The following is a 1,042,155-nucleotide window of genomic DNA, read 5'->3' as shown; positions in this document are numbered from 1 at the left end:
GTAGAGATATGTCAGCCAGTGGCAGAACCAGGTTAGGTTTTGTTACAAACAAGCATAAGATCATTTGTAAAACCTTGCAGAAAAGAATAGTGGGAGGCTATGAACAGCATCATCTCATGAAATAGCTAAAAAACAGTGGAGGAAAAAAAAACCAGTTTAAATAGAAATAGGTGAGAAACCAAACTAAAATAAAGTCATCCCAAGTCTATTTAGCAATGAAGCTAAAAGGTAAACATCAAGCAGATGAAAGATGAGGTGGAGACCAAGATTTGAGACGTTAGAAGTCTCAAGGTGAATGTAGGAGTCAGAAGAAGATGGTGAACAAAGAACACAAAAGATAAGAGAAGCTGAGAAAAAAGCTGCTTAACGCTGAGACAGCTGACAGGAGAAAGACATGCTCTTGAGACACTTTTCTGGGAACTGTGCTGACTGAATATAAAGCTGTGTTTTGCTGAGAGCTGATTAGCTGGAGAATGATTGCACTGTCCTTTTTCACCATCTACAACTTGAGAGAGGGGAAATTTCTCAAGGGTGCCTACATTGTCCTTTACTGCCCTCTACAATCTAAGAGGGATTTAAATAAATAAGCACCTAGGTGGCACAGCGCATAGAGTGCCAGGCCTGGAATATGGAAGATTTATCTTTCTGAGTTCAAATCTAGCTTCAGACACTTAACAGCATCTCATATTCCAAATCAAAAAGAGATTCCCTATAGATTTCGAGGTTCTACAGATTTTCTTGTTTGTGAATGATGTGCTGGTTTCCTCAAGTCCTGGAACATTCTAAAGATTCCTAAATAAGATCCATCATCACTCAAAAGAGTCTAAACTAACTACCCATATAGGAAAAATCAAGTGGATGAAGAGTGCCTATTGTTCAGACTATGATATAGAGTTAGATAGAAATTCTATACACCTAACCTATGTTATCCATCCGTGTGTGTGTGTGTGTGTGTGTGTGTGTGTGTGTGTGTGTGAAATAGACATTGTAAAAGGAATTGGGCCTAGAAGTAACCGGGAGGAGGAGAGGGTGCTGGAATCCCTCTGAGAAATTGCAAAGTTCCTTAAATTATATCAAATGTGATAAGATCAGTATCTCACAGGGTTTCTTCTCCCCTGATATGTAGTTAGGCTAGTTCTTTCCCTAATGTCCAAAGAAAGGGTACTCAACACTTAATTGGTTCAGTGGAGTAATGCTCAAGCCAAGATGCTACGAACACATCTTCCGAGCGGCCTCCAGCCATGTTAACATGGTTCCTTGGTCACTTAAAGGATATAAAATGCCTGCCCACATAGGAGTTAAGGCCCATTAAACTTAGTAGAAGTCCCATGGCCACCTGAATCTCCAAACCCTTCCTTGATGAATAGGAAAGTTTTCATATGAAGGTGAAGGGGCCCTATCTAACCAAGCTAAGTATTGTGTCTTCATCAAGTATTCTTTCTATGCTATGGATAAATAAATCCCCTTTGAATGACTGATAGACTATGGCTTTCATTATACCATGCTGCCTCTCATATAGAATAAATAAAAAGTGTTTTTCCTTCTGAAAATGTGATTTTATCAATGTATGGAATTGCCAGTGTGGAAATTCTTGGACCAAAGCCCTTCCAGAACTTAGAATCAAAATTTCCTGGAGAATTAAGAAGTTAAGTGACTTGTTCATGTTCATGTGACCAGCATGTAGCAGAGCTAGGATTAGAACCAAGTTCTTCCTGACTCTAAGATCAGCTCTGTAGCTACTCTGCCATCCTCCTCTTTTCTATACCAATACATCTCTCAAATAGCTGGTGCCTGGAGGGAGGGGTTAAGTCAGGATGGGGAAAAAGGTAGGTGAGAATTCATTCCATTTCCTTTTTCCCTCCTACCTAAAGCCCTATGTTTAGGCTAATATTTTAAAAAGTTCTAATGTAGAATATTAACCAAATGGTCTAAAATGTAGTGGGAAGTTGTCTGATCTTTAGAAAGTCAAAACAACATACACCCTTTGAATGGTGCTTGATTAGCCATAAATGATCCTCCAAAGAAAAAAACTCCAGAACCAGATGGATTCAAAAGTGAATTTTATCAAGCATTCAAAGGAAAATTGATTTGAATATTACATAAATTATTTGCAAAAATAGAAAAAGGAGAAATTCTACCAAATTCCTTCTGTGACACAGATGTGGTCTTTATACAAGGAAAGTAGGGAAAATCAAAAGAAGAAAAGAAAATTATAGATCAATATCCATGATAAACAGATACAAAAATATCAAAATATTATAAAAGAGACTAAAATACCATATCACATACATTATATACTATGACCATGCTGGATTTATGCCCGGAATTGCAGGATTGATATAATATTAGGAAAACTATAAGCTCAAATGACCATATAAAAACTACAAATTCAAATAACCATAATAATAAAGTCACATTATTGGAGAAAAAGCTTTTGACAAAATACAGCAGCAACTTCTGTTTTTTAATAGAAAACATAGGAACAAAATGAACCTTTAAAAATTATATATAAACTATATCTAAAACCAAGTGATACTATTTTTATAACAGAGACAAACTAGATTCCTTTCCAATAAATTCAGGGTTGAAACAAGGATGTCCATTGTCACCAATTCTATTTGACATAGTACTAGCATAATTTATAGCTCATAGTCCATTTACATAGAATTTTCCTCATTGGTAGGGATTTATTACTCAATGTTGCATGAGGAGACAGTTGTCAAGAGCTGGAGAGAAAAGAAAACCTGGTCTTTGGGGTCTTAGCTTCAAGAAACATGTATGGTCAATTAAAACAAATTTCTAAATTGGCCATATTAAAAAATTGTCTCATTCTGAACTCTGAGTCCTTCACCTCCATCAGGAGGTGGGTAGCATCATTAGTCCTCTGGAATCATGTTGAGTCATTATATTGATCAGAGTTCCTAATTCTTTCAAAATTCTTTGCCTTTACCATGTTGTTGTCATTGTACAAATTGTTCTCTTGATTCAGTTCACTCTGTATCAGTTCATATAAGTCTTCCCAGATTTCTCTGAAATGTTTTTTATCATTTCTCACAGCATAATAATTGGTCACATTTCCATACCATAGCTTGTTCAGCCTCAATTTATAGGAACCCTTCAGTTTCTAGTTCTATATGACTGTTTTATAAACTGTAAAAAATATGTAAAACTATGTATGTATATATATATATATATGCTCATACACATATATTATATATAAAAGCTACTATTTGTCTTGTAAGGAAGAGAAATTGGATCTGCTTGATCCAAGAGGAAAGAACTAGGACCAACAGATGATGGTTATTGGGAGACAGATTTCAGATTTATACAATGAAAAATATCTTACGAGAACTTTTTCCTTTACCTGAATCTTTGAATTTTGACTACGCTGGTGTTCCTGGGATTTTTTCATTTTGGGATTCTTTCAGGAGGTAACCAGTGGATTGTTTCTATTTCCACTTTGCCTTCTGGTTCTAAGAGAACTGGGCAGTTGTAGTTTTGTTTTGGGTTTTTTTTTTTAAGATTTCTTGAAATAGGATATGTAGGCTCTTGTTTTGGTCAGAGCATTAAGGTAGTTTAATGATTCTTAAATTTTTTTTCCTCAATCTGTTTTCTAGAGAAGCTGTTTTTGCTATGAGACACCTTACATTTTCTTCTACTTTTTGCAGTCTTTTGACTTTGTTTTGACATTTCTTGTTGTATCACAGAGTTGTTGATTTCTCTTTGGTCCATTCTAATTCCCTGGGTAAGGTTTTGTACCTCTTGTGCCAAGCTGTTAATTCTCTCTAAGTCTTTCTTCCATAGCTTTCTGCATTTTTTCTCAAAAGCTCTTGTTTCATTTATTAAAAAAAATATTTTTAACTTTTGCTTTATCTCTTCCAGGAATTCTAGATGAATTTGTTTCCCAGCTGAATTTTTCTTTCAGAGTTAGCTTATAGCTGTTTCAGGGTCATTCTCTACTTCTGGCTTTGTGTCTTGAACATCCCTGTCACCATACCAACTTTTTATGGTGAGAGTCTTTTTTCCCCCATTCTTCCAGCCCACTTTCTGACTCCAGATTTTATGTTAGGGCTGGGCTCTTGCACACTTCTAGAGATCCAGGCTGGTCCCATTGCTGCTTTGTTGAAAGTATTGAGTGATGTGTTATTCCAGGGTCTCCCGGACAGGCTGAGTTACTTGCAAACTTTCTGTGCTCCCAATGTGCTCTGATCTATAGAAGTCTGATTATGGCACCCCTGATCTACATATAAATCTGTTTAAAGACTTAAAAGGGTAAAGCTCAATAGATGAAAATTCACATATCTATTTGGAGATTAATTTTAAATTGTTAATTTCATAGGGAAAATTTGTTGAGTTATTACCTTTTAATTGAAAGCTGTCACTGAGTGCCAAAAAGTTCTATTTTAAACCACCAAACGATATAGCATATAGGAGGTTGAGGCTGAAACTGAAATGAGAAGTACTTGGCAAGTGAAGACTGAGGAAACAATAGGATGTCAAAAGAGTAGTTCTGTAGGAACATGTGTAGAGAAGTAGCAACTGGTGACAGAAGCCTTCAGGTCCGTGATTCCAGATTGGATAAAAAGAGACTCAGCCTCACAAGACAAGAGCTTCAGTTCCAGGTATTACTCTTCAGTATATATTAAAGTTTAAGAGAAGTAAAGACTATCAGGAGCTTGTGCTGCCCTTTTCTGCCACTCTGATTTGAAGGGAGAAATAGGAAGGTGAAGAACAAGTCCTAATGCTGCTTTCCTGTATAAAAAGAGCTGGCATTCATAGGGGGTAAACAAATAATTTTGATTACATAAAATTTTAAAAGTTTTTGCACAAACAAAACCAATGCAGCTAAAATTAGAAGAAATGCAGCAATGGTGGTGGTGGTGATGGTGGTGGTAGGGAAATCTCTGCAGCAAGTTTCTCTGATAAAGGTCTCATTTCTTAAATGTTTAGGGAGCTAAAATTATAAACCAAACTTATTAGAGTAAGAACTATTTCCCAGTTCATAAATGGTCAAGGGATGTGAACAGGTAGTTTTCAGAGGAAGAAATCAAAGCGCTCAATAGTAACGTAAAAAATGCTCTAAATCACTAATTCAAGAAATGCAAATTAAAACAACTCCAAGTTAAATTAAAACACCCATCAGATTGGCTAAGGTAACAGAAAAGGAAAATGACAAATGCTAAAATGGATGTAAGAAAATAGCTACACTAATGCACTGTTGGTAGAGCTGTGAACTAGTCCAACCATTCTGGAAAGCAGTTTAGCACTAGGCCCCAAAAGCTATTAAACTGTGCATACCCTTTGACTTAGCAATACCACTACTAGGTCTATACTGCAAAGACACAAAAGTAAAAGGACATATATGTACAAAAATGTTTATAGCAGTTTTTCGGTGGCAAAAATATTGGAAATTGCTGCCCATCAATTGGGTAATGGCTGAACAACTTATGGTATATAAATGTGATGGAATATTATTGTAATATAATTAATTTTGAAGAGGATGGTTTCAGAAAAATTTGAGATTTATATGACTTGATGCAAAGTGAAGTAAGAAGAACAAGGAGAACAATTTACACTGTAACAGCAATGTTGTAAAGACAATCAACTGTGAAAAAAACTTAGAAACTCTGATCAGCACATTTTGTTGTTCTTCAGTTTTTTTTAATAGAATCTACTCTTTATGACTCCATTTGGAGTTTTCTTGGCAAAGATATTGAAGTGTTTTGCCATTCTCCAACTCATTTTACAGATGAAGAAACTAAGGCAAACAGGGTTAAGTGACTTGGCCAGTGTCATATAGCTAATAAGTGTCTGAGGCCAGATTTGAACTCAGGAAGATTAACCTTCTTAATTCCAAGCCTGGTGATCTATCCATTGAGCCACCTAGCTGAACAAATCAACACATTGACCCACTATAGTTCCAAAGAACTTATGTTAAAAAATGCTATCCACATCCTGGGCTGCTGGGGGAGAGGGGCGAGGGAAAAAGGAAGAGAAGAGAGAGAGAGAATTGATGGACTCAGAGTGGTACGTATTGAAGCACCCTTTTGTCTCTTTTTTCTTTTTTTTTGGAGAGGGGGAAGGCAGAACAATTGGGGTTAAGTGACTTGCCCAAGGTCACACAGCTAGTATGTCAAGTGTCTGAGGACAGGTTTGAACTCAGGTCCTCCTGACTCAAGGGATGGTGCTCTATTCACTGCGCCACCTAGATGCCCCTCTTTTTTTTTTAACACAGTTAATATGGATATTAGTTTCTGCATGACTTCATAATTGTAATTGGTTTGTATTTCTTGCCTCCTAGATGGGTAGGGAAGAAGTAGGTGAAAATAATTTGGAACTGAAAATAAAATGGAATAAAAGAGAAAAAAAAAGAGCTGGCTAGGCTTATTTGCTCTACCAGGAGAGTTGTTTTTGGTAAGCGGTGTCCTGATTAGGCACACAACTTCCACAACTTCTATATTGTGCCTGATATAACATCCTGGTAAGCCATCAGCTAGTTGGGCTGGTTTGTTATGCCCAGAAATAGCCAGATTGATAAGCTTGTTTTCTTTGGCTTAAAGGGAACCACCTGGCAGGTAATCCAATAGTGTTACACTTTTGCAAAGCCCCTATAAGTGTGATTGTATATTTAAAGAGCTATTAAATGCTATATTGGTTTGAAAAGAGAAGAGGATTTGCACACCTAGAGAGTGGGAAGGACTAGCAGACAGATAGCAGAGAAGCAGTTTCATGTAGTGTAGATATGCCTGAATGGATCAGTTGCACTAGACCTTGCAGTCCAGTGGTGTAAGTTACCTTGTGGTTTTCCTCTCTCGTATATTTCTCTGACAAGTTTCAGTATGTACTGTATATGTCTTTGCCACAGTTACTGAGTATATTGATGGGAGAGTATGACCCAGGTTTATGGGTGGATTGTAATATATTTTATTATTCATGAGCATGCTTTAATATGAGTGCCTATGATGTTATTATTTTTGGCCTCATTACAAAATGGTCATATTTAATATCTAATATAATTATTGTCTTGGCTTCTTATGTAAAAAAAATCACACACACAATTGGGGTTTTAAGAGCTAAAATGGTAAGTAATGTGAGTTTATTTCCCTACAACAAAGCTACTTCTAGGGCCCTGAAAAAATTTAAGTGTAACTATATGGTGATGGTCTTTCTCTGCCAGGATGAGAGCAAATTGTACCAAGCAAACCAGAGCAGAGGCCACTAAGCATCCATATGTCTATATGAGAGTTGTGAAGCAGTACAGAGTAGGTGGAGACACACCTCCATACATCCATTACATTTGCTTAGCATTTTCTATGTGTTTGTTAACTTGTTTTGCCTATATTGGGTAAGGGGGTCCAGATACCATTAAAGAACCTGTGATCCTACAATTTACCATTTTTGTATTTCAGTTAATGGTGCCATTATTCTCCCAGTTTTTTTGGCTAGGTAACTTGGAGTTGGCTTTGAGTCCACCATCTTTCTTGATTCTTTTTACCAATATAGAATAAAAAGGTCTCAGCTTCCATTATCTATAAAATTGAGGGAGTTGAATTAGATGATCTTTAAGGTTCCTTCCAATCCTATCTATCCCCAAGTCCATTATTTCTTCATTTACAGTTCCTCCTAACCTAATTTAATCTTTTTTTTAACCTTATACTCTGGACTACTGCAATAATCTCCCACCTAGTATATTTTGGTGACTTTTTTAAAACGTCAGCGGCATTTACAAATATACCCTCACTCTCCACCTTCTACTGAACCCTACTTTTTTAGAAAGAAAAATTTGCTTTCATAGGGCCTGTTTTTACTTTGGTATAGGGAGCTCCTGATGAGGAAATGCCAGCTACTGATGCATGATAGTACTTGCTCTGCAATTTATAATCTTAGAAAGCTGCCTGGGGCACTGAGAGGTTAAGTTATTTGTCCAGGATCGTACAGTATGTGTCAGAAGCAATACTTAAACCCATGTCTTCCTAGTTTCCTCCAACAAAGAGAGAGGAAGAGACAGAGAGACAGAGAGGGGGGTGGGGGGAGAAAGGAAAAAAGGAAAGAAGGAAGAAAGTGTGGCAGAAAATGTTAATCATGAAAGTTAAACTTGAAAGTGTTCTTTAGTCTATTCCACCCACTCACCCAAACCCGTTGTCAACATTTACCAGAACACCCCCTCCCCGCCACCTCCAACCCCAACCAAGTACCCAGGATCCAGGCTATTGTAATTCACAAGGTCACCTCCTAGTCTTAGGATTGATTCAGTCACCTAGGATCAAGAAAAGAAACACCAAGCAGAAAAGGCCGTTGGAGGACCAGGCTCTAACTTGACCAGTTAAGCACCCCTGCTCTAGCTGCTATATGGGAGCAGCTGACCTGCTTTTGGGACAAAGTGACCCCTCCCACAAACTTCCTGGGGAGTTTCTGAATCACATGATACTACCTGGTAGGTAGAAGGAAGAAAGAAGCAAGGGTGGAGTTCCTTCCTTTTTAAAGTTCCAATGAGTCAGCAGTTCATCTTGCCTTGTGGCCAGTAAGGGGATTCTTCAACCAGAACTGAGTCAAACCTGGCCACTGAGAAGCAGCCTGGGAGTTCCTCAACCCCAAATCCCCTAGGGCAGCTTTATAAATGTCCTTTTGCATCAGGAATGTTGCTTTGAAGATCCTTTTTCAGTTATGTTTGGACTAAATGGCCTCTGAAGTCCCTTCCAACTCTGAAATTCAGCCATTCTGTCATTCAATCACTGAGAAGTTCTTATAATGTACCTGTCTCCTCATCTGTAAAATGAGTGGGTTGGACGAGATGGCCTCTGAATTTCTTCTACCTCCAGGTCTCTGATCTTACCATCCTATTTTAAAAAACTTGCCTTCTGAAAGCCCAGTGAACCTACTCACAGAAAATAAGTTGTGAGGTGTTAAACCAACTGTAAAAATGGAAGGACATCAGGTAATCTCTTTATGAAAGTGGAACAAGTCTCTTGAGTAGATTGGAAAGGGAGTGACCCCATTGGTCATGAAATGACATACTATACCTGGATCACCCTTAAAAGCCGGTTCCCATGAAAGCAGGCTGGCCCCAGAATCAAACAGGAACCCAGCTCCTGCTGAGACATGTAAAAGACCACAGGGCTGGAGAAAAAGAACCATGGGTAGAGGCAGACACTAGAAACAGTGGGGCCAGGACTGAAAGAAAGACTGATCGGACACTAGGAATGTCAGGATGGATGCTGTGTTGATGAAATCCTCCAGGCTACAGATGCCAAAGCTGTAATTCTTGTTTCCTTTTCTTCTTTTGACTCCTTCATAGGAGTCTGTAAGTCAGTCAACAAACATTTATTAAGTGATTACTTATTGTGTCCTAAGTGCTGGGAATACAAAGAAAGGCAAAAATAGGAAACAAAACAAAAACCCCACAGTCCTTGCTCTGTAGAACTGTACATTCTAATGGCGAAGACAACATAAATATTTAGGTACATACAAGATATATTAGACAGACAGATAGATAGAGAGATAGATAATATGAAGGTAATTTGAAAAAGGAGACATAGGGGTAGGGCTGGGGGGGGGATGGGGGGGGGCCCCCCGGAGGCCAGATGCCCTTTTATCCAACCTAGCAGTGCAAAGTAATCCCATTTAGCCTGAAGCTTTTTGCTCTGGTCACTGTAAAGGTCAGTTTACCTTTCTTCATTTTCAATGTTTTCTTTGTCTTTATAAACAGTGCTAACTATAGGTGTTTGGAACTCTGGGTGTGTAATTAGAATTATAGTTAGGAGGAGGCCGATGGTGATCATTCCAGGTGAGTAGGCAAGAGAAATTTAGAACTGTGCTGTCTTTCCTGAGGGGAGTCATCTAGAAAGATAAAGAATTATAGATTCCTTTTGTTACAACTTTCCAGAGCAGAAGAAGGTTTATACAGGGACCCGCAAGTAGGCATTGAGTCAGTAACAGGTGAGAAAGCCAATAGGAATGACTGAATGACCCTGTTCACCAAACTGGCCCGCACTGATAGACTAGGTGAAATTCAAACTCATTATTAGCCTAGTATGAGAAACATGGTTTTGGGGATCACTGGACTTCCCCAAATTGTGAGAAAATGTGGTTTGGGGGATCACTGGACTTCCTAGGCAGGGCCAAAGTCCTGAGGAAGAACCCTGTGATAATCCCTAAGGAAGGCTATGCAGACCACAGGACTCCCAGAGGAAGGACAAGTGGTAGCCCCCTTAATCTGTGGGGATCACAAGGCCCCCTCGGGGTCCTAAGGAGGACCCAAGTGATAGCCCCTTAAGAAGGCTGTGCAAACCAAAGTTCCCCACAGAAATCGTGAGTGACTGCCCTCTTAACACCACAGTGGGGATAACAGGACTCCCCCAAGGCAGGAACATGAAGCAAACAAGAGACAAACTCCTACTGCTCATTACTTTCCTTTACCTTAGGAAAATCCGTGTGATTTAGCTTATTCTCATCCAAAGAACTCAAGACTAGAGTGGGCAGAAGAAAGCATTTTATCACACTCCTTAAGAGAACAGGCATAGTATTCGCTGAAACACACACACTGATATGGTGGCAGGAGCAGGGGTAACCATTCCCTCCATTCCTGCTAGTGTTATGGTTAGTTTACAATCTTTATTTTTTACATAGTTTTCCTAAGTTATACAGTTTATATAGGTAGGATAATAAGGATACAGAAGCAAAAGTGAAGTTAATTAGATTTTCCTTGTCTTAGTTTAGAATTAAACTACATTCTTTTACTTCCCCTACTTTCCCTCTTTAACATATGCAAATTATGCAAATCAGTAGGCCTGGATTCTTGACCAAGACCAGACCCTAGATAAGCTTGACCTGGCTCAAGCTGTTTGGCTTCTAATTCCCCTGACTGCCTTCTCAAAAAGCATACGCATGGGTACAAGCCTCTGACCTCTCACCTGACCGACCTTGAGGCCTGATTTCTGCTAAAGTTGGGGTGGGGGAGGGGGAAGTACACCTTTAGTTCTGTGGAAACAAAACTCCTCCTCTCATTTCTTACACCTAGTATTCCAGACCCTTTCCAGCCTTACGTCCTATTCTTTCACTACAGACACACTGTGCCCCAGCCAGACAGGAACACAGATACTCATTCTTGCTGATATCACCAGCTTTCGTGATATCATTCATGTTATTTTGTTCACATAGAACACCCATTTCCTCTCCCCTCACCCCCATCACTTTCTCTAGAAATCCTACCCATCATTCAAGATAAGACTCAAGCTACCAGGAGGTCTTCCCTGATTCTTCTTAGTTGGACGTGATCTCTGCCTTTTCTGAACTCCCCAGGCACTTTGCACCCCATTATCTCCCTTTTCCTAACCTCTGTATAGCTGTCTTGTCTTAACCTCCAACTAGATTGTAAGAGACGGGATCTTTGGCCATTACCAAAACCGTGCCTCGAGGGAGAGAGAATGGCCTCAGGTGATATCAAGGAAGCACCTGGACACCAGGCTCAAATTGTCATTCACCTATTTCTCTCCTGGCCTTCTAACTGCTGGAGAAGCCTCCAGGCATTTCATCAAAGGAAACAGGAATGTACCCAGAAGGACATGCAAGGACACTCCCTATTGCCTGTACTCTTGGGATGTATCAAAAGAATGCAAAAACATAGACTAAAGGGAAGATACTTTTTATTGATCCCAATCCATAGCACTCTTACTCTGCATTGGCAGAATTATGAGATCCAAGTTTAGGGAAATACCATATATGTAGCATTGTTTGCCATGGGGCTGAGAAGCAGCTGGACATGGAGGGGATGCGGCAGCAGCTTGGGAAAATTTCCTGTGTACACAGACCTTGCTGCTGCAGGAGCGGCTGATGGATGTGATTGGCTGTGCCAGCATTTCCACAAGATTATTTAGGGGTACCAGAGAGTAGGAAGAGGGAGTAGTGTGCAAGTGCTGATGGATGCAGAGCATTTGGCAGCGAGGGAGAAGAGGGTGTGAAGATGCTAGATCAGAAGTGAGTCAGTGGATGTCACAGTGAGAATCATAGGAAATTGAACTTTCTCAGGAAGAGACAGGTAGAGACTAGGAGGCCCATAGTAGCAATGTCCAAGGCAAAGTGTGAAAAACAGAGAAACACAAAAATCCCCTTCAGTCCCATGCAGTCCCCTTTAGTTTCTGCAGTGAGTGGCAGAAAAGGAGACAGGGAGTGCTTAGAATCACTAAGTTTGGGGACTATAAACAATAACTTAACAGATCTCAAAATGAGAGATTCTCATCCAGGGACTAAGGCTACCAGAGGAACTAAATCAGAAGTGACCGTGGCACGTGCTGCATGTACACTTGTCTCACTGGACACTTGAGGTACTGCAGGAGCAGTATTTTAAGCACCTACTATGAGTCAGGCACTGGGAAAAGTGCTGTGAATATAAATCAAAACAAAACAAAACAAAAACAAAGAAACCCAAAGGCAATCGTTACCCTTAAGGAGCTTGCAGTTTAACAGGCTAGAACACACAAAGGGAAACTGAAGAGGGATGAGAGAGGGGAGGTACCAGAAGTCCAAAAAAAGGCAGCCAGATGGGAAATGAAGGGATGGCTGGCCTGGGAACCCTCTTTAAATGCTGGCTTTGGGAGAAGTTCTTTGCTCCATCCTTCTTCACTCCTCCAAGCCTAGGGGCAGAGGTATTGAGGGCACTGAAGAGGTGTGAGTGCCAAGGGCTAAAGCTACTGATGATCATCAGTTTCCTGATGATGAGGTTCCTGGGAGCATGATGGAACCCAGTCCAAGCAGTGGAGAAAAGTGGGAAATAAAATCAGTAGCAACAGAATTCCACAGCAGTATATGTCCCACTACCTTTAATCTCACAGAAAGACAAAGGTTCCCTTCATAATTAGTGAGGAATTGTAATATATAATTAGTCCACCAGGTGGCTCTATTCTCAATACACCAGCTCAAGGGTTTCAGCAAGGTTTCTTCCAGATGTGTGCAGATTTTTGGGACTATAAACAATAACTTAACAGTTCTCAAAATGAGAGATTCTCATCCAGGGACTAAGGCTACCAGAGGAACTAAATCAGAAGTGACCGTGGCACGTACAAAAGTTACCCACTCCTCCAACCCTTGAAGTTTTGCAAGGGGTGGGTGGTCAAGGGAAAAAAAAGACCATTCTTAGTGGATTCTGAATTACAACTTTGGGAGTGATGTAAAATTGCTCACAATTATAAAAATAGTACAATAGTACAGCTCACTTTTGAGAAATTTCCTAGCTCAGTTTCAAAACTCTATTTATATTACCTAGGCAATCAACTTTCCATAGCCACATGGTTTATTTTGCATAACAATACTACAAAAAACAAAACTATTAAGCCCTTGGAGTGCTTTACTAAATTTTTTCCCAGAACCTACTCCTACATCCTTGTCCTTCTTAGGGTTTCAGAAGTACAGTTCTGAATCTTACAATCTCCCCTACAAGTCATGGGGAAAATTAAGGAAAAGGATTACGTGTCTAGCATCTGCCTGAATGGGAAGGATGATCGTGAAACCTTCACAGGGTAAAAATACAGGGGTTACACTCTTCTCATATTTCTGAAATAGGGAATGTCTGAGGGAATAGGAGAGGCTTGGGATTCTGCCTTCTGGTGACTCTGGAAGGTCAGGGCCTGGAGTTGTGGGCGTGCCCTTCCCCCTCTCTCAGATGTTAGCACCAAACAGGGAGATAAAGGACTACCTGTGAGCTGTTTGTTCTCTGCTCCAGGAAGGTCTCCACCCCATCCCTCCTCATTTCTTCTCCTAGACTTTTGGATGCCACCCCCGGCAGTTGAGTTCTGGATAGGGAAAACCTAAACCAACCGGATCAACCTTGGTCCCCTAGTCCTCTGTCTAGTTTTTCCGCGCCTAGATTGTAAGCCTGCCTCCCAGCCAATGGTGAGAAAGGAAAGAGGTGGGCGGGAATCTTTTCATTAAGAGTATAAATTAAGGCAGCATTCCCTTTTAACTTGCCTCCTCCATTATGGAGGTGTATCCAAATCTTGCAAAGTTTGTAAAATAAATTCACTTTGCTTCTCCTAAAGATGTCTCTCCTATTATTTGAAAATTCTGTCCCATACATGCCTGAGATCAACTTTGCAAGTGAGGTAAAACAGGGAACAGGCAAGGAAGCAAACCTAAAGTAAGTACAAAAGAAGAAATCTTGAAAATTAGAAATAGATAAACTAAAAACTCTAAAGACTGTGGAACTGAACTCAAACAAAACTGAAAGCTGGTCCTTTGAAAAGACTAACAAAATGGATAAACTTTTAGCCCACATAATTAAAAAGAAGAGATCAGAAAATCAAATGAACAATAACAACAAAAAATGAATAGGGTGAAATCACAATAAATGGCAAAGAAATAAAAAAGAATTATGAGAATCTACTACAGTCGCATTTCAACAAAATTTAGAATCCAAAAGAAATAGATCATGTACAAAGATACAACATACTTAAATCATCAGGCCAGATGAAGAACTTTCATTTTCTGTCCTGATAACCTCTCCCATTGTAGGGGGGAAAGCACTAAATGCATAGTCAAGCAAGACAACCTCCCGCATTGACCAGTGTCCAAAAGGGCATGATTCCTTCATTCTGCATCTCAAATCTATCACCTCTCTGTAAGGATGTGGATAACATGCATCATCATTAGTCCTTTGAACTTGTAGTTGGTTTTTGTATGGATCCAAGCTATTAAAGTCTTTAAAGTTGTTTGCCTTTCAATGTTGTTTTTGAATAAATTGTTCTCCGGGTTCTTCTCACTTCGTTCTGCATTAGTTCTTCAAAGTCTTGCCAGGTTTCTCTGAACCATTCCACTCATTGTTTCTTATGGCACAATATATTCCATTAAATTCTTATACCATAATTTGTTTAGTCATTCTACAGTTGATTGACACCCCCTCAAATTCTAGTTCTCTGCCACCACAAAAAGGGTTGCTATAAATATGAGATCAGCTGGTAAAATATTTATTAAGCATTTACTATGTGCCAAGCACTGTCCTAAGCTTTAGAGATACAAATAAAAGAAAACAATATGGTCCCTACTCTCAAGGTACTTCTAACAGTAGAAAATAAAACATAAAAGGGTGTAGGAAAGCAGGTGGGAGTAAAGGTGTAAGGCCCTCCAGAGAGCTCTTCCAGACTATTTAGCCTTCTTTTGCTTTCTCTGCCATCCTGAACTTATCTCACCCTGCAATTAGCTCCAGGAAAATACAACACTTTTATTTAAAAAGAAAATATTCTGGACCATCCAACTTGAAAATAGTGAATGATTTTTAGAAACTGCCCTCATATCCTTTTTGCCCAGATTTTATTTAAAAATTTTGAATCAATTTCTTTAATGATGGTGGTCTATGGTTCTCTTTCTTTGCTTTGCTGTCCTCATTTAAGATGTTAGAAATATGTTTGTATCAAAATGACTTTAGTAGAATGTTTTCTTTCTCAATTTTTGACAACAATTTGTATAGTATATTTATGGTTCTTTAAAATTATAATTCCTTTACATTAAAATTTTTTAAATTATCACTTATTCAGTGACTTCCAAATTTGAAATTGCATATGTATATCACTAATCATCCCTTTTTCTGTTTTGTGTATGCTATTAGGGATATATTTTTTTTTCTTCTGAGAGAAGTGCTTTAGCTGTATTTCATAAATTTTAGTATGTTGTTTCATCATAATCACTGTCTTTCACATAGTTATTGTTTTTGTGATTTGGTCTTTGACCCATTCATTGTTTAGAATTTCATTATTATTATAAACTTCTTATTATTATGTTTCTATTTAGATCTTTGTCTTTTATTTGTGTCCCCTATATTGATTGCTATTTTATTGCATTATGGTCTGTAAAGAATGTATTCAATATTTTTGCCTTTTTGCATTAATTTGCAGTTTCTCTCTGCCCTAAAACACAATCTATTTTCACAAAGGCCTCATGTGGCACTGAGAAATATGTACATTTGTTAATGTTTCCATTTATCAGATGCCATATATCTTTTAGCTCTAAATTCACAGCCTAGACTATTATAATAGGCTACTAACTGATCTCCTTGTTTCTAGTTTCTCCTCTTTTCAATAGATGTTCCATACAGTTTCCAAAATAGTCTTCCTAAGTCACAGGTCTGTCATAAAAACTTGAGCAGTTCTCCAATGCTTCTAGAATAAATACAAACTGCTTAACCAGGTATTTAAGGACCTCCACAGTCTGGCTTCTGCCTACCTTTCCAGCTTTATTTCCTTCTACTACATTTTGTGAACTCTATGTGGAGTTGGAATGTTATGTGGGAGGAATATCAAGTAAACCAGTGTAGCTAGATGGTTCATGAAGGTAGAAAGTCTGAAGGGTTTTAAATTACAAACAGATGACCAGATGTCAGTCCAGACCAGATGGTAGTGTATCCAAATGGATATTTGCTCCTCCATTTAAGGCAAGCCCCAACTTACAGATATCTGACACAAATAATAGCTCGTTTATATAGTACTTGATAGTCTACAAAGCACTTTCTTCTGTTATTATCATCCTCTTTTAACAGAAAAGGAAACTGAAGCTGAGAGAAGTCAATGTCTTGTGGATGGACTATGAACTTAGTCTTCTAACTCAATGTCAAGGTCAGTTCTCTTTCCATTGTTCCATGCTGCCTCCCATGGCCCCTTTCTTCCCTTCCCCCCACCCCCGTTGTTTTTTTTTAATCAATGACTGCTGTTCACCCTACCATCTTACTACCAGAGCAGCTGCTGCTGTGGCAGCTGTTGTGTTTAAACACACACACACACACACACACACACACACACACACACACACACACAACATTATGGAGCTAATCCTAGGGGCAGATTCCTCCCCAAGCAGGTGTAGCTACATAGTCATTCTTTGGCTCTAAAACAACTTTCCTCACTCAGTCTGAATTTTTTACACCCCATTTTTGTAGCAGTGCCTGAAACTTTGATAATTATATTCATTTTTTAAAAATTCAAATACTTCTGGAATGGTCAGGGCGTTATTTATTACTCATTTACACCTCCATGTACATTACCTAGTTTCCTAACTCCTAGTTTAATTTTGCTATGCTGAAGGATGGGAGTTTTTGTTGTTAGGGATCAAAGACTATTCTCTGTGACCATGGAGCACTCTGGAAGTCAGGGCCCATTTATATATGATGCCACAGCAGGGGGGTATAAGGAACTGGAGAAAGGGGAAAGAAAAAGGTAAAAGCATTTCAAAGATAAACTTAGACTATTTAACAGTGTTCACCTGGGGCAGGTCTAGTGCCTTGGAGAAGAAACCCTGATTTTTATCCTCTCCCTTTTCCATCCTACTACAGTAAATGATTCCTTATCCCTAGATTAGCCTTAAAAAGTTAGTGTGATAGCAGAGCTACATTTTGAGTTAAATGGACTTTGGTGGATTAGTCTTGGCACTTCTTCTGTAATGGATTTTTATTTCTGAACAAGTGACCCATAAATTAACTTATGGAACACAGATTCCGTGCTAAGTTAAGTACTCTGTTTAAAAAAAAAGTTAGTTTAAAATTATGGACTCCAGACCCAAAAGGGTCTCCAGTCTAAAGCTAAGATAATATGTACAAAGAAGCAAAAGATCTAAATTTTTTTAAAATTAGCTTTTATGTGAATAGGTATGAAATAAAGGGATATATTAGCATATATGTCATAGCTAAAGTCCAAACTCCTGTAATGTCAACATCAGCATGATCCAAAAATCTAGCAAATGTTTAAACTTTCTAAAAACAGAGAGTTAATTTATTAACTAATCTCAAAGAAGTATTACCCACATGCTTGTAATGTGGGTAGATCATTTTTTAAACGATGCTAATGATGAGGGCACAGTCTCTGGGAACCCCCTTGAATCTGGAATACAGTCTCTGGGAGCCCCCTTGAGCTGTCCCTGAGTCTTCCGGTTGGATCTGGCCTTTCCCTAGGGCCACAAGTCTCACACATGCCTCTGGGGGAACATGGGGAGGTCTGGGAAACAGAGGGAAAAGGGAGTTATGAGGTTTAACTATAGAAAATTGGCTTCCCAATTTCACCATCAGGTCCCTTTCCAAGGGGGCAGGGCCAGAGGAGTGTTCAGAAAACAGATCCTTGATGCCCATGACCTGATGGGTCGAGGGGCTTGTGGGGCCAGAGCCACTAGTTAAAGCAAGAGAACATAGCCGTGATAAAGTGGGTAACCTTACCTTCTGCCTCGATTTTGCCCAGGGCTCCGAGAGAGAGAGGTGGAGAAAGTGGGAGCACAGCCAAGCCCCAGGCTTTCCCCTCCTTCCGAGTCTTGAGAAAACTGGAGGACAGGGTACTGGGAGGAGGCTCTACCACTTTTCCAACCTCGGGGACCTGCTGGGCATGGTCCTGGAGGCATGGATCCTGGAGGTTTCTTCCAGGGGGGCGCCCTAGAGGGGCACTCCTTAGACCAGTGACCCTCCTTGTGGCATCGAAAGCAGGTTTCCCCACTGCCCAAGCCAATGGGCTCCCAAGGGGGCTCCCTGGAGGGGCACTCCTTGGGTCTCTTCCTGGCCATGGCAGCAGCCAAGAATTGAGCGTGTTCTCTGTCTCTAGCTCTTTCCCTGCGTTTTCTTTCCTCTACTGCAACTAGGTCTCTATTGTTATACACTCCAAAGGCCAAGCCCAGTAATTGGGCCTGAGGTGTTTGGGGTCCCATTGCCAATTTCTGCAGTTTCCTCCTAATATCTGGGGCAGACTGATTAATGAAATACATGTTAAGTATTGCTACCCCTTCAACAGAATCAGGATCCAAATTTGTATACTTCTTAATAGCTTCTACTAGCCGGGTCTGGAAAAGAGCAGGGTTTTCCTTTTCTCCCTGAGTAACTTCCCTGATTTTTTGAAAATTTATTTGCTTTTGAAATGCAGTTCTTAGGCCTTCTAACAGGCAAATTACCATATGGTCTCTCTTTTCTCTATCCTCACTCCTTTGATAATTCCATCCTGGGTCACTGGTGGGAACAGCAGCTGTACCTGGGGGATATTTTATGGGGTTATTGCTAGCCAAACTGTCCCCAAATTTTTGAGCGTGTTCCCATATTCTCCTCTTCTCCTCAATGGTACAACAGGTAGAGAAAAGGATATGCAAATCACACCAAGAAAGTTCAAATTGTAGGGACAGATCCCTAAAACCCTCAGTAAACTTAGTGGGATCTTCTGAGTATCTCCCCAGTTTTTCTTTAATTTGGATGAGATCTGAAATGGAGAATGGAACATGCACTCTCCTTGTCCCAGCAGGGGAGGCAGGCATTTCCCTCAGGGAAAAAAGCCTTGAAGGCGCTGTGGAAGTCCTGCTTCTGGTGAGGGAGGGGCTGGGAGCTGCCGACTGAGGTAGATTAGACTGCAAGGCCAGGTCATCTGGCTGGCAAGGGAGAAGATCAGTTAGTACCTGAGGAGGGGTAGGGGTCAGAGAGGGAGATACCAAAGAGACCTGAGTGGGAGCCACCTCAGAGAGAGGGGGAGGAGGTACTGCCATGCGGGCAGGGCCCGAGGCTGGAACCTGAGTAGAGGTTGCCTCGGGGGTAGGGCCCATGGTGGTAGATACTGCAGTGCCTGAAATAGGGGCAGGCCGTGAGGCCAGAACCTGAGTAGGGGTCCCTTCAGGGGAAGGGGCCACAGAGGGAGGCATCGCAACAAGACCCTTGGCTGGGACCTGAACAGGGGTCGCCAAGGGGGCAGGGGCCATGGGAGGAGATGCAGGGTAGGAGACTCGGACAGTGAAGGAGGCAGGATAAGAGGAGGGTTGCGCTACAGGAAACCAAGAGAAAGAGGGGAGGGCCACGGAAGGGGGAGCACAGGAAACAAGGGTGGTCCGGGGAGGTTGGGGAACAGGAGGAGGGGCTGGGGCTGAAGCCCTGGGACCATAAGGAAGGGGTTATCCAAAATGTCCTGTTGATCCTCATTGCCCCTTTGCGGGGGAGCTCTAGCTATGAGCATCTTACAATCTTTTGTGAGAACAGGGTTCCGAGAGAGCTCCACGAAGGTCATTATGTAAGGAATTTCTGTCCATTTTCTTTCCCGCTGACAATATAATTCTAACTGTAAAAGAGTATTATATTGTAAAGTCCCAAAAATAGGCCACTCTTCGTGGTCTTCTAGGCGATATTGGGGCCAGGCAGTATTGCAAAGGTATACCAGCTTTTTCCTTTTAAGTTCTTTAGAGAACTTAAATTTCTTCCAATTTTGTAAAAGACAACCTAAGGGCGAATTTTTGGGAATCGAGGAGGTTTGACCCATTGTGGCCTGGGGGCTGGAAGTCCCTTCCTCTGCAAGGAGGATCTGGGTGGGGGTAAGCCTCAAAAAGGAACAAAACAAGACAGGGAAAAATTAAACTCAAAAAGGTACCTGAGATTTTCCCATTCCCTAGCGCTTGAGAGAATTGGGAAAATTGGGGCGCACTTCCGGATAGGGCGTCCGTCCTTGTCCTCTATGCTTCAGAAGGTGTGCCCGGGTCCGTGGCCTTGAACATAAACCACTGGACCGAGAACCTGAGAGCGTCAGGCTGAGTCCGAGACAGCGAGCAGCTGTCTGACCTACTGGGGACCTGGGGAGTCAGGCCCGAAAAGCACCTCCAAAGTGCTTGGAAAGCGAGAAGGGGTTTGGGATAGGGAGAGGCTTACCTTCCAGTCTTGGCTGGAGAAAAACTTGAGATGAGCAGTATTCCCGGTGTCAGGGAACCAAAAATGAAGAGGTGAAAGGTGGAGAGGTGCTCGACACCCCAAAATATCGACGCACTGGGTCCTGCCGAAAGAATTCGACTCAAGCCTTCTTAGCCAAAGAAAAAGACAAAGTTTATTAGGGACCAGCTACAGTGGCCAGATCCAACCGGAAGACTCAGGGACAGCTCAAGGGGGCTCCCAGAGACTGTATTCCAGATTCAAGGGGGTTCCCAGAGACTGTGCCCTCATCGCTAATATCTTGTCAAAAGCTATCGTTTTATTTTTTTCCTCAAAATTTAAGAGTAGCTTGAGCATGTCCTTGTACATGATGTTCCTAGGCTCATAGATTTAGAGCTGGAAGGGACCTTAAGAGTCATCTAGTCCAACCCCTTCATGTTTACAAGTGTAGTTTTTGGTCCTAGGAAGTTTGTCACTTTCCTATGATCGCACATGGATAGTAACCACAGTCCTCTGAATCCAAATCCAGCATTTGTTCCACTGAAACAGAGAGAGAGAGAGAGAGAGAGAGAGAGACAGAGAGAGAGAGAGATTTGAATATCTATGGGTCCAGCAATGGGCTGAATATCTATTGCCCAAGGATAAACTTAAAAGTTTGTAAAGGTTTGTCACTAGTTTGGGCAAAGTGTAGTATTTTTGCCACAGCAACTCTCAAAAAGCATCTCTTAAATTATAGAGGTTTTATAACCTGCATGAATAGAAAGTGGGCCAACACCAGTCTTTAAAATGTATATTTTCTGACCATGATACAATAAAAATTACATTCAATAATGGGCCTTTGAAGCATAAATTAGAAATTAATCAGAAACTAAATAACCTAATCCTAAAGACTGAATGGGTCAAAGAACAAATCATAGAAACAACCAATAATTTCATTAAAGACAATGATAACAATGAGACAACATACCAAAACTCATGGGATGCAGCCAAAACAGTACTTAGGAAAAAATTATATCTCTAAATGCTTAAATAAACAAAAGAAAGAACAGATCAATAAATTGCGCATGCATCTAGAAACAACTAGAAAAACAACAAATTAAACACCCCCAATAAAACACCAAAGTAGAAATCCTGCAAATTAAAGGCAAGATTAATAAAACTGAAAGTAAAAAACGACTGAATTAATAAATAAAACTAGGAGCTGGTCTTTTGAAAACAAAACAGCACTATAAAATAGTTAAACCATGTTCTAATTTAATTAAGAAAAAGAAAGAAAACCAAATCACCAGTATCAAAAGTGAAAAGGGTGAATTCACAACCAATGAAGATGAAATAAAAGCAATTATTAGGAGCTATTTAGCCCAACTGTATGCCAATAAAACTGAAAATTTAAATGAAATGGGTGAATATATATAAAAACATAAAATGTTCAGGTTAATGGAATAGGAAATCATATAAATAAGCTTGTTTTAGAAAAAGAAATATAAGCCACAAATGAGCTCCCTAAGAAATATGTGCATGTATGCTTATGGTTGTTGTCCCCTTTAAATCATCCTTCCCCAAATTACTGTCCCAGTTTGGGTCTCCTGGGGGAATAACTGCCCCAGGTTCAAGGACCTTCCTTTGTGGGTCCTCACTTGTAAAATCTATGAGCTCTTGAACTCCCTTCAGTGCTCAAAGCAAAGGTAGTGAGTAAAATGGCATAAAAAGAAATATAGCAATAAAATATCACCCTCATTAACCTGAGGCACACTCTCTCACAAATATTTGGAGCATCAATGGTAAGAATGGAAACACATAGAGTGTACAAGTAGAGAAGCACACATGGAGGGAACATGTATTGTTGAAGCACCTTACACTTCTGGTGCTGCTGGGCTCCCCAAGTTCTTGGGCTCATGATGCCCTTGAACTGCTTCTCATGGGGTGAAGTATCTCTGAAGACTAAGTTGCTCTGATGGGAACACTGGCCATGCTCCTGGGTGGGAGACATGAACTCCAATGTTTGGTCATGGTCTCCACTGTCTCCAGCTTCAGACTCAGTGAAAATCCAGGTCTAAGATACTAAAAAAAACTTTCAGAAAGAACCATAACCTGGTCTAGGACCACCAGGAGTCTTTACCCCAGCTCCAAGCATTGGACTGATGCCTGACTCCCCTCAAATAGACGTCATAGCTCATGATTCTGTTCCATCCAAAATTGCCATGTGCTCTTAATGGGAGAGGTAGGATAGAAGAAGATCCCCTCCTCCCTCCTACTATTCTAAGAGGTACCAGGGAAGAAGATAAAGAACAAACTTTCTCTTCAGAACAGATGCATGCATTTTTTGTTTTTGACAGGGCAATTGGGGTTAAGTGACTTGCCCAAGGTCACACAGTAGTATGTGTGTCGAGTGTCTGAGGTCCTCCTGACTCCGGGGCTGGTGCTCTACTCACTGCGCCACCTAGCTGCCCCAGATGCATGCTTTTTAAAGGCCCTGGTTGAGTGGATATGACACTGATCCTTTAGCCAGACAATTAATAGAAGTTTCCTGTGCTATCACTTGCCTTCATCTGATGACCAATGCTCTATAATTCTATCATTTTGCTTGAGGAACTTCTTTGTTAGGTTGCTTAGTGGTTTTGGTTGTTCGGTTTTAGGAGAGCTCCTTAATAATACACACATACACACACATATGCATACACATCTATGTATGTACACGTTTGTGTATATGTGTGTGTATGTATACGAGAAAGAAATGACAAATCACTCCAGTATCTTTGCCAAGAAAACTCCCAATAGGGTCACAAAGAATTGGACAAAACTGGACCTGAACAACATATATATACATATACATATATACATATATACATATATATATACACACACACAAACACATATATACACACATATTATGTAGATAATACATAATATGTCTTTCTTATCTTTATAGTCTTCATGATAATAACTGTATACATCAAGAGAATGTTTGATTTTAAAAATTGTTATCTCCTTCTTTTACAGAAACATAAGTGCTTAATCACCCCAAGTAAAGAAAAAAACTCTTTAATATTTCTCCACCACCACCACTGTATGTGTAAGTGTGAACATCATTTTTAAAAATTAAGCACAAACAAATGTAATTTCGTAAACTAAAGCTAATATTTATTTGAGAAATTATTAGCAATATTGATTTGTATTTTAGAACAAAGATAATTTTTCAATTATGTTTAAGTGGCTAAATTTAGACAGAAGAGGTTAAAATATTGATGACAACGTGTCAGTCTTCGCTACCAGGTTGCAGTATAGCTAAATTGACAAGAAAAAGAAAGTATGTCGAATCATTTTTGCAGTATGGATTTGCTTCTGACGATGGTGTGGGAAAACCTCTTTGCTTAATTTATAATGAAGTTTTGGCTGTGGAGAGCATGAAACTAGCCGAATTAAAACAGTATCTTAATACCAAGCATGCAGCATATTGTGATAAACCAAAGGTATATTATGAATGACTTTAAAATTTTCAAATAAAGAAAAACAATGTTTTGAGAAATTTGTTACTATCAATGAAAAGTATTTACTTGCAGCTTATGAAAAATTTAATTGCAAAAACTAAAAAACCTTACAAGATAGATCTTGTGTTACCTGCTATTAAAATGTCAGAAATAGTTCTTGGGAAAAAGTGTGGGGATGAAATTCATAAAATTCCTTTAGTGAGTGATACTGTTTCCAAAAGAATTTCTGAAATTAGCAATGACCAATTCCAGCAGCTTATCACCAAGCTTAAAGGCAGCCCAGTTTGCAACTGAGTTAGATGAAACAACTGATATTTCTAACATGGCACAGTTGTTACTTTACGTCAGATATGTTCATGAAGGAAGCATATAAGAGGAATTGTTGTTCATTGCCTTTTGGAAGGGCACATAAGAGGGCAAGACAGATATCTTAAAGTCGATGAATTTTTCACAAATGAAGGTTTACAGTAGAAAAATTGCATTGGAGCCTGTACAGACGGTGCTGGAGCAATGATGGGCGAAAATGTTGGATTTATAGCAAAAGTTAAAGCTGGTGGAATGAACATATTACTTTTACTCACTGCATGATCCATTGGGAGGCACTCAGAGCCCAAAAATATCACCAAAGTCAGATGTTGTGCTTCGAGATACTATTAAAATCAATAATTTCAAATATTGATCAAATTTCAAAATATTGATCAACTCTGAAATGTGCCCTTAACAGTTGTTTGTTTTCAAACCTTTGGAAAGACATGGAATCTGATTACAAAAGCTCATTACAACATGCAGAGGTAAGCTGGCTCTCAAAAAGGCAAAGTTTAAACAGATTTTTGATACTGAAAGATGAAGTTGTTACATTTTTGACTGAGCAGAAATCTGATTTTGTTAATTTTTTATGATGACTTATGATTTTCAAAACTGTATTATTTGTCAGACATTTTCAAAAAACACAGCAATTTAAACATGTTGCTTCAAGGAAAAAATTGTAACATTTATGTCAAAGGATAAAATTGAAAGTTTTACTAACAAAGTTAACATATAGAAGAATAGGGTAGAAAATGGTTCTTTAAAATGTTTATAGCTACAAATGATTTTATAATTGAAAATAACCTTTTTGAAGATTTAATTGTAAGAGTTATAATTGATCATCTGAAGTGCCTGGAGACAGTTTCAGAAATACTTCCCTTCAAATTCTGATTCTAAAAAATTAGGGGTCTGATTCTAAAAAACTTGGGTTCATAAACCATACGCAATTGAAATGATAAGCATCAGTCATCTGCCATTAGAATTCAAGAAGAATTTGCCAAATTATCAAGAGACACGGGTTTAAAACTTGAGTTTCCTAAAAAATCATTAAATGAATTTTGGCTTGGGATTAGAGCAGAATTTCCAATAACTTCTGAAACGGCCTTAAACATACTTCTGCCATTTTGTACTACATATTTGTATGAAGCAGCATTCTCAGCACTGACAATTATAAAATCAAAATATTGATCAATTCTGAAAAATGTTGAAGGTGATCTACATCCTGAAGTATCAAGTATTCCACCAAGATTTAATTCTTTATGTAAAAATAAACAAGCACATTCATCTCATTAGTATGCAAATTTGCTTTCATCTTTAATAAATGGTAAAATTATATGTATACCAAAGAATTGTTTTATTTATTATCAATAAATGTTTAATTTATATGCCTATATACCCAGGGTCATGTAAAAATTTCTCAGGCAAAAATGGCTCGCAAGTAGGTCTCAAGTGGAAAAAGTTTAAGAAGACCTAATCTATGATTGCTCAGCCAAACAAATCATACAGGAAAAACTAAACTAAATGGATAAAAATGTGCATTGTCCAGACTATGGGATACAGCTGAATGGCCAATATGATGGGTTACTATATCAGTACATATTATCTGAGACAGGCACTAAGAATTAGGATGTAGGTGACATATTAACATAGGCGTGTATGGAGCATGGGCCAGGGGTGCCAGTACATTCTGGGAGGAAGGGAAAGGGCCAATGGAAATGTTCCCCTAGGATGTGCTAGCACACCTGGCCCAAAGTCCATGCATATCTATACTAAAAAAAGCAATGGAGAGACACGCTTTACAGAAATTGGTTACAACCTATTTCCAATAATGACCTAAGGGCAAGTGGCAAGAAGAATACCATTAAGGAAATGTATAACCTCTGAGGATGTAGAATGGCACAATAGATAGAAGGCCAGCCTTGCAGCCAGGAACACTTGAATTAAGTCCTACATCCTATAGTATATCATATATACTGTGTTCTGTGGTTGTTCAGTCATTCAGTCATGTCCTTCTCTTCATGACCCTGTGGACCATAGCATGCCAATGCTGTCCATGGGGTTTTTGTGGCAAAGATACTCGAATGGTTTGCCATTTCTTTCTCCAGTGGATTAGGGCAAATAGAGGTTAGGCGACTTCCCCAGGGTCCCATAGCTACTAAGTATCTGAGGCTGGATTTGAACTCAGGTCTTCCTGACTTCAGGCCCATTGCTCTTTTTACTGTGTCACCAGCTGCCTCTGACATACTGTTTAACCATAAGCCTCTGGCAACTCTCAGGCAACTCATCTTTTTTTTGTCAAGGAATCCTTTGGCAATTTGGTGAAGCTTATGGACCCCTTCTCAGGACATGGGTTGTTCTTTTTGTTTTTCAATTCCTAATTGAATTTCATTGGGAGGTTGGTGAGAATTAAAATGTAATTTTTTTCTCCCATTCAAGTTCATGGACCCAGGTAATGAATCTTGCTCGTAGAAGAAACTTCAAAGAAAGATGGGTGTTTGCTGTGGAAGTGACATTGTGTGAAGGCAAACAAAGCTCTTTGGAGAGCCCTATCCCGTTATTCCCAAAGAGCATAGATTTAGACTTAGAGAGAATCTTTACGGTTATTTTGTTTAACGCCCTCATTTTCCAACGGAGGCTACAGAGGCCCAGAGAAATGACTTAGTCTTATGGTAGCAGTTCCAGAGTTCGAACCCAGGTCCTCTCTCAATCCAGTCAGGACTCTATTTTACATATTGCCTTTCTCTTGGTTTTGGTGTAGTAACAAAAACATGTGACTTCAGAAGGTCTTTAGACCTTGGGGTTACTGGGAGCTACTTGTTGCTAAGTGTGTTCTATCAATTTTCACTTTTTGTTTGCTACAGTATTTCTTTGATAACGTCCTGGCCAGTCTACTTGTAAGGCCAAGTACCTGTTGTGCCAAAGGCCAGGACAGTGTCCCCAAAAGAAATTCCCCTCGAGGCAATTTCCCTAACCCAGAATCATAGAATTTCAGAGTTGGAAGGGACCTATAAGACACTTCATTTCGATTCAACCAACATTTATTACAGGGACCGATGTTCAAGGCACTGTTCTAAAACAAAACAGTCCCTGCTCTCAAGAAACTCACATTTTCCTGGGGTTAAGATGAGGTTTGTTTGAGTGCAATACTATAGGTAAGCTGTACAATTGCCAGCTGGCCAATGTTTGGTCTTCCTGAGCAATGGTTTATTACAGAAGGAAGCCGAAGAGCGCTCTTACTGATGTTATACCTTTAAAAATATAGTATGGGTTTTGATAATCATACTGGGGGGAAATTAGCCTGAGGACAGATTTCATTGTAATAGTCAGGAGACTTGGCTTAACTTTGGGCCTCAGTTATACTATAAGAAACTCTAGAGTTTCTTTCTAATTCTAGAAAATGAGTTTAGACTAGATATTCTTTAAGGTCTGTTTCAGTTATAAGTCTATGATGTTATAATTTTAGTAAGGCTAAGCAGTTCATGAGCACAGTAACATAACCAGATGGGTAGGGACTTTGGAGACTTCGACTAAGGAACTTTAACTGGACCTTAACACTCCATACACAAGTCAGAAAAGAAAGGTATGGGGGTGGTCAAAAATTAAGTTTTAGTCTAGAACTAGTACGGGCTAGAAAGAGCAATATAAAGAAACACTCATAAATTAAAACAGAGTTTTCGATATCCTGAATATGTCTTGTAGATAAAGGATCCGACTCCCCTTCCCTCCCCACCCCCCCAACCCCCACCAAACCAACACCAACCGCTAACCAACTGTCACTAATGGGCAAGTAAGCCAAGAGTCTTGGGAAGAGCAGAACGAACACTAGATTTGGAGACTGAGGACCTAAATTCGAATTCAGTCTGTACCACCCAGGTGACCTTGGGCAAGTCAACTTCAGCTTCCTTATCCATTGAGTGACCGATAAGATCCTTATAACTCTAAATCTGTGATCCTCTGATCTTAGCTCCTCGACTGAAAGTAGATAATAAATGAGCTTGTGTAGAACACGTGACCCAAAGACTATGGACACTCCAAGCTCTCTCATAGTGGTACCAAGAGACCCTGATATTTAGGACTCCACTGACTCACATCTGTCCCTTCTCAAATACTGTCTATTGTTCAAGACCCAACAAAGGCATCCTCCTCTATGAAATGCTCCCAAATGACCCCATTCCAGTGATCTCACCCTTCCTGTTTGTACTGCTCATATGACACTGTTAAGTACTGCCTCCTAACTTTGTTTCATTAGATTTCTTCATTCTTTTTCTTCTCTCTCAATTAAACTGTACATGCCTTAAGGGTGAGGACCGTGTTATACTCTTACTATTACTCTGATCATAGTAGATGTTCAAAAAGATTTCCTTGATTTATTTTATTTAGTTCTATTCTAAGAGAGATGCAGCATGATATAGTAGGCAAAGAGAGGGCTTGAGAAGACCTGGTCTCAAGTCGTGCCTTTAACAGACGTTGATTGTGCAACCTTGGGCATTTAACCTGGGGCTATTGAGAACAACTCACTTCCCCATAAGAATCTCTCTAACAAGATGCTCCAAATGGATGGGCATTTAGCCTTCATTTGAAGACCTCAAGGAAGAGCCCACTTCCTCCTAATGTAGCCCATTCCATTTTGGTCAGTTAGGAAGCTTTCTGCTTCTCTGTAACTTCTACCCCTTGCTTAGGGTTGTGCCTTCTGGACCAAGTAGAGTGAGTCTTACTTGCTTCCGCATAACAGTACTTTTAAGGCAGCTATCAAAGGGAAGGGTATAAGCAATTATATAGTACCTGCTACGTGCCAACTAAGCTAGGCACTTTACTATTATCTCACTTGATCCTTACAAGATTCCTTACAACAACCCTGTGAGGTAGATACCCTTATCTCCATTTTACAATGCAGAAACACAGTTAGCTAAGTGTCTGAGAATGGATTTGAACTCAGTTCTTACTAACTTCAGCTCCAGTGCTTTATCCGCTTTGCCGCCTACAATCAAGTCTTCCCTGAATCTTATCTTTTCCTGGCTGTCCCTCAATTCTTTCAACTTTGCTTGTATGGCATGCCCTTTTTTCTCACAGTCTCATGCTCCCTCACCAACCTGCTTACCCTCTTAGGTATGCCTTGCAGCTTAACAAGCCTTTTTAAAATGGGACACCTGAGTCCAACTTCCTATGAGCAGAGGGAACTATCAATTCCCTAGTGTCGTGACCCTAGGCAATTCTAAAGACTTTGTTTCAGAAAAGGTACTAACATGCTGGGAAAGAGAACCAAACTTGTACCTAGGGAGACGCCTATAACAATGAAATCCCAAGGCTGGCTTCTAAGCCTTTATCCCTTAAAAAGACTCATTCGGTTTGGGGTCCAATAAAACCCCCGAGATCTTTTTTTCCATACAATTTGCCCCATGGTTCCAGCCTGGTCATTGTGTACATGGTTATTCTGACATCAGTCCTTCAAGACAAGGTCTGTTTCATTTTTGTCTGTATCCCTAGAATCTAACAGTGCCTAGATGCAAAGGAATAGCTTAGCCAATGTTTGCAGAATTGAACACAGCAGCAATGAATTCCTTTAGAGGAACTCTTCTTTTAGATAAATAACATTAGAGTGAACTGACACTATTCCAACCCCACCCCTAACCCATACCACACACTATGGGCTTTACACGATTAGGAGGAAAAGACTGGCCCGAAGTTCTCCCCCAAGTCCACCAACAAACAGCCCCGCAGCTGCGGCGTGTGCGGCAGACAAGGCAGGAGGAGGAGCGCAGTGTCACGCCCAGAGAAGGCCATGTGATAACCAGCTGGGAGGGAGGGAGGGGGGTGTGGAGCTTAGGAGTGGTCGAGTGGGCGGAACGCAGGACTCAGGAATCCTGGCTCCCCGCCGGACGGCGATTCCAGCTGCACCCGCGATGCTTTCAGCCCGCGGGAGACCCGATCCCCGCGTTCGAGCGCTGGCTTGGCCTGGCAGGTGACGGGTGGACCGGCTACGGGGGAGGGATCGGGGGTGGTAATAAGTCGCAGCAGCCGTCCCCCGCCCTCTCTCCGCCCCGCGTCTTCTTTCCCCTCCCGCCGGACGTTTTCCGAGCCGCGGTCTGGCCCGTCTCCAGGTCAACGGCTTCCCGACGCAGCAGGCCCGTCGGGCCCGGCCGTTCGGTATCAGGAACCGCTTCGGGGGGAAGTGGCCGCCGCCTCCGCCACTTCCTCCAGGGCCCCGCGAGGAGAGCCGCCGTTTCCGCCGCGGCTGGACCAGGAGCCCAGAACGAAGGGTGAGGTGAGCCGAAGGCACGGTGGCAACGGCTGCGGTGGGACCGAGCGGCCGCCGCTGCCCTGGGAGGAAGAGGTGGAGGAGAAGGTGGAGGAGGAGGAGGAAAGCAGGCCATCCTCGCCCTCGCCGGCTCCACCCATCTCTCCTCTGATTGGCTGAGGCCCTCGCTAATGAGCGCCTCTCGTCCAGGATTGGCTGGAGAGTGCTGCCTATCAACCTTGCTCCGGTGGGAGTCCGGGTTGCTGAGGGACGCTCCGCGGCAGACTCGATTTGGGGAGGGGTTGGGGGCCTTGGGGCCGACCGACCCACCCCTTGTTTTAGGCGGCTGCCCCTGCCCCTACCCTGAAGGGACCAGTAGCAGACCAAGGTGGGCTTGGCAGGGAGTGGAAAGAGGATCTGGAGCCTATGGGGCGAAACTTGAACTACGGCCATAGTAACTGAGTGGGGGTTAGTGGATAAGGAAGAAGATTTAGAGGCAAGTCCAACCCCGTGTGGAAGAAGGGCCTAGATTTCTCTTGTTACATGGAGGGGACGTCATACCTAGTTTTCGTAACTTAATTTTGGGGGGAATTTCGTTTTCTAGGCCTGTTATCTGTCAAAACCCACGTGGAGAATTTGTAGTCTATTGGGGGCAGCAATGATAGAATACCAGGAAGTATCCAGGCTTCAAAGAGGCCACCTAATTTGAATATTTAACCCTTTCTCCTTTCTTTTCAAGGGTATCTCCCGGGGGAAAAAAAGTAATTAAATGATAATAGCAGTTCATGCCTTTTTTTAAAAATTGGAAGGAACTTAAACTATGTTTAAATCTTACGACTAAATGATGAATCATACACGAAAATATCTTTGGAGTATTCAAATTATTACTACCAGTAATAATTTGGGAATAGCTTGATAATTTAGTTTTTTCAGTTATTTAGAAGAAAATAGTATTCAAAGCTCTATGTTCCTTGCTTAATGGTAGATCATGTCCTGATTGCAAAATTTTAAAAATGGAAAGATAGCTTTTACAGCTGTTAACTTCCATGTTAGTTAGCTGTTGTATGTCCCATTTCATATCTGAGTTCCTTTTTATGCTCTTAAAGTTAATCAGCATGAGATTTTTATAAATATTAGAATATATAAATATCATTTGAACATTCCCAACCTGTTCTTTCAGGCACTGCCTTAAATGTGTGAGTCTTACTTTTGGTGAGTAGTCATTTACTTAAGAAATTCCCATTATTTCATGTGGTGATGAAACAACACTGGACTAGAAATCAGAAAACCTGGATTCTAATTTGAATTTGGCCTGAAACTATGGTCCTGGGCAAGCTACAGGACCTTTGGCCTCTGTTTTCTGCTCTCTAAAATGAGTAGGTGAGAAGTAAGGTTTCTTACAGCTGAACCAAATATTCTGTGATGATTGGGAACTCCAAGTCCAAGCTAGAAACCTAGTAGTTGGTGTTATATATGTAGTCTAAGAGCTATGTTATATGTACCTGTGCCTGACCTTACTAAGGAATGGAAGTTGTTTCATGTACAAAGTACCAGCTCTTGCTCTTAAAATAGCTTCTCAGGGTGCAAGGGTTAAGATTTGCAACACTGTTGAGATATCTAAGACCGAGGGCTCTTTGTGGACAGTGGAAGGAACCTGTTGCCAAAGGAATGGAGAAATGCAGCTAAGAAAGCATATTTGTTACTTTTTATGGGACTCAATTACTATGTTGGGTATGTTCCACTAGTAATAATAGCTAACAGTACTTAGCAATATATGATGCTCTTAATATTTTTCAAGCCACATTGACAGCTCTTATTTGTGGACTTTAGGGAGTATTTTTTTTAAATTACTGTGTTTTTATAGGAAATGATGTAGACTAAATGACCAGAAATTGTGGTCCCTAGAAGTAAAGGAGGTAGATTAATACTTTTGAATCATCCTGGAACTGTTAAGTGTAAATGCAGTCATCTTCTTTCTCCTTGTTTCAATCTATCCTTTACACTACTGTTTACATAATCTTCCTAATGAATTCATCTGCTCCAAAATGCTTAACAGCTTCTTATTGCCTACTGAATAAAGTGTAAATTTCATATGCTGGCATTCAAGGCCTTCCACTATTGGGAACTAACTTATCTTTCTACTCTTATCTCTCTCTGTTTTTCTTTATGTACTCATATGTTTAACAAAACTCTACCGTAATGTCACTCATTCTTGACCTCCCTTTTTTTTTTTTGTCTTTTTCCTTTGTCTACCCTGTCCCTTTGCTTGGTATGAATCCACCTCACCTTTCATACTTTTCCTCCAATTTTTGCCTGTTGAAATTCTTTACTTCAAGATCCAACTTTAGCGATACTCAGTATAGCCTTCTTACTTTTTTATCTCCCAGCTGCCAAGCTGGAAATGATCTATTCTAAAATTTCTCATAGTGTTTTATTTGTACCTCTCCACACTTACCACATTATACCTTGTATTATAGTTATATTTGTACATTCCTTATCACCTACATTTGATTACAAGCTCCTTGAAGGACACTTTCATTTTATCTTTGTATCCCTAGCACCTTGTTAATGGGGCTTAATAAATGTTGTAGAATTGAATGCAATTACAGATAGTTTTATTTAATTAAAGAGACGTTTTCCTTAAAATAGAAATTTTTTAAAATGTGTAAAACAAAAAATTTCACATTGACTTGAATCATAATTTAAGAGATTGGCTTCAGGGGAGAAACAAATATGGCTATAAGCCAGAAAGTTTTCTTGCTGCCTAATCAAAATATCCTCTCATTGACAGGTTACAGCAAGGCTCACCACAAGTCAGACATTAGGAAAATGTCTTTTGGGTAGGGAAAGGTTGGGGTTTAGGATGAGGAGCCATCAGATAGTCTAACATAACACCCTAGACTCTAGCCATCTGTGTGGAAGTAGCAGTTTCCTATGAGATTTCTTCATATTGTCATTGTACAGGTGGCAGAGCTTTCTTTTTGATTTTGGGGAAATAACCTCTCCAGGCAGAGTGGGTAGGTATAGTCTGGTATAGGGAATATTTTACATTTTAAGACTTTACTTTTTGAAATCTACTTGAATATACTATTTTGATGATCTTCAGGTGTCCCTTTGAATAACATGCGAATTACCTGGATAATTCAAGTAAATTAAAATTCACTTTATCTAGAAATATACTGAAAATTGAGTTACAAGTAGGATGTTTTGACAGTTATCTAGATAACTGTCTCAGTTTGTCACTTTGACATAACTTTGGTATGAGAAATGTACAGTCCAAATAAATCTAGACAGACACTGAGGGCTTAACTGTCTTTTAGCTATTCCTAATTTGGTATAACAATTGGGTTTTTTAAGTTCTTAGATTCATTTAAAGTACTTAGTAGTAGTAACTCAGATTTATATAGTACTTTGAGGTTTACAAAGTATTTTCCTGATAATCCTGTGAGGTAGGTAATACAATTATTATTAACTCCACTTAACAGATGGGGTAACTAAAGCTGAGATTGTGATTTACTGCTAGTAAATATTGGAGCTAAGACCTCTAAGGTTTGTTTAAACTCTCTTGCAACAGTTTTTTTGGCATGTAAAGTCAGGAAATGCACATCAAAAGATCTAGTTCTTTGTTGTTAAAATTTTTAAAAATATAGTTCATTCAACAAGTCTTTTGTGGCAAAGACTCTGCACTGGATGAGATGCAAAGTTTACATGAGATGAGTCCCTGCCTTTGGGGAGCTTATAGTCTAATGGGAGATAATGCATAATATTGCAATTAATATATGTACTATTGGTACAACACCTGACACATAATGCTTCATTTGCTCCACACATCTTTCTATTTAAGTATATTGGAGAGTTACAAAACAAAGCACTATATGAGTTCATAGGTTGAAAACTGTTTCTGACTGGAAGGGTGTGAATCAGGGTAGGCTTTGTGGAGGAGATGCTATCTGAGATGGCTTGAAAGGATGGGTAGGCATTCAACAAGTTTAGGAAATGAGAGAGAAGATACCGCAAGTATAGGGAACAGCCTGAGCAAGAGTATTAGGGAAGCATGAAGTCCCAGGGCATACAGGATTTAGGAACAGAAAATATTTTCATTTGGTTGGATTGTAGAGTGAATGAAGGGAAGCGATGTGAGATAAGGTTTGGAAAGTTTTTGTGGTACAGTATTTAATATGTTGTATGCCAGTCAGAGGAGTATATACCTTGGCTTGCTATTGCCTACCAAGTACTGAAGTTTTTGAGCTAAGGAGTGATATGCCTAGATCCATGTGTAAGGAAGATTATTTTGTCATCGGTATAAAGAGTGGACTGAACAGGAAGAGATTAAAAATAGAAAACCTGTTGGGAAGCTAATATAATAACCCAGGCATGTAATAATAAAAGCCTGCATTGTGGTCCTTGGATATATAGAAGGGATGGATGTGGGAGATACTCTAGATGTAAAATTGACAGGATTGGTAATGAGAAAAGAATGAAATATATTGTCAAAACAGTGACATGAGGTGTGTGTATGTGTGTATATTATGTATAATACACCCCATGTCGCCATTTTGATTTTATTTTATATATATTAGACAGAAATAGTGAAGTCAGAGGGAGGAACAGATTTAGGAAAACGGATAATAAGCTTGAACTGAGTATCAACAAGATTTTCAAGAATTTTAGCAGTAAAGAATAAGAAAGATGAGACGGTAACTAATGGTTTCGAGAGGTAAAGGTTTTTATATACTTCTAAGAATTGGGAAGATCTGAGCATTTTTTTTTATTTTTTGTTTTTGTTGTTTGCTTTTTAGCAGATGAGAAGAAGCCAGTGATGAAAGAAAGATTAAAAGCTCATGAAGGGGATTGGGAGGAATGGATATAGGAACAAGAACCTGAAGAGGTGGGGAGGGAATAGAATCAAAGGGGTTGGTAGGGAGATTAATCTTAGGAAGGAGGAGTAAAGATACCTTGTCTTCTGCTGCCAGAAGGAAGGAGGAAAGGGTACTGATGCCAAGGTATAAGAGTGAAATGGGTGGGGGGGAGGGGTGAAGAATATCTAGTCATTTGGCCTTAATATATTCCCAGGGAAGTAAATAGCTGTGTCATCTGTTGTAAGGGTGGAGGGTGGTAGTGTGGTTGGGTGCAAAAAGAGAGGAAAACAAGGTTTTCTAGTCCAACTTAAATGAAAAATGAAGCAACCTGTAATCTATGATTAACACATTGAATTTTTTTTTGTGTATCTGTTGAACAGGAAGCCAGGATATCACAGCATGGATCAGTCTAGGTCTAGTTCAGGTGGAGGTAGTGAACAGGCCTCTTCTCAAGACCACCGTCACAGTGAAGATGAGCGAAGATGGCAGCAAGAGCGCCTCAGCAGGGAAGAGGCCTATTACCAGTTCATTAATGAACTCAATGATGAAGATTATAGGTTAATGAGAGACCACAATCTCCTAGGCACCCCTGGTAAGAGATGTATAGCAGGAGAGAAATATTTTGGCATTTAAGGAGACAATTTAGAAGCATAGCAAGTGAGAAGTTCTTTTCAGAGAATCAGAGTACTGGTTTCTGCCTTAAAGTGACAAGTAAAAATAAACTTGGAATACTCCTTTATGTTGGTGTAGGATAGAAAGCAGGAAATAATTCTGCTATACAAGCAGCCTAACTAACAAAAGCAGGTTGATGATATATAAAGACATCTGCCCTATAAGATGTTCTAGAGAGAGGTAGAGACATATATTTGTATGTGTATACACATACACACACAAACATACACATATGCATATTTAAGCAAAATTTTCATGAATGAAATTACAATCATTATTCAAAGAAAGAGTCTACATATCTTTAGGCATAACTACTTATTTATTTGATTTACTACCTCTCATAAGAAGCCGGTGTACTCTGTAGATCTAACTTGATCATTGGATTATATGTGATAAGATTTATTAAATGAAGTTCAAGAAGATTTTGGGAATAAATAATAGTTGACATTTCCAGAAGCATTCCTTCCTTGATTTCTACATCAAGTTGAGGAAATCCACTAAATTGTAGTCCAAAGTTTATCAACTTAGGGCAGCTTGCCAGGAGATCAAGGGATACATTTAATTTGAATAAAAACATTATTTTTTTTTAAATTACTTGGATTTTCTGGTGAATACATAGAATGTACTGCTAGAAGTTAAGAATTCCCAGTTATTTCCTCTTTGGGCCCAACATTTATACTGCTTTCACTTTCCTTTAGCGTCTCCAAAACAATAAACATATAAATTCTTTCTGTTATAGTATGCTAAAGATTTGTTCTACATCTCATATGTTCGTCTTATAAAACTGAGCAATTAAATTTAGGCTGACCTTAAAGTTTACATTTTCTAATTGCTTTTAGGAGAAATAACATCAGAAGAGCTACAGCAGCGATTAGATGGAGCCAAGGAGCATCTAGCATCCCAGCCTGACCCAGAAAATAGACAGACTGAGGGAGGAGCTTTGGGAGGTACTGTGAGCACTCTTTCTTCACCTTCACAAGTGATAGACTTTATCTGAGCATGTACAACAATGAAATATATTTAGTTGTTGGACAGTCTAGTCTTACATATTCAGTTTTTGATTTGATACAAAATTAGATTCATTATTAAGTCTGGCTTCACCTTGTCTACCAAAAGGATATAACTAAACTTAACTTCTAATTGTTTATCAGTGGAGAATGGAATGAATAAATGTCTGGATGCTTGATGAAATTTCCGTGCATTAACATACACATGGACACATATCTCTCATATTACTGCCACTTTCTAAGCTTTACTCTTAGATGTCTTGCCTTAATAGTTAAAATATCCTAGAATTGTCATGAACTGCAAAAATTGGATGTGGGAGAGGAATAGATGTTAACTATATGTGGTAAAGTTATTTTTTTTTAAACTGTTCTCCTTGATACCATTTTTCATGTTTGGAAAACACAATAAAGGACATCTGGTTAGACATGCTGTGCCTACAGTCATACCATGTGTTTGAGTTATCAAATAAGGAAGTGATTTAAAATTGTCAGTGTTGGTTTTAAACGTCTTTTTATTGATGAACTTTCCAAAGCTCATTGGCCAAAAAAAAAAAATAATCCATTTGCTTCCTCATACTCACATATATGTTAAGTTTAATTATATTTTTACAAATAATAAAAAAGAAGCAGCTTTTAAACAACCATGAAACCAGTGATTTGATTACATTTTAATGGAAGAGAATTCATCATACTACTATATATTTTGATCTTGTAGAGACCTTTCTTGAAGGTCATCTCATCTAAAAACCTTCATTTTAAATATGAAGACCCTTATGTTACTGATGATAAGGCATTTCATCACCTTGTCACCCATTCTTATAAGTAAATATACTAATGATAGGTAGATACAATGAATGTCTGTATTCCTATCCATTTAAAAATTTTCCCTTATTGTCAAATTAGCAGTTTTACGCTCTAAAATAATCTTTAACAAGACAGGTCATGGTCATATGGTGAAACTATAGTCATGTCACCGGTATTTTTAATAGTAATTAGTGAATGGAAGGATTTTGTGGATAGAACGATATTTTGTAACTTGATTTGTTAAAGCTATGGTTTTCTAAAAAAAACCACTTATAGTGTGACTTTTTACTCTTTTAGAAATTACTAATTTAGTAGTAAACAGTAGAAAATACTAAGAGCCATACAGACTGTACAGATAGGCAGTACACAGTTTTCACAGCATTTATTTGTTCAGTGCATCAGTGTCAGGTCAGTTTTTCACTGGTGGTTGACTTCAGAACTCCTTTCCTGAGCTCCAAACTTGTGGAAGTTCCTGAATAATAAGGTATAGTTCTTGAAGATTTAAAGTGGATCTTTATTTGGCTCCAGAGGTTGATGGTTCTAATTCTTAGCCTTGGCCAAAATAATTTTACACACATAAAGTGAATGTACTAGTGCCTTTAGTTTCTCTCTACAATGAGGGTAAGATAATCTTAAAAGCCTTTCATTTTAAAATATAATAATGGTTCCCATTTACAAAGTGCTTTATGGTTACAAAACATTAATTCATCAAGTGAGAACTAGGAAAGATCACAGAGATCATCTTCCACTGTCCTCATTGTACAGATGAGGTAACTTGGGATTCAGAGATGAAATGACTTGTCTATAGTCACACAAGCTAGTGAGGTTGTGACAACATATGAATCCAGATCTTCCTACAGGCTAGTCCAAAGCTTCTTCCACTGCATCATGGTGCCTTTTGTTAGTATTTCATATTTGTCCTGATGTTTGTTGTTCTAATGAAGATTTATCTGCTTGTGATCATATAGACGTGATTTTAAGTTTTGTGATGTTATTGGTAGTCCTAAAACTTTAAAATGTAGTCATACTTATTCTGTTAATTTGACTAACTTTGTGGCTTTTCTTAAGTTTCCTATGAAAATAATATGTATAAATCAATTTTAAAAATTTATTTAAATCCCTTTTTCCCATGTTTCCTAGATGCAGAGATCCCCAGGGACAGTTCAAATGGAGACTCTCTGTTAGAATGGCTGAACACTTTCCGTCGGACGGGCAATGCAACTCGAAGTGGGCAGAGTGGGAACCAAACCTGGAGAGCTGTGAGTCGAACAAATCCAAATAGTGGAGAGTTTCGGTTTAGTCTGGAGATTAATATAAATCACGAAAACAATGGGTTTGAAGCTCCCAGTGATGAATATGCAAGTGTTTCTCATTCTCGTGCCAGCAGAAATCATCCTGGAAATGGACACCAAAGAGCAGTTAGTCCTGTGGCCAGGAGAACAAGGAGCCAGACTTCAGTGACTCTGAATGGTGACAGTCTCAGGGTCCCAAGGACTAGAATGGCAAGAAGTTCAAGGAGGAGGAATTCAGTAGAAATGTCTTTTTCTATGTTGGGAAGGGTGAGGAGCAGAAATAGGGGGTCAGTAAGTGTTGCTAGAACAAATTCTGTGAATGATAATCTTGGGAGTGGTCATGCAAACCCCCAGGGCACTAGTGAGTACAATATTAGAGAGGGACTAGGTGCATCTTCACAGCTCCAGGGAAACAGAGGTAGAACTCCTGTTCCCACAAGGAGTGCAAGCCAAAGACAAGAACCAGTAAACACAGAGTCTGTTGTAAATAGTCGAAGCCGGTCACCAGTCCAAAGACAGGGTGATGCTATGGCTTCTGAAGAACGTAATTCACATAGGGAGAATAGACCTTTACAACAAACTTTTAGAAGGTCAGTTAGGAGGAGACATGTAGCTCGTGTCTATTTAGAGCCAGCTGGGGAACATAGAGGTACTAGCTCCACCCCATTGTCCAATTCAGGACTACTGTCAAGAATTACAGTGGAAGGGGAAGAATCCATTAGGCCCACAGCTGCCGTGAGGCGACACCCAACTATCACACTAGACCTTCAGGTTCGAAGGATTCGTCCTGGAGAAAATAGAGATCGGGATAGTATTGCGAACAGAACTCGCTCTAGAGTAGGATTGGCAGAAAACACAGTCACCTTTGAGAGCAATAGTGGAGGCTTTCGTCGAACCATCTCTCGCTCAGAACGTGCTGGCATTCGAACCTATGTCAGTACCATAAGGATTCCACTCCGTAGGATTTCAGAGAATGGACTTGGTGAGCCATCATCAGTAGCTTTAAGATCAATTTTAAGGCAAATCATGACTGGATTTGGGGAGCTGAGTTCTCTAATGGAAACTGAATCTGAGTCTGAATTTCAGAGGAGTGGGCAACATTTAAGAGAGATGCATTCAGAGGTGAGTAACTCACATGCAGTTGATGGCAGTCAACAAAATGAAGTCTCTTTTCAAGACAGGCAGGCCCAAGAAGGCAGCATTGAAATGAGTGGTGAAAATGAGAGGACCCAATCTAATAACCGCAACAATGAAAATAGAGAGAACCGTCAATCTCAAGATGCAAACAATTTAGTTGAAAGTGGGACACTGCCTATTCTTCGACTTGCCCATTTCTTTTTATTAAATGAGGATGATGATGATGAGCACTTTAGGGGCTTAACCAAAGAGCAGATTGACAATCTTTCTACACGGAACTTTGGAGATATTGAGAGTGAACTAAGTAAAACCTGTAGTGTTTGTATCAATGAATATGTAACAGGAAATAAGCTCAGGCAGTTACCTTGCATGCATGAGTTTCATATTCATTGTATCGATCGTTGGCTATCTGAGAACTGTACTTGTCCCATTTGTCGGCAGCCTGTTTTAGGATCCAATATAGCAGACAATGGATAAAATAATGGAACTTGCTTTAACAATTATATTTTATCATAGCTTAGTATGTGTTTAAGCATTCATTTTTTAGCCTATTTGTGATGAGCCAACTGGGATAAATAATAATTTAGATAATGGTTTGGGCTATTTTCTTTTAAAAAACTTGTTTGAAGAGGTAGGAAATTTGCATAAATTTTAAAATGCAAATGATAAATTACTTTACAAAGTTTAGAACAATTAATATTGCTAGAACCAAATAATCTTTAATATGTTTTTATTTTGTTATGCTAAGCACTTTCATATACGTAGAATACAGTAGGATAAAATCAATTTGCTTATTGTTAACAGTGCAACAGACTTTATTTAGAATTCAAATTTTCACAGACTCAGTACTGTGTCAAGAAATTGGTGTCTAAATAGTCACTCATTAGCTTTTTGTTCTAAGAACAATTTCTTTTCATAAAAGAATCTTTTGCTGGATTGCTAAAAGTATTTAAGTTACTTGAAATGTTCAATTTAATATGCAGTATACTATACATACATATATATCTATTTTTAAGATTGAAATGTCCAGTCTGAAAACTACCAGTTTGGTTCTATTTAAACTTTTTGGAAATTTTTGCATGTGGTTTTACACAATGCTTAATGTTGATAAGTTCATCTTGGAAAGTTGGGTGGATTAAGGGGACATTTAAAATATATATACAGTTCAGTACGATGTTTCTGACAATCTGACTCTCATTAGGCAGCAAGCAATCTATTATAGTAAACAAGTATTTCTTTATAGTATGTTTGAACTTGAAATAGATATGAATTCAGAAATGGAACGTGAAAATTTTAGGATATCTAGATTACTTTAACTTTGGTTCAACTTGTTTTTTACTTTATTATTTTGAAAAAGCAAAGACGTCTCTTGGGTTATAAAATAATGTATACAATATGCACGGTTTCTCAAACATATAAAAAAGTTTTTTGGAAAGGATACCATTTCTGTACTGAATAAAATGTATAGATAATATAGTGAGTTCTCTTTGAGGCATAACAAAATAACTATAATAAAGAAGATGTAGACTTTATATGAACACCAAAAGTCATGTATTAAAAAAAAAAACCTTTCTATTTCTACAATAAACATTAATGCAAAGGCTGTGTGCGATATTTTTCTAATCATTCAGTCTCAGAATTGGAAGAAATTTTGGCAGCCCATATAACCCGTACTTGGACAAGAATTTTTTTCCGTGATATCTATAGAAAGCAGTTATCCAGCCTGTGAAGATCTCTAGTGATATCTATGTTACTGTGTCTGAGGCAGTTCATTTTACTTTTTGACACCTCTCAGTTTTCATAAGTTTTTTTTTTCTTAATAGGCTCAGGTAATTTAGAGCTGAAATGGGAATTTAGAGATCACCAATTCATGCCTTTCCTAAATCGTGAATCCTACTTGCAAAATTCCTAGTAACTAGTCACCCAGTCTGCAGTTGGTGATTCAGGACTGAAGCACAGAGGTGATACAGGGGCTGCTTATATAGACTGGTGAGTCATCTCAGATGAAAATCATCTTACAGGTGGTAATGAAACCCATGGGAGCTTAAAAGGTCTCTAAGAAAGAGAGTAAAGGTATATAATTGTGATGGAATACTATTGTGCTATAAGAAATGACAAGCAGGATGGTTTCAGAAAAACCAGAGAAGACTTAGAACTGATGTAAGTGAGCAGAGCCAAGAGATCATTGTACACAGCAACAGCAATATTGTATGATGATCAACCATGAATGATTTAGGTATTCTCAGTAATACAGTGATCCAAAATAATTCTGAAGGATGTACGATGAAAAATACTGACCATCTCCAGAGAAAACCGATGGAGTCTGAATGTAGATTGAAGCATACTTTTTAAGCTTTATTTTATTTTTTTTTCTCTTTTTTGGTCTGTATTCTCTTTTCCAACATGGCTAATATGAAAATATGTTTTACATATAAAGATTGCACACGTATAATCTTTATCAATTGCTTGCCTTCTTGAGGAGCAGGAGGGGAAGAAACTTGGAAGTCAAAAACTATGAGAAATGAATGTCAAAAATTAGTTCACAGGTAATTGAGAAAAAAATTAAAATAAAAACATTCTTTTAAGAAAAAGAGCATATAAAAAGAGAAGAGGACCCAGGCCTGAGAATTGGGAATCACCCACAGTTAGGGGGTGTGATGACCACAATGACCCAGGAGAGGAGACTAAGGAGTGGTCAGACAGGTAGGTGGAAAACCAGGAAAAAGTAGTGGCTGGAACACACAAAAGGACAAAAGAAGACTGAGAAAAGCTATGAGAAAAGCTATAACAATTAAATCATTGGTAACTGGAAAGAGCAGGGTCAACTGAGTGATGAGGTGGAAAGCCATATTGAAACGACTTTAGGAATGAGTGAGGATAGGAAGTGAAAACAATACGCATAGATAGCTTTAGCTTAAAATGATTGTAGAATCCAGTGAAAGGGTTTTTTTTTTTTGTCCTTGTTTTAGGACATGGGAAATTTGGGCATGTTTGTACACAGTAGGGAAGAAACTATAATTTCAGGATTCATGAAGAGATTATTGAGGATGCAATCTGATGAAGACAGAAGGGGCTGGGATCAAGAGCACATGTAGGAGGACTGGCTTTGGTAAGAGAGGTCATCTCTTCAGAGACGAGTACAAAGGATTAGAAATGGTAGATGGGGGCAGCTAGGTGGCGCCCTAGAGTCAGGAGGATCTGAGTTCAAATGGGGCCTCAGACACTTGACACATACTAGCTGTGTGACCTTGGGCAAGTCACTTAACCCCAATTGCCCTACCAAAAAAAGAAATGGTAGATGGGTTTTGAGGTAAAGAGAAGGGAAGAAGCCCTGGGAACTCACAACTGAATGACCTCAGTTTTCTGAGTAAAGTAAATGGTGGGGTCTTTAGCTAAAAGTCAGGAAAAAGTGTAGGTAGCTTGAGGAATGAAGGTTGAGAATTAAATTCTGAGAGGTGTGAAAGCATCAATTAGGGAAGGATAAAGTACTGCTGCAGTAAGAGTCCACCTGGAAATTGTATAACAGATCTATGGTGTTATCCAATCTGGGTGGTTGTGTGACTTCTTCCAGCTCTGTTTAGCAGCATGTATGTGGGAACTAGAGGAGGATGGGTGGTGGGAGTAGTCTAGATTGGTGTTTAACAAGAAATTAGCTCCAATAGAATAGCAGGGTGAGGGATTTGAGAGTTAACTATAGGGTTGACATTGGGAAGGAAGAAAGTGGGATCAGAGCAGAAGTAATGTCTTTAGCAAATACTAAAGGACAGAGGGAGAGATGTCTCATCAATGGCAAGGAATAGGTTTAAGAAGGTGTAAGCCATTGGGAAACATGGAATGATTGAGAAATGTCCCATTTTTGATCAAGGAAATGGAATGCCTGTTTAATGGTGAGATCTAGGGTATGATCATCTGTCTATGTGGCTGAGGTGGAGTGTAGAAATAGGTAATGGGATTTGGGGCAGTTGTGGAAATAGTTTAGGGAATTACAGGGAACATTACCTTGAATGTTATAGTAACCTAATATAAGGGCAGAGTTTTGGAGGAGTTAGTGAGCCAGGTGCTAAGAAAGCAAAGAGTTATCACCTGTATGCTAGTATACAATAGCTACCGTGATTTGAATAGTGTAGAAAGTTTTTGTAGCAAAGGAATGGGTTGCTTAATTCTGACAGCAGAAGGAGAGTTTGGAAGCTAGTGGAGAGCAAAGAACATTTCAACTCCCCTCTAGGACTAGTGTACTGGGCAGGAGGAAGAGTGTGAGTGAAGGTACATCCATTGCTGAAGAGGGTATAGTGTTGTCTTGGGGAAGCTGAAAAGTCTTGGTGAGAACAAGGAGTTGAAGGATTATGAGAGGATGAGGTCCAGAATGAAGGGAAGTTTTTTCAGTATGGAATTGGAATTCCAAAGGGCACTGTGGAAGAAGTAAGCAGGCTTGGAATGGAACTTGGATGGACTAGAGCCGAGGAGAATGGAGATAAAAGAATAAGAGGTGGGGATTTGGTATGGTTTGCTCCTGGGTCTCAGGTAACTAAGTAATACAGGAATAGGGAGAGTAACAGTTGGTGGGAATATGGTAGCCATAGGAGTAGAAGTAGGCAGCAGATGAATTATAACAGAATCTTGAAGGGGGACAGACAGACTACTGCTTCTCCAAATTGGGTGAGTAGAGTCGTAATTGGATCATCCATAATGAGATAATGTGTGTGTATCTATGTATGTATGCATGTAAAACATATATACACATGTGTGTATACATATACATATATATAGATATATATCTATGTTTAGATATAGACATACAGTGCTTGAACTTCAAGTCTGTCTCCTATAATTTATTGCCTATGTGACCCTGGACAAATCAGCATTTTTGGGCCTCATTTTCTTCCATCTATAAAGGTTCCATCTGTAAGAGGTTGAACTAGATGACCTCTAAGAGCCCCAACGCTCAGTATGTGACAAATGACAATTGTCAGTTATTAACTCAGTGGCTTAGTGAGATATAGTATAAAGCACTCACCTTAAGGTGTTTGCCATCCTAGTAGTATATTGAGAAAATAGGAAGAAAAATGATTTTAGACCTGGAAGAGATCTAAAGATTGTTTAATCTAACCTACTAATTTTATAAATGAGGAAACTGAATTCTAGAAGTAACTTACCTAGAATATCACTACCTAGATTTCTTGATCTTTTAGGTTTTACTATGCTGAATGCCTACTATGTGCAAGATAATGTACCTAAGTGTGTAAGATGGGTATAAAGAAGCAAAAGATATGTTCCTTTTCTCCAGGAGCCTGCTGTGTATAATCAACCTATAAGTAGTTTAGATATTAAGTACTATAGGAAGTTGCATGAAATGAGAGATGAATTTTAGCTGAGTTATTCAGAGAAAGCTTCATGGTGGCAATATGATTTAAATTGGGCCTTGACCCCTTAAACTGGATGGAATTTTGCTCTGTTGAGACAAATGGGTAAAAAGGGTAGTATGAGTTTAGAATGGCAGGAGCAAATGTGTGGAGCTAGGAAAATGCATGTGTGTTCAGAGGCAAGTAGACCACTGATTGGAATAGGATTTGTATAAGGGAACATAGAAGATAAGATTGAAGAGGAAAGTTGGGGTGATACTCAGGCTTGTCAACAAAGGGGAACTCCAGTAGATTTTTGAATGAGACAGTGACATGATGAAAGTAATGTTTTAGGAAAATTAATATGGCTTCAGTATCTAAGGCATATTAGTGGGAAGAAAAATTAGAGTCAGAAAGAGCAACTAGGAAACTTGGAATTATCCAGGCATGAGATAATAAGAGATGGAACTAGATAATGGCAGCAGGAACTGAACACAAGGACAGGTGTGAGAAATTGGGAATGAAGATTTAATACTAGTTAGCAGCTACCAGGATATGGAGATCCAGAGAGATCTGACCCTGAATGACTAGAAAAATGGTGCCACCATTATCAGAAGTAGGTAAGTCAAGATGAAGAATTGGTTTGGAGGAAGGAAAATGTTGCATCCAGCCTTAGATATATTGTGTTTGAGGTGCCATTCAGGCTGGAGGTAGAGGGAGAAGCCAGGGCTGGAGATCTAAATATGAAATATGAGGTAGAGATGATAGTTGGAGCGATGGAAATGAGTGAAATTTCTTGATACAAAGGCTATGTGCAGGAAATGCAAATGGTTGAGGACAAAACCTTAGGGGACGGGAGGAAGGACCATCCACAAAAGTGATCATATGCAAAAAAATCTAAGAAGAAAAAGCAATATCAGCAGGCACAAAATAAAATGACATCCACTTTGACTCCAGAATTCATTCTAATTAAAAAAAGGTGTTGAAAGTCTTCTTTGCTCAGCAAATCCTTAGTAGCACAGATTAATAGATTTCATATATAATGTTTAAAATATTAAAAGCATTGAACTCTTTTCAAGCTCTTGATACACCATTTTTATATAACTAATTGAAATACTAATCACAGAAATGTCACCTAAAAACAAATGAACAAACGTTTACTTAAAATAGGCCCTTTCAAAGACCTCACCAAGTTCCACTGTGAATGAATGCTTAGTTAACAGTGTAACAGGCCTTTGGGAGCTTATAGCAAATACTTTATAAATTAAGGCTGTGGCCATATCACAAAATACAAAAATGATACACTCAAAACAGTGGGGAAAAAATTACTGAAATAAGTTTATTGGGGTGAAATTTGGGTGCTGATCCTGGTCTCAAGTGGGCAGGGACATGACTTCTGAGGGGCCCCAGAGCCTGATTGGGGGTATGTTCAATACATATATGTAACCCTACTTCTGCCCAAGCCTGGGGTACTTTTCTTGAGGAACATCCCTGTGATGCTGAATGCTTCTCAATGGCTGCAAGACTTCTGGTCTAATGAGGCTTCTAACCTACATAAAATGCAGACACTTTAGGAGAGTTTTAGAGAGGCCATTGAGAGACAAGTGTGAACTTTTCATTAATGGCCTGGAAAACTCCTGAAGTCATAGACATATGGGGAAAGTCCCTAACATGTCACTTAATTCTCAGCACCTGCAGCTTCAGGGACTGCTAAAAGCAGATACCCCTCCAGAGAGATTGTTCTCTTCTTGGTTGAGCTGACATGTTATCTCCTCCCAAGTAAAAAAAAAATCATTCTTTCTAGTGTATTCTGTTGTTTACCCTAAATCTGTATAACTTCTCTGATTTCTTTTTACTGTTTACTTTGATAAAGAGGTTTACTAGCTATTCATTTCCTGTCATTTGTGTAACCAGAGTTGGTGGGAGGGAGCTAAATTGGAAAGATTAATTGTTACTTTCCCCTTGAGAACCATCAGGGAAAGTAGCTTTAATTCTGAACCCTTTATCATATCTATCCTAGACTATGGATATTTGATGTATGGCAGATAGATAGAACTCTAGCTAGACAGCACTCTTGGAGACAGGAGAGTAGAAGAGAGATCACCCAACCTTGATAGTTCAGGATCCTGTCTACCCCTGGGCCCATTTACTGCTCTCCCCAAATCAGGAAATTGTGGCCTCCCTTGGAGATGGGGTGGGCCAGACATCTGATCTAAAATCTATCCATGCCACTTGTGGCCTACCACATATATAATGTGTGTGTTGGGGGTGTGGGGGGTATAAGATAGAGGATAGAGGCTGGACTTATGATTTCATTATGTGCAGAATTCCTTGGTGAGGAAATTCCCTTTCACAGTGAAGACTGGCACGTTGACACATTCTCTTCAACTTAAGAGTCTTAGAGGGTTGCCTAGGACACTAAGGTTACATGACTTACCCAGGTTCACATAGCCAGTTTGATTCAGGAGTAGTACTTGAAACTAGGTCTTCCTGTGTCTAAGACCAGCCCTTTATCCACTATGACCCACTTCTGTGTGTGTGTAGGAATCCATGTATATCTATATCTGTATATCTATATCCGTATCCATATCTCTGTCTCTCTATATCTATCTATCTATATCTCATAGGATCATGATATCGTAGATTTATAACTAGAAGGGATCTTAAAGGGCAAATAGTGTATATGTGAAAACTGAGACACAGAGAGATCGAGTGATTTCTCCAGGGACTTCTGATTCTCATAGAAATGGATCCCTGTGGGCCACATCATGATTTAGAAAACCACAAATTAACATTTATGTTGTATTTTTTAAATTTATTTTGTTGAACATTTCCAAATTACATTTTAATCTGGTTTGGGCAGTACTCAAGAATATTGTGGGCTTGCTTACTTGGTTCCTCCAAGCTGTGGATCTGATGCCTCTGTTCTAAAGCCAGTGTTCCCTGAGTCCAAATCCAGCCTCAGATACTTATTAACTATGTGACTCTGGTCAAGTCACTTAACCCTGATTGCCCCCCACCCCCCACCACCAAAAAAAAGCCAGCGTTCTTTTCACTGAAGTGTATGTGTGTAAAAAAAAAAATCTTGTGTTATAATGGAGACACATGGATTTGTATATTTTTTTGTGTATATACTTTGTTGTCTATGATTTTATTTACATGTACCTCCATTACAAGTCAGGACTTTTTCTGGCTAAAATATTAAAATGTATATACATACAAAACATTAAAAAATTACTAATTTTTCTTTCTGCCTTTTTATGAATCTCACTTTTGATTTTTGTGCTGTGTTTATGCTTTTATCCAGCTTATCTCCTTTGGATTTTTTGCCTCATTCTGGTCATGTCATTTTCCTCTATTGTGAGTAGCTTGTCTTTGACTTCCTTTCTCACAAGTCCTGGTCCCTCAGTCCTCCATTGCTAAGGCACACTTTCTCCCTCAGAGATCCACTGGTTAGCTGTCTTCAAGCTGAGGCGTGCAAGGGGCTGACCAGTTCACTGACCAGGAAGAAGACCAATTCCAGTTAGCTTTCTAGTCCCCATTCCATTGGGCATGGAAAAATCTTTCCTAGCTGACTTTGTGCTCATAGGTTCTTCATCCCATCTCTTCCCTTTTCCTTCTTATGGTTGTTGTTCAGCCATTCCAGTTGTATCTGACTCTTTGTGATCCCTTCTAGAGTTTTCTCTAAGATACCAACGTGGTTTACCATTTCCTGCCCCAGGCCATTTGGCAGATGAGAAAACTGAGGCAAAGGAGATCTGCTCACAGTCACACAGCTAGTAAGTGCCTGAGGCCAGACTTGAACTCAGAAAGACCTGTCTTCCTAACTCTAGGCCTGATGCTCTATCTACCATCTGCCTAGATGCCTAGATTTTTATGGTTGGCTAGACTCAATGTCTTCTTCCTCTTAAGGAAAGCCTGATGAGTCACTGTAGTTTCAGAACCAGGCAGTATTTTCTCTCCACCCTCTGCCCTTCTCCTCCCTTTCCCCCTCCCCCACCAAGCCCTGCCATAGTCAGACCATGATGTTTAATCCTATGAAGCTGTTTCTAATGACTGCACTCCTTTTAGTATATCGTGAGTACTGGGGCAGTGAATGCAAGCTTTAAATATTTAATCATTATTATTATTATTATTTCATGAGGTGTTTACCCCCTTGATATAATCCTTGATTATCATTTCACAAGTGGTTTCTGTTTTAATAACTCCATATTTCTTATATGTTTCCTCCTTGTGAGATTTTAGGTGGAAGCCATCTTTCCCAACATTTTGCTAATTGGTGACTTAGGCTAGTACTGTGTGATACTTGGGCAAGAACCAATCAAAATGAAGAACAAATGGACTAATTTTAATAAGATAGCACCAACATTGGCCATTGTATTTACCATGAATTTTGTTGTTTGGTGTTATCTTCCTTTACAGTAAGTGGAATCAGTATATACATTGCTCTTTTCCTTTCCATGTAAGTTTCCCTGTTCCCTCCAATATACCATATTCATTTCCTTTTCCTACCATAATTCTTCATCTTCAGCATTCCTTATAGCACAACATTATTCCATTATACTTATGTACAGAAATCACATTCGTCAGTCATTTCCCTATTTGGGGGGCACATGGTTTGTTTTCAATTTTTTTTGGTGTTTTATTTTGTTTTGCTATTACCAATAGTACTACTATGAATATTTTTGTACAGATGGGTCCTTTCTTTCAGTTGCCTCCTTAGAGCAGAAATAAGAAAGTGGGATTTCTGAGATGAACATTGGAAGATAAAGATATGATTTTTCCCCCATCCAAGTTTATAGACCCCTTGAAATCTGTCTGAGTACCTCCCGAGGTAAGGAACTCCCACTTGACACCATCCTTCTAACTGTCAGAGAAAGAGCTGAGAACAGATAGAACTATTAGCTTTCAAAGCTGCTCTTCCAGCAGAATCAATCAATAAATCAATAGATATTTATCAAGCACCTACTTTGTGCCACGTGCAGAAAGCCAGAAAAAGTAACAAAGAGAGCTGAGAACAGGCCTAAAGCCATATAGGTGTGCAAAAGAGGAAAGCTAGCTAACACTAAGTCAAGATGGATATTGAAGTTTAACTGTAGGAGGTACTGAACATGTGTCTGGATGTTTAGAGTTCTCTCAAGCTTGCCATTAATTGTGTTGCCCCCCAATCCTCCCTTATTGTGGCTTTCCTAGGTCAGGAGTAATATAGAAGAAACCTGAAATTATCTAGGTACTTTACTGGGCCACAAAGCTCTACCTCGCTGCTGTGGGGTACACATTCCCTGTGCATGTGGGGTCTGAGCTCCTCCCTTTCCCCTTTTTCCTTCACAACACAGGACTTAAATTCATTGAGCCTTTTCCCTATCTCTTTCCACTTCAATCACATTACTAAGAATAACTACTCCCTTGTTGCTTCCCAAATTTCAAACCCTAGTTCTCCATACCTCATTTCTAGTGTTGTTATCCATCCTAATGATATCATTGATATATTTTGGCATAATCTTTTACATGCCCAGTTCAAACTCCAATGAGACCATTCCTCTGTTATTCTGGTGAAGTACTGTCATGTTTCCATATTGATACTTCAGTTTAGCACAGTGCCTGGCATATTGTAGGTATTTAATAAATGTTTATTGCTTGATTACTTCAGTAAATCCTCTAGTTATCTTGACCTAATTTCTACTGTTTGTACATTTCTGGGATCATTCTTCTGTTAGTTCTGGCTTATGCCAGAGGCCAGCCTTATCCATCCATCTTGTTTCTTCTTTATTTTTGTGATAGGAGTGCTTACTGTTGTGGGGTGCAACAAGAAGAGGCTGACCTATAACTTCATCGGTAAAAGGATCTTCCAGTGAGGAAACTTCCTCTTATCAATTCAGACCACCACCTGCTCTGCCCTAGAGAGTTGCCTGGGGACACTGAGAGGTTGAATGAACTTGTCCAGGGTCACCTAGCCTGAAGGTATCAAACGTCAACAAAGGCCTCTTTGTTACAATTTTGTTGTTGTTGGGTCATTTTCGGTCATGTTTGACTGTTTATGATCTCATTTGCAGTTTTTTTGGCAAAGATACTAGAGTGGTTTGCCATTTCCTTCTCCAGCTCACTTTATAGATGAGGAAACCGAGGCAAATGGGTTAAGTGATTTAACCAGGGTCACACAGCTAGTGTCTGAAGCCAGACTTGAACTTAGGAAGAGAAGTCTTCCTGACTCTAGGGTTGGCACTCTATCCATTGCACCACCTAGCAGCCCTTTTGTTACAGTAACTTTCTTAAAAGAAAGTCAGACTGTTTATTTACAAATAATACTAGAAGGTCTGAGGCAGCTCCTAACTCTAACCTATTCAAGTCAATTGTACCAGACCAATCTTTAGACTATTTTAATCCCTTTTGCCACTGTAACAAATTGTATCTCTTCTTAGTAACTTTAAACAAAGATAGTCATTACTTATAATTAGACTGCCAGTCCCTGCCAGAAAAAGTGTCAAAGTCAAGTTAGACAGGATTTGCAACATGCAGCAAATAGTCTGTGCCATGTGGTCAAAGTTCAAGGCAAAGGCAACAGATGAGAGAAAGAGAAAAGATTCTAGTCTCCTGGGTCAGAAGGGCATTGTCACCTGGAAGCAGCCTAGCAAACTTCAAAGATCCATAGAAGAAGTTACTGCAACTCTATCAGGGTTGTATCCTAAGAGACCTGTTTGGGAGGGTTCTACCCTCTTGATGGGAAAAAAAAATCTCTATTCAGTCATTCAATAAATATTTATTAATTGTTTATCATGTAATCTTTCTCAATAAATTATGTGGGAACACTTTGCTAGGCCTGGGAGGGTTACCAAGGAAGTTAGGCTGGATATAAGAGCAAATTTCCTATTAATTAGAGGTAGTGGACTCCCCATCACTAGAGGTCTTCAAGCAAAGCTTAGATGACCATTTGTTGTATACGCTGTTAAAGCGATTCATGTTCATGTGTGGCTTAGAGGTCCAACTCAGATTCTGTGGAAATTGAGATAAGACATCTCATCCCTGCCTTCATGCAACTTACAGTCTAGTAAAGGAAAAGACACAAACAGATAAACATAATACACAACCACCCAATAAGAAATGGATGACAGTGGGACAGAGCAAGGTGAAAGATGAGAGTGAACAAGGAAAGTCATCCTCAGATAGGTGACCAGAAGTGTCTGAGGAACAGGGCTTTTGAGATGGGCTTACAGGATGGGTTCATATCAAAAATGAAGGGGATGAGTGCTGGGAAGGCATTCCAGGCATAGGGAACAGCATGAACAAAAAACCATGGAGGGTAAATGGGACATTGGAAGAACAGAAAATAGACCCTTGGTTGGAGTAGTCAGTGAATTGAAAGGTACTGTCATAAAGTACCAATCAGATTGTGGAGAGTCTTAAATGGTAGTAAAGAAGTTCAGTGGCAATAGAGAGCCGATGAAGTTTTTTTTTTTTTTATTAGAGGGATGGTATGACCAGATCTATTTTTAGAGGAACTTCACACATTTGTCAGATTTTGTCTACATGGGATCATAATACTTTCCTCATTATTCCATGAGTGCTTTTATCACTCAGACAGCCCATATTGAAACTGGCATAGTTAGGTGTTTCTGAATCATAGGACCTATGCTATATGCAAAAGATTCACTCGAGGACACATAACTTAGGACAATTTCAAGAGTGACATTGATATCTCAGGTTAGGGCGTGTTAGGAAAGCAAAAGCCAAGAACGAGTCGTGGCTTGCAAAATATGCCAAGCATGACAAAAAGGGCACAGCAAGGGCAATAAAAAAAAGAACAGGGAAGAGATAGGCCTGTTGTTCTTTTTTTTGGAATAGATGGAATAATATTAATAGATGACAGAAGGAATTATTTCACTTCAGTTTCACTGTCAAGAAGAATCATTTTCAGATTGAAAAGGATGGGAGTGGAGGGAAGGTTAAAAAATGGAAACCCAAGATAAATAGGAGGTTAGTAGAAGTCAGTGAACAAACATTTATTGAGCACTTACTGTGTGGCAGACGTTGTGCTACGCACTCGGGATTCGAAGAAAAGCAAAAATACTACCTTTGCCTTCACATTCTTTCATACGTACATACATAAATGCATACATACCTATATTATGTTGGTTGGTTGGTTGTTGTCCTTTGTTCTTGAAGAGGACCTAAATGACATGATTATGTTGGAGTCAAGGTACAGACCAATACAAGCTTGGAAGGCTCTACCACAGGTCACGCACAAATAGCCCATATGAACATTTAGAGTGGAGATGTCTCTAAATTTGTGCATCTCACATTCCTTTTGAGCTACTGCAATTCTGCTTCACTTATAGAGCACAGAGCCTTCTTTGTTACAGGCATGCCATGCTGGGCAGTCCTGTGCCAGTGTCTCCCATGTCTCACAATCAGTACCAAAGTTCTTCAGAGAGACCTTGAGAGTGTTCTTATATTGCTTCTTCTGACTGCCATATGAATGCCTGCCTTGCATGAGCTCTCCATAAAATAATCTTTTAGGAAAACATATATTTGGCATTTAAACAATGTGGCCAGCCCATCAGAGTTGCACTCTTTGCAGTAGAGTTTGAATGTTTGGCAGTTTAGCTTGAGAAAGGACTTCAGTGTCTGGCATCTTATCTTGCCATATGATCTTCAGAATCTTCCTAATATATTACATATATCAAATAATATATAATATATGTATACACACATGCTTATGTGTATATGTGTGGAGAAAGAGAGAAAGAGAAAAGATGGAGGGCCATCACAGAGGGAAGGCAGTAATGGAGACTGGAGGTAGAGTGAGAAAGGACTCTTGCTAAATATGAGATTTGAGCTGACTCCTGAAGAAAGTCAGAGGAGTAAAGAGGTGAAGATGAGGTAGAAGAGTATTCCATCCAAGTGAGAAAGCTAGTGTACTAATCCATGCTTTGTGGGCATGACATAGATGAAGATCCGGCAGAGAGACTTGGAAGGAATGATTGAACAGTCGGAGGAGAACCCGGAGAGAAAAGCATCATAAAAACCTAGAGAGGAGAGAATACTAAAGAGAAAATCATGACCAGGGTGTCAAAGGCTACAGAGAAGGCAAGAACAAAAGACCATGGAGCATTTAACAAATTTGGCAGTTTGGCAATTAACAAATCATTGATAACTTTGGTAGTTTCAATAGAATGATGAACTCAGAAGCCAGAGAGTAGAAAGTTTAAAAAGTGAAGGTACCCAGTGTAGAGGACTTTCTAAAGGAGTTTAGTTGGGGAGGGAGGGAGAGAGAACAGATGATAGCAGGTATGATTAGATTGAGGCAGTTAGATGGATGGCTCAGTGGATAGAATATTGGGCCTGCAGTCAGTAAGACCTGAGTTCAAATTTGGCCTCAGACATCTACTAACTGTGTAACCCTGAGCAAGTCACTTAAGCTCTGTTTGCCTTAATCCATTGGAGAAGGAAATGGCAGATCACTCCAGTATCTTTGTCAAGAAAACTCCATGGATACTATGGGGTCATGAAGAGTTGGATACAACAACACCAATGATTGGATCAAGGGAGAGTTTTTTTCAGGTTGAGAGAGACATGGGCTCATTTGTAGGCATCAGGAAAGGAACCAGAAGATTAGGGGAAGAATAAAGATAAGAGAATGGGAATGATCATAGGGGTCAATTGCTGGAGAAGAAAGAAGATGGATTAAGGATACATGTAGATGAGTTTGCCTTGACAAGAAAAGCCACCTCTTCATCAGAGATGTACAATGAAAGAGGAGATAGTGGAGGAAGATGTCTGACTGATATGAGATGAGGTGAGAAGAAGGAAGTACTCTTGGTTGATGGCTTCACTTTTTTTTTTGGTGAAACATGAGGCAAAGCACTCAGCTGAAAGGTGGGGAGAGGGGATGCTTCAGGGGGTTCAAGGGAGGAGAAGAATGTTTGGAATAGCCACTACGATGAGTGAGACATAGGAAATCAGCTAGAGATAATCTTGTTGCAGTGAGGGACTAGTTGAGATTATGTATCATCAATTTATTGTAGAGCCAATCATCACAATTTCTTGATTTTTCTCCAGCTTCATTCAACAACACACATATAGGAGTGAAAGTGGTGGGGTAGTGGAAACAATCAAGGCTAGAGGACCAGCAATGCATGATCAGCCATAGGAAAAGGAGGCAAGTAATTCAAAAAGAGAAAATAGTGTCAAGATAGGAAAAGTTAGAAAGCAAGCATGGCCAGAACAAGATTGATGACCTGGTTAAGAACAAGGTTAGGGGGCATAAGGCATAAGGAAAGTTGGAGTGTTAAAAGATTATGCTTAGATAAAAGAATTTTGGGATTTGTGAACATAGGAGTAGAAGAGTTGTGAGAGACAGCATGATCAAGGGTATGACCATCTCTCTGTGTAGCTGAGGAGGAAGAAAGGAATGGAGGAGTAGGTCATGGGAATTAAGCAGACTGAGACACCAGGAAGTATTTGAGAGAGCATCAACATGCATATTGAAGTTCCCTTGCATGAGATCAGGAGATGGTGGTAGATTTTGAAATTGAGCCAGGCAAAAAATTGGAAATTGAGGGGATTGAGGAATGGCTGAACAAGTTGTGGTGTATGTATGTAAAGGGATATTACTGTTCTATAAGAAATGACAAGCAGAATGGTTTCAGAAAAACCTGGAAAAACTTACATGAACTAATGTGAAGTGAAGTGAGCAGAACCAGGAGAACATTGTAAACACTAACAGCAATATTATATGATGATCAACTATGAATGACTTAACTCTTCTCAGCAAGACAATGATCCAAGACAATTCCAAAAGACTCATGATGGAAAATGCTATCCACATCCAGAGAAACTGAGTCCAAGTTTTACAGAACAATTTGGATTTAATCAAAGGGCCATACTTAAGGCCCTAGAGGGCCACATGTGGCCTTGAGGCCACAGATTCCCCTCTGCTGAATACCCTTCAACTCACTATTTGTGGTGAAAGAGATGGAATACTCCTTGTTCCCCATTACTACATAAGGACCGTCCCTCTAACACCATCTACCCAGCAGCTCCCCTTCCTTTGAAAGTGGAACCAGTACTGAAAAGCGTATCCAGGGAAACAATGTCGTGAGAAGGGAGCCGTATCTCAGTGCATGCCAAAACATGGAAGGAGTGAGAAAGGAAAAAGTTTAGGATGGAAGGAAATTTGTTCCTTATGGAGCAGGCATTTGGGAGGGCACAATGGAGGGAGCAGACAGATCTGGAGTGGGATATTGCATGACAGGGTTGAGTTGAATGAGAGTAAAGGAGTGGGCAATTGATAGTGGGGAATGGAGTTTATACATAAGTAGTTGGTGGTTCAGAATCGCTGGAATGGGGAATGTATGAGGGTGGCCGGGAGTGTGCTACTTATTGAGGAATGAAAACCAAAGTGTCAGTGGTTAGGGAGAAGTCCATTGAGGGAAGTAGGCCATTAGACTGTTCTATGTCTTCTCTTAAAGTTCAACCTCCTAGCCTGTAGTAATGACTCCTTTGAGGTTCCCAGAAATCTGCCCTACAGAAAGCAGGAGCAAGAGAAGGTGAGGCTCCAAAAGAGCCTCAGTAGGCAAGAGGTAGCAGAGTGAACTGGGCAGGCTAAAGAAGTCTCTGAAAGTAAGGGGAGAAACTGGAAGGCAGATGGTTGGTTCTGGTCCCAGGTGCCTAGCTATTGTAAATGAGTTTAGGTTACCTGACCTACATAAATTACCTTTTAGGAGAATTTTCAGATTATTGCAAGAACTTACCGTTATTATTGCTGAACTACTAAAAGTGATCTTTGAGGAAATATGGAGAACTTAAGTGGTGCCATCAGACTTGGGACAAGCAAATATCTAGATTTTTGCAAAGATGTATGACCTGTAAACTATAGAGTAGTGAGCTAGGTGGCACAGTGGATAAAAGTGCTGGGCCAGGAGTCAAGAAGACTCATCTTCCTGAGTTCAAATCTGGCTTCAGACACTTACTAGCTGAGTGACCCTGGGCAAGCCGCATCACCCTGTTTGCCTCAGTTTCCTCATCTGTAAAATGAGCTGGAGGAGGAAATGACAAGCCACTCTAGTATCTCTGCCAAGAAAATCTCAAATGGGGTCCTGAAGAGTCAAGACACAACTGAAAAACAGCTGAATGTGAATATGAGCTTGACAATGATTCCCAGCGATGTTGTAGAAAGAATTCCTGAAAGATGGTTTCTGAACAACCACTGTAGGTTCATTAAGAACAAGTAATAGCAGACTAACCTCATTTCTGCCCCCCACCCCCACAGTACTAGCCTAAAGGAAGAGCCATAGACTCTTAATTAAGTAAAAAGCATAGGAATAAATGTACCTTTCCTATATTGGATAAATAGTATCTATAAACCAAGAGCTGGCACTGTATGTAATGGAGAAATGCTAGAAGTCTTTTAAAATAAAATAGGGGTAAAGTAAAGATGATCATTATTACCACTATTACTTGATATAGTTCTAAAAATACTACTTATGTCAATAATACAGGAATTGGGAAAATAAACATAAGCAAAGAGAAAACAAATAGATCACTTTTTGCAGATGATTATTGTCTACTTAGAGAACCCTAAAAATTTAAAATTAATTGAAACATTTAACAACAGCAAAATAGTAGCTACAAACTAAGTATATACATAAATCATCACACTTTCAGCACATTACTACTAAAACCCAGCAGGAAAAGCTAAACAAAGAAATTCTATTAAAGGTAATTACAGACTGTATGGAATATTTGGTAGTTCAACTACCAAGAAACCCATAAGAATGATAAAAATACAGCTACAAAACACTATTTAAGAAATAAGATAGACATAAATGGGAAGATAATAATTATTCAATGTTTGATACTGCCAATATAATAAAACAACAGTAAAACCTAAATTAATTTACTGATTCAGTTCCATGCCAACCAAACTACTAAACCATTTGATAGAGCTAGAAAAAACAAGATTCAACTGGAGGGAAAAAGGTCAAGAAACTTAAAGGAAATAATGAAAAAAGTAAGAAGGAAGGGGGCTTAGTAGTACCAGATTTCAAACCAAATTTCTGTTACAAAGCAGAGTTGTATTCAGTACTGGTTAAATGGAAAAATTGACCTGTGGTTGATCAGTGGAACCAACTAGTAGAATCATAAAGCTGGAAGGGACCTATGGAGTTGGCAGTAGCCATCTACTCCACACCGTCCTACCTATTGTGCCAATAAGAAAACTGAGGTCTGGAAAGGTTACGTGAGTTACCCACAGTCACAAGGGAAATAAACATTAGAGGCAAGATTATGAACCAAGTTATCTATGGAGTTATTTTTCTTTCTAATATACTGTGCAAGATGTAGAAGCAAATGGATCTAGTAGGATAGTGCTTGATAAACCCAAAGACCCCAACTACTGGGGTAAGGACTCAATATATGACAAAAGGTGCTGGGCAAACTGAAAAGCAATCTGGCAGAACTTAGGTTTTAACTAATAAGATAGGCTCCAGATAGATATATAATCTAAACATAATGGGTGACATATATAAATTAAAGGATCAGGAAAGGAGCTACATTTCACAACAATGACTGGGGGAATAATTTTTGATCAAACAAAGGACAGAGAGAATCGGAAGAGTTAAATGGATAATGGGGCAACTAGATGGTAAAATGGATAGTGTGCTGGGCCTGGAGTCAGGAAGACTCATCTTCCTGAGTTCTACTGGGGCCTCAGACGCTTGCGAGGTGGGTGACCCTGGGCAAGTCACTTAACCCTGTTTGCCTCAGTTCCTCATCTATAAAATGAAATAGCAAGCTACACCAGTATCTTTGCCATGAAAATCCCAAATGAAGTCACAAAAAATTGAACACAACTGAAACTAAACAACAATAAAAATGAATAATTAGACTAAAAGTGAAAACAAAGTCAATGCAATTAAAATTAGAAGGGTAACAGTTACCAGCACAAATCTGTGTAGCAAGCTTCTCAGAAAAAGGTCTGATACCCAAAATATATAATAAATGGATACACACCTACGAATATATGTGGGGTGGGGGAGGGAGGGAGGGAGAGAGGGAGGGAAGGAGAGAGAGAAAGAGAGAGAGAGAGAGAGAGAGAGAGAGAGAGAGAGAAACTAGGGAGGTGATTATTCCTTGACTCTACCCTACATCTCGAGTATTGTATTAAGAAGAGTGTAGATAATCTGAAGAGCATCCAGAGAAGGTGTCTCAGGATGGTGAAGAGCCTAGAGAGTGTGCCCCACGAAAATAGAGAAGATTTTGGGGATGTGATCACTAAATTCGAATGTTAAACAGTTCAAATCATCCACTTTAACTCTTGTATAGAAGCTCCATGAGAGCAGGGACCAGGTCTAATCTAAAATTTTATAAGTCTTCCAGTACCTAACACAGTACTCTGAGTCATAGCGTTTGTTTGCTGAACTGAACTGAATTGAATGGGAGGTAGTGGGTGCACGATGGAACTAACATTGGATTTGGAGTAAGAGGACTCAGTTGTGAATATAAACCCTGCCAACTCCACTTGCGTGGTCTTGGATAGTCCCTTTGTCTCTCTGAGCTCAGTTCTCTTATCTGTAAAATAAGAGAGTTGGACTAGATGACCTTTCAATTAACTTCTAGCTATGAATTTATGATCCTATGACTGAAAAATGAGACTAATTCCCCCAACAAAGTGAAGGCAACCATGCTGGAGAGATTTATCTCCATCTCTATGGTTGCATGAAAAAACAAACAAATGAATGAAAAGTCATTTATTAAGAACTTAGTCTATTCAAAGCACTGAGACTATATGGAGAAAAGCAAGATTGTTCCTGTTCTCAAGGAGCTCACATTTTAGTTAGGGACACAACACATAGAAGGTTTAAGCTACAAGTCAGATGGACAGGTCCCATGGTTCTTAGGGTGTACCAGTAAAGCAGAGGATAGTGCATCTTCCTTAGTGTCATCTCCATTAGTAGAAGCATACTAGTTCCTGATGTTAAAGTGAACCATTTGACCAAAGACTTTGGTGGCCGGAACTTTCTTTTCCAGGTCTACAGTAGCTCAGGCTGCTACAGAGGTGGGGGTTGCAGCACCTGCAGAGACAAGTTGTCAGGTCACCACTCTGCAAAGGTTGATTCCCTGTACTGTGCCTTCAGGGGCTCAGCTTGAAGCAGGGTCCATGGTCTAGATGGCACTGCTGTTCCATGGCGTACTTCAGCTTTCCCTCTCATTGGTAATACTTGGTTGGTGCTTGGAGTTGGTGATGATGGGCTTGGCAGGCTTCTTCTTCACAGGGATTGCTCCTTTTGATGATGGCTGCAAGGGCTGGCTGCAAAGAGTAGAGACAAGCAACCATGGTAACAAGTGTTAAAGGAACCTGGATATCTCTCTGTTCTGAAACTCTCTTCACTGAAAGGTTTTCAGATTTCACTCCCTTTGAGAACAGTGGTGACAATTGTGACTCATTTGACCCTGAGGTTATAATTTCTTGATCTAGAGTTGAAAGAGACCTTAGAAGTCATCTGGCCTAACCCTATTTTTTACAGTTGAGAAAGCTGAAGACCACCAAAAGCAGCAAGTGGGTGGAGGGTCTGGAAATCAAGTCAAGTTTCTTGGACTCCAAGTGCAGACCCCTTGTCACTGCACCCTAACTGTCTCTAATAGTATGAGAGGCACAGAAGAGTAGTGGATAGCATCATAATCCCGGAGTCAGGAAGATTTGGGTTCAAATCCTGATATTTCCTCAGTGAGTGGCATTTAATTCCTCAATGTGGCAGCTCATCATTCTGAACCTGTTTCCTAACTATAAAATAGGAATAAGAACACCTGTGGTAAGTACCTCACAGGGCTGTTATAAGGCTCAAATGAGATCATGTCTATTGCCACATAAATCTGATGCAATACTGTTCTGCTATAAGAAACAACAAGAGGGATGGTTTCAGAAAAACCTGGGAAGACATATATGAACTGATATAAAGTCTAGTGTGCAGAACCAGGAGAACATTGTACACAGTAACAGCAACATTGTATGATAATCAACTGGGAAAGAGAAAGACTTAGCTGTTCTAATCAATGCAATGATCCAAGACAGCTAATGTTCACCTTCCGCAAGAAGTCTTTGATCACAAAATCTCAGAGTCATAGTGTTAGATGACGTCAATGTCCGTTTAGTCCCACCTGTGACTGAATAATAATTCCATCAACATCATATACTTGACAAATGGTCATCTATGCTCTGATTAAAAGGTCTCTAAGAAGGGGGAACCTACTACTTTCCCAGGTTTTACTTTAGCATATCTCCAACGGTTAGAAAGATTTTCCCAGACTGGCCATTAATTCTCTTTGTGGCCTTGAGTGAGTCACTTCACCTTTGTGGACATCAGTGTCTTCATCTTTAGAATAAGAAGGGAGGAGGTGGCATCAAAGGGTAACAGTTGTCACTGAAGCTCTTGACCAAAGAAATCAATTCTCTCTCCCAGCAATCAAGAATCACTCAGCTGAAGCCTACGGTAAATTGACTACTTCTAACTGCTAGAACCTGAGCAGCTCTGAAGCCCTCATGCACTCTTTTCAATTCTCTTGCTACGTCAGGTTTTTCTACCTATCAATTCTTCTTTCTACTTCTCATATATTAAATGAGAGCCTTCTGAGAGGCTGCCTCAGAGATTCATGTTTCACTTGTGAATTCACAATTCCCCAAACTTTTCCTATCAAATCAATAGTCCTTTAAAAATATCATACTTCATCTCCAAAGATTTATATGGTTTATTTTGTCGTTGTTGAAGTTTTATCCTCAGTAAAAAAAAGTTACTTACAAATGAACTGAAATACACATCTTGATTGTAGCTCTGAAGGCTTCAGCGTGATCATCCATCACTGATGCTTGAAACTGACCTTGAAACTCTGTTCCTATATATTCATTTATCTAGTTTTTAATAAATAAAAGATCTTTCCCTGCCTACTTAAAACATTAAACTATTCCAACACAAGTGAGGCATCATTTTACATCATTCACAAAGGGATTTGAATCTTTATATCATATACCACAGATTTTTTTTTGTCCAAATCTTATTATTTGAAAGCTGTGTACGTATGGCCCTGGAGTCAAGAGGACTTACATATATGTATGTGCGTGTTTTTTGCCCTTTTTATCATCAAATTGCAGTGTACTTTACACTATGAATGAGTTTCAAAAAAAACCACATGAAACCACTTGGTTCAAACCTTTGGTTAGCTGTCTTGGATCATTGTGTTGATTAGAACAGCTAAGTCTTTCTCTTTCCCAGTTGATTATCATACGATGTTGCTGTTACTGTGTACAATGTTCTCCTGGTTCTGCACACTAGACTTTATATCAGTTCACATATGTCTTCCCAGGTTTTTCTGAAACCATCCCTCTTGTTGTTTCTTATAGCAGAATACTATTGCATCAAATTTATGTGGCAATAGACATGATCTCATTTGAGCCTTATAACAGCCCTGTGAGGTACTTACCACAGGTGTTCTTATTCCCATTTTATAATTAGGAAACTGAGGTTCAGAGTGATGAGCTGCCACATTGAAGAATTAAATGCCACTCGCTGAGGAAATATCAGAGGCAGGATTTGAACCCAAGTCTTCCTGACTCCTATGGTATCCACTACTTTTCTATGCCTCTCCATACATACTATTAGACAGTTATGGTGCAGTGACAAGGGGTCTACATTTGGAGTCCAAGGAACTTGACTTGATTTCCAGATCCTCCACCCACTTGTCACTTTTGTGACCATGGACAAGGGACCTAATCTCTCTATATTTAACACATGCTGTGGAGTAACTCTCTTAATTCTTATATTCACTGATAAACCTGGTTCTCAGAGCTTGACTACTAAATCCTTTCAGGGTTCCATTGGTGCTCTTGAGTGATTTGGGGGGGAATATTTTTGGTATTCTCCATGTTCTCAATTTATTATCTGGTAGGGTTGGTCAACACATTTCCAGGTTTACAGAAATATACCCAAGGGTGTACTAGTCACACCTTCGAAATTGGCAAACTACATGCATGCTTTTTATTTTTTAATTTGGAGAGCCAATTAAATATTTACCAGTACACCACTGATAACTATACCTCCTTAGACCAAAATGGCTTCAGACAACTGTGAAAACCTGCTATAGATTAGCCTTCTCTGTGGGAGGAACATGGCTGGGGACCTGTTCTTCTTCCCTGCCTCACTATCTAGGCAGTACTCTCTTCTCCTCTCCCTCTCCGCACCCCTTCCTTCCACACATGTGGCCACATTCCACAGTCTTTTTAACGTTTTAAAAAAATGCCCTCCCACTCATTTCAGTTTGCTTTTCTAGTTCCCACCCCTGTTCCATCAACCAGATGACTATCCCCAAGTCCTGCTCATTACACTGAGACTTAAAGAAACCTGGAGATGTCATTAGGACTCCAGGAAGGAGAGGGGAACAGCTGGTGACAGCTGCCAGCAGTCCTACAGCAAAAGCAAAGGCTGCTCCATGAGCTGCTATAACAAAAATAAACAAAAGAAAACGGTCCCTTCATTTCTAACCTGCTAGGGGGCATAGGAGTCAGGAAGTTAAGTACTATTATTATCCACATTTTACAATCAAGGAAACTGAGGCAAATGGAGGTTATGTGACTTGCCTAAAATCACATAATTAGTAAGTGTCTGAGACAGAACTTTAAATCGTCTTCCTGACGCCAGTTCAAAATTCCTGCATCATCACATAGTTCTTTAAGTACTTTAAGCTCAAAGATCATTTTAGAACAAAAGTTAAAGAACCTTTGCTTCACTGCAAAATAGAACCAGCCTCAACAGTGATCCAGGGGCAAATCAGATAGGAGGGAGAACAATGAATCAGAGGCAATAAATAGGGCTTCCTGCATGGAATAGGACCCACAGTGGGTAAGGACAGCTGGACAGTAAGAATGTCAAGACAGGGGCAAAATTCGTACCAGAGACAAGATTAGGAAACTGGTCCTGTCAGGGATGAAGGCTCCCATTAGACCTGGAGATGATGCCAACACAAGTGTGTTCCTATTGTAAGATGTCAGTATCCTTAGACTATATGAGATAGGAAGCATTTGGTGGGGGTAAAATGTAAGTTAAAAAGAGAAGAAATGAAAGAAGTAGAAAGGATAGAAAAATAAATAAAATGAGGAGGCTGAAAGTCCAGAAAGTGTATAAACATACAGAGGATCTAAGGGCCAGGTTAACAGTTAACCCAGTGAACCAAAAACTAGTGAACTGCATAAAACTTGATACCAGCCAATTTTCTGTCAAACTAGCTTACTCGTTGGGATGGTGGAATGGATGTTGGTTATGGAGTCAGAGGACTTCAGTTCCAATCTCTTCTCTGCCACTGATTAACATTTGTATGATCCTGGGCAAGTCACTTCACTGATGCGCTTCAGATTCTTCTCTATAACATGAGAGGGTTCAACTGGATGACTTCATGGGTTCTTTCCATCCTTTCATCTATGATCCCTGAACTTAATGTTTCATCTCCCATCCCCATGCCTAGAATTCATTCCCTTCTCAATTCTGCTTCTTAGAATTTCTAGCTTCCTTCAAAGATCAGGTTAGATAAAGCCTTCTATAAGAAGCCTTTTCTGAAGTCCCCTGTTATTAGTGTTTTTTCTCCTCCTCTAATTATATTCTACTTACTTTTTGCTATATTCTATTTACTGAGTCATCCCATCAAAGCTTTAAAAGAACTTTGGGGATTATATCAGTAGTTATAAGCACTTACCACTATGTGCCAAATGAAACAGTAAGGCAATAAACACAACATCAACGATAATCATGAATATGCCTAGGTAGTTCTGTATATCAAAGTATGAGGGACTCTCCATAAAGAAGGTAAAAGAAGTGTAACATTTATTCAGATACCAGAAAATCATATCCCATAACCAAATGTTCAGCTCCCACAGCCAGTCAGCTCACTTTATCATAACAGCAAGGAACTTAAAACACCATATCATAGCCTGGAAACTTGCCATTCCAAAACCTCTCCGACCCCCTGCTGGGGTCTTCCCCAAAACAAACAGCTAAGTCAGCCCGTTCGGTTCTAAAAATCACGAGGGCAGCCATTAGCAGCCACCAGCAGCCATAACATCTCTCTCTCTCGCTCTCTCACTCTCTCTCTCAGCATTTTCTGAGACATAACTTCCTTTTCCTGTCAGTAAGCTCCTCCCACCTTAGGCTTCCTGTGGTATAAACAGGTCACATGGCCTATTAACAGGTGGGAAAGACCTTCAAATCAAAATTGTTATTACACCAACTAACATTAACATAGCTCTTGAAGGTTTACAAACCACTTTACAGATATTTCATTTGATTCCTACAGAAACTATGAAATATGTATTATTATCACCTCCATCTTACAGATAATGAAACTCAGCCTGGCAGACTAGCAAAGCTAGTATGTCAGGATCTGAACTCAAGTCTTTCTGATTCCAAGTCAAGCATTTTATGCACTGTGCCATAGCAGGACACTGCCCTCGAGGAGATTATATTAATATATATAGTTCATCCCCAATATTTTATAGAAGAGGAGACTAAGGCCCAGAGAGATTAAGAAATGTGAGCAAAGTGACATGGCTAAAGGTGGGATTAAAGCCAAAGTTTTCTTGCTCAAAAATCCAATACTCTGGGTACATGCCGTATTCACCCTGTGGAACATAAATTTCTTTTCAAAATATTCATTCATTCATTTTTAACTTTTGTTTTTAAATTTCAAGTCCCAAATTCTCTCCACCCTTTCTGCAAACCTCCTCCCCAACCCACTGAGAAGACAAGCAATATGATACCCATTACACAGGAACATAAATTCCTTGGAGGAAGGGACTGTTTTGTTTTGATCTTTTTTATCCCCAGATTCCAGCACTGTGCCTGGCACAAAGTAAGTGTTTAGTCAGTGTCTCAATTGACTTATTAGAGCAAGTAGAGGAGACAGCTCTACCTGGTGTAATTTGAGGGGCACCTGGGAGAACAAACACACTGTAAACAAGCATGGTGTTTACAGTCAAAGCTATGCTCAGAAGGATAAACAGAACATAGTTTTGTAGTGAGTTCATAATGATTTCATGTATTTTTGTAGCTGAATGTCTATAGTCTTAAAGTGAGACCTATTGAATTTTTGTTCTTTCTCCAGATGTCTCAGATGTACAAGCGAAGTTGCAAACCTGAAACTTAAATCCATACGCCTTTGGTCTTCCTGGGATCAATTATTTCCTGGGTAGAAGAGACTTTTTTTGATCCAGTCTTGATTAGGTTATTTGCCAAAGTGGAAAAATATTTCTGTTGGTCCCTAATCTCACCATCTAGACCAGACTTCACAAGTGCCCGGATTTATTTCATTAGCAATGCATTCTTTTCAGCCTTTAAGTGCCTTCAACCATCAAAAATCCTTTATTTAAACAATGCAAATAAATGCCCTAGAAAGTGAAAATGTCAGGAGCTTATAAAGTAAAATTTTCATGGGGATGGATTTGTGAGTTCTTTCTAATTGCCCAACCTACTATAACAACCATCTGAGAGCAATGGCCTGCTAAAATGGGATACGAAATAGGAAACCTGAAAGGAGAGGGAGAAATATTCCCCCACCCTCAAAGCCCAACTCTGTTCTTTCACCATTTGCTGGCTGTCCCTGCTAGTGATTCAATGATAAGTTGTAAAAGATGGCCAATATCTGACATATCTTGCATGAGTTTCACCTGAAAAACATGAGATTACAGCATCAAATTTTCTATCGTTGCCATAGATGATTTATTTAAGTGAGAACAATTTCACTGGTTTGATGCCTAGTGGAGTATTGTTTTTAGTCCCTTCATGGAATATGGTTTTGGGCTGATTGTTCATTGACCTGTAACTGAATTTTTCTGTTGTTTTCTACCACTGTACTTTTATTCTTTACATTCCCTTCTTTTGTACTATCTTTCTATCTCTTTCTTTCTTCCATAACCTTTTTATTAGCTTAATTATGACTCCCTATTACGCTTCTCTAATAGTAACTAGCATCACAGAGGTCTTTAAAATTTGCAGATCACTGGGGGTGGAGCCAAGAAGGCAGCTGGAAATCAGGGACTTGCTTAAGCTCTCCCCCAAATTCTTCCAAACACCTGTAAAAAATGGCTCTGAACAAATTCTAGAGCTGAGGAACCCACGAAATAGCAGAGGGAAGCAGGTCTCCAGTCCAGGACAGCCTGGATGGTCACTGGGAAGGGACTATCATTCAGTGATGGGAGCAGAGCGCAGCCCAGCCAGGACAAACCAGACTGGGAGTTGGCCCAGAGCAGGCTGTAGTGCCATGAATTATTGAGCTGTGGCAGTTACCAGACTTCTTAACCCACAAACGCCAAAGACCACAGAGCAGGTTAATGGGAAAACTGCTAGATTGGGTTAGATAGCGGTCAGGTGCCAGCCCTGGGAGTGGTGGAGGTGATGCGCTGGTGGTGGCAGCTGCAGCAAGAAGCTCCTGCAGCTGCTTCCAGAGATCCAGCATCAGCTGCTTCCAGAGTCCCTGGCTCACACGGTGGGAGGAATCAAGCGGCAGACCAGAGCGGGAGTGCAGAGCTTGCTTTGCCCTGCTTGGATTTGGGTCACAATCCTGGTTGGTGGTTCTTGGGGGAGCAGGAGCACTGCTGAGGCAGAGCTTGTGGTGACAGTGGAGTAGAGGTAGCTCTGAAAACAGTGGTGCAGCCCCTAAAGCTTGGGACAAAGCACTCTCTACTCTACAAGCAGTCATACCCTGACCAAAAGCTCAAAACAACATGGCCAGGCAGCAGAAAAGGATGCAGACTCTGACTCTAGAATCTTTTTTTTTTGGTGACAAAGAAGATCAAAACATACAGCCAGAAGAAGTCAACAAAGTCAAAGAACCTACATCAAAAGCCTCCAAGAAAAATATGAATTGGTTTCAGGCCATGGAAGAGCTCAAAAAGGATTTGGAAAAGCAAGTAAGAGAAGCAGAGGAAAAATTGGGAAGAGAAATGAGAGAGATGCAAGAAAACCATGAAAAACAAGTCAATGACTTGCTAAAGGAGACCCAAAAAAATACTGAAGAAAATAAAACCTTAAAAAATAGACTAACCCAAATGGCAAAAGAGCTACAAAAAGTCAATGAGGAGAATGCCTTGAAAGGCAGAATTAGCCAAATGGAAAAGGAGGTCCAAAAGACCACTGAAGAATATACTACCTTAAAAATTAGATTGGAGCAAGTGGAAGCTAGTGACTAAGAAATCAAGATACTATAAAACAGAACCAAAGGAATGAAAAAGTGGAAGACAATGTGAAATATCTCATTGGAAAAACCACTGACCTGGAAAATAGATCCAGAAGAGATAATTTAAAAATTATTGGACTACCTGAAAGCCATGATCAAAAAAAGAGCCTAGATATTATCTTTCAAGAAATTATCAAGGAAAACTGCCCTGATATTCTAGAACCAGAGGGTAAAATAAAAATTGAAAGAATCCACCAATCACCTCTTGAAAAAGATCCCAAAAAGAAAACTCCTAGGAATGTTGTCACCAAATTCCAGAGTTCCCAGGTCAAGGAGAAAATATTGCAAGCAGCCAGAAAGAAACAATTTGAGTATTGTGGAAACACAATTAGGATAACACAAGATCTAGCGCCTTCTACATTAAGGGATTGAAGGGCTTGGAATATGATATTCTGGAGGTCAAAGGAGGTAGGATTATATGTTGGTAAGCAAAATGGCCTTTGTTTTCTTCCAGTAACTCAGTGTATTTCATTGAGCCTTGCTAGGTGCTGGGCCCCAGGCCCAGAGCCCTATTGGGTGTGGAACCTATGTGGGTGGGGATTGGTGACTGGGGTTGGACCCAGGATGGGGCTGGCTGGGGGGAGGCGTTAACTCCAGAGCCACGCCCTATTGGGTGTTAGCCTGATCTATGTGGATGTGAACCTCCTGGGGTACTAGGGGGAGGGGCCAACTCAAGAACCAATCACCAGAGCCTGGGCTCTGGTCATTCAGACGATGCTTGATAATGTCAAAAACTCTATAAGAGGAGAGAAGACAGCTTGAAGATCCTTTTTCTGTTGGAGCTCTTTGGCGCAGCAGTGCTGGCATGTGTGACTCTGGGCCAGCCCTTGTTCTGAGCTCCCAGGCTGAACCTAGATGTTGGTAACTATGAATTGTATTGGGTCTGTCTGTTGATATTTGTAATTTGTTTGGATTTTATTCTGAAGTTCAGGGTGCTGGCTTTTTCCCCTGAACTAAATGAATATTCTGGAGTTCAGGGTGCTGGTCTCTTCCCCTGAAGTAAGTGAATGAATCTGTATTTGGTCTGCCTGTTGATGCTTGTAATTTGTTTGTATTTGTTCTGAAGTTCAGGGTGCTGGCTTTTTCCCCTTAACTAAGTGAATGCTGTCTGTATGCTGGATTAAAGTAAACTTGTCAACCCCTTTAACCTTGCTTTCCTTATTAAAGCAGATCAAAAGAACCTGTGCTTTCCTGGCATACCGGCAGCTTTCTGGGTGCTGGCTGTGGGTGGATCTTACACCCCCACAGAAGCTGCTAGCTGGGTTGTTGAAACAGATTAAAACCAAGAATCACCTACCAAGCAAAACTGAGTATCATACTCCAAGGCAAAATATAGACTTTCAATAAAATAGAAGACTTTCAAGCTTTCTCAGTGAAAAGACCAGAGCTGAATAGAAAATTTGGCTTTCAAACACAAGAATCAAGAGAAGCAAGAAAAGGTAAACAACAGAGAAATCATAAGGGACTTACTAAAGTTGAACTGTTTTGTTTACATTCCTACATGGAAAGATGATGTGTGTAATTCATGAGATCTTTCTCAGTATTAGGGTAGTTGAAGGGAATATACATATACACACACATATATATATACATATATATGCATATATATGTATATATATATATATATATATATATATATATATATATATATCTGTGTATATAGACAGAGGGCACAGGGTGAGTTGAATATGAAGGGATGATATCTAAAAAAAATAAAATTAAGGGATGAGAGAAGAATATATTGAGAGAGGGAGAAAAGGAGAGATAGAATGGGGTAAATTATTTCACATATAAGTGGCAAGAAAAAGCAGTTCATTGGAAGGGAAGAGGAGGCAGGTGAAGGGGAATGAGTGAATCTTGCTCTCATGAGATTTGACTTGAGGAGGGAATAACATACACACTCAATAAGTTATATTACCGCACAGGAAAGTAGGGGGAAGGAGATAAAAAGGTGGGGATGATAGAAGGGAGGGCAGATAGGGGGAGGAGGTAATCAAAAGCAAACACTTTTGAAAAGGGACAGGGTCAAGGGAGAAAACTGAATAAAGGGGACAAGATAGGATGGAGGGAAATATAGTTAGTCTTTCATAACATGAGTATTGTGGAAGTGTTTTACATAATGGTACATGTGTGCCCTATGTTGAATTGCTTGCCTTCTTAGGGAGAGTGGGAGGGAAGGGAAGAGGGGAGAGAACTTGGAACTCAAAGTTTTAAAATCAGATGCTCAAAAGAAAAAGTTGTTTTTGCATGCAACTGAGAAATAAGATATATAGGGACTGGGGCATAGAAATCTATCCTGCTCTACAAGAAAGTAAGGGGATTGTGGGGGGAGTGGGGTGACAGAAGGGAGAGCTGACCGGGGAATGGGACAATCAGAATATATGCCATCTTGGAGTGAGGGGAGAGGGTAGAAATGGGGAGAAAATTTTTAACTCAAAATCTTGTGGAAATCAGTGTTGAAAACTAAAATATTAAGTAAATAATAAAATAATTTTTAAAAAAAGATTTGCAAAGTACTTTACAAATGTTACCTCATTTGACCCTCACAAACAACTCTGGGAGGTAGGTACTGTTTTTAAATGTTTTTTTCTCCCAATTACATGTAAAAACAATTTTTGACATTCATTTTTTTTAAATTTTGAGCTCCAAAGTCTCTCTCTTCTTCCCTTCCTATCTTTCCCACTTCTTAAAAGGCAAGTAATTTGATATACATTATACATTTGCAGTCATGCAAAATGTAATTGCATATTAGCCATAATATAAAAGAAAATACAGATGAGAAAGACAAGAAAAATAAAGGTAAAAAAGTATGCTTCAATCACCATTCAGACTCCATCAGTTTTTTCTCTGGAAGTAGATAGCATTTATCATGATAAGTCCTTCAGAACTGTCTTGAATAACTGTATTACTGAGAATAGCTAAGTCATACACAGTTGTTCATTTAACAGTATTGCTATTACTGTGTACACTGTTCTCCGGGTTCCACTAATTTCATTTGCATCAGTTCATATGTCTTCTCAGGTTTTTCTGAAAACACCTGATTCATCATTTCTTGTTGCACAATAGAATTCCATCATAATCACAGTAACACAACTTGTTCAGCCATTCACCAATTGATCAATATCCCCTCAATTTTCAATTCTTTGACATCACAAAAAGAGCTCCTATAAATATTTTTGTTCATATAGGTCTTTTTCATTTTTTTTTGTCTTTTTGGAATACAGACCTACCAGTGGTAATGCTGTGTCAAAGGGTATGATCAGTTTGATTACCCTTTGGGCGTAATTCCAAATTTCTCTCCAGAATGATTAGATCAGTTCACAACTCCACTAACAGTGACTAGCCTCATTGTTAGCAATGCTTCCTAAGGCCTACTTAACTTCATTCTCCAGCATGTCTATCTCTAAGACAATGACCACATGGTAATTTATCAGTGATGTTAAGATCTTTCTTATATAGTTTTTCTATATATTCTTGTCACCTCTTCTACTTCTGTTAAGTCCCAACCATTTTTGTCTTTCATCATGTCCATTTTTGCTTGAAACTTTCCCTTGCCAGGTTTAATTTCCTTCAAGAGATCTCTATCTTTACCGTTCTATCATTTTCTTCTATTTCTTTGCATTGCTCATTTAAGAAAACCGTTATCTGTCCTTGCTATTCTCTAGAATTCTGCATTCAGTTGTGTATATCTTTCTATTTCTCCTTTAGTTTCACTTTCCTTCTTTCCTTAGCTATTTGTAAAACTTCATCAGAAAGCCACTTTGATTTCTTGCTCATCTTTTTCTTTGAAATACTTATATTTTGTGGCTGCCTCTTGTACAAAAGATTGTTAACTTCTGTCCATAGTTCTTCAGGTACTCTACTACCAGATCTAATCTCTTAAATCAATATACAACCTCTACTTCATATTCATAAGTGATGTTATTTAGGTCATACCTATATAATTTGATGGTTTTCCCTATTTCATTCAATTTAAATTTAAATTTTACAATAAGTAGCTCATGATCTGAGCCAAAGTTATCTCCAGATCTTGTTTTAAATGACTATATAGAGTTTCTCTACCTTTGGTAGCAAAGTGTATAATTAATCTGATTTTGATATTGACCATCTGGTGATGTCCCTGTGTAGAGTTGACTTTTGGATTGTTGAAAAAGAATGTTTGCTATGACTGGTGAGTCATCCTGACAAAACTCTTTTAGTCTCTGTTCTGATTCACTTTGTACTCTAAGGCCAAACTTGCCTGTTATTCCAATTATCTTTTGATTTCCCATTTTAGCATTTCAGTACCCTATGATGAACATGGCATATTTCTTTGGTGTTATTTCTAAAAGATGTTGCAGGTCTTCAAAGCATTGAGCAACTTTGGCATCAGTGGTTGGAGCATATATTTGTGTTACTGTGATGTTGGATGGTTTGCTTTGGATTCAAACCAATATCATTCTATCATTTTTGAGATTATACCCCAGTATTACTTTTCTTGCCTTTTTTAATCAACTATAAGGGCTATTCCATTTCTTCTAAGGGATTTTTTGCCCATAGTAGTATATGTAATGATCACCTGAATTACATTCACCCGTTCCTATCCATTTAAGCTTACTGACACTGAAGATGTTGATGTTTAATCTTTGCATCCCCTATTTGACCATACCCAGCTTATCTTGGTTCATAGATCTTACATTCCAGGTTCCCATGCAATATTGATCTTTAAAGCATCAGACTTTCCTCACCAACACATCAGCAGCTAGGCTTCCTCTTGACTTTGACCTAACTGCTTCATTAGTTCTGGAGCTACTTATAGTTGTCCTCTGCTCTTCCCCAGTAGCATGTTGGACACCTTCTGACCTGAGGGACTTATCTTCTGTGTCATATCTTTTATCATTTTTAATACTGTCCATGTAGTTTTCTTGGCAAAGATACTGGAGTGGCTTGCCATTTCCTTCTCCAAAGGATCACCTTTTGCCAGAATTCTCCACTATGACCTGCTCATCTATGACCCTGCACAGCATAGCTCATAGTTTCATGCTATGTAAGCCCCTCTGCCATGAAAAGATAAAGATCCAGGAGGGGTAGATCCTATTTATCATTTTAAGGAAAACTCCATGTATTCCTATGCTTTCTGGGTCTTTTTTTAGAAATAGGAATGAGTGTTGTAATTTGTCAAAAGCTTTTACTATTGAGATAATCATATTATTTTTATTGGTTTTCATTGTTTATATGGTCAATTGTGCTGATAGTTTTCCTAATATTGAAGGAGCTTTGCATTACTGGTATAAATCTCACCTGGTCCTAGTATGTGATCTTTGTGATATACTGCTATATTCTCCTTGCTGGATTTTATTTTTAAAATTTTGTTTCAATATTCTTTAGGGAAATTTGTCTATAGTTTTCTTTCTCTATTTTCATCCTTTCTGGTTTAGATAGCAGCGCCATATTTGTGTCATGGAAGGAATTTGGTAGAACTCTCTCTTTGCCTATTTTTCCAAAGAGTTTATATAGTATTAGAATTAATTGTTCTTTAAATGTTTGGTAAAATTCACTTGTGAATCCATCTGGTACCAAGGATTTTTTCTTAGGGAGTTCATTGATGGCTCATTCCATTTCTTTTTCGAAGATGGGGTTATTTATGTATTCTATTTCCTCTTCCATTAATCAGAGTAATTTATAATTTTATAAATATTCATCCATTTCATTTAGGTTGTCAGATTTATTGGCATGTAAGTGGACAAAATGGTTCCTAATAATTAATCTTATCTTCATTGGTAGTGAATTCACCTTTTCATTTTTGATACTGGTGATTGGGTTTTCTTCTTTTAAAAAAAATTAGATTAACCAACAGTTTATTGATTTTATTGATTTTTTTTTCATAAAACCGGATCCTAGTTTTATTTATTAATTTAATGATTTTCTTACTTCCCAGTCCTCCTGCTTCCCAGTAAGTGACCAAAAGCACCCTTCTCTGCTGTGGAACTGTGACCAGGGTCCCTACTTCCCTGCAGCCTTAATATCTAGGGCTTCTTTTTACCCTGGGACTGAGACCAAGAACTGTATATGGGTAATGTAATGGGGTCCTACACCCAGTGCCAGCAAAGGATCTTCTATAATTTCTCCTTCCAATCAGTTGTACAACCCCTTTACAGACTGTGGATGAAAACTCTAGAAGCCCCACCACCAATGCAGTAGCCCCCAAGGACCACTGATGGCTTGCCAGGGCATGGCCTGTGTTTCACAGCTCCCTCAAATCAATGCATTTCTGGGTCCTTGTGTCACCTATTTCTGGGTCCTTAGGTCATCTATAGTGAAGTATGTCAATCATCCTCTACATTGGACCCTTACCTATTTACCATGAATTTCTTTTCCTTTGTTACACAGTTCACAACAGCTTGTTTAAGGGAATTCTTTCACATTTTTCTTAACAACTGTAGGATCCTTGGCCCACGCCACCACTATTTCTCCATGCTTCTTCTTATTGGTGCAGTTGAATGGGCCTCAGCCCACATTTTCCACTGCTCACACCTGTGGGCTTCTCTGCTAAGTGGAACAAGAAACTTCTTGCCTGGTGCCTGCTTTCTCTTTTCCTCTTCCTCTCCCCCTCCCCTCGCCCCTTCCTTATCTTCCCTTGCCCATCCCACAGAATGAAAGCAACATTTGAAAAAAGTTAATCTAGTAGCATATGCAAAATACCTTATATGGGGAAGGGATGAAAGAACAGTTAGTCTGACTACTATAATAGTCCATGTGTGATGTACTATGAGTTTGACCTAGGGTACTAGCTATTGGAAGGGAAAGGAAGAGATAGGTATGGCAACGTCATGAGGAAGAACTGACAGACCCTGATGTCTAACTGAGCATAAGGAATGATGGAGACAGAGGGATCAAGAGTGATTTGGAAGTTTTAGTCTGGTAACTGAGAAGTATCAGAGTACCATGGGGGGGGGGGGGCGGGTGTGCTGGAGCAGGCTTGGACTACTGGCTATCAGAGCTAATTTTAACATTTTCAGTATGAACATTTACCCCTTGGAAATTTACAAACATGACAAATTAAGGTATGATTTGTTGTATTTGTTTTAACTACCTAGACTTAAGAAAGTAATGGAGAAAATGTTAATACTGCACATAAAACACAGAAATGTTTTATGAGTACATTTCAGAGAGCTAGTTGTTAACCATTTACCAGCAACACCTCTTTCTTACTTCCAAGAAAAATTAAGAGGAAGAGGTGAGTTTAGAGAAGCATTTTGAGGAGTTTGAAAATGACTTTCAGGGAAATTTCCACATACTTATTAAAGACATGAGCTGGAGAAGGAAATGGCAAACCACTCCAGTATCTTTGTCAGGAAAACCCCAAAATGGGATCATGAAGAGTTGAAAACAACTGAATAACAGCAACAAAATATTGGTAGGTATAATCCACATAAACAAAAGCTCTTTGGAGGAATGTTTCAACAATCCAGCTAGCAGCTGCTGTGGGGGTGTAAAACCAACAACAACCAGCACATAGAATGCTGCAAGCCCAGGTTCTTTTGATCTGCTTTACTAAGGAAAGCAACATTAAGAGGTTAACAATCTTACCTTAATCCCACATACAAATATCATTCAGCCAGCTCAGGGCAAAAAGCCAGCACCTTGAGCTTCAGAGCAAATACAAACAAATTACAAACATACATTTATGAACAGACCAAATACAATTCATAGTTACCAAGGAACCACCAATATTTGAGTCCAGCTGGGAGCTCAACAAGGCTGGCTCACAGTCATGCACCACTCCTGCTCAGATCTCTGAAAAAGAAAGCCAGCCTCTGCGTTTATATATCTTGTTCAGGGTCAAAAGTGAGTCACACATGCGACTCACCCACGTGACCTAAAATCATCACAAAAATGCGACTTAAACCCACGTGGTCCAAAAGCCTCTGATGTCACAAACATGTCACTCAAACCCATGTAAACTAGGCTTTCCCTTGAGGCAAGGAGGTCATCAAGGACTCCTAATTTAATCAAGGAAACAAAGGCAAAACTCTTCAAGGGCACTTGGTTGAATAAGTGCTAAGAGCCCATCTTGATTCCCAATACAAGGAAGGATGCTCAATCATTTTTAGGAGTACAAAGGGCTCTTGGAGCCAAAAACTTTAAGAACCACTTTTCTAAAGAGAATATCTACACATGTTTGTAAGCGATGGGAAAGGAGTCAGTAGAGAGAAACATACCATAGAGCAAGGGAATAATTGATGTATCTAGATCCTATGGAAGGAATGAGGAGATATGGGGAATTGAGAGCATAAGTAAAATGGTTAGATTATCTGAGACCAGAAGGAAGGATGAAAGAAAATGCAATAATGCCCCAGTGCAGAGGTAGGGAACCTGCAGCCTTCAAGGCCACATGTGACCTTCTAGGTCCTTGGGTGTGGTCTTTTGACTGAGTTCATTTTACAGAACAAATCCTTTTATTAAGGGGATTTGTTCTGTGAAGTTTGGATTCAATCAAAGGGCCGCACTTGAGGACCTAGAGGGCCACATGTGGCCTCAAGGCTGCAGGTTCCCCACCCCTGCTGGTGCTATGAGGTGGAAAGGAAGCCAAATGAAAGAGGGTCTTCAGTAAAATAGAGTATGATATCAATTTCTGTGAGTAAGGTGGAAGGAGTGAAGAGGTGGAGAAGACTCCGACAGCTGTTACAGCAAATGTGCTAGCTAAGATATAGAAGAATAAAATGACACACCTCACCCCCTAGCACCAAAAAAGTTTAGGTTTGTTTTTTATTTTTAAGATGAATTGTTCCTGTCCTTAAGAGTTTATTTTCTAATTGGGGAGAGAAGACTAACACATGTGAAACACTGATTAGAATGACAGAATGATTGCTGTAAATACGAACTTATATAGTCCGTATTATATTGTGTATGTGTTTATAGTCTCCCCTCTAACATAATTACTACTACCTCCCAGCTTTGGCATTATACTGGAAAAGCAGAGTGAAAAAGATAAAAGTTCTCCTAATTCTTCAAGACACTATGGTGAGCTGGATCCAGCTCAAACTGGTTCCCAAGAGTCAACTGTTAAATTTTCAATGTGAGCATTTACATCTTGGAAACCTACAAAGCCTACCCATCAGGGCTTGATTTATTGTTTTGATTTTGTTGATCTTCTAAATGTAAAATATGGGGAGAAATGTGAAGTGATAGTTCTTGTTGCATATATACAGAATGCTGACTTTTCCACATACCTTTCTTTTTTCATTGTCCTCATTTCATTATTTTAATGAATTAAAATAATTGAACTATGCAGATTCAAAGATTGTTAGAGGACTTAACTTAATCCACTTGCCTCATCCACTATGAAGATACTAAGCCGGGAAAAAGTCAAGTGATTTGCTCAAGGTGACAGCCAGTTAGTAGCAGTGCTGTGACTCAAACTGAGGTCTCCTGATTTCTAGGACAATAGTCTTTCTCTTCCAATTCCAGATCAATCCTAAGAATAATTTAGAGTCCATTCCTTTCAGTCTTGATATTTAAATTGTTACAAAATATTTGCCCATTCGGGTTCAGTCTGCGTAAAGTAGGATTCTGTGACACATGACACGCTATGTTACAAATACTTAACGTTTTTTTGTTTCCATTTCATTTTTTGAAATTTCCACATCTTCTCTCTCTCCCTCTACCACCTCCCCCAAACACTGAGAAAACAAGAAATGAGATACCCTCAAATAGTGTTTCTCACTCGAAGGGTGAAATTGTAACAGAAGAAGCAAGAAAGAGGTAACTGGTTTTGTCTAAATGACAATTAAAGAAACAGAGAAAAAGTGAGTTGTCATACACATATTTGGTGTCAAACATTTAGATATTTCCTAATGATGGGACCTGACATTTATATGCCACTCATGTTTGTAACCACATTTGAATATTAAAACAGCTCATTGAGGTAGGTTTTGCAAGTATTATTTATTCACAGTTTACAAATAAAAAGGCTGAAGCTCAGAAAAGTAACTGATTTTCAAGAGTAACATGATCAACTGGGTGGTACAGAGCACCAGACCTGGAGTCAGAAACACCTGAGTTCAAATTCAGCCTCAGACATTTACTAGCTATGTGAGCTTTGGCAAATCACTTAGTTTCTGCCTCAGTTTCTTTAGCTGTAAAATGGGGATAATAATGTGAGAAACAAAAGAAGGAATTCTGTTTCCACAGGATTAATACTACTCCCAGCTTTGCAGGAGTGATAGCAGGAGTGATAGCAAGTCAGAGGTGACTGGTTCTAATTGGAGCTGTGACCTAGCAGAACCAGACTTCTGATCAAGAAAAAAGTCAGAAACTTGTACTCATGCTTAACAAGCTGTTTAATATTATCCAACACACCCCCAGGGCAGAGCAAGCCAATTTAAATGCACATGCGATGTATGACAAGGGAAGGGGAACATATCAAGGAGAAGAGCACAGAAGAGGCAGGTCAGGAAATTGTATTCAGCCAATGGAAAACAAGGGAAAAATTTGAACTGGGAACAGGCATACATAGTCTTACATTCGTCTGAGCAAGCGTGCTCCTTTAGGGAGTTACCCACTCACAATGAATGTAAAATAGAATAAGTGCTTTCCTGGCTTCACAATGAGTATTGTTCTTTCTAGAGTGAACAAGCTTCTCACAATAATAATGCCCGCCTGCAACGGTGGTTGTGAAGATAAAAGAATAATATTTGTAAAGCACTTTGCAAACTTTAAAGTGATATGTAAATGCTACTTATTATTATTATCATTACTGCTGTTATTATTATTATTATTATGACCAGTAAGTGATAGTACCGGTGAACTCAAACATCATTCTTCCAGTTAAGTCCTGGTCTCTTCCAACTATATCAGTTAGTCTCTCTTGTGATGCCATACAGACACTTCTTTTTATTTTATCAAATAAACTCATTTCATTAAATAAAAATTCACAAATCCTGGAACATCTGCTAATTAGAAGTTGCAATGTTGCCAGAAACATTTTGCAAGCATTATTCTTTCTTTTGGTAGTAACTAATTATATATTAATAATAATGGACACTTCAAAGACTGAGGAAAGGTTTCATGCCTTATATTTTGCACAAACATTGGCCTTGAAAGAATATAAAGTGGTATAAAGATTTTTGTAGCTATCACATGCTATGGGAGTAAGTCTATAAGAGGGAAACTAGACATATTTGTGAAAACAATTTGAAGCTATTAGGCACACTGCAGTTGAACTGTTCATACTTGAGTCTATATTGAAAATAGGCAATAAGAGCCAAGGTAATAAAAATTTTTTAAAGCAACAGAGATACCATAAGGAAGTAATTCTGGGAAGAATTTGAAGACTTTAAAATGCAACATAATTTTAAAAAAATGTATTTTAAGAAATAGTCGACCTCTTACATACCATATACAGTCAGTGAATAAATATTTATTAAGCAACTATTGTGTGCCAGATGCTGTGCAAAAATCTGGGGATACAAATACAAAAAACAAAGACAGTCCCTGCCCTCATGGAATTTAAATGCTAATGAGGAAAGACAATACACAAAAGAAGCTGGGGACTGGGGAATTGAGGGTGGGAAGGGAAGGTATCTATCTGAGTTAGGGACATGATGGAGGTTAGGATGAAGAAGTCCAAAGGAATGTAACTTGATAAGGAAAGGAAGAGATAGTGGGCCTGGGGTCCTCCTTAAATGGAAGTTTGGAGAGGAGCTCTCCATTCTACCTCCCACTCAGAGAGGTCCTGGGGCAGATGGTAGGAGTACCAAGACTGATGTGATCTTACAAGATGATGGGGTTCCTACGGTATAATGGAGAGAAAATCATATGCAAATTGGCTGATAAGACCTGCCCAAGTATAGAATAAAATAGTAAGTCTCCAAGCAATTAAATTATTAAAAAAACTCATGGTTTTAAAGCAATATGAGTTTAAAATTAATTTTATTTTAATCTCACTATTAAATCAGTAAATGTTTCAATTTACATTATGTTGCTCTTATCCATATTTGGAACTCAGTAAGGTTATTTAATTAAATTTCCCCATTTAACATGTGCCAAGTGTCCATTTGTAAGTGGCCTATTTTCTGCCTTTCAGACTAAGATGTAGAAATTATAAACACAAAGATTAATTTAAAAAAGTATTTAAAGATCTTGAAAATAGGTCTTCACCTGTGTCAGAAAAACTAAGTGGAATAGTGCGCTTTAGGGATTAATATAAGTATAATAATCCTGTAATAAGAAACATAAGAACATTTTGGCAGTAGAATTTAAATTAGGTTCTCAGAGCATTTCAGATTTCTGGCACTGCCTTTACAGTTTCATGAAATTATGTTAAAACCCAACAGTCTTGCTGGAAATTCCTTGGAAAACTCAGATAAAAGCTATATGAGAAGCTCCTGCAGACCTATTTCCGTGGATGTTCCCCTCTCCTCATTTGAAGTTAAAAAACATAAATTGTTGTCTTTGCTTTCAAGGAGTTTGCAGGATAGTAAAGGATACATATATACCATATACATATACATATATACATGTATGTGTAAATATATGTACATAGGTTTGTATAAACACATAAGATAGGGCATAATGCAGAGAGAAGAGATTCAAAGTTTTAGAAAAATTCAGAAGGGAAAAAACATTTTCAACTGGAGAAATCAGAGGAGGCTTCATGAAGTAATAACACCTAAGCTAAGCTTTGAAGAAAATTTTTTTTAACAAATTGAGTTAAGGAAGGAGTATTTTTCTAGGCATTATTAAAATATATGAGGTTGGGTAAATAAGATGAGGGAACAGCTATTACCCCAGTTTGACCAGAATGTACATTTTAAGAAGAGGAAGGGCATAAAATAAGTCTAGAAAGGAAGATTGGAGCCAAGATGGCTAGGGCCTTAAATGCCAACCTAATGATTTATTGAGCAAGGATGTGAAATACTCAGACCTATGCATTAGGAAGAATTATTTTGCCAACTGTGTGAAGGAGAAGAGATAGACTCCCTGGATGGAGACCAGTTTCTAAGGGGTGAAAAGTGATTAAGGCTTAAACTAAGGTAAGGGTAGTATGACTAGGCAGGCAGGAATGGAAGCCAGAAATACAGAAGAACTAGAGTTGCTAAGTAGTTCGATATTGTGGGTGAGAAGTCAAAGATGATTCTGAGATATTAGGCAAAGGTGATCAGAAAGATGGTAGTGCTATCAACAGTAACAACAGAAAAGGAAACTTGGAAGGAGAAGAATGGTTAGGGGAAAGCTGATGAGTTTAGTTTTGATTCTAAGCTAGTTACTAGCCAGATATTCAGATAATGTCCAGCAGGCAATTGGAGATTGGAGTTCAGGAGAGACATTGTACCTTAATAGGAAACTTTGGAAACCACCTACATTGAGGTAATGATTAAAGGCATGGGAGCAGATGAGATGACCAAAAAGAAGACTTTACTGAACAAGAAATCTACAGAAGTCTTGGGAAATAGACAAGAACAGAATAATGACCCAGAAAAGAAGACTAAGAAGTAACTATCAGACAAGCTAGAGGAAAACTAAGAGGACTGTCACAGAAGCCAACGGAGGTGGGGGCAGTCATCACTGTGGAATTCGGCCAAAAGTTCAAGATGTATAAAAACCAAGAAAAGGCAATTATTTGATTTAACCAGTCAGAAGTCATTGCTTGCCTTTGATAGAACAATTTTAGTAGAGAGTAGAGGTGGAAAGCCAGATTGCAGGAAGCTGAAAAATGAATACATAAGGAACTGAATAGTAAGGGACTGAAGGTGCCAAGTATAGACTATTCCTTTGAGAAGTTTAATGGTGAAGAAGAGAAGAGATATAACACAATAACTTCGCCAAGGGGATGGGTTTTTTTCTTGTTAAACCTGAAAGTTTGGTTAAAGGAGGCAAACAAGCTAGGTGATAGAAAAAATTCAAATTATTTATTTATTTATTCATTGCCTTTAAACTTAGTGGATACATGCATGAACAGAGTCAGACCTGAATCCGACTGTCTGAACAAAGGAATGAGAAAACTTATATACATTATTTTTAGCAGACTCAGAAGTCTGTGTTACCTCACTTTTATGATCCCCGTGTATGTATAACCATGATACAAGAAGAGGATTTTCCTTAATGGAATAGATTTGTAAAGACAAGAGTGTTGACAAAGGTCAGTTAAAGTATATACCTGTAGAATATTAAGCAAGGTAGTCTCTCAGGATTAGGGTCTCGTCCCTTAATGGTTAACAGGGGAAAGAATGTTCTTAGGTCAGACAGATCTGGCCTTGTTGACAGAGAAAAGATATTCTCTGAGCAAACTTTGGAGAACAAAGAAGCCCAGGTCCAGCTGATCATTAATTCAGGTCCCAGCCCTTGATTGAAATTACAAAAATGATATAAAAGGGTATAAAATGTTCCACATTTTTTTATGTTCTTTTTCCTTTCACTCTTTTCTTTTCCTTCTTTCTTGCTTCCTTTCCTTTTGGGGGTAGGGTGGGGAGGAAGGGAGATCCGAGAATGTAGAAGAAGCAAGTTGAAAGAAGAGGTTGAGGAGAGGATTCTGGGAAAATGGCAAAGTAAGTCAGAAAATTCCAAGCTCTCAGGATTTTCCCCCACAAAAGAGTTAAAATAGCACCTTAGGGTGAACAAAGTATGGGTGGAGACAAAGAAGAATAGGAGCACAACTGGGGTCTCCCTGAGACAATTTGAGAACATCAGAAGAAAAATCCCAGGTTGAGGTTTGGTCTCAGGAAGAGTAAACACCTCCAGGCTAGGTTCTGTTTTAACAAGGAGCAAACCGCTTAAACAACAAGCAGCAAGTCCTAGGGTTAGTTGGTTTGAGAGGCTGCCTTGGCCCCAGCCACAGGAACTTTTCACATGGGGATAGTGAGGGGAGTTGGGCGTTTGAGCCCAGGAAGATTGAGGGAACCTCTGCTGACAAGGAATGCCAGACCCAGCTGTGCCTCGAAGAGCAGTCGGGGCAAGAAGCAACCACTACAGGCCAGACGAGTGCAGAAGCAGTGGGGCAGAAAGCCCCTGGCTGTGGGCACTTACAGGAGGTTGGAGGTTTGATTTTGGTTCCAGGCTAGAGGGGAGAACTGAAGATCTGGGGCACGAGGCACCATTTCCCATACCCCAGGGCTAGAGGCAATTACAAAAATCAAGCTATTACCACAAAAAATGCACAGGCAAAGGAGAAAGAATCCAACCATGGAAACCTATTATGGGAACAGAGATGACCAGGGTTCATCTTCAGAGAAGGATATTGAAGTAAAGAAACCCCCAAAAAGTAACATCAAATGGTCACCTGCCCAAAAAGAATTTATAGAAGATCTTAAGACTTTAAAAATCAAACAACAGAGATGGAGGAAAAATTTAAAAAAAGAATAATCCAAGATGTGGAAAATATTATACTATTTTATATCATTTCTAATTTCAACCAGACCCAGAGCCTGAATTAATGAGTAACTGGATGAAGATCCAGGACCTGGGCTTCTTGTTCTCTCTAAAAGTTGGCTCAGGAAATACCCTTACCTCTGTCAACAAGGCCAGATTAGACTGACCTAAGGACATTACCCTAACCCCAAGAGAGATTACCTTGCTTAATATTCTACAGGTATATACTATGTTATGGAATGTAATGAGACACAGAGACGCTGGGCTGTAGTTTCAACTGACTTTTGTCAACATCCTTTACAACTCTATTCAATTAAGGAAAATCCTCTTCTTGTATCATGGTTAAATATACATGGGGGTCATAAAAAATGAGGTAATACAGGCTTGCTAGGTCTGCTAAAATAACGTATATAAGTTTTCTCATTCCTTTGTTCAGACAGCCAGAGCTTATGCTCTGACTCCTTGTACGTACAAGTAAGCTAGCTTAGCTATGCTTTAAGGGAAAATAATAAACAACATGGATTTTTCTATCACCTAGCTCTGTTGTTTCCTTCAACCAAATTTTCAGGTTTAACAAAGAAAAACAAGAAGGTTATGAAAGCAAAGATAACTTATAAGAAAATTCTGGGATTAGGATTCTTATTACTTTTATTTTAGTGTTTGCAGAAAAAGAGTTTTACAACCCTGGAAATCCTGCAGAAATCTATTTTTCAAAACCCTTTGATTTGGTTGATTTCAGCAAATATTTTATTGAGTTCCTGCTGTTTATAGAAAACTTTTATAGGTCCTAGAGGGAAAATAAAGTTGAAATAATCCATAGTATTTGCCCTCATGGAACTTATTGGCTGATAAAACACAGGTAACTGTAACAAAGTGCAAGGCTCTGATATTCAAGAAATTTAGGAAAACAATACTAAGGTATAAAACCAGGAGCTATTCCTTAATGGGTAAATGGATGAAGAACATGAACAAATAGTTCTCAAAAGAACTGCCAACTCTTAACAGCAATATCAAACATGACTACAAATGATTGATAGCTAAATGCAAATCAAAATGACTGAGGCTTTCCATAACACCACCAGGAAAATTATCAAAGATGACAAAATGGCATAAATAAAAATTGGAATACTCAGTGTTAGAGGGAATGTGACAAGATTTGCACTAATGGACTATTGGTGGAACTGCGAATTGGGTCAACCATTCAGGAAGGCAATTTGAAGTTATGCTAAAACAGTGACTAAAATGTCCATGCCCTCTGACCTAAAATACCGCTAGATATTTACCCCTCACCCTCTCAAAGAAGTCAAAGAAAGAAAGTTTACATATATACCAATATATTCATAGCAACTAGTTTTGAGGCAGCAAAGAACTGGAAACAAAACATATGCCCATCAATTGGTGAATGACTAAACAAACTGTGATCCATGAAAAATGGAATAATACTGTGGCATAAGAAAAATTGAATGTGAAGAAGTCAAAGCAACTGAGGAATATTCATATAAACTGAGGCAGAAAGAAGTAAATATAACCAGATAAACAATGTACACAATAACTACAACAATGTAGTTGAAAGCATAAAGGAAGAAAAGACTGAACACTATGTAATTACTGTATAATGGCCAAGCTTGAACCTAAAGAAAAGATGAGAATATATATTTATTTATCTTATCTTTATCTTCTTTGTAAAGGATAAATGAATAAACAAAGCTCCTCTCCTAAGTAAATCCAAAACAAGATACAACTTCTCTTCTGTTTGGAAAATGTAATGTAATTTAACAGTAAGAACATGACTAACTTCTACTAAGACATCATGTTCTGGTTTTTTGTTGGGTTTGTTTTTTTTTTTTTTTGGTAAATTTTAAAAATACTTCTATTCTCAGTGTGTGGGTCAGAAGACCACCGACTCAAGTAAAAAAAAAAAAAGAGGTTTCTCAAGTTAGGAAAAACAGAAGCTTTATTTGATCAAGTCTCACGAGAGTTGGGCATCTCTCTCACTACCAGGGTTGAGTAGCACTGATGAGGGAGGCGAGGGGGAGAAGGCAAGCAGGGAGATACAAACAATTCTAAGAAATCCCACCCCCAGAGGCTGGGCCCCCCATCCCCATTGGCAGGAGACAAGTGGCCTCACAATCCAACCAGGAATAAAGCTACAGAATTACCCTATGGGGGAAATAGGTGAGGGGAGAGGGAGAGGGAATACCATCTGATTTCCCTGAAATCATATGATTTACAGGAAAATGAAACTTAGGCCTGGTGAGGTTCACGTCCTAACTAAATTTTTAAGTACTATCTCTATTTTGAATATTGCATTGCCTGAGTTATTCATAGGGAAGCTTTCACAATCTTGTATTCCACTCACAGCTGAAGTGACATCTACAAATCTAAAGAAGGAGGGAGAGAAAGACATTCCTAAAGGCTAAATAATCAGATTCCCACAGACTCAAATTTATCCCATTTCCCTTTTCTCTAAATATTGATTCTCAAACATTTTAGACATAAATATACACACACGCGCACACACACACACACACACACACACACACACACACACATACATATATATATATATTCCCTGTGAAGCCTTCACACTTTATTCTCTCACTACCTCACACATTGGCTAGGCCTAACCCAGGCCAATCCAGTGATCTAGACTCAGTATTGGACATGAGACACTCAGAGACCAGCTAGGTACTGCTCTGTTTCTCTCACAGTGAGGTACCTCCATTCAGGAAACAGATGATTTTCACAACATCAGGGATTCCATCAAGCACAAAGAGGTCCAGCACCTCCTGTTCTGAACTTTGTATGATTTAGGAAATTTGAAGTTCTATGAAAAGGGCAACTAAGCATAAGGATAATTTTGTTACCTTTATAGGGGGGAAAAACTAGCTTAACCTACTAGCTTAGTACCACTGCCACACTAACTTAATGTGTGTGGAATAGATGTTACTCCTGCCACAACTTGAATGAAACTGTCAAGCATCATATTCAATTTTTTCTTTGCAAATAATCTCTGTTGTAGTATTTTAAAAAGTTCAAACTAGAAAGATCCTAGTTTTTAATGCACTTCCTTTGCATGATATATGATTATCATTTCTTTGATTTTGTCTTCTATGGCTTGAGAATTAATCTCCTCTTCTCCCTTAGGCTCCAGGACTCAAGCTGTAGAACTTTGTATAACATCAATTGAAGTATGGGTTAGTTTTGCAGAACTGATTTCTTTTGCCATATTTCTCCCCCACTTCCACCCCCACCTTTGTTACAAAGGATGGCTCACTGAGTAGGGGGGATGGGAAGGATACATTTGGGAATGAAGATGATATAAAAACAAAATATAGGTATAAAAATTTCAAATTAGAGTACTATGCAAAAAGAGGCATTTCACAAATGTTTTTTGAATTGAATTTAGTGATGTATAGTAAGCCCAGCTTTGGAGAGGTACAAAATAAAATGTTATGTGGGTACAAGGAGGGAAAGTGCATTATTAACTGATGGGTCATAGAAGGTTACATGAAAGAGGTGTCATTTGATTGGGGCTTTAAAAGATGAATAAATGAATGAATGAATAAGCATTAAACATTTATTATGTGCCAACCATTGTATTGATCTCTGGTACAGGTAGTTGGCACAGCGGATAGAGCACTGGGCCCTAAATCAGGAAGACCTGAGTTGAAATCCAGCCTTGGAAACTTCTTAGCTATGTAACCCCAGGCAAGTTGCTTAGTCTCTATTTGCCTCAGTTTTATCATCTGTAAAATGGTGGCAATAATAGCCCGTATCTCCCAGGATTGTTATGAGGATCAAATAAGATAATAATTGTAAAGCGCAGCTCCTGGCACATAGTAAACATTATAAATACTATCATTATTATTATACAAACAGAAAGAGTGAAATAGCCCCTCAAGTTTAGACTATAATTAGGTGAGACATATGTAAACAAAGGACAGCTGCAGGACAAGTGGAAAGGTCCAGAAATCCTACAGGTGCCTCAGCTGGGGTAGATGGCAAGGCCCAGGAATCTTTCATTTACATAAGGTTGTAAGCATCCATCATGCAAAGGAAGTACATTAAAAACTAGGCTCCTCCCAGCTTGAGCTTTTAGAAGTACTAGAGCAGAAATAATTTGTAAAGGCACTTCTAGGGGAAAAAAAATTATCAGAACATGATCCTAGGCAGCTTTATGCAATGAAAGTTCTGGAGAAATATCTATTCCATATATACTAGGTTAGTTTTATAACAACTACTACCGTGTAGACTAAGCTAGTCAGATGACAGTGCCAGAGGTACTTGCTGATGGTAAGAGGTGGATGATATTAGGAGTCAGTGACACGATGGATGATAAGGCTTGATGGTCCACCATGTAATTAGAAGAGACAGAATTGTTAACTTTATTAGAATGAGTAATAGTTCTTTATCCAGTCTAGCCTGTTCCTGAATTAGAATCTTGGATCTTTCCAAAAGTAATAATAGAGACTTCACTTGAAGCCTTCTTGTGAGGGAGAACCCATTATCTCCTGAGCTATTTAATTCAACTTTTGGACAACTTTAATTGTTTGGAAGTTTTCCCTTATTAGTATCAAGCCTCGCTGCAATATCTTACTCATTGGTTTTAGCTCTGCCTTCCAAGCCCAAGCAAAATAAATCTGCTTCATACACAAAACAGTCCTCCAAATACTTGAAGTCAGTTACCATGTCCCCCATCTGGACTTAGCATGTCCTAAGAGGCACACTAGCAGGTTTTTGATGATTTTTTTCTTATTGTATAGAATATATTTTAATGTATGTTTTCTGGAGAATGATCACATAGTTTAAATCTATTATTAGAACTATTCCATACTATTCATTTCCATTGTGTAGTTTAGGAATCTAGATCACACACCAAGAATAGTCTGCTGCTTTTTATACTACAATTGTTCAGAAGTTATTTAACATGTAGGAAAATCCTTTTACCATCAGTAAGGCCATAAATATTGTGCAGGGGTGGGGAACTTGTGGCCTTGAGGCCACATGTGGCTCTCTAGGCTTTCAAGTATGGCCCATTGACTGAATCCAAACTTCCCAAAACAAATCCCCTTAATAAAAGGATTTGTTCTAATTAAGAAATTGTAAAGCTGAGTTCACTATAATGGTTTCAGTAGCAGGGAGCAAAGAATGAATGAAAGCCCACAATGAAGTGATCATTCCTCCAGAAACTGTAAGCTATATTAGCGACTTTATAGGAATAATGTCACCATTTTCAACTTATCCAGTTTTGGAGCAGCAAAGTAAGCAGCAGCTCCAGCACCAGCACCAGCACCAGCACCAAAAACAGCACCAACACCATCACCAGCAGCACCAGCAACACCACCAGGAGCAGTACCACCTTCAAAGTTAGCAACACAGCAGTTACATGCCAACAACATACCAAATAGATATCCTTGTGATAAACAAAGATGATTATTACATGCCCATTACCCTCAACAACAGCTAACACTTTAATGTGAAAGCTAGCAGGACTAACTTCACCACCAGCAACAGCTCTAGCACCATCACCAGCACCACCACAACCACCAGCAGCTCCAACATGAGCACGAACACCTTCAAAGGTAACAAGACACCAGTTACATGCCTAAAACAGGCCAATGTTTCACAGATATCACTGTGTCAAAATTATCAGCACGATAATGGCCTGTCAGTTACACACCAAGAAGAGGCTAACACTTTACTGTGAAAGCCAGCAACAACATTCTAATTACATGCAAGCAACAGGATAACAATTTCCTGTGAAAGCCAACAGCACCACCACAACCACTGAGACCAGCACCAACTCAACCAGAAACCAAGACCAATTGTAGTACCAAGACCACCAGCAGAAGCTCTAGCACTAGCAGTTCCAGTGCCAAAACCACCACAAATACAGCAGCAGTATCTCAAGCATCAGCAGATCCACCAGCAGTACCAACTTCAAACATAGCAATATACCAATTACATGCCAACTTCTCACAGATATTGTGTCAAAATTATCAATATGATAATGACATGCCATTTACCAACCAACAACACACTAGCTCTTTCTGGGAAAGCCAGCAAAAAATACACTAATTACATGCCAACACAGGGTAACACATTACTATGAAAGCCACCGGCACCAATTCAAGCACCAAACCTACCACATCAGCTCCACCACCACCAGCAGCTATAGCATCAAGATCACCAGCAGAAGCTCCAACATCAAAACCACCACAAGTACAGCAGCAGCAGGAAAAACAGTGACAACAACAGCAGAACCACCAGCAGCACCAATACCCCCACCAAAAGCTCACACCATAATTGCCACCTGCAGAAGCCAGAGCAACAGCAACAACACCACCAGCAACACCAGCACCACCACCAGCACCACCTTTCAAGTTAGCAACATATCAATTACATGCCAACAACAGACAGATATAACTGTGTCAAAAATCAACATGCTAATTACATGAAAATTAAACAACATAATAGTACTTTAATATGAAGCATTATGACAAGCATTATTTGTAATGGGGATAAGCTAGATGCATTCCCAATAAGATCAGGGGTGAAACAAGGATGTCCATTATCACCCCCATTATTCAATTTGGTACTAGAAACATTAGCTGTAGCAATAAGAGAAGAAAAAGAAATTGAAGGAATTAGAATAGGAAAAGAAGAAACTAAATTATCACTTTTTGCAGATGATATGATGATTTATCTAGAGAATCCTAGAGAATCAAGTGAAAAACTACTTGAAATAATAAACAACTTTAGCAAAGTTGCAGGATACAAAATAAACCCACATAAATCCTCAGCATTCCTATACATTACTGACAAAGCCCAACAGCAAGAGATAGAAAGAGAAATTCCATTCAAAGTTACTGTAGACACTATAAAATATTTGGGAGTCTATTTGCCAAGACAAACCCAGGGCCTGTATGAACATAACTATGACACACTTTTCACGCAAATAAAGTCAGATCTAAATAAATGGAAAAATATCAGTTGCTCATGGTTAGGCCGAGCTAATATAATAAAAATGACAATTTGACCTAAATTAATCTATCTATTCAGTGCCATACCAATCGAACTACCAAAAAATTATTTTACTGAGCTGGACAAAATAATAACAAAATTCATTTGGAAAAACAAGAGGTCTGGAATATCTAGGGTACTAATGAAAAGAAATGCTAGAGAAGGTGGCCTAGCCATACCAGATATTAAACTGTACTACAGAGCAGCAGTCATCAAAACTACCTGGTGCTGGCTAAGAAACAGGGGTGTGGATCAGTGGAATAGGATAGGGACACAAGATGGAGAAGTCAACAACTATAGCAATCTACTCTTTGATAAACCCAAAGAGGCCAGCTTCTGGGCCAAGAATTCAGTATTTCACAAAAACTGCTGGGAAAATTGGAAAAGGGTAGGGCAGAAACTGGGCATAGACCAATATTTTACACCATATACCAGAATAAAGTCAAAATGGGTTCATGATCTAGGAGTAAAGGCTGATACTATAAGTAATTTGGGAGAGCAAGGAATAGTTTACTTATCAGATTTATGGAAAAGAAAAGAATTCATGACCCAACAAGAGATAGAGAGCATTACAAAATGCAAAATGGATAATTTTGATTATGTTAAATTGAAAGGTTTTTGTACAAAAAAAGCCAATGCAGCAAAAATTAGGAGGGAAGCAGAAAATTGGGAGAAAATCTTTGCATCTAGTATCTCTGATAAAGGCCTCATTTCTAAAATATACAGGGAACTGAGCCAAATATATAGGAATACAAGCCATTCCCCAATTGAGAAATGGTCAAAGGATATGAACAGGCAGTTTTCAGAGGAAGAAATTAAAGCTATCTATAGGCATATGAAAAAATGCTCTGGATCACTACTGATTAGAGAAATGCAAATCAAAACAACTCTTAGATACCACATCTCTCCTGTAAGATTGGCTAAAATAACAAAGCAGGAGGATGATAAATGCTGGAGAGGATGTGGGAAAATTGGAACATTGTTACATTGCTGGTGGAGTTGTGAGATGATCCAGCCATTTTGGAGAGTAATTTGGAACTATGCCCAAAGGGCCATAGGAATGTTCATACCCTTTGATCCAGCAATACCACTTCTAGGGTTGTATCCCAAAGAAATCACCCAAGAGGGAAAGGGACCCATATGTACAAGGATATTTATAGCAGCTCTCTTTGTGGTAGCCAAGAATTGGAAATCAAAGGGATGCCCATCAATTGGGGAATGGCTGAACAAGCTGTGGTATATGAAGGTAATGGAATACTATTGTGCCATAAGAAATGGGGATGATATGGACTTCGTAACAACCTGGAAAAACCTACACGACATAATGCTGAGTGAGCGGAGCAGAGCCAGGAGAACATTGTACACAACCACAGACATATGGATTCCGTGAGGACCAACCCTGACAGACTTCGCTCTTCTCAGCAATGCAAGGTGCAAGGACAACTCCAGGGGACTCATGATGGAGAATGCTATCTTCATCCAGAGAAAGAACTGTGAAGTTTGAATGCAGATTGAGGCACACTACATGCTCGCCTTTTTTGATTCTCTTTTGTTTTTGTTTTTGGGGGTTTTCTTTTTTTTTTTGGTTCTGTCTCTTCTTTCTCATGATTCATTCCATTGGTCATAATTCTTCTCCACAACTTGACTAGTGTATAAATTAATTCAATGCGAAGTTATACATGGTAGTTATATGAGATTCCATGCTGTCTTGGGGAGGGAGGGGGGAGTGAGGGGGAAGGGAAGGGAGAAAATCTGGAACTCAAAATTATGTAGAATCGTGTGTGTGGTAAACTAAAAATAAAAAAAATATCAAAAAAAGAAAAAAAAAGTCAGCAAAAATAGGCTAATTACATGCCAACAATACGCTAACACTTTACTGTGAAATCCAACAGCCCCAGCATCACCACCAGCACCAGCAGCTCCAGCTCTACCACCACTACCACCAGCAAAAACAGATGTCAAAGCAGCAGTAGTGGCAGCACCAGTGTTGGTGGTGGTGCTGCAGTTCCTGCTGGCTTTCACAGTAAAATGTTGGTATGCTGTTCGCATGTAATTAGCATGTTGATTTTGCCACAGCAGTATCTGTGCACGATTGGCATGTTCTGTGTAATTGGTGTGTTGCTAACTTTGAAAGTGTTGCTGCTGCTGGTGGTCCTGGTTCTGGAGCTGCTGCTGATACTGTTGCTGCTGGTGGTGTTTCTGCTGCTGATACTGATGCTTTTGCTCCTGGGGTACTTGTTTTGGTCTTGGTGGTGGTGTTGTTGGTGCTGGTGCTACTGGTTGTCGAAGTAAAGTGTTTTCATGTTGTTGGCATGTAATTGGTGTGTTGCTAACTTTGAAGGTGGTGCTGCTGGTTTTGGAGCTGCTGCTGGTGCTACTTTTACAGCAGGTAATTAGCACATTGTTGGATTTGACTCTGAAATTGGCTTTGATACTGTAAAATTGGTGTGTATTTGATATGTAGGCATGTAATTGATATGTTGCTAACTATGATGGTGCTGCTACTGCTGGTGTTCTTGGTAGTAGTACTGCTGCTGCTGCTGTTTTTGCTGGTGGTGGTGGTGGTGGCAGTACTGGTATTGCTGGTGGTGGTGCTGGTGGTGATGGCAGTGGGGGTGATTTTAGTGGTGGTGGTGGTACTGCTGCTGCTGCTGTTTTTTCTGGTGGTAGTGCTTTTGCTGCTGCTTCTACTGGTGCTGCTGGCTTTCACAGTGAAGTGTTAGTGTGTCACTAGCCTGTAATTAGTTTGTTGTAGCTGGCTTTCACATTAAAGTGATAGCAAGTTGTTGGTATGTGATTGGCATGTAATTATCATGTGTTGATTTTGACACAATGACATCTGTGTGTAATTGGCATGTAATTGATGTGATACTAACTTTAAAGGTGATGCATTGGTACTGTTCATACAAATATTTGCTAATGTAATGTAGTTAGTATTATTTATTCTTTTATTATGAGCTTTGACACTTGTTTGGTTGTGAATTTCCCCCACACCTATTTCACCATAAGAAAGTTCCTTCTATTTTACATGATATTTCTTATTATTCCTTTCTTATATTAAGGCTAAGTATGCCTCTAGAGCTGTCCTTGTTAAATTGCATAGTATGTAATTATTTTTTTAAAAAAAAGTTATGTTATTTTCTCCAAATTGCATGTAAAACCATTTTTTAACATTTGTGATTTTTCAAAAAAAAATTTTGATATCCAAATTTCATCCCTCCTTTCCTCCTCTACCCTTGCTTTGAGACAATAGGCAAGCTGATTAAGGTTATACATGTGCAATCATGTAAAATATTTCCATATTAGTCATTTTGTACAAGAAGGCCTGAACAAAAAGAAAGGAAGAAAGAAAGAGAAAATAATAGTTTGCTTCACTCTGTATTCAGAAAACATCACTTCTTTTTCTGCAGGTGGATAACATGTTTCATCATGAGTCCTTTGGGGTTATCTTGGATTGTCGTCTTGCTGTGAATAGCTAAATCATTCACAATTTATTATTGTACAATATTTGCTGTTCTGTGTATAGTGTTCTGGTTCTGCCCACTTTACTTTGCATCAGTTCATGTAAGTCTTTCCAGGTTTTTCTGAAATCATTCACTTAGTTCAGGGGGGAAAGATCAGCCCCCTGAACTTCAAGGCAAATACAAACAGAAATTGCAAACATCAACAAACAGACCTTGTCTGATTCAAATCACAATACATAGTTACCAGAGAAGCTTAGGTAGTTACCAGAGAAGTTTAGGTTATCAAAGCTGGGGGTGGGAGGGTGAGGGGGGTGCAGTTACAAAGACTTGCCCAGAGTCTCAATACTCCCTCCATGAGTGAGCCCCAAAAGGCAAACACCAGCCTTGGATCTCAGGGCCCTGGGGTACTTGATTACCTCAGTGCTAGAAGCACTCAAACGAAGAGCAGTGAAAAGTCCCATTTAGGGTACCACCATATACAGGGCTTCCAGTCAATGACTCCCAATTGTCTTATAGCTGAGAAACATTCCAAGACAAGATCCCACTTTACCAGCCCCATTCAAACAAAGGCCAGAATCATTAAAGGCACTTTAAGAACAGCAAAAAGCCCTGCCCTGATTACTACTGTGATATCCTTTGCCCATTTATCAAATGTGCAATCATTTGTGTTCTTTTTGATCTGCTTCAGTTCTCTAGATATTGAAGAAATAAGGCCTTTATCAGAGGTACTTGCTGTATAATTCCCCCACCACCACCCCACCCCCGTTTCTGCTTTCCTTCTAATTTTGGTTGCACTTATTTTTTCTTTTTTGTGCAAATACTTTTAATTTTATATAACCCAAATTATCCATATTATATTTTGTAATGCTCTCCATATCTTGTTGGCTTTAAATTCTTCCCTTATCCATAGATCTGACAAGTAAACTATTCCATGCTCTTCTAATTGGCTTATGGTAACACCATTCAGGAGTGAATGGGAAGGATAAATTGTGAAGACTTCGAAGGGTAAAAAATACAGGGGTTACACTCTTCTCATATTTCTGAAATAGGGAATGTCTGAGGGAGTAGGAGAGGCTTGGGATTTGGCCTTGTGGTGACTCTGGAAGGTCAGGGCCTGGAGCTGTGGGTGTGCCCTTTCCCGCTCTCTCACATGTTAGTACCAAATAGAAGATAATGGACTACCTGTAAGCTGTTTGTTCTCTGCTCCAAGAAGGTTTCTCACCCACCCTCTTCATTTCTTCTCCTAGACTTTCAGATGCCACCCCCAGCAGTTGAGTTCCAGATAGGGAAAACCTGAATGCACCCGATCAACTTTGGTCCCCTAGTCCTCTGTCTAGTTTTTCATGCCTAGACTTCCAGCCAATGGTGAGAAAGGATAGAGGTGGGCGGGAATCTTTTCATTAAGAGTATAAATTAAGGCAGCATTCCCTTTTACCTTGCTTCCTCCGTTGTGGAGGTGTGCCCAAATCTTGCAAGGTTTGCAAAATAAATTCACTTTGTTTCTCCTAAAGATGTCTCTCCTATTATTTGAAAATTTTGTCCTATACAGAATGTACCCCTTTTGAACTTATATATGATGAAATTCTAAGCCTACTTTGTGCCTAACTGCTTAGCAGTTTTCCTTGCAGTTTGTCTAGGAAAAGGAATCTTTCTCCTAATCATTTTATTCTTAGTTTCCTTGTTTCATGCACTTCTGGGTTCTCTTGTTTTTAATGTCTTCATATCCCAGTCTTTTCCCCTCATCTTCCTTTCTTTTTTCTTTTACTTATTTTTTAAAATAGGATTGTCCACTTTGACTCATTTCATGGATGAGTGAAAGGAGGTTTTGAAAAATGAATTCATTTACTTATGGTCATATAGCAGGTTAGTGACACAGGACACAAGAGCAGATCTTTTGATTTCTAATTCATTGATCTTTCTACTAAGTATGATTTAAAAATAAAAATTGTTCTAAAAACTAGGAAGACCCAGGGTGGTCTAGTTCATCCTTAGACAGATGTGTACAGGAGGACTGCTGTTGAGACACTATTGTGTGGGTCAGAGACCACTACTCACATTAAAAATAGACAGAGACCATTCTTGAGAGAAGGCAAAAAGGAATTTTATTGCTTTCTCATGAGAAAGGACACCACCCAAGGCGGGATGCTTTAATTATGTTTTACATTTATTTGGTCTGAATAAAGGGCACATCCCCTGAACAGAGTACAGGAGAGTACAAAGGACTCAGATGGATGCTAATCCTTTTATAGACCCTCCCTTCGAATCTCCCGCCAGGCTCTTCATTGGTCAGATACAACCCCCTAACTATGCCCTCCTCAAATGGCTTGTTTAAGCATGTGTACAAGCCTCTGACCTTTCACCCAACAGACCTGAGGTCTGGTTTCTGCTAGATCAGAGCTCTGATTAGAAGTAGTTCCAATCAGTCAACTGACTTACATTCTGCTAAAGCTGAGGCGGGGGAGGGGGAGAGGGACACCTTCAACTCTGGAAACGAAACTCTTCCCCCCACTTCTTACACTATTGTTCAGTCATTTCAGTAGTATCTAACTTTTCATGACCCCTTTGGAGTTTTCTTAGCAAAGATACTGAAGTGGTTTGCTATTTTCTTCTCCAGCTCATTTTTACAGATGAGGAAACTGAGGCAAACAGGGTTTGAGACACTAGAATGACAGTAACATTATAACTGATGAACCAACAGCCTGGTTCAAATAAATCATTCAAGGATGTCACAGAATCATATAATCTAAAAGATGGATGGGACTCCAAAGGCCTTCTAAACCAGTCTATACTTGAAAAAAGCCCCTCTACAATATACTTGACAAGTAGCCACCCAGTTTTTGCTTTGATGACCTCAAGTGAGTGGGCTCCCACTACCTCCTGAGGTACCCATTCCACTTTTGGACAGCTCTACTTGCCTAGAAGTTGTTCTTTGCGTCAAGCCTCATTGAAACCACCATACGCCCTGTACTGCTAGCTCTACCTTCTGGGTCCTAGCAAAAAAAAAAAAATCTATTACTTCTTAGGATAGACAAGACTTTCAAGAGTAAGGAAACAATGGCTCATTGCAGTCTTCCCTAGTCAGACAATTACTGGTGAATTGGATTCAGTTCTGGGTACAACAGTTTAGGAAGCTCACTAATAAGCTAGAACATCCAGAAAATACTAATACCAATAAAAATAATAACAATATTTAACATTGCTTTAAGGTTTGTAAAGGATTTTATAAATATTATCCCACTTATTCCTCACAACAACCCTGGGATGTAGGTACTATTTCTATCTTCATTTTATAGATGATGAAATAAAGGCAGAAGTTAAATGACTTGCCTAGAGTCTTACAGCTAGTAAATTTTGGAGACAGGATTTGAACTCAGGTCTTCATGACTACAGTTCAAGAGCTCCTTCCACGGCACCACCCAAGAGGACATCTAATATGGTGAAGGTCCTTGAGTACAGGAATCTAATTTGGCTCTTTATTTCCTTATTCCTAAGCCAAACTGTTGATAATCCCATTATTTCTTTTTTGATTATTTGTATTTACTATTAATATTCTTTTTCAAAAGTTTGAGTTTCAGATTCTCTCTTTTCCTCCTAGCCACTGAGAAGACAAGCAATATGATATCACTTATACATGTGAAATCACATGATACATTTCCATATAAGCCATGTTACAAAAAAAGCAAGAAAAATAAAGTGAAAAAATTATACTTCAATTTTCGTTCAGAGTACATTAGTTATCCTTCTGGAGGTAGATGGCATTTTTCATCGTGAGTTCTTTGGAATTGTCTTGGATCATTACATTGATTAGAGGAGCTAAATCTTTCCCAGTTAATCATTATTACAATATTGTTGTTATTATGTACAGTGGTCTCCTGGTTCTATTTACTTCACTCTTCATCAATTCATATAGGCCTTCCCAGGTTCTTCTGGAACTATTCCGTTTGTCATTTCTTATAGCATAATAGTATTCCATCACAATAATATTTATTTAGTCCTTTAATTATTTATTTAGTCATTTCCCAATTGATGGGCATCCCCTCAATTTCTAATTATTTGCTACCCATAAAAAGAGCTGCTATAAATAGTTTGGTATGTGGGTGCTTTTCATTTTCCTTTGATCTCTTTGGGATACAGACCTGGTAGTGGTTGCTGTGTCAAAAGGTATCCACACTTTTCTAGCCCTTTGGGCATAGTTCCCAACTGTTCTCCAGAATGGTTGGACCAGTTCACAACTTCACCAGTAGTGCAAAATCAATGTGCTTTTCCACATCCTCTCTAGCATTTGGCATTTTCCTTTTCTGTCACATTAGCCATTAGCCATACCTCAGATTTGTTTTGATTTGCATTTCTCTAATTAATAGGGATTTAGAGCATTCTTATGTGACTGTAGATGATAATGCCATCAATTCCAAAGATTAGTCAATCACTTATATGACTGAGCTGTTTCATGCTCTATACTGAGATCTAACTCAGATTATAATATCATATTTCCTTTGATTCTATGGATAATTAATTGTCTCAGATATAATTTACAACCAGTTCTTTCCATGAAGGGCCGCCCTTTCCTTAGACTATGCCCTAATGCATATTTAGATGAGACAGATGCCTTAGCAAAGATGATAGGAATCTTGAACCCAAACCATGACATATATCTTTCTGACAAGATAATTCCCCCTTCTCATATTTCCCCTTAACCCCAATCCCCACCTGCCCACTTCTGAGACTGTATTTAAACCGATGTCATCTCCTTATGAATGTTCCAGAATCGGTGAAGGGGAAATGTGCCTGGGGAATTTAGAGTAGGGGGTCACTCACAGGAGGAGAAAAGACTGAAAAATTGTACATGAGCTGCTCCCAGACCCTTACCATGGTCATAGTGGTGAAATACATTTAAAATTCACATTGAACCATTAAAGTCATTTCTAAAATGATATTTATGATGATATTCCTGCAGCTTTGCCCTTCAGCCTGCTATTGAAGCAGAAATAATGACAGGATTTGAAACAATAATGAATAAATCCATCACTCTCAACAACTAAGAGGGTCACCAATTAATTCAAGCAGCAGATGACTTTTCAACTTGATCACGTCTGTGACAGAGCCTTGGGGAAGAGCTGAATTTCAATTGCCAGCCAGCCAACCAGTAAACAACAGACCTTTCAAAACTCCCTATTGCAGTAGGAAGCATAAATGTAAATTAATTTAGAGGATCCAGATAAGTTCATTGGAGCCTTCCTTAAAATGGCAAAGGTTATTTGCATCATTTCAGTTTATTACATTTCTGAAAACAGCTGCCCAGAATGCCAATGAAGGGAATCCTTCCCTCCACCAGAATAAGAATGGAGAGACTGAAAATTAAGCTTGAAAAAGATGAAAGAAATAAGAATTTTGCAAATTAAAAACAGGAACCAAATGAGTGGATACGTTGTAACTAGATTAACAGGAAGCTAGGCTGGAAGCTTATCACATATTCTGCCTCTAAAATGGATTCTTTAGGTTTTATTTACCTGTTGTTGCCGAGCAGCAGGTGAGTTTACTCTAAGCCTGGGGCTTTTGTGCAATTCAGATATATTCATTTGTAGTTGGGGAGGTAGAAATTCTGAAGGTTCAGAATCAGTTTTTCTTTTAAGAGGGATATTTTTATGAAATCCTAAATAAGCTGCATTCCTAAATAAGCCACGCATTTTAGGGATCTGTAGGGAAGGAGGCCGCTCATGGTGCATTCCAAATCTCATTCTTTTAGAAGAATTTAGGAGACATTTAGGAGACATGTGTGAGACTAATGCCTCCTTAGGCCCTACTACAATGAAAGCAGTCTTGGATCTAGAATATTGACTTCCTCCACTCTTAATTTGTCCTCTACTTCTACCTAGTGGTTACTTTTGGCTTTACAAGAACTGTAGAAATGAAATGTAGAATTCCAGTTTGCTGACAACAGTAGAAAGAGCATTGATTCTAGAGGCAGAGAACTTGGGTTTCCTGAGTTCCCATTAAAATGGCAGCTTCTTGAGTTCAAGGACCATGTTTTCTTTGTATTTTCATTGCTTAGCACTGTATCTGACCCATAGTAAATACTTAATGCTTGTTGAGTGACTGAATTCTTACCACCAGTGTGAGCTCCACCGAGTCATTGAAAATTCATGGGCCTCAGTTTCCTCATGTCTAAAACAAAGGGGTTAGGCTAAATGTCCTCTAAGGTCACTTCCCAACTGTAGATCTATGATCCTGTATATGTAAGAGAGGAAAGGTGGCATATCTTAAGGAGTACAGTTTCCAACACAGATATAATCACCCAGAGAAAAAGGACAAAACAGCTTACCCAAAGATGACCCCAAATCCTCTATACTGGGTTGTCCACTTTCCACTGTTACCTCAAACATCTCTAATCTCTGCCCCTCTCTATATATACATTTGGTATTTTAAAGATGGTAGACAGGCAAGTCTTGGCTGTTTATAGATTGGCCAGTACAACTGTGTGTACTCACTCTGAAAGTGGGGACCAAAATAAAATCTCCATTTGTTTATTTCTTCGATTATTGTCTCATAGTGAACACTTTGAACAAACCAAAAAAATTGGACCAAATCACTTTTTAAAATCACTAGGTATAAATATGAAGTCCTACATTTGATTTGCATCATCAGTTTCACCCATCTAAGATGATAGAGCTGGGTGAAAGGTCACTTGAAAAAGGTGTGAAAGTTTTAATGGACTGAAGGTTCAATATGAATGAACCAGCTTTTTGGAAGGATCATAGAAAACAGGAGAAGTACCACAGGGCTGGAGAAGGGTAAATGTTGTCTTGATTTTCAAAAAAGGGAAGAAGTCATATTCTTCAAACTATAGGATGATGAGCTTGACTTCTATTCGTGGAAAAATTCCTAGAAAATTTCTAGAAAAAATTCCTAGAAAAATTCCACAAATAAAAGAATGGTTAATGAAGGAAGAATTTATTAAGCATCAACTATGTGCTAAGCACTTTACAAATATTATTACATTTGATCCTCACAACAGCCTTGGGAGATAGTTACTAACATTATCCTCATTTGAAGTTGAGGAAACAGAAATTAAGTGACTTGCCCAGGGTCATATACTTAGTTAGTGTTTGAAGAAGGATTATGAACTTATATCTTCCTGACTCTAAGCGCAGTTCTCTATCCATTGAGCCACCCAGCTCCTTCCTGAATACTTGGAAAGGGGAAGCAGTGATCACAAAGTAGTGTAGATTTAAGAAAAAAACAAATCACACTAGATAAGTTTCATTTTATGATATAACAAGGTTACTGGATCTGCAAATTAGGGAAGAACTTCATTTTGGTGTAAAATAAAGTGTTCTCATGAAAAGGATGTGGATATATGAGCTTGATGGTAGCATACTTAAATGAATTTGGTTAGTGTTTTGTCCATCACTGGATGATTCAGGTCTGCAGGAATATGGCTCAATGTGTCCATGGTGAAAACTGAATTCTCAACATGAGGAACAGGGCAAGCAAGTCAACAAGTGAAAAGAGGCCAAAAATGGGAGGTGGTATCAAAGGGTAGAAACCAGCCAGTCTCAATAAGATTGATAAGGGATACTAGCAGGAGCCAAGATGCAGTTTGCAAAATAAAAATCCAATTCTGAGCTATAAAAGGTCTAGCTAAACAAAGGTCAATTTGTTGTATTCAGTAGCCTCATCAGTATCTGCAAGTGGTAATCTAATATAATTTATTAACTGTCACTGAAGTCCTATTCTAGTGACTCATCTTTTTGTGGAGGTAATACTGGATTCTTAAAAGAATCACAAGAATAATCTCTTTAACATGACAAAAGATCATATAGCTGCCATTCAAATCCTTCTGGGGAGGTTACTATTTCTCAAGGCAACCCATTTTCCTTTTGGATAGTCCTCAAAGCTAGGCAGTAAAAACCTGAAAATCAAAGAAGAGTGAAACATAATTTAAAGGAGAAAGACTTGAGCTAATGAATATAGCAACTGCTTTAAAAATTGAAATACCATTAGCTACAAAAAAAGAGAGAGAAAAAAGCTAAAATTACCTTAATCAATAATGAAAAGGAATGGAGAGGAAAAAAGAAAATTAATGAAAACCATTCTGATCAATTGTATGCACATAAAATGGAAAGCAAATGAAATGCGATAATGTTTACAAAAGTGAAAAATACCTAAATAACAAAACAGGAAGGAGGAACTATAAACAACCTGATTTCAGAAAGAAAAATTGAACAAGCCATAAGTCTACTCTAAAAGAATAAAACCTCTGGTCCAGTTGGATTTACAAGTGAATTCTATCAAACATTTAAAGAAGAAGTAACTCCAATGTGACAGAAATCATTTACAAAAATAGAAAAAATCACCACTCACAGCAAACTCTTTCTATGAAACATGTGATCTTGATACTCAAACAGAAAGAGAGAAATGAGTCAGAAAATCTATGCCAATGTCACTAATGAATATGGATAGAAAATTTTAGATAAAATGTTTTCCAAGAAATCAGAGAAACACATTTTTAAAAATATTCACAATGGCCAGGTTGTATTTGTATCAGACATACAAGGAAGATTAAGCATTAGGAAAAGTATAAGTATAATAAATTATATTAATGATAAAAATAATAAAAAACTACATGACTATTCCTTCCCCCTGAAATTCAACTTTAGAATGTAAGCTCTTTGAGGGCTGAGTTTTTTTTTCATGTTTGAATACACAGAGTCCCACTCTTCATATTCACGTGGTAGCTGCGTAATAAATTTTGTTGAATTGAACTGAAATCTAAATTCTTGTCTCTGTAACTTCTACCCATTGTTCCTAGTTCTGCCCTTTGAGCTAAGCATAATCTAATTCCTCTTCCGTGAAACATCCTAATTCAGGTGTTATGTCCTCTCAAGTATTCTCTTCTCTAGAATAAATATCCTCAGAAGCATATTTTTCAGTGTTCATGGTATTTTCTGAACATTTCTCATCTCCCTCTACCTTGCTTCGGAGATCAGGAAAAGGGAGAGAATATGCTGGATGGGTAAGAATTGGGTGACAAATGAGTTAAGATTAAGAAGCCAGCAATCAAATAGAAGACCTGGAGAGGCCAGATGTTGAAAGTGATGCCTAAAGTTGAAGCAGGGTCAAAACCAGGAAACATAACAAAGTCTGAAAAGTAAGATTATCAAGAGGTAAGATTTAGGGTTCAATGAGCAAATTCAATTTAGTTCAACAAATTATACACTATGCACAAGGCAATATTGGAGGCATTGGTGATACAAAGAAAAAAAGAAAACAATCCCTTCCCTAAAGGAGTTTGCATTCTCCTTGGAGACACAAAGTGCCCACAGAAAAGTGAACATCAACTTTACAGGAAAATAAACAATGCCATTCTGTTGGAAGTAGTCAGCATATACAGACTACAAGTCAAAGACCTATGCTTTCTTAATTGCAGCAATTTCCTGAACCAATATTAGATGATAGCCTAGTATAATTTTTATAGTCCAACGATCACAGTTTTCAAAAGGGAGAGATAATTAGCAATTGGGGGAATCAGGAAATGCCTTATATAGAAGGTGGTACCAGAACTCAGACTTCAAGAAAGCTAAGGATTCCAAGAAGCAGAGGCAGCGTCAGTACAAAGACCTCCTTGAGATTCTATCATCTTCCACTTTTCATCTCATGGGCCTGCCATTTGCCTGTTACCTTGAACTCCCCAAGGGAGTTATCTATGTCAGTATGAGGAGTGATTTTACAGAAGAGCTAAGGATGAAAGTCATAGTTTAAGAGCGTGTTCAGAGTGGAAAAGTACATCAGGTTCTTATAACTCTAGAACTCTGTAATGAGCCAAAGGGTAGACCAATAGTTTAGCAGAAGAGTAAGGGTATTGCTGTAGTTTCTTGTTGGTTCTCTCTAACTAACCATTGGACTGCAGGTAATAAGTAGAGGAGAGGTAAAAACCTTAGTAAAGACAATAGACTGACACTGTGAAGTGGAAGGGAGGCCATGTGCTGAAAGTGTCCTTGAGAATTAACCAAACCATCTTGGCTACGTCAAGAAATCTGGAGCAGGGGTTCAAGCAGTTGATCAATAAGTATTTTATTAAGGACATACTATTTGCCAGGCATTGTGCTAGGTGCTAATGATACAAGTACAAAGAATGAATCAATCCCTGCTCCCAAGCAGCTTACATGTTAAATGTACAAGTATATATAAAATATATACAACATAAATGCAAAGTTATAAATAAAAAATATTTAAATATATGATAATCTGGGAGGGTATAGGGATTGGGTGAATCAGGAAGGCTTCAGGAAGAAAATAGTGCTTGAGCTATGTCAAAAGGAGAGTGAGGGACTCTGGGGCAGGAATTCCTCATCTGTGGCGTGTGGGATCAGTAATGCAAAGGCATGGAGAGGGGAAATAGCATGTCTAGTAAGGAACATAGAGAACAGTTTTGCTGGATTGAAGAATGTAAGAGGGAAAGTAATTTCCAGTGAGGCTAGAAAGTCAGTCTAGGACCAGGTTGTATAGGGCTTTTAAAACTATACAGAGGAATTTATTTTCATCCTACAAGCAATAGGAAGCCATGGGAGTTAACTGAGTAGGAGAGTTATATGGTCAGATGAAGCAAGTTACTTTTTGTGAGGTTGTCTACCATTGAAATAAGGCAGCTAGATGGCACAGTGGATAGAGTGCTGGGCCTGGAGTCAGGAAGATCCCAGTTCAAATCTAGCCTCAGACACTTATTAGCTGTATGACCTTGGGCAAGTCACTTAACCTCTGTTTGCATAGGAGGCTGGGAGGTAGTTCAGTGGATGTAATGCTAATCCTGGAGTCAGGAAGACATGAGTTTAAATCCATCCTCAAAAGCTTACTAGCTGTGTGACCCTGGGCAAGTCACTTAACCTCTGTTTGCCCTGATCTACTAAAGAAGGAAATGGCAAATCACTTTGGTATCTTTGCCAACAAAACTCCACGGACAGTATGGGTGTTCGATGGTCCACAGGGTCACAAAGAGTTGTATGTGACTGACCCACTGAACAACAAAACCAACTACCACTGACAAGAAGCATTTAAATAAATAAATAAATAAATAAATAATAAATAATTTAATATATTATATATAATTAACTAAATTTAATAAATAAATAAAAAGCAGCACCACTTAGCTTTTCTGAGTCATAAGAAATACCCTAAGGTTATAAATCATAGTTGGGCTATCATCTATGTTGGTGCAGGGAGTTCCCACACTTTAGAAATCACAGGTCTGTTGGGCTAAGAACTCATTTATTAAATCCATCAGTACTGCTGTTCAGGTTTTCAGGACAGTTGGAAATGGTTATAATGTGGCAGTTTGGCCACTGGGTCCTTGTTTGGGCACATACTACAGAGCCCAAATGTACTGGCTAATATCATGCCATAGATGGGATCAACAGAATTCTTACGTGACTTCGTGACTTACGTGAGGGTCTTGAATAGCAGATTGTGTAGCCTGCCTCCAGTCTGTTGTGGCATGAACTCAATATCACCCTCTGAGCTTACCCAAAAGGTAATATATCCCCTTGATCAGAAATGGAGCTGTCCATCAAATACTGTCCTTTTTCCTGGAAGATTTTTCCTGTTAGATAGTAGACTAGATAGGGTCTGAGAGTAAGAATTCTATACCTGTTGTTCTTCAGTAAGCTTGATGAGATCTAGACAAACTTTTGCAGCTGCCAGATTCCCCAGATATATCATTTGCAGAAGAGGCAGGGTTAAGAGTGTTATGGTCTAACTTCTGTGGCAGGGTGCCAGATTGCTAATTGGTGAGGCCTGAAACATATTATGGAAGAATAACCAATCCATCAGCAAACATTTATTAAGAGCTTACTATGGGCAAGGTATTGGGCTAAGTGCTGGAGATAAAAAAAGAGGCAAAAGTCAGTCCCTGACCTCAAGGAGCTTACAATCTAATGGGGTAGACAATGTGGAAAAAATACATACAAAGCAAACTATATACGGGATAAATAGGAAACAATTAACAGAGGGAAGATACTAGAATTAAGAAGGATTGGGAAAGACTTCCTGAAAAATGGGATTTTAGTTGGGACTTGAAGCCAGGGAAGTCAGTAGGTGGAGTTGAGGAGGGAAAACATTGAGGCATGGGAGACAGATGAAGAAAACTGCCCATTTTATTTGTAACTGGCTGAAACCATTCACTTGGACCTTCCCCCCCCCCCCCCCGCCCCGCCAGAATCATAGGAAATATAGGGGAACTGGGAGACATTGAGGGTGAGGCACTCTCTTTGTGTTTTCACAGGGGATCTGTAAACGGCAATCATGGCAGCGCACCTGAGGACTGCTGCTGTGAATAATTTCAAGGGTTTAATCACATAGTATAATGAACTCTCTATTCAGATACTAAACATTATTCAATAACTCATAGCAACATCCTTAAGCAAAACATATCATATATATATAAAATATATGTGTGTATATATGTATGTATTTGTGCGTATGTATGTATGTATGTATCATAACACTCAGTATGTCATATGGCGCATAGCATATATCATTGCATTTAGTAGCATTCCCCAAAATACTTGTTTATACAGCAGGGGATCCCAGGCTAAGGTCTTCCCTAGCACAACACATCCTTAAGAGGTAACAGAAAATATCACACCATCCACCCCTAGGTCACAGTAAGAACAATCTCCTTAATCTACACCAACCATCCAAGTAAAGTTCTCTTTCATCTTGACTCAAGGTTGACTTCCCTGTTCCATGGCTCTTCATCTGTGGGCTGACCCCTCCTGACTCTCACCTGGATTCATACATAGGCAGCTCTCTTCTCCTGCACCAGGTCTCAACTCACAGGGACTGCTCCACTCTAAGTTCTTCCTGACCAACAGTAGGCTCCAGGGGCTCCTGCCCACAGTTTGCTAGCTTCTCTCTCAGCTCTGCCTTGCTCTCACTTCCTGCTGTTTTTCCCTTTTTTGGCAAACTCCTCCCACTCTGGGCTCCACATGACTCAGGCTCTATGTGACCCAGAATTCACCATAGCTTTGAGGTGGGCCAGAGCTCAAAGCAAATCCTATTCCATTAACATTGCATTCCATTAACATTTCATTAAGCACTTAATGTGTTACAGAGACTTAACTCCAAAAGAAAAAAACAGCAAAAAAAAAAATCCCACTTTGCTTGCCCTTACAGGACCAAGGAGCATGAGTTTTTGAATCATTGGTCCTGATTGAAAAGATAAAAGATGCTCTATATTGCACCTGACCATATCTAGGGATGGAAAAGCACTTGCTCTCTCTGGGCCAGTTTTATTTCCAAGAAGCTGGAAGAAGCTTCTGAGCTCACCAAAGCCCAGAGCTGGAGTCCAGATTTCAGTCCAGAGGGTGAAATAGGAAAACCAGTTTTCTGGATGGTGGGCAAGGCTAGTGGGGCAAGGTAGTAGATTTTATTCTGTCAACAGGCCCCTCATAGTGAAATCCTAACATTTCTTTGCTCCCTTAGACTCTTGTCCAGGGATGCTGTCAGTAGTAAAAGCACATCACTGGGCTTTGCAGGTATCAGTTTGGGATGTTCTGCAGTGCGATGATCCCTCCTGTATCCCCCACTCAAAGCTTCATGGATTTGTGGGGGTAAGAGATAGGGCAGGGTTTGGAAAATGAAGTGGATGGCACCTGTGTGAAGCCTGACGTTGCCTTGACCAGGTGTAAGCTTTCTATCCAAGCATAAATTTTGTTTCATGAGCCCAGTGAAGTTGTCATCTTATTCCTTGATAACTTATCCCAAATCATGTCTACCAAGCCCTCCATAAAAAGATCCATCAGTCAGCCAGTTCCTCCTCCAGAACACTCTGAGTCAGCATCCAGAGGCTGCTTGTATGCTCCAGTGATTGAGGCCCTCCCCTGCTGGAGATGACAGTTCTGTGGCTCAATGGATTTGGAGTCACTTAGATCATTGAAAGTCTCCTGTAGCTCCCATATGAAGTCTTTGTAGTTTGTTAGCAAGGGGAAAATGGTTTGCGTGCCATAACAGCTATTTAATTGACAATATTTTTATTTGGCATGAAGGGTGACTTTTGTGGGAATAAATATATACATTTTAACATGATATAACTGTGGATTTTATGTGCAAGTCTAGTTGGAAATTTGCATTTGAAATCTTTTGAGAAATACTCCAAATTTTCAGTGAGTAGGCTCTTATACGAAAAACCATCTTGCTTGTATTTGAAAGGTTTGCAAACCTTTGAGCCGTGCGATCATTTCAGGAAAGCTTGATGCACTAGAGGAGCTTATTCTGACTCATTCTTCTAGGACTTCCTGCAGAGAAAGAGTATAGACTGCCGATCCCATTCAAAATGATCCACAGTCTCCATTTGTGTTTGGCATGCCAAAGGCCAAGGCCAAGAAAGTTACTTTACATGCTGATTAAAATGTCTTGCTTTTGATTTGGAAAGTAAATCCAGCTCTCCATTTGTTTTTAATGCTATTCTCCTCAACCTGGAAAACCGCTAGAGGTGTGTTTAGTAAATGCATGTCAGCCTGACAGAAGGTCTCAGGTGGAGCATCCCAGATTTCTAGCTTTATCATTGACCCTGGTTCAAAATTTTTACCAGTGATTTAAGTGAAGGTACAGATGACATGCTTATCAAAATATCAGCTGACACAAAGTTGGTAGGAATAATCAATATGTTGGATGTCACAATAGGCCTCTTGATCCTTGATAGATATTGTTGGTGTGACTCCAAAGCCAGCACCCTCTTAGTTCGGGTTCAATGCAGGGATGAAATAAGACATTCATTCACAAGCTTCTGAATTTTTAACAATGGAGGAGGTTTACTTTGTCCTAAAACAGCAAGAATATACAACAAGGATATAGTCGTACTTAGCTTCTCTGGACATGGCCCCCTTTGTTTCCATCTGGAAATTGCCTCTGGTCAATGGTGACTTGTGTGGTCTCAGGCACCCAGAAAGTTTGAGAGTCCCACATTATACTTATCTGGGACTTCCTTATCAGGAAGCTATGTCAGGGAAGCTGGGTTCACTCAGGTTGCATGGGGTAGGGGTGGGGGTTGAGGAGTTGAAGGGATAGCAAGTTGCATCAGGGAAGCTGCTAGAGAAAATAGGGCCCAATAAATTGTTTGGTGGTTGTATGTGGGAAGGAAGCTGAGTCAGGGAAGCTGGGGCTATGGGGGAGAAAAATACTGGTTTTATCACATCTGAGTAGGATGAGTGAGCTTGTTAGATGCAAGATGAAACTTAATAGTTATAAGTTACTCCTTAGTACCAAAAAAATCAACTGCACAAATACAGGGTGAGGTAGATATGTCTAGGGAGGTTCCAGAAAGAGCTGGGGATCCTAGTGGACTGTGAGTCAATAATGTTACACAGCAGCCTTGAAACTAATTTGATGCTAGACTCCCTCATATTCTAGAAAAATCATGTCTAAAATGAAGTTGCTCAACTCTGATATCCTCTGCTCTGGTTATACCACATCTGCAACAATTTTCAGTTAGGTCAGTCATCTTTTAGGACAGATGGAAACCTGTTTGAGCATGCCCAGAGGAACATGATTTGAATGGTGTGTGTCTTGATAGTAAGCCATAGAAGTATCATTTGAAAGCCCTGGTGACATTCAACCTACAGAAGAGAAATTTAGGGGAATCACAATGACCATCCTTAAGCAGTTGAAGGACTGTCATATAGAAGAGAAGATAAATTTATTCTTTTTGGCCCTAGAGCTAAGAGCTAGAAACAAAGGATGCAAATTACTGAGAGGTGTATTTGGACTTAACATGAGGAAAGACTTCCTAACAATGCTAAACAAAATTGGGATGGGTCTGGAATTCTTATAATGGAGCTGGATGATCAGTTGTCAAGAATCTTGTAGAGAGAATTACTGTTCAGATGAGGGTTGAACTATATGACCAGTGAGGTTCTATCATTTTGTGACTAAGTGGCTAGTCTGTGGTCAATGATGTATTATTCCCCAGGGTCAGGACCACCCATCATGGATGTAGCTTTGTGGATTCAATTACATTATTGAAGCTTTCTGGCTTGAGCAGTGATGATGCGTCAAAAGCAATGTCTCAGGAGACTCCTGAGTAGGTAGAAACTGAACACTTCATGGGATTGAGCTGATCTGGGGTACAGATCATTGAGCTTTGGGACCAGAAGTGGAAACTGGGATCTGGAGCAAAAGCAGGGCCAAAAACCAGTATCAAAAAAAAGATATGAGGCAGGTCATGGGAGAGGCAAGGTCTAGAGTCAAGTAGCAGAAATCTAATGCTGAGGCAAACAATAGATGGTCAGGTATGGCAGAGTTTTCTCCATTTGATGTAATTAAAGTTCTGAAGTTTTAATGCCCAGACAGGAATGACTGGATCTGTTTTCCAGCTTCCTCTGAATTTGTTTTGACTGGGGAACTTCTTGTTCTTGCCTTTATTGTTTTCCATAGCAATGGTCTCCACTAAGCAGTGAGGGACTAATAGTGTGGTTGCTAATCACCTCAGCAGCATTCAGTATTTGTGTATGTTTAGTATGATGTCCAAAATTATCTCCTCTTTCCTAGCTGTACTAATCGATTTTATGAACGTGATGGTTTCCCCTTATCAGACCAAGATGATGATCTCAGATTTTCAAGGTAAGCCGGGGCTAAGACAGATCAGTGATGACATGGACTCATCATCTCACCTGCTGAAATCATTTATATCAGCTTGAAAGTGCTGCCTTCAATCCAGAGGCAAGACTAGTATTGGCCTTGTATCTGGGGCTCTTAAAAGTATCCTTAAGTGGTTGGAGCAGAGTCTCAGAGAGATACCCCATCAGAAATCAGGCCAAGGTTCTCTTGGTAAAACCTTACCATCACAGGCTCACCAAGAGCAGAAGACTAACACCCAGACAATGGGGAAGTAGAAAACATATCCATAGAACAGGATATACCTAGAGTGAAGGGCCCAGAGAGAGAGGAAACATAGATATCACATAGGACTTTCCTACATGCCATCTGAAATGTTGGTAAACTGTAAGAGACATACAGAAATGCACTCATAATTAAGGAAGGTTTCCAGAACTCCTAAACAGTGAGGTTCTACTCTTCTTAAGTTTCAGAGGCTTACCTAGATCAGAAGAATACCATAGGTTTCCATGACAGTGGCCAGTCTGTCAACTTCCAGCAATAGTCTTCATTCTTCATTAAATCAGTGGCTATCTATATAGTGGCCTGGGTGAATTTTCACTCATTCACCCACCAATCAGGACAGCTCAGCCTCAGGGCAAATCCACAAAGCCGATTAGTGACTAATAAAAGCCCCTATTTCACGGAGTTGTTGTAAGGATCAAATGAGAGAACAACATATAAAGTGCTTGATATACAGCAGGTGTTATACAAATGCTTATTTCCTTCCTTCCCTTCATTTGTTAGAGTTTGTTTTCCTTAGGGCTAAGGTGAAAGCCCCCATCTCAGACAGCCCTGAATCTGTGACTGTGAACTGAATTAAGAGCAATAGAATTGCCAGTTAGTAGCTATTCCTGTACACTGAACAAGGTTGGGCCCATTTGTTCAGATGCTTGTTCTTGCTCAGGTGCACAGCCTTCTCATTGTGCTGTAATACTCTGAGTGGCCATTCCTGGCTACCCTGTTTGCAATGTCCACTGACCTTTCTATCTCTCTCTTGGACTTTAAATAAGACTTACTGTGATTTTTTTCCTTTGATTTTTTGATCAGGACTAGTTCTCTTTGAAGATGTTGTGGGAGAAATGGCAAGAAGCTCAGCTTACTTCTTCCTGCTGTTCTACCATGTTGGCTCCTCTCCTGGACTCTTGAGTATTAAAAGTTCATTGTTCCTGGAGAGGAAAGCAGAACGATGGCAAGATGTCCATGCTGGGTAACCTAATGTCCTAATAGGTGGCTGGATGAAGTTTACTCAGCTAATTCTTCAAGGTTGTCTGATATGCTCTTCCTCAAGCATGCCATGAATTGAATCAATAAATGGGTAAATTGTTTTAAAGGACCAACTGGGTGTTTACTGAACCACTATGATTATAAAACTTAAATCCCAAACATCTATGAAATCATTAAGTCAGAAGTCACTGGTCTGTATTGTGCCTGGCTTTGAAATTTGACTAACTGAAAGTAGATTGTGCCTGCAGGGATGGGTAGCCTGGAGTTGGGAAGGATACATGGGCATCTCAGCTGAGGCAATCATCTCAGATTCGAAGACTTCCACCTTATAATATCATGGATCCTTACTATGTTTCTCTTGTGTTGCATCACATAAATTTTCAATGATATGGACAGTATTGTCACTTAACTACAACTTTTTGATTCCCTAATAAATGCTTTTGGAATTCAAAGACTAATCCACTTGTTATTTTGGATAGCAGAAAACTTAAGAGTTAATAAGTCAAGACACTGAATGTGCTCAAGTAGCCACTATTTTTGATTATCGAGTTCACCCATTCATCCCATTAATGTGAACAAAGAAGCTATACCTTGTTAAAAGCCCAGTGTTATTATCTAAACCAGGCTGTCCAGTTGTCAAGGCGACCTGCCAGATGTATTTTCTAAACCTCAGTCATTGACATCATCTTTGATAATCCTGGTTCCTTCATCTTTTTCTCATCCTTTGGCTCTATGTTTAGCCCTTGGGTCTATTGGATATTATTCATATATTCTCATTAAGTTTTTTAAAGTTTTCCATGTTGTGTGGACTCAGGGGGCGGAGCCAAGATGGCGGCTGGAAAGCAGGGACCAGCTTGAGCTCCCTGCCGAGTCCCTCCAAAAACCTATAGAAAATGGCTCTGAACCAATTCTAGAGCGGCGGAACCCACAGAACAGCGGAGGGAAGCAGGGCTCCAGACCAAGACAGCCTGGATGGTCTCTGGGTGAGGTCTATCCCACACGGAGCTGGGAGCTGGGAGCTGGGAACGGAGTGGAGCAGAGCCCAGCCTGAGCAGCGTGGATCAACCAGACCAGAAGCCGGGCGGAGCAGGCCCTGGTGCCCTGTGTCGGTGAGCTGCGGCAGTTGCTGGTCTTCTCAACCCACAAACACCAAAGACTGAGGAGAAGGTTAGTGGGAAAAGCTGCGGGAGTGGAAGGAGTTCACGGTTTGGCTTCCAGCCCTGGGGGCAGCGGAGGTGGGGCAGCTACAGTTGCTGCTGCTTCTGGCCCCAGGCCCACCTGGTGGGAGGAATTAAGTGGCGGATCAGAGCAGGAGAGCAACAGCCTGCTGAAGATGTAAGCCCAGTCCAGACTGGGGGTTCTTGGGGAAGGAGTAGTGCAGGTGTGACAGAGCTGGCACCTCCCCCCCAAACGTGGAACATAGAACTCGTTAGTCTACAAGCAGTCATACCCCACTGAAAAACTCAAGGGTCAAGTTAGTTGGTTGGGAGTATGGCCAGGCAGCGAAAGCACACCCAGATTCAGTCTCAGACTTTGGATTCTTTCTTTGGTTACAAAGAAGACCAAAACATACAACCTAAAGAAGACAACAAAGTCATAGAGCCTACAACAAAAGCCTCCAAGAAAAACATGAACTGGTCCCAGGCCATGGAAGAGCTCAAAAAGGATTTGGAAAAGCAAGTTAGAGAAGTAGAGGAAAAATTGGGAAGAGAAATGAGAAGGATGCGAGAAAACCATGAAAAACAAGTCAATGACTTGCTAAAGGAGACCCAAAAAAATGCTGAAAAATACACTGAAGAAAACAACACCTTAAAAAATAGATTAACTCAAATAGCAAAAGAGCTCCAAAAAGCCAATGAGAAGAAGAATGCCTTGAAAGGCAGAATTAGCCAAATGGAAAAGGAGGTCAAAAAGACCACTGAAGAAAATACGACTTTAAAAATGAGATTGGAGCAAGTGGAAGCTAGTGACTTTATGAGAAATCAAGATATTATAAAACAGAAACAAAGGAATGAAAAAATGGAAGACAATGTGAAATATCTCATTGGAAAAACCACTGACCTGGAAAATAGATCCAGGAGAGAGAATTTGAAAATTATTGGACTACCTGAAAGCCATGATCAAAAAAAGAGCCTAGATATCATCTTTCAAGAAATTATCAAGGAGAACTGCCCTGATATTCTAGAGCCACAGGGCAAAATAGAAATTGAAAGAATCCATCGATCGCCTCCTCAAATAGATCCCAAAAAGAAATCTCCAAGGAATATTGTTGCCAAATTCCAGAGCTCCCAGATCAAGGAGAAAATACTGCAAGCAGCCAGAAGGAAACAATTTGAGTATTGTGGAAACCCAATCAGAATAACCCAAGATCTGGCAGCTTCTACATTAAGAGATCGAAGGGCTTGGAATATGATATTCCGGAGGTCAATGGAGCTAGGATTAAAACCTAGAATCACCTATCCAGCAAAACTGAGTATCATGCTCCAAGGCAAAATATGGATTTTCAATAAAATAGAGGACTTTCAAGCTTTCTCAGTGAAAAGACCAGAACTGAATAGAAAATTTGACTTTCAAACACAAGAATCAAGAGAAGCATGAAAAGGTAATCAAGAAACAGAAATTGCAAGGGACTTACTAAAGTTGAACTGTTTTGTTTACATTCCTACATGGAAAGATGATGTGTATGATACATGAGACATCAGTATTAGGGTAGCTGAAGGGAATATGCATATATATATGTTTATGTATATATAGGTGAATGTGTATGTATGTATATATCTATGTGTGTGTGTATATATATAAAAGAGAGAGAGCAGACACAGGGTGAGTTGAAGATGAAGGGAAGGTATCTAAAAGAAATAAAATCAAGTTAAGGGATGAGAGAGCAACATACTGAGAGAGGGAGATAGGGAGAGATAGAATGAGGTGGATTATCTCACACAGAGGTGGCAAAAGGAAGCAGTTCTGTGGGAGGAGGGGAGAGGGCAGGTAGGGGGGAATGAGTGAATCTTGCTGTCATCAGATTTGGCCTGAGGATGGAATACCATGCATACTCAATTGGGTATCTTACCCCACAGGAAAGAAGAGGGAGGAAGATAAAAAAAAATAAAAGGGGGGATGATGGAGGGGAGGGCAGAGGGAGGTGGAGGTAATCAAAAACAAACACTTTGGAAAGGGGACAGGGTCAAGGGAGAAAATTCAATAAAGCGGGATGGGTTGGGAAGGAGCAAAATATAGTTAGTCTTTCACAACATGAGTATTGTGGAAGGGTTATACATAATGATACACATGTGGCCTAAGTTGAATTGCTTGACTTCTTAGGGAGGGTGGGTGGGAAGGGAAGAGGGGAGAGAATTTGGAACTCAAAGTTTTAAAAACAGATGTTCAAAAACAAAAAAAAAAAAAGTTTTTGCTTGCAACTAGAAAATAACATACACAGGCAATGGGGAGTAGAAATTTATCTTGCCCTACAAGAAAGGAAGGGAAAAGGGGATGGGAGGGGAGAGGGGTGATAGAGGGGAGGGCTGACTGGGGAACAGGGCAACCAGAATATATGCCATCTTGGAGTGGGGGGGAGGGTAGAAATGGGGAGAAAATTTGTAATTCAAACTATTGTGAAAATCAATGCTGAAAACTAAATATGTTAAATAAATAAATTTAAATTAAAAAAAGTTTTCCATGTCTCTTAAATAATAGAGTGCCAAATTGTAACCATTATTTTAGGATAGGTTCAACTAATGCTGAATCTGTGTGACAACCACTCCATAAATGGTATCAAATCCATATTAATAGTTGTACATTATACACACAGATATCCTATGCCAAACCCTTTGACACCAACTCAGAGAGCTCCACTTGCCTCCAAGTCCAACTTTCAATAAAAATAAAATTGCTCCCCAGTCCTGGACTCTCTGTGCCCACCAACATTCCATAGTCTTTCTGCTCTCTTTCGCACCTTCTCTCTTCAAAGGTCCCTCCCATGCTTCTGCCAGTCTCCATGGCAGCCTTCGTATGTTTCTCTAAATAACATGATATGAGATGATATTTCTGGAATTAAGACATGTACATTTATAAAAATTAATACTAAAAAGTACTCTTCATTTTGCCCCTTCAGCCTCTCTTCATAGGTAGCTATATCCCCAGAGCCTTGGCTTTGATGCCCAGATCCTAGATGGAAGTCTCTCTCTCCTCTCTCACATCATAATTACTTACTTTTTATGAGGCCCATAAATATTTTTAGGATCACTTCAGTACTAAATTTCTGCATGTGGTGCCATAAAATTAAGGTAAGAAAGCACTTTAGGTATGTCTTTGTATGTGCATTTTATATGTATATTTGTAAATATGAGTCATTGTGTGAGTATGTCTATATGTGTGTTAATATTTGACTGTGAATGCCTATTAATAATAATAATAATATCTGCATAGTACTTTAAGGTTTGAAAAGTACTTTACGTATGCCATCTCATTTGAGCCTCATAAGAACCCCATGAGGCAGGTATTCATTTAATCTTCATTTTAAGTAAGAGGAAATTGAGATTCAGAGCAGTTAAATGACTTGTCCAGGTTATCAGAAATAGCCAGTGTCTGAGGAAGGATTCAAACCTATGTTTTCCTGACTCCAGGTATAGTATTCATTACCACACACTACTCCTAAGAATGTGCATGGAGGTCACAGTGTGAAAACTTGAGTGTGTGTTTATGTTTGTGTGTGTGCGTGTGTGTGTGTGTGTGTGTGTGTGTGTGTGTGTGTGTGTGTGTGTGTGTGTTTGGGTCTTTATTTCTTGGATTTGGCTGGAGCTGAGGCTCACAAAACTATAGGAACTCTGGGGAAGAGGTAGCAATTCTACCCTTCAATGGTCCTAATTGTTTTGAAGTTTTTCCTTACATTGAAACAAAGTCTGCCTTTTGGCTGATGGTCTGGCATAAAAATGAAGGCTAGTTCTCTGTTCCTTTTCCCATTTGTTCTATCTTACTCCTTTCCCCCTCTTTCTTGGTCTTCCTCTAGTCCTCTTCTACTAAATCAATAAGCTTTTAATAAGTGCCTACTATGTGCTAGGCACTGGGATTGCAAATACAAAAACATGAAAGAGGAGAAAAACACAGCAAATAACTAAATGTATGTATAAAACAAAGTTATTTAAGGAGGGAGGAAGCACTAAAAACTGGCAGGGGGAGAGCTTTAAAAAGGTATACGGAAGAGGGGGTTTCTTAGCTGAGAACTATCTATGGTACTACTTTGGTGTGGCCAGTAGGTGGCTATTGCTATTCTTAATTCAGGAAATTTAGCAACCCCCACATACTTGATTTTCCTTAACTGATTATGCTTCTACAGTTGCCACCTAATTAGGATATATAGAATCAAGGTCTTTCACCTAAAAATAGAATTATATTCAAAAACAATAGTCAAGAAAGACAATATAATAAATATATACATAAATACACAAACACACACACAAGCTACTATCCAAATTCACTTTAGAATTGAAAACCAATGTTTTGGTGATTCAATCCAATTCAACAAACATTTAGGGTCAGAGTCAGGTTGCCTTGCTGGTTGGCTATGTGTGAAAGCAAGTCCATCCTTGCTCACTTGGAACATTGTGTATCATTTCAGTTGAATGTAAACTTCTTGAGGGCAGGGATATGTTTTCATTTTTTCATCATTGTACCCCTCAGCATTTAGCACATTATTTAGCACATAGTAGGCAGTAGCTACTAAATAGATGTTTAATATTAAATGGAAGGTTATTTTCACCCTTATCAGCATAAAAACTGGGTTAAGATTAAGCAATCTGATGTAATAGAAATCATGTAGCTAAATCCTCCTTGAAATTTCCTCCTTTGGTATACTTAGAAAATCTGTGCAGAAAATAAAGCTTGCTTGAGAAAGGAAAGAAATTGAGACAGTTTGTGAGGTAGGATAGTTATCAGAATTATGCTTTTGAAAACTATTCTTAATATCTGGAATTTTGCAAATAAAAGGATGTATAACTTAAAATTTTCAATCCTCTAGGACTTCTTTCTGATCATAAAATTCTATCTATCTTGGTAGGATTCTTACAACAGAAATCAGAATATACAAATTCAAATAATGTATGTGTTCAAAGGTCACTGTTAATATAATCCACTGTCAGAAGATGTGACTGAAAAACAGATGTTAGATCAAGATCTTTCTACCTTGCTTCTATGCAAAAATTGCTCTTTGTTTTGTAGTCATTATAATCACTTTTAGGAACTGATTTTTTTTTCCTATTTGCATAGATCCAACTCTTTGCTGTCAGTCACCTTTGCTCAAAACAAGCCAGTCCATCTGATATTTGGTCTGCCAGCTATAGAATTCTCTTTTGGCGGATATATTTCTCAGAATTCTACAGCTGTGATACATTTCCTGGAGCTGTTTTTCAGGACATTCTTAGAGCATTCCTTCCTACTGTGGTCTCTCCAGCATCAGTTGATTTTGTTGTTGTTGTTGTTGTTGTTGTTGTGAGAAACTGGTGTTTGCTTTCCTTCAGCATATTTCAGCACTAGTAAAAAGCATATGGGAGGGGCAGCTAGATGGCACAGTGAGTACAGCACCGGCCCTGGAGTCAGAAGGACTTGAGTTCAAATCCGGCCTCAGACACTTGACACACTTACTAGCTGTGTGACCTTGGGCAAGTCACTTAACCCCAATTGCCCTGCCTTCCCCCTTGCAAAAATTAAAAAAAAAAAAAAGCATATCGGATAAAGCTTAGTTCTTACCAGCTCAGTGACCTAAGCAGTAGGAGCTGCAGACCAGTCTTCAGTAGCAGACTGAATGTTCCAGTCATTAGGGAACTGCTGAATGGGCACAGATGGCAATTAAATTCCTTCAGAGCAATCTGAAACCTCAGATAGAATAACAGTGAGTTCTGGAGCTGAGGCAGTTCATCCACCTTGGAACTCCCCTACCTTTTCAGCTGCTGCCTCCTCCTCCTTTTCACTCTCCTCTGGAGTCCCATAGAAGTAAAGATCAGGCATGACCTCCCATGGCTGATCATAGGATTTAGCAACACACATATCTATCACATTAGATGCACTGAGTAATCTCCTTTATTGGTGCATGCAATGGTAATGTCCACATATCAAAGTGCGGATTCTGTGTTCCATAGTGCTTAAAGTATTTGGGAGGTAAAATTTGGGAGGTAAATGTAAGAGGATTTCATCATAAACTGGTGGTGATCATCTCTAGGATCAGTAATTACCAAGAGGCAAGACTCCCAGAATGCTGCCTGAATCTGGTTAGTGAAGATGTCAGATGGTAAATGTCAGGAATAACTGTAATAAATTGTGAAAAAATCAGTTGACTGCACAGTATTCCTGGATTAGGAGATACTCATGTTAGTTGGATTTTCAAAAGCAACAATGGTGCAAGCCCCTATAAGAAGCATTTCCCAAGTTCTTTTCAGGTTTATGACATAGTTTCTAGATCTACTGTTCCATTTGGAAGTCCAGGTTGATTGTCCCAGAATGGGTTAGTTCAGAAAGGAATTTGAGGGCAACTTTCTCCCTCATCTTCAAGACATCTGAGGATCAGGATATTGTGAATTGCTTTTTAAAGTGACAAAGGAAACTGAATACAATGTCTTTCTGGAACACTGTTCTCTGTAGTACAAAAAACACATGCAAAAAATACTTTAGTAGTTTGTCATCATGCATCCTTTTCACAAAGCCCGACTGGATGTAATGGTTTTGCAACTTCATTTCTGTGCTCACAGACTTGTTGAAATTGAATACTTGATTTTAATGGTCCTACTTTGCCATATGGATTATGGCAACAAGTAAAGGATGCACAGAAATAAATATATTATTAAATTAACACACCAGCATTTCATTCTCCAAAATAGTATTCTTCCAACTAAGGTTCCCCCATCCTCTGATACCTCATCATGATGTGGGAGGCAACCCAGAATTCTAGAAGGCCATGCTTAGTGTTCCTGCTCCAAGGTAGAAAGGCTTCTAGCTATCAGCCTATGTAACTATGACTTGTAATTTCTTTTTTTTTTTTGTAATTTCTGTTGGTAAAGAGAAACCCAGTGATGGGTTGCATGTCTGTGTAATGGCAAGCAAAGTAAAACTTTTTGTTTTGCTCTTCTTTCTTTTGGAGTTCTAGTTCTCAGCACTAAGGTAATCAAGTGCCTTTGATTGAGACTTGCCTTTGTTTGAATTGAGTTCTTTGATTAATCAAGAGTCTTTGATGACCTGCTTAAGTCACAAGAAAGCCTAAGTCACATGAGTTGGAGTCACATGGTTGTGATGCCCTCTGACCCTGAAGAAGTATCTATATATACTCTGAGGTTAGCATGATTGGAAGAGCATTCCTGTGATTTCGCCAGACAAGACTCTGGGTAGCTGTTAAAGAGCTCCCCAGCTTTGAAAACCCAGATGTTGGTGCTTCTCTCACTGGTAATTATGTATATATTGCTATGCACAGACAGAAGCTTTGCATGCTGATTTGTGTTATTTGCTCTGTTTATATCATCTCTGCTTGTAATTTCTGTTTGTATTTACTTTGAAGTTCCGAGTGCTGACTTTTTCCCCTGAACTAAGTGAGTAAGTATGTTTAATTAAAGTGAGATTATAAACCCCTTAAAGTTGCTTTCCTTGGAAAAGCGGATCAAAGAACCTGTGTTAGCAGCTCTCCTGTGTGCTGGTGTTACTGGCCTTACACAGCCACAGCAGTTGCAAGCTGCATTGTTTTACAGTCTGTTGAAAATCAGCTTGATTCAACTCAGAGGCTTATCAACAATCTAGCCATAAGGTAATGAATGTTTTGGCCAAAGTAATTTTCTACACTACAGTACAGTGTAGTAGAAAGAGTCCTGACTCTGGAGTCAAAGACTGGAGTTCGTATTCCACGTATGATGCTTTCTACTTATGTGCCTTCAGGAAAATGAGGTCATTGGACTAGATGGATTCTGAGGCCCCTTCCAAGTCTAGAGCTATGAGTCTGTATACCTATGGCTTGTAATTTTTATTGGTAAAGGAATAAATAAAATATTTCTTAAGTGCTTACTGAGCATTGGGGGTACAAATAGAAAAGTAAAACAGTCTCTTATCTCAAGGAGCTCACATCCTAATGGAGGAGACAACGTACATAGAGGAGACAACATACATGGACGTTTCCAGCTGTAAGTCAGATGGAAAGGTCCCATGGTCCTTAGGGTGCAGTGGCAAAGCAAATGCTAATGCCTTTTTTCTAATGTCATTTCCATCAATAAAATCAAATCAGGTTCTAGTGTTGAGCCATTTGACAGTACCAAGGACTGGTGACAAGAACTTTATTTTCTGGGTCTTTAACAGCTATAGGATCATTTGTTAGGTTTCATCTCCATAAAGGTTTTCTTGGCTTCCCAGAATGAACACTACAGATATCAGCATTGCTATTCCAAAGGCTCCTGGGTTAATAACAACAAAAACAAAATAACGATAGCTAGAATTTACATAATATCTACTATGTGCTAGGCCTTAATCCAAGCACTTTGCAAGCATTATCTCATTTGATCCTCACAACCCTGGGAGGTAGGTGCTATTATTATCCCCATTTTACAGATAAGGAAACAGGCAAATGGAAGTTAAATGATGTGCCCAGGGTCACACAGGTTTAGGGTCCTGGACTGTTTCCATCTGTGTCTGAGAAAAGATGGTGGTCAAGGATCATGGTGATTTGACTTGTTTGACAAGCTACTTCCTGTCTTTCCTTCAGGGTGCTTTGCCACTTCATCCAAGTTGGTTTGGTTGCCCTGTGAATGGCATTTAGTGGGGACAGCTGGCCCCATCTCCATTGGAATCACTTCCTGGAAGGAATGCTGTGGGAGTTAGAAGTAGAACCAATGGTCTTGGGGGAGGGGACTGCCAGTACCAGGGCTCTTGTCCCTATCTACCTGTTGATAGCAATTGGTCAGCCATTGATGTTGGTAGTGATGAGGAAGGTATGTTTCTGTATTATGATTTTTTTCCTTCAATGATGGCTATAATAGCTAGACTGGAAGCAGGTCCATTGATTTTGGAGATACCCCTAGTCCCAAGGCTATTGGGTTAAAGGTCTTGGACTGTATTCTTCAAAGTCCAAGGGGAGAAATGTGGTCAAAGTAGTGGTGCTGGTGGTTTGACTTGCCCTGCACATTCGTTCTCCTGTTTCTCCCTCAGGTTGCTCTGCTAAGAAGTACCCACAATGACAAACTCACAGATGCCTAAACTACTGAAGAAAATAAGGTGATGTTGTTGTTCAGTCATTTTCCAGTCACATCCTACTCTTCATGATCCCATTCAGGATTTTCTTGGCAATGATACTGGAGGGGTTTATTGTTTCCTTCTCCAGCTCACTTTACAGATGAGGAAACTACGTTAACAGGCATAAGTGACTTGCCTGGGGTCACATAGCTTGTAAGTGTCTAAGGCCAGATTTGAACTCAGGAAGATGAGTCTTCCTGACTTCAGGCCCAGCACTCTATCCACTGTGTCACCTAGCTGCCCTAAGGTAATGTTAGAGGAAGCCTATAACATATGATAGGAATAATACGTGCAACCTATTTCTTTTTTCAGATGTAAAAGTGGACAATATGCATCTTTTGAGTCATACAGGAATTAGTTCCCTTGCCGGGTACTGACCTCTGCTGACAGTTTTTTGAACATACATATGAGGTAGATTGTTAGCATCGATGATTTCTCTATGAAGATTAATAGGTCTTGCTTACTGTAAAATACCCCACCCCAAACATTGACAGAGTTTTGATTTAGACTTGGGTTGCTTTTTCACATGCACAAGGTTTTTTTTTTTAGTTTAGAATACATATGTGTATATATCTGTGTGTGTGTATACATATGCACATATGTATGCATATATATTTTAATTCTGGATGACATGACCATGGCAGGGGTCAGGGCTTCTCCAGATGGCTCACTTAAGAGTTAGTAATTTCCTAACTCAGAAGTACCTTTGCCTTATCACTGTGCATTATCATAGGATGTCATACCTCAAAGATAACCATCAGGGCTCATCTGCTAAAAGGAAAAAGCTAACCTTTGGGAGAAACTGTCTGATCTAGGAAACATTTGAATCAGGTCAGTTGAGTCTGGCCATGAGTTGAAGTAGGAAACCATGATAAGGCAATAAAAAATTCAGAGAGTAGGAGAAATAAAAGAAGCTAAAGTCTTGATTAACTACTATGCCTAATACTTTATTAACATCACAGAGAGATGATAGAATAATACTCAGAGTAAGAATAAAAGCCCCTCAAGGTATAAATTATTCAGCAACACTGGAAAGACAAAGAAAGCATCAAGAAATTCTAAAGCTATTCTCAGGGAATCATCTTTTTTTTTTCATCAGTTAAAAGTCATGCCTGATGATCTTTGTAAAAGAACTGAATATATAAACATCTGGAGCCCTAGTCCAGTTATATTAATTCCTTTCTCTCAAATTCTCATTCTGTCTTCATCAGAGCATCACTTATGGTGAGACAAGAGCATTTCTGTGCTAGGAAGTGTCCTTTGATCATTTGAATCAAAGCAGATTGACCATGTAACAGTTTCTTCCAGGGCATTTATGAACAATCATCCCTTTCCTGTTACTATTAGATTTTAGATATTCTCATTGGCTCCTTCCCCACCCCACCTCCATCCCACTTCTCCAATAGTTTCCTATTTGCTTACCAAGTAACTTTCAAATTTCTATACCTGGCATTCAAGACTATTCATAATCTTGTCCCTCACTTCCTTTTCAGCCTCATCTCATATAATTCCAATATATACATACTCTGTCTTTCAGTCAAATCAGACAACTGTTTTCCCTGACCCAAATATGCTCTATATTAGAAACTTCCCAATTCCTTTTAGATCTAGGCTGTTGATAACAAATCATTTAAATTTCCATTACAACAAAGAACAAAAATGATTTACTTAAAATATGAAGCATTATGACATCAAGGAAATAAATCCTCAACATGTTCTTCTAATGCATGTGACCCTAAGAAAACCATTTTGTCTCCTCCAAATTCCCCTTGGATGGAAGGTTGTGAGACTTTCCCTAGGCCTCCCTAGGCTCCCTAGGCCTTTTCTATACCATGAGAAAGAGGAAAGCAGGTCAACACTTTTGTCTCAATATAGAAGGAGAGAGAGAGATTTTGGTTATACACAGAAATGTGCCAGGGCAGAGGTTGGTGTCTGCAGTTTTCCATATGGCTCAGACTGCCGTGGGAATGTTGGCTGCTACACATCCTAGCTCCCTGACCTGCACAAATTGCTCCATTAGGCCACACAAGAATGATCATTCACCTGGCTGCACCATTCACTACCTCAAAAGAAAGGGAGGGATTACTACCTACCCAAAAAATCAGATCCTGTATATGGACACAACCATGTCAGTCCATCACTCACATCCTTTTCTTTCCCAGGATTCCTTTTCAAAACCCTGCTACTGTATCTGTTGATTTGGACATTGTACTGCTATCAGCACAATTAGTCTCTTCCCTAAGTAGGGTGAGTGAAGCTGCATGTGAGAGCTTCATGGCCTTGGGATGGAACCAAGAAATGGTCTTTCCTACACAGGTTTTGCATTGGAAGTTGTCATAAACTGACAAAGCAGAATCACTCTTATGTGCCCATTTTTAAAGATATCATCTAATGAACTCCATTAGTCACCTTTAGTCAGGGTTCAGAGGAAGTGGATCTGGTCCTGAAAGAACACAATTTCTTTGCAGATTGCTGTTTGTCTCTGTGTCTGTGTACTCCCGGAAGAGATTCAGAGACAGTTCTCAAGTTGGTCAGTTTGAAAAGACTAGCTGATCAGAGCTGACCTGATCTCTGAAAGGATGTTCTGAGACCCCCACCTGTGTCTAAATGTAAGAGTATCAGCAGGGAAAAACATATTACACTCTGAAAGTCAAATTCAACTGCTATTTAGTCTAATTTGGTTCTTAAAATATTCATTCTGTGAAAAGCATCTCGTTAGTTATATGAAAGATACAAAATTTAGACAAGATATGGTCCCCTATAGTTATCAGAGTGATAAGGCATAAATACAAATGACTACAATATACATTCTTCTGTAACGAATGCCTTAGAGAGAAGCAAAACAAAGTTCTATGTCAGTTCTAAGAAGGAAGGTCATTTCTTTTTTTCCCCCACACTTCATAGTACCATATTTCACAGCATAATTGTCACCCCCTTTTTTTTACAATCCAAAACTTGGTTTATAACCTTTTATCGAGTACTCGTCTCACTGCATAATTCTATCCTCATGCTGCTTAAAAAGTAAATGGAGTAGCAATGTATTCACCAGTGGCATATGGATACGCACCTTGAGACACAAGCCTAGAATTCTCAGGCATGCACATTGTCAGTATATTTCCAAAAGCTGACTTGCTTGGTTTGTTTAGAGTGCTGAAGTACTAACAGTATTGTCACTGAACCCAGTGAAGAGCTATACAGGTAAGAGGAGCAGGCGAGCAAGCAAAGCTGCCATGAGCGAGTCATGTGATATGGGAAGACCTGCATCTTCTCGAATTTAATGTATGTTCACAAGTATTCCATGCATCCTAATTTTGCACCAAAGACAGTTTAGTAATAAATCATTTTTAAGTAATACTGGCATAAAATTTTAAAAAGCTTCAAATAATGGTTGCACCCCACATTTTTGCAAAAAAAAATTTGGCATAAAATCTGTGATGATTATGCATTGAAATACAGTATTTTATTTTTTCCAATTACATGTAAAGATAGTTTTCAACATTCGCTTTTATAAGATTCTGAGTTCCAAATTTTTTCTCCCTCCCTCCCCTCCCCGTTCCCTACCCCCTCCCCAAGATGGCAAGCAATTTGATACAGGTTATACATGTACAAGCATATTAAACATATTTCTACATTAGTCACGTTGTGGAAGAAAAATCAGAACAAAAGGGGAAAACTATGAGAAAGGGGAAAAAAGTGAAAATAGTATGCTTTGATCTGCATTCAGGCTCCATGTTTCTTTCTCTGGATGTAGATAGCATTTTCCATTATGAATCTTTTAGAATTGTCTTAGATCATTGTATTGCTGAGAAGAACCAAGTCTATCAAAGTTGATCATCACACAATGTTGCTGTTACTGTGTACAAAGTTTTCCTGATTCTGCTCACTTCATTCAGCATCAGTTTATGTAAGTCTTTCCAGGTTTTTCTGAAATATGCCTATTCATCATTTCTTACAGCACAATAGTATTCTCTTAACATTTATATATCACAGTTTGTTCAGCCTTTCCCCAATTGATGGGCATCCCCTCAATTTCCAATTCTTGGCCACCACAAGAAGAGCTGCTATAAATATTTTTGTACAGGTAGTTCCTTTTCCATTTTTATGATCTCTTTGGGAAACAGGCCTAGTTAGTGGTATTGCTGAATACTCATAGTTTTATAGCCCTTTGAGCTTAGTTCCAAATTGCTCTCCAGAATAGTAGGGTCAGTTATAACTCCACAAATAATGCATTAGTGTTCCAATTTTCCCATACCTTCTCCAAAATTTATCATTTTCCTTTTGCATCATATTAGCCAATCTGATAGGTGTGAAGTGGTGGTACCTCCAAGTTGTTTTAATTTGCATTTCTCTAGTCAATGGTGATTTAGAGCATTTTTTCATATGACTATAGATAGCTTTAATTTCTTCACCTGAAAATTGCCTGTTCATATCCTTTGACTATTTATCAATTGAGGAATGACTCATATTCTTATAAATTTGACTCAGTTCTTTATATGTTTTAGAAATGAGGCCTTTATTAGAAATACTGGCAATGAAGATTGTTTCCCAGCTTTCTGTTTTCCTTCTAATCTTAGTTGTATTGGCTTCATTTGTGCAAAACCTTTTAAAATTTAGTGTACTCAAAACTATCCATTTTGCATTTCATAATGTTCTCTATCTCTTGTTTGGTCATAAATTTGGGAAGGTCATTTCTAAGAGGTGATAATATAAAAGGCTTCTAGGGAGAGGTAGCATTTGAATTGCATTGTAAATTACAGACAATAATTCAATACACAGAGATGAAGAGATGGCACTCCAGATATAGGGAATTACAAAGGCATGGGGGGTGGGAAATATAAGACATATTCAGATGGGGGAATTAGTTGCCTAATTTGGCTGAAAGACAGAGTATATGTACTGGCATTATTTGAAATGAGGCTGGAAAGGAAAGGATGGCACCTGATTATGTGTAGCCTTGAATGCCAGGTAAAGAAATTTGAAACTTACTTGGCAGGCAAATAGGGAACTATTGAGGATTTTCAAATAGCAAGAGCAACATGATTAGATCTGTGCAAAAAGAAGATAATTCTGGCAGTAGTATAAAGAATAAACTGGAGGGGAAAGTTAAGAACTATTAGGGGACTATTACAATAGTCCAGATGGATGGTAATGGAGACCTAGTGGTAACAGTGAGGAGGGGTTTGGAGAAGGGACTGATGTGAAAGAGATTACAGAAATGAAATTGATCATTCATTGTCTGTGTAAGAGATGACTTCCTATCACATTCACTACTGAGATTATTCCAAAACATTCCCTTGACTTAAAGGCTCTGATTCTACCACTGGTCCACATTTAGAGCTAATTATCTTAACCTTATTGGGAAGACTGAGGTCACAAGGCATTCACTGTCTTAATGCTATTCCTCCACAATGAATCCATACCCTTAAAAAGTGTACTTTAGAGTGTCTCTCTTCCTGGTTAAAAGCAACCTTTTTATACTTCTATATTCATAATCGGAACCAGTGTAATCAAAGCCTCAAAGCCCATTTGTATGGGACTTTTTCAATTGGTGGACATTGAATACTCAATGCCTTGAGTTGAATGAGAGGTGGAGTCTGTGAGAGGTTGAGAAACTGGTCTTCTGACTTCAAACTTCAAGAGAGAAATCATGCAATTCCAGACTCTCTTCAGGTTTCTGAAGGGAGAGAAAGACTCTAGGAAGAAACCAACACGTAGAGGAGCCTGAACTTCAATCATGTCCCTATCCCCAGCTTACTACCATAGATGTGTTGGAAAATTTTTCCTTGGGTGAGATGTAAGACTTTTCTCTTGGTTGAACTGAATCATTTCATTCCCCATAAGATAAGTCATTTACGCTGTGTATTGTCTATTATATTTTCCTTTGTATACTTTTTCTGATTTCTGTTTTGCTACCTACTTGGATAAATTAGTGTATTCACTATTTGCTATGTGTGTTCATTGTGGAACTGGATATGTAGTTTGGGATATTCCTTCCTTGTTAAGGGACAGACATCAGGTGCACAGTTTGAATCTAAAAATTATTTCCCCTAGACTAATGATATTTAGGGGAGCAGTTATAAATCTAGCCCAACATCCCCTCCTTCTGAGACAAGCAAAATGGGCAGCCCCTGCCTCCACCCTCCTGCTTCCCCTCCAAGCAGGAGTCCAAGTCTCTCTTGGAGAAGAGTGAGGGGAGGAGATTCTAGAGATATCTATTCTTGCCTCCCTGCAAGATCACTTAGAATGACCCATGTGATACTCATAATTTACACAAGCAACATAGAACACATTCATACACACACACACACACACACACACACACACACACCCTACACCAGTATTAGGATCAGAAAAGAAAGGCAATGACTCAGGATGTCACATTCAAATCTTGTCCTTATACATCTAGGACCTGCAATTTCATAGGCATGGGGGCTTCTTGATGTGGGAACTCCATTTACAATAACAGATCAAAATCCATGTATAACTTGGAGTCTTAGATAGTTGCTTTAGGCCCAGACAGGTTAAGTAACTTGCCTATAAATTACTTGCCTAGTAAGTTGCAGAGGCAGGATTTGAATCAGGGCTTCTTTTGGAATCCAAGTGCAATGCTCCTTTTTCATATTTTTTAAAAAAATAAATGCAAGTATTTTGAATGCCAGAAAATTCTGTTCTCTTTGGCACATACTGTACTTATTTTGTTGCAAATAAAGGTGAGCGTGCTAGACTGAAGGTGTAAAACCACAAGTTTTGGTCATATCAGTGACTCTGCATCCATTAGAGTAATAAAAGCTGCATTATAATAATTAAATTTACGATTGTATTTTGTCCTAATTATGCTCAGTTAGTTACTTTTGTTATTTAGAAATGGAAATAAATTCTCTTTTTTGCATATACATTTTGTTTTGAAACAAAAAGTACTTCCTAAAAAATACCTCTCCTCCCCAAGTACTTTTCCTCCAAACAGTTTGGCAAAGCTGCCTAAGATGGCAGATGTGACTGATAGAACATCCTATTTTTCACATTTGTGGCTTACTGATTATTAACCAGGAGGAAGACTGTGTGCTTGCGCTTTGATAGCCTCTTCTCAACAGTGTCCACTGTATTTGACCTGAGTTGTTTTTTTTCCTCCATTTAATGTTGTTTTTACATCGTTTTAGTCACTGGGTATATTATTACTCTGGAAATACTTTCTTTTTTCTGTGTCTCTTTGTGTAAATCTTACATGCACATAAACATTATAATGACTAGTAATCTTCCGTTATATTCAAATGCCAGTTTGTTCAGTAATGTTCCAAACATTGGGCACCCATTTTATTCCTAATTTTTTTCCTATTTTTTTATTATTACAATAATGCTGCTATGAATATTTTTGTTTGCTGTCTCTAACTCCTTGGGGAAAAATCCCTTTTTTGGGATTTCTGAGTCAAAAGGTATGAACAATGTTGTAACTTTGCTTGCATAATTCTAATTTGCAGTTCTACCAGCAAAGGAGGGGCAGCTAAGTGGTGTAGTGGATCAGGCCTGAAGTCAGGAAGACTTCTTGAGTTCAAATCTGGCCTCAGACACTAGCTGTGTGATCCTGGGCAAGTCACTTAACCCTGTTTGCCTCAATTTGTAAAATGAGCTGGAGAAGTTAATGGCCAACCATCCCAGTATTTTTTGCCAAGAAAACCCCAAATGTAGTCACAAAGAGTCAGACACAACGGAAATGACTGAACAATAACAACAATAACCAGCAATGAATGAACATGCTTTTCTTCCCATGGTCCCTCTAACATTGAATTTTCTCATCTTCTGACAACTATTCTAATTCAATGGAAATGAAATGATGTCTTAAAGTTCTTTTAATGTCCACTCCACTGATCATTAGTAATTTCTAATACTTTTTCCTGTGTGGTTAATAATTTATATTTTTCCTTTTGAACTGTTTGTTTCTACATTTTGAAAACTTGTCTATTGGAGAATAAGTTCCATTTCTGTCAATTCTCTGTAGATTTTATGTGTCAGACTTTTATCAGAGATGTTTAATGCAAAGTTGTTTTCCCAGATCGATATCTTTTCTTTGAATTCTCTCCTGCATTGATTTTATGTGCATAAGAGGTTTTTAATTTTACATATGATGAGATATAATGAAGACCAGTTACAAAATGGAGTTGGTTTAATGTGGGAATTAAGGGAACCAATCAGATTCTGTTTTATGAACACTGACTTCATCTTGTGCTGCCACATGTGTTCTCCTCTATCTTGTTGTTTTTCTGTTATTCATCCATGGGAAACAAGATTACATAAGCCATCTATTGTTTCATAAGTGCAGGTGGATGCAATTAATCAACATCTTTCTCTTTTATGAATAGAGGATTTTGAAACCTACTCATCCTCCTCCCAACTTGGAAAGCCCCTAATCTTTCCTCCAGTTAGAAATTAGATTACCTAATTTTGTATTCTAATTTATTTCCTGTTTATTTGTTTTTGTTATAATTTGCTTATTTTATTTTTTTTTGTATATAAAAGTATGCTTTACTCTATATTCAGGGTCTCTGGACTGACTGGGGAGTCCATTTATTCTGACTGCCTAACTAATAAATTATTTTTGCTCAGATTGTTTATAATAACCACCACACACAACTAAGATTGTTTATAATTTCATCTATTCAATACCTTCCAAACTGCTCTTTTAAGAAAAACAAACTGCTGCCTGTACTTTCATTGGCATTTGGGACTTTGGTCTGCTTCAAGGTGACTGGGGAGAATGGAGTTCTCATTAACAAAAACAGAATAGTCAGCGCAAAGTTCAGTTTTGGAAGAAAATACTATGATTTATACTTTGGACCTGATGAATTTGAGAGATCAGACAGCCAGGTAGAGATGTCCAGAAGGTAATTAGAAATGCAAGACTTGAATTCATCAGAGAGATAGGTTAGTGTCATTGCTAGGGCATTGTAATTGGAGTCAGGAAGACCTGGGTTCATAACTCTGCCCCAGACACTTAGTCGTATAATCCTGGGCAAGTCACTTAGCTTCTTTGTGACTCTGTTTCCTGATCTGTTCAATAAAAGGTACGGATTTGCTGGCCCTTCCAGAACTATGATACTTTTATCCTATGATTGTTTATAAATGTGGATGTCATCCACATAAAGGTGATAGTTGGAGATGTGCCAGTATATGAGATCATGAAGAGAAAGTGTAAAGAGAGAAGGCTGAGGACAGAGCCAGGAGGGAGTGCCTACATTAAGGAAATGGAAGGAAAAAAGTTAATGTGGAAAAGTCAGACAAGAAGTGGCTGGAGAAGTAAGAAGAGAACCAAAAGAGTACAATGTCACAGATGCCTAGGAAAGAAGGTGTATAAAGGGAAGGGGGAGTGAGTGGTCAATAGTTTTAATGCTGGTGAGAGATCAAAGGGGATGAATGCTGAGAAAAAAAAAATCTTTGGCCCTATCAGTTAGGAGATCAGTGGAGAATTTCAGAGAGTTTTCAGTGATATAGTAATTGAGATCAGATTACAAGGCCTGAGGAATAAGTGGCTGATGGGAAAGCAGAAGCATCAAGGAATTAAAAAGGACCCTTAGATAATATTTAGTCAAATCTGTAGCTGAGCTAGAATTTACTCTCCAGAATTCTGAAGTGGCCTTCTCTTTTTTAAATTTGTTTTTTCCACATTTATTTATTTATTTTAATTTATTGAATAAAACAAGCATTTCCATTACATAGTATAATTTTAAAAAAAGATGATTGCACATGAAGCCTTCTCTTAAAGACCTTTACTGAGTAGGAATCAACTAATTCACCAAGCCACCCATTCCACTTTGGGATAACTCTAATTGTTAGAAAATTTTTCCTCATATCAAGCCTTTAGCCTCTTTGCAAATTCTACCTAATCCTCCCAGATCTAGCCTCTGGGGTCAGGATGGACAAATCTAATCCATAAAATAGCCCTTTAAATACTTTGACAGCTAATATGCCAACCCTGAGTCAGTTCTTTCAACTGGGAGCAGAATAGCTGAAAGTTTTTGTTGGTTTGCTTCTAAGACGGGACAGGCTTGAGTTTGTTGATAAGTGAAGGAAAAGGAGCCAGTGCATAAGGAGAAATTAAAGATGGATGACAGTTGGACTCATTCAGTCATTAAACATTTATTTTTGTCCTTTTTTTTTTGCATCCCCAGTGTTTAGCACAGTGCCTGGCATATAGTAGGTGATTAATAAATGCTTATTGATTAAGTGCCTATTCGGTACCATACACTGTGCTAAGCACTGGGCAAACAAAGAAAGGTAAAAAGTAGGCCCTGCTCTCGAGATTAAGGAGAAAACAGACAAATATATACCAGCAAACTATATATACAGGATAAATTGGGAAAAATAATCATCAGAGGGAAGGTATTGGAATTAAAAGGGCGTGGGAAAGGCTTCCTACAGAAGCTTGGATTTTAGTTGTGACATGAAGGAAACTAGAGAAGCCAGGAGGCAGAGATGAGAAGTGAGAGCTTTCCAGGCATAAGAGACAGCCAGTGAAAATGCCTGGTGTTGGGAAGTAGAGGAAGGAGCAGAGATCAGGACCACTGGGTCAAAGAGTACAGGGAAGTGGAGGTGTAAGATGTAAAAAGACTGGAAAGGTGAGAGAGCAGGGCAACCTTATGAAAGGCTTTGAATGCCAAACAGAGGATTTTATATTTGATTCTGGAGGTGATAGGGAGCCAGTGGAGTTTACAGTAATTAGGGGGTGACATTAAAGTGACAAAGTGACAAAGAAGGTCACTTTAACAGCTGAGTAGAGGATGGACTGGGGAAAGGCAAGATTTGTGGCAGGCACACCAGCGAGCAAGCTACTACAATTGTCCAGGCATGAGGTGATAAGGACCTATACCAGGGTGGTGGCAGTGTCGGAGGAGAGATGTTACAAAGATAAAATCAACAGGTCTTGGCAACAAGAAGGGCCACCTTTTCATGTGATATAGGTGAAGGAGGAAATAGTGGCAGAAGGCATCTGGGTGATATGAAATGAGGAGGAGAGGAAAAGAAGGAGCTCTCTCAGTAAAATATGAGGCAAACTTCTTAGCTGAGATGGAGTTACAGATGAATGAAGAAAGATCCTGAAGGAGACAGGAGACTATGGGATCAAGGGTACTTCCACTTTAAGGGATTTGTACTTCCTCGACAAAGTTTGAAAGCTTTACTTTTTTCCACCCTCAATAAAAGCATGAACATAATTTTACCTCTTTAAAGAGTAATTTGTTTCTTTTTAGAGATGTTGCAGTAGCAGTACAAAAAGAAGCACAGTTAGAAATGTTACATGATTGTCACTTTAATAGTGGTAACTGCAATTTTTAAAAACTTTAATAGCTACGAAGACATTTATTATGGTATCAGAATTAATGGGCTCTTAGTATCACATTGAACGGAAAAAATACTTTAGTAGGCAGTGAGGCCTCATATAGGTAGTATAGTGCTGCTGTAAAAACTCAAAAAGAAACAAGAGCCACTAAATGGTTCATAAGGATTTGGGCTGCCTCATATTGAATTCGAAAAACACATTAACATTATCTATTGATTTTACTAAATATTTTCTAACTACACTTTAATCTGGGTCAGGCAGCCGTTTAACACCTCTGGAGTACAGGACCTGAAGTCTGACAGTTCAAATTCCACCTCAGGCACTTATTAAATGGACAAATCACTTAAATTCTCTTAGGCTTGTTTCCTCATCTTTAAGATAGGGATAAAAGCAATACTTGTAATATCATTCTCAAAGTGCTGTTCATGTGGTCGAATGTGATAGTCATAAAGTGCTTGGCAAAGGAAATAGTGCTATCAAAATGTTTATTATTATCATTTTTTTTGTCTAAAGTATCCTTTATTGCACTCATCTACCACTCTACCATGTTGTGCCTAAATCTTTTAAGGATCTAATATGTGCCAGGCACTGTGCTAAGTGCTGGAACTTTATAAATGTCATTATAAAGATCAATAAATGAATGAATGGAGTACTTATGAAGCATTATATGCAAAGCACTGTGTTTAGGATACAAACAGAAAAATAAGACAGTTCCTGATCTTAACGAGCTAATGAGGGAGACAACATATATGGACAGTTTCAGCTGCAAGTCAAATAATAAGTAAGGTGTTGGGTCAAGAGTCAGGAAGACCTAGGTTCAGATACTCCCACTCATATTTATTAGGTAGGTGGCCCTGGGCAAGTAATTTTAACCTCTACATGACTCAGACAACTTTCCAGGACTTATTTACTGAATCTTAGGTGAGTTGTGTACATTGGTGAAGGGAGACCTCAAAGCTGATGAAATCACAGAGCTTTTCCATATTTGTTATTTTGGGGATGAAGCTTCATGGCCTTGAAAGACTGAACAATATTAAATAACAGAGTCAAGATGGTATTAAGAGAAAATTCACTGCACTGAGAAGTCTAGGATTCTAATTATGGTCTGTGTAAATCACTTAAGTTCTCTGGGCCTCAGTTTCCTCATGTATCAAAGGAGCTGTTCAAACAAGGTGACTTTAAAACTTCTAAATCTAACTGCCTATGGTTCTACATGCTTTAATTAAAATAGTAAATATTTTCATTGGATGTCTAGAAAAATTTCTTGCAGGATGAATAATACAAAGAACAGTTACTAGACTCCATCAGGAAACATGTTATATACCTAGTTTGACATCTCCCATAGCAGCCCAACAAGGGACCTCTTGTGGGAGGATAGAGTTTTGTTTTCATTTTTTTTCTCTGTTCCTTGTCTATCAATCTTGGTGTGGGAAGAGTGCAAGTCATGTCATCACCTCTTTGATGTCATGGTCCTCTTCTGGAATGGATAAACCACAACTGCAAGTAGTCCGAGCTGCCAGAATGGAGACCCAGCCAGTTCCAGTTGGGAAATTCAGCTCATCCTCCCACCCCTCTTGTATCGTGCCCTTACCTGAGGGTGTTCTGCCCAAAGGAAGGTAAATTTTAGGGGCTGAAACCTACCTAGTCAATTTATGGTTTCTTGGTTAGATTTTTTTCTCAAAGACAGAGAGCCTTAAACCAAATTCACTCTGGATCTTATGGATCGGATAATAGGTCCCTCCCCTACCCAAGCACCAATTAACCGTTTTTGGGCCTTCCTGGTTCAGAGTGAAAATAAATAGTAACTGTTTCTCTTTTGGCCAATAACCCTGAGGGTCTTCCACGACCAGTCTTTTTTTTCCTAAAGGGGCCATGCCTTGACTGACTTCCGAAAGAGGCCTCATTACCTTGCTCAAAGTGAGGACTTGAAAAGACCTTAATTTAAAAAGGCCAAGATTTCCCACTGCATCCTGAGCCATCTCTGGTCTGCCTGATTCATATCTGGTCTCTGGACCCCAATGGCCCTGGAGGAGAAAGTGAGGCTGGTGACATTGCACAGTCCCTCAAATCAATTTATTTGCAAGTCATGTCATCACCTCCTTGATGTCATGGTCCTCTTCAAGAATTAAGGACAAACCACACAAGTGTGGGAAGAGGGGACTGATGGGAAGGCTTGTCTTTTTTTTTCCTTTTGTACTCTGTTCTGAAGGTCACTGAGGCCTGATAGATGCAAACTAACAATGTAATAATAGCACCAAACAGTATGGGCTATACCTATTTATTGACTCAGGCCTTTAAGTGGATAAGGCTCTATTGCTCAGGCACAGGATATTAATTTATTGTATTCCAAGCATTCCCTTTGAAATTCCACTTTCTCAGTAATGCACCCAGGCCTACCAGCTGAGGCAACCAACAATCCTTATACTTTAATCCATAAAGACAAACAAAACAGCTCCTGCAACAAGCTGGAGATCCATGTGACTTCCAGGTTTGCTAGGTACATAGGTATACTAGGAACACATACCAAAGCCTCCAAAATTCACACATAGATACCACCAGAAAATCCACACAGATGCCCCAGGTGAACATACGTGTGGTATAGAAGAAGAGAATGAATAAAGGGTGGAGGGACATTTTGCCATATTTAACAAATGACAAAAAAGACACAGACAGACTGACAGGCAGGCAGGCAGGCAGGCAGATAGGAAGGCAAACAAATAGACATCCAGTAAGGGACCCAGACTAAGGAAGAGAGACCATAAGATAGACAAGAAAAAAGAGAGAAAGCAGAAAGGGAGACAGGCAGGCAGACAGACAGATCCTGGGGACGTGTGTATATGGGTGTGTGGGGCGGGTGTGAAACTAAGCTCTCCGAAGCTTTGGCAAAGTCCAAAGCCAAACCCATGTCCCCAGGCCCACCCATCCTAGTCCATGGCCCAGCACCAAAGCAAACATTTGGCCCCCACTGCTTGCCCCTGGCTCTGTTTCCTAGCCTCTTCTCATCATCCTTCCTGCTTTCCTCCCCTCTTCTTTCCTTCCCCTTAGCTAGGGCGGAAGGTCGGGAGCTAAGCGCCGCCAGAGCCGCTCCCCACCCCCGCCCGCTGCGCAGAGGCCAGCGGAGTCCGCAGTAGCCGCAGCGGGGCGGGCGGCCGCAGGAGCTGCATTGGGAGCTGTTGCAGCCCAGCCGGCGGCGGCGCGAGCCCATGGCCAGGAGTCCGGCCCAGCAGCCCCAGCCGAAGCCGCAGCCCCAGCAGCAGCAGCAGCAGCCGCCGCCACCGCCGCTTGCCTCCTCCAGCCCCTGCATGCCGTCCGGGCCGCTGGCCGATCCTGACCCGGAGCAAGATGCCGAACACATCGGGCCTGGACAAAGCTTTGAAAATGTCTCTGCAGAGGAAATCGAAGATCCATTCGTCAGCGGGTAGGGCAGGGATATAGTAGTGGTTGGGAGTAGGGGACGAGGACGGGGGCGGGGGGCGGGAAGGAGATTGCAGCGTCGGATTGGGAGGGTTAGGGGAGGAGGGATGAGAAGGAAGGACCAGCAGGCAGGGCAGAGTCAGGGGAGGGGGCTGCACCAGAGGAGTGCAAGCAGCCAGCCAGCCGAGAGGGGTGGGCGGGACTGGGCCTCTAGCTCCAGGCTGTTATCTGACACACCCTTGCCCCTCCCCTGGACAAACAGGTTCATGTGCGTTTGCTTTCTCCACGAAGCAGGCCAAAGGTGCGGCGTGTGTTTAAGAGATAGCCTTGCTTCCTTTTACCCGAGAAGCGCAAGATAACAGCTGCTGCTTCTTTAATGGTGGAGGGTAGTGACTGGGAAAACGAGCCTGATTAGAACCATTTTTTTCCTCCAACTCCCAGACTGGGCAAAGACGGGCCTGGGGTGGGGGCGGGGAGGGAGTTGGGGAATTTGAGGGTGGGGGGAGGTTTGCGGGTGTGTATATGTTCCTGCCCCTTAAAATTCTCTGCGGTGTTTTGCTGCCAGGGAGAGAAGGGCGCCCAGGTTCCTGAGGTCAGGGTGGGCATTGCTGGAATCGGCATGTAGAGTCCCGTGCCCTCTTCAGGCTGCCGGTGGAGCTTATCGGTTCTCTTAGGTTTTGTTTGATTCGTTTTGCTCAGGGAGAGAAAGGGAGGAGAGTTGAAAGAGCCAGACGGTTGAAAATGTTTATGGGCAAAGCCGGTTCTCTCAAAATTTTAACCCATATACACACACAAAACCCAGTCCCTCAAACAGAATACACCTACTCAATTCCCAAATTTGGAAGGACAGCCAAAATGCACACCAAACACTAAGTCCTTATAATGTACACACTGTACTTGAAGTCAAAACCTGAGGAGTTTTGGCTCAGATACAATAGCAATTCGACCTTGGGAAAATCAATTGATCTTTCCCAGCCTCAGTTTCTTTATTTATAATAATAAGTATGACCTACCTCCAAGGAATGTCCTTTGTATGTGGTCAAGAACTGAGTAAGTTGACTTATTGCTATTTTTACAATTATAATCTAGAGATAATACATTAGTGCCTTAAATTCAGCACTCCTAATTTTGTAAGCACGTAGTTTTGCTTTTATTTTATTAGTTACTGAGAAGTTCCTTGGTGTCCTGTGTGATTAAGCATAATAGATTGGCCTGCTTCCTGTGACCTTGGGTAATCTCAGTTTTACTATGATGAAAATTGAAATGACTTAAACATTCATATATTGCTAAGAATTTCCTGAAGGCTTGTGAAGAGATTTGATCAGAGGAAGGCACCTTGTGTACATTTGGAAGCTGTTAGTCTTTTGATTTCAGGCTTTTTATAGAGAAGAGAGATGTCTAAATATAAGTGACTTTCATACTTCAGGTATTGAATATCATGAATGTGAACTGCCCTCTACTGATGCTACCACTAAGGATGTTTGTCTCAGGCATCAAAGTCCGCAAACCTAGAAGTCCCTTTAATGTTTAATAAACTATTTGAGATCTAGACTTTTCCAGTATTCGTAATTTACATTTTTTTTAATTTAGCGGGAAAAGACAACGGCATTTTAAAAAACCAGATTCATTTGAAAAGAATGGTGGCACTTGAGTTGTGGGCCTCTCTCAAATAGTCAAGATAAACTGAGAAAATATTTAAACATTTACAAGGGAATATGGAACCCTCAAAGCTGGGTATCCCTAGCTCTTTATGTTCCTTAAAAATAAGGTTTATTTTTATACTACAAATAACTGAGGTTATTTTTATGTTATTAGTATAATATCACTCTAGGTATTACTTAATAAAAGGACCAGATTCAGTTAATTTGTTTTTAGTTAATTTGCAATTTACTTTCATGGAAGACAATTGTATGATTTTATTGGTAGATACTGACAGTTCTATATGTTATGGTGATTTAGATCAATAGCTTAAACTGCTTTCTAAAAGGAGCACTACTTCCATAGCTTGGGCAGTTTATTGCTTGAACAAATGCCCTTATTTGGAATGTTTATTAAGAGAAGTTGGCAATAGCGTAAGTTCATTGTATAAACTCCAGTTGTCTGCTGTACTTCATCTGAAATAGGAGTGATGTTTCTATTGGAAAAAACATATTACAGCCTAGAGCTAGCTGCAAAATTATGTACTGGGTTGCGTGATTATATAGTTCTCTGATTCATATGTATATATGTAGGTATATGTATAGCTATAAGGGAGTGCTGTATTAGTCTAACTGCCTCCACCTTTCAGTCAAGACCCTAAGGGCACTACCCCATTGGTTCATCCTCTGAATTATATCTTCACAGCTGAGTTCTGATGTTCATTTAGGGGGGTATGTGCGCGTGTGTCCATCAATCTCACCTGCCTAGCCAATGCCTTTCTCCTTTACAGCCATCCGTTAAAAGTTTCTGTGTAGGGACAGCTAGGTGGCACAGTGAGTAGAGCACTGGCCTCAGACACTTGACTCACTAGCTCTGTGTCCTTGGGCAAGTCACTTAACCCCCAATTACCTTCTCCCCTATAAAACAAAAAAAAGTCTCTGTGCAAAGAATCATTATTTTAGTACATAGTCTAATTGGATTAAGTAAAATGGTAATAAAAAGGTAAATGCATTACTAGCATCAGTATATTCCAATATTCCATCATTCAAACCCTGGTCCATCCCTATAAAGGGTTGTTGACTCCCCAATCCTACCCCAGCCATAGTCTGCCCAGCCAAGGTCTGGGTCACAGAACTACAGGAATCAGTATCTCCTCTCCCAGTTGCAGCCCAGGGTATAAGAAGACAATCATGGTCCATACTCACAATAGGCATGGAGGTGTGAAGTCTGAAAGGCCCTCTACACTCTGGCTGAAAACAGAGTTTAGGCTACTGGCCTCAAAGCCCTGCCTCTCTTTAGAATATGAGCTTCTTGAGAACAGGGGCAGTGTTGCCTTTCTTTGTACAGTGGCTGGCATGGAGTAAGCATACTTGTTTACTGACAGGCCAAAGGGCTAGTTACTCTCAGTCCTTCTCAGTTTCCAGAAATAGTTTCTGTTGCATTGGACCTCCCCAGTGTTTGTCTCTCTCATTTCTTAAAAGCTCATAGTGCTCACCAGGAGCTTTGGCTGGGGATAGAAAGCTATGCCTGGAGTCAGGAAGATCTGAGTTTGAATTTTGTCTCAGGCACTTAGGAACTAAATGACTCTGGGCAGGTATCTTAACCTCAGTTTATTTGTAAAATGGGAATAGTAATGGCACCTACTTGACAGGGTTGTTCTGAGGATCACAAGGAGATAATTATGTAAAGTGTTTTGCTATGTGAATGTTAGCAAAAATCACCGCCACCACCACCATCATCACCACCACCACCACCATCATCATCATCATCTTTGAAGCCCCATTTTCACTGAGAAGGGTGAAAGGATTAAGTCTTGCAGACCCTTGAGCTGGGTGGCAGAGAGCTTAGCAAATCTGTTGTCATTTCTCTCCTTTCTCGGTTCAAAAGTCTGTGTAGAGGGTTTGGAATCCAGCAGTACATGCTACGGACTCCACCAAACGCCTTTCCCTCCGTCTTCCTTCAGTTGCCAAATGTAGCCATATACTTGCTACTTATATACGATTGCTCTCCTCCGAAAACATTAAGAAGCAAAGTTTACCTTGCAGATATTTTTCCATCTAATTACAATGGGGGAGGGAAGGAGTAATATAAGCAAGAAGGCATGGAACAATTATTAATGATCGGATTGATAAAGGAAATCTTCAGGGAGGAACTTGAAAAGGATTTCATCTCTTATTTACTATCCTATTCCTCATAGCTACTGCTCTAAAAAAAATATATGACTACCTCCTTTTTTACATCATAAAATCCATCTGACATGGACTTTCAGAATTGGAAGAGACCTTGGAAGTGATTTAGTCAGAAGAGCCTCTTGATCAGCTTCTCTAACTTTAGTTTCTTTCCATCCCCAACCCATCCTTCACACAGCCGACCTTACTGATTTTCCAAGAGTAACTCTGACCATGTTTTCCTAGTGCTCAAAATCATTCCATGTTTGTCTAGTGAATAGAGTATAAAGTCCCTGTATGATAATGAGCCCTCTACAGTCTGGTTCTAGCCTCTATATACTCCACACTCCACTGAAATGGAAATAGATCCCTCGAACTTCTACCTTTGCGCCTTTGCTCTCTCATTATATAAATGAAGAGACTGAAGCCCAAAAAGGTTAAATGATTTTCCCAAAGTCACAAAGGTAGTAAGTATTAGAGGTAGTATTTGAACCCAGATCCCAGTCTAATTCCAGAGCCAGTGTTTTTTCAACTCTTCATGTTACATGAGGTATTCCCTGATCCTCCTAGCTGAAAATGAGATCTGCCTTCTCTGAATTCTCACAGCCCTTTGTTCCTGTTTCATGTACTTAGAATGTTTTGTATTATAGTTATATATGTGCATTATAGTTATATATATAGATATATACATATAATTATATATGTATTTATCTTATTTCTCCCATTGGATTATAAATTCTTTGGGGACAAGTGTCATATCTGCATCACCAATGATAAATATTTGTTAAAAGATCAAAAAAGTCTTTAGTTCTTAGGCAGAGGGAAATTATTCTAAGTGGAATGGGAAGCATAAATAGAGGTATCGTAAGTATGGTATCAAGGTTCTGCTTACCTTGACCTAATTGTTGATGTGGCAGTCAAGAGCCGGATATTTCGGGTGAAGAGCACAATCAGTAAGTTTTTATTAAGTGCCTACTATATGCCAGGCATGGGGCAGCTAGGTAGTACAGTGGATAGAGTACCAGGCCTGGAGTCAAGAATACCTGAGTTCAAATACAGCCTTAAATACTTAATAGCTCTGTGACCCTGGGCAAGTTACTCTGTTTGCCTCATTTTCCTCATCTGTAAAATGAGCTGGAGAAGGAAATGGCAAACCACTCCAGTATCATTGCCAAGAAAACTCCAAATGGGGTCACAGAGAGATACAACTGAACAACAACAAATATACCAGGCACTGAGAATGCATTGATTAAAAATAATGAAACGATCCCTGCTCTCAATGAACTTATATTCTACCAAGGGTAGAGGGAAGAGAGCCCAACAAATACTTAAATAAGTATATTCTGAAAAAATACAAAATAAATGCTCCCAACACTCAAATGGAACTATGATCTCATTGATTTGGGAAGCCCTCCAACAATGCAAATCATAACCCATCTAACCCTACCTATTTTATGTGACTCTCATCCATGCGCTCTTCAAAGTTCACTATAGAGGGTCCACCCAATGTGCTGGGAGCTTTCCTCACTTTCTCCCGACATTTAGAGAAGGGCTAGAACTCTCTGGCCATCCACCTGTCGTTCCTTTTTCATACTATGTGACTAATCCACCTTCTCTTTCTGTCAATCAATCCCTTGATGAAATCCTCTACTCTTGTTCTTCTTTGGATTTCCTTGTTGTTTGTATGTTGCAACTTCCTCACACCAACCATGTACCTTTCTATTGTCCTCTGATGCTCATTAATTAGTTCTTCAGAGGCAGTGGTATTCTATGTGTCTCTGCTATATAGAAACATTGGTAAAATGTTTCCACTGAAAAGATGAGCCTTTGCTGTTGTGGGAAAGTTTGGGTTAGTAAATGTGAATTTTCTATTTCCTGAAAGCCATCCAGTTATATCTTTTCCTTTTCAACTCTTGGCTCAGCTTATTGTCCATCTATACTGTCTGTCTCCAAGATGAATACTATTAGAAAGTCCAGATATCCATTCAAATGCGTGTTGAAATCTGGAAAATGCAGATTCTTCATCCACTTTGTCTTTCTGGGGTGAATGGACAGGCCTTTGAGTGATTAAGGAGCTCTTCCAGGAGGCTCTGCCTTGTCTTGGGACTTGGTGAAATTAACTCAATGTCATCCACAAACAGAACCATCTATAGGACTTCACCATTCTACAAGGAATTCCACTTAGGCCTCTATTGGAAATACTTTTGGTATTTCTCTGTTTTATTCTTCAATTGATGTTTATTATCAATAGGTGATTGAACAGGGTTATTTCTGCTGTTACATCTTCTTTAGTGCTAAAGAATACTAAATGATCTTGATATAGCTGGGAGAAAACTTTTTGTAATAAAAGAGGCCAAAAGAAAGGTGATGTTTTATTCTAGAGAGTTGTGTTTGTTGTTTTGTTAATCAAGAAACAATTATAAAAATAGAATCTTCTGTCTTCTAAATCAGTCAATTGTTAGATCAATCAGGTATCAATCACAAAGTATTTACTAATTACCTATCATTAGCCAGGCACTGGCCTAGGTGCTGGTAATATAAGTACAAAGAAAGAAATAATTCCAGTTCCCAAGGAGCTTATATTCTCATGAGAGAAACAACAAGTACGTATGTAAATACATATAGCACAAATATAAAGTGATGAGTACAAATATATACAAAGTAGCTAAATGGGAGGTAGTTTGGGAGGAGGGGCACTAGCTGTTGTGGGGATCAGCAAAGGCTTAATGCAGAGGATGATGCTTCAGTTTCATCTTAAAGGAAAACAAGGGACTTCCTTTGTGAAGCAGAGATAAGACGCAGGTGCAATCCAAGTATATGGAATGGCCAGTGGTAAAGATGTGGACCATTGTTGAATACTACTTGTGAAAGCCTATTTATCCTTTGTGTATACCCTTCCCCAATATGCCCTCAATTCATATATAGATTATCTTCATAAAGATTTCATATTAATAGGAGAGTAGACATACAAGTCAGTAGATGTTTTCTTAATCATCTTTTTGGGGTATTAACAAAGTTGAAGAATTTTGGCATGCCTTTGGTTTTTTCCCTCCTTCACATATCTTGTATGTTTGTTGTACAATATGAAGTTATGCTGTTCTCCCTGGTTCTCCTCCTACCTGTCTAGTTACTCCTTCTTAATTTCCTTCGCTATTACATTCCCTAACTGTGGGTTCCCTAAAGTTCTGTCCTGGGCTCTCATTTATATTTTCTTTCTTGATGACCTCATCAGCACTCATGGGTGTTAATTTTTATTTTGATGCAGATAACTCATGGGTTCGTATATGCAGATATACCTCCTCCTGAGATTCAGTCCCATATCACCAACTGCCTACTGATATTTCAAAGTTAATGTTCTAGAGACTTCTCAAAACTCAACATGTTCAAGGAAGACTTTATTATCTATTTCACTAAAGCTTCCCCTCTTTCAAACTTCCCTATTTCTGTCAAAGGTACCAGCATTCTTCTAGTCTCCTAGGTTTTTTTCGAGGATAAGGAAGACTTGAGCATATTTGAGCAGCAGAGAAAGAACAAATAGATGTAGTGGAAGAGAGAATTTAAAAGAGAAAGGGAAAGGGGAAGATGCTGGAGAAGACAGGAAGGGACAGGATCAAGGGCACCTATAAAAGAGTTCACCTTGGCAAGGCAAAAGATTCTCTTTATCAGGGATTGGAGAAAAGGAGGAAGCAGGGTAGTAGGGATGATGTCAAAGGATTTTCAGATGAAGAGGAGAGTAAAGGAAACTTATTGGGAATAGCCTTAATTTCTTCAGTGAATAAGTGAGGTCTTACCTGATAGGGTGAATGAAGGTCCTTTAAAAATACCAGGTGATTTTTAGAATTATAGAATGTTAGAGTTGGAAGGGCTTTAAGAGACTACCCTGTGGTTATATGGACAAGAAAAATAAAGTCCAGAAAGTTCAATTTATTTGCTCAAGGTCCATTTGGTAGAAGAGTCAGAGCTAGAACGCAGGTCTTTTGCTTCCTAGACCACTGTCTCTCTTCATATTTCACATAAATTGCCTAACCCATTTAATTGGTATTTATGCCCTTCCCTGGAAAGGGAGAAAGTGGGTTTTATTCTCCATTCCTCCAATTTTTATGTCATCCTTCTTGAGAGTACTAAGATATTAATTGATTGACTGATGATGACCTCTGTCATATATACACTTTGAACAAGTTACTTTATGTATCTGTCATGGGCAATGGTTTAGAAGTACTTTCAGCATGGAGGCTGGATGACATGTAAAAGCATTAAATTATTGTTACCATCATTTTAAGAAAATTTAAAAAGTCTTATACTTTCCCACCATCATTGTAATGATTTTATCACTAAAGATTTACCCTGGACAATAGCAATCACAAAGGAAGTGAATTAAAATCCCTAATTATTTCAAAATTTCCCTTGTCTTGATCTTTGTATGAAGAGACCTGACTAAAGGCAGAACTTTATGGAATTTACATTCATTCATTCATTAAGATATATATGTATATATACATATATGTAAATATGTGTGTATGTATATGTGTATGTGTGTGTATGCAGACAAACACACTCATATATATATATGTATGTACACACACACACACACACACACACACACACATATATATATATCACCTACCACATGCAGGGCAGTATGCTATGGTAGGTCCTCTGTAAAGAACAAAGAAAAAATGCAATTCAGAACATCATTCTCATTAGACAATTTTAGGAAATGATCAGTGTAGATGTGTAACCTCCATAAGGAAATGGCGGTGTCTTATCTAAACTTTGCATCTCCTTCAGTAGCTGGCACAGCCTTTTGTACACAGTAAATAGTGGATAAATGTTTGTTTAATTGAACAAAAGAGGCAGCCACAGAGCACACGAATTATACATGGAGGTTTCAAAAGTTTATCAACTGGTATTTTTTTCTTTTTCTTTCTTTCCTTTCCTTTTCTTTTCCCTTTCTTCTTCCCTCCCACCCTCCCTCCCTCCTTCTCTCCCTCCCTCCCTCTCCCCTCTTCCCCTCTCTCTCTCCCTCTCCCTCTCTCTCTTTCTCTGTTTCTCTTTCTCTCTTCCTTTCTCTCTCTCTCTCTCTCTCTCTCTCTCTCTCTCTCTCTCTCTCGTCTGGAAGTGCAACAAATGTCATTGCTGCTCAACATGGAAGCTTTCACCTGCTCCATTTCTGCCCTGCTCCAGCTTGCTCCTCTTTAGTTAGTCTGATAGCCCCCCTTCTTTTAGGGTCTTCTGGACTTAGTGCAGACACCTGACTGGCTTCAGCCCAGTGCAGCTTAGAACTCCCAAGCTCAAACAATCCATCGCCTCAGCCTCCAAAATAGCAGGGATTACAGGTATGAGTCACCATTCCCTGCTATCACCTTGTATTAAAGTACTTCCAGCCTGAGTGCTTACCACCTTCTTTTATGAAGGTGGTTAATAAAAATTCTGGCCATTAGGCTTTGCTTGTTTAATTATTGATTTATTTTGCTTTAGGGACATGTCTTTTATCTTAAACCTTCGCCTCACCAAGGTGTTTGTCCAGACAAATGCATTAGATTAGAATTATTCTCTAAGAAGCTTCCAATCATTTCTGGAAGGATGTGGAACCAACAAATCTGGGTCTCTACCTTTCCTTCCTGGATCTTTATGTTCACTAAAAATAAACCATGGTCAATATCACACTAGGTACAAGATGTTATTTACATCCATTTAGGCCAGTGAAAGTGCACAGAACAAATGTTAACAACCATTAAGATGAGTTAAAAATAAAAGTGAGCTCATTGCTCTCCATTGTGGTTTTCTCCATAAGCATCAGAAGCAACCACAGAGATAGGGCAAATGGCACAATATGCAGAGAAGAGGTCCCTTGTCAGCTTATATAGCAGCGGCGGCAGGATGGACCAAAATAATAGACATACAGTCATTCTGACAGCTAGTCTGGACAAGAGCGTATCTGTTTCCTTACATTAAAGACGGCTAAGCAAGACCACCCAGCCATGTGTCAATCCCTGTCCCTGGCTACATAGGAATTTCTCTGCAAGTGAGAAAGTTTCCTTTTGGTGGTTTCTTTGGGTTTGTGTTTTCCTACATTGGCTTATACATTTTTCTCTTCCCTTTGTTTCTTATCTCTCACTCCTAATCAGGGATGACATTATATTGCCTCCTAGAACATTGGATATTAAACAGACTAATGGGACATGGAGTGTTGCTCAAAGCTATTGTGGAGGGAGACCTCTATTAGAGTGCCCTGGGACTGTGTCTTTGGCCCTGTTCTCTTGTCAGTGATTTGGATAGAAGCAAACAAGGCATACTTAGCAAATTGCAAATGACGTAAGGCTTGGAGGGATAACTAATATATTGGATGGCAGAACCAGCCGGCTAGAATAATGGGCTGAAGTTAAGGTGAAATTCAACAGGGATAAGGGGCAGCATACAGAGCTGGCTTCAGAGTCAGAAAAGGTTGAGAGCTCCTGCCTGAGTGGATGGCACTAATACCAGTGGGTGAATGGTACTGATAAATAGATTTTCAACTCAACATATCACAGGAGAAAAAAAAAACAACAAAATTTCCTAACAATTATGCAGTGGTTTAATTGAAGAGGTAATGAGTTCCTTATCACTGAAGATCTTTAAATAAAGGACAGGTGAGCTCTTGTCAGGAATGTTGTAGGCAAGATTCTTCATGATTGGTGTAAGGGTCTAGATGGTCCCTTGAGTTCCTTCCAATTCTAAGAGTCTACATTTTTGATTATTGAATTTTGAGCCATCAGTCAATATATCTCACTCATATCTCTTGCTATGCTCTTATTATCTCCAGTAGTTTGTTTTGAAGAAAGAACAGTAAATTGTGCTAATTTCACTTCATGATATATGATGTGATATATTTCACATATGATATGTTTAAAAGTAGAGATTACTGAGATTCTGGAGATTCTTAGGGGGAGAGGGAGAAGGGAACAAATATTTATTAAGCATTTACTATGTGTCATGTAGCAGACATTTTACATATATTATCTTCATTGATTCTATACAAATAAATACAGAATAACAAGTAATTAACATGTTAGCTTTTGAGTGAGTAGCTCAGACACTTTTTTTCTCTCAAGTTCTTTTTTTAAGAGATGCTGTCACATCAACAATTTGTACTGAGGACCCCAGGACAGAAGCTATAATGAGCCTTTTAAGTGTTATTATTGAGTCTAATTGTATGGAAAACTAGGGTGATCGAACGACTGTCCAGGGTGCTATCTACTAAGCTGCTTCTCCCTGGTACTAAATGAAATGCTGATATCCTAAAAGAGTTAATTCACCTTCAAAGATGAGACCCTTTCTGAGAGTAGTTTACTTCCTTTAACCCACCACAGGATCCACCCTCTGCCCAGATATTTTAAACTGAATGATTATTCTCATTCAAGACTCTTTCTCTTGGTCCTATTTTGGGTCTTCTTCACTCTTGCAAGTTGATGAAATTTCACCTTGAATTTGAGCTACTGCCCTCCTACTGAATGTTGATAGCCCTAATGAGATTGGCAATCAATGATGCCTACCGAACAGACTGAAGAACCATTCTTCTGGCTCCCTGATTAGTTTCCACACAGCAACTGGCTGGTCTGTTAAATTAACCTGATCAAGCTTCAAAGTCTCTATTTCAGCTGCTTCTGTGATGTCAGTTATCCCACCATGCTACTCCCCAACCTAGTATCATCTCCAGCATCTGTTTTCTCTTTCCTTCTGACTCACCTACCAAGTATTGCTAGAGAATGTGAGAGTTTTGATGAGTACGTCATTTCAACCCAAATTGGGCCTTTTCTGTAGCTCAGAAATCTTTTCACTGGTCTATTTACTTCCCATCAAATTTTCTACTGACTATTTCAGATATTTCCTTTACCACTCAATCATCAAGCCCCTAATCCAACCCATATCTCCCTTACTCTCAGCAAATGATTTTGCCTTCCACTTTAGGTACACCAGATCAAGACTTACTCTGAACTTCACAATCATCTCCCCATTCTGCTTGTCAACATTTTTCTTCTTGTCTCAAAACTTTTCTTCATCCATCCTTCCCTCTTGTCTCAGAAGAAAAGATGCCCTCTGTCCTTCTTAAGGCTGATTCCTTCATCTGAATCAGTAGAGAATGAGATGCAGAATGCGTTTTTCTCCTGCCTCCTCCGAGATTTTGGTTAATCAATTATGTCATTTCTCTTATGTATCTCTCTTACCCAACTGGTTTCTTCTCCTTTATCTGCAAACATGTTCAGATCTGTCCTATCCCATGATACTTTTGCTTATCCTGATACACCTTCAGTTTACTGTCCTATCTTTCTCTTCCACCTCACTGCCAATCTTCTCGAAAGAGGGTTCTGTGTTCAATATCTACTTCTTTACCATCCAACTTCCTCCTCTGTATCTGTCTTCAGTCTCTACTTCTCTACAGGAAATATTTCATCAAACCACACCAATGACTGCTTCTTCTCAATCTTTTTTTGAGGGGGGGTCATCTTTCATTTCCTCTGCACTAACCATGGGTATCCCCTAAAACTTTGTCTTGGGTCCCCTTTTCACTGCCTCTTCCTTGCTGACCTCAGTGATAGCTCCAAATTATCCATCTTTCCTAATTTCTCATAGCCCTTTGAAGCTTTGTAATAATAATGATAATCAGCATTTATTTAAGTACAAAGTGTAGGCTTTGCAAAGCACTTTACATATGGCATCTCTATTTTGTTTGCTATCTCTTTCTATATTAGAGTCCTTGAAGACAGGCACTATATCTAGTATTACTTTTAAATCCAAAATAATACTCAGTATTTGTTACTTGAATGGCACATGAGCAATGGTCATAGAAACATGGCATCTTAGAGTTGAAACAAACACAGAAATCTCATTCCCTTATTTTACTGGTGTGGAAACTGACTCTGGAAATTGAATGACTTGTTTAAGGTCATTCTTGCTCTATTCACTTGTTTCAGTCATGTCTGACTGTTTGGGACCCCATTTGGGGTTTTCTTGGCAAAGTTACTGAAGTGATTCACCATTTACTTCTCCAGTTCATTTTACAGATGAGGAAACTGAAGCAAACAGGGTTAAGTGACTTGCCCAGGGTACATAGCTAGTAAGTGTCTAAGGCCAGATTAGAACTCAGGAAGATGACTCTTCTTGACTTCAGGCCTCATACTCTATCCACTGCACTACCTAACTGGCATATGTAAGGTCACATAGTGAGTTAATGATATAGAGCTTAGGTAAATTCAGCAATAAATACCATTGGAGAGGATGCTTTTACCTTTCTTATTTCCAGCATTTAGCATGGTGCCTGACACATAGTAAGTGATTTAAAAATTTAAAAACGATTGATCTAAGATCTAAGGTTGACCTCCCTCATACTGAATGTGAGTGTTATAGTGAGTCTCCAATTCATCTGTAGCACAATTTAGCTGTTCGAACCTTTGAATAAAACAACTTATATCAACACCATAGAAATCAAGGGATAAGCAGAGACACAGAGAACATCTACAGAATTCATTATATCAGCAAATCTTAAACTGCTTAATGAGGGCATTGAGCACATGAAGCAAAACATAGGTACAACAGCTGGTAAAAGCAGAATGGCCCATATATTATCAGCACTAAAAAGTGAGTAGGACATCTTAGCAACAGTTTTCTTTTCCCAGAGGCCAGTCGTTAATTAGATTTGACCTATTCTTTTAAACAACATATTTTAGAAATTCCTCTTAGTCTATATTTACTCCATAATTTATTACTTTCTCAAATAAGCCTCCCAGCGGAAATACAGGCAATAAAGAGCATATGCTTGTATAGAAAAGGGCCAAATGGCATGTTAAATGGAGAAATGGACACCATCTCTTCAGGCCGTTGGCACTGCATAAATGAAAAAAAATTTATTAAGGTCTTACTGTGTGCCAAGCACAATACTAAGTTCTGGGGATACAGATAGAAGAGTAAGATGACCCCTGCTCTCAAGGAATTCACATTCTAAATGGGGATGACAGCCCATAGAGGAGGGCTAAGCTACTGTGTAGGTGAAAGGGAGGGATGGTCCTAGGATCCTAAGCTACTAGGAGGTTTGTCAAGCCATAAGAAGCATTCCCCCACCCACAATTCTCTCTTGTTTTTTTTTTTTCTTCTTGGCTGCGTGCGGAACCCCCACCCTTACCTCTGGGAAAGAGAACTCAGAGACCCTGTTCCAGGCCAGCCCTCGGACCCACTTCCTACCTCCCTATGATGGTGAGCTAGATGCCTCCGCCGGTTCAGTTCCACCCTACCACCCTCAATCCTTCCTCTCTCCCCCCAGGGATATGAGTGACTGTTTGAGAGAAAACAAAGGTAGTTTTTGGTTGGAAGTCACTCGGTGCTAACATTGGAGTCATTTGATTGTTCACTATTCAGAGTTTATAAGAATTTCTAACTTTAGTTTTCCATTGATGATATAATTCTGTAGAGGTAACAGTGGATAGAGAGCTGGCCTCAGATCCAGGAACACCTGATATGTCTCTAACATATACTGTTTGTATGACCTAGAGGTTAAACCACTTAGGCTCCCTGTGCTGTAGGCAACTCTCCAAGACTAGAAGTTACAAAGAAGGTACTGACCTGCACTGGTAAAAAGAAGTTTCCTCCTCCTGGAGTTCCCTATATCAATAAATTCACAAATTCAGTCTTTTCCCCTACTATGACCATATGAAGGTTTGGAGGGCAATAACTTTATCTTTTCTAAAACATGGTAGGCCAATCTGGTACATCAGGCTAAGCAATGTCCTGAGGGATGGAATTTAGCCTACAATATATTTGAATCTTCAAAATAAAGAGATTTTAGGTCTTATTTATGCCCATGTGAATTATAACCCACAGACTTTCTGTGACTTTCTGCTGGGACTATCCCTCCAGGATCTTTTGCCCAGCCCTTGACAACATTGCTTGGAAAAATGGCATCCTCTCTGGCTTAGATAGTGTCTTCTGCCCACTGCCTAGAAACATGGGCAGACTAGATATGGCTGTCAGTACCAGCATCACTAGGTTGACCTTGAAAGAATGGCCATGCAGATTTAATGAGCATGATGATGTTATCATGTCAGTGCCATCACTATAGCCTCATTCTACCCTAAGGAGACTGGTGGTGAAAGTTCTTTGCCTTCTACTGATACAGACTTGGCATGAAGCTGGAATGGCTTTGGTATATGTAGTGGTACAAATTGATCTTAAATAAAGGCTGAACTGGACTTGATCCTTTGATGAGAAGAAAAAATTCCTTTAATGAACCATATCCACAAGGTAATGAAATAATTGGAAGATGTGTTTCATAATAATAATAATTATTATTATAGTGATAGCTAGCACTTTAAGGTTTGCAAAGCTCAGTTGCCTCATTGTACTGATTGCAGGGCTAAAGAGTGAAGCAATAAACTTCCAAAGGCTGCCTTTGTAGAAGGCTCAAAATGTTCCAACCAACTTTATTTTCTATCAGTTGCTTTGCTTGGTTTCATCTCCCACTGGATATGCTCTGGTTGTCCCTCTCCCTTTTCACCTTCCTTTTGTGTATTGTCTCCCTCCCATTAAATTATAAGCTTTTTGAGGGCAGGAACTGTCTTTTTCTTATTTGTATCCCCATTGTTCAGCACAGTGCCTGACATATAGTAAGTGGGCACTTAATGACTGTTTCTTGATATTGGCAAAGTGTTTTACAAATTTTATCCACAAAACAACCCTGGGAAATAAGTGCTATTGTTACTGACATTTTACAGATGGAGAAAATGAGGTAGACTGAGGTAATAAGATTTTTTCTGATGTGAAGTCTAGACCTCTGCCACTTAGCTGCCTAAGGCATTCTATCCAGTGACTTTTGAAAGGTTATGGAGAATTGTAAACATATTTTAGGATAAATAAAGGATAAATGTCTTGATTTTCATAAAAGGGAAGAGAATGGACTTTGCCAATTACAGGCCAGCCAGCTTAACTTCAATTCCTGGCAAAAATTCTAGAAGGCATTATTGAAGAGATGGTTAAGTGAACATCTGGACAAGGAAATGGTGATCACCAAGAGGACGTATGTTTTTATAAAGAAAAAGTCAAGCAATTTGACCAACTTAGTAGACTGGTAGATAAGGAAAAGGGAATACTGGATATTTTTTGCAAAACATTTGACAGAATTTCTCATGCCATTCTTTTGAACAAGATGGAGAGATGTGGGTTAATTTGACTCAGAGAACAGTGCAATTAAAATATTTAGGATTTATTTGGCTGAACCCAGTGAGAGGGCCCATTGATGGTTTAATATCAACTTTCCAGCCTCATTATACATTACTCCCTTTCCTACATTCCACTTTCCTTTTCAGCCAAACTAACCTCAAAGGTGGGGCCAATGTGTCTAGATAATAGTTTGTCTGAAAAAGATCTGAGAGTTTTTAATGGATTACAAGTAAAGGTCTGTAGCCAAGAAAGCTACTGCAATCTTAGGTTGCATTGGGAGACATGGTGCCCGGGCCTGGAGATGTGATAGTCTCCTTATACTCTAGGGGAATCAAACCACCTCTGGAATAGTTTTACATTCTGCATTTTACACTTTAGATATCACACTAAGTTGAAAAGTATTAAAAGTATTAAGCAAAAATTTAAAGTATAAAGAGAATATTAATAAAGATGGTGAAGTGCCTAAGCTCATGCCATATATGATCTTTTGAAGGAACTGGATATATTTAGCCTGAAAAAGAGGAGATTTACTGGGGATATGATAGCGATCTTCAAATATTTAAAGGTCTTTCACCTGGGAAGTGTCATTAGATTTATTCCACCTGGTAGTAAAGGGTAAAGCTCTGAACAATTGGGAAGAGATTGGGGTGGGGTGTGAAAGGGTAAAAGTAAGTTGTGATAGGCAGAAAATCTTCCAAGGTATTAGAAGCATCCCAAAAAGGAATGGGCTGTCTGGAGAGGTAATATGTTTCCCCCTTACTGGAAGTTGTCCTGAAGAAGGAGGATTATAAGTTATTAAGTATACTGTATCTGTAGGAGGCAGCTAGGTGGTACAGTGGATAGAGCACCGGGCCTGGAGTCAGGAATACTCATCTTCCTAAGTTCAAATCTGGCCTCAGACACTTACTAGCTGTGTGACCCTGGGCAAGTCACTTGACTCTGTTTGCCTCAGTTTCCTCATATGCCAAATGAACTGGAGAAGGAAATGGCAAATCACTCTAGTATCTCTGCCAAGAAAATCCCAAATGGGGTCAGAAAGGGTCAGACACAGTTGAAAATGACTGAACTGAAAGGACCCGTCAGAACTTATCTTTTTCTGACTTAATCTTTGAGCACCCTGTGGCCAGAATGGCCTTTGTTTTCTTTGAGTGACTCAGCTTACCTCATTGAGCCTCGCTGGGTGCTGGGGCTTCTCTTCCAGGGCAGGAAGCCCAGAAACCATGCCAGGAAGAAGAGAACTTCCTGTGTGATGAGTCATGGGGCTGGCTGAGGGGAGGTGTTGACTCCAGAGCCACGCCCTATTGGGTGTTAACCTAGTCTACGCTAGGGGAAGGGGCAAACTCAAGGACCAATCGGCCCTGGTCATTCAGGCAGAGCTTGATAATGTCAAAAACTCTATAAGAGGGGAGAGGACAGCTTGAAGAGCTCTCTTTCCTTTTCCAGTTGGTGTGGGAGCAGCAGCAAGAGTGACTCTGGGCCAGCCCTTGCTCTCAGGCCGAGCCCAGATGTTGGTAACTATGAATTGTATTGGGTCTGTCTGTTGATATTTGTAATTTGCTTGTATTTTGGTTTTGAGGTTTGGGGTGCTGGTTTGTTTCCCCCGAACTAAATTAATGTTCTGAACCTCAGGGTGCTGGCTTTTTCCCCTGAAGTAAGTGAATGAATCTGTATTTGGTCTGTCTCTTGATGCTTCTCTCTTTGCTCCACTGAACTAACTGAATGCTAACTGAATGCTGGCGTTTTCCCCTGAACTAAATGGATGTTGTCTGTATGCTAACTGAATGCTGGATTAAAGTAAGCTGGTCAACCCCTTCACCGTGCTTTCCTTGTTTAAGCAGATAAAAAGAACCTGTGCTTTCCCGGCGTCCCGGCAGCCTCCTGGGTGCCAGTAGCCTCCTGGGTGCTGGCTGTGGGGGCGATCTTACGCCCCCACAGAAGCTGCTAGCTGGGTTGTTAAAACAAACCCTGATACTGAAAACATTCATAATACTACAGTGTCACATGGCTGCCAAAGCACTATATAGATGCCAATTGAAATTGTTAGGAATTCTCTCATTCTCATTTTGTTTGATAGCATGCAGATAGAAATAATCCTGGGACAAGTTGCTACATTGCTATTATTCTTTCCACAAGTGGATAGAATAACTGCTTTTTTCTTTTTTTAAAATTAATTAATAATTTAGTTTACAACACTCAGTTCTACATGTTCTTAAGTTTCAAATTTTCTTCCCTTCCCTCCCCCCTCCCCTCAAAAATCCGATGTAGATTCTACATAAAGCTTCGCATCAAACTTATTTACACAATAGTCAAGTTGCAAAGAAGAATTATGACCAATGGAATGAATCATGAGAGAGAAGAAACAGAATCAAAAAAGGAGAGGAAAAAAAAGAGAGCAAATAATTTGCCTCAGTCTGCATTCAGATTCCACAATTCTTTCTCTAGATGTAGCTAGCTCTCTCCATCACGAGTCCTTTGGAGCTGTCTTTGGGCCTTGTATTGCTGACGAGAGCCAAGTCTATCAAAGTTAGTCATCACGGAAATCTGTGGTTGTGTACAATGTTTTCCTGGTTCTGCTTTTCTCACTCAGCATCATATCATGTAGATCTTTCCAGGTTATTATGAAGTCCATATCTTCCCCATTTCTTATAGCACAATAGTATTCCATTACATTCATATACTACAACTTGTTCAGCCATTTCCCAATTGATGGGCATCCCTTTGATTTCCAATTCTTTGCCACCACAAAAAAGCTGCTATAGATATTTTTGTACATACAGGTCCCTTTTTCATTTGTGTGATCTCCTTGGGATATAGCCCTAGGAGTGATATTGCTGGGTCAAAGCGTATGCACATTTTTATAGCCCTTTGTAGAATAACTGCAATACACACACACACACACATATAAGCTATATTCTATGGGCACACAGGAGCATCCTCAATACAACTCTGATAGCATATAGGATGATGGGGATGATAGATATTTCAGTCTGTTCCTATATAATTTTGATTTCTTCCAGTAGGTTTCTCTTTTTTGGGAAAATTTTCGTTCTCTGTAGCTTAGAGATTATGAGAGCTTCGTGTAGTTTGGAATAGCTGTTAAAAACATTGTTCTTTAGTTTTTATGGATTAATGTAATATTCAGACGATTATGGAAAAACGGTTTTATCTGAGAGCATGGTCTAGTTCCAGTGCAGTTTATTAGTTGAGTTCTTTGGGATAGTTTGAAGTCTGCATGTATAATATGTTGATTTGTTGTCTAAGTCCATTAAAGATAGTGAGCTTCTAATAGATGATTCTATCCATTGGTCAGGTCTTGCTAAGTATTTAGTAGGGGCTAAATTTTTGTAACCTGCACTAATGAGATGTATAGTTTCTACCATTTACTTTAATACTATTCATTGATCACCAAGTCTTGGCTTCTTAAGAATAACCCTTCATATTTTCTGATATCAATGGCCTCGTCCTGAGTCTCCATAATAAACTCCTTTGCTTCCCCCAAAATTCCTTGTGACACAGCCATTAGTCTCATGTTTATGTTATTATTATTCTAAATGAGTGTTCAAGGAGGACTAGCGCCTCTGGGGCGAGGACTTGCGCAGCCCTTTTCAGGGCTGTTCAACCATTGTTAGTGTCTACCTGGCATTCAACTCTCATCTGTGGCTCCAATAAGCTGTAGCATGTGCAGTAGCCACACCCCAGTAAACCATCTCTGCAGATAGGCTAAACCAGGCTGAGAGTAACCAACAGGCCTCAAACTCATCAGTGAGTTAGCGGGGTGTCTGTCTCAAAGCATGGGAAGAGTTCCCTCAGAGGAATGGGCAGATGAGAGCAATTTGTTCCAATGGTCGTGTAGATAGCTGAGGCAGGCACTGTGGAGATAGATTTTGGCAAAACATAAGATAACATGACATAAGAACTTGGTCGGACATCAAAGATGCCAGGGTCATCCACTGCATCCCGGGTCATTGCCAGTAGTCCTGACTTTTGTCTTTACACTGGACTTTTGCGACTCTGGAAGAGAAAGTGAGGCTGAAGACTTTGTGCAACTCTGCCTCACTTAAATCCAATTCACCCACTAATCAAGACGTTACCCTGTGATGTCATTGGTCCTCTCCAAAAATGAAAGACAAAAACAATAATTGTTATCTCATTCTTCTCATATTTCTTGATGGAGTTCAGATGGAAATGATCCCAGGGCAAATCACTATCCTACTATTGTTCTTTTATATTTAACGGTCTTTAGACTGTTATTATTACTATTATTGTTTGGGATATTATGTATGAAGAAGGAGGTAGGTGGTAGTTTTGCTGGGCCTTTCACTGGTCAGACTACATGTGGAATATCACTTATGGGGAAGGTGGGCAAGAGAAGGGAGCAAATACTCATTAAGCACTTACTATGTGCCAGGCATCATGCTAAATGCTTCACAAATACTCATTAAGCACTTACTATGTGCCAGGCATCATGCTAAATGCTTCACAAGTACTCATTAAGCACTTACTATGTGCCGGGCATCGTGCTAAATGCTTCACAAATATCTCATTAAGCACTTACTATGTGCCGGGCATCGTGCTAAATGCTTCACAAATACTCATTAAGCACTTACTATGTGCCGGGCATCATGCTAAATGCTTCACAAATACTCATTAAGCACTTACTATGTGCCAGGCATCATGCTAAATGCTTCACAAATATTATCTCATTCGATCCTCACAATAACTCCAGAAGTAGGTACTATTATTGTCTCTATTTCACAGTTAAAGAAACTGAGGCAGGCAGAAGTTAAGCGACTTGCCCAGCGTTACACAGCTAGTGAGTATCTGAGGCTGGACTTGGGCTCCGGTCTTCCTGACTTCAGGCCCAGTGCTCTATGCATTGCACCACCTAGCTCCCTAGAGTTCATAGTTATCATAGATACTGAGTGCCAAGGGACCTCATAGGTCCCATCTTCTAGTTTAACGGCATCATGTATTCATTAGTTTATGTATTATGGTTTATGTATTATAGTTTAAGGGTACCATGTATTAATTAGTTTAACTGGTAGTTAGTTTAGTGGCATCAAGTGATTTGCCTCAAACCACATAGATTTAAAGTAGCAGTGCCAGGATTTAAGTCCAGGTCCTCAGATCTAGATATGCTAGAGCTCATGCAGTTGGAGGTGACCAGGTTGATGAGGTTACGTGAAATCATAACATAGGAGTGTAACATCATTGTGCATGGATGATGCTGGATCTTACTCAGATGAGGTACAGAGGACTAGCTGATGTCACGTCCTCTCTTCCCCAACCCCCCTTATCTTGGAAGATATAATGAGTCACACTGTACTATAATAATTAGCTCATTAAAAAAAAGTTCTTTTGTACTTTGCTGCTTTACGGGGCTATAACAAATGAAAAATTATTGGCAAATCACAATAGCTCAGACATCCCAGTTAGAAAAATCCTTAACCTTCAAGCAGAGGTTTGGTTCTCTGCCCTAATTTAAATCGTGTTTATCCTTGTCTTTTACTAGATAGGCATTGTTCAGGCAAGAGGAGACCTTTTGTTAGAACTTTGTTCTGTCCTTGAAGAGAAAGGTAAAAGCAGGAGCTTCAGCCCTAACCTTGTGCTATGAAATATCTATAGGAGGGGGCTGATGGCCCTCTTTTCCTTTCTCCTCATTCCTTTTGTCCACTCGCCACTGAACCTTTCCAGCTCAGCTTGTTGTTGAACAGGCTGAACTTCATCGCCACTCTATGTCTTTCATAGACTGTGTGTATGTCTCTTTAAGAACACAGAGGTTGTATAACTCACTTCTAGCTTCTGGTTCAAAGATTATAGTGGACCCAAATCACTCTTGGGTCTGAGAAGAGAATGCTAATCCCTCTGAACCATAAATCCTTACATTTCATTCAGTTCTCAAACTCATATTACTGGAATATAGATTAACCAGAGGGGCATGAAAGCTGCCTTTAATTATTTGAATCATTGTGAAGTAGAAGAGGCATCAAGCTCCCTCCATTTGGCTTTTCAAGTCAGAATTGCAGGGAGACAGATTTTGGCAAAACATAAGGAAGAATTTCCTAAACAAAGTTGTCTAAAAATGGAGTGGACTGCCTTGAGAGTGAGCTTCCCATCACTGGAGGTCATCAAGTGAAAGCTGGATGACCAATGTTCAGGGACATAGAAGAGATGGTTCACATGGTGGTTCCAGTGGATGACTTTAAGGATCTCTCATTCTGTGGCTAGCTAAAGTGTTTAATGGCTCTCCAAGCTGACCACTCAGCATGAAGGAATTTCTGGTGCCCCTTAATTTTGCATATTAATGGGTTAATGGGTTACAGTGGTCCAGCACTTAAAGAGTTATGTATGTTCAAATAGTGAACCATTACTTTCATAATTTTATTCAAGTTCAGCATATGAATCTCCCGTGCAGCAGCTTTCTTACAGGCCCAGTCTTAGATGTGCTTTTATAATGAATATCTCAATCAATGTAGAGGGGGAAAGGGAACACATGGGATTTGGAGTCAGAAAAATGGAATTCAAATCCTTTCTCTGCCATAAATTACCCACATAACTTTGGGCAGCTCTCCTTAACTGTCCCAGCCTCATTTGCTTTATTTCTAAAATGTAAAGGTGACTAAAGTTAATGTAAAGGTAGTGCAAATGTTATTGGGGTAATATCACCTCCAGCTTTACAGTGCCTGTTTTAGGTTTCAGAATGAGACACAAGCAGGGTGAAGAGGATGGTAAATAATGTAGTTTGTCAGGAGTAGAGGTGGGAGCACCAGGAGCTGAATATATTCAAGTGGATAAAGGGCAGTTGGTTATAAGTCTTAAAGCAGAAAAGAGAACCAAAGGTGCAATCAGTTAACATGTATTCATTAGGCACTTACTGTACACCAGGCACTTACAGGCAGAAGTGAAACAGTGCTTGCCCTCAAGGAGATTATAGAAAGAACAAATTCAGTTCCTCTTCCACATGAAAGTCCTTCAGAAATGTAAGGAAAGTGATCATGTCCCCTGAAAATCTTGTCTTCTCTTCTATTGTTATAGAAAAAGATGGTATGATTATGCAAAGAGAATGAGGGAGGGCACATGGCCAAAGGCTATCATGGAAGATAACCACAAGTTGAAAATACAGGTATAGACCAAGGAAAAAACATATATGGAGGACATTTTGAGTCTGATAGAGATAAAATATTGCCTCAACCCAAAAGGTAAGAAGACAAATTTGACTCCTGAAGTAATGGGAACTTTGGACTTCTAGTAAAAGGAAATATTATAATTCATAGGCACTAGAGGAACATGTTCTGGCTACTATACTTAAGATTAGCCAGTGGTAAGAGTTGGAAAGGATTGATAGGGAAGCTGGAAGTAGGAAGGCTAAACTGGGAGCTGTTGGTTGTATATCAGCATAGACATGAGATGATTAACACAGTGCCTGGCATGTGGCAGGTGCTTAACAAATATTTACTGATTGATTGATTGATTGAAGATTAGTACCTGGGACAGAATAATGTTCTTGTTATAAAGAGGCAGCTATCTAGGGCAGCTAGGTGGTGCATGGATAAAGTGCCAGGCCCAAAGTCAGGAAGACTCATCTTCCTAAGTTCAAATCTGGCCTCAGACACTTATTAGCTATGTGACCCTGGGCAAGTCACTTAACCCTGTTTGTCTCAAATTCTTCAGATGTAAAATGAATTGGAAAAGAAAATGGCAAATCACTCCAGTATCACTGACAAGAAAAGCCCAAATGGGGTCACAAAGAGTCAGACACAACTGAACAACATCAACAATAGAGAGGCAGCAGGATCCAAGAAATAATGAGAAAGAATCTGTAACACTTGGCATTCAACTGTATGTGAGTACTAGAGGAGAGAAGTAGAAAATAACCTCAGTTATGACTTTGGGAGGATAGTGCTAGCATCGGTACTAAGTGGGAAGTTGGGAATAAGTTAGTAAGGGTTTGTTGAACTAGATAATGAGCTTTGATTTAGAGATATAATAAAACTTATTTTAGACACTGCTGATTTAGAATTTGCGATCATTGGGACAGGGGTTGGCCTAAAGTTTAATTCTGTTCTATGTGAAAAAAGTGGGGGGTGGAGAGTTTAAATTTTAAGCCAGCAAATGAGATGTACACTATTGCTGTAAGAATATTTAAAGCACTTAAAAGATTGTTTTCAAGAACTTTGGGAATGCAAATTTTTCCACATTCACAAACACAAACAATTGATAATTACAAGGTTTCTTAGTTATCTCCTCTTCTACCCCCCCCCCCACTCTTTTTAACCTAGTCCTAGTTATTACGTATATTTGAAAGTGAAGAAATTATATTTCTTTTAAAACTTTTTATAATTCAGACTTTTCCTTCATTCATTCAGATTAGTATTACCCTAATTACTTCAAACCAGCAAGATTTGACTCTTTATTCATTTTCTTATGCCCGTCCATTTTGAGTGTTCAGGCATGTTGCTTATCCTCCTTTTGCATGCTTTTTGTGGAGGCTAAATTATTCTCTACCACTTCTGTCAGATCCCAAACAGGGCCAGGGAAAGGGGCAGAAGGAGAAACAAACATCACTTAATTTTGTGTTTTATTGATAACTCTGACAAAATGTTTGTTGGGGAAATCAGTTTAAATTCTTAGTTAAAAAAGTGGTTTGGGGATTATTTTCCAATTTGAATGATACATCATCTTCTGTTTCTTTCACAATCTACTCTCAAATATCCACATAAATTGTAAAGTGTTGGAGGCTCTTTCTTCCTATGCCAACTGAAGAGACTCCTTCCCCCCCCAAATTATTTCCCTCTTAAGATTGAACAGATACATATTTCTGTGAAATGCCACTTGTTCTAAGACCCTTCGAAGTTCAAAACAATTCTCAATATCAAAGGAAAGCAAATGTAATACAAGAAGGTTTAATATCCTTGACTTTTGAAATTCAGCCAAAAGTTATATAGTTGATTAGTAGAGTTGCCTTAAATCATTTTCTGGGAGGCTGACCAAGAAAAGAATTAAAAATAAAAATAGAACTTTTACTGTGGCAACAATCAATCTAAAGATATGAAACCACAGATAAGCAAATTCCCTACAGAACAGCCTTAAAGATCTTTATTTTCGTATCTTTTAGACAAACCACACCTTGGAGTGTTTTTAAAGAAGTTTGATAATGTAAAGCAGTGAATAGCATATTACCCAAAGCAATGAGCCAGAGTGTATGTTTGGTGAATAAGCATTAAACTAGGAAGCTAAGATTAGAGAGGGCATTGGTATGAATATCATTTAAGCACCCTTTCATTGTAGGGAGCCCATGGAAGGAGCAGGCCCAACTCTGAGGGACATCTATTCATTTTGCATTCATTAAGTATAAAGAAGTCTTTTCAAATAGGTTTGTTTAATTTGAGGGCCTATAATTACAATTTATGCCAGTAGGTAGAAACAAAGGAGAAAAGGTACTTTTAGACAAAATTGTAATGCATATTCTAGTGACATAATATGGATCACTAGCACATATTAAATGCTAACTATGTGTCAGGTATGGTGGCAAGGCCTGGGGGATTCAAAGAAAGGCAAAAACAGGATCTCTGCATTCAAGGAACTCACATTCTAATAGGAAGAGACAACATGTAAATAACTATACACACACACACACATACATGCAGCTAGTTAGCTAGATAGATGATAGATGGATTGATAGAAAAAGAATTTTTGTTGTTCATTCATTTCAGTTGTGTCTGACTCTTTATGACCCCATTTGGGATTTTCGTGGCAAAGGTACTGCAGTGGTTTGCCATTTCCTTCTCCAGCTCATTTTACAGATGAGGAAACTGAGGCAACCAGGGTTAAATAACTTGCCCAAGATCACACAGCTAGTAAGTGTCTGAGGCTAGATTTGAACTCATGAAGATGAGTCTTCCTGACTCCAGGCCTGGTGCTCCATCCACCGAGCCACCTAATTGTCCCCAGATGAAGAATGGATGGGATATTATGGGAGGGAAAAGCACTGGTAGCTGAGGAGACCAGGAAAGGCTTCCTGCAGAAGGCAGAATTTTATCTCAGTGCTGGGAAACTAAGAGGTGGAGGTGAGAGAGAGGGTAGAGCATCCCAGGTGTGAGGTATAGTCAATGGAAAGGCACAGGGAATGTAGAGTATTGTGTGCAGAGAACAAGAAAAAGGCCAATACAGCTGAGTTGAGTGTGTAGAGTTTGTGGAGGGGAGTTATGTATAAGAAAACTGGAAGAGTAGGAAGGGGTCAAGTTTTGAGTAGTTTTACAGGACAAAGAGAGGACTTAATATTTGATCCTGGAGGTAATAAGGAGGCACTGGCATTTAGTGTATGTGTATGTGTGTGTGTGTGTGTGTGTGTGTGTGTGTGATCAGATCTATACTTTAGAAAAAATAACTTTGGCAGCTAAGTGGAAGATGGATTGGAAAAAGGAAAGAACTGAAGTTAAGAGACCATTTAGAAGACTATTGTAGTAGTCCTGACAAGAGGCGATGAGTGCCTGAACTAGGCTTGTGACTATGAGTAAAGAAAAAGGGACATATACAAGAGATGTTGCAAAGGTAGAAATGGGAAGATTTGAAAATGGATTGGATATGTAAATTGAGTGAGAATGAGGAGTTGAGGATGACACCCAGTTTGTGAGCCTGATTGGCTGTGGGAGGATGGTGGTACCCTAGGCAATAATAGGGAAGTTTGGAAAAGGAGAAGGCTTTGGAAGAAGATAATGACCTCAGTTTTGAACATGTTGAATGTGAGATACTTACAAGACATCCAATTGGAGATGTCCAGAAGATAGTTGTTGATACGAGAATATAGCTTAGGATAGAAACTAGGGAGATAGATAGATAGATAGATAGATACATAGACAGATCTGGTGAATCATCTGCTTAGGTGATATAGGTGAACCCATTGTAGTTAATGATATCACCAAGTGAAATGGTATAAAGGGAGAAGAGAAGAGTGACAAAGACAGACTCAAGCAGAAAAACGAAAGAAAAAGAAAAATAGTATGTTTCAGTCCGTATTCAGACAATATCTGTTCTTTCTCTAGAGGCAGATAGTATGTTTCATCATGAGTCCTTTGGGCCTGTCTTTGATCATGTATTGCTGAGAATAGCTAAGTCATTCACAGTTCTTCATTGTACAATATTGCTGTTATGTAAAACATTCTCCTGGTTTTGGTCATTTCACTTTCCATCAGTTCCTGTAAGCCTCTCCAGGTTTTTCTGAAATCATTCTGTTTGTCATTTCTTATAGCACAATAATATGCCATCACAATTATATACCACAGTTTGTTTAGCTGTCCCCCAATTGACAGGCATCCCCTTGATTTCCAGTTCTTACTGACCACAAAAAGAACTGCTATAAACATTTTTATATAATAAGTTCTTTCCCTTTTTTTGATCCCTTTGGGATACAGACTCAAATGAGGATTTTTAAAGAGTAGTGAAGACATGGGCATTTTTGAAGACAAGAAAGAAGGAGCTAATAGCTAGGGAAAGACTGAAGATAAGAGAGAAAGTGGGAATGTTAGTGGCAACAGTGTGCTGGTGAAGGGAGGAGAGGATGAGATCAAGGGTGCATTTAGAGAGGTTTGCTTCGAGAAGAAAAGAACCATCTCTTTTTTTTTAGAAGGAGTAAAGAAGGAAATAGTAGAGGAATTTGTCTGTGATGTAAGATGAGGAGGGGGAAGAAGAGGTTTATGACGAATGACTTTAATTGCTAATAAAATTTGAGGAGAGCTCCTCAGTATAGAGGATAGTAGGGGGTGCCGTGGGAGGCTTAAAGAGAAACAAAAAGGTTTGGAACAGCTACCGTGTAGATCAGGGTAGCAAACTAATTGAGGAAGGGATAGAATGATTGCTTTGTTGTAGTGAGGGACCCAGTTGAAATTAGATCACATACATTTTTAGTAGATCTAGTTTGTAGTTTCACGGCATCCTCTGGTTCAAACTTAAACAGGAACCGAGGAGGCAGATAGTGAAAGTAATCCAGGGCCAATAAGGAAGCCAAGAGTTCGAGAGCAGGGGATGGTGTAGGTTGAGTTGGTTTATCGAGGGATCAAGATAAGGAAGGCAAGAGAGAGTGGCCAGTGTGGTTCTGGAAAAGAACAGAAGAATGGAAGGAATGGAGGTCATCTTGAGAATGAAGGCTAGGGTTAGGGGTCAAATGCAATAGAGAAAGATGAAATAATAAAATATTGTGATCAAATGAAGGAATTTTAGAGTTTGTGAACATGGAAGTGAAACCCTTGTGGGTGACAGCAAAGTCACAGGTATGTCCAGCTCAGTATGAGTGAGGTAGATTGGAAGGGTCAGTCGTTGGAATCGAATAGGCAGGCTTACAAACACTCACATAGCTTTCTGCTGTCCTGATTCAGGAGATGAGCATTTTCTCCTTCAGACACTTATGTCCTTTCCCTTGCACTTTTTTTGATTCTCTATACCATGACCTTTCCAACATAAGTCCCAATCAGCTCTTTGGTGTGAACTATTTTTATCACAATACAAGAGAATCTCAGGGTACAAACTATAAGCAAATTAGGTAAATCGTTGGTCCTTTCCGGGACTCAGGTTGAAAGTTTTCTCTTTGAAACCTTGCTTGGTTGTCTCTCCTGTATTGTTCCCAAATTTCTCCTGAATTGAGTTATCTTTTCTTGGCACGCAATCTCAGGGTTCTTCCCTACCCTACCACCCAGTCTCTTGTTTTTAACCTTTCTCTTTTCTGCATACGGTTTTTCTATAAATGTCAATATCCTACAATTTCTACTTAGCATCATAATTCTAGTCTGCCCTCCTTGTTGCTTATATCACCAATTGATTCATATTTTACAGGCATTCATTTCTGGGCCTATTGTCTCTTCTCAATATCAATAATTACAGAAACATTACTCTTTCTAAAAACAAATCATAGCTCAGTTATTCCAGCTTGAGATTTAGAACTGGAAGGGGTCTCAGTGACTATCTAGCCAAATCCCATCATTTTACCAATGACAACTTATTTTTAATTCCCAAAGGATTTTTTGTATGTTTCATCTTGTTTTACAACAGGTGGTACCTCTCAGATACCTGTGTAAAGGACTGGACATTCAGTTTGAGTAGTTCAAAAGACAGAAAAAGAAAGGAGGATGCCCTATGAAAGAAGCCACCTAAAGATTTGCACAGGAGTAGGAAAAAACCATTTCTCTCTATATGAAAGCAAAACAATTCTCCATGTGACTGTAATGTTCCCTCAGACTTGGAGGGGAGGGAGTATCTGATGTCATGGAAAAGTCTGGAGGAGCAGAAATTTAGCCATCGACTGTCTTTGTGACTTACCTTAAAAGAGAACGTGAGATCACTAAAAGGTAAATTAGGAAGGAGTGGAGCTAGCAGCCATTGAAAGTCCTACACCCATTTGGCACAGATCCTGTAAGTTATACTGCATTATGCTCAACCATGTGATGGCTTGGGTTGTAGAGAGATGTAAATGGCATCAGATTCCCTTTTTTCCCCCTCTTGGGATCAAAATCAGCAGTTTCCTCCAATTGCCAAGATTCATGTCTCAACTTAATGTCACTTTTCTGCTTTGAATTTCCCAGAGCAATTCTTTCAGAGACATCCCAGCTGCTCATTTGATGCTGCAAGTACAGAACTGGGAACATCATCCTTTTGGTCTATTAGATAGTAATGATATTCTCAGTCCTCTATCCCTGGAAGTAAGGGGAAAATCTTTCATAGTTTGAGACTAAGGCAAATGGAGATGACCTAACAACCAAGAAAATAGCTCTTAATTAGCTCTGGCTCCAAAGCTCTTCCTAGGCAGGGGTGTGTGACTCTGCATACCAGGCTGTTTTTTTGGTAGGGACTAAAATGGCATAGTTGTCTATAGGTGGAAGTATCTGAATTGTTTCCAAAATTTTTACCTTATTTTCATATTTTTATTTCACACATTTGTCTCTGCTGCTGTCATATCCTATCTTGAGGGGAATTTTCCAGACAGACATATCCTGATTGCCAGCAGGTCACATCTACAATCCACTTTATCTTTAGTGCCTAACCAGTCCAAATCAGATCTAAAACACAGAACAGAAATGTAATAAGCCACAAACTTGCCTCATGTAAAATTAGCCTTAACAGTGATCTACTGTTAGCTTCTGGGATAGGTATGCAAATTTCAGTTTCTTATAAATAAAAACCTTTGTTATCAAACCTTTGTTATTACCCCAGGGTACACTCGGGAGGACTAAATGGAAGTAAAGCTAAAGTCCCTTAGAAATGTCAGTTATTAAAGTTCTACAGAGATAATATTGGAGCATTAATAACAATGATAATTATGGATTAGATAATTCAGCAGCTTTTATTTCTTTTTTTCCTTGCATTTGTTATTTTTGTTCTCTAAGTTTTCTATAAACTCATTTTGGTGTCCCTTTGGAGCCTCTCTCTTTCTATTTTCTAAATTCCTGATTTCATTATGGTGGTAGACATATCATTGTTTTATTACATGTTTTTTTTAGTGACATAGTCAGGAAAGGAAATTAGTCCTACGCCAATGAACAGGAGGCTGACAAGATGAAGAATTGCTTTAGAAAATTGCTGGAGGAGGAATTCAAGGACATGGCTGTTTCAGCCAAGAAGTCTTCCTTCAGTAGGAGAGAGCTCAGTCTTAGTAATAGATGTCCAGGTGCATAAGAGGTCAAAATAGCATGAGGGCTAATGTGTAAAGAAAAGAAAAAGAAAATAATTATCTACCCCCTAGATGATTTCACAGAATGAAAGGTGAGAGAGACCAGAGGCTGTGAAAATAAATAAAGGATCAAAGGTCACCTGTGAAATGTCAGAGCATTATTAAAGGTAAGATGGGATAAAGTGTATAGCACTAGGTGAAAAAATAAACTAAAATTATAAAGGAGGGATAAGAATAACTTTATTCATTGAATGGTATTAGACTTGGACCTGGAAGGCACCTCAGAGATCATTATTCTAGTCCAGGCATTCTAAATCTAGAATCTTTGAATTTGTTTTAAATATGAGTATTTTGTTTTATGCACTTAAAAACGTTATTCTGAGAAGGGATCTATAGGCATCATCAGACAGCCAAAGGGATCCATGATACAGGAAAAAAGGTTAAGAAACTCTATTTTAGTCCAATCTCTTCATGTTATAGGTGAAGAAAGTAGAAAGAAGAAAAAAAAGTAGAAAGAAAAAAAAGTAGCAGAAAGAAAAGAAAGAAGTAGAGAGAAGAAAGTCTTTCCCAAAGTTATAATAATGGCAGAGTCCAAGTGGCATCTCATTCCACTCACTTCATGTGTAGTACTCTTTCCTTTTAAAAGGATGAGAAAAGAAAAACACTAAATTGTTTAAGAAAATGACAATTAATGTACTCAGGAAAACCCCTCAAGTTGGTTTTTTTTATATTGTACTAATATCTGCCTGCCTGCCATGATCTCAGAATTCTAACAGTCCTTTTAGCCCCAGCAAATAAGTGTCAGAGGCCACATTTGAACTCAGGTCTTCCCGATCTAAGCCCAGCATGGAATCAAATAGGAATTGATGGATTTCGTAACACTTTTTACGTGAGCTAAGGCTTCAAATGAGAGTATCTGTCACTGGGTACAATCCGTCCTTTTTCCATTTAATAGACAATGAAGCTGTCAACCTGGTCTAGGTGTAGTTGGAGACTCTCAGGCTCTTGCCATCGTATGTCAGTTCTCAATATGGCTGAGTAGCTTACGGGGAGAGGATAGTCTATGATTAGATTAATAAGTTTGGGGAAGCTCGAAGTGATGGGCTATGGGTAGGGATTAATGAGCAGATTTTGCGAACCTGTTTATCTCATTCTATTTTGTGCTGAAACATGGAAATGAAAGTATAGAGCTTGATTTGGGTGTTTTTTCTAGTCAAGAAATATTTATTGAACACCCACTATAGCAGAAACCATGAGAGATGGTGAAGGGATACAAAGAGGTAGAGTATTCCTTACCCTCTAATTCTTATATTCTAATTAACAAGGCAATCTAAAGACAAAAGAAAAGTTGAATAACACAAAATATTCACCTAAAGGTCAAGAGACGGATAGAAGAGGTGATCACCAGGCAATGATTTTGGAAATTGGGAGACATCATCTCAGACTTCTGTGAATCAGGGAAGGTGGCATTTCAGCTTGGGCTTACAGAATTGTTAGAATTCTGAGATCATGGCAGGCAGGCAGGCAGATACTAGTTCAGTATCAAGAGGAAGGTAGGCAATAAAGCAATACCTAGGCATGAGGTCAGAATCAAGGCCAGAAGCACACAGTTCAGTGAGCAAGTCAGAGGCAAAACTACAGGCTTATGGGAAATATGTGAGAAGGGTAGCTTTTGACATAAGTTTTAGACCTGAGCTTTTTCAATGATAGATTTAGAACTAACAGGGATGCTAGAACTAGGGGTGGAAGGGATGTTAGAGGCTATGTCAATCAACGCCCTCATTTACTGATGACGAAACTGAGGCCCAGAGACGTAGGGACTTGCCTAAAGTCAGACAAGTTATAAATAGCAGGGACAAGATTTGAACTGAGGTCCTTTGATTTCAAATTCAGCAAGTTTTCTGCTGCCCCAAGCTTCCTACTGCTTCTAACAGTTAACTAGTTAGTTATGTGACTGTGGGTAAGTCACAACTCCTCTGAGCCTTGAGTATCCAGCTAGCAGCTTCTGTGGGGGCGTAAGATCCACCCCCACAGCCAGCACCCAGGAGGCTGCTGGGATGCTGGGAAAGCACAGGTTCTTTTTATCTGCTTAAACAAGGAAAGCACGGTGAAGGGGTTGACCAGCTTACTTTAATCAAGCATTCAGTTAGCATACAGACAACATTCATTTAGTTCAGGGGAAAACACCAGCATTCAGTTAGCATTCAATTAGCTCAGGGGAACAAAGAGACAAGAATCAACAGACAGGCCAAATACAGATTACAGTCAGCCAGTTCAGGGGAACAAACAACCAGAATCCTGAAGTTCAGAATATTCATTTAGTTCAGGGGAAAACAAAACCACCACCCCGAACTTCAGAACTAAATACAAACAAATTACAAATATCAACAGACAGACCCAATACAATTCATAGTTACCAACATCTGGGCTCAGCCCGAGAGCAAGGGCTGGCCCAGAGTCACACTCCCCACTGCTCCTATGCCAACCGGAAAAGGAAAGAGAGGCTCTTCAAGCTATCCTCTCACCTCTTATAGAGTTCTTGACATCATCAAGCGCCGCCTGAATGACCAGGGCCGATTGGTTCTTGAGTTGGCCCCTTCCCCTAGTGTAGACTAGGTTAACACCCAATAGGGCATGGCTCTGGAGTCAACACCTCCCCTCAGCCAGCCCCATGACTCATCACACAGGAAGTTCTCTTCTTCCTGGCATGGTTTCTGGGCTTCCTGCCCCTGAAGAGAAGCCCTAGTGCCCAGCGAGGCTCAATGGGGTAAGCTGAGTCACTCAAAGAAAACAAAGGCCATTCTGGTCACAAGTAGCCCTCTAAGTTGGTGGAGACAGAAGAAGTTATAGGCCCTTCAGAACTAAAGTTTTAACCTGTGGTAACAGGTGGGGTCTCATCAGGATGACAACTCTTAGGGAGCTGCAAGGCTGAAATATCAGCATTCCTTCATCCTCCCCACCCCCCCCAAAAAAATTCCCTTCTTTATACGGGTGAAATCTGGTGAAAAGAAAATGTCAAAGTGGTCACAAAAGCATGATGTGGGGCATGAAGAGTATATTCCTTAGCTGACAGGAGAGTATTATTGTCAAGTAGTCAAAGCAATCCTGTCTGGGGAGATGGATTTTATGGAGATAGATTTTACTATACGCATACGAATACCTCAGGTCTCTTTTAGTACCAGCTTTCAGTCCCACCCACCCCCATGCTTCTTGGCTATGGCCTCTTTGATTTACTACCTTCAATGTTCTGCTCCTTTTCCTGGGTCATAAGGAAACTGCCCTAATTGGCCATACTCTGACAGCTGTTTTTAGGACCATCATAAAGTTGTTCTGAGAATAATTTATCAAAAGGGAAAATCTTTGTTTTTGTTTAATGTTTAAGGGATTCAGAAGTGGTCTTGGAGGCAGTCATCAATCAGGAAAACAGGGCCTCAGAGCAGAGGTTTCTCCAGGGAATGACAAAAAAAACCCAAAACAAACAAAACAAAACAAAAATACCCAGTAACCTATAGTACTAGCCCTCAGGGAAATAGGGTACAGATAAATATATCCATAATAATTTAAGAAGAAAGCACTAATAATTGGTCAGGGGTGGGGATGGGCAGGAAAACTTTTTTTTCTTTTGAGGTGGCACATGAGTTGAACTTTAATTGAAATTAGGAATTTTAAGAAGCAGAAGGATAGAGGGAGTTCAATCTGGACATGGGATACACAGACACACATGGGACAGTCTTGAATGGCATGAAGACAACATGGAATTTTGAGTTGAAGGAATAACGAGCAGGCCAGATTGGCCAGAATATATCATGTGTGAAGTGAGGGGGAAAACAAATCTTTTCTCTCTTCCTTCCAACCTTCCCTGAGCTAATGGAACAATGGTATATTTATGGTAGGAGCTGGAACTAGCCAATGAGACTCAGTCCTTACAGCTCCTGAAACATGCTTTGCTTCACGTGGATGTCAGATAATGCTCACTGGTCTGCTTCTTGTTTCTGGTCTGCTTACCATGTGAAGATGAACTTTTCAGTTGTTGAACAAGAACTGAGAAGAGCTCACCAAAAGTTGCTTATCCAATGGTTCAGTCTTTCTGTTTCCTCTTTCTGTTTGAGTAAGCTATAAGCCTCCGAGTAAAGAGAGGCTTTGGACCCTTATCTCCCCACTTGGACAGTCAGTTTTTCCAGTATGTTTCTTTTAGTCAGACCAATTCCTTTTGAGTTAATTTTTTTTGCATAATTTAATGTTTCAGTACTGATAGTAGCTGTGTTATTGATTCTGTTACAGGTATGGATAATCTGGCTAATATGAGATGTATGAATTTTGCTTCACTGAAACCTGGTGCCTAGCTGATAAATGTTTCTATTTGTATTTTACTTTTAAACAAATATAGACTGCTTTCCTTGTTTTGAGGGTAAATTTTGTTTGCCTAGAAACCCCAAATACTCAACACCAAATGATTAAATCCCCTTTTTTGGAGCCTTAGACTTGTTACTCAAGGGTTATCTGCTCTTGTTTTCTTTTGTCTCTGACTGATTGTACGTCTGTTATTGGGTAAGTTGGGAATTTCAGCAGGATTTCCCTTGCATCAGTAGAGATCCATTGGTACACATTTCGGATATCCCTTTGTATAGGGATCCAGAGGAAATTTTCCTGGACCTCCAAAGGAATTCCCAAAGGTATAAGGAATCCTGGAAAAAATTTTGGTATGCCTTAGGTAAAAATGGCTATGCGGAAATTGTCTAGACCTCATTTAGGATTGCCCCATGCACTGAGAGGTATCATAAAAGGATTTTTATCCAGGACAGTTTGCTCACCTGAAGGTCCTTAAACCCTATAGCAAGTCTCATTTACTCTCAGATCACTGTAGGGATAAAGCTTTCTTTCCCAGATAGGAAGTTTGAAGTTTCTTGTTTCATTTTGTTTTGTTTGGTATTTAAAGTTATTACTGATTAAATCTGACCTGTGAATGTGTGTTTCAAATGGGAGGGGGGCAGGGAATGGGGCTGGGATATGTGCGGTGGGGTGTTGTGTGTGTGGTGTGATTTCTCCTTCCTTCTCAAAGACCATGACATCAGGGAGATGATGACTTGACTTGCAATTGTCTTTGATTTGAATGAGGGAGGGTTGTGCAAGGTCACCAGCCTCACTTTCTCCAAAGCCATCTGGGTCCAGTGGCCAGATATCAATCAGGATGACTGGAGATGACCCAGGATGCAGTGGGAGACCTTGGCCCTTTTAAGCTAAGGTCTTTCAGGTTCTCACTTTGAGTGAGGCAATGCTCATTCAGTGAATAGGCCTCTTTAAGAAGTGAGTCAAGGGATGGCTCCTTTAATAAAAAAAGAAACCAAACTGGGAGGGGAAGACCGTCAGAGTTGTTGGCAAAAAGAGAAACAATTACTATTTACATTCATTCAGAGCCTGGAGGGACCAAAAAATAACCATTAAGTGGTGTTTGGGCTGGGATTTATTGTTGTCCAATCCAAGAGATCCAGAGTGAATTGAGTTCAAGACTTGGTCTTTGATAAAGAAAGCTAAGTAGGTAGCTTTCTACCATCAAAAGGTGGGGTAAGAGATAGGAGGAAGTTTCCCATCCTTTCTTGGAACCTAGAGCTGGCTATTTCATTCACCCGATATACAGAATTTGGAAGTGAACCCAGTGGGATTAATGCTTTCTAGGAAACTTGAAGTTTGAAGTCACTCTCTCCAGAGATCATGGTGGCATAAGGGAGAATATGCCCCCCCATTCAGGGAAATATTAGTACTTTGGTTCTTGCTCTATCTTCTCACTAAATATCCCCCTAACAGTGTGACTCTAGGCAAGTCACCGAAGTTCTATCAGCCTTGTTTTCCTTAATGGTAAAATGAGCATAATAACACCTGACTCCCAGAGACATTGGAAGATGAAATACTATATTTTGTAAAGTACTTTGCAAATCTTATATAAATATAATACAAGTTATTATTTAATTAGCTAAGTAGCCCAGTGGATAGAGTGCTAGGCCTGAAATCAGGAAGACCTGAGTTCAAGTGTGACCTCTGACACTATTTGTGTGATGCTAGGTAAGTCACTTAACCTCTGTTTACCTTGGTTTCCTTAAACTCTAAAGTAGGGGTAATATTAACACCTTCTCCCAGGGTTGTCATAAGGATCAAATAAAATAATATTTGTAAAGCAATCAGCACAGTTCCTAATACATAGTAGGTACAATATAAATGGGAAACATCACTATAATCCTCCTCATAAAAATCCATCCTCATCCCATCTTGCCATTCTTATCTTTATTTCTCAATTAATCCCTATGCCATCTATCCATCTCAACTATCTATCCACATCATCCCCTCTGTCCATCCTCACCCTCAGTATCTCACCTGTGCTTTCCATTGTCATGCCCATCTTTATCCTGATTTCTATTCACAGCCCCATGCTTATTCTTATCCTCACCATCCCATTAATCCATCCTCATCATCCTTTGCTTGCATTCCATTCCATCTATCCCCATTTTCATCTCCATTCTCATCTACATCATCCCATCCATTCTTTCCATTCACCCCACCCTCACCATTCTATCCATGCTTTCCATCCAGCCATCTCATCATTATATCCTCATTCCTATTATCCTGTTTATCAATTCTCATTCTCCTCATCCTATCTATCCAGTGTCATCCTTCTCCTAATAATCATGTCTTGAATTCCGACTATACCCTGAAGGGTTGAATTTTGTGTATGACTATAACAGAATGCTGAAATAAGGGAAAATAATTCATGATGACCCACAAGTTTGCAAAACAGAAAAAAAGAGACAATAGAGTTGCTGATAAATTCTAAGGTTATGTGACAGGAGACCTCTAGATGTTTTCAAAAATAGATGTCTACAGGATAAGGAAAAGGACTTACATCAATATTATATGAACTGGGGAACAATGCTTGGCAAAGAAAAGAAACTAGAGTTGTTTGATCAAGAATATAAAAACTGGGGCACTATAGAGGAATTTTATAGTCTCCGGAAGGCTACCTCATGCCCATATTCAACCTGCGTACATGTATTCAGATTACTGCATGTGACAATGAACTTCTCATTAAATTGAGATAGTTTCTATCTCTTGACTTTTCTCCACCCAACAATCATGGCAAGGAGGAGGAGATTCCTTTTATGGACTTGAGGCAGAGCTGAACCATGTGTGGAAAAGTGGCAGCTTCTAAGCAGGTAATAGGTCCTACAATTTCTATCCAATCAAGCCTTCCCATAATTGCTTCCGCTCTGCCAGCCCTGGAAGGGGAATCTAAGTGAACTAAATTCTGAATAAGAGGTATTTGGGCTGGTTGTCACCTGCGGTCATCGGATCCAAATAGTCAAAGTTATCTTCAGGAACTCTTCTACAGAAGGTAGTAAGCAAATATGGCTAACCCAGTATGCTTCCAACAGATCTCACACTCAAAAGATTAGGCTCACTTTGTCATACCTGAAATGGGTACACTTAGGAGGGCTCCACCTGGCAGTGGTCGGATGGAGGATCATCTATTTGAATAAATTAACCTATCTGAAGGGAGTTTTGCAGTCAAGTCACTGGAAACAAAAGGATTATGGGTACTTCTAAGATCATGGGAGGGTATAGAAGAAGAAGGAGAAGTTTGCTAAGGATTGGGTTAGTGAAAATAAAAATAGATGAAGCTATCTGGAAAAGATGAGGAAATTGAAAGAAAAGGTGAAACAATTAAAGGAAAGTAATACGTCATCCCCTGCTCCCCCGTGCTTCCTGGAAGGGCGCTTCCTTATACCCTGCATTACTACTCCCTACTCCTTTCCAAGAAGATAAAGACTTTCTGGATGACTGGTTTCCTGGGAGTGGTGGTGGGAGGATAACTGGGGACTGATAGATACTCTAAGGAAGAGCATTACCAGTATTTGGGGAATGCATTATTGGGCAGGCAACTCCACGCTACACTTCTACTAACCTTTCCCCCACTGATCTGACATATGAGATCCCAAGGAGCTGAGGGCTAGGAAGCAAAAAAGAATGTTTGAGATGGTTTGGTCATATGTGAAAAGGAATGTTTGAGATGGTTTGGTCATATGTTAGCACTTATAAGATTCTTGGACTTATAAAGGACTCATCAACTAACAGAGTTAGAGTAATATTGCAAACTAGGGATCCTGAAAAGAGACAGAAGATCCTTATACAGCTAATTTCCTTAACGGTAAAATGAGCATAATAACACCTGACTCCCAGAGACACTGGAAGATGAAATACCATGTTTGTAAAGTACTTTGCAAACCTTATATAAATGTAATACAAGTTATTATTTAATTAGCTAAGTAGCCCAGTGGTTAGAGTGCTAGGCCTGAAATCAGGAAGACTGCTCTACTTCTACCTCTTCTGGGGCCATGCTCTACTGAGGTGTCCGATATGTACATATACCTTTTACAGAACCTGAGACCTAGGAAAGATCTTAGCTTAAAAAGGCCAAGAACTCCTATTGCATCCAGGGCCATCTCCAGTTATCCTGATCTATATCTTGCCACTGGACTTAGATGGCTCTGGAGGAGAGAATGAAGCTGGTGACTTTGCGTAGCCCTGCCTCACATAAATCCAATTCACTTGCAAGTCAAGACATCATCTTCCTGATGTCACTGGTCCTCTTTGAGAATGAAGGACAAACAATAATAACAAAAAAGGGATTCAGAAAAAAAGATAATACTATTCAATTATATTAAGCAAAAGATGAAAAAAAGTTAACAGCCAGAGTCGTTACAGTGGTACAACCATTATGTCCCAGTTTGCTAATGCCAAAAGTACACATTGAGATCATGACTGTGAAATCTGGTTCCAGTGCTCATCCAGTCTACTGGTAAAAACCAAGCAACTGGTAGAGTAGCATCTGCCATGTCTGTACCTGATAAAACTGAATATTGTGGCTAATTGCAAACTCTATGAGTCACTGCTGGTGGTAGTTAGTAAGTGGTACAGATGGCTGAATATTTAGCATGGCTATGGCTATCCATGTGACTTATAAAACTTATGCATGTGGATGGTTAAGTTTTATATAGTCCATTTTAGAGATTGTATCTGAATACAGCCCTAATCCAAACTCCTTGGAGTTGTGCTGGTAAGGGGGTGATAAGGAAGTTTCAAAGTAAGCAATCACATAGTCATCATCTCTCAGAAAATAAATTCCTTCCTAAATCATGAAGATTTATAAAAGTTGGAATAGAGATGCAACTCAGAATGAGGGGAAGCAATAGTCTCAAAACAGACTGAACTTTTTTTTTAAATTGTAAGTGTAATAGCAACAAAAACCAATACTGTAATCAAACATGTGAAACAGAGTCCAATCTTACATAAAACTCTTAGCATTTAACAATAATTATAATAGCCATCATTTATGTAGTACTTTCCATGTATTGCCCCAACCCCATTTGATCCTTACAACACCCCGGGGAGGTAGGTGCTTTTATTGTCCTCATTTTACAGAGGAGAAACAGATATACAAAGGCATCAAGTGACTTGCCCAGGATCACACTGCTACTAGTATCTCAGACAAGCTCAAACTTGGGCCTTCCCTACTCCCTTTTCAGGGCTTTATCCTTTACATTACCAGGCATAGATAGAAATAAGTGAATGAGCAAAGAACAAGTGGGAGACAGATGATTTCGTTATTGTCCCCTTTCCAGTCTATCCAAAGAGGACTTTCTGATGCCTATTTCCCTATGGTATTTGTGTCTGATGTATCTGTCCAACACTTACAAAAATGTGCTTCATCTTTGGGAAATAAGATATACAGGCAATGGGGTATAGAAATCTATCTTGTCCTACAAGAAAGTAAGGGGAAAGGGGATAAGGGGGCGGGGAGAGGGGTGATAGAAGGAAAGGGCAATCAGAATATATGCCATCTTGGGGTATGGGGGAGGGTAGAAATGGGGAGAAAATTTGTAACTCCAAATCTTGTGGAGATCAATGTTGAAAACTAAAAATGTTAAATAATAAAAGTTTAAATAAAAATGTGCTTTTTCCTTGAGAAAGTGCTGATATGGCCAAGTATGGCAACAAAGAGTAGCAAATCTGGTATCCCCAGAGGACCCCACTGGAATGATGTTGTAGAAGAATCCTGGGAAGTTGGGATTATCTGGACACAGTCAAATGAAGTGAACCTATTAAATAAGAGTGTGACCTCATAAATGAGGGTCACATGTACATACATAACTTGTGACAGGGACCTTTTGGGATAGCGACTTTCACACATGATTTTTAAATTTTGTTCATCCCTGCCTGAAACATATAGTATATAGAAACACCTTATTCATCAGACATTGTCACAGAATAAGATGTTCCCCATAAGTTAACTTTCTAGATAACTGAAAACAACCCTATGTGACCCAAACCTTTGTTTCCTTTAACCATTTTGATGGAAATCTTTCTAAAACTGTATTACATACTTTCTTGCCTCTTTAAGCAGAGGCTGATGAATCTAATTTAAGATTTTATTGATGACTGAGGATCATTGTTATGAATATTCAATACTATAGCCAGCTACGATACATAGTACATTTGCATGTCTTCTTTTTAGTTTTTTCATACCCTCTACAGCTGTCAGATGGTCCACTGCTAATTATTATGCCTTACTTGTACCTGTCTCTCTCAGCCCACTGCTCTCTTTTTAACTTTTTCCTTCTAGTCTGTCATGAGCTAGGAAACCAGATAACCTAGCTTGTTAAAATTGTATGTTAAATAAGAGTAAATAGTTCCTTAGTGAAAGTGAAAGCCTGAGAATATCTCCTACAAAATAAAATCCCTATCTTTGTGATATCTTTTTCTGCCAGGACAGAGTCTTTTTTGCTTTCTTTGAGCCCATGACTATATGTCAAAGGATTAAGATCCACAGAGATTATAAGATTTAGAATTGGAAAGGACATTAGAAATCACCTAGTACAAGGCTTTCATTTTATGGATCATGAAAATGAGGCCAAGTGAAGTTAATGTTACTTTCGTAAGGAAGCAGAGTCAGGATTTAACTCAGGTTCTCTGACTACAAATCCTGTGTTCTCTCCATTGTATCATGCTACCAAATCTACAGATGAGTCAGATGTTATTGTAATAGAGGAGATATCAAGTATTTTCCTACCTGGTTAATATCTATCAAATTAGACATAAATGAAAGCCATGAATGTTTGTATATGCCACATTAGAGACACAAGCAACAAAGTGGCTTAATCAACATTTGCAGTGAATATTGTTGAAGTGAATAGAGTAAGCAGGCTCTTGTTTCCTATAAACATAGCCCTAGAGCTTTTTTGTCCCATAATAACCATTTCACATTGTTTTTCTCCTGCTGTGGGTTATCTTTCTTTGACAATGAATACATTTTATATTGGAGTGGGATGGGCAAATGCCAGCACCTGTTAGTTCAGGGGGAAACCCCTCCCCACACCCCCAAGCAAAACAGATAATGTGTGCATGTGAGTAAGCAACAGCAGGCTGTACGGTCATTGCATCCCAGTGTTTGTGTGTGAATGAGTTTTTCAGCATGAATAGAAATGATGACATTGAATAAGTACCCTTTCAGCATTGGCTTTCTCTTTATCTACCACGCTTGTTTGCCATGATAGCCTGACCCTTTCCACATTTGCTTTCTCTTTATCTACCATGCTTGTTTGCTATGATAGCCTTGACTTCTCAGTCAACACTGGAAGACAGTGACAACGTTTCAGTTATATCCAGTTCCTTCTTTGCCAAATCAATAACATCTAGCTGCATCAGCGTACTATGGACTTACTTTTCGGTAAGGGCCTCCAAACTATAACCTCTTCTAAACTTCGAGAAAACCATCTCTGGGCAAGTAGTTTCTTGTTTAGTGGGACAGGATAAACTAACTGGTATTGTGTTAATAAATCTTCTTGAACCAGGAAGGAGAGAAATATCAAGAGAGGATTGTCCTTGCATTGGCAGTGAAAGCTGTATACGGAAGAAAGAATGCTGGGTTAGGAGTCTGAAGACCTAGATTCAAATCCTGATGGCCAGCAGTTCAGTGCATGACCTTGGGCAGATCACCTAACCTCTCTAAGCCTCAATTTCTTCATCTGTGAAATGAGACACTTAAACTAAACGATCTCTAAGTTCCTTACAACTCTTCTGAAATTCTATGGTTCTTGGGACTAAAGATGGCTCTAGGTTTGTCAATGGGATATATGGACACTAAGCATTGAATTATAATCCCAGATTTGCTTCTAAATCACCTTGAAGAAGTTGTTTAACCTTTTTATGCTCCAGGTTCCTCACTCAAGGCCAGCATTATGCCTAGACAGAGTAGGCAGTCATTTACTCTGTAGGTGGGATGGTTTGAAGGGTAATGGGAAGGTTACCCATCCAAAAATATCTCTTCCTCTGAGGCATGACAGTCTACTTATTAGCATTCATTCCTTCTTGTGAAACATCTTCTCTTCATCTTATAATATTCTAGGGAAGGATAAAACATAAACCTTTGACCCCAGGCTGGAAATAAATCTATCAAACTGCTATAGAAGAATTGGAAGCATAAAATCCTTGGAGGCAAGAGGGAAGGTATAGAGGTGGGAGGGTGTGAATGAGAACTGTTCATATCACATAACCCTTCCAGATCTATACTGTATGTTCCCCAAAATAACCCTATTGTGCAAATATTGTTATCTACTTCTTGCAGATTGAGAAATTGAGGTTTGGAAAAGTTAAGTGTCTTGCTGATGGTCACAAGGATAATATATACTGGAATCAGGGACTGAAGCTAGGTCTCCTGACTTCACTCCAAGTGCAGCACTCTTACTGCCTATACTAGGCTGTGGTAGCTCAAAAGAAACTTGAGATGTGCAAATTTAGAGACATCTCCCTCTCAAATGTTCATAAGGACTATTTGGCCCCAACCCTGTTAGAGCCTTCTGAGCTCATACTGGTTTGATCAGCCACAGCTGGACACATGGTACATTGACCCCAACATTGTGCTGTCATTTTGGTCCTCTTCAATTATGAAGGACAACATAAACACCGCACTGCGAAAAATGAACTTTGCCTGATTCGCTGTTTTGCCTTGGGCCCAGCCTGCTTTGCGTCTCTTAAGAAGAAATTAAAGGCATATCAGATTTTATCAACCATGCTCATCTTTCCTCCATCTCTATTTTTTTTTACACCCAGATCTTCATTTGCTCTCATCATCCAACATCCCTCCAAAAAAATAATCCTACCATTTGTGCAACTGAGCATATCATATCCTCCTATACTTCAGCAGTCTATTCAAATGTCCTGGGTCCTAGCTCCCTGAAACTGACCTAATGAGGGGTTAATCCAAAAATAACATTCAACCTACAGCCCATTGGCACTCTGTCTTCCCTAGAATATAAGCCTAGTCTCTGGTCTTGCCTGCTGAATGCAGGGAGGTGTCAAAATTGTGCTATACCTTGTCTGATAAGAATTTATGATAGATGTGAGATAAGCATAAGAATGATCTCATAAGGAAATTATGAGCAAGCGCTAATTAGTCAATTTACCATGAAGTTGGGTTTTTTAAATTTTTCTTTCTGAGACTAGGTCTCCCTGTGGCTGGGAGTTTACTGGCTGCTCATGGATCTGACCCACTGCTGGTCAGCATGGAAGCTTGACCTGCTCCATTTCTAACCTGGGGCAGTTTGCCCCTCCTTATGCAGCCTAATGGGTTCCCTGCTCCTTAGGGCTCACCATATTGGTGCCAATCTTAGTGGGGACACTAAGCTTGAACCCTATTGCAGATCAGAACTGCCTAACTCAAGCAATCCACCAGCCTCAGCCTTCCCAGCAGCAGGGAAGACAGGTACCTACCACCACATCTAACCTACTCTGAGCCTTTCTTTTTTTTTTAAAGTCTGAAGATGCTCTATAGCTCAAGAGAGTCTGAAAGGATCTACTTCTGAGTAAAAGTATATAAAGATGGGTCATCTTCTGCTACTCAGTTCCCCTTAAGACACCCTCTCTTTGGTGCCTCCCTGCCTGTAGCCTCCCAGCATGCTCTGAGACACTCCCTCCACCTCCCTGAGGCTTTAATATTTGTCTCTTCTCTATCATCGAGTGTAGCTATCCTATGCCCTATTCCTTTAGGGCCTTGCTCTCTGTCACAGAGTTGCTAAAACTGATGTTGGGGTGATGGTAACTGTACTAATCATTTTCAATAATGACATTCTGTAGATCATGCCTTAAGGGCAGGGTAGGGAATGACACATTTAGGCAGTCAGGATACATTTTATGAACAGCTTCTTTTATGACCTACTCGTAGGGTGAAGCCTGGTCCTAGGTTCTTTGGCTTTGAGGACCAAACACTCTTCCCACGGACTTCATAGCAAGAGAAAGCTGATTGACTTCCACTCTGCCTACAAAGCATGACACCGCTACCTGTTATTAAGTATTGAAAATTAATCAATCAGTCAGGAAATGATAAAAACAATTTGACACATTGAGGCCTCCATACCACATGTATTTGACAAGTGTAATTTAAATTGCTTATAGTACTGTGTAAATATTCTGACCTAGGATCTTATAAAATTAATGATGCAAGGAGGATAATGTAGAATAAGGAGAAAGCTGTCTGACTACCCACTCTCCCCATGAGTTACAGGGAATTCATTCATTCAACAGATATGCCCTTCCTCTTCTAAAGTTCTGCCCCTTCAAAGCCCTGCTTTCTATCACAAAAATGAACCAGTTCATTTTGGAGAGGCAGTGAGGTCCCTCAGAAAAGGACTGTGTTCCCCCTCCTCACCTCCACCTCATGGAATTCTTTATTTCTTTCAAGACACAGCTCAAGTACCACCATCTTGATCTCTTGTACTGCTAGAACTCTGCCTTTCTTTGTTTCTTTTTTTTGTATATGTTCTGAATATACCTGTGTATTGGGCATTCACAGAGCTGCCCTGTCTGCTTCTAGCCAATCACACGTATCGCTCAGCAGCAAAGACTGCAAGCTTTGGGATAACAAGGCTTATCAGCTACTGAGCAGGAAGGGCCAATGACTCTGTGGACTTTTAAAAAGGGTGTGATGCCACCTCTGTCTTTCCCTTCTTTTCATCCTCTAGATGACATCATGCAATTCTGGGACTTCCTGAGAGGAGTGGCCCTTTCCCACAAAAATAGCACATTGATTGACTGCTTCCATATGATCAGTGGGACTCAAACTAGGCAAGTGAGAGACAGAGCCGCTGGCCACTTCTTCTGCTCTATATTTCTTTGCCTCTGTATCTTATTCTCCATGAACAGACATAACTCTTGAGATAGATGTATCCAGGTTTGGTGACTTTGTGAATTTGAGAGGCTCTCATTTGGGGCCAGTTACACTGTCCAAACAGCAATCTCTGGGTCCATGCCTTCTGGCAAGTCAAGCCAGGGCTTTGGGGTCTTTTGGCTGGTGGCCATCTTTGAAAAGTGCCAGAGTAGTTGCCAGAGACCTCCTGAAATGCAGGCTGCACCAATGAAAGACCTTTCATCTCTGGACCTCTTGAACTTTCAAGGGTGCCTCCAAACCTGGATACCTCCACCTCAAGATGGATACTATGGATATTTGGTCACTTAAAATCAGGAAAATGGGCAAAGAAAAACAAAGCAGAAGAGGCTGATAGAGGCCCAGGCTCAGGCTTGCCTATCTGAGTCTCCTTGCTCTTGTTCCCATGTGGGAGCAGTCCACAGGCATCTGTGGTGGAGAAGGGTTACCCCTCTGCCATCCATCATGGAAAATCCAAAAGTTATGTGATAACACCTGGAAGAGATAGACAAAGGGTAGAAGCATGCCCTTTTCAAAGATCCACTGAGTTACCAGCTCTTCCTGCTCAGTGGCCAATAAGGAGATTTACTTCATCTTCCCCAAAGAGCAAGTCTTTCATCATGAGTCACGTATGCGGTCAGCTGGAAACAGGCTGAGCAGCTCGGCGCATGTCTTGTCATTCACATATACGGACATGTTGTCTCCTCCATCAGAATGTGACCTCTTTGAGGACAAGGACTTTCACTTTTGTTTTTTTGTCCTCAGTCCACCTAGGATCTATATCTAGGAATTAGGTAGTTGGCAATAAAGATACCAGTTTGCGCCTGTTCTCATCAAGGTGCACCAGTATGAGTCTGGGATCTCCTTTTGCCCTGGTACGAAGCCTCTCCATAAGTGGCAAAGAGCCACTTGGGATATGAAACAGGACAGACTCCATTCTCAGTATCTACAGTTCTCTATATCTATCTCCCTGTGCTGATTTGGGCTGGAAAAATTACTTCCTGTGAGCTTTTCCTGGATTTCTCCATCAGGATTTGGTCTGTGTAGTTTCTAGATGTGTTTGAAGCAGTTGGGGGTGGGGAGAGCTCACACTTCTTCCTGCTACTCTACCATCTTGGCAGATGCTACTATTTTCTCCATTTTATAGATGAATAAATTGAGGCTGAGAGAGGTTAAGTGACTTGCCCACAGTCACACTGCTAGTAAGTATCTGCAGTAGGATCTTCCTAATGCCGCATCCAGGACTCTAACAACTAAACCACCTAGCTTTTACTATGCCTTGGTCTTGTAGTTCCTCAGATTTGGCACATGACAATCTCCAATTCAGAATTCAGATAAAGTCCAGAATTACAATTCCGTCATCCTTCAGGAATTCCTCAGAGAAAATATACCATAAGCATACAAACACTGAGCTGTGTGCCTGTAACTGTAACCTTATTTATAATGTCTAGAATACAAATAAAATATTTGATAAGGTTTTGCATTTGATTCCTTCTGTCACCTTTCTGAAATCTGTATGCTCTATGTTGATATTGCTCTGTTCCTAGCTTTATATAGCATTGGTTTATCCCTTTCCTCCTCCTGTTTATATTTACCTATACTCATTTCCCCTTTCATGTTCCTTCCTGTAAAGTCCTCTTCCCCTTCAAACAGCAGTTTCTGGAAATCAGCACTTCTGGCTAGACGAGACTAGCAGACTAGTTCTCATCACCTTTCTGCCACTCAGCTTCTCTGTCTGCTAAAATATTGACATCAAGTCTGAACTCTCAGAAGTAAGGTCTGTTGTCCTGTCTGTTTATAGAAACTTGCCAAAGCTTTGTTTCCTTCCCATTCCCTTACTGCTTATTCTTGTTGGTGGCATGTTTTACGTTGCTCAGGGTCCTGAAGTTTGTGATCATTATCCTCACGAAGCATGGAAAACATTTAAAAAAAAAAAAACAAAGTCGTTGTCATCCAAAGACCCAAGATCTAAACTGGAAGACGAATACCAAAGGGTGTATGTAGAATCTGCCAAGTTGAAATGAGTAGAGATAATAAAGAAGATAAATTGGAAGAATAAATGGAAAAAAATGATTCAAAAGAGTGATAGAGTTTTATTTGAGATACTCTTATGTGCTAAGTGTGAGCTTCTATGGCAGAAATAACATTATTTCATAAATCACAGAACTTTAAAGCTGGAAGAGTCCTTGGAAATTCTATAATCCAACCCTTTCATTTTATAGTTGAAGATGCCCATAGGGGTACGTGCTTCCCCCAGATCACACAGCGACTAAGTGGCAGAGCTAGGACCCAAACTTAAGCTTCCTGCCTCTCTAGTCTAATGTTTTTTCATACTGTACCACAATGTTTCCCATGGTGAAACTATGAATTTTTTATGACTTTAGGTTAAATGCCGAAGTTCACATCCTTATAGTGAGGTGGATGAAAGATGAAATGACTGGAGAAACAAAGGTTCGATCTTCCAAACATTGATTTATTAACCAATGCATGGCAATTGTCCATGAAATTGGGACCAGTCACCTTCCTCAGCTTTGGCACTGGACTCCGAATACATGGGGAGACAGATTTTTATACATTAAAAAAAATCAAATAAGACCAATTAATTAAAAGGAGACAATATAATATTAGGTAATCTGATTTCTAATTAGATAAAAAATTAGGGACTTTCCAAATCGGGAGGGGGCAAGTGAACAAGTGTAGTTCCCTGAAATCAGAAAAAGAGGTCTCCTGTTCACTGTGTCTGTGAAAGATTAAAGGAACGTGGAAACAAAAACTGATTGATCAATACAGAACCAATTTTCTGGTAAGACATATGATATTTGAGATATGTAATTGGGAGAAAATTCCTTGCGTCAATCTTTGGATCTGACCAGGTTTCTGGTCAGCATAGCCTAGGTCCTTAGTTAAAGTGCTCTAAACAATAGAGGTAGTTCAGCTTCCCAGCCATTCAATAAGATTCTCTTCCAGTTCCCACAGCTGGATTAAGTTTTCTCACAAGACAGAATCTGGACTAGACACAATGGATAGGAAGAGAACTGAGCTAGCTCCAGAACTGAGTCATAACATAGAGTCAGTGTGGTTCAATCAATTCCCACCACCACCTGCTGCTCCAATCCCCTCAGTTTCCTGAATAGTCTCTTGACTGGGCTATTACAATTAGCCTCCCTGCTTCCAGCCTCTTTCCTTTACACTCCATTCTCCACGGATGCAAAATTGCTATTCCTTTTTTTTATTAAAAATTTTTCATTTTGGTTCCAAATTCTCTTCCTCCCACCACCTCTTCCTGCACCCACTGAGAAGGTAAGAAATATGATACCTGTTATACGTATGAAGTAATGCAAAACATATTTCTACACTAGCCATGTTGTGAGAAGAAAAGAAGTGAAAAAAATGCTTCAATCTGCACTCAGAGTTCATTAGTTCTCTCTCTGGAGGGGGACTGAATTTTTCTTCATGAGTGCTTTGGAACTGTCATGTATCATTGCAGTGATCCCAGTAACTAAGTCTTTCATAGTTAATCATCATTACATATTGTTACTGTGAACAATGTTTTCCTAGTTCTGCTCACTTCACTTTATATCAGTTCATACAAGTCTTCCCAGGTTTTTCTGAAACCATCCCCTTCATCATTTTTTACAGCACAATAATATTCCATTACAACTGTATACTAAAATCTCTCTAGCATTCCTCAATTACTAGGCACCCCTCCCCCAACTTCCAATTCTTTGCCAGCACAAAAAGCTGCTATAAATATTTTTGAACATATACGTCCTTTTCTTTTTAATCTCTTTAGGATACACACCTGGTAGCATTATTGCTGAGTCGGAGGCTATGCTCAGTTTTATAGCTCTTTGGGCACCGTTCCAAGTTGTTCTTCAGAATGGTGGAACCAGTTCATAGGTCCACCAACAGTGCATCAGCGTCCTTATTTTTCCACATCCCCTCCAACCCTTATTTTCCTTTGCTATCATCCTAGCCGATCTGATAGGTATGAGGTGGCACTTCAGAGTTGTTATAATTGGCTAAGGTGAAATTCCTATAACAGAGATCAGACCACGGCCTTCCCTTAAGAAGCTCCGGTCTTCCTTGTTACATCCTCTGTTCGGCATTTAGAGCCAGTCACATTCTGTTTCCGGCTTACTTACTGCTGATTGTAGTCAATCTCCTATTACACTGCCTTCTTGCTCTTCCCTATACATGGCATTCTATCTCCTACTTCCAAGTCTTTTCATGTACTGCCCTCCGTGCCTGGAATATACTCCCTCTTCGTGTTGGCTTTGTAGAATCCCCTGTTTCCTGCCCAGCTTAGCCCAAGTGCCACCCCGTACTCAAAATCTAGTCTGGTCGTCCCTTGGGGTTCCCCCAGTCAGTTATTTGTATATATTTTGTATTTATGTTTTTAGCACACATAGTGTCTTTCTCCGATGGAAGGTAAAGTTCCTTAAGGTTGGGAATTGTTTTGTTTTTGTCTTTGTTTCCCCAAGACCTAGCACTTAATAAGAATGAATAACTGAATGTCACATCTGCCCTGAAGGAGATCACGATTTGGAATGGGACTAGTATAGGAACCAGAAAGGATAATAGATTTAGAGCTAGAAGACCATCTAGTTTGACTCTTTAATTTTAAAAGTATGGACATGGAGGTCTAGGGAGGTAAAAGTGACAGAAGCTGGCTTTGAACCCAGTTCTTCTGACTCTAGAGTCAGTGCCCTTTCCATTACAGCATGTAGCCGTGTAAACAATTGAATGATATGCCGTATTGACTGAGGGACGTGTAATTTTTTAACTATTTTTCCAATAGATGGGTTTACGCTGATTTGTCCACATTCTTACCTACTCAGATTCTCTGGTATTCGATGGAAGGTATTTCAATGTGGTTGCCAAGGATCAGAGGTATAATTTGTGACAGTGGAGGAGACTGACCCTAATTGGCCAACTGGCCTCTTTGGTATTGCGTAGTAATAAGCTTAGGGAAATTCTACATTTAATATAGCTTCAATGTCACATTGATTGTACAGAAGCCTGGTTCTCACTTTGGGTAAGATCATGTCCCTCCTACATAGTATTGACCTTCTTTAATCACTGAAGTGTATAAAAAATTTGATTACTATGCAGAAAGATCATCAATTAAAACAATTAAATGCTTTGTTAAAAACTTAAAACTGAACTTAGGAACTATGTACATTTTTAGTTTTTACGGATATCTTCTATTTCTTATATTGTTGTTGCTATCCCAAGCATTCCTCCCCCTTAAGGAGAGCCATGCCATATAACTAATAGTATTTTTAGAGAGGGAAAAAAATAATCAGCACAACTGATCAATACATTGAATAAATCTGAAAACATGTGCTATGTGTAACACCTGTGGACCTCCCACCTCCATGCAAAGGTGAGTTGGAGGTGTCCTCTCATGTCTTTTCAATCAAGTCCTGCTTGATCTTTATAATTTTGTTACACTTTTGATTTTTTTTGATGTGTAATTGTTTTTTCCATTTACTTTGTTGCAATTTCGGTGTATATCATTTTCTTGGCTCCTCTGCTTACTTTACTCCACATCAGTTCATACAGATTTTTCCATGTTTCTCTCTATTCATCACACACATCATTTCTTATAGCATAGTAATATTCCATTACATTTATGTGCCAGAATTTATTTAGTCATTCCCCAATTGATGGATATCTGTTTGGTTTCTAATTCTTAACTGCCACAAAAAGTATTGCTATAAATATTTTGGTACAGAGGAGGACTTCTCATCAATGGCTTCCTTGGAGTATAATCCCAGTAATGGAGTCTCTGGTTCAAAGAATATGGACATTTCAGTCACTTTCTTTGCATATTTCCAAATTGCTTTCTAAAATGGTGGTACCACTTCTGATGGTGGTTTCCTTGCAGGCTGGATCTCTAGCCTCCTCCCAGGCTGAGCAATTTATGCTTCACTAACTCAGGTCTCCCCGCTGAGTGACTTTTGTCTGGACTCTACTCCTCTACCCCTCTACTCCAAATATTGCTTTCCAGGCTGATAATAATAACTAGTATTGAAGGTTTGCTGAGCACTTCACAAACATTATCTCATTGTATCCTCACAAAAACCCGGGCAGGTAGGTTCTATTATTATCCTTCTTTTAAAGATGAGGAAACTGAAGCACAGAGTAACGTGACTTGCCATAGTAAGTTTTTGAGGCAGGATTTGAACTCAGGTGTTCTTGACTCTAGGTCTAGAACTCTATCCATCAGTAGCCTAACCTTAACCATAGTGGCCATGCAAAATGTTGTACACTGGATTCCACCTTTAGAAATTTCCTGAAGCAATTTCTCTTCTTCTTGGGTAACACAACCCACTACCAACCATTCTTGACTGTATCCCTATCATCTTTTTCACTTACACCTGATTTTCATGATTTTTTTTATTGGCCTGATCATATAATAATAATAATAATAATAATTTGCAACAATTCAACAATTATTTAACAACGATAACATTAACAATCATTGTTATTGTTAATTTTTTTTAAAGACTGGGTTTCCTTATCTTACCCAGGCTGGAAATATAGGAATTTCTCTGATCTGCAAGGGAACTTTTACCTACAGCTTTTACCATTCTGTTTCCTAATGGACTAGGTCGATCTTCCTTAGACTCAGGGCATTAATGCCTGCCCCACTTGGAGCTGATAATCACTTATCCCATTGCAACTCAGATCTCTGAAGCTCAGTCTATCTACCAGTCCCTCCATTCTTGATCAGCAATCCCTGGTGTCCTCCTTCTCTTCTTCTCTTCTCTCTTCTCTTCTCTTCTCTCTTCTCTTCTCTTCTCTCTTCTCTTCTCTTCTCTTCTCTTCTCTTCTCTTCTCTTCTCTTCTCTTCTCTTCTCTTCTCTTCTCTCTCTTCTCTCTCTTCTTCTCTTCTCTTCTCTTCTCTTCTCTTCTCTTCTCTTCTCTTCTCTTCTTCCTACCTAAGCTGTTTTGCTACTCTGCTTCTCTAATATCACCATGTAAGGCTTGCATTCACCTAGCTGAAACCACCACATCCTTCTTTCTCTCTGTGTTCCAATAGCTAGATGACTGTCAATCAATTGTCCAACCAACAAGCATTTTTTAAAAATAAATTTTTATTGCTCTCTTCTGCTTTTCACATCACTGGAGTTTCTTCTAGTGTCCTTCTTCTTTTTCCGTCTCAGAGGGAATTAAAAAAATCAGCAAAACCGATCACTACATTGAAAAAGGCAGGAATATATATGCATTTTACCATATCCATGGACCAACAAGCATTTTAAAGCACCTACTATGCACCAGGCATTATGCTAGGGCTAGGGCTACCAAAGTAAATCCTTATTTGACTTCTCAGACCACATCAGCATAAACTAACAACACATCTACATCTTGATTCCATACCACTTCTTCTGATTCTTGCCAGGCTGGGGATACTAAAAAATCAACTTGAAGGAAGAAAGAGTGGAATTCTTTTTTTCCGCATCTCCAGGAGTGGTTCTGTTGTGCCCCATGAGCTAGAAAAAGAGAATCAGATAGGTATAAATGAAACTGTGATCAAACAATATTTAAAAGTTTCTTATTTAAAGGATCAAATTTTCCAAGCATTGTGCTCTATTTTCCATCTCCAAGGCCTTGCAATGGCTGGTCTCCCATGCCTGGGATGCTCTCCCTCATCACCTTTATTATTATTAGTAATAGGTTTTTTTTTAAAAAAAAGACTGGGTTCTCCTATGTAACCCAGACTGGAAACACAAGAGTTACTCTGATCAGCACAGAAGCTCTTAGAATCCCTAGCTTCCTTTAAGACAACTCAAACACGAAGAGGCCCTTCCTAGTTCCTCCAACTCCCTTTGCTTTGCCCTCTAAGGTTATCTTCTGTCTATGCTGTATGTATCTTGTATACGCTTATTTACATACATGTTGTCTCCCTCGTTAGAATTTAAACTCCTGGAAGGCAGGGCCTATTTTTGTTTTTTGATTGTATCCTCAGCATTTAGCAAAGTACCTGACATGTAAGAAGTATTTAATAAATGCTCATTAATTGTTATTTGGTTGAGTTTATTTTCTAAGGGAAAGATGCCTTTGGTACATTGTAGATTAACTGTATAACAAGGCCCTAGGCTATTTATAAGATATAATAGAATCCTTAGAAGGGCCCTTAGGAATTATCTAGCCCAACACTCTGCATTTTACAAATGAAGAAATTAAGGTCCAGATAAGTAATTTCCCCAAGGTCACTCGACTAGTTATTGGTAGATCAAGAGCCCAGAATCCAAGTCTCCTGGCTCTCCAGCCAAGTAGTACTTTTTCCATTTGTTTAAGGAAGGTTAAATGCATTGCATGGAAATAAGAATTCAGGAAGCCCCTGCAGTGTTTGTGGAACCGTGAAAGAAGGATCTCCTAGAGTCTAGTTCCCTTGAAGTCTAGAGTCCCCTTAAAAAAATCATTTGTTCTGTGAAGTTTGGATTCAGTCAAAGGGCCATACTTGAGGACCTAGAGGGCCACAAGTTCCCCACCCCTGTCTTAGACTATATGGCAAAGTATTTCTAGGGTAAATGAGCTGGAAAAGACCCCCCCCCCCCTTTGAAATACTTTTTGCTTGGATGGTCGCAATTAAATCTATTTCATTTCTGGTAGTTTTATAGGAGATAGAACTTTCCACAAGAAAGTATATCCCCTGAGACTTCTATAATTTAAGGTCAACACTGGAACCCATTAGCCCATACGCCCTGCAGAAGGGGAAAGGTCATTTGGTCTAAATGACCTAGAAGATAGAGAGGAATAAAGGGCTTGGGAGTCAAGAGGAAATGCCACTCTGTATTAGATTTCAAAGTCCTTGAGGTAAGGACCACATCACTCCTCCATATAAATCCCCAAAGCAGTAAATACCGTGCTTAGTAAACTAGGGTCTACACATCCCTATCTGTTGTTGCTGAAGATGATGATCTAGCCAAGAGATGGCACATGTACCAAAGCTAACAACACCAGCTCTTGAGCTGCGTGCTATGGCTGCACCTGCCGGCTCCTGCTGCTATGAGTAACCACACTCCGATGCTCTCTTTTGGAAAGATGATATGTGCCCACTCTTGCTGCTGCCTTAGAGTCCGCATGCTCCGCACCCTAATTTCCCAGTAATTAGTAACTCAATTTTGAAAAACTGTTGACCTCTGATGTAGAGTCTTTCTTTCCTTTGAGAAGCATTAATTTTACTTCATTATCTTTGTAACATCTCTGTGCAGTAGGAAGGTTTTTATTATATATACATATGCATATATAATACATTACAGATGTGAAAATGGAAACATTAAGAGATTAAACCACACACCTGAGGTCATGCAGCTAGTCTGGGGGGAAAGATAAATTTAGCATTCATATCTTCTGTTATCCAGGTCAGAGAGGCTGCCTGACATAGTAAATAGGGAGCTAGATTTGGAGTCAGGAGGACCTGGGTGGTCCTGGACAGATAACTTAAACTTGTTGTCATTTCCCCACTTTAGTTGTAGGAGAGATCAGAACACACAGAACCCTAGGAAAAATATGTACAATGGCTACATTAGCAATGAGGCCTACCCGAAAAGTGTTAGAGACAGCTAAATGCATTTAGTTTCTTCTGGAGGTGACAAATGCCAATGCAACTACAAAGGTAGCTGAAAGATTTTTTTAAAAAAATATAAATCCTACATACAGATGGATTTTTGTCTGCCACTGAAAGGGATCCATTGGACCTGTTTTCATATTTGCAGAATGACAAGGTTGGACTGCGTGGGTAACTTCCAAAGTCTCCATCCAACTCTTATGATTTGATAGTTCTAGTTATCTATGTCTCACCAGCTTTCCAGACCACTCCAGTCTGAAGTAGCAAGCATTTCTTAAGGTTATATTATACCTGCACAAGGCATTTCTCTAGTCTCTGATGATACAAAGACAATATAAACTGTGTCTCAAAACCAAATCAAAAGGCTCAAAAGAACTTGGGGATTTAAGATAAAACAGAATTTTAGATTTGTGCAGGCTAGAACAGGAGGTAATGCATTTAAAATTAGTTCTTTTTCAATATTGGCCCTAAATGGATGCATTAGGTATCAGGAGGGATGATGGTGTCAAGAGGTGATTTCAGGGATCAATACTTCTTTAAAAAGATAAAGTCCTTAACATACTGGCCAGTCAAGTAGGCTTGGCAGACTAGAGTTACTGAATAGAATAAACAAATAGTCAGATTCTGACTTAATATAAAGAAAAAAACTCTGTAATGATTAGAGGTGGGCTATCTCAAGAAGCAGAATCATAGAAATAGGAGTTACAAGGGTCCTCAAGAAATCACCTGATTAATCCTCCTATCTGGTGCAAGTGAGATATTATTTTCACTTTACAGCAGACTGCTGAGTCGGAGAGATATTGTGACTTATCCAAGGTCACACATTAGTAGATGGTAGAAGATGGACTAGAGCTTGTGTTTTTGGCCTTCTGGGGCCATGACCTCTTCAGTGTACCCCACTTTTGATGGAAACATTTAAGAAGAGGCTAGATGACCATTTGTCAGGGAAAAAAATATGGAAGGCTTTTTTCCCCTCTATCATATGACTTCTAACACCTCTTCTTCTTCTTCTTTTGGTAAATTGTTTTTTATTTTAAACTTAAATACAAAATGATAAAAGAAAAAAAGTTGCCATGTACACAGCAGACCATAAGAGGGGATTCAATATAAAACAATAATTTCCATTTCAAGAAAAGCTATACACATTGTTTTCAAAGTTGCCCAGCTTTTCTTTGCTTCCTTGTTTTGTTCTCTGCTGTGACTTTTTACTTTATTTTTCTCCCTCCCTCCTCCCTCCCACCTTCCACCACCCTAATTAAGCATGTATATACATATACATAGATTTCTATAAACATATCATATATACACATAGACATTCATTCACATATATGTAAGACCATACTATGCTTATTTCCTCCTATCATCTGTTTCTCTGAAGGTGGATAGTATCTTCATTTTTAAGTCCAAGTCTTTTTATGTTTTTCTAAACAACAAGCTCATTATTTCTGACACCACAGCATTATTCCATCCAATCATATCCTGAGAGATTGTCTATGAAAGTTTTTTCCCCCAATTTTCTGCATCCCTTCTATTCTTAGCTACATAGGTTTTATTTATACAAGAAAATTTTAATTTAAAATAATTGAAATTATCCTTTTTACATTTCAACAACTTATAATATAGTTTAAGCTCTAATACTACTGAATTTACTCGCTTTACATCTTTTCCCCCTAGTTTCTTTGAAATTCCTGACCTTTTGTTCTTCTGAATGAACTTTATTATTTTTTTCTAGCTCAGTAAAATAATTTTTAGTGATTTAGTTGGGCTGGCATTGAATAAATAAATTATGTAAAATTTTCATTTTAAAAATTATACTGACTTTACCTACCCACGAACAATAAATATTACTTCAATTATTTATATCTGACTTTATTTGTATAAAAAGTATTTTATGTTTATATTCATACGGTTCCTGTGTCTGTTTTGGCAGGTATATGCTCAGGTATTTTATACTGCCTGGCTATTTTAAGTGGTCTTAAACAATGTTGAATAATACTGCTGACACATAGTGTAGTTTCTCTATTTTACTCTTTTGATTAAATCTATTTTAATTTTAACTTTGTGCGAGATCACGATTACTACCCCTGCTTTTTTTACATAATAAATTCAACTCCTGCTCTTTATTTTATCTTTGTGTGTATCTCTCATTTTTATAATGTTTCCTGAAAGCAACATATTGCTGAATTTGAATTTTTAATCTGCTATCTGTTTCCATTTTATGGGTAAATTCATCCCATTCACATTCTAAGCTACAATTACTTGTTGTGTATTTTCCTCCTCCCTATTTTTCTTCACTATCCTTCTTATTCTATTTACCCTATCCCTCCTCAGTCCTCTGCTTTACTTTTGCTACCCTGCCCTCCTATTCCTTACCCTACCCATCCCTCCAAGAGTCCCTCTCTTATCCTCTCTCTCCATCCCCTTGCCCTTTTTCTTCTTTCTGAAGTTAAAAGACTTTTATACCCTTTTCAACATATATGTTGTTCCCTTCCTAACCCATTCCTGATGAGGGTAAAGTTCCAGCACTACCTGGTCTCCTCTCTGCTAGCTTCTTCTGTGTCAATTTATCCTTTTATTCTTCATTTGTGTGAGATAATCACTCCTTTTTATCTTTCCCTACACAGTTTTATTTTTTAAGAATCATTTCATCATACTCAGCTCAGTCCAAGCCTTTCTTTCCAATTACCCAAAAATGATGACAGTCATAAGAACGTATGACTAATATTTTCCCATATAAGAAGAAAACAATTTGACCTTATTGAGTCCCTTATAACTGGTCTTTGATGTTTACCTTTTATTTCTCCTGGATGTTATATATCAAATTTTCCCTTAAGTTCTGGGGTTTTTGTCAAAGAAACCTGAAAGTCTTTGAGTTTGTTAAATGTGTATTTTTTTCCATTCAGGATTATACTTAACTTTGCTGGGTAAATTACCCTTGGTTGTAACCCCAGCTCTTTTGCTCTGTGGAATATAGTATTCCAAGACCTATAGTCCTTCAATGTGGTAGTTGCTAGGTTTTATATAATCCTTATTATAGCTCCATGGCATTTAAATTGTGTTTTTCTTGCTGCCTCCAGTATTTTCTCCTCACCCGAGAGCTTTGAAATTTGGCTATGATATCCCTATAAGTTATCTTCCTGGGATCTCTTTCAGGCAGGGATTGGTGGATTTGTTTTCTATTTCTAACTTCTTGTAATATTGTATTAAGATTCTTGTTTTTATTGTAATTTTCAGGTAGTCTGACTATTTTTGTGTTATTTTTCTTTGATCTGTTCTCCAGATCACTTGCTTTTCTGATGTGATGTTTCACTTTCTTTTCTATTTTTTTCATTCTTTTCAATTTGTTTTATAATTTCTTAATGTCTTAGAACATCATTAGCTTCCCCTTGCCCGATTCTAGTTTTCAAGGAATTATTTTCTTCTTCACGTCTTTGATTTTCTACTTCTAGTTGGTTGACTTTCATCCCATAATTTTCTTGATTTTCTTGGATTGCTCTTACTTTGCTTTTTCTAATTTTTCCTCAATTCCTCCTATTTGATTTTTAAAGTCCTTTTAAAATTCTTCCAAGAATTCCTTTTGTACTTGGGCCCATTTGATGTTTCTCGTTGAAAAAGGAGTGGCTTTTTTTTAGCTCCATTATCTTCCTCTCAATAAGAGCCCAGATCTCCTCTATCCCCATAGTAACTATCTATGTTTGAGTTCTTTCTCCTTTTCTAGCTCATTTTCATTAATTTATTTTGTGTTTTATTTTGTTTTTAGCAGCTATTAGTGAATGGTCCCAAAGGGAATGATGCCCCAAGCCTCAGGTCCTTTTTACTGTTATTTTCTGAGGTCTGTCTTGGGTCCCAACCTTGGGCTCTCATCTCCACTCCTAAGCCACAGGTAGGGCCCCAGCCATACTGTCCCACAGATGATCTCACTCCCTGTGGTCCCTCTGGTGGGGGCAAACTAAAACTGTCCTCTCTGCCCCAGAACTGAATCCAGGGACACCGCCCACAGCCAACAGAGTCCCTGCCCCTCACTACTACACTCACCAAGGGTGTGCTGGCTCCTCCCTGAAGCCACAGCCCAGGATGTATCTGGTCAGCACAGCTGTGCTTGGCCTCCCTCTTCTACTCAGCCACACTGTCTGAAAGATGAAAGTTTCAAGGCTGAGGCTGCTTCTCAACCCAGCTGTCCCCAGGGCTTATAGTTTGTTGATTCTGCAGAGTGAGCCTGGAGGTGTTTGCACTTCACTCAGGCCAAACCTCCTCCCATTGAGGTTGGCTCTTTCATGGGGGTCTTCTCAAATTGTCTTAGGAGGACAACTGTTCATGCGATGTTTATTTCTGCTGCTCTGAGGCCACATTCTGTCTTAGTTTGTGGAGGAAATTGGGAGAGTCGAAAGTTTTCTGACTTACTCTGCCATCTTCCCAGAATTCTCCTCCCTAATATCTCTCTAACTCTGAAATTGTATGATTCAGTGACTTAAAATACTTTAAGCCCTTTACACTATCTCAGAGGGGCCTGAAATGATTTTTAGATTGTGATTGTGGCATATTTGCTATAATACCTACAGCCACTGATAGCCCTATGAGCAGTCCAAGGGTTATTCATTTTAAAATGTGTGGTTGTCTTACAGAATGGAAGTCATCTTTATGCCTTCTTAAAGTTGCTTTCATTATTGAACACACACATACACTCTACTTTTTGCCCTGTTATGCAATATCAAAGGAAAAAAAAAGAATCCAGGCAGTTATCTGAAAAATTCAGGTCCTAACCTCTCTTTGAGTTGAATTCTCTGAAATTACAGTAGTCTATTCACTCACTTTGGTAAAACCTCCCTGTCTAGACCAACTTCATTACATCGTCAGGATTTTCCTGGCTTTTTGCTTAATGATTCTTTGGTGCATAGAAATCCTTCAGTTAATGTGAAAAAAAAAATTTATACTAAAGCCTCAATTATTTACCATTCTTAAGGAAGCCAATGCTCTAGGGTTTTTTAAAAAAAATTTATTTACAGGTCAAATAGAAAATTCTTTAGTTTCAGATCTTGTTGAAAATTTAAAAAAATTTTTTTAAGGTAACATCAGTGCTAAACTTGAACATTGGCAATGCCCAAACGGCACCCTTCCAGCCTTCTCATCTTTTTTTTCAATTTCACAGCTCATCTATACTAACATTTATTTTCCATGTATTTGTTAGTAAAATTTTCCTGACTTAGTAAGTACTGTAAAGTTCAATTGTTTTCATCATCGTCCAGCAATGCAGCTAGTAATACATTGTTGGCTTTACAGCCTGCGCAAATCTTGTTCATGTCTTTCTATAAATCCTCCAGAGGGGATTAATCAATGTGCCAGAAGCCTTCCCTCTGGGTCTTCTGTTATTTCATGGATGTCAATGCAATATTTGGACTTGTCTAAAGTCATATAGTTGATTGGTGTAGAGGTATAATTTGATCTCTGGTCATGCAATGATACCTTAAGAGCTGGACGGGACCTCAAAAACTATTTAGTCCAAACCTTTCATTTTGCAGATGAGGAAACTGAGGACTGAGAGGTTGTGACTCATCTAAGGTCATATAGCCAGGAAGTAGCAGAGCAGAGATTGGAACCCATGTCCTCTGACTCCTGAACCAGAGCTCTTTCCACTATATACTATGGTTTCTTTGATTAAGTTCTTAAAATTAGAGTCGGAGAACATAAGAACTGGTCATCCAGTTCAGCCCCCTCATTTCACAGATGAGGAAACTGAGGCCCTGTAATGGGTGAAGTGACTTGCCCAGTATCACACAAGTATGGAGTATACCTAGAACCCAGGTGTCCTGATCCTTGTTCTTCTCTTCTTTCTATTAACCTGCACTGCCTCTGATTCACTTATCATTTGCCTCTGTCTCATAAAAGCTGAATGCCCTCCCGGCCAGTTTGACTAGCTGAGTCTGAGTTAGTGGAGGTTTTATTGTATAGTAATAACACTACTGAACACGTTTCTCTCTTGCTGCAAAGCCATCAGGTTCCATAAGATGCTGGATTTTACCATCTTATTCACAGTCCCTGATCTAACCAGTGCATTGCAGCCTGATTCACTTCATAGCAGTAGTTCGGAATTGCTCTCTTAAAGTCACCCAGGAAATGGTGCCATGGCCCAATGGTTAGTGTTTATGTAGTGCTTCTTCCTTCTGCTTCACACAATTGTCACTGCATCCGTTCTTTAGTTTTTCTACCAGCTCTCCAAGGAGGAGGGTTATGGGAACAGATGCCGTGTGAATAATTTATTTACCAGCGGGCCTCCCCTACTTCTCATTATTGGACTGTGTAGAAGCATACAACATAATAAAGAAAAACAACTTTGAGAGACTTTAGGACTGACCAATGCAATGATAATCCATGAGTCCAGTGGACTGAAGATGATGTGGACCATTTATCTCTAGCTAGAGAGGCGATGAACTGAAAATGGAGAGTCATACATTTGGGGGCATGGCCAATATGAGATTTTTTTTTTGCCAGATTATGAATGTTTATATAAGTGCTTTTTTTATTTTATTTTTGTTATTTTTTAATGGAGGGGGGAGTGGGGAGGACAGACTACAAACACATGCAAAAATAAAGGCTTTTTTTTAAGAAAAGGGGAAACAGATCCCTCTGCAGAATGGTCACACCTGGTCTCTGAGAAAGCTCAGAATCTACTATTGACTAAGCATAACCATGGCAACTGACGCTTTTTTCACCTAGACTTGATGCTTCCTTAAGAGAATAGTGTGATCATTTTTTATGCATTTGTCTGTGAATGTGTTGGACTTGATTGGTATTTTCTGAGACCCATGCTGCGATCAGTAGAAATTTCAGCGAAATACCAAACACCCATTATTGCTGCATCAGTGCTGAGCAAGAATATTGGAAATGCCCAAATGGCACCCTCCCAGTCCCCCGGTTCTATTTTGTTTTTCAATTTCACCCATCTCATATATGCTAGCATTTATTTTCCATTTATTTGATAAAATTTCTGATCAGAGAGAGATTTTTTTTTTTGTGCAAGCCTTTTGGGAGACTCCAGTTTCAGTCCTGGCGCCAGGGTCAAAAGGTGGGCCCTTGCTTTTCTGTAGGATGGATCCATCAGACAGTAAGCATAGACAGTCCATCATCGATTCTGGACAGCCTTTGTTATCTTGAGTGTTTATATTCTTTACAGAAACCTTAGAATTTATCTTAGGAAAACAGCAACAAAAAATGAACATGCCAAAAAACATCCTCAAACAAACCCAAGTCTCTAAATCAACTTGGAAACATTAGCTTTGCACTATTCCTGTTATTATTTGGCTAATATGATACCATCAGGAGAAGCATAAATAGCCCTGATGGCTACAGACCTCTTGAAGTAATCCAGCTAGAATGACATTACTGTTGTTAATATTTATGACTGTTGTCCAAATGGTTCCTTTTATCATTTCCCCCCTCCCTTTTATCCCCACAGAAGACACAGGAAGTACCTTTGTTATTGGTAATTTTGCATTTTTGTGGATATTTTGTTTTCCTTTTAAGCTGCCATTATTACTGTCAGCACAAATGAAGTGACATAATTTAATCGAGCCAGAAAATAACAAACTACAGAAGAAAGGAAAGCATTTGTAATTGTACACTGTGTTCCTGTAGGCATGATATGGGGATCAAAAGATGGGTGACTGCTCAGGTTAGAAATTAGATTCCATGCTAACTCAAAGACTTGAATTTTAAAGTATAAATTGAGAGTTAGGTAAGAGGAATTCTTTGAAGGGGTGGATAACCAGTCCATCATACTCTTATCTTTATGAGAGTTCAGACTTGTAACAGTTATTATCTTGTCTCACTGCCCTATGACTGAGGCCAAGACTTGGGCGTTCTTTCCTGGAGCTCCAATTCTAGGAACTCAGCCTACTCTCTTCTCTCTCATACTCTTTCTCAGTATTATCACGGACGTTAGTCTTTAACGCAACAGAAACGGCTTTACTACTTGAGTGAAGATTTATAAAGGTATTAATCATATACTGGTACATAACATAAAGTGTACAGCTTTTTTTTTTTAGCTTGGTAGACAAATCATACTGAGAATGACAACATGGCATGGTAAGAGCCCCATGCTTGCCTTCTGAAGAGTTGGGTTTGAGTCCCAGCTTAGAAATTTCCTTACCTGTGTGATTTTGAACAATTACTTTAGGTCTCTGAGCATCTGTATCCTTATTTGTAAATCGAGGATAATAACATACACACTATTTGCCTCTTAGGCATATTGTGTGACATAATGTGAGAGGTGGAAAGGTATGGGATGTGACTGTGAACAAATTATATCTTCTTCAAGGGTGTTGGTTTCCTCATTTCTAAAACAAGCATGTTAAGCTAAGGTTGCTGGTTCTCAAAGTATGGCCTGGGAACCCTGGGGTATTTCCCCAGACCTTTTTAGGAGTTCTATGAAGTCAAAACTAGTTTTATAATAATATTAAGATATTTTAATTTCTAATATTTAATTTCAAAATAGCAATAAATATACCCACAATAAAAGCACTACCTGGAGAGGGGGAATTGATGGGGGGAGGGAGAGGAGTGTGGAGACAGTGAGGTCCTCAGTTATTTTTAAGAGTGTTGCAGATTCCGGAGTCCAAAAATGTTTGGGAACCACTAGGTTAGCTGACATCTAAGATGTGTTCAAGGACAAAGTTTCCGTAATTCTCTGATAACGAGGAGCCACAGTGGCTCCGTAACTCCTGTCTTTTTGGTTTCTGATAATTGGACTAGAATTCTCCTGTCCCAGTGATGTGGCAAAATAATGAATTCCAAACCAAGGACATATATATGGGTAATTGAAGCAAAAGAAACTTAGCATGCCATTAGTGTGTGTGGAAGAGAAAGAGTTATCTAGGCAATTGTCTCAATTCTCTGTTTTGTGTTGTATAGAAAAACAAAAGAATCTGTATGTCTGGTCTTAATATTCAGGAATATCCTTGTGGTATCCATCTGTGTAGTAGAAAAAAGTAAAATTTACCATTTGGTCATAATATAATACAATAATAAAGTAATATTTATAGCTTTTTTGTTTTTGCATCAAGTCACAATATAAATGGGTTTTTTGAGTTTTCTCCCATTGAATTGATATAGGATAAAGTTTTGCTTCGGTCTCCTAATGAAATTATTGGCTTATTTTTCTTTACTATTTCTCTTAGAAATGACAGAAACATTTAGGTGCTTGAGAAAATTCTAGTTTCTGAGTTTCACTTAATGTCCTCTTTTGCTTGCCGAAGGTCCTCAGTAATAAAAATTTCATCTTTTTCTCATTTAAGTTTTGGTGGTAGTATCTTTAAAGCTGTATTATTTTTCAGCTTTTTTCCCAGCAAAGTCTGGATTACTCTGACATTTTCACTTTAGGATTACATTTATGCTTCCATTTTACACCCTTATAACTTTTGGAAAGATTATTCTCTTAAGGATTTAAATTCCTAACAGGAGGGGGGATTTAGGGTTTGGTTATTGAAAGTACTGAGACTTTTCTATGAGCTTTTGTACCAGACTGAATAGGATAAAAACAAAACAAAAAAACCTCAAATAGCCCCTATTATGATGCATTAGGACAAGATGAAGTAAGATGAGATACAAAAATCTAAACTTCCCATTGAGAGGAGATCCCTTTGCCAGTTTTGAAGATAAAAAAAAGATTTTAAGTAATTGAAAGCTGTGTATGCATAATAGCCATTTTCATGAGCACTCATGGTTAGTTTATCCCAAAGAGTGCTGCAGGCCCATTGAATTAGGCCAGAATTTTTTTTATGACTACTTGCCAATACTCCCGTTAGTTGCCAATTGCTAGTATAATTAGAAGGTGGTAGTGAAAGTTGTTATTGTGCTTCATTGGAGGTGGGAGTGGGTTCATATCAGTGGTTTAAATTTATTTTATGGGGTTTAAAATTTTTTTTTGCCTCAAAATATGTGCATTCTCCTGTAACCGTTTATGTAATTAAAGTAAAAATACAAGATCCTCGAGCCACTTAATCACTGCTTTTCAGTCGGCTCTAAAGAATCTTAATCACAAGGGGAGGGGTCCAGGTAGATTACTATATTTCTCACCTTTCAGGCATACCCAATTTCAGAATTCATTTCCTGTTGGGGAGGGGATATTGGCAGGAAGGAAATTAATGGAGATAGAGAAAACGGTACACCTGATGCCAAATGACAATCAAGTTGCCAAAATAAAGAGGAAAAGCTACAGTACAAGAAATTGGGGGTGGAGATGAACTGGTGGTCATGGCCAGAGAAAAAGGTGAGTTTTTTTTGAAGAATGATATGACGTCTTGGTTGTATTCTTATGCAATTTCTTATTGGGGCAAGTAAATGAAGGTTTTCTACAATCCTGCAGCTCTACAACATGGAAAGGTGCCTACAGATATGCCCACCCCCTTTCTCTCCCCTTTCGTCCTTAGTAACACTGAATCAGCCTTACACACATCTTATAATTTACAATGCTTTCAGATGGGAAGATGCTGGTGTTGCCTAGATTACACTAGTATAAAATATGAGCTGCAATAATTAATGAAAGTAATTAAAAGAACCCTTGGATATTTGACTGATGGAGTTTAAATGGCCAAGTTTTTAATGGGCTTAGTGAATGTAGTAGTTTAAGAAGGGGGTAAAAATGGTTTAGGCAGAAATGGAACTGAATTCAGAAATCTACCAAAAGTTTCGTCTTTCAATGGCTGGATCCTTTGGAGTCTTCATGTTTGGGGGAGAACAAAGTCTCATTTTACAGATGAGATAACCGAGGCAAACAAGATTAAGTGATTGACCAGAGTCTAGTAAGCATCTGAGATTGAATTTGAACCCATGCCTTTCTGAAGGCAGGCCTGATACTCTAGCCACTGTGCCACTTAGTTGCCTTATAAAGAGCATAGTTTTAGCTATGTGTTAAACTTCTTTTTATTAATAAATTTTGTTTTAACATCAGTTATGTCAAAACACACAGTCCTTTCTATACTGCTTTCCTATGAAAAAAGTTAAGTGCAACTAGTTAATAGAGAATACCCCCAATTTAGTGTTACTTTGCTAAATAAGACATTCTAACTTAAATAAGTTTTCACTTTGGAGTTAGGTTGTTCTTTGGTCTTATCTACAGTATTGTATTATTAGCTAAATGTTGTTAGGTATAGGTGATAGTTGACTGTTTTCTGCCTGTATTTCCTTTTGGCATAAGTAGTGGAATCTTTAAATATATCAGATTTTAAATGTAAACATATTAGATTTTAATTCATGTGAATAATGTCAGGCAAACATTTATTATGTGCCTACTGTGTGTCAGGCATTTTGCTTTAAAGCACTAGGGATACCAAAAGAAGCAAAAAGAGCTCCTTTAAGGAGCTCATAATCTAATGGGACCAAGCAAATATGTACAAATAAGGAATATACAGGATAAATAGGAAAAATAATTAAAAGAGGGAAGGCACTAGAATTAAGAGAGGTTGGGAAAGGCTGTAGAAGATGGGATTTTAGTTGGAATTTAAAGAAAGTAAGGAGCAGAACCAAGGAAATACATAATCATCAATAGGATACCACCTTTAAGTCGTGCTCCTTTGGCTTAACATGACAGCAATCAGTATTATGGGCACAGTTCTTTATTGGCTTGGCACATGGGGCAGTCAGCAAGTGCTAGGTCCACCTAAAGTTTTCCTGAGTCCCAATATCCATTGTCTCTCCTTTTTCTTCTTTTATTTTTTTTCAATCATTCTACTCATAGAATCATAGAAAGTTAGCACCTGAAGGGACCATAGGGACAAGTCAATCTAAGCCCTTCATTTTTCAGAAAAGGAAATCAAGGCCCAGAGAGACTGACTTGCTTGCAGTTCTAAGCTAGCAAATGGCAGAGACAAACTCAAGTTTTTTGATGCCCAGTCCAACAGTTTTGCAGTCATTTGATTTCCACCATACAATCAATGGTGGTGAGTGATGGAGAAAGGCAAGTAGGGTTTCTGCTTTTTAGTTCTCAGAAAAGACCGCAAAGCCATTCATGTTCCTTTCCTGGGTTACTTATCTAACTACTATATTAAACAGCTTTTAAAAAAGGAACAGATATGAAATGTTAAGAGGAATAAATAAAATCTTAAAGACTAAATAAATATATGACAAAGTATTATTTAAAAAACCCATGTATTATTTATCCCACTGATAGCATATTTTGGCATGCATCTCTGATTCTTAGACTGTAAGAAAACTTATTTTAAAAGCGTTTTGACTTGTAGCTCTGCCCTTTAGGGCATATGTGATATTTGATAGCACTTCCACATAATAGGCCGACATATATTATGACTAGAGTCTTAGCTTATAGGTTATAAACCCAGTTGTGTTTACCATGGAATCTTCTGGACAACAAAGACTCCCTTTATTAAAATTGGAGGTGTGTCACACTTAACATCAACAGCATCAAAATCAGTAGCATAACTTTAAGAATAGACAAATGTGTTAAATGTAAGTGTTTCAAAATATAAGACTCACTGTTTAATCCAGATCAGTTTTTGGCCCTGTGGATCTATCTCCTGGTAGAAAACGTCTCAATTTGTAGAGACCTTAAGTACTTTTGTCCTTTTGGAAATGGACCATCAAATTTCTGCACACCATTTTGAATAACAAGGAAGCAAAAAGAAAAATGCTATGCTTAAATTTTGTCCAAATCAGAACTTCAATATCCCAATTGAATTTGTGATATTGTTGATGGTGTCATTCCCTCTCATGGTGTAGATCACAACTTAACCTCGTTTGTGTCTCCTGTGCAATTCTCATTCATGGGTCATCCTATAAGGTCCACCCTGCCAGTCCACCCAATGTATTTGGTGCCCATCTCTTACTCTGTGGTTATCAGTGGAGACAGGATAGAATAGAGGATAGCTCTGTGTGTTTAGAGGTAAGAAGACCCTCAATGTGACACTATTGCCTTGAGTAAGTCACATATCCTTTTAACCCCAAGTAACACCCTTGGACTTATCTAAATAATCATAAACATGTTATGATCTGATGAGAGAGAGAGACAGAGAGAGATAGACCTCATTCCTTTAGCTGATAAATATGCGGAAAGAGAATAGAATAAGCATTTACTGTGCTCAGTGCTTTACAAATATTATCTCATTTGATCTTCACAACAAGCCTGGGTAGTAGGTGCTATTATTATCCCCATTTTACAGATGAGGAAACTGAGAAAGGCAGAAATTAAATGACTTGCCCAGGGTCACACAGCTAGTAGGTGTCTGAGGTCTGATTTGAACACATCTCTTCCTACACTCTATCCACCGCACAATTTAACTCAATAGGACTCTGGACTTGAGTTAACAATATCTTGTTTCAAATCCAGCTTTAGCTACTAGTTGTGTGACCTTGGGCAAGTCACTTAACCCGTCTCAATTTTCTCATTTGTAGAATGAGGGAATTGTACTCAATGGCCTCTAAGGTTCTTTCTAGCTCTAAATCTACGATGCTACGGACTTGTACTTTAATGTAGATTCTTGATAACCACCTTTTTCAAAAGAAAGATTAATTTTTTATTGATTTCAACATTTCTAAAATATAACATTTTTCATTCAGCTTTTTTGATTCTAAATATTGTGCACTACTGATAGTCCACAAGGGATAGGATACTTAACATGCCACTGAAGTACTTGCCAGTCATTCATTCACTTTCTGTTTTCGTGTTGGGTAATTCTTCCCAGTTGACCCTTGTTCTCTTTAATTCCAGGCTTACTTTTAATTTTAAGCTACTATCCCAATCTTGCCATCACTTAAAATGTTAGTTTTTATTCTCTTTCAATTTGTAAACCCATGCGTATCCAGGTGACCTGAAACCTTTAGGATCCTTCATACCTCCTTGATCCTTCATAGTTGTATGTATCTGTTTGAGTTTAGCAACTTGGAGTAATAGACAGAGTAGTGGATTTGGAATTAGGAAGACCTGAGTTCAAATCATATCTTAGACACTTAATATGTAGGTTACTTTGTTCAGGTAACTTAATTTCTGTGACTCAGTATCCTTATTTTAAAAATTGGGAAAAGAGGACTTGATGGCCTTAAAGATTTCCTTCCAGTTTTAAATCTATGATCTTATAAGTACTGAAATGTGTGTGTGTGTGTGTGTGTGTGTATGTGTGTGTATGTGAATGTGTATGTATGTATATATCTATGTGTATATATATAAATATATATATAAAGAGAGAGAGAGTGTGGACACAGGGTGAGTTGAAGATGAAGGGAAGATATCTAAAAGAAATAAAATCAAATTAAGGGATGCGAGAGGAACATATTGAGAGAGGGAGATAGGGAGAGACAGAATGGGGTGGATTATCTCGCATAAAGGTGGCAAGAGGAAGCAGTTCTGTGGGAGGAGGGGAGAGGGCAGGTGAGGGGGGAATGAGTGAATGTTGCTCTAGTCAGATTTGGCCTGAGGAGGGAATACCATACATACCCAATTGGGTATCTTACCCCCCAGGAAAGAAGAGGGAAGAAGATAAAAAAGGGGGGATGATGGAGGGGAGGGCAGATGGGGGTGGAGGTAATCAAAAACAAACACTTTCAAAAGGGGACAGGGTCAAGGGAGAAAATTCAATAAAGCGGGATGGGTTGGGAAGGAGCAAAATATAGTTAGTCTTTCACAACATGAGTATTGTGGAAGGGTTATACATAATGATACACATGTGGCCTATGTTGAATTGCTTGACTTCTTGGGGAGGGTGGGTGGGAAGGGAGGAGTGGGGAGAATTTGGAACTCAAAGTTTTTAAAAACAGACGTTCAAAAACAAAAAAAAAGTTTTTTGCATGCAACTAGAAAATAAGATACACAGGCAATGGGGAGTAGAAATTTATCTTGCCCTACAAGAGGGGAAGGGAAAAGGGGATGGGAGGGGAGTGGGGTGACAGAAGGGAGGGCTGACTGGGGAACAGGGCAACCAAAATATACGCCATCCTGAGTTGGAGGGGGAGAGTAGAAATGGGGAGAAAATTTGTAATTCAAACTCTTGTGAAAACCAATGCTGAAAATTAAATATGTTAAATAAATAAATTAAATTTAAAAAAAAAGTCTTCTAAATTTAGAAGAAATAAAATGGCAGGGGCATATGGAGGGGGCAGAGGGCAAGGGAGGGATCTTTAGAGGGGAGAATGAGGGAATAGATAAAAGGGAAGTATGGAATGGTGTTTAGATTGATGGGAATGGGAGGATAGGGAAGGAATCCTTGAAGTGGGGTAAGCAAGTAATAGGAGGGCAAGGTAGAGGGTAGAAGTAAAGTAGAGGAGGCAGGAAGGATAGGAAACAAGAGATAAGCACAAACACACACGAAAAAGATCGGGAGTAGAGTATATTTGGGAAAGTATGTGTATATATATATATGAATATATATGTATATGTGTATGTATATAGCTATCAAAAACATATCTAAACTATATTGTAGCCTTCTGGGGGTGGAGGAGGGGAAAAAAGAACAAAGTAAAAAAGTGCACAGCAGAGAAGAAAAGAAACTCACAAGGAAGCAAAGAAAAGATGGACAACTCTCAACACAAGGTGTATTATTTATCATCCAGGCTTTCTCAAAATGAAAATTTATTGTTACATATCTTGAATCCTCTCTTATGTTCTGCTACTCACACACCATGCTTTTTTTCTTTCTTTGTATTTAAGTTTATGATATTTTTTTTGTTTCTTTTCTCTATTCTGTATTTGTGTTATGGCCCTTGAGTCTAAAATAAAATTTAAAACAAAGAAATATTGCTAATCAGAAAAAAAAGAAAATATGATTTCATATGATAATAATTAAGTGGAACAGGTAGAAATTTAATCTTAGGAAACAATCATCCAGTAAATGCACAGAGGGAATAATTCCAGAAGTATTTGCTTTACCATGGGTATTTAAGGTGGGGTCTATGAATTAAATTTCTTTTTTGATAAATATTTCAATTTAATGGGTTTCCTTTGTAATCGTATGTATTTTATTCATTTAAAAACATTATTTTGATAAGGAATTCATATGTTTCATCCTGACTGCTACGGCAAAAAGTTTAAGAACTCCAGCAGTGGCCATAGGTGAAAGGTATCTTCTTATCTAGTTAAAAGCTTTGAGACTTTTTCCAAAGAATCTGTTAAAGCTCCAACAGCTCCAGTCCAGACTTCATATTATTCATGTTTATGCTTTTTTGGAGGGGAGAAGGCAGGGCAATTGGAGTTAAGTGTCTTGTCCAAGGTCACACAGCTGCTAAGTGTGTCAACGTTCTGAGACTGGATTTGAACTCAGGGCCTCCTGACTCCAGGGCCGGTGCTCTATTCACTGCGCCACCTAGCTGCACCCATATTTATACTTTTAAATATAAAACTCACTTTAGCCACAGTAGGCCTTTGAGGTTGGTAGTACAATTATCCCTGTTTTACAGATGTAGAAACAAAAAGCTCGGAGGAGTGACATTATCACCACCATCATGGCTAGAATTTATTTAGCGCTTTAAGGTTTGTGAAGCACTTTACGAATATAATCTCATTTGGTCCTCAGAACAACCCTGGGAAATAGATGCTGTTATTATCCCCATTTTACAGGTAAAGAAACTGAGGCTGACAGATTAACTGTCTTGTACAGTGTTACACAGTGGATAGAGCACTGGGCCAGAAATCAGGAAGAGCTAAGTTCAAATCTGGCCTCAGACCAATCTGCCTCAGTTTCCTAAACTGTAAAATAGGGATCATAATAGCACCCTTATAGGATTGTTGTGAGGATCTAATGAGATGGTATTTGTAGAGCATTTCACATAATAGATGCTTTATACATGCTCGTTCTTTACCTCTGCTTCTCCTTTCTCTTACGTAGCTAATAGGCATCTGAGGCTGGATTTGAACTTGGGTCTTCCTGACTCCTGATACCTCTCCTTATATATTGCACTACCTGGCTGCCTCTGACATACTCAAAGAGACACAGTCCGTAACAAAGCCAGGATCATAGCTTAGGTGTTCTGACTCCAGATTGAGTATTGGTTCGGCTACATCATGATCCTTCTCATTTTTCCCAAACGCTACAACCTTGAAAGGGTATATTAATGTTCTGTGTAGCCTTGAAAAAAAATCAGGAAACTGGTGTAAGTTATTTAAAGATTCAGTCACTCTAATGTTCAGGTCCTCTCAGCAGCATCCATAAGTGTTTCTCTATGACCTCATGTGCAGTTGCTTAATAAGCTGCTTACTCTTTGTTCATCTCTTGCTGTATTTGGAATTGGCGTTTTGCCTCTGCCTTTTGTCTGAATCTCCTCCTGTCTTCAACCCTCAAACTGTTCAGTTTAAAAGCCAGTTTCCTTTCCATGAAATGCCAAGAAGCAGCACCTTACAATAGGCAAACCTTTTCTGAATGTTTCTGTGCCTCAAAGTATTGAGAAGGACAGGGGCTTGAGAGAAACTGAATGAAGCCCATGGCAGTGGAAGTCAAAGCTACTTTTCTTTTTTAGCGACTTAAGTTGTTGTACTTGTGGTACTGGAAAAATCAGGAGACCCCTGAGAAACCCCAGTTTGCATGATAAGGAATGGACTTGGACTTTCTGGCATTTAGCAGATATCCCTGTGACTCCACCAAGGAATGTCAATAAGATTATCCCATTTAACGATAACCTGTCAGAATCTTTTGATCAGTCAGGACCTTTGTTCCTGTTCCCCCCACCCTGTGACCTGGCCTGTAGGTTCCAGGAGATAATTAACTACTGTACCCCCATATGTCCTATATAAGCCACACCTTCACCCCAACACTGGGCCATTTGATCTGGGAAGCATACCCCTAATGGCTGCCGGCTAATAAATTCTCCATTTAAAACTTATACTCTGTGGCGTGTCTCACTCGCTTCTGGTACAACATACTAAGTGTAAAAATAACTAAATTTGTGGTTGTTCTAGGGTACTGTTTTACTAGAAACTTCTTTATTACTTTGTGTGTTTTTCCAGAGTTTACATTTTCCCCTCTCCCTAGAGGCTCATATCTCTTGTTGATGTCAGTGGGAAAAATTGCTTTCTAGACTCTGTCTGGGTGTTCAGTTATTCCATGTGGATTGGTGGTACTTAAGAGTCCAAAGAAAGTTGTCTTACAGCTTTCCTCCATTCCATTTGTATAATGTTTCAAAATTGATGGATGTTTTGGATCTTTAGCCCCAATCTAGCTGGTAATAATAAGACTGGATAGAAAACACAAGGGAGAGGGAGAAAAAGAAATTACAGAATCTTGTCATAGGAAGGAGCCATTTAATTTTACCTATATTTGAACAGTTCTGTCAATAGCATTCCAGATAAATGAATATCCACTCCCTACCAGGTCTCCCATAAATCCAACTTTTGGTTAATTGTAATTGTTAGGAGCCCCTCCCACCAAACCAGATATAAATCTGCCTCATTGCAAATCTCTCCAGTTATTGATTCTTTTCCCTTCGGGACTATGCTTTTCTTCCTTATATCCCTGTTGAAATATTTGAAGGTAAAGCTATTGTATTCCATGTATCTTTTCCCATTCCTCACTTCTCTTTTTCAGACTAAACAACCCAGTTCATTCAGTGAGTCTTCTATATGACATGATCTCAGATAGCTTTGGATGCTTGTCAATACTGTCTCTAAAATTTAATTCCCACAGTTGAACATGATGTTATAGATATGATCTGATGAGTGCAGACCCCAGAGTACGTAGGCACTTCCTCATTCTGGACACTGTAGTTCTCCTAATGAAACCTAAGATCAAGTTTAGCTTTTTTTTTTGGTTCATCAGATCACACTGACTTGGCTAACAACGGATGATATAGGATGAAGGTAAAGAGAAAGAAAATCCCTTTGCAAAACTGTTAGCAAATCCAGTTGCTGGTATAGAGATATGCCTATTTTTGAAGCATTCCATAGCCTTGTTGATTGACTTTTGTACTGCTTACACTTAGTTCTTGATTCTAGTGCGAGGCAGCAGAAATAACAATGCCTAACAGTTTTATTTCATCTGCTAGATTATAAGCTCCATGAAGGCAGACTTGACTTATTTACCTCTGTATCCTACAGTGTTTTGTATGTAATAGCTGTTTAATAAATATCTGTTGAATGAAAAATGAGAATATAATATGTCTAATGACTGTGATAAATCTGATTTTATTTGTGAGGGCAATGTATGGTACACAGAGAGGACCAGAATTTGTTAATTAGGTATGTTTTCCAAGGCCAGAAGGTCTGTTTACCAATTATTTCTGAGTGAACTTTACTTTATCACAGATCTAGTTTCAATGAAAGTTTTTATTTCTACTAGGAATAATATAATGAAGCACTAAAAACAACAACCCAATTAATTTTTTTCTTTGAAATGCAAATAGAACCATGCGTTTCTTGCTTTTAATGTAAATTATTTCTCGGTGGAATATGAGTTGAATATTTTTGGTTTTCATTTCAGAATTTTAAACTAATTGAGTTTTCATGTGGGTAGAGCTTTAGTAGGCATCATTAGGAGCCTGATCTGCATTAGGACTAGGAGATTAGCAGGTAATGTTTAGTAGTGATGGATATATAACCATGCTGTCACTGTAAGGAAGCTAGCCCCGTGCACAAAATGAATGGAAAAGTACAAACCGTGGGTTCAAAGAATCATGCATTTAGAGCTGGAAGGAACATTAGAGGGTATCTAATACAATACTCCTTTAACAGACAAAGAAACTGGGACCAAGAGTGGGCAAGTGGCATGCCTAAGATCACCTAGGTATTAGTAAAATAAAGTATAAGATATAGAGTTTGAACTCTGGTCCTCTGATTCTAAATAACTTTCTCTTTCTACGACAAACATCTTTTAAAAGCACCTACCCTGTTTAAAGTGCTGCATTCTTCCGTTCAGGATCCAGCTAACAAGACCCCTGGCATACATAGTTCTAAAAATATTGTAGTGATGACTACTTGTCCTGCCCCACAAGGATGACCCATTCAGAATCTGATACCTCAGAGGCCTTTTTGCTTTTCACCACCTGGTAATATGTGGTTTCAGGGTCTTCCAAAGTACCCTCAGCAGCTTTCTCTGGCTTTTAGACTATATAGTACCTCCGCAGAGAATGGGCTATTTCTAGGGCCGTCTCTAAACAACTCAAAAACCCCAAGGAATCCGTGTCTGTGACCGCCCAGAGGATCTTCACCTTGCCATAGGTCTAGACTTAGAAAGGGATATTAGGGGACATTTATTCCAACTTTTTAGTTCACAGAGGAGGAAATATGCCCAAGGTCACTGGTATAGTAAAGGGCAGAACCAAGACTCAGACTAAAGCTGTGATCTCCGTACTTCCTCCCTGTGTATCTTTAGACTGCATGGGGTGTCCGTTGCTGATGGTGGTCGTGGCCCGCAAGCCAGGGGCAGCCTTGGGATCTCTAAAGCCATTCCTGAATTTTAAGTGTGGGCTGGCCCATGTTGCCCTGAGGTCTGAAAGGAGCTGGCTGGAAATACCCCCTTTTAGCCTCTCTGAGGTCAGAACTGCCATAATGGCTTCTGGCTCAGGGATGGACGCTGCTTCAATGCAGGCTATTAACTGTCATAGCAAGTAACTCAGCCCACTGGCCCCTTACAGCAATGGTAATTCTGTGCACCTTTTATGAAGGGGGAAGAAAAACCAAGGAAGGGTAGGAAGAAATGGCCATGCCATGTGGAATCCATTGGCATAAGCGTGTGTGTGTGTGTGTGTGTGTGTGTGTGTGTGTGTCTCCACCTCCCAGGCCCTTCTGGCCATGACCTTGAGTGGGTGGGAAGCATGACCTTGCAGAGGAAAGGGGGCTGTGCGCCAGAGGGGGCGTGGCCAGCAGCCCCTCCTCAGATGCCTGCCTGCCCTTCTCACTTGTGGGCCAGGCCTGGGGTCCCAGAAGCGTCAGCTACCAGAGCCGGCACCAGGGGGCGCCACGTGCTCGGGCTCCCCAGCCCTGGAGGAAGTGCCGACGGGCTGGCCCCGGGGAGGGCAGGGAAGGACCTCTGACCCTTGCCCTAGGCGTGTGAGAGGGGAGGGAGAGAAGCACATCCTGAGGTCACAGGGCCTAGAGGCTGGGAAGATGGAGCATCAGACGGGGTGTGTCGGGGGGTCCAGGTGCAGGCTTTGCAAGCGACTCGGCTCTTTTTGGAAATGTGGCAAACAAGAAGACCACCACCACAGGTGCCGGGGCTCCCACTCCTCCTTCTGTATCAGTGAGTATCCTTGGGAACAGACCCCGGGGGTCCTGCCCCTCTTATCTCGGGGCACCCTCTCCTGCCTCACCCATTCATTCAGTTGAGCCCCTCCCCCCTCCCTCTCGGGGCACCAGACCACGTGCCTCCTCCTCCCCTCCCCCCAAGGCCTCCTTTGGCTGTGCCCTTCGGAGGGGCCGGAGGGGCCTGGGGAGCCTGGGGAGCCGGCTTTAGGCCGAAGTGTGAGAGCTCGATGGTCTGGCCGGGCCCTCTCCCGGGCCTGTAGCCACGCTTGTCCTTGGATGGCTCCTCGGCCCGTTCTTAGCGAGAACAGGGGCTAGAATGGGGTGCCCTGGTACCCCCTGGGAATGGACTTCGGGAGAATTAGCGTCAGAAAACCCCCCAACCTTTGAACTGCAGAGTCGATGAATAGATATAACAAAGTGTGATATGGAGCCCCCACTCCAAATGTCAGAGGATTCCCCCCTCCCTCCAAATTAAGTTTAACAGGACAAACATCCTTTAAAAGCCCCTACCTCTGTTTAAAGCGCTAAAGGAAGCTAAAGAAGCTAGGAGATAGAAATGAAGGGGGATAGAATTTCATCGTGGAGAATAGTCAATGAAAATGCGCAGAATTGGGAGATTGTGTTTTATGCAAGGAACAGCAAGGAGGTCAATGTTACTGGCTCATGGAGGGGGTAGGATATAGGCAGATTGGAAAGGTAAGAGGAGGGATCTAGGTTATGAAATGCTTTAAAAGTCGAGCTGTATATTTGATCCTGGAGGAAAGCCATTGGAGTCTGACATGATCAGATCTGTGCTTTGGGAAGATCAGTTTGATAGCTGCACTGGAGTTGGGAGAGACTTTAGGCAGGGAAACTTTACTGCTTTTATAGTGTCTAGGTATGAGGAGATGAGGTCCTGCGCCAGAGTGGTGGCAGGGTCAGAGAAAAGAAGGGGCTGTATACAAGAAATGGTCTGAGTAGAATTGATAGGGCATGGCAACAGATTAAATACGGAAGGAAGAGCTGAGGATGACACCTAGAGTGTGAGCTTTAATGACTGGAAGCGTGGTTGTCCCCTTGATAGGAAATGGAACATTAGAAGAGGATAGATAGCATTTGAGGGAAAAGAGGATGATTTCAGTTGTAGGCATGTGCTTATGATATCTTTGGGATATCCAGTTTGAGATGTCCAGTGGGCTGTTAGATTCTGTAATTTACAAATGGCTTGACTTCCCATGCCAACATAATTCACAGATTTTTTATTACATAGTAAGCTAATAGACATTTATCAAGAGCCTACTATGAGCCAGGTAAGCCAAGCTAAGCACTGGGAATACAAAGAAAGTAAAAACAACAACAAAAAAACCCCTGCTTTCAAAAAGCTAAGATTCTAATGAGGGGAGAGAGAAAGAATGAAAACAACTACAAACAATTTATATGCAGGATGAATTAGAGATAGTCAGTGGAGATGTATTGAGTTTGAAACTGGTAACCCATATCAAGTGCTTCTAAATGAACTGCAGTGTCACATTGATCATCTATTTTGGATAAATGGTCTTTTGCCACAGTCTCTTTGGTTATTTCAGTGCAGGAGGCAGCTTGAAATAAACTCCAAATTGTTACTAACTCAGCAGTCTTTTAAACCAAACAGCCCACACACCTAGGTATATATGAATGATCTCTTTGAGATCTGTTTTAAGGGGCCATTTGACCTACTAACCAAGAAAGGTGATTATGGGGGACCCTTAAATTCTAAATTCCTTAGAGGTTCAGAATATTAAATTAGGTTTCACTTTGGATTTTTCACTAGTCACAAATTCTTCCATTTGTGACTAAATTGGAAAGTGGTGACACAGAGATATTTTCAGCCTAAACTGAAGTTGGAAGCTTCCCATATTTGATGACAAAACTTGTTCTTCTGGGATTAGCTCCATACAGATTTTATAGGCAAAAGAATATCGGACAAGTAGCCAAAGTATAAGAATATGAGAGAGAATCCAAACATAACTATAGTTGTGAGAGGCAGAATTGGCATGGATTGAGTGCAGACCTTGGAGATGAGATGACTTGGGTTCAAATCCTGCCTCTGACACAGACTAGCTATGTGACCCTGGACAAGTCACTTAACCTTTTATGTCCCCAGGCAACTCTCTGACAGTAACTGAACAGTTTCTGCCCCTTGGCTTGTTGCCACATCTTGAAATGTCTTATTGGAAGTGTGGCCTCTGTTCCTATGTGAATATGTTGCTTCCTGTGGCATTGTAAGCTTTGCACATCATGTGCAGGTGTGTATGAATGAAAAAAAGGTACAAAGATCCTTTCTCCTAATTGAGTTCCATTGGAGTCTGTCCTTTGCCTTACATCTGTTGTCAGTATTACAGATAATCAAGCAGACTCACAGCTGTGACATGTGGTTTAAAACCAGTGGTTTAGCAAAAAAAAAAAAGCCAGAAGCTAAAAGCAAAGAGTCCTAGATTCTAGTCCAGCTCTTGTCATTCTTACCTTTAGTAATCTCTCCTAGATGCCCGTTTTTCTCCTTTGGCACTGGCACCTCTCTGGTGCAGACCCCCATCACCTATCATAGCAATAGTATGCTGATGGGTTTGCCTGCCTCAAATCTCTACTTACTTTAGTCCATCCTCTACTTAGCGATCAGACTGATTTTCCTCTGGTGCAGGTCTGATCTTCTTTCTCCTTTTCTCCCCAATCCCTCTCCCTTTCCTCACTTTCCTTTATAAACTCCAGAGACTCTCTGTTACATTCAAGATCAATTATAAAATCCTCTGTCTTTTAAATCCCTTGATAATACACCCCCACCTTCAACTCTCTCACTCCTCACCTTTGTCTCTTGGCTTCCTTCAAGTCTCTGCTAAAGTCCGGAACCTTCCCTCTTGAGACTACCCCAGTTTATCCTGTATATATCTTATTTGTGCAAATAGTTGTTTGCATGTTGTCTCCTACGTTAGACTGTGAGCTCTTTGAAAGCAAGGATTCTTTTTTTTTGCCATTGTATTCCCAGCACTTGGCACGATGCCTGGTATATAGTAAGTAGGTACTTAATAAAAGCTCGTGGATCAGTTAATTAGGGGTGTGACCTTAGTCATTTTTGTATGCCTGCCCTTCTGTTTTCCTCAGCTGCCACTAGGTGAATTGCCCGTCTTCCTCATCTAATTGAGTATGACCAAATTCTAGGGTACTTCTCAAACAGAAGACTCCTTGTTTTCCTTCTAGGAACTGTCACCATCACCATCAGAGGTACTAACAAGGAGTTTTTAAATTTTGTTTTGTTTTGTTTTTTTTCCTCATTGGACCATATCCAAGGAACAGAAGTCCTTTCTGGGCCCCTCATTGAACAGTGTCTTGAGCACCATGTTGAAGCTTTTTTTCGTAGACAGCCAGCAGTTTTATTCATGAAGTGCAGACTGTTTTCCTTGCTGAATGAGATGGGAAAAGGACTTTCTGGATTATCAGGGATGACAAAGTTGTTTTTGTTGTTGTGGTAACTGTTGTTTCAGCAGGATAGAATAAAGAATCTGGGAAGAAAATGGAAAAACCAAAACAAACCAGAATGCAAGGAGCAAATCTGGACTTGGGTCAAAATGTTAGAATGTAGAAAAATGTGAAGAGGGATTGCTTGAGTTTTTGCTCTGAAAAAACAAGGTATAAGTCTCATACTGTAGAACATGGTTCTAGCCAGGCATGGTGGCATACACCTATAATCCCAGCTTCTAGGGATACTGGGGATAGGCCATTATTGCAGTTTGGGAGTTCTGAATGTCAGTAGCGCCATGCTGGTTGGATAGCTTCATTAAATCTGGCACCAATATAACGATGATCCATTTATTTAACAAACATTTATTAGTCACCTACTATGTGTCTGGCTCTATGTTAGGCGCTAGTGAGACAAAAAAATGAAAAAAATCCTCTTCTCAAGGAACTTAATTTCTCCTTGGGAGATAAACATTATGCAGGCGGATAAATAAATACAAAAATATACAAAGTATTTGAAGTGTGTACCAGGAATTGGGAGGGTCAGAATATACTTCATGTTGGAGGTAGTATCTAATCTGAACCTTGAAGGAAGTTCAGCATTTCAAGAGGTAGAGGTGAGGAAGAAATGTCATCTGGGTGCGGGGGACAGCTTGTGTGAAGGTCACCTCTCGAGATGAGCGAGAGCATATTCTTTATAGGCAACGTGAAATAAACCAGTTTGACTAGAACATGAACTTTGTGAGGGGGAATAATGTGCACTCTGCCAGAATAGGCGGACTAGAATCAAAATGTGAAGAATCTGAAAGACCAAACAGAGGAGTTTCTGTGTTGACCCTAGAACCAGTAAGGGGCTAATGGAGATTTTTGAATAAGGGTGTGATATGGGTTAGACGTAACAATAAATGGAATAACTTGGGAAAAGAATGCAGAGACTCAAGAGAACTCAACAGGAAGCTTGAGACTTGGGGGCTACAGGGATTTTGTGGCTGTTGCCAATTCTTGGTAGGGGCTTGAGAAAAGTAAACAGCTTGTGGAAGGTGAGTAGCTGCTAACGACACTTAAATGACTAAACTATGGTTTAAAATACAGGAATAATGGGCTTTGACGAAGAATAAAGTGCATTTAATGAGGGATGGGATGAATGTGCTTACCTGGAGGATATGCTCCAACATGGCCTTAGCTTGGGAAGAGAATAAAGTACCTAGTTATTGATTTTAAAGCAGATACTATAGAGTTGCTCAGTCATTCATAGGAGAAAATAACTAGGAAGAAGAGCAAAAAAGATGCCAGTAGTTTCAGATGCCCAGGCTTCGATCTGCAGGGGACGAGTAGTAAACAGAATGAACTGGAGATCTAAAGCAAGAAGGTTAAGATGTCCACAGCTAGAGTATGGCAATGGAAAGATACTTTATGTAGAAGGGAAAATGTAGATAAGAGATAGTGGAATAGCCTTATACATAAAATAAATATACCTCATTTAGAAGTTATGAACTTGAAGGAGTAAGACAGAAACACTACTGTGGTAGAAGTGTGTTGGCATAGACTACCGGGCCAGTTAGAGAGATTGGATGAATTCTTTACATAAAGGATAGAGCTGGCACTGGAGCAGCATATACTTGTGCTGGGAGGACTTCATACCTTCAGGAGTCTGTTACAAGTTTTTGCTAAAAGGAGAGCAGCCACTAAGCTCTTGCCTTATTTTCCAGCTAATTTCATACTTCACGTGGCAGAAGAGATTGTGAAGGGAATTGCTATTCTGAAATGGTTGAAATAGAAGTTTTGGGAATCTTGGAAGTCAGTGATTCTAAGGAGAAGGGTAATAGTTTCAGCAAGCTTGACATACTAGGTACCATGCTGATTGCTAAGGATACAAAGAGAAAAAGTTAGACAGTATCTAGTCTCAAGGAGCATGCATTCTGATGGGGAGCAGGGTGGGGCATAAAGCATGGAGGATGCATGCATTACTGATAAGTAATACAACGTAATTCATTTTAAAGTGTAGAGGGAGCCTTAACAAAGGAAGAAGGATTAGGGGAGGCTTCCTGTAGAAGGTGGCACCTGAGCTGGGATTTGAAATTACCTAGGGACTTTACAGGGGAGAGGGGAGGAAGAACATTTCGGGCCTGGAAACAGCCTGTGTAAAGGCCTTGAGATTGAAACTAGAATGTCTTGTGCAGGAAACTAATAGGGCTGTTTGCCAAGAATACAGAGTACATGGAGGGCAGTAATCTGGCTAGAAATATATTGAAGCCAGGTTATGAAATACTTCAAATACTACACAGGGAATTTCTAGCCTATCCTTGAGGCAACAGGGAGCTGCAGAAGCTTCGTGATCAGGAGAGGCATATGGTTAGATCTGTATTTCAGGAATATCAATGTGGTAGTTCTTTGGAGGATGGATTACAGAAAGGAGAAGCTGGATGCAGGGAAATCAGTTAGGAGGCTCTAGGTGAAGGGTGATGTTGAGAGAAGGGGACTGGTGTGAAAGAGCTTCTAAAGAGAGAATTGGTGACTGATTGGATGTGGGGGTGATGAAGGGAAACAAAGAGTCATGAATCGATCAGCAAACATTTATTACCAGGTACTGAACACACAAAGACAAAAAGAATCCCTGTTCTGAAATAGCTTTCATTCTGTTGGGAGAAATAACACGTACCTTCACAAATATATGCAAAATAAACATAAATACAAAGTTAGGGAACCAAGGTACTTTGTATAGAAGTCAGTTTTTGAGCTGGGTTTCTAAGGAAGTGCTGAATTCAGTGAGTTGGAGGTGAGGATGGAGTGCATTCTAGCTGTCTGAGAAGGCCAGCATAAAGGCACTGACTGAAATGGTGCTAAGTGTTAAAAACAGTGATCTAGTTTGGCTGTATTGTAGAGTGGGCTGTATTGTAGAGTGGAATGGGGAGTAGTAGTTGAATAACAGGATTGGAAAGATAGGTTGAGGCCAGCTTTTGAAGGACCTTAAAAGCCAAACAAAGGAATTTATATTTGATCTTAAAGGTAAGAAGGAGCAAGCCACTGGAGGTGGTTGAACAGGGGAGTCAAATAGTCAGGTGTGACTTAAGGAAAATGATTGACAGCTGTGGGAGGAGGCAGGAAGACCAATGAGGAAGTCATTGCTTTGAAGTGAGAGGTGGTAAGGGCCTGGCTATATGAATAGAGAGAAAGGGTTGAATGTGAGAGATTTTGTGGTGGTAGACATGGCAAAATTTGGCAGTTGAATGGATATGTAAGGTAACATTCAGGTTATGAACCCAGAATACTGGGGAGAAGAGTGGTACCTTGGATAAAAATAAGAAAGTTTGGATGAGTAGTGGATTATGAATAAAGATAATGAGGTTTGTTTTGCATCTGTAGTTATTTTAAATGGCGTTTTTCTTTCTGTCTCTTCCTGATGGATTTTGTTGGTAATATATAGAGACATTGATAATTTCTGTGGGTTTATTTTATATCCTACATCTTTGCTAGAGTTATTGTTTCAGCTAGTTTTTAGTTGACTCTCTAAGGTTTTCCAAGCAAACTATGATCATATATTTCTTAACATGGTCCCTAAGATGGGTAGTGTGTTGGGGCTGATCTGTCAGGTGAGAGACATGAAGGCCATGGGACCCTGAAGGGAAAGGGGGACCCTGAGAGCAAAGCTAGGAATAGGCATAGTCACATGACTGTTATGTTATAGAAGGCATATGTGGAAGAAGTGTTCCTCCTAGATGTGGGTTCCCTGGAGAAGATCCCCACTTTCCCCATGTTGGTTCTAGCTCAAATTAAAAGCATTATTCTTGACTAAGCTTCTGCAGTTTTTTGATGTTTGCTAGAATGGTAGATCTTTGTATTTCTGTGGACATAGAATACCTGGATTTCAGCAGGGCATTTGACAGTCTCTAATGATATACTTGTATACGAGATGGAAAAATGTGAACTGTTTCATAGAATAAATTTGATTTAGACCCAAAAGAGTGGTACGTGTGATTACTAGGGGCACCCTGAAGGGTAAGCAGTCCAAATTAGTTTATGAGTTACTTGTCTTAAGCCTATAGAAAGGGTTATCACTGTATTGTTCTGTACAGAGTACAGTATCTGAAGTGGTGTCCTCATTGAGCCACCAGCCTGGTAGCTACAGTTCCATGCTTATGTAGGACAGCCTTTCAAACACCTGTGGTATCTCAGCTGTCCACCAGAGGGTACTCTAAAGATAACTGAAGCACTCCACCTTCCGTCTCCCCTTCATCCCTCACCAACTTTGGCATCAAATGGCTATGCTAGCCAGGGTCACAATCTAGTCTCTAGGGATGAAATTGACGTATCAGAAATATAGAATCTGCAGTGTAAAAGTAAAGGCAGCTAAGTGGCTCAGTGGATAGAGTGCTAGGCCTGGAATCAGGAAGACTTGTCTTCCCGAGTTCAAGTATGACTTTGGACATTTAGTAACTGTGTGACTCTGGGCAAGTTACTTAACCCTATTTACCTCAGTTTCCTCATCTGTAAAGTGAGCTGATGAAGGAAATGGCAAACCACTCCAGTATCTTTGCCAAGAAAACTCCAAAGAGTCAGATACTATTGAAAACTACTGAACAATAACAAATAGTCTATAAGTAGTCTGAGAGCCCCGAGGTCATGCCTGAGTTTTCTCCTCTGTGGTTACAACTCCCCAGTTTTGCAAGGCTCTGACCCTCCATTTGTGGCTACATAGTTAATTGAACATAGCAAAAATAGAAGGAAAAAGTTAAGCACTCATACGTGGATCCTTGTTCCTCTAGCCATCTCCCTAAATCGTCTCTTGCTTGTCCTCCAAGTTCTTCAGGAGTACCTGGGAAATTGTCAAACCACATGCCTACACAGTTAATGGAAAAAGAATACAGGGGAGGTATATGTCCAGATGTCCCAGTTCTCGATCATGGACAATGTGTTAAGGGGAGAGCATTGAGAGAAGCTGACTTTCCAGCTCATCAGCTTCCTGGGAATCACAGTAACTGCTCTCATGACTTGGGATTGATCTAGAGTTCTGGGTGACCTCTGCAGCTCAAGTATATGGCTACTTGAGTCTCTGGATGTAGCCATAGCTGTGGTCCTGGTATTTGCTGCTGATTTTTGCCATGGCTTGCATGGCAGCCTGGAAGTTCTAGTCCCAGAGTCAGCTGCCATTCCCCTGCATGGTGATCAGCCAGTTCAGATCTCAAGGTCAGTGGAAGGAAGAGAAAGTTAGTCAATCCTGGATACCATTTTCTGTATCTCTTTCCCTTGATCTTCTCACATGGCTTTGTTCCTGGTGTTGGCATGCACTGCCTCATACCCCAGTGGAGGGGTGGGAGTGGGGGGTGGTGTGCTGAAAGAACAGTCATCAGCTGTTCTTACATTTTCTCTCTCTGAATCATCGCCCTGGGTTCAGGGGTTATAATCATTAAATAGATGAGGGCAATGTGTGGGCACATTTATCTGACTTGGTTAGACCATGTCAAGAGTATTATACCCAGTTTTAAGGGTCCCATTTTCAAGAGGATGTTTACAATTTGGGGCATGGTTAGAGGGGAGGGTGACGAGGTTGTCAAGGGAACAGGCAACCATGCCATAGAAAGATTAGTTCAAGTTATTGGGTTGTTTAGCCTGGAGAATAAAAGTCTTTTGAAGGGATGGGATCGCATCCAAATATTTGAAAAGTTTCTAGGAGGATTAGACTTATTCTGGTTTTCTTTGCACATACAACTAGGACCAGTGGTTAGGCAGATTCAGGCTTGAAATAGGAAAGCTTCCTAACAGAGAGAAGTGCCTCAAAATTGGAATGGGCTTCCTTTGGAAGGGCCAAGTTTTCCATAACTAGAGGTCTTCAAATGAAGGCTGGGAAGCCTATCCTGATTTCTCTCACCTTCCAACTGGTTGTACCTTCCCCAAAATTATCTCGTATTCATTTAATTGTGTTTTTTAATATTCAGATATATGTATATTGTGATATATGTATATGTACATACATATAGACACACATATATTACATGCATACATATACGCATGGAGACAGACACATCTCTCAGGGATAGTTTCCTTTTTGTCTTAAGTATCCTTGGTGCCTGGTACAGAATCACTTAAATGCTTGTTGAATTGGGCTATTGTAGAGACAATTCTTTGAATCAAGGCTAGACTGATGACATTTAAGATACCTCTGAATCCTAGAATTCTATGATTGATAACAGCAATAATGTGTTGAGACACAATAGTTCTCTACAGTAAGATCAAAGCTCGGGGTAAAAGCTATATAATAATTATAATAGCTAACATTTATACAGTGCTTTAAGGTTTGTAAAGTTCTTAACATATTCTCATTTGATACTCACACGATCCTATGAAGTAGGTGCTATTATTAGCCCTGTTTTATGGATGAGGAAACTAAAGATAAAAGTCTGAGTGACTTGCTTAGGGTTACACAACTGACAAGTGCCTATGGCAGAATTCAAACTCCTAGACCAGAGCTCTGCTTCACTGGACCATCTAGATGCCTGCTAGGGTAGAAAAAGTGAAAGGTTCGGAGCCCTAGGATCACGTGTCTCTAGTGATGCCATCTTGGTTGTCACTTTATTTCTTTGGGCATTGGTTTTCCCCTCTGTAAATCTAGGGGATTGGACTAAGTGATCCCTTAAGATCCTTTCCAACTATAATATTTCATGATTTTAATTAGGGATAACACAGTTTTTCCTCCTGAGCAATGCTGAACCTAATTACAGGCATGCATTCATTCCCATCTTGCATGCTTGAATCCTTCAGCTGCCTCCCCCCTCTTTCATGTGACTTCTTAGCAAAATGAGATAAATTTTCTAGAGTTGTTAGTTTTTTGGTTCCATCAGAATCCTGCCCTCTTTTCTGCCCTCCCCTTACTTTTCAAGGTCAAAGCTTCAGTAGCTCTCCTAGCTTCCCATGTGCCATTGTCAACCTGTCTATCTTTGTAATAATTTCTATCATTTCTTATGATCATCACCCAAACTAGGTAATAATAACCTCATGCCTGGCTTTAAAAATTTATTGATGCTTTGGATTTTTATTTAAGTCTTCCCTGACATGTGCCTCCCCACCACCAGGATTTTTCCTTGTAGCAAATAAACACTTAAGTATAACCCAAGGGACATGATGGTGAATTCAGAAGCTGTATCTAGCATTCTTCACTCCTAGCCCCCCACCTCTCTACCAAAAAGAGAGAAGTGTTTTTTCCTCCCATTGCACATACATAGCCTTTAGCTTCATTTGAGTGTTCTTCTCATGTACATCATTGCATCAGTTGTGTATATTGTTCTGGCTCTGCTTACTTTTACTCTTCATCAAATCACGTCTTCCCATGTTTCTGTGAATCCCTCATTTGTTGTTTTTATGGCTCACCAGTATACTATTGCATCTATATGCCACAGTTGGTCCAGCCAACAGAAAGTTTATGCCTGGATTATTGCGATAGGCTTATAACTCAGTTTTTTTATTTCTGGGCCTTGTTCCTTCCAGCCTGTCCTGACACCATCTAAAGCATTTTCATTGTTAATTCTCATCTCAAACTTTTAGTGGCTTCATATTACTTTAAAAACTGGCATTTGAGCCTATCTGTAATCTGGTCCCAAGCTGCTTCCTGAAAGTTCCTAGACTCCTGAAGAAGCCAGATAGGTCTGTTTCCTGCCCCTTAAACAGTCACATTCAAGCCGCGTTTGTTAAGCATCTAGATGGGCAGTGGATAGAGCACGGGACCTGTCAGGAAGACGAGTTAAGATCCACCCTCAGACACTGCCTAGATCCTGGGCCAACTCACTTAATCTCTGCCTGCCTTTGCTTCCTCATCCATAACATGGGGTTAATGATATACCTATTTCACAGGGTTTTTGTAAGGATCAAATGAGATAATATTTGTAAAATGCTTTGCAAACTTCAAAGCACAATATAAATGCGGCCTGTCTTGTAAGATGCGATTTTTTTTTACTGGAGATACATGTTGCCTTATCACATTTGTACAAAATTTTTACAGTCTAAGATGTGAAGAAGGAAGATTTAACTTAAGGGAAAACTTTAAAAGACAGATGATTCTGTTTATAGAGACTTCATTAGATTTAATTTACTTTGACTTGGGTACATTACAGTACTTCCAGCCACATTCTCATCTGGATAATGATGCATTTGGGGGGAGGGTGATGAAAGAGAGGTATTGTCTGTGAGTATTTGTGACTTCAGTCTTAGTTCTGATGGACTCTCTCAAAGTTTTTGCAAGGATCCTTCTTATGGGCTTTTCCTCATTACTATTCAGGTAGTTGTTGTATAACTAAAGTGGCCTCCCTTCCAGCGGGGGGGGGGAGGGGGGGGGGGGGCGGGCGGGGGGGGGGGAGGTTTCACCACATCCAGTAGTTCATCCTAAGCCCTGGAATTGTGATGCATGCTCTCTGATTGTTACCTAGAGAAGCCTAGTGTTGCATAACTTTTTTTTTCTTCCTCATTTTTTTCCTAGCTAACTTTGGTTAATTCCCCATACATTTTTTCTCCTTCCCCTTTTATCCTTTTCTATCTCTATAGACAGACTCGGAGTGATTCTTGTGTGATTTAAACCAAGACAAGAAATAGGTCCTCTATGCGAAGCATAGAGAGAAGGCCTCTTTGGCTTTCATTGAGTGTGGAAAGGGGAGTTGGTGTATAATGAGTTTGAAAGATAGGTTAAGGTCAAGTCGTAAAGGGCTTTAAAACCAAATAGGGGAATTTATATTTGATCCTAGAGGCAATTGGGAGCCACTGGAGTTTATTGAATAGGGGAGTGACATGGTCAGAGCTGTGTTGAAGGAAAATAACTGACAGCTAGTAGGGAGAGTTTAGAGACAGGAAGAGATGATATTGGAGTAGTTCAAATGAGAGGTGATCAAGGCCTGAACCAAGATGGCAGTCGTGTGAGTAGAAACAAGAGGTCACATGTGAGAGGTTTCATAGAGCTAGAAACAGCAAAGCATGAAAATAAAACAGATTTATTTAAGACTGTAATGAACACCTGAAGCACTCATAGTTGAGCCCTTAGTAAAGCAGAGTACAGCCCCTTCCTGGTATAGCCTATTTTGTTTCCTGGATCTTTCCCTCCCAGTTACCCTATAGTGATGGACCTATTTGATGACAGCCTGGCATCACCAGGGGACTTTGGGGTCCTGAAGCAAGCACAGGTTCAGGGACACTCTTCTCTCTGGTGGGTCAGCCTGGATCAAGTAAGCTAGAGACTCTCTCCCTTTATCACGCCAGGGTTTTGGCATGTCCCTAACACCACGAAGACAAGGTCCGTGCCTTAACTCAATTTCTTCTCTTCTGGTTTTGCCTTGAGTGGCTCCTACCACATCAGTGATCTGTGCTGCTAGCACTTAAGAAATGTTTGTGAAATTCTTTCTCATGCCAGCAGAATGGAGTATTGCAAACAAATAGTAAAACTTAACTTGTTGTAGCTTGAAGAAAGTTTTCAAGTTGAAATGAATTAGACTTTTTTCTTGCTTTGCTAATGACTTTTTGTAGGACCGATGTAAAGTTTCTGTAATTTAGTGGGGAACAGCGCCAGATTTGCAGTGCGAAGCTTTGGGTTCAGATTCTGGCTCTGCTACTTCATGGTTGTCCCCTCATCTCTGAGCCTCAGTTCCCTTCTTAATACAATTCAGCTAATATTTTGCATCATTTCCTACTTTAGAGGGTGGCTATGAAGATAATGTGTCAAGTGTTGTTATTATAATTTTAATCATAAATCGAATATTTTCTTGGGGAAGGAAACTTTTTGTGGGGGTTAGTACCTGGGGCCTGTGACCTTTTTAAAAAAAATTTTTTTGCTACTTCAGTATAATTGATTTCCTTTGTGATCTGATTAATTTAATTTAATTTTATGCATTTAAAAACTTTCTTCTAAGAAGGTGTCCAGAGGATTCACCAGACTGCCAAAGGGGTCCTTGACACTAAAAAGGTTAAGAACCCCTGCTTTAAAGGGACTCAGTTACTTCTTCCTTTTTCTGGAGGGTTGAAAAGTTAGATTAGAGCAGATCTATTTGAGAATTGTGCCTTGGTCTTTTCTTAATAAACTTGCTGCTCTCTTAAATATGAAAATGAGGGTAAATGTGGTCTGTGAGCATTAGAAGCCCTGCTTGCTTTATTTTGTGGAATATTGGACAATTACACTGGACGTTTTGGTCACCCTCCTCAGAGAAGAAACTGCATTTTTTTTTTTGGCTAGGCAAAGAATGAATAGGATGCTATTGTCAGCATAGAATATAACCCTCCCAGATTATCGTGGGGATCACCAGCCCTAATTAGCTTTGTTAATCCTTTTGAAAGATTCGGGCTGCTCTGCCCTGCATATAGCTAGGGTAAAAGCCCGACCACCATGCCTCGGATGTCCCACAGATGGGGAAGATGCTGCTCTATAGGTAAGATTGGATCACTCTGCCATCTTGGGTATGGGGTTTAAGGTTGATGTGAAGAATAAGGACTGTAACAAGAGCAGTAATTTTGTTTTTTGAGCAGATTTGTGCTCAATAATTCTCTAATCCCACATAATCTAGAATCTGGGACTGTGGTGCTTTCAGTTTAAAGTGGAGCAAATATTGTGTGGATATTGGATATGGTTATAGATTTTATGTTGATTGGACATATAATTGTGTGTATATAGATGACTTTTCAAGTAGAAATATTAGTATGTTTCAAATGATAATGTAGTTGAGATCCCCAAATGGGCGTCTGCTAGCTGAAACATTTAGATGGAACCACAAAGATAAATTAGACAGTATGCAGACGTATTGTAGTCAGAGGACTAGCAGCTTTATGCCAGAATATTAATTATAAGACATTGCCAATTTAAGATGGTATTGTCAGCCCCTCGTCAAAGCGAAATACTAGAGAGGGCAAGTGTAGGGAAGCTATAGTTTTAGTCAGAAACCAGTTTAACAACTCAAAACCTTACAATTTCTCAGCTGCTTCTAGGAAATGTTTACTCACAGTATATTTGCAGGTTGCCATTAGTGATAGCGTACCACTGACAGTGTAAAAATAGACATTGATTTTACAGGAGTGTGTATTTTTCATTGAATTGGAGTGTCATGCTGAGTCATGGATGAAAGTTCATTTTATTTTGTCCTTGTGGCTTAAGGCTATTGAGAATAATGCCTCAGGTGATATGAGGCCTTTATTAGTCCATAATCTCTACTTAGAAAATGTGATAATCCTAGAAATGTGGATTGATGAGCACTTCTGATCAACTTGGGTGATGAAACAATGACTTCTGAGGGATGTAGGGGTAGGGGAAACCCTTTAAAGCCAGGAGTTGCCCAACCATATTACTACTTCCTGGCATAAAACCAGGAGCCTCAGGTTAGGCTCAAATAATCAACTGTGATTTATGCCAAGGTGGGAAAAAGTTTTGAGAGATGTGTTATTATGAATAGGCTGTCAACATTCTTATAATCTGTTTGTCTTCTTGACTTCGTAGGGAGGGTGGGTGGGAAGGGAAGAGGGGAGAGAATTTGGAACTCCAAGTTTTAAAGACAGAGGTTCGAAAACAAAAAAAAATGTTTTTGCATGCAACTAGAAAATAAGATACACAGACAATGGGGCATAGAAATTTATCTTGCCCTACAAGAAAGGAAGGGAAAAGGGGATGGGAGGGGAGTGGGGTGACAGAGGGGAGCGCTGACTGGGGAACAGGGCAACCAGAATATACGCCATCTTGGAGTGGGGGGGAGGGTAGAAATGGGGAGAAAATTTGTAATTCAAACTCTCGTGAAAATCAGTGCTGAAAACTAAATATGTTAAATAAATAATCTGTTTGTCTTGGAGATGCTATAGTGACACTGAGGATCCCCATTTTAATTCTGAAAATAAAAAGAAACAAAACGCGCAAACCTCATCTGTAAATATACATGCTAGTTGTTAATATTTGATGCCTTTTTTTTCTTCCTTACATAGACTTGTTGCAGTGCAGGTTGATTCAGGGAACCGACTACTCTTAAGGGTGAAATGCTAAACCCTTTATAGATATGCAGATTGTCCTAAAAGTTTTCCTGCTGTTTTAAGTTACTAAAGTTTAAAACTGCATTAAGAATATAGATATACCCTGTATAAATATGCATTTACCACTTAAAGGGCTTTTAAATGGTAAAACAAATTTAATTTTATTATCACTTCAGTTTATCCCCATAATGTCTACAAGGTAAATTAGTATCCTTTCCCTTCCCGCATTGTATTAGTAAATTTGTGAAAAGGGGATTAAGATATATTGGTCTTCAAAGATTGTTGTTGTTCAGTTGTTTCCAGTTGTGTCCAATTCTTCATGACCCCATTTGGACTTTTCTTGGCAAAGATACTGGAGTGGTTTGCTGTTTCTTTCTCCAGCTCATTTTACAAATAGGAAACTGAAGTGAACAGAATTAAGTGACTTGCCCAGGGTCACATAGCTAATAAGTGTCTGAGGCCATATTTGAACTCAGGAAGATGAGTCTTCCTGATGCTGGGTCTACACTCTATCCACCGTGTCACCTAGCTGCCCCACCAAACATTAAGCTTTGGTCAGTTGTAAGGATCAGCATAAATTTATAACTGCCCAAGCACCCTTTGACCCTTACTTGTATGGTCTTTCTTTGTGATTAGTTAGTATCCTGGTATCTTAAAAGCTAAGAAGGCTTTTTTTTGTTGGTGGTGGGGTTGGGGGTAGACTTGGGAGGATATCAGGGGAAGCAAAGCATATGAAGTTAGAAAAATATTTAAATTAGGCCAAAAGAAGGATGAAAAATGGAATATAAGTAAAGATAATGGTGAAGACATATAGGCAGCTATTATTGCAGATAGTATGATTAAAATGTGAATGAAATGATTGTTTATTGGGGGAAATGATCAATATAAAGGAAATAATTGCATAAATTTTCCCATAAAACTTTTTGCTAGTCTAACTGGATTTGAAAATTAAATTTATATGCCGTGTGCATATTTATTAGGCTCAAAACAAACAACTACTTATAGTATATCTGTTAACTGCTTGATAAATCAATGAATAATTCCCCATGTGAGGGGTTGTAATTGAGATTCAAGTCATTTAACCTATTTCAGTATTAACTATTTAAGATCTAGGCAGCTAGATGGCAATGGGTAAGAATACTAGATTTAGAGTATGGAAGACCTGAGTTCAAAGCCTATCACAGACACTTACTAGATGTGTGACCTTGGGCAAGTCACTTAACCTTTCTCAGCCTTAGATTTCTCATCTGTAAAAATAGTCTAATAATAGAACAGGGTTGTTATGAGGATCAAAAGGGTTAATATATGTAAAGCACTTCACAAAAATTAAAGAACTATATAAATACTAGTTATTGTTGTAGCTATTATTACCTTCAGCCATTATTAAGCCTATTCATGCATAAAATGGGCCTTAAGCCAAATATGCAAGATTATTTGAAATTAAAAACACTGCAGAAATCCCACATTCAATCAAACAATAAGTATTGATGAAGTGCTTACCATGTTCCAGGCATCATGCTTGGTGCTCAAGATCTGAAGTCCAAAATGATATAGTCCTTGCTCTCAAGGAACCTGTATCCAATGGGGTAAACCATATATACAAATATAATTCTATGTAGTATTGTTAACACACGGCAATTTAAATAAGTCCTTTTGCTTAGAAGAACAGATTGGGCTAAATGATGGTAAATTATTAGCCTTTCATTTAAAGATTTAAAAAGTGCTCAATATCATTGCCTCCACTTCCTCTCTTCTCACTTCTGAGTCTTTTGCAATCAGGCTTTTGACCTCTAAACTCCTTTGAAACTAGTTTCTCCAAAGTTACTAATAATCTCTTAATCACCAGATCTGATGGCCTTTTCTGAATCTCCATCCTTCTTAACCTTGCTGAGTACTGGATCATTTTTTTCTTTGTTACACTGCTTTCTCTTGGTTCTTCTCCTACCTATTTGGCTTCTCCCTCTCAATTTCCTTTGTTGTTTTATCATCCATGTGCCTAACTGTATGTACCTCAAGGGTCCGTTCTGAGTACTTTTCTATTTTCTCTATACTCTCTTTAGATTATGGTTTAGTTATCTCAATGTTGATACCTCCCAGATTATTATATCCAGCCCTAATCTTCCTTTCTTTGTATCCCTACCATTTAGCATAGCACGTTATACCCCAGTTATAATCAATAAATGCTTTTTAACTCTCCACCCAACTAGTCTCTCTCAGGCTCTAGTTGTGCATCTGTAATTGCTTTTTGGACATTTCAAACTGAGTTTACCAGCAGTGTTTCAAACTTAACATACCTAAAACACATTATTTTCCTGCTCAAACCTACCCTTCTTTATGAACTTACCTATTTTTGTCAAGGATACCACCATACTTTGAGTTAATCAGATTCGTAATCTTGATACTATCTTGTATTCCTCTTTCTCCTTTACCCCACATTTCCAGTTAGTTGCTGGATCTTGACATGTCTACCTCTGCAACATCTCTTGCACATGTCCTTTCCACTCATACATCCACCATCTTGGTTCAAGATCTTATCACCTTTTACTTGTACTAGTGTAGTAATCTCCTAATTGATTTTCTGCCCTCTTTTTTCCCTCTCTATCCATCCACATAGCTGCCAGAGTGACTTCCCTAAGTGCAGAACTGACCACGTTACTGTTGTAGTTAGTCAATGCCAACACCTCTTCATTGTTCATAGGATCAAATGTTGTTTGGCTTTTAGAGACCTTTACAACCTGGCCCCAACTCTTCTATGCCCCTTCTAGGATACTGGCCTTTTGACACCTGACGTTCCTTTTCTATGTCTTTGCACTGGCTGTGCCCTAAGAATGCCCTTCCTACTTTTCTCTGCCTCTTAGAATCCTTTGTTTCCTTAAAAACTGTCTAAGCACAACTTTCTACAAGAAGTCTTTTTTGATTTCTCTCAGCTGTAGTACTTCCCCCTCCATTACCTTTTATTTTATACATACTTATTCATGTATATATTGTTTTCTTCTATTGAATTCAAGCTCCTTGAGGGCAGTCTTTTTTTTTTCTTTCTATCATAGCATCCGTAATATAGGTGCTTACTAAGTGTTTGTTAGTTGTGTGAATAATGGCTAAGTCAAGAACAGTAAGGAAAATAACACATCACTTCTGTTCCTTTTCCCCAAAACCAATGAGAGGCAGTGTAGTCCTTGGAAAGAAAGAACATTAGACTTGGAGTCAGAAGCCCTGGGTTTGAGACATGGTTCTGCCATTTGTTATGGGACTTTCCATAAGTCAGTTGGCCCCTCTGGGCTTGTTTCTTTATCTATTAACAACAACAATAATTTGGACTAGATCTCTAAGTTCCTTTTTGGCTTTAAATACCTAATGATCCTAGTTTCTTTAGTTAGGTTTTTTTTTAAAACAAATTGAACTTTTGGCATCTATCGAGGTGCTTTTGAAATGTTGGTGGCTGGCTGAAAGCAAATTATGTGGGCCTTTTTCCCTGAAGTGCTCTATGGCAGTTTTAACCACACTTTCAGAGTTGGGTTGACTGCTCACATGTCACTTGGATACCATCTAAACTTTCTGCTTAAGGTACATTTTTTGAAGGACAATTGTTTTTAACATTTAAAGAGATGCTCACCACTCACCTTGAGTGCTTTTATAGACTGTCCAGCATGTTATAAAAGCATCTCCTTATCAATACTATTAAATATTCATTGAATACTAGTATTATATTTGTCATGATAATAATTTAGCTTAGATCAGGAAAGGCCCGATTGAAAGCTTAAATCTAGCCTTCGATTTCGTGGTGTGTGGCCCCCAGCCGTGTAACATATTTTGTTCAGGTGCTCCCTAGGGTTCCACTAAAGTAACATTTCTTCCACCCAACTTCTTTTATTTTTATATGTATGCTTTGTCTTTTACATCATAGTCATTTGTTAAAAACTCTACCACTTCCATAGAACCTTGTAAAAAAGAAATACACAATGACCATATCTGATCAGATAGACAATATTCTACGTCTGTAGTGAAATACCTGTCTACTGAGAAGGAAGTGCGTGTCATCGTCTGCAAGATTGGTCATTGCATTTACAATCTAATTCTGATAGCTGTGTCTTCATTTACTTTTTTGTAGTCCCCTGTGTATTCTTTTGTTCTGTAAAGCAACATTGTCTTGGGTAGCTGAAAGGCTATAGCCACTGCCTTCCTACTGAGATATTCTGTTGACCTTGTTGTTATTTGTCTTTTGTTCTCAAAGAGGACCAGGGACATCAGGAGGATGTCTGTCGACCTCCACATTAGGCAAAAGCCCAGCTATTGCCCACTAACTTATTAAGGTGCAGGCACATAGATGTGGGATGTTGGGAATCACTGGTTTTCAAAGGTAAATTAAATGTACTGTAGCAACTTAGTTTACTGGCACAGTTGGAGAATAAAGTTGGATTAAAACTTGATTTTCTAGTGAATGGAAGTTTAGCGCATTTCTGCAATAAAAGTGACTTCTGGCAGTGATGCTCTTTAGAATACTAGGTACTTTCCTTTGGAGAATTTTCCCTGCTTCCATCTTGCCTTGGTTTAAAACTAACAGAACTATCCAAACAGTAGCATGAGCTCCTCACATGAGGTGTTGTGTTCCCAATCCTTGAAAGGAGAGGCTGAAGGGGATGGGGGGGGGAGTGGGGTGACAGAAGGGAGGGTCGACTGGGGAATGGGGCAACCAGAATGTATGCCATCTTGGAGTGGGGGGGGAGGTAGAAATGGGGAGAGAATTTGTAATTCAAACCCTTGTGAAAATTAATGCTGAAAACTAAAAATATTAAATAAATAATGATTTATTTAAAAAAAAAAGAAAGGAGAGGCTGCATGATGCTTTTTGGATATTGTAGAGGGGCTTCTTGTGGCAAGTAGATGGTGTTGGAAGCCTCTTTAACTCTGAAAATTCCTTGATGTCTCAAGTGTTTAGAAATATAGTAACAAGACTATCAACCATAGTTTTGAGATTCCTTTCTAAGTTAATCACCTCTGACTTGCAGCAAAATAAACTAGAATCAAACGTTTTCCTTAAATCATATGGAAAACGTAAGCAATGACATTTCAAGAATAGTTTCATTGTTCATTCACAAACCACTTAAGTTCCAACTGTGTGCAGAATAGCGTTAGATGGGAAGCATAAGAACCTACAACATGCCAGGCACTGTTCTAAGCACTTTACAAATATTATCTCATTTGATCCTCACAACAACTCTGGAAAGTAGGTGTTATCATCATCCTCATTTTATAATTGAGGGAACTGAGGCAGACAAGGTTAAGTGCCTAAGGTCGGATAGGAAGTATCTGAGACTGGATTTGAAATCAGGTCTTCCTGACTCTACTTATCCACTGCAACTCCTTGCTGTCTTTAGATAGAGACATAGGTAAGAACAAAGATAACTGCAACATGCAATAAGAGCATTAGAATTGCCACAGTACTTTGTGAGTTGCAAGAGTACGTAAGAAACTAAAGGGAGTTCTGATGGCCTCTGAATTACATGGGCATGTGTCAGAAGGTACAGAGGTTCAGAATCAAGGGAATGACTTTAGTATGGCATGAATTATTCTTGATAAAACTATATGTAAATATATGTGTGTCTGTATTTTGTACACTCAAGATACTTGGATTTTAGTAAAGTGTTTGCCATCTTTTGTGACATTTCTGTGGACATTAAGAGATATGGACTAGGTTATAATATAGTTACATAGATTCAGAACTGGTTGCATGACTGACACCAAACCACAGGCGTTGTTGGTTTGCTGTGAGTTTGGAGAGAGGTTTTTAATAAAGTGCCCCAGGGTCTGTCCTTGGGTCTGTCCTGAGTCAGAATTCATCAGTGACTTGAATGAAGTAATAGATGGTATATTTATCATACTCACAGATGACTATAAGATGATGTGTAGCCAGCAAGACATTCTGGGTGAGAGAGGCTGATCATACCCCCATTACCTCCCCATGGACCTCAGTGAAGATAACCCAAGAGCCTTGGGAACAGTGGTGTTCTGCATTCCACCAGTGCTGCATCTATCCTGGGCCCCATAACCTTTATAGAGGGCAGTAACCTTTGTACAGATGCAGCTTGGCAACTCCCTCTGCAGGTGGCCCAGCCCCTAAATCCTTGAGTGCCCCAGTTATTTAAGAACTAGAAAAGAAAGTTGTCACCTCCAGGTCTTTAGCACTATCAGATGGTTTAACATCAGAAACCAACTCATTTTTATGAATGGAAATGACATTAAGGAAGACACATTAAAATCACCTGTGTTTTGCTGTACCTCTAAGGTCCATTAGCTCTTTCCTCCTATATAGAAGGAAATATACATTAGGATGTGAGTTTCCTTGGATCTGGAAATGCGTTGCATTTCTATTTGTATCCTTAGTGCTTGTAAGGATAATGGGGAATAAGATCTTCCCTCCCCATCAGTAGGCCTCATGAGGAGCCCATTAAGGGAAGCTTGCTAGCTTGTAGGAAGGCTTACACACCTTTTGTTAATTTCTAATTAGGCACTAAGCCTAAAGAGTATATATTCTGAGAGGTGAACTTTTGCTTTGGGGATTTGCTTATGAGAAAGATGTTGTGATTCCGTGGTTGAGACTCTGAGTGGCCGTATGTTCAGAGCTTCTGACTCCTCTGAGGTAAAGGCTCTCTTGATTTAGTGGTGGATATAAAGCTTTGATTCAGGCAGTAGAGCCCTGTCTGCTGGTCATTATTTCTCTGCTCTGTATTATTCTCTGTTTGTATTTTGTCTAATTAAAAAAGATTATTGACTCCTGAAACAGCTATCTTTCCTTAGTAAAGCTGATAAAAGAACCTGTACTGGGAGCCATACTGGGTATGCCAGTGTGTTTGGTGTTACAGTACTTTGCATATAATAAGCACTTAACTGTTTTTTAATTCATTATTCCTCCTGGGTGGTAGACTCGAGATTAAAGCATAAATTAAAGATTAAAGATAAATATATCTACATTTTAGAACAATATCTAATATTATGGGATTTAATAGGGATAAATATAAAGACCTTTCAAAAAATAAACTTCAAATACAAGGGGAAAAAGGGATATGTCTAGATATGTCTATTTTGTGCAAAAAACAGAAACAATCTGGGGGTCTTAGTTTATTATAAACTCCTTAAAACGCAGTAATGGCTAGGAAAACTATTAGCATAATTGACCATATCAACAACAAAACAAGCAGAAACCATATGATCATCTCAATAGACGCAGAAAAAGCCTTTGACAAAGTACAACACCCATTCCTATTAAAAACACTAGAAAGCATAGGAATAAGTGGAACCTTCCTCAAAATTATAAATAGCATCTACCTAAAACCATCAACAAGCATTATTTGTAATGGGGATAAACTAGATGCATTCCCAATAAGATCAGGGGTGAAACAAGGATGTCCATTATCACCCCTATTATTCAATTTGGTACTAGAAACATTAGCTGTAGCAATAAGAGAAGAAAAAGAAATTGAAGGAATTAGAATAGGAAAAGAAGAAACTAAATTATCACTTTTTGCAGATGATATGATGATTTATCTAGAGAATCCTAGAGAATCAAGTAAAAAACTATTTGAAATAATAAACAACTTTAGCAAAGTTGCAGGATATAAAATAAACCCACATAAATCCTCAGCATTCCTATACATTACTGACAAAGCCCAACAGCAAGAGATAGAAAGAGAAATTCCATTCAAAGTTACTGAAGGCACTATAAAATATTTGGGAGTCTATTTGCCAAGACAAACCCAGGGCCTATATGAACATAACTATGAAACACTTTTCACGTGAATAAAATCAGATCTAAATAAATGGAGAAATATCAGTTGCTCATGGTTAGGCCGAGCTAATATAATAAAAATGACAATTCTACCTAAATTAATCTATCTATTCAGTGCCATACCAATCGAACTACCAAAAAATTTTTTTACTGAGCTGGACAAAATAATAACAAAATTCATTTGGAAAAACAAGAGGTCTAGAGTATCTAGGATATTAATGAAAAGACATGCTAGAGATGGTGGCTTAGCCACACCAGATATTAAACTGTACTACACAGCAGCAGTCATCAAAACTGCCTGGTACTGGTTAAGAAACAGGGGTGTGGATTAGTGGAATAGGATAGGTACACAAGTAGGTGAAATCAACAAGTTTAGCAATCTACTCTTTGATATACCCAAAGAGGCCAGTTTCTGGGCTAATAATTCACTATTTCACAAAAACTGTTGGGAAAATTGGAAAATGGTAGGGCAAAAACTGGGCATAGACCAATATCTTACACCATATACCAAAATAAAGTCAAAATGGGTTCATGATTTAGGAGTAAAAGTTGATACTCTAAGTAATTTGGGAAAGCAAGGAGTAGTTTACTTATCAGATTTGTGGAAAAGTAAAGAATTCATGACCCAACAAGAGATAGAGAGCATTACAAAATGCAAAATGGATAATTTTGATTATGTCAAATTGAAATGTTTTTGTACAAAAAAAGCCAATGCAACAAGAATTAGGAGGGAAGCAGAAAATTGGGAGAAAATCTTTGCAACTAGTATCTCTGATAAAGGCCTCATCCCTAAAATATACAGGGAGCTGAGCCAAATATATAGGAATACAAGCCATTCCCCAATTGAGAAATGGTCAAAGGATATGAACAGGCAGTTTTCAGAGGAAGAAATTAAAGCTATCTACAGGCATATGGAAAAATGCTCTGGATCGCTGCTGATTAGAGAAATGCAAATCAAAACAACTCTTAGATACCACATCTCTCCTGTCAGATTGGCTAAAATAACAAATCAGGAGAATGATAAATGCTGGAAAGGATGTGGGGAAATTGGAACATTGTTGCATTGCTGGTGGAGTTGTGAGCTGATCCAGCCATTTTGGAGAGCAGTTTGGAACTATGCCCAAAGGGCTATAGAAATGTTCATACCCTTTGACCCAGCAATACCACTTCTAGGGTTGTATCCCAAAGAAATCACGCAAGTGGGAAAAGGACCCATATGTACAAGGATATTTATAGCAGCTCTCTTTGTGGTAGCCAAGAATTGGAAATCACAGGGATGCCCATCAATTGGGGAATGGCTGAACAAGCTGTGGTATATGAAGGTGATGGAATACTATTGTGCCATAAGAAATGGGGATGATGCAGACTTCATAACAACCTGGAAAAACCTACACGACATAATGCTGAGTGAGCGGAGCAGAGCCAGGAGAACGTTGTGCACAGCCACAGATATATGGATTCCGTGAGGACCAACCCTGACATACTGCGCTTTTCTCAGCAACCTAAGGGGCAAGGACAACTCCAGGGGACTCACGATGGAGAATGCTATCTTCATCCAGAGAAAGAACTGCGAAGTTTGAATACAGACTGAGGCACACTACATGCTCGCCTTTTCTGCTTCTCTTTTGTTTTTGTTTTTGGGGTTTTTTTTTTTTTTGGTTCTGTTTCTTCTTTCTCATGATTCATTCCATTGGTCAAAATTCTTCTCCACGACTTGACTAGTGTATAAATTAATTCAATGCGAAGTTATACATGACAGTTATATGAGACTTCATGCTGTCTTGGGGAGGGAGGGGAGAAAAACTGGAACTCAAAACTATGTAGAACCGTGTGTGGTAAACTAAAAATAAATAAAGAAATTTATAAAAAAAAAACGCAGTAATGGCATGACCACCCAAAAATTAATGTGAGCTGAAGTTGTATAGAGAGGCATAGAGTTCAGAATGAGGGAGGTGATACTTTTGTACTTGGTCCTGGCCTGACCCCTCTGGGGTGTCTAGTTCCGGGTGCCTCACTTAATATGGAACTTGACAAACTGCAGTATACCTAGAGGAGGATGGCCAAGAGGGCTGCCATATGAGAAGCTGACCTTCATTCTGAAGATTGAGTAGTTGTGGGATTTCAGAGAAGCCCTAATGATTTGAGAAACAGTGAAATAAAACAACAACAACAACAACAACAAAACAACTGCTCATTTGGAACCCTCGGGGAAAGCCATTCTGGATAGCAAGGTTTTCTTTGCAACTTGGTGTTTAACCTTTAAGTAGTAAAACTTAAAACATTTTGGCTAGAAATATGTTCATAATGAACTGGGTACAATACTAGATATACTCAGTTTATGGTAGAAATGCTGAATATGTTAATCTTGTTATCTCAAGGATACAATACCCATTACTAGATTGATTTGGAAAAAAAAAAAGCCGTATACATCCAGAATCTATGGAGGTTTATGTAACTACCTTCCTGTTAACCCCATGTTCTGCTCTTTTTGAGTTGTCTATAATCGCTTTGTTTCCTCTCTTTCTTAGAACTTTCACTTCCCTGATGATATTCTACCTTCTATAGTGTCCCTGTACTCCTCACTGCTCTTTTTTCAGTTTGCTGTTTCAGTAACTGAACTTGTTAGGACTCTGAAGTAAGAGTGAGAGGAGGCTGAGTGCAGGCCAGAGATTTTTCTTTAAAAAAAAAAAAGAGCTTGAATTTAAACATAATAACTTTGTAATTTTTTTTATTGTTCAGAGACTTAAAAAAAAAACCCAAACCAAAAACAATGAAACTTGCTTACCATTTCATTTTAGTTATGAATTTCCCAGTTAGATAGGGTAGTGGAGTGATTTCATGCTCCAAAGCATATTTTTATAAAGGTGATTTTCTTATTAGCATGTTTCAGTGGGGAAAGGTGAATTGATTGTATTGGGATTAATCTATGGCTATGGCTCTTAATGTTTTGCCAATGAAAGCTTTTGGGGGCTCAGTTCAGAGTTGTCTTAAAGGAGAAAAAAAACGAAGTTTGACCAGCAGCAGTAAATATAGGGTATAACCAATTTAGTGTCTTGATGTAGGAGAGAGACAGTTTTGAATGGGTTTGGTAAAGAATTCAGAAGGAATATAAAATGAGTGAAAGGGAGCACTGTGGGAAAGCAGGGAAGATGCCTGAGGGAAATAACATTCTTTGGAAATCCTGAAACAGGAAAACTGATTAAAAAAAATCTAATGTATGTTGATTGAATTAGGCTATCAATGAGCCCTTGATGTGCATAATTATTATATAAATGCTTGCAATTTATGCTACTTTTAAAAATTTACAATAAGTAATTTCATACTTTCCAATGAATTTGATTCTTGGCTGTTTGTAAAATCCATCTGGAGTGCAGTAGAGTTCAGGGTCTGAGGCTGTACTATACAAAGTTTATTAGAATACCCGAGATTAGAATTCTGGATTAGAACCGAAGTTCAGTGCAGTATAGGATCAGTTAGGCTCATTGGTTTGGACATAATGCTAATGAGACCAAGGCTGTCTTTGATCCTTCCGGAGGGTAGAGAGTTTTGTTTTGTTTTCTGTCCAGAGACTGTGTGCCTCCTCACCCTGGGGATTAGTCATCTAATACAGATAGAAAAACGAGACAAGCCCCTACTCACAATGAGCTCCATTCTAAATAATGGTGACAGCACATGGAGGAAGGATCAACTGCTGGGCAGATGGCAAGGCCTAAGGGTCCTTAGGGTGCTTTGGCAGGGCAGATGGTAAGTCCTGGTGGGCTTCTGTATTACAGGAAGGATTTCTAATTGGTGACTCCCTGCTCATTCAAGTGGCGTGACCAACCATGTCCAAGAGGAGAGAGGTATAAGGACCCCAGCCCTAGCCCCAACCTACCACTCACTATTGGGAAGGGGATGGAGTAGGTTGGATAATTGGAATGAAGGGTTTCTTCCCTCAGGGAAGGGGAGTGGGGAGAGTATCAGTGTCTATTTAGCCAGGAGGTAGAAGGAAAAAGGGAAATTGGAGGAAAGGTTGGGGGTCAAGGGCTTCCTTTTGTACCTGCTTCTTGCTGATCTTGGATGGGCTATAGTGCTTTAAGGTTTGTAAAATGCTACAGTCACGGGAAACATTTTTAAAATTTAAAACCACAAGATGTTTTTTTCCCTTTAGTAAATATAATATTCATTTGACCAAAATAAGCATATGTACTTTTGGAGTTAAAAAAGTTATGGAATATGAGCTTTTAAAATTCAAGTAAAAACTTTTACGAGCAACATGAAATACTTAATACTGTAGTCTTACCTTCTTGTTTGACATAAATTTCTGTAAAAATTCTGGAACGGATTATTAAACAGTTCGTCTATGAGCTCTTTGGGAATCAGTGATTTCTGTGAGCCAGCTTGGGTTCATTAAGGTTGAACCATTATCTTTTTTTGATGCTAGGTAGATTCAGAACTTGTTTTCCTGGACTCCCAAAGAGGGTAATAGTCAATTGCTAATCTAGCTCTATAGTAACATGCTGAAGGTATTTCACTATAGGGACTGTCCAAAAACAAATTAAGTGGCTTTGTGAAGTAGTTGGTTTCCCTATCCCTGGGGATGTTTCAGTCAAAGACTGGATGGCTCACTTGCTGGGAATTTGAGATGTAATTCATGTTTCAGGCAAAGGTTGGATTTGTTGTCATTGAATCATTTTTCAGCCTTGTCTGACTCTTTGGAACTCCATCTGTGATTTTCTTGACAAAGATACTAGAATAGTTTACCATTTTCTCCTCCAGTTTATTTTATAGATGAGGAAACTAAAGCAAACAAGGTTAAGTGACTTGCTCAGAGTCACAGAGCCAGTAAGTATCTGAGGCCAGATTCGGACTGAGAAAGATGAATCTTCCTGACTTCAGGCCCAGTACTTTATCCACTGTATCACTTAGCTTTCCAAAGGTTGGATTATAGAACCTTTAAAATTTCTTTTAATTCTATGAGTCTGATTCCGTAATACAAATCTAAGTCTAGTAAGATCAGGGATGGATTTTATTTTTATAAATTTGACTCAGTTCAGTAAATTTGAGTCAAATTTACTCTATCTGAAAAATTCCTGTTCATATCATTTGATGAATTATCAGTTGGGAAAATACTGTAAAATATTTTCAAGTTATTATTATTAACAGTGTATTTTCCAACATCCTATTTCCCCTCTGTTTATCCTACTTATTCTCTCCTTTCACCCTGTCCTTCCTCAAAAGTATTTTGTTTTGACTACTGCCTCCCCCAATTGGCCCTCCTTTCTATTAGCACCCTCTCCCCACTTCTCTTATCCCCTTTCCCTCCTACTTTCCTGTAGATAGATTTCTATACCCAACTGAGTATGTATGTTGTTCCCTCTTTGAGGCAATTCCATTGAGAGTAAGGTTCAAGTGCTCCCACCCTACTTTCCCCATCTTCACCTCCACTTTAAAAGCTCTTTTGCACCTCTTTTATGTGAAATAATTTATTACTTCCTACCTCTCCCTTTCACCTTCTTCCTTTTCTTTTTACGTTTTCCCTTTCTACCTTCTTTCCTAACCACTTAATTTTTTTTTAGATATCATCCCATCATATTCAGCTCACACCTATGTCCTTTGTCTATACTTCTTCTAACTGCTTTAATAATGAGAAAGTCCTTAGGAATTGCAACAAGTATTGTCTTCTCATGTAGGAATGTAAATAGTTTAACCTTGTTGAATCCCTTATAATTTTTCTTTTCTGTTTATATTTTTATTTTTCTCTTGAATCTTGAATTTGAAAGTCATATTTTCTATTTAGTTCTTGGCTTTTCATCAGGAATGCTTGGAAGTCCTCTATTTCATTGAATACCCATTTTACCTGCATCACCCTCCAGAATTATACTCAGTTTTGTTGGGTACGTGATTCTTGGTTGTAATCCTAACTCCTTTGCCCTCTGAAATATATTCCAAGCTCTCAACTCCTTTAATGTGGAAGCTGCTTAATCTTGTGTGATCCTGACTGTGGCTCCACAATATTTGAATTATTTCTCGCTGCTTGCATTTTTTCTCCTTGAACTGGGAGCTCTGGAATTTCTGGTGATAATATTCCTTGGAGTTTTAATTTTGGGATCTCTTTCAAGAGGTGATTGATAGATTTTTTTTTCAATTTTTATTATACTGTCTGGTTCTAGAATATCAGGGAAATTTTCCTTGATAATTTCTTAAAAGATGATGTCTAGGTTCTTATTTTTATTTTAGATTTCAGGTAGTCCAATAATTCTTAAATTATCTCTCCTCAATCTGTTTTCTAGGTTTGTTGTTTTTCCAATGAGATATTTCACACTTTCTTCATTCTTTTGATTTTGTTTTATTGTTTCTTGATATATCATGGAGTCATTAGCTTCTACTCACCAATTCTTATTTTTAAGAAATTATTTTCTTTGGTGAATTTTTTGTACCTTTTTTTCATGTGGCCAATTCTGCTTTTGAAGGAGTTACTCTTTTCTGTGGATTTTTGTGCTTGTTACCATTTGTAACAACAATGCTACTTGCAGCTACTGTGATTGTACAAGGCAAATAACAGCACACAGGAGGGCTGTTAGCACAGGTTCTTTGATCTGCTTTTCTAAGGAAAACAACTTTAAGGGGTTTACAATCTCACTTTAATCAAATATACATATATCATTCACTTAGTTCAAGGGGAAAAACCAGCACCATGAACTTCAGAGCAAATACAAACAGAAATTACAAATGCTGAAAATATAAACAGATCAACAGAAAGGTTTCTGTCTTATCATGGCAATACATACCTAGTTACCAGAGAGAGAAGCACCAACATCTGGGTTTTCAAAGCTGGGCGGGGGGGCTCCTTAACAGCTACCCAGAGTCTCCACACCAACACTCTTCCAACGAGTGTGCCCCTCAAAACAAAATGCCAACCTCAGAGCATATATACCCTGTTTAGGGCCTGGGGCTTAGGGCCTTCTTAGCAAAAGAGTGTGGGAAAGATTTTTAATCACTAGCACCACATCATATATATTGTTTCAAATCAATGACTCTTGATTGAAATAAAGGCAAGACTCAAAGACACGATTGCCTTGGTGCTGAGAAGCACTCCAAAACAAAAGACAACAAAAAGTCCTGCCCTGCTTGCCATTATACCATTAGGTGAATTCAGTTTTTAAGATGTTATTTTCATGCCTCCTTTACCAAGCTATTGACTCCTTTTTCATGATTTTTTTTTTTCATCACTGTCATTTCTTTTCCCATTTTTTCCTCCACCTCTTTTATTTGAGTTTTAAATTACTTTTTAAGGCCTTCCAGGAATTCTTTATGGTCCTGAGACCAATTCACATTTTTCTTTGCTTTAGATATAGCTCTTTTGGCTTTGTTATCTTCTGCTTTTGTTTTGATTTTCCCTGTCACCATAGTAACTTTTTATAGTCAAGTTCTTTTTGTTGTTTGCTTATTTTTCTAGCCTCTTTCTTGACTTTTAATTTGATGCTAAAATTGGGCTCTGCTCCCAGGGTGGAGGGGGCACTGTCCAAGCTTCAGTTTGTTTTGTGAAATTGTTTTCAGAGTTAGTTCTCAGGGTCTGTTAATTTTCAGTTCTTCCAAGGTGGTATGATCTAATGAGAGGGGTATTTACTACCCTCCTGGCCTGTACTCTGGTCTATGAGCAACCACAAGCATTCTTTCTGCCCTGGAACTGTGATCAGGGTCCCTACCCCTCTGCTGCCATAAGCTTTGGTATGCTAGTACTCCTCCTCACCCTGGGACTGTGACCCAGATCCAAGTATGGGCAATGTAACACAGTTCTGCCCCTAGTGCCAGCAAAGGAACCCCTGTAACCTTCTGATAAGTTGTCTAATCCCCTTACCATCTGTAGGCTGATTGCTGTGGAAGCCATGCTGCTGATTCAGTTGCCCCAAAGGCCTACTGTTTGCCTTCCTGTAAGTTGCCTGGGCTAAATTGTGCCCCACTCTCACTTTGGTGCAACAGACCTTTCCAGCTGACCTTCTAAGTTGTTTTGGGTTGGAAAATTGTCTCACCCCATCTTTTGGTTGATTTAGCCACTCCAGAATTTATTTTGAGATGTTAACTTAGAATTGTTTGAAGGAGGTCAGGCAAGTCCCTGCTTTTACTCTGCTATCTTGGCTCCACTTCCTGGATCATCTTTTTATTTTGACAATACTAGGAATTTTTTTTAAGGGTAAAAGAGCAAGCTCAAACTAGAAGGGAGATGTATCCAGTGCATGTAGGGAGTCTGATAGGCATTTGTGGAGTTGAACAACACTTCTGTAGGAAGGAAAGAGATTTGTAAAGCTGAGAACCAGGCCAGTAGTTTGTGGCCATTTGATTATAGCCATGGTAGCATCAGGTAATAGCAATAGGTGAAATTTACACAATGCTTTAAGGTTTACAAAGTGCTTTATATATATATATTCTTTTTTGAACTTCCCAACAATCTCATCAAGCATGTTTGAAGATGTTATAGTCCCCATTTTACAAATGAAGAGAAAGAAGTGCTTTATCAGTTTTCCTGGAGTTAAATTAATAAGTGATGAATGCAGAATTTATTTTTAGGAATTTTTCTTGATATATTTTGTTTTTACGTTAAAAATATTTACAGATCAATCCCACTTTGCAAGCGGTCTCTCGTAACAAACTAGAACAGACAAAATTTACTATACAGCGAGCACATCCAAAAGCACATGTAGCATTCCATGTCTGCCCCCTCACCTGTTTTTTAATTAATAGAAATCTATTTTCTCGCACTTCCCCACCTCTATTGAAAAAGAAAAGAAAGATAAATTTATTATAATAAATATACATAGTAAAGTAAAACAAAATCCTTTAATGGCTGTAATACAAAAACATTTCATTCTGCACCATAAATCCATCCCTTCTCTGTAATGGAAAGCATGTTTTATCAGTGGTCCTCAGAAATCATGAATGTTCGTTGCACTGATCATAGTTCATACACAGTTACCTTTGTGTAATGTAAGGTGCTAGTCTAAATTTAACTTTTTCTACACCACTATCCAATTTTCCCAGCAGTTTTTGTCAAATAGTGAGTTTTTATCACAGCTAGGGTAGAATACCAAAGTATCTGTCTGCCTGTCTACTTGTCTGTCTGTCTGTTTTGTGTGTTCCATTGACTGATCTCTCTATTTTATAACCAGCTTCAAATTGTTTTGATAATTACTACTTTGTAGTATAGTTTGAGATCTAGTGCTGCCAGGTTCCTTTTCTTTTCCCTTTACAGTTATTTCTCTCGAGATATTGGACCTTTTTTTTCTTCCATGTGTATTTTTTTTGTTGTTTTGTCTATTTCTATAAAGTAATCCTTTGGTAATTTGATTGGCATGGCATTGGATAATTAAGTAGTATTTGTCATTTTTATTATATTGGCTCATCTTATCCATGAACAATTTTTTTCCCAATTATTTAGGTTTGTATTTCAGAAAACAGTTATTTATAGTTGTATTTCTATAATTCTCATGTGTTTTTTAGAAGGTAGATTTCTAAGTGAAATGGTCATAAAATATTTTCTGTACTTTTAATTGAAGTTTCTTTTTCTGTCTTTTCCTGCTTGTTTTTACTAGTATTTTATAGAAATGCTGGTGATTTGTGTGGATTTTTTTTATCCTTCAAGTTTGATGAAATTATTGTTTCAATTAATGTTTAGTTGACTCTTTAGAGTTCTTTATGTACTTCAGAAATTAATTCAAAATTGGATAGAGAAGTCAAACCTAGATCTTTCTTATTTCCATGTTCAGTCTTTGTTTTCACTGTGTTCCCCTCCTGTCATTGCACTGCCTACTGTAGAAAACCCAAAGGACTAGCCTTTTGGACAGGATAGCTGCCTGTCAGCATTGGAGAAATTGACAATAATATAATACTATTATTAAAGGCGGAATCTACAGAGAAGTAGGCCTCATCTACATTGGTTTGGATAGAAGACAAGATGTCAATACGATGTCAATACCTGTAGTTTCAATTTCCTTTCCTAAGAAGGACATGGTAGTTAAAATGTTGTATGTTTTTTGAGGAGAAGGATATATTTGAAAGCTTCATTGACCTTTATTTTCTCTCTTCTATCAGTATCAGTTGGATCATAGTATTCTTTGTGTGTGTGCGTGTGCATGTGCGTGTGCGAGTGCGAGCTCCCGATGGGCTTGACTGGTAGGTGAGGAAGAAGCAACAGGGAGGAGTTTCTGAAATGAAAATTGAAGATTTTTAGGACCATGTGGCACCCTTTTACCTTTCTCACTTTTTTAAACTACCTCATTGACTAAGAGTTAATATAGTCCAATAAATTCATACAGCATACTCAAGATGCAAAGTATCGTTTAACGTGTTAGAATTATTAGAGAAGCAAGCAAAAGCATGATAAGAGTTGGTGACAAGCCCAGTCCGTGCTAAATTTGGAGAAAAGTATAGTGGGTCATGGCTTGCTTGCATCATTGCAGGGATTGAATTAGCCCAGATATTTGAGGAGGGGAGTTGCTAGGTGACTGGTAGCTTAACCAAGTCAACTATCCCTGGTGCCGTTAAGTGAATCTCTAAATCTTGGGGAGGTTGCTCCTTCCTTGTCTGGATCTCCTGAGCAGGAATTTCCTGATGGAGGCAAGTCTGTGTTTGTTCCATGGTGTGCGTTGACCTGCAGGGAAGCAGATTATTAAATATGTCACTGCATGTCCTTTTCCAGGGTGTTTTGTGCCCCATGGCAGAGGTTCAGTTTTCTGATAAGGGCTGAGCCTGTGATGACACAGCCTTTAAGAGATAGCCCTGACTTAGCACTTCTGAGACTGTATCCCATCACCCTATGGGCATAATTTGAAAGCCTAGTCATAGCAATAAGCTAGATACAAGTTGAGTAGTGATCACTAATGGATTGAGCATTAGGCTGTAATACCATTAATAGAATATTTAAATAGGTTCTAGTCTTTTTTCCCAAATGAGCATTAGTGCTTTTATTACTTGGACTTTTCTCTGCCATAATAGCAACAGAACTATGGTTCATATGAAAAACATGCTGTATAGTTTTTCAGTACAATTCTTTCACATGTGTGGTTTGTTTTTGTTTGTGTATTTTACTCTAGGTTCTAGTGAAAACTGTTTCAGAATATTTGACATCATACTATTCAAAACTGTAGCAAAATAACTTTGATATAAAACTCTTGGTTTTTTTAGTTTATAAATGAAGGAAAATGGGAGATGTCACAGAATCATAAAATCTCAGAGTTGGAAGGGACCTCACGGGTCATCTGTTGCAACCTATACACTGAGTTACTGTATTTTATCCTAAAAACAGTGGGAGAATTTCTCAGTTTGACATTTAAAGCCATTTTAAATCTGGCTCTAGTACAGACCTGCACAACTTGGCAGTAGGTTGGGGTCAAAATTAAAATAGGCTAAACTTCTTTGGGCTGCAGATAGACTAGAGACTGACTGACTATGGTTAGGTCACGTGACAAACAGGAGAGTGCGTAGTGGCAGCCCAAAATCCTTTGGTGGGCCACATGTTGTGCAGGTCTGCTCTAGTATATCTTTCCAGATGCAGCCCAAATGGCCTACTTTTTTTTTCACAAATTTCTACTGGCTCAGGGCCTTTTCTCATGCCTGAACTTTTCTTCATTCCCCTTGTTAGTGTTCTCCCCTTCTCAGATTGTCTCATCGTTACTGTTACTATTATTTACTTATTGTATTCATTAGAAAGTAAGCTCTTTGCAGGCAGGGGCTATTTATTTCTTTGTATCTCAAGTACCTGGCACAGAGTAAGCATTTAATACCTGTTGATTGAATTGAATATCTGAGCAAGGATGCACTCTCTAACGCTCCTGACCAGGGGTCATTCAATAAAACAAGTCTAATCTCTCTTTTACTGAACAACCCTTCACAAAATTAAAGACTGCTATTATGTTACTCCTAAATCTTTTTTTCCTCCTGGCTACGTAATCCCAATCCTTTCAACTCATCATTGTAAGGCATGATTATAGGCCCTTTTACCAACCATTAGACATGGTCCAGCTGATCAGTGACCTTCCAAACATGTGGTGCCTAGTGCTGAACCAGTACTCTAGATGTGGTTTGACCAAGCCAAAGTATATAGAGTAAGACATTTCACCTCCCTTGTTCTAGATGCTCTATTTCGGTTAATTTGACCAAAGATTTCATCAGAATTTGGTTTTCTTGTCACATTGTCAATTCCTCTTCTGCTTGAAGTACCCAGGTTTCTTTAACATGAATGTTGTCTTGCCACATATCATCCACCCTTTACAATATATCAAAGTGTAGGGCTTGAAATTTAAGTGAGATAAATGCAGGCTTATTAAGTTCAAACCATCATTCTAATGTGTTGAAATCAGTCTTCCACCCTGACCCTGATATGTAACATGTCAACTGTTACTCATAGCTTTAATCGCCTCCAATTTTCATATTTTTAACTTAAAAAATAACCACAATATTAATGTGATGAGTAGGCTTTTACTGTCAAAAAATCTCAACGTGGTACTGTTAATACTGGCACTCATAATCATCTGTCAACCATTGATAGGATGGATATTTTGTTTTTATAACAGCCTCAGAAAACCCATTTCAAAAAAGGTTTTACAAATTGTAATAACATCGTCTTCGGCACTGTTTTGTACATATGTAATGAAATGAGCTTCTTGAATTACTTCTGTTGCTTCATCCACTTGCCATGAAAAATAGGGAAACTTTGGTTTTTCAATTAATTGATTGCAATGATCTTCAGACACATGGATGATTCCCACCATTTTTATGCAAGTACAAACATTTGAAACTTCAAGGAGCCATGGCTTTGCAAACCTACATTGAAATAGATAGCCATTCCTCCTGCCTGCTTTTTGTTTTTTCACTTCTGTTAATATATCCTGCAAGGTATAGCTCAGGTGACACCTTCTCTTTCATGAAGCCTCCCTGATTGCCCTAGCTAGGAATAGTGTTTCTTCTGAAACTCTATAGCATGTAATTCTTTGAATTATGGTCATTTGTGAACATCCTTATACCTACCATGCTGGGAGCTCCTTAAGGGCAGAGGAAATCTGATACATGTTTGTAGTTTTCCCTACCTCTGCCTATAGCCCCTTAGCAGAATATTTGGCTTAGAGGAGGAACTGAGATATTGGTTTGAGGATGTAAAAACAAATACATAGGGAACTTCCATACCTCCCTGTTTCACTTACAGGGTAACATTTAATTTATTTAACCTACCAAACTTGTTTTCAAGCTTCATTTTCAGTCTTACTTTCCACTGCTACCCAGTAGTACTAATTCATCACTTCAACCAAATGGGGATATTCACTATTTTGTGATCTGTTATGTAGTTTCCCCCTCTCTTCTTCTTTTGCTTATGGTGGTTCCTTTAATTTTTACTCATATTTAGCTCTTTTTTTCCTCTCCATCTACTTAAATCCTTTGTGGATCAAATCCTACCTTTTCTATAAGGCCTTCCCTTCAATCAGTAAACATTTACTTAGTGCCTACTATGTGGAAAAAGTGTGTTGGGTGCTGTGTTAAGCCCTAGGGATACAAAAAAGAAACAAAAGACAGTCTCTGCCCCCAAGGAACTTATCCTCACTTCTGTATTTGGACTGGAAGGAATTGGTGACAATGGGAATGTTTAGCCTAGAAAAGAGAAGACTTGGGTCCTAGTTGGGGGTGAAGAACTGTGGTGCTAATCGTGATTAATGACCCCCCCCCCCCCCCCCTCCCATTTAATAGGCCTCAGGTGGAGCTAGTTAAGGGAAGCTTGATTAGGAGAGCTTGTTTGTAGGCAGGCCTACACCCTTTTGCTACTAGATGCTAAGCTCCAGGACCCTAGACAGGGTATATGTACCCTGTGGGTAGCCATTAAGCTCAGAGTAGAGAGAGCTTCGAAGAAGACAAAACTGTGAGAAGAAGAGAGAACTTCGAGAGAGACAGAGAACTGGAAGAGACAGAGAGAGCTGAAGGGGCTCTGAGAACTGCAAGGGTTTTCAGAACTTTGGAAGGAGAGGATGTATGCAAGCAGACAGTTAGGATTTGTGAGTGAGTGTTTACAGGAAGGCCCTAGCAGAAGGGAAGATTACAGGATGGCTTGGCTCTTTGCTGTGATACTGTGTTTTAATCTCTTTGCTGTTACATTGAGGTGGACTTATTAGTTTTAGAATACAGTTACTGCTCTTTTCAGTCGGGGTTATTGGTTCTGGGATTTGATCCTCTGGTGTCTGAATAGATGTTTTACTTCTTCTGCCTTCTATACAGAAAGTCTCTTATACTTTGCGATTCCGAACTATACAGGTACATTCATGGTCACCATTGACATCATTGTAGCAGCCATTTAGATTTGAAGATCTTTCCCATCCATTAATGGACCATGTGACCTGCTTACGTCACAGGAAGCCTAAGTCATATATGGTGGAAGGAGTATCATGAATCTTGCCTTACTGATACAGGAACAGAGGATATGGTAGCTGTTTTCAGGTTTTAGAGGGGCCATCATGTAGAAAAAGGAAGGATAATTGTTCTACTTGACTCCTGATGGCAGCAATTGGAACAATAGACAGAGGTTACTGAGGTAGTTTTTGGCTGGAGATACAGGAAAACTTCTTAACCACTAGAGCTCTACAAGAGTGAAATGAATGTTCTTGGCTAAGTGGAGAACTCTGTTCTTGACGGTCTCTGGGCAGAGAATGGGTGACCACTTGTCGGGTGTATGGTATAGAGAGTCCCTCTAGTAGGGGTTAGAATGATTGTTGACCTACGGTTGTCTTTTCAAGTGTGTTTACTTTGTTTCTATTGCTTTGTCATAACCTCCTTGAACATATGTCTCCTCTATCCTTTACTGTGATTATGCATGACATAGGAATCTGCCAAACAGTGGGTACTAAATAAACGTATTCATTTACACCCATCAGTATTAACTGTAAGTGTGGTAAAAAGTTAACTTTATTCAAGTGGTTCCCTTTGGGCTTGTGTTTCAAGTTTGATTTTGCAATTTCAAGATGTTTTTGTCCTTAATATGTTCATAACCATTGTCATGGAAACCTAGCTTGCCCCCTGTTCCTTATTTATTTTTTATCAGTAACTTCTAGGCTTTGTGTCTTTTCCAAGCTCTTATCTTTTATATTTATAAAGGACTTAGCATAATGCCTGGCATGTAGTAGGTACCATATAAATGTTAGTTATTATTATCATTATCTGCCTAACCAGTACTCTGGGGGCTCATAGTAAAACCCCAGTAATCAATCCCAGGATAACATCCTGGTTTCTATTCTGGGATGTGTGTGTGTGTGTGTGTGTGTGTATTTATGTGTATACACACACACACACACACACACATATATATATATATATGTATATATATATATATATGTACATACACACACTCATATGCTCATTGCCTTGGCTTACTTCTACATTTCTTTCCTCCTTTATTAAATAACAGAACCCCTGAAGGTCTTGCCCCTTTCTCCTCCAGGTATAGCCTCCTAGTATAGCTTACTTATTTCTGCCCTGGTAGCTTGAAGTGAGAAAGCTTTTGACTGAACCAGTCCTTGTTTCAAAAAAAAAAGTACATGTTACCATACTGACTGTTGGTACCTTTTTCTGATTTACTTTCTATCAGTTTGGATTTGGAATTTTTTTTTTTTACCTTGTCTTACGTTCAATAACTGTTTGCATGTTAAACTGAGATCTGCTTAGCTGAATTCCTGTCCTTCTGCCTAGACCTGACTTTTGGAAGTTACATGTGCTCATTAGTTCTTAATTACCCATACACCTGACCTCATCTCTGCTCTGGTAACTGGGTGTCTCATGTGATTATTAGGTTCTGCTTATATTGGCATCTAACTGGTAACACTAGCGCCACTGACATTCATGGAACCATGGAAACCTGTGAGTTTTGATGCTTGGATCTTTAACGATCTGGCTTCAATGACTGAAATCCATCTTCATGATTTATTTTTTTTAAAAGTATAGGAGCCTGTCAACATATATTTGGATACCTAGTGTATTCAAGGACATGCCATTCTGAATGTCTCATCTCTGTCTCTTGTCTCTCCACTCTGTCTTTCCGTGACCCAAAAAAAGAACAAGAGAGAAGCTTTGTCATTTCTGCAGCAAAATGAAATCCTGTTCCATCAATATCACCTTTTTGCTTCACCAGTCATTATCTTCTTAGAATACTTGGGTAAAAACAGCAAAGATGCAATATTTGGAGAGATGGAGTTTGGGAAATTGAAGTATGCTAGGGTCTTAGAGCTTGCTTTTCATACTACAGCTAGAATTACTGTGGTATTTTGCATTTGCACAGCACTTTATTGTACTTGGTAGATTAAGGAAAACTATTCATCCTGACTCTCTTCTCTAAGTGCTCTTTAAGGCCAGAACAACAACAGCTTTTGTTGATTGAGGATGTGGGAGAAGTCAGGGTTCAAGCTGGGGGAACTGTTTTGGAAAGTCAAGGTCTCCATTGCTTCCTTTCTAAAGGTGGCTGGAATAGCTGCCTCATAGGTCTTGGGACCTAGCTTCAGTACACTCCAAGGGATGTTTGGCCTTCAGGTACATAGAAGATAGAGACGATCTCTTCTATGGAGTTCAAGAAAAAAAAAAGAAATTAGTCCAGACTTCAGTAAGAGAGATTTAGGTTAGCTATAAGTAATCCTGTTAGATGTGAACATTTAAGTGGGTTGCTGAGGAAAAGTTTTATTCTCTGGAAATTTAAGGCCTACTCTTTGACTCATTACTGTGCTAAGCACAGTGAGGCATTCAAAGGAGATACATGTTTAAGGAGGTTTTAAATTAGTAAAAGAAATAAGGTAGGGACAGCTAGGTGACGCAGTGAGTAGAGCAGCGGCCCTGGAGTCAGGAGGACCTGAGTTCAAATTCACCCTCAGACACTTGACACACTTACCAGCTATGTGATGTTGGGCAGTTACTTAACCCCAATTGCCCTGCCTTCCCTCCTCCAAAAAAAAAGGAAATAAGGTAAACACATGGGAAAAGTTAACCATGGGGCAGTAATCTAACCCAAACAAGAGCAGGGCTCTCTCTACCACAGACCTGACAAGTGGTTAGCTGTCTCTGCCCAAGGACCTCCAAGGACAGAGAACCCATTTTACTGGAGAGCTCTAGTGGTTAAGATATTTTTCTCTGTCTCCAGCCAAAATTTACCTCTAAAATTTTTGTCCTCTGCTCCAGGTTCTGTTTTTGGGAAGAGATCTTAAGTGTAGGCAGTGTTGAAAAAAAAAAATTTAATACTGTGTTCTGTACATTGGATAGAATGCTGGGCCTGGAGTTAGGAAGACTTGAATTCAGATTTGGCCTCAGATGCTTCCTAGCTGTGTGACCTTGGGCAAGTCACTTAACCTCTGCTTACTTCACTTTCTTTAACTATAAAATGGGGATAATAATAGCACCTATCCTTCAGAGTTATTGTGAGTATCAAATAACGCTTAATACAGTGCTTGGCACACAATAAGCACTATACAAATGCTTGTTCATTTCTTTTTCTTTCATTGTACAGCTCAGTAATATTTTGTTATTTTTACATACAATAGTTAGTTTAGCTCGTTACTGGCTTTCTTAATGAATAATCCCTGAACTTTGAAACAAATACTGGTTTTCTTTTTGGATAGTTTCTCAACTATAGTTGATAGTTTGAGATTTCTAAACTGAATTCTCTGAATCTGCTAACTTTACATTCATTTCAAAACAAATCATTTAGCAGCTGGTATATAAATGGAGCAGCATGGCACGGTGATAGCAAGCTATTCTTTGAGTTAGGAACACATGGGTTCTAGTTCCCCCCTGTAACCTGGGGTATACTGGTAAATGTCTAACGTTTGACTCTCTAAGGGGGGAAAACTATGTAGAATATACTTTTAAGATTAATCTGAATTAATATTAACATTTTTCCAACAGGGACATTATTAACAATTTCTTTATCGTTTGTTAAACCTAGATGATCAACAAAACAATAAATTAATGTCTTATTGGTAGCATTTTCATGGTGTAAATTATATAACACTGAAAACTTAATCCTTCTAAGCTGCTTAGAATTGGTTCCAACATACCCATGCTTGTGACCCATATTGATAGTGTGACCTGGGCAAATTGCTTAATCTCTCAGTCTAGACAATTCTCTGACTATAAATTTCAGATCAAGTACCGGTTTGCATTGGTAGAGGGAGCCTACTCACTGGGAGTCCCCTTCACCAATGAAATCACAAATCTAGACCAAAAGAATTAATAAGTATTCAAATCAGCACACATTTATTAAGTACCTACTGTGTAAGAGTTATTTTACTAGTCCCTAGAGGCACAAATATAAAAATGCAGTCTACCCCATCCAGAAGCTTACATTTTACCAGAGGATAGCTCTCACAGGTAAATATCATGAAAGGTAGAATGTTGTGGGGACAGGAAAGAGATTGACACAGTGCTCTAGGAAAATTGGAGGAGTGAGAGTACTTTCACTTAGGGGGATCAGGGAAGTTCTTGTGGAGCAGGTATCAATGGAGCATTAAAGAAAATTCTGAAAGCTGGAGATCAGGAGGGAGTGCATTTTTTTAAATATGAGAAACAGCCTACATGAATGAACAGAGGCAGGAGATGGCATTTAGGTTTGCGGAAAGGCCAACAATTATCCAGTTGGGGTGGAGTATAGCATTGTAAAAGGGAATAATGTTATATAAATTTTTTTAAATGAGGTTGCATTCTGATTGTAGAGGGCCTTAAACACTAGACTAAGGAGCTGATATTTTTCCTTATAAGCAGTTGGGAACCACAGAAGGTTTTGGGGCTGTGAAACAATGTGCTAAGACTTAAAGGGCACAAAGTATAGGGAAAAAGTGTTTGATATAGAGCAGTAAGACCTGGATTTGAGTCCTGGCTCTGCCCCCTACCAGCTGTGTGACCTTAGGTAAGTCAACCTCCCAAAACTTAAATCTGATGTAAAATAAAGGTTTTGAAAAAAATGACTGTTTAAGGTCTCTTTCAGTTCTAAATCACATCCCGTATGTTTTAGATTTCTTGGATAATTATGTGAAGGATGGTTTGGAGAATAGACTTACAGACAGGGAGATAGACCATTTAGGCAGCTATTACAATAGTCCAACCAATGGATAATGAAAGCTTGAACTAGATTTGTGGCAGTGTTAGAGAGAAGGGAATAGATGCAAAGATGTTGTGGAAGTAGAATTATTAGGACTTGATGACTAATTGGTTGTTGGGATTGTCATGGAGCTGTAGTCAGGATCACACAAGATTTAGCAGCTTCCACATTAAAGGAGTGGAGGGCTTGGAATATGATATTCCAGAAGGAAAAGGAGCTAGGCTTACAACCAACAATCACCTGCCCAGCAAAACTGAGTATAATCCTTTGGGATCTGGGGAGATTGGTTTTCAACAAAATAGAGGACTTCTGAGCATTTCCAATGAAAAGACCAGAGCTGAATAGAAAATTTGACTTTCAAATACAAGACTGAAGAGAAGCATAAATGAGATAAACAGGAAGGAGAAATGATAAGGGATTCAAAAAGGTTAAACTATTTGCATTCCTATATGGGAAGATGAACTTGCCGTAGGTTCTTAAGAACTTTCTCATTATTAGGGATGGTAGAAGTATACATAGTGGGCATGGGTATAAGATGAATATGATAGGATGTTATCTTTAAAAAAATAAAATTAAGGGATGAGGAAAGAGGAGTACACTGGGAGAATGTGAAAGGGAGAAGTAGAATGGGGTAAATTATCTCACATAAAAGAGGTGTGGAAGGGAAGATGGGGGAAGTAGGGAGGGAGCACTTGAACTTCACTCTCATCAGAATTGGCTCAAAGAGAGAATAACACATAAACTCAGTTGGGTATAGATTCTATCTTACCCTATAGGAAAGTAAGAGAGAAAGGGCATAAAAGAAGGGGAGAGGTGTTGATAGAAGGAAAGGACAGTTGAAGGAGACAGTATACAGAAAAAAAACACTTTTGAGGGAAGACAGGGTTAGGTCTTGACTCTCTCTCTCTCTCTCTCTCTCTCTCTCTCTCTGTATAACATATGTATGTATATATATATATATACACACACACACACACATATACATATACATATACACACACATATGTAACTGGGATGATTGTAATACCATTAACTGAAACTAGAAAGTTAAGAGGAGGTACAATTTTATGGGGAAAAGAATTCAGAAATAGAGTTCAGGAGAGAGAATACGGCTAACTGCATAGCTTAGTTATTAGGCTAGCTACATAGGAGTCTTATGTATAGAGATAATAATTGAACAAATTGGAAGCCAATGAAGTCACCAGAGATTGTAGAGATTGAAGAAGACCCCAGGGCAGACTTGGAAAACACTTTAGGAGAAGCAAAAATATGATGAATAGGTAAAGGAGAAGCAGAGCATCCAGACACACTTGGCGTGTGAGTAGAGAGAACCAGGGAAGTGAGCCCAGTTAAAAGAGTATCCAGAAGAGAGAGAGTGGTCAACTGAATAATTACAATCCTTCATATTTTGTTCCATTTCACTTACAAGAAACACTTATTGACTACGTGAATGTTGACAGTATGCAAGACATCCTGCTAGTCTCCGGGGATATAATACTTCTAAAGGAGTTACACGATCATGTTCTTGACTTTGTAAACTTTAGTCAGCTCTGGATTTATTTTTTTCTTAATAATATTTTATTTTTTTCTAATTACATGTAAAGATAATTTTCAACATCGATTTTTTAAAATTTTGAGTTCCAAATTTGTTTCCCTTCCTCTCTTCTCTCCCTGCTCCCCAAGACAGCAAGCAATCTGATACAGGTTATACATATATAATCATGTTTAACATATTTCCAGTCAGTCATGTTGTGAAAGAAGAATTGGAACAAAAAGGAAAACCCACAAGAAAGAAAAAACAAAGTGAAAATAGCATGCTATAATATGCACTCAGATTCCATAGTTCTTTTTCTAGATGTAGATAGCATTTTACATCATGAGACTTTTTGAGTTGTCTCAGATCACTATATTGCTGAGAAGAGCCAAGTCTATAGTTAATCATTGCACAGTCTTGCTTTTTGCTGTGTACAATGTTCTCCTGGTTCTGCTTATTTCACTCAGCATCAGTTCATGTAAGTCTTTCTAGGTTTTTCTAATCTGGATTTATTTTTTAATAGTAAATAGGAAAAAGCCTCATTTGTTTCTTGAATCAAATCAACAAGCATTTATTAAATGCCTGCTGTGTGTCGGGCACTGTGCTAAGCATTGGGGACACAAAGAAGGACTATAAAAGGTCCCTGTTAGAACTCAATCCACTTACAGACTAATGAGGTCCTTAAAAGACCTCCTTCCTTGTCTGGTGGCTCACTGTTGTGTACCTTTTTTCTCTGAATTTTCACTTAATCTAGAGAGGCTTGAGGTTGAAGACATGTAATCATTCTTCCTCCTCTTCCTTCAATGTTTTGGTTTTATGCTGTTGTTTCTCTCATGGTCACTTTTCCTTCACCCTCACCCCCCATTTAGATTTAGTACTTGGTAATGTACTATAATTTATAGTCAACACTGATTTTTTTTTGAGTATTAAATCACATATTGTCCTTTAGATTGTTTAGATAATTGTAACATGTGCATTATACATGAGTATTATTATTCTAAACTCCCAAAACATAAGACTACAATATCAAACTTTTATGTCCCCTGAAGTAGCTAGTTGCTGGGGTATAGTAGGTAGTTGTTCAGTAAATATCCATTTAAAGCAACCATTCCTTTTTGGCATTTAAGACGTTGGTGACATGGCACTTCAGTGTAGCTCTGGAGCCTTGGTGCTCTGGTGGTGGTTATTGAGGAATGGGTTGGTTTGCCTGTCCTTTCTCATGCTTCCTTGCTGTTTGCTCTGTCATAGGGGTATGGGGGGAGGAAGAGAAGTAAACTAAATGTTCATGTGACAGAAGGGAAAGGAATTTTTGCTAGTGCAATGTGCTTATATTTTATGTTCCTGAATATAATGACCACTGGTAGTCCATTTACTCTTTCTCAGTTCTTCTATGACTATTCTCTTCTCTCTTACTGTGGTTTTCTTTTTCTTTTTGGTATTTTCCACACACCAATAAACACAATTATCAAGTTCCTACTCTGCTGGTTTTTCAAATTTTATATAGTGACAATCCTTGCCCCCCCCTTTTTAACAAAAAAATGCCACTCATTTTTCAATTTTTAAGATTGCAAGTTATGAAAACTGTAATAAATCGTTAATTTCATTGGGTGGATTCACAATCTACCCAAATAATTTCCTTAGCTTGTATTTAAATAAAATTAATAATTTATTGCAGCTTTCATAACTATCTTAAACATGAAAGAATATAAGTAATTACTGTATTCCATTCACTGATATAAGATCCAAGATTGCTAAAAAAGGGACCTTTTGAGGTTATATAGTCCAGTCCTCTCATTTTATAATCTAGGAAGCTTGAGACCTAGAAAAATTAAGTGACTTTTGCAAAAGGTCATGAAATAGCAGAGCCATTATTTAAATTCGGGTCCTCTGACTTCAGATCCAGCAGTCTTTCTATGGCACCATACTGGCTACCAAAGGCAAGGGAGGACAATGAGTAGGCCCTTTGTACCCCTTCCTAGTCAAGCCCAATGGGAACACCTCTTTCACCCTCGGGGGTGCATGAGAGGTCCAGACTGTTATAGTTAGTCAACACTGGAAAGATCATAGAGTAGTAGCCTTGTTACTGAGGAGCTTCCCCTGGCCCCATGTCCTCAACCGTTCTGGCTTCACTCCCTATGGGGCATTGATGTTGGGGGTGGGGCAGTTAATCAGGCTGGCATAGAAAGCCCTGCCTTAAGACCCTGCTCTCTTCTTCCTCCAGATGGTCCTGCACCTTTCATCTTACAACTTGCTATGAGACATACTTTGTAAAACCTGGTTTCTGCCTTCAAGGAGTTTATAATCTGGAGATAAAATGACACAATTAAATGGTAAACAGTTGAGTACTAACTGTTTTAGAGAAATAAGAGTTAAGGACTGAAATAGTCAGGGAAAGCTTCAGTAGAAAATCCCTAGTTTGTTGATTACCTCACTAGTACTTGGAAACGTACTCATGTCTCCTCCATCCTTAAAAAAAAACCTCACTTCATCCATCCATCCTTGATAGCTTTTATCCTGTAGCTTTCTTCTCTTTCCTTGCTAAACTCCTTGAGAAGGTCCTCTACTATTGGTACTTCCATTTCCTTTTCTCTCACTCTTAACTCTTTGTAATCTGGTTTATAGTTTTATGATTCAATTGAAACTATTCTCTCCAAAGTTACCATTGGTCTCTTAATTGCCAATCTAATGACCTTTTCTTAATTCTCATCCTTCTTGACCTCTCTCTACCCTTTGACACTGTTGATTAGCCTCTTCTTGATACTCTCTTCTCTCTATGTTTTCGTGACACTGCTTTTCCCTGGTTCTTCTCATGCCTGAGTGACTGTTCCTTCTTACTTTCCTTTGCTGGCTTTTCCTCCAGGTCATTCTCACTAATTGTGGATGGTCTCCTATGGCTGCCTGCCTTGTCATAGGGGTGGGGGACAGGCAAGGAGAGAGGGAGGAGGAAGAGGAGTAAGTTTAATGTTTATGTGGTAGAAGGGACATGAATTAATTATTAACAAATCCAGGCTTTGTCTTCTCCCTCTTCTCCCTCTATACCATTTCACATGGTCATCTAATCAGTTCTTATGCAGATGATTTTCAGATCCGTTTGTCCAGCTCTGAACTCCCATCTTGTATCTCCAGCTGCCTCTTGGGCATCTCAAACTGTAGATGACTTAAACATGACATGTCTGGAACTAAGCTAATTTTCCCCCAACCCCTCCTTTCTTCCAAACTTCCCTGTTACTGTTGGGGATACTACCATCCTTCCAGTCACCCAGTCTTACAACCTGGGTGTTGATCCTTAACTACTTATTTTTTCTCACCCTTCTCTACCCATATTCAATCAGTGGCTGAGTCCTATGATTTTTGCCTTCCGAGTACCTCTCATATACTCCCTTCTCTACTTGGATGCTGCCTCTGCCTTGGTGCAGGCCCTTATCACTTCAGACCTGAACTATTACAATAGCTTGCTAATTGGCCTTCCCACTCCTCTACTCATCAAATTGATCTTCTGTAAGTGCCAGTTTGACTGTATCACATCCTTTCCCCCTTCATTCAATTTCAGTGGCTCCCTCCAGGATCGAGTATAAAGTCCTCTGGCTTTAATGGACCTTCATAACCTGAGTGCTTTCTACCTTCATAGTTTTCTTAGATCATACGGCTATGTACGCTTCATTTCAGTGACATTGCCCTCCTTGCTGTTCCTTACTCATGGTACTTCATCTCCAACGCTAGGCATTTTCACTGGTTGTCCCTTATTTCTAGAACCATCTCCCTCCTCACCTCCACAACATGGCTTCCTTGGCTTCTTTGAAATGTCTACTAAAGTCCCACCTTCTGCAAGAAGCCTTTCCCAATCTTTTCTCTGATAGTAAATCCAGTTATCCTGTATGTATTTTGTTTGTACATAGTTATTTGCATATCTCCCGCATTAGACTGGGAACTCCTTGAGAGCAGGGATCCTTTTTAGCCTTTCATTGTATTCTAGCACTTAGCACAGTGCCTGGTACATAGTAGGAACTTACTTGCTAGTTGATTGACTAGAAAAGATTGGAACTTGGACAATGAGGTGTTTCTAGATAGGGGACAAGGAGAAGAAAAGGCTTTTAGGGATTAGAGTAAAGGATAAGCACAGAAAGTGGTATAACATGAGTGAAATTGTGTGTGAACTAGTACATTGTGGGGGAGATGTTCTGTTCATCCAGGTTAGAGAAGAAGATATGAAATAAGGAAGGGTGAGATAGTAGGGTTGGATTGTGGAAGGTTTCAAAAGCCAGGCAGAAAAGTTTAGGTTTAAGGTAGTTTGAGTAGGGGAGTAATAAGATGCAAACTCTTTAAGAAAGATAGGTCTGGTGGTGGGATGAGTGATGGAAGACTGAGCCTAGATAAGCAAGGCCGGCTAGGAGGCTAGGAACATAATCAAAGCATGAGATAGTGTGCACCTAGGTTAGGGTGGTGTGGCAGAAGAAATGTATAAAAATGATTTAAAAGGAAAAATAGTCCATATTTCAGTCAAACAACAAACATTTACTAAATGTCTTCTATAAGTTAAGCATTATGTTAGGAGCTGGAGATACACAGACAAAAATGACAGTTTCTGCCCTCCAGTTTACATTGCAGGGCAGACATGTCCCTGTTTGGGAATTCCTCAGCCCAGAGATCCTAAAAACCTCCCGGAGAGTAATTCCTCCTCCGTAGGTCGTTTGATGGGAAGGCAGTAAATCAAGAGGCACGGCGGTGACGCTGCTCAGCTACTTTCCTTATTTCATTGAATTGTGTGCCAGTGATTTGGGGGAGAGGAGAGAATGTCTTAAGTTTGAAATTACCTTGGTGTCACCCTAGATCAGGTGACTGGAGTGGAGGCTTCCTTTGGAGATAGGTTTCGCACAGCCCTGCAGGCTCCATTTTTTTTTTTTACCTCTAAGGTTACTTTTCCTTGTTGGAGTGAGGAGAGAAGATAGTTCCCCTAAACTCACAGAGGGTTTTTTCATTTGCTCTATGTCCATATATATGTACAATGCCTTCAGGGTTTACATGCCTAATTCATGCTTCTGCTAGCCAGTTGGGTCCCCAGAGGGGTGCCTGGTACTACTTCAAAGATTCTAGGGGTAACTTGGGTGGCTGTCCTGTTAAACCCTAGTTCTCAAGCCCAAACTGGTGTGCTTCCCATTAACATTCAGTCAGTAGGGTCAGTTTGGTGGCACATACCTATAATCCCTGCTACCCAGTCAGTTGAAACTGGTGGATCATTTGAATTCAGAAGTTCTGAGCTGCAGTAGGACTAAGGTGATTGAGTGTCCACCCTAAGTCTAGCACCAGTATGGTGAGCCTCTGGAGGGGGTTACCATTCCGCCTAAAGAAGGGTGAACAGTCCTAGTTTGGAAATGCAGCTGGTCAAAGCTTCCATGTAGATCAGTAGTGGAATCACTACTCCATCTCATCACTCCCTGCTTCTTCTCTAGTTGGGGGGTAGGCTAAACCTCATTTCTCACCTGATGGTACTATATTAGTACTTCTGACTTCTCTACCATGGCCCAGAGTTGGGTACCTTCTCCTCCTCACACCTCACACACAGCCTCCTTCTTTTTAGTTTCCTTTTGTATGTTGTTTTCCCTCATTAGTTTGTAAATTCTTCCAGGCCAGGGACTATCTGTTTTTCCAGATTTGGATGCCCAGTACTTAACATAGTGCTTGTCACATAATAGGAGCCCAGTAAGGGTGGCTAGGTAGCGTAGTAAATAGAGCACCAGACCAGATTCAGGAAGACCTGAGTACAAATCTGACCTCAGACACTTAGTAAGATGTGTGACCCTGGGCAAATCATTTATCCTCGTTTGCCTCAGTTTTCTCATCTGTAAAATGATCTAGAGAAGGAAATGGCAAACCACTTCAGTATCTTTGCCAAGAAAACCCCAAATGGGGCAACGAAGAGTCCGACACGACTGAACAATAATAACAAAAAAAATTTTATTGATTGATTAATCAGATTGTCAATAGCCACTATACTTACATCCTAGGTGAGATAGGGAGACCCATTATCTAAATAAATAAAAACAAAAAAAGCCGGTAGACTTCAAGCTCTGACAAAGGTATTTACTCAAATGGCTTAGCAACCCCAGTAATTACAAATAATTTTCTTTAACTCGAGGGGTACACTGTATCCTACAGATACACCCAGAATACAGAAGAAGGAAGAATGGGCAAGAACTTGGAATACAGTAATTAGGTACAAGTGCAAGGGACATAGTCTGCATCACAGATCTTTGAGGTCCTTTCTCCAGAGGATTCTCACGAAATTTGGCATGTCACTACCTGCTGTCCTGGTAGCTTAGCTGGGCTCCAACCTAGATGTCTTGTCTGGATGGGCTAATCTGCTAAGCTAGGCCGGGTAGTCATTTAGTGGCTAAACTGACTTCTCACTGGGCTCCTGATTGGAATACTGGGTAGGCAATGATGCTTTGCTTCTGGGCAGCTGCTGGGGGACAGATGGGGCCATGCAGGTGTCTCTTTAGGGTGGGTTGCTCTGCTGATCTCCTGTCATCACCTTATTTCTGAAGCTATTAATCTCCAGGCTAAAGAAGGGAGAGGGGTTGCTCTTTCTACAAATTCTTCTTCACTTAGAAGCCTCTTCCTTCAGTAAATCACCCCATGTTTCCTAGAGCTTTCAGGTTGTTTTTTTGTTGTTGTTTTTGCCTCCTGAACTCCTCTGAGAATCTTACATAGGTAGAAAAGTGGCTTGGAGCTTGAATGTAGTCTTTGCCTGAAGAGGTATCTTCTTTGTCTTGCTGGCCTCTTCATATGTAATTATGGTATTTAAACCCTCTGCACTTTCTAGGGTGGATGATGTCTATTTTAAGGAAGATTTTTCTTTACTGTTCATTGTCTTTTAGCCTCTGTAGACTTTAAACTCTTGTCAGAGTCGCACTAGGGCATCTCACTGCAGTGTAACTTTTTTTTCCCCTTAGATGGAGGACATGCTATTATCCCCATATGTATACTTTGTACGTAGTTGTTTGTGTTGTTTTTCTCCTTAGACCAAGCTCGTTGAAAGCACGGATTCTCTTTTGCCTTTCTTTGTATCTTCACCTCTTAGTACAGTGCCTAGTACATTGTAGTACACTTAATAAATGCCAGCTGAATGAAGAACAGCAAGGAAGCAGTCAGTTTGAGTGGAACATAAGAAGATATAAAGGGGAGAAAAATGTAATAAGTATGGGGAGGCAGATTGGAGATAGGTTAGAGCTAAGTTGTGAATGGCTTCAAATTTAAGAGCAGATTTGGTTCCTGATTTGATTTAGAGGATGAAAGAGGAAAATGACTACGGAGTTGATTAGACAGTTTCATACTTGTAATTGGGAGAATGGTAAGGTTGACCAAATGCAGGGTGGAAATTTGAAAGTAGAGATGGTTTGGAGGCACAGGCAGGAGAAATATGTTTGGTTTGAGGTGTTGCTTCTGAGCTATTTCCCTGATCCATTAATGATGGCAAGACCTCCAAGTATCCTTTCCTTTTTTCATACTGCCTTCTACTGTCCAATAAGCTTCTCAGATCCTGTTGGCAGGTGGAAAAAGGAATGGAAAGGAACACATGGATACACATTTACTTTATTTTTGTGAAAGAGATGATAACTAATTTTAACTTTCTCTTCTGTAGGCCTGTGTGTGTATATATACATATATTCTCACTGTAAATGCAGATCGATGTAAAACCAACTATACATGCAGACAAAGCAAAAGCATTGTCCGGGGGGTACAATGTAGAGATTTTTTACTTATTCTAGTAAAGCCTACGAAAATTACACCTTAACAGCCACATTGTGCTAGCCTTATGAGTGAGAAAGGGGTTTTATATTTATGTCACACTGTCTTTAACCAAAAATAAGATACAAAATGAATAAGTTGTCTTATCAAACACAACTGTGATTTCTTGAATAAGTAGGGTTGACAGGGGCCAGGTGGAGGAGTGGCTGTAATAAGTTGATCTATGCCTTGAAGGTGAAAAGATAATTCTGACTTGGCTTGTTCTGTTCCTACCTCAGGGCTTCTAGTAAAGACTCTGGTCTATAATATTCCTAGGTGGGATGGTTCTAGAATTTCTTTCTCAGTGATAAGGGGAAGAAATCCACTGAGTGACCTGAGAGACTATCATAGATTTTAGAGCTAGAAGGATCTTGAATCATCTAGTCTACCCATCTCCTTTTATAAACATGATGAAGAAACTGGCCTTCAGTTTCGTCATCATATCTACAGAAGGTAGAATGCCATGCTCAAGCTCTCACAGGGAGAAGTGACCAAGGTGGTACTCAAAACCAGAGAAGGAAGCATCAGAAGGTACTACTGTTAGACATCGTCAGGGGCTTGTAGCTTATAGCTCTTGTGACTGACCTATAGTAGATAATCAGGATTTGTTTATTGCTAATAGTGTATGTTTGGAGATTAAAGTGCAGATAGTTTCCTTATGCAAATCTTTGCTTTTCTGAGAATTGGAAGGGGGTTTCTCAGATGGACTTGAGTGATTGAAAATATTGCTAAAAGGCCATGGTTTCCATTGGCTTCATTTTATTACATGTCTTTGATGTAGATATTTTAAGAATGGTTTCCTAGTAAAGTGCTATGTACCTAGTGGATTTTCAGTAAAGGTTAACAAACTAGAATTTTCAGATTTTTTTTCTTACTCTAAAAGTAATAGTGTTGGGGAATTCCTGAAAGAAAAAGTCTTGGGATCCTTCTGGAGATAAGTTACCCCCATCATGGACCCAATTTTGACTGAAGGTCAATAAATTAGGAGACAAGAGTAGAAGATAAAAAGCTTAGCATCAGATGATGGGCAGTTTTCAGGCAGAGAGCAATGCCTGGAACAAAGGGAAATATACAGCCTTTGGGTAACAGTACCAGCCTATCAGATAAGGCCACTTAGCCATAGGATGTTGGGTGATTTGAGGAAGAATGTGGAAACCTTGGGTCTCAAGAGTAACAAAGGTCAGGTTTGTTCCAGTGGGATATTGAATTTCCTTGAAGTTAGTCTAAGCAGAATATCATGGAGGGGGTAGAAAATCTTTAAGATAATGGAAGCCTCCTTCAAGATAGAGATCCTTGTCTTTGCCAGTCTGAGAGTCTCTGTAACCTTGTAGCTGTTTCTTTAATTTTTTTTTGGTCCATTAGAGCATTTTATTTGTATGTATGTTTTACACCCTTAGAAAAAGAATCCCAGGATTTTTCCTCCTGTGTGTTTTCGTCTTGCTTCCTCATGGTCCATGATGCCAGCTGAGGTTGTAAGCACAATAAACCCAAGCTGACGGGATGGTAGGAGATTATTCTACCACTTTTCTAGATCTTTCAATTGAACATCAAATCTGGGGCTGATCACCCCACACTTGTTTAATCTGCCCATGAGGTTCACAACAATTTTTTCCTTCTCTGTGATCATCAATGATCTCAAATTTGCCAATATTACCGTGCTTCATCACCACAGTTAAGAACCGGACGATTACTTTGGAGTACGGCCTGATAAGAATCTGGTGTTTTCCTCGCTTTTCTGCATTGTTGATGCTTTTGAGAGCATCTGCCAGGACATTCATGCACACCATGGTGGCAGCGCTGCAAGGTGGCGGAAAGAGCTGTTTCTTTGATTTCTAAGGTTACTTATTCTGGGGAGAAGATGTTTTCCCCAAACTAACAGTCTACCTTCTCCACGATAGCTCCTGATAACTTCTCAAAACGTAACATTTCTTACATATATTCCTTCAAGTGTGGTTATAGGAAGAGATAACTGTCTTCCCAAGGACTTGTCAGTTTCTTATATGAGGTCAGACAGGTTAAGGTCAGAAGAATTTGCCTTTTATTACCTCAAAAATGGTAAATAGACACTACTGGCTGCCATCAGGTGTAAATTATTGTTTTTAAATACCTGAGGAAACTAAAATGAGAGTCTTCATGTAAGACATTGTATTCATCTTCCTTTGGTCTTTGGTTTTGTTATAAAAATATTTCATCCTGAGTAGGCAATTCTTAAGGAAGTTGATGAGAGATACTTCTATGTGTGGGGGATACAGCTGGGGACTGGGGCAGGGGAACAGTTAAAGTAAACAGAAGACTTCTTTGTGACACTTGGCTAGAATCTTTATGTTTCCAAGATTAGAGATCGATAAGACTTGCTATTGACTTGCTTACCTAACAGGTGGGGTGAGTTTAGCCTCACACAAATGTTATTTCTGAAACAGGCTATATAGGGATGGAAAGAATCATAAAGGGAGGGTCAGGTTTGTGTTGTATCCAAAGAAACCCTAGTGAACACAATTCAATGCCCTGAATCCGGGCATGAGCTGGATTGTTTCAGGTTGACAGGGAAAGTCAGGAAGAGACTGTCCTTAGGACCATGGAATGGGGAAACCTCCCCGTTGCGGGGGATGTGCACAGTAGCACACTCGTCGGAGATCCTCTTCGCTGTAGAGCTGCTTGCGTTATCCAGTAGGGCTGCTCAAGATTGATTTGTGCCATCCATCGCTTGCAAGCAAAATCCTTTTGCATCTCTCCATCAAAATCAAGCACCACTACTCCGTCCCTCCCCAGTGTCCGCCTCTCAGATAGAGGCGGCCGCATCCCCCATTGTCCCTAAATCCCGACGGGTGAGAATTTGTCTTTTTCCTCTTTATTACCGAAGAGGGTTCTGTGTTGCTGCCGTGACTTGGGGATGCCAAAGAACAATAGTCTCGGTGCTCAGTGTCCTCCCTTCCCTCAGCCCAGGCCTGGCCTTGGACTTGGCATTTTCCCTGCACCAGACAGAAGCTGCCGAAGCTCCTGCGGGCGGCAGGGCCTGCTGCCCTGCACTCTGCTCCTCCACGGCGCGCTCGGCTCCAGTGCCCAGGCTCAGCGCTGCCAGGGCTCCGGGGAGGTGGGAATTGGTGGAGCGAGTGCCTGCACCAGACCCAGCTCAGGCGGGCTGGCTTAGGGGCGGGAGGAGGGGACGGCCACCGCTGCTGCCACATCTGCTGCCCGCTGCTCTGCTGTCAAGCTGGAGTCTAAGCCTGGGGAGGGGGAGGAGAGAGGGAGGGAGGGGGAGGAGCTGGGAGCAGCAGCAGCAGCAGCAGTCTCTAGGGAGGAGATAGGTACATAGGCGGGACCTGGGCATCGTGCTGAGAGCATCCTTCCCCCAGATCCGTCCCCAGCAGCTGCCAGTGTTTGCTCGCCTCTTGCTTGGTTCCTGACTTCTTTTGTATTGTCTTTCCTGCCCTGTCTCTGTCGCTTGCTGCAGGACCTGTTTATACCACCTCCAGCTACAAGAAAGCGGATGATGAGATGTCCGGGACCACGTCCATTGCGGACCTGGAGGAAGCACCCACTCGCACCATTTACTTCAACCAGCCCCAGCAGACCAAGTTCCACGACAACCGGGTCAGGTAAGAAAATCATGCAGTTGGGAGGAGGAGCAAGGGGAAAGCCTTCGTGCATGTTAAGGATGCTGGTGCGGTTTCTTTCCAGCGACTCCCTCAAACAACAACAAACAATCCTACAAAAAACGATTGTAGTCTATGGATCCCTCCGGTTTGGAGTACTTACTTTCCTAACACTCTCATCCTTTTCCTCTTTTGCTCAGGTGATCCTTTGCCTCAAGCCTCCGTAATTCCTGGAACCCTGAGCAAAGCCTCCTCCCCCCCAACTTCTAAGAGAGGGATCCTTTCTTATCCCAAGGCCCTCACCCAGGGGGATCCCCTAGAACCTATTGGTGAGCAATACTGTAGAGCCAACTGCTAGATGACATTTCTTGTTTACAGACTGTACAGGCATCCTTTTTAAAAAAGAAATGACACATTTCATAAAGCTTTATTACTCAAGCATTGTACCTGGCAATTAGTCAAACAGCCTGTCATGAGAAACACCTGTTTTTCACTTGTTTGAGCTTAGAGTAATGAGAACTAACTTTGCCCAGCTTCTCTGACATTGGTATTTAAACACAGATTTGTAGAATGTTAGCGCTAGGAGGTGCCTTAGGAGTAATATCCAATCCTCCCCTTTTACAGATAAGGAAACTGTGACTGGAGTGGGTGAAATGATTTGTCTCAGGTCATACTACAAGTTAGTAGGAATCTAGTATTAGAACCTTGGTCTCTTTGACTTCTAGTAAAACATTTTTCCTTGAAGGGTCTGTTTAAAATATTCTACAATTTTTTTATTAAGAGAAGAAAAAATATTTTGACAGTTCTGTTAAAGAAAGATTATTTTAGCAACTATCATAAGTGACTTAATTAGAGTGAGCAGTGGTACTAACATATGGAGTGACTTCTTGATGAAGAAGAACATTATGGGTGTCATGGATTTTCTCTTTGAACCTCTGATCAGTTAAATAGAATCATTAATATTGCCTTTAGTGCAAGGATAGTTTAATATTACTGTTAGAAAAAATACGTGCTTTTCTTTCCACCATTTTCAGACTTGCTTTCTGACCATTGATGGACTGAGATACTGGTTTCTTTATTGTGGGAAGATTTACTACATTCATTCAGTAGTTTTCTAAACTGTTCATATTCCCAGCTTCCATTTTAGAAGAAAGGCTTACTTTCTGGGCTAGCCTGGGCCTGGCCTGTGCTGATATACCTCTGTACCTGTCTTAATTCATACCTTTTGCTGTGACTTGTCTACATAAAGTTTAAAAAATCATAATTATTTCACATTTAAGACAGAAATTCAACAGTTAGTATATTTCTCTTTCTTTCAAGAGTTTGGTGTGCTGACAGGTGTTCTTTCTATTTGACTTCCAGAGTGTAGACTTTATTTGTGTTCTTATTTATTTTCATCTTAAATGCTACAGAGGAAAATGTGACAGGAGAAGGTCATCTTTCATCATCCTGACTGTGCATAAAGCTTCTGGTCCCTTTCTTAACTTCTGTAGAAGGGCCATAGCAGAGGAAGTTTAATTCCTACAATCTATATTAGGGCAAAATTGCCTGGTTTTTTTTTTTTTTTGAATCTCAACGCAGTTGAATAGTAGAATTTTAAGAGGCTAGTTTGCATGGTTTCAGATCTGGTATGGTGTGCATGTAAACTATAGAGTGCTAGCAGGAAGAAAAAAATTACACAACAGTAGTCATTCCTCCTCCCGTCCTCCCCTTATGCCTCAGGATTAAAATTCTGTTTAAGCGATCTAAGTTAGAATCAAATTAGCTGAACCTTGTACTTATTAATTATTAAAATATTGTCTGTACATAGTTTCATAGCATGTACTGGCAGCATAAAATTGACTTGAAATTGGACAGTTAGGATCTTGAACATTTAAATGTAACTTGCTTTATATTCTGGGAGCCCAAGTATTCTCGATGTACAACATGTCTGTCAGTAGGAATGATAACCAGACTAATCACGTAACATTGGCCCCAAGAGGCTTATCATAATAGCATATCATTGCATCAAGAATTACTTGCAAAACTTGCTTGGACTCTTAATGATTATCAGAGGGATACTACCATCATAGTGACTTTGAAGTTTGCCTTTTATATTTAAAGATTTCAATCAGTTATTAGTAATTGTCAAGGCCTTTCTTTTTGGCCAGAAAGGTTTGTTAGGGTCTAAAACAGAAAAAAAAATATGTATCTTTATAATAAAATTAAACCTCATGATTTTGGTACTCAGTACTTTGGTACTCAGAACTTGGAGTTCTGAGAAGTTATGTGATAGATGGTATCCATAGAAGGAGTTCCTTCCATTGGTGAAATGCCAAAATTATAGAATCCTCTTGACATACATCACTTGGAAATGGTAGTTGAAAGTAGTTGAAAAAAATGATGTGGCATAGCTCATCATAGGATAATGTGCCTCATTTTATGTAGCAAATGCCATTCTACAAAGTTGAATGAAAGTTAAATTTTGGTAGTTTGAATTGTGCTTTAAACCTCCTATGAGAACTTGCTGGTTTTTTTTTTTAAAAAGCCAGTGAATCTTTCTGTTATGTGACTAGCTGTCTCTTAATTTGATTTATAAAGCTAGTTTCACCCCAATTTACTCAGAGAAGGATATACCTGTGTTCAAAATAAAATTAAAAAAACTCACAACTCATACATTGAGAAATCACTATTTATATAATCAGGAACTGGGCCTTGTGCCTAGATGTGCCCTTCTATGTGGTTGTAAACATCTGATTCTTGAAATGGGGCTTCAAAGTTATAACAAGTCACTTTCACAGCTCTTTTGAGATTGAATTCTTAAAAGCAAGATGGGAATGTAACCATATGCCCAGGTATTTAATGCATCATCCATTTCAAGTGGGAGTTTTCTCTGGCAAAAATCACTCAAGAGTTCAAGCAGCCAGTTACTAGAGCAGCAGCCAAATAGCAACAATAGGATTGTAATTCGAAAGGATACCAAAGCTTACTTCCTCAGGTAGTCTTACATGTAGCTGAAGTAAAATTGTGATTGTCAGTAAAAGGTTGTCTTGAATTCATTGACTTTAAATTAGAGTTGTCTTCCTCTCTAAAGTAATGTCTATTTACTAGCTCTGTATTAATGTTATACGGGATCAGTTTTATTTTAGAGTCTGTACAAGTTGCTCACACGCTAAGAGCTTGGTTTTTGAGAACCTCTTTTCTGATATTGCTAAAATGCGATTTTTGCATATAAAGAATGAAAGGGGACAAAATCCCGTCTTTGATAGAAATTATGTCAGCTTATTTTACACTTGAAGGACCTGTGGCTTCATCCATCTGGCTGTTCCTTCCAACAGATCACATCCCTACCATCACTTCCCTTTGAAGGATGATTCTGACTTTCCATGCATTCCTATCCCCAAATTATCACTTGATAGTTAACCTTCTATCTATGAGCCTCCAGATTTAGCTTAGTTGGGTATCAGATGAGATACACACATAGTTCATTTTGAGGATCTTTGCTCATATTCTTTCCAACTTGGTAGGACTATCAGAGCCTTCATTGGCACTGCTTGTGACCCTGAAGCATTGGAGTAGAGACTTTGTAGAAGGAAGATTTTAGCAGAAAGGGACTATTGACATATACGATTCAATGCTTTGATCAAGGCAGTATTTAGTGATCATCACTACCTACAGACTATAGGTACTTTGTAAGCAACCCCCAAAGTGTTGGGGAGCAGAGGAGAGGTAGAATTGGAAGAAGGATTATCATCCAACTGTGCTAAGACTGATATTTACCATCATCTACAATGCAAGCAAAAGCTTTAGAGACCAAGAAGTATCATTTTGGATTAAGTGTGAAAGTCCTACATGTCCCTGAGTGTGAAACAGATGTATCTATGATACCAAACAAGATAAATATAGACTTTAAGCACCTCAAGTGTAAGAACTACCCCTTTTCAAAGTCTTTGTATCTCTAGTGACTATTATCATGCATAGAGGTGCTTAGCAAAGGTTTGTAGAATTGGTGTGTTTGTTTAAAATTTGAATTGAAAACATTTATATGTAATTTTTGAAAACATTATTTATAATAATCTCTGTATTATGAAACAGCCCATGCATTTTCACCCTCTCTCAGATAGTTTGGCTTCTAAGGTAGTTGTGTTCATTATATCTGCAGCTCAAGCACTGAGAACTCAATGAAAATGAATGCAGCGAGATCATTGTCATACTCCTTTTTATATAAATACCAATAAATGTCAGAGAAGAAATGCAAACCCTCCATGGAAATCCTGTAAATAACATTATTAACCAGTGCAAAGAGATTACTGGGCTATGAGAACACCTGCTGATTTACTAGGCTACTCAGATAAACTGACCTCCGAGATGAAGCGCTATCACAAGAATTTTCTAGTTCAGTCATCTACTCTGTACTTGTGCTTATTGAGTTTTGTTCTTTGAAGCTAAAAAATAAGCCAGACAATGTTTTATGTCACACATTAGCCAATTGTGTATTCCTACTGCTTGCAAGGAAAGGATAAATTTCTAAGAAATTAGAAAAGATGGCTGTTTAAATGACTTATTTGCTTATCTTTAATTGCCCTCAGAAACTGTAGTAAATATATCACGATGTTGTCCACCTGCAAGGACATGTCCTACTCACAGTTATGAGAAGTAAGTTTAAAAATTTTTTTTTAATTGATAAGCATTTATTTTCTCTCCCGCTCACTTAACCCTGACCCCGCCTCCTCAGACTTTAACAAAAAAAAACCCATTGTAAAAATATGCATAGTCAAGCAAAATAAATTCCTACATTGGCCATATCCAAAAATATGTCTCATTCTGCATTTTGTGGATGTCAGTTCTGCCAGGTAGCAAGCAGCATATTTCATCATCATTCATATGGATCATGATTGCTCATTGCTCTGGTCAGTGTTCTTTATTCTTTGCAATGTTATTATTGTATAATATTGTTCTTCTAGTTTTGTTCACTTCATATCAATTAATTAGTCTTAACTTTTTTAAAAATAATCTCTTTCACCATTTCTTAAAGCACAATTGTTATCCATTCCATTCCTACACCATAGTTCATTAATTCCCCCCAAATAATGGCTACTATCTTACTTTCCAGTTTTTGGTCACCACGAAAAGAGCTATTATAAACATTTTTGTACACATGGCTCCTTTTCCTCATTCTTTAATGTAAGTAATATGTTAGGAGCTAGTTGGCATAGTAGATAGAGTGCTGGGCTTACAGTCAGGAAAACCTGAGTTCAAATTCTGACACAGACACTATTGGCTATATGACCCCTTTATTTTAACCCCTGTCTGTTTCAGTTTCCATAAGTATAGAATGGAGAAATAGCTCCCATGGATTGTGAGAATCAAATGAGAACATCTATAAAGCACTTAGCTTAGTTTCTGGTACACTACTAGGTACTTACTAGGAATTTAATAAACTTCTTATTCCCTTCTCTTAGTTAAAAGAATCAACTGGTCAGACTACTGCATTGCTCAGTCTTTGTCTTCTCTCCTTTGCCTTAACTGCTCCTGTCCTTTGTCTCTGGACCACCCCAATCACTACTTAGAAGGTCATCTGGAATTAGGTAGGCTGATCTCAGTAGAAGAGGTGTAATCTTAGGGCATTTCATGTCCCTCAGATGTTGCCTTCAGGAGGAGTAACAGCGGTTGTGTGGGTTGAGATTGTGTCATGGTCTTTACTCTTTCATGCTAGCTCACGACTCTGAAGCAGCAGAGAGGAGGAGTCATCAGTCTAGAGCCGGTTAGGTTTTGAGATCACATAGGATACTTGTTGTCTCTGGTTTCTGGTGTTGTTAGGGCAGCTTTTTTAGGACAGGAAGAATTAAAGAAGGAATGTATAAGGTTTCTGAAGGTATGGGTTTTGTGTCCCTATGCAGAGAGTCAGAGGTAAGGAAACATTGCAGAAGGTATTTGGGAAAGTAGGAATTGCAGCTGCCTGGGTAATGGTAGAGTAATAAGATGAGGTTGAGCTATGTGGAGTCCTGAGATATGCTAAAAGAGGGTTACATTTGCAGTCCCCAGCTGTAGAATGTACTCTTTGTTTTTGGTTTATTCTGAACATCTCAAATGATTGTATTCCCCATCAGCAACAAATGGTAGGTTTAAAAATTTTGCAAGGTGCTGGATGGTTCTGATGGTGAATGATCTCTCAACCAACTCTTCCTTTGCTTCCCCAAATCCTGGCAAGAGTTTGTAAGAGTATTTTCCTCTTACTAGCCAGGGCTGTGTAACCATGGAAGAAATATGGCCTCTTCAGATCTATCTTCTGCCAAGGTCTTACTTCTAGACCATATTCAAATAAGTCTCCCGTGTGGTCTTTGATGTCTATTCTGACATTAGAAAACACATATGCAGGACATTGTGGTAGGATAATTTTGGGGGCAGAAAAAGGCATTTTGCTAGAATCTGAGATTAAACTAGGGACTTTCTCATGTGTAGTTGATTATTAATAGATCTAATGGTAGAAGGAATCCCGGGGCCATCTAATATAACTCTTCTACCTTACATGTAAGGAAACTGAGACCTGGGAGGCCCTGTTAATCCTTAAACACTTCTTTACTGAATAATAACTCAAGGTGTTTTATAGTTAGCAAAGTTACAATGCTGCTAATACTTCAGAACAGTAAATGCAAGTATTATCCCCACTTTACAGATGAAAAAAGTGAGGCTCTGAGAGGTTCAGTGACTTACTTATATGCTTTCTCATTTCTGTTTGCTATTATTCCTGAAGTTTTGCTCCCTGAGCTCTAAGTTTATTTTTGCTAGACAGCCCTCTTTTCAGAATACCCTCTGTAACGATTGTTACTGTGAGTTGACCAGAGACCCTATGGGTGGACTGTTTCCAAAAAAGCATATATCTCACTCAGAACCAGTGTCCTAAATGAGATACCTAGAACATGTGGGAAATAACTGTTTTCATCTTCAATTTCCATGTTGATGTGTGTTCTTCAGGTTCAGAAAAGCAATCAGTGGAAGAGTGAAAACTTCAGTGTTATTAGTACTTAAAACCCTAGTGATTGGTCTAGCTAGATTAGTTAAATGCAAAAAAATTCTTTCAATCTTCCAACAATTGGAAAAAGACGTAACTGAATTACAGACAGCCCTGATCTGGGAGCTGAGGGCAAGGAGCATTGTTTAACAGTCGTCTGGGGTAATTAAGGGATAACAGCATGGTACAGTGTAGAGGGTGCTCCCTTTAGAGTTAGAGAATCTGCTACTTACTACCTATGTGACCTTGGGCAAGTCATTTCCTCTCTTTGGGATCGCTTTCCTCATCTGTCATATCTCGCATCTGACCCTTCTCTACCCTCACACAGCTATCACTTTAGTTCAGGCCCTCAATACATCTTGCCTTAGATATTGCAATTGGTCTTCCTCCCTCAAGCCTCTCACTACTCCAGTACATCCTACTTATCACTGCCAAAGAAATTTTCCTTAAATGCAGACCTGACCATGTGATGCCTCTACCCTATCAATTCCAGTGTCTGTCTGTTGCCTCTAGGATAAAATATAAACTCCTCTTTAACTTTTAAAGCTCTGTACGCTTGGCACCAGCCTATTTTTCCAACTTCATTGGACATTGTTCTTTTTGCCCTCTATGATCCAACCAAATGGGTCTTCTCTCCATTCCTCCTATACTGTACTCCATTCCCCATCTTCATTCCTTTGCACTAGCTTTTCTTCATGCTTGGAATGGACTCCCTTATCCCTGCCTCATAGAGTACCTTTCTTCTTTTAAGATGCAGCTCTATACCATCTTCAGCATGAAGTCTTTCCTAATCCCCTCAGTTGCTAGCACCCTGCTCTCAAAATACCTTGTGTTTAACTAATTTGTATATTTTGGCATTTAACTTTATATTTATGCCCTATATATTTCTATAGGCACATGACCCCTTAGAATGCAAGCTCATTGTGAATATGGAGTTTGAGTACTGTTTCTTTCTTTGTAACTCCAGTGCCTAGTGTAGTGCTTGACACATAGGTATTTAAAAAATACTTGCAGATAGATAGACAATGCATTTGGGGGAGAGAGGATTAGGTGGAAAAAATGTTGGAATGTGAATCCTAAATGATCTGCCCATATCATTTCAGAGGAGTTCATAGTGATTTTTAGTTGGGATGACAGGTAAAAAACTTGACAATGAATAGTATTATGTCTGAGAACTTGACTTTGTTATTGTTGTTTATCCTTCTTTCTTGACGAGGATCATGACATCAGGGAGGTGATGCCAAGACATGCAAATGAATTGGATTTAAGTGAGGGAGGGCTCTGCAAAGTCAATAGCCTTACTTTCTCCTCTGGAGCCATCTGGATCCAGTGGCTAGATGCAGATCAGGACAACTGGAGATTATCCTGGATGCCGTGGGGGACCTTAGCCTTTTTGAGCTAATGTCTTTAACAGGTCTCAGTTTGACTGAGTTTGACCCATTCAGTGATTAAGGCTAGATAAGAAATGAGGCAAAAAATGGCCTCTTTAAAAAAATAGATCTGGGAGGGTAGGACCTTCAGTGGGCATTGCTGTCTGTGATCTTACTCAGGAGAGTGAGTATAGTTTGTCCATGTTACTCGTGGCTGCTCCTATTTGTGAACCACTTCAGGCAACAGCAAATTCATAATTAAAAATACTAATCAGCAGCCTGCCTCTTTCAAGAGGGATTCTGTGAATAAAGAACAAAAGAAGCATCAGCTCTTTCATTGTTGGGATGGTAGAATGTATGCAAAGTAATTTCCAGAACATGCAAGGTTAGATCTGGTATTAAATGCTGATTAATCCTTTTCTATTTCCTCTTTTAAAATAATAGCTAATTCTATAAACCTTAGTTACTGGCTCATCAATCAAAACAGCTTTTTAAAATCAATACATGCTAATTTTTATAAAGGCTCATTTTTGATAAATTTCCATGTTTATCTGGGCCCACAATTGAGGTTAAATTATAAAAGCTACAGTGATGTAACTGATACCTTGTGATGGTGTCACATGTCATCTCTAATGGCACTGGTGTAATTTCTTGTTTACATGTTCCACATCTCTAAGAGCTATAAGATGTACATTTGACCAAGCCTCTCGTGCTATTCTCATGCAGAAGATCAGATTCGGGAGAGTTAATAGGTCATTCAGATGGGTTCAGAACTGGTTAAATGACCATACTTAAAGAGTAGTCATTAATGACCTCATGTCTTCTTGGACAGAAGTCAATAATGGTGTGCCCCAGGGATCTGTGCTTGCTCCTGTGCTGTAGGAGGTATTTGTAAAGCACTTTGCAAACCTTAAAATACTATATAAATGTTAGTTATTGTTAACATTATTGTTATAGTGATCACCCCTGTCAGCAGCTTAGATAGATGGCATGGTTGTCATACTTGACATAAATCTAGGAGTGGTAGCTAACACACTGGAATGACAATCAGGATTTAAAAAAAGATCTTGTTAAGATAAAATGTCTCATTTATTCTAATAAGGTGAAATTTAATGAAGATTAATGTAAAAATATAGTACCTAGTATAATACTTTGTATATGGTAGGTGCTTAATAGATACTTATTTTTTAATTTGGTCAAGTTTAGATATCTGTGCATGGTAGCTTCAGTATGGACTCAGACAATTTGGGAGTTCGTCATTGATAGACAATGAACGAAAGTTGGTATTTTAAATCATTTTAATTAAAATTGACTTTTTTGGTGGAGTAGGGGTTATGTTGTACTTTTTAATGGCTGTTTCATTTTCTTTATTTTCTTGATCTTTGAAATTTGCTGGGTAAGGAACTGTGCTTTTAAAGTATCCTCTTTAATATTTAGCATTGTGGGTGTCATATATTAAATATAGAGTACTTAATGATAGATCCTTATGTGATAGAGTAGCAGTCAACTTTAAATTACACTGTGAAGAATGTTTTTCTTTTCTAATAAGCCTGATATGCAGCAAAGGTGTTATGATAAATATTATTGTCTGGTCTGTGAAATGAAACTTACCATGCTTTATTTGACAGTCCTTAAAATAGAACTCTCCCCTTTGAAACAAAAGACTATTGCTGAATAATACCATAATTACTTCCATGGTGCTCAGTCTTATTTTGTGTAATACTGCTTTATATTAATATTTAATGTGTTACCTTTACAAAATTAGAGTTCTTTAATCATTTCAGTCATGATGTATCAGAGTAAATCTAATTGCTTTATATGAATGGCTTTGCCAAGGGCGGGTAGAAGCATTAACTTTTGTATTGCAATAGTGCCTGCCAGCTGTCCTGAAGGGTTGGTAAGCACATCTGTCTTAAATGAAGTTGATATTTCACTTTATGTTCTCATTTAAGGGGTATTTTTTTTAAATTCAAGAGAAGTCCATTTATAAAAAAAACCCAGAAATTCAACCAAAGGTTTTGTTTTGTTTTTAAAATATGAACAGGTGTTAAATGTGACATTCTTAAGGCCTAGGGACAAATTTTGTAGTTTCCAGATTAAATAAATATTAGATTGAATGATTATTTCTTTCTGGTATCCTCACTAAATTCTTTTCCGTGTCTCAGGAATTGTGAAGATAATAAAATGAAATTTCTTTCCAGTCGCCATGCACATCTACATTGCCTTTTCTCTTCACAAAATGATAATCAGACAAATATTTAATTATGTACTATGAACCAGACAGGTGCTGGGGACATAAAGAAAAAAAAGATCCCTGTCCACACAAAGCTTACATTCCATTGGGGGAAACAATATGTATACATATAAGTAATTAAAATATATACAGAATAATTATAAAGTAATTGAAGGGGCACTAGTAGTTGGTAGGGGGTGTTGTGGAAAGCCTCATATAAGAAGCAGTACTAGAGCTGAGCTTTGAAGGGAATTAGGGATATACTAAGAGGCATAGATAAAGAGGTAGAACATTCCAGGCATGGGAAACCCTTTGAAAAGGCATGGAGGCTGGAGATGGAACATCAATGAATTGGTACCATCAAGTAAGCCAGTTTGTCTGGAACAATGTCTATGCAGGGGAAATCATGTAACCAGTTGAGTCAGTGAAGGATAAGATCTAGGTTTGTTCCCATGTTCCTGGCCTTGCTTGCTACCCCTCAAGTCTAGGTGTAAGTGTAAGTTTTTCTTGGTCTAGGAGCTCTGCATAGACCAGAAACTTCTCCTGTGATCCCAGGAGACTTGGTCACAGAACACCTCCATCACTGAATGCAGCTAGGTGGTACGGTAGAAAGAGTGCTAGCATATGTGCCTGGCATAGAGTCGTTGTTTACAAGTGTTTATTCCCTTCCCCTTCCACAGCCATTCTGCTGGTGCAGAAAGCATAAACAAGTGATCATATTGAGAGATAGCAGAGTAGTAGAGTTGTGGCCATTGTTTTAAGTGAAATGCATAGATAGCAGGTTAACGTAATGGACGTGAAGACACATAGGCAAATCAGGGTTTTTTTTTGTTTGTTTGTTTGTTTATGTCTTTATTTTCTTGGGAAGACTTGTAAGAGAAAGTTCATCTAGGCAGCTTGATAAAAATTGATAGAGCCCTGGACTTGGAGTCAGGAAGAACGGAGTTTGAATCCTGCCTCTCAGACACCAGTTGTGTGACCTCATAGCTGGTCACACTACCTCTGGCAAGTCACATAACCTCTGTCTCACCTACCTCATAGGGTTGTGTTGTTAGGATTACATGAGATAATATGTGTAAAGCACTGTGCAAAACTTTAAATGCTGTCTGTGTACATGCTAGCTGTTCACTTGTTACAGACACCAGGGGTGAGGGTGAGAAGCTAAATTTTGGCCTCCTCCTCCTTCAGTGAAAGGATTTAAGGAAGGCAGTGCTGAGCTTTTTACAAGCACAGTAGGAGGTGAAATCATAGTGTTGTCACATTTTACTTGACTCCACCAAGGATTTATATCAATGACATGAATCCTCCCTGCACTGATGCAGACTCCAATCCCTCTTTGCCTGTATTGGAGGCCATGGCCCAAACACAGTGAAACCCCCGCCTCGTCACCGGGTAGCCAGTCTTTGAGGCCCACTTGCAGACTTCACTCTGGACCAGTTCTTTGATGACAGACCTTTATGGCAGGCACAGGCTGTTGCTGAGCTCGTACCTCCTGCCTTTTGTGCCCCGATGGCGTGGCCTTGTGCCCTCTAAAGAGCTCTACTCTGGAGGCAGAGGACCTAGGTCTTACTTTGGCACTGCTACTTATTACCTGGCTCACAATTTAACCCTTGTCAGTGTCAGTTTTCTGATTTGTAAATTGTCAATGGAGGTGGGAAGAGTCCAATTTGGATTAGATGACCTTTAAAGGTCCCTTGAACTCTAAATCTATTATCCCATGATCTTTCAAGATCCTAGCCACCTGCATGTCACAATAAATGTGGAATGGAAATAATGAAAACTTGTTTGCTAAGTCAGTTGCTGAAAAACAAAATCCTCTAAGATGTGAGGTGACAAAGATGACTGAACACTGTAGTTTGGCTCAGGTTGTGACACTGCAGGGTTCTCTTGCTCCCTGGTATACCTGTCCTTTGTACTTCAGATCTGGCAGAGGGCCATGACAACAGATGGGAGAGAACATCACAGGGTGGAAGTATTCAAGGTAGGAGCCGACTTTTCCTCCCCAGAACTGGCTGTGTCGTTTCAGAAGGCTATCCCAAGGTCTCTCCTCTTCTAGATCTGGGTGGGTTATGTTTTTGTTGTTATATCCAGTGTAGTTTGCTGACCTGTTCTGACAATACCCCTGCAGGTTAGGTCATGCTGAAATCTTTGTTCTGTCCCCTAAGGCAGGGAGATATTCAGACCCTTAGTGCTGCTGCTCAGGCTGCTTGGCAGCTAGACATTTTAATGGTTGTTCCCACAGTGACCTTGTATTAATGCTAGCAGTTGGGCCTTGTGGCATTTGTGATCAGATCACTATATGCCACAGTTTCAGCCTTTGGGCTCTTGTTTTGTTTTTGTTCATGCAAACCCAAAACTCGAGTGTTCTGGGTCATGACTAAGACCTGGAATGCACTCCAGCCCCACCTCTGCTTCTTAAAATTCCTGCCTTCCTTTAGGATACAGCTTTTGTGCTTCTGGTAGGATCCCTTTCCTAATCACCTTAGTTCTTTCTCTCTCTTCCTGAAATGACCATGTATATACTTACATGTTGAGCATTTTCACCTTTCCCCTACCCACTCCATTAGAATGTAGGGTCCCTGAAGTTAGTTACTCTTGTTTTTTCTTTGCATCCCCAGTGCCTAGCACAGAGGCACTTGGTAAGTGATTGAATAATGATCATAATAGCTAGCATTTATTTAGCCCTTTAAGGGTTTGCAAAGCACTTTACATTCATTATTTATGTTTTAGATGATGAAATTGAGATAGATTGTAATTTGTGCAAGGTCATAACTAAGTGTCTGAAGCAGGATTTGAACTGAGGTGTTCTTAACTCTCAGTCCAACATTCAATCTGCTGTGCTATCTAGTGGCCTGTATTGAATTGGAAATTTATTCTGGATTCCATTCAGTGCACAGCATTTCATCTGGAACTGGGTCCTACATAGTTGGCACTAGGCCTTTCAGAGACTTAGAGTCCTGACCTGTACCTTAGTTCCCATGATTTAGTCCTCATTAGCACTAACACCAGATCTCTCTGATACCAGATATGCCTACCTGGGATACCACCTGCTGCCTATAGTCCAGATGGGTGAAATGTTTTACCTACTTTCTCTTTTCTGCCTACCATTAGAACTCTGATGCCAACTGGCTGCATCTTCCACTGATAGCCTGAATTTGATCCTTTGTGCAAAGGTCTTTCTTCAAATTAATATTTTTCTTCAATTATCAAATATTTTTCCCCTCTTACCTGCCCCTCCCCATTGGGGGTGAGGGAAGAAAAACAAAACCTTTGTAACAAATAAGAATAGGCAAGCAAAACAAATTATGCATTGCTCATGTGCATATTTAGTTCATCTCCTTTCTGACCGGAGGTGGGTAGTGTTCTTCATCTTCATTATCTTCATCATTCTCTGGACTCATGATTGATCAGAGTTCTTAAATCTTTCAAAATTGTTTTTATAACATGTTACTTTGTTGGTTCTGCTCATTACACTTTGTATCCTTTTATACAAGTCTTTCCAAGTTTCTTTGAAACTGGATGACATGACATTTTTTGAGATTTGTCAAGATAGGTGTAGCTGCTTAATTCTTGCCTTGGTTTTCTCAGTCATTACCAGCAGATTAGTTAATCCAGTGGTGACCAGCCTATTCTCTGCTTAGCCATGTTGTTAAATCTGTTCTTTAAAGAGATGTTTTCTGAGTGCCTTCTATTTCTAGGTATTGTGATAGGCACTGGAAGTGGTACTACCAAATTGTCAATGTAGAGGCAGAAACAGAGAAAGATTAGGAGAAAAGTCAATGAATGTGGAATTGTGATTTATAAAAACTCCATTTGACTCTTTCAAGCATATGGATGAACTCATTGTTATCAAGTATTTGTGGTGGCCAGTCCTTGATAGGAGAAAAGTGGTCAGCAGATGGCCTTGGCTTCAGTTTTAACTTTAGTTGGTTTACATAATAGAGGGAAAGACCGTAAGACAATAACTCTTGATATACCTAGCAATAGCCTGATGGTTAACCAGTAATGACTGACTTGGCCAGACACGAATGGTTTTGTACTTAGTCAACTTTGGTAGCGCTCTACAACTTCACAGACATGCATTGTTGGTGGAGTTGTGAATTGATCCAGCAGTTCTGGACAGCAATTTGGAAGTATTCCCAAAAGGCTATAAAACTGTTCATATCCTTTGACCCAGTAATATATAGCATACAAGGTCTATATCCCAAAGAAATAAAAAAGAAAAAAGAGAAAGGACCAATATGTACAAAAATATTTATAGCAGCTCTTTTTGTGGTGGCACAAAATTGGAAATTGAGGGGATGCCCATCAATTGAGGAATGGCTATACAAGTTGTGGTATATAATTGTAGAGGAATACTATTGTGCTATAAGAAATGATGAGCAGGCAGATTTCAGAAAAATCTGCAAAGACTTAACATGAGCCGATACAAAGTGAAGTGAGCAGAACAAGGAGAACATTGTACACAGTAACAGCCATATTATATGATGAACAACTTTGAATGACTTGCCTATTCTCAGCAATACAGTGATCTAAGACAGTTCTGAAGGACTTGAAAAAAATACTTTCTACCTCCAGAGAAAGAACTGATAAAATCTGAATGCAGATGAAAGCATACCATTTTTCACTTTTTTTCTTGTTTTGTTTTCACAGAATGATGAATAGGGAAATATGTTTTGCATGACTGCACATATATAACTAAACAAATTGCTTGCCTTCCCAATGAAGGGAATGAATGAATGTTAAAATTTTTTACATGTAATGGAAAAAAGAAATGGGAAAAATTTCACAGACATGGTCATCTCCTGTGCTTTTAGTCATGTACCCATCCCATATTCCTCTAATTCGAACCCACTCATATACTAAGTATTCCATGGTCTACAAGAGGGATTGCCTTTGATGGCATGATTATTGTCATGCTATTACAGCAGTCGGCAACTTCATAGCACTTTATAGCTCTGAAAACTGAACCAAAATGACCAATAGCTATTAAAAAAACACAGGAGACCAAAATGGAGCAATGCTAAAGAGATGGAGGAAGAAACAAATATTCTTAAATTCTGTTGTTGAGACTTTTACATCAGCTCTAGTGAGATGCTCCCTGGGCCAGTCCTTAACTCTCAAATGCCTCTCCCAGAATAAGTGCATCACCTCTAATCTCACCACCATGCTACTAACTCAATCCTTTGTTCTTTTAATTTATTTTAGTTTCAACAATCATTTCTCTTTATTCTTCTTATTTATTTATTTAATATTTCAGTTTTCAGCAGTGATTTTCATAAGAGTTTGAATTACAAATTTTCTCCCCATTTCTACCCTCCCCCCACTCCAAGATGGCATATATTCTGATTGCCCTTTCCTTCTATCACCCCACTCCCTGCTCCCTTATCCCCTTCCCCCTTACTTTCTTGTAGGGCAAGATAGATTTCTTTGCCCCATTGCCTGTATGTCTTATTTCCAAGTTGCATGCAAAAACTTTTTTTTGAACATCTCCTTTTAAAACTTTGAGTTCCAAATTCTCTCCCCTCTTCCCTCCCCACCCACCCTCCCTAAGAAGGCAAGCAATTCAACATAGGCCACATGAGTATCGTTATATAAAACCCTTCCACAATACTGATGTTGCTTTTGCTCCTTCCTATCCCATCCCCCTTTATTCAGTTTTCTCCCTTGACCCTGTCCCTTTTCGAAAGTGTTGGCTTTTGATTACCTCCTCCCCCTATCTGCCCTCCATTCTGTTGTGTCCCCCCTTTTTATCCTCTTCCTTCTCCTTTCCTGTGGGGTAAGATACCCAATTGAGTGTGTTATGTTATTCCCTACTCAAGTCAAATATGATGAGAGCAAGATTCACTCATTCCCCCTCACCTGCCCCCTCTTCCCTTCCAATGAACTGCTTTTTCTTGCCACTTTTATGTGAGATAATTTACCCCATTCTATCTCTCCCTTTCTCCCTCTCTCAATATATTCCTCTCTCATCCCTTAATTTTATTTTTTTTTAAGATATCATCCATTCATATTCAACTCACCCTGTGCCCTCTGTCTCTCTCTCTCTATATATGTATATATGTGTGTGTGTGTGTGTGTGTGTGTGTGTGTGTGTGTGTGTGTATATATGTGTATATATATATATATATGTATATATATAAAATGTATATTCCCTTCAGCTACCCTAATACTAAGGTCTCATGAATTACATGCATCATCTTTCCATGTAGGAATGTAAACAAAACAGTTCAACCTTAGTAGGTCCCTTGTGATTTCTCTTTGTTGTTTACCTTTTTATGCTTCTCTTGATTCTTGTGTTTGAAAGTCAAATTTTCTATTCAGTTCTGGTCTTTTCACTGAGAAAGCTTGAAAGTCCTCTATTTTATTGAAAGTCCATATTTTGCCTTGGAGCATGATACTCAGTTTTGTTGGGTAGGTGATTCTTGGATTTAATACTAGCTCCATTGACCTCCAGAATATCATATTCCAAGCCCTTTGATCCCTTAATTTAGAAGCTGCTAGATCTTGTGTTATTCTGATTGTGTTTCCACAATACTCAGATGCTTTCTTTCTGGCTGCTTTCAGTGTTTTCTCCTTGATCTGGGAGCTCTGGAATTTGGCAACAATATTCCTTGGAGATTTCTTTTTGGGATCTATTTGAGGAGGTGATCGATGTATTCTTTCAATTTCTATTTTGCCCTGTGGCTCTAGAATCTCAGGGCAGTTCTCCTTGATAATTTCTTGAAAGATGATATCTAGGCTCTTTTTTTGATTGTGGCTTTCAGGTAGTCCAGTAATTTTTAAATTCTCTCTCCTGGATCCATTTTCCAGGTCAGTGGTTTTTCCAGTGAGGTATTTCACATTGTCTTCCACTTTTTCATTCCTTTGGTTCTATTTTATAATATCTTGATTTCTCATAAAGTCGCTAGCTTCCACTTGTTCCAGTCTGATTTTTAAAGTAGTATTTTCTTCAGTGGTCTTTTTGACCTCCTTTTCCATTTGGCTAATTCTACCTTTCAAGGCATTCTTCTCCTCATTGGCTTCTTGGAGCTCTTTTACCATTTGAGTTAGTCTATTTTTTAAGGTTTTGTTTTCTTCAGTATTTTTTTCAATATTTTTTTGTTTCTCCTTTAGCAAGTCATTGACTTGTTTTTCATGGTTTTCTTCCATCCTTCTCATTTCTCTTCCCAATTTTTCCTCTACTTCTCTAACTTGCTTTTCCAAATCCTTTTTGAGCTTTTCCATGGCCTGAGACCAGTTCATGTTTTTCTTGGAGGCTTTTGATGTAGGCTCTTGCACTTTGTTGACTTCTTCTGGCTGTATGTTTTGGTCTTCTTTTTCACCAAAGAAAGATTCCAAAGTCTGAGACTGAATCTGAGTCCATTTTTGCTGCCTGGCTATGTTCCAGGCAACTTACTTGACCCTTGAGTTTGTCATTGGGGTGTGACTGCTTGTAGAGTAAAGAGTACTTTGTTCCAAGCTTGAGGTGATGTGCTGTTGATTTCAGAGCCATTTCTATACAGCCAGCTCTGCCACCCCAGCACTCCTCCTCCCCCAAAAACCACCAACCTGGACCTGTCTCAGATCTTAAGCAGGCTGTGCAGTCCTGCTCTGATCCGCCATTTAATTCCTCCCACCAGGTGGGCCTGGGGCTGGAAGCAACTGCAGCTGTAGTTCTGTAGCTGCACCAGCCCCTGCTGCCCCTGGGGCGGTGGCTGATCCATGAACTTTCACTCTGTCCCCTGCAGCTTTTCCCACTAACCTTCTCTGTTGTTTTTGGTGTTTTGGAGTTGAGAAGTCTGGTAACTGCCACAGCTCACTGATTCAGGGTGCTATGGCCTGTTCCGCCTCGCTTCTGGTCTGGTTGGTCCTCCCACCGCCCTCACTGGGCTCTGCTCCCCTCCGCTCCCAGCTCCATGAACGATAGACCTCACCCAGCGACCATCCAGGCTGTCCTGGGCTGGAGCCCTGCTTCCCTCTGCTATTTTGTGGGTTCTGAAGTTCTAGAATTTGTTTAGAGCCATTTTTTATAGTTTTTTGGAGGGACCTGGCAAGGAGCTCATGCAAGTCCCTGCTTTCCAGCTGCCATCTTGGCTCCACCCCCCTCCCTCCATCTAATTTTTAAGGCATTATTTTCTTCAGTGATATTTTTGACCTCCTTTTCCTTTTGGCTAATTCTGCCTTTTACTATATTCTTCTCCTCCTTGGCTTTTTGGAGCTCTTTTGCCATTTGTGTTAGTGTATTTTTTAAGGTGTTGTTTTCTTCACTATTTTTTGGGGGTCTCCTTTAGCAAGCAATTGACTCATTTTTCATGATTTTCTTGCATCTCTCTCATTTCTCTTCCCAGTTTTTCTTCTATTCTCCTACTTGCTTTTCCAAATCCTTTTTGAGCTCTTTCATGGCCTGAGACCAACATATTTTTCTTGGAGGCTTTTGATGTAGTATTTTTTACTTGGAGACTTCTTCTAGCTATATGCTTTGATCTTCTTTGTCACCGAAGTCAGATTCTGTAGTCTGAGTTCTTTTACACTGTCTGCTCATTTTCCCAGCCAATTACTTGACTTTTGAGCTCTTTGTCAGGGTATGACTTCTTCCATAGTGGAGCGTGCTCTGTCCCAAGCTTCAGGGGTTTTAAACCTGCTGCTGTTTTCAGAGCTACTTGTATTTTAAGCTGGTATGATACTCTTCTCCTGGCCTGTGTTCTGGTCTGTGAGTGCAAGTACTTCTTTCTGCCATGTAACTACCAGGACGACTCCCTCACCCACAGCCACCATAAGCTCTGCCACACCAGTGCTTAACTTCCCTAAGGACTGCCAGCCAGGACTGTGACCCAGATCCAAGCAGGGCAAAGCAAGAGAACCCTGCCTCAGTGCCATCAAAGAGATCTCTGCACTCCCACTCTGATCAGCCACTTGATTCCCCCAAAAGTCTGTGGTCCTGGAGTTCTGGAAGCAGCTGCCGCTGCTGCTGCCCCACTGCAGCCACCTCTACCACCCTGGGGCTGGGTCTGGACCATGCCCTTCTCTCACCCAAGTCCAACAGTTTTCTCACTGACCTGCTAAGTTGTCTGTGGTGTTTGTGGGTTGAGAAGTCTGGAAACCACCACAGCTACCAGTGATTGATTCAGTGCCCTGAGGCCTGCTCTGCCCAGTCTGCTCCTGCCTGGTCTGTACTGGCGCAGCCCACTCTGGGCTGTCCTCCACTCTTGGCATGGTGTGATAGACCCTTCCCAGTGACCGTCCAGGCTGTCTTGGGCGGGAGACTTGTTCTGCTCTGTCATTTCGTGGGTTCTGTAGCTCTGGAATTTGTTTAGAGTCATTTTTTACAGGTGTTTGGAAGGATTTGGGGGAGAGCTCAAGCAAATCCCTGTTTTCACACTGCCACCTTGGCTCTGCCCCCCCAATATTATTTCTAAGTAATTTAATTGTTTTATTAATAATGCTGGAATTTTAATGAAATAATGGCCATTTGGCTATCTCCCTCTTAGACCAAAGACCTACTAACTCAATTCTTGACTGATATCACCTCCTTCAGCCTCTTCTTCCATCTGGAGGGTGGGGTACCAAGTCCTCTCAATACCTTCCTTTAGAAAAGGCAGAAAGTGGACTTTTGGATTCATTCCACTCTGTATCTTCTGCTCTGCCTGGTTTCCCCGCCACAGAACAAGATTCCCCTGCTGGTATCCCCTGGTGTTCCAACCTTCCGCGCTGCTTCCCCGCTCCCCACATTAGGTTGTAAGCTTCTTAAGGGTAGGGATTGTCTTTTTTATCAGTTGTATCCCCAGTGCTTAGCACTGTACCTGGCACATAAGACACTTAATACTTTTTAAATATTTATTGAATTGGATTGGTTTCTTCTGTTGTATAAACCACTCTCACATCTGTTAACTGAGTTGACCTCAGGTAGTTTGGGCAAAAACATACAAAAAACACTAACAAACTATTCTAGTATTTTGTTACTGCTAACTGTATGCCCTACTTAGGGTGTTCTGGTATTTTAGAAAATAAGTAATTTTTATAAAATTAAATAACAAATGCTCCTTACTAAGGTATTGAGGTGTTGTGATCTGGGTTTATGAAATGTTAATCAAATGAAATCATAAGGTATTTAAAGTATTTATAGATAGCAGTGGAGTCGGTCCCCAAGAATTTATTTTGCTTTTCACTGGTCAGATTTCCAAAATAGTTAGCCATTTTCCATTTAAACTATGATGCTCATTAAACATTTTGCATTAATGTACCTTTCTCTGAAAAAAATTCATAGCTGTGCGTGTTTTATCACATAGGGGTCTATATTACAATGATTCTTCACAATGTCATTGTGTAAATGATTTTACTAAAGGATAGTATGGAATGTAACTATGATACTTCATGAATATACTATGTGAATAGCTATATGTGATTTGCAGCATTGTTAGTAAAATTTTTTGAAGTCTTAGTTTATTAAGATTACTATATAATGTATTTTACCCAGAACACTATTTGTATAAGGATCGAGAAAAAAAGGGCTTTCATTTTTTTCCCCCACTGGCCACTTCTAACTATATGAAATGTTAGGTTTGAAAAGCATAAGGGAAATTCAATAAAGAAGGGAAATGAAATGAAAGTATGTATGTTTACTCTTTAATTTTATCACTAATGTAAATCAGTCATTAAGTATTAAGGTCCTGCTATGCGCCAAATTCTTTGTTTGGTGCTGGGAACATAAATACTAATATAAAACAATCTCTGCTCTTGAGTGGCTTAGGTTATAATGAGGGAGACAATAAGTAGGAACATACATGCATATGTATGTACATATACCCCATAAATACAAGGTAATTTGGAAAGAAGGGTACTAGTATTTGCGGGGTGAGGATCAGGAAAGCTTAATGCAGAAGATAGTGTGTGAGCTGGGTCTTAAAGAAGACAGATTCAATGAGGTTAAGAGAGGAGTGAATATGTTCTAGGGATGGGGGATGGCCATTGCAGAGGCGTGGAGATGGATGGAATGTAGCATGTGAGGAACAGAGAGAAGGCCAGTTTGATTGAATTGCAGAGTCTGAGAGGGAAAATAATATCCACTAAGTCTGAAAAGATAAATTAGGGGCAGGTTGAATAAGGCTTTAAAAGTGAAACAAAATAATTTCTATTGGATCCTAGATTCAGGGAGCCACCGGAGTTGACTGAGTTAAGGAGTCCCATGATTTAGTCTTCACTTAAGGAAAAGTACTTTTGCAGCAGTGGGTGAAATGGACTGGAGTGGGGAAAGACTTGAGGTAGGGTTACCAATGGCTTGAGCTAAGGTGGTAGCTGTGTGGGGGTGGAGAAAGGGGCCAGATGTGAGAAATGTCAGGAAAGTAGAAGTGGCAAGACTTGGTGACTGATTGGGTATGTTAGGTGAAGGGAGAGTGAGGAGTCCCAGGTAACTCTAAGATGACAAACCCAGGATATTGGAAGGATGGCAGTGAGGACAGAAATAGAAAAGTATTTAAGAAGGGATAGTCGGGAGGAATACTGGAACATTCCCTTAATTCATAGCATGTTTTGTAGTTTGTTTATATACAAACTGTTAAGGGAAAAGTTGGCATGTATCAATGGGAAGCAGTATGGTACAGTAGAAATTGTACTGTATTAGGAGTTAAAGGGACAGCATTTAAATTCCAGTTCTGCTTTATTGCCTGTGTGACTTTAGGTCACTAACTTCTCTGGCCCTCATATTTTCTCAGATGTAGAATGAAAAGATTGGACTAAAGACTCCTTGAGGTTCCTTTTAGCTCTAAATCTATGAGACTAGCTGAGATCTCCTGACAAGGATAATAGATATACTGACTGGAACTGGTACAGTGATTAACCCAAAAATGCTTGAGCTGTTTACTTACCCTGGTATGTCTCTTACCTTACTCTGGCATGATTCCTTTTCCTTTTGTTAACCAGTGTAGTTACCTTATGTTGCATGATGCAACCTGGGCACAACAATTAATCATGGATATGGGTGAATTGATAAATATATTAAGCTTGTTTTTATGAGAAACTCTTGGAGTTTCTTGGTATTCTTCTTTGGTTTTTTTTTCCCTAGGATAGTTCAAATTGAGCATAGTTAAAATGTAGACAGGCTTCTTTTTGAGTTTGTGTTGATGGTTTTGAGATGAGGCAGGAAAAATTGTTCTAAAAAGCTTATTGTGGCTTTCTGTTCTCCATTAGGTTATTTTTAGTAAGAGCTTAGCAGTAGGAAGTGTTTGTAATTCTTGCTTTATCTGATGTTAACATCTTTTTTCCCTTTCTCTAAAGATGAATGACTTGGTGTTCATATTGGAGAAGTTTCCCTCCAAGTCATTTCTAAAGTGTAGCCTGTAGTGTCTTTTTAACAAACTTAATTTAAAAAATGAGGAACAGGTTTTATAATTGAGTATAAAATATATCCAGTTACATTTGCTTCAGGTACATGCTTGAAGACTTGGTGCCTCCCTCCCTTCCCCTCCCCTCCCCTTCCCTCTGCCCCCCCTCCTCTCCCCCCGCCCTTCCCTCCTTCCCCTCCCCTCCCCTCCCCTCCCTTTCCCTCCCTTCCCTTCTCCTCCTGTCTGAGAGACACTCCTTCCCTATCTGAGAGATACTCCAATTTAGCCAGAGTAAATGATTGGGAATAACATAGATATGACCAGAAAAGTAGGTTGGAACCTGCATACAGAGGACCTTGAATGCCAGGATGAAGAGTTGATATTCTATTGAAAAGGCAATTGGATTCCCCATTGAATGTTTGGTTTTCTTTTTGGGTTGGAGGTAATATGATCAAAGCTGAATATCAAGAAAATTAGTCTGAGTAAAGATGAGGATTCATTAGAATGAGATGTTAGAGTTGAAGAGAATAGTTAGGAGGCTATTAAAATAGTTTAGACAAGAAAGAGACAATGGAATCTAAGCTAGAACAGTGGCATATGGCACATTTTTGAAGTGAAATGAATTTGAATTTTTTTGCCTTTATTTTTTTATTTAAGTTTTTTATTTTCCCCCAGTTACATGTAAAAACAATTTTTAACATTCGTTGTTAAAACTTTGAGTTCTGAATTCTTTCCCTTTCTCCCTCTCCCTCCCACTGAGAAGGTATGAATTCAATATAGGTTATACATGTGTAGCTGTGCGAAACATTTCGGTATTAGTTATGTTGTGAAAGAAAACAGACAAAAATGCCTCAAGAAAAATAAATTTTAAAAATGCATCAATCCAGAAACCATCAGTTCTTTCTCTGGGTATGGATAGCATTTTTCATCATAAGTCCTTCAGAATTGTCTTGGATTATTGTATTGCTGAGAATAACTAAGTCATTCATAGCTGATCGTCTTACAGTATTGCTGTTAATTTGTATGTAGTACATTTCACTTTTTGTCAGCTCTTGCAAGTCTTGCCAGGTTTTTCTGAGAGCATTCCGCTTATAATTTCTTATAAGACAATAGTATTCCATCACAATCACATACCACAATTTGTTCATTCACCAATTGATGGTCATCCCCTCATTTTCTAATTCTTTGCCACCAGAAAAGAGCTACTATAAATATTTTTGTAGATATAGGTCCTTTTCCTTTGTTTTTTTTTTTCATCTCTTTTGGGATGCAGACCTAGTAGTGGTATTGCTAGGTCAAAGAGTCTGCAGGGTTTTATAGCCCTTTGGGCATAGTTCCAAATTGTTCTACAGAATGGGCTGGATCAGTTCACAGCTCCACCAACAGTGCATTAATGTCTCATTTTTCCCCACATCTCCTCCACCATTTGCCATTTTCCTTTTCTATCCTATTAGCCAATCTAATGGGCATGAGGTGGTACCTCAGAATTGTTTTAATTTGCATTTCTTCAATCAATAGTGAGTTAGAGCATTTTATTATATGGCTATAGTTAGCTTTGATCATTTCATCTGAAAACTATTCATATCTTTTGATCATTTATCAATTGGGGAATGGCTCTTATTTTCATAAATCTGACTCAGTTCTTTATATGTTTGAGAAATAAGGCCTTTTTCAGAGAAATTTGCTTTAAAGTTTTTTTTACACTGTTACTATTGCTAACCCATTTCCTGCCATCCTATTTCCCCTCTCCTCCTTTTATTCTATTTTCTCTCTCCTTTAACCCTGTCCCTCCTCAAACTGTTTTGTTTCTAACTACTCCCCCAATCTACACTTCCTTCTATCACCCCTCCCCCTTCTCTTATCCCGTTCCCCTCCTACTGTCCTTTGGGATAAGATAGATTTCTGTACCCAATCAAGTGTGTATATTTGAGCCAATTGTGATGAGAGTAAGGTTCACTCACTCTCCCTCATCTCCCCCCTCTTCTTCTCTACTGTAAAAGCTTTTTTTGCTTCTTTTTTTTACATGAGATAATTTATCCCATTCTACCTCTCCCTTTTGTTTTCTCCCAGGACATTCCTCTCTCACCCTTTAATTTTATTTTTTAGATATCGTCCTTCATATTCAACTCACACCTGTGCCCTCTGTCTATAAATACTCCTAACTGGCCTAATAATGAGAAAGTTCTTATGAGTTGCAAGCATCATCTTCCCATGTAGGAATATAAATAGTTTAATCTCATTAAGTCCATTATGATTTCATCAAGAATGCTTGAAAATCCTCTATTTCATTGACTGTCTTTTTTCCCCCGAGGGATTATAATCAGTTTTGTTGGGTGGGTGATCCTTGATTATAATCCTAGCTCTTTTGCTCTCTGGAATTTTATATTCCAAGCCCTCTACTCCTTTAATGTGGAAGCTGCTATATCTTGTGTTATCCTAACTGCGGTTCCATGATACTTGAATTGTTTCTTTCTCACTGCTTGCAGTATTTTGTCCTTGACCTGAGAGCTGTGGAATTTGACTATAATATTCCTGGGAGTTTTCATTTTTGGGATCTCTTTCAGGAGGTGATTGGTGGGTTCTTTCAATTTCTACTATACCATCCAGTTCTAGAATATCAAGGCAGTTTTCCTTGATAATTTCTTGAAAGATGATGTCTAGGTTCTTATTTTCATCATGGCTTTCAGGTAGTCCAATAATTCTGGTTTTGTTTTATTGTTTCTTGATTTCTCATAAAGTCATTAGCTTTCATTTGCTCCATTCTGTTTTTTAAGGAATTATTTTCTTCAGTGAGCTTTTGTACCTCCTTTTCCATTTGGCCAATTTACTTTTTAAGGAGTTTTTTTTCTTCAGTGGATTTTTGTGCCTCTTTTTTCACTTGGCCAATTTTGCTTTTTAAGGCATTCTCTTTTACCATTTGGCCTAGTCTGTTCCTTAAGGCGTTATTTTCTTCAGTGTTTTTGCATGTGTCTTCTTTACCAAAAGCTGTTGACTCTTTTTTCATGATTTTCTTTCACACTCTCATTTCTTTTCTCAATTTTTCTTCTGCCTCTCTTACTTGATTTTCAAAATCCTTTTTGAGCTCTTCCATGTCCTGAGACCAATTCATATTTTTCTTAGAGGCTTTGGATACAGGAGCTTTGATTTTATCTTCTTCTGAATGTGTGTTTTGATCTTCACCACAGTCACCATAGTAACTTTCTGTGGTGAGAATCCTTTTTTGTTGTTTGCTCATTTTCCCAGCATGTTTCTTGACATTTAACTCTTTGTTAAAGTAGAGCTCTGTTTCTAAGCTTCAGGGGTTTTATTCAGCTCTTTTCAGAGGTATTTCTAGGGACCTGTAAGCTTTTAGTTCTTCCAAAGTGGTATGATCTGAGGAGAGGTGTGTTCACTACTCTCCTGGCCTGTGCTCTGCTCTGTGAGCAACCATAAGTGCTCTTTTCTGCCCTGTAAACTGTGATGAGGGTCCCTGCTGCACTGTAGCTGTAAGCTCTGGTGTGATAGTGCTCCTCCTCACCCTGGATCTGCCACCCAGGATTGTAAACGAGATCCGAGTAGGGGCAAAGCAACAGAGCCTCAGTTTTAGCAAAGAGACCTCTCCTGACCAGTTGTCCGACCCCCTCACCATCTGTGACTTGAGAGCTCCAGAAGCAACTGCTCCAGTTGCTGATTTAGTGGCTCCCAAGCCCTGCCCTTGGTTTGCTGGGGCTGCGTCTTTGCTGGCACAACCTGTACTGGACTGTGCTCTACTCTCTCCTAGGTGTGGCAGACCTTTCCTGCTAACGTTCTAAGTTATCTTTGGCTGGAAAATTATTTCACCCCATCCTTTTGTGGGTTCTGCTGCTCCAGGAATTGTTTTGTGGCATTATTTAAAGGTGTTGAAGGGGTTTTGAGGAGAGCTCAGGCAAGTTGCTGCCTTTTCTTAGCCATTTTGGCTCTGTCCCCCTGTCTAGCTTTTTTTTTTATATACTTTAGAATTTGGTTGCAGTTTGGAACTGTGAAACCTTAAGGTATCATAGATACAGGAGTGAACATTATGTGGATAATTTAAATAATTAGTTTGGATTGAACACTTCTAGGGTTCTTAGTACTTTATTAGGATTTACTAATACGGGTATCCAACACATTGGAAGAGGATCTGTTGAACACAAACTAATAAATATTTGATTTTGTGAAAGCTTTCTTCCTGAGCATTTGCACTGAAGAATGTGTTAACTTTTTCTGTCCATAGCAAGAATAAAATTATCATTCACCCTACGCTTAGGAAATAAGCTTCAGCATACAACTTACCAGGAATCTTTATTGTGTAGGGCAGTGCTGCACTTGTTCCTCATATATGTGTGTATTGTCCTTTTAGTATTTCATTAGGTCTTAATATTTTTCCCCTTCCCTCATTTATTTGTTCTCAGAGTGCATTGTGTCTTGACTTTCATCTAATTTAGTGTTCTCGTGGCTTATTCTTTGCATTAAGTTGCTATCAGTTATAGTCAGTTTTTTAAAGTAAAACATAAGTTCCCTAGGAGAGATTTTTGGGTTGTATATATCCAGGTGCTCAGCCAGCCCATATAGTTTGGATATTAAGAATATGATCTCTCAGTTCCAGTTAATGATAGACTGAAAATCTGATGCTGACTGTTACTATATCTAATGTGATGTTCAACATGAGTTATAGGATAAGTGAAGAGAGATCTTGGCTTCAACAATTATTAGAGATTTCTACCTTGTCTAGGGATACTTTGATATTTAGGGTATTTGAGGGAGATTCATTAGGATTGTAGGGCTTGGACTCAGATGTCAGTTCATCCCAGCTCAGATACAGCTGTGTGGTCACGGGTAAATCATTTGACTTTTCCAGGCCTCAGTTTCATCATCTGTAAAATAAGATAATAACAGTAGTACCTACCCAGTGGAGCTGTTGTGAAGATAAAATTAGATATGTATATTAAGGATTTTGTAAACATTAAAGTACTGTGTAGACAGTAGTAGTAGTTGTAGTAGCAGCAGCAAAATGGAGCTAATATTTTAGTTGCCTTATAGGAGTATTGTGAGGAAAGCGAAACACTAATCTTTTTTGTGTCATGGTCCCTTTTGCAGAATCTGAAGCCTATAGACCCCTTTTCAGAATGTTTTTAAGTGCATAAAATAAGATTTCAGAGGAAACCGGTTTTCTAGGTTTTTCAGGTTCTCAGAGAGTAAAAGGTAAATAGTAGAATACCTTGTTTTGTTGTAGCTGTTGTTTTTTTTTAGTCATATCTGACTCTGTACCCCATTTGGTTTTTTTTTTTTTTTGGCAAAGATCCTAGAGTGGTTGGCCATTTCCTTCAGCTTATTTTACAGATGAGTAACTGAGGCAAACAGGGTTAAGCGACTTGCCCAAGGTCACACAGGAAGTGTCTGAGACTGGATTGGAATTTATGAAGATGAGTCTTCCTGATTCCAAGTCCATTGCTCTATCCAATGTGCCACTTAGCCGTTGCAGAACACCTGGAAGCCTATGAAAATCTAATGTATATTTGAATGGTGAGTAATGTTGAAGACCTCTGTATGTGGAAGACTTGTTAGGACTAAAAAGTTTCAGTGTGAAATCAGTGTCATAACTGAAACTTTTTGGGTAAAGAAGTGGTTAATTCTGGTATAGGAATAAGTCAAATTTTAATATATGCTTCTCTTAAAATTCTCATGTCTCAAATTATATTCTGCTTCTATGATAAATTGAGTCCAGTCTAGCAAACATTCCTCAAATGCCCACTGTGTTGGCACTGTGCTAGGTCCTACAGGTACCAGCATAAAACAAAAGATGGTCTCTGCTCTCTAGGATCTTACAGTCTACTGAATGTAGTAAAAGTGAGTGTTATGCCTCTGAAATTTCTATAAAAGGTTGGCTGGCTTAAAAGCTTTTGTAAGTCTAACTTGTGCTTGCCTGGTAGATAAAGTAATGCTGAAGCCCTCCCCACGTGATATCTGTGTAGGTTGTAGGATTATGAAGGCTGAAAGGGGGGAGATTCAGCACAGCACCAAGACAAGAAGATTTAGATTGATGTGACCCTCCATCCAGTTTCAGGGACGACTGTGTTGCTTAGTGTTGTGAGCATAGTTGATGTTGAAATATTAATGATTGAGTTTAAAATATAGAATTGAGTTTAAAATATAGAGTTTAAAATATAGATGAATGTTATTAAAGACTTATTAATGGTAGTGCTCATGGACAAATGAAGCATAAATAGGAGTATTTAAAAATTCAGCTATCTTGTATAGCAACTTGTCATAATTATATCAGCATATTGTGAAATCTTTTTATGAGTACACACCTTCTATTTCTGTTCTTATGTTTCCCCTGACCTTTGAGATTATTCACTTTCTGCTGACAGAGACTCAAGACTTCATAATTCCTTCTCGCTTTTATCCATTCTTTCCTTGCTTCCAATAAAATCTATAGCTCTTGGTTACCTCACTGACCTTTCTTCTTGGAGAATCCTTATGTAACCTGAGCTGAATAAATAAATTTTTTCAAGATGTGTTTTAGTAATTCTGAAACTCCTTGGAATGCTACAATGGTACTTTCTTGGGGAGACCAACTCCCTTGTTAAAGCAAATAACCTTAGATACCTTCCTGGCTTGCAATATGGGCTTCTAACTTTTCAGAGGCAGTATTCCTCTGGGTCTGGGCCAACTAGTAGTTTCTGTAATATTTTACTGTGGCTAGGAATACTGAACTTCCAGCTGGTAGTCTGAGCAAAATGTTGTCTTTCTCCTCCTCTCCTCCTCTCTTCTTTCTCCCAATTGTTATCAGATCAGTAGGATAAGTATAATAGTGTAGGTACCAAGAGAGATTACTGGGGTGCAGGGCATGTAAGGACCTGAACTTTGCATTCATAATCTGAGACAATGATCTGTGCTTGAAAATAGCCCATTTTCCAGGTATGACCACCTGGTTTTTATTGTGTATTATGCCTCACTAACTATGGAGTTGTCAAAGAGGGCAAGGTTGCATGTGGGAAGTGAGGTTACAATTGATGTTTGTCTTTCTGATGATTGTCAGTTTTTGGTAACATGCATATGTTAAAGTTTTTTTTTTTTAATTCAGAAAAGCATTTAGTCAGGTAATTCAGGTGTTCTTAACCTTTTTTATGTCATGGTCTCCTTTAACAGTCTGCTGAAGCCTTTCTCAGAATAATGTTTTCAAATGCATAACATGAAATACATAGATTTATAAGGAAAATAAATTATATCAAAGGTATCAAAATATTAAAAAAATTTATAGACCCCCCCAGAAATCCATTCACAGACTCCTTGGTCCATGAACCCCAGGTTAAGAGCCCTCAAATTAATTTATATTCCTTGGAATCCTTATAGTTTTTTTAAGCTGGATTTTAATACGAAAAAAGCTTCACAGAATCATTGGATTTGAGAGTTCAAAGGAATTTCATGGCCATCTAGTCCAACCCATACGTGAAGGAAATTCCCACTATCACATAAGCAAGAAATGGTTGCCAGCTTCTGTTGGAAGGCTTCAAAGGAGGGGATCCTACCATTTCTTGAGACAGTCCAGTCCCCTTTGGGACAACTCTTGTTTCTGGGAAATTTTTCTGATTTCAAACCTTAATTGTCTTTTTTGCAATCTCCACTTAGTTCTGTCCTCTGAGGCCAAACTGAACAAGTATAATCTATCCTTCGCATGATTGACCTTCAGATACTTGAAAGCAGGGATCATGTCCCTCCTCCCCCCTTCCAAAGCTTTCCTTCTACAGACTTAACCGTGCCCATTTCTTTCAACTGGTATTTAAATGACATGGACCCAAGACCCATGGTTGCCCTTTGCTTGGTACACTGAGACTAAATAACCTACTCAGGGACTTCCAGGGGTGGAGCCAAGAGGGTGGCTGGATAGCAGGGACTTGTGTGAGCTCCCCACCACGTCCCTCCAAAAACCTATAAAAATGGCTTGGAACAAATTCTAGAACTGCAGAGCCCACAAAATAGCAGAGGGAAGCAGGGATCCAGCCCAGGACAGCCTGGATGGTCGATGGATGAGGTCTATCATGCACAGAGCAGAGGGGAGTGGAGCTCAGCGTGGGAGACAGCAGGACCAACCAGACCAGGAGCCGGGCAGGACAGGCCCTAGCATCCTGAATCAATGAGCTGTGGCAGTTACCAGACTTCTCAACCCACAAACACCAAAGGCAACTGAGAAGGTTAGTGGGAAAAGCTGCGGGGGACAGAGTTCTCTGTTGCCCACTGCCCCAGGGGCATTGGGGGAGGTGCAGCTACAGAACTACAGCTGCAGTTACTTCCGGCCCCAGGCTCATGTGGTGGGAGGAATTAAGTGGTGGATCAGAGTATTAGTGCAGAGCCTGCTGAAGATTTGCATCAGGTCTAGGTTGGTGGTTCTTGAGGAAGGAGGAGTGCTGGGGTGGCAGAGCTGGCTGTATAGAAACAGCTCTGAAATCAACAGCTCATCCTCTCAAGCTTGGAACAAAGTACTCTTTGCTCTACAAGCAGTCATACCCCGACGAAAAACTCAAGGGTCAAGTAAGTTGGCTGGGAACATGGCCAGGCAGCGAAAACACACCCAGATTCAGTCTCAGACTTTAGAATCCTTCTTTGGTGAAAAAGAAGACCAAAACATGCAGCCTAAAGAAGTCAACAAAGTGCAAGAGCCTACACCAAAAGCATCCAAGAAAAACATGAACTGGTCTCAGGCCATGGAAGAGCTCAAAAAGGATTTGGAAAAGCAAGTTAGAAAAGTAGAGGAAAAATTGGGATGAGAAATGAGAATGATGCAAGAAAACCATAAAAAACAAGTCAATGACTTGCTAAAGGAGACCCCAAAAAATACTGAAAAAAATATTGAAGAAAACAACACTTTGAAAAATAGACTAACTTAAATGGCAAAAGAGCTCCAAGAAGCCAATGAGGAGAAGAATGCCTTGAAAGGCAGAATTAGCCAAATGGAAAAGGAGGTCCAAAAGACCACTGAAGAAAATACTACCTTAAAAATTAGATTGGAGCAAGTGGAAGCTAGTGACTTTATGAGAAATCAAGATATTATAAAACAGAACCAAAGGAATAAAAAAATGGAAGACAATGTGAAATATCTCATAGGAAAAACCACTGACCTGGAAAATAGATCCAGGAGAGATAATTTAAAAATTATTGGACTACCTGAAAGCCATGATCAAAAAAAGAGCCTAGATATCATATTTCAAGAAATTGTCAAGAAGAATTGCCCTGATATTCTAGAGCCAGAGGGTAAAATAGAAATTGAAAGAATCCACAGATTGCCTCCTCAAATAGATCCCAAAAAGACAACTCCAAGAAACATTGTCGCCAAATTTCAGAGCTCCCAGGTCAAGGAGAAAATACTGCAAGCAGCCAGAAAGAAACAATTTGAATATTGTGGAAAAACAATCAGGATAACACAGGATCTGGCAGCTTCCACATTAAGGGACCGAAGGGCTTGGAATATGATATTCCGGAGGTCAATGGAGCTAGTATTAAAGCCAAGAATCACCTACCCAGCAAAACTGAGTATCATACTCCAAGGTAAAATATGGATTTTCAATAAAATAGAAGACTTTCAAGATTTCTCAGTGAAAAGACCAGAGCTGAATAGAAAATTTGACTTTCAAACACAAGAATCAAGAGAAGCATGAAAAGGTAAACAACAAAGAGAAATCATAAGGGACTTACTAAAGTTGAACTGTTTTGTTTACATTCCTACATAGAAAGATGATGTGTATGATTCATAAGACCTCAATATCATAGTAGCTGAAAGGAATATGTGTGTATGTGTGTGTATGTATGTATGTGTATATATATGTATATATATATGTGTGTGTGTGTAAACATATATATACATATGTGTGTGTTTATGTGTGTATATATGTAGGTGTATATACATATACATATGTATATATACACACAAAGGACACAGGGTGAGTTGAATATGAAGGGATGATATCTAAAAAAATAAAATCAATTTAAGGGATAAGAGAGGAATATATTGAGAAAGGGAGAAAGGGAGAGAGAGAATGGGGTAAATTATCTCACATAAAAGTGGCAAGAAAAAGTGGTTCTGTAGGAAGGGAAGAGGGGGCAGGTGAGGGGGAATGAGTAAATCTTGCTCTCATCAGATTTGACCTGAGGACTGAATACCATACACACTCAATTGGGTATCTTACCCCACAGGAAAGGAGGAGGAAGAAGATAAAAAAGGGGGGATGATAGAAGGGAGGGCAGATGGGAGAGGAGGTAATAAAAAAAAACATTTTCGAAAAGGGACAGGATCAAGGGAGAAAATTCAATAAAGGGGGATAGGTTAGGAAGGAGCAAAATATAGTTAATCTTTCACAACATGAGTATTGTGGAAGGGTTTTACATAATGATACGCATGTGGCCTATGTTGAATTGCTTGCCTTCTTAGGGAGGGTGGGTGGGAAGGGAAGAGGGGAGAGAATTTGGAACTCAAAGTTTTAAAAACAGACGTTCAAAAACAACAACAAAAAAAAATTTTCATGCAACTAGGAAATAAGATACGTAGGCAATGGGGCATAGAAATTAATCTTGCCCTACAAGAGAAGAAGGGAAAAGGGGTGGGAGGGGACTGGTGTGACAGATGGGAGGGCTGACTGTGGAATGGGGCAACCAGAATATACGCCATCTTGGAGTGGGGGGAGGGTAGAAACGGGGAAAAAATTTGTAATTCAAACTTTTGTGAAAATCAATGCTGAAAACTAAATATATTACATAAATTTAAAAAAAATTAAAAAAATAAAAATAAAAAACAAAAAAAAATAACCTACGCAATCACGTAGCTTGTGTCTCTATCTGCTATACTGTACGTCTCTCATATCAATCTCTTTATGTGTAGCAATTGTTGCTTTCTTCCTTTTTAACAGAGTTTCTATTTTTTGAAAGGACAACAATAACTGAATGGAAAATTGCCTTCTTAGTAGCTTAGTTAACCCAGTCAGTGGGAAGAAAACATCAGCACTCAAACCCTGAAGCTAGAGCCCAGATACCACCATCCACTTAGTGGCAGTTTATATTATTTGCAGACCTAGTGCCCCAAAGGAAATAACTTATAGAATAACTACAGAGACTTATTTCTCTTAGTATCCTATTGAGGTTTTCTTTTTCCTGTTTGTAATGAGATTTACTTCAGAGTAATAAGAGGTGCCATTTTATTAAATAAAAAGAAGAATGTAAAGGAGCTTATGCAGTAGCTGTTCATAGGACTTTCAAGCATACAATTCGTAAGGTAAATAATTTTTAACACATTAGGTTAATATTTTTGAATCTAGCTTCAGTGTTGGGAAATGGATGACCACTTGCCCCAGGTTTTTGTTTTTTTGATTTGTTTTTTTTTTTAATTAAGGGATTCCCATTTAGGCAATGATCACCTCTTTGAGGTCATTTTCATCTCAGAGCTTCTGCAGTGTCATGGTATAGCTAACCCCAATTTTGTGTGTAGTAACCTTCCCAACTTAGCATAAGGCATAAATAGAGCAGTCATTTTAAGAATCCTTGGACCATTGAAAGTTAAGGAATTATCAAAGTTATTAGAGCCATATTTAAGATAAATGCTTTGGAAATGCTAATACAAACAGGAATCCAGAGTTACTTCTGTTTTATAGTACAAAGATAACTTTCTGAGATCCAGCGATTAAAATACCTAAGATAAGGTTGGCCTAGAACTGCCATATACACTTTACTGTAGCAATATATTCTCTTAATCTCCATGTGGAGTTTGGAGAGTCAAGCCTGACCTCCCTACTACTGCAGAGAACTTTCTGCTGATATTAAAACACTCATAAATATTTATGTAAAGCTTCCTAAGAGCAAAACCACACTGCAAAGGGCTCTGAAAACTTGTTCGTCCTGTAAGGATGGGGAAGAACAAAAATAGTGAAAATGAGAAAGTGATGAGAAGCTCTGTTTTGTGTGTGTGTGTGTGTGTGTGTGTGTGTGTGATATTTATATTTTTAGGATACCCTTAGTCTCCTACCTGTACCAGGGTTTTGTTTAATAAAGTACAAAAAGTTAAAGATAAAATTAAATATTGATTTAAAATTAAATATTGATTTGTTTTGTGATATCTTCATAAACTGTTTAGCTCATGTACCAGTTCCTCCATTTATTTCTGGCTTAAATATTATAATGGGAAAAGTTTTATTTCATCCTATTGTTATGGTCACATTGATTTTTTTAAAATGGCAAATGTATTTGTCTTTGTCTACCCCCACCCCGCCTCCTCCCAAAAAGGCCTGAGTTTTTAGGTGCTGACTTCAAAAGGGTAGAGCCAAAAGAATGAAATGTCTGTGCTCAAGATGTCTTGAATTTGTTTATGGAATGTTACAGCTTCAAAATAATTGAATCTGGCTGTATTATTTAATACAGTACATATAAGAAATATTGATAAACTGCATGTTGAATGGAAAGAACTGTGCTAGCCCCAGGGAAAGTTTATGTAAGACTCAGTCCCTACCCTAAAGAACTTTTCAATCTGGTAGGGAGATGGGACACCAACCTTGGTAGTAATACACGCTATTTATGTAGTCAGTACATTGCAGAGGTGGGAAATCTGAATGCTATGTGAGGGAGAAAGTCAATACCAAGGCAGGGGGGGAGACAAGGGAGGTGTTTTGTAAAGGAGGTAGCATTTGAATTAGGCTTCAGGAGAAGAGTAGGAATAAAACACTTACAGGGGAAGAGTGTGTTCCAAGCGTTGGCAACAGTGTAAATGAAGGTGTGAGAAGGTAATACATGTTGGGAGCGACGGAAGGTGATTGAGAGTAATAGTGGAGTATGAGTATATGGGAGGGAATACTTTTGAAAAGTCTGGAAAGGCAAGTTGATTTCAGGTTGCAGAACAGGAAGATGATCATGAGGGTCTGGACTAATGTGGTAAAAGTAGGAATAGAGAGATGGAGGAGAGTTCTAGAGATGTTAGTGATAGGCCACGGTAACTATGTATGAGAAGGGAGGGAGAAGGAAAATTTGGGCAGCTGCAAAGTTCTGCGCTTCGTAGTACGAATACTAACATCTGATTTAAGGGTAAAATAATGAACTTGGCTAGAGCTAAAGACAATCATGGGAACCCATAGGACCAGGAAAGAGGATGAGCAGCCAGTGAAGAACCAAAGGAATGATGAGAGTAGTATGATGAGAGTAAGAAAGCCAGGAAAGCCTGCTGATTCTCAAGCAGGTGGGCCCGCAAAAATCCAGTAGGAATAGTATTCAAGAGTGTCAAAACTAGAAAAAGCTAAGGATATTGAAAAAGGATAATTAAATTTAGGATGAGGATGTTATTGCTAACTTTAGAGCATTTTCTGTAGGTGGAGGGCATAAGCTAGATTTTAAGAGGTTGAGGAGATAATAGGTAGTGAGGCAGTGGAGGTATCAGGTGTAGATAATTTTTTTTAAAAAGGTGGAGCTGTTAAGGAGAGGAGAGAGATGAGACAGTGGTCAGGGTAGAAAGATCAAGGGAAAGTGAGCCATTTTAAGGGACTAGGGAAACATCTTTGTAAGCAGATAAGTCATTGGAGAAGTAGAGACTGAATTTGCTTGTGAGAATTGATGACCAAAAGATTCAGGTCTTTGGAAAGGATGGGAAAGAATGGGACGAAGGATGTAAATAGAAGATTAGCTTTTGTGAGTGGTGTGATTATGTCTCCTGTGGCTGGGAAAGAAGGAGAGGGGAAGGAAGAGTGAGAAAGAATGAATGATTTTGAGGTTGTGAAAAATAGAGGTCAAAAACCAAGACGGGGCAGCTAGGTGGCACAATGAGTAGAGCACTGGCCCTGGAGTCAGGAGGACCTGAGTTCCGATCCGGCCTCAGACGCTTGACACATGTACTAGCTGTGTGACCTTGGGCAAATCACTTAACCCCAATTGCCCTGCCCCCCCAAAATAATAAAAAATAAAAAACATTTAAAAAAAACCAAGATAATGTTGTTTTAAATTAGTTTGTTTATTTTTAGTTTTCAACATTCACTTCCATAAGTTTTAAATTTTCTTTCCCTCCCCCCTCCCTCCTCCCTCCCCTCTCCCCAAGACAGCCTGCAATCTGATATAGGCTCTACAAATATATTCCTGTTAAACATATTTTCACATTAGTCATGTTGTGTAGAAGAATTCTAATGAAAGGGAGAAACCATGAGAAAGAAAAAAACAAAACAAAAGAAAAAAGAAAATAGTCTGCTTCACTTTGCCTTCAGATTCCATAGTTCTTTCTTTAGATGTGGATGGAATTTTCTGCCATAAATCCTTTGGAATCGTTTTAGGTCCTTGCATTGCTGAGAAGGGCTAAGTCTATCAAAATCAGTCTTCGCACACTGTGGCTGTTACTATGTACAATGTTCTCCTGGTTCTGCTCACTTCACTCAGCATCAGTTCATATATGTCTTTCCAGGTTTTTCTGAAGTCCACCTGTCCATCATTTCTTATAGTGCAATAGTATTCCATTGCATTTATATACCACAACTTATTCAGCCATTCCCCAGTTGATGGGCATCCCCTCAATTTCCAATTCTTGGCCACCACAACAAAAGCTGCTATAAATATTTTTGTACATGTGAGTCCTTATTTCCCATTTTTATCATCTCTTTGGGATACAGCCCTAGAGGTGGTATTGCTAGGTGAAAGGGTATGCATGTTTTTATAGCCCTTTGGATGTAGTTCCAAATTGTTCTCCAGAATGGTTGGATCAGCTCACAACTCCACCAACAATGAATTCATGTTCCAACTTTCCCACAAATTCTCCAACCTTTATGAGGTAATTAATGTTACATGTTTTTAGTTGAGTAGGAGAAAATGTATCTGACTTAAATCCGGGGGACAGGGGTGTTTTGGGGGGCCAGAGGAGAGAGGAGAAGGAATTGAACAGTTGCTGTGGAGAACTAGATGAGGAGTTAAGGCTAAGTTGGCAGGATTATTTAGCAGCAGTAAGCTCTGTGTACTTTATATTTATAGTGAGATCAGTTTGATTAAATGGTGAAGAAACTGAAGGAGGTGGGCTAGAGATTTGTTTAAGGATGGAGTGTGTATGTGGGTGGTAGTAGTAAGGAGAAATGCTGTATAATCAAACTGAAAGAGATCTGTGGTGAATGCCAACCCCAAAACATGACCATCCAGAGTAGAAAACCCTGATTTGTCTGAATTAGTAAGGCTCATGAGGAGTTGGAAAGATTGAATTGCTGAATAAAAATCAGAGTTGGACATTGATTGAAATTGGTGAGTGGTTTTGACATAATTAAAATGGGTTAAATATTGAACATAATGCTTGCTTTGATTCTAAACTCCAACTTCTTTTATCTCTGATATTAAGCAGATTTGGATAATTAAAGAGAAGTCAGTCTTGTAAATATAAACACACCCAAACCAATGACTATGCATCCTTTGAAATGTGAAAGAATTTAACCTGGGGCTCCAGTTCCCTTCCTGTTCCACACATTTTATTTTTCTATAAAATGATCATAGAGGATGCAAAAATAAATAAAATTCAAAAGCTGAGTGGATATAAAAGGCCTCATCTGTAAAATATACAGGGAACTGAGCCAAATTTATAGGAATACAAGTCATTCTCCAATTGAGAAATAGTCAAAGGATATGAACAGGCAGTTTTCAGAGGAAGAAATTATAGGCATATGAAAAATTAGGTATATGAACAAATGCTCTAAATCACTATTGATTAGAGAAATCCAAATCAAAACAACTCTTAGGTAACACGTCTCTCCTGTCAGATTGGCTAACATGACAAAACAGGAACATGATAAATGCTGGAGAGGATGTGGGAAAATTGGAACACTGTTACTTTGTTGGTGGAGTTGTGAACTGATCCAGCCATTCTGGAGAGCAATTTGGAACTATGCCCAAAGGGCTATAAAAATGTGCATACCCTTTTCAACAACAGTCTATTCAACACATAGCATGTGTACAGCCTGGTAATTTATTGAGAAAGACATATACTTAAGGTGCTTCCACATTCTTCTAAACCCTCTGAAATCTTGCTTCTAAACCTTCATTCAACTCCAACTATTTTCTCCAAAGTTACCAACGATCATTTAATTGCCAAATCTAATGGCCATTTAAATTTGTTTTTGATCTTCATCCTTCTTGACCTCACTGGAGTACTTGGCATTATCAGTCATGTCTCCTCTTGGATACTCTTTTCTCTCTAGGTTTTCCTTCTTGTTTTTCCTTCTATCTGTTTAATTGTTTGTCCTCAGTAGCCTTTTCTGATTTCTTGATCCATGACACACTTGTTAACTCTACGTGTCCCCTAAGTCTCTGTCATGGACTTTCCTCTGTACAGTCTCATTTGGTGATCTCATCAGTTATCACAGATTTCATTTTCATCTCTTTGCAGATAATCCCTAGATCTATATATCCATTCTTAACCTCTTTTCTAGGCAACATTTCTACATCATAAACTGCTTTTTGGATATCCTTCACTGTTCTTCCACATCTCCAACTCAGCATGTCCAGAATGGAAACCATTATCTTTCTTCCCAAACCCTGTCCTCTTTCCCAAAGCTCCTAGTCCTGTCAAAGGTACCAGCATTTATTCAGTCACTCCAGTTTGTACCCTTGATAACAGCTTGACTCCTCACTGGCACTCACCTTACATATCCAATCTATTGTCACTTCTTTCTGCCTCCATAATTCGTATATGCTCCTCTTCTCTCCGTTTGTCTTGCCACCACCCTGATCCTTATCACTTCTTGCCTGGACTATTGCTTTTTCATTGGGCTATCTTTCTCAAGTCTTTTTCCATTCCGGCCTCTACTCAGCTGCTAGAGGGATTTTGCTCAAATGCAGGTCTGACTGTGTTACTCCTCTACTCATTAAACTCCGGAGGTTGCTTATTACCTACTTTATGATCATATATAAAATACTCAGTTTTGCATTTAAAGCCCTTCATTACCTAGCACCTTCCTGCTTTACCAGTCTTCTTATATTTTCGTCCCTTCCTCACACTCTATGATGTAGTTACACTGGCCTGCCAGCTATTCATGATGGATGACACTCCACTTTGTGTGTCTCTTGTCACTGCCCGTGTCTGAAATGCTCACTTTCCTCCTTACTTATACTTCTTAGCTTCCTTGATTTCCTTTAAGACTCAGCTCAAATAGCTCTTTTTGTTATGAGGCCTTTCTTGGTTCCCCATCCCCCCCAACCCCAGGCCTAGATTGTCTCCCATTTATGCTGTTTATATATCCTATGTAAAGTGTGATCCAGGAAGGAGGGGACAGATTTTTATCTGTCTTTTTATCTCGAGCACTGAGCACAGTGCAGGGCACATAATCAATGCTTCTTGTCTGACTGACCTTAGAGGCCATCTAGTCCTACCTGTACTTGAATAAAAACCCTTTCTTGCTATCTCCAATAAATATTAAGCCAGCTTTTTTTGTTTTAGGGGCCTCTAGCAAGAGGGAACTCTCTGTGCTATGAGGCAAACCTTTTCTACCTTTGAATAGCTCTCATTGTTAGAAAGCTTTTCTTTAAATTATGCTCAAATGTGCTCCCCTATAATTAATTATTCTTGGTTTTGCCTTCCAGCTCCTTCTTTTGGAGAAGTATAGTCTAGGAGACAAGATGATTACTTCTGTCAGTTAATTAGCAATACAAGGCTGTATATGATTAAATGTCAAAGTGAATGAGAAGTTAATATAGTAAATATTCTAGGAGGTAACTTCATCCTTCTGCTTCTCTGTTTCCTCTTCTGTAAAATGAGAAGCTTGGTGTAGTTTGTCTGGATGGTCCCATAATATGGTCAGAGAATGTCCTGGGTGAATGGGGCCCTTGACCTGAGCTTTTAAGGTTGGGCAAGAATTAGGTAAAGTTAAGGGATGAGGATTGCATTTTAGGGCTTGGGAAGAGCATGAATTGATGAAGGTGGGTTTGGAAGACAGTGAAGCTAGGATAGGCAGGATGGGGCCCAGAATATGCTATGCTTTTAATGTCAGTTTAGAGGTGGGGATGGATTGGGGGTGGGCAGAGATGAAGGTACCCAGAACAGAGGCGTGATTTTTATTTCTGGTAGCCAGGAACAGAGCTGGGAGTGGGGAATGTAGGCTGATCTAGGCCTCTCCATAAAATACAGTATCCAGGAGGAACTCTCTCAAGAGAAGGGGCCAGCTCTCATAGCGGGATATTCCAGGTTGAGAAGGCCCCAGGAGTGATTGGATGTTTCAGAATAAGGAAGCCCCAGGTTCTGAGGGAAGTTCTAGGATGAGACAGTGGTGGAGGTATGGTTTTGAAATTTAAAAGCAAGAAATAAGGCTGGGAGGGGAATGAAGCCTGCCCTGGGCCCTTCCACAAAATGAAAGCTCTAGGAGGAATTTGCCAGTGAGAGAAGAGGGCCTACTCTGTTTAACTCACCAGTGGGAGAAAGGATCCTATTCTGCCTAAGAGAACCTCCATCTTTAGGAAGAGAGTATCTGTTTAATTGGGTAGTTAAGGAAAGGCTTGATTCCACCATAGAAAATAAAATAAATTACTTTCTATTGGAGAAAAGAGGACAAACTAAAAAAAAAAGTTGAAAAAAGAAGAAAATATACCCAGATTGTCTTCTTTTGTTTTCAAAATCCGAATAGTTGCCACCCACCACACGATGTTGAAAAGGGTGGTACCTTTGTAATTTCTAAAGGCTGTGGACATTTTTGGATAAAATTTACTTCAAGAATACAAAGGGATGAGTAATTACTGTAACGTTCAGGATTTCATGCACCTCTGAGCATGCTGCCAACATTTCGTAAATATTGTATTTAGGAATAAAGATATTCAGAAGTGCACATGTAGGGCATGACCTAACATATAATGGAGAGTTTTCAGATGCCTTAAAAAAGACAGACGGATACTGTTGAGACTGATTTTGCTGTTCAGTCATTTTTAAGTCATGTCCAACTCTTTATGACACCATTTGGGGTTTTCTTGGCAGAGAAACTGGTGTGATTTGCCATTTCCTTCTCCAACTCATTTTACAGATGAGGAAACTGAGGCAAACAGGGTTAAGTGGCTTGCACAGGGTCACATAGCTACTAAGTGTCTGAGGCCACATTTGAACTCAGGTCTTCCTGACTCCCAGCACCACCAAGCTGCCACCTTCTATGTTTGAAATGTTTCATAACTCTGATCATACTACTTACTGTGAGGTGCTGAGATACAAAAAGGGAAACTAGTTAGAGCATATACATGTTTATATTGTCTATCAGAGGCAAAGATTTATTTTGCAGTCCGTCCTGTTTCTTCTGCCTGTGCTTCACAGTTCAGCTCTGGTTCCATCTTTCCCATGAAGTCTTTGTTAATGCTTCCCCACCTCAGTCAGAAGTGATTTTTTCTCTGATTAACCCTCTTAGCACTGTATACCTCTTATTATTCTTCTATATTCTACCTTATATTACAGTTAGCTGTAGACTGTAAGATCCCTAATGACAAAGGAATTTTCCCTGCAATTTTTGGCTTTTTATCACAAGCTTCTAATAAAATGCCTTGCATAAAATTAGTTCTTAGTATTTGTTAAATGTGGCAGTGTCTTTCTGTGTACCACGTATTCTCCCCCATTGATCTGTAAGTGTGGACTGCTGTAGTTTTTATAGCTTATATCAGCCTGTACACATGGTATGTGTTGAGTAGATTGTTGCTACGTATTTATTCATTTTTTGTTTCATAACCCACCCTTTAAAATAGTGTTCATTCCTACCTTTTGAATTTTCATTCCATAGACAAATAAAATGCCTGGAGCAGGATGAGAATTGGAGCCTCAGTTTAATTCTTTCATATTTCAAAGAATGCATAGTCATTGGTTTGGGTACTCTGATCATTGTAACAGATCATCACTCATCTCATCCATTGCTATTATTATTGTCTGGTTCCTTTCCATAAAGCCATTATGGTATTTCTGTTTAATGTACTCCATGGAGACCTTCCTCTTATCATTTGAATATTTTGCAGATATTCTGAACTTTGGGGTTGTCCATCCATTTGCCACTTTTCTCACTATATGATGGACTTATCTCCATTTCTGGCCATCCATGTCCTTGATCATGTCCCCTACACCAGTAGTATCAAAGTCAAATAGAAATAAGGCCGCTGAAACAGTCATTGGATGCATATCGACTTAGAAAAACACATATTAACATTATGTTTTATTGTATTTTTATTTTCCTAAATATTTCACAATTTTGTTTTAATCAGGCTCAGCCTCCATTAGGGAGTATTGTCAGGCTGTTTGATACCTCTGCTCACCATTATCTGTTTGTAAAGCCTTTAAAATATATTTTTATTTACATTTTCTAAATTTCCATTTGTAACCCCTCTCATCCTCACTCCCCAAAGCCACCATCCCATATAACAGTTTTTTAAGTGAGCAAAATTGATCAATATGTAAACCATCTGGCAGCAGACACCCCTCTTGTTCTCTACAGAGGAATGACTGTCTTCTCATATCTCTTCTGTGTTGGGCAAAAAGGGTTGTTTCTTGTAATTTTATACAAGTCATTTTTGACTATATGTTGTTGCCAACTTTTATCCACCTAATGCATTTCTGTTGACTTTTGGATTGTCTATACTCTTACTTCTTTTGAACTCATGGTATTTGAGACTCATGGCCTCATAGTATCACTGATCAAAAGATAAGCTTTTGTAACAGGGATAAATGTAGATCATTGGAAACACTGTGTTTGTGCCTAAATTTGACCTCTCACTCCTAAATTTGAGGCTCAGCTCATTGTCCATTTGCAGTGCTTGTTTTCAGTAATGGTAAACTAACTCAGCCTCATGTTATAATCTGGACAGTGTGTTTTTTATCCACTTTGTTTTCCAGCGTCTCTTGCTAGGCCGGTGTATTCAGTAATCATGAACTCATTAAGGAGCTCTTAATCCTATTGTGTGTATTGGTGCACATTGGCATCCTCAAAGAAGAGCATCTTAGAAATTGTTGATAGAGAAGCAGGTTCTATTTGAAATTTATGTAGTTTTTCTTCTGGTATACTGGACATCTTTGGGAAACATATCTGCCCTTCTAATGCTTGGCTTGATATTGATACTCTGTCATTATGCCACAAGTTTATCTACATCTATGGAGAGAGCTTCAAATACTACATTTCACTGTATCTAGTCAAATGGATTTTTAGTAGTCAATCAAAACAAATCATAGCAGTAACTTATTTTTTAAAAGTTTCTCAGTCATTTATGGGACTGAGAAGGTATGATTTGCTATAGAAAATATTCTGCAAAAGCATCCTTTTTTGTTTTCATTTTTTTAAAATCAAGGATACTTTGAATTCGTGTATAGACTATTCTCAAAGTTTTTTAAAGAAGAAAAAATAGATATGAGTTTGGTTGTTGCTAATATCTTCTTGGTTACCTTTTAAAAAGAATATTGAAGTATTGATCATAATATTTTACATTCTCTTGGAATTTATACTTCTTTGAGATATTTAGTATTGATTATTAAATGTTTTTAGCTCTTTTATATGCAGGCTGAATTTTTTCTGTATGTGGTCAGATCTAGCTTTACTTACCAACTTCATAAATGCCACTACCACTTTCTCATAAAGTACATTCATTGGGTAGTGATCAGTTGATAAACATTAAGTGCCTACTATGTGCTGAGGATATAAATAATCTAATAAAAGAAGACAACACACAAAAAAAGGAAGTGTAAAAGTGGAGGTTGGGTGGGGGGTGTGCGTCCGGGTGAAAAATGAAAAGATACCTGAGCTGAGCTCTCACCTTAAATCAAGATTTGGAGTTCATGGACCCATCCTCCAAACAGAGAGGCACAGAGTAATGATTAGATCTTAGAGGATGTTGAGGTTATCCCAATAATGACCTTCTGGGGGGAGGCGAGGTTGGGGGGAAGACTGTCAGAGAAATCTCAAAGTAGTGAGTCTAGGTGAGAAATGAGGATAGATAGTTGAATCTAAATCCAGTGGTTCTGTTGTAAAACTTTGGCAAATCTATTTCAAGTGTCTTTGTTGTACCCTTTCTAGTTGTATCTACAAATGCTTCCACTGCGATTTGGCATAATTGTATTTCAGACCAGTTTCTCAACAGGCTCATTTTATGTTTTGGGGAGTTTTGTTAAGTGCCTGTCCACAGTCTTCAGTTTTCTTGGTTGTTGTTACATGAGTAAACTTAGAACTTTAAAACAGTGTTGCCTTTTGTTGCGTGTTTTTCTGTTTGGCAAGAAGATAAAATTTGGCAAAAGCAGTTTCTGGGTTCTTTATACCTTCTCCTTGTAATGACTGTTTGGTGGGTGGACCAGCCAGCTTTGGATTCAGTAAGACCAGGTTTTAGGGTCCACCTCTGGCTCTGTGACCTTGAACAAATCACTTAACCTCTAAGAATGCAAGCTGCAGAATACTTGCTAGTTTGTATCAGTAGAGAGAATTTTCTTACCAAGAGGTGTCTACATCAGTGAAACTAGGAGGCTTCAGTTCTAGATTCGATGCTAACATTGGAGGTTAACTCCTCTGGGAATCAGTTTGCTATGAAATGACATAGTTGGATTACATGGCTTTTGAGATCCTCTAAAGTGCTATATCTATGACCCTATGATATCGCAAATCTGGGAGAAAAAAAATAAAAATGAAAATTGGGGTTGGGAGTAGGGAACACCACGAAATGATAGTAGCAACAGTAACAGCTACCATTTACACAGCATTTAAGATGTGAATTCTTTACATGTCAGTGTTTTATTTATGGGCCTCACAACAACCCTTTGAATTAGGTGCTGTTATTATCTCCATTTTACAGCTGGGGAAATTGAGGTGGAAAAAAGAATTGTGATTGGTCCATGTCCATATGTTATCTAAAGGAGCATTTACATGCTGGTCTTCCTGACTCCATGTTCAACACTCAACCCACACTGCCACCTAGTGGCCTTTAACACATACAGTTTCTGTTTGCATGATTGGATTTAGGAACAGTAACACTGAAACAAATCAATTTTAATATTACTTCCTTCAGGCTACTTTGGTGACTTTAAGTCTTGTAGGAAAAGTAATTTCCTGCATTAAGACAGGTCTAAATGCTTAAAGTATATCCATAAAATATGCAATTGAATCCTGGCGACAAGGATCAGGGCTGCTCTGATGATCTTTGTCTGCATCATTTAGAAAAATCATTGCTTTTTTCTTCCCTTTTTAATCTGGAAAAGACTTTCACATGTTCAGACACAAACCAGCATGGTTTGATAGAAAAACAGCTAAATGTGGAATCAGAAGGCATGGCTTTAAATTCTGTCTCCATAATTTAGTAGCAGCATGATGCTAGGGAAATCATGGCCTTCAGGATGCTTCTTTTCCTCAACCATAAAATGAAGCATTTGGACAGAATATTCCAGGGTCTCTTCCTACACTAATACCTGTAACAAATGAAATAGAACTCTCATAATCTGCAGTGTCCTTTTCCTCTGTTTTCTTTTTTCAGACAGTCTCTACTGAGGTCTTCTTCAGCTCTCATGCTGAATATTACAATAGCCTCCCATTAAGTCTCCTTGCTTCCCTGTGTGTGGTACAGATTTACGAATTAAAGAATTAAAACAGAGGCATCTCAAGGTGAAAGTAGAAAGGAAATTTTATTACGATCCCACAGGAAAGGGCAACTCAGGCACCAAAAAGAACCCCAAGGGGCCTCTCAGTGTCAGAGCTCACCAGACACAGAGAATTGGGGTGTTTATATAGGTCCCTAACCGCAATTCCCCCTCCCAGCCTCCTTCCTCTCGGTTTGAAGATGCAAGCTTTGAGGGTACAATCTGGACGCGATAAATCTACCCGGTGACAATGGCAAAGAACAAATAGTATGATTATTTTTGACAAGCAGGTGATGCGCCATTCTTACATCTTAAGTGATAAATCTACCTCAGTGACAATGACAATGAACAAATGGTTTGGTTATCTGTGACAAGCAGAAGCCAGTTGTTGGTTACCTCATTTTCACATCTGTGGCAAACTAGCCTTTCCCACCACCCTTGCTTCTGCAATGGATGCTTCCCATCACCCTTACATCTGTGACAGATATCCCCCAGGACCCTTACATTTTGTCTCCCATCGTTCTTATACCAAACTGGTCTTGCATGTCTACATTGCACCTGGCTTTCCGGCTTTTCATCCATTCTTCTTCTGAGCCGGGGGTCTCTTACCCTGGGGTCAATACACAGGAGGTGAGCATTCTGTGTCCTATCCTTATTCTCAGAGGATTTTATGGTTGCTGACTTATTCCTCTCCAGCCTTCTTTCTTTCGGGCCTCTCGCCCTTAGGTTAATACACAGGATATGAGCATCCTGTGTCCTATTTTTATTCTCAGGGGATCCTATGGTTACTAACTTGTCTTTCCACGGTCACTAACTTGTCTTACAGAAAAACTTAAGTAGAAAGCTGAAGTTTAGATTTCATGAGAGGCCTTACTATCTTACTTATTCCTGCTTATTTAATTTGTCCTTTTTATGAGAGGTCCTCACTTGTTCCACTCACCTGTCTAAAGCATCTTCCACATAGATGCTACATGAATATTCCTGAAACCTAAATCTAAATCTGTCTCCATTTTTCTCTCTCCTCCTCATTCAGTCCTTCCCTCTCCTCTCTCTGTTGTCTGTGTGGCTTTCTCTGTCTCTGTGTCTGACTCTCTCTGTCTCATTCCGTATCTCTTTGTCTCTCAACTCAAAAACTCAACACAAAAAATCTTCAATGAACACCTGTTGCTTTTAGGACAAATACAAAATCCTTAGGCACTTAAGTCTCCTCTAATCCCACCCCACCCCCAATCTAGATGTCACCTACCCTTCCAGATTTATTGCATATCATCCCTCTTCTTACACTCTCCATAGTCAAACTCACCTGCCAGCCTGTATATGACATTCAACTGTCCTCTCCTGTGTTTCTTCACTGGCAATGTTCATATCAGGACTGAACTGCCATCACTTCCCCTTTGGGAAACCTTAGCTTTCTTCAAAGCACAGTTTAAGTAGAAGCTCTTTCTTAGCTCTCTGGGTTGCACAATAAATAGAGCTCTTGCCTGGAGTAAGGAAGACCTGAGTTCCAATACAGCCTCAGATACTAGCTGACCCTGGGCAAGTCATTCAACCTCGCTTTGCTTTAATCCACTGGAGAAAGAAATAGTAAACCACTCCAGTATTTTTTGCAAAGAAGGCCCCATAAAGGGGTTATTGAGAATCAGATGCTTCTAGAAAAAAAAAATTGAGCAGCTAGGTGGCTCAGTGGAGTCAAGAAGACTCATCTTCCTGAGTGCAAATTTGACCTCAGACACCTACTATATGAGTGTGACCTTGGGCTAATCATTTAACTCCTGTTTACCCCAGTTACCTTATTTGTTAAGTGGAAATAATAATAGCAGAATTGTGAGGATAAAATGAGATAATATTTATAAAGTGCTTTGCGAACAGTGTTACAGAAATGCTAGCTACTATTACTGGTGTTATTATTATTATTCCTGTGAGAAAACTTTCCTGATTGTTTCCTTCTCTCCCTCCTTTTTGTACACTTTCCTTGAAATAATTTTGCATTACTTTGTATTTACCGAGTGTAGCAGGCACAAGTGTGCCAGAAACAATTTTATTTCATTTCTAGTCTAATATTTAAATATTTTTAGCCTAGTGAGCTAACTGACCATTTATCATCCAGTTCCTCTATACCATCAGACATGACTCTAACCCAAGACAATTTGAGATAACATTTAGAGGAATCTTGAACAAAGAAAAGATCATAATATGTTAAATCTAATTTGGGGTTAATATTGCAGATTAGTCACCATTCAGTTCCTTCCTGGACCATTCCACTTTAGGACTGAAAATGCTTTCTTTCCTTTGATCATTATCTTAATCTTGAATGCAAAAGAGGACATTGCCTCTAGGTGGGCCACAGTGCCAGTCTCTTCTGGGGCTTAGGGAGCAAGCGTCTTAACTGATCTTAATTTCCTTATGAAAAGGCCTGTTTATTTTTTTTTTCTACCCACTTTCCTAATGGGAAATGTCTAGAAAGGGCTTTTAGACTAAAGAAAATAATATTTCTTAATATTTTCAGTTGAATAAAAAAGGTTTTGTTTTCATTTTTAAAAGACACTTTTATACTAGGGATATGTTTTACATCCCAGGAGAATGCAGCAACTTGAGGAAAGGGACATGCTAGCACCTAGCATGATACTTAAGCACTTCATAAATATTCGTTCAACTGAATAGTAAACTTCTTGTTATCAGAAGCCCATGTGTTTGTAACCATAGTTTACTTGGTGAAGATATGATTGACTGAAATTAATCCTGATTCCAGACACTAAGGGTTAGGTTTTTCTCTTCATTGTATGTCTTGAATGTGTGCAGTTGCCTTGGAATAAGGCAGACCTTGATACTGAAACAAATCACCCCTTAAAATCTTCATTCCTACGTGTCATTCCAGTATCCCTATTTCCTTAGCATTCTCTTTGCTATGCTATGTAAACCCAGTTTTCCAAATACTTATACACGTTCTTGTGCATTTATTTCAATACATGTTGTACTGAGGAATTATCTAATGGGTAAGGCTTCCATTTAGTTTGAACAACATTATAAAGAAAACAATTTTGAAAAATTTTAGATGCTCATAGTTATAATAACTCACAAGTCCAGAAGAATGAAGATGAAACACACCACTCACCTCCTACAGGAGAAGTGATGGACTGAAAATGGAGAATAAGACATACATTTTTAGACAATGCCAAGGTAAGACTTTATTTTGCTGGACCTTGCATATTTTATGAGGATTTTCATATTCTTTTTCTTTTTTTTTTAATTGATCAATCAGGGGAGAAGGCAGGAGACATAAAAAGACCATAGATTTAGATCTAGGACCTTAGAATCCATCTAGTCCAACCTCCTCATTTTTTATGAAACTTCAATCTTCTGGATTTGTGAGCTTTCATTACCCTATCACAATCTTGGGAACATCTTTCTCAGTAGCTTATGTTGAATAGTAGATGTTTGCTCCCATGGGTACCATTAGTGAAAAATGCCACAGGCTACAAATAGCTTAGTTGGTACCAAGTAAAATCCCAATGAAGAAACCACGTGTTTATTTCCTGCTGGTATAAATACTATCAGCGCTGCTCTTCCAGCGAGTCTGAAGTGTTTATATACCTGTAACCTTAATGGAATCAGAGTCTCGGACTGGGAAGGGACCTCAGAGGCAATCTTGTTTAACCCGAATCTGAGTAACACGTGGTCCTCTAGGCTTTGTCTGAGAGACCTTTCCTTCTCCCAAGGCAGCCTATTGCACTTCAGGATCATTTTAAGCCCCTTCTTTTTCATGCATGCTCCCAAACATCCACAGAAAATGATGAGGAAAAAAGAGAAAACTATATAAGGAAGAAAAATCACAAGACTAATTTTGAAAATGATCTTTTTTTAGGGATGTAGGCATTGGTGTTTATACTCCTTACTTAACTATAGGATAGATATGTGTGAACACACACACACACAACACACATACAGAGTCTCTCAAGATTGTAGGCCCTGGACTGAAATAAATCCCATTTTTGTTTATGTTGCCATGAAAGTGGTCCATGATTCTGGGTTATATACTGCAAGTTCTTTGAGATGACTTGCATCAGATGTATCATTACTGTTGTTAAGAGTGGAGAGGCCTGGTATGTGTGTGATATAAAACATGTGTACGGTTTATATTTATATGAATATATGCTCATTTATATGCACATTGGGGTGACACAGTAGATAGAGCACTGGGCCTGGAGTCAGGAAGACTGAAATCCCCCCTTAAATACTTCCAAGCTGTATGTCCCTGGGCAAGTCACTTAACCCTGTTTGCCTCAATTTCCTCATCTGTAAAATGAGCTGGAAAAGAAAACGACAAACCACTCCAGAATCTTTGCCAAAAAAACCCCAAATGGGGTCACAAAGAGTCATGAAGAGTTGGACGTGACTGAAATGTCTGAACAACAACAAACAATGCAATTAGGTTATACATATGAAGTTAAAGAAAAAACTTTAACACTGTTTAGGATTTACTCTTTGTGTTTCTTATATTTATTTATTCTCTATATATTTGCATACCTTGTATACCTTTAAATACATGTGTGTTGTTTCCACACATAGAAAAGAAACTCTTTAAGGAAAGGGGCCTTTTCACTTGTGTCTTTGTATCCTGCATAGCATCTTGCACAATTTGTGGCATTTTATTAATTGCTTAATAAATATTCATTGGTTGATTTATTCCTGCCTTACACAAGCATGGGAGCAATTTTGCACAAAGGTAGAATACTGGACTTGGATATTGAAGGCATGAGTTCAAATTCCTTTAACACTTACTAGTTGGCTAATTGGTCAAGTTACTTAACCTTTATCAGCCCCAGTAAAATGCAGGGTAAAAATAGCACCTACTTCATGAAGTTACTATGAGAACCAAATAAAATAATGTATTTAAACCTTAAAGTGCTATGTAGATAAAAGCTAATATTATTATTAGAAAATCCAATAAGATAATCAAAAGCTTTTTCCAAATTATTCCCCCTCCCTGCACCACCCCCCACTGCTACAACACACACCTTGCCTCTACTTCAAAAATGTGTAGATGTTATTTTATCTCTGGGGAAGTCAATATCCTGTTTTAGCTAGATTAGGTAAAACAGCATGGCTGGTGGAAAGATTCTGTGAATCAACAGAACTGGGTTAAGATCTCAGGTCATTATGTGACCTTGGATAAGTCACTTAAGTTCTTTAGTCTTCAGTTTCCTTATCTCCAAAAGGAAGGGATTGGACTAAATAAAACTGAAGGTCTTTTCTGTCTCTAATTCTGTGAATCCATGATCTTGATTGTCTTTATTCTGAAAAGAAGAATGTTAGTTTACTTTAGCTTATAGAAAAGGATGCTGTAATAGCCAGCCACCAGAGGGCTCTATGGAGATAATACAAAAGGACATGATAAATTTTTAGAGGCAGTAGAGAGATGACTTATTATTTAATGATAACAAGAACCAACAACAAAGTCTCCATTTCAGGACGAAATCTTCAGGTGGCATCCTTTCCCTAAAGGCTGAGTTTAGGAGCTTCTTCTGCTAATAGCATCATAGAAGGAATCTCAGAGACCATCTAGAATAGATCAACCCCTTTGCTTTACAGATGAGGAAATGAAGGAAGATAACTGACTTTCTAAGATCAAACAGGTAGTATGCAACAGAGGTGAGATTTGAACCCAAGTCCTCTAACTTTAAAGCCAGGGTGCTTTTCACTACACCGCACAACCTTCCAAAGCCCCACTTACATCTTTTTGTTTGTTAGGTCAGAGAGTGATCTGAGAGTCCTTCCTCTTACAAATAAGAAGTGAATATGGGGAGTTAGCTTTATTGAGTGAGTGTGGTTGCTAAGTCTTTGTGGTAGTTTTTTTTCCTTTATGACTAGCTTCCTGGATGTGACAGCTGTTTTTGGACACTTGATATCATATGTGGCTTAATCAGCTTCTCTTGGTCATATTTGGATTATGTTTTTATTGTGATCTCATTGCTGTGTTATATTTTCATTTGTAAGATATTTTTTTCCTTCTTACTTTTACCAAATCAATTCTAAATCAGGATCTAAAATGTTTCACAAGATATTTGAATAATGATGATAAAATTATGGCAGAAATTCAGAATAACAGATTCCTTAAGTCAAAGTAGCTCACTTTTATTTTCTGCATTTTAAAAAATATTTTCGTTTTCTAATTCAGAGGATTTTTGACATGCATAGGTGTGTGTGTGTGTGTGTGTGTGTGTACACATGTACAAATGAGCTTTTCTTTAACTCTAGATTCAGCTGCTTTTTTCTCATGATGAATTTTAAGTATCATCTATTCAAGTTTCTGGAAAATCTGTTAGTTTCCCCCTTTTCAGGGTTGATCCTCCATCAATCCAGGCTTCTTTTGAAGATAGGCTAATCACTGTAGTGTCTGTCTTTATTTCTTTTTCTTCTAAAGGAGTATCTTTCCTGACTTGTTCCCTACAACCAGTGATACCATCAATCCCTTTCATTTATGACATAGGTATGTTTATCGTAGCTGCATGTTGTGTTCTATTGCTAATGTTTGATTAGGGCAATTCTTATATTTTTTAAGTTGGCTAGTAAGAAATTGAACAGGTTACTAGGTTTCTAGATATTTTGTAAACCTTAGCTTTGAATGAAGAGTACCTAACATGTATATCTTCATTTTAAGATATTTAATAGTCCATTAAAACATCATTTGCATATAAATATATTTTTGTCTACTTTTAAGTGTGTGAGTCCTAATATATCCCAGAAGTTTTCATTATAGCCTGATAGGACCATGGACAGCTCCTAAACCCTACTATGCTATTTGTAAGCTTATTTCTCAGCTAGTTGGAAGTGTGCAAATTTAATTTTTAAATAAAGGCTAAAGGTGGTGAGGTGTGTAATGAAAATCAATGCTATGTTTAGATTTGATACTTTTGCCCCCATGTTATCCTGTACAGCTTGATTTTGTGTTTCTGTGGAACAGTGGAAGCATTGAGCTCATGAAATCGTTAATACTCAAAGTTAGTTTCCCTAATATTCTTCTCCTTCCCAGCCCCCCCCCCCCAAGAGTGGGCATAGCACATAATGTGGATTGAAAGGAACTTTGTTCAAACCTCAGCTCTGCCATTTGCCATCCCTGTAGTCATGGACAAGCTGCTTGACTCCCTGGTCCTCAGCTTCCTCATCTGTAGTATGAGGGTTAGACGAGATGATGGCCAAGGATCCTATGTTCCTTTGCCTACTGATACCATACTTTTGTCTCAATCTCACCTGAAGAACTAATAGTTGAATTTCAGATAATGGTAGCAATATGTGGGAAATTTAAACAGGGTTTTAGATACTCAGCGCTGCCATTGGATACAGTTTACACATATCACCTTGTTCATTCAGTGTGGTTGATACAAAATCTATTTTTCAGCATTCCCACACACGTATAGATACTGGCTACAAACATGGCACATGTGGGGTGTGTGTGTGTGCGTGCGCGCGCGCACGCTCACTCGTGTATGTATGTAAGAGAGATAGGCATTTGCTCTGTTTTAAATCTATTCCAGTACTTGAAGTTTTGTCTGCTAGTGTGCTATGTGGTCAAAATGTTTTCTTGTGCCTCTCTTATTTTCCCAGGTTCACACTAAAACACATTATGATATTTCTGCTGACAACCACTTCATGTCAAAAAACAGTGAGCACTGAATTATTAGTCACAATAAATGAGGTCCTTTTTCTTAAGAAGTTTAAAATCAGAAGGGATCCCCAATAGATTCTAATTTTTAATAGGAATCATGAGCGGTGCCCAATTTGCTAATAGTTTGTGTTTTAAAAATTCATTTTTAACCAATATTTAGGCCCTATTTTTACTGAAGAGCTACACAATGGTTTAAAAAGAATTTCGTGGCATTGTATTTTGCGGTGGATGTATTTTAAATATCACTATGTATTCAAGGGCCCCCCAAATATAGAGCAATATGTGATAATAGAAAATTTTCTGGCTTGATTAGTATAGAGTTGGCCTCTGGCTAAAATTTTTAAAAAGATTGAGTTTGGCTTTGTAATCCTATTTTCTCCTGCCCTTCTGTCCTATCTCCTATTCCTTCTGTCCCAGGTCTTATGGTCTCACGCTATTTATTGTGAGCTCCTTACTGTAGCTCCTTTACTTTGAGTAGTAGGACCCAACAGATCCTATCCAACTTTCCTAAAGTTATTTAAGCTCTTAAATGACTCTTTTCCCTACTCCCTCCCTCAGGATATCAGAAACCCCTTTGGACTATTGATTCCTAAGCATTAGAAAAATTGAGAATTCACAATAAGGTAAAATTATATTTATATATTTGTACATATATGTGTATATGTGTGTATATGTATGTATGTATGTATATACACACACATACACACATAAAAAATCATAGCTTCCTTAATCCTCCCAGAGGAGTTAAATTTTAAAAGAGGTCACTTGTTGAAAAGTTATCTGGTAGAATTTCAGGAAGCAGAAAAAATGTGAAGCAGCACATTGCAGGAATGATGGGGAAGATGATAACTGCTTAGGGGAAATTACCATGTTGGCAGGCTATCCCAGGCAGATTGCATACCCAGTGGTCACTTTGTCTAAGTTGTTCCCATTTGTTACACTTTCTTTGCTTTCTCTGCTTGTGAACCCAAACTTCACTTGAACTTAATAGTTTCAAGTCTTTTTGCTTGGTTTTATCCTAGCTCACCTGGCAGTAGTTAACAAGGGAATATGGGAGATTCCTGAAATAGGAGTGGGGTAGGATAGGCTATTTGTAAGTACAGGTCATTGGGAAATTGAGGACTACCTGTAAAAATAAATCCTGCTGCTCTTGATTTGATTGGTAGTTCAAAACCTACTTTCCCAAAATGGTTTGAACAAAGCTTTTGAAAAGTAGTTAATGGAGGCAGAGTGGATGGCAGAATACATGCAACATCCCAGTTGAACTCTTCCAATATTCCTTTCCAAAAAGCTTTAAAATAAATCAAATTTTGGAGGCATCAGAGCCAACAAAATGTCAGAGAGAGATTTTTCCAGTCTAAAACAACTTAGGAGGTTGACAGGAGAGGTCTGACACCAGAACGGGAGCTGACTCAGGGCAGGCAGGAGCACTAGTGGTAGGTTTTGGAGGTGGCTGTTACAGCAGCAACAGGAGCAGCTTTCGGAACTCAGCCCAGAGATGGCAAGGGGCTCAGACAACTGGTCAGAAAGATATTACAGGGCACCCTTTGTGCTGGCACTGGGTGCAGCTGGTGCTGATTGGCAATCTGTTGTCCATATGCAGTTCTAGGTTGCAGTTTCAGAGCAGAGAGGAGCATTTCTTGTCATTCAGAAGGGAGCCAGGGCTCTGACCACAGTTCTAAGGAAGAGAGGAATGCTAGTGCTTGTGACTGCAGGAGAGCAGGGGACTTGGTCATAGTTCCAGGGCCAAGAGGACTGCTGGTGCTTGCAACTGCAGGGGACCAGAGCCCTTCCTGGGTATAGACCAAAGCACCCACTGGGAGATCAATGACCACACCTCTTCCCAGATCACACCACTTTGGAAGCACCAAAGACCTGAAGATCCCCAGAATTAGTTAAGCAGCACAAAAAAAGCCTGACGTTTGAGATAGTGCCTTCCCACCCCCAGGTGAGCAAAACCTGACTTTAACATAGAGTTCAAAGCCAAGAAGTAATCTGGGAAAATAAGCAAACAACAACAACAAAATAACTTGATCATAAAAAGCTACTGTGGTGTCAAGGAAAAACCGAGACATAAACTCAGAAGAGGACAACAGCATGTTGTTTATAAGAGGCACACTTGGGACAGAAAGACACACGTAGAGTTAAAATGGTAAACTAGAGTAGAACTTACTCGCTCCAGCTGAAATAAAAAAGGCAGGGTAGCAAAAATCTCAGCCAAAGCAAAAAACAAAAATTGATTTAATGGAAAGAGATAATTGGGGAAACTACATTTTGCTAAAAAGTGCCATAGACAATGAAGTAATATAAAAATTATTTCAGCATGTTTCTGTGACAAAAGCCTAATTTCTCAAATTAGGGAATTGAGTCAAATTTATAAAAATAAGCTATTCATTGATTGATAAATGGTCAAAGGATATGAACAGGCAGTTTTCAAAAGAAGTGATCAATCAAAGCTATTTATACTCATATGAAAATGCTCCAATCTCTATTGATTAGAGAAATGCAAATTAAAACAACTCTGATTTACCACCTCACACTTAGCATAAATGACAAAAACTGGAAAGGATGGGGGGAAAATAGGTACAGTAATGTATTGTTGGTAAGTTATGAACTTGTCCAGCTATTCTGGAAAACAATCTGAAACTATGCCCAAAGGGCTATAAAACTGCATATACCCCTGTGATCTAACAGTACCACTATTAGATCTATATCCCAAAGAGATCAGAGGAAAAAGGAAAAGGATTTATATTTACAAAAATATTTATAGCAGCTCTTTCTGTGGTGGTAAAGAATTGAAAATTGAAGAAATGCTCCTTAGTTGGGAAATGGCTGAACAAGGTGTGGTATATGATTATGATGGAATAATATTGTGCAATAAGAAATGGTGAGGGGGGAAGTATGGCAAGACCTATATGAACTAATGCAAGTGAAGTGAGAAGAGACAGAAATTCATTGTGCCCAGGTTCTCTTCTCTGTGAACTGTGAAAGACTTGACTACTCTGAACAATTCAATGACCCAAAACAATTCCAAAGGACTCATGATGAAAAAAAAATGCCATCCATCTCCAGAGAGAGACCTAATGAACTCTGAATGCAAATTGAAGTGTAACTTTCTCGTTTTCTTCTTTTCTTTTTGCTTTTTTTTTTGGTGATATGGCTAATATAGAAATATGTTTTGCATGATTTCACATGTACAATTAATTGGTATCATATCATTTGTCTTCTCAGTGGGTCAAGGAAGGGTGGGAGGGAAGAAGGGAATTTGGAACTCAAAATTTAAAAAGAAAAGAATGGTAAAAATGAAATTAAAAATGAATTGAAAAAAGAAAAGTAGTTAATACAGATGTAAGTTTTAACTGGTCTCTCTTCCTGTGTTCATCTTCTGGTAGAGATTTTGGCAGACCAGTGAAGTAGCCAATATTTTTGGCTTCTAGTAGTCCTGACTTTGCCGGTACATTATTTTTGTGGCCTTGGGCAAATTTCTTCTCCTGTCTGAGCTTCTTGATTTGTAAAGTGATAGGATTGGACTTGATGATCCATAAGGTTTCTTAGGTCTAAAATTCTATGTATATGAATCTGTAATTAGCGGTTGGAAGTGAATGGAGAAAATTATTCAAAAGGACTGAATAACCGAGAGTAGTAGAAATTCTTCTTTTCAGCAATGAGCATTTCATAATATAATTTGGGAAGAATTGTTGCCAAAACGTTGGCAGAATCATTGTCAAGTATTAGGGGATAACCTGATTTTCCTTAAATTGGAGGCTCTGAGTGCCGGCTGTTAGTGGAGTTGTTGGAGAGAGGGTGTGTGTGTGTGTGTGTCCATTTGATAGTGGCAGAAAGCCAGTGGGAGATTGGCGATAGATTAATTAGGCTGATAAAGAGACATCAGCGGTCTCTTAGCGTGTTAGCACTGTTTTCTTGTTTACAACTTACAGAAACTTGGTTTAGCTAGCTGCATCAATTGTTGATAAGTGAGTGTGAAGGGAGGGAATATTTTTTGGTGTTTAGATCAGGTAGAAGGGAGTTACAAAAAATTATTTAGAGTATGGACAATTTGTTTTTTTTTTTTAAGAGAGAAGAGAATCTAGATAAATGAATCAAGAAATATATATTAAGTGCCTACTGTTTGTCAGACATTGTAGTAGTGCTCTAAAGACAAAAATGAGCCTCTCTGCCCTTAGGGAGCTTATTTTTTGTTGGGGGAGACATAGAGGTCATTTAATTCATCCCCCTCATTTTAAATAGGAAGAAATGAGGCCCTGGGAGTTTCAGTGACATACCTAGAGTCACATAGCAAATACCCGAGCTGGAATTCAAACACAGATGTCCAGTATTCTTTGTACTATTCTACACCACCATGAGGCAGTTAGGTGGTACAGTAGATAGAGCTTTGGGCATGGAGTCAGGAAGACTCCTCTTTGAGTTCAGATCTGGCCTCAGACACATACTAGCTGTGTGACCCTGGGCAAGTTGCTTAACCCTGTTTGCCTCAGTTTCCTCATCTGTAAAAAAATGAGCTGGAGAAGGAAATGGAAAACCACTCCAGTATCTCTGCCAAGAAAACCCCAAATCACAGAGTCAAACATGACTGAAATGACTGAACAACAACAGACAAGAACACTACCATGGATTTCCAACAGATAAGAATAGTATGAGTATTTTCCTCAATACGGATAAATGGGATAGTTCCCATCTTTTTGTTCTCCCTACCCCAATTTTTCAAGTAGAATTATGAAGCCTTGCAGATTTTAAAGCCTATTTTACTGAAGCAGGAATGCCCCCCCCCAAAAAAAAATCCAAGGAAGAACCCAGGAAACTCTGGACTGGGAAGACCTGAGTTCAAATCCTGCCTTAGATACCTATTAGTTTTGTCACCTTGGGCAAGTCACTTAAATACTCTCTGCCTTAGTTTCTCCATCTGTAAAACAGGGATAATAGTACTTATCTTACATGGTACCTATGAGGATTAAATGGGATAACATGTACACTTAAATTGCTGTATACATGATAGCTAGTATTCATTATTTTTATAATTATTTTGAACAAATGGATCTCCTTAGATTAAAAAGACAGCAGAAAAAGTATTTCTGAAAGTCAGTTTCTGGTGTGATTTATCATTCCCCAAGTGTTTTTGACCTTTTTGTTTGCTGTTTTAACTGATACTTTTTTTTAAACGATTGGCACTATGGATAACATACAATCCCCAAAGAATGAATGATGTGTCATCTCCCCTTGTTTTATCATTAGCTTCATCATCCTCTAAACTCTAATGGAAGGATACTCTGTATCTGTTTGTGATGTTATAGAAATAAAGGTCTTGATTTTTTTTTCCCTGACTCTTTAATGAATTGTCAACATGGGCAAATTAGTAATATATATACATTTATGGGTGCACATTTATAAGAGCAAAAACATCTCATTTTATCCATCGTCTTTGGGGAATAATTTCCAAAAATGGATTTTCCAAATAACTGAAGCATACTAGTTTGAGTGACAAAATAATTTCATTTTAACTGTTTCTCTTGTCAGAACCGTTTCTAAAACGTTTTCATATCTTATTAAACAGAGCATTTTAAATATGATTTGACTTTTTCTTACCTTATGGTCATTAGCAAGCAATTTTTCTACTGGATTGTAGTATGGTGTGTAATATTTGTGCCTTTCGAGGTGTATGAAGCTAGCTTCTTCATTAATTTCTCTAGACAGCTGTGTTCTTTCAGTCTGCTTTTCTTTTTCCTTTTTTCCCTCATGTATCACTTCATGTTCCTATTATTGTCTGCGTTTTAACAAACCTTCTCCTTGAAATGTCTTTTCCCAGGTCTTTTTCTCTGCCCTCTCTTAATCAACCTCAATCTCATTTTTTAAGTTTGATGCTTCAAGTTGGCTGTCAGCTTATAAACCAAATAACAGCTTCTAGAATCACCCTTAAAATAAAAGCATACATACTTCAGAATTATAGACTGGGACATATCTTTTGAATGTTAAGAAACTGTTTTTGCTCATTGTCTGGTTTTTGGCTGTGGTCTGGAGAGTTGTCAAAAGACAAGTCAAGAATTTATTAATCACTTGATATGTTTGACCCTTTGCTAAACTCTAGGGATACAAAGAAAAGCAAAAGTCCCTGATTTCAAGGAGCACACATTCTGATGGAGAAATGCTTTCCAAACAAGTGAGGTATTACTGTATTAGAAAAATCACTGGGACAAACTAAAAGGGAACTTTTGGGAACTCAAAAGAAGTTGTACCAAACCAACAAGTTAGTGAACAATCTAAGTGTACCCACAATAATGTCTTGATCATTGAGTGGTTTGGTTTTTCCCCCCTACTCATAACATAATAAAACCTCATCTCAGCCCATTGCCCAAGATGCAGTTGTATATTTATTGATAGATGTGAGTTAGCACTTGAGTCCTGCCTTTAAGTCTATTTTCCAGAGATCTGTTGCTTACTGATTGGGTCTAAGTATGATTTCTGTGACATTCATTGTCTCTTTGTAACACTGAAGTGTTTTCTAGGAACCAATTAATGATGTTAGTGTATGACTGTAATTGTGTGGTTCAAATTGCTAGTGAGGAATGATTGTACTGATGAAGTCAGCTTCTGCAGAACAGATTAAAATGGAATGTTTTTGTACCATATTTTATTTATACCTTATATTAATGCACTACATATAAAAGTGGCACAATTTGGATGTAGGCGTATTTTCTTGCTCATCTTTTCCTTTGGCAGGACTTGTTAGTCTTTTTGAATGAAAAGAAATTATTTTCTTTTGAGAATCTTTTGGCAGACTCTACTGTCAGAAATATTTTGTTTCTGAAACTAGAACACTAAATATGTGAGGGGGAAAAGTGAAGGACATAAGTGTGTGTATGTATGCATGTAGATATGTATACATAATATATATACACACGCACATATATATACAATGTATATACATACATACAATATATGAAATAATGATGTTTATGATAGTATCACATAATGTATTTTCCAGGTTTGTGGAGAAAAGAAAAAAAGTGATTTAAAAAGATCATTCATATCTACTGAAGAATAAAACTCATATATCTCTTAGTTTCTGATAATAAAACAAGTTGTTTTACATTAATTATTAAGCTTATATTGCCTTACTTTTTATCCAGAGCATGATTCATAGACTGTAGCTGTGTAGTAAAGAGTAAGACCCTGCCAGATTTTGAATACAATTTCTGCCTTGTTTGTACCTGATGTTAATGATACATACTGTGCTCTTTGCTGCTTGGTTTCAATTTCATAAAATCAAATTTCAGAACTGGAAAGAACTTCCAATTATCTTACCCAGGCTCTACATTTTAGGTGACGATCCTTGAGGGGGAAATATGTGTTGTACCAGAAGCGAGCGAGATACACCACAGAGTATAAGTTTTAAGTGGAGAATTTATTAGCCGGCGGCCATTGGGGTACGGCACCACAAATTGATGGCAATGTGTTGGGGTGATAGCTTGGCATATATAGGATATGGGGGTACAGAGTGGGGGGGGGGGACAGGAACAAAGGTCCTGGCTGATCAAAAGATTCAGTCAGGTTATCGTACTAGTGGGATAATCTCATTTACATTCCTTGGTGGAGTCATGGAGTCCCAGGGGGTTTGCTAAATGCCAAAGATATCTGAGTCCATTCTTTCTGGGGGTGCTTGTCAGTAGCTAGGGGTTTCTCAGGGGTTCCTAATTTTCCTTGTATTACATTCCTCACTTTCTTCCATGGGAATTTCAAATCCTTGAAAAAAAGGAACGACCTGATGGGGCATAGCAATAAAATTAGGAGGCCAACCAAAACGCTAAGCAGGGGTGACAATAAAAGGAATGCTAGGTCGTTGGCCCCAGGGGAAGGCCAGACCTAGTTGGAAGACTCAAGGAGAGTCCAAGGAGCCTCCCCGGGTACTGCACTCCAGAAATTAAAAAAAATGGTATAAAACATCCCACATTTCCCCCTTTTTGGTCAAAGGCAAACTGAAAGTTTCGCCTAAAGACCAATTAAAGGTATGGAAAAAACTCTATTTTCCACAGGGTGAAGTTTTAAAATCCCTATCTAGGTGGAGTCAGTTTTTCCCTTTTCTGTATTTGGACATCCCCAGGGATGGGCAGAAATTGTAAACTAATTGTAAGTAAGCAGAGGGAACATAAAAAAAATTCAGGAAAAACAGTCTTGGGGACACAAGGACGCAGAAGGGGAAAAAGCAGGTCTTTGCTCAGGTTCTGGTTCCGGATCCTGTGAGAAAGCCGTCTGTGTCCGGTGCGGAACCGCAGGGCGAGGCTCCTATAGGCCCAGATGTCCACTCCTCACACGGGGTTCCCAGAACACATGTAATTTGATGATTAAGAAAGAAACACAACATAGGTCCCAGCCATGCAGGGCTAAGTTCTGCCTCTCTGGTTCAGATCTAGAAATTCTCAGACAATTTTAACTTACTATAACTTACAGATACTTTACAAAGGGGATATATTTTCACTTGTACCATTATCTTATACAATTTTCTTGTATTAGCATCCAAATTTAAGATCTTATTACCAAAACACACTTATCAGCTCGAATTTCCAGAATTGATAAATTTTTAGAGCCAATCATAGACATCTGTACTTAATTCTTAGGGGAATCAATCTGATCTTATTGCCTTTTAAAAATTCGCTGTCCCTTCGTTTTATTAGACATTGATCACATTACATCTTTGCCTTATTTGCTTTGCCTAATCATTTTCCCCTTTTTGGATGTTATCCCTGTATTTCAATTTTTTTTTATTTGGTCATGAACATAAGTTAAAATTGTAAGCTATTCATACCTGTATCTTATTATAATAACTCAGAGATATTTCAATATTCATCTATCTATTACCTAACAGATTTAGCATAGTGCTTACAAAACTTCTTGATAATTTAAATTTGCTATGAAAGAAATGAGGGACTATGTCATATATCTTAACAGAAAGAAAGAACTTCCTTAGCTCTGTTTGATTCCAGGCACGAGTCATATCTGATAGCCAATCTTATAGTCACCAGGTGCTGAAAGCAGGGCTTAGGTGTAACCAGGTGGGGACTTTCCTTTTCAGAAAGGAAATAGCAGAGTTGGGAAATAAAGTCAGGAAGATCCTACCTAGGCTGTGACCAAGGTCATCTTCACGACTGCTCCCAGGCAGATCCACCTTAAATTCTCAGCTTGCAATGCTTGGCATGCCATTACCAGATTCATGTGACCTAGTCCTGTAATCAGAGCTTAAGACAATAATAAATTGTAGTCCCAAAAAATCTTAAATAGCAAATAAATATCCTTCAGATAAGACTGCCCAAATTTTATTGAGCTAATAATTATCAAATCAAGCTACATAACTTTTCCATCTTCTAAATACTTCCACACACTCATCTCCAACTTACTTTGACCGTCTGAAACTATCATTCTCGGGACAGGAGAGGCTTAGCTAACTCCCATTTGTCTCCAAACTTTCTTATCTGCCTTTCCTATTTTCCCTCAACCTTAATTTACCTTTCCAAATCTTTCAAACCTAGTACTCAGTCTTCCTTTACATTTCAACCATAAGACAAAACAATTCATAAGTAGTACTTTCATTGTCATAACTGTGTATACTGGAATCCCATTCCAGCTTCTTAAACACACAAAGACACAAAAAGGGGATTTGTTTTTCGTGATAACCCATTCTAAAAAAAGGGAACACTTATTAAAAAGATCTGCCATCTCATCTCCCCCCGAGGGTGGGTTCTTCTCCATCAGATGGCAGACTTCACTAATTAAACTACCAGGCCAACCCCATCTCAAGTCTTAGTCTAATCTTATCTGTTTTTTTGAGAAGCCAGGTTGGAGGCTTCTTGGCCCCTACCATCCTCTTATTGCTGCCCCTCCCCTTTCCTTCCCTTCTGACAGGTGGGCTAAGGTGAAATTCTTTTCTTCTTATCTAAACTAAGGGCAGGGAGGAGTAAGGAATTTAGACTGTCGTTTTGAACCTCCTTACTCAAAAAAAACTTGAATAAGACATTGAATGGGCCCTTCTATAGATAACCATTAATTCTAATAATTCTAATAAGGTTCTCACCCAGAAACTCCGAGAACTCACAATAGGTTTAAACTGCAACCAATTGGCTTACAGGTGGAAATTCAGCAGGCCTTCTAAAATTATACAAAAAGATTTTACAGAACATTTTTTTCAAAAGTATTTTTCCTTCTTAAAGCAAAATAACCTTTAAACATTTGGATTCATTCACAAATTAGCGCATAAACCTCCAGATTAACGTACGTAAATACATCTTTAGATGATACAGGCTTGAAAATCATACCCCTATATTTTTCAAGGTATTATATTATCATGTATTTAAAACTTGAAACAGATTCCAATTAATTACCAATCTAGTGATCATAACTGAGTTGGATAAGCAAATCAAATCTGATTCATAACCACTAGTGGTAACATTTTAATTTCTAAGGCCCAATGCTCTCTGCATTGAAAAAGAAAAAGGTTACTGTTTATAAAACCACATTTTAACAAAATAGTTGATTTATAACAAGAACAATTTCAACTGAACTTCCAGACAAAACTTGGAGGTAATAAATTCTTAGGTTACAGCAATTGTCCAACTTCTTAACCTAATGCACCTCTAACAAAATATTTTAGAAATGTAACGATGCCCTAAACATTATTATGTATGTAAAATTTGAACTACTCATTTCAGGCTAGGTAGATACATTTCTAAACCAAGTATGACAGTTTAAAATTACCAACTTTTCATCACATCCTTTAAAAGCATCCAATTCACATATTATCAAACTCAAATTAAAATACGGTATAATTTAGAAATACAGAAACAATAAATTTCAGATGACACCAATTGCATTTCCAGATACAATATAGGAATTGTTGGTCTTATTACTTCTGATATTATATATTAATGTATTAATATATAAATACATGTATCATATATATTAATACATTAACATCCCAAATACACTTTATTAGGAACTTTTGCCTGGCCATGAATGAACTTATGAAAGAAAGAGAAACTTAATTTTGCTCCCACTTTTTCCAAGCTTCATCTTATACAAAAATGCCTAAAAGGATTTTTTCGGACTCCCAAGGAAGATGAGAGCAGGAAAAAATCCCTTTTAGTTTTCTAAGGGCTCCTCCCTAGGTGGGGCCTGGCAGCCCCTTGCGGGCAAGGAGCCTACCCTTTCAAGCACTAACTAACCAGCCCTATTTCTTTACAAGTTTCCTTTAGCTTCAGCTCTGATAACCTTTCAATGTGGAGGGTGGGGGAGGGGTGAGGCCAGGAGCACAAGGCAGCAAAGAGGAGCACATGGACTCCTGACTAGACAGGTAATCTCAAGCTGCTATTCTACAACCGCCCTAAATTCCTTATACAGGTTTTCTATCTCTCTCTTTCACAAATTTTACCTTTAAACTTCACCACAAGGATGGGCTACAAAGGTACTCAGGGGCACAGGACTGACTGTCAGTCTGTGAATTTCTGTCCGTCTCCTCCTTTTGCCCGGTGGGGAGGGTGATTTAAGTTTTTCCCTACAGTTCTCCTGCATTCTCTTCTAATCCGATCTGGGAGGAGAGGAGTTTGATTTAACTGCTCTAACCTTTACTGCAGCCCTAGTGAAAAGATCTCAATGATTGTAATTCAAGTAAACTTCACCCCCTTGCTTTCTCTTTTGTACTTGAATCTAAGGGAATCCGGGACTAAGACAAGTCCTGCTGAAGACTTTAACGGAGGTTTTAGCCAGAAGGCATTCATTGGGAGGAGATGTTTCAGCAAGAGTGAGCTCCTGGAATGACTTTATAATTTCAGGAGTTCTTTCTTCCCAAATTCAACTAACCAATTTCCAAACTTTTAACAATTTGAAACTCAGAATTTGCCAAATTTTAGCCCATTCCCCGTAGTTCCACGTTGGCCAAACAGGAGCCACAAGGAAGGGAGTCTGTTTCCCTAGTGGCAGCCTGATGTCTCTGGCTGCCTATGTTTCAGATTTTTTTTTTTAAAACGACGTTTCACAATTTTGACATAGACACATGAACAGAGACAAACTCAAAACGTAACAAAATTCACGGTGTAGATCGAATTGAAGGCTAACTCAGAGGAAAGATTTCCTCCTCAAAGATACGACCCCCAACCTCTCTCACACCTCCAACGCAAAACGGAGACCAACAGCATGGGTTAATTGGAGGCTAAACAGGTCCCCTCAGAGGAAAGAAGATAAACCAGGCTTCCTCTTCAAGGAAAACACCCCCAGTCTTCCCATACCCCAACACAAAACAGATAACTAATAGCATGAGTTAATTGGGGCTAAGCAGGTCCCCTCAGAGGAAAGAAAATAAACCAGGTTTCCTCTTCAAGGAAAACACCCCAATCTTCCCATACCCAACACAAAACAGATAACCAATGGCATGAGTTAACTGGGGCTAAACAGGTCCCCTTAGAGGAAAGAAAAAAAACCAGGTTTCCTCTCCAAGGAAAACACCCCAATCTTCCCACACCCCAATAGGAAGGGTGGCGTCCCAGCCCCCCTAGCTCTGTACCACAGCCTCGTCAGGGTTTAGCATGATACCAGAGACCCAAATGGCTAGCCCCAAACCAGAAACCAAACCAGAAAAACCTTACCTCTAGAGGTCTACAAACCAGAATTCTCCGTAGGCCGAAAAGGGACAGGTCAGCAAAGAGCCCATTCTCCGAGACCATCACTCCACATCAGAGTCCTAGGAAAAGAAATCCCCAGGAGCCGGCCCTCTGAAGTGAGAGAAGGTGGATGGGGGCAGAGACTCCCTGTTGAGGTCCGGAATTCTGTGTGTGTCTCCAGGGCGGTAACACGAAATACCGCCGCATCTCGCTGGGGCCTCCAAAATGTTGTACCAGAAGCGAGCGAGACACACCACAGAGTATAAGTTTTAAGTGGAGAATTTATTAGCCAGCGGCCATTGGGGTACGGTACCACAAATCGATGGCAATGTGTTGGGGTGATGGCTTGGCTTATATAGGATATTGGGGTACAGAGTGGGGGGGGGGAACAGGAACAAAGGTCCTGGCTGATCAAAAGATTCAGTCAGGTTATCGTACTAGTGGGATAATCTCATTTACATTCCTTGGTGGAGTCACGGAGCCCCAGGGATATCTGCTAGAAAGGGTCTGCCAGGTTATCCTTCAGTGGGATGGTCCTATCTATTGACTTTCCTTGGTGGAGTCATGGAGTCCTAGGGGGTTTGCTAAATGCCAAAGATATCTGAGTCCATTCTTTCTGGGGGTGCTTGTCAGTAAGCTGGGGGTTTCTCAGGGGTTCCTAATTTTCCTTGTATTACAATGTATTCAGGTATTTGTTGTGTACTTACTAGATTCATAGTTTAGGTTCCTCAGTTGTACACTTTTGTTTTTGTCCCTTACTTGTAAGAAATCAGTTCAGCAACACTCAAAAGTACAAAGTCAGAATAGAAATTCTAAGTAGCAATAGGTTCTTTTTCTAGACAAATGATCTATAGAAGATTAGGGCCCCATAAATTGCCTGACTGGTTTTAGTTGCTGTTGTTGCTTAGCCTTCATTTTTGAAGAGGGCCAATGACATCACAGTGTTGAGGTAAAATAGTGGATGATGGATTATATCTTGACTTACGTGTGAATTGGATTTAAGTGAGGCAGGGTTATGCAAAGTTGTTAGCCTCGCTCTGTCTTCCAGAGTCATCAAAGTTCAGTGGCAGGACAAAAGTCAAGATGACTGGTGATGGCCAGGATTCATTGGATGACCTTGGTTTTCAATGTCTGATCAAGCTATAGGCTCTCCACAGTGCCTGCTTCAACTGCCTTATTGTTCAGTAATCATTTTGGCTTTTTTAAAGCTGCCTTTGGATTTTTAACAAAGCTGTATTTTAAAAAGGTGTTTGCATTTTCCTTTTCCCCACCCCAGTAGTGTTATTAACGCATAATGTTATCGTTTTATTTATCTACAGCACAGCAAAGTACAGTGTGGTTACATTTCTACCTCGATTCTTGTATGAGCAGATTAGAAGAGCTGCTAACGCCTTCTTCCTCTTCATTGCCTTATTACAGGTAATGATTTTTTGTCTGTTTTTGTTTTGTTATTTTGGGTGCAAATACAACTGTGTCCTTACAAACAATAATAAACAGCTAAAACCTTGATTTTGTAGGATACTTTAGTTTGTAAGACTTTTATTTCAAATTGAAGTTTTTAGCCCCTGTGTAAGGAAAGTTAATTTGTAAGAAAAATCCTAGTTAATGAAAAATCACACTGAGACTGTATGTATGAATATTGGTGCCCAGTAGGCTAGATTTCTTATCTGTTCTGTGCAGAACCAGAAGTGCATTAAAACTGCGTTAGGTCACAGATACCCTAATGAAGAATAACTGAGTCTTTAACTTACTGAGATCTTCATTAAAAGGAAGTCTCAGTTGACTGGGTTCCAGTCATGATCTGGGATACATTCTCTATTGGACTGATTTAGCCGTCATTGACTGTTCTCTGGACAACTCCTTTTCCTCCTCTAGATCTTTTAAGTGAGCTCCAGTATTAAAAGGATATGATGTCCCCCTGGTGGTCAACATCAATTTTTGATAGATAGTGCTTTAGCATTTAATCTCACTTTCAGAGCCATAGTATTGAAGATGCTGGGAGAGTAAAACCAAGGATATAACTTTCTTGCAAACCCAGGATGGGGTGGGACCTTGAGAATTGCTACCCCTCTGGCTTTCTGCAGTTAGGCAAATGATCCTTTCAGGTATTTCTAGAGCCAGGTCTGTGTATGCTTTATTCTGTTCCAAACACTGAAGGATTCTTTCCCCTTTTTTATGTAGCACAGCACAATTCAGTAAAATGGTGTATTAAAGAAATATCAGGAAGCACATTTAAAATGCCCTATTTTTTTTTGCAGTTGTTTCACATGGACTTGAAATAGCGGTGAAATGGGAAAATGGAATTCTTTTTACACTAAGGATATCTTAAATAGCCCATTAAATGCATATTTATTTTGTGCAGTCAGTGCAATCCATGCTCTTCCTTTGGGCTCTTTATTATACTAGGCATTCAGACAACAACAATCACCACCACAAGAATCCTTGCCTTCAAGGAACTTTTATTGTCTAACCTTGGAGAAAAGATTTTAAAATGCAGCAGTTCAAGGCAGTGTATAATTTTCTACTAGAAGGATGGGTATTTAAGTACTATTGAGCTATAAAAAGCCATGTGGATCAGGGACTTGGGTAGGCCTTAGAGCTGGATCTCGAAGGATAGACAGAATTTGAAGAAGTGGTGTAGTACCCTAAGTACAAGGAGCAGCATGAGCAAGAGTCTAGAGAAAGGAAGCATAGTTGATGGGAAGAGTAGGTTAGGGTTAGAGCAAAGTATCCAAATGATGGAGAGAAGGTTCATACAGGGAAAACAGGCCCAAAATGCGGATAGACTGTCAACTTGGCTGTTTTGGAAAATAAACATTCTGAAACATTTTTAAGGGAGGGGAGAGTTTCTGTAAACTTCTCTTAGTGAGTATGAAATATTTGAAATTGAAAATGAAACAAAAAACCCCCAACATGAAGCCTTTGAAAGGTGGTTGTTTTGATAATTGTCTCTCTCTCCAACAATACAGCAGTTTTTGGAGTGTTCCAGTGTGGGGCTTGACCCATTAACAACAAAAACCTTCTGTACAAGCTGTCCTTTCCTGGGCATGCTATATGCCCAGTGTGTTAGTGATTTAAACCAGTATCTTATTTTGGTATCTATGTTAATTTTGCATTTCTCATTATTTTGCAGCAAATTCCAGATGTTTCCCCAACAGGAAGATATACCACCCTGGTGCCATTGATATTTATCCTAACAGTTGCAGGCATCAAAGAGATTATAGAAGATTATGTAAGTTAACTTTTGATCACAGAAAGAAGCATGTTCTCAGATTGTTGAATTGAATGTAATAAGACCTTTAGAATACATGATGTATCTTTTAAGACTATATATGAAATTGTTTGGAATTAGTATAGTTATGTTTGCAGCTGATAAAATTAAATTTCTGTTAGCTAAAGAAATTGAAATGTATAACTTTTTTGTTTCTACAGAAAAGCATTTGAACAAGATCACCTTCACTAGCACAGAAATTGTGACAGTGTAGTTAAGGAGATAACATATACATGTGAGAACCTTAAAACCCACGAGAAGGAACAGATAAATGAATACCAACTAAGTACCCTATATGAGAAAGGAGGTTACAACTCTACTTTAGTCTTATTTCAGTTGGTCCTTGCTACTGGCCTTGTGAATGGGAAATGCCCAATATGATTCTTGTTTCATTTTTCTCCCATATTTTGCTTGCTTTCCTATGTGCCTGGTATCATTTTATAAGTCCCCATTTTCCTTATTTTCTACGACATTTACCTTGTGAGCCTGATTCGTGGTATTCACATACCTGATTTTTTATATAGGTGTATAATCAGATGTTATCTACATTTGCTTTCCCTTGTACAAAAGTTATATAAGGGGTGTATTTTTGACCATGTTCACAAAAATTGGAAAAGAAAGCCCATTGTCATTTAGAATGCTGGCTACCTACTGTATTCCACAGTTCTTACATTTTATAGTGTTTATCGTCTCTAATTTAGGTCAATACTTCAAGAATTCATGATTTACTCATGCAGATACTTTCCTACAGATATAGAGCATTTCCATGCCTTAGTAAATAGTTTAATGAGATCATGTGGGCCAAAAAAAAATCACTTGGTGGCAAATAGGTCTAACCTCCCAGTGAAAAGGGAAGAGTGCTGGATTTGTAGTCTGAGAACCAGACTTTGAATCCTGTTTCTGATATTTACTACCTGTGTGTCCTTGGCAAATCATTTTAATATTTCTAGGCCTCAGTTTCCTCATCTGTGATATGGGGAGGAGAGACATGGACTTAATGGCTTCTAAAATCCATTATGACTTTATAACTAGGGTCGTAAACCCTCTGATGAGCCTCTTAGAACTTAAGCAAAACTGGACTTCTGGTGGACCCAGATCAATATTGGCCCTGTATTCCAAGATTTTTCAGTTTGGTAGAACATTCTGATGGGGTACAGGCCCAGAGACCTTTTCTTCCTAACCCCAAAAAAGCCCATTTGTCTTTAGGAATTCTCCTTGACTCTTCCCTGCTTGATTTGGTTTTAGCCTGAGGCAATAGCCTCGCATTCTTATTAGGCCCAAATCTCTCCCTCTATTGTTACTTCAGACATGTATGCCTTCAGTTACTTCCCAACCTTGATGTTCCTTCAGGAACTTCCTGCCCTTGATCCCATTCTCTTGGATCCTGGACTCTGACTCCACCTTATCTTCCTTAGACTTCCCCTCAGGACCATCCCAAAAGCCCCCCACCAGTCACCCCAGACAACCCGTGAATCCTTCCCACAATCTTTTATGTATTTAAATCCCATCCGGCTTCAACAAGGCGCTCAGATTCTTTAGGAGTCTAGCCTATGGCGGGGCTGCTGGAGGATCTGGCCAGTGTAGCTGGTCCCTAATAAACTTTGTCTTTTTCTTTGACTAAGAAGGCTTGAGTCGAATTCTTTCGGCAGGACCCGGTGCGTCAATATTTTGGGGTGTCGAGCACCTCTCAACCTTTCACCTCTTCAATTCCAGAGCCATAACTATACCAGAATAGCCTGCAAGAACCCAGGGTTACTTCTGTACCATGATGACATATCAGAAAGGGACATGGAGGGAAGAGAAAATCATATAAGAGCAAGGAAAGCTTGAATTAAGTTCCTTTCTTAATTGTAAAACTAAATTTCCTGCTCTTTATACTTTGTGCCATTATAGCTTATTGTGCTGTATATATTGCTATGTGCTATATGTGCTATGTGCTATATATATTGCCATGTACTATGTGCTATATATAGATAATCACTGATATGGGCCTTTTGAATTTAATATATTTTAATATGAACAATTTACTATTAATATTTATTTAACATATTTATATTTTAGATATATTGAATAGGGTGTAATCAATAATAATATATACAATGTATAATTAATATATAATTAATATATTAGTTTATTTTAAATATATTTGTCTTTGGGTTATTCTATGACAGAAACGTCACAAAGCTGACAACACAGTTAACCGAAAGAAAACAATAGGTAAGCTAACTTTTCTGCTCTAAAATCCACAGTAGGAATGTTCATTTACAAAATTACCAGAAGGATTTAAGAAATGAATTACTGATGTTTTGGTATTTTATAAGTAGGAAAAAAATTGGCATATATTTGATAAAATAAAGGAATGTAATTAAAAACAAAGAGTACCTAGGTGGTGCAGTGGCTAGAGTGCTGGGCCTGGAGTCAGGAAGATTCATCTCCCTGAATTCAAATCTGGCCTCAGACAGTGTGATTCTGGGCAAGTCACTTAACCTTGTTTGCCTCAGTTTCCTCATCTGTAAAATGAGCTGGAGAAGGAAGTGGCAAAGCACTTCAAGTATCTTTGTCAAGGAAACCCCAATTTGGGGTCACAAAGATTTGAACACAACTGAAACAACTGACAACGAACAGCAAATAAAAATACAATTATGTTAATTATTCTGTTCTTCTAGTATTTGATTTATTCTACTTAGAATAATAGAATAGTGAAAAAATGAGGAGGAGTACAATTTTCAGGAAATAGTTTAAAAAAGCAAAAATACCAGAAGCCTGATGTATCTTTATTGTCTTAAAAAAGTGCTTTCACCTATCCTGTAGTTAAAAATGTATTTCTTGTTATTTACATGATATTAGCCTGTTTTTCCACCCTATGTGTTTTTCTGACTAGATTTTTTTTTTCTTTTTAAGGCTGAAAGTAAAGAATATAGGTTTTCCATGCCCTCTGTAGGAACACTGCTTTTTTTCAGTTTGGATATAATATTTTTGTCATGTTCCTAAGTGTATAATCTGGTCTTTGCCATGATACAGAGAGGGTTCAAATGTCCCAAGCATAATTAACTAAGCATGAATTTAATTAGTTTTTGTAGAAATGCTCTTAAGTTGCTTGGGGTATACCATTCATGTTATGGAAAATTAATATAGAACTATTTTCTTTTCAGTGTTAAGAAATGGTATGTGGCAGAACATTTTTTGGAAAGAGGTAAACACTAATTTAAAGATGATGTAGCAATTATTGCTTGGGGATTATTGATTTTTGCGAGGATTATTCATTGGAAAACAAAAGTTTATTGTCTTAAATGTAGATAAATATGGATAATGTTTGTGATCATTAGCTGTATTTAAGTATTAAATTACCCATGAAAGTGGGAGGAAATAAGTAGATTGAATGTATGTACTGTTTTCTAGAATAATTTAAAATACATGGAATGATGTAGCATACTATATAATTGAATGTAGGTCAGAACAGAGCAGTTAAGAACTTTCCGTGCTTATTTTTTGTGATGATCTCTGAGCCATGTAAACAACTTCATATTTAGATAGCAAGTAAAAAGATTCTCACTTTGTTTCCCCCTTCTCTTCCTTAACTATTCCCTAAACCCCTGGAGAATAAATTTGATCTCTTCTAAATGTATACAAAGCTCTCTTAATTCTTTCATTTCTAAATGACTTTTTTAACCTCACTTTTTTGGGGGTTATGTAAACACTGAACATAAGAAAATCATAGAATTGAGGTTGCAAGTTAATTATTTTCAGACTTAAGGCAGGACTAATTCTGAAAAGATTGCTGTCATTTGTCATTTTAAGGGGTTTGGAGAAAGTCTCTTGGCAACCAGATTGAAGGTTTCCAACAATGTTGGTTTGTTTTTTTTGTTCAGGATTATTACTAAAGAGGGACAATACAGTGCCTATAGTCTACTTTGTAACCTGTTGGTCTACCTTTAACTGGACCTCCAGGCAGCACTGCATCAAGTTTGTATAGTCTGTGAATCCTTTTTCTCCATACCAAAAATTTAAAAATGTGATGCTTAGTTCACTTTCAAAGGGAAAAAATATCGAGGACGATTAAAATAATTTTGTAGCTTTTAAATAAATATACCTTCAAGACACATTTCTAACATTAATTTTATGACAGACAACTATGTTCTCTGATCAAGATGTAATAACTGCAAAATATTAGAAATATTCACTCCCTCATCCATTTGCATCTCTATAAGAACAACTTGGAATTTTAGGGAATGTCTCCTTCACCACCCCCCTCCCCCAACTAAGAAAAATGTTTCATGTAGAAATCTGAAACATTTTGAGCAGACCATGATGCTAGAGACTACAGAGCTTTTGGTTACTCAGTTCTTAACAGATTTGTTTCTTGGCAATGTTCAAACATACTCAGAGTTGGCCAATGTCATTTGGTAGGATCATTAGTGGGTTATAATGAAGCTTCACTTAGGTATCACTTAGCCAGTTGCACATTTATAATTTTCTCTGTGTATCTGGTTGTCCTATCATTTTGCAATGCCTTTTTAAACCGGGTTTTACAAAATGACTACAGGTAGCATTTGCCGTGATTACTGTATCAAAATTTTGGCTGAGCATCCATAAAAGCTTACTTCTGCCAGAGGTAAGGGACCCTGTTTTTGAAACATTGAAATGTCTCTAATCTAAAAGTCTTATCTTTGGCACCTCTTCAAAAGCTTTTGGAGGTAACTTTGTGTTATTAGTTGATACAATTAATCTCTTTTTGTTTTTTTCTTTTTTCATGCTATTGCATCTCTGTTCCTCATCAAACAGGTGGCTGTTGGAGATGTTGTAAAGGTCACTAATGGGCAGTATCTTCCAGCAGACTTGATCCTTATCTCTTCCAGGTCAGTGTGACATTTTTATGCTGAATTAAAATTTCAGGAGATCTTGAAAGTGAAACTTAAATGCATAATGTCACCCACTACTTTCTTCTGTCCTCATTTTGTGACTTTTCTTTCACACACTGTCCCGTCCCCCCCCCCCCCCCCCCCCGCCCTTTCTACCTGGGTCTCTTAGCTATACCACCTGTTTTTGTTCTTTAATTATCTTTGCTTTCAGTTCATCTCTGTTGGGTCATCTTATTTCCTTAACTTGCATAGTACACTTTAACTGTGTTTGAGAATATTTGGATAGAATACAGATAAGCATTCTTGTTTTATAGATGAAGAAACTGAGTCATGGAGAGAGCTGAAAATGCCTTGCTTAATGCTATACAGCAAGTTAGTGACAAAGCCAGGACCTTCAGGATATAGGTCTCTTCCTGTCCCACTTGTGATAGAATGCATGCATTGGAGCTAACTTTATTGTGTTGGGGGGGGGGGTGTTGATTTCACTCTGTTCCACGAAAAAGTATCTCTTCCTATGAGCCCAGATAATCTGAGGTGCTGAAAATTTTGGATGAGTGCTACCCTATATCTATCTGCAGGCCCAAGCCTTTGCCAACATAACAGCTCAGGCTGTTCACTCCTTTGTTCCTCTATAACTTCTAGTCAACCTTGACTTGAGCAAAGGCTTATCTATCTACAAATGATAGGATTTAAATCTTTTTTTAGAAAAAAAAAACACCCGCAAAAGTATCCCTCAGAGTGCTCAAAGCTTTACTCACCAGTAGAAACTAGGACCTAACCCACTGGATCCAATAAGTAGAATCATATAATTAAATACCCTAATCCAAGTTAGTTTCATCCTGAGTCCTTTCTGAGATTTACACTTCACTAGAGAAATGCACCATATGCTTTTTACCCTCCCACAGTGTCCCAGGGTTATGCCTTTGATCATCTTAGGCTCTACCCCCTCTTGCTGGGGAAGAGTCAATGACTTCTGTTCATCCTTCATGTGAGTCAGTATGCAGTATACATATAGTATACAACATTATTATACAACAATTATTTGTTGAATTGTATTGACCCAATTTATGATTTCCAAGAATCTATATATCCCCCAGTCTCCTGGAATGGGTATAGCTATAAGATGGCTTCAAGGCTAATCCCTTCCCCAACCAACCGCAGCAGTATGAAGGGGTGAGGGTGGTAGCATCTCCTACCAGTGATAATTTTGAAGAAGTAGCTACTTCCTAGTTTGGGGAGAATACGAGGAGTTATTTAGGGCATATGGCCTACGAATTACTCTACATACAGTCTGATGGTTAAGAGAGCTATTTTTGTATTGTGATAACAAAATTCATATATGAATGATTATATAAAATATTAATAGATACCACCTATATTCCCTTTTAGGTTGAAAATCTTTTACAACTCAGACTTAACTCAGAGACATAGCAGAGAAAGATTGAGAGCCACCACTCTATTGGAAAAGATGTCCAAGACCTTAAGAAATGTGATCCTAGAGAACATCACTTTAGTTTCTATGTACCTTAGTTTCCTCATCTCTAAAATAACAACAACATTGGCCTTATGTACCTCACGAGTGGTTTTTAGGACAAAATTAGCAAATAGGTATAAAAACACTTTGAAAGCAAAATTAACACTAACACATCATACAGTGATGGTAGTACGGGCTTGTCTAGTACCATGCAGAATGGTTACTGTGTTGTGACAAGTTGTATTTTCTTTTTATCTGAACATGGAGATCTCTTAAACACTAGGCCCCCGCAAGCACCGTTTTGTGGCTTTTTTTGAGGTCTTTGGGGGCCAAAACCTGCATCCTGTAGGGTGACTTCTCAAGTGTCTTTATCAGAGTAAAATATTGAGGATTGTAACTGAGTCTAGTGACTTCAGGAAACGAGTTATGTGATTTCTGTTTACAGGAGAGGAAGTCTGAATGTTGTAAAATGGCCTTTAACAAATAAAAAAGAGGAAGAACTTAGGAAGAGCTTTTTTTTTTTAAGTAAACTTGATTAGTTGTGAAGGATGAAAAGAACAGTGTTTGTATTCTCTTGAGAGGCATTTTAGAATAAGAAAGTATCAAGAATAAAGTTTAAAAAAAACAGGGGGAAGATAAGACTCCATTATTGAATGCTAGAGAGTTTGTGATTTTTGTCTTGTCTTTCTAGATTGTGAACCATGGCTACTTAGTTTCTTTGGGGTTTTCTTAGCTTATTCCTTATTATTAAATTTTCCTCCCTTCTCTCCCAATATTAATTCCTTCCTGGAGACAGGTTATTCAAAAAGGAGCCCACAGCATAAGCATTGGTCTCCCATTGTCTTGTTGAAGAGAAGCTCACTATATTAGCATAGAACAGCATTCACAGCTGCCTCTAATGATGCAGACGATAAGTCTAATAAAGACTACTACTACTACAGATTTATTCTTTCTTGAACTGGATTACTCATGTGTTCATATGCTGTAGTGTCTTATCTTTGGGCCTAGGAATCAAGGAGAAAAGTAAAATGTTAAGGTCTTATGGATTGAAATGGGGAAAGAAGCATCAAACTAGAAAAATGTTAATAGTGTTGAATGTGATGGTGGGCTGACCCAATTTTGAGTAGTTTTTTGGCTGTGTGCCTGCAAAGCTATGAAGTGAAGAGTAGCTGCTCTGAGAGATGAATTGTCAGAAAAAAAAAAACAACTTTGTTTTGAGTTCCTTAAAATTAAATATATATATGTATATGTATATATATATATATACACACACATGTATATATATATATATATATTTTTTTTTTTTGTGGGCTGCAATTGAAAATGGTTTGGCAAGGGATATTTTATAATATGATGATAACTCTTGGATGTTGGTAGATGTTGAGTGTGAAGAAAATTTACACATGGATACTTCCATATAGATGCATTAGTAGTTATAGTCTTGAAATAGTATATAGCTTATATGGAGAGATTTATTTAATATTGATTTTCTTTACTTTGCTTTTTTTAGTGAACCTCAGGCAATGTGCTATGTTGAAACATCTAATCTGGATGGGGAGACCAATCTTAAAATTCGGCAGGTAAAGTCACCTTTTTAGTTATAGTATTCTCTTTGAGTCTACATGTTCAGATCCAGTCCGCAGGTGAACCACTTACCTTTGAAAAGTAAGAAACCCTTCCAGACTATATGCTGACCCTACTCAGACATTTTGAAAAATCCATGCTTTAGGTAACTGGTAATTGGGTGAGAATGTGGTTGGATAAAGACATTCACCATAGCTGCTAAAGGGTAAAACAAAAAACACCTCATAAGTAATTGTCCTATTAGGTGTAAGTCAGCAATTTTCTCGTTTTTTTTTTAAACCGAGGATAGCACATATGCACAGATACTTTTCTGAGTGCTCTTCCTGAGTCCTTGTCTGGGAACTTGCGTGGAAGCTATGACACTAAGGAAGATCAGTGAGCAGATCCACAGGATGAAGATAATGGGCTCCAGGGGGCCTCATCTCTGTTGTGTTGGTCTGTGGTTCTAAAGAGAGGATTGGGTTATGAAATAGAAGAGGATTTTCTGTGACTTTTTTTTCAAAGATATTTCTAGTCATATTCTCCTAACTATACAAAGAACAGGAAAGAGGATTGTAGAAGAGATTATAAATTTCTGTAATTTTCATTTTAACAGGAATGAAATAATACTAAGTTAAAAAGATAGTAACAAAATTTACCCACTCTGTAATAGAGAAGTATGTATGTATGTGTATATTTCTCTGTATGTAAAAAGGTACTAAAAATCATATGCTTATGCTTTTGCTTGTTGACCTTTTAATGTGAATTAGAGATGTTTTGCTTTGCTAGATTCAGTGACTTTTGAGTTCTCTCTTTGGTTCTGATTTCCAGAGTTTGCCTCAGACAGCTAACCTGACTTCAAGGGAGCAGTTGATAAAAGTATCTGGAAGAATAGAATGTGAAGGTCCCAACCGCCACCTCTATGATTTCACTGGAAACTTGTATTTAGATGGTAACAGGTATCACTTTTCTTCCTCAAGAGTTTTTTCCCTTGATGCATGATGGTAATCCTGAATCTTCAGAGCAGGTGGCAAAAAATTGTTTTGGTTAGTGTAGTTGCTACAGATGGCTTTTGTCTACAAACTTCATAATGAAAAATAATTACAAAATTTAAAGATTTATTCAGTATCATATTATTTGAGAAAATATTAATATAGCATGATTCTAAGTAGGGCAGAATTAGTACCATTTTTAACACATGTATTTTGAGGGAATTCTCCTTGACAGGGAATATGCTAAGGTTTTTATGTGTAGGTTTAAAATGCTGGCTTGCCTTTAAAAAAATAACTTGTACCCTTCTTCCCCAAAATAGTGGGGTCAGAAAAAACAAGCCCAAACATTTGTCATTTTGCTTAGCTGCTCAACAGGCATTTACTAAATGCCTATTATGTTTCAGGCACAATGCTAAGCACTAGTTATACAAAGAAAGGCAAAAAACACAGCCTGTCCTCAAGGAGCTTACATTGAAATGAGGGTGATGTGGATATTGTACATAGAAGATATGTACAATGTCAATGGAAGGTAATCTCAGAGAGAAGGTAGGAATAATGGGAGGGATCTTGGGGAAAGTGTTGTTTGCGCTGAGTCTTGAAGAAAGTCAAGGCAACCAGGAGCTAGAGATGATGAAGGAAAGCATTCTAGATAGGAGGGAAAGCTAGTGAAAGGCAAGGCATCAGCAGAGGGAGAAAACTGTATGAAGAAGCAATAAGGAGACCAGTGGTAGTATGTGGAAGGGAGTAAAGTATAAGAAGAGTGGAAAGGTAGGAAGGGGCCAGGTGGGAAAGATTTTAAAAGCCAGACAGAGGATTTTATATTTGATCATCTTATGGGTAATAGGGAGTCACTGGAGTTTATTAAAGTAGAAGGGCTGAGGGAAGTGACATAATCAAACATTTGCTTTAGCAAAAACACTTTAAAAGCTGAATGGGGATTGACCTGGAGCAAGGAGAAACTTGCAAGAGGGAGACAGAGCAGAAGGCTTTTGAAGTACCAGGTGTAAAGTGATGAGGGTATACACCAAGATAGTGGCTGTATTGGGTAGATAGAAGGGCATGTATTCAAAATTCATATGAGGATGATTATTTTAAAAATAACAATAGAGATGTTAGGAAGGTAGAGAGGACAAAATTTGGCAGATTGGATGTGTGGGGTGAGTACAAGTGAAAAGACAGGGTGACAATGAGGATGTGATCCTAGGTGATGGGGAGGATGGTGGTACCCTTGACAGTAAAAGGGAAGTTTGAAAGAGGAGAGGTTGGGTGGTGGAGAATGGGTTCTGTTGACTGATTGAGAAAATATTAGTGTGTTTTGAGTTGTTGATAAATACATAGGCTATATACATGGTTACACATTATTTTTCCATGTAGTAAAGTGCCAGCTTTTAAATGAACAAGACAGATAAATTTTTGAAAATTAAGTAAAATATTAGCTTTAATACCAAAGAAGGAGTAATGGGACAGTTACTGTGGGTTATTTTGTATAGTTGGAGAAGTTAATTAGGAACTACTCATCGTAGGAAGCTTAGTGGAGAAAAGAACTGGTACAGAGAAATGGTTGCTACACAAGCATTTTTAGTTTTAAAGGCATATGGAAACAAATTAGATGGTTAGTAAAGTGGCTAGTTGGTATTGACAGAATTTCTTTTTCGAAGGAGTGATTTATTTTTTGACAGTAAATTTTAGATTAAAGAATAGGAAACAATTTGTTTTTTCCTTTTAGTACCCTTTGTCTGCACTGTTTTCATTGTTGTGTCTTGGTGGCATTTCCATCATTTATTTCAGGATGGTGTTTGGTGTCTGGTGCTCTTGTCTTTTCTCTGCCTTGCCTGTTCATGTTATCTGCTGCTTATGCCTTCTGTGGGACCACCTTTTAGATTGTTCAGCTGAGCCAGTGCTGTAAAGGAGGCAGTTAGGAGAAGCAACACTAACGTTAACTTGAGGGGCTGAAATTGTCTTCTCTTTGGTACCCTGACTTGCTGTAGACTACAGCCCTTTTAAATAGATAAATTAGGAATGGGGTTGTTATATGGCTCCTATGTCACCCTTGCAATGTTATTATACGTTTTCTGAAATAGAAAGTGATTCCCAAATGAACAAAAAGGTCTTATTTATTGACTTAGCAACAGTTTTAGTATGGATTCCAGCATAGCCTCTACTAAGAAGCATCCTTTCTTCCCAACCTCATAGATTCATAAGAATTCACCATCACTATAGTGAAGGTTGATTATTTTTAAAAATTAACTTTATTTTTGCATTGTCTTAAGAATAAGTGATCTTGGCAAAAAGCCATCTTAAAGTGAACTTTTGTTTTTTCTATGAAATGGTTAAACTGGAGTGAAAAAAATATTGATGTTGTGTATTTGTTCAAGGAGAAAGCTTATGCCATCATATTGTGAAAAACAGTGGAAAACACCTTTGCCAATGTATCATTAAATATAAATTTTATTTTTTCTTATTTTTAGTTCAGTTTCAATTGGGCCTGACCAGATCTTACTAAGAGGTGCCCAGCTTAGAAATACTCAGTGGGTCTTTGGCATAGTTGTATACACTGGACACGACACCAAGCTCATGCAGGTAAAGCCTTTCTGTGCCAACATGATGCTATTCTTCGTCATTGTTTCCTTTTTCTCTCTGTCTGTCCATGAGGGGAAGAGGCAAGTATAGAATCTAGGTAATGCCTGAGACTCAACCCTGTTTAGCCACCTTAGGTTAACCTTTCCATCCTTCTTTTGTGGGTAGGTAAAATTCTTTCTCATTGGTCTTTTTCTGTTTAAAAAAAAGGATCTCACATGAAATATAATTGCCTTCCATGTTCTGAGCTTTGGGACAGGGGTAGTGATTGATATCAACTCCCTTTTTTTCCTCTTCCCACCCTTACCCATTTGTTTGAGTTTCAGAACAAATTCACATTTTGAAGGACATTTTAATTATTATTTAGTGAGCTGCTTTCATTACATATGTCAAAAAGAAAACATCAGGAGCCTTCCCTCAACACACTCTTTAGTCTGTCTAACTTAAATTGGACTTGTTTTTTTTTTTTTTAGTGTCTAGACATTTATGGTTCACCTTTGCCAGGGGACTTTACAAATTCTAGTTGAATCAGTGCCTTATGCTGTTCTTCAGAGGTGCTCCCTTCTGAGAGTACTTGAAGGCCCTCTTGCCTTGGAGAGAGACTCTTCCTGTTAGAGGGAATAACTTTGAAGATATTTCCGTCCTTTTCTCTATCACAATATTTTTATTACACTTGAGGAATGCATAGCAATTTTAAAACAAAGATGCATTTTGCTCAATAGTCTTAATCTTATGGAAATGTACCAGTCATTCTCTACCTCTTAGGCAATATTTCAGTTGACAGGATCAGAGTAGGTTGTTTTTGCATAAAAGATGATGACAGGTTGAGAGTTAGAAGAGACTTCGATTGTCACCTTGCGCAGTCTTCACCTTTTACAGATGAGGAAACTGAGGCCCAGAGAGGTCTAGTGGATTGTCTAAGGTCGCTCAGAATTTGAATCTAGGCCCTTTGACTTCAAATCGAACACTTGCTGCACAGTGCCACACCACTTCCTTAGGTCCTGAGGGATTTCTTTGTGTTTTCCAGAAGACCATGAATGTTTTGGCTTAATCTTTCTTGAGTGCTCTTTGTGGCTGTTGTTGAATGTTAATTCAGGGGCTTTCAGCCTGTTGGGGGAGGGGCGGAGGTGTTGATAAGCCATAATCTTGGTCTCATTCTGCCTTCACTGTTTTGTGTTTGTTTCCCCATATTAAACACTTAATAAATGTTTGTTGATTGATGATTGAGTGAATGGACTTTGGGTAGGGCAGCCAGGTTTGGAGATCCATACTCAAGTGATTATGACCTGATCATTCTTCTGAATTGAAGTTGAACCACTGTCAAACTAAGTAGCAACAGCTTATGTTTATGGACTTCCCTAAACATTTTCGCCTTGGAGTTTTTGTATTATAGAACTATGTAGCTGTCACCTAAAGGATCCTACTCTTTCCTGCAGCACCTCCAACACAGCTTAACCTTATGAGGTCTCCTCACCTTTTATATGTGCATTCCATCAACATCTTATGGAATTTGACCACCACCATTTTCTTTAGATTTCCTGGGTTGTCTGCCAATGTAAGCTTTTGAAGAAGGCTGTAGGTTTTCTTTGCTTTCCTTTTTCTTCCTTCTGTTCCATACTAAGAAGCCACCAACCTCTTAGGTGTTTTGAAAGATTTGCTACACGGCATTATGAGTCAACATGAACCTACTCCTCTCACACCCATGAGTTCTATTTCTATGAGTTACAAGGGTTCTTAGGGTAAAATCTTAGTCCATGGTGCCAGTTAAAAGACATTCAGCCTGATCTTAGTTCCTTCTTATTTAACTTTTTGCCTGGTCTTTGCCTTGATATTAATTCAGTCATTTGATCAAAAGGTATTTAGTGCTTATTAGTGTCATGTACTGTGCTTTTTACTGGGGAAATAAATGTAATAAATAAAACAAACCCTGATCACAAAGAACATAGATTCTAACAGGGGAGACAAGAGCACTTAGGTATATATCGCATAAATATAGAGAGAATAAAATAAATGCAAAGTAGATGAATAAAGGTAGTTTGGGAGGGGAGTGCAGTAGCATTTGGGAGAATCAGGAAAGGTTTCTTGTAGGAGGTGGTAACTGAACTGCTTCTGGAAGTGAGGAGGGAGGGAGCACATTCCAGGCATTGGTGGGGGGGGGGGGAACAGCCAGGGGAAAAGCACAGAAAGTTTCCCTTCTGTGATTTGGCCACCCATGATGCTCCATGTCTGCCCTCAACTATGCACCTGGTATTCCAGAGTTTAGGCAGGTCCTTTCTTACTAATTGTTGCATTTGCATATGTCCTTTGACTCTCCCTTTCCCCCAACCACACTGTCCAGCTTAGTCATTTTCCAGATTCTTCACTCTTGATACCTGCCTACCATGTTTTGGGAAAGTCTCCTTCCATTGATTCCTAGGGAGAGATTTTTTCCTCCCTGAACCCTCAAAGTCATCTGTCCTTGGATTCTTCCCCCTTTCCCTATGTTCTGGTCCTCAGAAAATTGCTCATTCTCATTTTACTGTGTCATGGTTAGTCAACCAGAAGCACCATTCTCTGATCTGGTCTTTCCTGGCTGGCATAGATAGGGTGTTTAAACTGTCTTTTTTACTTCTATGACACAAGAACTTTGGATTCTGTGACCCAGACCCACAGGCCTCTTTGAACCTTGGGTCCAATGCCAGTTTACCTCCTTTACTTTCTGACTCCCAAACCAAAATTGATCTCTAGTTTTAAACAGGTGCCTTCTTGTGGTGATACTGTAGTTGAGTAGTGTCAAACTGAATTAGAAATGGAAAATATACCTAAGGATCCCTGTGGATCACATATTGACTTAGAAAACCATTTATTAACATCATCTATGTTTTATTGTATTTTTATTTATTTTGTAAAATGTTTCCCAATTACATTTTGATCTGGTTCAAGCCACACTGGAGAGTGTTATGGGCAGCATACATCCCAAGGGCTACGTGCTTGACTTCTCTACTCTAGTTCATCATTTGTTGGTCCATCTGAAATTCTGGGGAAGGCCTAGGACCAATGTTTATTGGGCACCTCTGCTTGCTCTTAGGTAGGAGAACCAATCATCCCCTTACTTCAGACTGTAGCCCACTAGCTCAGATTTGGGCCCCTCCCCTCTTGGAGTAGATTATAAAGAACTTATGTCAGCCATTGAAAACTGCATGAGCCGGAGCAATATTTGCTGTAATCTCCATACTCCTCTACTTCCAATAATTGGGCAAGGCTTGATGCTCTTAAGAAAATACCAAAAAGCTACTGATGCAGCAATATGTAGGTAATTTTGTAGGTAACAACTTACACTTCTATAGCAAGAAATGAAAAAAAAAAACTAGCTTAAGTGTTTCACATTTAATCCAATCTAGTTATCTGCCCCATTGTACATAATTCTGTAATAAAGGATACAAACTTTGTTATCATGTATTGGTTTGGGTCAATTTGCGTAGCTTTTTGCAAGGCCATTGCTAGTTTTCATGGTTTCAAGCTATAGTAGTGGAAAATCCCCAAAACATCTGTACACAGAATTCTCTGTGTCTTAAGGGACAAAAGGACAAAAAATAGAGTTCATTAAAGAAAGATAAAGGATCATGCTTAGCTAAAGGCCATCCTGTTTGTGAAATAATATTTATAGTAAGTTCTTGTGCTACTTGAACACAGAGAGGAAATAGGACTGCTTTGGGGTGCTTATTTTATATTCCTTTTGCCTTTATATTGCTGGCTCACTGCCCTCCTAGAACTTCTCTTGTGGCATGTTAAGCCTAGACTTTTCCTTTAGACTGAACTTTCTTTTAATTGAGTTAATAGATAGACTGAGTTAATAAGATTTTTTTTTCTTAAAGCAATCCCCTAAGTTCTTTATAATGTCTGATGGACCTTCATTCTTTTAACTATACAGATTCTGTAAATTTCATCCAGTTCTGTGAGTATAGAATACTTACCCTCCTTTCTTTGGAAGAAAGTTCCCTAAAGTTAGAACTCAATTATATAGAAAGTATAGTTTTTTTTTTCTTTATGTAAAGAGCTTTATAGCAGTTTCTATAATGCTGATGGGAATTTCACATTAAAAGCTCATTCCTTGATATTGCTTATATGCTCCAGAGTTTTTGTTTCTATGAAATGCAGATGTTATTAAAGCCAGAGGTTTTTTTTGGGGGGGGGGTAATTATTACAGTATTTTTAGGTGGATTTTTTCCAGCAGCCCAGGTGAAAGATAGCTTTGCATAACCCTGTTAGCTGGAAAGAATCCAACCACTGGAAAAGATCAAAAGTCAATAAATTAATGGGATCATGGAAATGAGCTCACTGCCAAAGTATATTTATTTTCCCTGCCTATCCATTCACTGAGTGTTTATTAAAATTTTGATAAGGCAGTCATGGACTGTCAAATTTACAGCATTTGTTTAAAAAAAAAAAAAGGAGCCCTTGTGTGAGGGATACTGCTGTGAGACCAGATGTGGATGTGCAGTACTACAGAGTAGGGACAAGGGGCGGGGGATGGATTAATCTCAGAACTGCTTCTTCTAATGAATTTCCTTTTCTTGTCTCTGGGGCCTTTTTTTCCTTCTAAACATAAGGTAAATGCCAGGGTTTGAGAGGCTACACTTTTAGGAGAAGTGAAATGTGAAAAAGTCTTTAGACAAAGGGAAATGTGGTATAGTGTGCATTCATTGCATAGACTTTTAATTCCAGAGGGGATTGTCATACTGGGACTTGAAAAAGCCAAATACAAAGAGCAGTATTTGTGTTTCCACCAACTGAGCTCAGATACACATCTTGTGGCTGTAGGGTATAAGCAGATCTCATACTATTTGCAAATGAATTCCCCTTCATTCTAATCCTAGCTGATTTTCATTTTTGATGACTTTATCTTTTTTATTTTTTCAAGGCTCTTAGAGTTGTCTCTTTCACAGGAATAATAAAGGCAGATAAAAGTAGAATAACAAAGGAAAGAGCTGTTATATACCCACCCAATTCAAACCATCTTTGTAAGAATTTGAAGTCTTAGAATGCTTTACAAAAATTATGTGCTCACACATGTGTGTACACACACCCATACATGTATATGTATATGTGTATATATCTATCTATCTATCTATCTATCTATCTATCTATCTATCTATATATCTATATCTATATCTATATATCTATATCTATATCTATATCTATATCTATATAAAAAGAATATGTGTGTGCATGTGTGAAACTTGTAACTGGCACTCAGAGCTCCTCTAATCTAGCTTCAATCTACTTGAAAGTCTACCTTCTAACACAAGTCAGTCGGTAATAGTTTTTTTTTTTTAACAAGTTTGGTACCTTCAGCGTTCACAAACCTGCCCATGCTTTTTATAAGTTCTAATTCTTTCTTCATACTGTTGTTTTGTCTCTTGCTTCTGCTTATTAGATTTCATACTCATCATTCTTGACTGAGCCCAAGCACCCCCTCTTGTGTAAGAGCTTTTTCCTCCCTGCCCATATTGTACTGTTGAGTACCTATTGTCTCATTCATTTGGTCACGTAATCACATAACAGCCTCACATCTGTTGACTGTGTTGTATTTGTGTCTTTTCTTCCACTTAGATTAGCATTGGGGGAGGGGAGGGCCTTCAGGGAGGGAAGAAGCAGGGAATATAGTTATTGTCTCCCTTAGACCCAGTAGGGGACTGTACATATATGCACTTGAAGTACTTGTTGTAGGGGAAAAAATGAAGCCTCTGATATTCCTTTGTACATGGTCAGCCCATGATATCTTTTAGATTCAATCTAATGTCTTTCAGGAACTGTTAATTGTGTTTCCAAGATGACTCTTTTTGTAACACAAAATTTAACGTTGAAAAGTAGCGTTGGAAATTTGGACAGGGAGAGCATGTGCCCTGACCAAAAGGTGGTCAGAGAGTGACCTTCAGGTCTGAGGTGGTGGTGGGAAAGACAATACTAGGTTGAGGATCAGTGGAACAAATTACTGAGACCAAAAATGTCATAATACCCAGTTCAATTCAATAAACATTTATTAAGCACCTTCTAGTCACTGTGCTAAGTGCTGGGGATACAAAAAGAGGCAAAATATATCCCTACCTCAAGGAGCTTACAATCTAACAATAGCCCTCTATTCAGGAATGACTCCTTTCTCCTACCTATCTCTGTATGCTGTGTGAACACTGACTTTTTGTGCTATTATCCAGAATTCAACTAAAGCTCCTCTCAAGAGATCCAATGTTGAGAAAGTGACCAATGTGCAAATTCTGGTTTTGTTCTGCATCTTACTGGTCATGGCCCTGGTGAGTTCTGTGGGCGCATTGCTATGGAACCGAACCCATGACAACATGAGCTGGTATTTTAGTGAAATAGGTAAGTTTCAGTGAATGAGGCATAGAAGCACTGTTTCTCTAAAATCATAAACATTTTTAGTGAGTTGAAGGCTTTATTTTTGCTATTAACTTTTTTTCCATTAAACAAGGGAAATGTCTCTAGCCAGTAAATGTTTGAAAATGGGAACTTAGCACTTTTAGATACACAAGTTTTGAAAGTTTCCCTGGAAACTTGTGTTCCTGTTGGCATTCTCCCTTTGGCAGTGACATAGCCTGCTCACATTCCAGGGAAAGGATGAAAGAGAAGGTCAAAAGGTGATGAAGATGAAAGTTGTTCAATAGTCGAGTTAATGCCTTGTCAATAAAAAAATTTAAGATAAACTCGAATTAAAAATTGGTTTTCTTTTGTACAATCCTTCTGTTGTTTGCAGGGTAAACTGTTAAAAATTTCTTTATGCTTGTCTCTGTCCTTTCATCTGAAGAACTCAAACTATTTAAACAGCCCTGTTTAAATGTTAGATTGCCATTTCCAAGGAAAGGGCCCAAGTTTCAGGAGGACATCAGTTGCAGCTTCAATCAGAATCCAGGATCTCAGATTGTCATATCTGGTTTCTCTGGACTTGATTTCAAGTCATCAATCTTTATATTAAAAATTGCAAAACTGTGTTGTAAAACAAAACCAAAAATAAAATGGTGTCCTTTGTATAATTTAAAGTGGCTAAGAAGAAGAGACCATTCTAGTTTGAAATAGGAATAAATTCATAGAAAAGTCACTCTGTAGATTCTTTTGGTGGTTCTGTTTATACATATGTACTTAGCTATAAAATGTGTTAGGTTCTGGGTAATGTATAACATTGACACTATCTTGGGATACAGCCTTTGGGAAAAATAAATAAATGGCAATGAAATTGTTTGGATAATCTCTTTCTAGTAGCTACATGATTTACTGTGGAAGAACTGTCCTCTGCTGTCCCACTTAATGCACTCTGTCTTATTAACAGAGATGTTATCTTTATGGTGAAGGCTGCAATTGCTCTGATAGAAAACAGTGAAGCTCCAGATTGCCATTTTTCATCGACTTGCTTTTAACTTCAGTTCTTGGTACTTTGTCCTCTCAAATTACTGTTCTTTCTGTTCTGTTGATAGAATTTTTTTTGGAATTAATGGGGGTAGAGAATGCAGGAAAGGGTTCATTGTGCCAGTAAATGATAGACTGGAGAAGGAGGTACATGCTACTGTTTGTTCCTCCTTACTCCCTTTAACCTCTCCAACACAAGTTTGGTTTTTCTCCACTAAATTTTTCTGGGGTGTCCAGGTGGTACAGTGGTTAGAGCACTGGAATTAGAGTTGGGAAGACTAGAGTTCAAACCCAGCCTTAGACACTTACAAGCTATGTGAGCTTGGAAAAGTCACTTATTTTCTGCCTTGGTTTCCTCAGCTATAAAATGGGGAAATAGCAGGGTTCTTGTGAGGCAAAAATGAGATATCTTTAAAATGTTTCTCGTATCTTAAAGCACTATATAAATGCTTATTGTTCTTGTTGTTGCTACTGTTAGCATTTCTCATGGAAAGACAGTAACCTAGTTAAGTTTTAAGAGGCACATCATCAAGTTGGCTCTAAAATGATGAGTTTTTCAATCATGGCAATTTGGAAAGACAGCCCACCAAAGTGCAGAGGGTTACGTTAATATGAATTATTCTTCTATTCTTTAGGCTAGTCATTTGACTCACCTAACCTTTTGATTGTTGGTTTTCATAAAGAAAACTGACTTGAAAATGGCATTACTGAATCAATTATCTCCATTTCCATTTTCTGCTCACTTTCAACCTCGCATCACTTCTCCAGTGTCCCTCCCCCCGCCCCGTCTTCCCTTTGTTTTTCTACTAGCCTCACAGAACCAAGAATCCTGATCTGAATTTACAGAATGAATCATGTGCAGTACGGCCTGGCATATTGGGAAAGGTTGCTGGTGTTTGAAGTCAGAAGAAGGAGTGTGAGCCTTGGTAGTGCCCTTAACTGGCTGTATGATGCTCTCCAAGCCTCTGTTTCCCCACTTGTAAATTAAGGACAATAATACCTGACTCGCTTACCTCACAGAATTGTTCCAAGGCAGCAATTCTAAACTTCTTTTTTGAGGCCTGCACCCCTAGAGCAGTCCTATGAAACCAGTGGACACTTCTCAGAATAATGTTTTTAAATGCATAAAATAAAATACGTAGGATTAAAAAGGAAATTGATTATATTGAAATACAACTATCAAATGAAAAAAAGATATTTCATGGATCACACATTAAGAACCACTGTTCTAAGGAGATAATGTACTTTAAGATGCTATAAAGTATGATCCATAAATGTAAAGTCCTCTTTTATATTTAATAGAATCACAGTGTCCAGAATGAAGAGGTATTAATTCTTTTACGTAGTCTGCTTGGAATACTGGGTTAAGCCAGTTTAGGAAAGACATTGACTAGCTACAGTAGATTGACAGAACCCGGTGACCAGGATGTTGAGGGAACTCAAAACCATTTCTTATGGGAGTTGAATAATGAAAATGGGAGGTATTTAGTCTGAACAAAAGAAGATTTAGCAGAGATATTATATTGGTCTTCAAGAAATTGAAGGGTTGTTATTTAGAAGAAGAATTACACTTATGCTGTTTGGCAACAAGGGGGCTAAACAAGGACGAGTGGGTGGAAGCCGTAGAAGGATGTCAGCACAGTGCAAGGAAAAACTTCCCAACAATTAGAGCTTACCCAAAGAAGAATGGTTTTCCTTGGAGATAAGGAGTAGCCTATCCATGGAGGTCTTCAAGTAGAGGCTACTGATTGTTTCCCAGTGATGCCATAGAAGGGATGCCTGTTCATATTTGCCTTCAACTAGATGACCGCCGAGGTTCCTTCCAACTTTTGACAATCTGTGATTGGTCTGTATATCAAAATCTAAGTAGAGAGGCAGAATTGAATAGTGGATAGAGAGTTCATTTTGGTATTAGGGTGACTTGGAGGGTTATATTAGTTGTTTTCTTAACTCAGTCCTCTTATATATACTTGGTCATTGGAATTCTGCTTCAGTGTTTTAAAATATATATATTTTAGCGAGGGTTAAGTTGCATTCTTGTTATTTCAGAATCTCTTTGTCAATAAGATCCTGCTTCACACAAAGTATATTTCAGATCTTTCAGTCGAGCTTTCAAATTTTAAATTTACTAAGCCATTGGATAGTCTTGATTTTGCATTTTGGATATCACTGTTAGCATAAATATTTATTAATTATTATGCCAAATGCATTGTGATATAGTGGATAGAGTACTAGCCTTGGAGTGAAGAAGACATGGGTTTAAATCCTGCCTCTGATGTTTACTAGTTGTATGAGTTGCTGTGTATCACATAACTCTATAAGATTATGAATTATAGATGGTTTGTGACTTGCCATTGGAGGGATTTCCCATGCTGAAGAAATCATGCTTCCTTAATGTATTGGTGTATGAAAGTTCCCTAATTGTATTGATATGAGGGAAATGCAAGACTGAATCTTTACTCTTACTGTCAATGTCTTTATATTTTTGCACATTATTTTTAACCAAAACTTGTGTTATAATTTTTTCCTCCTAGAAAAAATCCACAAATGATGCATTAAGATAATGTGAAAACATATGAAACTTAACAGAAACTTTGACTCAAACAATATGGTTTTCTCTCATTGGCTTTCTTTCACAGAGGGAGTTTCCAACAATTTTGGATATAACCTGTTGACATTTATCATCTTGTATAACAATCTCATTCCAATTAGTCTTCTGGTCACCCTTGAAGTTGTAAAATTTATTCAGGCCCTTTTTATAAACTGGGTAAGTATTCAAAGCAGAAATGATTCAGATAAGATTTTTAGCTACAGGAGCATATGTCAGTCTGCCATCCTATTTTTACTTTCATGTTGAGAATTTTGGAAATTAATGGGTCATTAGAAAATGTCTGTAGCCACCTTAGCAAAAAGCATTTGGGGTTGTAAGTTCTAAGCAAGTTTGTTTTTCAGTGGTTATGAAGTATTTATCTTTTATTAACATAGTATCATTATGTAGAGAGGTTCCTCTAGCCAAGTGAAGAGTATCAAGTGTATATGTATGGGTTGCAAATGTCAAAGCATTAGTAAGACACTGAGAAATCAGTATGTATAGAAGAGGACAGAATGTCCTATAGAGTTGCAGAAGAGATTTAAAGATTTGAGAATGAAATTTTTTAATTCATTTTTTGTTTTTAGTTTACAACACTCAGTTCCACAAGTTTTTAGTTCCAAATTTTCTCCCCCTGCCTCTCTCCCCCCCAAGATGGCATCAGATATTAAACATATTCACAAGAGTCAAGTTGTAAAGAAGAATTATAACCAATGGAATGAGCCATGAGAAAGAAGAAACAAAACCAAAAAAGAAAAATGAAAGATAAAGCAAATAGTTTGCCTCAGTCTGCATTCAGACTCTGTAGTTATTTCTCTGGATATGGATAGCTCTTTGTGTCATGAGTCTTTTGGAGCTGTCTTAGAACCTTGCATTGCTAAGAAGAGCCAAGTCTATTAAAGTTAGTCATCACACATACCTTGTGTCTGTAATTGTGTATAATGTTCTCCTGGTTCTGCTCCCCTCACTCAGCATCATGTCATGTAAGTCTTTCTGGGTTATTATAAAGCCTGTCTGCTGCTCATTTCTTATATCACAGTGGTATTTCATTACATTCATATACCACAACTTGTTCAGCCATTCCCCAATTGATGGGCATCCCCATGATTTCCAGTTCTTTGCCACCACAAAAAGAGCTTCTATAAATATTTTTGTACTTGTGGGTCATTTTCCCAGTTGTATGATCTATTTGGGATACAGCCTTCGAAGTGGTATTGCTGGGTGAAAGGGTATGCACATTTTTATAGTCCTTTGGGCATAGTAGATTGCTCACCAGAATGGCTGGATCAGTTCACAGCTTCACCAGCAGTGCAACAGTGTGCCTGTTTTCCCCACAACTTCTCCAACATTTATCATTTTCCTGTTTTATCGTGTTAGCCAATCAGACAGGAAAGATGTGGTACCTAAGAGTTGTTTTGATTTGTATTTCTCTAATCAATAGTGATTGAGAGCATTTTTTTTCATATAACTATAGATAGCCTTAATTTCTTCCTCTGAAAACTGCCTGTTCATATCCTTTGACCATTTATCAGTTGGGGAATGATTTGTGTTCTTATAAATTTGACTCAGTTTCCTGTATATTTTAGAGATGAGGCCTTTATCAGAGACACTGGTTGTAGAAATTCTTTCCCAGTTTTCTGCTTCCCTCCTAATCTTGGTTGCATTGGCTTTGTACAAAAACTTTTCAATTTAATGTAATCAAAATTACCCACTTTGAATTTTGTAATGCTCTCTATCTCTTGTTTGGTCGTAAATTCTTTGAGGAGGGAATTGTTTAAAAAAATTAAATTTAATTGGCATATTTTGTCTTTACTTAAATTTCTTCCAGCATCCCTCCCAGAGAACCTTCACATAATACAAAACCATCTTTTTAAAGAAAAAGAAGAGGAATAAATGGAAAAAATTCAGCAAAACTTAACAATACATTAAAAAAGTTTAGTAATATATGCAGTATTTGAATCCCATAGACCTCCTGCCTCTGCAGAGGAGGGAGAGGCATCTGAAAAGGGAATCTTACCTAGCAGTGCTAGAATTGATTTAGAGTTTGGGGCACATTTTCTCAGATGATTGCTTTGGTGTTCATTTTACATAGCAACCATCTCTGTACTTTAGAACACTGTCCTGAGTTTTGAAGCTGGAAAAAAAAGATTATCTTTTAGCCGATTCTGTAAAAAAAAGATCAACTTTGGTCTTTCTGGAGGTTTGACTGTGACGGAAAATTGGAGCTGAATGAAGTACTGGATGTTGTGTCAGGAAGACCTGAATTCAAATAATGCCCCAGACACTTATCCCTCAGGAAATCACTTACACTCTATGCTTCCACATTAAATATAATGAAATGTAAAATAAGGGTTGGACTTGATCTTCATGTTTCCTTTGAGCTGTAGATACACGATCCCATGAAGTGTAATTGAACCAAGAGATCTAGTGTATTAGACTTGAGGGTAGTGTTTTTGTTAAGTTATACCTCCTAAACTAAAAGTCTTCAGTTCATTTTAGCTGAGTACCTAGTAGAGGGACACTGTTATGACATTGAGACGTTGGTGTCATATTGGATCTTCAAGCATAAGTACAATAAATGGCCATTATTCCCCTCGTATGAGGACTCTCACCCCCTTCCCTGTGGCAGTCACACCAGTGTGTCAGGCATGACCTGTGGATGTACGCTTCCTGAAGGAATTGTGAGCTTTTCCCCATTTTGGTACTTCTTGAGCTATTCCCTGTCCTTGCATTTCTTTCAGGACCTGGATATGTATTATATGGAAAATGACACCCCTGCAATGGCCCGGACATCAAACCTTAATGAAGAGCTTGGGCAGGTGAGAACTCCCTTTTTAGAATCACAGGAGGACTGTGAGGAATTAAGGAGGAACATCTGAGGAAGACAAAAGGAAAAACTTAAGCAAGGGGGAAGGACCAAACTTAGCTACATAAGATGATTCCTGTGGAATGTAGCCCTCTGAAAAGATGAGTGCATTAGGAGATGGTCATTTGCTCTATCTAAATGTCCATGTTGAGGCAGAGGTATAGACCCTGATACGTGTAAGTGTGAACATATTGGTCAGCACACAAAGCAGATTAAAAACCACATTCCATAGGCATGTGGATGAGAATTTCTAATCCACCGCGTCTCTTACTGACATACAGTGTGGTCTAGTTGAAGGAACCCTGGATTTAGTTGTAAGACTATTTTTGAGTTTTAAGTCCCAGTTTCCCTGTCTATGAAATAGGGATAGTATAACATTTGCCTTGCTCACTTCACAGGGTTGTTCTGAAGAGAGCTCATAGTTAAACCTCAAGCTGCTATATAAATTTGAATAGTCTTTGCTGTCATTATTATTAGTAGCATTAGTAGTAAATTATTGGCATCAGTAATAAACCCTGTTTAATCTACATCAGGAACATTTCTTACGTCTGTCTTCTCATCTCCACTCATACCATATCATCTCTTTTGTGCAGTATTGTAATAGCCAGAACTCTTATCATTTCCTTTTAATATTTTTTTTCATGGATGGGTCTGACTAAATTTTGCCCTCTCCTCATCAGAATGTTCAGGTTTTTTCCCAGTTGCTGATAAGATACAATATAACCTCCTTAGCCTGATATTTTAAGTAGTGTAGTTGCTTGCCAGACACTATTTCTAGCTATATTTCATCCAGATCTCTTTCACAGTCTCAATATTCCAGCCAAATCAGATTTCGCCCACCTTCTTTGGCCCTCGTGTATTTGCTCAGGCTGTCACACTCAGTCTTTGGTCTCTGTTTGGTGAGGGCCCACTTCATATCTTCTCCATGAAATCTTTGGTTTCCGCTGCCCCAAGCTAAAAGTGATCTCTCCCTCCCTGTATTTCTTATGGTACTTTGCCTATCTTCTTCCTTTCTGACTCTATCCTATTTGTTTTCTATATACATATATATATATATATACATACACATATATGTACATATATGTGTATGTATATATATGTATATTTCTCCTAGTATCACTCTCTTCTCCTCTCCCCAAGTGCCATCATATATAACAATATATTTTAAAGGGAAAAAAAGAAAAAAAGATCACCAAAGTTGTTCAATAAATGCCACAATGTATCCTACCCATATACCTCCCACATCTTCAAAAGACTGGGCTGGGGATGTTTTCTTATGTCGCATTTGGAACCATGCTTATTCTTTGTAATTTTCCAAGTCACTTGGGGTTGCCTGGTAGTCACAGCATCCTAGGGTCGGAATTGGAAGGGCTTTCAGAGGTCACCCATTCTAATCCCCTCATCTTAGAGATGAATAAATCAATGACTGGGGAGGCTGAAGTACTTGCACAAGGTCATACCTATGGTAGTAAGATCAGGGTGGGATTTGAATCTAATTCCTCTGACTCTGGATCAGAACGACTGCTGTTTTCACTTTTCCAATGTATTCCCCGGTGCCTAGCACAGTGCTCGACATATTATAGGTACTAAATAAATGCTGATTTCTTCATTGCAATGAATGTAAGTGTTCAAAGGGGTGATGCCCTTCATTGAACAGCAGTGGAGCAAAGCCTTCTTTTTTTTGTCTTTGGAAATGGCACCTCTACATTTTCACTCTTTAACCTTAGTATCCTTACTGCTGAGCATGACTGCATATTTTTATGTCATAAGAATCATGGGTAAAATCTTCAGATCTTCCAGTACAGTATGAGCCTTTCTGCCTATCTCATTGCTATTCCAAAAATATTTCCCATCAGAATTGCTCTTAAAATACATCATATGTATCCTCATTATCCATTGGGCTGCTAAGGAGCACAGGGGATAGAGTGCTCAGCATGGAGTTGAGAAGACCTGAGTTCAGATTCAGCCTCAGTCACTTAACTAGCTATGTGACCTTGGGCAAGTGACTTAACCACTGTTGGCCTCAGTTTCCTCATCTGTAAAATGGGGATCATACTAGCACCTACCTCCCAGGGTTATGAGAATCAAATGAAATAATATTTGTAAAAAGCTTAGCACAGTGTCTGGCACACAGTAAGTGCTATATAAATGCTAGCCATTATTATAATTATCATCATTGCTATTATTATTATTATTATATCCTATGTTGGGGGAAGATCCCTAGTTTGTAACTCCTTTTTCTCACCTTATTTAGTTAGACTGAACATTGGGGAATGAGCAGCTGCTTTCCTTGTCCTGTGCCCCAGTCCAGGAAACCTCTGCAGGCTTTCCAGGTTTTTAGAACTGAGCATTGGAGGAGGACCTATGATTGAAGTGGCCATGGAATTGTCTGCTTTTGACATGTGACTGAAAAAAGGAAATTCTTAGGGTTTTTAGAGTATCCATTCCATGTACTGTTATGTAATAGAACATTTCAGAGACTTGGAGTTGGAGATGGGGACTAGGATTAGGTTCTTGAAGGAGGCTAGAATCTCTGTGTTTGAAAATATAGAATAATATGTTTCAGCTAAGACATCCAGGAGCAAGAGGATGATGAATGAAGTTGCCTGCTAGTCTCATGCTTCTGTGATGGTTGTAGGACTGATATTCAGTTCCTTCTTGGAACATTACTGTATGAATCATTCTCATGTTGGCCATGATCATGTATAAAAGGTAAGGACATTTAACCTATCTAGACTAAGGCATCTACTCCATGGCAGGCTGTAGATTTTGAACTTATACAGCCTTTGTTCAAGAAGAAATAGATTTTACTAAGTAGCTTTTGCTTAATAATGACCTCCCTTACTGTTCTGCTGTTCTCTTTCCTTATAGGTTAAATATCTATTTTCCGATAAAACGGGAACGCTTACATGCAATATCATGACCTTCAAGAAATGTAGCATCGCAGGAGTAACCTATGGGTTAGTGTCATATCTCTGTACCCTATTGCATATTTCCATTGGGTTTACTCAAAAAACAAAATTCACCTTTAGTTGCTTTGAAAGATATCAGGAAATTCTATTTTCTCTTCTGAAAAAGAAAAGTTTTTCATGAAGTATGTTTATCTATTATGTGGTAGGTAGCTTGGATATAGTGAATAAAGTAAACTTGGAGTCAGGATGACCTGGATTCAGATCCTAACGCTGCCATTTTACTCAGTGTATAGTGTTGGGTTAGTTGTTTAATTTCCTTGTGCCTGAGGCGACTCCTTAGGTCTTATCTACAGTAAGGGACAGGTTGTAATCAGTATTGGTGGAAAGAATTCCCTAAACTAACAAAATCATAGATTCTTTGCATGCTAGTATGTGCATTATACCTATTTATATAGAGACATTCTTAGGGATGTTTAACTAGCATTTAATGGAATTTTAATAAAAAACATTGGTGATAGAAAACCTTGGTTTATTTCATGTATATGTATATATACATGTAGATATACATGTGTATATATATATACAAATATGCATTTGTATCTGTAGTATGTGTGTGTAAAAAATTTGTAGTGAGGAGCCTAAAGGAGTTTATAGACTTCCTAGAATCAGGAAGACCAGAGTTCAAATCCTGGTTCAAACACTTGCTAGTTGTGTGGCCTTCGGCAAGTCACTTAACTACTATCTGCCTCAGTTTCCTCATCTGTAAAATGGAGATCTTACCTCTTACCTCTCAGGGTTGTTGTGAGCATCAAATGAGATAATATTTGTAAAACATTTTGCAAACCTTAATGTGATATATATTTATATATACACATACACACATATACACATATATTAGCTATTATTATAATTATCATTACATGTTTAATGCAGTAGACCACAAATTTATAAACCCTTTGTTGACTCAACTTCTGTTATAATAGGTTCTTGTATTCACACTGTTCTATAACATACTCATTTTCTCTCACGTTAATGGACAGCCATTTCCCAGAGTTGGAAAGAGAACGCTCCTCAGAAGACTTCAGGTGAATATCTGTTAGAACTGTATTTATACATTTTTTTATTTTTGATTGTTTAAGATTGTATTTATGTTGTAGTTTAAGAATACCATAGAGTCATAATACTTGATGAACTGTGGCTTAAATAAGGGTGGCAGTATAAAACAGTATCAGCTGTGGGCTGAGAAATATTGATGGATTGATAGTTTTTCTCAGATTGAGATTGAGACATTAAATGGAAAATAGGGGAATGTCATTTTAAGTTTTGTAGCACCATTCTACATATTTACCCTTACTTCCTTTTTCAACCCAGTTAATAGCCTTTACTTTTTCATAATCTCTGAATTTTCTTTCTCCTGTGTTTCATCTTTTGCTGTAGTTGATTTGAATGCATGCGACAAACAATTTCCTTATGCTTCTACAGCCCCCTTTTCTGTCTCCTGACCCCAAGTCTTGTTTCTCTGTATGTAAAAGTTGTTTGAGTGCAGCTCTGCCTTGCCTTATTACCTCCTCGAGAGCTGTAATAATGTTTTATGTGGTTGTCTGCACCCTTGTATTACCTGGTGGTACTTAAATTTTAGTTCTCTTGAGTAGCAAAAGGATGGACAGATGTTGCCTTCAGGTTCTTTCTAGCTATGAGCTCTGATTTTACATAAACATGCACATGCTAATAAGAATATATTTCTATTACATAAAATGTTTTTTCTGTTCTTCTTTGTAGTCAGTTGCCTCCTCCCACTAGTGATTCATGTATATTCGATGACCCAAGATTGTTACAGAACATTGAAAATGATCACGTAAGTTTTTGGTTTGGTGCCAAGTTAATTGCCGATGCTGTGTATCTCTAAAGGGATGTACTTTTTTTTTCTAACATTTGTGAATCCTAAACATAGGGATGGGATGGGATCCTGAAATTTTATAATGTATGAGCACCTCGGGCAAGAGACTTTATGCTAATAATATTCAGCTTGGAACATTGAATATGGTAGTATGCCCTTGAATGTAAGTGTTATACAGTGAAGTAATTGGTGTAGGGGAAGGGATATGTCAGTTATGTTCTGTTTTTATCACGTGTAGAGGTCCTGAAGAATGCTTATTTAAGAGGCATCTTAAACTAGGTTTTAAAAAATGTTCAAGAAGAATGGGGTATAGAAAAAGTAATATATTCAGTCAGTCAACTAGCATTTGTTAAGTCCTCACTATGTGCCAGGGATGGTGCTAGTCCCAGAGATATGAAGATAATTTTTAAACGTTTAATGGCTTGCCAAAGTTATCTTCCAGATACGTAGGTCTGCTCACATTAGTTGTCTTCAAAAAATTAATGATTTTCTGTTGCTTTGGGTATAAAATGGTTTACTCTTATACTGATATAAAAGAGCTGCACTCTTATTTTTACAGTCTTATTTAATTTTGCTCCCCTGCAAGTATGCAAAAATTTATTACTATATGCTAGGCATTGGGGCTATTTGTAGACACAAAAACAAAATAAGCCCTAACCTTCAGAAGTTTATATTCTATCGAGGGGGAGAGGAACATGGATGCAGATAAGTAAATTAAAAGTTTATACAAAATAAATATGAAGTAATTTTTTTGGAGAAGTGATAAAAAACTATAGGAATCAGGAAAAGCCTTTTGTTGGAGGTGGTATTTGATTTGAGCCTTGCATAGAATTTGGGGCATTAAAAAAAGAGGCTAAAGGGGAGAGTATTTTGGTCTTAGAAGAGATAGCTTATGCAAAGGAAGAGAGATGGGGATTTATGGAGAGAATAGGAAGCACTCCAATTTGGCTAGAATGTAAAGTGCATGAGGATGAGAAACATGCAGTTAGTTGGGAAGGATGGGCTAGAGCCAGCTTCGGAAAGATTTGAAATGTTAGAGGGATATTTTATCCTTGAGGAAATGGAGCCACTGGAGCTTCTTGTGCAGGATAGTGACATGGTGCTTCAGAAATATCCCTGGGGAGTACGGAATGGAGAGGATCGTGACTGGATGCAGGAAAACCAGTTAGAAGCCCATTGCGGTTGTCTAGGGAAGTGATGGTGAGGCCCTGAACTGGGGTGGTAGATGTGTGAACTGAGAGGAGGAGATGGATAATAAGATATACGAATGAGGTAAAATCAATAGGACCTGACAAATCATTACCAATGGAGAGGGGGATAGGAAGGAGGAGTTAAGGATTACTCCTCGTTTATGAGGTTGGCTAAAAGAATGGTAATATCCTGAAGAAAAACAGCAAGTTTAGGAGGGTGGGTGTAGTTGAAAACATAATCAGTTCCATTTTGGACATGTTGAGTTTGAGATGTCTGTGGGAAAACCAGGTGGAGATGTCAAGCAGTCACTTGAAAATAAGGTCCTGGAGCTCAGGAGAGGGATGCAGAGAATATATGCAGATTTAAGAATCATTTACACAGAGATAATTGAACCTAAGGGATCTGATGAGGTCATTGATGAACTGTACGGAGAAAGACAAAGGTTTGAAATAGAGCCCTGTGATGGACCCTTATGAGAGTGTCAGAAGTAAAATTCAACAAGAGGTAGACTGAGGCATGTTCTCTCTGAGCATGATAATAGTTTATTAGCAAGGTTTGAACCTGGTAATAAAGCAGATGAATGGCTACCTCAGTTTAGGCAAAGATCGTGAATTGGAGGTGCAGATCCCTTTTATAAGCCTAAAACAAAGACCATAGCAGGATTGGTGAGGAAATAATACAATTGGTTATAGGGTTGGCAGCATCACAGGGGTGAGGAGTTATGATTGGTTCCATAGCTGAGGCATGGGAAACAATATATGACTGGTTGGAGGTTGGGAATGAAGGGCTAGCAACAACCCTCTCCTTCCCTCCAGAGACTAAGAAAAGCTCATTGCATGAGTCCACCCCAAGGTGAGAGGTGGTAGACTAGACTTCCTAGGGTAGCAAACCAGACATCCTTGAAGGATAGCTTGGTGGTGTAAAGATAACAGACCAGACTCCCTGGTATCCACCCTTACCTCTCAAGGATAGCAGATTTCTTTGAGACAAGAATAGAATAGTGATTAGCAGGAGAATTGGATTTCCAAACTTACTCATTAGAGGCCAGATGAATTTCTGAACTAAGTTCAGACCAAATCAAGTAATTTTAAACAGGGTCAATAAAAACGATACAGAATCCACTTAATCTTCTCAATTGAAAGAATATGGATTATGAGCCCACTAAGGAGCATGAGAAGGAGTAATGAGACATGGAAGATTACCAGAAGAGTCCTCTTTGAAAAATTCAGAGAATATCCAGGAGAATAAAGAGAGTAGGCCAACACTATCAAATATTGCAGAAAGAATAAGAAGGCAAAGTATTGAGAAAACTATTGGCTTTAGCAATAAAGATAGCATTTCTGACTTTTATCAGAGTAGTTTCAGTTGACTAGACTCAGAAACCTACTCAAGCACCATTTCTACGTCCTGATGCCTTTTAACTGCTGCTCCCTCAACTACTTTATACTTAGCTACTTTGTATTTGTTAATTATACTTATGCTGATTATTATTGTTATTATTATTATATACCTCTGGTCTCCTCTAGTAACATATAAGCTTCCTGTGAAGAGACAGTATTTCATTCTTTGTATTTGAATGCCTGCCTTCTAGTACAGTGCTGCGCCCATAGTGGCACTTAATTAATACTCATTGATCTTACATGTTTCCCCCACTTCACAGTCAAATTCCTCGAAAAAGTTTCCTCCACATCATCCCTCCCACTCAGTTTCCAATCTGGTTTCTGAGTCTAGTCAACTTTAAAAATAATAAAATTAAATTTAAAAAGGAAAAATAACTTTGGCAGGAAAGTGTGAGAGATGGACTATAATGGCAAAAGAGAGGGGGGCCAATTAGGAGGTTGTCGCAATAATTCCGGGAGAGCCTCAATTAAGGGGGTAGCTACATGAATGGGGAGAAGGGGTCATATGTGTAGATGGTGTGCAGGTAAAAGAAGCAAGATTTGGCAACTGATTAGATATATGATGCAAGGAAGCCTGAGTTGGGGGTAATGTAAAGTTTTACCCTGAGGGATAAGGAGAATGGTGCTACCCTAAGCAGAAATAAAAGCATTTGGAAGAGTATTTAGTGGGAAAGTGGGAAAGAATAATGAGTTCTGTTTATTCCTGGGACTTCAAGTTGGAAATGTCCAATAGACAACTGAGGATATGGGAAATAAGGTCTGACAGGTAGCGGCCAGACAAAGAAATTTGGATTGATTGAATAGGTACCAATGATAGGTTTTTGAGCAGAAGAACAAGTGTTTGATGAACTAATATCTAATTAATATGCAAGATGTATTAGAAAGGAAATTGGGCTCAAAGAGAATAACTTAGAGGCTGTTGAAGTATACAGGTCTGGGAGTAATGAGAATCAGATTTAAGATAGGTACAGTAGAAATGGATGGGATGAGTTCAAGAGACCTTTCAAGGAAGAAATGACAGGACATGGTGATAAATTAATTACATACACTGGTTATTAGTGTTCAGAATGACTTGGAGACACTGTGCAATTTCCAGTCTACAACAACATATGTTGTTTGTCTTAGAATATTTTGTCTCCTAGGAAAGGAGATGAACACATTTCAGATTTTCACAAGGGTTGAAACAGTTAATCTTTTGTCCTGTGTTAGGGTAGTCTTTCCCTGAGTATTCCGTTTAGTTAAGGAATACTTCTGTATTTGGGGAAAGGGTGAGCTTTTAAGTTCTTTTCCTATGCATTCATAGAAAAAGAATTTTCATTAAAAAAATAACCAACTTGATTTGATTTCTATGGATGATTTCATAGAAATTAGTATCAAAACTGGAAGGGATGTAGAGATCCTATAGTCTAACTTCTTGGTTATTGCAGGAGTGAAGAATGAGGGTTGAAGTGATTTGTTTCTGCCTCCCAGATGCCTAGTATGTTTTCCTTTTTCCCTTCTCTTTCCGATAAAGGCCTCCATTTAAAATAACTGCAGACATTATAAAATACTTGAGAGTCTACCCGCCAAGACAAACTCAGGAACTAGTTACAAACTTAGTAAACAGTTACAAAACACTTTTCATACAAATAAATTCTGATCTAAATAATTGGAAAGATATTCATGACTAGGGTGAGCCAATATAATAAAAATGACAGTTCTGCCTAAATTAGTATATTTATTTTGTGCCATACCAATCAAACTACCAAAAATATTTTACAGAGCTAGAAAAAATAATAAAATTCCCATGGAAGAACAAATGATCAAGAATATCAAGGGAATTAATGAGAAAAAAACCAGTCTGATACTGGCTAAAAATAGAGTGGTGAATCAGTGGAATAGATTAAGTACACAATACACAGGAGGAAATGACCATAGTAACTTCATGTTTAATAAATGCAAAGATCCAAACTTCTGGAAGAGGAACTCACTATTTGACAAAACTGTTGGGAAAACTGGAAAGCAGTTTGGAAGAGACGAAGTTTAGACCAGCATCTCACACCATACACCAAGATAAGGTGAAAATGGGTACGTGATTTAGACATAAAAGGTGATACCATAAGCAAATTAGGGGAGCAAGGAATAGTTTACCTGTCAGATCTGTGGATAAGAGAAGAATATATTACCGGGGCTGGGGGTGGGGCGGTGAGAGAGAAATCACATTACAGGATGTAAAAGATAATTTTAATTACATTAAATTTAAAAGATTTTGCTCAAAGTCAATGCAGCCAAGATTAGAAGGAAAGCAGAAAACTGGGGGTGGGATGGGGTTTACAGCAAGTGTCTTAGATAAAAGGCTTCATTTCTCAAATATGTAGAGAACTGAGCCAAATTGATAAAAATAAGAACTATTCCTTAATAAATGCTCAAAGGATATGAACAGGCAGTTTTGAGAAGAAATCAGAGCTATCAATAGTCAAATGAAGATTTGCTCTAAATCACTACTTATTAGAAAAATGAAAATTAAAACATCCCTGAAATATCAGATTATCTAAGATGACAGAAAAGGAAAATGACAAATGCTGGAGGGGATGTAGAAAAATTGACACTAATGCACTGTTGGTGGAGTTGTGAACTAGTTCAACTGTTCTAGAGAACAATTTGGAACTATGCCCAAAGGGCTAGGAAATAGTGCATACCATGTGACTCAGCAATACTGTTTCTAGATTTGAATCCTAGAGAAATCGAAGAAAAGGGAAAAGGACCCATATGTACAAAAATGTTTATAGCAGCTCATTTTTGTGGTGGCAAAGAATTGGAAATTGAGAGGATGCCTATCAAGTGGGAAATGACTGAACAAGTTGTGGTATATGTGTGATGGAATACTATTGTGTTATAAGAAATGATGAGCAGGTTGGTTTCAGAGAAACCTGGCAAGACTAGTATGAACTCATGCAAAGTGACGTGAGCAGAACAAGGAGAACTCTGTACATAGTAACAGTGTGATCAAGACAGCGACCCAAGACAATTCCAAAAGACCCTTGATGGAAAATGCTCTCTACCTCCAGAGAGAGCTGATAAGTGCTGAATGTTGATTGAAGCATAATTTTTAATAGTTCTTTATTTTTCTTGTTTTATTTTGTTTGTTTTCTTTTGCAACATGGCCAATGTGGAAACAGGTCGTGTATGACCTGACATGTATAGTTGAAATCAAATGGCTTCTCTTCTCAAGGAGTGGGTAGGGATGATAGGGAGGGATAGAATTTGGAACTCAAAATTTTTAAAAATGATTGTTAAGAATTTATTTTACATGTAATTTGCAAATATTCAATAAATAAAAATAAGTTTTAAAAATGATTGTTCCTGAGAGATGGAGTATCTTGCCAGTGTAGAGGCAATAGTCTGAGGATAAATAGGTTGAGAGTGAGAGGACTATTACCATAGCAGAACTGAGAGACAGCTTGGTCTGCTATAAGGAACACTACATGGAAAGTCAGAGATCCTGCTTTCAAATATCAATTCTGCTTCCTTCTTATGATCTGTGTGACCTTTGATAAGTAACTTTGTTTTTCTGGACTGCAGTTTCATTCTTTATAAGATGACTAGGTGATGGGGAGAAATTATCACCAATATTCCCAAATATGTGATCTTTGATTTTTCAAATCAGCCTAGGATTACATAAATAGAGTTAATTTAATGATTTTCTTCTAGGTATGTGTATATAAGAGAAAAACACTTAACAATTCGCTTTTTAAATACCATTTGTATCTTTTCAGTTTACAATGGAAAGAAGGCTAGATTCATAGTCAAAGGACATTGGTTAGAACCATGTGTCTTCCATTTATTATCTGTGTGTAACTCTCTGAATCTCAGTTTCCTTATCCATAAAGTGAGGGAGTTGGATTCAGTGACCTCTAAGGTCCTTCTAGCTCTCTATGAAGATATGATTCTATGACAGTTTTTCTTATCAAAACTGCTTAATATTCTGAAGAGGATCATCACAGCAGCCCACCAACAGAGAGATTTGTTCCTTGGGTTATAGCAATGTGCTTAAGACCGAGGTTTTATCTCTGAGATTTTTGTATCCTGATATATATACGTGTGTGTGTATGTATATATATATATACACACATATATATATATACACACACACACACACATATATATGTGTATATATATATGTAACCTTTTGAAAACCCAGTATATTTTTTAAAATTTCTTCAAAATTAAAATACCAAATACCTAATGTCACTCTATTGATTCTCAGACTGTTTAGTAGTTTCCCTTGAGTACTCATCCTGGACATTGTAAGAAAATACTTTTTTTTCTTTCTTGCCCTTCCCTCTCCTATCAGAATACTAAAAGACAATACAATTTTCCTTCCAAAGTATGTACTGAAATTTGCTTCTGCTTTGCCTATGTAACCTAGGGGGAAAAAGAAAAAGGCAATTTTTACAGTTATTTTTGGGTGGTAGAAATAGTCATTGCTGCTATAAATTTCTTTGAGTCTAGAATGTCACAATTATTTATAATCATGAAATGTTTAGAACTGGGAAACACACAAGATAGCTTATGGTTCATCTTCTCCCCAGCCCAATTTACAGATTCAGATATTGAGGCCCAGAATAGTCAAGCTACTTGTCCAGCAAATTAGTGACAGTCGAGACTGGGAATGGAGAGAGGAGTGTTGTTTCTGACTTTTCATCTAGTATTTTTCCTACTATTTCTAATCCAGAGCCTTTAGTACTGGATATGGTTTTCACAGCCACAGATATAAATGAGGTCAGTTTTTGGTCCTTAGGGGCAGGGAGAGATGAAATTAGCTAAATATTTTGCCCTGTATTCAAGTAATTGATTCCAAAGATAGGATCAGAGATAGTATTTCTCATCCATTTCCCTGTTTAACAATATATGCTTTCTAAATGGATAGTTATACCACAGTACCAAAAGTGAAAGCAAAACTCAATGCCCAACTCATGTAAGTCCAGCAGGAAAGGTATAGTATGGCTAAATAGAGGATAAAGGAAGTATGGAAGTTGTCACAGCTTTTTCATGAGCCTTCATGTGAGGGAGATGTGCTTTGTGGGGGCCTATAAACCTTTTGGTCCTGTGCCAGCCTTCAGTGCCTTGATATAAATACCACCATCTTTATGAGGGTCATAGAATAACTCTTAGCTGCAGAGTAATTTGAGTAATTATTCTTACTTATGTAGAGAAAAAAAATTGCTTCTGATGGTACATTAATTTCTTACATCATGATCTGGTCTTAAGGGTTTGAGAGCACTGACTGGCCAGGGTACACTCAACTGAATTCTTGGACAGTCTTTTATGGATTCATGCTTGTCTTTTGAACAATTTTGCCTTGGCTGACCTTCAATGTCCTCAGCAGCCTCAGACATGGGTGGCTATTGTTTGGAGGAGAGACCTATTTATAATGGATAGGTCCTAGTAATTAGTCTAAGGAGATAGCTGTTGTGTCAGGGTGGGCAAGCTGCCAGTGGAGATGATGTACTCATACTGAGAGTGACTTTGGAAGAAGCTGCTGTTACCTCAGGTTGGATCTGGCAGAACCTGTTCAGGCTTTGTAATTTGCAAGTGTTATGAGGGGATGGAAAAGTTGAATTTTAGAATGGAAACTGAGATTACAAATAGTAGTACTACAGAGAAAGCTATTAACTCATAGCATGTGAGTAAAAAGGATTATAATAAAGTAAATGGTACAGTGAATAAAGTTCTGGTTTTGGGGTCAGGAAGACTTGAGTTCAAATCCTGCATTGTTATCTGTGTATCCTGGTCACGTAACATAACCTCTCTTAGCCTCACTTTCCTCATCAATAAAATGAGTATAAAAATAGCACCTACTGCCCAGGGGCATCATGAAGATCAAATCAGATTATATGTGTAAAGTGTTTTGCAAACCATAAAGCTAACTGTTGTTATAATTATCATAAGAAAAATCTACTTTCATCTACTTAGGTGAGCTCCTTGAGGCAAAGACTTTTATTTTGTCTTTGTGTTCCCAGTGCCTGACACAAAATAGATGTTTGATAAATGCTTATTCAGTTGAATTAGGGAAAAAAAATCTTTGGAGGTTAAGAAGAAAAAAGTGGGTTAGTTCTTTCAAATAATATTTCAAATAAACATTTTTTATGTTTAGATCTCATAAGTTTGCATACCAGGTAGTGAAATATATAAAAATAAAAAATGGTCCCTTGTCTTATGAGGTCCCCTTTCACTTCTGGTGGTGGTAGAAGTAGTAGTAGTAACAACAATTAAAAACATTTATATTAACCATTAAAGATTTCCAAAGCACTTTATGTATGTTATCTCACGATCCTCACAACAACCCTATAAGGCATGTGTTACTATTGTCTCCATTTTACAGATGGGAAAACTGAGTCTGAGAGAGCTTAAGGGACTTGCCAAGGGTCACACAGCTAGGAAGTAGGTAGGATTTAAACTTGAGTGAATGAGGATTTAATTGAGTTGAGTGAGGTAGGATGTAGGATTTAAGCTTGAGTTTCAGTGGATAGGGTGCTGGGCCTGGAATCAGAAAGACTCCTCTTCCTGAGTTCAAATCCTGCCTCAGGCACTTCCTTGCTGTGTCACCCTGGGCAAATCACTTAACCCTATGTTTGCCTCAGTTTCCTCATCTGTAGAACGAACAAGAACACTCCAAATGGGGTTGTGGAGAGTCAGACACAACTGAAAAATGACTGAACAAATAACAGCTTTCTGACTTCACGTCCATCACTCTACTACACCACTTATCTGTCTCCTGGTAATGATAATGTCAGAGCATGTAAAGAATCACAGTTCATAAACACATCTGCAGGCATGAATTTGACTATGGTACTCTGAATCTGGGATCTTTTTCCTTTGTAGTGTTAACACTACACCCCCAACCAGTGGGTTGACACATTATTGGAGGAGTTGACTGTTTGGATGAGATTAGATCATTGGCTATTCTGGGGCAAAGTTCAAAGTAAATACTGAATTGGAAGAAAAGGATAAAGATCAGAAGATGGGCACTGTGTGAGCTTGTAGGAGTCGCAACCCTGCCTGATTAAATAAGTTATCAGCGTAAGTGGAGCAAAAGTAAAGATGTTGACCCTGTCACCATTTCTTAAATCAGTTTAACCAACATAGAATAGTTAACACAATGAGGAAGCTTTTAAAAAATAGCAGCCAAGAAGTCATGGTGAAAAGGAATAGGTTGATGGACTTTGAAAACAAGCTGCTCATGGGGACATCAGTTTGTATCCTGCAGTCTCCCAAGTATGAGAGCAGGGCTTGTTGCAGGGGAGAAGACTATAAAACCAGCTACTGAACTCCTTGTTTAATAGAACACAGCAATGAGGAGTTGATTGGAATGAACATCCAAGAAGAAGTTGCTATATATTGGCTGAGAAGGGGTCTAGAAACGACAGTGAAGAATGAGGAGTAGGGGGTGACTTTCTTCCTAGTCTACTGTCTGGAGACATGAGGGAAAGAGCACCCAGCATTGCTGAAGGGTACCCTAGAATGCAGTGTCTTCTAAAGAAAGCTATGTGAGTATGTTTTTTGTGAGTATAAGAAAATTGCCAAAGTAGGAGAAGGAATCTAGAAAGCTTGTTAATGATGGAGCTTGGCTTCTAGAAGGCACATGGAAAAAGGTGACAGGGATTAGGGATTACAACATGAGATGGGAACAGGCAAGTTTTCACTATTTCCAACAGTGGGTCATAATCTTAATTGTCACACAACTGGCTTGACAGGTATGTAGAGATTATGAGATCCCCTTTTTTCTGATTTTTCTGAAAAAATGAAGTTGTGTCAGAGATGTGAGTTCACCTATATGAAAGGATAGACAAAGCCTTTTCAAAAAAGTATTTTTATGGTAATGCACAATTTACTTTTATTTGTACATGAAATTGTACTAATTAATTCTATTGTGGTCCAGAACACTACAAAGCATCCTCTGAAAAGACTATGCAGAAGACACTGGTGTAAACCAGTGGTGTTAAACTCAATCAGAAAGGAGGGACTAAGTCATATATAAGGATCCATGCAGGTGCATATTGACTTAGAAAACCACATATTAACATTATCTTTGTTCTATTGTATTTTATTTATTTTGTTAAATATTTCCCAATTATATTTTATCTGGTTCTGGCTACACTCAGGAGTGTTGGTCCTTTTGGGCCATATGTTTGACACCTCTGGTCTAAACATCCATATTGGAAAATCAAGATACATGAGAAACACCTGTTATCTAGATCAAGTCATGATGCTCTGGATAAGCAGCCTACTGAATTAGTGTATGGAGGGATGAGGAAATTAATGGATAAAGAAAACCCAGGGTAGAAAGTCACGTATCTGATACAAACTGATTGTGTAATCCTAGACAAGTCATTTTAATGTCTCAGTGCCTTAGGCAGCTGGCAAAGAGGATATGTTGTGAAGTTGCTGCTGATTTGCTTTGGTAGAAGGGATTTCTTCAAGGGGAGTTTCATACACTAATGCAACCAAAATCCCAGGTCCAAGCCCCCCTGCCTCCCCAGATTTTACAGTCATTTACAGACCTATACACAATCTTAGGTAGGCTCCACAATTGAGTAAGGGGCCAGAATTGAGCAGGAGGAAGAAAGCAGGCTGAATTACAGTTGGGAAATTGTGTGTTGTTTTTAGTCATACCAAATGCCTCCCATGTCTTTAATACCAATGTTAAGTTATTTTAAGTCATTGAACATAAGCTACTCGAGGGTAGGGACTGTTTTTTGCTTCTTTGCTGGCTATCCTTTTTTTAGGATCATAAATTCTCAGTGGATTCATGAAAAGACATGAGAAAGAATCACAAGCAAAATACCTTACAGTGGTTGGGTTCTGCAAATTAGAGAACCTCAGTTCCATTCAAGTATTAGTGGAAATTATTTTAGGATAAAGGATTACCCTATCATGGACAAAATTTTAAATATTTAAACTAAGAAACATCCCTATTTCCTCCCAAGGAAATATTTCCCCCCAAGGAAATATTTCCCATCTGCTGTAGAATTTTATTCTGTCTTGGGTCATCATCTTGGGTCTCTTTAGACTTATATTTAAACTTTTAAATGTGGGCTGATGGCCAAGGCTTGAGTCTGGCTTTCAGTCACTCCACAGAAAGTATCTGTGGAAAATAACTCCCTTGTCCCTTGATAACATTCCTAAGCAGTGACTTTCTATATGTGGATGAAACCTACAAAGAGCAGAATTTGTATTTGTAAAGTTACTGTTTCTGTTTTGGTCCCCAGAGAATTCCCAAGCCTGGATCCCTCTGAAAAGATCATGTATTCACACTATATTTTCACCCTTATATTATTTGTCAAAGCCTGTTTTATAGAAGTCATTTGACTTTGAAAGAAAACTCCAGACTTTTACATTTCTCTGGTCATTATGAAAGCCATCAAATAAATTGAAAATGACTCATTAGGTAAACAGGCTTACACAGCAGATGAAAACTCATATCTTCCCAGAGGATTCTTAGTTGTTAACAGGAAATGTCTATCTGCTAAAAGATTTTCAGACTCTGAGGAAGATGTGTAATACCCTGTCTGGTGCCACCTAGCACTGAATCCCAGGCATTGGAATATATCATTCCCCTCGGCCTGATTTGGACATCTACTTCTCACTGAATAGCTTTGACTTAGGCAATCCTTCTATTTCTCTTAGTGAATTTTTAGACCATTTATTAAATTGGAAGGTTAATATTCTTTACATGTGTGTCATCTGGTGCTCCTGTGTAATTTTCAAAGGCTATTTATTCATTTTTTAATAGTAGTATTGAGCCTTAAATTGCTAAGGGACCAGTGTCCCTCTTGGGAAATTGAGAGGAAGAGGAGGGAAAGAAGGGCATCTTAACCCAAAGTACAATCAAACAGAGGTAAATTTTTGTTTAAAAATGTCCTCTGATTTTGTGGGAAAAGCATGGGATTTGGCATTAGAGGAAATGGATGTGAATCCTGGATCTACCACTTACTACCTTGGCAATATTGGGCAAAGAGCTTTTGTTCCCTGAAACTCAGTTTCCTTATTCCTAAAATGAGGATGATAGGTTAGATTTCTAGGGTCTTCTCCATCTCTAGATCTATGATGCTGTTGTGACCTGGGTTCAAATACTGGTTCTATTGGTAATTTCCTTGGTGACCTTGAATAAGTTGCTTCCCCTTTTCTATAAAGTGATGAGCTAAAGTAGGTGGTTACTGTAATCCCTTTGGGCCCTAAATCTACAATCCAATGATGCTGTTTTCCTACAATATCTATAAATTAAGGACATCCCTTTTTTGATACTTGAATAGATTTATGATCTCACTAATGTGGCACAATTCGTAGTTCACTCATGAATTTCTGTTCTTTGTGACAATTGTCCACATCATCCTATAACTCATCTAGGGAATGTACCTCCCATGCCAAGAGTTTTGCTTTAGGTATCTTGACGACATTACTTGGGTCATGTAGCCCATGGCCTGTCCATGGGTTACACTTTGTTCTTGTGACATGACTAGCTTACCTGTTTTTAGGAATGCATTTATTTAATATTTTTCAGTTTCCCTTTATAGTTTAAACCCAATAATAACCTACTTTTATTTTTTTACTCTTGGTTTACTTATCTGTGATCTATATTGACTAGACGAACAGTCAGCACTTCCTCCCATTGTATCCTGCTTCTCAGTCCTCTTGGCTTTATTTGAGAGAAAGGGAAGAGGAAGGAAGGAAACAAGCGTTAGTTAATTCCCTGTATATGCCAGACACTATTGTAAGTGCTTTACAAATATCATCTCAATTGATCCTCATAACAACCCTGGGAAGTCGTTTTTATCCCCACTTTACAGTTGAGCAAACTGAAGCAGATAGAGGTTAAGTAAGCTAGTCACAGAGCTGCTAGGTGTCTGAGGTCAGATTTGAACTCAGACTTTCCAGACCCAGTGTTCTATCCACTGTGCCGCCTAGTTGCCTTGTCATTGACTTCCTGGTCCTTGGTTAGCCCAGCTTCAACCTACCTTTCCAGCTTTATTATGTGTTATTCTTCTCTACTCTGAGGTTCAACCAAACTGACCTTCTTACTGATCTTCACATATAACATGCTGTCTTCTGTCTCTGTGCTTTGCTACTGGCTGTCCTCTAAGCCTGGAACACACATCTTTGTTCCTTTTGTACCTCTCGCCTCTTAGAACTCCTTGTTTCTTGCAGCACTCTGCTTAAGCTACACCTTCATATTAAACCTTCCCTGATTCCTTTCCCAGCTACTGGATCCCTTTCCCTACCAACATTTACCAATAATTATGTTGTATTTATTTTCTGTATAGATTAATTTAGTGAAGGCAGTTAGTGAATGCTTAAAAAAAACTCAACAAAAACTTGTTGCCTTTCCAAATTATTTATATAAGTTTTGTCTCCCCCAGTAGAATGTAAGCTTTCTGAGGGCAAGGACTGTTTCATTTTTGTCTTTATATCCCCAGTTCCTGAAATATTGTAGATCCTAAATAAATGCTTGTTGATTGGACCCCATGTATGCTTTGGCCAACTCACTCTCCTCCATCTCTCACCCCAACAACCTTCACGTAGAGTAGAACATCCTAATTTTTTCCCCAGGCATTGGCCATATATCATCTTATCCCTTTGTATCCATTAAGGTAGCAGGTGTTTTGTGTTAAAAGAATAAAAACAGATAAATGGCAGCTTGGAGAGCCAATGGCAGTGATAAGCAAGGCCTTGGTGTTCTGTGATCTGTAGTTTCATAACTGTCAAATAATCTATCAAACTGTGAAAAGAATAGCAACAAATTCAGTTGCAGGCTCTCTTTGTCTCTCTTTGGAAGGTTGGGGGGGGGGTATGAAATCTAAGCTATTTGGGAGCAGTCCAAGGATAGTTGTATTGCCCCAGTTTGAAAGCCATTGGACATGTAGCGAGGTGATACCAAACTCCAAAGTCTGGCAGGAACAGATGTTGAAATGTGAATCCCACATACTGTGTATGTGGAAATCAAATCATTTTTCTATCAGCATCTAAAGTAGGAGGGAAAATACAACAGGTGGAGGCAACATCCTGGCAAAAATCTAATTGTCAAACCCTTTTGCCTGACAAAATACATTTTTGTAGATTTTGGTTTCCTTCAGTGTGGCTTTCCTTTCACATTTATTGAGTCTGGCCTTGATTTTTCGATAAGTGTGTTCTCAGTGTGCAGGATATAGTAAAGTAACCTTATGAAATACTGTTCCAGATTTTTGTTTGAAGGGGGAGGTCAGAACAAGGATGACAGTCACCTTCTCGGGGCTGCTTCCTCAGTATTTCTAAAGGTCATCTTGTATAATCACTTTAACTTTGTAACTGGTTCATAATTTGGGGTTCTTTAGATTGAGAGAATGGGTTTGCTTGAAACCAGGCCCCATATACAATGGGTTTTACAGATTTTAAGTATCCCATAGTCTCCTGAATATTATTACAACTTAGCAGCGACAGCTGGTGGTTGAGTGGATAGAATGCCTGGCCTGGAGTTAGAGAGGCCTGGGTTCAAATCTGCCATCAGTTACTTACTAGCTAAATCCCTTGACCACTGTCTGCCTCAGTTTCCTCCATTATAAAATGGAGATAATAATAGCACCTCCCTCCCAGGGTTGTTGTGAGGATCCAGTTCCTGATGTATAGCGGGCACTCTGTCCTTCTCCCTGCCGCTAGACTGTTGCCTTGAATTTCTTTCACAGAACCTCTTACTTCAGTGCCACCATAACTGGAAACAGGCATTTGTGGTGAAATTATGATTTAAGGAGCAGGGTTTAATTTATGCCCAGAAATAGCTATTCAACCAGTGTCTGACATAATTATGCTCTTTGGTGGGGAAGAAGGGATGAGAAGAATCTGGGTAGGAGTGATTAATGTTTGTAGAGATACTCGTTTTTGACAGAGACCTATTTACCAAAGTTTTATTAGCCTTTCCATCTGTTTCTGGAAACAAAGCGTATCAGAGCTAGAAAGAAACTAGTTCGGCCCTCTCAGTTTAAAGACAAAACCGAAGCCCTGAGAGATTAAATAATTGTCCTGGCATCACACAGATAGTAAGTGGTAGATAGAACTTAGACCCAGGTTTTGAGTCCAAATCCAGAGCACTCTCCAGTATATGAGGCTGCTGTTTTGGCACAGTGTCTCTTCTGGTGAGTTCTTGTCATTAGCCTTAAAGACTTGTCAGCTTTTATTATGCTTGAAAGTTGTACTTGTTTCCTTCCTTCCATTCCTTTTTCTTCCTTTCCCTAAACAATTTCTATGTACCTAGGCACCTTGCGAAGAACTGGGGATATAAAGAAAGGCAAAAATATGGGCTCTGCCCTCAAGGGGCTCACAGTCTAATGGGAAAGACAACATGTAAATAACCATGTACATTCTAGGTGCATTCAGTGTAAATAGAATGTCATCTTGGGGGATGTCACTGGAGGCTGTGGGGGATGAAAGGGGGAAAGAACAAGAAAGGCCTGTTGTAGAAGGTGGGGTTTGAACTCACTTTTGAAACCAGGGAAGTTCAGAATCAGAGGAGAGGAAGGAGAGTATTCCGGGCATGAGGGACAGCCCGAGAAGAGGTGCAGAGATGGGAGGTGACATTCTGCTGCTGGATTGTGAGTGTGTGGATGGGAGTAAAGTATAAGGAGGCTGGAAAGCTAAAAGAGCTGAGGGTTGGGGTTGGATGTGAAGGGCTTCAAATACCAAATGGAGGACTTTCTATTTGATGCTAGAAGTAAGAGAAGTGGAGTTGGAGTAGGGCGGTGATACGGTAGCTGTGGTGTGTCACAGAGCAAGGTGAAGCAGGGATGAGATCAGGATCAGAGGGAAGAGGCAGGACATCTAGGGGGAGACATGGTAAAGATGGAGCCTGATGCCCAAGTTGCAGGCCATCCACATATTTAAACTAAAAGTAATGACAATCTGGTGTTCAGACTTTAATACAGTAAAATACTTTGTAGCCCACTGCTGCGTGTATACAGGAGTTCCTCACGTTGCTGGCTGTTTGTCACACTGTTGTTCCAGAGAATGACGGCAATACTATCAACTACCAGGCCTCTTCCCCAGGTGAGTGTTCTACTTGAGATGTTGTGCCTTTTACCTTTTAGATCACTGGATGTATTCTGCCTTTGAGGCTCATGGTGGCTCTGTTGATTAAGAGTGTGATATAGGTTGTATCTGAAAAAACCTTGTCTACTTGTTCGTTTGGCTTTGCTTGGGCACGGAAACATTTTCCATGACTTAAAGGCAGTTGTTTGGGAAAGGTGTCAGTGCTATAGAAAAGTGGCACTGCCTAGTCCCAGCTTTACAACACTTTAGCAGCAGAAACATGACATGTGGAGCCTCAAGAATGCCCGAAAGGTTCTCTCTTCATCCTGGCTTCCTAGCAGCAGTTGCTAAACCCTCATCTGTCCCTTGAGAGAGAAAAAAATGAACTGCAGTGAAGAATAATGATGTTATTTCTGGCTTTGCCAGTGGATTTTAAGTGTGAGAGACCCTGTTCTTATTATTAGATAGAGAGAAAATGATCTCTTATCTATTACCCTGGCTTTTTTCTCTTGTCCTGGTACAGTGCCATTGAGAAGGGCCTCAGAAAACTTATACCTGAAAAAAGATCCCTTCTACATCACACCTGATAACTGGGCTTTACCACCAGTGATGGGATCCCACTACCTCCTGGGGCAGCCTATTATACTTTGGGATGGCTCTCACTATGAAGAATTTGCCTACCATCAAACAAATTGCCTTTTCCTTGTGCCTTTTTCTTGTTAAGTCCTCTAGGATTAAACAGAACATGTATATGCCCTTTTCCACATGGTAGCCTTTCCTTCAAATACTTGAAGACAGTTATCATGTCCCCCTGAACCTTTGTTTTTCAGACAAAATAGCCAAATAGTCAAAACAGTAATAAGATTTAAACCTTTGCGTCCACTTCACTGGATTAGTGGGCATATGAGAAGTGTGTGCTTGATCTTAACAGTGAATAGTCATAAAATCATTAATTTTCAGCTCCTAGAAAACTATTTAAAAAATTACTTCTTACACTGTACAAAATGTTATCCAGTGATTGGAAAAGTCTTTGGATTCCTTATAGTTTCTCATTTGTTTCCAACCTATCAAATAAGGCCCGTTATCTTAAAATAATTTGAGAGTCTTAGCATTGAATGCTACCAGTACCGTAGTTCCATCTTGGTGATAGATATTATTTCTTTAGCCCTCCTTAATAAGGACCATTTTTTATCAACAGATGAAGGGGCATTAGTGAAAGGAGCAAAAAAACTTGGCTTCGTCTTTACTGGAAGAACTCCTGACTCGGTTATCATAGAAGCTGTAAGTAGGATGCTTGTGAACTTGGCATTATATCAGAGAAATCTCTGTTAAGCTCTTAACAGAGCCTTCAGGAGGAAGGTTCCCCCCCACCATAACAGACATATAGTACTGATGTAAAGTACAAAACGTGAATAATTGTCTTTGAGCTTTGCTCTACACTTTATGAGCTGGGTCTTGTTTCCATTTTATAAATGAGGAAACTGAGGCTCAGAGGGTAGGTATATGTGACTTGTCGAAGTTGACAAAAAATACCTGACAGAGGCTTAGACTCCTTGTCTTCCTGACTCCAAATCCAGTGCTATAGCCACAAGCCCAGGCTCTTCCACATTATAATTAGGAAATAAATTTTAATGTTTAAGTATGTCTTGTGGGCATGTTTGTTAAGTCTTTGTATTATGCACATTGCTTTAGGAAATGTCACCAAGCATGAAACCTCACCATAAGGCTTTGGTGTTTTGTCTGCAAATCCTGGCTTCCGCATTTACACCCCTTGAAGAGACTTTGTTTGTGAAGACAGTGTAATGTTCTATGCTTTAGCAGTTTGGAACAATCCTTGTTCTTGGAACAAATGTCCTCATTTCATTTTCTCCTCTGCACTGTACTTTATCTGTTTAGGGCTAGATAGGTAAAAGGCATAGCAGAGTAGAATGGATAGAAGGCAGCAGGAATCAAAGGTGTGGATAGGAGCAAATTATCATTTTCTCCCTGCCCTGTGAGCTTGAGATCTGGGAACAGAAATTTGATTCAGGTGAGGAAGCATTAAGTTCAGTCAAAGTCAGGTCTCAGAGGTGAGAGAACATTAGAGCCTGGGGGCCAAGTCAGGAGGTGCCAGTAATGGGTTGGGTTGAAACATTTGGTTAGATAGACAGGACCATGTCAGGACAGTAGAAAGAGCCAAAGATAAATTTGGGTTGGAAGCATCAGAGGATAATGTATACTTGCCAGTGTTCAGCAAAAGGCCCAAATGGAAGAAGGATTCCTTCTAGAAGGTGAAGTCTTTTTAGTAGATGACATTATGCGGATGGCTTCAAGCTCTAAGATATTACAGAACCTACTAAATGGCATCCATAAGCATTCAGGAGAGTTTAGCTTTAATAGCTATTTAGGTAAAATTAAGTGGATGAAGAATGTGTATATGCAGGTGGAGGTACAGTCCAGAGAGGTGGTCCATTACTACATCTGTTTCCTTGGAGAGACACTGCATATGGACAGGGAACTAGACATAGAATGAAATGGGAGAAATAGCTGAATTATGTTAAGAAAAATGTTCAGTGCTTGTAATGATCCTCAAGCTTCTCTCTGAAATGAAGACCAATCATTTTTATATCAGAATTCTTCAGGCCATACTTCACATTACTATGTAGGTATAGGATACCAAAGACTCTAGAGAATTAAGTTGTAGGTCACCCAAAGGGTAAAGGAGAGATAGACCCATAATAGGTGTGAGCAGTTCAATGAATAACTGCACAGGAGAAGTGAGCTAAAGTAGGGTAGTGAATGCCCTCAAAAGACAGTGGGCTAGTCATGTAGTAGGGACAGCAAGGGAAAACCACTGCAAAGACTGTGTGCAATTTGAACCCACTCAATATCAGGAGAACTAGAGAAAGGCACCCAGCATGTTGGGTATATCCTTTGTGAAGGAGTCATAGGAGGACGTGATTAATACTCACACAGGATGCTGTGTGCCTGGCTTGTGATCTGCATCTTTGGAGGGAGAACCCACATCAAGGAGATCTCTCATCCATCCAAGCACTGCAACTTCAAAGAGGGTTTAAAGATGCTGTAATGAAGCACTTTAGAGATGATCAGATTCAACCCCTTCATTTTAAAGATGAGAAAACAGTCTCTGAAAGTTTAAAGGGCTTTCCAAAGGTCACGCAACTAATCGATCTCTAAGTCAGAAGTAAAACCCAGGGTTCCTGACACTCTGTCCAATGTGTTTTCTGTATGTTTTTATTTTTGCAGTACCAAAAATCAAGTAGAAAAGTCTATACCATATTAGTTGATATAAAACTGAAAGTCTTTCTTCCTCCACCCACCCAAGAGTATGTTTTTTTGTTAGTTTATCTTTGTATATTATGATGGCGTCTTGATTTATATTTCTATTAGATGTCATTTCTGTTCCCTTAGTTTAATGTTTTACCATCCCTGTAACTTTCTCCCCTTTATTGAGCAGAGGTTTCAGTTGTAGTCTTCAGCTGGCTGTCCTTAGACCCTAATGCCCTATTAGCCAAGTACATACTATGAGTCTGATGGCTCTTTTCCGGAAGAGTGCTTAGTTGGCAAATTAGGACTTGTTTTTACCAGAAGAGGGAGCTGTCACACAAGTTTCATACAATAATTTTTTGAAAGTGGTGTCTTGGGGCTAGAGGTGGAGTACGTATATGGTGTAGGGGAGTATGGAGGTTTGGATGTTGTGGGGAAAATTGTGAACTTTGGATTATTTGTAAAAGTAGGTTGTTTTATCTTCCTGCAGTTGGGTCAAGAAGAAACATTTGAAGTTCTTAATGTCTTGGAGTTTTCAAGGTATGTTTATGTTTCCACATACTGAAAACATTGTAATGTAAGCAGCAAAGGAATGCATTCTACCTCCTTCATAGGATTATGTAAATGTTTGGTTTTTTTTTTTTATATTTGACTGTTGCTTCTAGCAGTCTTTCTTCGTTTTATCCAAGATGACATATTCCTCCACTATCAATATGTCTGTAGAGGTGCTTTACATGAAATAAAATCAGGTCAAGCACCTTCAGCCCCTCTGGAAAAAAAGTTGCTCTAGGGTGGGAGATCTGAACATTTGAGTCATAGACTTCCTTGGTAGTCTGTTGAACTTATAGGCTTCTTCTCAGAATATTTTTAAATAGCTTAAGCAAATGCTAAATTTTAGTTAGAGATGAATGAAAATATGGATGCATTATTTTTCTTATCCAGGTTCATGGACCCTCAAATCTATCTACAGACCCTTTGGTTGTCTGTGGATTCTCAGGTTAAGAACCCCTACCTTAGGATATCTTAAGGATTTCAGAGCTGGAAGAGACTTTAGGAGTTAATACATTGTCATCATAATAAATGTGATGAAGATGGCTGATGTCCAGAAGCCCAGCTGAACCTGAAGTATTAACTTTTTTTTTCTTTAGAGGTGGACAATGAAATCATCTGTTTTTCTTCCTAAAATGTCTTTTCTAAGAAACTCAATACATCTCCATATCCTATTCTCCTTTTCCATTTGAAAGACCGCAGTGCTCTAGCAGCTGGGGCAGAATTCCCACCAGGGCAACAGCAGACATGTCTAAATAGTTCAGGGTATGTCGATGATGGTATTATTTTCATTGGAGTTTCCCCAGGTCTTGTGAAGTCATACCTCTTGCACCATCTGAGCACTGTTAATGTGGGAGCTGAGAAATTGGAAACGGAAAAGACTGACTGATGAGATCATCAGTTCATCCCACTGGAGGGTCAGTGTAGGATGGCTCCTTTGGACATGTTCTGAAGCACTCTCCCCCAAATTCATTTTAAAGTGTTTCAAGGCCTGGGGATGTTTGTTCTTTCCCCTGGAAAGTGTTTTGTTCCAATAAGACTGTCATAAGACAATATTTCCTAATATCTAGTATAGGTTTCTCCCTTCTTAACGTCTGGCTATTGCTTCTAGCAGCAAACCCACATTCTCTCCTGCATACTTTCTTCTCCATCATCAGAATGCCCATGTCAGTGCTTTATTCAATCATCAGTCAATAGAAGTTGCATAATGACATTGTGCTCTTTACTTAACCATTATTCAAGCAAGTTGCCTGAACTGATTTTGAAAAGATATTTTAAAATCATATCAAGCCTTTATGACTTAGTCTTAGTCATTGCCTCTTAGCATTCTGTGTGCATACAAAGGATCTCCTTAACAGCTCAGAATGCTTGTGATGGAGGGAATTGAAGAAGCAAGACAGGTGAAAAGGATGAAGATGGCAGCCACCCTAAGGCACGAGAAGCTTTTGTCTTCTAGCTTCTAATCTCTGATGTCCTAGAAGAATTACTTGGCTAGTTGTCTGTGTGCTTCTTCACTGAACTTAGGCTCTCTATAGGGCAAGGACAAGTGCAAAGTGACAGAAGTCTGAGTAGAAAGAAGGGGCAAGGGAGTCAGGTCATTGGGCTCTGTTTCATGAGAGACAGTGACAAACTGGAGCACCTTCTCTCCTAGAGCCATCTAGAAGATGACTAGGATAATGAGGGGACTCAAATCCATTTCCTTTGAGGCACAGTTGAGGAAATGAGGAAGACTTAGGCATGCTCACTGTCTTCAAATACTCCAGGGGCTGTCATATTAAAGGAGGACTTATTCTTTGTGGGCCTAGAGCTTGGGGATAGAGAGATATATATTGAGACTTGGCATAAGGTAGCACTTCCTGACAGAGCTTTCCAAGAATGCAGTGAACTGCCTTGGCCCATCTCCATCATGGACAAGCATTCAACAAGAAAGAAGAAGCAAATGCTTACTTGCTGGAGATTATTCATTCAGAAGTCTTTCAGGTCCTCAACTTGGGTTAATGCATCTGAAGAAGGGGAAAAGATGAACTATAAGGGAAACCTCTAAGGTCCCTTCCAGCTCTAAGATTCAGTGAAATTGGGGAAGATAGAAAAGAGGAAACATCAAAACTAAGGGGATAAAACAAATGCATTTTGGTCATATTTAGGGTCTGTTTCTTTCTACTTTCTACCTCAATCCATGTTTTTGTGCTTAGATCTGTCTCATACTGTCTAAAAGATTCTTCTCTATCCCCTTCTAGCATATTTTCTGCCTTCTCTGCTTCCATTTTATAATTTTGCAAGCCCCCTCTGTGTCAATATTTACATTTCTGAAAGTGAAAAATCCAGTTCTTATAGTCTGTATTAATCAGTTAGAATAAACATGATAGAAATATCTTCTTGTTTTATTCCTTAAATTAACATTTAAATAAATTAAAATTTAAAAAAGAAATACCTTTTCTCTCATGGGATCAATAAGTGCTAAATGGTATACTTGTATCCTGATGGCTTTGGTAACTAAAAGTTGGGGAAAAACTGTTTCCAGACACCATTTTCTCTCTTGGTGATGCTGGCCTGCCTACAGAAGAGCAGAGAGCACGATGAGCTTTTTACTTCAAAAGATACTTTTCAAGTATTAGTTGATTGTTAACTTGTTATTTCCCAGCTCTTAGAGAGTGAATAGAAAAAGGAAAAAATTGTGAATCTTATTAGTGGCTTATAGTTTTGATTTTTAAAAATTAAGGATTTTAAAATGGTGGGTGGGAGGGTGGCAGGAAAGGCAGGGAAAGGGTGAAATCCAGTCCATACCCATGATTTCTGTAGTGTAAGGAACTCTTCCTGTGGAGAAACCTTTCACTGATACAGAGTAACAACTCCTCTGTACTTAGTCTCAGAGAATTACGTAGGACATTGAGACATTGATTAATCAACTTGTCTATGGTCACAAAGCTAGTGTGTGTCAGAAGCAAGACTTGAAGCCAGGGTGTCTTGATTTCAGTTTCATCCATCCATCAACTGTGTCATGCAAGTAAAGTTAGAGATTAGTTTAGATTTTATTTACTTAAGCTAATTCTGGCCCCCACTTCCACAAGTAATTCAACAAACTTTAATTCAACATTCTGTAGGCATCTACTAAGTAAGTTAGAGTAGGGTATGTATGTATGTGTGCATATATGTGTATATATACACATATGTACATATATACATGTATATACATAAATAAATGTATATAATTTTATATTTATTATTTATTATAATATTTATTATATATTTATATTTATTAAATAAACATTTTAAATGAAGGAAATTCTTGCTCTCTCTCCGTTATTATCAATGAATTAACTAATAATACTAGGGAGTTATCAACTAATTATACTATGAAATCCATGGAACTTTGAATCTTTTATTTCTCATTTGACTATCTTTAAAAAATAGTTTTACTGAATCAGGTAATGATACTGAATTCCTAGGGATTATAAAGGAGAAAGTGAATGGACTTGGCCACTTACACAGCATGGTGGCCAGTCCATCATTATTTTTCAGCAGCAACATGATGATTGAAACCACACTAAAGTTTTCCACCCACTCTTCGCTTCCTCCCACCTCCTAAACAAAATAAAACATTCTTAAGTTGCTCAGGATCTTAGCTTAGTCCAAGAAGAGACACCAGTGACAATTTCTTTTTCCTTACAGTAACAGAAAAAGGATGTCTGTAATTGTTCGAACACCATCAGGACAAATTCGCCTCTACTGCAAAGGAGCTGTAAGTACTGGATTGGTCACTTGCATTGCAGTATGAATTTGCTGACTGTTGCCAACCAGAATATGCTACAAATATTTTTGCGTTAATAGCCTGTTATAGTATTCCTTTTCATTTTCCAAGTCTCACATGTGGATGACTAACTTTATATTGGTTCCATGGGGGAAAAATTCCAATCATGATTAATGACTCTTGTATTGAATGTATGGCATAGAGGTCATACCAAATTAGCAGATAACACAAAGTGGGAAGGGAGGGGTAACTAACACGCTGGATGACAGAGTCCAGATCCAAAAAGAACTTGACAGGGTAGAGTAATGGGCCACATCTAATAAGATAAGATGGTAAATATAAATGTAAAGTTTTATATTAGAATGTTTAAAAATCAACTTTACAGATACAAGATGGGGGAGGGTATAGTCAGAGAATAGTTTATTTTTAAGGAAATGTCTGAGGGCTTAAGTAAGCATCAAGCTCAATATGAATTGTCTGTTAAGTTTAGTTGTCACAAAAACTAATGCGGTTGTTAAATTTCATTAAAAGATTTTGTAGGGTCTGGGACTAGGGAAGTGTGATATTCCCTCTCTCTTCTCCTCTGGTTAGAACCCATTTGAAGAACTTTCTTTCTGGGATTCATAGCTTCAGAAGGACATGGATAAAATGGAAGGGGGTGGCCTTGTGTTTTTGTCATGTGAGGTTTAGTTGCAGGGATTGGGAAAGAGAAGCCCTTTCCTGGCTGTCCACTATTAGGGTCCAATCCTCTTTTCCATACTAACTTTTCCAGTGAGATGGGAGAAAATGCCTGAGTCCTGTGACAATCTTGGATATTTAGTGTGTACAATAGAAGGCTTAAGGGAGGACAGTGTGATAGCTGTCTTTCAGGTATTTTGAGAGCTATCACATGGAGAATGGATTAAACTTATTTTGCTGGGTCCATAGGGTAGGACTGGGAGTCACATGTGGAAGTACCAAGGAGGCAAATTTAAATTTGACTTCAGGAAATGGTTTCTTATATTCTGAGCTATTCCAGAGTGGGCTGGGGCACTCACCTCACAAATGGAATCTCTCTTCCCAGAGGTCCAAAGCAGGAGATGACCATTTCTTAGACCTGTTGTGGGAAGGTGCTATTGCTTAGGGATGACTTGGATTAGATGGTTTCTATTCCTTCCCACACTGAGGTCCTGTGATCCTGTGAAAGCCTTATCCCAGCACTCAGTAAGGAAATGGCGGCATACAAGCACATGATTGGGGAGATGGGCTAGTCATCAGTTGATGTCACAAAGACATAGGGACTTTCGTAGACTGCAAGCTCAATGTGAGCTAGATGGGATGTTAGCTATCAAGAGATGGTTTTAGCGTACAGAGCCCTGCACCCCTCTTCCCTAGTCAGACCATGTGAAAAAGAAGAACAATAGCTGGTGTTATATATCACATTAAAGTTTGCAAAGCACTTTCTACATGTTATCTCCTTTGATCTACACAATCATCTGGTGAGGTAGGTGGTGTTATTATCATCCCTGTTTTGAAAATGAGGAAACCAAGGCTGAGAGAACTTAAGTGAATGGTCACACAGCTGGTAAGTTTGTGCTGCAGGATTTGAACACTCAGGCCTTCTGGACTTCAGGTCCTGTGCTCTGTCCCCTGTACCACTTAGTTGTTAGAGAATCATGTTGTAGGTGGGGCACCACAGTGGGAGCAAGTTGATGAACTAGGATTATAACCCGGGAAGGGCAGCCAGCATGGTACCAAGACTTGGAGCCATGCCATATGAAGAGAGGTGAAAAAAGTGGTGTTGATTAGCCTTTAGAAATGAAGCCTTAGCAAAGGAGGTGGGAGGATGTGATTGCTGTCATGTTGAAGAATGATGAGACTTGTTTAACTTATCCCCAGAAGGTAGAACTAGGAGCAATGGGAAACAGTTAAAGAAAGGCAAATTTCATTAGAATAGAAGCACAGGAAACTTGTTAACAGTAAGAACTGTCCAAAGTCTTATGGGTGGCTTTGGGAGCTGATGAGCTCCCAGGAACTGGAAATCTTCAAGTGAAGCATAGATGGCTACTTTTCAGGGATGGTGCATCAGAAGCACTGTTTCAAACATGGGTTTGACTAGATAAATTTGAAGGCTCCATCGAGATCTGCCATTCTGTGCCTAAATCTAATAGCTAAGATTTAAGGAGACTTGAAGATCATAGGTCTCTTTCATTTGACTTGGAAAGTGATACTAAGTGAGTCTTTTGGTTACTGTGTGGTGGTAATGTGCTGGACTGCCCCTGATCCTGTGAGACAAAAATAAGGGTCTATGGAGGTCTGCCACCTGGTTTGAAAAAAAGGCAGTTCTCCTGCTTGTGGAAAACTGGCATGTAGTCTTATCTGACTGGAGGAAAAAGATAAAACCTCATGTGTCTGCATGTATTCATGCAGTTTTTTTGTGCTTTTAAAAATCTCATTTTAAATGTTAGCACTTAAAATGCGAACATAACCTTTTATTGCTCATGCCTTCATGTTGCTATTTTTGAAGAATTTGAAAATTTCTTTCTGCATTTGTCAATGTGTCCATTATTATAGTGTTGCAGCCATCACAAAAAGAGAAGTTGAGAGTGTTAAGACAAGTTAGACTTGTGCAAAACCATAGAATGTCAGAGCGGGAAAGGGCATTAGAGATCATCTAGTTTAGGGGGTCTTTGCCTTTTTTGTCAGTCTCCTTTGACAATCTGGTGAACCATGTGGATTCCTCAGAAGAATATTTTTAAATACACAAAATAAAATATATAGAATAATGAAGGAAACCAATTATCTTAAAATTCAGTCAACTCTGTGTGTGTGTGTGTGTGTGTGTGTGTGTGTGTGTGTGTATGTGTATGTATGTGTGTGTTTGTTTAAAACAAGTTCATGGGTGCTGGGTTAAGAACACTTGATTTAGTACAAAGACCATAGGCAAGACAAATTTTGAAAGAAGGGCGAATCACATCTTAGAAGGTTTAGACCTCTCTCTCTATCCATTTACATAGAAACCAGAAAACCTAAATAGGTCTTTGTTCTAGTGCCACAAAACAGTCAGAAAAAGGTGCTCTGTAATGTTAAACCAAAATGTACATCCTTGGTTTGTTTCATAGTTTCCAGACTTGGTGGGGTGAAGTGCTGAATTTGGAGTCATAGAAGCTGGATTTGAATCCAAGTGTTGTTCTTTTCTGCCTGGGTGACTTTAGACAAGTTATTTAAGCTGTTTGGGCCTCCATTTCCTCATCTGTAAAATGAAAAGGTTGGACAGGTTCCATTCTGAGGTACTTCCTAAGGAATGATCCTCAAGAATGCAACCCACTGTGGAGTTCAAAGCTCATCATTGCTTGTGGATTGGAATTCAGCTAGTCTTTCAGGGCTCCTCAAAATACTTTTTTCCATTAGGTAGAAAATATATAAAGCTCTAAAATAGTATTTAGAAGACTGAAAGCTTGAATTGTAATTTTATATGTGAATTTGCTGGTCATGATGACTTCCTCTTTGATAGGATAATGTGATTTATGAGAGACTGTCAGAGAATTCTGAGTTCACAGAACAAACTTTGTGTCATCTGGAATATTTTGCTACAGAAGGTAAGTAATCTTACACTATTTTTATATTATTATAATTAATAATAAAATTAATATCAACAATAGTACCTTATACTCATATAGCACTTCTTTTATTTAGCCAGTATTCTCACACTTCTATGTTGAAATGTTAGTCATTCTGAATGCATGTGATTCATGCTTTGTAACACACACCTCTGTATCTATGTATACACATACACACACACACATATATATATATAAAATATGTGTGTGTGTATATATATGTAGATACACACACACATATATTATATATAAAAATATATATATGTATACACACACACACACACACACACACGTACATACACACACAGTTGCATGTTTTGGTCCAGAACACTGATAAATAAATGTGAATATTTCCAAAGCTAGATCTCATTGAGACTTTTTAAACCTCATCATGTTCTGTGTTCATGTTAGCAAGAAAACATATTCATTGTTATGCTGTGCTCCCCTCATTCCTATAGGGAATCTGTAGTCCATTACGTACAGTCCGTTTGAGTCTGATGCCAAAGGCTTTCCAATGGCAATAGGAACTTGGGAGTAGAAGATGGCCTTATGGATGGCATGCTTTGTCTGAGGTCTTTTCATTTTCTCACTCAGAGAAACCTGGATTTTGTTCATTAAGTATATAGCTGAACCAGCCCCTGTAGTTAATGGGCTTAATCTTTTGTTAGCTATATAACACTAACTTTTCATCCCTTGGTTATGGACACTGAACCCGCAGTGACTGACCTCAAGCATTCTCTGAGAGACTTTGAACCTGTCTTCTGGTTTCCATTTTCTTTGCTTTTGAAGGTCACAAAAGTCATAGACTGTCTTACCCAAGATCATATTTGAGCTTGTGAGCTCCAGCCCCTCGCATGCTTATGCCTCTGGCATGAAAACATGGATCTCTTTTTTTTCTTTTTTTTTTATTTAATATATTTAGTTTTCAGCATTTATTTTCACAAGAGTTTGAATTACAAATTTTCTCCCCATTTCTACCCTCCCCCCCACTCCACGATGGCATATATTCTGGTTGCCCGGTTCCCAGTCAGCCCTCTCTTCTGTCACCCCACTCCCCTCCCATCCCCTTTTCCCTTTCTTTCTTGTAGGGCAAGATAAATTTCTACATCTCATTGCCTGTGTATTTATTTTCTAGTTGCATGCAAAAACTTTTTTTTTGTTTTTGAACATCTGTTTTTAAAACTTTGAGTTCCAAATTCTCTCCCCTCTTCCCTTCCCACCCACCCTCCCTAAGAAGTCAAGCAATTCAACATAGGCCACATGCGTATCATTATGTATCACCCATCCACAATACTCATGTTGTGAAAGACTCACTATATTTTGCTCCTTCCTAACCTATCCCCCTTTATTGAATTTTCTCCCTTGACCCTGTCCCCTTTCAAAAGTGTTTGTTTTTGATTACCTCCACCCCCATCTGCCCTCCCTTCTGTCATCCCCCCTTTTTTATCTTCTTCTTCCTCCTTTTTTCCTGTGGGGTAAGTTACCCAATTGAATATGTATCGTATTCCCTCCTCAGGTCAAATCTGATGAGAGCAAGATTTACTCATTCCCCCTCACCTGACTTCCCTTCCTACAGAACTGCTTTTTCTTGCCACTTTTATGTGAGATAATTTAGCCCATTCTATCTCTCCCTATCTCCCTCTCTCAATATATTCCTCTCTCATCCCTTAATTTGATTTTATTTCTTTTGGATGTCTTCCCTTCATCTTCAACTCACCCTGTGCCCTCTCTCTCTCTCTCTCTCTCTCTCTCTCTCTCTCTCTCTCTCTCTCTCTATATATATATATATATATATATATATACACACACATACATATATACATACACACTCACATATACATATATATATATACATAAACATATATATGTACGCATATTCCCTTCAGCTACCCTAATACTGAGGTCTCATGAATCATACACATCGTCTTTCCATGTAGGAATGTAAACAAAACAGTTCAACTTTAGCAAGTCCCTTACAATTTCTTTTTCTTGTTCTTTTTCTTGATTACCTTTTCATGTTTCTCTTGATTCTTGTGTTTGAAAGTCAAATTTTCTATTCAGCTCTGGTCTTTTCACTGAGAAAACTTGAAAGTTCTCTATTTTATTGAAAATCCACATTTTGCCTTGGAGCATGATACTCAGTTTTGCTGGGTAGGTGATTCTTGGTTTTAATCCTAGCTCCATTGACCTTCGGAATATTGCATTCCAAGCCCTTTGATCTCTTAATGTAGAAGCTGCTAGATCTTTGGTTATTTTGATTGTGTTTCCACAATACTCAAATTGTGTCTTTCTGGCTGCTTGCAGTATTTTCTCCTTGATCTGGGAGCTCTGGAATTTGGTTACAATATTCCTAGGAGATTTCTTTTTGGGATCTATTTGAGGAGGCGATCGATGGATTATTTCAATTTCTATTTTGCCCTGTGGCTCTAGAATCTCAGGGCAGTTCTCCTTGATAATTTCTTGAAAGATGATATCTAGGCTCTTTTTTTAATCGTGGCTTTCAGGTAGTCCAGTAATTTTTAAATTCTCTCTCCTGGATCTATTTTCCAGGTCAGTGGTTTTTCCAATGAGATATTTCACATTGTCTTCCATTTTTTCATTCCTTTGGTTCTGTTTTATAATATCTTGATTTCTCATCAAGTCACTAGCCTCCACTTGCTCCAAACTAATTTTTAAGGTAGTATTTTCTTCAGTGGTCTTTTGAAGCTCCTTTTCCATTTGGCTAATTCTGCCTTTCAAGGCATTCTTCTCCTCATTGGCTTTTTGGAGCTCTTTTGCCATTTGAGTTAGTCTATTTTTTAAGGTGTTGTTTTCTTCAGTATTTCTTCAGCATTTTTGGGGGTCTCCTTTAGTAAGTCATTGACTTGTTTTTCATGGTTTTCTCGCATCCTTCTCATTTCTCTTCCCAATTTTTCCTCTACTTCTCTAACTTGTTTTTCCAACTCCTTTTTGAGCTCTTCCATGGCCTGAGACCAATTCATGTTTTTGTTGGAGGCTTTTGTTGTAGGCTCTTTGACTTTGTTGACTTCTTCTGTCTGTATATTTTGGTCTTCTTTGTCACCAAAGTAAGATTCCAAAGTCTGAGACTGAATCTGGGTGCGTTTTCACTGTCTGGCCATGTTCCCAGCCAACTAAGTTGACCCTTGAGTTTTTCAGCGGGGTATGACTGCTTGTGGAGTTAAGAGAACTATGTTCCACGCTTGGGGGGATGCGCCAGCTCTGCCACACCAACACTCCTCCTTCCCCAAGAACCCCCAACCCGGACTGGACTTAGATCTTCAGCAGGCTCTTTGCTCCTGCTCTGATCCACCACTTAATTCCTCCCACCAGGTGGGCCTGGGGCCGGAAGCAACTACAGCTGTACTTCTGTTGCTGCCCCACCTCCGCTGCCCCCGGGGCGGTAGCCAAACTGCAAACTCCTTCCACTCCCATAGCTCTTCCCACTAACCTTCTCTGTTGTCTTTGGTGTTTTGGGTTGAGAAGTCTGGTAACTGCCACAGCTCACTGATTCATAGGGTACGCTCCGCCCGGCTCCTGGTCTGGTTGGTCTGCGCCGTCCACGCTGGGCTCTGCTCCACTCCGCTCCACTCCCAGCTCCATGTGGGATAGACCTCACCCAGAGACCATCCAGGCTGTCCTGGGCTGGAGCCCTGCTTCTCTCTGCTATTTTGTGGGTTCTGCAGTTCTAGAATTGGTTCAGAGCCATTCTTTATAGGTTTTTGGAGGGACGTGGCGGGGAGCTCATGCTAGTCCCTGCTTTTCAGCTGCCATCTTGTCTCTGCCCCCTCCATGCCGAAAAACATGGATCTCTTTTCCAAGGTACCTGGTACCTTTGACTTCTGTCTTAATGAACATAAGTGTGTTCCAGGCAGGTATCCGAAGGTAGTTGCAGGAAGGCTTTGAGAATGAAATATGAGATAGCAACTCTTCTAAAGTGGACATCTGACTTTGAAGTTCTGGGCTGTGCTACAATAAATAGCCTCAGTTCTTAGAAGAGGACTTGCTCTTCCACTCTTCATCCTCACCAAAGGTTCTCAGAGATGTCAGAGAAGTCTCCTAGTGCTGTGCTGATGGATTACTACCTGGTTAAGTTGAGAAAGAAAGAGGGAATGGGACAACATGGATAGAAGGCTGGCCTTAGAGTCGGGAAGACCTGGGTTTAAATCATGCTTCTGTCACTGGCTTTTGTGACCCTGGGCAAGACATTTAACTTCTTGGAGCCCCAGGCAAGTCTCCAAACCTGTAAGCTATAGGTGAGTAGCCATCTGACGTGGCTACTCTGTACCCCCTCCCCCCAAGAAGAAAAAATAATGGAAATTGTAACCATTGAAAAAGCAGCAGGAACCATTGAAAGACCCTATAAAGTTTGGAGTGTGAGAAAAGACTTTTGATTTTTATTTTCAGGTGGTGAGTTTCTCTGAACTGACGTTTCTATGCTGTTGGCTGTTCTTCAGGTTTGAGGACACTCTGTGTTGCCTATACTGACTTGTCCGAGGATGTGTACCAGGAGTGGTTGACTGTTTATCAAACGGCCAGTACAACTTTGAAAGACAGAAGTCGGAGGTTGGAAGAGTGCTATGAAATCATTGAAAAGGTAACCAGAGCAGATGGATTCTCTCCTACCAAATCAACTTCCCTTTGAGTAGATTATTTTCATAAGTACAAAAAACCCAAAACAAAAACACAGCTCTTATAACATGTTAAATTATCATTTACCTTTTTTATTTTTCCATGATCTTAAACATATTAAGTATTGGGTTGTGTTTCCTTTCGAAAGAAACTCACTTCTTTTGGAATAATTTAAAAGAGACAAGTCTTAAGCTACAGTTTTTCAGTCCTTTTGCTACCTTCTCTCTGTTCACTTCATTCCTAGACATCTTTCCCCTGAAAGAAAACATTAGACTTGAAAAGGAGTTAGAATGGTTTTGTGAGAAATCCAAGTTCCAAGTTGTAGTTCAGCCTTTCAAGACTCCTGGGCGGCTTGTTAGATAACTTTACCATGCTGTGCCTCACATTAGGATTATTATGCCTTCTCTATAAGTGTATGACACCAAGTCATGACCAAGTTTGTCAGATATTTCCTTTGATTAAAATTCTGTAGAGTCTGCAGTTATGTTTGTTAGTCTTGAGTTGGGTGAGCCCAAAGGCATAAAAATAATTACAAAATCAAGTCTATGCAGACCAGGCATCCCTTCGTGAGAAGAGAGGCCCAGAGTCTGGAATGTAAGTCTGTATTCTGGCCCTAATGCTTCTTAGAGGTGTGACCTTTGACAAATCGCCTCACATATCTATGCCTCAAATTTGGAATATTGGACCGTAGGATGTCCAAGTTCCCTTTTCGATCTAAGGCCTATGCTCCTGTGATTTGAGTACTTTGGGGAAGATGAACCTTTTAGTTTGGTATCTTTTAGTGCAACAGATCAGTAAACTAATTATACTATGGTGTGAGAGAGGCAGAATTTCCTCAGGTGAAAATTGAGCACAAATTGTATTATTTACTTGGCGGATCTGACTCGACATATCTTAAAATTAGCTTTATACAATGTGGCTGTGATAGTAGGAGAAAACTTCATGAGTTATTTATAAACTAAATGTAAAAAAAAAAAAACACCTAAAACCAAAAAAGAATTTCTTGTTCTTTTAGTGTTTTGACTTTTTCCTCCTGAATAAGCTCTTATCTGATTTAGTGCCACTAGGGGGCAGTGTTTCCGCAAAACTTTTTAATGCTACTAAGATGAGATTCTTCCTGGATCCTTCAACTTTCCTGAATTTTAGACAAAAGAAAGAAATAGGAACTGAACATGTGATTTCGTTGGTAGAGGGGTGCTCCAAGGAGAGGGAACTCTTACTGACAGTGCAGGTCAGCATCTTCTCTGTAGCCTTGAACAGGAGACAAAAGCAGACAAAAAAAACCCACCAAAAAACCAAACCAAAACAACAAAAAAACATGATTGCAACTTTAGATTGGATGTTTAGGCCATAAGATTTTCTTGAAACAGAGCTAGTGATTCTTCCATTCGTTTTATTTCCCTGAGGAAAAACCCAGAAAACCATTCCCCTAGGCTGATTTTCCTGGGGTACATTAGAAAGGTAATAAGGGAACTCTAGTTGGCATCTACCAAAATGATGAGTTATAAATGAGGGATGGCAATTTTCTAGCAGTTTGTAGTGGTGGGAGGCTGGAGGAGGGTCCAGCATACTTTTCTTAGGTTTAAGTTTTGTTTTGTTTTTTTTTGTAGCAACTATTGTGGGATCCCATGTTAGGAAAATAGGTGAGAGTAGTGTTATTCTTGTTGTTCCTTCTACCCACTGTCCAGCTCTGTTTGAGGCACCCTCTGAAAGTGAGGGAATCAGGACCTGTGTTGGACTGTTGAAATGTAGAAATAATGTTTGGGAGAAAAGGAAACTTCCACTGAGGCCTTGCCTTGTTAAATGCCTTTGTTAAATCTTGGGAACCATTAGCAATCCATTCTGATAAACCCACTTTATTTATTGTCCGTCTCAAAAACATCTGTAACAACACTTTTCCAATGCTCACAGAAAACTTACTTTCATTTGGCTTCAGCTGTGGCGTAGCTAAATATCTAAACGTTGGTTAAAGGTGATTTGGGATGGTCAGGGTCAGCATATATCAGCAAAGTCAGGATAATTTGGAGAAGAGCAAGGGTGAAAGAATCTGCTAATAACAATATTGCTACAACTCTTTTATGTCACTGACCAGGTTCGGCCTGAATCCAGGGTCCTTGCTTTAGTGTCAGGGGCAAGGTTGCTTATACTTTCCTCCCTTTCCCTTTGAGGTCTTGATCGTTCTGGGACCTGCACAGCCAGATCAGACACTCTCCCCTGTTGTCTCCCCACCCCCACCTCCTTGCCTGGCTGCTTACATGTACACATAGTTCATAAAACACCTTCCAGGGAAGAGAAGAAATCCTGTGGTGCACTTTCAAAGTCTAGGTAGTTCAAAGGCTGGCTAGTGAGCCTTGAAAAGGAGTGAACATGTTACTCTATTGCTGCTCAGTTTCATGTTATGTAACCCAAAGGGAAGAATTTTTTGGGCAAATTCATATATATAATACATACATGTATGCATATATATACATACACACAGATAAAAACAGTAATTAGCATTTGTATTTCTTACTAGAGTTTCTAAAATTTTTTTACATAGATTTTCATTTGAGCTGTACAACAACCCTGTAAGATAGGTACTAGAGGCGTCATTATCCCCATTTGACAGATGAGAAAATTGAGGCTTGGAGAGGTTAAGTGACTTACCCATGTTTGCACAGCTAGTAAGCATCAGATACTGTTCTATGGGAAGCTACGTAATGAAATTTTACTTATGTCAACAGTTACTTGTCTTCTACAGTGTATGTGTTAGGGTAGCCACTTTGAAATTATTAAACTCATCCTTTCCATTGGTTTGATGTTGCCGATTTCAAGTGTTCTCTACTATACAGTAACATTACCAGTTTTAAGTATTCTCTACCATAAATAGACATCTCTGCTTCCTAAAAGTAAGCAGGGTCTGAAGTTGATGACTTGGAAACCTTGTGAGCCTTGAATTTGAAAGGATGGGAGTAGAGGAAAGAAGACATGCTTGTCTGATTCTTTTAAGGGGAGAGCTCCTCTATTAAGTCTGTGAATCACTGATTGAACACAAGTAAATATTTCACTGCAAGTAATGCTCTAATCATATATTGGAAGTGGGAAAGAGGGCATCACAGAGAATGCCCTCCTTACAAAGGCCACCTTTCTTATCTCCATACTTAGCTTCTTTTATCTTACCAGAATTCTTATGCCCTGGGAACCTGTTGGCTTCTTGTCTACAACTGACAGCAAAAGAAGCATAATTATAATTAGCCTGACAAGAAGCCTTGGGGGATCTGAAGGGAGATCCAGGCAGGTTTGGACGCCTTTAAAGAGCACTGAGAGACATATTCATGGGTGTTAAGTGAAATAAGCTCCTCACTGGTAGGGAATGGGATAGTTAGTGATAGTTTTTTGTTAATTGGGTTTAGTAAAGAGCAGTATAGAAACTTACTTGAATTGCTTAGGTTGAATAACTTGACAAAAATGGGCTAGACAGATGGGTTTAGGAAAATAAGATGAGGGCATTCATGAGCCAATTACAGACAGAGTGCTATATGCTGGAAGGACTTTAGCTCATCTGAAAAGGCCAAATCAGGTCATCAAGAAACACTGAATATGTAATCCGATAATCATGTGTATGATCTCCTCTGGGGCTACTCTCCCAGCTTGAATTTATCCTGGTAGGTTGAGTTCCCAAAGGATAGCTGACTATCTTGGGTTATATTTCTTTACGGGTAGATTATACGTGTAACCCCTAAGAACTATATCATCATTAGGGCAGTTAAAAAGTATCTCCTCAGACAGAGGGCATAGGTGTGAAACTGCTATGTTGGATTGATCTCAAAAGAAGAATGGAAGTCTGAGAAAAAGGAATTCATTCAAAGAATGGGAAAGGGAGAATGGACAAAATTATCTCATATAAAAAAGGTGTGTGAAAAAGAGTTTATACAATGGAAGGGAAAATGTGAGGCAGGGAATGGGCCATGCTTGAACCTCACTTTCACCTCACCTAGTTCAAGGAGGAAAAATGTATATATACACTTGTGTCAATCAGTTATAGAAATCTATGCTACCAAACAAGGAAGTAGAAGGAAAAAGGGCTGAAAGTGGGGAGTAGACTGAGAAGAGGGGTAGATTAAAGGAGGCAAGCAAAACAGACTCTTAAGGAGGGGACTGTGTAAAAAGGAGAAGGCTAAATATAAGAGAATTGGATGGAGGGAAATACACCATAGCAGTCATAACTATAAATATGAATGGGATGAACTCATCCAAAAACAGAATTGGATAGCTGAATGGATTAGAAATTAGAATGTAACAACATGTTATTTAAAAGAGACACTTGAAACAGAAAGATATACACAGAGAATTAAAATAAGAAGCTGGAGCAGAATCTATTATGCTTCAGCTGGACTAAAAAAAAAATCAAGTGTAGCAACCATGATCTCAGACAAAGCAAAAGCAAAGAAAGACCTAATTAAAAAGAGATAGGAAAACTTCATTTTGCCAAGACATAGACATAGACATAGACATATAGACATAGACATAGACATATAGACATAGACATAGACATATAGACATAGACATAGACATATAGACATAGACATAGACATATAGACATAGACATAGACATATAGACATAGACATAGACATATAGACATAGACATATAGACATAGACGTATAGACATATAGACATAGACGTATAGACATAGACATATAGACATAGACATAGACATATAGACATAGACAATGAATTAATATCAATACTGAGCACACATACGCTACATATGGCGTAACTTTCATCCAAGTTTTTTTACGGAAAAATTAAGAGTCACATGAGGAAATAAACAGTAAAACTATTTTAGTGGGAGATCTCAGTTTGCCCCTCTTGGACCTAAATAAATCTAATCATGAAATAAATGAGAAAGAAGTTAAGGAGACAAATAGAACTTAGGAAAGTTAGATATGATAGACCCCTAGAAACTATTGGTTGGAAGTAGAAAGGTACATACCTGTTTCTTATCTGTGTAAGATACTCACAAAAAATAATTGTGTATTAGGGCATAAAATCCTCAAGAACAAGTATAGAAAAGCAGAAAAAGCCTTTTTTATCCATGATGCAATAAAAATTATATTCAATTAATGGCTTTTGAAGCATAGGATAAAAAATAATTGGAAACTAATCTAATCCTGGAGAATTGGTGGGTCAAAAAACAAATCATAGAAACAATTGATTTTATTTAAGATAATGACAACAATAAAACAACATACCAAATTTGTGGGTTGCAACCAAAGCAATACTTAGGGAAAAATTTATACCTATCTAAACATTTGCATTAATAAAAGAGAGAGCTAATCAATAAATTGGGCATTCAACTAAAAAAAAAACACAACTAGAAAAAGAATAAATTTAAAATTCTCGATTAAACACCAAAATAGACATCTTAAAAATCAAAAGAAAGTTTGATGTAATTAAAGCTGAAAAAAATTGACCTAATAAATTAAAACAGGAGCTGTTTTTTTGGGGAAAAAAATTCAACAGCTATACATTGGCTAATTTGATTAAAAAATGACAGAAAGAAACCAGATTGTTAGCATCAAGAATGAAAAGCATGAATGCGAAATGAAGATGAAATTAAAGCAGTTTTTTGGGAGATACTTTGCTCAACTATATGTCAATAAAACTGACAATCTAAATGAAATAGATGAGTATTCTAAAATATATAAATGGCTCAGATTAAACAGAAGGGGAAATAGAATATTTAAGTAACCTTATCTTAGAAAAAAAAATTGAGCAAGACATAAATGAACTCCTTAAGAAAAATATCCCCTGGGCCAAATGGATTTACAAGTGAATCATACCAAATATTTAAAGACCAATTAGCAGTATTCAAATAGAATTGGAAGAGGTGGTGTTGAGGGTAAGCCAGGCTAGAGTTTGACTGGTTGTGAGCAGTGATAGGACCAGAGGTCAAGCAATTCAAGGGTAGAGGACAGCATATAGTCATGTAACCACGCTGACTAGATCTACTGCATGTTTCTTATTTGACTTCAGCTGGTGTCTCGCTGCAGCAGGACAGTCATTTTACTCTTGCCTAATTGAGCTGGGGCAGCTGGATGTCACAGTGGTTAGGGTGCTGGTCCTGGAATCAAGAAGACCTGAGTTCAGATTTGGCCTCAGACACTAACTTTGTGACCCTGGGCAAGTCAGTTAACCCTGTTTGCCTCAGTTTCCTCATCTGTAAAATGAACTGGAGAAGGAAATGACGAACCACTCCAGTACCTTTGCCAAGAAAATCCTAAATGGGGTCACAAAGAGTCAGACACAACTAAAAATTGCTGAGCAACAAAATTGAGCTTCTTACTTTGCACAGCAGCTGCTACAAGCTTTCTCTTTCCTCTTCACCTGATTCACACCTTCAGTTTTCACTGAGAAAATTGAGACTACTTTCTGCCAACTACTTCTTACCTTCTCCTTATCTCATACCCCCTAGATGTCATATACCCTGCTCCCCTGCCTGATCACTTTCACCAGTATCTTCTCCTTTTTTCCAGTCTCTGGTGAAGTAGTAGCCTTTTTCTCCAAGGCCAGACCTTGAAGAAAGAATATTTATCCTTGATCCCATCACCTCTCATTTTCTCCAGCAGATTTCTCCCACAGTTATCCCTTCGCTGACTCTAATCTTTAGTATCTCCCTAGCTACTGGTTCCTTTCCTACTGCCTACATGCATGCCTAAATCTCTTCCATTCTTAAAAAAAAGAAACTTCATTAGACCCTTCCATCCCTGCAAATTCTGTGTCTCTCTTCATTTCCTCAGCCCAACTTCTTGAAGAAGCCACCTATCCTCATTACCTCCTTGTTCTCCATTCTTATTCTCTCCTAACCCTCTTCCATCAGGCCAGTAGCCTCATCACTTAACTGAAGTATCTGTCTTCAAAGCCACTCATGATCTCTTAATTCACACATCAAATGACATTGCCTCAACTTTTTGTATTTCTCGATCTCTGCTGAACTGGATGCTGCCAACTGTCATCTCTCCCTGGATTTACTGTTCTCTTTGGATTTTTGTGACACTACTCTTTTTTGGTTTTCTGCCTGTCTATGCAATTGCTCCCTTTCATTCTCCTTTACCAGATTATTATCCATGCCTTACCCTCTAGCTAGGGGTATATCTCAAAACTCTGCCCTGATCCTTCTTTTATCACTTTGTGTTCTCTTTAGCTCCTATGGGTTTGAATTAGGCCTCATAGGTTTAATATGTCTAAAATAGAACATATTATCTCCTCTTCCCCCCTAACCAATCCCAACTTCTTGATTTCTGCGAAGGACACCACATCATTTTTTCAGTCATCCAGATTTGCAACCTTGAAGTCATTGGAGTCTCTTCATTCTTCTTCCCCACTGAATGCAATGATATACTAAATCTTGTTGTTTCTAGTCTTACAATATCTCTAACACAACCATCCCTTTAGTTCAGAATCACCTATTTACTGGACCTCTGTGTTGGTTTTCCTGGCTCAAGTCTTCCCTGACTCCAATCCATCTTCCACAGTCACCAAAGTGATTTAACTACAGAGCAGTTCTGAGCATATCCATCCCTGATACTTTGTCCCACCGTCCACACTCAATAAAGTCTAATGGCTCTCTATTACCCCCAGGATCAAATATAAACTTCTCTGGGCATCTAGACTCTTCGAAACCTGGCTCCCTCCTACCTTTCTAGTCTTATTATATGTACATTATTCCCCTCTACATGCTCTAAGGTTGTCCCTCACAGACAACCCTCCATCTCCCTTCATAATGCATTTGCATCTGCTGTCCACCACTTCTGGAATGCATTCCTTTCTCACTGCCGCTTCTTGGATCACGGCTTCAAGATTCAACTCAAGCATCTTCATCTTATGCGTGAGGCCCTTTCTTCTAGTGCCAGCTATGTATGGATGTGCTTCACTGTTAGAATGTATGCTCCTTGTTTTTGTATCTCCAGTGTGTAGCATAGTGCCTGGCACAAAGGAGATGCTTCTTAGATGCTTGTCAGTTAGTTTGGTTTAATACTAGCCAGGCAGAAATCTTGGTTTTAGTGGAGTACTTATCTGCTTTGATGCTTAGGGTGGTAATGAAGGGCTGTAATGTTATTCCAGTCACCCAGAAGAAAGTAAGTTCTACTTTTTCCTGAGGCAAGAGGTTCCAGAGCTTTGAGTTCCAGGGGAGGAATCTGAGCTGGTACACCCAACTTCTGAACTGAAATGATGATTTTGTCCTGGCTTTGAAGAAGGTATTAGATGCCATTCAACTTCAATCCCCCCTATTCTACTGAAATTATTCTTTCTCCAAATATTACCAATTACTTCATCACTAAATACAATACCCTTTTCTCACTCCTCAGCTTCTTGAGGCTCTGCAACATTTAATGCTGTTGACAAACTTTGCTTCCAGTGGGACTATGCTTTCATGGGTCTGGTTATTCCTTGTCTGTTTGACTCCTCAGTTCTCCCATCTCCTAAATGAAAGTGCCCCCCCCCAGTACTGTGTTCTTGACCCTTTTCTCTCTTTATATTTTCTCCCTAGCTATTATTATCCTTTTTTACCTTCCATTGTCATCTGTGTGGGAGATTCCAAGTTTCTGCCTCCAGACTTGACCTCTTCCTCTATACCCCCTGCTCCAAACTCTAGTCTGGAATTTGCTTTTATCTGATATTTGTTTCCACTTAGATGTCCTATTGACACTTCAAAGTCTCCATGCAAAAAAATAGACTTATCTTCCTTAAAAATCTTCTAGCCTCTTTATTTTTGCTGATGGTACCACAAATATTCTCCTAGCCATCAAGGCTTGAACCTTTGATGTTGTCTTTGACCTCACCTCTCCCTTACCCTTCACTCGATCAATTGGCAAGCCCTGTTGATTCTCTTTCAATAATATTCCTTGCATTTCCCCATTTCCTTTCTCATTTCCATTGTAGTCACCCTAGTTTGATTCTTGCCTATCCTTTTGTAATTACTTCCTAACTAGGCCTTCCTACTTCCACACTCTCTCCCCTTTAGCCTGGCTTTAATGGGGCCCACAAAATATTCCTAATATTCTTGGTCATTCTCCTACTAAATAACTTTGAGCCTAGAATATAAACTGCCGATCTTGGTGTTTAATGTGACTCTAACTAGCCTTTTCACATGTGACTTCCTTTCTCATATTCTACATTCTGTCCTTCCCAGTACCCATGACTTTAAGTTAATTGCCCATTCTTTTGGTAGAGAGAATCTTGCCATGATCCCTTCCTTTAAGTTCCAGTTCAGGTATACCATTCATTCTAGGGTTCATGACATCAGAGACCACAGCCCACTTGAGAGTCATTTTTCTGACTGCCAGTTCACCAGAATCTTCATGTCTGTGATTGGCTGTAAACTTCAGGTTCCTCCATGGATAATATAAAGTTGTGTTTTGTGGGAGCCTGGCTACATAGTACAATTAGAGTGTTCTTATGTAAACACCATGATGGAACTGCATGATCTCCAAACTTCTCAGATGTGATTTTATTATTATTATTATTATTAATTTGATTGGCTTTTCCTCTCATCTTTTTTTATTCCAATACTGTAATAAAATTGTGATACCTTTCAATGAGTGTACTCCTTCCAGTAATTCAGATGCAGATCTTCCTGTCTTGTTTAGCTCTTCCCTATTTCTGCACATGAATCTATCACAAGGAGTTCATGCAGTGGGCTGGGAACTATTTTCTTGTATTTCAATTTCCTCAAATGACTTCCTCTATTTTCAGATTTTTCATAGCACTTACTATGATTTTTTGTGCTACTTTGTGCTTGTCATATATGTACATTGTATATCACCCTGTATACAATAAATTACATCATAGTAATTTGTATAAGTGTCTTATTCTTTCTGTTAGATTGTAAGCTGCTGAGAAACCAGGGTCAGTTCCATACCATAACAAGATGTGGGGTAGGACTTTGTGTAGATTTGAATCAATTTTCCTTATGTTTTGTACATCTTCTTTATACTTTAACTTTCATAATACTTTAGTGAATGTGTGGTCTCACTGATGTGGATACTCACTTCCATAGTGCAGATGGCAAACTACCCACTCTTTCTTATCCACTGTGAGTATCATCCATGTCCTTTCCTAAGTACTCCACAGGAAGCCTACCAGATCTATGGGAGAACCTTTCTCTAGGCCTCAGAGAACCAAGTCAGCATGCAGGTTTTCTGTGTTATCTCCTAGCTCTTGCTACATGGCTTTGTCGTTGTTCAGGCATGTCTGACTTTTCATGCCCCCATTTTGGGATTTTCTCGTCAAAGATAGTGGAGTGGTTTGCCATTTCCTACTCCAGCTCATTTTACAGATGAGGAAACTGAGGCAAACATGGTTAAGTGACTTGCTGAGGGTCATGTAGCCAGGAAGTGTCTGAGACCAGATGTGAATCCAGAAAGATGAGTCTTCCTGACTTCAGGCCCAGCTGTCTATCCACTGCACCACCTAGCTGACCCATCACATGGCTTGGAAATGTCCTTTTCCTCTCATGCATCTCTTTGATATATCTGTGCATATACTATTTATTGTTGGCTATATGCTCCTGCCTATTCATGCCCACCCATGGATGTCTCCATTGTTCTTAGGTCATCTGCAGTTTTGATGCTTCTCTTTCATGATTAGAAACCATATAGCATCACCGAAAGGATACTGGAATTTAAAAGAAGCTTGGTTTTTGTTTCATAGAGAAGTTTGGAATTGTTGACAGCACCACAGAATTTTCCAATTGCAGATTCCCTCACTCTCTTTTTTTGTTCAGTTCTGGGCCCAGCTCCTCATCCAGCAATGGTCCCTGTGTAAGATAGTTTTCCAGTTTTGCTTACACTGGGGAAATCTCATTTTCAAACTACATTTTTGCATTCTGTTAGATGAAGGCATGTAAGGCAATTTTTATTCTTTAGTCAATAATTTTGATATATATGTAAGTGAAATGTGGTGTTTAGATGTGTAAGTTAACTTGAGCTTCCATTGACCATATGTCATCTTTTGCCTCTTCCTCTTATAGAATGCTTTGTTAGAAGTTCATGTATTTTCTAGCATTGAAATAAAAGTCTTTGCAGTCTTTTCTCTTATGTCTTTTTTCCCCAAAGGAACAGAATTTGCCTAGGATAAACATACAGATGGCAAAAAGATATGTTGTATATGATTTCAGTGAAATCATGCTTGTCAAAGCCCTGTGGTATCCTTTTAAAGTCATAAAATATAACACAGGAAATTGTGGATAAAGCACTAACCATCCATTCTAAGGTACATAACACCAGCAACCACATCCCACTTGAGAGCCATTCTCCTGACTGCTGTCACCAGAATCTTCATATCTGTGATTGGCTGTAAACTTCAGTTGCTTCTATAGATAATATAAAGTTGTGGGAGCCCTGGCTTCATAGCGTAATTAGGATGCTTTTAGCTAAGCACCATCATAGAACTGGTATTGGGTGACTGGGAATGTTTTCTGATAACACTGTCTCCAGACCTCAGGATTTCATTATTTTATTATGACTGTCATTACAAATTTGAGAATTGGTTTCTCCTCTCATCCTATTTATTATAGTGTTGTAATGAACCTGTTACCTCTTTTAGTGAAGGCACTCCTTCAGGTAATTAAGATTGAAACCCTTCCATGGTTTCCTGTTGTTTGAAAGATACTTACATTGTCTAGGAATAAACAATACTCATTGGGAATCCAGGAATGTTTTAATTACAGTTTACATTTATTCCCACTGAATAAATGGATACATCACCTGAACAGAGTACAGGAGAAAGTACAAAGGACTCAGATGGACACCCCATCCTTTTATATACCCTCCCTTCAGATCTCCCACCAGGCTCTTCATTGGCCAGATACAACCCCCTGACTGCTTACAGCATGCCCTCCTCCAAGCATGAGTACAAGCCTCTGACCTTTCACCTGACTGAACTGAGACCTGGTTTCTGCTAGGTCAGAGCTCTGACTGGAAGTAGTTCCAATCAATCACCTGACTTACATTCAGCTAAAGTTGGGGGGGAAGAGGGAGGAAGAATGTTTTAACCCTGTGGAAACAAAACAGCTCCCCCATCTCTTACACTGTCTTGTTCAGCTTTTCTCTATTTCTGCACATAAATTTACCACTAGGAGGGACACCCAATATGTTGGAAACCATTCTTTTAATATTGCATACTTAGCAATGGAGTACCTCAAGGGGAGGGAAGGGAATAGAATAAGCATTTATGTAGTATCTCTGTTAATACCTATTTGCCCAGTATATAACTTGCTTTGTATGCATTTGTTTGCATTTTGTCCTCCATTAGATTGTAAATTTCTTGAGGGCAGGGATTGTCTTTTGCCTCTTTTTATATCCCTGGGGCTTATACAGTGCAGCACGTAGTAAGTACTTAATAAATGTTTGATCGATTGCCTGTCACTATGTTAAGTGCTTTTTACAAATATTATTTCATTTGATATATATGACAACCCTGGGAGGTAGTTGCTATTACTATCATCATTTTATAGTTGAAGAAACTGAAGCAATCCTGGATTTTTGAAACCATACAAGCTAGGTTTAAATCCTAGATCTGCCACTTATTACCTGTGTGACCTTTGGGCAAAGGTCCATGTGCGTTAAATGGGGGGAGGAGTATTCTGATTCTCTCTGTGTGGTCCTGTTACATGATGGGATGGGGAAAAAACATGGGGAAAAAACCTGGAATAATTTATGGACAAACTGCTGCAGACCCAGAGGGGGGAAGACTGGGATGCTGAGGGGATTTGAAACTGTGGCATATGAAGGTCAATTAAAGGAGAAGGGTATGTTTTAGCTCATAGGGAAGATAGTCTCTGTTTTCAAGTATTTCCATCTGTTTTAGAGTGATTAGACTTGTATTCTATGTGTTTCCAGATGGTCAAACTAGAACTACCAAATAGAAATGATAGGAATATGGATTCTGACTCAGTAGAAGGTTACTAACAATTACAACTGTCTAGAAATGAACCAACTTTCTAATGGCATGAGCATTGCTGGAAGTGTTCAAGTATAGGCCAGCTGACTGTTTGTTGGAAGGGGGGTTGAGGGCATCATTGGCCAGTGGGGAAGAGGGGGCTGGGGCGGTGTACTAGATGACCTGGAAAATTCCTGTCTAACTTAAGAATTCTCGGAGTCTTTGCTGGTCTATCATGATAAAGTGGGATATGATGGGCTTGAGGTCTGTTCAGTCTCCTTTGCTAGCTCATCATCTAGTCTGTGCGTGTTTCCCAGGGTTCTGCCCTAGGGCCTCTTTTCCTTCCTCTTTCTCACGTGATAATCTCATCAGCTCCTGTGGGTTTAATGATCATCTCTATGCAGATGATATCCACATTTATATATCTAGCCCTTCTGCCTTGACCATTAGTCGTGCATCACCAGCTGCCTGCTGGCCATTTCAGACTGGATTGTCATGGATATCTTGAACTTAATATGTCTAAAATTGAACTCATTATCTTTCTCCATAAACCCTCTGTCAAAGCCTGCTTGTTTCTGTTGAGGTTTAGGGATGCTGGGACCTCGAAATAGTGACATTCGACCCTTGAACTCAACTCACTTTCTTTCACCCAAAGAAAAAGAAAGTTTATTAAAAATCCACCATATTGGGTAGACTCTTAAGGAATCTCAGCATTGGTTAGACTCTTACTTTTAAGGAATCTGAGCATTTGTGACACTTGTATTCACAAGCGAGCCAGATTGAAAACAGGCACTTTTGTGGAAACAAGATGAATCTTATATACAGAAAGACTGTGGGAGGGATCTAGGGGTGGCCAAGTTGTCTGGAGTGACTGGAGGAGGGATTCAGGGAGGATCTTGAGGAAGAATCTAGGGAGGATTTTGATAGGCGCGTCCAGTAGACTGGAGTGATCAGAGGTCAGAGGCCAGGAGCCTAGAAAATGGAGTTTTAGATAGGATCAAGGGTGAAAGTAGCCAAAGGCATCCAGAGATAACAGATAATGGAGGTCTAGGCTGGGTTAAGAGTAACAGAATTGGCCATAGAGATAATGAAAGGCTTATAGTCTCCGGAGAAGGCCAGATCAAGTGGGAACATTCAAGGAGTGTCCAAGGGGGTTCCCAAAGCCTGTAACCCATCATTTCCAATGTCTCAAGTTTGTAATCACGGTGTTTGTTATCCTGGACTCCTCACAGCCCATCTATCCAATAACTAATTGCCAAACCTTGCCATTCCTACCTCTACAACATCTCTGTCATCTGACTCCCTACTCACATCAGGTTCAGGTTCTCATCACCTCCTGCCTAGATCATTGCAACAGCCTCCTAGTTGGTCTCTTAGCCTTGAGTCTTTCCTCCCTCCCAGCATATCTTACACATTGCTGCCAGAATAATTTTCCTTAACTGTAAATCTGACCATGTGCCTCCACTATTAAACCTCCAATGGCTTCCTACTGACGCTATGATGAAATATAAACTCCTCTGTTTAGCTTTTTAAAACCTTAGCTCTTTAAAGCCTTTAGGGCCTGGCCCCAACTGATCTTTCTAGCTACATTGAACATGACTCTCCCTCCTATACTCCTTAGTCCATCCAAGCTGTCCTTCTCTCATTTCCTCACATACAGCACCCAGCTGCCATGTCTGTGCCTTTGCACCAGGTGAACTTGTGCCTGACATGCACTCTCTCCTTACCTCTGCCTCAGAGTCCCTCTCTTCCATGTTCGCCCTGAAGCCTTTCCTGATCCCCGCAGACTGCTAGCATCCTTCCTCCCAAACTACCTTGTTTTTGACTATTTTGTATATATTTGCATTTACTAACTTTTTACTTATTCTGTACACATTTTTATACTTTTTGTCTCCCTCCTTTAAGATACAGGCTTATTATGTGTTATATTAGGAAGGCAGAATTTATGATTTCAAAGAGAATCTCATATGTGCCTAAAAGGTCCGGAACCGCAAGATATAAGGAATTCTCTAGGCAGAAGGCAGGAGAACTAAAGCATGTATTTACACTCCACAATAACAAGCCCACAAACCAGCGTCCCCATTTTGATATTTTCATCAAAAGCTTCCAGGCCCAATAAGTCCGCCTTATAAGAGTAACTAGGAGGCCACAGAGAAGCGAGATGGTATAAGGCAAAATCGTATGCATGCTTCCCCTCTACAGTAAGAAGATTACCCACTAGCCTCTAGTCAGCTCTGCTACCGGCAGCTCAGCTTCGGCTGTAGGTGTCTCTGGCTCCAACCGGAAAAGGAAAGGAAAGGATCTTCAAGCTGTCCTCTCCCCTCTTATAGAGTTTTTGACATCATCAAGCGCCGCCTGAATGACCAGGGCCGATTGGTTCTTGACTTGGCCCCTCCCCCAGCGTAGACCACGTTAACACACCTCCCCTCAGCCAGCGCCACGACTCATCACACAGGAAGCTCTGGTCCTGCCCCGGAAGAGCAAGCCCCAGCGTCCAGGGAAGCTCAACGAGGCGAGCTGAGTCATTCAAAGAAATCAAAGTCCATTCTGGCTACATGTGTGGCAGTTATTTCATTCTTTGTACTTGAATAACCCTAGCACCCGGCACATAGTAGGCACTTAACAAATAAGTGCTTGTTAATTGATTGAGATACAAAGATTCAGGCCTTCTACAGAGGCATCAGTATGTGAGCCATACTAATTGGTCAGAATTTTTTGATCAATGATTTCATTGGGGTTGGGTGTTTTCAGTGAAGTGTTCTTACCAATTCTGGTGAACTGCTATTAAGCAACTTATAGAATTAGAGTTACCTCCAGCCGTGAGAAGTTAAAATGCATGCCTAAGGTCACACACACACACACACACACACACACTGCACTGAGGCTGTACTTGAACCCTCTTAAACCTGAGACCATTTCCCAATCCATTCTTCTAGGTGCCTGTCAATAAGAATGATGGTAATTATAATAATGTCTCACATTCCCCTGGTACCGTCTTTGCAAAGTGTTATACATTCATTATCTCAGTCAGTCTCCCTCAGTTGAGAAAAACCTGTAGCCAGGTCCTCATTGGGCAGTATTTTACTGAATTTCAGACTTGATATGTTTTTCTCAATTCTGTGATCCGGAGCATTATTGGTGTAGGATCTTTTTTTGGTATTTGTCTTACCAAAAAGTGTCCCAAGTGTGAAAATTTTGTTGCTTCTCATAGTTTATCACAATCAGTATGCCTTATGGAATAGTAGATGGGATTTGTTATCCCTCTCCTATCCCTCTACTTAAATACCTAGTTTAAATAGGTCTTAAGTAGACATAGGTTTTCCTCATCAGCTACAAGACCAGATGATAGGTGATATCCATTCTGTCTGACATGGCCATTGTGTTTCGGATAGTTCTAACTTTATTTAATTGATTTTGAAACATTGACACCCATGAGAACCAAACCATTCGAGCACCATTAATCAGTGAAATGAATATATTAGATACTGAAGTAAGAATTGATTTAAACAATATACCTCATCAGGATTTTCTATTGTTGATGCTACCTTTGAGTATATTCAGACCTGTAACTGATTAAAAACTTTTTTTGTTAAAAAAAATTAGGATCTCCTGCTTCTTGGAGCTACAGCCATTGAGGATCGTCTTCAGGCCGGTGTTCCAGAAACGATATCAACACTAATGAAAGCAGAAATTAAAATATGGATCCTAACTGGGGATAAGCAGGAAACAGCAATTAACATAGGTAATAGACTTTAAAAGAGGTAATATGCTGAAGCTGGTTTAATGATAATAAATGTGTTCTAGTGTCAAGCATAGGTACCTGATATCCTATAATTATTTCAACCTTAATTGAAAAATGGAGCCCAATAAGATTTTCCTGTCATGAGGCAAGAGAAAAGCCCCTTGAAAACATGAGGTTCTGAACACTTTTTGTATGCCGTGGATCCCTTTGGTAGTCTGAGGAAGCCTGTGGACTCCTCTTCACATTATTAAAGGAAATGCTAAATTTCAGTCAGAGGTTAGTGAAAGTAAAGATGTAATTTTGTTCCCATCCAAGTTCTTGGGCTCCCCAAAATCAATCCACAGATCCCTTGAGCACCCCCTGGTTAACTCTTGTTCTAACTAAAGTGAATGCATCTGAGTGAAAGGATATTAAGATAAAAAGCTTACGTTGTTATTCTGATTTTCTAAGGTAATGTTCTCTTCCGTGTGTGATCTATACCTTCCTTCCTTTGCTTCAAATCTTCCCTATTTTTCTGCTTGAAATATGACTTATGTGAGTTTTTATTCAATCCCTGTTCTCTTTGTAAACTCAAACTTAGCCACTGTGAGTGAAGACCTATAATATACTTTCCTAGCAAGATATCATAAAGTACAAGATATTGGCATAAATATGTGCTTTTATATAAAAGTGCTTTTTCCCCCTCAGAACTTCATATTATTCTATACCAATTTCTCATTCTGGACATATAGCTCATTATGTATGCATAACTTTGAAGTTATTTTTATGTATGTTTATGACCAGTTTTGATTGTTTAGGGACACATCCAGTTCATGGATTTTCTAGACTTTGTGCTTCTTCAGTCGGTACTATAGACTTATTAGTGCTAGTCAGCCCCAGAAAGAGAGACCAGAAAGGAAAGGTGAACTAGAAATTAATCCAACTGTTTTTGTTAGCAGTTCAAATGAAAGGTTTAGGGAGTGGGAGAATTGTATTGCTAACCAAAATTGGGTTTGATGATTATCTTTGTAATTTAATTACATGTGATTTTCCTAAAACCATTATTAAGGCATATTGAAGCTTAGTTACACATAGTGGTATACAGGCATAGCCTACCTAATGTCCTGTATGTTTTTGTGTAACTCATTATAGTAAGTAAAAAATATCCTGGGAGCAATTGGCTCTATAAGAACAATGATATCAATGGGCAATCAGCCTAACAGAGTTACAGTGGAGTTTCACAACTTTACAATGGGGCTTGGTTGTAATTTGCTAAAGATGTTGGAAGACATTATTGGTCAGGGTAAATTTTTTGCCTGATGTGTTTGTATGCTAATGACTTAAAAATTAATGTACTGGTACTTATATATATGCGATTGACTCTTAACCTCTTCAAAGTAATCCTTTTCTAACCTTCGTTACTTGAGGCTATGTTAGCACTGCTCAGAGTACTTGCTCAACTCCTTTGGGGTTAATTTTGAGGTCTCTCTATTAAACTTACTCTTGAATATCCTCAGTCATGACAAATGTCTTTAGAGGAAGTAATTGGCTTTTGGAAACAAATTCTCCATAGTCGAGGATAGGAAATAAGTTGGCGGTATAAGTTATTACTTGCAGGCTTTTAAAAAAATAAAGCGTAACTATAAAGTGGAGAGAGAGAGCGAGAGAGAGAGCGAGAGAGAGAGCGAGAGAGAGAGAGAGAGAGAGTTGAATATACTCAACTAGCTCAGAAAACCTAGCTTTACAATATACCTTGAATTCTAGAATTCTTGGTGGGTATCTTATCAGTGAATATCATTGGTTTATGATGAGGACTAAGCAGGACTGTGCTGATTTAATACAATCTTATCCCTGTTACTGGAAAAACCACTGAAAGCTCATACTCTACTGATGTCATGACATCAACACTGTAAAGAAAGGACAGTCTTGGAGAGGATGTGCATGATAAATCTCTGAGACTGCTCTTCTAGTGTCTTAATGTGGTAGAGGTAAGCTTGGATTCTCAGAGACTGAGCCCCAGGCTCTAGAAATTCCTAATGAGAAAGAAAGATTTCAAATACTGCCTGGGTGATGGATTGTAGATCTGTAAGACAGTCTCTTCCCTACTTGGCCTTAGAATTATGGATTTTGTAGCTATGGCAGATTTTAAACATACTCTTCTAAATGGCAGAGGGGTTTCAGTTTGTGTCCATGGAGGCATTATGCATACCCATAAAATTACAAATCTTTGACTCTAAAGCCTAAATGGAGCATTCAGTCCCTGATCACCATTATTTTTAATAACAAGTCACTGAAGTATGGGAATGGCTCAAATGATGAGTTTATAACGCCCATCCACTTTCTGTGTGGGAATGTTTTGTAGACCTTTTGGGTAGGGGAAGTGAGTATTGCCTGTAGGAGCTATTGATTTTGAAAAGGAACTATTCTTTGTGAATTTTTTTAAAAAATTTTTTCTATTAATTAATTTTTAGTTTTCAACATTCACTTCCACAGATTTTGAGTTCCAAATTTTCTCCCCATCTCTCCCCTCCCCCCACCCCAAGATGGCATACATTCTGATTTCCCCTTTCCCCTAATCTGCCCTCCCTTCTGTTATCCCCTGCCCTTATCTTATCCCCTTCCCTTCTATTTTCCTGTAGGTCAAGATAGATTTTTATCCCCCACTGCCTGTATATCTTATTCCCCAGTTGCATATAAAAAACAATTTTTAACACTTGTTTTTTAAAACTTTGAGTTCCACATTCTCTCCCTTCCTTCCTCCCAACCCACCCTCATTGAGAAAGCAAGTAATTCAAAATAGGTTATACATGTGTAGTCATGCAAAACACTTCCATAACAGTCATGTTGTGAAGGACTAACTATATTTACCTCCATCCTATCCTGCCCCGCACTTATTCTATTTTCTCCTTTGACCCTGTTCCCCATCAAAAATGTTTACTTCTAATTACCCCCTCCTCCAATTTGTCTTCTCTTTTATCACCTCCTCCCCCATTCCCTTCCCCTCTACTTTCATGTAGGGTAAGATAGACTTTCATACCCAATTGAGTGTGTATCTTATTCCCTCCTTAAGCCAAATCCAATGAGAATAAGGTTCACTCATTACCTTTCACCTCCCCCTCTTCCACTCCATTGTAAAAGCTTTTTCTTGCCTCTTTTATATGAGATAATTTACCCCATCCTATCTCTCCCTTTCTTTTTCTCCCAATACGTTCCTCTGTCACCCATTCATCTTATTCCTTCATATTCGACTCACCCTGTGCCCTTTGTCTGTCTGTCTCCTGTCTGTCTGTCTGCTTGTCTCTCTCTCTATATGTGTGTGTGTGTATATGTGTATATATATGTACATAGGTACCTGATATCCTACAATTATTTCAACTTTAATTGAAAAATGGAGCCCAATAAGATTTTACCGTCATGAGGCAAGAGAAAAGCCCCTTGAAAACATGAGGTTCTGAACACATTTTGTGTGTATTCCCTCCAACTACCCTTATACTGAGAAAGGTCTCATGAGTTACAAATATCACCTTTCCATGTAGGAATGTAAACAGTTCAAGTCCCTTATGATTTTTCTTTCCTGTTTAACTTTTCGCGCTTCTCTTAATTCTTATATTTGAAAGTCAGATTTTCTCTTCAGCCCTGGTCTTTTCCTTAAGAATACTTTAAAGTCTTCTATTTCCTCGAATGTCTGTTTTTTCCCCTAAAGTATTATACTCAGTTTTGCTGGGTAGGTGATTCTTGGTTTTAATCCTAGCTCCTTTGACCTCTGGAATATCATATTCCAAGCCCTCTAATGCCATGCTGTAGAAGCTGATTAATCTTGTGTTATTCTGATTATGTTTCCACAATACTTTTTTTTTCTGGCTGCTTGCAATATTTTCTCCTTGACCTGGGAACTCTGGGATATGGCTACAACATTCCTAGGAGTTTTTCTTTTGTGACCTCGTTCAGGAGGTATTTGTGAATTCTTTCAGTTTCCATTTTCCCTTCTGGTTCTAGAATATCAGGGCAGATTTCTTGAAGATGAAGTCTAGGCTCATTTTTAGATCATGGCTTTCAGGTAGTCCAATAATTTTTAAATTATCTCTTCTGAATCTATTTTCCAGGTCAGTTGTTTTTCCAATGAGATATTTCACATTGTCTTCTATTTTTCATTCTTTTGGCTTTGTTTTATCATTTCTTGCTTTCTCATAAATTCATTAGCTTCTATTTGCTCCATTCCAATTTTTAAGGAATTATTTTCTTCAGTGACCTTTTGGATCTTCTTTTCCATTTGGTTAATTCTGCTTTTTATGACATTCTTCTCCTCATTGGCTTTTTGGACCTCTTTTACCATTTGGGTTAGTCTATTTTTAAGGTGTTATTTTCTTCAGCATTTTTTGGGTCTCCTTTAGCAAGCTGTTGACTTGTTTTTCATGATTTTCTTGCATCACTCTCATTTCTCTTCCCAATTTTTCCTCTACTTCTCTCACTTGATTTTCAAAATCCTCTTTGAGACCAATTTCTATTTTTCTTGGAGGTTTTGGATGTAGGAGCTTTGCCTTTGTTGTCTTCTTCTGGCTGTATGTTTTGATCTTCCTTGTCACCAAAGTAAGATTCTGTAGTCTGATTTTTCCCCATTATTTGCTCATTTTCCCAGCCAATTACATGACTTTTTAGTTCTTTGTTAAGGTCTCTGCTTCCATCGTGGTGGGTGTACTGTCCCAAACTTCAGGTGTTCCATACAGCTGTTTTCAGAGATACCTGTAAATTTTCAGTTCTTCCAAGGTGATATGATCAAAGGAGAGGTGTTTTTTCCTCTCCTGGCCTGAGCTCTGGTCTGAGTGACCACAAACACTCTTTTCTGCCTGGGAACTGTGAGGAGGACTCTCTTTCTACTTGCCACCCCAAGCTTCACCATGCTAGTGCTCCTCCTCGCCCCAGGACTGCAACCCAGATTGAAGCAAGGGCGAAGCAAGAGAATCCTGCCTCAGAGCCAGCAAAGAGATTTCTGCAATCCACCTTTGATCAGCCTCTCGATGCCCCCAGCATCTGTGGGCTGAGACAGCTCCAGGACTAGCCATTGATGTTTCTAAGACTGGTGCTGCCACTGCTCTGGGGCTGGGGCCAGACCACATTCTTCTGTCACCCTGGTCTCACAGACCTTTCCCACTGACCTTCTAAGTTGTCTTTGGCATTTATGGGTTGAGAAGTCTGGAATCCACCACAGCTGCCAGTGATTCAGTCCACTGAGGCCTGCCCCAGCCCCATCTGTGTAGGCATGGCCCATGCTGGACTGTGTTCCTCTCCCAGTCTGGTGCAATAGACATTTCCTGTCAACCTTCCAGATTGTCTTGGGCTGGTCATTTTGTGGGTTCTCCTACTTTAGAATTTAGTCATTTTTTACAGGTATTTGAAGGGGTTTGGGGGAGAACTCAAGCAAGTCTCTGCTTTTACTCCATCCCCTTCTTTGTGAATTTTCAAATGTACTGCAAGCAAAAAAAAAATTTTTTTTCTGATGCAAATTAAAATGTGTATGTGATCTACTTTTTCCTCCATTTGTTTCATATTTTTTCTATTTTTCTACTTTAATGTGACTTTTGTAAGCTTTTTCTTTTCTTTTTTTGCAGGGCAATTGGGGTTAAGTGACTTGCCCAAGGTCACACAGCTAGTAAATGTCTCAAAAGCATCAAGTGTCTGAGGCCAGGTTTGAACTCAGGTCCTCCTGACTCCAGGGCTGGTGCTCTACTCACTGTGCTACCTAGCTACCCCTATTTTGTGAGCTTTTTCAATTCGTGTGCTCTTTGTAAACTCAAATTTAGCCACCATGAATTACCTTGTTGTGGAAATAGCGAAGAAATTGGGTTGGATAGTGCTGATGTGATACTGGATGGGGGTGGGGAGATAATTGCCTTTTTTCTCTACTGCTCTAAAATCCCATCCAAGTAAGCCTTGCAATGAGTATAGCAGGGGAGAAAGAGACAGAGACAGAGAGACAGATGGACACACACACACACACACACACACACACACACACACACACTTTTTTTTTTTTGCCTCAGCTAACCAAAGTCTGGCCAAGTTAGGAACATACGTGAGAACATACTGGCTGAAGCTCAATCTAGATAAGATAATGTGTTGCTGCTAGGTAAAGGAATTTTTACCAGCTTGCTGAATAAGGCTTTCTTTATCCTTTATCCTCAAAGGCTTCCAACGTAATTCAGTGATATTTCTTGATTCACGAACAGTGACTTCTCAGATTGTGTCTGTGTTATACTGACTCCTTGTCAAAGAAAGCTTAGTACTAAAGTCTTAACTCATGCTGCTCACAGCTCTCAGATTCTATTTAATTGGCTAATAAAGGCTATCTGAAAAGTATGACTGATTCTGAATGCCTCCTCCTTGAACACTGGAATGTTTGCCAAAGTAATACTACCTTATCTTACAGGTTTTATTCTGCCCTTATTTTCTCCCCATCTCCACCTTGCCTCTTGTCCCTAGCATACTAGTAGAGGTCTGCCAAACAACTCTTGTGTTCCTTGGTCTGAATAGCTGTAGAATTGATATTTTTGAGAAATAGCAATAGCTTATCTTTATGTAGAGCTTTATATGCTTGATAAAAAAATTCTCATTTGAGCCTTAAGAGGTATGGAGTGCAGATATTATCCCCGTTTTACATGGAAGGAAACTGAGGCTCCAGAATGAAGTGATCTAAGCTTGACTGGTTATAGGTAGAGTCAGGAATGGTTTCTGATGAATCATGACTCAAAATGTTTCTTAAGATTAGGATTATTTTGTGCCACCACACAATGTTAAACCTGGAAAAGGTCCTTAGAAGTCACCTAGTCAGTCTCCTCATTTTACACATGAAAAAATTGAGGATTGTAGAGTTGAAGGAAGAAGCTAGGTGGCACAGTGGATGGAGTGCTGGCCCTAAAATCAGAAAGACTCATCTCCCTGAGTTCAAATGCAGCCTCAGATACTTCTTAGCTTCCTGACCCTAGGCAAGTCACACAGCGCTGTTTGCCTCAGTTTCTCCTCTGCAAAATGAGCTGGAGAAGGAAATGGCAAACCACTCCAGTATCTTTGCCAGGGAAACCTCAAATTGGTTCACAGAGTGAACCAAAAAAACTGAACAAAGAGGGCATCTAAGTGGTGCAGTGGTTGGGGACTCTGATTAGCTGATTAACATTTTTTGTGGCTTTCTAGCACAACCATCCTGTTCTCTCTAATACCTGTTGTTGGATCACCCTTTATTGAGGGAAAATGTACCCCTCCTAACTTTCTTTGAACTGTCACCCATATCTACTCCTCCATAGTCCCCTAACATCTTTGTTTTCTAGTTCCATTCTCTTCTCTGAATCCATTGCTGTGTTATGAACTTCTTTTTACCTGCAGCCTGGAGGGTACTTGTTGCCCTCTAGGTCCTCAAGTATGGGCCCTTTGACTGAATCCAAATTTCACAGACTAAATCCCCTTTAAGGAGGGATTCTAACTGTCATTTAGTCCAACCACCTCATTTTACAGATAAGGAAACTGAGGAAACTGACTTATCCAAAACCATACGGGTAGTAGATGCCAGAGCAGCATCTCTAATTACAGTGCTCTTGAAATACTGGCATAATAGCTTATATAAATTTCCTAAATGACCTAGCAATGGATATGTTGTTGTTGTTGTTGTTGTTGTTGTTGTTGTTCGGTCATTTTTCAGGGTGTCCAACTCTTCATGACCCCATTTGGGGTTTTCTTGGCAAAGATCCTAGAGTGGTTTGCCATTTCTTTCTCCAGCTCATTTTACAGATGAGGAAACTGAGGCAGACAGGGTTAAATGACTTGCCCAGTGTCACACAGCTAGTAAGTGTCTGAGGCTGGATTTGAGTTCAGGAAGATGAATCTTTCTGACTTCAGGCCCAGCATCCTATCAACTGTACTACCTAGCTGCCCAGCAAAGGATATACTTGCGGTTAAATAAAATGTTTTAAATGATTTATTGATGTTAAGCCCCAGAGAGTGGCAACAGATGTGGGCTATGTTTTATGTTAGTGGTCTCGAGCCTGTGACAGATTTTTCAAGGGCTATATCTATTCCTGCTTTGTATATGAAAGCCTTCTACTGATGAACCAATATTCCCTTCTTGGAGAGACATAGCACTGATTGGCCCTCTTATACCTTGGGCACTTGAATACACCCCATGTAGCAATATAGTACATGTGGGCTTGTCCTTTCCCATTCTCCTTACCCTCCCTCCACCATTTATTTAGCTTGTTTCTAACAAACCAGGGCTACATGGTATGTTAGAAAGAGAATGAGATCTGGTGTCAGAGGTCCTGGGTTCAAATACTGGCTATTCCCTTTAATTTCTATGTGACCTTGGGCATATCACTTCTCAGTTTTGTCCTCTGTTAAATGTGAATGGTTTGTACTAGATAACTCCTAAAGTACCTTCCTCACAGGAAGGTTTGTCCTTCATTCTCGAAGAGGACTGTGACATCATGGAGGTGATGCCATGACATGCAAGCGAATTGGATTTAAGTGAGGGAGGGCTGTGCAAAGTCACCAGCCTGACTTTCTCCTCCAGAGCCATCTGTGTCCAGTGGCCAGACACACATCAGAATGACTGGAGATGGCCCTGTATGAAAGCTAGAAACTTTCTTAGTCACTCTTCATAGTGTCATAGTTAGAACAGGAACTTTTGAGGCCATCAAAAGGCCTATGTCTTTGTTTTACAGATAAGGAAACTGAGGCACAAAGAGGTTCTGGGACTTGTTAAATGTCAAATAGCTAGTAAGTGTTTGAGGAGGAATACAAGCCAAGGCCTCAATGATGGCAAGTCCAGTGCTGTAGCCATCAAACCACACTACCTTTCAATGTTGAAAAGACACTTGGACAGTTGAGGTTGTAGAGATCAGTTTCTCTATGGCTTGAGCACCTAGTTGCTCCTCATTGTTGTCACAGCCTACATTGCTTGGGTTTTTTTTGCTTCCAGGACTGCTCAAGGCTGGACCTGACCTTGAGGCCAGGCCTCCAATTCCTTTCCCCTTTCCCCTCCTTTCCCCTCCTTTCCTTTCCCCTTTCCTTTCAACTTCCCTTTCCTTTCCCCTTTCCTTTCAACTTCCCTTTCCTTGCCCCTTGCCTTGCCCCTTGCCTTCCCTGGCCTGGCCTTTCCCCTTTCCCCTTTCCTTTCCCTTCGTCTCCTTTCCCCCCTTTCCTTTCCCCTTTCCTTTCCTCCATCCCTTTCCTCCATCTATCCATCACTCTGTCTCTCAGTGATTGACCAACAGTAAGTCCCAGGCCAAACCCCACTTGGTCATTGTTTGGGCCCTGATTGACTCAGAGTGAATGTAAATAGGAATTATTACTGTTTTGACCAGAAACCCTGAGAGTCTTCTCCCAGTTTCATTTTTTTCTGTACTAGGTTAAAAAGGCCATTCTTTGGCTCATTGTTTTTACCTAGCTTTAATCGATGAATGGTCAAACTGCCAAGGACCTTCTTTAAAAGGCCAAGGTCTTCCACCTCATCTCTAGTCATCCTGATGTTTATCTGGCTACTGGACCCAGATAGCTCTGGAGGAGAAAGTCAGGCTGCTCACTTTGCACAACCCCCCCTCACTTAAACCCAATTCACTTGCATGTCGTGGCATCACCTCTATGATGTCATGGCCCTCTTCTAGAATGAAGGATAAACTACAACCCTGAGAGGAAGGTGCAGCAACCTTCCAGCTCTCTAACTGGGATTCTGAGATCATGAGCTTCTTATGTCATGTGCCTTCTCTGTTCCCCATTGTACCTAACAGTGCTAGGCATGAATTAGTGACTCAATATATTTCCGAATTCTTAAAATGATTTTGCCTTCTCAAGCAGGTGGGCTTTTCAGCCTTCATCTAGGATTTAGAAAATCCTATTTCTTTGAAACAAGGTATAGGAAGAAGGAGAAGGAGGGCACATATTTTGAATGTGCAATTTGGGAAAGTTTGATGCTGTGATTTATGAAAGGCCATATCTTTCAGAGTTTTTGAGCTGAACATCCAAGTTTTTGTGATCACTTTTGTGATTTACTAAGTGTTTTTGGGTAGGTGGACAGCATGTATTTTGGGCAAAATCAAGTAGTTGCTAAATTTATGGCTATAGATGTGATTTATGAAACTACTTGACATTTTTCATCTGAAACCATCATGTTTCAGAACCCAAAAGGACCTCAGAGATCATTTAATCCATCCACTCATTTTACAGATGAGAGGGAGACACAGAAATCATGAGTTAGCAGCAAAATTGGTATTAGAGTCCCAGCCTGCTGACATCTAGATCAGAACTGTTTGGGTTATCCCCTGATGCCTTGTGAAATTAACAACAAACTAATTCTGTAAAATGGGTTAGGTTGTATTTGACATCTTTATAATGAAAGACTTGCTAGCTTAGGGCTCACTAGTTTTTAAAGTTTTTAAAGGCTCACTTTAGAATTTATTTTTAATGGAAATATGCATTTTTTCTCGTAGTTTATTTGCTGAAATAAAAATGCTGATTTAAATTTAACCTAATTTCAGGGTAATTTGTGGTTTTTGTGAGCCAAACTGACCTATTGAGCCTTACCTAGCAAGGTTTGCATAGATCCTGTGGTTTTTAGGAAGCATGGTCCTGGCATGAAGCCAGAATTTTGGTTTTCTGTACTTGAACTTATGCTAACTAGCCATGTTCCAGGGAGTTGGCAGTTTTATTTAGCTTAAAAATATGGCATCAGTTAGTCTAAAGTGAAATTTCAGATGTGACCAGCACTTGGATTCATGTAGTCATGGTTTTCCTTATTGTTGAAGATAATCTCTGTGGCATGTGTAGGTAGTGATACAAATGTATTGGACAGATAGTTGTCTGAGCCTGTTTTTTTAATGGAAGTAGGTCAAGGGCAAAAGTCTTTTAGTGAATATGTAACATTTTAAAAAATGATTTAAGTTGTGAATTGGTCTTTATCCCCCAAAAAGTATACTTTTCAACTTTTCCATCAGTTTCTTATTTACCTTCATTTAATGGTTTTTCTGTCACTTATGAGGGGAATATTGAAAGTTTGACCAAAGTAATGAATTAATCAATGATGGGCTTGCCAAATAGACAACCATAGTATACTCTGTTGGCCTGGCCATTGCCATTCCTGATTCAGTCTGGGCCATGAAGTTTATAACATGGTTGGCATGGATTCTGAGTCTGTGAATTTCCCACTCCTCCCAGTAAATTAATCATTCAACAGTGGTCCACCTGTTACCACCAGTGTGACCTTGGATAAGTCATTAGGACTTAGGTTCCTCATGTGTGAGGAGAGGGGGCTGGACTAGATGTCCTCAGAAGACCTTTCCAGTTGTAAATTTTTGATCTTATGCCTTGACCCTTGGATAGAAGCCTGCCACAGAAAGGGAATTTGAGGGGTTAAAGGGAAATTGGAGGGGGGTAGAAAGAGAAGGCATAGACATTGACCCCAAGGAGCTTGTTGTCTAGCTGGGGAGATGAAACCTAAACTCGAAACAAAACAGAAAACAAGACAAAATATAGTCCTGTTAGAGATAAATATAAAAGAATTTCAGCGATGACCAATCTTACCTCATGAACTAGACAGGTTAGGGAAGGTTCCATGTCAGAGGTGGGATGGGAATTTGGGACTTAAAGATGGCTGATGCTGTGAAGAAGCATGGAAGAAAAGCTGGGTCATTGTAGACAAAGGGAAGAACTGGAATTATAGCATGGAATTCTGTTCAGGTCAGTGAGCATTAGATTTCCAGTCTTTGAAATTCTTGTGCAAATGTCCCTAGCACCCAGTTATATTTTATCTCATTTTCTGTGTGACAGGTACTGTCCTAGGGATACATATAAAATTAAATATTTCCTGTCCTCAAGGACCTCATATTCTGTTGGAGGGAAACAAAAAATACACAGATAAGTAAATCCATAAAACACAACAGTTAATAAACAAACATGTAAATACCTACTACATACCAAACACTGTATTCTTGGGATACAAATAAAAAGTGAGACGGTCTTTGGCCTTGAGTTGTTTACATTCTACTGGGGACATATCATATATTCATAATGAAGAAATAAGAGCCTTGGGGGAATTGGGAAAGGTCTTTTGAGTGGGAAGGGGCCCATGAACTGAGTCTTGCAAGGAGTCAAGGGCAAGCATGCCATGGGTAGCAGGACTTGAAAAGTCATGGGTAAGGGGAACATAATGGAAAGGAAAGTGAGGTTTACGGAAAATATGGAAGACAGAGAAGTTGCCTACTTAAGGTTTCCCAGGAGTGTATCTTTTGTGAACCTGGGCTAAATTCAGAATCACATTAAACTCTAATTCTTGGGAGAACTTGGCTCTTCTTGGTGTAGGTGAGATATCTTTGAGTTGTTCGAAAGAGACTAGCATAGAAGACTTGATTATAATGATTTTATCTTAACAAACAGTATAATCAAAAGAAAAGCAGAATCAGTGAGAGAGTTTCAAAGGGTTGATATATTTGATTTGTGTTGGATGATTTCCAATGTATTTTTTTTCATTAAAAAAAAAACATTTCTGAGAACTATAGTAAAACAAACCGCATGTTACATTTTGGTTTCTTTGAACCTCGATTACACTGAAGTAATATGAAAAACAAACAGTTTTGCAGCACTGTTAATTTCAGAGGCAGAAAACATAAGTTCCCAAAGGTCCTCTCCCCAGCCACTTTATGATCCTCTTGTTAGATGGCTAGATTAAAGATCTAGACCTCAATTTACAAGTGTGGATTGACATTTCATACCTGGCTTTGACCCAGGAGCTGATCTCATTTTATCCACAAACATCAGAAATCAACTGCACCAGAATTGGAGCAGACTTAATTTAATTTGCCACATTAGCTAAGCCCAAATTGACTCCACAAAACAGCCGCAGCTTTTGTAATTACATCTGTGCTATGTGGCGACTTTCTAAGGAAATTAGCTTCATCCTACGATTTTAGAAAATGCTTTTGCCTGGTCTTAGAGCTTTGACTCACTGCATATTTAAATATGTGGTAGTTTCATCAGGGGTGCCCTCCCTCTGACACTCAGACCAGGAAATACTTAAAACATTTTCTCTAGAATATCATTGTCCAGGTTCACTTGTCAAATGGCGTCTTGCTTGAGTGGGAAGATGTGAAATAAAGCAGTGAGCCGGTATTTAAAAATTACTGCTCACTGACTGCTGCAGCTGTTGTTCCAATCAAAAACTAGTAGAAAATCCTTTGGAATTAGTTATACTGAATTCGTAACAGTCTGCTGCTTAAAGCTGTTAGTATCCTCCAGGGGAGGAGTAAGCCCAACAGAGAGGGAAATGATTAAATTTGCAATATCTCCCCTCCTCTTTTAAATGAAAATAAAATGTACCACCTTCCTTCTGGACCTAATCTAAAGGTTCATACTTTCTGGAACTTGGAAATAGAAAAAAAAGGATACAAATACTTCAGGATACAAAAAAGGTACAAATGGCTTGAATTATCTCCTAGTATTCAAATGCTGTATAACCTGCTTCTTCTTTGTTACTGTTTGCCCTAAGTCTTAATTATTCCTCATTGGAAGCCACTTTTGACAAAATGTAAGAACTGCTTTTTTTGGTCAAACATCAAACTTTCTGAGAGTGTGTTTTGTTGTTTACAAAAACGTCTTAACACATACATATACTTGTGACCCGCCGATATGCTTGCTTTGTTTTGAGCATTGTGCAACCATATTGGGATTGTAGAATCATAGTGGTATACTTTACAAAATTATCCTGAGAAGATTTTATATCATTGGAGGTACAGTTTTAAAATATGGTTAGCATAGCTAACCTATCATGTAAAGAGTCTTTGGAAAATGGCATTTTAAAAAATAATGTAACATAAGGAGAGGGGTGGTAGTGAGAATAAGCATTTATTAAGCACCTGCTGTGTGCCAGGCACTGTTCAAAGCACTTTACAAATATTATCTCCTTTGATCCTCACAACTTCCTGGGTGGTAGATGCTGTTACTGTCTCTATTTTACAGCTGAGGAGGCTGAGCCAGGCAAAGGTCAAATGGTTTGCCCGAGGTCACACAGCTAGTAAAAGTCTCAGGTTCACATTCGAACTCAAGTCCTCCTGACTCCAGGCCTGTTCACTGCACCACCTAGCTGCCTCACCAGGCTTCCTCACTTCCTAGCTGGGTGACCCTGGGCAAGTCCCTTAACCCTGTTTGCTTCAGTTTCCTCATCTGTAAAATGAAGTGCAGAGGGAAATGGAAAACCACTCCAGTATCTTTACCAAAAAATTGGCAATGGGGTCATGAAGAGTCAGACATGACTAAAACAACTGAATGACAACAGCAAGGTCTCTCCCATCTCACAATCACATAATCCCTGCATGAATCCTTTCCTGCTCTTCCACCTGCTAGTGCCCACCCTCCCAAACTAATTAGTATTTAACTACTGGAGTAGCTACATAAATTATGGTACATAAATGTAATGAAATATTACTATGCTATAAGAAATGATAGATATGATGGAAGATGAAGTATAAAATGACTTAAATGAACTGATTCAAAGTGAAGAAAATAGAACCAGGAAAACAACATACACAGTGACTACACCAGTATAAATAAGAACAACCTCAGTCCCCAAGTAATTGAAACCAAATGTTGTGAAATTATAAAGACCAAAGTTGTCTCCATTGAAGACGTGAGAAGATACTTCCTCCTACTCCTTTGTATCTGTGTCTCCATTGAAGCTAATGGGAGATAAGGATAGTAAGATGAGGGAAAGTACTTGTTTAAACTGTTAGTAATGACCTTCTTCCCAGGCACTTCTGCTCAAGAAGCAAAATGGATTGAGTTGAGCTTTTTTCTTCCTAACCTGTATGGATGAGCTAATGAGCCATGAAATGGTTTAAAGGTAGAAGGAAGAGAGAAGCAAGAGTTCTGGATAATTGACAAACTAGCCAATCAACCTGTAAAAATCAAGAACTCTTTGAAGGGATTGGCATTGCAAATGTGTAACATTGTTTTTTATTTCACTTTCTTAACAGGCTACGCCTGCAAACTGGTGTCACAAAGCATGTCTCTCATTTTGGTGAATGAACATTCTTTGGACGTAAGTAAATTTTCCTCACAGGCACATTTAATTGAATATGTCAGATTTTCTTAAACTTTGGGGTTTATCTCCATCTTAACTTCTTATGATGACTCAAATGGATGGGTGGGGGAACTAAAGATTTCATAATATTTCCCTGTTTATCCATACTAACTTAGATTTATGGTAAGGATACCTTACAATCCCAAACCTTCAAGATCAAAATAAGCCTAAGGGTTGGCTCTTCTGGAGGAGGCTTTGTTTTAATTATTTAGGGAGTTAGAGAAATCTAGCATTAAATCTAGCAGTTTGAATATGTGATTTTACCTGAACAAATAAAGAAAAGATTAAAGTAGCATGTTCATAAGAAGTTTCTGATACTGAAGGGTTGTTTTTTTGTGTTTGTTGCTAAGTTACTAAGTCCCATCCACTCTTGCTTATTGAGACTTTTAAAAGACCACATGGATCTTCCTTCTAAATAGCATTCTATCCCAGCATTCTTAACAGTGGTATTTAAAGTTTAGAGAGTAGGAAATAAATATTAATCTAATTCTAAGGGAGCTTAGCCCTACTACTTTGCAAATAATTTAGTAAAAATAACACTTTAATGCATACACCTTGTACATTTATGGAATGCTTTGCAGTTTACAAAGTGTAGCATATGTAATATATGACTCATTTCTCATGGTAACTGTGTGGAGGAGATTAGGGCAAGAATTATCTCCCTTTTACGTATAAGGAAACTAAGGCTTAGAAATGTTCTTTTGCCTGCTGTTCCAGCGCTTGTTGAAAGCAGAATTGCCTCAGTTTGACTGTACCATGCTCCCTCTTGAAAAGGATTTTTACATATACTAAAGATTCCTTGGAGATGAGGAGAGCTATCTATAATCACATCAGAACACAAGGTGTTATGAATAATTCCATATCATTTCCCTGTTCTGTTGATCCAGTATACAGTTTTTGACAGAGGTCCTGAGGGATCTTTTGCAGGAAGCGAACTTAAAAGGTTAGAGGTACATAGCCTTGCTTCCCATAAAAACTGGTTATAGATCTCAGATTCATGAATATGTCTAGTTTTTTTATGAACCGAACAAGTTCACACACACTTTCTGTTTTCTTGTCTTTTCTAGAAAATTATCTTGTATCATTGTCCTTCATCATTGCCTGGCAGTGCTGGGCAGGTGCAAATTAGTAGTGAGTTCAAACTTGAGGTTTTATATGTTATTATATATTTAAACAGTGGGGAGCCAAAAAAAATCTTTCCCCCTCCTCATCTTCCTTGGCTCTAAAGGCAGTTTGAAAGTGCTAAAAATAATTTTGTTTTAAGCTTGTTAACTAATTGTCATTGGTATAACCGTTAAAGATTGTTTTGGGGGAGGGGCAGAGGAAAGACCCAGCCAGGGGCTTTCTTAAATCCCTCAAACCTTGGAATCCAAGAAGAAGGCCATTAATGCTCTCTGAACAATTGAAGGTGGGTTGGATGACAGAGGTTATTATAAAAATAGTCATTAAGCAGTAAAGAATAAGACTTCTTGACTACTTAATTTGTAGCTTCTGGCAATGGTTTGTTTCTTTTTTAAGTATAGGTCCAAGCATCAAAAATAAGTTTGGTATCCACCTTTATTGTAATAAATGCTTTTGCTTAAGTAAAGTGGGGATGTTTTAACAGTTCAACATGTTAGCTTAATACTATGATTACAATACTGTGATTGTTCATGATATAGACCTGCCCTTATTTCCTTGTACAAATACATGATCGCAAAACAGAGTCTACAGTGGTCAAGTTTTCTACCATTGTTAAGGATGGGTATAAAAGTAACTGGTTGCTGTCCAGGGAATCTAAGTAGAATTCAGCTATGTACAATGAAGCAGGGAGAAAGAAGTCCACAGCATTAGTTGTCTTTGGCCAGCCTCAGAATGAATTGAAGCCTTGAACACATTAAAAGCATAGAGGGAGTGAAAGTGGGAGCACCATACTCTGTCAGCCAGTGTCAGACCTTGTTGACTTATGGTCCCTGGCCTCCTCACTGAAGAAAATTGGTGATTACGTGGTATGTCATCAATCTATGCCATGAGAAATATCATCAGTGATAGTGATGCTTGAGCTCAGATAACAGGTTTTGGGGCTGTAACAAGGTAGCCCTAATTATTATAGAGGCAGTAGATCAGGTGTATTATCATTACATCAGAGGCTTATGTCTGTCAGATGGCTTCATTGATGAAGTTCATTCTACTCTCAGGTTTCCAAGCACTGTTGTCTCTGGGTAGGGACTGAAGATAGGATATCTTCCTGTAGACCTGGGTGTGTTTAATTTGGAAAGACTTCCAAGCAGTATTTCACATGCAGCCTTTGATATAGCTTACTTGGTTCACATGACAACTATCATTATGTGTGCCTTTTAAAGTAAATTAGATTATTTTCTTCCTTTCTTGCAGTATGGAATCCTAACTGTCTAAGAGGCTTTACTTTGTTATTTTTTACACTCAGCAGAAAGCAGACACAAGGTCCCTTCTAGCTCAAAATCTATGATCCTGTGGTCATCATGTGTTTTTTTCCCTCTTTTTTCCTGCTCTTAAGGAGTTTATATTTTAGTAAGGAAAAACAACACATATAAGGGAGGAAGAGTTGGAAAAGGAGAGGGACGGTCAAGAGTACAGGTATGGCAAGGGACCTGGTTTGGAGCCAGGTAGGAATTGACAAGGTGACTTGGTTTTCTGCAAGGTAAAATGAAAGCTCTCCTATCAGATCTGGGGATCTCAGGGAGAGGAGACCAGTGTGTGGAAGTTCCAGTGTGAGGAAGAAGAGGGCCAGTATGCAGGCAGGATAGTTTGGAGATGGCCAGGAAACAGGATGATGGCCTGGTTCCTAGTAAGATGAGGCAAAAGCTTACCTATTAGAACCCAAGGCTGCAAGGGAAGGCTTTACTGTATAAGGTGAGCAGAAGTAGAAAAATCTGTCATCAAAGACACAGATCATTATGTTTTTGCATGAATTGGTTGGATGATTGCAACTATTAGATGAAGTGATGTTTTCTTAGCCTTTATCTCCTTAAATGAATTTGTTTCATGATTTACCTTGGGTAAAAACCTTGTGAGTTGAAATAACTTCATGTATTTCATACATGAAATCATAGTAGCAAAAAATGAATTTTTTTAGCAGTTGTGGCCAAGCTTTCAGAAGTGGATATAGTTCCCCTTATGGGGAGCTTTTCTATTTTTCTTCTTGGCATGGAACAGGTGATACAAAATCAGTGTTGCTCCTTTGGCTCAATTTTGAGCGGTTAACATTCCTACTCCACTAAGGTAAGAGAAACATCTTCCAATTACTTTTCACTTAAATCCACAATAGCTTTTTGAAGATAATACTATTTCTGATTCAACCCTACAATTACCATAGTCTTGTGCAGATGTGACTTATGCCTTGAGCCTTTTGTATTCTGCAGTCTTATAGGACTTTTTTTGATAGAAATGCTGAAGGCATTCAAATCTCAGCTGCCTTGACAATCAAATTCCTCTTTTAAAAATTAAGTTATAAATCTCCTAGAAAATAGTCATGTGTTACTCTGAGCATATATTTTATGATATTTCATTCAAGCACTTGGGGTAAAAGAAAAAAAAAGATCGTATATTCAGGCTTGGTCTTGGAAAAATTAGAGACTAAAACAAAACAAAATAAAACAAACCCTGAATCATCATTTAATATAGGCAATTTTGGAAATTGAAAGGAATTGATGAGATGAAAATCACATGCACCTTGGCTAGGGAATATCCAATGGTTTTCCTAAGTTATATTAGTCAGCACTGGATTGAAATATAGCATTATTAATGCCATCATTTGGATTCAGATAAACTATAGCAAAGGAAGGCCCAGAAGTCTTATGGGAAAGGGAGTGTAAGAATTAAATATCTAAATATCAGGGTTTTTTTGAAAAAATGTTCTTAGCCTCTACTTTCAAAAATAAGTGGCCAGAAGAGAGATGTTTTTCTAGAAGTTGAGGAAGACTAGTTCTGAACTGGATTTTAAAATAGGTAAGATTTTGTTGAGTTCTTGCATTCCCCCTTCTAGTAATGTTCAACTTTAATTGATTTGAAATATCAAGGCTGCCTATCATTCTTATACAGATGCCAACAGCAGTGACAGTTGGGAGTGGGGGTGCAGAGAGTTTAAGTATTGGTGTCCAGAAAGTGTCTTTCAGGTAGCATTACATCAAACAGCTGACTGCCTATGTTCCTTCCACATGGAGTCAAACCCAAGTAAATATTAAATTAATATTGTAGTAACCCAGTATGAACATGAAACAATAAAAATGTAACAAAATGGGTGTTTTCTTAGAGCAACATTTTCCCTCTTGATTTGCAAGGGCAAGACTTTGTTTTCTTGAATAGATACTTTTCTTGCTGTGATGAATTCAATTTGATTCCCAGTCTTCTAGATGTGAAGAAAAGATGTAGTGTTTCTTTGATTCAGTGAATGCTCGAGCTGTTCCAAAATTTTTATAAATCAGTGATGGTGAAAATAGGGCAAGTGTGTTACTGGGTGATGTTGACACTACCCAAGTGTATTTTATAAACCAAAAGCAAACAAAAAAACAACCATCGATTTCCATGGATAGAAGTTTTTTAAGTTCTCATGTGATCCTGAATCAGTTTTCTATCTCATTTCCTCATGTCCTTGTGAAAACTAAACCTCCTTGAGGAAAAAAAGTTTGGGAATAATACTAATATTAAACAAAAATAATAGCATCTAGTATTTATAGAGTACTTTAAGTTTGGCAAAGCACCTGAGACAAATGTTATCTCATTTGATCCTCACAAAAACCCTGAGATGTGAGTACCATGATTATCTCCCTTTTATAGATGAACACACCGAGGCAGACAGAAGTTGCGACTTGTCCAGGAACCCAGATTTGAATATAGGTCTTCCTTACTCCAAATCCAGCTTTCTATCCATATTTAAACCATTTTAGGATTTCATATATTTTCCAAACAATGTGAAAACCCTTGCTGATGCAGATCTGAACATTTCAAGCTTTTCTCAATCCTTTCAGTAACCTGTTCTCACTTGGTAGGGTCTCTCATTGTAGATTTGGGAAAAGACTTTATAATTTAGATATAAAGGCTGATACTGTAAGCAATTTGGGAGAGAAGGGAATAGTTTACCTGTTAGACTTATGGGGAAGGGAAGAATTTATGACTAAACAAGAGATAGAGAACATTACAAAATGCAAAATGAATTTTGATTACATTAAATTGAAAAGTTTTTGTACAAACAAACCCAATACAACCAAGATTAGAAGGGAAGCAGAAAATTGGGAAACAATTTTTACAACCATTGTCTCTGGCAAAGGCCTCATCTCTAAAATATACAGGGAGCTGAGTCAAATTTATAAGAATGCAAGTCATTCCCCAGTTGATAAATGATCAAAGGATATGAACAGGCAGTTTTCAGAGAAAGAAATTAAAGATATTTGTAGTCATATGAAAAAATGCTCTAAATCTCTGTTGATTAGAGAAATGCAAGTCAAAACAACTCTTAGGTACCACATCTCTCCTGTCAGATTGGCTAACATGTCGAAACAAGAAAATGATAAATTCTGGAGAAGATGTGGGAAAATTGGAACACTACTGCATTGTTGGTGGAGCTGTGAACTGATTCAACCAAACTAGAGAGCAATTTGGAACTGTGCCCAAAGGGCTATAAAAATGTGCATACCCTTTGACCCAGCCATACCACTTCTAGGGCTATATCCCAAAGAGATCATACAAGGGGGAGAAGGACCCATAGATACAAAAGTATTTATAGCATATATATTACCCCACAGGAAAGTAGGGGCATGGTGGCAAAGAATTGGAAATCAAGGGGATGCACATCAATTAGGGAATGGCTAAACAAATTGTGGTATATGGATGTAATAGAATACTATTGTGCTATAAGAAATGAGGAGCAGATGGACTTCATAATAACCTGGAATGACTTATACAGACTGATGCTGAGTGAGGGGAGCAGAACTAGGAGAACATTGTACACAACCACAGACACATTGCTTCTGTGATGACTAACTTTGATAGATTTGGCTCTTCTCAACAACGCAAGGTTCTAAGACAGCTCCGAAAGACTCATGATAGAAAAGGCTATCTACATCCAGAGAAAGAATTATGGAGTCTGAATGCAGATTGAAGCAAACTGTTTGCTCTGTCTTTTGTTCTTCAATTTGATTTGATTTTTGGTTTTGTTTCATCTTTCTCATAGTTCATTTTCATTGGTTATAATTCTTCTTTACAATTTGATTATTGGGAAAATAAGTTTAATGTGAAGGTATACGTAGAACCTATATCAGATCACATGGTGTCTTGGGGGGAGGGGAGACTGGGGTGGGGAGAAAATTTGGAACTCAAAAACTCGTGAAACTAAGTATTATAAGCTAAAAAAATTTAACTTTAAAAAAAAAGAAAAATATTTTCTGAATTTACACATCCATTAAAAAGAGTGTTTCCAGGGCAGCTAGGTGGCGCAGTGAATAGAATACAGGCCCTGGAGTCAGGAAGACCCGAGTTTAAATCCAGCCTCAGACCTTTATTAGCTGTGTCACCTTGGGCAAGTCACTTAACCCTGATTGCCTCACCACCCCCCCTCCCCAAAAAGAGAATTTCCATAAATATAGCAGAACACAAAAATATGTAAAACTGTAAATCTGGGATCTATTATTAGCAATAACAGATTTTCGATTGTTAGCTATGCTTTGCTTTGGCAGGTCTAGTCTGCAACAAAATTCATGCTTTGGGAGCCTGATTCTCTCTTAGGAGGGGACTATTTGTATACTTAAAAACACTGGATGGGAGAGTCTTGAAAGTTTTGCGCTTGGAAATTTGTAGGAAAGGCTTACTCAAAATTTCTCTTCTGAACCAATTTTTCTCAGTTTTTTCCTCTACATTCCCAAGGGTGCCCACTGAATAGGAGACCAGTAATAAAGAAGGACAGTAAAGAGCCAGACTATTTTTAGGAGTATAGTTCATCCTCCTACCCAGGAGGTATAGAAGCCACCAGTCCTACTTCAGCCTGGCCCTTCGAGCTATCATTCAAGGAAAAAACCCCTGTGGAGAAAGGGCCCATCATCCTCACTACCACTACTATTTTTTTTGAGTTTAAATCATTATTTATTAATTTAATATTTTTAGTTTTCAGTAATTTGAATTACAAATTTTCTACCCATTTCTACCTTCCCTCCACTCCAAGATGGCATATATTCTGATTGCCCTGTTCCCCAGTCAGCCCTCCCTTCTGTCACCCCACTCCCCCCCCATCCCCTTTTTCCTTACTTTCTTGTAGGGCAAGATAGATGTTTATGCCCTATTACCTGTATATCTTATTTCCTAGTTGCATACAAAAACTTTTTTCTGAACACCTTCTTTTAAAACTTTGAGTTCCAAATTCTCTTCCCTTTTCCCTCCCCACCCACCCTTCCTAAGAAGGCAAGCAATTCAACATAGGCCACACATGTATCATTATGCAAAACCCTTCCACAATAACTCATGTTGTGAACAACTAACTATATTTTGCTCCTTCCTATCCTATTTTCCTTTATCCAATTTTCTCCCTTGACCCTGTCCCTTTTCAAAAGTGTTTGCTTTTGATTACCTCTTCCCCCTATCTGCCCTCCCTTCTATCATCTCCCCTTTTTTATCCCCTTCCCCCTACTTTCCTGTGGGGTAATATACCCAATTGAGTGTGTATGTTATTCCCTCCTCAGGTCAAATCTGATGAGAGCAAGGTTCACTCATTCCCCCTCACCTGCCCCCTCTTCCCTCCCAACAGAACTGCTATTTCTTGCCACTTTTATGTGAGATAATTTACCCCATTCTCTCTCTCCCTTTCTCCCTCCTCAATATATTCCTCTCTCATCCCTTAATTTGATTTTATTTTTTTAGATATCATCCATTCATATTCAACTCACCCTGTGCCCTCTGTCTTTCTGTATATGTATATTCCCTTCAGCTACCCTAATATTGAGGTTTCATGAATTATACATATCATCTTTCCATATAGGAATGTAACCATAACAGTTCCAACTTTAGTAAGTCCCTTATGATTTCTCTTTGTTGTTTACCTTTTCATGCCTCTCTTGATTCTTGTATTTGAAAGTCAAATTTTCTATTCAGCTCTGGTCTTTTCACTGAGAAAGCTTGAAAGTCCTCTATTTTATTGAAAATCCATATTTTGCCTTGGAGCATGATACTCAGTTTTGCTGGGTAGGTGATTCTTGGTTTTAATCCTAGCTCCACTGACCTCTGGAATATCATATTCCAAGCCCTTTGATCTCTTAATGTAGAAACTGCTAGATCTTGGCTTATTCTGATTGTGTTTCCACAATACTCAAATTGTTTCTTTCAGGCTGCTTGCAGTATTTTCTCCTTGATCTGGGAGCTCTGGAATTTGATGACAATATTTCTAGGAGTTTTCTTTTTGGGATCTTTTTGAGGAGGTGATCTGTGGATTCTTTCAATTTCTCTTTTACACTCTGGCTGTAGAATATCAGGGCAGTTTTCCTTGATAATTTCTTGAAATATGATATCTAGGCTCTTTTTTTTTATCATGGCTTTCAGGTAGTCCAATAATTTTTAAATTATCTCTCCTGGATCTATTCTCCAGGTCAGTGGTTTTTCCAGTGAGATATTTCACATTGTCTTCCATTTTTTCATTCCTTTGGTTCTGTTTTACAATATCTTGATTTTTCAAGTCACTAGCTTCCACTTGCTCCAATCTAATTTTTAAGGTAGTATTTTCTTCAGTGGTCTTTTGAAGCTCCTTTTCCATTTGGCTAATTCTGCCTTTCAAGGCATTCTTCTGCGCATTGGCTTTTTGGAGGTCTTTTGCCATTTGAGTTAGTCTATTTTTTAAAGTGTTGTTTTCTTCAGTATTTTTTGGGGTCTCCTTTAGCAAGTCATTGACTTGTTTTTCATGGTTTTCTTGCATCATTCTCATTTCTCTTCCCAATTTTTCCTCTACTTCTCTAACTTCCTTTTCCAAATCTTTTTTGAGCTCTTCCATGGCCTGAGACCAGTTCATGTTTTTCTTGGAGTCTTTTGATGTAGGCTCTTTGACATTGTTGACTTCTTCTGGCTATGTGTTTTGGTCTTCTTTGTCACCAAAGAAAGACTCCAAAGTCTGAGACTGAATCTGAGTGTATTTTCGCTGCCTGGCCATGTTCCCAGCCCCAACTTACTTGACCCTTGAGTTTTTCATTGGGGTATGACTGCTTGTAAAGTAGAGAGTACTTTGTTCCAAGCTTGAGGGGATGCGTTGTTGTTTTCAGAGCTATTTCTATACAGCTAGCTCTGCCACACCAGTGCTCCTCTCCCCCCAAGAGCCACCAACCCAGACTGGACTCAGATCTTAAGCAGGCTCTGCACTCCCACTCTGATCCGCCACTTAATTTCTCCCACCAGGTGGGCCTGGGGCTGGAAGCAACTGCAGCTGTAGTTCTGTAGCTGCACCACCCCCGCTGCCCCCTGGGGTGGTGGCCAAACTGCGAATTCCTTCACTCTGTCCAGGCAACTTTTCCCACCAACCTTCTCTGTAGTCTTTGGTGTTTGTGGGTTGAGAAGTCTGGTAGCTGCCACAGCTCACTGATTCAGGGCGCTAGGGCCTGTTCCACCCGGCTCCTGGTCTGGTTGGTCTGGGTGCAGCCCACGCTGGGCTCTGCTCCTTTCTGCTCCCAGCTCCGGGCGCAATAGACCTTACCCAGCGACCATCTAGGCTGTCCTGGGCTAGAGCCCTGCTTCCCTCTGCTATTTCATGGTTTCCGTAGTTCTAGAATTTGTTCAGAGCCATTTTATAGGTTTTTGGAGGGACCTGAGGGGGAGCTCACGCAAGTCCCTGCTTTCCAGCCACCATATTGGCTCTGCCCCCTACCACTACTATTAACTGCTATCATAGTGACAGATATAGCAAGTAGCTGAAGCATCAAGCCATCCTGAGGGAGCCTGTGGAGCAATCCTCTAGCCCCATCTCCCCTCATATTCAAGTTGAGATAGACCAGGACCCTATGGCCAAAATACCCAGGAAAATGAATATCCCTCAGCTCTTCTTCTATCCCTCCTGCCTCCAGCCATCTTCCAGTAGGCTCAGGAGGGTTAACTGATATGGCCAAGGAAAGAAGGTGGCAAAACAAGATTAGAATCCCTTTGTCCTGAATGAGACCTACCTATTTTCTGTTGCTCTCTGTGCCTAACCTCTGATATTGTTTGGAATGTATATTAAGCATTTTTAAAAAAATACATTTTTATTGCTAATCTTTTATTTCATGTCACTTACATCTCTCGCTGTATTCTTTCCCCACTTCCATGCTTTTACAGAGAGCCATCCCTTATAATAATTCAACCCAGAATGTAAAAAGTCTTGAGGTCACCTGCAGTATCCTATAACCACGGATTTTAGAGCTGGAAGGAACCTTAGATGTCATCAAAACCAACCTCATTTCACAGATAAGTAAGGAGAGACAAAGAAAGAGGTTAAGTGACTTCCAGAGTCACAAAGATAGTGAGTCTCTAGGGTGACATTTGAACCTGTTTCTTCCATTATTCCAATTCCTGTATTCTATGTACTGCCTCTACTTTTAAAAATAATTTCACTAATATCTTTTTTTTTATGTAACCAAAATTTCTCTTAGCATATCTTCCCTTCCCTCACCCCAGGGAATCATCCCATTGAACAAATGATATTTTAAAAAGAAAAAAAGAAGAGGAAAAAAATAAGCAAAATTGATTGATATTTTGAAAACAGTTTATAAATGTGTGCAATGCACAGTACTGTGGACCTCTCACCAGGAGTAGTGTGAAGGGATCTTCTCAGATCTCTTCTTTGGAGCCAGACATGTTCTTTGTAATTTTGTAGCATTTACTTTTTTTTGTTTTTGTGGTGATTATGTTTTCTGTTTATGTTGTTGAAGAGAACGTGTATATTGTTTTCTTAGCTCTGCTTACTTTTCGGTTTGCATGCAAGCCTATATATTTTTATGCTTCTTTATATTCATCATATTCTTTATTTCTTATGGCAGTGTAATATTCTACTATATTTGTGTGCTACAGTTTGGTTAGCCATTCTCTGATCAATAAACATCTATTTTAATCCTTTGCTACCCTAAAAATGCTTTTATAAATATTTTGGTGTATGTAGGGACTTTCTTCTTACTGATGGCCGCCTTGGAGTAGGAGCCTAATGGTGTTAAGGATATGGGCATTTTAGGCACTTTATTTGCATAATTGAAATTGCTTTCTACAAAGCTACAGATTTTTAAATATATGAATGTAGGGTTTCTTTGGTTTATGGAACTCCCTATGAGGAAATTCTCATTGATGTAGACCAGCATCAGTTCTGTTATCACTTCTATTAGTTGCTTGGGGCAGTAAGACACTAAACTGACTTGCCCAGCATTACTACAGTCAGTATGTATTAGGTACATAATTTGAACCCAGGCCTTTTGACTCCTATGCTAGCTTTTTATCCATTATGTCACCCTATCCGTGACACCATCCCCATCCTTGCACATACAGAATAGCTCAATAAGCTGATCATCCAATTGAATTGCATGCCGCAATCTGAGTAATGGATACTTCTCATCCATTTAGTTTTTCCAGTGTGGACATTTAGATCAATCTCTTTCACAGAGCTTTCCATGAGGATGCATTTTAGTTTTCTGAATCTCAATGCAGTTAGTACAATTCCATTTACCAGTACAGAAAATTGAACTTAACAATCAGTAAAGAAAATTTTTTAAGAAGACTGTTTTCCATGACAGGGGAACATGCAGAACCCTGTTTGACACTACTAAGTCAATATTTTAAGAAAAATCAGTTACAATGACATCTTTTCCACATTCCTCACCCAGATGTGACATTGAAGATCATGATTGCAGCCAGGGGTTTGGAGAACTAGACTTTTGCTCCAATTCTCTTGAACTCTTAGAGCTTCCTAATGAAAGAATTATGTGCAAGAGGTAAACTAATTGCAGCTATCTCCCTAGGCAAAGAGACCAAGAACTGTAAGGAGACCACAACCTAATGAACTAACCAAGAAGACTAATCTGTAATCCCCAACAGCACTGGCTCCTCCACTAATCCCTAGGTTCTGGCAGTATTCCACAACAGCCTCCTCTGTTGGTGTTCTGGGATCTAGGCAGTAATCCTCTGGCTGCTGCAGTCTCTGTTAGCAAACCTAGCCCAGTCCTTACCCACCCATGATGTGGAAACAAGCAGCAGGCCATAGCTTCTTGCCCTGCCTCCCACTCCCACTCCAGGAGGGGTATAGGAAAGTGTAAGTGTATGCTGCGTGGCTTGGCAGAATCCCTGTTGTACTCAGTGAGAGAACTAAGAGCAGACCATCCTGCTCAAAACTGACTCAGTCTACTCCCATGCCGAGATGTCTGCTTTTCAAAAACTTTAGTCTTTCTCTGCCCCAAGTGAGTCCATGGGTGTGAGGGGGACAGCACTGGCCTCCACTGGGTGCCAATGCCCTTGTGGAGCCCCACACACGTTGTTCCCACTTCCCTCTGTTCCCTGCTGCTCCTTTGTGGTGCCTCTACCTTTTCTGCACAGGGTTGGGTGAGGCAGAATAGAGTTGTTGCTTGTTGCCTCAGAATAGTAGAGGGAAGGGGGATAAGGGTTAGCTGGCAAAGAATGAAGTTACAGCAAAGAGATTCCTGAGGAGATCTCAGGGGGAATAGAAGTCCATGTGTTAGGCTGCACCTCTCTGCCAGAGTGTTGAGGCTTCTGGGGGAATGAGTGCTGAGTGAGCATTAAACATTAGCTTTCTCTGTTGTTAGCTATTACCTCCATAGGGTTATTAGTGTCCTAGATTGTGGAGACAGTTGCAGTTGCTCTGTATCTTGTGCATAATTTTTAATTTGTAGAGGTTTGAGGGCTTGTAATCCAAAAAAATGTCTAGTTTTCCATCTCATTGGTCATGTGGCCCAGAACAATCTGCTATCTTTACTTTTTTTTTTAAATTTTTTTTATTTTTACATAATTTTGAGTTCTAGATTTTCTTCCTTCCCTTCCCCCCCACCCAAGACAGCATGGAATCCCATATAACTTCCATGTATAACTTCGCATTGAATTAATATACACACTAGTCAAGTTGTGGAGAAGAATTATGACCAATGGAATGAATCATGACAAAGAAGAAACAGAACCAAAAAAAAAAACACAACCCAAAAACAAATACAAAAGAGAGGGAAAAAAAGGGGAGGGGGAGAAAAAGGCGAGCATGAAGTGTGCCTTGATCCACATTCATACTTCATAGTTCTTTCTCTGGATGTAGATAGCACTCTCCATCGTGAGTCCTTTGGAGCTGTCTCTGCACATTGTGTTGCTGAGAAGAGCAAAGTCTGTCAGGGTTAGTCCTCTCAGAATCCATATATCTGTGGTTGTGTATAATGTTCTCCTGGCTCTGCTCCGCTCACTCAGCATTATGTCATGTAGGTTTTGCCAGGTTGTTATGAAGTCCGTATCATCCCCATTTCTTATGGCACAATAGTATTCCATTACCTTCATATACCACAGCTTGTTCAGCCATTCCCCAATTGATGGGCATCCCTTTGATTTCCAATTCTTAGCTATCACAAGAAGAGCCGCTATAAATATTTTTGTACATATGGATCCTTTTCCCACTTGTGTGATCTCTTTGGGATACAACCCTAGAAGTGGTATTTCTGGTCCAAAGGTTATGAACAGCATGGAAAAAAGAAGCAGGAGCAGGAGAGGTGTCTTTTCATATCTCTTTTTAGGGGCCATTCTTGGTCATTATAATTTCCCAGAATTTAATTTTGAGTTAGTCACCTGAATTTTATTTTTATTTATTTTTTATAAAAAAATTAAAAACAACTTTTTCAACTTACTTTTATTAAATGCCTACTGTGTGGCAGGCACTGATTGTTATTCTTTCCATTTCCATTGTTCAGGTAATTAGTCTTCTGCCTTTGCTTTCATCAGCTCATCCTGTTGATTCTTAAAATACAGCAATATTTCTTTTACATTTATGTACCACAGTTTCCTTAATTCCCCAAATAATGAACATCTACCTTTTTTCAAGTTCTTTACTGTTGCAAAAATTGCTGCTACAAATATTTTGGTGCATAGGCAGGCTTTCTTTTTCACATAGTCTGCTTTGGCCTATATGCCTAGCAGTAGAATTTCTGCATCAATGGATATGAACACTTTAGTTACTTTGTTTAATTCCACATTGCTTTCCTGAACAGGTAGTAAATATGTCTTTATCCATGTGTTAGGGTTTAGAGTCATTTTTATTCTGCTCAAGGCTCTTAGTCCAAAAGAAGGTGTTCTTTTGTGAACACTATAGAGCATAGCTTCATGATGTCCCATCATCTGTGCTCCAGGAATAGAGTAGATTGAATGATATAAAGAGACCCTTTTCTAGTAGTCCTGGTGAATGATGCTTCCCTAGACTTATATTTTTAGCAATGACTTGGGCCCAAGTTTGCCAGTTAAGATGTAGTTTTGCCTAGTTTGCCAGGTTCTCTAGGTCCCTTAGATAGTTATTAGTCTTTGAAAAGCAAAGAAAGTAATGATGCTGAGAACACTTTTCAGCACGTGAAGGTTGGTTGAGTCTTTGAGTTGAAATACTTTTTTATTCATCACATCTTTGAATCATGAGTATCATGTGAACTCTGCATTTTTATCTTTTAAAAAAATCCCACAGATCTTTTTAAAGGAAAGTGATAGGTTGAAGTTGGGCCATCCTGGTGGCAGATGGGCGCATGCGTCTCCTATTGAAGCTGTGAACCTTTTGAAGGCAATGGCAGCCACATGCCTATTTTTGCAACCAGGATTGCGTCCAGAGTGCGTTACTGGTATAATTTAAGGTATAATATAAGGATTAAATATATAATTGAATATGATTTTGCAGTATGATGCTGAAGGCTAGAATATCATGAAAAGGAAATTATAGCAGGCATAAAAATGGTTTACTGTAGAATTGAATCATGGTTTGGGTAGTAGATATAACACCATTTATACAAACGAGATGAGATAAAGCCCTAAAATGATATTAGAATACAACTGAAAAACTCGCTGTTCTTGTATGGAAACAATGAAGGCCTTGATGCCAAACTGAATATAAAAGGGGGTTATTTTTTTGAAGTTAATTTTGTTTGAATTTAGTTTGTTGCAGGGTTTTATTATTTAATGGCTCCATACTGTTCCTTTGCAGTTGCTTAATGAATTCATTTTGGGGGCATTTTTGTTAAGTTACCAAGTAACCGTGATTGAAACAGGATATAAGTTTTGTTGTTTTTGGCTGATGAACATTTTCATATTTCAGCTGATTTAAATTTCTGAGTGGTTCATTTATGTTTTTGACTTGAAGTTTTCTAATCAGGTTTCAGTGTGTGATTTCTGTCCCTAGTGGCAGACTGACTTAATGAGACATACTTAATTAAATGTGTTTTGTTGAACAAATGGGCTTATTGACTGTGAACCATCTCCCTCACTCACCCTCATGACAGCAGCAGAACAGAGGAATCAATGTCAAAATGCCTGGATCTGTGTTTTGTTTTCTGTGACCTGGATGCCTTGATTTCATTTATGGTAATATTAATTTTTCATGAGCTATAACCAACAAATTAAGAAATATGACAAAATCTAGAAATCTTCTATGTTGGGAGACAGGAGTGTTACAAGGCCATTGGTGGAGCTATGAGTTGGTCTAACCATTCTACAAAATAATTTGGACACCCAGGAGTTCAGAGACAGATTCTGTATGTATACATATATATACCAAAATGTACATAGCACTTTTTGTGATAGTAAAGAAGAGATGGTGGTGCATTAAGTGCCTGTGGATTTTGTAATGACTGAACAGAGATAGATAGACAGGGCAGCCAAATGATTCAGTGGATAGAGCTCTGGGCCTGGAGTCAGGGAGATCTGAGTTCAGATCTGACCTCAGCTATGTGACCTTGATTCTCCCACTGGAGAAGGAAATGGCAAACCACTTCAGTGTCTTTGCAAGAAAACCCTATAAACAATATGGTCCATGGAGTCACAAGGAGTTGGACATAACTGAACAAAAGGAAGAGATAGCTATCTAGATATTTTGATGTGTAATATAGTTTTATATTTATGTTTATATATTTATACATGTATCATACATATACAATGATGTTTCATTAAAATTATAGTTATATCTAGTATCTGAATACATGTACATGTAAATATGTATTCAGATACTAAATATATCTATATATGTAATGAAATATTGTATATATTCACACATCTGGATATCTATGTATATATGTATACAGATATCTAAATATATGTAAATGCAATGAAATATCATGGTACTATAAGTAACAGCAAGTAAGAGGAAATCAGGAAACATGAGAAGGCTTGCCTGAATAGATGCAGAATGAAGTAAATGCAACCAGGAAAAGAATATAGGCAATGACTACTGGATATTTTGACTTTCTCCTACTTTTCTGATCCTTATCGATCTCCTCTGCTGAATCATCATTTCTATCTTGTTGCCTACAAGGGGGTATCCCAAGGTTCTGTCCTGGGTCTTTTTCTCTGTGTATTTTCTTATGGTGCCCTCATGAGCTCCATTATGTCTTTCATGATTATTTTTATGCCGATGACTCCTAGATCTGTATATCTTGCTCTAGTCTGTCTCCCGAGTTCATTAACATTTCTAGTTATATATCCCATAGGTATCTCATACTGAACATGTCCCAACCAGGGTTCATTACTTTTTTTCCTCCAAACCCACCTCTCTTCTGCACTTGACTATTTCTGTCAAGCATACCAACATCCTCTACAGGTTGAAAGCCTGGGTGTCACACTTGGCTCCTCACTTTCCCTTATCCCATATATCTAAGTCAGTTGCTAAATCTTATCATTTCTATCTCCACACTATCTCTCACATATCCTCTACCTCTTTCTCCCTACTCACAGGCACTATCCTAGTTCAGGTCTCATTTTCTATGATCCTGGACTACCATAATAGCCTCCTAATTGGTCACCTTGCCTCAAATCTCTCCACATTTCAAACAACTGCCTAAGTGATATTTCTGAAGTACATATCTGACCATGTCACCCCCGCTACTCTATAAATTTCAATAGGTTCAATACAATTCAATATCGCAATATATCTTTTTTTTTGCTTTACAATTACAATAAAAATTAGCTCCAAGGACTTGGACACTTGCCTGGGCCACTGAGAGAAAAAAAATCAACTTTCATTAAACTGTGATGTTGAACAATAGTCAATACGGGACAGTTTTTATTGAGAAAAGATTTATTGTAATTTGTGAGATTAATATACATAATTTTAGTGCTTGGAGAAACCAGTGCCTGGTACAGACTAGAGAACTAAGTATATATGCATACGTCTTAAACGGAGGGGTATATATAGAGGTAATACTATAGTCAATAAATTCTTAATATTAAGGATTAAGGCTTTCTAAATGCTGTTGTTTCCAAAAGACATTATGTTAACCACATTAAGTCATGGGACATTATGAAATTTTTGAATCGGTCAATTGACTTATTAAACCAAAAATGGGGGAAAAACCTCAAAAATTAGATAAACAGGAAGATGTAGAGAGGTGATATGAGAGACATTATCCATAACAAATATTACTCAAAAACCGAGTCAGTCATGTATTGAGGGTAGGAGGCAATGAACAACCTGAGTGTTGCTCCAGTATTCATCCGTGAGCTTGTTGTTGTATGTCCTTCGTTCTCGAAGAGGACCATGACATCGGGGAGGTGATGCCATGACATGCAAGTGAACTGGATTTAAGTGAGTGAGGACTGTGCAAAGGTCAGCAGCTTCACTTTCTCCTCTGAAGCCATCTGGCTCCAATGTATATATCCTATATACTGGGTATATAGCAAATAGAAAAAATTAGTGTTCAATCCACTTTTAAATATCCTGTGTGGACAGAGGGAAGGGAATGTGAGGGAAGGGAAGGGGAAGAAAGAAAGAAAGCAAATTGGCCAGTTTCAGTTGGGTACCTATCAGGGCAGCTCCTACTACTCCTCGTAGAGGTTGTTGTTATTTCTTCATTCTTGAGAAGACCATGACATCAGGGAGGTGGACGTGATGCCATGACATGCAAATGAATTGGATTTAAGTGAGGCAGGACTATGCAAGGCCACCAGCCTGATTTTCTTCTGTGGAGCTATCTGGATCCAGTGACAAGATGTAGATCAGGACAACCGGAGATGGCCCTGGATGCAGTGGCAGCCATCTCTCAAGAAATCCGAAAGAAGACTTCCAGTTTTATATATGGTTCATCTGTGGATGATTTCTGGAAGGGTATGGAAAGAATCACACTTGGTAGAAAAAATATGGATGGATTGTGATCTGTATTGGGCAGAGTAGCAGTGCCAATGAGATGTGGGTCACCAGTGAGTGTATAAATTAGTCAGCAGGCATTTACTAAGTACTCACTGTGTACCAGGCATTCTGCTAAGTGCCATGGATCTATAACTCTGATAATCATAGAGCTTATGTTCTAATAGAGGAAGACAACATACGTAAAGGGGTGATGGCTAGAGAGGAATGTTCTGGTTTGGAAAGCCATAGGGGTAATGTATAGAGCCATAAAGGAGTTGACCAATGAGTTCTTGCCAGTAGCAGTAGCAGTGCTGACTAAGTTATGGTTCCAGAGCTATAAAGTGATGAGACGGACTGTTGACATAATGGTGGCTGAGCTGGAACATGAAGCATGGCTAGGGTCGCACAAATAGAGTGGGCCATATGATATATTCAGTGGCTCAGACACTCTGGGCTCCAAGATGGTGTTCCAGAGCCAAACATTCCCCAGGGGAGCATGGGCAGAACAAATAGCAAAGTCCAGCGCTTTGAAGAGAGCAGTTGTAAATAGGGTGGATGGCAAGAAATTTGATTATAGATGATCTTCACTACTAGGCTCCTTGCCTTACCTAAACTTTGCATCTCCCCCCAAACCTATCACAATATACTCATATATGTGTGTGTGTGTGTGTGTGTATGTGTATATATATATGTATATATGTATGTGTGTGTGTGTGTGTGTGTGTATGAGTGTTTAATAATTCTTGTTGTTAAATTGGTTGTACCAAATAGATGAAACGACACAATTTTTGCATCTTGGCACCTTAAAGTCTAATGTTCTATTTCTACATTCGGTTAGCCTGTGACCACATCCTGGGGATAAAAGGATGTTTTCTGATTTGGTGGTTTTAAATTATTCAGAATTTACTTTGAAATTCTAAGGTTTTTTTTCTCTTCTCTCTTTTATGAAATTAAGTTGTAAAGTGAATGAATCATTTACCAAGAAGAAGGAGGTCTGAGTTAGCAATGGATTATGGGAGTAGGAACTCTACATAACTTTTGAAAAGGGTAGTTCAGAGCCATGGGTTAGAAAGGCAGCAAGAATAATTAGCACTAACAATAAATAGCACAAGTGTTAATCACCATAATTTCTTTCCTCTGGAACATGTTTAAAAAGGTGCTGAGTTGCCTTGGTGGCAAAGATGATAATAGTCTTACTGTTTAAACATTTGTTTTCTCTAGTGCCTAAGTGAAACACCTGACAGTTAAGTAGTAAGGAAATTATTTATTTTGGACTTAGGAGTTTTCTTTTTAACTTTAGCTTTGAGGTGTCCTGTAATTTACAAGAAGAAATTAAAAATGAACATATATTAATTCTGTATTCTGAATAACATGTTAAATTTTGTGGGAAAAATGCAGGTGAAAGGATCAATATTCAGTTATATTCCTGCTTCTCTATTTTTCAAGACTCGAAGATAATTGGATGCTTAGTCTAAACAGGTACCACTATTTACTTGTAGGCAACTATCCAAGGTATAGGCTTAGTGCCCGTAGGGAGGTGTTAATTTACCTGCATAGAGTTAGCCTTGTATCCGTTAATCTACTATCATGACATAACTGTCACATTTCCTAAATTTGAAATTATTTAGTTCTATTCCTTTCCTATAACTTGGTTCTTCTATAGTACTTATATCTAAATTGTCAGAAATATAAGCACCTAGCATTTTATATCCAAGAGGAGGGAAAGATTGATATTTAATATCCTATGTTTATATTTTTATATATATTTAATATTTTATATTTTCATATGTTATATTCACTATTCTTTAAAACAGATTGGGAATCCTCTATTAGCACCATTGTTAGAATCAAGGTATGGTTGATATGGGGCTGATGTCTTCTCGTATTGCTAAGAACTATTACTACGTGAGACCAAAGCTATGGCAGCCTGGGAACTTAGCTATAAACAAGATCTTAAAATAGGAATTTGTATTGGGGACAATTCTATTTGTAACAAAATCAACATAGAACAAGATCAACTGAACTCTATATAATGTTGGAACTAATTTTTTCTTATCCTTCTGAGCATTATGAGACAGTTCATGCATTTTGCAGATGCTTTGTTATATGCCCTCTAGAAGCACACTCAGTTTTTATAAGTTACTTCAAACAATCTACATGTTGTGAAATGGTGTTTTCCATCGTAGTTGTTAATTCTCCTTTTAGTTTTGTCAAAGTGAACACAAATAATGGAGTAGTGGCTAGAGAGGGGTGTTTTGGTGAGGGAATTTGAAGAGATGGAGAACACTCCATTTTTCAGAGTGATAGTGTGTCATTGCTGTGTCTAGGAAGAGTAAAATGTTGCAGGAGGGGTTAGGTGGGGAGGGTAAACAAAGTATGGTATGAAGATAGCTGAGGAGCAACAGCATGGTGGGTCTAGGTTGGACTAAAAACAGTAGTGGTTCACTCACAGGGGAGGAAGTCAGGAGCCACCAATGGCAAAAAGTTGGCAAGATAGGAAACACATTTAATGACAGTCAAAATTTAAAAGAGCTGGATAGACTAGAACATTAGGCTGACTCTAATAAGATGAAATTTAATAGGCATGACACTAGTCATGCTGGTGTTCAAAAAGTTACTGTCACAAGTACAAGACGGGGACACTGTGGCTTTCGGGTTTTTTTTGGTCTTCTGGAATAAAGGAGCTCATGGTTCTTTGTTTTTTTTTTTTTTTTTTTTTCATGTAGCAAACAATTTAAGTCAACAGTGTGATATGGTAACCAAAAAAGTTAATCAAATCCTGACTATGTTAGGAGAACCCTAGTCTTTAAGACTAAGGAATGTTGTCATGCTGTACTCTGTCCTGATTGGACCACATCTGGGGTGTTGTGTTGAATTTAAGTGCCACGTTTTAGGAAGGTCTTTGAGCTAGAAAGAGCCCTGAGGAGAGCAACCAGGATGGTGATCAGCTTTTGCTATATGAGGATCGATCAAAGGAAGGGATAGATGTTGAGCTTGAAGGGAAGATGGTTGTCTTTAAGTGTTCAAAAAGCTGAAACATAAAAGGTGGGAGAAGCTTCTTGTACTTGGCCCTAATGTTAAAACCAGAAATAATGGGGACACGTTGCAAAGGGGCAAGTTAGGTTTGATGTATGGGGGGATAAAGGTTCCAAAAAGTGTTAGTTGCCTTGGAAAATAGCAGGTTTGAGCAAAGATTGGATGTGCTGTAGAGAGGACTCTTTCAGGTATGGGTTGAACTATAGTGCCTTCTGAGGTCCCTTCTACATCCTGAAATTCTGTTCTTAGTAAATATACTGGGCTGAGAATAATTATTCATGATGACTCAGAGTGGTCAACTTGAGCTTCCATTATTATTCTGTACTATTTTAAAAAAAATAAAAGGCTGTCAAGGTGTGATTGTCCTTACTCCAAATGCTCCCAGACTTCTGTGTTATTCCAATCTGTATTATTTGCCCTTTCTATCTCTTGTCAATCTCTGTGTGCTACTGTGCCCTTCTTTCCTTGGCCTTGCTCGTGACAGGGTTTGTAGAGCTCTTACCAAGCAATAAAAATGTTTTATTTTATTTTCTGGTGGTTAAAAGACCAATCCCTCTGTATCCTTAGTCTTTTTATCTTCACCTTTTTTACTTTTTGGGTGGGTTGACAGGGAGAGGTCTAAGGTTTCTTCAGTGGTTTGGGAAACAGCTGAACATCAGGCAGGTGGAATGTTACTGTATTTTTACTCATATCTATCTGGTAATTCAGTACTTGATCAATCGGACAAATAGATTTTAAAATTCTGCTATTGAAAATGAAATGTCCTTAGCTTAGAAGTCAGCATCATATATAAAAGAAAGAGCAATGTACTCCAAGTAAGAAGTACTTGGGTTCACAGGTAAGCTTTTTGTATCTATACTGCTTGTGTGACCTTGCACAAGGCCCTTCACTGGTCTGGCTTCAGTTTTCTTACTGGTGAAATTAAGATCAAAGGTTCATTCCTTCCAGATTTATATCCTGGAGTCCAGGCATCTCATGATTTTATCCTTAAAAACTTGGAGCTACTTATTTTATCCTAAAGACCTTGCTTTACTCATGGAAAAATAAAACTGGAGCCCAGAACATCTAGGTGGTTTATCTCAAGGTATATCAATAACATAAGACTCTGTTCTTTACTAAAGTCTTTTTTTGAAACTCAAAAAATGAGGTAAATGTGCAGTAGTATATTTAGCAGGATTTCCATAAAATCAATAACAACAAAATAAAGTTGCAACAGTTCAAGTTGTAAAGTTTTAGTTACCTGGAAATCTGAATATCTCGTATTTAGATACTTTAGATACCTGAGATATCTGAAATATCTCCTCTTCCTTTCTCCCTGATCCTTTCCTGCTTCCCTATTCACAACCTCACCAGATCTTAATCTGAATAACTGATGGCATAGCTATAGTAATAACCTGTTTGGACAACCAGGGATAGCAAGGATTAAACTAGTAGCTACTTAAACATCTTTTTGCTAGGAAAAAACAAAGCCATGTCTCAAGTCTTTCTGACTTCACTAAGGAAGTAATTTGGTCTTGGTTGGAAAATGTGTCCAAGAATAAAGTATTCTCAGACCAAGAAATTCTTTGATCAGAAAAAAAACACTTTGAAATGTTTGTCAACCAGATTCTCTTGGGCAGCTAGGTGACACAGTGGAGAGGCCTGAAGTCAGGAAGATCTGAGTTCAAATGTGACCCCAGATATTTACTAGCTGTGTGATCATGGGCAAATCAAAACTTCTGCTTGCCTTAATGCACTGGAGAAGGAAATGGCAAACCACTCCAGTATCTTTGCCAAGAAAACCCCAAATGGGGTCATGAAGAGTCAGACACAACTGAAATGACTGAACAACAATAATAACCAGATTCCCAGCATTGCAAGAGAATACTAGAGGAAAGGAGGCCAATGAAGTGCTCTGCTGAAAGGCAGTAGCTGGCAAAATTAAGATCATTTGGGGTAAATGAATTGCAGCTTTTTTAGAGTAATTAAAATTATTAGCTCAGTAGAGAACTGTGACTTGTTTTCTCCCCTAGGCACTCACTCATGGGGTAGAAATGATGGGGACCCTGGTGCAAAAATTATTATTTACTCCTAGAGTTTTGAGAGAGAAACAAAGAAACCTGGGCTTAGTTTGATATGGACCCTAGGTTTGGGGAAATCAGATATCAAAAGGTTCAGAGGAAAAACAGGTGGGATCTTATGGGAGTCAGGCCAGAAGGGATGAGAAAGCTCAAGAATAAAATTCTGAAGTCCTAGTAAGGAGAAAAATTCTATTTGTCTGGAGACATGTATGCAAATGTACAGGGAATTGGCCAGACCAACTCAGATTTGAAAAAGCTGTTTAGAAGATGGAAGCAAGGCCAGGTAACAAAGGATGGAGCATGCCACAATGCTATAAAAACAGTTTCAGGAAGGATAAAACTCAGAATAAAATGAGACCAGCAAGTAGACTATAGACAACACAGAGATTTTCTTTTTTTCCTCTTTCTTCCTCCCCCCTATCATATTGGAAGGAAAAAAAGAGATTAAAAAAAAGATCTCTGCTTGGATTCAATGGGGTGCTGAAACAGAGGGAAGGCAGATTTGCTCAGTTCTGTTTTGCTTCTTTTTCTCCACCAAGAGGAATGACTGGAGATGACAATAAAAAAGCCTATCATGGGAATGTGATACCCAGGATAAGCAGGGACGTAGTAAGAGAGCACCTTGCTGCCCTTGATGGATTCAAATCCCTGCTACAGATGAATTCCGTTCCATCCATTGCTGAAGACAGGCAGGTGAGCCTGCTGAGCTGCTGTCAGTGATATACGAAAGATCACGAGGAAAGAGGAGAAGTACCATAAGATAGAGAAGGGCAAATAAATGTCCCAGTTTTTTTTTAAAGAAGAAAACAGTCTTTTCTTGGCCAGTGAGCTTGACCTTGATTCCTGGGACAGTCCTAGAATGGATCTCTAAAGAGATGATTGGCAGATACATAGAAATGGAAGCAGTGATTATAGAGAGCTAGGTTGGCTTCATCTAGCGTAGCTTATGCCATACCTAGCTCATTTCTTTTTTTGATAGGATGACTAAACTATTAGATGAAGGAAATTTTATGGCTGTAGTCTACCTAGATTTTAGCAGTGCCTATGATAAAAATCTCATGCTATTCCTGTGGAGAAGATGGAAAGACACAGCCTGCTGCTTGGTTGATCTGCCTGTCACAAGTTTCCCCCAGTTCGAGTCTATCCTCTATTCAGGAGTAAAATTGATCTGCCTAGTGCACGTCTTACCATGTCATTCTCCTGCTCAATAAACTCCAAGAGCAACTATAAAATCCTCTGTTTGGCATTTACAATACTTCAAAACCATCCCTGCCCTTTCCAGTCTTCTTACAACTTAGATCACCCCATGTACTCTTTAGTCCAGTGAACTCTGGCTTCCTTGCTGTTCCTCTAATGCCTAACATTTTTTTTCATCATTCAGTGAAAGGTTTAATTAATTCATTGAGTTCCTCCATTAGTATATATATTTCAGACAGATGCCAATAAACTGGGATCAAAATTTAATGGGAAGAATCAAGCTATCTAAAAGGCCTTCAGAAAATTGTGTAGTGCTTTCAATAATTCGGGAATTACTGCCACAAAAAATGCATTTTGTTAACAGACATTAATATTAGGGCTAATATGGAATTGTGGAACACCATGATTTCAGAAAAATCACAGTTGCAAGTGACACAAAAGCCAATAGGTGGTGAGCTCATTGTCTCAGCCCTTTTCCGTATTGCACAGGTCTAAGTAGAAGGAAATAGCTTCTCATACTGCATTGACCTTCCTTTTGGTTCTGTCTGCCTCCATCATTGCACCTACTTTTCTTATTGACTTAGTAACATAAATTTAAATCATTTTTTTCACCTAATAACCATTTATTTATAGATAGGAATCAAGTCCACACTGAAGTATTTTTCTCTAGGTTAAATATCTTTGGTTTGGCAGAGCTGAAAAAGGACCTTAGAATATATTCATTCGTTAGAATTTTTTTTCCTATTACATGATTTCTTTATTTTAACTATTGCTTATTGTCTGAGAGTAAAGCCTAATTGTTAAGAAATTTTATATTTTTAACATTCTTTTAAAAATTTTGAGTTCTAAATTGTCTCCCTCCTTTCAGCTCCTCCCACACTCATTGAAAAGGCAAGCAATTTACAATTGTACATATGAAATCATGAAAAACGTATTTCCTAATTAGCTATGTACCAAAAAAAAGCAAGAAAAATAAAGAGAGTGAAAAAAGATCAGTCTGCAATCGGAGTTCATCATCAGTTCTCTCTCTGGAGGTGGATAGAATTTTTCGTCATGAGTTCTTCAGAATTGTCTCAGATCTTTGTATTGAAACTGAACATTTTGATTGGCTGTCCCGCATTTTTGGAATGCTCTCCTTACTTTTCTCTGCCTCCTGGCTTCCTTCAAGTCCCAACTAAAATCCCATCTTCTACAGGAAGCCTTTCCCCTCTCCCATTGTTGCTGAGGTCTCTTGACACTCAAATTCTTTGATTCTGTGGGAGAGAAATATACAATGGAGAGTATGCATCACTTGAGTGGCCAGCTGAGTAGAAAAGCAAGGAAGATGCTGGAATCTCTTTTGGGGTTGGAGACGGGTGGGTTCCTTATTAACTATTCCAGTTTCAGCTGAATGAGAGCTACAAAAGTATCTCAGTGCTACTCTACCACTTCCTAGTGTGTGTGTGAGGAAGCAGCCTCAGAGAAGGTAAGCAGTTTCTCCAAGGTCATACAGCCTGTTCACTGTAGACTTGGAAGGAACCTCTGTTTTGGAGCCTGAATCTATTGCTTCTTTCCACTTTGCCTTGTTGTTTTGCTTCGCTCTTATTAATACTCCAATTCTGTAGGTAATTTCCTCTCCTCTGTGCCCAGCCATCTATTACATAACTCTGGTACCATGGATAGTATCAAGATGATTGATGTTTTGTACCTTGGTATCTTGATTTCGTTACCAGAAAGGTCAAGCATCTGAATTTGAGTGCCAGTGATCACATAGTGGGAAACTAGGCCTAGTGTCAGACTACATGTAGCAATTTGTAATTTGTAAGATTAGCCAGGGATGGAGAGAGCAAAGGGGAAAAGGACAGAGGTAGTGGTGGCACAGAATTATACAAGTTATTGTATACCTCATAGTAAGAGCTTGGTTATCTCTCTCTCTCCCATCCCATTTTCATATTGAGGGGCAGTTCATAAATGCCTTTACTGTGGAGTTAGAAGAAGCTGGAGATACAAGAAGAAGAGAGCCCAAGAAAAATAAATTGAAGTCCGGTATATTTCAGGGATAGATTCAGTTATTCCAGTATTTGTAGCTGGGTTTTTTTTTCTAGTTCCTATGATTTTTATTGCAAAAATACATTTTAGTCCTAATGACAGCTTAGTGGAACAGAAGGTTGTATCAACAATCCAGCTAGCAGCTTCTGTGGGGGTGTAAGATCCACTAACAACCAGCACCCAGAAAGCTTCCAACACAGGTTCTTTCGATCTGCTTTACTTAAGGAAAGCAACGTTAAGGGGTTAATAATCTTACTTTAATCCAGCATACAAATAACATCCACCTAGTTCAGGGGAAAAAGCCAGTACCCTGAATTACAGACCAAATGCAATTTGTAGTCATCAACATCTGGGCATACAACTGGGGAGCTCATTAGAACGACTGTCCCAGAGTCACAAGCCGCTCCTGCTGTGGCTCAGAGCTCCGAGTGAGAACGCTAACCTTTGCGCTTTTATATCCTGTTCAGGGCCCAGAGGGCCCTGACCTCACCCAGGCTGGGTATGGAGAAGTTTCCCACCACCAATATCACATCAGATACAAATCAGTGGCTCCCAATTGTCTCAGTGCTAAGAAATACAAAAACATCCCACTTTATCTGCCCCATTCAGACAAAGGCCAGAATCATTAAAGGTCAACAGCAAAAAGTCCCACCTTAATTACTATTACATGGGTAGAGTGTTGGACTTGAAGTCCTGAAGACCTGAGTTTAAATCTATCTTTAGATATTTTTAGTGGTGTGACCCTGGGCAAGTCATTAACTTAGGTGTTACCTCAGAAGGCATCTTAAAAGAAAGTCCTTAGCATTTTCTAAGTTGTTGAAGTGGTCAAAATCACCATTGTATACTCTTTTAGTGTGTTTTACCAAGGTTCACAGCCAATAATAGTATTATTTACTTGCTACTGCTGAGTTTTAGGTATTCTTCTAATTAGAGAAGAGTCTTGAAAAAACAAGATTATATTCCAATGATTAATATCGGGTAATGAAACACCAGCTAAACTTGCTTCTGCCTTGGCTTCTGGAATATGTGCTGATAGCTTCAACAAGAGAAAAAACAAAATTACCTGCAGAACTGAATTTACTTATATAAGGAATGCAAAGTAGAACAGAAATCTGTTTATCTTTCCTTTCAACTTTCCTCACCCATTCCAGCCTTCCCAGTTCTTTTCTGACAGTCTTTTCCTGACCCTTGATTTTGATTTAAACCTATTTGGCATTTTAGGTCCCTCCCTCATCTCTTCAAAGAATTTCTCAGCACTGGAAAGATAACAATCTTACCCCTTAAAGTGAGTTCCTTGTTTTTTCACTGGCTAATGTTGATATTTGCCATGTTCTGTTTTCTGTCCTGACAAAGAGATAAGATTTCAGCTCCTAGGAAAATGGAAAAGGTAAAAATTGGATGGTCCAGATGTTACTGGGGATAGGTAGAAGATTTTATTCTTTTATTCATAGGAGTAATCTGCAGTGAATAAACAGACATTAAAAGCAGTAGAAGATAGATATGCCATAAATCTGGAAGGAAATTGCTAAAAGAATTTGCTTAAAAGCTAGATCATACCTTCCAGACCCACATTACATGTCATTGTAAGGTATGTCTGTTGTGTCTTCAGCTTTACATTGTGAAAAAAAAATGTGACCTTCTTTCAAGGCACTTAAGTGTTAAGATGAGACAGATTGAAAAAGGAAGTCTCAACGGATCCTAATGAGATTTCTTATTCCATTCCCTTTCCCCTTTTTCTTATACATCATGATTGGGGAAGGCAAAGCATTGATAAAGGGGAAGAAAAAGATACATTGTAATAGAAATGAGAAGGATGGAAGCATCAAATAGGAAGAAATTATCACTTTTCTTTTCCCTTTAAATCAATTCTTTGCTTTTCATAGTAAAAAATATTTTTCAAAGTAGAGAAGAAAATGTAATATTATGAAAAATATTTGTTTCCATTAGTACTTTATGGTTTAAAAAGTACTTTCCTCACAACAGTGTCATGAGAAAGGTAAAACAGTTTTATTCCCATATTACAGATAATGAAGGTAAGGTTCAGAAAGGTTAAGGTAATATTTGTATGGATATACTTAACTTGGACTCTAAGACCTTCCCTCCCTCCCCATTCTGCCTCATCATACTTTTGAGTATAAAGATTTCAGATTTCTACAAACTGTTGTCATGGCCTGAGTGGTGTCTGTCTCTTGAAACTAAAAAGTATACTTAAGCTCTCCCCCAGGTCCCTCCAAACACCTGTAAAGAATGGCTCTGAACAAATTTTAGAGCTACAGAACCCACAAAATGGCAGAGGGAAGCAGGGCTCCAGCCTAGGACAGCCTGGATGGTCGCTGGGAGCAGAGCACAGCCCAGCGTGGGCCATACCAGGACAGATCAGGTGCTGAGGAGATGGGGAGGAGCAGGTTTTAGGACCATGAATCACTGAGCTGTGGCACTTGCCAGACTTCTCAACCCACAAATGCTAAAGAAAACAGAGCAGGTTAGTGGGAAAACTGCTGGATCAGAGTGAGAGCAGTCCAGCCCTAGCTCTGGTAGCAGCGAAGGTTCTGTGACTTGGTCAGTGGCAGCAGCAGGAAGCTCCTGCAGCTGCTTCCAGAGCTCCAGCTGTGCTTGCTTCTGGCCATAGGCCCACCTGGTGGGAACAGTTAAGTGGCGGATCAGCATGGGAGTGCAGGGCTTGCTTTGCCCTGCTTGGATCTGGGTCACAGTCCTGGTTGGCAGTTTTTGGAGGAGGAGGGGCGCTGGTGTGGCAGAACTTGCAGTGACAGTGGAGTAGAACTAGCTCTGAAAACAGCAGTGCAGCCCCTAAAGCTTGGGACAAAGGACTGTCTACTCTACAAGCAGTCATGCCCAGACAAAATGAGGAAAAGCATGCCTTGAAAGGCAGAATTAGCCAAATGGAAAAAGAGGTCCAAAAGACCACTGAAGAGAGAATACTACCTTAAAAATCAGACTGGAGCAAGTAGAAGCTAGTGACTTTATGAGAAATCAAGAAATTATAAAACAGAACCAAAGGAATGAAAAATTGGAAGACAATGTGAAACATCTCATTGGAAAAACCACTGACCTGGAGAATAGATCCAGGAGAGAGAATTTAAAAATTATTGGACTACCTGAAAGCCATGATCAAAAAAAGAGCCTAGACATCATTTTTCAAGAAATTATCAAGGAAAACTGCCCTGATATTCTAGAGCCAGAGGGTAAAATAGAAATTGAAAGAATCCACTGATCACCTCTTGAAAAAGATCCCAAAAAGAAAACTCCTAGGAATATTGTTGCCAAATTCCAGAGTTCCCAGGTCAAGGAGAAAATACTGCAAGCAGCCTGAAAGAAACAATTTGAGTATTGTGGAAACATAATCAGGATGACACATGATCTAGCAGCTTCTACATTTAAGGGATTGAAGGGCTTGGAATATGACATTCCAGAGGTCAAAGGAGGTAGGATTAAAACCAAGAATCACCTACCCAGCAAAACTGAGTATAATGCCCCAAGGCAAAATATGGATTTTCAATAAAATAGAGAAATTTCAAGCTTTCTTGATGAAAAGACCAGAGCTCTATAGAAAATTTGACTTTCAAACACAAGAATCAAGAGAAGCATGAAAAGGTAAACAAGAATGAGAATTCATACGGGACTTACTAAAGTTGAACTGTTGTTTACATTCCTACATGGAAAGATGATGTAATTCATGAGACCCTTCTCAGTATTAGGGTAGTTGAAGGGAATATACACATATAGACAGAGGGCACAGGGTGAGTTGAATATGAAGGGATAATTTCTAAAAAGAAATAAAAATTACGGGGTGAGAGAGGAATAATTGAGAGAGGGAGAAAGGGAGAGATAGAATGGGGTAAATTATCTCACATAAAACTGGCAAGAAAAAGCAGTTCTGTTGGAAGGGAAGGGGGGCAGGTGAGGGGGAATGAGTCTTGCTCTCATCAGATTTGACTTGAAGAGAGAATAACATTCACACTCAATTGGGTATATTACCCCACAGCAGAGTAGGGGGAAGGGGATAAAAAGGTGGAATGATAGAAGGGAGGGCAGATAGGAGGAGGAGGTAATCAAAAGCAAACACTTTCAAAAAGGGACAGGGTCAAGGGAGAAAATTGAATAAAGGGGAACAGGATAGGATGGAAGGAAATATAGTTAGTTTTTCACAACCTGATTATTGTAGAAGTGTTTTGCATAATGATACATGTGTGGCTTAAGTTGAATTGCTTGCCGTCTTGGAGAGGGTGGGTGGGAAGGGAAGAGGGGAGAGAATTTAGAACTCAAAGTTCTAAAAGCAGATGATCAAAATAAAAAGTTGTTTTTGCATGCAAATGGGAAATAAGATACACAGGCAATGAGGCACAGAAATCTATCTTGCCCTACAAGAAAGTAATGGGAAAGGGGATGGGGGAGAGAGGGGTGACAGAAGGGAGGGCTGACTAGGGAATGGGGCAGTCAGAATATATGCCATCTTGGAGTGTGGGGGAGGGTAGACATGGGGAGAAAATGTGTAACTAAAAATCTTGTGGAAATCAATGTTGAAAACTAAAAATATTAAATAATAAAATATGAAAAACTAAAAAGTGTATGTGATACTTATTTTAAACTATACATCTAAAATTGCTTATATTGATATGTAGACATATACTATATGTAACAAGCTCTTTAATTAAGGAATCCTATTTGAGATATTAAATTTAGGAGTATAGTTTAATGAGGTAATTGTATGCATTTCCTAATTTATACACAAAATTAGGTTATATATAAAAACAACAGGCAGGATGTTATAAATTCTAATAACCCTGAGTTACTTTAATCTTGAGAATCAGTCAGAAACTTGAATGGTGTTGATATAGTGAAAAGAACATTGTATTTGCTGTCATATTTGGAGTGAATGTGAATTCAAATCGAGGCTCTGCTACTTAGGCCTTTTGTGACTTTGGGCAGATTTAATTTAATTTCCCTGAACTTGAGTTTCCTCATGAAAAATGAGGGTGTTGGACTGATTGATATCAAAGGTCCTTTCCATCCTTCAATTTGTGATCTTATAAAACTATAAGAGACAAAAGATATAATTCCTGTATCTTCAGGCTCAAGCAGGTACAGAACTACTTTATTAAAAAAAAGAATTTGAAAATACAAGATAAACCCACTCACCCCTGCACAACTCATTAAATTCGTTTACTTTCATGAACCTCTAACTTTTTAGCACCAGTTTTATTTCTATTCAAGAATTTCTGAAAACCAAAGCTTCACTTAGATTGAAGTAAGTTTCTCTACCCTTTAATGTGTTATTTATTTACTGATTAAAAGTGGGTTTTGAGACACATTGCTTTTTCTTTGATACTCTGCAATTAAAAAAAAGAGGAATTTGAAGTGAGAGAAAAGCAAGAAGAGTTAATGTCATTCAGAGGCAGGTTGGTGGCGGGGCCTAACGTCAGAAGTATGTTAATTCAAATCTGGCCTTAGCTTCTCAAAAATTAAAATAACTCAAAATTATAAATTATAAATTTTATAAGTTATAAATTCTATAACATCCTGCATTTTGGATTCCTATTTAAAATTTAAATATAATTTAAGTTAAACTTAAAATCTTTATATGTAATTTAAATTACTATTTGTGTGACCCTGAGCAAGTCATGTAACCTCTGCCTCAGTTTCCTTATCTGTCAAACAAGGATGATAATAATGGCACCTACCTCCAACGATTGTTGTGAGGATCAAATGAGATCTATGTAAAGTGCTTTGGAAGTCATGAAATGCTTATATAAATGCTATTGATTATCACCACCAAGCCAACGTCACTATCAAGATAAATGCTTAGCAGAATCCTAGGTTGCATTCATCATCCCAGTTACAGCTGCCATCCTCACATCTTACTTCATGAGGTTATAGTACTGATCTTTGCTAGGAATGAGTATCAGTTTTTGTTGCTTTTACATCTCTAGTTGGGGTGGCCAAAAATATTTTATCAGGAGTCATATTCATTATAATCAAATGAGAGAATATATGTAATGCACTTTGCTTAAAGTCCTACATAAATGTGAGCAAGATAAGATTAGATAAAGCCACCTAGGTGTTTCTATGTGTCAGGCAATGTTCAGCACTGGCAATGCATGATCAGGAAAACAAGATTGTCCCTACTCTCAAGGAACTTACATTCAGTTGATGGAACACATGATGTAATGGGAAGATGGAAAGTTGGGGTACATGTGAAGTGGAAAGTAACCAGTATAGAGTTGGGCAGATTGGATAGTGTGCTGGGGGAAAATGAGGAATGTGGCTGATACTTCAGATGATATGGTGGATGTGGGCAAGGACTTAGCCTCAGTCTGCTCTCCTCCTCCTCCTCTTCCTCATTGTCTATCCGTCCTCCTACTCCAAAAAAAATACTTTTGCGTCATAGGATTGTATTGTTATACCTTTAGAGCTAGAAAAGATCACAGAAGTCATCCAGTCCCACCCTGTCATTTTATACCTGAAATAACTGAGGATCACAGAACTTATGTGACATATCTAAGGTCACACAAATAGTGGGACAAAAACAGATCAAGGATTTGAACTAGGTGTGTGTGTGTGTGTGTGTGTGTGTGTGTGTGCGCGCGCACATGTGTATGCCTGCACTGCATAGTTGACTAGACCATAAGCTTCTTGAGGATCAGAACATTAGCTCTTTATTTCTTTTACAACCCTCCAAAACCCTTATTGTATAATTGAGTGACTTTATAGCTTCTGTGACAGTCCCTTGGGTTGCCTTCTAACAGCTTAAGCAAGCTTTACCTCTGACTTCGGACATCTCAGCTGAGGTTTATTATTAGCACATTGGGTATATATACATACATATAGATGTACACATATACATGTATATGTATGTGCTTGTGTGCATAGATGTATGTATATATATATACACATATATATGAAAGTAATGGGGAGGTCTGTTAAACTTATGATTATGCAGGGTATTTGAAAGAAAAAAAATAATGCCCAAGAGAAAAGCTTGATTTACGGGTTTTATTCCTAACTTGAGCTGATTCTGGGCAAATCTTTTGCCTTCTACCTCTCAGTTGAGTTGATATTTTATTGGCAGTGCAGAATACAATAATAAGGCACCTAGGAGTTGGAAGTCAAATGCAGTCTTCCTGAATATTTATAAAGTGCTTGGGACATTGTTATGTGTTATATGTATGCTGAAAAATATGTTCCCAAAGTGCATATTGTAGGGGGTTTTATTTCACAAAATACTGAGTTATAAAAGGCTTTTGAGGAACATGTCCAATTATAGGCTTATAAAGTTAGTAAGTAGTTTGGTAATAATTGTGTGAATTAGGCTTGGCTAGTGACTGGTGGTGTCTATACAACCTGATTTAAAAAAAACACCAAAAACCAAAAACTGCTGTTTTATGCCTACATAGTATGATCTGTGTAGTTACCCTACTAATTCTCCCCTACCAAGTTTCTCATTTCCATTTTCAGCTCTTGTAAATTTTTTGTTTGTATCATTTTAAAAAAAACCCTGAGTAGCAAATCAATACTGATCTGTGCATTTTTTAAATTGAAACATGTGATCCAATTTTCCCATGTAAAATGCCTCAACTCATCAAGGGACAGTAATTTGATTTTCTATTTTTCTTTTAGAGCTTTCAGAAGAAAAACCTCACAAGGGGAGTGAGTTTTGTGAAATCAGTTTCATAACAGCTTTTCAGGAAGTCGTTCTAGATTGGGCAGCTTGACTCAGGGGAGTCATCTTAGTTACTGGTGAAATTGGCAGCAACAGGTTAATGATTAAGCCATTGGAGTTGTAGAAGAAATTGAGGGTGGGAGAAAGAAAATTAAAAGATTAGAACAATCCATTTCAACTGTAAGACTTTGGGTTTTGTAAAGATGTATAAAATTGTATACAACAGGTTATTTAAGGTTTGCACAAAGGTTTGTGTCCAGTCATCAAATGAAATCTTAGAAGTGTTGTTAACTGAGAGGAAACCTTTATTTCACCATTTCCTTTTATTGAAATAGAACAAATACTGGCTTTCAGAGAGTTAATTGGACATTCAGCAAAGTAAATGTAAAAGCAATAGTGCCAGTGTGACATAAAATATGTAGTGTTCTTCATGAAAAGTCTCTGTCCAGTGTGAAGTCATTGTCTACAATTACAAATGCTAGTGCAGTAATGGAATTCCAGTTTCACCTTCAAGTTTAACTATATATAGTCCTGATGCAATCAAGGATTGTTAAATTACCTTTTCAGGAAATAATACTAATGGTTTTGAGCTACAAGTTGCAAAGAAGCTTTAAGGATGTAGGGGGACTGAAGTTCTTCATTGTAGATTTTGGAAGACGTTAAGAAAAGTGATAGAGGCGTTCAGTATTTGCTAAGACATTTTTGGTTGTTTGGGGAGAGCCAAGGCCGTTTAAATCCACTTGAAAGTCATTTCAAGTTTGTTTGGGGATTATAGCTAAATAAAAATAATCCTGAGCTGAAGATTGAGCTTCTTTTCATAATCATTGAATTACTTTGATGGTATTTACCATAATGAGTAGTCGTAGAGATAGAATAAATGTAATATCAAGAAATTTTAGCCATTAGGTAACTACTGTCTCATAACCTTATTCAGGAGCTGCTATTTTAGGAAAGAGAAAGTAAAGAGAAGGGTTTAACTAAGTTTATTTAATAGGATCTTATATTTAGAGCTGAAAGAGACCTTTAAGTTCATCTAGTCTGACCCTCATTTCACAGAGGAAGAATTTGAGGCCCAGAGAAACTATGACATTAGCTCAAGACGTGCCATATTGGTGGTAAGTAAAGCTGGAGTTTGAACCCATGTATTCTGATTCCAGTTACAGGTCTTTCCTCACTGCTGTGTTGCCTTTCCTATAACTTCTCATCAGTAAGCAACTCCCCTGCCTTTACTTGTATGTGTCTGTGCGTACACATGTGTATACTAGCTGTACAGAAGTCCTTTAGGAAAACAGAATGCTCATGACATTTACTGTTGGATTTGATCATCATTTTCAAGTTCAAGGCTAAAGTGGAAGCTGACATGAGTGCCTTGACTTTTACTAGTAGGCTGAATCAAAGAAACGTGTACTAGATCTGGTCAGACTTATAAAAAGATTAAATTAGAATTTTTATATTATTCTTTTTTAATTTTTCCCCATTTGGATTTTCAAAGGCAGCCAAACATCTCTCCCGAATAACTGTCTAACTGCAAGCAGCTTCTCAAAGTCAGTTGTTATTCTGTTTGAGTAGTTTACCTTTTGGGAGTTTTCTTCTTTGAAGAGACCTACTCTTGATTTCAGAATATGAGATCACTTTTTTAACTTTGGCTGAACTCTGATAATAACATGAGATATATTCTTCAGTTTTCTTTTTTGTTATATTCCAGCTTTAAAAGATTGACTTTCCTTGGTCACCAAAAAACCCAATGTAAGTACAGGTTTCCTTACATAAGTGCCTCGCTTAACTTGTTAAATTCTGTCACCTTTTACATAGTTCTTCAAAGATACTGTGATTTGTAGCATGAACAATGCAACATGAGGCGATCAAACATCCTTTAAGGCAGGTAGTGCAAGGTTAATCCTCATTTGACAGATGACACTGAGATTTAGAGGTTTTAAGGCCCACAAAATTTTGTTGCAATACTTCATCGTGGTATGGAGGTCACCCTGGGTTGTCCAAGACTATGCCAATAGAGTACAAACTCTGGCAGGTTCTACCATGCTGAAACAAGCTTCAAGTAATGATCCTAGGAAATACTAACTGCTTCCCAAAGACCAGCCTAACTAACTAACTATGCAAAAGCTCTGAATGAGTAGGTTTCACATTTGGTGAAGAATTCTTTGGCCCTGGCAAACCAGGAAACAAAAGAAAAGGCAAGTTAGTTTTCATTCTTTTGTGACCTCTTTCCATATGTGCATTAACAGTGGAAGTGTGACAAAGGAGACAAAAGTACTAAAAACATTTTTTTTGGTCCCTTCTACAAGCTTTAACTTAGCTATTTGTACTCTAAATGTGGGAACCTAATTAACTGAGCAAGTGGATAGACTTATTTGAGAAACAACATCCTGCCAATTTGACATTCTGCTATAACTAAAATTAGAAGAAAATAGAAAGTTACAGCTGAATGGAAGGATGACCCCATAGCTTCTCCTTTAAATTGTTCTTATTGTATTCTCAAAGGCAACAAGAAATCTCCTTTCATGGCATGTTTGGTCACCTTGTGTTGCGTTATTCATGCTACCCATTTGCAAAAAAAGACCACCATGAAGATAATTGTAGCTTATGTGCCAATATCTGTTGCAGAGAATGTGGAGGTAAAGAAATAAATCAACATACTTTTTCACTTTAGTGCAAAGGTAGACAATAAGGGGCAATTCCACAAGAGTATATTGGGGAAATACACTTCAGGATAAAAAAGTGAGCTGCCAAAAACATGTAGACTGTAAAGACAGCTTTTACCTATATTTCATGAATATTTTCTTCAAGAGAGTTAAGACATATACAACAGATGCTAAACCAGATCACAAAAAATATAAACTAACAGACATATACTAATAGGTTACTGATATGAGAGTCATTGCAAAATCATCAGTCTGTGTAATCAAATCATTGACTGGTTATGTCAAAGATCAAAATAATTACCAAATTAAAAGATTGTATAAAAATGAGATTTGACATATAATTAAGCCACTTACAACCTGGCCTTCTTAAACAAACTGACATCTAAAAATGTAAATTGACTTTTAAAAAAACAGGCATTAGAACTCTTTATCCCATTTCCTAAAGATATTTAACTAATAAAAATTAGTTACCACAACAGAAGAGATGAAAAGAGACAGGAAATCACCTCAGGCAACAAACTCTTGATCACCTTAGAAAATAAGGAAGGTGACAACCAAAGACAATACAAGGTTGTAAAAATCTTACTAAGGAGGGTCATGTACAGTAATTTCCCAGCATTATTTTTAAAACATCTGGAAACTGAGTATGGGAGGATCAGTTTAAAGAAATCTAATTAAGAGATTCAACCAAGTCAAGTCATCCCAAGAATATTTAAGGATGAAACCTATGAGAGGAAAATCAGCAGGCAAAAAAGTGGAAAAGATCTGCAATTTTTTTTTTTGCAACAAATTCTTCATCAATAACAATGGAACTCCTATATTTGGACTTTAACAGCACAGTCTCTGTGCTTTGTGAGAAATGGAAATGAGAATTTAAAAAAATCAAAGTTAGGAAGCTCTGCACACACAAAGGAAGCCTGTGCTGAAGATATCAGAATTTTGAAAGCTTTGAGGTATTGACTTTTAAGATATCCAAAAGGAAATACTTTGGAAATACCAAATACTTGAAAAAGTTTATGGAACTTATTCTCTCACAACTCTCCAAGGCAAATTGAAAGAATACCAGTGATTCTGGATCCATCTGCTTAATTTTGCATCTTTACCAAATTTTAATGAAAACAGTATACACATGTATTAAAGAAATCCATGAAGAGTTGGGAAGGGAAAAGTTGGGCTTTTGCAGACATCTTTATAGTCATATGATTGACAAGATACTTATATACTTGTTTGACTATAAAAAAGTTTTTTTATTTTAATAGAGGGAAACACTACCTTAAGAATCTTATTTGTCAAGGCTTCTCCCAGGAATAGATTAAGACATAATAAAATAGCCCTTAAATGTAATAGAAATAACTTTTTTCAGTTTTCTACTTATTAAGATTGACAACAGATTAGGAGACAGCTAGGTGGCTCAGTGGATAGAGTGCTGGGCCTGGAGTTAGGAAGGCCTTAGTTTAAATCTGGCCTTCAATAACTTACAAGCTTTGTGACCCTTAGGCAAGTCACTTAACATCTGTTTGCCTTAATCCCCTGGAGAAGGAAATGGCAAACCACTCCATATCTTTGCCAAATAAAATTCCATAAACAGTATAATCTACAAGGTCACAAAGAGTCAGACACTACTGAACAATTGAACAACAGTCAGTAGACATATTAGGTAGTAAGCACTATACTGTGTGATATAAACGAAGACAAAAATGAAACAGCCCCTGCCTTCAAGGGTCTTACATTCTATCAGGGGAGATAACATATATCTATAAGTGCATACCAAAACAAAACAAATAAATAACGGGTAATTTGGCAACACAAGCAGCTAGGCAGTGCTTGGCACATAGAAGTACTTAATAAAGCCTTAATAAATTCATTCATTTATTGTGTACAGGGCATCACTTAGCTGAACTTTCTAGAAAACTAGAGATTCTTAGAGGCAGAGGTGAGGAACAAGCATGTGCCAGGCATGGGGAGCCGATCATGCAAAGGTAGAGCTGGACAATGGAACAGCTTGGGGAGGAGCAGGAGGTTTTGATCACATAATATATGAAGAGGAATAATGACTCTCCAGTGGCTTCCTGCTCTCTCTAGGATAAAACAGCAACTCTTCTGTTGACCTTTTAAAGCCAAATACAACCTTTCCACATCCTGTCTTTTGAGACTCATTGGACATGAACCCAGTCCTGTACTTCGTGCATCACAGCTTGAGTGGCCTCCTCTATGTTCCTCCCACTCCATTTTCCATCTCTATGCCTTTGCACTGGCTGATCCCCAGGCTTGAAATGTACTTCTCTTACCTTAAAATGCCACTCAGTTTCCATCTTCTGCGTGCCCCCTTTTTCTGACCTCCCCATCTCCCACAACTGCTGGTACCCTTCCTCCCAAAAAACCTTGTATTTAATTACTGTGATATATTTTTGCATTCATTAACTTCATATTAGTGCTATAGAAAACTTTATATATATTTCTTGCTACCCCCATTAGAATGTAAGTTCTCTGTGATCAGTGTTTATGAAACAGGGGTTATGTTGTTCTTTCTGAAAGAGGACGGTCATGACATCAGGGAGATGATGATATGATTTGCAGTTGACTTTGATTTGAGTGAGGGAGGGCTGTCCAGAGTCACCAGCTTCACTTTCTCCTCCAAGGCCATCTGGGTCCAGTGGCCAGATATCCATCAGGACAACTGGAGATGACCCAGGATAAAATGAGAGACCCTGGCCCTTTTAGGCTAAGGTCTTTTCAGCTTCTCACTTTGAATGAGGTAACACCCATTCAGTGAATAGGCCTCTTTAAGAAGGGAGTCAAGGGATGGCCCCTTTAATAAAAAAAAGAAATCAAACAGAGAGGGGAATACTCTCAGGGTTGCTGGCCAAAAGAGAAATAGTTACTATTTACATTCACTCTGAGCCAGGAGGGCCCAAAAATAGCCAATAAGTGGTGCTTGGGCAGGGACCTGTTGTTGTCCAGTCTATGAACTCCTGTGGGTTTAAGGTTTGGTCCTTGAGAAAGAAGCCTAGCCAGTGAACCCCAAGTTAACTAGGCAGCTTTTGGCCATCCAAATTTACCTCCCTTTGGAGAAAAGAGGCAGAGCTGAGTAACCCAACTAGCTGGGTCTCTATTCAGGCAGCTCAGATTACTCACAGGTTGTGTTTGTCCTTCATTCTCAAAGAGGACCATGACATCAGGGAGATGATGACATGACTTGCAGTGTGTGTTTGTGCATGTGCACATTATTTAGGAAGTCCTGTCTGGAGAAATAACATGAGTTACTCTGACCCCAGTGTTGAGGGTGGATTAGAAAAGAGAGAAATTTGAGGCAAGATGATAATTGGCTGTTTATATAGAAAGATAAGACAGATGGCAAGAGGTGTTTGGGAGGAAAAAAAATTTAAGTTGAGCAACTGATTGGATATGTGAAGGGAGAGAGATCAAGGAGTAGCGAATGTCTCTCAGGTTGTAAACTTGGGTAACTGAAAAAGAAGGTGGTATTGAAAGAAGCAGGGAACTTAGGGATAGGGATGGTTTGGGGGCAGCTAAGTGACACAGTGGATAGAGTACCAGGCCTGCCCTCAGGAAGACTCATCTTAGTTCAAGTCTGGCTTTAGATGCTTACTGTCTATATGACCCTGGGCAAGTCACTTAACCCTGTTTACCTCAGTTTCTTCATCTGTAAAAGGAGCTGGAGAAGGAAATGGCAAACTAGTATCTTTGCCAAGAAAACCCTAAATGGGGTCACAAAGAGTTGGACATGACTGAAATGACTGACTACAACAACAACAAATGGTTTGGGGGGAAAATTATGAGTTCTGTTTTGGAGACGTTGACCTTAAATTGCTTATAGAACATCCAGTTGAAAATGTTTAATAAGGCAGTTGATAGGATTAGGTATATAGATCTAGGACTTCCCTACATAGAGAAAATTAAAGCCATGGTGGCTAGTGAAGTCACTGAGTATACAGAGAGGAGACCCAGAACAAAGACCTGGAGTCCTGGATTAGTTGGGAGTAGGATATGGATGATGATCTAATACAGGGTTGGGAAACCTGTGGACTTGAGGCTACATGTGGTCCTCTAGGACCTCAAGTTTGGCCTTTGACTGAATCCAAACTTCACAGAACAAATTTTTTGGCCTTGAGGCCACAGGTTCCCCACCCAGAAAAGATTTAGAATGTGTGGTCAGACAGAAGGAGAATCAAGAGAGGGCGGCAGTGTCATGAAAACCCATAGACCAGAAAGTACTTAGGAGAAGGTTGTGAGAAAACTTTTGTGCTTTACTGGTATCCATGCAAAACTAAGAAAATGATGGGCAGGCCTCCATTATGTTCAGTGCACCCTCTGTGCAGGATTTGTAGGATGCCATGGGCAAAAGTTACACAAGATGAGAAAGTGTGGATGGATTGTCACCTAACCTTTGGAGGAAGTATCCAACATCATTAATTTCACTGATCCACCAAGTGTACTGTCCTCTAAAGTGAAGTCAAGTAGGTTTTCATATAAGCTGGTTTCTCAAATATATTTTAAAGTGCAAATACTGATTATAAAGTATTTAGGCTATTCTACGAAAAATGCAATTTTTAAGTCAATGGTAATGAGAGACCAGAAAAGCAAATTTGTAAAAATGTGGAGTTTATTTTTAGTACAAAATTTAATTTGCTAGGATTGAAACCTAGAAAAGAGTAAAGCATAAATTAATATATAAATTTAAGAGCTTAATTACTTTCGGTATTGGAAAATGAGAAACAATCTTAAGGGGAATTTTCTTCAGAGAGTTAATTAAAAAGTCATTTAATCTTTGAGAGTATGTAGTCCTGATAATTTCATTCCTAACAATCTTCTTTGGGAATTGTGTGTCTTTCAGCTCTGAAACTATTTCCCAGATTTTTTTTAACTTGCTTATAGAACAAACTCTAATATTTAGCTTTCCAGAAACAACTTTGCAAATGCTTTGTCAGTGATAATGTAGCTCATGCATATATCTGATAAATCTCTGTAGTTTAGAGAGGCTAAGATAATAGTAGAAATAATGACTAAAAAGCTCTTTCAACCTTTACTTGAGGGGGAAGTTCTACAGAACACCTTTAGAAAACTCTTATGTCAATACATGAAAAATATGTTCTTTAATAATACTATATGTTGAAATCTAGGAATAACAAATGCAGGTGAGGTGTGTTTGAGGCCCAGCTTTTCTGTTTATTTTAACTCCTTAATAGTCTTCTCATTGGTTTTTTTTGGAGGGGAGGGGGCTAATCCATTCTTATTTAACACAAACACATGAGTTGCTGAGGCTGCAGTCCGAGTTTTATATGTAAACTCTTTTGTTCTGCCTGTCCTAATGTTCTGTCTGACAGATTTATGCGTCTATGAGTACCTTTTGATAGTTGAGAAAGCTTCAAATGGGAAAATACTTTATTGTTTCTGATCATTTGGTGGTTAAGAGATAATTCTATTAGCCAAAAAAACTTTTAGAAATTGAGTATTAGCATTATTTGAGGTTTTGTTTTGACAGAATTTCTCCGAAAGAAAAGAATATTTCCTGGTATACTTCAGAAGAGTTCAACATCCAGGTCTCTGATTTGATACCTAGTTTCCTTTGGTTGGCTCATATTAAGGACCCTATTCCTGAGGCCCCTAAGGTCTTTTTTCCAAAGGAAGTTTGGAAAGGGAGACTGGGGCTGCATTTGATGTGATGAACAGTTGGTAAAGTTTTGTTCTCAGTAAATAATCGGCAAATCAGCATGAGAATAGGGGGTAGCCAGGTCATTGGGTTTTTTAATTACTTGGCCTTCAGATGGCTGTGATTCCCTTTTCAGTCAGTATAAATAATATATTCTTAGGATAATTAAGAACTGACAAAATTGGAAGTTATATGGGATTCCATGCCATCTTGGGGAGGAGGGAGGGAAGAAGATCTGGAACTCGAAATTATGTAGAACTGTATGTTGTAAACTAAAAATAAAAAAAAAAAAAGAATTGACACAATTGTGCTCACCGACAGGTGGCCTAGACTTGGTGTATCAGTGTTTCCAAAGTGAAGTAGCAGCATGAGCTCCATAGAAGTGATGAATGAGTGAGACTAAACTCCTTCCCTTTCAATGTGACAACACTTATCTCCTGACACTAGGCAGTTTCCCCTGCCAGTCTAGCCCTACCTGGATCCTCATTTCACATGCATCTGTATTTATCCCATTATTGATAAAACTGGTTTCAGGCTAACTCTCTTCTAAGTGAAGGAAGTTTAGATTGATAAATGCAACTAGCTGCTGGATTCAGCCGACTTTTAGGGGCTGTTAGGAATAGAAGGATCTTCTAAGCACTTCCTTGAGGGCAATACTCTACAGGAAATCTTTAGAAAGCTTTTGTGGTGATACATCTAAAATATGTTCCTTAATAATACATGTCTGTGATTATCAGATGAATGGAGTGTTGAAAGATAATTTGAGTAATCTGATTGGTTAATGAGCAGGATGTTTATTCCCTATGAATATTTTGGGCATACTGAAGGCAACTGCATGATCTGTTGTTGAGAAAGGGTTATTGGTGGTGGTGGTGATGATGATGGTGTGTGTGTGTGTGTGTGTGTGTGTGTGTGTGTAAAATGCCTCTTTTCCAGCTTCTCCTTTTTCACTTACAAGAGCAATAACTGCTTCTGTGACTTGTATGGAGTATTTCCTGGGGATTAAGGAAGGACTGGCTTAAATTAATGGCCTTTGGCTGTGCCCCAGGCCATCAGCTTCTCCCAGGAAATGCCTGGGCACTGGGATTGTCAGTGCTTAATCACAATATTTGCATCTGCCTACTGGCTGTAGTTTTCCAGAGATTTTCATTGAACCTTAACTATAATAATTTGTACATATGTGTATACATATAGGTATCAATATCCCCACATAAATATGCACACACACTCATGAACTCACCAATGAAATGAATAGAATATCCCCAGATGAATTGTTACAGGAGAAAAAGCTAAATCTATCTTTGATTTCACATGTGTATTATGGATCTGGGGTGAGCTAGGGAAGCTAGGCTTTGGGATTTGGATTCTTTAATGACAAACATATACTCCTACCTTGTAGTGTTACATAACTTGGGGTAGTGGGTTAACCCATTAACTCTTTCATCACCCCCAGCTTAACAGTAGTTTAAATTTGTTTCAGAAGTTATTAGCACAAAAAAGTGATTCGGTTTAAAGGTGAAAAAGCAAAGCTGAATCTTCACTTGAATCAGAATATATACAAATCTATCATTTTACCAGTCTGATTACTATTAAAATTCACTATAAAAGCAATATTTTTAAAAATTAGAAACAGAAGTAGAACGCTGTGATCACATATCCATTTTATTTAAATGAGAGAAATTACTGAAAGTATATTTAGAAGCTCCAACTTGATTTCTACACTAGCTCTCTGATGGTAATAGAGAATTGTACTGATGCATTCTATAACAATGCTATGTGTTTTAGGCACTTTTGAAATACCAACCCTGAAACAGAGTAATCCACCATAAAATGATGCTGACTCTAACTCATTTCTTGAAGTAAGCAGAGGCAAGTTCCTCTTCTTCCTATCTGTGAGCAGCTAAAAGAACAACATGGCTTAACTGTCCTCAGACCACATTTCTTTGTCAGATATACTGAATCTGGTATCTCATGAATTGCTGGTTTGATCTTTGGAATAGATCATTATCCTTAGACCACCCACATTACTGACTCTGACTCTTTAACTGTACTCTAGTGCTCAGCTTTCAAAATGAGGTAGTTCAGACAGTCCCTACTTTTCAGAGATTTTCCCTTATGCCTAATTAGTAACTTATTTCATTTCTGGTTACCTTTATTTGATGACACAAAAGAAATATCACTATAACATAACTGAGAAGGTATCTTTCACCCTGTGCTTGAAGACCTCTAAGGAGGGGCAACCTACCACCTGTCAGAACAGTCTGTTCCACTTTGGGACAGCTAACAATTGTTAGGTGTTTTTTTTTTCTGACATGAAATACAAATTTGTTTTGTTTTCTGCCCTTAATAGTATTTTTTTTCCAATTACACATAAAGATACTTTTCAACATTCATTTTTGTAAGATTTTGAGTTCCAAATTTTTCTCCCTCCCTCCCTCCCCATCCTCCTGCCTTCCCAAGACAGCAAGCAATCTGATATGGATTATACACGTACAATCATGTAAATATTTCTATGTTAGTCATGCTGTAAAAGAAGAATCAGGAAAAAAAAGAAAAACTATGAGGAAAAAAAGACAAAAAAAGTGAAAATATATGCTTCTATCTGCATTCAGAATCCATAGTTCTTTCTCTGGATGTGGATAGCATTTTCCATCACAAGTCTTTTGGATTGTCCTGGATCATTGTATTGCTGAGAGGAGCGAAGTCAATCATAGTTAATCACTGCTGTTACTATGTACAATGTTATCCTGGTTGTGCTCATAGCGTCAGTTTGTGTATGTCTTTCCAGGTTTTTCTGAAATCCTCCTGTGCATCATTTCTTATAGAACAATCTTTTCCATTACATTCATATGCCACAACTTGTTCAGCCATTCCCCAATTGATGGACATCCCCTCAATTTCCTGTTCTTTGCCACCACAAAAAGATAAATATATAATGAATATTTTTGTATGTGTGGGTCTTTTCCCCATTTTTATGATCTTTTTGGCATATTGACCTAGTAGTGGTATTGCTTTCCAGAATGGTAGGAGCAGTTCATAACTCAATCAACAATGCATTAGTGTTCCAGTTTTTCCATATCTTCTCCAACATTTATCATTTTCCTTTTCTGTCATATTAACCAATCTGACAGGAGAGATGTGATACCTCAGAGTTGTTTTAATTTGCATTTCTCTAATCAGTAGTGATTTAGGGCATTTTTTCACATGACTATAGATAGCTTTAATTTCTTCATCTGACTGCCTGTTCATATCCTTTGACCATATATCCTTTGACCATATATCAGTTGGGGAATGACTTGTGTTCTTACAGATTTGACTCAGTTCTCTATATGTTTTATAAATGAGACCTTTATCAGAAACACTGATTGTAAAAATTGTTTCCCAGCTTTCTGCTTTTCTTCTAATCTTGGTTGCATTGGTTTTGTTTGTATAAAACCTTTTTAATTTAGCATAATCAGAATTCTCCATTTTGCATTTCATATTCTCTGTCTCTTGTTTGGTCATAAATTCTTCCCTTCTCCATAGATCAGACAGGTAAAAACTATTCCTTGCTCTCATAGTTTGCTTATGGTGTCATCCCTTATATCTAAATCAAGTACCCATTTCAACCTTATCTTGGTATAGGGTATAAGATGTTGCTCTATGCCTAGTTTCTGCCATCCTGTTTTTCAGTTTTCCCCAGTAGTTTTTGTCAAATAGTGAGTTCTTATCCCAGAAGTGGAGTTTTTGGGTTTATCAAACAGTAGATTGCTGTAGTCATTTACTATTGCATTTGTGTACCTAACGTATTTTACTGATCTACCACTTTATTTCTTTTTTTTATTTCTTTATAAAATTTATTTAATATACTTAGTTTTCAGCATTGATTTTCACAAAAGTTTGAATTACAAATTTTTTCCCCATTTCTACCCTCCCCCCACTCCAAGATGGTGTATATTCTGGTTGCCCTGTTCCCCAGTCAGCCCTCCCATCTGTCACCCCACTCCCCTCCCATCCCCCTTTCCCTTCTTCTCTTGTAGGGCAAGATTAATTTCTATGCCCCATTGCCTGTGTATCTTATTTCCTAGTTGCATGCAAAAACTTTTTTTTGTTGTTGTTGTTTTTGAACATGTGTTTTTAAAACTTTGAGTTCCAAATTCTCTCCCGTCTTCCCTCCTCAGCCACCCTCCCGAAGAAGGCAAGCAATTCAACATAGGCCACATGCGTATCATTATGTAAAACCCTTCCACAATACTCATGTTGTGAAAGATTAACTATGTTTTGCTCCTTCCTAACCTATCCCCCTTTATTGAATTTTCTCCCTTGACCCTGTCCCTTTTCAAAAGTGTTTATTTTTGATTACCTCCTCCCCCCGTCTGCCCTCCCTTCCGTCATCCCCCCTTTTTTATCTTCTTCCTCCTTCTTTTCTGTGAGGTAAGATACCCAATTGAGTGTGTATGGTATTCCCTCCTCAGGTCAAATCCAGTGAGAGCAAGATTTACTCATTCCCCCTCAACTGCCCCCTCTTCCCTTCCTACAGAACCACTTTTTCTTGCCACTTTTATGCAAGATAATTTACCCCATTCTATCTCTCCCTTTCTCCCTCTCTCAATATATTCCTCTCTTATCCCTTAAATTGATTTTATTTTTTTAGATATCATCCCTTCATATTCAACTCACCCTGTGCCCTTTGTGTGTATATATATACACACATATATATATACATATATACCTACATATATACATACATAGACACACACATATGTATATATATGTATACACACATATACATATGCATATTCCTTTCAGCCACTATGATATGGAGGTCTCATGAATCATATACATCATCTTTTCTATGTAAGAATGTAAACAAAACAGTACAACTTCAGTAAGTTCGTTATGATTTCTCTTTCTTGTTTACCTTTTCATGCTTCTCTTGATTGTTGTGTTTGAAAGTCAAATTTTCTATTCAGCTCTGGTTTTTTCAGTGAGAAAGCTTGAAAGTCCTCTATTTTATAGAAAATCCATATTTTGCCTTGGAGCATGATACTCAGTTTTGCTGGGTAGGTGATTCTTGGTTTTAATCCTAGCTCCATTGACCTCCGGAATATCGTATTCCAAGCCCTTCGGTCCCTTAATGTGGAAGCTGCCAGATCCTGTGTTATCCTGATTGTTTTTCCACAATATTCAAATTGTTTCTTTCTGGCTGCTTGCAGTATTTTCTCCTTGACCTGGGAGCTCTGGAATTTGGCGACAATGTTCCTTGGGGTTGTCTTTTTGGGATCTATTTGAGGAGGTGATCTGTGGATTCTTTCAATTTCTATTTTACCCTCTGGCTCTAGAATATCAGGGCAGTTCTCCTTGATAATTTCTTGAAAGATGATATCTAGGCTCTTTTTTTGATCATGGCTTTCAGGTAGTCCAATAATTTTTAAATTCTCTCTCCTGGATCCATTTTCTAGGTCAGTGGTTTTTCCAATGAGATATTTCATGTTGTCTTCCATTTTTTCATTCCTTTGGTTCTGTTTTATAATATCTTGATTTCTCATCAAGTCGCTAGCTTCCACTTGCTCCAATCTAATTTTTAAGGTAGTATTTTCTTCAGTGGTCTTTTGGACCTCCTTTTCCATTTGGCTAATTCTGCCTTTCAAGGCATTTTTCTCCTCATTGGCTTTTTGGAGCTCTTTTGCCATTTGAGTTAGTCTATTTTTTAAAGTGTTTTTTTCTTCAATATTTTTTTCAGTATTTTTTTGGGTCTCCTTTAGCAAGTCATTGACTTGTTTTTCATGGTTTTCTCGCATCATTCTCATTTCTTTTCCCAATTTTTCCTCTACTTCTCTAACCTGCTTCTCCAAATCCTTTTTGAGCTCTTCCATGGCCTGAGACCAATTCATGTTTTTCTTGGAGGCTTTTGTTGTAGGCTCTTTGACTTTGTTAACTTCTTCTGTCTGTATGTTTTGGTCTTCTTTGTCACCAAAGAAAGAATCCAAAGTCTGAGACTGAATCTGGGTGCGTTTTCACTGTCTGGCCATGTTCCCAGCCAACTAAGTTGACCCTTGAGTTTTTCAGCGGGGTATGACTGCTTGTGGAGTTAAGAGAACTATGTTCCACGCTTGGGGGGATGCGCCAGCTCTGCCACATCAACACTCCTCCTTCCCCAAGAACCCCCAACCTGGACTGGACTTAGATCTTCAGCAGGCTCTTTGCTCCTGCTCTGATCCACCACTTAATTCCTCCCACCAGGTGGGCCTGGGGCCGGAAGCAACTACAGCTGTACTTCTGTTGCTGCCCCACCTCCGCTGCCCCCGGGGCGGTAGCCAAACTGCAAACTCCTTCCACTCCCATAGCTCTTCCCACTAACCTTCTCTGTTGTCTTTGGTGTTTGTGGGTTGAGAAGTCTGGTAACTGCTGCAGCTCACTGATTCAGGGCACTAGGGCATGCTCCGCCCGGCTCCTGGTCTGGGTGGTCCGCGCCGCTCACACTGGGCTCTGCTCCGCTCCGCTCCACTCCCAGCTCCATGTGGGATAGACCTCACCCAGAGACCATCCAGGCTGTCCTGGGCTGGAGCCCTGCTTCCCTCTGCTATTTTGTGGGTTCTGCAGTTCTAGAATTGGTTCAGAGCCATTTTTATAGGTTTTTGGAGGGACGTGGTGGGGAGCTCACGCTGGTCCCTGCTTTCCAGGTGCCATCTTCGCTCCACCCCCCCTTCCTACTCCCTTTTGAGCTCTTCTATGGCCTGAGACCAGTTCATGTTTTTCTTGGAGGCTTTTGGTGTATGCTCTTGCACTTTGTTGACTTCTTCAGGCCGTATGTTTTGGTCTTCTTTGTCACCAAAGAAAGATTCCAAAGTCTGAGACTGAATCTGGGTGGGTTTTCGCTGCCTGGCCATGTTCCCAGCTAACTTACTTGACCCTTGAGTTTTTCGTTGGGGTACGACTGCTTATTGAGCAAAGAGTACTTTGTTCCAAGCTTGAGGGGATGCGCCGTTGATTTCAGAGCTATTTCTATATCGCCAGCTCTGCCACCCCAACACTCCTCCTTCCTCGAGAACCACCAACCTGGACCTGATGCAAATCTTCAGCAGGCTCTTCACTCCTGCTCTGATCCGCCACTTAATTCCTCCCACCAGGTGGGCCTGGGGCCAGAAGTAACTGCAGCTGTAGTTCTGTAGCTGCCCCTCCCCCGCTACCCCTGGGGCAGTGGCCGAACCATGAACTCTGTCCCCTGCAGCTTTTCCCACTAACCTTCTCTGTTGTCTTTGGTGTTTGTGGGTGGAGAAGTCTGGTAACTGCAACAGCTCAGTGATTCAGGGTGCTAGGGCCTGTCCTGCCCGGCTCTTGGTCTGGCTTGTCCTGCTGCCTCCCACACTGAGCTCCACTCCCCTGCACTCTGTGCGTGATAGACCTCATCCAGTGACCATCCAGGCTGTCCTGGGCTGGATCCCTGCTTCCCTCTGCTATTTTGTGGGTTCTGCAGTTCTAGAATTTGTTCAGAGCCATTTTTTATAGGTTTTTGGAGGGACGTGGTGGGGAGCTCACACAAGTCCCTGCTTTCCAGCCGCCATCTTGGCTCCACCCCCGGAAGTCTACCACTTTATTTCTTAACCAGTGCCAAATAGATTTGATGATTTCTGCTTCACAATATAGTTTTACTATGGTATGGCTAGGCCACCTTCTTTTGCGTTTTTTCCATTAATTGTCTTGATATTCTTGACCTTTTGATCTTCCAGATGAATTGTTATTATTTTTTCTATCTCTTTAATAATTTTATGGTAGTTTGATTAGTGTGGCACTGAATAAGTAAATTAATTTAGGTAAAATTGTCATTTTTATTATATTAGCTCAGCCTGCCCATGAGCAGTGGATACTTTTCCAGTTGTTTAGATCTGACTTTATTTGTGTGAAAAGTGTTTGGTAATTGTGTTCCTATAGTTCCTGAGTTTATCTTGGTAGGTAGACTCCCAAATATTTTATATTGTCTCCAATTATTTTAAATGGAATTTCTCTTTCTATTTCTTGCTGTTGGGATTTGTTGATAATATATGGAAATGTTGATGATTTATGTGGGTTTCTTTTATATCCTGCAACTTTGCTAAAGTTGGTAATTCTTTCAAATAATTTTTTAGTTGATTCTTTAGGGTTGTCTAAGTATACCATCATATCATCCTTAAAGAGTGACAGTTTTATCTCCTCATTGCCTATTCTAATTCTTTCAATTGCTTTTTCTTTTCTTACTGCTAAAGCTAACATTTCTAGAAGAATATTGAATAATAGTAGTGATAATGGGCATCCTTGTTTCACCCCTGATCTTATTGGAAATGCTTCTAGCTTATCTCCATTACAGATAATGCTTGCTGATGTTTTTAGATAGATAATGCTCATCATTTTAAGAAAAACACCATTTATTCCTATTCTCTCTAGTGTTGATAGGAATGGGTGCTAAATTTAGTTCTTTATAACTGCACTCCTTCCCTCCCACCTCCGACTTTAAGCTAGAGAGCCAAATGGAACAAGTCTAATTTGTCCTACACTTGACAGCCCTTCAGATTCTTAAAGATGGCTCCCATGTTCTCCCTAAATCTACTTTTCTCTTGTCTAAACATACTCAGTTCCTTCAGCTTTTCCTCATTTTATGGACTGCTGGCCCTTCATCATCCCAGTTGCCTTCCTCTGGACACTCTTCAACGTTTAATATCCTTTTTAAACTGTGGACCCCAGAACTGAGCACAGTACTCCAGATGAGGGCAGAGTACAGTGGATTTATCACCTCCATATTCTTGGAAGCTGTACCTGTCTTAATGTAGTCCAAGATCATGTTGTTGGGTTTTTTTTTGGTTGATAGAGTACACTGATGTCTTAAATTGAGCTTATAGTCCACTAAATCCCCCATTTCTTTTTTTCAGAATAACTGCTTGTCTAACCATACCTCACACATCCTGTATTTATGAAGTTGTGTTGTGTTTTGGGTTTTTTTTAAGTACACAGGCTTTATACTTATCCCTATTGAATTTCATCTTATATTCAGCCTAGTTTTGTAGCCTGTCAAATCCTAATATCCTAAGTTTGTCATTCACAGTATTAGGTCTCTCACCCAACTTTGTGTTATCAGCAAATTAGGTGAGTATGTCATCTATGCCCGCATCCAAGATACTGATAAAAATGTTTAATGGCATATTGAGCCAAGGTTACAGCCTGTTCAGGAGACCTCCTACCACATTGATACTGAACCATTAACACCTTGTCTTTGAGTTCAGCCATTCCTCCATTCTAAATTTCTTGGATTGTATTATTGTCTAACTCATATTCTTTTGTATTTTCCACAAAAGTAGAGTGAGATACTCCATCAAGCGCTTGACTGAAATCTAGATAAAATATATCCCATGAACTCCCCTCATCTGCTTGTTTGTTCATCCTATGAAAAAGAAATAAGCTTACCATGATAGCTTGTTCTTAAGGAAGACCATACTGACTACTTGTAAAAATTGTTTCCCTTTCTAAGTGAACACATACTGTCTCTACTCCACCTTTCCCTTTTTTATAATAATCCACACTAGAATCCCTGGAATTGAAGTCAAACATACTGGAAAACAGTTTGCAGTCTCTTTTCTCTTCCTTTTGACAAAATTAGGACATTTCTTCAATCTTGTGGTTCCTCTCCTGTTTTGTGTAATATTTCTTGATGGTGATTTTCCATGATCATCACTAAATATGGCTCAGGAATCACGTCTGCCTCTGATTTCAGGAAACCTAGTGAAGATGTAGTTAATCTTTTTTTTAGGGTGACTTGAACTCATCCAACGGAAGCTACGTACTCTTACTGGCTCCTCGTTTATCCTGGGTATCAACTACCTGATCATTGTTCCTGTTTTGTCATTAACAGAAAATGGAAACAATAAAAATTGAGATGCTCTGCTTTTTCTCTGTTGTTAGTTATCAATGTCCTATTTGCCTCAACAAGAGTCCTTGTCCCTTCTGTGCTTTTCATTTTTCTCCTAATATAGCTAAACCCCTTTATTGTTGTTAGCTTTCCACACTAGCTTTAGTTCATTCTGAATTTTAGTAATTCTGATGCTCTTTCAATAGGACTATGCCACACTCTTATTTTCATCTTCTATTTTAGAGACGTTTCCACTTTCTCTAAATTTCTTTTTAAAAATCTAAGCTGGTTGGCCCGTTCCTTGTGCAGCCGCACCAGACTTTCTCAGACAAATCCTATTTTTACTATTCATTGGAATTGTTACACTTTGTTTCTTCAGAATTTCATTTTGAGCATCTCCCATCCCTCTGGGACTGACTTCCTGCTGAAGTATTTTTTCCATGGGATATTACCTATTCTTCTCTGAACTCTTTGAAATCTTATTTCCCAAAATCTGGGGTGCACATCAGACTCTACCCTTTCTTCTCTGTTGCAGTCTCTAAAATTGAGTGATCACTTTCCTCCAAGATTCTCATCATTCACTCCAGAATCCAATTATTTATTGCTAGTGAAAATCAAATCCAAAATAGAATTTCTTTGTGTTGATTCCTCTTCCCTTTAAAGGGTACAGTTATCCCTAAGAAAAATTGGGAATACTTTTTAGCTGCTTAGAATAGTTATTAGCAATGTAAGAGCTCTAGTAGATGTCTTGGTAATTAAAGTGCCCCCTTGTTACTATATGATGCCTCTGCACCAGGCTTGCAATCTTTTTTCCAAACTTCTCATAATTTCTTCTTCTGTCTAGTTGGTCTGGCTCTCCAATGAAAAAGTAATTTTGGTTTCTCCTTCTTTTGACCTTCACCTGAGTATTGTCTATAATGCTTCCCACACTCTGGTTCCTGGATTTGCTCGTATGACTATACTTTACTATATAATTCTGCTCCACCTTTATCTTTTTTGCCTACCCTTTTTAAATTTGAATAAAGCATGCCAACCTAGAACCAAAGTTTAGTTATGGGTTTCATTCTTCTAGTTTTCATGTCCTCTTGTTTGTTATCTAAACTTTGGGCATTTTTGTATACACAATGGAGGCCATGGATTTTACTACTGTATCCTTCTTTTGGATTTTGTTTTCTGTGACTCTCTGCATATCTCAGCTGCTATTCTTAATTTTTTGTGGCTACTCTTTATGGCATCTGACTTTAGGGATATCCATAGACTTTCTTTTGTCTCCTCCATCCTTTTAAATTTTTTTAAAATTAGGTTTTCAAGACCCCTGGTAAATACATTCTTATTAGCCTTTATCATTTGTACTCTACCTCTGGTCAGGAATCTGTGAACTCTGTGAACTGGGACCAGATATCCAAAACCCTTCTGTAATAACCCAGCACTTAGTACTGTGCTTTGTACCTAGTGAGCACTTGATAAACAATTGGTTGATTCTACTCAGAGAGCTACCACCTTAGTTCAGACTGTCATCACCTTTCACCTAGTAGAATGCTGTAGTACATTATTGTCTGGTTCCTGCCTAAAACATCTCTCCATTCTAATTCCTCCTTCATACAACTGTCAAAGTGATTTTCCATAAGTGTTCATTTGACCATTCGAGAAACTCCAGTGACTCACTATTGCCTCAGGTATCAAACATAAAGTCCTCTGTTGGACATTTAAACTTCTTCATAAATGAGTCCCTTGCCATCCTCCTGATCTTCTTATACTTTGTTCCCCTCTTTTGCTTTGCATTTGCATTCTGGCCTTAATGACCTTATTCGCTATTCTGCACATGCAAAGTCAGTCCCTCTTTGCTTCCACTTCTTGAAATTCCTCTTTCCTTTAAGACTCAGCTCAAGCCTGGCTTTATGACAAAGCCTGGTCCTGTCAGCTGCACCCCCTACTGAAAATCTCTTGTGTTCATTTAGGATAAATTCTCTCTACACTTTTATGTGTAGAGAGAATTTCCATGTTGTCTCTCCTTTAGAGAGTAAGCTCCTTGAAAGTAAGGGCTTGTTGACTTTTCTTTCTGTATTCCCAGTGATTAGCACAGTTTCTTGCATATAGTAAGAGTTTAATAAACGTTTGTTAATTGATCCAAAATAGAGAGGCAGTGGAGTTAAAATATTGCCTCTGATATATAACATCTTTGTGACTCATGGCAAGTCCTTTAACCTCTAAAGGGACAGGCAATTATCTGAGACTATGAATTGACGAGCAACCTCCTCTACTTTGGTGAGGGAGTTTTCCTCAGTGTGAGTTCCCTATAGCAATGAAATCACAGGTCCAGACCCCAAAATGCAATATATTAGATGTAAGACAATGATGACAGTAATGACTACAATGACTATAAAAAGAAAATAACCTAATAAAAGGAGGTTTAACTGGGAGTACTTATAAATACCCAATATTGGGCTTCAAAAACAGATCATGAAATTTCTTACCCTTGATAGCGAAAGGCAGGATACTGGGGACAGAATGTCACATATATCAGAAGTGTAAAACTCAGGGCCTCAAGTGGCCTACAGTACTTCTGAGCGTAGCCCTGAACCAGATAAAAATGTAATTGGGAAATATTTAAAGAAATAAAGAAAAATACAATAAAACATAGATAATGTTAACTTGTGGTTTTCTAAGTCAGTGCTACAGGCATCCTTTCAATTTGAGTTTGACACCACTGAAATACATTATCAGGCTTCAGTATGTTCATTATTTTCAGTTAACTGTTCTTTCTTTGTTAGAAAGTAATGTTCAATGAGAGAACACATGTGCATGTGCATGCATGTGTATGTGTGTATGTGTATGATTATGCTGTGCACCCAGAAAAAACTAAAGGCATTAATAAACCTTTTTTTTAAAGAAAAGGTGACAAAATATACTCATTGGTTATGTAAAGTATATACACAATATATTAATATAACTATAAAATATAAATTTGACCTAAGCTTAAAATTTTAAACTGAATATATACTTAATTAGCAGTAATTTTATGTCCCTTCTTAGTGCTTGTTTAAGCTGATTGATATTGCTATTCCCTTATAGCAGTTTGGAGGCTTTTGAAATTATTAAATTAACCTTAGTTTTCAAGTGACTATAATATTTGCTGTAATATGTTCGATTCTTTCCTCGAAAGTACTTTTTAAAGCAAGGACTGGTCTAGTATTTCTCCTGTCTTCTTCAGTGGTTTTTTTAATCTCTATTATTGCAGCAGTTCAGTATAGATGAAATAAAGGTCATGAGTAAACAATAACTGCTTTGAAGTCTTGAGTTTGACAATTGTCAACACTTCACACTTCATTGGAGAATTATAAATAGATTATGAAGTCATTAGCAAGGGTTTTAAAAAGGAATTGGGAAAACATCTCTGAGTAGACTACTAAGACAGTAAGTATCTTAAGTGTTTTTTTTCAACCTGAATAGATGATCATATTGCATGAACAGCTCACTGAGAACCGAGTATGTATGTAGACTTTGATGTTGTGATGAAGCTTGAAACAAAATGTATCTGACACAGTTAATGATCTGTTACATAAGGACTATGTTACATTCTTATTAGGTATAAGTGATAAGAGGTACATATAAAGGCATTACTTTTATACAGTCAAACCAAATTATCATTTTCCCCTTTCCAGTATAAACAGTAACCCCTTTTTAAACAGTTTGTGTCCTACAAGCCTATTTATAACGTGGAAATGTGAAACATTTTCCCAGAGAAATATTGTGGTGGTTAGATTCACTAGTTAGTCCACAAAAATCTAGTAAAGCAATAATGCAGATGAAATTTTATACTATCTTTTAATGACTATAGATATGAAACCATACCTGGGACACCACTGATACGTTTCCTATTGCAGTGACAGTGAGGGCTGTCCCTGACTTCAAGGATGTCATAGAGTCCTAGGCAATTCTTACCTGGGGCAAATGTGTTTGTGGGGGAAATGAGTCCCAAAAGGAGTTGGGGTAAGAAACTCTGTTCAAGTAGGGAAGCCTTCTGCCCGTGTGTATGTATATTTCTCAGTACTGGCTATTTAGTCATCCAATCGAATTTCTCCCCTTCCCTGGCCCATTGTAGAATAAAATATGATCTTGGTTTCAGCCTCTCTTTCTTGCCTCTGTAACAGACATGTATCACTTGGGAAGTTGTTTTAAGGCTTTTTGATGAAAAGAGACCATGATGTTGTAGAAATCGCATTGGACTATGTCTCCTGAGATTGATTCCCAGTATCTACTATTTATTTAACTCTGGTTTTAAGCAATTCGCTTAATTTCTGAGTCTTAGTTAACTCATCTATAAGACTTGTACAAAGTACTTGTATTTTGTTCTACCTATCTCATGGGGAGGGGGAAAAGTATGTTATAGACTAAAGTATGAATGCTGCTGCTATTATTATTTTCATTAAATGAGGAACTGACTACAAAGGTTCTCTTTTGTGGTCCTCTTCCATTTTTCCCCCTTTCACCTGCAATGAAAGAAAGTTCAGTATATGTGCCACAGGACTGAGAAGTTACCAACAATTCAAATGAAAACCAAAGGTCTTCTGCCCTGGATATAATATTACCAAAACTGGGATCTCTTTGAGGTAGAGCTAGGGGAAAAGATATGGGATGGGACTGGGAGCACTACAGATCATTTTGTTTAGCAAGTGGCTAGAGGTATGATTATAATGGTAGCAAGTGGTAAGAGCCACCTGAATAGTACGAGTGAAGTGCTCAGGGCTGATGGGGACCTTAGGGATGATGATATCCAGCCCCCTCATTTTCTAAATGAGAAACCTGAGGCTCAGGAGGATGAAGTGACTTTTAGTGCAACTAAAATCCCCCCCCTTTTTTTTACAGAGAAACCTTCCCAACCCCTCCTAATTCCAGTGCTTTTCTTCTCATTTACTGTCTATTTTGGATATAGCTTGCTTTGTATATATTTGCATGTTGTCTTTCCCATTAGATTGTTGGGCTCCTGGAGGGCAAGGGTTGTCTTTTGCTTCTTTTTGTCCCCCAGAACTTTGTGTAGTACTTGGCACATAAGTAGTCACTTAAATTAATGTTTATTGACTATTCACAGTTTTACTGAGGAAGAAGAGATGAGTAGAAGTCGGACAGGCATGGTTTTGCTCCTTGTAAGGGAAAACTTCTGGGCAAGTAGAACTATCTAACAATGAAATGGTCCCACTTAGGAAGAAGCAGGTTTACATTGTTTCCTAGAGGCTGAAGCATAGCTAAGAGAGGAAATTTAGTTGACCCCATGTGAAGTATGCTGTAGAGGGGATTTCTGTATTTCTATTCAGGGGAGGGAGGGAAGAAATAAGCGTTTATGTAGTGTCTACTGTGTGGCAAGCACTGTACTAAGCGCTTTACAAATACTGCCTAACTTGATGATTTGTACAATATGCATTATAAAAGGCAGATCCCTATCTTATACTTGCCAAATTTAAAGTGGGAAGGTATAGCTAGAAAGCAGTTTCAAATAGATCTGGGGACTTTAGTGGCTCGTAAGTTCAATATGAGTTAATAGTGTGATATGCCAAGTAAGAAAACTAATACTAATATAGCCTTGGAGCAGCATAACATCTTGAAATAAAGGGGTGATAATTCCATTGAACCCTACCCAGATAAATTCATACCTGGAGTACTTGAGATACCATATTTTAGGTACTATATTTTAGGAAATAGATTGGCAAATTGGAGACCATCCAATGGAGATCAACCAGGATGGTGAAGATCCTAAAGTTCATGGTACATAAAGATTGAATGAAAGAGTTGAGCGATTTGTTAATAGTTGTTTTCAAGTGTTTGAAGGGTCATTGTGTGGAAGAGGAGTTAAGCATTTTCTCTTTGGCTCTAGAGAGAAGTAGAAATGGAAATTGCAAAGTAGTAAATTGGAGCTTGATTGAAAAAACAAACACCACCACCCAGCTTGTTGACAGAGCTAAAAGTTGAATGGGAAGCTTTGGAAGGAAGGGTTTTTTTCCTCACTGGAAATCTCTGAGCAAAGATTGGATGACCGTTGTCAGGCATGTTGAAGACAGAATATTTCCTTAAATATAGTCAGGGCTAAATGGCTGCTGACATTTCTTTTAAATTGATCCTTTGTCTCAGGAAAAGAACTGTCCAGGAAAGTAAGAAGTTTTTTCCCTTTAGGTTAATCACTTCTACATAATAGATTTGACCCACAGTGTTTGGGCACATTGATAGGATGCCAGGCTACTGAGCCAGTATCCTTCTCTTAGCCTCTCAGGCACTAGATGTCCTCTGGGGTTTTTTGTGGGAGGATTCTAGCTCTTCTCATGAGAAGGCTAGGTGAAGCTCCTAGCTCTTTCTACAGTTTAGGGGGCAATAGGATCACTCCTTTGAAGAAGCTTTGCCCTTTGATTCCCCTCCCTCATGTTATGTCAAGGATGCAGCTGTTGCTAACCTCATGACAGTCATGCTATGAGGTCCCTTTCACTCCATTTACCTGGCTGTCTGCCCCTTGGCGTGTAACTCGGATGTTCCCCTGAAACTGTAAAGGAGAGGATTCCTGGTGGGGGTGACATGATTTGTGTGGTGAGGTTTGATTTGGGGTTGTTAGGATGAGTGGCTTAATAAACATCCTGGCAAGTGGAATAGTTGCATCTAAATGTGAAAAGTGTTAGTGAGGAGTAAAATTAGGCAGATGAGTGTGTTCAAGTAGGACCCTGAGATTTTGGGGCCACACAGTTTCTAAGGTCTCCTGTATAGGAGGAAATTGATCCTTGGTCTAGGAATTGCTAGACTAACCTCTGAGTGAACCTGGAGTTTTTGGAACTGGCCTCCAGGGCAGGAGATGGAATGCCCTTTAATTCCACATGGATGATGTCGGAGATCACTTCATCCCCCGTGGGTGGTATAATTTCCCAGTTTCCTCCATGGAGTCCCCCAGCCTCATCATGAAGTACATTATTGCTGTTGCGGTTTAATGCAGTCAGGGAGTTCTTGTGGAGACGGAAGCAGATACAGAATGACACGTTGCAGCTGTTGGCCATGGGATTTCCCACCCTCGCCCCCAAACTGTGATTAGCCTCTACAGCTGTGGTGTAAAGGAAGCCCATGGAGTTTATGTGGGTGAGCAGCTGCAAAAGGTTTCTTTCTGGAACAGAGCCCTTTTTGACCCTTTAGGGCTGACCTCCAGCATGCCCAGGCTGTGCTCTGGCTAATTGTGCCAGACTGAACCTGTGTAGAAATCTAATGATGCATTAATTTGTTCTCTACAAATTTAGAACAGTTGTTTGCCCTACTGCACCGTTTCTTTGTTTTAAATGAACCATTACAAAAACTTTATGATAGATAATGGGAGATGTGCATTGTACAGTATAAATTTACATGTTTATGACTATTTTCTTAATGCTTTGCTTGTTACATTTTAGTAAGTGACAGCATCATTTGAAAGAAGGGTCTGAATACACACACACACACACACACACATCAACAGTAGGCTGGCAAAGTTCAGAAGCACTTTATTTTCAGCATTGCATTTCCTAAGTAGTTTATAAAATACAGCTTTATTTTAAGCACCCAAATGCTTACTGCATCAAACTGCTCTCTGATGAATTCTGCTGTTATCTGCTTAGAGTTTTGGTATTTTTTTTTATAAAAGACCCAGTGGAGTCAGATCAATGAGATTCATAGTCCCTATTTAAAGTAGAATTTTCCTCATTAATTCGAGATATAAACTTTCCAGCTGGAATTGAGAGGATCTCAGGGATTGAAGTTGCTCTATGGAAAGCTAAATTGAATTGGAGATCCCTTTTTGGAATTGAGGGTCAGGAAGTAAAAGTGTGTGAAGGCATAAGCAGGAAATGATTGTTTAATCTAAATTCTGTGATTACAAAACTTTGGCATGCCAAGTTTAGTTGGGGATACATGACAGCATGTTTTAGAGAGCACTTTATAGTAAGTCGAGGAAGGTGTCTTCTACAGTTTCAGGGGTGGATTTGTTTTATGACCCCCAAACCTCAGTTTCCTTGACCATGGAGGAGAAAGAATAGTACCTGCTACCTTAATGCTTCCTAGGAATATTGACAAGAACAAATAATCCAATTTACCAAAATCCCTTTAAATAAAAGGACAGAGTAGTATTTATTATAATGCCATGCATGCCCCTAGCTATGACCCAGGGCACTCTTGCTCTGTTAAACTGTTAGAGAATTTGGACCGCATTTGCCAGTAAGAATGATAATCAGAGGGAGATGGCTTCCAACAAGAATCGGGCCCAAAGGCAATGAATTGCCCTTTTTGAAGGAAAAAATGCATGGATCCCTGTAGCAAACACAGAGTTGAAGCTATTAAAAAAGTTGTTGTTCAGTAGTCTAATAAAGCTGTATCGCTAGTTGGGGTTTCCAGTAGATCAGTTATCAATTACTTGTGTGTTTGCATGATGCCAAGTTATCATTTCAATTAAGATGTTAGAAACTATTTCAAATTCCTAGGAGTGTTGGGTGACTTAGCATGTCGCACAATGCAATCCTTGCATGTTCCGCGCATGTTATGAGTATTTATTGACTGTACCACTGGATGGCCATCTCAGCAGCTTGCTTGACCTAACCTGTGTGGCTAGGAAAATAAGTTAGAAGTTATAAGCTTTACTTTTTATATGTACAGTATACCCTAATAAAATTCTGTGAGCTTCAGTATAATGATTTAATCTCCATGCTTTGAGATGTCAAAAATAACAGGAGGTATTATTGAGGAAAGCTTAGGTTATAAGGAAGTTGGGGAGGAGTAGTACCTGATTTTTGAAAGCGGATTATCAGATTCTTTGCTTACAGGACAATTTGTATGTACTATTTTCTGTGCTTCTGGGAATTCTAATAAGTCAGCATATGCAGTTTTAAAAATGAAGTTTGATTGTCTAGAAGATAATAGGAAGTGATGACCCATTGAAAACTGTAACAGCTCTTTGTTAAAGCTGTAGATTATGGCTGCTGAATTATTGACATAGCAGGTTTCAACCTGCTTTCCAAGTCTGGAAATTTAGACAAGTTGCCATCAACAAGCTATTGTACTCAAGTTTCACTTAATGAGAGTTTACTGCCAAGTCATGGTTTGGAGTCAGGCTTCCCTGTAATGGAAGCTTTCAACAATTGCCAATCTGGAGGTATGGAATAGCATGCAAGGATGCTATTCCTATTTTCCAGTCCATCTTAATGTTGCTAGACTGAATCCCAGGGGCCTGTCTCCAGATAAGCTGTCCGTGTGCTACTGGATATGGAATGCTTCCCTGCTGATGTATGAAAGCAAAGCAGGATCACATGAGATTGTGCAAGGGTGAACTCAGTTTAGTTGGGCTTTTCAGCATGCGAGAAAAGACGGGTGTTCTAATCCTTTGTTAGGTCAGTGTCGAAAAGTAAGATTGTTATTTCCCCAGTGTGCAATCCTGTTTTGAATCATTTTAAAAAGAAATATTTAAGTCCTCCCTTATAAGACAGCCATCTCCTTCTTAAAAGTGGCACTGCAAAAGCTTTCCCTTGTTAGCCTTCAGGATGACACTGAATAAATGATAGGTTTTAAAGAATAGATCAGCAGTCAATTTGGCAGTTCTGCCTTTGGGGAAGACATTTGGAAAAGTGACCTTCTTTTTAACAAGCATGTCATTGCATGTGGAATTAGCTTATTGTGAGCAAAGTCAGCCTCTTGAAATTGTAACTAGGCCTTTGCTCACTTTTTTTGTGGACTAGTTAAAAGTAGCTACCTCGAACTCTGGGTTTGAACATTTTTGTTGTAAAAAGGAGACTGAATGTATGGATTTTGTATTTGATTTATGTTAGAAAAGTGAAGTAGTCCAGTTTAGGTCTTCTAAATATGATATTATGGCATTTATCTTCTACATCATGACTTTTTTCTACAAAATTGAGTGTGCAACTTGAGTTAAAAAGTACTGGTTGTATAGTATAGCCTCCTGCAGATTCAAGAATTCTCTTTACAGCATACTCTGAAAGTGATTATTCAGCCTCTGCTTCTGATAATGGAGAGATTACTACTTTGAAAGGCAGCTTGTTCTATATTTGGGCAGTTATAATGTCTTTTGAACCAAAATTTACTGCCCACTAGTGTTTACCATGAATCCTAATTGTTTTTTATGACATGATATAGACTAAATCTAGTTCTGCTTCCCTGTGATTTTTTTCAATACATAAAATAACTACTGTGTCCATGCTAAGTCCTCTCTTTTTCAAACAAAACCGTATGAAATTCCTTAGACTCTATACTAGGTTTCCATACTCATTATCGTACTTCTTTTTGTTTAGACTAGCTCTAGTTCATCAGTGCCCTTCTTAGTGTGTGGCACAAGGAATTAAACATAGTCTTCACAGCACATCTACTGGGTAGACATTATTTTTAAGAATTTGTCAGTTGACTAAGTTTAAAGTTCAGAAATATTTGTTTCATGAAAATAAAATTTCATTTTGATGAAATATCTACATCACAACATGAATGATGTTTCCTGGAGGGCTGGTGGCCTTGAAAACAACAGGCTTTATTTCCCTCTCTCTGCTTTTGTATTTCCTGTTAGAAATGCCCTTCCTTCTCTCTAATTTCTGTGTTTCTTTTCCAGTCCTTAAAAAACTATAGGATTCACAAAAGAAATTAGAACAGAAAATCGTAAACCATGTAATGTTTTAACTCAAAAGTGCAGATTTAAAGTCTGAAACAAAATATTCAGGGGAAGGAATATGGGGGACCTAGGAAAAGAAGGGAAGAACTTTAGGGGTCTTTATTGCTGCAACCTCAGGCTGAATATTCTTTAGGTAATAGCAGGAAGAAGGACATCAGCCCTAGTCCTCTGGAGACACCGTTCTCTAACATGGCACAAGCAGTTGCATCAAGCTCTCTGTTATTCTTCCTAGTTGGTACATAGTGTACCTGGGTCATAATAGTCTCCATGCCAGGTTAGCTCAATAAGGTACCTGATAAACATAGATTTTATAGACAGGGGGCAATGTCCTTTCAAGTGCATTTGGTTGTTTTTCTGTCTGTCATAGCCAGAGAGATGTTAGGTATTGTTGAAGGCTGAACCCAATGAAGACTGTAAGTATGGAGGCTTCTAGCTAAGAAGCTGGGACCCATGTACTGGGTTAAAAAACCTCATGAATTTACACCAGAAAACTTTAATACTAAAAGTTTTCATTCACTCTTCATATTTCCAACCAGTGCTATGTGCCTACTGCAGGAAATACAAGCAAACTTTCAGACTTCTGAGTTAGGAACTAGCTGTAGAAAAATCCCATGGAAAGTACTCTGCCAAATCTGCCCTTTCCCCCAACAGAGCAGGTACAGCAGTTCTGCTTGATGGAAAGGAGGCAGAATAGAAGCACTTCGGCAGGATCAAAGATTGATGGTGTAGTAGAAACAGTAATTAATCCATACTCACACCCAGATTTTGATGCCTCCTGCATTACTTACTACCTATATTATCTTGGACAAACCTTTTAGAAAGCAGATGGAGGGCCAGGCCTGGAGTCAGGAAGACCCATCTTCCTGAGTTCAAATCTGGCCCCAGATACTTACTAGCTGTACGACCCTGGGCAAGTCACGTAACTCCATCTGCCTCAGTTTCTTAGCTGTTGGGGTCATGAAAAGTCAGGTATGACTGAAAAATGACTGAAACAGGTACCACATCTCTCCTGTCAGATTGGCTAAAATGACAAAACAGGAAAATGATAAATGCTGGATGTGGGAAAATTGGAACACTGTTACATTGCTGGTGGAGTTGTGAACTGATCCAGCCATTCTGGAGAGCAATTTGGAACTATGCGCAAAGGGCTATAAAAATGCTCATACCCTTTGACCCAGCAATACCACTTCTAGGACTGTATCCCAAAGAGATCACACAAGTGGGAAAAGGACCTGTATGTACAAAAATATTTATAGTGGCTCTTTTTGTAGTAGGAAAGAATTAGAAATCAAGGGATGCCCATCAATTGGGGAATGGCTGAACAAGTTGTGGTATATGAATGTAATGTAATACTATTGTGCTATAAGAAATGGGGAAGATACAGACTTCATTATTAACTGGAAAAACCTACAGGATATAATGCTGAGTGAGCGGAGCAGAACTAGGAAAACATTATACACAACAGATATATTGATTCTGTGATGACTAACCTTGATAGACTTGGCTATTCTCAGCAATACAAGGCTCAAAGACAACTCCAAAGGACTCATGTTGGAGAGAGCTATCCACATCCAGAGAGGGAATTATGGAGTCTGAATGCGGATTGAGGCAAACTATTTGCTCTTTTTTTTCTTTTGTTTTTTTTTTTTCTTTTATTTTGTTTCTTCTTTCTCATGATTCATTCCATTGGTCATAATTCTTCTTTACAACTTGACTATTGTGTAAATAAGTTTAATGCGAAGTTATATGTAGAAGATATATCAGATTCCATGTCATCTGGGGGAGGAGTGGGGAAGGGGAGGAAGAAAATCTGGAACTCAAAATCATGCGGAACTGAGTGTTATAAACTAAAAATAAAAATCTTAATTAAAAAAATTGGAATAGAAAAATGACTGAAACAAGTTGTTTAATCTTTATGGACCCTAGTTTCCTCATATACTACAGGGTGTTCCTAAAGTCTGGACACATAGGCAAAAATGCATATTTTCAAGAAATGAATGAAATTTTCAACCACATTTTATTTAATTGGAATATTAACAAATAACATCTTCAATATGATTTCCATCATTTGTGATGCAAAGGTTGATGTGCTTTTGCAAGATTAACGTGAACTCGATGCAATAACTCCACATTGCCATCAGTTTTCCTATGTGTCCAGACTTTAGGAACACCCTGTACATTTAGAACCATAGGCTAAAAGGGAACTAAGCAGTGAGCCAAAGCAAAGAGTACTGAAAATCCTGTGGGGGCCAATCTTCTCTCCCTCGAGAGAGTAACCTGGTATTAGCCAGCCCCCATCTCTTCTCTAACATCAATACTCACAGGATAGTAATAGTCCATGCTTAGGTCTGTACAGTAGTGGAAGAAGGACTAAATAGTGAAATGAGTTTTCAAGGGGAATGGAGAGGGAGAAGGGGAGAAAAAAACAGGAAAACTAAAACAGCCTAAGATCAAGAGAGCCTAAGTAAAAACCAAGCCCACAACAGATAAACTAAGAGAGGAGAATCATGATCATAAAGACTGAAGAAAGAATGAGTAAAAACTCAATGAGAAACCAAAGCACATTGAACAAATATTATAATATGAAGGATAATGAACCAATATTATCTGATGAAAGAGATCTTGTAAAATCCCTAGAGACTATGGACAAAAGTAAGAAACTACAGTATAATTGTAAAAAGAAAGAAAACTTGTAAAAGGAGAAACTCAGAATTAACTTAGGACAAAAATGAAAACTTTCAATGCAAAATTAAATATGAACAGTATAGGGAGGAAAGTTGAATAAATTATGGAGTGTTTCCAAAGAAGTAGAAACTCTGAATGAAGCAATAGACTTGGAACACACACAAAAAATTGTTGAAACTGAGGATTTGGCAGAATAGAGCAAAAGACCACATTACTTTACAAACACAGGAACTTTACACTAGCCAAAGAAACTGATCTTAAATGAGGATGCATAGAAATAAACTAAGAATCCTGGTGCTCCCAGAAGAACCTGCCTAATCAAAAATCCTGAAAACTATAATGCAAGAAATGATGCAAGATAATTGACCAGGTCTTCTGAATACAGATAAAAAGCATCAATTAAAAGAATCTACAAATAGTTATTAGAAAAGAAAAAAACAACCCTGTGTTTCAAACTGTACATTATGTAGTTGTTAAATTTTAAAATTTCAATAACAAATAACACATTTGGCAAGACTATAAGAAAAACTGGGACAGTTAGGTGGAACAGTGGGTAGAGTGCCAGGCCTGGAGTCAGGAAGACTCATCTTCCCGAGTTCAAATCTGGTCTTACCAGCTGTGTGACCCTGGGCAAATCACTTAACCCTGATTGCCTCAGTTTCCTCATCTGTAAAATGAGCTGGAGAAGGAAATGGCAAACCACTCCAGTACCTTTGCCAAGAAAACCCCAAATGGGGTCATGAAGAGTCAGACATGACTGAAATGACTGAACAAGGAAAAAATTGAAATTCAAATCCAATATTGTTTCAAATATGAAAGAATGGCTATTTGCACATATTCTGCATTCACAACAAATTGAAAGAGACTAGAATATTATATCCCAAAGAGGAATTGGGTTCAAGGTACATCTCCAAATAAGATAACCTGCAAAGGAGAGCTTAATCACAAAAGAAAAAAGGTAGACATTCAGCCAAACAGAGGCATTTGAAACAAACAAGAGAAAGCAGATTTTTCAATTTACAAGCACACTAAACAGAAATGTAAAGTGAATGAACACAATTATCAAGAAAGAAAAAAGTAATGAAATTAATTCTCTCATGTCTAAAAGGTTGGTTTGCTTTTTTTAAAGGGAATAACAGGTGGAATGTATAGCCTAATCAGACACAAAGAAAAAGGGTGTGAGTGACAAGAAGCATGAGTATTGAAATGTGTTTCTTGTTGAAGGAATGGATTAAAAACTGTCTTCTAACAAGTGATAATATAAATAGGATAAAGCCAATTTGCATAGTTTTCCAGAGGGCTCTGAAATATTGCCAACTGTCAAAATATCACCTAGGTAAAATAAAAGTGGATACGTGTAGGATATAAATTCTGAAGCACCAATGTAATGTAACCAGTATCTTTATTTTAAATGACTGGCAGGCATTGGTTTCTAAGTGGCACATTCTTATTAAGACACAAGTGAGTCTGTCATAAAAACCAAGACATTTCAAAGATAAAAAAACAGCCACAGATTTAAAAATGAGAATCATGGCAAAATGCTTCAGCACCATACAGTCAGAAAAATAAAAAGCAATGTAATTTTATGAGGTTCTGTCTAAGGGATTGAGGATACTAAGAGATGACTGTGGCAAGGCCTTTCCATTAACCATCTCTGTCATATGATGTTTCATGAGCAAAGGTTAACTAGGGCCTGAAGGAAGCTTAGGGCATAGGAGAGAAAGTTGCTACTAATATTAAGATGGGTGCTTCCATGACTGCACACTTTTGTTGGATATTATTCAAAGCTGGTATGGTTGCTGCCCTTCCAAAAGTCTCTATGCACTGTGTTCGGTCATAATTAATTTGCATGTTCAAAATGGGGTTTAATCCCAAATTATGCTGTGATTGTGACTCTCAGTATAATCATTACTATACTTTGAATAATCCTTTCTTAATTTTGTAGCATTTGCAGAATGAGGGAAGGATCATTTGTCTGCAGGGTCTTCAATGTGAAAATGAATACCCTTAATGTTTTCTGTGTGACTGACAAAGCTTCAGATCAGTCACATGACCAGAGGTTAACATAAAACATTGCAGATTTAAGTAGCTGTGCTGGATAAGGATAAGCCTACAAGCCCCAAACCTAAAAGGAATTAAACCAGACCTGAAATAAATTGGGCCCTCAGCAACTCAGAATCTTTCATTTCATGTGTACTTGATAGCACTGATATAGTGCTTCTTCAAGACTGCTGATGTTTCCGTCAAAATCCTGTTGACAGCCTGGAACCCAGGCAGAGTACTGACAAGCTTAAATCAAGAACAGCTATCTGCAAGTTCATATTGGAAGTGTTGGTCACCTTTGTCATGCCACATGCTTATATGTCATCAGTATCACTCTTCTCTAATTAAAGAAGAAACAATATATGTTTAGGACCACATGTAGAAGTCAGTTCATTCACAAGCAAATAACCGATTGGCAAATTGGTGGATAGACTTTGTATAAATGTGAAAATTGAAAAATACAATGAAAGTTTATTTTTCTTAAGTTAATTCAATGCAATAAATGTTTAATTTATTTTACATAAATATTCCCTTCAGTATTTAGTACATATACAACTTGATAGTTTAAGTATATTAAAAAAATAAACCTAGAATCACTATCTGTCCAAAATGGCTGTTGATGGGTAATATTTTGTAATTGTAATTGTAAAAATTACACTTAACTCCATATCATACCCTAACTTTACCTCTCCTGTGTCCCTGGATCCCAATTTATTGTTTTATTTTCTGAGAGTTGACTTAGGATGTTATTGTTGATATTATTTCCTGACCCAGATAATATGCATTCATAGGTCACTATTTCAAGGATTGTTGACTATTTACTTTTCCTAAACATATAATGTATACCATCAACACATCCTTCTAGATACCTATATTTAGAGATTTAGAGGCATTAGGTATTCTTGTCCAATTTAAACCAGTTTAAAACTTGTATAACAAGGCTTCAAGAAGCCAGTAACATATACAAGTATGAATTTTATTTTAATATTATTTGCTACATTTGGGGGGAAAATCAGGGAGCACTGTGGACCTTCTAAACCACCATCAAGACAGAAACCAGTAGGAGATAGTGTAGAGATCTTTTTTTAAAGAGTAAACTAAAATTTAGTGTTTATTTAGTAGCTGAAGAGAATACTGATGAAAATAAAATGATTCTATTTTCTTGCGTACAGTTAGTAATCTTGAATATTTATAATATATTTAGCTTTACAAGGGAGAGAATTAGTTGCTAAATATAATGATGATATTTGAAGATTGTCACAATTTAAAAAAAATAATAGAACTTTTGCAAGACATGTTTGTTACAAATTGGGGGGAAATCCAGGTGGTGAATTCAAATTTTATAGAAACAAGCAGACTCTTTCAGACAGGACACAGGTGAAGGAAGACTCTCACTGATATTGAATAGATCTATCTATTATGTGAGAGATAACATTATCATGTGCAAATGGCAATGTAAGTTTGATTTGTTACTAGGCCAAATTCAAACATTCAGCATAAGAGAAACAATGAAGACCCTGCCCAAAGAGTTGGAGGAATGCCTCAAAAAATGCTCAGTGCTTGTCAATATTAATTGCTTTGAGTGATCTGCAGTTTCATCATTGAATCATTTCTGGTCACAATACTTTCATGGTTTTTTTCATCTCACATAATTTTTGTCTATGTCCTCTCATAAATCTTCCTCAGAAGATCTACCCAACAGGGTAGAGCCCTCCCTCTTGCTCTTTTACTTTTTCCAGGGTTTCCCCGTGTTTCTCAGGCTGTTCATCTTTTATCTCTTATTGTTAGTCCATAACTCATTTACCTTTTTGTCAGGTCATACATCGCATTGATCATACCTCTTTTGCTGCTTCTCATATAGAAATTTAATCCCCAAAAGTGAGCTTATGGAGGGGGACTCCCCCCCCCCCACACAAATAATACAACAAAACCACACATTAAAAAGTGTTTTTTAAACCATGTTGGTTGTTCTGTTTTAGTCATGGAAGTCACTATTGAATTTGAAAGATACTTTCAAATCAGGGAATTAAGAATGCAAATGCGCAATGATGAAGACAGACTAGAGCAGAAGTTTTATGTAGAGATAATAGAGCCCAAATAGATTGGAGGTAGGATTTGAATTTTGCCATTACAGCTTAGTTGGACAGTTACTTATTTAAATATTAGAACTTGAATTAATAGTCATCTGAACAAATAACTAACAACTTGTGGGGGTCTGAAATGAGAACATGAACCAGAGGAAAAAATAAATAATCTGGAATATTCAAAATCCCCAGACTGGGATGCTCTGTGCATCGCAATACAGGAGTATATTAGTGTTGTAGCAAAAAAAATAAACTGATGGTATGGACCTGGAGGGAAAAAATTGGAATTGTGTTTTGTTTTTAATATTTTTTCAATTACATGTAAAAACAATTTTTGAAACTTTTTTTAAATTTCGAGTTCAAAATTCTCTTTCTTCCACCCCTCATTGGGATGGCAAGCAATTTTATATAGGTTATGCATATGCAGTCATGCAAGGCATATTTCTATATTAGTCATGTTTTGAAAGAAAACACAGACCAAAAAATCTAAGAAACATAAAGTAAAAAAAGTATGCTTCAATGTGCATTCAGTTCCATCCATTCTTTCTCTGGAGGTAGATAGCAATTTTCATCACAAGTCCTTCAGAACTGTCTTGGATCATTGTATTGTTGAAAATAGCTAAGTCATTCATAGTTGATCACCATACAATATTGCAGTTACTGCGTACACTGTTCTGCTGGCTCTGCTCATTTCACTTTGCATCAGTTCATGTAAGTCTTTCCAGGATTTTCTGAAAGTATACTGCTTGTCATTTCTTATAGCATAAAGTATTCCATTACAATCATACACCACAACTTATTTAGCCATTCCCCAAATGTTGAGCATCCCCTCAATTTCTAATTCTTTGCCACCACAAAAGAGCTGCTATAAATATTTTTGTACATATAGGTCCCTTCCCCTTTTTTTCTTTGCTCCCTTCGGGATTTGTTGTTATTGTTAAGTCATTTAGTTATGTCTGACTCTTTGTGACCCCGTGGACCATAGCACACCAGGCCCTTCTATCCTCCACTGTCTCCCAAAGCCTGCCTTAGCTTATGTTTGTTGTTTCCCTGGCACTATCTATCCTTCACATCCTCTGCCATCCCCTTCCCCTTTTTGCCTTTAATCTTTCCCAACATAAGTGTCTTTATCAATGAGTCCTGTCTTTTCATTATGTGGCCAGAGTATTTAAGCTTCACCTTCAATATTTGTCCTTCCAGTGAATAGTCTGAATTAAGTTCTTTAAGTATTGACTGATTTGGTCTTGATGTCCAGGTGACTCTCAAAAGTCTTGTGCAGCACCACCATTCTGAAGCATTGGTTCTGCGACACTCAGCTTTCCTTATATTCCAACTCTCACAGCGATACATTGCTACTGGAAAAACCATAGCTTTGACTATACGGTTTTTTGTTGTTGTTCCTGTCATTTAGCCATGTCTGAGTCTACATGACCCCATGGACCATAAGCGTGCTGGACCCTTCTATCCTGTACTATCTTTCTAATTCAGTTCAAATTCATGTTCCTTGTTTCTATGACACTATCCATCTCATCCTCTGCCATCCCTTTTTCCTTCAATATTTCCCAACATCAGGGTCTTTTCCAGTGGGTCCCATCTTCTCATTATGTGGCCAAAGTATTTAAGTTTCAGCTTAAGTATTTGGCCTTCCAGTGAAAAATCTGAATTAATTTTTCAAGTATTGACTACTTTGATCTGTTTGCAATCCAAAGGCCTCTCAAAGGCCTTCTCCAGTTCAATTCAAAAGCATCAATTCAGTGGCACTCAGCTTTCCTTATAGTCCAACTCTTACAGCCATATGTGGAAAAATTACTGGAAAAACCATAGCTTTAACTATAGGGACCTTTGTCAACAAGGTAGTGTCTCTGCTTTTTGTATGCTGTCCAGATTTGCCACAACTTTCCTTTCAAGGAGCAAGCATCTTCTAATTTCACAGCTGCAGTCACTGTCTGCAGTGATCTTTAAGTCCAAGAATATAATATATGATGCTGCTTCCATCTTCTAAAAGTTTTCAATTCCATCAGTAATGAATGAGTTTACTTATCTCTCCACAGCTCCATCATTATCGAATTGCTCAACTTCTAATGATCTTGGTTAGTTTTATCACATGAAGCATAATTTTTTCAATTAACTTTAATTGGTTTCCTATATTCTCCTTCTCATCTAATTCAAAGGTTTTAGAGCTTGGAGTACATAGGTCATTTAATACAATCTTCTCATTTTATACTTGAGAAAACAAACTCATAAAAATTAATTGATTTATTTAGTCACACAGGTAAGTAGAAGAGTAGTGATTTTAACCCACATTTTATGACTGCGTATGTAGTATTGCTTTCCCATCACTGCTGCATCTGTCAAGTACTAGCACTATCTCCCAGGTGTCTCATACTTTGATTTTTTACTAACGAGAATTAGTATTAAAGGACTGAGTGTTGGACTTGGAGGCAGAAAGTCCGAGTTCAGATTTAGCCTCTGACACTTGCTAGCTGTGTGACCCTGGGCATATCACTTACCCTCTACCTGCCTCAATTTGCTTATCTCTAAAATTAGGATAGTAACAGCAATCCCAGGGTTATTGTGAAGATCAATTGAGAAAACATAAAATGTCTAATGGCACCATAAAGTGCCATATAAATGGTATTATTATTATATTTTTGTATAATATAATCAATTCTCTTACATGAAAGGAATCATCCTTAACATTTTCAGACCATACTATCTCATTCCTCCCTTAAATACTGTATCTGCTACAGATAACATAGAATAAACAAACAGTTCCTATGTGACTTCCCCTCTTTAAAGTCCTTTTATATTTAATTAAAAATATATACACAAAAATTGTTATTTCAAGTTTATTGGGACATAGAGGTCTTTCTTAGCATAATTTCTTTGAATTTTTATGTAACAAGTGTTCTGTTAACACAAATTCTCATCAAAGTAATATAGGTTAAACCTTAGTTGGTCTTCCTTTTGTCATTCTCATTATCCTTTTTCACTAGAAGTGCCCTCTTCCCAGATGCCTTTACTGATCCCCAGAGCATTGGAGTTAGACAACTTCAAGCATGTTGCTCTTCCCCCAGCAGATGGTGATTCCTCTAGATCACTGTGAAGGTACCAGTGGAAAGTTTTTTTTCTCCAAACCTGGCTGAAAAGTGTCAAGTGTATTTCTGCCTTTACATTCTCTTTGAAATGACTCCAAGGAAGATATTTTTTAAAATAGTAGTTTTTAGAAATAACCTCACAAGCTGAAAATTAGATATTATTCATATTACCTGGGTGTAGGAAGGAAATGGCAAAAATGTAAGGTCTATTTGGATGTTCGAGAGTGAGAACAATGAGTCTAATTTCACTGAGAAAGCAATTTCCAACCAATGTATGATTTGTAGGAGAGACTGTGAAATAGTGTAAAGTACATTGAACAAGGCACCAAGAGATTTAAGGTCTGGTCCTAAATCTGTTAGTAGTTGGTGATATGACCTTGAAGAAATGATTTTGTTTCTTTGGTCCTTAGTTCCTCATCTGTAAAAAGAAGGGGGTTAGTCACATCTCCCTAAGGTGCTTCCTGCTCTAACATTATATGATATTCTAACATCCATGGCCCATTCCATGCTAAACTCCCTCTCTCTGGTAACAGGCCCTTTGAGCCCCTGGAATTCAATCAGTAAAACACTAAAATCAGTGAAACTTCGTCTTGACCAGCATTTATTAAGTGTCTACTGGGCACAAGGCATTGTGCTAAGCGATAGAGATACGAAATAAATAGCCTTAACCTTCAAGGTGTTTATAGTGATCCTGATTTCATGCGATTTATGTACTTATTACAGTCTCCTCCATACATTCAACCAATTCAAGATTCATATGGGGTAACCAGCTCTTCTTTTATCCTAGTTCACCCTTTAAAGTTATGCTCAACCCAATCAACCCAAGCTGATGACATTGCCCTGGGAATGGAAATTTTGATTGGGGCTAGGAGGGACCTGGGCATATCACAAATATTTTGCACAACCATAGGGTAGCCTGGGAGCACTGGATCCCTTGCATAAGAGAGAAGAGACTACAGGAGAGAGAGACTCAGAGAAGGAAGTGGGGGGGGGTACCATCAACAAACATTTCCTTACCCACTTTGCCATATGCCTCAGTCCTTGAACAGCTGGTCTGTGTCTTGCCAGTTGCTGGTGTCTAGGTTAACACATCAGGGCTAGTTTAGAAATCTTCAGATCTCAGGCTCTCCCAGGTAAGCTTAGTCTTCAGTAGTCCCAACCCAACTCTCCAGTCTAGTTTATTTACTCTGCCCAATGCCTCTCTCTCTCCTTAGGAGGAAAAGGAAAAAAATACAAAAGGATTAACAGGTGATGATTTATCTGTTCTGCCTCTCCCCACCTTCCTAAGCTGCCCACCCCACTATTATTGGTTCAATACTGAAAGGTTTTCATGAGAATCTGTTGAATTTCTCCTTAGCTAGTGTTTCGAATTCACTCTATTAACAGCATGCTGGTCGATTCCCTGTGATCTTCCTGCTCTTCTGTTTATTCTCTCTGAGTTCTTGTAACTGAACTGCTCAGTCTAGCATTATTATAGTTTATCAGAATGCCAATTGGAACATGGTTTCACATGTTGATAGCTGAGTCTTTTCTAGCTCTGAGTCTGAAGAATACACATAGTGTAAAGGCTGATAGATTAGTTGTGGATCAGGGCATATTAAATAGAAAAGGGTGATGAACTCAGGGGTGCTTTTGAAACTTCCATCCGCCACACAATAAATCTCATTAATTTACTTCAGTCATTGGGTATGAGTGAAATCCCATTACAGCAAGAGAGGGGTGTAATGAAAATCACCACATGACACAAAAATTTCCAAGTCCCAGCTGATAGTCCATGTGTTTTACATAATACTCCCAACACAATTAAATTCTAATAAAACCCAACTTTCAGTGGTCCCTTAAAATTAGTTGTAACAAGATTCAAGTCAATTTAACAAGAGTGTATTAAATGCCTCTTCTCACTCAGTCTATAAACATTGGTTAAGTACCTACTAAGTGCCAGGCACTGTGTTAAGTGCTCTTCTGTGCAAACCCTTGGGGAGATACAAAGACTGAACCACAGCAACAAAAAAGATGCCTACCCTCCAGGAGCTTATATTCTACTGGATGTAATTTAAGATGTTTTTGCATTAATTTGTTTCTAAAGATCTTCTGGCCTACCTTTGCTATTTTATAGAGATGTGTAGCAGGTTCTAGTCAGTGGATCCAATTAATAGGCATTAATTCCTGTACCTTGATAGGTGGCCAAGTAGGTTTGAAGGTGAGGAAAGGCATAAGTTAATAAACCTTACTAGGCACATACTATATCCTAGAACTGTGCTAGGTGCTGGGCACCAAAAGAAAGGCAAAACACAATCCCTGCCCTCAAAGAGCTCAGCACCTAACAGGAAAGACAGTATGCAAACAACTGTGTAGAAATGAGCTGTCTACAGGATAAATCAGAAATAATCAACACAGGGAAAATGCTAGAATTAAGAGAGATTAGGAGAGGCTTCTTGTAGAAGGTGAGATTTTAGGTGAGACTTGAGGGAGGCCAGGGGAAGAAGAAGGTATAGATGAGTAGTGAGAGCATTGCAGGAATAAGGGATGCCAGAGGGAATACCCAGAGTCAGGAGGTGGAATGTCTTGTTAAAATAACACTGGCTACATTCATAAGTGTTTAACTGGGGCTTTGCTTAACTATACTGGTAGCCATAAATAACATCTTTTCAAATAATTGGAGCAGGAATACAGGGACCTATAAATAACATCTTTAAGTCAAGAATATTTATCTAGAATTTATCATGTTCCAGACATTGTTCTCAACTCTGGAGATACAAGGAAAGGCAAAAACATGATCCTTGTCTTCATGGAGCTCACATTCAAATGGAGGAAAAAACTTACAAATATTTTATACATATAATGTTATATACAGATTATAAATCATATTATATGCATCTTATACATTAGATGTATATTGTGTATGCTATATATAATATTGTATTATATTGTATAATATTTGTGTATTATATATTATGCATACAATTTATATATATCTCCGGGAATGCAGTCATAGTGGAGGAGGTAGAGTACTAGTAAAGGCCTTTTGCAAGAGGTAGAATGTGAATTGTCTTAACAGAGGCCAGGGAAACGAGAGAACATTCCCAGAAGGGTTAGGAGAACTAGAGGGGTCAGCCATTTGAAAGGCCCAGAGTCTGGAGATGATATCATATACAAGGATCAGCAAATAAGCCAGTCAACCTGAATTATTAGAAAGGAAGAGTCCAGGTTGTGAAGGGCCTTTCACTCAGAATTCGCCAGAGTGGGGCTAGACCTCATAGTATCCTACTGGATCTAGGTCTTGTTAGGGTGTCCCATATAATTCTTTATTCCAAAGGCATTGACATTTCTTGTCATTGACCTTTTATTCTATCCATAATGATATTTTTCTTAATCATTATTAATGAAGTAGCTTCACAAACTTCCACCCCCCCAACCCCTTCTTAGCAGAATAGTAAGAGGTTTCTAGAAGAGAATCCTTCTGTGATGACCTGATCGCACATGGCTGCATCACTGACATAAATTAGGCTGGGGGTCGGCTCATAGAAAACAAAATCTTGGTTATACAAGAACCTCCAAAGCATTCTTTTTCTCCCACTGTCTATTGGGAGTTTGCACGCAGATTATACACTCAGTATTGTTTCCTTTCTAAAGCAGTAATTAAGGGGAAGCTAGGTGGCGAAGTGAGTGGAGCACTGACCCTGGAGTCAGGAGGACCTGAGTTCAAATGCAGCCTCAGTCACTTGACACACTCACTAGCTGTGTGACCTTGGGCAAGTCACTTAACCCCAACTGCCCTGCTTTCCCCTTCCAAAAAAAGCAGTTATTAGCTCTTCTAGACTACACAGAGTTTCAGAATATACCAGGCAGTGACCAATGACAGTCTGGACATCGAGGTTTCTTAACTTCTCTAGGCCTGTTCCCTCTTCTAAGGAGGGGATTGGCTTTGATGGCCTCTAAAGCCCCTTCTAGATCTATACCCGTTTTCCTTACTTAAGCTCCCTAGATCAAAGAATGTGTTAATACTTCTCTTCCCACCCTAGTTCTACCTCCCCAGATAGATAGCATAATTTTTAATTAATAAACATTATTTTTTCAATCAATGAAAATCCACCTTCTCTCCTGCCCCTCCCACCTGTCTCCAGTAAAATTGTTTTAAAACGGTTCTGCTTTGAATTTCAGTTGCTTCCTTATTGTGAAAAATATAAAGGAGGGTAGTCAGAAGATTCCAGGAGTAGGCAGGTAGATGGAGAGTGACCTGAAACTGAGAGAGGGGCACTCACAAAGAACAATGCAACTGGGGAAGATCCTTAGTTTTTTACCTTCCTGGAGAGAACACTGTATTTGGACTCAGTGGACCTGCTTACTCCCTGTGTAACCTTGGGCCACTTTCCCTTTCAGAATCTGTTTCCTCACCTATTAAATAATACTGTTATATCTCTTCCTATTCTAAATCCTATGAACTTGATAACTTTTGTGGGGGTAATCTTGAAAATCTAGAATAAAACTTTCTCCTGTCTTTGCAACTATTTTATATTTCATCAATCACCTAGTATTTTTGAGCACCTATTTCATACCAGGCACTATGCTCAGTACTAAAAATACAAGTACAAAGAATGAAACAGTCCTTGCTCACAATTATCTTACATTCCTTCAGAGGGAGATAAGTGCATCTAAAATATATACAGCACAAACATAAAGGTAATAAATACAATATATACAAAATAAATACAAAGTAGTTTAGGAAAGGGGAGGTCAGGAAAAGCTTCATGCAGAGGATAATTCTTGGACTACATCTTAATGGAGGAGAGCTGAGATAATGGCAAGGAGGGTATGCATTACAGGCATTGGAGAGGGCCATTGCAAAGCCCCAGAGACAGAAAATGGACAGTCATGAGTGAGATAGAGGAAGCCAGTTTGGCTATATTAAAAGGGTAGTTAATGGCCAGTAAAGTTGGAAAGTTAGTGCAGGGCCAGGTTAGGTTGGAGCTTTTACAATTTAAGTTGACTCAAAAAATGGCATTGGGTTATATCATACTACTGGGTATGTGCTGACAGATTAATATTCACAGGGTGTAATCCTTGTTTGAAAAATGAACACTGTGATGTAAAAGTGATGTGGCTTTATGGGGACAGAAGGAGCACAGCAGCCCTGAATATATGGAATAGTTTTGACCTGAGTGTTTATAATGTAGTTATTGTCCTGAGGGTTTCATTCTCATGGCTCACCCTAGCAGGTGGTACCAAGCGATGCCATTTGTGTTCCTCTGTTGCCACTGCTTAGAAGCTATCAGTCATCTTCTTTAAAATGTCTAGCATTCCTTCCTCCCAAGAAAAGCAGAGTGGCTTGTGAGAGCGGGGGCCGGGCATGAGTGCATGGCCACCGAGGAACAGATGGGTTTTTTTTAGAGGGGGAAGTGTTTTTCAAAAACTGTAGATCTGCATTTCCAGCTGTCTCCTGGGCATTTCCACATGGATGTCCTGATGGCACATCAAACTCCAAATGTCCAAAGTGTCCTTCATCATATCTCTCTCCCTCCACCCCACTCCAACCTGTTTTTATGGCTTCCACCTAATTCCATTCGGCAATTAGTTGCTGAGTTTTTTTTACTCCTTCCATGCTGTCTCAGCCTGTCATGAGTCCATTCCTTTCTCTCTTTTCCCACTGTGTGAATCACAGAATTTGAAAGTTGGAACAGACCTCAGGGATCATTCTAGGCCAACCCACCATCTATGAAAGCAATCTTTATTATAACATTGGATCCCACAAGTACTTGGTCATCTCACCTGTTTGAACACCTCCAAGAAAGGTAAACTTGCTACCTCTCAAGGCAGCTTATTCCACCTTTGGAGTGCTCTACTCTCAGGAAATTTTTATTGACATCAAGTCTAAATTGACTTTCGAGTAACTTTCCTCCTGATTCTTCCCTTCAGGACCAAAAAGAACAATTCTACCTTCCACAGAACAGCTCTTCAGATACATGAAGGTAGCTCTCATGTCCCCTCTAGATCTTCTCTCTTCACAGGCACACATGCCCTATATCATGGACCCAAGGCCCTTCACTATCCCTTTTGCTTTCTTCTATGCTCTCCTGCTTAATAGTGACTCTCTTAAATTATAATGCTGAGTATTGAAGATAATACTCCAGATAATGTCTTTTGAAGGCAGACTAGTATGGGACTATCACTTCCCTGTTCCTGGAAGCTGTGCCTCATTTAATGTAACCCAGGTGATGTTAGTACTTTATTTTGGTGGGGGGGGGAGGCTTCTACTTTCCATTGCTGACTCATATCAGGTTTGCAGGCTACTGAAAGTACTGCCTTCTCCCCATCCTTCTCAGAATAACTCGACTATTCATGCCTCCCCTTCATTTTTTTGTACTCAGGTGCAAGATTTTACATTTATCCCCATTGCTTTCATGTGGGATAAATACCATCATCCTACTTCTGACTCTTATTGCCTCCAACTTCAGTTTATTGAAGATCCCTTCTAATGGGTCTCCATGTCTCTAATTTTACCTCCTCTCTCCTCCCCCCATCACAAATACCCTCTTCCAGTTTATCCTGAAGGCTAAACCCAAAATTTAATGTCTTAGCATAATAAATGAAATATAAAGTTTTATCATAAGATATTAAATTTTGTATCTTTTTTGCTATTTAATGACCTAGCAAAGTGTCATGATTATGTAGAAGTTTGTGGTAATACATTTTATAGGATGTTACAGTTGGAAAACACTGTTTTATTTGACCCTTATAACATCCTTGTGATCGAATTTGAGCTAGTACAAGAATCCTCCATTTTACACATGAGCCAGATTCTAAGATGAAATGACTCTCTCAAGGTCACGCAGTAAACGTTGGAGCTGGGGCCTGGATTTAGAAGATCTGGAATAAAATCTAGTATTCTCTTTACTGTAGACAGTCCTTGACCACATGAAGTTTGCCCCTAACCAACATGATTTTGTGATGATGTCATTTTAACCAAATCCATCATAAAGCTGATTATTCTAGGATCCTAGCTCTGGAGCTCGAGGTGATGTTGAAGGCCACGGAGTCTAAGAGCCCCAATCCTGTTATAGGTTTAAGTCTCTGTAAAGACCAAATTTATGTTTTTATAGCCTGACTGTGGATTGCCAAGCAATGCACTCCAGTTTACATAGATGTAGAATAAGCTATCTTATCCCTCTTCCTGTCCCCCCCCCCAAGCATATTTCACTTATGTTCTAGTCCTGTTTTGCTGATATTAGGAGGTTAATCAGAATGGAACTGTATAGGTCAGAATCTAATGAGTAATACAGGTTGAAGACTTAAAATCTAAGCTTCAGACTAGAAACAAACTCAGATTTCACAGGTACACATGGTGGAAGGCATGCCTTTACTAATTTTTTTTTCAATGTCCACTTCAGAAAATGTTTTTACAAGTGCTCCAGTGAAGTGCATTTTCCATCAGCTAGTGAGTTGTACTGGTTCAGCATAATTCTTTCTGTAAAGTAGAAGGTAAGGAGAATACAGACAAGTCAGTTCAAGACTTTTAGCTGAAATGTAAGATAAGATCTAGGAGAGACCACACAGGAATATATTTGCTTCAGGGTATTCTAATTGTTTGCCAGTCAGCAAATTGTATTTTATTTAATTTTATCGGAGTTCCCTTACCTGTAAGCATTTACCTGTAAGCATTTACCTTACCAATGCCAAAACAAAGGAAGTTTTAACTTTGTAAAAACAAAGTGGATTTAGAGACAGGATAGTAAGTTAAGTGATTAAGATAGGTGTAACATTTTGCATACCTTTAAAAAAAGACTATTGGGCTCCTGCTTGACCTCCTAAAATTGTTGATTTGATTTCAGTGAAGTGTAAAGCCTTTTATTAGCAGCCAGACCTAACTATAGCAGGAATTTGGTAGCAATTTGAAAAGTTGTTTAATGTAAAGACTTTTTTAGAGGGGGGAAGGCAGGGCAATTGGGGTTAAGTGACTTGCCCAAGGTCACACAGCTGTTAAGTGTGTCAAGTGTCTGAGGCTAGATTTGAACTCAGGTCCCCCTGACCCCAGGGCTGGTGCTCTACTCACCGTGCCACCCAGCTACCCCAAAAAGTTGTTTAATTAAACCAAAACAATGATGTCTTTGGGTGGGTGGGTAGGTCCAATAACGTGATTTCTTTTCCTTTGGAGCATTGGAAGCATTGGAGATTGGAGCATTGCCTTGACTTGGGGACACATCACAATTACCACAACATTTTATTATACATTGTGTTCTGTCGTCTGTTATTGACTCTCTAACTACTTTTGAAAATTTTGGAAGACAGAGATGATAGGATTGGCATCATCTGTAGTGCCAAAGTTCTGAGCACACAATAAGCATTTCATAAATACTTGCTCTTTGATTTGACAAACTGTTCAATGAGTTTGTATGTTATGTAGTAAAAAGAGTTCGAAATTTGGAGTTGGGAGGCCTACATTTAAATACTAGCTCTATCACTGTATTATGTTATGCATGTCAAATATATCATTTTGAGCATTGGTTTCCTCACTTTAATATCGGGTTGGACTTTTAAAAGCTTTCTATTTTTCTTATTTTATGATTACTGCCAAATTGTTGGCAGACCTCTTCCTTGGTATGGGCGTCTGGATCATGGTAAATTTGAGATCACTAATGTTCAGTATCTAAGTACATAGAACTCCCAATGTCCACAGGCCTTCTGGGGGAGTTATTTTTATTATCCCTGCCATTTTTTAACAACTAAAGCAGGGAATGGGAGAAGCTTTATTAAACTGAAGAACTTGATTGTATTACCCTGAGGAGGTTGTAACAGGTTTTGGCTTGAAATAACCCATCCCTTTAGAAGAAGAGGATGTCTAGAGTTGATTTGGATCAAAATTAAACCTGAAAGTTCCCAAGTTGCCTTCTGGAGGATGGCCAGAGGGGTCTTGAATGCTAGGAGCCTTATAGGAGCTGGCAGTGAGTAAACTGTACCCTGGCAGTAATTATTAATGTTTGTGCCAGGCCAAAGGGAGTGGCAAATTACACTATGTGATTGCCTGTACCTTTGTTCAAGACCACTTGGCCATGGTAAAAACAAATAGCTTCACATAAACTAGAATCCTATGCCTTCTCTCCAATTTAGGAATATATGAATGCTATTAAAACAAACCATATTTTAAAATGAATTTGGAATTTGTGCCAGTATTTTTGCATGATTTTTCACACATTGAGACCACCAATAAATGTTTATATACCCTTTTTAGGGGTTCAGTATAATTTGCTGTGATGATTAATTCTTCAGAACATTGAGACTTTTTATATAATGCTTTTCTTGTTGTGATAGAACTACTTGAATTGTAACCACTGTAGGAGTTGGGGTGTTTCTTGCTGTCCCACACCTCTTTTTTATGCAGTGGGTTTAAGGAAATACAGGACTATAATTTCATGACAACTTGGAGCAAGAATAACATTTTTTTTCCCTAAAGTAGCAAGAGCTTTAAAGCCAATATAAATTCGTAGTTGGAGAACCCAGAGTTTTCATTTTTTCTTCTTTAAAAAAAAAGTGTGTTTTTGTAAAAAAACAAAAAAAAACAAAACTACTTTCATCCTCCTCCCAAAAAAAAGCTAATCCTTGAAAAATTCTCTCAAAATTTTATTTATTTTTTAAGGGACTAAGATTTGAAACTATCTCACAAGTCATCCACAGTAATTTAAACTTCTTTAAATACAGGCTGTCAAGAGGCTCCAGTGAAGATTTTGCCTGCCGCACTCTATAACATCAATCAAAGACTTCCTTCTCAACTTTCCAGTGTTACTTGTGTATTTATTACTTGTTAACTGAGTCAGTCTTCCCTTTCCCGTCTTTGCCTCTTTCTTTCCCAAGCTCCTTTTGACTTGGGGAAATTCTCATCTGAACTTTATGAAGAGATCCCAGTCCAACGTTAGATTGAAAAATTTCAGTGACCTGGCATTCCTTTTGGCATTGGTGGTTTTTCTTTAGTTGAGTTTTTGCTTTAATTGGCTACCATTTTCTTCATCTGCCATCAAGAACGCTTGAAATGTATTCCAGAATCTTGTTCTTCTACCTCTTTTTGTTGTTCCATATTTTCCTTCTACCGTCTGTGCTTCAATGGTCAGACCCCCATGTCCTCTGTGAGTTTGCCCCTCGTTTTCTCTGGGGGCAGAATATGGCTGAGTTTCCTCAGGCTAATTGATTGTTATACTCAGAATGTTGGATCCAGTTATCAACTGCAGGGTGTCTCTTCCAAAAATGTTTTTGGATTTCTCTCCAGGGATCCAGCTCTACTGAACATGGTATTAGCTTTAATTAGTGTTGACTCTTTTCTCTCACAGTAGATGGTCAAGATCATAGGTTAGAATCCATACTTGTCATCTTACAATAAATCCACATCTATATTTCATATTTAACTATTATACTGAATTCTAGGATTTAAATGCAGCAATCCCTCAAGTAACAAAGACTTTTGACGGGGGAACAATACTCCTTTTCTATTTTTCATTCAGTCTAGAAGCCCCAATTTTCATGAAAATAATAGTCTTTATTGTTTATTTGATATAGGAGAATGACCTGCAATTGAGCAAGATTCATCTGTCAGGTATTGGGGCTACAAACTTCTTTTTTTAAAAAAATTAATATATTTTATTTAATATTTTAGTTTTCAACATTGATTTCCCCAAGATTTTGAGTTACAAATTTTCTCCCCATTTCTACCGTCCCCCCATTCCAAGATGGCATATATTCTGATTGCCTCATTCACCTGTCAGCCCTCTACTCTTTTGCCCTATTCCCCCCCCCCCCCATCCCCTTTCTCCTTACTTTGTTGTAGGGCAGGATAGATTTCTATGCCCCATTCCCTATATATCTTGTTTCCCAGCTGCATGCAAATTTTTATTTTTTTAAGCATTTGCTTTTAAAACTTTGAGTTCCAAATTCTCTCACCTCTTTCCTCCCCACCCACCCTCCCTAGGAAAGCAAGCAATTCAACATAGATCACACATGTATCATTATGTAAAACACTTCCACAGTGCTCATGTTCTGAAAGGCTAACTACATTTCCTTCCATCCTATCCTATCCCCCTTTATTCAGTTTTCTCCCTTGACCCTGGCCATTTTCAAATGTGTTTGCTTTTGGTTACCTCCTCTCCCTATCTGCCCTCCCTTCTATCATCCCCCCTTTTTTATGCCCTTTGCCTTCTTTCCTGTGGAGTAAGATACCCAATTGAGTTTGTATGCTATCCCTCCCTCAAGTTGAATCCAATGAGAGTAAGATTCGCTCATTCCCCCTCACTTGCCCCCTCTTCCCTTCCAGTGGAACTGCTTTTTCTTGCCACTTTTATGTGAGATAATTTACCCCATTCTATCTCTCCTTTTCTCCCCCTCTCAATATATTCCTCTCTCACCCCTTAAATTTATTTCATTTTTTTTAGATATCATCCCTTCATATTCAACTCATCCTGTGCCCTCTCTCTATATTCCCTTCAACTCCCCTAATATTGAGAAAGGTCTCCTGAATTACACACATCATCTTTCCATGCAGGAATGTAAACATAACAGTTCAACTTTAGTAAGTCCCTTATGATTTCTCTTTATTGTTTACCTTTTCATGCTTCTCTTGATTCTTGTATTTGAAAATCAAATTTTCTATTGAGCTCTGGTCTTTTCACTGAGAAAGCTTGAAAGTCCTCTATTTTATTGAAAGTCCATATTTTGCCTTGGAGCATGATACTCAGTTTTGCTGGGTAGGTGATTCCTGGTTTCAATCCCAACTCCTTTAACTTCCAGATTATCATATTCCAAGTCTTTCAGTCCCTTAATGTTGAAGCTGCTAGATCTTGTGTTATCCTGGCTGTGTTTCCACAATACTCAAATTGTTTCTTTCTGCCTGCTTGCAGTATTTTCTCCTTGACCTGGGAACTCTGGAATTTAGCAACAATATTCCTAGTTTTCTTTTTGGGATCTTTTTGAGGAGGCGATTAGTATATTGTTTCAATTTCTATTTTACCCTCTGGTTCTAGAATATGAGGGCAGTTTTCCTTGATAATTTCTTGAAAGATGATATTTAGGCTCTTTTTTTGATCATGGCTTTCAGGTAGTCCAGTAATTTTAAAATTCTCTCTACTGGATCTATTTTCCAGGTCAGTGATTTTTCCAGTGACATATTTGACATTGTGTTCCATTTTTTCATTCCTTTGGTTCTGTTTTATAATATCTTCATTTCTCATCAAGTCACTAGCTTCTACTTGCTCCAATCTAATTTTTAAGGTAGTATTTTCTTCAGTGGTCTTTTGGACCTCCTTTTCCATTTGGCTAATTCTGCCTTTCAAGGCATTCTTCTCCTCATTGGCTTTTTGGAGCTTTTTGCCATTTGGGTTAGTCTATTCTTTAAGGTGTTATTTTCTTCAGCTTTTTGGGCGGGGGGGGATCTCCTTTAGCAAGTCATTGACTTGTTTTTCATGGTTTTCTTGCATCACTCTCATTTCTCTTCCCAATTATTCCTCTATTTCTCTCACTTGGTTTTCCAAATCCTTTTTGAGCTCTTCCATGGACTGAGCCCAATTCATATCTTTCTTGGAGGCTTTTGATGTAGCCTCTTTGACATTGTTGATTTCTTCTGGCTGTATGTTTTGCTCTTCTTTGTCACCAAAAGATAATTCCAAAGTCTTAGTCTGAATCTGAGTTCATTTTCACTGCCTATTCATGTTCCCAGCCAACTACTTGACCCTTGAGTTTTTTGTCGGGTTATGACTGCTTGTAGAGTAGAGAGTACTTTGTCCCAAGCTTTAGGGGGCTTGTGCTGCTGTTTTCAGAGCTACTTCTACACAGCAAGCTCTGCCACAGCAGCACTCCTCCTCTCTCAAGAACCACCAACCAGGACTGCAACTCAGATCCAAGCAGGCTCTGCACTCCCGCTCTGATCCACTGTTTAATTCCTCCCACCAGGTGGGCTTGGGGCCAGAAGCAACTGCAGCTTGAAGCAGACCTAGAGCTGCACCACTTCTGTACCCCCAGGGCTGGGGCCAACCACAAACTCCTTTCATTCTGTTCTAGCAGTTCTATCCACTAATCTTCTCTGTTGTCTTTGGCATTTGTGGGTTGAGAAGTCTGGTTACTGCCACAGCTCACTGATTCAGGGCACTAGGGCCTGTTCCACCTGGCTCCCAGTCTGGTTGGTCCTGGCCTAGCCACGCTGGGCTCTGTGCCGCTCCACTCCCAGCTCTGTGCGATAGACCCTTCCCTGCGACCATCCAGGCTTCTCTGGGCTGCAGCCGTGCTTCCCTTTGCTATTTTGTGGATTCTGCAGCTCTAGAATTTGTTCAGAGCCATTTTTATAGGTGTTTGGAGGGACCTGGGGGGGGAGCTTATGAAAGTCCCTGCTTTCTAGCCACCATCTTGGCTCCGCTCCCAATGATTAAGTCTTCTTTATCCATCAAGCTGGTCACATTGCTTTTGAACTTAAAATCTTCAGGGGCTCCTGATTGCCTGGCATTTGGAGCCCCTCTACAGTCTTGCACCATCCTACATTTCAAGCTTTATCTCATAGTTCACTCCTCTACATACCCCACACTGCAGCCAATGTGCACTTATTTTCCATTGCTCCCAAACCCACCGTACTATCTCCCCCACCCTCAATACCATGACTCTAACGTCCTTTCTACTCACTTTTATCTATTCTAAAGGAGACCATTCCTATTTGGCCCAGCTGGTAGTATATTCCTCTTGGATTTACCTTAATATTTTCAGAATATAGCTAGTATATACAGCTATTTGCATGCTATCTCTCCCACTGGAATGCAGGTTTCTTGAGTGTAGGGATTGTTTTTGGCTTTCTTTGTATCCCCAATACTTATTACTTAGCAGATATAAGCATTTAAATGCTTGTTGGCTGAATATATTCCTGCACATTCTTTATTTAGCTCCATGAAGCTTTCCTTCTCTGACCTGCAGCACTGGTCATAACCTCCCACCTTTAACCTCACAGAGTACATGGTTTTACACACATCGTGTAATATTTGCAGTCTAGTTAATTTCTATGTTCATTTTATGCTCCTATTAGATTATAAGGTCCATGAGAATGAGAACTGAATCTTTAAACTTATCATTTTCTCAAGGGCCTACCACTGAGCTCATCACAAGGTGTTTTTAATGAATGTTTCTGCAATTTAATCCATTAGAATTCTACCAGTAGAATTCCTAAGCTCCACAGCAAACTCCCAACCTGGAAAAAGTCCTGGATATGACCACTGGCATAATGACTGCGGTTGATTTTGTTCAATCAACTTTTATTATGTGTCTGCTCCCTGCTAGAAACACCTAGATGCTGGGGACATAAATATAAAAACATTCCCTGCTCTCAAAGTGCTTATAATTTAAAGGAGAAAAGACATATTCATAAATAAATATGATATAAAGTAGAATGCAATGAAGTCTAAGTGGAAGTCTAGATAGTATTATAAGAAACATATAAATGAAGGGATCGCAGGGAGGGAGAGGTGGAAAGTCTTGTGGAAGAAGTAGCATCTGACATATAGAAGTTTGTAGCCCATGGGGCGGATCCAGGATGGCAGGAGGAAAGCAGGGACTTGCTTAAGCTCCACCACAAATCGTTCCAAACACCTGTAGAAAATGGCTCTGAACAAATTCTAGAGCTGCGGAACCCATGAAAGAGCAGAGGGAAACAGATCTCCAGCCCAGGAGAGCCTGGATGGTCTCCAGGAAGGGTCTATTGCACGGTGCTGAGAAAGGACGGCAGCCCAGCATTAACCGCCCCAGGATAGACCAGACCTGGAATCAGCCAACTGGAACAGCCCTTGGGGCAATGAAACAATGAGCTTATGGCAGTTACCAGACTTCTCAACCCACAAACGCCAAAGAGCAGGTTAGGGAGAAACTGCAGGATCAAGTTTAGAGCAGGGTCCGGCCACCAGCTCTGGGGGTGGAGGAGGTCATGCAACTGTGGTGGTAGCAGGAAGCTCCTGAGGCTGCCTCCAGAGCGCCAGTATCAGCGGCTTCCCGAGTCCCTGGCTCACATGGTGGGAAGAATCTAGCAGCAGATCAGAGCAGGAATGCAAGGAGCACTTTGTGGGCACAAAGGCAGATTCTCTTGCTGTGCCCTGCTTGGATCTGAATTGTGGTCCCGGTTGGCAGTTCTTGGGGGAGGAGGAGCACTGCTATGACAGAGCCTCGGGTGACAGTGGAGTAGAAGTAGCTCTGAAATCAGCAGTGCTTGGACCCTAAAGCTTGGGAGAAAGTTCTCTCTACTCTACAAGCAGTCATATCCTGACAAAAAGATCAAGGGTCAAGTAGTTGACTGGGAACATGAACAGGCAGCGAAAATGAACTCAGACTCAAATTCAAACTCTAGATTCCTTTTTTGGTGACAAAGAAGATCAAATCATAAATCCAGAAGTCAACAGTGTCAAAGAGCCTACATCAAAAGCCTCCAAGAAAAATATGAATTGGGCTTAGTCCATGGAAGAGCTCAAAAAGGATTTGGAAAACCAAATGAGAGAAGTAGAGGAATAATTGGGAAGAGAAATGAGAGTGATGCAAGAAAACCATGAAAAACAAGTCAATGACTTGCTAAAGGAGGTCCGAAAAATACTGAAGAAGATAACACCTTAAAGAATAGACTAACTCAAATGGCAAAAGAGCTCCAAAAAGCCAATGAGGAGAAGAATGCCTTGAAAGGCAGAATTAGCCAAATGGAAAAGGAGGTCCAAAAGACCACTGAAGAAAATACCACCTTAAAAATTAGATTGGAGCAAGTAGAAGCTAGTGACTTGATGAGAAATGAAGATATTATAAAACAGAACTAAAGGAATGAAAAAATGGAACACAATGTCAAATATCTCATTGGAAAAACCACTGACCTGGAGAATAGATCCAGGAGAGATAATTTAAAGATTATTGGACTACCTGAAAGCCATGATCAAAAAAAGAGCCTAGATATAATCTTTCAAGAAATTATCAAGGAAAACTGCCCTGATATTCTAGAACCAGAGGGTAATATAGAAATTGAAACAATACACTAATCGCCTCCTCAAAAAGATCCCAAAAAGAAAACTCCTAGGAATATTGTTGCCAAATTCCAGAGTTCCCAGGTCAAGGAGAAAATACTGCAAGCAGCCAGAAAGAAACAATTTGAGTACTGTGGAAACACAGCCAGGATAACACAAGATCTAGCAGCTTCAACATTATGGGATAGAAGGGCTTGGAATACGATATTCTGGAGGTCAAAGAATTTGGGATTGAAACCAAGAATCACCTACCCAGCAAAACTGAGTATTAGGCTCCAAGGCAAAATATGGACTTTCAATAAAATAGAGAACTTTCAAGCTTTCTCAGTGAAAAGACCAGAGCTCAATAGAAAATTTGACTTTCAAACGCAAGAATCAAGAGAAGCATGAAAAGGTAAACAATAAAGAGAAATCATAAGGGACTTACTAAAGTTGAACTGTTTTGCTTACATTCCTGCATGGAAAGAAGATGTGTGTAATTCATGAGATCTTTTTCAATATTAGTGTAGTTGAATGGAATATATATGTATATATATTATATTTATTATATGTATGTATATATGTATGTATGTATATATACACATATACACATACATAAAGGGCGCAGGATGAGTTCAATATGAAGGGATGATATCTAAAAATGAAATAAAATTAAGGGGTGAGATAGGAATATATTGAGAGGGGGAGGAATGGAGAGATAGAATGGGGTAAATTATCTCACATAAAAGTGGCAAGAAAAAGCAGTTCCTTTGGAAGGGAAGAGGGGACAGGTGAGAGGGAACGAGTGAATGTTGCTCTCATCAGATTTGACTTGAGGAGGGAATAACATACAAACTCAATTGGGTATCTTACTCCACATGAAAGTAGGGGGAAGGGGATAAAAAAGGGGAAAATGGAAGGGAGGGCAGATAGGAGTAAGAAGTAATTGAGAGCAAACACTTTTGAAAAGGGACAGGATCGAGGGAGAAAATTGAATAAAGGGGGACAGGATAGAAGGGAGGGAAATATAGTTAGTCTTTCATAACATGACTATTTATGGGAGTGTTTTGCATGATGATCCATGTGTGGCCTATGTTGAACTGCTTGCCTTCTTAGGGAGAGTGGGTGGGGAGGGAAGAGGGGAGAAAGTTTGGAACTCAAAGTTTTAAAAGCAGACGCTCAAAAAAAAGTTGTTTTTGCATGTAACTGGGAAATAAGATATACAGGTAATGGGGCATAGAAATCTATCTTGCCCTACCAAAAAGTAAGGGTAAAAGGGATTGGGGGGAGGGTGAGTGGGGTGATAGAAGGGAGGGCTGACTGGGGAATGGGGCAATCAGAATATATGCCATCTTGGAGTGGGGGAGGACAGTAGAAATGGGGAGAAAATTTGTAACTCAAAATCTTGTGGAAATCAATGCTGAAAACTTAAAAATATCAAATAAAAAAACACAAAACATTTCCAAAAAAATTAAAAAAAATAAAAAGAAGACTTAATCAAGTTTGGCGGTGGAATATGTATAAAATTGCCGTGTTGCCTGACTTCATTCTTTTCCTCTCCACTCCCTCTTCTTCCAGTGCTTAGCAGAATTCCTTACACGTCTTAGGTGATTTAAAAACATGTTTTCATATCCTCCCTTCCTTCCTCACTCCTTCCCTTCTTTTCCTTCCCGCTTCTACCCCCCCTTCCATTTTCTTTTTTCTATTCTTCCTTCTCTCCCCTCTCTCCTCTCCCCTTTTTCCTCCCTCTCCTCTACTTTCATTCTTCCCTCCATTCCTTCTTCCTTTACTTCCTCCCCCTTCACACACACACACACACACACACACACACACACACACACACACACACTTCTGTATTTGATACTCTGCTAGGAATATAGTAGGCACTCAAGAAATATTGATTGATTATCAGAAGAACTGTATAGATGCAAAAATGTTCTGACTTCCATTAAAAGGTGTTGAGTTTCTTGGATTTATGAATGGAGCTTTGAATTGTAGTTCATAAATGTGCATTCTATTTTTAATTGCAGTACTTATCTTTACTATATCTAGTCCCACTTTCATTTTCACATCTTTAAAATTGGGATAATACCTACTTTTTGATAGAATGTACGTTTTTTGAAGACCAGACTTGTTTCAATTTTTGTCTTGAAATGTCTAGCAACAGTGCCCAATGATGAATATTTGAGTGAATTAATTCCTACCTATGGCTCATGTTAGAGCATTCTAAGCCATTTTTAATATTTTGACTAAGAAGTTCTTAAAGGTACTACATTTTGGGCATTCTTTTTTCCTATATTGTATTTTTTTACCATCATCCATCATCATAGAAAAAACATTATAGGACAGAAAACTCAATGTGGTCCTCAAGCCCCATTTTAACCATCAGTTAAATTTTTTTTCTCAAATGAAGCTTGCGGTAAATCACAAGATATAGTAGTTTGAGGCTTCATTTCTTTTTATTGTTCTCATCTGTTTTCTTGTGCAAATTCAGCTAAATAGTTAATAGATAGATAAAAAGTTTTAAAAAAATTTTAAAGGAGATTAATGCAACCCTAGGGCTTGGATTGCCTTCAAATAAAAATTTGTTATAATCAAATCTATGGGGATGAGGACTAGACCTGTGATTTTTTTTGATATAGGGAACTCACTTTACAGATAGAAATTAGTACCTTCTCTCCAACTAATGGTCTTTAAGAATTACCTAGCACGCTGAGCCCTGAGTTTCCCAGGACTCAGAAAAAAAAAGTGTGTGTAGGACTTGAACCAAGATCTTCCTGGGTTTGAGGCTGACTCCCTATCCACTACACCAAATGACTATAATAATTGTACCTTAGATTTATCTAGTCCTGACAGTGTGCAAAATGCCATAATGGATTTCATTTTATTTTCATTTAGCTCTGTCAGATTGTGCAAGTATTATTCCCATTTTTCAAGTGAGGAGAGTGAGGCTCAGTGTTTACTTGCCCTAGGTCACCAGCTAGTCAGTAGCATCGCCAAGACTTGAGTCCAGGCCCTTTTGCTCTGAATCCAGCATTCTTCCCCCATGCTGCACTGCTATTAATGATGACTGGATCAAACGCAGGAGGAAGCTTCTGCACTCTGAGCTGCCTGGGAGAACAATCCTGGTATTGAGATGCTTCTGGCTCAACATTCTACCATCATTCTGCTAGTGTTTATTTTTTCAGACTCATGGGCCCAGAAAAACAATGTTACCGAATTGACCCTGGCCATGAAAGCCTCTGAGAAGTAATCTCTGTTTCACTTCACTTATCTTTTATTACTTTTATTGTGAGTGTTTATCACGAGACAAGGTGAAGTTCAAGACAGCATTGATCTGATTGCTTCTGCTGTGTGCACTGTGGTCTTGGGCTTTCCTCTGGATCGACCGTATCAAGTTCTTCTACTGTTGTGAATGAAAATAATCAGTCGGTGAAAGCACAGAATTAGAAACCTCTTGGTCCATTTATTTCTGTGTCTCAAGAACTCTGATTTAAAGCAGACTTTATTTCAACTAATGTGAACAGTAAGCTTGTTCAGAAGTCTTTAAGTGAATCAATCGATGTTTTTTGCTTCTTTTCTGTGAGGAAACCTATATAAGGAAAAGGTCAAAGTTTCATTTATGGTGCTAGATTCTAATTATATTACATTTAATCTAAGAAAGTGGGGGCTACATCTTTACTACAATATATTGTCATACATATACTATAGCCAACATACTCTTCTGTGAATTATTATTACTGTTTCCTAAATATTTCTGAAATATTCAACATTTTCCTTTGTTAATGGAGTGTGACTTGCAGCATCTATGGCATAGGATGAACTTGACCCCCCTGGAGGTTCTTCTGGGTTCATTAAACCTATACAGGAGTAGTTTGGATAGTTTAATAGCTCTCCTTGAGCTCTTCATGGAGAAGGTTTCATCTCTTAAGTTACACAGAAAGACTCCTCCTGTTTTAAATTGCTTTTGCAAGTAACATTTCTTCTGTTCTTTCAAGCTTCCCAGAATTGAGGAGGCCTAGGAGTAAATGAATCCAAAACCAAAAAGAGAAGAAATCCATCACAGGCTCCACTAGAAGCTATCATTCAGGAGTTCTCTTTTTACTCAAAATGTTTATATTGCAAAGCAGATATTTTTTGTTCTCTGTGGAGTTTTATCAGCATCTTGAGAGATGTGTGATATGTACGTATGTATTTTGCAAAGCTAAATACTTGCAGAATGAAATTTGGGATTATTTAAGAAATTCATATTACTAAAACATACATGTATGTATGTATATAATATACAAATATGTTCATATCTACGTAGAACAATATTTGTATATGGTAACATACGTGATTTCATCAACTAAGTGATTTATGTTTTAGTGAACAATCTACATTATCTAGATAGATTGAATAAAGACTGTGGTACAGTACCCCCATCAAATGGCCTAGGACCCTCTCAAAGAGAGACTACACAGATATTTTGTGTTAGAAGATTGCCTTTTTACCTTAATCAGGAGCATGCTATGTTCAGATGTTTAGGACATGTGACCTTCTGGATAAGTACTAGTTAAATCCCCTTACTACTTACTAGCTGTATGACCCTGGACAAGACACTGAACCTGTGTTTGCCTCAGTTTCCTCAACTGTAAAATGTGGATGATAATAGCATCTACTTATTGGCATTGTGGGAAACAAATGAGATAATAATTTCAAAGAACTTAGCACACAGCCTGACATAGAAACTATATAAATATTAGTTATTAAAATTATTTCTTGAGAAATAGCCTACACTGGCCCTTTTTTTGGACAGGGGAAGGCAGGGCAATTGGGGTTAAGTGACTTTCCCAAGGTCACACAGCTATTAAGTGTGTCAAGTGTCTGAGGCTGGATTTGAAGTCAGGTCCTCCTGACTCCAGGGCCGGTGGTCTACTAACTGCGCCACCTAGCTGACCTACATACTGGCCTTTTCACTTGGGCTGCAGATCCTCTTTCTCTTACATATTATTTTTTAGTTCATAAAATTAATATTACTATCTTTGACAAAACTAACAGTTGTCACATGATGAAACAGCTCCCCTGCCCCTGTCAAATGTGTTACCACAAAATAGTAAATCCAGTCCTACAAGAATCTCTTAAATACCTTCCATATGTATGACAGTGTCCTTGATGCTAGGAATATAAAGCAAAGCAAAACAAAAGATGGGTCATATTCTCGGTGAGCTTACATTCTGCTGCTGGGATATAACACATACACCAATAAAAATGTATATGATAATTTGAGAAGTCAGGAAATCACTAATCACTTAGGGGATCAGGAAGGAATTTTTTATAGAGATGGTACATGAGCTGAGGCTTGAAGGAACTAGGGATTCCAAGAGTCAGGTGAGGAGGGTTAGAATGTAATCTCCCTGAGGGCACACAAGCACTGTTTCATTTTCTGTTCTTTTATTCCCAGTACCTCGGTCAGTGCCTGACACATGATAGGTACTAGTTTGAAGTACAAAGTCATGGAGGCTGGAGATAGACTGCCAAATTCAGGAACACCAAGCCAGCCCAGTTTGACTCGTGCAGAGGAAATATATGCATTATGCTTGGAAGAGTAGGCTGGAGTCACATTGTAATGCAAGGATAACTAGTTATCCCAGAGGCAATAAGAGGTCCTTGAAGGTTTGTGAACATGGTAAAACTTGTGCTTTAGGAAGATTATTTTGGCAACATGAAGGAAGATAGATTGGCAGGGGACTAAAAGTCAGTAGTCCAATGAGGAGGCATTTGCAATAGGAGCAAAGTGATGAGGGTTTGAACTAGAGTAGTAGTAGCTCTGTGAGTGGATAGAGGGAAAGGGGTGGCGGGGAGGACAAGATTTCACACTTGACTAGATATGGTAAATGAGGGAGAAAGAGTTATGAATGACTCAGAGATTGTAAATGAAGGAATTAAAAAACATTGACAGAGCATTTAATATGTGCAAAGTGCAAAGGATAAAAATAGATAACCATGGATAGATCCTGCTCTCAAGGAGCCCATAGGTCTTTAAGTTTTCTTTATTAAATTTTTTAAATTAAGCTTTTGTTTTCTCTTCCTCATCCTCTCACTTCCTCTCAGTTGAAAAGAAAAACAGGACTCCTATAACAAATGTACATAGTCAAATAGAAGAAATTCCCACAATGGCTATATCCAAAAGTTCCTGTTTCATTCTGCATATTTAGTCCATCACCTCCATATCAGGAGTTGAGTAGCATGCTTCCTTGCCTGTCCTTGTTAATCATGCTTGGTCATGGCATTGATCAATTGCAATGACATAGCTTTCAAACTTGTTCATGTTTTAAGTGTTGTTGTTAGAGTATAAATTGTTCTTCTGGTTCTCACTTGGCTTTGTATCAGTTCATAAAATACTTCCAGGTTTCTCTAAAGCCACTCCTTTCATCATTTCTTTCTTTATTTTTAAATTTTTTTTTGAATTCCGTACTTTATTATTTGATATTTTTAAGTTTTCAACATTGATTTCCACAAGATTTTGAGTTACAAATTTTCTCCCCATTTCTACTGTCCTTCCCCACTCCAAGATGGCATATATTCTGATTGCCCCATTCCCCAGTCAGCCCTCCCTTCTATCACCCCACTCACCCTCCCCCCATCCCTTTTACCCTTACTTTCTTGTAGGGCAAAATAGATTTCTATGCCCCATTGCCTGTATCTCTTATTTCCCGGTTGCATGCAAAAACAACTTTTTTTGAGCGTCTGCTTTTAAAACTTTGAGTTCCAAACTTTCTCCCCTCTTCCCTCCCCACCCACTCTCCCTAAGAAGGCAAGCAGTTCAACATAGGCCACACATGGATCATCATGCAAAACACTCCCATAAATAGTCATGTTGTGAAAGACTAACCATATTTCCCTCCCTCCTATCCTGTCCCCCTTCATTCAATTTTCTCCCTTGATCCTGTCCCTTTTCAAAAGTGTTTGCTTTTGATTACTTCTTCCTCTTATCTGCCCTCCCTTCCATTGTCCCCCTTTTTATTCCCCTCCCTCTACTTTCATGTGTGGTAAGATACCCAATTGAGTTTGTATGTTATTCCCTCCTCAAGTCAAATCCAATGAGAGCAACATTAACTCATTCCCCCTCAGCTGCCCCCTCTTCCCTTCCAATGGAACTGCTTCTTATTGCCACTTTTATGTGAGATAATTTACCGCATTCTATCTCTCCTTTTCTCCCCCTCTCAATATATTCCTCTCTCACCCCTTAATTTTATTTCATTTTTTGGATATCATCCCTTCATATTCATCTCACCCTGTGCCCTCTGTCTATATATATGTATATTCCCTTCAACTACTCTGATACTGAGAAAGGTCTCATGAGTTACACACATCATCTTTTCATGTAGGAATGTAAGCAAAACAGTTCACCTTTAGTAAGTCTCTTCCTTGTTTACCTTTTCATGCTTCTCTTGATTCTTGCGTTTGAAAGTCAAATTTTCTATTGAGCTCTGGTCTTTTCACTGAGAAAGCTTGAAAGTCCTCTATTTTATTGAAAATCCATATTTTGCCTTGGCCCATGATACTCAGTTTTGCTGGGTAGGTGATTCTTGGTTTCAATCCCAAATCCTTTGACCTCCAGAATATCATATTCCAAGCCCTTCAATCCCTTAAGGTTGAAGCTGCTAGATCTTGTGTTATCCTGGCTGTGTTTCTATAATACTCAAATTGTTTCTTTCTGGCTGCTTGCAGTATTTTCTCCTTGACCTGGGAACTCTGGAATTTGGCAACAATATTCCTAGGAGTTTTCTTTTTGGGATCTTTTTGAGGAGGCGATCAGTGTATTGTTTCAATTTCTATTTTATCCTCTGGTTTTTGAATATGAGGGCAGTTTTCCTTGATAATTTCTTGGAAGATGATGTCTAGGCTCTTTTTTGATCATGGCTTTCACGTAGTCCAATAATTTTTAAGTTATCTCTCCTGGATCTATTCTCCAGGTGAGTGGTTTTTCCAATGAGATATTTCACATTGTCTTCCAATTTTTTAATTCCTTTGGTTCTGTTTATCATATCTTCATTTCTCATCAAGTCACTAGCTTCCACTTGCTCCAATCTAATTTTTAAGGTGGTATTTTCTTCAGTGGTCTTTTGGACCTCCTTTTCTATTTGGGTAATTCTGCCTTTCAAGGCATTCAAGTTAGAATATTTTTTAAGGTGTTATTTTCTTCAGTATTTTTTGGGTCTCCTTTAGCAAGTCATTGACTTGTTTTTCATGATTTTCTTGCATCAATCTCATTTCTCTTCCCAATTTTTCCTCTACTTCTCTTACTTGCTTTTCCAAATCCTTTTTGAGCTCTTCCATGGCCTGAGACCAAATCATGTTTTTCTTGGAGGCTTTTGATATAGGCTATTTGACTTTGATTTATGGCTGTATGTTTTGATCTTCTTTGTCACCAAAAAAGATTTTAAAATCTTAGTTTGAATCTGAGTCCGTTTTTGCTACCTGTTCATGTTCCCAGCCAACTACTTGACCCTTGAGCTTTTTGGAAAGGTATGACTGCTTGTAGAGTAGAGAGCACTTTGTCCCAATCTTTAGGGACTATGCTTCTGTTTTCAGAACTACTTCTACACAGCAAGATCTTCCACACCAGCACTCCTTCTCCCCCAAGAACTGCCAACCAGGATTGCTAATCAGATCCAAGCACGCTGTGTACTCCCGCTCTGATCCACTGCTTATTCCTCCCACCATGTGGGTGTGGGGCCAGAAGCAAGTGGAGCTGGAGCTCTGGAAGCAGCCCCAGATCTTCACCACCTCTGTGCCCCCAGGGCTGGGGCCCACTGCAAACTCCTTTCACTGTATCCCAGAAGATTTTCCACTAATCTGCTGTGTTATCTTTGGCGTTTGTGGGTTGAGAAGTCTGGTAACTGCCACAGCTCAATGATTCAGGGCCCTACCAGCTGTTCTGCCTGGCTCCAGATCTGGTTGGTCCTGACGCAGCCCATGCTGGGCTGTGCTCCGCTCCGAGCTTCGTGAAATAGACCCTTCCCAGCGACCATCCAAGCCGCCTGGGCTGGAGACATGCTTCCCTCTGCTATTTTGTGGGTTCTGCAGATCTAGAATTTGTTCAGAGCCATTTTTTACAGGTCTTTGGAGGGATTTGGGGGAGAGCTTATCCCTGCTTTCCAGCTGCCGTCTTGCCTCCGCCCCCTCCTTTCATCATTTCTAATGGTACAATAGTATTCCATTAGATTCATATTTAATAATTTGTTCAACTGTTCCTCAGTTGATGGATACTCCCTTTGTTTCCGGTTCTTTGGTACCAAAGAAAGAGCTACTATAAATATTCTTGTACAAATGGGTCTTGTCCTCTTTCTTTGATCTCCTGGGAGTACAAGCCTAGTAGTTGTATTATTGGGTACAGAATATACACATTTTAGTAACTTTGAGCCCAGTTCCAAATTGGTTTCCAGAATGGCTAGTCCAATCCATAGCTCCACAGCCAGTGCATTAATGTGCCTCTTTTCCTGAAGCTTCTGCAACACTTTTTTTCCTCATGTGTCGACTTTGCCAGTCTTACAGGTATGAGGTAGAACATCAGTGTTGCTTTAGTTAGCAATTCCTTAGTTTTTTGTGATTCCCAGCATTTTCGCATGATTGTTGATAAGTTTGGATTTCTTCCCTTGTGAACTGCTCCTGCAACCTGTGACTCGGAATATGCCTCTTAGTCTTATTAATATGAATCAGTTCCTTACATATTTTGGATATGAGACCTTTATGAGAGGCAACTTGAAAGTGCAGAGATAGAGCATTGGACCTGGTGTCAGGAAGACCTGAGTTCAGATCCAACCTTAGCACTTACTAGCTTACCCTAGGCAAGTCACACAACCTCTCTGTACTTCATTTTCCTTGTCTGTACAAATAATGTAAAACAACCAGATGTTGTTTGTAAAGCAATTTGCAAACCTTAGAGCACTATATAAAAGCTACAGCTGTCATTATCATCAGAGAAGCTTGCTACAAAGATTTTTCCCCCAACTAACTGTCTTTCCTTGTAGTTTTAACTGCATTGGTTCTCTTCATGCAAAGCCTTTTAAATTTTATATATTCAAAATTGCCCATTTTTTTCTGTGATCTTTTCTGTCTCTTGTGTGGTCATGTTTCCCTGTTCATAGATTTGAAAGCAAATTTCTACCAAGCTTCTCTAATTTTTTATGATGTCACCCTTCATGTATAAATGATAAATCCATTTAGAGCTTATCCTGGCAAATGGTATGAAGTGCTAGTCTAAATCTCTTTTCTGCCAGACTAATTTCCAGTTTTCCTGTCAGTTTGTGTCAAATGTTGAGTCCTTGCCCCAGTAACTGGCCTCCCTTTGTTTATCCAACAGTAAATTACTATGCTGTTTCCCTCTGTATGCACTATATGTAGTCTATTCCACTGATTGACTTCTCTCTTTCTTAGTACCAAAGACTTTTGGTGATTATTGCATTGTAGTACAGTTTGAGACTTGGTAGTTAAGTCCCCTTCCTTCCCACTTTTTTTTGTCATTGCCCTTGAAGTTCTTGACCTCTTGTTCCTCCAGATGAATTTTATTATACTTTCTCGATCTATAAAGTAATCCTTTGGTAGTTTGATGGGCATGGCACTGAAATAAATTAGTTTAGACAGGATTGTCATTTTTATTAAATTGGTTTTGACTAATTATGAACATTAGTATTTCTTCAATTATTTATATCTATGTAGATTTATGTAAAGATTAGTTTTTAGTTCTGTTTATATAGTTTCTGTGCATATCTTGATTGGTAGACTTCAAAACATTTTATGCATATTATAGCTATTTTAGATGGAATTTCTCTTACTGTCTCTACCACCGAGGATTTGTTAGTAATATACAGACATACTAGTGATTTATGTGGCTATGTTTTATGTCTTGCAACTTGAAATAAAGTTATTTCTGTTGATTTTTAGTTGACACTCTAGGATTATCTAAATGTGTGTGTGTGTGTGTGTGTGTGTGTGTGTGTGTGTGTGTGTGTGTTGCCAGTAAGGAGTGATGCTTTTCTCTCTTCTTTCTTTATGCTTATTCCCACCACTTCTATTTCTTGTCTTACTGCTATAGCTAACATTTCTAGCACCATTTCAAATAGTGATAGCAATAGTGGTTATCATTGCTTTACCCATGTTCTTATAGAAAAGGCCTCTAGTTCACCCTTATTGGCTCTTGGTTTTAGATTAATAACAATTAGCATGTTAAGGAAAGGTTCATTTATTCCTATGTTTTCTAATTTGTTATATGTTTTAGTAGAAGTGGGTACTGCATTTTGTCAAAAGCTTTTTCCCCTATACCTATTGATATAATCATATTATTTTTGTTATCACTGATGACATGACCAGTTTTGTTGATAGTTTTCCTAAAATTGAACCAACCATACATTTCTGATGTAAATCTAGTCTGGTCATGGTGTATAATCTTTTAAATTATGTGGCTGTAAGTTCTTATTAATATTTTTATTTATTTATTTATTTAGAATTGTCTATCTCTGAAGGGGATGTATTAAGGTCCTCCACTATTAAGAGTTTCGCTGTTTTTCCCTTTAACTCATTTACCTTTTCTTTTAAATATTTAGATGCTGAGCCATTTGGCAGTCATTAATTATTTATTAAGTACCTATTTTGTTTCAGTTACTGTACCAAGCTCTGGGTATACAAAGAACAGTAAAAAAAAAAGCCTCTACTCTCAAGAAATTCATAGTCTAATAAGGGAGACAGCTTGTAAACAACTTGTAAGCAGCTATGTACAAACAAAATGTGTTTGTATACACACACACACACACACATATATACATACACATATATACATATATATGATAAATTGGAGATAGTCAATATATAAAGCTTCAGTAGCTTAAAAAAAACTATGCATAGTGTCCCAAAAGAATTTTGGAACTCTCTTTATGTAAGATTGTATGTGCCAGTGTGAGATTTTTATGTCCATATGAGTTGTCTCAATGTACCTCAATTCTAATAGTTAATGGCAATGATTCATAGTTTATCTACCAAGATTTACCCCCAAAACTATATGAATTTAATTATAAAACATACTTCCTGAAATAAAGGCAGACCTATTCATATCAATAATTGCCAAAACATCAGTTGCTCATGGGTAGATCAAACCAACATGGTAAATCTGATAATACTTCTTAATTTACTTAATCAGTGTTGTACCAATAGAAACTACATAAGGACTATTTTATAGAATTAGAAAGAATAACAGAATCCATGTGGAAAAATAAAAAGTCAAGAATCTCAAAGTTAATTTGCAAAATCAGAAAGAAAGGGGGTCTATCCATGCCATACCTTAAACTGTTCTGCAAAAAAACTCCTCATTAAAATGATTTGGCAGTGGTTAAAAAATAGAGAAGTTGATCAGGGGAACTGATTAGGTACAGAGCATACTGAAATAAAACAACACAGCAGCAGAGTGTTTTTATAAATCCAAAGACCTCACTTAGTGAGGTTAGGTCTCACTATTACAAAAACTACAGGAAAATAGGCCAGCAGTCTGGCAGAAATTAGGCTTAAACTAACTTACATTATATACCAAGTTAAGTTCAAATGGACACATGACCTTGATAATAAAATCATATCATAAACAAATGAAAGAAGCAAGGAAGAAATTGCCTATGAAATGATGCATAGAAGAGTTCATGACTAAGTGACAGAGAGGATTCTGCAAGATAAAATGGGAATTTGATTAAATAAAAATGCATTTGCACAGACAACTCTAATGTAGTTAAAATTAGAAGGGAAACAGGTAAATAGGGCAGCAGTCTTTGAAGCAAGTTTGTCTCATCAAATTTATAAGATCAAGAGTCATTTCCCAATAAATAAATGACCATGCCATCATTATTATGTGAAAAAATGCTCCAAATCACAAATAATTAGAGAGATGCAAATTAAAGTAACTTTGATATTCCACCTTAACACCTGTCAGTCTGGGAAAGATGACAAAAAAATGCTTTGGGACACAGACACAACAGTGCCCTGTTTGTTGAGCTTGAATTGGTCTCTAGCCATTCTGGAAAGCATTTAGGAAGTATCCCCAAAGAGTTCCTAAACTGTACATACCTTTTGGCCCAGCTTCATCACTACTAGGCCCATGCTCCAGTGAAATCAAGGAAAGAGGACTTACACACACACACACACACACACACACACACACACACACACACACACACACTCTTCCTATTGGGGAATGACTAAATAAATCATGGTACATGACTGATAAAATATTATTGTGCTATAAGAAATGATGAAATGGACAATTTTAGAGGAACTATGGAAAAGCCTCTTTGAAATGATTGCAGAGTGAAGTGAACAGAACCAGGAGAACAATTTATGCAATGGCATCTACAATATAGAGAAAAACAATTCTGAAAAAGTTTAGATTCTAATCAATGCAATGATAACCCTGAATTCAGAAGACTGAAGAGGAAACATACTACTTACCTCCTGCTAGAAAAATGATAAGTTTAAATTGAGGAGACAGACACATTTTCAGGCATGGCCAAGGAATTTGTTTTGCTAGACTATGTGTGTTTTTGATTAGGGTTTTATTTTTCATTCTCTTTTTAAACTTTGTTCATCTTGATGGGGGTGGGGGTGATGAGAGGTACAGATAAGTGCTCATGTAAACATAAAAAGATAATAAGATAATAATAATAATAAGATAATAGCAACTGGCATTAAAGATTTGTTGAATTTCTTTGAAAGAGTAATGAGGGTAAATTTTACAGAAAGTTTGACTTTCAAGTAGACTGGGTTTAGAGGTTTAAATATTCTTTGGTAACTATGTTACACACACATATGTATATGTTTATATACATACACATACAACGTGTGTGTGTGTGTGTGTGTGTGTGTGTGTGTGTGTACGTGTATACATTCACTTGCTTTTCAAGAAACAAAAGAATTGGTTGAACTAGCTAGGGATATTTTCCCTAGAGAAGAGGAGAATGAGGGGGAACATAGAATAGCTTTCTTCAAGTATTTTAGGGGCCATCATTTAGAAGAGAGATTGTCCCCATAGCATAGAGCCGGAAGCAATGGGAGGAAGTTATAAAGAAACAGATTTTGAATCAATGTGAGGAAAGTAATTATGGTTATCTGAAGAAAAAAAGGCACTCGGGAGATGCTGAGGTCCCTGTTACTAGGAATCTTCTGCCAGAGACTGAGTGACCACTTGTTGGCAAAGTTATGTATTTCAAACATGGGTTGTACTGGATGACCTCTGAGATTCAATGATCATCTGGAAAAACATTTGTTAAAATGAAAGGAAGTAATAAGAGTATAATTTTGTGCTTTTGACTTTTGTAGGCTCAGGTTTTTTTTTTCCTTGAAATTATTGTAACTATATCTGTATCTAAGTTTTTCAAAGATATTTTTTATTAAGTGTTTCACAAATAAGAATATGTTTGTCCTCTTAAGTATAGCCATTATATGAAAATCTGGGTTTTTAAAGCAAGTTAAATTAGGGAGTGGTGAATTGCTTTATGAAGGTATTCACCTTAGTATTCTTTTACATGGCAGCTTCCCCTTGGAACATATAAACTAGTTATAAGCCAATTTTACAAAATACAATCCAGCTGTTCACGAATATTGCAAAAAGCAAGGTATATATTTATGGCTAATCACAACCAGGAAGAGAAATATGTGCATATGTAAATATAAGTTACAGGGATCCAATGATGGGAGGTCCATCTGGTTAAGAACTACATTTCCTGTGAGGACCCAAGTCCCAAGAGTTGGACCAGATGGCAAGAGTCTAAGACTCTGAATTCCCTTAGATCACTGTACTGACAGCAAAGAGATAACATAGTAAGGAAATGAGATGGGAGGTAGGACATTCAACAAAAGAAAAGAAAATGAAAGTCAAATAGAGTAATGAGCAAGAGAGGAGGAGTCACCAAGGAACTTGGATTCATACAGCTGAACAGAATCAAAGTTGAAAACTAACTCAGGGGTTCTTAACTTAGGGGTCTATGGATAAATTTCAAGGAGGAGCCTGTGAACTTATTTTTTTAAATATATTGACAAGCGTTTTAATTGATTTCTTCGTTATCCTCTGTATTTTATCTTATGCATGTAAAGCATATATACTTGAGCCAATATATCATTGTTAAATGGTAGATTTGTGTCACTAGACTGCCCAGTGGATCCAAGACAGAAAAAAAAGATTAACCCTTGGACTAAATTGACAGCAAAGCAGGATGTTTGCAGGCAGGAATCTGGTAGGTGGAAACTTCCTTTTTTATGCTCTACTGAACAATATCGTCAAGAACAAATTTCTCCATTTAACGCTCACCCTTGGTGTAGGTAGACCCCTCAGCCTTTGTTCTCTGAGCCCAGTGGAGGAAGCCTCATCCAGAAACTCAAAATGTCTATTTACAAGATATAGGCCAGAGAGATCTTCGACTCTCAAGGAAGCCCCAGAAGGAAAAAGGTCGATTTCGAGCTGCTGTGCACAGTGGGGCTTCTACCACTATCCATGAAGCCCTAGAGTTCTGAGACAATGATAAGACCCACTACATGGGGAACAGTGTCTCAAAAGTAGTTGAGCACATCAATAAAACTATTGCCCGGAATCTGGTTAGCAAGAGACTGAACATTGTGGAGCAGAAGATAGACAAATTGATGATAGAGATGAACGGCACTGAGAACAAATCTAAATTAGGTGCGAATGCCATATTGGGAGTGTCTCTGGCTGTTCGTAAGGCTGGAGCTGCTGAGAAAGGTGTCTCCCTGTACTGCCATACTGCAGACCTTGCAGGCAGTGATGAAGTCATCCTGCCAGTTCCAGCCTTCAGTATGATCAATGGTGGCTCCCATGCTGGTAACAAAATGGCCATGCAGGAGTTCATGATCCTCCCTGTTAGAGCAGCAAACTTTAAGGAGGCCATGGGCATTGGAGATGAGGAGTACCACAACTTGAAGAGTGTGATTAAGCAGAAATATGGACAGGACGCCACCAACATAGGGGATGAGGGTGGCTTTGCTCCTAACATCCTGGAAAATAAAGAAGCTCTGGACCTGCTAAAGAATTATGTTGGTAAGGCTGGCTATACTGATAAGGTTGTAATTGGCATGGATATTGCTGCCTCAGAGTTCCTCCAGTCTGGGAAATATAACTTGAACTTCAAGTCTCCTGATGATTCCAACAGATACATCTCCCCTTCTGAGCTTGGGGACCTCTACAGGAGCTTCATCAAAGACTATCCAGTGATGTCTATTGAAGATCCCTTTGACCATGATGATTGAGAAGCTTGGAAGAATTTCACTGCTACTCCTGGCATCCAGGTGGCAGGCCAATCCCAAGCTCATTGAAAAGGCTGTGAACGAGAAAGCCTGCAACTGCCTCCTACTCAAAGTGAACCAGATTGTCTCCATGACTGAATCTCTCCAGGTGTGCAGGCTGGCCCAGTCTAATGTGTGGGGAGTAATGGTTTCTCATCATTCGAGGAAACTGAAGATACTTTCATTGCAGACCTGGTGGTGGGCCTCTGCACTGTGCAGAGCAAGACTGGTGCCTCCTGCTGATCTGGCCAAGTATAACCAGCTTCTCAGAGCTGGGCAGCAAGACTAAATTTCCTGGAAAGAGCTTTAGAAACCCTTAGGCCAAGTAAGCTCTGTGACCAGGAAGCCCAAGAGCTCACAGGCTCCAGTCACCTCTGTAGAAGTCTGCTCCTGTTCTAACAATGAGCAGAACCAAGTACTGGACCAGGTTTGTTTTGGGGGGCAGGGGCCTCTGATGCTTAACTTCCCTCTGCCTTCCACCTTTCTGTGATGGTCTCATTGCTTCATTAAGACTGTCTTCCACCAGAGACTACCTGAGCATCTGGCTCTCTGTTGGAAAACCTTATCATCTTGTGAATAGGATAGAATCACCTGTTCTCACCCCCAAGCCTGGTGTTGATGTGTGCAGCCATGTACTTGTGATACAGCCCCGATGAGCCCACAGGTCAGATCCTCAGTGGCTTCTATGTACAGAATAAAAGTATTCAGTAACCTACTGGGAAAAAAGAAAAGACTTCTGCTGAGGTGCAGATAGGTTGTACAATGACTGAGGAAATGAATGTTCAGGTGGAAGAGATGATGGACCTATTGAAATGTTATGTAATTCTATAGATTTTTTTCATCTGGGAAATGGACCTTAGAAATCCAACATCCCCATTTCATAGTCAAAGAAATTTAGAAGTAGGGAAGGGAGGTTTCTTGCTAAAGTCACCCAGCTGGTAGTAGCAGAACTATCCAGTCCCTCTAAGTCCAAGCTTAGATAGTCCCTGTAGTCTGGTGATGGTGTTTCATTTATGTTTCCTGTTCTGAGAAGTGAATTTCCTTTCATAAAGGCACATTAAGGATATGATCTAAATGCCTCTGGAAAGTCTGAGAATGCAGAGTTATAAATGTTATTATTCCTCATCTTATCTGCAGGGAACTTGACAAAAAAATCTCATAACACCTTTAAAACACATCTGGTGCCATATTAAGAAAGCTAATTTTTGCCCAATTATCTGATGACAATGAAGATGGCCTTACTAGCTTTAAAGTACATATTAGGAATAAATACTCATATGGAGTTTCCCTTTCCGTTTATATTAAGAGGACAAGGGCCACAGAAAGATATAAAAGAGAAGGCACCAAAAATACACAATAACTTCTTTTAATGCAAGTATTTAATCAGACCAGAATTTGAATGGTTGAAATGCAGTACTAATTGAAGCTTAGATGAGTGTACTCATTGAAGTACCAAAAAGATCTCAATATAAAACATGCTGACCAGGACAGCAGGCTCTTGCTCACATTAATGGGAAGTGTTAGTATATAAAGTTAAGATGAATGGTGATAATGCATTTTATGAAGTCCTGAAATTTCAGGACTTTTTGATGGAAGAATTTAGATTTAGTTCTTACCTCTCCCATACCTTTCTTATTTCAGGCAACAAGAGAAGCCCTTACTCAGCACTGTGCTTGCCTTGGAAATTCTTTGGGCAAAGAAAATGACATTGCCTTGATCATTGATGGCCACACACTGAAGTATGCCCTCTCATTCGAAGTCAGGCAGATCTTCCTGGATTTGGCCCTTTCGTGTAAAGCAGTCATCTGTTGCAGGTAGGAGGATGTTTGCTATTCACCCACTTTGTATTGATGTTGTACCAAAGTGACTTTTTGCTCATGTAAAGATAAAAGAGGTAAAGTTTCTCCTCTACATGCAAAGTGATCCCATATAATCTGCAAGGTCTAAATATATCTTTTTAGTCTTTAGGTTATACATTTTCAGGAGCCAATATATCATTGTTAAATTGTAGATTTGTGTCTAGTAGCATGATGAAGGACTTAAATTAAAATCCTCCATATAGTATGACATTATAGCTCCAATCACGTGCTGATAATAGAGACCAAAACAGAGAAAGGTCTGATTACCATTAGAGTGGGAGCTTCCCATATGTTCTGTCTATTAGATCCTCTAATTCTGAATGTCTGGGCAAGCACCCAACTCCCAGAAGTGTGGTGTTTGTTTATTTATGTGTCTCTTGTCATAGGTCAGCTTCTCTCTCAAGCTCTGTGGTTGAGTATTCCTTTCAGACAACAAGGAACTTTGGTCTGGTTTTTATTATGTGTATTTTTCTGTTGGGATCTAATCAGTAGAAGTATGGACAGTCTGTATATATTTCTTCATGTTAATCTTTCAGGGTTAATAAAGGTGGGTGGCATCACATTCTGTTGATAGCTGGATGTTATGATGAGAAGAAAGCAAAGCTGTTGGCAAAGAAAGGAAAATTAGATGAGAAATTAGAGAGGAAATGAATTCTTAATAAGCCAGCAAAGGGGCCTCCATTAGCAATAAAATGAATGAATAAATACAAATAAATAAAGTGAAAAGTGTTTGCCCCTCAAGATGAAGACCTAAGTGCACCAGGCCTCAAACCATCCTGACAATGTAGATTCATGAAAATATTATGACTATATATGGAATTCATCTGATGATTACTCTAAGAGGGTACATAGTTATCTTGTCTGCTCTGGACCCCAAACTCTTCTTCATCAACTCTAGGCTGGACAAACATGGCATTTATTTGATGTCACCACTGCCTAGCGGCCCTGTGATGCTTTTAGCTACTAATCTTCATGCCTATGTCAAACTACTGCATGACCCCTAACTATCCATTTCTTCTTTTTCTCCCTGTCATTCTACCAGAATTCTGGTCATTCATATGCTCCTCAAACCCCTTAAAGATACCTTTTCACAAGCAAAATGTCTTCAGAATAACCCAGCAAGCTCCAACCTTGCTTTTAAAAAATTCAAAAGAAGAGGAAAAAGCAATTCAGCAAAATTAACCAATGTATCAATCATGTCTATTATGCAGAATATGTAATATTCTATACCCTTAGCATCCTACCTCTGCAAACTCTGAGGGATATATATTTTTTAACTCTTTTTGAGACCAGATTTGGTTATTATAATTATGACATGTAATTTCATCTTTGTCTTTTCTGTTGATATTATCATTGTTTGTATTGTTTTCTTGATTCTGCTCATGCTACTTTGCATCAGTTAATATATTTTCCTCTGATTTTCTGAAGTCTGCAGTTGTTATTAATACTTTGTTTATGATGCAGCAATAATCTGTTATATTCATAACACGCTTTGTTTAGCAATTTCACTTTCAGTGGCCCATTTGCTATGTTTCCCATTCTTGAGATCACAGAAAGTTTTGCCACAAATGAGTATGTTGCTCTATCTGGGACTTTTCTTTCTGTCTTTAACTTCCTTAAGCAATTTGCCTAATGTCTGGGGCCCCTCCAACTTTAACTATTTCCATCTTTTGTCACTTTGATCTATTTGCTGATAGTGAGGTAAATTCTTAGACCTATATTAATCTGCATTTTTCTCAGTGATTTGGAAAAACATCTTTCATATGATTGTTAGTAGTATGCATTTTTTTTTCTCTTGAGAACTTATTGTTCATATTCTTTAAGGATTTAAACATTGGGGAATGACCACTGTGCTATATTGGGAAAAGCACTCACTTTGGAGTCAGCAGACTCCAAGGTTTGAATCCAATCTCTGATATTTACTGTCTTTTCAAAAACGGGAACTTGGCATAACCTTTCTGAGTTTTATCAGCACTTATAAAATGGGAAGAATAATAATAATACCTTTATTACTTACCTCATAAGACTCTTGTAAAGAAAGCACTTCGTAAGCCTTAAAAAGCTATATAAATGTGAGTAGTTGCATCATGATTATCATGATTGCTTTTAATTAGTTGTCCTGGCACCACTTTGTCTCATCTCCAGGCTATCACTCATCCTGCATCCCATATAGTCCTTCTAATGCATGGTTTATCACACCGTTAGTCTGCTCAGAAATCTTCAGTAGGGCTCCCCTGACTACTGAATAAAATCCAAACTTTTATGCTGGCATTCAAGACTCTCAACAATTTGGCTCCAGCCTGACTTTCATATAAATTTCTTTCATGCGTTACTAGAATCTTAGATATACTTTTAGGTTTCCCTGCCCACTCTAATCTGTGCTTTTCTACCCACAGTTTTCTATGTCCAAAAGAAGGCAACTTTACCTATTTAAAGATCATCCTTCAGGGCCCATTTCAGGTTTCACTTCTTCCATGACACCTCTGTTGATTATCTACCTCCTTTCAACTAGTAATTGCGCCTCCACCCTTAAATCTCTCATCTTACTCCAGGGTCCATATTCACTTATTCATAGTGGTTCATATTCATTGCCTTCAAAGAACCATCAATGAGCATCACACAGAGGGGTCATGGGAAGACACAGGGTCAGTGTGAGCAGGCTACAACAACAAATCCAGGGAAATTCTGAAGAACAGAGGTAAAGCACATCATTAAGGAATTGCATGACAGAAAGACAAGATAGACTTCTCACAGGACAAGAACAAGGGATGACTGGTGTACGTCCAGAGTGCTCCAGCAATATCCTGGCGGTGTTGGGAGAGCTAATAAGGTCTGGAGCATGCTCAGTGAAACCCCTGCAGGGAACTTTTGGGGAAGAACTTGGACAGAAGTTGCTTAAGAAGTACCAGTATGGATGGGTTGATGAAAAATTCTAGAATGTAAGCTACCTATGAGGAGGGGTTGTTTCACTTATTGTATTTGTATGCCAAGCACCAGCACAGTGCCTAGCACATCATAGACATTTAATAAATGCTTGTGGACTGATTTAGTTGTGAGGGAATTCCAGAATACATACACACACACACAGAGTAATATATAAATATATTTAAAATGTAATGTATAGTATATATAAGATATAACATACATATAATAAGCACAATACATATAATATTGGCATATGTACTATATAATACTTAAATTACATATATTGTAATACATAATACTTAATACAGGGACAGATAATTTCCATGTTTATACATATATGTATACACATGTACATATATATACATATATAAACATGCATATACAAAGGTGAAAATTTACGTAGCACCCACTTTCAAGCAGCTTAAAATCTACTGGTGAGATTTTTTTGTGTGCATAGGTATATATTCACATATGTGTATATAATATGTACACACTTACATGCACACATTCACACCATTTATATATGTGAATATTTGTACATATATGCATACATGCGTGTATATATTCACAGCCCCATACATATATGTGTATCTATATCTGTATGTACATACATGTATGATCTCACCACTAAGTTTGAAACCACTCAAAGATAGGTGCTATGTTATTTTTCATCTTTCTATTACTAGTGCTTCACATAATTATCTCATATTTAGTAATGACATTGAGTACATGTTTGATTTTTTTTAGACAGATGAGCCAAATGATATTGTGCTTGAGAGAGGAAGATAATATAGTTGGACATAGGCAGGAATTATATTAATGGCAGTCATTCTTAGGATGTGTGGGGCTGATAGAAATCTGGCTTTTCAGTTTATCTTGAATGAATGAATTTTCTGGAGTATTTTGAGCACCTTTGTTTTTTTTAATTGTGAGTTGACTTTTTTTACTTCCTTGTTTTGGATATAGATGGAATTATTTGTACTCAACTCTTTGTAAGGCTCAGTCTTGTCCTATTGGTGGACAATAGTAGTTGTCCAGGGTTTGAGTGATAGAAACCAAGTGATAGACTGTTTGATTTTAAGATGAAGACTTGGTTCAAGACTTTGCTGTGTTACTACCTGTGTGACCTTGGGCAAGTCACTTAACTTTTCTAAGACACACTTTCCTCATCTGTAAAATTAGGAGATTGGATTAAAGCATCATTTCCTAAATTATTTTCCACAGAATTCTAGTGTTTTATGATGTGAATATGATTTTATGGTAATATATTTTCTCCCTAAAATATTATAAATAAAACAACGATTATAAATATGGACTTAAAGACAGCCTGGAATAAAATAGAGAACTGCCCCAGGTTCTGAAGGACCTCGTTCAAATCCCCTCTGATATACTACTTGTATGACCTCAAATCTTCTAAGCATCTAAAAATAATAACAATAATTAATAATAATAGCCAGCATTTATACAGTGCTTTGAGTGTTACAGAGTACTTTACAAATATTATCTTCTTTATCCTCCCAACAGCTCTGGGAGGTAGTGGCTATTAGTATGCCCATATTACAGGTTTGGAAACTGAGTAAGATACAGGTTAAATGACTTGCTCAGAGTTTTGCAGTAGTAAGTGCCTGAGGCTGAGCTACCTCAAGTCTTCCTACATGTAGTCCAGTCCCTCTCGTACTATATTACCTAGCTGCCTCATGTTTGACTTGTCACTTAACCTCATGGTACTCCCAGGCAATTCTGTGCCCTCTATGCAAATGAAATCACAGGGATTATATAGGTGTCAATAGAAGCAGAGTACTAGGCTTCATCCTGATCACCAGGAGTATCTGTGCGAGATGGTGTTGGTGATGGAGTTGAGGTGGGGGGTGTGATGAGAACTCTTAGAAGGAGCTGCTTGTGGACAGCTGGGCTTGAAGGGCAGCAGCAGGTCGTGGTTGGGTGGGAGCTGGTGAGCCAGCCAGAGGTCAAACAGGTTCATGAAAGGAGTGCTGGTGAGCAGAGCAGAGAGGAAGCCTGGACAGACATGCTGTCTGGCTCTTTAAGAACCGCCATTGCTATCTGTGTATCTATACCAGTGTCCTAACAAATGGAGACCTCACCAATGACTGAGGAAAGGGGTATTCACCTCATACACTGTGATCGAGTAATTGACAGGGAATCATCCTTCAAGAGGAACAAAGAAGGCTGGGAGGGACGCTTCACAGCTCAGAGCACAGGCTGAATTGTAAAGACTTCTGACTCTTGAGCCAGTTTGTTAGAAAAGTGCCTGTCTCCTCCGACTTGAAATATGGTCACTCGGTCATGAGTGCCCTGTTTTTCCAAATCCATAAGGTTCTGTTAGGAGTGGTTCTAACCCCAGGACCCTGCTATTTAAGATTCAGTGTTGGGACAAAATGAGGCATTCACAAGATGTTGAACAGTTAACAAAAGAAAGTTCACTTTGTTTGCAAAGTAAAAAAAAGTAAAACTACAGGGATACAGTGACAATTGGTGGCCCTGCTCAACTCTGCAGTACAACTCTACAATAATAATAATAATAATAATAAAATAAACATTTACATAGTAATATGTGCCAAGCACTATGTTGAGCACTTTACAATTATTTAAAACAATTATTTATCTTCCTGGGAGGTAGATGCTATTATAATCTCTTTTTTAAAGATGAAGAATCTGAGACAAATAGAAGTTAAGTGACTTGCCCAGAATCACACAGCTAGTAAGTATCTGAGAATGAATTGGAACTTAGGTCTTTCTGACCCCAGACTCAATGCTCTTCTGTCCACTGTACCACCTAGAGAGCTCCCTAACAGGAAATTGGATTTGTCCGAAGAATAAAGTATGGCAACTCTAGTGGGCTTTAGAGGAGCCCAGACTCCATGTAGCTGGTACTTTTTATACCCTGATGTGACCCAGAGGCTGCTAAGGGAGGCAGGAGTCAAATCCCAGGGACAGCTTGTATTACCTCTTAGAGAAAACTAATCCTTGTTGCTAGGAAATGGGAAACCTTTGTCCTATTACACCTCTACCACAAGATATAGTAACTTAGCCCAGTATACCCTATTTCTCTAAACCCATAAGGTCTCTTTTCATTTGCCCCAAACTCTAGACCATAATTGGTAGATTCCATCTGTATGGTTCTAGCCCTTTGTTCAGTGGCAAGATAGCTATCTTTAAGTACTTAAAATTAGTGATGTGGAAGAGGGATTCCAATTGTTTTGTTTGGCACCCCAGGGCAGAGACTGGAGCAGTGGTGAAAGTGGCCTGGAGATGAATTTAGGTTTGACTCTGGAAAAAAAACTTCCTTAAGGATTAGATCTGTTTAAAAGTGAAATGTGCTATCTAGGGAGTTAGTGGACTCCCCTACCCTGGAAGTGTTCAAACAAAAGCCACATAACCACTTGTCAGGTATCTTGTAGGTGCAGGTATGTTTATTTTCTTCATGGGGTGAACTGGAGGTGCCTTCCCACTCTGAAACGACTTTATTTTGTTTCTAAATGATCTCTAAGGTCCTGTCCGAGGCAGACATCCTGATTTTCTGTTTAAGCTCTGTTTGGTTTGAGTGAATAGTAAGAATGGGAGAGATAGGAAGTGTGGAAGGAGTTTGGGGGAGGACTTCTCCCTTACAACCTTCTCTTTGTGTTTATGTTGTAAAGTAACTGAGTAAGCATATGCCTGATTGTGTGACTGGCTCATTGATTTCTAACTAAATAAATATGACACTACAAAATGTTGGTTCTTCTCCCTGAGGCCACAAGGAATCGGAAGTGAGCCAGTTCCTTTCCAGATGCCCCCTCATGGTCAAGTAACCATCTCTTAATTACTGAGGGAGGAGGGGAGGCAAGGAGGAAAGGAACAAGGAGCAATATACATGGAAAAGTACTGAAAATTGTAAAGCTAAGCCAAAAAAAAGTGATGTAACTTCATAGGTTTACAAAGGGAAATAAAAATAAGTAGGTTTGAGTCTCAGGAGAGAGTGAGGAATGCCTTTAAGGCTTTGCAAGAACAGTCCCTTTTCTTGCCAGGTGCATGATACTGAAGAAAGAAAAACATTTTTTAAAAATTCCTTCCTACTCTTGACTGTTTTAACAGTATTTTGTGTGTCACGTAAGACTGTACACTTCAAAACTTCACAGGAAGGAGCTCAAGCTCTAATTTGGCACAACTAGAGGAAATTTCAAATTAAATATGTTGCAGTCTTCAAACAGAAACATTAATTGAGGAGGGGAATCTGGTTCTTTGGGGTTTTTTGTTTTGTTTTCTTTCATTTCTTCAAACTTGATGGTGTATTGCTTTACTTTCCAGGAAGGTCTTTTTTTTCCTACAGTAATCTCAGAGTCCTAGAACTCTACATGAGTACAGGATGAACCTTTTAAACACATTTACCACTCAGTCACACTTTTAAAAATATTTAAATTCTATTTATTTCTTTGGCCTCAGAAAATGCAGCCAAAATGGATTCACAGCACTGATGTTTCAAAAGGTAGTTGTAATAAATTGTACCTGTTTCTGCAACAAGAGAGGGAGCTGGTTGGGAGCTGGTTCCTTCTGGAGGAAAATTAAAAACAAAAAAAACTTTTATAGTCCCATAAAAGCATAACACATTGTTTCTGACAGATTTAGTTTAAAGTTTGGTTAATTTTATGTAAAATTCAGACTTAGCAATTTTGAACTAGAGACTTCAAGGTGTAATGAAAGGGAGCCTGAATTTGCCCTTTGAAGGCCACCTCTGAAACTAGCTGTCACTTATTCTCTTGGATCCCTCCTCATCTCCAACTCCTGGTTTTCCTGGCTTCCTTCAAGTCTTGGTTAAAATCTCACCTTCTGCAAAAAAGTCTTTCCTTATCCCTGGTAATCCTGGTGCCTTCTTTCTGTTGATTACCTCCAATTTATCTGTATATAGCTTATTTATATATAACTATTTGCATGTTGTTTTCCCCATTAGACTGTGAGCTCCTTAAGAGAAGGCACTTTTTGCCATCCTGTGTATGTGTACATAGTAGGTATTTAATAAATGCTTGTTGATAGATTTACTGAACCTCAAGTTCTTTATATAATGGATTAATAAAATTTGTATTGTATCAGAGAGGCATTTAGGAGTTGTGGATAGAGAAATGGCCTCTGGCCTACATCACATCCTGGCTTTGTCACTCTGGGCAAGGAAGTGCCTCACAAGGGGCTCCCTATACTGATGAAATAACTGGTCAATATATCTCTATGTCTGTCATCTCTATATGTGTGTGTATATGTATATATGTGTAAGCATATGTGTGTATATATATATGTATATATATACATATATATATATATATACACATACATATATATAGAACTGTTGTGAGTGAAGTGCTTTGTAAATCTTCAAGTGCTATATTTTATTTGAGCTGCCCTTGATAAGTTTAAGTGATAGGCTAGGCAGTGAATTGGAAAACATATACATTTTTATAGTAATATTCAACTAAGGTTATTGTTGAGCAAGTTGAATTGAAAGCTCCTACTATACTTATGCTATAATGGTTTTTAAGGGCAGGAACTAGTACTTATGCATATGGAAAATCACCTACTGGTGTCAAGGATTGAAGCAACATAGGCTCTGTAGTAGATTTAAAGAGGCTAGATTTGGAGGCAGAGGACCTGGGTCTGAATCTGGATATGCTGTGTACTGTCTTTGTTACCTTGAGTAAGTAAGTCACTTAACCTTTTGGGGCATGTTTCCATATCTGAAAAATGAGGGAGTTGGACTAGCTGTTACATGGTCCATCATGGTTCTGTTACCAGGTTCTCAACCAACTCTCTACCTAACACACCCACCCTTATGTTAGCTCCCTTTTATTCCACATTGTTCTGGTAAATGTGTGTGTATGTGTATTTTTAACAATAGACTCTTCAAAAACAGGATACACTTTTAAGTTTAATCTGCATTATTAACATTTTCTTGGTCACTTTCTTTCATCACTTAAATTCTGCAAAACAATAAATCTTATGTTCTTGATTTGTAGCATTTATGGATTTCTAGAGTGTAAATGTCCAATAATGAAAATTGAACAGTCAGCCCCCAAGCTGGTTTGAGCTGGCGCCCTCTAGCTCTAACACACCACTTTCTTGTTTTCCTGAGGATAACTACCCTGTGACCAACTAAATGATTGGTAAGTCTTGCCTGGAAGCTTCATATCACCCCAAGTCCCAGCCACACTGTTCACTTCCTTTCAGATTCGTTCTCCAGTCTATCCCACATGTACAATCCAAGGCTTTGCCCCCATGAGAAAGCATGCACTCTGGGACTGAAGCATATTCTCAAAGATTTACTTCTAGTTAATACTGTTTAAAAAAATTGTCTTACACTGGGAAAGCAGTTGCTGTTACCATAGTTATCATGCATTTTGCTTTATCAAATTTTCAAAAGAATTAGGTTAAAGTATTTGAGGGGGTTGCTTTAAGTTTCACTCTCAAAGTCAACATGCTTAACCTCCCCCCCAAAAAAAACTCTGCGCCTCCTTCCAACTTCCCTGTATTGTTAATGGTGCCACCATCTTTCCAGCCAACTGGGTTCAAAGCCTCTGGGGTGTCCACGGCCCTTCCCTCTCCTTCACCTTCCATTTGAAATCAGTTGCTTCATTGTAACTATTCTAGTTTTCAGTATCTTTCATGCATGAACCTTCTTTTCTGCTCCCCTATCAATCACAGTGATTGATGCTTTTATTCTCATTACTTAGATTGTTGAAATAGCCATCGACTCCTCTCTGGCCTTAATCTCTTCTTTCTCTAGTTCATCTCACACACTGGTCAAAATCATTGTCCTAAGTCTTACTTGTCTCACTTTAAAAATAGAGATAAAAAAAATTCCACAGCCTAAAGAGTTAATAGAGGAGAAAAAAACTTTGTAAAACATAAAGTTCTATACAAATATAGTATCCCCTTATTGTTCTTAGTCCACCTATTTGGTTCCTAGCTAAGGAAAAATTATCATTTCTTGCTTCATTTTTTACTTTTTTTTTTGAGTAGCCTGGGCCATTCCAAGGCATACTTAAGTTCCTAACCTACATTTTTGTGGAGGTGTTGATCATTTGAGGTGAAGGCTGTTTTGTTTCAGTGGTAGTTTATACTTCATCATTCCAATGGTTTTATGACTTTCTTGATGTAGGTATTGCCTTCAGTGACACAGATTCCAACCCATTCACACCTTTTCTTCTATGAAATTATTGACCATGTTCTCTAGTAAATCCTCCATGAAAGATCTACTAAACAGACCAAAGATTTGACTCTAGGCCTTTACACATTTCCAGGGCATCTGTTAAACACCCAGACTGTTGATTTGTTGTTCTTTGCTCTCATCAAATGATTGGCCCAACTCTGAACCCAGCCAGACATCTATTGGATGCATACACTGTCTTTTTAGATGTCATCATTTGTTGCTATATTTAAGACTACTTGTGAATAATGCATGTCTTTATTATCATACAGATCACTCAGTTTTGATTCCTAAGAGATTGTGATGGTTTGTGATTTATAGCATTGTTAGGAGAATATGGGTGTTAAAAAAAAAAAGTAGCTATGTCAGGGAACAGCCTGAGATCATTGAAAACATTTATTGTTTCCTAAAAGTAATTCAGTTCATTCTCTTCCTACTCTTCAGTTCTGGGCGAAGTCCACTCACCTTTTACATATCCACAATACTCTAACAGTGTTCTTTTCATTCAGCTGAATGTCCCTAGGAAAGAGACATTTTTTGGTCTATTTCATTTTTCCTAGGTTTTTTTAGTAGCTGTGACTCTGTATTTAGGCCCTGTATTTGGGAACTTGATGTAGTCAGAACAATGTCATCCACAAATATGAGCATCTGGAAAACCTTACCAGTTGTAGGTGAGGTTTAACAACAGTGATAATCAAGTTGAGTTGGATTTCCATGTGTTCTATTCCTAGGAGTAATTTTTTTTTGGTTTTTTTTTTCCCTGTACCAGATTTAACTTTCTACTAGTTAGCAAAGCCCTATTCAGTTGGGTGAATGTGTCCATCTCTTTTGATGTTTTTGCCAGCTAGGATAATATTCTATTATTATACTTGATCTATTGATCTACTATATTAAATCTATGATCTGTTAACCACCCTTGATATTTCTGTTGTTCAAAATCCTTCTTGCCTCATTACAATTGTCTGATTTCTCACAATATATTTTATGATCAAGTCTTGGTAGTAAAATTTCATTAACATAAAAATTATTATTTTTACTAATGTCAATTACTGTCATTTACTATTAATGGGTACTTATAAAAATATGAATCTTGAAGTTGATAGAGACCTTTGTGGCCATTTTGACAATGTGTTCAATTTCCTTAACAAAATCCTAGACAAGTGGTCATCTAGCCCCTGCTTAAAGACTTTAATCAGATAAAGAGGAATCCACTACTCCTGAAAGCAGCTCATTTCATTTTTGGATTGATATAATTCTTAGGAAATTTTCCTTTTAATTAACCCTAAATTTGACTGTACAACTTCCAACCATTGTTCCTGTTTAGCACCAAGAGGCATATCTGCATCATCTAAACCCTCCATTTGATGGTGTCTCTTTAAATACCCGAAGACCACTGTCTTGTCTTCCCTTCTCATCAAGTCTTCTCTTTTAGCCTAACCATCCCATTTCCTTCATCTTTTTTTCTTAGTAGCTATTACAAACTGTTTGAAATGTTAGTCATAAAATAGGTATATCTCACAATGGCAAACCCAGTGTACAAAAATACAGATTTCCAAAAATGATGAATCATATGATCATTGATTTTGAATTGGAAGAAACTTTAGAGGTTATCTACTGTAATCCCCTCACCTTAGAAATGAAAAACCTGAGGCTTACAGAGAGAAAGTGCCTTCTCCAAGGTGTAATCACTGAGATTCAAGCCCTGATCTTTGGATTCCTCATCTACCACTCTTCCACTAAAAAGTCAGGGCATGATTTCTTTTAATAAAGAATCCTTCACTTTATAAAAGGATTTACTCTTCTATGCAATCTCCCCTGGTATTTATAAAATAATTTAACTCACATACATTTTTTTTAAAAAGTACATCTGTTGCTTAAATTCAGATACACAGATATCAAAAATGCAAATTAGACTTTATAATTCATAGGAATAATGTGAAATTAGTTATAAAAATCAGTTCTGATCAATATAACCATGATGTGAAATTGGGGAAAAATTAATGAGAATTGGGCAGAGAAGCTGAGAAATTAATATTTCCTCTGTCAATATTTAAATAAATTTGAACTTCCAGTACTTTAAATTTCCTTTTCATTTTCTTTTTCTGAGATATTTCTACTAGGAGAAAATAGACCATTTCTTGTAGGCAGATGCATATGTGTTTAGAAAAACAAACATTTAATGATACTTGTATGAGCGTAGTTCATTGCACATAGTGGTTACTTAATAAATATTAGTTGAATAGTGGAGAGCAATCAGATTATAAATGAATGGCCATGCTAAAGGAGTGTAAGACTAAAACAAACTTTGCAAGTCTAATAACATTTTGATGACCTGAATGAATATTACAGTAAAATTCTCCTTTTTATTGTATACATTTCAGGGATGAGGAGGGAGAAGTAAATAGATGGAAAGCATGAACTGAAAGGAAAATAATAAACTAAGCAGATTCTTTTAGTTGTTAATATTCACATTGTTGATAATATATCAAATAAATTAACAAATATTTTGGACTTAAGGTTTCATGCAATTATTAAAGTTATCTTCCAAGGGCAGAATATTCTAGCTCCCTTCTCAGTATTAGCTTCTTCATCAGCTCTGGAGACCACATTATAGTTACTGAATGTTTACTGAGACTACATGTCAAGATTCCTATCTGTGGAATTGTTGAAGAGGTGGGCATTTCTAAACAAAGCACCTAGCCCTCTATCCTTCAGCAGTTGAGTATCTACCTGTAGGATGGCCTAAATTACATTAAACATTGATGATATTAACAGAATGTATAAGTCATGCACATATATTGCACAAAAGACAGTCTGCAAGGTGAGAACTTATTACATTATCAGCAACATATGTATTATGCTTTTTCTGAAAATACTTATACATGTGAATAAGAGCTTCAGTGTATGGTAGTTGCTAGTAGTGCAATAGATGCAGCACTGGGCCTGGAGTCAGGAGGACCTGAGTTCAAATGTGGCCTCAGACACTTACTGGCTGTGTGACCCTGGGCAAGTTATTTAACCTTGCTTGCCTCGGTTCCTCATCTGTAAAATAAGGTGGAGAAGGAAATGGCAAACCATTCTAGTATTTTTGCCAAGAAAACCCCAAATGAGGCCAAGAGTTGGATACAACTAAAAAACAATTAAACAAGTTACTACAATATTTTTTTAAATAAAGCCTTTAATCCATGAAAAAGAAATTCGTTAGTAATATTAAACCGCTCACAGATTATTTTTTAGCTCACAGACTTTTGAAACATTGTGGAAATGCGTTTGAAGAAATGCTACCACTTACTTTGAGGGATATATTGCTTTGGTGTTGTCTGCACTGGGGCTATTCTTTGTCTTGAGGTAGATAGAACATTTATTACTATGTGACAGACACTGATAGATTCTGAATGCAGTTTAAAGCATACTATTTTTTATTTTCTGTATTTGTGTGTGTTTTTTCCTTTACACCTGTGTCTTTTTTTGTAACATAACTAATACAGTAAAATGTTTTGCATGATTGAAAATGTGTCATCTATATCAAATTACTTACCCTCCTGGGGAAGGGGGAACAGAGGAAGAGATGAAGAAATTTGGAAATCAAAAAAAAAATTTTAAATGAATTTTAAAAATTGGCTTTACATGTAACTCAGGGGAAAATACATTATTTTAAAAAAAGAAATCCCCTTTAGGCTGCACATGTTGGTGATCGGTGCCTTTTTGCTATGGATGACATGTTTATCACAAAAAAGCTTGGCAATTCTCAAGCCTCAAATTCTCTTTTTTGACTTTCTGTCCTGGTACTGTTTTCTTTTCACTGTGCCCTATTTTTGTGGCTTCTAGGCTTCTTTTCTTCCATGTTTTTCCCCTTGAAAAGCCAGCTTCTGCACCTTTTATATGTTGCAAACGATCCACTTAGGGAATGGAGGGTGTTGGACTCAGAAATAGTTGGTGGGAGAAGCAAGCCAGGAGGTCAGGGTTGGGGGTAGGAAGAAAGAACTCAGTACAAGAGAATTTTCTTACCTTGCTAAGTTTAATTAGTTAATACTTTAGCCTCAAGTTCAATAGACAGATTATTGGGTTGAGAACAGAAGTGTTAGCAAGAATAAAACCAATTAATTTGCCGAGAGTACACAGATATTTTTCTTGAATATTGTAAAAGATGTAGGATTTCAGGATAGGTATTACTTCTCCAGTGCATTATCCTTTCATCTTGCAAGAGTCTTCACCATTTTCTTATGTATCTCCCATAGACTGTCTGTCCAACATGTTTATAGCCTTTCTCTGTACCACTTGACTTTTCCATCTTTTGTCTCTCATTCCTGCTACATGGCTGTCTGATCTCCTTTTCTAGTCATATAAACACTCATGTTTGCTATAGTTGCTGCTTTGAGGAGGCCTTATTGTTATTTTTTGGCTTGAGAAATAATTCCTGTATTTTAAAGGATATTTGTCCCCCAGCTAATGTTTAATAGAATTCATCATTTACTGAGAAGGTAGAAGGCCTATAGGAAGTATATAAACCATCGCTAGTATGTTCAGTAAACAGTTCTCTACTCTCACCACTCTATTTTCTGTGGTTCTAAGTATCAGCCTTCTCCGTGCTCTGGATTTTGTCATGACAAAAGCCCTCCCTTTTTATGAAAGTGGATACTAATTTTGGAGTTATGGGCTGGTATTTGAAGGCATGATTTTGGTCTTTGGTTTTGAAAAATGATTGTGTATTATTGATAAAATATGTAATAACCTCTAAAGAATGATCAGTTTTTCACCACACATCAAAGTTACTTGAAATTTGTGTAGCCCCACAACAAGTTCAAAGCAAATAAAGGTTATATTCTCTCAGAGGAGATGTTAATGGGGCCCAAGAGTTAGCAATCATGATTTATGATTTTTGGTATCCATGGGATTGGAGGTGGAGGGGAAGGAGAGCACTATGCTAGACATTTCAACTTGATGTACCAATTAAGAGTTTGAAAAGTCATTATTTATTTCCTAGGATGTGTTTAGACTTTTGCCTTTCAGGGTAGATCCAAAGATAAACACTTATAAACACACTCAGATACCTCAAAAACAAGCAGCACTGTGAAGGAGATATGGGAAGCACAGAATCTTTAGGAAAGGAATCCAAAGAATGCATGGCCTCTTTGGCAATTAATTGAACAACTTTAAGATACCACTACAAACCAATTAGCCATGTTAAAATAATTGAAAATGAAGGTAAAAACACCATTTTCCTTCGTAGTTATATGTTACTGCTGGTGCTGTAAATTGGTCTTTTTGCAGCACAGTCTAGCAATAATGTAACAAGAGCTATAAAACTGTTCATATACCTTGACCCAGTAATTTCTCTTTGGGGTGTATATCTCAAGGCAGTAACCTCCCCCCAAAAGTAATTTATTCAAAGATGTTTATGACCATACTACTTTATTAGCATGAAATCAAAAATAACTAAAAGCTTATTTTAAAAATAACTGTCTATGCTCTACAAAGATATCTTCTCACCGCAACCCTTTTGTTGTCATTCAGCTATTCATTTGTGTCTGACTTTTCATGACCCCATGAACCATGGTATGCCTGGCCTTTCTGTCCTTCACTATCTCTCAAAGTCTGTCCAAGTTTACATTTGTTGTTTCCATGATACCATCTAGCCATCTCATCCTCTGCTATCCCCTTCTCCTTTTGCTTTCAGTCTTTCTCAACTCAGGGGTTTTTCCATTGAGTCTCATCTTCTCATTATAGGGCCAAAGTATTTTAGCTTCAGCGTCAGTATTTGATCTTCCAGTGAATAGCTTGAATTAATTTATTTTAAGTATTGACTGATTTGATCTCCTTGCTGTCCAATGTACTCTTCAAAAGTCTTTTCTAGCACCATGAATCAAAAGCATCGATTCTGCAGCACTTAGCTTTCCTTATATTCCAACTCTCACAGCTTTATATTGCTACTGGAAAAACCAAAGCTAACATTTATATGGTGTGTATGCTGTGCCAGGAACAATGTTAAGCTATTATCTGCCTTCATCCTCACAACAACCCTGGAAGGTAGGTGCTATTATCCTCATTTTCAGTTGAGGAAACTGAGACAAACATGGGTTAAGTGATTTGTCCAAGATCACATAGCTAGCAAGAGTCTGAGTCTGGATTTGAACTCAAGTCTTTCTGACTCCAGACCTGGTGTGCTCTCCACAGCATCACCTAGCTGCCCAGTCAGATTAGCTAATGGTTTATAAATTTTATTGGTCATTTAGAAGAACCAACTTTTTGTTTTATTTATCATTCTTCTGGAGGTTTTTCCAGTTGATCTATTTCCTTCCTAATTTTTAATAACTTTTCTTTTGTATTTATTTAAGTTTTACTTATTTGTTGGCCTTCTACTTTTTAAAAATGCATGTTCATTTCATTAATCATTTGTTTTTATTTTCTTGAAGTCTCTTTGTAAGGACATTATTTCCCCCCTGAAGACTGCTTTATCTGCATCCCAGACATTTTGATATGTTATATAATCATTACCATTTTCTTATACGTAGTTATTAATTGATTCTATGAGTTGTTCTCTGACCATCTCATTTAGAATTTCATTGTCTTCATTCGTATCTTTGTCTTTTGCTTGTGGTTCCTGAACCAGTTACTGTGTTTTCTGTGCCGTGGTCTGTAAATAATTATTAACAACTTCTGCCTTTCCACATTTGTTTGCAATATCTACATCCCGGTATATAGTCAATTTTTGTCAAAGTTCTGTTCACTGTTGAGAAGTATGTATATTCTTTTGCTTTCCCATTTAAAAGATGCCATAAGTCTTTAGATTCTAGTTTCTCTAGGAATATATTCCATTCCACATTTTTCCTTTTGTTTATCTTTCTGTTAGACTTATCCAAAATTTAGAGAGGGCTATTAAAGTCTCCTGTAACTGTTATGTTACTTTCTGTCTTCTTGTAGCACAGATAACGTTTCCTTTATGAATTTGGTGCTAAGGATTTGGAAGCATATGTTTATTACTGATATTAGTTTGTTGTCTGATTCCTTTCAGCATAATATAGATTTCTTGTTTGTCTCTTTATTTTTTGAATATTTGTTTTTGCTTTGTCAGACAGCATGATTTCAGCTCCTGTTTTTTCAGATTCAGCTGATGTATAATAATTTATTTTTCAATACCTTCAGTTTTACTTTCTGTATGTGTTTGTTTTTTAAATGTGTTTCTTAGAAGGAACAGAATATAGGGTTTTGTTTTCTTATCCAGTGTGTCACTCTTTTTCATTTTATTGGATTGTTTAATCCATTCACATTTAAAGTTATGACATTTAGGTTTATACTTTCCTCCATCTGTCTCTTACTATAGGTTTCTTTTCAAGTTTTGATTTTTCCCGTTTTCTACTATAAACGCAGTGCTATGTTTCTTTAGTTATTTTACCTTAATCTTTATTTTAAAGTTGCCCTGTTCCTACCGATTCTCTTCTCATCACCTCGGATTCACCTTTCTCATTTGTTACCTATATCCCTATGGGGTTTTTGCTTATTAATTCCTTTTTCACTCTTTTATCTGGTTATAAAATTCTTTCTCCTTTTTTTCCCTCAATTAGGCAAATAGATTGTCTCTCTCCTGTCCTTCAACTCCTTTGCTCTTCAGAACATATCATTCTTTTCCTTCCTATATTATTCAAATGTCTTTCTTTTGTTGAAGGTCTTTCTTCTGAACTTGTTATTTTTGAATTGAATTGCTAAATTTAGCCACTGCCTGTCTTGGTTTGCCATCTTGGTTTCTTTGATTTTTTTTTTCTGGACTCTTTAAATTGAAATTTTATTTTCAGAAGTTCTGGGCAGTTGTCTTCTATTATTTCCTTCATTATGGTTTAAAAGGTTTTTTGTCATAATATGTTCTGGGAAACATGATCCTTAGGTTGTCTCTGCGCACCATCCTTTGATCAGTGTATTTTGCTTTTATAGTGAGCATATTTTCTTTTAATGTTGTTATTTATCTCTTCTTCTAGGTTACCATTTGCTTCTGTGTATTCGCATGCCCAATTGTTTGTTCTCTTTTTTGTTTCATTGGTAAAACATTGCAGATTCCAGTTTTTCTACTTTGCCCATTGTTTTTGCTGTACAGACCATATGTTCTGCTTTCATAATTCTCATTTCCCTTTTGAGAAATGTGAACTCAGAAACTGTGTTGTGGTTCCATGTTCTCCCTAAATTCCACAAGGAGCTCTGTCTCATCATGTTGGGTCATTTTTCTTTGCTTTATAGTATATTTTCAAAGATTCTTGAACTCATTTACTGCATCCGGAAGCCACATTTTCTTCTCTTTTTACTGTTTTCCCCATTGATTTATTTGTTTATATTCAAGGTCTTTAAATTTTCATCTTCCTGAATCTGGTAATTTCTGCCTTCTCGTCCGCCCCACACCCCCACCTTATTTTTCCTATCACTCAGTTTCTGACTCCTCCCCTTTAATGGTGATTTCTTTGGGGGCTGAATCTCAGAGTATTTTAACCTCCTCTCATACTGGGCATTCATGGTTCATCAGCCTAGATCTCTGCCTTGACTGACTTTCAGGTAATCAGAACTGTCCCCAGCTGTTATGTTGTGCTCTTTTCCTCAGGCTTGATGGAGTGCTGCATAGGTCCCCTCATAAACAGTGTCCTATTCTAGTGACCTGTCCCACTCTCTCTGTTTCTTACTTCTTTGGCCTGGTACCTGCAGTGCTTTTCAGTGCTGGTGCTGTGGGGTTGTGGCTCCCATCAGGCTTTTGTTCTTGAAGTGCTGCTATGCTAGGTGACTGTCACTACGCAAGCAAATTTCTGTAGCCCAGAGCTGGGGTCTCTATATCACTGGAAAGACAGGAGGAAGGCAAGGTGTGGAGTTGGTTTTTGTTGCCAATTGTGACCCATGCATTAAGTCCTTGAGTCTGCTAATGTAGCATCATTGTCAGTAACATGGGAGGTGGGTGAAGGGTACTAAGTTAGCTCAAGGTCAGTAAACATCAGTTCGTGGGTTTATTTGTTTTTTTAACCTTTTCAATTCTGGGTGTCCTAGACCATGGAGACAACTCTAGTTGCTTTATCTTTGTTGCATAATTTCTGTTCTGGAAAAGTAATAGGGATCAGAGAAAATGTCTAGTCTTCCATATTGCTGCTTCCACTACTCATTTTGCTGTATTATACTGTCTCCCAAATGCCCAACAATATGGGAATGACAAAGCAAAATGTGTTTTATTAGAATAATAGAGCTTTAGGACCAGAAGGAACCTTAGAGATTATCTAATCCACCCCTCCTCCATTTATTTTCCAGATGAGGCATTAGAGACTCTGAGAGATGAAGGGACCTATCCAAGGTCATCTAATTCATAAATGGCAAAACCAAAACCACACCTCACCTCCCTTGTGGAATATGATATAGCTATTAAAATTATAAGCTGATGGGCTACGTTGTTATAAGAAAGTCTGTACTGTGAAGCAAGATTTTCTTAAAAGAATATTAACATTTATCCACTTATTCTCATGATATAAAAGTGCATAGGCAGACCTAAACCCATCAGAAAAGACCGTGGTGTGAGGAGGTTCTTTTTCCATAAAAAGTTGTTCAAGTTACTAATAAAATACAGGTTTAAAAAGAAGGGAGTGTGTCCTTCAAGTACAGAAACTTAAATCACTTGGATTAGCAGAGTTGGTAAGAGTGTGGAACATTGGTCATGAGCCCATCTTACAAATGGGTCAATTAATTTGGCTTTGTTCACTAGGCACAGACTACTATATTTTCCTGTCCCCAGATAAAACAGACCAGAAAAGAGAATATTACCAACACATAATTGCTAACAGTAAAGTGACTCAACAGCATATCGTGCCGGAGTCATTGGAGTAGTGACTATAATGCTAGCAATTCACAAAGGCTTGGAGTAAAGGGATATTTCAGAGGTCCCCAAAGTTGGTGATACTGTCCCTTGGGGGGCACTGGAACAATTCAGGATGGTGGTAATAGCCTTTGATGCATTCAATAAAAATAAGGGGATGGTTGAAGCATAAGGAAAGAAGAGAAGAGAATTTTGAAAAACCATTCATATATGTTTCATCTATTGTATAACAGTTCAAGTCATAGTGATTACATTACTTTCCAAATAAACACATAAAAGGCAAGCTATAACCTATCAGTGGTCAAATTTACCAATAGGTCTTAACAAGCAAGTGTTGGCAGGTGAGCATGTCATACATTGTTGGGAAGTCCAGCATGCATCAACAGGAATATGGGCATGTAATGACTTGTTTACAATATGATACTCTATAGTTATATGACACAATATTTCTTCATCAACATTTCAGTGCAGGGAAAAACCCCACCAATTTACAATAAATTATTAAATTTAAAATGTGTCATTTTTTAAAAAATAATTTTTTGGAAATGACATAAATTTTAAAAAAAAACAATAAAGGGTTAAAGATTTCCGGGGGGGGAGGTGTTGCTGAGTAATTTTTTTTCAAAGGGGTTGGTAGGCCAAATAAGTCTGGGAACCTCTGAGATAACATATCAATTACCACTGTAGCTGTCTGAGCTTCCACCCATTTTAAAAATCGTTTTAGTGACTGACATATATCCGATTTGTCAGAATGTCCATTTCCCTTCTTAAGGAACTCTGCTTCCCTGCTTGAAGTCTCTCTCCACTCTGGTCCATCCTGCTACCACAGGGGCTTTTCTTAAGTATAAGACAGCTCATAACACTTCCCTACTCAGTTAACTCCAGTGGCTGCCCATTGCCTCTGGGTTTAAATACAAACTCTTCTGTTTAGTTGTTAAAGCAATTTATAACCTAGCCCCAATTTGTCTTTCCAGCCACATGGTACCTTACTCAAACTTCTGCACTTTACAATCCATCCAAATTGACCTTTTCTTTGTTCCTCACATCCAACACTACATCATTTCTTATCTTCATGTCTTTGTACTGGCCATCCCTCATTCCTGGAATGCCCTTCCTCCTGACCTCCTTCCTTAAGATCATTCTGTTGTGTTAAGACCATTTAAGACATGAAGCCTTTCTTGATTTCTTTACTCCCTCCCAAACTGCCTCCAGTATAACTGTTGGTGTATATTTGTATTTGTTTATGCTTACTATGTCTCTTCCATTAAATTGTAAGACCTTTGCAAGTTAGAATTGTTTCATTCATTGGGCTTCTATCCCTGGCATAGTGTCTATAAGTTCTTTATAAATACTTGTTAATTGATTGAAAAAGGAAAAATGAGTCTGATATATATATATATATATATATATGTATATGTATGTATGTATATATGTATAAAACTTTGCCTCTTTGGGCATGTATAACTCTTATATTTGAGGGGCTTTGTTGGTCCTAGAAAAGAATTATGTTTAGTAGCCTCTGTGTGTTATATCTTTCAGCATATAAGTTGTACTCAGTATGTCAAAACTTAATGAAAACATAGTAATTGGAACTGTGCTACCAATTACACTTTGGTTGGCCTTCATATTGGTAAGGATCCAATATCTCTACTTGACGTAAATGGGATCATTCTTTAAAGTTTCTTTCAAAATGATGAAAACTCAATGTTAGATGTGTTTAGTTCTTACTGATTCTTCTACCTTGGCATTTTCCTCCAAGAGTATGTCATTAGGTTGTCTGGTTACTAAACATATCCTTGAATTATTTGTGTTGTGGCTTAGCATGTACTTGTGGAGGTGTCAGTCATATTGCTTGAATGCAGTTAATATAGAATTAATTGCTTTTCCTTTGGCTTCCAGTAGGAATATTATTTCTTGGCTGATTTTGTTTGGGTACAACCAAGTTTGTGGTTGTTATTCAGTGTCAACTTGTTAAGGATATAGCAGATGTCTGATTGAGTGTAGCAAAGATTTGAAGGACCTCATGATCAGAGAGCATTTCCAGAGACTTTTACTTTAAAAATATCTTTTTATAGTTTTCCCACTTAATAATATTTTATTTTTCCAATTACATGCAAAGGTAGTTTTCAGCATTCACGTTTATAAGATTTTGATTTCCAAATTTTTCTTTCTCCCTTCTTCCCCACCCCTCAAGACAGCACGCAATCTGATATAGGTTATATATCTACAATTATATTAAATATATTTCCACATTAATCTTGTTGTGAAAGAAGAGTCAGAACAAAAGGGAAAAACCACAGTAAGAGTACATTTCTATAGTTGACAAATAAGTTGACATGGATTTTATTTTCCTTGATTTAAAAAACAAAAAGTCCCACCAGGTGCCCTAGGTCCATTTTTAGGACCTGGTTATAGATCACCGTTAGTAGGAAACTGGAGTGTTGAATCAAAAAGTTAAGATGAGAGATGAAAGAAGAAGGGTACTTTATTAACAGAATAATTATCTCCAGTTTTTCAACTCTGGAATGACTAAAAATCAAAGCTATTCTGTCTCATTGATGTTCTGTAGTCTGAAATGGATACTGTTCTGATCTAGATTTAGAGCAGTGAAAACAAATGAGGTAATTAATTCTTTCATAAATGGAGCCCCTAGCCCACTACATAGAATCACTTGTCACCTATTCAGGGACTGATTATCCGTTATATTGTTTCTGCTCTCGTTAAAGTTGAAGAAAATTACTGTTCATGTGCAACTCTGTTAAATGGGTACACAGAAAGTTAAATTCAGATCTCTTTTTTGGGTTGCTTGCCTTACATACAAGTTAAAGTGTCTATGGTTTGGTGGGGGTGGGGTGGTTAAAGCCATAGGAAGAAAAATGTGATGTATCTATCCAATATGTACTATTTTGTTTTTGTTTCATAAGAAGAGTCAAACTATTTTTGATAACACTTTTGATAACACAAGAGTTGATTGTGGAAAATGAAAAAAAAGTATGGGAGAAATGACTAGAATTAAGGATTAAAAATGAAACTTCTGGATTATTTGCAAATCCTTTTTCTCATGCTACTTCTTAGTAACTCAAATAATCAAGCATTCAGACCAAGAAATGTTTGCTCTGTTGCTTCTCTCCCAGGGTCGACTAGGTGGTACATTGGGTTTGGAATCAGGAAGACTCATATTCATGAGTTCAAATCTAGCCTCAGATAATCACTAGCTGTATAACCCAGGGCAAAACACTCAACCTAGTTTGCCTCAGTTTCCTCATCTATAAAATGAACTGGAGAAGGAAATGGCAACCATTCTAGTATCTTTGCCAGGAAAACCCTCCCAAAAGTGGTCATGAGTAGTCAGATACAATTCTCTCTCCCAGGGCTCCTTTTGCTTCGATGCTGTATCCCATTTGCTTCGATGCTGTATCCCATTTGCTTCTTCCCCAAATTGGGGTAGGGTAGTGATCAAAGACTATGATCTATTCCATAGGGGATACAACCTAAGTTCTCTTCTACCCAGGAGAACTGTCCTCCTTTACTTTAGGATGTCCGCTGAAGGGTAATCTACCATCTAGGTGGTACAGTTGGTAAAGTGCCAGGACTTGAGCCAGAAAGCCCTGAGTTCAAATTTGGCCTTATGAGCTGCGTGACCTTGGGTGAGTCACTTAGCTCCCCTGTATGTCTCAGTTTCCTAAAATGTAAAATGGGGATAATACTAGCATCTGCCATATAGAGTTTTATGTGAGGATCAAATTAGAAAATATTCCTTTGCCTGGCTCATTGTAGGTACTTAATAAATTCTTGTTCCCTTCCCTCCATCTCCTAATTCAACCTCTTCTACTTTTAGATAGCTTTAATTCTTAGTAAATTTTCCCTTACCTCTAGCCTAAAATTTCTTCTTTGTAACTTCTACCTGTTGTTCTTTGTTCTGCCCAATGGCACTAAGCAGAACAATTCTAATTGATCTTCCACACAGCAGCCATTCCAACTCTTGAACACACAGGTACCATGTGACCCTTTTTCTCCTCTTTAAGCTAAACTCTTGCAGTTCTTTTTGATCCTCATGGCATAAAATTGAAGCCCTTTATCATCCTTGTTGCTAGTGCCTGGATGCTCTCTAGTTTTTCAGCATTTTAACACCATTATTTCTCTGGATACCCTCTAGTTGACTAATGTCTTTCTCAAAGAGTCAGAGGCTGCAGTCTGATAGAAGAAAATAATACATAAAGGGGTGTGCTTGATTCCTAGTACAATGTCTAGCATATAGTAGGCATTTTAAAAGTTCTGTTTGTGTTGAGTTGTACCAGTGAGCTATTTTCTTAGCAGTCTCCTTGTCTACCAGTTCAGTCTAACATGGCCTTTGTTTGTTTGAGCACTGGGTCACCTTATTTCATCCAGGCTAGAAGTGTAGTGGCTATTTATGGTCACAGTCCCACATCTGATAAGCATAGAAGATTTATCTCCCTTAAGCACCCTGCTAGCTCATTGCTCCGGGGGACTCGCCATATTAATGTTGGACTTAGTGTGGCTTAGTCCATTGAAATGCAGAATTCCTGAGCTTAAGAGATCTGCTAGTTGACTCAACCTTCCAGGGAGCAGGGATTACAGGAATGCACCACCATGGCTGACATCCCATGACTTATTCTTGATGAAGAGATGCTGAGTCTTTTTTATCACTATTTACTTTTCTATAGATTCTCTAAATATCCCTTTGATTATAGTATGGTCTAGAATTCTAGCCACAAATATGCATTGGGGGAGGCATGGCTAGACTCCAAAGTCAAGCTCTCACTGGTCTATAGTTTCTGTGTTCTATTCACTTTCTTCTTTTCAAATGTAGACATTTCTATTCTCTAATCCTATTTTTTCTCTTATGGCTTCTACAGGGTGTTCCTAAAGCCTGGACACATAGGTAATTGAGGGCGGTGTGGAGTTATTGCATTGAGTTCACGTGAATCTTGCAAAGCACATCAACTTGTGCATCACAAATGATGGAAATCATATTGAAGATGTTATTTGTTAATATTCCAATTAAATAAAAATTTCATTCATTTCATTTCTTGAAAATACGCATTTTTGCCTATGTGTCTAGACTTTAGGAACACCAGGTATAGTCTTTTAAAGATCTCTGACAGTGATTCAGTAATCATATTGTCCAGCTCTTTCTGTACCTACCTATGAAGTGGCTTATATTCATGAAGGACAGCTCAATATTTTCTTATTATCCTCTTACTTATCTTGAGTATTATCTACTTATTAGCCATTTTTGTTCTCTCATTTCTAGTACAAAGGCAGTGTTCCTGGCAGAGAAAATAAAAGCAGAATTAAGAATTAAATAATTCTATCTTCTTTTCCCAAGAAATAGTCTTAGCTATTTTAAGGTTAATAGAGTAGAGAGGTTGTCTTTCTTTTCAAAAAAAGAAAAAGTAAAACAACAAAAATCATATATGAAAAGCCAAATTTTAAAAAGTACTCATTTCATTGTTCCTTAAATAGGGTCATAGATTTAGAACTGAAAAGAACTTTAAAGATAAAAATTTCAACCTTTCATTTTACAGATGATGAACCTAAGGCCCAGAGAGGTTGTATGTGTTAAATATATTTATATCATCCATCTATCATATGTTTTATATTTTAACTCAGAGAGGTTATTATAACTAGTAGTAGAGTGGAGATTTGAACCCAAGACCCCTGTCTCCACATTCAGCGTTTTGTTAATACTCTGCCCTGTAGCATCTTAAAAGGATTTACCATAGGGTTTCTTAAAGTGGGAAGCTCCAACAGGGCACTGGAAATAAAAATTGATTTGCAAAATTCTGTTTTCTTACCCTCAGAGAACACCTTTATTAGTGAGAGATAACTCTCCCATGGTAAAACTCTCCAGGTAGAACTGGAGCTTTGTCATTCTTGTCCTCAAAGCCTTGCTAACATCATTAAAATTGCTTTTATGTGATGGTAATCTTAACCTGCCCTATCTTGTCAGTTTATTGCAGGGGTTGTTGTCACCTTAATGCTCCTATTCATGATCCCTTATTCATAATGACCAAATGAAGCTTTACTTTTTCTTTAGTAGTGACATGATTACTGTGGTAAACAGAGGCTACATAATATCAAGCCATTTGCTGTACTGCTTTTTAGTAGATGGAGAACTATACGAAATGTTAGAGCTGTGAGTTTTCAGGTTCTTCCATTCCTCCACTTCCATTGCTATTCAAGGCAACATGACACTTTGACAAGTCACTGCTTATAGAATGGATGGAAGGGTGATGAGGCAGCAGAATGTGGACCAAAATCCTAGGGAAAAACTCATAATTGGTGATGTCTCTCCCACCAGTACAACAATAAAAAAAATAAAAAATAAAGCATGAAAAATATGGCACACAAAAGCATATACATCTGGAGTACATCCTGAATATTTATACATTTAAGTCTTACATTGTTGATTGTTGACTTGACAAAGTAGATTTTTTTTTCTTCCTGTGGGGTAGTTCAGAGTGCATTTTATCAAAACAAGAAAATGTCGTGTTAACTTTCCTTTACAAAGAGCCTACTTCTACTAAGAAAATTGTAACATATTTTAAATTGAGAATATGCCAAGCAGTTCCTATATTAATTGGTCCCAAAGAAAATTATATATGTATGCCACTTGTCTGTATATGCAGCTGACATTTTCCATCATCTATCACCTCCTGAATTATCGATGCTTACTCTCCTTTTTCTGACTTTGACAACTCATGACAGCAGTACTCCTCTCATGGCTTTGAAACCATAAGGGAAGCACCATTCTGTAAGCATGTGATTTCTCACTTCCTAAGTGGGGAGTGTTGGAATTTCAGTTAGGCTTAGCACAACCACACCCACCCACACTTCTGTACTTAGCATGACTGTCTAGGCCCTCTGTCTGTCTTCCAGTGTAACTAAGGGAGGAAGTGAATGGAAGACAAGGGCATTCTAGCATTTCATTTGTTACAGTTCAGGGTTTTTCTTTTCTTTTCTCTTTGGAATTCTCTTTAGTACTTTTCAGGGCCAAGTAAACTTGCGAACTTAAGATAGGGCTAGTTTACAGAGTAAGTCCAAATGGACTAAGCTTTGGAACACTCTGTGTTTTGTATGAATTTTATGATTGGTGATTTTAAAGCTTTATTACCCTTGTCATTGCAAAGGTTTGCACAGGTCAGCACAAAGAATGCTTCTGCTGAATGAGCTGCCTTCTGTTCATTCTTGCTAATCAGTTTTCTGAGTTGTGACAGGGTTCCTTAGCCTCGCTGTTTCCAATGGTTTAGTTCATTCTGATAATAGCTGGTGCTTTTAAAAAGAGCAAGGATGGGAAAGTGGGGATGGTGGCAGGCAGCAAATATAAATCTCTGTTGCCCAAGTCAACTGAGTAATAAAAAGCTCTTACTCTTTTGTTAAATGACATCTCAAAGGTGTTTTTGCACTCTTTAGACTAACTACTCAAAGACTGAAGTAAATATCCTGGCTTAAGGATAATCGTCTTACAAACACATTCTTGTCAAGGTTAAAAAAAATTTCTCATACTTTTGTATACTTTTCTAAAATTTGTTTTAGTGTTGAATGCTTGCTTGAAAATACCAGAATAATACAATTTGAAGTACTTGTGATGTCTGTATTATATGCACTACTTACAGATGTAACTATATACTTAAGCAATGTGGTTTTTGTTTTTTTAATTCAGTCATTTCTGAGTCATATATCAAATATCAAAGATGGATGTGTAGTATTCCCTAATGGGAATGTTCATACTGTAAGAGAATAAGGCTTTTTTAAAAATCTGATAAAGAAAGTTATCTCATTCATGTAAAATGTCATGTCTAAGTTATAGGAGAAAAACATTAATGTGAAAGGAAAACCTATTTATGAAGATAGGAAAAGAGATCAAGCTGCCTCAAAAAAAGCAAAAATGTAGAATGGTGTTAATTCAGACACTGAGTTCAAGGGATTGAATTTGCATTCTTAAGTAAGGGCAGTTGCATACTAAATTGGGTAATTATTATCTATTATCTATGAACCATTAAGCTAGTGGACCTGTCACTGGCTATGAAGTTTTAATGTAACTGCACAATGAGAAAACAACAGCTGCAAGATAGGAGTTGGTTAGCAGTAACTTTGTGGTCCTTCTTTTAAAAGCTTTTCTAGGATTCTTATAAGCACGCTGTACAGTGATGGCAAAGTAAAAAGAGCCCTTACTGACCTAGAAGTGAGGAGGCCTAGGTTCTCCTCTTAGCTTTGCTACAGATTACCTCAATGGCTTTTGTTAAGTCACTTTAGTTTTCCAGGCCATTTTATTTGCCTTGCCTTTAAAATTGCACTGCATGTTCTCCAAGGTATCTTGTAGACTAAAAATTCTGTGAAATACTTGACTTTCTATTTAATCAGAGTAGACTTTTAAGAGCTTGTATTGTGCATAAGGATCAGATGAACTTTGCTGGCATAATGAAGAAAAGGGATTTAGGGAGGTCATTTTAAAAAAATCTTTCTAAAACCTTTTGTGTTGAGCTGTTTTATTTCATATAGAATAAGATTTGTGAACATGTGCTTTAGCCTATATCGTTGCTAGATTTAGCAAAATGATATTTATAGTTGTAGATTTAAAACTAGATGCCACCTCAGAAGTCATCTAGTCCAAGCATCTCATCTTACACATAGGAAACAGCCCAAAGTGGAGAATGATGTGCGGTTGAAGTTGCAGAGCTGGGACTCACACTCAGATTCTTTAACTCCAAAACTGATGCTTTTTCTGTGGCACCATGGTGCCTCTCAGTGCAGTGCCTCATTCCATTAGTTTTCAAAGAACTACACCCAGGATTCTTTTTTCCCGTTCCCAACTTTCTCTGGACTTCAAAACCATGCCCTCTCTACTGCTTACTCGTCCTGGAACTTCCCTGGGCACTTTAGGCCTCCTCGCCCTGGAATAACCTACCACCTCTTGTAATCCTCTTATCCTGGTATATCGCTTTGCAAAGCCCACCTCCCTTCTCCCATTGGTGAGCTCCTCCTGGAGTTTTCATTTCATGGAGGGCACCAGGCCTGCCTGCCTTCCTTCTCCTTCTGGTCTTATTTCCTGACTTTGTATGAAATGCACAAATACATCCCCTTGCCTGGGTACCTTCACTTCTCCCCACCCCTTTTCATCTCCCTTAATGAATTGTCTTTCCCCATTAGAATGTAAGCTTCTTGAGGTTAGGAACTATCTGTATTTTTGCTCATATTTGTATCCCCAGCATTTAGCACAGGGCGTGGCAAGTAATAAATGCTTGATTCCTTCCTTTCTTCTTCATGCCTTGAATTTCTAACCAACCTCCTCCCCCCCAAGAAAAAAACAATTATTAGATTTAATTCACAACAGGAAATCCTGTTTACATTGTATTCTAATCTAGTTAGATCTCACCTATTCTGATATAAGCTCATCCCATTATGTTTATATAATTCTGCTGTTATTAGGGTCATGTCATGTTACCTCATTTATTTTAGAATAGGACCTGAAGTTGACAGGAAGAAAAAGAAAACCCCACCGGTTCCTCCCCATTATTGGTATCTTTCTAACTTTGACCATTCCCTTCCACCTCTATGTGAAGCAAATGGAACTAGAGAAGGAAAGGTGGAATATGTTTACACACTGCCCCGATCACTCACTCATATGTGAGAGAATGAGAATTGTCACCCAAAATTTGGGCTCTTTAGTTCTGGCTTTGCCACTAGCTAGCTCCGTGACCTTAGGCAAGCGATTTGACCAACTCTCCGTCCATGTCTTTGCTCACTTGCAAAATGAAGAGGTAGAACTAGATGAAATTGAAGGCCCTTTTTGTCCATGAAATTTTATGGCTTCATCATAACTCTCTATCATATAATGGTATTTTATATTTCAAGAATAATTTTTTTGCTAAGTGAGTAGCCTTTAAATGAATTAATAATTAAAACCCAAAGTTTAAGTTAAATTGGATTTATTTAACCTATTATTAGGGTATCAAGGCCTGGAAAAGTAAAGCAGTTTTCAAAAAGTCCATGCTGTAATGTAATCTACATTGTAATGAGGTATCAGACTCAAATAGAGACATATTGCTGCCAGTACATATTGAATTAGATAAACCACAAATATTATCCATGTTGTGTTTTGGGGAATTTGCAGAAGTGAGTTTGACACCTCTACTGTAATTTAGCTTTGTTTTCCAGTAGGAATCTCCTACTCGATACCCAAGGCTAATTCAGTATCCCTGGGTAGACCTGGATAAAATTAACTTTGTTAGACCATTTGATTTTGACATTTTGAAGTCTTTAATGAAATGTATTGTATAAAAGTAAACTTATCATCAAGCATTAATGGAACCAGCAGCACAGTCAGAATTACAAAATCCTTGTTTATAGCATTCCAAGACGTAAGTCAGTGTCTACAGCTCTTTTCCTGCTCTTAATGCATTTTTTTCCATGATCAGCAAGACTACAGGATGAAGGAGAAGAAACATAACTTATTCATATATATATTTGATTTAGTGCCAGAATAATGCAGTGCTTCTTTCAGTTTTCACTCAGGTCATTCTCCCTGTCATCATTCCATAGTTTAAAGATGGTAGTTATACTTAAGGTTATTGCCTTAGGACTAGCACCTGTGGCGTGAGGGCTTTCTAAGCCTTTTCAGGGCTGCTCATCCACCTTTAGTGTCCAACTGGCCCCCCTCTCTCCCTTGTGGTTCCAAGAAGGTGTAGCATTTGCAGTGGCCACACCCCAGTAAAACCGTCTCAGCAGAGAAGCTATACCAAGTAGAGGGTAACCAATAGGCTGCAAATCCTCTGGTGAGTTATGTTTTATTTTATGCATTTTAAAACATTATTTTGAAAAGAAAATTATTCTGTAGGTTTCACTAGACTGCCAGAGGTATCCATGACACGCAAAAAAATGTTGGGAATCCCTGCATTAGATGATGCGAAAGATTCCTTCTTACAACAAAATTATATGATACTGTGAACTATAAAACAAGATTGTAAGTAAAAAAAATTTGATGCTGTAAGGACACAGATTAAAGGAGTAGTTTGAGTAGCATAAGTTAATCATGCAAGGCTACAATCTAGGAGATGAGTTTTCATATGTCTTGAAAGCAATAATGGACATTGATCAGCAGTACAAAGGGGTAAGCCTTTCCCCATAGAACAAATAACAGATTGAATTTCACCAGGACAAGGTTTTAATAAGAGATATATTCTGTGCAGTTGAAGACTCCAGCAGATTGAAGGTAGCACTTCCCTCCACTGAAAACTGTGATGAAACACATGGTCCTTCTGTGGAGTGCAATATAATGTTGTATTGTCTGTCATTAGAATGTAATTTAAAAGGAAGGCAGTCAACCCATCATGCCTGTGTCATCTTTTTTTTTAAATACATAACCTCTTAATGAAAAAAGTACTACGTCAAACTTCTACTTGAATATGATATAGTCATATACTGGTCGCTGTGGTCAGATGTTTTTATGCAGCCATTGACTTCAGATATGTTGGAATGAATTGAATAACTTATTAGAAATGGATTTTCTGCTCAGCTGTCTTCCTGGCAAAAGGAAGGAGGATGCTTTTCACTTCCAGAGTATTAGGACACCTTTTAGAGTCCAATGACTGGGAAAATTGGAACATTGTTACATTGCTGGTGGAGTTGTGAGATGATCCAGCCATTTTGGAGAGTAATTTGGAACTACGCCCAAAGGGCCATAAAAATGTTCATACCCTTTGACCCAGCAATACCACTTCTAGGGTTGTATCCCAAAGAAATCACACAAGCGGGAAAAGGACCCACATGTACAAAAATATTTATAGCTGCTCTTTTTGTAGAAGCAAAGAATTGGAAATCAAAGGGATGCCCATCAATTGGGGAATAGCTGAACAAGCTGTGGTATATGAAGGTAATGGAATACTATTGTGCCATAAGAAATGGGGATGATACGAACTTTATAACAACCTACATGACATGATGCTGAATGAGCGGAGCAGAGCCAGGAGAACATTGTACACAACCACAGATAGATGGATTCCGTGAGGACCAACCCTGACAGACTTCACTCTTCTCAGCAACACAAGGTGCAAGGACAACTCCAAAGGACTCACAATGGAGAATGCTATCTATGTCCAGAGAAAGAACTATGAAGTTTGAATGCAGATTGAGGCACACTTCATGCTCGCCTTTTTCTCTTCTCTTTTATTTTTGTTTTTTTTTTTCTGGCTTTGTTTCTTCTTTCTCACAATTCATTCCATTTGGTCATAATTCTTCTCCGCAACTTGACTAGTGTATAAATTAATCCAATACGAAGTTATACGTGGTAGTTATATGAGATTCCATGCCGTCTTGGGGATGGAGGGGGGAGAGAGGGGAGAAAATCTGCAACTCAAAATTATGTAGAACTGTCTGTTGTAAACTAAAAATAAAAATAAAAAAAATAAAAAAATTTAAAAAAATATTTACTGAGCGTCTACTAACAGGGCATTGTGTTTGGTGCTCTAGGGGAAAAATGTTTTAAGGCATAGTGATAGACTACCACAGTCTATCAGAGGAGTTGGACAGGTATACATATCATGATGATGGGAGATAGTCAAGGAGCACAGTGAATGGTACAAATGCATATTAACTTAGACAAGGGAGGCAGAGAAAAATAAGTCTCTTGCTCCCTCTTGCCCTTACATGGATAACTTTACCTATTCTCTTACAGCTTTCTTTCTTCAGGCTGTAGTACTTTATGTTTTCTTCATCAGGCACTCTATTCCATTAGAAAACTACTTAGAGTCAATGTTCATACCCAGTGTGCAATTAGCCTTAACTGAAGCTTACCATTCACATAAGAATGTAGTGTATACTTATAGGCAAATGGAAAGAATGTTGGGTATACAGTTGTCCATAAAACACAACATACCCCAAGTCAGATAGATTGTTACCTCTGAGATTGTCCACATTCCTTTTCCTCACTTCCCTTCTGCATATCCAAATCCTACCTGTCCTCTCAGTATTAAGGCCCACCTCTTAAATGAAACCTTTCCTGACTACTCTGATCATTTTTCTCTAGACAAAGTTATTTTATGTCACAAGATTTAGCGTTCTTCAGTGCTTCAAAGAGTTATAATTTCACTGGCATGAAGACTGCTCTCATTAAAAAGTAGAGTAAATCAAATGGAAAAATTCCAGAGCTCCCAGGTCAAGGAGAAAATATTGCAAGCAACCAAAAAGCAACAATTCAAATATTATGGAACTATAGTCAAGATCACACAAGATTTAACAGCTTCCATGTTAAAGGAGTAGAGGGGCTTAGAATACAATATTCCAGACTGCAAGAGAGCTAGGATTACAGCCAACATTAACCTAGCCAGCAAAATGAATATAATCCTTCAGGATGAAAAAAAATGGAAGTTTAATGAAATAGAGGACTTCCAAGAATTCCTGATGAAAAGACCAGAGCTGAATAAAAAATCTGATGTTCAAACACAAGACTGAAGAGAAGCATGAGACTTAATAAAATTAAACTATTTTACATTCCTGTATGATGATAGCTAAAGAATACATGCTTTGTGAATGGAAGTGAAACTTCCAAAGGGTTCAAAGGAAATTTGAATAGGCAAAAAATGTTTTCAGCTGGAGAGATGATGAGAAACATCATGGATAGAATATCACCTAAGCTGACTCTTTTAAGAAGAGAAAGATTTCAACAGCTTGAGATGAAGGAGTGCATCCCAGGCCTATGGGATAGCCTGATCCAATGTGCAGAGGCAGAGATCACAAAATGGTAATGTAGCTGGAAAATAAGAGCCATGCAATTTTTTCATTATAGAATGGCATTTGAGAGGCTCCTAGGAACAGTGGAAAGAAGGCTCACCTTGAAGTCAGGAAAACTTGGTTTAAATCCTGACCTTAACTCATACTGTCTGTGTAACCATTAGCAGGTTATTCACCTTCTCCATGCTCATGGGTAACTAAGACTATACATTGTAGACATGTTGCTATTCTGCCTCTGTGAAAGGATATTCCACAACAAAACTTACCTTCATGGATGACATCATAGGTCTGGGGTAGAGGGAGAACGCCATAAAGATTTAGGGCTTTTGCCTTTTAGAAAATTTAAGATACCTTAGAAAGATGTTGAATAATGACTTAGAGACATCATGTGTAATAAATAGCATCTCGTGTTGTGGGCCTCAGTTTCTTCATCTGTAAAATGAGAGGGCCTAATGACCTTTACCTGCTCTTGTAGCTGTAATATGCGTGTCCTGAGATGTTTTTGAGCCTCTATTTTTTTTTCCAGTGTTCAGATATTTTAGCATTGTCAGAATAAAAGTTTTTTTAAGGTAATTTGATTAGATGCCTCCTTAGAGAGTCACCATCTGTGCTTTCTTTTCCCCTTGTGTCCCCCCCCACCCACCCATCTCCCTTTAGGAGGAGGTAAACTTGGCTTCAGTTTGTAGGTAACAAATTTATATTAACAGATGTTTCTCTCTCGGTTCCACCCCTTACTTCCCTGATTTCTATATCTATGAGTCAGTTTTATATGCTTAGTGAGGAAATTTAAAATGAAAACTATACTTTTCCAACTCATCTTAACCATATAGCACATGTGCAGCTTTGCAATCACCTACTGTGTGACAGGTCCCTAATGGATCCAAGTCAGATTTAAGAGCTAAGGTTAAACCTTCCGTCTTTGGCATTTTAATTTCCTTCCCATTGCCCTGTTATTTTTTTATGGTCACATTGAAAATCAAGATTAAAAAGGAAAAGGAAACAGGGTCTAATGGACCTAGTAGTTGATAGACCAGATGGCAGTGGGTCCCTCAGGTTTGCTGCATAAGTGTGTTCTTAAATTGTGTAACAAGCCTCAAAGCTTTCTTCCTTTGATAAGAGGGTACCGGTCCTGCTGAGGACCTTGTTACGATGCAGCTTGGCACTTTGCTGTATTAAGATCTGGTTGTTTTGGATGACAAATCCGTTCATATTTATTCAGAGACCATCTGGTACAGTGGAAAGACCAACAGACTTACACACAGAAAACCCTAGTTCCAGAATCTGCTTTGTTTCTACATCTCAAAAATGAGGATGATTCTTTCATTCCCTACTTCACGGAGTTGTGTTGAGGGAAGTGCTTTAGTGCAAAAGTGCTGCAGAGACGTGAGCTGCTGGCATCAAAGTTGTCATTAAAAGTAATTTGTACACCACCAACCAAGTCCTATAAAAGTGTAAGCTGTTGTCAGTATGCATGCACAAAAAGGACCCATTGCTGGAGATAGGGTTCTCATTGAGAGTTCAGTGTCCAGGAGGGCATACACAGGCAGTGAGTGTATTTAAGTATGTGGAGTTTATGTTTAAAATTTGTTTAGGTAATTCTTGATAAAGATCATTTTCCAATACAATCAGAATTGCATAAAATACTTAAAACCCAGTATCTTTTGCTGTCACAAAGGAGAATATTTCTTTAACATAAAGTAAAAGCTAAATGGCATATATAGATGTCTAAGAAGAATTTTGGAATCCATGATCTAGAGGAGAGCTTAGAAGTCATCTGGTCCAACCCCCTCATTTTATATGTGAGGAAACCGAAGGGTTAAGTGGCTTTTAAAATTAATCTGTTTTCTCCTTCCATCCACTCCCTGCAAAAAAACAAAACCCCTTGAAATATACACAGTTAAGTAAAAACAAATTCCTACGTCAGCCATGTCTAAAAATCATTTCATTACATATTTAGTCAATCACTTCTGTCTTTCAGGAAGTGGGAAGCATTCTTTATCATCAACCCTCTGGAATTATGGGCGATCATTACACTGATCAGAGTTTTTAATTTTTTTAAAGTTTCTTTTCAAAATGTTAAAATATAAATTGTTCTCCTGGTTCTGCTCACTTCACTGTGCATTAGTTTATGCAAGTCTTCTAGGTTTCTCCAGAACTGTCCCTTTCATCATTTCTTACAGCACAATAGTGTTCCGTTTCTTTTATGTACCATTATTTGCTCAGTCATTCCCCCATTGATGGGTGCCTCTTTAGTTTACAGTTCTTTGCCATCACTAGCTACTATAAACATTTTTGTACATGATTCCATTTTCTTTTTTTATTTCTTTGCAGTATCAGCCTATTAATAGCACCCTTGGATCAGGACATATGTATGCACAGTTTAGTAATTTTTAGGGCACTGTTCCAAACTGCTTTCCAGAATGGTTGGCCCTGTTCATAGTTCTATCAGCTTTGTTTGCATCAATGTGTCTGGTTTTCTGCAACCCCTCCAACATTTGACATTTGCCTTTTTGGTCAACTTTGTCAATCTGATGGATTTGAGGTAGAACCTTCAAATGTTTTTTTTTCCATATGTTTGTTGATAACTTGAATTCCTTCCCCTAAGAACAACTTCTTCATATCCCTTAAACAATTTGAGGAATGGATCTTCCTGTTTAAGTGATTTGTCTAAAGTCACCCAGCTAGTAGTATTCACCAGAACCCAGCATTTGAACTTGGGTCTTGAAACTCCAAGTTGAGCACTCTTTTCCCTGTGTCATCATTCCTACTTTAAGTAACCCAGTATATAAAAACATGAAGAAAACAGCACAAATTAGGTGGTACAGTGCCAAAATCTGTCTATTTTTCAGAATCATCTACTTTTTGAAATCCCTCCTTCCTTGTCTTCCATATTGTTGAACTATCTCGATTCACCTATCTGACTCAAATTTAGATCTGGAAGAGTGTTAGAGACCATCTAGGCCAAACTCCTCATTTTGCAGATGAAGATCCTAAATGTCAAATAAGTAAAGCTAGTGGCACAAGTGGTATTAAAACCCAGGCCCTAAAACTTCCAAGTCCATAGGTCTCACCACTACAGCCCACTGACTCAGTCCTGACTGTTTGCCTTATATGCTATTCTTCTTTCTACTTCTCATCTGCTCCCAGTTGGAGTTCTTCTCTAACTCCAAACTTCCTCCTGAATTCTATTCTGACACTATTAGTAGTGATTTTTTTCTTCCCCAATCAACAGGTCAATCATTCAGTAAATATTTGATCACCACCTGCTATATGCCAGGCACTTTGCTATGTTCTCAGGATAAAAAAAAAGAAGCAAAACAGTCTTTGCCTTCAGTCTAATGGGATGAGGCAATTGAGGGCCAGAGAAAAGTTTAAACTACTTATCAGAATAATTATAAGCTCAGACTTTGAGCAAGTCACTTAATCTCTCAGTGCCTCTCATCTGTAAAAATGAGGATGGACTTGATGGATTGGGCTTGATTCATGATCGTAGAAACAGAAGGACCAAATTAAAGCCACCAGAAATGCATCAAGTACAATATTGCCCATATGTCACATCTGTCTAAGCTGTGGTTTGTATTGTCAGAGTTCAAATGGAAAGTGGACTATTACGAACATACTAAGCTTTTGTAAACTCTACAATTCTGGGGTAGGGAAGGCAACCTCTAAAAACTCAGAGCTATTATAGATCATCTTGATATAAAAATGCAGCTTTTCCTTGGCTCTCTATGTTCTGTTTGCCATCTTCTGTGCTGCTTCCTTTAAAAAAAAACACTGCATTCTCTGTGGCCCTTTCAGCCCCCTTCAACCTCTTCCCTATGGTCTTAGTTGTTGTATTTACATACAAGGTTGTCAGATCGATCTCAGTTATTTTGTTGCCAATATGCTATGTCTAGGGAATATTGATTTTTTTCCTCCTCCAATGTGTGTTGTAAAAGTCAATATTTTACTAGCCAGTAGAGAACTAAAGAATCAGCAGCAATCCATGGAAGGCCAGCCAACTAGACCAGCATGCAAGCTCAGCCCTAAGAGACTAAATCTGGAAAATGGTAAAATGAAAATCATTTTTAGCCCAAGAATAACAATGAAATATTAAAACGCTAGTAAATTATTTTAAATTTATTTGCTTAAAAATGATTAGAAGTAAAACTCTGCCTACAGAAGATAACATGTAGTGTTTTATATAGTGATGAATGAAGTTAATAAGTCTTCTGTTCTAATTGTCTCTTGGCACTGGTTAGACATAGAAATGGGTTTGTGTAAAAAGGAGTGGGGGAAATGGGCTTCCGTTCAATAAACTTGTCCAGGGATTAAAAAAAATTTCTTCCTGTACATTTTGGTGTTGATTTAAAAAAAAAAAGGCATTTTCTGACCTGCACAGCCTCTTTGAATTAGACCTTGTTTTCCTCTTGAGTTTTCTCAGTCAAGTATTTGGATCCAGCTTCAGTTGTTCAGCCTTTTATTAAGTGCTTACTCTGTTCAAAGCACTGTGCTAGGTGCTGGGGGACATTTCCAAATCCCAGCACGTGAATTCATCAGTTAAAATCTAGGTTTTGTTGTCCTTTGTGGAATTGTATGCTTCTAAATGTTCTCCTCCCTTCCATCCCATTCATGCTAGTATAGAAAGTATTGTCCTTGGATTGTGCCTTTTCTTAGTACTCTATTATTTGTTTAATATTAGACTGAGAGGAGAAAATGAACTTGTAATTTGTTTAATCCAAACCCATCATGTTATAAATGAGGAGACTGAGGTCCAAAGATGTCAAGTGATTTGTTCTAAGACTCAGAGTAAGTCATAGAAAGGGAATTTGAACTTGTCTATTTTTCTCCACTTATTTCACTTGTATCAGTTTTGACTTTTATAAATTACGGTACAAGCTCTTTAATGGATAGGTTTCATAACTTAGTCAATTCCTGAGATACAAGGGTATAGCATAATATAAGGTGCATAGTAGATTCTCAATAAAAGATCGACTGGAAAAATGTAGGTTAAAAAAAGTGCTCATGCTTTCAAAACTCATTAGCTTGCAACATTTAAATTAATTGTGCCTACATTTACCTCAGCCTCTACTTTTTCATTCTTTGCACTCTTCCTTCCTGTATCAGGAACACAGGTTAACTTCTAGACTAGATAATAGTTTCTGGGACCTTAGGATGGAAATCAGACAGTCAAGATAACTCAATGAATATACCCCATGCAAAGCATCTACTTTAGTAGATGATGTATCTTTCATGGTTTGGTTTTCTTCTTGTCTTCTATGGACATATGTCCAGGATTCAACCTATGTGTCTACTTACTTAGGAAAGGGGCAGAGGAAGTTTTTCTGCTTAATTTCCTCTTTACAAAGGTGGATTCCAGCCTAAATGTTCTATGTCAAGCTTCTGAGTCAGAAGAGAGGAAATAAGTTGTGGTCTAGGTGAGATCAAAGGTCTCTTAAAATACTGAAACTTTATGGCCCTTACTCTCATCTTTTGTGGGAAGGCCAGTATCATGAGACCTATTGTCTATAATACCAGTTGAAAGGGACTTCAAAAATTAAGAAGACTTCAGAGATTGGAGTAAGAGTTGGAGGTGGTGATGTAGCCATCAGTATCTTTGATAACTGATCAGTTTATTCTAGTCATTGCTTAAAATTTAACTCTTTAGGATCTGACTGATTTGGTCATGTTGCTGAGCATGCCTCATAAGGGCAGAATAACCAGCTATGTAAAACCCTGTGCTTCTAAGAAACCACAGAAATGCTTTCTTTATAAAAAGGCCGTGAAGAGGCATTATAGACTAGTTCAAGGGTTCTTACCAGGGATCTGTGGACTTTTTTCTTTCTATAACTAATTTCAATAAAATTAGTTTTCTTTGTAGTCCCCTCTGTATTCCTTTTATGCATCTTTTCTGATAAGGAATACATAAACTTCGCAGGACTGCCAAAGGGGTCTATACATTTAAAAGAAGGTTTAGAATCCCTAGTCTAATAGAGTATTTGGATTTGAGGTCACAAAACCTGAATTCAAGTGATCAGCTCTGCTAATTATTGCCAGTGTAACCGTGGACAATTTGCTTGAGCTTTAGCTTTCCTAAAATGAGGGGATTGGACTAGATAGGAAAATGATTTTCTGTTCTAAATTCTAGGAACTCATGATCCAAGATTCCTACTTGGCTGGGTTCTTATGGCATTTTAAGTTAGGCATTCTGCTTTTTCCAAACTTCACACTTTTTCTGGCTTATTATTCTGACTGTGGACTCGGACTCTAACTCAATTAACTTGTCTGTGGATTTCAGCTCTAAATATGCTCCAGACTGTTCACGTGTTTCCCTTACCTAAGTTGGCTTCTGATTCCTGGCCTTCGTCCTGGGGTTTCTTCTCCATTGCTGCCACTGAGGTGGCCCTCATAGGTTCCTGTTCCTGGTGCTCAGCTCTAGTCCTGTACAGTGACTGAATCCTTAAGGAAAGGACTGCTTGACACAAGAAACAGGTGGGTGTGACTCTAAGGTAAAGAGACCTATTTCCATGGGAATCACTATCATTGCTTTATAGTCACACCATATATACACCTGAACCCAGACCAACAACAAATGAGAGCCACCTATGGAGAAATAGGGTATATCTGTACTCATCACATCCACTAAAAAAATCTTGAGAAGTTGCATGTGAACTGTTCTTGCTAATCTAATTTTTGTAAACTTCCTCATTTTTTAGTTTAGTTTTTTTTGGAGGGGGGAAGGCAGGGCAATTGGGGTTAAGTGACTTGCCCAAGGTCACACAGCTAGTAAATGTGTCAAGTGTTTGAGGTCAGGTTTGAACTCGTGACTCCAGGACCAGTGCTCTACTCACTGCGCCACCTAGCTGCCCCTAAACTTCCCAGGGTAGCTTGATGTTTAAAGGAATCATCTGTTGTATCCTAACTTGTTTGTATAAATCACATATAGGAGTTTCCTTAAAGGAAGACACACCTGTAATTGGGAAAGAATGGCAAGGTGGGCCCCAGCGCAGACAGTTGAGCCATAGGTTCTGTATGTATGCTCACAGATATGAGTACACTTTGAAGACAAGGAAGGGGAGACAGCACTTGAGTGAGAAAGTGCTATGAGACAACAAGCTTTTAAAAGATGCATATATCTTTCTTGAACCTTCATTGCTTTACTGAAAGCAATTTATATTTTTCCTAAATCATGGGCAAGAATGAGCATCTACCATGCACAGTGAATCAAAGAACTAGCTGTGCATCAGGGTTTGGGTTTATGCAGGTACAGCCAAAACCAGGTAGATAAGGAACGATAATGCACCCTCTTTTCTTCATCATGATGGTCTGCTTTTACCCTGCTTGGGTTTTTTTTAAGTCTTACCATATTAGAATACTACAGCAGAAACATTGTGGAAATCTGCTAATGTCCCTACAATATTTTGTGAAGCATTAACAAGTATCTTAGACATTCTTGTGAAGTTCACTGTCACGAAGCCTAACCTGTCATTGTTATTGTAGTTGATTTTTCTGTTGTTGTTAGAACTGAAGAAACAAAAATATTGATTGTGTAATGCTTATAGTGTTAAACAAATCCTAGCAGCCCTGCACCAAAAATGAACCAGTTTATTCTCACTGGCCACAAGTAATCATATTCTAAATTAATTGGAAGTACTCACTGCTTAAGTAAGCCATCATCTGGAATAGGCTTCCCAAAGGGAAAATTTTTCAGGTTAACACAGGGGACTCGTAATAAGTAAAAAGTATTAAGTCTCCTCAAGCAACAAAAACATGTGGGATATTTTTCTGTATAATATTTCACATTAAATGTAATTGTAGATTAACTTTTATAAAGAAAACATTTATCCAAGCTAGATAGACTCAAATCCTTTCATTTCCTCAAGTATGACAAAAGCAGTGAAAATATGCTCTTATTTAATTTCCTACCAAGCTGCCTCAGTTATGGGTAAAACATTAAGTCTTGCAGGGTCTCTATATTGAAAACTGCCCACAGAAAGAAAGTCTAAAATCTGTCATCTAAATCTTGAATTCTTAACCTTTTTTGTGTCATGTACCCCTTTGGCAATCTGAAGCCTACGTTTTAAATGCATAAAGTAACATAGGGTTACAAAGGAAACCAATTATATTGAAATACAATTATCAAAATATTTTTTAAAAGTTTACAGATCCATATTTAAGAATCCTTGCAGCAGAGTATAGATAATCTATCAAAGAATTATGTACCATCCTGAATTTAGACTTCTGTGTACCATATCTGTAATATTTGGATTATCAAATATATTTGAGAGAGATCAAATTTGACAGAGTACCGAGATGGGAAAAATATTAGAAGTTGGCCTCTTAAACCTACTATTTATCTGTACATGCCTCTATATCTTTAGTGTATATACTTAACAATTGTCTTGAATTTAGAGAAAACCTAAAAAATTTGAACCATGTTACCAAAAAAAAAACCCTCTTGAAAGAATTTATTTTTTTATTTTTTTCCACACTGGTACCTTGTAATGATGGTACCATGATTTTTTTAATAATATAAAATTAGTGAATTAGAGAATTTGCACTGGCAAGGGTCTTAGAGATAATCTAATCCATACCCTTCATATTAGGATGAGGAGTCCCAGAAAAGCTAACTGACTTGCCTAATATCACGCAGCCTATTCCTGACAGAGCTGAAACTAGAACCCAGGTCACCTCACTCTTTTCCCAATGTTTTGCTACCATGCCACCATTGATATTTGAAAAATAATTGAAAGTATTCTTTAGGATAATCCCATTGTTCACTAGACTCTTAGGGAATAGTTAGCTCCTTCTTAGTACACCTGTGCTCAAGAAGATCTGAGGCTCTTTTCAAAGAAGAGGGAGTGAGGTGGTCTGAAAAGGTAGCAACTCTAATATATGATTTTTTAAAAAATCAAGCTATGTGTACCCAACAGCAGCTGGGTGGTACAGTGGATAGGATGCGGGGCTTACAGTCAGGAAGACTCATCTTTGTGAGTTCAAATCTAGCCTCAGACACTTACTAGCTGTGTGACCCTGGGTAAGCCACATAACCCTGTTTGGCTCAGTTTCCTCATCTGTAAAATGAGCTGGAGAAGGAAATGGCAAACCACTACTGTATCTCTGCCAAGAAAACCCCAAATGGGATCAAGAAGACAGGACTGAACAACAAGAACAACAACGTAACCAAATTTCAGAGTTCCATATGCAACCATTTTTGTTCTTTATATACGGAAATGTTAATGTTTGCTGATGGTAAACTTCATTATAAAATGAATTTTTAAAAATAGGAGTGTATATATGTTAAAACACCATATTAAAAAGTAGAAATATAAGCAGAAGAACAACAGTTGTGACTCTCAAGAGCTCACATTCTAATGAGGGAGGGGACAGCACAGAGGACATTTCAGCCACAAGTCAGAGGGAAGGTTCCTGTCCTTAGGGTGCAAGGGCCATTCAAATGTTAATTCATCTATTCTAATTTTTAAATTATTAAACCATATCTGATCCTTCTGTTGAACTATTTGACCCTGTTAATAATTTTGGCAAGAATTTTCTTTTCTCTATCTCCCCAGTAGCTGAGGCTGAGGTCACAGTACCATGAGGAGATAGTTGCCAGGTAGCATCTCCCCAAGACTTGACTTATGTGTCCATTGGTGGAAGTTGATCTGCCTTGTATAATGGTGGTAGGGATAGCAGGCCATTCTCCAAAAGCGCTGCTATCTTCAATAGAGACTCTGGGGGCTGGGCTGAAAGTCAAGCAAGTCACCAGGGGGAGCAAAAGCATAGCCCTTCCTGGGACTCTTGAGCAGGATGCTGAGCTGTCTTTTCCAGGAACCGAGGGTAAGGTGGTAGTAGACATGATGGTGATTTAACTTGCCCCATACATCCCATCTCTTCTGTCGGGATGTTTTGGTTCTTCAGCTAGATTAGCTTCCCTGCCCCACTGGTGGCATTAGGTTGAAAGGTGATGTTGGTTGTGACAGTGATGGTGGATACCTTTTCCACAGAGTTTGCTCCCCTGAATAATGGCTTTGGGGGTGGGCTAGAATGAGAGGTGGGAGGGAGTGCAATGCAATTTTCTAGATTCTTGCCCTTAGTCACTCCTAGATAGCAGTTGGAATAAGTAAACTGAGGTCTGAAAAACAACAGTGGAGGAAGAGAGAAAAATACAAAAGAACAAAAATAATATGTTTTTTGGTAATAGGTCCTATGATTAAAGGATAAAGTAAATAAGCTAATTTTGGGAGGGAGTTGATAATATCAGCTAGCAACCATTTATATAAATGGTTATTATATATTTATTTATTTGTATAAATGGTTATTATTACCAAAGATTCCATTATCTTTCAATCACTCAGGTTTACAACCTGTAACTTGCCTTTGACTCTTCTCTTGTCCATTCCATTTCTTATGTCAGCTACTTGTGCTCTAAGGTGATGGTATGGATCCTCATTTTCAAAGATCATCCAATAAAGGTCAGATGAAGATAAGAGTAGAATGTTTGGTGATTCCCTATTTAGGAATACTGAGGCAATGATTTGTCTACCAGATAACTGCATAGAAAGGTCCTTTGATTTCCTAGGACAAGCAATAACAGAGAGAATTTGTCAAACCAGATGACTGCTACCAACTCCTGAGGACAGAAGCAATGTGGCATAGTAGCTGGATTTGGAATGAGAAAAAGTTGAATTCAAATCCGAATTAAGTACTTAATGTGTGCCAGGCATTTTACAAATATTATCTCATTTGATCCTTACAGTAACCTTGGTAGGTAGGTGCTCTTATTATGCCATTTGACAGTTGAGGATGAGACAGGCAGAAGTTAAGTAACTTGACCCAGCATCACATAGTTATTAAGTGTCTAAAACTGGATTTGAACTTAGGTCTTCCTGGTTGCAGGCCCAGGGGTCTATCCGCTGCCACCAAGCTGCCTAATAGAAATCATAATGGTGCCTATCTCATAGGGTTCTTGTGAAGACCAAGTTAGATAATGCTTGAAAATCTCTTTACAAACCTTAAACATACTGTACAAATGAGTTATTATAATATATAATAGTGATTCACATGGACACAAATGATGCCATGATTATGATTGCTATTGCCAGTGTTTGAATGATGGTGGAGAGTGTGAATGGTAATACAGGATTAGAGTAGGCTAAGTTTCCTAATTTTCAAAAAAAAGAGAAAAGAATAGAACCTACAAATTACAGACCACTTAGCTTAACTGTAATTCCTGGACACATTCTAAAGCATATTATTGAAAGGATGGTGAAGGGACATTTAGAAAAGAACAAGGTGGTCAGAAAGAATGAGTATGATGTCATCAAGAATGGGTCGTGCAGACTGACTTGATATCTATCCCTTTTTGATAGGCTTCCTACTAGCTGCTACAGAGGCAGCTATGGAGCCTCTGCCACATATTGGCTGGATGACTTTTAGCAACTCACATAACTTCTCATTCCACTAGGCAACTCTTTACAAGTTGCAGAAAAGGTACCAACCTTTTTGCTCATCAGGAAATTCCTTATATCAGTGAAATCCCAGATTCTGTCTCTATCCCTACTAGATTGCTAGATCAGAGGAATGCTATAGATGCAGTGGACTTAGATTTTAGTAAATAACTTCACAAGTTTTCATGCTGTCCTTAAAAAAAAAAAGGAGAGATGGGGTCTAAACAACAGTGCAGTTGGGTGGGTTTGAAACTGATTGAAAAGGCTGAACCTGCAAAGAATATTTATTAAGTTAATCAGAGTTCTCTGTCAATTTATAAGAAATCCTTATATCCAGTTTATCAGGGACCTGTGCTTGGCCCTGTGCCGCTTACCATTTTCATGACTGGCTTTAATAAAAACAAAAATGGCATGCTTATCCTATCTACACATGATACACATGCAAGAGATATAACTAACTTACAGAATAGGAAGACAGAGCCATGATCTGGTAATTGGGCCAGAGCTGATAAGGTGTAATTTAATGGGGACACAAGTAAAGGCTTACACTAGACAAGAAATCTACTCAATAGGTACAAGATGGGGGAAATTGTGGCCATAGAGTAATTTATCTAAAAAGGTGTAGAGGCTACAGTGGACTACAAACTAAAAATGAGGCAACAGTGTAATCAGCAAATAAATGAAAAAGCCTTTATTACATATTTTCTGTGTGCCAGACATACTAAACATTGGGATACAAATACAAAAAAACAGTTCAGCAAACAAACATGTCAAGTCTGACAGAATGGTTAGATTATAAACTTTTAGAGGGTAGGAATAATTTCACTTTTGTCTTTTTTTCTTGGACTTAGAAAAAATACCTGAAGCTTAGTAGGTGCTTATTGATTGACAATATAGCCACAGTACTCCACCTCTGCCAAAGAGAAAGAATTACATGCTCTTTCTTTTCTGTGTGACCAAGCTTATTCATTATAATCACACAATTTTGTATTTTTATTCTTGCAAAAGGATCTTTTCCAAATTTTTGTTCCTTCTTTTAAAGGTAAATGGAAAATAATGGAGGTGGCAATCTGAAGCACATGCTGTTTGTTTCTAAATATGTATCTTAAAGGAAAAGAATGTTTTCATTCCTTATTTGTCTATACTTATTATATACTTATACTTAATCATCACCCAGGTTTACAAACTCCATATTTACAGATGAGTCATCTTTGTAGTTGTAGCTTGCCATCTTTGTAGTTGAGGCAGGTTTTTTTTTGTTTTGTTTTAAAGATTGATTCATTTTCTTTTTTGGGAAGTGTATTATCAAGAAAATAATCACAATATAGATGATAATTGTAAATATACCTATGTAATTCTGTATTGCAAAATATAAGAGCCTCTCCGTATAGATAGTAGAAGAAGTAAACCATTTACTCAGACACCAGAAAACCAGATCCCAAAACCAGTAAGTCTGACCCATCTAAGCAGCAAGCAAATTCCAGAACCGGTAAGTGTGCTTTATAATAACACCAAAGAACCTGAAACAGGACATCACAACAGGGAGCCCAGCTGCCCCATAACCTTCCTGCCCCCTGCTAGGGCTGTGCCACCAACAATCACTCACAGCATAGCTAGCACGGGTCTGCTCTCTCCCTCAGCTCTAATCGCCCTTGAGCATTTCCTGCTCCACCCTTCCAGTTCCTCTCCATCAGCAAGCTCCTCCTACCACATGTGACTTAGGCTTCCTGTGATGTAAGCAGGTCACATGGGCCTATTAATGGGTGAGAAAGATCTTCAAATTTAAATTACCATTACAGGAAAGTAGACATAGGATGAAGGCTGAGTAAGATCACTTAATATTTTTTTTCCAATGCTGAGTCCTGTTGACAAAAAGGATCAGAACTTGATCTGTGTATGTGTGAAGAAATTTGGATAATTTTTACAAACTAGGTACTCTTGAGCACTTTAAACCCAGACACTCACATTTGGATGTCTTGAGCATTTTCTTTGGTATTGTTTAATTTGCTTAATATTAATTGTTTACTTTGAAATAGTGTCAAATATGAGTTAGATAGTATTTTAAAACATTTTTTATCTCCAGTATATGTAGTCACTCAAAATAAGCTTTTCAGTTGTTCTTACCAGATCAGCTTAATGAATAAGAATCTATAATCAGTATACACATTTATTTGTAAATTAGATCTCAAAACTATGCTACTTTAAGGAAAATATTATTTTCCCTTGTAGTGTAACTTATTAATTAGCTACATAATTTTTTCATAATTAGTATGGAGACAAACTATAGCCTCATTCATTCTTGTTAAAGAAATATTCATATAAATGAGATGAACAGATATTTGTTTTATTTATATTTAAGTGTATTTTTGCATTTAAATGTTTTTGGAAGAAGAGGCAGATACCAAAGAAGAATTGATAGCATTTAATAATTGACTTAACATCAGAGCTTGAATAGGAAAGGATTCACTGATAAGTCTAAGTTTGTAAACATGGATAATTGAGCTAATGATGATACTTTGTCAAGAATAAAAAGTGTTCCTCTAGTTTTTATGTGCCAAACTGTTAACTGATATAGGCAACACAGAAAACTAACTCATTTATTTTAACCCTTAATATTGGACCTATTATGAAAGCTCTATTTTGATTCATCATTTTTTTTCTCCTGTATATTCTTCCCTGGTTTCGCACTGCCCTTCATTGAAATTCAGATTCCTTGTCTGTAAAATGCTATAGCTAGCATTTTTAATACAATACTTAATAATGGTAATGATGGGCATCTTTGCTTCACCCCAATCTTATTGGGAAGGTTTCTCTTCCTTTATCTCCGGTCCCCCATGGCCTCGCAGTATGGTGACCCCGCCACTCCCAACGCTGCTGCCACCTGTAAGAGAGATGAGCCTGAATCAGGCATAACCTGCAGGTCCATGGGCAAGAGGTTACAGCAGGAATTGATGATCCAAATGATGTCTGGAGACAAAGGAATTTCTGCCTTCCCAGAATGAGACAATATCTTCAAGTAGGCTGGGACCATCCATGGGGCAGCTGGGACCATATATGAAGACCTAAGGTACAAGCTTTCCCTGGAATTCCCCAGCGGCTACCCATATAATGCTCCCACTGTGAAATTTGTCACATCTTGTTACCATCCTAATGTGGACACCCAAGGCAGTATCTGTTTGGACATCCTTAAGGACAAGTGGTCAGTTCTATATGATGTCAGGACCATCCTGCTGTCTATCCAGAGCCCGCTGGGAGAATCCAACATTGACAGCCCATTGAATACACATGCTGCTGAACTTTGGACAAACTCTACGGCCTTTAAAATGTACCTGCTGGAAACCTACATGAAGCAAGTGACTAGCCAAGAGCCCTGGCCATGGCTGCTCAGCCTGCCTTCCTTCATCTTGTGCGTATGTGTATGTATGTGTGTCTGTCTTTTTCCCTTCCTTATAACCTGTCTTCTTCCTCTTCTGTCTTCTGTACAGGACTCTGTATCATAGATTGTTTTCCTTTTCTTCTTTTTTTTCTTAAGCTCTAGTCTAGCCCTCAACATTAGTGTATAAATAAATAAAGTTTTGTTTAAAAGAAAAAGAAAGGCTCCCATTTATTCCTATGCTTTCTAGTATTTTTAATAGGAATATGTTAGATTTTATCAAAAAATTTTTCTGCATCTACTGATATAATCACATGATTTTGTTGTTGTTATTGGTATGGTCAATTATGCTTATAGACTTCCGTTCATTGAACCAGCCCTACATTCCTGATATAAACCTCAACTGATCCTTGTGATATGTTGCTGTAATCTCCTTGCTAGAATTTTTTTTATAATTTTTTCATTAGTATTCATTAGGGAAATTAGCCTATAGTTTTTCAATTTTTACTCTCCCTGGTTTAAGTCTCAAAACCATATTTGTGTAATGAAAGAAATTTAGCTTAATTTCTATTTCTAAGATAAGGTTGTTTAAATATTCTAATTCCTCTTCTGCTAATCTGGGCAATTTATATTTTTGTAAATATCCAATTCACCTAGATTATTCATTTTACTGGCATATAATTGGGAAAAATAACTTGTAATAATCATTTTAATTTCATCTTCATTGGTGTTGTATTTACCTTTTTTCATTTTTATAACTGGTAATTTAGTTTTCTTTTTTAAATCAAATTAACCAATGGTTTGCCTATTTTGGCTTTTTTAATTAGCTTCTAGTTTAATGTATTAGTTCATTTGTTTTTTTACTTTTACTTTTATTACTCTCTCCTTTGATTTTCATGATTTTCATTTTGGTGTTTAATTGGGAATTTTTAAATTTATCTTTTTCTAGGTTTTTTTTATTTGCCTGCCCAATTCATTGATCTGATCTTTCTCTTTTTTATTGATGTAAGCATTTAGAGATATAAATTTCCCCCTAAGTACTGCTTTGGCTGCATCCCATAAGTTTTGGTATGTTGTCTCGTTGTTGTCATTATCTTTAATGAAGTTATTGTTTCCACGATTTGCTCTTTGATCCATTCATTCTTTAGGATTAGATAATTTAGTTTCCAATTTATTTTTAATCTTTGCTTCCATGGCCCTTTATTGAATATAATTTTATTGCATTATGATCTGAAAGGATGCATTTAATATTTCTGCTTCTCTGAATTTGTTTGTGAGGTTTTTATGCCCTAATACATGGTCAGTTTTTGTGAAGTTTCCATTAACAGCTAAGATACTCCTTTCTATTCCCATTCAGCTTTCTCCAGAGGTCTGTCATACCTAACTTATCTAAAATTCTTTTTGTCTCTCTAACTTCATTCTTATTTGTTTTATGATTCAATTTATCCAGCTCTGAGAGGGGAAAGGTTTCCTACTAGTGTAATTTTACTGTCTATTGCCTCTGGTAATTCATTTAACTTCCTTTAAGGATTTGAATGCTATGCTTTTGGTGCATATATTCTTACTATTAGTATTATTTCATTGTCTATGGTACCTTTTAGCAAGATGTAGTTTCCTGCTTATCGATTTTAAATAGGTCTGTTTTTGCTTTTGCTTTGTCTGAGATCATGATTGCTACCCCTACCTTTTTTACTTCTGCTGTAGCATAAAAAATTCTTATCTAGATCCTTATTTTAACTCTTTATGTCTCTGTCTTAGTTGTGTTTCTTGTAACCAGCATATTATTGGATTATGGTTTCTGATTGATTCTGCTGCCCACTTCCATTTTATGAGTGAATTTATTCTATTCATATTCACAATTATGATTACTAACTGTGTATTTCCCTCCGTGCTATTTTTTTCTGTTTATCCTTCTCTCTCCCTCTCTTTTTACCCTGTGCCCCCTAAAAAGTCTTTTGCTTCTGACTATTGCATCCTTTAATCTGCCTTTCCTTTTGTCACCCCCCCCCCATGTTTCTTACTCCATTCCCCTCCTACTTCCCGGTTAGATAAGATAGATATTTATACCCAATGTATTCTTCCTCCTTTAAACTAATTCAAATGAGTGAGCTTCAAGAGTTGCCTTCCCCCTTCCATTGTCCCCTCCACTGTAAAAGCTCTTCCTTGTGCACCTCTTTTATGAGAGATAATTTTCCCCATTCTTACTCTGCCTTACCCCTTCTCCCAGGGCATTCCTCTTTCTTACTCATCCGTTATTTTTTGAGATCATCCTAATATAATCCACTCACTTCCATGCCTTCTATGTAGAGTCCTTCTAACTGCCCTAGTAATGATAATGTTTTTAGGAGTTAATGTGTCATCTTCCCACATAGGAATGTAAACAGTTTAACCTTAAGTCCCTTATGACTTCTCTTTAATGTTTACCTTTCAATGCTTCTTCTGAGTCTTGTATTTGAAAGTCACATTTTTTTATTCAGCTCTGGTCTTTCCCCCAGGAATGTTTAAAAGCCCTTTAATTCAATAAATATTTTTTCCTCTGAAGGATTATACCCAATTTTGTTGGGTAGGTTATTCTTGGTTGCAATCAATACTATCTCCTTTGCCTTCCAGAATATCATAGTCCAAGACCTCTGCTTCTTTAACGTGGTAGCTGCTAAATCGTGTGTGATCCTGACTGTGGCTCCATGGAATTTGAATGGCTATTTTAAGTATTTTCTGTTTGACCTGGGAGCTCTGGAATTGGTCTATAATATTCCTGGGAGTTTTCATTTTGATAACTCTTCCAGAAGTTGATCAGTTATATCTTTCCATTTCTATTTTACCCTCCAGTTCTAGGATGTCAGGGCAGTTTTCCTTTATAATTTCCTGAAATATGATGTCTAGGCACTTGTTCTGATCATGGCTTTCAGATATTTCAGTAATTCTTAAATTCTCTCTCCTCAATCTATTTTCCATGTCACTTGTTTTTCTAATGAGGTAATTCAAATTTTCTTCTATTTTTTCATTCTTTTGACTTTTTGTTTTGTTTTTGTTTCTTGATGTCTTGTGGAATAATTAGCTATCACTTGCCTAATTTTGATTTTAAGGAATTATTTTCTTCAGTGAGTTTTTGTGCCACTTTTTCCCATTTGGCCATTTTTTAAAGTTCTTTTCATCAATGAAGCTTTGTATCTCTTTTACCATTTGGTCAGTTCTGTTTTTTAAAGTGTTAAGGTTTCTTCAGTGGTTTTTTGTCTTTTTTATCAGTTTTATCAGTTTTCATAATATTCTTGCATAGCTCTCATTTTTTTCTCAATTTTTCCTTTCCCATTTTATTTGATTTTTAAAATCACTTTTATCTCTTCCCATAATTCTGGTTGAACTTGTGTCCAATTCACACTTTTTTTTGAGACTTTGCTTCTGTGTTGACATTTTGTTGTTTTCTTCTGAGTTTGTGTCTTGCACAGTCTTACTCTGCCACCATAGTAGCTTTTTATGGTCAAGTTCTTTTTTGTTTGCTCATTTTTTCCAACCTATTTGACAGTTCATGTTCACAAATTAAAAAGTGAAAACGTAGCTGCTGTGAGCAGAGTCAATCTGTCCATCTCTTCTAATTCTCAGTCCCAGTCATCTTAGAGGGACCTACAGTTAAAAGGGAATAATCAAAGGAGTTCTTTTCAGCAAGGGAAGGGCTTACCTTTCAGACCATGTAATCTCATCAAGTTTATTGACAGAGGATAATCAAATTGATCAGGATTCCCCAATCACTGCCCTTAGAATAGAGATGAATTGTGGTATACAGGATAGTTTGGTACAACAGAAAGAAGGATAGATTCTGAGTCTGATGGCTTAGCTCTGAATCCCAACTATGCTACCTCCTATTTATACAGCCTTGGGCAGATCACTTCCACTTCCACTTCCACTATTTATTCATCTTTAAAATGAAGAGGGTAGACTAGATGATCTAAGGACCCTTCCAGATAAAATTCTAGGATCTTATGAGTGGAGAGACCTAGATTTTAGTCCTAACTCTGCTACTGACTTACTGTTGATATTTCCTTACGTCAATCACTAGAACTCCCTGTTTGTGAAGATGAAAAAATGATCACGGTGTTGAACTATATAATCTGTAATGGTTCTTCTGGCTCTCAAATGATAGAATTCTAAAAATCCTGTAAAATTGTAAATTTGAATGAAGCTTCTATCAGCAGAAATCAAACATAGTATTCTGATTTTTTTCACATAGGCTGTATTCATAATCAGGCTTATATAAGAATCATCTAAAACCTAATTTTTCCAACATTCCTGTGGAATTACAGATTATTTTAAAAGTGCATTGTACTGAAAGAAAAACAAAAACCCCAAACCTAAATGTGAATATCTTTACCAATGAATGGGGTTTTTTTTAATGTATTCAGCATGGCTTTGGGTTATGTTTACCCAATGTTGATTAAGTGATAATAGAGCAGACACAGTGTTTTATGAAGTAATAATTCAGGTCCCATGTGGATAAAAAAAAATGATGACAAAATGTAAGTAGTTTATCCCAGTAAAGGAACTAGCTTATTGCTGAGAAAATCCATCACACCCATCCTATTGCCGTTATTATTGAGCAGGTGTGAATAAAAGCAGGAAAGCAGAAACATTTGGAAGTTATTGGAAAATTTATTGAAAATTTAGTAGGAAACCTCCCCCTGTACCCTCCCTCCATATGCACATAATAGTTGGCCAGCGTTTTTCTTAGGTCTCAGTGGTGCAGTTTCTAAACAAGTAACAAAATTGGATGTAGTCTTTTAAAAAATATAATGCACATGTTAAACAGCAGCAAAGTAATTTTATTTTTTGTTAAAATTTAGGAGATGATGAAATGTGAGCTGTCATGCAAGCCTTGAATAGCTAATCAGGAAATAATCTGACTGGCAGCAGGGATTTTGATTAACAGAGATGTTAGCTCATGTTATGATTAAAAGGACTGGCAGTGGAGTAGCATATTTTCCCAAAAGATGTGGGCCTTTGCCTGTAGGTAGTTGTTTTTAATGAAACAAAATCTTAAAAATAAGTCCAGGTGTTTATTTTTATGAAGGATGTTGTGAGTAGTTTGTGCCATTATTGAGATCTAGTGTTATTTCTCATGTGATGTAAAAAGATAAGTTTGGCATGTACTAATTGCAGTTAATTGGTCTGTTGCTTGTGGAGGAATATATAACATAAGAAATATAATATGAGGGATATAATTGGAATAAATAAGAATTTTGAGGATTCTTCTCTTCTACCTCTTTTATTCAGACGGAACTATGTTTAAAGTCATCCAGTCCTGATGAAATCCAAACCTACCTGCAAAAGACCTCTAAAGAAGAGAATTGCATAGCTCCTTTCAATAACTTTTCCTTGTGTTTAACAACCTTTCCTACCCAAAACTCCTTTCTTTTATCTGACTTTTTTTTTTACTACAATTTAAACCTATTTTCCTTGTGTTCTTTGCTTAGTGGAGCTGTCATGATTCTCTATATGTTAGACTTTCAAACATTTAAAGGCTATGAAATCTTGCTTAAACTTCTCTGAAGTAGTACTGGTTCATTTAATGTTTTCCCAAAGGCCTTACTTTTCAACCTTTTAATTACCTTGTTTCAATCTGAACACTCTTTACATTTTCTGTGTGCCTTTTTAGTTGCATAGTATAGAGCAGTTCTCTAAAAGTGAGTCAGTCAGGGTTTAGCTTGTGTAAAAGGAGAATTAGTTCACAGAGTCCTGGGCCCGGAGTCCGGAAGACTTGAGTTCAGATTCTGCCTCAGACAATATGTAACCCTTAGCAAATCACTTAATCCTAAACTCAACAGAATTTCAGAGAGGAAAGGGACTTAAATGACTATTTTGTCCAACTCATGCCAAAAGAAACAACAATCTTCTGCAAGAGAAGACAGATGGTCATCTGACTTTTGCTTGAAAAACTCCAGTGAGAGGAACCTTTCTATTACTTCCCTTCATCTCATTTCTCTTTTGGTTATCTCTAATTGTGAAGAGGCATTTCCTGTCATCAAGCCTAAATTTATCTCTACAAAACTTTCACCCAGTACTTTTGTGCCTGCCCCATAGGGACAAACAGAATCTAATCCATTTTTTACCTGAGAGCCTTGCAAATATTTGAAGACAGATATCATTCTGTCCGAAATCTTCTCTTTTCCAGGCTAGATATTCCCGGTTCCTTCAACTAATCCTCACATGGTATGTTCCTGAGGGTCTTTGCCATTCTGGCCACCTTCCTTTTGATGATGTTCAACTTAGTGATGCCCATCATAAACTTGGTGCCCAGAAGGAAACACAATTTTCCACATGCATGGGCCAGGGATGTACAAGGGTATTTAATGACAATCACTTTAATGTGATGCTGGCTTTGGCGGTTGGGAGAGATGCGTTTTGGCCTCATATTGATGGGAATTTGCCTTATGGATTTCTACCTGCTTCTCAAGATTTTTTTTTTGCATGACAGTCTTATCTATCAAGGTGCTGACCAACCTTACCTGTGTCCCACCTAAGTAGCATTGTCATTTAATAATTTCGGTATTTACAAAAGCAACATGGTATAATGGAAAGGGCCTACTGTGGAAATCCAAAGGCCTAGATTTGAGTTCTAGCTGGTGTTTGCCAATGGTTTGTGATTCTAAGCAATCATTTTACATCTCTAGGTCTCAGTATCTTCCTATATAAAGCAGAGTGGGTTGGACCAAACAATCTGAGGTCCCTTTCTGCACTCGAAGTCTGAATCTATGAAAAGATGCTCTTTGGCCGTAGGATTCTATCATAGTCCTGTTTCAGCTGTGAGTTCTAATGCCAGCCATGGCCAGCAACAAGTAAGAAAGTGTGACAGGGCAATTTATTTTGGAGAGTTGGAATTTGCAATAGAATGTGAAAGAGAAAGAAGTGGAGGGTCTCCTAAAAATAGCTAGTTTTTGTTGGTTTGCTTCTGCTAACAGATTCTCGTTTTACATTTCCAGGAACTATAGGCAAAAGGACTTTGAAGCAAAGTCACATGCCTTTTGGAGCCTTGCCAATCACTTTTCCAAACCAACAATTTTCTGGATTTGGTGCAAAGGTTTTTTAAAGCTGGCTCCTTCTGAGGTAGCAAGGTAAACCTCTATCTGTTGCAATTGTTTTCAGCATTTTAGCCAGTTTCATATTCTATCTGAAACATTTTTTAAATGAAAGCATAAAGCTTCTAAAGATCATAACAGTTAATTATTTACCACATAAATCATGTATGAGCCTTTAAGTAAGAAATACCTGCTAAAATGAGAGAAGATAGAGAGCTTACAGATAATTGACAAGTGGTGACATGAATTCACTCTCTAGTATATGCCTTCCTAACTCCAGAACTGAAGAACATAGAATCTTAAAATCTTAGAATTGAAAGAGATTTTAGTCATAGTCCAACCCTTCAATACGTATTCTACACGACCACAAGCACAGCATTCATCTTCTTCCTTGAACATCTCTACTAATGGGAAGTTCACTAACTCATGAAACACACCATCCAATTCTTTTAACACTTTTAATTGTTCAAAAGCTCTTCCAGCTCAACTACCCTATAACTTAAAACTGTTGGTCCTCATTCTTCCCCCTGGAGCTATAAATAATAAGGATGCTACCCCTTCTTGAAATGCAATAATCAATGAAAACAATAATCATCCTGCTGAATTTTCTGTTTCCAGATGAAACATCCCCATTTCCTTCAGTCGTTCCTGATAGGATGTGGTTTCTAGTCTCCTTGCCTCAATGTACTCCTTTGGACATGTGCCATTTTGTCAGAGTCCCTCTTAAAATGTGGCATCCAAAACTAAATAGAATACCTCAAGTGTGGCCTGACCACAGAGTTCTATGGGACTATCACCTCCCTTGTTCTGGATGTTATACTTAGAATCAAGATCATCTAATCAACCCTCTCATTTTATTTCTATTAATGCAGCTCAAGATTGCATCAGCTTTCTTGGCAAACATATCACATTGATTCAGACTGAGCTTTATGTATACTAAAACCACAAGTCTTTCTCACTTGAACAGCTGCTAAGGCAGGTCTCCCCTGTACTCATGCAATAGATTGAAAAAAAAACTGAAATGTAAGACATTACTTTTATCCCTATTAAATTTAATCTTTAAGTTGGCCCTTTAGCCCAGCTATCTGATATTTCTTTTTTTTTGGGACATCTGATATTTCTAAAATCAAATTCTGCCACTTCAAATATAAGCTGTCCCAGCTACATGGCAGCCAGCAATTTGATAATTATATTCATTCATTTAACAAATATCTAATTAGCAACTCCTAAATGCTGGACACTGTGCTAATTGTTGAACATAAAAAGGCAAAAAAGGAAACAACTCTGGTTTTTCATTATCTCAACTAGTTTTTTAGTTGGTTTTCTAGGATTCTCCAGGTGTACCATCGTATCATCATATCTTCAATTTCATTTTCTTCTCTTATTGCTATAGGTAGCATTTTTAGTACAATATTGAATGATAGTGGCGCTAATGGGCATCCAAAAGATTTTTTTACAATAGTCTTTAACTTCTTAGTTCCATAATAAATTCTTGACTTGGATAAGAGAAATACAGATACTAATTAGCTGAAAGATAATAAATAAAGACTGATGATAAATGATAGTATAATAAACAACTTGTAACTGGGTGCCTTGGGGTTATGAGGCATCCAGATATATTTAACAATTTCTGTTATAATCTGGAAGGGGAAGTCAGCAGCATTAAATGGAATTTGCAGATGATCCTAAATCAAAGAGTGTTTAAAAAACCCAGAAAGACAGAGGAATTCTATAAGTAGAGGTAACAAGATTAAAAATCTGGACAGGAAATAACAAAATAAAATGTAATGCAACTTAACACTAGTACATCTGAGACAAAATAATACAAAATACCGACCTGAATGGGAGAAACTCGGCAAGCCAAAATGCCAGCATAGACGCTATTTAGGAAGTAGATAATCCTGTTTTTCAGTAGGACTGAAAACGGGCTTTAGTGATGATCAAGGGCCATCTCCAGAGATGATTCTATGCTTCAGTGAATAGATTCTAGTCTTCTTTGCAGGATCATACCCCAGGCATTTTGATTAGCATACAGTTCCCTGTCTCAATGGAAAAGAACTGTATACACTAAAAACCAAAGTGCTAATAGAGTTATTTATGATAATAACATTTAGGTAACATTTATGATGAAATGTTAGAAAAATGAAGCTGGTCACAGAAATTCAGATTTGGAAGGGAACTTAGGAGTCATTTAATTGGACCTGAACCTGAATAGGAATTCCTTCTGTATAATCCTGTGAAGTGATCATCTAGCTAGCCTATATTCAGCCTGTAACTAGGGGATCCTCTGTACTTACTAAGGAACAGTGAGACAATTTTAATTATAACCAAAGAAAAACCACCATGCTGCTCTTCTACAATTTCTATTTTATACAACTGCCCTTCATGAACTCTAATATCTGAGCCAAGTGGAATTATTAACCTTCACTAGTTTTGTCCTCTATTGTATCTTTTTATATTTTCACGGGATGTTTCCCAGAACACACTCTTTATCTTGGCCTACTAAAATTTTTCATATCACTTCTTCCCTGAAGCCATCACCTATCTTCCCAGGTGAAAGTCGTCAACCCAAACCCTCACACATTGTTCCTCAGCCGTCTTCCTGCCATGCTTCTGTGTTCCAGCCACCACCTTCAACCTAGTACTTGTACTCTCTGTCCCTGGACTTCTGATTATGAGACTTGATAATTTTTAGCCCATCCCTGACTCTAGTATTTATACTATGCTTATGACCAGATTTCTGTGGCTCCCAGATGAGTTGCTGATTTGAACCAGTGGAGTTTCCATAACAAGAGGTGTACAAAGCAATGAAATCATCGGGAAGATAAAAGGTCTTCAAAATGAGCTGTTCGAGTCAGATGGCTTGCCTCTGAAATGTAATAAGTTCTGTTCAGAGACTGTTTCTGCTCAGTTCTGCTTTGGGCTAATGCCCCAGAAGTCCCTTCCAACTCTCAAATTCAGTGTTTCTGTAAAATGAGGGGAGCAAGTAACAAGAGTGGAGCAGAGTCATAGAGGAGACAGGAGGGAGGAAATGAAAAGTACGTGGCTTAGCTTTGGCCAGCAGGAAGGCCACTTTATCCTCTGAGAGCAAGCGGAAGTACAAGAGGTTGGCATAAATCCCCTCTGGCATAAATCACTTTCTTTACTTAGTCTCTCCTCTCTTCTCCCCTCCTCAGGAAGGTTCAATATATATGTTGCAGAGGGATGGTAATAGAAAATGATTGAAGCAAAAGAAAAAGATTTCAATTAAGTTTATTTTAATGGGAAAAATGAATTGCAGTTTCTTCTTCATCCATTAAAGTATCATGTGATCATAGATTTAAAGCTAGACGGGATCTTAAGATCATCTAGTCTAATCCTTTCATTTTATAGATGAAGAAGTGCGATCCAGAGAGGTTATTCAAGGTCCCGTGGGTAGGACTAGAATTCATATCCACATTCTCCAACTTTAGATATTGCTCTCTCTCTCTCCACGTGTCCATTCTGCCTTACAATGATTCATTTAGTAGTTTTCTGTGGCATGGTGAAGCTGTTAATTGTTAACAAGAATTGAGATTTAAAATTGAAAGAAAGCTTTAATTGTTTACCCTAGGAATCACAGAATTATAGCACTGGAAAGGATCTTGGAGAACTTCTGGTTTCATCCCACATTTTATGAGATGAGAAAACCTGGGACCACAAAGAGGCCAGAGCTAATTAGCAACAAAGTTAGGAATATGACTCAGGTCACCTGACTCTTCAGTCTTTCCATTACATCCTCTGTTTCTTATACAGGAATCTTTTATAAAGTTGTTCATGTAGCCATTATATATAGAAACCATTTAAAAAGAAGTATTTTAACTAGGTTTAATGTGATTTATCTAAAATTTATCTTCATTACCTACAACAAAAATTATAGGGGAAAGGGGGCTATTAAGCTTTACATGATGGTTTTTGATGCAAGTAGATAAAAATTAGATTATTTCATATTTATCACTTTACCTAGACCACTGCAATAGCCTCCTAGTTAGCCACCCCTTCTCTAGCCTCTGCATAACCTCACTTAGCTAGGGTACAACTACCAGACTAATTTGTTCATAATCCTGCTTTCATCATATGACTTTTGTCTATTCTAAAACCTTTAATACTTAAGACCCTAAAGGTAGTTAGAAACTCTTAAGAGACATGTGTATGGAGGAAGCTTGTCCAAAAGCTTGAATATGGAAGATGAGATGTCAAGTTTGGGTAACTGCTAGTAGGCAGGTTTGGCTGGAACTTGGAAAGTATGGGGGCCAGATTGCATAAGATTTTAAATGCAACATCTAGAGGCCATAGTGAATCACATTAAAGGTATCTTACAGTATGTCCCCAACTTAGATTTTCAGACTTCTCTGTACTACTTTCTGTATTAAATTTCCACAGCAGCCAAATTTTCTATTTCCCATTTCATAACAATGACTTCTATTTTCCCACCTTTGTGCCTCTATTTACACCATTCTCCCCACCTTCAGTAATCTCTTTAGACATATCCATCTCTTCTAGAAATTTTGCTCATCCTTCAAGGTCCTGCTATAATCTTACTTCTGTTGACTATTTTCAATTGATGCTTTATATAGCTTGTTTGTCTATGGGTTTTTTGCATGTTATCTCTCCCATTAGACTGTGAGCTCCTTGATATTAGGGATTGTCTTTTGCCTCTTTTTGTATCACCAGTACTTAGCACAGTGCCTGGCACATACTAGGTGCTTAATAAATGTTAAATATTGGCTAATCTCTGTCACATAGCCTTCTCTCATTATCTCACCCTGAAGTTCTCTTCCTCCTTTAATTGCCTCTTAAAATTATTGTCTGTGGAAATTGTTAATGATCACTAGGTGTAAAGCAGTAGATAACTTTTTCTGTATAGGTCTTGTCTCTAAATTAGATGTTAGCAGTTCAAAGGAAAGACAGTGCAGCAGTTTTCTGTGTCTCCTGCAGTTCTTTATGTACATGTAGTAAATATAGGAGCTGCTCAGTAAATGTTGTTTTCTTAAGACTCAGTGTTATCAATGGATATGAAATTCAAGATTTTTAAAAAGCATACAGTCCTTAGGAATTTAATATTTGGATATGTTAGTAAGGCTAGGATGACGTTTTTCTATAACCATTTAAACACTGGTTTTTCAATCAGTCAGTAAATCAGTAAGCATTTTTAAGTGTTTACGATGTGCCAGGTACTGTGCTGAGCACTGGGGATACAAAGAAAAGCAAAAACATGGTACTTGCCCTCAAAAAGCTTAGATTCTAATAGAGACAATCTGCAGATGACTATGTATGTGCAGGATGCATACAGAGTAAATGGAAGTTGACATTAGAGGGAAGGCAGTAGTTTTAGAGGGTGGGGAAAAGACTGGCAAAGGCTTCTTGCAGAAGATAAGATTTGAGCTAATTCCTGAAGGATTCATAGGTGAAATAGATATTACATACCTTACCAAGGAAAGGATACCTCAACTCCAACCTCGTGGCTATGAGAAAAACTGGTTAATTAGGCTCCCTCTAAACTAGAGTTTAGCATTCATCCTTTTGATTAACAGTGGTCGCTCATAAATCAGTACTTGGCATACGTTTGGCTAAGCAGGCTTGAGAAGAAAAGTGTTGGACACATATGACCTGAGGCAGTAAGTGGAGTCTTTGAGAAAGATTTGCACAAGTGATTTGCTTTGAAGCTTGCAACAAGTTGATCAATTTCAACCATTTCCCCTTTTGCTGAGTCTTTTTTAACCTTTGCAACAAAATTAATCTGTTATGAAAACCTATATTGATGAATGAACCGAAATGCCCTGTGAAGAAGGGCTCTGCCATCGGTTAACTATTAATTCATTCATTGTTAGCCTGATCCAGGGCACAATATTTCAAGTTTCAAGAAAAATGCTTTGGCATTCTGTGGGATATGAATTAATCCTGTCTGGAGACTGTACCTATTACTTGGCACGCCAAGTATAAGCTGTCGTCTCTTACCATACTATAAAAGATTAAAGTCATTTATTATCTCATGTTATGGATCTGTTTTAGTAATCTTTGGGAAATGTCTACCTTCACCATATGTTTCGACCTTTTGGAAAGGAAGACACTGAAATCCACTTAATCAATTTTATTTTTCTTAACTGCTACCTATTTTCTTTTATTTCCTGAGTTTATACTTTCTTTTAAATTTATAGGGCTGCACCCCCATACATAAATATATGTATATATGTATCTATATCTATATCTATAGATATAGATATAGTTTAAAATTGAGTATTGGTGAAACTACCATTAACATTTTATAATTTACTTTCTTCTCTTAGGTCATCCCTACACTGTGCATGCTTTATTTCATCTTTAGTAAAGACCAGTGATGTGACATTTGCTGGATAAATCATTGTTCCAGGGAATCGTGTTTAGCAGAATATATTGAGTCTAATCCTGCTGTCTAAACATGCAGACTTGGTGGCCAGAGTTTTTCTCAGGAAATGGAAAACCACAGATGTCTTTCAAAAGATTTTTAAAATTCATTAATTCACACAGTTTAAATCAATCCCAAAAGGAACGGGAAAGGGAATACCTAGTTTTAAAGATACTCAATTTCATATTTTGGAATGCTGATAAATTTTTTGGACAGTGTTAGAAATCAAGGAACTATATGGCTCAATGGGCTAAGAAATAAATGAGAAACTAAGATTGTCAACTCTGATTCCTGTTCTGCCACCAATTCACTATATGGCCTTGGGTAAAATTGTCAAATCTCAGTGCACTGCTTTTGACTTGGTAGGAATTGGAAATAGTGACATAACTCACAGAATAGTAACAACACAGTAGTAAGCTCATAGAAAAGGTGTCACTCTAATTTTTCAGAATGCCTCTTACATGCTGAGAGAAATATTAGGAATTGCTAGTCCTGGCTAGTAATTCTTTTTTTGTGCAAGAATTTAAAATGATATGGGGGATGAGCTCACTGAAGGTATACCCTTCATCTTTAGATCTCAGTATCCTCCTGTGTAACCTTAGAATATAAGCTATATGGAAGTTAAAAGATACATATTTTTATTTATAACATTGGTTGAGAACTGTGGAAAACTCTTCAATTGAACTACTAGAAAGGATCTTAGGGATGCATACTCCATAAGTCCTTGGGTTTCGGAGTGTTTTGTGGAAAGGCAACAGATTTACCTTCCCAGGATCAGTTTCATTATTATGAAAGTTATTTTGCATTCCATAATTATTAGCCAAATGATGGCAGGGGGGAAGTGACATGCTTAGTCCCAAGATAAAGTACGTTTAGAATTTAAAATTTGTACCTAATCCCCAGATCATTGACAGCTGAGGGAGTATCTAATTTGTCATAATTTAGCACAGCTCACTGGGTCACTTAAAAGCACTAAAGCCAACTCCATCTTCTCCTTCATTTCATGGAAAAGTTGGCATCATCACTGTAAATTCTGTGACACTACAATTAAGCAGGGAAATTTAATATACATTTTAGTCTTTTGACTTTTTGATTTTTATTGGTGTTGCCATTTATTGGTTGTCCATATCTCATCCCATATATTCTTGTCCATATTTTTCTCATAAATTCTCCATAGAAAATCTACTCAATATACCAGAAGCCTTCCTCTTGTTCCTTTGGTATCTTGTTAATATTCTAGTACCATTCTGACTCTACATCTACTGTCACTTATATTTACTTGACTTGTGGCCAGCTTATCTTGCATTCTAACCATACACATTCTTGACAATACCTTTCACTCTGTTGAATTGAAGCCATTGCTTGTAACACAGTACAGCATACCTTTGTGTAACCTAAGTCTTTTCATTGCTCTTTGGAATATTTAAAATTTTAATTGCTGTGAATCATAATGGTCTATGAATTTTTAGTTATCCCGCATCACTGTTAGAATATAAATGCTAAAGAGAAGAATGGATTTTTGTAGCAATGTGCAGTTTTAAAAAGAAGCTAGCTTCCAGAAGACCAAGTATTGCTTAAGTCCCATTAAAAAAAATCACACAAAATTTATTAAAACTGTTTTGTTTTTTAAAAAAAAAATCTTTGAAAGCACTGTGTGTCTTCTCAAATGTTATCCAGCCTGATCTGGCCCCAGTATAATTGTCTGTCTATAGTACCTGTAACAGATAGGTATGGTGATAAACTAATCCAATGGGCTAGAAATGCAGCTGACTCTCTTAATCTAAGGTATATAGTTTTCTTCCACTTTTCTTTTCCCATGTGGCTGATTGGTGTTATTTGGTGTTCTTATAGATTTCACTATACTGTACTATGTATACTATAGTATGCATATTCATTTAATAACTGCAAATTGAAGTATTTGGAAAGACCATTAATAAAGAATTATTATTTTGTTTGGACCTTACATGGGTTATCTTCCATGACGCTGGCGAACACTTTAGGTGAATTTCTGACACTTCTTTTGAAGGTCATTATTACTGATGTAATATCAATTAAGTTGGGTGTCTTCGATTGAGTCTTACTAGGTGGCAAACCCCAGGCCCAAACCCCTATCTACTAGGTGCTTAAGCCTATGTGGGCATGAAGCCCTCAGGGTGCCTTTAAGGGGAGATGCTAAGACCAGAGCCAATAGTAGGAGCCTGAGTTCTGGTTGCTCAGATGATGTTTGATGACGGCTAAGAGTATATAAAAAGAGAGAACAGAGCTATTTGCTTGGGGCTCTCACTCTTGGAGGTGTGTTGTTGTGGAGACTCTGGGTAGCTGTAGTTGAGAGCCCTCCAGCTTGTAAATCTGGATGTTGGGACTTTGTTAAACCCTGGTAACTATGCATCAAGATTTGAATCAGACAAGGCCTGTCTGTTGATGTTTGTAATTTGTTTGTATTTGCTCTGAAGTTCAGTGTGCTGGCTTTTTCCCCTGAACTAAGTGAATGATATTTGTATGCTTGATGGCAGCATTCTTGTTGTTGGGCTTGTGTTGGCCTTTCACCCCCACAGCAGCTGCTAGCTGAATTGTTGCAACAACTGAGTATACCATTGAAATTATTACTACAGTCGAATCTATCCAAACTAGCCTTTAATCCTATCTTAGTGCTGCTGAGTCAACCTTTTTCTTCTTAGGTGGTACAGTGGATACAGAATCAGGAAGACTTGAGTTAAAATATGACCTCGGACATTTATTAGCTGTGTGACCTTGGGCAAGGCACTTGACTTGTTTGCCTCAGTTTCTTCAACTATACAATGGGGATAATAACAGCACCTACCTTGCAGGGTAGTTGTGAGGATCAAATGAGATAATATTTGTAAAGTACTTAGCACAGTGCCTAGTGTATAGGAGATGTTATATAAATCCTTATTTTATTCCTCCCTTTCCTCTCCTTCATAACAATAAATATAAGTGAAATCTTAAATTTTAATTTTGATCAACTGTACAGATGTTTTCTAATCTAAAGTGTTGTCTGTGAAAGCCTTTGTGTACCTTTGTCATTTCATTGAGTATATTCTCAATGCATTCATAATTTAAGTGTGAAGCAGGGGTGGAGCAAAGGGTATCCTTCACAGAAATAGGATGATACCTAATGAATAAAATGAATATTATATAGGAAAAATGATAATAAATCCATTTGTAGATTTTTCTTTTGCAACTGACTGTAGAAGCTGACTATACTGAATGTTGTTTTTCTAATTCAGTTGATAAATCTATACAGTACTGCATTATTACTTGGTCAGACTTTTTCGGTCATACAAAAATGAAATAAGACCCAACCCCTGAGGTATTGACTGGATGCTAAGCAGGAAGTTGACTGCATCTTAATGTGTTTGCTGTCTAGGTCATTCTCACCGAACCCTGCTGCCATGGGAGATTTGAGAAAGACTTCTCATTCTTTTGCAGTGAACCCGTGTAAAAATGCTATTGAATACTTAAGGAATCCCCACTGCAAACACTAGGAAATCCAGACACATGTAATATACATTGAAGGCCTTTTTTCTGTTGAAATTGTCATTCCCAGTGAGCTGACAAAGAAACAAATATAAATTGATCAAACCTTTACTGTCAACAAGGGATACACCTTTTTTCAAGAATCTTGAGTTGTAAAGAGAACCTCCACTACCACCCCCAATAAGTTAGGGTGTAACTAAAAGGATGACTTGTGGGCATTTTGTTGATTGTTTAAATTAGAAAATGAGAATAGTGAATTCATTTTATCAGGCAATTGGAATAGCTTTGCATTTGGAATTAGGCCAAGAAAGTGACTAAAATGTCCATGCCCTTGCCTCAAAGATTCTACTGCTAGGAATATGCCCCAAAGGAGACACCAAAATATGTTAGCAGCTCTTATTGTAGTAGCCAAGAACTAGAAGCAAAGTAGCTATCTTCCAAATAGGGAATGGATAAACAAGTGTGGTATGCCCATATAAAAGACTATCAGTGTTCCATATGAAATTATGAATATAAAGTGTTCAGAAAACATGGGAAGACATGAACTGATTCAGAGTAAAGTATGCAAAGGAAAACAGTATACAAAATGACTGCAACAATGTGTAGAAAGAATAGAAACAATATAAAAGAAAAACATACTGTAACTAATAACCAAGGTTGGTCCTGAGAAAGAGATGAGAATATGTACCTTCCTACTTCCGTTGTGGTGGTGATATGCATATAGAACATTGGTTGATGTGTCTATAAAATGGAAGTTCTGGGAGGAACCAGCTAATTAAAGGAAGGAACTTTTTAGGATAGAGGGTATTTTCAGTGCGAAGAATACAGGGGTAAAGTGATGAGGCGGTTTCTTTGGCATTGTAGAGAAAGTCCACAGCCTGGAAGAGAATGAAGGTGAGCACTGCATCAAAAAAAAAAAAGAATGAAATTCAAAAGGCATGGAGGCATTGACATTTGAATCAGATAGAGGGGTATTCAATGAAGATTTAATCATAGGTCTTTAAAATGGTGAAATAAGCTTGCTCTGCAAGGAAATTCTCAGAGGAATGTCTTTTTGAAAAATATAGCACAGTAGTGGCATGTGAATAATCACCTCATTATTGGTTTTACAATTTCTGGTTCAGGCGTGTTAGATTGTATGCAAGTGGATTGGCATGGTTTCTTCCCCCTCCCTGTTAATTCACTCTCTGATAGTAATACCCATATCACTGCACTAGCATCTTTCTAGTACCAAGTATTCTAATACTATATTTTAGAATATATAGAAACCCCAAATGTTTGTTTTTCTTGGTAGACAAACAGAAAGCATAGAAAGGTGCTTGTTAATAACTATCATTAGGCTCATGGTCCTAGTTTTACTAAGCTGTTTCTCTGATTTGTTTTACTCCCTAAGCAAGTGGGTAACTTCTTTTTGGTTATTGTCATGGTTGACCAGCTAGGCTTCTATTAGCCCTTTTCCTTGAAAGAAACTTAATGAACTCCATATGGCAGCAATCAGTCCTGCTTTTCAGACCATGGGATATGCATTTCTCCCATGTTTAGGTTCTTGTTCTTATTTAAAATGTTTTTGTATTTTCCAACTGTGATATTGAGGAGTGGGGGTGGGGAACACAAAATAACTTTTTGAAAATCTGGAAAAGAAACTAATCTATAGCTAAGTAGCAAAAACTGAATCTTAAAGACTAAGTTTGTTCTCCAGATAATTTCTTAACACCTAGAAGAGCATTAGCAAAACAAATCCTATCAAAGTCATACCTTGTCGAAGTAATTTTCAATATATAAACTTAGCAAGAGAATGAAAAGGAAATTTTTCTTAAAGCAAGTTGGGAACAAAAAAGGAAATTGTAAATAAACAATAATTATATTGCATTTATATTGTAAAATTTGAAGCAGCAGCTCAAAATAATAAAGTTAGTGTTTGAATAAAATTCATTTTGTGCCCACTTCTCAAACCCCAACAAGCCTATTCCTCATAGACACAAGAGATGACAAAGCCAGCTGGTATTCTCCCACTCTCTGTGAAAGCAGGTGACAGATGTGGGGAGATACTTGGCAACCTCACTAATTGCTCTGCATCTACCAAAGTTTGAGAGGCAGAGTAATGTGGTGGGAAAAGTCCTGGACTTAGAGTCAGAGTAGGTCAGGGTTTGAACCTTGCCTTTAATGCCTACTAGTTGTATCATTGTGGGCAAGTCACTAAATGTCTGAGAGCCTAAGTTTCCTCATCTCAAAAATGGAAACAGTAGTAATGCTTAAAGTATTTAGGTTGGGGGCAGCTGGGTGGCGCAGTGAGTAGAGCACCAGCCCTGAAGTCAGGAGGACCTGCGTTCAAATCCAGCCTCAGACACTTGACACACTTACTAACCGTGTGACCTTGTGCAAGTCATTTAACCCCAATTGCCCTGCCTTCTCCCCCTCCAAAAAATGTAAAGCACTTTACAAAACTGTTAAGTGCTATATTAACAATAGCTATTCTTGTTATTCGTATTCTCCATCTGATTCCTGATTGATGCTCTATTTCTGATCTTCTCTTTCATTCTTCGTGTATTTCTGACTGATCACTTGTCTTCAATTCGGTCCAAGTCTTCTCACCCTGGATTTAACATACTCTCTGATATGTCCCAGGATCCGATGCTAAGGTTAACCATTAACAAGGTACCTTGCACTTCTCCATTACTTAATATTCAGTTTTGGAGAGCATTTTCATATGATTTTGTTTTGCTTGAATATTTTTAGAAAACTCAGATGTTTGGTCTGGCTTCAAAATGATATGCTAGTTAAAAATAATGACGATGACAATTTTGATTGCATCTACAAATGCAAGGTGTCCCAAAGGTCTTTGTGAAGTTTTACTTAAAAACCACACTAAGGCTTTTGGCATACCCTGTATGTATATACTAATAGGACTTCAAGGTTAAACAAATTGTTACAGTTGATATTGGTTTGAGGTTCATAGTTCAAGTCCCTAATTTTAAAGTAAGCATTGTTCTCCTTGCAGAGAACTTTACATAAATCTGTTCATTTCAGCTTTCCATATTATGGCCAACTTATTGAAAAGTATTGAGAGTTATTGAAAGACTAAATGACTTAAGCAAAGCAAATACAGACATGAAATGGATGTGGGAAGTAAATATTTGTAGTGGTGGGAAGAAGCATTTTCACTGTGTTTTTTTCTTCTCCTTTATGGTAGAGATCTTTCACAAAACTATCCTTTGCCATGAGACCATCTACCATATTCTGTTTACCTGCCCAGAAGTCTGTCCACTTCACAGCTGGTTATTCCTCAATTGTTAGAAAGTCTCTCTGTTATGAAAATTATCACACTTTACCCTGATCATAGAAGGAAATGGTAAAACATTTCGGGGAGGGAAGGGAGGGGGACAAGGGGGAAGATAGGGTGTTACTTTCAAGCATTGATCAGGGCGAGTTATTTTGTTGCTCTTTCATTCAACCTCATCCAGCTTTCATCTTAATGGTAGGAGACTGAAGCAATACACTGGTTATTTGTTTAATACAGTGTTTGGTTTTGATCTTCCCCCCCCTCCCCTGCACTTTCAGAACTGTTGAATCAATCAAAAAGAGTTATTGCTCTGCTGGGCATTAGCATAGGTTTAGATGTTTCTGCTTCAGGGTCTGCTCACTAACCAAAATGCTTTTAAGTCTAAAATGGAGAGTAAACAGTATTATTGCTGCTGCTTTGAGGTGGGCAGTTCCTTATGACCCATATACATTGGGAAATGAGCATGTTTGTGTTAGCAATTATTCTGGTTTAGTTTAAATGACTTGGGAAATCTTTTTTCTCACCTAAATCCCAACCCCTTCATTTTAATTTGCTCTGTTGAGTAATTTTAAGTTCTTGCATTTTAGAACTTCTAATAACTTTGCTAGGATATGTGGAGGTTAAAATTCAAAAATGAAATTGATACCAGTGCAAAATTCTTATTTATGTAACTTTAAGACTGAAACATTCTTATAATTGGAGGTAACAGAAAAGACAGTTTAGATTGTGTGAAATATATAGATTGAAGTATAAGGATTTCTTCCATCAAACTGAAGTAACAGAAGTGTTAAGGAATATAACAAAATGTTAAATCTAGGAGGGACCCTAGAAATCATGTGGTTCAACTCCCTCATTTAATAGATGAAGAACCTGAGGTTTGTGGGAGTGAAATAACCTGCCTATTTGGTAAGTGCCAGAGCTAGATCTTCTAAATCAAAGTTCAGCCCTTCTCTGTGTGTGTGTCTGCACATGCATATGTCCATTCATGTTTTAAAAATTAAAAATATTGCAAAATTTTCTATTCCTTTAGATTATTGAAAAATATTATGAAAATAATTTTAAATCTCAGCTTATTGTGAACTACCAAAAATTATAGTTAAAAATTGTACATGCAACTGGGGAAAAAACAAAATACTAAAAAAGTTATTTCAGTTTATTTGCTAAAAACCCCATTAAAAATGATCACCTCAGCTCCTAGCTTCTGTTTTGTCAGTATATTTCCAGTCTAAAAATAATATGCTTCAAACAGGGCAATGGGTTAGAATTTTGTATATAGTAGGGTTATGAAACGCATGCCACTTACTACTCCTGACATGTTATAATAATGATAAATATGACTGAATCTGCAGAAATCTTTTTAGCAGCTCACTTTATTACAAACAAGTGAGGAGAGGGCATTGTCAGCTTAAGAGTGGCTATCAATCATTCACTCAACATTCATTCTTTTCAGTACCCCCTGTAGTATGTATCAGATACCATGCTAGGCCTCTAGGATACAAACAAAAATGAAACTTCTTGTGTTCTGAAGGAGCTAACGTTCCAACATAAAGATGACATGTACATACATGTTTGTGTGTTGAATACATATGTGTGCATGTGAATTGAATACAACATCAGCTAAGTCGCACAGTGGATAGGGTGCCAGACCTGGAGTCAGGAAGACTCATCTTATCGAGTTCAGATTCAGCGTCACACACTTACTAGCTGTGTGACCCTGGGTGAGTCACTTAACCCTGTGTGCCTCAGTTCCTCATCTATAAAATGAACTAGAGAAGGAAATGGCAAACCACTCTAGTATCTTTGCCAAGACAACCCAAAATGGGGTCATGAAAAGTCAGACACAACTGAAAAGTCACTCAACAGATATTGAGTATATATAATATATTAAAAATATAGACATATATGTATGTATATGTGTATGTATACAGACACACATAAGTATGTTGTTCAGTCATTTCAATTATGTTGGACTCTTTGTGACTCTATTTGAGGTTTTCTTGGCAAAGATTCTTGAGTGGTTTGCCATTTCCTTTTCCAGCATGTGATATGTACAAAAGGAATTAATATAAATTCAGAAGGATCAACCCTAGAAGCTGAAGAAGGTAAAAACTGACCTGAGCTTTGAAGGAGTCGAGGCTTTCTAAGAGACAGATGAGGAGTATGTTGTAGGCATAGGGAGAGAACTTGTACAAATGTGCAAAGGTAGGAGATGGAGTGATATGTGTGAGGAATAGCAAGAAGGCTGACAGGACTGGAACATGAAGGGGAAGAGTGCTTAATAAGGCTGGGAGGGAGGTGGGAGACGGGTTGTGAAGGACTTCAAATTCCAGATATGAGTTTGTGTTTGAACCTAGGGATGGAAAACTTCCTAATAAGTAAAGCCGTCCAAAAGTTGAATGGGATTCCATGAGAGATGGTTTTTTCCCCAATAATTGAAAGTCTTCAAGCAGAGGCCAGATGGCTGCTTGGAAGGTATGTGATAGGAGGGATACTTTTGATTCTGAGTAGGACTAGATGGGTACTGAGATCACTTTCTACTTTCATACTTTTGATAGCGAACCAATGGAGTTTATTAAATGGGGAATAATGTGCTCACACAAATGGTTTGCCACAATTATGGATGATTGCAGCATAGAATCTCAATAGAACGATTCCCTGTAGATGATGAGGTCCTCTGAATGTTCCTATTTGCTAATGACATTGTCCTGATTGCATCAAGCACCTGAACATTGCAGGTGTTCCTAAACTCTGTAAGAAGGAAATAAACCTTTTTTTGCTGTTGTTCAGTGTGATGTCAATCAGTAATTAAAGACCTTCCCGCCCAAATCCCCCCCATTCAATAGGCTTCAGGTGGGGCAAGTGGGGATAGTTAAGGGAAGCTTGATTAGAAGTTTATTTGTAGGAAGGCCTACACCCTTTACTTACTAGGAGCTAAGCCCCAGGCCTACATTCTTTACTTACTAAGTATTAAGCCCCAGGCCTACACACTTTTGGTGGTTGGGCATGAAGCTCTCAGGCCCTAAAAAGAGTATATATACCCAGCCATTGGAAGGTCAGAAATCAGAATTCAGCCCAAGGAGAAGGAGTAAGAACTCCAAGTTGACAGAGTTGCAGAGACTGGAAAGCAGAGAGCCATGGAGACCAGCAACTGTGGGGGAAGAGAACAAAGGCAAGCAGACACTTGGGATTCATGAGTGTTTACTGGAAGGCCCCAGCAGGGGGGAAGATTACAGGATAACTTGGTTCCTTGCTGTAATATTGTGTTATAATTTCCTTGTTGTTACTTTGAGGTGGACTTACTGGCTTTGGAATACAATTACTGCTATGTTGGGTTGGGGTTATTGATCTTGGGGTTTGATCCTCTGATGTCTAAATAAATGTTATACTTCCTCTGCCTTCTACCTAGAGAATCTCTTATACTTTGCAATTCCAAACTATTCAGGCATGTTCATGGTCATTTTTGAGGTCATGAATCTTGCCTTACTGATACATTTAGTTGTTTCAGTCATTTCTGACTCATTGTGACCCCTTTTGGGATTTTCTTAGCAGAGATACTAGAGTGGTTTGACATTTTCTTCTCTAGCTTATTTTTCAGATGAGGAAACTGAGGCAGACAGGATTAAGGGACTTGCTGAGGGTAACACAGCTAGTAAATGTATGAGGCCAGATTTGAACTCAGGCAGAAGAATCTTTGAGTCTTCCTGACCCCAAGCCCAGTCACTTAGTTGCCCTTTGCATTTATTGTATTGTGTGCTTTGCAAATATCTCATTTGCTTGTCACCATAACCCTGGAAAGTAAGTGCTGTGATTATCCCTATTTTACAGTAAATGGCAGGCACAGGTTAAGTGACTTGTCCCAGGTCACAAACCTAAAAAGTATCTAAGGCCAATTTGAACTCAGGTCCTTCTAATTCTAGAAGCACTCTATTCACTGTGGCACCTACCTGCCTCTATAAGAAGATCTGGGCTTAACCATAAACTTGGGAAGTAAACCAAAGGGTTGTAGAAATTGTAATATCCAGAATAACAATATATTTTTATAGACAGCCCATTCATGAGTACACTGATATTACACATTGACAATGAACTGGGCCTACCATGAATTAAAAGTATTGTTTCTCAAACTTTTTAGTCTCAGGATCCCTTTATACCCTTAAAAATTATTGAGTTTTCCCCTTTACACACTTAAAAACTATTGAGGATCCTAAAGTTTTTATTTATATGGGTTGCCATATATATGTAATATATATATATATATATACATATATATATGTATATATATATACATATATATATGTATATATATATACATATATATATGTATATATATGCCATATTAGAATTCAAAACTAACCATTTAAAATATTAATCCATTTAAAATAATAGCTAGTATTTATATTGCCTTTTAGGTTTGCAAAGCATTTTAAAAATATTATCTCATTTTATCCTCCCAACAGTAGGAGTTTGTATATATCATTTTGCAGATGAGGAGAATAAGGCAAACAGGTTAAGTGGCTTGCTTAGGATCACACAGCTAGCAATTATCTGAAGCTGGTTATAAACTTATAAATCAGGTCTTCCTGATTCCAGGTCCAGCACTCTATCCACTGGATCACCATAACTGCCTGTATAATGATAATGAACCTATTGCATGTTAACATAATATATTTCACAAAAGCTAACTATATTTTCCAAAACAAAACATTTAGTTGGAAGAGTGGCATCATTCTATATATTTTTGCAAGTATTTTTAATGTCTGGCTTCCCTGAAGACAGTTGGCGTCTCATCTATTCTATAGTCAATCCATTGTGATATGTTTTTTTGGTTGAAATATATGAACTCACAGAGATATGTAGTTGGAAAAGGGATGAACATTTTAATAGGCAAATTTCTTAGTATTATTATGAAAATAGTTTTCACTTTACTGACCACCTGAAAACTTATCAGGACTCCAGAAATCCACACTTTAAGTATCACTGAATTAGAGAAGGATTATAAATGGTTTTGCATTTGGGAAATTACACATGCCTTTAATGACTCCAGACTTCTCCCTGAAACTAAGACCCATTTTTGTATTATCTACACACTTTCGGTTCATCTGTGTGTCTTTGAATCCTCCAATATCACATTCTCTAAAGAATCAATTGTCAGTGTCCCAACATAAAAAAGAGAAATGCATAGGGGGTATAAATTGACTATAGCTTTTAACAAGTAAACAATTAGGCACAAAGGGCATAAAAGATGCTATCCAAGAGCTGTGACCAAAGAGGAGATGAGCTAATCATGTGGTGATAGTAAGAGAAAACAGTTGGTCATCCCCTGTGCTACATTGTTAAGAAACCTTGAGGAAAACCTGCAGCATGATGGGTAGATACTTTGTCAAGTGTTTATGGGAGGACCTGAAATAAGAACTATACAGGATACAAAATCATGGATGGTTCATGATTTGTGCCATTGAGGGGAGTCTCCACATTGATGAGGTCACATCAAATCACAGATCCAGACGGGAAGGGACAATTAAGGCCATCTCATCCAAATCTCTTAGTTTACAAATAAGGAAACGGAGGTCCAGTGAAGTGCAGAGAGGCAGGAACAGAAGCCTTGTCCTCCAGCTCTCCATTATCCTATGTATTTGCTGATGTTGAGCTAATAGAACTCCACTAATTTTCAGTTTCATCATTACAGAACCAATTGTTGACACTCCTTTTAGGTTACATTGCATTATAAATCTGAAGAAGCATTTCTTTTATAGTACAGTACCTGTGTTAGCATCAGAGGAATAATGTTTTCTCGTTGCCTGGGTTTTAATAGACTGACAAATTGCGACAGAGAAAACCAAATTTTTAAAGAGTCTTCCTTAGAGGTGACAGCCAGATTTTATGCAATCTGGTCAAAATATAAATACCTGGGTCTATACGAATTAGTTTTTTAGTTGATAAATAGATGAAATTTGCCATTAATATTCTGTCTTTTTATCCTTTCTCTGTGCCTATGTATTACCTATTGTAATTGTGTGATTTCCCACAATTTTTTTTACCAAATTCTGTAATTTCATTTCAAATCCCATAATTTCACACCAAATCCAGAAGTATCATTATTCATAATGCCCCATGTTCTCCATTTTGTTTATTTCCTTCCAATGAAGACTTGAATTCCCTCAATACCATTAAGGTTAATATCACATAGGTATTCAGGTAAACAATCTGATTTATATAGACTTGCAATAATTTCTGATAACTTTCCCAAAAACACTTGCATTTTAAACAGAATATGTAGATATGTTCCTGTACAGGTAATTATTCTTTTAAAAAAATCTATGAATTTGCCCATGTCTTTGACCATTGCCTATAACTGACTTCTTTCTTGAAATTTACCTTGTAAAATGTAAATAATAACGAAAGAAGAAAGTTCTGTAACACCAATTACAATTGTGACAAGTCATATAAAATTTACCTCTAAAGCAACCAGATCAATTAGTAGCATTGATTGTGTACTTGTCCATGGTAAACTTTGTAATAAATGAGGTTAACAGTGTAATATAATTTATTACCAATTAGCCTTCTGTTTCTGGTTAGCAGTTTGTCTACTTAAAACAGTGCTAAGTTTATCACTGTGGAATATTTATTTTTTGATACCCTTTTGGTGTTTTTCCTCAAAACAGTTCATAGTGAAATCAGCAGTAACAAATATTAAGCATTTACTATATGCTAAATTGTCCGTACCCCTGGAGTTTACAGTCTAGTCAGGGAAATAAAATCAACAGGAATTAAAACAGGACATCATAGGATAAGTGCCAAATAAATGCTAAAATGGTAAGTATGTATACCCCATTACACTATGAGCCTTGAGAATGAGAACTTTTTTTAAAAAAATTTTTGTCCTGTCTTTGTATGCGAAGTGTTTAGCATAGTGCCTATTTAATAGGAGGCATTTAACAATGATAGACTGCTCACTTCATTCTGCAGTGCTTAGGGAAGGTTAGCTGAGGAGGTGTTATTTGGATTGAGCTTTGAAGGATGGGTAGAATTTTGGTAAGGGAAGATATTTCAGATAATCTCTATTTTCATGGAATTTATCAGATCATATTATTTTTGTATTATACTCCCTCATTGCCCCCTACAGTGTCCTGCACACAGTAAGTGTTTAATAGATGTTTGCACATGCTCTTCAACACTTTAACAAGGATGCAGAGGTGAAAACATGTAAGGTGTTCAGGGAACAATGACTAAGCTAAATGGTCTAAAGTGGAGCCTCCTCAAGAGAAGAGCAATGCGGAAGGGGGCAGAAACTGAAAAGGTAGATTAGAGACAAATCATGAAGGGCCTGAAATATCAGGTTAAGAAGTTTGTACTTTATCCATTAAGAAACTGGGAGCTGGGAGTTTTCCCTGCAGTGACAGGACTGGAGTGGTGTTCCAAACAGATGAATTTGGGGGTAGTTTGTCATGTGGATTAAGAGGGGAGGATAAATTGGATTGAAGGTTGAAGTTGGAGGTTTCACTTAGCAAGTTGTTTTACTAGTTTAGGCTAGGTAGTAAACATCTGAATGGTGGGGGTGAGGATGAGAATAATGATGATTATGGGGGGGGAAAGGATAGATACAAAAGATTTTGAAGGGAGAATAAATAAGACTTGATAAACAGATATGGACAAAGGAAATAGTCAAAAACATGTCTAAGGTTGCAAGCATAGGTGACTAAGGGAATAATGGAACTATTAATGGAAGGAGAGAAGCTGATTTGAGTAGAGGGAGTCTGCTAGTTTTGTTTATCATCTAGAATTGTGGTATACCTTCACAAAGTTTTCCTTGATGCTTTCCCCACTCCATCCTCCAGGTGAAATTAATGTTTTTCTTTCTCATATTTCTATAGCAGTTCTTCGGTTTCTTCATCTGTACTTAAAATTATGTGTGCACTAATGCTTCCTCCCATTAGATTGGAAGCCCCTTGAGACCAAGGCAGAGCCTTAACTGCCCCTGGAAATATTCAGTTTGTAGATGAGAAGGTCACAGAGGACAGGACAGTCCAGTTGAGGACTGTCACAGTGGTTTAGAAGAAAGTCCCACAGCAGATCCAGTTCACTCTGAGATAAAGCCACCAGAAAGGCTGAAAGGGAGACAAGAAAGGGAAGAAGAAGGTTTATTATAATATAGATGCCCTGAACTCAAGTTGTGTTTGTCCCGTATTTGTTACATCACTAGGTCATGGTCTGTTTGGTATACATTTTTGAATCCCCAGAGCCTCGAATATAATAAATGCATTTGATAAGTGTTACTGAATTCTATTTCATGGGATTGGATGGAATTGAATGGAAATAGGGATGATGGCCAAACTTTTAGCTATACGAATATTATCTCAAGATAGATCATAGATCCTACTTAACTGGTAGAACAACAAAGACTCCTTTCCCCGTGTGTCCAGTGCATCCTTCTGTGTCTAAGGGAGAATTACCATTTGACCCCAAATCGGGTCTCCAAAGTGAATATGTAGTCCCAAAACCTCATCTAACAATCCCAATTAGTTGTCTTAGCTATAATCTCAAATTAATTAAAATATTTTCTGTTATCTCTCCTGGGAGCATGAGAACAATTTAGTCCAACATTTCTGTACATTTTCCTGTCTTTATTCAACTTGAATATAGCATTGAGATGAAAGTAGTAAACCTGCATTATTCAGTTATTGCTGGTATACCTAATTAAGCATGCTTCTAGGACATTTATTAGGGTACTACTCAACTAAGCTTTGCTGTTTTTGTAATAGCACATCAAAAGTTTAAAGATGTATACCGAAATATTTTAAATTTCTTTATGCCATTCATTTATATTGGTTGGTTTAGGGCATTTCAGTCTAGAAAACTTGGGTTCTCTATCATTTTCAGTCTCTGTAGCACTAATGGTTTGAACTTCCTCATTTAAAAAAAACTGTCTTTCAGACACTGAAAGCCTGAGCAGTCATGTTTTAAATCGGGCTAATACTAGAGCTTTAAAATGCGTAGGGAAAATGGACAAGAAATACTTTTTTCTTAGTAACAAGCTGGTGCTGTCTGCCACTTTTCTGTTGCCCAAGAGTTCACCTTTGAAGATAACAAGTCAATAGAAATGGCCTCATTACCATGTTGGCTCCTAAAACTTTTCAAAGTCATTTTCTCTCTAGGAGACAGTGATCCTTCAGGCAGTGTCCTTCTGCCTGCCTACTGGGGAGGGGGGAAATGTTAGCTTTTAAAAAATTATGAATTAAAAAAAGCCTATATATAAACTGAGTTTTTACTGATATGGCCTAATTGGGCTGCAGCTAGTTTCTTGGAAACCAGCCAAGACCCATTTTTTCTTAATGCTGAAACATATTTTCCTTTATGACAGTGGAAATTAATGTCTCCAATTTAAGAAGGACACTGATTGGAGGTTTGTAGATCAAATAAAACTCCAAGCAAATAAGAGAACTCTGGAAAACTGTCAAATGTCAAAAACTGGCAAGATAATTTGGCTTTTCTAATTATCCAAACCAAATTTGAAAAACAAATCCATGTTTTTTGAAATATTTAATTCCTCTACCCCCATAGTTTTTAATTTGAATTGTGTAGTTGAAGTGCATTTCAGCTTTAATTCTATTTTAACAAAGCAATAGGCAGCCCATTCACTACTTCAGGTGACAAAATTCCTAGGTTTTTGATAGTTAGGATGTTTGGTTAATTTAAAATGATCTTTCTAATCTTAAAGTGAATAGTTGTGTTTATCATTTTGCCTTGTCTAGTACCATTTTCCATTGCAGTCTCTTGCTGGAATTTGTTTTGAAGTAATAGAGTCTTTTCCCATTGTCAAAGAAACTTCCATTATTTTTACCTGGGCAAGAAATTTTTTTTTTTGGTTAGAGAATTAAACAAGTGTGGAAAAACCATTTCCCACCTATGTATGAAAGAGAATGCCTTCTATTTAAAGCTAAGGTTTGTGTGTAGAGGGGCTGATTCTTGTATTGTCAGCAAGTGATTCATGTGTTTGTAATTTGTTTTCAGGTGCAGCTGACAGAGTTTTCTTTGGGATTGGGGGTGGCATAGATTGTGCAGTACACTCATTACACAGTTCTAATTGTTCAGTAGAACTGTGATGATGATATATGGACAGACTCGAGGGGTAGGGCATTCATCATAGTTGTCCCATTTTAGTTTCTAGTTTTATCCAAGGGCAGAGCTACTTTAAATGAATAAGAATGAGGACTAAGGCCAAAGGCCTCCCTTGCTAAATTTTATCATATTCTTCAGGATAGTGTTGGGGAAATAGACCATTAATGTACACATACACAGTCTTAGAGTCAGTGCCTTTTAGTTAAACTACATGCTCTTTTTTTATATAAAACTTCTGAATGACTTAGAATTATTTGTGTTTATGCTAATACGTAGTCTTGGCTAAAGTCAGGTTTGGGGGAAGTTTTGTTTTGTTTTTCTTGGAGAGAAGTTGTCTTTTCTTGTTTTTAACCAAAAAGGATTGTAGAACTTTAAAATGGAAACACTGGAAAGACCATCTCTCCCTCCTCTGGATTCTTACAGGACTTTGTGCCTCTTTCTTATAGGCACTTAATTCATTCTGCTTTTATGCCTAATTATTTCTACATGGGTCTGTATCTTCTTTATTTTATTTTAAATAATAATAGTTGCTAGCATTTGTATAATGTTTTAAGATTTATGAAACATTTTACATATGCTGTTGCATTTAATCTTCCCAACAATCCTGTGAGCTAGGTGCTCTTATCTCCATGTAGCAGATGAGGAAACTGAGCCTTAGAGGTGAAATAACTAGCCTGGAGTTACACGACCAATCTGAGGCAAAAGTTGAACCTAGATCCCCTTTTTCTTAGTCCAGAACTCTTCTGTACTGTACCACCCAACTGCCTGATGTTTTAATTGTCATCTTGATAAATAGGCACTTCCATCTACAAAGAAGAGAGGAGAAAACTGTGTTTGAAACTGTGAAATTCAAATATGTAGGTTAGTTGTTAAGTATATGTTAAATTTAACATAATAGTACCCACACGGCTTTGCTTCTGTCCCTTGTGAACTCCTTTCTTTTCTATGTATTTTTTAATGTTTCATTGACTGTCATTGTTTCTTGACTTTTTTTGCATTGTTATCACTGCCCTTGTATTCTCTGCCACCACTTTCCCCACCCCAACAAAAAAGTCCCTCCTTTATAATAAATATCTATATATTCAAATAATCAAATGCATATATATGTTGGTAATGTCTGAAAATGTGCCTCATTCTGCACCTCTGTTTTATTGTTTCTCTGTCAAAAGGTGGGAAGCAGGTTTCATCATCAGTCTTGAAGAGTCAAGATTAGACATTGCATTAAGAGTTCTTAAGTCTCAGAGTTATTTTCCTTTATATTATTGTGGTCATGGTACAAATTGCTCTCCTGGATCTGCTTATTTGACTCTGTATAAATTCATGAGTCATAGAAGTTTTCTTTCTGTCCATCCATCCTTTTCATCATTTCTCATGGTTCAATAATATACCATTACAATTATATACCATAATTTGCTCTGCCATTCCCCTACTGGTGAAAACTGACTTTGTTCCCAGTCCTGTTACTACAGAAAGTGCTGGTATGAATGTTTGTGTATATACAATACTTTCCCTCTTTCTTTGATATTTTTGGGACAGATGCCTACTAGACCAAAGGGTAGGTATAGTTGAGTGACTTTTTCTGTATATCCAGATTGGTTTCCAGAATAGGCCAATTCAGAATTCAGTCAAGAGTACATTGGTATGCTTAATGCATACCAACAATTGTCATATTTTTTATTTCTTTGTGTATTTCCTTTATATTATTAGAAATAGGGACTGGATCTGTGATTTTGTTGACATAGGGAATACTAGATGAGGAACTCCCTCTTCCTATGCAAATTTTCATTCATCTTCAATGTGATTTCTAGTCTTAGAGAGTTGCCTAGGGCATTGAGAAGTTAAGTGACTTGATTAGAGTCTCTATCTTTCCCTCCCATTACTATATTAGGAGTGGAGTTATTTTTGTTTTGTAGGTTTTTGATGGTCATTAATTTTAAATAATAAAACTTTTTAAAATGTACTTGTCAGAAATTTATATTAGACTTTATCTTTGCTAATTTCCATGTAATCAATCAACGAGCAATTTAGTAGGTACCTATTATGTGCCAGGTAATCTTCTAGGTGCTAGGGATATGATGAAAATGAAACATTCCCTTCCCTTTCCTTCTCCTTTTCCTTCTCTCTCCAGAATTTGACTTTTCATATTTGGTTCGTCTTTGCCCTTTTTCATATAAGACTAGTTTAATAAATCAAAGACAATTCTAAAGGACTCATGATGAAAAATTCTGTGCACCTCCAAAGAGAGAACTGATGAACTCTAAGTGCAAATAATTTTTTCACTTTATTTTTCTAGTAACATGACTAATATGGAAATATGGTTTGGGGGGGTTTTTTGGAGAGGGGAAGGCAGGGCAGTTGGAGTTAAGTGACTTGCCCAAGGTCACACAGCTAGTAAGTGTGTCAAGTATATGAGGCTGGATTTGAACTCAGGTCCTCCTGACTCCATGGTTGGTGCTCTACTCACTAGGCCACCTATCTGCCCTGGAAGTATGTTTTGCATGATTTCATGTGTATAATTGATATCATAGTGCTTGCCCTCTCAATTGATGGGGAAGTGACTAGAGGGAGGGAGAGAATTTGGAACTCAGATTTTTAAAGAATATTAAAAAAAATATTTTTTAAAAAGTAATAAAACTGCTTTTTCCTAAAAATAAATGTAAGACTTGTTTATGAAAAACACTAATAAAGCAACTGCAGTGATCGATCATTTGCTAGAACAAAGTGTGCTTCAGGATTCTTTTAAAGTTGCTCATTTTCATATGACTAGCTAGAGAACTGTTGAACCATGAACCGTAGAATTGTTATGTGATTATCAGACAATTATGCATTGCCTGATTATGGCTTAGCTGACAAAGAAGAGTATTTGGTTACTTTATATAAATGAGCTACATTTTTCACCATGAAGACCTATTCGTGAACCAGGAAGTGGAGAAAAATAACACCTAAGAACTGTGCATAAGAAAGACTCTAGCTCTCTTCACCATCACCGGTAACTGAGAGTTGGTTGGCAAAAGAGAGACTATACCTCTGTAGTATCACTTGCCTTCTGGGAGGTAAAGAAGAAAAAGCTCAGAACTCAGACAAGGGAGCAGAACTAAAGAGTCACCTTCTCATCCTAGACTAAGGATCTCTGCCCTTTCTTATTTAAAAAAAAAGCATTACCCTATCAGTGGAGAGTATTATTGTAGTCTGAAAATGGAATTGCTAGAGACTACAGCTGCCATCCGTAAGCAGGGGAAGTGGAGGCATGAACAATTCAGGAGAGTTGCACTGAGCAATCCAGAAAACCAGCTCATCCGTCTGAGATGCTGTTACCTGTGAAGAGTACAGCTACAGGACAACCCAGCCTAGCCGTTTGGTGGATCATCAAACACCCATTGGTGAACTCCGTAGAGACAGTCCCCAAGAAAGAGAAGAGGACATCAGGACCCACAGTTACAGTGCTGTTTGTTGTCCTGGCGATGTGTATTCCCTACATTTGTCTCCCTACTATCAAACTTTACGTTTGTATCTACACAATGTGCACATCAGTGACAGAATGCACTCCAGATTTATGGATGGAACTTTAAATAATTATCTTTCTTATTTTGCCTTGTCACTGTCAGGTCAAAAGTTAATTTAGACTTCTGGTCAAATGATGATCAAGATGGAAGAATAGACATTCTCTCCAGTGCCCAGTAAATCTACAAGAAAAGACAATGGAATTATGAACATGAGAAGTAGAGCAACTGCCACTCAGTCTGTACTGTAAGAAAGCCAAAAGGCCCGAATGTAGCAGCATTCTAAATTAATAGTGGGGAATGTGAATCTTTAACATCCTTGCTTAGCACTCCGCCCCCACCAGCCTCAGCCCTCCAGTAGGGTTCAAAAACTGATTCATTGGGCTTATGCTTATACAAGCAACAACAAATAACCCCAAAACAGAAAACATTAATCTTGAAAACCAAATGCATACGGGAAATCTGAGGATCCGAGGTCTCTCAGAAGAACATGACAAGTTGAAAAAAGACCTGAACACCATAATGCAAGAAAATACAAGGAAATCGCTCACTGGCAAAGAATTGGAAATCGAGGGGATGCCCATCAATTGGGGAATGGCTGAACAAGTTGTGGTATATGAATGTAATGGAATACTATTGTGCCATAAGAAATGGGGAAGATACAGACTTCACAATAACCTGGAAAAAACCTACATAATCTGATGCTGAGTGAGAGGAGCAGAACATTATACATAACCACAGACATATTGATTCTGTGATGACTAACTTTGATAGACTTGCCTCTCCTCAGCAATACAAAGCTCAAAGACAGCTCCAAAGGACTCATGACAGAAAAGGCTAGCTACATCCAGAGAAAGAACTGTGGTGTCTGAATGCAGACTGAAGCAAATTATTTGCTTTCCTTTTTTTTTCTTTTTTCCTCTTTTATTTTTGGTTTTGTTTCTTCTCTCTCATGATTCATTCCATTGGTCATAATTCTTCTTTGCAACTTGACTATTTATGTAAATAAGTTTAATGTGAAGGTTTATGTAGAATCTATATCAGACTGCATGCTGACTTGGGGGGGAGGGGAGAAGGAAGAGAAGAAAATTTGAAACTCAAGAACATGTAAAACTGTTGTAAACTAAAAATAAAAAATCTAATTAAAAAAAGAAAGAAAATCGCTCAGAACTACTGAACACAGAAAACAAAGCACCAGTAGAAAGAATCAATGGATCTCACCTTCAGGAAAAGGAAAAAAAAATTCTATGCTTCAGATTCCAAGACACATAGTGGTTTTATTTAACAATTCCATTGACAAACAAATTCTGCAAATGGTCAGAAGAAAACCTATGAAACGTAAAGAAAAAAATTCAAAGAATAATGTTCTCCTCATAAGAAACCACAGAAAGGTTTGAAATAATATGTTCTGAAAAGGAAAGAAGCTCAAAATCCTGCCTCAAAAGGTAAGTCAACTGCAAATTTGAGCCTAATCATCATGGAATAATGAAAAAATGTTCAGTGAAAGAGAGGCATGTGAAGCAGTCTTGTAAAAATAAAAAAAAATTAGTGAATAGAGCATCGACCCTGGAGTCAGGAGGACCTGAGTTCAAATCCGGCCTCAGACACTTGACACATGTACTAGTTGTGTGACCTTGGGCAAGTCACTTAACCCCAATTACCCTGCCCCCCCAAGAAACCACAAAAAAATAAAATAAAATTAAGAAAAATGTGAACATAGCATTCAATGTAACCACCAAACAAAAGAAACACAAGTATGACAAATAAACTACCAAGGAAAGAATAAACAATAAAATAAATTCTCATTCCTAGACACTACTAAAATTTAAATACAAAAGGAGAAAGAGAGAGGCATCTGTAGGGCCCTTAAGGTCAGTTAGGTGGTTCAGTGGATAGAGCCCTGGGCCTGGAGTCAAGTCAGAAAGACTTGTATTCTGAGTTCAAATGTAGCTTCAGGAACATAAAAACTATGTGACCCTGGGCAGACTTAAACTGTTTGCTTCAGTTTCCTATCTGTAAAATGAGCTGGAGAAAGAAATGGCAAGACATTCCAATATCTTTACCAAGAAAACCCAAATGGGGTCATGAAGAGTCAGACATGACTGAAAAATGACTGAACAAAAGGGCACTCATTTATGCAAAAGACCGTGCAAAGTATAGAAATACGAGGGTCTTTCTAATGTGATATCAAGTACTAATCTAGACAGGTAGGTGATGCAGTGGATAGGGTGCCTAAGCCTGGAGATAGGGAGAGAAGTTCAAATTTAGCCTCAGACACTTATTAGCTGTGTGACCATGGACAAGTCATTTATCCTCTGTCTTCCTCAGTTTCCTTACCCATAAAATGGTTTTCATAAAGGGGGTCCTAATAACAGCTACTTCACAGAGTAGTCGTGAGGATCAAGTAAGATAATATTTGTAAAGTACTTAGCACAGTGCCTGGCACATAAAACCCAAACCAAATATCACATATGATAGGGATACTCTAGAACAGTTCTCAGTAAATAGAGGAGTAAAACAAGATTGTCTTCTTATGTGATAGTTCTAGAAATGCAAACAAGAGCAGTGTGACAAGGAAAAATAATGAAAGATAAAAAAGATAACCAAAGAGAAAACAAAACTATCCTGATTTGCTGATAACATGATGGTTTTGTGACTCTACATGCTCATGGCTGTCCTCTTACGTGTCTGACCATTCCTCTGTCTTCTTTGGTGGATCTTTAACCACATCATGCCCACTAACCATAGGTGTCCCCCAGGGCCTTTTTTCTCTTCTCCCTTTTTAATATTCATAACAACTCTCACTGTTTCAATTATTGTTTCTGTTCAGATGACTCTCAGATCTACTAGTCCAATCCTAACCTGTCTACTTACTTCCACTCTCACATCTCCAACTACCAAATAGACATCTCAAAATGCATGTACTAGAAACATCTTAAATTCAGCGAGCTGAGCTCATTCTCTTTCTCCCCAAGCCCTCCCCTCTTCCTGACTTCCCTGTTATTATTAAGGGTACCACCATTCTTCCCTCCTAGTCACCCTACACTCACAACCTAGGTGTCATCTTCAGTTCCTCACTTGCGCTCCCCTTCCCCATATCGAATCAGTTGTCCAGTCTTACTGATTCTACCTTCATAACATCTATCATGTAGGCCTCCTTTTCATCTTTGACACCACCATCACCCTGATGGAGGCCCTCCTCACTTCACACTTGGACTAATGACATACCTTGCTGGTTTGTCCCACCCCGATCCATCCTCAATTCAGCTGTCAAATCAATCCTCCTGAAACTGGAATCTGACCATATCACCTGCCTCTCCACCAACACCTCCCCTGCCCCATATCATTTGGTAAATTCCAGTAACTATTAGGTACAACTAGGTGGTACAGTGAATAGAGCCCAGGACCTGAGTCAGAGAAGACCTGAATTCAAATCCTGCCTCAGACCACTCACTAGCTGTGTGACCCTGGGCAAGTAACTTAAGTCTCTTAGCCTCAGTTTACCCCTCTGTAATATGAGGATAATAATAGCACCCACTTTGGAAAATTATTGGGAGGATCAGTTAAATTAATATATGGAAAGCACTGGTAAACATTAAAGTGCTCTAAAGTAGTGGCTATAATTATTACCTCCAAGATCAAATATAAAATCATCTGTTTGACTTTTAAAGTACTGCATTGCCTGGCACCTTTCTACATATTCAGTCTTCTTATACCTCATTCCCCTCCAGATACAGTACAATATAGTTACACTGACTTTCTTGCTATTTCTTGAATACAGCATTCAATCTCCAAACTTTAGCTATCTTTGCTGGGAGGCCCCCATTTCTGCAACTCTCTCCTCTTTCCACCTCCTGGCTTCCTTTAAGTCTCAGCTAAAAGTCCTACTTTATACAAGTCTTTCCCAGTCTTTCTTATTCTTAGTATGATCCCTCTGAGATTATACCCAATTTATCATGTATGTATCTTGTTTGTTCTAGTTGATAATTGTTTTCCTTTTGCCTCCCTCATTAGACTATGAATTCCTTGAGATCAGTTTTTGATTTTTTTTGTTTGTTTTTTGCTTTTCTTTGTATGCTCAACGCTTAGTGCTGTGCATGGCACATAGTGAGGTATTTAATAAATGCTAGTTTATGAACTAACTACTTAAGAAATCAGGGCAATGGTGTCAAACTCAAATACAGTTGGATCCCTATGGGCTGCATATTGGCTTTTGTTTTTTGTTGTTCAGTCGTATCAGTCACGTCTGACCCTTCATTACCCATTTGGGGTTTTCTTGGCAAAGACACTGGAATGTTTTGTCATTTCCTTCTCCATTTCATTTTACAGATGAGGAAACTGGCAAATAAGGCTGAGTGACTTGCTCAGGGTGTAAGTGTCTGAGGTCAGATTTGAACTCAGGTCTTCCTGACTTTGGGCGCAGTGCTCTATCTGCTGCACCACCAAAGGATCTGGCATATTGATTTAGAAAATGACAAATTAACATTATCTAAGTTATTTTACTAAACATTTCACAGTTACATTTTAATCTGGTTTCAGCAATACAACACTGCTGAGTTGCCCTAGGGGATAGGCAAAGAAAGAAAATAAGACAATTGATAGCATCAGCATTGTTGCAGACTACAAAATAAACCCACAAAAATTAGTAGCATCATATATAACAACAAAATTCCAGAGGCAAAATAGGGAAAACCTCATTCTTACTAAAACAACCGCAAAATATATAAAATAAGTTCTTGTAAGCAGTCTACTTAAGCACACTCAGTATTTCTATAGATTCAATTAAAGATGGTCCTTAAAGAAATAAAGAATATCTTAAATAGTTGGAGAAACATGCAGTGCTCATGGCTAGGCCATGCCAATATAATAAAAGTAACAAGAGTATTAATTTATAGATTAAATGCTATGCCAATGAAACGTATGTTTAGAGTTTTGTTTATATTGAACCAACCTTATTTTCTTGGGAAAAATCCAACTGGATAATACTATATAATCTTGTTAGTATGTTGTTGTCATCTCTTTGCTAATATTAGCAAAGATTGTGTCAGTATTTATTAGAGATATTGGATTATAGGTTTCTTTCTCTGCTTTGTTTCTCCTTGGTCCCTATAAAGACCATATGTGTATCACAGATAAATTGTGGAAGAATCCCTACTTTTCCTATTATTTCAGATTATATAATAGTGGAATTTTCTATTAATTTTTGAAAGAATTCACTTGTCCATCTGATTCCTTTATTTTTTTTCCCTTAAGGATTTCATTTTGTTGCATGTTCAATCTTTTTCTCATCCTGGATTATTTAAGTAATATATGTCTTGTTCTTTTAACCAGGATGGTTTATATTTTTGTAAATATGCATCCATTTTACCTAAGCTGTCTGTTTTTTGGGCATATAATTAGGCAAAATAGTTTGATAACTTCATTTCATCTTCAAATGCTATGCATTCTTTTTTATTCTTGATATAAACAATAGGATTTTTCTTTTTAAAATCAGACTTGCTATCTATGTATTTAAGTCTATTCTCCGCCCCCACAGACACACAGACACACAGACACACACACACACAGACACACACACACACACACACAAATCAAGATCTCAGTTATCAATTCAGTGTGTTTTGTTCGCTTTCATTTTTGTTTTTTGTTTTATTTTAAGAATTACCATTGTGGGGTGGAGCCAAGATGGCAGCTGGAAAGCAGAGACTTACTTAAGCTCTCCCCCAAATCCCTCCAAATACCTGAAAAAATGCCTCTGAACAAATTCTAGAGCTGCAGAACCCACAAAATGGCAGAGGGAAGCAGGTCTCCAGCCCAGGATGGCTTGGATGGTCACTGGGAAGGGTCTATCACATGGTGCTGTGAGCAGAACGCAGCCCAGTGTGGGCCGCGCCAGAACAGACCAGACCAGGAGTCGGACCAGAGCAGACCTTAGGGCCCTGAATCATTGAGCTGTGGCAGTTACCAGACTTCTCAACCCACAAACGCCAGGGACCATGGAGCAGGTTAGTGGGAAAACTGCTAGATCGGATTAGAAAATGGTCGGGCCACCAGCCCTGGGGGTGGTGGAGGTGGTGTGACAGTGGGAGCAGCAGCAGCAGGAAACTCCTGCAGCTGCTTCCAGAGCTCCAGTGTCAGCTGCTTCAGGAGTCCTTGGCTCACACAGTGGGAGGAATCAAGTGGCAGACCAGATAGGGAGTGCAGGGCTTGCTTTGCCCTGCTTGGATCTGGGTCACAGTCCTGGTTGGCAGTACTTGGGTGGGGGAGGAGCACTGCTGTGGCAGAGCTTGTGGGTGACAGTGGAGTAGAAGTAGCTCTGAAAACAGCAGCACAACCCCTAAATCTTGGGCCAAAGCACTCTCTACTCTACAATCAGTCATAACCTGACAAAAAGCTCAAAGATCAAGTAGTTAGCTGGGAAGATAGCCAGGCAGCAAAAAAGGATGCAGACTCAGACTATAGAATCTTTTTTGGTGACAAAGAAGATCAAAACATACAGCCAGAAGAAGACAACAAAGTCAAAGAGCCTACATCAAAAGCCTCCAAGAAAAATATGAATTGGTCTCAGGCCATGGAAGAGCTCAAAAAGGATTTGGAAAAGCAAGTAAGAGAAGTAGAGGAAAATTTGGGAAGAGAAATGAGAGAGATGCAAGAAAACCATGAAAAACAAGTCAATGACTTGCTAAAGGAGACCCCCAAAATACTGAAGAATATAACACCTTAAAAATAGACTAACCCAAATGGCAAAAGAGCTCCAAAAAGCCAATGAGGAGAAGAATGCCTTGAAAGGCAGAATTAGCCAAATGGAAAAGGAGGTCCAAAAGACCACTGAAGAAAATACTACCTTAAAAATTAGATTGGAGCAAGTGGAAGCTAGTGACTTTATGAGAAATCAAGATATTATAAAACAGAACCAAAGTAATGAAAAAGTGGAAGACAATGTGGAATATCTGATTGCAAAAACCACTGACCAGGAAAACAGATCCAAGAGAGATAATTTAAAAATTATTGGACTACCTGAAAGCCATGATCAAAAAAAGAGCCTAGACATCATCTTTCAAGAAATTATCAAGGAGAACTGCCCTGATATTCTAGAGCCAGAGGGTAAAATAGAAATTGAAAGACTTCACCAGTCACCTCCTCAAAAAGATCCCAAAAAGAAAACTCCTAGGAATATTGTCACCAAATTCCAGAGTTCCCAGTTCAAGGAGAGAATACTGCAAGCAGCCAGAAAGAAACAATTTGAGTATTATGGAAACACAATCAGGTTAGCACAAGATCTAGCAGCTTCTTTATTAAGGGACCAAAGGGCTTGGAATATGATATTCCAGAGGTCAAAGGAGCTAGGATTAAAACCAAGAATCACCTACCCAGCAAAACTGAGTATCATGCTCCAAGGCAAAATATGGATTTTCAGTAAAATAGAGGACTTTCCAGCTTTCTCAGTGAAAAGACCAGAGCTGAATAGAAAATTTGACTTTCAAACACAAGAATCAAGAGAAGCATGAAAAGGTAAACAAGAAAGAGAAATCATAAGGGACTTACTAAAGTTGAATTGTTTTGTTTACATTCTTACATGGAAAGATGATGTGTATAATTCATGAGACCTTTCTCAGTGTTAGGGTAGCTGAAGAAAATATACATACATACATACATATATATATATATATATATATATATATATATATATATATATATAGACAGAGGGCACAGGGTGACTTGAATATGAAGGGATGATATCTAAATAAAATAAAATAAAATTAAGGGGTGAGAGAGGAATATATTAAGAGAGGGAGAAAGGGAGAGATAGAATGGGGTAAATTATCTTGCATAAAAGTGGCAAGAAAAAGCAGTTCCTTTGGAAGGGAAGAGGGGGCAGGTGAGGGGGAATGAGCGAATGTTGCTCTCATCGGATTTGACTTGAGGGAATAACATACACACTTAATTGGGTATCTTACCCCACATGAAAGTAGGGGGAAGGGGATAAAAAGGGGGAATGATAGAAGGGAGGGCAGATGGGGGAGGAGGTAATCAAAAGCAAACACTTTTGAAAAGGGACAGGGTCAAGGGAGAAAATTGGATAAAGGGGGACAGGATAGGATGGAGGGAAATACAGTTAGTGTTTCACAACATATGTATTGTGAAAGTGTTTTACATAATGATACATGTGTGGCCTATTGCTTGCCTTCTTGGGGAGGGTGGGTGGGAAGGGAAGAAGGGAGAGAATTTGGAACTCAAAGTTTTAAAATCAGATGCTCAGAAGAAAAAGTTGTTTTTGCATGCAACTGAGAAAGAAGATATATAGGGAATGGGGCATAGAAATCTATCTTGCCCTACAAGAATGTAAGGGGAAAGGCAATGGTGGGGAGTGGGGTGACAGAAGGTAGGGCTCACTGGGGAATGGGCCAATCAGAATATATGCCATCTTGGAGTGGGGGGGGAGGATAGAAATGGGGAGAAAATTTGTAACTCAAAATCTTGTGGAAATCAATGTCGAGAACTAAAATATTAAATAAATAATAAAACTTTTAAAAAAGAAGCCCCTCCCCCAAAAAATGGCATTACTATTATGATATTGAGTTGAATTTTTATTTACTACTTTTCTAGGTATTTTTCCTAGTTGTAAGACCAATTCATTGATTGTTCTTTTTCTCTTTTGTTTATAAATGTTTAGAAAGATAAATTCCTCCCCTTTTTGATGCATCCTAAAAGTTTTACTATTTTGTCTCAATGCTATCATTGTTTAAATGAAGTTTTCTATTATTTCTATTATTTTCTGACTACTCCCCCACTTTTCTTAGGACTAAAGTATTCAGTCTCCAGTTAAATTTAATCTTTTCTTCTGAGGTTCAATATTTATTGTATATAAATTTTATTGCATTGTGGCTAGTAAAGCATATATTGAGTATTTCTGCTTTCCTGAATTTTTGTGAAGTTTTTATACTCCACTATTTGGTATCTAATTCAATACTTTTGTATTGTAACTTGATGTTTTCTGTGAAGGTGATATGCAGCTCTAAGAAAAGTGCAAACTTCTGTCTGTTCCCATATAGTATTTGCCAGAAATCTATCATATCTAACATTTAAAAAGTTTTAAAGTCTTTATCTTCCTTCTTATTTATCTTTTTGTTAGATTTGTTTGTCTGAATAAAATATATGGTATCTCCCTATTATAGTTTTCTGTCTTCCCCCTCTTACCCCCTGCAATTTAATTACATTTTCTTCTATTTAGATGCTGTGCCATTTGGTGTATATCTATCAATAAAAACTCATTATCTAAGGTGCCTTTATACTAAATGTAGTTTCCCTTGTCTTTTTATTGTGGCTATTCTTACTGTCTCTTCATCTAAAGGCATGATTGCTTCCCTTGCTTTTTCTGAATTCAGCTGATTTGTAATAGATTTTACTTCAGATCCTTATTTTAACTCTGTGTGAATATTTCAAGTGTAAATTTCAAGTAAACAACATATTTTTTGACATCTGCTTTATAATCCATTCTGCTGTCCTCCATTTTATGGATGACTTCATCCCAGGCACTTTCACTGCTGCAGTTGTTAATTGTCTATTTACCTCTATCCTGTTCTCATACCTTCTCTTTGCTCCTTCAGTGTTCTTTGCAAAGAAAGAAGAGCTGAAGGAAAAAGGAAGCTTGCTTAACAATAGTTATATATGATTGAAGTGATCTGTTTCTTCTCCATTGCTTTTCTTTTCTTCTTGGCTCTGCCTCTCATCACAGGTTTTTAGTTTTTGGTTCTTTCCTTTTAATTCCCCTCTCAAGATCCATCCTCTGACAACACAGTTTGTTTTTCTTATGACTACTCACTTATCCTGGCCTCTCTGTCTCCTCCTTTCTCCCTGTTAACAATAATGTATTTCTACATGAAACTCTATGTGTGTGTTTTCAACCATGTTTTTATTCAGCTCAAATGAAAATGAGATTCTAGGGATGTCTGTTCCCTACTACACCTTCCTTGTGTGTATCCTTTTACCTCCTGCACTCCTTTATGTTCTCTCTCCTTCATCTTCTCTTCCTGCTCCATATTTTCCCCTTTCCTCTTTCCTTTAAAGACCATCAAAACAGAAGAAAAATACTTCCAAGCTCTCTCCACCTTTCTCTATGAAGCTTATAGACTTTTGAGGGAGAACACTTTCTTCTGCCTCTATTAGAATGTAAACAATTCATCAATATAACCCCTCACAGTTGGTCAAATATGTTTTGCCTTTCTTTGTTTTACTTCGTTCCTGAATTTTCATTTCAGAGTTTTTATTCTCTTGGGGTCTTTTTCTCAAGAACATTCAAAAGTTTTTTATTTCATTACAAATCCACTTACTCCTCTAGGATTATACTCCCTTTTACTGGGAAGGATATTCTTGGTTCAATGTCTTTTGGAATATCATATTACAAGTTTTTCTCTGTATGGTTATAGTAGCCAAGTCTTGTGTGATCCTGACTGTATCTCCTCAGTACTTTTATTATTCTTTTATTATGGTTACTTGCAGTATTTTTCTCTGACTTGGAACCTCTGGATTTTGGCTGTGACGTCCCTTGAGGTTTCTTTCAGGAGAACAGTAGATTCTTTCCTAATTTAACTTTGTCTTTTGATTCTAATAGGTCTGGGCAGTTTTCATTCATGTTTTCTCCATGTTTTGTTGGGTTTTTTCCTGATGATTTTTAGATTTTTTTCTCTTTGATTTATTTTCTAAGTTCCTTGTTTTGAAAGGAGATACCTTTCTCTTTTTTTATTTTTCTTTCAGCCTTTTGGTTTTGTTTTAATATTTCTTATTTTGTTGTAGAATCATTGCTTTTTGTTTGGTCCACTTTAATTTTCAGGGAGTTCCTTTCTTGGGTAACATTTACTACTGTCTGTTCTAAGCTATAAGTCCTCCATACTGTCTCCCCTAACTCTTGTTACCTTTAACATTATATATTGTATGTCTTGTTTCATTTATTTTATCCACTTTTATAACCCTTATCTAAGCATCCTTTTTCCCCAAGGCTCCACGTAGACTTGTAGAGTTACTCTCTTCTTTTGGGTTCTCCTCATGGACTTCTCTCAGTCCATAACGTGTGTTCATTTTCTTCTGTTTATTCCTATCTCTAGGTCAGTTTCTGTACTCCTGTGCCCTTGAATGGTATGTGCAGACACTGTTTGGTCTTGGATGCAATGGCTAAAACTAGGTCTCATCTTCTACGGGAATCACTGGGTTTTGGTTCATTCTCCCAAGGGCTTAATTATGGTTTTGTTTCTTACTTGTTCTGTCCCCTTCTCCTTGCATGGCTCCAAACCCAGAGTTTTGTAGTCTGGTGGTAATCTTGGCAGGGCCCAATCACATGTTGCTGATTATGCTGGCAGGCTTCCTGTAAGACCTTAGAAGATGCTTTACTCCACAGGTTTGCTATGCTGGCCCTTTCTTCTGCTGTGGTTGGGAGCCATAAACTGCACTGGGCAGAAGTCTGTCATTTTCTCCTGTTCTGATTCCTGCTTCAGCTACTGGTTTCCTGCTGTTGGACTGGGCCTTAACTTTTGTACCTTGTCTTCTATCTACTCTGCCCTTACCTCTCCTCAAAGTTTCTGCAGGATTCTGATAGTCTGTTGTGAAGCCCTGGATTTTTACCTGTTTCTCTTTGGGTTTCTTATTGTTACAGCTTAAATAAGGTGTTTCAGGAGGATTTTTTTCTGGATCCTATAACTTGTCACCATCTTCCCCCATTTTCTCTCTGAATAATTGTAGCAAATGCCTTCCTTGAGAAGCCTAAATCTGTCAGTGTGGGTTCAGGTTAAGGGGGAATGAGCCGAGAAAATTAGTAAGAGGGCAGATAAAGGGGGTGGGGGGATCCACACCTAGGTTAGTTGCACATACATTATATGTGGGGAGGAAAATGGAAAACAAAAACCTATCATCCTAGTTTCTGCAATGTCTGACTAATTGATGATTGGTTCATAAAAGTCTATTATTATTCTTGTCATCTTTGTTGGGAGTTATGACAGACAGGCTCACGCTTTTACCAGCTTCTTCATACAAATTTTTTTACCACAATTTATCCGTCACAAAAAATAATGGAGATGCATTAGACCCTGAGCCAAGGAAACAAGGTGTGAAGCATTTTGCCATGCTGGCAGCTCTCATCTCTGTTTCACTATGGATCTGTCATAGTTTGATTTGAACTGGAACTTGACATGGGGTCAGGTTGACAGGCCCTGCTACTTTATGTACAGTAGGGCTTAAGGTGTAACCCCAGCCAGGTAGGGAATTCCTAATCAGAGGACCGTTTGTTCGTTTTGCTTAACACAGGTAACAAACAGGTAAAGCATAGGCCTAATTAAAACCATTTTACTAAATATGTTGGTCATTTTTAGGGACACATGAACTTATGGGGCCTGGTCCTTTAGGTGCTAAAAGACTGTTCTGAAATGTAAAATATCTGGCATTCTCAGCTTCTTTCTTTTTTGTGATATTCCTGATAACTCATCTTTCCCACAGAAGAAGTCGGGCATGAAAGGTTGAAATGCTAGTGAAGCTTGTGGTAGAGCTGAGGAATGGTACATTCACTTCCAGAAAGGCAAACTCCTAGGAGTGCCTAGTGTGCATTAATAAAGCATTTCAAGGAAGTAAAGTATCAAATGAATGTGTTTTGTGTTAAAGACGTTAAAGTATTTAAATGTGCTGTTTTATTCCCTGTTGCAGCCTGGGAACAGAAGGATCTAATGTCTCTTATTTAAATCCCAGCCTTCCTACTCTGCTCTCCCATTCTTCTTACCCCAGCCCAAATAGAAACACACTATAGCAAGTCAGTTCCAGTGAATAGAAAACAGTATATAATTCATGACAATGAACCCATTAAGTTTTTATGCAATGAGTAGTTCAACTTTTAAAACATTTTAGAGGAGGTCCTATTTGAAAAGTTATTTTACTTTTGGAATCCAGGATTACTCCTTGAATACAATCTTAATTGTTCTGCTCCCTAAAAGCAAAGTAAATTTGTCTTCTGTAATATAGCATCAATTTTATACCCTGCATCTTCCCCAAAAGAAAATATCGAATAAAACAATATTTTTGCAGCCAACCCTTGATTGCAAAATCATTAGCCTTCTGCTGACAAAGGCCTCATTTTCAGAAAGTACCCCAAAAGCATGAGCTGCTTTGGCAGTATAAATGACTGTATCCCTATGTCATAGGATTATAGCTCTAATTAGATCTGGAAGGAACCTCAGAGACTATCTCATAACCCTTTCATAAAAGAGGTTTCTACATTCATCTCAAAGAACCTTAGACCATCCTCAGAACCTATGATTTTCTTGTTAATAGAAAGGAATTCTTAAGAGATGAGAGTAACTATTCAATATTCCATGGTAGCCAAAGTCCAGTGGTATTTCACTCTTTCTTTTCTTTTTCTCCAAAAACAATTCTCACAAGGATCCTAGCTTTAAAAATTCCTTTAATGTGGAAGAATTTAATAGTTTGCGAAAAGGATCCAGTTGTTACCTAAGGATAACTTCAGGTGAATAGAGTAGTAGCCAGACACGAAATTATTCATGAATTTCTATATCAGTATGCTTATTTATTTAAAATATTCAGTTATTTATATATAAATTATAGTCCATGCAAAGTGAAAAATAAACTGTGATTCTGATTAAAATAACTAACCAAAGCAGCCTAGTGGCCCTCTCCTCCCTGGGACTCACCGTATTGGCACCAGACTTAGCATAGATACCCAATCATCTTCAGTCCTGTTGTAGCTCAGCTCCCCAACTGAAGGAATCCACCAGGATCAGTTCACCAGTAGCAGGGATTATAGGAGTACAACACCATTTCCAGCAAGGTCAAATGAGATTTAGAAGGTATTCACTGTTATGTAAATGTATAGAGTGATTATATGAGAATAGCTGTAAACCACTATTTTTCTTTGCTTTTCACTTCCAAGTATAGCATTTAATCTTTCATCCTGGAATATGGAAGAGATAGACATTTGTGTATAGGAGAATTGATTTGAGAACATGGAAACTTTATCTTGGCATTATTGTAGGCTAGTCTCTTATGCTTTATTAAATGAGCCTTAGTGTACTTCACTGCTTCAAGAATTCAGTGATTTCACCAGTGGGGATGAAATATTGATTATAAGCCCCTTAAGTCCCATTGTTGCCAAAAAATCCACCATTCCGAAGCTCTGTGCTCGTAATTATAGCTAACATTTATAGAGCACTTGATGTGTGCCAGGCACTGTGCTAAATGCTTTACCATTATTATCTCATTTGATCCAACAACCTTGCAGAGTAGATGCTTTTATCTCTATTTTACAGATGTGGAAACCGAAGCAAATAGAGGTTAAGTCAAATCCCTAGGGTCACACATCTAGCAGGGGTCTGAGGTCACATCTGAACTGAAGTCTTACTGACCTTAGACTCAGTGTTCTATCTACTCTGCCACCTAGCTGCTCCTTTTCAAACCCTTACTCAAAGTCTTTCCAGTTTTATAGGACCTCTAAAAGCTTATACCATGACAACATAGCCTTCACAATCAGAGAAGTGTCACGTCCTCGTCTCCACGAGGTAGAGTAGGACTTTGGAGGTATACTTATAAAAGGAAAATTAAGCATTCATCTTGAAATTTGAATTGAATATGCATCCCAGTGTATTCATGTAATAGACATTTTTAAGTACCAACTAGGTGCCATGCTCTGTGCTGGGCAGGGGAGGAGGAAGTGTGGAGCAGGGATAAAGATTAAATAATCTTGTTCCATGCCCTTTTGGTTTATTGACCAGTAGAAGAAATGATGCACACATGCACATATGCACACTCAATTATAGAGTACCAATTATGTGAGTTGGATTTGTTTGTATCATATCCTGCAAGATTTCTTACTCATCAAAAGTAAAAGGTAATTCTGGGGGATTTATGACATAGATGACATAATAACTGTAATTCAAAATAGTACATAATAATCACCTGTAAGAGTTGCAAAAAGAGTCCTGAAGAGGAAGGGGGAAATCGGAAGACTTCAGAGAGAAGGTAGCATTTGAGTCCTTAGTGGTCCTGTTACTAGAAGCAATAGGTAAAAGTTTCTGAGAAAGAATTCTTGACTCAATATAAAGAAAATTTTCCTAATCTTTAGGACTACCTGAGAATGGAAATGGGCTATCCAGGGAAATAGTGAGTTTCAGGGAATAGTAAGGTCTTCAGGCAGTGGTTAGATGTCTGCTTGTCAGGAAGGTTGTGGAAAGATCCCTGCTTAGGCAGGAGCTGGACTGGCCCATCTCTGAGGCCCCTTCAAACTCTAATCCTGTGGTTCTGTAATTGTAAGTTGTGATCTGCGATTATTAGCTTGGTTGAACATATGGTTCCGCTAAAGTTATGCAATACACACACATTGTGGCCCTATTTGTGGCTTTTGTCTGTTGAGTCTAAAATAATAACCAACACTCAAATTAACACGTTAGGTTCAGATGCTGTGCTTATGATTTCATTGACATAGGGAGCTTCAGAGAGGAATAATTTCTACTAATGCAGGTTGTCACTTTCTCTGATCTTGTCATCTAAGAGAATTACCTAGAATAGGGGTGTCAAATTCTCCAGCTGCAAAACTCCTACAGAGATGGAACCAGACTAAAATGTAATTGGGAAATGTTTAACAAAATAAATTAATAAATAAAACATTGGAGAGCTTAAGTGAATTGCCCACATGACAGCTAGTATGTGTCAGAGGTGGGACTCTTAACATGCTGCCTCTCTAATGAGAGGAGGAGGAGGAGGAGTACTTAGTAGTAGTGGTGGTGGTGGTGGTAACAGCAGCAGCAATAGTAATAGTAGCGGCAGCTATCATTTATATGGCGCTTTAAGGTTTGCAAAGCACTGTGTGTGTGTGTGTGTGTGTGTGTGTGTGTGTGTGTGTGATCTCATCTGTGTTTCCATGGTAGATAAAAGGTCAAATGCATGGAAATGTATATAAACTGTAATAACATCAATTAGTCCTTAAAAACACAAATATACATATTGATAGAAGCAACAGACTGGGGCCTCATTAGCTATTAAATAAATTTGACCACTCTGTTCACCAAGGTCGCATAATGACACAGCTGATCATGTCAGGGTTGATGGCAGCCTGCCCATCCCATTCTTCATAAGTGAAAGAAATCAGCTTCATGGTAGGTGTAATTTTATTCAATCTGCTTTATACATAGTTTTTCAAGAATACATCTGGGACTTGGAAGCTGATGTTAGGATTTAGAACAGGAGGCAACATAATCAGCTTAGTCAAGTTAAGTAGTGACCCTGACCCCACACATAATAATAGCCGTAGTAAATGCCTTAGATGAAGATGAGCATCACCAGGAAGATAAAACATATACTTAATGAGCAGCTATTATGCACAAGCTACTGTGTCAAGTAACTTGCAAGAACTTCCATATATCTGTATGTATTTTTGGAGATTTTGTGTGAGAGGGTGTAGAAGGGCCAAAGACCACTTCATAAGGCTCAGTACAATGTTATGTTCTGGCGAGCTTGGAACTAGAACCAATGCTTCACTTCATCCTCTATCAGACAAACTTTACATGCCAGCAACAAAGGACTGAGCGTGGCCAGTCAATACTGCTTCCTAGCATTTCTTTTATTATGCATAGAAAATTGAATCAAGAGGACCAGCGTGTCATTCAGGAAATTGGTAGGCCAAATATGGTGCCAAGATACATAAGTCAAACTGAGGGATGAGAATAGACGTGGCTTCTAGCTACTTTCTATGGACATGAGGCTCAGACCTGTCACAGATATTTGTATCTGGCTTTCATGTCATTTCATCCATAGTGCCTTCGACCTGTACTTAACATTAAAGAACACAGCAGAAAATATCAAAAGTGAGCTCCTAAAATTTTTCATTGTTAAGAGGTTAATATATTTTGGTTTGGAAATAGAGTTAAGACAAAGTTTTATTATTTTCTTTTCTATTTATAGTTGCAGTAAGGCCTGTAAGGAACATTTTGATCCTGAGGTGGGTTTTCTAGTTGATAGAATCACAGAATGTCAGAGATGGAAGGACCCCCTCATCTCATAGATGAGGAAACCAAGGCCCAGAGAGGATAAGTAACTTTCCCAAGACAATTACTTAGTGGCAAAGCAGAGACTAGAATCCGTATCCCTTCACCACGCTACTGTCAGTTCTATGTTATGGACAATCCACTATGTCCAAGGGAATCTGATATGTTGCCTGGGTTAGGGAGGAAAGAAGACAAAAATAATGCAACCCCGTAATGGATGACTTTATAAAGTCGTGTATATACACATAATAGTATAGCTCAAGTGTACATAGCACTTCATAAGCCAGCCACTGTGCTGAGTGATACAGAATTATTATCTCATTTGACTTTGCAGCAACCCCGGAAGGTGAGTACTATCATTACCACCATTTTACAGATGAGGAAACTGAAGTAAACAGAGGCAAATGACTTGGCCAGGGTAACACAGCTAGTAATGTCTGAGGCAGGATTTAAAATCCGGTCTTCCTGACTCCAGGCACAGTGCTTTGCCCATTGTGCCAGCCAGCTGCCTGCTGATAAGACGTATCCCTTATTTTAAAAAATCTCTCGGGTTGGATAAATGTAATGAATACAGGTATAGATTGGCAAATAGTAAATATGTAATAAGTGCCTTCTGACTGACTGCTGGCTGAGAATGAATAATTCTGAGCCTCGGCAGCACCCTGTTACTTTGACTCTTTTTAGGTAGCATGGCATTTGATGAGAAACCCCTCATGTTTCATGTTTAAATAAGTCAAATGCCTGGAATGTTTGACTGAAGTTGATATATTCTTCCAGAAGTGGAGAGAGAACATAATGGTATAATCTATAGCAGGGCTGTTCAAAATGTGCCCTGCAGGCCATGTGTGGCCCCCAGTGCGATTTATGCAGCCCTCCTCCAGGCATAGAAATTTACATAAATGCTTTAGTAAAGAAGCCGAGCTACTGCAGAGCTCTCACTCAAATGGCAGATCAAAATATGTTGTCTGTTGTTTCAATAAGAACCTCAGGCTGGACGGCCCTGTCCCTGCTCATTGTCACGATATAACCAAAGGAAACCAGATTCATCCCTGGAAGTGTTTCCATGCTACTGCTCTTTTGAACGACCAGGCAGTACTGAAATAAAAGCTTCAGGTTGGGGGGCTGGGGACATTAGGAATAGGCTGGTCCTTAGCCACCAGACATATAAAGTTCAGAAAAGCTCCTCACCAGGCTGTGGAATGATGAATGGCTACTCATTAAACTGTTTAATAAAGTAGGAGAAAAACTATGATCAGTGTTGGTTGAAGGAGCACCTGTACAGATGAATCATGGGCTAGGTGATTATCTATGGATCTAGACATATAAATATACACACTATTAAGTGGTTTTGCTTATTTCTGTAAATACGTCAATACTTCAGGAATGTGTGATTTCATTGGCACGCATACTCCCCCATGGACACAGATGGCACCCCTTTTATATCTTAGTGGATGGTCTTCCAGAGTTGTTTTGACTGAAAAACCAATCTAATCAATTAGCATTTATTAAGTGAAAATTACTGAAAATTCTTCATCCCTTGATCAGTCATATGATGTCTCTCAGAACCCAGTGAGGTTGAATCTTAGGCAACCCACATATAGGACATCACCAGTCCTTGTTCCGCTACTAGGTAGCTTTGTGGTCCTAGCCAAGTTTGTTAACCCTTTCTGCCTAAGTCTCTTGGTTGGATGCCTGTTCTATGTTTTATAAAGTCATACCTAAAATAACGGCTCTGTAGTGAGAGCCAGTGTGATCCCTTGTGAAAAGAACGCTTGATTTGGAGTTAGAAAACCAGGGTTCAGATGGTGATTCTTCTGTTTATTTTCTCTGTGACTTTGAAGTGAAAATCACTTGATCTCTCTGAGGCTCAGTTTCATCATCTATAACAATGAAAGGATTGACAGAATTACTTTTAAAATCTCTTTAAGCTCTAAATCTAAGATTCTATAATCCTAGTGTCACTGACCATATTCAAGTCCTAGTATGTCATTGTTACACCACCACTCATGTCTTTGCCTTATTTCTCATGTGTGCCCTTACTTATATTCACATACTTTACACGCTATGCATGTAAAGTTTAATGCAGTAATTTTCCGTGCTTGTGGGGGTGAAATTCACTTACTTATTATTTCAGTTCAAGACGTAGTTGGCAACCAAGGCATCAGATTTTTCCAGCATTTTTATTCTTTCACTCTGTGCCTGTGGCACCCACCACTTTAACCTATGAGATATCTTATGGTATCAGCAACATCTTGCTTCCTATCACTATATCTATGTCATTATTGCTTCTAAATCCACTCACATTGATCCTGAAGCCCAGTCATCTCCAAAGTCTTCTGCTGTTATGCACAACCTCCCAATATTATGCATTCCCTCAAATAATAAATGTTCATCTCAAGGATCAACGCAATTTTTGTGTTTATCCTACTTATTCCTCATTGTGAGGGAGTGCTGTAGAACCAACCCAGTAGCACTTATCGAGAACTGCGGATTATCTTTTCCACTTTTCTGAAAATCTGAAATTGATTTAGAACAAATGAAAACTAAGTCGCTATGCTCTAGACCACAGAAATGCCTTCAAGTATGTTTGTTGTAAGTATGGCATAATAGAAGTAGTAGATTTTAGATTCATGACATAGCTTATACAGTTGTTATTTTATGATATTAATGATTTTACAAGTTTTTTATGGTTTCTGAAAAGTTGAAAACCACTGTCCGTGGGAAAAAAATAATAAATTTGATGTGGAAATGAAAGCTTTCAAAGGTAAGTTGCTCGAAATTTGCTTTTAAGTGAACAGAACAGCCCATTTTAAAATACCTTGTAGATGCCAGCAGTATTTTCTTTTGTAGTCAGTCCCTGCCTGTGTGGCCTGAGGCCAGATATGAACTCAGGTCTTCTTCCTGCACCACCTAACTTCCTTGATGGGGCAAATAGTACTTCAACTACCTACCCATATACATAATGAAAATAGAAGCATGTCTTGCTTTGACAATGTCTCATCAACAAGAGATTGGTTGAACTTAGTTGTTTTAAATACAATGATTCAATTAATAAAAATAGATATTACCTGTGCCTATAGAAAGGTATCTGTAATATAGATGCACTTCTATGATGAATTATTATCATTTTTTTAAAAACAGAACAATATGTCATTTCACAGGTCAGGAAGGAAGTTTACAGGATATTCACTGAAGAAATACATTTTTAAGTGTTTTTCATTTTGTGTCTTTATTCACTATCAACCAAAATAGTTAACGAAAGTGCAAAAAATACCTAGTTTGTGTCCTCAAATATACTATAATAGATTGAAAGCCAGTATGTAGTAATCTGGTAGAAATATGTGTTAAACATGTCATTTGAATACAAGTCACAAGTTAGTGTTAAAAAAAAGAGTTGGTAACCTGCCTTTTTTGATACTTAACTATAGATGATTGAAGAGCAATGATATCTATTCTGTTCTGTAGAATGAGCTGTTTTACGTCTGTTTTGAACCCCTAGCGTGTACTAGAATTATGTTGTTCCAGTGCATTACAGCTGAGGGTATAATAAATCCTTGATGTGAATTTCATGCTTAAAAACACTGCGAATCATTTTTTATAGACCAGTTAGATTCTTTCCCCTTTACTTTTAGCCTTTGGGAGCAGGCATCTGTTGCCCCCTCCTATAGCTTGGGCCAACAGATGGACCTTCCCAGAGTCACTCACTTCTCAGATAGATATGGTGAGAGAATCAAACACTAGAAATTAGGCAGTTTTCTTAACTTATTACTTTAACTTGGTGCCCAAGCTTGGAACAGTCCTCGTAGAACCCTCTCATGTGGAGATCTGAGCTTGCTTCTATTGATACAGGTCTTTTATTTGCTTCAAGTAATAGTCAGTGGCAGAGTAGGGCTAGGGCTGCCTGGGCTTGGCTCTAGGTTCCTGGAGGTGGGAGGTCCTTCTGTTGTTTTGCTATGGATCCAGAGATTCCCAGTTTGTTGCAGATTCCAGTGAGCCACCCTCACCCTGCTAAATAGCTACTCATATTCTGGAAAGCCCCCTACCCACTGCACTCTTTTTGAGTTTGGCAAAAAAGAGTGTTTCCATACCCCATTATCCCCCCTCTATCTTGCTGTCTCAAGAGTTCATTTCTAACAAAAGTAGATCTTTAGGCCCCTCAGGTTGTTACATAGACTTCTTTGCTTATTAAACCAGGTAGAAAGTGAAGCAATTGTTCACTTCATTAAGTTCTAATTTGTCTAAAAGCAGTTTCCAAACTGTTCTTCAAAATTCAAAATTCGTCAACTATTACTTATCAGAATTAGTGATGAAGAGGTTGGAACTGATCAACATCTAAGGTCCCTTTCACTTCTCAAGTCCTAGGATTCCATGCCTTTAATATTGCTAGATGTTTGAAAAAGATTACATTTAAGTTAATTTGATGGGCGCAGTGCTCTTGGGGGTGGAAATGGTACCTGATAATACTCACAGAAGGGTGGTGTGTAACTTCTCTAAAAATTCATTGGAGATTTTTGTAAAGGTTAATTTTTTTTTGCTTGTGTTTTTGCTGGGTTTGGGGGAGGAGTAGAGTCTGCCTGAAAAAAATTTTTTTTGAACAAGACTCCAACCTGTTTGTGGAACTCACAAGGCGATAAAATACTAAGACTGTTTACTTGCCAATGCTCAGGATACCCTCTGAGTAATTCAGAAAGGCCACCCAGTTGGGTTTCCTTTTTTTAAAGAGTGATTCAGGTGTTTGATTTACCAGTTTCCACCCCCACATCTGAGTACAGACACATGCACAGTTGAAAACTAGTTGGAGCCAAGGATGGCAGTAACTTGACCAAAATGTGGTGTCAGCTTCCTGGGTTATGTGGAAATGTTTTGTACTTCAGTAAACCAAGTAGAAAACTTGGATTTATGAAAGCTGTTACAATATTCTCCCACCCATCCTTTAAGCTGAATTTCTGCAGGAGTAGATCTTGTGCTCCCTCATCTGCCTCCTTAAATCTATCCTGGCTCCTTTAAAACCCAATCTCCGTTTAAAAACAAAGTGAAGAGACTTCCCTCTTTCCCTTTCCCTTTTCCCTTTTCTCTGGGCCTCTCTCACTTCCCCTTGCTCTGCCAGTTCTGTCTTCCTTCTGTAATGGGGAGCAGATTGCTACATATACTTCTTTCCCTTGCATAAGGAATGTGTTCGTGACCCACAACTTTGAAAAGTGCTGTCAATGCCAGTCTTCTGATTGATTGGAAAGACATTCCCCTAAGACCTTTGCAACTGGCTGTATTCTAACTACCTTCATAATCTAGGAGTTCACCCAGGCACCTGGGAAGCGTGATTACAAATCAGCCTGTGTTGACTCAGTCTGGTGATGTGTGCTTCTTCTGTGAAGTTGGAGAACACTTGAAAGCCACAAGCTACTGGTGTTTTTTTTAAAGCCTCTTTTGGCATAGGCACTAAAGCTTAAGTATCAAATTAGGAAACTTTCCAATAACTGCCCTCTTCATGCAGCTAAATGTAGATTACAGCTGTCTCTTTTGGAAAGATGTATGCAGTAGTGTGCTGAGGGCTGACCGGAATTTTCTTTCTGTCCTCCTTTCCAGAGTATCTCCCTTGCAGAAGTCTGAAGTTGTTGACATGGTTAAGAAGCATGTGAAAGCCATCACCCTCGCCATCGGGGACGGTGCCAACGACGTGGGGATGATCCAGACCGCTCATGTTGGCATAGGGATCAGTGGGAACGAGGGCATGCAGGCAACAAACTCCTCTGATTACGCCATTGCACAGGTCAGAAGCATAAAGGAGCAGCTGCTGTGGCCTGTTGACAGAGATGTCAGCTGTGCAGATGCCCTTGGTTGCATCCTGTAGAATTTCTACTGCCTCTTTTGAGGCTTGCCATCTAAAAACGATACCACCAGGGTATCTGGGTTTCTCTTTGGTTTTGATCTTAACATAGTTCGAAGCACCCTTTCCTACAGCTTAAGTTTCTCTTGGCCAGCTGTGGGTCTTGCCCAGATTGTTCTGTCATCAGGGAGAGGCGCCATTCATGACAGCTAAGTCTATGGCCCTGCTAATAATAATGCTTCTTAGTTTAGCTAGTGTCTCTTAGTAAAGAACTTTTGTATCCATAATAGCTATATTCTCCCAGTTAACTATGTGATATTTCTTGGTTTGATTGGTCCACACCCCTAGGCCACTACCCCTCCCTCCTTGTAACTGTTTCTTCTCAGTCATTCAAGGGTAGTTTAGTATGGTCATGTCATTGTTTTTAATACAAGTAACAAGGGGCAACTTTTAGTTCAGCTGATGCCTTCGTGAGTTATTTTCCCTGGGATCACCTATTTCATTTAGATTTTAATAACTCCATGTTCAGCAACAACATTTATAACTATATATGCAAGCCAAGATCTTCCTGTGTATTCCTCTCTACACCAGAAGCTCCATACTGAAAACATCCAACATGTTCAATGAGGTCAGTACCAAGTCGGACCAGAAAGAAATGCTTTGGTCTCTTACTTGGTGGTGTCCAAGAGACAAAAAGAATCAAACCATTGCTCCTAATAGTTTAGAAGATATTTTAAATCATCCATCATCAACAGGCATTTTATTAAGTACCTATTATGTGATAGGCACTGGAATATAGACAACATCCCTGCCTTCAAGGAACTTATAGGGAGATAGACAACATGTAGAAACAGATCTTTCCATAACATGTTCCCAAAGTAACTGGGGGAGAAAAGGCCCTAATACCTGGAGGGAATCAGGAAAGTCCTCAAATGGAAGATTGCTCTAGATATGAGTCCCCAAAGAAATCTAAGTATTTTAAGAGGCAGAAATATGTATGTACCCTTGCCAGGGGAATATGCCAGCATAAAGGGACAAAGGTAGAAAATGTGGGGTCATGCAGAAGGAACATTAAGACAGCCACATTGGTCCAACCATGAAGTGAATGAGGATAAGTAAGATGTAACGAAGTTGGAAAAGTAGGTTGGAGTTTCTGTTTTATCTTAGAGGTAGACAATGTAATATATTGCTATAAAGAAATATTTTTTTTCTTCTGTTGTTAATTGATTAGGCAGCTAGGTGTTGCCACAGTGCACAGGGTGCCTGGCCTGCTGTCAGGAAGCCCTGAGTTCAGATATGACCTCACACACTTACTAGCTGTGGGACCCTGTTCAAGTCACTTAGGCTTTGTTTGTCTCAGTTTCCCCAATTGTAAAACGTGGATAATAATATTACCTACTTCCCAGGGTTGTTGTGAATATCAAATGAGACAGTAAGTATAAAGAGCTTAGTACAGTGCCTGGAATATAATAAGCTCTATGTACTTTCATTTTATACTGATGAAAGTCTTTCAAAAGACATAATACTTTTTTTCAGCATCAATATATTTAATAAAGTAATTCCTCCCCCCCCCGCCCCGCCACTGCCTGTTCATTCTTAAAGGGGCATACATGATGCAGTGAAGAGCCGAAGCAGTCCTATAAGACCCCTGGTTTAGACATTCATCTACCCTGAGATTAAGCGATGCCTTGAAGTCTCACATAGTTTTGTGCTTCTTCAACTACACATAAGGAAATCCTTATGGTCTTGAGCAACATAGGAAAAGTCTTCTTCTTTAATGAAGATCAAATCCTCAAGTCCCTCTCTGAATTAGTGCCCTGATTGTGCATACTTGAAACTTGGGCCCAGAAGCATTAGGTGGTCTGCCTGAGGGCAGAGTGTAGGTACCATCCTAGAGAATAACAGTTATGTGCATGGACAGGGTGACCGCTATATTACATAAACCCTATGACATGCAACCTTTCCTAGGTTAACCAAAAAAAAAACTGTTTGAAAGTCTTTCTTTCCTAAAATATATCAGAGACTAAATGTTATGGACTGTGGAGTTATTAAATATTTGAGTTATAGAACTGTAGGGCTGAAAGGGAACCTTACAAGATTTCTGGGCATTCTGGGCAATTATCTACCCATTACTTAAGAATGTCTAGGAAAGCAGATTCAGCAACCTTCTTTCAGAAAATGAAATACTAATGAGAAGAGGTGGTAGACTTTTGAGCAATTCTTGCTTCAGACTAAAATACTGAGTGGATGGTGGAGGGGTGTTGTGTTCTGAAGCAGAGTTCTGAAATGTTGCCTTTTGATTTTCTTGCTCTAGTTGGGACCAACTGCTTCTAAGTGAAAGGGCTTGTGGAAAAGGCAGGTGGCCTCTTCTGCAAATTCTCCCCGTCTCCATCTCAGCCAAATGTTAGCACTAGCTTTATAAATAGGCATATTCTTTCTGGCCTCAGAGTCCCAGGTCTCCTCCCACATTGTTTGATAGAGTAAAAAAAGCTCTAAACCAAGAGTTGTAGGACCTTATTTCAAACTGTGGCTCTGTTACTTCTGTCACCTTGGCCAAACCATCTAGTTTCTTTGGGCTTCAGTTCCTTCATTAGTACAATGAGGGGGTTGGACTAGATGACCTCTAAGGTTCCTTTCAGTTTTAAATTTATGATCCTGTGAAATTCTGCTGTCTTCTATTGGAGATTAATTCCTGTGATCCACGTTTTAATATCTTTCCTAAGAGTAACTGTTAAGTAATGGGAATTTAAGGAGAACCTGCACTACTTCAATACAGGAAAGGAAGGGATGGAAAGACCTTGAAGACAACCTTTGTCCACTTTAAATTTTGCCGAGGGCTAACTTTGTCTTTATCCCTTAGTATATCTATGTTGTTCTGTAGGTAGATACCTTTCTGAATCTACACTTTGACCACTGCTACCACCCCTGGAGGGATAGCTTCTCTTTCCTTTTCAGCCTCCCTTCCAGTGGCACACAACTTTGCTTGCTGTCTTTATTACTAAATAAATGAGGGTGGTATTGTACCTCTAGCCTATGGCTTCATGTTTTCCTCTAGAGAGAGACATCCCTGCCTGGAAAGAGTCATCCCCCTACTCTTTTTTTGGAAATCATGCAAAACATTTTCATATTAGCCATATTGCAAAAGAAAAAACAGACAAAATAAAACAATAAAACAGGTGTTTTTTAAAATAAGCTTCAGCCTGCATTCAGAGTTCATCAGTTCTTTCTCTGGAGGTGCATAGTATTTTTCATCATATGTCCTTTGGTTTTGTCTTGGGTCATTGTCTTGATCAGAGTAGCTAAGTCTTTCACAGTTGATCATCATTATAATATTGCTGTTACTGTGTAAAATGTTCTCCTAGTTCTGATCACTTCCCTTCTCATGAGTTCATATAAGTCTTCTCAGGTTTTTCTGAAAGCATCCTGCTCATCATTTCTTATAGCACAAGAGTATTCTACCACAATCATATACCACAATTTGTTCAGCCAATTCCCAATCAATGGGCATCCCCTCTATTTCCAATTCCTTGCCACCACAAAAAGAGTTGCTATAAATATTTTTATACAAATAGGCCCTTTCCCCTTTACTTTGATCTCTTTGACTCTCTACTTTCTTAATGCTTTCAAAGCACCTCAAGAAAAGTAGAATTTTGATTTAGGATTTTTTCCTGAAGGTAAATCATTGCAAAGCTAAAAATTGTGACATTAGAGATGACTCAAGCAGATGTTCTCTGTGCTCATTGATGTTTAATGTCAGGGGTCTGGGTCAAATGCAAACTTCCTTTATGTTTGTTTTAGTTAGTTATTTTATGATTCCCTATTCTCCCCTGGAATCCTTAATGAGCCTTTATGGAGAGTTTTATTTTTCCATATGTGCCTACTCTTGGCATTTCTGCATCATGACTTTCCATTTTACAGTAAGATACTAAGATACTGAGCATTACACAAATATTAGCAATAGCTCATGAGAACATGGTCTCACACTAGATAGAAGCACCTTTCCCTGAATGTTATCCTTGGGGAACAAATCATAGACTACATACTTCCTCATCTTACTTGTATTGTTTTGAGCCCAGAATGTCTTTGTAGTTTAAAAAAAGGCAATTGCATTTTAGCAGTAAGCCCTAACTAATAAAAGGTTCATGATATCCGGTGAATTTTTAAAAATATTCGTAGACTGTCAAATGTAGCCTGATTGCCACTTCTAGGTACACAATGGGGATTTGAACTGAACTGTGCTTCTGTACCACCTGCAGCAATTGGCTGGGACAGAGTCCTCTTGACCCTAAGCGCAGAAGTAGGGGGACTAAGGTTTGACTTCAAGGAAGCTAAAGGGGGAGTTGGAGGGCCCTGTATAAAGTATATTTAATATTCCAAAACTGTGGTAGAGAAAGTGAGGTTAGTTAGCTTTAATGTATTCGTGCTAGAACATTCTAATAGTCTAAGAATCTCAAAGTGATACTTCTGCCCCATACCAATGCTCACCCTTAAGGTTTTTCTGTGCAATAGATAGGAAAGGAGCAAGCCTGACAGTAAGGAATAGGTAATTTGTCCATGTGGGAGCAGTCAAGGAATGCCAAGAAAGGCCCCGTGCCAAGGTGAGATTTTATTCATTTGTGTTAAACATTATCCTTTCCCTACAGGCCTCTTTCAAAATGCTAGTGCCCCTGATAAAGATAACTGGATTGTCACTGTCACCCTATCACCTTATTGTAAATTAGTGAATTCATATCACTTCCCTAATTGGCTAGACCTCTGGCTTCTTGCTAAAGTACAGAGAGAGAGTAGATGTTGGGGATAATCATTTATTTATTTATTTTTAATTTATTCATTCGTTTGTTTATATATTGACATTTGGCCTTCTTGGTGTGTTTTTCCTGAAGGCTTAGTCCTAGGAGATGGAGGAATCTCTGTTTTTCTGGGTAGGAAAACTAAGACAGAGTTGTTTTCATTTGCCCCCAGTTGTACAGAAAATTAGTGATTGAACTAGAACTTTCCATTCCCTATAAAATGTTCTTCTCATTAAAAGCTGAGGACTTAAGCCCTCTTGCAATGAAGAAGGTCGCCAAACCCAGTGATTTAAACTATGCAAATGATAGCACAAGCAGCCTGCAGCAGCTTTAAGGCAAAGATGTTAAATGCTTAAGTGCTCTCATAAAATGGAGATTAAGTAGTGGTTTTATTTTAACTAGGCAAATTATTGTCCCCTGGGTTGGACACTGCGCCCCATCCCCCATCCCTAAGTGAATTGCGATTGCTAATCTTGTAGGTTCAGGCCTAATATACCAACCTTTGAGCCTTCTGTACAGAAGGAAAACCTCGGACCTAGCAGTGAGAGGCCTGAGATCTTTCAAACCATCATTGAATGATTTATATTATGAAATGGTGAGCCCTTAGCTTCTTGAATTGACTGTTACTTCTCTCCTTCAGTTTGCCTACTTGGAGAAGCTTCTATTGGTGCACGGAGCCTGGAGTTACAATCGAGTGACCAAATGCATCTTATATTGCTTCTACAAGAATGTGGTGCTTTATATTATTGAGGTAAGGTTGGAGATAGGATCTGCTGTGAAGAGATGAGCCTTTGGCAGAGGGTTTTAAAAGCTGGAGAGTGATTTTAATCATGGGGAAAGGGAATATTTGTAGACTTAAGTTAATCTCAGTGAAAAAACTTGTTGATATGAAAATATTTCTAGAAAAGATGTCATTCTAATATGTTGAAATCATGTGGGGCATGAGTAACTTGTTTTGTGCCTCTGTGCTAAATATGGATGCCTGTGGGAATCAGCAATCTGTACATCACTATCCTTTTTGGAGAAGAAAGTCTTCTTACCCAAAACTGCTATTAGGGACCATCCTAAGCATTCAGCTAATAGATTGGGAGACAGACCTTTTTCCCTAGTGCCTGTGCTATCCTATGCCTGTGATGAAACCTGCATAGAGAGAGGAGGAAAAAAGAATTCATCCACTCCTATTTCCAGACCAATATGTAGGGACATATAGTTAATGTATCCATGCCTTCTAGCTCCCAAAGGTGACTGGAACCAGGTGAGCCCTGAACAGTAAAGGCTCACACCTGCATGTTGCGCCCCCTTGTGGCCATAAGGAAGCTTGTGTCAGTCCAGGTGTTTGCTTCTATGCCGTCTTTGAAGGACAGGCCGGTGTCCATATCCATTTTTTGTCATTTTGTTTGCCATTTTTTTGTGCAGTCACTGTTTCCGGTTCAGGGTCCTGAGTACGCATGTGTGGTCAACAAGTTTACTTGAATCTATCCAAATGTGCTCAAGTTTTGTTGTCAAACTGATTCTAGGATGCTGATAGGATGGTAAGCTCATTGAAGATCAAAGGCTATAAAAGTACCAGGCCCGGGGTCCATTTGTGGGTCAATTTCTGTGGCAAAGCAAATCTTCCCCTTTAGCTACTAAATACTATTGGAGGCAAACTTTGCCAATGCTGAAATCATTGACGGTTACTAATAATTTCCCCGAAGCCAACTGTTTTGAAGCAAAGGAAAGTGACAGTTCTCACAACCACACAAAGTCAAGTTGGATTTCCTGCTCCTATGAAGGTCCCTCATTTATGAGTACACATGCCATATGCAAAGAAGTGCAGTTTTGTATCATTACTGAGGCATTCATATCCTTGCTCAGGCACTCTTGTTTAGAAAAGGGGACATTCCCCTCTCTCTTACCTGTACTAAAGCTGAAGTAAGTGAATCTTGAAAATATCTGCCATTGCTTTTGAGAGAACAGTGACGGAAGGCACGGTAGCAGTAGCAGTAGCAGTAGCAACAAAGTTGATTCTTAGTGGAGCTCTTAACAGTAATAAAAATAATAGCTAACATTTATAGCTCTTACTATGTGCCAGGCACTGTACTAAACATTTTATAATTGTTGTCTCATTTAATCCTCACAACAACCCTGGAAGCTAGGTGCTATTAATTATCCCCATTTTATAGATAAGGAAACTGAGGCATATAACAGTTAAGTGATTTGTCCAGGGTCACACAGCTATTAAGTACTTAAGGCCAGATTTGAACTCTGGTGTGGCTGATTCCAGGCTGGGCAATCAACATTAGTTAATGATGAGTCAGATTTTTATCATGCTTGAAGGTTCCCAAGTCAGTTAGTCGTTTTTCAGTCCTGTCCAACTCTTTATGACACCATTCAGGGCTTGTCAAAGATAATAGAGTGGTTTGCCACGTCCTTCTCCAACTCAGTTTTCAGATGAAGAAACTGAGGCAGACAAGCTTAAGTGACTTGCGCAGGGTCACACAGCTAATACATAATTGAGGCCTGATTTGACCTTAGGTCTTCCTGACTCTGGGCCCAGCACTCTATCCAGTGTACCATCTAGCTGCTCTAAGGTTCACAAAACACTCTACAAATGTTATTTCTCGATTTTCATTTCAGTCCATTTTACACATGAAAAACTGAGGTGCCAGAAAGGTTCATTATTTATCCAGGTCATATAGCTATTAAATACCAGAGGTCACATTTGAACATTGGTCTCCCTGAATCCCAGTATAGTGTTCTGTAGGTTTATATGACCATGGACTAGATTTGCTTATCTCTTTGGCAGCCAACTAATAATTCTCTTTGCCTTAACAATTAGGGCATGTATTGTTTTATGGTTCTGAGTGTTTTTTTCCTGAACATGGTAGATGCAGATAATAAACAAAACAGCTGTGACATTATGTGATATGATCCAACTGTTCTCATTGCCTCCTGATAAGGTTGTATAAAACCAAATATTAGATCATTGGGTAATGTTTCCCCTATCTTAACTGAAGTATTTCAGCTTGATGATTCTCTCCTGAGGTGAGTGCCAGGATATGGCAATTCTATCTAAATAGAAATTTCTATGTAAATAGAAGGATAGGATTTGTTATCACTAAAGAATGCTACATGTTACTTTAAAAATAAATTATTAAGGCCCTGGAAATTAATTTGGTTTTACTTCTTTAAGAGAATTCCTTTTGTTTAAGGTCTTTTGCTTTCCTGTATTATGCAAATATACAGTAAATACTCCATGGGAAAAAATCTCAAATGAAGTTTGGGATGAGGGGTTTTAGTCAATGTATAAAAAGCCTCAAGTTTAAAATGAAAGATAAAAGAAATATGTTATTGATTTGTCCGTATTTCTCACGTCTATTCTTGCTTCAAATGGTAAGTTCTTATAGGGACATGGATCAAAGGATCATAGATTTAAACTGGTAGGAACCTTAGAGGTCATCTAATCTGGCTCTCATAGGTTTGATCTTTTTATTTCTTTCCTCCTATTTGTAGCCTCCTTTGAGCCCCTAGAAAATGTTTTCTTCTCTGCCTTTGCAGCTGTGATAGGAGTGACTGACTCCCCATATGTCACTTAGGGTAGTACATAATTAGATTGAAGTAATTTAAGAGATTCCCAGTGTCCACCCCCACACTTCATCCCAAATTTCATGTATATTTTAAGCTGACATAGCTGTTGGCTTTGGGAAGTTCCTTATTTATCTGGTGTTTCCCATTATCAACCAATTACAGATAGTCTAGACTCCTTATCTAGACATTCCCCATTAAGCCTCCTACTCTCCATGGGTTCCTTCCTACTCATTTACACCTACTATCTTACCCATGCTTTGTGGCTCTAATTGGGTGATGAAGATGAGGCTGTAAGGGTTAAGAATGAAAGTCTGCTCTGACTTAAAATGCAAATGGAACTTAAGATTCAAAGAGTACCACAGAAGCACTTTCAGTTCTGAAATCTGTTGCCAAATAATATTTGTTTAAAACCTACTTTAGAAAACATTTTAAAGCAACACAAGAAATTAAGAAAAAAAGCTATTTAAATTTCACTGCCCCCTTGATATTTAGTTTCATATTGGTGTTTCCAAAAGATATTGCTTTGAAAGCCAAAAAAGAAAAATCTCTGACCAGCCATAGATTTATTGTTTTAAGGTTAAATATTTGCCTCCATACTGTTTTTAAAATTAATTTTATTCATATTATTTATTTTTACATTGCCTATGTTTCCCAAAACACCCCTGCTCCTACTCCTCCCAGAGAGCAAACCCTTATAACGAAGAATTAAAAAGATAAAAAAAATAGTTTGGAAAAACTAATTCCTATTTTGAGAAAGTCTGTCGAATGAATGCAGTGTTCCACACCCGTAGTTTTCTATCTCTGCAAAGAAGGAAGGGGGGCGGGTACCTTCCTATTGCTTTCCTTTGGGGCCAAGCTTGATCATTATGATTTCTCAGCATTAAATTTTAATAATGTTTATACTGTTATAGTTGTATAATGCTATTTTCCTGGTTCTGCTTATTTCATATTGTTTCAATTCATAGAAGTCTTCTCATTCATTTTTCATCATATTTTATAATACAGTAATATTCTGTTAAATTCACAAAGCAAAACTTGTTTATCTATTTTCCAGTCATTGAGTCTAGTTCTTTACAGAAAATGCTACTCTAAAAATTTTGGTGACTAGGGGGCCTTTCTTTCTGTCATTTATCTCTTCGGGGTATAATATGCCTACCATTAGAATCTCTGTCAGAGTGTGTAAACATGTTAGTCACTTTCTTCATGCGATTGGAGTCACATAGATGGTACAGTGGGTAAGTGTGCTGACCTTGAGTTTATTATTATTTGTGTTATGCTGGACAAGTCATTTAACCTCTGTCTGCCTCAGTTTCCTGGATTATAAAATGAAGATAACAATAGTACCTACCTCCCAGGGTGATTGTGATTATTTGTTTGTTACTCCAGAATTATTATAAGGATGAAATTAGATAACTACGTACTATGCTTTGCAAACTTTAAAGCAGCACATAAATGCTAACTATGATGATGAGAATCATAATGATGTAATTCTGAATTATCTTTCCAGAATTATTAACCCAGTTCATAGTTCCACCATCAATGAGTTAAGGTGTCTGTCTTTCCCAACCCTTTCAGTATAGACCATTCTCTCTTGTCATTTTTGCCCGTTTACAAAGAGGTGAAACATCAGAGTTGTTTTGATATTTCTCATTAGTGACTTGAGATGCTATTTCATATGATGATTGTTATTAATAATAAATAGCTCCTATTTATATAATAGCTTTAAGTTTATTCTTCACCTATGTTCCTTAACAGAATGAATGAAACAGACCTCTACGATGATTTGTTCTTAGCCAGATATGATGTCATTTCTAAAACAAAAAGTCTTTTCTTTCCTTATCCTCCAGGGAAAAAAAACCAAAACCCTCACTGCTATTTAGTTATTAAACATAATTGAAGTAAGTAAATTGAACATAGCCTTTTTTTACTTGCCTAAATCTCTATTTATATGCTCATTATAGTTACTTTCCTTTCCTATAGTTACTTTATAGCTTTTAAAAAAGCTCTCAAAAACATCTATTCTTTAAACAAATCTTCTAAAAGAAAACTTTTTTTAAAAAAATGTTATGGAAGGGGCTATGGCATTGCCACTGAAATACGAGTTCATTATTTAGAATATTCTAACTAGTTTCTATGGCATAATTAATCCTATGGTTAAGCTTCATTAAGGGTTAGCTAGAGTTCTGTGGTCTAGGCTGGGAGCTGGACCACCATTATAATAATGTTTCTATGAGAAAAATGCATTCTCAGTTCCAAAATTAGAAACCAACTTTTGGAATTTTTATAAATTGACAATTTCCTATCCTCCAGGGGAGAAGGTGGAGGGGGTCTAAAACATGAAGATGGTATTGGAGATGAAAAGGAAGCAATAAAACAACTACAACAAAAAGATCAAGTATTTGTTTTGTTAAGGTTAAGTTAAAAATAAGAAAAATTAGCTATTAACCCAACATCTTCAGCATTTCCCTTGACTTTTAAAGAGCATGCAAAGCAAAATCAATAACAAAGGTGAATTTTCATTTTTAAAGAGAATCCATAGCATACACATTGATGCACACTCTATTATGTCAGTATAATAGACATCAAATGATTTCCCTAGGCTTTGGGTCCTAAGGGCCTGATTAAGCTGCGTGATATCTCAAACGAATCTGCCGCCTCATTCATTTAGGAGTTCTCACAGTGATACAAATTGTAGCCCATCTGTGCCTTTCCATCCCATTGGCCTTTTATTCACATCCACCTAGGAATTTACCTTAAGTGGGATACCTAATGTGCTGGGGCCCTTTCTCATTCTTTCCTGACTTCTTGAGGTTATCAGTGAAAGCACTCTGGCTGGCTGTCTGCTTGACACCTCCCTCAGTCTTGCCGCACTTAATCTAGCTTATTTTTTCTTTCTGCCATACCGTTCTTTGATGATATCCTTCACTCCTCTCATTTGGCATACTTTTTGTTATGTTACAGAGTGCTGTCACCTACACTATGCCTTTCCATTGCCCTCTGTTTAATGCCCACATTTTGACTTCCATAGGCAGTGGTATTGCACATCTTGCTGATGATTAGCAACACCAGTAAAAATGTTTGTATTGAAAAATCACTTCTGGGGTAGCTAGGTAGCACAGTGGATAGAACACTGGCCTTGGAGTCAGGGGACATGGGTTCAAATCCTGACTCAGACACTTTCTAGCTGTGTGATCCTAGGCTAGTCACTTAATCCCAGTTGCCTCCCAAAAAACCACAGCTGCCTATCTTTTGGGCAACACTTATGATAGGACACTTGGAGTCAGAAGATGTGCTTTGCAACTTCTTCAAAGCAAACCATCCTGTTTTCCTTCTTTTCAACTCTGTATCCAGCTGAATGTCTGTATATATATTATTTGTTTCAGATAGACATCCTATTAGATCAGCTGTATTGGGTGTCCATTCAGATGCATGCTGAAATATTGACAATAGACATTCTTCATCCATTTATTTGGTCTTTCCTGCTAGATAGATAGACTGAACTGCTTTAAGTGATTAAAGATCTCCCCCAAAAGGCTCCATGTCAATTGACACAGTGTCATCCTCAAACTGGAATATCTGACCATTCGTAAGAAATCTCTTCTCAACCTAGACTCTGTACTGGGTCATTAGAGTAGCACATACTTTTGGCAAGTATGCATGTCCTTGTTTCACGTTTCACCTGATGCTTTTTGTCATAACCATATAACAGTGACCTGGAATAAGGAAATAGGCGGCACCATAATAGAGCATTTTTCTTTAGAGATTTGTAGTCCCTTCGCTATGACTCAACCCATTTTACTAATTGACTAAACTGACTAAGATCTTCGGGGCCATGATGAGCACCCGAATGAGCCAGAGCTGAGAAGGAGATAGAGGTCTTTGGACCTGACAGATTCTTTATGGGATTCAGTTCAGTCTCCTCTTGCTGCTAACTTGGGCTCATAGAGAGCTATGCTATTTAGTGCAATATTTGCCCTTGTAAGAGTTTTCGTTTTGTTTCTTTGCTTTTTTGCTGTTTGCCTCATCAACTCAACTTTAACAAATTAGGACGCTGCTTTTGGGATCAGCTCACATTAGTCCACACGTATGTTTATAGATTCTGCAATATAACATTAATAGCCTTTTTGTTTGTGTTCCTGAAATTAACATGTGCCTACTTTAGTAAAGTGCTTACTGTGTACAAATCATCATAGTAAGCAACTAGGAATTCAGAGACAAAAATGAAACTATCCCTTCATTAAGGGACTTAACAGTTTTAAAGATGACTTTAAATAACTAAATTGACTCTTTCTCATAGGTTCTCATAGGTAGGGGAAATGGGAAAATATAACCAAAGCACTCCATGTTAATGCCCTTTGAGCCTAACCATTCTATACTAACACTTCTTGTATCACCTTTTGTACAGACCTTTTACTGATTACTGATTAGCAACAGTTTCTAGAATCATAGACCTTAGAAGGGGAAGGCAATTTGGAATTCTATCCACTCCCCTCATTTTATAGATGGGGAAACCAAGACTCAGAAGCACAAGTAATGAGCCTAAGTGAAGTAGGAGTCATAAAAATTACCATGTCATAGATCAGTAATTATGTTGGTATGGACACTTCTTGGATACATGGATACAGATCACAACCCTACTCTAACTTGGCAGACAGTTTTTTCTGAGTTCCATGGATGAAAAAATTGACCACCCTCTGAAGTCAACCTTATGATAAGCTCCTAAAAATCTGCATAGGCAACCCATTGCCGGCCCCATCACCCAATCACTTTCATCTTGGAATAGGGCCTGCCAGAGTTTATACTTCACTGATGTGGCCCTCCAGAACCCAGAGATATCTCCCATATTCCATTAAAGTGTAAACTCAGGGCAGAGTTGACTTCTGCCTTTTTTTGTATCTCTAGTGCTTAGCACACCATGTTAAGCACTTCATAAATACTTGTTGATTGATACCATAGTAAAATATTGGAGAGCAACTTTAATAAATAACTTATAAAAACATTTTGTATGACATTCTTACAGTTTTGTAGAAGGGGAAGATGAAAGCATATAGAAGTATCAGAAGGGCTTTTAGAGAAAAAGAAGGAGAATAATCTTTTCTATAGATTGGGTTTTGATTCATTCGATTCAACCAATATTTTTAAAGCATTGCCTGTGTGCAGGGTGCTGTGCTTAGCAAAGGGGATAGGAAGGCAAAGCAAGATGGTTCATTCCTTCATGAAGTTAATGTTCTGGGCGGGGGGGGGGGGGGGGGGCGGTGTGGAGACAGAGCAGAGAAGCAGATAAATAAATACAGAGGAATTTGAGGAGTTAGAAGAAAACCAACTACCAAGGAAAGGCCTTGTGTAGGAGACAGCATGTGAGCTAAGCTTTGAAGAGAATTAAGGATTCCAAGGGGCAGTGGAAGAAAAGGGTAGAACATTCTTTGCATGAGTCTACAGGAATAACACAGAGTTGCAGGAATGATAGAGAATGTCATGTACATGGAATAGCAAGTTCAGCAGATCTATTTAAATAGGTGGGAGAGAGATTTTAAAGGGTCTCAAGTGCCAAACCAGAGACTATATTTTATCCCAGAGGCTAAAAGGAGCCTACAGAAGAAGCTCTCTGAGCAAAGGAAGCTCCTCGAGCAAGGAAGGACAGTGACCAGACCATTGCTGTAGTAACATCAGTTTCATAGCTGTATAGAGAATAGATTGAAGGAAGAAGAGAGTAGAATAAGGAAGATCACTTAGAAGGCTACTACAGTCATTCAGTCAAGAAACGATGAGAATCTGAACTAGGGGGTGGCCTTAGTAGTGAAGAGAAGAGAACAAATTTCATAATTGTGGAAATCAAGACTTGGTGGCTAGGTTGATTGGACATGGTGGGTAAGGATAAAGGCTGAGTTGAACATAATTTCCCTTTCAGGAAACAAGAGTGCCAATTAAATAAATTGACAGTTGTATACCAGACTGTGAACCTGTTTACTCAAAGGTGACAGTGACAAATGGCTGTTGGGATTTGACCTGTCCCTTCGTTCACTAAACTAGTACCTGGAGACTAGTGTGTATATGCGTGAGCATGGTACTTGCCTCTGTACACATGAGCATGAGGATGCCCTCTGCTCTAAAACAAACATTCACTACCCATATTGCTTGCTTAGCAAGTCTTAGTAAGCCTAGAAACATGCATTGTCTGGAATCTAATTCATGTTGATAAAAGTAGAAATTCATTTGTATGAAAAAAATTTAGATTTTTAAAACCACATGAAAATCAGGGGAAAATGGAGCCTTACTGTTATGTGGTTTTTAATGTGGAGAACCACCTAAGATTACTCATGAAAATCTGGACCAGCATAAAACAGCTAAAAAAAGAAAAGAAAAGAAAACTAAGAAAATATAACATTTCAAGAAGTGGTTTGAATACTAGGCAATACTTTCCAAATTTTCATTTTCTATATATCTTTAAAAAGTATGATGGAGCATGCTTTATTCATATCTTGTAAACTTAATTCAAAGAAGTCTCAAAGGTGTCTGTACTCTGATTTTTCTTTTTCTGAAAGCATATTCACATTCCCTTTGGCTGTTTTACAACTCCATTTTTTCTGTTAGGGCTCTAATGGTTTTTTTTTTTTTCTCCTTGCATTTCAGTTCCCTGTTGTGTTAAAAAATAAAATAATTGGGGGGTGGAGCCAAGATGGCGGCTGGTAAGCAGGGACTAGAGTGAGCTCCATACCCGAGTCCCTCCAAAAACCTATAAAAAATGGCTCTGAACCAATTCTAGAATGGCAGAACCCACAGAACAGCAGAGGGAAGCAGGGCTCCAGCCCAGGACAGCCTGGATGGTCTCTGGGTGAGGTCTATTCCACACGGAGCTGGGAACGGAGTGGAGCAGAGCCCAGCCTGAGCGGCGTGGACCATCCAGACCAGAAGCCGGGCGGAGGGGGCCCTAGCGCCCTGAATATGTGAGCTGCGGCAGTTACCAGACCCCTCGACCCACAAACACCAAAGACTGCAGAGAAGGTTAGTGGGAAAAGGTGCGGGAGTGGAGGGAGTGGAAGGAGTTCGTGGTTCGACTTCCAGCCCCGGGGGCAGCGGAGGTGGGGCAGCTACAGCTGTTGTTACTTCCGGCTCCAGGCCCACCTGGTGGGAGGAATTAAGTGGCGGATCAGAGCAGGAGTGCAACAGCCTGCTGAAGATCTAAGCCCAGTCTGGACTGGGGGTTCTTGGGGAAGGAGTAGCGTGGGTCTGACAGAGCTGGCACCTCCCCCCCAAACGTGGAACATAGAACTCATTAGTCTACAAGCAGTCATACCCCACTGAAAAACTCAAGGGTCAGGTTAGTGGGTTGGGAATATGGCCAGGCAGCGAAAACGCGCCCAGATTCAGTCTCAGACTTTGGATTCTTTCTTTGGTGACAAAGAAGACCAAAACATACAGCCTAAAGAAGACAACAAAGTAATAGACCCTACAACAAAAGCCTCCAAGAAAAACATGAACTGGCCCCAGGCCATAGAAGAACTCAAAAAGGATTTGGAAAAGCAAGTTAGAGAAGTAGAGGAAAAATTGGGAAGAGAAATGAGAAGGATGCGAGAAAACCATGAAAAACAAGTCAATGACTTGCTAAAGGAGACCCAAAAAAATACTGAAAAATACACTGAAGAAAACAACACCTTAAAAAACAGACTAACTCAAATGGCAAAAGAGCTCCAAAAAGCCAATGAGGAGAAGAATGCCTTGAAAGGCAGAATTAGCCAAATGGAAAAGGAGGTCCAAAAGACCACTGAAGAAAATACTACTGTAAAAATTAGATTGGAGCAAGTGGAAGCTAGTGACTTTATGAGAAATCAGGATATTATAAAACAGAACCAAAAGAATGAAAAAATGGAAGACAATGTGAAATATCTCCTTGGAAAAACGACTGTCCTGGAAAATAGATCCAGGAGAGATAATTTAAAAATTATTGGACTACCTGAAAGCCATGATCAAAAAAAGAGCCTAGATACCATCTTTCAAGAAACTATCAAGGAGAACTGCCCTGATATTCTAGAGCCACAGGGCAAAATAGAAATTGAAAGAATCCATCGATCGCCTCCTCAAAAAGATCCCAAAAAGAAATCTCCTAGGAATATTGTCACCAAATTCCAGAGCTCCCAGATCAAGGAGAAAATATTGCAAGCGGCCAGAAAGAAACAATTTGAGTATTGTGGAAACCCAATCAGAATAACCCAAGATCTGGCAGCTTCTACATTAAGAGATCGAAGGGCTTGGAATGCGATATTCCGGAGGTCAATGGAGCTAGGATTAAAACCTAGAATCACCTACCCAGCAAAACTGAGTATCATGTTCCAAGGCAAAATATGGATTTTCAATAAAATAGAGGACTTTCAAGCTTTCTCAGTGAAAAGACCAGAACTGAATAGAAAATTTGACTTTCAAACACAAGAATCAAGAGAAGCATGAAAAGGTAATCAAGAAATGGAAATTGCAAGGGACTTACTAAAGTTGAACTGTTTTGTTTACATTCCTACATGGAAAGATGATGTGTATGATTCATGAGACCTCAGTATTAGGGTAGTTGAAGGGAATATGCATATATATATATATGTTTATGTATATATATATATATATATATAAGTGAATGTGTATGTATGTGTGTATATATATGTGTTTTTATATATGTATGTATATATACGTATATATATATATATATATATATGTAAAAGAGAGAGAGCAGACACAGGGTGAGTTGAAGATGAAGGGAAGATATCTAAAAGAAATAAAATGAAATTAAGGGATGAGAGAGCAACATACTGAGAGAGGGAGATAGGGAGAGATAGAATGGGGTGGATTATCTCACATAAAGGTGGCAAGAGGAAGCAGTTCTGTGGGAGGAGGGGAGAGGGCAGGTGAGGGGGGAATGAGTGAACCTTGCTCTCATCAGATTTGGCCTGAGGGGGAATACCATACATACTCAGTTGGGTATCTTACCCCACAGGAAAGAAGAGGGAGGAAGATAAAAAAAATAAAAGGGGGGGGGATGATGGAGGGGAGGGCAGATGGGGGTGGAGGTAATCAAAACAAACATTTTGGAAAGGGGACAGGGTCAAGGGAGAAAATTCAATAAAGCGGGATGGGTTGAAAAGGAGCAAAATGTAGTTAGCCTTTCACAACATGAGTATTGTGGAAGGGTTATACATAATGATACATGTGTGGCATAGGTTGAATTGCTCGACTTCTTAGGGAGGGTGGGTGGGAAGGGAAGAGGGGAGAGAATTTGGAACTCAAAGTTTTAAAATCAGATGTTCAAAAACAAAAACAGTTTTTGCATGCAACTAAAAATAAGATACACAGGAAATGGGGCGTAGAAATTTATCTTGCCCTACAAGAAAGGAAGGGAAAAGAGGATGAGAGGGGAGGGGGGTGATAGAGGGGAGGGCTGACTGGGGAACAGGGCAACCAGAATATAAGCCATCTTGGAGTGGGGGGGAGGGTAGAAATGGGGAGAAAATTTGTAATTCAAACTGTTGTGAAAATCAATGCTGAAAACCAAATGTTAAATAAATTTAAATTAAAAAAAAAAAGAAAAGCAATCCATAAAGAATAAATATTTACAATTTCATGTAAAAAAAAATAAAATAAAATAGCTCACGTTTTAATCACAAAAAAAATAAAATAAAATAAAATAATTCTCAGGAAATGGCTTGTAGGCTTGCCCCTTTCTCAGCTTTAATCCACGATTGACTTCTTGTTTGGGGAGTGTTCATTTAGTATGTTAATCCCCAGAGTTGCTGAGGAGTCAGTTACAGAGATAAATCCAAACTAGTTTCTATTTCCCTAAAGTAATGCAGATTGCATAGTGAATTTGTTAAGGTGGCCCTGTCCTTCTTAATTGTGCCTTAAATCCTGCAGGAGACAGAGGATGTAAGGAGAGTAGTTAACATGGGCACATCAAAATATCTTTTATTTCTCCCAAATTTAATGCTTAACTAGAATGCAACAGAAAATGCAGTTTCGCATCAGCACTAACAGTCAGTCAAAAAAAAATATATTAAACTCCTACCCTGGACCAGGCATTGTGGTAATACAGGGGGAGGGGAGAGAGGTGGCATGGAAAGAGAGGAAAAAAACAGTTCCTGCCTTCAAGGAACTTACAGTCCAACGAGGGAGAAAACATGCAAACTGCTATGCACAGATAAAATATATACAGTGATGATCAAAGGCATTAGCATTATGGAGAATTGAAAAAAGTTTTCTGTTGAAGTTAGGGAAAACTAGGGAGAGCTAAGACTGGTAGTGAAGAGGAAAATAGTTAACATGGTCATAATAAATGGCAAATTGTATTCATGACTGAATCCTGTAGTCTTAATCTGATGAGTTTTACTGGGATGCTACAAAAGATTATTTCACTGTTCATGGAAGTACCTTTTTTTTTCATTTGAGTGACCAGGTTGGAAGAACTAGACTTGCTTAAGTTTTAGGGTATATCTGAGATATGGGTCTGCTCATAGAATAATTAAAATAGTACAGAGCCTTTGAGAATATTTTATCCAGTCCACTCATTTTACAGATAAGAAAGCTAAGGTCCAGAAAAGTCAAGTGACTGTAGCTAATATCACATGTCTAATGGCCCATTCAAGACAAGAATACTAGAATCTCAGGGTCTAAAGAGATCTTAGAGGTCATCAGGTCCAGCCCCATTCTCCTGACATCTAGTCTTATGTTTCATGCTGGTTCCAAGTATACAATACACTCATTGACTTGAAGATTTTAAAAGAGGGAAACAGTGATGGTGACTTTCTGTCCTTTTGATAATTCTATGGATCATTTGGTGATCTCTTTAGTGCGAAATTTCTTCAAAGCAAAAGATATACAAAAAAAAACATTCATAGCTCTAGCCTTTTCATAATTCTCATCAATACACATTCATTTCGATATTGAAGAAAGAATATATTATAGTTCCCATGTAACCTCTGAGAAATCTTGATAGGACCTAGTATTGTAGAAGTAGGACATTCTTGTTTTAATTTTACTGAGTTTCATTTTTGTGTATAATTCTTTATATGTAATTCCAGGATTCATGATTACATGGCAGACTTGGCCAAGCAGCAGAATCCCCTTAGGATAGTAGCTTCCAAACATTATATTGTATTGCCTCTGCCATTTTCTTAACCAAAAAAAATTGTCATACCTTTTATTCTCAGAATAATCTATGCAAATAATCTTCTTAGTTCATTTTATTCAAATGAAATTAAAATTTTATTACAATTTTATAACAAAAATATTAAACATACAGCAAAAACAAAATAAAAATAATCACTTCATTGCATTTATTGTCATAAGACTGTAGGAACATAGACTTAGAAATAGACAGGACCTTTGAAGTATATCTCATCTAGTGGTTTCCCACATGGAGCTTTGGGGCTCTGGCCTAATACCAAAGGATTGGAAGAGGAGTCATGTCCCATCTTCCTCATGTTAGCCAGTTGAGGAGTTAAGTCTCTAACATGATCATACCTATCCTTATCCCCAACATTTCCCAATTCTCTTCCCTCCTCCTGTGCAATTCTTTTCAGGCAGTTTATAACCTAAAAGCTACCAGGATACTTCCAAGAGCAGCTGGACTAATCTCATTGGGAAAGACCCCATCAGCCAATAGAAAACCCTCAATAACTGTAGCAGGCACACCTCTGTGAGTGGATTCTGAGATTGAGGGCAGCGAGTAGTGAATTTTGACTCCTCACTCTCCCTCATCCACCCATAACCAGTCAGTTGCCAAATCTATCACATCTTGCCCCTTCTCTCTACTCACGCAGAAACTACCCAAGTTCAACACTTGTCTGGACTGTCAAAATAGCTCCTAATTGGTCTTCCTGCCTCAAGTCTCTCCTCACTCCAAGAACAGCCAGTGATTTTTCTAATGTATAGCTTGTTCTACCCTATTCCACAAACTGCAGTAACTTCCTCTTAATTCTAGGATAGAATAGTATTTCATCTTTCTAATCTTATCCTTTAAAAATATTTATTTTTATAGGTTTTATATGTATGTAATTATTAGCACATCAGCAAATGTATATAGTTTATAAATAGCAGTACTTCCTCCATCACTCCCTAGTTGGAAGAAGTTCACTATATTAGGTGTGATTTTTGATGACTGATTTTAACTTTGTTATTATGAAAAAAATGAATATATTTATGTAACAGTTCTGCTTGCAAACATGCAGTAATTTTGGCCTTTAGTTCATACCTTTTTCCACCTTGAGTGAGTCTTGGACTTGGAGAATACTGGAAAACTATGCCCTAGGGTGTGGAACATGCCCCTGAAGAAGAGTCCACAGCAACTGGTCTAGTGACTCTGGGCAACTGAGAGGAGGCCAATGGGAAATTTGGGTCTTTCTAAAATGTTGCATAATAGCAGCAATTCTAAATTTAAAACTGATTTACTTTATCATAAAGTGTATTTGTATATTGGAAACCAGCAAAAAGTAATTTGTGAAAATTGTTTAGTTTACAACCCTTATTTACTTATCAAATCATAAAGCAGGGAAAGTTTTGCCAGTCTTTTACCTAAAAGCTGATGATTAGAGAATAATGAATTAATTCCTCTGTCAACTATGTAAGATCAAAATTCCTTAATGTGGCCTAAACCTTAGAATATGTTTTGGGTGGCTATAGTGGTCCAATTGCAATTCAGGAACTTTCAGAGTTGAAAAGAACCTGAAAGCCATTGCTACAATCTCTGGTCTTTCTCTATCCCAGAGGCAGCTTTAAGAGGAACCCTTTCTGTTGTCCTTAGCTCCTTGTGGGATAATATTGATATTACTCTTAAAGGACTAGACCAATTCAACAAACCACTGGTTCACAATATTTTGGAGTATCTCTCAAACTGCCATAGAAATTAGTTGTACTCACATTTATGTATGTAGCTTAGGAAAATGCATAGCAGCAGAAAGCTACCCTGAGTTCAGCCATGCATTTAAGTGATTGTGCTTTATGCACTACAGTAGTATCTATATGCATTTGAAAAATTATAAAACATATTTGAGACAAACATTATTTGATCTTCAGAATTTTTGCCAATTTACAGATTCACATATAGATTTGTGAGCCCCTTGCAGTAATTCTGCACGAAAGTTTGTAGTTTACAGACTGGGGACCATTATAGTAGGCATTCATTAACCACCTACCCTGTGCCAGGGACATTGACAGATGCTGATAAGGAACCAGTCCCATCATCCCCATTGCCTTGATTAGCCTGCACTTAACTTTCTCTACCATTTGACAAAAGGTTCCATAGCCATCACTGGACTGGCTGCTATGGGCTTCTCCTTGGAGTGAGCTCAATAACCTAGGAGAAGGATTCTCTGGAGCCTAGCTACTTTGACAAGTCTACCTTCCCTAGAATCTATCATCTCTTTTAAAGTGAGAATCAGCAGAGAATAATTTTTAAAGTACATTGTCGTAACCAGTTTGGCAGAAATGAATCTATTCTACAAGTTAAAAATGTAGAAGGGATACAAACACGTTGTGAGGAGATGCTATGTCAACATCTGCTTTTGTAGATTCTTAACAGGGCTAGACACATATGGTAAGCTCTCATTAAGTACTTCTACGTTATTTAAAATGAGCCTGCTTTTAAATAAAGGTAGTTTAGATTTAATTGTTCTTTAAAATTAAGTAAATGAGTAGAGGTTGAATATATAGGTATAGATTTGGTAATATTTCATTGGAACAACCTTATGTTAATAACTTTTTTTCATCAGTGAACATTTTCAGTCTGATAGAAAGCATTGCTTCTTCTCCAAAACCCTGAATATTCCAATAAAAGTCACATTTCCCATTCTACAGCCTCATTAGTAACTTTGCACTGACTTTTTAGGGGCAGATGGTAAACCAGCAAAGCTGCCATTGATGTTATTTGAATAGTTTGACACCTATCCTTACAACTGAGACTTTTTTTCTTACTTACAATGAAGAGGTGATGTTTTCCATACTTCAGTCTGAGAGATGTGCAACATAATTGAAGGTGGAGAGAACATATGCAAGACTTTCAATTCTGTCTCAAGTGACATCTTCACCAATAAGCAGAGGAAAACATGGTCTGGAGCCCCAAACACCTGTTATGATGCTTTCCTCAGAGATGTTATAAATAGTTGGATGTCAACATGAGGCAACAAAATAGTGTTATGCAAGGGAAAAGACAAAGGTGTCAACTCCAACATGTTTATCAAGAATTCTAATAGGTGAGTCAGATGCTCATTAAGTTCACAGGGCCATCTACTCCCCCCTCCCCCCAGCTTGGTACCCTTTGCCCTGCCCTTGCCAATACTCTTTCTCCTCCTCCTCCTTTTTCCAGTTCTGGAACTGCAATTGCTAGTCATGTCAGTGCTCCTAGAAAAAGCATGTAAACTCTCCTGTGGCACTTGTCCCCATTCCTATGACTTGCCAGACCAAAATACCACTCCCTTATATGCATTGTCACCCCCTATTGGATTGTATATTCCCCGAGATCAGGCTCTGCTTTCCTTTTCTACATATATCCACAGTGCTTGGCACACAGTGTAACTTAATGAATGCTATTTTTCTTTCATTCAAGGGATAATTAGTTGATAGTGGCAATGTCAGTCAGTCAAATATTTAAGTGCCTACTGTGTGCCAGGCATTATGCTAAGTGCTGGTTATACAAATTTGGAAAGGCGAAAAGCAGTCAAATATGGGAGACAACATGCAGATGACTACCTACTAACAAGACCTAAACAGGATAAATTGGAGATAATCAACAGAGGGAATGTGACCAGTACTATTGGCAACTTTTCTTACATCTCCAAGCATTGGCCTTGAAGGGGAGTCAGAATGCTCCTTCCTCCATATTTCTGCTTTCAGACCCTGCCCCTTCCACTATTACTCTTGTAAAGTCTCCTTAAGGTTCACTTTATCCCGGTTTATTACCTAACACAGGTCCTGTTATCTTCCGGCCCCTAGCTCACCCTCTCAAGGAGTTCGGTACTTGGCTTGACAATCTTCTGACTGCTGTCCTTATACTAAGGGACTTCAACACGTACAAGTTGACATTCCTTCTGACCTATGCTCCATCTGCTCATCTCCCATGACCTACTCCTTCATACATCTATCTCAGCTACCTGTTGGGTCCCACAACCAACCACATGACTGTTAACCAAGGCTTGGCCTAACTAAATGTAGAAAAGCTATTTGAGAGGTTGGCTAGAAGGTTTTGAAATTTTTAGTTATCAAGTTTCAAAGACTATCGATTTAGGCAAAGTGAAGTTGCTAACTGCATTGGTAAAAACAGGGCCATATCAATGAAATCTCAAATCTTTGAAGTATGTATATCACATTGTGCCTTGTGTTAATGATCCAAAGATAGGTACAACATATACTATGTTCGTGGTTATGAGTTTATAAGCTAATGGGGGCAGCTAGATGGCACAGTGCATAGAGTGCCTGGCCTAGAGTCAGAAAGACTTGAGTTCAAATTTGGTCTCAAATACTTACTACCTATGTGGCCTTGCTCAAGTCACTTAACCCTGTTTGCCTCAGTTTCCTTATCTGTAAAATGAGCTGGAGAAGGAAATGGCAAACCTCTCCAGTATCTAAGAAAACCCCAAAATGGGGTCATGAAGAGTCAGACATGACTGAACAACAAATATGATGGGGACTGGGAGAGGTGGAGAAGGGAGAGGGCAGGCAACATGTCTGACCATGTCATTTCCTGTCCTCTAGGATTAACTATAAGCTCTTATTTGGTATATTTAAGCCTTTAACAACCTGGTTGAGACCAGACTTGCCTCTCCAGCTTTATTATATGTTATTCCCATATCTGTACTCTACCGGCTCTTCTTCGCATTATTTACACATGACCCTCAACCTCCTGTCTCTGTCTTTGCACTGTTTGCCTTAAATGGCTAGACTGCGTGCTCCCTGACCTCTTTTAGCATCTCATATTTCCTTCAGGACTCAGCTCAAGTGCCACATTTGACATAAAAGTTTTCCTGACCTCTTTTTTATTGAATTATGTTTCATTTTTACCAATTACATGTAAAAAAAATTTTAACATCATTTTAAATGTTAGTTCCAAAATCTCTCCTTCCCCCTTTTTCCTCCCCGCTCCCTGAGATGTTAAGCAATTCAGCATAGGCTATACATGTGCAACCATGCAAAACATTTCCGTATTATTTAACCCCTTTTAGCATCTAATGCCCTCCCTCCCCAAATTACATTGTTTAAATATCTATAAATGTATATACATATGTGTGTACATATACACATATATTCTGTTCATATATATGTCTATGTGTTTAAGTTGTCTCCCCAATAGGATGAAAAGTGCAGGGCAGGGACTGTTGCCTTTTTCTCTGTATCGCTGCTCCGGCACCTCTGGTACTATACTGTGGTATACACATAGTATACATTTAATAAATGCTGTTGATTGATTATTTGATGTTTGCAAATAACTAGGATATGAGGGAGACTATAATTAGTGCAAAGGGGAGGCTCCAGAAAAATTCCATAAAAGATGTGAAAAGGAAAAGTCTCACTTTCCCCTAGTGGGTGAGGAAAGGCTTTATAGAAGAGGTGGGCCATGCATTCAAATCTGCTCTCAGACACTTAGGAGTCATGTGACTGTGAGTACATCACTTCAGTCTCCTCATCTGTGGAACAGGGAGAGTAATAGCCCCTACCTCCCAGAGTTGTTGTGAAGATTAAATGAGATAATGTTTGTAAAGTGCTGTACAAAGATCAGCTCCCAGTAGGTATTATGTAAAATAATGAAAACTTGGAGGTGGTTGAGAGGAAGCGCCATTCAAGGTATGCCATGAAGCAGATGGCATGGAGAATAGTTCAGTTGGGCAGAAGGGAGAAGCTACGGTGTGAGCTAGGAATGGTAAAGTAGCTGGGATCCAGGCAGTGAAGGAAACTGAAGGCCCGGATGAGGTTAGTACTTGGGCAGGCAGTGGAGAGCTGCTGCCTTTCTCTGAGGAGAGAGGTAGTATGATCATATTTGTGACAGATGGATGGATAAACTATAGGCATAAAGGTTACTTGGACAGTGTTGTATGAAAGATGGATTGGGGAGTGGATAAATCAGAGGCCAGAAGATTGGTTAGAAAGCCATTAGATTAATCTAGGCCACAAGTAATAAGAACCTGAACTAGAAAGATTGTAGTGGGAGTCGAAAGGAAAAGATGATGGAGGGAGTTGACGAGAATCGTCAGTCAGTTGGATGGGGATGGGACGGTGAATTATTGTGGGGAAGTACAGTCAAAGATGACTGAGTGATTGGAAGGATGGTTGTGCCATTAGCAGAAACAATGAAGCTAGAAGTAGTGGAGAGTTTTGGAATAAAAGCTACACTCTAATGGATGCCTTAGAGTAATCTGTCCTCCACAGCACCTGTCATGGTGTCAGGCACACGGTAGGCTCTCAATAAATTAATTGTTGACCAGTTAAGAGTCTTTCAATAGATAAGATTAATTGAAAATTTTTAAACACTAAGAAAAGATTCCTTGAATATGCAATTATCTTACCAAAGTTTTCCTTGTCTAGAGCAGAGTTTCTTAACCTGTTTTCTGTCATTGAATTCCTTTGGCAATCTGATAAAGCCCATTATCAACTCCTATGGATAGCCCATGGATAAAGTGGGATAATATTTGTAAGTGCTTAGCCTTCTGTGTGCTTGGCACATAGTAGGTATTAAATAAATATTTTCCCCCTCCCCAAACTCAGAATAATGTTTTTTTTCACTAATTAAGGGAAGCAACTAAGTTTCAGTTAAAGGCTAGTGAAGGTAAAAATGTGAGTTTTTTTTTTTCTCCATCCAAGTTCATAGACCCTCTGAAATATCTGTGGACTCCAGGTTAAGGTAAGTGTGCAGAGGTCTGTCTGTCTTCTTTAACATTCATTGGTACTTTCTTCTCATTTCTACTCTCACAGGTATACCCATGGCTGTCTATTCCTTAAACAGTTGTTGACTATGCCAGTTAGCTTTTAAACTTGCCTTTCTTCAAATTTTATTCACCAGTTAACCCCTGTAGTACCTCCAGTTCTTTATGGAATTTCTTTTTCCTGCTGACATAACTTTTTCACCTTGAAACAGTTCTCTAGGTCTTTTGAAATCTGCTTTTTCCCCCTCCAAATGGACTTTCTATTGTTGTTTAACCCATTTTGTAGCAAAACCCCTAGCACTTCTCTGCTCAAAAAACTTTGATGACTCCCCATTTTGTATAGAATAAAATACAGCCTTTAGTATTTAAGCCCACCACAATGTGACACCAGCCTGCCTCTCCCAGCATTGCACAGTACTCTCCTTCACACACTCTACACTCCACCCAAATTGGACTACTAAGTATTTTCCTACAGTCAGTCCTCTGTTTTTTGCTTCCCTGCATGAGCACAAGCTGCACCTAGTTCTTGGACTCCATCCTTACTTATACTTTTCTGTTTCTCTTGATCCTTCTCTTCCTTGTAGTCTCAGCTTGGGACTTCCTTCATGAGGCCTTTCCCCAACAGCTAGAGCTCTCTCCCTCCTCAGGATTCTTTGTACTAAACTTATTAGTGTGAATGTTTAATCTTCCTCCTTACTATGACATAATTTTTGTTTTGTCCTTACATCTCATGCTCTTAGAGCAATGCCTTACAAATGGTAGTTGTTTAATAAAGGTTTGTTGAATTGACTTCATCATGTCTCTCCTATCATCTGTCTTTTTATTTCTACACATAAAACATGGACATTCTAGCCATTTTGGTGGCTTTTGGAATAGAGCAAGGATATTGAAAAAGCCCCAGGGAGAATGAAGAAAGGAAAGGGAATTGTTTTTAGAGACTCAACTTTGTATTAGGATTTTTTTCTTTCTTTAAAGAAAATGTCCTGATGAATGATGAGATCCATCAAATCTAGTCCCTTCATTTCACAGATGAGGATATTGCTAGTGTAGCCTCTTTATGAGAAATGCAAAAATAGAAAAGTGATGCCAGACATGTCATAAAATAGTTTAGTTTGTCCAATATTTATGAAGTACCTGCTATTTTCAGTATGTTGAGCCTGAGGTCAGGAATACCTCAATTCAAATCCGGCCTCAGACATTTATTAGTGGTGTGACCTTGGACCAAGTCACTTAACCTCTGTTTGCCTCAGTTTCTTCTTCTGTAAAGTGATAATAACAATAGCACTTACCTCCCATAGTTGCTATGAGGATCAAATGAAGTAATATTTGTAAAAGTGCTTAGCATAGTGCCTGGCACACAGTAGATACTATATAAATATATTATCATTATTATTATTATTATTAATTTTCTGGGCCCTGAGACAGATACGGAAATATATAAGACATATATATGTACATATGTGTATATAAGCCCTCAAAGAGCTTATTAATGTTCTTTCTTCAATAAACTTATGGGAATGAGATGATGACCAGACCTAAATCCAAAGATTGCAAACAAAAAGGGACCTTCAAGATAACCTAATCCCACCCTCTTCAGAAACTGAAGCCTACAGAGTTAAAGTGACCTATCTAGGGTCACACAAGTAGTCTGTAACAGAGCTGGCATTTCAATCCTAGTCCTCAGACTCCAATTCCAGAACTCTTTTCAGTATAGAACAATGTAGACTACTATTTGAAAAACAGTTTTAGTATAATTTCCATTCTTATACTTCCCTGTCACCAGCTCCAAAACATTCTACCCTTGTACAGGCCATCCTTACCTCTCCTCAGAAACCTTAGACACGAACCACCCTAGACTATAACAGGTGAGCTCTTACCTTATCTTGCCTGCAACGAGGCTTCTACTAGCTCCAAATCATGTCACCCCAGCTAGGCCCTGCCCCCACCTCCCCAGTATGTATTGTCTGCTCTCAATAAAATATAAGCTTCTTGAGGTCAGGCGCTTTCTTGTTTATAGTTTTATCCTCAGTGTTTAGCAAATACTTTCTCTCTTTTTCTTTTTTCTTCCTCTTTCTCTTTTCCTTTCTCTTTCTGTTGAAATCCTGATTTCAGTTTATAGTCATTTTCCATCAGGGTCACCTAAAAATAAATAAATGTACTTTCTTTGATAAGTACATGAAAGATACAAAATATTTCTGTTTAATAGTATTTATGACCTATATAAAAACATATCTAAACTTATAAAAAAAAGTATAAAACTAATCAATATTACCATAGGAAATATACTAAATAAATTTTTCCGTACCAGATTTTAATAACCAATAGACCATAGTTGACGAAAAGCTGCTGTTGTTAGATTCTTTAAAAGTTATCTGTAACGTCCCATTCGAGTGAGAAATAACAGCTTATAGGGCTAGACTTGGCAAAATGTACATTTCAAACACTACCAAGTACTTAATTCTACGAGCTCCTTCCTTTTTATAAGTATCAAATCAAGAAGAAGATACTCTAGTACATTTCTCTGCCTTTTTCAGTTGTAAATTATTTGCAGTCCATTCAAGCATGACATTTGACTGACTACACTTTTTTCTTACAGTGTCTAAGAGGGTTCCCCCTTTCAAATCTACATTTTGTCCATTGGAAGAACTGAAAATTATTTTTAAAAGGCCCAACAATTGGGTTGATACAGAATATTTCCACATATACCTGTATTTCCAAACTGGGAAAAGTTAACTAAATCTCTTCCCCTTAAGCACTTAAGTATGTGTCCCAGTACGTGCCAGAAGGGCAAACAATGCATGGGATAATGATCAACATTTTCTTTCAGGGTTGCTGTCTTAATAGGATCATACCTTCTTTTGCAACTAATTTCCTAAATATTCGTTATAATTAGTTATGCAGACTCCTTTTCCCCTCATATCTAACTACAAGGTAGTACAGTATTGTGTGTAGCATTTGTTAAATATCATATTCGTGATTTGTCAGGGTCTGCAGCAAATTGACAACATAGGAGAACTATTCCATTTCCATAAAAGGTTCTCTAACAAATGTTTGTTGGAAGTAATGATGATGATGAATGAACCCAGGGGATTTTAGATTTGGGAGGGACTGCAGAGAACATCAACCCTGAGCTTATTATTTGATGGTTGAGGAAACAAAGACCCACATTTTTTATTGACCTGCCCAAGGTCATATAGCAATGAAGATCTAGGCCTCTTACCCAGACCTTCTTTTTCTAAGGCTAGTACTCATTTACTCAGAGGATCATAGATTCAGAGCTAGAAGGAATCTCAGAGGCTATTTAGTCCAGTTTTCTCACTTTATAGATGAGAGAAACTGAGGCCCACAAAGGTGAAATCACTTGCCCAAGGTCACACAGGTAGTAAGCATCAGAAGTGGAATTTGAACTCAGGTCCTCTAACTCCAAAGCCAGTATTCTTTCCATTTAACTTACAGAAGGTTTTCCCAGCTCATCTAGTGTGCTAGTGATTTAACCAAACAGCCCCTAGCACTTGCAGCTGTGACAACTTTTCCTGAGTTACATCAATACGCAGTGAAATTCAGCATTAGCCATTAAAACTGAAATGCTGGTCCCTTAAATCCCCAGACTTTAAACCATCAGTGAAATAGACCTGGCAGAAATCCATGTAAAAGAGGCTGCCTTCTTGTGTCCCTGACACATGAGGACTCTTGGTTTCTTTCCAAGCTAAACCATCTCACATTGATTGATACCAGTTCATCAGTATGTACCAGAGCAAGACATCTGCTTCTTTCTCTAAGCCAAGTAGGGCATTGCCTTAAGATATCTGCTAATTGACTGAAAACACTACTTCATTGCCTGCAATTTAAAGCTTTAAGCCACTGTGATGCAGATAATGAGGATGTCACGGCCTTCAGGTGAATAGAATCCTGTGATGATCACAGGCATTTCCCACCAGGCCTAGCTGTAGACTTAAAGTATGTGTTCTCAGCCATCACTTCCCCTTAGGGTTCTAAGATCATATGTATAGAACAGGTTCTCTACAGGCACAGGGTGGCAATGGACTATGCCCTGGCGTGTGCTAATCCGGAAATGAAAAATACACTGTAGCTTAATGGATGAATTTGTGACTGAGGAGAGTTTAAATCAGTGCACCCAAGTGACAGATTGTTGTGCGTTCTGCTCTCTCATTTGTATGTGTGGGAGGACCCTGGCTAGAAGTTAACCCAGACATTACTTATCTGTTGAAACAAATTGGCAGTCTGTGTTAGCTAGTGTACCAAACTGCTACAAACTGATAAGTCCTTAAACATCTTCTATTACTGTAACCATTTGTGTCCATGACCAGCTGATAAGTCCCATCATCGGGAACTAGGAAAAGTAACAAAGCAGGTTTTATTCTCTAGTTCTAAAAGTTGCAAATCAAAAAACACACAAAACCATAACACCATAATTATGCTGTGGTTATGATCCAGGAACAGCTTTCATACCCTAAGGTTATTCTTCAACTCAAATTATGAAATAACAGAATGATGTGGCTGCTTCACAGTAGTCTCTGCCAACCATCTGCACATGGCATTTCCAAAAAACATAAATTTAGAGCTGGATATGGGATGTTGGCAGTCATCTCACCTAACCCCCTCATATTATAGATGAGGAACCAGACAGTTGAAATGAATTGCCCAAAGTCACAAAGATGGGAAATGAAGATAATTCTGAGTCCAGGCCTCTTTCCCTTTACCTTAAAGGAACAATTCTGGTGGCCTATCAACTATTTACCATGCAGACAGATAATTTTTTTTAGTCATTTAATTGTCATAGGCCATATTTTCATGCCAGGGCCTAAGGTATTTTTAATTCGTGAAGTTTTTTGCTTTTAAGACCAACTTAAAAGGTCTCTAGCAAGAAATCCATCTCTTCCATGAAAACTTCCTAACTTAATTACCTTCATTTGTTTCTGACTGCATCATGTATTTATAGCCAATACCATACATAGTATACGTTCTTGTAATTAACAAAGATATTTTCTCTCTCACATCCATTCCATTGGGAAAAAAAATTCTTGTAACAAATATACATAGTCAGGCAAAACAAATTCCCTCATTAGCTGTGATTAAAAAAAGGAATGCATGTTTTATTCTGAAGCCTGGATCTTATCACTTCTCTGCCAGGAGATACGATGGTAATTTTATCATTGGCTCCCTGGAATCATAGATAGTCATTGATCATAGGTCTTATAGCTTTCAAATTTGTCTTTTCAGCATTGTTATATAAATTATTCTTCTGGTTCTGGTTCTTTCATTCATCATCAGTTTATAAAAATCTTCAAATCTGTTCATTTTGTAATAGTGCTAGCTTAGTATAAATTGTTCTTCTGATTCTGCTTATTTCATTCATCATCAGATCACATCAGACACATTCCATGTGTCTTTGAAATCATCTTTTCTCTTTTTTCTCTCAGCACAATAGTATCCCATCCCATTCATATACCACAGTTCATTCAGCCATTCCCCAACTGATGTATATCCTTCAATCCACCTTACACCCATCAGATTGGCAAAGATGACCAAAAACAAAGGAAAAATGACAAATGTTGGAGAGGCTGTGGAAAAGTAGGTACACTAATGCACTGTTGGTGAACCTGTGAATTTACCTGGCCAGTCTGGAAAGCAGTGCATGCCTTTTGGCCCATTTACAACACTGATAGACTTATCCCCAAAAGAGATCAAACAGAGTAAGAGGTCATACCGATACAAAAATATTTGTGCTGGCAAAAAACTGGAAGTGTCTTAGCATTTAAATGGTCCCTAGTGATTCATGTGTGATTGTTCACTATGCCTTCTCAGACCGTAAGTGCCTTGAGGGCAAAGGCTGTGTCCATTGTGTCCTCTATATTGCCCACCTGGCCTGAGATTGAACATATAGTGAATACCTGTTGGTTTATTTAAATCTTTAGCAAAACCATTGAATGAGTTGCCTTTTGACCCTACATGTAATCTCTACTATCACCTTTATCCTTGTTTTGAGCAATTGCATCCACTGATCAAAAGAAGTTTTTTTAAAGGTCAAGCTCTGAAATAATCCCACCTCAAGAAAGCTTTCTTTGCCAGTAGGAGGAAGATATCTATTGGCCAATTATTTGATTTAGTCAATCCTTTCTCTTTGAGAAGTGGGATAAAAATATTGTGGAGCACCAGCCCCTTTAAGAATAATTTGCTCCAAGTTGTTAAAAATGTTTGAAAGTCAGCTGGACTCCAGAAAAGAGATAAGGAAATGTATATCCTATGCCCATCAATTGGGGAATGGCTGAACAAATTGTGCTATGTGATTGTGATGGAGTACTATTTTACTGTAAGAAATAATGAGCAGGATGTTCTCAGAAAAACCTGGGAAGACTTACATAAGCTGATACAAAGCGAAATGCACTTTGTACAAAGTAACAGCAATATTGTAAAATGATCAATTGTGAATGACTTAACTATTCTTAGCAAAACTGTGATCCAAGGCAACTCTGAAGGATTTATGATGAAAAATGTTATCCATCCTCAGAGAAAGAACTGGTGGTCTGAATACAGATTGAAGCATACTTTTTTTTACTTTTTAAATTGTTCTTGAGTTTTTGGGAGGAATCTATGTTTTCTTTTAGGATGTAACTAATATGGAAATATGTTTTGCGTGACTACAAATGTATAATCTATATCAAATTGCTTGCCTTCTCAGTGGGGGGAAGGAAGGGAGAGAATTTCAACTCAAAGTTTTAAAAATTAATATTAAAATTTTTACATGTAATTGGGGGAAAATAAAATTCTAAATACATTTTTGAAAAAAAGAAATGTAGGGGGGCAGCTAGGTGGTACAGTGAATAGAGCACCGGCCCTGGAGTCAGGAGGACCTGAGTTCAAATCCACCCTCAGACACTTGACGCATACTAGCTGTATGACCTTGGGCAAGTCACTTAACCCCAATTGCCTTGCCTTCCCCCTTACAAAAAGAAAAAAGAAAAAAAAAAGATGTATATCCTAGTGGGGTAGGAGAATATGGGGGAAGAATGTTATATACACTGTCACTTACATTTATTGTGTTGGTTTTGTTTTATGCTGTTTCTGTGCTACCAAAGAGGGAGGAAGGAAGGAAGGAAAGAAAGAAGGAAGAATGGAAGAATTAATTATTCTACTTCACTGCCTAGCCAGGATGTGAAAAATTCAAATGCCTTTCTTTTCCTGGCTAGTCTAAAGGAATCTGTGACAGCATGTATATAAGATACTGTGCAAATTTTAAATCCCTATATAAATGTTGGCTATTAATTTTAATCATCATCATTATCATTGTGATAGATATTCCCAAAAATAACTTTTGTGGGCAAGAGCTTGAAATCTCTTAGCTCTCAGCATGGTATAGAAGAAAGCATACTCACTGGCTTTAGAGTCTGAGAGCCTGGGTTCAGGTCCCAGGTCTGCCTTTGACAAGTCATTTATTATCTATAGGCTTCAGTTTCCTCATCTGTAAAGTGATGAGGTTGAAGAAGATGACCCTAAGAGTCCTTTCCAACTCTAAATCTATGATCTTGTGATCTCCTGCCCCCCTCCTGAACTCCTTTTACCTACTGTTGGTGAGACATAGCTTAGCACTTACATCACTGAAGGATGGAATCTCACAACTGAAAGGGACTGCTATATACACGAATCTTCTATATAGGAAGCTGAAGAAGTGATATTTTAACAAAACTTATTGTATTTATGAACTAGGTTATAATACAATGAAATTAATAAGTTCTTGAGTTTAAACCACTGTGGGGGGGGGATTTAGCTCAACAGAGGAATTAATTTTTTTTTAAGTTATTAATCCTCCAGCCTAGCTTTTCTCTGAATTTTGATAATCTAGTGGATCTGTGAGTCTCTCCCGTGGTGGAGATCACCAATCCATGCCATCTCGTACTTCCATCAATCCTTGCCTTCATCCACACAAGGTGCTGGTGGACTTCCTGTCAACTTCTACATATTTAACAGATAAAAGAAGAGTATTTAGACTATCTGCCACAGCATAGTGTATAAGGCACAGAGCTTGGAGTCAAAGAGACCTAGGTTAAAATTCACTTCAGACACTTAGTAGCTGTGTGACTGGATAGGTCAGTCACTTGGCTCTTCTGAGCCTGTTTCATCATCTGTAAAGTTAAGGAATTGGACTCTAGGAACACTAAATCTATGATTTAGCTCTAAATCTCTCCAAAAATCTGTGATTCTATACCTTGCCCTCTCAAAGCCCACCTTCTTTTCTAATGATACATCTTTTTGGTGTTGTCCTTTATGCCTCAACTCTTTTTATTATAAACTTAAGAAACTTCAAACATAAATATTTTAGTATCCAAAACAGAAAGGTTCTGTATTTTTAGCACATAAAACTTTAAGTTTCTGTTTCATATTTTAAGTGTATATTAAGTTTAACATAATAATAACAAAATTATCCAGTTTCTCTTTGTTTCTGAACTTCTTTCTTTTTTCTTCTGTGCATTTTCATGTTTCATTGATACTCTTGTTTATTCTTTTTTGCATCACTGTCACTCGTGACTGACTCTCCCACCCTCTGGTCCCCTCCCCTTCACAAATAGAAACCATTTCGCTTGTTACCAATAAGTATAGTAGGCAATACATGTCAGCACATTGGCCATGTCTGTAAATGTTTAGGCTGTTGTTCATTGGTGATATGTTGGAGCCTAGTCACACCCATCATACACTTCTCCATTGCCCTTTGGGTGACCTACAAGTTGAATTATTCAGAGACTGTGGTATTCCGTGACTCACAGTCATACAATATCACTGGAAGAATATTTGTGATAAAAAGATGAGCCTTTGTTTCAGAGAGAAACTTGGAGATTATTAAAAGTATTGCACAATTTCCCCAAGGAAATCTACCCCATTTTTCTTCTCCTATTCAGTTCTAGATTCAGTTTCTTGTCCATACTCAGTGTCTATCTAGGATATAATGTATTTACCCACAAATAAGGATATTTGTAGAGCAGAATATAATATAAGGATCTAATGGACCAGCTCTGGGGTTGTCCATTGACCTGCATATCATACACTGGCTAATAGGTATTTGTTAATGCTCAATTTTTCCTATTTGGACAGTTTAGCCAAATTTTTTATTATGAATCTCATTTAGAAGGTGTTATGATATCAGCACAACATGATATGCAAACATTTGGAAGGACCTCACTTTCTTTAGGGAATCCCTTTTCCATTTGGATTCTGAACTATATCTTCCATGACAATAGCAAACAGCTTTAAGCAAGTATGTATATGTGTGTCTTACACCTCACTTAACATGAGTGGATAGACAGAGAAGTAGATAGATATAGCATTTAGTAAGTGCTTGCTGTCAGACAGACACTGTGTGAAATACTGGTGATGCAAAGTCAAACAAGAAAGACAGTCACTCCCTTAAGGTGGCTCACTTTCTAAGAGAAAGGTGACCCAGGGTAAAGAAAAGAGGGGGTGATATTGCAGCACGGTGTGGAGGTAGCCAAGAAGTTGGCAGGACAAAATGAACCCTCACCTATTGGAGCCCGAAGTTCAAGGTTCTGATTGGAAGGCAGATGAGAATGATGGCCTGAGCATAGGCAGAATGATGTGAAGATGACTAGGAAATGATGGGGAGCCCCATTTCTGGGCAGTATAAAGCAAAAGCTCACCTATCAGAGCCAGGTGTCACAGAGGTGAAGCCTGAAGTTTCTAGTTGGGGGAAAATAAGAATGATGGCCAGAGGGCAGGGAGGCTGGTGTAGTGAGAATAATCAGAACTCCTCGTTGTTCTGTCTTTCCTAGAATCTTGTATAATTTTGCTGTATGCATAGGAGATAACTCGTTGGAGAAGATTATTCAAGCCAACATTTTGTCGTAGTCAGTCAATTTTTTAATGTCAGCAACCAGCGAGCACAGTGGTATTCATTGTACCATTCAATTTATTGTGTGACTTTGAAGACTGATGTAGAATACATTCTGTTTCTTTCTCATACCTTTATTATAAATAACCCAGATCCATGTGTTAATTATTCTCATCAAGATTTTGTAGCAATGGGAGAGTAAAAATATTGCTTAGTAGATACTTTGTAGATGTTTTCTTGGTCACTTAGCATGTGTTATCTGCCCTTCCCTTCAGATAATTTGAGAGTCAGTCTCTTAATAAATACCCCTAGTTTAGATTAGACCAAGGCTTAGAGGAATGAAGCAGTGGCATGGGGTAGTGGAAAGATTGCTAAACTTCAAGTCATGACAGGTTTGGACTCTCTTCTTGTCTCTGATTCAGGGCATGGGCAAATAGCTTACTATCCTTGGGCCTCACCTTGTTCCCCTAATGCACAAGGATAGTGATACTTAACGTGTACCCCTCACAGGGTGCTTGTATTAGGCTCCAAAGAAACAGATAACCTGTGTAAAGGGCTGTAGAAATAGGAGCTGCTGTCATTGTCAAATGCCTTGCCCATGGTCTTGCACCAAGTGACTAGACCCTCCCGATTCCAGTGTAGTGCACTGGCTCAATGTGGCAAGCCAAAAATACTTTGAAACCCAACTAGGAAAAGGAAGATATGATCTATAATTCACTCCCATTCCTTTCTTCTTTTAAGTTCCTTGATCTTTTTACTTGCTTAGGTTTTTATGATCTGTCTGGGAGTTAAGGCAGGTGTTCTGATGTGGATGTTTGAATATTTGAAGTGGAAAAAGGAAGTCAAGGATAACTGCTGTTTGGCAGAACCTACGAGCTGTGAAGAGCTCAGTTCTCTTCTCCTGTAGTACAAGAAACAAGAACTTCAGTATTTTCATTGTAGACAGTGCTGATTACATGGACAGAGATCAGAGAGGGCATATGAATGGGAAAATTAATAATGTGATCATGTCAACAAAATACGAGTTCTATGAGCCATCCAACAGAACATGGAAAGAACTTGTATATAAAGCCCTCCTTTGTCATGGGACTTGCTGTTAATAAGTTAATAATCCAAGTCTAAATTAGAAATACCTCTTTGAGTCTCCATAAGGGCCAGGACAAAAGAGAGACTACTGAACCCTTTCTCAACCAAGAGAACTGTGGAAGAGATTATGGATCTGTAACTTAGCCAATGAGGGGAGGATTGTAAGGGAACTTACTTAAATGGCATCCCCAGTTTTGAATTGTTACATGGAGACTTCCATTTTGTACTTCTCTTCTGGAAGCCCAGTGAGCCTCCAAGGCAAATTAGGGCAGACATTTCTCCAACTATGACACAGACCCATCAAAATTTCATACATCTCCTTTACTGGTTCGAAATTGTGGAGGTGAGAATTGATTAGAAGGAAAAATAAAATATTTATCTAGTTCTGTACCAATTTTCATTTTAGACCTTGGGGTAAACTTTTTATGGTTAACAATTATAAATCCTAATTTACTTAAACAGGAAAAGCCCTTGCTCAGAAGGTATTTAGCCAACTTTGCAACACCACTCTAAACTGACAGTTAATGGAATGCCTTTAGGTTGACAGATTGTCAGCACAATGTCAGAGAATATACTGGATGTATATTTTTAGTTGAAATAAGTGCCTTTTGAGCCGAGAATTCTTAAAAAATGCAAAGGAAATGAAAAGAAGTTGTCATTGTGGCTTAAAAACTAGAAGAATATTATATATTTTCTCAGTTTGGGTGGTGGTTGGTCAGCTTAGTCATTTTTCTAATTATTAAACATGTTTTACCTTTAGTAATCTGGAGAATATGGCTATGTTGACAGAAAATAGGTTTCTTGGGAACAGCCTTATAAGTAGCAACCAACCCAGAGTAATTAAAGATTTATGCTGGGGAAAGGAGTAAGATGTGCAAATTTCATCATTTGTAATTCACAATATATGTAATCTATGGGAAGGTCAATAGTGGAGAGAGCCTCTGAACTATACACTTGGGATGAAGACATACTGTTTCTCAAATATATGATGCTAAACAAGTCACAACCTCTTTGAGCATTAGTTTCCTCATTAGTAAAATGGGTATAATGATAATTGTGCTATTCATCTCACTGGGCTATTATGAGGATCAATGATGAAATATATGTAAATTGCTTTATAATTGAAATTATACTTGTATAATTGGAATTGTTATACAACTGTTAGCCATTAATATTAGCTATCAAATGCTTTACATGTATTTACAAGGCTGAATTATATTCTGGAAAACTGTTCAAGCAAGAATAGCATTTTTACCCTATAATTTTTACTCACCATATAATAGAAATTCTTAAACATGGGTTGCCAAGGTGGATACCTTTCAGGAGTCTGTAAACTTGAATGGAAAAAAAGTTAGATTTCTATTTTTACTAATATCTTAACTGAAATTTAGCATTTATTTCAATTATGAATATAGGCAACAAGGATTATTCAGAAAAGGTGTCTATTGGCTTCACCGTATTGTCAGAGTGGTTAGAAGATACCCAGGATGCTCTCCTGAATGGTCCTTCTTAGAAGGTAATTTACCAGGATTAGATGTGAATCTATAGGGGTAGGGTCAAAAGGTTAATAATCAAAATATTCTTGATGCCCTGGGGAGACAAGAAATCTCACATGCAGTGTAGATTGTTCCCTTTTGCCCATCCTTGACTACCTTCCCACTGAGAACTATCTCAGCCTATCAAAGGATAAGATTGGGAGGTAAGCCAGAAACATCCCCTACATGTACTCATCTCTTAAATCTCTCAGAGGTGAACAAAACTGCCCTCCTATAGGATAAAATTATTGATAGAACCAACTAGTTAAAGTTCAGCCAACACTGGCAGTGTAAATTAGGTGTTTCTCAAGAGAATTAGAAGTCTTCTGACCCCTCAGCCTCTAGGACTTAAGGAGTATATTCCCTGGAGGTCTATTTGATATGACTGCTGTGTAACTATTACAGTGTCACCAATAGGTTCACATTTAGGTCTCACAATCTATAGGAATAGCCTTTGTGGAAGAGGAAGAGAATGGAGACTTTATCAAGATCAGCTCTGGTAGGAATGTCTAGTTGGATAGAGGCTGAGTAGGGAAAAAAAGAACAGAAGAAAAAGTGACCCCTAAGTTTAGTGGGGTTTGGTTTGGTTTTGTGTTTGATATGACACCTGAGTGTGACTTTGAGGCAGTGGGTGTGCTTTAAGGAATCCTAAGTTGCAAAGTGCTTTTGATCCCTTCCATATTTATTTACATAGGACAGTCTGAAGGCCAGCAGACTTTTAGTAGGGTTTTTCAAACTGTGTTTCTATGGAAGCCTAGAGTGCCATGCCCCATCTTCTGTGATTCTTCCAATGAAAGAAAGAATGACTCTAGTAGGCCTGTTATCTTCTCCCTTGTTACCTTTCCTTTCTGCCCCAGATCATCAGAGAGGGAGTTGAGGAGCATAAATAACAAGGATGAAAGAATCCTGTACCTTAAATCCTAAAGAACAAAGAATCATTCTTCTCTTACACAGACAGTATCTTACTTCAGATGTCTTTTATTTTACTTTTTTCAACTTCCTTCTCAAATTCATTGAAAACATTTTTTACCATAACTTGGCAACCCTAGGAGTTGGCTGCATTTTATGTTATTGAATTCTTATATAGCTACTTCCTGTTTGTCTTAATCATGTGGTTGTTTGGGTATGTTAAAGGTTTATATAGCAAGTTGTAATTGGGCACAGTGGGTGGCATACACTGAAGTCAAATTTTAATCCAAATTAAGGTTTTCTGTAGCTGGTAAGTTGATTTAAAGGAAGTTACTTCATTTGAATAAAATTAACGTCTAACACATAGGCACATTTTCTAAGGATTTGATTTATAGGTTATCTCACTTAACAAAATCAACAAACATATATTAAGACAATAGGGAGACAGCTTAAAAGTCTGGAAGACATGAGTTCAAATACTGCCTCTGATGGGTACATAATAGGTGAATCTAAGCAAGTCATTTAACTTCTTAGCACACCCAGTCAGTTCTCTAAGAATATACAATGTAGAGCAGTTGTTATCCCCTATTGATAGGTGGAGTTTTTTCATTTTTAACATTTCATTTTCTTTATTTTTTTAATTTTTCAAGTAACAAGTATCTCTAAATATGTCCTTCCTACTAACCACCTCCCATTAAGAACAGCATAAGATATTGTACGAAGGCCCAAAAGCTAAAGAGAGAGAAAACTAAACCATTCCTGACATCAAGGAGCTTATAAACTAATATGTGAAATATGACATATACACAAATGAATGTCCTACCAGACAGAATGTGATAAGGGAGAAATTCAAAATGCTTATAAGAAAATTTGAGGAGAGGATAATCTCCTTCATCTGGCAGGATCAGAGAAGGCTTCATGAAAGAAATAGCACCAAAGCTGGGCCTTCACTAGGCAGGGATTTGGAAGGAGTGTGTCTCAGGAATGGAGAATGGTCTGGGAGAATATAGAGTGAGACCAGGGAATTGCTAGGAATCCATTTTGTCTAGAATAGAGACTATGTGAAGGAAAATAGTGTGGAATAAGGAAATAATGAATAAGTCATATAAAATAAGGAAAAGTAAGTGGAGCTACACTGGGGAGGGCTGCAAATGCTGGGCTAAGGAGCTTCCATTTTATCCAGAGTAACAGGGAACCTTGGAAGGCTTTTGACAAGGAGAATAATGGGGTCAAACTTCTTTATGCCATCAGTTCACTGAGTACCCGAATGAAGCATGGACTGGAAAGGGAAGACAGAGGAAGCAGGGACACCAAGGAGGCTTTGTTAAAACATGCTAGAAGAGAGATTAGTATAATGGTAGGAGTTACCATGATGATGATATGAGGGAGGAAAGGACTCAAGAGTGTGAAGGTAAATTTGAAATAAGTTGCAAACTATTAGATGAGTGAAGAATCCAAGAAGACGCCCAGCTGTTAAGTCTGAGTGGGGAGGATAGTGGTATTAGTGACAGAAAGAATGGAATTGTATAAAGGATCCGATTCAAGGGAAATAAAAGCCTTAATTTGGACACGTTGAATTTGTGGTGCAGATATGGTATCTAGGTGGAAGCATCCGATTGGGCAGCTGGAGATGCAGTACTGGAGGTCAGGAGGACAGGTTGGGTATGTAGACTGGGAGTCATCAGAACAGAGGAGATCATTGAATACATGGAAGTTAATGAGATCCCATGAGAAAGGGTGTAGAGAAAGAAGACAAGAGGGCCAAGGACAGAGCCTGTGGGGAACACAGACTTGGGGCATGAGACAAAGGAGACTAAAGACTAGTCAGAAAAGTAGGAGAATCACCAGAAAACAGTGTCACGGAAGCTAAGGAAGTGAAGGAGAGGAGAGGAACTGAGCGAGAGAAGGACATCAGCTTTTGGAGATAGGGGCTAGATCTGGGGGAGGCGTTTTTAGCAAAAGGAATGACTGGCCATATGTAGCATTGAAGGAGTAGTGTGGGAGATTTTAGAGGTAGACACTATGGGACAGAGATACTAGAACAGTTTGCCATTTCATTCTCCATATGGACATAATAGGGAATGGAATCAAGGGTTCAAGTGAAGGGTTAACCTCGGCAAGAATAGGACCACTTTACCCTTGAAGACTGGAGAAAGGAATCTTGTGTGTGTGCATGCATGTGTGTGTGTGACCAGACCTGCGGTTTCTTTGAAATAGGACACTATGCCAGACCAGCACAGATCTGTACTGCTCTGCAACTTATGGTCTCAGAGCATTGCCCAGGACACTGAAAGATTCAGTAATGGCCAGTATGTGCTAGAGACAAAACCCAAATCAGGGTCTTCTTGAATCCAAGGCTGACCCTTGTTTTGAATTCTTTTTTTCCCCCAATTAACAAGCATTTATTTACTCTCCCTCTCACCTCCTACCTCCTTTAATGGTTCAGGGGAAGGACAGAGGCAAGAGTAGACAGGAGAAGACTTGTAACAAATATGTATAGTCAAGCACAACAACGTTGGCCATGTATCTCATTTTGTACGTTTAATTCGTGATCACCTCTCTTTGAGGAGATAGATAGCGTGTTTCATTATCAGTCCTCTGGAATCATTGTACTGATTAGAGTTCATTTTTAGTTCTGTCAATGAATATTTTTTAAGTGCCACTATGTGCCAAGTACTGTACTAGGTTACTGGAGAAGCAGAGAAAGGCAAAAGACAAGTCTCTTCTCCCAAGGAGCTGATAGTCTAATGGAGGAGATAACATGCAAATAATTATGTACATATTAGCTATATACAGAATAATTAGAAATAATTAAGAAAGGGAATGCACTAGAATTAAGGGGGATTGAGAAAGGCTGACCCTGTGATTTGGGGTTCAGTTTGCTTCAGTTCAGAACTCTTCTTAATTTGACCCTGTATTTTGCCTTGATCTTGTCAACAGGATTTTGTACACTTGTGCCCAAGGGTTGCCTAATGACCTGATGTCTCTGGCAAACACCAGACATCTTATATAAGAATCATAAAGAAGCATTGAACTATCAATTATTTTCTCTTAAAAGTCCAATGTTACATTTCCTAAAGGCATTTTTCTGTGTCCCTGGGTTACTTGTGAACATCTGCATTGAAGAAGCTACAATTGTGCTCCAGTGTAATGAAGGTAAAAGTTAGCCCCACAGAGTCTGATAGTTTTTCCCAAGCTATGAACTTTCTCTATCAGCAATAGTGTTTATCAGTCAGGTAGGCCAAATATGTTAGAGAAAGTCTCTTTGAAGGGAATCTTTGAAAAATTACATAGAAGAAAAAGTAAGAGAATGAGTTCCTTATTCATCTGCCTTATTTTTTCCCCTCTGAGAATAGCTTAGTCCCAGAATGTTTTCTGGCTTTGGAGTCTAAGTTGGCATACATAGTCACTTAGTAAATAGACATAAGTAGCCCTTAAAGGATCAGCACTTGGCGTGGTGACAATTTGTCTTTGTGGCTACATCTTGCAAGAAACAGGCTTTCTTGCAACATCCTTTTACTTTCCAGATAGCTAAAGTGTCAGCTATTTCTTAGAATTCAATTTTGAGACAGAGAAATATAGTGGATAGGAATCTTGAAGGGAAAACCAGGGTTCAAGTCCAATCTCTAACACATTCTAGCTGTGTGAATCTGGGAAAGTTACTTAACTTTTCAGAGCCATAGGCAACTCTCTTAAAATTATAAATTGCAAATGACTTGTAATCTTCTTGGGTAGAGGAAGTTTCCTTTATCTGAAGTTCCCAATGCCAATGAAATAACAGGTTTGTAGGCCTTGAGAATTACTTGCGAATTCTGTGGGCATTAAGCAGGTAACATAGTAGAAGGCCAAATGGGATTCAGGCTCAAATTGCTGGAGCTGAATAAAGTTGTGACCATGTTGAGGATCAGTGTCAGGTTGTGTCTTGGTCCCATGATGGATGCCTTGCAGTACTTCTAGTATAGAATATGTTGATGCATGGGTGACCAACAAATAGTTACTGGGAAAGAGCTCCCATTATGAGAAGAGATTGTGAACTCTCCATAACCCCTGGTTCTGTCCAGACATAAAATTAATGCTTACGTTCAAATAGTTATGCACACATATAAGTGTTAGCATCAAGGATTGGGACATTTTAATATTGCAGGCAATAATTTTAAAATATTGAGGAGAAAGGAATAAGGAGCAGAATAAATACTTAGCACAATGCCCAACGCATATTAGGCAGTTATAAATGCTTTTGACTTGACTTCAGGCATTATTTTTGTGAAAAACATGAATGATTGACATCAGAAGGGTGTGAACTGGAAAGAACATTGATACTGAGTTAAATGTGGCCTTTTCAAAGATGAATTGGTCTTAGTTTTCTAGGTGTGTGCCATGACTTGGATTTGTAACCACTGATAAAATAATTCTCTTATTATTTTCTTTTATTAATTTGATTTCAGGATGGAAATTGCATTCTTTAACAACCAGACAATTTCCCTGATTTTATTTTACCTAGTCAATGAGTCCTATAACATATGGTGGTTTTGCCCTTGAGAGTATTCACTGGCTGATTTAAGGGTTACTAATGACCACCACGTGTCCTATAATGAGCTTCCTGACTGAAAACATGCTAGGTCTGTTTCATTTGCTCTGCAAGAAACAGTAGTTTTTCTACTCTGAAGATACTGTAGAATGAGCAGGCACCACATAACTCAAAAATCCCTCAGGGAAGCATCCATTATTTGTGAAAAATGTCACCCAGCACTCTTAGAAATCCCTCGGCTTTGTCTTGTGGAGCTACATTTGGTGCAGACGACCTTCAACATTAGCTGAGGAAATTATACACTTTGATTTAATTCTCTGTTTAGTCCACCTGGCCTATACAATGTAAAAAAGTACATTTTTCTTAGGGTTCCTTCCACCGCTGAGGTTGCCCTCCTCCATGTAGAATGACAAATTCAAAGAGTTATAATAACTTTTTAAAACTCTAGTTTTAAAATGGCCATTATGCCTTACCTTTGTGTTTTTTTTCTTCTTTGCAAGCACCATTCCTTTTGCAGCTCCTAATCATCACCACAGAATTATAAATACTTCTTCTATCTTTTCGCCTCATCCCTGGCCTATATGTTTCCCAGACCATGCTATCCTTTCCTTAGTTTAGGAAACAGGAGACTAAAAGGCAAGATCCCAGATGGAAAGAACTATTGGGATAATTTGTATTCCTTAGGGTGGCTCAAGGAGCAGAGCCTGGTCTGTTTAGCAGTATTATCTGGTCTATCGCTAGCAGTCCTTGGGACATGAAAAATAATGAACGTGGGCTAAGGGAGGCTCTGACCCAGACAGAGTATGTTCAGTTTGGACCCCAGCCATATAGGTTATGAACTGTCTACCTTTTTTTTTGAGCTTGGCCCTCACAATGCTATCCCCTCAAGATCTCCTAGGCTTTACTCTTTGCTACTCAAGGATAGTAGGAAATGTTACCTAGCATCATCTGCCTCCCTGATGTTCAGTTAGATTACTTTTGCCTAGCTAACTATCTTGCTATGGGCACTCACTTCTTTCAAGGAATGACAATAGAACAGAATGGGCATTATGGTATAGTGCGAAGAAGGAAGCAGGTGATCGGTATTTGAATCCTGACTCTGCCATAAATTATCTGTTTGACAGTTGCCAAATTAGTCAGCCAGTCAATAAATATTTATTAAGAACCTACTATATATGCCAAGCACTGTGCTGAGCCCTGGGAATAAAAAAAAAAGACAAAAAGGGAAAAAAGAGACAGCTCTTGCCCCACCCCCCAGGAGTTTATAATTTAAAGGGAAGAAGCTAACACAAAAGAGAACTTAAAGAGGGAGTGGTACTAAGGGAGGGGACATAATGGGGAAATTCAGAGAAGTAGAGCCAGGTATGAAATATGGTTGGCCTGGGTGCCGTCCTTAAATAGAAATCTTGGCAGGAGCTCTTCAATATCCAGACTCTCCAGTCAGAGGGAGGGAAGCCCAGGTACAAGGAGCACTGATTGCTTAAACTCTGAATGCTAGCTTTCTTATCTATAAAATGGGTATAATCATTCTCACACTACCTAATTTACACAGTTATCTTAAAAATATGCTTTGCAAAAAACACACACAGTAAATGTCAACTCAGTTCAATTCAAGGAACAGTTATTATTAAGTGTCTGCTATTCATACAGTGGAGTGGGAAGGAAAGATAAGTGCTTGTAAAAATCAATCTATTAAATAAAACAGCAAAAAACAATTAAAGGGATCAGGAAAGACTTGCCCCAGGAACCGACACAGGAGCTAGACCATGAAGAAAACCAGAATTCTAAAAGGCAGAGGCAAGGAAAGGAGTATATTCCCCACATGAGAGTTTACTGCTGTCAAGGCAAGAGTGTATAATACAGCATTCCTAATAAATATTAGTAAACTAACTCTTATGTGTCCATTGGTATTAAATATAAAATAGTCATAATGCAATTTTAAAGAATCAAGAATGACCATCAAATCTTAGAGTTTCTTCTCAAAAATGTAGTCTCCCAAGCTCCCTTTGTAAGTGTCCTTCCTCCTTCAACTAGAACACCAATGGTAGTATGCCTAAGATACCTCTCAGACCTTCCTCTGGGCTTCTCATCTCCTTTACTCTGAATGAGGTATGCATAAATGATAACCCCGGAAGAAGATGGTTTGATTTTTCTGGGAGCTCTTCATACTTCTTCTGGAGCTTAACCCATCTTCACTCTTGAATCTCTGCTTTTTCGAACTACCCAGTTTTGATCAGGTTTCTTCTAAAGTTGTGCTGCTCACTCAGTGGTGGCTTTGAAGATGACAAGTAGAATTTGTAGTAGTAATCATAGAGAGGCAGGATATAGAAGTGGAAAGGAAGCTGGCGGTGGAGCCAGGAAGACCTGGGTTCAAATACCATCTCTGACTCATACTGGCTGTGCAACCCTGAGAATGACATTTAAACCTCTCAGCACCTCAGATATCGCTGGTCAGGGGCCCACCTGCATGAGTAGGAGTTTCCTTAAATGAGAGCTTACTATACTAATTAAATCATAGGTTCAGTCGCTGTCCCTATCATAACATTTTGCAGAGTTCTCCTTTGTCTTGTGTTTATTTTGTATAAACTTGTATGTTTGTGTTTCCCACCAGAGAATATAAACTTGTTGTGGGCAAGAACTGTATCATTTTTAAATTTGTAGCCACAGAGCCTGGCACATAGTTGATACAAGAGATGCTTGTTGTTTGGTGGACTGATTCTTACCATAGTTTTGAGGTATATTGGACAAGAATTATCTCTGTTTTAGAGATTAGACAACTGCAGGGTTCCTGCATGTCTAGCAGTTAGTAGGATCTGTTTAGCTGAAATAGGCTTTTGGTACAAAGTATAATTCCTACCTCTTATGGTTTGATCTGTATTTTCCCAAGAGTTCAGTCTTGTTCTCTATTGACTTCAGTTCTAAGTGATTGACTAACTCAGTAGTTTCTAATTGAACCCTATATGACTACCTCCCGTAACTGCTACTACTTTCAGGATCTACAGGCTCCTCTGGCTCAGGTTTTAAGGAGATAGAAAAAAAAAAGTGGCTTCAAATTGATCAAAGAGTGAGTTCTTTGTTACTTCTTGCCACCTTATCAGAGTCTTTTAATTTGGGATCTGGAAACATTGGGTCAGGGCTTAAATCCTGAAGAGGATCTAAAGGTTAGAAAACTTGGTGAGCAAGTACTAATTAATGTAATATTTAAACATTAAACAATAAGATATAGTTTCCATTAATTGGAGAGTGATTCCTTGTATAGTAGCCCATTACTGTTATGTTAATTATAAACATTGATTTTATAATATGTTCCTAAAAGATCATTCAAGATGAATAATAACTAAATTGGAATAAACTGAGGAAGTGGACATAGTTTAACAATCCAAGAGAAACTTTTGAGGCAGCAAAGAAGTGAACAAGAAGGAGGACTCAACATTTTCTCTTATCTCTATGACCTCTCAGACTTCTTCAGTACAGAAATTATGCACCAAAGATAAAGCAACTTAAACTGTCTCCATGTTCTAGGATATCCAGAATCCAAACGAAGGTGAATTACCCACCCCCCGAAAAAATTCAAAGACAATTGCTTGGAACAAAGGCTTAATAATGATGTTTGTACAGAAACCAGAAAATTGGAGATCATACACTCCATGTTGTTTATCACTGGAAGAAGAAAATCTGTTGTGACAAAATACTACATATATATTAGCATTAGTCAGCTCTTTAGAATTACCCCAGAATTGATTACAGTCTCTCAATTTATATAAGTGATCTCTGTCATATATAAAGTAGTAATAAGTGTTGATTGCATGAAGTAACTTGACTACTTTTCTCAAACTTAGAGTTTGAAATGGAATCATGTGAAGTGGATTCACACCTTAAGGTCAGGAACTACTGTTAGTGTATTTGTCTATAAAGAACACCAGAAACTCTTACGATCTGTGTGCTTAAACTCTTAATTAGTAAGCAGAAGTAGAGTAGGATGGCAAATTAAAATTCCACATTAGTCTAAGTTGCCAATGGAAAACTTGAAGAGATGAAAGATGTCGTTCAAAATTTTTATTTAGAAATGTGAACTACGGCAAATTAAAATTCCACATTAGTCTAAGTTGCCAATGGAAAACTTGAAGAGATGAAAGATGTCGTTCAGAATTTTTATTTAGAAATGTGAACTACTGCAGTTGGTAGTTTCAAGCTTTTTCCTGACCATTTTTCTCATCATTGTTAAAGGAATCATACCATTTCTGAATTTCTCAGCCTGAATCTTGGCACCCTCTACAGTATGACCCCAGTATTTCTTTCCTGCCTGATCTCCTACTAATACTATAACAACAACAGGTCATTGTTTACAAAGTGGTGTCCTCATTACAACCCTGTGAGATAGGTTGACGTACTATCCTCATTTTACCAATAAGGAGACTGAGGAAAAACGACTTGCTCATAAGTCTGGTAGCTTACTCTGCTGTATAGAGAGTCTTGAGGAGACAGATGTTTGGGACCTAAAATGACCTTACTATAGACCTAATTCAGTGGAACTGCTTCAACGATGCCTTTATTTGATGGCAAGAAAGGAAGGAAGGAAAGAAGAAAGGAAGGAAGAAAGAAAAAAAAAGATTCTGTGAACTTGAATTGCAGGAGTGAGTACACACACATGTGTGTGCACACCCACATTTTCACAAAGTCAGAGGGAAGTGAACTTTGGATTTAGTTTGGGAAGAATAAAGGACTGAGCAGCTAGATTCTTCTCTCTGATTCATTAGAGCTTCTCCAGCAGATTCAGATTACTCAGTTTGGACAAGGCCACGATGTGCACCGTAAAGGCAGAACTATTTCTAAGGAAGCACTATATTGTTCACGTTCTGCTTTGTCCTACACTCTCAGGCCAGATTTACTGAATGGCATTAAAAACATGGGTAAATAAGAAAGATGGTGGTTGTTATTGGTTATTTTTTCATATGCAGACAGTGCTTCTCATCAGTTGAACTTAAAGGGACCATGTTTGGAATCAGATGATTCAGTTTTTTGCCACTGGGATCTAAGGTTGAAGTCATTCTGTTATCTCACCATAAACATCCCAGTGAGGATGTCTTATTCTGTAACGATCATGAACAACATCTATCCCCTTAACTCCCTTTAGAACCTTGTCCAATAGTTTATTACATGTGGATTTTTATTACACACATTGTTTATTGTATGGTTGTGTGGTCCTATGATATTAGCAGTATAGAGGGTTTCCTGAATAGGAAAAATCTATAACCCAAAAGTTATGCAACTATTGTATAACTTTTAGTCTTAAAGAGTTTCCTGAGAGTACTGGGAGGTGGTGGTGATTTGCCCAGGGTGACACAGCCAGTAGGTTCAGGATTTGAACCCAGGTCTTTTGGACTCCAAAGCCAGTTCTCCATTCACCATGCCAGGCTGACACCTCTCCCATGACTAAAAATTGCAGTGTCATGTCAAGTCAGGAAATGGGCACCTCATGAGGTGACTTTCAAGTGGCAGGGAAATAGCAGCGTATTTAATTTTATAGTCCTACTGGTTATAGAAATGATATTTTAATGAAGTCACTGGGCCTGTAATGAATGAGGTGAATGAATGAAAAAGCATTTATTAAGTATAAGCACAGGAGATAAAAATAGAAAAAAAAGAGAGTCTCTGCTCCCAAGGAGCACCTATTGGAATTAGAGGAGATAGTACATAAAAAGAAAGTTAAGCTATGGGGCATATGGAAAGGCCAAAAAGTCCCAAGGGCACAACAGTAAGGAAAATGGAAAGGCCTTGAGGACCTTAAATTACTTAAATACTTAGGATGATTGGGGAATACAGGGCACAGAGCAGATGGTGAGGCCTAGAAGATTTTAGGAGGGGCCTTGGACAAGGCCTGGTATGGTCCTCCTCAGCTCATCAGAAAGAAGGGAGTTGTTGACTGTCTTTTCTTTCAAACTCTGTGATTAGTGAAACAGTCCACACAGGGGAGTTGTTCCTGGAGGTGATTTGGAGCCACTGGAATTTTTTGGGTTAACAGGGTTATATGGACATACCTGCATTTTAGGAAAATCAGTTGAATAGCTGAATGGAGGATGGACTGGAGTAGGGAGAGACTTGAGACAGAGAAGCAAAAATTAAAAACTTTCTTGATGAGTTCTCTCTAGAATGATGGAGGCTATCCCTAGAAGAATAATGTCACAGAATTTAATTGACTGTATTGTGTGGAAGACAGTGTAGCATCTAGCAGTAACAATGGATTAGCCAGATGGGCTGAAATGAGTAGCTGTAGACAAGTACTGAATATGATCCTAGTGAAGTGTAATGGGTTGAATCATCATACAGCAGTCAGGAAGACCTGGGCTCGAATTTTAACTTTGTTACTAACTTCGGGCAAATCCACTTAATCTCTCTGATCCACAAGTTCCCCATGTGGAAAATGGGCTTCATAACTGTAGCACTGACCTCACGGCATTGCTGTGTGTCTCAAATGAGATAACGTATGTGAAGCCTTTTACAATCCAAATTATTAGTATGACAAGGGGCCTGGTCATCAGAGTATGTACAGTATCCTCAGCTTGTGTCTATCTGTTACATAGTAGGGAGGGAAAAAAGCTTTAATCAACTGTTGAACTGGAACAGAAGTACAAACACATTCCCCTCCCCGCCCCATTCAGGTTTGGTCTCCGGCAAACCATTCTTGGACCTCTGTTGGCTCTTCAACCTTTGGAATCTCAGAGGGTCATAGACTAATCTAATTGGTCTTCTCCACTGATTCACCTGAAAATGAAATACAACAGAGGGAAAACCAGTCACCTGATTTATCAAGGCGATATATTAACCTGGGTAAGAAGGGCCCCTCCTCTCACCCAGAGGTCCCCTGCAATTCTTGCCTCACTGATCATCAGAGAAGAAAGAGATTGAGTTTCTTCACTGGGTCCTTGTTATTCACTGAATTCTTACTCAGCAGACAATTAAAAGGCTTCTCTGCACCCACTCTTCAAGAAGTGAACTGGAAACAGTCATGATATAGCAGCATGTGCTGTGAATTGAAGGCTGAGCCATTCCCTTTAACATCGTCATGCTCTCTTCTAGAATTAGACTCACCCAATCTCCCCACCCCAAGCATTGGTCGGGCAACAGACAGAGACCACTGTGAGTTCTTTGAGATCTGTACTCCATTGGCCCTTCCTCTGTGCTGCATAATTATTATTGTTATTATTATGAAAACAGCAGTAAGAAGAGAGCTTTTTTCTCATCATTCATTTTAATAAAATGATGTAGCCTCTTTGGAAACAGATCTGTGTTTTTTTTTAATCTCATATCAATTATCCTATTTGATGCTTGTTAAAAGACTTGCAACATAATTATATGAAAAGGTAAATAGATTGAAAGAATGAATTGTTAAGTAAAGAAAATGTTAGATATTAATAGACTTGATTGGAAACTAACAGTAAAGCAGGAAAAAGTGTCAGCTATTACTACAAATTAAAGTAAATCTGCTTGCCTTGCCTTTATTGACTCTAAAAAAATAGTATGATCTGGCTCACTGTCTCAGAGCCAAACTTCATGTGCTTCTTAGTGTTCTAGGGGGTACTCTGAGTGCTTAGGATATCTCCTACTGCCATTGCTTTGAACCCCTACTGGTTGTATGCCCCTATACACACCTTTGGGGGCCAGTAACCAGCACCCCAGTTCTGTTTAAACACAGCATCTCTTAGATTTTACAAAAGGACATTTACTTTGAAGATATAATGATAACAAACGTACAGATATTTCCCCCACACCTCAGAAGCATACTCTCCTACACCAAGACCACTTCAGTCTCCGAAGAGAGTGGCTCTCCTGTAGCACAGTTCCTACATAACCTTGGCCTCACCAAGTTCCAATACAATCACTGCTCGGTAAGTGCTTGTCTCAGCTGCCCTGCTCTGGCTCCCAAAAGCCCCTCCCTGAGGTCACTCTGTGCTACTCAGGACATTACATCGACTGGCTGTAAAACTTAACATGGACACTATCTCCAAGATTCCTGTGTCTTGCTCTTCTAACCTCTAGATTACTTTCCTTCATTTAAAAGAGACAAGAATAAATGCAGAGACTAATGATGCCTATTTCTTAGGGTCACATGGCTTCAGAGAGGAGAGGGCCCCAAGATCTCCCCCTTTACATCATAGACTTTCACCAGACACTAAGCAGATGAAGTGCAACAATGAAAAGACTGAGGCAAGAGGGGTGGTGGAAGGCCTTTTGAATGCAGAGCCTTTCATTCATCACATGATGAGGAGACCAGAACCACTTATAGAATGTCTACACATACTCCACAATCTCTCCAAGGTACTTCTATTCCATGGCATCATAACTGTCCCAGAAGCAAACTACTCAGCTTCTCCACACGGGAGTATTCTATCAGCCAAGGATGCTGATGTTCTGTGCATGGGCCAAACCCCCTTACAACAGCATGTAAGAAATAAGTGCCTTTTTAAATCCAGATAACAAACTGCATATTGCAGAATTGGCACTTCGGTGCACATTCTGTTGTGTCATTGAGGGTTATAGTATCTCTGTGCACACAGAGGATTCAGAACCTTCATTGAGTGATTTCTGTAAGAGAGGAATTTAATCAGGGCATTCATGACTTATCACACAGGATATATAAATCTTATTTTGTAGTTAAACTATAAATTAGCCTTTTTAGTGAAAGGATAAAATAAAAATGTATGTTGTAAGAAAGGACATTGTGAGAATTTGGCTTCTCTATATCATATGGGCATCTACTGTGGCTGTAATTGATGCCTATGGCAGTTGTTGATACCCTGACTATATTAGCTTTCTATGCCCTTTAGCAGGATTGGAAAATATTTCTGGTCCTTGTTAAGCTGTCTATTATCATGACATCATAAATATACTCATTTAGAATGGGTGATTTGCTATTCCAATGCCTTCAAGCTCTTTTAAATAAATTATTTCCTGCTATTCCAAGAATTAATATTGCCATAATTATGCATAAAGCAATAACATGCAATTAAAGTGGCCTTCACAGTTGTTTGAGGGAAAAGAATGTATTAAGAAAATATTACTTGCTCCTTCTGAAAATATAAGAGAGGAGAATGTAAGGAGGGGGCTGGGAAAAGAATATTCAGTGGCTAGGAGATGCAGGAGTGCTACAGAATACTAAACTCTCCATTTCTAGGTCACCAGTATAAATCTACCCCAGGTCAGTGCTAACCTTAAAGCTATTTCTGTTTTTTGCCATCGCTATTTGTGAGTCGAGATGATATCTTGAATGTGGCACACAGAATAGATGCTTTTATGGACATTGCTACTAATTGGCTCCTTTGTTGGCCATCATGATGGATAAGTCCATTCCTGAGCATGGAGAAAGTAAATATTCTGCTTTTTCCAGCCCAAGAAAAATCCCTACAAGTTAGTATTATAGATGCTATAAGGAAGAATTAAAAGAAAGTTTCACACTGCTGGACCGGGGAAAATGGCTTCCCCTGAATTAGTTTTAAGTAGCTTTACAAAGTTCTGAGGTTTGGGGCTGGTACACACCCAGGACAAAGAAAAGGGATATCGGTAGTGCCCATTATTTTTCCCTCCTTATTTTCTTCCCATGCTTTCTTGTGACCAACTACCTGGTGCAAGCCTTATACTTGTGAATTTGAGGAGTTTGCTAGTAAGTCCCCAGAAGTTCATTGTATCAGGACATTTCATGACCACTGCCAGAAGCTCAACATGAACTCTCAAATGGGCAGCACCCTCACCTTGCTTACCTGCTTGCTGCTAGTTGTAGTAAGGACAGTGGTCAGAGTGAACCCCTATCTCTCAATCTAAGCCCTTTCAAAGTCAGGAGAGGAGCGTAAAGGAAGGCGGAGCATAAAGGGGATGGGGCCATAGTTTCCTTCACGAAGCCCTGAGCCCCGCCCCCCCCAGCTCCATAAAGAAAAGCAAAACCTAACTCACAGCTCCCCTTTTCTACTATAATTTTCCAAACTTCATTCTAAAAATGACAACAAACCATAACAGGTTTCTAATTACTCTTCACTTATAAGTATCATAGTATTTTAGATTGGAAGGCCCTTCAGAGGTCATCTAGTATAATCCTGAGACAAACAACCTGAATCACGAATCTTTTACAAACAACTAAATGATTATCCAGGCTCAGCTTAAACCTCTCCAGTGCCAGTCTTTCAACTACGTCCTAAGACAGCCCATCCCATTTTTACGTAACTCTGATTATAATTTTGCCTTAATATTGGGATAAAGTCCTTCTCCCTTTAACTTTCACTCACTGATCTTGGTTATGATCACTGGTGTCAAGCAGAACAAAACCCCCTTTTTTTCCCCTACATGATAACCTTTTTTGAAAGATTGTTGTCGTGTCCCCTACATTTTTTTTCTTCCCTAGGCATAGTTTCAATTCTCTCCATCTTAGTTGCCCTCTCCAGGATATGCTCAAACTTGTCTATGTCTTTCCTAAAGTGGAGCACCAAGAACAGAACACAGTTTTTTAATTATGGCCTGATTAAGACAGTGGAACTCTCAGCTCCTTCACCTTCAGTTCTATCCAACCTAAGAGGACTGCCCTTTTGAGCTGCCATGTTATTGTCTGCTTTGCCATTGCTCCCTAAGGACTGTGGGACCTTTCCATCCGACTTGCCGCTGTAATCATCCATATGTGTCATCACCCTTGAGGAAGGAGGCTGTCATGCTTTTCTGTTTATAACCCCTGCACTTGCCACAGAATTTTGCAGAGTAACTATTTAATTAAGAGGACCAGGCCTAAAGATGTGAGGCCTCAGACACCATCTGTGAAACCTTGGACAGGTCACTTCTGTCTGCCTCAGTTTCCTCATCCATAAATTGAAGACAACAGCACCTACTTCCCAGGGTTGCTGTGAGGATCAAATGAGTTGCTATTTGTAAAGCGCTTAGCATGGTGCCTGGCAAATAGTTGGTGCTTAATAAATACTTGTTCCCTTCCCCCCTAATAAATGCTTTTTAATTCCTTCATTCACATTCATATTAAGTTTTCAGTTCCCTAGGATCCCCTAGATCTTTTTTTTTCATGTGAATTGCTTTCTAGCAACATCCCTCCCCTCCTGCACTTATACAGTTAATTTTTTAATCCAAGTGTAAGACTTTACGTTTATGTAAAATCATGCCACGAATTTATGCAGATAGCTAGACTGATGAGCAAGTAAGTTGGGGGTTATTAAAATGTATGGATTGATTTAACCTTCTGTCTTCATCTACTTTGGTACTGGGCATGAGCCTAATGCTTTGTGTGATGTGGGTATATATGTATATTTATGTGACACGCATGTGTATGCCTTTACGTAATTTAAAATTTCATCATAAGACAATTCCTAGTACAAAGAGAGCATTTGGGATATTTTCTGCTGAGCTCCTTTTAGATTCTATCTGTTTTCTTGGGATCTGACAGAATCCAAATTTGTTGACCTTCATCACTTAGCCTTAAGCTTAGTTTAAATATAATTCTCATCTGTGTTGCTAATAATCATTGTGTATTAGAAGCCAGAGAAATTCTCACTTCTTCCTTGGACATCCTTAAAAAACATCCTACTTTCTTTTAATGGATTTGCAAAAAAAGATTGTTCTTTTATCATCCTATTTTACTTATCCAACTGAAAATTTCTATGGATTGTGTCCATTTAATTTTGTGCTGCAAGGATCCTTAAGGACTTTAGGAACATGGCTGTCAAAGTACAGTCCGAAGATCCCTATGAATCTCTAGACCTTTTCAGGAGGTCCACAAGTTCAAAACTGTCTTCATGATAATTCTTAGACATTATCTGCCGATTAAAATATTCCTCTATTTTCCAACTACATATGTTTGTGAGCCTGAATTTTCTTCATATACTCCAACCACAGCAACATTTCAACAGATTACAAATGCAGAAGCATATGAGAATCCAGCTACTTTTTCTTAAGCCAGATAATAGATTTGCTAAAATATATAAAACTTCCACTTGTCTCATTAAAATGTTTTTTAAACTGTAGTTATTTTTATAAAAATATGTTATTCATATTAACATATAGTGGCTTTATTGATGTTATTTTTGGTGAATTAATAAATATTTTAAATGATTGGTTTTAATTCCTAATATGATAAATATTGACAGCTTTAATCCATATAAATAAAAGCTGTTTGGGATCTTCAATGATTTTTAAACGTAAAAAAGGGTTCCTGAGACCAAAAAGTTTGAGAACCATTGCTTTAGAGAAGTCTTCAGATTTCTCCTTGCAACATTCTAGTGAAGTAGTGGGTAAGAAAAAAGTATACAAAGAGGTAATATGGCTCTGTCAGATCACTGGAAGTCATTTGCATGGGGATCAGACTTCTGGTACTCTCAATTCATTGACTGCTGCTCAGTCTGCTTACCCTGACCTGACAATTAGGTGAAAACCTTATTTTAATAAGTAATAGAATTTATAGTCACATGTACTTTCATAAATTAAAATCATGTCATACATATTGCTGCCATTCCTTTAAAAAATAAACCCCCCTATCACTATCAAAAAGTTGATAATAACCATGCCATTAATAAATGAAAAGATTCTAACTAGTTACCTCTAGATGAAAGGCTTATTATCCCATTACTAGTTTTTGAGCTGTTTGGTCCCCTAGAACTATATTTGGTCTGAAGAGTCTAATCCTTGAACTATAAAAATCTAAGTAGTCCTTGACACAATTTGGAGCTGTTAAAATCTATTGTGCCAAGAATCCTTTATTAAAAAAAATCAATTTAAATGTGCATACCCCATCTGGTCAGAATTAAACTCTTTTTTGAAATCCTAATTTTGTATTTACCTGATGTCCCATATTGTGAACATGAATTTTTTTAATAATAGAAACATTCTGTAGTGCTGAGAAAATAAATATCTGAAGGAAATTTCTTAACATTTACCAGGCTCCCCTTTCCTATTTCATATTCAGCCATAAAATTAAACTTCATGCAGTATTTATCATTTGAACGGGCCAAGAGAAGTCTAAGTTCAAGGAACATATAAATGTAATGTTACATTTATTTGCATATAATCATTCAAATTTTCCTTTTCCTGCTTTCCTTAATTGGAATGGAAACAATTTTAGAGATACAACTTGATTTTCCTGTTGATATTTTTGGTTTGCTTTTTTAAAAGTTATTCAGGAAGTTTGAGAACTAAAAAATGAACATTTTCTATTTTCATTAAGTTTTATTTTCTGGTTTCATCCCCATTAGCAAAAGTGAACCATGTGTCTGTTGACAATGCTGAAGAAATATGCTTTAAATCATAGGGATTTATTTTTAATGAAGCTAGCATTTTGTTGTATACTTTCTTAACTGTTGTGTAGAGTCTTTCCTAGCTGAGGATCTATGAAAGGTCTATATCTATTAAAGACTGAAAATGTGGACTTCTTCTTTGTTGGGTAATAATAGTAACGATAGCTAAAATGTATGTAGCGCTTACTATATCCCAGGCACTGTGCCAAGTGTTTTACAAATATTAACCCATTTGATCCTCACAACTCTGGGAGAGACAAGTGTTGTTATTATCCCCATATTACAGTAGAGGAAACTGAGGCAAACAAAAATTAAGTGACTTGCCCAGGGTCACACAGCTAGTAAAAGTGTCCAAGGCTATATTTGAACTCATCTTACTGACTTCAGGCACCGCTCTCTCCACTGTACCACCTAGGTGCCTATGGGCATATGATGGTTAAGTCAAATGCATAGAATATCAAATCTCATAGTTACTTTTAGCCTGATAGAATGTATGCTTGTTGAGGTGGGAACTATTTAGCTTTGTATGTGTATCTCTAGTGCCTAATCTAGTGCCTAGCACATGGCAGGTGTTTAATAAGTTCTTGTTGATTGATGAAGTAGTCATGGGTAATCATGGGTGACATAGACTTTCAGACTTCTGAATTTTCTCAACCCCTTTCATTTTATTTAAGTATGAATGAGTCACTATCATGATGATATTTTACTAATTTAGCATACTAATTTTTAATATTTCTTATATCCCTCAGACCAGCTCATGCATAGACTACAAAATTAATCATCTCTTGTAACTCTTCTCATTAAGAAATCAGAGAACTGTTTGTGTGTTCTTTCAACAAATGTATAAGAAAACTGCCAGCACACCTTTAAAAAAACAGTCTAAACAAGCATAGCTTATCACTTTGCCAAACTTAACACCGTTTTCATGTGCAAACAGCCTGGTATGATGGCAGCCCCCACCAGTTAAATAACCTATTGAGTTGGGTGAGAATCCAGGTGTCAGCATAATCTAAAAAATATTTGTTGATGGTTGATGGACATTCACTGAGACATAAGTATAATTAGGTAATACTGTTATAGTATTTTTGACAGTCAGGCAATAGTTAAAATGAAAAGAAATCTTTTTTTCCAAGAAGGAAAAGCCATTTAATAACATTGGGCCAGTTTTCTCGTAGCAGTGCCGTGCTTGAGATCTGAAAACCCCAGGAGCTTGGCAAGCCACTAAGACTTGGCAGGTTTTCCTACCAACATACTAAGTCTGAGTCAAACTGAGCCAGACTCTGGCTCACTAAGCTTTATATGTATTTAATATTCCTTGTTAACAAGAAGGTTATGGCGCAGGACTTTTTTTCCACTAACCTCAGACAATAAAATATAGCCTCTCTAAACAACCACAATTTAAGAAACTACATACAATCACTTGGGGATTTTTGTCCATCCGTTCTGATAGCATGGTGTGTACAGTTGTATGCACGTAAGCATGCTACTTTGTAACTTGTGATTCCATTAAAAATGACACACATGTGTTTATGAACTGGACTGTGTTCATACTTTCTGTGTAGATTGGCATTTGGTAGTGTGAAAGACTGATTTTATGGCACAGCATGTCACACAACTTGAAGAAACCTCTCCCACAATTAGGTAAAAGAGAAAGTGAAGTCAGTTTGTAGAGATGCTAAAAATACAGCATGTTCTCATTCTCCTCAAATTTCACCTGGTGGGATCATCCCAAAATGAAATCAAGTTTTAGTTTTCAAACATTTTGTCAAAACAAAGCAAATACCAAACCCAGCCCATTTTTGTTATTTCTTTCCATGCTAAACTTTTTTTCGTTCCAATGAAGCCAGTAGTTATAATCATACCCTACTATATTGTGACGTTCTGGGAGTAGGAGCCATCTAATCTGTCCTCTTATGTAGCACCTAATACTGGGCTTGAATGTAGGAGGTGCTCAATCAGTGTTTAAGTTGAGGTGAATGATGGCATTTTTTACTGAAGCATTAAAAATATGGAATTGAGTAAGGTTGTGCACAATTTTGTTACACCCTTCAAAGCCTGCTACACCTGCAATTGATAATTTAGTACAAACATATCAAAATTCTTCACAAAGCACTCACATGAGAAAGCTAACATCAGTTTTGATGAGAAACCAGAAGTGACTGTTGCTTAGGGTGTTGGTTTCCGAAGTGGATGCCATGCATGGCCCCAGAGTAGTATGTGGTGAACTAATCAGAGGGTGGGATAATGGTTCACATCCCACCCTCCCCAGGATAGACAGTCATGGGCTTGTTTCTAGTACAACTGCACTGTCCTCTTCACCCATTATTGTTATTGTTCAGTCGTTCGATTGTGTCTGACTCTACATGACCCCATGAACTTTTTGTTCATGGGGTGTTCTTGGCAAAGATACTAGAGTAGTTTGCCATTTCTTTCTCCATTGCGTCACTTTTTTACAGATGAGGAACTAAGACAAATGGAGGTTAAGTGACTTGCCCAGGATCACACAGTTAGTAAGTATCTGAGGCCACATTTGTACTCAGATCTTCCTGGCTCCAGACCTAATGTTATATCCACTGCACCAGCTAACTTCCCCACCTCACCCATTATCACCCAACAATTCCCCGTACCACCCACCACCTCTTGTGGCTAGGTGGGGGTATTGGCTACTGGGGATAGCCTCCAGATTCACAACTTCCTCGATCTCCCTTACCCCACCTCCCAATGGTTGTCAAATCATAATTCTACCTTCACAACATCTCACAAATCTGCTGTCTTCTCTCCACTCACACATCTGCCACCTTAGTTCAGGCCCCTGTCTCCTCTTGTCAGGACTATTTCCAATAATTTCCTAATTGTTCTTCCTGTCTTAAGGCTTTTTGTCTCTCATCCATCTTCCACACAACTACCATAGTGATTTTTCTAAAGCATGTGTTTGACTTTGTCACTCCCCGACTCAACAGAATTCAGTAGCTTCTTATTACTTCTATTACCAATATTATATTATCTTTTTAATTCTTATTCTGTGTAAGTTTAATCAGAGCGTGACATTATATAATTAATAAGTTTATATACATTTAAATATATGATATATGTATATATAGAGAGAGATACCCATTGAGGGTACATACCCCCCAAATTTTTCCCTATGAGGTGGGTAATCAAAAAGTTTGGAGGCCACAAGATTAGAGAAATTGTCAGGATTTCACGAGCATTGGCTTCTTTGACCAGCTGATTGAGAATTTTAGCATGAGTGAGAAGTTGGAGAAATTTTACATTCCTTGTCCTTCATCCTGTGTGGTGTGGAGACAAAGACCCTAGACATAGAGCCAGAAGATCTAGATTTGAATCCTCACTTGAATTTCCAATCCTCACATGCCTGGGCCAGGCCTTTCCCTGCTTTAGCCCTGGATTACTCCTGGAATAAAATGAACTGATCTTGAGTGGTTCTAATAATCTCTTCCCTCCATTATTGACCGCAGGCAGCAATTCACATCCCTCTTTCAACTCTGGGCCCATTGTTTTTGGGGTATTGGCTATCCCTATCCAGTCCATACTCTACACCCCTGCCATTTCTGAGGCCCAGATCTAACCATATGACTCCTCTGCTCAAAAAGCTTTAGTGATCCCCTACGGTCTCTAGGATAAAATGCAAACTCTTCATCTTGGCAGTTAAGGCCCTGGTTCCTACCCACTTTTTGAACCTTGTTTTTATATTAATTCCTTTCACAAATTGTAATCTAAAAGAACTAGACTGCTAGTCTAGTTTTCCCTCTCCTACCCTCTGGGCCTCTAGAGCCTCAAGTGCAACCCCTGAACTGAATCCAAACTTCACATAACAAATGCCCTTAATAAAAAGATTTGTTCAGTAAAACTTAGACTCATTCAGAAGGCTGCACTCAAGGACTTAGAAGGCCACATGTGTCCTCAAGGCCACAGGTTCCCCACTCCTACCGTAGGCCATCCACCAGTTCCTCTAATGTTTATCTTCATCTCCACATCTCAGAAAATGTTGCCTTCAAGACCCATTTCAGCGACCAAGCCTTCTCTAAATCCCCCCAGTTATTAGTATGCTTTCTCTCTTCAGTTTACCCTGTAACATACTTATTTGTATAAACATTATCTCCTCCCTCCCCAGTGGAATGTAATTGTTTTAAATTTTTGTCTTTGCATTCTTAGCACACAGCAGATATTTAATAAATGTTTGTAAAAGTGCTAAATGTAGTCAGTCAATAGGTTTGGACCAGCTCTCCTTAGCCCTATTAGGAATTGTATATGTATGGTCACTGCCCCAATAGAAATGGTAATCTTAGATTACAAGACAAATGAACATGAAATATTAGCAAACAATATAAACCAGTATTAACGTCAAAATGTTTGGTATAGGCTATTGTTCTTATAGAAAGTCTGAGGATATCTTAATTAATGAGATAAAACTTCATAGATGAGGTAGAAATTTGGCCTGACCTAATAATTCCACTTTAGATGGAATTAATATTTGACTAGTATTCCAGGCTAGGGGGGGAATGGAAACAGATGCATGGCATTTTTTGTGAGGAAAATGGGACTAGCTTTATCAGGCAATAGAGGTACATGTTGGAGATTAATGAGGAAATAAAGTTGCTTTGGGTTGGATGAGGTCAGCTTATAGAGGGTTTTGAAAGCTAGGGAGAAGAATTAAATCGAATCTAATAGGCAGTTGGGAGCCATTATAAACTTTGAGTAGTAAATTGACATGATAAGTACCAGGCTAATCTATAAGGATTAGCCTGGTCAGAGTCAGAACCAGGGCAGAACTATCAACAATGGGTAAAAGTCATGGAGGAAAATTAAAATTTGATGTCAGGGAAAACTTCCTTGTAGTTTGAGCTATCCAAAAATGGCCTGGGCTGCGTACATGGTAATAGATCCTCCTTCTTTGAACACCCTTAAACCAAACCTAGATGACCAGATCACCCTCTGCCCTCTATGTTATGGGAGGGATTCTTTTTCAGGTAAGGCACTGAGAGCTCTTGAAAATCTAAAATTCTATCATTTTGTGATCCAACATTCAGGCATTTAATTTGATTCAATGGGCACACCAGTTAGCTGGCCAGTACTACGTTAGGCACATTGAGGAGCACAAAAGTTTCAGAACAAATAATCCCATTCCTTTGAGGAGTGTGACATCTTGCTAGGGAGAAGAGATATGCAAACTTGAAATACTTATTTTTGAGAAATATTCAGTACAACAAAATGCCTGAATGGTTTGATATATGCTATATAGTAACGAGACTAAAAGCTCTAATGCTTTTGTTTTTTTAAATTATTAACTGAAATCCCCTTCAAATAAAAAGCAAAAAATATCTTCCGTAAGCTGTCTGGTTTTTTTATGATAAGATTCTTAGAAGTGCTGTTTGCCTGCTCTATGATGAACTTGTAGGACAAGTCTAGCTACGTATAGCAAAGTGCCTGATATACAGCAGGTATTTAATAAATGCTAATTGATTATACTTGTTTCCCTGATAGTCTTCAAGATTTCTTCACTCGTTAATCAGATTATCTTCTAGCTACTTTGCCCTCTCTTTGCTGCCTGTCAAAAATCTACCTTTCTTTTAAAGCCTACCCTAGAGTCTCATCTACACAAAGCTTGCTACAGTTGTCCTGACCCTGCAGTGAGCTCTTGATTCTCTGAACTTCTGTTACATTTGTAATCTGCACCTCACTATTTAGTCGATTACATACTTTCTTTAATTCTACTCTTTATTTTGTGTTCCTACTATTTTTCCAATTAATTTTAACCTCTTGCTTTATATGAGGCACTTTATTTGGAAGTGAGTAGAATACAGAGATGAAGAAGACATGGAATCTATTCATAAGGAGCTTATAGTCAGCGAGGTACATCACACATGTGCACAGATTACTTAGAAAAACAGAATGTGAGGTTACATAGGAAAGGTAGAAACAAAGTACAGTGTAAATGTCTTGCTTTTATCTCCCCACTTAGATTATAAACCTATGGGCATGCCATATATGTGTGTAATAATTAATACTTCATTGGTTTTTATTTGAATGTGATCATTTGCCGTTTTACTTTTATCAGTCATTTTTCAGCCTAATATACAGTGAAATATTAGAGTACCTCAGACAAAATTTCTTCAAAATGTTAATAGTGATCCATTGAAAAAAATATATTGTATGAAAGAACAACTGCTATGGTCCTATGGCTAATTATTCCTTCACAGCTGTGTCCAGCTGGTGGTCCACATTCCATACCACTTCTCTTCAGTGTATGGAAACATTTAGGTCAATATTGATATAAAGCTTCATACAACTTTCTTCTCTTTCAGCTTTGGTTCGCCTTTGTTAATGGATTTTCTGGACAGATTTTATTTGAACGCTGGTGCATCGGCTTGTACAATGTGGTAAGCATTCCCCATCTCCATTTGATAGCCTGCAGAACTTCAGTGACATTCCATCGTTGTTTATGTCTGGGAAGTGTATCTAAGTCAATCATCTGTATACATATCATGCACTACAAATACATCTTTAGGGCCTTTGTGGCCACGACACATCCTGCAGAAGCACTAACCCTACACATGTGTTTTCAATCATGGCAGATCATTCTGGAATCACCCCATGAAATTATTACTCCATATATCTTGATAAAATACTATTGCAACTTCTTTAACAATTGGCTGTGTGACATTTTAATATTTCTTTAGGCCAACTGAAAATTTCTGAAATTTCCCTAAACATATTCCATTTCAAAAAATTATTTCTGAATTCACAAACATAGGGATACACGTAAAGCGTATAATTATTGTCTTTCTTTTTGTCCTGCATTGATTTGTAGAAGACTGTTTTCCTACTTAAGTCTGACTAACAGATGAGATGAATTCATTTTTCCGTGTCCTATCAAGGCTAAATTAGTCGTCTAAAAATTTTACTTTTATAATGATTTTAAAGTTATTCAATTATTTGATTGCTTCTGAATGCAACAATTTTGATTTTGTGGTAAATACGAGGAGTAATTATTAAAGGAAATCTAGCTTATACTGTAGTATTTCAGAGATACTAAACAGACAGTGGGATGCCGTTGTGAAAAGAGTGAGCCAGAGAACCTGAATTCAAGCCCCAAGCTCTATCACATACTGTCTCTATGGGATTTTGGACAAGGTACTAACCCCTCTCTGGGTTTCAACTTCTCACCTATTGAATGAAGGGATGAGACTAGATGACTTTTTAAGGCCTTTTCCAACTCTCAGATCCTGTGATTGTCTCTACAAAAGCATCATTGACACAAATGCCTCCTATACTGATGACCTGTCCAAGTTGCTTTGTGTGCTCTGGGAGCTTGTTTTCTGCATGCATCTATGTAGTCAGCCTTAGGAGTCTTTGGACATGCAGAAATATCACTAGATAAAGTGTCAGGAATACTTATACATAATTCATATACATTATGTATATGAGTCTATAGTTGGCAAGTACAGTTGGCTAGAGAACTGTGCCAGTGAAGTCTAGTGGACGTCACAAGTTCAAACTCTGTGTCAACCAGTTACCTGTGCTGTGTTCCATGAATCCTAATCAACTATACCCCTAGCCAATTGATGTGCGGATTTGTGCAACTGGAAACAAGTGAAATTTGGAAAGGAGGTGAAGTGAATCAGTGTGAATTCAGTCTCTGCTAGAAAATGGTTTGGAATCTATACCCTTATGCTACTGGGTCAATAATTTTTTATATTAAGGACAGAATGAGACTATTTATATAAGCAGCAAATAAAATTGCTACGATTAGCTTAAAATGATGTAACAGTTAATGTTTCAACTTAATAATTCTCTGCTAATTCTTCCTTGATTAAATTTTTATATAATTTTCATAATGTTTGCAGAGGTAACATGATAGAGTGGGAAAAAAACCCCAAACTTGGATTCTGGTCCTAGTTTGGGTACTTTTTCACCATATATGACCTTGCACAAATGACTTGGACCACTATTTGGTCATGAATCACTCAGTCACCAAGAATTTTATTAAATGCCTACTATGTGTCAGACATTGTGGTAAGGGTTCAGGATGCCAAGACAGATTTGAAATAATCTGGGTTCTCAAGGAGCTTATATGAGGGAAGATAGAATATGTAAAATGTGGCAGTCTTCATCCATAAAATGAACAGGATTACATTAAAAAAAATCAGAGGCCCTTTCCAGCTTTTTAAAAATTATGTATTTTTAAAGTGAAACTAAAAGGATATCAAGAATATGGTACTGAATAATTTACAGCAGACCAGGGACACCATCCATGGTGTGATTTAAGGTGATTGTGGTGGGTAGAAGTGAGCTGGAGTTGGGAAGGAGAATGGATTTCATTCAGTAGAAACTCTATGCTGTTTTTAACTTCTGGATACCACATTTTAGAAAAGACATTGACACGGGGGAAAGTTTCCAAAGGAAAGATGACAAAGGGCCCTGAGATCATGTCATATGAGAATCAGTTGAGGAAACTAAGAATGTTTCACCTTGAAAAGAAAAGACTGGTAAAGAGAGGGGAGGGAGAGGGAAATGAATGTCATGACACAAGTACAATATTGAAAAGATGGTCATTTAGAAGAGTAATTCATCAGGGCAGAGCTAGTAGCAAGGAGGAGGGGTTCAGAGAAGAAGATTTAGGGTAATATAAGAAAAAAGTTAACTAACAATTAGAGGTGTTCAGAAGTGAAATTATTTGCCTCTGTAGGTAGTAAGTCCCCCTTCATGGAGGTACAGGTTGAGGTAAGTAACATCTGAGGTCCCTTTCCAACACTGAAATTCTGTGATTTCTTTTACATTTAGAAAAGAAATTCACAATCCAAAATAGAGCCTAAGGAGCCATTGATTCAAAACACAATTAATGCAAAATGGTGGTGGTTTTTGAGTGAGTTCAGAATTTTCCTTGAAGGGTCCAATTTAACTAACACAGATATTTTTTCTTCACCTTCAAATCAGATCATCTGAGTTCAAAGTGGAGTAGACCTGAATGATTACTCTAGCAGAGGTGGGGAACCTGCAGCCTCAAGGCCACATATAGCCCTCTAGGTCTTCAAGTGTGGCCCTTTGACTTAATGCGAAACTTTACATAAAAAATCCCCATAAAAAAAGGATTTGTTCTGTAAAACTTGGACTTAGTCAAAAGGCCACATGTGGCCTTGAGGCCAGGTTCCCCACTCTGTGAGTCTAGTCCAGTTCCCCATTGTACAAATGAAGAAACTGAAGCCTGTATATAGGTGAAATAATCTCTCTGTGATCACAAAGCTAATGAATGCAAAGGCAGGACTGGAAACCAGATCCATCAACTTCCAATCCAGTGCCTTCCTACCATGTTGTGTCTGCTCTCTGAATTCTTTGGCTTAGTTTTGCAGCTTAATTTTTTGCAACTTCTCATTATGCTCTGGCTCTTTTATCTCAACATCAGATCTTAATGGTCTATAGCCATTTTAACCTTTCCAAGTACCTTTCTTAATCTAGGTAACTATATGATGGCAGTTTAGTAGGACTATTTACCCAACTATGTCAACATCTCTGGCAAGATTGTGTTCCAGGTGTTATTTCTGGCTCTCTACCACTTAAGAGAAAGGAGAGCTAGAACTGAGCTAGCACGTCTGCTCCCCTCCACCCAATTTTTGAGGTATTAATAGCAATACTATATTCATTCCTAACACTCTTACAACTTTAACCATTCATACTTTAATTCAGAATTGTTCGATAATTCCTTTTTCCCTACAGAAGTAGTTCACATGGGTGTGGGTTTTCCAACATATCAAGCCCCACTTTACTAGGTTTTTTTAATGTTTATTATAGCAACGTGCAGCACTTGCAAACAAGTCAAAGTACATGCAGTCAAGCACATTTCTTCTCATACTGCCCTCCCTTCACCTTGGAAATAATTTATAGGTCTTTAGGGACATCTTCAGTGAGCTTTAAAATGCTGCCTAGAGTGGAGGTAAACACTTTAAGTATAAATATAATAATAACTGCAAATCAAATTAGCTCCCATTGGCATTTAGGCTAATGGCTTTTCCAAGATGGCCAGAGAAAGTACTTATGGACCTTCCAGGTGATCTACAGGCCAGTGTCCTGCAATAGTGTTTATACTGTAACATTTCCCTCCATTGGGTTCCTATGGTAAATAAGTAAGTTATTTATATTATTCCTCCCTGGTTTGTCATTAAAAAATAGTACCATCCTGATTACAATTCTAAGGTGACCTTTTTAGTGTGTATGCAGATAAAAAATGTGTTAAGTCGGTCCATAGCCTTCTTTTGACCCACCTAAAGTTTCCATAGTATCTCAAAATTTGAAGATCGCAGATTTCTACCGGTTGTCTCTGCACTGCCCTTTGTATTCTGAGCTTATCATCTTTGATGTAAGAATCATAGGACTTTCATTCTGGAAGGGACCTTGGAAATCATCTAGCTCTGTCCCTCCAATTTTACAGATGAGGAAATCAGGGTCTAGAGCCATGAACTTGTTTGAGGTCACATAGCTAGTTTGTTGCACAAGCTGAGATTTAAACCCAAAACATTTGACTCTCTTTGGAAATTTCCCCATATAACATTTTAAAATGGTGCCCAGAATTGTAACTGTAGAGTGCACTTCAGATTCACATTTTATAGCTGTTAAAATATAATGGCTGGCATTTATATAACACTTTGAGGTTTATAGCATGCTCTACATAATATTAAATCTTCATAGCCCTATAAAGTAGGTACTAAAGGTATCATTTATTATTATTAAGCTGTCTTTGAAGATCTCAAGTCATTTGGCCCAGATGATTCTATGATCTACATTTTACAGAGGACGCTATTCAGTCTCCAGGAGCTTAAATGACTTACCTGTGGTCACAAACTAATAAATGGTAGAGATAGTCTTTATACATAACTAGGGCTTTCTGACTCCTGTGCCAACACTCTATCCACTGTATCATGCTGCCACTCACTCAATAGCTTTTTGTGTTCTGGACACAGGCCTTATAGACAGACTGAATAAATCATTTCTTCTTTGGATAATGATTACTGTTGAGGATATAGCTTCTCAGGGGTCTTCTCTATTGAGTTTGACAGTTTCTTGCTTCTTGCCTAGACCTTTCAACTCTCACTAGGACATGGGGAAGGCATCCAGGAGTACTATGAAGCTCATTATGCTGAAGCTACAGGAAGCTCCTAACAAAATCACTCTAGGCCGAGTACCTGAAAAACAGACTAGAGAAACAGTGTTGGGCCCTGTTCCCTGGATAAGACCCAGGACTTAAGTATGATGAGGCTTAGGTTTATATTAATCTTAGTCACTTCATCTCTACGTGCTTTAAACTGATGGGTTTTTACCAAAAAAAAATGTTTTCTTTCCCTGGCACAGATCTCAATCTCCATCTAACTTGTGTGGGCTAAAGACTTCCTAGAAATCATTTGCCTGTCTCTAATGTCACTATGTACATTAATTGAGGGTCGGGGCATCTCTGCTAATTTGGGAATGGAGGGAGGAAGTCTGCAGTGACTGAATACCAAAAGCAAATGCACATGGATGGGATGTTTCACTAATACAGATTACCATGTCTTTATACTAGATAACAATGAGGCAAGACAATTGTGATTAAAATGTAAATGTTTACATCCTAATAATTTTCAAGCAGCCTACTTAGGTTTTTGCTTATTGCAAATGAACCTAATTCATTTTCCTGACATTTAAGGTTCAGAATTTCCTAGACTGGAATTTATGATTAGCATTGTAAATTTTGCCTTAGCAAGCTTCAGGAAAATACACTCATACCTTAAGTTCCTTTGGAACTGAGTGCAGTTCCATGATATTGACTGGGGTGTGTTGCACAGTCATCAGCCTGTACTAAAGAGGGAAATGGATGTTAATCTATCTGGACTTGTTAGCTAATCATTATTATGTATCCTGTAATTATAAGAGGCTCAATTTATTCATTTTTAGGCCAATGAAGGAACAATAATATTAAGAAATTATCCTTTGATTCCCTTCCTTTGTGCTAAAGGTGCTTAGAGAGTTATGAATCACAGGGATTCTCACGTTGGGGCTTGACAGGAAAATTAAGTCATCGTTCTGTAAACCTGAAACACTTTGAAAGTGTGCAAAACAAACAGGACACTTTAATGGATCATTGTTCTTTCTGTATAGATTTTCACTGCATTGCCACCCTTCACTCTGGGAATCTTTGAGCGGATTTGTACTCAGGAGAGCATGCTCAGGTTTCCACAGCTCTACAGGATTACCCAGAATGCTGAGGGATTTAACACAAAGGTGAGCAAAAAAATATTATTGAAGGTACTTCATTCTAAAATGCCATAGCTATCTCACTCCCTTCTCCTCCCTTTCTAGCTCACTATATTCTAGCTCTAGTCATCTTTGAGTTGTACCCAACAGTTTATCCTAAGAAATTGAATCACAGTAGATTGGAACACTGGGCTCATTTCCTCCCCACAAACTGTAACCAGTAAAATGTTATGGAGGGGTTGGGATTGAGAGGTGGTAGGGAGTATAGAAAACACAATTATTACATATAAATAGGAAACAAGGGAAAAGAAGACTTAATTTGGAGGGGAGTAGGGAAAGTATTGTATCCATTTGATTGTTAAGCTCTGTTCATCTTTTCCTTCACTTAGCAATTTCAGGTAGAAAGTCTAAAGCTTTTGGGTCAACTCTAAATAAGGCTACATGAGCCTTGGATTACAAAGCCCTTTATCTTGGTGTTTGGGAAGCTGTAAAATCCTGCCTACTCAGAGTGGTCTCTAGTTTCTTGCTATGGTTCAGAGCCCCCATGGCAGTTGAGAAAGAACGAGCACAAAGACAGAATCAATCACAGGTGTGTTCCAAAACTGGAATATCCATTGTGTAGAAAAATATCCAAAAAGAAAATAGGGGTTCTCTGGGATACACATAAGGAGGGTGTCTGTGGGCTGCTACAACAGAAAATCTGTCATGTTCCTTGCCAGTTGTGGGTAAGCCTGGAAGTATCAAGATTAACAGAGGCTGCCAATCAAAGGAGACAAAGATGTAAGCTGAATTTGTGTTGTGGAAGTTTGCCTGCAAGGGAATTAGAAAAGTATATATAAATTCAGCTGACCAAATCATATGCTTAAATTGCTTGATTTTGGGATTCATGGAATCCTTTCTTGTTTACATGGCATATAGGATCAAAACCCAAGTTCCCAATCAGTTACTGAGGACTATTTTAGGCTGGTTATTATTTATATCATGAGAGCTGTCCTGTTCCAGTGAAATTCTGGTAGCAATTCTCTGTTTCTTCTAACAGACACCTCCCTTAGCATCCTTTCTCCAAGGTCTCATGACAAGCATGGTACAAATCCTTGCATGTTGGAGATTGGAAACAATGAAATTTACCATTTTGGTGCTGTTATCTCTGATGCAGAATAGGTCTTCAGTTTCTAATTGTATCTGCCCTAATTCATGATTTCCATGAGCAGTAAAGTATCTAGATATTTGTGTCTCTGTTACTAGCACAAATTTTGTGCCTTTTTCTGCGGCATTTTTTAACAAGAATTATTGAACCTCCAAAGTTTTAAATACTGAATAATAAGCCAGAATAGTTTTTTTTTTATGATTTTCTTTTCTTTGTTGTTTTTTTCCCTTCAGGTAACTTGTCCTTTGGTTGTCCCAGCTTCTAAGGAACTAATTTTATATACAAGGATTTTAAGTAGTTTATTTTTCTTTCTATTCTATATTCTTCCTCTGCCTACCCTATTCCCACATTGTTTCAAATGGTCAAGTTTCTCAGTGATGCTGATCCCCAAACCTGAACATTTAGAGGGAATGAGAGGTAGGCAGCAAAAATGGACTGGAGTGTCATTTCAAAGGTTATGCAACAGAAAAAACAAACAGCCTGAGACTTATTTTTGCATACCAAATGGAAATCTTAGTCAGACACAGAAATTAAGGAGGAAGAGGGACTTTTAAAACCAGAAAAACACTACCTCTTGTGACAAAGCAAAAATTCTGTAGTGGAACTATTCTCTCAGTCACCAACAGTCCTTGCATCAATCACCAAAAGAACTTTTGGTGCTCCCTTCCCCACCCCACCCCCAAACCCAGTAGGACTACAATATTGTGCCTTATCTCTCACATCTCACCATACTTCCAAATTCTAGAGAATAGCTAATACGTTGTAAGGAAAACTTCAAGAAGATAATAAAGACCTTATATTTGTGGCTCCTGATATCAAAGAACAAAGAGTTGTAGCAGGAGCAGATGCTTCCATCTTAATAGATTTAAGATATAATCTAGAACTGACAGAATCAGTTTTTCTTTTTTAGAATACTCAGATATCCCAGAGTCCGAAAAACTCTACTTTTAGGCTAAGAATGAATTTATGTATTAAGCAACCTGAGCCATCTATCTGATTAATGCTGTTTCCTGATGGGGAAACTGCTAATCCCACTGTTCCTGGTGTACGTCACTGAATAGACACACTCATGAAAGGAACGTTCAGTCTCAAATGACAGTCCAAACATATATTGATCTCATTAGTCGGATAGAGACACAGAACTATAGACAAGATTTATAAAAATTGTTTGAATTTTTTAACTCTATGTATGATTCATTTTTTAAATTTAGATCTCAAATATTGGTGTTCTTAGGTATCAACGGCAATTAAACTCATAATTTTCTCTTAAGAATCAGTTAGTTGAATTTGGCATATACCAAATTTCATTAGGGGAAATCCTATAAGGTAACAGTGAAAGTGGGGAGAAATAATATTGGTAAATAGATAGACTTTGATTTGTAATTATGTAAATGGAACAGTTTGTTAGTTTCACCATTTGTAGTTTGTTGTTGGGTTTTTTCCCCTCCATATTGCCTCTTAGAAACTTGAACTTTGTTTTATTGCAGAGAGAGAGGCACAGACCTCATCTGTGAAATGAACTCCCAGGGTAAAAACTCCCTCTACCAGTGCAGACCAGCAGAGCTTATCTGTAATCTAAAGAACTGCCTGGAGCACTGACAGCTTTTATGCAACAAAAATAAGGTCTCAACTCATCAATCAACAAAAACATCTATTAAGCACTGAGTATGTGCCAGGAACTGTGCTAAGTTCTAGGGATACAAAGAAAAAGCAAAAACAATCCTTGCCTTCAAAGAGCTTACCTTCTAATGTGGAAGACAACATATACACACAAGATAAATAGTAGTTGGCACTACTTGAGAGCATATGGAAAGTAAACTTAGAGGGCATGAAACTAAGAGCTGGGAGGACCAGATCTTTCTGGATCCAAGGCCAGCCATCTATGACATGCTGCCTCTCCTGAGTCCTTTGGTATCAACACCCCCACCCCCAAAAATAATTGTTACAATCATTCAGTAAGAAAAAATATTTTCTTTGCCACCCCAAGGACCCATATATGTAGGTGACATGATCATATTTGGGTTATGTTGCTGTTGGTTTTTCCCCCTTATAAACATATTAGAAAGTATAGAAGTTCCTTTAAGATTCTTAGTTTCCAAATACCAGCCACTTAAAAAGCAAAGCTAAGAAGAGAAACTATGAGATGTTTATCTGTAAGACTCACTTCTCCCAGTACTGTCAGACTATATCATTTAAGCTTGCCTATTTTAAGCATGTCTCTGTGGTGGATTTTTAAAATAAAACTAACAGAGTTTTAGTTTTTCTGTCATCTCTGTGGTTAGAAAAGATGATTGAGATACACTAATGAAGTTATAATGTGTTTTCTTTTCATGGTTTGGAAAATAATCTGACTTTCCAGTTCCATTGTTTGACTAACCTCTGAAGTAATAAAATATTGAAATTCATTTTTTAAAATGTATGCATTTAATGTTGAAAGTATGAAAAGTTCTGTATTTTTTTTAGCTCAGCAATTCTCAGATTTTAAGGAATAAAATTGAAGGATATGCCTTATAAAATAATGTTTTGTGAGAAAATGCACAAAAAATGGAGCATTTAGAGAAATGTCCTAGTAGGGAGATTTTTAAAAAACTTTTATTGTCTTTCTCAAGTAATCAAAAGAAGTCTAATCACAACTAACTGCTTCGATTTGGGCTGGCTATTAACACCTCAGGCTTATGTGTATATTTTTAAAGTGAAATAGTGTTATCCTGCAGTAGCACAGTTATTTGATTTTTAAAGTTGAGTGAGGAAATGCATTTTAGAAAACTTTGAAGAATAATATTCTGGCTTTGGAAAATTGTGATACACTGCCAGTAAACTTCACAATGAGGCATTTGTTGAGAGTTAGACAGAGGTCAAGAGTTTGGGGCAGCCTCCTGACTCCCTTGGTTTGTTTTCCCTTAGGTTTTCTGGGGTCACTGCATCAACGCCTTGATCCACTCCATCATTCTCTTCTGGGGTCCAATGAAAGTACTGGAGCATGGTAACGGCTTCATTATTTCAAATGTCAGCAAGTAGCATTTCAGCCTTACTGATGCCAATGTGTTTGCAATCTTTGTTTTTCTTTTTCTACAGAAATGGAAGTCGCAACAGATTCTTGGGGGGGGGGTGTGGAATACTTCCCTTAAATCTAATGATGATAGGCAGTCCTCTGGCTTATAGCTTGCTGGCTCAGACATTTATCAACTCTGACCTTCAGAAGCAGCTCTCTTTGTATCTGATATGTAGATTTGGAGTACAAGGTCTTTCACACCTAATCTTTAGTAAATGTTTGAGTCACAAAGTCTGATGGAAGGCACAGTTCTGTTATGAAACTTAGAGTCCTCTTGTCAATGATTTGTTCCTTTCTGGTTCTGGTTTTTCATTTCCCAAGGCCCATGCTCTAATTCACACAGTAGCTCTCAAGTCCTGGTAAGAATTTAGGTTTTCAGCTGACTGTCAGGCCAGACATTTTCCCCTCAGTACATAGCATTTCAAATTGAATTCTGGATGAGGACCAATTCACCAAGTTGGCTTTAGTCTGTTCTCACTGGAGCTAGAAGGTGGGTGTTGAGGAAGTGTGTTATTTGTACGTTTTTTGGAACTTCTTGACCTGTCCCAAAATGTAGTCCAAAAATAATGCCCTCTTAAAAAGACAGAGGTCTTTAGTCTCAACAGATGAAAGAGTATACTAGACTATACTATTCATCCCCCTCAAATAGTAATAATCCCCCTGGGAAAAATTATTCCAAGTCTTGACTAGACAAGGCCTTTTATTGTCCAAGGAACCAAAGAATATAAAGTTTCCATCCTTCATTGTGTTTCTGCGTAAAAGCTTTTTCAGCTTCAAACAGAAATGATTAATTCTTCCTGAGATATTTTTAACCCATTAAATGCTTAAGGATGTTGAATGTGCATGCCTTGCCAGTTCACCGTGCCAGCTGACTATCCCTGTCTGTAACATCAGGTCCACTTTCCCTTTCAGATCATTAAGTAGCATAACAATGTATCTGAACATTCTTAAGCCATGAAGCAATGTGGAATTATAGGAGCCATTTTCTGTAAAGGTCAAAAACTTAAAGTCAACGAGTGGATTCTTAAATCAAATTAAAAGTTGTTTTTGGTGTTTGAGGATTTGCGTGTATTTTTCATTTTAAAAGAACTAACATCTTTAGTAACAAGAGAATCCATCACAGAATAGTAGTGAATACACCCAGGAACAAGGTTAAATTTGCTTCCTTGTCTCTGGACCCAGACAAAAATTTTTATAGACTGGTAGGAGAGCTGTGGTGATTGTATGCTGAGCTCTGGCTCCAGGACCCATTTAGTGACATTATATAGTGCATTCCTACCCCCTTCAAAGTCCTGCCTCATGGAAACTCCACCCAGTGGCCAACAAAAAGGTCATTTGGCTAGGCCTGCTTGGGGGAACTGGTCTTACCCTCTCTTAGCATTTAGATACTAAAGTTCTGTCCCTTTAGTCATAACAGATTGGATGACTTTTGGAAATTCACTTAACTTCATGTTTTCAGGTTCTCCATGTAAGTCATCTAAGCTAAAAATTTACATAGGCCAGCATAATGCTGGCAGCTATGACATTCTGCCTAGAGATGGAACCCATCTGTGTCTTTTCATTTGAACCTTAGTATGCTACTGGTGTGAAAGGAAACATACTAGAACTGGAACTTAGCCAGACCAGCCTCTATCTTTCCCTATCCCCATTGACCTGAAAGTGGCAACCAGCCATTTGAATGATTTTTCCGAATTTTTGCCATCCTCCTTCTCATCTACCCATATTTATTAATACATCAGAGTATCTTTGCCAAATGGAAAAGAAGGGAATAGTTTTCTTTTTTAAGAATGCTGTGAGGAATAAGCAGTGATGTAAATGTAGAAACTGAGGCTGAGAGAGTTTAAGTAGCTTGCCCTCTTGCCCTGCTAGGATGTATCAGAGGTAGGATTCAGACTCAGATCTCCCTGACTCTCTGTCTAGCATTCTATCCACTGTACCACCTAGCTGTCTCACTGTCCTTCTCTCCCTGCCCCCTCTTCCCCAACAAAGCATGAATATCCTTCAAGGCTTTGTCCTAGGCCTTGAAGAAAAGAAGGCACTCCCTTACCGTCACACACTCATTATTCCAGTCAAACTGGCCTATTAAGTGTTCTGTTACACTAAATTTCAACACCCACTTCTTTGCGTTTGTCTCTTTGGTTCTCCATGTCTAGAATATATTTTCTTCTCATGTCTGCCTCTTAGAATCCTTAACTTCCTTCAAAGCACAACTGCGGAACCATCTCCTATATGTTGTCTTCTTCGTCCTCTCCCTCACCCCACCACGTGTCAGTGTTTTCTTCCTCTTGAAGTTATTTTGAATATTTTGAATTATTTTTGTTTTTTTCTGTATAGATGTTATATTCTGAGAGAAAGAACTGTTGTATTTTTAATCATCTGTCTTTATGTGGCTTGCCCAAAGCTGGGATACAAATTCAAGTCTTTTCATTCTAAGCCAAGTACTCTTTCAGTAATGATATTATTGATAACATATTTGATGTCCATGGGGAAAATCATTCTCCACTTCAAACACACCACTATGACCACCATCATTATTGTCCTTATCATTACCAATTTTGGGTCATTTCTGTGGTCCGAGCAAAAACACAATCTGGTGAGAAGCAAAAAGCTTGGAAGACGAAAAACACATAGGCAGACAGTTAAATAGGGCAGCTAGATGGCATGAGTGCTGGGCCTGGAGTCAGGAAATCTCATCTTCCTGAGTTCAGATCTGGCCTCAGACATTTACTAGCTGTGTGACCCCGGGCAAGTCACGTAATTCTGTTTGCCTCAGTTTCCTTAACTGTAAAATGAGCCAGAGAAAGAAACGGCAAACTACGTCAGTATCTTTGCCAAGAAAATACCAAATGGGGTCACCAGTAGTAAGACACGACTGAAACAACTGAATGACAATAACAAAAACAGTTACATCCAGGGGGATAACTGAAACTCTCACTTCTCTGCCAAACTAGAAAGTAGTGGGCTCAGATACAGTGAAGTTACACAGGAATTCCCATCAAAACACTTCCTTTTTCCTCTTAACCCTTCCTTAACAGAAGGCATCACACTACCAAAGGTTAATGCCAGTGGGCCCTAGAAATATGGGCCAAGTTCAGATGCATGCACTTCATAAAAAATATTCACAGCTTATACTACTAAAGGAAATCTGTAAAACTGATAAGAAAATGTTCTGTTGACTGAAAAGTAAAAAAGATATGTCAAAAAAATCCAGGTGTCTTTTCAGTAATTATTAAACAAATGCTCCAAAGTGGTATAACACTTGTAGTATGACATAATGGCTTTTATTGATGTGCCAAAGCCCCTGACTGTTCTGCACTCGTAGCTTGGTCATGTACTACAAGTGTATAAAATCGATCCACAGAAAATGAGATTTAGAGCATTTGATAACCACATGGGAAACTTTTCTCCTGAACGTACACCACCAACACACATATGTCAGGAAGAATTTTTACAAAATATAACACTTTTCAAGGAGCTAATTGAAGCCTGTTATGGTTATGCCTAGCCCTAAATCAATTATCATCTGTACCAAATGGAATTACGTATGGGTTCCAAAGTAGAGAGAGAAGCAGATCATAGTATCTTTTTTTTAAAAACTTGACATTTTTGAATAGCATCAAGCTGTGTGACTCTACACACATACACACACACACACACACACACACACACACACACACACACAGACACAAACACACCAAATAGCTCCTCCACCTCATAGTATCTTTCTCCAATTATATAAAAATGTCATTTGGACTTGAGTATGCAAGTTTTAGTGGATGCCTGGGAAAGGCAGAGACTGGAGCCTTTAAGCTGGAGTTTAGAGGTAGAATTGAGCCAACAGAGAAGGCTGATAATTAAATGTGCCTTGTTCTACATCAGGCAAGACACATTAAATATAAAACTATTAAGGAGTGCCACTCCTTGGGGCATCTTTGTGGATAAAGCACCAGGCCTAGAGTCAAGAAGCCTTGAGTTCCAATGCAGCCGCAGACACTTTCTAGCTGCGTGACTCTGGACACATCACTTCCCCTCTGTTTGTCGCAGTTTCCTAACCAGTAAAATGAGGATCGTACTAACTAGTGATTACGTACTGTGTGGTGGGCACTGCTCTGAGCCCTTCACAATGACCATTCATTTGATGCTGTTATTAGTCCCATTTTGCAGATGAGGAAACTGAGAAAAACGGAGCATAAATGGCTTCTTTGGGGTGACACACCTAGCACCCACCACCCAGGGTTGTTACGAGGATCAAATGAAATGATATTTGTAAAGCACCCAGTAGCATGGCACAAAGTAAGCACTATATAAATGTTAGCTAACTGAGTAGTCATTATTGAGAAAGTTGTGCCTGAATGTGAATTTAATATGTGGAATCCTAAAATCAAGCTCAGCGAGGAAAACACAAAGCCATTCACCCATTGCAGGAGCCACCAATATAAGCCTTCTGGACTTTAAAATGGACCGTAAATTTGAAAAGTATCCCAACAAAAATCCATGAGATATTAACAGTCAACTAGTATATATTCAGTGGCTCCTGTGAGCCAGGCACCATGACGGATGATGAGGATACAAATACGTTGAATAAAACAATCTCTACTTGCAAATATTCCAATGGGGGAGACAAATACATATGTAAGTATGTGCAGAATAAATGTAAATAAATACAAAGAAGTTAAATAAAAGATAAGGAGGACACTAGTAATTATGGGGTACAAGAAAGGCTTTATATGGAAGGTGGTGTTTGAGCTGTGTCTGGAAGGAAGAGAGGGATTTTATGCTGCAAAAGTAAAAAAAGGAATTTGCTTCCTGGGGTAGAGGATGGCTGGTGCAAAGGTCCAAAAATAAGAATCAAAAGGCCCTCCAAGAAGGAAATCCTCATGAGCCCAGTCAATATATAAACAAAGAAGAGTCAAACAAGTGCAAGGGCAAAATTTGTTTATGGAAACTGAGAGGATTAAGATAACAACAACAACTTAACGTTTATATAGTGCTTACTGCGTGCCAGTTACTATATACTATGTGCTTTATAATTACTAGCTCATTTCATCCTCACAATAACCCTGGAGCTAGGGTGAGGAAACCGAAGCAGACAGAAGGTTAAGTGACTTGTCCAGGGGCACACAGCTAGTGAGCGTCTGAGGTTGCATTTGAACTTGGATCTTTCAGCTAGACATGGTGCTCTGTGCACTATGGCGCCACCTAGTGGCCGTAGGTGGTAATTCAGGAACCCCTCCTTAGCCCCAGAAATTACAGAAAGGCTAATTTAAGGAACTCTGGCTAAGTTATCAAGAGAGATTATGCAAGGAAAAATAGAAAATGTGCATCATAGTACTGCTGATTCCTAAAACTAGGACCTACTCAGCATCTAGAAAGATTCAATCAGATGGCCAGAATTATGTATCAGAAGTTCACTATCCTTCATGAACAGATGACAATCTCCATCCTAGAAATATAGATGTTCAGTACTCTTGAGAATTCAACAAATAAACTGTACAGGCACTAGACCGACCATTTTAACAAACCATACTATTGACTACAAGATATAACCTTGACCCTAAAATTTTAAGAATAATTTTTTAAATTAACTGTCACACCAGATTCTGGTATTTATATCTCCTTCATCTAGCATGGTACCTAACACAGAGTAGGTACTTAATACATACTTCTTGTTTGATCATCTGCAGTCTACATGGGATTAACAGCTTTCAGGACATAGAGACCTAGCAGAAGAATCCAAAACCATGTTAGAAAAAAATAAGATCCTGAAAATATATTCAGTGAGCTTACACCCCAAAGATGAGTTTATGTTTTGTTACTTTTATTCAGTTACAAAAATAAGTCATTTTATATGATTGCAAAACAGTCCACAAAATATTAAATATAAAAGAATACAGAATAATAGCTTGTCATGGGATCACTTCAATACTATCTCCATTGAATAAGGTAAGAATGATATAATAACAATAATTATAATAATATTAAAATTATGGGTTACAAAGTACTTTACATATATTTTAAATCGACCTCTCAACAATTCCATGGGGTAGATATGGCAGGAATTAAAAGTATTTATTTCTTTTTTTAAAAATGAGGTACATGAAAAATTCTAAGTACTTTATCGCAAAGTCACGCTGCTGGTTACTAGCTCATGGCCGGGATGTGAACTCTGGTGTCCTTATTACATATCCAGTGCTCTTTCCATGATACAGATTTTTACCTTTAACAACCTTCTTCAGGCAAATTTAACAAAATACTGTTTTGGAATCAATTTCTGCAACTCAAATTGATAAGAAAGAAAATTATCATTAAATTAATACTAATCAGCATTACAGATCAAGTGCATATTGTTGTTTAGTCATTTTCAGTTGTGTCTGCCTCTAAATGATTCCATTTGAGGTTTTCTTGGCAAAAATATTGGAGTGGTTTGCCATTTCCTTCTCCAGCTCATTTTACAAATGGGGAAACTGAGGCAAACAGGGTTAAGTGACTTGTCTGGGGTCACACAGCTCGTAAGTGTCTGAGGCCAGATTTGAACTCGGGAAGATGAGTCTTGATTCTAAGCTGGCCACCCTATCCGCTGCACCACCTAGCTGCCCCCAAATGGATTTTATTTGTAAGTATACGTATACTTACAAATATATACATATTTGTTTGTAAGTTTATGCATACTTACAAATAAAATTCATTTTGTTTGATAATCACCAGGCAAATTAGGATTATGCCAAAAGTACGGAGAGACAATTTGAATTGGGGAAATGGGTGAGTACTAGAATTTACCAGATAGGGATAGGGCCTAGATGTGTTATCTCACTAGGAGAAGGAGCATAGCAGTGAGGAAATTCCATATACCACTGCAGCTTAGCCTTTCCTGTAAGACCCGATAGTCCTAGAGTAGAGGGCACAGAAGGACCTCTGACTTGCCTGGGATCATACAGTCAGTATGGTCAGAGGCAGGACTGAAATCCAGGTCTTCCTTGTTCCTAGCCCTGTCCTCTAACCACTCTGCTGCTATGCCTTTTCAGAAGCTACTCAACTAAGAAAATATAACCCACAGCTGTTCCTTTTGCACCCACCAGCAGTGTCTTGCTGGCATTACCACGTACCCTATTTATCCCTGCCCAAACACCACCAAATGTAGAACTCTCGAGTCAAAGAAGCGGAAAGAATGCCCAGGCACCCTGCTTTGTTCTGACCACTGAGCAAACCCTAACTTAGTTTTTTATGCTAATATGGGTTGTGTCATTACCAGAGAAATGTATCAACTATCTTGGGAGGTAAGGATCTTCAGGATCCCTGGAGCAAAACCACTTTTCTCTGTGTTACAATGCTGCTTACTGTAGTCTTCTTGTTAAAGAGAGACTGCCTTAAACAAGTGTGGGCATGTTGCCTATTGGTTAGATTGCTTCCTAGCTGTCTCCTTTGGTTAATATTGGGAGCAGCTTCAGATCTGCTTAAAATTTCAAAATGTGTCTTTCACTCAGGCAATTCATTTAAATCACATCCCCCCCCACTCCTGACCTCTCATATAGCCACCTCATGTACACAGCTTGCTTCCATAATCTGTCAGTCATACCCATCCTTTGATTTGGAAAGTGAATTTGGTTTTAAACTTTAAACCTCAGATGTAACTTGACTATCAACCTAGTTTTATCAACAGACTGGCCATTCCCGTTTTCTACTCATGAGTCTAAATGAATTGTTAACCATTTCTCCTAGAATTGTAAAGTGGTTACTGACAAAAGAATATTGAATCAGATTATACACACATACACACACACACACACACACACACACACACACACACACACACACACATATTTCTCTTGAAGTTTCCAAAAAATTGATTTAAGCAGGAAAAAACAGTATTACCAGTAAAGTGGAGTTTTAACTTTAAATGTTTTCATCTATTCTTACAGCCCCGTTTTTAATAGAGAAAAAATATCAGATAGTCCTCCCTGAAATAATCCTCTTGAAGAGTTAGTGTGTTTGAATACTATTGAGCCTCCCTTTGGGTTAGACATATGCTACTATCTGACCAGTCTGTGAGTCTCTTCTTAAAAACTTTGAAGTATTGCTCTCTCTGTATGTGTATCACAGACCATGGGCTTCTTCACACTGCCAAAGGAGCACTGGGCCATGGTCTGTAGTGGTACTTGAGCCCCTGTTTCTTGTCAGAATGAAATTGATGAGGTGTTCCACATCTGAATCCCAAAGGCCTCCATTATTTAATGTTAAGCTGAATCTGGATAGCAAAGGGCATTCTGATAGGTGTGTCTGCAGGAATCTAATTGATTGGTGTCACAATAATTTGCTGTAGTCGCTTAATACAAGTAAATAACACGTAGTCAAAGGAGACTCAATGGTCATAATTTATTTCGTCTTATAAAAGCCTTTGCTCAAATTTCACACCTATGGCTTTTTCTAAATTAAAAAAAAAGCTGTCTATTGTACTGAGAAAAATATTTTATCAAGGATACAGAAATGACTTAAGCATTTTTCTGAATGAAGAATTGTTAATAGCAAACAAAGCATTTGATAATTTTTGACAGATATATTTTTGTTTTATAAAAATCCAAAGATATGTATATAACAAGATTGTGTAAGGCCAGATTTGAAGTGGTTTAGTAGAGTTGTTTTGTTAAGTGAATTTATTTCATATTTATGATTATCCATTCTTTTTTTCTTTGGTTCCTACAAATTAACTCAACAATTCCAGACTTTCATTAAAAGAAAAAAAGCCTCACACTCCCTGTCAGATGTAACTGTTGATTAACTAAGGCAACTAAGTGGTATAGCAGATAGTGTTCTAGGCCTGGGGTCAGGAAGGCCTGCATTTAAATCTGGCCTCAGACACTTACCTGCTGTGTGACCCTGAGGAAGTCACTTAACTTCTCTCTACCACAGTTTCTTCAACTGTAAAATGGGGATAATAGTAACACCTATTTCCCAGGGTTGTTGTAAAGATCAAATTAGATATTTGTAAGGAATTTAACATAGTACCTGTCATATAGTAGGTGCTTTTCTATAAATGCTTTTTCCATTCCCCTTAACTATATTAATTTGGAGCCCAAATTACTTGAACAAATTGATCTTATGAAGAGAACCTTCAAACCTCACTTTATTTTCTGAAGATGGTACCCACTGTCAGGGGCAAGTAGGGTTTCCAGCTTCTACTCTGAAGAAGAGACCTTCTGAACTGCCTTATTTTGTGGTCTCAATCTAAATTGTTTGCCTCAATTTCAATCTCCTCCCCATCCGCCTATTACTAAAATTGCTATCATAGAGAACAATGGAGATTTGGATTTCATCTCTAAGATCCTTTCCAGCTCTAAATCCTATGATTCTCTTACTGTTCTCTGGCCAGGTTTGCTAATAAGAGGAAGAGAGGAATCAGGAGCCTGTATAATCCACAAACTTGGGCTCTTGGCTTCAGAACAATTGAGAGGTGACTTTAAGAAGACTTGTAATGATTGCAGAATGAAAGGGGAAAAAACCCTTTCCTACCAATCCAATATGCATTTATTAAGTAACACAAGAGATACCTTGAAAAACTGGAAAACAGCCCAGTTTTAAAGAGCTTGCATTCTATAGTTCTTCCAGGTTGAAAACAGACTTGATCATATTAGAGATGATTTTTAATTTACTAAGAGAATGTTTTCCAAAAGTTCATTTCTAAGGAGAATCTCTTCCTAGAAATAGCATTGAACATAGCAGTTATGTTCCCAGGCACCCCACAAATGCCTATTTGGTACTCAGTAGACTGTAAGTTGCCCTGATCATCTTTGACTCTCTGAGCTATATGGAGGCCTGGTTCCCTTTTGCCTTGAGTCCCTTTGAAGACCAGAGAGGAAGGGAATGTTGGAAGAGGGAAGTTTAGGCAGAATCTCCCACAGCTGGGACATTTTCACGGCAGCTTCTCCAAACAGGCTCTGGCAGCAGAGTAGGGGTATGGACGTCAGGACTATGGGCGTGGGGACTGGCTGGAACTTTCAGTGGCTCCCAGGCTCCCGATCCCAGTGAAGGGGGCATATCCTTGGCAAGGTGGACACACCACCCCATTCATGTGGATAAAGCATTTGTCATTTTGAGTCTGCTGTGCTGCCATTTCTTACTGAAATGAATATAAACGATTTTACCTTAATATTATTGTATCCCTCCTTTTTCAAGAGCATCTCAGAAAAGTTACAGTTGCCCACAAAACTTTGTTTTTAAAAAGAGAAATTTTCTCAAGGCAAAATTCACAGTTTTAGGTGTTTTTTTTTTACTATTTAGTAGTAAAACACAAAATTACTTGTTTTTATTAACATTTATTAACAACTATGTGTTATAAAACTAGCACCTCTGAGTATGCTGAAATACGTTACTCATGTGTTGTTTTATTTAAAGTTTTGAAATACCACTAGCTGTCTATGTGCAGTTTTTGCCCCACAAATATTTTCAAAAGGCCTTCAGTATACATCTGTCTTGCAGTCACTCCAGATGTTGAAGTGTCTGAGGACATATACTGCTTATGCTCCTTGTTTCAGAGCATAGTGTGTCTCCTTTGAGTAACCCCATTCACAGACCTGGGTGAGAGCCACGACTTGAGCCCTGCCCAAGTCTCACTGCTAAGGCAGCTCCCTTGGACACAGCTATTCCATTTAGATTGTTTTTATCCTTAACTTAATATTGGCATCACCACACCTCTCATCTTCCCAAAGAATGTGTTGATCATCCCAGACTGTGGTCTTTTTTACTTTAAACAGTCTTACCAATATGTCATTTTACATACACACACACAAAAACACACATAAAGTATTTGAAGTGTATAACATACTTTCGTGTATTTTAATTTCATTTAATTAATGGTACCTAATGCAAGTATTATTGTCCCGTTTTTACAGATGAGGAAACTGAGACTCACAGAAATTGTGTACTTCCTCTGTTTCATACAGCTATTATATGGTGGAACCAGAAACTCATCTTCTGAGAGAAATTACAGTGTGGTAGAAAGAATATAGAGTACTAGAGTCAGGAAACATAAGTTCACATAGCAGCTCTGTCACATCCTAGCTGGGTCACCATGGACAAATCACTTTGTCCCTCTAAGTCTATTTTCTCATCTAGAAAATGGGCCTAATAATACCTGTGCCATCCAGCTCATAGGGTGATTGTGAGATGAAACATCTTAGAAAGCTTAAAGTGCTAAATAAATGTGAGCTGGCTCTTAATATTCTGAGTCCTCTTACCATGCTTCTTCCTTGGGCGTACCATGTTGGCCCATCAAATATATGCATACATATATACATGTTACATACATATATACAAATGCACACACACTTATGTGAGAAAGCCTGCCAAGACAATACTGAGCCTAAATTAGGTAAAACTGATCTCAATGAGAACACACTCTTTTGTGGTAATACTTAGACTTGAACCAAAGGGAGGATTTTTCTTAGTTAAGGACTTTAAGCTGAGATATATTGGTCTCAATGTCTGTATCTTCTAGCCTGATACCATGGCTTTTGGGAAGAAATAAATACCAACCCCATCTCTAGTCCAAGATATCCACAAATACTGATTCTATAACATTGAATCGCAAAATCTTGTCTGCCCCTTGACTTCATCTAGCCAAACACTGTCATCATTTCCATAATACAAGGAGGACAGAGAGGAGCTTGCCTTCTCTTTTGGCTTATTAGATTTTCAGATTATTATTTATTTATTGGTAGTAGGCACTTGAGAAATATTTAGCCCCTTGCTTTTTCTTTAATGTAGAGATATGAGAGTTGAAAAAAGCTGTTTAAATTGATTTTAAATAGCATTTGAAACTTCATACATGTTATGTGCCTGTGTGTTTATAGAGGGTATCCCAAAAGTCTTAGTACAGTTTTAAGCTAATAAAATTTGGAAGTGCACTAAGACTTTTGGGACACCCTGTACATATATATGCACATGTGTATGTGCATATGTATGTATAATTTTTTACTGGATCTATAATTTTGCCCATATAATAATCTCCCAGTAAGAAACTCTCTCTACAACTTACTCTTTTTAAAAAATGTAAATTCAATTTTATTTTCATTTCCAAATTCTCTTTTTCCCACCTCTTACCCATTGAGAAAGTAAGACAAATAAAACCAGTTGCAAATATATATGTGTATATATATATGTGTGTGTGTGTGTGTGTGTGTGTGTGTGTGTGTATATATATCCATACATACATATATATGTGTGTGTATATATACATATATATATCCAAGCATAAAAGATTCCCACATTAGCCATGTCCCAAAAAAATAAAAGAAAGAAAATAGGCTTTAATCTACACTCTTAGTCCATCATTTCTTTATCTGAAGTTGGCCAGCATGTTTCATCATAAACCTCTGGAACTGTGGCTGGTTCCATTGTGTACAACTTATACTCTTAGAAGTTACCTGGGGGCAATGACGGGATACAATGACCTGTCCAAGGTAATACAGCCAGCATCTTCAGGAGGAGGATTTGAACTTTGGTCTTTCTGTCTCTTCAGGTAGCTCTCTAGCTATGATAACATACTACCTCTCTAAGTATATGTTGAAAAGTTTAATATTTGAAAGAAATACATGCTATCAGTAGAATCTTCAACAGTGAAATAAATGTCCCCCATCTGCAATTTGGTTTCTTCTTCCTGGGCAGCAGGTTATGCCCATTCTCCAGCCATTTAACTGTTTTATTTATATCATAATTTCACATAGACTATGATTCCAAGGTAAAAACAAAACACCAGTCGAACCAGGTTTTATGCCATGATTTGACATTAGAATTTAAAGTTTAGCCATTAATGAAAACTAAATGGTTTTTTGTTAAGTGATACAGCAAAGATGACCAAGCCTTCCAGTCCTGCAACTATCCAAAATGTTGATTTCAGAGTTTCTGAGTGTTGACAAGATCCACGAGAGGAAACGGGCTGAAATTTCAGCATGAGACGGGTCAGACATCAGAAAACTCCTTGATAGTTAATGTTAAACACTGGAGCTGATCACTGAGGGAAATCATTGTCTCTCTTTGACTGATGAACCCTGAGATTAGGGGAGGCCACCGTAGGTCTTGATTGATGAAAGTGTGATTCTGGTGGGGCGGAGGGAAAGGCGGGAAGTAGATGACCATTTAAGATCTTTCCCAGCGTCAAATTTGTTTTAGTGTTGAGTAAAATGTTTTCTCTACGGAGTAGCAAAAGGAATTTCTGTTTGTTTTTAGAGGTGGAACTTTGTTTTAGAAAAGAGCAGAAGTCATTTCTAAAACCTTGGACTGATAAAACAAGCTCTCACTTGTTGCTGATGATAAGGAGCAGGGATAGTGTGGAAAATCACTGCATAGCCCCAAACTCATTTTCTTCCTTGACCCAACTTTTCACCAGAATTGGCTTCATACATCATATATATTTAACAAAATTGGTAATGTGAGTTTTTTGTCTTCCTCCTGCCTTTCCATTGGCTTGTCATTATTATTATTATTATTATTATCAATTATAAAGTGTTTTAAGGTTTTTACTTGTGTTATCTCATTTGATCCTTATAACAGCCCTGTGAGTAAGTTTATTATCCCTGTTTTACCTATGAGGCAGCTGAGGCTTAGAGATGTTAAGTGATTTGCCCAGGGTCATACAACTAGTTAGCGTCTGAGCAAGGAGTCAAACTCAAGTCTTCCTGGCTTCCTTACATCACCCAGCTGGGTGTTTCATCCACATAGTGCATCATCAGTGAAGTTAGATCAGAAACAAAATCAGTAAACTAGAGAAGAATCCGGAAGAGGGCAGAGAAAATTACAAAGAAAAAAGAATCCACATATCATCAAGTCTAGGAATTATAAATGTGTTTGTGGGATTATATTGCTAAGGTGTAACATGCTTTAAATTGGTTTTCTTGGAGCCTTACATTGAAAACTTCCCAGAAGTCATGTCCTGGGTTACATGTTTGGGACACTCTGATAATTTATAAATTAATCAAGGGAGAGGCAGAAGGGAACATTTGGAAATACTTGAAGGATCCAAATGAAAGAATTGGCAGGAATAATCAAGGAGGGAGGAGGCCAAATGTGAACCTTAGAAAATAACTTAAAACAGGGACTGCTGACTAACAATGACATCAGCTAAACTACGGGAAAGAGATTTCCCTGAGGGAAATGGTGGAATCCCGACACTAGACTTAGGCTAGACAAAGAAGGCAGAAATGTACAGCAGGCAGTTTGCCTCCAGAACAAATGGAACAACCTAATTGGTATTTTATAACCTTGAATTCTCAGTGGACTCTGGCTTATGATTGTTTTTATCCACAGAAAATTCTTTAGAACGTTTGTTCTGCAAGGCTAACTTTTTGGCAAATTGTAACTAGAAAATAAAGGTCATAGTTACTTGCCACTAAAGTAGTTCAGTTGCAGTCAGTGAAAAAGCATATTCTGGAGGGATTTCCCTAGTAGGGTACATGGAACAACTACTTGAATCCCGATGTTTTCAGATCAGCTGTATTTTCTAAGGCACTTGACAAATCCTCATCTATATGTTACACTCTTCAAGAGTTCTTTTAGTCCCTTGTCCACAGTCCCACAGCTAGTGTGTATCAGAGAGGGGGCTTGAACCCAGGTTTTCCTGACTCCAAAGTTGGCCATCTATCCACTATCTTGTGCTGCCTCTCCTTTCAAGTGAATAAGAGAGTATTATTTAGATCTTTAGATCTGACTTGTGAAGAAATTCTACTTTTCTGGACTTCACTTCCTGGTATGGTACTTGACTTTAATTCCAGAAAGGTGATTTGTTACTTTGAAAACTGTAGAGATATACACAGACAGCCAGAAGGGATGTTTGAAGTCTTCATACTACAATCATTTCATTTTAAAGTTGGGGAAACTGAGGCAAGGAAGGCCCAATGACCTGTCTCAAGTTACACAATGAGTGATAGTACCAGGATCTTAACCCTGATTCCCTGATTCCAAATCTAACAATGCTTTTGATTGCAACACAGAACCATCCCATCTTAATTTAATTTTTTATGTAGGAAAAGAAATTCTGGTTACATAGTAGTGTCTGCAGGTTTAAAGCCAGTGGCATTCATTATCATAGATAGAAGAAATGTATGTGGTAAAACCTCAGAAAGTAGAGATGAAACAGATCTATTAGATTACCTTATCCCTTTCCTTTTTTGATGCCAAATCATCTCATAAATATGTTTTATTTCTTTGGTCAGACTATTATTAAATGTCTCCCAGAAAGAGTTTTCTTTATTTCTCATAATGAATTAGTCTTCATTCCAACAGATCTCACAGAATTTTTCCTGGATATCAAGCCTACCAAACTTTGATTCCATCAAGTTATTTTTATTTTCAGGATACCTTTTTATTTAAGTAAAAGTTACATATTTCTTTTCTCCTATGTGTAAGCCTGAGCTCTTTGTAGACAGTATGTCCCATGCACTGTTTTCCCTCAGCCAAACAATACATTGTTCTAGTTCTTTCTTCATGTTTGTCTCTTCATCATAATTATCTATGTTCTATTTCTCTGAACTCCCCCTACTCATCTTGATCTTTTTAATAATGAAGTGCCCTATATTAAACACAGTATAAGAACTGTAGTCTCTACAGAATTCTCCCCATATACCTGATTTTTGTGGCTTATTTTATTCAAAGCACAGGAATCTCAGTTTATTTTTGCCACAGTGCACCTAATTTGCTGTTTATTCTTTTCTAGAAATATCCCCTTTAAGTTACCTCATTCCACATTATTTATTTTCCCTTTCCCCCCCTAAGTTGCTTTATTTTATTGTTTAGGACTCATTTCTCTACCTTTGCTAATGATAGAGTGCTTTTCCCTTTACAAATTCTTCTCATTTCTTATAAACATAGAATTTCCTAGATCTGGTGTTTATTTTTTTCTTATATTGCATAGGCATAAAACATACTCTAAGGTCTTCTTAAATCAACTGCCTATGTCATTTACTCCTTGAATCAGTTTGTATCTGATAGGATTTTTATTTCTGTGAGCCTTCTATGACATGTCAAATAAATGCCCAAGCATGGTTTCCCATTTTGTATTTTGCTTCCATTATGTTTATTTAGAAGTTCTTATCTATACTACGATTTTTCTAGCTTTGATCAGGGCTCACTATACGTAGAACCCCATAGGCTTTCAAAGTGGACTTATGCTGTTTTTATAAAGATTAAAACTTATGCCCTTTTGTTCACAGATGTGAGACCAGGAGATGTACCTTAAGCTAGGATGGATGAATGCATGGTCACTAGTATAACTTGGAAATTATTGCTCTTTCAAATACTCTAATAAGAATAACTGGATCCTTCATACCTATCAAATTAGCCACACACACAAAAATAATAAAAGCAATGAAATTCAGTGTTGGCTGGTTGTGGAGAAACTGATGCACTCATACATCACTGGTAGAAGTTCAAACTTGTAGAATTTTTTTTGAGGAACAGTCTGGCACAGTACACAATAAAAGTTAGAAAACAATCCTTACCCTTCACCCAGTAATTCCAGGCTAGGAATGTAGCTTAAATGTATTTTCAAAAACAACAAATATCCCCCTCTTCAAAAATTTTCATAGCAGCATTATTTGTAATAGCAAAAAGCTGAAATATACCTAAATATCCAGCAAGAGGAGAATAGTTAAATAAATTTCATTTGGGACAGTGAGGTGATTGTAACCTAATTGTTGAGAACCAGGAAAATGGCTAAATAAATTTTATTCAGTACAATTTTCTCCAGCCTATTTGTGGAGGGTAAGAGAGGTAAATACTGAAAATATGGGCCCCATGAATCTTCATCCTTTTTTCTGAATCCAGGCCTATGTCAGGTTCCAACAGCTAACTAGTTACCCTTGGTTGCCTCCTTGGGTGTAAGTACAGAGGAATGTAGACTCAGTTGTTCAGCTGTGAAACTGGAGCTTAGCTGGCCCTCAATTTTATTAAGAACAGGGAAATTTGTGAGAGTGACTATTGAGACTCCTAAGATAAAAATGAAGTTGAGTCTGTAAACATAAGCCAGAGCCACAGGCCACAGGTTTGGTTTTGAAGATGAAGGAAGAATTCATCTGAAGAAACCCTTCATGATCTAAAGAATAGGAAATTTACCAATAGAAATACAACTTGAACTTTTTTATAACAGCCTTAGTATTAGTAGAAACGAATTATGCAACTATTGGAATTACAGTTTCATTATTGTGGTATATTGTACTTACCATTCTGGAAAGGACAAATGGAAAAAAAAATTAAGTCTGAATTCATAAAATTCCACTCCTATTACCCAGGATTCTCTTAGAGCAATGTAAGTGACCCCAATTTAGTAGCATGTAAAAACATGACCAATGATCATGCTTGAGAATTTTCTGAGACCAATCATAAATTTGCTTGGCATGTATGTAGTTTTCATCTTCTTATGTAGAGTTTCTATTCCAGCCCAGCAAGAATTAGAAATGGACACTTGCAAAACTGCCAAGATTGGTACCTTCTAAAGATACTCTATTGCTTATTTTTTATTGAAGAAATAGCAGGTGTTAGAATTAGAGCACTAGTCAAGGATCATACTAAAAATGCTAATAAAGGCTGAGATGTTCCATTTTTATTATAACTCTTTTTAAAAAAAAAAAGTCATGTGTTCATTTAACAGTACCTTTTCGGGAAGAGTTTGAGGAAGAAGCTAGAGGGATCAGGAGCAAGAAAAAACTTTAGGGTATCACAGACAACACAACATTAAAATATAACCACCTTAAAATATAACCGTCATACTATCTGATCAGTGATGGTTCCCTGGATGAAAATCAGATTCAAATGCCTACTCTCCACATTGGAATGTGTGATCTCTGGTATTATGTGTATGAAAATACCTGTTCTCAACTTTTACATTCCTGCATTTTCTTCTTAAAATCATATTTACACCATAGGACATCATGACTTTATCATTTTTCAGATGCAGTGTTGGCGAGTGGTCGTGTTGTAGACTATTTATTCGTTGGAAACATTGTTTATACAGTAAGTATTTCAGTGTACTTCCTTTTATGTGGTGTTTAAGGTGTGCTGTTCTTAATAGTTTAAAGCTTACTGTTTTTAAGAGCAATACTGATTCTTTAATTTTAATTTATTGTACTTTTAACTACCTGATGTATATTCCTGAAGAACAAAAATTGCTGGGTAGTGATTTTCAACCATTTGTTTGTAAAAGGTCAAGGTCTGAGGACATATATATGTATGCACATATATGCATATATGTGTTTGTATGTATATCTATAGAAATTAAAAAACCCCTCCAAATAGTCTGTTTTGTTTAACTAGAATGAGCAGAAGGTGAGAACCTTTTGTTGGGTGGGCTAGGGTGGGGGACATATGCCCCTATGTTCCTCAGCAGCCAAATTTTTTGACGTAGCTCCATCATTGAGACTGCCATGAAGGAATGCTAAGGCAAGATGATTTCTAAGGGGGAGATGTGACAACAAAAGAATACATTTTGACTCCATTCCTGTTTCCACAGTATGTTGTTGTTACTGTTTGTCTGAAAGCTGGTTTAGAGACAAGAGCTTGGACGAAGGTAAGTATTCCTTTCGTATGCTATATCTTAGTACCTGCACTATCCAATGCCATTATCACTGTGTATGCTATGATTTCTCATTGAGAATCAGGAGGTTGAGTAGCACATAAAGCTTCTATTTTGCATTTTCATGTTGTGGGTTGATTTAGATCACAGCTAATTTCCCGTCAGAAGTTTTCCAGCTGTTCAATTTGCATGCCTGGCCTTTGAAATAGACTTCATTTAGCATTCCATTAACTGAGACCTGTGTTAAATGACCCAACATGTTTATAATGAAATTTAACATGGCATCATTCTGTGCCAAGGTATACTCTGAATATTGTGAGGGAAGAAAATCAGGTTTTACAAGCTTGTCACCTACAACAGTTAGATTATATAGCTTACCACATATTCTTTCCCTGAGGCAATTAATAGCATAGCAAGAGTACTCACTGATCTGTGGCCTCACTGATTGGGGAATAATATGGCTGTGGGTATTCCAAAAGCAACTAATAAGGTTGATATCTTTACACCTTTACATTTATTCAACTATTTGCCCTCATTTCTCTTACTTTTATTCTCTTCTTTATTTCCATTTCTGCTTCATTTCCTAAAGTTTGACATAGTCTTCAGATATGTGGTCACTTGTCTTTTATCCATATCCTGTGAAACAACATGCTAGACTCAATATTTCAAGATGAATATTAGCTTAGTAAAGAGAATGGGTAGAAAATTTTGCAACTACAAATTTCCAGACACTCCCTAGGCCTCCAGAAACTAGCTTCTTAGAGTACCACATGTATCATAGTATAGAAGGAAATTATTGAATATGAGGACTTTCCACACTATAGAGTTACTAAAAAAGATGAATTCACAGGTCCAGGACCCTACCCCCAAAGTTGGCAAAATAGAATAACAAAGAAATAAATATTTACACTTTGTAATTTGTATGCTCCCCAGTTATTTTGGGACAGATCTTGTGATTTCACTGATATAGGGGAAGTTCCGCTAAGCCCTGGGGAGCTTAAGTAGCTTGCCCAGAATCACACAAGTAGTGTCAGTGGTGGCAGTAGAGCATAGGCCTTTCCAATTGAGATGACTCTGTGTCCACAGCGTCACACTACCTTATACTTCTTAAATTATCATCAAAAATTTCCCATATTGTTTTTTACCAAAGAAATTTTTAAGTGAGCCCAAACTGGGAATGTTAGCTATCACACCGGAAGACAGAGACAATGCACAAAGATTATGAACAGGCTAGAGCATTGGACTAATCTAAAAATTAAATTTTATAGGGATAAAGGTAAATTATACCTTGCGTAATGAAATTATACAAGGCCACAAGAAATCAAATTCATGAGTATACAAAGGGTGAGTCATAGCAGTTATCTAAAGAAAAAAAAAAGATTTGGGAGCTGATCATCCAGCAGTTTGCTCAGGTCATGTTCAAGTCACCAAATTTTAAGTACATTGATAACCTGGAAATAAGTTATTGACGAACTGGATAAGTCAGATAAGTTATTGATTGGTCGTTTATGTTAGATACTATATAGTAATAATCATCATCATCATCATCATCATCATATGATAATAAATAATAAATAAATTAAATAACAAAAGGAAGATAGGGTTCAGGCACTAAATTTTAAGAAGGACTTTGACAGCCTGGAGAAGACAACCAGGATTGTAAAGGGCCTCAGATTTATGCTGTGGGAGGTTCAGTTAAAGGAACTAAGACTATTGGAGAAGGCTCTGCAGAGAAGCAGGAAACATGGTGACTATCTTCACCTATTTGAAGTATTGCTATGTGAAAGGATTAGATTTATTCTTCTGGGCCTTGAGGACAGAAATTAGGAGCAAAAGGCGGAAGTTAAAGAAGCAAACAAGTTTCACGTGAGGAGAAGCTGCCAAACAATTAGAGTCATCCAAGAGTAGAACATGCTACCTCAAAAGGTGGTAGAGTCTGTTCACTGAGATCTTCCAGCAAAGGCTTGATGACCACCTTTTGAACACACCTCAGAGGAGGTTCTTATTTAGGACTTGTTGGACTAGCCCCTATCACTGGGATTCTACGAATCCATTTAGAACATTCACCTATGAACTGCGTTCTGGAGTATGCCTAATTTACTGTCCCCTGCTCCCCCTCCAAAACCTAGGGGCCAAATACAGGTATTAACATGGGACTAAGTCAACCAAGAGAGAAAATAGGTTCTAGCCCTTCCCATTATTGCCTTCTCCCACTCTGTGAATGTCCTTATCCACCTTGCAGGGTCTGGGGAATCAGGGACTCCCAGCACTTCTTTTATCTGCTATAGGGAGGAAGTCATCATCATTAGGGTAGGCAGAAGAGCCCATTGCAGACAGTGGGATACACCCGGGAGATCTGCTGCATTCACTATTATTAGAGAGCTTTAAATTCTCCCCCAGGACCAGGAACTATGCACATATGATAATAGCTATTATTGTCTCTCCTTAGTTGAAAATATCACTCACCAATCCAGGTAAAGATCAATTTTAGTTTCTTCAGTTTATAAGTCACCCCACCTGTCTTGCTAGCTCCCGGCCACTCCTATTGGTATTGCGTGGGGGTGTGTTTTCTTGGGGAGGGCAGCCGAGTTTTCCGTGTGGCGGATCTCCCCCATCCACCACCTGGACAGCTTTCACCCCAGATGTAGTGCCACGGTCTGACCTGCTGGCCTAGAACTGCAAAGCACTTATTATTTCAGCTGCAAGAGAGTTAGCAAGTGAAGACCCTCACATTATTTTAAAAGTATTAAGTTCACAGCTTTGGGCTGATGTTCATCTCCATCATCAGGTAGATTGGTTACATGGAGCACACCCCCAGGAGACCAAGACTCTCACCTCAGAAGGTCTAGAAATGGAAAGTCAGCTTAAAGAGGAATTTTTTTTGAAAATTGCTCTATTAAAAACTCCCTGGACATTGAAACATCCACAAGTGGTTTCAGCTAGTGTTGCAGCGGCAGATTATCTTCTCCCTCCTGTTTTTGTATTTTTTTTACAGATTCTTTGCACTTTTACAAACATCATTCTGTTTTCTCCCTGTCTCTAGTCTGTGCCCAGCCACCTTACAATCCATCTTCCACACTGCTATAAAAGTACAACATTTGTAAAGCATAGGTCTGACCATGTTACTCCCCTGCTCAGTAAACTCCATTGGCTCCCTGTTACCTCTAGGATCAGATACAGACAACCTCTTTGTGGCATTTAGAGCCTTTCACAAGCTAGCATCAGCCTGTCTTTCTACTCTTATTATGCATTACTCCCTTTCATCTGCTCTTAGGTCCAATCAGTCAGCAAACATTTATTGAACACCTACTATGTGCTAGGTGCTATTCTGAGTGCCGGGGGTACAAAGAAAGGCAGGCTCACACTCACACATTCACACACACACACACACACACACACACACACACACACACGTATGCACGTACGCACGCACACACAAAACAGTCCCTACATTCAAGAAGTCTACATGGAAGAGACTATATATATAAATAAATGGGAACATACGAGACATATACAGAGTAAAAGAAAGGTAGCCTTAGAGTAAAAGGCTCAGGTAGCAGAGGAGACCAGAGGCTTTCTTGTTGTTTCTTATATGTAATACTCCATCTCTAGCCTCTGTGCCTTTGTCCAGGCCGTCCCCCAGACTTGGGATGCACGCCCTGTTCACTTCTGCCTTTTGGAATGCCTTGCTCCTTTTATATACTTAGCCTAAATGCCCCCTTCTACATTAGGCCTTTCATGATCCTTGCCCTTCAGCTCTTAGTGTGGCTCCCCCCAAATTACCTTGTATGTCTTTTGTATATATGTTGTATATACTAACATATCTACATATTATCTCCCCTGATAGAATGCAAGCTTCTTTAGGGCAGGGACTTCACCATCTTTGTTTTTCCAGAGCTGAGCGTAGTGCCTGATAGATTGCTCGCACTTAATGAGTCCTTGTGGATGGAGTCGTTAAAGGCATGATCCGGTGCAATCAGGTGCCACTATTAAAATCACAGAGCATTTGGTGATGCAGAGGATAGAATGCCAGTCCTGGACTCAAGAGGACCTGAGTTCAAATTTAGCCTTACTCACTCACTAGCTGTGCGACCTTGGGCAAGTCACTTAACATCCTTTCTTCTCCATTTCCTCCATGGTAAAAGGAGCTGGAGAAGGGAATGGCAAACTACTCCAGTCTCTTTGTCGAGAAAAACCCAAATGGGGCCACAAAAGGCTGGACACAACTGAAACAACTCAAAATCAAGATCACGTTATTAGAGTACTTGAAAGTTTTTAAAGTGTTTCCCTCATAACAAGTACCTATATATAGCTACTTAAAGCTGTACAGTCCCCATTTTTACAAATAAGGACACTGAGGCTCATAGCAAGGAATGAATTGGCTATGGTTATCCACCTAGTAAATGTCAGAGCTGTGATTCCAAACTTGATGCCTAGCCCAAGTCTAATACTTTTTCTACGCATGACTCTACTCTCCCTAGCTCTAATCTATCCTTAAGTGCGTGTACTTTGCTAATGTTTAGGTAATTGAATTTTGCATATGGATCCTTTAAACTTTTTTTTCCTCTGGTGTTATTAAATAAAAGCATCAGAGTTCTGTCCCCAACTCAGAAGACACTCAAGCTCAAATTCCAGCTTTCGTTTGTGACCTGGGGCAAGTTATTAAAACCTCCTGAGCCTCAGTTTTGTAGTCTGTAGAATGAAGATAATAATAGGTGCACTACCTCATTCACAGACTTAATGATGGAAAGTTCTTTATGAATCTCAGGGCTCCGTTACAGTGAGAATTATTAATAAAAACAAAATATTTCTCTCTAAGAAATATAGAAAAGTATCTTTCTGGAAAAGGTTTCTTCCTTCATCTAGTGGTAATCTAAAGTTCATTTATGCCAAATATTTTTCTCTTCTTATTTTGGTAGTTTCTGATGCAAACTGTTATTACTCATCCTAAAGCCCAAAGACAACTCTGGCTGTACACCTCCACTTAGCATTTAGTGTAGAGCGTTCTGTCCTTGAAAGATTGTCGTAAGGGAAGTGTTTTATATATATAAGATCATTATTTTTACTACTTTTGTCAACTGTCACTTGAATCTACAGCTAAAAAGCTTTGGTTTGAGCAAAGAATGGAAAGTTATACAGGAGCAGGGAGAGGAATACCGGAGTTGAGGGAGGTGTGTAATAAGCCAAACCTTTCAGAGTAGAAAAGACTGACTGATTTTTTTCCTGGGTTTTTTTTTCTTCCATAGTTTAGTCACCTGGCTGTTTGGGGAAGCATAGTGCTCTGGCTGGCATTTTTTGGAGTGTACTCGACCTTCTGGCCTGTCATCCCCCTCGCACCAGACATGGTTGGGCAGGTTAGTGCTTCCTCCTGGTGGGTGAGTGCTTTCCAGAGTGTGCTCTTTGTTCCTTCCTATCTTTGACAGCAATCACAGCTATTGTTACTTGCCTACATCAAGAGAGAGGAAGAAAAGCAAAGGCCAAGTATCAAAAGAAGCCTCAGAGTTTGACTGAGCCAGCTGAATGTTATCTGAAGTGTTTGATATTTATAATAAAAACACATCCATCCAACTGAAATTGAAACTGTTCCTCAGCCAGCACTGCCACATAGCTAAGGTTCTGAACCGTGGGAGCTGAGGTTCATTGTGATTACTGCAAAGCAGTCTGAAGTCTGGAGTGGTTTTCTGAATCATGAAGAAGACAGTAACTATGAGCTACTTACTGGATTTATTTGTTTGAAATTTGACAATCTGTATATGGCATATATTTCAGGGCTAAAAGCCAGAATATTAACCAGAATTCTTATCCCACATCATCGTAGAATGGGGCATTTGCTATATAAAGTTTCTGACTAGTTTAAAAATTACATAGTTTGCTTTTAGAGACTGGATTTTTAAGACCTTCTTTTACAAACATATTTGAGATTTTCGATAACTCTTCCCTGCCTGCCTGAGCATCTTTGGCACCGAAGTCCTAGAATGGTGATAACTAGAAGCAGCCCCTGAGACTGCCTTGGTCCAAACTCACATTCCTGGAGCTGTGCCAAGGGAGGTGGGCCAAGTATCAATCATGGCCTGGCAAAGCTGAGGAACAGGACTGCTATATATACCCCCTGTGAACGGCTGCTTTTTTTTCAGCATATAGCAATCAGTTTTATACTTCAGGATTTTCTGACATCCTCTGGATAAAAGGATATTATATCTTTCTGGGTACAGAAATGAAGTTAAGACTTGCCTGTAGCACTAGGGTTCCCCACCTTTGGAATGCATCTTTGCATTGTGAAATTAAATGAGAAAACAAGAGATCAAAATATATTCCAGGTTTTTACCAAACTCTAAGGATCAAAGAAACAGCTCAGTGTTTAAAAATATCTTACTAATAAAGACATTGGGCTGAGTAGTGAAAAGAGCTTTCCTAACAAGTGTACTTTGTGAAATGAAACACATGAAATTTACTTAAAGTATTATATACAATTTGATCAAAAAGGGGGGGGGGAAGGAAAGCATATATTACAATAACACCTACTCTGTAAGGCATTGGTGCTTAGTATTTGTTTTATGTCATTCCTCTGATTTTTAATGCTAAGCCTAGTCTAATATTTATATGTGTATAATTGTGTGTATGTATATGTGTTAGATATACATATATGTATATACATATATAAATATACATATATATATATATATAATTTTCTGGGCTTTTGAGTGAAAAACAATTGGTGGAGTTTTAGTCAATTGCCATGGACAGCTTTCTAACCTAGAGAAAGAAAGTGACAGGTGACAAGAAGGAATTGGCACATCGAGACAAAAGCTAGTTAGTTCCTTTGATAGGACGTCACAGTGTCTTGCCAATGGATTTTCACACTAGGTAATAATGCACATTTGCATCATCCAGTTACTGACTCTAATTTACATCTCCATAAATTAAGCTGAAATTTGATTGACTCTTATCCCCCTTGAAAGATTTTAGTAGAGAACAGCAAGTTCATGATGCAGTAATAACTGCAGAGATTTTCACTGTTTAGAGTGTGGACATATATTAAAAAGTTAAATGGGATAAATTTCTTTTTTAATCAGAATGGGTGTAGGACACAGACTAGTGCATTGCTTTGTGACTTGACATCTGTTCTGATGTGTAGACTCATACGTCCCCAAAACAAAGCAAAGTAAGTGTTAATTAGCATTTCATTTTTGCTTGAAAATTGCCTCAAAAATGTTTTTTCTACTTAGCCCGTGTTATTTTACCACTTTCTGTTTACCTGCCCTGATTGATGTCTTGAGATATGACATTAATATCTAGCTGTGAGTAGAACAATACTGTGGAGTTAGGCTCATGGAGTGCACAGGCTTTACCCTGAGTGATTGAATGAGATCATTAATGGAGTCAAATGCTCATGTAGTCATGTTCCCGTATTGGAATTCTGCTGTCTGAAGCATTAAAGAGCTGTACATCATTTTCATTCTTTCACCAGAGGAGAGCTCTTGGGAAAAGGGTGTCATAATACAGTGTCTCTTTCCAGTTTGAGAGTTATTTTGAATAATGCCCTCCTGTCCTGATGCCATCCGGTCTTTATTTGAACTCATTGATTTACCACTTCTTTGGAGAGTGTAAGAAGGTGATTTTTTTAAAAAGTCATTTTGATCACCTTTTGCAAATGCTGAAAGACCATTCAGGTGGAGGGTGTGTGCATGAAACTAGCATTAGGTTTCAGGAAGGCTTTCTGTAGGCACAAGAGGAATTAAATGCTGTCATAACACTGGCCAATGGTCAAGTAAACTGCAGCTGGGTTTGGCACTAGTTAATGAAATGAATTACCTCTCTTTTTCCCCTAAGACAAGTCTTAGGCTTTGTCCAGGCCATTTTTGTCTGTATGGTTCTAGGCAATTGAAAAATACTTAGGAGGATGCTGGTAAATAAAGGGTTTCTTTTTTAAAATTTGTTTTCATTTTTAACTATGTTTTCAGGCATTTTTGTGAATGAATTCTTTTAAGTCCTCTAAATACAGCGTGACAAACTAATTCCATTCTTTAGAATATAGAATTAAGCCATTGTCTTACAGTGGCCAAAATTTCTTGCCAGGGTTGGCAGTGTTTCAGGACACTTGGAAGAAGATATGATTCTCTCTAGTTATCAAATATCTTCATTGAACCTTGCAGATGGAAATCCTTTGGAAAGTTATGTTGCTTATGATGGGGTTTATGGAACCATTTTGGCTAAATGTTTCTTTATCTTGTCCCTTAGATTTGGAGGCTTTCTTAAGGTTTTGTCCTTGAGGGCAGAGGGAATGAACAGCAGTTGAATGAAGCGTTTTTTCTGCTGTCAAAGACTCTTTCTTAAAGCACCTTCCAATACAGAACATGAAAACACAATAAGACAAGTCAGCCAGGAAGTCCCAGGGGAAATTTTTTAAATCAAAAAAATTATTTGTCTTTTTTCTGTGTCTGAAACTTAAAACATTTGTTCATCTATTCAATAAACATTTGCAGATAACTGGTATAGGCATTAAGGAAAATATGAAGATATCAGACCTCAAGAATGTTTCCATCTAGTAGAGAGAAGAAGAATTACATGATAATTATAATACAAAATAGGCTACAAGGAGTATGTAAGAGAAGCACAACAAATTACTTCGTAGGATTTGGAAGGGAAAAATCACTTCTCTGCTATCATAAGTCCAGAGGGATGGAAAAGGAGAGATTGGAGAGTGAATCAGGAAAGACTTCATAGAGAAGGGAACATTTCATCTGGGATTTTAAGGATGGGTTGAGTTTCAGCTATTGAAAATGAGAGATGGGAGAAGGGGGCTCTTCCATTTTCCTGAGCCTAAATAGGCATGAAAATGACAAAAGGCTCAGGGACTACTGAGCACTTTTGACAAGAATCAAGCATAACACTGGCTCAACAAATCTGAAATCGACTAGGAATGAAAACCACTAGGAAAATGGGATGAATTTTGCCACAAAGAATCGTACTATTCCTGTCAATTATATGACCACTGGACTTGTCAGTCAACAAATATATACTCTTTTAGAAGTGTCCTCCCCTCCAACTTTAGGAAAAATAAAGATTATCTTTAATAATTACTATTTTTATAAATTAAAAAGCATTAATGCAAAAGTAAAAAGTGAGATTTTGGTATGACTACAGATAAAGGAAATTTGATCTTAAAAGAGGATTGGTTCTGAAGTCAGTGGATTTGTATTCAAATCTCACCGGTGATAGTTACTACCTTTGTGATCTTGAGCAAATCACTCAACTTTGCTCATCTGCAATATGAGAGTATTGAACAAATGGCTTCTGAGGTCCTTTCCAGCTCGAGACCTATATGATCTTTTGATCGTAAACCCAGATCAAAGAAGTATCTTATAGTTATTTTCATATGTCTCCCACTGCCTAAGAGTTTTCCTTAACAGTTTTGTTCAAGTCTGAGGGGCTGTGTCCCTCTTTTGGTTTGCAGAGTAGGAGATTAATTGGGTTGGATTTTTAAACCCTCATAATAAGCACTTAATAAATGCCTCATTCATTCTTAAAAGGAAATGTAGTTTGGCATTAAATTCACTATTGTCTTTGCAAAATATCTTTCACTTTTTATAGTTTTCAGAGTAGTCTCAGAACTTTTTCTGCCCTCTCTGTTTCAGTTAGTGCTTAGTATTATTACAGCAGAGAATAGTATACTTAAATTCTTCACAGTGGACTTATATAACTAACCAGCCAGAGAAAATAAGATGCATTCAGGTAATGGCAGTAATCCCCTTAAGGGAGCTAAGCTTTCTAAATAGGCAGTTATACCAAACAGCATCACATCGGTGCACTGTGGAAAAATCTTTCTCACCAACTTTGTTGTTTTTCTTAAAACTCCTTTTCATTGCTAGTAAAAGAGGAGAAGGGGGGATAAAAGAAACCACTTTCACTTCAAAGGCTAAAAACTACTAACTTCATCTTCAGAGCCAAGCTCCCATCTCCAGCCAGTCCCTGGTCCATGACAGTCGTTTGTGTAAAATACAGGATAAAGTTGACTTAGAATTTACATTCACACATGTGCATACACAGTCTAAGTCTCTGATCTTATAAGAAGGAGTAAAGAAACATTTTGGCCATTTTACTCTCATTGTTGTATTCTGTTGACACAGAAATCTCAACATTTTCCCTCACTGGCAAGAAAAGACTCTCAGCCCTGTCTTGAACCTATTCATGGGGTTATGACTTTCACCCTTAGTCTAGTTGGAACTTTGAACTTGTATCAAACAGAAAGCCTAATAGCTTTCAACAGATGCCATAGAGGGCAGTGAACTTGTGCCCCCATGTCTCACACTGAGAGATCTGATCTCTGAAACAGTAAGGATCAAAATATTGTTTTTAAATATATTTAATTTACTTTGTTAAATATTTCCCAATTACATGTAAAACAATTTTTAATATTCATTTTTTTAATTTTGAGTTGTAATTTCTTTCCCTCCTTTCTACTGCTCCCCACCTCTTGAGAGAGTAAGCAACATGATTTATATTATGCATGTGAAGTAGTGCAAAATATATTTCTGTATCAGACATGTTACAAAAGAAAACACACAGAAAAAGAAAGTTTGAAAAGCATGTTTCAATTTACACTCAAAGTTTGTCAGTTCTCTGTGTGGAGGTGGATAGCATTATTCATCGGGGTCCTTTGGAAATGTCTTGGGTCACTGTCTTGATCATAGTAGTTAAGTCTTTTACAAATGATTATCCATACAACATTGCTATTACTGTGTACAGTGTTCTCTTGGTTCTTCACTTTGCATCAGTTCATAGAAGTCTTCCCAGGTTTTCTGAAATCATCCTGCTTATCATTTCTTATAGCACAATAGTATTCCATCACAATCATATACTGCAACTTGTTCAGCCTTTTCCCATTTGATGGGCCTCTCCTTGATTTTCATTTCTTTGCCACCACAAAAAAAGAGCTGCTATAAATATTTTTGTACAAATAGGTCCCTTTTTTCCCTTTTCTTTGATCTTTTTGGGATAGAGACCTAGTAGTGGTATTGCTGGGTCAAAGAGTTTGCACAGTTTTATAGCCCTTAGGTGCAGGGGTGGGGAACCTGTGGCCTTAAAGCCACACATAGCCCTCTAGGTCCTCAAGTTTGGCCCTTTGACCGAGTTCAAACTTTGTAGAATAAATCCCCTTAATAAAAGAATTTGTTCTGTAAAATTTGGACTCAGTCAAAAGGCTGCACTGAAGGACTTAGAAGATAACATGTGGCCTCAAGGTAGCTGTTCTCCATCCCTCCCTTAGGGCATAGTTCTAAATCGTTCTTCAGAATAGTTGGACTAGTTGGTAACTCCACTAACAGTGCTTAGTGTCCCAATTTTTCCACATCCCCTCCAGCATTTGTCATTTTTTTTCTTTCATGTTAGCCAATCCGATAGGTGGCATCTTAAAGTTATATTTTAATTTGCATTTTCTCCAGTCAGTAGTGATTTAGAGCATTTTTTCATATGACTATTAGTAGCTTTGATTTCTTCTTCTGAAAATTACCTGTTCATATTATTTGACCATTTATCAATTGGAGAATGCTCCATATTTTTATAAATTTGACTCATGTCCTTATATATTTGAGAAATGAGAGAAACTGGCTGTAATTTTTTTCCAGTTTACTGTTTTCCTTCTAATTTTGACTGCATTAGTTTTGTTTGTGCAAAACCTTTTTAATTTCATGTAATCATAATTATTCATTTTACTTCCCATGATCTTCTCTATCTCTTCTTTGGTCATAAATTCTTCCCTTAGGATCACAATACTATTAACAATTTTAATGCCTACTGAGTATTAATCAACACTTTCTTCAAGGGTTAAGCTGCAAGACAAGTAGAGTTTGGGGTCTTTATAAGTTTCCTCTGCCAGCCCCATTTGTACATAGTCTGAGTTGCTACAAGCTTGTAATAGAACATATAAATACCAGTCCATATTAACTGAAATATAGCATGTACAACAAAAGAAATACTCTGCTTGGCTAGGTCATATTTAGAATATAAGAATCGTAATCACTAACATGTATGTGGTACTCTAAGGTTTGCAAAGCACAAATACAGAGATGATTCATGCTTTAGGTGTAGGGATTGAGCTAGATGATGTCTGAGATCTCGTCCATCTCTGGGTCTACAAATCTAACTCTTAAGTTCAAAAGAGAACTAGTAAATCTTCACTACAGGTTCCTGTGGGCAGACACATTTTCATGTGCTTCCTCTCCCAATGTTATCAATGAAGAATGAAGTGAAATCCATCCTCTGCTTGAATGTACAAATTGTTGGACATTTTTCAAAGCAGAAAAAGAAAAGGCAACTTAGTTTTTCATAAATCTGTCAGATGCTGGGGCAGGCCAGAGAGGTACCTCTGTGAAAGATAATCTGTAAGAAATACTTATGCACTTAAATTCAGGACTTTTTTTATATTTCCAACAAATAAACATTTTTGTCATTGTATTTGCTTGGTAATGAATAAGCTATATTTTGATTGTTTGAGGTGATGTTGTTGTTTTAGACCCCCACTGTCTTGTGACACATGCAGAGACACAGAGTCTATTTGTACCATTTTCTGTTGAGATTGCTACCAGCTCAAAAGGATCAGGGCTGCCCATGGTCCAGGGACTGCAGCCAAACCTTTTTCATGATGATACAGTAGTACTTTCTGCCAAACAATCAGAGTAAATTAGAGCTCTCCAGCATTATTGCCTTAGGTACAAAGTGAATTGACTTTAAATAACTTTCTTCCCACATTTTATTTAGCATACTTTCCCCTCCTCGTTTGATTAACTTGATTTCAACTAGGGGAAGGCTCTAATAGAGGGTACTTGGCTACAGAAGGCTTTCTCTTACAGGGGCTGTTTCCTGTTGCTCTAACTTACATACATTCACACACACACAAACATACACACAAACGTATATATGTATTCATACCATAGCAATGAAATATATACATATACAGGTATGCGTGGATATATTGCATTGCTACAGTGATGGAATTATATTGCTATACCAAGCTAATTGCTGGAATTAGGAAGACCTGAGTTCAAATCCAGCTTCAAACACTTACAATCTGTGTAACCCTGCACAAGTCATTTAATCTGTTTGCCAGTTTTTCAACTGTAAATAAAGATTATAATAGCATCCACTTTCCAAGGTTGTTATGAGGATCAAATAAAATCATTGTAAAGAACTTAGCATAGTACCTGGCACATAGTAGGCACTTAGCCAATGCTTGTTTCCTGTATACCTTCTGCTGGGCAGATAAAATGTACAGAGAATATAAAGAGGTTATGAAAGTATGAATCCTAGCGATGAGGGATGAGCTTGTTCAAAGGTATAAAGGTGAGAGATGGAATGTCTGCGTCTGGCAACATCTGACGAGAAAGTTTACTGTCAGTGTTAAGTTTTGGCTGCTCACAAAATTTTAATATGGATACAAACCCTTCATTGAGTTCAGAAGACCATAGGAGCAATACCACTTGGAGCTGAAAGGGACCTCAGAGGTCCTCTAGTCTAATCTCCTACCTCTCCCCCTTTTGACAGGTGAGGAAACTGAGGCCCAGAGAAATTAAGGTGACCTATTCAAGATCACATGGATCATAAAGTGGCAAAACAGAAGTACCAATCTAGGTCCTTTCGTAATCCAGTGTTCTTTCTGCTGCATTGTGTTGCCTCTCTTCTATTTCTCCCAAGGCCTCTTCTTCAGATGGAAATGCCCTTTTAAAATGCAGACCTCACCCCTTCTATGTCCTTACCCTATTCTTGTCCTCCCACATGTCTTCTCTCTTTGCCAGGCTGAGACCTCTCTCTGGTGCCTTGGCGGCTATTTCCTTGGGAAGGTGTGGAGGAGCCCCAGCATATTTGTGGGTGAATGATGGGCCCTAGCATCCTCTGCCAAAAAGAAAATGCAACATTTCTATTGGCATAGTTGCAGTCCAGTTCTGTAAAGGTGGTACAGTGTAATGAAAAGAATATTTTCTACCTAGGTTCAAACCCTGGCCCTGCCACTTACCCTAAGTTTCTATCTAAATGTTAGTCATATTTTAAATAAGGAAAGGACTAAAATACCAGTACTGAAAAGTATTTACTTAAAAACTCCTCAACCCAGAGGACCAGTCCAATTCCAATCTTTAGAGAAGTCCATATGGTCCAGTTTGAAGGATTCCTAAGAGATAGTGTTGGTCCAAGGATTCAGGTCTACCATTGAATGAACTTTTTACATCCAAGCCTGCCTACCAGAGGTCCCTGGCCTCAGTATTGGCCCCAGAACCTGTAGTCAGTTAAGCATCAAGTGAATCCCTGCTGTATATCTAAGCCCTGTCTATATTCATTATAAGGCTAAAGGAAAAACACAGTTCTTATCTTTGAGCACATAGTCCAACTAAGCGGATACATGTGAAATGCAGTGTTTTTATTAAGCAACTAATGAAGAAATGTGAATCAGTATATTATATAAGCAAAGGTTGTGAGCCCTGATTTGTCTTAGTCTCTTGGGACTACATCAAATGAATTGACCCTGATTAGACCAATCCTCTTCTAGACAAGTCTCAATCTAAATTCTCACTGCCAGGCCTCCTGGGTCTCAACCAACTGGCCATCAGCATAGCTGAAAGGCAAAATTAACCCAGATGAGCTTTTCTCAATGTCAAACTATCAGGAAGGGAAAAAGAAAGTGAGGTGTCATGTGCAGATCTGCCAGCCATAATTGTGTCCCCCTCAGCCTTTATCTATTTCTGACTGATCTTAATTAGGTGAATGTCCCTGAACTGGAGCAAAGTGATTGATGGAAAAGGAGCTAGGAAATACAATCAAACTTTGTTCTAAGAGCAGCAGTTTTGATGAGGCCTAAATTTATCCATAATGACCAACCGACCAACAGCTTCTGTCAAGAAGGTTTTCAAATTATTATTCTTGTCTCTGACTCAGTGTGTTGCAGGAAGTGTAGAAAGTCTTAGCATCTCTTGAAGTCTTCCCTCCTCTTCCTTCTATTCTCCGGTCTCTGGACCCCATAGTCCAGCCATCAATCTTCAATTTAGGGGTGTGGTTTTGTTTTTAAATTATTATATTTGGCCTCTCATTTCAAAAATTCTTCATACTGATTAACCAGATTGGCTGCCTTCATTACAGGTTATGTATCTGATTGTTTGCATATTAGGTTGTGGGGCTGGCACTTGTATGTTCATCCTGAAGTTAGTCCAAAGAAATCTGTGTGCCAATTGCTGTTCAAGGACATGCTGATTTTGTTTGCTTTCCTTATTTATGCCCACTCATTGCAGAGTGTACTTGATGTGGCCTTTGGAACCTTTCCATTCTCACAGCATATGAAAATATATGCATATGGAGCACTCGTGTTCACACGGTGCTATACACTTTCCTCCTCTGACATCTGTCAAGGGAACAGTGTCATCGTGTTTGTGCCAGCTGATGCTCCTCACCATGATAGCAGTGATCACAGTAGACTTTCAGGGAGTTCTTCTAAGGTTGCAGGGCATTTGATGTACATGTCTTTGTTGAATCCTCACAACAGCTCTGTGAGGCAGGTGCTGCAGGTATTCTTGTCCCGTTGTATAATGGGGAGAGGCTCAGAATAGTGAAATCACACACCGTGACCCACACAGCTACTAAGTGTCAGAGATGGGATTGGAACGAGAATTCTCCCAGTGTGGAGTCCACTCTTTCCACTGTATCTCTCTGCCGGTAAATTAAACCACACTTCTTCCATCCTGGACAAAAGTACTGCCCAGTATTAGTTCTTCCATCTTCAAAGGGATGTGGAGCCGTGGAGATGCTCTAGAGAAGAGCTACAAAAACAATCAGTCACGATGATGGCGTGGCAAGAGCCCTGCTCCAAGAGGTCAGGAGACAGGGGGTTCCCAGCTCTGCCACTGACTGGCTTGTGGCGTTAGGCCATTCACCCTCCTTCTTGAAGCCCCAGAGCCCTCATCTGCAAAATAACGAGCTGGACGAGCTCTAAGATCCTCTCCAGCTATCCAGTCCTGACTTTGGAAATAGCTCCTATACTATAAGCACAGCATAACGATCAGTCAATGTACAGTGCTGTGTGGTATAATGAAAATTAATACCACTTCAGAGTCAGAGGACAGTGGAAATTCATTCAATGAACATTTATTAAACCCCTATTATTGCCAGTCACTGTGCTCTGGGTCAGAGTCTCTAGATTGAAATCCACCCTCTGACCTTAGTAGTTGTATATTTTGTACAAATCATCCATCTCTACCCCATCCCCTTGGTCTCAGTTTCTTCTTTGGTAAAATGAAAGGTTGCACTAAATGCTCTATGGAGCTCTTCTATGATCTCCACGATCGTAAACAATGATCTCTGTGATATCTGGTTTTAAAATCTATTACTACTTACGTGACCTTGGGGAAATCACTCACTTTACTTTGGCCTCAGTTTCCTCATCTGTAAAATGATGAGATGATGACTAAGATCCCATCCAGCTTTTGAATCTGTGATCCTAACATTCTTCTTGGCAATTGCCAATCTGATAGAAGTGCTTGGAATCATAGAATCATGTGATTGTAGCAGTTGGAAGAGATGCCAGAGAGGATCGTGGCTAAATCCTTCCATTTGTAGGTAGAACTGAGGCCTGAAGAGGCCGAGCAACCCAAGGCCACCCAGCTAGCCAGGGGCAGAGCAAGAGGATTAGAGTAGCTGCCAAACATCCGTGCTGGGGGCATAAGGGGGAAGGAAAGGGACAATTATGGATAGGTCCAATGCAGTGACTCTACACAGTAGATTAGGGCGTTTTTAGCAGCTTGGGTAAGTCCTGTACATTTCTTTCTGAATTTTAGAGGGAAGTGGGTTAAGGGATGAGTGCTATTATTGAGTAAAAGAAAGTACAGTGATTTTCCTTAACATAATTTGAAAAATTTTTTTACCATATATTGCTTTCATTGACAAAGTAGTAATCTCTCTTTGATACACAAATTAATCTCTACCTTCCCACCCTAGGCTTCCCACCCTGGCCTTTTTTGTACTGTTGGGAGAAATAAGGGTGTGGACCTTGTCATTTCATTGATATAAGGATCTTCTAGAGGAGAAAACTCTCCCTACTAGCACAGGTTCTGCACCTTCTTTGTCACTTACAGACTAGAGACGGGGTGGGGAATCTGTGGCCCGGAGGCCACATGGGCCTTCCAGGTCCTGGGTGCAGCCTTTTGACAAGTACACGTTTACAGAACAAATCTGTTTATTAATGGGATTTGTTCTGTGCAGTTTGGATTCAGTCAAAGGGCTCACTGAGGACCTACAGGGCCCCATGTGCCCTTGAGGCCGCAGGTTCCTCACCCCTGCCTTAGCAAGTTGCCTAGAGCACCGAGAGATTAAGCGATTGATTTGCCCAGGTCACTCAGGCAGAATGTATCATGGTCTCAGAGGCCAGCTCTATGTTTCTCAGCCTCTTTTCTTCATATATGATTCTTACATCTATTCTTCCAAAGTCTGCCTAAAAATCTCCCCTAGAGCATCTTCATTTTGGAAGCCATCTATTGCTTTTCTATCAGAACCAGAAGACTAATAAAGTCATCCATTTATGTCTTTCATTCTAGCTACATGATCAGCCCACTCACTTTTCTAGTATTACTTAAAGACTTCAAAAGACTGGTGATTTCATCCGTGTCGTATTCTCACCACCAATGCAGATTACAACATCTACATACCCTAAAAGATGATTTCCTGGGTTACTATAGCAAAAAAAAAATGTATTACATGGTAGCTAGCCCTTTAGCGATGGACCTCTTTTGAACTTAACTAGACTAACCTTACAGTGACAATCAGTTGCCAGAACAGTACGGGCCTTTTTAGCTTGGTAGGACCTACAGGTGCTCATGTTCTGATGGAGAAACCACCCAACCTCCCTGGGTCTCACTTTCCTCTTCAGTTAAAGATCCTAAATGGCATGAAAGGCTTTTCTATGATTTTTAGAATCATAAAAGATGATCTCTATGATTTATGCTCTTTACTACATCTGTGAACTTAGGCAAATCACTTAACCTCTCCAGGCCTCAGTTTCGTCACCTGTAAACTGATGGGATGACCACCAGTAAGATCCCATCCAGCTCTGTGTTTTTTGAGAATTCAAGATCACCTTTACAACACAACAAGGCATCAAAGTAGGACTTTAAGGAGGATTTTGGAGGACTTTAATGCAATGTCATGCATGTACTCTTTCATTGGGAACATGTTGCATGCTACCTATATCTAGCAGAGTTCCTTGTTGCCCTTTGAGTATTTGTAATTTCGGTTCTTCTGTTCTGTTGTATTTCAGGTATTTGCAGCGATATGGCATCATGGGGAGAATATTAATGTTAAAATATGAGCTTTTGTAGTAACACAAATCAAGATCATTGAAAATATTGTGTAGTTTCCAAAATTCAACCAAGCCAACCTCTTCCTCTGGCAACTGCATTATCATAAAAGTGATCATTTATTTAAATATATCTTGGAGATATACTCAGAGGCACACAGTCAAATATATATTTATCCTACCCATTCTTCCCAAACCTTTCTAGGATTGATTTTATTTTGAACACTAACAGAGGAAGATTCCAAGTCCACTTCATGGCAAATGGGTCAGCCCTATTTGCATCATTCTATTCCTTCTCTTTGTGTACTATCTGGGAGTGGGGTGCAAATTACCCAATTTACTGAAGGAAGGATGATGGAGATTGAACTAGTGGAAAAATTTGGAGGACAAGTAACTCCTTTGAAAATATTTTGAAGACTGAAATTGCCTGGGCTCTACATGTGTGTGAATGTAGCAGTTTTCAAACATGGAGCCCTCACAAGTCTATTGTAAACAGTAAAAATAAGGCAGCTCTCTTTTGTCCTTATATTTTCTCGTAAAACTTCTATACTATATTTTAGATATTTGTACATTAAATGAATGAACATGGTACCATTTGGACGCGAACATGACATTATTGACCTACCACCACTAGGGCCTGAGCTTTTCTAATGGTGGCAGTGGTTTTGCATAGCATCATGTATCCACAAAATGGCTGACCAAGGGGATGACATGTGGAATGAGACATAGTTATTGTTGGAGAAAAAAAACCTGATCCGAAATTAATGAATATGTCAAATATGTTCTAGACATAAGTGTGTGTGTGCACACAGAGAGAGTATAAAAATGAAAATACAAGTTTATACAAAATAGTTAAATACAAGGCGATGGAACGCACTAGCAGTTGGGGCATTGGGAACAGCACGTACATTAGAAGGTAATGCTTGAGCTATGTCTAGAAGGAAGAGAGAAACAAATAATTTCTTCTGGTCTAGTTTTCTTTCTACAAATGTTTTAAATGCTTCTAAATCATTGGGAGGGGCATAATTTTCTAAAAAGTCAAGACAATGGGATCATGGTGAAATCTAGTATGTGACTGCCATTGCAAGCATCTGAGGTAGAGTGGAGATGGAAGTCTTTGGAATTGAGGAGGTGGTTGAAATGGAAGGCCAAGGTGGCCCAAGGGATATCAATAAAGATAAGGACAAGCTCCATGCCTTTCTGGGTAGAAGTCTGTGAACTATAACCAGAACTCCTGGGGAAAAGATGAGGATTGTTCAACTAAGTAAGATGCATATGACAAGACTGAGTGTATTTTGAAGTAGCAAGCTGCAGTGTTTAATTGGGGTAGCCTGAGTTAGCTGCGGACATTTCAGGTGAAGCTACTGATGGGGCCTCCAGGGAAACGAGGTTGACTGGCCTGTAATCAGTCTGGGCAATGTGGAACTTCAGAGGTAGTTTACAAAAAAGCTGCTTCGTGGTCTGGATGAGGGAAAAAAATAACCATTCCATGCCACTGTAGAAGTAGCCCAGAAGGCAGAGCCAAGATGGCGGCTGGTAAGCAGGGACTAGAGTGAGCTCTGTACTGAGTCCCTCCAAAAACCTGTAAAAAATGGCTGTGAACCAATTCTAGAATGGCAGAACCCACAGAACAGCAGAGGGAAGCAGGGCTCCAGCCCAGGACAGCCTGGATGGTCTCTAGGTGAGGTCTATCCCACACGGAGCTGGGAGCTGGGAACAGAGTGGAGCAGAGCCCAGCCTGAGCAGCATGGAACAACCAAACTTGGAGTCGGGCGGTGGGGCCCCTAGCGCCCTGAATCAGTGAGCTGCGGCAGTTACCAGACTCCTCAACCCACAAACACCAAAGACTGCGGAGAAGGTTAGTGGGAAAAGCTGCGGGAGTGGAAGGAGTGCGGTTTGGCTTCCAGCCCCGGGGGCAGCAGAGGCCGGGCAGCTACAGCTGCTGCTGCTTCTGGCCCCAGGCCCACCTGCTGGGAGGAATTATGTGGCAGATCAGAGCAGGAGTGCACAGCCTGCTGAAGATCTAAGCCCAGCCCAGGCTGGGGGTTCTTGGGGAAGGAGTAGTGCTGGTGTGACAGAGCTGGCACCTCCCCACCAAACGTGGAACATAGAACTCGTTAGTCTACAAGCAGTCATACCCCACTGAAAAACTAAAGGGTCAAGTTAGTTGGTTGGGAATATGGCCAGGCAGTGAAAGCATACCCAGATTCAGTCTCAGACTTTGGATTCTTTCTTTGGTGACAAAGAAGACCAAAACATACAGCCTAAAGAAGACAACAAAGTCATAGAGCCTACAACCAAAGCCTCCAAGAAAAACATGAACTGGTCCCAGGCCATGGAAGAGCTCAAAAAGGATTTGGAAAAGCAAGTTAGAGAAGTAGAGGAGAAATTGGGAAGAGAAATGAGAAGGATGCAAGAAAACCATGAAAAACAAGTCAATGACTTGCTAAAGGAGACCCAAAAAAATACTGAAAAATACACTGAAGCAAACAACACCTTAAAAAATAGATTAACTCAAATGGCAAAAGAGCTCCAAAAAGCCAGTGAGGAAAAGAATGCCTTGAAAGGCAGAGTTAGCCAAATGGAAAAGGAGGTCTAAAAGACCACTGAAGAAAATACTACTTTAAAAATTAGATTGGAGCAAGTGGAAGCTAGTGACTTTATGAGAAATCAGGATATTATAAAACAGAACCAAAGGAATGAAAAAATGGAAGACAATGTAAAATATCTCATTGGAAAAACCACTTACCTGGAAAATAGATCCAGGAGAGATAATTTTAAAATTATTGGACTACCTGAAAGCCATGATCAAAAAAAGAGCCTAGATATCATCTTTCAAGAAATTATCAGGGAGAACTGCCCTGATATTCTAGAACCACAGGGCAAAATAGAAATTGAAAGAATCCATCGATCGCCTCCTCAAATAGATCCCAAAAAGAAATCTCCTAGGAATATTGTCACCAAATTCCAGAGCTCCCAAATCAAGGAGAAAATACTGCAAGCAGCCAGAAAGAAACAATTTGAGTATTGTGGAAACCCAATCAGAATAACCCAAGATCTGGCAGCTTCTACATTAAGAGATCGAAGGGCTTAGAATGCGATATTCCGGAGGTCAATGGAGCTAGGATTAAAACCAAGAATCACCTACCCAGCAAAACTGAGTATCATGCTCCAAGGCAAAATATGGATTTTCAATAAAATAGAGGACTTTCAAGCTTTCTCAGTGAAAAGACCAGAACTGAATAGAAAATTTGACTTTCAAACACAAGAATCAAGAGAAGCATGAAAAGGTAATCAAGAAACAGAAATTGCAAGGGACTTACTAAAGTTGAACTGTTTTGTTTACATTCCTACATGGAAAGATGACATGTATGATTCATGAGACCTCAGTATTAGTGTAGCTGAAGGGAATATGCATATGTGTATGTTTAGGTATATATATAAGTGAATGTGTATGTATGTATATCTATGTGTATATGTATGTATGTGTATATATATGTGTGTGTGTATATATGTATGTATGTATATATATAGATATATATATGGAAAAGAGAGAGAGCAGACACAGGGTGAGTTGAAGATGAAGGGAAGATATCTAAAAGAAATAAAATGAAATTAAGGGATGAGAGAGCAACATACTGAGAGAGGGAGATAGGGAGAGATAGAATGGGGTGGATTATCTCCCATAAAGGTGGCAAGAGGAAGCAGTTCTGTGGGAGGAGGGGAGAGGGCAGGTGAGGGGGGAATGAGTGAACCTTGCTCTCATCAGATTTGGCCTAAGGAGGGAATACCATACATACTCAGTTGGGTATCTTACCCCACAGGAAAGAAGAGGGAGGAAGATAAAAAAAAATAAAAGGGGGGGGATGATGGAGGGGAGGGCAGATGGGGGTGGAGGTAATCAAAACAAACACTTTGGAAAGGGGACAGGGTCAAGGGAGAAAATTCAATAAAGCGGGATGGGTTGGGAAGGAGCAAAATGTAGTTAGTCTTTCACAACATGAGTATTGTGGAAGGGTTATTAAAAAAAAAAAAGAAGTAGCCCAGAAGCCTGAGTTAGACAAGTGACCTGAAAGTGCGAAGGGAGACAGAGGACATGGGGAGGGGCACGAGACTTAATAAGTGAAAGAAAATCATAGCCTGATGGAATTCAAAGTTTGGGAAGCTTAGAAGGCCGCACACAAAAAACCCTGGCGTACAAACTAATGAGACTGGGTTAGACAAACAAATCAAGGTGCTGAAGATGGTGTTGTAGAAAGCTGAAAGCCTGAAATGGGACTGGAAGGGAATAGAGTTGTGATACAGGGAAGATCAGAGGATCTTTTAATTTGATAGGGAAGGCCAGGTGGAGCCATTAAATCTGAAAGGAAGGAATTTAACAGTTTAACTGGAGAAAGCATACAGTTGATGGGAAACATTGGTTATAACATTAAGAATGTTTTATTTCTCTTCTTAAGATCGACCACAGGCATTTCCTTTCTATCATAATAGCTCTGAATTCTTGAATTTTCTGCCAGCAACATGGAAATTTAATAAAAATTTTTAAAACTTTAAGGGAAAAATTAGTACCCTTTCATACCATCTCTCAAACCATGTAACTATTTTAAATGAATCCTTCTCCTAGCTAAAGAAAAGTAAATGTCAAATTTAAATACTTCATCTGGGTATCATGACTGGATTTTAGAAAAATAAACTTGTTACTTCTGAATGAGACATCTCTGAAGAAGAGTGATTTGAACAAAGAACTAGCCAGGCCAGCATTGACAAAATGTGCCTGACCGTTCACATTATATAATTAGCAAAGTATCTTGATTTGTTGCTTTACAAGAAATGTTTCTTTTTCCAAGAAGTACTCATTCTTAGGTAAGCTTTAACATTTGCAAAGCACCGTCATTGCCATAGTCTCATAAAGTCAGCAGCTCAAGTATTATACCCATTTTAATTAAGAAAACTGAGATACCCTCTAATTTGCCTTTCTCGTGATCACACTGCTAGTTAGTCAATGTCTGAGGTAAGCCTGGAGCCTACATCATGTTGGCATTGTTTTTTTTTTTCTAGAAAAATAACGTCTGAGTTTATATTTAAAAGTTTGCCTCTAAACTTATTGGAGGAAACGTTGGAAAACAGCTCTGTTGATTTGGGTGCAAAATGTCTCGTGATACAGAAGGGATTCTTGTTGAGGTAGAGGTTGGACTGATAGACCCCTGGTTCTTGCCATCTCGGAAATTCTGTTATCTCCCTGTTTGCTTACTTATGCCTGAAATTTCTTTATGAAAGGGCACTGCTGCCTTTCATTCCATGGTTAGAAATAAAAACACTTTTAGAAAGTTCTCCCAACAGGGCCAGTCACCTGGAAGCTATGACTTCAGGGCCATCTACTCCACCATAAAATATCAGGGATTAACTTAAAGTCCTGGTTTCATAAAATGAAATTCACAAGTACGAGGCAGGGAAGTATGACTAGTAGGCTCGTCTTTAAAAGACCTGGGGATTTGAAAAGCTGAAAGCTCATTATGAGTCAACCCTGTAATGTGGCAGCCGGGGAGGCGTTTTTGTTGTTTTTTTTTTTTTTTCAGAGAGACCTTATGTCCAGGCTAGAGAAGTGATGACACTGCTGTATTTTACCTGGGTCAGATCTCATCTAGAGTGTTGTGACCGGGTAGGGGTGACATTTTCAAGAGGACTTTGATAAAACTGGAGTATATTAAGAAGGAAGGTCACCGTGATGGTGGAGGATATCATTCACATCAGACAAAGATTGGGAATATTTAGACTTGGGGGGAAAAAACAACTAGATTTGCAGGAAATGTGATGATTGTTTCCGGGCATCTGAAGGGCTGAGAGGAATTAGGCTTATTCTGCTTGGCCTCAGAGGACAGAACTAGAAGCAATGAATTATAATTGAGAAGAAAGAAAGTCAGGCTTGACATACGGGGAAAAGTCACTATACATAAGTAATTAGTTGCATCAAAAGGAGTGGGCTCCCCCTAGCTGAAGGTCTTCAGGCAAAGGTTGGACGATCACTCAGTGTATGAGTTGCAGAAAGAATTTTTCTTCAGGTATGAGCTAGACTTGGGAGTCGCTGATGTGATTGTGTAATCACTTTCACTTTCTTGCTACTATCCGAAATTTCTGTAACAAGAAACAAAGCCTTTCATTCTACTTTTGTAAATAAGGCTTAAGATGCGTATATCCCTAAGAGGGGTAACACACTGACAGTTTACAGTGACATGTAAATTATTAGTGTCAGATCCTTTGTCTGCCAGTAGGTTTTAATAAGAGCACCTGAAATGCAAGAGGGTGGGCATCCCAAGGAGAAAGGACAGGCCCTGAAGACAAACTTTACTTACTTTAATTGTCTCACCTCTATCTCCAGGACAGGAACAAACACTTAACCTTTTTAAATGTTTTTGGTTTGTTTTTTTTTTAATCGGGAATAAGGTTGTAATTTGTTCCTTTGTGGAGGTATAGGCACTACATTGCTGAATACTCTAGGTAAAAAGCTGATAATGGGGTTTTGCCTGTTTTTGCATTGGCCAATAGAATTGTTTTTACCTTTAAACTTGGCTCAAATGTCATCGCGTGTGTGAGTTCTTTCCTGAAAACCCCAGCTGCTAGTGATACCCCTCCCTTAACTTATCCTGTACTTATTTGTATAGACTCTTATATACATGTTATCTTATATACATGTTATCTTCTCCAATCAAATGTAAGCTCTTTAAGGGCAGGGACTGTGGCATTTTTATCTTTGTACCCTCCAAACTAGCAATAATCTCAGCACACAGAAGGGGTTTAATAGTTACTTGATACAGAGTAAAAGAAGGCAACCTGGATGTCTGAAAGGGGAAGAAATTAGCAGCTTTGGGGGTGGGGGTGGTATAGGAGAGAAGAAGAAGAGGAGGCAGGCCTTTTAGAAGGTAGTATTTCATACCATACATACCTAACACGACTAAGCTAATAGTGGAGGGTTTAATTTTAATTGTCTATACAGTTTTCACCATTGTGAAAGAGGGATTCCATAATTTCACCCCCTCATTCTCCTAATACTTTCCTAAGGGATGCCAGTAGTCCAGTAGAAGATAATTGCTCTCTGACTGTGGCTCCAAGTGACAGTTTTTGCTTGTTCTCCAGGGCATCAACTTCAAAAGATGAAGATGGCACATTTCCTTTGAACATGCAAGTGTCCTGTTAATAGCCCATTTTAGTTTCATCTTCCAAGACTATGTCTAAGGCCCTCCTGAACTTTAACCTTATTAATATTTTCATCACGTACGACCTTTCAAGGTGAAAGTGCTACATTTAGTATCTACTTAAAACTCCTTTCGTCAGATTTCAAAAGGGACCCAGTATGTTGCTTTTCCTGGATTGAAGGAGTCCATTTTGATTATCAGTATTCAATGGGAGGTAACAGGAATTAATCATAACAATAAGAGAAGTTTCCCATAAGTGCTCTTTTGAAATGTTTCTTTTTTAATTAGTGAAAAAAAATACAGAGGGGAAATTATCGCCCAGATTGTTTTTTTTTTTCTTTCAAGGACATCAGATCTTCCAAACCACTTGTCAGCACTTATTATTTTAAGCGTATTTCACTTTACACATACTGTTCTTCAGTAAACAAGTATGGTGTATTCTCAGTAATATTTCATAGCCTGTTCATGCCTTCTCTTAAGAGGGAACAGATGCATTCATTAGGCAGGCATTTATTAAGGGCCTACTACAAGCACCACACCAGACCAGCCTGATTTAGTTCCAGTGATGTCTTCCATGGCTCTTATCTGTCTGTCCAACTTGATGTTTTCTTCTTTTCCCCCTCATAATTCTCTCGAATCCTTTATTGAATTGGTCATTTAAATTTCAGTTTAATTTAATTTAATTCAGTTTCTGTTGTTTCTTCAAATTCAGTTTATATTTTGTTCAGTATTCAGTTTCTGTTGATGGTTGTTCTTTCCATTTACAATGTTAGGGCTGAATATGTTGTTCTCCTATCTCTGCTTATTTCACTTTCCATCAGTTTATAATAAATCTTTTAAGGTTTCTCTGAATTCTTCATGTTTGCTATTTCATAGAGGACAGAAATATTCCATTATATTCATATATAGCACTTGGTTAGCCATACCCCAATAGATGGGCATCTACTTTGTTTCCAGTTCTTTGCTGCCACAAAAAGTGCTGTTATAAATATTTTGGCTTATATGGAACTTTTTTTGTCAATGACCTTGGAGATATGTGAGGTACACAGCTCAAGGAAATATTTATACAGAAAAGGTGAGAGAGCAACGTAGGCAGGATTAATAGCATGAGCAGATTTATAGATGTGGAAACAAACCACATGTGGGCAGGAAAGCAGAAAGGATGGTAGAATCATAGACCTGGAGCTGGTAGGGCCTTTAGAACCCGGTAGGCTAAAAAGCGTTTTACTACACCTGACTGTGTGTCCAGGCACTATGCAAAGCAGCGGGGGCACAACGAAAGGCAAAAATAGCCGTCTGCCCTCTTAAGTTCACAGTCTAAAGGGGAAGGCATGTAAACAACTATGTTTGTAGACAAAACACATAAATATAAAGTTGGGTTACATAAAGGCACAAGTGCCAATAAAGTGTAAGTGGAAAGTAATTTCATAGAAAAGACACGGGCAGGGTCTGAGGGGTAGGAGAGAGGAGTGAGGGGAGCAGAATGAGGGGTCTGAGCTGAATCATTGAAGGAAGCTAGGAAGCAACATGAAAAAGGGTTAGTATTCCAACCCATGGGGTCGGGCGTAAGTAGGTGCAAAGGCAGAAAGCCAGGAGAAAGAACGTGGTGTGTGAGAAGCAACCAAGTGAGCTCATGTTAGCTGGATGGTGGGAGTACTGGAGTAAAAGAAGGCAGAAGAAAACTGGACAAGAAGGGAGGGACGGCTCGAGAAGAACTTTAAGTGTCAAGGAGAGCATTTTATACTTGATTTTGGAGGTAATGGGGACATTTTATTAGGTGGCAGAGGTGACGTGATTGAGGTGGAAACCTCTGTCAGCTGAGTGGAGGCTGGATTAGAGTGGGGAGATACTTGAGACAGGGACACCAGGTATAGTGAGGAACCTGAGAGCCACCTCGTTTTACAGATGAGGAAACTAAGTCCCAAGAGAGCATCACTGACTTTACCAGTGCCACACGGGGTCGAATTGTGTCATCTGACCAAATCCCATGCACTTTGCACTTTACCAAGCTGCTTAGAATGAATTGGCTGGTGTAGAGGGATTAAAATTGGGGTTGTATGAAGAAATGAAGTTGATTAGATGTCAGGGGACTAGTTGATTGATCTTGAATTAACAGTAAGTAATTATCCAAAATTTGTGCTTCAAGGAAATTCAGTCACTGATCCATAGGCAATAAAACACAAACTAATACTCCATGAGAAGTAGTCTGATGTTCCAAAACTGCATTATGATATTTTGCTGGAAAAAAGAATAATTGCCTTGGTGCTCTCTCAGTGTCAATCAAGCAAAAAACAAAAACAACAGAAGACAAAGACTAATTAGCGTCCTTTACTATACTAGATAATACATCACATGAGTGGAGTGGCAGATGGATTACAGTCCGAATCGAATGTATCAGTTACTGCAATCAAAGCAAGTTGCTCCCCTCTCCAAGAAACTACTTCTTAGAGTAAAGATGGGGATGACAACTGCTTGAAGACAGGCTTATTCCCAGGAGAACATAGATATTTCATCGTCTTTCTGCTCCTACCTAGTTCAAAACTCAGCTATTTCCAAAGTGGAAAAAACAAGCCTTAACTTTAAAAAGATGGTGGAATAACCAGTACAATGAAGACATACTGTCAATGAGTTGCTTTTTCTTCACCCATAAGGAGAGTATTTGTTGTTATAAATTCTGTACCCAGAAATGGGAAATGTGATCGTATCCACCCCGAGTGCCCTAGAAGTTTTCAGCGAAGAGGATTCTTTCCAGCAGCAGGGGTCAAACTTTTCAAAGGAATTTGCCGTCTTTGTGGTTTGGGTATTAAATTAAATGTTGTTCTTTTTACTGGATCCTCGGTGAAATGGGCTTAAAAGATAAATTAAAGCTACCCTTTAAAGTCCCACCCCAATCCCACCTTCACATATAATTCAACATGAAAGGCATTCTCTGTAGAGGCAGCCAAATATTGAGTTAATAGGAGCTTGAGCAACAGTTTCCAGGTCCAAGGTTAAGGGTATTTATTGCTAGGGGCATTACATGTATTCACATCCATGGAGAATGAAATCTAGTACAATGGCCCTTGTTTGCAAAGTGATAGTAATTTACCTTCTTCCTTCCTTCCTTCTATTTTTTCACTCTCCATTTTTTTTCCTCTTCTTTTTCCTTCTCTTCCTCTCTTAGTTGAATTATGAAGGTTTTTGCCACGGATTGCAAGCAAAGCTCTATAATGTGTTAATACACAGGAGATCTGTTGATTTCATTGTACAGACATCAGAGAAATTTTCTCGCGCTCTGCCTTTGGCATAACATGCAGGAAATTCCTTATTGGTTTGTCCAATGCAATAAACAGACCTCCTGCAAATAACCATATCTTGCTGAAGCCATTCATAGGGGGTTATTTTTACTTTTCATGTAAAAGTTAAGGGTCCCAGAATTCCTGTTCCATGGTTTCAGATTCTGGTTTAGAGACGAGACTTGGATTGTGTTAGGAAGTAATAGGAATTCTGGCTTGGCCTAGCTCTGCCCTGGAGTTTTACAAGTTTGCTGAGGAGGTGGAATCAACTGATATAGGTTCCCACAGAAGGCAGTGGGATCTGATATCTTTGAGGTGATAAATCAACCTAATAATTTTGAATTGTATCAGGAGGTAATGGGTGCCCCCTTACCCTCATCGAAGGTCTCAAGCAGATGCTACCTGATCATTGGTTGGGAATTCCTACTCAGTTACAGGTTGGATAAGATGACCTCTGAGGTCCTTCTGCGGATAATGAAAGAAGCTTGGACCAGAATTCTCCCTCTGGTTGCTCAGTTAGAGATTTATTTACCATTCTCCACTCCAGTGGACCTTCATAGCCTGAACCCATCCTACCAGAGCTACATAAGCCTACTCCTGGAAGGACTTCAGGAGTAGTTATGAGGGGGAAAGAAGAAAGAAATGTTGAATGGGGCAAAAAGAAACAAGAGCTGCTGAGGACATTGCCTGAGTTAAATTATGCTCATTAATTCAATTTGTGGGAGGAATGTGTGTAAATAAACCCCAGCAGCTGCAGCAGCTCTCGTTTCTGCAGGGCTTTGGCAGGAATGCAGGGGCCAATGGACAAGAAAACCTGGCTCTCTTTGAGAAATATCAGGCAAGACAGTTCTGCAGCCAGGAGAGGAAACAATAATGAAGATATTTACTGAAAAGATGTAGTTATCATTTTAAGAAGACTGAAAAAGAGCTGATCAGTGCCAAGCCAAGGGAAACTGGAGGCTCCTTTTCATAGGCGAGATCTTAATCATTGGAAAGCATTGGGTTTACCTGATTTCCCTCTGTGTTTTTACAAACACAGCTCAAGTTGGAAGGAGGGGGGTGCTGGGGGCTTAAAATGAGTATGTCAGCACCATTGTAGCCCACAGACTCTCAGCATTTCCATAATAAACTTCAGTTCACTGGGTTTATAACTTGATTGTATTCATTTATCCTACTTGGAATTTGGGCCTTGGGAAACTTTGAGTTTGATAAATTCAGGGCAACTCGTTTCATTACAAGCCTGAGAGTCCTAGTTCTCTTTGTACACATAACTCACCTGTTTATTGTTAGCCTGGCAGTCATTGATAGTAATTATTTATGAGCAAGGACATGATTTTTCCTAATTTAAGAAGTAGCTTCTGTTGGAGAAAGTGACTGTTTTGTTTAGGTTGAGAGGCAATAGCATCCTGGTACTAAGCAAATAAAAGAAGACAGTGCATTAATTTGTAAAGAGCACTGGACTGGGTACTAGGTGACCTGGGTTTTTGTCGTCTTTGTCCCAAGCTTGCCATGTGGCCTTGACAAGTCACTTCCCATCTCTGGGCTTCAGTTTCTTCATAAAGTGATGGGATGAAATAATCTCTGATGTCTGTTCTCTAAGTTCTCTAAGTCTATGAGAGAGCATCCTGGTGAAAAAGATCAATTTTTCCTTATCTGTTAAGTGAGTGTAATAAAATTTATGAAAACTGAGAAATTGTATTTGACTTAAAAAGGACCTTAGATCAATATTAAAATCCATAAGAAACTTGAAGTTTTACAAGAGCAATTTGAGATCTTCCATACCATAGTGGAAAGAAAACAACTTCTGAAGTCACAAAGTCTATATTTGAATCCTAGCCTTGCCACTTATTAATATGACCTCGGGCAAATCACTGACCCTCCCAAGGACTCAGTTTCCTTGTCTATAAATTGAGAGAGGTGGACTAGGTGGTCTTTGAAGGTTTTTTCTAGTTTTGAAATTCTTTTATTGTGGGAAAATGAAATTCGATCCTCAAATATAATGTTTATAGCTCATTTTTAAAAACCAAAGTATTATTGTTGGAAAATATAATACGGATATATGGTGCTTTTTATTCTATAAACAAAAATAACAAATTTTTATCAAATGCTGTTATTCACAACAGGTAATACACCTTTTAATATTTTTGAGAAAATAGAGTCTTTTAATTGGTATATGCATACGCTGTTTTAATGGGTATGTTGCTTTTATTATTGGATCTAAACGAGTCACATATAGGAGAACTCTACAGGCATCCATTTTCATTATCATCAACAAACATTAATGACTGTGTACTCTGAATCAGGCAATGAGTAAGGTGCTGAGAGGCAAAGAGGTATAAGGCATGATCCCTGACTTTAAGGGACTTATAGTCTCTGCCATGCCTAATTGGTTGCTGTGGAGAAGAATGTGGCCTACTACCTTGAAATAAATAGGAACAGGTTTAGTCAGAGGATCTGCTTGCCCCAAATATAGTTTAGATGTTGGCTCATTGGTGTTCCTCAGGTTGCTATGGTTTCACTAGCAAAGTCAGATCATCAGCTCCCAAGGGCAGCTGTTATTAAAGTGCAGCATATTAAGAAACCATCTCATATGGAACCAGCAGTGATACTTGAACAGACTGTATTTCATGTCGAATAAGTTTCACTTTGTTCTTTATTGCCTAGCCTTTTTGTGCCCCATCCACTGGGGAGAGCCATAATAGAGAATGCTGGTAAGGCCCTAGAGAACACTTGATAGAAAGAACCTAAGGGAATTACTAAACCCTGGGGAAACCTTCAAACTCCTTGGGTTAAATCAACAATATTAGGGTTTTCCTAGATGACCTCACAGGTCATTTTGTACTGTAAGATTCTGTGATGTCATGCAGAAAATGGAGAGACGACCCTGTTCTGCCAACTTTAAAGAATCGTGTTAGAGAACTAGAGACCGGATTGTCTTAACCAGTGATTTTCTTTGACAGAAAAGACTGAGCTAGGGAGAAAGTTGGCTCTGGGACTTTAGGGGATAATACATAGGCAACAATAGCTAGAATTCAGTCATGATAATGGGTCCACTAAGACATTTTGAATTACTCCCGCACTTTAAGATGGTCATGCTAAAATTGATATTGACATCAAGAGAAGTCATTCACCTATATTTCATGACTTTATAAAGGACAGACATGAATCAAAAGTTCTTTTGCTAATGAAATAAAATGCTCAGAAATGAAAGAATGTGTTTTGTTTCTGCTATTAAAGTGTAAGGTCCTTGAGGTCAAAGAGTGTGTCCTTCATCTGTGTTTCCTCAGCATCTAGAAAAGTGTATAGTGTTATGGTTAGCAGGGGGAGGGGGAGCTGCATCATTGTCACCATAGCTAGCATTTATAGAATGCTTTGAGGTTTGCAGAGCTCTTCATCTCATTTAATCCTCACAACGGCCATGCAAGACAGTTGCTATTATTTTCCAGATTAGGAAACTGAGACTTCAAAAGGTTAAGGAACTTGCCCAGGATCACACAGCGATTAAGGGTCAGAGGAAAGATTTTAATTCATATGTTCCTGACTCTATGTCCCATGCTATATCCATTGCACCACCTAGCTTCCTCTAGAAAGCATTTAATAAAAGTTTGAATTGAACTAAAATTCTCCATATGGGATCCTGAGTGGCCAAGGAAAGGATGCTTATTTAGCATAATTGTGATGCTATTCTGCTTTAATAGGTTGCTTGGTACTAGATAAAGAAAGCAGAGTTAGAAAAGCCTGGGCTGAAGTCCAGCCTTTGACACATTGGCACAATGACCCTAAGCAAGTCTCTTGTCCCCTGGTTCAGGTTCTCCTCACCCTTCACCTGGACTATTGCAATAGCTTCCTGATCTTTCTCCCTGCTTCTACTCTCTCCCCTTTCCACTCTATCTTCTATGCAGCTGCCAGTGTGGTCTTCCCAAAGCTCAGATCTGACCATGTCATTCCCTTATTCAATAAAATTCAATGAATCAGTCTCTGAATATTTGGGAATTGGCCACTGGAATGGATGACTGACAGGAGAAAATGAAATTCTGAAGCCCTTTCTCCCTATTACATATAGGACCAAATATAAACTCTTATGTTTGTCATTTAAAGCCCTTCAGAACCTGACCCTAATCTACTTTTCTACTAATTACATATTATCCCCCGTCATGAATAATATAATCCAGCCAAACAGGCCTGCTTATTATTCCTTACGCACAGCCATCCATCTCTTCTCTCCAAACTTTTGCATCAGTTGTCTTCCATGCTCAGAATGCACTCTTGCCTCAACATTGCCTTGCAGAATCCTTGGATTCCTCCAAGGCTCAGCTCAAGAGCCACCTTTTACATAGAGCATTCTTAATACTCCCAGCTACTAGTACCTTTCCCCCAAATTAACTTGTATGTATTTTGAATATGTATGCCTATATATGTATATATATTCATGCATACATACATACATGTTGTCTCCCCTCACTAGATTATAAGCTCCTCAAGGGCAGGGACTGTTTTACATCTTTGTATATTCAGTGCCTAGCAGGGTGCCAAGTGTATAATAGATGCTATTTGATTGATTGAAATAACAAGTCCAAAAAAGAAAAATCCCTTTTCTATTTTATCCAAGAACCTAAACCTCACATCATAGCTGCTGTTCTTCTCCAGGTCTAATTGAAGGAGAAGCAGGTCCTATAAAAGTGAAATGACTTGACTGTGCCTGAGCTGGTATTTGATTATAGGTATAACCCTAAGTCACTATGTATGGCTTGTTCCATAGAAAAGGAGAATCCAGGTCTAGATCTGCTGACCTTTCCCCTGCTTTTCTAAACCACTAGAGAACAATGCTTCCACATAGGCTCCTCAAATTAAAACTGAAGAAAAATTCAGCAGGTTATGGTTAGCTGTGCCTATATGGAACTCCCATTAACATTGATGGGCCCTGCAAGTGTGTATCAAGAGAATACACCAGATAACATTTACAGGCCATTGAGAGGCTTGATTGACAACTTTGGCACATGCATTGCTTTTAACATCGGAGGAGAGATTTAAAACCCAGCTGAGAGTGACAGAAAGCAGAGCAAGCTGCTTACATTTCTAGCTATCTCATCCCCCTTTTGCTCCCTTTCCATTTTTCAGAGATGGGGGGAAGGAGAAGCTGCATCTCTTCTTTTGTCTTTCCTACCCAGCATGTGCCATCAATATTACTAACTTGTAACAACATCTAATGGGAGATTTTAGCAGCAGAACAACTGTGAGGTTTGCTCACCTCTGCTGTCTTTCAATGTCTGCCTCTGGGTCAGTAGCCTCTGGCTGGCTTTAGCAGTCTAGGGCAACTTGAATTTTAATCATTCTTTACCCACTTCTTCCTCCGGGCAGTACTGCAATGAGATTCTGCACATTCATACAAATCCCTAGGATTGATAGGATCTGTTATGTGATATTTGGAGAAAGGAGACAGCTTCAGAATTTCGCTCTCTCCTGTCAGTCATCCATTCCAGCAGCCAATTCCCGAGTATTCAGAGACTGATTCATTTGTGGATTATCCAGGTCCTTTGCTTCTCCTCCTACTCCCCTTTTCTGGCTGCCTCTTGGGAATTTCACTTTTCATTAGCAGTCTTTCAAAAGATGGGTTGTGGAAGGGAAAGGGAGGAACAATTTTACCACTACAGTTATTTGGGTAAAAGTTTTAGAGGAAAAGAGTAGAGTTGCTACCTTTAGACTATTTCTCTGGACCTCAGAACATGGCTAAAAGAAAAACTAGATAGATATCTGCCTCCTCAAAATCCTATATGTTTAATTTGCATTTATTTTTGTGCCTTATAACTTTCCTTTAAACGTAACTACGCAGGATTACTCTGAGAATGGGGCAAGTCACCCCTAACCCTGGCCTATAAGATTTGTTGCTTTTTTTGAAAATTCAAAGAGCAAAATGAAGAAAGAGGCCTTGCTGATGTCAAAGGGCTCCCAAGGTTAGCCTGAGCCCTTCCACTTCTGTCTAAAAATTGTCCTTTAGAGTCAGAAGTCTGAGGATGGAGAGTAGTTACTGGAGCTGTAGAGCCCTCCTCTGCCCTGCTTAGGAGCCAGGAACCACTGATGGTTAGCAGCTTGGTAAGGGCAGATAGATGATCACTGGAAGCCTATGGAATAGGGTTAGAAGAAGGCTTCAGACTCTTCAAAATAGGAAGAGGAAAGTGGCAGAAAAGAATACCATTTGTTTGTCCCCCATTAGATACTTCTTGTAACTTCCTAGAAACCAGGAAGGATCCATCATTTTGCTGGTCCCATGAGCTAGATCAATGGCCGAAAAGAGTGGGAGAGAAAAGGATTTCTGAAAAGGAAAGTGTGGATAAGGACAGGTACCTGATTTGTGACACAGGGGCCAAGTCTTAAAAGTCAAAAGCAAAGCCAACAAGAAATGAAGGATTGCCACCTGGTGTCCCTCCCCAAAATGGAGACTCCAAAAAGAATTCACCAGTAGGAGAAGGGAACTGGAGAGGAGGGAGATATTCTTAGACAAAAAGACCCCAGTATTGAGAGAAGTTTAGGGTGATGAAAAGACAGCTGAGGAATGATGGCAAAGGAATCAGCACGTTGGGAGGGAAATTGAAAAAGATCTAAGGGAACAAGACTGCAGTTACTGCTCCCTAAATGGATTGTTAAATTCTTGATTTTCTTGCCATTCCTAGTGTTCTTCTAGCCCTTGCACTCAGGCTACCAGATCTCTCTTTCTGCTTCTCTGTTCTCCCCTGAATAAGCCTTTGGCTTTCCTTCAGGGGACCTCCTGTTGCCATGTGCTCTGGCTGCTCTGCCAGTCCATCTCGATTACCATTGCTAAGCATTGATTCTTTGATCCTCAGGCCTTGCCCTGCCATTTAAGCTTTCTGTTCACTGCAGTAGCAGCAAGCATGACTAGATGCATGGGCCTAACCAGTATGTATGTTTCCTTGGGCCCCGTCATCAAGATTTTGAAATTCCTTTACCTAACCATAAGCCCCATTCCATTTCTCCCTATGCCTCACCTCTCCTAAACTCACTTATCATAACCATCACCTCTTGTCTCTCCATTACTTAGTACACTCCCAGGCCATCACTCCCATCCTGGCTTTACTTCCATTTCCAATAATGACTCGATAGTTAACCACTTTAAAGTTATGCACTGTCCTCTACTGTTGAATCCCTTGCCCTCTTGTCTAATCATCACAGTTTACACTTTAATAAATGTTTGATGGTTGTTGACTGATAAGTTGAACAAAATACAAATTATCAGGTGCTTTGTTCTTACTATTGTTTCTCTCTTTCCTGCTTCTTCAAAAAAAAAATCCTCTCAGTATTTAAGATGGGTAGCAAGTTTAGGTTGAATATAAGAGCTAAAAAATTGGTTTAAGAATTAATTATCTGAGTTGCCTCTGTCGTCCTTTAATCTCACTGACATAGATTAGCTGTGTCTGGTTCTAGACTCATTGAGTTCTTGAGCCAGAGTGAAATTTGGAAGCCTCCTGTTTCAGACTTCTTCTTTGACATATGAGGACATATGAGTCACAGAGAAGTAAAGTAACTTACTGAAGGTCACACAGTGAGTTAGTAGCACATCTGGGAGTAGAACCCAGCTCTCCTGACACCTAGTTCAGCATTTTTTCCACTGTACTATGGTCACAAGAACAAAGAAGCAGTTTCCTAATAGTCAAATAAACAGACATTTAAACCAGAAAAAATCTCAACCATCACTAAGTGCACGTTCCTTCCAACTCCTTTTTTTATGTTTGTACCTTTTTCCCCCTCCTCTTCACAGGTTCTACAGCTTCGTGTCTTACTAGAACTAGAAATCACAATCAGATGCTGGGAGGAGTTTGATCAAGGCAAAACTTTTATGGATATACAAGTCACTTCTTTCCTGGACCTCTATTCAATCTACAAAATTATTTTAAGCATCAGCCCTTGATAATGATTTTGGAATTATATGCATTTATGAATTAGTTTATCTGGGCTATCTGTGTTCTCTGTTGCTCCAGATAATTATTAACTTATAATAGCTTGGATTCTTGATTACTTGTCCACAGACAGTATTTAAATAATACATTGTAAAGGAGGGAAAACCCAGTGGAATTGCCGTTTCAGAATCCCAAAGAGAGGTTCTGAATCAAATACCTACAAAGGGAGTAGAGGGAAATAAAGACTGGATTAAAAGTGTGATCTCTTGGAACAGGATGCTGCCAGATGCTGCCTGTTATCCCATGGTTTAAAAGTTGTACAAATGGTTTTGAGGCTGTCTTTGCTTCAGATGCAGGCTCATATTAGCTACTTAGGAAATTGGCATGCAGGGCTATGTCAGTCCCTTGATGAAGTGGTCTGTGGTGTGCATTTTTACACATCTGTAACTACTCAGGAATGGCCGGAAAGTTTTCCAAATTATTATTAACCACAACAACAATAGCAACAACAATAAAAGGGGTGGGGTTATGGAGGCAGATTAAGAAGATTTGTTGTGGGCTTGCGTAATGAATCCACATTGCCTTTTTTCTATTCTAGAAGGTAGTAAGTATAGACATGATGGCATTTGGGGAAAGCATTTAGTTTGACTGAACGTTGCTTTGTGGTTTTTCATAGTTGGAGAGGTTTGTGTGTTTGGGTTTTATATCAAATCTCTTTTGTATCTGTTCTCTTCCTTTCTTCCCCCACCCTGTTTTCCACTTTTGTGTGTCACATCTGCAGACATGGTCCACCTTTTGAAGGCAGGTCACTAAATCTAACCTAGCGGCATGAAATGCCTCTGACGCCTTGCATGGCCATATGAAATCGCTTTCAAGCGTGTACGTTGGACACCAACTACTGTGAAATGAAGAGCTCTGGGGACCAGGCCTCCTGGAGTCTCATCACCCCTGGGTCACTCAGTTGGAATCAGCCCACATTACTCTTGCGCCATCTGGTAGCTGTTCAGTAGTCTATGAGAAAAACATTTCTAGGCTTAGCCCCTTTCCTAGTTGACTGCATCACAAAAGGCAGCATAGTCCAAATTTAAGTGAATGTGGAAAGAGGTCTATTTATTCCCGTAGGCTGGCTCTGGCTGATTAGGATTTAGGAGCCATTGGTGGAGAAATATGGGCAGATTGAAATAATACTGCCAGTCTAACCCTTTTTCCAAGCACTGACCTAGCTTGCCAAGAGGAAAGGCCAGGAAATTCCTGTGTTCAACAGGAAGATGGTCTACATACATAGAATTGGTGGTTATACTTTGTAAAGTTGAGTTTTCCAAGGGAAAAAAGACTAATAAAGCAGCTTGAGTAAGTTTAATAATATCTATCCAGCTGGCAGACCCAGGACCTCTTTTCATATACTGGTTGACTGTATAACATATTTATATGGTCTACATAAAAGCAATATTAAAAGTATGGCCTAAGACCTATAATGGAAAGGCTTTTTAAAGTTAAGAAAAAACTTCTGTCCTCAATTCACCCTAATGCCGTTGAAAAGCATTCAGCCGTGGTTGCTGTTTGTTTGGCTTGAATGGTAACTGGTTGTTGGTTTTTTTTTTCATTTAGTACTTTAATTTCTTTTGTTTAAAGCTTCTGTGCCTTAACTGACCAATAATCATTTTTAAATGCATTTAAAGCTGTAACCCAACACTTTGTAATAGCCCTTATATCAGCCCCTTATTTAATTACTATGCATTTAATCTTCAAATTCAATCCAAATAATTTTATTTTGCATTGTTAGGAGGAGCAGCGTAACCAACAGTCTGCTTACTAGTGTAGAATCTGAACGTTGGCATTGAATTATTCTACTTCTACCAACTCAGTCTGTTCACTTTTGCAAGTTGCTTTAAGATTTTCAACATCAAAAACAATGAAAAAAGTGCCTACTGTGTTCATATTTCCACAGCTGTGCTCAGGAGGATGCTGGTCTCTATGAGATGTCTGCCCTCAAGGATCTTGCAGTCTACCACAATTTAAAACAGCAAATTAAAAGTGCCAGTTGAGTGTCCCCGAGGCTAGGGACAGTTTTCATTTTTGTCTTTGTATCCCTAGTACCTGCCGTAGTGCTGGCACATAGTGTAGACACCATAAATGCATGTTGATTGATCTGACCAGAGCAATTAGATAAGGCTAGGATTTAAGCCTAGCTTTGAAGGATGGAGCAGGCCTTCGCACTTCCCCTTTACTGTCAAGTTTACCATCATCTCAGTCACCACATTCACAACCTCAGCATCATCTTTGACTCCTCACTTACATTTACCCCATATATTCAATCCACTGAGTAGGTAGAAATGACATAACCAGCACCGTACCTAGGCACTCATCTCTCACCTGGACAATTTCCCTAATAACTAATTGCTCTCCCTGCCTCAATTCTCCTCACATCCCAGTCGCTCCTCCACACAAACACCAACAAATGATAATTGCCCTAAGCAATAAACTCCAGTGGTTTCCTCTTATTTCCAGGTTCAAATATAACATTTGTTTTTGACATTTAAAGCTCTTCACAATCTGGTCTCTTCCTGCCTTTCTGGTCTTCTTACAATTCGGCCATCCTGGCCTACTTGCCCCTTGACCATGATGCTGCATCTCTTGTCTCCATGACTTTTCCCTGACTGCCCCCCAGATCTTCTCTGGAATCCTTCAACAGTCAGCTTAAACACCCATTCTGCGGGAGGCTTTTCCTGCTTCCATCCCAATGCTCTCCAAGGTTACCTTCCATATGCTTTGTGTGTATGTACATAGTATGTACCTATTTATTTTCTTGTTGTCTCCCCTCGCTAGAGTGTAAGCTCCTTGAGGGCATGCACTCATTTTTTCCTTTCTAACCCTTAGGATAGTGCTTTACACATAGTAAGTGTTTAATAAATCTCTCTTCTACTTCTTTGCCTGAAGATGAATAGAATGGAGAAGAGGTCTGTAAAATTAATGTCAGCAGTGCTAAGATCTAACACAAGTTAAAGGCTATTTTAGATGTATTAGGGGAAAAGAGAAGATTAAAGTAGGAATGGGACTACTTATTTCTTGTGTGGGGGATAAAATAACCCCTATGGAAAAAAGGAAGAGCTACTCAATTCCTGTATTGCACCTGTTTTTTTCTGTTAAAGAGAATGATCTTCATTCTGGATAGTAAAAAAAACATGGTTAATAGAAAATAAAGTACCAAAATATATGTGAAGGTGATAAGAAAGTGGCTAGCTGGCTGAAGCTCTGCTGAATCCCCAAGGCCTAGGATACTGGAAGAAGTAGGTATGGTTGTTGCTTGATGGTCCTCTGCCTTAGCATGCTAGTGTCCTAGATTTGGTGCTTGAAGGTCCCTTAGGGGCCGTTGAGTCCAATCCCCTCTGAAGAAAGTGAGGCTGAGAAAATATAAGTACCCTGCCCTGGAAGGCATGGCTAGTGTCAGAGGAGGGATTTAAACTCAGACTTTCCTTAGTACAGTGCCTGGTACATAGTAGGTGCTTAATAAATGTTTATTGATTGATGATTGATTCATTCTAAATCCCACCTTCCATCCACAGTTCCCCCAAGCTGCCACCACATCTGTGATCTTTACAAAATTATGAAGAATGGGAGACAGATCACATGTTGTCTCCTCAATTAGACTGTGAACATCTTGAGAACAGGAATCGTGTTTTTACCCCTTTTACCCCTTTTGTACCCCCAGCACTTAAAATAACACCTGGCACATAGTATTTAATAAATGCTTATTGGCTGGGTGACTTGAGGATTAAAGATGGGGGAAAAGTCTTAATTTTCCAAAAGAGAAAGTGGAGTCTTCAAACTATAGAATCAGCACTAATTAAGGAAAATGTTGAGCTAATCAAAAACAAATCATAAAACTAACCTTTTTTTAAAAAAAAACCAGTTTATGAAATTAATGAACCAGGAGAATGTATTTTACCTGGACTTCAGCAAGATATTTAGCAAAATCTCATAATTTCTTTGAGCAAAATGGAGAAATACAGATTGAATAAATATAGCTATGTGGATTCCTACTAGTTAAAGAACCAGAGCCAAAGAGGGATGATTAATGGAGGCTGGAGGGAAATCTATAGTAAAATGGCACTGGATACAATATTTGCCTCAATTTTGTTGAATTTTTTTATCATTGTCTTGGATGAAGGCATAAATGGCATGCTCATTGCATTTAAAGGTAATCTGTGTGGAGTGTGGAACAGAAGTCCATGTGAAATATTGTGTAAGGTTTAATATGGGAAAGGTCAAGATCAACTGGGAGGAGATTTCTTTGAAAAACTGACCTTTGAGTAACGTAGAAGATAGGATTGTATATTCTGAACACAGAGAAGATCATGAGGAATCATGAAGAAGGGAAATTATGGGATAGGTATGAAGGATAGTGAGTAGTTCAGTTTGGTTGGAGCATAAACTGTGTCAAAGGGATGAATTTGGAAAGTCCTATTGTATCGTATTATGGAGGCTCTTGAATACCATGTTGAAAAGTTTGAAGTTCATTGGGTTCACAGTAAGAAGCCATTCAGGGGTTTTATACAGAGAAATGATATGAGTAAACCTACACATAAAGAAGATAAATCTGGCAATGTTATGATATTGATCTTGAGAAGTTTGATTTTGGTGACTGTCCAATGCCAGAAGAATGGAAGGATTGGTTGAGAAAGAAAGTCTAGAAAAGGAATAGGCATATTCTCATTGGGTAAATGGGGTGTGCCTGAGGAGCCTTATAAATTACACCTTAATAATTCCTAGTCATTTTGAAAATGGTCTAGAAAGGTGTGTTATCTGTAAAAGAAGATTTCAGAAACCATCTTAAAGAACTATTGATTGATGACATCTTAATGGAATCCAGCAGTCCAGGAAAAAATGGGGTTGATACAAGTGGATATGAAATCTGAACAAAAGAATTTAAGTGGATTGGTACACAGTGCCAAGATTTCAAGATGCTCTGAGTTGTATCAATTATTAAAAGATAGATAATAGAGGTCTTGCAAAGACAGGAGGGAAAAAAGCCGGTCTTTGGTAACTCAGTCAATATGAGATATGAGGGAACCTCAAAGATAATACTAAGGTTTCAAACATGATAGAGGTGAAAAATGTTGCCATTGAAAGAAATATTTGTCAAAAGGAGGAATAGGTCTCAATGAAAATATAACCTTGTTATTAAACATTTTATTGAGGTAAGAGCAGCATCTCATCTAGGTAGTAATACTCTATTAGCAGTAAGAGATGTCGATTTGGAGCTTGGGAGAGAGGTAAGGACTAGAAAGAGATATTTGAGAATCATCTGTGGAAAGGCATTAGTTGCAGTAGTAGAAGTGAATAAAATTTCAAAGAATGATCGCATAAGGAAATTACCAAAAGCCAAAGAGTTCCTTGTGAAATCCCCTCTTTAAATCATTAGGAAGAAAACAAGGAAATAATGAATGACAGAGAAAAAGAGTTGTTGAAGAGATAGGTGGAGAACCAAAAGGTTAAGGGTATAGTGTCTGAAGGCAGAAAAAAAGACTATAGAAGGAAAGAAGGGTAAGATGATGTTAAATGCTACAGACAGATCAAGGAAAATGAGGACTGAAAAAAAGTATATCAAATTTGGTTTTTATGAGATCATAGGCTCCCTTTCAGTGAACAGTGTCTGTAGACTGGGTAGAGGGGCAAGCCAGATTATAGTAAGTTGAAGAAGGAAAAAGCAGAAAATGTACATAAAGAAATGAAGTCATGGCTATAAACAACTTTTTAAAACTTTCGGACCCACTCAGTCTAGATTATTGGCTGAGATTTATGTTGTTTAATTACCATATACCTCATGTTACCGAAATAACAATTGTGTAACTTTAAAACACATGAAAATCCCTAGATTAGCTGGAGCATGATAGTAGTGAGCAGAGAATTGAAAGTGCCATACTCTTTTAAAACCCTCCATCTTTATTCTACTCCATGGCCAGGGACCCCACACCTGACCTTGGCCTGCCATCTTTCATGTGAATGCCATTAGTCAGGAAGGTCATCCTGAGAAGAAAATATGTATGAATCAGTACAAATCTGTCACCATGGATAGAAAAATAGCTTAAGGCATCCATGCCCCTCATGGTAAGTCACTAAAATATTCTTCACTTACAATGAACTACATATCATTATTGTTATTATATTGAGAATTTATATAAAACATCTTTTCCAAGTAGAGACATCACATCATTAAAAGCTACCACCATAATTTCTGCATTTCTTTTTAGCTAAGATTTTATGCTAGTGAAAGACATGAACAATAGTGACATTTTGGCAAGCCACCTTTCTCTCTTTAGCTAACATTTCTGCTTTAACTATCTGTAACTCTCATGTTGGGCTTTTCCTGACCAGTTACTTCCCTTATATATAACACTTTGTGGGAAACCCATTATGGGGATTGAAATTATACTTTTCAGAATTCATTTTGTCTTTGTGGAATAGACTGGAATTGAACATAGATCTGTGGGGTAGGAATACTTAAACATTTGGATCCGTTGTCCCTAATGGGAGCTTTTTTTATTGCCAAAAATGAATATCCCATACAGTTGGAGGGGAAGCCTACGAAATTTCACTTTCAAAAACAAAGCTGTGTTTGAATTCTATGGAAACAGAAGGTATCACTTAAAAATGACACAACAGATGTTATGAAAATTTGTTTTAAAGTATTGGTCCCAGGTCAGGATTTAGTTTGCCAAGTTGCAACCTGGAATGAATTTTTACAACTCAACAGAGCTTTGGAAAAATAAAGGTCTGCAATGATAGAGAACTCCTTCCATTGTGTGATATGCCACGTGTTCTCTGTCAGGTGGTGGATTATGAAATATCTCATGTCTTTTTCAAAAAAATTATTTTAATCTCTTCATATTTGAGTTAGATTTCCAGCTGAAAATGGGTAGTGTTTTTATTTGTCAGATTTTCTTTTCCTTCATTAATACTACTTTTAATAGTACTTAAGTTTAAGACCTGGTTTAAGCAAGCTTGCATTACTATCATTGAATTTGGGAATCAGTCCTTAATAATCCCATAGAATGGTGATTTCATCAAGGTGGTATTCCCTCCAGTGACACGCATGCAAGTCACTCTTGACTGCTCATCCTGTGCATTTCTCATTTCTCTAGAAGTTCAGCGTGGAGACGCTAAACATACTAGGAGCCTGTCTTGCATTCTCTCACCATTGTAAGGATAGCATTTGAGCTATCAAGTGGTCATCTCTTGTGCATCAGTATTTGTCTGGTACAATCAGCAAACATGGGAATAGATCATTGATCATATAATTTAGAGCTAAGGCCTTGAAGATCACATAGTCCAGTGATTCTTGTGAGGCAAAAACTCCAGGAGAGTTGGGGGAAGAGTATAAAGTTGTTTCAACAAGTTTCCAAATCTACACATATTCAAAGTATGTTCATTTTGTCATTATACATTTTTCTTATAATATCTTGATTTCTCATCAAGTCACTAGCTTCCACTTGCTCCAATCTAATTTTGAAGGTAGTATTTTCTTCAGTGGTCTTTTGGACCCCCTTTTCCATGTGGCTAATTATGCCTTTCAAGGCATTCTTCTCCTCATTGGCTTTTTGGAGCTCTTTTGCCATTTGAGTTAGTCTATTTTTAAGGTGTCATTTTCTTCAGTATTTCTTTGGGTCTCCTTTAGCAAGTCATTGACTTGTTTTTCATGGTTGTTCCACATCACTCTCATTTCTCTTCCCAATTTTTCCTCTACTTCTCTTACTTGCTTTTTCAAATCCTTTTTGAGCTCTTCCATGGCCTGAGACCAGTTCATGTTTTTCTTGGAGGCTTTTGATGTAGGCTCTTTGACTTTGTTGACTTCTTCTGTCTGTATGTTTTGGTCTTCTTTGTCACCAAAGAAAGATTCCAGAGTACAAGTCTGAATCTGAGTGTGTTTTCGCTGCCCAGCCATGTTCCCAGCCAACTTACTTGACCCTTGAGTTTTCCTTGGGGTATGACTGCTTGTAGAGTAGAGAGTACTTTGTCCCAAGCTTGAGGGACTGCTCTGCTGTTTTCAGAGCTATTTCTACACAGCAAGCTCTGCCCCACACACAGCACTCCTCCTCCCCCAAGAACCACCAACTTGGACCTGACTCAGATCCAAGCAGGCTCTGCACTCCCTCTCTGATCCACAACTTAATTCCTCCCACCAGGTGGGCCTGGGGCCAGAGGCCACTACAGCTGTAGCTCTGGAAGCAGCCTCAGAGCTGCACCACCTCAGCCGCCCCTGGGGCAGTGGCCAATGGTGAACTCCTTTCACTCTGTCCCGGAAGTTTTTTCCCCACTAACCTTCTCTGTTGTCTTTGGCATTTGTGGGTTAGAAGTCTGTTAACTGCCACAGCTCACTGATTCAGGGCACTGGGGCCTGTTCCACCCGGCTCCTCGTCTGGTTGGTCTGGGTGCAGCCCACGCTAGGTTCTGCTCTGCTCTGCTCTCCTCCCAGCTCCATGCGATAGACCTTACCCAGAGACCATCCAGGCTTTCCTGGGCTGGAGCCCTGCTTCCCTCTGCTATTTCGTGGGTTCCACAGTTCTAGAATTTGTTCAGAGCCATTTTTTATAGTTGTTTGGAGGGACCTGGGGGAGAGGTTTAGGCAAGTCCTTGCTTTCCAGCTGCCATCTTGGCTCTGCGCCCCATTATATATTTTTCTTAATCAATAGATATTAATAGTGTGACAACTATGGAGGGAAGGAAAGGGTCATATTTTTCAAACTTTAAAAAAAAGAGAGATCCTCTTACTCAGAGATATTGGGGCCACTGACATGTGCCTTCATTTTACATATGAGAAACCTAGGAACCTAAAAAGTGGCATCATTTGTCTAAAATCACCCACATATTAAGGAATAGCTCCCAAACAATAGAAAATAATAATAAAGATAACATTTAAATAGCACTTACTATGTGCTAGGCACTGCATTAAGCACTTTACAATTATTATCTCATCTCCTCATATACAGTGTCATACCTTTAAATAAAGATCTAATCCCATCAAAAGCTCTGATCTAATAGTATGTGATATTGTGCTATGGCACTGACATTTTTAGCCATCTCCCCTTTGGCTTCCTTTTCACGTCTTCACCTTCAGTTTCCTAATTTGTAAAATGGATTGTGGGATATAAAGCTGGAAAGGTAACTCAGAGATGATTAAGCCAAATCCTTCATTTTTATAAATTAGGAAACAGATTCCCAGAGAAGTTATCACTCAGGATCATACTGGTAGTAAGTGAAGAGCTGAAATCATGATTCTTTCAATTCTTGAGTACAAATCCAAGGCTTTTTCTACCACATAGTGCCAATGCATGGTTTTCTTTAATGCATATTTTTAGGGCATGATTGTGCCAGGCAAAGTTCAAATGTGATAAAACTCAGTTTACTGTTGTGGAGTAGTGATAGGATCTCCTTTATGGAATATTAGCAATTGAAAGGCTGACAGGTAGGAAATTGAGCTCTGGGAGTGGGTTCTAGTTCTCCTTTGAAGGCTGACCCACTGCTGCCTTTGACTCCCTAACCAAGTCTGTTTCAATACTTAAGTTATTAAATACCAGACTATACCATACTGCTGAGAGGGAAACAGGAAGCTGAGTAAACAAAGTTATTTCACTAGTACATCAAAAATCTAAATAAAATCATGCAGAAAAGTCACTGGTAAATATTAAATTTATCTAGCAAGATCCTAAGCTAAATCATAAACATCAAAACAGAAATTTGATTTTTTTTTAGGGAAAAAAACAGCATATTTTAGATACAAAAATCATCCATTGCCTTTCCTCAAATTCAAATCATTTGCACTACTACAGATAAAATGAAACATCCAAAGACATCACCATATAGATCACAGAGCTCAAGTATAAGTTCAGGAACTTGATGATGGAAGCATTCGGCTTAGTTTATTGTCCAGAGTCACTGGCCCTGTTGATAACTAGAGAGCAATCCTGTCAGCTACATACAACCAAAGAGCCTCTTATCTGATTGGCTGGTGATTTTTTTCTTGTTCCTTTACCACGAAAGAAGAATGGCATAAAGGAAGGGTAGAGGAGGGCAGAGAATTTCACATCATAATGAGTTCAGAGCAAGCACAGCTCCCTGTATTTATTATCCAAAGAAAGACAATTTGTTGACATACCTATGATAAAAGGCAATTAGAGGATAAAATGTTTATTGAAATTAAGATATTTAGTGAAATACAATGAATGAATCTAGCTTACAGAGAATATTTACAAGTTGAATATGAAGGTAAAGAATTTCATATGCATATAGGATACATTCAAATGAATATTGAAGGTCACATTCAGGACTGTTAAAATTGCAATTCAGTTAGGAAATAGCTCCTTGGCCAATGACTTACTATTGGAAGCTTCATTTCTTATTTTAAGTTACTTTAAAGCCTATCATCCCTATTGTGTTTTGAACCTTTCTTTGTGTTCCCAGGGTTTATCACAATGCTTGGCACTTAATAGGAATTTAATAAATCTTTCTAATTTGACAACACTTTAATAACTTTTATTTTTCTCCTAATTTTTTCCACTCTTTTTCTTCTCCCAGCCCTTGTAACTTGTCACTTCTTTCTTCTCTTCCCTTCTTTCGACCACTGTACCTTTTGGTCTATACTGGAGTAAGAGCTATGTTTTTTTTCCTGGAGTTCTCATCCCTTAACAAAGTTTTGAGGTAGTATGGTAAGTGTGACGTAAGTCTCATATGGGCTTAGGCATTAGTAGCAGTGTGGTTGCTGTTAGGTGGTGGTGGTAGTGGTGGTAGTTGTCTTTAATTTCATAAAGTGCCAGATTGAATCCTAAGGGAAATGATGGTAAAGCCATTGCCTTGAACCTTAACTGTTAAGGGTCAAGGTTAGAATCAGAGAAGCCTGGAAATTGACCTGCCTTCTCAAAGCAGACTGGACAGACTAGGCAAAGGCATGATTCTGGAGGTTAGCTTTCTCAGAGGAGACATAAATGCTCTCATTGTGCTTGCTTTTGGACTCTATTTAGAGATAGAAGATGGTAATGGAGAAGCCAGCAAGATTCCACTATAACCCTACTTGAGCATTTGGGAGTAGAGAGGAAGTTCTCTGATTATAGGAGACAATAAGTCTGAGTTGGGTTTTTTTTTTAAGTTAGTCTGGTCTGGGGCTAAGTGAGCATTAGGAGAAGGATGTCAAAGTCAAACTCAGATGTCTATACTAAGAAAAAACCCAGAGGCCCGGGTCAGCCCAGGTAGCAAATGAACATATTAGCAGGTTCAAAGATTGTTATTGGGCTGTTGTTTAAGGGTTCATGAGCAGAATAGGAATGAGAGAGTTTGGAAATTGAATCACAAAGGGGAAAGAAAAGAGTAAGAGAGGAAAGTAAAGTGACAAGGAGGGCCTAAAGCTTCTGTTAGGTTGAAGGACTTTTCTGGAAAAGGGAGTTCAAGTAATATTTTGCCCCCCCCCAAAAAAATGTGATCTTAAGCATATGAGGGAATGAAAAAATATGTTTTATTTAAAACATAGTTTTTAAAATATGCACATATACGTAGCCACACAAATGATTGACATTGGTAATATGGTGGATAGAGTCCTGGACCTGGACTCAGGAAGACCTGAGTTCAAATCCAGCCTCAGACACTTAGTTGTCTCTGACCTTGGGCAAATCACTTAACCCTCTGTCTGCTCCAGTTTCTTTAGCTATAAAATGGGGGTAATAATAGCACCTACCTTCCAGGGTTACTTAGAGGATAAAATAAAATAATCTTTGCAAATCTTGAACCTTAAGCCTAAAAATGGTAGGTATTATCTATTTGACCTCTACAGTGACTGTCTGTGTGACTTTGGGTGAGTCATTTAATCTCTCTGAACCTCATTTGTAAAATGAGGGCATTGGACTAGATGACCTCTAAGATCTCTGGCAGCTCAAAATGCATTATTTCAGATACTATACTCCTTCCAATAAATGAAATGTTAAATTACAGATGAAAAATCCTTTAGATTCCAGCTATTGTTAGGAGAAAATCAAACCAGGGAATAGGAAAGACAAAAATAATATTTAATGGAAATTTTCATAAGTTTTCATGAATTTTTCCCCCAAATTCAAATCTTTAAAACTAGAGATCACTAGTTTTAGAGGCAATGTGGTCTATGTCAGTATTCCTCAATATGGCACAAATAACATAAAAATTGCTATGGATGACTTAATTTTTAAAGTTAGATTAGATTTCACTCTAGAGCTTATTAGCTAAGCTACCATCATTTTGTGGAGAATGTTCCTGCCTTGCTGGCTAAGAAATTACCTCCAAATAAGAAATGGTGATTATTTGTAAATGATCATTTTGGGGGCTGATGATAGATCGTTGCTAGGCCTCTTGAGGGATTTTTTTCTGTTTAATAATTCATGTACAGATGATTCAGATGGAAGTATCAGCTGTACAGTATTAGCTAATATATCAAAATTGGAGATGCAGTACATATAATTCACAGTAATTTTAGTATATTAAGATGGATTGGGGACTCTGTGGAACTAAGATATCAGATACAGGAGAAGGTAAAGATAAATAAGCAAATGCTGGCCAATCAAGAGTATATGATTTTAATGGGCCAGTTATGAAGTTCACTGAGCAGGAAAAATTGATGATTACTGAATAAATCTCCAGGAAACCATCCCAACCCCCAACTCTCATCTCTAAATTTCAGAAAGCAAATAGAACCCCATCATGTATCTATAATTGTAAGAAATACCAATAAGAAGAAATAATCTGCTGGCATGTAATATACTTATGCTGTTTCTTTTTCTGAGCTGGCATGAGGAAGCATAACATTTGTAGAAATTCCAGAGAATATAGTTCAGCCTACTCAGGCCAACTATGTTGTTGGCCAGAATAAGAGGAATTTCTCAGATAGTACCATCTGTCTCTTCATATAGAAAGCATGCTATTCTGGAAAAGAAGGAATAAACACCATGTGCATTTTAGGTCACAAATTTTTGGGAAAATTGCATATATTCTTTTGAAACTCATGATCACCACTATAACAGAGGTCAATCAAGAAAAATAATTGTTCTTGAAAAGTCTGTTATCGATTGCTGAATGCTTCTTTTAAAAAGGGAAGAGTTGTGCTCAAATGATTGCTATGTACAGTAAGATTTTACTTATGGGATTATAAATCAAGACACAATTTAAGGGTCCAAAAATCCTATGAGAGAGACAAGATACCTCTAATTAAGTTATAATTATATTCTAATTCACTGAAAAAGAGCTCATCCCAAAGAAACTAGCACAAGGAAAAGACTCAAGAGATTTTCTCCATTCGATCATACAAGATCAGATGATTTAGATGTATGTAGTGTTTTAAAATTTAGTGTATCAAAATTGGAATAATCTCTGAATTATTTAGTTAGTTGAATAGAGGAAGGAGGCATCCCCTTAGATATCTAACAGCTTCAACCATTTTTTCACGCTCATTCCTCTGTGCCTGGGAGTAGGCGGTGTCCTGTAGCAGCCTTCTAGGTCTCACCAAATATATTATCTAAAACTTTGGGTTTTTTCAGTTCTTTTATTTATCTTTTGTGTATCCTCAAGTTTATTCCTCACAAAACCTATTCTAGACATTTTCTGCTCTCAAGCTTTCAAACCACTTACCCCAATCTGTAAATTCCTACGACAGTACTTTACAATCCACTGTGATCTCATTGATAGGCATCCTGCCAACATCAGTGAGTTTCATACCTTCCCATCCTGGGTGATCAAACAAGATAGTACTTGTAAAGAACACTTAGCACAGTGCCTACCACATAGTAGATGTTATGTAAATGTTTATTCCCTTCCCCTTGTCCACTTTTTCCCATAGATCCTCTGCAGAAGATCCACCCAGTATACTGAAGGTCATCTAAAGACCTTTTAAAATAATAAGTTCTATTAATGTGTTTCACTTTTACATCATAGTTATTTCTAGAAATAACTCTCTGCTCCTGCCCTCTCTTGGGCAAATAGTTAAGCAAAAACACTTGATACAGTGACTTTGTCTGACTGTATACAACATTCTACCATCGTAGTCCCCATACCTCTCTGCTAAAAAAGGAAGATAAGTTTCAGTCCTTCATTATCTGTTCCCCAGGACCATTACTGCTTTTTTGTTTGTGTTTTTTAATACTCGGAACTCATTTCAATAATTTTTATGTGCATTGTTATAACCATTGTATAAATATAGTATTCTTTTGTTCTACTTATTTCACTCTAAATCAGTTCACATAAATCTTGCCGTGTTTCTGTGAATTCCTTGTAGTCATCACTTGTTAATGCACAGTAATATTCCCTTACATTCTTATGCTACAGTTTATTTCCAGTTCTTTGGTACCAGAAATGCTTCTATAAATATTTTGTTATATAGTATACCTTTATTTCTGTCTCTGATATCCTTGGGGTATGTGCCTAGGAGGGCTGCCACTGGTCAAAGGGTCAAAGACACTTTTCTTGCATACTTCTAGATTGCGACACAGAACACTTAGATCAATCCATCTACAAACAGTATGTCACTGTGCCTGTCTTCCTCTAGCCCCTCCAGCACTGTCTGTCACCAGTTTGGGTCATCTTTGCCAATCCTCAGAGTATGAGGGAGAACCTTAGGGTTATTCTAATTCTCATTTTTCTTCTTGCTTCCAGTCTTCCTCCCACACCCCAGTTCCCCTACAATCCATCTTAAGCACTGCTGCCATATGAATGTTATTTTAGAAAATCATTATGATACTGTTTCCTTGCTTGAGAACCTATGAGTGTTCTTTCCTACCTTTTCTTTCAATTCTTATTTCTTCACCTAGCTTTTAGAACTCTTCAGTCTAGTATTGGATTTTTATTTCCTGTTAATCAGACATTTATTAAACAGTTGACACAGTGTCTGGCGCATAATAATAAGTTTAACAAACAATTGTAACATTCTAGGTTTATGGATGGCCTACAAACTGAAATTCTTAAGACCCCGTGGTCCCTTTTCCACTATTCTTCCACCATTTTGAAGGAAGCAGAAGGAGAATACACACTATTCAGGGCCGTTAAATATAAAGACAAAAAAATGAAATAGTCTTTGCTCTCAAGTAGTTTCCACTTTAACAGGGGAGACAATTATGTGTGTGGACAAGCATTCACAGAATATTAGATAAATATGAGGCAGTTGTAGTTAAGGGAATCAGAAAAGGCTTCGTTTAGAAGGCATCACTTCACTGGCTGCTTCCAGGAACCTCCCAACCACCCAGGCTTATAACTTCGGAAAGATCTTGACTCTTCCTTCTGTCACCCTACACATCCATAGAGATGCCATGTTCTGTCATTTCTAACTCCCAAACCTCTCATATCTGGCCCTTACCTATTTTTGCTACAACTCTAGTTCAGACCCTTACCTTTTCTGGCCCAGACTATTTTATACTGTTCTAAACTTGTCTTTCTACTTTGAATCGATTTCCTCTTCAATCCACCCTCTTCACAGCTAGCCTGTGTTATCTTGTAATCAGTGTAAGATGTTGACGGAGGATTACAAATCTTTGTTTTTGCCTATCAGTATCTTGCCTTTGCTCACTTAACAAAATTTAAATATCTGGTCCTAGCAATCAAGTGCCTTTTGCCTACCTGTCCAGTTTTATCTTGTACCACCCCTAGCCCCGCTCATGCATTCTGCATTACAGCCAACTTGGACTCTTCTCTCTGTTCTCAGCCTGCCATCTTTTGTCTCTGAGCATTTGCTTTAACTATCTCTTCTGTTGAAATTTTTCCCTTTAATCAAGGTGCAAGTCAAATATCACTTATTCCTTGATACCTTCTCAGATAGTCAAAGATGTAATTGATCTCTTCTGTCTCAGTTTTATTATAGCATAACACAAACAGGTGTCACTCTGCAGGATACAATGGGTCAGTTCCCTTGTGCAAAGGGGTGGAGCTAAATCCTCCCAGGCTTCACCTATCTCCTTCCCAGAGGTCATTTCAGGGTATGACCTTTTCTTTGGTGCTTGCCTTCTCTTCTTGGCTGGAAAGTTAATGTGATCATCCACACCCTATTACAAAAATTAAGCACATTTCTAGCCTAGGGACAAGTAATAGCTCTCAGAGATTCACATGGTTGCTTTCTCTATTATTTCATAGTATATATGAGATGAAAAGTTATTAACAAAGCCAAGATGGCAGCTGGAAAGCAGGGACTTGCATGAGCTCCCACCCAGATCCCCTCCAAAGACCTATAAAAAATGGCTCTGAACAAATTCTAGAACTGCAAAATCCACGAAATAGCACAGGGAAGCACGGCTCCAGCCAAGGAAAGCCTGCATGGTCTCTGGGTAAGGTCTATCAGGCATGGAGCTGGGAGCGGAGCGGAGCAGAGCCCATAGTGGGCCACGTGGACCAACCAGACTGGGCCAAGTGGAACAGGCCCTGGTGCCCTGAATCAGTGAGCTGTGGCAGTTACCAGACTTCTCAACCCAGAAACACCAAAGACAACAGAGAAGGTTAGTGGGAAAAGCTGCTGGGACAGAGCGAAAGGAGTTCACTGTTTAGCCACCCTCCCCTCCCCCTGGGGAAGGAGCAGTGGATGTGGTGAAGCTGCAGTTGCTCCTGGCCCCATGCCCACCTGGTGGGAGGAATTAAGTGGCGGATCTGAGCGGGAGTGCAGAGCCAGCTTAGATCTGAGTCAGGTCCGGGTTGGCGGTTCTTGGGGGAGGAGTAGAGCTGGTGTGGCAGAGTGTTCCAACAATCTGGCTAGCAGCTGTTGTGGGGGTGAAAGACCAACACAAGCCCAACAACAAGAATGCTGCCAACCCGCTGCAAAAGCCCAGGTTCTTTTGATCTGCTTTAGTAAGGAAAGCAGTATTAAGGGGTTGACAAGTTTACTTTAATTCAGCGTACAAATACTATTCACTTACTTCAGGGGAAAAAGCCAGCACCCTGAACTTCGGGACAAATACAAACAAATTACAAACATTGACAGACAGACCCAATACAATTCATAGTTACCAACATCTAGGTTAAGCCCGGGAGCTCATAACAAGGGCTGGCCCAGAGTCATGTGCACCACCACTGCTGTGGGTAAGAGCTCCAAAGAATAGAAATCCAACCCCTGGTTTTATATCTTTTTAATGGTCAAGGGTGAGTCACATATGCAACTCACCCACATGACCTAAAATCGTCACAAAGAGACGACATAAACCCATGTGGTCTAAAAGCCTCTGATGTCCCAAACATGTCACTCAAATTCGTGGGTAAACTAGGCCCTCCCCTGAGGCAGGGAGGTCACCAAGGACTGCCAAATCTAATCACGGAAACAAAGGCCAAACTCTTCAAGGGCACTTGGTTGAACTGAGTGCTAAGAGCCCATTTTGTTTACCAACACACAGAGCTTGCTATGTAGCTCTGAAAACAACAGCTCAGCCCCTCAAGCTTGGGACAAAGTACTCTCCACTCTACAAGCAGTCATACCCCAATGAAAAACTCAAGGGTCAAGTAAGTTGGCTGGGAACATGGCCAGGCAGCGAAAACACACTCAGATTCAGCCTCAGACTTTGGAGTCTTTCTTTGGTGACAAAGAAGACCAAAACATACAGACAGAAGAAGTCAACAAAGTCAAAGAGCCTACATCAAAAGCCTCCAAGAAAAACATGAACTGGTCTCAGGCCATGGAAGAGCTCAAAAAAGATTTGGAAAAACAAGTTAGAGAAGTAGAGGAAAAATTGGGAAGCGAAATGAGAGTGATGCAAGAAAACCATGAAAAACTAGTCAATGACTTGCTAAAGGAGACTCAGAAAATTACTGAAGAAAATAACACATTCAAAAATAGACTAACTCAAATGGCAAAAGAGCTCCAAAAAGCCAATGAGGAGAAGAATGTCTTGAAAAGCAGAATTAGCCACATGGAAAAGGAGGTCCAAAAGACCACTGAAGAAAATACTACCTTCAAAATTAGATTGGAGCAATTGGAAGCTAGTGACATTATGAGAAATCAAGATATTATAAAATAGAACCAAAGGAATGAAAAGAAATGGAAGACAATATGAAATATCTCATTGGAATACCACTGACCTGGAAAATAGATCCAGGAGAGATAATTTAAAAATTATTGGACTACCTGAAAGCCATGATCAAAAAAAGAGCCTAGATACCATCTTTCAAGAAATTATCAAGGAGAACTGCCCTGATATTCTAGAGCCAGAGGGTAAAATAGAAATTGAAAGAATCCACCAATTGCCTCCTCAAAAAGATCCCCCCCAAAAAAAACTCCTAGGAATATTGTCGCCAAATTCCAGAGCTCCCGGATCAAGGAGAAAATACTGCAAGCAGCCGGAAAGAAACAATTTGAGTATTATGGAAACACAATTAGGATAACACAAGATCTAGCAGCTTCTACATTAAGGGATCGAAGGACTTGGAATATGATATTCCAGAGGTCAATGGAGATAGGATTAAAACCAAGAATCACCTACCCAGCAAAACTGAGTATCATGCTCCAAGGCAAAATATGGATTTTCAATAAAATAGAGGACTTTCAAGCTTTCTCAGTGAAAAAAGCAGAGCTGAATAGAAAATTTGACTTTCAAACACAAGAATCAAGAGAAGCATGAAAAGGTTAACAAGAAAGAGAAATCATAAGGGACTTACTAAAGTTGAACTGTTTGTTTACATTCCTACATGGAAAGATGATGTGTATAATTCATGAGACCTCAGTATTAGGGTAGCTGAAGGGAAAATACACACACACACACACACACACACACACACATATATATATATACACACACACATATATATATACACACACACACATATATATACACACATATATAGACAGAGGGCAAAGGGTGAGTTGAATATGAAGGGATGATATCTAAAAAAAATCAGATTAAGGGATGAGAGAGGAATATATTGAGAGAGGGAGAAAGAGAGAGATAGAATGGGGTAGATTATTTCACATAAAAGTGGCAAGAAAAAGCAGTTCTGTAGGAAGGGAAGAGGGGGCAGGTGAGGGGGAATGAGTGAATCTTGCTCTCATCAGATTTGACCTGAGGAGGAAATAACATACACACTCAACTGGGTATCTTACCCCACAGGAAAGAAGGAGGAAGGAGATAAAAAAGGGGGGATGATAGAAGGGAAGGCAGATAGGGGGAGGAGGTAATCAAAAACAGACACTTTCAAAAAGGGACAGGGTCAAGGGAGAAAATTGAATAAAGGGGGATAGGATAGGAAGGAGCAAAATATAGTTAGTCTTTCACAACATGAGTATTGTGGAAGGGTTTTACGTAATGATACATGTGTGGCCTATGTGGAATTGCTTGCCTTCTTAGGGAGGGTGCATGGGGTGGGAAGAGGGGAAAGGAGCTCAAAGTTTTAAAAACAGATTTTCGAAAAGAAAAGTTTTTGCATGCAACTAGGAAATAAGATAAACAGGCAACGGGACGTAGAAATATATTTTGCCCTATACGAAAGTAAGGGAAAAGGGGATGGGGGGAGTGGGGTGACAGAAGGGAGGGCTGACTGGGGGAGGGAGCAACCAGAATATATGCCATCTTGGGGTGGGGGAGGGAGGGTAGAAATACCCACCCTGCGGCACAGTCCTCCGGGGCCAAGCTTATCAGCTTAAGCCCTCGGAAGAAGGGATTATCTCCCAGGGTGGGCCCCTGGAAAACCACTCCCAGCACTCCCACCAGCCTGTTTTCCTTCCGGCCTTTGTTGGTCCTGGGGCTCCATAGAACCATAGCCACCCCAAGTACATAGAGCAATTTGAAAACTCGGAAACATTCAACCAACTCAGTACCCCAAAACGCCATGCTTTCCTATTAAAATGCAGATCCTGCCAACTACGCCATTTGTTTCAACAATCCAGCTAGCAGCCATTGTGGGGGTGAAAGACCAACACAAGCCCAACAATGGGAACGCTGCCAAAGCCCAGGTTCTTTTAATCTGCTTTACTAAGGAAAGCAACGTTAAGGGGTTGAGAAGCTTACTTTAATTCAGCATACAAATATCATTCACTTAGTTCAGGAGGAAAAACCAGCACCCTGAACTTCAGAGCAAAATACAAACAAAGTACGAACATCGACAGACAGACCTTGTCTGATTCAAATCCCAATACATAGTTATCAGAGTTTAACAAAGTCCCAGCATCCAGGTTTACAAACTGGAGGGCTCTTGGCTACAGCTGCCCAGAGTCTCCACATCATCCTGCACCACCAAGAGTGAGAGCCCCATGCAAATGACTCTGTCTTCTCTTCTTATAGCATTTCAGATGTCATCAAACGTCATCTGAATGACCAGAACTTAGGCTCCTATGATTGGCTCTTGAGTTAGCACCTCCCCTTAGTACCCTGGTAGCTTCACACCCACATAAGCTTAGCACCTAATAGGGGTTTGGGTCTGGGGCTTAGCACCTAGTAAGACTCAATGAAATACACTCAAAGGAAACAAAAGCCAAACTCCTCCAGGGCACTTGGTTGAACTGAGTGCTAAGAGGCCATTTTGCTTACCAACACAATTCATTACAATGTTTTGTTTCGTTTTCTTTCTTTTTCATTGGTTGGGTGAGGGAGATGGAAGGAAGACAAAGTGAATTTCCTCAAAAAAAAAATAAAACAAAATTTAAAAAGAAAAAAGTTCTTAACAAAAATCATAATAGGTCAGAGCCACCATTTAAGAAAATTCTTAATATTTGGAAAGAAGCTTCACTCTCTGCCCTAATTTAAATTTTGTGCAGTCCCACCTAACCACTAGTTTCTTCTTTTCCCCTATACTTGGCATAGACTGAGTATATAGATATGCAGTGTAAGGCTTCATGAGTGACAATTAGTTTTAATATGAAGCAAAATCAGGATAAAGGAAGTAACTTAATTAAAGGAAATAAGAAAAGAGTATATAACAAGGTCCATTATCAGACAGGCATGATAAGGGAAAGTTGGGGAAAGAGTAGACTTTTTGAAAATGCCCTCAACCCTTGAAGAGGCAAACTTCAGCTTTACTCCAAGTTTTTTGTTCCAAGATTCCTGTGGCCCCCCATGGTCTCTGGCCTCTCTGCCACACCTCAGTTCTCTTTTGTCTTCACCCAACACTTCTTTGTGGCAGAAGGGACAACAGTTCTCTATGCAGTTGAACTAATTAAACCCCAGTCAGGGTTGGGGAGCTGCCACCCCCATGGCTGTTCAGTTCATCTAGTCCCAGTTGGAGACTGAGGGTTCTACCTCCACCATTATCTCTGCAGACTCAGCAGATCTGCCCCTTACAGACTATCTTTTTGTTGATTCTGAGGCATAATTCATTTGTCTCCTGGCTCAGATATTGTGATAGCCCACATTTCTTCTGGAAGCTAAGAGAATGCTTATCCTTCTGAACTACAAATCCTAGAGTGCCAATAAGTTTTCAAACCTCTGTTATAATAGCACTGGAGGGGGAGGTCGGTGTTAGGTTTTTTGTTGTTGTTGTTTAATTTTTCCTGTATCACATTTTACCTTATATGGTACTTAACTGTGTACATTATATATATCTTCTCCCACTGGACTGTAAACTCCTTGAGAATAGGGACTGTGATCTGTCATAATTCCTCAGCATGTATCATTGAGCCTTAAACATTGTAGGCACTTAATAAATGTTTATTGTTCTTTGTGGAATAAACTCCCAGCAATAGACCATATCTATGGTCCAAGGATGAGCTTCACTATGAAGTTTTCCAATAAGTCATGAATTTTTTGGCCATCTTAGTCCCCAAAAGAGAAATAGCAATACAAAATGGGCCTCAGTATACAAAAATTCCACTCTTACTCCTCCATCCTTCCCAACACAATCAGGGGAGAAGGTAAAGGTTGCTCTTGTTGAGGAGAAAAAGCTCCCATACAGTAGATTACACAGGATCAGATGACTTATTCCCTTCTAATAGTGGCCCTTGTAGGCACCATAACCATCGATGCCTTTTACCACTCAGTGTTTCTGGCCACTTTTACTATCAACCTTCTCATCTCTCACACTTCTCCTAGTGTGAGCAGATTTCTACCTTCTGATACTCTGATTCCCTGTGGTTGTCACTTTCTGCAGATATAAAAATCTGTCCCCCATCTCTCCCTATACTCTAATCCCTATATACACCAGCTCTCTTCCTCCTCAATCTTTCTCTGTTCTCCTGTTATGCTTCACTCTCTGTAATCCCTGACTTATTTAGAAATTCTCCTTTACCTTAGATCACTTTCTTGTATAGTCTTTCTACCTTCTGAGACTCATGAAAACATGGTTTCCTCATGAATACTTTTCATCCCTTGCCACATCCACTGCAGTGTTGGTCAGTTCTGCCATGCTCTGAGACATACTGGGATAGGATGAGGAGTTAGCAGACTCCTTCTTCTCCACTGCCACTTCCAGACCCTCTCTCCTCTTTTGAGATTCACTCTGTTTGCCTATATGATACTATCTAGATTTTGGTTGTGGTCCTCCAGATCATTTTACTGCCTTTTGTAAAGAACAATAAAGATCAAAGTCCAATTTTCCTTTCTACCCATTTACCTGCTGCCATCATGTCCCTTTACACACACACATACACACACAAACTCAGTATAATAATAAAGTCAACATAGTCTTACAGAAACCAGTTTATTTCCAAGTACACAGAATGCAAACACACTTCTTAAGTAAGGCAGATTGCTAAAAATAGATATATTTCTCCCTAAAAAAGAATGAGAAGGTTGGGGCAGGGGCAGGGGGAGTGTAGAAGAGGATAAAGGTTTGGAATTTACCAGGTTCTGACCCAGCAGCTCAATGAGCAAAGAATTCAGCATCATCCTGGCTGGCTTGCACTCAGCCCCAATCACACCATCCCAATATCAGGTCACTGGCTCCCTATGGCAGTGCAACTAAAACTTATGGGGTGCAGGGGCTATGGTAAGAGGAAGGCAGCAGAATCTGCTTTGCTGCCCTAAAAAGGTTGTGCTTTCTTTTCCCATCCACTCAAAGCAGAAACCTTCTCATGGCCCACCTTACAGGTTCCCAATGTCCTTCCCTCACTTCCATTTGCTCATTTCTTGCCCCATAGGGAGATTTTCTCTTTCCTTTTTCTGCTTTGGGATGAAGGGAAGGAGCCTGCCTTTTCAGACACAACCACAGGCCCTTTAATCCTTGAGTCAGAGTACACTGAAGATTTCTTTTCTGAGCTTCAGGTATCCATCTGGAGTCTACTTGTTCCTCCAGTGGGTGCTATCCATTGTTCTGTGTCGATGGAGCATCCTCCTAGGAGAATAGTAACTCCTGGAATTTTGTTTTGTTTTCATCTTGGTATTTTCAACACCAAACATAATCCATTATATACCAGGTGTCTTAAAAGGCTTAGTACAATTTTAAGCTGTAATAGTTCAGTCTAAACCTCGATAGACACTATAGGGGCAGGTAGGTGGTGCAATGGATAGAGTGCTGGGCCTGGAGTCAGGAAAGCTTCAGTTCAAATCTGGCTTCAGACACTTACCAGCTGTGTGACCCTGGGCAAGTCACTTCACCCTGTTTGCCTCAGTTTCGTCAGCTGTAAAATGAGCTGGAGAAGCAAATGGCAAACAACTCTAATATCTCTGCCAAAAAAAAAACCCACATGGGATCACAAAGAGTCAAGCACAACTGAACAACGAAAAGACGCCATGTATGCTGAAAATTTAGAAATGTTTACTGAATTGAATACATAATTTTAAGGCCTCCTTTCACCTCTAAATTCTAAATTCTGCTCCAATATGACCTTATCTACTGCTGCTTCATACGTGTAATCATATTATTGAAAGAAAGACAGGGTTATAAAGATAGAGCTTTGAATTAGGATTTCAGAAGCCCCAGGTACTAGTCATGGCGTGATCCAGGCAAGTCACTGATCTTTCTTCAATTAGTGACCTTCTGAAGTCTCTTCCAGTTCTAAAATTCTATGTGTCTCAGGCATATTTTCTACAAAAATGCCTATTTTTCTTAGATTGGCTTTTATGGCCTTTATTAAAAGGCTCTCTTCCATTTGTTTCTGAGGCTTAAGACGTTTTCCCTCCCCTCCCACCCCAGGCTGCCTTTTTGAACATAGATACCTCTTTATTTCCATTCCTTCTAATCCTAGCCTTTGCATTTGGCTCTTTTTTTCTTTCTTGAGATCTGCTTTACAGTGAAAACTGGGTCAGTAATTTCCTGATTCTTATTTATCTCATTGCATTAATTTAGGTACTCTAACTCTGTCTTGTTTGATTAAGGTTGTTTTTGGTTGGTTTGGTTTGGTTTTTGAGGATCTGGTTTATTTCTGTGTGCTGGAAATATGCCTGAGCCGATAAAAAGCTGACTGATAAAGCAATCGAACCTAAAGAATTGTACCTCTCCAGCGAGTCCCTAGTCATTGCTGTAATTCACAAGACCCTACCAGTGGTCTTCAAACTTCTGAAGCTCGGTCATTTTAGCTCCTGGCCATTCTTTTTAGAGTATTATCAGAGACAGTGCTTGCAAGGGGTGAATGGACACATCGCCTAAGAAAAACAACTTTTCAAGCAGTGCAAGTGCCCACGCACTTACCTTAGTAGTTTTCGCACATGGTTTCAGCCATTCAGGAGTTTTTCCATACCTAATGAGACAGAAAGAAGTCCTGACATCATCCACATTTGCTTTTAGGCTCGTCTTGGGTTCATTTGTCTTTGTAACTTCTTGTCTGGCAGTGAGGCCACAATTACCCTTCCTATTCAGGGTAGATAAGGCTGTGCACGAAGCCTTATGTCCCTGTAGGTGTCTTGTAACAGCCTTTCACAACAGCTGTTCCATTTTAAGGCTCAGCGCACACAACAAATTCCAGACATCCCATGGCTGCTGCTGCCGCTGCCGCTGCTGCTGAATGGTAACTTCAGGCTTCACTTGGTTCAGGCCTCAAGGGGGCTGAGCCAGAGCTGTCATGACTTATTGTTCAAGCAACAAGCTCTAAATAAAGAAAACATTTCAAATACCAATTGACCGCTGTTTTGCTCAAGAGAAATAAACATTTGGAGAGTGATTCTTCCATGACAGACATCATCCTTGTCCCATTTGCCTCTGCAGTATTTTAAAGCTTCCTGGACTTTTCAGAGAGCTTGTTTGACCAACAGAGTTTGAATAACACTAGTGTGTGTTACTTAACTTGTAAAAGCCAAATCAATGAAGATGAAAAGCACTTTGGAAGACAAAATGAACTAGTGTTCTTCACTGAGGAGTATTCATGATGAATATCTTATTATTTTAATCATATATGTGATTTCAAATTACTTTAGCACTGTAATTTAATTGAAATTTGATGTACCAAGATAACTTTATACCAACAAATGCCGTATTTTTTTTTTGCGTGCCCACCTTGAATTTGTTTCGGGGTTTAGTAATCCATATTTACCTTATAAGCTACCCATTAAACTTGATAAAATGTTTGTGTGCATAAACTTCAGAGCAAAATAGACATTGCTTTTTCAAGGTAGAATGACTTTCCCTGTGGTCCAAAAGGTTTTTGACCAGGGAATAGTGTTTACATTTGCAAAAACTAATCCAAGATGGAACTTTTTGCTCTTTTAAGGATGAAATGATTCTTTAGTGGGTACTCACTCCCCATCTGACTATTTTCCAAGTAAACAGCTCTAAACTGTGAAGGTCCAGCCAGAATGACCACTTAATAGCATCAGGCTTCCCTGAAAGCAAAATAACAAAACATTTTGAGGCATTAAAAGAAATATAAGTGAGTAAATGTTATGTAACAACAAATTTGGCTGTTTTTCCCAAGGCTGAGAGATTTGGGTTGAGGGAACTGGGGAAGACCTATGTGTATGTTTGTTTTGTGCCTACGAACAAAGATTTAAAATGTTTTCCAGGAAGTTGTGTTACCAGTCCCCTGTCAATCATAAATCTTCATGATGCTTGAAGCAACTTGAGCAACTGCATCCAAAACTGTGTTTCTGTTGGACCAAATGGTAGCTTAAAACCCCCAGAAGGAACACACATTGTTTCTGTGGTTTCCTAAGGAGCTCAAGGCTGAGTTGAAACCAACCTAGCTGTTGAATTGCTTTCCTCACATGTGTTAGCAGATTTGGGGGGCAGAAGAGGAACAGTGTGAGGGAGACATTGGACAGAAGTTTGAGTTAAAATACAGGCTATTACCAAGAGATCTTAAAACCAAAAGAATGTCAGTTCCCTCTTGATTGTGCTTAAGATCCTTGGGGGAGAACAACAGATGCAAGTGGCCAATTCCTGAGTTTGGAAAGCTTTGGAGGCTTAGTCACTCAAAATGAATTAAGGCAACAGTCTTTGCTCAGAAGTTGATACCCCAAAATATTAATACATCAACAGTAACTGAGCTTGCAATTTAAAAAAAAAATGAATAGTGACCTTTGGAATTATGGGAAGCCTCTGATTTATGTCACATTTTACCTTTTTAGAGAAGTGCTAATTTGTGTTAAGTCCGCATGAGAGACTTGTTTAATGAGCAGATTAAATGGATGATTATATCTCTTAAAAAGGTTGTGGGTTTTGTTGTGTTTTGTTGTTTTTTTTTTAATGGAAAGGCTTATGATGCCACTCTCCTATTTGGCAGGGGAACACAGAGCAGCCCTTTTTTAATTACCCCTGCAGGGTCACAGGGACCCAAGCTGTTTGCTTCATTAAACCCCGGTGGCTTCTTTGGAGCAACTCCCCCCAAACTGTGCTGTCACAATTGTATCTAAATTAGCATCTGACTGACCCTCTTTTCACTCTTTTCCAAGTCCCAGCTGACAGGGATTGGCAAAAGATGTTAATTGGTTGGGCCTGGCTCAGGACAATAGACTTGCCAAGAGAACAAAAGAACTAATGTTTCTTTCAATATGCATCCAGATTCACATAAGTACCTCTTTTAATTACCAAGAATTATTGTAATGCCTGGTCAATGGAATAATTGACCCTTAACAGCCAGAGCTTATTATGTAATAAATAATGGCACAGGCCTCGTCAGAGTAGTAGGTACTGTCGTGATTTGCAGAGACTAAAAAAGAGATTTTCTCAGTTAGGGTTCTGTGATGTACCAAGACATCTTAGTAGGGGTCCAGTAGAGGGGACTAATTTAAGTTTAACTGGGAGGAAATACACTGAGAGCTTTTAGACTTATCCACAGGATGACAAAGAAGTACATAAAAAGGATTCAGTTAGTAGTTTGGCAGCTTAAGAACAAATAGTGAGATACTACTTATATGGTATGATGGAGTATGACTTAACTCATAAGGGGAGAGAGGGAAGCAGATTCAAAGGCTTCGCTTGTAGAAGTGAAAATCGAGTTTGGATTTCTGGCATCTCTTTCAGCTATTACTTTTTGCTGGGGATAACTTTATTTCAAATTCAAGTTTGATCGTATCTTGCAAATTAGGCATTGTCTCATTTTTCTTTTTTGCAAATATATATAACTTTGAAACAGTTGGTTATCAACTTGATGACTTTGGCATAAAAAAAAATACCTCCAAACTTTATGCTTTTCAAAAAGGGTCAAGATCAAAAATACTCCACAAATGTGTGTGTGTGTGTGTGTGTGCGTGTGTGTGTGTATGTGTGTGTGTGCATATTTCTATGATGGAAAGACAGCAATTTACAGCTTACCTCAGAGAAATGAATTGGGAAAAAAAGTTGTATTCATTTCAAATAATCATACTGGGTAAAATGTCAGTGTTCTACCTTTTTGTCTTTGTAAATAAAATTAGACACAAACTTTGATAAAGATTTATTTAACAGTAGTTTCATTTATGTTAGAGTTAAGTCAAGCATTTATTAAGTGCTTATTATGAGCTAGGCAGTATGCTAAGTGCTTGAGATACAAAGAAAGTTTAATCGGAAAGAGGACCCAAAATCTCATAGTTGAAAGAGAATTCAGATAGTTTAACTTCTAACTGAACAAGAATCCTTTCTACTCCATCCTAGACAAGTGGTCATCTGGCTTCCCCTTTAAGCTTTCCAGTGAAAAAGATCCCACTACCACCCCAGACAGCCCATGCCAGCTGTAGGCAGCTCTCTTAAGAAGTTTTCTCCTTACATTAAGCTCAACTTTGCTTCTCTGCAATTTCCATCCATTGTTCCTTGTTCCTCTAGGGCAGACAGAACACAGCCCATTCCTCTTCCCCATGACAGCTTTTCACATAATTGAAGATGGTTTTCATGTCCCTGCTAAATGTTCTACAGACTAAATATCCAAGTTCCTCCAACTAATCCTTATATAATATGATTTCCTGTCCTTTCCTTGTCTTGGTCACTCTCCTCTTGATGGGTTTCAGATTGATTTTCATTCCCAAAATGATATGCCCAGAACTGAATACCAAACTCAAAATATAGCCCAGCCACTCTTTTCTAGATGTGCTTTGATGAATGAAACCTGAGATCATGTTGGGTTTTTTTTAGCTTTGGTTTTATACTGTTGACTTATATTGAGCATATCATCCAGTAGAACGCCCCCCCCCCCAAATCTTTTTCATATAAACTACTGGACTTCCCAGGCAGTGCTCCAGCCTGCCAGTCTGTGGCTATTGTCTTCACCTCCAGGGATTTCCTGAAAGTTCTGAGGCTCCCTGATCCACCCCACTAGCCTATGGCCTCTGCCTTTCTTCCTAGTATTTCTCAGGGAGCACTCTGCCTGCCTATCCCTGCTGCCCTAACCCCTGGAATTTCCCATGGAGCCCTATGTCAGCTCTAGATCTAACCTGTCTATCTTCCCAGGGTGCCAGGGAGCCAAGCCTCTGGCCTGAGTCTATCTCAAGGCTTTTTCTTGTGCTCCAAAAGCTGTCCTTAAATTAGACCCACCTCAGATCACCAGCTCCTGCCTCCTGTGCAGACTCCTCCAAGCTGTAACTTCATTAGTTCCTGCCTACTAAAAGGTGGGCTTTCTGGACTTCCCAATGGTCAATATCACCACCTGTTATGATGTTGTACATCTGAGGGAGGGCCCTGAACAATCCAGTCACCTGCCTCCCTCAGTGGACTTCTCTATGACACTGATAATCTGCCTTAACTCAGTCCTCAGTGGTTAGCATTCTCTAACCCAGAGATGTCAAACTTGGTGGCCATGCCTGTGTATAACTCCCTAGTGCTTGGTGAACCAGATTAAAATGTATTGGGAAATAATTAACAAAATGATAAAAATACAGTGCAACATAATGTTATTTTGTGGTTTTCTAGGTCAGTATGTGACTGTAGGGATCCTATCAGTTTCTCTTTTAGTTTGACACCACTGCTCTAACCCATTCCCCATCCCAGTGATTCCAAACTCCAGTTACCATTACACAAATCCTGTTCCCGGCTTCCACTGCCCCCTCCCTTACATATCATGCCTTCCCATGGACCCACTCAAGATCTACCCACTCCTTCCACTATACTCTCTGGAACACTATACTCTGTGGTTAACAAACTTACTTTTATCTTAAACTATTTTTGCTTTCTCATTCCTTACGGCTTCTGACACTCTGAGACTTGGCCTCCCTGGCCACTCTTTACTGGAATAGGCACGCTTTCATTGCTACTTACATATTCTTCCTTAGTCCCTGTCACTCTGTAACTTTCCCTCCCTTGAGGTTCAATCAGACAACCTGTGTTTATCATCCAGTAAAGATTCTGATAGCTATTGTCTGCCAGCCTCCAGGACATTTCCCTTCCTTCCTCAGTGAGTCCAGTGCCCAGCGCTTTGTCTCTACCCCAGTTCCTTCCCTCATACTAAGGGGCTGTACACACACACACACACACACATACACACACACACACACACACACACCCCACATATATATAAATATGTATACACACACACAGACACATATATCTATATCTATATATATATATATATACACACACATATGTGTATATACACAGTATTTTTCCCCTCAGATACCCCAACTTTCTAGTTCCTCAGTTTACTCCTCTACTTCCTCTTACTCCCTGTAACAAATCAGTAGCTGAGTCATGTGATTTCTGTTCTCAAAATACCTCTTATACACACCCTCTTCTCTTCTCTGATACTGCCACCACCTTGGTGTAGGCCTTCATCACTTCACACCTAGACTATTGCAGTAGTCTACTGGTTGTTCTGCCTGCCTCGAGTCTCTCCATTCAGATCCATCCTCCACTCAGCTCTCAGATTGGTCTTCCTGAAATACAGGTCTGACTATGTCATACACACCTCTCCTTTACTCATACGCTCCACTGTCTCCTTGTTATCTCCAGAATCAAATATTAGCTACTCTGGATGGCTTTTCTAGCCCTTCATAACCTAGCACCCTTTCTGACTTTCTTATACTTTGCTCCTCTCTGTGTGCTCCACAATCCAGGGATAATGACCTTGCTGCTCCTCACCCAACATACTCTCTTCCAATTTTGTGCCTTGTTTCACTGCCTGTCTCTCTTGCCTAAAATGTTCTTCCTTTTTATCCCCACCTTCTGCTTTCCTTGGCTTCCTATCAGACTCAACTCAAATCATACCTTCCCCTAATACTAGTGCCATCCCTCTGAGATTACCTACAATTTACCATCAGTATCTTATATGTATATTTTCTTATATGTACATGTCATTATTTTGTATGCACAGTTGTTTTCATGTTGTCTCCTGCATTTGAATGTGAACTCCTCGAGGGTAGGGACTCTTTTTGCCTTTCTTTGTATATACCAAGGCAAATAATAGGCACTTAATAAACACTTCTTAAAGTACTTTGAACCCAACTGTGAAATTTTGGGATTATCATAATTAAAGTTCACCATATTAGATTCAAGCTATAGAGAGTTTCTTCTAAGCATGTCATATGTAGCGTTTAGGTTTTCCTTACCAAGGATCACATTCATCCATGAAAAATTATTCCATTAAGATATGTTGCATAAAAATGGAATTTAAGTATGTTCTCTTCTAGAATTCTATTCTACTATTTTAGTATTCTCTTGTATTTGGGGGTCAAAGAGGAAGTTACACAGCTAGGATCCAGGCTGCTTGAGGTAACTGTTAGGTTTGTTTTCAGATAATGAATTCAGCTGAATTTAGCAGGCGTTAACTACATGCCTACTATCTGCTAGGTGCTGGAAGTACACAAACAAACAAACAAGTTACTGCCCTCAAGGAGCTTGTATTTACCTGAAAGTAAATGACATATAAACAAATTGTTCTCTATACAGAGTAAATTCAAGTTAAATTCAGGAATGGGGTAGAACAGTGGCAATTGGAGAATCAGGAAAAGGTTCATCCAAGAGGCATGGCACATGGTCTATGCTTTCAAGGGATTCTACAAGACAGAGATGAAAGGGAGAGCATTCCAGGTATGAGGCACAACCTATAGAAAGGCCTAGAGGCAGGAGCTAAAATGGTGTGAACAGAGATTATTAAACAGGCCAATTTGACTAGAACATAAAGTATGTGAGAAAAAGTAATGTGCCATCGGTCTGGGAATATAGGCTAGAGCCAGACTGTAAAAGTCTTTAGGTACTAGTCAGAGGAGACTGTATTCTGTCTTAGAGGCATTTAAATGGAAGACACCATCAGTAATGAACAGCTCTCTCCTGTACTTCAGTTTTAAGAAAATGAGTGAGATCTTTCAGGTTGCAATTTGTCATCACTGCAAGTCGAGGTGTAGCAGGCCTTAAGTAAGGTGCATCAGTGGTGGCACTTGAGTATAAATCCAGCCGGTGTCCAACCTTTATTTCCATTCCATGAGTGTATAAGGTACAAATCCACCATAACAAAAAAAGTGGCTTGAGATCCATGAGCCTACATTTCACTTTTGACTCCTCAGTCTGAGACCCTCATTCTTCTTTGGAAAGTAGCATAGAGTATATACAGACAAAGTCAGGGACCTGGTTTCTTCTCTCAGCTCTACCAATAACTAGCTTTGTGACCTTGGACTGGGTTACATGACCTCTCTGTCTCTCAGTTTTCTCAGACAAAATGAAAGTTACATGTGGCAGCTTGACTGAGTTCCCTTCTATCCCTAAAATCCTAGCTCAGTGCCTTCCCTCTGTTCATCACTAGAGTGAGAATGTGAATTATTTCCCTCTAATAAGTTGAATGTGTTAGGGGATGTTAATTTGTTTTTCTTAGAGTTCATATAACTGTTTACATGAATCTGTTGTTTGGTTCCCTTGAGCCCCTGGGATATATGGTAATTTTGAGCTGATATTTTTCAGCTCTGTATTTTTTTAAAGTATGTTTGGCAAGCATTAAATAAAATTAAATGCAGGAAGGGAAGAGGGGAGCATTTGATTTAATAAATGCTAATAATGTGGGGAAGGAAGAAAAAAGAATGTTAGGGTTGAATTCCCCATAACTCATTAGAAATGTTCCCTTTGAATTGCTTCCTTTGCCATTCTTCAGTCTTGTGCCACTCCAAAAACAAACAAAAAACCAAAAACAAAATTATCGTTTAGCTATGTTTTCTGCAGGGCAGAGCCCAGCATGTCTGAGGCTAGAGTCTATGTAACCAGCCCCATCCTGATGTTCTCTCTGAAGAAACATTCCTAATAAGAAAGGTTCTTACCACACCAATGTACATGGGATCAGCAGCCGTACATAGGCTTTCTCACGGGAACTCCAGCAGTTTTGCTTTCTTACCTATGAGTCACATTTCAGCATGCCTTTTCTGATGTCACCTGGCCCATAAGAAATATTCTATGGATTTCCTACTTTGGACCCAAGCTTATGGCATTTAGCCGTTGGCAGGGATTTGACAGGGACAAATTCTTGTAGAGTAAGCATGGCACCTGGGAGTTGTCCACCAGCTGAGAATTCTATGTTAGTTTCCAAGAGTTCTTTCAACTTAGCTTTGAATGATACTGGAGAAAAGAGAAGGGATTGGGGGTGGGTGGGTATCTATGTATATTCACAAATGCATACATACACTTATGTATGTATATTTGTCTAAGTGTGTATTTGGATATTTTTATAAGTGCATGTGAGTTTATTATTTCTTTTGTCTTCCTTCTCCATACCCATTTCTCTTAAAAGTCCTTTTATTTTGTTTTCCATTAGCCATTATTGAAATACTTTTTCATTTCCTTATCTTCTGCAGTATAGCTTCTCCTGAACTTCTGTGTTCTAGCTTTATCCTGTATTGTGTAACATAGACTCATCTACTTTTTCTGCCATGATTTCACCTGTCATTTATCAGTCTTTATACGTTGATTTCTTTTCTTTTCTTCTTCGCACGCGAATAGCATATATCCAACTCAGAACATTTGCTTCTGGGTACCAATCCTAGCTAAGGACAAGAACTCAGAATAATGACAATAGTGATACCTGACACATGGGGCACTTTAAATTTTGTGACATACTTTACAAACATTTTCTCATTTAGCCTAATAATAATGGCATGAGGGAGATACAACAGATTTTATCATGCCTTTTTTACAGAAGAAGAAACTAAGACTCATGGAGGTTAAGTGACTTGTCTATGGCTACACTGCTAGTAAGGGTCAAAATTGGGGTTTGAATTCAGGTCTTCCTGACTTTAATCCAGTGTTCTAGGCCTCTTCAAAGACATAGAATCTTCTAGTCTTAGCATTAGAAGGGACCTTAGGGTCATCTAGCCCGACCCCGCAGGTAATGGAGCCCGTGGCCTGCCTTCTACACAAAAGGTCCCATCAGAGGGACAGAGTTTCTTACCTATCAGAGGGCACTGGTGAGATGCGAGCCCAGACAGATATGATCTTGCAGCATTATGAGATTTCCCACTGATAAAGCTCCTGGGGAAGGAAGGCATGATGGATAGTTCCAAAGACGTCCCAAAGCAGTGGAGCAGATGATGACAACGGGCAATTCACAACTTTTATAAGTTTCAGTTTCTTCTTCTATAAAATGGGAATGATATCTGTAATGTCATCACAGGGTTTCTTGTGAGGCCCAAGTGAGATAACAGTTGTAAAGCACTTTGCAAGTACTATGTGCAAGTTAGCTGTCTTCATTATCATATCCCTGATGGAGCCTGTGCTGTACATACATGTATATATTACTGGACAATTCAACATCAGTTTGGCTTGAAATTTGTGTGCCTAAAATTGTTTCTTACATTTGTAATACAATAAAACTTTATTTTAAAATATAAAAACTGTTTTTAGCTCACTGGCTATACAAAAAAGACAGCTGACCACAGTTTGCTAAGTCTTGCTATAGTGTATATAAATATAGCCTTTCAGTCAGGAAGTCCTGGGTTCAATTCCAGCTTCTGACAATATTGGCCTTCTCATTGCCTGGTAAGCCTCTAAGACTTTAAGTTGCAGAGCATTTACCATGTACATTTTTAAAAGGTATTTCCTCATTGGTATATCCCTATGAAAGTGCAGGTCTTATCCAAAAACAAGTCAATCTTGGTGAAATTGTGAGTAAGAATTGATTCTCACCCTACTGTTATACACTAAATAAAGGGATTAGTTCTGAGTAGGAATTCAGATGAATGTACAAATGCCAAATTCAAATGTAGTTTGATATCATAATCATACTGCTAGACATGTCATGTGATAACTTTTTTTAACTGAGCAGATTCTTGAGAATCAGTTTTCCATCTTTGAGTATTAGGAAGCACCAAAGCTGTACATACAGTAAGAAGAGGAAAAATAAGGAGAAAAAATGACAAGAGATGGATGTTTGGGGAAGGAGAATGATTATATGTAGAAGGACATGTGTTTTTAGATTCAATGAATTCATCTTTTATGAAGTGGAAATCCTGACCAAACCACATAAATTGATTGAACCGACTGCCAGATAAGGAACATTTTGGAAACAAAAGGGCGCCAGGACAATGTGAAGGATAGGTTTTCTGAAGCATTCAGATTAAAATAAAATACTTCAAGATGCTAGAGGTATAGAGACAATTAGAGACCTTCTCAACTAGGACATCAGAAAAAAAGTGAGGATAAAAATTTAAAACAGGAAATAGGGTAGCCAAAAAACTTGGTGAGTAGATGTAAGGTTGCATAATTGTCAAATTCCTATTCAGAATTCACTTTTTTTTTTGCTGCAAAGTATTGTATAAGGTACCAAACCCCAAGGTAACAACCAAATTACAACAAATGTGGATTTGTTCCTAAAGTTTACTGTTAGAAATCATGTCTGGCTTCCACTGGACCAAAAGGAACCACCAAAAGAGGGAAATTGAATTGCCAAGACAGAGAAAGTAAGGCTTATAGTTATGAAGGAACTGAGTAAAAGTGCAAAGGTCAGAAACAAGGGTCAGATGGTACTATATCTTTTAAGGAAGATTGTATTATTCTAATCTCTGAACTTTTTTAATTAAATCAAAACATAACAACTTAGAGTTGGAAGAAATCTTAGAGATCTAGAACAAATCCTTCATTTGCCAGAGAAAGAGACTTCCTAAGTTACACACAGATGGCCTGATTTGTGTAATTTCTATGGGCATGTGGTCCAAATCTGTGTATTTCTCTTACTAGAATTACTCAGGAAAACAAAAGCTCCTTTCCCATTAGTTTAACTTGAGAGAAGATATGATACACCAGGTAATAGGGACATAAATATTGTTATACATAGTTAAAAAGAATTTATAGGGCTTGTCTTTCTAGGGGACAGTATTAGAAAACATGTTACTTAAGACTGTATGTAGCTAATGAGTTGAAAGAGGAAGCAAACCACGATTCTGAAAATTTTGAGAGTAAAACAGGGTAAATCTCTACATTTTGGGAACCTGGTAAGATGAAGGGAGGGGGAGCAAAAAAAGACTGTTGTTTTGTGGTCTCAAATCTTCCTTTCTCTAATCTGTTCTAATCAAGATATATCTGACAGGGATGGAATTGTTCAGGTAAATGTGTGTTCCGGACTTATATGTACAGAGAAATTGCCCAATTGTCTAGCTTGAAAGAAAAAGGTAGAAGGACTTGAATAAAGCATTCATGGTTAGGAAAGTTGATCTACCCCTATCTCTTATGCTGATTTCATGATATATGAGCTCAGAGCTAATTAAAAGGAAAAAATCCAAAATACTACTTGAATATTTTGTGATATTATTAAAATTATAATAATGAACTTGTGCAATTCAGTTTTACACGTGGATGAACAATTTCCAAATCTGACTGGATTATTTTTTAGAGGGTCAAGTAACATCTGAGTGGCTGGTGCTCTATTTTGCTCTAAAGTAAGACAGAGGCATGTTAGTCACTTTTAGAGACTGAGCTGACCAATAAGGAGTCATCTATATTGCCCCCTCTTCAGAATATTCCACCTGCCCTCTTAGATGAGGCTCAAAATTCCTGTAATAGAGGAAAAAGGAACCATTGATTTAAGTGCATAGTAGGGTATAAATGCTGGTGTCAATCTTTTCCTGACAGTAGGTTAGGGTAGGAGAAAAAACACAGGAGAAAGAAGGGCATGCAGTGGGGACATGAAGGCATAATTCACTACTGTGTCTAGGTCCTCTCCCATTTTGGAAAAGGGGTGTCATTGTTCACATGACCTCTTCATAACATCCCTCACATGCACGCCTCCTTCTCACCTCTGGCCTGCTTGTTTGGTCTCCCCGTATTAGGTCCATTCCTGCTTTATTCCATCTAACACTTACCTATCAAATTGGTCTTCCTCAAGAGCACATCTGACTGTGTCTTTTATTGGACGAGGACTCAATAAAATCCAATGGTTCCCTATTACCTTCAGGATCAACTCTAAAATCCTCTGGCATCCAAAGCCCCTCATAACTTGCCCCTCCCTGCCTTTCCAGTCTGTTTACACCTTACACCTTCTCCTAAATCCTCTCTACCCTACATACTTGCTTTCCAATGACAATGGCCTTCTTGTTGCACAAATAGACACTCTACCTCCTAACTCTGACCTCCATGTCTGGAATGCTGTCACTCCTCATCTCCATCTCCTGCCTTCCTTCAAGTCTCAGCTAGAATCCCACCTCCTACAGGAAACCTTTCCTCATCCCTCTTATTTCTAATGCCTTTCCTCTGTTGACTATCTCCAGTTTGTCCTGTATATAACTTATTTGTGCATGGTTATCTGCATGCTGTCTCCCCTGTTAGACTGTGAGCTCCCTGAAAACAGGGTCTATCTTTTCCTTTTCATAGTATCCACAGTCCTTAATACAGTACCTTGCACATGGTAGGTGCTTAATAAATATTTATTGACTAGGTAGGGTACTAACTTTCTTTTTGCTTGCATTTGTATCTGTAGTACGTATCACAGTGCTTGGTATGCAGTAAGCTCTTAATAAAATCTTGCTGGCTTAATTTAATTTGACTTTAAGCAGGAAATTAGACTAACTTGCCTCTAAATTCTCTTCCTACTCCAAGATCCCATGATGTAGAGTGTGCTAAAAGGTAGAAGGGAATATTTAGGATAATAACAGGATTTAGAATGAGGTCCAGTTGGGCAGTCTCTGATAGTGAGTATGAGCAAGTCACCTAACCTCTCTGATAGGGATAATATGTGCACAGCTTATCCTACAAAACTGTTACAAGAAGATTGTTTTTTAAGTTTTAAAATGCTCTAGAATTGTAAATTATTATGATTCTTTATTTTTATTATTATTACTAGATATGCAGATATCTGTTATTATCTCCTTTTCAAGTTGCAGATATTTAGGAATATTTTTGGTTCTTTGGCTCTTTAAACCACACACAAAAAATGTGACTGAGGTGATTGCCCTATGAAGAAACCAAAACCTTGGCACAGTCAGGTTCAAAGATGACCAGTAGAGGATATTTCCATGCCAAGTATGTATTTCCAAACTGAAAAGGGAAGAATGTTGAGAAAGTGGTTTCTTTCCTATTATATAAAATAGAAATTCTGCTTCCGATATCATCGTTGTTCAGTTATGTCTGACTCTTCATGACCCCATGTGGGGTTTTCTTGGCAAGGATATTGGAATGGTTTGCCATTTCCTTCTCCAGCTCATTTTTATAGATGAGGAACTGAGGCAGATAGGGTTAAGTAACTTGCCCAGGGTCACACACATGTTTGAAGTTGGATTTGAATTCAGAAGATGAGTCTTCCTAACTCCGGGTGCAGCATTCTATCCACTGCACCACCTAGTTGCCCTCTTATACTAGTACCTTATTTCTCTTCTTAGCTTATCCTTAGCTTATCCTTAAGAATCCAAGTGGTAGGGTTTCCAACTTCCACTTGTCAGGCAAAAACAGAGCCATCATAAAAGAATTTGGACCAGACAAGATTCCCAAATTTCTCCTAACAAGAAGGATAAACTACATAGCAAAGTAGTAATTGTTAAGTAAGACTTGTGTTACATTTTTTTTCTTTGAAAGCTAGTAATTACCTTATTTCTTAATAATAATTAGTAATAATTCTTTTCTTTAAATACATCCAAATCACCATAATCTTTTTTGTCATACAAAATTTCCCACCAGCTCACAGAGTTCTGTAGAAGAATTCTAGACAAAAAATTGACAGCAAGGCTCGATGACAACTTTCTTTAATTGATTTCTTTTTTGTTTTTACATCACCTAAATTTCTCCTACTATTCTAAGCCCTAGGGTAAAACCAATCAGTATACTGAAAAAGTAAAAAAAAAAAAATAATCAATGTTCCACACTCTCCTCTGCAAAGGAGTAGGGGGGAAGGTGTCTTTTCATATCTCTTCCTTGAGGCTATGCTTATTCTGGGGAATGGAGGGAGGCGAGTCTGGGTCTTTCAGTCCTGCCTGGGCTGGTAGTGCTGTGGTCATTCCTAGGCCTAGTTCTACAACTAATTAACAGAGGGCTTTGACTTGCTCCATTTCCAGCCTGGGCTGGTTCTTCCCTCCTGAGGCAGTGTAGTTCCCACCTCCCACCCTCAGAGGTTCGACATATCAATGCTAGACATAGTGTGCACACTCACTTGGCTTAGCCCACTGTGGCTTAGAACTCCTGAGCTCAGGAAATCCACTGGACTTAGCCTCTCCAATAGTAGAAATTACAGGCTTGCGCTACCACGCTCAGCCACATTCCCTTCATCATTTTTAAAGAAATTTTTATTAATATCTTTTGTTCTTTTATTACAAAATTCCTCCCAGTATTCATCCCCCTCTCTCCTCTGAGAGCCATCCCACATAACAAGGAATACTTTTTTAAAGAAAAAGAGGAAGAGGGAAAAAAAGCCACCCAAACCAATCTGTACATCAAAAAAGTCTGAAAATATATGCAGTGTTCTATACCTATAGCCTTTCTACTTCTACAAAGGAATGAAACTGTCTTCTCGTAGCTCTTCTTTGAGGCCAGGCTTGTTCTTTGTAATTTTTCAACATTCGGTTTTGATTGCTTTATGGTTGTTCATTCCATTTACATTGTTGTAGTCATTGCATATATTGTTTTCTTTTATCGAGTTCACTCTGCATCAGTTAATGTGTTTCCACGCTTTATGTATTTATCATATTCATCATTTCTCAAAGCATAGTAGTATATTCCATTACAATCATGTACGACAATTTGCTAACCATTTTTCAGTCAATGGGCATCTACTATGTAGTGACATTTCTTAAGAATATTTTATTTCTAGCTAATTTTAAAGATAGCCTATAATTGAATCTTTGGCCTTAAAAAAAAAAGCCTAGACATCAGAAACACTGAATTAAAAGCAAATTGGCCACTCAGAGATATAATTTTATTTGTTTATCCATAAAACATTTTGTTAGCATGAAAGGCTTATTCCCAAAAGCTGGCGTGTGATGGTTTTGATTGATTATGTGATATGTTATAGCAGCAGAAGTATGTGCCATATTTATAGTGTGGAAAATATTTTGTCATCTATTTGATCGTATGTGTGCAAGGGTAGGAAGTATGCTAAAATCTAGGACAGCAATGTTTAAGTTTGCTATTCCCATACTACTAGCTTAAACTAAGTTTGCCATGAATATAGTAGAGTTCTTTTCTGTTAATTATCTTTCCTAGTCTCATATAAAGATGGAAAAGTGACAAGCATTCCTGAGCCCTGGAGCAAAGTAGGAAAAATCCAGGCTCTCATTGGTGACCATGTCTCTCTAATATACATCCTATCTTATAAAATATTGAGATTAAAATGCACCAGAAAGATCCTGTGTGGTCAGTCAGTAATGCCCAGTAGGATCTTTGACTTCTGAATAGATCAAAGCGCAAACACACTCACCTGCTTGGGATCCTGTGCATCTTTATGAGGCTCAGATGAAGAATAAGTTGGTTTTCCCCAAGATTTTCTATTTCACTGTTTTATGTGCTAGCTATAGCTGGTGACAGGTGATGAGATCTTCAGATATCTAGGTTTCAATGAACCGAGTAAAAGTAGACCGAAGGAAGCTGACAGCTATCACATTATGGAATCGCAGCTATTTCAAATGATGAAAAAAGATGGTGTATTTTTCTAGTCAAGGGGCAGAGTAGTTAGGTTTCTGTAAACCAGGTGCCTCCATACAAGGCCACAAAGTATCTGTAATTTACTCATAACTGATGACTGGGGCCTATTCAGAAAATACAGTATTAAACAAGAGTGTTAGCAACTTTGAAGTGTTATTTTTTGGCTTGCTGTTAGAAATACTGTGCCATGTCTCATATGCCTGGATGCTTCCAAATATCCCTCCTGGGTATGGTTTCCCAAGAAGTGGGAGGTTTAGTCTGTTACACACATTTGTTGTTCATCTGTACCCATCACAAGCAATGTGGCCCAGACGCATTTTCTGACAACAAGACAAAATTATGCTGTGATTCTCATAATAGTGTGCAGAGCTGGCTCAAAGGAAATGCCTGGAGAAAACATTTTATAAGGAACCGTCTTGGACCCTGCTCTTGGTTTCTTTCCTGTTGGTCCTGAATCTGAGGTGGGATGCATTTTTTGGTATGGAACAAGGTGTAAGATTAAGGAAAGCAAAAATCTACCACCTCATTTCTATTGCCTACGAAATAGCATGGAAAGTTGGCCCTGAAGAAAATGGTAAAAGAGCAGAGCTATAAAAATAGAGTTCTATGGATCACACTGAAAGCCCAAGTGGTAATCATGTTTGGTGGCATATGGCTATATAAAGATCCTCCACCATGGATCTACCACATGTAGCAGCAGTTAGCACTGTGCAAGTTGATGCAGTATCCCTGGAAGAATTCTGTCATGATCAACTAAGTGCCCAGCCAACATATATCTCATCTAGGCAAAACACAACATCCACAAAGGTTACATTTGTTTCTACTCTTTAAATTCCTCTTTCTGATTAGGAATAAAAGCAACCTCAAGAGCGATAGAATATTGAACTGGGAATCCAGAAGACCTAGGTTCAAATACTGCCTCTGACACCAACTGGGTGACCATGGATGAGTCAGAGCACTTCATTGAGCTAGAGTTTTCTTGTCTCTAAAATGGGAATAATATGCATAGTACGTACCTTACTGGATCATTGTAGGACTCAAATGAGATAAGTGTTTTACAGACTTTAAAAAGCTGTATAAATATAAGTTGTTATGTTGTAATAACTAATATTATTGGTATTTATTGTTCATAAGACAGAGATTTCAGGGTCAGAAAACTTGGATTTGAGCTCCATCTGGGTGTTGACTTGTTTGAAAATGCTGGAATGAGTCATTTGGCCTCTCTGTGTTTCAGTTTCTCTTCCCATAAAAATGGGAGGAGTAACATTTTCTCCTGTTCTCCCAGTGAAGCCAAGGAAATAAATGAAGTAAAAGATAGGAAATTATTTTAACTCTACTTAAAAAGAGTGTAAAAATAAATCTAAGGTTGCAGATATTCTGCCTGACTAGTCAGTTAATAAGTAAATGTTTGTTAAATACCTACTGTGTGCCAGGCCACTGTGCCAAGCACTGGGGGTACAAAAAGAGGCAAAAGACAGAACCTGCTCTCAAAGAGAGTGGGGGAGACAACATGTAAACAAGCTACATGTAAGACATACATATTTTCGAACAAGTCATAAACAAAATAAATAGGAAAAAATCAAGAGGGGACGATTAGAATTAAGGAGTGTCTAAAAGGGCTTCCTGTAGAAGGTAAGATTTAGCTGGGACTTGAAGGAAGCCAGGGAAGCAAGGAGGTAGAAATGAGGAGAGAGATAATGCTAAACATATATGGGAAAGGACAGCCAGTGAAAATGCCAGGAATCAGGGGGTAGAATGTCTAGTTTAAGAAACAGTCAGAAGGTCAGTATCACTGAATCACAGAGAACTTAGGGAAGATGTAAGATGCAGGAATACTGGTAAAGTGGAGGGGAGGAGGCAGCTTATGGAGAGCTTTGAACATCAAATAGAGGATTTGATAGCTGATCCAGGAGGTAATCAGGAACCACTATTGCTTATTGAGTGGGGGAATGTGGTCAGATTTACACTTTCAGGAGGTCATTTTGACAGCTTAGTGGAGGATGGACTATAGTGGAGTGAGACTTTACACAGGGAGACCAAGCTTTTACAATAATTCGGGCATGAGATGATGAGATTCTACATCAAAGTGGTGGCAGTATCAGAGGAGAGAAGAGTGTTCACAAGATGTTACAAAGGTAAAATCGACAGGCCTTGGCAACAGATTAGATGTGTGGGGTGGGAAAGAGTAAAGAATTGAGGATGTCACTTAGGTTTAGAATCTGGGCTTCAGAAAGAAGAAAGTTGGACCAGAAGATGGTTTGAAGTTACTTCAAGATTTTATTCCAATGCAATAAAAGTATGTAATAAAACATATATCAAGTGCCAATTTTATGCTAGATGCTGGATAAAGACAAAAAATGAAACGTCCTTCCCTCAGGGATCTTACAGTGTATCAGAGAAATTTATAGCCGAGGAAGAAAAGATGGGCTGGTTACATAGTGAGAGTGAAGGATAAATGAAGGACAATTTACATGTGCCATTGGCATATGCAAAGTATCTAGAGAATCAGGGGAAGATCCACAGCACATGGGTTGAAACCCCCATAGTAGATTTATGGGATTCCCAAAGACAAAAGCTACACAGGAAGGGTTGGAGAGGATGAGTAGTGATCTGCATAATTGTGAGGCATACCCGCATTGAGGAAATCTCAGAGCTGTGGAAGTATTGGAGGATTCCATTTTCTTTATTCTCAGATTATAACATGAATGGGACTATGACAGTCCAACATGAACCATGAAGTTACTTTCTATTTGAACAAAACACAGTGGAAAATGACTGCATAGGCACCATCTAACATTGAGATTGAAATGCTATCCAAAGAGAGTTTCTTTCCAAACAGCTACAGGGGGAAGGGGAGGATGAAGATCCTCTAGCCAGTCAGATTTGATTCTCAGCTTAAATTTCACTTGCCATTTGGAAAACAATGCAGGAATTGGTTTGTTCTGGCCTTAGCATAGCAACCCACAAAATAATTTCTCTTTTCAATTCCCACATATCTCCTGTTACTCTTCCATTCAAAGCAGAACCTCCAAAGGTTTGATTTGATTTGGCCAATTAAGGCATAAACAATAGTTACCCCCATTTTTCATGAAGTGTTTTCCCCCTGGTTCCACCATTCAATTTGGTTTTTGTTATTATTGTGTATTGATCTTACTAGGGCCCAAGTAGCCAAAAAAGAACTTAGTGATATTTGGGAAAATAACCTCAGAATAGACAACTGCAAATGTAGTCTTCAGGCATCATGAAATAAAGCAACTCTACTCTCTGAAAGAGAAAGTTGGTCAGTCTGATGGGTTTTGAATGTCAAAGCACTTTTCAGGTGATAGTTAAGGGATTTTTCAGTTTACCTTTCAGGTGAACTAACAGATTTCCTTTAGGGCTCTTAGGTCCCAAAGGAATTTCCAAAACCTAACTTAATCATTTATGTGCCTGTAAAGCCTTATTTTATCATTTTCTACACTGAAAAAAATAAACATTTATTTCAAAAGTAAATCAGAAGCCTGAAATTGGACAAGCAGTTTGCAGGTACAGAAGGCAGCCTTCTAAATTGATGGGAACTTCACAACCTTGTATATTGTAGAAACTCAGTGTCTGATGAGAGAAAACTTACTCTGATAACCACAACCCAAGTAGACTATTGGTATGTAACAAAATTCTGTCTACCATCACAATCAGGCTACTTAGCCTCTCTCCTATTCCAGTTCTCTCTCCTTCTGGATGTCTGTCTGTCCACCTGTAGCCCTTCCCTCTATATTGCTCCCTTTCTCCCTCCCCATCTCTCTTTCTCCCACTTTCTCCTTTTCTTTGTATCCCTACTTCTTTCTCACTTAATTGGCTAGAACTGAAGTAATTTCCATCACTGCTATCTGTTACTGGTTTCAAAAGTAAGTTCAGTATTTGGTTTTTCTCCCTACCCACCCACCCCCAAAAGCCATACATTCTTAAATTGTATTTGAGTTTCTACTATAGTATGGTCCTCTAGTGACTCTTTTTCCATGGGTCTGTGGTGGTTTTTTTTTTAATGTTCTTTTCCCTCACTCATAACTATAGTCAGCTGCAAAGTCAAAAACTCTAAAATTCTACTTTGGGAAGTCAGGATGGGGAAAAACAAAAAGGGTTTTGTCTAAAGATCAGCAAATTTCAAAAAAGGGGAAGAAATATTCAAGGCTACCAAAGATCTTTTTCTAGTTTTTGGTCACTACTTTCTGAGAGGCAGTGCAGGCATGAGGAAAAGAACACTAGACTAAATCAGAAGACTTGAGTCCTAGTCTTGGTTCTACTATTTACTAAGTATATGACCTTGGGGTAGTTTCTTAAAGTCTCCAACCTCCAGTCTCCTCTTCTATAAAAATGAGAACTTAAATGCCTGTTTGTGAGGATCAAAAGAGTTAATGGCAGTGCTTTGAAAACTATGTTATCACTACAGATATAAAGTGGTATTATTTAAGTTCACTGTATTTGGATTTAAACACTCAAGTTACATTTCTGGTAATGATTCTTCTAGAGTATAAATTTGTATGCTGAGTTGTAAATTGTAAATTCTACACATTAAAAATTTTCATATGTCTATCAGTAGGGAAACTGAATTAATTGGATATATTTTTCATCTTTCTCAAATGATTACTACTTCTCTAACCATAGACTTTTATTGGTGCCAGCAGAATTGGATGAGAAATATCATCATGGTTGTTGCAGGGAAGATGAGGACATGTTGAGAAATCTAATTCTTGGCTCTTAGCAGATTAAAATTTTTAAATATTTATGAGGCTTTATCTAGAGCACTCATTGGTTATTAGCTCTTCAAATTGAGGTAGGGATATATAAATCCCTGGAGGTCCAGGCCCTATCCAGTCTGAATGAATCTGAACCTTAATAGAGAATTGGCACTTGAAATCTTTCTATTAATGTCCTACCATTCTACCATGAGGTTTCCCTGTATAATAATGTTTTTTCCCATGCCTTCTGCTATTGTAGAGTATGGCTTGAGCCCAGATCGAATTTGGAGTCACTTCCATTTGAAATGTATGTTTGATTCAGTGTCATGTTTATATTATTTGTCTTCCTTGGCTTCAAACATTTCACATAGAGACAGATTGCTTTGGAAGCAGAACACCCACATTTGGAATTGCTATATTCGTTTTTCTTCTTATGTTTTGGCTTCAATTATATCATTTTTAATATTCATGAAGTTAAAGCAAAATAAACCTCCTCAACTGTTTCCTCTGCATGGAAATGTTATGTTTTCAAACCCTAGAGAAAACAATCAGTAAGTTCTACAAACCCACATTGCTTGCTGGCAAATGAAGAAGGAAACAGATTCAAGAGATGTTATGAAGGTAGAATCGACATGAATTGAAAATGGATTTGATGGGGGTGGGGAGGAGTGAAAAGTGCAAAAAATTATTCCAAACCTGACTGATTAGGAAGATGGTGTTGTCATCGGTGGAAATAGAGAAATTGGGAGGGGGAATATGAGTTGCATTTTCGACATGTCGAATTTGAGATGACAGTGGGATATCCAATGAGCAATGGAAAACATGTGGTTGGATTAGGGGAGATATTCAGGCTGGATATAGTGACTTGGAAATTATCTTCATAAATGTGATAAGCCCCCAGTAACAGATGAGATCACTGAGAGAGAGAGAGAGAGAGAGAGAGAGAGAGAGAGAGAGAGAGAGAGAGAGAGAGAGAGAGAGAGAGAGAAACCTAATATAGAGATTTAGAGGACAGCCACAGTTAGTGGGAAGGGATAATGATTAGGGAGAGAAGTGAGAGGAGAATTAGGAGAGACCAATGACACATATGTGATTAGAAGGAAGAAAAGCAAAATTAAAAATGATAGATGAAAGGTGTAGAGAGTTGTAAATTGGGTTTTATATAAGGAAAAATTTACTAACAATTCATGCTATTGAAAGTAGAATGGTCTGTCTTAGAGGTAATAAGTTCCCTCTCATTTGAGGTCTGCAAATAGAAACAAGCCCAGAAGGGTATAAAGGGATATTTCCCAGTAGAGATTTTTGATCAGTTACAGGGTAGACATGATGAACTTAAAAGTCCCTTCTAACTCTTAGATTTTGTGATTCTGAGATAGTAAGGAAAAGAGAGTGGGAAGTTGTTGGATACAACAGAAAAGTCAAGGAAGATGAAAAATATGAAGGAGCAATTAGATTGACCAATTAAGTGATTTGCCAATCACTGGGTTTTGAACAGTTTAAGTAGAGTCATGGGTTTGTAAGATAGATTACAAGGAGTTGAAGTGTGAAAGGGGAGGAGAGTGGAAGCACTGAATGTAGACTACTTTTCCTAGGAGTTAAAGAGTGGATTCAATGAAAGATATGAATGTGTATGTTTTTAAGGATATGGAAGATGATCACTTTTGAAAGCTGTAGATAAATCACCAATAGATAAAGAAGGATTGAAAATAAGAAAAAGAGAATGATTAGGGAGTGCTCAGAAAGGAAACGGGATGGGATGAAGTGTATAAGAGGAGGAGTTAACTTTGGCAAAGAGGAAGAGGAAGCACCTCAGCCTCTAAGATTAGAGCAAAGAAGAAAATTTGGATAAGTGAAACTTTAGAGAAATTTTAAGATGTAGCAGAGAAAAGATAAGAGGGCTCATGGTGTCAGTTATCTCTGTAAAGTAGGAGGTGAGTTCGCAGGCTGAGAGAATCCACTGCAGTGGAGATCTGAGGACTGAGGACAGAAGTTTTGAATACCTCTCCAAAGTGGTCATCCAGTCTCTGTTCAGAGACACCCCAATGATAGGCAGCTACCTTCTGGTTGCCCTTCCAGGGATGGTAGTACACACAAATAAAAGATGGAAGGATGGAAAGAAATAGGTTAGGGGGGAGTAATGGTCTGGGCATCAGAGTATATGGCAAGGTAGAGAGTTGGATGGAATGTGAATCTCAGAATCCTTTTCTGGTCTGAAATTCTGGAGCCACTTGGATATATAAATAGATTATTCTAATTTGAGCTCACTAATCAAGAAAACCAGACCAAGAGTCAAAACTAAATATATTAACTCCCCAGCTACAATGAGAAGCTTCCCTAGCCCTCTACCTACTTCCAGCTTCATTCTTTTGGTCTTGGCTATGGAAGATCTCATGAAACTCTAGGGAACCTTTTGTTTGAAGACCACCCTGGATCACCTTTGACACAGAATAAAAAGAAATTTTCTTCAATATTTTTGCCCTCCAAAAACAAAAACAAAAAAAAATCCTTTAGGTTAGATCTAAGAATCAGTAGTGGTCCTTGCAGTTAGAGATTCCAAACATACTAATAGTACCTTGCAGTCAATGGTATCAAAGGCTGCTGATTTTTTCCCTCAGGTTTAAAATGCTAGTGAGCCTTAGGGAGCCCTAATCAAAACTCTGAGCAAGCCAAAGCAAGCATTTGGAGGAGCTGTTTTGATGCTCCTAAAACCTGAATAAACAGAATGGTTCCATTATGTATGTACGGTTGGTTGTAGAATTTGTTCTGGGTGTTTCGGCTGCTCAGGGCAAAAGCTTGCCTCTCATCCCTCTCTGCCCATCTGGCCATTCCTTAAAGAGTGCCTATGAAGTAACATACAAGGATTCCCAAAAGGGGAAAACCTTTTTATAGCTGTCCTTTAGTTTAATAAATATGTGGGTATCCAACAAAGACCAGCTGTCAGGAGCAGTGGCTTGGCATATAGCCCCCACCTTCTGAAGTCACCTCCTAAAGGTTGAGCCAATTCTGCCTTAGTTCTAGAACTGTTGGTGTAAACCAGGGCTGGTCCAAATAATGAGACCTATCTCTCTCAGTCCAGTTGATGCCAAAATACTCTTTGACTATCAAAGGCCTATCACAGAATGTGTTTGAATTATCATGTTTATAGGGTTCTTTAAGGTTTACAAAGTACTTTCCCCCACAACAACCCTGTGTAGTCAGTAGTGGAAATATTACTATTACTATTTATAGATTAAGAAACTGAGCCTCAGCAGAGTTAAGACATGCCCTTGGTCACACAGATTGTAAATACTTAAAGTTGTACCCCATCACTTAGCCAGAACAAAACCATTCTTTAGGAGTTAGAAAATCAAGAGAAGGGGCAATAGGCCCATAGTATTCATTTTGTTGGTGGGGAGGGGTGCCTTGGATGGTCTGTATTTTCTCTGGCACTGTCTCTTTTACATATACATTCAAAAGCAAATCTCCAAAGGACTGATGTCTCTGTAGCTACTCTGTTTGGCATTTATTTCATTTAACTTCTTAAAAATGAAATTGCAGTATTTAAGGGTGTGGGAAAATGACCTCTCTGTTACTGGTGATGGAAATTATCTGTTATTACTGTATGTTGAAATAATTGTGACCTTGTGGGCCTGGATTCTAGAAAGGATCATTCTCAGTGGTATGAGGTTAGAAAGGAGAGGGAGCATTGGAGAGTGAGATATAAAAAATTATTTAGGAAGTGGGTCAAGATAGTTCTCTGAGCTATGTTCATCCACTGAACACAGAGCTTCTCTGAAATCTTAGCCCTGCAAATGAGCTGGAAGATAGAGAAGTCCTTGAGTTCAGAGGAATCCCCTCTAAGTACAATCATGAGCAGGGCTGTAAACAAGAAGGGAAGTTGAGTCTGCTAGGGACATTTGCAGAGGGGCACATTAGAAGAGGTTAGTGACAGCAGCAGCTCAGATCTTCTGATGACCAACCACAGAAGTTTCAGGGGCGGAATTATTTTTAAGTGCTGATCTACAGCAATTAGCAGAGAAACCAAGCCCCGCCTAAGGAGTAGAACCAGCCTTAACAACCAGCTACTTAATTGAGTTGGGCAGTCCAGCCAAGATAGGTCCAAGCAGGTCAAGGACAACCAAAGATTTCCAAAGGTGGTAAATCTAAAATTTCCATGCAGGTATATTAGTTCACTGAAAAATCAGGGCCAAAAGCTTTAAAGCCATATAGAGTAGTCTTGGCAAGCTAAGTAGGGAAGGATCTTTCCAGCTGAAGGAGGAAAGGGGGAGATGTGGAACGCTACAGAAAATGATATCAGCCCTTAAAACCAGATCTAGAATCGCTAAATAAGATTAAAAAACTAAAGATATTATTAATTCAGATTTGAGAGTTAGAGACCACAAACATTTTTTATCCTCTTAATTGAAAGGTGAAAACATCCACTTAGTGGATTTGTTACTTTTAATTTTAACAAAAATGTGTCCTTTGCGTTTCTTTGAGACTGTTAGTTTTGTGAAATGGCTGAAAGTATACAAATGTTATGCCTTTTCAATTTTAGTAAATTCTTTCAGCATTATCATAAACAGTGCTTAAGAATAAGAATTAGCAACTTTATCAAGAGGGTTTTAAATTGAAATTTGAGGAGGGGGAAAAATAGGCGTGGTGATATACTGTATATGTCTGTTGTCTGACTACCAGCCTAGGTAAGTTCAGAGAAGCTCATCACCTAGTTGGCCACAGTGTGATTAAAAAAAATTTGGACACAGAAATTCTCAAAGATCATCTAAGTTATTGGGGGAGGCAGAAGGGGTGTCAATAAATACCCTTTAATAAACACTAAATACAAATTCAGTAAACATCTATTAAGTGCCTTCTATGTGCTAGGCATTGTGCTAAGGACTGGGAATACAAATATGAAAAAAAAGTAAGACAGCCCTTCCTTCAAGGAGTTTACAGTCTAATGAGTAGAGACAACACACAAAAGGAATCTGAAAAGAGGAGTGGGGGAAAGAGGGCAGGAAGGAAGGTAACCAGCACGTGGGTGTGATGCAGTCCTGCCACAGTAGTACAAAGGTGTGGGACATGAGTCAGCTGGCATGGGAGCCTTCTTTCAGTGGAGGCTTTGGTAGTTCTTTGTTTATGATCTGATAAGAGTAGAAGAGTTGTAGTCTATTTAGAAGATATAAACATGCATGAAAATGTGAGCTTTAGAGTTAGAAATATGGTATGGAAAGCATTCCAAACTGCTAGTAATATGAGAGAGAAACAGAAATGATATAATTATAAGACTATAATACAGGCCATCTGGCCAAATGGAGAATATGGATGGTATGTCATTATTGAGAGAACCCATTCATGCCAGTGAGATTATTGATCCTTGAGATAAAGAGTGAATAAATGCCTGTCTAAAGCTGTAAAACTTTTTATTGTGGAGGGCACAGGGTATATTACAGAGAGAGAAAGAAACAGTGAAGAAGGTGAAGAATAATAATACACAGGAGAAAAAATAATTTATGCCAACACAGAAAGATTAGGCCGTAAATAAGTAAACTTAAATGTTGACGCAGGAAGAAAAATGCAGTTTCATAGGTATCACAGAGACATGGCAGGATGGCTTATGATAAAAGTAGAACAATGGAAGGCTGTACTCTATACACAAGAATGGATCTTGTAGGAGTAGAAGAATGACATTATATTACAAAGATATGCTTATGCACTGAAGTCTGTGAGCATGTGAGTGGTCATATGGGGTAGAAAGTATTCCAACCAGTTAGAAAAAAAGAGAGACAGAAATAATGTCATGTAAGACTACAATACAGACCACCTGGCCAAATGAAGAATGTGAATAATACTTTCCTAATGTAAAACTGACACAAAAGTAATCTGTATGGGAGATTCTGATATCCAGCAGCTTCTAGAAGTTTCATTCTACTAAAAGTAGAGCTTGACAAATTATCGACTTGCCTTGAGGATGCTGAAAATGATGAAGGTAAATTCTACTCTGACAGACAAGAGACGGTTAGTGAATTAGAAATAACAACCTTGAGAGAAAATTACTATGGATTCATAATTCCAATAAAAGGAATGCTGGATATAACTATACATACATACTTTTTAAAAAATCCTAAGAGATGATAGAATATATGTGGCTTCATGGCGAAAGGCTCTAAAAACTATAAGGCCTCAAAAGAGATAAGAGAAATTAAATACATAAATAAATGCTCGAGGGAGAGGGAGGATTTCAGGTAATGTCTACAAATGCAATAACATAGAAATGGGATAGAGGAGGCAGCTCAAATTTGATATGACAGAAACTGCCTCTTGTGAAGGATGAAGAGAGCATATAGAGGAAATGAATGAGGATGTATAGCCTGTAGACAAGAGAATGGAATTCAAAATAGCCTAGAAAGGGATAGAGATAAGGAGGAGGACAAAGTAAATGAAAATTCTTTGGAAGATGTTAAAACAAAAGAATGTTACTCAAGGTAAGACTTTGTTTGGTGTTGGGGATAGAGGAATGTCCTACTTGTTATTCCTCTATCTGCCTTCAAACATTTTCCTTTATTCAGCAAACACTTATGATTTTGAACTATATACTGCATGTTTATCTGGCAAGAGAAGAGTCAAAAGAGGGAAGGGGGAATAAATACAGAAATTAACATTTTAAATATATTCAGGAAACTTGGGATATTGCGTAAATGGGTGATGGGCACCTGTACGAGTACGGAGTAGAACAGTAACAGAATGGTATAAGCAAAACTAATGACAAGGACAAAGTCCTGACTTCAAAGTGGAAAGGAATAAAAATCAAAAAGGAAAAATGTGGTGATCATAATCTTAAACAGGAGTCATTTAGAGAATCCAATAAAATGAAAAAAACAGAATGAATAAGAAAATATTTTCCATCAATTTGGTACATAAAATATGAAGATACAGAATAAAAGTGAGTCAGAAGCAAAATTTACTTCACAGTACAGGATTAAAAAAAGCAGGAGTTGCAATCATACTATAAGACAGAGCAGTTCCACTGTACAATGTTTTGGTCAGATCACACAAAAAGTATCGTATTCATGTCCAGAGGCCACATTTTAAGAAAAAAAAATATTGACAAACCGGAACATATGCAGAGGAAGGTAACCAGTATGCTAAGATGTCTCAAAACTATGTCATGTGAGGAATGATTGAAGAAACTGGAGGTATTTAACCCAGAGAAGAAATTATTTAAAAGATCTATTACCATTTTCATACATTTGAAGGACAGTCATTTAGGAAATATATTAAATATTCTGTCTGGCTAATGAGGGGTAAAATCGATACCAAAAGGTAGGAGCTATAGAAGGGTGTATTTCAGCTTAATATAAGGAGGAATTTTCTAACCATCAGGCCTTTCTGATAGTGGAATGATCTTGCTTAGGAAGTCCCTGTACCTGGAAATATCTATGAATGATATAGAAAAGATGGGGTAAGGGGTTTGCTACATAGTCTTATAGGGTCCCTTTCAACTCTTAAATTCTATAATTCTATTATTCTTTAACATTAATCTCTTATTGAAATTAGATTTATTTTAATCAGCAGACCTATTAAATAAATTTAAAAGCTTTGAAAAATTCTTCATCTGAAGTAGGATATTGAGAGCAAGAGCTGCCTTGTTCTCCTGAGTGATGTCAGGAAAACCAAAGCCAGTTCCAGAATTGTGCATCTTTTTTGGCAATAAAGAATGACCTACTTGTTATTCATCTATCTACTTTCAAGCATTTCCCTTTATTCACCAAATACTTCTTAAGCACCTACTGGATGAAGAGCACTGTACTTATGTGACTGAGTTTCAAAGGACTTAAGAAGTGGTAGCTTCTTTCAAAACAGGCAGTGAATGGGCAGACCTCCTTTAGAGGACATGAGGTTTCTTGTTGTTCTTGTTTAGTTGTTTCAGTTGTGTCTGACTCTCCATGTCCCCATTTGGAGGACAGGATATAAAGATTTTTCCATATTATACTTTCCATAACATTTTGTAAGAGTATATGCAAATTACCAGCTGGGTACCAAACTATGACCTGGATCAGCAGTGTAGTGTTAAAATCTTCATTGGTCTTTTTTGGTAAAGTCTTTTAAAGTATTCATCTTTGCTCCTTCTAGTTAATATTAAACCTGAAAATCATGTCAGTTACCCTCTTCCTTTGTTAAGATTATTAAATTTGCATGTTATAGAAGAATTAGGAATGCCAGCCTACTAGTACCAAGTTATTACAAGGTCCATATCTCACAGGGTTGTTGCCAAAGAAAAAGCATTTTGTAAATTTTAATTTTCCATATAAATGTGAGGTTGTTGTTAACACTATTAAATGGATTCGGATAGGTACCAGGTATATCCTCTTCCCTTAAACATATGAGGTATTTAATTGTTAGAGAAGCAGCAGAGTATAACAAATAGAGTCTTTTTCTGTAACTCAGGACTACCTGGGTTCAAGTACCACCTGGGGGACATAGTGACTGAGTGACTCTGGTCAAGTTATTTAATTTTTCACTGTCCTCAGGCAACTCTAATCCTTACATTGCAGAACATAACAGTTGCTGATCTGCATTGGTTAAGGGCATTTCCTCACCAAGGAATTCCCTATGCCAAAGAAATCACAAATTTGGGCCCAAAAGAAAAAAGTTGTGGTTAGAACTTGATGTCACACTGTTGCTCTGTAATTCAAATGTTATTTCTCTTCTTCAGAATAAATGGTATAAGGGATCTCAAAAGAGTTCCCTTTTCATTAACTGGGAAAGTTAGGGACTCAGTTTGGGGTGAAAATGAATACTTTGTGAACATTTGCACATTATCTCCAAAAAAGACTAAAATTCAAGTCAACTTTAAATCCAGCCACCTCAAATGAAATATTGGAAAAGAGCTTACTCACATAGACTATTAATAGGAAAGGAATTTGGGGTACATTGTATGCATGGACCAAACTGCACATAAAAAAGAGAGTGCCATAAATTGAACTACCACTGTCAATCCTGGCCCATTTAAAAGACTTGGAGTACATTTATTTTGGATGGGTCCTAAACAGGTGTTTCCTTTATGTTGCAAATGGTTTAAATGAGAACCCCACTTTACGTCCGGCACTTTCAGCTGAAATCACATGGCAAGCTGACACGGGCGCTCGTGTGTTTACTCATCTGTGCTAACGCTGACAGCAGATACTTGCTGATTCCCACAGTTGGCCTGGATTGGACATAGAACAGATGTTGGGGATTATGGGGAAGGATTCAAGGAGGCTTTAGGCCTGTGTGTCTGCGGAAGTAATTCATTGTGGAGATGCAGACAGGGCCTCCTGAACCTTCGCTGTGAGCAGTTCTATGAAATAAGCCTCAGTGGGACTGCATCTCTGGACCCAAAACAAATGTTTTCCTGGTGGCCTTTAATTAAAAGAAAAACAGTAAATCATCATGTTAAAGGAAAACTGAATGGAACAGGAAGGTATCATGTTCCCACAAAGTTTAGTTTAGCCCAAGGTCTAAAAATGTTCATTCACTAGAGACATCATGGCACCCACGCTTCAAAGTGTAGTCTTTCTGCCTGTTCCAGCGTACTGGTGAGCCATTGGGAAGGGAAAGTTCTGTAGTGTGTCTGAATGTTTGCTGGAAAGTTGATGGCCCACTTGGGAAAGCTCCTTCAATGCAAGCCTGATTTCCCCCTCCTTTTTATTCCCCACATGAAGCAGGGGGATACCTTCCTAGCCATTGCTGTTTTCCCTTGGCGGTCCTTGCACAGCTGCCCCATTGATCATACAGACTTCCGCTCGGCTAGGTGGATTCAAGACATCATAAGATGGAGAGGTACAAAATCCAGCAAGCTCCAGGTTAGTTGACAGCAGAGCAGTCTTTAGTTGCTAGGAGAGGCATCAAGTTTTGCCTTTGGATCAGATGAGCCCCATAAAGCCTCACAGGTCCATGAGATCTATCTGGGTACCCAGTGGAAAGTAAACTTCAGGTGCTTGAGAATAAAACTCATCAGGTATGGTTTCATACTTCTTGATTTAATGTTCTGCAATTTGGAACAAATGCTTTTCTCTCTTAAAACTTGAGAATGTTTCAAGAATCACAAGAAGAAAGGAAAATTGTGTATAGTATATTCCTTTCCAATAGTGGCCATACAAGAAAATCACATAGAGCAGAGTGATTTGGATATGATATGATCATTGTAAACAGAAAAAAATTCAGAAAACATGCTTCTCAGATGGTTTCTCTCTGCCACCTCCCCCCATTTATTCCATTGTTGACATATTTATAGTCTATGAAGGATTTCATAGAGAGACAATAAGAGACTAAGATATCCACTTAACTGTTGCTACCTTAGAAACTTGGAGAGAAAATAATTTGCATGCATGCTTTATCAGGTTAGGGGTATATGCTTGTTTTTTCTAAGGAGAAAGTAAGTCCATTGATAAGCATGAACATGCTGAAAATGTTGACATAGTTTATTAATGAATTTCGAACAGGAAAAAATAGAGCTCAAGAAAGACAAGTCCATGTGAGAACATTAAACTCGGCAAATGTTTGACAGATAGGTGTTACCATAAGTAAAGTCAAACCATAAGTATGAATAAGATACAGCCTCCAATCCCAGCAATAATAGTCACCAACAGTAAGATAGTGCTTTAAAGTTTGCAAATCCGTTTACATGCATTAGTTCATTTGAACCTTATAGCAGTCCTGTGGTGTTTTAAAGATGAGGAATCTGAGGTAAAGAGAGGGGAAGTGACTTGTCCAATATCCCATGGCATATAATATGACACAGAATTTGAGCCCATGTCTTCCTGACTTTGAGTCCTGCACTTTATCTCTGCTACCTCAATTTTAGAAGGATTAAATAAAGAAGGGATTAACTCAATCATTTACTCATTGAGTTTAAAAAACAAAAACAGCCAAGAGTATGATGTAGAAACTGAATTCAATAAAAAAAAATTTTCAGCCAGGGAGCTTACATTCCACCTGGGAATACAACACTCACACAAATGAGTTTAATGCAAAGTAAATTGAGGGCAAGAACATTAACTGGGAATCAGAGACGGCATTACAAGAGAAGTAGTATCTAAAGTGAGCCCTGAAGGAAGCCAAGGATTCTGAGAGACAGAAATGAGGATGGATGGTATCCATGCCAGTCTGGGGATGGTTTGTGTGAATTCATGGAAGCAGGAGATGGAATGTCTTCAGGAAACGTGTAGTCATCCAATCTGGCTAAAAGAAAGAGTTTCTGAAGGAGAGCAGACCAGCTTGAGGAATAGATGGTCACACCTCACCTGTGACCAGTAGACTGTCTACCCCTTAGAGACCAAGAGCCATTTCATTTTTGTCTTTGTATCTCCAGCACCAAGCATAGTGCCTCATACACACAATAATAGGCCCTTCCTGAACGATTATTAAATTGTATCCGATGGTATCAGGCTGAAAAAGTAAGAAGGAGCCAGGTTGGTGAGGACCTTCAATGACAAGCAGAGACACTTACGTATTTAATCCTGTAAGAAGTAGATAGCCATTGAAAGTTTGGGATCCAGGGTCAGATGTGTTCCTTAGGGAGAACATGTTGGTAGCTACATAGACAATGGAGGGGAGAGATTGGAAGCAGAGAGATGAACTAAGAGGCTGTCAGAATTGTCTTAGTGAGAGGTGCTCAGAAGTCCATTCAGAGAAGGAAGTTGTACAGATTCAGGATAGTGGCCACTTTGTAGAATAGAGACAGATGCAAAAGGTGTTCTAGACATAAAATTAAGGCAGTGTGGTACAGTGGGAAGAGTACCGAATTTGAAATCTGGGTTCAAATTCCAGGGCAGCCACTTACTTTTTGTATGACTTTGGGCAAGTCAGTGCAACTTTTTGGGCCTCAGTTTCCCCATCTGTAAAATGAAAGGATTCACCTAAATGGCCCCTACGGTGACTTCTAGCTGTAAAGCTATGCTCCTATGTGAAGACATGATAACTACTTGGATATGGGAGATGGAGGAAAGGGAATAGTCAAGGATGTCTCCTGGGTTGTTAACCTGAATGGTTGGAAGGGTAGGGGTGCCCTCAGCAAAAATAGGGAAATTTGGAAAAGGTTGGGTAATGAGGTCTGTTTTGGACATGTTGAGTTTCAAGTGCTGATGGAGATATCTAGTATGCATTTTTTTTAATGTGCTAGAGTTTGGGAAAGAGCTTCCTATTTGCATGGAAATGATCACTTCATCCTTGGGAGCAGATGAGACCAAGAGTGAGTCTACAGGAAGAGAAGAGCAGGGAACCCAGGACAGAGCCTTGCGAGGACACCCCTGGTGAGGGATCAGAACTTAAAGTGAAAGAAGACTGAAAAGGAGGAGTCTGACAGGTAGGAGGAGAAGCAAAAATGAGAAATATCACAGAAGCTAAGAGAAAAAATATCCCAGAAGCAGTTGAGGTGTCGTGCTATTGTGTCAGAAGCTGAAAAGAAGTCACAGATGATGAAAACCAAGAAAAACTTTGTCACTCTAGTTTTTGAAAAAGTAAGAAAAAAGGCGATCCTATCTTTACATAACCTCCAATAACTTGAGTTAAAGTAATGGAGTAAATATCAGAAGGCCATAAATATCTAAAAGTGCACACATAGAGAAGTGCCTCTACAGGAGAATAACCATTGAATGAAAGAAGACAGGATGGTTTCATTAAGAACATATTGCATAAATCTTTGTTTACATATTTAACCTTATTTCAAGAGAAGTAGGTTCAGAGACTTCCAGGAATGTGAACATGCAGTCAGCTGTCAGACTGCAGAAAGCTTAATCAAGCATGTTCATGTTGGACTACATTAAGAAGGGTTGAAAATTAGAGAATAAATAATATTGAAAAGGTACATTGAAATATCTTGAAAAGGGAAACACATCCAAAGGAATTCTATTAGGATACAGTGAAAGTATTTGGTTCTGTTTTACTTACATTTTCAACAGTGATCTGGAAGAAGAAGTTAAAAGGGCTTTAATTTACAGAGCAAAAAGAAGGTACAGACCCAGGAGGGTAGATATAAAAACTATAGATGAACCAAGAGAAATGAGAGGAAGTAGATTGACTTTTACAATGTGATATTCAGCCTAGAAATATGCAAACTGATACATTGGGGGAAACTAATCAAAAGTTCAGATAGTCAGTGAAAAAAATGATGCTAATGAAATGTTGAGTCTGAAATACTACCCAGACCAAAGCCAGGAAATTGCAAAGTTATGGATCCCATGACAACTGTAAATTAACCTCGTTGCACATATGTAGTATTTCATATTACTGTATAAGGTGTTAACTTTCACGCCTAAATGTAGATATGTGTACTCTGTCTGAGTTATGATTGCAGTGGGAACAAAAGTGCAAACAGGGCAAGTGAGTTCTTCCTACTTCTTTCATAAGCCATTGGGCTATCCTTAGGGAGCAAGTGATACCAGGCAAAGTGGAAAGTGTCTAGAGCAAGGTGACAAGCCGTAGTTTACAAGGGAGGTGTGTGGATCAAGGGAGCTGTGAGGATACACCCCCTGCCAAGTGGTAGGAGAGAGCGCTGGGGGGTCAGACTGGAGAAAGTAGGGAGACGCCTTCCCGTCTGCATGTCTCCTGAGCTTCCTTTTCTATGTTCCTTTATCTTCCACCTTCGTATGTCTTCCTCAGCCTCCCTCTCATTCTCCAGCACCTTTGACACGAACTTTTCTTCTCTCTTGTCTGCCACGTCTCCTACTTCTGCCAGATAGACAGATAGATACACAGAGGATGGATGGATGGATAGATAGCAAAGTATGTAGATACATAAATAGGTAGATAGATAGATAGATAGATAGATAGATATCTAACAGCCCTTTCTTTTTGTTGGGCTGATTTACAGATGCTAAGGTTAGCAGCTACGTAACCTTGAGGAAGCTGTTTCATCTTTGTTTGCTTCAGTTTCCTAATCTGTAAAATGAGCAATAATAGCCCCTACCTCCCTGGGTTATTTTAAGAACAAATGATGTGATATTTTTAAAGCACCTGGCCCATAATAAGTGCTATGTAAATGCTACCCATTACTATGGCAGCCCTGGAGTCAGAAAGACCAGCGTTCTAATCTAGCTGGGTGACCCTGGGCAAAGTCATTTAACCTCTGCCTCAGTTTCCTTAACTACAAAATGGGGATGATGACAATAACAGCACCTACCTCCCATGGCTGTGAGAATCAAATGAGGTAATATTTGTAAAGCACTTAGCACAGTGTCTGGCATGCAGCAGACCCTCCCCTAAACTGTGATAGTTTCCTCTCAGAATACTTGGCCAGCTGCCTTAGCTGTTCATCTTATGCTTTTTGAGATTCTTCTGTCTGGGGACATTGTGTGTTCCTACATTTCTCTGAAATACCGTTTTGTGAGTACACAGAACTTTGCACCCTAAAGGATCCCTGGATTCTTCATGAGCTTTATAGGTCAGAATAGTGCCAGTGTAGTAAAATTGATTACCTTGCCTCCTATTTTTCTATGAAGATGAAGCTTTCTTGTCTCCCATGCTTTTGCCTCAGTCTTTCTCATCACTCCAGTCTCACCGCAGCCTCCTTTGCCAATGCTAACCCTTTTCCTGACTCTTCTTCATCATCCCTTCTCTTTCCCTCTCACCTTCAGTCTACACTTCTAACTCCTTCCCTTATACATATTAACTCGTCAGTTCTCCTTATCCTCAACAAAATTAGAAAGGAAAAGAATTCTTTGACTTCAAGCTATTATTCTCTAGGACAATAATAATAGCTCCTACTTACATATATAGTGCTTAAAGGTTGGCAAACAGTTTTGTGTACATTATTTCATTGAATTCCATCTTATCCCCTTCTTTGCTAAACTTTTAGGAAGGATAGCCTGCCCTCACTCTCTTCACTTCCCCACCACCTTCTCTTTCAATGCCATGTAATATGATTTTTCCCCACTACATAGCAAAAAAACTGCTTTCTCAGAGGTCACCAGTGACTTCTGAATTGTCAAGAACGATAGCTTTTCAAATGTTCCATCTTCCTTGATATTTCTGCAGAACTTGACACTAATTACTCTCTCCTTCCTTGACTTTAGTGACATTTCTCTCTTCTGGTTCTCCACCTACCTGTGGGACCACTTATGCCCAATCTCCTTATTCATCTTCCTCTTCCCTAATGTGGCTATCAACCAAGATGCCCTCGCCAATTTGGCCCTATTCTCTCTGTGTACCCTCCTTTGGCAATTTCATCCAATCCCATGCCTTCAATTATCACCTATACAGATGACTAATTTCTTAGATGATATGCTCAAAGCACCTTAGAAATTCAGCCCTGAACTGGAAAAGTCTCTCCCCTGAAACCCAGTCCTGCATCTCCAACTGCTCTACTAGGCATGTCAGATCATTTATACCACTAGTTCCTCACATTCAGTGTATTCAAGACCACATACACTCTTCCCTCAAAACCTTTCCCTCTCCCAGTTCCTTGTTTCTTTTGCCTCTTGTCACCCAGACTGAAAATACAGGTCCCTGACGTTTTCTTCTCCCTTATTATGTCCCATATTCAATCAGCTGCCAAGTCCTAGAAATTCTCCATCTACAGTATCTCAGAAGCAGGGCTCCCTGCTTCCAGTCTCTTCACACCCCTGCCTAATTAACCTTCTAAAGCAAAGGTCTGAATCTCTCTCTCTCTCTCTCTCTCTCTCTCTCTCTCTCTCTCTCTCTCTCTCTCTCTCTCTCTCTCTCTCTCTCCCCCCCCCCCACTGAGTACAAAAACTTTCAATAGCTCCCATCAGCCATAAGATAAGACTATTTAACCCAGCATTCATGTACATGTCCGTTCAAAATCTGACTCCACCCCATCTGCATGGCTGTATTTCACTACACTTTCCTTCACATACTCCATATTCTCTCCAAACTAGGCTACTATTTCCTGATGTTATTAGTACACACACACACACACACACACACACACACACACACCCCATTTCCATGAATTTTCACAGGCTGTCCTTGTGCCTGGAATGTGTTGTGTCCTCATCACCAGATGTTGAAAACCTTCTTTTCCTTCAGGGCCCAGCTCAGATGCTCCCTGCCCCCTTCCATGAAGCAATCTTTGAGCTTTCCCTTCCAAAATGTACTTTTAGTACTCATTCTGATTGCATCTCTCACATTGTACTTTGTGTCACAAAGGTTTGACTAGATGGTATATTCCTCTTCTCCTAAGTTGCAGGTTCCATGAGAGCAGGGGCTATTATTTTTCACCTTGGTAGCCCTAGTGCCTAGCCCATAGTGGGCATTTGTGCCAACGATATTGACTATGGGTCTTTTGAGGATTGTCTTGTGCGATTGATTATTTGCATCAAATCAGAGCAGTAAGAATGTCAGCCCTTACCATCTCAGGTGAAGAGCTTGAACAGAAAATAGTTTTTATTCTGCTTAGTAGCTGTCGAGGCATGAGTTATTCACCTTCTAGGGTTTGAACTTATGAAGCCTCTTAGTCATTGCTAAGCCCCAAAAGGGAGAGACCATTCCACAAGAGTGGAATACAGTCAGCGTAGTTGTGCTTCAAACAAGCCACAAGTTTGAAATCCCTGAAGAGCTGCTGCTGCCATCAATTTATATACAGATTCTTCTCCTCCCTCCTTCCCCACACATACACACTTACATAGCATATGCAGAAATCATTGTTTCACAACCTGTTGGTACCTGTGGGATCACTTGAAAAGTGAAATGTTATTTTCGTTTAATAGGGTCAATAATTAATAGGAATTGGTATCCTGTGCGTGATAGTTGTTCTACACTACTGAAGAAGCACAAAATCAAGTAAAGTTTCCCAGCCTATTTACATTCTGAACTTTCTAATAATAGAAAAGAGTCATGTTGTTTATTAATTGAGCAGTAAGACATAGAAATGTTTGTTTTATTGGGTAATGATAAATGATGGTTTTCTTAGCACAAAATGGTGTCATGGCCCTTGCACCATGTTAGAGGATATACACATTCCCTAAAGTCTATTTCATTGCCATTATAAAATTAATATTTTAATATTACTTTCAGAAAGAAATGGGAAAGAACCAAGGTCAGGAGTTTATCCAAAGTAAGTGGATAGGTAATAGATTCACCGTAATGCTTCAAGAAGGAAAAAATAAGGACATGCTGACAAGACTAGAATTAAAAGAATTTCCTGATTAGCAACTTACTAAAAAATAGTGAGATATGTATTAACCTATTTAGCAGATATGTACAAGGCATCTAATGTGTGCGAGGCACTGTGCTAAGAACTGGATATTCTGAAATTAGAAATCAGGCGCTAAAGATACTTTCTGAATGTAGTTTTTTTTTCCTACCTGATCTTTCCTTCTCACTTAGTACTGTGGGAAGGTGGCGATTTCATACGTTTCCTGATCAGGAGCTGCTTTTGATTTCTTCAGAATCTCCCAGTCTGTGAAGGGGGGGAAGGGGGAGAGAGGGGAGGAGGGAAGAGAGAAGAGAATGGTGTTCACAGGCAAGATCAATAATTAAGAAGTAGGGATTTCTAATAATTTTATTCCAAAAAGCATTTGTTGAACTTACCATGTGCTAAGCCTGTGGTAGGTGCTTAGGGGAATACCAAAGTAATACACAAATCCTTGGCTTTACCAACCAGTATGGTAAATACAGGACAGCTAGGTGGCACAGTGGATAAAGTGCCAGCTCTAGACTCAGGAAGACCTGAATTCAAATCTGTCCTCAGACATTTACTAGCTGTGTGACCCTGGGAGAGTCACTTAACCCTGTTTGCCTCAGTTTCCTCATCTGTAAAAGGAGCTGAAGAAATGGCAAACCACTCCAGTATCTCTGCCAAGAAAACCCCAAATGAAGAGTTAGACACAACTGATCAACAGGGTGAATACAAAATACATGTAAAATATGAACTGCCGTAAAGTATGTAGAAACACAAAATGATCATGGCAACCATGCAAATTAACTGATAATGACCAAACTTGGCCCCAAAGAGGAGATATAAGAAAGTATTTCCTCTGCCTCCCTTCTTGGCAGATGCGGGTGACTGTGAAAGTGGATCAAAATATATACTGTCAGATTTGATTAATATATTGGTTAGTTTAAATGAACTTTTTTCTCTTTTTATGTTTACTAAAAGGAATGGCTCTCTGAGTCTCTAAAATGAGAGCAATATGTTAGAAAATGAAGGTGATATAAAAATAAAGGATGTCAATAAATATTCTTAGCTCTTTTAAAAGACATGTACACTAATAGACAGTGTAGAATCCTGCCTTTGGCGCTGGACTCAGGCTCTGGGTCTTAGGCTTTAATCCCAGTTTTGTGCCTCTGTGGCTTTGATCAAGTCCATTTCTGGACCTCAGCTTTCTCCTTGGTAGAAATGGGCAGGTTAGACTAGAAGTTCTCTCATATTCCTTCCATTTCTAAATACTATGAAACCTTAAACGTTTGGAAATACAGGCAACCTACAACAGTGCTGGATGAGGTCACAGTGGAAAAGAATGGGCTCCACAGACTCGGGTGAAATCAGAGAATGCTACGTGGAAGATGTAGTGTGTGAGATGGCCTTGAAGGATAGAGACAATGTCAGCTGCTCATTTTATTTGGGCTTGGGTGGTTGATTGGCCAGCAAATCAGATGTGTTCATTCAAACTAAGATATTAAATGGCCAATAATTGAGACTAGGGACTTAGTGCCTGACCCCGCCCCCTGCCACCAGGTGAGACTGACCAATGGGTCTAAAAGACTGCTGATATAGCTCATGGCTTTGGCATTTTGCTGGAAACTATACCAGTAGTCTTTAAGACATATTGGTCAGTCTCAGCTAGATAGGCTGCTCTTGTCCGATGGGCTAGTAGTCAGAAATGATAGATTCTAGTGCCAATTTTGCTAGTACATTATTTGGGTAAGCTAATTAATGTCCCAGAATGCCCATATTCCAAAATCATATTCTTCTTTTACCAGCACTCTGGAATCATAGATGTTAATGAGAGTGTTTCTGTCAAGCTTCTTTAAATCCCTAGAGAAAGGCCCATATAGAGGAATGAAGCATTATTATTTGAATTTCTCACATTTGGGACCTAGAAATGGATCATTTACAAATTTCACTTTGATATTATGAAGCCTTTGTTTGGCATAGGTCATTTCTCAAACAGAAAGACAATGAAGAGGAAAGAAGGAATGAATTTCAAGTAGAGAAGAGTATAGGTAAAAGACAAAAAAAAGCCCCAGAAGGGCCAAGGCAGGAGGAGAGAATCCCGAGGGCTGCTGGCTGCTGCTCAGTTGTGACTGTCAGAGTTAAAGAGAAAAACAGAAGGGAAAAAACACTTGTAGGCACTTCCCCTTAAGTTTTCCTACTCTAAAGAGCCTACCCAAGGGAAGGCAGTCTGGCCAGATGAGAGTGACTGGCATAAAGTATGTAAACCAGGTCATTTAACCTTAGAAGCTGAGACTGAAGAAGTATCAATCAACATGCTAGGCTATACCTCCTCCTCCTCCTCCTCCTCCTAACTTTACAAGCATTTGAAAGATGAGTGAAAAACAAAGTACCCTTTCAGAAAAAGAGAAATATATTTATTTTGATGATAGAGGGATGGTGAGATTGTTTTATTTGAAATATTGCATTTTCAAAAAAATGGTTTTTATAGTAAAAAAAAAAAAACAGTTGGAGTAAGCTATCTGATTTCTCTGTGGAGAAGTACCCTTAGAGGAGAGGTAGGTAGTCTCCACCCCTTTCTCAAGTGACAGATTTTCTTAGACACAATAAAGATTTGAACTAAGATTTATCACATTAGTCACTTTGCCAGTGGTTCAGAAAGTAATTGGTTAAATCAAGATCCTTCCCTTTAGCTTGAGGTGCTGAAGTTTTGAAGTATGTGTGAGAGTATACACTTAAGGCCCTTGCTAAGCATCCCTCAGAATATGCACATTGCAACATCCTCTACAAATATTTATTGAGCATTCACAAGGGATATAGCAGTAGCCTAAATCCTGGGGATTTGTTTAAAGGAGTAAGCCATGGTCTCCATCTTCAGAGAGCTTGTTGCCTAGTTAAGGAAATAGCACAGCTACGTAAAAATGTAGCTAATGCCAGACAGTAAGAACTAAGTGAACAGTACAGACTGTCCTTTAGGAGGCCATGGCATACAATTATCCCCGAAGACTTAGGGACAGTTTCACAGATACCTATGCTTCTATGACAGGATTATAGGTGTAGGACTAGAAGACACCTTAAAGGCCATCTAATTCCACCCTTTAATTTGGTAGATGAGGAAACTGAGACAGAGTAAATGCTTTATTTAAAAGTCATAAAGGGAACAAATGGCAGAGGCAGAAGATGGGACTTAAGTGACATTTTTAATGGAGGTGTGGAGGTGGAAATCCTCATGGAATGTTCAGAGTAGATTATTGAGAAAAGATCATTATGGATGGAGCTCATGTAAGAATATGATAGGAGAAGGTTGAAGATTATGGAAGGTCATAAGTGGCAGACTAAGAAATTTAGACTTTAGTCTCATAGACAGTGGGGGAGTCTTTGAAGATTTTTGGACCCTGGAGAGTGACACACAAAGTAATATTTTAAGGTGATTATTCTGCATATCTCTTTTTTCCTCTCTCTCCTAACTCCTCTACTTTATTTCTACCTGCTACCTTTCCCTCCTATAACTTAACCTACCCCCACTCCAGCAATCCCTCCCTTATCCTCCCATTCCCCTAAATCTAAACACCCTTTTATACACCCTCTGATCTCTTCTGCCCCCCTCCCCTCTAAAACTTCTTCCCTTATCCTCCCATTCCCCTAAATCTAAAGATCCTTCTATACCCTCCTTTTAACCTATTCCCTCACCCTCTCCTCTAAAGATTATTCCTTTATCCTCTCCTCCTTCCCTATCCCCTTAGAGTTTTATTTCTTTCTAAATTTAGAAGACTTTTATACTCTTCTAAATGTATATGCATTTTCCCCATTCCTGATGAAAGTAGGTTTCCAGAACTAGCAGCCCTTCTCTCCCATCTAATTCCTCTGTATTGGTTCTTCCTTTTGCACCTCATTTTTATAAGATAATTACTCTTTCAGCTGTTCTTGAATGGTTTTACTTTTTGAAGTCATATCATATTCAGGTCTACCCCAATCTTTCTTATAAGCTACCTAATTACTAGTAACAATCTTAAACATGGGTTTTACGTTTTCCATAAATAAAAGGCAAACATTCTATCCTTATTTAGTCCCTTGGAATTGGTCATTGGTATGTACCTTATTTCTCTTGGCTCTTGTATGTCAAATCTTCTATTGAGTTCAGGGTTTTTTTTTTAACAGTCGTGAAAGTCTGACAATTGATCAAATGTCCATTTTCTTTTCATTCAGAATTCTGCTTAGCTTTGCTGGGTATGATATTTTCTGCAGAAGGCCCAGTTCTTTTGCTCTTCGATATATAGTGTTCTAAGACTTGCAATCTTTTAGTGTCGCTAATGCTAGGTCTTGTGTTAGACCTGAAGAAAAATCTCTAATTGTGGTACTGTCATATATAAATTGTTTTTTTTCTTGTTGCTCGTAATATTTTGTCCTTAATCTGGGGGTTTTGGAATTTAACTATAACATTTCTGTGAGTTTTCCTCGTAGGATCTCTTTTAGGTGGTGATCAATGGATTTTTTTCTATTTCTACTTTCCTTTCTTGTTCTAATGCTTCAGGGCAGTTTTCTCTAATTATTTCTTGTATTATTGTATCAAGATTCTTTTTTCAATCAGAACTTTCAGGTAGTCCAGTTATTCTTATGTTTTCTCTTGATCTGTTCTCTAGAGCCATTGTTTTCCTTATGAGATATTTCACTTCTCTTCTATTTTTTTCATTCTTTATATTTTGTTTTTTTATTTCTTCATCTCCTATAACTTTGCTGGCATCCCCTTGCTCAATTCTGATTTTCAAGGAGTCATTTTCTTCCTTAGGATTCTGAATCTCCTTTTCTAATTGGTTGGTCGACTTTCTTGTCATAATCTTCTTGTTTTTCTTGTATTATTCTTATTTTTCTTTTTAATTTTTCCTCCATCTCTCTAATTTGTTTTTTAAAGTCTTTTTTAAGTTCTTCAATGAATTCTTTTTGGGCAGGTGACCATTTGACACTACTCTTTGGAGTAGAAGAGGGTTTCTTTGCTTCAGTATTCTCCTCTGAAGAAAACCTCCGGTCTCTATTCCCATAGTAGCCCTCTATGGTTGGATTCTTTCTCTTTTGCCTGTGTAGTTTTGTTTTTTTTTTAAATAATTTAGTTTTTATAATCGCCTCTAATCCTGGGGAATGAGGGATGGTGCCTCTTGATTCTGGTCCTCTTCAGTTCTCCCCTCTGACCTTGAACTCAAACCAAGACCTCCAGCCTCCTGTAAGTTCCCACAGCCAGCAGCGTCCCTGCCCCACTGCTTGTGTACTCATAGGGGTATGCTGGTTCCTTCTCACCCCACTGCTTGCCTCAGCACAGCCAGATCTGATGTTCCTTATCAGCAGAGGTTCCCTCGATCTTCCCCAGCTCAGATGCCCCGCTCTGTCACTGTCCTAGGGGTACAAGTTCCTGTGGCTGGGGCTGGGGTAGCCTTTCAAGCCAATTAGGGCTTGCTGCTTATTGTTAAAGTGGACCCTAACCTGGAGATGTTAACTCTTCACAAGGAGGAAATCTCGTTCTGGGATTTTTTTTCTCTGATTGTCCCAAGAAAACCCCTGTTCTGCCCCTACTCTTATTTGTTTTCATGGCTCTATGTTCACCCAGAGTCACTATTTTATCTCTTTTGTGGAGGAAAATCTTGAGAGCTTGAAATTTTCCAACCTACTCCACCATCTTCCCAGAATCCTCTCCTAAGGTGATTATTCTGGTGGCAATGTGGAAGATGGATTGAAAATGGAGAAAGACCTGAGTCAGGAATGCTGGTTAAAAGAGTGTAACAATAGTCTTAGCATGCAGATGAGAGTTAGTCTTGGGATTTAAAAAAGAGAATCAGGTAGATGAGACATTAGTCAGAGACTCAAACAAGATACTCCATCTCCCAGCTCTAGGCATTTCCACTGGCTGTATCCCAAAAGAGATAAAAAAGGAAAAGGACCTATGTGTACAAAAGTATTTATTACAGCTCTTTTCTGGTGGCAAAGAATTGGAAATTGAGGGGATGCCCATCAATTGGGGAATGGCCGAACAAAAGGTGGCATGTGATTATGGTGGAATACCATTTTGCTACAAGACATGATGAGCAGGATGATCTCAGAAAAACTCGGAAAGACTTATATGAGCTGATGCAAAGTGAAATGTATTGTGTACAAAGTAACCAATATTGTAAGATGATCATCTGTGCATGACTTAGCTATTCTCAGCGACATAATAATCCAAGACAACTCTGAAGGACTTACGATGAAAAATGCTATCCATCCCCAGAGAAAGAACTGGTGGTATCTGAATGCAGATTGAAACATACCTTTTTTACTTTCTTTATTTTTCTTGAGGGTTTTTTTGGTCTCTGTTTTTCACAACATGACTAATATGGAAATATGTTTTGCATGACCACACATGTATAACCTATATCAAATTGCTTGCCTTTTCAGTGAGGGGAATGGGAAGAGAGGAAGGAAGAGAATTTGGAACTCAGAGTTTTAAAAAACAAATGTTAAAAATTGTTTTCACGTGTAATCAGGGGAAAATAAAATGCTAAATAAAAAGAGGAGGCTACATATAGATAATAAACATATACATAGATATTTAAAATATTACATGTCTATATATATTTTAATCAATACAAATAAATGCAAATTATATAAATTTTAGGGGTATTCAGGGATATATTCCTAACAGGATCAGGAAAGGACAGTGCTTCAGATTGGTAAGAAGAAAATGTATTCTAAGCCTGGAGAACAGCCAATACAGAGAGACAGAGACAGAGAACACGGGCCACATGTGAGGAACAGAGAAGGCCTGTGTGGCTAGATTATAGAGGGTGGGAAGGGAAAGAATGACGTGTAGTGAGTTTGGAAAGACAGATTTGGGCCAGATGGTGAGGGGCTTCAAAACTCAGAGATACATTTTATCCTAGAGGTGATGGAGAGCTGCTGGTTCATTTAGTAGGGGAGTGACGTGGTCAAATGGACGGTAAGGAAAAATCCTTTGGTAGCAGTTGGAAGGGTGAATTGGAGTGAGAAGGGACTTGAAAGAGAGAATTTGGAAGTCATTACAACAATCTAAGTGAGAAGTTGTAAGTCCTAGAGTGAGGAGGTAGCTGCTATATGAGGAGTGAGAAGAGGCCGGATCTAGAAAAGTTATGGACGTAGAAGCAGCAAGATTTGGCAACCAATTGGATAATAGTGTTTGCGCTGCCTACCTCACAGGGCACTAACCAAGTATGAATTATGTTTATTAGAGAAAGATAGAGGGTTGGCAACTGAGCCTTGGGATAGGCCCATTTTCCCTTCTTTAGAAGTCTAGAAGCCAGCTTCTTAGCTGAGAACTTAATATCACAATGTGTTATTAGGTTCATCACACACAGGAACCGTGTCATTAATCCTCTCATGGAGTTTGGTGTTGGGAAGGCCAGTTTGGTGCTCCACTATTGGAAATGTTTGTGTAAGACGGGGAAAAGTAGGAGCAGCAGCATGGCCTCATGGAGAATGGTGGACTTGAGTTTAAATTTTGCCTGTGAACTTACTAGTTGGGTGACCCTGAGGTTCATTTAATTTCTGCAGTACTTCACACAACTCCTTAGGATCTATGAGCTAGACCACAAATGGATCGGAAGCTGCTAATGGAGAGAGGTCCCCCCCCGCCAACGCAGTCCTACACCCTGCCCATGGTACATATCCTCGGGAGGACAGTAGCATGCTCCTTTCCATCTCTAGTGATAGAAGAGCTTAACTTTCTACCAATGGGATCAGGCAGATAAGTAGCCTAAGAAAAAACTTGTGGGGCATCTCATTCTTGAGTACCTCAGATATTCTTCACCTTGGAATCTTTGTCCTAGGCCTCCCTGTATTACTATAGCATACAGATCTCTTGCTTGTGAGCTTATTCTAAGCAGTCACAAAATGAAGACCATGCACTATTGTTTGCCACCACCTCATCTCCACAACTGTACCTAGAAAGTCTGACATAGATCAAAGGGCTTTCTGAATCTGCAGAAAGCAGGCCAAGGCCTTCACATGATCTAAATAGTCCTTCCCATAAAAAACTTCTTCCCCTTAAAGTTCCTCTCATTTTTAAACCCCATTCCATGAATCTAGGATATGAGCAAATTCTAACCAACTCAGGGAGAAGCTGAAAAGACTGCTAAGGATGGTGTTTGCATTTCATACACATGCAGCAGTTCTAGGTGTTTATTCTAAGTAAATGGTCAAATTCCCAACTCTGAGAGTTAGTTGCCTTTTAACTTCAGGACAGGCGACACATTCCCACAGCTGATAACCAAAGTAAAAGCTCTCTGAAAACTAAATTGAATGTGAATTATAGGAGCAATCTTCGAATAGTTAAAACAACAACTTTAGTTGTTTTAGTTAAATGCAACAATCATTAAAACAGTTAAAATAGTTAAAACAACAAGTATATGCCACTTCAGGATATTTAGTGATTTCGATGACATTTCTGAGATTGATTTAATTCAACTGGTATTTATTTGTTCAGGACCCTACAGGGTACCATCAGGGTATAATTGTAGCATAAGGTATAGGTTTACAATGAACACAGCTTTGTAGTCATTCTAGTTAGTTTAGACAAATATTCTAGCTATGGTCCATTATGCTTGTATGCTTACATTCTAACAAATGAAAAAAAATTTAATGTTTTTAATAATTCCTACCATTATTTTCTGAATGATAAAAATGGTAATCTATACTATTATTTTCCATATCTCTTTTTAAAATCCATACCTGTGACTTCTTTGACCTCCCAAGATGAAAAGTTCCTCCCCCCGTAACTCCTTTATAACTGATAGTCTTAAAGAGCTGTCTGGGGCACTGAGAAGTTTAGGCTACAGTGAGCATTTGAACTTGGGTCATTATGACTCCAATGACTTTAATTTTGTGATGAAAAGGATCAGAAAGATCTTCCTTAAGGTTAATGTCATTAAAATATGGCATCATAGAAAGATTTTGGAATCCAAAAGGAATATATGCCCAGAATATTAGTGGTCACATCATTTTAAAAATAGAAATGAAACAGATGAGGTTCTGTTCATAGCTGTCACTGGTGAGAGAGTTCTTAATGAAACAAGAAGTAGATGAAATCACCAGAAAAGTCACAGGATCATAGCTCTAGGGCTAGAAGGGTGCTCGGAGTCCATTTTGTCTTTTGCTTCATAGATAAAGAAACCAAGACCCTGCAAGTGACTTATATAAGGTCATATCAAAGGTAGGATTTGAACTCAGGTCCTCTGACTACAAATTCAGTGCCTTTTCTACTGTACCACACTGATAAAATAGATCATTTCAGTGCTCGAAATTGGAAACCTTTTGCTTCCAAAACCAATGCAGTTAGTCTAAGAGGGGAAGCTGGGGTGGGGTGGGGGGGTGCAGTAATCTTTGTATTGAATATCTCTGATGAGGTTCTGATAATGTTAGGTAATATTTACATAGCACTTTCAGGATTGCAAAGCACGTGACATATATTATTTCATTTGATTGATCATCATAACAATCCTGTGAGGAAGTTGATATTCATATTTGCATTTTATAAATGAGAAAATTGAAACCAAGAGAGGTTAAGTGACTTGCTCAGTATCACACAGCTCATAGTGTCTGAGGCAGCATTTGAACTCAGGTCTTCCTGACTCCAAGTTCAGTTCTCAATCTGCTATGCTACCTAGATGTATAGGAAATTAACACAAATATGTGTGTGTGTATATATCTGTGTACCTATATGGAGAAATATGTTAAAATATGTAATATATGTGTGTATGTGTATGTACATATATATACCAACATATATGTGTGTATAGTTATTAATAGTTTACAAATCTTCTTTTGGTAACTGTTTCTTCATATTCTTTGACCATGGACAAATGATCAAAGAATGTGAAGAAACAGTTCTCAAAAGAAGATTTGCAAACTATTAACGACTATATAAGAATGGTTCCAAATAAACCAAAAATAAGAGAAATGCAAGTCACAATAACTCACTTTCTAATAAATTGACAAAGATGACAAAAGATGTCATCAATGTTGGAAGGGCATACTAATATATAGTTGCTAAAGCTGTGAACTCGTCCAGTTCTGAAAGGCAATTTGGAATTGTGCCAGTAAAGTAACTAAAATGTCCATAGCTTTTGACCAACTGTCCTACTGCTATACGAGACCCTAAGGAGTTCAAAGACAGAAGGAAAGGTCCCATATATGCTAAAATATTCTTAGCACTTTTAATAGGAGAAACTAATGAAAACAAAGTGTATACCCTCTGATTAGGGAATGGATAAATAAATTCTGATATGTGAATGTAATTCAGTATTACTGCATTGTAAGGAATTGTGAATATGAAGAAAACAGAAACTTGGGAAGACATATGAACTGATTCAGAATGAAGTAAGCAGAACTAGGAAAACAGTATAAAAAACTACAGTAATGTTAATGGAAAGACCAAAAAATATAAAAATGAATGTTTTATAATTATAATTACCAAGTTTGGCCCTGGGGAAGAGATGAAAAATTTCACCTCCCCCTTTCTTGGCAGAAATGAGAGACCGTTTTTTCGGTTACAAGGCATAGCTCATTGTGGGAGGGTAAAGGGCAGTGTATTCAGGAATGAAGGGAACAGAACATATCTATCAAAATTTTGAAAGGAAAAAAACCCATAAACCAAGAGGCATTCATAGTAGATGAGATGTCGGAAGTGTCCATCAGTCAAGTATAGGTTGTACAATTAAAACCATACAGTACACTTGACTTATTTATCTCTACCTCTCAGAAACATTTGCTTTTTTCATTCTCAAAGTGAAGATGCAGTAGTGAAGCACCCAGCTCTGCCACTGGATTCTGTATCCCATAACTGCTGTCCTAACTTTCCTATGAACCCTAATGCAAAAGACAGAGGTAAGAATAAGGAGAACTGAAAATTATGCCCTGTTAGTATCTACCCATGCCTGGCAGAGCCCAGAGGATGATGCCTTCTTAATGCACTGCTGGATCTGGCTTCCATTTTTACCCACCCCACCCCCCATCTGGGGATTGGCATTTTCCTAAAAGTGGGAAACAAGAACCCATTCAAGAACCACGCCATTGGAGGAAGAGTGGCTTTCCAGTACAAACTGATTAATTGCCAGCTTGCTAGGATTCTGAAATAGGTCAGTGGCAGAATATTCTTGAACACATTTTACAAAGTACAGCTCTGATGTTCCTTTCTCCCTGTTCGGTAAATCTAAGCTAAAAATTGGCAGCACTGCAGACATCTTGGATGGTAAAGAGAGGGCATGAGGGATTGTAGGAAACAGGGAACTTAATATCTCCCTGGAATTTGTTTACTTCCTCTCCTGACAAGTGGCATGAATATCAAGAAGTATTTTAATGTGCCATGTATTCTGGTTACCACTGCAGAGAAAAAAAAATCCTGTGTTATCTGTCACTCTGCTAACACTATGAGAGTTTGAACTCTCTAAGTGATAGCAGCATCTGGGAGCACCTGCTACTTAACCAAGGCTACTGAAGGTTATTACTCCTAAGTATATCTGAACTGTGACACAGCCACCCTAAATTACTATGTTCTTGCTATGTCACTCTTCCTAAAATAAAGGTGGAAAAGTGATTAACAAAAGGAGCTTCAGTGGGACAGAAAATATTCAGGATGCCAGAATTCAAAAATAACCCTTGGGCCTCAGTACTTCCAAGTAGGTGAGATTCCAGAACCTTTATAGAAGGGAGAAGAGGGGAGGTTATAACTGTTTGTCACTGTCACTGTTGACTAAATACATGTGGAAGAGCCAAATGTTCCCAAAAGTATTTTCCCCCTCTCACTCTATACTGGGGTCTGACATGGTCCAAAATTAAATTCATGTCACTGCTTTTATACAGTGATAGAGTATCATGCCCTTAAAATTAGTCTTGTCCTTTTTCGTTCATAAATAAGCTAGCCAAAGTCCCAAAGGGATAGGTGGGCAATGAGGAGAGAAACAATCCCTCATACATAATTTTCTACTCCTAGGAAGTCTAGTCCTATTCCCCTGAACTGTGGCTCTCCTGTCCTTTAAATTGTGGGTCACGACCCTGTATGAGGTCACAACCCACAGTTTAAGAAGTACTGAAGGGGTCATGAGTGGAAAAAATTCAAGAAGCCCTGCTTTAAAATACCATTTAAAATTCCCCCTAAGCAAGATGTGTAAGTTTGCCTCACCCCAGTACCATTCATCCCAACAGTTTCCTTCAGAGTTCCTCCATTCAAAGTCAAGTCAAATTAGATGCTATGTGCCAAGTGTTTTCAAACCTTAAATTGCTGTATCAATGTTAACTATTATTACTGATGAGCAATTTAGAAATTATGCCTGGGTTGGCAGTCCTCTTATCATCTTAATGCTTTATTTATTCAGCCACCAATTGGAGTCATCATTAGGTACCCTTATCGCACCAGTGGTTAGCTTTGGAAACAAAAATAAATAAAACTATTTCACCATTTATGTCTTTGCCCAGCACAATAATTATCTTTTTGATGGACTTGGAGGAAGAGCATACTTTATTATGGAGACAGTCAATTCTGTATTTCCTAGATGAGAGTCAAACAGGTGGAAACCTTAGAGACACTGTTTTTACAATGAGTGATGAGGTAGATTCTGATACTGGTTGTGAAAAATAATAATAAAACCACTTCCAAACCTCCACACATCTTCTTAGTATAAGTGGGTTATTTTTGGCCAAGTTTCCTGCCTGATCATTTACAATTTTCCCAGATTGTTTACTATATCGATATTGATGGTCATAAACTACTCATTTCTGTTATAAAATGTTGTCAAATGTTGTTTAAAATTTGTGCCATTCTTTGCCACAAGAGGCAGAATTTGCTTGGCATGTGTTACGTGTCTTCAATAGGTGTTTATTGGGTACTTATTATGCAGGAAGCATCAGTGCTAAGCTTTGTGTTCTACCTAGAAATGTAATATGTAGTCCATCCCTTCAAAGAATTTATATTGTAGTTGGAGAATTTACAAATACATAAGACAAAAACTAGATTAAAGAGTTAGCAAAATAAAGGGTTTAGATTTGCGGAAATGGCATTTGTAGAAAGGTATTGGGTGTGAGTGATGGGAGTGAAGGGAAAAGTGAGCATAGGTAAAGAGCTAGAAATGGAGATGGTGTACCCATTGATCAATACAGATTTAAGTGCCTACCCTGTATTAGCACTGGGGATACAAATTCAAAAGTGAGACAGCCAGGAGTTCTAAATAGTAGAGATGAGTCAGGAAGAGATTCAAAGTGGGAGGACCATCTGTGCAAAGGAAATGGAGACAGAAGACAGAATGTTATGTATAAGAAACAGTATCTAAGACAGTTTGACTGGAGAATAAAGTACATTATGGTGACTAATGTGTAGTCATCCTGGAAAGGTAAGCTGAAGCAAGACTATAACGGGTTTTAAATACCATGTGGGATGATTTATGTTTTATTCTAAAGGTAGGAAGTCTCTGGAGCCTCTTGAGGAGGGGAGGGACATTATCAGCTTGGCAGCTACTTGAAATATTGACAGAAAAGGGACACAGATGGGAGGCAGAGAGGCCAATTGAGAGCACATTACAACAGTCCAGGTGAGAGATAGTGAGGACCTGAAGTAGAATGTTTGTGGTGTTAGTGGAAACAGGGGGCCAGTTATGAAAGAAATTGAGGCAGAATCAATGAGATTTAACAATTTGCAGAATATAGGGATGAGAGAAAAAAGTTAAGAAAGACACCTTTGTTATCAACCTGAGTGGCTGAAAGAATGCTGGTATACTCAACAGAAACAGGAAAATTAGCAGGATTTAAGAAGGGATTTAAATTAGCAGGGTTTAAGAAGAAAGATGGGCTTTGTTTTAGACATGCTGAGCTTGAGCTGTCTATGGAGCATTCAGGTGGAGCTGTCCAGCAAGCATTTGGAGATTTGGGAGGAGAGCTCCAGAGGTGAGGGCTGGATGGGATGTATAGGTTTGGGAGTCATCTATGTAGTTGACTTGGGGAGTTGATAGGACCATCAAAAGATAGAGTAGAGAAAGAAGAAGAAAGGCCCTGTGACAGAACCCTAGAGCGTACTTATTATGCATGGGGACAGGGCATGAATGATTATCCTACAAAGACCTCAGTCTTTGCAAAGATCAGTCAGACAAGGTGGAACCACAACAAAATAGTTATAAAAATGCAAGGAGGAAAATATTCTCAAGAAGGAGGTGATTGTGAATGTCAGATGCTACAGAGATGTAAAGAAATGCAAGGAATAAAGAATAAGCCATTAGATTTAGCAAAAAAGAGATCCGTTAGTAACCTGCAGGAGATTAATTTCATTCAGTACAATGGTGGAAGGGAGTGGAAGCCAAATCCAAGGAGTTAAAAGTGTGTGCAAGTAGATGAAGGCAACAGATGGAGGCAGGTTTAGTTTTTTTGTTTGTTTTTGGTTTTTGTTGTTTTTTTTTTTTTCAAAAGGAATTTTTTTCTGTGAAAGGAAAGATATATAGGACAACAGCTTCAAGGAATGGTGAGGTCGAGTGAAAGGTTTTTTGTTTTTGTCCATAAGGTTGGGAGAAATCTGGATAGATTCGTAGGCAACAGGGAAGGAGCTGGTAGATAAGAGAGGTTGAAAATTAGGAAGAGAGATAGGAGATGCTCTCAAAGGGAATGGGATCAGGGGCACAAGTCAAAAGGTTGGTATCAAGTGGGACATATTTATAATGTATCAGCGATGATATTGTGGGGCTCTGTTGGTCAAGGCAATATTATGTAGGGTTTCCAAGTTTGCAGAGGGAACAAGAAGTAAATTAATCAGACTTTTGTAAAGGAAGATTAAGAAATAAATTTTAGAAAAAAAAAAGATAGCTTCTTATCCTTCTAATTCTCCCATTCCTTCACTTGTTTTGGATCTGTTTTTCATCCATATCATAACCTTTGGTCCTTTGGACCGTCCTATTTTCCCAGTCTGTCACCCCACACACATATCAGCTGCCTCTTTTCCAAACCTATGGTCTCCCTTACATTATTAGTGTCTGGGACCTAGCACCACCACCACCATCCCAGATTGTAAGCTTTTTGAGGGGCAGGGGCTTATTTATCTTTGTCTTATTTATCTTTGTATGCTAAGCAAAGAGGTATTTAGTAAATATTTATTAAATTAATTAAAATGAACATATATTTGTGGGCTTCATGAATATGTTGATCTTGGGGACTATGTTTTGCTTCCCATAGAATTGGATGTTACACTGTTCTTTCTAGTTGTGAAAGCAATCTTCATTGGCTGATCAGGTAAAAGTACTGGTACTAAGAATTCATTTCTTCTTCTTTGCAGGCAGGAATGGTGTTAAGATGTGGATACTTCTGGCTGGGTTTGCTTCTGGTGCCTGGGGCATGCTTACTTAAAGATTTAGCATGGACAGCGTAAGTTGAAAAGTGAAATAACAATGTAAATGTATTAGTAATGATCATAATCTCTTTGGGTATCAATACTATCATTCAAATTAAGCTAGTAGTCTCATCAGAATATTAAATGCCCTGGGAATTCTTATGAGACTCTCTATCTGAGGTCAGTTGAGCTATCTTGCCTGCATATATCTCAATAAGAATTTAGTGTTAAATTGTAATGCAAACAACATCCTAGAAAAGAACCAGCATCTGAAAGATACAGGCTTTACTCCCTCATGCCTTTTGAACCCTTTCTTCATTCTCATCCTTTATCTGCAGGCCTCCAGTCCCTTCCTCTTTTTACCTCACTCTCTACTCAGCTGAGTTTGCACTTACCAGCAGTCATATGCAATTATTTTCTTTCTTAAAATGATAGCCAATAATGTTAGGTCTTAGGAGCTCAAATCTCGTATCCTATTTCTGCTTTAAAGAAGTCAAAACTAGGTACTCAGTTATTGGAGGCATTGTAGGTTATAAAACTCACTTAAAATAAATAGAAATGAGGAAGGAAAAAAGGCAGTGATTTCCAAACTTTGCTTTTCTAGCCCAAGAGTAGCATGATGTAGTCATTGTCTCCTAGATTTTCAATTCTCAACCAGAGAATCAGATCAAAGCCACCTCCTCCCAAGTGTGCTCTTAGACTTGCCTGCATGAGTTGGATGACTCCTGGTTCCTGGTAGTGAACGAATGGCACTGGTTCTTTGTTTTTGTTTTCTTTTTTAATGGTCTCCGTCAAATAAAGAGTCCATCATCTTAAATCTGTCTCTTAAAATCCCCATTAATGACCCTGAATGTGGGGATTTCAACAGCAAAGCCTTTCTGCCATTTTAGAGAAAGAATGAGCGTTGATTACAAAGCTCACTAAACCAAAAGCCTTACTGTCTAATTTTCTGGGTGTTTTCCTAATGGGCTTTAAACAAAAGTTCCTCTATCACTAGTAAGCAAATAATATGTTCTCAAATTTTAAAAGGATTCTCCACTTTATCAAAGGGATTCGTAGCAGGACTCCTTCAAATAGCAATTCCTCAGGTTCATTTAAGTATTGGCTTACAGATAACCAAACACATGACCAAGGGTCAGGGGGAGGCAAAGAAACACAATGAAAATGTTTGGAGCCCCTCACAACTTATGATTAATAAGAAAAAAAGACAAAGCGTTTCCGAGATAATGATATGGAAGGATGAGGGAAATTATCACATTTTTTAAAATTTGATTTCTACAGTTTCAGTAACAGTTACATATTATGAAACAATAAAATGAATTGTAAAACATTGTAAATTATACCTTAATGTATAAGCAAAGGAGTCATTGGTCTAAACAGAACAATTTTTGCTTTTATTTTAGGGGTGCCCAAGCCTTCCCACAAATACTTGGCAATTTCCCTGAAGATATAGTTTTCCTAACCTGGCTACATTTAGGACAAAGCATACTGGCGGGGGGGGGGGGGGGGGGGGGGACCCAAAGGTAGAGAATTATGGCTTTAATCTGAGTCTTCCAAGAAAAGACATCAGGTTTCATTTTTGTCATTCCCTTCCTCCCACCTTCAGTGAGAATTGTTCTTGCCTGACAGTTAAGGATATATCTTTTGAAGAAGTTTTCATTTTGGCATTATCTTGACAACTGATGATACCTAATGTGAAAAATATATAAAAATCCAAAATATGCTGTATAAAATTGTCAGCGACTCACTAAGTTTTTTAGCTATTGAGGTAAATTCAGTAGTACTTATCTTCTTGGGCTTTAGTCTGGGTCCAGTTTTATAGATACAGTGATTTAATGACTCCCCACCACTACCACCATTGTAAGTGCCAAAACTATATTTTTCATTAAATGGCACTCCTCTGAGATATTAAGGGTAGCCAGAAAAGGCATAATATGAATCTAACTGAGAGTTGAAGGGAATGCCATGCCCCATATTTGCTCTTTTAGGCAATGCCCCCAAGTAGCACAATGTAATCATTGTCTACCAGGTTTTCTGTATCCAGTAAGAGAATCAAATACAAATTGCCTTCTGACAAGTGTGCCCTCAGACTTACCTGCATGCATGACTACTTCTTCCTGGTAATGAATGAGAAGCATTGGTTTTGTTGTAAAGTGGTCTCAATTGAATAAGATTTAATCATCTAGAATTAGTCTCCTGAAAATTCTGTTGGTAAACCTCAGTTTTTGCCTAATGGAATTTCAACAACAGTATCTCCACCTCCCCTTTCACTCTTTATCCCCACCCCTGCCCACCCCCAACAATCTCGATGTTAAGAATGTGCCGGGATGAGCAAGTTCGCTAGACCAAAACCCTATACCTCACTGTCTGATTTTTGGGATTTTTTTCCCAATAGGTTTTAAACAGGAGGCCCTTATCACCATTAAAAACTTAATCTGTTCCCTCAAACAGAATTTTTTTTTTGCCTGCTGTCATTGTAAAATTAATGCCATTTATATTTTAACTAGGATAAGTCAAATGACACAACTTGCAGCCTCACCATATGGAAGGAGTAAAAATACATTTCCTTTCCAAGGGCTTGGCCAGACAAAACTTGAGCTGGGACCAAAAGCCTTGAAAAGAAGACACTTTGGGGAAAAGGAAGAGGTCACTTCTGTTTGTGCCTATTGCACTGCGGTATTTGCACACAGCTGTCTGTTTTTCAGCACCAAGCCTATGTGTCCACATATGAACCGCACAAAGGACATCACCTAATGCAGAAAGGGTTGCCAGCAATGGAAGGAAAGGTGGTTTGGTAGTCTAGCACTAGGAGGATCTGTAGGGATGTAGACGTTCAGTTTGGGATAGGCATTTTAGTCCCAAACCAGAATGGAGTCTTGTTTTGGCAAATTGAGCTCTATAATTTTCTTTTGTTCAGATAATCCAGCTATCATCATACAGACCACTTATCTCATACCATGTTCCTTTCAGCCCTGAGCTTGAAACATTTGCTGTTGAGTCAAGTAAATCTGGAATGTCTTCCCTCCTTTTCTAAGAAGAGGAAGCTCATTATTAAATACTTGGCTCGGTTAGTGCCACATTGTTTAACTCTAGTCTCAATTCCTAAACTTCAATTTTGGAAACCATGCAGTATTTTTCCTTCTTGCTTACTGTACTGTTATGAATAGATAGTCATCCTGATGACCAAAAGCCCACCACATTCCCAATTTTTGAACTTATTTAGGGGAAATAATTATAAATTAACAGTTGATATAAATCAAGGAGCATCTGTAGAATTTAGTGTTAGGTTTTATGACAAAGTATGTAATGAGTCATTAGAGCAGCATTGTGAGATTTTGTTGGAAGGGCTATTCCTTGCTTCCTGGATTGGACCAAGAACAGAGAAATGCCATTCCTTGGTATGCCCCTTCATATTAAAAAAGCTGATAAATTCTGTCCCATTCCAAAAAATTATTTTTTCTCAGCTCTTGCCAACAGTCCATGAGGAGATCTGCTACCCCAATCTCCCAGGTTCCTGCTGGTTTTCTATCCTGTTTATCTCTCCTTGCATGTGGCCACCCTAACTGCTAAGGGTAAAAAGAGGCAATTGGAAGCAGGTAGTACAGTGGCTAGAGTGCTTGACCCAAAGTCCAAAAAAAAAACAAATTCAAATCCAGCCTAAGACATTTACTAGCTGTGTGACCACTTAACCAGTGCCTGCCTCAGTTTCCCCAACTGTAAAATGCAGATAACAATGCCGTCTTCCTCCCACGGTTGTTGCGAGGATAAAATAAAATATTTGTAAAGTGCTTTGCAAACCGTTAAGGGCTACATATAATGCTAGCTATTATTACTACCTTTGATTTAAAGTGCTTTGTTAGATAAATATGATCCCTGGCTAAAAAGATATTTGGTTATAGAAGTAGAGATCTTAAATTGCCTGAGAAAAACTTAACAGCCTTCAGTTGACATTCTTCCAAGTTATTTGCCTATGATGACTTTTTTATATAATCTCCCAACCTGCCTACCTCTCAGCAATGGAAAATTCATTATTTGTTTTGAAATCATCTGTTAAAGCTTGAAGGACAGTGAACTTATTTGAGTGGATTTCTTTTTATTTTGTTATATTTCCTTCAGGAACATAGTTATCATTTCCTAAATTTGTATTATATCCAACCAGACTTTTCCTTGCTGTAGTCCCCCAGAGACACAACTCAAAAGATAAAGCAACAGATAGTTTAAACATAGAAAGGACAGGTAACTTCGAACCATGTAATCAAGCTCATTTCCTTTTAACTAGTATCATTGTGCATGTGAGAGCACTCAGAAGATTGAACGTTTTCTTTTGATCTGCTGACTCTCAACGCCCGTACATCTCAGGGAGAGGAAGCAGTTACCTGTGTTAAGGCAAGAAAAGAAACGAAAGATAATGGAAAACACAAGATTTCTAATATTCAAGTTTCTAACACAGTTGAAAACTTAAAACCTGCCCACTGGTCAGAGATGATTCTGATGCCTAAGACAAATGCTGAAATTTGTACCAGGGCCCAACCCACTGCTACTCTAACAGTGCTTAATGTAGATGAGGGCTGATCAAAGTAGCCCTAGCACATTTACTCCATTTAAAGCATGTCTCAGAAACACGGAATCCTGATTCACATTCATGCCTCAATGAGATGCCAGTGACTAATTTGTAAATGCCTCTTGACCTCTCAGTGTTGAGACTTATCTAATCCACAAGTATATATTACCAAGCAAAGATTTTGGAGTCACTTGTCCAGTTTTTGGACTTTTTTTAAAGGGGATTGGGCAGGGTGAGACTTGAACAGGACTTTAAATCAGGAGACCTGGGTTTGATTTCTTCTTGGTTTTTATACTTATTAGGTATGTTACATTGAGCACATCACTTAAAGTTGACTCGTGCATCAAATGAGCCTAATTAGACTTGTCTGCCTATCTTACAGAGCTCTACAGTGATCAAAGGAGAGACCATTACAAATATGCAAACAAATGAGTGCCATACAAATAAGCATAGTTATTACGAATAATACATCATTGTGATCAATACCACTCCATACTGGGCACAATATGAGTCATCAGTTCCCCACCACTAATACTGATGTGTTCTAAAATTTCTTCTTTAAGTCATTGTGGAATTCTGAGCACATTGTGCCTTAGGAGCAATGGTAATCTACAATTCCTGAGAAAACTAAAGGCAAAAGATAGCTTTGTAGATTTGTAGTATTCTAGCTACCTTGTAGGTTATAAATGGACTTTTATGAGCTAGTCTGAGAACCTAAACACCATTTATAACATCGTTTCTACGGGGAGAAATGCATCCCACAGTGTACACTGATCTAGGGAACATGAGCCTGGTGCATAAAGGTACCAGAAACACATTCAAGGCCAATTGAAAAGGTGAAGGAGAGGACTGAGGGAAATTGGGGATAGATGGGGAATATGTGTAATTTAGGAAGTGAGACTAGAGTTAAACATTATAGCACTCCCTTTTCATAGAAAATTCCAGGTTTACCTGATACAACAACTAATGTGTAGTAATGGGAGGCCAGAGTGGGGTAGGAAGGCCCCTGTCATCCAGGCCTCCACCCTTGAACAACTCTCAAGACCTAGGCCATAGTTCTTTCGAACCCCATCCCCAAAGGGAAGATGGTGGCACCAGAGACATGTTTTCTCTTCTCACACCAACCTCCTTGCCAGCACTTCAGCTCCCACCATCTAGCATGTGGTCAGAAGGTCATAAGAGCCAGTTCTCAGTCTGTGGGAAGAGCCTGCCTGAACTAGCACAGGCCAGCCAGGTATGTGAGATAGCGTATGAGTGAGGTGTTCATAAGCTGGGGAAGCAGTACCTGCACTTCCCCTTGGAGTTAAATGCAGCTGGCCTGACTCACAGATAGTCTGTCGAAAACGGGCACAATGAAAAGCAAATGCTCAAAATGACCAGTAACATTTAGCCATATCAAGTGGTGATGTCGCTTAGTGGACTTTTGGATGTCCCACTGCCACACACATACTATTTATTTTCTATGAAATTGCCATCGCTTTGTCTTCAAGCCACAGCATTTATCTGTAATGATAGTCTCATAGATATGAGAGTATTTCCTTTATTTAAATATTGTGTGATAAGCTTTTTATTGATATGTTACTCTGGAGAGAGAAGGATAAACTGTATACATATACAGTGCATGTGGAGTACTCATCAGTTACAGATTAATATAGAGTGTGAGAAGTTTGTGTTTTATCTTAGAATTCATTTCAGTTAAATATAGGTATGTATACATATATGATTAAGATGTGAGTTCTTGCACACATCATTATATTAAAAGTAATGTGGTCTGTAGAGCTAAATTATGTCTAATTGAAAATTACATTAGTTTTTAAATGCATGTGTAGAAAATTATACATATATGTATATATATATATAAATGCAGTAATTTATGTTTTAAATATGCATGTGTGTATATAGAGAATTATATATGTGTATATATATAAATGTAGTAATTTATGTATAAGTTAAGAAGATAAGTTTTTTAATTTTCAAAGTGTTAATGAAATTTCTGAATATTTTATTATCACCTAAAAATTCTATAAATGCCAGCTTTAAAAAGGAAGGTTGAAAGCCTTCTGCTCACTTTTGTTTGAATTTAAGGATGTTACCATTGGTGACTTAGGTGAATCTGCTCACCTATCTCCCTTCATTCCTTGGCCAGATATGCAAAGTCTTCTCTCTTCTACCTTAGATGAATCTCTTTCATGGTACAGCAAATGCACAGGGTTTGGTTTTTTTTTTTTGATCACAAGGTTTCTTTTTAATGAACAAGGGATCCTAGCACATGTGAATAATATCTCAATTCTTTGCCATCTTACAGCTTTACTTTGCCCAGATCTTCCCAGAATGCTTCTGACTGCCTTCTCTTCCATTTTCTTTGACCATGTTGTGTGCCAAGTGATAACTTTCTAGGCCCAGAATGATTTGTCTCTCTACTTTGAAGAGATCCTGTGGTCAACAAATTGCATGAAAATAATGACAAAGGTTTTAGTGATTTTTTTAAGTATGTAGAGGTCATTGTAAGAACAATAATATGAATGGACTTAGGTAAAAACTATGATGTTCTAATATCTTTGAGAAGAGGTAAGCTTGTTTCTTGAGAGAACAACTCAGAAAATGTCTAGAATTCAGACATAATATATTATTGCTGAATAAAATGGATTATGGGGAAGGGGAGAAATTCTTAGGTATGTATTCATCTTTTAGTTTATAAACTTTATTTTTATCAGCATTATTAACATCCAACTCATTTCACAGGCGATATTAAGCTCCTCAAGCAAGAGAATTATAGTCTAATGGAAAGTGGTTAGCCAGAGAAAAATGGAGCATGGATGTGTCTTGATACTTTCGTTGCCTTCCAGGTTTGGGGTCAGAGTCTTCACTCCAAGGGGGTGAGCTCTGCCAGGATAAACCTCCCTACCATGTTACAGTTTGTGTAATAGCTGCCTGTGGAAAAGGGCAGGAAAGAAATGCCTGGCATAGACCCCCCACCCACACACACACATGTTTCTTTCACATCCTTAGGCTCAGAGAAGGAAGCAGTATCCACGAGTGACCATTTGGATGAGGTTTGTAAGGACCAGGATGATCAGCTCCTTGCATCAGGTTTTCAGTCCTTTTTGATAAAAAGGTCTTTCAGGACAGATTGGAAACATGTCTTGCTTGACTCACTGAATATTTGGTGAATCATCTGGTCTCTCCTTGGAATGGCAGAGGGCTGGGTCAGTCCCGTGACTAGCCTGTTGGGGCTCCACAATTCAACCCTAGATCATTAGGGTTTTCATAAGATAGTAAGTGTTCTGTGAAGTAGGTGAATGATTATATCCTTCATAGACCATAGCTAGCTCTGATCACCAGCATCCTGGTAAGGCTTCCCAGTTTATATACTCTATACTTGCATGGAGGCTTTGAATGCCTCATTATGTCCCAAGCCTTCCTGTGGCCATGGATGAACATCTCTGTTCTGAGAGGGGAATATGGGGTCTTTTTGTAGCTGTGTAAACCTCATGTGTTGTCTTCTCTTTTTGTCTTTCCCTTATGATACAGGGCCAAGCATACCTACCATAAAACTTTGCTGGAGCAGGTTCAGGAGTTGGAAACTAAGTCCAGAGAGCTGGGAAAAACTAAGCTTCGTGATAGTAATGGAAAGAGGTGGGGCAATTCCATCCTAATTTTTTTTAAAAGTATCAATTCTCCCTACCCCTTTCCCCATATCTCTCTCCACCTTCCCAGTTTTGGAAATAATCATGATTTACTCATGCTTTTCCCTTCCCCTCTGCCCCCCTGCCCAAAAAGGCATTTTCCCCTCAGGAAGTAAACAAATCTGAGATTTTAGCCTCTGTCACTGTATGGCAGTGTGGAACACAGGCTTTCCTAACCACCAAGCCTGTCCTCAGGACAGGCCCTTTCTCCACTTACTGGATTCTGTATTGTGGCCTGTCATCACCAAATTGAGTCCAATGTGGAAAATGGGAAAAGCAGTCATTCTGACTTAGGGTAGATGAGATCAGGCTCAGCAATATTACCAAAGAGGATTGGAAAGCAAAAGAAAACTCAGTCTGTTTTGGTATCTGGCCTAGTCATCCTCTGCTCAGAATTTATGCACTGTTTGGTTTCTTGCTGATGTACAGGGCTGCCAATGTGGATTCTTCAGCTTGCTGATCTTCAGGGGCCATGCGCATCCCTTGTTACCATACCACTTGGAGTGGGCCTGATGAGCTTATTAATTCTTTTTTCCTGGTGGCAGCATGACTGTCACATGAGCTAGAGCTGCTCTCTGTGTATATGTTTAAATGATTACACCTCCTCACCTCCTTTGCCTTCTGCATACCAGCAGGCCAAACATCTCTGAGAGTAGGTCATGCAAATGAGTCCTTGTTCACAGCATGGAACCATTTCATGGCATGTTCAGTTATGGTGATTAAATTAGATTTGACAAAAACTACATAAATTAGCAAAGAGAAGAAAGCCTGGTGTCTGGGAAAAGTTTGCATCCTAATAGACAAGATCAACATTCTTTCAGTTTGGGATGTCTTCTTGGAAATAAAGGAATTATGGACATCCCTCAGTGAAAAGAGTTCTTTAACAATTGAACAAGCATTTTTATTAAGCACCTGCTATGTTCTGGGTGCTCTACTGAGCTCTGAGTGTACAAAGAGAAAAACCAAAGTAGTTTCTCCCCTCAAAGAGCTTATGATCTAGAGTGACATGTAATTTCTCCTGATTGATGTAAAGTGCGCAAAGAAAAAAGTTCCACTGTTTCTTGACTTATTACTACAAAAGTGACACATTAAATTGAGTTTTAAGGAATCTTTTTGTAAGCTAAAAATAAGTTTTTAATAAAGAATTGTTAATAAACTATATTCGTAATAAATTGCCCTCACCACTCAGAAAAAAAGATCCAATGAAGAGATATAGGTATTGATGTTTGGTTGAACAGTCATTCTGTAATTGTTCAATAGTTTTATATATAAAACACCAGAGAACTATATGAACATGTCATTAGGTGATGAGATGAAAACCTACAATGCACTTGATTGTGTATTCATTGAAGTGTAAAGTGAGAAATTTCAGGAGGCTGAACCACTCCCCAAAGTAAAGATTTAGTCATTATAATGAAAAATTTCTTCACAAATCAAGGCAATGTAGTACCTAGTTTATCATAGAGAAAAGTTTATAACTCAAAGGTTCATAAACAGAAGGACAGGCATGTTCTGTGTGTAGCCACACAAGATAAAATGAATAGTAAATTTTCAGTTGATCATTCATTAAATGGTCCACAGCAAAACATGAGCTATCAGAGGAGTTCTACATTTGCAGCTACACATGTTGAAAAGCCCTGGAGATTCGTAGGCAGTCCTTTTCATTACTGCCTATTTAGATTTTTACCATTGCCTCTCTTGTTTATTAGCAGTGGACTCAGAGAAAAAGCAGCTTTTGAAAAGAGAGAAGGAACCCTAAATATCTTGTAGGGACCCAAGTATTTCATTCAGCTCTTTTCAAGGATGTTATTTTGGGGAAATTTGAAAGGATTTCCATATTCAGGATTTTTTAATGATAATATTGGCAACATATGGCTGCTATTTGCAGGGATAGTTTTGAAGAGACAGATTGTTACTGATGATAATTCCTGTTTAAAATTTTAAGGCAGATTGAAATACTGTTTGACTCTATCAGGAGGAAGTTGGAGCCTACATTGTATGTGCATCTGTCTAGACTTTGCTCACCTTCCTCATTCATGTTTACATATTGTCTAGTCATCATAAAAACTTAACATTGTAGCTCGTGATTTTTTTTTTTGGTATGTGCTCAGTGTTTTCATAGACCACTGTTTTCCTAAGTTCAGACTGCAAGCTCTTTTATCTGTCTTCATCCATACAGATCCCCTGCTTCAATAGCTCGCATGAAGATGATGTAAGGAATCCATCCCCCAACCACACCTCCCAATGAGTTTGTTTTTCCTCTCTCCTAATTGCTCCCAGATTTTCTGTGTGGTCCAGCTGCAAACAAGATAAATGGGGAAGTGCTCCAGTCTGCTAGAGGTGCTGGCTTTATGCTTAGGTTGTAGCTTCCCGAGCTTAGCCTCAGAATTGTTCTTTTCTATCTCCTTTGTGTGAAGCCCAGCTCTCTCACACCTGCTTCCATTGGTGCGCTTGTCCTTGGGCAGAGAAAAGCAGAGTATGAGGGAGTGGGGATTTCTGAGACTATGACCCTACGCAATGTTTAAAAATCTATATAATTGCTAAGAGCTTCATTACGGTGGTATGGCTTCCCTGCAGTCTCTTTTCAGACTTGCTGAGGGCCCCTGCTGGTACCTCTGATATTCATGTTTACCCAGATACTTTCTAAGGAGAAAAGCGAGTAACCGGAGTCTATTTGTATCTGAAGAGAGGCCGGTGGAGAGAAGGAGGACACATCCGCGGTAACTATAGGCTTTCCGGCGTCCTCTCCGCTAGTTGGAAGTGTCTGTGCAAAGCTGCCCTTAAGAAACATCAGGCATCATCTGGGTTCTCTCAGGCTACTACACGTGGCATTTAGATTGGGGGAGGTGTTATCTAGTCTCTAGTGGAGAAAACAGTATGTAATTAAAGATGAAGAGCCCTTGGCAGTAAACTCTTGTAATCCGCACAAGAATAGGTCTGTCGGGGGCCAGTCCTTCAAAAAGGCCCAAAGCCAGCCGAATTAGAAGCCGGCACCCTGTCCTAAGCGGCGAACCGACCCTAGGTGCCCAGAGCAGGGTCTCCCAAAGCGCCTGAATGTTCTTCTCTAAGAACTCCTCAGTACATTCTGCCTTGACTAGGAAGGAAGGAAAGTAGGTCGCTCTAAAGGTCTCACGCTCTATGCCTATTAGCCCATCTAAACGATAAATTTATCATATTAGCCGTCTTATTGAAATGTGGATTGAGGGACGGGACAGGAAGAAGCAAAAATAGAAAAAAGTTCAAGTAAGGCCTGGATGGGAGAAGTTTCAATACAACAGTTCTGAAAAATGGGAGCTATCGTTCCTGTCCTCAGGGAGCTTACGTTCTACTGGGGTAATACAGGCACCCTGGGACGGAAGAGAGGAGCCGCATGAGAGCTCTGTGTTTGGGGCAGCGGGAGTGCACGGAGAAGAGAAGGAAGAGCAGTTGGACCTCTGGGCTTGAGTTCTACTCTAGGCAAGGTCGATGGCTTATTCATCCTAGTACCTAAGACTCTTTAGTTTTCCTGATAGTGATGTAATAGAAGTTTTAAAATAAAGAATAAGGAAGCAGAGCAGCGCTTGGTTATTAAGCAAGATAATTTCTCTTCCTTTGCTTTAAATATTTTCTTTTAATAATATCCTTCATTTATTAGTACACTATATATTTTTCACAAACCGTCCTATCCAGCCGTATCTTTTAAACAGCAATGAAGCAGCAAGGCCTTCCTTTTATGTTGCACAGTAGACATGAATGAAATTAAAAATAGGTCTCCTCTCTTACTTTTCGGGGGGCTGATTTTTTGTTTTTCCTTTACTTTCTCATGGGGATTTCCCATGGGGGGGGACTATCTAATTCAGTTTAAAAATGAAAGCTTTAATTTTAGAAATTCCTTTAAAGGGTATGTATGGCTTAATTAAGACACTTCATAAAATGATGTTTTCATCATTTTCAATAATACGGACATTAGTTTTTGTTTCAGGGTTGGGTTGTTTTTTGGCGGGGGAGGGAGATTGGTAGAACAACAAACAAGAAAAATAGTTTTAGCGTATGAAAATTTTATCTCGTTTCCCAGTTTTACTGAGTTTACCTCTCACTTTAACTGAATCTTGTGCTAATCCAAGTCATTTCTCCCCTCCTTTCTAATCACCACAGTGGGGTGGGGGCTGGAGCAACGAAGGGACAATTTTCTGAGCTTTGCTTCAGGCCAGTTTAAATATCAATTGTTCCAGGTTCCTGTTTTTGTCTTTCACTGGCAAGCCCTGGGATTTTCTTTCACTTAAGTGCTTTCACCAATTATAACTTACTCTTTTGCTTTGGTAAATGTAGCTACATGGCTAGCCTTACCGTCTTAGAGCAAGTTACCTTTTTATCACCCCTCCAGTATTGTACATGAAAATGGATGCGTGGTTGGCTGGGTGACACCCCTCTTTTCCCCCACCCCAGCTGATGCAGGCACACATAAAGAGGGATTTCACTCAGTAGAGCCCTTGAGAGCAGAGTAAGACAAGTCTGATTCAGCATCTGCTGAGGTCCCCTAGCCTACTACTGCAAACTCCTCACCTTCAGGTTGGATCTGAAAAGCGAGGGCCTGGGTTCAAGCCTCTTCCACCATGATATTCCTATGGCATCTTGTGGGGGTGTAATATGGGACAGGGCCTGAAGTCCATCAGCAAGCTTTTCAAACAAAAAGAAAACATTTCTTCCATTCCAACAAGCTTAGTCTGGTACTAAGATTTAAAAAAAAAATTAAAAACACACAACTATATTTTGAGTGAGGACTTGACTTGAAGAAGAATATCCCTTGAGGTATTTTATATGAGCAGAAAATAATCTGGATTTCCCAAAACCAAAAAACCATTTGATACTGTTCTCCTTCTGCGACAGAATGTGAATCGTTTAGCACACAGTCAGTCTTGAAATATTGGTGTGTAGGGGCACCATTTTTTGAAGATGATCATTTTGGCTTCTCAAATTTTAAATCCATTTTTTCAGGTGTTCTTTCAATAAAGAATCCTGTCTCAAAATTGGGCAGAGTCAGACTAGAGTTCCAATCATAGATTTACTCCATATTCAAGTTCTATGGTGTGTCAGAACCACAAAGAACCTTGGAGAACATCTAGTCCAACCACCCCCATTTGATGAATGGGAAAAGTGAGGCCTAGAGATATCCAGTGACTTGTTTAACTCAGGTCTCTTGTCTGCTAGTACAGTATTCATTCCACCCTCTTACTGTGTGACCTTGGCCAACTCTTTTAACTTCTTGTTCAGGAAGGCAACCACAGTGCAGTGGGTTCAGATCCTGCCTCTGACACCATCAGTATGACACTGGAGCAAGTTACCCTACCTGCCAGGGCCTCAGTTTCTTCATTTGTAAAATGAGGGAGTTGGACCTCAGAGGCCAGTTAGTGCCTTTCAATTTCAGATCTATGATCCTATGAACTAAGCAGGAAAAAAGGGAAAATTTAGAAATATTACTAAGGCATGTTCAAGTTACTTAAAACCCAAGAAGCTAGAGAAGATGTGAATTTAAAAAAAAAACAGTATAGCATAAGTGACGCAGGAGTTACGTGAATGCCACAAATCATTATTTTACATTCAGAAGAGCTGGGAGGGGGAGGAAGAGGGGGAGAAAGGGTGCACTTGGGTTGCTGCCAAGAAGCAGGGAGAGAAACTGAGAGATGACTCTCTAGAAATCATAAACTGAGATTGGCATTCTTAAAATAATTGATGTATAGTATCCGGTGAGAACTATTGAGGCTGTTTTCAGCAAGAATAGTTATGAAGAAAAGATGCAAAAACAGAAAGAAGTTTTGTTGCTTCATGAATTTAAAAGGATGTGAGGGGAAACCCTCAGCAGTCAGGAGCCAAGTCATATGATATTAGGGGAAAAAGAGAATTATATTGGTATAGTCCAGAAAAGAGGAGCCTTATTGGGAAATATGAACAAAATACCTTCGATGGAATATTTGAAAGAAGTAAGATACATTGCTGATACAGACCTTAATGTGAAATAGAGTTGGGTCTAGGGGATGGAGGAAAAGTTTTAATTATAAGGGAAAGTTCTTAGTTAAACGAACCATTGGACAGTGAACTTGACCATCAAAGGAGGTTGATTTAAATCCCCATCCTTACTGTTAAAAACTCAGGAACAGGTGAGGGAAAGCATTAGTGAAACAAAGGAAATGAATGGTCCAGGAAATGACATTAGATTATCCAAATGAGATTTCCTAGTGACCATATTTGCATTCAAGATGCAGGAACAGGATGTTGAAGAAAGTCAGTCTTAAGGGAGTAAAACATGCCTAAACTATCATATACAACTCAAGATATCAGAGGTCTTTGGGCCCATGGGTATGGATTTTTAATGAATAAAATAAACAGTTTTAAACTCCCACTTATGTGAAATGCAGTAAAATAGAGTTCAGTTCACTTTAACACAAACGCCTTTGTGATTGGTTTAAGTGGGAAAAGTAGTTTTGTTAAAGTCCAGCGCTATAGTAGGGGTTTTTAATTCCATCATTCTCACAAAGTACTTGAGAGGCAAGGTTTCCATGTGGTTTACCCCCTTCTTTTTACAGAGAGGGGAAGCTAGTACATGGAGGTAAAAATGACCAAAGGTTAACTAATGACTGAGATGAGAGGGGCACTCTGGACCTCACCTCTACGTTTCAAGGATGACTAAGATACATTTGCTTTTCCTTTTGTCTTAAAAGCAATAATCACATGTAAACTACCCATCTTTCCTGACAGATACGTACTTCTGTGGGATCAGTTCCACTCCCATAGCAGACTTCAGCAACAGATTAATTAGTGCTGATGGTTGGTTGCATCCTTTCAGAAAACACCCAGGAACCATTTGGCTCCTTTTGTAAAATGTCAATTTCATTTGCCCCACATGGCCAGCAAAGAGAAGCAGTGGAAGGCAGATTTACAGAGGCAAAGATTATTTCATTATGCTGTTTACATAGCAGAGATATCAGCATTAAACATTCCAGTTAGAGATGGGTTCTTTAAGAGGTTCTCAGAAGATCTTGGTTGATTACATTTCTGCTTCACTATCAGTAGTTGTTTGCTTTTCAATTTAAAGACCCTCCTCAGGGTCTCCCTCTCCTCTAGCTCTGATTGATCTCAGAAAGTAAGACATTCCAGTAAGCTGGTAACTGATAACCAGAAACCCCTCCTAAAATCGAGTTACAACTTGGACGTAATCCTACAGAAACCCGACTCTAGTCATTGTCTTGTGGGCAGTCCCAAAGTACTTGAGATAAAATGGACTGATGTGGTGTTCTTCGTGTGCAAGCTGGGTGATGATTAGGCTTTCCTTCCTATAATCACTGAATACAATGGACTAACCAAATTTAAGGAGAGAAAATGAATGTAAGGGAAATTCCTAGGGTAATTTTGAATTCACATTTGAATTTCTGAACACCCCCAGCTATCCAAGCAGATTTCCGATGTCCCATACCTGAGAAAGCCACAATCTTCTCTGCAGTGGTTATGGGTTAGGTGCTAGGCGCCTTGAAAATCCATTGTTCCCTTCCTGTCCAGAGTAGGATAAGGAAGGGACTGGAGGTGAGAAACTCCCTCTACCAAATGTATCTCTGCAGTTTATAATTTTAGAGAGCTGCCTAGATAACTGAGAAGGTAAGTGACTTGCCCAGGGTCTCATAGCCAGTATGTGTCAAAGGCAGAATTTGGACCTTGGTCTTCCTGGTTTTGGTGTCAGCTCTTTATCCACTAAACCAGGCTGCCTCTTTTGTCCTTTATTATTGTTTATAGCAGCTAGGTGACTCAGTGGATAGAGCTCTGGGCCTGGAATCAGGAAGACCCGAGTGCAAATCCAGCCTCATAGACTAGCTGTGTGACCCTGGGCAAGCCACTTACCTGCTGTTTGCCTCAGTTTCCTCATCTGTAAATGGAATAATGATAGCACCTACCTCCCAGGGTTGTTGTGAGGATCAGATGAGATGATAATTGTAAAGCACTTGGTCAGTACCAGTGCTATGTTGTTATCGCTGTTGGGATGCGGTGGATTTCTCCGTGTAGGCCAGATCTAACCTCTTGGCCAGTCTCAGACGCATCTGACTATTGGTGAGAGATTTCCTTGTTGAGAGAAAAGAGAACCAGCAGCTCTCAACAATGCAAGGGGAGATTTAGTCAACAAGCATGTAAGAGAAGCAGTTAATTGGCACAGTGGGTCGAGTCCTGGAGCACCTAGAGTCAGGAAGATCCAGGTTCAGAGTCTGTCTCAGATGCTTGCTTGCTGTGTGAGCCTAGACCAGTCACGACCTCTACTTGCCTCTGTTTTCTCAACTGTAAAATGGGAGTAGTAGTAGCACCTGTCTCCCAGGGCTGTCGTGAGGCTCAGATGAGGTATCTGTAAAGCACCTAGCACGGTGCCTGGCACACAGTAGGTCTTCATAAATGCTCATTTCCTTCCTGCCTGCCAGGCACTTTGCTAAACTCTGGAGATGCAAAGAACAGTCCCTGCTTTCTCACAGCTCCTGCGTCAAGGAAGGGATAGGGGTGGATGCTTCATCCGAGGACCTGGAGTTTTAGATGGCCTGTGGAGCTGAGCTCAGCTAATCTTCCTTTTGTGTTGCGCTCATAATGCTCGTGTTTATTCAAGTAATACCTCCTCCTTTGCCCAGCTTAACACCCCTTAGGCGGTGCTCCCTGGGTATTATTCACACTTACTAATGAGTAACTCCTTGGGTTCTTTCTCAGACTGGAGAATGAAACAAGTTTATTCTCTAGCCCCATAGTGATTAAGCAACGGGCTGTAGGTGGATAATGCCAGTCCTATGAATGACGGGCCCTGGGCGAAGGAGGAAAGTTCACGGCCTTCCTAAGAGAGCCTCCTGCCGTGCCCAGCCCAGAGACTTTTATACACGCGCTGAACCACAAGCGTGGGCACCTTCACCCAAAGTGTAGACGTTGTCGTTGCCTTGTACTGTTGGAGTTACCCAAGCAGAGTGGGCCTCCTCACAGCTTTCTGTTAGGAGTGGATCTGACTGAGATACGAGACATAAATAATGAGCAACACCACAAAGGCCGGGAGGTACAAATGAAGATTGTGGAATGGTAAAATGGGCAGAGTTAGAAGATGAGGAGACAGGCGGAAAAGGACTAGGGAGATGACTTGGACCAATGATAGAAAGGAATTCAGTGGTATGGGAAACTCCCACATCAGAAAACCCTTTTTGCAAAATAGACTCTTAGAGAGGGACCAGGAGCACTCAGCATTGAAGTGACTTGGCCAGGGCCACCCAGCCGGCGCAAGTCTGAGGAAGGGCCTGATCTCGGGCTTTCCTAGTCCCAGAACCAGCTCCTTAGTCACTAAGCTTATTGTAAAGGCAAACAAGACTAAGTGAGCTCTTTGAACATTCTCCTTAAATTGTGTTAGAGTCATCTGCCTACCGGTGTAAGATTTCTAATACTGTTAATATCATGGGGAATAGAGGGGTACTCATTTATTCTTGGAGGGGGGGAGAGTGGGATAGAGCAGCCCAAAATGTTATAGAGATAAATGTAAAGTGTTACATTTGGTTTTTTAAAATCAGCCCCATAAATATAAGATAGGGAACACATGACTGTACAGCAGCTCACCTGGAAAAGAATCTCAGTATGAATTACCATATTAGATAACTGTAGGAAAAAAACCCAATATATTAAGCTGTGTTGAAAGAGACAGAGCCTTCAGAACCAGAGAGGGCAACAATCCTGTGGTCCTCTGCCCTAGCCAGACCAATCTGGAGGATTTCCTTCAATTCTGTCCACCACAATTAGGGTCGAGGTTAGAAGAAAGCAACCATAATGGTGAAGACCTTTGAGGATCAGTCAAAGGGACAAGAAGGGTTGAACCTGAAGAAGAGAAGTCTTATGTAGCGCAGATTTGGGGGCAACATACTAGCTGACTTCACAAGCCACGTGGAACAATAGAGAGGCTGCTGGACCTGAGATCAAATTCCATGTCAGATACTTACCGGCTGTTGGGCCCTGAGCGAGTCACCGGACCTCTCTTTGCCTCAGTTTCCCCATCTGAAAAATGAGGATAATAATAGTGCCTTACCTCCCAGGGTTGGGTGAGTATTAATATTTAGAAGACACTTTGCAAACTCTAAAGTGCTTTATGAATGCTAGCTGCTGCCGTTTGTTGTCGTTGTTATTGAAGATAGCTGTCATGGCAGTGAATCAGTTTGACTGGCATTTAGCCCAGAATCAAAACTACAGGCAACAGGTTGAAGGTGCCGAGGCAAATTGAAGCTGGACGTAGGGACAACCTTCTTCACCACCGAAACCACACAAAAGTGGGGTGGACTTCCATGGGACGGAGGGGGCTCCTGCTTCCTGGAAGTCTTCCAGCAAAGGCTGGGCTATAACTTGTTTGAGATGTTAGAGGGGATTCTTGTTCCGGTACACTTTGGACAAAATAGCTGCTAAGGTCCCTTATCATCTGGAGGTTCTGTGAGCACTGCAAGACACGGGGCTTTATTTTTTGGCATTCATATAGTCTTTAGTATTTTGGAGTGGGGAAAAAAAGAATCTTACTCAAAGAATATCTGCTGGGCAAAAATGGTAGAATAATTTTGGATAGTAAACACTTCCTTCTATTTGGCATATTCATCTTTTGATAATGGTGTTCCAAAGAGGAAATTGTATTTTCAAGAGTCTGGTCACTTACTTCAGGCCCTACCCTGTCCCCATATTCAAGTTCATGCTGACTGCAAATGAAAGCTTTGAGAGTCATTTGCATACCCTTGTTAGCTGTAGTTGGTCATTCAAGGGTGTTCACTGGTCAGCCCTCTGGTGTAGACATTTTGGAAGCAGAGGCTGATGAAAGATCCCACCTGGAGAGAGAACGTGGGAAAGATGCTTTGTTGAACCTTCTTCCTCCTGGTCTCCCAGACATATGCAATGAAGGATATTTTTTTCCTGTCTCTAGGGTATTTTGTATCTAGTGATATTTGGAAGCATATATATCATTTGGTAGTATTTGCAAGCCAACTATAGTTGTTTTGCATCAGCAAAATAGCAACTGCAGCATGGGAAAATGCCCACGTGGTAGAAACTAGCCTCAGTGCTTTTTTTCTGAGAAAAGTGTAATTGAGTGGCTGTTGTTATTATTCAGTCATTTCAGTTCTGTCTCCACCCTTCCTGACCCCATTTGGTGTTTTCCTGGCAAAGATACCAGAGTGCTTTGCCATTTCCTTCTCCAGCTCAATTTACAGATGAGGAAGGTGAGGCAAAAGGCTAAGAGACTTGCCCAGGGTCACACAGTTAGTAAGTATTGGAGGCTGTATTTGAACTCAGGAAGATGAGTCTTTCTCAACTCCAGGCCCAGTGCTCTATCCACTGTGCCACCTACGTGACAAGTATACTCTCAGAATTAACTCTAAGAAGTCTTCAGGCCTCACAGCACTACCAGGACCAAGTAGGACATTTTGCTGCAACATACAGAATTGGTATTATTATGGGAATTGAATCATTTGTATTGGTTATGAAAATGGGCTGGTTCACATAAAATGTAGTTGAATATTCTGAAATCACATCAAGTTAAATGCTTTTCTTTTGATAAAGAAAATCACTTTCAGCTTCCTGTGGATTTCAGAGTCACAGAGCCAGGTTCTAACTTCCTTCCAACTTGAAAACCTTTGCCTACTGATTCACTCCTTAGCCCCTGAGCCCTTTGAGCAAGCAGGGTAATAAGCTCCTTGTTTCTAATCTTTACAATAATAAATGGATGCTACTGGCAGTGTTCATTCTACTCTCAATCCTTTGAGGCCTGGGAAGGAAAGACAGAAACATATTTGGGCTCTAAAATTCTGTGAAATTTGAGATATTCACCAAGCCCCAAGATCAAAAGTCAACCAGAAGCCCCATAAGCAAAGAAGCTGTTCTCTTTATTTTTATTTTTTTAAAAAAATACAGCATTTCCCTACCCTCAGCTTAGGAATACAAATAGACTGTCTTTCTGCATCTAAGAGCTAGACTAGTCTTTCTTCCTCAGTGCACAGAATAGGTATTATAATCTGATTTTATAGTTTTATGTTACATTTTCACAATTCATAATTTTTTTAATCACTTGTGAGGAGCAAAGGCTAGGGTAAGAACTTAGACACTAGCTTACTCTAAAAAAATCACAATATAAATAATTCTAGTGGAGAGAAAGAGACTTTTTCTCCTTATATTCATCCATTTCCCCACCCCTTTCCTTTCTCTGTAATAGACTGTACTGCAATGAGCCTTTCAAACTTGGGCCTCTTGAAGGGAGAGGAGAGGATGATTTAGCTGAGCCTACCAGGACAAACCTGGAGAATGGATGAGATGCTTTTTGGGGAGCAATGAACATGACTCCCCTGGAAATTTTTAAGAAAATTGTTACCAGAAATTGTGTAAGTGCTGTGTAGAGCAAGGGAAATGGGCTAGATGGCCTCTCAAAACCTCTCATTTCTCTCTCTGTGACTCTCGAATGAATCCAAATCTTTGGAACTCTGGGTTTATTTCATATATGCAAAACCTCCCTCTCATGGATTCTTGACTGAAGCTGAGGAACAAAAGATTTTGAGCTGGAGGTGAAGTGAGAGCTAGGTCACCTAATCAAACCCTCCCATTTTGCAGATAGGTAAACTAAGATTCAGAAGGGTCGTGACTTTTCCAAAGTAATGAGTAGTAAAGGTGAAATTTGAATCCAGCCCTTCTAAATCCAAATTCATTGTTCTTTCCATTACGCCATAAGAAGATTAATGACTTGCCTGAGCCTACCCACGGGCCTAAGCCAGCTATTGAGTGAGACACCACATGAGTCTACCATATGTTACAGATGTGGTTCCTGAATGGCTGTTAAATTAGAATTAGTACAGAATAACCAATACTAGTCAACTTTGAGGGATCCAGATGTATGCTTTTCTCATTGTATATAACATGGAGTGAAAAAACTCCCTCTACCAGCCTAAATTAGCAACTATTCTGCAGTTTATAGACTTTAGAGGGTTGCTTTACTGGTCTTACAATCTGACAAATTAAGTGATTTATCTAGTTCCAAGCCAGTATGTCAGGAGTGGGATTTGGACCCATTTTTTTCTCACTGCTAAGATGGGATCTTCTGTCCACTATGCTGGGCTGCCTCGAATTACTAGGAAACAGAGTCCTGAATTATTAAAAAGGTAGTATAGTATAGAAACAAAAAAAGTGGTCTGGGATACAGAGACCCACGTTCCAATACTCATCTCCTTTGATATTCCTGCCTAACCTTCACCTTTCTGGTCCTGTTGCTAAATCTCCTCTCAGAACCGATTCTATGAATGCCTTTAGTCCATTTACAAGCTCAGTGGGCAATATATATATATATTTTTTTTTAAGTTAAAAAGCTGGTGCTATGGATTCTCAAAAATTCTCCAGAGTTTTTCAGTGCCAACACTGACATTACTAACCTACAGAATAACCGTCTTACAGGCGCTCTTCTCATATAGAAAGTTTGAGAGTCCATTGTTTAGAATCACTTTCTCTTGAAGGAAGGTAACTTTCTCCAAAAAGAATGGTGCAAGCGTATTTGCTAGAGAAGCCTTTGGAGATTTAACCCAGGTACCTGATAGTAAGAAACAAAGGGATGAAGTTAAAAAAAAAAGTGGGTGCAGGACTATGGAGAGTGAAATTGTAGCTCTGCCTACAAAGTTCCTGGGAATCCTTCACAAGTTAATGACCAAGAAAGCAAAGCCGAAATGCTTAGCTGTCCAGCCTGTGACAGTCGATCCAGGGGAGGAAGTCAGCCTGGAGTTCTGTTCCTAAACGTGACTTTTGTGGCAGCTCTGCAGGGAAGGACTTTTGAGACACAGCATTGCAGCGCCAGTGAGTGGGAGAAAGCTAAGGTGTCAGTCAGTGTTCTGGGAAAGAGTCCTGCAGGCAATGAGAAAAGCAAGAGGTTATACGTTTATTTTCCTCAGCTCTTGGCTCAGCCCGCGTTCTGTGATACTGGGGCCTTTTATGACAACTCCAAGACGTTGAGACCTGTGTCTATTTTATGTTTGCTGTACATTCAGGCAGGGGAAGGTATGGGCTGGCAGACGTGGTGCCCACAAATCATCCTGCCAGAGGGCTTTTTTTTAAACTCTGGGTAGAATTTGACTGCCCATATTGCATTACTTCATATGGGATGATGGGAAAACAAATAATTTCAAATATTTGTGGTGCTGTTACTAGACTCTGGAATTTTTCAGGAACATAAATAGGGGCGTCTGCTTGAGGGAGGTAAAAATGATGAGAACACGCAAAAGGCATCATCTGTTCTACTCCAGGGCCAGGCTGAGCTTTAGATACCAGACATTGTGGACATTTGCTGCTTGCACACAGTGGTTAAAACAGCCTAATTTCCTATGTAGTCCATCTGTACTTGTGTGCATATGTATGACAACATCCAGACACATCTGTGTATGTCTATGTGATAATATGTTCGTAGATTTATATGGAATTCTTTCTCAGCCTAGCGCTGCCCATGATTCCCAGGGAGCCACTGCCTGAAGCTCACACCTGCACCCACCTTAAGCTCCTCCTCTTGGTGAGCCTTGCTGTTGCCATCAGCCTGTCAGTGAGCTCCGCCGGGACACTGAGGTCAAGCCCTGCCAAGCACCTTGAATCCTCATTAACGTTAATTAGTGCTAGGTAGGTTAATTGGTGGTGAAGCTCATCTTTTTTTAATTACTTGAACAAATGAGCCCCAGGGACATTGTGGCCAGCTTTGAATTATTCTCTTTGTTTGGATGCTTCTCATTTGAATTTGTAAAGACAGATGTTTGTTGTCCAGACCTAAGGCCTGTTTGTTTTGGTGGGGGAGGGGAGGGAAGAAGACAAAAGGGATTGGGGAGGAAAGAGAGACCTTAATGAAAACTAGAAAAATGAATTTTTTTCCCCAAAAAATCATTACACTCACAGAAAAATATCAGTTCACCTTTGATTCAAATTTTCTTAAATTTAACTAGAAACGGTAGAATAGTTTGCCTTTAGGAAAGGTAGTATTCAAAAAATCATAGTGGATTTTTTTTTTTTACAAAAAATAAATACAACCCTATTAGGTCATTTAACTTATGCATATTCAGTGCACTGTCTGATTTAATTTTCATTGCCTCCAATGATGAAATTTTTACTACTTCCCTTGGGAGTTTCCCCCATGGCTCAGAAATATGCCCTTATGTTTGACTTAACTTTTCCTTTGTTCAATTCTACCACATTAATTGGTTATAATAATAATAATATTACTAACAATATCAATAATTGTTAGCGTGTATGTTGGGCCTGCTGTGTTCTAGGCATTGTGCTAAGCACTTTTACAAATATTTTCTCATTTGATCCTCACAACAACCCTGGAAGGTAGGTGCTACATTATCCCCATTTTACAGATGAGGAAACTGAGGCAAACAGGCTCAGTGACTTTCCCAAGGTCACACAGTTATAAGTAAGCATAGCCAGATTTAACCTCAAGTCTGCCTGACTCCAGGCCCAGGACATTATCCATCCTAACACCTCTTATACCTTATGTAAGTGATATCATAAAAAAAGAACACTAGATTTCAAATCAAAAGACCTGGATTCAAGATCCTGCTCCAGTGCTTGCTGCTCCGGTGCTTACTAGTAATGTTGACCAAGGGGCAAGTCCCTTCAGCTCTCTGATCCTTAAGCTGCCCATCTCTAAAATGGAGGCAAATTATACTTTAGATCTACACAATGTCATTGGGAGGAAAATGCTTTCCAAACTATAATACAGCATGTAGATGTGAGCTAGCGCTATTCTGTGATGTTCTTGGGTATTTATATCATCCAGCACCTTCTAACTTTCTCCTGTAATAAAGAAATATAATATATATTCGAGATTTCTAAGTCGTCTGCAGCAAGGCTTTGGCCTCTTTTGTCTCAAATATGACCCGTATTCTCCAGTGCATTTCTCACCATCAGCCACTGTCCCTCCTTTTGCATCGAAGTCTCCAAGGAGCAAACTGTGTTTATTTGACTGGAAAATCTTGTCAGGTCCTTCATAGGTTTTCTCTACTTCTCTGCTGCCAGCATCTCCAGATGTTGGCACATACACTGCAATTATCACATTTTGTTGTTTGTTGTCATTGCTGTCGTTCAGCACTCTTTGTGACCCCAACTGAGATTTTTCTTGGCAGAGATATTAAAGCTATTTGCCATTTCCTTCTCCTCATTTTACAGATGAGGAAACTGAGGCAAACAGGAATAAGTAACTTGCCCCGGGTCACCCAGCTAGTAAGTGTCTGAGGCTGGATTTGAACTCAGTTCTTCCTGACTCCAGGCCCAACTCTGTATTTGTAGCACCACCTAGCTGCCCAGTTACCATCTTCGTGGTCTTTTTCCTCGTGCTCCTCACAAGCACTGCAAAAATGATCTCAGGAATGCAATTTTTTTGTTTCTTTTAAAGCCAAGATAACATTGTTCTCTCAATTCCTGCTTGCCTCTCCTAGAAGAACTCCTGCTGCAATTTCCTTTTCTATTCTAGTTTCTTTCATCAGAAGAATATCAATATGGATAGACTTCATTTGTTTCAACAGCATATCAGTTCATGAGTCATTGGACAAAGATCACCTAATAGAAGACCTATAGTTGAATTAATGTTTGTTGATAATCTACAAAAAAGATGAGATTCTTGGCAAGCATTTATTAAGCTCTTGCTGTGTGCTAGGTACTGTGATAAACCATAGGTATACACAGATAAAAGCAAAGCAGCTTCTGCCCTCAAGGAACTTTCATCCTAACGTAGGAGACATGTACATATACAGAGATAGACAGATAGATATAGAAATATATACATATCTGCTTATATATATGAGACATAAATCAAATACAAGATACTCACATCAGCTGGACTGCCCAAGGATGCAGAATTCAAGACCAACCATTTTCTTGAAGTTTGGTAACTGTCAGAAGGTATAGCGATGATTTTCATCATCTCTAATTGAGTTCATTGTTGGCTCCTCCAGGCTGGAGCTAGGCTTCATTGTGAACTGGCCCTGCATCTCCTAAGAAATACCTGTTCCATGAAGGACTCCTAGAGATCTGAAGGGTATGTGGAGCCCTTTCATCCCTGTATCAGGAGGACAGTTTCTTGATAGTAGCTCATTTTAATCCCATAGAGTTATTTGTGTCCAATAAATGAATTCTGAACTTCTTCTCTAGCAAAATTCACCCACAGCTGGTGCTGTCTTTCAATCATTTATCCCTGGTATTGGTGGTGCCATAACAATAGACACAATACCTGGTGTCTTTAGAAGAATATTCTACATGACTATCCTTATCCTATCCTAAAAATATCGTATTTTTAGGTTAATGGCCTTTGGGTGGTCCTTTTTCTTCTCTTGGTCAGTGTATCTCTGGAGGAAAAAGAGCCACCTTTCTTTTTGTTCTGAATGTGGCCACGGAGTTCACAGTGGGCTGGGCTAACAGGAATGACTTCATGTTGTGAAAGTTGCTTCATCCTCTTTCTCCACACAGTTTGTTGTTCACTTGTCAGTTTTCCTTTTTAAATTATTCTTAAGATTGTTGTACTTTATCTTGGCCGCAACAAGCAAATCATTGAATAAGAAGAAATATCATTCCTACCAGTACAGGCCTCTTTTGCATTCTATATGACCATCAACTAGCAGGATCCTTCTGGAATTCATGAAAGACATGAGAAATGTGCATGGGTCTAAGTTGGCAGATAGATTCTTCTTACTGCTAGGCTGTTTCTGCAAGGCATTGTCAAGGAGAAAGATCCCTCATCTGTAAAATGGTCATGATAGTAATACCCTCACAGAGTTATGGGGACCAAGTAAGATAGTGCAGACAAAGTGTTTTGCAAGCATGTGAACATACATTATGACCATATATGTGAGTAGTCATTATGTCAAAGTTGGGATTCTCGTTCACGTGCAGATTGGACCAGAAGACCTCTGAGATCCCTTGCAACTTTAACATTTTGTAACATTCATTCATGTAGTGAGAGCCAGAGAGAACAGGAGGAAAGCCTGAGTGCCCCACTGGTACCCACCAAAGGCACCAACACCTTGACAGAAGGAAAGCTTCCACCATGTGGGGCAGATCCTTGGTGGGAGATCTTTGATTAGAATTTGACGGGATGAGAAGGCATGGATGGGTTGGGATCAGCACAGATTAAGTCCCCACACTGATTCAATCACAGATCCAATGAAGTTTGGATAAAACCCTTCACATCCTTAGAAGTGTGGATTGAAGCATCCTAAATCCCTTGACTCCTGCCTGCTGTGTCTCAATCTAAGTAAAGGGGTGAAGGCTTAACTTCATTTTACAGTACTGTATATCACAGGTACTATCTCTATCATGTGCAAAACTGTATCTTAGCTGGAATGGCCTTTGTTATATACAACCCTAAGTCCCCGTCATACTCCTAAGGCTGGGATTTATTTCTCTTCACCAAAAGTAACTTTCCCTCACCTATTGCTGATGCTGCAGTCTCATATTCCTACCTGCCCCCCCTCCCAGAATAAGGTGAAGCTTATTCTTTATCCCCAACATAGGAAGAGAAGCTGTCAGCCCCAGGAAGAAGGTAAGGAACGACATCATGTTTATGCTGTCTCACAGGATCATAGATTTAGAACTGGAAGGAGCCTTTAAGGGTATAGAATCCAACCCCCTCATTTTAAAGATGAGGAAAACTGAGGCATGAGAAGTTCAGTGTCCTATACAGAGCCACGAAGCTCACGAATGCCAAAAGCAGGATTTGAATTCAGGTCCTCCTGACTCCCAAGTCCAGCACCCTATTCACGAGGTCACTCTGCCCTTCCTCCTGCACCTTCATCACTGGCTGCAGATATTGTTCCACCAGTACAAGCACGCATGACGCTGACTGCCTCTGGGCCATCACTACTGGTTTTTTAAACATGTCTTCTTCCCTTGAGATTCTAGTTTCTCAGGTTGTTCCCAGATATGTCTATTACAATGGGAGGTTTTCTGCCATTACTCCTGCCTACCTCCATAGTATCTTATCTCTGGGTCACTCACTCCTTGCCCAGATGTCATACTTACTTCTCTTTTCTTTATAGTCTTATGACTAGGGCCTGACCTTTTCACAACCACCCAGACTCATGCTACCATGGCTTCCCTCATTTGAGATGAGCCTCACTACATCATTCTAAGACTCATAAGGCAATGGTTTCCATATGCACTGGGCCTGTCATTCAAATTCTACCTTGCCTGCTCAGCTAATGAGGTCAGAAACAGTACTGCCTGTAATAGACTGATTCTCCCTTGGGTAATGTGCCTCCAGGAGAGATGTATTTGAGTTTCTTCCCACCCACCCCTCTTAAATGCAATAGTTAGATAGCATTTATTAGCACCATTTCATAAGGGAAAAACAGTACAGAAACAAATAGAAAAGGACTTCATAGGAACCAACTGGGTTGAAAAGCTTGGAGCGAGGAGAGTTACTGGTTTTTCTTCAACCCAGAAAAAGGCTGTATGCTACTACTTTTCAACAGCAACCATCTTTAGAAGTCTCTGCTAGACTGTCATCTCAGGGGAAGTGAGTGACAGGCCAGCATGGTCCCTTGGGGTTAGCCTTATATGCCTATATGACCTACCTTCCTACCAGGCACCACCCCCCTCTACTCCCCTACACCCTGACTGTTTAAGTTGCAACCCTGGCCATTAGGTCAAAAGGATGTCTCATTGTTTTACTGGGCCTATTGACTTTCTTTTTCAAATCCATCCAAAGCAAGAACCTGTTTTGTGTGGCTATCCCTGGAGACTTGTTCTCAGCCCTCTGGCACATTAATTCCTATAGTAGCCTTTCTTAATTTGAGGATGCACAAATCCATCACCTTTTAAGGTGGAAGCATTTTCTTGCATCCTTAGATATGTTCTTAAGAACTCCCACTTTCCCCCCTCATATGCTTTGCCTAAATATATCATTGAGGCAACTTCTTGAAAGAGAAATCTCTTTTTTTTAACTTCCCTCTTGCTTCTTAGAGAAGGCCACAGTAAACAGAGGCTAGATATAATCAAAATGTGAGGAAGAGGAAAGTATGATTTCCCCAGCTTCTAAAGGTGGGGTGTAGGCTTAACACATGCTCTGGACTTTATGGTACAGTGAGGAAAGAGTAATGACTCTGGAGCCATAGGACTTGGGTTCAAATCCCACCATTAATATTTATTATTTGTGACTTTGAGCAAGATTCTTCGCCTCCCTGGGTCTCAACATCCTCCCTTGTAAATAGAAGGAACTGAACCAGATGGACTCTGAGTTCCCTTCCAGCTCTGTATCTACAATCCTGTGTTCCTGTGGCTTTAAAAAAATGGATTTCAAAGAGAATAGCTTAAGGTCCTACTAAGAGGTAGTATGGTCATAGTGTTGTGGAAAGAGATGGGTTAGGTGAGATTAGATCAGATGACTTTGGACCTGGTTGGACAATGAGACCCAAAGAGTAACAAATAATGTACTGATGCTAGTCTGACGGGAAATTGCTGAGCAAAATGTCAAAAGGTTCTATCCTTAGCCTATCAGTAACTTGGGTGAAGGCATAGATAGCAAACCTAACACAACTGCAGAGTTGGGAGAGACAGCTAATACGCTGGATCATAAAAAAGACTCTAAAGAGGTGTCAGAAGGGTAGAACAATGGGCCATATCTAATCAGATAAAATGTAATAGCAATAAGTGTAAAGTACCAATTCAGTTCAAAAAATTAACTGCCTAAGTATAGAATGGGAAAAGAAGTAGCTAGACAATGGTTCATCTGATAAAGATGGGTAAATTTTAATGTCGTGTAAGCTACATTAAAGTCAACAACAATGTAAAATAGCAGGTAAGAAGCTAATGAAAAATATCTTGGGCTGTATTAACCAAAGGATCTCATCCAGAAAAGGGATGTCATGGTCCTCCTGTAACCCCACCCTAGTGAGACCACATTCAGATCATTATAGTCTCTCCTGGGCACTCTGTTTTAAGGACATTGACAAACTCAAGTACCTCCACAGGAAGATGACCAGGTTTGTGGGGGGACATGAAACCGTACCACACATGGATCTTTTGAAGGAATTGACAGTATCTGGCTTAGAGAAATGGGGAAAAAGCAACACCAACGCTGCCAACTTCCTGACAGGTAGAGGCAATTCAATGAATGGGGAGGTGGAGGGAGTTTCCCACCCCTAGAAAGCTTCCTTTGAAGGCTAGATAACCCGTGTCAGAAATACTGTAGAGGGAGTTCCTCTTCAGGTGCCAGCTTTGGTAGGTGACCTCTGAGATCTGTCTTGGCCCTGAGATTATGAATGGCACTTGTTCAAGGGTATCAAATAAGGGTTTCTAACTCTGTCGTGAATTCAACTTTGTGACCTCCGGGGTTCCTTCAGACAAACACACGTGAAACAATCAACAGTGGACACAAAACAGTAGGATACCAAGTTCTAAACATGAAATAAGGAGAAATTCCAAGGAGGAGAGAATATCAGCGAGGACTGGAAACTTTAGAGAAGGCTTCATGGAGGTGGTGATGACTGAACTCCACTCTGGAGGATGGGTACGATTTGGATAGGTCAAAGGGAAAGCATTGAAGGGTGGTGGGAGAAACATGAGGGCAGGAAAAGGGATTGGAAGAAACATAATGTGTCCATGTGACAGTAAGAAGATGAGCTTGACTAGGTCCAAGGTTGTGGTTGGGGAGCAATAGAAATGAACATGAAGGGCAGAGTGGGTTTTGGAGAGCATTATAAGACAGGCAGACAAATTTAGGTTCATTATAATAGGAATACAAGATGACTGATGCTTTTTAAGCCTGGGAGCCGCATAATGAAAGGTAGGCTTATGGGAGGAGACGAGTGTTAAACCAGGTTTTGCAAGAAGGGTGGAATATGTGTGGGTTGGCAGAGAATTTTTCGTAAATAGCTAGAGTACTGGAATTGGAATCGGGAGGACCCAAGTCCAAATTCAACCTCAGTCACTTAGAGGCTGTGTGACCCTTACCCTTCAAGTCGCTTAACTTCTGCTTGCCTCAGTTTCCTCACCTGTAAAATGGGGATAATAATAGCACCTCCCTCCTAGGATTGTTGTGAGGATCAAATGAGATATTTGTAAAGTACTTTGCAATCTTCCAAGTGATATATGTACATATATATATATATATGTATATATATGTACATATATATGTATATATATGTACATATATATATGTATATATATAAAGGCTATAATCAACAAATATTTGTTGACCACAAGGTGCTATCCTAGGCAACAAGGGAGATAAAAAAGATAAGATATATTTCCTGACTTCAAAGGGTTTAAAATGTAGCAAATCACTAATTACTATTTATTTTAGAATAGTACTTACAGAAGCTTCATTGAATACATTAAGTTACATTTATAGTTCTTACTGGGTTGTTTGTTTGGTTTTTTGGTCTCCTTTCTTCTTGCGCAGGTAATTATGCCAGTCACACTCTTGACATTCCCCAGTTTGGACCACTCCTTTTTCCTGGCTACTAAAGGATACAGTGGGGTGCCGCAGAACCACTGTTTAATATCATTCTCCAGAGGCCTTGAAAAATAGAATAGTTTATCTTTGCCTGGGGTTCCTTAGATGTTCTAGTCTTGCTTGAAAGTAAGATGTAGGGCTAAGTGCCTTCCCAAGGAAATCTTTCCAAGCCATCTGATTCCCAGTCTCTATCAGTTAATTGAGAAGTGCAGGTAGTGTTTCTTTAAAAAAAAAAAATGAGTTTGAGCTCCTGTTGCTGCTTCAGCTGTGATTCCTTTCAGAGAAGAATGGCTACTGAGCAAAAATGCTGAAGTCCAGTTGTAATTATTCCTATCATGCTCAGCAGATTGGCTCACTGTGAGTTATGCATTTGTGACTTCCTAAGGGCAGCTTGCTAACAGAAATTACTCAGTTTCCTCTTCTGTAAAAGAAGGTCTCTGGTAGGTTGGATTAGAATGACCTGTAGGTCCCTCCCAGCTCCAGATCTGTGATGCCACCAAAACACTCGTATCACAGTCCTTCTATAATGATAACACTAATTTTTGAGAATGAAAGCTCATTGCTACCCCTAGGGTATCTTAGAACCAGAAATGAAATAGGGTATTGTATACCAATACTGAGCTTGGCACCTAATTAACAAGATTAATTTTTTTTTTAAAGAAAGTTACCAGAAGGAATGGGCAACTAGGTGGTATAGTGGTGGATAGAGCACCAGGCTTGGAGTCAGGAAGACATGAGTTCAAATCCAGCCTTAGATACTTACTAGCTTTGTGACCCTGGGCAAATCACTTAACTCCTATTTGCCTCTGTTCCTCAGAAGAAATGGGAAGCTTTCTCTCTTAGTGTCTGGGCCAAGGCAAGCTCTCTCTATGAATAACCTTTCTAGCATCTAGGAGCTCAAACTCATTTTTTTTAAAGAAACACCACCTGTACTTCTCAATTACCAGATAGACTACTGGGAATCAGATGTTTTGGAAAGATTTCCTTGAGAAGTCACTTAGCCTGACATCTCCTGATTGTGGTATGCCATAGGTTGTCTCCCTTACACTGGGCAGTGGCCTGAGTTCTCCCCTTTCGTCCGCCCCCTCCCCGTCCTGAGACACGTGCAGGGTCTCCTGCAATTTTCATTCCATCCTTGTCCATGTCAATCGGATTTGTCTTACTGCTTGCCTCAAATGCCACAATCGCTGGTTGCATCTCAGTCTATAACAGACTTTTTGGTAGGAAAACATCTTCCCTGGATGGATTTCAGCATTACTACTGAGAGGAGCACCAGAGATCATCACTGGGTAAATTAACGTGTCTTGAATATTTGTAATGCTGTTGGATCCCAGCACACCAACAGAGAAAGTATACACACAGTAGCCACTGACATCCCCTCTGGAGAGGCAATCAGGGACAGACCACGTGACTCTATCACCACTGAAGTACATTGACATGAATGTCCTTCAGACATGGGATGTTTTATTTGTACAAAACCAAGTTCTACCTTCATAGCACACAAGGAATTCCCAGTTGTTTCAGTAAGTGATTTACAATGGAAACTTATGGTCCAATTATGCCTGTTGATGACAGAGGAAGTGGGAAAAGCCTGTGCCTCTGACACCTCCAGTATGGTGTTGTTTACGCACTCTGAGAGCCTTCCTGATACTCTATAAAACATAAGCTCCTTGAGATCAGGGACTGTTTCACTTTGTCTTTGTATTGCCAGCAGTTAGCACATAATGGGAATGCTTGTAGACTTATTTTAAAAATGTTTTATTGATGCTCTCCATAGGTCATTTCCAAATCTCTATCCCTTCGGATTGAACCCTTGCTTGAGGGAAAGAAAATGAAGCAAAAATATATAATATAGTCACTATATCCAACAATGTATACAATATTCTGTCCTGGTAGTCCCCCACATCTCTGCCGGGGGGGGGGGGGCGGAGAAGATATGCTCATGATCTAGTCTGCAAGACCATCATTGGATTTTTCAGTTACTTAGAGTTCAGAATCCTTTTAATGAACTTCTCCTTTACATTGTTGTAGTCATATGTATTATTCTCATGGCTCTGCTTACATGCTGTTAGTGTTTCTCTGCATAACTCATAGTCACTTCTTGCTGTACAGTAATATTTTACTATATTCCTGTACCATAATTTTTGCAGCCATTCCCCAATCAGTGGCATTTTGGTGGCTCACTGGACAGATAGCCCTAGGCCTAGAGGCAAAAAGTTCTGAGTTCCAATCCAGCCTCCAGTCCTTACTAGTTGGCAAGTCATTTAACCTCTGTTTGCCTCAGTTTCCTCAGCTATAAAGTGGGGATAATAATGGCACCAACCCTCCAGGGATGCTGTGAGGATCAAATGACATAATATTTGTAGCAGTGCTCAGCATGGTACCTGGCGGACATTAGGTACTGTATAAATGCTAATTATCATAACAGGCACCCATTTTGTTCCCCGTTCCTTGTTTGCTCTATTTTGGCATCAATTGAACCTTTGTTCCTGTATTTGACTTGCTTGGGATCTATGCCCAGCAGTGGGATCACTGGTCAAAAGGTATAGGCAGTTTACTCGCTTTTCTTCCACAACTCTAAATTGAAATATTTAAGAACCTTTTCCAAAACCTGAAAACAAAAGCTTCCCCCCACCCCAATCTACAGTTACTTAAAAAGTCCTCAGGGAAGGGTGTTTATGAGATATGCTGAGCCTTGGGAAAACTTATAAGTTTGTGCAGTTTCATTGTGATGCTTGATCTCCAAGCCCGTGGTGCTTTCCAAGTGTGGGCAAGAGGGAGAAAGAACAATGCCAGCTGTTAAGAGAAACTAAGTTAAGAGGCATTTGTATGAAGAAAAACAGGGCTAAGGAGTCTGTCAGATGACTTTCTGCCTGGGAGTAAATGAAATTTTCATGATGCCACACTACAGGGAGGAGCTTCTGCATGTGAGGGCTCTGAAGATCTGAGCTGTCAGAGTGGGGGGCGGGGATAGAAAGGGGCACATGATAAGCCCCTGTTCCTTTCCTCTCCCTCCTCTCCTAGAAAAGTCAGTTAGCCTTTGAGTACCAACCAGATGCCCCACCCTGGGACAGCAGGACCTTGAGGGGTGATAGGTAGGAGGCTGGATGGTCCAGCATAACTTCTGCATTTAGGCAGGCTCCAAATACCTCTAGTGAACCCTGCAGCCTCGAGTACGGACAAGAAGTCACAAGGCTGCCTTGCTTCGTTGGGATCTGTCCTGTATTCTGCGAATAGATCTGAGCCATTTTCATGCTGGGTCAGGTAGGGAGGGCGACAGGCACTTCATAAAACTTTCCATTTCCTGAAACCAGAAAGCTCTGGTGGCTGCACAGGGGGACAGGCAAGCTTGAACATGCTTACTCCTCATTTATCTGAAGGTCACTGTGGTCAGGGTCAGGTGCTCAGCGGGCTCCACTGAGATTAATTTGGCCAGTGGAAGGGGGAAAAAAAAACATTTGAGAGAAAAGGCAAAGCCAGTGTGATGGCATAGAGAAAGCATTTCGCCTCATCAGCCCTCCAAACATTTTGCCTGGCTCCGCTAAGCCCAGGCTTCCTTTTAATTGGTGATGAATTAAACATTGTGATCTTATCAAAGACAACAACTACAAAATAATCTGTTCTGGTTACCTATGTGCAGCACACGCCTCATTGCCTGATCATGGAAGGGAAGGTAAAATCCTAAAACCAGACAGAATCTGAGCCACTCTTTAAGAGAAAGGAAGGAAGGGAAGGAAAGGAAAAGAAAAAAAAGACCCTGACCCAGGAACCACAGCCATGATCTCACAGGCCCTGGTTATTGGGATTCCTAGCTTTAAGAGAAGAACTGAGGCAGTCCAGAATCCCCAGAGATTGATTGAAGACATACCCTCCACATGGCTAGAGAAGAACAGGCCTTTTGTGTATGAGTTATGAGCCTCTTTGCCCCTCAAAGCCTGAAAGCTGGGTCTGGGGCCCTCCTGACTTGCAAGTAAGGGACTGCATAAAGCCTCCACCAAGACTCCCAGACTTTGGGAATTAAGGACTGAGGATGGTGTGCCCAGCCCAGTTAGGAGAAGGCTTGGCTATGTACTGGACTTGAATCCTGTCTTGGATATGCTAATTAATATCAGACCTTCCTGAACCATGGTTTCCTCATCTTAAAACAGCAGAGCTGTTGTGAGGCTCAAATGAGATCGTGTCCCACAAAGCAACTTAAAAGCACCATATAAAGGTGAGCTGTTGTTGTTAATGACATCCTAAAAGGAAGATGACAAACCTCATTTGATTACAGGGCTGTTTCAAAGCCTTTTTGGTTTTTAAGGAAGCAGGTTAGTAATGGAGCCATCTTGGGGCATGGCTCTTCTGTTGGTCACCCCTGGAGGGATTGTGGCCAAAAATGATGATGATGATGATTCATATCTTGGTAAATTAGACAAAAACTCACTTTGATCTCAGGTGTTACGGATCTGAACACAAGAAGTGAGTTCCTTAGAAAAAGAAATTCTCTTGATTAGGCATGGGAAGAATTGAGCCTTTCAAAAGACAAGCAATAAGGAGGCTTGAACTGGTGCCCTTTATGACTATGGTGTTCATAAAGGCAAGCTCCAGGTGGGAATGGCAGCTTTAAAGACATGGAGCAAAGAAATGCATCCTTCCTCCTCCCAAAGGTGTCCTAAGAACAGGTATGAAAAGGGCATTTGTAGTACCCATCAGTGAAGTGGAAGGGGAAGCCCAGTGCTGTGTGTCAGGCCAACGTGGAAGAGAGAAGCCTTTTAAAGAAGAATGCCAAATGCCCTAACAGACTTCGTGGCATAATAATATCTATTGTAAATAGGGGGACAACTTGGGAAACAGGGCATTTTCCTTGATGTGGGGAAGCTTTCTTTCCCTCCTCCCCCGTCTGTTTTATTTTACAACCTGAAGTTGTTCAGCAAGTACCTCTGAGATGTACTTAAAGGAGCTGGAGACTGACCCATGTTTAATTTCCTTACAGCTTGAATGAGCGAGATCACTTGTTAAAGAGACTGGGCAGAAAAACTCCTCCGAGTCTGTTCCGTTCTAATTCTATCCAGCAAGGTGTATCACGTAAGTAACTGGCTGAAAGCCAAACAGGTAAAGAGAGAGGGAAGGCTTAATGAAGAGTGTAGGTAGTGCTAATAGGGAAAGAGGACTGAGCTGCCAACCCAGAGACATAAATTGGGAAGTGGAATTAGTGTATATGGCCCCAGGCAAGAATAGCTTGAATGTAGGTAATTCCCTGGGACCCAATCAAATGCCTGAATGACAAAATCCTTATATTTAAAATCCTGATGTTTTCAAGATCCCTCTCTCTGGGTCCCAAAAGGATTTTTTTTTTAAAGCTAAAATACTTTGTTTTGAATTCTTTTTTTTTTTCCTTAAAGAAAATGTGTAAACTCTAGTTTATATAAATATAACAACACTCTTGTGATGGTCCATAACTTTACTAAGTTGTTTAATCTGGGCCCCATTCCTTTTCCTAGTAAGCGCTCTCCCCTACTTCCCCCATTACAGTTTCACACCTTTTTGCTGCTGAGTCTCCTGGCAAAAATGCCTAACCTTGGTAGGGGCATACACCGAATTGGCCGTGTCATTGATCCTTTGAAGAGGGGCCCTCTGCCAGCACAGCCCCTTGGCCTCTGCTAAAGATCTTTAGGCAGACCTGCCAGGGCCGGGGTCAAGGGAGAATTCTTATATAAGAGAATGCTTGGAGAACTGAAGGTTTATCAGAGTCTGAGGTGTGGACTACCTCCAACTTCTAAAGAGAGGCCTGGAAACCCACAGGAATGTACCCAAAGAACCAATCTTGAGGCTTTCAGAAATTTTGGTAAATGTGAACAAGCCAAGTAGCTTGTTGCATAGACCATTTGTAGTTAAAGGACTTTCAGAGTTGTTCTATCCATGCTCTAGCATGCGCACTTCCTATTCAGTCCACTTACTGTCAGATGACCTTTGCTGTTCGCAAGCCTGACCTTTTCTCTCCCTCCCTATCCTACTCCTGTCTTCTCCCTCCATTTCCCGGTTCCTCCCTCCCACTCCCCTTGTTCTCCCTCTCTCTCTCCTCTGGCTCCCTCCTTGTCCCTCTCCTTCCTCTCTCCCCTCCTCCACTGCCCCCTCCCCCCTCCATCTTTTGACTTCTCCCCCTCCCTAGGGAGGTTGAGGAGGAAATAGCTGGCAGAACAAGAAGGTGAAAATGAATCGGTAAAATCGTTGTAAAAATACATCATTGTGTACATAGCACAGACATTGAAAGGATTTGTGTTAACAATCTGAGCTGAATTATGTGTGCTAAGATTACAAAATACTTTGCAAAGCAAAAGAAGAATTTTTTTTCAAACCTTCCCCTACCCCTCCATAAATGAGTAAAAGCCCAAATGGTCACCAGGAACACAGACAGGGTCATACATAACTTAGTTATTCCCATGAAACACAGATCCTAAGTCAGTGCTCTTAGGGAAGAAACCTCATTTCCTAAACATTAATTACTGCAACACATTTTCTGATGCTGGGAATGGTGAAGGGATATACATACAACAGGCAATCCAGGAAGCAGAGCAAACACAAAGTCCTCAAATTTAATTTTAATAATAATAGCTGGCATTTATATAGTATTTTAAGATTTAAAAAGTGATTTACATGTTATCTCATTTGACCCTCACAGCAACCCTGGGAGATGGGTGCTAACCATTTTACAGATGAGGAAGGTGAGGCTGAGAGAGGTTGTGACTTGCCCAAAGTCACATAGCAGAGAATTATCTGAGGCAGGATTTGAACTCCATGCCCTAGGCCACCTAGCTGCAAAATCTTTTTAAAAAAAAAAAGAAAGAAAGAAAAGGGGCAGCTAGGTGGTACAGTGAGTAGAACACTGGCCCTGGAGTCAGGAGGACCTGAGTTCGAATGTGACCTCAGACACTTGACACACGTACTAGCTGTGTGATCTTGGGCAAGTCACTTAACCCCAATTGCCCTGCTTTCCCCACTCCAAAAAAAAAAAAAAAGGAAGAAAGAAAGAAAGAAAAGAAATCGCCATAGCCACCTCAACCTTCAGCAACCATCACCCTGATCAGTCAGCAGCCATCAGCTCTGAGGCAAGTCCTTCCACTAGCAAAAAGATTATGACTTACTGAAAGCTTGGATGAGGGTTAGCATTTTTTAGCAATAAAATATTTTTAAACTTTAAAAAATCTTATTTTACTTTAATAATTCACAACTCGATAGAGAACTGGATTTATTTTTCTTTTTAGAAACAGATGGTTATCCAGTGGTTAGTTTTTACTGGAAAAAGAGGCATTAAGCAGCTTCTCTTCCTCATTACTGCCACAGATAGTGGCAGTAATTTACTGCCTGGGAGTCAGGAAACCCTGGGTTCTAATCTTGCCTCTTGTCCTTCTCTGTGTGACTTGGGGGAAGTTATTTGAAAACATCTCTGAGTCTTTTGTTTCCACATCTACAAAAGGAGAAGGGTTGGATTAGCAGATCAGTAAGGTCCCTTTCAGCTCTAACATCCTGTGATTAATCCTCTCAGCTTCTCTGTGCCTTAGTTTACCCTGTAGCATTACGATAAACTATCATTGAAGAGTACTGTGGATTCCTAGAACAAGGGCCACAGAAAAGCTGTTTATGCAACTTGACCATCATGACCACCTCCTCTCTTCAGTGACAGAAATCTGTTGCCTTTATTAAGATTTCACCAAAACCCAGCTGGATTTAAAAGGTCCACTAGAGAATAACATTTAAACTAAGTTGGTGGGAAAAAAAATGGCATAGTTGATTTCTGGGCCTCATCCCATGTCCCGCCTAGATGGAAGTGAAAATAGCTTGGAGATTCCCCATCTTTCCCTTCCCTATCTCCCTTTTTCTGGTAGTGGCTGGATATTTAGAAAGCATCTGCATGAGAAAAAAGAAAGAAAGCCTCCAAGTTGGCTCCACTGAGTGTGTTCTCCAGGTCCACATTATTATTTTCAGACTGTCATGGTTCCTGCAAGATTTATGGAAGTGGGAAATTTTTAAAAAGAGAGAGAGAGAGAAAGGAAGAGGAGATTCCAGTGAGCTGAAGCATTTGGATGCAAAGAGCAATTAAAAGTTCATTAGCCAGAGTTCTTAGTGCAAGCATCATGCATCTTTGTCATGCTGATGTTCAGGGGACTGGGCAGGAAATCCTAGGCTCTTAGGTTGCTTTGTCTACCTGTTCTCCCACAGCTGGCCTGATTCCTACCTGGGGTTTGTGTAGGAAATCATGCCCTATATTCTCAACAGTTTACCTGCCTTTCCTCCTGAAAAGATGAGTGGCCAGCCCCGTCTCAGCAGACCTGGCTCACAGCCCTCTGGAAACACCAACGGATATTTTACATTATGAGAAGCTGGTGGTGAAAGAGGTTGGCTGCCAGTTTATTGCTTTTCCAAGGTGGTGACCTCTCTAGCCTTTGTCTTCCCAGTGGCATGGACATGTTTGGTAGGAAGAAAAGACTCTTGATTGTGGCCACACACCTGATCCTTACGCTTCTTCCCATGACTGCATGACTGAGCAATACCCTTGGAATGCCTGTGGGAAGCCTGATGATGGGCCCTCACAGGAAGGGCCCCACAGATTCTCAGGCAAAGGAAACCCATTGCACACTCAGGTCTTCCAGGGCTATGTCTGGAAGTGCCACACACAGGATGGGAATTTGATATTACTTCTTTCCTGGGCCTGGGCCCAGGATTCTGGGTGCACCTCCCAGAGGAGGAAGACAGTCGATCCTTTCATTTAAGCTAGATGGTTTAATGTGCTAACACAAACTCATAGGACCATAGGTTTAGAGCTGTTGGTAATAAATCAAATAGTCTTCTACAGATGAGGCCCAGAAAGGCAAAATTACTTATTCAGGGTCAGCAACTAATAAATAAGATCGCCAATCATAAAAAGGGACCTTCAAGGTCATATAACCAACCCCTCATTTTACAGATGAAGAAACTAAGGTACATAATTTACCAAGGTCACACAGGTAGTGATTAGCACCAGGCCTCCAAATCCAAATCCTGCATTCTTTCTTCTGTGCCCCATGTTGCTTCTACACAAAAAGGATTGATTCTATCAAGTCGGTGTTCATTTTTATACCTATCCAAATTTTTCTGATGAAAACACTCTTTACTTTTCTTAAAAAAAAAAAAAGGGGGCAGCTGTGTTTCCATCGTTGGCTGGTTGTTTGCATAGTCACCTTTCTTTGGCCACAAACAGTGAGGACTCCTGGCTGAGAGGACTGAGGCTTAGGAAATCTGCCACTGGTTGACTGTCAGGTCAAGTCCTTTATTTCTCTCGTCTTGCACTGACAAATACATAGGATTTACTCATTCACACACACATACTCCTTTAAAATTCTGTAAAGGAAATGTGCAATTTATTTTCCCGGCATAGTTCCTTCCTTTTCTCTCTCCCACTTCCTACTCCCGCCTCCATAAACACCACACATGGACACACACACATACACACACACACACACACACACACACACACACACACACACACACACGTGCGCACACCTGTCCACAGCAGATGAATTTCTACAATGAAATGCATTCAACTAATTTCCCAGTATACCATTACTACAGAGTGGTGGAAACAAGTACCTCGTAAGATACCTCACTGCCCAGTGTTTCCTGAGTCTAAATAATCGATAAAACAAGACTTTGAATTTATTCTGACTAAACAAGGGCTTGGGGGCAGGGAGGGAGGAAGGGTGCCAGCTGAGCACTGGGGGCATTACAGAACTCCTGCAACATACATAGGTTCTAGGAGTATACAGTCTAGTTGGAAAGATGAGACAGGAGACCACCTGAGAATAAGGATGAGAGCTCACATTTACGTGAGGCAAACTGTGGAAGAGGCATTCTGGATACCCAACGTACTAAAAGCTGTGCTAGGTACTGAGGGGGATGGAAGGAGTTTGATCAGCGGAAGGTGTGATGAGTCCAAGAGCACTTTTCTGAAGGAAAGCTCAGAGCCGGCCCCAGAGGGTAGACAACTTTCTACCAAAGAGCCACTGCCAACCTTCAGAGCCTGCTGTGGAGATTCCCACACATCTTTGCTGGGCCTTGGCTTCCAAATTTATAAAATGAGTGGGCTAAACAAAATGGTCTCCACGGTCCCTTCCAGAGGTAAACATCCTGTGACTCTGCATCGCAGGAATCGTTCTTCTTATCAGTACCCTTTTTTTTTCACAGATGTGTGCCTTAGAGAAAAGGTACATAGAGAAGGGAAGTATTTGCCAGAAGCCACACAGCAAATGTTAGCATTCATTGTGTCCCTGAATTACTGACTCTTGCACACCTTGACAAACCATCAGATGTTTACTAGAAATGTTCTGCTTAAAAAAAATGCCCAAGGAGTCCAACCCTAAAGGATGGCTGGTTACCTACCTTGGGAGGTGGTATTATTCATTAGGTTTAGCTTTGAAAACTCCTGAGGAAAGACTTCTTACTTGGACTGAAGTAGCAACTCCTCACAATGAGTACCTTGTTCTGAGCAGGGAATCTGAGGTGTGGTTTGAAAGGTTAGGCTGGAGGGAAAAGGAGGTTTGGCACAGCCCAGCTCTAGCTGGAAGAGGGAAGTTTTCATTGTCCAGGTTGGCGACTGAAAACAGTGGTGATGTCCATCCTGTTAGACAACTCCAAGAGAATAGAAAAGCCCCTAGAAAAACTGAAGACAAGTGAAGCCCATTTCAGGGCAGTGATTTCCAGCGGCTTGCCCGTAAGTCTTAAAGCAATCAGAATCAAAGCTAGGGATTATTAAAAACCACCTTTTGTGGGAGCCAATTATAAGAGATTTTACATAAACTTTTTTCAGTGTGAGCACAGGGGAGAAACAGACAAGCACATGATCTTCCCACATACAGGACTCATTTTGACCTAGGAGGTCAGTGGCATTTCCAGGCACAGATCAAGGGCAGAACACCATGCTCACATATCCAATTACTTGGGGGAGGGAGCCATCTTTATTAAAAAGAGTTTCCAAAAACTATCCCTAGTTTCATTCTATCACTATTTTTTCTCTTCAGACACTCAATTAGCAAGCATTTATTAAGCACCTACTTTGTGCCAGGCACTGCGCTAAGAGCTAAGGATACAAAGAAAGGGAAAAGACAGTCCCTTCCCTCAAGGAACTTACAGTCTAATGGAGGAGACAACATGTAAACAACTAGGTACACGAAAGCTATATTCAGGATAAATTGGAGCTAATCAACAGAGGGAAGGCTGTAGAATTAAGAGGGATCAGGAAAGGCTCCTAGAACTCAAAGGTAGTCAGGAAATGGAGATGAGAAGGGGTGGGGGGGGGGGGAAGAGCCAGAGAAAATGTGCAGAGTTCAGAGATAGAATTTCTTGTGTGAGGAATGATAGCAAGAAGGCTGGTAGATTGTGTATGTGAGTGGGCAGTGAGGAGGGGCTGACTGGAAAGGTTGGGAGAAGGCTAGGCTTTGAACACCACAGCAGATTTTTGATTCTGGAGGTGATAGGGACGTGAATTTATTGAGAGTTTGAAGTGGGGAGAGTTATAATAAACCTTTGATTCTCTCCCTCCCTTTTTCCCTTCCCTTCTTTTCTCCCAAAGTTCTACAGAAATGAACTCTTCCTCTTAAACTCTTTTTCCTTCTCTCTCTCCAGTTTATTCATACCCTTCTCCCACTTCTTGGCCCCTTGATCCTCTCCTTTATATCTTTCTGATTCTCCCCCAGCATTGCTATCAGCTCAGTCCCACCCTGATGTCCACAAACAAACCCAGCCAACAGGTCCCTTCAGGTGGGGACACATGGGCATGACTGCTCCAACCTTGCTAATTCTTGGTTCATTCCTTGTGCTTTGCTGCTTGTAGACCAAAATAGAGGCTATTCCTTATCCTTGCTAGGAGCGCCAAGAAGCTGGCCAGGAACTTGACACACAGAGCTTTGGGATACAACAGACTTGATGGCTCAGAATGAATGGTTTCAATGTATCTTGAAGATGGTCCTTGGCTATCTTGTCTTAAAGAAGGAAAATTCCCTTCCTTTTTTTGTTTTTTCCTCTTCTCAAGGCTTCTTTTCACAATCATCCACCTACACACATGTGATTTGGCACACCTCTAAAGACCAAATCAGTTCATCCATACAATCACATCTGCTTTATTTAGAATCCAGTAGATATAGCCTGAGCCCAACTTTGTATGACTGATATTTTTTTTTCTCCTTTTAAAGGATGGTCGCATTGTCAGTAATGCGTCAGATTATCATAGACTAGCTTAAAGTGATAGGCCTGGATGGGAATATCCACCTCTTTATTATCATCATTATTTATTTATTATGCTTTCATTTAATTACAGTGTTTACTGTTTGGGTGTGATAACTCTCTAACCCCTTGACTTACGAAGTCCAGCCAACAATGTAAAAGTCCTTTCCTCGACCTCTTAATATGTGAGAAGCCTGCTGTTAGGGAGAAGAAAGGAGTCCAAAGTTTTCCTCAAAGCTGGATTGTGAATGCCAACCTTCCTTTGAACCACAATGCAAGAAACGAGCCTGCTGTGGCCTGAACTGCTGATCAATAAATTCCTCTTAAGAAGTTCAGCATGTTACCTTATTTACTCAAACTGGAAGGAACCCACTTTAAATATCTTATTGCCAGTCTGAGTCAAGCTGATTTTTTAAAAACCTAGGAATGCTTCAGGGCATTGTGAAATTGCTTTGCCAACTTTCAGTATTAATATCTTTTTTCTTTCCCCCAGCATGTTTACAACTTTGTAAATTATTCTGTAAGCCTCTAGTTACAGGCAGAGTCTGGCATTTCCGGTGCAGAAATCTCTTGATTGTTGTTGGGAAAATCTAGATATGGACCAATGCATCCCCTGTTAACACATCTCATACAGTCTGAGGTTGGCAGCATCTGTCTCCTAACCAGGAAACCTGTCTATCCCAGTTATTCTTTCTCCTTTCAGCAGTGAGTAGAAGGGCCTAAGGAAAGAGAAACAGCTTAGGAAGGTGGAGCAAGAGTATGCTCTGAGTCTAGCATGGACACAGTCTCCGGGGCAAGAGTTCCAAAGCTTGTTTGTGTCTGAGACCCCTTCTCTGAATCATGTTTTTAAAAGCATAAGAATAAAATACTTAAGATTACAAAGGAAACTAAAGATTAATGTAAATGTAGATGGAATTTTTTTCCTCATCCAACTTTACAGACCCCTTCAAATCTATCCATGGACCTCTCGGGGCAAGGGTGGGAGTGCAGGGAGCATTCTGTGGACCTCAGGTTAAGAACCCTTGCTCTGGGGCGGGGCGGGGGAAAGTGGTCCCACTCAAAGGCCAAAGGAGCACTGACCTTTTCTTCCTCTTCTGTGACGTATGTTAACACCTTGGGTCTGCTAGTTCATGCTGGCCAGATTGAGTCGAGGTTTCTCTGGCCAGTATTTCAGCTACAAGGGAAGCCATGTCTATGGTACAAAGGCAGTTTTATCACCCCAGAGTGTCCTGAATTGTGTTCATGAACTGACTTGCTCTGTGCTCCCTTCTTTCAGATGGATATGCCTTTTCCCAAGAAGAACATGGAGTGGTCTCTCAGTCAGAAGTGGTCCGCTCCTACGACACAACCAAACAGAGAGCTGGAGTGCAGTAGGACACTGCCTTCCCTGACAGATAGCAGGAATTGATGATGGGACTCAGATGAGTGTATCCAGCATCCTTGACTAAGGCTGGCAGCAACAGCAGCTGAAACACCAGAAAGAAAATTCATTTCTGTGGCCTTAGCCAGCAAGTTTGTTAATTATGTCTCCCCTTTGCAAACCCTGACTACATATGGTGGGGGAAATCGTTGTTTCAATTTGTCTGCAATGCTTTGTTTATGTTGTTATGAAGCATTCGACTGTGCTCTGTGAGGTGTGAAATTAAAAACATTATGTTTCACCAATATTTAAACATCAGTACAAGTTGTTCTGGGAGAAAGGTAAAAGAATTTTATGTTCCGTGAGAAACCTATCTTGCTTTAATTGGAATGGGGGTATGGAAACTTCCTGTTTTGTTAACTTGTAGATTAAGTGCACCAGCAGCATGTAAACCTTACGCCAGACTGGTTGTTCCCCTCGCTTTGATTTAAATTTTGTTTGTATGAAGTTGACATAAACTTCTTGATTGCAATGAAATCACAAATATGTAATGGGATGACAAATCTGAGAATATTTATCTTAACCTTTTTAGCCTCCTACCTTCCCAGCAGTGCTAACACATAGGTGTTCCAGTGAAGTATTCTGCAGCCATCCTGTGGGCTCTTTCTAGCTGTTTTTTCTTCCCCATATGCACAGACAGTATTTCTTCCCTTCACACTCTCTGCATGGCGGGCCAGGTGTGCTGGTGGCATGGTAACCCAATGCTGCAGCTGTCCCAGCCATATGATTTCCCCAGCTTCTGGCCTCTTGGCCTGCAAACTCAATAGAATCCTGATCTGGGTATGAGAAATACCTATCCTGCCCCCTCTCTCCCTGACCTCTACCATCATAGGAGAGACATAACCATCCTGCATATACTCTACACATTAATTCTGTCATCATGAGGCAGTCTCTTGGTGGCTGGTGCACAGGACCTACCTTTGGGTCTGCAGCAGATAAGGACATGGTAGAAGATGCTCCGTTACCACCTGTCAAGCTGATTGCCTCACAATCATTCTCTACACCCAGCAGATTGGTGCCTTTGCAGCCCCTGCTGCTGGAATCCACACCCATGCTGCCAGGAGTTCAGTGCCCATGTTGGATATTCACCTGCCATACTTAAGATGAGCTCCAGTATTTCTCTCTGGAGAGGACAAAGGGTTAGCAATCCCAGCCTGTCCTTCTGTGGTGGAGGGGGTCATGGAGTGTGCTCCTCCACAGAAGAGGAGAAATAGGTAAAAGGAAAAAGGTAGAAAAGAGGAAGGATTGAAAAAGGAAAGACTGCAAGGGATGGAATGGTGGAATGGTGGCATGGTGGGGGTGAGGGAGGGAAGGGAGTCATGAAGAGTTCTTGCTAATTTCCTCCAGAAAAAACCATGAAAATCCAGCCCAGGGACTGGGCTCTCCTTGCATTAACCCTGCAGTGAGTGTGTCAAGAAGGAAGCCTTTTGGTAAGGATAGCATTTCTATGTAGAGCACAGAACATTGTTGTACAGTACCGTCCTTCGAAAGAATGAGCCCCAGGATATTTATACCATCCATCTACTAAGTGGGGAGCCATACTGAGGGAGCTGGGGGACAAAGAATTGAAAGATGAAGTGTTAATTGAAAAATGCTGGCCAACATCCCAAACATTGTCTGGAAGGGAAACCTACTCTTGTATTCTGGTAGGGTATCCATTTATTTTTGACCATTTAAAACACTGGCACCTTCCTCAGGAATGACTAAGCATCCTGAATCCTAAGAAAAAGAATGGGCCAAAATACTGCATTTTCTGGACTGCACAGTGGTGTACAATGCCACATTTCCAAATTTTGCTAAACTCAATGCCTTGGGGCATGAGCAAGAGCAGCGAGAGCCCTTAGTAAACTACCAGCCTCTAGGCACATCCCCTTCATTTGAATCGCCAACCTAGATTCTTGACTGGCATGAAGTAAATACTGTTGGGCAGCCTGTTAATGATTGACATTTCACAGTCACTCTGTGGACCAGAGCACTTTTAAAAAACACACACAATGAAAGAACAGTACTGTTGGCTTTCTGGCCATTCAGTTTCTGGTCATTCGTAGCTTACCAAGCATGGTTATTTTGCATTCAACCAAAAAAAAGACTTGCTATAGTAAGGGAAAGGAGCGGAAGGCAGCAGGAAGGATGAGATAAAAGGTGTGGGTCATCTTTCTCCCAAAATCACGATAAGGGTCAGAAAAATCTCCCCACACATCAAGGAGAGTAATGGGCTCTTTCATTCCATAGCATAATGCAAAACAGCTCTTCAAAGCTAACCACTTGGGAAAATCAGTACCCATGGTGACTATGAGGGAATGACAGAGAAAGATGCCCATTGTTACATGCACCTGTAGCAAAGGTCCAAATGCCAACATACTTGTATGTTGGTGCAAGAGTACTCAAGGTATGAGGGAGAAAAGAAACTTCCGCTCTAACCTTTGGCAATAATTCTAGAATCTTAAGTTTTCTTTCATTAATTCTGTTTGGAAGGGGTAGAATAAGAAAAAATTCCCTCTTTCTACACCTCCTTCAGTCTTACCAAGTCAGATCCGTTAATCATTTTTTTCCACTCAACTACAGACCACATTTCCTGAGATTTTAAGTATATTTTCCATTTTAAAAGATGGACCAAGCTCTAGAAAGAGTGAGGAAATCTATCCAGCAGCAAAGCATGTAGGGAGAAGATGCCTTTCTCTGTTTCCTTAATCCAGTGAGCTTTCCTCTAGCCAAATGAATGACCCAGGTTCCTAGGAGGAGCAGCTGTCATTCGATGTGATTTATTTAGCTAGTGCAGACTTAGAGGCTGTATCATTTTGCCCTATCTCTAAATTGAGGTCAGAATGTCATGCACAAAACCTCCCAGAGTGAAGCAATAGATTGTACTAAGATGCATGTGCTAGATGTTGGCTCAGTAGAAATCCCACATGGGACCTGTCACTGGGCCATACAGTATGTGACATTGGGGCTGGCAGGTCAAACTTTATCAGTACTGTAGGATCCTAATCTGGATCAGGTTTAATCCTGCAAAACCCACCCCAGGTCAAGACCTAGCATTCTTCTTGTTCTCTGGAACCATTACAAGCCTTCATCTATCGTGGTATATGACTGACTCTTTACAGTTGGTGGGCGTGAATGATGACTTAGCATGTTCCTGGCCATCTGGGCAAAAAGAAAGGATGGGTCACTGTGTAAACTGAATTCTGGGTTCATTTGCAGAAATGCTTATGCCAGCAAAGACAGCCTTTGAAAGTACGCCATGAAAAGGTGACTGACTGGGCAGGGTGGTGGAGCAGAATAAACGGAAGCTTTCTGCTTGGCAATCTGGATTAACACTTCAGTTCTGATCAAAAAGGACTTTTTTTTCAGCCCTGTGTCTTGGCCAATATGCTAAGTTCTGGGGAGACACTGTTGCATCTACCCCGTTTTCTTCAGTTTAAAATATTTAGGGTTTCATTTTCCAGTTCCCTCCTCCACCCTGCCATCCCTCCCAGGAAAGAAAACACACAAACTTTTTGGTTTGAAATCAGTGTACCATGCCATATCTGCACGTTGTGGATAGAAGATACTGTTTCTTTAACACCTTTAGAGTAATATTTTTAAAAGTGAACCAAGGTTTTAGCAGAGCACTGCTGAGAAGTTTGTTGACGCTTTCTTTTCCTTGACAAGGCTTCAGGTCTTGCTGTAGGGAGCTGGCAGTGGAAATCAGTAATAACATGTCAAGGAGAAATAGTGGGGGAAAAAATCAGAGTGTTAGTTGCTAATGTCAAGAAATGTGTTGGATGTATCTATTATGGACACCAAACCTGACTATTTTTCAGGCAGCTAAAATCTCCATTTATTATAACAATGACCCCTTAATTTGCTTCTGGAACTATAATGAAGAAAGAGTTCTCATCTGATTTCCTGGTTTCTGAAGTTTTGAGATGCCAGCCCCTAAGTTTGCCTGGAATCCCTCACACAGCCTCACTCCCTAGGATCTATTCCTTGTTTTGAAAACAACTGCACACATTTCAGCTAAGGTTTGAATTACAGCCCAGGGTCAAAGTCCTCAAGTAATTCAAGGAGTGATTTAACCTCAGCATTTGTAAGGAATCCTTCATCTCCTGAGATCCATAGAAAAATACAAACAGGGAGTTGGATAACTGGGTGAAGTCTGACGTGCTAACATATCAAAGAAATGAGTTAACCAGGTCAGACCAAAGGACAGTGTCTCCCATCATAATCATTAAGAGGCAGAGAATGCTTCATGCAAATGAATAAATGAGGTGGGGGTAGGAACCCTACAGAGCTCCTAAACCGGGGACTAAAAAAGAGTATTTCAGCATTTGGGTTTCGGCAATGGGTTTTTAGTGTTTGGGCTACACAGGCCTAAGGCAGACATCTAAGCGAGGTAGCCTTGGGGAAGAGGATTTAATCTCATGCCATCCAAAATAACTGGTTATTTTCCTGTCTTAAAGGGATAGGAGCATGATATCTCTGAAGTATGGAAGTAGGAGTCTGAGGACAATCCCAAGGGTTTTCCACATTGCCAAATAAGTTTTATGAAAGGGGAGGGAGCAAGAATCTATGGGACTTCTCCAGGTTCAAGACCAAAACTTAGTGACCCCATCCCTCTACTTATTTCCCTTCTCCTCTGCTAAAAATCCTATGCTTACAAAATAAACATGGCCATTCAACAATGGTTTGCTTCAGAGATTTGGACCAACTCAAACTATTGTGTTCTCTGGCTGTGCTTCTTGCATAATGGGTGGGGCTCTGGGGCTTTGCAAACATGACTGATTTGTCCTCTTTACATGTTTTTCCCTGGGGCCCAGAATGGGCCAACATTATAATATTTTTTTCTAATCTTATATGAACTCACTCCAAATCAGCAACTTAAAGCATGAGATGCTTAATTAGCATTCGATTTGGAAATCTCAGAGGTAGTCTTACAGATAAGTAGGGCTATTGAATAAAAGTAGGAACAGCTGGCCAGAATGTTAAGTCCTAAAGCAAGATTGAAGAGGAGGCCTAACTTGTAAGTAATTGTAATTACAAACAATACCTAAGGAAGTAGTGTGTCCACTTTAAGCACCAACAGAAAGGAAGCAGGCTAAATACAAGTCAGGAAGGATGATCTAGTACCCAAGGCACCAAGGTAGCTTATTCTCAAATGCAGATTCCTTGCTGTGGTTACCTGTGAGACGTCCACCCTGGTATTTCTACCATAGCTTCAGACCAAGAAGATCACATATTCTCACAACATTAACCAGAAGGCATTTCTGGTGGGCCAGTGGAGGAAGGGATGCTAACTTACTAAAATGGTTAACAACTAAATACTTCATGCATTCACACTATGTAGTTAGTGCCAGGTCACTATGACTGAGGGAAAAGAGAAAAGAAATTTAAACTTGGGGTTAAGCTCCAACTAACCATTCCCAGAAAAACATGAGAGTCAAGCCAAGATCAATTTAATTAGTCACCCTTTGAGAGGGAAAAGAAACTGGAAATAAACCTCAGGAATAGAATAAAGAAGTGAACCCATTTAGAAGGTGAGGTGGTCAAATTGGAGAGAGATGGAATATCTTGCTGTATGATTCCATTGTCACTGGGCAGAAATAGAAAAAAAAAAACCTACTGGTTCACAAAAGCAACCCAAGCTGTCTTAAGCCACACCTGTTGGGAATAAGCACATTTTCTCTTGTCAGGAAGTTAGTGTGAATACTAAACCTCATTCTCTCCCTTTCATACTTTGTCAGCAATGAATGTGCCCAGAGTTCATGCTGGCTGGCCTCTTTCTAAATATGGCAGCCAAGCAAATAATGGCCTCTTTCTAAATATGACAGCCAAGCAAATAAAAGCAAGTGTAGAGACACAAAGATGGTCTTCATACGCAGTGCTGGTAGACACAGATGGGAACAGTCTAGTCAGTGGGTTGATTAGCCTATCATGATCCTGGATATTTCACTAGAGTGTGGCCCATTGTTCCTGGAGGTCAAATATTCTGCTGTCTGAATGACAAAATCATCATTGTGTCTTTTGCATCAGCAAGTAAAGTCACGTGCTCCCTTGTCTGTCATATCTGTGCTTGGATTGCTTAAATATTGTTTTAGATGGGGAGGTTTTAATCTGGATATGCAGAGTGAAGCAGTGCTGTAGGGGAATGTTTAATTGGCTCCCAGCAGAGCAGTGGGAGCTTCAGTGGTATGTGGGGGTTTTTTTCTTTCCCTCCCCCTAGAAGTGTTGCCATTTTCACGTCCTATTAATGTCCTCTGGTAGTTAAATTACAGGAGCACATTACAGTGGAGTTGGGTTCCCTCCTGGAGTGAATACAAATGAAGGTCATTTACTTGCATTTTTTTTAGAGGGTTCGGAGAATTTAGTGATTTGTAGCTTTGATCAATCCTGTTGACTGGTGTATGTCTGCACAAACCTGTTTCAAATAAACCTTTTGTTAAAGTAAATTATTGGACTCTGTTTTCTTTTAGAATTCTCTTCTCCACTAATAAGCGGTTGCTGCCATCAAGGACCCCAGACTGAAACACAGAATGGTTTTGTTAGCAGGTGCAGCCTATCCCGGGTTTCATGAACTGGTGGCTTAGGAAAAATATTATTTAAATGGCAGGAGTGCAGGGGAGTCAGAACTACAGATTAGGGTGGCTTCAGGGTATTGAGGATAAACTTTAAAACAAAAAAAAGAGATGTGGTGAAGGGACACTGAGCTTGGATTTGCCAACAACAATAAAAATAGAGCTTAAGAATGAGGCTAATTCTCTGCCTTAGTCATTTAACCTCCTCTATTTTGCCTGAGATTCTTTGCAAGTAGAGATATGAGATGCTCCTCCCTCCCTCATCTCAGGCCATACCTTCAAAACACCAGCTCATCTTATTATTACCGAATTTTTTCTGACAATATACAAGATTATTGGTCATCCCACATTTGTACAGTTGAAATTCCATTCTCAAGAATGCATCATCATAGCATTCCCTGGGAAGAGAAACATTAAAAGCACCCTGGCTCCATTCCACAGTCTTTCGAGTCATATTTCCAACAAATAATGTTTTTTTTTAGATAGGAGGAAAGGGGTTTGGGTGCCCAGGAGCCTGTCACACCTCCTGCCATTGTCAAACATTTTCACATGTATAAGAAGAGCTGCTGTGCCACTGGGAAGGCAGAGGTGAGGAGACATGGGGTCTAATTCCAGCTCTGATATACACAACCTGTGTGATCTTGGACATGCCTCGGTTTCCTCATCTATGAAATCAAGATGTCAGACTAGATGATCTCCAAGGTCCCTCCTAGGCCGAAATCATTCTATGTTCCATCTCATGGCTTGCCTTGCACTTGTTGAGAGAGAGAGACAGAGAGAGAGAAAAGAAAGGATAGAACCCATTAAAGAAATACCAAGCTGTACAGAGATAGACTCTGGAACCTGAAAAGGTTTGTGATTAATTCTTTTGCTCCCCCTTCAAATCTAAACCTGGTCCACAGTGGCTACCTTTGCTTTCTCAATCATAAGAAATTTCATTTTGTAATGGTATGTATGAAATGAACTTGGTGAGCATGGTCCAGGCCTATCAGCTATGGCCATAGCCCCAGAGGCACGGATGCAGAAAACAAATGCCTGCTTTTCTACTCCCAAAGCTACAGATGAAATCCTTGTGTTGGACAAATAAGGGGACACGTAAGTGGGGAGATATGTATCTCCTTCCCAGGTTCTGCCCCTCTCCTCCCTCCCATGTGCATCTACCAGCAACATCATAGGTTGCATCACAATCTTTTTGGACACGAAAATTCCCTCCCAAAGGTTTAAATAAAAGTCATTGAAAGACAAACTGAGGGTTGCAACCCGTGGCTTTTACTGGTCCTGCTTCTATAGCCTGGAAACATCATCCTTCACTTGTGTCCTGTAGAATGGAGGTTTGTTGCACTTGGGGAGAGGTTAGTGAATACTAGGTTTCTGTCTACAGCAATGTCTCCATTAGTATGTTCTTCCTGGAAAAGATTCATAGGAGTTCAGAAAATTATTCACACCCAAGCTATTTATTTTCAAATATTATTACATATATGCATATGTGTGTATTTATATGTATATAGGGAAAAGATCAACCCAGAAGGTGCATAATAAATTTGTAGACCTCCCCAAGAGGGAGGTAGGTCTGAAGACCTTCTTTCTGAAACTCCCTCTACCTCCTGTTATACATATGATCCTTTTAAAGAGAATTTTCCAACGTTTTCATTCTGAAGCCAAGTATTTGCTAAGGGACTGCTCAGTCTGTAGCTGGGGTTCCCAACTTCTTCTCATAACAAAAAATGGCTAGACAGACCTCCCTGTCCTCCAGCTCAGCCCAGAAACATTAAAGCACAGTAGTCCTCAGGAAAAAAAAAAAAACTTTCTCAGAAGATTCCAGTTTCTAAAAGCACTTAGCACAGTGCCTGGCACCTAAATGTTTACTGACTGAACAAGAGAAGTCCAGATATCATTTCTGTGTATTCTAATTCCCAAGAGAGGTTGTCCCAAAGGTGTCATCTCCAACAATTTGTCTCTGTTTCCATATTAAGTATGTTATATGTGCCAGATACTTAAGTGCTGGGGATATAAAGAAAGGGAAAACACAGCACCCACCCTGAAGGAGCTCACAGTCTCATAGAGACAACGTGCAAACAATTCTGTACAAACAAAGTATGTACAGACAAATGGGAGATAATCTCAAAGGGAAGGTACTAGCGTTTAAAGGTTGGACATTCCTGAGATTAGGATGCAGCTAGAATCCAGCTAGGATGTATAGAGTGCACTACAAGGGACAAAGGAAGACCCATATTGGAACGGTGAGTCCCAGAGAGTTATGGGTTGACTATCCCTCTTTTTTCAAAGAAGAGACGCTGGGATTTGAGGAATCATGAAATAATTGTGTAAATGGGTAGGCAGGAAACCTCGAACCATCCCCGACACAGAGTGGACTTCCCCGGTGTTTCAGAATAGTACTTCTGCATAAATTAAACTTGCGTTGAAAATTCTTTTGCAGACCTAACACGTTTTGCACTCGGTGCTCCTGGCTGTCGGCTCAAAGGCTGTAGTAGGTTGGAGTTGTTCTCCGAATGGACCTTCGATAGAGGGTGTGAGGTGTCGCTGTCAGCTGAATGAGAGCAGTTCATTAGCCCTGAACAAAGCCGTTAAACTCAGCATTCCGACCCAGCGTGGGTAACACAAGCCGCTTGCAAATCACTTAGAGGAGGACAACTGTAGGAAAGGCACTTGATTTTTTTTTTCATATTGGATTTATAATTGGGCTGGGTTGGGGGTGGCAGCCCTCGCTCATCTTGAAAGGAACCCACCTTCCAGCAAATTAATTTAATACTTTAGCTGGAAAAAATTTTAATGTGATCCCATTTTTCAATTAATTTAGGGAGAGAGACCCAATATCAACGTGCTGCTGATAGAAGAGGCCATAGGACTGTGTCAATGAGTCTTTGGCAGGAGTGCCTGTATTTATGAATGATTTAAAACCATTCAAATCCACAATGTAGTTTGTGTTTAAATATACATGTGTGTGCATGTGTGTGCATGTGTGTGTGTGTATGTGTATAAATATATAACAATCCTGCAGGAGAAAAATGAAGTAGACAAAAACGCACATTACTCCACAGGGAAAAAAACCCATTCTTAACCTTGAGAATCTGGCTTAGCAGCTCCTGGTTGCAGGAGAAGGTATGCAAGGACTTCACCCATTTCTTATTTTTGGAGACAAGAGTGAACCCACTTTCTGGCAGCTGTGAGCACCAAAGGGAAAGTGTTCCAGGGCTCTCCCGGCTCCAGTGTACCAGACGGACCAAGGAGAGCTGGAGCCTCAGTCTGACAACTCACACTGCCCCTAGATTCCAAAAAAAGCCAACTCTCTCACTCCTTCCCCAGCAGGGCCTACACCAGGAGTTGAAGGATTAACAGAACTGTGCCCAGGTTTTAAAGTTAAAGCTTGTGCCTGTGGTTATGTCTGAAGCAAATCCTGCTAAGGATCCTCACAGCTAAAACTTAATGCAGAACAAGCCCAGCCTGCTTGGGTTTCACTAAAATCCTCCTCCTCCTCTTCCTCCTCCTCTTACTCCTCCTCCTCCTCCTCCTCCTCCTCCTCCATCCTCCTCTTGTTCCTCCTCCTCCTTCTCCTCCCCCTCCTCCTCTTCTTCCTCCTCCTCCTTCTCCCTCCCCCTCCTCCCTCTCCCCCTTCCCCTCCTCCCTCTCCCCCTCCTCCTCCTTCTTCTCCTCTTCCTCACTGCTTTCCAGAACTTAATCTGTCCTATGGCCCAAATAAGCATTTTTGCAAAACTGTGGGAACAGCAGATCTTTCACCAGAAGCAAAAAAAAAAAAAAACCTGTCACCAATAACTCACCAGGACCCTCATAGAAGTAAAAAATGGAGATAAAGAATAAGGCTCTGTTTCGAAATGCCAAAAAAAAATATTTGTTCTAAGGTGGCCCCAAAGCACAGACCCTAACAACAGTCAGGGTTCTATCAAGGCTCTCCTGTGGTGGTATTAATTGGCAGATATCACTGAATCTCCCCTTTTATTAAAAAAAATTAGAAAGTTTTAAAACTTCCTGGTGCTTTTCTTTCCCAAAAGTTGACTATGTCAGCAAGCAGGAAAACTACAAACCCAACTCTAACCTCTCCATTCTCATCTTCCATGACACCCCAATATCATCAACACTGTTGGAGTCAGTGATCGCTATCCCCCCAAAACCATATATCATTTTCTGTTTCAAGTGTGTAAACTTTACTTTCCAATCAGACTGTCTTATGAGGAGAGGGACAAAGGCATATGTTCCTGTATCTCTTTCTCTCTCTCTCTCTCTCTCTCTCTCTCTCTCCCTGTCTCTCACACACACACACACACACACACACACACACACACACACACACACACACACGCAGAGTATGATGCTAAGCACGTGGTACTGGATAAATACTTGGTGAAATGAAGTGAAGTTTTCTGACTCTGTTTCCCAGTGTCTTTTCCCTTGGTTGACGCTATTAAAAGAAAGACAATGAAAAGCAGAGTTGACTCACACGTTATTAAATGTCCTGAGGCTTCACTGTTCTTGAGTTCCATAGCAACATCTTATAGACAGTAATTAAACTTCTTAGGGTGATGCCCAAGGTAGACCTACCTTATATAGAACCCTGCTCTATGACAAAGTTTGAGACAGGGTATCTTTATGGACAGAGCAGTAGACTTAAGAGTTAGAAAATCACTGATACGAGTTGGGAGATCACAGGCAAGTGACTTAACATCACTGTCCATCTGTAAAATGGAAACACTAGAACCGGTAATGACACCTGCCTGACAGGGTTTCACTTTAAATGGGGTAATCTACATAAAGGACTTTGCAAAATGTAGAAAACAATGTGTGTCATTTATGGTTCTTACTATTCTCATTGGGGATTCCAATACAGTCATTTCAATGAATACAAACTGCATAATACACCTGGTACTCCACTGACATTACCATTACATAATTCTTCCAAGGCTTTCCATCACCTAGCAGAAGGCTGGGCCCACCCAACATTTCCCTGGCCAGTAAGACCCGGATTAGAACAATAGACTGATGCCTTTCCAGTATCAGTCACTACATTCTCCACTCAAAAAGTTTAAGTGAATAATTTAAACTGTCCTTTGCCAGGCATTACAGCAGGCTCCCCCTCCCCTTCACCTAGGAAATAAATTGCCATACTTAACACTGACTCCCTTTTTGCTCCAAGACTCCTACCAAAAATTAGCACTGCCTAAAACTGAAACTTGTAGGTCAGTGCTGCATTAATTTTAAGGTTCTTTCCTGAGTAAAACTGGCCAAATAAATGCCCACAAGACACCAACCTTGGTTAGTATGTCTACTCTATTTTCTTCCCCTCCTTCCAATTTAAGACTGCAGAAGATGTTGCTAAAATGACTGGCGTGCTTTCAAGCTTTCTGAGATTCTCACATAAAATGCATTGTGTCCCGCCAGCACCCAGTGTTCCAAATCAAATCATGATCAAAGAGCCTAGAAAGAAGTAGCAAATGTTAGCCTTGCTCATAAAGGTCACCATAAAAAATGTTCTCATAAAAACAAAGCAAAGAGAACTAGCTTTCTTTGACACAACTGGCCCTCCTCGAAATCTGTGAAAGGCAGGTGTTGTTTTAACCCTTTGGTTATCTGACAGTGGTGGATGAAAAGAAAAATGGATGTGAAATCTGAAATGAGAAGATAATGGTGTCCCAGTAAAAAGGGGGAGAGATGTCCGGGTGAGTGAATTTAGACTCCCCTGTCAGGTCAGATCAACATCGGGGTGTTAGCCATGAGGCCTTTTACAAAATTACGTCTAAAGTACCTTCTTGCTCAGAAGTTCACACTCATCCTGTAGCTCCTCCTGAACATCCCACATTGCCTACTCTTTGCTCTGCAAGTCTCTGACGCAGAGCCTCCAAATGTGCTAACCTGATTCCAGGGGGCGGATTTTTTCTCCCTTTTTTCTTTTCCTCAATCTCTTCGTTCTTTGGCTTCCTAACAGAATCCCTGCTTCCAGTCATTCAAATATATCCTCCACCCAGCAATTGTTTCTGTTTTGGCCAGAAACCCTGAGGGTCTCCCCCTCCCAGATGGATTTTTTTTAATGAGGTAAAAGAGACCATTCTTTGCCTCATTTCTTACCTAGTTTTAATTGGGCCATCTCTAGTCTCCCTGATCTATATCTGGCCACCGGACCCAGATGACTCTGGAGGAGAAGGTGAGGCTGGTGACTTTGCACAGCCCTCCCTCACTTAAATCCAATTCAATTCAAATCACGTCATCACCTCCCTGATGTCATGGTCCTCTTCAAGAATGAAGGACAAACACAACCTGTGAGTAGTCCAAGCTGCCCAAATGGGGACCCAGCTGGCCAGTTCCGGTTGGGCAACTCAGCTTGTCCTCTCTTATCCTCCCCTTTCTTCTCCTCTTCTCTCCACTCCCCTCCCAAAGTGGGGTATCATACCCTTACCTGAGGGTGTTCTGCCCAAAGAAAGGTAAATGTTGATGACTAGTTGTCTTGGGGTTTACTGACTAGTTTCTCAAAGACCATGCCTTAAACCCAATTCACCCAATTCACTCTGGATCTCATTGATGGGACAACAATAGATCCCTGACCACTTAATGGTTGCTTTTTGGGCCCTCCTGGCTCAGAGTGTATATAGTGTATATAGAGAGTAAATAGTAATTGTTTCTCTTTTGTCCAACGAGCCTTAAGGTCTTTTCCTCCCAGTTTGACTTTTTTTTATTAAAGGGGTTATGCCTGGACTCACTTCTTCAACAGATCTATTCACTGAATGGGTGTTAACCTCACTCAAAGTGAGAACTAGGAAAGACTTTAACTTAAAAAGGCCAAGGTCTCCCGCTGCATCCTGGGCCATCTCCAGTCATCCTGATGGATATCTGGCCACTGGACCAAGATGGCTCCAGTGGAGAAGGTGAGGCTGGTGATCTTGCACAGTACTCCCTCACTTAAATTCAAGTTCACTTGCGCCTCATGGTGTCACCTCCCTGATAATCATTCAAGAACAAAGGACAAACAACATCTTCCTCCCAGCTGCCAAACTGAATTTCCTGAAGAGCTAACCACATCCCTCCCCTTCCTCAATAAAGTCCAACAACTCCCTGTTTCCTCTAGCTTTCCTCCCTCCAACCTACCCTTCCAGCCTCATTAGCCATTTCTCCCCTTCCTACATGCTGCTGCCTAGTCAAAGTACACCTCTCTTCCCCTCCTCGCACACAATACTCCATCTCCCATCCCTTTGTCTTTGCACTGACCATCCCCCAGGCCTGGAATGTACTCGCCTGACCTCCACCTCATGGAATTCCTCTCTTCTTTCAGATGCAGCACAAGGACCACCTCCTGCAAGAAGCCCTCCCTGACTCCCCCCAACTTCCAGTACTCCCACCTCCAAACTACCATCTACTTAACGTCTTTGCATTTAATCTGTATTAGTTCTGTATATGATTACATCCGTACACATGGTCTACTACCCCACAAACCCCAACAGGATGTAAGATCCTTAAGAGCAAAATATTTTTTTCCTTTGTATCTCCAGAACCTAGCAGAATGCCTGGCACAAAAGGATAGGACCTGGGCCTGTGATTTCATTGATACAGGGAAATCCCAGATAAGGAAACATCCTCTTCCAATGGAAATGGGCATCTCCTCTGCAATATACAATCTTATAAAGGTGCCCAGAGCAGAGGTGTCAAACGTGCTGGTGCCAAGTACAGCCCAAACCAGATTGAACCCTAAATGGGAAATATTTAACAAAATAAATAAAAATACAATTAAAACATAAAACTAAGTCAACATGCAGCCTGCAGGGATTCTTACGACTAGTGATCCCTGGTTCTATTTGGGTTTGGCACCTCTGGCCTAGAGCACTGAGAAATGAAGTGCCTCCTCCTGGGTTACACAGCCAGTATGTGATGAAGGTAAGATTCGCACCCAGGAGCCGAGGCCAGCTCTCAGTCCACTACCCCATCTTAGCAGGCATTTAATAAATGTTGGATTGCTCTGACAGCAGTGCTGTGGAAGCTAATAAATGATGGGGTAGTGCCTTCATAATTGCCCCACCTCCTCCGTAAAAGGCAGATAATAATAGCTTACGCTGACATCGGTTGGACTTTCTAGTTCACACAGCATTCTCTTCACAACGGCCTTGTCTTTGTAAGAGAGCCAGTGCTAAAGCCATTATCTCTGTTTTACAGATGAAAGAACTAAAAAGGGGTCAGAGAGTTGGTGATTTGCCCAGGACCACATAGTAATTAATAAGAATAACTAGCATTTATAGAACATTTAAAGGTTAATAAAGCACTTTGCAAATATTATCTCATGTTATCTTTATGACAAACCTGGGAGGTAGAGGCTATTGTTGTTTTTCCTCTACAGATGGAGAAACGGAGGCAGGCAGAGGTTAAGCGATTTGCCCAGGGTCACACAGCTAAAAGGTATCTAAAACTGGATCTGAATTCGGGTCCTCCAGGCTCCAGGAAAATCCACTGTGCTGCCTAACTCCACAAATCAAGCCAAAAAGACAGAATGGTTTAATTTAAAATAATCACAAAATCACAGGAAGATTACCTCGAATCAGGGGTGGGGAACCTGTAGCCTCGAGGTCACATGTGGCCCTCTAGGTCCTCAAGTGCAGCCCTTTGACTGATTCCAAACTTCACAGAACAAACTTCCTTAATAAAGGGATTTGTACTGTAAAACTTGGACTCAGTCAAAAGGCCACACCCAAGGACCTAGAAGGCCACAGGTTCCCTACCCCCACCTAGATCCTAGCAGATCTTTGTTGACTTGGAAAGGCATATGAGCAGATAAAAACATTGGAACCTAAGGTCACTGAAGAACGGACCAGGGGCTGTAGGACCAGTGACATTTAGGGCTGGACAGTCATGGTACCCTGCTGGGCAAGCTGACAGAAAAGATAGGGCATTAAAACCGGCATAAGACAGACTACCCCATTCCCCCCTCACCGAGAAGTGTCACCTCAGAGGGCCAAATGAGATTCACTCTGGTTAAAGTTCCTATGGATGGGAATAAAGCCTCTCTGCTTGAAAATTCCATCCCAGAATGATACCAAATGACAAATTAGCCTAGGAATGGATGTTCGATGGTTCCACAGAAGTCCTCTGGAAAATGCAACACCTAAAAACACCCTACAGTAGGCAAAAGTGAGGGGGAGACAATATCTGTGCCTGTATCCGTATCTGTATCTGAGGGGTAGAGATATGACATGGGACAACTCCAGACTTTGGGAAATGGAGCACTGTTTTAGAAGCCAGGTAATGCCTTTCAGAGAAGCCTTTGATTCTATAGAGAGAAAACTCCCATTCAAACACAAGATTGGACCCTTGGATCTCACAGGTCTGATCTGTGATCTTTATCAGTCTGAAGGAATGCTAAACAGCCCAGTAAAGGGTCTTACAGCAACAGATTTATGAGAGAAAATCTGAAGAAGAAGAAAAAAAGCCCCCTAAGATAGATCATGAGGAAAGGATTTGATAGAGTATATAGATTTATATAGAAAGAAAAGACTTAGGTGGTTTGACCCAACATAATAAAACTAAATGACAGGACAAGAGTGAACTAGGGGAAAGTCAAGCTGAAGGTTATTGGGTGGAAAGGGAGGGGGCAGAGAACCTAATTACAATTTTTTTTTAAATCACTGGAGATTCTAGAGAAGAGAGACTTGGATAAGATGTCCTTTTATAATACATTTTTCTGTTTTTAATTTTTCTGTGATCATTACGTACACACATGTATACATACATGTGGTAATTATGTATACATGGTACAGATGGTAATCAGTCTCTTTAAGCTGTTATGTCTGCAGAATAAATAACATACTGTGGAACCTATGATTTTTCTAAATGGAAAAACCCACACTTTCAAGGCAGTTAAAATTAAGACTCAAGCTTACATTTTTTTTTTAAATCCTGCATTAAGACTGATGGCTCTTTGCGAATTGTGGTATCTTTATTCTGGCACTAAAAGACAGAGGTCTAATTTTACATTTCTCTTTTTCTTGATATGAGCTCAGGTTTTGTTCAATTTGGATCTACATTGCTAGAGGTGCTGAAGTTTTCACTGAAAAGTACACTGACTCGCACAGCCACAGCCCTACACAAAGCTTTGTAATTGTATCTCCGAGTTATTCAGACCTGGCAGGGCAGAGTTATATTTAATATACACAAATGCCTAAAATTTTTTAACAGAACAACTGAGAGCGGCTTGGTAGGATTTCAATGCTCCTTAGGCAGAAATGAGGACAGTTGGAAATATGCCCAAGGAAATCAACTGAAATATGTATACCTACCTTTCCACCTAATTTTCCTGAAAAACATCATTTGACAATTTCTGTCCTGTCATCACCCGGAATCACTCAATTCTGTATATAAACTCAAATCACAGTAGTATTTATATTCTCAGTTAACTGAAAGAAGTGGGGAGGGGGGGAATATCAAGATTAAGACCTTTTTTTTAGCTAAAATCAGAATTTTCTGTGCTTTCACATCAGTCCAGTCTAGTTCTAACCCAATGCTAGGCATCAGTGTTGGTTTCTGCTTGGGCCAAGAGAATAAACAGGGGGAGGGGAGCAGTGGATTTTGGAAGGCTGGTGAAAATCAGAATTTAATAAAAGTTACCTAAATCTCCCCATCCTGTCTCTAAATCCTATAAAATTGGGCATGTGCCATAAAGATGAAGGAAAACTAGAAAAAGCCATTGGCAATCCAAGACAGGGAAGACCCTTGCAGGAAATCTGGTTTGCCAGCAAAGTATGTGGGCAGCCCCCACAGTCTCACTAACATGTAGTACAGCTGGCAGTAGCTCTGGGCATTGGTGAGGAGCGAAATTCCTAGCATGCCATCCTGTGAGACTGCTGACTTCCTCTCTACCCCAGCAGCTTCTACCTTCTTTGATAATTCATGTTACTTTGTCACAGGCCTGCCTAACAAAAACATATCCCCAACTCCTTCAGAAGACAGAATTGGGAGAAAGAATAGAGCACCCCCCTTCTTTTTGTCTCCCCTGGAGAACACCATTTAAAAGAGTTTGTATTTATGTATCCCTTCAAGGCAGGATTCTTAACCCAGGATCACATGGATAAGTTTTAGGGGTATGTGAACTTGGATGGGGAAAAAAATTTCATCTATGTTTTCACTAATCTGTGATTGAAATTTCAGCATTTCCTTCAATTACGGCAGTGGAGGTAGGGAGGAAGTATTCTGAGAAAGGGTCCATAGGCCATGCCAAAGGGAACTATAATACCAAAAAGGTTTAGAACCCCTGCTTTTACAAAACGCTTTGCATACGTCAACTTCCTTGGTCCTTACGACAGCCTTGCAGGAAGATAAGAAGAGAGGGTAGGTAACTTCTGGACAAGCCCACAGCTACCCACTAAGTGACAAAGCCGGGATTTAAAGACACACCTAACGTCCAACTCCACAGCATCATTCTGCCTCTTTTTGAAGATGCTGATATAATCTCTGCCTTGGTTCAATGGATCACTCTTTGTCTCCCTCCCATGTATGACCCAATCTATAGCCAGTGAGAACAGAGTTAGGGTAGGAGCAGCATAGGGCAGCTGGGTGGAAAGAGCTCTGCACCTGGAGTCAAGAAGACCTGATTTCAAATCTGGACTCAGACACTTACTAGCTATGTGACCCTTGGAGAGTCGCTTAACCCTGTTTGCCTCAGTTTCCTCATCTGTAAAATGAGCTGGAGAAGGAATAGCAAACCATTCCAATATCTTTGCCAAGGAAATCCCAAATGGAATCACAAAAAGTAGGACCCCACCAAGCAACAAGGAGCATCATGGGGAAAGCACTCACCCTTCCTTAGACCTTACCTCAGTTAAAATGCCTCAGGCATCCACTATATGCTGAAATAATTACACTAGGGACCATCAAGGACACAAAAGAAATAGACAGGGTGAGGCCTGGTCCCAACCAGCACGTTGTCCACAGCCAAAGGGCTCAGAGGAGGGGGATAATAGGGAAGAAAAGACCTTTTTGCCCTTTAAAAATTCTTCTCTTTAGAACATTTGGGAGAATAGTGGATACACATCCCAACATCACTGAACTTAACTACTCCATGTGTCTGACTTCTTTTTGCCATTACAGACACCCCGCCCAAGTCCATACCTAATCTTTCTTCCTCTCCATCTTTAAAAGCTGGAGACCAGAGAGATGCTCACCTAGAATCTACCATGACCAAGAATGCTACTTACATGGTAACGGCAGAAGGTGTCCTGGGCTTGGAGTGAAGAAAGATAGGGGTTCGAATCACACCTCTGCCCCTTATTAGAAGGGTAACCCCTGCTAAGTCACTTAATCTCAATGAGGTTCCTCAGCTATAAGATGAGAATAAAAATGCCTAGGCCGTTCATTACCCAGGATTACTGGATGGGGATAAATATGTGAGGTACTTTGTAAATCCTTAAAGTACTAACTCTATAAATGTCAGCTGTTCTCTCCTTCTGGGCAGTAGAGTAAAATCCACTTCAGGCTGGCCTGGTAGGGAGGGCAGTATAAGTGAATGAAGAATTTCAAGTACAGACCATCATAATCCTGATTTGTTATTTCATTTGATCCCGACAAAATCCTGTTGAGGCAGGTGCTATTATTATCCCCATGTTACAGAGAAGGAAACTGAGGAGGAGCCAGGTTAAGTGACTTGCCCAGGGTCATAAAGCTAAGTGTCTGACACAGGATAAGAAATGCACTCATCCCTTTCCTATAGATACAGTGACACAAATAGCTAACAAAATGCCAAGTCTGTTTTTAGTCATTGGTTATTTTATACATACATTTATACACACAAAAACATGGTATGTTTTTGCTGTCAAATGCTTACAGCTGAGACATAATAACTAATTGAGAAACACAGGGAAAGAGGAAACAGTTTAAGTGCTAATAAGAACTAAGGGAATTTGACATCCCTGGCTCCTTCGACTCCCTGACCCCAGGATCATTTTCACCTTTTCTACCCTGCTTTGGTCCTCATTTTGTGGGCATCAGCTCTGTCTCTCCTCTCAAATATTAGCAACATCTATCCTGCTTTTCTGGCAGCTGGGCGGTGCTGTGGATAGAGCTCTGGGCCTGGAGTCAGGAAGACTCATCTTCCTGAGTTCAAATCTGGCCTCAGACATTTCCTAGCTGTGTGACCCTGGGCGAGTCACTTAATCCTGTTTGCCTCAGTTTCCTCATCTATAAAATGAACTGGAGAAGGAAATGGCAAACTAGTCTAATGTCTTTGCCAAGAAAACCCCAAATGGGGTCATGAAGAGTCAGACATGACTAAAAAGACAACTGAACAACAAAATTCATCCTATCTTGAGACGGTAAATCTGAAAACGACCCAGGTGCTAAGCCCCTGGCCTTAGGCAAAAGACTTCCGGAATAGTAAGACACCAAATATCTGGATCCTGGAAATTGTCCAAGCAAATGGGTCCAATTTTAAAAAGATGAATTCAAGTTGACCTTGTAGGAGAAATGTTGCATTTGGCAAGGTTCTGCAGAAGTCCAAACTACTGGGATAGAAGGCCAGCTTAGCTAAAGAGAAGGGGAGAACTGCTTTAAAAAAATTATTTTAATTAAAATGTATTCATCCCATGTGTTTGGAATCTGGTATCTTTATTAAACTCTTATTTTTCCAATAACAAAAATCAGAAAACTAATAGCTCAGTTTTCTCATTTAACTACAAGCAGCTAATTGTTTCCTCCGGATCAAAAGATTTAAGATACCTCTCCTTTGAGGGGAATATCTTCAAGAGATATCCAAGAACAGAGGAAGTCCTGATTATTGTACTCTACCAACAAGACAGGCCAGGAGGTCAGAAGACCCCAGTTTGTATCTTAGCTCTGGCTAGTTGACCTTAAGCAAGCAGCTTCATTCCTCTGGGACTCAGTTTCCTACCCTGTAAAGTGGACTGAAAAATTTCAAGCAGACAAGGTCTTAGACCTAACCCAACTCCCTCTTCTTACTGATATGGAAACTGAGTCCCAGACAGGTATCATGACAAGGTCACACATCCCATGCAGGGATGAGATCAAAATACAGTACTCTCCCTACTATATCAGGCTATGCTAATCTCTACTCAACTATAAGAAGAGCTACAGGACTCAGAATGCAGCCAAAGAATTTGGGGAAAAAGGTTTAAAAAAATCATCTTCCGTAATTGAAACTTGGTTTAAACTTTCCCCTAAACCTAATTCTCCTTCTAACTCTTTGTTGTCACTGAGACCCGTCTCCTATGTTTGAAAGGTTCATGGCATCTCTGACTTTTCCTTTTGCACATTTTATTTCCAATTAGTCTTGAAGTCATAAGTATAATGGAAAGATTGATGACTTTGGAGGTGGAACGTTTCAGAATGCATCCCATGAAGGCAGAGACCATTTCTTTCCTAAACTTCGATCTCAACCAGTATCAAAGCAGTAGGTGTTTGACAAACACTTGCCGAATTAAATTGAAAGTAACTATAGAAACTGGCATTGAGGGCCATGTATAAGTAGCTGACGAGACTAGGGGAGTTCCCACCTCTCAACCAAAAACTTAGCTAATATAAAATAAATTATAATCCAATTACAAGCTATATGAGATAATGTTCCAACAGAAGCTTTAGGTAGGTGGGAAGAAACATTAGGAAAGGAAAGTTGTGTAAGAAGGAAGTTGTGAGTCTGTCCAAAAGTGTCCAGAAGAGAAGGTGCCCTGCCTGGTCAACACTAGTGCCTTGATGTGCTTAGAGGGCAAATTCCTATAATGGAGTTTGATGGCACTTTCACTCAAGGTCATCACATTGGAGCAATGGATTAGAGTCAGAAAATTTGGGTTTGAATCCTGCCTCTGCTACTTGAGTGGCAAAACTTTGGCATGTCACATGACCTATATGATCTTGGGCAACTCTCAGTTTGGGTAGCATCTCCTTGACACCATCAATATAACACTGAAGCAAGTCACCTGGCCTGTCTGGGCCTCCATTTCCTCATTTGTAAAATGAGGGGATTGGATGAGATGGGATCTGACACTACTTTAGCTCCAGATTAATGATCTTTCATTTCTATGAGGACTGGCTTTAGAATCTGAGGACCTGGATTCAAGTTTCAGATTTTCATTGGTTTATGTGACATTGGGCAGTCATTTAGCACTCAAAGGACCAGAATTTAAGAAGATCTCAAAGGACCAAGCTGTGTCAGGGCAGCTAGTGGATATCCACTGTGGCACAATGGATAAGGCACCAGGCATCATCTTTTCTGAGCTCAAATCCAGTCTCAGACACATACTAGCTGTGTGACCCCGGGCGAGTCACTTAACCCTTTTTGCCTCAGTTTTCTCATCTTTAAAATGAGCTACTACTATTTAAAATGGCAAACTACTCCAGTATCTTTGCCAAGAAAACCTCAAATGAGGTCAGGAAGAGTCAGACACAACTGAGCAACAAGAATGAAGTGGTTGAAGGGACAGCCTCTAAGGCCCCTTCTGACTCTAAACAACCTAGCCTTTACTTAGACTCTATTTTCACCAACTGATCTTCTGACTTCATTTTGGTTTCCTAAGGAGATTTCCCTTCTAAGAAGAGAATGCATATAGCAGATCTTGTTCATATAAAAAACATTTATTAAATTAAATATCTATCTTATAATGAAAGGATTCTTCATATAGTAGAGTGCCAGCCTCCAAGCCAGAAGGATAAAGATTCGAGTCCTACATATAATGCACAAAACTAAACTACAATATAATCAGGAAATATTTAATACTCAAGGTATATCTGAAAACCACAACTTGCACAGTCCCTCACATCAAGATGAGAAGGTCAGAAGTATGAGTTGTATAATTATTCCATTAACTGTGTTGTTTTCTCCATTTATCAGGTGAGGAACCTCCGACAGCTCAGACAGATTGAGTGATTTGCCCAAGGTAACATAGATGGTGAGTATCGGAACCAGAATTCGAACCTCAGTCTTCCTGGAGTCCAGATCCAGTTTTCTTTCCACTACAGTTAGTGGTAAATAGGGATAGTACCAGGGAAGAGGAGACCCTTGACCCTGTGATGGGATGGCAGAGCATACCATGGACATTTGGAACAGTGAATCCTGAATTAGTAAGTTGGAAAGGGTGGGGGAGAGGGAAGTCTCCAGTATTTCAGACTAGAGAGTTGCAAATCTCCCTGCTCCACCTCCCAAAAGTATGTCTGGTTTTTTTTAATACTCTGCCCATCCTACTTTACTTCATCTAAATGGACAATTTGTTCTTACAAAGCAAGGCTGCTCCCGACCTTATTACATATTAGAGGACCACCAAGCCAAAAGCATCAAGAAATGTTATTTCCAGATGCACACAGGGACACAAACAACATTCACTAAGCTCAGAACTCAGTTTGCCTGGAGTAGGACTGCCTTAGTACCTGCTTAGACCAGATACTAAAGTTATATCATCTTTCTTTCTCCCCTTTCCCTAGGTGCTCCTTTCCTAGGAGAAAACGATGACCTGAAACAAAATTGGCTGCCTTTTGTAAGACAGTGAGCTCCCCATCATTAGAAGAATTCAAGCAGAGACTAGGTTTAATAGAGAACATTCCTGAATTGGGTTAGAGATTGAATTTCTAACTCTAATGCTATGACTTCCATATAGTCACGCTGGAAAGAATTTTCCATCCAAGATGGTCTAGTAAAAGCCTAGTCATTTGACAGTCCATAAACAATTGTCAGTCTTATATCATTATGACCCACAGAATATGAAAAAGAAAGTTTCTTTCCTCTTAGATGGAAAAACTCACTGCGGCCAATTACATTTAAGAATAGGTTCTTAACAAGGGGACAGGAATATATACCACTAATTCGGCAACTTTTCCTAGACTGTTTGACAGATGTTTCTTCAAAAAACAAATCAGAGAATTGTTTGAAAAATGAGCAGATGAGATTTTAAGAATCCAAACACCCCCATAAATTCACACCATAAAATATTTATTAAGAAAACAATATGTTTTTTCTTCAATTGTAAAAACATCTTAGTTAGGAATCCTTTTTTTGAAATTTTAAAATCATACCAGATGCTGACATAGTCTTACATTATCTATGACATATATAAAACATGTAAAATACCACACATCACAAAACTTTAATTAACAATCAGAATCTTATGTCTCCACCAGCTGATAAAATAATTTCCACATACTTAACTTACTTTTTTTCTTAATACGTAAACAATATACAAAAAGATTCACCTGAATTTTATAAATCAGAGCAGGGGTCCTTATCTGGGTATGTGCAATGAATGGAGTGCTTCCTGCAGAGACTGAGAGAGAGAGGAAAACAACAAATAATGGCTAGCTTCCTTGCTGAATAAAGCTAGCATATTTGTAAACCTTTCTCTTGATAGACAACAGTCCTTGATGTCCAGGAGGAAAAAGCGCAAGCCATGTCAGAGAAGGTTCATGGAAGAGTGTATAATATATCTGCCCATTCTCCTAGAACTGCTAGATACTCCTATTTTGGCCAAAGGTCATAAGTCTGCAGTATTAATTTTCCCCTCAACACTTGGATCATGGCAGAAAAGTCCTATTAAGTAAATTTGTAGATCATTTTATCTGTGTTGATCATATGTAAACAGTAAATCGTTCTCATCAGGTCTAGGCAGAAATATTGACCCTTCTCCTTTTCATCTACAGCTGAAATGCACTCGCTACTGTCCAGGAATCCAGCTTCTGAAAACCCAAGCAGAATGAAATGCTGAAATGGACAACTTTCCACAGCAAAAAGTAACCCGGAACGGCAGCAACTGATTTTTTTTTAATTGAAAGCATAAAATATCGTTAAAATGAATAACGTCTTGCACCTTATTAGATGCTATGGTAAAGTAAGATTAAAATACAATCAGGAAGAGAGTTCATGGTTTTATTGCTATTTCACCCTTCTTTAATCTTCTTCAAGATTAAAAATAACCCCAGAGTCTTCCTTGGTAAAGCCTCTATACCATATTTCAGTGAAGGGTAATTTCTTTTTGTACATAAAAAACCATTTTGTCATAAGATTACTACATAAATAAAGGAGCTTTTCACAATCACAAAACTAGACAAAATACATAATTTTACATTGAAACTAAGATGTGCCTGGGAAATGCTGAGATCCAATGGACAGTTTCAGGTAGAAAACAGGTTTTCCATTTATGATTGCATTCTATCGTCTTCCACTGCCAATTTGATTGTCTATAAAATTGTCAAGGGAAAAAGAGGTAACAGATATCATGAACTTGTACAGTTAAAGGGTGGGAGTGGGGAGAAAGTAGAGAAAAAGGGGGAGAAAAAGAAACCACCTTACTCTAGCAACTTATAAAATTCTTTTGACTACTGTACCTAAAGGGCACTTGTTGGCTCAAGCATTTGTCTTTCACACTCACACTCACACCCACACACACTCACATATACACACCCACACAGAGCTATCAAAAAACCCATGTACACCTTCAACAGAATCTTTTTTTCCACTAAAAATCATGCACTGGAATGAAACATATCTGGAAATGCTAATTGAGAGATACTGTCATAGAGTCTGGAGCAAATGAACCCATCAAAAAGAAATGCTTTCCAAAACAAATGCTATCCAACATTCAAGGACTCCCGTTTAGAGGATTCTTTACAAATGGACTGTTCGTGGATTCATTCCCAAAGTATTTCTTGCCTGTTCATCTTAGGTACTGAAAACCAGTCTTGTGATCCATAAGTTTACACAGTCACTGCTGGGTACATCTTCTGTTCGCTACTGGCATGGGGGTAAGGAGACTGGATCTGCCTGTACCCAGTCTGCAGACCGTCCAGGAAGGGTGGCACAGGTGTCATAGGCATGGAGTCATGTTGTACCGTGTAGCCCACATACTGGGGGTGCAGGTATTGTCCTTGGTGCGGCACAATCTGGGTAGCCTGCTGACAGTTCAACACTGAGAAATTAGTTGGCATGTTGACATATACATTATTCATGGTCCCTTCTGGCAAGCAGCAGTTGGTCTGTGACCTCGTAGGGGGAGCTCTGGCACCCGAGTTGGCACTGGAACTGGAGCTGGCAGCGGTGCTCGATTGACGGGAGGAGGATCCGCGAGAGGTACTGGCACTTGGAATCATGGGAATGGTTTCCATCAATCGATTACCTCCAGGGGCTCTGCTCTGCTGCGGCTCCTGCTTGGGCCGCAGACATCTGCAGCAGCAGGCGGCTACTAAAGATCCCAAGATGATAAAGGCAACGAACACTGACCCAACGATGAGGAACGGCACATAGATAGGCACTAAAGAAAGGAATACAGACAGAAAACTATGATTCCTCTTAAAGAATGTTTACGCAACTCTAAGATTCGCACATTGCTTGATAGCTTAAGAGCTATGCACTCTTTCTGCCTTTTATTTCCTTCCTCAACCCTAAGATGCCTGGGCCTGAACCAGGGGCTATGGAATTGAGGATTATAACAAAGACAAATAAAAAAAACAAGCATCAGAATAGTTCAGAAAGACATCTCCAACTCCGTAAAACATGAGCAACCTGGGTGTAAAGCTCTGTTCAGAATAATGGAAAATACGAATTACAGAATAATAATAAAAAATATGTTATTACTTTCAAGCATACAAAGTGAACAAATCCTCATGATTAACGGAATTAATAGACATGTATAGTTCTGAGGGATATGTATACTTTGGGGCTGCTAGATGGTACACTAGATAGAGTGCCAGGCCTGGGGTCAGGAAGACCTGAGTTCAAATCCAACCTCAGACACTAGCTATGTAAGCCTGGACAAGTCACTTAACCCCATTTGCTTCAGTTCCTCATCTGTAAAATGACCTGGAGAAGGAAATGGCAAACCTCTCCAGTTTCTCTGCCAAGAAAACCTCAAATGGGGTCACGGAGAGTTGGACAAAACTGAAAACAACAACAGCAGTTCTGGGGATTTAAGTCATTAAAAAGTCCATTCTCTTTAGTAGGTTAAGTATGTCCCTGCAATCTTCTTTTGACACTATTTGGACAGCAAACTTTTTTCATTCACAATTCAAAAGTCAACTTCAGTGCAGAGCAAACCATTACGACTTCCGAATGAGTAGGCTGAGATTTAGTTATCTTTACTGTAGTAGAGATGGGTAGAAATAAAAAGCACCAAAACTTCTTGGTCAGTCTTAGGAGACTTCCTTGATAAACCAAATTTATGGGAGGGAGGGATATAACCCAGTAGGTTGACAAGGGAGGCAGTCTATTCCAGACAAAAGGCAAAAGCATGGGGAAAAAAGGTGACATTGACAAAAAGTAAGCAGATTAGGAGGAATGGAAAGATAATCCAAGGAGACAGGAGAAGGACAAGGCAGCGTAAGAGTGGACTGATACCAGGACTGCTAAGTCCAAAGTTAAGACACTGGGGGATCATAGGGAGCTCCCAGAAAAGGCAAGAAACGTACCATAACATAAAGCAGCCAGTATGAATTCTGACAAGTTAGATTCATCCTGCACGTAGAATAACTTCTGGAAACCAAGATTTTGGTTTAAAACAAGCATTAAGGATCAGGGTTTTTTCTTTTCTTTTCTTGTTAAACCTTTTCACAAGCAGTCAATCTTTTGGAAATTCTGAAGTACTGGAACTATTTGTCAATTGTTCTTCATGTGGAAAACACAAGACGTTCAAAAGGGATGCATGCAAATGGGAAAAGGAGGAAAACCATTTTGAAGTGTCCACTGAGTTCCTCCAGTGCTTATCTGAGTCACTCATAATGCACTTATTTCATATGGTAGTCTTTTAAAAACATTTTCTCTCTATTAGATTATAGACTCTTAGAGGGCAGGGACTGACTGTCTTTTCTATTTATTTCTATTCCTCTACAACACCTTGTACATAGTACGAACTAAATAAACACTGGATGAGAGCCAAAATCCTTGTCATTGAGGAAACAGACCAAATTCTCTCAAATTCAGCAATGCTTCTACATATATTCTTCATGACTTCTGAAATACCTAGAGTCAAAATTATTAAAATATAACACCTTGTGGAATCACCTAGACCTAAGTTTGATTTTCATGATGAAAGCTTAGCCAAAAAGGATGATTTCTTGAAGTCTAACAGGTGCTATAAAGTTGGCTACACCAAAGTTGTCCAAGAATAAACCTGTCCTAATTGTTGGAGTTAGCCAGAGGGTTTTCAACATGCTGGGCTTTTTCTTAACCTTTCTACAAATTTTTGTATTCCTCTAAAGAAATCTAGCCTTATATATTACCAAAGATTAAAAATCTAGCACATTTTAAATGCACAAACACACACATACACATTATCCTAAGGCCTTGTCAGAAGCAATGCAATGTTACTTACTTAAAAAAAATAAAGAAGAAGAATTGTTCACTTTCAAGGAATTTTAATTGGACTTGCATACCGGCATGTAGGGATAATTAATATAGTGCTCCCATGAGCCCTGGTACCATTTAATTAGACAAGATAGGGCAGCATTGGTGTGAAATAAATTTAGTGAAGCATAATTTTTTTTGGAACAAAGCTTTGTAAAGTGAAGTCTCCAAAATGCACATCTCAGCATCTTTTTAATTTTGACAAGCTTTCATATTTTGTGTGGAGTCATGAAGCAATTGTTGTGCAGGGATTTGTCCCAAGAGGTCCCCTTTATTTTTTTTTCTTTTGCTATCAAACTGAGCTCTACAGACTTGTAACTATCAGACTAGACCATGGCTTTGGCACATTCCTTAACGCTTTACTTCATACACATACACTGCAAAGCTGAGTTGGCACCTTAAACTGTGGCATTTTCCGGAATTATACTCTCCTCTCCTCCCTTCAGACAGAGACAGAACAATGGTTAGCAGCATGAGTAATAAAATGCTTGACTGAAAAAGCAGCCGAGTTTAAAGGAGCTCTCCTCTTACACGGCCACAAGAGACAGCTCTGTAAACACTCCTTGCCTCTCATAACGCCAAGAACATCTCAGGCAGGTCAGCCTCCTGTGGGTTCAGACTGCAGAGAAACAGGATGGGGCAGAAAGGCAGGATGAAATGGAGGGTGCTGTAAAGTCCCTTTGTTAAAAATAAACTGCCCAGCTTCATGGGAGGAGAGTTCACCTTGGAGAAATGATTGCCACCTGCCCTATGCCCTCCAGAATATTTAGACTCCGAAACTGTATCCCACTCACTGGAGGATACACTCAAGATGGAGAACTTGAAGGAGGGGGGAGAATATCTCAGAAGAGCGAAGCTTTTAAAAGGAAAAGTTTTTTCAAAGCTATAAAGACAAAAAGTTAAACATCTTCTGCAGGGTCTCAGACAAGGTGGCCAGGCATCTGATGCAACACATTCAGTTTCAGGTGCAGGTGCCAGCTCTGCTTGCCAGCACACAAGGAGGAAGGGAAATGGGTGGTGCAGAACATTAGAGCCCTGAGGCCAGGGCAGGGGAGAAGTGCAGGCCATTCAATCCGTGCTCAAGAAACTTCAGATTTCTCTTCCACCGAACTGTCCAGGTCTGATTACTGCACTAGAGAAAGTCCTAAGAGATGGAAAGAAGTTTAAGGTTTACCTAATCCAAGCTCCTTATTGTACGGATGAGGAATAGCCTGGCCCACAGGAAAGCCCAGCAAGGGGGACGCCTAACAGGTTTCTCCCCTTACCCTTCCACCAGAGGGTGGGGGTGGAGCAGTACCTAACATCGTTAGGCACATGGCCCAGGCTGGGAAAGGAGTTACGGCACTGTTTAGATTCGCTCTTATTCACCCCACCTTCCTATCTTCCCTCAATATTTAATTCATTTAATTAGAGAGCAAAGCTGGAGGAAAATAGAAGTCTCAAAGGGAGGGGGGGGGGGGACGACACGACAGCTGCCCTGTAATCCAGACAGGAGAAGATGGCGGCAAAAAGTAAGGTGGGTGGGTTCTTCTTTCTGAAACACTTGAAAAGATAATTAACCCCTTTGCCTCAAATAGGGTGGGACTGATCCCAGGAAGCATCTTCTGGTGACCTTGCAAGGAGATGGGGGAAGGGGAAGAAGGATGTCCGGGAGGAAGAGGAGGAGGAAGGGGAAAAGGAGGAGGATAGAGAAGGTGAGGAAGGCAAAGGAAAGATTTCCTGAAGGAGGCTCCACGGTGCATAGGGATTCAGGCTTCTCTTTCGAATCAAGGACCGAGTCACAACATCCTTAGCAGCACAGATGATTCAGGACAACTCATTCATTTTACACAGATGAAGCAACTAAGGGCGGAAAAGGCGCAGTGCCTTGCCAAACTTCAGCTAGCTCCTGCCAGCTGCCGGACTAGAACCAACTGGCCGGTACGTCTGTCCATCCCTCCAACTCTGGCCCTGCCCAGCTCAGCCGGCTAGGTCTTTGTGCTGGAGTCCCATCTAGTCCAGTGCCCTGGTGAGGCTCTCAAGATTACGGGCTGGGAAAACTTGGCCAAGTCCTTCTCTCCCGCCCCGCCCCGGGGCCCCCTCCCTCCGCTTACCTGCGGCGCCGTCGGGGCTGTCTTTGTCCGAGCGGCCGGGCTCGCTGCCCCCCTGCTGGCGGTCGTTGTCGCAGCCGCCCTGGTCGAGGCGTGCGTCGGCGCTGGAGCAACAGTAGCGCAAGGCGCAGCTGCCACAGCAGATGGTAGCATCGCCGCCGTCGAAGCGCTCGGGACACTGGAAGCCGATCCGCCAGACGCCCTGCGCGTCCAGCCAGCCGTGGCAGTACTCCCCGCTGGCCCGCGCCCCCGCCGTCAACAGCGCCGCCAGCAGCAGCTGCAGAAGGGTGGGGGAGGAGGACGACGAGCAGGACCACAGACGTCCGCCCCACATGGCACCACCCGGAGCGCGGGGCGGCGCGGGCTCCAGTGGGCGGAGGGGCCCCGCGGGTATGCTTAGGTAGGTTAGCGCCCGGCCCCCGGGGCTTTGGCAAATGTTCCGGTGCTGAGTGCAGGGGACAATCACAGAAGGGTTCAGAAGTTCTGGCGGAGCCTGTCCCTTTCCATGCGGTCAGCGCCCTTTTTTCTCCTTCCAGTCCAGGGGTGATCAACGATTTGGTGGAGAGGGCGGCTCCTAAGCCATCATTCCCACATTCTCATGCGCCCTAGCCGTTTATAGTCGCGGTGGAGAGTAGGGGTGGCAGGAGCTTGCAGGGGTCTGAAAGAAGGGAAGCCTGGTGGTTCCCGGGCTGCAGTTCCTCTGGCAAGTCCGAGGAGCCGCTGGGGACAGGGAACACTGGGATTGCGGGGAGCGATAGCTCTCAGAGGTGTTCCCAAGCAAGCGTCAGCTCCACTGGCATCCCACCGAGAATGCGCCCCCCCAAAAGCCTTTCCTGGGATCCACGCCCTCTACACTGGGCCAATTAATTATACTCCCGAGGGACCCAAGCAGTCAGATTCCAGGGTCACTGGCGAGCCAGGATCCCCTTTATCCCCCTCGGCAACAGAGCGAAGGGGACAGAAAGGAGAGGCGAATGCGCCGGGGAGAGGGGGCTGGGGGGGGGGGACGCTTGTTAGAAGCAAGTGCAACAGCAAGTGCGGCCGCTCCTCAATCTTTCCCTCCCCATTTCCAAACTTTGTCCAAGTGCTTCACGTTGCAAAACTCGCGCTGTGCAAGGAAACCCTTCCCGGGGCGCAGCCCAAAGTGTCCCATTGAGGGCAGATGCTAACTAAATGCCAGGAGACTCAGCCCGAGGACCCCGATGAAGAGCACATCCTCCACCAACACCAAACACTCTGCGGAACGAAGCAGGAGACCCCCGGAACAGCCTCAGGAGCAGCTCGCATCTGGCTCCGGGAGGAGAGAAGAGTGGAGGCAGCCGTCTCCTAACTGCCTTAGTCTCGGCGAGCCTGGGCGGCAAGACTCGCTGCTGGTGCTGCTACTGGTTAGGTGCCGGTGCTGCTGTGCTAGTGCTGGTTGGGTGCTGGTGTTGGTTGGGTGCTGGTGCTGCTGCCGCTGGGAGCAGCTCCAGGCTTGCTCACTCTTCTCCCAGCTGCAGGCCGATGGGAGCTCCCACTGGTCTGCAGAGCTCTGCAAGCTCTTTCTCCTCCACCAGAACCGCTCCTTCTTCTTTCGCCTCCCCGGGTCCTCCACACTGCCCTTTTTATTTTATTTTCCTCTCTCCTCTTCCCGGGCACTAGGAGAAGCCACGCACTGGAGAGAGGTGGTGGTCGGTAAGCGAAGGCGGGGGAGACGTCTGGCAGCTGCTCGCACACTCCCTTCGGCCTCCTTCTCCTGCACAACTCCGGCTCGCGTTCGCTGCCCCTTTCGCTTGCTCTCTTATTATAGGCACTTGGCTCCCACAGGCGCGCATGCGTTTCAGAGAGCCTCCTTCTCTTTCTCTCTGCCTCCTCCCCCGCAAGAAATCACCACACAAGTAGAGAAAGAGTGAGGGTCTCTTCCTTTGACTTCAGCGCTTAGAATAACCTTGACGTTGAGGAAAATGAGCCGCAATTTCTAGGAGAGAAATGGTAGAAAAGGACGTGTGTTCCCCACTTAGCCTCTTAAACACAATGGCTTTGTTTTCACGGACTAAAAAAGTCTGTGAACTTGAATGAGCGTTACCAATCTGTACAGCCTTTCTTCAGACATTGGTTCTTTTTAGAGAAAACTGAAGGAACAGGTGTTGGTGCTTTTAAAATTCATTGATTTTTTTAAAATTAAGACTAGTGGAAAAGACACTAGACAGATTATAGTCACACCTTTGCTATGAGACCTTGGACAAGTAGTCACTTAACCTCTCTGGTCCTCAGTTTCCTCATCTGTAAAACAGAGGGGCTCTACTAAATAATCTTTAAGGTAATTTTTAAATATCCTTTCTAGCCCCCCGATTCTGTATTACTTAGAAAGCAAGGCTATTTTATTTGTAGGCAAAAAGTATTCTCTTTCATGGGACCATTCAGATACTCCTTTATCAGAGTCTCAGTGGATAAGTCAGCTATAAAAGACTCCTTTTACCCTACCTAGCAAGTCCAGTCTGCTTCCTAGAATTTGAAATTGAGACTAGTCACCATAAATAATAATAGTAGATCATATTGATAAATTTTTATATATTTTATCTTTCCCCCAATTACATGTTAAAACAATTTTTAAACTTTTTTAAAGTTTGGAGTTCCAAATTCTATCCCTCCCTCTCTCCTTCCTGCCCTCCTCCCTGAGACGATAAGCAATCCGACATACATATGCAACATATACATATGCAATCATGTAAAACATTTCCATATTTCACTGAAAGTGAAAAATAGCATGCTTCAGTGTTCTAAAGTTTGCAAAGCATTTATACATACACACACGTGTGTGTGTGTGTTTGTGTGTGTCTGTGAAGTGTGAAGTAGGTACTATTATCAAGCTGGTCAAATCAAGCCAAGAAGCATCTCAGTGCCCAGGCTGTGTGCTAAACACTGACTCCAGGACACAAAGAAAGGCAAAAACAGTCTGTGCTCTCAAGGAGCTCGCAGTCTAATGATGGAAACAACACGCAAACAACTATGTCCAAATACAATATGGACATATAGATATATACATATAGATGTATATGATAAATTGGAGATAATCTTGGAGGGAAGGCACTAGAATTAAGGATAAGGAATGACTATCTCCAAAAGGTGGGATTTTTGCTGGAACTTAAAGGAAGCCAGGAAAACCAGGAGGCAGAGATTGGAGGGAGAGCACAGTTATTTATCTCTTCCACATCAACTTTCCCCATAACAGTTTTGATATATTAATGGTCGGCATAAGAAATTAAATGGAAATTTGGGGGGGGGGGAGTTTTACGTAAGCTGCGGATGACACTTGAAGGCCAGCCGATGGCCCAGAAACAGTTTAGAAACTCAGAAATGCATAAAATATATGTATAGTATTGTATAATATCAACCCAAATTTTACAATAAGGTATTGTAAACACTCCATAAAAGAAAAAAGAAAGAATTCAGACTTTGGTACAAAGGGAAGGCCAAAAATATTTATGGGTATTTTCCAGATTGAGGGGGATCTGCACCCCTAACTCCATGATATATTCCAGGCACAGAGGACAGCTGGTGCAACTACCAAAAAAGGGAGATTGTATGAAGAACAGCATGGCTCAGTGTTACTGGAAGACTGTAAGAAGACTGGAAAGGAAGGGTGGGGCTAGGTTAAATGGGTTTTTCAAAACCAAACATGATTTAATATTTGGCCCTGGAGGCAATTAGGAGCCACCAGAGTTTATGGAATGGGGGAGGGCATGATTGGGCCTTCACTTTAAGGAGTTCACTTTAATAGTTGAAAGGAAGATGGACTAGAGTGGGAAGAGACTTGAAGCGAGAAGACCAACCAGGAGCCTATTGTAATAGTCCAAGCATGAGATGACAAAGGGTGTTGGTGATATCAGAAGAGAAAAGGGGCTATATAGATGAGATATTTTTAAGGTAGAATCCATAGGACTTTGGCAACAGATTGGATAAGAAGGGTGAGAGAGTCCAGAATGACCACTGGGTTGCAGGCCCCTATATTGGGAGGATGGAGGTACCCTCAATAGTAACAGAGAAGTTAGGAAGGGGGAAAGGTGGTTGGGGGAGGGGAGGAAAAGGAGGGAGATAATTTTTAAAAAATTATCTTCATTTTGCAAATGAGGAAACTAGAGTTCTAGGAGGATGATTCATTTGTCCAAGGTCAAGAAGCTAGTTAAGTGTTAGAGGTAGGGTTCTAACTCAGGTCTTTCTGACTCTAAGTCAAGTGTACTATGCTACTTCTAAACACAGGTAATTTTAATTTATTATATTTCATCTTCGGAATTGTCATTGTTAGTTACAGTGCTAGAGGAGATCCACTGAACATCAGAACCAATGTTATAATAATCTATAAGACCTTCAGAGGAATCAGTCACTCCTTTTTTGAGACAACCTTACATAATTCTACCAATCAAGGATAGGTGGGATTGTCCCAGTTTTTAATTCAATCTCTCATACTTGCAATCCAGAAACCTTATGAAAAATATGAACTGTATTGAGTACTCACATGCTATGCTCTTTGGAATTACTCCTTACTTAGTAGAAATGACAGTAGTGGATGCTTTGAACAACAATGAACTAAATTCACTGTGTACTGACACATTTATTACAATTGAGACTGAGCTCTTGTTTTTAAAACCGGTGTTCAAATGTATTAAAAGCCATGGCTCCTCATTTCCTACTGAATAATATATAAATGCCAAGTTCGGGCATTTGATGCCTTGTTTAAAGTTACCAACCTACCTTTTCAGGCTTAATTTAGTTTCCCTTCATATACCCTCTGTTCTTGTCAAACTGGACTCCATTCCTTTCCTTCACCCCTTACTTCCATCTCCACAATTTGGAACCTGACATCCAAGGTCCAGTTTACATGAACCTTAAGCCACCTCTTCCTTGAGGCCTTCCCTGACCCCACCAGTTGAAACTGAGCATAATCTTCTCAGATTTTTTTCACAGGACTTTGTGTAGAACTCCATTTGCATTTACTGCATTCAATCTCATCATACATATTTGTGTGTCTTCTTATCCCTTCAGAGTGTAAGTTCCCTGAGGACAGAAACTGTGCTGTATCTCTTTCTATCTCCCTCAATACCTAGCAACAGTGTTTTGCACATATTAATCACTTAATAAATACATCTTGAATTGAAAACACAATAGAAAAGTTTGGGGTTTTTTAAATTGAACTGAATGAAAATCAATCATAACTGAATATCATGAGGATATATTAAAGAAATTGTGAATGCAGGAGATAGAGTGCTGGGCCTGGAGTCAGGAATTAATCTTCCTGAGTTCAAATCTGGCCTCAGACACTAGTTGTGTGATGCTGGGCAAGTCACTTAACCCTGTTTGCCTCAGTTTCCTCATCTGTAAAATGAGGAGGAGAAGGAAATGGCAAGCCACATCTTTGCCAAAAAAACCCCAGATGGGATCACCAAGAATCAAAGATGATTGAAAAGCAACTAAACAACCTAGAGAAGAAAAGACTGAGGGCTCAGAGAGGAGAAGACGGACATGATTTAATAAGCACTTAGCATTTAGATGTGATAACTATCTTCAAGTATTTTCTGGGCCATTACGTAGACAGCAATTAGTCTTGTGAAAGGAAGAACTAGGAGCTATGGAAAGACGTTGACAAGAGACAGATTTAGGATCGCTGTTATTGCTTCCAACAATTGAAGCCATCCAAAGGTCAATGGAATAGCTCAGGAGGTAGTGGACGCCCCCTTACTGGATATCTTCAAGCAAGGTCAGGATGACCACTTTTCGGTTGTGATGGAGAAGAATTCCTGTTAAAGTCTGGGTTGGATTAAATGGCATCCAAGGTCAATCAGTCAATTAATAAGCATTTTTTAAACCTTTACCAAGTGCCAGGCATCTTGCTAGGAGCTAGGAATACAAATGCGAAGAACACAGTAATCCCTTCCGTAAAGAGCTTACATTCTAAGGGGAGACACAAGAAAGAAGGAAACAAATATAGATTAAGCACCTACTATGTGCCAGACATCATGCTAAGCACATTGCAAGTATTATCTCATTGATCCTCACAACAATCCTGGGAGGTAGGCATTGTTGTTATTATTATTGTTTTCCAGTTGAGGAAACTGAGGCAGATGGAGGTTAAGGGACCAGGGTCACATAGCTAGTAAGTGTCTGAGACAGAATTTGAACTCAGATCTCTCTGACTCCACATCTAGCACTCTATTCATTCTTTCCACTACAACACTCCATCTTTCTCTAACTATGTAGGAAGTTCCAGTGTGGAAATTGCCTCTTCTAAGTAGAGAGATGCCTGGAAGCACTAAGATATTAAATGACTTGCCCAAGGTCACACAGTCAGTGTCAAAAACAGGATCTGAACCAAGGTCTTATGTCTCAAATACCTCTGGCCCTCTATCCACAGTGCCAAATGGTCTCTGGTGCCTGACTCTAATTTATAAAGACTACTGAAATTTTTCAAAAAAATGCCTAGCAGATCCTCAGTAATATGAGCAGAGAAATGCATATAAATAATGAAACAATTACTTGTGAGCTTGCTAAATGGTTGTTCTTACAGATCAGATGGTGGTAAACTTATTTCATCCGGTTTTCAGAAAGTTTTCAGGGACTGTGGTATGTCTGCACATTTAAGATGGTACTTGTCATCTCCAAACCAGACAGTGTGTTAGAGAGCAGATTTCCTCACTGTTCGTTCATTTTTTTTTCTCCTTTAAAAATAAGCTGGTTATTTCAAATTTACATTTTGTTTACAAGGAAGACTTCTTTTAAGTTAAAATGTTTTCAGTGCCAAATGAAACTTCAAACCCAAACAAATGTGTTAATTTACATTTCTTTTGATTTTGTCTTGTGGTTCCCAAACCTCATCTGAATAAAACTGGCTATAAAAATTCAAAAAATCTTTCTAGTTTCTTTTGAGTTTTTCAATTTTCTCCCTCATTTCTTGTTCCTGTAATGAAGTTAATCCTCTAACTTCCAGGAAAGTAATTTACTCCTACATTCTTCATTTTCAAATTCAGTTTCTTTGATCTAACTCTTAACTTTATGGAATTTGTATGTATTCTTTCAAACACATACACACACGCACACACACACATACACACACACACACACACACACACACACACACACATACACACACACACTGCTGTAGTTTTACTGCAGCTTTTTGTTTGCTTGTTTGGACAGGACATTCCTCGTACCTGAGCAGAGAAGCAATAACTGTTCTACAATTTGCAGTTTTAGGGATTTCTCTGAGAACATAGAGATTAAGTGGCTTGCTCAGGATCACAAAGTATGTGTCACAGGTAGAATCTGAACACAGGTCTTCCAGATCCAAGGCCATCTTTCTATCCACTGCACCACTCTACCTCTCTTGCTGAAGCTTTACTATATTGATTTTGATCTCTATTGATTATATATTTCCTTACTGGAGATACCGAACTGAAAGTTGTCACTGCCTGCCCCTAAAAGGACATTAGAAAATCTCAGAGATAGAAAGGAATTCAGGGGACCATCTAGTTCAGGGGTGAGGAACCTGAGGCTTTGAGGGCACATGTGGCCTTCTAGGTCCTTGGGTGCGGCCTTTTGACTGAGTCCAAGTTTTACAGAACAAATCCTTTTATTAAGGGGATTTGTTCTGTGAAGTTTGGATTCAGTCAAAGGGCCACGCTTGAGGACCTAGAGGACCACATGTGGCCTTGAGGCCGTAGGTTCCCCACCCCTGATCTAGTGCAACCCACAACTGACCAAAAATCCACTCTGCAACATAACTGCCAAGAGGCTGCACTACATCCACTTGAGAATGTCCAGTAGAAGAGAAACTACCACCTACCTGCCAAGGAATTGCTTTGACGTAATTCTAATTTGTTGGGAATTTTTTCCTCATAACAAGACAAACTCTCTACTATATACCCACTGCTCCTACTTCCATCCCTCACCTCTATTTTCAACTTGAAGATGGTTAACCATGTTCTCCCCGAGTCCTCTCTTCTCCAGGCTAAATATTCCTGTTTCTTTTTGTCATGGTCTCCAATTACCTTACCAGCCAGGTTGTCCTCTCTCAACACTCCTCCATTATCAACGTCCTTCCCAAAATGTGGCATTCCTAGCACTTTCACTGCCTGTCTCTCAAGCCTGGAAAGTTCTCTCTTTTCATCCCTTCCTCTTGGCTTCTTTCACATCTCTGCTAAAGTTCCACCTTCTCAGAGGCTTTCCCAGTCCCCTTTAATGCTACTGCCTCCCCTGTGTCCATTACCTCCAATTTATCCTGTCTCCATCTTATCTGTACACAGTTGTTTGCATGCTGTTTCTCCCATTAGACAGTGAGTGAGCTCCTTGAGAGCAGGGCCTGGGTTTTACTTTCCTTTGAATCCCAGACCTTAACACATCACCTGACACTCAGAACATAATTAGTAGGTGTTATTTGACTCAGTTAAGTCCCAAACTGAGCACAATACTCCAGATGTGTTCTGACCAGCTGTGTCAGCTTTGTCTGCCCCGGGAAAGGAACTATCACTTATATTTCTGCTGTTCAGTTGTTTCAGTCATGTCCAACCATTCCTGACCAAATTTGGTGCTTTTCTTGGTAAAGATACTGGAGTAGTTTGCCATTTCCTTCTCCAGCTCATTTTACAGATGAGGAAACTGAGGTAAACAGGGTTAAGTGATTTGCCCAGAGTCACACAGCTAGTAAGTGTCCGAGGCTAGATTTGAACTCAGGTCTTCCTGATGCCAGGCCCAGTGTTCTATCCACTGCACCACCTAGTTACCTGAAGGAACACAGCTTCCCTCGATTTCCTCAAATTGTGACCAAGCAGGGCTGCAGAGGCAAAGCAGACTAGATGATCTCTAAGATTCATTCCAATTCTAAATATATGATCCCCAGAATCTCAATAAATACTTAAACTTACTTGATTTTGTGAAGTGACTTAGATTTTGATTATAAAATTTAAGATCTCCAATCTTTTCCCCATCGATCCATTGCCTGACCCATTACTTTTCTACTTTTATCCCCAACACTTAGCATGGTACACAAATCATATTTTCTTTTACCACCCATATAGTATGAAAAAATTTAAACCAACAACTTAGTTTATCTAAAGATCCATCTTCTAGAGAATTCTGAGTGGCCTCAACAAGGCCTGAAGCTTGAAGTGAAATGAACATTTTGCAAAATGAAAGCCATATGACCATGACATTTGTATCTGCTGCTGCTATCACATCCTTCTTGTGATATAGACTCAGCAGTGTCAGGATGTCTCCAAACTTAATATCCAATGGTCTGATGCGTATTGGACGTTGGGAGGGCAAAGGACCAAAGCATATGGTCCTGCATCACCTTCTCCTGAGGGGCGGTGGTAGATTCTCCCAGAAAGGACCTCCCGACTGCAGGGCTATTGACCTTGTAATTCTTGGACTTTTTGGCATCGCTTCCCTCCTCTTCTAAAGATGAGAATCTTCTAGGAGGACCTTTCAGAGCAACAACTTTTGGTCAGGAAAAGCCTGAACATCAGCAGTTTGTGATCCTTCCCCAGGCTTTTGGAGTTCCTTGGCAGGCGCTCACCCACCTAGAAAAAAAACCCTTCAGTCAGTAGTGGTAGTGTTGGTGGTGATTTCCCTCTACCTACCATGGAACTTGCATCCTCATCTCTAAAAACAAGCCCAGAGTACATGGTGTTGTTTGGTACCCGTATGAGAAGGCCATGGGAAGAATAACACATACGTGCTACTTGTACACCAATGTTTAAGGATCTGTGATTTAGTCATTGTGTGTTACTACACTGGAGTGTTTAATTGATCTTTATGAGTTGGTTTGATTGAAAAAATTGGTCGCCACCATGTGGCCACTCTGAACTTAGCAGAAGTATGTCTCAGAAAGCAAAGAGCCCTTCACCGTGCCTATGCTTGAAGCGATTCTAGGTCGTTAGGGCCCACCAGATAGGGATAGATAGCACATAGATCTATGCCTTTCAAGACTACCCTAGTTGTTCATGAGTCTTCTTTTAAATCCTGTAATTATGGCACGAACCTGAGCACTATGCGGCTTCTGAGTGGATAGTAAACTATGTGGTAGAGTAGAAAGAAGGGGTCAAACCTTGGCTCTCCTTCCAATTGTGTGACTTTCCTGTTCCTCATTTTTCTCGTCTGCACAGAGAAGGGAGTGGGGTATGTGATCTGGCATCCTATGACTCTGGAAACCAACAGCAATGATAATGTGACCCTTATTCTCTCTGATTGAATATAACACACAAATCACGCTCTGTTGCATATCACATATAAATAAATCTCTTGATTAGGTTATAAATGTGTACACTCACAATTTCTTTTTCATTACCAGATATCATTCCAGTTGGTCAAAATATGTTTCCTGCTGTGACTCACCCCACCCCCTCCCCACAGGACATCGTTGAGCGCTTCGCCTCCTCACCCAGACTCACGTTCAAGCCAAGTAAGTAACAATATAGACACTACAAACCTGACACCCTGATCATCAGTTAGGAAGTCCTGAAATGTAGCCAGGCCCCACCAGTGTCAAAGCAGTGCTAGCTAGTGTGGAAATAAGGCTGGCCGAATCTTATACTCTTTTCCTCCTCCCATTTTTAAATAAAAATCATGCTATCTCACATATAAATTTCGTGGGCAGGTACCTACCACAGCCTTTCCTTTAAATGTTCTTGGTTCATTTAAGTAATTATACCTAGGAACGAGAGTAGGGATATTTAAAGTGGTGTATTGGTAATTAAAGTGGGACTTTTTTTTTTCACTGTTTTCCCTTTTGGAGCACTGAAGTAATCAAGTAGCTTTGTTTCTTTGATTAAATCTGGGAGTCTTTAATGACTTGCTTAAGAAACAAGAAAGCCTAGTTCACATAGGTTTGAGTAGCATGGTTGTTATACCCTTTGACCCTGAACAGGGTATATAAACTCAGAGGTTAGTGTTTTGTTTGGAGCTCTCACTCACTGGAGAGTGTTGTGTGATTTGACCAGATGAGACTCTGGGTAGCCATTGTTAAGGGGCCTCCTGGCTTGAAAACCCAGAAGCTGGTGCTTCTCTGGTAATTATGTACTGAGATGTTGGACAGAAAGCTAGAAGCCTGTCTACTGGTTTGTGTTGTTTGATCTGTTGATGTTTTCTGTTTGTAATTTCTGTTTGCATTTGCTTGGAAGTTCAGGGTGCTGGCTTTCCCCCCTGAACTAAGTAAATGATATATGGATGTTTAATTAAAGTGAGATTGTTAACCCTTTAAAGTTGTTTTCCTTAGAAAAGCAGATCAAAGAACTTGTGCTAGCAGCCCTTCTGTGTGCTCTTGTTGCTGGTCTAGTTGGGTCTTTCACCTCCACAGCAGCTGCTAGCAACATTGTCATTACAAGTGATCAGGGAGTATAAAGTGGAAGCAACTTGTTTCTGAAACTCCAAATCTGAGAATGTGAATCACAGAGTCTTCAAGTTGAAAGAGACCCCACAGCTATCCAGTCCCACCCATGCATAAGCAAGAATTCATAGGATCATAGCTCTATAGATGAAAGGACCTAAGAGACCATCTAGTCCAACAACCATCCCCCATCTTACAGATGAGGAAACTGAGGCCCAGTGAAGATAAGTAACTTGCCTGAGGCTACACAGTTAGCAAGCACCAGAAGCAAGATGCCTTCTGATTCCAGTCAGTGCTTATCCAACTTTTGAATAAAGAACCCTAATCAGAGGGACCCCCATGACCCCCTGAAATACCCTTTTCAATTTTAGATATCCCTTATTAGTAGGACATTTTTTCCTTTGTTTCAGACCTAAACATGCCTCCCTACATCTTCCACCCATAGCTTGTAGACATGCCCTCTGAAGCCAAATACAATAAGTATAATCCCTCTTCCACCCAACAGACCTTCAAATACTTATCCTTGCTAAGTCTTCTCTTCTCTAAATATCCCCAGGTCCTGCGGCCAGTCCTCATTTTGCACAGCAGATATTTGGAGATGCAGAGGCTGGAGAACTCCAGCACTTTCATCAGTCTAATGGCCATCCACTGAATCCCCCTGGACTGTCAGTGTATACTCTGAAGCTTCTGAAAATTTGATGACCAGAAGTGAACCCAAGACTCCCAAAGGGGTCTGAACATGGCAAAGCACAGTGGGACTCTCACCATCCCAATCTAGACAACATGCTTGCCTCAATGGATTGCTTTTTGTGGCTGCCATTTCTTTTTACCCACCCCCCCCTTTAGAAAACCAGTCTCCCTTCCTCACCCAGGCTGTAGAGGTCAAGTTGGAAAGAAGAAAACAAACTTGTGAAGCTCCTACTATGTGCCAGGGACTGCACTAAGCATTTTACGTGTATCATCTCATTTGACCCTCACAACTACCATGAGAAGTGCTGTTGTTGTACCCATCTTACAGTTGAGGAAAATGAGGCAGATAGATGTTAAGTAACTTGCCCTAGGTCACACAGCGAATAAGCATCTGAGGCTAAATCTGAGCTTGCATCTTCCTAACTCCAGGCCCAGAGCTTTATCCACTGTGCCACCTAGCAGAGGGCCTGACCCCACTACTGATCAAAAGGGAAATTCTGGCCTGCTCCGTTTCTGACCTGGACTTGTTTGTCCCTTCTTAGGTAACCTGATGTCAGACTTGGTGTGAACACCAGATTGACTTCAGTTCAGAAATCCTGATCTCAAGTGATCTCAAGACCATTTCGGCATTGATAGCACAATGTTGGCTTGTATCGAGTTTCTAGTCCATTAAAAACCCAAAATCTTTTTTAGGTGAACTGTGGTTAAGTAGTGACTGATTCATCAGTGCAACCTCATGGAGATAAGTGATATAGAAGCAGAGTTGGATAATAGAGCGCATGTTCATAATATAGGGACAGAATGTTGAAGCCAATTGATAAACATTTATTAAGCATCTACCATGTGGTAGGTAATAAGGATTCAAAGAGAAACAAAAGACAATTGTTGCTTTCGAGAAGCTTATAGTATAATAGGGAAGACAACATGTAAACAACTATGTCCAAACAAAATATATACTGCATAAATCAGAGGGAATCCACAGAGGGAAGGCACTAGAATAAATGGGATGGGGAAAGGCTTCCTGTAGAAGGTAGGATTTTATCGGGGACTTGAAGGAAGTCAGGGTATTCAGGAGGCAAGGATGAGGAGGAAGAGCATTCTAGGCATGGTGGACAGCCAGTGAAATTTCACAGGGTAGGAAAGTATGAGTTTATTGTGTGAAGAACAGCGTCACTGTAAAGGAGTAAAGGAGAGGAGGGGGAGAAAAGGGAAAGGGGAAGTGGCAACAAAGGGCTTAAACGCCAGAGGGCTTTATTTGATCATGGAGATGACAGGAAGCCACTACAGTTTATAAAGTAAAAGGTTACATGGTTAGACCTGTGCTTTAGGAAGACCACTTTGATAGCTGAGTGGAGGATAGACTGGAGTGGAGAGAGACTTCAGGCAAGCAGACCCACCAGCAGGTTATTTCAATCGTCCAGGCGTGAGGTAATGAGGGCCTGCATCGGGTTGGTGACAGTGTCAGAGGAGAGAAAGGGGTATACACAAGAGATGTTACAAAGGTAAAAATCAACAGGCCTTAGCAACAGATTGCGTATGGGTGGGGGGGTGATGGGGAGAGATCAAGGATGATACCTAGGCTGCAAACCTGGGAGGATGGTGGTATACTCAACAGTATTAGGGAAGTTAGAGAGAGGGGTGCATAGGGTGAGGGAGGTGTGGGGTAAAGATAATGAGCTTGATTTTGGACATACTGAGTTTAATCTCTCTACAGGATTTTCCAGTTTAAGATGTACAATAGGTAATAGGAAATAGAGAATGAAGATCAGAAGAGAAGGTACGGTTGGTCAAGTAGATCTGAAATTGATCCACATTAGAGATGATGATTGAAACCATGAGAGCTGATAAGATAACGGGGTGAAGTAGTGTAAAGGGAAAAGAGAAGATGGACCAGGACAAAGCCCTGAGGGAAAGCCCATGGTTAGCAGGAGTGATGTGGATGAGGATCCAGCAAAGGAGACCGAGAAGGAGCTGTCAGACAGGAGAAAAGCCAGGAGGGAGCAGTGGCACAAAAGCCTCAGAGACGAGATTATCAAAGAGATGAGGGCAATCAACAGTGTCAAAGACTATGGAGAGGTCATGAACGATGAGAATTGAGAAAAGGCCATTCGATTTGTCAATTAAGATATCACTAGTGATTTCAGAGGCGGCAGTTTTCGTTGAATGATGAGGTTGGAAGCCAGGCTATAGACTTCAGAAGACTGATAGGAAAAGAAGAAGGAATCTAGAAGGAATTTCTTCTCAGAAATCCAGCCACCAAAGGTGGGTGAGATATGGAACTAGAGCAGAATGGATGGGTCAAATAAGGATTTTTTTGAGGTTGGAGAGACATGGACATTTTTGTTGGCAGTAGAGAAGCAACCAGATATTAAAATTAAGTGAGAGAGTGGGGATGACAGAGGAGACAGGCAAATGGAAAGTCAGCTTCAGAATCAGGAAGTCTTGGGTTCAAGTCCTGCCTATGACACATACAGGCTGTGTGACCCTGGGCAAGTTACCTAATATCTCAGTGCCCTAGGTAACTTTCTAAGAATAAAAGTTTCAGAGCAGATGCATATCTGCATTGGTAGAGGGAATTTTCTCATCTGAGAGTTTCTAATACTGACAAAATCACCTGTTTGGTCCTATTGGAAAGCACCTTGCTAGGGCTAAAAACCTTGAGGTCAGGGTGCTTACATTCTGCTTAGGGAATCCATCATGTAGGCCCATAAGTGCCTTATAAGGAATATTGAGAGAGACAGACAGACAGACAGACAGAGACAGAGAGGGAGGGAGGGAGTGAGAAACAGAGACAGAGAGACACAGGGAAAGAGAGAGAGAGAGAGAGAGAGAGAGAGAGAGAGAGAGAGAGAGATACAGAGAGACAGGGACAGATACAGAGAGACACAGAGATACACAGAGAGACATACACACAGAGAGAAACTAATGCCTGGGGGAATAAGAGAAGACTTCTTGGGAGGCAGGTACCTGAGTTGAGCCTTGAACAAAGACAAGAATTGTGAAAAAAGAGAAGGACTGCATTCAAGGTCTGTTGTTCTTCGTTGTTTAATCATCTCTGACTCTTCTTCACCCCATTTTGGGTTTTCTTGGCAAAGATACTGGAGTGGTTTGCCATTTCCTTCTCCAGATCATTTTAAATGTGAGGAAACTGAGGCAAACAGGCTTAAGTGACTTGCCCAGGGTCACACAGCTAAGGTCTGAAGCCAGATTTGAACTCAGGTCTTCCTGACTCCGGGCCTGGTGCTCTATCCACTGTGCCACCTAGCTGCCTAGGCAAGAGCAAAAAGGTGTAGATAAGCTCCCATTTGAATAATCAACACCTGAATTGGTATGTTGAACTCAGGTCTTTCTGACTGCAGGCTAGCTGCCCCTATTCGAGGCCCAGAGAGTGACTTGTGTGAATGCAACCAAGCCAGAAAAGGCTCATCAAGTCTGGGACAAGTTTAGTAGTCTGGTTAGACCAGAGTATAGAGTGCTTAGAAGCCTCTAGCTGCACCTGGAGTCAGGAAGACCTAAGTTCAAAACTGACCTCAGACACTTTCCAGCTGTGTGACTGTGGGCAAGGCATTTAACTTCTCTCAGCCTCAGTTTCCTCATCTGCAAAATGGGCACCTAGCTCCCCAGGTTATTGGGAGGATAAAACAAGATAATATTTGTAAATAACATTTGCAAATTTAAAAGTGCTACCTAAGTGATAGTTATCATCATAACTATATTTACCATTTCTCTGAGTCACCTAAAACTCTCTCCATTGAAAGAAAAAGAGGGACTTCTATACGTCATGTAGCGTGTATTAAAATGAAACCATTGAACTTGAAATTAAATTATGTAACAAACCGCTCATCCAGAAACCTTCCGTGCTGTAGTGGTGCCTGAAGACTTCTTAAGTCTTTCAAACCATTATGTTGATTTACGGAAGTTAAGATATTTTTCAACTTGAGAGTAAATTTTCACCCTTCGCAACATAACTATTTGTAGAGGTTTGGTATATGTTGCCTTTATTACTTGATGAGAAGGAAAAAAAGTTTTTCTTTTAACTTCAAAGTAGGCTTGAAGGGTTATGAAATCGAAAGAAATGTAATTTAAATCTGAGTGATGACTTGTTTCATCAGTGTGCTTTTTTCCCACCCATTTCTTAATAAAGTGAGTAAAAATGTCTAGCAGTGTGTTGTCAGATCTCTCCATTATCAAAGGAAGTCAATTAATATTGTTTTTCTATTTCCTTCTTCTAGGTTAATGATTATCCTGGCTCATAATTCTGGGCAGATAATGTTGGGCATCCTGCCAGAACAAATTATATAAATAATGCACTGGCATGTTGAATGCCAGCTTTGGTCACCCAATGACTGTTGTGTAAAAAGGAATTTAATTTTGTAAGGTGGCGATACTTTTTTAAAAATTCTGATTACAAACATATCCCATAGAAGGACTCATTTCATTTCTGTAACGTGAGACTTGGGAGGAAATCAATAACAATGTTAGAGGAATAGAAAAGAGATCCAGTGAAGAAAAGAATTAAGGTGTTAGAATATTTGTACTGCAGAGGTAAGTATCGCAGACCCTTTAATAACTGGCTTCAACTCTTGAAAGGGTTATTTTAATGAGGACACTAGACAGTTGCTGTCCAGCTCCACAGAGGACAGATTTGGAGGAAATGGGTTTAAATTGCAGCCAAAAACATGAAGAAGAATTTCTGAATGTTGTGGATGATTAAGCATTAAAACAGGTTACTGAGAGAGGTCATGAAATCCCCATCCCCAGGGTCCTGTAAAAACAGTCCAGGTAATCTCCAGCCTTGGGTAGTTTAAGTGTATTAATGCCTGGAGGCAGAGGTCTGGACTAGTTGACCTCTTGAGATTCCTTTCTAGGGCTCTTTCAATCTTCCTACCCATAGACAAACAATATAGAACATTTTAACATTCCTGAATGGAGACTGTGAATGGATTCAATGTTAGTTCTGTATACACTGGCCAAACTTCTAAATGATGTTGGTTGGTTGGTTGTTTTTAAACTGGATGACATTATTCCCTTTTTTTGGTCAGGATTTGTGATTTCTCGGTATTGGGGAATTCCCAGTAAGGAAGCTCCCTCTACCAATGCAGGTGAGCAACTGCTCTGCAAATTAAGAGTCTCATAGAGTTGCCTGGGACACTGAAAGGTTAAGGTACTTGCTCACACAATCAGTATGTGTCAGGGATGGAACTTAAGTCCAGGCTTTATTGATTGCGAAGTGAGCTTTCTATCCCCTATGTGATACTGCCTCTCGTCTTGTTGGTTATTAATGTAACAGATAACACCAGTACTCTAATGGATGCACCATCTCATCAATGTGGGTATTCTCTCTAGCAATGCAGATCACAACTCATCCATTCACACCCATTCTGTACATCTCTTATCCACAGCTTCCCATAATTCACCATAGAGAGTTTACTCAATGGATGAAGGGCCTTTCTCCCTGACTGCTTGAGGATACCATTGGAACATGTTGGCTGTCTCCCAGGTCTTTGTTTCAGAGGGAAGCCTGGAATTCTTCAAATAACTTTGCAACTTCCCAAAGGTATTTCAGCCTATCCTCTTTCTCCCCCTTTTCTCCATCAGATAACTGATTCCAAACCATTCCAGCCAATAACCCCAGTTTTTAAGTGTAAGATGTATGCATACTCATATAAGATATGTCTTCCACATGGTTTCTCTAAATGAATGGATGCAGTTCCTGAGGGACTTGGAGAGATATGACCTGAGGTGTCACCTGCCTCTAAGGAGAGGAAGAGAGCCTGGGAAAGAGCTTGTACCATGATAGTGGGATAGGGGTTATGGTGGGGAGGAGGGAAGGAGCAGTCACTACCAAGAGTGCCATGAACTGAGCATGCTCTTCTCTAGCCTCCAAGGGGGACGCTGGACTAGAATTATATTTATTTGCTTCCCTTATATATTGCTGGTCTTGGGGTGTAAGTCTGGTCCATAAGAACTGCTTACCTGACCTTAGTTTACACTAGTCAGATTAACTCCTTCCCACCAAATGCTAGTTATACAAGAGACCATCACAAATAGTGAATAGCTAGTAAACTCATTTATCCAAGCAAAAGAAATTGTAGTCTGCAGATTAGACTATAGTAGAAAATACACAAGAGTAAATGATCTCTTTGCTGGGAGTGAGATGTAATCTCAACTCAAACTAAAGAAGAAGCACTGATCACAAAAAGTCTCTAGAGAGGCAAGCTGGATGTCTTCAGGAGCCAGCTTCCCCTACATATCTGCTCCCCCACTTGGAGGCAAGTCTTGGAGACATGTGGAGGGTCTTTCAGTTGGACAAGAGGGAGAGATAAATATGATGACGACGATCCTAGATTTCTTCAGCTGGTCCCTCTTGCACCCCAGCTCCACTGGGAACCCAGAGAAAAGGAATTAGATTTCCTCCCACCTGTTCCCTTCTCTTTCTGGGGAGCACAGGTCATACACACCATGGGAGTTCTGGGCCCAGGTAGTGTGAGATGGGGGTAGCATATTTCCTGAGTATTTGCACTTATAGTTTACTTGAAAATAAAGTATTCTCTCACTCCCCACCTCCCACTCCTTTCAAAATGGGGGCCGGGGAGAGCAGTAACTGACCTGTACCACCTGGGAACCCTTCTCACACACCTGGCATTCTTCGTAGAGGTGTTCTGACCTCGACTCTGCATCCAAAACCTATAGGCCCCAACAGTTTCAGATTTAGGCAATTTACATTTACGGTCTTAGGCGAGCCAAATGGATAATTTAAGCACAATCCGAATAAACGGCAACATCAATATGCTGAGGCCAATGAGTGATTATATTTATGAGGTGTAACGAAGCCAATATTTCTCACTCCACTTGGAAAGGTCTGGCCAGAGAGACTGACTGCAGTGGACACACTACTGAGTGTTGAAACCACAGGAAAAAGAGAGATGAATACATTTTCAAAGAACTCCTAGCCCCTGTAATACTATTTCAGATGTGCCTAAATATTCAATATTCCCTCAGTAGAGGATGGATAATAGGTGCTGAGAAACAAACTACTTCCTTTTGAACTCCTTCAGGCTTTTTCCAAGGTCTATGCTCAGCTGCTGAACCTAGACTCATTTCTGAGAAAATATAATCCAGATGTTGCCTAATGGGAAGAGAAGGCTTAAGCCAGATTCCAAGTTATACATGATGGGCAGGCAGCTCCAAGGCACCGCTAACTGCTGTTTTCATCATCATTCAAGGGACTGATTTTGGTAATCTGGGGAAATGAACTGGAGAGCAAGGATCTGGCTGAATTTAAAGTCAATGTGTTGGAGATTTATCTTACCAAATTTAGAAGAGGCAGTCTTCCAGTTGCTCGGTACCCAGAAAAAGAGCTGTGTGCTTCGATAAAGTAGAATATTCTATCTTGGCACAGGAAAGCTGGAGCAAGAAGATTCTTTCCCAAAGAGAAAAAAAGTCTAGGAGGGTCTTCCCTCAATGCCCTCCGGGTTAGTGTTGTAGTTTGTCGTTGCTGTCCAGTCATTTTTCAGTCAGGAAGATTCATCTTTGTGAGTTCAAAAATGACCTCAGACGCTAGCTGTGTGACCCTATGTAAGTCACTTAACACCATTTGCCTTGGTTTCCTCATCTGTAAAATGAGCAGGAGAAGGAAATGGCAAGCCACTTCTGTATTGCTGCCAAGAAAACCCCAAATGGGGTCACAAAGAGTTAGACATGACTGGATTAGTGAAAGAACACTATATGCCGATGGAAAGGTTTTCCTTGCAAATTCCTCTAGCAGCAGCTCACTTTCTAGGATCACTACTATCTCTCCTAAGGTTTCAAAATGTGGTTTATATTTCTACCAAATCAAAAAAATTAATGTTTGTCTTATTTTCTTTAACTGTGGATCTCAAAGCACTTTATAAAGTGTAATTCATTGATCTCCTAGGAAGAAAGTTAAAGGGATGATATTAATACTTCAGACAGGCAATTAGCAAATTTTTTTATAGGACAAATTTGTATGTAACAGAATTAAATAATACAGTTGATTTCCATGAAGTTAATTTAAAAATTGGATTGATCCCAAATTTAGCATGTGCTTTGACCTTAGTTAGGATATTATTCTAAAAATAGCATGAAAATTAAAAAGGATGTGGCTGAGGAAAGATATTCATAGTTCTGTAAAAAAAATATTCATAGCTCTTTTGTCTGCATTAGCAAGAAACTAGGAATGACCAATCATTAGAAAGTGGCTAACTAAAAAAATTATGTAAAAATGAGAAATATAAAGAGTACATGGAAACATGAAAAGGAAGCATGTAGAAATATAACTAGGTTGGGGTGATCAGGGCTTTTTCTCAGGGCTCAAAAATTTAGAAGATGCTGGCAGTACTTTTACTCCTAAACAGGTAGAAGCAACTGAATTTAGCACCCAGTTTTCATGAATGAATTAGTTAGAAACTACCGAATGATGTTCTTCCTCCTCTGGAAGGCCATACTCTAGATGAGCTCTTCCATGGCCTGGACCCACCCTGCTCTTCTTCACAGGTACCTCAAGGTCTCTATGTCCTCATCAAGACACGGTATCCTGGGATGTCTCATCTTCTATAGCCTTCTATCCCAAGGTCCAAAGTATCTTCTATCTGAGGTCTCTCCCTTCTACCATCTGAATTTTTCCTTAAAGTTGATTTCATAGAATGGCTAAGCTTAAAGGGACCTCATGTGTGATCCAATTCAATACTCTAATTTTACGGAAGAGGAAACTGATGCTGATGGAGATTAAGCGACTTGCTAAAAGTCACATAGAGAGCGAATTGTAGTAGCAGTATTCAAGTCCAGGCCCTCTGACTCCAGAGCCACTGTTTTGTCCAGTGATGCTACCTACCTGGAATGTGTTTTATGGTGTTCTCCCTTGGCACCAAAATTGCTACTGAAGGTTTAGACAAGAAATGATCCTAACTAAGGGATGCAAATCATCAGAGCCGGAACAGTATCCACACAACTCTATTACAAAGCAAAAATAAAGCCAAAGTTAATTCAGTTAGAGATATAGAGCAAACGCATTTTTTTTGGTTAAGGGTGAAGGGAGGGAAAGAATGTAGAACTAAAAATTTAAATTTAATTTACATTTAAAAACTTTAAAAGTATAGGAGTCCAGTATGTGTATATATGGGGGAGGGGGCAGGGAAGAGAGGAACATACTTCCTCTCAAGGCAACTCATTCCATTTTTGGATAGCTCTAAATGGAAGGAAGTTTTTCCTTACATCAGACGTTGATTTGTAACTTCCTTTGTAACTTCCACCCATATTTTCTAGTTCTGCCCTTCTGGATTCAAGGAGAACATGTCAAATCCATTTTATACACAATAGCTCTTTATATACTCAAAGATGGGAATCATGCCTTTTGAGTCTTCTCTAGGCTAAATGTCCTGTGTTCCTACGACAGACTTTCACATGGGATGAACTCAAGATCCTCCACCATCTTGGTTACCCTCTTCTGGACATTCTCTACCTTATCAATGTCCTTCCTAAAATGTGGTGTCTAGAACTGAACACAAATGTACCAGATGTGGTCTGATCAAGGCAGAAAACAGTGAGTTTAATCCTGTATACTGTTTCTTTCAAAACAGACTAAGATTACATGGGGGCAGCTAGGTGGCTCAGTGGATAGAGTTCCAGGCCTGGAGTCAGAAAAACTCTTCTTTCTGAGTTCAAATCTGGCCTCAGATACTTACTGGTTGTGTGAGCCCAGGCAAGTCACTTAATCCTGTTTGCCTCAGTTTCCCCATCTGTAAAATGAACTGGAGAAGGAAACGACAAACCACTCTAACATCTTAGCTAAGAAAACCCCAAATGAGGTCAGGAAGAGTCAGACATGACTCAACAACAAAGATCACATTAACTCTCTTGACTATCATATCACAATGTTGATTCATACTGAGTTTGCCGTTCACTAAAATCCCCAAATCTTTTTCATATGAAATCTAGCTATGCCTCACTCCCATATATGGTACTTGTGAAGTTGAATTTTAAAACCCAAATATAAGATTTCATATGTATCCCTATTAAATTCCATGTTATTTGATTCTCCCTAACTGGAAACAGAGTAGATGCCCATCAGTTGAGGAATGGGTTAAAAAATGACGGTACATGAATCTAATAGAATATTACCATGCTTAAAAAAATGACAAAGAAGATGAATACAGAAAAGTATGCAAAGATCTAAATGAACTGATACAGAGTGATGTAATTGCTCTTACTTCACTCTGGACTAACTTGGGAAGAAGTGAGCTCTCTGACCTTACAAGAATAAAATATATTCAATGACTACAACTATGCAAAGTGGAAAGACCAACCACACATATAAATCAAAGTGAAAGTTGCAAAATTATAAAGAAGAAGCATGGTTCCAAAGAAGAGATATGAGGAAATACTCCCATTCCTTTGGGAAGAGGGGAGGCCATAAGTATTTTACTTTATACATATTTTTAAACTTTTTCAATGTATTGATTAGTTATATTGATTTTCCCTCTTTTTTCCTTTATAAAAATAGTTTGTTATATAGGATGGTGTAACAGTAAGGCACTAATAACAACGTAGATGATAACTGCCAAAATGCCTGTGTGGTTCTGTATCGCAGAGTATACGAGACTCTCCACATAGAAAGTAGAAGAAGTAAACCATTTATTCAGACATCAGAGAACCATATTCCATAAGCCATCTACCCAATCCATCAAGCAGTAAAGCATTCAATACATAATATCACAACATGAAGCCTTGCCATCCCAAAACCTCTCTGTCCTCCTGCTGGGGTCTTCTCCAAAACAAACTCACAGTACAGCTAAGTCAGTCCATTCAGCTCTAACTATCATGAAGGCCATTAGCAGCCATAAGGAGCCATAATAGCGCTCTCTCTCTCCCTCTCTCTCTCTCTCTCTCTCTCTGCATTTCCTGTGATATAACTTCCTTTTCCTGTCAGGAAGCTCCTCCCACCACATGTGGGTTAGACTTCCTGTGATGTAAGCAGGTCACATGGCCTATTAATGGGTGGGAAAGATCTTCAAATCTAAATTGCTATTTTTATTTTATTTTATTTTTTTTGCACAGGGGAAAGCAGGGCAAATGGGGTTAAGTGACTTGCCCTGGAAGGTGGAGGGAAAGGAATAGTAAAGGACATTATGGTAATGTAAAAGAAATCAATGAAAACTTATTTGAATAAAAAACAGATTATATCTGCTTTCCACAGAGCAGTCTAGAGAGAGGCTAACTCATTACCAGTAGGCTGACCACTTGGTGATAAATTCTTAGCTAGTGCAAACCAAGAAGTAAAGGAAAACACAAAATAACTAATCTTATGTGTCCTCCTTCCATTTCCACAGTGATAGAAGCAGAATGGAATAAAAGGGGGCAAAGAGTCCTAAGACCTGCACAAGTTATAGACCACTTATGAACACTGTCAATGTTTTACATGTCCAGCAGTCAGCAAGTAGACATACAACTGGAGGAATCAAATCATATCAATGCTGACATGCTCACTATAAACAAAACCGGAAGGCAAAGGGAAGTTTCAAATAACAAGAAGGATGGCTGAAAGGGACTCTTTGAAGAGGAGTTGGGAGAAATTATTTTTAGCATGCATCCAAAGGTAACAAGATACACCATCTTATAGGATGTTTGATCATCTCATGTTGAAGTGGCCATGATAAATATTTGCAAAAATACCATTATGAAAATAATTGCATGTTATGAGCAAATATCTTCCATTACAGAGCATGAGAATGAAAAGTTATATGAAGAATCCTATAATGCCTTCAATTTTAAAAATATATCATTTGACATTCAGTGCAAAACAGGGCATTGGAGAGCATGGTAATAATATGTTGGAAAGTATTGTTTAGAAGTAAGGAACAAAAGAGGCTAATTATTTCTAGATGACACAGAAACCTTAAGCCTGTATTTTGTGAGTTCTTTCTTGGGAAAAAAAAAGAATTGAGAGATGCTAGATTTAGTGAGCAACAAATAACATCACAAAAATGGAATTGACTACATTTTGAAGGACAGAAGATGACTAACCACTATGTGAGGGTTATTATTGAATCATCTGGCGTTGTGCTTTCAGAATATCACCTTGTTTGAGCAAAAAGATCAAAATTAAATATATAACTGGAAGAAAAGATATAAATGAAGAAAGAATAGAATGTGATGTGTTTTAATTGCATTCTATTCTTTTTTCATTTATATCTTTTCTTCCAGCTTTATATTTAATTTTGATCTTTTTGCTCAAACAAGATGATGTTCTGAAACCTCCAACCTGACCTATGTAAGCAAGGGACTGATGCTAAAAACAGGGAAATGGATTGGAGAAAGGACATGATATAGAAGTTTAATCATTTAATAAAGGAGACCAAGTAGGGAGACCAAATAAGGAGACCAAAAGAACATTAAAAACTACATCTATCAGAAAGTACTCAACCTCCTTGTCAAATAGAAGAAAATGGCAACCTAGAGCAATATTAGTTTACAATTTACAACTATCCATACAATCTTACAGAGAAAGATGTTAAAATATTATTAGCAATATTAACTCATTAAAAAGCAAAAAGCATTAGAAGAAAAACAAAATTAAAAAAAAAATTTAGCAAGAACCTTAACTAAGCAAAGTAATGCTGAAGGTAATTAAAAATGAAATTGAAAATACAACAAAGAGATGAAAAATGGAAAACATTTGTAAAGATTGTTATAATCAGCCCTTTTCACTATTAAGGATAGTGGATATACCACAAAACATCACAATTCCAGTAGTGCATTTTGAGGAAGTGCAATGATACTAGACCAGATGAATAGAGAGAAATTTTGTGCTGGAGGCAACACAATGTTGATATATAGAAGGCTCAGTATGCCAAAGGCATGGGGAAAAAACTTTAACCTTATTACAAAAGAAACTGTTGACTGGGAGAACAATTACTTATCTATGTGCCTACTTTTCCATTTATACAACATTTCCCTGAGAATAATATATATGTATGCATATGTGTATATTATATATACATAGGTATATATATGTATGTGTATACTTATACATACTATATATACATACATACATACATACTTACATACATACATATATATATATATAATCCTTGATGACAATACTGGAAGGGAATAGGCAGGCTTTCACAAGTGTTATTCCATAATAAGCCACCTATTTATTATTACACAAGTGATTTAAAGCAGTAAAGAATAGAAAATCCTACTGTATTTAATATTTGTTGGCTACAATAAAATCATTCAACTTGGTAAAATCAAAAGTCCAATTAGAGGAGCTCTTCAAACAAGGTATCACCCCATATACATGTCAAAATTATACAAGATTCTTTGGTGGACATATAACAGATACAGCTTTATTTGAAAATTCTCTGGGTAAAAAAACAGGGATATGTGTGCTTGCCAAGGGTACTTAACATTGTCATGGATGCTATCCAGTACAGATCCCAAGTTGAAGAGGGATTTTTTTTATAGGTAGTGAGATCCTCCACATACTCCTATTACCAGATGACATCATGATGATTTCATCAAGCCTCTGGAAATCTGCAAAGTGTCCCAAATGAGATCTACAATCATTCAAAAGAGTGTCCTAACCCTCCACGAAGAAAAAACTAAATGGATGAAGAATGCCTATTAGTATGGCAAATGAACTGTTTTCTAGGCCCTGAATTTAGAAGATTGAGTTCGATTGCCTTTGAGAAATCACCAAGTTCTATTAATGATCTCAAGATTCTGTCTGAAACAAAGGCCCATCTTTTTTTTTGCTTTTTAAGAGGCAATTGTAGATAAGTGACTTGTCCAGGGTCACACAGCTAGTAAGTGAATGAAGCCAGATTTGAACTTAGGTCCTCCTGACTCCAGGGCTGGTGCTCTAGCCACTGTGCCACTTAGCTGCCCCCAAAGGTTACATAAAGGCCCATCTTTTTATTTATTTTTAATTATATTTTTTCCAATAACATGTAAAAACAATTTTTAACATTAATTTTTAATAAAATTTTGAGTTCTAAATTTTCTCCCTCACACTTCCCTTCCTCCCTCCCTAACTCAGTAGGCAAGTATATATATATATATATATATATATATATATATATATATATATGTATATATGTATGTATACATATATATATATATGTATGTATACATATATATATTTGCAATCATGTAAAACATATTCTCATATTATTTATGTTGTGAAAAAAGAAACAGTTTGCAAAAAAAATACAGTTTGCAAAAGGAAAAAAACACACAAAAAATAAAGAAAGCAAAAATAGTATGTGTTGATCTGCATTCAGACTCCATCAGTTCTTTCTCTGCATGTGGATAGCATTTTCTGTCATGAGTCTTTTGAAATTGTCTTAGATCATTGTGTTACTGTGAAGAACTAAGTCAATCACAGTAAATCACTGAACAATGTTGCTGTTAGTGTGTACAATGTTCTCTTGGTTCTGCTCAGTTCACTTTGCATCAGTTCATGTAAGTCTTTCCAGGTTTTTCTGAAGTCTGCCTGCTTGTCATTTCTTATAGCGCAATAGTATTCCATTACATTCACATACCACAACTTGTTCAGCCATTCCCCAATTGATGGGCATCTCCTCAATTTCCAATTCTTTGCCACCACAAAAAAAGAGCTGCTATAAATATTTTTGTACACGTGGGTCCTTTTCCATTTTTTTATAATCTCTTTGGGATATAGACATAGTAGTGGTACTGCTAGATCAAAGGGTATGAGCAAGGCCCATCTTTTTAATGCCAATATTTTCCTAGTGTTGGCTGCAAGTCATTGAAAGCTACAATCCATGAAAACTGAAGTTGAAGATTATCCAAAAGTCAATGAAAATAAACACAGTGAGTTTTGGCAGGCTACAACATACGCAAATGAGGAATCATAAAGGAGGCATAGTATAAAGGAGACAGCTAGGTGGTGCCATAGTGCATTGAGCACTGGGCCTGGAAACAGGAAGACTCATCTTCCTGACTTCAAATCTGGTCTCAGAAACTTACTAGCTGTGTTATCCTGAGTAAGTCACTTAAACCTGTTTGCCTCAGTTTCCTCATCTGTAAAATGAACTGGAGAAGGAAATGGAAAACCACTCTAATATCTTTGCCAAGAAAACCTTAAATAAGGTCATTAAGAGTGATGCAACTAAACAATATAGTATAAAGGATTTCATCAAGAAAATATATAACGAAAAAGGCGGGGGCGGGGAATGGACACAGTCACATAGTAAGAAGAAGGACTAGCAAAGGACACTCTGTGCTCCTTTAGGGTCTCAGCAGCATCAGGATTACTTGAGAGCAGCCAGCACATCATGAACACCCTTCAGTGAAATTATAGGAGGACATGTATAAGAGTCCCTCAACCTGAATCACTGAGGCAGCTAGAAGCACATTGGCCTGGAGTCATAAAGACCTGATTTCGAATCTGTCCTCAGCCACTTGTTCACTGTGTGACCCTGGCCAAGTTACTTTACTGCAAAATGGGAATGATAATAGCGCCTACCTCCCAGGGTTGTTGTAAGGCTCAAACGAGATAATATTGGTAAAGTGTTTAGCACAGCGTCAAATAGTAAATGCTATGTAAATGTTAATTCTTATTTATTATTATTATCATTATTATTATTAGAGGGAATATCCACATTGTTACAATTACAGATCCATTGCAGGGGTGGAGAACCTGTGACCTCGAGGCCACATGTGGCCCTCTAGGTCCTCAAGTGCGGGCCTTTGACTGAATCCATACTTCACAGAACAAATGGGATTTGTTACACCCTTGTTACACCTTTGGATTCAGTCAAAGGGCTGCACTTGAGGACCTAGAGGGCCACATGTGGCCTCGAGGCCACAGGTTCCCCACCCCCACTTGATTAGAGTATTAGAACTTCCAGGTCTGTTTATTGCTTTTATTCTTCCTTCCTCATAGCTACTCTCTGTGGTATCTAGTTTGGTGGCTGTACGCAGACAATGTCCTCTATCCCTCTTTACTTTGAGTTTTATGTCATTTTGATTAGATTTGCAAGACTCACATCAAATATATTCTCAGCAATCTACATTAGGTATACTCCCCCCTGGCCAGAAGCCTAGAAATCTTATATTTTAAGCTGTGATCCAATCTCAGACACTATCTTCTTAACCAATTAACCTCTTCCAGCTGCCATTCTCTTTTGTAGTCCTTGCCTTCAATCAGCAGTAATGAAACACCACCTATGTGCTCCTAAGGTCTTTATTTTTTGCCCAAAACTTTAAAGTCTTAAGGAACCTTTTTTATATTCTTTTTTTTTCTTTTTTAAAGACTAGATTTCTCTACCTCAGCCAGGCTAGAAGTGTAAAGGCTACTTACAAGCTGAATTCTTCTTTGATAAGCACAGAAGCTTTGACCTACTATTTCTAACCTGGGACTATTCATAACTCTTTTTTTAAAAAATAATTAATTAATTAATTTTTAGTTTATAACATTCAGTTCCACAAGCTTTGGAGTTCCAAATTTTCTCTCTCTCCCTTCCCTCCTCCCTTCTCCCCTCCCCAGAATGACATGTGATCCAATATAGGATCTACATATACATTCACGTTAAAAATATTTTCACATTAATTATGTTGCAAAGAAGAATTAGAACCAATGGAATGAACTACAAGGAAGAAGAAACAAAACAAAAAAGAGAGAGAGCAAATAGTATGCTTTGATCTGCATTCAGACTCTGTAATTCTTTCTCTGGATGTGGATAGCATTTTCCATCATGAGCCTTTTGGAGCTGTCTTAGAAACTTGTGTTGCTGAGAAGAGCCAAGTCTACCAAAGTTAGTTATCACATAATATGGCTGTAACTGTGTACATATTCATAACTCTTTAGGCAACCTGGGGTTCTCTGCTCCTAGAAACTCACCATATTAATGGTAAGCTTAGTGCAGACAGCCCAACACAGCTCAGAATTTCTGAGCTCAAAAGATCGGCCAGACTCAGCCTCCCCCTCCGCAAGAGGGCCAAGATCCATATTCTTTAAGAGAGCATCATTTCTGCCCTTTTCTTCTTTTCCTGATTATCTCTCACTTGATATCTATAGATCCATACACATCTTTCCTTAGAGGAAAACCAGATGCCTCCTCTCTTCAGAATATACAGCTTTATAGTCTGGGAAGAGATCAATATTTGCTTTTCAGCTTCAGTGTTCAGAGGTCTTTCTCTTTCTTCTCTGTGTGACATTCTTCTACTCTTCAAACTTCTGTTACCTTCCATTTCTTATAACTCTTTTTCTTATTTTTTTTGCAACTGCCTTTCAGACATCTGGAATGGATATCTGGTGGATATCTTAAACACGTCCAAAACTGAGCTCATTATCTTTTCCCCTAAACACTCCCCTTCATAACATAGTCCTCCCTGCCCCTACCTTTCCAGTCTTCTCACACCTTACACCCCTCCCCCATGTACTTTTTGATCCAGTGACACTGGTCTACTCAAACAAGACACTTCATCTCTATGCTTCAGGAATTTTCTCTGGCTGTCCCCCGTGCCTGGAATGCTCTTGCTCCTCATCTCTGCCTATTGGTTTCTTTGGCTTTGTTCAAGATCCAACTAAAATCCTACCTTCTACAGGAAGGCTTTCCCAAACCCTCTTAATTTTAGTTCCTTCCTTCAATTAAATATTTCCTATTTATCCCATATATAGCTTGTTTAGGCATATTTGTTTGCTTGTTGTCGCCACCATTAGATTGTGAGCTCCTCAAGAGCACAGACTTGTACCTCTTTTTAACACTTAACACAGTGCCTGACACCTAATGAATGCTTACTGAATGATTATTTTTAACATTGTGACCCTTCTTCCCACTTTTAAAGGAACACCGATTCCCTCTGATCTCTAGAAGCTTGGAGAGACATTCCTTTCTTTCTAGGATGTACATCAGCCTGAATTTGAACATATGTCAGCTGCCTGGCTGCAAAAATACCAACATTGTATTCTTAGGACAATCAGCGCAAATCCTGACCTCTATAATTACTAAAAGATTCTCAGTCCTTGACTTTCTTGTTAGTAACTCTCCTAGAAAACTATTGCAGCAAAGTGCTTGTAACGATCTTCAACTCTGAAACTGTTCCTCTCCTTTTCACCCCCTTTATCACCTCTTTAGTAGGCTGACAATCACACCCAACTTCTCTTCCCATCTCTCATTTACCTCTTACCTTGTCTTACCACTTGACTTATTTGGTCTTGCCACATCTTTGTTCTTGAGTAGTTTCAGTTGTGTCTGACTCTTCATGACCCCATTTTGGGGTATTCTTGGCAAAGATATTAGAGTGGTGTGCCATTTCCTTTTCCAGCTCATTTTACAGATGAGGAAACAGAGGCAAACAGGGTGAAGTGACATGCCCAATGTCACCTACCTAATAAATATTTGAGGCTGGATTTGAACTCAGATCTTCCCGACCCCAGGCCCAGTGCTCTGTCCACTGTACCACATAGCTGCTCCGCAGTAGATGAGTACCTCAGAACAAAGGAAACAGAATCAAAGTTAACTAGGGAATATGAGAGTAATGAAACAAATTCTTCAAAGCCCCCGGAAACAAAAATGGAAAACTTCAGGAATATCCAAAATGTTTAAGACCAAAGAACTAACTAATTTAATTGTTTATTAAAATTTAATTTTTAATTAAATTTAAGTTAAATTAAATTTGACTTTAATTAAAAATCAAATTTAATTAACTTAATTTTCACTTAGAATATGAAAACGATAAGGACAGAAAATAGAGTTCTTAAGTAACAAATCAGCCAACTGGCAATCTATTAACCAACAACAAGAGAAAGCACAATTAAAGGCAAAATATTCTTCATAGCAGTAGATTTGTTGAAAAAGACAATGATAAGTAGAGTATGAAAATGCAGAAAAGGAGGAAAAAATAATGTAGCAAAATCAAGATTGGGAGAATAAATTGAAAGTTCTATAAAATAAGAATGCTGAACTTGAAGATGGCCCTAGAAGGATTATAGACCTTACAGAAAAGAATAATGAAAAAAAACAACAACTGAGCATCAAACTCTAAGAAATTCTTCCTGAAAATTTGCCCAGAAATATTGCAAACAGATGATATAGTTCAGATTGAGAAAACCCACCCCATGTTTGAATTACCAAGAAACATTGTAATCTAATTTCAGAACTACAAACATCAAAGAACACACCTTTTCAGACAACGAGGAAAAAAAGCCTTTAAATTCCAAGGAGAAACCGTGAAAATGGTACAGCATTATTCAGCGGTTATAAGAAATCAAAGGAAAAATTGGAATATGATATTTTGGCAAAGGACTTCAGTTGACACCCCAAAATAAAATCTCCTGCAAAGCTGAGCCAAAATATCGAAGAACATAAATGGGAACTTAATATTCAACCTGAAAAGTGACTAAAGAGGCAGAAAGTTAAATACTTTCAGGTAGAAATGATGAAAGAATAAGAAATTAAATATTTATTTTCATAAGGTTGGGGGTAAAAAGGGCTTATCAGGTCCAGCAAAGGCATTCATCATTGGGATGGATGGAGGAGATCCAGCACAGAGACCAAGTTGAAGAGGGATTTCTTGTAGCTGGTAAAGCCCTTCAGATGTCTTTGTTTGTGGATGACATTACACTGGTTGCATCAAGCTGGGACCACGGCAGAACTTTGTGGACAAAATCTCTAACTAGTCAAAAGAATTTGTCCTAGCCATCCACATAGGAAAGACCAAATGGATGAGGAATATCTATTGTACAGATTATATTTGGTGTTGGGAGAGTTAATCTATAGAACTTGTGTATGTGTATATATATATATATACATATGCATATATATGTACCTATGTAAATATAGAGACCATCCAATGTTTTACATGACTACATATGTATAGCCTATATTGAACTATTTGCCTTCTCAACGAGGAGGGGTGGTGAGGGAGCAAGGGAGAGAATTTGTAACTCAAAGTTTTATGAACGAATATTAAAAAATTATTTTTACATGTAACTGGAGTAAAATAAATCAATTTTTAAAAAGAGAATGACCATCCAGATATATACATACACATATATGGATATATCTATAAAATCTGGAATAGAACATACAAATGGACCCACAAATTGAGCCCAGAATTTAACAGGAGAAGGAAAGAAAACAGGACTGCTTCTGAATATTATAAAGCTTCTTTAATGATTGCAGACGTGCCCTCCAGTGGCTACTCTTTTTAATGCCAACATTCTACTAGTTTTGCTGTAAGACACAGAAAACTAGTCTGTGAAGAGTTGAGGTTGAGGAATACCCAAAGACTAATGGAAAGGTGTAGGGTGTGTTTCTGTGAACAGCTTGCAACATAAAACCAATGAGGATCTTCAATAAAAAAGAGTAAATGATGTCATCAGATTTCTGTAAGATAAGTAGAGAAGATGGCCCAACCATTTATTTGGTGAGAGTTTGGGATGACAGATATACAGCTAGAGTGCTCCATTGGTAATTGGTATGCTGCTGATATCAGGAGATATTGAGAAGGGCCTCCAATATGTTGAATGAAAATCCTGCATTGAATTTATGGAGGACAGGGAAGAAAGCCATAAAGGATGGCCAGGCAGAGATCGTTTATAATCTGCATTGTTGGGGAGAACTCCAAAATCAGTGAGATCACAGATCCTCTGTAGGTGGAGAGGACTAGGCAAGGACATTTGATTGTTTTTCTTTTAAAGGACATCTCATAGACTGATGCCTCTTATTCAGCTGACATGCTCCTCCAGCTCCTGCTTCTCCTCCCCCACAAACTTTTTCCCTTTGAAGTAATAAGTAGAAAGTTTTTGTTGGTGGTTATTAAGTTTATGACACATTTTAATGGATTGACCATGCTGCTTTCTTTGGTTTTATATTAATGAAATTAATACATTGTAAAGTAGTAGCAAGCCTAGACTGTGGCATTCATTCAACTGTCAAAATAAAACCCATCTCCCTTTTGATTTAAACCTTCAGTGCAGATGCAATCTAAGAAACTAACATTTCTAACCCCAGCCTCCAAATATATCAAGATAGGGCTCATGGTCCATCCAGCTGTTCTAGGCACTAGCCCAAGGCTTGTCTACTAACCCAAGCAATAAATTACTTGACCTGAGTAAATGGATTACAATTAAAATGTAAGCACTTTGAGGGCAGGGACTGTAATTTTTGTCTTTGAGTCACCAGAGCTTAACAGTAACTGGAACATAGTTGGTACTTAATAAATGCTTGTAGATTGATTAATTACAGTTGATATTACTGAATCAAGCCACACAAATTAAGCTCAACGTGTAACTGTATGACTTTCTTGACTCTGCTTATTTCACTCCATATTAGATCATACAAATCTTTCTATGTTTCTGTTTTTACCATATTCATCCTTTTTTATAGCCCAGTAAATATTCCATTATATTCATGTACCACAATTTGTTTAGCCATTCCCCAATTTATGGGCATCTGCTTTGTTTCCATTTCTTTGTTATGCAATTTGTCAGAAAATGGTTCATTTCCAATATATATAATCTACTTAAAAGATAGATAAGTGTATACATACATATATACACACACACATATGTGTGTATATGTGCATACGTAACACCGAAAGCCTTTCCCCAATAGATGAGTGGTCAAAAGATATGAACAAATGGTTCTTTAAAAAAAGAATCACAAATTCTTGATAACCATCTGAAAGAATGCTACACATCACTAAAAATAAGAGAAATGCAAATAAAAACAACCCCCAGGTTTCACTTCACACCTTGGAAATTGGCAAAGATGACAAAGGATGGGAATGGTTAATGTCAGAGGAATTGTGGGAAGATAGGCATAGTAGTACACTATTGGTAGACCCGTGAATCAGTACAGCCATTTTGGAAAGCAATTTGGAATTTTTTTTAAAAAAAGTCTGGTGGAATGCTTTTTTCTTAATTTTGGCGAATAATTTGTGTAGTATTGGTACTAATTGTTCTATAAAAGTTTGTTAGGAGAATTTTCCTGTGAATCCATAAGGACCAGGACTTATTTTCCCCCTTTGGAAGTTCCTTTACAGCTAGATTGGGTTATTTAATCTCTATCTGGTATTCTGATAATTTGGATATTTTATATTTTTGAAAGGGGAAGCTAGATGGAACAGTGGAGAGAGTACTGGGCCTGGAGTCAGGAAGACCTGAGTTAAAATTTGGCCTCAGACACTTACTAGCTTTGTGACCCTGAACAAGTCACTTAACCCTGTTTGCCCCAGTTTCCTCATCTGTAAAATGAGCAGAAAAAGGAAATAGTAAACCCGTACAGTATCTTTGCCAAGAAAACCCCAAATGGAGTCACAAAGAGTCAGACATGACTGAAACTACTCAACGACAATATTTTTGAAGGAATTCCTCTATTTCTTTTGTGTTTTTAGTTTTTCAGCATATAACTATGTATAGTAGGTTCTAGTGATTTTTAAATTTCTTCTTTTGTTGCGATTTCATCTTTTTTGCTATTTTTGGATTTTCTTTTCTTTTTCTTTTTAATCAAGTTCAGGTTGTCTTTTTGTCAAGTCTGTCTTTTCAAAGAACCAGATTTTACCTTTATTTATCATTTATTTATTTAGTTTTATTTATCATTTCTATAGTCCTTTTGGCTTCTAAAATACCTATTTTTCCTTAATTTTAATATCTTCTCTTTCATGCTTATTTTCAATTTGTTGACTTTCTAATTTAAAAAATGTATATTGAATTCATTAATCTTTCCCTTTCCTACCTTGTTAATGTGCGTATTTGGGGGATATAATTTTCCCTTAAGGACTGCTTTAATGGTATCTCAGAAAATTTAGTATGTTCTTTCATTATCATTCTCTTTCACATAATTGTTTATTGCTGTGTAACTTGCTCTTTGACTCACTGATTATTTAGAATTTCATTGTTACATCTCTATTCGGATCTGTATCTTATTTGTGCCATCTGAACTTATTGCTAGTTTTGTTGCATTATGGTCTCTAAAGTATAATATCTGTAAAATTTTGTAAAAATTTTTTCAATTTTTGTAATAAAAAAACCCCATGTGGTGTTGAGAAATATATTCTTCAGCAGTCATAGAGCAGCAACAACAGTAAGAGGAGGAGGAGGAGGAGGAGTTGTGGTGGTAGTTGTTTGCATGTTTAGACATAGCCATAAGTCTTTTAGCACTAGTTTTTCCAGCAGCTCGTTCAGTTCTGTATTTTCTCTTTTGATTATCTTTGTATTAGATTTGTCTAAAATTAAGAGAGGGACATAAGTTAGAGTCTTAAAGAGGAGTCTACCTACCCATGAACAATGAATATGTGTCCAATTATTCAAATCTGATTTTATTTGTATAAAGTTTTTTATAATTTTGTTTATATAGTTCCTAGATTTTTTTTTGGCTCTTGTACTCCCAGGTATTTTATACTGTTTAGAGTTATTTTAAATGATGATTTTGTTGTATATTTGAAAGGAATAGCAAGTTGTGCATAGTAGATTTGCTGTTTCGTGTGCAATCGTATTTTTTATAGTACTGTGTTATGAAAATGCTTGTTTTATTCCACAAATTAAAAATAAAATAAACTTTAAAAAAAGAGGAACCTTGATCATCGAGAGGCTCAGTAGTTCGCTCAAGGTCACATTGTCAGTATGTGTCAGAAGCAGTGTTTTATCCAAAGTCTTCTTCAATTAGAGGTTGGCTTTCTATCCAACAATCCACACTGACCCTTCTGTCATTTCTTCTTGCATAATAATGTTCAGTTACATTCATGTGCCATAGGTTTTTCAGCTATTTTGTGTCACAAATACATTTAAATTATATAGGACCTCATGAGAGGAGCTAATGAAGAGATGATTTTGTGGTATTCAACATGTCTGCAAAAGGTATTTTCTAGTTTGTGGAAGATGTCTTTGCTAAGTTCCAAACAAATGAAATCTCTGGGGTGAAGAGACTCTCTGTGTCTTATGTCCTTTCCTACATCCACAGCTTCCTTAGTGATGAAGAATAAGCTGGGAGTACAGGCCAGCCACAGCAAACTAGGAAGAAATGCAGCTATTACTGGAGATTGATGCCTTGTGACAGAATGAGAGCTTCTGAAGATCCCTCTTCCCTGTCCCATAACATGAAGGGAGACTGTGAATTGGATAACATTTGAGGCCTATATTGTATTTCCTAGTCCAGGGGTGGGAAACCTGCAGCTTTGAGGTCACATGTGGCCCTCTAGGTCGTTAAGAGCCTGGCCCTTTGACTGAATCCAAACTTCATGGAATAAATCCCCTTAATAAAAGGATTTGTTCTGTAAAACTTGGATTCAGTCAAGACTGCATCCAAGGACCTAGAAGGCCTCGAAGCCCCAGGTTCCCCACCCCCGTCCTAGGCTTTGCTACTTCCAGCAGCCATGGTGAGATCAAAACAGTTGAACAAAATGCGTCTTTCCTCAAACCTCTGGATGCAGCTGCACGGTTTGTTCTTTTGTGTATTTTTAAAAAATCCCTTTTGTTGGCTCTGCCAAAAGAATAAAGCATTATATACAGTAATTGGGCACTTCTATCTGTTTGCACAGGGCAAGAGGGGACTTATGAATCCTTTATAGCAAGGTCAATATCACCAGGGCTCTGAGAAATATAGCACATATAGGGAAAAGAAAGGATTTCCAGTAGGTGGGAACAATTTCTATATTGACCCAAACCCTTAGATCTGGGGTTAGTAACCTGGGGTCCATGAACTTGGGTTTTATTTTTTCTGGTTTGGTGACTGCATTAAATATAATTGATTTCCTTTGAACTCTGGCTTATTTTATGCATTTAAAAACTTTATTCTAAGAAGGGGCTCCATAGGCTCCACCAGACTTCCAAAGAGTGATACAAAAAAGGTTATGACACAAAAGTGTTAAGAACTTCTTCCTTGGGCTAACAAGATGGCACAAGTAGCCAGAGAGGGGCAGAACTGGGGTACAGATGGGGCGCCTGCCTCTGAGAACCACCCAGAGTGTGGCATTTCCTAAGAACTTCCTCTCTAATGGGACAAAGTACAAAACCCCCAGGGAAGCTATGGACTTCCCAGGGTAGAGTACTTTCAGTGACTAGAATCAGGCGATTGACAAGCACCACCACCTAGTGATCAAATAGTGAAGTCAGTTTCCTTGCACATCCAGTGTGATTGTGAAGCAGTTTACTATGAAACAGGTAAAAAAGGAGACTATTTTTAATGTTTAAAACTGTGGAAGGTTATTATTGCTGCCAATGACTTTCATGTTTCTTTCTAGCTTGTTGTTGCGGGTCTTCTAATCCCACAGCACATTTAGAGCATGTAGCCTGGAAAACACATGGGCCCGGTCCCACTGTGATTGGCCCAGGAGACTGGGTTGGTTTACCTCTCTTTTGGCAAGTTGGTTCACACCCTCCCCCATTCACCATATTAATGCCAAACTTAGTGCAGACACCAGATTGGCTTAGCTCAGAACTCTTGATCTCAAGAGATCTGGCAGACTTAACCTCCCCAGTAGCTGAGATTATAGGTGTGTGTTATCAAGTCACAGATGTTATTACTATTATTAAGAATATTTTAAAATCCTTCCCTAAGGTCCTACTTTGATGGCTCATTGTGGTGTGGTAACCTTGGTTCCTAAAGGGCTATCCCAATACAATATATGCTCTGGTAGGATCCAGCCAGCTAGAAAAGCTTCAAGTCCAGATAGGCAACAACTGTGCCCCACAAGGACCAGTCACTTTAAGTATGGTGAGGCCCACCACAGAGTTGGCCCTGGGCTGATGAATATTTTAGCGACAGCCATTCTTGAAGACTGCCTTCTAAGTCATAGAAGGCTTATAGTCTGAACTGACAGAGGTGATCTCCACACTGACAAAATTATTTATCTTTGAAATATTGAAGAAGTCATACTAATAAAAGCCAATTATTAAATTTTCAGTGTATTTATACCTCTGAAATCAGCAAATGCTACAAATCTGTGCTTGATTTATTTTGTTGATTGTTTCAGACTAAAGAAAGTGATGTAAAAATATTAATAATGCAAATTAAACTTCAAAATATGTTGCATATTCTAAGAGCTGGCTGCTTAACATTAACCAGCACATGTCTCTGTATATGTACAAATAACCCTTATAAACAGGTAAGTAATCAACTATATTGGTTGAAAATTAAAGAATAGTGCTTCATTTTTAAAAAATGCACATTATGTATAATATCCATATATATGTATAGTTATACACACATACTTAGCCAATTTTTTATTATCTGATCATGCAGGCAAAGGGAAATGTCAGCAGCAAGAAGCCATATTTAATTGACGCTTCTGTCCAATAATATCTATTGCCTCCATTGAAAGATAGGTTCTGTAGTTCCCTTATCTTAAAATGTTCGCCTGCATAATTCCTCCTCTATTTTCACCTTAATATTTTCACTCTAAAACAAATTCATTAAAATTATTTAAACATTCAAGTTTCAGTCCCAATACCTTTCATTAACATGTGTAATTATACATATATGTATATGAATGCTATATATTATTACACATGTATAGGATTAATATACATATATGTATATAATTTGTATATATGATTAATGTGTATAATAATTGCACATTTATACATGTCATACATACATATATACATGATTTTATATGTAATATATACATACATGGATAACTATCTATGAAGACGTTAATGTGTCCATTAAGAGCACACAAAAGGAGGGAAGGAGAAATGATTCGTTCGAATATAACTTGATTTTTAAAATGATGGAATATGTCATTGCTATCTAAGATTTCTGTTACTTTTTTTCTTTTTTCCCCATTTCTGGTACAGGTTTAAATACTTTCTTCAAGGGAAGAAGGACCAGGCAGCTGCTGTATCCCCAACTCATTGCTCCAGTATCTCCTGATGGGGTTGGAGGTAGCGGGAGGCATACAGTCCTGGTAGGAACATAGAAAACGAAGGGGAAAAGGAGGCAGCTACGCTGAGGTAGAAGCTGCTAATTTATTTTCTCTCCTTCCCCCCTCCCCCCGCCCAGTCATTGTCAAATAGCCAGGTGGTGTATACTGTTCCTTTAATTTAACCCTCTTTCTACCCTGGAAAGGTAAAAGCAGCTAATGTTTCATGTAAAAAGTGTTCCCTATGGAAAATGCTTTGCCTCCAGCTGTGAAATTGATTAATGGTCTTAAAACCCCCAAGAGCCTCAGCAGGCAGCTGTAATTGCTATTTCAGGAAAGGAAAGAAAAAAAAAAGGTGAGTTTGTTGTGTTGAAGAAGAGTGGAGAGTGGTTGTTATTAAGAGAACATTTTTCTTCATATTCTCAAAATAGGTGGAAAGGATAGATCCTGGGGAAATATATACGTGAGTAAACATGGCATTGTTTTATTTCATAATTTAAAGCAATTTTTTCCTAAAGCCTGTAGAAAGCTACCAAATTTACCAAAAAGTTTGCCTTTTTTTTTACTCAAGTTATCATGAAACTCAGAAAAAGCCCATTGAATCAGTCAGCCTACTTTTCTTTCATGATAAGATGAAAAGTCTCTAGCGAACTCAGTAATCATATCTAGAAATTTTGCTTGGAATACATTGACTCAGAACTTCTTTGCAAAGTAGACCTGGGTGCAAGTGACTGTTCAGAACTGAATTTTTCTTCCAACTTCATTACTTTGTATGACACTGGGCTGACGAATTTCAAGTGATGTTGATGGGGGAACATCTAAGAGAAAGAGGAAAAATATCCATTTAAATAATATTCAATTCCAAGCATAGAAAAAATTAAATAGTTCTTCAGGACATTAGTCTCTCTACACCTCCCAGGAAGCAAATTGGAGACTGCTTGAGTATTTAGGCGCTTGAGAAGCCACATGTGAAATTTGATCTGAGATTGGAATTGTAAATTTGATATATGTGTATATTTGTACTCACACACATATATACACACGTGTGTATCTTTCTCTGTTTGTCTATCCCCAAGATCATACAACTTAGGGGTGGAAGAGACCCTGCCAGAGAAAGGAATGCCTCTTTACAGTCAAACCACAGCTACTCTTTGTTCTTTGACTGAGTCCAAGTTTTACAGAACAAATCCTTTTATTAAGGGGATTTGTTCTGTGAAGTTTGGATTCAGTCAAAGGGCCACACTTGAGGACCTAGAGGGCCACATACGGCCTCAAGGCTGCAGGTTCCCCACCCCTGCCTCAGACATTTCTTTCCTATAGTACTGCTCTTAAGATTCAGTTCCCTTTTCTCAGCTTCAGCAGAAGATGCAAGCACACACTTGAGAGAAGCCTCCTCTCAAATCTACCATGCCATAAAATGGTGGTAGCAATAGCTCATGCCAATAGAGGTTTTAAGGTTTATAAAGTGCTTTCCCCACTATTTTTGTGAGTATTCACATGTCTACAAGAGGGAAGACAAATAGGATTTACAATCGAAAAAACAGAATTAAAATGGAAAGAAAAAAACCCCATCATTCTGAGGAAGTTCACACACTGGAAATTATGTGCTCCCTCCTGACTTCCAGGGAGGAAGCTCTTAACCACCTCTGCAGAATGAAGAGCGGTTTCTCCTGCCATCTGGTGACAGTTGAGCAGAATTGCATGCAGGGTATTAGAATAAAATAATTCTGATTCGCTGTTTTTGGCGATAGACAGTCCTTGGCTCTTCTTTAATGTATTCTAACTTTATGTTTATGAATTAATTCTCATTTCTGAGTCTTCTGGGTTTTTTTAACCTTTTTAAATTAACTTTTTAGTAATTCAAATGTCTATCTAAATATGAGAAAGCAGGCAATGGCCATTCCTGGTCCCAGGGAAGAGATACTGAGATATCTTCCCCTGATTCAAGGGTGGGGAACCTGTGGCCCTCTAGGTTCTCAAGTGCAGACCTTTGACTGAATCCAAGTTTTACAGGACTGGTTCCCCATCTCTGTGGCCTAATTTCAATAGGGAGATGGGGGACCACAAGAATGAAGTGTTGTATACAACTGTCAGATGAATTTATTTTGTTGGTTTTGGCTTAGCTGTTTTTCTTTGTGATAAAGGAAGGGAGGAAACACTGGAAATGTCTGTGATATGAAAAGACAAAAGGCATCAATAAATCTCTAAAAATAGATAAATGAGGAGGCATGGTAGCCTGAGAGTCAGGACACCTCAGTATAGCGCCTAATGATCTTGAATAAATCACTAAATCTCTCTGCACCTCTGTCTCCATCTGTTAATTGGGAATAGCATCTCTGACTCCCTCCTATACAAAGATATTAGGAGATCAAGGGGATAGAAAGAACTCCTGTACTAATTAGAGAAAGTGATTGGGAAGAAGGAAAATGTGAAGTTATAAAAACCACGATTGTAGATTCTTGCTCATAGGAATCATAGAAAAGGAGCTAGAACAGAAAAGAGAGTAAAAGTATAGAAAAAAATGGAAATAAGGGAAGGCTAATGTGAAATTATCTCACAGAATATTAGAAAAGCAAACTCAGCTGAGCAAGATTTCAAGTATTATTGCAGTAATGGCAGGGATTAGAGACTGAACCTGTCACTTGTAGAAGGAATTCCTGGGTTGGGAAGCTCCCTCTGCCCATTCTCTGTCACTTACAACAATGAGATGTTAAGCCCAGGGTCATCCAGCCAACGTGGAGGAGCCTGAGGAGTCAAGAATGGCTCTCTATGCACCACACCATGTAGACAGGTGTCTCTCTGAAATAATTAAATAACTGGGGAAATTAAGGAAAGAGGAAATCTTCATTTTGCAGGGAAATGAAAAAGAAATGGAGCCAGGTGGTGGAAGGACTAAAAGCAACATTTATGCTCACTTATCTTTAATGTCATCAGTTCTAAGATTGGGTATTTCTAAATGAATGGAATTTAGTTCTTTGACGATCCATCAACAACAGAAATTTTAAAAAACAGATTTTTACAAACAGTAAATGTAATTTGTACGTAACATCCAGAAAATCATTTTAATAAAACCTCTTTAGTATAATTGAGACAATAAATCCAAATTTATTTGAATTAAGATACTTTATACCATATATGTAAGGTAGTCTCTTAACCACTCTTATCTTCTTAACACAGATAACGCAGCCAAATATTTCCTTGTCAAAATGCTTTTTGTAAAAACCAACAAATATCTCTATATAGTTTTGCATAATGTCCAAAGTGACTTACAATTACAAGCTACTTGAGATGATACATCTGCATTTTAAGGACATGTTTATAACTTGGTCAGCTAGGCTACAAATTACACATCAGTAATATTACAGTAGATTAGTATTGGTTTTTGGTGCAGACCTGTGATTTCAGCAGTATAGAGAACATTTAGTGCAGAACTTCCCAATGCATATGGCTATGCCTAGGCAACTTAGGGGTAACTTGTAATCTTTGAGAGTTACCTGGGGTGCCAAGAGGCTGTGATTTGCCCAAGGTCACAGAGTAAATGTAGGCAAGACTTGCCCCTACATGTCCCGGAATTCAAGGGTAGCCACTATGGCATGCTACCTCTCCTCCAGGAATATTAAGAGGCCCGATATTATGCAGTACCCAGTAGCACCTCTATAGATTTAGAGAAAGGAAATCATTGTATCCACTGGGAATCGATGCTTAAATCAGCCTAGAAGAGTAATGTCAAACTCAAATAGAAAGAGCCACTATTGACTTAAAAAACACAAATTAACATTATCTATATTTTATTGCACTTAAATTTATTTTTGTTAAACGTTTCCCAATTCATTTTAATTTAGGTGTTTTGTAGGCTGCCTGGACCTTGAGTTTGACACAACTGGGAAGACTTCATTCTATATGAAAAAGGTGACTAACTTTAATTCTCAAGATGTGAATTTATGTCTCCAGAAAGGCCATCTCTACATGGAGATACTGAGTTCAATTGAACCCAACTATCTCTTTGCAAGTACACAGTCCTTATCTCTCTGCCTGTAAGTACAAAGTTTCAAGAAGGTTAAGGTTCATAAAATGGAATATAGCTCTAACCTTAAACTTGTCTCATTCAGCATTTTCTTTTGTCTATGACTTGGATAAAAAACACGTAAACTTTTACTTTATTGTATTTGCAAACGATACAGTATATGTGTGGTGTGAGATGCAGAGGACAAAGGACACATATCATTAATATGTTAGGTAAGAAAAGTCAAACACCAGGCTAGACCCTAGTTACACAAATTAAAAAACCAAAGTGTCTGCACCCAAAGAGCTAATATTCTGCTGGAAGGAAATAGCATGTTCATAGATAAGTATAAAATAAATGTAATGCAATTAGGGGAGGGCATCAGGGAGGTGAGGAACACTGATAACTGGGGGAATCAGAAATGGTCTCATAGGAGGTGGCCCTTGAAACAAGACTTGCATGCAGGACATTAGAGGGTCCAAGAGTCAAGAGTTATGGAGGAAGAACATTCTAGTCATGAGGGACAGGCATCTTCTACAAGAACATATGTGAGAGGAGCAATGGCACATCTGGGAACAAGTAGGTGAGTTTGGCTGGAATCTGAAGGGCATAAGAATTATTTGTAATCAGCCTGGTTTCCCAGATAGGTTGGAACCAGATTGTGAAAGGTTATAAATGACAAATAGAGGAGTTTGTATTTTGTCCTAGAGGTAGGTAGTGAGACACTGACCTGTTTCTTGAACAGGAACATAACACAAGCAGAAATGAGTTGTAAGAGTTTCCATATGGAAGCTATGTGAAGGATAGAGAGAGGTGAGGCCAAGGGCAGGGAGTCCAATTAGGAGGCTATCACAATAAGGACTTGGAGTAGCAGCTGTGTGAGGCAAGTTGTGGAGGTAAAATCAGTAAGATGGGACAGTCAGTCAATAAACATTTATTAAGCACGTACTATGTGACAGGCACTGTGCTAAGCACTGACATGGAAAGAGGCAAAAGACAGTGCCTGCCCTCAAGGAGCTCACAATCAAATGGGGGAAACAACAAATAGATGCAAACTATATGGAAGATAAACAAATAATTAACAGAGGGAAGGCACCAGAATTAAGAAAGCTTGGGAAAGGCTTCCTCTAGAGGACCCGATTTTAGTTGGGACTTAAAAGGAAGCCAGGAGGCAGAGATGATGAGTGTTCTAGGCATGGCGGACAGCCAGAGGAAATGCCTGGAGCCAACGGATTGAGTGTCTTTTTCAGGGAACAGCCAGGCGGCCAGTTTCACTGGACTGAAGAACACAGGAAGGGAAGACAGTGTAAGAAGACTGGAAGTGGGAGGAGAGGCAGCTTATGGAGAGCTTTAAACACCAAATCGATTGGATGGGAGGACAGAGGTCTTGTCAGAGTGAAGAGTGGAAGATGACAGCTAGATTTCAAACCTAGGTGACTGGAAGAATGGTTGACACTCTTAACAGAAATAATTAAAATGGAGACAAGGGAGCGTTTGTGACGAAAGATAGTGAGTTGTTTCAGACATGAGTTTGAGCTGCCTACTGGACATCCAAGTGCAGGTGGCTAGCAGTCAGCTAGACCTGGAGAACTGGCACTCAGGAGAGAGATTAGGGTTTGGGAGATTTGAGAGTCATCCGTGTAGAGATTTTAAGTTGAACTAATAAAAGCTAAGAGATGTTATGGAGGTAGAATCAGCAAAACATGACAACTGATAGGCTAAATTTGATTAGTAAAAATTGATTAGCAAAGGAATGGAAGATACAGAAAGGCCCACATGTAAAATTAATCCGAAGCGGGGGAATAAAAAAACAACTAATTTAGAAATGCATACTCATGACCTGATGCAAAGTGAAGTAAATAGAACCAGAAGAAACAATCTACAAAATGACAATATAAATAGAACAAATCAAAAGAAAGAGCCCAATGAAAACATAATGATGAACAAGCTTGAACCCAAATTAAAGATATGAAAAGGCATCTCCCCTTTCCTTTCTTTGCAAAGGTGGGAAGCTACAAGTGTGGAATACTGTAGAATGTCAAGCCTTTTTTGAGGCAGCCTGGTATAGCAGATAGAGCAAGCCTTGGAGCCAGGAATGGGTTCAAGTATTATACCTCTGAGGTACATTGGCAAATCAGTTATGACTTCTCAGTGCTCTAGCCAATGATCTAGGCCTTTGGGCCCTCATGTATAGGGTATTTAATTTGACCCTATCACATTTTTTGTATTAACCTGTATACATCTCATATCTGCCTTGGGGAGTCCAGGGACTGCCACTTCTCGTGATGTATCCCTGTATCTCAGGGCCTTGGACATAAGGCTTACATTTTTGCTGAATTCAATATCAATTTTCTCTGCTGGTGGTGGATCATCATCTTTATCCACTCCTATGGCTGGACTCCAGCTGGCTTCTAATATGTAACAAATTAACTGGGTATTTCTATGGACAGATCCCAGGTACCTTCCACATATGATTAAGAGTCTGGTACCATCCTTGAATCTACATGTTCTACATCCCTAACCAAAGCACCCTCAAAGTCAACCAAATGTTTTAAAATTCCTGGCAAAGTTAACATAATATTGTTGGCCTCTAGGTAAAGGATAATCCACAAAGCAAAAGAAAAATGTTTAAGCAAAACTGGAACCATGAACTAGAACTAGCATGTGGTCACGACAAAATACCTCTTTGTCACACGACTAAGTTTTTTGTTGAGGTTTTTTTTGGTTTTGCTAAGAAAACAAAGAACCCCTGGAGGGCAAACCATATTAAAATCTGTCCATTCCCCCTCCCCCTCAATGTTCTATTACTTCTACTAGGGAATGATCACCTTTGGAACCATAATGCTAGCTTCTCTTCTGTTGATTCAATAACAGTATGTAAAACATTTGACATTTAGTATAGAGGGGAAATCTAGCAGCCTATGGGGGTATTATAGATTTAGTCTGCTCACCATGCCAAAGGGGCCCCCAGTTGGCCAAGCACATAAGCCAGGAACAACCTGTTATTCTTCTTGATACAAACCTCCCCAATACAGAATGTAATAGGAGATGAGGGCTGGCTACTAAATCTCTTTAGAGCAGCAATAGGAATAGGAAATCAATTACCAGTCACACTTCCCAAAACAAGAAATATCAAAATCAATATGATGGTAGGTTTAGCTGAATCTCTCTCCTTGAACCAAGAGAAGCTGCATACATGCTACTGAGGAAGGAAGTCCTGGAGCCTCCTGATCAAGATATACTTGGGATTCTCAACTCTCAGGGGCATTTTTCTTCAAGTAATTCTGCATTTGTGTGATCTGGGAAATGCTATTTGAAGGATGCCATTCTTAGATGCACACACTAAAAAGTACAAATGAACAAATCTATCTTGTTCTAAAAATGAATCTCCACAGAGCAAAACATGGCCCACTATGGTAGTATTTACTGTAATGGGACTTATCTTGTTCCAGCAAAAGGGCAACACTTATGTTCAGAAAAAAAAAAAAGCCTGACACGGGGCTCATTTTATTATGAGCAACCAACAAACAGATACAAAAGAGAAGCCCACCTAGATGATGCTAGGGGATTCAAAATACAGACCAATTAATGAAACACATCAAGACAATCCATCCAACTAAAGAGGCTAAAATTCTAAGAACAACCAGCAAATTTTCATATTAATGGCCAAGTGATAGCTATAAGGGTTTAATGCGGTGATGCAATAATAAAGTTTATTGTTTACACAATGGTAGGTTGCAGACGAAGTGCAGAAAATGTGGACAATGGCAGCACATTTAAAATTTTCACAAATGGTACAAGAATTCCAGTGGTTCAACATTTTAAAATTTAACATTTTTAAAAAAGAAATGAAGCAGTAACAAAGAAATGCAAATAACCAGATTGTTGGTTTGTTTTTTTTTTTTGCAGCCCAATGCAATATACCTTTTAAAGAAAAATTTGGTTTGAATGTAATGTTTAATTATGACCAATAGTCAAAAAACAAATCACTTTTTTTCTATATCTCCCTCTCCCTTAATCTCAGATTCAGTAACAAAAATGAAAGCCATTTTAGCACTAAAAAACAAATATATCCCCTTTTTAATTTATCAAGGAACAGATATTCCAATTCAATGAAGATCAATCATTGTATGTAGAACCATTCCAAACATACAAAATGGTACTTGACAACACTGCCACAATCAAAAGCAACTGACATCATAATAGAAAAAATATATATATGCAACACTTGTTTTAGAAAAAAAATTGCCTTGCTGAAAATGATTCTGTAAATATTTGATTTGATGCACATTACATACAAAACCCTTCTATATAAAAAAGTACATTATTGTCAATGAAGTTCCATGCTCACACTCCATCTGATACCTGTACTTGCGAGACAAATAACTCAATGTTTGGTGGTGGAAACTATTATTTTTGTAATAAATCTTAGATAAGGCAGCTCACTCCTTAAAAAGTTTTCCCCTCCAACCTCTACCATTTTACTTTAGAAACATTAACTACACAGATGTGAACTGACATTATTAGCATGTTATAACATGGAGTTCCCTGTGTTAGAAAGACTAGGGGTAGTTTAGAGATGCTGGCAAGAATGAATTTTTACTCTCAAAACATACTATTTTTCTATTCCATATTAAGAAGTTACTTAAGACACTGAGGGCTGACAAAAAGCTACTTCTTTTGGTGTTGACGTCAGTAGCCCTATGTAAAAACTCCATATTGGAATGGTTAGAAAACTTGCCATTAGAGTAATAGTCAGTGCATCCATCACCTGCATAGAATTAGGAACTTTGGCTTCACAGTTCTTTGCCCCTAAACCAACGGTCTAGAATTTTAAAGATTCTCCCGAAGGTCAGTCTTAGAAAAAAAAGAAAGAAAACTTTTAAAACCTCACTATTACCCAGGATGCTGATCAAAATAGGAACAGATAAGGTTTTAAAAGCCATTTGCATATGCCACAGGATCAGATGCTGCGAGTCTTCTCTTTGAAAGCGAAGGCTGAAATGGGAGAGGGAAGAGACAACTCAGCAATGAAGCAGACTGGCAACGATCTGTTAGGAATGGACTGCAACATAACATCCTAACAAGCAGTGCGGCTCTGAAGACAAAAACATGGAGAAGGTGATAGAGATAACATTGAGGCAAGGTTTGTACGTGTGTAAATATATATTTTAATATGTACACACATGTGTGCATTATGCTGTATATATTTACATACATATTCACAGAAATGCCCTGCAGTAGATTCCAAAAGGCCTTTTCAAAGAACAGAAATTATGAACTTTTTCATATCTATACTAGAATATACTTTATATATGTACAAGGAACAAATATGCATCAATTTCTATGAATAGGTCTTATTAACAAAAACTGCTGACATTAGGCTAAGTTAATGGTTTTACAAGTTTTCTCAGTGACATCATCAAAACATTTCTAAGGCTAGGAACTAAAATAATAAAAATACACAAGTGGGTTAATATTAACAAGAAAATAGCTGTTCATCATGACCAGTGTGGATACAATTCAAATTTCAGAGTAGGGAAAAATATCAAAACCTTATAAATCTCTTGGGATGCAATTTAATTGCTGCATCAGTTTCTAGAAAAATAGATTTATAGAATGAACAGAGCGGCTGCAGCTTTTACTGCCCCGCCCACCCAAATGTTTATCTTTTTCCTCTTTTGTTTCCAGCTGGCGGTTTCTTCAGCTGAAGGAGTTGTCCTCCTGTTCCAAATCCTGCAGAGGCAGGATTGGACACCCCGAATGTCAGGCCAGCTGATGCTGTGATGCCGGGATTGCTGAAGTTAAACCCAGTTGTACTTGAGCTGCCAAAGCCTTGCGTGTAGGGGAGAAAACATTTATATCAGAAGTTAAATCACAACAACAACTTCACATATTTCTTGGAAAAAAGCAATTGGTATCTGAAAGAATCAAGAGAAATTTAAATAGCTCAGTAATCCCAGGCTACTAAACTTCTAACATGTGGCATTAGGCAAGAAAACTCTTTCTAGTACCAGAGATTAAGCATGCAGACTAGGCCAAGGGCCTTGCTTCAAAAGGCCAACCATAACCGTTTCGACTCTGTGTGAAAGAAGTGAGATTTATCTTAACCATTCAATCCTCATACACCTCCCCGTCTACAACCAAGCAGCCCACCACCACACACAATGTCTAGTTTCAAGGGGGCAAACTGAAAAGACAAATAATTTTACAAGCCTGGTTTGACATAATTACCTTCGGGTAATTAAGATGACATGACATTCTAGATGAGTTAATCATACCACCACTATCATCTTCAGAACAGCAATCCTCACAGCCCTCAAAAGGGAAAAGCATTACGACTAGCTTAGTAGGCTAGCTGGACATGTACATTTGAAACATTACCCAATCACACACTAAACTTCTTTCAAAGTAAATATGTATCAGCACAAACTATTTTAGGGGTGTGCTATTTCTTATCAAACATCGAACATTTAAGATCACATGACATCGATTATTAGTTACAAATCAAACTGTTTCAAAGTGACATGTAAGTTGAGGTCTTGTATTAATGGCTGTCACAATGTATATTCCAAAAATGTTAATAGAGAGAAATACTGTTCTTTTAGGCAGAGACTTATGAACTACTTATGGTTTCATGTGAGGTAAAGCCAAATGGAAAATTCAACTGCTAAATGTCATATCTTTGGAATAGAAATCCTTCCCTACAATGTTCCATGGGTGAATATTATTATTTGGCTGCAATTTCATGATAAATTTGTCAAGCTGAGCTAAACTTTTTCAAATGAAATAGGTCACTAGTGTCCAAAAGAACTGCTCCTTAGATAAGTAGGCCAGTAGGTGGTACAATGGATAAAGGACCCCCAGACCTAGTGTCAGGGAGATTAGAGTTCGAATTCCCATCTTTTTGACTCTGGACAAATCACTAAACCTCTTTTAGCTTCAGTTTCCTCATCCATAAAATGGGGATAATAACAATATCTACATACCACGGTTGTTATGGGGATAAAAGGAGGTAACATATGTAAAACTTTTTGCAAACAATAAAGAACTAGCTACATAAATTCTAGGTATTATTATTATTACAGCTACTATTACTAAGGACGAGCATAATTAGGGAATTAAATTAAGAAGTCTGAAAAGTCTGAAATATTTAGAAGAGTCAAGAACAAAACTTAAGATCTATATAGATACATTTTTGTATACCATAATATAGGGTGAAAACTGAAAGTGATCTTTTTTGAATATGTGGAATAAAAGCAATATTTATATCTTTAAACAAAATTCTTTACATTTTCCATTTTTCTAAAATTCAGACACAAACAAACCTGCACTAAGACTTCCTGAGGGTTTATTTGTTGTTCCAAATCCAAATGTGGAGGCCCCTGTGGTGCTGCTTCCAAAACCAGAGCTAGTTCCAAATCCTAGTGGAAGGGTGGTAGAGAAACATACAATGGCACATAAAAGACAGGTCAAAAGCTAACAAACAAAATCTAAAATTGTCAGTTTTACAAATATGATCTTGTATAATTATGTAAATATAAATAAATATAAGCTTATTTCAAAACTTATTTGGCAATTTGTATTGGTGGAATTGTTGAAATGAGTACATACGAACTGCTAATCTAGTAGTCATCATTTGCTCAAATCAGTGCTGCACAGACATGTGAACTTTAATTAGAAGATGTCATAAGGAAAAAATGAAATTAATTTTCAATTAAGCAAATATGAACTTGTTTAGAATCCATACTAATAATTTGTTCACATTTTAGATAAAAAAACACGTAACTGATCAAGAACAGAAACAAGAACATATTATTCATTAGCTTCTTTATCAAATGGGCTAGAGATTTTTAATGAATCCCACGGGTTAACTCCATCTTATTAGGCAGAAAAGTGTATCACCTTCTTTTAAATTATTTCACTTCATGAAAGAAGATTCTCTATGTCATAAGCATGGCACATATCACCATTAGGAATTCAGTATTTATAAATATTTTTATATATTAAAAGCCCGTTTTATTTTGCTTTCAATATGCAAAAATTCCAATAGGAAGTCTGTACTACAATTCCCATTTCTTCAAGAAATCCAATTAGCTTTCATCTGTTCTGTTTAAATAGACCTAATGCAAAATATAAAAGGGGTGTTTCTATGGATACATTAAAACTATTTTCACAATTGCAAAACCAAATTTTATTTTTTCCCAACCATAAAATTGCACAAGGAATTGTAGATGATTCCTTTTAAGACCACATAAGAAAACCAGCTGTTCAACAAATCTAACAATTTATAGAACAAATAATTTGAAATTTTTACAGTATTTAAAAAACTTTTATTCGTTCACAAAACTTTCTGAAGCAGAGAATTTTATTCAAATATTGACTCTGAAGCTTAGTGTTAAAAATTAATTTGTACAGCTAAAGGCCAGGATACAAAATCAGAATAATCCTGTGTTTTCATTAGCTTCAACTTAGAATTTTGTTCCCTGAGGAAAAACTGTTTTGCGAACCATAACATGAAGGAACTATGCTATACAGAAACATAGTTTATTCACAGTATGATCAACTCTCTCAATTCATTATGCCAAAGGTATTGAAATACATTACGGGTTTTTTTTGACACTGGATTTTCTTATGGCAACATTAAAATTATATTGCAATATTTAAGCATGCAGGTGCATAACCAGGCATACAACAAAGAACTGTGCTTCACGGGCAGAAGTCAAGCTACAATGCAAAAATGGCCAAAGACAGTCTGCAAAGCTGGTAACCAGGAATCACTCTATGTGTAGTACAAATAAATTAATAATTCATTTAATTTATGTAAGTTGTTCAATTTTTATTTCCTGTACTAAAATGTGTTTCATTGCTTAAAATGTTACCTCTTCTACAAATGAGAATTTTTTTTTAAAGCTTAATACAAAAAAAAAAAAACAAACCCCAAAACCAGCTAGGGCTCCTTAACACTATAAGACTAATTAAATTAATATAATTTTAAGTCTTACTTTATATTGACCTCCCTTACTTTTTTCTATTAAATTTTCACAACCTCAATAACCCTCTATTTGCTCTCTGTGAAGCTGCTACTAACAAGGCATTAATAAGTTTGGAGAATCGTTCTTGCTGGAGCTAATTTTAAGTTCTGAAACATCAGAAGATCCTCTTATCAAATTTTTGCTATTATCAGTTCAGATATATAAAGGTTAAAGGAAACATTAGAAAAGTTAAAGTGTACCTCCAAGATTTGAAGAACCTAAGCCACTTGATTGCAAGCCAGTGCCAATACCTGAGCCGAATGGTGTTCCAAAACTAACTCCCAGAGATGGCTGTGGCCCTGGTATAAAAAAAAAAAAAAGAAAAGAAAATGGGGAAAAAAAGCTTGCCTTACTCTTTCAAGATTTAAGTTTCTTTATTGTAAGAGTGAACATTAATTGCTTTTAGACAGATTTCATTAAGAATTTTAAAACCTGAGTCTCAAAAATTTTCCCATATCTAACTTATCTTTTCCACCTGATAAACCTAAGATGAAAATTTTAAAATCAAAACTAGAAAATTAAGACAGTATTACCACATGGAAAGGAACTTATAAAGTATATAAATATAAGCCATCTAATCTAACAAATTATACACCAAAATAACAAAAATATTTAATGTGTTATCAATTCAAATCTTATTGGTTTAGTTCTTAAATTATCTTAACTCTCTTACTCACCTTTTGACAAAACTAGACAGTGAATCAAGTGTAGGATTTCATGGTTTTTGTTCTTTACTTAAAGAAACTTTCATTCCTTTTAGTACCAGATCTTACTTTAGCAAAAAGACTAATGCTAATAACCCTGTAAAACCATCATGTTACTTACTAAGAGTGAAAACCAAAAACTTGGTATGGTTTTGCATTTGAAAGATCAAATTTTATATGTACAATAAATGGATAAAAAACAAGACAATGTTTTATTTTATTAAATTTATTGTTCATTTTAAAGCAAATCAATTACACAGTAACATGACAATTCAAACTTGTTCACAAAAAGTGATAACCGAGTTCTGTTGTTAAGTTCTGCTACATTACACCATTCCATAAAGTTAAATTATTCAAATCACCTGATTAATAAATATGATAGATTAATAAACATTTACAAAGGCACAGCTGTGTACCTTGACCAATTCAATAAATACATTCAAGATTTCAATTCAGAAACTTTTCTCCATAATTTTGGAAATATCTCAGATCAAGATTCATTAGAAACTCCTTTCCCATCTGTTAGTTTATAGTTTAGGCTGAGTGTGGTGAGGACAGAAACAAACTAGCCGCCTCTCCTTTGAACAGTGTTAGTGACCCAGAGTACAAAAGTCTAAAAATCTCTCATTTTAATAAATGATTTATGAAAATGATTCGACAGGTGTTCTGCACAGTACAATCTTCATTGTCTTGTCATTTTCAAACACAGTGATCAGTGCATCTGAAAGTGTGGGTGTGGGTGTCACCAAAGCAAAACATACATTTAAAAATTTGAATTTTAAAAGAAACCAAAGTCTTCAAGTTGTCCAATGCAGAATAAGGTTTGTGTATTCAAAAAGTAGTGTTAAATTATAAAGTACTTATGGGTAACCATAGCTGAGAATCTTTGTTCTATCTAAATAATGAGATAAACTGGATTTTCCAAATAGATTGTAAACATAAAACAAAAGGTAACATAACTGATAGCAGCCAGGGCCCTTACACTATTACTTTTTTTTTTTAAATAAGTTAAAAAATTAATTTTTACATCCATTTGAGATTCAAATATCTGCTTAGTAGCTCTTTTTAAAAACTGTTAATCACAGTACAAATAAACTAAAGACAATTTCATAATTTGAACAAAATATGCAGAAAACATATGTCCAGTTTCTTCAAGTTTAAGGGAAGGCCTCAAGTTACACATTAATAGGAGGCACTGCTGGTGGAAGACCAAGAAGATTAATAAAAACACCACATCCCTCAGCCCTCCAAATCAAGATATTTATCAAATATAACATGCTGTTTTTGTTGTTTTGTATGTATATTTTAAGACCAACAGAACATTGTTATTCTAAACACCAACAGTCAAGCTATAGAAAAAAAACTCAGAATCCATCCCTAAAGCTGACAAGATTTTCCACTGTACAACAGATAACGATACTTCAGTTCATTTTGTACTTTTAACATAAAATTCTGAAGGCAACGTCATTTATAATCTAGTAGGCAAATGTACATCATTTTCAAATAGTGAAAACTTTGTCCTGTGCCAAAGTACTAGCAAATAATGCATTCTTTGGCTACTATCATGAATTGGTTTCATTTTCAGGATGAGAGAGACACTCCTTCAGACAAGAGTTATTCTAACAAGTCTAAAACTATACTTCAAAATCTTAATAGTTATGACCTGAAAGACTATTAATTTAATAAATAAACTTTCCACTAAAACCATTTAAGGAGTAGTGCATCATCATGATTGCCCAAAGTGAACCTTTACTTACAGGATCATTTCACCAAAGTTACCACATAACATTCACACACAATACAATCAAGCTTAGCATTATAGTTCCTATCTTCTATCAATAAATTCTACCTTCTACAGCTGGTTTACAGGAAAAAGCAAGTGCTTAAAACCTCTTTAAGATGTTCAAGGATCAGTCAAAACACCTAAAGATGCTACTTTACTGTTAGCAAATTCTATTTAAAAAAAAAATCAAATATAACTCCCCCCTCCCCAGTTGTAACTTTTCATACTTACTGATTTAATGGGGAATGTTCCTTTGGTTAATAAATAATAATAAAATCACAAACCCCTAAAATTTCTGGATGGAAGACTTAGGATTTCCTGGTTAACACTAAGCCTAAGATTTCCAAACCTATATCCAAACCTAGAAAATATGAATCCCTAACAAAATGGTCTCAGCTCTCCTTAAGAACAGCAGCCAAGTATGAGAAAAAGTCTCATATTATGTAAACATCAAATACTTTAAAAATAAGCAAATGATAATAACAAAACACTCAATAAGTTAAGGTTTTCTTCATTTCTATTTAGTTAATTATACTGCAAACATTTAATTATTATACATCAATTTATGAAAAGGCTAAGGGAGCTCTTGAGGAGCAAACTGAGAATCCTTTCCCATTGTCCTTTAACTTATCTAAGAACTCTTCTCATATGCTAACTTGCAAGCAGCAATCTGGCATTTTCAGTACTCCTCAGCCTCCAGAAAAATAGCAGCCACAGGATACACTTGCCTAAGAACTACAAATATATCTACACAAAGAAAATCAAAACTAAGACTAAGAAAGGACCTCAATAGATCATCTATTTGAGTCCTCTGTCTCTGGGAAAGACATATGGACCACCTGCAAGAGATAGTTGTCTAAAAAGTCAGCTTTGTGCCCATATATTTACATTATAAATGGGCAAGGAGTGGGTCTACTCTTAAAAACCAAAAAAGCACCTGACAACTTAGAAACTGGCTCAAATCTTGCACAGGTCAGTAGTAGCATCTGAAAACAGTAAAAAATACTCTAGCTGCTCACAGATGATTTTTAAAACTTTTCACTGGTATGTATTAGAGAAATATTTCCCCTTTATTTAAAACACTTTAAAACAGATCCACAGAATAATGGACAAAATAATAAGTTACCTCTGTAGTATGTACAACAGAGCATACGAATCAATAACGAACTCAGTTTCCAGCTGAGCTGTTTTGTACATGCACTCAGGAGAGGCATAAACCTCGTTCCTGCTAAATGTTAATACTGACAATCACTACACCAAGATCACTCAAGCTTCCACTGGGCAGAGGCCCATCAGAATGGCTGCATCATGGGCACAGAGTACCTCTACAGGAGGGAAAGAACGAAGGGGACACAGCAAAATTCTACCACAATACAGTCTGGTTATCAAAGCTGCTCAGCTCTGACATCCATACAACTCTAAGTTAAAACTCATCCTAGAAAAGAGAGTTCCATTACCATTTATCTTTAATACTGACAAGGCTGACAAGGCTGGGGGTATGCCTGTCTCAAAGTGGAAAGCCATAGACTTCATAAAAATCCTTCATAAAGAAAACTTATAGGATGAGAGTTTCTGCAGTGATGAAAAGAAGGTACAGTTGATTTCCCCCAAAGCCTAAGGAAAGCATCTTAAAACCAAAGCATATGGGGAAATGGGAAAACTGTTTCTCAAGGTAATTAACAAGCACTCTAATTTAAGCCTCTAATATATGTGAAAAGAATCAAAACTCTAGAGGAAAAACCCAAGAACTTTCAAGGTAAGATTATGTCTCATTAAGAAGTTTTAACTCTCCCTCTGAAAGAGCAGCTTATTGCAATTTATCTTGGTTTTCTACACCAGAGGAATTCATTTTTGGCATGACACTTTAATAATTCACACTTTTCCCAAGTTTTTCTACCTGGGATAGAAACTGACAAAAACTTCTCTAAGTAGGAGAGAAATTAGTACTATTTTAATTCTGTAGTTTAGTTAACTCAGTGCTCAGAGTTAATGATTCCCTAGTTATGGATTTACTTTCTGTAGGGACCAATTAGCATTCTTCTGTTTCATGACCAGAGATCATACATCAGTAACAGTCATCTATTGTGTATATGTACACATACCACTGGTCACAAAGGGATCAGGAAGTAGAAAGTGTCTATGGGTCAGTGCAAATCCATCACCACTGATGGAAAAAATTCAAGGTGCTCTAATGATGGTGGGTTCAGCAGTATCATTTTCATTTATGAAGTTAAGTAAGAATAATAATCCTACCAAGCAGCAAACACCAAAGAACATACAAGATTGCAAGCTCATTGAAGGCAGGGATCACATTATTCATCTCTATACCTTTCACAGTGCCTTACACAGGGCAGGTGTTAAACATTTAATTCATGTTATTCTTAGCATGGAGGCTAAATATAAATTGAAAGGCCATAGAACAGTCAAGATTTTACTTAAATTTTTTTTTTGATTTCTTGCTCTATTTTAACTTACTGTTAGACCTAACCTCTTGGTATACATGCCAGAACAAACTAAGGTGCTGTGGAAGAAATAACTCAAGTTTTTTACATTTTGTAAAAATCTATTTCTATGATAAAGGAGAAATATCATCTTTATCTAAATAAAGTACATGTTCTCTGTATACCAAAATCTAGTGCAGCCAATCACAGACAAAACAAGTCTGTGAAAGTAGGCAAGTAATAGACTAGAAATAAGGGTTGGAGTAAGTGTAACAAAACTTATTTTGACCCTAAAATGCAGATTTGCTTAGAAATAGGTTTAAAAATAATCTGATTATATCCTTCTCAACCATTATTTCATAATCAGCTTAGTTTTCCTCTATTCAAGTATCTCTATGTTCGACCTAACCTAAGCGATTTCAACACACACACAGCTTTCCTTTCTCTCATCATCATTTCTGTTCGTTTTCAAGGCACTAGACCAAAAGCTGGTCTAATATATTTCTTCTTCGGAAATTGGTTTGGTGAGTCAGTACATATGCCTTCCAGTCAACACAAACACACACACAACACCTGCATGACCTTTAACATATCGTCAGTAAAAGCAAACTTCATTTGGAAGTACATGAGGGTTGTAAATACAATGTTGTATGATGAAAATGAATCAACTGCTTTACATAGGAAAATGTAATGTGTAGCTGGACTGCTTATTTCTGACTTGAAGTTACGTACTACATAATTACAATTTTAGAATTTAATAGTATATTCTTTAGGGAAATTTAATAGCGAAAGATTAAGTCCCATAAGGTACTGAGTGATTCAGCAAATACCATTAAGAATACTGACAACATTAAATATCTAACTGATTTATTATTATTGCTAAGTCTACCCTGCATTTTCTAACATATATATTTTTATAATTTTGTCACAATGATCAGATTTCTCTAGATAACAGCTACTCATAGAAACTAAGTACTAACACAAAGTAAGACCTTATATAAAAATGTACACAAACTGACTGTAGTTGTAACACTAATAAGCTATAACTTGAATGCATTCAGACCTGTAGCAGGCTGTTGCTGCTGTGTGAGTGTTGCAGCCATCGCAACGGCTGCTGCATTTGGTATGTTGCTGAAAGGGGTGGGGCCAGTAGTAACTCTTGGAGCACTCTGCCACTTCTTGGCTTCTGCTCGTCTTGCCTCAAACACATCCATGGCATCTCCCAGGAACATTTTTCTATAACCAAGATACTGTTCTTTGAGCATCTAAAAGGATAAATAACAACAACAAAAAGTTTCCCAAAAAGCTCTATATTGTATTTGATAGCAATATAAATTGTGAAATATATTACCAACAAAGTATCCTAAAGTCCATAGCCACTACCCACTAACCACCTTCCTTCTAAACTGATAGTAATGTCATTATAGATGCATTTTTGCAAAGGGAAACAGGGTTCACGAGGGTGTGCTCTCTCAACTTTTTAAAAAATTATCTTTATTCATTTTATACATTAGTTATCTCTCTTTGCCACAGTGAGAGCAGGCATAGAACAATCACATTTATATAAATAAAATCTAAGAGAATCCAGCTAAGCTTTCAGATAAGTAGATATAAGTTTTAAATCCTACTTCACACATTCTTCTCTTCCTGGCAACTCCCTCCCAACTGGTCAACTTTCTGATAGAGGAATGGGGTAGACCCTGATTTCCTGCTTGGAGCAGAATGAAAAATTTTCATCCAAAAGATGAAAATTAAGTTTGAATGTATGCCTACAGAAGTACTAGATGCAAAATGTTGAATTCCCAGCAAATTATGCTTGTATTTACCCATATACTGTTAGAAATAATTGTGTAAATTATGGCTTCTGCTTTAAGAACATCAGTAAATAAAACGTATAATCAAGTAGGATTCTATCTCCTTTAGAAGTAAAAATGTAAGAACAATTCAAGTATTTTCTACACAGTCCTTTTTTAAGCTTTGATTTAGTATTTCATTTTTCCCCAGTTATATATAAAAACAATTTTTAACATGTTTTTAAAACTTTGAGTTCCAAATTCTCTCCCTTCCTCTCTACCCACTGAGACAGCAAGCAATTCCATATAGATTACACATATATAGTCATGCAAAACATATTCATAGTAATCATGCTACGCAGTCTTTCTTACTGAAAGAATAAAAGAGCATTAGGTCTTTACCAGTTTCAACTTTCTGACACCTGTGAAACTACCTGAAGTGAACCTTGTCTAAGCTGGCAATTGGAAGGAGTGCAGGGACCTAGAAGCAAGGCATGGAATTATCTAGACACTGACCTAAGGTACAAAGTCTGATATTCACATCTTTTATGAACTTCCTTTTTTGGTGCATTAGAAATCACCATAAAGTTAAACCTCATTTTTTATGTAAAGGAGTCAATAAAACTGGAAACATCTCGGATTAACAGCATTTGTTACTAAGTGCTTCAAGTCTTTATAAATTAAACAATATGGGTACTAGCATGAGAGATGATCTACATTCACGGAAAGTATACACACTGATGAAATCATTAGCCCTTTGAGAACTGCTTCAACTGCTGACTTTGTTAGTATCAGTGCATCCTAGGTGGATAAGGTGACTTAGCTTGTTTCAATAAATTAGATACCCTATGTGCAACATTAAACAAGGAACAGTGAGAAAAGGGGGCCTGACACCCAGTGAGTAAGCTTAATAAATGCTTAATGACAAAGTCAAATCTGTTTCCAACTATTATAAATAATCTATTCAAATCAGATCTTTTGAAATTGAGATTCTCTGATACTCGTAGGGAGATAAGGTAATAAAACAAAACTTGAGGATTCTAGATTTCCAGCTGAACAAACCAAACATCCTAACAGAATCTCACTCTGCCACATTCTTAAAAATCTAAAGAATTTTCATATGAAAATTTCAGTTGGTTGTCATTTTACGATAACTACTGAAAAACTGTCAAATTTTCTCACATAGTTTTCCCCCTGCAAATAAAGATTTACACAAACAAAGCAACCAGAAGCACCATGCCAAAACCCTGTTTCCCTCTCCACTTCTATTCTAAACCAAGCCTTTTATCTTCCAATTCTACCACTCTCACTCACTGTGAAACCTAAAGGAGGAACATGAAATAGTGCTCCTCCACTATTCAGACTTTTGGTGCAACCCAAACAGTTAAGTGAGTGGCCAGTGACATGTGGATGTTGGCTCTACATCATTGGTGCTGACATCTCTTATGAAACACAGTATGATGCAATGTGAATAAGCTAGAGTGAAGAGTCCTGGGTCCAAATACCAACTCCTACTACCTCTGTGTGACCACAGGCAAGTTAAATAGGCATGGAATTACATTTAATTCTATTAAAAATAAGGAGACCACTGAAGGTTTTAAAGCAGTACAATGATATGGGCAGGGCAAAATGTTTGGTACTGTAGCAAGAAGATCACCAGATTTGGATTCAGGACTGAGTTCAAACCATAGACTATAACTTACTACCCGTATGACTTTGAACAAGTCAGTCATAGAATCTCAGTGGGAAGGGCCTCAGAGAATTCTCTTTACAAGAGACAGCAAGTGGCCATCAGCTTTCATTTGATGTTTTTTCATTCACTTGAAGACCTCTAGTAAGGGGTAACCTATAACCTCTCAAAGCAGCCCATTACATTTTAAGATAACTAACAGTGCTAAGTTTTCCCTAATATTAAGCCTAGATTTGCCTCTTAGAAAACTCTACTCATTGCTCCTAAGTTCTTCCTGTAGCAAAGTGTATGTCTAATACCCCAACCACATGACAGCTCTCAAAATACCTCAAGATCCAGCTATTACTGGACTATTTGCAGTACTTCAACCATGACACTTCTGGTTTCGTAGCTTTGCTCTGGTTGATCCCATGCCCAGATTCTCTGCCTTCTCATCTCCATTTCTTACCTTTCCCTAGTTTCTTCCATGACTCAGCCCAAATCCATCCTCTGTGGGAGGCCTTTCCTGATCCATTCAGCTACTAATGCTTTTCAGATCACCTTCACCTATTGTGTATAATTTTGTATGTACCTTGTTATTTATAGGCTGTCTCCCCAATTAGAATGTAAGCTACTTGAGAGAAGAACTGTTATTTGTTCTTTGTATCCCTGGCACTCAGCACATAGTAATGTATAATAAATGCCTAATGACTGACTGAACATGGGTTATCATGGTCCCCATATTTTTTTCTCCATGTTAAAGTCCCTCAATTCCTTCAGCTAATCCTGATCTTGAGGGCCCTGGCTTGCCCCCATCCCTGGAATGCTCTCCCTCTTCCACTCCAACTACTGACCTCCTTGGCTTCTTTTAAGTCCCAATTAAAATCCTATCGTTTACAAGAAGCCTTTCCTAATCCCTCAATTCTAGTGCCTTGCTTTTGCTAATTAGTTCCTATGAATCCTGTACATAGCTCGGTTTGTTTGCATGTTTTCTCTCTCATTGGATCATAAGCTCCCTGGGCTTAGGGATTGTCTTTTTGCCTCTTTTAGTATTTCCAGCACTTAGCACAGTACCCGGCACATGGTAGGTGGTTAGTAAATGTTGACTGATTAAATGTTAGGTTAAAATACAGAATAATAACTCATATTTAAGTAGTACTTTAAGGTTTACAAAACACTTTTCTCACCACAAAACTGAGAAGCATATAGTCTCAGAAATGTTAAATTACTTGCCCAGGATCATACAGATAATGTCAGAGATGAAATATGAATCCAGGTCTTCTGGGTCTAAGTCCAACACTCTTTTACTACCCTGCTGAGATTTTAAGATAAATGCTAAAGACAATAAAAGAGGGCTTAAAAAAATCAACACTGAAGACAAGAGAAAGCTCCAAAAGGAAGAGGGCCCTGACTTGTAAAATAATGGACAAGAGAAAGAACTATTCAACCCCATTTTGCTTCTGTTTTCTCTACCAAAGGGAATGATCTGTAGATTAGGAAACACAAAACAAAAATGAGAAATAAAACCCAAGGGAAGGAGATGACATTTAGTTTCCCACAATAAATTCAAGTTGACTTTCTTTTTTAATCATGTATTAACATGAGCTTGCTGGGTCAAATGAGCAACAAAATGGCAAACTAGACATGTTCTCTGATCCCCATGACCCCAGACCTCCATAAAAATAGAAATTATGTGATACAGTCAAGGGCTCCAGAATGCAAAAGATGATTAAAAAAAAACCCAAAACCCAGGAACTGATGCTCACTGACCTTGAGCTCACTCAGCATTCCTCCTCCCCCACATCTCACATGACTGCTAGAGGCTACACTAGCAGATCCAAGGACACCACAAAGGCTTACATCAAAACCTACTCCTACACCCTGGTCCCTCCTCCTCTTTCCAGTGCTGTTGAGACCCCAGCTCCAGGCTGCAGAAGTTTCTTCAGGCCTTGATTGCTAGCTTGGCCATATCCCTTTAGGTACAAAAGTCAGTCAGAGGCTGCAACCCAGAAGTACCAGGGCTGCAAAGCTCTGAACTGCTGGTGTGGGAGTGGAGGGTGAGGCAGGCTCTTATCTGCTGGTGCCCGGCCAGAAAACTGAAGTGGGGGCAGGGGAGAGAGAGGCAGAGGGAGGGAGGGAGAGAGGGAGAGGGAGAGAGAGAGAGAGAGAGGGAGAGAGGGAGAGAGAGAGAGAGAGAGAGAGAGAGAGAATGAGAATGTGTGTGCATGTATATCACTTCACCAAGCCTTAGGGAAGAGCATAACATTCAGATGGGGCCACTTCTGACTACCCAAAAGCCAACTGGGGCCAAGACCTAGGCTGGTGAACCGTGAATTGCCCAGTGTGGGAAAATGGGGGTGAGACAAAATACCAAAGATTTCAGGAAGAAATCTCAAAAATCTTGAACACAAACAGATAAATCAACATGAAAAATTAGTAACAACAGAAGGAAATATAACCTCCAAATATAGGAAACAAGTTCAGGCATCTATGAGAAATAAAGGAAAATTCTGTAACACCTGATGAGACAGAAGACTCTGTGGAATCTAAGGGGAACAGGGAAGTACAATACACTGTTCCTGAGTGGGTTTAAAAGAAAAATGAGAATAATGAGAGCAGAATTTATATTCTACACAGCAAAAACGAGAATAGAAAAACCTGAATCAGCAATGGCAAACCTCACTAAAGAAACACTAGAGATAACAACAGATTGAGTGTGAATACACCAAAGTGATGAATAACCTAGAAAGACAGAAAAAAGTCAGAAGAAAATATGCTTACTATGCAGGTAAAACATGGATCTTAAAGACAGGATTTATATAGATAATCTAAGGATCATAGGTCTCCCAGAAGCACAAAAAAAAAAACCCTTAACACCACAGTAAAAGAAATAATAGGTAACAGTCTGAACTTCTAATCATAGAAATTGAAATTCCAAATGAAAGAATTCACAGATCACCTCCACTATAAATTCAAATCATCTTGCCCAAATGAACTACAATCAGGGCACTTAAAGAACTTGCCAGTGTGATTAGTGAGCTATTAGGACTGGCTTTTGAAAATCTTAGTGAATGGAAGTCCAAGGGATAGAAATTGGCAAATTAAAAAAAAGAAGGTAGCAAGAGGATACTTCAAACTGTAGTCCAAGGAGTCTGAGGTCTGTTGCTAGTAAAAATGTTCGAACAGATTCTTAAAGGGCCAGTTTGTGAACACTTGGAAAATGGGGAGGCAATTACAGAGACACCATTCATTAAGAATGAGCTACATTACATGAACTTTACTCTCTTTTAAAAGGATGGGACTACTAAACTAATTGACTAGGGGAATGCCCTGGACACAGTATATCTGGATTTAAACAAGAAATCTAATCAATTCTCTCAAGATAGAGATGGCAGCCAATCAATAAGCATTCATTTATTAACCATCCTCTACTTATATCAAGCTTGATAAGCCAGGAGTGTAATGATAATAGCAATTATCCTGAGGGAGGTGATCATCATTATACTATATGTTGTCCTTAACAAGACCATTTTTGGACTATTTTGTCAAATTCATGGTACCAAATTTTTTTTTAAAGCCATAGCTTTTTAAGGATGAGGAAACAAAGGCAAACGGTCTTAAGAAACCTGCCCACAGTTGCACAGACAGGACCTGAGGCCAGATTTTAACTCAGGCCTTTCTAACTCCAGGTCCAGTATTCTATCCACTGTATATTCAAGTATTCATCCTTGTACAAGTTGTTCATTGAGCACAGCGTAAATTCCTTGAAGAGCTCAAAAAGCTCTCATTTCTGGCTTTGTCTCTTCAGCACATAACACAGTGCTAGGCATTTACTGAATGCTTGTTCAATTGAACTGAAAAGTGACAAGCTGGAGGAAGTTCAAAGATGGCAACCAGGATTATAAGAAAACTTGAGACCACACCTTAAAAGGATTGGCTGAGGAAACTAAAAGAGAAAACACTAAATGTAAAGGAGACATGAATAGCTGTCACACAGAAGAGCAATTAGACTTATTCTGCTTAGTCCCAAAAGTCAAGACTATAACCACTAGGTGAAGGTTAACTAGTTTAGCTTGATATAATGAAGAAACTTACTAATATAACTTTCTAAAAAGGAAATCAGGGAAATGAACCACCAATGACCAGGTATTTAACCAGAGACTGATGACCTGGAGGATGACTTGTCACTGGCATTATGGATGGGATTCATGATTTGGTTAAGGGCTGGACTAGATGATTTCTAATTTTATATAGCTAAAATCCCATCTGCTTAAAAGTGCTTGAGAGGCAGAGACAAAATGGTGGAGTAGATGTAGGAACCTCTCCTAACCTTCTCCTCCAAACAACTTAAAAGTAATATCTCAATTTAAATTCTAGAGTGCCAAAGCCAACAAAGGGTCAGGGTGAGCCATTTTTCCAGCCACAACACAGGAAGTCAGAAGGAGAGGTCTTTGACACCTAAACTGGCACTAGCCCGGATTACAAGTGCAGCGCACACAGCAACAATGGTGGGCCTTGCAGGCGGCCACAACAGTTGTGGCAGCAGCAGCTTTGGGAGCTCTCAGCACAGAGATATTAAGGAGGTCAGATAATCAGTCAGAAAAAGAGATTACCGGGTACTCTTTGCTGGCACTGGGTACAGTTGGTGCCGAGTGGCAACTCCATTGCTCATACGCAGTTCTGGGTCACAATTCCAGGGTGGACCTTGTGTTAAGTCAGAGAGAGCTGGGGCCCTGGTCCCTGTTCCAAGGCAAAAAGGAGCAACTGCAGGAGAGCAGGGGACCTGGTCACAACTCCAGGGCCAAGAGAAGCACTAGCACTTGTAGCTGCAGGGGAGAGGGGACCTTCCTGGTAGACTAGGAGAGCAGTAACTGCACCTCTCCCTGGATCACATCACCTTAGAAGCAGATGAAAACTTGCAGATCTCTAGAACTAATTTGGAAAATGGCAGCATGAAAAAGTCTGAAGCTTGAGACAGTGTCTCTCCACTCCCAGGTGAGCAGAGTCCAACTTGAACATAAAGTTCAAAGATAAAAAATAAACCGGAAAAATGAGCTAAATAATAGAAAAAGAACTTGACCATAAAAAGCTAATACAGTGGAAGGGAAGATCAAAACACAAACTCAGAAGATAACAACATGAAAACGGCTACAAGCAAAGCATCCAAGAAAAAGACTAATTGGGCACAAACCCAACAAGAATTCCTGGAAGAGTTAAAATGATGAGAGAGGTAGAGGAAAAATTGGGAAAAGAAATGAGTAATGCAAGAAAATTAACAGCTCAGTAAAAAAGGTACAAAAATTCAACAGAGAAAAGAACCTAAAAAGCAGACTAAGAAAGGAGAACACAAGGCAGGATAGGGCAGAAGCCATGGTTGGGCTGGTGGATGACTGGGTTTAGGGGATGGTCTGAATGTTTCTTTAAATACCCATGTGTCCACAATCCTGCTTCCAACCCCCATGCCTCACCCCTCCCTCACACTATTCAGCCTACCTGCCTTCACCACAGTACCTAGTGCCCTTATTCATTCATGCACTCTTTTAACAAATGCCTGCTAAGGCCTATTTTGTGCCAAACTCTGGCACAAAGATGCTCCAACAACATTGCACAATGGTGGGCCCAGAAGAGAGGAAAGATATGTATAAAATTACATTTAAAAGTGACACTGTGCTATCTGATGTACATCTAAACACCCCCCAAAAAAGAATACTTCATGGTGTATTTGAATGCTGTTGGCCAACCTATTTTTCTGCCACAATTCAAACTTCTGTAGAACAAAGATTCTTGGAAAGATATTCAAATTAAGGGTAAAAACCAAAAAGACATGCAAATAGAAAATACTGTACATGATGAAAAATATTCAGGAATCCTGTGGCAAGAACAGGAATGGTGTAGATTTTCTTAACAAGAATGAAACTCAAACTCGCTCTTGTATGAGAATAGAACCTCTATTGGACAATGATGGTGACTTGGATGTGGTAAGAAGACTATAGGTTTTTCTCTGAGATAAAACTAAAAGAACTATCAAGAAATAAGATACATCCTAAAATTCTAAGCCAGGGACCAGAAAATTTCACCGAAGACAAGCAAGAAAACATCTACTACAATATGGTTAAAATAGAGCACACCTTCCCCTCAGGAAGATGCTGGCAAACAGGTGGGGAGGAGCTTTCCTTCTGGCAGCCTACATCTTATCGCAATGTTACCTGTTCAAAAGCTGCACCATGTTTGAGCACTAGGGATAGCCAGCATCATCACAGCAACAATTCCTAGGACTATTTACTACACAGATATGGATGAAGATCTTCTGGCTACCTGTGAGCAAAACGCTGCCTTAAACAAGCACCTGACTACAACAGGAGGTGGTACGGTTAAGGTTAAAGAACTGTATAGGCTAAAAGATGACTTGTGTACTGATCCTCAAGTTCCTTTCAGTTGGTCTAAAAAAGAAATTTCTGACATACGTGATCAGATTACCATCATAATGGCAGTTGATGTTTTTTATGATGACCCCAGATGCTTTATTTAAAACTACAAAATTACTCACAATTTGGAAAATGCTCATACTATCTACTTATCAATAGAGAAAAGACTAAACTTCACACTTAGACATTTGGACATGTTACATGTGATCCTTATAATAATTTTCAATTTTCCCTAAATAATCTAGAGCCTTGAGGCCACATGTGGTCCTCTAGGTCCTCAAGTGTGGCCCTTTGACTAAATACAAACTTCACAGAACAAAATCGCTTAAGAAAAGGATTTGTTCTTTTAGGGTTTTAGGTTTGTTCTTTTAGCTTCCTAAAGTGGGCGATAGGACCCTCTGGGGGGCACTGGAAAGATCAATGGAGGGCCATAGTAGCCTCAGGTGCAACTCGGGGTGAGGGGGGCACTGAATAAGTTTTTTAAAAAGGGAGTGGTAGTTCGAATAAGTTTGGGAACCTCTGAATTCTAGACAAATTCATGTTATGGAAAAATGAAATTTATTGTAGAGCCCATTAAAGCTTCTTTTCCCCCCAGTTTCTCATTTATGAATGTAGAGAGCAATTAAAACTCTGGAAGACTACTGCTGTACTAATAAGCTGATCTCTCATGTCAACAAGGCAGAAAATACTCTCCTAAGTCAGTTCACTACAGTTCTTTCTAAACTTTTCAATAAAATCAAAAGCAACTAAAGCATTTTGTATTAGTTTTTATAATTAAAAATGGTTTATGTACCTAAATTAAAAAAAAAAAAGGCAGAATGGGCCAAATGGAAAAAAAAGGTACAAAAGCTCACTGAAGAAAATAATTCCTTAAAAAAATTAGAACTGGGCAAGTGGAAGCTAATGTTTTCATGAGACATCAAGAAACAACAAAACAAAGTTCAAAAGAGTGAAAAAATAGAAGAAAATGTGAAATATCTCATCATAAAAACAACTGACTTGGAAAACAGAAAAAAGACAATGTGAGAATTGTTGGACTACCTGAAAGCCATGATCAAAAAAAAATTTCAAGACATTATATTGCCTTGATATCTTAGATCCAGAAGATAAAATAGAAATTGAAAGAATCTACTAATCACCACCTAAGAGAGATCCCCAAACAAAAACTTCCAGGAATATCACTGCCAAATTCTACAGCTCCCAGGTCAAGGAGAAAAAAATCGCAAGAAGCCAGAAAGAAAAAATTCAATTATTGTGGAACCACAATCAGGATCACCCAAGATTATCAGCAGCAACATTAAAAGAGTAGAAGGCTTCAAATGGGATATCCCAGAAGGCAAAAGGGCTAGGATTCCAATCAAGAATAATCTACCCAGTAAAACTCAGTATAATCTTTCTGGGGAAAAAAATGGAAGTTTAATGAAATAGAGGGCTTTCAAAGCATTCCTGATGAAAATACCAACGCTAAATAGAAAATCTGATATTCAAACACAAGACTCAAGAGAAGCATAAAAATAGGTAAACATGAAAGAGAAATCAATAAAGGGCTCAATAAGGTTAAACTGTTTACATTCCTATATGGCAGGATGATGTAAAACTTTGTCATTAAATTAGGAATATGTGTAAGAGGATATATATGTGAGTTGATTTTGTTGGGGTAGTCTCAAAAGAAAAGGGGGGCGGTGTGAAAGAGGAATGTTTGGGGAGAAGGGGGAAGAGAGGGAAAGAATAGTAATCATTTTCTCACATGATTGAGGCATTCAACGAAGAACTTTACTTTTAGGGGAAAATGGAAGGAGGGGTGTGGAGGGCAATGCTTGAACCTCACTCTCATTAGAACTGGAGTGAAGAAAATATACACATACTCACTGGGGTACAGAAATCTATCTTACCCAAAAGGGAAATGGGATAAGAGAAATAACAGTGGGGTAGAGATGAAGGGGGATGATAAAAGGGAGGGCAGATTAAGGGAAGCAGTGGTCACAAGCAAACACACTTCTGAGGAGAAACAGGATAAAAAGAGAGAGAGAAGGATAAATAGAAGAAAATGAGATGGAGGAAAATACAGAGTAATTATAACTGTGAATGTGAATAGGATGAGCTCACCCCCAAAATGAATTAGAAACAAGAATTCAATAATATGATGTTTACAGGAGACACACTTGAACCCAAAATGCAGAGAGTTAAAAATAAGGCGCTGGAGCAGAAACTCTTATGCTTCAGCTGAAGTAAAAATGGCATCTTGATCTCCGACAAACAAAAGCAAAAACAGATCTAATTAAAAGAGATAATCAGGGAAATTAGATTTTGCTAAACGGTACCATAGACAATGAAGTAACATCAAAAAGTTTTAGAGCAAGTTTCTCTGAAAATGGCCTTATTCCTCAAATAAACAGGGAACTGAGTCAAATTTATAAAAACCTAGGAAAACCTATAGGAACTGATACAAAGTAAAGTGAGCAGAACCAGGAGATCACTGTACACAGTAACAGCAATATTTTAAGGATCATCAACTGGGAAAGACTTAGCTTTTCTGATCAATACAATGATCCAAGACAATTCCAAAGGATTCATGATGAAAAAATGCTGCCCACTTCCAGAAAGAGAAATAATGAACTCTGAGTGCAAAGTAAAGTATAATTTTTTCGCTTTCCTTATTTTCTTTTACTTTTATTTTTCTTGTGATACGGATAATATGGAAATATATTTGGCATGATTTCATATGTACAACTAACATATTGCTTGCCTTCTTGTGGTTAGGGTGAGGGGCAGGATGGAGAAAAAGAATTTGGAACGCAAAAAAAAATCTTTTTAAAAGAACAGCAAAAATAGATAATACAATTTTAAAATTTAGAACATTTTTTAAAATGTACTTGATTGCTCTTCTTAATTCAATGAAGTCTGTCTTTCTTAAGCTCAATCATTTTACTTCAAAATTGGTCATCAAAATAAATTCTTTTTAATTAAACAAAAATGAGAAAGTATTGTGATATAAACTAGTCTGATAAAGTCAAACAGTTCTCAATATTACACGTATGGGTGTTAAAACCAAGGTTTATATAGGGGGCCCCACATTTATTAAATACATACCACAGAGTAAAACATACCTTTACATTTTCATGGATAGACTGAAGCTGTGCAGCTAAAGCTACAAATGTTTGATAAATTTTCTGCATAGCCATTGACAAATCTATAAGACAAAATTTATATTAGCAAAAAATTTACTAATTGTAAAAACATGAGAAGAAATAAGATCAATTTATCTTTACTGTTCAAAATTCTAGTACTATGTGGTAAGGAGAAAACCACATTAACATTTCCATAAACAAAAATAGAGAGGATGCCATACAGACTATGTACAAAGAAGTACCTGAATAGGCTAATTTGTAAAACTAGTAGAATAACGCATTTGTTACTGAGCTTCCTTTTATTATCACCAAATTCTCCCATCCATTGTACTTAACAAAGTAGAAAAATTATATCAAATCCAAACAAAAACCTTGAAAAGAAAATTTCCAATTAGCATTTCCAAAATAGCTACTTTGGTATCTAGTGTTTTATTGACCTAGTATAGTTCACTTTCCAATTTAAAAAAGTACTACACTGAAAAATTATTATAGAGAGCATGTTACCTTGTGGGGTGATATGCGAATTGTTTGCTTGAGTGGCAAGGTGATTTTCCAGTTCTTCAATCTGCTGTCTGTACTGCTGTAGCTGTACTTCAAATTGTCCAACCAAGATTCTGAAGTAGCTATATGAATGCATTTAAATATTATCAGATCACTGATACTATCTTGGGGGGAGGGTGAGGGAGACATTTATTTTCCTATGTGTTAACAGAAAACATATCATAATGCTATGGTATCACGGGGTAATGGAAAGATAACCAGAAAGAGAAAGATGTGAACTCAAGTCCCAACTGTGATTGATGTTTGGTGACCCAAGCTACTCTTTAAGCCCATAAGTTGCAAAAAGTTGCCAATCTGCATTAGTAGAGGGAGTTTGCTTTATTAATGAAGATTCACACACAAAAAAATGCTACCTTAAGTAATACTACAGGATAAGGATGATTCTATACGATAACCCTGGAAGCACAATAATGAAAAGTAAACAAGAAGCTTCAAGGTGCAGTGAAACAAAGCACTAAACTCACAATTAGATGCGGGTTTAAGTCCCAGTTCTGCCTCTACATATCCATGTGACTCGAGCAATTCGCTAAAACTCTCCGACCTTTACTTTTCTCATCTGTAAAATGAAGGGACTGCACTAGATGATTTCTAAGATGTCTTTCCATCTCAATAACAAAAGCATTAGCATCAAATATGAGTAGTCTTAGACCATTATCCAAGTACTGGTTCATTTTTAAAACAATAATCCAACATACTAAATATCAAATAGAAAAAAAGAAAGATGGCCTTGTATTCTTATATTCAGAAGGCAGCCAGTGGATAGTCAACTAGCCTTGGAGTCAAAAAGACTTGTTCTACCTCATATACATACTGTTTGTGTGACTAATAACAGTAATAATTATGCTAGTTACCATTTCTACAGCTCTTTCTAAAAAAACAAATCTCATTTTATCTTCAACAATCCTGGAAAATAGGTCTTACGTATTACCCACATTTCACATGAGAAAACAGGCTGAGAGGTTAAATAATTAGCTCAGAGTCACACAGCTAGTACCTACGGGACAATGCAAACTCAGACTTCAAGTTCAGAAATCTTATCTTCTATGCCACCTCACTGTCAAATCACTTACCCTCTTGGTGCCTCATTTAACTCTGTAAGAGTTTATGTTAGAGATCTGCTGATCTACATTAATGGAGAGAACTGTCATATCAGTAGTGCCCAACCCAATTAAGTCACTCATCTGTTGTTGTTCCCCCAATTCTATATAGGTATAAAAAAAAGCTTAGTTTTTGTCATATTCTAACAATTGGAAAACGAAACATTTAAGAAACCCGTTGTACTTTAGATAGAAAAGGTCTCTGCCTCTATCATTCTCTCTAGTCTTGAAACCTTCTCCATTCCTCCAAACTATAAGCTCACATCTACTTTATTTCCTTTTCTATACAGCCTATATCCCATGACTAGCTACACATTTCAATGACTGTCTCACGAAATCCTTCTAACCAGTTTTGTTATTCCTGTGTCTAGGGAACTACGTGTCACTGGAAAAAAAATCATGAAACCTGGCCAATGGATTCCATTACCAATTCTCATTATCTAGCCTATACCCTGCTGATTGTTTCTTTTATCCATCTTTAATAGATATCCCTTTTCAGGTTTAGTTGGTGATTTCAATTTTTTTGTGCTCAAGTTTCAAACTACATGCCCACCCTTTTCATTCTCTCAGACACCTGTTCAACTTTTCTGATAGACTGAGGTCATCTGACATGAGCTCCAGTATCTTAGATCCTCTCTAACTCAACATTTCCTTTGTATCTTTATGTAACCCTTTTCCCCACTGTAACAACGGAAGAGGTTCTCCTTATTTCCAAGGCTAACTGCTCCATTTATGCTCTCTGTGGTACCCTGTGACCGCTAGAACAAAATAAAAACTTTCTGATACTGCCTTTTTGACACTAAGTCTGACACTTACAAACTGGCTGCAGCCCACCTTACCAGGATCATTGCATAGGTTTTACATACACACTATAGTCTGACACAATTAGCCTTCTCGCTGTTCCTTACACTTCCTACAATGTTTCACCTTTATTTCTGTGTCTCTGTACCAGCTGTCTCTCCTAACTATAAAGAGCTCTTAAGCCTCCTCATAGGATTCCCAGCTTCCTGCTAAGCTGAACTCAAGTGCCACCTCCTACAAAGAGCTCATACAGTTCTTAGTGCCCTGCCCCAAGACACATCTTACACTTAATTTTCTATATACATGTTGTTTCTCTCTCATCCTCTTTGAGCTTATTCCCATTTTTATATTTCCCTAGTGCCTTGCATATTACCTGGCAAGTATTAGATGCTTAATAAATGTTATTGCATTAACTTTATCGATAGGAAACTACTGAAGGATTCTATGTAAAAAAGTGACACTTTACAAAAATTTTAGCATTGGAAGAGACCTAAGAGGTCATTTAGTTAATTTAACATTTCCATATGGAAAACTGAGAGAGAAATATGACAGGTGATTTGGAGAGGGAAGAAAGTAGAAAGAGCAGTTAGATTACTACAAATCTAAGATGCTAGTCAGGATGGCCTATATTATTAATTCATTCATTTACTCAAGACATATTATCTAATGCCTACTGTATGTGGAGCACTGTGTTAAGAATTTGGATAGTCACTGGCCTCAGTGGGGAGGGAAAAGAACAAGCATTTATTAAGCATATACTATGTGCCAGGTATATAATGTGTATGCTAAGCACTTTCAAATATTTAACAAACTCAAAATTTATAAATACAAATATCTCATTTGATCCTCACAACAATCCTGGGAGGTAGGTGCTGTTATTATTCCCATTTTCCAGCTAAGGAAACCAAGGCTGATACAGGTTAAGGGACTTTGCAAGAGTCACACAGCTGGTGAGTATCTAGGCCACATTTGAACTCAGGTCTTCCTGACACCAGGCCTAGCACTCTTATCCGCTGTACCAGCTAGCTGTGCTAGGTCCTACTTGAGGTGGTAGAATAAAAGAGGCTTACAGTACTAAGGCAGGAGCAGTAGGAATAGAAGAGCAAAAAGATGCGAGATGCTGCTGAAGGAGAATCAAAAGAATTTGGTAACCGAATCATATTTTAAATGCATTAGAACAACCGGCACTTAAAGGGCTATTTACAAAAGCAAATTCTAAGGATCAGCATTCTAAGTATCTCAATCTTCTACACAGAGAGAAGCACAACAATTTTCTGAGTGTCCCAAACAGAGTGACAATGATCTGTAGCCAGTTACTGAACACAAAGTTGCCAAGCCTTGGTCATGTTAACTTCAGAGTCCACAGCAAATGAGAGATGACAAACTTGAGGAGTGAAGGCGAGCTGCTGCTAAAAGAGAAAGTGCACCACAAGATTCCCGAAGTGACGTGAATAGTGAAGGGAATACCAAATCCACCAAGAACAGACATATCCATTTACTCTAAGGGTGAGAAATCTTAGCCTCATACAATCATCAAGCACAATAAGATGGACATTCATAATTATGATCCTCAGTCATCAAAAAAGGGAGAAATTGTGTTTCCTGTTCTGTTTAATGAGTATATGAAGTATAATAACATACTAGAGAAAGATTTTCAACGAACACGTTACAAATAAGTAATGCTGAAAAACTCGCAATGATTTTTACAGCACTGCCACATGAAGCAAGAGACTTCAATTATCTGGAAAACACATTTAGGAGAAAAGAATTGTTATCTTACATTAAAAGGCAAATGAGCATAATGCCTTGCATATAGTAAGTATCCAAAAATGTCTGCTGAATTAAGCAAATAACACTGGTTCAGAGGGAGATGCTTTGATATCAAACTCATGCACTTACTCTGCAGGAGCTGTATTTTCATGTTGAAGTCCAGGTGGAGTTTTCTGTGTTCTTAAGGCAATTTCTGCATTCTTTAACTCCTAAAGATGCAAGGAAAGAGGGGGAAATATATGTTAGAGTAATATATAATTATAGAAAATACAGACTATCCATTCTCCAATTGGTAAATGGTCAAAGGATATGAATAGGCAGTTTCCAGAGAAAGAAATTAAAGATATCTAAAGTCATATGAAAAAATGCTCTAAATCACTGCTGATGAGAGAAATATAAATCAAAACAACTCTGAGGTACCACATCGCAGTTGTCATATTGGCTAACATGATAAAACAGGAAAATTATAAATGCTGGAGAAGATGTGGGAAAATTGGAACACTAATGCATTTTTGGTGGAGTTGTGAACTGATCCAAACATTTTGGAGAGTAATTTGGAGCTATACCCAAAGGGCTATAAAAATGTGCATACCCTTTGACCCAGTAATACCACTTCTAGGTCTGTATCTCAAAGATATACAAATCGGAAAAGGACCCACATGTACAAAAAATATTTATAGCAGCTCTTTTTGTGGTGGCAAAGAATTGGAAATTGAGGGGACACCTGATGGCTGAACAAGCTGTGGAATATGAATGTAATGGAATACTATTGTGCTATAAGAAATGATGATCAGGAGGACTTCAGAAAAACCTGGAAAAGACTTATATGAACTGATGCTGAGTGAGGAGGGCAGAACCAGAACAGTATACACAGTTACAGCCACATTGTGCAATGACTAACTTTGGTAGACTTGGCTCTTCTCAGCAACACAAGGTTCTAAGACAACTCCAAAAGACTCTTGATGGAAAATGCTATCCACATCCAGAGAAAGAATTAAGGAGTCTGAATGCAGATCAAAGCATACTATTTGCTCTCGCTCTTTTGTTTTGTTTCTTCTTCCTCGTAGTTCATTCCATTGGTTCTAATTCTTCTGTGCAACATAATTGATGTGAAAATATTTTTAATGTGAATATATATGTAGATCCTATATCGGATTACATGCCATCCTGGGGAGGAGGGAAGGGAGGGAAAGAAAATTTGGAACTCAAAAGCTTGTGGACCTGAATGTTGTAAACTAAAAGTAAATAAATTTTTTTAAAAAGAAAATACAGACTATCTTCAATTATTCCATAGAATCTCAAACTGGAAGGAACCTCAAATAGCCCAAGCTATCTAAACAAGAATCCTTTCTAAATTATACTGTTAAAGTGGTCATCTAAAAATCCTGGAACAGCAGAGCTAGCAGAAAAATGAGGTGGAGGATTCTATTAGTCCAGGAGGCTTGAGGGATCAGCAGGAAAGGTCCTATAGTTCTGGTGTAAGGGGAGCATGGTCCAGGATGGGAGGCATCCCTGAAAGCCAGTGGAAAGTCCCACCTCAGCAAACCAGTGGGAGATCCTGAGTCCCAGGATGGTAGAGCAGGCAAGCAAGCAGGCAAGAAGAAAATGTAAAATACCTCATTGGAAAAACAACTGACCTGGAAAATAGATCCAGGAGAGATAATTTAAGAATTATTGCACTACCTGAAAGCCATGATCAAAAAAATTATCAAGCAAAACTGCCCTGAGGTCCTAGAACCAGAGGGTAAAATGGTCATTGAAAGAATCCATTGATCACCTCCTGAAAGAGATTCCAAAATGAAAACTCCCAAGAATATTGTTGCCCAACTCCAGAATCATCAGGTCAAGGAGAAAATACTGTAAGCAGCCAGAATGAAACAATATAAGTATCATGGAAACATAGTCAGGATTACAAAGGACCTTGAAGCTTCTACATTAAAAGACTGGAGTGCGAGGAATATGATATTCCATAAGGCAAAGGAGCTTAGATTACAACTAAGGATCAACTACCCAGCAAAACTGAGCATAATCTTTCAGGGGAGGAGATAGATATTCAATGAAAGAGTGGACTTCCAAATTTTCCTGATGAAAAATCCAGAATGTAACAGAAAATTTAATCTCCAAATACAAGACTCAAGAGAAGCATAAAAAGGTAAACAGGAAAAGAAAAAAAACATGTTATTCAATAAGGTTAAACTGTTTACATACTTACATGGGAAGATACTTATAACTCTTAAGAACTGCATCTTTCTTATGACATTTAGAACACATAGACAGATGGTGTGGATATAAGTTGACTTTGACGTGATGATAAAAAATAATTAAGGAGTGAAAAAAGATTGTACTAGGAAAAGAGGAGGAAGAAAAGGGTAAATTACATCACATGAAATGGCGTAAAGACTTACAAGAGTAGAGGGAAAGAAAGGAGAGAAGTATGTCTTGTTTGAATCTTACTCTCATTGGATTTGGCTCAAAGAGGCAAAGAGGGAATATTATACACACTCAAGTGGGTATAGAAATATATCTTACCCTGTAGGAAGTAGAAGGAGAAAGGGGGAAGAAAAGGGAGGGGGTTAATAAAAGGGAGTGAAGAGGTAGGAGAAAGGGGAGAGAAAAGGGAGGTGGGCTGATAGAACAGAGGGCAGACTGAAGGAAGCGGTGGTCAAAAGCAAAATACAGATGAGGAGAAAAAAGGAGAAAGAAGAGAGAAAAACATAAACGGGATGGGGGAGGGGGAGGGAATAGGATAGAAAGAATGACATAGTTAGTAATCATAACCCTGAATGTGAATAGGATGAGCTCTCCAATAAAACAGAAGCAGACAGCAGAGTAGATTAAAAACCATAATCTTACAATATGTTGTTTACGAGAAACACATCTGAAGCAGAGAGATGCACACAGAGTAAAGCTAAAAGGCTGGAGCAGAACATATTATGCTTCAATTGAAGTAAAAAAAAAAGAGCAGGGGTAGCAATCCTGATCTCAGTCAAAGCAAAAGCAAAAAACAGATCTGATTAAGAGAGATAAGGAAGGAAACTACATCCTGCTAAAAGGCACTATAGACAATGAAGAAATAACAATACTAAACATATATGCACCAAGTGGTATAGCATCCAAATTCTTAGAGGAATTACAGGGAGTTACAGAAAGAAATAGACAGCAAAACTATTCTAGTGGGGGACCTCAACCTCCACCTCTCAGAACTAGATAAATCTAACCACAAACTAAACAAGAAAGAAATTAAAGAGGTGAATAGAATCTTAGAAAAGTCAGATATAGTAGAACCTCTGGAGAAAACTGAATGGGGATAGAAAGGAATATACTTTTTCTCAGCGGTACATGACACCTATGCAAAAACTGACCATGTACTAGGACATAAAAGCCTCACAATCCAATGCAGAAACGCAGAAATATTAAATGTGTCCTTTTCAGACCATGAGGCAGTAAAAATTACATGTAATAAAGGGCCATAGAAGATAGACTAAAAATTAATTGGAACGTAAATAATTTAATCCTAAAGAATGAGAGGGTTAAACAACAAATCATAGAAACAATCAATAACTTCATCCAAGAGAATGACAATAATGAAACAACATATAGGATGCAGCCAAAATAGTTCTTAGGGGAAATTTTATCTCCAAATGCTTACATGAATAAAATAGAGAAAGAGATCAATAAATTGGGAATACAACTAAAAAAGCTAGAAAAAGAACAAATTAAAAATCTTCAATTAAATAACAAATTAGAAATTCTGAAAACTGAAGGGAAAATTAATAAAATTGAAATGAAGAAAATTATTGAACTAATAAGTAAAAGAGCTGGTTTTGTGAAAAAAAAAAAACAATAAAATAGACAAACCTTTGGTTAATTTGATTGAAAAAAAAAAAAAAGAAAAGAAAACCAAATTACCAGTATCAAAGGATATGAACAGGAAGTTTCCAAAGTCAGAAATTAAAGATAGCTATAGTCATATGAAAAAAATGACTACTTTTTTTCTAGGTATTGATTAGTTTTATTTATTATCCCCCTCCTTCCTTTTTCTTTTTTCATTATGTGGAATGGCTCTTTGGTAAAAAGGAGGGAGAAAGCTACATGGGGAAATTTAGGCAATGTAAAAAATACATACACACACACACACACACACACACACACACACACACACCCCTCAATAATAATTTCTTTTATTTTAAAAAACCCTAGGTCTTTTTCATATAGACTTACCTAAGCCTTCCTCATATTACACTTGTGAAGTGTGAACCCACGTGTAAAACTTTATATGTATCCTTATTCAATTTCATCTTACTCAACTGAACTCAAGGATCTATCACAATCAATAAACAAGTATTTATTAAGCTCCTGCTATGTGCCAGTTACCGAAGACTTTATGACAAAAAGCCAAATAGTCTACCTGCCCTCAAAAGCTTACATTCTACAAGGGGAGTCAAAATTAAATATTACAGGTATCTGCAAAACAGATACACAGCTATTTGGATGGAGGAGGTACTAGGAACATGGATGATCAGGAAAAGCTTCATGTAAAAGGTAGCATTGGGCCACATCTTTAAAAACATTTTTTATTAGGAACTGGACAGATACCAACAAACATAATGATTTATTTATTTCCACATACAAAGAATCAAAAGGAAATTATATATGAAACTATGAATCATTATTATGAATATAAAATAAATTTAATATGGTAATTCCAATAAGTCCTGGTTCTTTTGTTTTCTAAACTTATTTCTGTTGATATATGTCTTGAAGGAAAATAGGAAGGGGGAAATGAGGAGAATGAGCACTCCAGATATGAGAGAGAGCCACGCAAAGACACAGAGGAGATGGAAAGTCATTTATGAGGAATGTTAAGAAGGCCAGTTTGGCTAGACTATGGAACACGTGAAGGACAGCAATGTGTATTAAGGCTGGAAAAGTTAAGTTAGAGTCAGTGTTTAAATAATTTTCAACATCAACCAAAGGAGTGCATATTTGATCTCAGAGGTGATAGGTAAGCCACTGGAACTTACTGAATAGAGGAGTAACATATTCAGACCTGCACTTTAGTAAAGTCACTTTGTCAGCTGTGAAGAGAATAAAAGGGAACGGGCCAAAACTTAGCATTTATATAGCACTTTAAGATTTGCAAAGCGAAGATGGCGGCTGGTAAGCAGGGACTAGAGTGAGCTCCGTACAGAGTCCCTCCAAAAACCTATAAAAAATGGCTCTGAACCAATTCTAGAACGGCAGAACCCACAGAACAGCAGAGGGAAGCAGGGCTCCAGCCCAGGACAGCCTGGATGGTCTCTGGGTGAGGTCTATTCCACACGGAGCTGGGAGCTGGGAACAGAGTGGAGCGTGTGGAACAACCAAACTTGGAATCGGGCGGATGGGGCCCCTAGCGCCCTGAATATGTGAGCTGCAGCAGTTACCAGACCCCTCGACCCACAAACACCAAAGACTGCAGAGAAGGTTAGTGGGAAAAGCTGCGCGAGTTGAAGGAGTTCGCGGTTTGGCTTCCAGCCCCGGGGGCAGCGGAGGTGGGGCAGCTACAGTTGCAGCTGCTTCTGGCCCCAGGCCCACCTGGTGGGAGGAATTAAGTGGCAGATCAGAGCAGGAGTGCACAGCCTGCTGAAGATCTAAGCCCAGCCCGGGCTGGGGGTTCTTGGGGAAGGAGGAGTGCAGCTCTGACAGAACTGGCACCTCCCCCCAAAACGTGGAACATAGAACTCGTTAGTCTACAAGCAGTCATACCCCACTGAAAAACTCAAGGGTCAAGTTAGTTGGTTGGGAATATGGCCAGGCAGCGAAAACGCGCCCAGATTCAGTCTCAGACTTTGGATTCTTTCTTTGGTGACAAAGAAGACCAAAACATACAGCCTAAAGAAGACAACAAAGTCATAGAGCCTACAACAAAAGCCTCCAAGAAAAACATGAGCTGGCCCCAGGCCATAGAAGAACTCAAAAAGGATTTGGAAAAGCAAGTTAGAGAAGTAGAGGAAAAATTGGGAAGAGAAATGAGAAGGATGCGAGAAAACTATGAAAAACAAGTCAATGACTTGCTAAAGGAGACTCAAAAAAATACTGAAAAATACACTGAAGAAAACAACACCTTAAAAAACAGACTAACTCAAATGGTAAAAGAGCTCCAAAAAGCCAATGAGGAGAAGAATGCCTTGAAAGGCAGAATTACCCAAATGGAAAAGGAGGTCCAAAAGACCACTGAAGAAAATACTACTTTAAAAATTAGACTGGAGCAAGTGGAAGCTAGTGACTTTATGAGAAATCAGGATATTATAAAACAGAACCAAAGGAATGAAAAAATGGAAGACAATGTGAAATATCTCATTGGAAAAACCACTGGCCTGGAAAATAGATCCAGGAGAGATAATTTAAAAATTATTGGACTACCTGAAAGCCATGATCAAAAAAAGAGCCTAGATATCATCTTTCAAGAAATCATCAAGGAGAACTGCCCTGATATTCTAGAGCCACAGGGCAAAATAGAAATTGAAAGAATCCACCGATCGCCTCCTCAAATAGATCCCAAAAAGAAATCTCCTAGGAATATTGTCGCCAAATTCCAGAGCTCCCAGATCAAGGAGAAAATACTGCAAGCAGCCAGAAAGAAACAATTTGAGTATTGTGGAAACCCAATCAGAATAACCCAAGATCTGGCAGCTTCTACATTAAGAGATCGAAGGGCTTAGAATATGATATTCCGGAGGTCAATGGAGATAGGACTAAAACCTAGAATCACCTACCCAGCAAATTGAGTATCATGTTCCAAGGCAAAATATGGACTTTCTATAAAGTAGAGGACTTTCAAGCTTTCTCAGTGAAAAGACCAGAACTGAATAGAAAATTTGACTTTCAAACACAAGAATCAAGAGAAGCATGAAAAGGTAATCAAGAAACGGAAATTGCAAGGGACTTACTAAAGTTGAACTGGAAAGATGATGTGTATGATTCATGAGACCTCAGTATTAGGGTAGTTGAAGGGAATATGCATATATATATATATGTTTATGTATATATATGTGAATGTGTATGTATGTATATATCTATGTGTATATGTATGTGTATATATATATATATGTGTGTGTTTATATGTGTATATATATATATGTAAAAGAGAGAGAGCAGACACAGGGTAAGTTGAGGATGAAGGGAAGATATCTAAAAGAAATAAAATGAAATTAAGGGATGAGAGAGCAACATACTGAGAGAGGGAGATAGGGAGAGATAGAATGGGGTGGATTATCTCGCATAAAGGTGGCAAGAGGAAGCAGTTCTGGGGGAGGAGGGGAGAGGGCAGGTGAGGGGGGAATGAGTGAACCTTGCTCTCATCAGATTTGGCCTGAGGAGGGAATACCATACATACTCAGTTGGGTATCTTACCCCACAGGAAAGAAGAGGGAGGAAGATAAAAAAAAATAAAGGGGGGGGGATGATGCAGGGGAGGGCAGATGGGGGTGGAGGTAATCAAAACAAACACTTTGGAAAGGGGACAGGGTCAAGGGAGAAAATTCAACAAAGCGGGATGGGTTGGGAAGGAGCAAAATGTAGTTAGCCTTTCACAACATGAGTATTGTGGAAGGGTTATACATAATGATACATGTGTGGCCTAGGTTGAATTGCTCGACTTCTTAGGGAGGGTGGGTGGGAAGGGAAGAGGGGAGAGAATTTGGAACTCAAAGTTTTAAAATCAGACGTTCAAAAAAAAAAAGTTTTTGGCATGCAACTAAAAAATAAGATACACAGGCAATGGGGCGTAGAAATTTATCTTGCCCTACAAGAAAGGAAGGGAAAAGGGGATGAGAGGGGAGGGGGGTGATAGAGGGGAGGGCTGACTGGGGAACAGGGCAACCAGAATATATGCCATCTTGGAGTGGGGGGGAGGGTAGAAATGGGGAGAAAATTTGTAATTCAAACTGTTGTGAAAATCAATGCTGAAAACCAAATATGTTAAATAAATAAATTTAAATTAAAAAAAAAAAGATTTGCAAAGCACTTTATGTGCGATCTCATTTGACCTTCTCAACAATCTTATGAGGCAGATGCTATTATCATTCCCATTTTACAGATGCGGAAACTAAGGCTGAGAGAGATTAAGTAAACGGCCCAGGATGACAGACCTAATAAGTGTTCAAGGCAGAACTCAAATTGAGATTTTCCTCACTCTAAAGCCAAACTCTCTCCAATAAGCCAGCAGGTTGCAATTAGGATGGACCAGATGAGAAATGAGAAGATAATCCAACTGGGGGCGTGGTCACAAGAGTAGAGAGAAGGGGATGGATAAAAACAGATTGTGGAGAAATAACAAGATTGGCAACTGCCTGGATAGGAGAGACAGTGAAAACAACACAACTGCAAAAGTGAAGCATAACAGTAGTATCCTCAATAGAAATAAATTCAGAAGAGAAGTGGGTTCATAGGGAAAGATTCTGATTTGGACATTTTGAGCTTTAGATGTCTCTGAGACATGGAATTTGAAATGTCTAATAATTAGCTGGTGATACAGTACTGAAGCTGTGGAGAGAGACTAGCTTGTCGAGATCTTTTTGAATCTTGTCATACAGTGTGACAACTGTGTCAGCTTTAACAAAAATGTTAAACAACATAAGACCAAGCACAAACCCTGAGACAATCCACCAAAGACCTTCTAAAATTGACAATAAATAATCTGTAATAATTTGTAATTACTTTTTGAATCTGGCTGTTCAATGAATTATGAATTCATTTAATTAAACTATTGTTTAGCCCATATTTATCCATCTTCTCCATCAGACTAGTGTGAAGATATTTTCGTCAAAAGTTTACTAATATCTCGGTCAGGGCTGTCCAACCTTAGGTTATCTTAGGGTCACGTTAAAATAAAATAATTATTCAAGGGCCTCACCCAGAATAAAAAAATACAGTACACTAATAGAAAGTGGGGGAACACATGTCATCAATACAACAGGCAAAGGTGCAAAGCATGAAAGCAAACACAAAACAACAAAGTGACAATGCAACAGTATAAAGGTAGGTGCACACTGATTAGTCTGCATCATACAGACAGAATGCATCCCACAGATTGACTGAAAATTCCATGCGATGGGTTCCATCCATAAAACTGCTTAAAAACACCAAAGAAAATGTGCCTTCCATGCAAATTATTATTTTATTTTTTCGCTCGTGAAAATTAAAGCCCACAGGTGGGCTGCATAAGATCGCACTGTGGGCCACATGCGGCCCGCGGGCTGTATTTTAGACAGCCCTGATCTAGGTAAACTATATCTAAAGCATGCCTCTGGTTTACCAATCCAGTAATCAAATGCATATCATAAATCTGGATACTCCTTCCAATGTTGTAAATCATAACCTATTTACATTTACCCATCTTGGGTATACCTTCTCCATGCCCTTCCATAAGTTCACCCTGGGGAATTCACTCAACCTGCTGGAGGCCTTCCTCACTTCCTCTTGACATCCTGTGTAAAACAGAACTATCTACCTGTCATTCCTCTTTTTCACATATGACCAGGGCACCTTTTTCTGTTATACGTTTATCTGATTTTTTTTTACTCCTGTTCTTCAAAGTTCCCCATCGGTTATATTACCACACATCTCTCCAAAGTCTCTATATAACATTTACTATGAATTTTTTCAGAAACTGTCGTGTTGCATGCCTCAGACCCATATACAGCACTGGTATTAAACAGCACCTTTGTTTCTGGGAGAGGTTTGTGGTCATTAAAGTTCCTTGCAACTTCCTTGAGACAATGCAAACTTTTCTCCTCCTCTTTCTTTGAACCCGACTTGATGTCCATTTGTACTGTGTCCCCGATATACAAAATGATGGACAACCTTTATGGGTTGTCTATCCAACAGTTTGTCATAATCTAGGCAGGACATTCTTCATCCACTTAGTTTTCCTGTGTGGTTGAGCAGACCTTTTGAATTGTAAGGATGTCATCCAGGAGGCTCTGCAATGTTCTGGGGCTTAATGCAACCATCATAGTCATCCACGAATTGGAACATGCAGGGGACAAAAGCACCCACAGAGAATCCTTCTACTAGTTAAAGTCTGTGAAGGATTTCTTCTTTGCAGTGGAGAATACATCTCCCTACTTTATACCTCATCACATTTATGATCAGGTCATTGTACAAGGTTGTACAATCTCTGGTTGACATCTTTCAAGAAATCTTGAGTGACTGTGATGTACAAACGAGTCCCAGAAAGGTCAAAGGACTCGCCTAGGGTTAATAATATATACAATTATGTGTCTGAGGCAGGTTCTAAACTCGGGTCTTGACTCCAAGTCCAGCACTCTATTTACTATGTCACATTAATTCCTCACAAAATTACACAAATTTCTTATGCAAAAGAAACTATTTAAATTTTGGGAAAGATTTATAGATTGCTACAAATAGATTGCAGCATGAAGGTAATGTCTTACCCTACTAAATCAAACGCTTTTTTATAATGAATAAACATTAAACACAGTGGGAACATGTATTCAATACATCTTTCAGTCAAATATGTGATGGTAAAGATGTGAAAGCCTAAGTGGAGATGATTCTCCCAAGAATCTTATCTAGCCAGAAAAGAAGACATAGAGGCTAGTGGTTGTCAATGTTATCTCAGATGCTTTATTTCGGTATTAGTAAAAGTTGAGTTTCTTTGTCAAACCTTTGGTATCTTCTCCCTCTCTCTACTATCCCTCAATACTCTCACAACTATGTAACTTGCTGCAGAGAAATCCTGGAAGTATACCTGGTCCAAATCCAGCTGCATCTCCCATCTCTGCTCTGTCTAGTAGCATTTTTGCCTCCCCTATAACAAGCATGGGTGGGAACAAGATGTCAGATGCCAAGTGCAGTTGATCTCCTGTCCTTAAAACTGGAAACAGTTTATTATTAAAATATTTACAGATCTTTTCCACTTCTCTATTTTTTCTTTTGTTTGCTATTGTCCTTCAATACTCTCAAAAATATTTTGCTTGTCTGGATATCTCACCAAGCTTTTTTCAAGCTGGTTTTAACCTTCCACTGATTCTCTGTTTTATGACATGATGCTGCTCAAAGGTTTCTTTTATCCATTTTTAGACGATTTCACAAAATAATTTATATTCTAAACTGACTTCTTACTTTGGCTGCCAGTCCCAGTGACTCTCTGGTGTAATAACCCTATCAAAAAAGTAAATTAGGTTAGTCAAGCAAGACCTGCTCTTAAGGAAGCTCTGCTAATGCTTTCTAACTATTTCATATCATCTAATGTAAACACCTTAAAAGAAGAGACTATCTACTGCTGTATTAGTAAACTAAGCTCTTGAAGCAGAGCAGGCACTTTATGAATGCTTACTAACTGATCATTTCCTTATCTAAACATTCATTAGCCAATTCTTTAATGAAATATTCTGGAGCTTAGCCAGGAGTTCAAGTCATGTTCATTTGCCTAAAATTTGCACTCTTGTCTCCTTCCTATTTTTAGAACTAGGAAAATAGATTCCATTCTCCAATTCCCTCTCAGTGAACTAGAACTCAGTCAAAACTTCTGCCAGTTCTTTAGACAACCTAAGAGGTGCTTACTCTGCTCCAAGTGACAATCCTTTCTTACTATCTATTTATTTTGGGTATCAACTCTCTATTAGCCATTTTTATTATGTCCTTCCTAGCAAAAGCATCATTCTGCATGTCAGGATAGGAAAGGATAGGAGGAACATGACTTCACTGGTATAGAAAATTCGCAGATGAGTAAACTCTCTCCAAAATGTAGGTCAGAAACTTCTCTGCAACTTAAAGTCTTAAAAGAGTTGCCTAAACCACTGACAGATTAAACAACTTGCCTGGGCTAGCAGAGCCAATATGTGTCAGAGGAAGAACCTGAAACTAGGTCTTCCTGGCTTCCAGGCAAGTTCTCTGCCCTCTATACCACACTCCCTCTAGCAGTGAAAATAAAAGCAAAATAACATCTGACCACATGTACATCACTTTATTATCATTTACCCCACAACTGGGGCTGCTATATCACCAGGCCTTGTTATCTGCTCCACAAGTGTATCTTCAAACATTTGGTATCTCTCCCAATCAGAATGTAAGCTCCTTTAAGGAAGGGTATGTAGATAAGCAATTCTCTCTGCATGAATATCAATGTTTTCAGAAAAGGTATCTTTTTGTTCTTTCTCAGAACTGTTTCTTTGTATCTAAATAATTTAATTCTTGAAAAATTCCCATTTTTCTCAGGGTGATTTCCCTCAGAAATTTTTAGCTCATAGGATACTACCTCGCCTTTCTTTAGAAACTCTGAAATATGTTCTCAAATCTACATAGTATGTAAGATTATTATCAGCTTTTCTCTTCTCCATAAGTTCTAAGATGATGTGGTCATTTCCTCCAAAGCTTCCTAACATTTCTACTCTAGCAGCTGGTTCTTTTTTGGAAAGAGTTAAATCCAGAATAAAATTTCCCTTTCTTAGTTCTATCTTTTGAAAGACAAAGTTATCATCAATTCAAGTCAAGAAATAATTAGTTCCACGGCTTTTGGCACAAAAAGTAAGCTATGGATGTGCAGATAACTGAAGTCTTCTATCACTACGATAGCGTGACTCTGTACTAAGCCTGTGATCTCCTTCCCAAACTCCTTATTTTCTCGCCCAGGTGATCTAATTACTCCAATGACAATCACCCATGTTGACCTTCACTCAAATGCTTGCTGCCACTATGCTTTCTCATCTATAGTTTCTGAATTTCTGCATAATATACAATCCTATTTACATTACTTCTTTCCCTCACACACATTTTTACTATACTGTTTCATAATACAATGCTATCCTCAGAAGTTCCTGTTATATGAATGCCTTGTAGAAAAAAAAAAACCACTAATAAGGCCTTTTCAGTACCCTGAATTCCTTACAATGGGTCCAATATAGGCCAGCCATAATAAATTCTACCTTCCCTACATCACTTAAAAGTGAAGGGCTACAAAATTTTGTTGAAATTATTTTAGACTGTCATTATAATTCTAACAATGTGCTCATTTTTCTCAGGTCCCATTCCAAAAAACCATGGCCATTCCATAGACTTGTAGATTTATAAAATGATTTAAACTGTATTAGAAGCCTGACTCTACTAGGGGTAAATCACTTATCTCTAACTCTTTCCAATTTGCCTCTTAAGACATCTCTTCCTTATGACTATCCCTACCCCCATCCACAAATTCCTTTTCCTAGTGTCTTTGGATAACTTTTCTCAAATACATGGGCTTCTCAGCTTCAGCATAAATACCATTTCTTGTAAATTGCAAAAGTCAATATCTGGTGTCAGGGAAGGTATGACTGGGAGAAGAATAACAGGAGGGCAAATGCTGAGGCTTCTGTGGTGTTAAGTGATTTACTAGCAGCTGTCACAGAAGCTGAAATGGGCATTATAGAACTCAGAAGTGGACATCATATCTCATAATCCCCTGAAAGCACATTAAGACTTTAGAAGTTGAATGTTATGTTCCTAACATAACCTACAAGAACCTAACCAGGAACCTAACCACAACCTAACAAAATCCTACAGGATTTTAATTTCTAATAGATTTATCACAAATAGTGCTTGATAATTATATGGTTTAAAGACATACATGAACATTTGAAGGTGCAGATTGAATATAAACAGTATCATATTTATATGAGCTAATTTTATATGATAACAGATTAACAGATTTAGAGCTGGAAGGGGCTCCTTCATTCATTAAAAAAGTAAATAGGCCCAGAGAGATTAAGTGATTTGCCTAGGGTCCAAGTTAAGTTTTGAACCCAGGTTTTAATGACTCCAAATCCAGCACTCTATCCACTAAACCACATAGCTTCCTTACAAGATTACATGTTTCTTAAGCAAAAGAACCACGTAACATTTTGGGAAGAATTTAGATTGCCATGAATAGATAACATTCTACAAATACACCTTGTAATATTGTGACATAACAGATCAAACTAATCACCTAACACAGGAGGCAGCTAGATGGCTTAGTGTATAAAGCGTTGGTCCGAGAATCAGGAAGATCTGAGTTCAAAACCAGACACTTACAAGTGTGTGACCCTGAGCAAGTCACTTAACCCTGTTTGTTTTAATTATCCACCGGAGAAAGAAATAGCAAACCACTCCAGAATCTATGCCAAGAAAACTCCATGGACAAAATAATGGTCCATGGTGTCATGAGGAGTCAGACACTACTGAACAACCTATTACTTTTCTCTCACTCATGTGGAATCTGCCGCCAACACAGGAAGAGGATCAGGTAGGTATTATTTTTGAATCATAGTTAAATAAATCCTATCTCTCTTTCATAAAATGTAAAGTGAGGGAACACGGTATAGTTAAAAAAAAAAATAAAAACCACACTGGTTTTGGAGCAGACAGCTTGGTTTCAAGTGCCAAATATGCTTCTTTTTGCTGATGTGATCTTGCATAAACTATACCACCTCTTTGGGCCTCAGTTTCATCATGTGTAAAATGAAGGTGTTGGATAAGATGACTTCTAAGGTCTTATCCAATTCTAAATACAGAAAATACATCAGTTAAAATGTATCTCCTGTCAACTGCGAATTAAATGATTCTGGAAGACTCGAGTTACTAAAAGACTAAATCTATGGCTACTTATTTTTCCACCATGCATCATTATGATTCAACAGTTTATGTAGTTCTTACTCTGACCAATGAAGACAGATGGCATTCTAGTTCATAATGTTTCAATTAAGTAGTATCATTTTAAAATGACTATGCAATACCTGAGCAGTTTCTATTTTCAATTTGTCAATATTGAGAGTATTTCTCTGTAATCCACTGGCAGCCAATGAGAGAAGCTGTTTCAGGGCTTTAATATCCTCTTGGACTTTAAGCATTGCTTTAGAAGACATTCGACTAATTTCTTCTTGAACCTGTTTTTGTTCCTTCACAAATTTCCTGCAAAAGTTTCAAGAAAATGTACTTTTAAAAACCATTTTCTAAACCAACTACAATCAAAACTAAAAGGCTGACTAACATGTCAGAAATATACTAAATAATATACTAAAAAGACCGACCTAAAATGTGTATGTCCTATTGCAGAAATACACTCAATGCAGTCTACCCACCTGGGCCCCTTCCCCCAGGAGGTAGAGGGAAAGAGCCAGATGGATAAGATGACTAGTTAAATACACCCCCTGGCACCAAGAAAAAAACAACCAACTTACCAACCACTACATCTAACCTACTCTGACTTACTCATTACTAGTGTATTCCAAGGTTGCTAGAGTCTACTTACTCAAAATTGGAGCATTTGTTAAAGTCTGACACTTCCCTTTTGTGCTCCAGAGTACAGTACAACTAGACTCTCACTAACCCAGGCCACGTAGTGGCTTGAAAAGTTCTGGGCAAAGGCAGTGGCTTAGGACCAATCCTTATGCTATTTCATTTCTCAAATCAGGAACCAATATGAAGGCTAAGCTCGAATTCTCATATTCCTCATCTATGAGGCTGGTTTGTATATTATTAATAAACCCTATGTTTAGAGCAACTGGTTATAAAGCTCTTTGTGCTATAAAACCTCAAAACATGTTTTGCTTCCTATTCTACATTGCTTAAATTTCCTTTAAGTATTTAAGTTTTTGTCCAACTGTAAATTTTCAGAAAAAAACAGATATTCAACTTAATAAAATAATAATCCAAATAGGGATTTGAATGCTTATCTTTGAAGTTCAACATTTTTAATTTTATTAGATACTTACTGGAGATTTTCAACATCTTGGCAAATTACAGGAGGTAGATTTTCATCCTTCAGTGCTTTACTATCCCTAAGAAAAACACCATAGGTTTATTTTAACTAAAAAGATAAAGGAAACTTGAAATTTCCCCAAAGACAGGTAAAACAATGGCAAATATCATGGAAGAGAACAGTTTATGTACTGATCATTATCACAATACTTTCCATTTATATAGTACCTTTCCTAGAAGAATTTTTTTCAAAAGTATGGAAGGTTTTTAATCTACACAGGTATTTCAGGAACTGACAGTATAAATGACATCCTTTTACATTTCTAGTTTGAAAGCTTTAATATGGTTTTAAGTTGACAACATTTAAATGACAGAGACCCTAACAAAACTGTTCCAGTTCGATAATTCCCAGCAAGAAGTATAACCTGGGAAAAGGGAGTCCTTGGCTAATTCTCCACTTAGTTAAGCCATTAGTGGCCATAAAATTAGCACAACCAACTCAATCTTCCTAGAAGAATTTTAAATAACTTTACAAATACTAAGTCCTAAGACGTTTGTAAAATTAACACTTCATCAATAATTTCTTTGTTGTTGGCATGCAAATAGAATATCAATAGCTCTTTCAACTCAGCAAAAAAAAAAATCACAGAAATGGTTATAGGAGAAAACACTTTTTAAAGCATCAAAATACAAAGAAACTATTTTTATATGAATCAGATAAGCAGAAGCATACTCAAAGTTTATGAGTAAAAGCATAAATCTGAAAAACATTAGAAGTTGGGGGAAGAAGAGAAAAGGGGAGCTACTAAAAATGCCAATAAGGATTGAATAAAAGATGTATTAAGAATACTGAAGCAGATAAAGCTGAATAAATGAGGCAGAGCCAGGCTTGGGAGGACTGTTTGAACATCAGGGTGAAATGTTCTGATATAACCCAATAGGCCAATTTCTCAAACTAATTTTGGCAATAAACACCTAATAATTTTTTATCATATTTATATCAATGATCGAATATGAATTTATTATAACACATGGTGTGAAGCAAGGTCTAAGTCCAACCCTATTTTTCAACATCCTATCCAATTTTCCCAACAATTTTTATTCTTCTCTCCAACATTTTGTTTTCCCCAATTCTGAGATTAGCAAATATCAATCATTTATGTACAATGGTTCTATATCTGGATCCTCTATACTGCTGTAGAGATTTATTTGCCTGTCTCTGTCCAGTACCACATAATATTCTAAAGACTTATTTTTAAAAGTTAGCAAGGTAATCATCGATGTTTTTCCTCTCAAAATTCCTCTGGATATACCCGCCCATTTATGCTTCTATATGAATTTGGATTTGTAGTCTATTGGTATCTCAAGTGGTATTTTTATTAAAGCTATAATTTAATTTGAAAAGCATTGACACTGATATTATTATATTCACTTGACAAAACCATTAGAGGGAAAAAATTTCTCCATTTGCTCAGTTCTTTCCTAACTTGTCAAAATTATTTTAAAGTTTTCACTGTGTAAGCCACAGGATTGGTCACCTCCACAGGACAATTCCTCAATAAAGAAAGGAGATAAACAGTTCTCAAAAGAAGAATTAAAAAAAAAAAAGAATTGTAAACTATTAGCAACTACATGAAAAGAATGCTCCAAACTACTAAAATGAAAAATGAAAATCAAAACAATTCTGAGGTCTCTATTCATACTAAGAGAATTGGCAAAAAGAAAAAACATAAGCATAGTCAATGTTAGAGGGGCTATGTTTAGAAGGGACTTAAAGGCCATTTGGTCTGTCTCATTTTTCACATGATATTAAGTGACAATCAGGATTTGAACTCCGGTCCTTGCCTCAACCACTATAATATGTAGGCTTCATGTAGTATTTTTAAATTACAGCCAAAATATTTAACATGCTGTGTTGCTATTGTAACTCTTTTTCTATCCTGCTTTTTTTGTTATTTTATTGGTAATAATATTGAAATGTAGGGGGCAGCTAGGTGGCGCAGCAAATAGAGCACCAGCCCTGGAGTCAGGAGGATCTGAGTTCAAATGTGGCCTCAGACGCTTTGAGACTCACTAGCTGTGTGACCTTGGGCAAGTCACTTAACCCCAACTGTCTTGCCTTTTCCCCCTCCAAAAAACTCCAATAATATTGAAATGTAGATGATTTTTGTCAATTTATCTTATATCCTGCTATATTACAAACATAATGTATTATTTAAACTCTTAAAACATGTATTTTGGGGCAAAAACAGAAGTGGAACCGGGGGTGTTCATAAGAACCAAAAAAAGATAGAACAATTCCCCAACAAAGGAGATAAAGAGTTCTCAAAAAAAGAACTGAAAAAAAAAAAAGAACTGCGAACTATTAACGACCATATGAAAAAATTGTCCAAATTACTAAAATGAAAAATGAAAATCAAAACAATTCTGAGGTCTCAACTCATATCAAGAGTTGGCAAAAAGAAAAAACATAAGAACAGTCAATGTTGGAGGGTTTGTGAAAAGCCAGGCACATTAATACATTGAATTCGGACAATTATTCTAGAAAACAATGTGCAATTATGTTGAAAAAAAAAAATGACTCAAGTGTCCACACCCTGTGACCCAGAGATTCCACTGTTAACATATGCTCCAAGGATGTCAGTAACCAAAAGAAAGGCTCCCCCATTCACCAAAACATTGACAGCAATACTTTTTGTGGTTTCAAAGAACTGGAAACAAAGTAAAAACAGGAAAATCTGGGTGATGTAAAAACAAGAGATAGCAAAAAGTCAACAAAAGAAAAAAGAAATAGTGATAAGGCTAGAAAGATAGTTTGGAGACAGAGTATGAAGGACCTTGAATGAAAGACTAAGTTTGGAGTTTGTTCATTAGGCAATGAAGAGCAAATGAAAATTCTTGAAGAGAGCAATAACATAATTATAGGATTTGTTAAAGCATTAGGCTTGTTTGTTTCAACTGTAATTATCATGCAGTTTTAGAAAGAAAACGAACAAGAAGGTGAAGTAACTTTTCAAAGTAAATAGAAAATATTCATCTTATTCCAAACTTTATGATCTAAGCGCTAAATTGTTTTTAATTTAAGAAACACATTTTTTTCTTTCTGAAAAATAAAAACTACTTACTCTGGTCTTGTTCCTGTTTTATCACCTAAAAAATTAAAGAAGCATCATGTAACAATAGGACAAGTATTAGAACTTCTAAAAAATGCTAGTGATCTGAATATATACACTTTAAGGTAGAGAAACTAGTCTTGAACCCATCTGAAATTTGCAAATACCCAACATTATTATTTTTTATGAATTTAATTAATTTAGTTAGAATATTTCTGAGATAAGGCATTTATTGTCCAAAGCAAGGTTTGAAAATCTACTTCCATCATTGTTCTGGTCCCACCCTCCAACACAGTGTTATAGTGAAGACTCAATGTCCATAGCAGACATGTGACTTGACTCATCACAAAATTAAAATCTGTACATCACACAAAGTAAAATTTTCTATCAAAGTGTGTTCATTTATAAAAGTACCATTAAAAAATATCCCACACTACAACTCCTTACATGACGCACTCTAGCCAGATAATGATTTTATTTACCTCTAAGTCCCAGGCTCTGAGTTTGGCTATTAATTAGTAAACTTATGTTTAATGAAGTATTTTCCCAATATTTGAGATCTGATTTTTTTCACTGATTGTACATATCAAACCTAAAATTGTGACATCAACTTCAATGATAATGAAATCAGGGAAAACTTAAAAACAGCATAACTAAGCCTAAAACTGTAACTCATAGTCTACTTTATACCTATGCAGCATTTTCACTGATTGGTTTCATGGTTCAGGTTCCGTATTTCTTTAATATGAATGTAAATGACATAAAAAGACAAGACTTACTCTTTTTATCCGAACAGCTGCTAAAATCTATACCACCAAGACCTTCGTTGCCAGTAGTAGAAGGGGCTGCAGTAGTTCCCAATGTTAAGCCCAGAGCATTCTGTCCAAGTCCTACAAAATGATATGTAAAGGAAAAGATGTCTTAAAAATACCATATGAATGTTGCAGAGTAAAACACTTATTAACTTGAACAAAGAATTACTTTCCTGCACTTGACTTTTAAGAGAAACAAACAAAAGACAAGGAAGCCAGCTAAAATCAGAGATAAGATAAACACTTTAGAGAATACATTCGGGAAAAACGAAATTTCAACAAAATGGGTTTAAATTATCCAGCAATTTTACTACAAATGAATGAAGTGACTTCTTGTGGAACTGAAGTTACTTTGAATTTTTTGTTTGTTTGTTTGTTTCAGACTGTTGATTTCTTCAATGTGCTGGATGGCCTGCATGGAAACTCCCTCAATGTAAGAAGGTTAGCAATTGTCTATGACTTTCTCAAGAGTTTTTTCTGAGGCAATGAGAAGAAACTACTTGCACGTGGTAACACAAATATTTGTCAGAAGCAGGACTTCAAGACACATCTTCCTTACTTCAAGGTACAGTGCTAAACGTTGAAGGCAATATCCACATTAATAAGATGACAAATCCATGAATATAAAAATATTTCACTTGTTATTGATTAAAAAAAATTCACTTAACTTTCTTATGACGTACAGTAATTCAGCAATCTTACATTTCAATGTTATAAATAGCATTTTGGACCATCTAAAGTAATTTTATGAAAATTTAATTCACTTTTTCATAAAATTATTGCTTTAGAACCTGAAGAAAATGTTGAAGGTCATCTAGATAAGGAAACTGAGGCCCAGAAAGTTTAAAGACAAAGTCACACAGGTGGTCAGTGGCAGAAACTAGATTCAATTTCTCTGAATCCAATTTCTTACCATTGGTATTTTTTATTTTTAATACTGAAATCAATGAAGATTAATTAACAAAATAAAAAAAAATTTAAGGCATTATGCTGACTTTTACCTCTCTCTACTTAAACCTATGCTGTATGCATATCTGTGTGTTGTACATGTGTATATACACATGGTATACAGCAGGATGTATCACTAAAGTACATGGCTATTGCCCCTTTCTGACCAAATGACATCAAGACCTTTCAAGCCTTCTACTTGCATATCTGTGTGTTGTACATGTGTATATACACATGGTATACAGCAGGATGTATCACTAAAGTACATGGCTATTGCCCCTTTCTGACCAAATGACATCAAGACTTTTCGAGCCTTCTACTAAAAAGATTAAGTACCTCTAGATTAGCACAATCATAACTATAAACTCCAGAATCCAAGAAAAATTAAAAAGACCAGAAAAAAAAATTAGGAAATAGACCTGAAATGAATGAAGCATAATATATCTATCCGTTCTATTTCTGCTTTGTCTGGATTTTTTCAAATGCATCTAAGATAATTTTAAAATGAATATTTACCAAACAGATTTGTGTGTCTTAATGATGTAGAGTAGAGGTTATTAAGAACAGGCAGGAAAGTTTGGTGAGGATAATGGTGTTGTGGCAAGACCAATATGAACAAGGCAAAAATGATTTGGTCAACATCAACACCACTTTGGTCTTTCTTCTACAAAATGTACTAACCAAAGCCTACAGTCACTGGTTTATAATCAACCTACAAAAGGATGCTATTTAAAATCAGATACAGATACTTAGTGTAGACATGCAGAACATTAAAAAAAAAAACAAAAACCCAAACCCACAAACAAATGCCCAGTGAACTCAGCTCCCTAGCACTAGAGAGAGTTTAAGAATAACATGGAATGAGGTAACAAAAACCAGGAAACATTAAAACTCAATGTCCCAATTTAAAGTGAAACTAGAGATTAGTCATTTGACATAAACATCACTTTTCTATGGTGTCAGGGATCTCTTTCAAACAGTTTTGTAACAGACCTATATTCCATTTAGTATCTGGCATACTAGCAGCTGTTCAACAAATGCTGAGAAACAAGAAAAAAAATGTATTTAAAAAACTAAATCCAATTTGCTCAATAAAAAAAAAATTCTACATACAAGTTACAAATAAAATTATTTTCAAAGTCTTTGCTAAAAAGTAAATACAGACCTTAATACTCTCAGAAAATAAACCTGCTTAAAATAGATTGATAAGAGAAAAATAAATTATTTCAATACTGAATTTTTAATATTTGAAAAGGAAATAAATTTTGAAATAAAAGTAACCAAAAACAAAAGTAACCAATCACCTGATGTAGCTGTGTTTGTATTCTGGAAAAGAGAGGTTCCCAAACCAGGTAAGGACCCTCCTAGAGAAAGCCCTGCTGATGAAGTTGTAGTTGTAGCAGCTGTTGCACCCAAATTTAAAGAAAAGCCTGTGGAAGCTGCAATGAAAAAGACAGACTAAGCATCAAGAAGAAACCTTCCTTCATAAACTACAGATTTTTCTCGAATACAAATGTAACCTTACTCCTAAATGAATAAAATCATACTAAAATATGCACAGATTCCTCTCTGGGAAATAGGTTTCAAGTTAAGCTAGAAAAAGTATTTGTTCCTTGATAGACAACATTCAGAATATCAGCATTTATGTATTTATACGATGATTAGAATAACAAGTTGCCCTATCCAGTGCTGCTGTGTAATAGAATGACTAAATACACATTTTTGTTACTAGTTAATCTGCATGCCATATACACACACTAATTACTATCCTTGTCCCTGGGAACAAAAGACAACCTTTCAAGTCTGCTACTGCCACTTAAAATTAAATGGTAATTTTTCCTCTCTCAAAAAGGTTAAAGATGCAAAATTTTCCATATGCGTGTATGTATATGGTTACACACACACACACACACACACACACACACACACACACACTCACTCTCTCTCTCTCTCTCTCTCTCTCTCTCTCCCCCCCCATGTTAAGAAGGGCCAAATTTGCCTCCTACTTTACATATTTCATAAAATCTAGTTTTCATATAAATTTTTTAAAATGAGGAGTACTTATAGTCCTCAAACAAATAATTCCAATTTAATGCAACATATGTTTCTGCCATGAGTTTACCTGCTGCTGGAGTTGATGTAAGGGCAGATGAAAGAGAGAGAGGACCACTTGAGGTAGAAGTAATAGGTAAAGCAAATGGTGTAGCAGATGCTGCGGGTTTACTGAATCCTAAACTGAAACCTGTTGTTGATGCAGCTGTAGTAGCAGGCGTTCCTGTAATAAAAATATTTCATGACGTTATATAAATATTTTACATCTGTAACTGTTGATTTTCTCATCTGTAAAATGGGTATAATAACACTATCTGGAGTCCTTCATAGACTGATAAGACCAATAACATATCAAGCGTCAGTCATGGGCCAGGCACCAAATGAGATAATGCACATAAAGCACTTCATAAGCTTTAAAGCAGAACAGAAATCTCAATTATTACAGGCATTGTCTCTGGAGGGTAGTCAAAAGAATATGGATCTCGGAGTCAGAAGATCTGAATTTGAATCCTGGCTTTAATATTCATCTGCCAAGTGACCTCGAAGAAAGCCATTTTATCTCTATGAACCTTGTTCCTCATTTGCAAAATGGGAAAAATTATACCTGTTCTCTCTATCCAGATAAAACATTCTGCAAAGCTTCAAGTCCTATATAAACAACTATTATTGAAAGACCAAGGGCCCACGTATGCACAACAAGCAGTATATTTGTGTATAATATCAAACTCCCTCAACAGTAGTTACCTAATAACTTCAACTAAGACTAGTGAAAACCAGCAAGGAAAATAGTAAGCAGGAAGAAGAGGTCCAAGGTATTTTGTCCTGAGAGGTTGGAGAAATACGTCAATATGGATTGAGATAGAAGACAGTAAAGACACGGACTTGCTATTTAAAAGGATCTTTGCAAATGCTCCTCTTGATCAAAATAGTTATGATCGTATTATAACAAAGTTTTGATAACCTTTTTAGCCCTGGGGGTTATAGTAAAAAAAAAGGTAAAACAGAAGGGCCTAAGAAATGGGTGGGAGAGGAGGAAAAAAGTCCATTTTTGTGGCAGAATAGTAAAATGCCACTAAAAGTCCACTTGAATTATCACTCAAAACAATAACTGCTCTATGCTGCTTATGCCTATACCTAAAAACTGGACCACAACATGGAGAAAATAATAATGATAACTAACACTTATGTAGTATTTCAAATTTTGTAAAACGCTTTACATACCTGATCTCATTTGAGCCTCTCAACAAACCTGTAAGGTCGTACTACAGGTAGAGAAACTAAGGCCAAGAGAGAGTAATACAAGTTTCAAAGATTTGAACTCAGGCTACCATCATCAAGCCCGGATGTATCCTCTATACATTACTTCCGAAAGTATAACTGCTGCTAATGATACTAAATTAAAAAGTGACCACATCTGTGAACTCACAGGTTCCTCAAGCAAACCTAAAGTCATCTAGTTGAATCCCCTAATGAAAGAGAGGAGGGTTATGACCTAGAAATCAGGCACACTTATTTTACAAATGAGGAAATGAACTTCAAATGACCATCCTTAATTAGTTGCTAGTGCCAAGTTTTGTGATTTTTAGGTGTGAAGTTTTTCCCATTAAAGTTGTATCTCTGAAGTAACTTATAAAAAGAAGTATCATATTAAAAAAAGTTTCACTTTAAAAATTATGAAAGGCAATTAAAACAGGAAAAAAACAATCCCTACATTCTCAGAACATTCAAAAGACTCGATGATTATGTTCAGTTTTTTCTGCATTTTCTTCATTCCATACACCCCAGCTCTGAGAGTGGCAGTTAACAGGGTTGCAGGAAAGTCATGTCAATCATGCCCAAGGGATTAAACCCAATACAACTAGTCATTTCAGATCTATTGTCAAAATGCTCTTACCCAGGGTTAATCCTGTACCTAGAGTCGTTGCTGTTCCTAAGGATAAAAAAAAAAAGAATTTAACAATTATTAATGATAATGATGATTAGTGACATTTACACAATGACATAAAATTTGTAAAACATTTTGATCCTATTTGAGCTTCATGGCAACCCTTGATATTAGTGCAACAGATATTATTATCCCCATTTTACTGATAAGGAAACAGAGACTGGGTGATGAGTTGCCCAGCCACACGATGCTGAGTGTCTGAGAGGGATAAGAACCCAGGAATTCTAGACTGTAAGTCTCACACTCCATTCACAATGATCCAGTAAAGATTTGGAATGATCTACAAAAAAAAAAATAGTACCTTAATAATATCAACTCACTGGAACATAAATAAGCTCCTTAAGAGTATGGACTGCTCATTTTCTAAAATTTATATTCCCAACACCTAGCAAAGCGCTTGGTTTGAATATATACTGACTGAATATGGTACAAAATTCTTCTTTACTGCAACCATTAAGCAGAGCTCAAAATCAACATGAATCAATAAGTACAAGTCAGGCACTGTGCTAAGCACTAGGGGTACAAAGACAGAAGCAAAACAGTTCTTCTCCAGAGGCTTACATTCAATCAGAAGAAACAACATATACACATCTCAGCATTTATAAAACATACAAGGTAATTTGTATACTTTGTAATTTTGGAGGGAAGACCCTAGAAGCTGAAGCTGCATGTAAAAGCAGTGCTTGAACTAAGCTCTGAAGAAGTTACAAAGTCTAAGGGGGGCATTCCAGGCACGGAGACAGGAAATATAGTGTTGTGCATGTTTAAGAACTGCAGAATAGCCAATTTGGCTTAAACACAAAGTGAATGAAGGGAAGTAGTGTCTAATAATCCTGGAAAGTTAAGAAAGATTCACAGTTTATAAAAAAATTTAGATACCAAATGGAGAAGCTGTAGTTTAAACTAAAGATAAAAAGCCCCTAGAGTAAATAGGAGAATAATGTGATCGAATCATGTTTTAATACCATTTTGTGGTTGTGTGGAGATGACAGAGGAGAGATTCAGGGCAAAGAGACTAATTAGGAATTTACTGCAATAATCCAGGCAAAGGGGCTGAGGGCCCCAACTAAGTATGGCCATGTGAAGTAAATTTGGGAGACTCTGTGGTGGTAGAATAAGAATTTGCAAACTTACTCAATGTAAGGGGTAGGAGAGAAAACTCAACGATAAGTCGGGTTTCAAACGGCAAGGAGGGTTAACAAAAATATGGAAGTTTAGAAGAAGGAAAGAGAAAGAGTTTGAGACATGTTGAGTTTGAGATGCTAACAAGAACATTCAATTTAAAATGTCCAATAGGCCATTGGTGATACCTGCCTGGAATTCAGAAGAGAGATTAGGGCTGGATTTATGAATCTGGTAGTCATCTTCATAGAGACAATAATTAATCACGCAAGACTAATAAGTTCATCCAGAAAAAAAGTATAGCAAGAGAACTGAAGAGGGTGTATACTCACAGTTAGAAACTGCAAGATTCTGAACATTTCAAATATGCAGCATTAAATTTTGTTCCAAATTAACAATCAAAAGCATAAAAGGTAAAATATTCTCATTTGTTCTAGTAGAGTAGGGCAGCTTTAACCTGGAAAAAGTTGGGGTTGGAGAACTTTGGTTCCAATCCTGGCTATGCCATTTTATTGTCGTGACCTTGATTAAGTCACTTCACACTCTGGGGTTTGAATTTTCCTTTGTCTTCACTGTCACGAGCTAACAGCCCAATATTTCAAAACCCAAAGACAAACTAAAGTCCCCTTTCACTATAGTCTTGTATTCTGTACCTATTTCCTGAGACCCTAATTATTTAGACATTATGATATCAAGTTAAACTTAGATAAGTAAAAAAAAAAATAGCCTCACCAAACAATTGAGCTGAAATGTAAAATTCAATATAAACATTAAATGGCTAAACCAGCCAAGTAGTGCCAGAATTTCCAATTATTTTCCCACAAACACCACTATAACAAAAGGAAAAAACTGCTTACAAACTTCATTAACTATACAAGATACTTTTATGTTAAGTCAGAAGTTAAACTTTTCTCATGTACACCATGATCTAAAGAAAAGTTCCACTTCTGATCTGCTGGACAGGCAATAATCCTTCAACGTACAAGAAGACATCCCTTTGTGCTATTGATAACTATGTCAGTAGTAACTTCCAATATTGGTAAAGTATCATGACCAATTAATTACCACATCTACCCAGCTAAGAACAGGACATGTCTTGTATGTCATTTATTTCTATGAGCCATGCCTGGAGACTAATGAGCCCTGCGCTCTACTGCAGTGCCTTATCTTAAATTAGAGCTAAACTATCTAATCTTGGGTTCTAACTCCAACAATCTACTAACTTTTATGACAGCATTCAGGGAAACCTGGGTCTTTTCAGTAGGTCTACGCTGACTAGATTCTTTTCCCTTTCCTTACTTCGACCCGTCCCAACCACCACAGCTTATTAATACCATTCCCCCCAATATACTTCTTGCTGGAGTATATAGAAGCAATCATTAATCAGCCACAAAATCTGCAAACAGAAATACATACTGTAGAGCTGGGAAAGGGGCTCAGAATTAGCATGCATAAAGGCTGGAAATTTAATTTCTATATTTGTATCACATACATAGTTATAAATTAATTATTCCCTACCTGTATTAGTGCCTCCTAAAGTGAAGCCTGTTGCAGATTTTGAACCAAAAAGTCCAGTTCCAAAACCCACAGAAGGAGCAGTTGTAGTTGTTGGATTTGTTGTGCTTCCAAGAGATCCAAAATTGAGTCCTACTGATGGGGTGCTATTACTGAATAATAAAAACAAAATACAAAACAAAGGTGATTAGTCAATACAACAGAACGGAATAACAGACTATCAGAAATGAAAGAGAAACTGAGCTTTTTAATTTCCAATGTATTCTCTCATTTTGGCCAAGGACTGGTTGAAGAAAGATTACACCAACAGCTATAATATCAGCTAGAATGGGATAAGAAGGGAAACAGGGAAACCACTTATTGGGAATACTGAAGTAACCTAAATGAAAGGGCTGAAAATAGCCTGAAATAGGTTACTAACTGTGGTAATGGAAAAGAAGGAATGAATCTGAGATATAATCAATGGAGGGGAGGATAGTAAGAATATAATGTTATATTCAAAAAAGAAAATATCTCCAGCAATTAAGACTTCAGATTTCAAAGGAGGTTATCACAAAAATGCCCATTACTGTTCTTTCATCTAATTCTTTTTCTGATGGAAAAACCACATTTTTAATAGCCCACAAGGTAATTTTGTGAATCAATTTCTTTCTGAAGATGGTGTGAACTGCTTATGTAATATATTCATCATCTTATTAGTTCTTCCATCCAATTTGTCAACTTTCATTATATTAAAAACAAAGAAAATGGCTCTAAGGATAGGCCAGGAACAAATTTCTACAGTCTCTTCTATTACTATATAATCATATTCATTTCTATAATCTACACTGAAGTGTAGAGAGAAAATTATGTAGCAATTTTATGTTTCCTTATACAGTTATTAAAAACAGTTAGCATGTATGATGTACTTTACATACATCATCTCATTTGAGACTCACAATAACTCTGTAAGGTAGGTGCTATTAATTATTCCTATTTTACAGACAAGAAAACAGAGGTGAAACTGCAGCTAGAAAAGGTTAAATGATTTGCCCAGGATTGTTGTTTGTCCTTCCTTCTGGAAGAGGACCATGACTTGTAAGTGAATTGGATTTAAGTGAGGCATCAGCCTCACTTTCTCCTCCAGAGTCATCTGGGTCCAGTGGTAAGACACAGATCAGAACAATTGGCGATGCAGTGGGAGATCTTGGCCTTTTTAAGCCAAGGTCTTTCCCAAGTCTTAGTTAAACTGAGGGAACACCTATTCAGTGATTAAGGCTAGGTAGGAAATGAGGCAAAGAATGGCTTCTTTCACCTTGTTTAAAAAAAAAAATCAGTCTTGGAGGGGAAAACTCTCAGGGTTTCTGGCCAAAGCAGAAACAATTGCTATTTACACTCACTCTAAGCCATCAGAACCCAAACAATGGCCTAGTGAGGCTTAGGCTGGGACCTATTGTTGGTCCAGGGTCACACATTTAATAGATGCCTTCAGCAGAATTTAAACTCAGGTCTTCTTGATTTCAAATCTAGGGTTTTATCCTCTGCACTACCTAGCTACCTCTATCCTTGTTTATGTTTTCTTGATCCATATTAAAAAGCTAGGTACTATAATGTGAAAAATTATACTTCCCAGTGGCTTATTCCCACATGTCTCAAAGCTCAGAAATTATTTTATGAGAACCACTGACACGAGAATCAGTGATGCTGATCAGGAAACTGATAGGGTCTCATTGTTCAAGGGACCAGTGTACTAAAAATCTTACTTCAACAGTCCATATCTGTCTTCTCATGTGTGACTATACATAGATGTACACACATATAATACTACTTCCCATCCGAAAATAATGCAAATGAGCACACCTCCTATAAATCTCTAGTCAGATAGCTACCCTTTTCATTATAAGAAATAAGTATAGCAATAATTACATATAAACCTTATTGTTTGCTAAATTTCCAGTGCCCTGTTCTGCTATGATGAAGTCTTTGTTTCCACAGCTTTGACCTTGTATATAATAGCATTAAGTTCTGTGATGTTGCATATAGAGGGAAAAAGTTCTCAAAATATTACTTGTGTTACTACTAAATGTTATGAAGTAAATATACAGCTACTTATTTTGCCTTCTCAAGTAGTCCCAAGTTTCTTACAAGTCCTCAAGCTTATTACAGATATAGATTTTTAAAGCTCCACTCTATTACCACCCTCCCCCTTCCTTCCAAGAAAGCTATGTGAATCTATCTGCTTGGGGCATGGAGGGTAGTGCCACAGAAAAGACACTTTCCTGCAAGAAAGAACAGAGTTTTACAAGTCTACTTGACTTGCTTTTAAAAGATAAAATGGGGGCATCAGAACCTGACACCTGTGTTAGGCAGAAATTATGTTTATTTACATGTGTGTATTTATAAATACATTCTTTTAACTTTCTGGAACCTAACAGTGCTTTTATTTATTCCTGCTGATAAATAACTTGAACATCAAAGTTTCATTTCTTCCCTTCCTGCTGAAATTTTTTTTAAAAAATATGAAACTTTCCAAAAGGACCTGTTTTCTGTCCAAAATCTACTTGGTATGGAAATGCAAAAGTAGATGGAGAAACTTAGCAAAGATCTTGAATGAACAAACTTCTGTATTTCTTTTACATAGTTATCTTAAGAATAATTAGAAATGGGGCAGCTAGGTGGCACAGTGAATAGAGAACCAGCCCTGGAGTCAGGAGAACCTGAGTTCAAATCCAGCCTCAAACACTTGGCACTTACTAGCTGTCAAGTCACTTAACCCCAATTGCCTTGCCTTCCCTTCCCCCCCACCAAACCAAAAACAAACAAAAAAAAGAATTATAAATTATTTGTACTGGATGATTTTAATACCTTTTCTTTTAAATGTTCAAATCAAACACTTCTTCTCAATGCCCTTGGATTCATAAGCCAAAGTTTGGCCTATGACCTCTGAGCCCTACATAAAGCACAGATTTCAAAAACTGGAAAAATCAATAAAACAACCGCCTGAGTCATGGAGGAAATTTTTTTCTATATATGGAGAAAGAACTAGCATCAATACCTATAAGCTGATTTCATCCTATGAGCTAGGGCCACATGTTGTGCTTCAAGGGAGCTGAGTCAGCAGTTATCCTAAAACCTGGGAACACCAAAGAGCAAAAAAATAAGGGAACCCTAAATACTCTTCAATAAATTCGGCTCTAAATCCCTAAGGTTTGTGAATGGGTCTTTCATTTCTCTGGTATGGCAAATGGCTTACAACAAAAGTATCCATTTAGAAAACATTTGCTACTAAATGGCAGAGAAATTGGACCGGAGAGCCTTATCACCTGTGTACCCCTTTTGCAAGTCCCTATGAACCCCTAATTTAAATTAAGCAGTCTTGGCAAGACTGAAACTTATTGATAATTATTTCTTCCATCCTAAGAAGGAAGGTCCAAGTGTAATCATTCTATCAGGCTATTATGATTATGAGTAGCAGTCCTCTTCTTTGCAAGCTTATTAAAAGAAAGAGCTAAAGAGGTAAATTTTGCCATTTGCTAGACAGACAAGGTACAGGTAAACACTATTCACAGCTATTAAAAATACTCTTACCAAGATTTCAAAGTCTCAAAGCTTTATACGTGGAGAGGGCAATCCACTGAGGGACTGGAAAGAGGGGTTTGTAGCAGCAGCAGGGGAAAAAATGGAGCAGATAGGACAGAAACAACTTCATTTAATCCAATCAATCCTGCTCATCTCTTTTCATTTTCTCAGCAACATGTATGAATAAGATAAAAGTATGTAAAGTGATTTACAAACTTTAAAGCACTACAAAAAAGTGAACTATTATTATAATGGGGCAGTCCTAGAATCAATTTCCCTACTATGTCTTTAGTTCAGATTTAAGGCTGTAAGGGACCTAGTAAAGTTCAACCTCCTTTATTCTACAGAAGGGGAAACAAACTGCGAGGTCATTAGATTGTAAACTCCCTGAAGGCTAGGACTTTCTTTGTATCCCTAGCTTAGCACTTAGCACAGTACCTGGCACATAGTGGTGTTTATTAAATGTTTCTGATTGACAGGTCCAAGGCAGGTAAATAGAGCTGGAATTTGAACCAAGGTCAAATTTCCAAACTTGGCTATCTTATCCAAGCACCTATGTGCACCTACGTTTACCTTCTTAGAGAAAAGGTTCTGAGGTATTTCTCCTGGTATTTGATATTAGGCACAACTGATCATTTATTAAGAACGTACCACAAACATGGCACAGTGGAAGGCCTTGGGAGAAAGCAAGTATAATGGTTCCAGCTGTCAAGGAATTTACAACCTAGTTGGGAGGAATATGAACAGTTACCTGACAGAAGATGTACTGGGTATAGTACTGCCACACTCTAGTCAGATCACATCTAGAATATGATGCCTAGCTCTGAGCACCTCTTATAAAGTATGTTAAGCTAGAGTGACCAGAGTAAGGAGAAAAAGAGGGTAAGAGTACTTGAAATCATGTCATTTTTCGAGATGGTCAGTCTGAAGAAGAGATTTGGAGGGGATGTGATCCATATCTTTAAATATCTAAGGATTCTTCAGAGGAAGAAGCTAAGCTACTGCTTAGCCTCTGGAGCAGAACTAGCAACAATAACTATAAGTTAAAGGAAGGCAGATTTTGGCTCAATATATGTAAGAACTTCCTAAGATTAGAGCAGCTGAAAAAATGAAATGGGCTGCCTTTATGGGAAACTATTCTTCCTTTTTATTAGTAATTTTCAAGCAAAGGCTAGATGATGTAGCAAAAAAAGGATTTACATTTCTGGTTAGTAATGGGGAAGATGACCTCTGAGGTCTGCCAATTTCATTGATTAAAAGCTAGGTCCTGAAATAGTAAACAAACATTTAAGAAGATAGTTTAAGATGATTAGTAAAATTTAGAGAAGTTAGGAAAATGATTTTTCCTTCATCTAAAAATATAAGTAATTTCCAAATTTTTGGAATGGCATCGTACTAACTGCCCACAAATATATGCTGTGCAGAATATTTTTTAAACTAAAGTGAATTCAAAGTGATTCTGGAGTGAGAATTTCTCAACACCCCTTAAAACAGATGTGTGTGTGTGTGTACACATGCTTGTGCACGGTGAACTATTCTGGCAATCCAGTGAAGATTATTAACAGAAAAATGAATGTTTTTAAATACACAAAATAAAACACATAGGATCATAAAGGAAATCAACTATACTGAAACACAATTATCAAGATATCTCTAAAAACAAGTACATAGACAGCAGGTTAAGAATATCTGCCATAAGATAATTTAAAACTCAAGGAAAACATGGAATAGTGGAAAATACTGCTCTAGTGCTCTATTAGGCTTGTGAATATGGGCAATTTACAATCTCTCCAAGTCACTTTTCTTGCTAGATTGTAAACTGGAAGAGACCTTGCCTCATTTATCTTCTTATCCCCAAAGTTCCTAGAATTCTTCTACACTTAGTAGGGGCTTAATAAATATATATTGCTTAACTGAGGTATGCAGGGCTGTGCTTAACCAGAGTTTAAAACATTACCAAAGAAATGAATCAATATCAAGGAGAAAATATTTCTTACTAATTTCCCAGAGATGCTATAGGGATAACATTTACTTCAGGTGCCAAGAAGAGGCAAGGATTTAAGAATGACAAAGGATCATAGATTTAGGGATGGAAGGAAACTTAGAGGTTATCTAGTCCAATGTCATCATTTTAGAGATGAGGAAACTGAAGCCCAGAGAGGTTAAGTGACTTGCCCAGAGTCACAAATGGAAGTAGTAAGTGAACGAGGCAAGATACAAACAGAGGTCCTGGCTCCAAATCCAATGCTCTTTCTACTATATTACATCATTATCGACAGTAAAAATGCCATGCTAGATTCTAGTAAATTAGACTACATCCATCTAGCACGATACTTGCTGACAATGGTTGCCAAAGGATGTTTTGTGGTAAAGTGCTCCAATATTCCTCCATTTATGTATTATATACCAAGAGATGGGGTGGTAAGAAAAGCTACAATTAAGGACAAGTTGGTTCTCCATCAAAGTCAGTCACATACAAACACAATATCTTTCTTCTCAGCTTCCCAAGCTCTCCAAAATACTTAGACTTGATAAGTATCAGTCTTCCTTCAATCTATATATTCTTTCTTATTTTATATACTTTAACAATATCCCTATCAAAACCTTATTAGGTTTCAGAATTCTAACTTTAGGGACCATCACCTTGATTTCAGTTGACTATTTATGGACCTTTTCTTGCTATCTGTAGCAACAAGAACTCATTGAACAAAAATATTAAATATACGGCATCACAGATATAATTGGAGAAGCAGTGAAAGAGAGTTAGCCTAGGAGTCATGAAGACCTGAGTTCACATGCTGCCTCTGGCTGTGTGACCTTTGATAAGTCATTTGGCCTCTCAGTGCTCTGGCCATCATTTCTTAAGTTGTAGGTCTAGACCCCATGTCAGGACCCACACTTTAAGAAGCACTAAAGGGGTCTCCAGTGGAAAAAGTTTAAGAAGCCCTGCTCTAGGTAACTCTTAAGACTGAGTTGCAAAAAAGTGTTGACCTACGTTGGTACATATTTCTTCATTTGAGAGTTCCTTATACCAATGAAATCACAGGTCTAGTCCTGGTCCCAGTATAGGTGCTAATAATTTACATTTTGCATTCTGAATTAAAGACAATGTAAATAATTCCAATCTAAACTTGGGTAAAATTCTAATATTTATTCAACCAAAATCTAATTAGTACATACCTATGGACAAATCATTATGGAGAATATAAAAGTGGATAATTAATGAACACTTATTATGCACTTTCTGTGCAGAATATAGCAGAACAGGGCACCTAGATGTTCAGAGTTCTAGGCCTGGAGTCAGGAAAACTCATCTTCGTAAGTTGAAATCTTGCCTCAGACACTTATTAGCTGTGTCACCCAGGGCAAGTTACCTAACCTTGTTGGCCTCATTTTCCTCATCTGTAAAATGAACTGGAAAAGGAAATGGCAAACCAGTCTAGTATCTTTGCCGAGAAAAACCCCACATGGGGTCACAAAGAATCAGACATGACTGAAAACAACTGAACAATAAAGTGTAGAACATTGATGGTAGTAGATATTGGAGATACAAGGTAGAAAAAAAATGAACCCATGCCCTCTTAAGATTCTAATCTTGGAAGACAACTCTAAAACAGGTTAGAATGTAATAAAGAGACCAAATGGATACAACACTAGACTAAGTGTATGAATACCTTACTGGTTATGTGACCTCTTTGGAAAGCCACTTAACCTCAATGAGCCTGTTTTCTTATGGAGAGAGGTGGGAAGAGAATATAAAATCACTAAGCTCCCTTCCTGCTCGAATATTCTACGAAATCTCTGTACATGGTAAAGATCAGAGAGAAAGGAAGCTGGGAATGAAGGAGTTACTTCTAACTGGTAGATCAGGTAAGACTTCATGGCTTCATGGAAGAAGTGCTATTAAGTCTCTGATCCCAAGGAACTAACTACAATGTAACAGGGCATAAAAGACACCTAAATAAATAAGCGTAATATAAAGCAGAATATAAGTGACTTACAAGAAGCATATATAAGGTATGGCATGGGATCTGGGGGTGGAGAAGCAGGAAATCATGGACTGGATGCAAAAGAATAGGGAGTGAAAGATGACTCCAAGGTCCAAGGTTTGAGCCAGAGTGTGAGAACATTGGTGATATACTATAAACCACAACATTAAAAAACAAAGAAGGATCACAAATACCAAATGCTGTAAAATTTATCAATATTACTCTATCCATGCAAAACACTAATGATAAATACTGAACAATTTAGTTATCTGAGGCAGCTGGAGTGGAGCGGTGAATAGAGCATTGAGCCTGAAGTCAGGAATGCCTGAGTTCAAATCTGTCCTCAGACACTTACTAGCTGTGAGGATCCTGGGCAAGTCACTTTGCCTCTATTTGCCTCAGTTTCCTCATCTGTAAAATGGAGATGATGATAACAATAATAGCACCTCTCTCCCAAGGTTGTTGTGGAGAGCAAATGATTGTAAATCATTTGGAGACCAAATAATTGTGAAGTGCGTAGCACGGTGTCTGGCACAAATGCTATACAGATGATGGCTATTATTAATATACCTTTGTACTTTTTGTCTTACACCAAACATAGGGGTAGGGACTGGACCTATGATTTCATTGGTATAGTAAACTCAGCCCCTTCCCTTAAATTTAAACTCCTGGAGAGCTAACTAGTGCACCGAGATGTTAACTGACTTGTCTAGAGTCAGACAGCCGGTATGTCGGCGGTAGGTCTTGGGACTCGGGTATTCAAGGTTCCAAAGCTTCTCTATGCACATCACTGCCTTCTCCACACCTATCAAATTAGAAAGGTATTTATGCTAGATTACTGTACAAATAAAAAGTCCAAGCTCCTGGGCCCTATAAGTCATCAATGAAGCCCACTAAGAGGATGGTTTAGTTAATATTAAGAATTTCAGAATCTGATAAAAAACCAAGGAGTCTGGATTCAAATCCCTACCACACCTTATCAAATCTGCTAGTGAAGCGGTTCTTTATCTGGGATCTGAGGAATAGATTTCAGAGTGTAAGTGAACTTGGAGAGTGGAGAATTCACTCCTGTGTATTGTACTTTATACATCTAAAATCATGCTAAGAAGAAATCCAAAGGTTTCACCGGATTGCCAAAGGGCACAAAAAAAGGTTATTGCCCTAGCCCCCAAGAACAAAGCAGCAGCAGTCCCTACGTCAATAATGCGTCTTTTGGGACTACTCTTTCCCCTTTCTTTGTATCCCCAGCGCCGAATACAACGCCTGTCACACAGTGCGTGTTTAACAAGTGTTTACTCTGTGCCACGCACTGTGCTAAGCGTTACACAAACGCTGGGGTTACAAACAAAGGCAAATACAAAGAGCTGCCATTCTAATCAGGCACTCCTTCCCAGTCCCTACTATCATCGGGCACTCTTCTCTGCATCGTCCCCCCCAGTCCCCACCACTAAGCTTCCTTTGCCTCCTCGTCCCCCGAGACTATAAAAGCAATGTCTGCAACCCCATGGTAACCCCCAGATGTCACACAAAACCCCCTTCCCACCCCGCCAGAGCCCAAGATGACGAAGAGGGCGGAGGGAAGGTGCAAAGAGGGATGCAGACCCCCAAGCGGAGGAACGGGAAGGAGGGGTGGCGCCAGCTCCGCCCTTGGAGGAGGGACGAGAGAAGAGCCGGACGTCAGGCGGGAGGACTGAGCATGCGATGAGGCTTCCCAGTCCGATCCGGGCCGAGGCCCGGGCGAGCCGCGGAACCGAGGGGCGCGCGTCTGCTACAGGAGGAGACAGCTTACCTGGAAGTGCCCGTCCCGAAGGAGAACCCTCCCCCTGCGGTCCCGGTGCCCGCCGTGGCGGTAGCCGTGGAGCCCAGCGTCCCCGTCCCGAAGGAGAAGCCGGTGGACATGGCTGAAGCCGGCCAGCCGCGGCCTGGGCCTTGTCTCTCGTCTCAGCGTCGCCGGGGAACCCGCAGCATCACCTCCAAAGTGGCCGGCCGGGCTAGCGGGCGGGAACTTCGAAGAGCGCCGGCGGCCGCTTCAGTCTCTACAAGGGGGCGGGAAAGAAGAGCGAGCGAGCGGCCGCTACCCCGGGGCCCGTGCACGCCACCGCGCGGGAGCCGGCCGAGCCACCGCGGTGCACCACGGGATGGAAGCTAGCGACGTCAGCGGCGCGCGTCTTAAAGGGAGAGGCGCCCGGCCCGAGCGGCCCTTCCCATTAAGTGCCCTGGCCCCTGCTTTCATTTAATTGGTTCGTGCGCAAATGTGGGAACGGGGCTCTAGGATTAGAATATTGGACCACAAACTTAGAGAAAGGAAGAGACTATATGTTATTGACTCGAACCTCATTTCACTAATGAGAAAGCTGAGGCCCAGAGCGGTTCAATCAGTCAATCATCAATCAAGCGCCTACTGTGTGCCAGACGTGCCAAACGCTGGGCATTCAATGAGAGACGAGAGACGGCCCCGCCCACAAGGAACCAATCTCATGGGGGAGACCTCAAGCAAACAAATATATAAAACATGCTGCGTACAACTATATATAGTGACAAATTAGTGGGTGTTTCCCACATTAGTCCCTATTAAAACAAAAAAAGGCGGGGAAGGTGGGTCAAAATTGCTGTAAGTGAATTTCAACACAATTGCCAAGATTTTAAGGAGCAAAGCAATCGTGACCCAAAGTTATTACGATATAAAGGGGAGCCTCTATTATCGATCTGAACCTCCTCCATCCTCTTTCTGACAATCCTAAAATGATTGAAACGTGCTCCATAATCCTTAATCCTAAGCACAGCATAGGAAATAAACGAAGGGAGGTGCTAGAATTAAGAAAGGTTAGGTAATACTTCCAGCAAAAGATGAGCTTTTAGTTTCTACTTAAAGGAAGCCAAGGAGGCCATTATGCCGAGGGGAGGAAGGAGAGAGTTCCATGCCTGGGGGACAGCCAGGAAAAAGAAAAACTCAGTCAATAAACGTTTATTAGGCACTTTCTATGTGCCAGGCACTTGCTAAGTGCTGGGGATACAAAGAAAGGCAAAACAAATCATATTCTCCGCTGTATTAGTGTGTGTATGTTATATATACATATACATGCATATATAAAAGATACATACAAGATAAATTGGAGATAATCAAGAGGAAAGCCATCCTGTAAAAAGTGGGATTTTAGCTGGAACTTGAAGAAAGCTTACAAGTTAATAGGCAACATCAAGTACCTGGACGACAGCATTGAAAATGCCGATATTTGGGAGATGGAGTTTTTTGCTGAAGTGGGCTTAATATCCATGCAGATAACTCTCTGATGTGGCCCTAGGCAGTCTCTGGATCTCTGGTTCTACATCACCAACTGCCGGTTAGACATTTTGAACTTGGATATCTTCGTAGGCATATCAAATTCAAGTCCCGAATAGCAGTCATTCTCTTTTCCCCCAAACCAACCTTTCTTCCAAACTTCCCTATTTCTGTTGAAAGTGCTTCTTACTCTCCCCACATCCCACGGATCCATTGAGTTGCTTGATCTTTCCATTTCTACCTTTACAACAGTTCTCACATCTGACCCCTTCTCTCCACTCTCTTAACCACCATCTTAGTCTAGACCCTCATCACCACTCAACTAAATGATTTCAACAACTTCTTAATTGCTATCCCTGCCTCATGTGTCTCCCCACCCTGTCCCTCTCTCCCACCGATGCCAGTGACCGTCCTGAAGTGCAGAGCTAATGATGTAATTCTCCTACTCAATAAACTTAAGCGGTCCCTATTGTCTCTAGGATAAAATACAAACTCTTCCATTTGTTTTTTTGTTTTTTTAAAGCCCTTCACAACCGAAGCCCAATCTGTTTGTCCAGCCTGATTATACATTATTTCCTTTGATGTACCATCCAACCTCGGGGCCATCTCCAGTCATTGTGATCTATATCTTGCCACTGGACCCAGACGGTTCCAGAGGAGAAAGTGAGGCTGGTGACTTGGGGGGGGGCGCCCCCACCCACTTAAATCTAATTCACTTGCATGTCTTAGCATCACCTTTCTGATGTCATGGTCCTCTCTGAGAATGAAGAACAAACAACAGCCTCTGAGTAGTCCTAACTGCTTCACTGGGGACCCAACTAGCCAGTCTCAGTTGGGCAACACAGCTGCTTCCTTCTTTCCTTTTTTCCTTTGTTAACAGGATTTTACTGAATCAGTCTCTAATCTGAGAATGATGAAACAGCAGGCTAGAGACAAAGTGCCAGTAATCAGGTAGCAGTTTAATTAATTAGTTTCATTATGAGGAACAGATTTGCAAATCAGGAATTCTCCTGATCAGAATTCTGCCTGGCTGAAGTGAAGATAGAAATCATATACATAAATCACAAGTGGGAAGAGAGGGGAGAAGGTGGATTACAAACAATCATTCCCAGGGCCAGAGTGGTTTCCCAGGACAAACCCACAAATGGAAGACAATACAACAATTCTGGAGTCCTATGGGAGCAATACTGCTTAAGTCCTTGGGGGTCGTTATTTAGTGGGTCACAGGACCAGAGTTCTGTGATAGGAACAGGTTCTACAGTCTTTGATTGATTCACTTTAGGTATGAAGGCAGAAGAACGCCAGTGATTGTGAGTCTTATCAAGGTTTGATCAGTTCAAGCTGCATTGTGAATCTGACTCACAAGCTGAAAAAGGCAATTCTGCAAAGTCTAGTCTATTAGTATATTCATTACATATATAAGGTTGGTTATCATAAAAATCAGAATTCCCTCCACACCTGCATATAGTTTGCTTTCCCTCCATACATCCCTCCATACCTGTCTTTTCTTCTTCCCCTTCTTCCCCTTCCTCTTTCCCTTCTTCCCCTTCCCCTTCCCCCTGTTCACTTAGGGTATCAAATCCTTACCTGCTGCTGCTCTGCCCAAAGAATGTAAATTTTAATGGCTGAAACCTAACAAGATATCTTGGGGTTTAAGGGTTAGAATTCTTCCTTAAAGACTGTGTCTTAAACCTAATTCACTCTGGCTCTCATTGATTGGCCCACAATAGGTCCCAGGCCAAGCCCCACTTGGTTATTGTTTGGGCCCTGATTGGCTCAGAGTGAAGGTAAATAGTAATTGTTTCTATTTCGGCCAGAAACCCTCAGGGTCTTCACTTCCCAGATAGATTTTTTTTAATTAGGTAAAAGGGGCCGTTACTTGGCTCATTGCTTACCTAGCCTTCATCACGGATAGGGCACTGAACTGGGCCAAAGGAAAAAGAAGAGGGAAAAAAGATAGCTGTCTGTAACTTTCTTTTATAGGCCTGGGGAGGGAGTGAACTCTCTTGCAAAAGTCTGCTCTAGGCAACCTAGTCCCTGGGATGCTACATTAAGAACAGTAATGACTATAGAGAAAACAGTAATGGTGCGTTAGATAAGTATACATTTAGGCCTGTGAGGAAGGGGTGAGTGCTGAGGGATCAGTTCTTAAGAAGGAAGGATCTGAGTGAGGCCATGACTCTAGTATTTGGGATGGAGCATGTCTATAGGACGAAGATAATCTGGGGACACAGTGGGGAGCTCTTTTCCTGTTCCAGGGCAGGTAGGCATCAGATGGCTAAAAGTTAAAATTCCAAAGATAATGGGAGAAAAAAAAACTTGGAGTGTATTGTTACTAATGTACCCCATATAACTCTGAGGATCCAAGGATTCTTATCCCTACTTCCATTCTTTCAGATAAGTCCTGTGCCTAGAGGTTCAATAACTACAACTCTCCCTCAGGATTCAGGCATGTTTCCCTCCAGATTATCAACCAAGGGTAGCTATTAGAAAGGGGTATTTACTAAGTGGCCACAGTCTCCCATTGCATCCTGGGCCATTTCCAGTCATCCTGATGAATATCTGGCCACTGGATCCAGATGGCTCTGGAGAAAAAAGTGAGGCTGGTGACCTTGCACAGCCCGCCCTCACTCAAATCAAAGTCAGCTGCAAGATATGTCATCATTTCCCTGATGTCGTGGTCCTCTTCAAGAAGGAAGGACAAACACAATAATAGAATCAGCTGATATACCCACCTACAATGTCTGTGACAAACTCTCCCACAAAAACATACAGGGTCCAAGGGGAAAGGTGAACTCAAGCTCAGAAAACACGTGGCAAATGTTTAACTCAATTCCTCATTGCTGGAAGTCCTTTTCTCCCATTTGTAGAGGCTCAAGAAGTTCCCCTTAAGAATGATAAATCTTCATGCAATCCATCTGTTCTAATCTCCTAATTGTGGACACTGATGCTAGACTATGCTATCATAAGGGAACAGTGCTAAGAAGAGGATGAGAAATCCATAATCTTCGAGACCCTTGGAAATTCTGAAGAGCCCTCTGTGGCCAAAGAGATAGGGATAGATAGTAATGGTGGTAGTTGTAATGGAGCTGGAGACCTGGCCTAGGGCAAAGCTGAGGCCTTTCCTTCCCTTGAAGGCAATTCCCTGGGGGTGAAGGGGAGTGCAGGGGAAGAAGGAATAGTTCAGCTATAATATCACTTTGCTCCAATTTTTGGAATCTCTTCCCAACTCGGTTGATAATTTATAGATAATCTGTGGAGTGTAGACCCTGATTCCTAGCCTATCCAAATTCCATTCCAATTCAAAGGCCTTTTAGCACTTAGTTTAAGGCTAAGGGACCGATTGAGATGTATTCTCAACAAGTTCAAGTTTAAAAATTAAAAGAGGGTGTAGTACTTTTGACCCCATCTTTTTTTTAAATTTATTTATTTAATATCTTTAGTTTTCAGCATTGATTTTCACAAGAGTTTGAATTACAAATTTTCTCCCCATTTCTACCCTCCCCCCCACTCCAAGATGGCGTATATTCTGGTTGCCCCATTCCACAGTCAGCCCTCCCTTCTGTCACCCCACTCCCCTCCCATCCCTTTTTCCCTTCCTTTCTTGTAGGGCAAGATAAATTTATACGCCCCATTGCTTGTGTATCTTATTTTCTAGTTACATGCAAAAACTTTTTTTTTTGTTTTTGAACATCTGTTTTTAAAACTTTTGAGTTTCAAATTCTCTCCCCTCTTCCCTTCCCACCCACCCTCCCTAAGAAGTCA

The 1,042,155-nt window shown here is 38.8% G+C and overlaps 4 protein-coding genes and 2 pseudogenes across 6 annotated transcripts; 4 read left to right on the top strand and 2 right to left on the bottom strand.

The window, feature by feature from the left end:
- The first annotated feature begins 30,223 nt into the window (after window positions 1-30,223).
- On the top strand, window positions 30,224-42,023 carry RNF6 (ring finger protein 6). Of its 3 annotated transcripts, none has more exons than XM_036745299.1 (4): window positions 30,224-31,037; window positions 35,889-36,100; window positions 37,020-37,127; window positions 39,132-42,023. In XM_036745299.1, the coding sequence occupies exons 1-4, from the start codon at window positions 30,841-30,843 to the stop codon at window positions 40,895-40,897; spliced, it is 2,283 nt and encodes a 760-aa protein (XP_036601194.1). In that variant the 5' UTR covers window positions 30,224-30,840; the 3' UTR covers window positions 40,898-42,023. The 3 variants fall into 3 exon arrangements, with proteins under 3 accessions (XP_036601194.1, XP_036601195.1, XP_036601196.1); XM_036745300.1 differs by having other exon boundaries at window positions 30,301-30,676; XM_036745301.1 differs by lacking the exon at window positions 30,224-31,037 and adding an exon at window positions 35,530-35,537.
- Window positions 42,024-137,344: 95,321 nt separating this feature from the next.
- On the top strand, window positions 137,345-897,011 carry ATP8A2 (ATPase phospholipid transporting 8A2). The gene is made up of 37 exons (XM_036745978.1): window positions 137,345-137,734; window positions 269,453-269,597; window positions 337,668-337,767; window positions 339,482-339,580; window positions 341,791-341,836; window positions 342,772-342,812; window positions 344,402-344,475; window positions 347,463-347,532; window positions 348,347-348,474; window positions 350,976-351,087; window positions 357,279-357,444; window positions 361,122-361,249; window positions 363,814-363,891; window positions 366,810-366,898; window positions 367,891-367,935; window positions 368,630-368,705; window positions 385,285-385,390; window positions 386,571-386,653; window positions 389,130-389,179; window positions 392,858-392,927; window positions 396,430-396,514; window positions 400,990-401,129; window positions 417,691-417,829; window positions 432,811-432,875; window positions 539,892-540,064; window positions 645,084-645,267; window positions 650,755-650,865; window positions 709,081-709,155; window positions 714,902-715,024; window positions 719,049-719,127; window positions 737,129-737,190; window positions 737,687-737,743; window positions 742,996-743,103; window positions 851,827-851,915; window positions 859,973-860,077; window positions 887,571-887,662; window positions 896,106-897,011. Exons 1-37 carry the CDS (start codon window positions 137,659-137,661, stop codon window positions 896,201-896,203), a joined length of 3,567 nt encoding a protein of 1,188 aa, XP_036601873.1. The 5' UTR covers window positions 137,345-137,658; the 3' UTR covers window positions 896,204-897,011.
- On the top strand, window positions 537,334-538,570 carry LOC118838631 (annotated as a pseudogene).
- Window positions 588,068-598,315, top strand: LOC118839977 (annotated as a pseudogene).
- Window positions 897,012-921,490: 24,479 nt separating the features above from the next.
- On the bottom strand, window positions 921,491-926,555 carry SHISA2 (shisa family member 2). The gene is made up of 2 exons (XM_036747539.1): window positions 926,225-926,555; window positions 921,491-922,044 (listed from the first exon to the last, which is right to left on the bottom strand). The coding sequence occupies exons 1-2, from the start codon at window positions 926,553-926,555 to the stop codon at window positions 921,491-921,493; spliced, it is 885 nt and encodes a 294-aa protein (XP_036603434.1).
- Window positions 926,556-972,800: 46,245 nt separating this feature from the next.
- NUP58 (nucleoporin 58) lies at window positions 972,801-1,037,257 on the bottom strand. Its single transcript, XM_036744299.1, has 16 exons — window positions 1,036,900-1,037,257; window positions 1,027,567-1,027,715; window positions 1,024,876-1,024,911; window positions 1,023,052-1,023,204; window positions 1,022,234-1,022,368; window positions 1,019,949-1,020,059; window positions 1,019,182-1,019,206; window positions 1,016,071-1,016,136; window positions 1,015,093-1,015,267; window positions 1,000,466-1,000,545; window positions 996,612-996,730; window positions 996,087-996,169; window positions 984,156-984,357; window positions 978,365-978,463; window positions 976,458-976,553; window positions 972,801-974,964 (listed from the first exon to the last, which is right to left on the bottom strand). The coding sequence occupies exons 1-16, from the start codon at window positions 1,037,007-1,037,009 to the stop codon at window positions 974,795-974,797; spliced, it is 1,809 nt and encodes a 602-aa protein (XP_036600194.1). The 5' UTR covers window positions 1,037,010-1,037,257; the 3' UTR covers window positions 972,801-974,794.
- Between the last annotated feature and the right edge of the window lie 4,898 nt (window positions 1,037,258-1,042,155).

The sequence above is a fragment of the Trichosurus vulpecula genome, chromosome 2 (genome assembly GCF_011100635.1).
Source record: "Trichosurus vulpecula isolate mTriVul1 chromosome 2, mTriVul1.pri, whole genome shotgun sequence".
NCBI lineage: Eukaryota > Metazoa > Chordata > Mammalia > Diprotodontia > Phalangeridae > Trichosurus > Trichosurus vulpecula.
Note: the sequence above shows the minus strand (reverse complement) of the source record. Positions and strands in the feature narration are given on the sequence as shown.

Coding starts and splice junctions, on each gene's coding strand:
- ATP8A2 (XM_036745978.1), top strand. CDS start 137,659: ATGCCGAACACATCGGGCCTGGACAAAGCTTTGAAAATGTCTCTGCAG. Junction 341,837..342,771: donor TAACCGAAAGAAAACAATAG/GTAAGCTAACTT, acceptor TTTTCTTTTCAG/TGTTAAGAAATGGTATGTGG. Junction 860,078..887,570: donor CGTGATAGTAATGGAAAGAG/GTGGGGCAATTC, acceptor ATTTCCTTACAG/CTTGAATGAGCGAGATCACT.
- NUP58 (XM_036744299.1), bottom strand. CDS start 1,037,009: ATGTCCACCGGCTTCTCCTTCGGGACGGGGACGCTGGGCTCCACGGCT. Junction 1,027,716..1,036,899: donor TTCGGGACGGGCACTTCCAG/GTAAGCTGTCTC, acceptor TTTATTATTCAG/TAATAGCACCCCATCAGTAG. Junction 1,015,268..1,016,070: donor CAAGATGTTGAAAATCTCCA/GTAAGTATCTAA, acceptor AAACTTTTGCAG/GAAATTTGTGAAGGAACAAA.
- RNF6 (XM_036745299.1), top strand. CDS start 30,841: ATGAGCGCCTCTCGTCCAGGATTGGCTGGAGAGTGCTGCCTATCAACC. Junction 31,038..35,888: donor GGGACCAGTAGCAGACCAAG/GTGGGCTTGGCA, acceptor TCTGTTGAACAG/GAAGCCAGGATATCACAGCA. Junction 36,101..37,019: donor CAATCTCCTAGGCACCCCTG/GTAAGAGATGTA, acceptor AATTGCTTTTAG/GAGAAATAACATCAGAAGAG.
- SHISA2 (XM_036747539.1), bottom strand. CDS start 926,555: ATGTGGGGCGGACGTCTGTGGTCCTGCTCGTCGTCCTCCTCCCCCACC. Junction 922,045..926,224: donor CAGCCCCGACGGCGCCGCAG/GTAAGCGGAGGG, acceptor TCCTTTCTTTAG/TGCCTATCTATGTGCCGTTC.